This window comes from Chiloscyllium punctatum, chromosome 27 (genome assembly GCF_047496795.1).
Source record: "Chiloscyllium punctatum isolate Juve2018m chromosome 27, sChiPun1.3, whole genome shotgun sequence".
NCBI lineage: Eukaryota > Metazoa > Chordata > Chondrichthyes > Orectolobiformes > Hemiscylliidae > Chiloscyllium > Chiloscyllium punctatum.
The window spans coordinates 42,079,318-43,226,982 of record NC_092765.1 but is presented as its reverse complement, the minus strand read 5'-3'; the positions used below and the strand labels follow the sequence as shown (position 1 = coordinate 43,226,982).

The window sequence follows — 1,147,665 nt, the reverse complement described above, 5'->3', positions numbered from 1 at the left end:
GTGTGGTGTGTGTGGTGTGTGTGTATGTGTGGTGTGTGTGTGAGTGTGTGTGTGTGTATGTGTGTGTGTGTGTGTGAGTGTGAGTGTGTGTTCATGAGTGCGTGTATGAGTGTGGGTGTGTGAGTGTGTGTGTGTGAGTGTGTGTGTGAGTGTGAGTGTGATTGTGTGTGTGTGAGTGAGTGTGAGAGTGTGAGAGTGTGAGTGTATGTGTGTGAGTGTGAGTGTGAGTGTGTGAGTGTGTGTGTGAGTGTGTGCGTGAGTGTGTGTGTGAGTATGAGTGAGTGTGTGAGTGTGAGTGTGTGAGTGAGTGTGAGTGTGTGAGTGAGAATGTGAGTGTGTGAGTGTGTGACTATGTGTGTGTGCATGTAGGAGAGTGTGTGTGGGGGAGTGTGTGAATGAGTATGAGTGAGTGTGTGAGTGTGAGTGAGTGTGAGAGTGTGAGTGTGTGAGTGAGTGTGAGTTTGTGTGTGAGTGTGTGAATGTGTGAGTGTGAGAGTGTGTGAGTGTGTGAGTGTCTGAGTGTGTGTGAGTGTGAGTGTGTGAGTGTGTGTGTGTGAGCATGTGAGTGTGTGAGCATGTGAGTGTGTGTGTGTGAGTGTGAGTCTGTGAGTGTGTGAGTGTGAGTGTGTGTGTGAGTGTGTGTGAGTGTGTGTGTGAGTGTGTGAGCGTGTGAGTGTGTGAGTGAGAGTGTGAGTGTGAGACTGTGTGTGAGTGTGTGTGAGCATGAGTGTGCGAGTGTGTGTGTGCGTGTGTGTGTATGAGTGTGTGTGTGATTGTGTGAGTGTGTGTGTGAGTTTGTGTGCGTGTGATTGTGTGAGTGTGTGTGAGTGTGAGTGTGTGAGTGAGTGTGTGAGTGTGTGAGTGTGTGTGTGAGTGTGTGAGTGTGTGTGTGAGTGTGTGTGTGTGAGTGAGTGTATGAGAATGTGTGAGTGTGTGTGTGTGGTGTGTGTGTGTGGTGTGTGTGAGTGTGTGTGTGAGAGTGAATGTGTGTGTGTGGAGTGTGGGTAGGTGTGGTGTGTGTGTGGTGTGTGTGTGTGTTTGTGGTGTGTGTGTGGTGTGACTGTGTGTGTATAGTGTATGTGCGTGGTGTGTGTGTGGTGTGTGTGTGAGTGTGTGTGTGAGTGTGTGTGTGGTGTGTCAGGTGTGTGTGTGGGTGTGTGTGGTGTGTGGTGTGTGTGTGTGAGTGTGTGTGGTATGTGCGTGTGTGAGTGTGTGTGTGAGTGTGAGAGTGTGTTCGTGAGTGTATGAGTGTGTGTGTGTGAGTGTGTGCGTGTGAGTGTGTGTGTGTGAGTATGAATGTGTGTGAGTGTGTGTGTGAGTGTGTGTTTGTGAGTGTGAGTGTGTGAGTGAGTTTGTGAGTGTGAGTGTGAGTGTGTGTGAGTGTGAGTGTGTGAGTGAGTGTGTGAGTGTGAATGAGTGTGTGTGAGTGTATGTTTGTGAGTGTGAGTGTGTGAGTGTGTGAGTGAATGTGTGAGTGTGAGTGTGTGTATGAGTGTGTGAGTGCTTGTGTAAGTGTGTGTGAGCATGAGTGTGTGAGTCTGAGTGTGTGAGTGTGAGTGTGAGTGAGTGTGTGCGTGTGTATGAGTGTGTGTGTGTGATTGTGTGAGTGTGTGTGAGTGTGTGTGAGTGTGAGCGAGTGAGTGAGTGTGTGTGTGAGTGTGTGTGTGAGTGTGTGAGTGTGTGAGAGTGTGAGTGTGTGTGTGGTGTGTGTGTGGTGTGAGTGTGTGTGTGTGAGTGAATATGTGTGTGTGAGTGTGTGTGTGAGTGTGTGTGTGTGGAGTGTGGGTATGTGTGGTGTGTGTGTGTGGTGTGTGTGTGTTTGTGGTGTGTGTGTGTGTATGTGTGTGTGGTGTGTGTGGTGTGTGTGTGTGAGTGTGTGTGTGTGAGTGTATGTGTGTGTGTTAGTGTGTGTGTGTGGTGTGTCTGGTGTATGTGTGGGTGTGTGTGGTGTATGTGTTTGGTACGTGTGTGTGGTGTGTGGTGTGTGGTGTGTGGTGTGTGTGTGTGAGTGTGTGTGTGTGGTATGTGTGTGTGTGAGTGTGAGAGTGTGTGCATGAGTGTATGAGTGTGTGTGAGTGTGAATGTGTGTGTGTGAGTGTGTATGTGTGAGTGTGTGTGTTTGTGTGTGTGTATGTGTGTGAGTGTGTGTGAGTGTGAGTGTGTGTGTGTGTGTGAGTGTATGTGTGTGTGTTAGTGTGTGTGTGTGGTGTGTCTGGTGTGTGTGTGGGTGTGTGTATGGTATGTGTGTGTGGTGTGTGTGTGTGAGTATGAGAGTGTGTGCATGAGTGTATGAGTGTGTGTGAGTGTGTGTGTGGTGTATGTGTGGTGTGTGTGTGGTGTGTGTGTGTGTGTGAGTGTGTGTGTGTGTGAGTGTATATGTGTGTGTTAGTGTTTGTGTTTGTGTGTGGTGTGTCTGGTGTGTGTGTGGGTGTGTGTGGTGTGTGTGTGGTATGTGTGTGTGGTGTGAGTGTGTGTGTGAGTGTGTGTGTGAGTGTGAGAGTGTGTGCATGAGTGTATGTGAGTGTGAGTGTGTGTGTGTGTATGAGTGTGTGTGTGTGAGTGTGTGTGAGTGTGTGTGTTTGAGTGTGTGTGTGAGTGTGAGTGTGTGTGTGTGTGTATGTGTGAGTGTGTGTGTGTGAGTGTGTGTGAGTGTGTGTGTGAGTGTGTGAGTGTGTGTGAGTGTATGAATGATGAGACGATTATTTCCAGGTGTTGAGAACTAAACATTGATCCTTCCTTTACATTTACGAACAAACTGTTCTTGGTTCTGTCATTGTGAGTTACAACACTCAGTTGGGTTAGGACACTTGTTCAGAGTACAATTCAGTTGAGGGGTGGGGAAAATGTTGGAAGTACTACCATTACCCCCGTCTCTAAGACTCCATTTTTTGCATATTATTGATATTTTAATTATTACTTTGTACGCACAGTTTGCCAGAGGTGTGAATTAATTCTAATTGCAGGATATCTGGGCAGGGTTTTGCCAATGGCCTGAGGGTGTCAGCAAGATCAGTTCAGCAGTTTTACAGAGGCAACCTCGAATTGGCCATCCCTGGGCTCACTGTCCCGTAAAGGTTCAGAGGACAGCTCCGTCAAAGATATGCAATGATGGACAACCTTTTCCAGTGCCATCTGACTCTCTGGGTTGGAGTACCATTCAGGGTTCTTGATTTCATTACTGGGAGGAAATTGGGAGGTTTGCGGGTTTGTTACCAACGTACATGGGGGTCTGGGAGTGAGTCTTTGAGGAGGCAGCTCATTTAGTGGCTGTCCAGGAGTCCCATCCATCTAAGGGACTCCAGGGGCTGAAGGGCTAAGAGGGGTCTGTCTGACACTGGGGCCTGGAGAACTTTTTCAAGAGTAAAAGGAAGAAGTTGCCGCAGTTATTGGGCCATCATGGAGGGACAAGCCCCATCGCAAATCTGATGGGGGGTGGGGTGGGGAAAGGGGTGGTCGGAATGAGGAGGATGTTAAACTTTAATTAGATATCAACAACTTCCTTCAGCATCCTGAACATTTCAGGAAAACTATCTGAATTTATAGGTCCTTGGGGTGGCTCTACTTGCAGGTCACTGCTGACCAAGTGCCCTGAATGGTCTGCCTAATTGGCTACCATTTGTGGCTAGCTGTAATCCCACTCCCCATCTCTGAACCAGCCTCTAGGAAAATTGTCCAGAGGTGGGACTGTGGGCTCAGATCGACTGTGAAGGAGGCATTACAGCCTGGCCTGTGTCCATCCCAACTTCGATGACAATTCAGCTCTTTGAATCTGTCAATTTAACATCAGTCGCAACCCATTTTGAGTTCAATCAGTATTAATATAACATTAACTGGAAAATCTAGACTTCCCTGTTTCTATTCAGTACCTAATTACTGCCTTCCTTGCCTTTTGTTGAAAGTTTCTTTATACGTCAATCATTTGCAGAGGAGAACAGCCAGTGGAGAATGCGGACTCCATGAGCAGAAACGAATGGGCTGATGTTAAGGTGAAGAGATTTACTTGGAAAGGGTAGATGTGAAATGCCTGATAGTGGGTTGGAAGGTCTCAGACAATGACTGGCAGCCTCACACACAAAGCCCAAAAGTCATTAAATTTGCGATCAATATGTAGAATGGAACATTGCCACTGAGTTTGCATGTTAATGTGCAATTCTCGTAAAGTTTGTGTGCCCTCTGTCTGTAGCAAGTGCTAACCAAATTCCCAACACACTTAGTCTAATTCCTACATCTAAAGAAATTCCTTATGCATTGTTTTCCCAACGTACTTGAACCTGTTCTTGGCCTGTAAGATTTTCAAAAGATACAAGTTCTGCCTAAACTAAAAAAAAAATCACATCAGGTGACAACTTTAATGCAGGATATTTCATTATGAGAAAGAGAATTTTTAATTGCTCTTTTTAGTGTTAGCCCAGAGCTAGGATGCACTTAATCCCCAAACACCACATTGTGCTGAAACCTCCCAGGTTCTTGTCTCTGTTATTGTAATTTCAGTGCATCTCTTAAAGCAGACTCAGCGCCAAAACTTTTGTGAGAAATTCTGAATTCTCTGAAAGCAGCTGTATATGGTGATGGGAGGGGTTGATGTCATTCATCCCCAGAATGGAGGTACCCCTTGGTCTGTTGTGTTTTTGACCTGTCACTGCAGACATTCAAAGAGCCAAAGCTGCTTGTGTCTCCTGCAGACATCAGTATCTCTGTGTTCCATTCTAAGTCACACACCATCGCAACGTGAACACACTCTGAATTCTACATCAGAGTACGTTACATACATGTAGAATGGCAGGTCAAGGGGGTGACTTAACACTAGCTTCACAAGGACACTGACAATGAGCAATTAACATTGACCTTACTCTCATGGACCAGACCAGACTCGCTCAAAACATTTTCAGAAGGTAGCCTAGACCCTAACTTTCTTATTTTAAAGGCAAATGTGAAGTGCTATGTTTCAGATACAATTTGACTACTCAATGTTAAACAAAGCACAATTTATTCAAACACTACAATTAAAATGCAACAACGGAAAGAAGAACTTAGAATAATTTAACTCGACTGGAAAACTTCATAGAATAATAGATATAGTAACTATTACGAATTAACTGTTCTAATATAGTAACATCCCATAAACACATCCTTGGCTAAAAGGTAAATTCAGAAAACAGATTTTCTCACATGCAATGCCCACAATACGAAGAGAAACCCCAGCTTCTAGCTGTAACAAGAGAGAGGAAGAGAACAGCTTTTAATCCTTCATGACTCTAGCAGCTTCCGTTGAATCTAAAAGCTAAAAAAACCTAAAAAAAACTACAAATCCTGGTGTGTGAGAACTGGCCACACTCATCCAGGCTGGTCTAGTCTACATGTGGCTTCAGACACATGTTAATGTAGCTGACTCTGAACTGTCCTCTGAAATGGTGAAGGCAGCCTCTCCAATCACAGGCAATTAGAGACAGGCAACAAATATTGACTTTGTGATTCCCATATCCCAAGAAGGAATTCTGCACTGTCATCAGTGACATCTTACTGATGAGATGTGAAAGTGAGGTCCCACCTTGTTTTTCTGTTTCATGTAGATGCATAGGGGTCTGAAGAAGAAAATGATAAGTTTTCCTGGCAAAAATTTAAACCTCAACTGACATTGATAAAACAACATATGTGGTCCTTCAAATATCTCACTGTTTGTGGAATCATGCTCTGCATAAATTGAGTAACTACTCTTCAAATCTTCTTCATTGGCTGTAAAATGCTCTAATGTAAGATATGGTGATAAAAGGTGCTATATTAATGCATCTAGAGATGGGCTAATAATGCTGTTGCAATAAACAATGCCCCCATCCCATGGATGGATTTTTAAAAATCTCTCCTTTATTGCTATTTTTTGAGATTCTTATTTTACTCCAGTACCTCAGGTAACCAATCTGAAACCAGGAAAATTAAAGTTTCAGATGGAACATGTTACAAGCAAAAGGCTGGAGATGTTGGAAATCTGAATCAAGTTTAAAAAAGTGCTGGAGAAACTCAGCAGGTCTGGCAGCATGAGTGAAGAGAGTTAGTATTTTGAGTCCAAAACCACTCTTCAAAAGAATGCGGGATGCGTTAGCTTGTTTGTGAAGGTCTGTGAAGGACCAAGGCAAATAGCAAAGCAGTATTTGGTTTTGCTATCTTATTCTGAGAGATTAAAACTTGGCTTCGGTTGGTTTGGGATTGATGTGAATAGTAAAAGGTCATTGACAGTACGTAATGAAGGTGATAGGACTCTTGCTTGTTGGCCTGAAAGCCAGTGAGAGGTTTGTGTCAGCAACGACCACCAATAAGCTGCCAATCAGGCATTTAACTGGGTAATGGTAGTCTCTTCCCAGGATCCAGGACTCTGGGGCTGAAACCCTGCTCCTCGGGATCTGCTGAACAACCAGAAGCCATTTTCGCTGCATTGACCATCAGCACTAGTACCAGTGCCAGCACCATCACCAGCACCGGTGACAGTACCAGCACCAGTACCACCCAATCCACCAGCATCAGCAGTATGAGCACCATCAACATTGCCAACACCATCACCAACACCATCACCAATATCAGTACCAGAACTAGCAACAATACCAGCACCATCGCCAGCACCACCACCAACACCAGCACTATCACCATCACCAGGACCAGCACCAGCACCAGTATTAGCTACTGCTGGCAAAGCTGTCAGCTCAGACTCTAATTGCCAAGGGATTTAGGTAACAGTGAATGGTGGCAGGATGAAGGATTGTAGAGAGAATGTCATGGAAGAGGTTGGGGAGGGGGAGGAAGAACAGCCACAATGCCTTGGGAGTGACTCCCAGCAGCTCTCCCACCCCACTCGTCCCCACTCCATCACTTCCTAACTGCCAATCTGAGGACCCAGTTGACAGCAAAGTGGGCGGAGGCCATCCACGAGACTCAGCCTGGCAGATCAGGGAAGGTTGTAAGGATCCTAACGTTCCACTCAATTGAAGGCTTCCCATCACCACCCTTGCCACAGGGGAGTGGCATTAATTTGCTCGAAGACTTTAAATCCCACTTTGGCAAAGAACAAAGTTTATATCTTTGAAACCTACTTAGGGAAGAAAATGACAGCAAAGTTGTCAGGTTGCAGTCAAAACCAACCAGTTTATGAGTGCCCTGCAGTAAATGGAGATCGTCACCTCTTTGCCATCTGTCTGATTGGCGAATCCACGTCCATGAATGGCACTTTTGTTGGCACAGAACACCCTCAGGGCAGGGAGTGGCATATAACCTTGCCATGGACTACAGGCATCTCAAAGAACAAAGGAATGTGAAAGGTTTCACATATTATCTCAAAGACATTTCGTTCTGCTTGCTACTGTGATGAAAGGACACACAAGGGAAACTCTGGAGAGCACCCAGCAGTGAGTGGGATGGAAGAGTGAATTAAAATCTCCAGAAAAAGAAGGAAGGTAGAGAATCAGAAGTAGAGATAGACAGAATGGATTACACCAGAAGATTTTAATGCTTTCGTGGAGAGAAAAAGTATTTTATGGAAACATTCTGGTGTCATAGATCACACAGTATGACTGGCCTCAAAAGAGAGACTAAACTGACAATGATAGACAGAAGCACAGATCCCTATTCAAGGTATCTAGGTAAAACTTAGCTTCAAATGCAAACTTATAGAAGACTACTATGAATCTAACTCCAGACAAATCACATCAATGGGAAGCACAGAGCAAATGTTAAAAAAGAATTGACTTGCCACCATGATACTATTTCTAATCACAGCACCTCAAAATTCTGTACTGTCACTGAAGTAATTCTGAAGTGTAAATTTTACCAGTAGAACAAATTTGTCTGTCAGTTGAAAATTTAAAAGACTCCAAATTTCCAGAACACTTTCTTCTGTTAACTGTACTTACCCATAACTAAAAACAGACAAATGTTAAGAGATCAGTGGTTTGTTAAGTAAGTAGCAGATTCTGAGGACATGTTTACTGAAATATTAACAATGAGCAATTTATCTGCAAATCAGCCTTCTATAGTTAAACATACTTCCTCTTTCGTCATTGTTTGTATGATACTGAATTGAATTAATACAGCTAGCTGTTGATAAAGAGCTGGAAAAATGTTCCCTCTATGACACACTGGTCCATTCTTCCAATGCTCCTAACACTTCCTTACTCATGGAGACCCCACCCCCACCCCTTGCAATTGCAGAACATGCAAGACTTATTCATTCACTTCCTTCCTTCTCATTGTCTGAGGCCTCAAACACACCTTCCAGGTGAAGCAGCCCTTTACTTGTACTTCTTTCAATTTAGTTTGCTGTATTCACTAGGCACACTGCAATTTCCTCTATATTGGTGAGTCTAAATGCAGACTGGGTGACTGCATTGTGGAACACCTCTGCACTGTCCATAGCAATGACCCTGACCTTTCAGTTGCCTGCCATTTCAATAAACCGCCTTGCCCTTGTGTTGACCATCTGTTGTGGGCCTGTATCAGCCTATGGCCTGCTGTAATGTTCCGATGAAGGACACCACAAGTTCAAGTACCAATAACTTATTTCCTACTTTACAGCCTCTGGGACTCAATACTGAATTCCCTAATTTGTCCTCAAAATGTTTGTCCTCCATTTTGCTCACATTCTTCTCACCCACTTCTCCTGACTCCCCGTGCGCTTGTCTTATAAGTGCCTTGTTTACTTTGCTGAGAGGACCCATTTAGAAACCAAGAACTAGGAGCAGGAGTAGGCAATACAGCCTTTCAATTATACTCCACCAATTAGTACAATCATGGCTGATCTTACCTTGACTCAATGACACTTTTCTGTTTATTTCCCATAATCCTTTAGCTCATACCTCATTAAAAGTCGATCACCTCTCTAAAAGTATTCACTGTCCCAGCATACACCACATTCTGGGGTAGTGAATTGTACAGATTGATGACCGTTTAAGAGAAGTAAATCCTCATCATGCCTGTTTTAAATCTGCCACCCCTTAGTTAAAACCTTAACCTCTCATTCAGGATTGCCCTACAAGGGGAAACCTTCCTCTGTGACTACTTACTATTTTATTTACCTTAATTAGATATTGTCTCATTCTTCTAATCTCCTCTCATTTTTCTTAAGGAGTATGAGCCTAAAGCGCGCAGTCTCTCATCACAAGGCAAGCCTTTCATCTCTGCAATTAATCTAATGAACCTTCTCTGAATTGCCTCCATTGCAATTACATCCTCCCACAAGTAAGGGGACCAAAACTGTATGCAGTATTTCACTTGCTATCTCACCACTGCATTGTGCTGTTACAACGACACTACTTTTATATTCTACATTACCAATAAATGCCAAATGTCCATTTGTCCCCCTCATTACCTGCTGTATCTGCTTATCAGCTTTCTGCACCCAGATTCCTCTGCACCAAAGCATTTTCACCCTTCCAAACTTTAATCTACACGTATTTTCCATCTTTAATTTGCTTACATCCCAATTAGCAACCCCACTGTCTTTTGCATCAGGCTCAGGCACTATTCATTCTCCTTTCCCACTTTACCATTGCCAAAAGTATAAAACCCACCAACTCTTAGCTTTGAAGAAGTCATAATTGGGCTCAAAACATTAACTGTTTCTCTCTCCACAGTTGTTGCCAGACTTGCTGAGATTCTGCAGATTTTTTTTTTGCTTCAGATTTCCAGCATCCCCAATATTTTGCTTTTATTTGAGGCAGATGATCAAACGCTTGACCGTACAGGCAGGTTTTAAGGCCGGTGTTGTTGAAGGAACAATAGTCTGAGGAGATAGTGGGAGTGATTTTTGGGAGAGAATCCCAGAACCTCGCCCTCTGTAGCTGATGGCTGCAGACACCAATGGTCAAACAATGACATAGTGACTGAAATCTCTGAAACCTGCTCCAGCCCTGCTCCAAAACTCTTCACTCCTCCAATGCTAATTTGTCGCAATCTTCATTTGAAAATGTTGCATTACAACACAACTTGAATGAGCAGCCCTGGATTGATTTTATTCATTACCCTGTTTGTATTTTGTTCCGAATGGCTTTGTTGGTCCCACCGTGAGGATACGTGTCACATTGCTCACTGATGCACAGTTCACTACAAAGAGTAAGGCGCAGAGATCACCCTTTGTTAAAACCGTTTCCTAGTCAAGGTCTTAACTCAGTTATCTATGTTACATTTTGAGGAAGAATCATGAAAGTAAGTATACAAAGGATGGAGATCAGTAAAATTGGCGAATCATTTAACAAACTTTCTGCAGATATGTGACTGCGGATCTCCAGAGATGATACAAGTTGCCAAACAAATTATGCCCCATTTCTCAGAATGTGTGATTCTATTTAAATATGTTTTTGCTTTGCTATTCCCTGGGGCCCATTCACCTTTTGTTCTCTATGAATTTTTCAGTAGAAAATCTAGTTAGCAATTTAGCTTGCTTTGAGCACAAAGCCGTGAATCACTATTCATCATGACACAACTCACATTTTCAAACACTAATCTTTCTGTTTTACCTCCTGTCCTCATTTTGCTGGTAATCTTCGAAGCGGCAATATTGAGGTAACAATTTGTCATGGGATTTGCTGACAGTACGATGAACTTCATTGTTGACAACATGTGACAGGTACTTCATAATTTTACCTGTGATGGATTTGCAGCAGATCAAAAGAATTTTCTTAAATGGTAGCTATTTACTTTTGCGTCTCATTATTTCTCGTGTTGGAGTCAAATCTATCTTCACGCTCTGAAAAAAATGTACTTGAACCACAATGAATATCAAATAGTGATTCTCGTTTTTTTGTTCTCATATGGGTGGCACAATCATTCGCACTGCTGCTTCACAGTGCTAGAGACCCAGGTTCGATTCTGCCCTTGAGTGACTGTGTGGAGTTTGAGTTACAGTGGTAGGGTGGGTCAGTGTGGAATGCTCTTTGAAGAGTCAGTGTGGACTTGATGGGCCAAATGGCCTGCTTCCCCACTGTAAGGTTTCTATGATATCTGTGAGAGGCGTTGAGGGAAGGGAAATGTTTTTTCCAGAGGAACCTGATCAGTGGATGAGCAGGACTTACACGTTGACTCAGCACGTGTCCCTGCAGGTCATTTAAGGGACTTGGGAAGAGATTTTCAGCTCACCTGTCAAACTGGATAAGTATGCCAGGTAACCTGGTGCATGATACTAGGAGGCAAGGTATCACAATCTACCTTTTGAAATGAAAAGTGCCAACTTACAGCAAAGCCTAAATCAGAATATTTTTCCGAGAACACACCGCGATGGTTGAGCTTAGGGCCACATTCTGTTTAGTATGTACCTAACGAGTAGTAATACACAGCAGAGGACATTCAGCCCATCATCACACACCAATATATTCAAGTGCTGTACCTTAAGGAAAATCAAATCCCTGCAGTGCAGATAGAGGCTATCCAGCTCATTCAGTCTGCAGTGACCCTTGAAAAAGCATCCCCCAGACAACACCCTCCACCGTATCCCTGCATTTCCTATGACTAATCCACCTAGCCTGCACACCGTGGACAATTTAGCATGGCCAGCCACCTGACCTGCTCATCTTCAGATTCTGGGAGGAAACCGGAGCAAACTCACGCAGACACGGGGGGATGTGCCACCTCCACGCAGACAGTCATGCAAGGTTGGAATCAAATGTAGGTCCCTGGTGTTGGGAGGTAGCAGTGCTAACCACTGAGCCACTGTGCCACCCACATCCTGGCCAGGACTGTGGATCAAACTTGTGTAGAGCCGATTGAGATGTTCATAGTGATCAAAGGATGGAGATGCATCACGAGAAGCTCTTACCTGAATCAAAAAGCTTCAAAATGTTTGAATTGAGTCATTCAAGACTAAGAGCTGAAAATGTGTTGCTGGAAAAGCGCAGCAGGTCAGGCAGCATCCAAGGAGCAGGAGAATCGACGTTTCGGGCATCAGCCCTTCTTCAGGAAATCTCCTGTTCCTTGGATGCTGCGCTTTTCCAGCAACACATTTTCAGCTCTGATCTCCAGCATCTGCAGTCCTCACTTTCTCCTCATTCAAGACTAATGCCAGGAACCACGTCTTCACACAAGGTACAGCAGAAGTCTGGAGCTCAGTCCCAGAAGAAAAATATGTCAGTGGGGGCTCAATTGAAAATTTCAAAACTGGTGCATTTTTGTTGTGTAAGCGTATTAAGGGTTGAGGTACCAAAGCAGGTAGATAGACTTAAAGACTTCAGTTAACTGAATTACAACAGAGGCTTTCAGGCTGAGTGGCCTCATATTTCCCAAACAACAGGACCAAAATCCTCACCTTCACACAGTTTGACAGGTTCAATAACATGCTAACAAATTCCACTGTAAAAATAGATTCTGCACCCAATAACATTGGAAGCTTACACTACCCAACTTATCAATGTATAGGGTTTAATGAGTTGATGCAGTATGCTGCCTAGCTATTGATCTCAGAGTAAGCGGTCATCCAGTTAGGACAGAGATGAAGAGGAATTTCTTGTATCAGAGGGTGGTGAATCTCTGCAATTCTTTCCCACAGAGGGCTGGAGAGGCTTGGTCATTAAGTATATTCAAAGCTGAGATAGACAGGTTTTTAATCAGTAAGGGAGCCAAGGCTATGGGAAAATGGCAGGAAAATGGAGTTGAAGATTATCAGAAGATCCATGATCTCATTGAATACCACAGTAGACCAGACAGACTGCAGGCTACTTGGAGTTTAGAAGATTAAGGGGAGATCTAATAGAAACTTACAAGATAATACATGGCTTGGAGAGGGTGGACGCTCGGAAATTGTTTCCGTTAGGCGAGGAGACCAGGGCCCATGGACACAGCCTTAGAATTAGAGGGGGAAAATTCAGAACAGAAATGCGGAGACATTTCTTCAGCCAGAGAGTGGTGGGCCTGTGGAATTCATTGCCGCAGAGTGCAGTGGAGGCCGGGACGCTAAATGTCTTCAAGGCAGAGATTGACAAAGTCTTGATGTCACAAGGAATTAAGGGCTACGGGAAGAATGCGGGTAAGTGGAGTTGAAATGCCCATCAGCCATGATTGAATGGCGGAGTGGACTCGATGGGCCGAATGGCCTTACTTCCATTCCTATGTCTTACGGTCTTATGGTCTTACTTCTGTTCCTAAGTTCTATTTTCACAGGAGAAGGCCAGTCAGCCCATCTATCTTGGTCTGCAATTCAACATAATTGTGGCTTATCTGCTATCTCAATGCCATAGTCCCACACTCTCCCCATACACCTTGACACATTTAGCTTCTGGAAATTTGTTTGCTCCTTAAACGTGGTAGAAACTTTCATAGGTTCACCACTCTCTGAGTGAAGAAAATTCTCCTCCTCTCTGTAGTGTCAGGTTTCTGACCCAGAAACAGTGAGGAAATGGCAATTTAGATTTAGATTTATTTAATATTGTCACATTTACCTAAATACGCTATCAAAAGGGGGAGAGACAGCAGAGAGCAGGAGGAAAATGGAGACATTGAGGACTAGGAAGTCCTGTAGATGCCAGGCCTGACCCAGAAGCACCAAGTCCCTCATCTGCAGCAAACTGAAAAATGGCTGCAAGCCTCAGGCAGCCAGAGTCCTCTTCGTTGCTGCCATCTTGGAAAAAATATCTGATTCCAAGTCTGGATGGTACACGATTTGAAGGGGAAGTTGTGTTGGAAGAGTAACCTTTTTGAACACAAAGTCTGGGCTGACTCTCAGTGGAGTATTAAGGGAGAATTGCAATGATGGAGATGGCATGTTCTCTTGACATGTTAAATTAGTGGCTGGCAGTTCAGAAGACAAATACAATGTGAACATTCATTTCAAGAGGGCTAGAGTACAAGAGCAGAGATGTGCTGCTGCAGCTGTAAAAAGCTCTGGTCTGACTGTATTCGGAAGATTGTGAGCAGTTTTGGGCCCTGTGTCTAAGGAAGGATGCCATTGGAGAGGATCCCGAGGAGGTTTACAAGAAGGGTCCTGGGGATGAAGCGTTTGTCAGATGAGGAGCTGTTAAGGACTCTCGGTCTGCTTAGAAGGATAATCACATTGAAATTTGAGGAATACTGAGTGGACCGGAGAGAGTGGACATGGAGAAGATGTTTCCACTCGCAGGAGACACTAGGAACCGATAGCACAGCCTCAGAGTGAAGGGATGACTCCTTAGAACTGAGATGAGGGTGAATTTTTTCACCCAGAGGGTGATGAATCTTTGGAACCTATTGTCACAGAGGGCTGTGGAGGCCAAGTCATTCAGTGCATTTATAAATAGGTTCTTAATTTTTAAAAATTCATTCACAGGATGAGCGTATTGCTGGCAAGGCCAGCATTTATTGCCCATCCCTAATTGCCCAAAGGACAGTTAAGAGTCTGTGGGTCTTGCTGTGGGTCTGGAGTCACATGTAGGCCAGACCAGGTAAGGATGGCAGTTTCCTTCCCTGAAGGACATTAGTGAACCAGGTGGGTTTTTCCAGCAATCAACAATGGATTCATGGTCATCATTAGACTCTTAATTCCAGATTTTTGTTGAATTCGAATTCCACCATGGCAGGATTCAAACCCCGGAACATGACTTGGGTCTCTGGATCAACAGCTCAGCAATAATATCACTAGGCCATTGCCTCCCCCAATCAGTAAGGGGATCAAGGATCATGAGGAGAAGGCAGGAGAATGGGGTTGAGAAACATATCAAATATGACCAAAACATATCAAGTATGATCAGAAAGTGGAGCAGACTCTCTGGGCCGAATGGCCTTACACTGCTCCTATATCTTATGATACCTAAGTTTCTCTTCTAAGAGAACATTAAGAAATATATTTAGGGAAGAACGCGGTGTTCTCCATGAGATCTTGACCAATGTTTATTCCTCAGTCAACGTCAGTAACTAGATCTCTGTTTTTACTTACACAGACAGAAATTGCTAGTGAAACTCAGCAGGTCTGTCGGGATCTGTGGAGAGAAAACAGCTAATGTTTCAAATTTGCTGATCCCTCTTTCGAACTTTCAGATCTCCAACATCCACAGTTTTTTTTATCTTATTTCACTTTGCCTTTGTTTATACAGAACTCATGCAGAACGTGGCGGCTCTGCCTCCCTACATTATACCACAGTGACTACATACCAAAACTGGCTGCAAAGTACCCTGATGCCCTGAGGAATAGTTATTATCACGATGGCACCATCTGCCAACTTGAATAAATGCTGCAGAGTGGATCTTGAAGCTATGACCTCTGGAGTTAAAGGTCAACATGTCATCACTGAGGCACAACTTGAACCTTGGCTTTGTCATTGTCCTTTCACGTTCTGAGTTCAGATGTTGGCCCTTTCTTTAATTTACTTTCTTCTATTGTTTTCAACGAGATTGACCACAGCACTGGAGGTCTTGAAGCAACAGATCGCTGCCTATCACTTCTGGGCTCCTCCTCTTTCATTTCCATTGGCCTCAAAATTCTAGCATCCATTTCAACCCAGTCTCATATGCTTGTCACTAATGAGTGAGTCACTACCTTAAACATCCCAGGTATTTTCTCACAAAGTCTTTTAATTGCAGTTTTTGTATTACAATAAATAAGTATTCACGAACAAAAGAAACTGGTAGTTTTAGCATGTAGCTGGGACCAGTGAATTTTCTTTTATTTTTGCAGAGCTGACGACTTCAATGAATAACAGCAGCTGAAAAGAATAACACAGATCTTTCTGCAAATTACTTACAGTAATTCTGTCATTGCTTGTCTAATAAATGACAGAGATTTCTTAATCACCGAGGGGCCCATTAGGGAAACATGAAAAGTTGTATTAAATAACCAGCACTGTCACCATAAAACCTTGACAAGCCTCATTTCTCGCTGTCGCTCTCATGCTTTAGTCTCCTTCTCTGTTTCTTCTTCTCTAACTCTCTCAATTTCACTCTCTGTCTATATCTCTTCCTGCACTGCTGCCAATGTCCTAGTTTCTCACTCTTGCTCATTGTCTCTTGCCCTCTCTTTTCTCCCTCTAGCTCCCCCTGTCTCATGCAACATCCCAGCTATGTATAAAGTGGATGCTGGAAACCTGAAACAAGTACAGAGAATGCTGGAGAGTCATCAGCAGATCAAGCAGTACCTTTGGGAAGAGAAACAGAGTTAATGGACACAGAATGTTAATTCAGTTCTTCTCTCTAATCTTGCTACCAACCTGCTGAGTTTCTCCTGTACCCTGTGTATGGTCAGGCCATGTATCTGAACTCATCTTACATTTCAGCATCGTGATCATCACCATCATTGGCGGTCCCTCACAGACAAGGATGACTCTCTTCCGACTCTCAGGATGAGTCTGTAAATGGCTGTACAGGTCCATGGAGCTTTGTTACACTTGGGGCAGGTGGTGGTCATGGGAAGGGGTGGGTGGGTTGTTGATGTGGGAGCACGCTCCTCTCCCTCTTTTCACCTGGCTTCTGCTTTTTCCTGAGGTGATTGATGCCTTCCTGGATTCTACTCCTCCATTTTGGACAGTCTTGGGTCGGGGATTTGTAGGTGTCTGTGGGAATGCTACATTTCACCAGTCAGGCCTTGCGGATATCACTGAAGCACTTCCTCTGTCCACCTGAGGCTCGCCTGCCCTTTCAGAGTTGGGAGTAGAGCGCCCACTCAGGGAATCTCGTGCCGATCATGTGGACGACGTTCCCAACTTATCACAGCCAATCAAGGGGGGAGGTCAGCCCCTCGATGCTGATGATGTTGGCCTGGTCAAGGATGCTGGTGTTAGTGCATCTGTCTTCCCAGTGGATTCGCAGGACCTGGCGCAGGCAGCACTGGTGGCTCTGTTCCAATGCCTTGAGGTGCCTGCTGTAGGCAGTCCATATCTCAGAGCCATATGGGGTGGGTGGGGGGAACAGGAATCACCACAGCTCTATATACCATTGGCGTGGTTTTAGACGTGATGTTGTTGCCCTCAAACACCCCTTTGCTCAGGCAGCCAAAGGCTGTACTAGCTCACTAGAGGTGATGCTGGATCTCTTCACCAATAGCTGCTTCAGCTGACAGGACACTCCCGAGGTATTGGAAGGGATGAACATTCTCAGTCCTCTCCATACATTTCAGCACTCTTTGCCTCACTAACAACATGGGAAATTGCACTAATACAACTATTGGCACTTCAGTGCTGCTGATTCAAGCCAAGAAGTTGTCCAAACTCCACTTCATTCAAAACACATAACAAGTGGAAGAGGAAATGTTAGACTTCTGAGTTCTCCTCTGAGTTAACAGGTTTCCTCATCTCTCTTATTTGTTTTCTTCCAATCTCCTTGAACCTAGCCATTGGCCTTTCCCATCCACTCCATTCACATTGCTGCACCTCAATCAAATCTCTCCTCTGCCCAAAGGATGACAACCCCAGCCAAGCTCATTTTTCCTCACAGTTGTATTTTTCCAGTCAAAGTTACATCCTTGTACATCTCTTCTGTCCCTTCCCTGGTACAGTCACATCCCTTCATACAGGTACTCAAGTTGTAGCCTGACTAATCATGTAAACAGTTTCATCAGGGTCTCTCTGATCTCATATTCTAAACCCCTGCTAATAAATGAAAGGATTCCATATGCCTGCATAACAACCTTATAGTCATTGAATCTCTACACTGCGGAAACAGGCCATTTGGCTCATCGAGTCCATACCAACCCTCTGAAGAGCAACCCTCCCAGACCCACACCCTACCCCATCCCTGTAACTGTGCATTTCCCATGGCTAATCCACCTAACCTAAGGGACTAGACTATGGCAAGAAACTCACACAGACATGGAGAGAATAAGCAAATTCTGCAATAACTGTCACCCAAAGTTGGAAACAAGCCCAGGTCCTTGACGCAGTGAAGCAGAAGTGCTAACCACTCAGCTGCTATGTCCTGTATACTTCAGGGGTCTGTGAACAGTCATTTCAAAGTTCCTCACATGACTTACTCTTGCATTTGGTTTGAAATGGGTCCCTTCAAAGTGTTTCGTAGCTTGTAAAGTGAATCGTCTCTGTTCCTGCTGTGTGGTAAGGTTGCTCTTTTCATCTCAGGAGAGTTTTTGTATTTCTTTCCGGTTTCTGTCTCCAGCACAGTCTGAACACCAGTCTCTACAAAATCCCTGAATTGATGCCATTCAACCCATCATGTCTGCACTGGTTGTCTGAGCATTTTGGTGTCATGTCATTCTCCCCATTACCCTGTGTGTTTTTTTCTGTTTAAGTAATTGTCTAATGACCTTGTAAATGCTTCAGTTGAATCAGTCTCCACAACAATTCCAGGCAGCGCATTTCAGACCACAACTACTAGCCTCATGGGAAAGTTTTTTTTCTTGTCTTGCATTTGTCTCTTTTGCAAAATAATTTAACTCTGTCCCATCAAGTTGGAGTTGCTACATCATGTTCAGACGAATTGAAGTTTTCCACTTTGTTTTCCATTAAAATGGATGCTTTGTGCTTTTCATTGCACAATTCACAACTCAGGTATTTTTCCATGTCGTTCCCAGGTAAGATTTTGCACCTGCAGTCTTAAATTCTTCCTTCCTGAACTGCTGTTTAAATTATGAATCTCCTGCTCTTATTACAGCCTCATTAGTCTTCTAACTATCTTCTTCCCCCAGATAGTGTCTGCTTTAACCTTAATTGTCGCCTTGATCATTGCGATTCTGCCTCACCATGTTCCTAATACTGAAGCCTCACTGTAAAGTCTTTCAATGGCTCTTGATTTCCCAGCTGTTGCCAGGATTTGTGATGCTGCTTGTTATGGTGCACATTGTGATCATTCCTTTTTAACTTGTCACTTTCTCAGCCTGTTTCTTTTTGTGCTGTTACATTAAAGCTGTTCCCTGGCTCAATATAGATTTTTCACTTGACTTGCAAAACTCTGATACATTCATTTCTTAGCTGAACCTCTAATTGTGAATGCTGCCACAAATGCTCGTTTCCGAAAGGGGTCTGTAACTATTAGGTGGAACTCGCCTTCATGTTCTTTCTGGCCCATGTTGCTTCATTTTTTGCATGTCTGAAGCAAAGTCTTTAACCTGGCATACTGTGTCTTGTATGTTGGTCTTTCAATGGATTCCTGTTAACTGGTTGTTGCTTTGTGCATGGGAAACCATGTCTCACTAAGTCTATTGAGTATCTTGAAGAAGGGACAAAGACCATTGATGAAGGCAGAGAGCTGGACATTGTCTACATGGACTTCAGCAAGGCAGTTGACAAAGTTCCACATGGTAGACTGGTTAGCAAGGTTAGATCACATGGGATCCAGGGGAGATAGCCAATTGGATACAAAATTGGCTTGAAAGTAGGAGACAGAGAGTGATGGTGGAGGGTTGTTTTTCAGACTGGAGGCCTATGACATGCAGTGTGCAGCAGGAATCAGTGTTGAGTCTACTACTTTTCATCTGATTTGGTTGTGAATATAAGAGGTATAGTCAGTAAGTTTCCAGATAATACCAAAGTTGGTGACGTAGTGGACACTGAAGAAAGTTATCTCGGAGTACAATAAACTCGATCAGATAGGCTAATGGGCTGAGGAGTGGCAGATGGTGTTTAATTTAGGTAAACGTGGCAAGGAAAATCAGGACAGGACTTACATAGTTAACGGTAGGGCACCGGGGAGTGCTGTTGAACAAAGAGACCTCAGGTTTCAGATGCATAGTTGCTTGCATGTGGAGTCACATGTAGACAGAGTGGTGAAGAAGGCGTTTGGCATGTTTGCCTTCATTCGTCAGTTCATTGAGTATAGGAGTTGGGATGTCATATTGCAGCTGTACAGGACATTGGTGAGGTCACTTTTGGAATATTGGAATATAATTCTGGTCTCCCTGCAATAGGATTGAAAAGATTCAGAAATTATCTACAAGAATGTTGTCAGGATTGAAGAGTTTGAGCTATAGGTAGAGGCTGAGTAGGCTAGGGCTGTTAAGCCATTTTTGGATCCAATTGGCAAGTTAATCCTGAATCCCATGTGATCTAACCTTACTAATTAGTCTACCATGGAGAACCTTGTTAAAGGCTTTACTAAAGTCCCTCATCAATCTTTTTTGGTTAATTCCTCAAAAAACTCAATCAAATTTGAGAGACACGGTTTCCCTCACACAAAACCATGGTGACTATCCCTAACCAGTCCTTGCCTTTCCAAATGCATATAAATCCCATCTTTTAGAGTCACTTCCAACAACTTACCCACCATCAGAGTCAGACCCACAGGTCAATAGCTAGTAGGCTCCTCCTTACATCCCTTCTCAAACAAAGGTACAGTGTTAGCCACTCTCCAGTCCTCTGGCATCTCATCCATAGTTATAGATTATATAAATATCTCTGCAAGGAGCCCCGCAATTCCCTTCTTAACTTCCCACAATGTCCTGGGATACATTAGATGAGGTCCTGGAGATTTATCCATCATTATATTTTCCAAGACCTTCAGCACTTCTGTAATGTTTCAAAACATCGATATTTATTTCCCTGAGTTCTCTTGCCTCCATTTCTTTCTCCAAAGTAAAAACTGATGTGAAGTATTTATCTGATATCTCTGCCATCCCCTGAGATTCGACACAAAGATGACCTCTTTGAACTTCAAAACTCACACTCTAGTTACTGTCTTGCTCTTAATGTACTTGTAGAATCTCTTTGCATTATCCTTAACTTTATCTGCTAAAGTTATCGCACATCCTCGCTTTGCCTCCTGTTCTCCCTCTTAAGAATACCTCTGCAATCTTTATATTGTTCAAGCGATTGATTTGAACGCAGTTGTCTGGATCTAAAATATGATTTTTTTTAAAAATCTGGACCAGAAACTCAATATCTTATTCATCCAATGTTCTCTAATCCTACCAGCCGTATTTTTCACTCTAACAGGAACAGAATGACTCTGAACACTCGTTCTCACATTGTTGAAAGCCTCCCACATATCAGGCGTCCCTTTATCTGTGAATAGTCTACTCCAATCAATTTTAGAATCCTCTTGTCTTATACCATTAAAATTTACCTTACTCCAATTAAAAATTTAATTTTTATAGAAGGCTTATCCTTTTCCATTACGATACCAGAAGGATGTAGATGTTTTGGAGAGGGTGCACAGGAGGTTGCCTGGTATGGAGGGCACTAGCTATGAAGAGAGGTTGAATAGATTAGGATTATTTTCATTGGAAAGAAGGAGGTTGAGGCACGATCTGAATGAGGTCTACAGAATTATGAGAGGTATAGACAAGGTGGACAGCAAGAAGATTTCTCCCAGAGTGGGGGATTCAATTACTATGGGTCACACGTTCAAGGTGAGAGGGGAAAAGTTTAAGGGAAATAAATGTGGAAAGTTCTTTACACAGAATGTGATGGGTGCCTGGGACTCGTTGTCAGCAGAGGGAGTAGAGGTGGACACAATAGCATAAGTTAAGATGTATCTAGACAGATACATGAATGGGCAGGGAGCAGAGGGATACAGATCCTTGGAGAATAGGTGACAGGTTTAGATAGAGGATGTGGATCGGTGCATGGCTGACTGCTGGGGGGAGCCATGGAACAATCCCATCAAGGTGATCATTCCTTTCTAATTTCAACCCATATACTTTCAATGGATGATTTTTCAAAAATATCATCCCTAGTTGCAGCAGTAATGTTTTCCTTACTTAAAAACACCATACCCCCTCCTCTTTTGCCTCCCTTTCTTTCCTTCCTATAACAGCTGAAACCTGAAACATTGAGCTGCCAGTTCTGTCCATCTCTCAGCCAAGTTTCTGTTCTTGCTATGATACTCCGACCCCATGTTTCTAAGCATATCTTGAGTTCATAAACATTGCCTGTGAGGCCCTTTGCATTGAAATAAATGCACTTTATTACTGCAGTTAATTCTTCAGAGTTACTTCATTCTCTGACTTGCTATTGTCTGTCTTTTCTAATTAACTTGTTCTTTTCAGATTCAGAATCATCCGTCTTTGTATTTACTCAGCTTAGGATCCTCCACCTCCCCTCTCTAATAGTTTACAGTTTCCCTTAATATAATTAGCAAATCTTCCCGCTAGGGTATTAGCCCCTTTCCAGTTCAGGTGAAACCTATATTTTTTGAGCAGGTCTCTTCTGCCCCAGAAGCAATGATCCAAGAACCTGATTCCCTGAGCTTTACGGCATCTTTTCATCCATTAACTTATCTCCTAAATTCTTTTACTCCTTCCTTCATTCAAGTTTGGAACTCCAATAAACCAGAAATTACCAGGGATTTAAGGTTCTGTTTTTTTTAATCTGCTATCTCACCTCTTATATTCACTTTGTAGAGCCTTAAACTTTTCCCTAATTATGTCATACCTACCAATGTGTACAATAACTTCTGGCTTCCCTCTCTCCTCTTTAACAATATGCTTCAAATGTTTCGAGACTCCCTTAACCATGGCACCAGTGAAGCAATGCCCTATCCTAGTTTCATGCTTACTGACAGGAAAGTCCCCTATAACAATTATTCCTTTAAAGTTTTGTCAAACCCCACCTAACATAGGATTCATTCTTAGTGCCAAAGATCTGACTGTCCGTTCTCTGAGAGACTATCTCTTTCAACAGTACGAAAGACTGAGGTGACTGATCCTGCTGTGTAATCATTTCTCTAAATTTACTAGCCATCTGACCCCGTGTCCATTATGTGCCCTCAATGATATTAAGCCTAAAACAAAGTAGCTTTCACTAGCACCTTACATATATCATCTGTGGCATGGTGGCTCAGTGGTTAACATTGCTACCTCACAGCGCCAGGGAACGGTTCAATCCCTGTCTCGGGTGACTTTCCATGTGGAGTTTGTACATTCTCCCTGTGTCTGCATGGATTTCCTCCAGGTGCTCCAGTTTCTTCCCACAATCCAAAGAGGTGCAGGTCAGATGAATTGGCTACGCTAAATTGCCCATAGTGTTAGGTGCAATAGTCAGGGGTAAATATAGGGGAATGGGTCTGAGTGGGTTACTCTTGGGAGGATCGGTGTGGACTTGCTGGGCCGAAGGTCTTGTTTCCATACTGTAGGAAATCTAAACTTTACCCAAATAATTAAAATTTAGCATGTAGAAAATTTAAAAATCAAATGTATAAAATCAACCACTTAGCTGGACAATCAAATTTAAAAAGGCTCCTTCTCATGTCATCCAGCAGTTTTCAACTGTCTGATAAAAACACTCCCCATATCGGTCTCTCCATAAGCTCCATAAATTCCACAAACGTTTGAAAAAAATCAGATGCTTTGTTTACATTTTTGACTGTGAAAGAACCAAAAATTAGGAAAAATGAAAATCTTAAATTACTGAAATGTAATACCTGTAAGAAATCTAGAAGTACTTTTACTCATAAGGCAAATGGCACTGAGTGGGCCTTGCAGAATTGTGGAATTGCTTCTTGGTCACCAAACAAGGTGGCCTTGACTCCTTTGAAAGTGCCTAGACCTTCTTGAAAATCTTCCGGGTTTTTAATGAGGACTTCACTCAAGTGGCCATTTTCTAATCGAAAAATGTCGAGGCGATCTCAGTGAATCTTTCGAAATCAATTTCACCCCATCAAGCTTTGGTCCGTGTCTTTTATTACAATCAGTGGTAACTGAACCAAATGTTTCTCATAAGAGACCAGAACCGAACTTGTACTCCTAGTCTGTAAAGGTTCCCCAGTATAGATTCTCAGTCTAGTGAGGTATTGTGCAAACTTGGGTTGGAGGTTTTAAAGGTTGGAATCTAGAATAAATTTTGTTAAAGATTGGTTCTGAGATCACTAAAACAGCCACGCTGGTATCAACCTTCATTTGAACCTGGTGACCGTTTAACCAGAAGTTTGTTTTGATTGGTTATGTTTTGGATGTTGCTCAGCAATTTTACTGCTCCAACTCACATGTAGTTGGACGTTACAGGGTGTGCACTCTCCTGGATAGCAGCCTATGAGTTCTGTTACTCAATTATGGTCTAGTGGGACACTTTTGCTGATTCAAGTCTGTATACAGGCAGCAACTACAATGGCTTGCTGACCGGATTGTGAAGAAACTTCTAACTGTTCAGCCAAGGCATTGCTTTATTTTGGGGTTTCACTGTGAGTTGACCTAGAGTCCCTCTGTTCAGGATACATCCGGAGTGGGGCTATGCACGTAGCGTATTGCCCAAATTCAGTTGGTCTGACGAGGGTGTCCACTTCCATTGGAATACCCTGCAACTCAAGGTCCCCTTGTCACATTTTCTGATCGTAATGCCAGTTGTAGTGCCTGCTTGAACTTCATCTGGGTTCAACCAGTAGATGCTTTTGCATGGTTATATTATTAATTCCACATAACAAATGGTCTCTCAGCATCTCATTAAGAGTTAAGCCAAAATCACATGCCTCTGCCATACTGAGTCAAAAATCCTGATACAGACTCTCTTGGTTTTCGAATTGCCTAGCGAAAACGATAGTGTCTCATAATTACAGGATGCTTGGAGTCATAATATTCCTTAACTAAATCCTTTTACTCTTGAAAGGTTTTAGTATCTGGTGCCTCAGGGAAAGTTAAGCTCTCACTAACCGAAAAAGCTATGGGTACATAAGCTTTCAGGGCAATTACTTATTGCTTTTCATCTGCCCCAATGTCATTTGCCCAGAAAAAGAAATGCACTTTTTCAACAAAATGGGCTGAGTCTTCAATGACAGAATTGAGTGACTCAAACTTCCCCAAAAAAATGGCATGATGCTGGAAACGCTTAACCCCCAACCTAAAGATGGCTTACACGAGCAAATTTCTTAAGGAATGCGTTTTTCTCTTGCTGTCGCTGAAATAACTCCTCAGAGACCGGTATCCAATCACCAGGTCACCTTTTATTTACAGGCGAAGAGTCCTTGACACTGACGCAGCTCTGTCAGAGGCAGCTCTCAGAGTGAACAGAACATCTGACACTCCTGTTCTTATCGGTCAGCCGGGGCTCCCTGACTGGACCAGGATAACAGCCCCAGTCAGGGAACTCATATCCTATGAGGTCTACCTGATTGCCATCATTACAGTCACCGCAATAATGATGAGTTTCTTTTATGATTTGGAGATGCCGGTGTACAAGGACTGGGGTGTACAAGGTTAAAAATCACACAACACCAGGTTATAGTCCAACAGGTTTAATTGGAAGCACTCTAGCTTTCGGAGCATTGCTCCTTCATCAGGTGATAGTGGAGGGCTCAATCCTAACACACAGAATTTATAGCAAAAATTTACAGTGTGATGTAACTGAAATTATACATTGAAAAATTGATTGTCTGTTAAGCCTTTCATCTATTAGAATACCATGATAGTTTCACTTCTTTCATGTGTAAATCACAAAACCTCTTTTTAAAAAGTTGCATCTCAGGTTAGCTATTAACAATGGTGATAGGTAGACAATATGAATCTTTTAGTGATGTTTGTTGAGATTACATATTCAAACTATCAGAACTCCCCTGGGCTTCATCAACAGTGTCACTACTTTTTGTTCCTACCTGAATAGCCTATTTTAATATCCAGTGGAAAGACAGCATATCCTGCTCAGTATTGCACTGATATCTCACTCTCAAGAATCCAGACTTGGTCTATGAACCTACCATTTCCTAGCTCAGGGGCGAACATGCTACAAACTGAAGTGAGGCTTCCTGTGTTATGTCTCACAGCAGTTATGCCATATACCCTTAAGGGACATGATGTCAACATGATACTATGGCATGTGACCAAATGGTAACAAGCTCGCAGAGTCCATCTTACTGAGCTTTATCCTATTGCAGCCTGACACACTTCAGAAAGCATGTTGTAGCACATTGGAATTGCTCAGCTCAAACCCAAACTTGCAAGTGCCCATAATTGCAATGTACATTTGTAGATACTAGCTGCTTTAATAAATTCCATTGCATTCCTCAGTGCTACATGACCCATGTGTCATATACTTGAGATGGGAGCTAACATAATTAGCCCAGAAACTGTCAGTATATCACACCTTACTGTGGCGTCAAGGTTAGCTCTATGGTGGACCTCAAACTTTTTGCCAAGTGCTGGCAACATCTTTTTCACTCCAGTTTCATGGTTACCAATATCTGTACTAGTATTGCATTCTTGACTGAAGCATTCAGTGGGTTGTTGTTTTGCAATCTTCTTTTCTCACAATCCCAACTTGAGTACCATGTGGGGGTTGAACAAATTTGGGAATGTATTGGATTTCAATGAGTCCGACAGAAAAATCCCAAGACCACTATCCCATGTAAGATTCATTGTTTGAGCTGTGCTGGTGGACTTTAGAATCTGCTTCTACTCTTGAGAAAATCTGGAACACTGTTATTGTAAGACCATAGAGCCAGCAATCAACAGCCCACAGGACTTCTTACCTCACAACCTGACCACCTCCCCATTACCCAGAATCAGACAATTGCTGTCCCTCTGCTGGATATTTTTCAAAGAAAGTTTTGTTGGAATCTGGAACAAAGTTAAGAATGTGGTGCTAGAAAAGCACAGCAGGTCAGGCAGCATCTGAGAAGCAGGAGAATCAATGTTTCAGGCATAAGCCCTTCATCACGAATGAAATCTAGAACACCCTCATGTAGATGAGCAAGGATACTGGAGATCAATTGAAATTCTATGACTGAAATCAGTATGTTTTACTAAGGTAAATGATATGGTTTAAAGGCAGCTGAATGGAGTTGTGGAATAAATCCGTCATGATGGCACAGTGGCTTAGTGGTTAGCACTGTTACCTCACAGTTGCCCGGGACTTAGATTCAACTCCACCTTCTGGTGACTGTCTGTGTGGAGTTTGCACATTCTCCCTGTGTCTGCGTGGGTTTCCTATGGGTGCTTCGGTTTTGTCCCACAGTCCAAAGATATGCAGGTTAGGTGGATTGACCACGCTAAGTTGACCATAGTGTCCAGGGATGTGCAGGCTAGGTGGATCACGATGGGGATTGCTGGGTTACAGGGATAGAGTGGGTCTGGATGGTATGCTCTTCCGAGGATTGGTGTGGACTCAATGGGCTGATTGGCCTGTTTCCATTCTTTAGGGAACCTATGACCTAGTTAAATAGCAGAGGCTGAATGGCAGTTTCCTATTCCTACCTTCCTCTGTTCCAATGGACTCCCTGGTACTTCTCATGGCATCTCTGACCCATCAGAAAGCTCAAGATATGTAGAACAGTCTAGTAGGTCGCTTGTTCTCATGGACCCCTTTCAAGGTACTTTGAAATCTTGGAGATACTTGATCAACAATATGCAACATCTATACATGCATTCTATACCTTTTGTAACCTGCAGTCAAATTTTGGAATTTCAATTAGGACTCTCCTGCAGTGACTACATTTTATTCCTCTAGTTCATTTATTTTGTTTGTTCTGTTAAAAGATTCATTCGCGTGGGTCAATCCTTCAGGAAGGCTTTCGTGATGTTGCCCCTTTAAGTGGAAATGCTTGCCTGCAGAGTGAGGTTCCTGACCTATGTAAGCTGTATCCCTGCTGATAGCGAATGATTGTGAGCATTGAATAGACTACATGATCAGAGTCAGCTGGGCTGTGCTCAATGCTTGAACAGACTCACATTGGAAATAATGGCCACTTTCCCAAGGTACCAGAGAGCTTCTGGCACCGGTGAAACAGTGTTCCAGCAGTTCTCAGAGTAAAGTGTTGAAATTTAGAAATGCCTGGAGCAGCACCATGACAGAGGAGAACCTGCTAACATTGGCAGCTTGACAACAAAATAATGCCAAAAAAATAAAGTTTCTGACAAATGTTGCTCCAAATCAGTGACAATATCTCCATGCCATCTCTCACAACAGCAGATCAGAAAAATTCAGGGCTATTATCATTAATAGGAAGACAGGAAGCATTTATTTGTGCATTTTTTGACTGGATGGGAATTAGATCAGAATTTGAGTCTTCATGGGTTCTTGGTGAACAATTCTATGCATTATCCACTCTGCATTTGTGGAAATGTCTGAGTCATTTGTGGTTGGGTGCTATCAAAATGGCAGATTGCCTTTGAACTTTGCATGTGGTTTCCTAGCATCCGGATTGGCAATTCGCATCAGTGACCTTTAAAGATGAACAGGGCTGAGATTTCTTCAACGCAGACAACTTTTACTCATCTTTCAACCCACTGGGTTTCTTAAGATAATTGCTCACAGTTGTCTTAAGAAACCCAGTAGATCGAAAGATAATTAACAGTTATCCCATTACCAGTGGCGAGGATATGTGCTCTGGCTTCAAAATCTGGATGAAGCCTGTGAGAAATCTGTAGTTCTCCTCAGGAAGCATTTATACTGGAGTCAATTCTTGTGAATATGCTAAAGCTCTGATTCGTGCTGTTTTCACAAATATAAACAAAGCAGATCATCTTAATGGCAATGTTCATTATACCATTCCATCTGTTGTAGAGTCATAGAGTCATGCAGCATGGAAAAAGATCCTTCGATCCAACCAGTCCGTTCCAAATATTATCCCAAACTAAGGTGATCCCAACTTCCTGCTCCTCGCCCATATCCTCTCCAAACCTTTCCATTTCGTGTAAGTACCCAAATGTCTTTTAAACATTGTAATTGTACCCATATCCTCCCAATCCTCAGGAAGTTCAACTCACAAGTGAACCAGCACTGTGTAAAACATTTGCCACTCATGGCTTTGTAAAAGCTCTTTTCTCTCACCTTAAAAATGTGCCCCCTAGCCTTGAAATCCCCCATCTTAGGAAAAAGGCACCTTCTATTAACCCGATCTATACCCCTCATGATTTCTTTTGACTCATGGAGATCACTGATACTGGAAAGTATTGCGCTGGCATCTCTTCTTCTGACTTGTGTTTCAAACCTGTAACCTCTACCACCTAGAAGAACAATGGCAGTAGTTACATGGGAATCTGTAAATTGCCCTCCAAGTCACACACTTCCCCTTCCTTCACCATTGCTGAGTCGAAATCCTGGAAATCTCTCTCCATAACAGTCTCTGCATCCCAAATACTTGCAGCTGTTCAAGAAAGCAGCGCACCACCACCTTCTCAAACACACTTCGGGATGGGCAATAAATGGTGGGCTTGGCAGTGCCATCTACATCCTGTAAACGTCTGAACTGAGTGCTTTATGATAGTTAGAAATAGTTTTGTTGAAATGAAAAAGATGACTATATGAATCCATATCTACGATGGAATGCAAACTATTTTGAAACACAACAATGTCAGGCAGAGAACTGTTCAAAAAAGCTTTTTAAAATGAGTGGGTAGAATTTAATTCCCTCCCCTGAGGGGGTTTCAGTGGCCAGGGATGGGCACTTAACCCTGCAGCATTCCCACCCCTGCCCCAATTAATTCTGGGGTTAAAAGATTGTGGATGGACTTCCCACTTTGCCCCAAATTGACACTTTTAAATGAGCAATTAGATGACCGCATCTTGTCGCAATGGGTATGGCTCATCTTGCAGGAAGCCCACAAAGAAAACCTCTTGCAGACATCCAATGAAGGAGAAGTGTACTTGGTGTTAAGAGGGTGGAGAGCAGGCATGTTATTAATATGTCTCGTTTCCTCTATGTTCAAGTGTGCCACACTGCGAACCCAACCCGATGATCTTAAATTGGTGCGGAATCTCGGAGATGAGGCTCTTCCACTCCTGAACACAGAATCGCCCTACCTGCCTCACTTACAGTCACACCCTGTTGTTCCTGATCACTAACTGAATTTGAATTACCTAGGGAGTTCAGTGTTCTTCATCTTTTCTGTGGCACTTGGAGTGGGAGGAGCAACAGCGAGAACCAGGGGCCCGATGGGAATGTTAGGGGGGCAGATAGTATCCTTTGCGAGCCGGATTGGGAATCCCACATGGTGTGTTACCTGCCCGGTGCCAGGGTGCGGCATAGTGGCACAGTGGTTAGCACTGCTGCCTCACAGCGCCAGAGACCCGGGTTCAATTCCCGCCTCAGGCGAATGACTGTGTGGAGTTTGCACATTCTCCCCGTGTCTGCGTGGGTTTCCTCCGGGTGTTCCAGTTTCCTCCCACAGTCACAAAGATGTGCAGGTGAGGTGAATTGGCCGTGTTAAATTGCTGTAGTGTTAGGTGAAAGGGGTAAATGTAGGGGTACGGGGGGGGTTGCACTTCAGTGGGTCAGTGTGGACTTGTTGGGCCGAAGGGCCTGTTTCCACACTGTAAGTAATCTAAGTAATCTCCCACCAGCTTGAAAGGATATTGGAGTGTGCGGGTAAAGATCCAATTGTTGTGGTCCACATTGGCACTACCAACATAATCAAGACTAGAAAGGAGGACCTGTCTGGGAATATCAAGCACTAGGAAGGAAATTGAAGAACAGGTCATCGAGGGTCATAATCTTTGGATTATTACCTGAGCCACATGCTAATTGGTATAGGGATAAGAAAATTAGGGAAGTAAACACATGGCTTAGAGATTGGTGTGGGAAAGAGCGATTCCATTTCATGGGGCACTGGCATCAGTTTTGGAACCGGGGAGATCTGTACCATTGGGACGGTCTCCACCTGAACCGATCTGGAACCAGTGTTCTGGTGAAAAGGATAAATAGGGTGGTCACTAGGGCTTTAAACTTGGGGGAAGGGAAAGGGAAAGCGACAGGGAGTATGGAGTCAAGTAGAAAGATAAGCAGCAGGTTAGCGTGTGTGCAAGGTTTAAGTTCAAGACAGACTAGGAATGAAGCAAAGAGGAAGGATAACTTAGGACATATTACAGAGGTGTTGGAACTCATGAGGATAAGAAAATTAGCATTAAGATGCTTTACCTGAATGCTCGTAGTATTTGTAACAAAGTAGACGAATTAGTGGCACAAATCATCGTGAATGATTATGATGTGGAAGGCATCACAGAGACGTGGTTGTAGGGGGTCCTGGACCGGCAGTTAAACATCCAAGGATTTACAACTTATTGAAAAGACAGGGAGGTGGGCAGAGGGGGCGGAGTTGTCTTGTTAGTTAAGAATAAAATTAAATCAATGGCACTGAATGACATAGGGTCAGATGATGTGGAGACTGTGTGGGTGAAGTTGTGGAACCACAAAGGCAAAAAACCAAAGTGGGAGTTATGTACAGGCCTCCTAGCAGTGGTCAGGACCAGGGGTGCAAGATGTTCTGGGAAATAGATAGGGTATGTCGGAAAGGCAAGGTCACGGTGATCATGGGGGGCTTCAATATGCAGGTGGACTGGGTGAATAATGCTGCCGGTGAATCCAAAGAAAGGGAATTCAAAGAATGCTTACAGGATGGCGTTTTGGAACAGCTTGTGATGGAGCCCACAAGGGAACAGGCTATGCAATGAGCCAGACTTCATAAATGATGTTAAAGTAAGTGAATAATTAGGAGGCAGCGATCATAATATGGTAGAGTTCAGTCTGCAGTTTGAAGGAGAGAAGGCAAAATTGGAAGTAACGGTGTAACAGTTAAATAAAGGTAATTACAGGGGCATGAGAGAGGAACTGACAAAAATCGACTGGAAGCAGAGCCTAGTGGGGAAGACAGTAAAGCAACAATAGCAGGAGTTTCTGGGTGTAATTGAGGATACAGTACAGAGTTTCATCCCAAAGAAAAGAAAGATTATCCAGGAAGGGATTAGACAGCCATGGCTGACAAAGGAAGTCAGGAAATGTATCATAGAGAAAGAGAGATCCTAAACAGTGGCCAAGAGCATGGGGAAACCAGAAGATTGGGAAGAATACAAAAACAAACAGTGGATAACAAAGAGAGAAATACGGAAGGAGAGGATCAAATATGAAGGTAAGTTAGCTGGTAATATTAGAAATGATAGTAAAAGTTTCTTTCAATAAATAAGAAACAAACGAGAGGCAGAAGTAGAAATTGGGCCACTCCAAATTGATGCAGCAAGGCGAGTGCTGGGAGGTAAGGAAATAGCTGAAAAACTTAATAGGTACTTTGCATCAGTCTTCACAGAGGAAGACATGAGTAATATCCCAACAATTAAGGAGATTCAGGGGGCAGAATTGAGTATTGTGGCCATTACAAAAGAGAAAGCGCTAGAAAAGCTACAAGGTCTAAAAATTGATAAATCTCCTGACCCTGAAGGGCTACATCCTAGAGTACTGAGGGAGGTGGCTGAGGAAATAGTGGAGGCGTTAGTTGTGATCTTTAAAAAATCACTGGAGGCAGGGATTGGAAAATTATTGGAAAAGCGCTGTTGTAACCCTCTTATTCAAGAAAGGATCAGCCAAACAATGGAAAATTATAGGCTGATTAGCCTAACCTCGGTTTTAGGTAAAATTCCAGAATCTATTGTTAAGGATAAGATTTCTAAATTCTTGGAAGTGCAAGGTCGGGTTAGAACATGCCAGCATGGATTTAGTAAGGGGAGGTCATGCCTGACAAACCTGTTAGAATTCTTTGAAGAAGTAACAAGTGGGTTAGACCAGCGAGACCCCGTGGATGTTATCTATCTAGACTTCCAAAAGGCCTTTAATAAGATGCCTCATGGGAGACTGCTGAGTAAGGTGAGGGTCAATGGTGTTCGAGGTGAGCTACTAGCATGGATTGAGGATTGGCTATCTGACAGAAGGCAAAGAGTTGGGATAAAGGTTCTTTTTCGAAATGGCAGCTATAGATAAGTGGTGTCCCGCAGGATTTAATTTTGGGGTTGCAGCTGTTCATTTTATATATTAATGATCTGGATGAGGGGACTTGGGGTATTCTGGTGAAGTTTGCCGATGATACAAAGTTAGGCGGACAGGCAGGTAGTACTGAGGAGGTGGGGAGGCTGCAGAAAGATTTAGACAGTTTAGGAGAGCGGGCCAGGAAATGGCTGATGAAATTCAACGTGAGCAAATGCGAGGTCTTGCACTTTGGAAAAAAAAACAGGCATGGACTATTTTCTAAACGGTGCAAAGATTCGTAACACCAAAGTACAAAGGGACCTGGGAGCGCTAGTCCAGGATTCTCTAAAAGTTGACTTGCAGTTTGTGTCCATGGTTAAGAAAGCAAATGTAATGTTGTCTTTTATCTCAAGAAGGTTGGAATATAAAAGCAGCGATGTGCTACTGAAACTTTATAAACCTCTAGTTAGGCCCCATTTAGAATACTGTGTCCAATTTTGGGCCCCACACCTCAGGAAGGACATACTGGTGCTGGAGCGGGTCCAACGGAGATTCACACAGATGATCCCTGGAATGGTCGGCCTAACATATGATGAATGGCTGAGGATCCTGTGATTGTATTCATTAGAGTTTAGAAGGTTGAAGGGAGATCTAATAGTAACTTACAAGATGGCTTAGAAAGGGTGGATGCTAGGAATTTATTTTCATGAGGTGGGAGACTGGGACCCTTGGGCACAGCCTTAGAACTATTGGGGGTCAATGTAGAATGGAAATGAGGAGACATTTCTTCAGCCAGAGAGTGGTGGGCCTATTGAATTCATTGCCACGGAGCACAGTGGAGGCCAGGACGTTAAGTGTCTTCAAGGCAGAGATTGATAAATTCTTGATCTCGCAAGGAATTAAGGACTATGGGGAGAGTAAGGGTAACTGGCTTTGAAATGCCCATCAGCTATGATTGAATGGTGAAGTGGACTCTATGGGCTGATTGGCCTTGCTCCGACTCCTATGTCTTATGGTCTTATGGTAACTTTTTTCCCACTTGGAATTATTTAGCAAATGTTGCCCAATCACAAAATCACATCTAATGTTGGACACTGCATTTCAATTTTGCAAACATTTGTCGCTGGGTATGGTCAGTACTTTGCTGTTCCAAACAAGCGAGGGCTATTCTGATTGAAACTATCTGCCAGTTTATGGAACATAGACACTACATAACAGCATCACACTGGCACTGCAATTCAGACAGCCCATTATTTATATGTGAAATAGGACAAAAATACTTCTCGGGTTGATGGCAGCATACATATATTAATATATAAGACCCTGTTCATTGCACACAGAAAGACCCTGTTCATTGCACATGTTATAATTCAATAAATCAGGTGATGGGTATTCCCCAGTTCATTTCTCTGTGTAACTAATCTGAGTCAAAGTTAAAAATCACACAACACCAGGTTATAGTCCAACAGCTTCAATTGGAAGCACACTAGCTTCCAATTAAACCTGTTGGACTATAACCTGGTGTTGTGTGATTTTTAACTTTGTACACCCCAGTCCAACACTGACATCTCCAAATCATAATCTGAGTCAACCTGCCTAATTTTAAAATTTAAACAAAGCTTGACAGTTAAATGTCACTTATCATCTGGCTGGTGCATTCTTCATAAAAATGCCTCTGCCAATCAGAGTCCATTTGCTAACAAGTGAGCAAACTCTTCATCCAGTATAAATGTTGCTTTTCTTTACATTAGTATTTCTTGCGAATTTCCCTTATGATAGCATGATTAAAAGCTTCAGCTAATGGTGTCTATTTTCAATAATACATATTCTTATGTATGAAAAGACAGTTAAGGTTTTGACTCCAGTGTTAAAATGAAGGTTTTCTTTGATCTTGCTCCTTGGATTCACATTATTTTGCCATCTTTCTGAGGCAATTCACACCTTTTCCTGATTTTAAAATGGCATCTTGCAGGCTTTCATACTTTGAAAAAAAATCATAAACCTAATTTTATTCTCTCTCCAAGCTTAAAATTATTTGATTTGATGTAAATTTTCTTCACTGAGTTTTCCATTGCTTTATATTTATGGAAAAAAATGGCTTTGCATTGACCTTACATCTCAACCAAAATTTATTTTTCACTCTAAACACGATTTTGTTTTAATAAACTCTTCTGCTGTCTTCCATTTCTCACTCTAATTCATGAAATTATACTATTTAACAACTTTCTAAATGTGTCCTTCTTTAACAAAGAGATTTCCTGTAGCTTTTCCAAAATGTTAAAAGATTTACAATAATGCTGATTTTTCATTGTAGAGTTTCAAACCTTCTTCTAGCTTCTCAACCTCATCTTTTTCTTTTAAATTCAATATTTTCTTCTCTTCTTGCAAGGGACATACTCATCCAAGGTATGAACAGCAGTGACAGCAGCCATTGTTGTGATTTGGATTTCTCCCCTTGTAGCTTTGCATGACCTTCATCAGCATTTTTTTTAAAAAAAATGTCTTTTCACTGCTTCTAGCTAATTTGAGGTTTTGTAGACAGCCTTAGGACTGTTATCATTTCTGAAAGCCTTTTTAACTGCTACCTGCTGCTTTTCAGAGAAGCTGAGAGACACTTTAGCTGCTGCAAATTTGAAACATGTATTTGGTTCTCTGACTGGGCATTTTTTTCCCTTTATTTTGTCCTTGAATCACTGTGACTTTTGTAGAATTGAACTTTTTTTAACGATTTGCCCACTGCTGTTGAACCGAACATAGAACACAGAATAGTATAGCACAGGAATAGGCCCTTCGGCCCACAATGTTGTGCCGAACAATAACATTAAATTGAACTAATCCCTCTGCCTGCTCATAGTTCATAAAGCTGGATTTCTTGCATTTGCACGAGCTTATCTAAAAGCCTCTTAAATGTCCCAATCATGTCTGCGTATATTACTGTTCTGGCAGTGCATTTCAGTCTCCTACCATGGTGGGTGGCACGGTGGCATAGTGGTTAGCACTGCTGCCTCACAGCGCCAGAGACCCGGGTTCAATTCCCGCCTCAGGCAACTGACTGTGTGGAATTTGCACAATCTCCCCGTGTCTGCGTGGGTTTCCTCCCACAGTCCAAAGATGTGCAGGTCAGGTGAATTGGCCATGCTCAATTGCCCGTAGTGTTAGGTTAGGGGTATGGGTGGGTTATGCTTTGGCGGGGCGGTGTTGGGCTGAAGGGCCTGTTTCCACACTGTAAGTAATCTAATCTAAAAAAAAACCACCATGTAAAAAACTTGCCCTCACATCTTCTTTCAACTTTCCCCCTCTCATCTTAAATGCATGCTCTTTTCAAAGAACTCTTCAGATCTACAACAGTGCTTCTGACATACAATATTTATGGCTCTATGGATGCTGAGGCTGTTTACCACGTTATAATGGTCATTTCTGGTAGATAGGCTCCAACTATCCTTCTCCACATTGCCATTCTAGATATTCAAGATGGCGGCGGACCAGCGGGGTTGTTCCCAGGGCTCATCCACTCTCGTCTGCTTTCTTTCCCTTTTATCTCTTGTCTTCTTTCTGCTTTTGCTCTTTTTCTTTATCGTTTTCTTTTCTTGGTTTAAAGCCTGGAGGGTGGCGGGTGAAGGAGGGGCCTCTGGAGGCAGCGGCAGTGACACCAGGAAAAGCTGGACACAGCTCCACTCCAGTCCAGGGTCTCTTGGCAAGTGAGTAGCAGATCCTGGGCTGACACCCCCCGGCCTGAACCAGCAGGCTGAGCTGAGGCTCCAGGTCCGCGACTAGGCCTGGGCACCTGGAGCAGCGGTAATGTTGGCAAAAGGGACGGCACAGGACCCTGACGACTGATGACCGGCCACAGTGTCTGAAGGAATGTCAGATGGGGAATGGGAGGTACTGAACTCGTGCACCCCCAGGCTCAAACCTCCAGTGACAGTGATGAAGGCTCATAACCAAGACCCGAGAGCCTGTTACAGAGACCCCAGCCAATGTCAAGCCACGACTGGAGGAGCAGCAGAGGAGGAACTACAGGAAGAGAGAAGGATAAAAGTTATTGCTGCAAAATCTTGCACTTTATTCAATGTTTCAAGATGGAGCTGGATCATACTGACACTTTACACATACCACAAGGAAAAACACTTTTCACTGCATTTTTATGCACATGTGACAATAAATCTAAATCTAATCATTGGTATCAGTCAAGCTACTGATATCAAATGGGGGAACAATGCTCGCACAACATGTTAGGTCAAGATTAGATATGATCTTGATGTATAGTAAAGGTGTATTGTATATTGTGTCTCACTGATTACATTTGGTAATTGGTGAGATATCAGGCACAACTTAGTACAGCAACTGGTACAGGAACTTCTTGGCTTAAGGAGAACACATGGTGAACTCGCAGGAATTACCCTTCATATCTCAATGGGAGGTGCATACCATATCTTATGATTTTTGGTCTGAATGTCTTGTTCAAGAGAAGAAAGCTTATGTAGTTGTGGAGGAAGATGGAAAGGTCTCTGAGATAAGCATAGGGATGGCTGTCAGTGCACAATGTTCTTTTTCCCAATGTTAAGACCGACGATTAGGCATTGAGTGTCTTTATACTAGCAAGCTCTCCCACTGACTCCATGAGTAACTCAACAGCGTTAGCTTTTTAGATTTCTGCATGGCGAGACTTGCCCCTCCACATCCCCCCCCCCCCCCCCCCACCCTCCCCCAACAATACCACTGAGGCCACATTATACTTTTAGGTGCACAATAATTTCCCACTTAAGGGAAGTTGGCCTCTGGAGTGGAAGGTCATTCAGAAACCCTAATGCCCCAGAGTTAATCAGGGCAGACAGAGAAATCTGGCAGGGTCCACATAATGTGATACCCAACCTGCCCCTGATTGAAAGCCCCCCACTATCAAATACACTATGGGGGACGGAATTTAACTGCACCCCTCCTATCCCAGGCTGCAGTGTTTACACTACACATGCTGTGTCAATTGGCAGTGACACCATCTAACAGTGTTTTGACCACTAGTGGAAGATTATGGACGTTTTAATTGTAACCTTGAATCTCCAAGAAGGGTCATTAATGTCATAGAAATCCCTTTTGAATCTGAATTTCCTCAAAAATAATCTTTCCTGCCTTGGAAAATCTAGCATCCTATCGGTTTGAATCCTCCAATTCAATGCATCAAATCTTTGCCCCTTTATTCTGGCTTGGTCTTCTCACTTCCCAAGTTGTCAGATATTCTGAGAGTTCGGAGTGTTCCAAGTGTTCTATCCTACATAAGGCATATACAATATAGTTAGAAACATTGGAGCACGGGGACGCCATTCCAAACATTAAATCCATTCTAACATTCAGTGAGATTGTGCTTAATCTGAGTCTGAGTTCTACAACTTGTAATACATCTGTGGAGCAAAACTCTATCGATTTCGGAGATAAAGGTGCAAATTAACTCTCAGCCACAGGGGATCTCTGGGGCAGAATGTTCCAGATTTCTTGTACTTTAGTAGAAAGAAGTGCTTTTTGACATCATTCTGAATGACCATCTCAGCTCTGTTAATGTTCATGATGATAGTGCTGTTTTATGTGTTGCTGTCAGAAGAGTACTAATTTATTTCCTATCGTCACTGAAGACTAGAGGTGCCATTTACACTTCCACTTCTTACTTATTTTGCTTCTCAGCTTCACTTATTGATAAATATCAGTTGGAATTGAAGTGCTGCTATTGCTGCTGGTGAAGGTAATGGCGTATGGTATAGTCACTTGGCTAGTAACCCAGAGAACCAGGCTAATGATCTGGGGATATGAATTTAAATACAATTAATAAAATAAGCAACTGAAAGCTAATGTCAGAAACATGGACTATGAATTGATTGTTGTAACCTACCTAGTCCGCTAATGAAGGAAGCCTACCATTCTTTGTCGATGGTGTAGCCAAATATTTTGCTAATGGTATTGCCAGTTATATCGCTCATTGTATGGCTGATTTGTACTACTGATTATATTGTTGATCATATTACTGGTGACATTGTTGGACATAGTGCTGATTATATTGCCAGTTGTATCACCGGTCACATTGCTGATTGATCATACTGCTGGTTAGTTCATTCGATTCAAAAGGTGTGGCGCAGGAAAAGCACAGCAGGTCAGGCAGCATTTGAGGAGCAGGAGAGGCAACGTTTCAGGCATAAGCCCTTTATCAGGAATGTGGAGGGGGAAGGGGGATTAGAGATAAATAGGGGTGTTGGTCGGAGGTGCTCTGGAGGGAAAGGAGCTGGGAAGACGAGAGGTGGATGCAAATGAGAGCTAATCGTGATAGGTCAGTGGGGAGGGTGGAGGGGTTAGATGGGAAGGAAGGTGGACAGGTGGGACAGTTCAAGAGGCTGGTACTGAGTTGGAGGATTGGGTCCAGGATGAAGTGGGGGAGGGGGGAAGGGAGATTTGGAAACTGGTGAAGTCGATGTTGATCCCATAAGTTTGAACAGTCCCAAGGCGGAAGCTGAGGCGTTCTTTCTCCAGTTAGCAGGTGATCTCAGGATGTGGCTTCCTTTCATAAGCATCAAATGTTTCATAATTGTAACTTCATCTGAGCAGTTAAGTGCCTCATAGTCATTCGTGCTGGAATCGCAGATGCTAGAAATCTGAAACAGAAACAGAAATAACTGGAAAAACTCAGCAGGTCTGACAGTATTTGTAGAGACAGAGAAGAGTCAACTTCTGGGGTCCAGTGACCCTTCTTCAGAACTTTTTGTCTTACTTTTGTTACATTCCCCCTCGTGACAAGTTTACTTAACACTCTAGCAGGCTGTAAAACATCAGATGATGCTACTTTAAAGTAGACCGTGTGAACTCACGCCTGTTTCTTGGATTCATACTCCCCCCTCAATCCAACATCACCAAAACTGATGATTTAGTTACTAATCTCTTTTGTGAGAGCCTGCCGATTTTTTTTCACATCTCACCCGTGACGAGACTCAAAAAATACTTTGTTGATTGTAATAAACTTTGAGGTGCTCTGAAATTCTGCAAGGTGCTATGGAAATGCAAGTCTTTTTTTTGTTTCACTTCTTACTATTTTTGTCTGGATCAATCTATTGCATGTGGTCATTGTAAATAATAAATGCTAGAATTGAATTATAGATGTGTATTGGGTCTTCCATTGATTTTACTACTCAATGAACTGAACGAGATACACACAGAGCAAGAATTTTTTCATGTTCAGAATTGGACTGCTTCAACTCCCCTTCTGTATCCCAGTAACAGGGATTAAACCCAAGAAATCAAAATGGATCTGGGTGAATAAAGTTGGACAGTTACAAAGAAGTGGCAGATAGGGTACAATATGGGAAAGTGTGAGGTAATGCATTTTTGTAGGAAGAATAGAGGCATGGACTATTTTCTAAATGGGGAGAAAACTCAGAAATCTGAAGTGCAAAGAGACTTGAGCATTCAAGTCCAGGATTCTCTTCAAGGTAAACTTGCAGGTTGAGTCAGTAGTTAGGAAGCATGTTTCTAGAAGCAAGGCATTCCAACCGGAACTCTATCAACAAACACATCGATTTGGACCCCATTTACCACCCTCTGAGAAAAAGAATTGGAAATGACATCACCACGGGAAATGACATCACCAAAAGTAATGATGTAACCAAGCCAAGGAAACCTAAACGCATGAATAGAAAGTGGGTCACTAACACTAACGCTTCACCAGAGGCTCACTGATGATGTTATCTAGTATGGTGACGCAACGTCTGAAAACAAACCTTCCAGCTCAGCGAGCAAACTTACATCCAGAATACTGAATGGCCTGGACAGAGTAGATGTTGGGAAGATGTTTCCATTTGTAGCAGAGACTAGGACCCAAGGGCATAGTCTTAGAGAAAATGGAAGACCTTTTAGAATGGACTTAGGAGAAGTGGCCTCAGCCAGAGAGTGATGAATCTATGGAATTCACTGTCACAGAGGCTGTGGGGGCCAAGTCATTGAGTATATTTAAGACTGAGAAGGATAGGTTCTTGAGTATTAAGAGGATCAAGGATTAAGGGGAGGGAGTAGGAGAATGGGGTTGAGAAACTTATCAGCCATGATTGAATGGCAGAGCAGACTTGGTGAGCTGAATGGTTTAATTTCTGCTCCTATGTCTTATGGTCTTACGTTGAACCAAGTGAAAGACAATCTTAGACCAAAGAAGTCAAGTGAAGAAATAAATCATAACAGATCAATAAAGATTGCTTTTTGTCATATTACTGAAAGACCCAAAATATATGAGCAGTGTCTTTGCAGTTAATATACTCACTCGCTTTAGAAGGAAGGGGCAGCTTTAAGTCTGAGTTCTTGCTTTGTCTGAAAATCCCAAGGGAAACAATACTTAATTAATGGCTGTAATAAGATAGTGTACTGAATTGATTAGTTCAAAGATGCTCTTTGGGAATGTTATCTCTTGTCTTTTAGTTTGACCAAAGGTTAAAGAAATTTGCTTAAATCTATTTTTGCTCCAACCAATAGCTCTTAGGATTTATTATTTAATTTAAACACAGAGCCTGCTGGGTATGTGCCTCACACACAGATTGCTATGCAAGCCAGTGCCAATGTGTGACAACAATCTCCAACAAATCTGTAGAGTTATCTGTGAGATCTGGACAGAGCTCTTTACTGAGATGCATCAAACTCAACAGGAGAAATAGGAACATAAATGTCCCGAGTTTGGAATAGTGATACTTCCTGACATAAAACCAGTAAGAAGCTTGATTGGAGTGGCAAGCTGGAAGCCAACTTCCTCAAAATTGTTTCCAAGTGGACAGCAATGGAACACTTTACCACAAATACCAAACCCTCACCTTCCCAAAAAAAACATCCAATCCTTTAGAGTTGCCTAACCAAAGAAGTTCTGAAGTCACTGGACCCAAAATGGATTTTTATGTTGAGATAGACATAACTCTGGAATAAAGACATCAGCAATTCCAACCACAATTAAAGGGATCCTCGTATTTAAGTTTTGCCATTAAGCTGTAAAAGCAATTCAGAGGGGACAGCCCTCTGTCCTGTATTTATCGGTTAGTCATGCATATTCTTTTTTTTTGTCATTCATGGGCTACAGGCAACACTGGCTCAACCAGCATTTATTATCCAGAATGCTTGTATCCTTGTCACTCTTTGGTGAAAGACTGTCATATGTATGTTCTTGTGGAGAAGGTTAGGGATCTTTGGAGTATTGCAGATTCTTTTATGGCTCAAGTGCAAACACTGGAACATTTTTCTGAGCCAGCACTACCCTGATGCCTATAACAGTAGTTGTAGATAATTTTTAGTCACCTTGCTCAGCAATGTTATGACATACCTCTGGAGCAGGCAGGACTTGACCCCAGGCCATCTGGCTCAGAGTTAAGGACACTATCACTGCACCACAAGAGTCCTGCTAGAGGTTATTACAATGATGTGACAGATATTGATTTCCAATGAGGCATCTGATGGAGATGCCCAGACCCAACCTTCTGTGTGACAGTCTTCAGTGGCAATCTTACCCCTGACACAAGAGTCAGTTAACCCAGTTGGCTGGATGCCTGGTTTGCAATGTAGAGTAATGCCAACAGTACAGGTTCAATTCCTACACTAGCTGAATTGCCAATGAAGGTCCCATCCTCTCACCTGATATGTGGTGACCCTCAGGTTGAACTCACTATCAATCATACATCTCTCTGTAGTGGGACTGGAGTAACTTATCTTGTTTTCACACCGGAAGTGTGAGTTAGCATTGTATGAAGCATTAAATAGATATACCCTGGTAGATAGTTGTAGATCATTTATTCTTTTCTGACACTGGAGTCAGGTCCTCTCAAGTTGCCCATGGGCATTGACATTTGTAGCCCTCTCTGCCTAAGCTGCCTTTGTCAGTTAAGATGGCCTCTTGTTGCCATCCACATGGAAAAGAAGGTCCCTTCTCTCCTGGACAACCTTCAGGAAAGGTTTGGGTGGGCATTGCTGAAGCATGGTGCTGCTTTTTGCCCAGCTACGACATCTCTTAGAGTGTGGAGGTGGGGATATAGGGCGGTTGTGGTGAAGTTAAGGGAAGCTCATGGGTTGCAAAGATTCATGCGATATCTGGTTACCTTTTAAACATGGTGCCTGGATATTGGAGCCTGGAAGATTCTCGAGGAAGTTGACATTTTACCTCTGAATTGAGAAGCGTTTAATTGAGTGGGAAAACCCTGATAGTACCCAGTGGAAGTCCTTGCTGTTTTTACTAAGTAAAAACAATGACTGCAGATGCTGGAAACCAGATTCTGGATTAGTGGTGCTGGAAGAGCACAGCAGTTCAGGCAGCATCCAAGGAGCAGTAATATCGACTCTGCCTGCATTCCTTGCTGTTTTTACTCCTGACCTCAAATATAAAATTAAAAACTGCTCTTAAATATCCTGGATGCCCATGAGATACTCAGAAAGAAACTGTCAAGACCGCACTCTTGTGAGGAACATGAACGCCAGATTGTGGTCTTATACAACGCTGCAGCATTTTGACGATCAAGAGAAATACTTGTTTCTTACAGGATGCTCCCATTGTCTTTGTTGGTTTCTCTAAAGCTTTCAGTCAAGTACTTTGTATAATCATCTGTGAAAGTATCAGGAAGCTATGGGAGTACATTGTCAAATTTTGGACATTATTCAAGATGAACACTAGCTTATCAATCTGTGCAAGTGTGGATCAGAGACTCATCTCTTTAACAAGAGGGGAACAGGAGAAAGAACTGCATCAGAGATTTGCTTCAGGAATGTCTAGTGAAGTGCTGAAGCTAAAATGAGGCAGTGGAGGAAAACTTCAAAGTGTCACAAAGAGTCAGTACGTTCCAACACATTATTTATGTTTGGGAGGAATAATTTGTCAAATATTCCAATTTATGTTGTCTGACCATACTATTTTTGAAGTGGTGGAGACATTAATAGGAAGAGCATATTTCACGACTTGAATTTGGTCATTCACCTGACGACAGTGGGCTTGACATTAAGGTTAATGGACAGGAGCTAGAATTCAGGAAGGAGGTAAACTCTTCCAGAAGTTCCAAGGTCTTCAGATGTAGATAGGTGCATTGAGTGAGTGACGATGAGAAATAAAATAAAAGCCCATTATCAAGGAAGGAAGAGGGAGCAGAGTCCCATGGATCTCTTGAACCATTCCTGTTCCTAATGCAGACAGGAATTCAAATGATCAACATCCCAGGAATATGTCCCACTAGAGTTGGCAAACTTGTCCTCCTGTCCTCTAAGAATCATCCGATTAACAAAACATATGATAAACAGGACCTCTTCCAGTTGCTCTTCTGCATTCTGTCTAGGTTTTGGCTTTGTATTTAACACCAGCCGGTCCTTAACCAGAATTACTGTCACAATCTCATTGAGTCACTGATAATATCATCAACCCATTACTTAAAATTTAAAGCCTTCTTGGAAACCTGAGTCAATTTCAAAGCCACCAGCCAGGATTAGTAAATATTAGGATGATAAGCAGTTTCAGCTGATTTTAACACCTCCTGTGTGCCAATTCGCCAGGTTGGTGGTGGTTTAAATGACAAAAATGTTAAAGGGACATACAGTCATTAGTGCCATGATCCACTAAATGGTTTTTAGGCTGATTGCTGATCATTCCATTTTCTGAAACAACAACAGAATTATAGAATCCCTACAGTATGGAAAGAGTCCATTCAGCCCAGCAAGTCTACACTGACTCTCTGGAGAGCATCCCTCCCATACCCAATCCCCATAACACCCCATTTGCGATGTAAAAGTGAGGACTGCAAATGCTGGAGCTCAGAGTCAAGGTTAGAGTGGTGCTGGAAAAGCACAGCAGGTCAGGCAGCATCTGAGGAGCAGGAAAATCAACTTTTCGGGCAGGAGTCCGAACTGGAGTGTAGCCCTGATGAAGGGCTCCTGCCCGAAACGTTGATTTTCCTGCTCCTCGGATACTGCCTGACCTGCTGTGCTTTTCCAGCACCACTCTAATCTTGACCCCATTTGCTATGTCTAATCCACATAACCTGCATACCCCTAGGCACTTCAGGGCAATTTAGCATGGCCAATTGATGTAACCAAGACAGCTTTGGATTGTGGGAGAAAACTAGAGCATCCAGTGGAAACCCCCACAGACCACAGGGAGAATATGGAAACTCAACACAAACAGTCACCCAGGACTGGAATCGAACTCAGGTCCCTGGTGCTGTCAGGCAGTAGTGTTAACCATTGAGGTACTCATGCCACCTTGAAGCCTGAATGCAGATGTAGAACAGCAACATCAATGCGAAAGGAATTGGAATCAATCGTAAGAACTGGTATTTACAATGGCCCTCTCCGACCTCACAAAATACTCCACAGCCAGTGAGGGAGTTCTGATATTTCATCACTGATAATTTAAGGATCACTTGAATGCAGGAAGATCCCCAAAACAGCCCTAAGGTTAGTAGAGGACTGACATTGTGATCGGAGACACAGTAGAAAGCAATGCAGTGACATATGATTTTGCCATCTATTGTATGCTCTTGGCAAAATGAAGCCACCATAAACAGAGCCACTACCCCTTCATGCTTTCCCTACCTCAGTAGATCACAGTAAATAGTCTTCAGCAGTGTAACAAGACAGGAATATCATCATTTGTTTGTTAAAATCTTATTTTGAATTCGTAATGTTACTTAAGGAAGAAATATAAAAACAATGTCCTGCAGATCACTGAGGAGATTAAGTCTGCTGGCATTTGAAATAAAGGTGTAGAATTGTTTATTTTCAATTGAAAGGGGAGACAAGTCCTCAACTTTATCTCATTTCCAAAAGTGCATCTGGAACAGGTGCACTTTTTTTGTGCTGAATTCTCTGCAGGGTGAGCTGATGGCCTGGTGCTATTGTCACTGGACTGTTAATCCAGAGGCCCACACAATGTGCTGAGGACCCCGGGTCAATAAAATTCAATAAAAATCTGGAAGTCAGTATCTGCTGATGACCATGAAACCATTACCGATTGTCAGGAAAACCTCCATCTGGTTCACTAATGTCCTTTAGGGTAGGAAACTGCCATCCTTACCTGGTCATTTTGAGGTTGTACAAGACGTGAGTGAGGCTTCTTTCGGAGCACTGTTTCCAGTTCTGGTTGCTTTGTTGTTAAACTGGAGAGGGTTCGGAAAAGATTTACTCGGATGTTGCTGGGAATAGAGGGTTGACATATAAAAATAGACTGGGTAAGCTGAGACTGTTTTCACTGGAATGTAGGAGGCTGATGGGTGATTTTATTGAGATTTATAAAATCATGAGGTCAGGTTGGGGTGCAAAGTGGGGCATGATAAGGCCCTTTTGCCCAAGGGGTGGGGGATTTTAAAACTTGGGGACATATTTTTTAAGTGAGAGGAGAAAGATTTAAATAGGACGTGAGGGGCAACTTTTTTACACAGAGAGTGGTTTGTGTGTGGAATGAACTGCAAGAGGAAGTGGTGGATGTAGGTACAGTTACAAAATATAAAAGACATTTGGATAAGTTTGTGAATAAGAAAGGTTTGGAGGGATATGGGCGAAGCAAAGGCATGTGGGATGAATTTACTTTGACAACATGGTCGGCTTGGTTAGACTCAAAGGTCTGTTTCCAAGCTGTATGACTCTATGACTCTTTGGAAGGAAGTGAGTTTCTTAAGGTGACAGATTGGAGTGAGTGAGGGGAATGGACAGGTTGAGGTGGTCAATGTCATGGCCGCAGTTGGAAATGAAGCGATCGAGGGTGGGTAACAGACCAGCATGGGGTGTTCAGGTGGATGGACACCAGATGAAGGGCTTATGCCCAATAGGCTGACTCTCCTGCTCCTCAGATGCTGCCTGACCAGCTGTGCTTTTCCAGCACCACACTCTTTGTCTATGACTCTTTGATCTAGACTACACGTGACTCCAGGCCTACGGCAATGTGGTGGACTTTTAACAGGCTTCTGGGCAATTAGGGATGGGAAATAAATGCTAGCATCCCATGAATGAATGAAAAAAACCGTTCAGCTGAGTTACCACTGCGACATGACTGACACATAAACAAGGTAAAAACAATGACTGCAGATGCTGAAAACCAAATACTGGATTAGTGGTGCTGGAAGAGCACAGCAGTTCAGGCAGCATCCAACGAGCAGCAAAATCGACGTTTCGGGCAAAAGCCCTTCATCAGGAATAAGCCAAACAGTTGACAGTTTCGAACATACCTGACAGTAATGAGCTGTAAACATTGGCAGAGTGTGTGGTACTTTTTTGTCCTCTTAGCAGTAATTCCTTTTCTCTAGAGTTCCCACCTTACAAGAAAGGCCTTAATCTTCTGACTCCAACAGCAAGCCAGAGGCGTGGGGAGGAAGGAATACAGAAGCAGGTTGCTATTCACATCATATGCCAAAAAAAGGTCATCACACCGAAAGAAAAAAAGAATTCCATGAAAGCAGTGACTCTGTGGGAAATTGATGAAATTAGAGGGAAGGAAACTGTGCAGAAAAATTAAATGGGGAAAGCAGTCTCCTCCTTCTGCAGACCCAGAAGTAGAACCACTGCTGTGCAAACTGTTCAGAGCAATCTAAAGACCCAGGTGTCCATTTTGTAACTTCTACTGATACACGGGGAAGGGGAACAGTTCTTGCAATTGCAGCTAATGGTGACCCAAGCAGGGAAATTATCTGAGGTGTGATTTCCACTGTTTGCTGTCAGCAATGAAATCATAACCTGCGTTTTTTTTAAAAAGTGGATTCTGTTTTCTGGATAACATCTGCACAGGAAGAATGTTCCTCCAGACTCTTGTACAATTCTTGCTTTCTGCTGTTGAAACATTCACCCATAATGCTCACCTGGGCGTCACAGTGGAGTTTGTGTGTCTGTGTGGAGTTTGCACAAATTTCGCTGTGTCTGCGTAGATTTCCTCCGGGTGCACTGGATTTGTCCCACAGTCCAAAGATGTGCAGGTTAGGTGGATTCTGGATTAGTGGTGCTGGAAGAGCACAGCAGTTCAGGCAGCATCCAAGGAGCAGTAAAATCGACGTTTCGGGCAAACGTCCTTCATCAGGAATAAAGGCAGAGAGCCTGAAGGGTGGAGAGATAAACTAGAGGAGGGTGGGGAGAAAGTAGCATGGAGTACAATAGGTGAGTGGGGGAGGGGATGAAGGTGATAGGTCAGGGAGGAGGGTGGAGTGAATAGGTGGAAAATAAGATAGGCAGGCAGGACATGTCATGGGGACAGTGCTGACCTAGAAGTTTGGAACTAGGGTGAGGTGGGGGAAAGGGAAATGAGGAAACGGTTGAAGTCCACATTGATTCCCTGGGGTTGAAGTGTTCCGAGGCAGAAGATTAGGCATTCTTCCTCCAGGTGTCTGGTGGTGAGGGAGTGGTGGTGAAGGAGGCCCAGGGCCTCCATGTCCTCGGCAGAATGGGAGGGGGAGTTGAAATGTTGGGCCATAGGGCGTGTGGTTGATTGGTGTGGGTGTCCCAGAGATGTTCCCTAAAGCGCTCCGCTCCCCAATGTAGAGGAGACCGCATCGGGAGCAACGGATACAATAAATGATATTGGTGGATGTGCAAGTAAAACTTTGATGGATGTGGAAGGCTCCTTTAGGGCCTTGGATAGAGGTGAGGGAGGAGGTGTAGGCGCAGGTTTTACAGTTCGTGCGGTGGCAGGGGAAGGTGCCAGGATGGGAGGGTGGGTTGTCGGCGGAGGTGTACCTGACCAGGTAGTCACGGAGGGAACGGTCTTTGCGGCAGGCGGAAAGGGGTGGGGAGGGAAATATATCCCTGGTGGTGGGGTCTTTTTGGAGGTGGCGGAAATGTCAGTGGATGATTTGGTTTATGCGAAGGTTGGTAGGGTAGAAGATGAGCACCAGGGGCGTTCTGTCCTTGTTACAGTTGGAGGGGTGGGGTCTGAGGGCGGAGGTGCGGGATGTGGACGAGATTCATTGGAGGGCACCTTTAACCACGTGGGAAGGGAAATTGTGGTCTCTAAAGAAGGAGGCCATCTGGTGTGTTCTGTGGTGAAATTGGTCCTCCTGGGAGCAGATACAGCAGAGGCGGAGGAATTGGGAATACGGGATGGCATTTTTGCAAGAGGTATGGTGGGAAGAGGTGTAATCCAGGTAGCTGTGGGAGTCGGTGGGTTTGTAAAAAATGTCAGTGTCAAGTCGGTCATCATTAATGGAGATGGGGAGGTCCAGGAAGGGGAGGGAGCTGTCAGAGATGGTCCAGGTAAATTTAAGGTCAGGGTGGAATGTGTTGGTAAAGTTGATGCATTGCTCAACCTCCTCGCGGGAACACGAGGTAGCGCCAATGCAGTCATCAATGTCGCAGAGGAAGAGATGGGGAGTGGTGCCGGTGTAATTGATGTAATTAGGTGGATTGACTATTCTAAGATGCCCAGGGATGCAAAGGCTGTGTGGATTAGCCATGGGAAATGCAGGGATAGGGCAGTATGTCTGAGTGGGATGTTCTTTGGAGGGTTGGTATGCACTCAGTGGGCTGAATAGTCTACTTCCACATTGTAGGGAATCTATGATTCCATATGTTTGTTGCCATCACACCTGACCATTCCATTACTCTCCAAGCTGACCTCTTAACCATCTGGGTCTGTAGCCTCCATCTTGTCTGATGGTCTGCAGCTTTGTATCTTGCTCCAAAGTGGAAGTTTTAATGTGTGAGCGGGAAGCTGAAGGATAACTAGTCCAGGGGCAACACTAACAATCCCTGCTTCTGTCTAACAGCAAGGCCTAATTAACATCTCAATGCAAAAGTAAAATGCTGGAAATCTGAAATAAGTGCTGGAAAGGCTCAGTGGGTCAGGCAGCATCTGAGGAGAAAAACTGTGACAAAGTCTGGAGTCTTACAGGAGTCCAAGCAACTTGGGCTTTGGTGAGATGTGAGGCAGAATCAGTCAGGAAGTGTGGCAAGGCCCAACTTATGCATTTCACAAGCGATGTGGTGGGATTCCTGTTAGTCAGCAGCGAGTTGCCGATTTGACAGTCATCATTGCTTATTAAATCCCACGTTAACAGCCCAACTCACCTCATTAATATTTAGTTTCCCATCTTACTGAACTGGCCAAACAAGCCCTACGTTGGGAAAACTCAATGAGGAAATCAGAGCGGGTGCCTGGTGGGTTCAACTGGCCACTTGGTCCAAATGACCTCCATATTGGAAACTGGGCACCAACGTCTCAGGGCGCACTCTACACGCATACACCCTGTAGCCACGCACCTCGATTTCTAACTGTGCCATCCTCTGCAAACCCTCAAGGCACATCTCCAATGCTGATGCAGGACACTTTTGCACTTCACTGCTGCATTGCTGGTTGCCCTGGTAACTACCATTACAACACTGCAGCATAGAGTCCAAGCACTCAGGGATATGCGCCCAGTTGATGGACTGGACCAAGCTGCGTCTCCAGGGTCTTCACTTGCTATCATTCACTCTGAGCCTACCCAGCTGCTCACCGCATCCCTTGCAGTACGTTGCCTTGCTGATTTAAGCTATTTCCACAGATATTGTCACCAAAAGGACAAATGTTGAAACTACCCAGCAGGTCACTGGGGAGATTAACTCACTGGACTTTGAAATAAAGCTGTAGAATCTTTGATATCCAACTGAAAATTCTCAATTTTATCTCATTCACAAAACAGCACCTGTGGCTGTGCTGAAATCTCCGGAATGTCACCTACACCCTCAGCATTCTGACTCAGATGAATTACCACTGCATCATGACTGTCACATAAACAGTTTAGAACGTATCCAACAGTCATTAATTAGCAGTGATCAGCCCCTATAACTGCTGCCTTGCAGTTCTGTTTAGTGCAGTCACCAAGACAGGAAGCTTTGTCTTAATTATCAGCAATTCTCAGTCAACTTCACAGAGATAGCCTTTGTTCAGGTGTCCCCGGCACTGTAAGTCAAACATAGTCTCCGATACCAGTCCAGGCCCTACCTGGGACAGTCAGAGTCAGGATCCTCTCCTCACAAAAGGAGAAGATGGTTGACAGGCAGCACACCACCCACCTTGATTCTTTCTGCCCTACTAGTGGCTGTTTTCCCATTGGATTGTGAGCGAGGCAACTACTGCAGAAGACCAAAAGTGGATGGCACTACTATTACCGTTTGAGCAGGTGAGGAGGGGTCCTGAGCGAGTGAGAAGGCTGCTCACATATACGGTTAGTGGTGCCGGGATTAAGATGGGGGAACAGAGGGTGGAGAGAATGTTGCAGACGATAGTGAGAGTGGTAGAGAATAGGAGGAGGTTCAGTAGAGGTAGAATGAGTGTGAGATATCAGATTGCGGAACTAACCGTGGCCAGGTGAGAAAGGACATTGACCTTCTTCCTTTAGTGCTGGGCATTCCTCCTGATGGTTAACTCTGGTGGTAGCCTTAGATTAGGCTGGCATGGGATGGTTTTGTGGTCTGAATTTCTTGTCCTGGGGAAGTGGAAGACCTCATCACCCCATCCAGCAGGACCCCTAGGACCCTGCCCCAAAGCATGGGACCAATATCCCCTTACATGCTAAGTAAAATAGCACTGGGGCACTCTCACAGTGATTAAAGTCCAAATTATAAATATTTATGAGGCTCTTGTCAGAGTCAGATGGGCACTTTCAAGATGGATGTTGGGAGGTTGTTAGGCACTGAGAGAGTCAGAGGTCATGGGATCAGGCAGAAAGTGGAGTAATGCTCTTACTGATAGAATAGGCCCAAGGGTCCATAATGTCTCGTCCTTCCTATATTCTTCGGGATTTTGTGTATCAGTATTGAGACCTTTGGAGAAACAACTCTTTGGAGAAAATTGATGCATGGTAGAAAACAAACAGTGGAATTTTAGTGTTAGTTTGCATCTGGCAAAGAAATGTAAAATTCCTACTCAATCCCCATTACTCCATCCTATCAGTTTTACCTTTGCTACCAAAACTCCAAAGTTTCCAATTTAAGTTTCCGCACTGACTGTGGAGTTTGCACATTCTCCCCATGTCTGGGTGCTCCGGTTTTCTCCCACAGTCCAAAGATGTGCAGGTCAGGTGAATTGGCCATGCTAAATTCCCGTAGTGTTAGGTGAAGGGGTAAGTGTAGGGGTATGGATGGGTTGTGCTTCGGCGGGTCGGTGTGGACTTCTTGGGCCGAAGGGCCTGTTTCCACACTGTAGGTAATCTAATCTAATCTAACCTAAAATGGTTGTCCAGTAAACTCCAAAATCTCCTCCCAACACCTCTCCTCCTCTTCACCCTTTTGTCTGCTTTAAGATAATCCAATGTCTTTGATCAAGCTTTTAATATCTCCATCTTTTCCCCAGGATGTATCCGATTCCATTAGTATTTGAATTAAATTTAATTAGATTTATTATCACATGTGCGCACATGAGTACAGTGAAAAGTTTATACAAGTGCCACATAATGGCATCATCTTGCCTACAAAGATACCTGAGTACTTATTCTTAAGAACAAATTCTTAGGGGAATAAAAAATTAGAAAAATAAAGAAATAAAATATGCAGCGTCACCGATTATGGGAATAAATTAGAAAAATAGAGAAATAAAAATGTTCAGTAGAACAATGTTTCCAACCCAGTTCGTGTCAGCACCGAGCTTCCTGTGATGAAAGAGAGTCCTCCATCGCCTCATCACCACCTGCACCAGACCCATAAATGGATGAGTAGCCATACTTTCGGTGCCATCTCTATGCCGCTGAACCCACACTCTCCCTGCAAGCAGGAGTCCACAGCTCCGCTGCTGCCTCAATGATGCCAGGAGTCTCTGCTCTGAGCATACCTACCCCAGTAACCAAGAAAGCCTGCATTAAAGTAAAGATGTGTACTTATATAGGCTGGGATTCTCTGCTCTTTTATTCTGTCATGGGACATGGGTGGTACTGGCAAGACCAGCATTAATTGCCTATCTCTGTTTGTCTTTGATCCTGGTGCATTAGGGTATGGGTACACGCACCATAGTTGGGGAGGGAGTTCCAATATTCCAGGAAGAATGAAGGAGCAATTAAGATACTCAGTCTGATTAGATAAGCAGATGTCCGTGCACACCCGCCCTCAATCACATTGAGGATGCTGCCCTGGGATGGATTTCAAATGACAGCAAGTTCCAGTGGAGCAAAGCTCAGATAAAGTGTACATTTGCTGAACAGCAGGCTCCTGTCATTTGCAAAATCCAGTCCAGAAGGTTTCTCCTGTTCTCACCGTCTCTACATACTTATTTTTGAACTGTAACCTTTGTCTCAGAGCAAAATGTGGGCACAAATTTTCACACATTATTGACAAAATAATCTGCTCTTGGTTAAAAGAGGAGTTTTGGATAGTAGGGTACTCTATGAGTCTTAAGTGATGCTACTGCATCCTTTTCAGGATTATCCATTGATTCAGTAGGTAGAGCCTTGGTTTAACACTTCATCCAAATGATGACACTTCAAACAATGAAATTCTTCCTCATTAATCCAGAGCAATACCATCTTTACATTGGACTCAATAGACAAGATCGATAGCAACTGGGAGAAATTAAAGTTAAAAACTATGGAGAATGATTTGAAATTGCCATTTACCAGAAAATTAAACAGACCAAATATAGAGTTTAATCTGTATTATTTCAAATATAGTATAAAGAAATGCTTGATATTGAAGTGCATAGTGTATCATTCCAGGCAACTCCAAATGGAAGAGAACAGATAATAAGGATGAATAGACAGACTAAAAGAAAGGAAATTAATAACAGTTCATTTATATGCTGGAAAGTGACTCAATTCGAAGGATAGGGAGCTAGAGAGATCTCAGAAAGATGATTAGCAATAATATTCAAACTGGTGATACCATATTGTAAAGGTGCTAGAGTAGCTCTTTGCATCAAGAGATGCCCAAGTGGTTAATGGATGGGTTCCATTGGTAGATGTTACACTTTTCAAATAAAATAGTCTAACTGGAAGGACATAGTCAAAGTAAAGAAAAATGATTCAATGAGGTATTGATTTTGACAACCCAGTCTATCCAAAGAAAAGAAGGCAGTTACAGGAAAACCAAAAGATGGAGTGCATAAATGCCACAGTAACAAAGCATTTTAAGCAATTTAGTATAAACTCAAATTGCCCAAGCAGTCATGAGTTGAAGTTAATGAACATAACCAAAATGCTAAGAATGCCACAATGGATGACTCAGATCTTGACCTGCCAAAGTCAAGTGACCCAAGTCATGTACCGGCACTGATATTGTAGCCCTGGGCGAGACCCTGTAATTAAACTGACATGATGTGGAACAAACCAATACTTACGTGTACAATTTTAAAAGGTCAATTTTAACACAATAAGAGATGGCTGAGAAGTACTTTTTTTGTGAAAATCCTCATTGAAAGCAAATGGAGTAGCATTAAGGACATGCGACTCTGACAAAGATGACAGAAGCATATCGCACCTAGATAGGAAATTCAACCATCAAGTTTGTACTAGCTCTTTGGTGGGACAGTCTAATTAATCCCATTCCCCTCCTTTTTCCCATGACCCTGTAGTCTTCTTTTCAATTACTTAGTAAATTCGGCCCTGAATGTATAATTGAATCTGTTTCCATTACCCTTTTAGGCCACGTTCACTGATCACAACTAATGGAGGCAAAAGATGTTTCATCATGTCACTTTCTGTATTCACCGATCACCTTAAATCTCTGTCCTTTGACTCTTAACTCTGGAAATAATCTCTCTATTTATACGTGATTCCCTTTCTCCAGTTCAAGGAGAAAACAAGACACGCAGCCCAAAGACACTTAAGAGCAGATTAATTAATGCAATGCAAGCATAAGTAATGACAAAATAGACAAACTGCACAGAAGCCTGTACAAAGAAAAGTAAATAACTCAAAAACCTCCTAAAAGCCTGAGATAAAAAGCATGAACTAGAATCCTGATGCAGATGCTAAAAATTCCTCCAGTGCACTAACAGCTAGCCATTTATCCGAGAATTGAGATCCATGGAGGGTGCAGATGAAGTTAAAACTGAGAATGAGCTAAAAATAGGTAATGTGCTAAGTAATTACTTCCTTGAAGTACTCACCCACAGAAGGGGGTAGTATCTTGACATACATCAAAGGAGGTTAATTACTAAGCTTAAGGACTTTGATACCACTTGTATGGATGTCCTAGACAGGCTCCAAGAGCTCATAACATCCCCAAGGATGTTAATGAATCTTGAGATGAAATATATAAAGCGCAGGCAATCATCATAGCAGAAGTCAATGAATGAAAGGGAGGTCACATTGGATTATAAACAAATCCTTGGAACTGCCTTTTGAGAAAAGTGGGAAAACATGCTTGGATAATTACAGATTCAGTAGCTCAGTAGGAAGTTTTCTCAACTCTCTGAAGGCAACTTGTGTTAGAGTCATAATCATAGAGTCATAGAGTCATACAGCAGGGAAACTGACCTTTTAGTCCAACTCGTTCATGCTGAGCAGGTATCCTACACTGAACTAGACACATTTAGAATCATAGAGTCAAGGAGTTATACAGCATAGAAACAGACCTTTCAGTCCAATTGTTCCACGCCGACCAGATATTCTAAACTGATCTATCCCATTTACCAACATTTGGCCAACCCATCCAGATGCCATTTAAATGTCGGAATTATAGCAGCCTCCATCACCTCCTCTGGCAGCTCATTCCATACACGCACCACTCCCTGTGTGAAAAAGTTGTCCCTTGGGTCCCTTTTAAGTCTTTCCCCTCTCACCTTAAACCTATGCCCTGTAGCTTTGGACTCGCTCACCCTGGGAAAGTGACCTTGGCTATTCATGCTATCCATGCCCCTCATGATTTTATAAACCTCGATAAGGTCACCCCTCAGCCTCTGATGCTCCAAGGAAAAAAGTACCAGCCTTTTCAGCCTCTCCCAATACTTCAAACCCTTAATTCCAGCAACATCCTTGAAAACCTTTTCTGTACCCTTTCCAGTTTCACAATATCTTTCCTACATCAGGGAATTCAGACTTGAGTGCAATATTCTAATAGTGGCTTGACAAATCTCCCAAACAGTTGCAAAATGATATCCCAAGTCTTATTCTCAATGCACTGACCAATGAAGGCAAGCCTTCCAAACACCTTCTTCATTGCCCTGTCTAGTTGTGACTCCATTTCAATGAATTATGCATCTACACTTACAGTTTTAATCCCATTTGCCTGCATTTGGTCCATATCATTCTGAACCTTTCCAGATGCCATTTAAATATTTGTTTCATCTGTATCCAAATGCAGCAGGTATAGAAGGGACCCCCCCCATTCCCAAGTGTAAGAGATTGTCATTATTCTGCAGTAAGTCCTCAAGACACAATCTAAACCAATATTTATTTTGGAGAAGTCATAAATAAGGAAAAGATTTTGATGGCCAGTTTGATGTTTTAAAATTATGGGCCTTAGAATCGCCAGCATAGTCCTGAAAACACAAGATGGGTATCAGGGAATAATCCCTTCAATGGAACTGTAAAGCACAAGGCCTGATCAAGGAGCCAGCAGTTTCATCATTAGTCGTGGTTATTGCTAGGCTGCAAAAGGAAGGAGAGGCCTTCCCTAGGGTGAGGAGCCTTCAAACACCAGGTAAATTTAATCGAGGATTCCAGGTTGACAAATGGTGTCACCTTAGACATAGTGTCAGCCAATTTGGGTTCTTCTATGATGGACCACGTGGAGCAGCCATTAAGTTGGGGCCTGTCCAAGGGCCCTGTTAGGATGCTGCTTGAGTTTATCATGTAGTCTCCCTATGTACCAGTAGGGTCTCATAATGAGGACAAAATATTTACTAGGCCATAAAGTAGTTCAATTGGCTTTCCAGTGAGTAGCTGTGTTGCTGAAATGCCCATCATTGGCTATGTACCAATGCTTTGGGAAGGCATTATGAGGGTCCCCCCCTGACATTTTCCCTTCCCAGGTAGTCAGTCTTCCCACCCCCCAGCCCATCTGTAAAGCTCTGAAGAGTTCAATCCGAAATGCTTAACTTTCCTTTCACTGATAGTTTCAACTAGAGCTATGAAGAGGCCTGATTACTTTCAAGATAGCCTAACACCAGGAACAACGTGAAATGAGCCAATTTAGGAAAAGGACCAATAGTTGTACAGAATGGGGTAAAAGTGATCTACTCTGGATGTATTTTACTTTCATAGCAAACACATAAACAGAAAGCTAATTTTCAGCAATGGTAGGTTGTTAATGGGGTCAGTTTGATGAAGCAGTTTGAAGCAAAACCAGTCCAATGCCTTCCAGCATTCAATCACACAAAGTCTAAATTGTTGCACCCTCTGAAGTTGCAAATATCAAAAAGCTGCAATGAATAGTTGAATGCCATATTATTCCAGAGCAAACTGGAAGGAAGAAATGATCACCCTTCTCCTTTTTGCACTGATTTTTTTCTCTTCTAGACACTGTTGAGCAGATGAAGAAGTCACTGTTCAGTCTGGAGCAGATGCCAATCACTTTCCAATTACAGTTTGACCTGCATTAGTCAGGTCAGTGAGAGGTTCAATATCTTATTTCAAAAGAAGCGTATGACATTGTTGGAGCCTGAACATTTCTTTAAGATTACTAGAGGCTTAGGTGACTGAGAAGGTACTTTTTCAAATTGTCAAAAGGCAAGTATTAATCATTTTCATTGAATGAAAGAGGGTGCAGTAACTTAGGCATAAGACTACGCGTTGATTGGCTGCGAAGTGCAGAATGAAAATCTATTAGTGGAACATGCATGATCAGTTAGTGACTAATACATGAAAGTGTCTTTTTATTATTAGACATATTTCTTTATCCAGGAAAAAGTGAGGACTGCAGATGCTGGAGAGTCAGTGTTGAAAAGGATGGTGCTGGAAAAGCACAGCAGCTCAGGCAGCATCCAAGGAGGAGGAGAGGCATAAGCCCGAAACGTCGATTCACCTGCTCCTGGGATGCTGCCTGACCTGCTGTGCTTTTCCAGCGCCACACTTCTTGCCTCTTGTCTCTTTTTCTCCTTCCAGAGTGTCTACCACTGCAATCTGCCAAGGCTGTAGATCCAAACAGCACATGCTTCTCTTGATATGCTTGTTCTCTGCTGTATAATGGTTCCCACACTTTGCCCCATTTTGACCCCATTTCAAGGCTTGGAAATTGTTATAAGTATGCTAATTGACCTGTGGAACTGGGTGGGGAGGATTGCCCAGATGGATGAATCATTAATACTTAGAAATGAACATGCTGTCAATGAGGGGCTCTATTTGGAATCATATTAAGGTGAGCCAGACCACAATGTGTCATTCACAATTTTGACCAGTTCTTCATTCTGGGTATTGGTGTATGCTAGAACTGATAGGTCAGGGACTACATGGACTGTGGTGCTTGGGCAGGGTAAGTGTTTGATCTTTGGGGATTTTTAAAAATCCTACATTTTTGCTGTCTGTGTTTGGGACTCAGATGTCAAAGATTGTTCTGTTGGGCCATTGAGAAAATACAAGGATTTCAAAGGATCTCAAAACTATGAGCACATTGCCTGAGCTCTGTGGAAGTCATAGAATCCTTACAGTGTGCAAGTAGACCATGTGACCCAATAAGTCCACACCGGCCCTTCGGAGAGCATCCCAGCCAGCCTCATCACCTTGCCCTATCACTGCATTTTCCACAGCCAGTTCCTCTAACCTGCACATCTTTGGACTGTGGGAGGAAACCGGAGTACCCAGAGTAAACCCATGCAGACACGAGGAGAATGTGCAAACTCTACACAAACAGTCACTCGAGGGTGGAATCAAACCCGGGACCCCGGCGCTGTGAGGCAGTAGTACCTAGTCCACTGTGCCGCCCCATGGAAATAATAAACTAAAAGAGAAAATGCTGGAAAATCTCAGCAGGTCTGGCAACATCTGTAAGGAGAGAAAAGAACTGATGTTTCGACCCTTTGTTCTCTTTTCTCTCCTTACAAATGCTGCCAAACCTGCTAAGATTTTCTAGCATTTTCTCTTTTGGTTTCAGATTCCAGCATCCGCAGTAATTTGCTTTTATCCATGGAAATAATAGGTGACTCTGAGCTCAGGACCTCCCTTGGGAGTCATGGCCTACAGTTTGGTATGCTCTCACATCTCAAGCACTTGGGCTCCCAATTTTTCAGACAAGATGCCCAGGAATTGAAATTTACAGTTTGATGGACAGGTTTTCCAGAAGCTGGAATTCATGACTAAGTAGCAAGCAAGGAAGGGGCTAGAATTCTGATCCTTGTGTGCCAGTAGATACCCTGCCCTTTCTGTTGGAAAGCAGATTTCTGCAGCCTGGATAACCAGACAATGGGAAAAAGCCAAGGTGATTAGCTTCTACCCACGGCAACATATGATCTTTCTGTGTTAAATCTGGAGAGTCTCAATAAATATCTCAAAGCAACAAAAGAAAGAACGCACTAAATAGTAAATTTCTTCCACCCCTGCTGCTTCCATTCAGTTCAAAGAAATAATTGTTTTAATGTCAGACATCAAAGGGGAAATGTATTTAAAGTCTGTGTCGAAATGTCAGAGCCAGCCTCAGGTAGTGTGTCGTTAGTAGATTGACGAGACATCATCTGGCAAAAATATAAAATATGTCTCAAACTGCATGAACTTACAAATCGCTTCTGTTGATTTAAGAAGTAATGCTCAAGGCTATTCCTTTAAAGGAAACAGCTCTTTGCCTATTATATGTAATTGCTTAACATTTAATGTGGAAAGCGTATATGTTACTAGATCACTAGATAATCATCACTCTCCTCCCTTCGAATAACTGGTCATCCCTGTTACCAGAACAGTACCATATACAGGACACACGCTCACAGTTTCATGCATGCATCCGAAACATAGTGAACAGCATTGAACACTCATCCAGGACTGGATCCGAATATTTCCCTTTTCCCTTTATTTCTTCCTTGGTTGCAGCTATGATTAATTTATCGACTATTTTGCTGTATTCCCTACGGTGAGCTGAACTGTAACTAGGGAGTTTAATGTTAATCTGCAGCATACCTGCAGTGATTTGAAGTGGAACAAATCCAGATACAAGGATCAAAGGGGCTTCAGAGATGGAATATTCCCTAGTATATGCTCGGATTTAAAAGATAATGAGAATACTCTGCTGCTAGATGTTTTAAGAGAAACAGAGAGATATTGTTATAATTAATGCACATATAATAGTGAAGTGGTAAACCCACTTTGGTAACAATCAGAGAATTTCAGAACAAATTCTATGCTCTCTAGTTTTTGAGGAGGTGACAGAGATGGAGAGGTTTAAGGATAGAATTCTAGTACTTAGTGCCTAGGCAGTGGGAGGAACATTGAAAGGTAGAGATGTACAAGTAGTCAGATTTGAGGAGCCCTGTGAATGTTCTGAATTGTGAAGCTGGAGAAGATCAAAGAGGTGGGAAGGGGTAAGGTCAAGGAGTAAATCAAAAACAAATATGAGTATTTTTAAAATTGAGGCATTTTTGGGCTGACAGCCGATGTACATTGAACATTTGAGTAAAGAGGTAATGAGTCAATGCAATTTGATGTAAGCTGGGAATAAAAAGCAGAGACTTAGATGAGCTCATGCTTACCAAGATTGGAACCTTCGAGAAGCAGCTTTCTTACTCACTGGAGGATTTCCCATTTTGTTCCATCAGACCCTCTCATTGTCTGTTTTTTCCAGGTACTTTTATGCTTTCATGGGATCTAGGCATTTATTTCCCACACCTAATTACCCTTAGGAAAACAGACAACAGGAACAGGAGGAGGCCATTTGGCCCTTCGAGCCTGCTCGGCCATTCAATATAATCGTAGCTGATCATCCAACTCAGTCCCCTGTTTCCACATCCATCGCATTCTCCTTGATCCTTTTAACCCCAAAAATTATATCTAACTTCTTTATGAAAATATCCAGTGTTTCAGTCTTGACCACTTTCAGCGGGATACAATTCCACAGGCTCACCACTCTCTGGGTGAAGACATTTCTCCTCATCTCAGCCCTTGGACTCTTTGGCTCTGTAGGCTATTTCAGAATCAAACATATTGCTGTAGATCTGCAATCTCATGTAAGTCTGAATGGGTAAAGTTGGCTGATTTCCTTCCCTAAAGGATATTAGTCAATCAGGTGGATTATGTAACAATCAATAATAATTGTTATGGTCACCATCATTGAGACTCATTTTAATTTGCAACTTTTTTTATTTGTATTTAAATTCTACCAACTACCATGATTATATTTGATATCACGCCCACATAAGAATGAGTGCCTGTCATTTATTGGATTTTGTCCATTAACTCTCATCTGACACTTCCCTTTTTCCTTGACCTTTCTGTCTCCATTCAGGGAATAAACTGTCCACTGCCATCCACTACAAAGCTACTGACTCAGATTGCTACTTTCTCAATAGCTCTTCACATCCCATGTCCTGCAAGGACTCTATCCCATCAAGTGATGCCAACATCTAAAACAGCACTGCTGACAATGGCTTGCTTTTTCCAAAACCCATGGTTTCCTGTCCTCTGTTGTTGACAGAACCCTCAACTGCATCTAATGTATCACCCATGCTTCCGCCTTGCCCCTTCCCATCACTCAAAACAGCGTGATCCGATCCCTCTTGTCCTCACTTTTCATCCCTCTAGCCTCCGCATTCAAAGGATCCTTCTCCACGATTTCAGAAAACTCCAGCAGAATGCCACATCTTCCCTTCACTCCCTCATCTGCATTTCACAAGGATCCTTCCCACCCAGAAGTACGTTCCTTGATCACCTTTCCTCCAGCACCTTCCCATGTAACTGCAGAAGGTGCAACACCTGCCCCTTCACCCCCTCCCTGCTCACTATCCAAGGGCCGAAACAGTCTTTCCAGCTAAAGCAGCATTTCACCTGTACCTCCACCAATCTTGCATATTGTATTCGCTATACCCAATGTGGACTATTCTACATTGCAGAAACCAAACGCAGACTGGGTCACCACTTTGTGAAACAACTCCAGTCCATGCACAAGCAAGACCCTGACCTTCCCATAGCCAGCCGTTTTAACATAGTGTCCTGCTCACATGCCCACATGTCTGTCCTTGGCATGCTGCAGTGCTCCAATGAATGACAGTGCAAACTAGAGGATCAATATCTCATCTTCAGACTAGGCACTTTACAGCCTTCTGGACTTCATATTGAGTTCAACACTTTCAGATTGTGAACCAACTCCCATTCTTTCCCTTTCTTTTCGCTTTACTGGTTACATCAGAACACTGCAGGAGACTGGAGAAGAAATTGCAGGAGCTCTGGCAGATATTTTTGCATCACCATTAGCCATGGGTGAGGTCCCAGATGACTGGAGGGTAGCAAATGCTGTGCCCTTATTCGAGAAGAGCTGCAATGAAAATCCTGGAAACTATAGACCAGTAAGCCTAACATTCTGAGGGAAAGCTTTACGTGCATTTGGAAAGACAAGGTTTGATTAGGAGTAGTCACATGGCTTTGTGTGTGGGAGATCATGCCTGATAAGTTTGTTAGAGTTCTTTGATCAAGTGACCAGGAAGGGTGATGAGGGCAAGGTGGTTGTTGTAGTCTGTATGGACTTCAATAAGGCCTTTGATAAGGTTCCACACGGTAAGCTGCTCTGGAAGGTTAGATTGCATGGAATCAAGGGGAGCTGGCAAATTGGATACACAATTGGCTTGATGGTAGGAAGCAGAAGGTAATAATGGAAGGATGCTTGTCGGACTGGGGGCCTGTGACTATTGGAGTGTCTCATGGGTCAGTGCTGGGCCCATTGCTGTTTGTAATCTATGTCAATATTTTGGATGAAAATGTACAAGACATGATTAGTACATTTGCAGATGGCACTAAAATAGGCAGTATTGTGGACAGTGAGGGAGTGTCAGAGAAATTTGCCCAATAAAGTAGAGACCACACAAAACAGATCAGGTGAAATTGACATGCTGTATATTACAACAGTATGGCAGGAAGAGAAACTGACTAAGCTGACACAGCAGTGACAGTCTGTACAGGTAGATCAGAATTTCTCTTCCTCAAGCTGAGGATGAAGCCAGTTTTTATAACAATTCTGTACAATAAGGCGGATTAGAAATGGGGAAAATACAATGTATCTGGAAATGGAATAATCTAGTTACAATGATGCTAATCGGAAAACAGTTATCAGAGGAATGTCCTAATTCCCTTCACAAAGCAGGATCCTGACAGGACCAATGGATCCGGAGCTTCCATTCCTCTTCACAGGTTGGTGCTAATGTCTCCTCTGAAACGGTTTGGTGCTTCCATTGTCTTAGCCTTGGAGTAGTGCCCTTGCTGGTGCCTCTGTGTCTGACCTGTCCTTTGTGTGGCTTCGGTCTTGCTGGGTTGTGAAACTGCCCTCAGGGCTTTGGGATAGCTGTGGTGCTCTGTCATTGTTAGTGGGAGCTTGAAGTGTATTCCCCTGTCTATGAGGTGCTGTCTAGTTTCACTTGTCAGCCTGCTTGATCCTTTGCGGAGGTATTCTGGGTGTTTTAGTACATTTTGGCCAATGTTTGCTTTTGTGGGCCTATTATGGGTTGGCAGGGTGGTAGATCTTTTCCCACAATTCCCCCTTTTTTTGTTAGGGGAGGGACGTGAAGGGTGCAAGTAGCCGGAGCCAGGGGGATTGTCGGGTGGGAGGGGGCTCTGCATCAGACAGGTAACCCTCAGTGTCTGAGTCTGGCCCAGGAGAGGCTCTCCCAGGGGCAGGGATGTTCTCTCAGTGGAATTGTGCTAGCTGAATGGTGAGGGGGGGGCAGAGGGTAGCAGGATTGCACATAGGCGTGAACAGCACAGTGGGATGGCCATGGCCAGCGCTACGAGTCCAGCAATGATAGCGATGAGGGCTATCAGTCACTGCAGTAAGGCTGTGTCCTATGACCCCAGCCAGAAGGCTGCCCAGTCCCAGTGGGAGTTCTGGTCAGAAGCTGCCTGCCAGATATGTTGGGCCAGGTCTGTGATGTTTTCACTGGGGTCAGGAAGGTAAGTACAGCAGTCAGCACCAATGAGAGCGCATCTGCCCCCTTTCACATCGAGGATGTAATCCAGGGCCATCCTGTTCTGCAGAGCCACAGTACGGATGGCAACAGCCTCCACATTCAGCTGGGCAAGTGCATCTGTTGTGGAGATTGCCACCTCCTCTAGTGTGGTGGCGAGTTTATGGGCTTCTACCTGTAACTGCAGACTGGGATGACATCAGGTAGAGAGCTGCTTTATTAGCAGCAAAGGCTCGTCTGGTGGGGGTCATGGGCTTTGGGAAGGGAGGGGAATGGGAGTGATACATGAATGGTACGGCATACCTGACATAATGGCTCCCAGTCCAGGATAACGGCAACCAGGGGTAGGCTTTGTGGCCACAGATAAAATAGGTGCCATTGTCGGTCTGGAGATAGCGGATCTGGGTTCGTGTCCAGACGGTGAGGGAGGAGGTGTTCTGGATGGTCCTGTTGAGGGCATGTAGGTGTAAAACATTGTCTTCTGCAGTGGATTGGCTTGCTGCGGGAATTTGATACTGCCAAAATGTTGCTCTGTGAAGGGAATGAGCACATTCTTCCGATAACTGTTTTCCGATTAGCATCATTGTAACTAGATTATTCCATTTCCAGATACATTGTATTTTCCCCATTTCTAATCCGCATTATTGTACAGGATTGTTATAAAAACTGGCTTCATCCTCAGCTTGCGGAAGAGAAATTCTGATCTACCTGTACAGACTGTCACTGCTGTGTCAGCTTAGTCAGTTTCTCTTCCAGCCATATTGCTTGTGATAAACAGCTTGTCTGTTTTGTGTGGTTTCTACTTTATTGGGCAAATTCCTCCGACAGGAAGGTTATCAAAAATAGCTGGGGAAGTGGGCTGAGAAATGGCAAATGGAGTTTAATATAGATAACTGTGAGGTCTTGCATTTTGGAAAGTCAAATCAAGGTAGGAGTTCCATGGCGAATGGGAGGACCGAAAGGAGTGTAGTGGAACAGAGGAATCTTGGAGTTCAGGTGCACCATTATGTAAAAATGGAGTCACAGGTAGACAGGGCAGTGAAGAAGGCTTTTTGTACACCAGCCTTCATCAGTCAGGGCAGTGAGTGTAGAAATTGGAAAGTTATGTTGCAGTTGTACAGGACGTTACTGAGGCTGCACTTGGAGGATTGTGTTCAGTTTTGGTCACCCTGCTATAGGAAGGATGTTATTAAATTCGGAAAAGTGCAGAAGAAATTTACAAGGATGTTGCCAGGACTCAACAGTCTGAGTTTTAGGGAGAGGTTGGACAAACTAGACCACTTTTCTTTCGAGCATAGGAGACTGAGGTGGGCTCGTATAGAAGTGTATAAGATCTTGACAGGCATGGATAGCCATGAATGCACTCAGTCTTTATCCCAGGATTGGGGAATCGAGGACTAGAGGGCATCAGTTTAAGGTTAGAGGGGAAAGAATAAAAGGGAACCTGAGGGGCAACTTTTTTACACAGAGGGTGGTACGCGTATGGAAGGAGCTGTCAGCAGAAGTGGTTAAGGCGGATACATTAACAACATTTAAAAGGCATTTGGACAAACACATGGATAGGAAAGGTTTCGAAGGATTTGGGCCAAGTGCAGGGAAATAGGGTTAGAGTGGATGGACATTTTTGTCGGCATGGACCAGTTTGGTCCAAAGTGCCTGTCTCTGAGCTGTAGGATTCTATGGCTCGATAATTCTCTGTCAGCAGGTCATTTGCTCCCCTCCCACATCACAGTGAGACTGTCTGTTCTTTCCAGACTAACATTTAGACACACCATTGCTCTGTCATTCTCACATTCTGATCACTTGCTCTGACCTATCAGCATCTTTTCTCCCCCAGCACTCTACACCCCATCACCACTCCCTGTGCCCCCCACAACTATAGCATGAATGCTGCCCTCTCCACATTTCAGCTCTGGGAAAGAGTCATCTAGACCTGACATGTTAGCTTGCTCTCTCTCCATGGATGCTGCCTGACCCACCGTGATCTCTAGCATTTGTTGTTTTCAGTAAATCACTGAGAGCTTTTACTTGCAATCATTGTTAACTGATGCAAGAGCATGCATCTTCAGCGAAGACAAAGTGAAGCTCAAAAGTGACAAGTTTACAGACTGTCAGTGCTCACACATAATAAATAGCCACTTGAATGAGATTCCAAAACTTTGTTGATATTCAAGGTTCTAGACACAACAAGAATAAGTGCCCTCAAGCATCAGATGAACGCATTAGCACATTTGAAGAAATTTGCATTTGATCCGAACTTAGTCAACAATTCAAGATTTCGTAACAAACACTGACCCCCTATGTCCTTGTTTCGATTAGTTTCGATTCCAGTTGCGGATTAAGATGAATAAGCCTCCTATTTTCATTATTTACTTTTATCAACATTACAATGTTTTGCTGGTGCAATCACCATGAAACCACACATCCTGGGACTTCACATTGAAGATCATGTTGCACACAAGCTCAGAGAAATTACCACACAGTGGGACACCATTTAGCAATCACATATCACCTCTGCTGCTTCAACCCAAGCTGTCTGCTCTCATCCATCTCTTTCTGTGCAAAATCAAATCTAATGATAAATCCATTCAAACAAGTTGATATACTGAATGAGCTGTAGCACAGATTGTTTTACTCTTTTATTTGATATTGTGATCAAACTGAAGTTATCAAGGACCATTCCCTCTTAACTTATGGCATTGTCAATCAGACTATCCAATGCAAGTCGAAAGGGATTCCTCACAAAACGGGGCAATGGGTTTGCTCACATGAAATAGTCTGAATAGTCTCTGCTATTGAGGAGATGAAAAATGTGTTGCTGGAAAAGCGCAGCAGGTCAGGCAGCATCCAAGAGCAGGAGAATTGACGTTTCGGGCATAAGCCCTTCTTCAGGAATGAGGAAGGTGTGCCAAGCAGGCTAAGATAAAAGGTAGAGAGGAGGGACTTGGGGGAGGGGCATTGGGAATGCGATAGGTGGAAGGAGGTTAAGGTGAGGGTGATAGGTTGGAGTGGGGGTAGGGGTGGAGAAGTCAGGAAGAAGATTGCAGGTCAAGAAGCCGGTGCTGAGTCCGAGGGTTGGGACTGCGATAAGGTGGGGAGAGGGGAAATGAGGAAGCTGGAGAAATCTGCATTCATCCCTTCCCCCCACCTTATCTCAGTCCCAACCCTCGGACTCAGCACCGCCTTCTTGACCTGCAATCTTCTTCCCGACCTCTCTGCACCCACCCCCACTCTGGCCTATCACCCTGACCTTAACCTCCTTCCACCTATCGCATTCCCAACGCCCCTCCCCCAAGTCCCTCCTCCCTAACTTTTATCTTAGCCTGCTTGGCACACCCTCCTCATTCCTGAAGAAAGGCCTATGCCTGAAACGTCGATTCTCCTGCTCTTTGGATGCTGCCTGACCTGCTGCGCTTTTCCAGCAACACATTTTTCAGCTCTGATCTCCAGCATCTGCAGTCTTCACTTTCTGCTATTGAGGAGTCAAATAAGATGAATAACACCAAACGTCAAGCATATTCTTATATTCAACCCATCAACAATAACAACTTGCATTCATGTACATATGTTTAGTATAATTTGGAAGTGCCAGTGTTGGACTGGGGTGGACAAAGTTAAAAATCACACTACACCAGGTTATAGTCCAACAGGTTTATTTGGAAGCACTAGCTTTCGGAGCACTGCTTATTCAAACACCTGATTCGACACCTGAAAAAAGTAGTGCTTCGACAGCTAGTGCTTCAAAATAAACCTGTTGGACTATAACCTGGTGTTGTGTGGTTTGTCACATTTAACATATAAAACATCTCAAGGTATTTCACAGCAGCATTTATTTATCCCCGAGCTACGTAAGGAGCTATTACAGCAGAAACATTTAGACAGAGAGGCTGGTTTAAAGAAGTGTTTAGAAGGTCACAGAGAGAAAGGCATCAAGATTTAGGGATGGAACTCCAGAGTTAAATGTATCCAGCATAAGGTGAGTTTACCAGTCGTTGGGAGAAAGAATATAAAATATCAACTCAGAACAAAGAGGCAGCTGAAGCTAAAATCCTCACAACATTTTGAAATGTTTCAAACCCAATGAATTAATGTTGGTTTGTGTCTGGTGTTATACAGGCAAACAAATATTAGGCTTTTGCAATATTGGTCTGAGATGTATCTTTGTTAGAGTGGCTTGCACCCTTTCACGTGCAAGAGATGATGGGAATGAAGCCTTACAACATGGGAGAGGTCAGGTGATGTCAATCTACTGCAGTGGTCTGTTGTCTGAACAGGCAAATTGTGCAAAGTGAGAGCCTGTCACATGTGCCACATCTGAAGCTGTCCCTTGCCAGTGATGCACAATAATCTTTGGTGAGTGGCCTTTTAAGGGGGAGGTCATGAGTTAAAAAATTGACTAATTTTCCAAGGAGGTAATAAGGTATATGAATTAAGGTAGTGCAGTTGAAGAAGTCTATACAGATTTCAGTAAGGCTTTTGATGAGTCTCAAATAACAACCTGATTAAGATGCTAAGAGTCCAATGGATCCACAGCAAATTTAGCAAATTAGATCTGAAATTGGCTTAGTTACAAGAAGCAGAAAATGATGGTCAAAGACTGTTTTTGTGGGTGTGTTCAGCAGCAGACCACAGAGTTTGGCGCTGGATCCATTGCTGTTTATTGTGTAGATTATTGATCTAGATATGAATTTAGGAGGTTTGATCAGTAAGATCGCAGATCATGCAAAAACTCGGAATGTGATAAATAGTGAGGAGGAAAGCTGAAGACTCCAATTTGATTTTGATGGGCTAGTCAGATGGGCTGAACAATGGCAAAAGAAATTTAATCCTTAGAAGTGTGAAGTGAGGTGGCTTGAGAAGACTGACAAGGCAAGGGAATAGGTGTTGAATAGTAGAGCACACCTAAGTACAGCACATCTGAGAGACCTTAGAGTGTATGCCCATAGATTCTTGAAGACAGCAGGACAGGTAGAAAAGGTAGTGAAAAAACCATATAAGGTGCTTGTCTTTATTATCAAAATGTGTGATGCTGGAAAGGCACAGCCGGTCATTCTTGATGAAGGGCTTATGCCAGAAACATCGACTCTCCTGCTCCTTGGATGCTGCCTGACCAGCTGTGCTTTTCCAGCGCCACACCTTTCGACTCTGATCTCCTACCTTTGCAGTCCTCACTTTCTGCTTGTCCTTATTGGTCAAGGTATTGACTACAAGAGCAAGGAGGCTATAATGTGAGTTAGACCACAGTTGGAGTACTGTATGAAGTTCTGTTAACCACACTGTTGGAAGGGTGTGATTGTAATAGACAGAGTGTCTAGGAGGTTCACCCTGAATGTTACCTGGGCTGGAGCGATTCAGCTATGAAGAGAGACTAGATACGCTGAGATTGTTTTCCTTACAACAGAGATGACTCAGGGGAGGGGGGAGCCTTATTAATGTATACGAAGATATGAGGGGGTAACGAGACATTGTGAAGTAAGGCGTAGGAGGGTTAGAGGAGATTTGAGGAAAGATGTTTTACCCAGAGGGTGGTGGGTATCGGGAATTCCCTGCCTAAAATGATGATGGAGGCAGGAACCCTCAAGACTTTTAAGAAGTATTTAGATGAGTACTCAAAAAAAAACCAAAGCATACGAGACTATGGGCCAAGTTGAGGAAAATGGTTATTGAATAGATGGATGCTTAATGACTGGTGTGGACATAATGGGCCGAACAGCCTTTCTCCATACCATAAAAGCTCTTTGATGCCTTGACTCTGGCTGACCCTGTATGATGCTATGTGAGTGGAGCTGATATCTGCTTTAGATCTTCTGAATTCACGGTAGCAAATTCCTACTGGGGTTTCACCATTTGTATCGCTCATCATTTTGAATTTCCCACTGCTTGTGTGGGATGCGTTTGTCATTCGTTGTGTCTTTGTCAGTATCCTTGAATTGGAGCACTGGGCTCTCTGCTTGTCTTTTATCATAGGAAGCCTCTCTGTCAACCATATCCTTGGGAATGCAGCCATCTTCCATCTTCCATCCTGGGTACATGCCCGAACCAGCCAGTGAAAATATCTTTGCTTTATAGTTTGATGCACTTAGCACATTAGTTAGGACATAGGTACATGAAGTGCTTCCACTCTCTTTGCTAATTCAGGGGATGTTTACAATGGACATTTACTGTGAAATGTTATTTGAGCAATTTTGCACAACTTCCCTCCACCTGCTCAGTATTCTGGGCAGAAATGCCTTAGACCGTGGCCTTTCTCCAGGTTTAATTAGTGCTGGAACTTGGAATGTTCAATACTCTATTATCAACTGTTATTTCTACAAGACAAGCAATTTTAACATTTAAGTGATGCCCATCTTGGTTGTAGGTGGCCATTGAGAGAACCTATTGATTTCCTTTTGTAATATATCATTGAGCACATTTTCAGAGTTTTCCTTGGATGTTTTGGCACTCATTTTGACTCTGATCCTACGTAGGACACATTATAATTTCTGCTGTTGGATGGCCAAATTCAACTCATTCAACTAATCCATCGCAGATTCAATCCAATTTACAAAGCTTCACAAAACCTATAAATGTAAGGAAAAAATTAATTATTTTTTGTTGAAGAGGAAACTGGACAACAAAATGGTAACTAAAATTTATTTATCAGTGCATTTAGGATAATGTTAAAGAATAAGATAACAGCATATTATGTACTTACCGAAATAATTATCAAGGTTATAGCAGTATCTGAACACCAGCTACTACAAGTTACTGTTACATTTAGCGTCTAAGATTGACGAAAACAGCTAAATTAGTTCAGATTAGACTCTGTGTGTACCTGACAACTTGACAGCTTTGAGTAGAAAATCTACTTCAAGAAAGAAAGAAATTGGATTTATAAAGTGCTTTCCATGACCTCAAGTTGTCCCAAAGTGCATTACAGCCAATAAAGAACTTTTAAAGTGTAGTCATTGTTGTAGTGTGCTTCAACTTATTGCTGATAACCTCAGAGCTTTTGCAATTATTCCAGGAGTTTATACAACCTTGTCCTTCTGAATCTCTCTAGAATGCATCTGTCTGCCTCTGGGAAATCTATAAAATGAGTTTCTGTCTGCCTTTGTAGTCTTCTTTACTTCTTCTGATGTCTCGATCTCCCTCAGCAGAATTAAGCTCCCATCTGTTCTCGGAAGTTTAAATCATACATTCAAATGATGCACTGAATAATTTGCATCAGTACATATTTTAACCTTAAAGTCTCTCTGAACTTTTAGAAATTTTGATAAAGGTCATGCACTGATACAACCTGGCCTACTGAAGGTTTCCTCCATTTTCTATTTTGACTCTAAATGTCCAGTTTGTAGATCATTTCATTCTTCTTCTCTCACCCTTTATTACTTATAGGAAATTAAGAAATTTTCCTGCATCTAACCTATCCAGTTCCTTGAGGGTTTTATCTCAATCATGTCAGTTATTAATTTCTCCTGCTGTAGGGAAAACAACCACAGTCTATCCAATCTTCAGCTCAGCCAACATCTGGTAAATGTCCTCTGCACCCTCCCTCCAAAGTACCACAATTGGCGACCAAGCAAGAGATTATACTTCAAAGATGTGAAGCAGCCTGTTGTGTAATGGAGTCAAAGAGTGTGGTGCTGAAAGAGCACAACCGGTCATGCAGCATCCCAGGAGCAGGAGAATCAACGTTTCAAGCATAAGCTGTTCATCAGGAATAGATGTGTAATGAATCCTCATTTGGTGAAAGATACATCAGGTAGATTTGCTGAAACTTTCCTCTTTTTAGCTTGTTGCTTAAAGACATTGACCTAGTCTTGTGTGGTGTAGGAAAACCATGAGGTACTTTGATGAGAAGATACACCTATCTTTAACAATGTACAGTTTACTGTGTGATTCCGAATGGTATATAAAATATTACGGGGAGTCTTATAGGGGCCGTGTGATGTGGGCTATGGAGAAATGTGTGGCAGAATCTAATAAGAAGTCAGGCTAGGCTCATCTCAACACTGGGAGCAATTCATTGCACCTTTTCCCAAGTGTGAGGTATGTTTCTCATGAGGCAATGGCGAGTTACCAATTAAGGGAGTTTATAGCTTCCTAGCTGTCTTACTAATGGTGCAACTCTCATCATTAATGTTCAACTTCCTATCTTACCAAACTCATCAGCCAAGATGGACATTGACAATTCTCGACATGGAAACCAGGGCAGGTACCTGAAGACTTCAGCTCCTCTTGCTCTGAAGAACCTCCAAGTTAAACACCAAGCACCAATATCTCAGGTTGTACTCTACATGTACCGGTAATATCAGTGGACATTGACATCTGGCAAGTTCCAGCCTCAAAGAACAATTCTGATTCTTTAAAGGATGCTGCAGGAATTCAATGCTGCGCCTCAGGGTGCATCGGAAACGCTCATTGAAATGGTACAGTAGGGTCACTGTGTGCTCAGGAACACACACCCGGCTCATGGACTGGACCAAGCTGCAGCTCCAGATTCTTCACATGCTGTCATGGTGCTTACCCACTCTGAGCTGACCTGGATGGTCACAGCATCCCAGAATGGCATTGCCTTGTCTTGTCATTTTGTGCTTTAGTGAGAGATGCCGAGTGCATATTATCTTGTCTTTTTCATTTAGCACAGATACAAAGCCAGGAAGCTTACCATAGTTGTCAGCAGGCCTCAGTCAGGTCAAGGGGGATAGCCTTTGTTAAGAGTCTCCCAGCAGTACAGTGAACCTCCAATACCAGTCCAGGAGTTGAGGGCAGCCTCCAATACGGGCCCAAGGCCTTGGACTTGGACCAGTTATAGAGTCATGCAGTCGTTAAGCACAGAAACAGACCCTTCCATCCAACCAGTCCATGGCACCCATCATCTCAAATTAAATTGATCCCACCTGCCTTCATGTACTTACCTAAATGTATTTTAAACATTGCAACTGTACATATATCCACCACTTAGTCTGAACCAAGGTCTTGTTCACATTGAGGTAGGAGCCAAATGTCAGGCAGCTGACTGCCCACCTTGAGTCTTTCTGCCCTATTGGAAGCTGTCTTCCTCCTGAAGAAGATTCAGACAGCTATTATGGAAGATAAAAGTGAGTCGCACATCTATTATTATGATGCAGCTGAAGAGGTGGCCTGAGTGAGTGAGTCAGCAGCTCAGAGGGCATTTGAAGTAATTGAGACGCAGTGATATAGATGACGGTGAATTGGGAAGATGTTCTAGGCAATAGTGAGAATGGTAGAGCATGAGCCTTGATGAGAAGTAGGTCCACTAGCAGAGATAGGATAAGTGTGAGGTCTTGGAATGAAGATGTGGCACTAACCCTGGTTGCACAGAGAAGGTCAGTGTCCAGCACTGATAGCCTCCTATAGCCTGCAGGGCAGCTCAAACTGAGAATGTTTTGTCAGATACACAATGAGCTTTTAAAGATGGCATGGGTGCAAGGGATGCTGATATTTTGGTGGGCATCAGACAAGTGGTGAGTTGTTCCAGTAACAGCAGGTGGTAAGATGGGTATGGAATCAGATGTGAAAGACACCATTGTTACAAGGTGGGTAGATAATGAGGCAGTTTTGATGAGGTGTGGCAACAAAAGACACTGGGACTGTGTGGTGAGAACCTCTCTCAAAAAATCAAAACTCACACTTAGCTAAAAAATAGGGTAACATTCAGTCCATTGGTACCAAGAATATGAAAAGATCTGTTTCAAGAACAGATAATTGCTCTCTCACTTTCCCCCCTCTCTGTCTTTATAGCCTTCATTAAGAGTCTCCCAAGGTTGTTCTCCCACGCACATCCATATACCATCATCATGTTGGGTGGTACTTAGCATAGTCCTTCACTTTAACACTTTGAGAATGTTAAACAAAGTGTTGTACAACAAAGTGAAGGTGCATTTAAGTGGGTATTAGGTAAGCAGAGAGGGAGAGAGATCTGAAGGTACGTACTGAGAAGGTGGAATGTAATAGGTGAGAGCAGGGATTTGTGGAACATGAGCACAGGCATAGTTGGCTTCTGCCAATGTGTTTCTATGCTGGATCCTCCATGTAATCCCCTGTGACTGAACATTCTTTGAGACACTCTGAAGTGGAAAGGTAACACTGCAGGAATGGTCAATAGTGTCTTTGCAGAATCTGGGAATTAACATATCAGAATGAGCAGCATCCAGCTTGATAGTTGTGGACACAATTCTGCAGAACATTATCAGCCAGTTAGGTGAAAGTGAGGACTGCAGATGCTGGAGTTAAGATTAGAGTGGTGCTGGAAAAAGCGCAGCAGGTCAGGCAGGATCCGAGGAGCAGGGAAACCGACATTTCAGGCAAAAGTCTGCTGGTGCATCAGTGGCTTAGTGGTTTGCACTGCTGCTTCACTGCGCTAGGAACTTTGGTTTGATTCCTGATGAAGGGCTTTTGCCCGAAGCGTCAATTTTCCTGCTCCTCAGATGCTGCCTCAGTATCTGCCAGTTCCCAGTTCTTGAGTCAACAGCTTCCAGTAAATCACCAGTCACCAGAATGAATGTCTGCTGGTGCAGCAGTGGCTTAGTGATTAGCACTGCTGCTTCACTGTGCGAGGGACCTTGGTTTGACTCCACCCTCAGGCAACTGTCTGCGTGGAGTTTGCACATTCTTCCTGCGTCTGTGTGGATTTTTCCATTAGATGCTCTGGTTTCTTCCTACAGTCCAAAGATGTGTGGGTTAGGTGGATTAGCCATTTTAAATTGTCTGAAGTCTCCAGGGATGTGTGGGCTGGATGGATTAGCCATGAGAAATGCAGGGTTTTCAGATGGGATTTGGATTGATTGTTATTTGGAGGGTTGGTGCAGACTTGATGGGCTGAATGGCCTCTTCCTGCACTGTACGGATTCAATTCTATTCTACATCTGGTGCCATCAAATTTCTATTGCATTTCCCAGTTGACGTGATTGCTCCCAAATGTAGCTGGTTATTCCTGACAGACCTGTCCTGACCTCTTACCTGCCCTCGATCTCTTCATAGCCAACTGCCGCCGCGACATTAACTGCCTCAACCTCTCACCCTCGGAATGTGCAGCCCTCCACTCCCTCCGTTCCAACCCCAACCTCACTATCAAACTGGCAGACAAGGGAGGCGTGGTGGTAGTTTGGCGCACCGACCTTTACATTGCTGAGGCTAAACGCCAGCTCGCAGACACCTCCTCCTACTGCCCCCTTGACCGTGACCTCACCTCCCACCACCAAACCATCATCTCCCAGACCATCCATAACCTCATCACCTCAGGGGATCTCCCATCCACCGCCTCCAACCTCATAGTCCCACAACACCGCACCGCCCGTTTCTACCTCCTGCCCAAAATCCACAAACTCCACTGCCCCGGCCGACCCATTGTCTCAGCCTGCTCCTGCCCCACTGAACTCATCTCTGCATACCTCGACACCGTCCTGTCCCGTTTAGTCCAAGAACTCCCCACCTACATTCGGGACACCACCCACGCCCTCCACCTCCTCCATGATTTTTGCTTCCCCAGTCCCCAATGCCTTATCTTCACCATGGACATCCAGTCCCTGTACACCTCCATCCCCCATCACGAAGGACTCAAAGCCCTCCGCTTCTTCCTTTCCCGCCGTACCAACCAGTACCCTTCCACTGACACCCTCCTTCCACTGACTGAACTGGTCCTCACCCTGAACAACTTCTCTTTCCAATCCTCCCACTTCCTCCAAACCAAAGGAGTAGCCATGGGCACCCGCATGGGCCCCAGCTATGCCTGTCTCTTCGTAGGATATGTGGAACAGTCCATCTTCCGCAGCTACACCCCCCACCTTTTCCTCCACTACATCGATGACTGTATTGGCGCTGCCTCTTGCTCCCACAAGCAGGTTGAACAGTTCATCCACTTTACTAACACCTTCCACCCCGACCTCAAATTTACCTGGACTGTCTCAGACTCCTCCCTCCCCTTCCTAGACCTCTCCATTTCTATCTCGGGTGACCGAATCAACACGGACATTTACTATAAACCGACCGACTCCCACAGCTACCTAGACTACACCTCCTCCCTCCCTGCCCCCTGTAAAAACGCCATCCCATATTCCCAATTCCTTCGTCTCCACCGCATCTGCTCCCAGGAGGACCAGTTCCAATACTGAACAACCCAGATGGTCTCCTTCTTCAAAAACCGCAATTTCCCTCCAGACGTGATCGACGATGCCCTCCTCCGCATCTCTTCCACTTCCCGCTCCTCCGGCCTTCAGCCCCGCCCATCCAACCGCCACCAGGACAGAACCCCACCGGTCCTCACCTACCACCCCACCAACCTCCATGTCCAGCGTATCATCCGCCGTCATTTCCGCCACCTCCAAACGGACCCCACCACCAGGGATATATTTCCCTCCCCTCCCCTATCAGCGTTCCAAAAAGACCACTCCCTCCGTGACTCCCTCGTCAGGTCCACACCCCCCACCAACCCAACCTCCACTCCCGGCACCTTCCCCTGCAACCGCAAGAAATGCAAAACTTGCATCCACACCTCCCCCCTCACTTCCCTCCAATGCCCCAAGGGATCCTTCCATATCTGCCACAAATTCACCTGCACCTCCACAGACATCACTTACTGCATCCACTGCACCCGATGTGGCCTCCTCTATATTGGGGAGACAGGCCGCCTACTTGCGGAACGTTTCAGAGAACACCTCTAGGACACCCGGACCACCAACCCAACCACCCCATGGCTCAACACTTCAACTCCCCCTCCCACTCCACCAAGGACATGCAGGTCCTTGGACTCCTCCATCGCAGACCATAGCAACACGACGGCTGGAGGAAGAGCACCTCATCTTCCGCCTGGGAACCCTCCAACCACAAGGGATGAACTCAGATTTCTCCAGTTTCCTCATTTCACCTCCCCCCGCCTTGTCTCAGTCCCAACCCTCGAACTCAGCACCACCTTCCTAACCTGCAATCTTCTTCCTGACCTCTCCGTCCGCACCCCCACTCCGGCCTATCACCCTCATCTTAACCTCCTTCCACCTATCGCATTTCCAATGCCCCTCCCCCAAGTCCCTCCTCCCTACCTTTTATCTTAGCCTGCTGGACACACTTTCCTCATTCCTGAAGAAGGGCTCATGCCCGAAACGTCGATTCTCCTGCTCCTTGGATGCTGCCTGACCTGCTGCGCTTTTCCAGCAACACATTTTCAGCACAGACACCAGTTAGACCCAGTTGCTGTCTTTAACCGATTTCAACTGATTTTTCGTTCTAAGATTTTCTATCACCTTACCAAGTAATATAAAAGGCAGAAATGCGAGAGAATGGGGTAATTTTTCTTTTTTCTGTCATTCGAAGTTTTTGATCTCATGTGAGAATGTAAAACATTTGATTGTGGATCAGCAACTTGATGTTTACTTTGACTCAGCCACCAGCTTGGAAACAATATCCTTTGCTACTGGAGGCTATTCACCTTGCAATTGTGGGTAATGAGTGAAATTGGACAAATAAGACTGCAAGTTTACTTTTACCGTTGTTGTAAAGTTCCGGTATGAAAATAGTCGAATTCAGTTGGATTTAGGAGGCACTGTTCCATGGCATAAACATTACTTGACACAGATTGACAATGAATGAACTATCTGACTACAGGGTGATAAATATATGGCCATTGATTGGGTGACATGGTTGCATTATGGATCCAGGGTAAAGCAGTTTGAGCAGTGATCAGGGACCTCTAGCTCTGTGTTGTGTCACCCCCAATCTGACAGTGACTGTCAGTGCAAAACGTGCAAAAGTACTCTCTTTCCCAACAATGGAATTACGTCCAAATATTATCCCCTACTCTCAAATAAAAACATTGAACTAACAAGAACTTTACCAAGGATGTCTGTCTTGACTTTTCTTTTGACACCAAAATTTGCAGACATTTCCTTTGAAAGTGGAAGCTGTTGGATTATGTTGATCATGTCAAATCCCTTATTCTTTCTGACAACTGCAATATCACAAAGCATGGAGCATTAATGAAAGACGCAGCTATAATATTATGTCAGTAAAATGAGTTTCCCCGATTAGGATATTTAATAGCCACTAAATATGCATTGTACGAATATTTAAAATATTAAATTAGAATGCAAATTAACTGAAATAAATTATAAGAAGGAATAAATATTACACAGGGATGCTTTGGAATAATAGAATGAAAATTTTGTGCCTGTGATTGTCATGATCCATTTTTGGTTGACTCTTGATGGAGATGAAGAGTATTGGCGAGGTACATCTCCTTGATGACTGAATGTGGAGATAACCTACATGCACAACTTTGCACTTCCATAATTCCCTCTCCCCCATCAATGAGTTTATACACATTTAAAATTCTGCTGGCCATAGCTTAACTTGCACCAGATCCCTTTCACATATCACCCTCTCTTTACTGCCCAGGGACGCTTTGATTTTCAAAGACTGATCCTTATCTTTGAATCATTCCATGGCATCACCCCTGCTACCTCGTCCAGCCCCACAGTCCTGCAAAAGTTCTGTTTCTCCCCATCTCTGATACCTAGTGCACCCCCCACTCCGTTTGCCCTACCATTGGTTGCCATGCCTGAACTTTCACTTGCTCTTTTTAAGCCTCTTTATTTATTTCTTCTCCTTTAGGTTGCTTCTTAAAACTCTGCTTTTTGACCAATAGTTTTTGGTTACTAAGCAATCTTTGCTTGATTACCAACCTGAGGAGCACCTAATTGAGACATTTTAGCAAGTTACAGGTGCCATATAAATGTAAATTGTTGTGAATGGAGATGACCTGTCCCAAAGGAAAGTGCCAATGTCACTCATCAATTGACTGATAGAAACGTCCACAACAATTCCAATGGTTTGATTGGCTCTCTGACACCCCCATTTCCTCAGAGGTAAACTGTTTATCATAGAACCCCTATTGTGTGGAAGCAGACCATTCAGCCCATTGAGTCCACGCTGACCCTATGAAGAGCATCCCACCCAGAACCAGCCCTCTACCCCATTTCTATAAACCTATACCTCCCATAGCTAACCTATACATCGCTGGACGGAATAGGCAATTTAGCATGGTCAATCGACCCATCCTATACCTCTTTGGATTATGGGAGTATGCCAGAGCATCTGGAGGAAACTCACATAACATGGGGAGAATGCACAAATTCCACACAGACTGTTGCCCGAGGGTGGACTCGAACCCAGGTCCCAGATGCTGTGAGACAGCAGTGCTAACCACTGAGCCTGTTGTGTTATTTCTGCCACCATGTTATCTTTCTTCTTCAAACAGAGCAGACTCCCACCAAAGCAGTCAATAGTTTGTTAATGAGAAAGGAGCTTGAAACTTATTATCAGGTCTGGCTGCATCTATAAAATCAACATTCCATATCCAATATGATTCTTCTCCAGAATCAAATTTGACTTGAATCATTCACTCTGTTGCTCTCTCTCCACAGATACTGCTAGACCTGCTGAGATTCTCCAGAAATTTCTGTTTTTATTGCAGATTGCCATATCTCTCAGTATTTTGCATTTACTTCAATGGGCGGAACAGTGGCTCAGTGGTTAGCAGTGCTGCCTCACAGTGCGAGGGACTCACGTTTGGTTCCTGCCTGGGTGACTGTCTGTGTGGAGTTTGCACACTTGCCCCCTGTCTGTGTGGGTTTCCTCCCACAGTCCAAAGATGTGCAGGCCAGGTGAATTGGCCATGCTAAATTCCCCTAGTGTTAGGTGCATTAGTCAGGGATGAATGTAGGGAAATGGGTCTGGCTGGGTTACTCTTTGGAGCGTCAACTTGTTGAGTCAAATGGCCTGTTTCCACATTGTAGGGAATTGAACCTAACCGTTATTATTTTGAGAGTAGGGCTGGAAGCTATCACAATGAGTTTATGATTTGGAGGAGCCAGTGTTGGACTGTGATGGACGAAGTTAAACATCACACAACACCAGGTGATGAAGAAGCAATGCTTTGAAAGCTAATGCTCTTAAATAAACCTGTTGGACTCTAACCTGGTGCTGTGTGATTTTTAACTTTGTCCACCCCAGTCCAACACTGGCTCCTCCAAATCATGACTACCATTGACACCACATCAAAGTGGAGAAGATCTCCAAGACGATCGTGCATATAGACACAGCACAACCACCTGATGAAGAAGCAGTGCTTCAAAAGCTAGTGCTTCCAAATAAACCTGTTGGACTATAACCTGGTATTGTGTGATTTTTAACGAAGAGTTTAGATTGAGTTGAATGAATACATCCAGGAATAGAATCATTGAAGTGCTGTTAATGTCAGCAGACTCAGGGGAATTTCTTGGGAACTTCATTCAGTTAGAATTAGTTCTCTGGTAATAAAGCTTCTTTTCTGCAATTACGTTTATTGCATTGGTCAATTTGATGAACAAATGGTGGTCTTTTGTTTGGATGGAGAGCGGAATTTGCTGCTAACAAATCCTGCTTAGAATTCCCCAGTTTAATCGACATGATGCCTCTTTTTCTCTGGGCAGTACATGTAAAAACAACAACAAGAAAAGAAGACTGATGGAAAACTCACATGCTTTTGAAGATCAAATCATTCACCCTGTGCGGGAGGCTAATTGTAATGCATTAGTTAGAAGAGACACTTTCATAATGCCCTTTGTTTTAAACCATGTTAGTATGATGATGCTTTTTTTGAAGAATGTGCATCTTGCTGTTATTTCGCTGTAAGATCCCAGTATTTGCATCCCCGGAATTTTCAGTGAAAAATCAGACCCCCCCTCACCACCATCCCCCTTCCCCTTCCACCACCACCCCGTCCCCGTACCCCCCCCCCCCCCCCCGCCCCTTACTCTCAAATCCCTGTGGATCAAATGATCTTATCTTACTTTGCTTCCAGAGTCGAAAGCATTTCCTTTGACTACAGAGTGTAATTTGCTCTCTCTATTGTGTGTTGTGCCTCAGAACTATGCAGAGATGATGGACAAGATCTTGTGTGTGTGCCTACCAATGGTTTTAAAATGTTCACTGCTTCAAGGTTATTGCCTGGTTTCCCTTTTTCAAATCACACCCACAAGCTTGATTTACAGCACAGTAAGTAGTAGACAGGCACATAATCAGACAATTCAACACACTGGGGCCACTTTACTTTTTTCGCTAAAGAGGTTTTAAACTAGTAAGAGGGTGGGGGGAGTAAAGTGACAATGAGAAAAGACAAAAGGCTGAGACTGAGGGAGTAGATAAGTGGAGTGAGTGAAATGGCCAAGGCAGACAAGAGCTTGGTAGAGAACAAAGTAAGACCGATAAATTAAACTGCATTTACTTCAGTGCAAAAGGCCTGACAAGTAGGCCAGCTGAATTCAGGGCATGGTTAGGGACATGGAACATATCATGGCTACTACAGAAGTGTGGCTCAGGGATGGACAGGATAGGCAGCTTAATGTTCCAAGGTATAGATGTAATAAGAATATAGATGTAATAAGAAGGACAGAAAGGGAGACAAGAATGGAGGGGGAGTGGCGTTTTTGGTTGTGGATAACATTGCAGTTGTATTTAGGGAGGGTATTCATAAGAGATTGTCCAGTGAAGTGACATGGTTGGAACTGAGAAATAAGAAACGGAAGATTGCCTTGCTGGGATTACATTATAGGCCTCTCAATAATCAGCAGGAAATTGAGAAAATAATATGTAAGGAGTTCTCAGATATCTGTAAGAATAATAGGGCAATTTACCAACATAGACTAGGACTGTCATAATGTTAAGGGCTTGAATGGGGAAGAATTAGTTAAGTGTGTACAAGCAAACGTTCATATTCAATCTGTGGTTGCACCTACTAGATAAGAAGCAATATTTGACTATCTGGTGGGAAATAAGGCAGGTAAGTGACTGAGGTGTCAGCAGGGGAGCACTTTGGGGTCAGTGTCACCAATCTATTAGTTTCAAAATAGTTATGGTAAATTTTACAATTGAGCAAGAAGTTAACATTCTAAATTGGAATAAAGCCAATTTTGACAGTATTAGACAGGAGTTGATTGGAGAAGGTTATTCGCAGATAAGGGGACATCTGGGAAGTTGGAGATGTTTAAAAATGTAATAATGAGAGTTCATAGACAATATTAGTGTGAGTGGCAAGGCTGGTAGGTATACAGATAGCTAGATGACTAGACAAATTGAGGCTCTGGATTAGTGGTGCTGGAAGAGCACAGCAGTTCAGGCAGCATCCAAGTAGCTTCGAAATCGACGTTTCGGGCAAAAGAACTGCTGTGCTCTTCCAGCACCACTAATCCAGAATCTGGTTTCCAGCATCTGCAGTCATTGTTTTTACAAAATTGAGGCTCTGGTCAAGAAAAAGGAGGCATATGTCAGGTATAGAGCTGAGATCATGTGAATTCCTCGAGGGGTATAGAGACAGTAGCAGAATATTTAAGAGGGAAATCAGGAGAGCAAAAAGAGGACATGAGATAGCTTTGACAAATAGAGTTATGGAGAATCCAAAGAAATTCTTTAAGTATATTAAGGGCAAAAGAGTAACTAGGTAGAAAATAAAGATCAACATGGCTGTCTGCGTGGAACCACAAGAAACGGTGAGATACTAAGCAAATATTTTGTGTCAGTATTTACAGTTGAGAAAGACATGGAAGCTTGGAACCTTGGGGAAGTAATGTGACACTAATGTGACACTATTTTATAAGAAAAGTAGTAAAGAAAAGCCAGGGAACTATACACAGGTGAGCTTTACATCAGTGGTGGGTAAGTTGATGGAGGGGATTCTGAGGGACAAGTTTTACATGCATTTGGAAAGGCAACAACTGATTAGGGATAGTCAGCATTGTTTTGTGCATAGGAACTCATGTCGCACTAACCTGATTGAGTTTTTTGAAGAGGTGGCGAAGAAGATTGATGAAGACAGGGTAGTGGACGTTGCCTATCTGAACTTCATCAAGGCGCTTGACAAGATTCCACATGTTAGACTGGCTAATTGGGATCCAGGAAAACTAGCAAATTGGATACAAAATTAACTTGAAGTTAGGAGACAGAGGATAGTGGTAGAACATTGCTTTTTGGACTGGAGCTCTGTGACCAGTGGAGTACCACAAGGATCAATGCTGAGTCCATTACTCTTTGTCATTTATATAAATGATTTGGATGTGAATATAGGAGGCATGGTTGGTAAGTTTGCAGATGACACCAAAATAGGTGGTGAAGAAGTCAGTGAAGAAGATTATCTTAGAGTAAAATGGGACCTTGATCAGATGGGCCAAAGGTCGAGGAGTGGCATTTAGATAAATGTAAGGTGTTGCTTTTTGTGAAGGTAGAACATAGAACATAGAAAATAGAAAAATACAGTGCAGTACAGGTCCTTTGGCCCTCGATGTTGCACCGATCCAAGCCCATCTAACCTACACTAGCCCACTCTCCTCCATATGCCTATCCAATGCCCGTTTAAATGCCCATAAAGAGGGAGAGTCCACCACTGCTACTGGCAGGGCATTCCATGAACTCACGACTCGCTGAGTAAAGAATCTACCCCTAACATCTCTCCATAACCTGCCACCCCTTAATTTAAAGCTATGCCCCCTCATAATAGCTGACTCCATATGTGGAAAAAGGTTCTCATGGTCAACCTTATCTAAACCCCTAATCATCTTGTACACCTCTATCAAGTCACCCCTAAACCTTCTTTTCTCCAATGAAAACAGCCCCAGGTGCCTCAGCCTTTCCTCATACGATCTTCCTTCCATACCAGGCAACATCCTCGTAAACCTCCTCTGCACCCGTTCCAGTGCCTCCGCATCCTTCCTATAGTATGGCGACCAAAACTGCACACAATACTCCAGATGCGGCCGCACCAGAGTCTTATATAACTGCAACATGACCTCAGGACTCCGGAACTCAATTCCTCTACCAATAAAAGCCAGTATGCCATATGCTTCTTCACCACACTATTTACCTGGGTGGCAACTTTCAGAGATCTGTGTACATGGACACCAAGATCCCTCTGCTCATCCACACTACCAAGTATCCGACCATTAGCCCAGTACCTCATCTTTTTGTTACTCATACCAAAGTGAATCACCTCACACTTACCCACATTGAACTCCATTTGCCACCTTTCTGCCCAGCCCTGCAGCTTATCTATATCCCGCTGTAATCTGACACATCCTTCCTCACTGTCAACAACTCCACCGACTTACGTATCATCCGCAAACTTGCTCACCCAACCTTCTAGTCCCTCCTCCAGGTCATTTATAAAAATGACAAACAGCAATGGTCCCAAAACAGATCCTTGTGGAACACCGCTAGTAACTGCACTCCAAGATGAACCTTTACCATCAACTATTACCCTCTGTCTTCTTCCAGCCAGCCAATTCCTAATCCAAACCTCCAACTCACCCAAGGTTAACCCAGGCAGGACTTGCATAGTTAATGTTAGGGCCCTGGGCGGGATGTTGCTGATCAAAAAGGTTCCAGAGGTGCAGCTGCATAGATCCTTGAAAGTGGAGTCACAGGTAGACAGGGTAGAAGGCAATTTGGCACAATTGCCTTCATTGGTCAGAGTCAAAACGTGTGTGAGTATAGGTGATGAGATGTCATGTTGCAGCTGTATAAGACATTGGTGAAGCCACTTTTAGAACACTGCATACAATTCTGGCCACCTTTCTGTAGAAAGGATGCTGTTAAACTTGACAGGGTGCATAAAATATTCACAAGGATGCTGCTGAGACAAGAGGGCTTGAGCAATTGGGGGAGGCTGAGTAGGCTAGGGAGTTTTTTTTGCCCTAGAGTGTCAGAGGCTAAGCATTGACCTTATAGGGGTTTAGAGTCAAAGGGTGCAGTGCTGGAAAAGCACAACAGGTCAGGCAGCATCCTAGGAGCAGGAGAATCGATGTTTCGGGTTTAAGCCCTTCATCAGGAACTCCTGATCTCCAGCATCTGCGGTTCTCACTTTCTCCTTATAGAGGTTTATAAAATCATGAGGGGCATGGATTGACAGCAAACATATTTCATGCCAAAGTATTTCTCTAAGTACAGAGCACCCTTTTTCTCTAGGTACATAAATATTCTTGAGGTATGAAGGCCACTGATTATGTTCCTGAGATCTTAAATTAGATGTTGCTGTTCTGTGTGATCATCTTGGTGAAGTGATTGATGTAAATCATGATCAATCATTGAAAATGTATTCTCATAGTCATTTTCCTCATAATATTGTGTACCACACATTATCATGTACCTCACATTCCACTTTGTGTTATTACCCAACGTGTGGGTATTGAGCAATAGTTTAATCTGCTTTGGCACTGATGGAGATAAAGTCATAGAGTTGTAGAAATGTACAACACGGAAACAGACCCTTCAGTCCAACTTGTCCATAATCACCAGCTATCCTGATCTAATCTAGTCCCATTTGCCAGCACTTGGCCCATATCCCTCTAAACCCTTCCTATTCATGTAACTTTTTAAGTGCTGTAATTGTACTAACCTCAAACACCCTCTAGCAGCTTATTCCATACATGCACCACCCTCTACGTGAAAATGTTGTCCCTTAGGTCCCTTTTAAATCTTTCCCCTCGCACCCTAAACCTATGCCTCTAGTTCTGACTCCCCCTCCCCAGGGAAAACACCTTGTCTGTTTATCCTATCCGTGCCCGTCATGATTTTATAAATCTCTGTAAGGTCACCCCTCTTGTGCTGGCTTGTGGTGCTCGATGTTTCGGGCATGCGCCCTTCTTCAAACACCGATTCTCCAGCTCCTTGGATGCTGCCTGACCTGCTGTGCTTTTCTAGCACCACATTCTCAACGAGAAAAAGATTGTGTTCCATTTCCAGTACACCTAGTCTCTTGCAAACGCTGTTTTACGAACAACTCGGCTTTTTAAAAATTCACTTATATGACATGGGTATTGCTGGTTGGGCCAGCATTTATTGCTCTCCTATAGTCAACTGGGAGAAAGTGAGGTCTGCAGATGCTGGAGATCAGAGTCAAAGTGTATGGGGCTGGAAAAGCGCAGCAGGTCAGGCTGCTGAGGAGCAGGAGAATCGACGTCTCAGGCATAAGCTCTTCATTAGGAATATGCACATTCCTGATGAACAGCTTATGCTCAAAACATCGACTTGTCTGCCCCTCAGATGCTGCCTGACTGGCTGCGCTATTCCAACTCCGCACTTTTTGAGTCTTCTATAGTCACCCATGAGAAGGTGGTGGTGAGCTGCCTTCTTGAACCATTGCAGTCCATGTGCTGTAGCTTGAACCACAATGCCATTAGGGAGGGAATTCCAGAATTTCAACCTAGAAACAGTGAATTGAATTGAATTGAATTGAATTGAATTTATTGTCACGTGTCCCGAGACACAGTGAAAAGCTTTGTCTTGCGAGCAATACAGACGGATCACAGAGTTAAATAGCATAGATAAGTAAATAGGTAAACAGCGACAAAAACAAAAACGCAGGTACAGGTAAATGTTAAGAGTTTAAGTATCCATTCAGTATTCTATCAACAGTAAGGTAGAAACTGTTTCGAAGCTGGCTGATGCATGTGTTCAGACTTCTGTACCTTCTCCCCGATGATTAAAGTTGTAGAAAAACATTGCCAGGGTGGGATGAATCCTTAAGAATGCTGGATTAGAGTGGTGCTGGAAAAGCACAGCAGGTCAGTCAGCATCCGAGGAGCAGGAGAATTGACATTTTGGGCATAAGCCCTTCTTCAGGAATAAGGCTCATTTCTGATGAAGGGCTTATGCCCGAAACATCGATTCCCCTGCTCCTTGGATGCTGCCTGACCTACTGTGTTTTTTCAGCACCACAGTCTTGTCTCTAGACAAGTCAGATACCAAATCTGGCTTGATAGATCATATTTTCTTTTGTTTTGATTTTAATAATGTGGCTCCTCACTGAAACATGAGTATATAATGCTGCAGATTTTGTTTTAACAATAAAACAGAAGTTTATTAATAAGAGCACTGAAGATAAAATAGTATAAGCCAAACTATATATACATAATACCAATTCAAAAATTTTCAAATACGCAGTGAAAATATAATCCCATTAGTCCTAAAACACTCATTTATAAATTGAAAAGAAGGGACTATAGATTTCGTATGGTACTCAAAGCACACTCTTGACACAGTATGCAAAAAACGTACCCAATTATAGCAGTCATTCTGTCCTCACACCACAATCCCTGTTTCTAACACATCAGTATGTGTAAACCACTTGTGATTTTAACTTATAAACTGAAGATGTAGATAACATCTTCCTGGAGCTATGATAGACCTGAGTTTAAATATGCTTAGCTTTAAGTAAGCTCTTCAGGATATTATCTCAACACTTCTGGTCTGGAACAATGACTAACTCCTTTCCATGCAATAATCTAGTTGCAATATATTCTTCCCTTCGCAGATGCACTAGTCTATCTTCATCCAAGGACTTCACAAGACTGCTCAAAACTATAAAGTAAGCCTAACCTCACTCCAGATACAATACCTTCAAACAAATCAATTTATTAGAAACTTCTTTTAAATAGGGACAAACAGAATTCAACAACATGGAAATGAATAGAGGAATTAATTAGACCCTGTGTATATTTTGCTCAGAAGCAGATTTCACCACTGACTGACTTATAGCTGAGTGATTCCACAATGATTTCATTATGTGGTTCCTGTGATAGGCTGACATTTGGTACAAGGAATGAAAATTAAATGGTATTTAAGTATTATTTACAATCTCAGTGAATTGTCTGAAACTCAAAGCAATTGCTGTTCAGTGTCACTTCTAAACTGTAAATATCTCCAGATCATGTAATAAAAATGAATGAAGCTAATTCAGATGTACACATCTGTTCAAAACAGGCAGCCTTTTTTCTCTGCATGAGACAGTAATAGACTCTGAGCAAATTGACTGTAAAGAAGACCTTTGGTTTCACAGTAAAGCTGGATCATAACCAGACTTAATTTGTTTTTCCTTTCCATTTATTCTCTTGATTGTTCTGAGTTCTTAGGTTGGCCAGAAATTGTATTGGCCCTGGGGTCTGGAGCCTTTGACAAAATTGTGTTCACCACGATGCATAAAACTTGGAAACTATGAGAAAACTCTGGAGACCTGTGAAGATTGGGAGAAACAGAATTAATGGCCGGAATTTCATGGAGCCTTAACAATAATTGCGAAAGTAGAAAATCTGGCAAAATCGGGTGGGAAAGTTATGCCATACCATGTACCAGGTCTAGAATAGAGTGGTGCTAGAAAAACACAGCAGGTCAAGCAGCATCCAAGGAGCAGGAAAATCAACGTTTCGGGCAAAAGCCCTTCATCAGGAATGAGGCAGGGAGCCTCCGGGTTGGAGAGATAAATGGGAGGGGAGTGGGGCTGAGGAGAAGGTAGCCAAGAGTACAATAGGTGGATGGGGGTGGGCATGAAGGTGATAGTTCGGTGAGGAGAGTGGAGTGGATAGGTGGGAAGGAAGATTAGCAGGTAGGACAGTTCATGGGGATGGTGCTGAGCTGGAAGGTTGGAAGTGGGGTAAGGTGGGGGGAGGGGAAATGAGGAAACTGGTGAAGTCCACATTGATGTCCTGGGGTTGAAGTGTTCCGAGGTGGAAGATTAGTTATTCTTCCTCCAGGTGTCGGGTGGACCTGCGTGTCCTCGGCAGAGTGGGAGGTGGAGTTGAAATGTTCGACCACAGGGCAGTGGGGTTGATTGGTGCGGGTGTCCCGGAAATGTTCCCTAAAGCGCTGTGCGAGGAGGTGTCCAATCTCCCCAATGCAAAGGAGACTGCATCGGGAACAACAGATACAATTAATGACATTGGTGAATGTGCAGGCGAAACATTGATGGATTTGGAAGGCTGGATGAAGGTGAGGGAGAAGGTGTGTAACTAGTGCCCTCTGTACTACCTACTCACTCATTTAAATCTCCTCCCCATCGGCACCAAAAGTAACAGCTGTACCATCCAATTCCATCTCACATTACCTGACTCTCTCTCATTACCCCTGTAGGGGAGAAAGAGTCAAGATGGGAGGCAGACTCTCCTTTATGAAGAAAGGATCCTGACTCTGACCACACTGAGCAGGCCTTGGACTGGTATCAAATGCTATCATTTGGCCTACTGGGACAGGCCCTACTGAGCAAAGGCTGTCTCCCTTGACTTGAAAAAGGATTGATAGCAACTTGGAATATTATGGACAGTTCTGGTCGACCCATTACAGGAAGGATGTGGAAGCATTGGAATAGGTGTGCAGAGGATATTTAACAAGATGTTGCCTGGTCTGGAGGGAAGGTCTTATGAGGAAAGGATGATGGACTTGGGTCTGTTCTCATTGGAGAGAAGAAGGCTGAGAGAGGATTTAATAAAGATATACAAGATGGTCAGAGGATTAGATAAGGTGGACAGTGAGAGTCTTTTTCCTAGGATGATGACATTGGCTTGTATGAGGAAGCATAGCTGCAAATTGGGGTGTGGTAGATTTAAGACAGAGGTCAGAGGCAGGTTCTTTACTCAGAGAGTGGCAAGGGCATGGAATGCCCTACCTGCCAATGTAGTTAACTCAGCCACATTAGGGGCATTTAAACAATCCTTGGATAAGCATATGGATGATGATGGGATAGTGTAGGGGGGATGGGCTTAGATTAGTTCACAGGTGGGTGCAACATCGAGATCTGAAGGGCCTATCCTGTGCTGCATTGTTCTATGATCTATGCCCTATAACAATGACAAGTTCCCTTCCTGTGCATCTACTAAGTGACATGGCAAGATAGTCTGCTATCTCTGAGTAAGGAGATAAATTTCAACAAGACAAGACAATGCATGGCAGGGATTCGGTGTGTCACCCAGCTACAAATGACAAGAAGGTCTCAGTCTCATCCCTTTGCACTGCGTTACCTGAACTCAATTGTCAAGGGACAGGGGTTCTATTGCTGCAACTGAGTTCAGTTATGAAGGGATAGGATTCTATAGCTGTAGTGGTGCAGCTGAAATATCTTGCTTTGGATAACTAGCCACTGATCTTTGTTGGATGGTATGTTTAGGGATGTTCTGTTGGAACAGTGTCAGGTAAGGCTGTGATGTAATATTGTCAATAATTTGTTCATCTACTTTCCCAATCCCATCATCCAGTAACTCCAGCCTCTCCAAAACCTCTAGCTCATATTGAATCCACTACAAAGTCCCATTTGCCCATTTACCAGTGTAACCTGAGGCTTCTGTTCAGTTGTGGGATGTGGGCGTTGCTGGCTGACTGGCATTTACTGCCCTAGTCTAGTTGCCCTTGAGAAGGTGGTGGTGAGCTGCATTCTGGAGCTGCAGCTGTCCACCTGCTGTGGGTTGACCCACAATGTCATTAGGGAGGGAATTCCAGGATTTTGACCCAGCGACACAGAGGCACTGGAGATGTATTTCCAAGGCAGGATGGTGAGTACTTGGAGGGAAACTTGAAGGCAGTGGTGTTACCAGATATCTGCTGCCCTTATCCTTCTAGATGTAAGTGGTTGTGGGTTTGGGAGGTGCTGTCTGAGGACCTTTGGTGAATTTCTGCAGTGCATCTTGTAGATAGTACACACTGTTGGACTAGTTGCTAACATGCACTAAATTATATCGAGTTAACTGCAAGAGGCTCTTCTAGTTAGACCAGGAAGTGGCTTTCTCCCACCATGCTAAACAAAGCAGCATCTGTAGTTTACCAAACATAGACTGGGAGGTGGAAAGGACTGTTGTCATGAACTGTAGCTCACACAGTGCAGTGAGATGACATGGCCATACCACAATTACCTTAGCTCAGGTTTCAACCTCAAAATTCTTGGCACTGTCTTCAATTCCCTGCAAATTTCATTATGTCCTTTTTTGCCACTACCTTTTCCAACCTATTTCCCTTCAACATTCTATTCCTCTACCAGAGTTCATGTTCTGTCTTTCACCCTAACACCTTGCACCCCAACATTGGAGATCATGTCACCAGCTTTTTATGAGTCCTTCTCTGGAATGTGTTATCCTTCACAAAGAATGTGCAAAATACCTTTCATGAACATGCACATGATGCCATGACTTCATCATTGAAATGACTTGATAGTATTCAGATCTCAGTATCCAGCGTAATGGGGCCACTTGCAGCATGACACCCTGAGGGAAGCAAGCTCCCGTTTATAGCTGAATTGTTCAGTACTAGCCCAGCCTTGGCAGTATCTATGAGTGCAATACATATTGATACCAGGAAGTGCAATAAAAATCTATTAAATGTTTCAGTACTCTATTAATGATGACTACTCTTAATTCTGATAGGAGCTAACATTAGCATTGCCTCATCAGGGACTAATATCATGTTGAAGATAAAAAAACCCCACTCCTGCCTTTGTAACAGATTGTAAGGAAAGAGAAGATAAGGGTTGACTGCACTGTCTGTTTGTAAAGCAATAACTCCCTCATCCCAGATCCCATATCCCCCTCACTGAACCTCCCTCTCCTCCTGATTCCTTTCCACATCTCCCTCACTGAACTTGAAATCTCTGAGAAAGGATTTTATTAATCCTTCTGATATCTGTTTGTTTGGCTCAGTGACTGTGCTGCTGATTAGGCCTTGATGAAATGGTTTGATAAGTGCTATAATGCAAATTGCTGTTGTTTCGTTGCTATTTCAGCAGATAGGTAAAGCTAGCAACTCTTATACTGTTTGGGCAACATTCCAAATCAAAGTAGGTCTTTCACATCAGGCACTTAAAGCATGGTTTTAATGAACATTTGCTTTCAGGTGGATAGAGTGTGAACTGCTGATTTCTGGCATTTGGCTGGATATCCTGGGCACTTGACATCTGACTTGAATGTCAAGTAGTTTGGTCTCTCGATTGAACAATTCAATAATGATGATAGACAACAAGCATGTTTGTACTTAGCAATTCAAAGGCCTAATTCAATTCAGTTTCTTTAAGTATCAGCTATTGACCACAAATGAGGAGACCACATTCAATTCAAAACTAAGACCTTTTGGAGAGTTTACTCTTGAGCTCCTGTTGCCTAATGGCTGTGTCCTTGATGTTCTTGCAGAAAAGCAATTCCTTGACGCAATTCCAGATTTTTCTTTTCAAAAAAGTTTAACTTTGCTACCGTTCTGAAGTAGACGAAACTTTATATCTTGTTCTTTCACCTCATATTTATTTGGTTTGAATTTAAAAATCTTTGCAATTTTTTCCAAACCAATGGAAAATCAGAACTTGTGCAGTACGCTGTCAGCTGTCAATTCATTATGAACTTTTTGCACGGCTGATGTAGATCAATTTCACCTCCTGCTGTTATCTGGCTTCAGTAAAGATCACAAGCATCTGAATATCTCTGAATTGTGTGATTGGCCCTTTTTCAGGGTTCCTTGAGGTAAGGCCTTAAATTTGTAATGTAGTCATTTACATCACCATTTTGTGTAACAATGCCAACTTGATGAAGTTACCTTTAATACTTTTGTTGAATCTGACAGTACACACTGGAAACTTCAACTCCCCAGAATGAAGGGCCCTTAATTGTAAATAACCTCAGCTATTTAGGACTGATATCAGGACACAAATAGTAATGACTGCTCAGCCCCAAAAAGGCTGTTGAGGTTGGGGGTCACCTCAAAATGCAAAACTGGCATTGATAGATTCTGGGAGAAAGTGGGGACTACAGATGCTGGAGATCAGAACTGAAAATGTGTTGCTGGAAAAGCGCAGCAGATCAGGCAGCATCCAAGGAGCAGGAGAATCGACATTTCGGGCATTAGCCCTTCTTCAGGAATGTTGATATTCTGTCCTCTTGATAGATTCTGGTTAAGTCAACTCAGAGCCAGCACCCCACCGGTTGATATCAAACATTGGAGGAGGTGAGGGACCCACACAATGTGACCTTCTCTAGCTCGGAGTTGGTGGAAATGGAAGCGATGGCGCCAATGGCAGTAGGAAAGGAGCCTATTTCCAGGACCCCAGGGATAATGCTGGACATTAGCAACTGGAGGAGCAGAGAGGGTGAAGTCTACAGAGAGGGAAAGATGAACTTCTGAAGTTGTTTCAGTTTCAGTTTCAGTGATATCAATTTAATATTAATTTATTTGGTATTTGACCATTTGTACAATTTATTCAATAATTTATTCTGTAATCCAAGATGGTACCACAACCTGGTGACATTATACCCACCTTTCAGTGTACAGGTTGCTCTGCTATTATGCGCGTTTTGTCAACACAAATTTGCTGTAATGCAATTGCCAAATTGAAGACACTGTTTCTAAAGTGCAAACTTTTAAAATGTGTTTTGGCTGTAACGCGATTATATCGCCACCACTTTAAGTGCTGTTTCTAAAGCACAGTTTTTCTATAATGCAGGGTTGCAGAAGAACACCACCATTGTGTTATAGAAGAACTGACCGTACCTAGGTACAAGTGACAATATTAACCAAATCTGAATCTAAGATGAGAAGAATAATGTTTACAGAACAACAGTGAGTAAAAGGCGATTAGATTGAGTTCAGCCATGACCTAGTTGAATGGTGAAACAGCATCAAGGTGTTGTTTGACCTATTCCTTTTCCTGTGCGGTTCTAACTTCAGTGGGTATGTAAAATAATGGCAATGGAACAGCCTGTTAGACCATGCCTGAAACCCAGCAGGAAGCACCGTTCAGTTAGAATCAGGATAGGAAGAGGAAGTTGGAATGAAAAGGGAAGCAGTGTTCCAATGTTACCTGGTGACCGTGCATTAAGCCAGCTCGGACTGATAATTCTTGTTGAAACAGAGGAAAAACAAATAAGTTGAAGCAACTATCTGAATGATGAAAAAGCATTTTTCTTTTCAACGACAGGGAGTGAATTTGTGCTTTCTGGTTTAAACACTCAGTTTCATGATGAGAGAGAGTTTGCAGCACATTGCAAATATTTCCAATCTCTGCCACTATGAACCACACCCGTACTAGAGAGCTGTTAACATCAGTGTCCTACTGTGGCTTGTGTCATATCAGTGAGGAATGGGACAAACGCACATTGATGTCCCCCCACTTACTGTCTTCGATTTCCCCCGTAAAATATACCGTCAAGTTCACTGCTATCACTTGCATGTATGCATTCTCAGTGAACACAAATTAATTAAGCTCTGCCCCAGTACTCAATAAAAAAACTGAAAGAACTGTGGATACTGTAAATCAGAAACAAAAAAAAACAGAAATTGCTGGGAAAGCTCAGCAGGTCAGGAAGCATCTGTGGAGAGAACTCAGAGTTAACGTTTCAGGTCATGTGACCCTTTATCAGAACCAGTACTCTGTCCCAGTACTGATACATTCACTGCTTTCAATCAAAGTCACAAATTATAATTAATGTAAACATTAGTAAATAATGGATTCTTTGCTTCCTCTGGGTTTAGTTAAGCCATACACAGTCCAAATATTTGACAGTTATTAGGACCTTCCAATATCGATATTTGTACATCTGGTTATGAAAGGTTAAAACTATCCCTCGATCTGCAATGTTCTTGAATTGTTTTGGTCATCAAAGAGGATTTTTGAAAATTCTAACCAGCAGCTCCCCCTATTGCTGGGTGGATGATGCTGAGTGCAGCTGGTGAAGATCTGAATGGTCTCAAGTTCAATCACCTTGGGGGTGTGACAACAGCCTTCAATATTTCTTCTCTGCTGTGTCAGCCTTTCTGCTAACATCTCTGGAATGACACTTGAATCTCACTCAGAATGCTATCATAGCCCAAGTTTAACATCTGTTAAGACAGTATAGGGTTCAGTTGGGTAGATCCTTACAGCCACAGAACTTCCTTTTCATGATTAATTGGACTTATATGAAGGACAGTTACTTTGCCTGTTGCCTACTTCCTGTGAAACTTTATTCTACTATGATGATTTAAGTTATCAGTTGGACCTGGCATGGCTAATTTTGCAAGTAGCCAAACATATTCACACACAGTGCCCTATCCATCGTAAGCAATTAATATAGAGTCATAAAATCATACAGCACAGAAACAGACCCTTCAGTCTAACCAGTCCATGCCAAAAATAATTACAATCTAAACTAGTCTCACCTGCCTGCTCCTGGCCAGTATCCCTCCAAACCCTTTCTATTCATATATTTATCCAAATGTCTTTTACATGTTATAATTGTACCCGCATTCACCACTTCCTCTGCAAGTTCATTCCACACACAGACCATCCTCTGTGTAAACATTTGCTGCTCATGTCATTTTTAAATCTCTCTCCTCTCACCTTAAAAATGTGCCCCCTAGTCTTGAAATCTCCCTTCCTCGGGAAAAGACAACTACCATTAACCCTATTTATACCCCTCATTATTTTAGAAACTTCGATAAGTTCCAACCTCCTACATTCCAGTGAAAAAAGTCCCAGTCTCCCCAGCTTTTCTTTATATCTCAAACCTTCCAGCAACATCTTGGTAAATCTCTTCTGAACCCTCTCCAGCATAATAATATCCAAACATTCAACTGACAACCGGAAGCGGCAGAGACAGGCCACTATAAAGGCCGGAGGAAAGATCACAGAAGCGCTTCACAGGAGGCTCCCAAGCACTGAGGATGTCACCTAGACAGGGGACGAAACGTCTGCAACACAAATTCCCAGCTCGGCGAACAGAACCACAACATTCTGCTTTTTTCAATGAAATAAAGCTTTATATACTTTTATTCAATTACTGCTCAATTTCTGCTCTGAGCTGTATGCATTGGTCTTGTTTTTGAAGCATTAAATACACACACATGCACTAGCACTGGGTAAGGATCAGCGCACTGTCTCCTTCTCTGACTCATTCTTTCTGAGACCCTATCAATGTCCGGGTTTATAGAAGCAGATCAGAAGCTGGGAGTTATAAAATGAACAACTACCCCTTGACTCCGGATAGCGTGTCTACTATCTATGAGGCACAAGTCAGGAGTATGATGGAATATACTCCAATTCCCTGAATGAATCTCCAACAATATTCAAGGAGCTTGACATAATCTGGCACAAAGCAGCCTGTTTGGTTGATGTCCCAACCACCACTTCAATGTTTACATTTGAAGAAGATGCTCCATTAACAAGGTAATACTGTCCTTAGCTTTCTTTTTTTCGGCGCAGTCATAAATGACACAGACTCCAAAAAGTCTGGGGTTGAAGGTCTTTCGGGCCAATTTGATAATAGCTAACAGATACTGACTCAAACAGAAGGCTTTCAAGTTTAAAAACAGAACCTCTTGTACAATGAAAGGGCCAGTTCTCCCAGCTCAGCTTTTGCTCTGGTGTGGTTTGGCTTTTAGCAGTAGTGAGGGAAGATGTTGCTGAACCCAAAGAAGCAGTTCCAGGCTGGTCCTCTGTCTCTGATTTCTCTCCTGTAAGACCCTGTGTTTGATTTTACCTTTTATGCCAAGGTGTGTTTATGGCGATTGTTGCAAGTATTTGGAACAGCATCAGTAAGTTGCTGTTGGGTTTTTGGAGAGGTTAAGTTATTCAGTATTCTGTTCTCTGTTGTTTGTGTTTCATTCAGTAACAGTGTAAATAAATTCTGTTTTGTTTAAAGCTAAGTGGTTTGACCAGTGGCATTTTTCCTGGAATATCCACTCTACACCTACTTAAACCAACAAGCAAAGTTAGGGTCTAGGCTACCTTCCTGAAATGTTTTAAGGAGTCTGGTCTGGTCCATAACATCTCTCCCATCACCACCGATATACAGAGACAGCCGTGTACCATCTATAGTCTAGATCAGGGTGGTGCTGGAAAAGCACAGCAGGTCAGGCAGCATCCAATGAACAGGAAAATCATTGTTTCAGGCAAAAGCCCTTCATTACTATCAATTGGTTACTCTACAGTAACTCACCAATCTTCCTTCAACAGCTTCTGCCAAACTTGCACAACCATTTGTAACATCTCCTCTAAACCACACTCCATCCTGAATCGGAAACACATCACTGTTTCTTCACTCTCAACAGATGAAAATCCAGGAATTCCATTCCTAGCAGCACTGTGGATGTACCCACCTGACAAGGGCTGGAGCATAGGACTCACCACCACCTTTCCAAGACAGTTAGGCATGGAAAATAAATGTGGCCTAGCCATTGATGCCACATCTCCCATGAATAACTTTACAAAACATTAAAGTTTAATGGATTATCTCTCTATTTGGCAATGAACTGGCATAAGGCCAGTTTACAATCTACCAGTCTCAGAATTTCAGTCCTTCCATCATAAAGAGGCGACTTCTTTTCAGAGAAATGAGTAGAATTTGATTATTTGATTGCAAGGACTTTATAAAAAGGTACACTTGTATGACTTTGCCTTCGATCGTGGCAAGAATATTTGCTTTATCATAAAGACTTGAACAGGGTAAAAAAGCAAAGCACAATTTGTCTTTTGGAATAAGACTGTAAAACAACATGGCTCAGAGGTGGTCAGAAGGTTGTGGATATGAGACCTTAGCCGCAGAACACAAATCCATGCACAGTAAATGCAGACCATAAGATACAGGAGCCAAATTAGGTCTTTTGGCCCATCAGGTCTTCCTGCCATTCAATCATGGTTGCTACGTAAGGACAGGTGATGGCCCAGTGGTATTATCGTTAGGCATTCATCTAGAGATTCAGATAGATTCCCTACAGTGTGGAAACAGGCCCTTTGGCCCAACCCATCCACACCGACTCTCCAAAGAGCAACCCACCCAAACCCATCTCCCTCTGACTAACGTACCGAGCACTATGGGCAATTTAGCATGGCCAATTCACCTAACCTGCACATCTTTGGACAGTGGGAGGAAACCGGAGCACTCGGAGGAAACCCACGCAGACACAGGGAAAATGTGAAAATTCCACACAGACAGTTGCCCGGGGCTGGAATTGAACCTGGGACCCTGGTGCTATGAGGCAGCAGTGCTAACCACTGTGCATTCTGAAAACCTGGGCTTAAATCCTACTTTGGCAAATTTGGAATTATGATTTGATAATAATCTGGGAATAAGAGTCTAATGCTGAAATGAAACCATTGCCAGTTGTCAGGAAAGAAAAAAAAAGTTCACTCATGTCATTTAAGGAATGAAACTGCCATCCTTACCTGGTCTGGCCTACATGTGACTCCAGACCCACAATAATGTAGTTCAGTCTTAACTGACCTCTAGGCAATCAGGAATAGGAAATAAATGCTGATTCAGGCAGTGATATCCATTTCCCATGAATTACTTTTTAAAAATTTGTTTCTCAACACATTCACCTGCTTTCTGCCCATAACCTTTGATCATCACACTAATCAAGAATCAATCTCCTTCTGCCTTAAATACACTCAATGACTTGACATCCGCAGCCTTCTGTGAGAAAGAGTTCCACAGATTCACCATCTATTTCTTATTTTCTTGTAAAGCAATTGAAAATATCCTGAGGTTGTGAGAGGAAGGACAAAACTTTTTTTTAAGACTTACTACTTGACTCACATGCTGAGTTGAGCGTCAATAGATTTCTTTGGGGTGCAAATCACACCCAGTATATCACAAGTGATCTTACTTCCTGCAAGACAGAAGAGCACACTATATAAAAATGAGTTACCCTTGTTCCTGTACACCATGCCAAACTATGTTGACAGTCCGTACGACAGTAAAGAAGCTGTTTGAGATGAATTGTAGCCCAACACCACACTCTATCCTCTGAACACTAATGAGAAAAAATAAGAACAGATGGATCCATTTAAACAGAGAGACCATTAGAGCTTGCATTTTTACACTGAAAATATCTTTCTGTGATTGATTCTTTCAACCTGCTACTCACCGGCCTTACATTCATCAAAGATTAGTTACTAAGCTTCTTTGACAAAAAAAACCTTTGTAAGTATTGTAATGCTAGAAACTGTATCAAAATAATATTGGAAACTGTATCAAAATAATCTCTGCATTTTTAAAGTGTGTTTATCATATACAGCTAGATTCCAGATAGCTATTATTTCATACACACAACATAGCTATAACAACTACTTTCAGAATTAATTCATTAGAAACATGGGCATGTTGCCCAGATGTGATATGGTGAGTCAGACAGGCTAAATAGCCTCTTTCCTCATTGCTGTCTTCTTGTGCTATTGTTATGAGAATCATAAACAACGTAGGCTTGCAATATATCAGGGGTATTGTAACAGTGCGAGGACAGCTAACATTTTATTTGAATGAGATTTGGTTACAACCTCATCTGTGAGGTGATGTAATCTAGCGGAGCTGAACTGTTTGGTGACATTCCTGGGAACTCAATTGGTTTACTTGCATGAAAACAACAGTGTGATTGATCACCTTGAGAGAGTTATTCACGGAGAATACCTTTTTAGCATTCCTGTTTAGACTTACGGTTCAAACTGTTCCTCATAAATCTCCAGAGTGTCAGATGTTAGTGGTTCTCAACCTGTGGATGTATCGACCTCTAGGGTTTGGAAAGACATTCCAGATAATTGGGGCACCACGTGCTACCCACTGTAAGCTATGCCCGTCGGCTGCAGGATCTCACCTTGCCATGGGACAGACACTCAACCAGCTTAGAAACTCTGTTTCTTGGTTAAAAGCTCCAAGTGAAATGTAATGGAAAATGCTAATGAGTTTGTAGCCTCATGCATTGGTGCATTGTCACTCAAGGTGATGCATAAACTGCCAAACCCATCTTGGAACTGCCTTTGGCCAATCTATCATTCTTCCATGGGGTCACTGCTTCAACAGACTGTGTAAACCAAATTCAATCTTTCATCATATCAAATTTTGTAGGTGATTTGTGAGATCACATTCTGGAATATCATTCAGTTTTCCATTAAACAAGAAATTTTCAAGAAAGATTCACGTGTGTCATTTCAAAGATTATGCCACAGGTAGACTGCAGTGAGAACCATGAACACCCATCTCTCTGATATTGATAAGTAAATACCTCTTTTTTTTTAAAGCATTGTTCAAACATTTTCCAAGTAGCACTTTCATGTTATGATTATTATATAGCATTCCAATTTACACAGGGCTTCCATGATTACTGTGTCATTTATAAAGGGGTGCTTCAATCAAATGGTAAGTGAAGCATTGATACAAATTGCAACATAATTCTTTTATGAGATGTGAGCTTTGCCAGCATTTGTGGTCTGTCCCTAATTTCTCTTGAACTGAATGACTTGCTCCACCATTAAATAAAACAGTTGAGCATCAACAGCGTTGATGTGTATGTCGTGTTAACATTAAATGGACTTTGCCACTGGGATTAGCTTTACATTTCAAATATTTCAATTGACATTCAACCAATTGCCAGGGTGATATTTGAACTCAGGCAGCCCAGAGCATTAGCCTGGATTGCTAGGTTAGTTATCCAGTGACCTTATTGCCACAATACCGTCTTCACATAATTATTTTTATCGTAGCAAACGAGCAGGGGGTCAAATTCACCCAGGATTTTCCAGAAGTATTTGTCTATCTAAGCCAAAGGCATTCTGCTCGTCTGTGATTCATGAAGAAGATCACACAAATCTATCAAACCAAATCTGCAGCCTCTGTCAGTGTTGCCTGTGAAGATAAAAGATTGGGACTTCATCATATCAGCATTCTTTCAGAATGGAACAGCCTGAAGCAACCAATTAGCTAATTTCTCCAATGTTGCCATCCAGGATATCGACAAATTCTTTAATTCAGAAGATGGGACTTCATTACCCTCTCTCTGAACAGACAGCTACAGCATATTGCTTTACAAAGGCAGCTGGCTTCCCTGTGCTGCAAGCATCATTGCTGCATGCACATCATTTTGCAAATGGGACTTCTTAAAAGTGAGGTGTACCAAAACCACAACATTTTTTAAAAATTATTTTTTAAATTCATTTGTGGGATGTGGGTGTCACTGGCTGGGCCAGCATTTATTGCCTGTTCCTAGTTGTCCTTGAGAAGGTGATAGTGAGCTGCCTTCTTGATCCGCTGCAGTCCACCTCCTGTGGGTTGACTCACAATGCCCTTAGGGAGGGAATTTCAGGATTTTAATCTAGTGACAGTGAAGGAACGGTGATATATTTCCAAGTCAGGATGATGAGTGGCTTGGAGGACTACTTGAAGGTGGTGGTGTTCCCATGTATCTGCTGCCATTGTTGTTCTAGATGGAAGCGGTAATGGGTTTGGAAGGTGCTGTCTAAGGATCTTTGGTGAATTTCTGCAGTGCATCTTATAGATAGCAAACACTGATGTTGCTGAGCATCGGTGGTGAATGGAGTGGATGCTTGTGGATGTAATGGCAATCAAGACAGCTGCTTTGTCCTGGATGGTTATTGCTGATTCAAAGTACAATGTTCAACACATCATTAAATGTCTACTATGTTGGCAGAAGTTAGAAGGGAATCATGTAGTTCCTTTTTCCACTCCAGCAATTTTTCAGTTATTAGAGGTGATGTGAGATGACTCCTTTTTCCATCAAGCAGCAATTGACCACATGTGGCATCCTGCTAAATGAGAGGGAAAGGGAATTGGGGGAAATCTCTGCTGGTTGGAGTCATACCTGACACATAGGAAGATGGTCATGGTTGTTGAAGGTCAATCACCTCAACTCCAGGACATCTCTGCAAGAGTTCCTAAGGGTAGTGTCCCACACCTAATCATCTTCAGCTGCTTCATCAATGACCTGAAAATCAAGTGTCTATGCTTAGAGTTCTGTGACATTTTCAGATTCCCTCACTCCCACTATCCCAGAAACTGCTACAAACACTTATTGAGGAGGTGGTTTTATAAGTTTAGTCCCAGTCTGAGAAAGGTCTACTGTGGGGTCAGTCAGTACACTTGACTAGCCATCCCCGCTCAAGATACCTATGTTGACCATTCACTGGGTTGATGTGACGGTCCTTAATAACAAGGCAGTACATGTTGAGTCCTTTAACACGTGGTGGCTGTTGCTATGCAGCTACCCATGATATTGGCTCACCACATAACTGTTCCACCCTTGCCACAGGCAAATCAGAAAGAGTAACAGATTGAAAATCCAATTGCCTGTTCCCATTGGGACAGACCTTCCATAATCATTAAATCTTGAAGTGGGACATGACTTGAATCTGGCCCACAGGTAAGAACGGTACCACCATGTTACAAACCCCCCCAACTCTGGGATGTTTGAGAGGCGGTGGGGCAGGGAGTTTCTCCCTAATTACACAGTGAATTTACTTACAAAACATAGATTGCAGTGGTTTGAGAAGGCAGCTTACCTCCACAATCTCAAGGACAACTATGGATGGCCAATAAATCAGCCAGCACAGCCCATATCCCATGAGTGAATTAAAACAAAAACTTGAGGGCATTGTCATAGATTATGGAAGATTAGGGTAGATGCAGGAGAAAGCTTTCCACTTGTCACCAGAGTAAAACTGGATACCTTATTTAAATGGAAGAAAGTTAGTCACTAATAAAGGGAATTCAGAAGATATTATGGTGGAGAGTGTTCAACATACATGACATAGATACCTTTGGGAGGCAGTGGGATAAAGGCACGTGGTTTGCTCTGAAGTAGCATTAGTCAGCCATTTTGCGGTCGCTGTGTGTAAACTATGGCTGGATCTGGGAAGGAGGTTGGTCATTATGGCAGGCATCTTTCAACATAGGGTCAAACATTATATATTTATTTAAACACAATCAACATTCAATGTCTACAAAAGCAGAACCTCAGCAGGTCTGGCAGCATCTGTGGAGAGAAAGCAGAGCTAACGTTTCAAAACCGGTGACCTTTCTTCTAAAACATTAATTCTGCTCTCTCTCTACAAATGCTACCAGACTTGTAGAGCTTTTTTCCAGCCCAATTTCTGTTTCAGATTTCCAGCATCCACAGTTCTTTTTTTTCCACAAATTATATTCAGGACCTCTGCCGTGAGGCTGCTAGAGGAAACTGTAACCCTAAACCTATCACAGCCATGTGATTATAGATCACTTCCCAGTGATGATGCAGACTTTCTCATTTATACATTTACATTAACCCTTTCCACTCCAGTGGGCAGCTCACAGCCCTCTGTTCAGAGGCTGTTAAAATTGTCAATAAATACTGGCCTTGATCGAGATGCTCACATACCAACAATAAAGCATATTGGACATATGAAGCAATCCCTCTCCAATCAGTTGAACAAAATCTTTTGACATTGAAACTCTTCCATAGCCATTACTGATGGATGCACAGTTCATGAGTAATCAGTTTGTTAGCAGCTCCTCCTATCCAAAGCTGAGTTTTGTACCGCACTTGTTTTCTTAATCTAGACAATAACTGCTGATAGTTCCTGGTTACACTGACCCATCTTTGCTCTTTCCTGCTCAGCTAACCCATGAGAGAATGATGAACAATGCAAAGCAGTTAAATCTCTGTGTTTTTCTGTCCCGCGTTTTTGAACTGAGATGTTCCGGTATTTGCCTTATAAATATCTTGCTGAACCATGGTAACACGATCCATCGAATAAATATTAAATGCCAGCCTGTTGTTGTACCCCTCAAGGGTTGCTAAGTGAGATTCCATATATTACAATCTGTGAGCTGTGTCATATTAGAGCACTACAATTTTAAAGGTCATCTTTCAGGCACAAAGTAGGTTTTTCCACACTTGATTGATCACACAAATAACTATGATTAAAGGTCAAGTGACAAGAATTTCTATTTCCTTGTACAAATTTATGTGACGAATCGGATGCAAACGTGTTACCATATCGAAATCGTAATTATCAGCATCTGCAATACAGCTAACTGTTGGTTAAAGATTGCAAAGGGTTAATAATTCATTACCTGACTGAGCCTTATTAATATTCACAATATCCACCGCACCACTATCAGTTGATGTCATAGCTAATTAGATTGCCACAAGCTTTGATCTTGAGCATCTCATCAAAAAGATGCATGTGAGAGTATTGAAAGAAAAGTAGAAATATTATTGGAAATACATAGCATGTCCATCAGAATCCATGCTGTGAAAAGACAGGCTATGGTTTTGGACCTCGTCATTTTACCAAGACAGCAGAAATTGAGGAAGGAAAAGGTGCTTTGAGCCATTAGAACTCACGGTTAACACTGCTGCCTCATAGCACCAGAGACCAATTCCCACTTCAGGCAACTGTCTGTATGGAGTTTGCACATTCTCCCCGTGTCTGCATGGGTTTCCTCCCACAGTCCAAAAATGTGCAGGTTAGGTGAATTGGCCACACTAAATTGCCCGTAGTGTTAGGTGAAGGGGTAAATGTAGGGGAGTTGGTCGAGGTGGGTTGGTCTTCGGAGGGTCGGTGTGGACTTGTTAGGCCGAAGGGCCTTCCGCACTGTAAATAATGTAATCTAATCATGATGTTTCAAGGAAATCTGTGGCATAAATGTTATGTAGTCAGTTTATTTTGTTCTGAAACATATCAAAGATGAGAGTTGGTGCTAAGGGTAGTTGAGATCTGCCTTAGCAGTAAGTGGAAGAAGTGGCAATCTGGCCAATAAGGACAATTTATAATTCCTTTAAAAGGGTTGTGGAATTTGTAACTGTTTAAAAGTGTTTGTAGCAGAATGTTTAAGAGTTTGTATTATTTAAGTTTTCTTGGACAATAAGAAATATTGGTCCATGTAACCTGGTGACACTTGACCTTAAGGCAGTACCAACAAGAAAAAAGTTAAGATGCAAAATCTGTGTAGTCCAACACAGAGAAAATGGATAAAGAAGATGTTATTTTAAAGAACAGAATAGAGCTGGAAGTAGAAGAAGATCAGCGCACAGATGTAGAGACAAAGGAAAAGCAGACTAAGATAGAAAGAGGAACACAGAATCCAAGTGAGGGGAAGTTAGCAAACTCTCAATGAACCATTTAGCAGTAAGCAGAGAAGTATAATTGTAGAATGCCTTTGGAAAGCAATGTATAAAGAAGATAAAAGGAATTGAATCCTAAAGATGATACAAATACCTCAGTCATTCAAAAGATCTGAGTAAAGGACCAGATTACGAAATGGATGTTGTTAATTGCTCAGTTGTAACAGAGCTCTAGAATAGCTATGCATCGGGGCTAACGTGACCCAAGTGAGACAGAGTTCATGGATGCGTGCCTTGTCATGTTTACTGTCTCTCAAGACCTCAGATAGAACACAGCACTCGGTGAACAAATTAAATAAATGGGCAAGTGAGAGAGCTTACTTACTGGAGGCCACGTTTAAGATCTTTGGAATCCACATAGTGCTCTGAGTGTGCAGAGTGATATCGGTGCTTTTGGTAGTGGAAGACTCAGCTCTGTTTAAAGTGAAATTTACCTTTTTCATTTAAGTATCATTTGTCTGTTAATCGGTGTTTTTGTTTGTGATTCTGATTTAGGTTGAAGTGAAAGCTACAAAAAGTGCAATCTTAATGGCAATTTCTTCATTTGGGGTGGGGGGAGCAGGGGGTCATTCATTAAAGGCAGTCATTTTGGTTTCTGATTTCGTCACACTGACTGAAACAAGTGGGTGGCCTTTCTTATAAGTTGAGCCTTTGCGAGCAACATGACCTGATTCCTTTGGACTTGCTGCTAGTCATTGCAGTGAATTTTTCCACCTATTTTAGTCATCTTTGTTGTTCAGCTGCTTAACTGTTTCACCATTGAGGAACTGAGAGTGTTTCCAAATGTTACTAACCATTTTGTTATTTTTGTGTCTTAAACATACCAAAGCTGTTTTCGGTAGTCTCTGTTCTTTCACCAAGCATAAACCTGAGCTCATCAAAAACTCTATGTTCAACAGACTAACCAACACCTAGACCCATTACTCTTTCATTTGCTGACTCACATAAGCTTCCCAGTCCACTGACAACTTAAAAATTCTCCTCAATGCTATTTTCCAACTTTGTGATGTTCTCCAATCTCCCAGGAATGTTACGTTCTTCAATTCTAGCCTTTTTTAAAATTCACTCATAGGGCATGGATGTTGCTGGCTGGTCAGCATTCATTGCCCACCCCGAGCTGCCCTTGAAATGAGTGACTTGCGAGGCCATTTCAGAAGGCAGTTGAGATTCCACCACACAGTCAACCACAGTCCAAAGATATGCAGGTTGGGGGGGTTGGCCATGCTAAATGGCCCAAAGCGTCCAGGAGTGTGTAGGCTGGGTAGGTTAGCCATGGGAAATGCAGCAAAGGGTTGGAGGGGGTGGGATGGATCTGGGTCAAATGCTCTTCACAGGGTTGGTATGGACTTGTTGAGCTGAATGGCCTGCTCCCACCCTGTAGGGATTCCGTGATTGCTGTGGGATTGGAGTCAAATGTCGACCAGACCAGATGAGGATGGCAGATTGCCTTAGATTACCAGAGTAACAATCCCAAACAGGGAACTCATATTTTATGAGGTCCACCTGGCTGACCTTGTTACAATTGCTACCTCAGCCTTGGACATTCTTTAGCCTGGTTTGAATGAAAAGTCTAGATTATAAACATGACTGTCTCACCAAGTGATGGGTGGGTGGGTCTCAGTGGGATGCTCTTCGGAGGGTCACTGAGGACTCAATGAGTTGATTAGCCTGCTTCCACACTCTTTAGGGATTCTATGATTCAAAGTGGCTACTCACAAGCTCAATTCAAATCAGATTTTCTTTAATTTAGCCTGTGTTATTGTTTGGAACCATCCTCCAAGGAGGCAGATTATCAGTGCACATTTTAAACTATGAAAGAGAGTTCCAGAAGATTCTATGAGAATATAGACCTTGTTTCAAGTTATGAATAGGGCATGCCTTCACTGGCCATGACATGTCCCTTGGACCAAACTTTTCTTCACTTATCCTCTTACTTCTCCTTTGCTCCAGTATTGATGATTTTATGTGGGGGGGAGCAAACTGGCAGTAATGGTGAAATACTAATTGGATATCCTGATGTTAACTGACAAAAATACACCAGTTTCCAGATCTTTCAGATATTTTAGATGGAGGAAAAAGTGCAGCAAGGTGTAACATTCTGAAGGGTGCTCTGTGGAGGGAACAGGTCAATTATTGGTGACAAGGTAGATGGTAAACCACAGCATCTAACCAGCAAAACTGATTAAACTAACTTGGATCCCAAAAAGGACAATTCTAGTTTAGTAGATGGGACCTTATAGAGGCTTATAAAATATCAAAGAGTGTAGATAAGGTGAATAGCAGGTGTCTTTTCTCCCAGGTGAGGGATTTCAAGACTAAAAGGGCATATTTTTAAGGTGAGAGGAGAAAGATTTGAAAAAGACATGGGGACAATTTCTTTTCAGCAGAGTAGTTTGTGTGTGGAATGAACTTCCAGAGGAAGTGGTGGATGTTCTTACAGTTACAATATTTAAAAAAACATTTGGATAATTACATGGATTGGAAAGGTTTGCAGGGGTATGTGTCAGGAACAGGTAGGTGGGGCTAGTTTAGTTTGGGATTATGATCAGCATAGACGGTTGGACTGAAGGGTCTGCTTCCATGCTGTATGACTCTATTGCACGATGATCAGACACTTGGAAAATCATAGGTTATATGATCTCATGTATGTCTCTGAGAGGGGCTGCGGAGGAACATTTGGAAGGAAAAAGTGTAGAAAGTGATGTATTGAAAATGCAGCAAACTTGCAAAATAAAATTCCATTCCTTAATTGTTTTGAAACACATTTTAGCAGGAAGGTGAAAGAAGGCTTCACTTGACATTTGAAGATGAAAAAGCAGTAAAATGCATCCCTTTATAATTCAGACGCTGGCCTTTCTCGAGTTGTAAATTAAGGTCATTTGTTACAAGTCGATTGAATGAAATATGCAGCACCTGCTGACTTCAGGGGTGTGTTCTTCCTGCAATCATCTGTCACATTTACCACTTCCATTGTCAGGTCATTGAGATAAGCAGGTTGTTTCAATCTGTTGACGTAAAACCAGTACCAATATGAGATTCACAGATCCTTACCCCTGCAGAATTTTACTGTGAACTCAAAGCATCTTGCCAGGAACATAACTCTATTCATGGAGGCGTAAACTGGGAAATACATCCCATAAACACAGTGATATTCATTTGTTATACGGCAGAGACATAAGTGACAATAATAGTCCTTTTAAACTACACTCAGAACAAAATCAACAGCGAGAAACCTTTTCCAGCTTTTTACAATTTGAATTGCTGGAGAATGTTCGAAAACTGTTCTGAATTATTACAACAGTGATTATTGTCAATGCAAGACAGTAATCATCTGTTCGGCACAGAAAGATTATTTTTATAATTGTGTGAAGCAACTGGTCAAATGGTCAACGATAAAGCCAAGAGTGAAAAACACCAGTTTTGACAAGTAGCAACAATAGGTGGAAGGTTTGTGGCTGGTTTAATGAGCTCACTGCGGTCCACTGCTAAAGAGAGTCTTGAGTTAGGGTCAAAAAGAATATTTTAAGTCAGTTTGTCTCTCACCGAAATACAACTCAACATGGTGTGCTCCAGAGAAGTGTGTGTTAGCTATTATTAAATCCACCCCGCACTCTGCAGGATGACTTTTACAGCACCCCAGCTGGCATGTTGGCAGGATTAAGGGTGGCATATAAAATAGGCTGGGTGGTGTAATAACTCAGGAAGCCTGGCTGGAAAGGAACACTGCTTATTGTTGAGCACCAATATACAGCCATTAACTGTGACGTACATAGGTAGTCCCAACCTAGAACGGACAGTCCTGCAAATCGATCTCTGGGTTTGCTTAACTCTTTTTGAATTTAATCTATTTTTCTAAGCAACCTGCTCAGAAATGTTATTACGCACCTCTAAAGCAGGTGGGGCTTGAGCCCAGGCTTCCTAATCCAGGGATAAGGACACTACTACTGCACCACTAGAGGGTCCTCAAAAACAAAGGAAACGGACCCTTCGGTCCAACCAGTCCATGTCAACCATAATCCCAAATTAAATCTGTCCCACCTGCCTGCATTTGGCCCATATCCCTCCAAACACTTCTTATTCATGTAAGTAGAACATAGAACATAGAACTGTACAGCACAACACAGGCCCTTCAGCCCACAATGTTTTGCCGAGCATTTATGTTAATCTAAGATCAGCCTAACCTATACACTCTCTTCAATTTACTACCATCCATGTGCTTGTCCAGGAGTCGCTTAAATGTCCTTAATGTCTCTAACCCTATTACCACCACTGCCAGTGCATTCCACGCATCCACCACTCACTGCATAAAGAACCTACCTCTGATATCTCCCCATACCTTCCTCCAGTCACCTTAAAATTATGACTCATTGTGACAGTGGAGTGCCACAAGAATCAATGTTGGGCCCACTACTTTTCGACATGTATATAAATGATTTGGATGTGAGCATAAGAGGTATAGTTAGTAAGTTTGTGGATGACATCAAAACTGAAGGTGTAGTGGACAGCGAAAGATGGTTACCTCAGATTACAGCAGGGTCTTGATCAGATGGGCCAATGGGCTGAGGAATGGCAGATGGAGTTTAATTTAGATAAATGGGAGGTGCTGCATTTTGGAAAAGTACATCTTAGTAGGACTTATACACTTAATGGTAAGGTCCTAGGGAGTGTTGCTGAACAAAGAGACCTTGGAATGCAGGTTGATAGCTCCTTGAAAGTAGAGTCGCAGATAGATAGGATAGTGAAGAAGGTGTTTGGTATGCTTTCCTTTATTGGTCAGAGTATTGAGTACAGGAATTGGGAGGTCATGTTGCAGCTGTATAGGATATTGGTTATGCCACTTTTGGAATATTGCGTGCAATTCTGGTCTCCCTCCTATAGGATGGATGTTGTGAAATTTGGAAGGGTTCAGAAATGATTTACAAGGATATTGCCAGATTTGGAGGGTTTAAGCTATAGGGAGAGGTTGAACAGGCTGGGGCTGTTCTCCCTGGAGCGTCAGCGCTAAGAAGTGACCTTATAAAGGTTTATAAAATCATGGGGGGCATGGATAGGATGAATAGACAAAGTCTTTTCCCTGGGGTGGGGGAGTCCAAAACTTGAGGGTATGAGTTTAGTGTCAGAGGGGCAAGATATACAAGTGACCTAAGGGGCAACCTTTTCACACAGAGGGTAGTACGTGTATGGAATGAGCTGCCAGAGGAAGTGGTGGAGACTGGTACAATTGCAACATTTAAGAGGCATTTGGACGAGTATATGAATAGGAAAGATTTGGAGGGATATCGGCCAGGTGCTGGCAGGTGGGACTAGATTGGGTAGGGATATCTGGTCGGCATGGACAGGTTGGACCGCAGGGTCTGTTTCCATGCTGTACACCTCTATGACTCTATGATGGCCATTTCTGCCCTGGGGAAAAGTCTCTGTCTATCTATTCTATCTCTGCTTCTTATTACCTTGAATACCTCTATCAAGTTACCTCTCTTCATTCTTCTTTCCAGTATGAAAAGCCGGAGCTCACTCAACCTCTCTTCATAAGACAAGCCCTTCAATCCAGACAGCATCTTGGTAAATCTCCTTTGCATCCTCTCAAAAGCATCTACATCCTTCCTAATTTGAGGTGACCAGAACTGGACACAATATTCCAAGTGAGGTCTAACCAGGTTTTTATAGAGCTGCAACAAAACCTCATGGCTCTTAAACTCAATCCCCCTGTTAATGAAAACCAAAACACCAAATGCCTTCTTACCAACCCGATCAACTTGGGTGGGGACATAATTCTAACTATCAGGGCTTAAGTTGGAAAATACATCCAATAAACACCATGATATTCACTTGTTATATGCCATAGAAATATATGGGATCTATGTATGTGAACCCCAAGATCCCACTGTTCCTCCACACTGCTAAGAATCCTGTCTTTAACCCTGTATTCAGCATTCAAATTCGACCTTCCAAAATGATTCATTTCGCATTTTTCCAGGTTGAGACCCATCTGCCAACTCTCAGCCCAGCTCTGCATCCTGTCAGTGTCTTGTTGGAGAGGGAACGTGTGGCGTTCATCAACGCTCTCGATGCCTATAGAGAGGGAGGTGGGTAGCATGGAGGATATTTATCCAAATGTCTTTTAAACAATGTAACTGTATCCACATCCACCATTTCCTCTGGAAGTTCATTCCACATATGAACTGCTGTCTCCGTTAAAAAAAACCCTCATGCCTGTTTTAAATTTTTGTCTTCTCACCTTAAAAATATGCCCGTCTTGAAATCTTCCACCCTAGAGAAAAGACACCTGTCATTCGCCTTCTTTATATTAAAAGTTGCCAATTGAACTCTGGGTCTGCTTATTTTTATTCATGAAGACACCATTGTGAATACAGTTTATTATTTTATATATGTCTTATAAGATAATATATATATTATATATTCTTTTCCTTCCACTATCAGGAAAATATCCATGTGGCCAATTGAATCTTTACAAAGCCTGTTTCAACAATGATAACACCAAATAGTGAGGGGGAGGGAGTAGGGAGAGAGGGAAAACATTAAATTAAAATGGATTTGGAGGTTGGAAATAAAGGGTTGTATCCTCCACGGTGCCCACCTTCCTCTCTAAAGGCATCAAGAACATTGATGGACACTGTGCGTTCCCTCTCCCATGACACCCAGGCAGAATTTGGATTCAGAAATATGTTGACATGAAACAAAGACTGTGGCAGGAATGAAAGAAAGGAATGCCACTGGTTCCTGCTTATTAAAGGTCTCAGACGATGAGTTGCAGCTGCTCAGGGCATTGCCAAGGGAACTCATACACAATGAGCCACAAGGAGATTAATTAGTGATATGGGGTTGAAAGGGATGACTAGCCCACTGTCACCTGCCCACACTCCCTGAGCTGTCCCTTCTGTAACATAGTGGACATTAGCTATCCAGCCAGCCCTTACGCCTATTAAAAACCTTAACTAATGAGCAGTTCAGAGTCAGTTTTTGCCTCCATCACAACAGTATGTGCAGTTAGAGGAGGTAGAATGAAGAACAATCTTGGGTGAAAAAATGGAAAGGAAGTGGGAGGGCTCCTCTGATCTGTGAATACCCCCCTTCCTGCCCTTTGAAACCCTCCTCCTCTCTGGGCATATAATCTGACCTCAACATGCATTGTCGGTGACCCTGACCTTCTAACCACTTGCCATTTTAATACACCATCTTCGTCTGATGCCAATGTTTTGTTGTAGGCCAGCTGCAGAGTTTAAGCAAACACCTACCACAAGCTGCACAAACAGCATCTCATTTTCAACTCGGGTACTTCAGGGCTCAATACTGAATTCAACATGAACTCTGGTCTTCATTTTGATTCCACCTCTTCTCTCAGAGCCCTCCCCTGTCTTGTTTGCATGAGTTTGCCCTCAGCAGAGCTTTCTATTATTTGCTATCAACACCTACCAGGAACACCACTGACATCCGTTAGTTCTCCATGTGCAAATTGCTCTAGGTGCCTTCATCATCTCTCTCTCTCTTTCTCTGTCAGGTTCTGCCAGACCTGCTGAGTTTCTCCAGCACTCTCTGTTTTGTCTTCCAGATCTCGAGCGTCCTCTGACTTAGTCTTCCAAAGGGGAAATGTTGTATTTGCAGGCAAAGTTAGAACTATCCCTTGTATCTGAGCTCAGGTATCCAACAGTATTCAAATCAGAAAGATTAATCCTGAATTGTTTTGTACTACTGTCTGTGAGATAACTTTTTTTTCCTTTCCGTTTGTCCAGATTAATATCAGCAGTTCATAATAGTGATGGCGTTTGATTTGTGCCTAGCTACCTTCCACACTGGGTCTAGCTGATACGACAGCCCTTGCAGGATCCTTTGAAAGGATAAGGAATGGCCTTTTCTTTAATTTGTTGCTTAACGTCTAGCAGAATTCATATGGGAAAAGCATATTCCAGACTCAACTCCCAACAAAAGGTTGGGTTTACTCATCTCAGCTTGAGTAATCCAGTTGCAGTGTCACAGCGAACAGGAACAGGAGTAGGCTATTCTCCTCTTCATAAGCCTTCCCCGTTAGCTAGGTTAAAATTAGCCACAGTTTCTGCTCCTGATCATTATCTTATGATCTGTCACTCAATGTTGAATGAATATAGGGTTTGTGCTGGCTGGTGATGCCTTCTGTGGTCAAATATCCTGCCAGTATTCATGAGCTCTGTATATGTTATATGACTACTCCTCCCCCCACTCCACTGTAGCTAAGCAATAGGTGTGGGAGCATATCCACAATCCCATCAGCTTCTGTACAGCGGTTGAACCCTGAGAACAGAGTTAATTGCTTGAAGGTAAGATACCCACTTTGTCTTGCGACAAAGGCCTACCCTAAGGAGCTGCAGGTCATTGGGATGACTGGCTGACAGCTCTTTAGGCCCAGCAGTGCCATTCAGGAGCAGTGGTCACTGCTGGGATTGTAGGCAGTCCCATTGCATTGAAGAGATCAGTAAGACAGGGGTTGGAGGTCTCCATGAAGGGGTGAGAGGCTTGGCCCAAGGGAACAGGGTTAGGAGTAAAAAGGAAATGACCTGGGTTGGAAGGAGGGAGGTGGGGTGGGATTGGGGGTTGCAGGGAGTTGTCAGTGCTGCTGATGTGTCCATCCTCCAGTCATTTATCAAACTCACCCCGAATGTTGTCATAGAGTCTGTTTCCATCAGCCTTTCACAGAAGCTAGCTGTATGAACAAAAAAATTATCATGTTGTATCTGTTTCTTTTGCCAATCACCTTAAATTTTGTCATCTGGATACTGACCCTTCGGTTACTGGAAACTGTTTCTTCTTATTCAATCAAAATTAATCATAAACACCTCAATCAATCTTTTCTTTACCATCACTACTTTAATAAAAACAATACCAGTTTTGTCAGTCTCTCCATGTAACTTAAGTTCCTCATGCCTGGAACATTCTAGTTAATTACTTCTGCACTCTCTCTTTGGTCAGGACATCCTTTCAAAACCACGGGGCCCAGAATTGAATATAATGTAAAAGCAAATTACTGCAGATGCTAGAATCTGAAACCGAGAAAGAGAAAATGCTGGAAAATTTCAGCAAGTCTTGCAGCATCTGTAAGGAGAGAAAAAGAGCTGACAGTTCAAGTCTAACTGACCCTTTATCAAAGCTAAAAAAAAGGGAGAAATAGGGAGGTATTTATACTAGGCTGAGAGAAGGTAAATCATGGCTCCAGAAGCAAAGGTATCAATAAAGAGGTGGTAATGACAGTGCATAGAGAGATTATAGGGAGATTAGGAGCTGTGAATGACCAAGGCTAAAGCCAGTTCTATGTGACAAAATATTGGGGGATGGGGGGGATGGGTGAAGCAGAGGCAAAATGGAAAACAGGGGAGAAGGGTAATAAAGGGGGAAGAGGAGAGGAAAAAGGTGATGAGAGAGTGGGGAGTCAGAGAGACCTCCCTATTTCTCCTTTCTTTTTAGCTTTGACAAAGGGTCATTTAGACTCGAAACGTCAGCTATTGAATATAATATGTCATTTTAGGCCTAATCAGTGGCTTTCTAAATGTTAAGCCTAACATTTTTATATTGTATCTGATATACTGACAAAGAGATACAACACAACAACATACTTGAACTCTGATTCTGTCCTTTCTTCGTTTATGACATTTCCAACCTTTTGTGTCAACTGCAAACTTTGAATGGATCCCTACTCATACACAATCTTGGTACATACTACATATCAGGAGAAAGTGAGGACTGCAGATGCTGGAGAGTCAGAGTTGATACAGCATAGCACTGGAAAAGCACAGCAAGTCAGGCAGCATCCAAGGTGCAAGAGGGATGATATTTCAGGCAGGCGCCTTCTAGGTACAACATTGGGCTGCACTGTTCAAATACAAAAATCATACAACACCAGGTTATACTCCAACAGGTTTATTTGGAAGCATTAGCTTTTAGACCGCTGCTCCTTCATCAGTTACCTGAAAGCTAGTGCTTCCAAATAAACCTGTTGGACTATAACCTGGTCTTGTATGATTTTTAACTTTGTCCACCCTAGTCCAACAAGCAGCACCTCCACATTGTGTCAAATATATCATGGCAGATTTTCACCTCCTCTTAAATTTCTGACCTAATCTCCACATCCCTTGATAGATAACCTGGAATGTTGTACACAGTTTTGCTTCCTCTACTTAAGGAAAGATATTCTTACATTGGAGGTAGTGCAGTGAAGGTTCCCTGCACCCATCCCTAGGTTGTTCCATAATGAGACACTATAATATGAATGAGAGGGAATCACATTGAAACATTCAGGATTCTGAAGGGACTTGACAGGTAGATGTTGAGAGATTGTTGCCCTTGGGCACAGGGAATTTAAAACATGGGAACATTTTTCAAGATTCAGGGGACATTTATTTCGGATTGAGTTGGGGAGAAATTTCTTCGCAAGAAGTGTCATGAATCTTAGAATTCTCTACCCCATAGGGATGTGGATGTTCCATTCTTGAATAAACAGGTTCAACTAATTCTTGTTCTCTCAAGGATTGAAACAAAATTATAGGAGGCTGACAGGAAAGTGGATTTGAGGTATAAAATCAGCCATGGTCATATTGAATAGCAAAACAGACTCAAGCGGCCATATGCTTTACTCTTATGTTGTTATATATCCATCTAATAAATTTCAGTTGACCCCAGTCTCAAAAGTTTCAAATACCTTACTATCACAGTCTTTCAGAGAAAACAATTCTTGATTTATACTAAAGGAAGGCATGTGACTAAGCCCAGACTTCAAATCGGCTGACAATGAATGCAAACAGCATCAAGGCTTCCAATAAGCTCTATGGTAAGACAGAGATGAGACTTTGACAGAATATTCTGGGCTGAGTTGAGCTGTGGATGAGAGAGGATAGAAGGCAATGCTATGAAGGGATAGTTCTCCCTATAGCACTCATATCTACTTAATCCATCACCAATATGTGTTGAGCTGACACCACAGTGTCTGAGTATTTTACAGATTGAAAACATGTATGAGAGCAGCAAGCTATTTTGTGAACACCTGCACTGTCATAAAATAATTCAACTAGAGTATTACAGTGGCTTTGTCACTTCATAATTACAGATTTGCAAGAACATAGTTATTAGGATATTGCAAGATTATTCTGCACACAGGAAAGATTATATTCATTTTCTGACAACAAAGTTGAATAACACCAACAGCGATAACAAAAAAAAACAAGTGTTTTGATGTCTTTATGTGTTTTATTTATATGCAGAATTCTTGTAGGATAGCAGATTCTCCAGCCAGTTCACAAGGGTTAGGGTTAGGGGAGTTAGAAGGACTTGTAAGGGTGAAATGGTGGCTCAGTGGTTAGCACTGCTGCCTCACAGCACCAGGGTCCTGGGTTCGATTCCTGCCTGTCTGTGTGGAGTTTGCACATTCTCCCTGTGTCTGTGTGGGTTTCTTCCCACAGTCCAAAGATGTGCAGATCGGGTGAATTGACCAAGCTAAATTGCCCACTGTGTTAGTCAGGGGTAAATATAGGGTAGGGGAGTGGATTACTCTTCGGAGGGACGGTGTTGACTTGTTGGGCCAAAGGGCATGTTCCCACACTGTAGAGAATCTAATCTAAGAAAAAGTGTACATGCACAGATCGCTGAAAGTGACAGGACAGGTAGACGGGGCAGTAAGCAAAGTATCCTCTATTAACAGGGGCAATTAATGAGCACAAGTGCAAGGAGATGGTGTTAAGCCTGTCTAGGACACTTAGTAGGTCTCAGCTAGAAAGTTGTGTACAGTTCTGCGCACTACATTTTAGTAAGGAGGTGAAAGCTTGAGAGAGAATGCAGAAGCAGTTTAAAAGAATGGTTCCAAGGATGAGGAACTTCAGCTACAGGGATAGATTGAAGTTGGAACTGTTCTCCTTAAAGTGGCTGAGAGTGGACAGACATTTTCCAAATCAGGTGTGGGATAGATAGAATAGATAGGGAGAAGCTGTTCCCACCTGTAGAAAGGGTCAAAAGTAAGAGGACATCACCTTAGAGTGACCTGCAAAAGAAGCAAGTGTGAAGTGAGGAAAAGCTTTTTCACTCAGTGTGTAGTTGGGTATGGAATCCTCTGCTTGGAAATGTGCTGGAAGCAAGTTCAGCTGAGGCATTCAAGAGGGGCATTGGATAATTATTTGGATAGAGAGGGTATGGGGAAAAGGCAGGAGATTAGCACAAGGTAGTGATGCTCATTTGACCAGCAAGTACAGATGTAATTGGCCAAATGGCCTCATTCTGTACCATAAAAGTTCAGTGACTCTGCATTCCATAAATGACAGTCTCTCTCAAATGCTCATGTCTATGTAATCCTTCACCTGTATGTGATCAGCTCACACCTTACAGTCTAGATACTTAGAGACTGCAACCATATAGAATAACAGCAAGCTATTGTACTGTTGTAGAATAATTCAAAAATAGTATTACAATGGCTTTGACATTTATTAATGCAGATTTACAAGAGCATAATTAATATCAGATCACAAGGTATTTTGAATGAAGGATCTATTACATCCATTTTCTAACATCAAAGTTAAACAACTCCAACAACGATGGTTAATAAATCAACAATGTTTCTGTAATTTAAATGTAGAACTCTCATTATATAGTAAGTATTCTCATTAATAGATTTCCAATTCACTGCTTCAGGTAGCATCATTGCTAATCATTGAGTGCAACATAATTAATATTGAGATTGGCAGAAATTGATAACTTCACGGCTCATGGGATTGATATTTCCCTCTTTTTCTCAGAAGTAGATTGCACATTACATAGAGCAGCAGCAGACCATTGGTGGTGGAAAGGTATGTTCACATCTCCTCAATCCTTTGCAGGAGATGTTTGTCATTGACACAGACAATGCCGAGATCATTCACATTGCCGGTGTGTTCCTGGCTTCTTCAACTCCTCACATCACACTCCATTCTCAACCTGGCATTAAATCCAAGCTGTGGGTGGTGTATGACCATTGATCTGTTTCATTCCATCCTGAGCCATTTCACTCATCCCATCCCTCCACTTCTGGCATTAAGCTTTCAGATCCCCATGTGCTGATACCTAGCAAGCTAGTGCAGTGTCACCAGGAAGGGTGTCAACATTCTTATCACACCATTTATACTTATCTGTTGATGTTCTTAACCACTTGGAACTCTCTTGCCATTATCTCTCCATCTGTATTCTGTGCCTGAGTGCCCCCCACCACTTCATCTGATGAAGGAGCGGGGCTCTGAAAGCTTGTGATTTTAAATATATCTGTTAGATTATAACCAGGTGTCATGTAATTTTTGACCATGATGGGTGTAACCAACAGGAAAAGACTGATCCACTGACACCTACACTTAATTCAACTCCAGCAGCCACAACCACAGATAGGGACACTGCACATATTTTAGAGGATGGTTTTAGGGTAGTATCAGTAGGGGTAGAGATTGGAAATACAGGATGGGTAGAGATTGGGAATGCAGGATGAGGAGAGATTGGGAGTACAGCATGGGGAGAGATTGGGAATACAGTCTGGTGAGAGATTGGGAATATTGCATGGATAGAGGTTGGGAATACAGAATGGGTAGAAATTGGGAAGAAAGTATGGGGAAAGATTGGGAATAGAGCACGGGGAGAGACTGGGAATATAGTTTGGGTAGAGATTGGGAATGCAGCAGTGCAGCCTGGCCATGTATATATGTGTCAAATCACTAGAAGATTAAGTCACCTGCGAGATCTGCTGCAGATAACTCAGATGATCGGGTGTGTAGAGGAGATGGTTGATGATCTTACATACAAAACTGCTCTGCCAGGCCCACTCACAAAGTCCCCATCATTGTCAAGCAGCAGAGAGGAGTCCTGTTGAAACATGGTGCAGCAACTGATGCAGGGCTCAAAGCCCATCCTTCCCAGCATGGGTATGGTGACCCTCTCCATGACAGCACTCAGAGACATCATCTCAGCTCCTGTCACAGCACAAGCATATGGAAGTAAAAATCAGGAGCAGACGTACACTACCTGCTCCTTCAAGCCTGCTTACCATCCAATAAGAGCATGGCTGTTCTGTTTTTGTGTTCCGAATTCCAAGTTCTCCTCTACATCGCTAAACCTTTGATTTCCTTGCCTCCAAGAACCTCTGCCTTAAAAATATCTAATGGCTCTGCTTCCATTTTCTTTCGGGTTAGAGGAGTTTAAAATTGCACAGCCCTATCATAGAAAAACAATTCCCCTAATCCCTGTCCTAAAAGGCGATCTTTAGTTTTGAAATAGCGCCCTCAACATTTGGACTCATCCGCAAGAGGAAACAGCTTTTCCATATCTACCTTGTTCAGGATCTGATAAGTGAAAAAGAACCCAACTTAACCAGTCAGCTCATAACAGCTCATAACCTCCTATAGACTGCCTGTAATGTATTTACATCTTTTCTTAAACAAGCAGAAACCAGCCAACATCTGAATGCTGTTCCACAAGTTCAGAGTGAGGGAATAAGAGCTAAACTTGCTCGATACGAGCCCAGCTAAATTGCTAAGGCTATTATTGCTGTTGATGCCACCGCTTACCTCATGGCTGTCTGAGATCCAGCAGATCACAGAGATTGCTGAGACTCTGGTCCTGGACACAGACAGTGACTCTGTCCAATATGAACCTGTTATCTTCTACCAGGAGAACAAGATTATTTATGATCCTACCAATGTCACTATGCCAACATGTTGTTGATGCCAATCTGCCGGACAACCTATACTGTTCGCAGCCACCTTGAAGTCGTCTGGTATAAAATGGAGACCTCAAGGCTCAGAGCTTTCTACAAGACTGTCTGCTGTCTCTGGCAGTGGGAGTCAGCACCTTCAGAGCAGCCCCTGAGGTGACACTGTGCTGAAGTATTGAGCGAGGCAAATACAACCACAAAGCAGGCACTAATGGGTCGTGTTGGTCTGAATAAATACATTTTGTATATTTTATTACAAGTGATGTTGGACATAATTGTTATGGAATTGTTTTACTTTTTTTATATCATGGGTTTTGACTGATAGGGTGATGTGAATAGCAAGTAGCAGAGGGATGCAGAGTTGGGGAATGATGGAGCCAGGGTGATTTAGGGACATTTTCAGGGGAGCTGCAATCTGAAAAACAGAACAGCACTTGGCCCTACATGTAACAGAGAACATCTAACAGTTTACACTGTTTCTACCATAAAGTCATAGAAATGTGCAGCACTGAAACAAATCCTTTGGTCCAACTTGTCTGCGTTGACCAGACATCCTAATCTGATTTAGTCCCATTTGCTAACGTTTGGCCCATATCCCTCTAAACGCTTCGTATTTATATACCCATCCAGATGCCTTCTAAATGTTGCAATTGTACCAGCCTCCACCACTTTCTCTGGCAGTTCCTTCCATATATGCACCACATTCTGTGTGAAAAACGTTTACCACTCAGGTCCTTTTAAAATATTTCCCCTCTCACCTTAAACCTACGGCCTTCGGTTTCAGACATCCCCACCTTGGGAAAATTTCCCTGTCTACCTGCAAGTCAACTTTCAAGGAATTATGCACCTGCACCCCTAGGGCTCTTTGTTCGGCCCCAGGGCACTACATTAACTGGATAAGCCCTGCCCTGGTTTGCCTTAACAAACTGCAACACCTGACATTTATCTAAATTCAACTCCTATCTTCCAGTTCTCAGCTCATTGGCCCATCCAATCAAGGTCTATTGTACTCTGAGATAATCTTTTCTACTATCCATTACTTTCCTATTTTGGTGTCATCTGCAAATTTACTAACCACACCTCTAACATCCACGTCCAAATCATTTATATAAATGAAAAAAAGCAGTGGACCTAGTACTGGTCCTTGCGGCACATCACTGGTCACAGGGCTCCAGTCCGAAAAACAACCCTTTATTTCTCATCTTCAAGCCAATTTTGTATCCAATTGGTGAGCTCCCCCAGATCCTGTATGATCTAATCTTGCTAACCATGTCTGCCATGCAGAACCTTGTTGAATGCCTTATTGAATCAATATAGATAACATCCACTGCTCTGCCTTCATCAATCCTTTTTGTCTCCTTTTCAAAAAACTCCATCAAGTTAGTGAGAGATGACTTCCTATGCACAAAGCTGTGTTGACTATCCCTAACCACTCCTTGTCTCTCTAAATGCATGTAAACTCTGTTCCTCAGAATTCCCTCTAGCAGTTTACCCAACACTGACATAAGACTCACTGGTCTATAGTTCCCTGGCTTTTCCTTACAGCCTTTTTAAAATAATGGCATCACATTTGTTAACTTCCAGTCTTTGGGTGTCACGGTCATCCAAGCCCTTGGCACTATGACAGTCCCATTCTATGTTTGGAAAATAAATCCCCTACCATTCCAACTCTATTATTCATACAGATATCAGCGATCTCCTTACATATTTGCTTCTCTATTTTCCACTGACTATTGAGGGGCCTGTAATTCAATCCCAACCAGGTAATCTTCCTTTTCTTACTTCTCTGTTCCAATCATATAATTTCACTGGGCGCTTTCGCAGGAATATCCTAATTAAATACAGCTGCAATAATGTCCCTAATCAAAATGCCAGTCCTCCTCCTCTCTTGCCTTCTTTTCAATACTTACTACAGCATCTATATTTAGAACATAGAGCCACCAGTCCTGTCCATTCATGAGCCATGTTTCTTTAATAGCTATGATATCCCATTCCCATGTTCACAGCTCTAAGTCCATCTGCCTTAGCTGTCAGGCCTTTTGCATTTAAGTAAATGCAGTTTAATTTATTCGTCTTACTTCGTTCTCTGCCTAGCTCTTGTCTACTTTGACTATTAGACTTGCTCCCCTTAACTTCTGTACTAGCTTCAGCCTTTTCTCCTTTCTCACTATTGCTTTGGTTCCCACTTCCATCTGCCCCTTACTATTTGAAAGCCTCCCAATTAGCACTAGCAAATCTCTCCAGAATGATATTGATCCCCTTCAAATTCAGACACAATCCATCCCTCTTATACATGTCATTTCTACCCCTGAAGAGATTCCAATGATCAAAAAATGTAAATCCTTGCCCCATGCACCAGCTCCTCAGCCATGCATTCATCTGCTCTATCCTCCTATTCTTACTCCCACTAGTACATGGCAACAGGAATAGGCCAGGTATTACTACCCTTGAGGACTTACTTTTTAACTTCCTGTCTATTTTCTTGTATTCTATCTGCAGAACCTCATTTCTTTCCCTATCTCTGTCATTAGTACCAAAGTATACAACAATCTCCTGCTAGTCTCTCTTCCTTTTCAGAATATTATGCACTCTCTTTGAGACATCTTTGACCCTGGCACCAGGGAGGCAACACACCATCCTGATGTCTCATTGATGGCTGCAGAAAAGTCTGTCCCTGTGCCAGACTACAGAGTCCCCTATTACAATCGATTGCTTGGAACTTGACATAGCCCTCATTACATATCATTCATGATATCAGAAACCTGGCTGTCAGTGCTACATTCCCCTGAGAGTCCACCACCCCTCCAACTACAGTATCCAAAACGGCATACCTGTTTGAAATGGGATTAGCCACAGGAGACTCTTGCATTACCTGCCTACCACTCCTGCCATTCCTAGCAGTCAACCATCTACCTGGCTACATCTACAGTTGTCTCCACCTTCCTGAAACTGCCATCCATCCTACCCCCTTGCTCTAGCAAACTCCTCATTATCTGTAACTGCTGCTCCAACCGATCCATGCAATTCAAAAGAATTCGCAACCAAACACCCTTCCTGCAGACATCGTCTCCAGGAACATTCAAATTCTCCCTGATCTCCCACATCTGACCAGAAGAGCACATCAGCCTACCATAAGCCATTTCTGCTCCTTTAACAAACTGCAGACCCAAAACTCATCTAAAAGCAAATACAACACACTTTGTTCAAAAGGGCAGGGGTAGCACAGACTTACTGCTCAAAAACATTGCCCTGAGCTAGCTTCATACCAATCCTTCTTATTAAAAGTCAATCAAGAGACAGATCACGGTATAAACATAAGAAAACAAAAGCCCTCACCTTACTCATCATTATAGATTTACAAAAATAAGATTCAGAACTTTTATAAGTCTCAAAATCAAACACTTAGCTGATTAGGCTCAAATACCAAAGGTCATCCATTACTGTAATTCCTAGCAGTGATTTTGTTCTGAACCATTGATAACTTGACAGCTTCGCCTGGATATTAGACCTCCCATGTTAGCTATGAAACTACACTGCTTGTTTGTTATTTCAGTGAAACTAATCTCCAGAACCCTCGCATAATATTTCAGGCTGACAGCTGTGAAACTACACATCTTAGCTGCTTCAGAAAAAGCCAATCTCCAGCCTTCCTCAGTCCCTGACTTTGCCACGTGGTCTCTCTCTCTCTCCCAAACTCTCTCTCCTTTCTCCCTTTTAAAGTATCTTTGTTCATGGTCTTCTTTTAAAAGTTCCAATTGATGGGCACTCTTGTGGTGCAGTGGATGTGTCCCTATCCCTGGACCAGGAGGTCCAGGTTCATAGTCCCACCTACTCCTGAGGTGTGTAATACAATCTCTGAACAGGTTGATTGGAAAAATAGGTTAAGTAAAAAAATCGACAGAGGAGTTGCTGGGCCCTGTTATGGTGCAGTGGCAGAGTCCCTACCCATGGACATGGAGGGCTATGGTTCAAGTCCCACCAGCTCCAGGAATATATAATACCATCTTGGAACAGGTTGTTTAGAAAATTAGGTTAAAGGAAAATGAACAGAAGTTGCCAATGTATGGTCTGCTGGGCATTACAGCTAGTTTGATTTATTGGGTGGCTAAGGTTTTGAAGGGTACAGTGAGAGATCTTTTGGTGGAACAAAAAAAGCCATTTGGCTGTGAGCGATAACACTTCCAGATATATAAATAAAAATAGGAATTGCCAAATTGGGCCCCAGATTTGATTTCAACGTTAGCTGATGTGTTCTGCCTGCTTCTGACCCACATACAACACATCTACATAACCATTATCCCCACCATGCCATTCCATGAGCACCTTACCAAACAGCCCAGTTGTCAATCCATTGCCATTTTAAGCTCCTCTCATCTCCAGTGGTATTAAAAGCAGTGACAGTACAGAGCCCAGTTTTGCATCTTCACTCTTCTTAAGAAAGGTAATCGCAGGATGTCTGGAATGAATGAAGATAATGTTAATGACATTCTAACAAAAAATGTTCTAGCAAATATCTTGATGTATTTCAACAATCCTCTTAAAAACCCCAGCAGTAAATGAACAGAAAATGGTGAATATCCCTTTGGAGATAGACAGTGGTGCCTTCCTCACTATTTTCAGGCAGCTGACTGCAATTGTAAGAGGGCTTTAGTAATAATGTGAGCCTCCAAAACTGGCTTTGAGATGACGGCGACAGCAGGGTAGCGGGTGTTCAGGTTCTGTGCCCATACACTCCTGCTCATCTGGCCAGTCACCATCTTCCTTTTTGTTTTGTTTCTCATTTCTCTTTTGCATCAAAGTTGACCTTTTCTTCTTTTCTGCAGCTGTGATGGAGGAAGGTGGTTGCGAGTGCTGGTTGTGCTGGAGCAGTGTGGTGGTTCTGAATGTCTGCTCCTCATGGCCATGGTGGCTATGTCTTCATCATCAATGGGTCTGGGTCCATTCCTCCTGGCAGTGGAAGCGGTGGTTTCAGTGGTGGCTATAGCGATGGTGGTTCCACTTTGTTCTCATGATGATGGCGGCAACGTGGCAGCTTCAGGTAGTGACAGAAGTGGTGATGGCTTCAGAGTCAGTGACTTGGTGTGTCTGGTCTGTCCCTCCTTGCCATTGCGGTGTTGCAGCGGCTTCGGTGCAGGCTTTGGCTGTGATAGCGTGATGTGTCTAGTCCAGAAATCCTCGCTTTGGTGGCTTTAGTGGTGTCCCAAAGCCACTCCAGAAACCCAGGGAACAATAGATGAACTTTGTCCAACTTTATCTCAATTAATTCTTTTTATAATTTCTGTAATTAAAATGGCGCTGAATTGTGGCAACTTATACACTTCTTACTGTATTTTCATAAACGGAAGTGTCAATAAATTGCTATTCTATTCTATTCTATTCTATAATGAAGGTTGGCACGCATGGTCAGTGACAATAAATCCCTAAAGAGTTGTTAACTGGACTGAGAATTGGTTGACAGACAGGAAATAGACAGTGGGAATAAATGCATTTTTTTTCTGGATGTTAATTGATACGACAGGGGATCAGTGCTTATGCCCCATCTATTCATGACTTAGCAAAATGACCAGGATGAAGGAACTAAGTGCAATGTTTCCTAGTTCACTGCTGCTGCAAAGTTGACAAGGAGGAGGCAAGAAGGCTTCAGGTGATTTGGACAAGTTGAGTGAGTGAACCAACACATGCAGATGCAGGACAATATTCCTAAATGTGAAGTTATACACTTTAGTGTGAAAAACAGAAAGAAAGAGAATGGTTTAACTGGTGATATATTGTGAAGTATGGTTGTGCAAAGGGATCTGAGTGTCCTTATATACCAGCCAATTAGACAGGAAAGGAGAGCAAATTATCTATTGGCCTTCATTGCAAGAAGATTTGAGTTCAGAAGTTGGCATGACACACTGCAGTTATACTGGGCCTTGATAAGACCACACCTGGAGTATTATCTGCACTTTTTAGATTACTTACATTGTGGAAACAGACCCTTCGGCCCAACAAGTCCACACCGACCCGCCGAAGTGCAACCCACCCATACCCCTACATTTACCCCTTCACCTAACACTATGGGCAATTTAGCATGGTCAATTCACCTGACCTGCACATTCTTGGACCGTGGGAGGAAACCGGAGCACCCAGAGGAAACCCACGCAGACACAGGGAGAATGTGCAAACACCACACAGTCAGTCGCCTGAGGCGGGAATTGAACCCGGGTCTCTGGCACTGTGAGGCAGCAGTGCTAACCACTGTGCCACCGTGCTGCCCGCAAGGGAGACTTTTGGTCTCCTTACCTAAGAAAGGATATACTTACTATAGAGGGAGTGCAGCTGTGGCTCACGAGGGTGATACTGGGGATGGCAGGACAGTTGTAGGACACAAGGTTGGTTCAACTGGGCCTGCATTCATTAGTGTTTAGAAGGGTGGTAGGGGATCTGATTGAAGTGTTTAAAATTCTGACTGGGCTAGACAGACTAGATGCAGGAATGGTGTTTCTGTGGTTAGGCAATATAGAACAAGGCACCCTGGTCTCAGGATACGAAGTCGACTATTTAGGTGAGATGAGGTAAAATATCTTCACAAAAAAACCAAGTGAAATTCTCAATCACAGAGAAGAAAGAAGAAATATGAGATTGATACAGACAATTTGCCATGATCATCTTGAATTGCAGAACAGGTTTGAAGGGACGAATTGTCTACTCCTGCTTCTGAGTTTCATTACCAACATGGAATCTGATGCCAAATGCAGGTGAAAGCTTGAAAGATCATTAATGCTTGAACACACGGGCAAAAGAGCATTGCCAGAATGTTAACAAATTGTGATCAGATGATAAGAACATAAGAGCATAATATATAAGTGTTACAAATCAGAATACCCTGCAATCCTCATCCAGCATTCAACAAGACTGAGTCTAGATTCCCTCATTCCCCCATCACTCCTCATCCAGCCTCCACAAACCCCAATTTCCCAATCATCATGTGCCCATAGTTCCCAAAACGCTATCAATCTTAGTCTTTCAAAAACGTATAAACTGAACACCAGGTAGAAAATTTCAAAGATTTACTACTCTTGTTGTATACTAATTTCTCCGCATGTCAGTCCTAACTGGTCATTTCTTTTATCCTAAGATTGTGATCATTATTCAAGATTTGAAATGCAAAATCCACTGTGTCAAGCCCAGTAAGAATATTCTATGTTTCAATGAGGTTGTTCATTATTCTAAAGGTTGGCGAATATAGATCCACACCTCTTCTCAATATCGTGAATCTGGTTAAATTCATTAAACCATCCCTGTTGTTAGTCTATCTTTCCTCAAGTAAGGGGGCCAAAAATGTACAGTTTCATTTTCCAGGCGAGATTTCAACAAAGCCTGACAGAATCAAATAATTACTTCCACTTATACTCCCACACTCTTGCAATAAAGAAAAGAAACCCTTGAAATGATCGAGCATTGTTCATGACCACCTACTGTTCCAATATGCTTTGCAGCCAATGAAGCACTTTTTTTGACATTAGTCATGGTTATACAGTAGATCATAGAATCCCTACAGTGTGGAATCAGGCTGTTCAGTCCATCAAGTCCACACTGACTCCCCAATGAGCATCCTACGCAGACTCGCCCCATCCCTATAACTCTGCATTTCATGCGACTAACCTACATGTCCCTGGACATTATGGACAATTTAGAGCAGCCAATCCATCTAAGCTGCACATCTTTGGAAGGTAAGAGGAAACCAGAACACCCAAGGACTGGGGGGTAGAACATGCAAACTCCCCACAAACAGATGTTGGAAGTGGAATCAAACCCGGGTCCCTGCTACTGTGAGGCAGCAGTGCTAACCACCATGACAGCCAAGTTGGAAAGCAGCAGCTAATTTGCACTCAACAATCTCCCACAAACCACAATGTGATTATCAGTTGTTGTGATGGTGATTGAAGAATAAATACTGGCCAGGAAGCTAGAGACAACGTATTTGATCCTGTGGGATATAGGTAAAGTAGTGTTACTTCTGCAATCATAATTACTTATGCAAGGTAAATGCACTCACACCAGTATATAATTGTTTCAACCAAGAGCTGAGTCAACAAAAATGAAAACTATGTGGAGGAAATATATAACTGTTTTTGTATTAGCTAAAATGTGCATACAAGAATGAAATGTGCCTGCAAACAATGGTAGATGTTACAGACAAATAGGTCAGGTGCTGTGAGGATGTAGGTTAAGCCAGATATGCTTGTACAAGCAGGAGTTATAAGCATCTGTTTCCCACTTCTACAAAAACAAAAACCAACCACGATGAAAAGGTCATAAGGCTCAGTATGGATTAGGAATGGGAGGAAATGGTACAAGTAAGGGAAACAGATGGCAGTGAAGGAGGATATACCTAACAATGGGCCACAACAGGATGTGGTGAAATGGCCGAGTAAAACTTGTACTTTGTTATGCACAAGGCCGGATAAGGCAGGAGATAAACAATAGTAATGGGCACCGGGTTTAGAGTGGTGGGAAGAGGGCAGGAGAAACTAATCCTATATAAGAGATGTACTTACTAAACTCTGCGTGTCTATTTTAGGCACCACGCTTGCAAGCGTATAATAAATGATACTGTTGCTTCAGATCTTGTCTCGGACTGAAATTATTGAAGTGAGTGAGCTTATTTATCACAACTGATGGCGCATCCGGGGTATTCTTCCATCGCCGGGGGGAGTGGCTGGCCCTGGACACTGGGAAGACATGTCCCGTTCCCAATTGAGGAGCAGTCTCGTGTCCCGGTTTGGTCCGCTCCTTTGGAAGACTGGTACGAATCCCACAAGAGAGACATCTGAATCAGACAGTGAACGGCGGTCAATAGAAAATACGGAAAATGGGGCCAGGCAACTCTGTGCACAGACCAAGGTAAGAAAACTGACTTTTAAGTATTGCCTTGGTGGCCGGGAAAAGGGGTATTTAATCGCTGAGGGACTGGCAAGGGCCCCGAGAAATGGGAAGTAGGTAGAGTAAGTCGAACTGCGACGAAGTAAAGGAAGAAAAAGTCCCTGGTAACATTCCTCCTGAAGGTCCGTTGGGGAGGATGTTGTGGAAATGGACAAGTAACACTTCTACAAGGGCAAAAGATAAAAAGAAAATGATTAAATGTTGTTGTTTAGTATGGACCAAAGAACCAATCCTTCGTTTGGCTGTCTTTTGGCCAAAGTATAGTTAGGACGAGGATTGGGTATGTCAGTATTTAGATTTGTATGTGAATGAAAAACAACCTTTTAGTCAAGAAGAGGTGGACTATTATGCGTCCTGTTGGAAGGACAGTTTGGGAATGATGGTAGTAAAGACATGGGATTCCCCCTCTGCCCCACCCAGTCCCTGGGATCCTCTTGGCTGCTTGCCCCCCACCCCCAGTACCATAAAATTAGATTAGGTGGAAATGGGGGAGGAGGAGAGACAGACAGACAGGGACAGGGAACGGATAACCTACAAGAGGAGGACGAAGGGGCGGTGGAAGGGGATGTTGTTGTTCCCGACCCTCAATCCTCAACAAAAGACAGGGAAGATAAAGTAGATGTAGAGGAGGCCTCCGGAGGATCTAAACCAAAGCCTAAGGGGGAAAAACAAAACCAAAAAAAGGGGAAGAACGTAAAGACTTATCCCCTTCGGGAGGTATCAATAGGGGACAAAGAGATTGGGTTTGTAAGTGGCCCCCTCACCAGTGGGGAGGTCAGAACACTTAAAAAGGAGATGAAGGTCCTGGTTGAGGATCCGGTAGGGTTGTCTGAACAAATTGATCAATTCTTGGGGCCCATGGACTGAGTTAATGTCTATTTTGAATATACTATTTACTGGGGAAGAAAGGGGACTTATACGAGGAGCAGCCATTAAAATATTGGACAGGGAACATTCCATTGGAGATGGGGATGCTGGATAGGGAGAGACGAAGTTTCCCCTCAGAGACCCCCAGTGGGAAAATCAAAACCGGAGCATAGAGAAGAAATGAGGAAATTGAAAGACCTGATTCTAAAAGGAATAAGAGAGGCAGTTCCGAAGTCGCAGAATTTGACTAAAGCCTTTGAAGTTAGACAGGAGAAAGATAAGACTCCCTCTGCTTTCTTGCAAAGATTAAGACACTCAATGCGGAAATACTCTGGAATGAACCCTGAGGACCCAGTGGCACAGGGTCTTTTGAAAGTACATTTTGTGACAAAGGTATGGCCAGACATACAGAGAAAGATACAGAAGATAGAAGGGTGGAGTGAAAAACCATTAGATCAATTATTAAGAGAGGCACAGCAAGTTTTTGTAAAGAGAGAGGATGAGAGACAAAAACAGAAGGCGAAAATGATGGTAGCTACAGTTGATGAGGTAGTTAAGAAAAGAGTGGAACCAATAGTGAGCAACTGGAGCGGTGGGTGGCAGCATGTAGGGCAGAGAGGAAGGGGGAAAGGGAGAGGACAAGGGGGAGCATTTGATAGAGGGTTCGGGCGACAGGGGCAGAGATTGAGGTCTCCACAGGCAGGATGCTATTATTGTGGAAAGATAGGGCATTTTAAGCGGGAGTGTCCTGATCTACAAAGGGAAGAAAGGGCAATTCTGCTAATGAATTTTGATGAAGAATAGGGGTGTTAGGAGTTCCTGCCCTCGGGGGCCCACCAGGAGCCCTTGATAAACCTGAAGGTGGGACCCTGTAGGGAAGAGGTAGTCTTCCTAGTAGATACGGGGGCAGCACGGTCATCACTGAATTTTAAACTAACGAAAGTAGGATTATCAACATGGTCAATTACTGTTTCCAGGGTAAAAGGGGAAGGATTTACTGTTTCAGTATTTGAACCTATGATGATAGAAGGTCCTAAGGATAGAGTCACAGGGGAACTGTTGTATATCCCTGATATAGGAAGTAACTTACTATGGAGAGACTTAATTATCCTCTTAGGACTGGAGATTGGAATTCAGGAAAAAGAATTGGTTGTACAAATGGCAATGTTGACAGAGGATGTGGAGAGAGAGAGATAGACCCTATTGTATGGGCTAGAGAAGGGAATCGTGGAAAACTACAGATCCCTCCCCTAGAAATAAGTTTAAAAAGGAAAGGGGACGTTGTCTGTGAGTGACAATATCCCATTTCCATAGAAGGTAAACGAGGACTGCAGCCAATAATTGAGGGACTGATTAGAGATGGACTGTTGGAGCCATGTATGTCTCCTTATAATACCCCAATACTACCAGTGCGGAAATCCGATGGAACTTATCGATTGGGGCAGGATTTGAGAACATTGAATCGAATGGTACAGATCAGGCACCCAGTGGTGCCAAATTCCTATACGTTATTAACGTACCTCATGACCACAAATGGTTTAGTGTGATAGATTTAAAGGATGCCTTTTGGGCTTGTCCCTTGGCGGAGGAAAGTAGGAATTTGTTTGCCTTTGAATGGGAAGACCCCAAGACAGGACAGAAACAGCAATACCGGTGGGCCGTGCTCCCCCGGTTTACGGAATCCCCGAATTTATTTGGACAGATATTGAAGAAATTTAGCAGCCCCAAGGGAACTACCCTGTTGCAGTATGTAGACGACCTCTTAGTAACAGGAAAAAGAAGAGAAAGAGCAGTAGAAGCCACTAACAAATTATTGAATTTCCTGGGTCAGCAGGGACTGTGAGTATCTAAAAACAAACTACAATATGTGGAGCAAGAAGCGAAATACTTGGGACATTTAGTTAGTGAGGGAAAGTGAAAGATAAGCCCAGAACGGATCGAGGGAATAGTGGGGATGCCACTACCCAGGACTAAATGGGAGTTACATAAATATTTGGGTCTAACGGAATATTGCAGATTTGGATTGATTCTTATGCTCAAAAGACAAGAAATTATATCTCAAACAATTAGAGGAGGAACCAAAGTGTCTAAGTTGGGATGATGAGGAAAAAGAACTAGTTGAGGAACCCAAAAAAGATCTGATCCATGCCCCTGTGTCAGCCTTACCTTCCCTAGATAAACCTTTCCACTTCTTTGCTACCGTAGATAAGGGAGCGGCTTTGGAAGTATTAACCCAGAGGTGGGGAGGAATGAGACAGCCAGTAGCATATCTTTCAAAGCTATTGGATCCAGTATCCCAGGGGTGGCCTGAGTGTGTGCAGGCTGTGGCTGCCACTGCACTGTTGATGGGGGAAAGCAGAAAGCTTACATTTGGGGGAGCCCTAATAGTAAGCACTCCACACCAAGTGAGAACGATCCTAAGCCAAAAAGCTGGGTGATGGTTAACAGACTCGTGGATTCTGAAATATGAGGCAATATTAATAGAAAAGGATGATCTAGTGTTGGTCACTGATAATTGTTTAAATCCAGCTGCCTTTCTTTGGAAAGGGGAAGGAGAATCTCCTCAGAATCCAGAGCACGATTGCCTTGACATTATAGAATACCAAACTAAGGTCCGCATGGACCTGAGAGATGTTCCACTTCATGCAGGAGCCTGACTTTTTATAGACGGATCATCTCGGGTGACTGAAGGGAAAAGACATAATGGGTATGCGGTCGTAGACAGGACGAAAGGTAGTGTGGTAGAGGCAGGAAGGTTGCCAAATGGGTGGTCAGCTCAGACCTGCGAACTCTATGCATTGGAAAGAGCCCTTAGGGCATTAGAAAATAAAGAGGGAACAGTATACACTGACTCTAAATATGTATTTGGTGTTGGCACTTTCGGAAAGATATGGCAGGAAAGAGGACTGATCAATAGCCGAGGGAAGGAATTAGCACATGAGGAGTTGATTAAACGGGTCTTAGAGTCCCGATTACTCCCCCGAGAAATACCGGTAGTGTATGTAAATGGTCATCAGAAAGGAAATGAACCAGAGGTTAGGGGAAATAGATTAGCCGATGAAGTGGCTAAGGAAGCAGCCCTGAACCCACAAGAAGTGGTGATTCATTCCCTAATACCTACTGTCCCAGGTCCTCGGGAAGCTCCTATATTTACTAAAAGAGAGGAAAAAGAATTGAAAGATTTAGTGGTTGCAAAAACAGCAGACAGGTATTGGAGGTTACCTGATGGAAGGGAAATGTTAAACAAAATGATGATGTGAGAGATTATGGCTGTCCTACACCAAGGCAGCCATTGGGGAGTACAAGGAATGTGTGATTTAGTTCTTAGGGAATATGGATGTAAAGGATTATATACAATTGCTAAACAAATATGTGAGGGATGTGTACTATGTAGAAAGGTAAATAAGAAAGTCTTGAGAAAACAGACCCCGGAAGGAAGAGACCCAGGATTGAGACCCTTCCAGAGTATACAAGTAGATTATACTGAACTACCCAGAGTAGGAAAACTAAAATATATGCTGGTCATAGTAGATCATCTATCTGGTTGGGTTGAGGCATACCCCCTAGCTACTGCCACTGCGAGTGGGGTGTCTAAAACAATATTGGAGCACACAATTCCCCGATATGGGCTAGTGAATCGTATAGATTTCGACCAAGGAATTCATTTTACCTCTAAGGTGTTACAGGGGGTAATGAAAGAGTTGGGAATTTCCTGGGAGTTCCATACTCTATAGCACCCGCCATCATCGGAAAGGGTTGAGAGAATGAACCAAACACTCAAACAACAGCTCTCGAAATTGATAATAGAAACCAGCCTCTCTTGGACCAAATGTTTACCTATAGCTGCTTTGCGAATAAGAACAGCCCCAAGGAAAGATTTGGGACTGTCCCCCTATGAAATCTTATTTGGATTACCTTATCTGGGAATAAATGGGGAATTGTCAATTCCTGAAACTAAAGATTTGTTCTTAAAGAACTATATATTGGGCTTGTCCTCCTCTTTGTCTTTCCTCAGGAAACAGGGTTTATTGGCACAGACTTCGCCCCTTGAATTCACCATTTATCCCATCTGGCCGGGAGATTGGGTCTTCGTAAAATCATGGACAGCGACTAAATTGCAGCCGAACTGGGAAGGGCCGTATCAGACTCTTTTGACTACCTAAACGGTAATAAGGACAGCAGAGAAAGGCTGGACTCACTGCACTCGGACCAAAGGGCCAGTGGAATCTCCAGTTGAGGAAGAAGTCTGGACAGCCGAGTCAATGCAAGAACCACTGAAACTCAGGCTAAAGAGACTTTGAGTAACTGATTATACAGTGGCGACGCGAGCGCGGAATTATTTCTGTAGGATTGTAGGATATTAAGTCTTTTTGTGCTTCAGCACAATTTTTAGAATGCTGGGGATGCTTAGAGTTATGATACTAGCCCTCTTAGTATTGGGATTTTGTCAAATATCATTTTCATACATGTTATTAACAGTTCCTGAGTCTGATAATCCACAAATAATAGACGCTGATGCATGCAGCTTAGTAAATTGTGGGGATGTAGATAATCAGCGACAATGCTGCAGCTCAGAGATACATCTAAAGTCCAATGGTACTTGGTATAATGGTCTCGTCACAGTACACTGGGCTCCCTTCCGACCAACTCTCGATTGTCCCGATAAAAAGTGTAACCCAATATACTTAACGATAAAGAAAACGTCATGGCACGAAGCAATTCTGGGGTGGGGTGTGGGGGGCGGGTGGTAATCTATCAGGTACAATTAAAGGAAACATTTGGGATAGAAATGAAAACAAACGGGAATGATTTCTCGGGCTGATGTTTTCGAATTAGCGTAGGACAGGGAAAATGGACAGAACTACTGGATAGTAAGGTACAACCTTTCACCCCTCCCGATGACCTTAAAGTAGTAAAAATTATAGAGGTAAAGGACTTAAAACAGACCATTGAAATAGAAACTGGATATGGGGATGCAAATGCCTGGGTTGAATGGGTAAAGTATACTGTAAAAAGTCTGAATAAGAGCAATTGCTGTGCATGTGCCTCCGGTAGGCCACTGGCCAAGTGATTCCCTTTCCGCTTGGGTGGAAGCGAGACAGGAAGGGCATGAAATGTATGATAGCCCTGTATCAGGATGAGACTGCGTGGAATGATAGGAATTGTACCTCCCTATCTCTGATGTTCCCTCCCTTGGAAAAGAAAGATTCAAAAGCCCCCCCCCCCTACGTTTTCAGCCACAGTTGGAAATCACACATCATGTGTGCGTAGACGATGAACAAATCAGTCTAGAGATTTGGGGAGCTGAAATTATGCACGGAGATTAAGAATGTCACTGAAACGAACAAGGGAGGGAACTACTCAGCACTAAAGATTCCCCGAGCGGATCTGTGATGGTACTGTGGAGGCAAAATACTGAGACCCACCCTCCCTCCAGATTGGAGAGGGATATGTGCAATTGTACAATTGGCAATTCCATTTACCCTGGCATTTGAGAAGGAAAAGATAGCAGTGAAAAAGGGCAGGAGGAAGAGATCACTGTTAGACATTTGTTTCGATGACAGGATTTATCTCGATTCTGTAGGAGTCCCTGGGGGGGGGGGGGGTACCTGATGAATTCAAGGCTCGTAACCAGATTGCAGCAGGCTTTGAGTCAGCTCTCTTCTGGTGGGTAACAATTAATAAAAATGTAGATTGGATAAATTACATTTTCTATAATCAACAGCGATTTATAACTTATACAAGAGATACGGTAAAAGGAATATCAGAACAGCTTGATGTGACAAGTAGAATGGCATGGGAAAACAGAATGGCCCTTGACATGATTCTAGCAGAAAAAGGGTGTGTGTGTGATGTTAGGAAGAAGCTGTTGTACCTTTATTCCTAATAACACTGTGCCTGATGGTTCAATTACTCAGGCCTTAAGGGGATTGACTACCTTAGCAGAAGAACTGACTGAGAATTCAGGGGTAGACACATCTCTCACGGGATGGCTTGAATCATGGTTTGGAAAATGGAAGGGGGTGGTGGTCTCCATCCTTACTTCCCTGATAGTAGTAGTCGGGGTATTGGTAGCCATTAGCTGTTGCACCATACCCTGTATATGAGGACTCACCCAAAGACTGATTGAGACAGCCTTAATGAAGCAGATGCCCCTAAAAGGGAATCAGGCAGAGGAACTTTATCAATTAAATAATGAGGGGATGAGTGAGACTAAGATGGATGAAATCTCTGGAATGATGCTTGCGAATTTTGGGGGCGATGCTTAAAAGAAAAATGCAGAAGATAACAAATGGTAATTAAAGAAAAAGGGGGAAATTGAGGGATATAGATAAAGTAGTGTTACTTCTGCAATCATAATTACTTATGCAAGGTAAATGCACTCACACCAGTGTGTAATTGTTTCAACCAAGAGCTGAGTCAACAAGAATGAAAACTATGTGGAGGAAATATATAACTGTTTTTGTATTAGCTAAAATGTGCATACAAGAATGAAATGTGCCTGCAAATGATGGTAGATGTTACAGACAAATAGGTAAGGTGCTGTGAGGGTGTAGGTTAAGCCAGATATGCTTGTACAAGCAGTAGTTATAAGCATCTGTTTCCCACTTCTACAAAAACAAAAACAAACCACGATGAAAAGGTCATAAGGCTCAGTATGGATTAAGAATGGGAGGAAATGGTACAAGTAAGGGAAACAGATGGCAGTGAAGGAGGATATACCTAACAATGGGCCACAACAGGATGTGGTGAAATGGCCGAGTAAAACTTGTACTTTGTTATGCACAAGGCTGGATAAGGCAGGAGATAAACAATAGTAATGGGCACCGGGTTTAGAGTGGTGGGAAGAGGGCAGGAGAAACTAATCCTATATAAGAGATGTACTTTACTAAACTCTGCGAATCTATTTTAGGCACCACGCTTGCAAGCGTATAATAAATGATACTGTTGCTTCAGATCTTGTCTCAGACTGAAATTATTGAAGTGAGTGAGCTTCGTTTATCACAATCCTCTTCAATATGAGATTTTTACCTCCACCGCTACAGGCTGATTGTGCCTCAGTTTAATGTCTCATCTAAAAAATGTCACCCCAATAGTGCAGTGCCTCCTTGATCAGGACAGCACTGGAGAATTGGCCTCTTTTTCTGTGCTCAGATTCTGCTGTGGGACATGAACTCAGAACATTGTGAACAAGAGGCAAACTTAATATAGCAGAAATATATTTGGGCAAGTGGAAGGAACAAACATGGCTGTGCAAGCTCTGGAATTGGCAAGTACTCACCAAGAGGATTGACAAGCAGCCAAGAACAGGGAGTGGGCAGCATCTGACCAAAAAAGGATATTATTGCAATTGTCCGATAAAAATTTGGATGTAACCCCTTGTGCAATTGATGGATCATGGGAACACTGCAATCTATTGCACTTTGATGCCATAAAATACATTGCAGCCATTATTCTGGGAGTCAGAGGAGAGGTGTCGCTCTGTCTAGTGGCTTCCCTGTGTATGGTTGAACAATGGAAACCAGTAAATGATTTTTTTTGCATTTGGACTTGGTTATCTCTCCCACTACACTACGCTACCAACTCACCCACAGTTATGCCAGTTGGCTTCCTAATTGTGCACTGTTCCTTCACGTTTACATTTTCTTTTCAATTTCTGTACAGAGAAATTCCTCAGATATATATATTTATCGTGTCAAAATCTTTTTAAAAACTGGATAATTTTACCCTTCCTTGTTTTAGTTTCTGTCGACCACCATTTCACTTCATCAACTGTTTCTAACGCTTTGCAACCATTTTACATCCTTCTGACAAGACTTACCTCCCCACCAAGCTTTTTAACTACAGCAGCTTAAATATAATACATTTAGTCCCCTTGTTGGAATCATTGATAAAGATTGTAAACGCTGATGCCCAGGTATTGATTCTTGCTGTACTCCACTGATTGTATCCTGCTAGAAGGCCGAAATAAATTTGTCAATCATGATTCCACTTTCATAAGATCATTACTTCTCTCAGGTCACGGTAGTAAACAGTTCCATAGGTGAGCTATTAGGCTCTACATTCAGAACATTAAATGTTTAGTAACTTGCACAGTACTGCATTGCAAACAGCACCTCCTTAATTGGAAACTTGCTGCTGAATGACATTGCTTGTGTCACTTCAGCAGTCAGATGATATTGAGCAGGCCAGACAGCTTTCAGAGCAGACTGGACCCAGCAAATTGGTTTATTCACCAGAGTTATTTACAGAGACTAGTGTCCAACAGACAAGTAGAGCATCCTCCAGCCAGTTCACAAGAGGCTGACTACACAGTCAGACGAGATGCTGTTCTGGCAGAAATTAAGATAACATCTTTCTCCATGGTGGACTCAGCTTGCAGTTTTATCAAGAATGAGGTGAGCCACTTGTGTCTTGATTCCCTACTCTACAGCAAGATAAATATAAGGTTGAGCTTTCTGTAACATTTCTACCTGATCCCAGGGTAATTGCAATGTATTTAATGTTGAATTCTTATGGCCATCTTATAGTATCATCATTAATCAATGTCCAATTTATCATGTAAGACATCCTCTTTAATAACCATTGCATTAAATTTGTGATTTCTACAAATTGACAATTTCATTACTCACAGGTAGATATTTCACTCATAAAAATAAACATGCTGGACTATGTACATAGAGGAATAATCTATGCAAGATTTTGACGAATCTAAGCCAACAACATCCCTTCACTGTCATTGGTTTAAAATCCTGGAACACCCTCTGTTACAGAACTGTAAGTGCACCCACCTGACACCGACAGCAGTGATTCAAGAAGATGGCACAATACTTACTTTACAATAGTGATAATAACCATCTCTCTAATAATAAATGCTGAACTGGACAGCAAAGCCCACTTTCGATGAAAGAAGGTAAAAATCCAGGGCATGAAGAGAAACCATTCTGAAAGAATATTTGTAGGAAGGAAAGGATAATGGAGGTGAGGAATTTTCTGAGTTGGAAATGCTCCATTACTTCTCGCTGGTCACTGCAATTGGCAATTCCATAGATGAGCTATCAATGTGTGTATTCAGAACATTAATTATGGATGTTTGGTTATTGGAATGCAATGTGCCACACTGCAAACAATTCTCCCTGTATTGGGAACCTGCTGCTGTCATATTGCTTCATCACTTCATCACTTCATCAGAAGAGTACTGAGGTTCGGTTAGAGTGGGGCATTGAAAGAGATCGATAATCTGGAATCCAAGTCAGGGTAAATGTAAAATCCTGAATGTCAATCTCCTATTGAAACCATAAGGGAATTGGAGGTGAATCTTTCAAATAGTTTTCTGCTAATTAATCTGAATTTTCTTTTTTTTTCTGTCCTCCCAGGAGATGACATGCCTCCAGGTAGGCACAGGAAGTTTGGAAAGCAAAGGAGAGAAACTATGGCATTGTACATTAATAAACTAATAGTGGGATCATTTGAACCCAACTATTCCAATGACAATATTAAAGCACAATGTGATCCCTTATGGATGAAGATAGGTGGGAGTGGTTTATAACATGGAGAAATATTATATTAATTGTCTTTTATGACACTTTTTGATTAGAGAAGGCAATGGCATTAACAATCTGCAGGGGTAAAGGTATTGAATTTGCAGGAATGACAAACACAGCAACAAAAAAAATGACATATAAACTATAGCTGTCCCTAGCAGTGGATGGAAAACAGCCAAAAGGTACTTAAATAAATGAAGGCATAGTAGGTGGTGCTATGGCAGAGATTCTTCATAACTCATTGAGAATGAGGGTGGTATCTGGTGCTTGGAAGATAGCTAATGTGATTTAATCCTTTTTACAGAAAATGATAACCATGTGGTTTGACAGATTTTAGATGGATTAACTTGTAGAGCATACAGACAAGCCAAGGGTTGAATTGTAGAAAATAGAAACAGCTTTAGCAGCTTGAATGGTAGAGAAGATGGCCAAGGGTTGGTTACTCAGGTCAAATTGATGCTATTGTTGCCTGATACATACAAATTACCAGCAGGCATAGGCCTCGAGCCTACTTCACCACCAGTGAGATCACAGCTGACCTGATTACACCCTATTTCTGCCAGCTCCAATAACCTTTCACCCCATTCCTTATCATCGACTCTGCATTCACTGTCCTTTGAGGAAGCAAAGTCCTAAGAGTCACAATCCTGTTCGAGAAGAAAATGTCTTCATTGTTGTCTTTGATGGATGATCCTTTAATTTTAAGTAGTTATTCATTATTTTAGATTCTCCTGCATGAATCAACATCCTTTCCATCCTACCAAGACTCATCAGGATCTTACATAGATCAATCAAGTCTTTCAAACTTCAACAGATACAAACTTAGCTTGTTTTCATTGGACAAACCACCCTTTCTAGGTATTTGTCTAGTAAACCTTCTCTGAACAGTTTCCAAACCATTTGGATCCTTCCTCAAATAAGAAGACTAATTCTGTACTCAATGCTCCAGATGTGATCTAACTAGTGGCTTGCATAACTGAAGTATAACATCCCTACTTTTGTGACACTTTTCCTGACAATTAACAATGACATTCTGCTAGCTTTCCCCATAGCTGCATGTGCATATTATTGATTTGTAATTCGTGCACTAGGACACCCAGATCTCCCTGCTTCTCAGAACTTTGCAATCTCTCCCCATTTCAATAACGTGTTTTTTTTAATTCTTCCTTCTGAAGTGAACAATTGCATATTCTCCCACATTATATTTTATTTGTCAGATCTTTGCCCACTCGTGAAACATCTATTTCCCTCTGCACTCTCCTTATGTCCTCTTTACAACTTACTTTCCTAGCTTTCATTGTGTATTCAGCAAACCTCCAACTATATCTTCAGTCTGTTCATCCAATCATTTGTATAAATTGGAAAATGTTGATGCCCCAGCATGATCAATGTTGCACAACGTTCAGTACATCTTGCCAACAATAAAATTACACATTTGTGATTGAAATCTGTTTCCACTTAGCTAGCAAATTTTCCATCCATGCCAACACACCATCACTACATTGTGAGATTTAATTTTCCATATTATCTTTGATGTGGCACTCCATCAAATGCCTTCTGGAAACTGAAATACAGAACTTCTACTGGCTCCACTTTCTCCACAGATTATTTCCTCTGAAAACTACAAATAATTGGCAAGACATGATTTCCTCTTCACAAAACCATATTGATTCTACCTAGTTATCTTGAAATTTCCAAATGCCTTGACATAACATCTTTACTAATAGCTTCTAATATCATCCATACAAATAGTTTTTAAGTTACCTGGCCTGAACCTTCCAGAATTCTGTCTCCCTCCATTTTTGAATAGAGTGCTTACAATTGCTATTTTTAATTCTCATGAAACTTCTAAAAATATACAAATTAAAACAAATGGATCATCTATCTATTAAAGCATCAGGTCTCCAGCTTATAAACTCTGAGCTGAAGTGACTTGAGCCTCACACATTTACTGCAGATATGTTTGTTCTGAATAACACTGGCATCCAGGAGCACCCACACTCTGCAGTCACAACACATCCTCTGACCTGCTATTTTTATTGATTCTTAATAAACTTATTTTTATTAAGTAAACTGTAATTAATAAATCCTACTACTCAAAATTATATGTATTTTTGCTCGTAAACTTTGCTCATACCAATAAATCTTAAAATCAATAGATTTCTTGGGCTTTAAAAGATAAGGTAAGTGTATAAAATACTCAGCAAATAAACAGTTTCTCTATGATGTCATCTTCTTTTACTCTGAATGTGTTTTGGGTGTAGGAATGGTCCACTGAGATGAACTGTCATGGACTCTCTGTTCCCTCTCAGCAATTGTTCAGCTCCTGGTCTCCTGATTATATGAGAAAAAAAGAGCATTGCCATCCCCTCCTCACTGAACTCCCTTCTCCACCAAATTCACAGGTTTACACCTGGTCCCAGCTGCACTTTAGCCTTTGTTATTTATAATACCAAGACTTAAATGAGTGGACTCTCAGAACTGGATTAGTTCTGGCAGCTACATACTGGATTAGTTCCTGGTTACCTTATGAACTAATCTTACCTAGTCTCCAGCAGAAAGATTGTTAGCCCTTTCCTAGACTTGAAGAATTTTAAATCACTTAAGAAAGATACATTTGTAAGCAAGCAATACTAGCTGTCATAATAAAATAACTTTAAATTTCATTCCTTATTCACCAAGCTCATAAGTTTACACTCTGTTCCAGCTCCATCCTACTGGTGAAGCACATTCCCATACAAATTTGAAATGGAAAAGATCTTTTGTAATCTGAGTGGACATAGGAACATAGGAAATAGGATCAATAGTAGATCATTCAGCCTGTCATGTTTACTCTGGAATTCAATTAAACTTTTCCTAAGGTTCTAGCTCAATTCCATTTTCTCACATGATCCCCATATCCCCTAATTTCATAAATATCTAGAATTGATTCAATCACTGTCTTGAATATACATTTGAATATTTGATTGTGATTTTGGAGATGATTTGTAGCTCAGGTTGTAAGTTTGCTCACTGAGCTGGTGGATTTGTTCTCAGACATTCCGTCACCAGGCTAGACAACATAATCTAGGAATTCTCGTGAGTGTCTTTATGATCCTGAAGAAGGGTTACACCTGAAATGTCAACTTCCCCACCTCCTGATGCTGCCTGTCTTGCTGTATTCTTCCAGCCTCTGGTCTGTCTACTCTGGATTCCAACATCTGCAGTTTTTTTTTGTCTCTAACCTCTTTGTTTTACCTGTCCCAGGATGGATTGCCCGAGTCGAACTGGTGTCCCTCTTTGACTGTGTATATGGTTAATAGTGATAGTTGGTCATGTCATTTAGTGGCTAGTTGGTGCTCATATATCCTAGTGGCTAGCTTCCTCCCCGTCTGTCTGATGTTCTGTTTGTTGCAGTCCTTGCAGGGTATTTTGTATTTGATGTTCATTCTGCTGGTTGTGGGTACAGGGACCTTCAAATTTATCCGGGGCTGTTTCAGTGTGGTGGTAGGTTTGTGTGCTATCATGATGCTGAGGGGCTGGAGTAGTCTGGTCGTCAGCTCTAAGATTTCTTTGATGTATGGCAAGGTGGCTAGAGTCTCTGGGTGTGCTGCAGCTTCTTGGTTATGTCTGTTGGGTAGTAATCAGGGGACTGTGCTTATTGGATACCCCTTGTTCCTGAATACATTGTACAGGTGTTTTTCCTCAGCTTCTCATAGTTCCTGAGTGCTGCAGGATATTGTGGCTCATTTAAATAATGTCCTGATGCAGGTCCCTTTTGTGGGTGTTGGGATGAATGCTCCTGTAGTTGAATGCATGGTCAGTGTGTGTGGCTTTCCTGTAAACAATGGTTTGCAGCTCCCCACTGGATTTGCGTTCTACCATGACGTCGAGGAAAGAGAGTCTGTTGTTGTTCTCTTCCTCTTTGGTGAACTTAATACCGGTAAGGATGTTCTTCATGTGTTTGTGGGTTTCTTCTCATTTGTTGTGTTTCGTGGCACAAAGGTGTCATCCACACAGCGAACCCAAACTTTGGGCTGGATCATGGGAATGGCTGTTCATTCCAACCTCTGCATAACTGCTTCTGCTAAGAGTCCTGATATTGGTGATCCCATAGGTGTCCCATTGATTTATTTGTAGGTCTTGTTGTTGAAGGTGAAGTGGATTGTGAGGCTCAATAAGCAATAGAGTCATAGAGATGTACAGCATGGAAACAGACCCTTGGTCCAACTTGTCCGTGCCGACCAGATATCCCAACCCAATCTAATTCCACCTGTCAGCACCCGGCCCATATCCCTCCAAACCCTTCCTATTCATTTACCCATTCAAATGCCTCTTAAATGTTGCAATTGTACCAGCCTCCACCACATCCTCTGGCAGCTCATTCCATACACATACCACCCTCTGCGTGAAAAAGTTGCCCCTTAGGTCTCTTTTATATCTTTCCCCTCTCACTCTAAACCTATGCCCTCTAGTTCTGGACTCCCCGATCCCAGGGAAAAGACTTTGTCTATTTATCCTATCCATGCCCCTCATAATTTTGTAAACCTCTATAAGGTCACCCCTCAGCCTCCGACACTCCAGGGAAAACAACCCCAGCCTGTTCAGCCTCTCCCTGTAGCTCAATTCCTCCAACCCTGGCAACATCCTTGTAAATCTTTTCTGAACCCTTTCAAGTTTGACAACATTGTTCCGATAGGAAGGAGACCTGAATTGCACGCAATATTCCAACAGTGGTCTAACTAATGTCCTGTATACCCGCAACATGACCTCCCAACTCCTGTACTCAATACTCTGACCAATAAAGGAAAGCATACCAAACGCCTTCTTCACTATCCTATCTACCTGTGACTCCACTTTCAAGGAGCTATGAACCTGCACTCCAAGGTCTCTTTGTTCAGCAACACTCCTTAGGACCTTATCATTATGTGTATAAGTCCTGCTAAGATTTGCTTTCCCAAAATGCAGCGCCTCGCATTTATTTGAATTAAACTCCATTTGGCACTTCTCAGCCCATTGGCCTATATGGTCCAGATCCTATTGTAATCTGAGGTAACCCTCTTCGCTGTCCACTACACCTCCAATTTTGGTGTCATCTGCAAACTTATTAACTGTAGTCCTTATGCTCGCATCCAGATCATTTATGTAAATTACAAAAAGTAGAGGGCCCAGCACCGATCCTTGTGGCACTCCACTGGTCACAGGCCTCCAGTCTGAAAAACAACCCTCCACCACCTCCCTCTGTCTTCTACCTTTGAGCCAGTTCTGTATCCCAATGGCTAGTTCTCTCAGTATTCCATGAGATCTAACCTTGCTAATCAGTCTCCCATGGGGAACCTCGTCGAATGCCTTACTGAAGTCCATATACATCACATCTACTGCTCTGCCCTCATCAATCTTCTTTGTAACTTTTTCCAAAAACTCAATTAAGTTTGTGAGACATGATTTCCCACGCACAAAGCCATGTTGACTATCCCGAATCAGTCCTTGCCTTTCCAAATACATGTACATGTACTCCAGGTATTGATATTCACTGCTCTGGAGCAGGGATCAGGCCAGCCCCTCGCCCCCCTTACGATACATATCATTTCGGTCTCTGTTCCGCCAAGGGCTCTAGCTCCAGAAAAACTTTGTTTACTCTCTCTGTTACTCGGCAATCTTTGCAATTGTAGATTCAGCTTTCCGACACTTCCGACAATCACAATACTCCTTCTGTTTAAGAGGGTTAAGCGGTGTAAGCAAGGTGAGATATTGAGCCTTTTCATGAGATGGTGCATAATATTGGCTACAAACTGCAGTGGCATTAAACAGCAGACATTTAATGCTTAGGCCTGCATTGCAATGGACGTGCATGGGTTAGTTGTACATCGATGACATAAAAACAGAGAGTGCTGGAGAAACTCAGCAGATCTGGCAGCATCAGTGGAGAGAAAAACAGAGTGAATGTTTCAAATCCAGTGTCCATTCATCAGGACTAAAAGTAGCTGGGAAATGATGGTATTTATGCTGATGCTGGGGGTAGGGGGAGGGGGGAATGGATCGTGTTGTATAGATGGAGATAGTGCTCAGAGAGAGAAGCAAAGGAGAAGACAATGAAGGGATTGGTGATGATAAGCTGGGAGAGAGATGACTGCTCAATGGGTGCTTAATGGAAATGCCGGTGTTGGACTGGGGTATACAAAGTAAAAATCACACAACACCAGATTATGTCCAACAGGTTTAATTGGAAGCATTAGCTTTTGGAGCACTGCTCCTTCATCAAAACTAGTGTCCTTCCAATTAAACCTGTTGGACTATAACCTGGTGCTGTGTGATTTTTAACTTTGCGTAATAGAAGTGTGACTAGTGGAAAATGGGTCAACTGTGCTGGGAGCAAACTGTAGAGAATACGGCCTGAGGGCTTGGAGGAGCTGAGTAACAAACAGAGAGGAGGGTGCTCTGAAATTGGTAAACTCAATGATGAACGCTGATGATTGTCAGGGAGGTAGGCGGAGGACAAGATTATTGTTCCACCAGCCTGTGCTGAGTTTTGCTGGAGCACTGCACCAAACCTGAGACCGAAATGTTGGCATGGAAACACAGTGGTGTGTTGAAGTAGTAGGCAACTGGGAGCTTGGGCTCATTTTTCTGGATAGAGGGGAAGTGTTCGGCAAACCTCTCTCCATAACACAGACTGGGTGCCTGCTTTGAGGAATACTTCACCAGCATCCCAACAAAGTACAATGAAAATGACTTCTGTGTTAACTTCCACTGTGTGAAAAAGGGTGTTACGACATTGATATCCCTTGAAAAGGGATGGTTTGAATAATAGGCTGTCAGATTCAAAGGCACATAACATGAAAGGGATGGCAAACAAAGGAGGAGATTAACAGAATTGTTGGAAGTTGAAAGTTAATGTGTAATTGAGTGGCCTGTGATGCCAAGGAGATAGAAACCCTGCTGAAATGGTGAGCTCATAAACTCGAATCCAAACAATAGCAGAGATGAAAACAAAATGTTACACACAGTAAGTATACAGTATAAAAAAGAACATCTTCAAAGAAACTAAATTCTTGGAAATGGAGAGACCAAGTTTGAAAAACAAGTACAATGAGAGAGAGAGAGGAAACACACCAAGGCTAGCATTTTAAATGAGGCTGTGCATTACTGGTGACAAAAAGAGAAATACAAAATTGAGAAATTTAAAATGAAAGTAGGTTCAACTACTGGACAATGAGAAAAGGAATAGTTTCAGCTTTCTGTTAAAGGACCCACCCAAAATGTTGTTGAATCTTTCTGTTCAGGTGCTGACTCACCTGCTGTGAATTTCCAAAGAGTACAGTTGGTAACTTGGCTCCTTTTGTCCTTCTGGCCCTTCAACATATTTGTTGCTTTGAATGGGTTGTCAACATTGGAACTTTTGTTGCCTGTTGATACACCTGTCTGGGCATACAACAGTTGTGAACAGGCCTTTATTTAGTTTCTTGGTGCTCGGTCTCAGTCAATGGCTGTTGAGCTTTGTGAAAACATAGAAACTATTATTTTTTGTTCTTATTGCAGGTTTACTGCATCCACAGTATTTTGGTTTTGCTGAAGTTCTCCAATTTGTTCTTGTATCCTAACCTGTAGTATTCTCTTAATGCCTCCAATGTAGTAGACAGAGGGGGAATTGTCCATCATGCATTCCTATAGTTGCGCGTAGGGTTGGTCCTTGACTATAAAGGGAGCAATCCATTGATCTTTCATCAGTTGCAAATAAATCTTGCTGTAAAACTCATGCGTTAAGGCAAGCAACCCACTCTCATATTCAAGGGGAATAGAGACCTTTGCTTTCAAACCATTTTTTATCCTTTTTGATCCTGTACACTCATCTTCATCATTGGCGGTGCCTTGCAAACATCAATGACTCTCGTTCACTCTCATCGTGAACCTGTAGGTGGCTGTACGGTACCACAGGCTCTGTTACACTTGGGGCAGAAGGTGGTCATGGGAAGGTGTGGGTGGGGTGTTGATGTGGAAGCCCACTCCTCTCCCTGTTTTCACCTGGCTTCCGCTTTTTCCCGAGGTGATTGATGCTTTCCCAGATACTCCTCCTCCATTTTGGACAGTCTTGGGCTGTTGATTCCCAGGTGTCTGTGGGAATGCCACACTTCACCAGTAAAGTTTTGATGGTATCCCTGAAACACTTTCTCTGTCCACCTGGGACTCAGCTGCCATTTCGGAGCTGGGAGTAGAGCACCTGCTCAGGGAGTCTCACATGATCATGCGTACATCGTGCCCAGCCCATTGTAAATGATCAAGGAGGGGTCAGTGTCTTGATGCTGGGGATGTTGGCCTGGTCGAGGATGCTGGCGTTGGTGCGTTTGTCTTCCCAGTGGATTCACAGGATCTTGCGCAGGCAGCATTGGTGGTCCTGTTCCAGTGTCTCAAGGTGTCTACTGTAGACAGTCTATGTCTCAAAGCCATATGGGAGGGTGGGAACCACCACAGCTCTGTACACTTTAATTTAACACAGCTACAAATTCCATGGGTGGAGTTCAGGAAGGTGACTACAGTGTTGTCCTCTACCTGGAAAGACAATGTGAGCTCAGTGTTGCCTGTTCTTCGGATGGCACTTTGCTAGTCAGGCACTTGTGCTGCAGGGCCTTTGATTCGACACATTGCTGCCCAATTAACATCCCCAGGACCAGAGACCCCCAGGGGCTGAAGTCCCATGTGCTAAGAGCTGCTAGTCTCTTCTTTTTATTAAACAGCCGTGCCACTGGGCAGAGGTGGTTGCTGCCTGGAACCCACCCACACAGCGCCCTGCATTGTTGAGCAACTTGGCTCACAGATGAGTGGCAGCAGGAGGGGGCTGGTGTGAGGTATGTTGGGAGAGAGGAACAGCAATAGCAAAGTCCTGAAGAAGGGCTTATGCCCGAAACGTCGATTTTCCTGTTCCTTGGATGCTGCCTGACCTGCTGCGCTTTTCCAGCAACACATTTTCAGCTTTGATCTCCAGCATCTGCAGTCTTCACTTTCTCCACAATACAAACAGCCAGGGCCTGTCATCAAGCATCGAATGCATTGACAACAGCTTGTCAGACGTCCACCTGGCATCTCCCTGAATATCACCGCATTAACTGCAGCGGTGACAGGATCAGGCCCTACGCTGCATCTTAATTGATCACTTCAGGCCCTCAATTCACAGTGCAGCAGGAAGCACCATTGTTAAACCGTCCAACCATGGATTTAATCCAGGTAGACACTGGAATGCAACGTCTCCACCTTCCTGAGGGCATTGTGGGTCTACCTACAGCACATGGACTGCAAGAATTGATTGTTTTATTGTTGCCACATGTATCAAGATACAGTGAAAAATGTTGTTTTGCGTGCTCCATAGGCCAATCAACCATAAAAAGTGCATCAGGGCAGCCTGATGAGAATTAACCTTTGAGAAATCCATTCAGAGGCCTAATAACTGCAGGGAAGAAGATACTCTTAAAAATATTTGTACAGGTATTCAAACTTTTTTTGCCTTTTGCCTGACAGAAGAGGGTGTTAGGAAGTATAACTGGGCAGGAATAGTCTTTGATTATGTTGGCTGCTTTCCTGAGCCAGTGGGAGTCAACGGATGGAAGGGTGGTTTTCATAATGGACTGGGCTGTGTTCATAACTCTCTGTAGTTTCTTGCAGTCTTGTGAATGGCAGTTGCTAAACCACACAATGATACATCCGGATAGGGTGCTTTCTATGGTCCATCTGTAAACACAGGTAAGAGTCCTTGTGGACATGCCAAATTTCCTCAGCCTCCTGAGGAAGTTGGGACATTTGTGATGTTTTGTTGACCATCATGTCGGCGTGCCTGCACCAGGACAGTTTGCAGATCACCATCACCTCACAAGGGTAACTAGGGATGGACTATCAGTGCTGGGCCAGGCAGTGATGCCCATGTCCCACGAGTGAAGAACAAATCCCAACTGGTTAAATGCCAGCCCCCCACCCCACCAAACTTACCAAGTGGAAGGCATTGAATTCCACCCATGTATGCCATAAATCAATCAAATAGTTGCAACATCACCTAGAATCTGCTTCTGATATTTTAGTGGAATTGAACAAAAGGAGCAGATGGCATTTGGTAATCACTTATGATTTTTAGAGTAAAATCCAAGAAGGGTGGAGTGCCAGAAATATACAAGCCCAGAGCTTATCACAGTTTTGGACAATTTCTCTCAGGAATTGAGATTGCTTTTATTATTCAGCTTTTCTTAAATCTCAACCAGTTCTGATCTCCCTGGTTCATTCACCTTCCCTGTGTCTTTGACTTTCTGACTATTAATAAACAATGCTGATATAATATGGTTAAGGATTTAGTTCCATAGCAGATTGAAGTTGATCTGAGTAACTATTTATCTTTCCTAAAAAGGAAAGACAGAACTTATCTAATATAGCACCTTTCCCAACCTTCTTGAACACAGTCATTATTCCGATATAGGACAGATGGCTGCCAATTTTCACAAAACAAGGATGAGATTGCAGAGTTTTTGGAAGTACATGGTAAAATAGGACTGACTTAGCATAGCTCGGTCAAGGGCAGGTCATGCCTGAGAATTCTTTGAGGAGGCACCTAGCAGGTTAGACAAAGGGCAGCCAGTGGATGGATTTTCAGAAGTCCTTTGACAGGATGCTGCACAGGACGCTGCAAAATAAGATACAGTCCATGATGTTAAGGGCAAGATACTGACATGGATAGAGGATTGGCTGACCGGCAGAAGGCAGAGTGTGGGTCTTTTCAATGCTGGCAGCCAGTGACTAGTGAAAATCCATATGGGTCTGTGTCAAGACCACAACTATTCATGTCGTACATCAATGATCTTGATGAAGGAACAGAGGTCATTTTTGCTAAGTCTGCAGTTGTCACAAAGATAGGTGGAGGAGCAGGTATTGAGGAAGCAGGGAGACTGCAGAAGAACCTAGACAAGCTAGGAGAGTGGGCAAAGAAGTGGCAGATGGAGTACTATGTGGGAAAGTGTGAAGTTATGCACATTGGTAGGAAGAATAGAGGTGTGGACTATTTTCTAAATAGGGGCAAGGCTCAGAAATCTGAAGCAAAAAGGGACTTGGGAATTCTAGTTCAGGATTCTCTGCAGGTTAACGTGTAGGTTCAGTTGGCAGTCAGGAAGACAAATGCAATGTTAGCATTCGTTTCGAGATGGGTAGAATACAAAAGCAGAGATCTACTGCTGAGGTTGTATGAGGCTCTGGTCAGACCACATTTGGAATATTGTTAGCGGTTTTGGACCCCATATCTAAGGAAGGATGTGCTGGCCTTAAAAGGGGTCCAGATGAGGTTTACAAGAATGATTCAGGGAATGAAGGGCTTGTCATATGTGGAATAGTTCAAGACTCTGGGTCTGGACTTGATAGAATTCAGAAGGATGGGGTGGGATCTCATTGAAACTTATAAGATTGAGAGGCTTGGATGGAATGGTTATGGATAAGTTGTTTCCACTAGTGGCTGAGAGTGAGAGCACAGCCTCAGAGTGGAGGGATGACCCTTTAGCACCAAAAAGAAGAAGAATTTCTTCAGCCAGAGTGGAATTTGTAAAACTCATTGTTGTAGCGGGCTGTGGAGACCAAGTCATTGAGTGTATTTAAGACAGAGATAGATAGGTTCTTGATTAGCAAGGGCTTCAAAGATTATGGAGAGAAGGCAGGAGAATGAGACTGAGAAACATATCAGCCACGATAGACAGATGGAGCAGACTCCATTGGCCAAACGGTCTAATTCTGCTCCAGTACCTAATGGTCCAATAATGTCCCATAAAAAAAAATTGATGATGAACAAATGACATATTTTTATCTTGGCCTGAAATATTAGCTTGCTCTCTCTCCCTCTCTCTCTGTGATTTCCAGCATTTTTGTTTTCAGATCTATTTTTGTGTTTTATTTTGCAAGATAAATATTGACCAGAGTCCTGAGGTGGACTCATCCACTCTTCTTTGAGGTAGTTACATATAAAATGAGGCTGAGAGGTAAGGTAAGGCCTTTGCTTAATATCTCATCAAAAGGTTCGACATCCAACAGTAAGACACTGTTTCAGTATTGATTTGAAATATCAGCCTAGATCCTGTTCTGGAACATCGAGAGTGAGGCTTGAAACTCCAGTCATTGAACAAAAGTTGCCATTCAGTCATGTTGAATTTGATTTTCCATCCAATTCTGGGCTGAAATTGAGTCTCAATCCTGTGGCAGAACAGCATAATTGACACATTACCTTTAAAAGCAGATCCTAATGGTACCAGAAGTGGGTTCTGAGTCCAGTTAATGGCACGGCAGTCTAATAGGAGGCACTGATTCTGGTGTACAGGCCTCAGTGTCAGATGTCAGCCATGATTGGGCTGCAGAATAAAGGATACAGGAAATTAAAGCCCCAGCAGACTCAAAGTGCAGACAAATGACTAAACACTCAAGAAAACCAACATTTTTTTGTAAGGAAACTTGTATTTTTCAAAATTGTTTGTTCACAAGAGACATGACCTAACGGTTTCCTTCTTTGCACCCAATAGCTGTGCACTACTGTTATTTCGTTTTGCCACCTCTACAGTGAAAATTGCCTTCTATCCCTCCTCAGCCCGTCTTAAGGATCTTCACAACAGTTCACCAAAGGTGAACATTCAATGCTTTTGGGATGTTGAGAGGACAACTAGGAATGCCATTCTTAAAGCACATTCACACCCAGTCCTATTGCCATGAACAAGTCAAATTCAAATCCCTCATGTCTGCCTATGGACATTTCTTTTGAATGCTGTACGGCATATTGACCTTGTTTCCAAACTGACTGTAGATGGCCAGAGATCTGCTTCAGGTGACAACTGAAATGTTTTACTAGAATGCAAAGATAGTCTTCTGCACAGGGGCACATCCCCCAACAGCATTCCTGGTTTCATATATAAGAGTTATCAAATGGTCACACATAGTTCCCACCTCTGACAGCATCAGATTTAGCATGGGCCCCCCATTTAGCAAGAACATCCATGTCAATTAAAAAGGTGCTGCTTTTTGTACATTGATAAAATGAAACAGGCTTGAAACATAATGTTATGTTTCTCTCTCTACAGATTTTAAAAATGGTTTTATTCACTCACACATGGGATGTGCTTTTGCTGCTGGGCCAGCAGTTATTGCTCATCCCCGGTTGCCTTTGGGAAGTGGAAGGCGATGGCCTAGTGGTATTATCGCTAGAATGTTAGTCTAGTGACCCAGGAAATGTCCTGAGGACTTGAGTTCCAATCCTGTCATAGATGGGGGATTCAATAATAATCTGGAAATAAGAGTCTAATGATGAGCATGAATCCATTATTGATTGCAGGGAAAACCCATCTAGTTCACTGAAGTCCTTTAGGGAAAGAATTTACTGTTCTTACCTGGTCTACATGTGACTCCAGGCTCACAGCAATGTGGTTGACTCCTAACTGCCCTTAGAGATGGGCAATAAATGCTGGTCTGACCAGTGGTGCCCACATCTGTGGATGAATAATAAAAACAAAGTGGGTTTTGAGTTGCCTCCTTCAACTGCTGCCATCCATTTGGTCTGGGTGTAGCCACAATGTTAGGATCTTGACCCAGAGACACTGAGGGGATGGTGATATGTTTCCACATTGGGATGGTGAGTGGCTTGGAGTGGAGCTTGCAGATATTCGTGTTCCCATGTAACTGTTGCCTTTATCCTTTGTGATGGTAGTGGTTGTGGGTTTGGAAGGTACTATTGAAGGGGCCTTGGTAAATTTCTGCAGTGCATCTTGTAGACCGTACACACTGCAGTTGCTGACATTGAACATTGGTGCTTGGGAGGAATGGATGCTTGTGGATGTGAAGCCAGTGAAATGGGTTACTTTGTCCTGAATGTTATCAAGTTACTTGAATGTTGTTGGAGTAGCACTCAATCAGGCAAGTGGGGAGCATCCCATCACAGTCCTCATTTGTAAATGGTGAGTAGGCTTTGAGGAGTCAGGAGGTGAGTTAATCACTGCAAGATTCTTAGCCTCTGACCTATTCTTGCAGATGCTGCTGGATCTGCAGAGTTTCTCCAAAATTTTCTATTTTTTTTCTATTTCAGATTTCTAACATCCACAGTACTTTGCATTTATTTAAATACACTGGACATTTTGTGCAAGTCAATCAGCTACTCAGAATTAACTTGGAACAAAATCTTAATCGGATGGGAGACTGAAATGTCTAAATGACCGATGGAATGGTGGTACAAGGCAAAAAAGGGTGGCAATGGAAGAAGTGAGGAAGTAAGGAAAGGGTCCAGCGGGAGATGTAAATAGCTTCATTGGACTGACTTGAAGCTACATAAAATTTCCAGTTCCTGATATTCTGTTCAAGCAAAACAAAAAGGCTGGGGACTGTTGGAAATCTGAAATGAGAAACAACATTGATTACTTGAAATGCACAGCAGGTTAATCAACAATTGAAAGTGAGAAAGGCTCACATTTTTGGTTTAATTCATAGTGAGAACTCTATTACAACCTGTCATTCGCTTGCAGATGCTGATATCCCTGCTGTGCATTCCCCCAGCATTTGTGTGGTTTTATTCACAGAGGCTATCAGACAAGATTAGTAAGATGAAAGGAATTTTCTGCTAAAGCAAAACCCTGTGATTATCATGGCACTAATGCCTGACCAAGAATATTTGTTTCTGAGCTTGCATTCGTTAGAGGTACAAAGGAGTCCAGCTGCAGACTTAAGGGAAAGTGACATTTTGGATACAAAATTAGCTCAATCGAAGGAAATTATGGTCAACAAGTTTTTTTTTTAGTGACTGCAAGGCTATTTGCAGTGGACTTCTGCAGGGTTCAGTCCTGGATTTCTTGCTGTTCATTGTAAATATGTAGGATTTAACCTAGAGGGCATGATTATAAAATTTGTGGATAATATGAGCATGGGTTTTAAAGTTGATAACAAGAGGAAGAAAGCTGTAAATGATAGGAAGCAATGGATGGACCGGTTCGATGGGCAGAAAAGTGGCAAATGGAAATCACTCTGGAGAAATGAGAAGTAAGGCATTTGTGGAAGGTAAACAGGGCAAGAGAATTTAGAGTAAATGGTCAGACATTGAAAGGAAGGACATTGGAATGCAAGTCCATTGATCCCAGAAGGTAGGGGGAAAGTGGATAGAGTATTCAAGAACTTACAAGAGATTATTTATCAGTTGAGACGTAGAATATAAGAACAATAAAGTTTTGCTGGGCTTTGCCTTGTGGTTAGGGTGTGAGAAGGCCTGGTTGTCTTCCAAATTAAAATTCTTCAGTCTGTGTTTATTTTAACAAGAAACTTTTATTTGCAGACATGTAATGCACAGAGTCACAACAACACAAGCTCAGAGTGTCTCTTGCATGACATTTCTCTCCAGACTCACAGGTCATATGATCTTATATCATCATTACATCATACAATTAACCCATTACATGACGCTGGGTAAAACAGCAGCTGAGAAAAATGATGTCTGAATGTACATGTGAAAGTGCCATAATATATAGCAATATGGACCAGGAGCTGAACATTAGGGGTTAGACCTCATAGCTCCTTCTGATCAGCAGAGACAAAACGAGCCAAATGGCTTATTTCTGTGTTGAAAGTCTTTTTATATCTTCATAATTATTATTGTGATTAAATTCAGCTGAATAACACACACATTCACAGAGCCATAGAGTCATACAGCACAGAAGCAGACCCTTCACTCCAACAAGTCCGTGCCAAACAAAATCCGAAAATAAACTGCTTCCACCTGCCTGCTCCCTGTTCCATATCACTCCGAAGCCTTCCTATTCATAAACTTATCCAAAAGTCTTTTAAATGTTGTAATTGTACCCACATCCACCACTTCCTTAAGAAGCTCATTCCACATGTGAACAACCTGCTGTGTAAAGCATTTCTCTTTCATGTCTTTTTTTAAAATCTTTCTCCTCTCACCTTAAAAATGTGCCCCCTAGACTTGAAATGCCCCATCCTAGGGAAATGACACCTACCATTAATCCTATTTATACCCCTCATTATTTTATAAATATCTATAAGGTCACCTCTCAACCTCCCGCTCCCCAGCCTAATCAGCCTTTCGTTTTAACTCAAACCTCCATACCCCGTGTGTAACAAATATTTTGATCGTGCTTCGTTCGTGATTTCAGTCAATATTGGGGGTTCTGAGGAAGGGTCACTGGGCCTGAAACATTAACTCTGATTTCTCTTTTCCTGCTTTTTCCGCAATGTCTGTCTTTGTTTCTGATTTACAGCATCTTCAGTTCTTTCAGTTTCTATTTGAATCCTACTCTGACTGGCTAGGTAGTTGATTCTCTGTTGTGATACTAGCAATAACATTGTAATCTCCTTTCCACAGTAGTGCTAGGTTTGAGAGGGTTCCAACTGGTCTCAATGCATCTGGGTTAGGAGGAGATAAGTTTATCAGGACTCTGTCCAGTGTAAGGGATGGGATTGATAGCAGTGGATCCTGTTGAAACCATCATTAATTTTTCTTTTATAGCGAGGCCTTTATGTATCGGCATAAAATCTATAGGATTAGAATATCAGATCAAGTTGCAGGGTTGGGGCAGTGGGTGGAGTTCTGGATGGATAAGCTGGACATACAGTTTTCCCAAATACTCTGCAGTTTTTAACTGATAGCTTTTTTTGTAAGTATTTTTATTCGGAAAAAGATTTTGAATTTTTTACAAAATAGTATAACAATCTTATAATGTGATTTGGGGATGCCAGTGTTGGACTAGAGTGTACAAAGATAAAAATCACACAACACCAGGTTATAGTCCAAAAGGTTTAATTGGAAGCACTAATTTTCGTAGCGCTGCTCCTTCACCAGGTGGTTGTGGAGTATACGATTGTAAGACACAGAATCTCTGTGGAGGATCAGCACTCCAAAAGCTAGTGTTTCCAATTAAACCTGTTGGACTATAATCTGGTGTTATGTGATTTTTAATCTTATAACATAACAAGATTAACAGTAAACAAACTACTACTCTACTCCACAAACAGTATAAAAGAAAAAAATAAAGAAAAATAAAACCCTACCCATACTACACTACAATTCAATAAATAAATTAAGTTTAAAAAACCAAATTAAATCAAATTGAATCAAGGCAAATTGAACTAAATTGAGGTACAACGCTCAGCACAATCCCACCAAAGCTCCCCATCACCGGGAGCATCAGTTGGCAAATCCGTATTTGTTTGGGATTCTTCCTTCCAGGGGTCCCCGGCCCGCTAGATATTGCCCTCATGACGACACAAAGGCCCTGACCAATATAGCCAACAAGTCTGCATGTGTATAGTTCAAAAAGGGCTGCCCATCCTATACAAGAGTTCCATTTTCTGGTGCACCATACTCTTGAGGAAGTCCAGGGGGATATGCTCCATAACTAACCTATGCCACCCCTAGAGTCCTGGGGGATTCTCTGACACCCATCTCATCAGAATGTTCTTCCTCGCACAATATGAAAGAATTTTAAAAAATTTTGTCCCATGCACGTCCAAAGAGGGGAGATTTGGTGAACCCAAGAGGAGGGACACCTCGGTTCCCAAGACCCCTTTTAAAACACGTGCTATAGCGCCCCAATACCTACGAAGTTTGTGGCACGACCCCAAGCAATGAGTAAGAGTACCAATATCCATTTTAAATTTGGGGCATATTGGGGACACTCCTGTCTTGAATTCTGCAAGCTGCTCCAGTGCCAAATAACCCCTGTGGAGTACTTTCAGTTGCACAGCGTGCGTCCTATTGCAAATTGAAATCTTCCTTATTTTCTCCCAAATTGCCTCCCACGCATCTGACGAGATTCCGCCCCCCCCCCCCCCAAATTCCTGAGTCCAAATCCCACACAGCCGCTCAATGTCCTTCAAAATATTACCTCCTAATAAACGATAGAGAGTGCTGACTGAAAGAGTATCCATGGACTGTAGTACTCTCCTGTCCATATCCAACTTATAGGGCCTAACCATTAATGTAGTCTTTTTCTATATAAAGTCCCTAATCTGAAAATAATGAAAAAGGTCCCTCCTAGATAGTCCATGTTTTTGGGTCAGCTGCTTGAAAGCCATCAGGACCTTCCTGTCAAATAAATCTCCCAAACAGGAAACTCCTCTAGACTCCCAGAGCCTAAATCCAGAATCCATCGATATAGGCCAGAATCCTGACATTCCTACAATGGGAGTAAAAGGGGAATTTTTTTTATAAATTGCCCTCACTATGTCACATCATTCTCTATGCTTTAACTGTATTAAGGACGATTGGATTTCTGCAATACTCCATAACAGTCCTCACCCTGTCCATAAACAACAAACTAATGAGGGGGCCTTTTGCCTGGGAGGACTCAAAGTCCAACCATATTGACCTCAGGCTCTGACAAGCCCCATCAGCCAGATAGGATCATAGGGAACTTAATTGATATTTCTTAAAATCCAGGAAATCCACACACCCTTCATCTCCTGTGGGAGCTGCAATTTGACAAGCTTCATAAGAGGCCGCCTATGATGTCAGATAAAAGAGCCAAACCAACTGTTTAGCCTCCATGGTGCCTGCCTGGGCAGTACCAAAGGGAGCATTCGCATGGGATAAAATAAATGAGGACGAACGTTCAGTTTGACAAGCGCTATCCTACCCAACCAGGGTATTGGAAGATCCTCCTAGCACCAAAGGTCCTGCCTCATCTTCTCGAGCAACTGCACAAAGTTAGCCTTATATAATTGATCGAAGGCCGGGGTGATAAAAATGCCTAAATACAGGAAACCTCCCTGTGACCACCTGAAAGGGAATCAAATTCCACCCCCAAGATCAGGCATTCTAGCAAGGCCCCCCACAGGCATGGCCCCCGACTTCATAAAATTGACTTTATACACCAAGAACAAACCAAATTGATTAATCACTTGTATTAAATGGGGCACAGATAGAAAAAGGGTTAGTTAGGAAAAGAAGAATGTCATCCGCATAAAGGGTGATCCTATGCCCTCCTGATCCTACCTCCAGGGCAGTTATAATGGGTCCCTCCGGATGGATTCTGCCAACGGCTCAATCGCTAATGTAAATAGAAACAGTGAGAGGGGGCAGCCTTATCAGCTGCCTCTCCCGATACTAAAACTGTCAGACCTTATACCATTAGTGAGAACCACTGCCTTCGGGTCACTATATAACACTGCCGTCCACCTGACAAAGACCTCTCCAAGACCAAACTGTTCCAGGACATAAAAGAGATACTGGCACTCCACCCGGTCAAACCCTTTCGCTGCATCATCCAGGGAGACCACCAAGTGCAGAATCAGCCCTTGCTGGCATACCCTGAACTATGTGTAGCACTCTTCTGATGTTGTTAGAAGATCTATGACCCAGAATAAAACCTGCATGATCCTCCTTTACGATGGAGGGCAAGACCTTCTCCAATCTTAACGCCAGAGTTTTCAACAGAATTTTAAAATCCACGTTCAGTAATAATATGGGCCTGTATGAAGTACAATCCTCTGGGGCTTTCCCTCGCTTGAGAGTAAGGGAGATATTTGCTTCTCTCAGAGAGGATGGGAGGCAGTCCTGACTGTAGGAATAATTGTACTTATCCAACAATGGCCCAGCCAGCATGTTTATAAACTCCTTGTAAAACTCATTTTGAAATCTGTCTGGGTCTGGCGCTTTACTGCTCTGGAGCTGCCTCACCGCCTCCTGTATCTCTTGGATTGTCAGAGGGGCATTCAAAAAAGACACCAGCTATGAAGTTACACCTGGAGGGTCCAGGGTCTTAAAAAAGGACTCCATCTTCGCCAATCTGTCTTCACAGCTCTCCAACTGGTATAACTCAGAGTAGAACTTCCTAAATGCTGCATTAATCTTTTTGGAGTCGCAAGTGAGAATGCCAGCCCTCTCTCTAATGGATCTGATAGACTGGGCGGGGGGTGGGGCACTCTTTCTGGCCAGGTATTATGATATCTACCCAGTTTATCACCATACTCGAATAATCTCTGTTTCTCAAAGGAGATTTCTCTCCTTGCTGTCTGGATAAGGGCAGCATTCAGAGCAGCTGTGAGGGCTGTAATCTGCTGCAACTTGCTCACAGACCGTCTGTCAAAGAATGCTAACTCTGCTGCCTTCAGCTGGGCCTACAGCAAACGCTGTTGCTCTCCCCTCTGCTGCTTCCAAGCCACCGAGTAAGAAATAATCAAACCCCTTGCATAGGCCTTGGCAGTCTCCCAGAGCACCAACGGGTTACTGGCCGTACCCGAATTAATGTCCCCAAAAAATTTAAATTCCAACAAAAAGTACTCAGTAAACTTGCTATCCTTCAGAAGGAAAGGATCCATGCACCAATGCCATGAGCCTGTCCCATCACCTCCATCCTTGACCTCCAGGTACACTGCCGCATGATGTTCCCAATTCTGCAGGACAGCACCCGAATTCAAAAAGGCCGATGGAGCAAAAAACAGATCAATCCCAGTGTAGCACGTGGGTGGGTTAGAGAAAAAGACGAAGTCCCTACCCTCAGGGTGAAGATATCTCCACACATCCACCAACCCCAGCTCCCTGTTCAGCTCCACCAACTGCCTGGATTGCAGGGATATACCCGCAAGACCCCCAGGCATCCGGTCCACCTTGGGGTCCATAAGTCAATTAAAGTCTCCCCCTGTGATTGTATGACCCACTCCAAGGGCCATCAACCTGGAAAACGCATCCATTAAAACTTTGAAGGGATGTTCCGGGGGCCATATACATTCAAAATCTTGTACTCCTCTCCATGTATTAAAGCTTTAAGGATCACAAACCACTCATATTCATCCTTAATTTGGTTTAACACCTGAAATGTGAAATTCTTCTGGATGAGTTTCGCAATTCCTCTACTTTTTGAATTAAAGGATGATAAAAATACCCAGCTGAATCCTCGTTGGTATAACTTTAAGTTCTCCTTATTAATTAGATGTGTTTCTTGCAGCAAGGCTACATTGACTCTTTCTTTTCTAAGGCTTGAAAGTATCTTCTTACTTTTAATCGGTGAATGACTCCCCTTAATATTCCAGGTGCACCATTTAAACAAACTTTTTGCCATAGCTGTCTGAAACAGTCTGTGACTCCCCGAGAGGAAGAACATCTCTCATAATGTGCCGAGTGAAAACAGTAAATGGGCGGCACATTGACCCAGTGGTTAGCATTGTTGTCTCCCAGCTCCAGGGACCCGGGTTCGATTCTAGTCTTGGGCAACTATCTATGTGGAGTTTACACGTCCTCCTTGTGTCTGCATGGGTTTCCTCTGGGTGCTCCAGTTTCCTCCCACAGTCCAAAGATGTACAGGTTAGGTGAATTTGCCATGCTAAATTGTCCCTAGTATTAAGTGCATTAGTCAGGGGGAAATGGGTCAGGGTGGGTTATTCTTTGGAGGTTGGGTGTGCACTTGTTGGGTCGAAGGGCCTGTTTCCACACTGTAGGGAACCTATTCAAAACAGTTCATATAAACTTGAGAATACAATTACAAAATTTGCCAAATCAAAACTTCTAATAAATAATTCTACAATAAACCAACATAGAAAACAAATAAGAGGAGACTTTCCCCTTGCCCAAAGGGGGCACTCACACAACCCACTAACAACTCCATGGCTCCTTCTAGCTGAAGCTATGCCCAGACCCAGGCAAAACAAAGTTAAAAAAAACTGCATCCAATATCAAGAAAATTAAAAGTGAGCATTCAGCCCGTCCCATCCATACCTTGACACTAGGCAATCCTGGCGGATAAACCCCCACCTTGCCCCCTAAACCCATCCCCCCATCCCATATCAAGAGAGGAAAGAAAAGGGAATGACAGAAAATAGGATAATGGGAGGGGAGAAAGAAAGGAGAAGAGAGAGAAAAAGAAAAAGGGGACCCCTACATATTAAAAGAACAAAACTAGGTAAACCACTAAGAAAACAAGGTAAACATTATTGTCCATATTATTTGAGCCAGCCAAGGGGTTCTAAGGTGTTCAGGAAGTCCTTTGCCTTTCCTGATGAGTCAAAATTAAACACAGACCCTCAGTGGCTGAAACGTCATACTGCAGGATATCTTAATGAGTACTGAAAGTTCAAGTCCCTCAGCCTCCTCTGTACCTCATCAAAGGCCTTCCTCTTGCGGATCGCGGCTGCAGAAAAGTTTTGGAAGAACATCATTCTTGATCCCCTGTGTATCAGGGCAAGTGAATCTTTCCCCAGTGCTCTGGAGCTTCCAACATCATTTGTTTATCTCTGCAGTGCTGGAGTCGCGCTAGAACTGGGCGGGGTTGCTGGTCTGATCCAGGCCTGTGCACTGTGACCCAGTGGCCCCACTCAATCTGCACCTGGCCTGCCCCGACTTCCAACTTCAGAAACTGCCGGAGCTATTGCTCCAAGTAGCTGACCAGCTGGCCTCCCTCTTCCCGCTCCGGCAGCCCAATCAGTCGGATGCTGTTCTGACAGCCTTGGTTTTCCAGGTCGTTGACCTGCTCTAATAAGGTTCAAACAGGCGGGGATTCCACCCCGGCTTCAGAGGTCACAGTCTGCTGCTCCAGCTCCATGACGCGCTGCCCGAGACGCTGGATCACCTGGTCATGCTTCTGCAGCATGGCCAAGATTGGTTCCAGCCTGGTCCAGGTCTCCTCCATCGCTGAATCAATCTTGTCTCGGAGTTTCACAAACTCCGAGAACAGGCTCTGCTCCACAGGTAAGCCCCCGGCACATTCACGGAGGCTGACACTACAATCATGGATGTGGTCCATTGCTGTAGATGAGTACCCTGCTTGTTGCAATCCTCACTGTCCTTTTCACTTGGTCATCTTCCTTAATCAACAAAACTGACACACAGCAATTTTGGAGATCTAAAACTATTGTTTTTTGACCAGAATAACTAAGAAAGGGAGGGTAAATGCACCACTTTGCCTGGGTTATGATGTGGAGCTCAGCAGGGCAGACCTACTGGATCGCTGCCATCTTGGATCTCCTAACTGAACTTTTAATTATTAGCTCCAGGTTTCGTCTCCAATGGAGAATTTGAAGGACTCTCTCAGATGGGAAAGTTGGTGACAAAGCAGCACAGCAGGGGAGCAAGCAGCAAAAGAAGAAGCATTTGCTGTGTGTGTATGCACGCGTGTGTCAGTATGTGTATGAGTTTGTGCAGTTGTGTTTGTGTATGTCTGTGTATGTGTGTGTTTGTGTCTGAGTCTGTCTGTGTGTCTATATCCCTGTGTATGTCTATGTGTGTGTGTGTCTCTGTCTGTGTATATATGTCTGTGTATATGTGTCTGTGTGTTTGTGTTTGTATTAATGTGTGTGTCTATGTGCATGTATGTATGAGCCTGTCTGTATATCTGTCTGTGTGCCTGCATCCCTGTGTATGTCTATATGTGTGTGTGTCTTTGTCTGTGTGTATGTGTGGGGGGAGGGGGAAGGAGTTGATAGGTATGGTGTAATGGGTGTGAGATCATGGAGGGAGGTCAGTTACAATGGACAGAAACAAAATGATAATCAGAGAGCGTGAACTCGTGCTGGGGTTGCATCGTAATGAGAAGCCATGACAGATAAATGGATGGATTGCAGGGATTTACAGGGAAAGTACTCCTGATCCTCCTAGCCCACTTTAAGGCCATTCCCTTATGAATCTAGTCCTTCCTATCTCCTTTTATCTGTCCCGATGCTTGGAAAACCCGTCAGCATGGTGCCACAAGGATGGCGCTGCTAATCAAGGCTCACTATGCTGTGAGCCCTCACAAATGTAGAAATGACCCACTGAATTAACAAGATGACTAATTTGTGTGATTTTGACTGCTGTCTAAGGAAAAGTATATTCCTCCTAGGTTTCTTCAATAAATAAAATATAAAATTACTTATTATAAACAAACATATCTTTTAACAAATGGTAAAATAGATTTAATATTGCAATGCAAACTTAAACTATATTGCCCTCAAACCCAAGCACACACATTCATTCATAAATAGGACTGATGAGGTTGAACACACTGTAGTAATACCATAGGTAGAAAATATTTGGAAAATGGAAAAGTTCTGTGGGTCAAGAATCCAAGCTCAAAGTAGTTTGAGGTAAATTTCTGACTTTACTTTTGGTTTTGCTGATAATATCACATTGTTGTCAACAGCAGACCGAAAGAAGATCCTCAATTTAGTAACCAGTCAGTTGGACCTAGGTCTTCAGTTGAATTATATGTTTTAGATTAGATTACTTACAGTGTGGAAACAGGCCCTTCAGCCCAACAAGTCCACACCGACCCGCCGAAGCGTACCCACCCAGACCCATTCCCCTACATTTACCCCTTCACCTAACACTACAGGCAATTTAGCATGGCCAATTCACCTGACCTGCACATTTTTGGATTGTGGGAGGAAACCGGAGCACCCGGAGGAAACCCATGCAGACACAGGGAGAATGTGCAAACTCCACACAGAGAGTCACCTGAGGCGGGAATTGAACCCGGGTCTCTGGCGCTGTGAGGCAGCAGTGCTAACCACTGTGCCACCGTTCTCCTTTTCTGAGTTTTCTGTGCTGTTTATTTTGTTAACTCTCAGAGTGTGAGAAAGAGAGAGGTATGTCTTTGCTTGCAGACTTTAGATTAGTTTCCCTACAGTATGGAAACAGGCCCTTCGACCCAACAAGTCCACACCGACCCTCCGAAGAGTAATCCACCCTGTCCCATTTCCCTCTGACTAATGCACCTAATACTACTGGCAATCTAGCATGGCCAATTCACCTGACCTGCACACCTTTGGACTGTGGGAGGAAACCCACGCAGGCACGGGGAGAATGTGCAAACCCCACACAGACAGTCGCTCTAGGCTGGAATCGAACCTGGGACCGTGGTGCTGTGAGGCAGCAGTGCTAACCACTGAGCCACCGTGCTGCCCATAGTGGCTCAAACTCCTTCAAGCTGAAATTAAACCGGCAACCTAAGGATGACAGACTTGTGACACACTACAGTCCTCCACTCTACCAGCTGAGCCATCGAAGGAGACTTTCTATAGGTCTATTCCAACTGCTTTTTTTCAAGTCTCTGACAAATTGCAATTTTAATATCCAAAGGCTGTTGTTAGGCAGCTTTTCAGTCCAAAGGAACCTACTGCCAGCTTGTCTGTAAATGTATCAAATCCTGCTTTTCCACATTTTACACAACATGGTGTGAACAGTATACTGTTCCACTTTTTAACCTTTGAGTTGCAAAAGATAACCATATCTAATACATTCTGTGCAACACAACAATGATAAAGCTGTTATTTTTCCCAATTTATATTTAAAAAAAACGTATAGTCTTTATAGTGGGTTAAAAGTTTAAATAAAAACTTTAGAACTAAACAAAGAAAACATCCCCACAAAGTTTCAAAGACAAGCCCTTCTAATGAGAGCAGATTGCTTACCCACAACACCCATCCCTGTACAATCTCTGGTCAAACAGTGGAAGTGAGCCCATTGGGTTCTTATTTCATAATTTTAACTTCTCAACTTTGCAAGATCATCATTTTGCACAAAGCAAGCTCAGGGACGAAACAAATAAATAGCCAGTAAGTCTGCTTTTGGTGATGTTGAATGAGTGATTAAGGTTGAACTGCACATTGGAAAATCTCCCCTGCTTTTCTTCGATCTGTGCCACAGGGTCTTTTATAGCCATTTGAATCAACAGTTGGCACCTTGTTTTAATGCCTCATAGAAAAGACACCACTACTGACATTTTCAGTACACCATTGGTACAGACTTGAACCACGTACAACGGGACGACGGTGTACAGGTTGATCCACTGATCTCTGATTCGGAGAGGAATTGTTTGAGTATTAGTTCCACCATGTAGCTTTTATTCCTTGTTGATAGTCCAGCACCCTTGGAAATAATATTCAGAATAAATATCATATATGGAGTGAAACCTTCACTGACAGGCTTGCTTTGCTATCAGACCATATCTGCCTCTAATGTTTTACTTTGGGAAGCGAAGAAAGCAATGCCAAAGTCTGCTTGGAAATTATAGCAGATAATGAAGAATAATCGCCTTGGTCCTGACTAGTGCAAAAAAAATCAAATACTGTCATCCTGCCACTACAGGTCAAAAAGAAGCAACATAAAGAAATTCAGTGGTTTGGTACATCTACCCTTTATTTTCATGTTCTGCCAATATTTGTCTTTTCCATTCTACATAATAAGTAAAAGTGCTGCCTTTTCTTTTTAAAAATAAATATGTTACTCACAAAATTTGTTAACAAAATCATTACAAGACCATTTTGACTTGAATATGACAGATTTTGCAAGGATGTTCAATATGTGGGATTCTAACAGTCTTCATATTTAGTCAATACATCCCATGTCAGATATGCAGCCTGAGGGCAAGACATCTCAAATTACAATTTACAGAATATGTAATGGATATAAAATTCTCTAGACAACATGCTTCACTCTAAGGCATTACAATACATTTTCAATACTCTATTGCCGAGCAACTCCCCATTTACTACATCCCAGTATATTGGCGGGCTTGGTTTTGGTAGCAGATACATTTCATGTTTCACAGTCATTCTGTTCATTTTTAAGGTGGAAGAATCCCAGCATTAATTTAATTATGACAGAAGATATCTACTCCATATTTCACAGGAGAGTATAATGAGGATAGTGCTTTGAAGTTCTAAGTAAAAGTAAGCATTATTTAAATGACTTTTTAATATAATTTACATCTGATTAACGGAAGATGCGAAGCAGCAGGTGTTCAATTCCTCTAGCCAACAGACTATTGCCACTCACTGACACCCACAGTCTTTCTGAGTCATGAGTCTTTTATTCCTGCAAAAAAAAAGAGCTCTTGTGAGTCACTGAAACCAGTGACACAGCCGTTACTTATTCCAGTGGAGTTATTGATATCTGCTTTGTGTGGGGAGGTGAAAAACCAATTGGCTGAAGGACACAAAAGCAGAAGTAACAGAATGCAAAATCAAAAAAAAAACAAGAATGCAGAAGATCTTAACTAACCAGACCAAAAAAAAATCTGCAAATGCAGAGCAGGTCAGTAACCACCTGAAGGAGATGCAACACTTGACAAATCTAGCCAGCTTTCATCTCGACAAGCTCATCAATCTGCAATCTAATTCCTGTTTTTAGCGGTTATTGTCATGTGATGCCCATATTGAATTGATTGCACATACGGGCTGCCAATTCTGGTTAGAATCATTCATCACATGATCCTCCCACCTAGCAGACATCGCACAACCAACACACACGCACGCGCACATGCACACCATATACACATACAGACAAGCATACACATACATACATATAGACACCATATATACACACACATACATACATACATAAACAGACAACACACATATGCACACATACACAGACATCATACACACATAAAAACACATATATATGGACAGATACACACATGCACACACCACACACATATGTAGAAATGCACACAGATGTACACACCACAGACACATATGTACATGTACAGAAGACCACAAAATGCCACACAACTATAGATATACACATCCATGCACACAACACACAACATACAACATACAGACACACATAAACATACATACATAGATATACACACATATACATATACATCACATACACCATACACATGTACATATATACACCACACACATATATATATATATGCTGTATGCATAAATATACACAAACCACACAACATATATGGATGCAAATGCACACTTGGCACAACAGCACACATGTCACACATACACACACGCACACACAAGTGGCACATACACATATGCATCTACATATAAAAATATAAACACATACAAATATATACATGCACACACACTCAATATGCATACACACCACAAACATGTGCTCATGACACACACATACTTACACATGTATACATATGCAAACATATACATAAAACACAAGCACACACACGGAATCTTCTGACTGGATAATTTTTAACTATGAGAGTTAATAAAAGAAGAGATCATTTGATTCTTCTTCTTCTAAATAATAAACAAATGAATTCAAAACAAATTTTAAAAATGACTTAATCTTTTGGCAATTACCTCAAAGGTTACTGCCACAATGTCCTGGAGGTTAATATTTTATTACTGGAGGGTAGGAAACCAGAATTCTATACTTTTGTTTGTTTCTGTGTTTGAACCATTCCAGATTGTAACACTAAACATGAAATAACTATTACTTCAAAAGGAAGGAATGTGCAGACAGGAGGAGGAGATAAAGAATTTCTGTTGAAAGAATGATTCGGAGGTGCCAGTGTTGGACTGGGGTGTACAAAGTTAGAAATCACACAATCACCTGATGAAGGAGCGTCGCTCCGAAAGTTAGTGCTTCCAAATAAACCTGTTGGACTATAACCTGGTGTTGTGCGATTTTTAACTTTGTTGAAGAATATTTTTCATGGTCTTAGGACATTCTAAAGCACCTTGACAACTGAAGTAATCTTTATTAAATGTAACCACAATTGGAATGTGAAGAAATTTGTCACTTTATTTTTATAAAGTGAAGTCACAGAAACAAGAAACAGATCATGATCAGATAATTTGCTAGTTTAATGATGGGCATTGATCAGGATGTCAGGAAACCCTTCCTTGCTCTCATAGCAAAGAAATATAAACTGCACCACAATAGGTTGGGGCAGCAGCACGGTGGCTCAGTGGTCAGCAATGCTGCCTCATAGCGCCAGGGACCTGGGTTCAATAACACTCTCAGGCAACTGTCTGTGTGGAGTTTGCACATTCTCCTGCGTGAATGTGGGTTTCCTACAGGTTCTCTGGTTTCCTCTCACAATTCAAAGATGCGCAGGTTAGGTGAATTGCCCATGTGAGATTGTCCAGGGATATGTAGGTTAGGTGGATTAGCCATGGGAGATGCAGAGGGGTAGGGGTGGGTGGGGGGTCTAATCCTTTTCAGAGGGTCAGTATGGACTTGATGGCCCGGATGGCCTGCTTCCACACTATAGGGATTCTATGAAAGAATGCTGGAAATCTAAAATAAGAATAGAAAGTGCTGGAGAAAGCTCAGCAGATCTGGCAGCATCCAAATTTTGGGTCCATTGACATTTCTTCAGTGCAGGAAGAATAATTAGATTTGAAACGTAAGCGCTATTTCCCTTCCCACAGATGCTACCAGAGCTGCTGGGTTTCTCCAGCACCTTCTGTTTTTACTTCCCTGCTCCCCTTGGAGAATTCTCCTCTGAAATAGTGGCAAAGAATCTTTTACACCCACTTGAGAGGGCAGGCAGGGGCTCAGTATATTGTCTCATCTGATGAAAGGCAGCTTTACACTGCATCAGTACTGCACTCATGTTTCAGTCCACAGTCTAAGTACAAACTTCTAAAGTCCAATTTGAACCAGAAGACTAATGGAGTAGTTAACTCTGAGGATGACACAAATACTGATAAATGTTTTAGAGAGATTAACAGAGCCAAATAAGGCTACAAAGGTAACAGTCTTTGCAAGGGAGAGGTCAGTGGACCAGAAGAGAGCAAATGGGTCACATAAGATGGCAAGGTTTTAAGCTACCTTATTCAGATTCAGAATCCAGTGACCAGATTTAGCACCAATTGGGCTGGGTTTGTACAAGGACTGAAGACAATGGCTTTGGGCTTTGCAGAGCCAGGTCTGAGGATTCAAAGAGAAGCTAGACCTGGAGATCTTGCCACAGTCAGACTGGCGAGAGCAGAACCAAATCAGGGCTGTCCTTCACAGTGTTTGGAGGAGGCATGGGAGGCTTATGGTGTGCTTGAACATTTCAAAGTCTGTGGAATGGCCTGGAGGGTAATGCTCCATTTGGAGCAATAACAGAGAATGTCACTTAGATTAGATTCCCTACAGTGTGCAAACAGGCCCTTTGGCCCAACAAGTCCAGACCAATCCTCCAAAGAGTAGCCTACCCAGACCCATTTCCCTCTGACTAATACAATGGGCAATTTAGCAGGGCCATTTCACCTGACCTGCACATCTTTGGACTGTGGGAGGAAACCGGAGCACCTGGAGGAAACCCACACAGACACGGGGAGAATGTGCAAACTCCACACAGACAGTCACCTGAGGCTGGAATGGAACCTGGGACCCTAGTGCTGTGAGGCTAGTGCTAACCACTGAGCCACCGTGCCTCCCACGGGAATGCCGTTTGAGTTCTCCAGGATGGATGGATTTCTGATTGGAGAGGTCCAAATTGTGAACTGAAGACAAGATGGACATGGAAGTCAGATATGTTCATGGACTTTGGACAGGAAAGAAAGAACGCCATTAATGGTAGTTTACAAGGACAGGTTTTTCGCAAGAGTTTTATTTTGAGAGTTGATTATATCCATTTTGCAATAGAAGGATGCACAAGGAACTATAGACAAGGTCAGTCAGTGCAGGGACCAGAAAGCTGAGTGCTCAGCAGTTCAGGGGAACTGGCATCAAGAGTTAGAGAAGGCAGTGAGTCTCATGAGCTGGACCAGGTTGGAGAAAGGTTGCAAGAAGAAAAGACACTGCAAAGTACGTGATTGGACAGGTCTAAAGAAGAGTCATGCTAGGCTCAAAATATTCATTGATTTTCTCTCCACAGATGCTGCTAGATCCACTGAATTTCTCCAGCACTTTCTGCTTTTATTTCAAGTGAATATACAGCCTCCTTTGTAGTGACAAAGAAGCTCAGGTGTTTTGTTGCAAATCTTGCAGTTTAGGATGGAGGTGGAAGAGGAATAGGATTTAAGGAGGGAGGAGCAGGTTAGCCTTGGAATAAAGAAGGAAGTTGAGAAAGGGGTTGTTTTGTTTCTAGGATGATTGAGAATAGTAGGTTCTGGATTAGAGTGGTGTTGGAAGAGCACAGCAGTTCAGGCAGCATCCGAGGAGCAGTAAAATCGACGTTTCGGGCAAAAGCCCTTCATCAGGAATAAGGGCTTTTGCCCGAAACGTCGATTTTACTGCTCCTCGGATGCTGCCTGAACTGCTGTGCTCTTCCAGCACCACTAATCCCGAATCTGGTTTCCAGCATCTGCAGTCATTGTTTTTACCTGAGAATAGTAGGTCCCCAGGGTTAATCTGGAGTGGGTGAATTACAATCCTGAACCTCTGATGCCTGCCATAAGACTTGACACTGAATTTTACAATAAAGAGCAACGTGAATTCAAACAAGCCCACAGACCCCTCCTCGAATTGTACCTAAGTTGAATACACAAGGCAGTAATCATGTTTTTGGAATTCACTCAGTGGATTTGCCTTTTTTGAGGTTCATTTTATCATAACTAATCTGAATCTCTGACGAAGTTGTCAGCTCTTAGAGTATTCTTAATTCTTTCACCAACCTTTCATTACTTGGCAATCAACTGACAATCTAATTCTGTCGATTAGCAGCAGTGGGAACCTGGAAGGTGTTACATTGATGCAGTCAGGGCTTGTTCTTCTGAGATGCAGTCAAAGCAGTTTCATTCTGGATTTAACTCTGAGGTTAGGAGTTTATAGTGCACACAGTGTTACTTTGTTCCCCATGGCCATTTTATCGTTAAAAATTGCAACTTTGTTTCCAATAAAGAAGTGGTCCTGCTGCTCTCTGCCACTGTAACTGACTAGAAAAAAAAGCAAATTCATTTAAGTTGAACATTATCCAAAGTGAACGTGTTATTTTTGTGCAGCACACTGCAGTTCAATGTGGTCCTATTCTGACGGCAATTATACGTAATAAAAATTGATTCAGCAATGAATGTCAGCACCCTGTCCTCTCTATATGATGACACAAGGAAAAGATGTTTTTGTTGCAAATCTGGACATATCTGCAACACTTCTGTAAATTGATCACCTTCTCCTTTGAATCACTTGCCCCCAGCATCTCTCTCACCCAAGTAATTCTTCTTATATGCCCCACTGCTGTTGAAAATTTAAGTTTCTTAACTAAGTCACAAGAAACATTTATATCGAAGATAAAAAGCATGGAAAACAGAAGCAGGAGTAGGCTGTTCAGCCCTTCAAGTCTGCTCCACCATTCAACATGATGATGGTTGATTATCCACCTCAGTATCCTGTTCCCACTTTCTCACCGTTAATCCCTTTAGCCCTAACAGCAAGATCCAACTCCTTACTGAGAAGATTAAATTTTTTGGCCAATATCATTTTCTCTGGCAGAGAGTTTTGCCACTCTCTGGCTGCAGAAATTTTTTCCTCAGCTCAGGTCTAAATGGCTTACCCCATACCCAGGTTTCGGACTCCCCATTCATCAGGGGCATTCTCCCTTTGTTTTTCCTGTTTGGTCTTGTTAGAATTTCACAGGTTTCTTTGAGATTCCCCCTCATTCTTCTAAATTCCAGTGAATATAGTCCTAACTGATCCAGTCTCTCTTCGTACGTTGGTCTTGCCATCGCAGGAATCAGGCTGGTAAACCTTAATTGCACTCCCTCCACAGCCAGAACATCTTTCCTCAGATGAAGACCAAAACTGGGTCTCAGCAGGGCCCTATATAATTGCTCTATTGAGATCCTCTTGCTATGAAGGCTAACATACTGTTGACTCCACTTACTTTTAGAGATTGGTGTATAAGTGCACGCAGGGATCATTGCAAGTTTCCCAATATATTGCCGTTCAGATAATAATCTGCAACCCTGGTTTTGCTATCCAAGTGCATAACATCACATTTATCACATTACACTCCATTTGCCTACTCACTTAACTTCTCCAAATCACACTGAAGCATCCCTGAATTGTGCTCACAGCTTACCCTCCCACCCAGCTTTCATCCAATTTCCGTTGCTAATAATCATCCTTTGCTTCTAATGAGGTGAATGTTTTGTTTATGCATGTTGCAGCAAAATTCCTTCAAAGGATGGCATAGGATCGTGAGATCTAACCAGAGATTTATTTCAGTTCTTTGGGTTGATTCTTACTTTCAGCTTTCTAGATTTTTTTTTGCTACCATGCTGCTAATCCACATGTAGGAGTTATCACTTGCTTGATTACTCCCCTCTTTTCCAGCTCTCCTGTCTTCTCTTTCAGGCTGGCTTTGAGGGCAGCTGGAGTTTCCCTTGGCTGATGCTGACTTGGACTAGCACTCTCATCTATTTTGAGATGTTATTCTCTGGAAATACTTCCTAAATCTCTAAACACATTATTGTAGTTCCTTAGTATTTCTTTTACTGTCAATGGTTTAATGCACCAAGACAAATTGCAAATCTTATTTGGTACACTGAGCATGACGAGTCCAAGCTTTAGACTTGCTCTGACTGATATGAGTAGCTTTTATGAACTTGGCCTCCAGAACTTCATTCTTGTCATTGCATTGGGCTTTCAGAGTAATCTCAGAGTGAGTGTGGACCCTTCACATAGTCTTAACCCTCCTTTGAATGGCTCCATTTTTGGATCTATATATGATGTATGATGCACCCACAACTATCTCATGTTTATGTTGACTTGATATTCTCCTTCTGCAGTCAGCATTCCAACAGTCACAAACCATTTATCACCAATTGAACTGACTAAACTAACCTGTTTTATGGTATAGTCATTTGTCAGAATCTTCAGCTGATGTTTCTACAGTAACCATCTGTACTTGCTTGCTGTGCTTCCTTCCTGTCATGCACTTGTGTCCAAAATAATTCAATTTCTTGCAGTGAGAACATTGCTTTCACCAGGCTGATGCCTCCTTTTTCATTATGTGATGTCCTCTGTAATATTTGTATCTAACCCTTTGTCCGTGATTGCTTTGCTCTTTGGATCTGGAGTCTCTGTCAGTGTTATGCAAGACCTGGTCTGTCCTGCAATGAATATGCTTTACCTGCTGATTTATAACCTCAGTACTTCTGCACATGATGATCACTTTCCTAACAGTAAGTTTCTCCTTTATCAGTATATGTGTTTTTTCTACAGGATCCCTTATGCCTGACAAAATCATAGAACAACACAGTGCAGTGCAAGCCCTTCTGCTCTTGATGTTGCACCGACTGTGAAACCAATCTGAATCCCAGCTAACCTACACTATTCCATTCTTGCCCATAAGTCCAAACTCCAGAATGAATATTTCCCATCAACCACCACTTTCTATCTTCTTTCAGCTAGCCAATTTCTGATCCAAACTGCTAAATCTCCCTCAATCCCATGTCTCAGTATTTTATGCAATAGCCTACCATGGGGAAACTTATCAAGCACCTTACTGAAATCCATATACACCACATCAACCACTTTACCCTCATCCACCTGTTTGGTCACCTTCTCAAAGAACTCAATAAGTTTTGTGAAGCACAACCGACCCTTCACAAAATCATGTTGATTATCCCTTATTAACTTATTCCTCTCTAGATGATTATAAATTCTATCTCTTATAACCCTTTCCAACACTTTACCCACAAGCAAAGTAAGGCTCACTGGTGTATAATATCCAGGGTTGTCTCTACTCCCTTTCTTGAACAAGAGGGCATTTGCTATCCTCCAGTCTTCTGGCACTATTCCTGTAGACACTCCTTTTAGAATTGGATAATCTTTTAGTTGGACAAATTCATGGGATTCTGTAAGCTGAGGTTAATATTGTCATAAATTGATCATTGAACCTTTATTCACCTTTGGCCCTCATATTGACGATATGCTATTTATAAGGTAAATTCACTAAAAGTTCAGAGCATGCCTTCAAGGCTTCCAAACTTTTTGTAGTTTCTTTTTTTCTGACGTTCTGAGAAATTTACATTGGAATACATTTTAAGTTGGTATCTCCCAATAGTAATAAAGATGTAGCTACTTGTAGCTGCTCCATCTTTGTTGAAGTTGGAATGTTGCAAACTTATTATTTTGCCACTGTGAATGGAAACCTGTGAGTTCTGTTTCATATTACTTTTCATTTTGACCAGCACTGTGAGAAGAAATGTTGCAGCCTTTGTGTTTTACCTAGCGCTTCAGCTGTGGTTGACATCTTTGCTCCTTTTTGGTGTCTTTAAGTGGAAACCTTTATTTGCTGTGTCTCTCTATCTTTACCTGTGTTTCTATGCAGCTCTTCAAAATTCAATATCAGCTCCACTTCTGACACCATGTTGCCTGTACTATGTCTGTATTGAAACTGCCTCAAGGTTGATCCTCCCCCTGCACAGGGCCACATGAAGATGTCATATGACTCCAGATCAGCCAGGAGGCACATGGGTACACTATTGTGTTTCTTTCCCAAATGGATGTCAGGAATAGTATGGCTGGCAATTGTGGGAAGAAAGAAGTGACAGAGATGCAGAATGCTGAATAGGGTATGAAGTTGGGAAATCATTAAATCATTGACTGGTTTAATGAGCAACAAATATACATTCAACATTATTGAATACATACTTCAATGGGTTTTACCCATGGCTGTCATCAGCTTGATCTACCTTGTCTGAGACTCATCCTTGACCTCAATGCAGTCTTCAGTCCAGGGTTAGAGGAACGTGCTTAGGCCAAAATTGCATAGAAATTGGAACTGGGTGAAAGAAATGAGAAGTGTGAACAGCGAGTCTGTTGCTGAAATATTCACTCCCATCACCATTGGAAAGGGCAATCCTAAGCACACACACTGGCTGCTGTTCATTTACATTTCCAGGAACTCTGAGCTTTCTCATCCATTAAAAGCCACAATGCTGGCCAATCGATCAATCTTTTGGAATTACATATCCACTCATTGAAATTGTATTATGCACTGTCTTGATGAAGACATCAATAATTTGAAGCCATGTGAGGAAGAGAAGTCAGCAGAAAGGTTGAAGTGGGAACTGGCAATACTGAATAAATAAAGTTGGGAATCACAGCTGATTTGTTAAAAAGCTGACATTTAATCCAATTCCTTACTAAGAGGAATAACTCAGTGTTAATTATGGTGAAACATTTAAGTAACTTATTTACTGATGCCTGGACTCATTATTTCATGCTTCCAACTCTACAATTTCCCAGAAGCTCATGGCTTAACTCCCAGAGTTTATTTGGTGACATACACTATTGCTTATTGATAGTTGCAGAAACAATTTCAACACTAGTTTGAATCTGGGTGCTAATGTCTTTACATCCACACTTCAAATATATCAAAGACCACTGTGATAAATGCACACATGCTGTTAACATAATCAAACACCATTAGTATATACAGTCCACAAAATGTGCTCACATATCACTAAGTTTCCTGATGGCCAAACCTACCCCTGTCACCAAACATTGTCATACATCACTGACCATTCTCATTACTGATCATCCTCCCCACTAAACACTCTCTCATATCACTAAGGTTACTCACTAAGCATACACACAGGAACAGTTTTTGGGAGGACATCAGACTGGGGAAGTGGGACGATACGTTACAGATAGGATGTAATGCAGGACAGTACAAGAGATTCATTCTGCTTGGAAGAATGTAGAAATTCAGAAAGAGTTAATTGATACTATTTTAATGCGCATGCAGGAATAGAGATGTGGACATGCGTACACACCAGCAGGACATGTTAAGAAGGCTATTAAAAAGGCATGGGTGGTCCTTGGCTTCATAAATAAAGGCTTTGAGAACAAAAGAAATGACATCACACTAAACTTTTCAGAAATATTGGAAAATTCTGGACATCACACTTCTGTGAAAAATGAAAAAGAGGGTGCAGAGGAAGACGTCAGTTGCCAGCAGAGAGATGGAAAATGAGATTATTCTTCTGGCCGAGCAGATTATGGAGAGAGGTGTTTCAACCTTGATAAACTTTTAAAGAAGTTAATAAGCTAAACCTATTTCTATGGGTGGGTAACTAGAGGACAGATTTCTTTAAGAGAAAATAACCTGAGGTGTTAGGAAGGAGAAAACACGCTGGAAGTTGTTATAATATGAAAGGTAGTAGAAACTGATTCAGTAAGGACTTACAAAATGGCACTGAATAAATACACTGAAGTAAGAAAGATGCTGGGCTATGTGGAGACAGCAATGAAATGATACTAATTGGACTGCCCTTTTTAAAACTGAAACAGGCACAATGAGCGGATTGGCCTCCCTCTGCATTCTATAATTCTGCAATATCAATAAGTACAGTCATATCTCACCAAACTCACCATTTATTATATTCCCATGGTTAAACATCTACAGACTATAACTGCACACAACAATGATTAAACATACATGGAAGATATATTCTGACGCATTGTTAAATACAAACAATCATCATAAAATATAGACACAGGATTAAATATGCTTACCATTATCTGTATATACTCCCAGATCGCAAAACATGTGCACCTGCACTTAATCATGCAGAAATGGTGGTAAATGCAGGTCTCCCTTAAACAGGCTGGGACACTATCACATATTGCCCTTCAGCTGCTTTCTGATCTTTATTCCATTGCAAACATACTGGCAAAATTAAGTAATTCTAAGATTTCAACTTAAAAAACTAACACATATTCTCAAGGCTTTTTTCTTTCTTACATCAAGTGGAAGGATTTATTCAACTCTGTCCCCACAAATCCCTGACTTAATTCAATTTCATCTTTAGAACATGGTCAACTTATTGTTAAAACAAAAGGAACTCTGAATCGAATACAGCTTACCACAGTGCAGCATAATAAAGTAAAATATTCAATTCCTGATGAACTTGAATGATAATGTGCCATTTAATATGCTAAACCGAATTATGGTCAACAATTATATTTACAATTACTCTGAACCCATCTCAACCCATCCATGTAATTGCAGATGAACCATTGACACGTACGGTGCTGAGGGAAACATTTGGCCATTGTTAAGGTAGAGTGGTTGTTATAACAATCCAAAGCTAAATTCTCAACTTGCTGTACAAAAAAATGTATTGTGCAAAGCAAAAATCCCAATCTCTCTTCCCCCTCTCTTATTGACAAAAAATATATAAGAATTTTCAAATATATAAATATTATTAAATAATGTCATATCAGCAGCAATATCCTGGCGAATCTCTCCTGTGCATTCTCAAAGGCGCGAATGTTTTCTCTCTTCAGTGGGTCATTACTCTCTTCAGAAAGGTATTTACTGAATGAAGTATTTGTGGTTGAAGTGTCCAACAAGTTTTTCAGCTTGAGGTAGGGAAGGAAAAAACCTTGAGAATTTGTACTTGTTTTTTATACTAACATCATATTAAAGTAGCATTATTTACACGTTCAAAGTCTCCTTCGGGGATATTGAGGACATATTCTAATCTGACAAATTAGTGCCGTACTGAGGGGACACTGCAACAGCTGCCGTTTTCCGAGATAAGGCATTTAAAGGAGCTTTTCCTATTCTTCGGGATGTGGAGGTGCCGGTGTTAGGGTGGGGTGGACAAGGTCAGAAAGTCATACGACACCAGGTTATAGTCCAACTGGTTCATTTGAAAGCACAAGCTTTCTGAGCGCTGCCCCTTCGTCACGTGAAGCCTGTAACCTGGTGTCGTGTGACTTCTGACCTTGTTCTTCCTGGTGGAGATAAAAAAAGATCTGCAACTTTTTTTTAGCAACAGCAGGTGGGATTATCCCTCAATATCCAGATTCAATTTATCAGTATCCAGTTCAATCTCAATACCTCAACCAACATAAAAACAGACTGGCAATTAACACAGGGCTGTTTGTGGGATCGTGCTGTGCACAAATCGACTGCTGCTTTGCCTATAGCAGTAACGTCCGCTTCCAAAGGACTGAATTAGCTATAAAGCACGCTGAAGTATCTTGAGGCTGTAAAGACACTGCATAAAGCAAGTTTTTTTATATTAAAAACCCTTTTGGATCAAAAGTTTGGGCATCTGTCTTAATAACTTGATTTCAACTTGATGCCCATTCTTTTTCTGAGTACGATCGTGGAAAATGTGCTACACAAATGCAGATTGCTGTTCCTTATAATCCATTCCTCTCCCGGTGTCTAATAAATTTACTCTCCAGCTCCTTGTTTCTTGTCCCTCGTTTATCTCCAGCCAAAACAAAGCTGCCTGTTTCATAAAACTGTGTTTTCTTAGCTGCTTTGTGCCATAAATCCCTGGTGCACTGAAGGTGGTGATTTATATCGGCGTCCCGTTTTGCAAAACCTCTTACTAACAGCAGAATTCTTCCGCTCAGTTTAAAAAAAATGTGTTCCGTACACCTGGATACAAAGAACAGAAGTCCCTCTCCAAAACACTGACCGCTGCAAAGCATCACTCCGGCTCCCTCTCTAACTGAACTTCCCTGTGTGTAAAGCTCCCGGTCCATAGGCTCAGATCATACCCAGGATGTGTCAGACACCAGTCTATCCACTCGATGGGCACAGACCTGAAACGTTCCCGCGCTTTTTGTCTCTCCTGGCGGATGCAGCATCCGTTATTTTCTATTTCAGGTTTTCAACGCCCAGAGTGTTTTACTTTTCGGGCCCCTTCTTTTGCCTCCATTTGCCCATATTTCCGAAGTTTTCCAAGCGTCACGTGAGGCAAAGACTTTCTGAAAACCCGTTACTGGTGCATTTTATTTTCTCGTGGCCAAGTATCAGAAACAAAAATAAAACAACCTCAATTCGTCAAACGCAATCTTGAGAATTAGCTCCTTGGGCCGGGCGCTGCTAAATGTTTCCCAATTTGATTGCAAATGACGAATTCTGACAGTTTACCAACAGACAATGATACAATATTATACCGCACCTTCGATTAAACATTCACCTTTTGGATTCAGTTCTCAAGACTGAGAGAATTTCTGTGGTGCAGTGATAGCTGTCTGAGATGGGAAACTCGGGTTCAGAGCTGTGCAATAATGTTGCAATAATTCAAAGTTGATTCAGATATTTAACATCTCAGCGCGTTAGTGTGTAAACCGAATATTTACACTCAAACTGGGAAAGGGACAGATTTGAAAATGTGTGAACGACTGGATGGAACTGAAATTAGCAACTTGAATGTGAAACATTAAAGAACAGTCACAAACAATCATTATTATCAATTTATGCTCAGTTCAATGTGAAAGGGCAGGACCTATTGGAAAGCGGGCCGCGCCTTCTCGGCTCATTGGCTGTTTCTGGCAATTGGTCCGCCTTACTTTACAGAAGCAATTCAGTGAGTGGGCGACCCCCTGTCAATAAAATCTCTCAGCGACACAGCAAATGTTTGCTTTGGATTTCCACTGGTTTCTGAAGCTGTCAATCAATGAGCTGCCCAGCCCCCTCTCTCTGGACCCGACACTGGTTGCAGTTCGCTGTTAATATTGGAGCAGATGCTGGAATATAATAAAAGATAAGAACAAGGTAGGGTGGCGGTGGGGGAAGCAGAGCCCAGCTTGAGCTAACACAGGAAATACAACATGACAGTACGATTGCAATAGTGAGAGTTGGAGAGAACCTGGTGCGGGAGGAGAAGTGCCGGGACAGGAATTTGAAAATGACTTTAGCTCGCCTGCGCTTCTGCCGCCTCGTCCTCCTGAACTTTCTCCTGCATAGTCACCGGAGCGCTGCTAACGAAGGTGAGCAACCGCTTGGAGCCCTGTCCCGGGCGAGGGGAAGGGGCTGCAGAGAACCTGGGGAAGTGGGGCGGGGGCGCAGTTCATGGGGAGGTGAGGGAAGAGCGCTTGGGTCCAGGGCTGAGTGGTTGAATGATCCGCCCGCAGTGTCCTGGCAGTGAAGTCTGATTGGGACTTTAGGGGTGAAGGTTTGACCTCTACCACCTTCCCTCTCGCTCCTATTCCCCCAGCTCTGTTGTGTTTTGCTGAACCGGTCAGGTTGGTTTAGAGGGGCTTGCACTCTGTTGTCAACAATAAAACTGTTTTGACCTGGTTTCAGTCCCTGTGTGTGTGTGTGTCTCAGCGACCATGCACTCCGAAGGTTCTCCCCCCAGCGTTTGAGCAGATGGCGAGCTTGTCCTGCTTTAACGAACAGTCATTCCCTCTATTCTACACCATCTCCCACTCCTGAATACTGTCATTGCTGGTTCCTCGGTCACAGACAGCTCGGGCACACCGTCTCACAAGCTTTTTGGGGAGATTTGCATTGCCAGTTTGTAGCCTCGCGCTGTACACTGGAGCGATACTTAACATAGAGAGAGAGGAAAAGGTAATGTGCAGAGATGTTGATGGGCAATTGTTTTCCCGGTGTCATCTGAGGCAAAAACGAGCCAGGGACAAGGTTCTCTAATGTGTGCCGGTTGCTAGAAAGGGTTAAATCCGAAACTTCCCTGCTCTCTTTCTTTCCGGCTTGTGAGAATGCACATCATGTAAATAATTTCTTTGTTTCCGAGTGGCCATTAGATTTGAGAATTGGTTTATGAATGGATGAGGAACGAGTTAGTAATCCACCCCGCTTCATCTTATACCAGGAGAGAAACATACATTGCTTGGCAAAATTCCTTCACAGGCACTGCCTTCCCCTGAAGACTGACAGATTGAACCATTGAGCCATATATTCCTGGACCCGAGTGTTCATGATTTGACCCAGCGTACTTGGGTGGTGTTGGGGAAGTGCATTTCATTCCGTGTCGAGTTGGGGGAAGCGGAGTGTTATGGAGAATCAGTCATCAGTCTCGGCAAACAACCCGGGGAGAAAAAAAAGAGGAGACAGGTGCTGATAGCAACCAGCGATAAAGAGATCCTAGAAGCGAGCCAGGCTGAGATGTTAGTGTTTCAATTACACTTTGTGTCATTTTCAAACGCAGCGAGCATCCATTACAACTAAGGGGGTGAGGGAACTTTGCCGAGGAAATCTTTCGAACTAGCACAAGGGAGTCAAGTTTTCTGTCTCCGAACATTTAACGAACGAACTTCCGTGCTCTTTCCCCCCCCCCCCCAAAATGACCATTCCCACATCCTTTTACCAGACTGTCTCAGAATAGAGAATATTTTAGTCAGACACCCATATCAAATGCTTCGTGTTTGATGTATCTCAAGAGTGTTTTTATTATTAAGAACTGGAGGCGGCTAGAATAAAACTTTTTAATAAATAAAAACAGAAATTGCTGTTTAAAAACTCAGCCGGCCTGGCAACATCAGTAGAGAGTAAACAGTGAAAACAGTACTGTAAACAGTCACTGGAACCGAAGCGTTAACTCTGATTTCCCTCCACAGATGCTGCCAGACCAGCTGAGCTTTTCCAGCAATTTCCAGCATCTGCAGTTCTTTTAGTTTCTTTTTTTGTTTAGGATATGAGTTACTTTGTTTACAGACCATCTTTCCGAATATGTAAACATCAACAAATTATCTTCTGTTGCTTTAAGCTGGTGCCAGCGGTGTCATTTCGGATTTGTTCATCAAAATACTGTGGAAGTACTTAGAGAAGTCTCACCAGGGCTCCTAACGATCAGCACTTGAGGTGAAAATGTTTGAACTACCACCAGATACACACTAACGTACAGTGAACAGCCCCTGCTTTTTCTCTGCTGTTGGTTGGAGGATGATGATGGGGAGGATTTTCCAGGAAGGGTAAACAAATAGGACATACCGGACCTGGCTCGGATTCTGTGTGCTGAACTGCAAGTTCACAACCCTGTGCCAGTGCGCTGAGCGGTGTGCTCACCGGCCCGCGTTGGCCGTGCTGAGCGGTGTGCCCACTGGCCCGCGTTCGCCGTGCTGAGCGGTGTGCCCACTGGCCCGCGTTGGCCGTGCTGAGCGGTGTGCCCACTGGCCACGTTTGGCAAGCTGAAACACAGGCTGAGATCTCTGCTGGCTGCTGAGTGCACCTGCAGAACTCTGCCTGCTGCGATATTTATTTTTTGACTTTGGAAAGACTTCATTGTCCCTGTAGCTCTTCACTAGCTTAAATGAATGCAGCAAAATAGCTTTTGGTGAAAGGCTGTTCATATTAAGCTTTCCAAATTCAGCTTCATGCTGGTTGCAACATCATCTCCTAATAGTCTCCCACTGCTGGAAAAGAGTTGTACCTATATAATATAGGTACATGTGTGATGTCCACTTTGTGTGCAGATTGCACAAAAGCTGTTCCTCATCAGCATGCTCTGAATGATCCTATTGCTACACTAACATGAATGAAAACAGATTTGCACACATTCGGCCCAGCAGTTTGTACATAGTCCACTCCTTCCTCTTCTCTCACCATATCACCCTACACAACCTGGCTACCGCAGTTAGTACGTAGATAATGGGAATCTTAGAGTTATGATTTGAAGCCCCATTTTGGCAATTGATTTATTCAGGTCAAGGCTTTTGACCAGCTCTGGGTACTGCTTTACAGGAAGGATGCAAATCCATCAAAGAAAGGTTCATTAGCTTGGATGCAGCAATGTCAAACTTCAGATCCGTGCATAGATTTGGAGAAGATATGACTTTTTTTTTGGAGAGAAGGATGAGAAGTAATTTGATTGAGATATTCAAAATCATGAGGACAGGATAAATGGGAAGAATCAAGTTCCTGTTTGATGGAAGGATTGAAGGGCAGAGGGAACACAATTAAAATAATTGACAGGAGAAGCAATGTCAACACAATTGCTTTTAAATGATGTGAGTGGTTAAGAGTCTGGCCTGGACAGTCTGAGACTGTGGTGGAGTCAATCAAGGCTTTCAAAGGGGAATTGGATCGTTATCTGCAAAGGGAATTTGTGCAGAGCCATGGGAAGAAGTTGGGGAACAGCACGAGATGAATTGTTGTGTGCAGAGGGCTAGCACGGACACAATGGGCAGTGTGGCCTTCTTTAAACAGTAACCATTTTATGATTTCTAATGGCCTTTCTTTTTTGTTCCTTTCTCCCAATGTAATTATCAAACTGCCCCTTAAAAGCATTCATGCTTTCTGCGTTGACCACTTTTTATGGGGACAAGAGCCATATTTTCACTAATCTCTTGGCAAAGAGATTTCTGTTTCTTTGTTGGGTTTATTATTGATTCTCCAATGTTGTGTCTCCTACTTTGGGATTCTCTGACAAGTGGGAAATTATTCCACCAAACGCTTCAAGACCAGCAGTAAAGAAAATAGCCCGAGCCCCACTACGTCTTTCCCTATAGTTAGAACTGATCGGACTTGATGTGATTGGAGAACCGATACATTGGTCACACTGCTACTGTTTTGTGGACAGTGCTGTATTAGCATCTTTGCATTTGACCAGATGGTCCTAATGGATTTCCAACATGAACTAAATGATGTGGATTAGATGCTGAAGATCCTTCCTGCCCAGTGTTTCCCATAGCTTCCTTCTGAATATATGCAGCATTTTCCCTGCGTCATAGTTCTCAGCTTTGCATGTTTCAGACTGTTTTGCATCTGTGCTATTGACTTGTTCCAGTGATGCATTCCTTTTTCCCCAAGAGGCAGTGGTTACACAAATTGTCAGTTTCACTTGCTCAGTTTATTCTCACTTGCATATTTTTTCAGTCCACATATTTTCAGCTGTTCGTTCTTTCTATGTCATTGGAAAATAATAAATCAAAGATATTTCATCAGACGTACCTGTGCCACTGTTAGCTCCAACTCTGACCTAGGCATTAAAATTCATTCCCCCCCCCATGTTTTCCATTTGCCTAAATATTTTTCTTTTTCCCCCAAGTGTTCGTCTAATGCCCTCTTAACATGTCAACCTTGTTTCTAAGGAAAGTGATCTTGCTTCTCAGTCAGGAGGTCATAGCTTCAAGTTCCACTCCGAAAATGTTACGTAATCCTGGCTAACACTTGGCAGTGAAGTAGTGAGGGAACTCTGTGGTGCCGGGGTAAGGATTAAGCTCTCCCGGCTAGATGGAAAAGATCTTGTGGTGCTGTTCAAAGAAGACCAGACTGTTTTCCAAACCCCCCACCAGTATCCTAGCCAATGTACATTTTCCATTTAATGCCAAAAAACATATGATCCTATTCATTATGTTGTTTGTTGCTGCTTACAGCCTGGAAATGGACTGCTGAATTTCATACACAGTGACTACATTTCATATGTATTTTATTAGCTGTAAAGTGTTTTGTAAAGTCTTGAGGTTATGAAATGTGCAAAGTAAATTTTAAGTCTGTCTTTGCCTTATTAATTTTGTTTTGATGGCTACTTTTATTAATAATTTGTATACAGTATTGATGTAATTAATGTTAGATATCCAGTCAATTATAATTAAACGAGACAGAAATGGACTAAACATTCTGTGATCATCTGTTCTGGCCCAAAGTCTAGATTTCAGTTGAGAGGGAGGACGGTGTTTCTCGTATCTGTCCTTGCATCTGGATTTTGCAGTACTGGAGATTAAATAAAGGTGGCTAGAAGACAAATATATCAGAAGGTTGTTGTTCAGTTTGGTAATTGTATTGTGGACTGCAGACCCTAGCTCTGTCGATCAGGACAATGTAATATCTGATCCTTGCTAGCTGTTAGAAAGCTAAGCTCAGTCCCACTACCATTCAGGGCGCTGAATGTCCCTTGGCCAGGAGGTATGGAGAAAACCCTCAGAAGTCCTGTCTTTCATCATTTATCAAACCACCTTTGGTTGGAAGTTTTGAGAGTTAAAATTGGATTAGACATTTTTGGGAATGGATTGACCTCTATCTCTTCCTGTTTGCTAATACTGACATTTACCATGAGGCAATTACAGAAAAAATGTTAATGAGGTGTGGGCATCATTGACTGGACCATCATTTAATGCCCATCCCTCAGTGCCCTACAGAAGTCAGTAAGCTGCCTTTTGAACCTTTGCAGTTTTTGGGCTAGTGGGACAGCTACAGTGCTGATTATGGAGGGATTTCTAAACTTTTGATGCAGTGATAATGAAGGAATGACAATTTATTTCCAACTCAGGATGGTGAGTAGTTTGGCATTGAATAAAAACAGAAAGTGCTGGAGAAACTCAGCAAGTCTGGCAGCATCTGTGGAGATAGAAACAGAGTTAATGCTTTGAATCCTGTTCTGAAGGTATGTACTTGTGGTGATAACTTTGTTTCTCTCACCACAGATGCTGCCGGACTTGCTGAGTTTCTTCAGCACTTTGCTTTAATTTCAGGTTTCCAGCATCCGTGGTATTTTTATTTATGCTGTCAAAGGAATGTTGTTGGTGAGTTAATGCAATGCACTTTGTAAATGGTACACGCTGTTGCCACTGTGCACTGGTAGCAAAGGGAGTAAATGTTGAAGATGTGGACTGGCTGCCAATCATGAAGGCTGCTTGTCCTTCATGGTGTGAAACTTGTAGAACAATGCAGAAAGTGAAGTGAGAGTGACATCAAGGTTACATTTGAATGATTGTGGCTTCAAGGAGCTCTGGCAAAACTAGAACCAAGGGGAGAACTCTCTAAGTTGAAGTCATACCTGGCACCAAGGAAAATTGTGTTTATTGATGATCAGTCATCTCAGCTCCAGGACATCTCGGTGTCCTGGGTCCAATCATCTTTAGCATCTTCATTGATGACCTTCCCTCCATCACAAGGACAGAAGTGGAGATGTTTGCACAATCTTCAGAACCATTCACAACTCCTCAGATACTAAAGCAGTCCATGTTCAAATGCGACAAGACCTGGACAATATCCAGTGTTGGGCTGAAATGTGACAAGTGAAATTTATACCACACAAGTGCCAAGGTATGACCATCTCCAATCAGAGACAATCTAACTACCACACCGTGAGAGTCAATGTCATTAGCAGCTCTGAATCCCCCACTTTCAACATCCTTGGGTCTACGATTGACCAGAAACTCAACTGGACTCACAACATAAACACAGTGGCTAGAGGAACAGGTATGAGGTTAGGAATACTGCAGTGAGTAACTCACCATCTGACTCTCTTTCTTTCCCCCTCCCCCCCCCCCCCCCCCCCCCCCTCCCCCCAAAGTTTGTCCACTATCTACAAGGCACAAGTCAGGAGTGTGGTAGAATGCTCCCCATGTGCCTGGAGGAGTGCAGCTTCAACAACACTGAAGAAGCTTGACACCATCCGGGACAAAGCTGCCCACTTGATCAGCACCACATCCACAAGCATTGACTGACTCCCTCCACCAAAAGTGCTCTGTAGCAGCGGGGTGTGCCACGTGTAAGATGCACTGCAGAAATTCACCAAAGATCCTTACACAGCACCTTCCAAATACATGACCACTTCCATCTAGAAGGACAAGGGCAGTGGGTATATGGGAATACCACCACCTGAGCATTCTCCTCCAAGCCAGTCGCTATCCAGACTTGGAAATATACCAGTGCTCCTTCACTATCACTGGGTCAAAATCCCGGAATTCCATCTCTAAGGGCATTGTGGGCCTACCGACAGTACATGGACTGCAACAGTTCAAGAAGGCACCTTTGCAAGGGTAACTAGGGACGGGCAATAAATTCTGACCCAGCCAGTGATACCCATATCATACATGTGTATTACAAGGGGAGTTTTATCTCTGTGGTGCATGCCTTCGGTTTCAGGAGAAAAAGACAGGATAAAGATTGCTTGGAGTGATAAAACTGGTGCTTTTTCAAAATAGTGACCTGCAAAGTGTGGATTTGTTTCTTGAATATTTGCAATTCAGAGTGCACAATCGTATGAAGAGCAATACACAACAGATGCTGGAAATAAGAAATAAAGCAGAGAAAGCTGAGCAACACTCCGTGTCGTCAAGCAGCATCTGTGCAAAAAACAAACTGAGTTAACAGCTCACATTTTGCAGTCAGCAGTGAACTAACAATGCTTGCTGTTTTCATTTGTATTTAGACTTCCTGTGGGCTTTTATATGCACTTTGCAGTTATTAAAGAGTGCAAACAGTGTAGGTTCTGGAATAACTCCATGAAGGCCTTTATCCCGTTACCATGTCACCCTTTATTTACACGCAGACAGTGCATGTCACTGACCTAGCTAGCTCAGAGCAGGTTCCTGGAGTGAACAGAACCCCTAACGTCCCTGTTTCGCATCTGTTGGCCAGGATTCCCTGATTGATTGGGCTGTTAACTTGGTCCATGCAGGGAGCTCTTATTCCATGAGGCCCACTGGCTGACCAAATTTCAATCGCTACACGTTCCTCAACAGGTGAGCTTTTTAAAAATGTATTCATTTTGTGGGATGTGGGCGTCGCTGTCTGAACAGGGTTTATTACCCACCCCTAGTTGCGCTCGAGAAGGTGGTGGTGAGTTGGTGAGTTGCAGTCCACCTGCTGTGGTTAGACCCACAATGCCATTAGGGAGGGAATTCCAGGATTTGGCTTGGAATTTTGTGAACAGCACTAACAGCAGTGTGTTCCTGTGAGCACTAGGCTGTCAGGGGATACTTGGCTTAAACCAGGAAGTCAAATTCAAAATAATCTATTCAATGTGAAGGTATGTGCAGAAAATCAAATAGTGGAGGAAAGTAAAAGAGAGATAAGAGACAGTATTTTAATTGAAAGACTGTATTTTAATTGTTTTAAATCTGTAGAGGAAATCAAAATCTGAAGGAATGCGACTCCATGATTGTTAATTTTCAGCATCAGGCATATTTGACCAGAATTCCAACTTTTGCCTGTGCAACAAAATTCTCTTGAATGGACCAACTCTAATATTTTATGGGAACAATAACCTAGCCATGTGTCTTTTACCTATTTGAATGACTCTTCCCCGAAAGCTCCAAGTGTAGCCCAGCGTATGGAACAGCAGGGAAAATTGTGCAGCACCATCCTAATTTCAGTATTTTCAGCACATGCTTGGATGCTGTCTGTTGGATATAATTTTTAATGATGGTGAGCACTTAGAGTTGATCGACTTGAAGTTTTCATTATAACTGTCTAGCAGGTGGAGTGTTGACATTGTTTCTCTCTTCATTGATGCTGCCTGACCTATCTGTATCCCAGTGCTACAGAATGCTTCTACTCCTGCCCTCTGCCAGTGCCACTGTGCTGTTGACCCATGCATGGCCTGGGAATGTGGCTTTGTTTCAACTTCCCTGGCTACTACAGAACAGAATGAAAGAGCCAGTCAAGACAGTTCTGCTGCTGGTGTCGCAGCCCAGCATCCCACTGCCCTCGGGAACCATTTAATTGGGCATTGAAATCTCAAGTTCAAACAGTTAATTTTGCAAAGTGTTGCAGAGAGTATCCCTGACTTTAATTTGATGATTGATTGGATGCTGTAAGTTTAATTTTCAGTTCAAAGATCAGGATCAATAAAGATGCTTATTTTAATAACTTTGATTTGTTAATTTACCGATCATTGCACTTGAAGAATTAAAAGTCAAAGCTCCTTGGAACTACTCTGAAAGTATGCAGCCCACAATTTTCTTATTATATTTCCACAGTGTGGAAGCGGGCAATTCGGCCCGTCAAATCTACACTGATTCCTTAGAAGAGCAATCCCACCCAGAACCACCCCTTTTCCTATCCCTGTAACCCTGCATTTCCCATGGTTAACCCACCCAGCCTGCGCATTCCTGGACACATTATGCAATTTTGCATTGCCAATCCACCTAACCTGCACATCTCTGGCCTGCGGGAGGAAACCAGAGCACCCAGAGGAAACCCATACGTCACAGGGGGAATGACTCCACAGACACTTAAGGGTCGGATTGAACCTGGATCCCTACTGATGTGAGGCAGCAGTGCCAACCACTGAGCCACCAACTGAAATTTGGAAATTGAGACTTTAACTAAAGGTTGTAAATTAATAAAATAACCAGAGTCTTTGATTTTGTGGGGCTGAAATGATTTTACACAAGACCCCATCTCTCAAAACTGCACATCTATTTATTAATACACTGTCAGGTTATGTTATTTGGTTGTCAGATGTCACTCAACTCCCTCAGAAGCTAGCATTCCATTTAAAACTTTTGGTTAAAAAGAAATATATTCATTTGGACAAAATGAGTTATGAAATGAAATTGCTGGCATGTTTCAGCATTATTACACTGCATTAATGGTGAACCCTTGTCTCTTGTTACAGTTCATGATTTGTCAGGAAATTGCTTTTGCCAGCCTTGCATTGTAGAATACTTTCAAGGAATTGACTTATAACAGGAGAATAAAGTTACGGTAGGATGTGCTGTTTTTGTGTGGGGTAGAGAGAACTCCTCCGCATTCAGGATACAAACAATTATCCCTGAGTTACTTGCATGACTGTCCTCGTATTAACCTTGCTGCAAAGTAAAGTTCCATTATCAAAGACTTTACAGCATCTTGTTAACTAGACCAAAAAAAGCCCTGCAAATATATGTCATCCTTCACAATCTCAAGATTTCACAAAGTGTCTTGTAGCCAATGAAGTGTATTCAAATAGTAATCACTGTTCTAATGTGGGTGGCATGGTGGCTCAGTGGTTAGCACTGCTGCCTCTCAACACCAGGGTCCCAGGTTTGATTCTAGCCCCAGGCGACTGTCTGTGTGGAGTTTGCACATTCTCCCTGTGTCTGCGTGGGTTTGCTCCGGTTTCGTCCCACAGTCCAAAGATGTGCAAGTCAGGTGAATTGGCCATGCAAAATTGCCATAGTGTTAGGTGCATTAGTCAGAGGGGAAATTGGTCTGGGTGGGTTACTCTTCGCAGGGTTGGTGTGGACTGGTTGGGCTGAAGGGCCTGTTTCCACACTGTAGGGAATCTAATGTCAGAAATGCAGCAGGCAGTCTAGGCCTGAAAGGTTAGCTTCCTTTCTCTCCATGGATGCTGCCTGACTTGCTGGGATCTTCAGCACTTCTCGTTTTCAGTACAGATTCCAGCATCTGCAGTAATTTTCTCCCTCACTTATTTCTGCCTATTTCTCATAAAATTTAAAATTGTCCAATTGTTGGTCAAAATTATTTGAAGCAAATCTATTGAGCAGATAGTGCGAGAGGTTTAGAGAAATATTTGGATATTATAGATGGGTCATTTGGGAATTTGCACATCCAAAGGCTGGACTATGGAATTCGGCTCACAGACTGAGTGGGCAAAACTATGGCAGAAGAAATTCAGTTGAGGTACTGGTGAGGTCTTCCACATAATATCAGGAAGCACGTTTTGCATGCACTCAATGTAGTAAAACACTGCTTTTGACGCTGGGGTCCAATTGACATTTTCAGAAGTGAATGGGAAAGAGTTTTATTGAGTGAAAGTATCAAGGCGTATGGAGCGTTTAAAATAGAGTTAAAACGAGCCATCGGTTGACCATGAACAAATTAATTTGACAAATTCTAATCTGAATAGCTTCATGTCGTTCCTCTGCCGAACCACAAACCTAGGCAAGTCCAGTGCAAATAAACCAATATGAAATGTTCAATGGAAGTTATTGTTATATAAAATATTATAATGAATATCCAATTGACTGTAAAAGTTAAGCACAGCATTGCAAAATTCAAAATGGTGTTAAAATTATTTCCATTTTTATTATGCCTCTTTCAAATTTTAATCATTGAGGAAAATAATAGTGGATTAAAACATTTTCAGACAGCATTTCTAACAGTGATCTGATTATACAAACTCCGAATGACCCATACAATTGCTTCTGCTGTATCATTAGATTATCCCACACAGGAGACATCACACTAAGATGAAACTATCAATTGCAGCACCATCTAATGGACTAATAGGCATTGCAGATACTGAGTGACGTTTCATGAATGTGTCCCATCTACTTATTTAGTATGTAAAAATTGAGAACCACAGCAATCCTTCTGAGAAATCAATGAATGCTTTGTTTAGATGCACAACATATTCAAAGCTTACTTTAGTGGTTGGAGTATGTTAATATGAGTATGTATTTTCTTAGTTTGTTCACAGAATGTGGACATCACTGGCAACATTTATTACCGTCACTAATTGTTCCTGACAAGTGGTGGTATGCTGCCTTCTTGAATTGGTACAGTCCATGTGGTGTAGGGATATCCACAGTGCTGTCAGATGGGATAGTCCAGGAATTTCACCCAGCAACAGTGATCTGAATTCAAGTCAGGATTCAGTGCAGCTAGCAGGGGAACTTGTAGGTGGTGGTGGTGGCATCTCATATTTGCTTCCCCTTCCTTATACTCTTGATGCTGGAGATCACAGTTAGCAAGGCTGCTTCAAGAGTACTTTGCAGAGTTGCTGTAGTACGTCTTGTAGATGGTGGACACTGTGTGTTGGTGCTGGAGGGAGTCAATGTTGGAAGTGGTGCATGGGGTGGAGATTAAGTGCTTGTTTTATTTTGGATGATGATGGTCTTCTCGAGTGTGGCTGGAGCTGCTCTCGTTCAGGCAAGTGGGGTATTATCCATCACACTCCTGACCTGTGCATTTTCCATGATCAGAAGGCTTCAGGAGTAGAGTTGAGTTAATCACTGCACGATTCCCAATTGCTAACCAACTACTGTAGCTACGATGTTCATCTACCTCATCCAATCAGTTTCAATTATATGAAATAGGATGTTGGTGGGAGAAGTCAGTAATGGTAATGTTAGACAGTAATGGTCAATGGATATTTACCAATGGAGGAAGGCTCGCAATGGAGGATGCCATCTGTAGATATTAGAACACTTGTTTCTCAGGATACATATTCATAATCTAGATCTTGGCATGCAGGGGAAATTTTAGATAGAAAATGTGGAAGAATTATAAACTGTGAGAACTGTATAGAACATCAAAAAGACAAGTTGTTGGATTGTGCAGACAGGTAGCAAATGTGCTTCAATGCAAAGAAGTGGAGAGGTGATGCATTTTGGTTGGAAGAGCAGGTGCAGACATATATAAACATGCAAGGTCTTCTCTAAAGGAGGTATGGGTGTTCATACATGTACAGATCACTGAAAGTGGCTGGACATGTGTAGAGATTAGTTAATAAAGTATTCAGCATCATGGGCGATGTTAAACTTGTATAGGCCATTTGTTAGACTTTAGCTGGAATATTGGATTAAGAGGGGATCCGATGGAGATTTTCAAAATTACCAGTGAGCTGCATAGAGTAGATACGGAGAAATTGTCCTTGCTCATAAAAGATCAACAACAGGGCATAGATTTAATTTGATCCGCATAAGAAGCAAATGGGAGATGAGAAAAACATTTTCACAAAAGGAAAGTTTAAGTTTGGAATACACTGCCTGGATTAATGGTGGAGGCTAATTCAACTGAGGTATTCAAGAGGACGTTGGATGGTTATTTGTATATAAAAAAATACACAAGGATTTGGGGAGCAGGCAGCATATTAGCACTAATTCATGAACCTCATTTGGAGAGATGCTGCAGATACGCTGGGCCAAAGGTTATCTTCTGTACTATAGCATTTACGTGCTTTTGTGAGTGTCAGAGGGAGTTAAATAGGTTCTCTGTTGCTGGGGATGGCCATTGTCTGGCACTTGTGTGTTATGAAGGATGGTTGTTAAACCCAAATATGGTTCAAATCTCACTACGTATGAACACAGTCTGCTTCAGTATCCTAGGAGTTGTGAATGGTGCTAGATATTGTGCAATCAATAACAAGCATTCTCATTTCAGATGTTACATTGGAAGTAAGGTCATTGATAAAGTAGTTGAAGATGGTTGAGTCGAGAACACTACCCTCAGGACTTCCTGCAGAGATGTCCTGGAGCTAAACTCATGGCCTCCAACTACCATAACCATTTTTCTTTGTTAGGCATGACTCCAACCAGTGGACAATTGACAGATTGACTTAACCAGAGTGAATTAACCTTAATGTTGCAGACAACATTGTAGGGATAACTTGTGTTGATGACAGATTTACGTAGAAACTGGCAGCATTGAAATATTAACAAGCTCCCATTACAAGATTCAAAACATGCAACTCTAAAATAAATTCAGTTGTATAGATCAAGCTGCTATGCAGTGATTTCAGTAAAAGTGTCTACACTCCACGAGTTTGTTATTCAAATGCAATATATTCTCTCAGTATCATCAGAGAATTTTCCATGTTTCATTATTGGTCTGTGCAAAGTGGAACCACAGTAAGTGTACATTAACCCTTAGTGGACTGATGTCAGTTTAATTTTATTTAAGCTTCATTACATTGCTTATCTTTTAATTTTGTATGTGGATTTAACCTGTAAATTAATCAATTGGAATAGTTTGCACCTACTCGTCAGCATTTACAAGACTATCTGCCCTTTCACAAAGGGACGAATGTACTAGGAACCCACGCATTAATCACTGAGCAATACACAGTAAGTGGGTATTGATTGTTAACCTGGGCATGCTAACCTGAACAGGGCACATGTGAAAGTCAGTTTTGTTTCATAGATCTAGTCTGTTGTGACATTAAGATCTCAAAAATAGATTGAGGAAAGCTTCCAGGCTGACAGTTGCAAAGTTGAATAAAATCCATCGTAATTATGCCATGTTTCTGACTCATCTTTGTGCTAGTGATTTATGAAGAACTTTTGAGCGTTTAGTGCGCTTGTGTTCATTGCTCAGGTCTTTGATTAGAGGAGTTTGGACTCATGTTGAGGTGTACAAGCCATTGGTACGGCTTCTTCTGGAGTGCTGTGTCCAGTTCTGGTTGTCCTGTTATAGGAAGGATATTATTAAACCAGAGAGAATACAGAAGAGATTTCCCAGAATGTAGCTAGGAGTGGAAGGTTTGAGTTATAAGGAGAGACTGGATAGACTGTGACTTTTTTCCTTGGAGTATAGAGGTTGTGTGCTGACCCTGTATAAGTTTACTAAATCATGATGGGTACTGTCATGAAGGTGTAGAGGTACTGCAACTGTAAGAATTGAAAAGCTTGCAACAGTGCCTGACACAGTACAAAGGTGTTCTGAACAAGGTAACAATGTAACACATGGTCAACACAAATAGAGTAGCTGGGTTGCCATGAGATAAAATCAAATTCAAATTCAGCCAATCAGTTTAAATTATGCTCCAAGTTACCAAAATCCAATCAAGTTTGAATTTAGTACGTTGATAATATTAAAACCAATGAAATGATCTGATGTTTTGGGGTAATAAACTGGACATTTTGAACATCAAGAGAGAACTGCCAAAAGACCAACACATGTAGGTGCTATCACAAGAGCTCTCTGAGAGGTACCTGTCTGTGGAGAACCTGTGCTGCAGAACATCAAAACTGATCTGAGGAAAATCTACAGAAGAAACTCTGCAAAGCTGACTGGTTTTGAAACATGTTTTTTTTTGTAAATCTTAATTGGGTTTTTTTAAATCGGACTAGTACTGCAGAGTGGGAGGTTAAAGAGAAAGGAGTTGTAAATAGCTATTAGTTTTAATATTCTCTGGACTTGACAAATGAAGTTCTTAATTTTTACTTTAAATATTTACCTTTTTGGGGGGGGGGGGGGCGACGTTGGGAATGCAATAGGTGGAAGGAGGTTAAGGTGAGGATGATAGGCCAGAGAGGGGGTGGGGGTGGAGAGGTCGGGAAGAAGATTGCAGGTTAAGAAGGCCATGCTGAGTCCGAAGGTTGGGACTGAGACAAGGTCGGGGGGGGGGGGGGGGCAGAATGAGGAAACTGGAGAAATCTGAGTTCATCCCTTGTGGTTGGAGGGTTCCTAGGCGGAAGATGAGGTGCTCTTCCTCCAAGCGTCGTGTTGCCATGGTCTCTGGCAATGGAGGAGGCCAAGGACCTGCATGTCCTTGGTGGAGTGGGAGGGGGGAGTGAAAATGTTCAGCCACGGGGCGGTTGGGTTGGTTGGTGTGGGTGTCCCAGAGGTGTTCTCTGAAATGTTCCGCAAGTAGGCGGCCTGTCTTCCCAAGAGCAAAATGGATATTGAAGGAGGTAACTATAGAGGTAGTTGATGCATTGTACCAAATTCTATCAGCTCTGGAATAATTCCTGTGGTTTGGAAGGTGGCAAATATAACCTCATTATTTAAGAAGTTAGTCAGATAGAAAACAGGGAACTCCAGACCTGTTAGCCTTCCATCAGCAGTAGGGAAAATGCTAGAATCTGTTCTAAAGGATGGGATTAATAGACTCCTCATTGATAATGATCTTAATGGGCTTAGTCAGTATGGATTTGCATATGGGAAATCATGTGTGATAAAATTGTTTGAGACTTTTGACAATGTCATGAACAAAATTGATCAAGTACAGCGTACGTATATAACACACTTAGATATTCAAAAATCTTTTGTTAAAGTTCCCCACAGAAGGACTGATTAGTAAGTTTGTGGATGACATGAAAATTGGTGGAGTCATAAATAGCGAGGAGAGATACCAAAGGATGTAACGGGATATAGATCAGTTGGAAAGTTGGGCAGAGAAATGATAAATGGTGTTTAATCCAGAAAAATGTGAAGTGATGCATTTGGGAGGTCAAATGCAAGAGGAAAGTGTACTGTCAATGGCTGCAGCCTTTAGGAAAATTGATAAAGAGGGATCTTGCGGTCCAGAAAAATAGCTCCCTGATTATAGCAACATGAGTGGTTAAGGTGGTAAAGAAGCCATATGACGTTGTTTGGGGCATTGAGTACAGGAGTTGGGATATCCTGTTGCAACTGTTTAAGACTTTGGTCAACCCACATTTGATGTACTGTTCTGGTCACCACATTGTAGGAAGGAAGTGGAGGGTTTGGACAGGATGCAAAGAGGTTTGCCAGGATATTGTTTGGATGAGAGCATATTAGCTATAAGGAGAGTTGGACAAACTTGGATTATTTTGCTAGAGCGTCAGAGACTGAAGGGAAACCTGATAGAAGTTTATAAAATTGAGAAGCATAGATAGGTTTGATGGGTAGATGGGATGGTGACATGTGGATGCAGCTGGGAGCTAATTGTGATAGGTTGGTGGGGAGGGTGGAACAGATAGGTGGGAAGGAAGATGGACGGGGCAACAAGTTGGAGGGTTGGATCTGGGATGAGGTGAGGGGGGAGAGGAGGTTTGGAAACTGATGAAGTTGCTGTTAATGCTGTGTGTTTTGTAGGGTCCTGAGGCAGAAGATTCTTCCTCTAATTGGATTTGGCGGTGGAGGAGGCCCAGGACTTGCATATCCTTGGGGCAGTGGCAGGGGGAGTGGAGGCAGAGGGGTTGTTGGGTGTGTGGTCCTAGAGATATTCACTCAACTGCTCTGTGAGTTGGTGTGCTGCCTCTCTGATGTAGAGGAGTCTACTTCAGGAGCAAATTATGTGTAACTTAGATGGGTGGATGTGCAAGGGAATCTCCGCCAGATTTGAACTGATCCTTTAGGGCCTTGGACGGAGGTGAGGGGGGGAGTTGTGGGTGCAGGCTTTATACCTTGTACAATGGCAAGGGAAGGTGCTGGGAGAGGAGGGAGGTTTGGTAGTAAGTGCGGACCTAAAGAGGGAGTCACGGAAGGAATATCTGCAGAATGCAGATAAGGTGGGGAGGGAAATATATCTTTGGTGGTAGGGTCTGGTGTTAGGTAGTGGAAATGGCAGAGGATAATGCGTTGTATTCAGAGATTAGTGGAGTGAAGGTGAGGACTAGGGTGTTCTATCCTTGTTGCGAATGGAGGGATGGGGTTAAAGTTCGGGGGTATGGGAAGTAGAGGAGATGCGTTGGAGGGCATTGTTGATCATGTTGGGGTGGGGTGGAATTGTGGTCCTTGAAATAAGAGGACATCCATGATATTCTGGAGAGGAGATGTAGTCTAGCCATGGGAGTCAGTGGGTTTGAAATAGATATCCATGTTGAGAGATCTAGGAAAGTTCTGAGATGGTCCAGTTGAACTTGAGGTCAGGGTGGAAGGTGTTGGTGAAGTTGATGAACTGTTCAATCTCCTCATGGGAGCATAGGTGATGTCGATACAGCCATCAATGTAGCGGGGGAAAAGGTGGGGGCTGATGCTGGTGTGACTATGGAAGATGGACTGTTCCATATACCCTACAAAAAGGCAGGCATAGCTGGGACCCATGCAGGTGCTCATGGCTACCCCTCTGGTCTGACGGAAGTGGGAAGATTCAAAGAAAATGTTGTTTAGGGTGAGGACCAGTTCTGCCAATTGAATGAGTGTGTTGGTGGAGGGTTAAAAATCACACAACACCAAGTTATAGTTCAACAGGTTCAGTTGGAAGCACTAGCTTTCGGAGTGCTGCTCCTTGGAAGGATACTGGTTGGGTTGGCAGGAACAAAGAAATGGAGGACTTGGCGGCCTTCGCCATGGTGGATGGACATGTACAGGGACTCAATGTTCACGGTGAAGATGAGACAATGGGGGGCTGGGGAAATGAAAGCCACGGAGATGGAGGGCATGGGTGGTGCCTCGAATGTATGTGGGGAGTTCCTGAACCAAGGAGACAGGATGGAGTTGCAAAACAAGGAGAGGGGTTTGGTGGGCAGGAACAGGTGGAGATGTTGGTTGACCAGGGCAGTCAGGTTTGTGGATTTTGGGTAAGAGTTGTTCCCTCACCCTGCACTACCTAGTTCTATGAGGTTGGAGGTTGTGAATGGGAGATTCCCTGAGGTGATGAAGTTGTGGATGGTTTCGGAGATGATGGTTTGATGATGAAAGGTGGGGTCGTGGTCGAGGGGGTGGGTGGAGGACCTGTCAGCGAGTTGGCACCCTGCTTTAGCGAGGTAGAGGTCAGTGCGCTTTACTACCGCTGCACCCCTCTGTCCACTGGTTTAATGGTGAGATCAAGGTTGGCGTGGAAGGCTGTGCGTTGCGAGGGTGAGAGGTTGGAGTGGGTGGACAGGTTGAGGCAGTCATTGTCACAATGGCAGCACTAATGGTTTATTTCAAATCTGGCAGAGATTTTCCTGCACATCCACCCACCTCATCTACTGCATCCATTGCTCTTGATGTGGTCTGCTCTACAGCAGGGAGACAGAACTCTAAATCATGGAGTGGTTCAGGGAACATCTCTGGGATGCACGCACCCCTCCCACTACACCAAGGGCGTGCAAGTCCTGGGCCACTTCCATGCCAAATCCAAGCCACCCGACGACTGGAGGAAGAACACCTCATCTTCCACCTGGAACATGCCGCCAGGGTGGGTGGTCGAAGCAGATACAGTGTCAAACTTTGAGGCATTTAGACAGACCCATGAACAGGTCGAGAATAGAGGGATACGCACGATGATTAGATTAGAACAGCATCATGGTCAGCACAGAAATGGTGGGTCAAAGGGCCTGTTCCTGTGCTGTACTGTTCTATGATCTAGGATGCTGTTTATAAAGAATAGTGACCATGGGATAGGAGGTAATGTACTGGCACGGATTGAAGATTGGCTAATGGACAGAATACAACAAAGTGATCAATGGATAAATCTTACATTGGCATTGACTAGAGGGGTATCATAAAGGTTAGTGCTTGGGTTTCCAGCTGCTCACAGTATAAAGCAATCATTTAGATACGAAGACCAAATGTAGTATTTCGAAATTTGCAGATTTTCCAAAGCTTACTGGGAATAGGTGTTATAAGGAAGATGTAAAGTGAACTTTGGTAGGATTTTTTTCACGCAGAAGGTGGTGCATGCATGGAGCAAGCTGCCAGAGGAAGCGGTGAGGTTGGTATAATTACAACATTTAAAAGGCATCCGGATGGATTATTGAATAGGAAGGGTTTAGAGGAATATGGACCAAATGCTGGCAAGTGGGACTAGGTCAGGTTGAGATGTCTGGTTGGCCTGGGTGAGTTGGGCAGAACGGTCTGTTTCTGTATGACTATATGACTGTATTTGGACAGGCTTAGTGAATGGTTTTTGCCTGAAACGTCGATTTTTCCTGCTCCGTGGATGCTGCCTGAACTGCTGTGCTTTTCCAGCACCACTAATCCAGAATCTGGTTTCCAGCATCTGCAGTCATTGTTTTTATCTAGGCTTAGTGAATGGGCAAGAATATGGCATGTGCAAACTAATGTGGCAAAAAAATGAGGTTATCCCACTTTGGTGCAGAAAAGGATGTGTAGAGTAGTTCAGAAATATTAAAAGATTGGAAAATGTAGATGTACAAAGGGACTACGCTGTCCTTGTAGATAAGTCACCAAACGTTAACATGGAGATGACTGTAAGCTTTTAGGAAGGGTAATGGAATGTCAGGCTTTAGTGGAAGAGGATTTGAATATAGGATTCTTGCTTCAATTATATGGGACCTTCGTTAGACTGTACCTTGAGTACTTTGTATGCAGTTTTGGTCTCCTTATCTCAGAAAATATATCAGATGAGGTGCAATGGACGTTCATCAGACTCCTTCCTGGGATGGTACAATTGTCCTATGAAGAGAGATTGGGGGAATTGGGCCTGTGTTCTCTGGGATAAAGCAAAGAACTGCAGATGCTCAAGTTCTGAACCAAGTAGAGAATTTGCTGGAGAAGCTCGACAGGTCTGGCAGCATCTGTGGAGAGAGAGCAGAGTTAACATTATGAAGCCAGTGACCCTTCGACAGGACACAAAGAAGGGTCACTGGACTTGAAACATTAACTCTGCTTTCTCTCCACAGATGCTGCCTGACCTACTGAGTTTCTGCAGTAATTTTGGTTTCTGTATTCTCTGGGGTTTTGAAGAATGTTAGGTGATCTCTTTGAAATGTACAAAGTACTAAAAGGGGATAGATAGGATAGATGTAGGTATAATTGTTCCCTTGACTGGGGAGTCTGGAACCAGGGAATCCAAGTTAAAAATAAGGGAGATATCACTGAGATTTGAGATAAGACTTTTTTTTAACTCGGGGTTGTGAACATTTGGAATTCTCTATCACAGAGGGCTGTAGAAGTTCAGTTTTTGAGTATGTTTCAGGTAGGGAATGATGGTTTTCTGTTACCAATGGTGTGCGTGGTTATGGGGTAGAGTGAGTAAAATGCATGGAAGTGATCATACTGAACAGTGGCACAAGCTAAATGGGCCTATTTCTGTTGCATTGACATTTAGTTTTAAGTTAGAAAAGAAATTGTACTAGAAGTTTTACTTGCAACTGCTGCAGGAGTTTTGTTAGTCTCAAATTGTTGAAAATGTGCACTCAGAGCTGTAGCTTCTAAGTGAAGGGACCACTGATGATACACGTTAGACTAGAGAAAACAATTAATGCTTGAAATTGAAGTCATAAATGTTAGGAATCTGAAATAAAATTGGAAAACTGTGGAATGCAAAGTGAATTAACTAATACCTAAAAGAAAATGAGTTGGGACCTTCAATGCAAGAGTTTTCCTCATGTGGAATTGATCTTCTAAATGTTGACAAATTGCCTGTCCTCCTCTTCCCCAGCCTCCCCTCTCCTGACAACCCATACATTTGCAGCAATTTGTGATTCCATTTCAGTTCAGCTTCAGCCTGAATCTGGCAGAATTGTGGAGTCATCTTCCTTCCAACATGTTGCTGGTCATGGTGCAATTTCACAGTGAACGTCAGAAGGACAGGATGTGTTTCTGAAACCAATCTGTTTTCTGTGATAGTAGGAGAGCAGCTGGCTTGATATGACACTGCACTGGTGAGCTCTGGAAAGTTCTTAGAATGGAGGATGCATATTTGGCCAATTCCCAATTAGTAGCTATTTTACTAGGCTTGTTCCAGAAGATCATAAAATAGGAACCAATGAAAGGGCAATAAGACCATGTATTAATGATGTTTCTAGTTGTTTCTGACTAAATATTATTTCAGTTATCTCCTTTTATACATCAAGGTTGTTTCAGAAAGCACTAATGAAGGCAGCTTTGCAGTGTAAAGATCCCAGTTTACTTTCGAGGTTGGTGTGTTTGTTGGCAAATAGCAACTCCCATCATTGTGAGCTAGGATTTGGGGGAAGGCTTGTGTTCCCCATGCTGGCCTTTCTGCCAGATAAAGGAAGATCCTGATTTGGAAATAACTGTGGGTGCACATCATAGTCCTGTCAGCTGATTGGAGTTTGTTTATTCGAGTCAGTGACTGTGATATTTGCACTCAGTGATGTTACGGTTGGGGTTGGGGGAGGAGGCCGATAAAAATATTAACTACTGTCCTTGCTGCTAGATAGTGGAGCTTCTCAAGGAAAGATTACTTTGGATCAGGACTTTGTTGGAACCCTGGCTGCAAGGGTTTCTGTATTGGCAAATTCTCTTGGCAGTTTACCTCATCAAAGGGTGTGCCTCTCAATGGCCACATGGATAAAAAGTGGCAAGAAGTGAGAAACTGCAAAAGAGAAACAAAAGGCATTGCGTCTTCTGAGTAACTTTGCTCGAGTGAACCTAATCTCATTGCTAATGGTTAATTTACCTGAGTCTATAAGTAGAGTAATTGACATCAGCAGAAACATTATGTATAATTGTTGCTTTGCTTTACTTCCTTCTTGAAAGGAACTTACAATCAGTGTTCTTTCTTAGAAATTGTTGAATTACTAATTGCCTTTATTTTTGCTGTCTGCACCATTGGATATTGGTAGTTGGTTGAAGTGATGAGAAATACGCTGAATGTGTATTGCAAGGGAGCTGAATAACACAGACAATACAGGTGGAATCATCCGTGCAGTTTCCCCTGAGATAATGATCCAAAACTATTAATGGTAATTCAGTAACTGCGTTCAACTCAGTCTCTCTGCCGTCATCACTGTGACATTTAACTGTTAATTCTCATTTTGAGCATTATTAATCATCTGTGTATTGAGACTGGGTTGGAGTTCAATCCCTGCAGCTTGGACTGTCGCCCGTTATTATCAGTCCAGCAGGCTGGGTGAATAACTTGGAGATGCACACTTAAAATTCCATCACCTACAGCTGAGGAAATAGTGGGCGGCACGGTGGCACAGTGGTTAGCACTGCTGCCTCACAGCGCCAGAGACCTGGGTTCAATTCCCACCTCAGGTGACTGACTGTGTGCAGTTTGCACATTCTCCCCGTGTCTGCGTGGGTTTCCTCCCACAGTCCAAAGATGTGCAGGTCAGGTGAACTGGCCATGCTAACTTGCCCGTAGTGTTAGATGTAGGGGTATGGGTGGGTTGTGCTTCAGTGGGTCGGTGTGGACTTGTTGGGCGAAGGGCCTGTTTCCACACTATAAGTAATTTAAATAATTAAACAAATGTGCAATGAGTATTGGTTGTCATGAAATGATTGATTGTTGTAAAAAAACAATTCAATACGTTGACTAATGTCCCTTTACAAAGGTAATCCACTGTCCTGGTTTGGTTTGATTTGTTGGATTGGAGTCAGTTGTTAGTAGCTAATCCAGACCAACTACAATATGTCTACCCTCTGAAATGGTCTAGAAATCCACAGCCCTCTTGAGGGTGAGTTCAGAATGGGCAATAAATACAGGCCTTGCCAATAGCTGTCCACATTCCAATGTATGAACAACGGAAAACCTTTTGCCAAGTGACCTCTTGCTGTGGATGCTGAGTCCAGTTATTCCACCTCTGTTTCTACCCTACTGGAGGTCAAAGAACTTAACACTCATCCAAGGAGGAACAGAAGGCTTTCCTGGTCAGTTATTCCCAGCTCCAGTTTATCAGTTCCATGCTTCAGCTATTTCCTCCCTCCGAAAATATTGACTGCTTCCTGGGATACAATTCCAGTTGCCCTCTGGCATCTCTCACGATTATCGATTTGAGAGCAAGTTGAAGGAGGGCTGTTTGGCTCTTTCTTCCCACAAAAGCTGGAGGAACTGAGTGGGATTGAGCTTCTGTTACTACCGGTCGTAACATGTACAGATCAATAGTTAAATCAGGAGCCTTCTTGGTCTCTGCTCACCAAGACTAGATTGGCTTTTAGGTCTGTTTGCAATGAGTTTTATTAAGGTGTGCCAGCCATAATGGATGCACTCTTCATAGGTTTCAATTTTTTTCTTAACTTCTCTATGCTGTAAGTAAGGGACAGCATGGTGGCTCAGTCATTAGAACTACTGCCTCACAGCACCAGGGACCCGGGTTTCATTCTAGCCTCTGGTAACTGTCTATGTGGAGTTGGCACGTTCTCCCTGTGTCAGTGTGGGTTTCCTCCAGGTGGTCCTGTTTCCTCCCACAGTCCAAAGATGTGCAGGTTAAGTGAATTGGCTGGGCTAAAGTGTCCATGGTAAATGTTGAACAGTCTGGGTAGGTTACTCTTACAAGGGTCGGTAGAGAATGGCTTGTTTCCACACTGTAGGGATTCTCTTCTATGATTGTACCTAGTACCTTTGTAGCAAAGGTGACACTACAAGTGGTGACTTCTGAATTTTTACACCTGACAATAAAGCTAATTCAATTCAATACGATTCACTGAATTATATAAAGAAATAAAATATCTTTTAACCTGAAGTAATTTTTCCAAACATGCTATTTACTGGGGCCAAATAAAAAGTCCTGCGATTTTCAAACTGAAGCTGGAAATGCAAAATCTCTGAGTGACAGACAATAATCCACAGAAACCCAGAATAATATACAGGAAACACACAATACAATCCCACTTCATAAAATTTGATCTGACTGCTGCCACCAGTGGGAGATATTAGAATGTGATTGCCATTAATTCATCATAGAAATAAATGCGAAAAGAAATGTATTGAAAAAGCTTTGAATATTTTGATTACTAGAAGCAAACATCTAGAGGATGTGCTAAGATTTTAATGCATCTTTTTGGGATCATTTTGCCACATCCTTGTAAAGTTGGCAGCTGATCCTCCGGGGGTTGCGGCACCATCTGGGCACCATGTGTAGAGATAGGACTTAATGACTATGCAGAGGAGCTGCTAAAATATGCTGTGATGTCTCTGTGGCCTCAGTAGTCACATATGAGAGACTCTGCTAGAAGGTCGGAACTAGAGCAGTTCTGGGCAGAGATACTTAATACAACATCATCATACATATATTGATGACAGTTAACATTTGAATAAATAGCTGGAGGTCTGATCTAAAATCTGAACAGATGAACCACAACTAAAACACCACAGCTTTAACCAGGGGAGAGAAATAGTTTACAAAGAAGTAATCGAAATGAACATACTGGCCATACTGTAGCTCTGTTCTAAACTGTACAAGGTGAGTTGGAGCTGTATGTGTCTTTTTACCAGTTTAACTGTTTCTGGAGCAGCAGGACAGTAAAACAGGAGCTGCAGGAATGCCAGTGGACTGGCAAATAAGAGTAGATTGGGCATGTGTATTTGTAGAAGGGAGAGTTGGTTTAAATGAATAGTTATTGCTGGGCAAATTTAACTATTTCACAGCAACATTTTTATTTATGTAGTGTCTTTGCATGTTGTAAAACAGCCCCAGTATTTCACAGGACTCGAATATTACAAAGATATGATCTCAGGTTGCATACCTAGCTAATTGGTCAGATGACTTACAACTTCTTAAAGGTCTCTTTTAAGAGATGACTTAAAGGAGGAGGGAGAGGCAGAATTAGTTGCTTTGAGTATTTGGAAGTAGTCAAGATACTTGATTGCTACAGGGGAATAAATGGAACAAAATACTGCATTGCGAGGAACGTAAAAGCAATGGTGTAGCGTCCCATTCCCATTCCAATCTGTCTGGCCTTGACCCAGCGTCCAGATCTCTCGTGTTTGACCATCGTGATAGACAACACTGCGGAATCAAACTGGGCAGCGTACAATCCCAGTGAAATGTGCATTCACACAGCGCCAGTCATGCCCTTGGCACATTCCACAAACTGTGTTACAATGATTGGATTACACCACTGTCCCCTAGATTCATGAGAGAATAATTTGAAATAATACGAAAGCTGTGAACTTAATAATTGACTTTTAATATGATTAATTAAAAATTCTTATAATAAGTTGTATTATGTAGTGATGCGTCTGCCTCTTCTGTCAGAAGATAATTTAAAAAAAATTATACCTAATTTTTGGCACATTTTACTCCAGGGCCTTAAGCCAGGAGAGTGAAAGATGAAGAAGCATTTGTTTTTGGCTCAGAGTCTGGGATTTGGTTTATTTGCCCAAAACATTGGGAATGGCAATGAAAATAATTTGTTGGAGCATCATTGTCAGAATCAGAATCAGACAGATAGTTATTAACAGTAAAAGGAACATTGGAATTGAAAGGACGAAGTTGTTATTGTGAGGAATAATGATAATGGCTTTTGTGACTCATCATTCTTGGTCATTGGCTTTACAGCCAAATACAATCGGAGGGTGACCCAGTCCTGGAGATCTTCAAAACCATAGATTGCCAAGTCAGCTGTTCCCCCCCCCCCCAAGCAGTATTTTAGATGTTACTGGGCATAGGTGACTGTAACAGCAGCACCCACTTGTGTCCTTGTGTAGATGTTCAACATTTATGAAACAAAAACAATCTCTCAGGACACAATTACTGTCTGGACATACGCTAATGTCTATCTCCTGTGAGTTTGGAATGGATTTCCCTCAACTGATTGGGTGAATGGGGTGATCAGAACAATTCTGAGTTATTATTTCCCATTTGGCATTGGGACTGGCACCTCTTGGGCTGTAATTTGACCGGATGTAAGATTCCCATTAGGAACAAAAACAGAAATTGCTGGAGAAACTCAGCAGCTCTGACAGCCTCTATGGAGAGAAGGCAGAGTTAACATTTCAGTTTGCATGACCCTTCCTCAGAACTGGTTACCTCTGATTTGTCTACACGGATGCTGCCACACTTGCTGAGCTTTTCCAGCAATTTAAGTTTTTGTCTCTGATTTGCAGCACCAGTTCTCTTGGTTTTTATTTAAGATTCCCATTTATCAGATAAAATACCTGCTGCAGGGCTGGTGACATCTCACTCCTTGAGGTGAATTTTGAGATTTTTCCAGTTTAGGATATTGTTTGGGTGTGTTTTTGAGTAATTTCTGACCTGACTGTATCTAGCAGTGACTATGGCCTAACTCTCATAGGTTTTGACGTCTTATTCACTTTATAACCTCCTTTATTTACACAATGTTAAAGCAAGTATGGGTCTCTCTGACACAGGTCATTCTTCGACATTGTCAGACTTGAACACATGGCAGCTGATGTCTCTGTTACATCATCAAATATATCACTTTTATTTCTCTACAACTTACAAGTTTTCAGAAAAAGCCCGGTGTCACAGTCCAGGGTATCAGAAGCTTGGGTATGATCAATGTATTGGCTGGGTGAGTAGTAGTCGAAGGAGCAAGAGAATTGATGTTTCAGGCATAAGGTCTTCATCAGGTTTATGCCTGAAGCGTCAATTATCCTGCTCCTCGGATGCTGCCTGACCTGCTGTGCTTTTCCAGCACCACACTCTCCAATCTGATCTCCAGCATCTGCACTTTCTCCTGGGTGAGTATACTGTTTGTTTTCAGAATTCTGTTCAAAGATGTGGCTTCAAGTCCTGAGTGCAGAATCCAAGCTGATGTTCTGGTGTAGTACAAAGGGAAGATTTGTTCAGTTAAAATATATAGACCTGGGAGGATAAAAGTGCCTTGATATTTATATGGTATTTTTCAGGACAGCAAATTGTCCCAAAGCACTTCCCAGGAATAAATAATGTTTGAAGCATAGTCACTGTTATAGCAAAACACACAAGGACACAAAGTGACATGAACTCATTGTGTTTTTGTGGAACTGGCTGAAGACACCAGAAGCATAGTGCAGTGGGATTATTTATACCCATCAGGAGCTTCCTGGTTTAGTTTCTCATTCAAAAGATGGTACCTTCAGCAGTGCGGATCCCCATCAACACTACACAGGTATGTGTGCGCAGATTTGGTATTCAGGTCTCTGAGCTGGGAGTTGAACCCACAGCCTTCTGTCTCTGATATGAAGGGACTACCACAGAGTCAATCGCAATTTTCTTTATTTATTCTTGAAATCAGTATAAGCTGAGTAACCAGACAAATGATCAAAATAGTTTTAAAATCCCTGGTCTATAAATTTGACATTTCAAATTTGGGCTGAATAAAGTGTGGTTTGGGTAACCATCTGAAAGACTCAGCATGATTCTCTGCTCGATACTAGAGAGAAATGCAAGAAACAGTGTGTATAAAATGACACTGAACCAAAGAAATCAAATCCCTAAAGTGTGGGATTGGCTCATTGGCCCATTGAGCCCACACTTGAATTCTTGAAGACCCCCAGCATTTCCCATGGCTAATCCAGAGCACCTAGAGGGAAAACATGCAAACTCCACATAGCTAATCGCCCAAGAGTGGTATTGAACCTGGGTCCCTGGCACTGCAAGGCGCAGCAGTGCTATCCACTGAGCCACCATGCTGCCCTTATCTCAGATTGTTGCTGTTTATTGTGCGCGGTTTGATGAGACAGAAAGAGTTCTGCTGTAAATATTCATGAGATTACTGTTATTTGCTGCTTCTTTAGTCAAGTCAACACACTTAATAATTTAAACTTAAGTGAGGTCCGATGTTGCAATACTCAATCATTCACTGAAGGCTGGTGAGGCACCCTACTTGAGTAAATGATCCCACCAACACCTCTGACCAATTAAAGGAAAGGTTTTTTTTTGCTATCCTGTGTTCATGATATGGATATCAGGTCGACTGATGTACTTCCAGACCGATCACAGCCTCATCCTTTTATAAAAATCGGTGAAATGAGATCAGCGGGTGGCTTGGTGGCTCAGTGGTTAGCACTGCTGCCTCACAGCATCAAGGACGCAGGTTTGATCCCAGCCGCCGGCAACTGTCTGTGTGGAGTTTGTACTTGCTTCCCATGTCTGTGCTGGTTTCCTCTAGGTGCTTCAGTGTCCTCCAACTGTCCAAAGATGTGCAGGTCAGATAGATTGGCATGGTAAATGCAGGGTTGTAGGGAGTCTGGTTGGGATGCTGTTTGGAGGGTTAGTGCAGTCTGGATGGGGTGAATGTCCTGCTTCCAAACTGTAGGAGTTCTAACCAAAAGCAGTGGAGTAAAAAGACTTGAATAAAGCCAACAATCTAATGGAGGGTCACCTGCATATCACAGAGCTGCCCTTGACTTTGCCCATGCCCCATGAAGAAGGGCTGATGCCCGAAACATTGATTCTCCTGTTCCTTGGATGCTGCCTGACCTGCTGCGCTTTTCCAGCAACACATTTTCAGCCATGCCCAAACGTGCATATATTCCAGCAGCTATTAATGATAGAAAACAAGTGCTCCAGGGCTGGCATTTTCATCTTCCCTCTTTCACCCCTCATTGTGCAATGCTCAATTCCTTTACTGAGGTCCAGTGTACTCTTCCACAAAGCAGTGAGTGTGTCCTCCAAAACAATTGCAATTGGAACCAAAATAATTTAAAGTTGGCGTAAGTAGTTGAGAAGAAACTGGGAGTTCCTGGGCCCCCCGAGCAATTCCAAGCAAGAAATAGGTGGGCTGTGATACATGAAGAGTTTAGAAACTGATACCCCAAGGAGGAAGAGTGGCAGAAGGCTAATGTAGAAGCACAAAACAAATGGGAAAGGTGGGAAAGAAAGCAGAAACAAATAATGTGAAAAGGTCAGAGGAAGTGGAGTGCACTGATGAAAAATACTCTGAAGAGACCAGAGCTACAGAAAATAAGATTGAGGCCATCGCAGGAGAGACTACAGAATTGAAACATTAATGTAAAGGCCAGCTTCTATTTTTCAACAACCAAGGTTTGTGGCTCATAAAAGCCATTGTTTTTCTTTATAACCTCTGGGACTGGAACCTCAAACCAATTGAAACTGTAGCGCACTTCATTTGATCTGAAATTTGTGAAGTTCAGTCTTTCTCTCAATTGATGACAACGAGAATGACGCAATTTGTAAAGTATTCCCTTTGGAAACAATGTTTTAGATATTTTCCAAGCAGGAAGAGGAGTTGAAGGTTGGAAGATCTGACCAGTAAAAAGAATTAAAGCCATATTTGAGACAGGCTTTTCCCTTTTTCTCTAAATTAACCTTTATTTCTAATCAGCCCATTCAGAGATGTTATTACGCACCTCCAAAGCAGGTAGGACTTGAAGCCAGGTCTCCTGTTCCAGGGGTAGGGACACTACCACTGCATCACAAGAGCACACCCAAGAGGGTTGTCAAAGAGGGAGGTGAGGCAGAAAGGCAGTGTGGTTTTGGCTGAGACTCAGTAAATCAGGGGCTGAGCTCTTGAAAGAAACATCCTTTCAAGAAAGCGGAAACAATGGGAAAGCAGCAGCAAATCTCAGGTAACCAACGGACTGTGAATCATTCATTTAGCGTGTTAGTTTTGTGTATTTTGGTGAATTTTAGGAATGGAGTCTGGTTGATGGATGGAGAAGAAATAGTTGGGCATCAGACCTTCATCAAGAATTCCTGATGAATCGCTTATGCCCAAAGTGTCTATTCTCCTCCTCGGATGCTGTCTGACCTGCTGTTCCTTTCCAGCAACACACTCTCTACTCTGATCTCCAGAATCTGCAGTCCACACTTTCTCCCTGTGGCCAGGACTGTGCAGAGCACTCTATCTCTGACCTAATTCACGTTTTATATGTCTCCACCATATTGTCCATGCTCTTGTGGGCCATGACATTTTATGTGCATATCTTAATAAATTTTAACTCTCTTTCTGTCTTTTCATCAAATGTGGGAGTTACTGGCAAAGCTGGATTTTTTTTGCCTCAGTTACACAGTTGAAAAGGGGGTGTTGAGTTAAACTGTTGTTGCCCATGGTCTGTCTGGATAGAAAATTGACCTCCTTCCCTTTCCAAAAGAGTAGCCTCCCTGCAATGGGATTGTTATTGGGGTGCATGTTATAAAATGACAGAATGTATGGGACTATGAAGGCCGTTTAGTCCATTCTGTTTGTCCTAGTATAAAAGAACAGTTCATCCTATTTCCATTAGCTATCAGTCTAAAGCCTTATGGGCCATGACATTTTATGTGCAAATCTAAATAACTTTTAACGCCAATGAGGGTTTCTACCTTGATTACCTTCCTCAGGCAGTGAGCTCATGACCTACACCACCCTCTTGGTCAAATAACTTCCCTTCTACTCCTTTTTGATTTTTCCACCGATTTGCCTTAAATCTATTCTCTCCATTATTGACGTGCATGTTAATGCAATAGGGTCCTGAATACCCTTATTGGAGATGGGAGATTATGTTGCGCCTGTACAGGACATTGGCTAGGCCACTTTTGGCATACTGTGCAATTCAGGTGTCCCTTCGAAAGGAAGGATGTTGTGAAACCTGAAAAGGTTCAGAGAAGATGTACGAGGATGTTGCCAGGGTTGGAGGGTTTAAGCCAAAGGGAGAGGGTGAATAGGCTGAGGCTGTTTTCCCTGGAACGTCGGATGCTGAGGGGTGACCTTCTAGAGCCTTATAAAATCACGGGAGGCATGGATAGGGTAAGTAGACAAGATCCTTTCCTGGAGTAGAGGAGCCCAAAACTAGAGGGATGTTGAAGGGACCATAGGGGCAACTTTCTCACACAGAGGGTGGTGCATGTATGGAAGGAAATGCCAGAGGAAGTGGTGGAGGCTGGGACAATTACAACATTTAAAAAGGCATCTGGATAGACAAATTAATAGGAAGGGGCTAGAAGGATGTGGGCCAAATGCTGGCAATTGGGACTAGATTTATATAGATATCTGGTTGACATAGATGTGTTGGATTGAGGATCTGTTTCTGTGCTGTGCATCTCTGTGGCTGTAAGACACCTCATAATATTATACATCTCAATTAAATTGTTCTTCAGTTTCCTATTTGAAAGAAATCACAGTCTATTCGTTTCATAAAGTTTAAATTTTTCCATTTTTGGTAACTAATTCTGTACTCTCTCTAGTGTGATCATATTCTTTGAGTTGTGCCAGGACTGTGTCGAGTGTGTGGTGCTGGCAAAGCACAGCAGGTCAGGCAGCATCCGAGGGGCAGGAGAATCGATGATTCAGGCATCAGACCTTCATCAAGAATTCCTGATGAAGGGTTTTGCCCGAAGCATCTATTCTCCTCCTCGGATGCTGCCTGACCTGCTGTGCTTTTCCAGCACCACACTCTCTCTACTCTGATCTCCAGAATCTGCAGTCTGTACTTCCTCCCTGTGGCCAAGACAGTGCAGAGCACTCTATCTCTGACCTAATTCACGTTTTATATGTCTTGACCATATTGTCCATACTCTTATGTCCTATAACTTTGCTGATAAAAGGAAGATTTTAAGCATTGCTAAAATGACACTAGAAGTTGAAGCTTTTCATCTTGCACTCAGCCGAATTAGAAAACCAGAAACAGACTTGAAAAAGAGAAACCATGTTGTACAGGATGAGAAGCTGAATGCTGGGTCAACATTTGAACTGGTAAAGATAGTGTCTCATGCTGCTACCTTGCAGTCAACTCAGGAGTGATTTTCTCCACTAACAGGATGTTGCCATCAATCTAAAACGATACCACACAACTGAGCAATGAGTTTCAGTGCCAGTGTGATGCCAGGTATGTATACCATGCATACCAACGACTGGTAGTTTATATCAAACAACTATTGACCAGTCGCAGCTGACAACATGTCACTTGTGTTGAGCCAGCCCATGCTTGCAAACATCCAAAAACTATATTAGATGTGATTCCACTATTGGACATCATTTGTCCAATAATTTAGACTGTGCTAAGAGTTAGAACAGAAACTGGGTTAAGATCATGAAGTGTGATGCATTTGCATGGGCTTGAATATAGAAATACTCAGGATCCTGTTTTATCTAAGCATTGTGTCTTTTTTCAAAGATGGCTCATGGAGACAGCCGAACTCTACTGCGTGCTGTGGCAATACCCTGACCAATCAGAAATGCACCTGCCTGGTCTAAGAATAAAGATTGAAAGTTAACTGTTATTGTTCAGCTCTCTGCCAATGATAGCCCAACCAATCAGCATTGCCTGCTCATGCTATATAAAATGGTGTCTCTTTGTTCAGGCCTGTTTTTTGCAACCTAGCTTTGACGCATGCACAATGACAACTTCAACTTCTAATCTTTGAGCAAAGGGAGGAATGCTGTATATTTTCTTGACCATTTAAATTATCCATCTCTTTATCTACCTTCAGAAGGCTGTGGACTCCAAGATCTTTGAGTTTCTGTACTCCTCTCAGGAGTGCACCATTTATTGTGTATCTTCTTACCTTAATTACCATCCCCAAATGAAGCTATGTTCTCTGGATTGCATTGCATGTGCCATTTTACTGCCCACTGGATGTCATTTGATGTCTTGCTATAAAACTTTTTATATGCAATCAACCACCTGACTAATTTCATGTTATCTGCTAACTTCTTAATTACGCCCTACATTTTAAATCATTAATATACAGACATATTCAAAACAGCATGTTAAAAATTCTTAAGATCTATCTCTAGAGTAGGTAGGCCTTGAACCTATGTCTTCCTGCTCACTGTCACTGCACAAAAGCTCTTATCTAGTGTGTATGGATATACTGTATAATAAGGGGTTAAGTCTGACTGTACTACACTAATAAGTCTCAGTTTGTGTCATCACAAGAACTGATGCAGTGTTGTCTGATCTTACTGTCTCTTGCAGCCTTGTAGCAAGGTGAAGCTGAAATAAGATCTGTAAAGATAATGCAGCAGGTTCTGTCAATGTTTCTGTAGAAGCCTGAAAAGGTGGGGTGAAGCCAGTAAATGGTTAAAGAGGATACAAAGGAAGGGTTAAAGAGAAAGGGAGAAACCGCATTGGGGTGGTGGGGGATAAAATTAGTTATTAGTCAGTCACTTAGTTGGATGGTGGTCAGTGAGGCATTGTGTGTGCCTTCCTGAGCTTCTTGCTCTTGTCGCTTTAAGCTTGGTCATCCACCTGACGTTAAAGCCAGCTAAACCTTGCTGAAGGAGGACCTGCCATCATGGGTGATTCACTGCACTCTCTTCCCAGCCGTTAAGGTCAAAGCTGGTCTTCCAGTTGGCTTTCGGGGTATCTTTGAACCATTCCCTTCAGCCACTCTGTGATCTTTGACCATTTGGGAGTGGAAACCCTCGTTCGGAAGGCGAATGTCTGCCACTCCATCCAGCTCCATTGCTGTGTGAGTAGGTAACCTGTTTGAGGCCTGCTTCCTGGAGGATATGAATTTGCACGTTTCAATCTATCCAGGGGCAGGGTAAGATCTTCCAGGGGCAGAGCTGATATTGTGCCTCCAGCTTTCTCGGGTATTGGCAATATGTCACTCAGGTTTGACCTCCATAGTGAGCCGACAGGAGGACAGCTGACAAGGGGGCCTGCCACCTTAGTGAAGATTCAACTGAGCAGCTTTCCAAAAGTGGATCCAGTGGATCATCTTCAAGTCTGGGACATGTGGCTGCTGAGGGAGCAGAATTTGGTGGAAGGTTTGGTTTTGGTTGGAGAAGGACCATTGTCCATTCAGATGCAGTTATGGTTGTTGACAGGTTACTTCAAATAGGTCAAGGGCGGTTTGTCGTTGTCTTTGTGTGTTAGCATAACATAATCATCTGCAAAAATGGATGAAATAACTTCACAAAAGCCAGTATCCCGTCACCAAGTCACCCTTTATTTACATGTGCACAGTACAGGTCACTGACCCAGCTAGCTTAGAACAGGTGCCTAGAGTGCACACAACCCCTGACACTACTGGTTATATCTGTCAGGCAGGGCTCCCCGATTAGGGTTGTTAACCTGGTACAATCAGGGAACTCCTATTCCAATGAGGTCTACCTGGCTGATCTTGTTCCATTCACTACAATGGAGGCTTGTTGTAGTGAACGTAAGACTCAGTTCTTTGCTTGAGTCCTGTGGACTTCAATGACATTTCCACAGTTAGTATAGGAGTCACAGGAATACAAAGCATTTCTGATGAATACATAAGTAATTTATTGAAAATGCAGCAATTATATGTGCCACAAGTACGAAAGCACACTTCTACACCTTCAACTACAACCAACAACTCTTGAGTCATGTGAGATGTGACATCACTTCTTTCAATGATTCCTCCAGTCTCCTGAATTCGTGCCACAACAAATTCCTTTTAAAAATGGCAAAAAAAATTACTCAGACAGGAGCTTCTTTTAATAAATTCATGCTGACTGCCCTTGATTAATCCATGATCTTCTCAAGCCGATTTATACCCTTGCGTCCATACTTTTTCCAACAATCTGTTCACCACTGAGGTTAGGTTAACTGACCTGGAATTTCAACACTTTATCAATTCCACAGTTTTCAAGTTTCTTAAGACCCTGGTCCACGTCAACAACAATGGACCATGTTTCCATCGTTTCTTCGCTAATGTGTCTATATTGCTCACCACTATAATGAAAACAGACATGAACAGCGCAATCTTGTGTGGGCCTGAGTGATGTATTCGATAGTGAGATTTGTGCCAGCACCAGGTGAGAAATCCAGAGGCCTGTGGCAACATTGGGAGCATGTGTATGTTTGCTGAGTGGAGGGATGCGTTTCTCGCTAAGTGGCGATGAGTTGCCAGTTTAGAGAGGATTAGTACTAGTTAAACAACATTTCCATGCCACACCTTTTCACTTTAATATTCATTGGGGTATCTCAAGTTATGGGGAAAGGGCAGGAAAATGGACGTGAGGAATGTTAGATCAGCCATGATCCGATTGACTGGTGGACCAAGTTTAAGGCGCTTAATAATAGACTCCTGTTCCCATTTCTGACAATCTCCCACTCTTAGCAGATGCACCAAACGAAGTAGACTTCGCAAATTGTTGAAGTGAAAGTCAGACTGGGTCACTGGTGACTTCAGCTCACCACTTTCTCCAAAGGACCTCTGGGTAGGATACCAACATTTCAGGGCACACTGACTGGGCACCACCAATGTGCACTCTGTGTCCACAGCAATTGGCCTATGACCTTTGCCAGCTTGCAAGAACATTCATGACACACATCCAATCCACTTAGAAGATGTTTCTGCGCTTTTAATCCTGCATCCTTGGTTGTCCTAACATCTCTCATTGTAGTGCTACAGCAAAGAAATAGTGTCCTCCTAGACTTGGAGACAGTGAGGTCTGCAGATGCTGGAGATCAGAGTTGTGTGTTGCTGGAAAAGCACAGCAGGTCAGGCAGCATCCGAGGAGCAGGAAAATTGACGTTTCAAGCATCCCTGATGAAGGGCTCTGGCCGAAATGCCTATTTTTCTGCTGCTCGGATGCTGCCTGACCTGCTGTGCTTCCCCTGGTCTTGACCAGGCTGTACCTTCAGCCTGTTTGCTTGCTGTTAACATGCTGACTAACTCTGAGCCTGATAGATGCCTTCCTTTGCCTCTTTGCATTTAGGCCCTTCAGCAGGCCTCAGTCAAGGGAAGGGAGAGAGCCTTCGTCCTTTCACTGGCTCCTGGCATCACCAGGGAGTCAAGGACAGCCTCTGATATCAGTCCAGGGGCTTGGGCATATTTACTCGGGACAGTCAGAGTCAGGATGCTCATGTTAGGGGGGAGCAGCCGAATGTTGGGCAACCCACCTCATGTCTTGACTCTTTTGTCCTGTGGGGGCTGTTGCACTCCAAGAGTGAGAAAGCAATAGTTATTACACGAGATGAAAGAGAATGGCAGAGCTGTTACTGTTGGTGCACAGGGGCGGGTGGGGGGAGTGTTCAGAGTGGATGAGTAGGCAGTGCAGAGGGCATGCAGTGTTAGTGGTGTCGGAGGTTCGGGTGGCTGAGAGCAGGTGAGGAAGATGTTGCAGGAAATGCTGTGTGGTGGAGGCATGAGAGTTGGTGGGAAGTGGGCATGGTAATAGAGCATGAATGTGAGATATTGGAGAGAAGGTGGTGGCACTTTTGCAGAGTAGACAATAGACAGTAGACAATAGGTGCAGGAGTAGGCCATTCTGCCCTTCGAGCCTGCACCACCATTCAATATGATCATGGCTGATTATCCTTAATCAATATCCTGTTCCTGCCTTATCTCCATTGCCCTTGATTCCACTATCCTTGAGAGCTCTATCCAACTCTTTCTTAAATGAATACAGAGACTGGGCCTCCACTGCCCTCTCGGGCAGAGCAATCCACACAGCCACCACTCTCTAGGTGAAGAAGTTTCTCCTCATCTCTGTCCTAAATGGTCTACCCTGTATTTTTAAGCTGTGTCCTCTGGTTCGGCACTCACCCCATCACCGGAAACATGTTTCCCGCCTCTAGAGTGTCCAATCCTTTAATAATCTTATGTCTCAATCAGATCCCCTCTCAGTCTTCTAAACACAAGGGTATACAAGTCTAGTCGCTCCAGTCTTTCAGCGTAAGGTAGTCTCGCCATTCCAGGAATTGACCTTGTGAACCTACGCTGCACTCCCTCAATAGCCAGAATGTCTTTCCTCAAATTTGGAGACCAGAACTGCACACAATACTCCAGGTGTGGTCTCACCATGGCCCTTGTACAGCTGCAGAAGAACCTCTTTGCTTCTATACTCCAATCCCTCTTGTTATGAAGGCCAGCATGCTATTAGCTTTCTTCACTACCTGCTGTACCTGCATGCTTACCTTCATTGACTGATGTACAAGAACACCCAGATCTCTTTGTACTGCCCCTTTACCTAAATTGATTCCATTTAGGTAGTAATCTGCCTTCCTGTTCTTGCCACCAAAGTGGATAACCTTACATTTATCCACATTAAACTGCATCTGCCATGCATCTGACCACTCACCTAACCTGTCCAGGTCACCCTGTAATCTCCTAACATCCTCCTCAGATTTCACCCTGCCACCCAGCTTAGTATCATCAGCAAATTTGCTAATGTTATTACTTATACCATCTTCGATATCATTAATATATATTGTAAAAAACTGTGGTCCCAGCACTGATCCCTGCGGTACCCCACTGGTCACTGCCTGCCATTCTGAAATGGAACCGTTTATCACTACGTTTTGTTTCCTGTCAGCCAAGCAACTTTCAATCTAAGTTAGTACTTTGCCTCGAATACCATGCACCCTAATTTTGCTCACTAACCTTCTATATGGGACTTTATCAAAAGCTTTCTGAAAGTCCTGGTACACTACATCTACTGGATCTCCCTCATCCATCTTCAGAATTACATCCTCAAAAAATTCCAGAAGGTTAGTCAAGCATGATTTCCCCTTCATAAATCCATGCTGACTCTGACCTATCCTGTTACTACTATCCAGATGTGTAGCGAAGGTCATGTCTTCCTCTGACAGTGCTAGGTGTTCCTCTAGATAGCTGATGCTGCACTCTTCTGGGTGCCAACTTGGGACCAGACTGGCATAGATTGGTGTCAATAACTCTGCTGGTACTGGGGGATGAGGATATTCAAATCTGCACCATCCAATGGGATGTTCAGGTCCATACCCTACAAAATGGGGCACTATGTTCCCTTTTAGTGCCAGGCCTGGTATAAATGTCAAAACCACACAGGGCAGCTCCGCACTGACTGTTTACCTGGGGGCACAGTGGACTTTTAAAAATAGTGTGGGCGCAAGGGATACTGGTCTTTTCGGCAGACATCTGCCAAGTAGTGAGTTGTCCTGGTATCAGTAAGTGAGAAGAGGTGGATAGAATTCAAATAGAGCAAGGTTAAAGTAACAGAGTAGGTATTGAATGAGGCAAGTTTGATAAGATGTAATGAAGCACATTGTGTCTGTTAGCGAGTCCCTCCCAAAAAATTCAATGCAACACCCGCTTAGCCGAAATAACTAAGGTTCAGTCCAAAGAATTAATAAGAAATGTGCTCTCATCTTCTGCCTTCATACTCAAGTTGCTTTCTAAGTCTTTAATTCGCCCTTTTTCTGCTCTTAGTAATTCTCTTGCTCTTCATGTACTTACAAAACATCGTAGTGCTTTCCTTGATTTTACTTGCCAATATTTTTTCATGTGTTTTGCTTTCCTCATTTCCCTTTTTAGATTCACACCTGCACTTTCCAAATGTTGCTCATTTTGCTGCCGATTGAAGCTCACCAGCTCAGCTGTACTTTGTATGCTTCCCGTTCTACCTTAACGGCTCTGTGTGCTCTCGACCTTTCTCTAAGCAGCAAGTTCTGAACGTTCTCCAATCTCCTTCCTGAATGCCCCCGCTGTCCTGTTACTGACTTGATTTTCATGTCCACTTTTGTCAAATCTCATCACAGCTTCAGAGAACTGCCCCTTTCCCAGTTTAACACGTTTTAGGTCTATCTTTCTCCTTTCCTCCAACACTTCAGTGTCCTAACTTGAACTGAATTATGATCACCAACATGCCTTCCCATTGTTATCTCTTCTGTCTCCCCTTTTCCTTGTGCAGCTTTCTTGAACAGTATCCTGATCTGTGGGTAAGGAGGCAGGTGCTGACTATACTTCAGCTGGAATGGCTATCAATCTCAATGTTGTTGCCATCAATTTGATCCCCACTGACCACCCTGTAAACTGAGTCAACTGGCACCTTATATACAGTAAAACAATGAACTGCCGGAGATGTGAAACAAGCAAAAACAGAAATTGCTGAAGAAATTCAGCAGGTCTGTCAGCATCTATGGAGAGAAGGCACAGTTAATATTTTGAGTTCTTGACTGAAATTTATTGCTCAGACTTGGGAGTATAGGAGTTGGGACGTCATGTTGAGGTTGTACAAGATGTTGGTGACTCCTCTTCTGGAGTACTGTGTCCCATTCCAGTCGCCCTGTTCTAGGACGAATATTATTAAAGCTGGAGAGGGTTCAGAGAGCTTTATCAGGATGTTGCCAGGAATGGAAGTTTTGAGTTAGAAGGAGAGCCTGGTTAGGCTTTTTCATTGGAATGTAGGTGGTTGTGAGGTGACTTTTGAGAGGTTTATAAAATCATGAGGGGCATAGATAAGGTGAATAGCAGGTGTCTTTTCCATAGGGTGGGGATTTTAAAATGACAGGGCATATCTTTAAGGCAAGCAGAAAGAGATTTTAAAAATGACATGGGACAGTTCTTTTTACACAGAGTGGTTCATGTTTGGAATGAACTTCCACAGGGAGTGGTAAATGTCGGTACAGTTACTACATTCAAAGGCGTTAGGATAATTAGATGAATAGGAGGTTTGGAGGGATATGGGCCAAGCACAGGCAAGTGGGACTAGTGTAACTATGGTTGATAGTTAAACTGAGGTGTCTGTTTCCATGCTGAATGACTGAGTCCAGTGACCCTTCAGAACTATTCAGAGTTTGCTGAGTTTCTCCAACAATTTGTTTTTGACATTTCTTGCCACTCTATGGTGTTGGGTAGCTTTTACACGGATGTCATCATATTGAGCTCAAGAATATATAGGGACCCCAATTTCTATTAATCTCAATGCTGAATCTCTCTTGCTTTTAGATCTGCTTTGCCGTATGGAGAGTGTACGTGTTGATACTGTGCTGGCTTGCCTCTGCTTTTTAACGTGCCTTCCTGGCCAGTCACATGCTGGAGTTGGGCTCAACTTAGATCTTCTGGTTCAGATGAGAGATTGACTCTTTTCCATTTACTCAGTTACATTTCCTATATTTCAGTCCAGAGCTGTTTATTTTCTTGTTGGACTTGCTCCATAATGATGAACGCCATTTTCTGAACGCATTTTAAGAATTCTGCATCTTTTCCCATTTGAACTGATCCCAGTTAATGTAGGGGTAGTTGAACTGCCCTCCTATTATTGCATCATTGTTCTGTGCCTCTCGGTATTTGTCTATGTATTAGTTTGCCTACTCCCCTCTGACACTTTGCAGTCCTGGAACATATTCCTAGCGACGTCATTACATTTTTTGGGTTAATCAGTTGAATCCACACTGCCTCATTTGGTAATCCTTTTAATAATCCCTCCTCGTAGCTACAATTATTTCTTTAATTATCTTCGGTGACTTTTTTTTAAACACCCTGTCTCATCTGAAAGCCTTGTGACCAGTTTTGCTATTCCTGCCCTGGTTTAAGCAATGTTTCAATAATAGCCATGATACCATACCACCCCTGGCTTGTGTTCATTTATCGTATTCGCTAGGTTTCAGTATGTACCAGCTATGACTGGAGAATTCTATTGTTGACTATATTCTTGCTTTTCTTTTTTGGATCTCTGTAATTGGTTACCAATTTTCTGCCTGCCTTTCTCACTTTGCATTTCTCCCTTCTGAACCTATGCTTGGATTCCCAGTCCTCTGCCAGGCTCAGTTTAAACCTTCCACCAACAGCCCTGCAAACCTTAATACTTTAATGTTTGGCACAGCCCTGTTCAAGTGCATCCAGGTCCAATATCTCAGAAGCCCAAGGTATAGGGATTGTAACAAGGTCAGCCAGGTGGACCTCATTAGAATGAGTTCCTTGATTGGGGCCGTTCCAATCAGGGAGCCCTGGCTGACAGATATAAACAGGAGTATCTTGATCACATAGCATTGCCCTTTTGTGAAGGGCAGCGCTTGTCACTGGCCACTCGGGTGTTTTCCTATCTTCCTGGTGGTGGAAATTGAATAAAGATTCGTGCTCTTTGTGTCTCTCACTGTGTCTCACACCTGCGCACACACAAAAAGAAAAAAAATAAACAGGAGTATCAGAGGTTCTGTTCACCCTGAGAGCTGGCTCTGAGGAAACCGGATCAGTGTCAAGTACTACACATGTATAAGTAAAGGACGACTTGGTGACAGGATTTTGACCTCTGTGCGTTGTTTCACAGAGCTTTTCCTTCTGCATCATCCGTCAAGTTACATTTTATCTGCAGTGTCATCCAATGTCTATAATAACTGACACCTAGTGGTATGACGAGAACAGAAAGTGAGAGTTGTGTGAGAGCAACTCGACAATGTAAGTTCTCATGATGAATTTTAATGTTCCATAATGATGTTAGCCAATTTGCCCCCAAAGCTAAATGTGAAGTGGAGTGAAATATTTCTGATTCTACATTGACATTTCCACGATTAATATTTTTGCAAAATAAAAAATGATCCCCAGAATGGAAAAGTTTAAAGGATGCATCATGTTTAAAACTTGAAATAAATTATGAATAGCCCTTTAGAGTGAACATTCACGTGCCTAGCATGCTTAAGCATTGCTTATTTCCTTAACTTGACATAATGGCAGATGAATTATGCGTATTTGAAATTCAAAGTTGCTTCAATTATCCTATCAAGGCAAGGTACAGATCACTTATCCTGTTTTTATTCACCTGTCCTTGCCATCAAGTATTCCGGGCTGAGTCGAGCCTGATAAATTGTGTAGTCACAGTGCAGAGATTCCTCCATACAGTCTCAACATGGCTTGACCTCAGTCTCCAGAAGAGTTTGTCTTGCTGCATCAGCATGAATGTTTCTGTTCTCCTTTCAGAAGCCCTTGGGCTTTGCTGATTGTGATTGCTAAAACCACAAAGGCTGTTCATTGACAAGAGAATTATGAACAGGGACCATGCTGTGGGCTGGGTTGAAACTCTTACTGCAAATGCCATGTTGGAGACCGGAAACTTTCGAATTGATGTGCTGGCAAAGTAGTATCCTGTCATCTTGCATGTCACCAACCAAGTCTTATATCCAAGTGGATACAGAATCTGAAGTGTCAAAGTCTTGTGCACTCCTCATTAAGAGTCCTGGCCTATATTTATTGACTAACCAACATTCGTAAAACAGCTTATCTAGTCATTAACACATTCCCCGTAGGCTTGTAGGAACTCCTTAATATTTAGATGCTGCCCTTCCATTATACCAAGAACTCGCTCTCTAAACCTGACTGCAGTGGAAAAGCTGCACTGTATCTAGCTCTCATGTTCTTTTTGCCAACACTTTGTCTGTGATTCTCATGTGTACATACTAAAAATTAGTTTCTTCATCTAACCTTATGCCTTGTTCAGTTTTGGTAAATAATACACATTCCTGGCTGCTGTCTCTCTCAGGACTATGTATGGTCCACTTTGCTGATTGCATAGCAACCAAAGGTTTGGCCTTGGTTACCAGCTGCTTTTGTCTGACAAATGTCATTGCTTTTCTTCACATTCCTGTTCTATTTTGTGTTCAAGTTCTTCTTGTTGTTAGGCATGTTTTAAAGCGATGTTTTCCTTTAAGCTGAGTCTAACCCATAACCTCCTTAAAGCTCTTGCTATTATTTGGTGTGTGTTTTACCAAAGTACTTTAAAAAAAATGCATCGAATGCCTGGCTTGTGAATAAGCTTAGTGCAAATGATGAAAACATGATATAAGTTGCTGCAGGTTTATATTATCATACTTCATATTAAATTTGATTGAACCCACTGACATGTAATCTCCAAGCAGGTGTTGGAAGTAGCATTGTTTGTTTTGGTTCCCCCAAAATCCACCTTCATCCCCCGATGCACTGTACCCAACATCACTGTTCAAACTGCCAAATTGCAACTTGAGAATATCTTGCTTTCTGTAGCCATTCTGGGACATTTCTCTGAATGCAAAACAAACACCATTCCAATTCTGTTTATTGATTTGCAGTTACCCTTTGGGTAGCACAGCCTTTTTTAATAGACTTTAGCCTCTGTATTCCACAGTTGTCTCGTTCCAATAAGTAGCTTGCCTGGATAATTTTATACACCAGATCGTCTTTGGGTTCAGAAGTGTTCTGTTGTTTTGACTTCACTGGTTCAGTAATTGTTCTGTTGAACTGCCTAACGCAGCTTGAGTTAAGTGAAGGATTTGTTCTGAGGGTTACTGGATCTGAAGCGTTAACTCTGATCTCTCTCAACAGAAGTTGCTGGACCTGCTGAGCTTTTCCAGGAATTACTGTTTTTCCTTCGGATTTCCAGTATTTACTGTTCTTTTGGTTTTTATTTGTTCTTTGTGTTTGGCACTATCTCAACAGTAGCTGTAACCCTTATTAGAGATGATATCTTCTCTCGACTTTAATTCTGACAGCTGACTGCTGACTTAAGCAGTTTTAAGAATGAATATTTGAATGAAAAAGCTCTTCCAATTTGAAAACCAAATTGACTTAGAATCTGAATTAAAAAGAGAAATTGTTGCCTTTTGAAGTTTCAGGTGGCTATTCAGGTATAATTCTTTAAACTTTGCTTTGAGATTAATTCAGTTCTCCTGTAACTCTGAGGTGACACTTTTGCTCCTGATTCAGACAATCATGGTTTCAAGACCCACACCAGAGTCTTTAAGAGACAATGTGGTCTGATATTGGAGGGTGAGATTGATCTCTTTGTGGGTGAGTAACACTGAAAAAGGACTCCTCCAAGGCACAATGTAAGTTGAACCAGACATAGGTAATTGTTCCTAATGTAGTATCACAAATAAATTGTCTGATCAGTGCTGATGACCTGTATCCATTGCTCCTTTCTTTATGTATAGTTTATTAACTACTCAGTCTTAGAGCTCCTTCACACACCTTTACACCTACTTAGGCAATTTTATTAAAAAAAGAATGTCACCCATGTTTTGAAGTGAAGGAATGGTTAACACAAACTACCCACCAGAGGCAGTGTAGCAATAATAAAAGGGGATGGTAGGGAAAAAGGAAGAGGTTCAAATTAAGATGGAGTTTCTGGCACACTCTTTTGTGCAGGTGCAAGATCTCTGGCCACGCCTCATCCTGCTTAGTCAGCAATTCCTCTTGAGAAGGTCTTGCTATAATCACAAGTGGAAAGACTGGCTCATTTGTCTCTGTTGCACCAACACCCAGCCTCCCCCTCCCACCATAGCTGCTGGGATACATTATATTCCTTTTGGGGAGGCAGCAAGATTCATGTCGGGCTTAATCATGAGCATGGATCAGTTGACCAAGGCCCATTTCTAAGCTGTACATTAAACACAACTCCCCAATAAACATTAAGCTATACCTTAAACACTGTCCCAGTGAAGAATGCCAACATCTGACTGGGTTTGGACCTAACCTGAGATCATTTTGTTGAGTGCGGCTATTTACCATACTGAGTAAAATATTCATATGGACCCATCATGCTAGCTGTCGTGTCATCTTAACTATTGGACCATTTTTACTCTTTGATATAGAGAGTACAGGTGTCTTGCTTAGTGTCATTTGGCATCAGCTGCTACCTCCTGAGAACCTGTATACGGAGTTTCCAACTGATAGAATCTAGGTTGCACCTCCATCCAAAACCATTTGTAAATCTGCATCTGGTGTTGACAGTAAAGCCGAAAGACACTCGTTCATTCTTTTTCAAAAGATTAAGCTGACTATATGCACACTAGTTTCAGGTGTTTCAATTGAGTTATGTAGCAGTTTAAATTATTTTAATATAGGAAGTAGTTAATAAGACAATAACAGAGAGTGGTTCGTATGTGGAATGAACTACCAGAGGAAGTGGTCAGTGCAGGTACAGTTACAATATTTTAAGAGATGTTTAGACAGGACATGAATAGGAAAGATTTAGAGGCATATGAGCCAAATGCAGGCAAATGGAACTCGATTAGTTTGGGAAACTTGGTTGGTACAAACTAAGTGGACCGAAGGGTCTGTTTCCGTGCTGTGTGAATGTATAACAGAAGAGCGAGTCTGACATCTCTTACACTTTTGTTACTAACATTGATAAATAGTTCACCATTCATTAAAACAATCTTTTTTTGAATGTAGGAGTTCCATACCATGAAATATGTGAGATGGATATGAACTGTACATCCTTGAAATCCGGACATGGACTCTGGTCTATATAAGCTTGTCGCTGTTTCCTGCCTTGATGAATTAGAACAAATATGACATTACTGTTTGTTACTGTAAAGGGTTAACTGTACCAATATGTTATTCAGAACTACCGAACGTGCGCATAAGGAGTTAAGTCATGATTATTGTCAGATCCAAGAATCCCTACACTGTGGAAACAGGCCTAACAGGTCCACACTGACCCCCCGAAGAGTAACCCATCCAGACGCATTCCCCTACCCTATATTTGCCACTGACTAATGCACCTAACCTACACATCCCTGAGCACTATGGGCAATTTAGCATGGCCAATTCACCTGACCTGCACACCTTTGGATTGTGGGAGAAAACTGGAGAATACACAAACTCTGCACAAACAGCCACCCAAGGTGGGAATTGAACCCATGTCCCTGGTGCTATGAGGCACCAGTACTAACCACTGACCCATCACTCTGCACAAGGGTTTGGAAGGAGGAACAAGCAAACCCTGTCCAACTATGATTCTGGATGTATTTTATTTGGGATAAAGGTTGACAGTTTAGACTGGATTTGCATTGACCCTTTGTATGTCTCAGGTTTGTCAAAGCTTGATGATTCCTCGTTAGTTGCTGTTTCAAACACAATCAAGAAATGAATCATATTAATTCAAAGGTTTTTCAGGTCTTCATGCTTCTCTATTTGTGGATATAATGATGTAAAAAACCATTAAATCTGTAATAAAAATTTGACTCCAAGCATTTTATTCAAACTTCACTCGTACCTTCCAAACTCTCGACTTCAGTCATCTCAAAGGGCAAGGGCAGCAGGTCAGTGGAGTATCACCACCTGTAGATTCCCCTCTAAGCCACGCAGAATCCTGACTCAGTGACGTATTGCTATTCTTCCGTTGTTGCTGGGTCAAAATCCTGGAGCGAACAGCACTCGGAGCCCCTTCAGGAGCTGGGCTTCCTGACGAAGACAGCTTGCCATTACTTCATGAGCAATCAGGAATGAGCAGTAAATACTGGTCTTACTAGTTCTGCCCCATCTCGAGATGTATCTCTCGCTTTCCTTGTAACTGGTGACTGAATTGGAGAAAAGTAACTTGTAACTTACAACAATCTGTCGGGCTGGGGTTTGATCTTCTGCCTTTGCTGAGTTATATGTCGTTATAGAGTCCTTGGCAGTAGAGGTGCTACCATTAGTTTCAAACCTGGATGATGTACCGGTAATGGAACTCACTTATGATTGGCTCAATAGATAGCAATGTTGAAAAGTGCAAGGCTGTGGGTATGAGGTGGGGACAGGAAGAGGCTCAGCTCTTCAGTGTATACGATTGCAAACCACACTGTCTACAGTCAATTGTGTGAGATGTGTGACTGTTTTCTGTTTGTGGTGGAGTATCCTAGGAGGTTTTGATTTGATTTATTATTGTCACATGTACGTAGGAAAAGTTTTTTGTTTTGCATACACCACAGGCAGATCATTCCATATAAAGTGCATTCGGGGAATAGAACTGAACAAGGAACATAATGTTACAGCTGCAGAGAAGATGCACAAAGAGTGTGAACAACATTTCAATTTGAAATTTCAGAGGTCTATTCAGAACTCTGATAACAGTGAGCTGTTCTTGAAATTGTGGTCCGTGTGTTTTAAGCTTTAGTAGCTTCCCAACAGAAGAGGTTGGAAGAGATCATAACTGGGGTGGGAGGGGTCTTTGATGTTGACTGCCTTTCTGAGGCAGCGGGAAATATAGATGGAGTTAATGGATGGAAGGTAGGCTTGAGTGGTGGACTGGGCTGTGTTTGTAACTCCCTGTAGTTTCTTACAGCCCAGGGCAGAGCAGTTGCCGTACCAAGTCATGATGCATCTGGATAGAATGCTTTCTGTGGTGCACCTATAAAAATTGGTAAGAGCCTTTATGAACTTGCCAAATTCCCTTCACTTCATGAGGAAGGTGAACATTGTATCTCTTACTTAATATAAAATTTTTAAAAATGGTCATCCCAAGCCAGTTAAGTCATGGATGAATGATTAATCTAAAGGCAAATGGTACCTGGGACATTAATCAGTTTTTCTATTTTGTGTTCGCTGTGTGGTTCCAGCATGTTTTGTCTCAAAAGTTTCAGTAGCAATTTTGTTCACTTCCATTATAAATCCTCTTAATCTGATCCATTGTAATTAGCATTCATTAAATGGGTTTGATCCTGAAAGAAATGGACATTTGAGTTTGGTTAAATTTAAAGGTGTGTGTGCCAGACATTTTAAACAATTGGTGAATCTTGGGGCAGTTCCCTCACCGAATTAAAAGGTTTGAAGAATAAGGATTACATCTCTTCTTGCAATTTATAATTTTTTGATAAAACTTTGCTATGAATATTTATGGGAGAAAGTGAGGACTGCAGATGCTGGGGATCAGAGCTTAAAAATGTGTTGCTGGAAAAGTGCAGCAGGTCAGGCAGCTTCAAAGGAGAAGGAGAATCAATGTTTCGGGCATAAGCCCTTCTTCAGGAATGAGGAGGGTGTGCCAAGCAGGCTAAGATAAAAGGTAGGGAGGAGGGACTTGGGGGAGGGGCGTTGACCATTCGGCGTTGACTGAATGACCATTTATCAGAAACAGTTAGAGAAACAATACACACAAAAAAATAATCAAAATAGCTCAAGGAACCATATGGTCTATTTGTAACCGGTAATTTACAAATGGTTTTCATTAGTAATCTCTGGGGTAGGCTCAAACTAAAAAAGGACATGTCTAATCAATCTTGATTAACACTTATACAATAAACCTTAACCTGTCATGCACCAAAACAAACTAAACTGAAATGTGATTGCAGCAGAACATTCCCAATCGCCCTCTCTCCGGCCTATCACCCTCACCTTAACCTCCTTCCAATCACGAATTGGTTCATGTTTACACTGTAGTAAAATCAGGATAATACTCGATCTCCCGGGATGATGAATGGCCTCCTCCCGGGAGGAGGAATGATGAACAGCCCAGTCAAGTGCCAAGTAATAACCATCTTCAGGAGAAAAAAAACCAAACAGTGACCTCTTCACTGACTATGCAATGGTAGCTGCACTGTGCTCCACAGCCAACATGCTAGAGGTTACTGTTGACCAGAGACAAAAATAGACCAACCTTTTAATGCCATTGAATCAGGTTCTGCAGTGTCTGACTCCCTGTGCCTTTCTGTTCTTCCAAAACAAGGATGTTCATAATCCCCCTTACAGAGTGACCACAGATCAATGTTGTTCCTATGACCGGAACAGAAACCATACACTGATCAATCAATACTTATGCAAATTCAAACAGAATGCTTCACCAGATGGATATCTGGAGAAATGCTTCACTCACGTGAGAAACCTGAAATGGCAGTTAGATAAAAGTGGCATAAAAACAGCAATTGCTGGAAAAGCTCAGCAAGTCTGGCACCACCTGTGGAGAGAAATCAGAGTTAATGTTTCGGATCCAGTGACCCTTCTTCAGAACTGATGGTGGCTAGGGAGGAAGGGGGTAAGGAGTGAATGATAGGTGGAGATAGAGCCTAAGGAGAGACTAGAACAGTTGGACAAACAAAGGAGTTGATAAACTGTGGATGGGAGATTGAATAGCTGTTAATGGGGACTGTGAGTGGCTAACAATGGTTGTGCGGAATAGCAGACCATGTGATCACAAGGCCTGGTGTATTTGGGTTGGGGTAAAGACATGGGAGAACGTGCCTCAAGCTTTAACATTGTTAAACTCTATTACGAGTCCAGAAGATTGTAGACTCCCCAAGTGGAAAACGAGATGCTTTTCTTCCAGCTTGCACTGAGCTTCGCTGGAACATTGCCTGAGACAGAGATGTTGGCCAGGGAACAAGGTGAGGTGTTGACGTGGCAGGTAACTGGAAGCTCGGTCTTTTTAAAGGGTAGAAAGTAGATGTTCTGTGAAGCAGTCACCCAGTCTCTGCTTCATTTTCCCCAGTGCAGAGGAGACCACATTGTGAGCAGTGAATGCAGAAGGCTAGATTGAGTGACGTGCAGGTAAAGTGCTGCTTCGTCTAGAAAGTGTGCTTGGGCCCTCATACTGAGAGAGGAAGTAAATGGGCAGGTGTTACACCTTCTGCAGCTGCAGGGGAAGGTGCCGTGGGATTGTGGAGGAATGTTGGGAGTGAAGTAAGAGCAGGCAAGGGTGGCCCAGTGGGAAGGGTCCCTGTGGAAGGTTGACAAGGGCGGGGAAGGGAATGTGTCTAGTGGTGCCATCCTACTGGAGGTGGCAGAAATGGCAGGCAATGATCCTCTGGATGGTGGTGGGATGGTAGGTGAGGACAAGGGGAACCTTATTGCTGTTGCAGGAGGGAAGAGGGGGTGAGGGCTGAAGTCCAGGAGATAGATTGGATCCTGCTGGGGGCCCTGTCGGTTGAGGAAGACAGTGGACATTTCAGAGGCCTTCTGGTCGAAGTTGGCATAATCAGAAGAGATGCGAAGGAGACTGAGGGACTGGGAGAATAGATTCTTTACAGGAAGTAGGGTGCGAGGAGGTAACTGCGAATTGGTTGCTTTTGTAGTGGATATTGGTGGCCCAGAAATGGAAACAGATGTTGAAGAGGGAAGGGAGCAGTCAGAGATAGACCAGGTGAAGGTGAAAGTGGGATGGAAAATTGGAAGCAAAATTGATAAATCTTTCCAATTCCAGATGAGAGAGGGAAGCAGCACCAATTGATATTGATATATTGGAGAAAAAGTTGTGGATGGGGGCCAGAATAGGACTGGAACAAGGAATGCTTCACATATCTCTCAAAGGGACAGGTGGAACTGGGGCCCATGCCACCCCTCTGACCTAAAGGAAATGAGAGGCGTTAAAAGAGAAGTTGTTGAGGGTAAGGACGAGCTCAGCCAGGTGGAGGAGGGTGGGTGGTGGGTGGGGACGGTTCAGGCCTGTGTTCCAAGAAGAAGTGGAGAGCCTGGAGACCACCCTGGTCGGGGAGGGATGTGTAAAGGAATTGCACATCCATAGTAAAGAGGAAGCAACTGGAGCCCACAAATGGGAAAATCTGAAACTGATGTAAAGCATCAGAGGAATCGTGGATGTGTGTGGGCAGTAACTGGACAGGGGAGCAAAAACAGTCGAGGTAGGAGGAGATGAGTTCTATGGGGCAGGAACAGACAGAAAGAATGGATCTACTCGGACAGTCTTGTTTGTGGATTGTGGGAAAGGGGTAGAAGTGAGCTATGTGGGTTTTGGAGACAGTGGAGTAGGGGCCACATAGTGGGTTGGGTGAGGTGGGGGTGAGGATGCAAAGCTTATCATTAGGTAAGGAGTCTAAAAAATGCCCACAGATAACATTCCCACTAAATATGGTTGAAGAAGTGTAAGAGGTCAAAATTGAGGGCTTAGCGTTCAAATCATTAATCTAATGGTTAACCATTACTCTTAGATTACACGTCATTGACTGGCTGGCTGGCTGACTGCTTGCTAACTGAATGAATGAGAGTAAGACAGAGCCCTCTTCTACAATGCTATCACATGTTGTGATGTTATCTAGCTGCCTTAGAGTGCCTTTTGGAGATCTGTAAAATAATTCAACACTTTTGCAAAGCCTCTTGTTAAATAAACTTTGGAAGTTCTCTCTAAAAGAAAAAATGTGCAAGGTACCTATATCACTCACAGGAGTTTTACTCCTAGACTGTTTAATTATTTTGTATTGCGTGTACTAAGCAAAGTAACACAATTCATCTTCACAATTCCTCAGCAGTTTCAGTGTATTTGATCTTGAAACTAGACATTTCCTGCTGTTAAGAGGAGTACTTGAGGTAACGCTGCTTCATCTTATTTAATAGTCTTGAATTTTTCTTTGTGTAAACTCTGTGACATAATGTGCTGAGTTGTGGTTTTGAGTGTTCAGTTAAAGCTTGTTTGCATTGTGGGTAATCAGCGAGGACTCATTCCCTGTCGTAGATGGTTATTGTCCCTAATTGATGTCATTTGGGTCAAGTATAAGGAAGTTGTCACATCAGCGCTGCTGTAAATCATTCTGCCTGCAATATGTAATTAAAGCACTCAAATCACAGGCAGAATGAGCTTATTTAACAGTTGGATGCTGAAATTCACGTTATAGCATAATACAAGGTTACCCAGTTAAATGGAAGCCAATCCTTGTTGGTTGCTTTTACACATATGTAAATTTTAGTTTGTACGATTTCCGTCTGTAATTATAAGAATCATTGCACTCCCTCATTTCGACAGCAGATCCACAATCCTATTGGAGTTACTTCTGCCCTAACAGGACCAGTGTTTCACTCAACTCCATTTCCTGATTGGCAGGCTGGGTTAACATTGCTTCCATTCTGACTTAATTTGGTTTTCGTCGTTGTCGGCCAGGTTTTGTAGTACGCTGTCTCCACAGACTCTCAATGCTGCTGAGTTCATGACAAGAATTGTTCTGTACTGTCTAGCAATGCAGTGCTGGGAGAGTGCTGCATTGACAGGAGTGCTGTCTTTCAACGGTTTCAATCAAGGTCCCAAGCTGCTGCCCTAGCCAAAACTTTCCTCTCAAACTCAAACCTGATCATTTGGTAGTTCATCTTTGTTGTTTCTGTGACCTTGCTTTGGTTGGCCCATTTTCCACATTACAGTACTCCTTTCACTGTAAAGGCAGTCCGTGGTTAACTTCTTGAGTGCACTTCGACTCTTTGTCAGAATTGACTGCAGTTCCAAAGAAAAGTAACATTGGGTATCAGGCATTAACTCTCTTTCTCAATGCACTGGAGCTGCTGGGTTTCCCCAGTACTTGGCTTTTATTTCAGATTTCCAGCACCTGCAGTATTTTTCTTTTGTTTGTGTCCATGGACTGTGTTGGATTTTGGGATATTTTGAGGATACGGCAATTTCTGTATCAATGCAAGTTAACTCTTTTTCTTTCCAAGACTGCTGGCAGGATAGCCCTGTCAGATTAGTGAGACTAAATAATCTTAGTTACATCGCAAGTTGATTCTCAGGTGATCACCAAACTGAGGTGATGCCAGGTAATTGGGAGCATTAATGGACTATTTAAAGCACATTTACCTATTGAATAATGAGAAGTGGACATCTACTTGTTTCCCCATAAACTGTGTGATATTGGCCAGATCGCAGTAATACTATTGATGATTAGGCACTCAGTCATGGTCAAGTGCCAAATACACTTTGTGCGGCTTCTTTTCCTTTACTGCCCCCTAAACAAAAAAGTAGTTTGTTAATCTCTTCTAACCATCTTTATTCATCCTTCAGAAAGACTGTGGGAGCATTTCATTTCTCTTTGTTGCAGTTGAGATATCTTCTCTAGTCAAGATTAGAGTGATGCTGGAAAAGCACAGCAGGTCAGGCATCATCCGAGGAGCAGGAAAATCGACATTTTGGGCAAAAACCCTTCATCATGCTTTTCCAGCACCACTCAAATCTTGATTCTAATCTCTAGCATCTGCAGTACCCTCTTCTGCCTATGTTTTCTCTAGTCTCTACTGAGTGACAAGGGCCCAAATTTGACTGAATAATTGGGGAAGGAAGACCATCTGAATGCTTTTACTCAATGGAGACCTGTTGAATTTGATTTGATTTATTACTGTCACATGTACCAAAGTATGATGAAAAGTGTTGTGTTAAATGCTGTACAGGCAGGTCATCCTATACAAGTGCATCAGGATAACAGAGCAGAGACCAGGATACAATGGTGAGAAGGTGCAGAGAGAGATTAACATTCAAGACATCCTTTAAAAAGTTTGATAACAGCAGGGAAGAAGTTGTTTGTGAATTTGGGTACAAACTTTTATATTTTCTGTCTGATTGAGGAGCATGGAAGAAAGTGAACAGGGTTGGGAGGGATCTTTGTTTATGTTGCTTGCTTTCTCAATGCAGCAGGAAGTATAGATGGAGTCAATGGATGGAAGGCTTGTTTACGTGATGGACTGGGCTGTGTTCACAACTCTCTGTAGTTTCTTTCAGTCTTGAGAAGATCAGTTGCTGCACAATTTGATAACAGTCTGCTCTCTTCCCTCACATTCCACCCTTCCACCCCCCCCCCCCCGCCCCCAACACAGATTTTCTCTCGCTCTCACTTTCACACACGTGTATGCACTCGTATGCAAACGCATTCACACATACACTTATACATATAATCTCACACTCTCACATGTGCTCATCCACAAAATCATAAAATTTTATAGTCTGTGGTTCTATTGTAGGTTGCAAACTTTCATGCTTCCCGCAAAAGGAAAAGTCATGCATGCAACATATTGATTGGTAATTATTTTTGTATGCCGATTTATATCTGCTATTCTTCTCCACTCTTACAGAAAGTTCTATTCATCCATTGTCCTCGAGTTTACTTGGCTCCCAAACTGTTTAAATGATCTTGTCTTATCTGCAAATCAGTGTCTACCTTGGTACTCCTTCTTACTCAAGTATCTGTAAGCTTTACAAATGTTTGATGACTGAACCTCTCCAATTTAAACCTATCGCCTACCCCTGATTTTCATTGTTCCGCCGTGGATAGCCAGGCCTTCAGCTGTCTGCCAATCAGGATCTGGAAATCTTCCCCTGTTACTCTCTATCTCACTCACCTTCAAACAGCTCTTAAGGCCAACAGGTTCTGTGGTCACCTGACGTAATGTCCTCAATGCGGCTTGTCCAGTTTTGTGAAGTACCTCAGAACGCTTTTGCTCTAAAAACAGCACCGATATTTGAGTATTGTGTTTGTGCGATTGGTGTGTTTCTTCTCTGGCTTAAAATGAGACACTTGAAAAGAAATAATGGATTTTGTGTGGTGATGATGGTGAATTGTTCAGCATTTGCCATTCTAACTTTTCTGAACCTGATAACGTGCAAAGGGAAATGCAGAAATCCAGGCATTGCTGTTAAGGCAGCTCCTAGATTGCAATGAATGGGAACTGATGACAGTCATAGGGTCATACAGCATGGAAACAGGCTCTTTGGTCTGAATGTAATCCCAAACCAAGCTTGTTCCAACTGCCTGCTCCTGGCCCTCCAAGCCCTTCCTATTCATGTACTTATCTCAGTGTCTTTTAAGTGTTATAACTGTGCCCACATCCACTACTTCCTCTGGAAGTTCATACCACACACGGACCACCTTCTGTGTAAAAAAAAAAAAGGTCCCTTATATTGTTTTTAAATTTCTTTCCTCTCACTTTAAAAATATGCCCCCTAGCTTTGAAATCCCCCATCCTAGCAAAACGTCACCTACCATTCAGTCTTCCTGTAGGTCTCCGTGCACAAACCCTTGAACAGGTTGCACTGTGCTCAATCATGAATTGACACTTTTTTTTAAAGGCATGGAAATTTCATTATAATGCTGAACCTCGCTCACACTAAAAATGTTAATTTTATATTTGTGAAGTGACATATTTCTCTTTTCAGTTGAAAAATTATACATTTTTTAACTTCTTTAAAGGAATTTGCTGCTTTCACCTTCCTGGTTTGCTGTTTGTGAGGGCACTTCATGATGGTTTAATTTGCTGTTGACACCACTGTTGTGGTGGACATGGTGCCAGGAACAAATAATAATGAAGATGGGAAAGGGAGGTCTAGATTGTAACAACACAAAATTACTCGATCTTTGGCCAGTTTTCTTTGAGATCAACAGTGGTTGCTGTTGTTTCTCTAGTGACTGCAATATTCAATCTCCTGAAAACAGACTGATCAAGGTCAGAATGTTTTTGAAAGAGTTTATTGAGTTAGGATTCAATATTATTTCTTAGGCTCTATTTTATATCTTCCAACATGACCGAAGTGTAAATAAATGGCATAGACCGCCAGACAATCTATTGTGTGTTACAATGGAGTAGTACAATGGCTGGCTGACAAATATACTGAGATTTGTTATCACAATTTATAGTGTTGTCTAAAATATGACCTTTTTTTTAACCTGTAATGCAATGAAGCTTTTTATGGACAGAAGACATTTTTTACAAGGTGTCCATGGTACCTGTGCACATGTCTCATTCCACATTTGAAAGCATTCTCTCTAGTTGAATCGTGAACAATGTCACTGGGTTCAAATGGGAAATTTCAATTAATCAGAGACAATCTTGTGCTTGTGCTCCTTGAGTTTTCATGATGTCCAGGTGGAGTTAAGTGTTCAAAAGATCAGTTCCCAGGGTGGAATATAAGGAGCGGTGGGTGGTGGAGTTTAACACATTGAGGTCAATCTCTTAAGACAGGCCCTGATAAAAGTAGTTAAAGCACACTTCTGGGAAATGCTGTTGGAAGATCATTGGATTGTCTGTTTATGGACAGATTCGAAAAGCCAACACGGTGGGGGGAGGCATTGGGGTCGTGTGGGATTTACGATGTCCATCAATCTTCGATAATGTGACATTGGTAATGAGAGTGGTGCTTGCTGATGCAGTGCTGGGGTGGGGTGCACTGAGTTATGCCATAGACAAAACTCTAAGCACAGGCAAGAAGAGAATGGTGTGCATACGTTCTCAACCCTGTTCACTTGCTTTTGAATGTAAGGCATTGTGGAGGGCTTAACTCTGTCCCTTGGCTGTTACATTTTTCATAATAAGATGATTCAATGCATTAACTGCCCCTGGGAACTTGTTAAAATTTTAAATTTGGATAGAAGTTGGCTTTCCATTTGTATGAGAACGATGAGATTTGTGGGGTGATGGGCGGTTGCATAAAAACACTGCCTATTGCTCAGGCGACTGTTATACCTGGAATTGTATGGAAAACAATTGCACAGTGATCAATGACTAGCTATCAACAGGGTATCATTCCACTGCTTCAGACAAATATTACTGACAGTAACCTCCTTTGTTTCTCCATGACTGTCTTTTTAATTTTGACTCCTCTTTTATTTAAGTTATGCTTATCCTAACTTCATTGAGAGGAATGGGAGCAGAACCGTGCACTTGAGCTGAATTAAAACACACCATTATCAACATACTCCTGTGGTTAATAACTGTACTGGTATCATTTCAGCTTCCTTGTACTGTCAAGCGAAGCATCTGCTTCCAGTCTGCTCTCTGAATTCCTGAGCGCTCACTGTTTAAATGCCCTTTTCAAATGAAAAGCATAATCGGAACCAGAAATTACACAAAAGACTGTCAAGTAAATAATGAGCATCCAGTGGGGAAGGAAGGGAGTGAAATTCTTGCCATGGTTGAGAGAACATGTCACTTTACTTTTCCCTAGTTTCAAAATGTTTGCTTACTGTTCAAAGTGACATTTTGCTCCTGGTCCTTAAGTATTTGAGAAACAAAGTCGTGGAGATGAACTTAGTGCAATGCCTCCTGTGGTACAGTATCTCGCAATGTTTACACAGTAGATGTCACCTTCCAGTCAGTATTCTTCCCCTTTCTTCCCCTCCCTGAAGACTGACTGACTGCCAAAGGTAATGCAAGGGAGAGGGGGGTTCAACCGATTGTGACCAAACTTTAAGAGGGGGTGTAAAACACTTCAATGGGGGAGGAAGCACCATGAATGAGTCAGAAATTGCTGCAGTTTGTAGGAATTTTTACAATAGAATCTTCAGTGTGGAAACAGGCTATTTGGCCCAACAAGTCCACATTGATCCTTCAAAGAGTAAATCACCCGGACCAATTCCTCCTACATTTTCCCTGCCTAATGCACCTAACATACACATCCCTGGACACTACAGGCAATGTAGCATGGCCAATTCACCTAGCCTGCACGTTACTGAACTGTGGGAGGAAACCAGAGCACCAGAGGATGGAATGTCAAACCAGCAAGCTGCTTCATCCTGGGTGGTGGCCAGAAGGGTTGAGTATTATTGGAGCTGCACTCATCCATAGAAGTGGAGAGTATTCCAACACACGTGTGCCTGGTTAGTGGGGAGAGAGGCATTGGGGAAATGTGAGGTGAGTTATTTATTAATGCCAATTTCATTCTACCTTGTGTTTACCAAGCTTCCCCTCAAATGTGTCAGTGCTGTCTCAGTGACTTCATGCATTAATGTGGCTGTCATTATTTCCATCCTATTTGGACCAATTACAAATGAAAAAAACACTACACATTACTTTAGGCTAATCTCACCACTGTGCATTTTTCCTCATGGTTTCTCGTCAGGGTATTAATGTTCAATTCCTTAGGTGGTAACTCAAATCAAAGTGGAATACTGAATACTTCTATAAAATGGCCAATACTTTTATATTTTCTAGTGCAGCTGAAAGTAAAGATATAACATTAAGTGGCTCATTTTATTTTAAAACGTTTCTTTTTCCAGTTGAATTTGTCTGCTGTCCTTGACGAGTGTGTGAGCCAATTGCATATTTCTACTTCTACTGCACTGTTAGTGCCCACTAGGGGATGCATTGGCACGGGGGTGACTGACTTAGTGGTTTTGATTTGGGTTCTGTGTCGAGTGTTGGTACAAAGCTTGCTCTTCCATTTTGATTTGAGTCGCCACCTCTCCAGGAGTTGAAGATTAATATCCTGTGCACTGCTGCAACAAACCATGAGGGGCAAATTTGTCAGGGCATACACTAGTGAGATTCACATAAAGGAACGAGTTGGGTTCCTTTCATTTGTAGTTGAACTAGTGGAGGTGGGGGAGAATGTGCTGTTTAACTGGGTGGGGGGTGAGAAGCAAGGAGTTACAAGACGAAAGCGACGAGGATAGATTCAGCCAGAGTTGGCAACCCATATCTCCAGTCAGTAACCTCTACCAATCCTGACTGAAGCATCAGCAGGATTAGAATGTAATGTGCAGGCAGTTGGAATCTCCAGTCTGAATCCCCAGTACACCAGGATGGAGGGAACTGACAGCAAACCGTTAAACAACCTTGTTTTTAGCCTTCTGGTCAGACATGGAAATTTGAATTGTTGCAATTGCCCAAGTAATCTGTGAGTAGAATGTAAATGTTCCAACTTTTCAAATTTTGCTTATTTAATTTGTAAATTGGAATGTTCCATGGAAGATAGTTGGCCAATTGATGCTTGGGAAGTTACCCCAATCTGTCACCTTTCCAGACGGGATCCACCAAACCAATAAACTCTCTGGAGAGGGAGAAATCAACTGTCACCTGTTCTTTCTTCACTCACCATCCTGGTTGGTCGCATCAAAGCAAAATTAAAAAGGATTCCTTCCCTTGTGCCTTTCAGACGTTGGTGACGTTATTGTTTAAAGGAATCTCGTTTAACCAGGCTTCCTGAATCAACAAAAATACTGAGTTAATTAATTACTAAACATAAGAAGAATTAATAACACTTCCAGACAGAGTAGAAAAATGAGGTGATTCAAAATGCATAAAAGTTTAAAAAAATACAGAAGTAGGGATCAGTGTCTGAATTGTTTATGTAAAGTTGAATATTGGGGCCATTGAAGTGGAGGTTGCTGGTAATGTTGGTATTGAGTGGTCAGTTTCACAATTGTTGTGGTTTGCAGACTGACTGAGGCTCTGTCGTTCGGATGGCTGTTGACTCTGTGATTGTATTTCAGCATTCAGGTTGATAGGGAGTCCTCTTGTTCCCCTGTTATCCTGTCGCCTAGCTGCTAACACTCACCCTTATAAACCTAAAAAGTAAAAGCCCAAATTAGCCAACCTCTCCTCATGAAGCAATCCCTCCATACCCAGGATCAGCCAAGTGAACTCTCTCTAGACTGCCTGTATTGCCATTGCATCTTTCCTCAGGAAAGGGGATGAAAATTGTTCCCAATATTCTAGGTGAAGTCTAGCTAATGCCGAATATAGGTTTAACAAGACTTGCCTACTTTTATAATCCATTTTGTTCTAAATAAAAGTGAACATTGAATTTGCTGATTTGGATGATAGCTTTTTGCGATTTATGCACAAGGACTTTGAAATCCTTCCATGCTGTAACTTTCATAGAATAGAATCCCTACAGTGTGGAAGTAGGCCATTTGGCCCATCAGGTCCATACCGCCCCTCTGAACAGCATCCCACCCAGACCCACCCCCATCCTTGTAGCCCTGCAGTTCCCATATTTAACCCACCTAACCTACATACTATGGGCAATTTAGCACTGCCAATCCACCTCACGTGTGCATCTTTGAACTGTGGGAAGAAACTCATGCGGACCCGGGGAGAATGTGCTTCAGTTGTACAGGGACACCAGTGGGTTTTGGTATCCTTATTGAAGGAATGATGTAAGGAGGTAATTCAAAGATGAGACTAACACCTTGAAGAGGCAGGTTGTTTAGAAAGTTTAGCCAGGCTACAATTAGTATCAAGTTAAAAATCACACAACACTAGGTTATAGTCCAACAGGTTTAATTGGAAGCACACTAGCTACTATAACCTGGTCATAGAATCATAGAGATGTACAGCATGGAAACAGACCCTTTGGTCCAACCCTTCCATGCCGGCCAGATATCCCAACCCAATCTTGTCCCACCTGCCAGCACCTGGTCCATATCCCTCCAAACCCTTCCTATTCATATACCCATCCAGATGTCTTTTAAATGTTGCAATTGTACCAGCCTCCACCACTTCCTCTGGCAGCTCATTCCATACGCGTACCACCCTCTGCGTGAAAAAGTTGCCCCTTAGGTGTCTTTTATATCTTTCCCCTCTCACCCTAAACCTATGCCCTCTAGTTCTGGACTCCATGACCCCAGCGAAAAGACTTTCTCTATTTATCCTATCCATGCCCCTCATAATTTTATAAACCTCTCTCAGGTCACCCCTCAGCCTCCAATGCTCCAGGGAAAACAGCCCCAGCCTGTTCAGCCTCTCCCTGTAGCTCAGATCCTCCAACCCTGGCAACATCCTTGTAAATCATTTCTGAACCCTTGCAAGTTTCAAAACATCTTTTCGATATTGTGTTGTGTGATTTTTAACTTTGTACACCCCAGTCCAACACCGGCATCTCCAAATCATTAAAATCAGTATCTGGAGTTTAAAGGAGGAAAAGGTGACTTAATTAAAACATATTTAAAAAACCTGAGTTTTGATTGGGTGGATAAGGGGAGGGTGTTCCCTCTTATATGAGAATCTAGAATGAGGGATCATTTATTTAAAGCACAGATTAGGTGAGGTTTTTTTTACTTCTGAGGGTTGTAAGTCTGTGGAACTATCTGAAAAAGGTAGTGGAGGCAGAGTCCTTGAATATTTTTAAGCACGACTCGCTACCACAGCCACATCTCCTTCCTCCGTATGGAACCGTCTGATTCCATATGGACTCCAGATCATATTTAGACCAACACATCTTGGACCTGATCAGATACCCAGTACATGCTACAAATCTGAAACCTTCAATAACGATCCTCCGCTCCACGCTATCAGCCGTGCGCCATCATCTACTCTACCTACAGTCAGTCCTGCCCCAGCTCAGAGCCTCACTTTCCCAGACCTGCAGTGGCCCTCTGTATTTCTACATCCTCAAGAGGATACATGCGCTCAACACACAGTATTTCTCTACTGCATCGGACTTAAAAGAACGTAAGTTAAACAAACTTTCACGTACTTCCCTTCATATTTGAGTTACCTTGAACTTTCTCCTGGCCTCTGGAACTGCCCAGACACCATTGGCCACGCAGCTGCTCCTTACACTACCACTGCAGGATCCACTGGTGCCACTAGATTCACCAGCACAGATGTGACACCTACCTTGCACTCACTTTCACCCCTGCAGTTGCTGTCACAGCAGTCACTTCCACCCCGCTGGAACACTCTATTGTTGATGTCACTTCCACCACCTGTGACGTCACCAGCCGAGTGCCCAACAGTAACGTTGTCCTCGCTGCTTGCGACACCAAATCCGGCCCGTTAACACAGTCTTAAGCACCTCGTCTGCCCCCTTGGTGAGCATCACTTCCATTGGTGATGTCACTACTGACCCTATAATCATGTCCACTCAAGCAACTGCCTCTGCCCCCACCACGAACACCAGCCCCACTCCACGTCCGAGCTTCCATCCGTGCCGTGTTTTCACCATTCCCCCCAGACCTCCCCCTCACTGAGAACGAACATTTAGTCCTCAGCAAAGGCCTCACTTTTATCCCTCTATGAGTTTGACACACGCTGTGACCCTGAACGTTTCTTCTGCTGCCTCCACCTCCGGGCCCACTTTTTTAATCAAGACACCCGTCCTCCCACTGAGTACCCCTTCTCCCACCTCCAACACACCCCATCCACCTGGACACCCCGTACTTGCCTGTTACCCGCCCTTGACCTCTTCATTTCAAACTGCCACCGTGACATCAACCGCCTCAACCTGTCCACACCCCCCTCACCCACTCCCCTCACCTACTCCAACTCCCACCCTCACAACATACAGCCCTCCGCTCCCTCTGCTCCAACCCCAACCTCACCACCAAACCCGCAGACAATGGGGGCGCAGTAGTAGTGTGGCGCACTGACCTCTACACCGCTGAAGCCAGGCGCTAATTCGCGGACACCTCCTCCTACTGCCCTCTTGATCACAACCTTGCCTCACATCACCAAACCATCATCTCCCAGATCATCCACAACCACATCACGTCTGGGGATCTCCCATCCACAGCCTCCAACCTCATTGTCCATGAACTCCCCACTGCCCGTTCTACCTCCTTCCTAAGATTCACAAACCTGACTGCCCCAGTCGACCCATTGTCTCAGCCTGCTCCTGTCCCACTGAACTATTTTCTTCCTACCTCGACACCGTCCTGTCCCTCTTCGTCCAGGAACTCCCCACCTACATCCGTGTTACCACCCATGCCCTTCACCTCCTCCAAGATTGTCATTTCCCTGGCCCCCGATGCCTCACCTTCACCATGGACATCCAGTCCCTGTACACATCGATCTACTATGATGAAGGTCTCCAAGCCCTCTGTTTCTTCCTCTCATGCAGTCCCAACCAGTACCCTTTCACCGACACCCTCATCCACCTGGCTGAACTGGTCCTCATCCTCAACAGTTTCTCCTTCCAACCCTCCCCTTCCTCCAAACCAAACGGGTAGCCATGGGCACCTGCATGGGCCCCAGCTATTCCTGCCTGTTCATCGGGTATGTGGAACAGTCCATCTTCCGCAGTTACACCGGCACCACCCCGCCACCTGATCCTCCGCTATATCGATGACTCCCACGAGGCGATTCAACAGTTCATCAACTTTACCAACACCTTCCACCCTGACCTCAAATTCACCTGCATCATCTTGGAAACCTCCCTCCCCTTCCTGGACCTCTCCATCACCATCTCTGGGGACTAACCACAGACATATACTACAAGCCCACCGACTCCCATAGCTACCTAGACTACACCTCCTCTCACCCTACCTCCTGTAAAAACACCATCTCTTATTCCCAATTCCACCCCTCCGCTGCATCTGTTCCCAGGATGACCAATTCCACCTCAAAGTCCCAGATGGCCTCCTTCTTCCACAGTAGCAACTTCCTTTCCCACGTGGTTGACGATGCCCTCCAATGCATCTCCTCAACTTCATGCTCCACCGTCCTTGAACCTCATCCCTCCTAACGCAACAAGGACAGAATCCCCCTGGTCTTCACCTTCCACTGCACCAACATTGCATCGTCCTCTACCACTTCGCTACTGACAAACGGACCCCACCAACAGATATATTTCCCTCTTCACTCCTATCAGTGTTCCAGAGAGATCATCCCTCCGCTACTCCCTTGTCAGGTCCACACCCCCCCCCCAACAGCCCACATCCAACTCCTGGTACCTTTCCCTGCCATCCCAGGAAATGCAAAACCTGCACCCACACCACTCCCCTGACCTCTGTCTAAGGCCCCAAGAGATCCTTCCATATCCCTCAGAAATTCACCTGCACCTCTCCCAGTGTCATCTACTGCATCCATTGCACGCGATGTGGTGTTCGCTACATTGGTGAGACAGACGCCTTCTTATGGATCATTTCAGAGAACATCTCTGGGACACCCGCACCCACCAACCCCACTGCCCCGCGGCTGAACATTTCAAGCCCCCCCCACCCCACTCCGTCAAGAACATACAGGTCCTGGGCCTCCTCCACCGCCAAACCATTGCCATCCGACACTTGGAGGAGGAACTCCTCATATTCTGCCAGTCACACAAGATAAATGTAAATTTCAACAGCTTCTTCGTTTTTCTTCTCCCCCGACATTATCCCAGTCCCAAGCCTCCAACTCTGCACCGCCCTCCAGACCCGTCCATCACTGCCCCCTCTGACATATCACCTTCTCCTTCACCTTCATCTATCTATCACTTTCCCAGCTACTTCAACCCCCTCCCATTTATCTCTCAGCTCCGATCCACAAACCTCATCCCTGATGAAGGGCTTTGGCCCGAAACGTTGATTCTCCTGCTCCTTGGATGCTGCCTTCCTGGCTGTGCTTTTCCAGCACCACACTCTCGACTCTGATCTCCAGCATCAGCAGTCCTCACTTTCGCCCAGGTAGATTTTTTAAGTGAGGGTTTTAGTGATTATAATGAGGTTAGCCAGGTGGACATCATAGAATATGAGTTCCTTGATTGGACCAGATTAATACTCTAATCAGAGGGCCCTGGCTGACAGATAAATAGGGGGATGTCTGAGATTCTCACACTTTGAGAGCTGGCTATGAGGGACCAGTGTCAAAGACTTTGTGCGTGTAAATAAAGGCTGACTTGGCATTGGAATACTGATGTCTGTGGAGTTATTTCAGTGGTGACGAGAGTAAAGCACAGTCCTGAAGAAAACCGCTCGCAACAGTCCTCTTTGAGTCGGAGTAAGCATTTCTGACATGTCGTTATTTGGAAAATTTGACTCGTTCGATCCTGTTGTCGAAGACTGGGCCCAGTATGTGGAACAGATGCATTATTTGTTCTGTGAAAATAACTTTGGGGTGATGAAAAGCAATGAGTAATTTGCAATGAGTAATTGCAAAATTCTATATTTTTCACTTTGCAATTTCACTCAGCACTGGGGGATATCTTTGGGATTTTTGACTCGGTTAAGATGATTGGCAGGGGCAGTGACTTTGGCTGAGCCCTTAATGAGATGATGAGAGACCATGGTATGTGGGATTAATGATGTAACCATGCAAAAGCACCTACTAGCTGAAGCCCAACTGGACTTCAGACAGGGACCACAACACTGCGAGCTTTCATCATTGGAAAATGTGGCAAGTGAAGCAGATGAATCGCAAGGTAGTGGAAGTAGACACTTGTGCGTAATCTGATTGAGCTTAGGGAGCACCTCTTGAGTGAAGACAATTGCATAGCCTCACTCAGGACATATCGTGAACAGATGGACTCTGGGTCAGCCCACAGCAAAATCCCAAAACAAAGCCAAATTCGGCTAAAATTTTTATCAGGATCCAAGCCGGCAAGCCGTTGTAATTGTTGCCGGTGTGCAGACTCAAGACAGCAAAGAAATCCTACTGGACTTAAATTGAGTAAGTGAACTGATTGGCAGGTATCCAAGAGAAGTCTACCTCCATCTGGTTTGGAACAGTTAAATTGGTCAGCAACATCCAAATCAGAACCAATCAAAATAGGTGTCTGCCTAAATAGTCACCTGGTTCTAATGGAGATCGGTACCAACTCAGTCATATCTATGATCGCAGAATCAGTCTTTCGCAAACTCTGCTCTGGCCTCCAATCATACTTTTGTGCTAAACCTTGGCTAGACTGATAACCTGTACTGAGGCAACTTTTGCAGATTAAGGGTACAAATTTGGTTCTCATCTCATGTGAGAAGCAGCTAATTCAGTTACCGCCAATTGTCGTAAAAGGCTCAGGCGGAATGTAACAAAAGAAACTGAATGTCTTTACCTTCAATGACCTGAAAGTGGTTCTAGACTCTCAGCAGTATGGTTGCCCTCTGAAGTCACGCTTCAACTTTGGGAGTATCTTTCCAGTGAATCCAAAATGCAGATGGAGTTTAATTCAGATAAATGCGAGGTGCTGCATTTTGGGAAAGCAAATCTTAGCAGGGCTTATACACTTAATGGTAAGGTCCTAGGGAGTGTTGCTGAACAAAGAGACCTTGGAGTGCAGGTTCATAGCTCCTTGAAAGTAGAGTCACAGGTAGATAGGATAGTGAAGAAGGTGTTTGGTATGCTTTCCTTTATTGGTCAGAGTATTGAGTACAGGAATTGGGAGGTCATGTTGCAGCTGTATAGGATATTGGTTAGGCCACTGTTGGAATATTGCGTGCAATTCTGGTCTTCTTCCTATCGGAAAGATGTTGTGAAACTTGAAAGGGTTCAGAAAAGATTTACAAGGATGTTGCCAGGTTTGGAGGATTTGAGCTATAGGGAGAGGCTGAACAGGCTGGGGCTGTTTTCCCTGGAGCGTCAGAGGCTGAGTGGTGACCTTATAGAGGTTTACAAAATTATGAGGGGCAAGAATAGGGTAAATAGGCAAAGCTTTTTCCCTGGGGTGGGGGAGTCCAGAACTAGAGGGCATAGGTTTAGGGTGAGAGGGGAAAGATATAAAAGAGACCTAAGGGGCAACTTTTTCATGGGTATGGAATGAGCTGCCAGAGGATGTGGTGGAGGCTGGTACAATTGCAACATTTTAAGAGGCATTTGGATGGGTATATGAATAGGAAGGGTTTGGAAGGATATGGGCCGGGTGCTGGCAGGTGGGACTAGATTGGGTTGGGATATCTGGTTGGCATGGACAGGTTGGACTGAAGGGTCTGTTTCCATGCTGTACATCTCTATGACTCTTAAGTCCTGAGCTGTGAATAATGCAAGGCTAGTCTCAGCTTGTTTCCAGTTTAATATCCATAATCAAGGCTCTTATGTGTATTGGGCAGGCACTTGTGTAGAAATTGCAAGTCGTTGTTTGATTTGCCATCAAAGTGCAAATTATGGCCCATTTATTTGTCTTTCAAGTACTGTTCATACAGAAAGCAGTTCATGTTTATTGTAAAAACCTGTACAATATATTAAATAATTACAATTGGAATTCTGAGCAGGTAAATGGTGATCGTACAGTAATAGAGATGTACAGCACGGACACAGACCTTTGCTCCAACTTGTCCATGCCAACCAGATATCTTAAATTAGTCCCATTTGCCAGCATTTGGCCCAATTCGCTCTAAACCCTTCCTATTCACATACCCATCCTGATGCTTTTTAAATGTTGTAATTGTACCAACCTCCATCACTTCCTCTGGCAGCTCGTTCCATACACGCACCGCCCTCTGCGTGAAAAAGTTGCCCCTTAGGTCTCTTTTATATCTTTTCCCTCTCACCTTAAACCTATGCCGTTTAGTTCTGGACTCCCCCACCCCAGAGAAAAGACTTTGTCTATTTACCCTATCCATGCCCCTCATGATTTTATAAACCTCTATAAGGTCACCCTTCAGCCTCTGACACTCCAGGGAAAACAGCCCCAGCCTGTTCAGCCTTTTTCGATAGCTGCAACCCTAGCAACATGCTTGTGAAACTTGAAAGGGCTGAGAAAAGATTTAGTGTTATTTACAACGAAGCATCAAGGTGCTATTACCCAGCTCTGACTAATACTGAAGAAGTCAGAAATTTTATTTTTGTTACTTTTTTTAGGTTCAACTTTGATGCAGATAAACAAAGAACAAAGTACAAAGAAAATTTACAGCCCAGGAACAGGCCCTTCGGCCCTCCAAGCCTGAGCCGATCCAAATGTACTGTCTAAACCTGTCGGTCAATTCCTAAGCATCTGTATCCCTCTGCTCCCCATCTACTCGTGCATCTATCCAAACATATTTTAAATGAATCTACCATGCCTGTCTCTACCACCTCTACTGGCAATGCATTCCAAACGCCCACCACCTTCTGTGTGAAGTACTTGCTGCGTGTATCCCCCTTAAACTTTCTAGCTCTCACCTTGAAAGCGTGACCTCTCGTTATTGAATCCTTCACCCTGGGAAAAAGCTTGTCTCTATCCACCCTGTCTATACCCTCATGATTTTGTAAACCTCAATCAGGTCCCCCCTCAATCTCCTTTTATTTTTCCTAGTGAAAATAAACCTAACCTACTCAACCTCTCTTCATAGCTAGCACTTCCATACGTGAAGCAATTGGTCAAACCGCAGTTTCAGTGAGTCCTGACGACTGATAGGGAAATCTATGATTTGATTAGGTCAATAAATAACAATATGATGTAATTAAGCATGTGGGTTATTTGCTAAATAATGCTTATCTTAATTTTTGAAGGCAATGCTTCATGAGGCTTTAAAACCACGATGAGGTATTCTGCATTTTCCAGGAGCAGGTTGTCAAGTTGGAGGTATACCTTGAAGAGATATGCTCATGATATCATCTCTGTCTCTCAGTGTATGACCTCATGATGGAAAGGTCTTATACACCATTTTACTTGGGGATCCCTCTCTTGAAGGTGGTCACACTGTTCTAAGTATGTTTCTCTGTTGTAACTAACAGCCTGAAGCTAGCCCAGAGACAGATGAATGTATTGTTGGTACATAGTAACTTTCTGGAATACATATCTGATGGATTCTTGAATACCTTGATATCCATGCCCAATTTTGTGCGGTCCAAGGTATCACATAAGCATTGTTGCATCCAGCAAATACACCTTTCTGGAGGCAGAACCCCGATCTTGTTCCAAATCTAACAGACGTTCCCCTGCTTCATGGCAACTTCGTGAGCAGCACAGGTCCAGTAACCTACTGATGATAAGACCAATAGATATAGGCCATTCTGCCCATCGATCTGTTTCACTGTTCCATGGCAATCTGATAATCCTCAACTCCACTTTCTTGACTTTTCCCCATAACCTTGGATTTCCTTGCTGATCAAAAATATATCTCGCCCTACAATATATGTTAATGACCCAGCCTTGACAGCTCTCTGCAGGAAAGAATTCCATGGACTGACTCCCTTGAGAAAAAAAGAAACCCCTCCTCTCTGCCTTAGATGGGCAATCTCTTCCTCTGAGATTGTGCCCTTTTGTTCTACAGTTAGATCCCACAAGGGGAGACTGCGTCTCTGCATCTACCCTGACAAGCCCTCGAGGAATCTCACATGTTTCAATAACGTCTTCTCTCATTCTTCAACACACCAGTGAGTACAAGCCCAACCCATTCAACCCCTCCCTATGGAAAAAAAATCCCTTCAACCTAATGAACCTTTTATGGATTATATCCAAGTCTGTGCCTCCTTGGGGGTAAGGGGACCAAAGATGCTCATGGTATTCTACCTGTGGACAGAGTAGTGCGTTGTTCAGTGTTGTCAAAACCACCCTATTTTTATATTGTATTCCTTTTGGGCATGGTACTGGATTAGCAAACCAAGATACTGAGAGTTCAAGTCCCAATGTGCTAAGTTGTGAACATAAATTTGAATAGATATATGCATCTGGAAAACCACTTGTTAGTTTTGCGAGAATTAATGGTGTTGAATTTAAAAACCCAAATAATCCATTAATGTTGTTTTACAGAAGAAACATCCCCTGCCCCCGCCACCAGCAGCTAAGTTCCACAATATGTGATTTAATGAAGAAAGTATAGAAAGATACAAAATAGGAGCAGGAGTTGGCTGTTTTCACTTTGAGCCTGTTCTGTCATTCAATGCGATCATCCAACTCAGTCCTCTGTACCTGCTTTCTCCCTATACCCTTTGAACTAACAACTATATCAAATGCTTTCTTGAAACATTCAATGTTTCAGTCTCAACCACGTTCCATGGCAGGGAATCCTACAGGCTTGCTACTCTCTGGATGAAGAAATATCTCCTTGTCTTGAATAGTCTATCCCTGTGTCCTTAGTCTATGACCCTGTGACTCTACAGGAATAAGGGAATACTAGTTATGTCTTAAGAATGAAAAGGAATTCTTGATCTAACAAGTATAGATAAGAAACATAAAATGAAGAAAATTCAAAATGTTGTTACCTTAGTTTCTATTGAACATATATTTTAAATTTTTGACATTAATTTGGGATTGTTTTGTCCAATCAGTCACCAGATGTGGATAATTGGGAATCCAGGTTCAGTTAATTGCAATTTTAATTAACTAATAGACATTATCATTGAGTTTGTGACTTCAATTCATAGATGGCTTGTGCACATGAACTTTAACTGTTGTTTGATGGCAAGATGAAAATCAAGTGGGTTTTTTTTTGATCATTGAGTGCTTTACGTACTGTTTGATCATTGAGTGCTTTACATACCTTTTGATCATTGAGTGGTGGTGGGTATTCAGACTTTCATATTGCTTCTGGACATACTTGCTTTTGCTATTCAGGGTTTACACTTAATGGTTTGCTTCAAAACAAACGGAATAAATTGACAGAAATCAAAATTTCAGTCTTGTACTTAGAGTCAGTTCAGCTGCAGCTTTGGTTGTAATTTGGAATATGGGCTGATCTTTAAACTTGTTTGCTTCAGCCTATCTTGATGGGTTTGTAAAGGTGAAGCTGGGATGTCCAAAAATCTCCAATCAAATGGCAACACAACAAGAGGGACAGTCTTCTCCCAACTAAAGCAAAGGGCGCTGTCCCAACCAAATCATTATGTTGTTTACGAGTTTTTATAAGGAACTCTTGAGTTGAATCCAGATCTGGTCAAATTGAATAAAAATTTCCCTTTGCTTTCTATTAAGCTCTCTCTGTGCTCCTCATTGCTTTCTGCCTCTGCCAGTCCTATGCTGTGACCTGGCATGAATGAATGGCCTATTGTTTTGGTAAACTATCTCCTTTAGAAATGCCAGCCTTTTACTTGGCACTCAGCTCCTTATCATCTGACCAAGTTAGGGTACTGCGTGCATGTGAATCATTGATAGAGTCATAGAGATGTACAGCTTGGAAACAGACCTTTCGGTCCAACCCGTCCATGCCGACCAGATATCCCAACCCAATCTAGTCCCACCTGCCAGCACCCAGCCCATATCCCTTGCTTTCAAAAACCAGCATTTCACAACTTTAAAATCTGTTTGCATAATGGTTTTCATACCGAGCATATTTTTCCATAAATCTACAGTGCAAGGATGCATAGGCTTGATGAGTTAGCCATGGGAAATGCAGGATTACACTGATAGGGTAGGGTGGTGGGTCTGGGTGGCATGCTCTTCAGAGGGTTGGTGTGGACTCGATGGGATGAATGGTCTGCGTCTACACTGCAGGGATTCTGTAATATGCATGTGGGGTGTTACGTCTAGGCCAGCGTTTATTGCTCATTATTAAAGCCCTTGATATGGTATTCATAAACTAACCTGTTGAACTGACGCTGTCCACACAGTGGAAGTGCTCCCATTATCCTGCCATTGTGGGGAAGTTCCAGTATTTTTGCATGTGATATGATTAAATTAAGTTTAGTGACCACAAAGTGACATTTTCCAGCTGAAAATATAAATGATATTGTTATCTGATCAATGCATTGAATTTTCCTGGAATGTCTTGGGCATCTGCAGTGTTGGTCTTTTACTCTCCTCCTCTCCTCTCCCCTCCTCCCCCCCCCAAGCTTACGTCATTATCCCCTGTTTGTTAAAGCACAAATGTGGAATGAAATGCCTCACTATGACCAACATTGCAGAGACTTGCAGTGAGTGCTGTTGTGTTCAGATTAGATTAGGAGCACTGTTCACTAAATCATTGCAAATGTTAATAAAATGTGCAAGACAGAGCATCCTTCTCTTGGGAAAAATAGACCTTCTGGTATCAATTTGTGAACTTAAGTGGTTTTGTCCGTCGGCACATTTATTATAAATATGGAGACCTTTGCTTGCTGAACTAGTGCAGTCAGTTTTAAAGGATCTTGTAGCAACTAGTCATTAACATTGACACACTGTGCAAAAAAAGAGAAGGGGCAAGTCTTTTGGTCCTGAAGTAACTCCACAGAGGCTGGTATCTCATCACCTTTTATTTACATGTGAAGAGTCCTTGACACTGATCCAGCTCCCTCAGAACCAGCTCTCATGGAACAGGATATATGACACTCCTGTTCTTACCTGTCAGCCTGGGCTCCCTGATTGGGACTGTTATTCTGGTACAATCAGGGAATTCATCTTCTGAGGTCCAGTTGGCTGACCTCATTACAATCACTACAGGTACTTTGAGATTTCCACTGCTGAGATACCAATCATGTTTTGTTTTAATCAGTAGATCAGAGTACCTTTAAGAGACCTGCTCATGATATCATCATTGTTACATAGCATGTGACCTGAGGGTATAAAGATCACAGACTCCATCTTACCTCTGATCACTCAGAGCATGACATGCCATTGAAAGTATACTGCTCTTTGTAACTGGATATCTTATTATGAGCCCAGACATGTACCTGCCAGTGTAATACTTGTATACGTTAGGGAGCTGTCATAAATGTCATAGAGTATAAAGCATGGAAAGAGATTGTTCAGTCCAACCAATTCGTGCTGACCAGGTATCCAAAATGAAACAACTCCTACCTGCCTGCCCTTGGTCCAAATCCCTCCAGATATTTCATATTCATTTCCTTATCCAAATGTCTTTTAAATATTGTAACTGGACTCTCATCCATCACTTTCACCAGAAATTTATTCCACAAATGAACTACTGTGTAAAACAAAAACAAAAATTGCCCCTCCATGTTTTTGTTAAGTCTTTCTCTTCTCACCGTAAAAATTTGCCCCTGGTATTGAAATCCCCCCACCCTAGGGAAAAGACACCTGCCATTCACCTTATCTATACCCCTCATGATTTAAAAGCCCTCTACAATACAACCTTGATTATCCGAACATCAATTATCTGAATTTCGGATTACCCGAACAACATGTCTAGGTCCTGTAAAAATGGTATTAGGTAACTCAGCATTCAGTTATCAGTTAAATGGGATTATGGCGTGCACTGCCAGATAACCAAGAAATGTTCGGGTAACCAGCACTCAAATTATTGCTTGTTTATGATCAGTTATCTGAATGATCAGTTATCCAAACAAAATACTTCCCATCCGTCTTGTTTGGATAATTGAGGTTCTGCTGTATAAGGTCACCTCTCAACTTCCTAAGCTCCTGTGAGGAAACTCCCAGCCTATCCAGCCTTTCCCTATAACTCGGTTGAACTTTGCAATGCCATGTTACCTGTATTTAGTTTCTTATGTTACAAATGATAATGCAAGAATTACCGTATCAGGTACCACACTTTGTTGGAGGGAAAATTTCCCTCGTAGGGAGGAAGGAAGAGGATTGAGAATTGTCAGGAGTAGCTTCATTAACCTGGTAAAAACAATGACTGCAGATGCTGGAAGCCAGAGTCTAGATTAGAGTGGTGCTGGAAAAGCACAGCAGTTTGGGCAGCATCCGAGGAGCAGTAAAATCGATGTTTCGGGCAAAAGCCCTTCATCAGGAATACAGGCAGGGAGCCTGAAGGGTGGAGAGATAAGTGCGAGGAGGGTGGGGGTGGGGAGAAAGTAGCATAGAGTACAATAGGTGAGTGGGGGAGGGGATGAAGGTGATAGGTGAGGGAGGGTGGAGTGGTTAGGTGGAAAAGAAGATAGACAGACAGGTAGGACAAGTCATGGGGACAGTGCTGAGCTGGAAGTTTGGAACTGGGGTGAGATGGGGGAAAAGGGAAATGAGGAAACTGTTGAAGTCCACATTGATGCCCTGGGGTTGAAGTGTTCTGAGGCAGAAGATGAGGCCTTCTTCCTCCAGGCGTCGGGTGGTGAGGGAGCGGCGGTGAATGAGGCCCACAATTCCCCCTCCCGATCTGCCGAGGACATGGAGGTCCTGGGCCTCCTTCACCGCCGCTCCCTCACCACCCGACGCCTGGAGGAAGAACGCCTCATCTTCTGCCTCAGAACACTTCAACTGCAGGGCATCAATGTGGACTTCAACAGTTTCCTCATTTCCCCTTCCCCCACCCCACCCCAGTACCAAACTTCCAGCTCAGCACTGTCCCCACGACCTGTCCTACCTGCCTATCATCTTTTCCACCTATCCACTCCACCCTCCTCCCTGACTTATCACCTTCATCCCCTCCCCCACTCACCTATTGTACTCTATGCTACTTTCTCCCCACCCCCACCCTCCTCTCACTTATCTCTCTACCCTTCAGGCTCTCTGCCTGTATTCCTGATGAAGGGTTTTTGCCCGAAATGTTGACTTTCCTGCTCCTCGGATGCTGCCTGAACTGCTGTGCTCTTCCAGCACCACTCTAATTCAGAACCTAGCTTCATTAACCTGTCTGGCAAACAGTGTTAGTGTAGCAGCAGAGGATGATGATTGGCTTGGGAAGACCAATGTTAGCATTGAGTACTGTATCTTGTATTGGGAGCCTTGTATATGTGCTCAGTGTTTTATTCTTCCCTTGTGTGAAATTCACACTGTTTACCTGGGGGTCACACTCCTCTTGCAGTCTCTCAGCTTTAAACAGTGACCCAGCTTTAAACTTGCAAAGAAAAGCATTGACTGAACTTGTAGCAGGCCCGCCACGAACAACAAGCTCCACAATTCAGAACTGGCTTCATTTTATTGAGGGCTGTTGCTTGCATTGTATCCTTTGTTCTCTCTCTCTTTTCTTTTGATTCATTTGTCACAATTGGAATGAAATTTACATTTGAGTTAGGAAGTTATGAAACTGCACCTATAAATTCCCTGGCAGTAAAGAGAGATGCCCTGTTAGGTCTTGATGACAGAAAATTAATTTGCTCATTATTAGAAAATCAGTGGGAGTTGACATAAAACCCATGAGACCATTATTGGTTAATAACTTGACCTTTTTTTGAGGGGACTGTTTTGCAATCTTGCACTACTCATGTTTCTGTGTATGGAGGGGTGAAGGAATGGTAAGAAAATAGGGGGAAAAAGCATAAGTCTCTAAATCTGCTCATTCTGGCTATGTTATAATTAATATTAATGCATTTATTTTAGCAGTTCTGGTCTCCTCACTAGACTATGATACATTTCTGGCTATTGTTTATTTTCTATTTCAGGACTTGGGACTGTATTTGTTACATTTGTGTGTCCACGGGTTTGCTTTATGATTAGATTAGATTACTTGCAGTGTGGAAACAGGCCCTTTGGCCCAACAAGTCCACACTGATCCTCTGAAGAGCAACTTACCCAGACTCATTTCCCTACATTTACCCCTTCACCTAACACTACAGACAATTTAGCATGGCCAATTCACCTGACCTGCACATTTTTGGATTGTGGGAGGGAACCGGAGCACCCGGAGGAAACACACGCAGACACGGGGAGAATGTGCAAACTCCACACAGATAGTTGCCTGAGGCGGGAATTGAACCCGGGTCTCTGGTGCTGTGAGGCAGCAATGCTAACCATTGTGCCACCGTGCTGCACTGTAAGCTTCCCCAACAGCTCTTTTCTAAACAGTGATTAGCACAAATAATAGTGTGAGATTTTGGTCTTGTCAACAGACAAATTATCTTGATGACACTGACCTGGTTGGTCAATCCAAGATTCATAAAGTCATACAGCCCAGAAAAGGCCCTTTCGTCCATTGAGGCTGCACCAACATAACTATCACCAGAAGCAGACTCATCCCAATGTCCTGCACTTGTCCCATATCCTTGAATGTTATGATATTTGAAGTACTCATGCAAGCATTTGTTTTGAAGGTTGTAAGGTTTCCAGTCTCCACTACCTTTCCAGACAGTACAAATCTCACATGCACACTTTCAGAAAACGGAGATTCCTCAATTTCTGCATTGCTGGAAGCCTTTTGATTGGCTCTCCTGGTTCCTAAAAGTATAACATAACTTTGTTATACAGAATAGCAAGCCTGCTGTTTGATTCCTGTTAAAGGTTAACTGCCTCAGTTAGAATGAAGGTACATGTTCTAATGGTCTATGATTAAACAAGGAAAATTCTGCCTGATCTCTACCTTTAGTGGGAAGGTACATCTTTGTGAACATGAAGCTCCGAAGAGATTGGATTTTGTTTTTAAGCTCAGTGTTACGGTTGATAAAACTTTGAGTGGCTGAAATCTCCTGGAATCAGTATCACCTTCTCAGTAGGTATTTTGAAAGCAATCCTGGAGATTTTACAAGGTCATTTTAAACAAACTAACATCACAATCATTAATACGCAGAAACTCACCATTGTAAACAGTGATCAGGTGCCAACATTGTCATGGAGTTGAAAGAACCCAACTCTAGCCCCCTGGCATTCCACTTCAACACCCAAATTACTCTGTGGGTGGCCCACATCTGAGTTGGTTTGATCCATTGACCACTAATCACTTCAACAAGAATTGAAACATTGAACATTTAGTCCAAAGTTTGGTCTTCACTCACAAATATTCAAGAATGATGCTGTGAATGTTTGAAGTTACTTTCTATTGGTTGAAGCTCTTCTGATCCATTTTGTAAAGGAGCTAATCCATTCAGAAAAATTGGATTTGGGATACTGTTTCAGGCACTCTCCTCCATTTTTGTTTGCAACCAATTTGTTCTTTAGTAATTCAAAGACACAATTCCAACAGTAGAAGTTCAGATTCTTGAGCAGATCTATATTTAAAAATTATGATTTTCTTTGTCAAGTGAATCACTAATGGCTTTTCTAAAAAAAAATATTTTTCATTGTGGCTTAAAGTGCAATGCTTTTTTTTTCCTGATAGCATGTCTCCCTTGTGAAGAGCGTGTGAAAATAAAAGTTGTAGAACTGTGCTGTGTACCAAGTTGTAAATAATTGAATGAAAAGTGGCAGCTTTTGCAATGCTCTGCTTTTGTATGTCGGAAATTCTAAAGTCGATCTCCTCTGGAATGACAATAAATTGACAGAAGGTGAAATAACTCCAGCTGTGACATTGTCCTTTTCATTGAATGTCTTTCAGAAAACTTTTTTTAAAAAAAGCATTTTAAAATTACTGTCAGATAACAGACAGACTTCCTGATCAATTCTGATCCCACCTTGCTCAAGTTGAATGCAGCAACACTATGATTTTTTTGTTCTTTCCCCTCATCTTAAATCTTCTCAATTTTGCTACACAAATGAAAACTTGAAGGATCAGGTTGTGATTTTTCAGATGACTACACATGAATAAATATTGGTGTTAGACAGCATCCCTGTTTTCCCTCTTGGTTGGATGCAGAGGTAACATGTTAAAATTAATAGAAATACAAGAGTTCTTCCCAGTGGCCTGTCTGATATTTGTGCCTGGAACAGTGTCACTAAAAACATTATCTGGTTATTATCCCATTTGTTGTTTGTGGGATCTTGCCTTGCAGGTTGCTATATTTTCTTGCATGACGACTTCAAAACGTATTTCATTGGCTGTGAACTGTTTTGGATGCCGCAAGATTGAAAGGCACGATAGACATACAGATCCTTTCTTTAGGATAGAGGGAAGTAAACTGATAATAGTTGAAATCAAGGTGACTAATTAGTGCTAATACCCTGCACAAACATTTATTGACCTTGTGATTCCCCATTTGAATTTTGTTAATTTTAAACTTGACTTTCCTATTTGGTAGTCTTTCATTTATAATTGTTGGAGTGTTTGTTTTTCTCTTATAGACCATTCATTGTTGTGTCTCACAGTCAGATTGCAAAATACCTTTTAAGAAAGATGCTCATGATCATTGCATCATAGGAGATGTCCTGAGGGTATAAAGATATAAAGGTCAACACCAACACCATCTTACTTGAAATCATTCGATGCATGGCATGTTGATGGAACCATGCTACTTTCTGTAAACAAGTACCTTATGGTTAGCCTGGATGTGCCTGTGAATGTTAATATTTGTAATAGCCATCAGTGATAAACATCGGTTAGCTGTCTCAATACTTTTTCATTCATGCCCAGTTTCACAGCTTATGAGCTTACAACATAAGCATTGCTGCATCAGGTAAGGATACTGAAAAGTAAATAGTAGTATACTTTGGTTTCCCTTTAGACAGTATTAAGAAAATGATATCCACCATGATATGAAATCTGTGTTGCTTAAATTCTCATAATATATGTACACAGATGCAAATACCTTGTGTGCATATAACCCATTGTCCCTTCGCAGAACCTACATTGAGTTTCCCTTGGCTTTCCTCTCCCCTTCCTTACACCACTATCATCAGCACCATGAACCCTGCCCCAAGCCCAACCCTTTCCCCTTGCTCTGTGTGTACTTAATCAGCACTGGAAGCTGTTTGAGATTAATAGCTATTATGAGAAGCCATCACTTTAAAATCTGAACGCTCTGTTCTCTTCATGGATGCTGCCTGACCTGCTGAAAGTTTGAATTATATTCTGTCTTTATTTCAGCGTCCACAGGATTTGTCTATTATTTCAATGCTTGTTGTCATCTTCACTGGAATACAAGAATGAGGACAGTTGCATTTGGGAGCTGCTTTGATTTAAAGGTCATTTGAATTCAATTGAATGGGTGTTCATTTAGGAGATAATTTTACACTCAATCTGAACTAAATTGCACGTACTAATGCATTCTGAATTATTGGATAATATTGCAGTTGTGCAGGCCAGTTGATTGATTTCAGGATTTCAATTTGCAGGGATGATTTGTGATGGGATGTAACTGTATATGATTTCTCTTGCGTTGTAAGACTGTTTACCATGGCAACATGGCTCAGTTGATGGCACACTCATATTTAAGTCAAAAGGTTCCATGTTAAAAGGCAAACTCCAGGACTGGAGCACAAATTAAGGGTTACGCTTTAATACAGTATTGAGGGAGTGCTACACTGTTCGAGGTGCCATCTTTTTAGATTAGACATTAAACCAAGTTCAAGTGTTAAACCAAGTTGAGGTGGCACGGTGGCTCAGTGATTAGCACTGCTGCCTCATAGCACCAGAGACTCAGCTTTGATTGCACCCTCAGTGACTATCTGTGTGAGCTTGCACATTCTCCCTGTTGTCTGCGTTTCCTCCCACAATCCAAAGATGTGCAGGTTAGGTGGATTGGCCATGCTAAATTGCATATAGTTTCCAGGGTGGTGGAGGCTTGGTGGATTAGCCATGGGAAACGCAAAGATAACAGGGATAGGAGTAGAGGGATGCTCTCCAAAGGGTTGGTGTGCACTCAATGGGCCGAATGGCCTGCTTCTACACTGTTGGGATTCTGTGAAATTCACATTCAGCCTGTGGGTGATGTAAAATATTCAGCGGCAGTATTTCAACAAAGAGCAGGGAAGTTATTCTCTGGTGTCCTGACCTTTTTTATCTGCCCTCAATCAACATCACAGACACAGGTTATCTGCTCATTCACTTTGCTGAACTTGATGTGCACAAATTTGCTTTAGTGTTTCCTACATCACTATGAAAATACTTGTTGTTTGGAGCATCCTGTGGTCATGAAAGATGCTATGTAAAGGTAAGGTGTTTTTAATTGAAGTGAACTTCACGACTGCCTACTTGAAGAGATGCTTGTTTGGTAGACTTACATTTTTAACTGCACAATATTTCATGCAATCATATTGCATTTGTTTGAAACATCCTCCATTTAATTTCTGTCACCCTTTTCTCTGTATAGAAACCTACAGCATAAAACCAATTCAGCATTTTAAAAAAAGACAAACAACTGCTGGAATTGTGAAGTAAAATCCAGAATTTCTGTTGAAACTCAGCAGGTCTGGCAGCATCTGTGAAGAGAAAGCAGAGTTAACATTTTGTATCTAGTGACCCTTCTTCACTTTGTGTCCTGAAACATTGATTCTGCTTTTAGTCCACAGACGCTGCCAGACCTGCTGAGTTTCAGTAGCAAGTTCTGTTTTAATTTAGCCCAACTGGTCTATTCCACTCCACACAAATCACCTTGTACTTTTCACCTGTTTCAGTCATGATGCAAGTTCTATTATTGCCTCTTTCTCATTTGACCATTGGGATTTTAGACAGGTTATCGCATCAGAGCAACAGCAAGTACTATCTTAATCATAATTTGTGCCATGATGAATCTTTGATGGGAACCATATTGTTTCGAGGTTCATCATGTGTATTTATCCTGCAAGGGTTATTGAAAAATGTGGCACCTCAGTCATTGCAAGCTGCCCTGATGTAGTCCCTGGACAGATGTGGTTCAAATTGAGAATGAAGCCTCTGGTAGACATACATTCACTTGGTTATCAAGTCAGCTATTAATAAGCTAATATAGAGCATAGAGGAAATCAATTTCATGTGCACCATTCCTGCCCACCTCCCTTATTTGCTGTAATTGTCTAAGCTTTTCTGTCAATGTTTTCCATTTGGAAGTTGCAAGGTTAATGCTTGTCCATTTGACTTTGCCAAATCAGATGAAATTCCACCTTCCATAAATATGAGTTGGACCTAAAACTCTGCTGATATGTTAACTCATTCCAATTCCTTTCCCTCAATCACCATGTTTGTGATCTCCATGGACTGCTGTTCAAAAGCAATATTTTGGTTTTAAAATTATCATCTTTGTATTTAAGTTGCTCCATGGCCTTGTGCCCACCTGCCTTATTAATTTCCTCCAACCCTAAAACCCACCAAGATGTTCCTTTAATTCTTGCCTCTTGTGCTTTGTCGATTAGAATTTGGTTGGTTAGATCCTAAGCTCGGAATTAATTTCCTTCCGTTATCTCTCCACCTTTCTACCTCACTTTCTACCTTGAAGACATCCAAAGAAACCCAAACATATAAATAGAAAGCAGGAATAATCAGCAATGCTTTGTCTGGAGGCTCACTGAAGATGTTACCTAGTATGGTGACGAAATGTCTGAAAATGAACCTTCCAGCTCAGCAAGCAAACCTACATCCAGAACTTTTTTCTTTATTCCTTTTTATTGTTATCTTAGACTTTTTATTTATTATTTTTCCTATTTTATACCAAATACTTAAGTATCTGTATCTAGGTATCTTACACCTTAAGGTGGCACTGTAAATGGTGATATTGCAAACTTTCACTGCACTGAATTGAGTGTGCATGATAATAAAGTTAATTCAGTTCAATCCAGTTCTTTGAGTGTGTGGTCATCTGACATATTATTACCTTATATGACTAGGTGTCATACATTTATTACACTTCTGTGGAGCACTGTGGGACGTTTCATTGCATTAAAAGAGCAGTAAATGCCTACTCCTAAAATCCTTAAAGGGATGGATAGGGTAGATACAGGCAGATGTTTCCCCGGGTTGAGGAATTTAGATCCGAGGGCGCACTATTTAAGATTAAGGAGGAAACCATTTAGGGGTGAGATAAAGTAAGTTTCTACTCAGAGTTTTGAATCTTTGTAATTCTCTAACACAGAGGGCTGTGGATGATCAGTCTCTGAATATATTTAAAATAGAGGTTGATATATTTTGTTTATCAATGACATCAGGGTTATGGGGATAGCCTGTGTAAAAGGCATTGAAGTGTTTGATCAGCTATAATTGTATTAATTTGAGGACAGACTTGATGGTTTTTCTGCTTTCCACACGTTAAGAAGGATGAGGAACCTTTGGAGAGATATGAAAAAGAACTGACTGTTTGTTTGGCCAAAAGTCGAGGGCTGACTTTTACAACTGATTGACCTTCACTGGAGGATATGTGGTGATAGCAAATTATTATTCCATGGATAATTTGTTCAAAGATGTTAACAGCTACTACCAATTTTAATGGGAGTTAACAATCTGTGTACATTTATAACTGAATAGTTTGGTCTCCAGGCACCAATCTACCACATTAATGTAATACACTTATACTTTGCATATCTTGCCTTGTGAAATTGCCCTTACAAACAGAAGCAATTATGAACAAAGACAATTAAACCCATTACGATACAGATCAGACAATTTATGTACAATGCCTCTATCAAAGCTTCTCTGTACATATCTTTGTGATCAAACTTTATCTGGACTGTGCCACTAAAGTTTATTTAAATGTGAAAAACAGTTATTGGCTAAGCAAAGGAATAATGTTGCGATGAAATTATAATTGAATAGTTGTGGAGAAGTTAATATCCTAAATTTGCATGTTGGTTCATGTTAAAATACTTGAATTTGGAGTAATCAGATTGCACCATTGAATCTATTTGTTGTTTGTAAGGACGGTGACCCAGATTTTGTTGTCAGCAGCTAAGGAATGGTACTTTTTATTCACCTTGAAGAAGTGGTCCCCAAGGATTTTACAATTTGTACTAAAATTGGTGGTGCTGATGCTTCCCCTTTTTTTGAAATTACTCATGTTGACAATCTCCTTATTCCTCCAAAACAGCAGAAGCAAAGCTCTAAATTTGACTTTCTACCAAGTGCCATTTCTGGCCATCTTAACTAGCTTGGCTGGCTGGTTCCTGATGCAGCGCGATGGGCTTCAGTTCCCACACTTGGTTGAGGTTACCATGGAGGACACTCTTCCTCAACATAGCTCCTAGTCTGAGACATGGTGACTTTCTGGTGATACCACCACCAGTCTTCTGCCCTTCTTCTTGCTCTGGAACCATGGCCACTTCTCTTCACTTTCCAGTATCACATCAGCTTCTTTTGCCTTTCTTTCCCTTTGTTTTCCTACATTTGATGCTTTTTAACTCGAACCTAGCAACTTGTATTTCCTCCAGTTTTCAAGTATGATGTGAGTGGTTGTAACTAATGGGAAAGTCTGAACAGCTTTCTCTTGAAGAGAAGGCTGACAAGTGACTTAATTCAAAGTCCTTCAGCTTATGAAAGAGTTTGATAAAGTAGACATAAAAAAGATGCTTCCATGTGTTTCCATTCAAGGGGAGGTGATAATCTGGTGGTATTATCACTGGCCTGTTCCAGAGACCCAGGTAATGTTCTGGGGACCTGGATTCAAATCCTGCCATGGCAGATGGTGACATTTGTTCCAACAAAAATATGTAAATATGTGAAACAGCAGCAGAAGTAGGCTTTTCAAATCTGCTTCACAATCCAATTCGTTCATGGTCGTACAGTGACTCAGTGGTTAGCACTGCTGCCCCATAGTGCTATGGACCTGGGTTCGATTCCACCCTCTGACAGCTATCTGTGTGGGTTTACTCCGGTGCTTTGGTTTCCTCCCACAGTCCAAAGATATGCCATGGAAAATGCAGGGTAGGGGGGAATGGGTCTAGGTGGAATGCTCCTCGTAGGGTCGGTGTGGACTTGATGGGCTGCTCCCACATTGTAGGGGTCCTATGATCCGATGGGTGTCAGATGCAATAATTATTGGGATGTGAGAAAGTAGTAATAAATTTTTGTCTGTCTTGACAGAAGTCAGTTGTCAAGGAGAAATAGGGGTAACCTATGAGTTATTAAGTGTGAGAAAATTAATTAACAAAAGGAGAGGGAAAAGTACTGGATATTTCCAATAGTGTAGGTGCTTGGATTTCCAGAGAGGTGTCAGACACACAAGGCAAGTGTGCAAAATGAGGTTTCATTGAGGAAGCTGTGATGTATTAGTATGGATAAATAACTTCACTAACAGACAGGAAACAGCAAGTCGAGAAAAATGGTATATTTTCAATTTGGCAGATGTGACTGCTGAGATGCAGGAAGGATCAGTGCTGCTTCCTTGGTTGTTTATAATCTATTTTAATAACTTAGAGAGTAATGTATCAATATTTACTGGTGATACGAAGCCAGGTAGAATTGTAAGCTGTACTGTTGCCACAAAAGCTGAAAGCTGAAATTAGACAGGTTAAGTGAGTGGATAACAAAGTGAAAGATGAAATATAATAATGGGAAACGTCAGGTCATTTTGGTCATTATAAACAGAAAAGTAGAACACTTTTTTTTAAATGATGGAATTTGGAATCATTAATGTTCAGAGAGACTTGGGTATGCTTGTTGAGGAACACGGTGGCATACAGTTAGAAAAACAGAAAAATCAATTTTGGCCTTCATTACAAGGAGATAAAAATAGAGTTCATGCTGCAGTTGTATGGGGCTTTGGTGAGACTGCTTAAGGTTATTTTGTCATTAGAGGCAAAGTGAAGAGTCAATATGTTGATCCCGCAGATGAGAGTATTGTCCCAGGGAAGGTTGAACAAGTTAGGCTTATCTCGCATTTCGAAGAGTGAGAGGTGACCTCTTTAGAACATTCCAGATTATGGATGGGCTAGACAAGGTAGATACTGAGATATTGTTTCCTTTGGCTTGGAAATCCAACACAAGGGGGCACAATTTCAGGGTTTTTAAAACATTCATTCAAGGGCGTGTGAGGCTCGGCCAGCTGAAGGGCAGTTAAGGGTCACCACATGGTCTGGAGTCACCTGTAGGCCAGACCAGGTAAGGATGACAGATTTCCTTCCCTAAAAGACATTTATGAACCAGCTGGATTTTAATGACAGTTGAGAGTAGTTATATGGTTTTCTGTTTGGATTGCTGCTTCCTGAAAAGTTTTCTTTTCAAATTAATTTAAATTTCACTGTCTGCCATTGTGGGATTTGAACTTTAGCCCTCGAACATTAGCATGATTACTAGCCTAGTGAAATTACTGTAACATTACTACCTGCCTGATAATTGCCAATCATTTCAGAATGAGATGGAGAAGTTTTGTTTTCATCACTCAACATTATGAATCGTTGGAATTCTTTACTCCAGAGAATTGTAGATGCTGCATAATTTAATATTTGAGATTTAGACAGTTTTCTTATCTCTCTGGGAATCAAATTGGATGAGGAGTGGATGGGAAAGAGAGGTTGAAGTTCAAGAATCAAATTGCCAAGTAGATCAGGCAGGTTGCTCCTGATTATTCCTGCTCCTGTTTCTGATACTCTATCGACTGATGTTCTCCAGTTGTGTATCCCAATCTACACATGACTCCCGTCTCAGACGACAGTGAGCAGGACCAGACAGGCTAGAGAAACACAGTACGCATGCTGGTCAAATTAGTTTCCCATTAGGTGGTTTCGTTTGAAATGACCACTCAATATTATGTTCACTCTAACAATCATCGAATCCCTACAGTGTGGAAGCAGGCCATTCAGCCCAGCACGTCCACACTGATCCTCTGAAAAGCATCCCACCCAGACCCAACCCTCTACCCTATTATGTAACCCTACATTTCCCATGGCTAATCTATCTTGCCTCCACATCTTTGGACTGTAGGAGGAAGCCGGAGCACCTGGAGGAAACCCACGCAGACACTGGGAGAAAGTGCAAACTCCACACTGTCGCCCGAGGGTGGAATTGAACCCGGGTCCCTGGCACTGTGAGACAGCACTGAGCCACCGTACCGAATGGGCAAAAATTACTGCCTTGCCCATTTTCTCTACACTCAAGAATATTAAAAACTACATCGGGATCAGAGCAAAGTAATCACAACTGGGCAATGTGTGAGGAATTTCCATTACAAATTGTATGCATTGAGCCTTGACTGATGTGAATTTTTGCTTCTAACAATCAATGGATGAATTGGATGTTTGGATCCTCCAGTGCTGGCCAAAGCTCAGAATCGTTTAGAATTTACGATAGAACTGCACGGATGGATGAATGTTTATCTGTTTAAGGAGTGCCAAGTCTATGGCTTTTAAAAAATTATTGATGGTGATTCATTTACTTCAGGGTAAATTTTGCTGAGGTAGAAGGAAAATGGATGTTCAAGGTTCCAAATGAAAACAGAAGCTTCTAGAAAAACTCAGCATGTGCCAACATCCGTGGACAGAGAAACAAAGCTAACGTTTTGAGTCCAATTGGACTCTTCTTGAAGGGAAAATGGAAAAGTTGAGGCAAATTGCATCATTGCACGTAGAAAGAAGTGGATAAGTACCTGTCAGAGAAAGGAATAGGAGGTTATGTGAAGGGGAGGCCAAGTATAGGGCGATGAGGTCACTGTGGAACATACACACTGATGTTAACCTACTCTATTTATGTAACGTCTACTGTCCCATGGATGAAATTCCTGTCATTGTTTGTAATCTTTCCTTTATTATTAAAGAAATCTGTTTATTTGTTATTTACTAATATACCTTTCTGCTGGAGTATGATAGAAACCAGAAGAAGAGACTTATACTATCACCCCATCCAGTCATTTCTCCTGTAGTGGTTTATAGTAGGTTGGTTCTATTGGTAAGGATTGATCCTCACTGTAATGTTTGAAATTATCATTGCCCCAAGTGAATTTGACTCAATAGCACCAATGTGCAGTGAAATGCTAATGTCTCACCTTCTGTATGAGATCAGTACTGTTATCCTCCAAACCATCAAGATCCTATGAGTTGACTTTGTACTTATTCCTGCAAACTTTTACTGTCTGCACGGATTTTACTAGATCTGTTCTACAGACACTTTGGACTCAAATACCACAGTCGTGTGGACGTGAGGAAAGCATTAAACCATTGGTGGATCTGTCTTGTTATCGTCAATTGCCTTCCCTCTGCACAGCCATTCTCCACCATTGGACCAAGACGACACATTCATTGCTCAATATTTGGCTATTGTCAGATGCTGAGTGAAAGATTTGTTGTGGTACTTCGCTGCTGTTAGATTTTGTTTTTGCCAAATCCTAATCTTTCACATGATTAAATTCTGATCTGTCATTGTAAAAATGTTGCATTCTAATTTACTGGAGAGATGAGGAGTGAAGATGGTGCTCTGAGGGGCAATGTAAAAGTGACAGGCTTGCATTGGAACCAATTCATCGGTTCTGAAGAGAGATGACAGTGGAAAAAATAAAATCCCCTTACTTTTTCGATGAGCTGGAACGTTTCACTTGTTTAGAAGTGAGTTGCTTTCACAAGCTGCAAGCTGATAGTTAGGAAGCCACTTAATATCAAATTGGGTCAGATTTTCTGAGGTGTCGCAGTCTCGTGTAGAGTGCCATTCTGCTGCTTTTTTTTTAACAAAAGAAGGAGCTCCGCATTTCTGAGAGGAGATTTCACTTGAAGCTCCCTCAGAAATGCAGAGCTGTATTCCCATCCTGACAGTTCTTTCATAGCACACATAGGAAACCCATGCAGACACGGGAAGAATGTGCAAACTCCACAGTCACTCAAGGCTGGAATCAAACCCGGGTCTCTGGGGCTGTGAGGCAGCAGTGAGCCACCATGCTGCTTGTCATCAACTGATATATTGTCAATTGCCATTTACAGAGGAGTGTGCCAGACTTCTTTGTGTGTGCCAGTGTTTCATAATTTGGTCCCTGGTAGGCCTGGTTCTCGTTGTTGGAATGCACGCTCATTTTGAATCCCAATCAGTGGAAATAATTTCTCTCTCCCCTCTTTTGAATTTATTATTATCATGAAACTTTGATCATAATATCTTTTCTAACTTCCATCAAATACAACTAGATTGTGTAATCTTTCTTTCAGCTCTCGAAGTCCACTCTGGTAAACCCACACTGCACTCAACACACAGATCACCACAATATTCTTGAAGTTCGATGGCCACGCAAGTAGGTAGGATGGGAAAGAAGGCGTACGGCATGCTTCTCTTTATTGGTCAGAGAATTGAGTACAAAATTCAGGATGTCATTTGGCAGTTTCATAAGACTTTGGTTTAGGCCAGACTTTGAGTGTTGTGTTCAATTCTGGTTGCCACATTACAGGAAGGATGTGGAGGTGTAGAAGAGGTTTACCAGAATGCTGCCTGGATTAGAGAGTATGAGCTATAAGGAGAGGCTAGAAATACTCACGTCATTTTCTCTGGAGTGGCAGAGGCTGAGGGGAGACTTGATTGAAGTCTGTAAAATTGAGATGCATAGTTAGGGTTGACGGTCAGAATTGTTTTCCCAGAGTTGAAATGTCTAAAACTTAGGGGCATGCACTTAAGGTGAGAGGGGGGAAAGTTCAAAGGAGATACGAGGAGCAAATGTTTCCACAGAGTGTGGTAGGAGTCTGGAACACATTGCCGGGGTGATGGTGGAGACAGATACAATGGGGGCATTTAAAAACCTGTGGATAAACACATGAATGTGCAAGGAATGGAGGGATATGGACCAAGGGCAGGCAAAGGGGATTAGTTTAAATTTGCATCATGCTCAGCACAATATCATGGGCTGAAGGTCCCCTTACTGTGCTGTGCTGTGCTGTGCTGTACTGTTCTATGTTCACAATAGCTTATATTATTCCAGCTGTGTTTGTTCAGCTCAACAGGTTTGCTGATGTAGATTTGGAACATTTCAACTTAGAAACTGATCAGTGTTTTCATTATGGAAATCTAAGTGGACTGCACAGTTGAGGGACTGTAATTGACCTTTATCTCTAAGGAGAGCAAAATGGGCTCGGATTTAAGTTATCTTTGCCTGGTGTTTTGTTATCCAATACACATTGCTGTGTTACCCTGGGTCAGCCGTGTGGTCACAATATTTTCTCATCAACCTGGATAGAGATGGTATGACACAGCTCTGGAGCAAGTGGGACTTGAACCGGGTATCCTGTCTCAGAGGTAGGGACACTACCAATGCACCACAAGTGCCTCAATGTCCGGGTTTAGAAATTTTAATTAACCTGTTCAGATATGTCATGTTACCTTTATGGAGTTGGTGGGATTTGACCCCAGGACTCTTGGTCTGGAGATAGGGACACTACCACTGTGCCAAAAGAGACCCGATCCCCTTGCTCAGGGTATTTTCTAATCAACCTGTTCAGAGATGGTATTACACACCACAGATGCAGATGGGACTTGAACCTGGGCTTCCTATCTCAGTGGTAGGGACACTACCATTGCACTGCAAGAACTCTTGACCTCCTGGCTCATCTTTTAGTGAATTTTCAAAATGGTTTGGGTTTCTGCCATGTAGTTTTATATCATTATATATGTAACTATTTATTTTTAAAATTCTAATCAATATACAGGCAGTTCTCTTAAAAGGTGTGTTTCAGCATCACGATTTGGCTATAACATTGCTGAAGAATTAGGGAACAGTATTTTCGAGAACACTTACCTCTTCGCAATTGCACGATTCCAGTGGGGATTGTTTTGCATGCTTTGTTCTGTGCATGTGCCAATATTAGCTGCCGTCAGAGCATGTGAGAGGTACAGGCCTATACGTTGAGCAGTTTCATCTCAAAAATTAAACTAATGTTGCTTGCTTTCCCTCTGAGGCAAGAATATCCTTGCACAATTCCTGTATAAGCCTTGTATAATTCCTGTCTGATTGCATTACTCTTATGCATACCATTTGCCTTTTTAATTTGTTCTTGTACCTGGACGTCACACAATGTAAACCCCAAGAAACAGGTAGAAGACAATCAACCACAACTGCACCTGAAGGTAGTGATGATGACCCTCTGCCTCTGCACCAGCAATTGTTTTTGTAATGTGTTAAATTTATGTTTGTTTCATTAATAAATATGATTTGAACCTTCATTCAGGCCTTGCTATACTTTGTCTCAGGCTTTTGGGTGATCGTTGAGTGTTCCTGATATATTTTAATCGTCTGTACCTAACCCCACTTTTCCTGTAGGCCCCATTATTCCTATTAAGCGATTTTCTATTAAATGAGGTTTTTCTGGGACACAACTATGATGTTATAGGAGAACTACCTGTATTCAGAGATAATATCACACACCTGTGGAGCAGATAGGGATTGGTCCCAGGTCTCCTTTCTCAGAGGTGGGAAAACTACCACTGCGCCACATGACCCTTGAACTTCTTGTTCATATTTTATATTCACATGGGCTTTTACATGCAGCTCAATTTGTTTTTCTTACTCCATCACTGAATCCCATGTCTTTTTTTTTCATCTATTAACCAACCAGTAAATCACCATGTTTGCAATAGATTAACTTAGGTGCAGAGCCCGCGAAGGGTAGTGGAGATCATCAAAGGTGAGGGAGAGGGGGAAGGGGCTAAACTGGAAGGGGACTTCCTGGCTCTCACAGTAGAGGGACATGTGCTTCACCTGTGTATACGTAGTTAACAAACATCTACTGCTATTCAGCAACAGTAGACTAAAAAGTACTCTCATCTATCACATTGTCATATTCTGTGTTTCATGTTGCAATTTTACTGACAAGCTCACAAAAACAATTGAAGTGACAAGTTTGTATTGCAGAACAATGGTGGCTGATACTATTTATTAATCAAATGTAGTTAGCTAATTCTGGATTAACAATTCATCACACACTGATCATGTACTGGACACTGATGGAAGTATGCACCTGCAGAGGTGGTCATGGCTGAGATTGGGCTGTGATTACCTGTGGCCAGGAAGACGAGAGTAATGAGGAAGCAATGGAGAGTGAGTAAGGCTGTGAAACTGTAGCCCAGTGTGGAGTCAACACGTTCAGAGATTATGGGGTGATAAATACTGTTTGGACTAAGTCTCATTCGTAAGAGTGAAACTGTGATTATAATGTGAAGATTATTAGAAAAACAACAGCTAAATCACGTGGAATTACATGGCGCAGACCGTGAAAACCAAGACTACTTGAGAAATAAAATCCTCAACATAAGATGAATTTTGACACAGCTATGTTGATTCAACATTGCAAAAAAGAAAATGAGTTCATTGTGGCTTGGCTTTAACAGCAATTGCAAATCTTCTTGTCTGCTTACTGAGACGACGCATTTTGATTTACGCTTGAAAACTAGCTGGGTGGCAGGGAAATCAAGTTTTTATCAAGATTGAAGAGCTTAGTGAGTAATTCTGAAATCCATTTAAAATTTGATCAGTGTTTTGAAAGTGCAGTGTTCTGCTTGGTTACATGTGCTACTTTTCAGACTTGATTAGGGAGAACCAATCTTGGTTTGAAAGGATGGAAAGGGTGGTTGATTATAGACCGCAGCAAAAGATCAAGCCAGAAAAGAATAAGTAGAAAGATGCCACATATCTGGACAATTTAAAGACCAGATAATGTCCTTGTCATGAGGTATATGATTAGATTCCCTACAGTGTAGAAACCAGCCCTTTGGCTCAACAGGTCCACACTAACCCTCTGAAGAGTTACCCACCCAGACCCATTTCCCTCTTACTGATGTACCTAACACTATGGGCAATTTAGCATAGCCAATATACCTGACCCGCACATCTTTGGACTGTGGGAGGAAACTGGAGCACCCAGAGGAAACCCATGCAGACACTGGGAGAAAGTCACCCGAGGCTGGAATCGAACCTGGGACCCTGGTGTTGTGAGGCAGCAGTGCTAACCACTGAGCTACCGTGCTGCCCTGAAGTCAGTTGAATATGGGGGAACCGCACCCATTACGTGATTTGCTACCATTGGGATGGATTTGGGAAACAGCTTCTGTAAAGGAAGTCAGTAACCCCCATATTTCAGATTCACTTTTTGTCCCGTGCTGTAAAAGGCAGGCAATACTGAGAATTTCATGCCTGGTTCACTGCAGCTCTCGCAATGCTTGAGAAGCTTAACACCATCCAGGTCAAAACAGCCCATTGACTGGCACCACATCCACAAATATTCAGTCCCTCCATATCCGACACTCAGTAAGGCAATGTGTGCCATCAGCAAGCTACACTGCAACAACTCATTAAGTCTCCTCTGATAGCACTTTCCATTTAGAAGGACAAGGCAGCAGATACATGGGAATGCCATGACCCGCAAGTTCCCCTCTGAGCCAATCACATTGTAAGTCCTCAAAGTCCTCAAACTCCCTGATAGTACTGTGGGTATGCCTATACTAAAACAATTACAGCAGTTCAGGAAGGCTGTTCACCACCACCTTCTCAAGGGTAACTAGAGCCGAGAAAAGTTTATTAGCTTAGCCAGTGATGCCTACATCTCTGGAGTAAGTTTTAATAAAAAGATAATGCTTTGTAGAATGCTGATGACTTAGAAAGCAGGAACTAAGAAAGTTGTGAAGAGATCTATAATGACAGGAATGGCATCTTAGGATGGGAGAAAGCCAAATTTGATTCTTTTGGAGCAGTAATTGTTTTGAAATAGCCTGCCAGGTTAGTTTGACCAACTCCACGCAAAAAAAGTACTTCAGCATTTGGCTGTGGTCATTATTCATTTAAAAAACCCAAGAGGCCAAACAATGTATTTATCCTAACCTTTGAAGTAAATGCCTCAAAAAATACAAGATGAAATGTATTGCAAATAGAAGTATTCCACATGGTTGCAGCATAAATAAAATGAAATGGGTACATTGTACAAAGTCTCTCAGCAAAAATGAAAAAGGGAAATAAAATGGATTGGATTAATGACATCTCTGCAATGTGAAATGATTTTCAGTCAGCCTTGTATCTTTGGTGCACTTGATTTACAAGTTGATACATGCTGATTCAAACATGGAGAAATCGTTGGTAAAGTTACATTGATACAATATTGTCTTGGGTGCAGGTTTATGTTGTATCCATGCTGCTGATTACCATGGTGTATGGGGCTGTCTCCCCAGCCTGTGGATGGTTTTCTGTTATCATTCTTTTTCAGGCCAGGATCTGAGGGTGTGGTAGAGGAAAACCATTTTGTAATCTAATGAGAGGCAGCTCATTTTGTTAAAAAAAAAGGTGCAGTTTACTGCATGTCAACAAATAGGTGCTTGTTACATTAATAGGGTGGACATTGTTACAAAGAGTGTGTGGAAGGCTGGATGGTCGAACACCACTCCTTCGCAATCCTAAACTGCTCGCACACTAAATCGATATCAACAAGATTGGCAACATTTTGTGAGTTGTCTATAGTGGATCTTATTCTGATATGATTAGATTAGATTAGATTCCCTACAGTGTGGAAACAGGCTGTTTGGCCCACACCGACCCTCCGAAGAGCAACCCACCCAGACCCATTTCCCTCTGGCTAATGCAGCTAACGCTATGGGCAATTTAGCATGGCCAATTCACCTGACCTGCACATCTTTGGACTGTGGGAGGAAACCGGAGCACCCGGAGGAAACTCGCGCAGACACGGGGAGAATGTGCAAACTCCACACGGACAGTCGTCCAAGGCTGGAATTGAACCTGGTCCCTGGTGCTGTGAGGCAGCAGTGCTAACCACTGTGCTACCATGCTGCCCCTCAATTGTAATTGTTCTGCTCTTCTAAACCTCAATTCTGAGTCTCACTGTATTCTGCGCTCTGTTCTATTCTGCTGATGCAATTTGTATGCCTGTAGAGAACATGAAACAACACTTTTCACTGTTCTGGATGTGGTTTGCTCGCTGAGCTGGAAGGTTCATTTCCAGATGTTTCGTCACCCTACTAGGTAACATCTTCAATGGGTCTCTGGGTGAAGGAAATCATCTCAAAACTCACTTTTCACTGTATCTCAGTACATGTGACATCAATAAGTTGATTTAATCAATCAATATGAAATCATCATGGTGACGCTTAAAGCACCCCTTAAGTATTAACCCTTTCAGACCTTTACATGTGCATCACCTAGATCAGAGATATGTGGAATACCTGCCATCAGAAATCTATTGCTGTTTTTGTTTATCACTTCCTCAAAAGATTAGCATCAGATCATTCACCAAAAGTTAATGTGAATGTTACAATGCTAACTTATGCCAGCTGGCAGTGCACCTTTGACAGCATGATCATGTTGCAAGAATTTGCAGGAGCTTTGGGAAGAAATTGATTTTCTTGCACAAATAATCTCCACAGAAATTGGCCATAAAGTCGTCTCTCAAACGGATGAGCTGAATTGTTTTATGTTTGTCAAAGGGAGCTGTATTTCTGATGTGTGGCACTAAGGCTTCTTTTGATTTGATTTATGTGACGTGTACCTTGGTGCAGTGAAAAGTTTTGATTTGTGTGCAGTACAGATCATAGCACACAAAGTTCATGGTGTGATGAAATAGGGCAAGGAATACAATGTTGCGGCTGCAGAGAAGGTATACAAAAAGCAAGATCAGCATGACGTTTGAGACTCCATCCAGAAGGTAAAAACAATGACTGCAGATGCTGAAAACCAAATACTGGATTAGTGGTGCTGGAAGAGCACAGCAGTTCAGGCAGCATCCAACGAGCAGCGAAATCGAAGTTTCGGGCAAAAGCCCTTCATCAGGAATAAAGGCAGTGAGCCTGAAGCGTGGAGAGATAAGCTAGAGGAGGGTGGGGGTGGGGAGAGAGTAGCATAGAGTACAATGGGTGAGTGGGGGAGGAGATGAAGGTGATAGGTCAAGGAGGAGAGGGTGGAGTGGATAGGTGGAAAAGAATATAGGCAGGTCCGACAAGTCCGGACAAGTCAAGGAGACAGTGCTGAGCTGTAAGTTTGAAACTAGGATGAGGTGGGGGAAGGGGAAATGAGGAAGCTGTTGAAGTCCACATTGATGCCCTGGGGTTGAAGTGTTCCGAGGCGGAAGATGAGGCGTTCTTCCTCCAGGCGTCTGGTGGTGAGGGAGTGGCGGTGATGACAGTGGGGAAGAAGCTGTTCTTGAACCTGTTTAGTACATGTGGTTAAACTTTTGTATAGAGTCATAGAGATGTACAGCATGGAAACAGACCCTTCAGTCCAAGCCATCCATGCCAACCAGATATCCCACCCCAATGTAGTCCCACTGGCCAGCACCCAGCCCATATCCCTCCAAACCCTTCCTATTCATATACCCATCCAAATGCCTTTTAAATGTTGCAATTATACCAGCCTCCACCACTTCCTCTGGCAGCTTGGAGTGCAGGTTCTTAGCTCCTTGAAAGTGGCATTGCAGGTAAATTGGATAGTGAAGAAGACGTTTGGTATGCTTTCCTTTATTGGTCAGAGTATTGAGTACAGGAGTTGGTTGTATTGCGGTCATGTTGCGACTGTACAGGACATTGGTTAGGCCACTGTTGGAATATTGCGTGCAATTCTGGTCTCCTTCCTATCGGAAAGATGTTGCAAAACTTGAAAGGGTTCAGAAAAGATTTACAAGGATGTTGCCAGGGTTGGAGGATTTGAGCTACAGGGGCAGGTTGGGCTGTTTTCCCTGGAGTGTCGGAGGCTGAGGTTTAGAGGTTTATAAAATTGAGGGGCATGGATAGGGTAAATAGGCAAAGTAATTTCCCTGGGGTGGGGGTGTCCAGAACTAGAGGGCATAGGTTTAGGGTGAGAGGGAAAAGGTATAAAAGAGACCTAAGGGGCAACTTTTTACCTTTTTTGGATGGATATAAGATCCCATAACATAATCTCAAACAAAAGGTTACCTCTGCCAGTGTCCTAACTAATATCAATCTCTAAAACAATGTCATTTTGTAGGTCATGGCTAAACTATCTTTTTTTCAACTGTTGGTTGTGGGTGTTTGCCCTGTGCGACTGTTGTTTCTACATTACAATAGTGAATAAAGTTTGAAGGTCAAGGATGCCTCAGAGAGGGTACAGAATGTTCTCAAAGGGGAGCGGGACCAGCAGGAGGTCATTGTACACATTGGAACCAATGACATACGAAGGGAAAAAGATGAGATTCTGAAGGGAGAATGAAGAAAGCTAGGCAGGAGTTTAAAAAGGTGGTCCTCACGGGTAGTAATATCTGTTGTGGTTCTGTTCGCCGAGCTGGGAATTTGTCTTGCAAACGTTTCGTCCCCTGTCTAGGTGACATCCTCAGTGCTTGGGAGCCTCCTGTGAAGCGCTTCTGTGCTGTTTCCTCCGGCATTTATAGTGGCATGTCTCTGCCGCTTCCGGTTGTCAGTTCGAGCTGTCCGCTGTAGTGGCCGGTATATTGGGTCCAGGTCGATGTGTTTGTTGATAGAGTCTGTGGATGAGTGCCATGCCTGTAGGAATTCCCTGGCTGTTCTCTGTTTGGCTTGCCCTATAATGGTAGTGTTGTCCCAGTCGAACTCATGTTGCTTGTCATGAACAAGCAACATGAATTTGACTGGGACAACACTACCATTATAGGGCAAGCCAAACAGAGAACAGCCAGGGAATTCCTACAGGCATGGCACTCATCCACAGACTCTATCAACAAACACATCGACCTGGACCCAATATACCGGCCACTACAGCGGACAGCTCGAACTGACAACCGGAAGCGGCAGAGACATGCCACTATAAATACCAGAGGAAACAGCACAGAAGCGCTTCACAGGAGGCTCCCAAGCACTGAGGATGTCACCTAGACAGGGGACGAAACGTTTGCAAGACAAATTCCCAGCTCGGTGAACAGAACCACAACAACAAGCACCCGAGCTACAAATCTTCTACCAAACTTTGTAGTAATATCTGGATTACACCCAGTGCTAAGAGCTAGTGAAGGTAGGAATAGGAGGATAGAGCAGTGCATAGGAGCAGGGTTCGCATTTTTAGATCTTTGGAATCTCTTCTGGGCAGAAGTTACCTGTACAAGAAGGACGGATTGCACCTGAATTGGAAGGGGACTAATATACTGGCAAGGAAATTTGCTAGAGCTGCTCAAGGAGGATTTAAGGTGAAGGGATGTGGGACCCAGGGAAATGGTGAGCAAAGGGATCAATCTGAGACTGGTACAGTTGGGAAAAGGAGCGAGTCAAACAGTCAGTTTACTTCAATGGGAGAGGTCTAACAGGGAAGGCAGATAAACTCTGGGCATGGTTAGGAACATGGGACTGGGATATCATAGCAATGACAGAAACGTGGCTCAGGGATTGATAGGACTGGCAGCTTCATGTTCCAGGATACAAAGTAAGAGGAAGGACAGAAAGGGAAGCAAGAGAGGAGGGGGGGGTGACGTTTTTGATAAGAGATAGCATTACAGCTGTACATAGGGAGGATATTCCTTGGAATACATCCAGCGAAGTATTTGGGTGGAACTGAGAAATAAGAAAGGGATGATCACCTTTATTGAGATTGTATTATAGACAGCCCTAATAGTCAGCGAGACACTGAGAAACAAATTTGTAAGGAGATCTCAGTTATCTTTAAGAATAATAGGGTGGCTATGGCAGGGGATTTTAACTTTCCAAACATAGAGAGTTAAGGGTTTGGATGGAGAGGGATTTATTAAGTGCATACAAGAAAATTTTCTGATTCAGTATGTGGATGTACTGACTAGAGAAGGTGCAAAACATGACCGATTCTTGGGAAATAAGGCAGGGCAGGTGACTGAGGTGTCAGTGGGGGAGCACTTTGGGGCTAACGAGTTTTAAAATAGTGATGGAAAAGGATAGACCAGATCTAAAAGTTGAAGTTCTAAATTGGAGGAAGGCTAATTTTGACAGTATTAGGCAAGAACTTTCGAAAGCAGATTGGGGGCAGATGTTTGCAGGTAAAGGGATGGCTAGAGAATGGGAAGCCTTTAAAAATGAGATTTGGAGAGTCCAGAGAACATTCTGTTAGGGTGAAAGGAAAGACTGGTAGGTGTAGGGAATGCTCAATGACCCAAGAAATTGAGGTTTTGGTTAAGAAAAAGAAGGAAGCATATGTCCAGATAGATTGAGAGAATCCTTCGAGTATAAAGGCAGTCGGAGTATACTTAAGAAGGAAATCAAGAGGGCAAAGAGGGGACATGAGATAGCTTTGGCAAATAGGTTTAAGGAGAATCCAAAGGATTTTAACAAATACTTTAATGACAAGAGGGTAACTTGGGAGAAAATAGGGCCCCTCAAAGATCAGCAAGGTAGCCTTTTTGTGGAGCTGCAGGAAATGGGGGTGATACCAAATGAGTATTTTGCATCAGTGTTTATTGTGGAGAAGGACATGGGAGATTTATAATGTGGGGAAATAGATGGTGACATCTTAAATTGTCCATATTGCAGAGAAGGAGGTGCGGGATGTCTTGAAATACATGTAAGTGGATAAATCCCCAAAACTTGATCAGGTGTGCCCTAGAACTCTGGGGGAAGCTAGGGAAGTGATTGCTGGGCCCATTGCTGAGATATTTGTCTCATCGATAGTCACAGGTGAGGTGCTGGAAGACTGGAGGTTGGCTAATGTGGTGCCACTGTTTAAGAAGGGTGGTAAAGACAAGCCAGGGAACTATAGACTGGTGAGCCTGACCTCGGTGGTGGGCAAGTTGTTGGAGGGAATCCTGAGGGACAGGATTTACATGTATTTGGAAAGGCAGGGACTGATTAGGGATAGTCAACACGGCTTTGTGCGTGGGAAATCATGTCTCACCAACTTGATTGAGTTTTTTTGAAGAAGTAACAAAGAGGATTCTGAAACCAAAAGAGAAAATGCTAGAAAATCTCAGCAGGTCTGGCAGCATCTGTAAGGAGAGAAAAGGGTTGGCGTTTCGAGTCTAACTGACCCTTTGTCAAAGCTCTTTTTAACAAAGAGGATTGGTGAGTGCAGAGCGGTGGACGTGATCAATTTGGACTTCAGGAAGGCATTCGAAAAGAATACAGAAGTGGCTCAAAGGTAGAAGACAGAGGGTGGTGGTGGAAGGTTGTATTTCAGACTGGCAGCCCGTGATCAGTGGAGTGCCACAAGGATCGGTGCTGGGTCCACTTCTTTTCATCATTTAAATAAATGATTTGGAGGTGAGCGTAAGAGGTACAGTTTGTGAGTTTGTAGATGACGCCAAAATTGGAGGTGTAGTGGACAATGAAGAAGGTTACCTCAGTACAACGGGATCTTGATCAGATAGGCCAATGGGTTGAGGAGTGGCAGATGGAGTTTAATTCAGATAAATGCGAGGTGCTGCATTTTGGAAAAGCAAATTAGAGCACTTAATGGTGAGGCCCTAGTGAGTGTTGCTGAACAAAAAGACCTTGGAGTGCAGGTTCATAGAACATAGAACATAGAACAATACAGCACAGAACAGGCCCTTCGGCCCACGATGTTGTGCCGAACTTCTAACCTAGATTAAGCACCCATCCATGTACATATCCAAATGCCGCTTAAAGGTCGCCAATGATTCTGACTCTGCCACTCCCACGGGCAGCGCATTCCATGCCTCCACCACTCTCTGGGTAAAGAACCCACCCCTGACATCTCCCCTATACCTTCCACCCTTCACCTTAAATTTATGTCCCCTTGTAACACTCTGTTGTACCCGGGGAAAAAGTTTCTGACTGTCTACTCTATCTATTCCCCTGATTATCTTATAAACCTCTATCAAGTCACCCCTCATCCTTCACCATTCCAACGAGAAAAGGCCGAGAACTCTCAACCTATCCTCGTACGACCTACTCTCCATTCCAGGCAACATCCTGGTAAATCTTCTCTGCACCCTCTCCAAAGCTTCCACATCTTTCCTAAAGTGAGGCGACCAGAACTGCACACAGTACTCCAACTGTGGCCTAACCAAAGTCCTGTACAGCTGCAACATCACTTCACGACTCTTGAATTCAATCCCTCTGCTAATGAACGATAATACTCCATAGGCCTTCTTACAAACTCTATCCACCTGAGTGGCAACCTTCAAAGATCTATGTACATAGACCCCAAGATCCCTCTGTTCCTCCACCTGACTAAGAACCCTACCATTAACCCTGTATTCCGCATTCTTATTTGTTCTTCCGAAATGGACAACCTCACACTTGGCAGGGTTGAACTCCATCTGCCACTCCTCAGCCCAGCTCTGCATCATATCTAAGTCCCTCTGCATCCAACAACAGCCCTCCTCACTGTCCACAACTCCACCTATCTTCGTATCATCTGCAAATTTACTGACCCACCCTTCGACTCCCTCATCTAAGTCATTAATAAAAATTACAAACAGCAGAGGACCCAGAACTGAACACTGCGGAACTCCACTTGTAACTGGTTCATAGGTTCTTGAAAGTACAATCGCAGGTAGATGGACTAGTGAAGAAGGCGTTTGGTATGCTTTATTGGTCAGAGCATTGACGATAGGAGTTGGATGTCACATTGCAGATAGGCAACTTTCGGAATTTTGTGTGCAGTTCTGGTCTCCTTCCTATTGGAAGGATGTTGTGAAACTTGAAAGGGTTCAGAAAAGGTTGAAAAGGATGTTGCCAGGGTTGGAGGATTTGAGCTACAGGGAGTGGACGAATAGGCTGGGATTGTTTTCCCTGGAACATTGGAGGCTGAGGGCTGACCTTATTGAGGTTTATAAAATCATGAGGGGCATGGATGGGGTAAATAGACAAAGTTTCTTCATGGGGTGGGGAATCCAGAATTAGTGGAGACAGGATTAGGGTGAGGGGAAAGAAATAAAAGGGACCTAAGGGGCAAGTTTTTCACACAGAGGGTGGTGCATGAATGTAATGAGCTGCTGGAGGAAGTGGTGGAGGCTGGTACAATTGCAACATTTAAAAGGCATCTGGATGGGTATATGAATAGGAAGGGTTTGGAGGGATATGGGCCAAGTGCTGGCAGGTGGGAGTAGATTAGGTTAGTATATCTGGTCAGCATGATGAGTTGGACCGAAGGGTCTGTTTCTGTGCTGTACATCTCTATGACTCTGACTGTAAAGCACCTTGGGACATTGTGTGTTAAAGAGACTATATGAACATAAATTTTTCATTGTTCTATTTCTTTACTTCTGTGGCTTTGAAGTGAGCATTATGTGAAAAATGTGGACATATGGATATATAATGCAAAGAGAATGATGAAGTAACAATGTATGAATTTGAAGTGAGAGCTGAGTTATATCTCTGTCAAGATACAGACAACCCACTTCAGTTGCAGATTGCAGTTAATCTTGGTTCTCTATGAGCAGTACCATAGAGATGGACCAACAATGTCGTAAGGTTATAAAAATGTCTTGTGTACTTTTGAATAAAAGCAAAGCGTTATGGATGCTGGAAATATGAAATAGAAACAAAGTGCTGGAGAAACTCAACAGGTCTGGCTGCAACTGTGGAGACAAAGAAAGTTAATGTTTGGAGTCTAATTCAACTCTCTTTTGGAATGCATTTTAAAAAAATCTTCTGCAATAGTTTTTAGGTACTCACTTGTGAGACAGAGCAGAGCCAATAGCTACACCAGCTGGTTTAACAATGGGGGCTTTGTTGGCATACATCTGAGATCCACTAGTTTCTACAGGGCAGCTTGAACATTTTAGAGAGAGGAGCTTCCTGTTTCTTGTGGATTAACAGAGAAGGAGAGGAAGAGAATCTGCATTGGAATTATCATGCTTGACCTTTAGAGAGTGTTGACTTGATAGGCACAATGGAATTGATTCTTTGCAGAATATGTGTTCTGCACTGCAGTTTACACATTATAAATGATTCCTTCGGGTTTCTGATCCCTCAGAACTGCTGTCATTGATGAACTCAGATGAGAAGGAATTGGAATGACCAGATTAACATGACATTGAGTAAAACTGAATAAACATAACCCCTTGGTGTTAACTGGAGACTCAAAGTTCATTTTAAAATTGAAACACCCTGTAAATGGATGATCATTGTATCAGTCATCCATTCAATGTCGTGGAGGATTTTTCCAATTCATTGATTCAATTCATGGGAAATCCATTGGGTGTATCAAAACACATCATCCATTTTACAGTAGATCTCGATGCAATATTTGTAGATGTACCGTACTCTTTAGGTGCTGTCCTACTATGAAATAAATGATTCAGTTTTCATAAGACCAAAAGGTATCAGAGCAGAAGGAGGCCTTTTGGTCCATCAAGTCTACTCCACCATTTAATAGGATCATGGCTGATTGATAGCCGTCAACTCCCCTTTCCTGATTTTTCTAATAACCCTTGATTACTGATTAAAATCATATCTAAGCCTTGAATATACTTAATGACCCAGCCTCAACAGTCCTCTGCAGAAAAGAAATCTGCAGATTGACTCTCATGTGCACTCACATGCACACACTCACATGCATACACACTCTTTCTCTCTCTCTCTCTCTCTCTCTCTCTCTCTTTCGCACACACACCCACAAGTGTATGGGGTGAATTTGTATTTGCAGAATTATGTTTGCAGATACATTCTATTTTGCTCAAAAAATGCTCAGTCTGCAGGCAGTCAATATGTGTAATATTTTGTAAATTCCACTTTGGAACTAGAACCAGTCTGACTCAAGATTGGGATACCGACAGACTCTAGCCTCACACCTTTAATGCATTGTCTGAGCTGAAATGTCACAATTTTTAATAAAACCTTAATTTATTTTGAGAATGTGACTTAAACAAAGTTCTAGGATTTACATATTAATAAATTGATACCTGCAACTCATTCTCAAAGATGAAAAACTTAACAACAGTTTAATTTTGTTCTTTATATCATTTCAGTTGCATGACAGTAATCTTTTGCTATACATTCTGTCTCTTATGGACCTGCTTCACAACCACCTGAAGAAGGAGTGGCACCGTAAAAGCTAATGCTTCCAAATAAATCTGTTGTACAATAATCTGGTGTTGTATGATTTTAACCTTCTTCTAAGAGCTGAGTATATCCTGGAGTATTTAATTCCTGACCCTGTTCAATTTGCAACCAAAACTCTGTAGTGGTTGTTTGATCAAATCTATATATACATTTGTCTATTCTATTAATTTATCTACCTTGTTACGGATATTTTCACATTCAGATACAGCTTTGACATTTTCTAATTATCCTATGTGTCGCCATAGTGATGCTCTATTACCTCTCTACTCTTGTGTCACTTCCTGACCGACTCCGCTTATATCCAATCACTGCTGTGTTCTGAAGCCCTGACACTGCATTTGTTATTAAATTTTCCCTTTGTTTGATCCTCCCACCCTGAAAAAAAGCTATCCCCTCGAGAGGGCTTGGTCTGTATAGAGCAGGCCTGATTCCTGCTGGCTCTCTGCTGCTTCCTGTTGTTATGAGCCACTCTATTCTTCAAGATACTGTGCATTTGAGACCCAGCAGCAGTCAGGCCTGCCCTATACTGACCAGGCCCACTCGACGGGATAGCTTTATTTTCCGAACCCCTCTGGAAATGTGGCCTCCCTCCTTTTTGCCTCTATCACTGCCACTCCCACGGCCATGCCAGAAAGTCTGGTACTAGGATTTTGGTTCTGACCAAGTATCTCCAAGGTAATGAACCAGTTGCACAAATGCAGCATCCTTCTCAGAGGGCAGGCTGCTTTTCAAACGGTCAGATCACTGCAGATGCTGCTGCTGCTGTGGGACTCTTGCTGAACATGCAGCCAGTCAGCAGCGTGAACTTTACTCTGAAAGCATTTGGGTGAAGAACATACCGCAAAGTAAATGCAGGGAGTGGGCGCCGTGTAATCTCCCTTCATCAGCTCAATGGACTCTTTCCAATTGCATCCCTGTGGTGTTTGTTAGATCAGTTTCGCGCACATCCTTTTCACATGTGCTGATTGGCAAAACTGTAATCCAGCCGAGCTCGCAAACAAAGTCCGGGAGATCAGTCCTGAGAAACAGCCTTGTCTTGTTACTGAAACTCCGTCTGCACTTGCTGTGAGGCCTGTTCTTCAAACAGGGGAAAGTGAGGACTGCAGATGCTGGAGATCAGAGGTGAAAATGTGTTGCTGGAAAAGCGCAGCAGGTCAGGCAGCTTCCAAGGAACAGGGGAATCGACGTTTCGGGCATCAGCCCTTCCTGTTTCTCCTGTTCCTTGGATGCTGCCTGACCTGGTGCGCTTTTCCAGCAACACATTTTCAGCTCTGTTCTTCAAACAGTCTTTAATCGAAAGTGAAGTTACTCCGGGTAGCGCGCTTGCCTGTTGGCCCACCAGCACAGTGCTTCCGCCACATTGCCTGTGGCACTCCATGCTCGTAAAATCCTGTGCTATCTCGGCAGCAATCAGACCTTGCTAGGATGAATAGCTGCTATTTCGAAAAAGAAAACTTTTCAAGAAATTGTTCCCCAGCATCTCATTGCGAAGTGTGGAGTCTGCTTATTGCTCAGTAGGCAGCACTTGAATAGGCTCTTGTCACAGCAGTACTATTCCACATCTTCATCTGTACTTTGTGTGGATTAGTCAGCATGTTCACTTTCTGAATAAAACTAAAAATTCTCACTGTCTTCATTTGGAAATTGTAACCCTTGACTTAGGACAAGAGTATCGCTGGGAAGTATTTCCCCAAGTCAAAAACATTTGGAAGGATAATAAGTGACATAAACTGAGCAATTACAAGCTGTGAGTTAGGCATGAGATTTATTTCATTTTGTTTCATATTTAATATGGCCACTTTTGGAATGCTGCATTCAGTTCTGGTCTTCCTGCTTCAGGAAGGATGTTTTGAAAATTGGAAGGGTTCAGAAAAGATTTAGAAGGGTGTTTGCCATCGTAGGAAGGTTTGAGGTAAAATGAGATGCTGAATAGGCTGGGGCTATTTTCCCCTGAGCGTCAGAGGCTGAGGGGTGACCTTATAGAAGTTTATAAAATAATGAGGGGCATGGATAGGGTGAGTAGTCAAGGTATTTTCCCCAGGAGAGGGGAATCCAAGACGAGAGGTTTAAAGTGAGAAGGGAAAGGTTTAAAAGGGATCTAAGGGACAACATTTTCATGCAGAGGGTAGTGATTGTATGGAATGAACTGCCAGGGGAAGTGGTGGAGCTGGTACAATAACAACACATGAATAGGAATGGTTTAGAGCAACATGAAGCAAATGCTGGCAAATGGGACAGGTTTAATTTAGGATATCTGGTCAGCATGGATGAGTTGGACCGACTGGTCTGTTTCCGTGCTGTATAACTCTGACTCAATATACTGCTGTGCATTACCAGAGAACATCTCTCCTCAGATAAGAATAAAATTGCTTTTGCTTGGGGTCAAAAGGGTAATCGTTTGCCCCTCAATTGTCCTTGCTACCCATATGGACAGAATCCCTGTGAACAGAGAATGGGTTTGGTGCTTTGAATTGTCACACAAGAAACTGAATTTTTATATGCCTTTTCATTAATGCCTTTTCTCCCCATTTTTGTGTTTTTAAATTTCAGTTGTTTTGCTGGATTCCAAAGAGTCACAAGCTGAACTAGGATGGACAGCTCACCCATCAGATGGAGTAAGTCTGAATCACCTCCTTGATGTTTTCCCTTCAGGTGATATTCACATTGCATTTTACCAACTCATTTTGAGCTCAAAGTTCATTTGTGACTACCATCAATCTTGGAAAACCAAGTGGATTTGGAAGGACTATGAGAGAAGTTGGAGATCAAGAGCCCAGTGGTTCCCTCGTTCCTGTCCTGTGTCAATCAGTTAAAGTTAAGAGTATTGCAGTACTGTCGTTATCATGGAACCCTCGAGCAGTGATTTGTCAGTGTTACGTCTCGTGGTTCCCAATAGTGTCATAGAGTCATAGAGATGTACAGTATGGAAACAGACCCTTTGGTTCAACCCGTCCATGCCGACCAGATCTCCAAACCCAATCTAGTCCCACCTGCCAGCACCTGGCCCATATCCCTCCAAACCCTTCCTATTCATATACCATCCAAATGCGTCTTAAATGTTGCAATTATACCAGCCTCCACCACTTCCTCTGGCAGCTCATTCCATACACTTACTACCCTCTGTGTGAAAAAGTTGCCTCTTAGGTCTCATTTATATTTTTCCCCTCTCACCCTAAACCTATGCCCTCTAGTTCTGGACTCCCCCACCCCAGGGAAAAGACTTTGCCTATTTATCCTATCTCACAATTTGACAATGGGACATCATCAAACATAGATTTCTTTTTTAATCCACCTGGTAAAATTAATTATCTTTTTAAAGAATGATATCGCTTTAAAGCTCTATTTGTGTGCAAAGATTGGAACAGAAAATAATTGCCGTAACGTTTTTAATAAAACTGAACAATAGTTAGGGATAAAGGAGGATAAGGGAGATTGGATACATCGGCCATGCTGCATAGTTTCTTCCATAAACTTCCAGTATTTGAGTATACACTATAATGCTTATCAAGTCCTGTTCCAGGTACCGTTTCAAGACACGTATGATAGAATATAGAAATGTGTCTTTCAACTGCTCAAACCTGCTCAATCCATTCAATTAGATCATACCCGACCTGCACTCTGAATCTGCCTATTTCTACCATTTTTCAGCTTACAACTACTCTCCAGGGCAATTAGGGCTGGGCAATGAATACTGTCCCCGCTGGTGATTTGCTTATCCCATAGAATGAGAAATGTATGAGTAGTTTTTTTTCGTTATACTGTACATGATAAGCTGCTCGAAACAGCCTGGCTGAGTGACAGTTACCTCCTTCTCAGCCACTCCTTCCTGATAAAAAATCAGCAGGAACATGAGACAGTTATTACCCATCACCAGTGTTCATTTACTTAGAGTTTACACTCTTATTGATTTTGAGATCATTAAAGATGTCCTAAGGTGAGACTTTTGTTTACTCTGATATCCTGTTTGATTAAATGATTCTCTGCTGGGCACTAAACTGCCTTTTGCCAGGATGGAACAGATCCGTTACAATGTGCTCTGTAAAGGATACTGGCCAAGTAATTTTGATTGGGAAAAAGTAGGTGCAAAGGCATTGGAACTGGGGATCTTGTGGGAATCCTGATGAAGCTGACTCCTTCCCTTACCACACAGCCATCAAAAGTCTCCAATTCTGTGTTAAATTCAGAGATTGCTGAGGGTTCGGACTCCCTTCAGCCTATTAGTACCCCAAGAAAGACTGGAGGGTTAAAAACTTACTGTAACCGCTGGCTAACTATTAAAATGAGCCACTGAACCCCCATGCCCACTAATTCCTCCTTATGACCAGATCTGACACCTGCCCCATCCCTCACACAACCCAATCCCTACAATCTCCCCCTCAACCCAATCCTCCTCAACGCTCGTCCCCACTCCTCTCCTGGATCAAACACCGTACCCCTTACATTTACTTCACTGACCCAGTCTGGCCAACCTCACAGACCGATTTACTGTGGAAGAAGGCTGATGAAGTGAAGAGTGAGAACAACATTGATCTGACTGTTTCAGTGAGCGTTTAAGGGAATTTTTAAGTTTCCTTGCAACACCGAGCTGTTTTCTGCATCTGAATTCTGACCTGGTCAAGCGAAGTTAGGTTTTTTCCTTTCGCAGTCCACCACATTGTCTCGCTTTACCTGCCGACAGATGCTGCACCAGTGTCCATGCCCCTGTCCCACCACCCAAAGTTGCTTCTTGGTTCAGTCAAGGAACCACTGGATGTTTGCCTGCTTCTGTTCAGCACTTTATGCATTAGCACTCACTCAGCACTGGGCCCCTCACAGACAGGCAGTATTCTAAAGAGTTACAAACTTATTTTTAAAAATTTCTTTCATGGGATGTGGTATTCACTGCCTAGAGTAGCATTTGTTGCTTGATGCCTGTTTACCCTTGAGAAGGTGGTCGTAAGCTGCCCTTTTTGAAGCACTGCAGTCCATATTGTGCATGTATGACCTCACACATTGGCCTCATGGCTAAAGGTTTTGGGTGGGAGGAGCAGATAGACTGTCAACCTTGTGACCAGTTTGGTTGCAGAATCTAATATTCACAATAGGTATTTAACTGGAATAATAGAATTGAATGCTTGTTTCATCGAGAGATGATTATATTTATCGGTTGCGTTGTCTTTATTCTGCTTTTTTTAACCTCCAAACCTCTGCCGTTCCCTGAGGAGGGGGAGGTTTTGATTTATTTTCTTCAATGTGACTATTTTAGCTGAAACTTTGCAGACCACACTTGCTTCCAAAATGCATCAGTAGCTTTCAACTTTTACAATCCCTCTCCTTGACCTGTGATCATACCTCAGCCTTGCTTTCAAAATCTTTTCAAGAAAAAACATTGCTCAGATTATGTTTTTCAAGAATGTTTGAATGGGGATAAGGAAGCAAATTTAGACATGATAGATAATACTAATTACACACTTGTTACAATCTTTTTGTTCGAATAATAAATCCCTTTCAGTTATTTTTCTCAGTGGAACAATTAAATTGAGTGTTTCTGTGATTTGAATACAGACTGGGTGACGAATTTGAGTGGGTTTTAAATTTCATGTTTTTAATAAAAAGCTTTTCTTTTTTAAAAAAAACACTCTTTCTTCAGAAAAGTTTATCAGGCTAAGGTCTAAGCATCTTTCCTCAACTTAATATGAGATTTTTTTCAAAATTCATTCGCGGGATGAAGGTATTGCTGACTAGGTCAGCATTTATTGCCCATCCCTAATTGCTCACAGGACAGTTAAGAGTCAACCACATTGCTGTGGATTTGGAGTCACATGTAGGCTAGACCAGGTAAGGATGGCAGTTTCCTTCCCTCAAGGACATTACTGAACCAGCTTCAACTTTGGAGTCTATTCCCCTGCTGTTTCAGATCCCTTACTTTCAACAAACCCTGGAATGCCTTGGCAAGCTATGCATCACATTCCACCATCAGCTTCCTTGGATTTCCTTGGTGCAAGGATATCAGAACAGAGGCCTGATGACAGTGTTGGGCAAGTTGTTGGAGGGAATCCTGAGGGACAGGAGTTACACTTATTTGGAAAGGTGAGGACTGATTAGGGATAGTCATCATGGCTTTGTGCACGGGGAATCATGTCTCCTAAACTTGATTGAGTTTTTTGAAGAAGTAACAAAGAGGATTGATGAGGGCGGAGTGGTGGATGTGATCTGTATGGACTTCAGGAAGGCGTTCAACAAGGTTCCCCATTGCAGACTGGTGAGCAAGGTTAGATCTCATGGAATACAGGGAGAACTAGCCATTTGGATACAGAACCCGTTCAAAGGTAGAAGGTAGTGGTGGAGCATTGTTTTTCAGACTGGAGGTCTGTGACCAGTGAGTGCCACAAGGATCGGTGCTGGGTCCATTACTTTTTGTCATTTTATATAAACGATTTGTAAGTGAATGTAAGAGGTATAATTAGTAGGTTTGCAGGTGACACCAAAATTGGAGGTATAGTGGACAGCGAAGAACATTACCTCAGATTTCAATGGGTTCTAGATCAAATGGGCCAATGGGCTGAGGAGTGGCAGATGGAGTTTTATTTAGATAAATGTGAGGTGCTGCATTTTGGGAAAGCAAATCTTAGCAGGACTTCTACACTTAATGATAAGGTCCTGGGGAGTGTTGCTGAACAAAGAGACCTTGGAGTGCAGGTTCATAGCTCCTTTAAAGTAGAGTCACAGGTAGATAGGACAGTGAAGGCGATGTTTGGTATGCTTTCCTTTATTGGTCAGAGTATTGAGTACAGGAGTTGGGAGGTCATGTTGCGTCTGTACAGGACATTGGTTAGGTCACTGTTGGAATATTGCATGCAATTCTGGCTTCCTTTCTATTGGAGTGATAATGTGAAACTTGAAAGGGTTCAGAAAAGATTTACAAGGATGTTGCCAGGGTTGGAGGATTTGAGCTACAGGGAGAGGCTGAATAGGCTGGGGCTGTTTTCCCTGATGCGTTGGAGGCTGAGGGGTGACCTTATAGAGGTTTATAAATTGTGAAGGGCATGGATAGAGTAAATAGACAAGGTCTTTTTTCCTGGGGTGGGAGAGTCCAGAACTAGAGGGCATAGGTTTGGGGTGAGAGAGGAAAAATATACAAGCGACCTAAGGGGTAACTTTTTCACGCAGAGGATGGTGCGTGTATGGAATGAGCGGCCAAAGGAAGTGGTGGAAGCTGGTACAACTACAACATTTAAAAGGCATCTGGATGGATATAGGAATTGGAAGGGTTTAGAGGGATATGGGCTGGGTGCTGGCAAATGGGATTAGATTAGATTGGCATATCTAGTCTGCGTGGATGAGTTGGACTGAAGGGTCTGTTTCTGTGCTGCACATCTCTATGACCCTGTGACTTTCCCTCTGGCTGGTGCCACCTTCGTCCAGGATAATACGTCCAGTGTAACTGAGGGAGAGTCACTCCACCCCACAGCTAGAACCCACCCTCTCCTTTCCAGCAAAATAGCTACCTCCAACTTGTACATAGGGTCAAACCCACTGTCTGCCCTCAGCTTTCCGAATGAGTATGCATTGATACAAGAAAGTACCTCAATAAAACACCGTTCATTCATTGTTGTCACAGAATTTAATCACTGACACATTGCTTTAAAGAAAACTAAATCTCCAACTTCTGTCATCAGTGTCTTCTGAGGATGTGTAGATTTCTGTGTGTTTCCCAAAATAATTCACGAAACATTAAGACCATGCGAAATAGGGACAGGAGTAGGCCATTCGGCCCCTTGAGTCTGCTCTGTCATTCAGTCGGATTATAGCTGCCCTGGCACTCCTCATGCTCACTTTAATACACTTAAAATTAGCATTTAGAATGATCAAAGCATTATTTCAGGTATGCTTCCCAATTTGCTCTTGATCCATTAAGTTGCTCAGTGTTATCTATCACTGGAGACTCCCTGGTTAATGGCGCAGTTTATGTTTGTTGACACTTTGAAATGGAAAGAAAAGCTGTTCAGTGGGAGTATGGAATATTTGGAAATTCTTCCTGGTGCTCAGGAGCTATGGTGCTGCTAGACCTTATGGTCTCACGTACAGTCTCCTCACCATTTTGAATTTGATGAAAAACATGGACTGTCAGCCAGTCAATATATTAAAAAGCCGAACCTGCAAACACCGTGGTTGGTAATTTGTTACAGACACAAACCAAACTTTTGCGTCGAATGCTTCTCAGCTGTAAACTGAAGTTGCTAAATGTATTTAAGTCCTAAAAACATCCTCACTGAATGAAATAGAAGTGTTGGACAATTGTTTCTGATCATAACTCAAAAGAAAACCTTTTACCAATCAAACAATATCTAAACTCTCAATCCACCAGAGTCTATTTCGGTTAAATATAGTAACCTTAACCAACTACTGTCAGATCAGAGTAAACTAATATGTATTCAGCAGAACAGAATATAGATTACTATCCATATAAACCAACACATCACTTGAGTTGCTTCCAAAACGAGAAATCCATTAAGGAGAGAGAAAATTCAATCTGAACAATTAATCAATTATGGTATTACTATGATTGACTCTTTTTAGGATAATAGAGTTACAACTTGACTCTGGTCAAGAAAACCTTTAACTAAGCTACAAGTGGGCTGAGACTCAACAGATACAAGACAATTGCAAACTACTACTGTGCAATACAGATTTTTCAGAACTTCATATGTTGTTTATTGTAAGTGCATGTTCTTGGATTACAACATTTATGTGCTGAGTGTGTCAAGGGTGGAATTGACAATGAGGTAGGGATAGGAGAAGGATTATGGGAGTTCATCAAAACCTTTGTTCTAAAGCTTAAATAAAAGAGAATTTCATCCGATAGATTTGGGCAGAATTTGGCACATTCAGTACTCAGCAATGGGTAAATCCAGCATTGCAGCCCCTGGCAAAATATCAAAATTTAGTTTTTGAATAGAAGCAATACCTTGTTGTGGAAAAATTAAATAACCTTTTGAAGAGTGATATCTGCCAAGAAAGTTATAATATTGAGGCTCTATTTGTGTGCTAAAGGGGAACAGAAAATGATTGCCATTAAAGTTTTAATAAAACTGAACAGTATTTAGGGATAAAAGAAGATAAAGGGAGGTTGGATACACAGTCCCTGCTGCAACGTTTCTTACAAAACCCTGGGAATGCACAACAAGGCTTATCAAAAATTGTCCCACCGACCATTTCAAACCACAGAAACATACAATAGAATATAGGAATGTGCCTTTCAGCTCCTCAAACCTGCTTCTCCATTCAATTAGATTGTGTCTGACCTGTACTTTGAATCTGCCTGCCTATTTACTTAACACCTAACAAAACACTATTAATTTCCATTTTTAATTGGACTCTCACCAACAGCTTTTCTGGGGAAGATGCCAGAACTGCTTGCTGACATCGCTGTAAGACTAGTTCTAATTTCAAGGTTCTACCCGTTCTCTGGACCCCACACGAGAAGCAATGGCCTCCCTTTATCTTTATTAAAAGCTTATTTGACCCTTGATTAAATCATCTCTTTAATCCTGGCCATGAATTTCATTTGAGTTTGGAGGAATAAAAACAATGGCAATATTTGAATATGAATACTGACTGAGGAGGAAGCATGTCTTGTTTTGAGATTCTTAATTGTTGTTTTGTCTCTCTCTTCAGTGGGAAGAGATCAGTGGAGTGGATGAAAACTATAAACCAATCCGCACTTACCAGGTCTGTAACGTCATGGCTCCCAATCAAAACAACTGGCTTCAGACTGGTTGGATTACACGGCAGAATGGCCAGAGGATCTTCATTGAGCTGAAATTCACATTAAGAGACTGCAACAGCATCCCAGGAGTGGCTGGAACATGCAAAGAGACGTTTAACCTTCACTACATTGAGTCAGACAGTGACCTTGGTGGAAACATCGAGGAAAACCAGTATGTGAAAATAGACACCATTGCAGCGGATGAAAGCTTCACACAGGGAGATCTTGGAGAACGCAAAATGAAACTCAACACCGAAGTTCGAGAAATTGAGCACCTTGGCAGGAAAGGATTTCACCTCGGCTTCCAGGACGTGGGAGCTTGTGTGGCCCTGGTCTCTGTAAGAGTTTATTACAAAACCTGCCTTTCCACGATGCAAAGTCTGGCTGTCTTCCCAGACACAGTGGCAGAAGCTGCCTTTTCGACGCTGGTGGAAGTGCGGGGATCGTGTGTTAATGATTCGGAAGCCGAAATGGGAAATCCCCCTCGGATGCACTGCAGTGCAGAAGGTGACTGGTTGGTACCGATTGGGAAATGTACTTGCAGTGCTGGCTACGAAGAGAAAGATGGCAGGTGTGAAGGTAAGCACTTTGTCACAGGACCTTTCTTTATGGCTGGTGTGGGCTTTGGGTTTGTAAAGCGGAATGACACCAATGACATCCATATTATTTATAGCATTGAGCAGTACCATTTCAACAGTGCTTTTTTTAAATCTAGGCAAAACTGCACTTACCGTGTCTCTCTCTTGATGGCAGGAGAGAGGATTGTGGGTCTTCATGAAGCACTGTTATCCCTCAAAAGAAGGTTTGCCCACATTGCTGTTTGTCAGATAGTCTCTGTGACAATCATAGACTGAGTAGATTTACCTGAGTTGAGGTGATGCTCGTGTGAGATTGCAACATCTTATTCTCTCTCTTATGGTTAGACTGCCAGGCTATCTTTACTTTCATCTTTAAAAAACTAGAAGGACCTTTTACACTGTGCTGTCCCTGTCCTAGGAGTGTTTGATGGGGGCAGGGTTCTACTTTCAGCAGAAGAGTCGAGCGAGTATTGTTTTCAGTTTTTAAATGTGAAGTCTGCCAGGGCTGCGAGTGTTGTCCAAGTGAGTGAGTTGCTGCAGCATCCTTGCCCCGGCCAGGTGCTGATGGGTAATGAGGTCACTGGTAGGAATGCTGATCAAGAAAATACTGCTTTCTTCTGGAACAGGTCAAACTTCAGTAGTTGGGCAGCTGTAGCCATTCAGATTAAATGGTGAGTTAAGTCAATACAGTTTGAAGGTGAACCATTTTTGAATATTCAGCCTCTGTTGCCCTGGTCTTATCTCGACATGGTCGATTCCCCAGCTACAGGTGGGTGAATGTTGCTGGTAGAGTACTGGGGCATGAAAGTGCCTTTTCCTTGCGGGTGATGATGATTCCCTGGTAGCTGGGCTGGTAAGTGACCTTCATACCCGAGCGTAGTTCATGTTCAGAAACTGCTGTAGGCTGGCTCTGCTTGCTCTTTTATTCTGGAGTTTGCCAATGGGACTAAGTGCTGTCAAGTTTTAGGCAAACAAGCTTCAGGGGACCTCGTGACAGATTCTGAATGGAGCATTTTGAGCCAAGGATACTTCCTGTAGCAGTGACCGCTGGCTGCAATGATTGAACTCGCTCGGTCTGGACCATCTTTCCTGTGTGTCAGGACGGATCCAGATTTGTGTCTGATCTTGTTCGATGTCGGGATTGCTTCTAGACCAAGGCAGAATCGGGAGACAGATGCTAACAGAACCTGAACTAACCATCTCGGCGAAAGGAGATCAGAGTCAAGATTAGAGTGATGCTAGAAAAGCACAGCAGGTCAGGCAGCATCCCAGGAGCAGGGCAATCGACGTTTTGGGCAAAAGCACTTCATCAGGAAAGGCTTTTGCCTGAAATGTCGATTTCCCTGCTCCTCGGATGCTGCCTGACCTGCTGTGCTTTTCCAGCACCACTCTAATCTTGACTCTGAACTAACCATCATTGAGCAGATGATTGGTGAGTGGGCATTGCTTCTTGGCACTCTTATTTATCTTGTTTTTATTTTGATGATGATTAACAGGAGACTGATCTATCAGTTACCTCATTACCATTGCTTGAAGAGTGGCCATTTGTGAACTATATAGAATTGACTTGGTGCAATTTTAATCTAACCTGTTCTGGAGGGCAAAGCCTATCCTTTTTCACTGCACATAGTTGTGTAGCTAATTGGAGTCTATAATAGCATTTCTGCAACTCATTTCCTTCCTGACTCCTAAGCTGCAGATGGACTTCAAAATGTATTAATGATGAATGGCAGGCACTTAAATTGCCTGGATATAAGGAAATGAAGTAATGAGCATGATGAAATTTTGTTGAAATATAATTTCCTATTGGGTTACTTGGAGACTAATGCTTTAAAGTGCTTGATGCATATTTTTTGTGTGTGCTTGTAAATAAATTGATAGCTTCTAAAAATTGATTTGAATTTTAGATTTTTCTCCCATTTTTAGGTCACCAATTATTGCATCCACCTCCAACCATTAGGAAGAATTTCAGAACACAAAAATAGCTCTAAAATTATCATGCAATGTTTAATCTGTGTGAAGTTGTTCAGCCATTTTAACAGATGTGGACCTCATTAAAACAAAGGAAATTCCAACTCTGATTTTTTTTTAGAATTCTTCCTCTTTATAATTTGACTCAAATATAAAGTGCAACTGTATGGGTTCATACTCTATCCCCCGAGAGTGGAAAACTCTTCATCCTGCTCCTTCAATTAACTTAGAAAGGCAAGCACCAGTTGTGGGCACTCAGAATCTTTCCTAGGGTTGAGAAAAGTGGAGAGATCTTTTCAATCACTCAGGGATTTTTAGGTACAGGGAATATGTTTCCTCCTTGTGGCCAATCCAGGAGAAGAAATAGCAACCTCAAAGTTGGAGCCGAGGCTGTTTCAGAGTTAAATCAGGAGACACACTCTCCACACAAATGGGATTTAGAAACCAGCAAAAAAGCTTTCTCCCCCAAAATGCTTTGAAGACTCAGTCAATTGAACCTTTCAAGATAGTGATCAATAGAGTTTTGCAGGTAACGGTATCAAGTGACGTGGATCAATGGTAAGTAATTGCAGTCGAAGGAAAGATCAGACATGATCAGATTGAGCAGCGGTCAGATTTGTGAAGCTTAACGGCCATCTCCTATTCATATCTTTATATGTGCTGTTATATACTCAAGGACACAGTACACATTAATTGGAAGAGGATTCCCACTTAAATCACATTTCTGTTTGTGTTTTATGTGGATACTTGTTGGTATGTATTCTGATTTTATGCATATTCTTTCAAAAGTAAGATAACCTATGCATATCATTGTTTCATACGTACTGGCAATTATGGGGAAAATAGTACCTTTTTTTAAAAGAGTCCTCTAATAACATATAACAACTTCACAAAGGAAAGGTTAGAGGAAGCCAGCTTCTGCTTCTGTTAGTGTCAAACTGAAACGAAAGATGGGAATTGCATTTGTGTAGCACCTTTTATTTTCTGATGAAGTCCCAAAATGTGTCAAAGTCAGTGAAGTGATTTTGAAGTACAATGTAGGGAAACTTAACAACATGGGCACTCCGCAAGCTCTCTGGGAAAAAAAATGTTTAGATTATTTGTTTTGCGAAGTTGGATAAATGCTGGGTAGGACACTGAGGGAATGTGATTTAATGGTTATCTAAGCATCGTGTCTGCCTGAGGAACAAAATCTCAATGAAGGCCCTAACAATTGCTATTAGTTCAATAAATTATTATGTTAATCAAATCCCTTGTAATCAGCTTAAGTTACTGCTATAGGCATTACTCATTCAAGTAGTCATTTATCAGCTGAAGATGTGCTGCAAGATTTAAAGAAAATTAACTGAACTTGGTTAATACGGGCGTTTTTCTGATGTGCCAAGGCTGACTCTTTAACTTGTCTTTGGTAACTCATATTGATCAGACAATATTGGGAGGAGAATGCGGAGCCTTTTCCAACGTCTTGGTCAACAGTCTTTGCTCAACCATATCAGCAAATAGTGAGATGTGCCTTATTCATTCCATTCTCTGCAGTACATATCTAGATGACTAAATGTCCTTCCATAACTGTGACTGTGTTTCAGAGTAAGGAGTTCAGGATATCCTGAGCCTGGGTTAGGAATCTACGTAGTTCGAGTTTATTCTGCCAAGGAATCGCTCAGATGTTAGTGAGAATTCACAAAGTATTTTAATAAGCAATTTTTTTTTATTTATGGCTGCCTGTTTAATAGTTTACAGTACTTAATTTACAAAGTCTTTAGAAGGCGTTAACCAGGAACCTGCAGGCTGTGACTGAAACTCAATGGGTATCTAAGATTCAGCTTTGCTTTAGTGTGTACGGATCCCAATACAATGGCTTTAAAATTCCACATTCCCTGATCCTGATGAATGCATGGTGTACAAATCCACACTCCCACAGCTGACAGGTTTCTGCCGATGGGAATGCGTACTGTTGTGATTTCAACACAGTGGGATGTCTAAACTTCGTTTGAAATAGATACAACGTTGTACCAACTGGAAACCTGCAAGCACGGTTTGGTTTTTGTGAAAAGCAAACACCTCAGAAGACTTGAGGCTTTCTGTGATGCACTTCACCCTCTCACTCTTGTCTTTTGAAATAATGAGGAACAAATTTGCATTTACTAAAGACCTCTCTTAACCTCGAAACTGCTGTAATGCTAATTAAGTGTTTTAAGTGTATTCACTGTTGTGATGTAAGAAAAGCAGCAGCCGAGATGCGATAACCCCTACAAGGCCTGTGGGGAAATCACTAATTAATCTGCTTGCGGAACTCACTGAGTATGAGTTTCCTTGGTAAAAGGTAATGGTTTGCCCCATTGAAACTCATCACATGAGCCCTTTATGAAACAGACCCACCAGCCTGGACCAAGAGGCCTGGGTTCAAGCCCCACCTGCTCCAGAGGGCTGTAATAATATCTTTGAATAGGTTGATTTTTTTAAAAAAAGGTTAAATATATTTTTAAAAACTGAAACAGACCCCATTAGACTCTTGTGGCACAGGTGTAGTGTTTCCTGCCCCTGAGCTCAGAGCCCCAGGTTCAAGTCCCACCTAGTCCAGAGGTATGTAAGAACTTTCCTGATCAGATTGATTTTAAAGAAAAGGGAACACCCAGATCGAAAATAAATAAAGCAGACCCAGTGCATTGCCCATAATGGTTTTGCACATACCCTATTCATTTGGAAACACAAGTGATTTACTGGTGGTGATTAGTAGATGAGAAAAGATGATTGGGGGGAGAAAACAACATTTATTTGTACCTAAGGATTCTTGTATATATAAAATAAGGAAGCAATAAATGATGTTCCTTTCTAGTTGGGCTTCTGTGTTTTTGCATTAGGCAAGTGGTGATGACACAGTCGACAGAGGGACATAAGCAGGTTAAGGGAGTGGGCAAAAGCTTGGCAAAAGATGGAATATAATGGGGGAAAATGTGAGATTATTTACTTTGGCACCAAGAATAGAGGTGCTGAATATTATTTAAGTGGAGAACAACTGCAGAAAGCTATCGCACAGAGGAATTTAGGAGTCTTCATGTATATTCTCAAGTTCAAGTTCAGTGTGGAATAGGGAAGGCCAATAGATTATTGGAATACAGTGAACAATTTTGGCCCTTTATCCAAGGGAAACAGTGTTGGCATTAGAGTCAGTTCAGGGATGGTTGACTGGGTTTATCTCTGGAGGAGCGGTTTTTTGAGGAGAAGTTGAGTAAGTTGGGTCTGTACTCACTACGTGTTTAGAAGAATGAGAGGCAACCCTATAGAAACATTATTTTGTGACCTGACAGGGTGCAAGGTAGACATAGATGAGGAGGAAATTCTTCTGAGGGTAGTGAATCAGAGAATCCCTCACCATAAGAGGGCTGTAGAGGTTGAATCTGTGAAGTCCATTCAAGTCCAATATAGATAGTTGTTTTTTAAATCAGTAAAGATACCAATGGAGTTTAGGCCAATTGAATGGCAGAGCTGACCTGACAGGCTCAACATCCTACTTCTGTGATGACTTATGGACCTAAGGTACCACAATCACTAATGAAATAACAAACTCAGTTGGGATGTGGTTAGCCAAAGAGTGGACACCTGTACCATAGTCAAGTCTGCCCTTCTGAAGTTAGCCTTGCCTCAGTCCTCTCTAGTGTTGAATTGATTGGTTGTCCTCAGATACTCTTCTGTACCAGTAATCTGGACATTGTCATGAAACAGACCAGAACCCTGAATTAATCACAGCTATATTAAACTTTTAAGTGCAAGTTTTTTTTTAACTGAAAGACACATGAGCCAAAAATGCTGGCTGACAATGTAAGTTCAGTAATTGTCTGGACAAATCACTGTGTGGATTACACGAAGTCCCAAGAAGTTTGTGTCAGCGTGGTTAAGATGGCAATAAGCATACTTGCCTTCATTGCACTGAGCATGGAGTACAGTAGCTGGGATGTCATGATGAAGTTGTACAGGATCATAGTGAGGCCTCTTCTGAAATACTGTGTCCCGTTCTGGCTGCCCTGTTATTGGAAGAATATTATTAAGCTGAAGAGGATTCAGAGGATTTTACCAGGATGTTGCCGGGAATGGAGAATTTGAATTATAAGGAGAGGCCAGATAGGCTAGGACCTTTTTCATTGGAGTTTAGGAGGTATGAAAGATGACCCTATCGATGTTTATAAAATCATGAGGGCTATGGATCAGGTGAATGCAGGTGCCTTTTCCCAGCATGGGGAATTTCACGACTAGGTGGCATATTTGTAACATGAGAGGAGAAAAGTTTTTAAAAAAGACAGGGGGGGCAACTTTTTACACAGTGGCTCATGTGTGGAATGATCTTCCTGAGGAAGTGGTGGATATGGTACAGTTACAACATTTAAAAGACATTTGAATAATTACATGAATAAAAAATATTTGGAGGGATACGGGCCAAGTGCAGGCAAGTGGGACTAATTTAATTTGGGAACGTGGTCGGCATCGACTGGTTGGACTGAAGGGCCTGTTTCTGTGCTGTATGACTCTATACTTTCAAATGTAGAGATGCCAGTCTAAAAACTGAACTGTGGATCTACTTTGGTTCCAGAGATAATGGATAGAATCTTCCAAAATCTTGAATGATGTAGACATTTATGATTCAGTTGGGTAAGTAATGTGAGATCAGCAGGAATAAAAGGCTCAACATTGAGGAGAAAATATTCAATTCTCTAATCAAGTTTTGAATGGCGAGAGGAGAATGTAATTAACGAGCAGCAGAACGCCTACTTGCATCTACACGAATGCATGTACCTCTCCCTTTGGTTAGAGGGAAGATAGGATGAGTGGGATGCAATAGAGGTGTGATGCATAGCTAATGGTGTGAGTTTTGGAGAATAGCATGAGAAATCTTGTTTGGGCTCATGGGAAGAAACCTTCCATAAGACCTGCCAAACTTGTCAATTAGCTGATTTCTGTGAAATCAAACCGAGTGATGTTCAGATTGACACCTCTTAACAGAAACCACCTCCTGTTAGGGGCAAAGATGTACAGGTTAGCTGGATTGGCCATGCTAAATTGCCCATAGTGTCCAGGGATCTGTAGCAGCCTGGTGGATTCGCCATGAGAAATACAGGGTTACAGGGATAGAGTAAGGGGGGCGAGTTGCTCTTTGGAGTGTTGGCGTCAACTCGATGGGCCGAAAGGCCTGCTTCCACTTTCTGTGATCCTATGATTCTATAGGTTGTGTCCAAGACGGCAGATGTAAGTTGAAAGAAAGGCACTTCTGTTTGAAAATTTGTTTTTTATGAATATACAGGGAAAAGCGTTAGAAACCAACAGCAAAACCTGTGTGCTGCAGGGTTGACGGTGAGCGTGCTAGCTTAGAATTCAAGCTCCACTGTGATAGATTATGTCATGAAGTGGTACAGCTGAGGGCATCTATATATCCCTGCAAGTTCAGGTGTAGAGAAATACAGTCTCTGTCTCGCTGTCTCAGTCAGACATTCTGTTATTGTTGACTTTTACGTGTCATGTTTTTGTATTATCTTTCCGTTCACTTTGGTAGTTAATAAACTCACTTTTTCTTTAATTCACGAAAGCCCAGTTAAATTGGCTCCTTTTAAGCCATTTGGGCTTAGAAAAAGTGAAGGTGCCCTCTTAAATTTAACCTTGTTGTGACCAACCTGGGGAGGGTTTAAGTAACAAGTTCACCCCTTGAACCCATGCTGTTAACCAGGGTTAACCAGAGGGCAGCACAGTGGTTCAGTGGTTAGCGCTGCTGCCTCACAGTGCCAGGGACTGTTAGAGAAGCATTATTCTGAAATACTATAGTAAAGTACATACTGTAAATAAAAAGATGGAATTACTTGATCCTATCATTACCACCATGCCCTGGTGAAGGCCCCTGACTCAATATAATTCTAAATTGGATATTCCATACATCAGAGAATCCCTACAGTGTGGAAGAAGGCCATTCAATCCATTTGCAGCTCTTTGGTTTTTGTGAACCTGCAGTATCCTGACCCAGATTACTACTGCGCCATAGCTATTTTTAAATATGTTTCTATAAATAGCAGGGGGTGGTGTTTTTCCCTGGATATCTGTTTTACTGGATTGGATTTATGACGAGTGTCAAAATAGGGGTAATGTTATAAAATAACATTATCAATTTGCATGATAATACATTTTGTCTGTGCCTTGCACTGTTTGCCACCTCAGTGGGTGACTCCTTCTGTCTTTCACAATTGCTCTGGAGACTTTGGACACTGTGGAAAATTCATGTCACTTGCCAATTGATTCGTTGAAACCAAATGGAAAATCTACATAGGGGCCTTTTAGCAGCCTTTTCAATTAATACAACATCTTTCCCTAACAATCAGGTAGGTATATATCAAGAGTGCATTTTCATTTACAGGGGATTAACATTTGACCCATGAGGCGAAAGTGAGGACTGCAGATGGTGGAGATTAGAGTCGAGAGAGTGGTGCAGGAAAAGCACAGCAGGTCAGGTAGTATCCGAGGAGCGGGAGAATCGACGTTTCGGGCAAAAGCCCTTCATCAGAGTCAGGTTGACCCATTAGGCATCTCTTCAATGCTGTGAGTTAACTGTTCCCATCCAACATCTAAATGGACTTCATTTATACATGTTGATTTATTGTTGTCACATGTACCTAAGTACAGTGAAATGTTTTCTTTTGTGAGTAGTACAGGCAAACCATAGCAAACAAGGACATACAGATCATAGGGTGCTGAGACAGAGTGAGGCAAACAAGGTTATGGCTGCACAGGTGATACACAAAAGCAAGGTCAACATTAGGTTTGGAATTAGACTAGTCCATTCAGGAGTCTGATAACACTGGGGAAGAAGCTGTTCCTGAACCTGCTGGTGCGTGTGTTCAAGCTTCTGTATCTTCTTGACGGAAGAGGTTGGAAGAGCATTACTGGGCTGGGAGGGGCCTTTAATGATGTTGGCAGCCTTTCTGTAGCAATGAGAAGTGTCAATAGAGTTGATGCATGGAAGTTTGGGTTTTGAAATGGTCTGGGCTGTGCTCTCAACTTTCTATAGTTTCCTATGGTCCTGGGCAGAACAGTTGCTGTACCAGACTGATATGCGCCCACATAGCATGCTTTCTATAGTGCATCTGTAAAAGTGGATGAAGGTCTTTCTGGAATTTTCTCATCTTCCTGAGGGAGAACTAGTATTATTGTGCCGCCTTGACCGTCGCCTCTACTTGGTAGGTTCAGGACAGGTTGTCGTTTATCAACGCTCCTCAGACTTGACACTCTCTACCCTCTCAACCTCAGCTCCATTGATGTGGATATAGACGTGACCTTCTTTCCTCCTGAAGTCAATGATCAATTCTTTTGTTTTGTGACATTGAGAGAGCGATTGCTATCAATGCACCATGACAACAAACACGATCTCTTTCCTGCATGCTGACTCATCATTCGATATCGGCCTACAATGGTGGTGTCATCAGTGAACTTGTAGATGACGTTTGTATGGAATTTGGCCACACAGTTGTGAGTGTGCAGGGAGTACAATAGGGGGTTGAGTACACATCCCTGCGGAGTGCCACTGTTGAGCATTATTGTGGAGGAGGTGATGTTGTCTCTCCTCACTAATTGCAGTGTGTGGGTCAGGAAGCTGAGGATCCAGTTGCACAGCTTCACTAAGGCAAATTGCAGGGGATTGTGGCAGGCTGGGAAGCTAGAGTTGATGTGAGCCATGACTAACCTCTGGAAGCACTTCATTATTATGGAGGTCAGAGCCACTGGGTGGTGAGTTGGTGAGGCATGTTCCATGTGTGCTCTTTGGTACTGGGGTGACGGTGATCATCTTAAAGTAGATGAGGACTTCAGATTGTAGCAAGGGGAGGTTGAAAATGTCAGCGAATACCTCCACCAGCTGGTCAGCAGAGGATCTGAGTACATGGCTGGGGGACTCGGTCTGGGCCACTCCTTTCCTCGGGTTGACCCTCAGGAAGACCAATCTGACGTCTGCAGCGGAGATGGAGGGAACGAGTGCATCTGGCTGTCAGGGCTGATGGTACCACGCCACTGGCATTCACCTTCAATTGAGCACAGAAAACATTGAAAACATCAGGGAGGGATGTGTTTTTGTCTGCTATTTTGTATCCCGTTATGCTGTGCAGGCCTTGTTACAGGTGGCAGGTGTCTGTATGGTTAGTTTGGGCCTCTAAATTGTTTTGGTTCTGCCTCTTAGCATCTGTAATGGCTTTCTGGGAGTCATATCTGGATTCCTGTATATGTCTGGTCGTCTGACTTGAATGCCGCACATCTGCTCTTAAAGAGGTAGTGCATTTCCCAGTTCATCCAAGGTTTCTGGTCGTGGATCACATGGATTGACTTCCTTTGCATTCATGTTTGAGCTGAGGAAATGCCCTTGTTTTATATACTCCTATTTCATTTCTAATTTATTGTACAATAATTGCTCTGTGAAATAAAGGTGTCACAGTAGTATTATGAATTTGTTTTTCCTGGCATCATCTTGGGATGAAATAATTGCCTCTTTCACTCATCAATAAAATGGCACCAGAAAAAAGGAGGTGTGATGCTGTAGAACGTGTAGAGATCTGTGCTGGCTACCAAGCTTTTCCAGTCTTGACTGAGGAAAGTGAATACAAACCATACAGCCATCTTGTCATTTGGTCGGCATTATCTCATGACTTCATAAAGGTTACTTATTCTGTTTACATCAGAGACACAAACAGACTGTGAAAACACACATTAAACAGACAGGGCCACTTTTCTTCATCGTCATCTGCTGTTCTTTGCTAATTGAGCTGTTCGAGTGCTTCATGCCAGCTGTGCGCAGAACTGCATGTAATATGTTACGTCCCTCAGCAGAAAAAAGATTGGGATTGGGATTCACCTCAACCTGACACCTTGACTAGGGTGGTCCAAACACACATCTCTATTTCTTAACTGGCTACTTTGAAAACCACTGGGTTGTAAAACATAAATCAGCTTCAGAAATGTCTTTGTCACATTGCATGCTCCTAGCAGTACAGATGTTGAAATTACAAACAGGCTGCACTGAACATTTGTTGAAAACCATTATTGCCATCTGCTTTTCTGCAAGTTCCATGGTAGCAAACTTAATGCCTAACTGTGCTGGACAAGTGAACTCAAATGCGTTCAGTGCGAGAAAAATTCTTGGAGTGCCATTTTCATTTTGTAGCACAGCTCGGGGTTGAAGCAGAACATCAGCAAGTATAAACAATAAGCATTTTGTTGCACTTGGCTATTAGACTTTGGATGTGCAGTGTCGTTGTCCAACAACGAATGGTGCTCACATTTTCTTCAGAATTATTTTACTGAAAAGAAAGTTATTGTTTCACCCCCAACAGTATTGAAACCCAAGTTTACCAGATCTATACCTAGTATGGTGCAATCAGAAGTTGAGGTTATTGTGTTATTCAGGTCGTTAACATCTCTAATCTCCTTTACTTCGACACTGTTAAGATTGTTACACTGCTCGCTTCACTCCATATCCATTGTCCATGTCATGTCCTTTTCCCTTCTGCCCTGCATGTTAATTGTAGTTCAGCATTTTGAACATATGTTCATTTAAAGGGACAAGAATAAAGAGTACGCATTGTTAATGAGTGATAATCGTCCATACCTGGGTGTCATGGTGGCTCAGTGGTTAGTGCTGCTGTCTCACAGCACCAGGGACAATAGACAATAGGTGCAGGAGTAGCCATTCTGCCCTTCGAGCCTGCACCACCATTCAATATGATCATGGCTGATCATCCTTAATCAGTATCCTGTTCCTGCCTTATCTCCATAACCCTTGATTCCATTATCCATGGGAGCTCTATCCAACTCTTTCTTGAATGAATCCAGAGCCTGGGCCTCCACTGCCCTCTGGGGCAGAGCATTCCACACAGCCACCACTCTCTGGGTGAAGATGTTTCTCCTCATCTCTGTCCTAAATGGTCTACCCTGTATTTTTAAGCTGTGTCCTCTGGTTCGGCACTCACCCATCAGCGGAAACATGTTTCCTGCCTCCAGAGTGTCCAAACATTTAATAATCTTATACGTCTCAATCAGATCCCCTCTCAGTCTTCTAAACTCAAGGGTATACAAGCCCAATCACTCCAGTCTTTCAGCGTAAGGTAGTCCCGCCATTCCAGGAATTGACCTCGTGAACCTACGCTGCACTCCCTCAATAGCCAGAATGTCTTTCCTCAAATTTGGAGACCAGAACTGCACACAATACTCCAGGTGTGGTCTCACCAGGGCCCTGTACAGTTGCAGAAGAACCTCTTTGCTTCTATACTCCAATCCCTCTTGTTATGAAGGCCAGCATGCTATTAGCTTGCTTTATTACCTGCTGTACCTGCATGCTTACCTTCATTGACTGGTGTACAAGAACACCCAGATCTCTTTGTACTGCCCCTTTACCTAAATTGATTCCATTTAGGTAGTAATCTGCCTTCCTGTTCTTGCCACCAAAGTGGATAACCATACATTTATCCATATTAAACTGCATCTGCCATGCATCTGACCACTCACCTAACCTGTCCAGGTCACCCTGTAATCTCCTAACATCCTCCTCACATTTCACCCTGCCACTCAGCTTAGTATCATCAGCAAATTTGCTAATGTTATTACTAATACCATCTTCTATATCATTAATATATTTTGTAAAAAGCTGCAGTCCTAGCACTGACCCCTGCGGTACCCCACTGGTCACTGCCTGCCATTCTGAAATGGAGCCGTTTATCACTACTCTTTGTTTCCTGTCAGCCAAGCAACCTTCAATCCAAGTTAGTACTTTGCCTCCAATACCATGCGTCCCAATTTTGCTCACTAACCTCCTATGTGGGACTTTATCAAAAGCTTTCTGAAAGTCCAGGTACACTACATCTACTGGATCTCCCTTGTCCATCTTCAGAGTTACATCCTCAAAAATTTCCAGAAGATTAGTCAAGTATGATTTCCCCTTCATAAATCCATGCTGACTCTGACCTATCCTGTTACTACTATCCAGATGTGTCGTAATTTCATCCTTTATAATAGACTCCAGCATCTTTCCCACCACTGAGGTCAGACTAACTGGTCTATAATTTCCTGCTTTCTCTCTCCCACCTTTCATAAAAAAATGGTATAACATTAGCCACCCTCCAATCTGCAGGAACTGATCCCGAATCTATCCAACTCTGGAAAATGATCCACGATTTCTCGAGCCACCTCCTTTAGTACCCTGGGATGTAGACCATCAGGACCCGAGTTTGATTCCAGATCGGGCGACTGTCTCTGTGGAGTTTGCACATTCTCCCCGTGTCTGCGTGGGTTTCCTCCAGGTGCTCCCGTTTCCTCCCACAGTCCAAAGATATGCAGGTCAGGTGAATTGGCCACGCTAAATTGCCCATAGTGTTCAAGGATGTGGGGGCGAAGTGGATTAGCCATGGGAAATGCAGCGATATGATTAGGTGGTGTGGCCTGCTTCCACACTGTGGGGATTCTATACCTGCATGATTAACATTATATATAAAGGAAATTTTAGGTGAGTTGTATCATATCCCAGCAGCAACCAGAAATGAAAATTTCAGGAGGAGTTTCCTAACTCATGTGTTGGTTCAGTGTTGCTGATGTCAGCAGTCTCTCTGCATTTATCAGCATAGAGCATTATCAGTGAAGTAGGTTTATACTTCAAATACATGGAGAAGATCTTGCTTGTCACGCGAGTTTGATTTTGAATAGTAATGGATGACCGCATCTGCTGTCCTTCAGAGTTGAGAGTACATAGGTCAAGTTCAGCTATCCCTAGATCACTGTAAAAAGAATGAAAGCATGGGTCAAATTCCTGGAATTCCCTCCCTACTGGCATTGTGTGTGAGGTGGACTGCAGAGGTTCAACAAGGCAGCTCACCACTGCCTTCTCAAAGGTAACTAGGGATGAGCAATATCAGCCAGTGACACCCACCTCTCCAGATTCACACATTACAAAGGCAGACTCAATTCCACGAGCTTCCAGAGTTGTCTTTGGTTATATCAGGGACCTTGTGCCAAAAACAGCAGTCTGACAGATGAACCACACCTCAACCTGACATAATTGTACCCACAGAATCACACATTGCAGCCCATATCCAATAATAGAGTCTAACTGCAGTAACACCAAAGAGGCCAGTATCCCATCACAAAGTCACCCTTCATTTATCGATGGAAAGTCCTTGCCACTCATCCAGCTCTGAGTGAACAGAACCCCTGACACTCCTGTCTATATCGGTCAGTCAGGGCTCCCAGATTAACAGCCCCATTAAAAACCGCCTATTCTGAGATCTAGCTGACTAACCACCTCCCAGTGACATTTACAAGCATTACCTTCAATGAAGGTCAACAACTGGGGGGTGATTGTTGACCAGAAATTGACCTGAACCAGTCATGTTGTGATGGGAGTGGTATATATATCATCTTTAGACTTTGAATATCAAAATAATGGACTAACTTCCTAAAGCTTATCCACCATTTACAAGGCCCAAGTTAGGAGTGCGAATGAATGTTTTCCCCTTGCCTCAGTCTAGAACTCTCACATTTTGAGAAGTTTGACACCATTGAAGATAAAACAGCCCACTTGATTGGCATTCCAACCACCACCTTCAGCATTCACTTTCCTCACATTGCCCGCCAAGAACGAACAGAAACAGCTGTATTTACGACCTACAAAGCACACTGTAGGGATTCACCAAGCCTCCTTTTGACAACATGTTTCAAACCTGCTTTCTGTACCAACTGGGGATGGGCCATAAACGCTGACCTGGCTAAATCCCACGAGTCTAGGTTGAAATGTCTTTCAGTGCTGGGTGAGAGGGTGGTGATTGAACAGGAAAGGTGATGGTGGTGTGGTGGTTGGGAGGGAGAGTGGTTGCTATTTGGGGTGAGTGTATGATCCCTGTGGATACTACCCAATATAAAGAACCAAATTTACCAATTTTCTTTTAAAAAGAAAAACAATGGACATTATATGCTTTACAACTTTTCCTTTAATAATCAAATCAAAATCAATATTAATTATGAATTGACAGGCAGATGAGAGTCAATATAAACCATAAGTTTATACTTTTAAGTGGATTCAACAAAGATATATCTCTCAGATTGGTCTGGGGAACCATTAGCACATAGGATTTCAATGTTTTTTTGGCTTAGTGGTGCTGGAAGAACACAGCAGTTCAGGCAGCATCCGAGGAGTAGCAAAATTGACGCTTTGGGCAACCCGAAGTGTCGATTTTACTGCTCCTCGGATGCTGCCTGAACTGCTGTGCTCTTCCAGCACCACTAATACAAAATCTGGTTTCCAGCATCTGCAGTCATTGTTTTTACCATAGGATTTCAATGTACCAATTCCAATCATAAAGCTTTTTAAAGCTCAGATCTTCCTCTGGGAGACGTTTTTACTCCTTTTCTTCAACGGTTTAGCTTTTGAAGAATAATAACAACCTCAGCCCCATAGGTGTAATCATCAATAAAATAGCGTACATCCACAGAAACTCCAAAGCTTACTCTTTATGACATGAATCCATCAATATGACCATCAATCAAACCCTCAGTGACATACGTGTTCACTTTATGGCTGAGTCTGGTCTGTCAGTTATTCCACGTAACAGAAACAGAGTTGTACAGGATGGAAACAGACCCTTTGGTCTAACTTATTGCTGTTGGCCAGATATCCTAAATTAATCTAGTCCCATTTGTCAGCATTTGGTCTATATCCCTCTAAACCCTTCCTGTTCATATGTCCATCCAGATGTCTTTTTAAATGTTGTAATTGTACCAGCCTCCCCACTTCCTCTGGCTGCTCATTCCACACAGACATCATCCTCTGTGTGAAAACAGTTGCCCCTTAGATCCCTTTTAAAATCTTTCCCCTCTCACCTTAAACCAATGCCCTCTAGTTTTGGACTCCCCTGTGCTGAGAAAATACCTTGATTATTCAACCTATTCACACCCCTCATGATTTTTTAAACCTCTATAAGGTCACCCCTCAACATCCAATGCTTCAGGGAAAGCAGCTCCAGCCTATTCAGCCTCTCCCTATAGCTCACACTCTTCAACCCTGGCAGCATCCTTGTAAGTCTTTTTCTGAAGGCTTTCAAATTTTAACAGTATTTTCCCTGTAGAAGAGAGACCAGAATGGATTGGTTAGGCCACTTTTGGAATACCACAATGTCCGCAACATGACATCCCACCTCCCATATTCAGTGCATTGACCAATAAGGGCAAGCATGCCAAACGTCATCTTCACTACCCTTGTCTACCTGTGACTCCACTTTCAAGCTGTAGCAATGCTGTAGTTGCATACTGTTAGCTCTTTACTTTCTCCAGCTTTCCTGTATTGCACCACCACAGAAACGTGAGCTTTGTATCTGGTTTCAACTGGCTTATTTCCCCAGGTCCTGGAGTTTCAGATTCCCAAGAAACCTGATGCTGCAGTTTCCCCTTTAATTCTCGGCTTAGTTAGGAAACCACACTTTGAAGCCAAGTTCAGTGCATCTATTAGAATGTTCAATATCTTGTGTATTCAGGCAACAGTACCTGCAGCTCTGTCTCACAAACCACAGATTCAATCACAAGCTGATGTTTCATAATTTGAGTGGCTGGATCCATTATAATAAATAATCTGAGGAAACATTAATTCTGTTTCTCTTCACAGACGCTGTCAAATCTGCTGAGTTTCTCCAGCACTGTGTTTAATCCACTGTAATGACTAATAACGAAGCAGCTTTAGTCTCAGGTAAGTGGCTGTTGAATTTCAAGAAGCTGATATGTTGGATTGTTTGGTAGTTATTTGGAGATGGAAGGTAGAAGCCTTATCATGTCTCCTGAAGCATAGGGTGAATGTTTTCACTTGAAAAGGAGCCTAAAAGGTCAGACAAAGTTAAAGTACTGTATAGTAAAGTAAGAAATGCAAGATAAGTTTGTCAATCAAAGAGTGTGGAAATTATACACCTTAGTACCCTATGAATAAGTAACAAATAATGTAATTACATATAGAGTACAGCCAACATTTGAACACGAGGGAGAAAGGAATAGAAGGGGACGGTAAGGTGAGATGGAAGTCCAATGGATAAAGTTTGTATTCAACGAAAGTGCTGCAAAGTGGCCTGTTTCTATGCTGGAAATTTCTAGAGAGCTCTCTATTGTTTATTCAAGGGAGTCTGGTGAAATAGGGTCAGGTACTGTTTTGGTTTATATTTATGGACCCACATGCCAGGGAACTTTAATCGTGGCTCATAAAGAATGATGAACCCTGTAGCACTGATGTATTTGTCCTTTCAGAGTAGTTATTGCTCACACAGTCTTCTTGCCTGTGAAACTATTGAATTTCTTCTCATTATTGAGAAGCATGAGGTGAACAGGTCATCCAGTTCACTCTGGTCACTTTTAACATACTTTTGATTTTTGCTTTGATATTAGTCATAGAGTGATACAGCACAGAAACAGGCCCTTCGGTTCAAACAGTCAATACCGCCCATAATCCAAACTAAATTAGTCCCACCTGCCTGCCCTTGACCTATATTCCTCTGACCATTTCTTATTCATGTACTTATCCAAATGTCTTTTAAATGTTGTAACTAAATCACTTCTGGAAGTTCATTCCACACACAAACCATTGTGTTAAAAAGAAATTGCCCCTCAGTTTTTAAATGTTTCTGCTCTCACCTTAAAAATATGCCCCCTAGTTTTGAACTTGTTACCCTGGAGAAAAGACACTACTATTCACCTTATTTATGCCCCCATGACCTTCAATCTTTTACACTCCAGTGAAAGAAGTCCCAACCTATCTAGCCTCTCCTTAACTCAAATGCACCAGTCCCAATAATATCCTGGTAAATCTCTATCCCATTCCAGTTTAATAACATCCTTCTTGCACAGACGTTCCAGTCTGACTAAGTTCAAATCTCTTCTCGACTTTATGATTGAATTATTTACTCTAACTTGGAGAAAGAAAACATTTTCGCTATTCTAACTGGATAAGAACTTCTTACTTTCCTGAAAGTTATTGATAGGGTTTGTGAATTCAAAATGTTATTCAGAACTCTTTTTCCAGCAGAATAATTTTTGCTCAAATTTCTCCAGGAGAATAAGACTAAGACTGAGTTCGCAGACACTTAGCTTTGCAAACCATGTGCGATTATGTATTCTGCATTGGCTGCAGTCAGATATGGAGGTAAAAAATGGCACTCACTAATCCATTGGTTTGAGATTAGATTAATTTCCTCTCACCCCATCAAGAGTTTGCTTCAACCTTTCAGTGCATGATTTAAGAGTCAAATCTGATACTTACAAACATTTAGGCTGCATTTTGGAAGTTTGTGTTGAAGAAAAATATTTGCAATGAATAATATTCCAAGATATGTTTGAGTTGTAATGTGCACCCTTTATTTACATGTCTGTGACCTGCCAGCTCAGACTCTCCCTGAATTCAGGGGACTTATACCCCATTTATTTTATTAATCCATACAGTTTACAAAACAATCAACATTAGCAGCTGTATACAGAGAAACAACAGAGTAGCAGCAAAGCCAGGCCCAAAACCCTACCATTCAACAGTTTTCAAATCCCACTTAGTTATCACAAAACATAAGACAATCCAATTAGATTAAAAGTGCATAGAACACAGACCATCCCAGCAAGCCACCCATCCCTCCCACCTTCCAGCCACTGAGGCAGCCTGCCCCCATGCTCCTTCAACTCTTGGTTCGCCCCATGCCTGTCCAGATCTCAGTCTGCACTGACACAGAGGCCTGCCAGACGCAGGGACATACAAGATAGTGATAAACCCAACAAGCCACAAGACAGTCAATTACCAACAAACAGTCCTTTCTGGTACACAGAGCCCATTGCCATAAACAATTCCCTTAAAGATGCATAGTCCATTCTCAGGAATGGAGTCCAGTCCACTATGCAGAATGCATTAATCAGAAGGTCCCCAACTAAAGACAGAGTCCACTCTGATATGCAGAGTCTACTCCTGAAGGCAGAAAATACACACCCCATAGCACACACATGGGTGTTCAATCTCCATAGAGACCTGGTTTATCCACAAAGAACCAGGCCCACTCACAGGAACACAGTACATTGTGAAGGTGCATTAACTCACAGGGGTTTGGTCCACTCCCAAATTCCAGGACACAGCAAATTCTCATCTCCCAGGACATACACAGGTGTTCAGTCTTTACAGAGGCCTAGTCCACCAAGGGCTAGGCCTACTCACAGGAAGAGCTCATCTGAAAAGATGTATTTTCTCACAAAAACTCAGGCCAAACACCAAATAAAGTGAAAACACTTTTAAAAAACAAAAAAACTAGAGCCCAAGGCCTAAGCCCTGCCACAAAATCAACATTGTCCTTTTCTCAAAGGACGAGAAAAGAATAACAGGCTGTAACCATCTGGTGAAACAATAGTTCCCTAATGAGAACTGAAGCAAACTGACTAGGTAATCAGGCAGTTTAAAAATCAGTCCTCAATAAGAATACCAGTTAACAAATTGGCTGTATATTTCAGCCTCAGGAATCAGGTTCCCAAAACAGAAACCCGAACAGTAGCAGTAACACACCAACTCTGGCCCAGCCAGCACAGTCAGTTCCTTAATTCAGGAGGTTCTCCAACATTTGTTTATAAAATTTTTAAAAAATTAACAGTAACAGCTGTATACAGAGAAACAGCAATTTTACATGGGAGAGGAGTGCCAAAGCCAGGCCCTAAGCCCTACCATTCAAACAGTTTTCAGGGAAGAGAGGACAAACTTCAAAACCCACTTTCCCGTCACAAAAGTAGCAGTAATAAATACATACAAGAGAATCAGAGTGGAAAGAAAACCATGCATAGAATACAGACCCACCTGCTCCCCCCAGCAACCTAGCATCCATTACTATAAACCATTCTCTTCAAAATGTAGAGTCCATTCCAATCTGCAGAGTCCATTGCCAGAACCAGTCCACAACCGAGGGCAGAATCCACTCCTGAAGACAGCAAATACACACCCCACAGCACACCAATGTTCAGTCTCCATAGAGTCCTGGTCCATCCATCAGTAACCAGGTCCACTCAGAGGAATACAGTACATTGTAAAGGTGCAGTTACCTCACAGGTTACTCCCGAAGGCAGCAAATGCTCACCTCCCAGCACTCCGTCTTTACAGAGGTCTAGTCCACCAACAAAGGGCCAGGTCTACCCACAGGAACAGCTCATCTGGAAAGTTGTATTTTCTCACAAGGGCTCAGTCCAAACACCAAAAAATGGTGAGACACATACAAAACACAAAGAAAACTAGAGTCCAAGAGCTAAGCCCTTCCACAAAATCACTGTCCTTTTCTCAAAGTGAAAGAGAAAAGAGAAACAAGCTGTAACCAGCCAGTGAAACAATAGTTCCCTAATGAGAACTGAAGCATATTGACTGGGTGGATCAAGCAGTTTAAAAATCAGTCCTCAATAAAAAGAATACCAGTTAACAAACTGGCTGTATATTTCAGTCAGTTCAGGAATCAGGTTCCTCAAAAAGCAGAAACCATCAGTAGCAGTAACACTGACTGCAGCCCAGCCAGCACAGACTCAGTTCCTGAATTCAGGAGACTGATGCTCTTATTTAAAAATAAACAGTACAGTTTACAAGCAGTTAACATTAACAGCTATATACAGAGAAGCAGCAAATTAACAAGGGAGAGAAGCAGCAAAGCCAGGCCCCAAACCCTACTGTTCAACCAGTTTTCAGGGAAGTGAGGACAAACCACAATCCCACCTTCAGTCATCACAAAAATACCAGTAACAAACGCATACAAGACAGTCCAATTAGCCAAGAAACAGTGCATAGAATACAGATCCTCCCCCAGCAACACAACCGTCCCTCACCTTCCAGCTGTTCTAAGGCAGCCCACCCCTACACCCTTTCCGGCTCTGGGTCCGCCCTGACACACCATCCGGTCACCTCTACGACAGCCCACCCTGCTTCTCCAACCCCCTCCCCCCTCAAGGACGACAACAATCAGAATGGCCTACCCCCCTTCCGGCTTCCCTAACTGCCCCTTCACACCACCTGGCCACATCTAGGACAGCTTGCCCTGGTACCCGCCCAGGGGTGACAACGCTGAGGACTGCTTACCCACCTTCCAGCTCTCCGTTTGCTCCTATGTACCACCGGGCTTTTGCCCACCCTGATGTGCCAGCTGCCTGTGGACTTTCCTGACACCTTCCAGCTATATCTAGGACAGCCTGTTCCCTTCCCTGGTACAGCAGCATGCAGAGTAGTCCATAAGCCTTCCGGATCTTGGTCTTGTGGCTCTCGGCCGCTCTGACACCTTCTGACCACCTCTCGGACAGCCTGTCCAGATTACCCCTTCTCGGGACGACAGTGCTTAGAACAGCCTACCCGCTGTCCAGCGCTCTGGGCGATCGGCATTGGGATTGCCTATACACCCTCTGTCTTTCGGGGTAGCTTACCCACCCTCTGGTTCAAGGACGGCGTACCTACCCTCTAGTTCTCAGGGTGAGCTTTCAGGATGACCCATGAGCCTCCCAGCTCATACAGGCACCTGCCAGACCCAGGGACACACAAGCCAGTGCAGGCAATAACCTCAACAAGCAACTAAAATCATAGTCCGTAACCGAACGCAGAGTCCACTCGCGAAGGCAGCAAATGCACACCCCACAGCACACCGGTGTTCAGTCTCCATAGAGTCTTGGCCCATCCATGGAGAACCAGGCCCACTCAAGAGCACAATACATTGTAAAGGTGTAGTTAACTCACTTCCAAACTCCAGGACACAGCAAATGCTCACCTCCCAGGACACAGGTATACATCCTTACAGAGGCCTAGTCCACCAACAAGGGCCAGACCTACCCACAGGAACAGCTCATCTGGAAAGGTGCATTTTCTCACAGGGGCTTAGTCCAAACACCAAAAATGTAAAAACACATTCAAAAAAAACCAGAGTGCAAGGTGAAACAACAATCCCCTAATGAGAACTGAAACACACCTAAAACACATTGGCTGGGTAGATCAGGCAGTTTAAAAATCAGTCACAATAAAAATACCCTATTTTGATTTAATCCCTACCCTCCCCTTCACCTTTTTGATCACATGATGTTGGTTTTTGAGAAGGGCATTGCTGGTCACTGGCCATCTGGTGTTTCCCTTCTTCCTGGTGGTGGAAAATGAATAAAGATTTGTATACCTGTTGTCTTTTATGTGTCTCACACCTGCACACACACATAATAGGTGCTGGGGGAAATATAAACACTACTGCTCTTAGGCAGTCATATGGGGGAAAATAAAAAAAATGAAAAGAAATAAAAAGATCACCAGTTAACAAACTGGCTGCATGTTTCAGCCAGTTCAGGAATCCAGTTCCCCAAAAAGCAGAAACCACCAGTAGTAGTAACACATTGCTGGCTGGGCCACAGTCACCGACTCAGTTCCTGAATTCAGGAGACTCTTTGACACTCCTACTTATTTTTTTGTGTTGAGTTATAAGAAATAAAGAGAAACAAAACCCAGAAGAAAAAAGCAACAATCACAATAAACAAAGAAAAATAAAGAAATCAAAGCCAAGCCTATCTGGAACGAGTCAAAAAGGAAAACTCTCCTTCTCAGTACAAAACACCAACAGCAGGAATAAGACACACTGACTGTGTTCAGAGGTCAGTCCCTCTCCCTAACACACAAAATACAGAGTCCTTCACACACTGATCCAACTCTGAGTGAACAGTAGGTCTGACAGTCCTGCTCTTTTTTTTTTTAAAAGTTCCAGCACCCATATTGTGTGTGTACACAGGGATCAGACACAGTGAAGAGCAACAAGGACACTCCTATTTATAATCTATCAGCCAGGACTCCCTGATTGGACCAGGTTAACAACCCCAATCAAAGATCTGACAGTCAATAAGATCCACCTGGTTCCAATCATGACACAACAGAAAATAGGTAATCAGAAAAGTGAGCATTTTAAACCCTAACAGAATTTTCAAAAACTGAGAAAAATAATATTAAAGGGCCATACCGTTCCTTTCATCCTTCTCCCACGTTCCTTTTCATTCCCTTTTCGTGATTCCTGGGCTATGCCAGTCACTCATTCCTTTCCATGCCAATTACAACCAATTCTCCACAGCATACTGAATCTCTCCAGCCCAGGTAATTTCCTTGATGTCTCCCTCTTACGTTGTACTGTTTATTTTCTTGTCTAACATGTCTCCTGACAATACTGCACTTGTCACCATCATGTTGACAACTTCTGGCAGCTCAAAAGCAGCATGATATCCGGTGTGCCACACATGCCAAATGCCCCCGTGTTCCAGTGAAATAGAAAACAGCGTTTGATTATTAAGATGTATACATTCCAAAGCGTTCGAAGCACAATGTCCTCATTTTCAAATGAACTAGTTTAATTTTTAGTAGATGCCAGGAGAGCGTGTACAATGAATGGAAACTTGCCTTGACGATCGGTTTGGTTTTCAGGGGTGGCACAGTGGCTCAGTGCTTAGCACTGAAGCATCACAGTGTTAGGGATCCGGGTTCAATTCCTGGGGTGACTGTGTGGAGCTTGCACAGTTCCCTCCATGTCTGCATAGGTTTCCCCCCTACAGTCCAATCTTATCCAGGTTAGATGGTTTGACCATGCTAAATTGCCCCTAGTATCCAGGGATGTACAGGTTAGGAGGATTAGCTGTGGGAACTACAGGGTTATGGGATGGATGTGGGTGGGATGCTGTTTGGAGGGTCACTGTGTACCTGATGGGCCAAATGGCCTCTTTCCACCTGTAGGGATTCTATGACTCTGGAAGCTGGTAAGCAGTCCGAGCAGACTCAGTTTCCGGATCTGAAACAAAAACAGGAAGAGCTGGAGAAACTCATCAGGTCTGGCAGCTTCTTTGTCAAGAACATAGAGTCAACGATCTGGTTTTCAGAATGTTGAGTTCTGAAGAATGCTGACTGAACCTGGAACATTGACTTTGGTTTCTCTCCACAGATGCTGCCAGAACTGTTGAGTTTCTCCACCAAATTTGGGTTTGCTTTACGTTTCCAGCATCCACGGTTCTTTGCTTTTTGTTGAGTTTCCAGTCTAGTGTGTTTTTGCCCAAATTACGCCTGACCTAATTTGTGCTTGAAATTCTGTCATCTTTTTGCATCGATTTTAGCTGAGTTTGCAGGTGAATTCTGTTGAGAGAAGCTATGGCAATCTTGCAGAAGCTTCAACCATGTATCTTTAGTCACTTCAGATGGCTTTGGGTTCGATTCCCGCCTCAGGTGACTGTATGGAGAGTTTGCACATTCTCCTTGTGTCTGTGGGTTTTCTCCAGGTGCTCTGGTTTCCTCCCACAGTCCAAAGATGTGCAGGTTAGGTGAATTAGCCATGCTCAATTGCCCATAGTGCAAGGTGCGTTAGTCAGGGGTAAATATAAGGTACGAGAATGGGTCTGAATGGGCTACTCTTTAGAGGGTCAGTGTGGACTTGTTGGGTAGAAGGGCCTGTTTCCATACTGTAGGGAATCTAAGCACCAAAATAAAACTTTAAAAACTGTAGATGTCAGTGGAGATCAGGATAATCCTCGACTCCTCGACAGTGTGGAAGCAGGTCATTCGGCCCATTGAGTCCACACCAACCCTCCAAAGAGCGTCCCACCCAAACTCACCCCATATCCTACCCCTGCATTTCTCATGACTAATCCACCTAGCCTGCGCATCCTTGGACACCATGGGCAATTTAGCATGGCCAATCTATCTAACATGCACACCTTTGAACTGTGGAAGAAAACCCACACAGAATCTAAGAATAAGGGGTAAGCCATTCAGGACTGAGATGAGGAAAGATTCCTTCACTCAAGAGAGTTGTGAACCTGTGGAATTCTCTCCCACAGGATGCTGTTGGGGCCAGTTCATTAGATAAATTCAAGAGGGAGCTGGATGTGGCCCTTGCAGCTAAAGAGATCAAGAGGTTTGGAGAACAAGTGGGAAGGAGATACTAGAGATTGCATGATCAGCAAAGATCATATTAAATGGTGGTGAAGGCTTGAAGGGCCGCATGACCTATTCTAGCACCTGTTTTCTATGTTTTTATGACACGGGGAGAGCGTGCAAATTCCAAACTGGCAGTCACCCAATGCTGGAATCAAACCTTTGTCCCTGGCAATGTGAGGCACTGTGCTAACCACTGAGCCACGATGCCACCCCAAATGATGTCTGTGTGCAAGGCGGCAAGACCAAAAGATTGCCTTCGTTGAAACATTACCTTGGATGTTAGTATTGAAGTGTAATGAAATGTACCTACCTGTGGTTAGAATGAGCACTTGACCTCTTGCCTCAGTCCATGCTGGATGTTGACAGTGGACTGTTTCTTAATTTAGGCAAAACATTTGATTTTCTATTAAATTACTAACTTAGTTTTTGTATAATGACTAGAGGAAGGGATCTTGTAGTGCAATGTCTCTTTTGGCTCAGAAGTTTCAGATTCTAGCTCTACTTGCTCTGGACTTGTGTCACAATGTGACTAAATAGGATGATGTAAGATTTTTTTATATGTAATGACTGGGGAGTGAGTATGCCTAGTTAATACTGGATTAAAATGTGAGTATTGGTATGGAATTAGTACTCTGCTAAATTTTCAGCATATGATGTAACAACATGCTGGTCTATAGGCTGATGTCTCTAATTGACTTACAGAGTCACAGAGTCATACAGCATGGAAACAGACATTTTGGTCCAACCATTCCATGCCAAACATTATCCCAAACTAAACTAGTCCCAACTGTGTCTTGCAACTTTCTGTTTAAAACCCAAAGACTGAGTGTCCTTTCCTAACTCCAGTAAAGTAGTTTTAACATTTTCTAAGCCGCCTCCTCCTACAATATTTATATCTACCTTGACCATTCAAACCTTTATATTCACATGTGATTAAAAGTCTTTGATCATTCTTAAGGATTTCAGTTTCTGAACATTAGTTTTCTTTTAGGTATCTTTCTAAGCTAGTTGTAATCCAAATTTATTTTTATAGGTGACATTCCATTTTATATATCTCTTTTGGGTCAAGCGAATAGCAACTAAGCAATTCAGTTGACTATGAAACCTCTCACTTGGAGAATGGATGACCATATTTAAGAACTAAGCTGATGAATCAAATTTTTAGTCTGCCATTTTATTGTTCAACAGTTTCACAGCGGTTTTGTGAAAGAATCTTAAGCTCTTCATATCAGGGCTGAAGATGCCCAGTTGTTGACCATATTTGAGGCTGACGTAGATCAGATCATGTAAAGTTGGTGTTGTTGTAGCAGTTTCTGGGCAATCCCCCCTTTTAAAAGGAAAGATTGAAAGAAAATGGCCTTTTTGAAAAGCTGAGGTAAAAACAATGCCTGCAGATGCTGGAAACCAGATTCTGGATTAGTGGTGCTGGAAGAGCACAGCAGTTCAGGCAGCATCCAAGGAGCTTCAAAATTGATGTTTCGGGCAAAAGCCCTTCATCAGGAAAACTGGTCAACCTGGCATCTGTGCAGGCAGGATTTCCCAGCAGGACTGTCAGCATAAGCACACACCTTCTTCTGGGGACAGATATCCTCAGAGGTATGAGACAATTTGACCAACAAAATGGCCCCCATGGGACATTGTATCAAAGGACAGGCATAGAAATGGTAATGAACCCTGAAACTGTGAACAATGGATCCTATCTAGTTCATGGGATAACAACTTGCTCTAATCTGAAAACAGTTTGGGAGGCTCCATGAAGTCATCAAAACTTCAGTTAAGAAAAGTTTGGATGGTGTCGACCCTTTTGTTTCCAGTAATGATGAAATTAAACCGGCCCCAGCAATCACTGGAGATGCTTTGTGAAATGGAATGACCTGAGGGGTGGAGCCGGCTGGCCCTTTGGAATCACGAGGGTAAAGGGGGCAGCAGAACCAGCTATCGGGGCTTGTTTCCTTTTCTCTGTCCTCGCTCTGAGCTCACTGTGTCTCTGGACACCAACCCTTTGGGGCTGAAGACATCGACGCTGTCTGCAACCTCGGACTTGAAAGTCCACAATAATACCCGATGCAGAGAGAAAGCCTCACCGGCCAGGCAACAAGTCCCTCTGAGACCGTAAGAATCCTTTTCAGGCTTGGGATTCTGGAGTAGTTGGTTAGGCATAGCGGGGAGGGTGGCTGTATAATTCTTAAAGTATTAGTACACTGTAAATTGTGGAAGGTTAAATTTTTACGATGTGTTCGCTTCTTATATTTTATATCAGAGTATAGTGTATAAGTTTCATCAAACTATTTTATGGATTGGGCAAATTGAATTTGTTGTTTCTGTAATAAAGTTCACTGGTAATTTTGAACTCATATTTGTGTCCGTCTGTGCTCCTTCTGGGTACACCAATCCTGGCTGAGTTCACAGCAGATTCCCAGACTATAATTCCAGTGTCAAGGACCACAGGGTGATCCAGGCGATTTGAGCCCACTCAAGGGGGATTGCTGGCCAGGAGAAGCAATTTGATCTCTCCTTTTCTCTTTCCTGGGAGTACTGCCCAAGTGAGTAGGTACCAGGTGGCCGTTGTCCCACCAACAAGAGAGGGAATCGCTCAGGCATTGGTGAGGGTCGCGGTTACTGTGTGGAGATAAGTTCAGACTCACTGGTCAGGCTACAAACAGTGAGTTCCGTTCAGCGCTCTCTCTCTCCAGTGGAGTTGCCCTAGTGCGGTCTTTCAGATCTTTGAAGTTTCAGAGCTGCTGGAGAGAGGCCACCACAGCAATTGGTGAACCCCAACACCAGCCTGAGTGCGGAGTAAAACAAAAAGAGACCCCTCCACATTATATAATGTAATGGTGCTGAAAGTGGTTAATATTCTTGTCACATTAAGCTCCTCCTCGTCTGACAATTTTGCTCAAAAACGGAGTGTAAATGAAGATTTCTTCTTTTGTTTTCAGTGGGAGCAGATGTCTACAGACCTGACCCAATATAGTTGTACTTATCATACAATAACCCTTCTAGTTGTCTTAGACCAGTGCCTGTTCTGTAGATGCTATCTATACTGTATCTTTCACCACGAGGCACAAGTCATGAGTAGATTGGTTGCAGCAAACCACCTCTGTTAACTGGTACCACGTACTGGTTGGAGTGGAAAATACCATGTTACCAAGACTGAGACATGAGGAAATACCACAGTTGACACATCAGTTGGTCATCTTGAAAGGTTATCATTGGTATAATGTTCCTGGTCTTAAGTTGACCAAAAGCAGGTTAGAGCAAATACAGTACTTATAAAATATAATTACTCTAATATTGCACTCAAATTGTACACAACACACCCTCACAAAGAGTGATAATCACTGAATTAGGCTGTCTCATAATATTGGTTGAGGGATATGCCTGTTCCTTGTCTAACAACTCATTGTGCTTCCCAAACTTCAGTCATCACTTAAGTAGGAACATCTGCTTCTGATTGCTGTTTGCCAACATTTCTGAATAGTTCAGCTCCTTTTTAAAATTTGGCCCCCAGAAGTCTGGCTCTGACTGCCTAGCCCCTCCCCCTGTTATGCTCTGTGGCACCACTCTTCAGTACCTGAAGAGTTACCTCTGTCTTTTGGGATTGACGATTGTGTTGTCATTTTGCACTGTTGTTTAGTAAATAGCTGGAGATGTATACTTAAATGTTGGAGTTACCTGATGCTGGGTAGTGTTGTAGAGAGTGAGTGGAAGAGTCCATTCATGACATTTACACTGCCCAATACTCAGGCAAATAAATACATGAGATCATCCATTGAGAGATTGGCCAACCTGTTGGGGAGCCACACAGATTGGGTAGGGTCAGAGGCCTCTGTATTTCTAAATTTGGCTCATGTTGGGAACATTTGTTTTTCTTTTGGTATATTAAATTGAATGACATCCACCCAAATAGAACAATGAGTTACTGTTTCACCCCAAGGAATTCATGACCACAGTGCAGCACTCCTCAGGGTGTCAGCTGTACTGTTGTATTCAAGTTCTGGAGTAGGTCGTGAAAGGGTAACCTTCTAACTTGGGTAGGAGCATGACCAAATGAGCCAAAGCTGACACTTAAGCCTTTTGCTGCATCTGAAAGGAGCCACTTAAAATATTGAATCTATTCAAACAGAAAAGTAGACAAAAAGACTGTTTATTACATATAATTCCCTGATCGAAAAAACCAGGAAAGTGTCAGTCTTCTCTCTTGTTAATGCTTTTGCAGGACTCAGAGTTGGACACTTGCTGTTTTTATTTAAGGTGAATATGAACAATGTGAATGACATTGTGATTGTCACATTTTGATCAATGCTAATTGCATTAAAGCATGAATAACAAATTCTGGGATTCTCTTTGACTCAAGAAAAGGTGACATACAAGTTAATGGAAGTCATTTTATCTCTGATTACCCAAGACAAGCTATCCTTCTTTATCCTAACTTGAAAGCTTCCCACTTAATACCTATCAATTTTCAATATAAGCTACCAAAGATATAATTCCTCATATCTACCGAATTGAGAATACACTATAATTACAGTAACTAATATGTGGATCCTCCAACTTCAAGATATAAGGCTTGGGATTTTGAAGCAATCTTGTGCCCCTGGTTTCCATAGATAAGATTCAGCTCCACTGGAGCCGGTTCACCTCCTGGAGTTGAGGAAGTGTGATACTTACAGTTACAAAGGCTTTTTAAAGTGTTTGCTACAGGTAGAATGTTGGTGCAATTTGCATTTTATTAGAATGCTCTCGCAGAAGATCGGGCGTTTTTATCCTCCTCCCTCTCTACTCCAGAGTTACTTTGGTCAGTTATGGTGCACTTATCATCTGACTCAGGACAGAGTGAAACTGACTTCCTGGTGTCAGTATCTAGCAAATTGGTGTAACTACAACAGATCTATCCAGCAGACTGATTTGGATCTTACATTAGATGCAAATTCAATGCAATTCAGAAAAAAAATCCTGATATTTCTGATTAATTTACTTATTTATAATATAGCTTTTATTGCATTACTATATTCTCTTGTGTACAGTGTACCGTAACAGCATTTATTTAATAAATAAAAACAGCTTTATATCTTGTTATCGTTTTTAGCAGCCAGCAATTGCTTGGCAGCCAGCCCTGGGTAGCCATCTGTTTGAGAAGAATTTTTTTTTACATATTGAGTCTCCATGGACCTTTTTATAATGTTTCCACATTTCTTTGTATTGGGTTTAAATAATTCATATTCTCCAAGGAAAAATATTACAAGTAATTTATTTGATATAATTAAGTTTTCTGCTTTAAAAGAACTGTGAGTTATTATCTCAGGGGATTAGTTTTCAGATGCAGTAAGGTTAGCAATTTCTAACCAAAATATTTGTGGACATTTCTAAATGGGCAATCAGGGTGGGATGAGAGATTTTTTTTTCACTACAATTGCATTGTTTTCTTGCACCTGCATTCAAATCCATTCAGAATCAAAATAAGGAATAGTGTTCTTGTTTTCATTGATTCAGCGTTTGGTTCCAGGCTGAAGTTAATGCAGGTATCCAACAATTCCCCAAAGACACTAGTCTCCAGCACAAAACTGCTGTCATCATTTATTACAAATTCAGTGGGAAACGTGTCCAATCTGCCAGTGAGAATTAATGGAGTTTTACACAACCATCCCTTGAAATGAGCTTTCCAATGAAGCAGTTGGACGTGCGTTCTTATATTATCCGCTGGATTGTTTTTTTCAGAAAGTGAAGATTTTTAATTGGGTTTTCTTCCACGTTGCCTTCACTGACTGTCTCCTTGCCCCTTTGGAAAACATTCACTTCTGGCACCCAGTGCCCAGGTTGGTGTTTTGCTCAATGGTAATTACTCATGTTTTTGGTGGGGGTATTGCTTCCAACTCCTGCCCTGTCCTAAATCTGTGTCGGTCCACATTTCCTTTCGAGCTAATACTGCTACTTAGCAATTTGAGCTGGGCACCCTCCCAATTTCCACTGCTTACCTCTGGAACATGGAAATCTTTTTCACACTGTCCTAGCTGTGATCAGCTAAGTCTGAACAGCTGGAGGATATTATGCGGCACCACTGGTCTCCCTGCTTTGCCTGGTTAACCAGAGCTGAAAAATGTATTGCTGGAAAAGCGCAGCAGGTCAGGCAGCATCAAAGGGGCAGGAGAATCGATGTTTCGGGCAAAAGCCCTTCTTCAGGAAATGGGTTGCTGGGTTAACCTGCTGAGCCACTGGGAGAGTTTGGCGTTTCCTAAATTGTCCTCTGTTTGGTTTATAGAGTCATAGAGATGCACAGCATGGAAACAGACCCTTTGGTCCAACCTGTCCACGCTGACCAGTTATCCCAACCCAATCTAGTCCCGCATGCCAGCACCCAGCCCATATCCCTCCAAACCCTTCCTCTTCATATACCCGTCCAAATGCCTCTTAAATGTTGCAATTGTACCAGCCTCCACCACATCCTCTGGCAGCTCACTCCATACACATACCACCCTCTGCATGAAAAAGTTGCCCTTTTATATCTTTCCCCTTTCACCTTAAATCTATGCCCTCTAGTTCTGGACTCCCCGACACCAGAGAAAAGACTTTGTCTATTTATCCTATCCATGCCCCTCATACTTTAGTAAACCTTGATAAGGCCACCCCTCAGCCTCCGACGCTCCAGGGAAAACAGCCCCAGCCTGTTCAGCCTCCCCCTATAGTTCAAATCCTCCAACCCTGGCAACATCCTTGTAAATCTTTTCTGAACCCTTTCAAGTTTCACAACATCTTTCTGATAGGAAGGAGATCAGAATTGCATGCAATATTCCAACAGTGGTCTAACCAATGTCCTATATAGCCGCAACATGACCTCCCAACTCCTGTACTCAATACTCTGACCAATAAAGGAAAGCATACCAAACGCCTTCTTCACTATCCTATCTACCTGCAATTCCACTTTCAAGGAGCTATGAACCTGCACTCCAAGGTCTCTTTGTTCAGCAACACTTCCTAGGACCTTACCATTAAGTGTATAAGTCCTGCTAAGATTTGCTTTCCCAAAATGCAGCACCTCGCATTTATCTGAATTAACCTCCATCTGCCACTTCTCAAGCCATTGGCCCATCTGGTCCAGATCCTGTTGTCATCTGAGGTAACCCTCTTTGCTATCCACTACACCTCCAATTTTGGTGTCATCTGAAAACTTACTAACTGTACCTCTTATGCTCGCATCCAAATCATTTATGTAAATGACAAAAAGTAGAGAGCCCAGCGCCGATCTTTGTGGTACTCCACTGGTCACAGGCCTCCAGTCTGAAAAACAACCCTCCACCACCACCCTCTGTCTTCTACCTTTGAGCCAGTTCTGTATCCAAATGGTTAGTTCTCCCTGTATTCCATGAGATCTAACCTTGCTAATCAGTCTCCCATGGGGAACCTTGTCGAACGCCTTACTGAAGTCCATATAGATCACATCTACTGCTCTGCCCTCATCAATCTTCTTTGTTACTTCAAAAAACTCAATCAAGTTTGTGAGACATGATTTCCCATGCACAAAGCCTAATCAGTCTATCCCTAATCAGTCCTTGCCTTTCCAAACACATGTATGTCCTGTCCCTCAGGATTCCCTCCAACAACTTGCCCACCACTGAGGTCAGGCTCACCAGTCTATATTTCCCTGGCTTGCCTTTACTGCCCTTCTTAAACAGTGGCACCTCCAGTCTTCCGGCACCTCACCTGTGACTATCGATGATACAAATATCTCAGCAAGAGGCCCAGCAATCACTTTTCTAGCTTCCCACTGAGTTCTTGGGTACACCTGATCAGATCCTGGGGATTTGTCCACCTTTAACCGTTTCAAGACATCCAGCACTCCCTCCTCTGTAATTTGGACATTTTGCAAGATGTCACATCTATTTCCCTACAGTCTATATCTTTCATATTCTTTTTCACAGTAAATACTGATGCAAACTATTCATCTAGTATCTCCCCCATTTTCTGTGGCTCCACACAAAGGCCACCATGCTGATCTTTGAGGGGCCCTATTCTCTCCCTAGTTACTTTTTTGTCCTTAATATATTTGTAAAGACCCTTTGGATCCTCCTTAATTCTATTTGCCAAAGCTATCTCATGTCCCCTTTTTTCCCTCCTGATTTCCCTCTTAAGTATACTCCTACTTCCTTTATACTCTTCTAAGGATTCACTCGATCTATCCTGTCTGTACCTGACATATGCTTCCTTCTTTTTCTTAACCAAACCCTCAATTTCTTTAGTCATCCAGCATTCCCTATACCTAACAGTCTTCCCTTTCACTGACAGGAATATACTTTCTCTGGATTCTTGTTATCTCATTTCTGAAGGCTTCCCATTTTCCAGCCGTCCCTTTACCTGCGAACATCTGCCTCCAATCAGCTTCGAAAGTTCTTGCCTAATCCCGTCAAAATTGGCCTTTCTCCAATTTAGAACTTCCAACTTTTAGATCTGGTCTATCCTTTTTCATCACTATTTTAAACCGAGTAGAATTGTGGTCGCTGGCCCCAAAGTGCTCCCCCACTGACACCTCAGTCACCTGTCCTGCCTTATTTCCCAAGAGTAGGTCAAGTTTTGCACCTTCTCTAGTAGGTACATCCACATACTGAATCAGAAAATTGTCTTGTACACACTTAACAAATTCCTCTCTATCTAAACCTTTAACACTATGGCAGTCCCAGTCGATGTTTGGAAAGTTAAAATCCCCTACCATAACTACCTTATTATTCTTACAGATAGCTGAGATCTCCTTACAAGTTTGTTTCTCAATTTCCCCCTGACTATTGAGGGGTCTATAATACAATCCCAATAAGGTAATCATCCCTTTCTTATTTCTCATTTCCACACAAATAACTTCCCTGGATGTATTTCCAGGAATATCCTCCCTCAGCACAGCTGTAATGCTCTCCCTTATCAAAAATGCCACTCCCCCTCCTCTCTTGCCTCCCTTTCTATCCTTCCTGTAGCATTTGTATCCTGGAACATTAAGCTGCCAGTCCTGCCCATCCCTGAGCCATGTTTCTGAAATTGCTATGATATCCCAGTCCCATGTTCCTAACCATGCCCTGAGTTCATCTGCCTTCCCTGTTAGGCCCCTTGCATTGAAATAAATGCAGTTTAATTTATTAGTCCTACCTTGTCCCTGCCTGCCCTGACTGTTTGATTCACTTCTGTTCTCAGCTGTACCCGTCTCAGATCAATCTCTTTCCTCACTATCTCCCTGGGTCCCACCCCACCCTCCCCACCTTACTAGTTTAAATCCTCCCAAGCAGTTCTAGCAAATTTCCCTGCCAATATATTAGTCCCCTTCCAATTTAGGTGTATTCCGTCCTTCTTGTACAGGTCACTTCTACCCCAAAAGAGATTCCACTGATCCAAAAATGTGAATCCTTCTCCCATACACCAGCTCCTCAGCCATGCATTCACCTGCTCTATCCTCCTATTCTTGCCCTCACTAGCTTCTAGCACTGCTTTTTCTTTGCTGGCCACAGAAACATCTGTCTGTACCTCTGACTACAGAATCCCCTAACACAGTTGATCTCTTGGAACCCGACGTGCCCCTCGTTGCATTAGAGCCAGTCTCAATACCAGAAACTTGGCTGTTCATGCTACGTTCCCCTGAGAACCCATCACCCCCTACATTTTCCAAAACAGCAAACCTGTTTGAAATGGGTATATCCACAAAAGACCCCTGCACTAGCTGCCTACCTCTCTTACCCTTCCTGGAGTTAACCCATCTATGTGACTGTATCTGAGACCTTTCCCCCCTTCCTATAACTGCCATCCATCACATACTGTTGATGTTGCAAATTCCTCATCGCTTCTGTCTCTCCACCCGATCCACTTGATCTGATAAGATTCGCATCCAACAGCTTTTATGGCAGATATAATCTGCAGTAACCCTTAAACTCTCTTTAAACTCCCACATCTGACAAGAAGTACATATCACTGCAAAGGCCATTTTTGCTCCTTCACACTCTACAGACCCAGAAAATAACACTCATCTTATTCCTCTGCAAACACTGCCCCAGGTTAGATTAATAGCTATGGCTTATATTTTAAGTTTAATCTCCAAAACACAAAATCAAGAAAGAACCCACTGTACTCACTAATACAGCCTTTCTCTTGGACAGACTTAAAACAACAATTAACTTATCTGATTCTGTGCTGTGAACTTCGCCCAAACTGGTTCCTCCAAGATTAGTTGTGAATTTCATTGTTTGTTAATTTTCCCAGATGCACTCCGATGTCCAGCAATACACGAATTCAAACAGCAAAGGCGGTACCTGTGCAGGTTCTCTCTCTCTCTCTCTCTCTCCCCTGCACTGTCCTCACCATGTGCTTCCTTTGTCTGCTCTTCTCCCTTTTAAAACTGCTGTTGTTTTGACTTTTTTTTTCCATCTGCTTTTGACTAATCCTTTATCATTTGGGTCAAAACTGATGTAGCCCTAAGCTTTCTCAATGGACTTACTTGGTCTGCGTATTTCTAACTGTTAGATGCAGCATTGCATTTTGTATTGTATATTCTGACATACTTAGAATTCAATGGAAGAGCCAGTGTTGGACTGGGGTGGAAAAGTTAAAAATCACACAACACCAAGTTATAGTCCAACAGGTTTAATTGGAGGCACTAGTTTTCGCAGTGCTGCTTCTTCACCACCTGATGAAGGAACCGTGCTTCAAAAGCTCGTGTTTCCAAATAAACCAGTTGGACTATAACCTGGTGTTGTGTGATTTTTAACATGGAAGAGGAAAGCAGCTCCATGCCCTTGAGAGTCTTTGAGACCTTGGAGTGTCTTTGGGAATTGTTGAGTACAGGTGACACTTCAGAGGATGCCTGTGATCACTTCTGCTTCACAGTGATGAGGATTAATTTGTAATCCTCAGTATGGTCAGTATTGCTTGTGGTTAGGACAAATAATTAAACGTAGTTGTTTGATGCATTGGGTACACATCCAGAATTTTGTGATTACAGATCACAGAATTGCTACGGAAATGGGAGGTCACTCAGCCATTTCTGTACACCAGTTGTGCAACAAACATTAATTTAGCACCATTTACCAGCTTTTTCCATAAACCCATAATTTCTATTCAAATAATCATCTTCTGCCCTTCTGAATATCTCAGTTGAGTCTGGTCCACAACACTTACCCCCTTCCAGACGAGAACCACTGGTTGTGTGAAAATGTTTTTTAGGCCATCCCATTGCTACATTTGCGAATCACTTTAACTCTGTATCCCCTTGTTCTCAATCCCTTTCTAGACAGGAACAGTTTCTCCTGATCAATTCTATCCTGACTTTGCATGACTCTGAAAGCTTCTGCCAGGTAGATCATTAGCCTCATTCTATTGTTCTTTAGCCTCATTCTACTCAAGGAGAGCAGTCCCACCCTCTCTAATCTATCCTCAGAACAGAAGTTTCTCATCCCTGAACCCATGTTTATAAATCTCCACTGCAATCTCTCCAATGTTACCTATCCAGCCACTCTACCAACTTATCAGTGTGCTTTTGGAATTCGACACTGTACAGCTTACAATTCCTCCAAGTTTTGTCTTCACTGCAAACTTTTAAATTGTCCCCTGCATGTCATATCATTCATATCTGTCAGGAAAAGGAAGTGTCCCAATATGGACCCTTGAGGAACTCCACCACTAACCTTTCTCCAGTCTGAAAAATATCCAGTTACCACTCCTCTTTGATTCCTGTCACTCTGCCCATTTGATTGTTCCTGCCCCTTTCTTTCCCTTTCTTCAGTTTTGCCCCTCAGTGCCTTCTGAAGGACTTTATATTGCTGATAAGTGGAGCCTCCTCCCACAGGCAACAGACTACCTTCTCCCCAGCCCCACCCCCTCCCATTTATCTCTCCACACCCAAGACTTCCAGCCTCATTCCTGATGAAGGTCTCCTGCCCGAAACATAGATTTTCCTGCTGTTCGGATGCTGTCTGACCTGCTGTGCTTTTCCAGCACCACTCTAATCTTGACTCTAATCTCCAGCAATTGTAGTCCTCACTTTTGCCAAAGAACAAAAACCAAACTTATTGTTCTCACTCTGGCCATACAACTGAAAACTGCATGACGGTAGAGGTCTTCTGAGAATGTGCTCGAGAGAGGACAAGTCACAGGTCTGCCTGTTATTCTAGGTGCCCCCCCCCCTTTCTGAACTGCAGTTGATTGTCAACCTAAAGTATTTAGGTGCTCCCCATGATCCCATGCAATTGCCTTCTTAACACTTCAACTTTGTGTTGTCCCCTGAGCCCCAGGACTATCACTTAGTAATCCCCAACTGCCCCCATCATGGTGGTGATGACCATCCCTCCCTCCCATGGAGTATCATCTCCCACCCCTATGTTTCGAGTGGCCCTTTCCCCACTTCACACCAATTGTGGCCTCCCCTCACCCCAGAGCACAAAACCTCAGAATAGACCACGGTCTCCCTCCCCTGCCTTCTGTCGACTTGCAAGGCCACCCTAATTAGTAACAGACTGTGCAGCTCCCCAACTGGCCCCAACAGTAATCCCAGAGTGGTTAGCCTGACCTGCAGGAATGACCATGGCCCAAGCCCCAGACTGTATGGACATGGAGCCCAGACTGCATGACTAACCATGGCCATCCTCCCAGAACTGCTTTGGAGACTGCTATTAACAGCACTAACACTGTTAAAGGCCATGTGTCTGTAACTGAACATACACACTGCTTTCTGGATTAGTGGTGCTGGAAGAGCACAGCAGTTCAGGCAGCATCCAAGGAGCTTTGAAATCGACGTTTCGGGCAAAAGCCCTTCATCAGGAATAAAGGCAGTGAGCCTGAAGCGTGGAGAGATAAGCTAGAGGAGGGTGGGGGTGGGGAGAAAGTAGCATAGAGTACAATGGGTGAGTGGGGGAGGGAATGAAGGTGATAAGTCAGGGAGGAGAGGGTGGAGTAGATAGGTGGAAAAGGAGATAGGCAGGTCGGACAAGTCTGGACAAGTCATGGGGACAGTGTTGAGCTGGAAGTTTAGAACTAGGGTGAGGTGGAGGAAGGGGAAATGAGGAAACTGTTGGAGTCCACATTGATGCCCTCGGGTTGAAGTGTTCCGAGGTGGAAGATGAGGCGTTCTTCCTCCAGGCGTCTGGTGGTGAGGGAGCAGCAGCGAAGGAGGCCCAGGACCTCCATGTCCTCGGCAGAGTGGGAGGGGGAGTTGAAATGTTGGGCCACAGGGCGGTGTGGTTGATTGGTGCGGGTGTCCCAGAGATGTTCCCTAAATCGCTCTGCTAGGAGGTGCCCAGTCTCCCCAATGTAGAGGAGACCACATCGGGAGCAACGGATACAATAAATGATATTAGTGGATGTGCAGGTAAAACTTTGATGGATGTGGAAGGATGCCTGGAGGAAGAACGCCTCATTTTCTGACTCGGAACACTTCAACCCCAGGGCATCAATGTGGACTTCAACAGTTTCCTCATTTCCCCTTCCTCCACCTCACCCTAGTTCTAAACTTCCAGCTCAGCGCTGTCCCCATGACTTGTCCGGACTTGTCCTACTTGCCTATCTCATTTTCCACCTATCCACTCCACCCTCGCCTCCCTGACCTATCACCTTCATACCCTCCCCCACTCACCCATTGTACTCTATGCTACTTTCTCCCCAACCCCACCCTCCTCTAGTTTATCTCTCCATGCTTCAGGCTCACTGCCTTTATTCCTGATGAAGGGCTTTTGCCCGAAACGTCGATTTCGAAGCTCCTCGGATGCTGCCTGAACTGCTGTGCTCTTCCAGCACCACTAATCCAGAATCTGGTTTCCAGCATCTGCAGTCATTGTTTTTACCTCTACACACTGCTTGACTGTTTCTGGATGTCCTGTCTTTATGTTGCTGGACTCATGTCACTCAGCTATAATTGTTTTTCTTCTCCTTTTACCCTTTACTCATAACTGAATTTTTCATCTGAAGGGTCTGAAGGACATCATTTGAATTCCTATACACAAAACAAAATGCTGGACACCACTATACCCTGCTCTGAGCAAATCTAAAATGAAACTAAAAGTCATGTATCCTCTCTTTCTTAGCACACACAATGGTGATAATGCTGTGGCTTCAAGAGGTGTACTTTGTCCAGGTTTCTTTTAAGAGATTGATTGAATGTGTGGTCTCAAACAGTCTGTGGTAATGTAAACAGCTGTGAGGGCTTGGGTATGTTTTAAAGTTGGAACAATAGATGCAACCTGGCTGGTGTGGACACCTCTCACAACCAGGATTTCCTTTTTTTAGCTTTTACCTTCAGCAGAAACTGCTGGAGTCTTGAAAAAGTAGAAGCTATTTTTCCCCTCTCTTGGTTAGCGCTACAAGCTGGGGTTTCTCTTCATTTTTCAGGCATTGCATGTGAGAAAATTTGTTTTCTGAACTTGCCTTTTTGTGAAGGGGTGTGTTCATGTGATGTTACTATATAGGAACAGTTAAGTAGGGATAGTTACTGTATCTATTACCCTGTTAAGTTTTCCAGTAGAGTTGTTATTTTAAGTTCATTCTTTTGTTGTATTCTAACTATTGTGTTTAAATTCTGTTTATCTTAACATTAAGTAATTTTGATTAGTCAAATTGTATCTGGAACACAGCACTTTGCCTTTATAATAAGAAAAAAATTAGGGTCTAGGCTACCTTCTTAAGGTATTTTGAGCAAGTCTGGTCTGGTCCATGACACAATGTCGAAACACAAATCAAAATTACAGCAATATATCATTCATCCAACTGAGAACATGAACTGCCAAACAACGAGATATTCTGTGGTTTTGTCACACTTCTCCACAAAGTAATGAAATGGTATCTTTAAGAAGCAATTTTTCAATTCCTCTTATCATTATTGTCATGTTCCTGATGGGAGGACTGCACTGGAAATCAAGCCCCACTATTTTTCGAGCATCACAAATGTATAAATGAGCTGTTGAATCACACAAATAATTAATTGGCCTGATGTTGATCATTATCTTAGATAAAAGAAATACACAGCAGGATTAATCAATAAACAAAAAAGCCAACTAGCTTATTATGAACAAACATGTCCAAAAAACAAGTGGATAAACAAATTATGAACTAATATTATGCCCCTGTTAATCCAAGCATGCACACGTACTTTCACAAATACAATAAACACGCCATGGTGGGCGGCACAGTGGCACAGTGGTTAGCACTGCTGCCTCACAGCACCAGAGACCCGGGTTCAATTCCCGCCTCAGGCGATTGACTGTGTGGAGTTTGCACATTTTCCCCGTGTCTGCGTGGGTTTCCTCCGGGTGTTCCGGTTTCCTCCCACAGTCCAAAGATGTGCAGATCAGGTGAATTGGCCATGCTAAATTGTCCGAGTGTTAGGTAAGGGGTAAATGTAGGGGTATGGGTGGGTTGCACTTCGGCGGGTTGATGTGGACTTGTTGGGCCGAGGGGCCTGTTTCCACACTGTAGGTAATCTAAAGACTGATGGTTCTGCAGAAATATCATGGATCGAAAACACAGGCAAAAAGTAGAACATTCTGTGGATCATGAGCCCAGACCACAAGGGGTGTGATGAACTGACTTTCTCACTGTTCTTTTGTAAAAGGTCTTCTGTTCAGTAGTTGGTGAGTTAGACCTCGGTCTTTACTTGAGCTAGAAGGTTTTTAATTCAAAATCTTTGAATTCTGGTTATCTTCTCTCATAGAAGGAGAGAGAGAGAGAGAGATCATTGTGTTTTGCAGGCTCTGTGGAAGTCTAAGTACACCTGCACACTCTCTCTGTTCTAGGATAAAACACAACTTAATATAAATCCAAAGCTCAATTTTCAACCCAAAGCTAGCATCTGCCTGTCTCATGGAAGTATCAAATCCAGCTCCTCCAAAAGCTGCATCACCTTGTATAACCAATAAATGGACACCACTTTTGATTTTCAACTTGTTTATTTTTTTTTAAAATGTGCATTCTCTGTGTCACAGCAGTTCCATTTATTTTCCCAGTTTATATTCCACTGAATATTATGGAGTCCTTACACTGTAAGCTGTACAAATTTCACTTTGGTAACAATGTATTCATGTTAAATACACAAAGACTTCTCATAACAATCATGTCCCATACAAGTCTATTTCAATCATAACCTTTGTTTTCCTTCATATTTACTCTTAATAAACATTTGCTATATTATCTTTGCTGTTACACATCAACATATTTAAAAATTGTATGGTTATAATATTAAACTCCCAATGAAGTTGTCTCATTCTTGTCATGAAATGGTAGTCAAAGGGTTATATTCTATGGATATACTTCAGCGCAGTTGTTAGATGTTGTGGAGCCAGTACCAATTTCAGGGGAGATCAGGTCAGAGAAGTGCTGGTGATGAGTCAACAGGCTCGGGATACCGGCAGGTGGGAACTGTGTTGTGTTGGTCTGTCTGGAGGTAGGGGGGTGGAAAGGGGTGGAGGCCATCGTGTTGGAAGGGGTTGGTATCAGGTTGTTACCAGCTATCAGTGTGGCGGAATTGGGGAGAGGAATCGGACTGGGGGAGCGACTGTTAAATAAGGTCGGTGGCATTTATATTGGGGGTGAAGGTTTTCTTTCTCTAACCTTTCCTGGGTAACATATTAAGTTTAAGTGAGTCAGAGCCCTTCACAACCTTTGATTTTGAGAAGCCTTTTCAATTGTTTCTAGAAGCAAGGGAATTATCCGTTGTAATTTCACTTTCTTGGGAAATTACCATTGCGTTAACTTGTTGGGATTTTGCATGGTCCCAATATGCAAATCCAGTCTCCACTGTAGAAACGACTGTCCAGGCATAGGAACTTCTCAACTGTGATGATGACATGGAAGTTCCATTACAACTGAAAATAATCTCTCATTGTTAACCCTTTTAAAGGTTTTGCTCTTGCAGAGTCTTCTATTGCCCAATAATTTTGATGATTTTTAACACAGCCATATGGGCGGCACGGTGGCACAGTGGTTAGCACTGTTGCTTCACAGCGCCAGAGATCCGGGTTCAATTCCCGCCTCAGACGACTAACTGTGTGGAGTTTGCACGTTCTCCCCGTGTCTGCGTGGGTTTCCTCCGGGTGCTCCGGTTTCCTCCCACAGTCCAAAGATGTGCAGGTCAGGTGAATTGGCCATGCTAAATTGCCCGTAGTGTTAGGTAAGGGGTAAATGTAGGGGTATGGGTGGGTTGCGCTTTGGCGGGGCGGTGTGGACTTGTTGGGCCGAAGGGCCTGTTTCCACACTGTAAGTAATCTAATCCTGTAAATCAGATCTGATATTAAAAATCTTAACATTAAATGGATTTGAAAGCCAAGATAGACTTCAAGAAAGACCTGAGACACAGAGGTATAAACATTGATGAATTTTAAAAATATTGCAACTTTAAGATTTTATATTTTGGTTTTGTAAAGCTTGATGCCTGGCATTTGTGGACTCAGTGCTTTTGAAATTTCTACATTGATGTGCAAGAAAATTCCACATGAGATTTCCATTTCCTCAACATTAGCCATTGAAAAGTGATGCAATCTCTGCAAAAATCCCAAAGCCTTCAACAAGGAGATATAGCTAAAATCAATAATAAATCATCCAGTGATTGTTGTTAGAGGATGTTGGTGAAAGATATTCTCTGATGCTTTTGACAATGTTAGTATCATTCTGACACCATAACAAATGATCTAAAGGCGTTTTGAAAATTCTTTCATGGAATGTGAGCATCAGTGATAAGCATGTATTGCTCATCACATTGGTCCCTGCACTTACAAAGACAACAGGTATTTGCAGAAAGCTGTGTTAGTTTAATCGGACTGTTCAAAATGTGAAATAAACTCATCAGGCAAATTTCAAATGATTCAGAGCAATTTACATGACACATGGAAATATTCTAATTGTTGTTATGCTGTTATTTAAGATTATCAGTTTGCCTATTATTTAATTTTAAGATAAATCATCAACTTCAGACAATTAGTTACACCAACAATCTGAAGATAATTGGTCAAGTTTGTAACACTTGTTGGAAGTGACATGCATTCTTAGACAAGGATCCATTCTCCACAAATAAATGGCATAGGTTCAAGTTGTGTGCCTTGCTTTGAGTAACCCAGGAATATGGGAATATACAATTCTCCCTTTCTCCATGGCGACACCTCAGCTAATCCAAGTCAAATAGCCGTCCAATCATATGCTGTACTCCTGTAGTACAAATTGGTGTGATGGTCTGAAATTTGGCATTCTCATTTAATGTCCTGATTAACGCAAGATACGATTGTTTAGCAACATGTCTTCCTTTACAGCAATATTAAAGCTGCTTTAAAAATATTATCAGCATTATGTTCTCCTGAATAAAGAGGAAATGAGCTATTTAATATCTGATAAAATCCTTTATGTTTGTGCTTGAAGTGTGACTACAGACAGTGAAATGAAATCACATGCTTTTAGGTTTGTGTGTAAGTGTCATGTGAAAAAGTAGAGCCTGGAAAATACTGTTGATGGTGGTTATACACAGCTTGTGAAACATGTTCACTTTTAGTGGCAACATTAGCACAGTTATTTTAAAAATGGCATTTCACCATGTCAGTGATATTGCTGCAGCACTCTGCGGTGAAGGAGAACTCAAATTAAGGGTCTCCAAAGTGCTGGGAATTTTTTTCTTTTCCAGTGCGAGTTGCCCAGAGTTAACATATTACCTATGATAATCATTGAACCATTTTTTCAGAAGAATTGAGTTGGATCGAGTCATAGTTCTTCTCTGTGAAAGCAAATATGCACAGGATTTTGGACAGGAGCCAAAATGCTTGCCGTATTTAAAATTACAGGTCATTCCGGTATAACTCATGTTAACACGAATTGGCTATAAAGCGATTGACGAATTGTGGATACTTTGAATAACACAAACTTTCTAATTGAATGGGTATAGCAATTTTCTACGAGCGATTGTCTATAGAGTGATTCACTATAGCAGTTTTCTATTAGTGATCTTCTACAGAGTGATTCACTATAGCGGCTTTCTCTTAGTGATCATCTACACAGTGATTCGCTATAACGGTTTTCTATTAGCAATCTTCGACAGAGTGATTCGCTCTAGTCGTTTTCTATTAGTGATCTTCGACAGAGTAATTCGTTATAGCGGTTTTCTATTTGTGATCTTCTGCAGAGTTATACGCTATAGCAATTTTCTACGAGCGATTGTCTACAGAGTGATTCACTATAGCGGTTTTCTATTAGTGATCTTCTATAGAGTGATTCACTATAGCGGTTTTCTATTAGTGATCTTCTACAGAGTGATTCACTATAGCGGTTTTCAATTAGTGATCTTCGACAGAGTGATTCACTATAGCGGTTTTCTATTAGTGATCTTCTACAGAGTGATTCACTATAGCGGTTTTCTATTAATGACCTTCTACAGAGTGATTCACTATAGCGGTTTCCCATTAGTGATCTTCTACAGAGTGATTCACTATCGCGGTTTTCTATTAGTGATCTTCTACAGAGTGATTCACTATAGCGGTTTTCTATTAGTGATCTTGTACAGAGTGATTCACTGTAGCGGTTTTCTATTAGTGATCTTCGACAAAGTGATTCACTATAGTGGTTTCCCATTAGTGATCTTCGACAAAGTGATTCACTATAGCGGTTTTCTATTAGTGATCTTCTACAGAGTGATTCACTATAGTGGTTTTCTATTAGTGACCTTCTACAGAGTGATTCACTATAGCGGTTTTCTATTAGTGACCTTCGACAAAGTGATTCACTATAGCGGTTTTCTATTAGTGACCTTCTACAGAGTGATTCACTATAGCGGTTTTCTATTAGTGACCTTCGACAAAGAGAATCACTATAGCGGTTTTCTATTAGTGACCTTCTACAGAGTGATTCACTATAGCGGTTTTCTATTAGTGACCTTCTACAGAGTGATTCACTATAGCGGTTTTCTATTCATGATCTTCGACAAAGTGATTCACTATAGCGGTTTCCCATTAGTGATCTTCTACTAAGTGATTCACTATAGCGGTTTTCTATTCATGATCTTCTACAGAGTGATTCACTATAGCGGTTTTCTATTAGTGACCTTCTACAGAGTGATTCACTATAGCGGTTTCCCATTAGTGATCTTCGACAGAGTGATTCACTATCGCGGTTTTCTATTAGTGATCTTCTACAGATTGATTCGCTATAGCGGTTTTCTATTAATGATCTTAGAGTCATAGAGTCATAGAGATGTATAGCATGGAAACAGATCCTTCAGTCCAACCTTTCCATGTCGACCAGATATCCCAACCCAATCTTGTCCCACCTGCCAGCACCCGTCATATACCCATCAAAATGCCTCTTAAATGTTGCAATTGTACCAGCCTCCATCACTTCCTCTGGCAGCTCATTCTATACACGTTCCACCCTCTGCGTGAAAAAGTCGCCCCTTAGGTCTCATTTATATCTTTCCCCTCTCACCCTAAACCTATGCCCTCTAGTTCTGGACTCCCCGACCCCAGAGAAAAGACTTTGCCTATTTACCCTATCCATTCCCCTCATAATTTTGTAAACCTCTATAAGGTCACCCCTCAGCCTCTGACGCTCCAGGGAAAACAGCCCCAGCCTATTCAGCCTCCCTATAGCTCAAATCCTCCAACCCTGGCAACATCCTTGTAAATCTTTTCTGAGCCCTTTCAAGTTTCACAACATCTTTCCGATAGGAAGGAGACCAGAATTACATGCAGTATTCCAACAGTGGCCTAACCAATGTTCTGTACAGCTGCAACATGACCTCCCAACTCCTGTATTCAGTACTCTGACCAATAAAAGAAAGCATACCAAACACCACCTTCACTATCCTATCTACCTGCGATTCCACTTTCAAGGAGCTATGAACCTGCACTCCAAGGTCTCTTTGTTCAGCAACACTCCCTAGGACCTTATCATTAAGTGTATAAGTCCTGCTAAGATTTGCTTTCCCAAAATGCAGCACCTCGCATTTATCTGAATTAACCTCCATCTGCCACTTCTCAAGCCATTGGCCCATCTGGTCCAGATCCTGTTGTAATCTGAGGTAACCCTCTTTGCTATCCACTACACCTCCAATTTTGGTGTCATCTGCAAACTTGCTAACTGTACTCTTATGCTCTCATCCAAATCATTTATGTAAATGACAAAAAGTAGAGGACCCAGCACCGATCCTTGTGGCACTCCACTAGTCACAGGCCTCCAATCTGAAATAAAACCCTCCACCACCACCCTCTGTCTTCTACGTTTGAGCCAGTTTTGTCACCAAATGGCAAGTTCACCCTTTATTCTGTGAGATCACACCTTGCTCATCAGTCTCCCATGGGGAACCTTGTCGAACGCCTTACTAAAATCCATATAGATCACATCTAACGCTCTGCCCTCATCAATCCTCTTTGTTACTTCCTCAAAAATTCAATCAAGTTTGTGAGACATGATTTCCCACGCACATAACCATGTTGCCTATCCCTCATCAATCCTCGCCTTTCCAAATTCATGTACATCCTGTCCCTCAGGATTCCTTCCAACAACTTGCCCACCACCGAGGTCAGGCTCACTGATCTCTAGTACCCTGGCTTGTCCTTACCACCCTTTTTAAACAGTGGCACCACGTTTGCCAACCTCCAGTCTTCTGGCACCTCACCTGTGACTATCGATGATACAAATATCTCAGCAAGAAGCCCAGCAATCACTTCTCTAGCTTCCCACAGAGTTCTAGGGTACACCTGATCAGGTCCTGGGGATTTATCCACATTTATGCGTTTCAAGACATCCAGCACTTCCTCCTCTGTAATATGGACATTTTGTAAGACATCACCATCTATTTCTCTACACTCTATATCCTCCATATCCTTTTCCACAGTAAATACTGATGCAAAATACTCATTTAGTATCTCCCCCATTTTGTGCAGCTTCACACAAAGGCCATCTTGCTGGTCTTTGAGGTGCCCTATTCTCTCCCTATCCCCCTTTTGCCCTTAATGTATTTGTGAAAACTCTTTGAATTCTCCTTAATTCTGTTTGCCAAAGCTATTTCATGTCCCCTTTTTGACGTCCTGATTTCCCTCTTAAGTACACTCCTATTTCCTTTATACTCTTCTAAGGATTCACTTGATCTATCCTGTCTATACCTTACATGTGCTTCCTTCTTTTTCTTAACCAAACCCTCATTTTTTTTTAGTCATCCAGCATTCCCTATACCTACCAGCCTTTCCTTTCACCCTCACAGAAATATTATTTCATCTGGATTCTCGTTATCTCATTTCTGAAGTCTGCCCATTATCCAGCCGTCCCTTTACCTGCGAACATGTAGTTATTGACATGAGCAGTATATCCTGCACTGAACTGTATGTAGCTGTCTGAGTTTACCCTGTAATTTGTAGTTATTGACATTAACATGGGCAGTATACACTACACTGAACTGTAAACAGCTGTCTGAGTTTACTTGGTACTTTATCGTTATTAGCATGAACAGTATATCCAACACTGGGTATCTGTCTGTGTTTACCCTATAGTTTGCAGTTACTGACATGGGCAGTATACCCTGTACTGAACTGTAAATAGCTGTCTGAGTTTGCTCTGTAGTTTGTAATAATTGACATGAGCCATATACCTTGCACTTAAGTATAAATAGATAACTGATTTTAGACTGTAATTATTAGTTATTGAAATGAGTAGCACACCCTGCATTGAACTGTAAATACCTGCCTGTGCTTACCCTGCAGTTTGTAGTTATTGACATGAGCAGTATAACCTGCACTGAACTATAAATAGCTGCCTGCGTCATAGAGTCATAGAGATGTCCAGCACGGAATCAGACCCTTTGGTCCAACTCGTCCATGCCTATCAGATATCCCAAACCAACCTAGTCCAACCTGCCAGGACCCGGCCCATATCACCCCCAGACCTTCCTATTCATATACCCATACAAATACCTTTCAAATGTTGCAATTGCACTCGCCTGCACCACTTCCTCTGTTGGCCCATTCCTCAGACACACCACTCTCTGCATGAAAAAGTTTCCCCTGAGGTCTCCTTTATATCTTTCTTCTCTCACCCTAAACCTATGCCCTCTAGTCTGGACTACCCCACCCCAGGGAAATGACCTTGTCTATTTACCCTATCCATGCTCCACATTATTTTAGAAACCTCTATAAGGTCACCTCTCAGCCTATGGCGCTCCAAGGAAAACAGCCCTAATATATTCAGCCTCTTCCTATCGCTCAAATCCTCCATTCCTGGCAACATACTTATGAGTCTTTTCTGAACTTTTTCAAGTTTCACAACATCCTTCCAATTGGAATGAGACTAGAATTGCATGCAGTATTCCAACAGTGGCCTAACCAATGTTCTGTACAGCTGCAACATGACCTCCCAACTCCTGTACTCAATACTCTCTCCAATAAAGGAAAGCACACCAAGTGCTTTCTTCACTATTCTGTCCACCCGTGACTCCACTTTCAAGGAGCTATGAACCTGCACTCCAAGGTCTCGTTGTTCAGCAGCACTCCCCAGGGTCCTATCATTAAGTGTATAGGTCCTGCTAAGATTTGCTTTCCCAAAATATGCAGCACCTCGCATTTATCTGAATTAAACTCCATCTGCCACTTCTCAGCCCATTGGCAATCTTGTCAAGATCCTGTTGTAATCAGAGATAACCTTCGCTGTCCACAACACCTTCAATTCTGGTGTCAACTGCAACTTACTAACTGTACCTCTTAAGCTCACATCCAAATCATTTGTATAACTGATGAAAAGCAATGGACCCAGCACCAATCCTTGTGGCACTCCACTGGTCAGTGACTTCCAATCTGAAAAACAACCCTCCATCACCACCTTCTGTCTTCTACCTTTGAGCCAGTTCTGTAACCAAATGGTTAGTTCTCTCTGTATTCCATGAAATCTAACCTTGCTAACCAGTTTCCCACGGGGAATCTTGTTGAATGCCTTACTGAAGTCCATATAGATCACGTCTACTGCTCTGCCTTCAGCAATCTTCCTTGTTACTTCTTCAAAGAACTCAATCAAGTTTGTGAAACATGATTTCCCATGCACAAAGCCATGTTGACTATCCCTAATCAGTCCTTGCCTTTCCAAATACATGTACATCCTCTCCCTCAGGATTCCCTCCATCAACCTGCCCACCACAGATGTCAGGCTCACTGTTCTATAGTTCCCTGGCTTGTCCTTACCACCATGTCCTAAAAAGTGGCACACTTTCATGCGATTCAAGCCATCCAGCCCTTCCTGCTCTGTAATGTGGACATTTGTCAAGATGTCACCATCTATTTCCCTACACTCTGTATCTTCCATGTCCTTTGCCACAGTAAATACTGATGCAAAATACTTGTTTAGTATCTCCCCATTTCCTTCTGCTCCACACAAAGGTCACCTTGCTGATCTTTGAGGGGCCCTATTCTCTCTCTTTTTACCGTTTTGTCCTTACTGTATTTGTAAAAACCCTTTGGATTCTCCTTAACTCTGTTTGGCAAAGCTATCTTATGCCCCCTTTATGCTGTCCTAATTTCCCTCTTAAGTAAACTCTTCTAAATATTCACTTGATTTATCCTTTAGATATCTGACATATGCTTCCTTCTTTTTGTTCAATGCACCTGTCCTGCCTTATTTCCCAAGAGTAGGTCAAATTTTGCACTTTCTGTTGTAGGTACATCCACATACTGAATCAGAAAATATTCTTGTCCACACTACTGCTGGGATATGCCCAGCTACAGTATCAGTTTTGCAGCAGATAATGATAGCCCCTCAATCCAGACCAAAATCAATGGAAAGCAAATGTGTTACTGCTTTCAGTGGAAGGATCAGAGCACGGTAACTACACTCTTCAACTGAATGGCCATCAGTGATGTACACATTGGTGCATATTCAGGACCAGGGAAGAGAAAAAAACACTTTACATTGTTCCACACAGTAATTAAATGGAGTTGCATTCCTTTTCATGACAACAACAGACACTGGCGAGCAAATTCAAAAGCAAGTTTACTGATGAAAGTAGCAAGCAAGAAATTCCCGTTCACATCAGTTGACGAGACTACCATCCGGAGCAAGGCTGGTTTCGAACCGGGAACCGTTCATGTGTTGGGCAAATGTGATAACCATCACACTACAGAAGCGCACTCTGCACACTGTGGCTGCTGCTGTGCAGAGTCATCCAGCACTGAAATTTGCAGCTGTTCACTGCTTCACCTTTCTGTTTTCGGGAGCTTGTAATTGGCACCGTTGAAAAATTAAGAAAATCACATGAAATTGCTCACAAAGTATAGACAAGGACGTTTTCAGGGCTCCAAGGTTTGTACTGTAGGGTGAGGCTGAATGAGTTGGGACAATTTTCCCAGCGGCGTAGGCGCTGAGGAAGGAGCTTATCGAAGGTTCATGAAGGATATGGATAAATTAAATATTCGAGGTTTCTTTATCCCCAAAGCGGGGTGAGTTGAAACCTAGAGAGCATAGTTTTAAGGTGAGAGGGGTAAAAAGAAAAAGGAACCTGAGGCACATTTCTCAGGCAGAAGGTTGTGTGTGTATGCAATGAGCTCCCAGAGGAAGTGGCGAGTATACTCAGAAGATTTCAAAGGCACCTGGATGAGTATCTGAATTGGAAGGCTTTAGAGGGACAGGGGGCAAATGCTGGTAAATGGGACTTGTTTAACTTAAGCTATGTGGTCAGCAAGGACGAGTTCCACCGAAGAGTCTGTATCCAAGCTGTGTAACCCTATGACATTGTGTTGATTACACCGGCTTTAATAGATTACCTTTAGCGTGGTTTGCCTACGCTCTCTGGCGCATTAATTTAGTTTGACTGTTCACCGGAAAAGTAGTATTGTGAAACACTGCAGAACTGAAGGGCTTCCTTACTTTTGCCCCTATTGACCATACTCTGTGAAATATTCCCAGATCTTCTACAGAGTGATTCGCTATAGCGGTTTTCTATTAGTGATCTTCGACAGAATGATTCGCTATAGCAGTTTTCTATTAGTGATCTTCTACAGAGTGATTCGCTATAGCGGTTTTCTATTAGTGATCTTCTACTGAGTGATTCACTATAGCGGTTTTCTATTAGTGATCTTCTACTGAGTGATTCGCTATAGCGGTTTTCTATTAGTGATCTTCGACAGAGTGATTGGCTATAGCTGTTTTCTATTAGTGATCTCCGACAGAGTGATTCGCTATAGCAGTTTTCCATTAGTGATCTTCTACAGAGTGATTGGCTATAGCTGTTTTCTTTTAGTGATCTTCGACAGAGTGATTTGCTATAGCAGCTTTCCATAGTGTGATTTTCGATAGCGCAGGGTTGCAGAGGAACACAACTGTCGTGTTGCAGCAGAATGACCTGCACTACTGAGATGCAACTGATAGCAGTAACTGAACTAAAGCAAATTCACTTTGTATCTGTCAAAGAGAATACATGTTACTGTCCACACACTAAAGATCACATCAGGAGCATTTTTGTTTTGTTGTCTAGCACAGGAAAAGCACCAAACACAGCCTGCTGGCTTTCTCTTCCTTTCAATCAAATTTACATTTCTGCCTGGAAATGATCAGCGGTCACACAAGCTGGTGGAATTTATGTTAAATTGGGAAAACTGTCATTGGGGTACCAGCCACAATACCATGGTAGCACTCTTACATCTGAATCAGAAGGTTGTGAGTTAAATTTCTTTACAGAAACCTGAGCACGATCTCTCTGGTGCAATGGCAAGTCAGTGTGGTGCTTTTGGAGGTGCTGCCTTGTGTCACTAAAGTTGAGGTGCTATTTAGCTTTTGAGTAGCCATAAGAGATTCCACAATGCCATGTTGAACCAAACATTTATCCCTAAGCGGACATCTTTGAATTTTAGAAAAAGCTGGCCATTATCTCATTGCTGTTTCTGCTGTTCTTCACTGGGAACGAACTGACTGTCATGTTTCCTGTTAAGACAGTGACTGCACTTATTCGTTCACAAGCTTCAAAATATTTGGGTTGTGCGGAGGTCACAGGATTCCACAATTGTTGCAGCATATTCAGCCCATCGTGCTTATATCAGCCATCCAAGTGAACATTTCACTTTGTGTGTTATATACTGTATCCATGTTTAAAATATGAATGCACTCCCTTTTTAAACTGTCAAACCCTTGTTTACTGACGGTCCACTTTTGAAATTCATAGGGTATGAGAATTATAATTATTTCAAACTCATTAGGTTTTTTTGCACTTTTTCTGATTTGAAGCTGCATGCAGTTGGCTTTCCATCCCCAGTGGGTGTAGGAAATCTCATCAGTTTTAAGCTGGGCATTATCCAAAGGATTAATAAACTGTGGAGTTTGCTTTGTTACCTTTTGTGCTTGCTTGGAAGTAAATTACTGTATCGTACTGTGTGACCTTTGTTGAATAAATCTGATTTGTGGTTTCTAGTCTATGTTGCACACTTTGAGCATGAGTCCTTTTGCCATCAGGAAATCAGGTGATGTATTGTAAGGCACTACAGAGGTCTGGCCTCTTGTATGATCCTTCAGCAACAGTATTGTTGGGAGTGACAGTTGGTGACAGGGGTAGCCAAAAGGTTTTGGTTCAAAGCAGAGATTGCTAGAGAAACCTGGCAGGTGTTGCAGTACCTATGGAGGGAAAGCAGAGTTCTTTAGAACTAGTTCACTAGTCCAGAAGAAGGCTCTCTGTTTTCTCTCCACTAATGCTGCCCGATTTGCTGAGTTTCTCCAGCAATTTCTGTTTGATTCAAATATATATTTGAAATATTTATCACAGTTTCCAGTTGTGAATTTCAATGGTGCTGCATTTCATTAAGCTTTGAGGGGGTTTTGAACAATCAGTTATAGCATCCACAGTTCTTTGTTTCATTCCAAGATTTTAGCTGCCCAGTCATATTGACTTTACAGAAAGTACACTGATGTTGTGTATACAGGTATGAGATTTCCTGCTATGCATTTATGCAGTAACATCTAGATGTTGAATATCCGTAATGACAATCTGATTTGCAGAGGACTTGCTTATGAGAGTGGTTTGTGACCCTGAATCTGAGACAAGTAATGAATAAACTGGGGTGTGTTTACTCCTAATTGAGATGATGTGGCAATGCTTATGGTATCTCCTGTAACATGAGGAATTGGACATGGATGTTGTGGTATTGAGGAATCCAAAAGACAAACATCACATTCCTCAGGTGCAGAGTCTGGGTTAACATGAAAGTATTAGGTTACTCAGAGAAATGTACTTCTCAGAGGGATACAGATAGTTTAAGTGAGTGGCCAAAGCTCTGGCAGATGGAGTACAATATGGATGAATAACAATAAAAAGGCTATTATTTGATTGGTAAAAAAAGTTGCAGCATGCTGCTATGCAGAGGGACCTGGGTGTCTTGTGCATAATTCACAGAAGGTTGATCTGCAGGTGCAACAGGTAATTCAGAAGGCAAATGGAATGTTGCCCTTCATTGCTAAAGGGATGGAATTTAAAAGCAGGGAGGTTATGTTGCAACTGTATAGGGTGCTGGTGAGGCCACACCTGGAGTACTGTGTGCAGTTTTGGTCTCCTTATTTGAGAAAGGATGTACTGGCACTGGAGGGGATGCAGAGGAGGTTCACTGGGTTGATTTCAGAGGCGAGGGGGTTGGTTTATGAGGAGAGACTGAGTAGGTTGGGATTATATTCATTGGAATTTAGAGAAATGAGGGAGAATCTTATAGAAACGTACAAAATTATAAAGGGAATAAATAGAATAGAAGCAGAAAGGTTGTCTACACTGGTGGATGAACTAGAACAAAAGGGCATAGCCTCAAAATTAGGGGGAGCAGATTTAGGACTGAATTGAGAAGGAACCTCTTCACCCAGAGTGTTGTGAATCTATGGAATTCCCTGCCCAGCGAAGTTGTTGAGGTTTCCTCATTGTTTTTTAAAGCAAAGATGGATCATTTTTTGAACAGTAAAGAAATTATGTGTTATGGTGTGAGGGCGGGTAAGTGGAGATGAGGCCATGAAAAGATCAACATTGATCTTATTGAATTGCGGGGCAGGCTAAAAGGGCGAGATGGCCTACTCCTGCTCCTGGTTCTTATGTTTTTCTAGTGGACTTTCGTACTCCAAGTGATTAGAGAAAATATGGAGTATGAAATCTGTATACCCACAGATCAGATGAGATGATGCAGTGATATTGTAGAGAATATATCTTAAAGGCACACTGACAGACTAATGGTGAGATATAACATACCATAACCTAAAATCACAGCATATGTAAAAAGGACTTACTCTTTCCATACATGCTGTCATTTTTAAACGATAACAGCCTCATTTAAAATTGACTTTGAAATATTTATTATAGTTTCCAGTTCTGAATTTCAATGGTGTTGCATTTCATTGAACTTTGGAGAAGTTTTGAACAATCTGTTTTGGCACCAAAAATGACTTTGCATTCTCAAACCATTGCAAGTATTTTAAACTTCATAGTAAAGATAGAACTGTAATCAGAATGACTTGCAGGATTGAAAATAAATGTGAAAAGAATTACTGGAGCTTATAAATGTGAATGCTTTGTGAAATTGGGATACGTTATATCAAACACAAATAAGAAAGTAACTGAAGCAGAGAATTGTTCAATGCAGAACAGATTATATAGTTAGGCAGATAATTTGATATTTCAAATGACGTGAGTTTACAAGGGCTTCTTGAAGTATTACAATGGCACATCTCTTAATGCAGTCTGAGGGTAATTTTGACTTTGATCGATGTTGATTCAGCAGGCTGTTGTAAATCTCTTTCCTCGTTTTTTTCTCTCTTGTGGCATTAAAAAGAAGTGACAAGTTTGTATAAAGCATTAGTTGAGTAACTGTTGGAAAACCAATTTTCAGCATTCTTCCATAGGGCAACCCAGCAGAAATGAGAAACTATTTCCTTCAGGAGAGACTTCTTTTATTCTTTCATTGGACATGGGTCAGTATTTATTGCCCATCCGTAATTGCCCTTGAGAAGGCAATGGTGAGCTGCCTTCTTGAATTATTTCTTCAGATAGATGGACTCTTTCTGCTGAAGCAGGGACAGCTGAGAGATATAGCAGAGTTTAATTTTGAGATAATGCAGAGATTTGCAGTGAATGAACAGGAAATGATCCTTTCCTCTGGTTGAGTCGCCATTGGGAGGTCATCAGCCTGAAGTGATCACTGATTATAAGTGAAGAGGTTGAGAGAAATTTCTTTACATAGTGAGTTGTTCAGTACATAATGCTTTGCCCCAGGGAATAGTTGAAAACTGCAGTTTTTGAGAAAAATTTGAGTAAGTGTTTGAAGCAGTGAAAGATATCTTGTTACTGTGAGAGACAGACTTTTGATTAGTTTTGGATTGTTCAAGCTGTGTAGAAGTGTTCAATAGGTGATCATCCTAACATTATAATCTTCAGATCTTAAATGAGATGTTTTATGTGTAGAGTTTAAGAAAATCAAAATGGGTGTTAATTGCTAACACTAAATAATACGTCTTTTATAATTTCAACATTTCATCACTCCCTAGAGAATATTTTGCTTCTTTGAAAGCTGTTTCTACTTCTAACAGAAGGAAAGGTGAAACCGAGTAAATCATTTACATACAATTGTAAAGTTAGACAGGGTGACCTTCAAGGAACCAGAGATAGTTAGGACAGCAATGTAGCTGTACAAAAGGCTCAATTTGTTGAGTGAATGAACTAGTCGCATTCAATTCAATTGAATCTTTTACAAATAATGCTCAGTTTATAGCTATTGTGAGGTGAGATTAGCTAATTAGCTACGATCTCATCAATACTATCTCGGTTGAAACACACAGCTCTGGTGTTATAAAGGCAGATGAGAGAATGTCTATAGTAGCAAAAGTATAACATTGCTAAAATTCATGATTTATTAAATTACTAAAAATTGATGTTGCCCTGAAAGTGATGTGTAGGTCTCCTTGCTACTCCTTCATTTAGAAGCTCCTTACATAATAATTATATAACTCCTTAGGTATCTGACATACTAAAAACTAGATTATTTCTATATTATCAGAAACGCTTTGTGAAAATAAATTATACCTTCACTTCTGTGACTTTGCCTAACAATGTAACTTAATTCCCAATTTTAGCCATTCAGTTCCCACACTCCATCATTGTGCATCTCATACAACAGAGATTCAAAATTTAATCCCATTCAATGTTTGAAGTTGGATCTTGCTGGGTCTCAGGATAACCAGGACCTCAGTTGGAGGCTTTTCATTGGTTCTTGGGATCTGGGCTTATCGTTATGTGGATAGTAATGTTTTCCATAAACTCCCACCTGCACCAGGCTTGCACATGGTCTCTCATTCTCTCTGAATTTACTTTCTGATTTGAGTAGTTATCTCGTTATTATTTAGTAAATAGTGGTTGGTTATAGGTCTCGGTTTAGAGTCAAAATTAAGACAGATTACAGTATTCATTATGGAAATAAAGTATAAAGAAAACAACAGTACCACCTTCCCAATTTTATGAAGCATTCTGTATTCCTTGGTCACCCTATGTCTAATATTCTTGCTCCTGCATTTTGATATGGTTATATTCTTGAATTCCACTGCTCACATACAGTTATACAGTGCCTTTGACAAACTCAGAAATGTTTTTAAGGAATTTAAAATCACTGAACTGTACTCAGTAAAAATGGGGAAAGATGCCTAATGGGCTACAAACTAGATACAGTTCATCTAAAATATCACACAAAGTAAATATTGACCTCTTTGAATCTAAAGACAAATTTTGTGTGGTGAATTGTGGAAGGGCTTATGTCCAAAACGTTGATTTTCCTGCTTCTCAGATGCTATCTGACCTGCAATGCTTTTCCAGCACCACACTCTTGACTATTTTATAATGTGCCTATTCTCTTCATTTTCCTCCTTTATCTTCAATGCCCTCCTCTTCTGAAGATTCTGAGTACCTGCTCACCCTCGTGGCTAGACAGCATGATTCTGAAATCTAAAGAGGATTCTCTTGGTTTCTATTGCATCTTTTTAGGGATTTCTGGTCAAAGTTACAACAGTGTCTGAATGTTGGGTTACAGTTATGAGGGCACACTGGGTGCCTTGAGCATGTCATCTGACATTCATAAAGTCACACAGGACTGAAACAGACCCTTCAGTCCATCTAGTTCATGCCGACCAAGTTTTCCAAACTAAACTAGGCCCCTTTACCTGTGTTTGGCCCTAAACCATTCCTATCCATGAACCTGTCCAAATATCTTTCACATTTTGTAATTATACCTGCTTCAAACCACTTCGTCTGGCAGCTTGTTCCATGCATGCACCACTTTTTGTGTGAAAACATTGCCCCTCAGGTCCCTTTTAAATCTTTCCCCTCTCACGTTAAACCTATGCCCTCTAGTTTTGGACTCCCCTACCCTGGGGAGAAGACCTTGGCTATTCACCTTATCTGTGCCCCTCATGATTTTATAAACCTCTATAAGCTCACCCCTCAGCCTCCGATGCTCCAGGGCAAAGAAGGTCCAAGCCTATCCAGCCTTTCCCTATAACCATAACTTCCTGCCTTCGTAACATCCTTTTAAATCTTCTTTTTGCACCTTTTCCAATATAATAACACCATTCCTATAGCTGGGCAGCCAGAATTTTATGTAGTACTCCAACTGTGTCCTCACCAATGTCTTATACAACGGTAATGTGACGTCCAAATGCCTACAGTCATGCTGTGACCAATGAAAGCAAGTTTGTCAAGCGCCTTCTTCAACACCCTGTCTACCTGTGACATCATTTTCAATGAACTATGTACCTGCACCCCTAGGTCTCTCTGTTTTACTACAGCCCCCAGGGTGCTACCATTAAGTACGCAAGTCCTGCCCTGGTTTACCATATCAAAATGCATTTATCTGAATTAGACTTCCATCTGCCATTCTTCAGCCCACTGGCCCAGTTGGCCAAGATCCCATTGTACTCTTAGATAACCTTGACGAGAACAGACCTATATCCTCAGATCTTGTGGGCTTTGATCGGCGCAACATCGAGGGCCGAAGGGCCTGTACTGCGCTGTATTCTTCTATGTTCTATGTTCTATCTTTCAGGCTTCCCAGTGACAATGACTAACGTACTAATATAAGTTGTACCTGTTTGCTATCATATAATAAACTCCAAAACAAGAGCTCCTTCTCCTTAATAGTCACAAGTGACTTTCCTCTATTATCATAAACCAAGTAGATCCTCAGACCCAGTGGCAGTAAATTACTTAAAAAACAAGTTGGCATTACAATACATATAACAATACCTCTGACTAATGTTTCAACCAAGGTGGCACACTGGCTCAGTGGTTAGCCCTGTTGTCTCACAGTGCCAGGGACCCAGGTTCGATTCCAAGCTCAAGTGTCTGTCTGTGTGGAGTTTGCACATTCTCCCCATGTCTGCATGGGTTTCCTCCAGGTGCTCTGGTTTCCTCCCACAGTCCAAAGCTGTGCAGGTTAGGTGAACTGACTGTATTAAATTGCTCATAGTGATCAGGAATGTGTAGGTTAGGTGCATTAGTCAGGGGTAAATTTAGAATAGGAGAATGGGTCAAAGTTGCATTACTGTTCGGAGGTCAGTGTGGACTTGTTGGGCCGAAGGGCCTGTTTCCGCACTATAAAGATTCTTATGAAGCAAGAATCGGGAAGCTCTCCCACGTGAGTTTGCTTATACTTCTCTATCAATCAGTATAATTCTGAAAACAAACATTTAGTCATTACCACTTTGTTGTTTTATAGGAACTGCGTAATGCCTAGCTTTATTTGAGGATACATCTGTCTCAACAGCTCCATAGTGTTTAACATGTTATCACCTTGTAGTATTTAAGGTAACATGGACTTCAGGCAAGAGAGGGAGATGGAGTGCAGTTCTTTCACAAATGCGGTCTTCATAATTCTCTTAATGATTCATGTATTAGTGAGAGCAGTCTGATTTGCCATTGTTCCTGTCCTGTATGATGATATCTTTCTTCTGCGGTTCTCTCTTCCCTCACCCTCAATCAAACTCGATTCAAGTCCTTCAGTCAGTGTTGACCCGCATCTGGAATTCAATTATTTCAGTGAATATAAATGTGAAGTTATTATCTTGATCATATATACTGACATTTTGAGAGAGTGATTGTAGCATAATAAAGTATCACCCTTGAAAATTATTTTATTCCAGAAATCTATAACTGGTCTTAAATACATCCTTTTCTGAGAACAAATGAGAGACCTGTATTCTTGAATTCTTTCATCACTAATAACATGCTCTTGAAGAATACTCACTGTTGTAATCCTTTTTTCATGATGACCGCTTTGCAACCTATTACACTAGCAATGGACGTAAGTTTCCCAAACTCTCAAGTCACCTGGAGCCCCCAGGAGTTGAAGATTAATCTCTTCTTTGTGCGACACAGAAGCAAGCCTCACCTTAGTGGTGGTGGCAGGGGTAAGAAAAATACATATTTTGCTTTTTCTTTTGGCTTTGTTTCCATGTTGTACTGTTTTGTTTGAAAAGGCTGTTTGACTGGTGAGATTTCCCCAGGGTAGGAGAGTCCAAAACTAGAGGGGATAGGTTTAAGGTGAGAGGGGAAAGATTTAAAAGGGAGCAAAGGGGAAATTCTTTCATGCAGAGAATGGTGCGCGTATGGAATGAACTGCCAGAGGAAGTGGTGGAGGCTGGTACAATTATAACATTTCAAAGGATGGGTATATGAATAGGAAGAGTTTAGAGGGATATGGGCCAAATAGTGGTAAATGGGACTAGATTAATTTAAGATATCTGGTCAGCATGGATGAGTTGGATCAAGGGGTCTGTTTCCTACATCTCTATTACTCTGTGATTTTGTGTTCTGTCCTGGAACATGCTGCAAGATGCAAATCTGAATGAATAATGAACCGTAACTATTGTGGAAGGACTGCAATTGTAGGGAAAACTTTAGAGCTGCAGTGGAAAGCGCTAATCCGAGGAACAGAACAGCTGGTATGTGCTGTGTGCACTCAGGCTCCAGTGACTTTTAATGAACAGCCTGAGCAACACAGGCTTGACTTGTGATGATGTTTAAAACCAGCATTCATGCTGCAGCCTTTGCAATCAGCTCCTTTTGTGTTACTCTGCGTGAAACAAGCTGTCTGTTTCATTACTGTTCCTCACCATAAAAAGATTTTTCTAGTTGGTTCTGTCAGTGCAGCGGCTTTTGGCATGGAACAGACAGAAGTTTACAGTTCAATTGAGTAAAACATTTTTGCAGGGTAGAACTTCAGATTAGAAGGAAAAAACAAACATAGCATCTCTGAGCTCCTTGGTATTTAGGTTCCCCAGTTAATTATCAAACCTACCAAGTTACATGTTTGAATTCATTCATTTATTGGTTGCTCTTGAGAAATTGGTGGTGAGTTTCCTTCAGGATCTACTGCTTTCCCCATGCTGTAGGTGGACCACATTGCCATTTGGGAGGGAATTCCAGGATTTTGCTCCAGCGACAGCGAAGGAGCAGCGATATATTTCCAAGTGGGGACGACGAGTGGCTTGGAGTGGAACTTGCAGGCGATCGTCATCCCATGTATCAGCTGCTCTTGTCCTTCCAGATGGAAGTGGCTGTGGGTTTGGAAGGTGCAGTCCAAAGAGTCTTTGTGAATTTCTGCTGTGCGTCTCCTAGATAGTGCACACTGCTGCTACTGAACGTCGGTAGAGTGGGGGTGTGTGTGTGTGTGTCATTGAGATTTTTGGGTGTTGTTGGAGCTGCAGCCTTCCAGGCAAATGGGGAGTATTCTGTCACATTCCTGAGTTTCATAGTGAATTTTAATTATCTGTTAGCTTATTTTGTACACCAGGGTAGTGGTAACTTTGTGTGGGAAGTAGCAGTGTTTGAGTAAATGAGATTTGTGTTTCAGAAAAAAGTGGGACTGACTTCCCTTCTTAGGTTCAGCTGTTTCATTTTGTTTGTTTTAGTTGGAAGGAGCGGGGCTGCTTTGTTTGGCTGCTTCTCATTTGTTTTCGATTATGCAAAAACCAAGGCAATACCTATTGGGAAGAGTCATTGTTTAATGTAGAAGGAGAGAAGAGGAATTGTGGTTAGCCAGTGTTTATCTGTGATAAGATTATCAAAAAAAAAGGCAATGGTCATGGTCAGTTCTTGGAGAAATTTGAGGAAAAACAGAGGGTGATGGGAATCTTGAATACACCACCTGGAAGGCTAGAGTCAAGAGTGTGCTGCTGGAAAAGCACAGCAGGTCAGGCAGTATCCGAGGAGCAGGAGAATCAACCTTTCAGGCAAAAGCCCTTCATCAGGATATGAAGGGTACATGGAAGGCTAGTTGAGATAGGTAACTGAACAATCTTTAAAAAGTGCTTGGATGAACATTTGAAATTTAGCATTCAAGGCTTTGGGCCTAATGTGGAATTAGTGTATCTAGAATCTCTACAGTGTGGAAACAGGCTCATTATCCCAACAAGTCCACACCTATCCAGACCCATTCCCCTACCCTATATTTACTCCTGACTAATGCACCACACCTACACATCCCTGAACACTATGGGCAATTTAGCTTGGCCAACTCACCTAACCTGCCCATCTTTGGATTGTGGAAGGAAACCGGAGCACTTGGAGGAAGCCCACACAGACACAAGGAGAGTGTGCAAACTCCACCCAGACAGTTGCCCGAGGCTGGAATCAAACCCGGTTCCCTGGCACTGTGAGGCAGCAGGGCTAACCACTGAGCCACCGTGCCATCCCACAGTCAATGTGGATCTTTGACAGTGCAGGCCAAAAAGCCTCTTGTGTTCTGAGTGGTTCTTTGATAAGATGTTCCAAAGTGCAGGAATTGAATCACAAACAATTTCTAATGAGGCCCAAATGCCAGCAGGTATTCAGGCTGGATTTCTTGAAACTGCTCAGCTAATCAATTCTGAAGGCCATTTTCTTCCATTTAACTGTGTGTCTTTTGCTTTTTTCCTCAACTTCTTGTATATGCTCAGTAAAGTATTCCCTTTGCATCTAATGACTATATCAGAAGCGAATTGTTTTTTAATGAGCACATTTGCCAATATTTTGGTTTGTGTGTGTTTTTGTGTTGTATATCAAATAATATGTGGGAGCTGGAGTAGGTAAATATGAAGCTGCTGATTGGTGTGGTCAGTTTTGGTAGATATTACAACTTTCTTTCTTTCAAGTGTTCTTGACCTTGCGTGGAACTGGCTGTGGGCCTGACTCCAATGTAGTTAGAGTGAGCCCACAATGTCGGTTCCCTGGCATTAAGAGCAGAAATTCTGAGGTTTCCTGTACAGTAGGCCAAAGTGGAGGAGACCAAGCCTTTGCAGGGAGTGCATTTAATAAAGACTGTTGAACTTTAATCTTTATACTTCATAGGAGGAAGGGATGTGATATTAACTTACAACAATTTTTTTGTTTTCTACTTCACATTTAGATTTTTTTTTATTGTCACGTGTAATTGGGTCAAAAAGTACAGTGAGATATGTATAATGCCGCCACACATGGTGCCATTTTGGTTACGAACACTTAGGTACAGAATGATAAGAACAAGGCAGAAAGAAAGAACAAAGTTAAAAGTTCAACATTGCAGTAATTCTTAGTATTAAGTAGAAGTCAAACACTTTACTAAGTTCTTATACTAGGAGTAGTGGTAATGCTTCACTTTTAACTTTGTTTCTCGATGTTACTACTTGTACCTAAGTTGTGTACCAAGGTACCTTTGTACATAAGATGGCGCCATGTATGGCAACATAGAAACATAGAAGATAGGAGAAGGAAGAGGCCACTCGGCCCTTAGGGGTTGCTCTGCCAATCATCATGATCATCCAACTCAGCAGCCGAAACGGGCTTTCGCCCCATAATCTTTGATCTTATTCGCCCCAAGTGCTGTATCTAGCCACCTCTTGAATACATTTAATGTTTTGGCACCAACTACTTCCTGTGGTAATGAATTCCACTGGCTCATTACTCTTTGGGTGAAGAAAGGTCTCCTCATTTCCACCCCGAATCCTCACACTGTGACCCCTGGTTCTGGACACACCCACCATCAAGAACATCCTCCCTGCATCTACCCTGTGTAGTCCTGTTAGAATTTTATAAGTCTCTGTGGGATCCCCCTTCACTCTTCTGAACTCCAGGGGAAACAATCCTAACCTAATCAATCTCTCCTCAGTCCCACCATCCCCGGGATCAGTCTGATAAGCCTTCGCTGCACTCCCTCGAGAGCAAGAGCATCTTCCTCAGAAAAGGAGACCAAAATTGCACACAATATCACAGGTGTGGCCTCACCAAGGCCCTGTACAACTGCAACAACACATCCTTGTTCCTGTACTCAAAACCTGTCACAATGAAGGCCAACATCCCATTTGCCTTCTTTACCACCTGCTGCACCTGCATGTTCACCTTCAGCACAAGGACACCCCAGTCCCTCCGCATACTCCCCTCTCCCAACTTACAGCCATTCAGGTAGTAATCTGCCTCCTTGTTTTTGCTTCCAAAGTGAATCACCTCATTGTACACTTGAGTACACATGATGGTAAATCTTGAAATAAAATAAATCAAACGAAGAAGGCATGCTTTTGGATTATTGTTCATTTTGTGTTTGATGATAGGGTGGAACAGGATCCTTTTCCACTTTAGGATTTGGAGTTTGTCGACAGCGATTGCAGGCGAGCTGTGTGTTCATCATCCAACTGTGGAGGCAAACCTCCCTGTGTTGTGAGCAAACCCAGGAGAATGTTGGGTTTTGCTGAGCAAATCCAGCGTGTACGTTCTTGAAACATATGATGCCTTTGTGGCCGGTGAAGCAGTGTGTCAGGTGCTGAGCACTCTTGTGCCTCTGTGTCTCTTCTCAGGAAGAAGACAAATAACTTGCCCCCGAGGATCCATTATGCAATGCGTGCCGAGAACAAGTTGCATAGATCAAAAGCGACCTGGGCCTTGAGACAATGGTGAGAAAATGAACAAGCTCATTCCTTGCCTCTAGTGCATTTCAATGATGAAACACACTTGCAGTCCATGTGCCATCCTGCTCTGCAAACCTATTAGTTTAGATTTATGGCAGACGTTGCAGGATTGGTTTTGTGCAAAATAAGACAAATTGCACTCACCAGCAGGTAAAAGCTGTTGAGCAATTGTTGCAGTGTGTGTATTGACAATGGATGAAGGCATTAGGAAATATTTTACTTCCAAACGCGTGATTATGGTGTCACGTGCTATACTGTTGCCCAGTAGAGTTGCTAATTCTCCAGCTTTGTTCGAGTGACTGAAAATTAATCTTCTGGTTCTGCTGCAGGTGTTATGGACCAGACCAAACTCCCTCAAAACATGTCAAAGAGACAGCCCAGACCCCAACTTTCTCTTATTTTAAAGGCAAGTGCTGAGCATTGTGTTCTGGATGTAATTCACTTGGTCAAACTACCAGGCTTGAAGCTAAACAAACTTTATTCAAACACTATCGTTAAAATACAGACAAAACAAAAAAAAAATTGGCTTAACTGTAACTCTGTTGAAATAATTTATAAAATAATATTCTACTCAGTAACAGAGGAGAAGGTGAGGACTGCAGATGGTGGAGAGTCAAAGTTGAAGAGTGTGGTGCTGGAAAAGCACAGCTGGTCAGGCAGCATCCGAGGAGCAGGAGAATCGATGTTTCAGGCATAAGCCCTTCATCAGGAATGTTTCTTCATTAACACAACATAATATTAGAGTAGATTCCCTACAGTGTGGAAACAGGCCCTTCAGCCCAACTAGTCCACGCCGTCCCTCCGAAGAGTAACCCACCCAGACCCATTTCCCTCTGACTAATACACCTAACACTGTGGACAATTGAGCAAGGAGAAAGTGAGGGCTGCAGATGCTGGAGATCAGAGCTGAAAAATGTGTTGCTGGAAAAGCGCAGCAGGTCAGGCAGCAGCCAAGGAGCAGGAGAATCGACGTTTCGGGCATAAGCCCTTCTTCAGGAATGAGGAGGGTGTCCCAAGCAGGCTAAGATAAAAGGTAGGGAGGAGGGACTTGGGGAGGGGGTGTTGGGAATGCGATAGGTGGAAGGAAGTTAAGGTGAGGGTGATAGGCCGGAGAGGGGGGTGGGGCGGAGAGGTCGGGAAGAAGATTGCAGGTCAAGAAGGCGGTGCTGAGTCCGAGGGTTGGGACTGAGATAAGGTGGGGGGAGGGGAAATGAGGAAGCTGGAGAAATCTGCATCCCTCCCTTGTGGTTGGAGGGTTCCTAGGTGGAAGATGAGGCGCTCTTCCTCCAGGCGTCATGTTGCTATGGTCTGGTGATGGAGGAGTCCAAGGACCTGCATGTCCTTGGCGGAGTGGGAGGAGGAGTTAAAGTGTACAGCCGGGAGTGGTGGTTGGGTTGGTTGGTGCGTGTGTCCCAGAGGTGTTCTCTGAAACCCTCCGCAAGTAGGCAGCCTGTCTCCCCAATATAGAGGAGGCCACATCGGTGCAGCGGATGCAGTAAATGATGTGTGTGGAGGTGCAGGTGAATTTGTGACGGATATGAAAGGATCCCTTGTGGCCTTGGAGGGAAGTGAGGGGGGAGGTGTGGGCGCAAGTTTTGCATTTCTTGTGGTTGCAGGGGAGGATGCCGGAAAGACCACTCCCTCCGCAACTCCCACGTCAGATCCACACACCCCACCAACCCAACCTCCACTCCCGGCACCTTCCCCTGCAACCGCAAGAAATGCAAAACTTGCGCCCACACCTCCCCCCTCACGTTTGAGTGCGAGTTTAATGAATGCTATTTCAAATTGGGCATGACTCTCTTGGTGGAAAACATGTGCCTAAACTTAGAAACCTGCGAAAAGTATGTGCAACCAGTCTGATATTATTGTGGTGCTCCATGAATGCAGAGCTCTGATCTGTTTCTGAACTGTTAGCTGGGCTTTACTGGGGTGAATCCAGGTCTCAGTGCTTACTTTTCTGAAACTTTGCAGCACATGCTTCACAGCCAGATCAAATTGTAGAGGCCAGTGCCTACATGAATGCAACATGATTAATAGAATTCATCCGGGGGGCATACTAAATTTTGCCACCTTTGATTTAGCTCTGCCCATACGTGACATCTTCTCCATGCTGTATCATCTGTTATTTACAAATTGAGACTTTTTAATGGCTTCTAAGGTGCTGTTCTTTGGTGATTTGTATGCTGTTTCTTCCCCTACTTCATAATCGGGTGCAACCCTTCAGTACTCTTTGAAGCATGTTATTTAAAAGCCATAGGTGGCAACGATGTGTGGTGGGAGAGGGATGCACGATGTAGCGTACATATGAATGATGTGTTTGATGACAGTCACTTCAGTCTGCAGAGATCTTAGAAGAAAGAAAGAGCTGGCACTTTTACATGACCATTCCTGACTTCAGAAGACACTAAAGAACTTGACAGACAATTATGTTCTTTTGAAGTGTAGCAGTTCATGTAAGGGAAACACGGCAGCCTGTGTTTTCATTACAAACCCCTAGCAACAACACTTCTGATAATGACTGGACCATCAATTTTAGGTGTTGGCTGAAGGATAAATTTTGGATTGGACTACTCTTGTCCTCCTTTGCAACCATATCATGGAGCTTTTCTATAATTTAAGAAGGTAGATGGGAACGAAGGTCAATCTTATCTGAAAGACATCATCTCTAATACACCCTTAGTACATTGGATTATATACTGATGTTTCTAAATTGAGCTTTGAGCATTCAAACTTCAGACACCACAATACGTCTGAAAAGGATATATTATGAGGAATTTTTTTCAACATGTAACCTCAGTGGGAATGTTGCATCCCACACGTGTAGTTTGGATTCAAGTGGTGCTGGAAAAGCACAGCAGTTCAGGCAGCATCCGAGGAGCAGTAAAATCGACGTTTCGGGCAAAAGCCCTTCATCAGGAATACAGGCAGAGTGCCTGAAGGGTGGAGAGGGGTTTATCTCTGCACCCTTCAGGCACTCTACCTGTATTCAATTTTAATGCTCCTCGGATGTTGCCTGAACTGCTGTGCTTTTCCAGCACCACTCTAATCTAAACTCTGGTTTCCAGCATCTGCAGTCATTGTTTTTACACATTTAGTTTGGCCTACAAAGATGAAGACACTTACACTGTCAGTTTCCAAACTTGAGAAACTTCCTTCCTGATTTGTTCCTGGGAATTGTCATTTATTCTGTTAGTTATCACCAGACAGGTGGCTTTGAGCTGTCTTTCTGTAATATCAAGGCCTTCAGCTTCAGGGAACCAGTGCCCCTTTCCTGCAGCTTCTGTAACAGGATGGTTAAATTCTCTGTGGTCAGCTGTTCCCACTCCTCTGGTTTCTAGATGGGTGTAAGAGAACGTGACCATTGTCATGGAGTAGGCCAGATGCCCTCAAAATACATGAAGAAGATAACCTAGACTTTAACTACTACTTATTTGAAAAGCAAGTGCCGCAGGAGATGGGGAAGTACAAAACAAGTGTTTTGCATTAGTGTTTACTGTGGAGAAGGAGATGGAAGATATAGAATGTGGAGAAGTAGATGGTGACATCTGAAAAAATGTCCAGATTACAGAGAAGGAGGTGCTAGATTCTTGAAATGCATAAAAGTGGATAAATCCCCAGGACCTGATCAGGTGTACTCTGGAACTCTGGAGGAAGTTAAGGAAGTGATTGCAGGGCCCCCATTGCTGAGATATTTTTATCATCGATAGTCACAAGTGAGCTGCTGAAGACTGGAGGTTGGCTAACGTGGTGCCGCTATTTAAAGAAATGCCAGGGAACAGAACACCAGTGAGCCTGTCATTGGTGGTAGGCAAGTTGTTGGAGGGGATTCTGAGGGACAGGATTTATAGGTATTTGGAGAGGCAAGGACTGATTAGGGATAGTCAGCATGGCTTTGTGCGTGGGTAATCATGTCTCATGAACTTGATTTGAATTTTTTTGAAGAAGTAACAAAGAGGATTGAGGGGGGCAGAGTGGTAGATATGTTCTATATGGACTTCAGTAAAGCATTCAACAAGATTCCTCATGGGAGGCTGGTTATCAAGATTAGATCTCACGGAATACAGGCAGAACCAGTCATTCGGATACAGAACTGGCTCTATGCTGGAAGACAAAGGGTGGTGGCAGAAGATTGTTTTTCAGACTGGAGGCCTATGACCAGTGGTGTCCCACAAGGATTAGTGCTGGGTCCTCTACTTCTCGTCGTTTATGTTAAAGATTTGGATGTGAACAGAAGATATATAGTTAGTAAGGTTGCAGATAACATCAAAATTGGAGGCGCAGTGGACAGTGAAGTAGGTTACCTCAGATTACAACACAATCTTGATCAGATGGGCCAATGGGCTGAGAAGTGGCTGATGAAGTTTAATTCAGATAAATGCGAGGTGCTGCATTTTGGGAAAGCAAATCAGAGCAGGACTTATACACTTAATGGTGAGGTCCTGAGGAGTGTTGCTGAACAAAGAGACTTTGAAGTGCAGGTTCAAAATTCCTTGAAAGTAGAATCTCAGGTAGAGAGGATAGTGAAGAAGGCATTTAGTATGCTTTCCTTTATTGGTCAGAGTATTGAGTACAGGAGTTGGGGGGTAATGTTGCAGCTGTACAGGGTGTTGGTTAGGCCACTTTTGGAATATTGCATGCAATTCTTGTCTCCTTCCTATTGGAAGGATGTTGTGAAACTTGAAAGCGTTCAGAGAAGATTTGCAAGGATGTTGCCAGGGTTGGAGGATTTGAGATATAGGTAGAGGTTGAACAGGCTGGGGCTGTTTTTCCTGGAGGAGGCTGAGAGGTGACCTTATAGAGATTTATGAAATCATGAGGGGCATGGATAGGATAAACCAACAAGGTCCAAAACTAGAGAGCCAAGGTTTAGGGTGAGAGGGGAAAGATATAAAAGGGACCTATGGGCAACTTTTTCATGCAGAGGGTGGTGCGTGTATGGAATGAGCTGCCAGAGTAAGTGGTGGAGGCTGGTACAAGTACAGCATTTAAAAGGCATCTATATGAGTCCATCAATAGGAAGGGATTAGACCGATATGGGCCGGGTGCTGGCAAATGGGACTAGATTAGGTTAGGACATCTGGTCGGCATGGACGAGTTGGACCGAAGGGTCTGTTTCTGTGCTGTACGTCTCTGACTGGTCAAGCTACCAGGCATAAAGCAAGTCATACTCTATTCATATATGATAGTTCAAATACAGCAAAAGAAAAAAGAAATTGGAATAATTTAATTAATAACCAGTGGCTGTTCGAATATAATAACATCCCATAAGCACAGCCTTGACTAAGATGAAGTCAGTAAAATAGATTGTCTCATATGTAATTCTAGCAGAAGGAAGTGAAGATCAGCTTTTAGCTGTAACATAGAGAGGAAAAACAGCTTCCACATCCTGCTTCAAGACCCTAGCAGCAATAACTACTGAAAAACTCAAATTAAACATTCTGGCTCTGGGGGAGCTTGACACCACCCACGCAGGCTGCTTCTATTGTTCCAATGTTTTAAAAAAAACACAAGGTTTCACAAACTGTTTACTTTATTGGAACAGCGCATAACCTCTGTCTTAAAACCCGTCTTCAAAAAAGGACAAAATGCCCCTCTTAAACCCGTAGACCAATACACCATTGCCAACTTTCCTGTCAGGATTTGCTTTGCCAGCATGGCTTTTTCTTCAAGAGGAACTGCACTTCTTTTCACTGGTGAACAGCAGCCCTTTCAGAGTTGCTACATTACCGGTCTGTCTTCATCTCCACATTCATTACACACAGCAGTCATCCATGGAGAAGGGGGCTTGCTTGATGGAATTAGCTTCTTGTTACTCGGCAACTCACACATGCCACAGCACTGATTCTGCTATGGAGTCAGGCGTTTCTCGATTTTGTGATGAAATAGACTTTCCCCTTTTGAAACGAGGGTGTACCTCCTCATGCAATTTATTTCGGCAACCAACCTGGCATGAATAGAAGTACAGACTGGTTTGATGCCAATTTGTAAGCCCGTTGGGCGTCAGATAACATTATGCGTGTGTGTAAAGTACTAAAGTATACTCTTAGGGCTTGCCAGTCAAACAGCAGGATAAGTCTGAAGGTCTGTACAGGCTTTGCTAAAAATAAATTAAAGCCTCTTTTGAGTCTGATCTCTTAAGATATCTCTGTCACCATAATACTGAGCGCAATGACTCTAGTTAGATCACTGAGCCTGAAGCTGGGCCTGGGCTTACTCAAATTTGGCAATGCAGTGGTGAGCCAGGATAGATTTTGACATGGGTTTGCATTCTATAGACGTATCTAGAAAGACACAGATTACTCCACGAACAGAGAATGATACTAATACCCAACCAGGTGGTCTTTTGACTTCCCTCCAGTATTGCTGGCATGATTAAAACGACAAGGTTCTGAGGTTAGTTTGGGTTGGGAGTTTACTTAAAATCATTGGTCATTCAAGTTCTGAAGTAATTTTAGTATCACATGACACTCATCTTGAAGAATACTAAATGTGAATCATTTCAAAGTGGCAAGACTGCTATGTTTGGTTGATCTCATTCGAGTAAAGCTTAATATTTGAATGTCAAATACCAAATTTACCTCAAATACCAAACACAAGATTTGTGTTTTCCTTCTAACACAAATGTATGTGTGTCTATGTATGTACAGTGATGTGCATGTGATTTGCACTGAGGGGCCATGTTAAGATTCAACTTTCTCATTGCTCCAATATCTTTCATTAATGAGAGGTGGATATCACAGAGATGGAGAATGTTACAGAGGCCCAAACTGTGAAGATGCAAGGTGTTTGTATTGCTGTTTCTTAGAGTTGACTAAAACTCCTACAGTGTGGAAGCAGGCCATTTGGCACATCCTAACCCTCCAAAGAGCATCTCACCCAGACACGTCCCCCAACCCTCTCCCTGTATTCACATGGCCAATCCACCTAACCTACACATCCCTGAACACTATGGGCAATTTCCCATGGCCAATCCACCTAACCTGCACGTCTTTGGACTGTGAGAGGAAACTGGAGCACCTGAAGGAAATCCACCCAGACATGGGAAGAACGTGCAAACTCCGCACAGACAGTAACCCGAGGGTGGAATCGAACCTGGGTTCCTGGCACTGTGAGGCAGTAATACTAAACTCTGAGTAACTGTGCCATTTCCTAAACAATGCTGGAATTATTTGGTTAAGGGAATCCTTAAGACAGTAACCTCAGGGATATTAGCTGCTCACGCGACAACATGAGAAGGAATGCTGTGGAGTGCTCTGCCCCAGAGGGCAGTGGAGGCCCAGTCTCTGGATTAATTTAAGAAAGAGTTGGATAGAGCTCTCAAGGATTGTGGAATCAAGGGTTATGGAGATAAGGCAGGAACAGGATTCTGATTAAGGATGATCAGCCATGATCATATTGAATGGTGGCACAGGCTCGAAGGGCAGAATGGCCTACTCCTGCACCTATTGTCTATTGTCTATAAGGAACAATATGAGAGGAAGTGAGGACACAATTGAAATTATGGGAGGGTGGTGTGGAGAACTTGCTTGGAGGGATCTTGCCGTGTCTGTGACTTGAAGCCAGTGGCATTTCAATTTGCATATTTAGTATCGCACAACTTTTGCATTGACCCCAGTGGATCACATGACAGCTGTTGTCTTAGCTGTGAAAGCAAGTCGGGAGGAGTGCAGGAAGCTCACACCTTGGCCGGTTGCACATTTAGAATTGCTGCAATGCAACTCCTATCTTGAAAATACCTGCAGACTGGTCCTGGCTCCCTTAAATGAAAGGGAATGATATTCTCTTGTTTCACCCAAAAGAATGTTGAAACTTGTAAGAAGTGGCTATTTTACTGTTCAGGCACAATGATTACACATAACAATGAGCAGGTTATGTAAATTTGAAATGGTTGAAGTCTTCAGAGTAAATGTGCTGTAAGTTAGCATTACTGTTTCCCTTGACTCTCTCCTGTGTTGATACCATTTGCATTGTTGTAAAATGCACGTCCTTCAATATACAAGGAGAATTTCAATGAAGGCACAAGGTTAATATTTGCAGATCAGCCATGTTGTGAATGAAAGTGCTAGAAGCAAACCTTGAATTAATATAATGGAAGCTTTTAGCAATCTGACAACTGGTACTTTTGACAGCAACATATGAATTTCCCTTTGCAACTGCATTCACAGACATGCCAATCCAAAGCATTATCTCTCTTTGATTACATTGAAATAATCCACATGTTGTCATTCACATGGCAGTATTTTCATTTTAGTCGCTGACTAAGCGACTGTTTCTCAGTCAACCTAGGTGCTGTGCTTGACCCTGATATGAGTTTGCATTGTTGAGACTGCTTTCTTCCACCTTCATAACATTGCTTTGCTGTGACTCTGTCTCATTCCCTGACTATCCTCTCATCCGTGATTTTGTGCCGTTTTGGACTTCATTATTTCAGTGCTGTCCTGGAATCTCCCATCTTTCAACAGGCAAGCGTTTCTGGTCATCAAAAACTCAACACTACATATCTTGATTGCTCTAAACTTTGTTTGTCTGCCACTGGTGTGCTTACAATCTTTGCTGGCTCCCTGTTCACCAACCAATTTAAAATCACCATTCTTCTTCTCATATTCATCCATGGCATTACCTGCCCTTATCTGCCTAACCTACTTCAGCTTCTTGAGCATCTGAAAGGCTGTACTTCACCAGTGCTAGCCTCTTGCACACAGACACCCACACACAGCCTTACAGACAGACAGACACACACACACACACACTCTCACACTCACACAGGCATCCTCTGAGGGACTTAGACCACTCTACACTCATGCACACACATATACACTGTCTCACACAGACACTCACAACCCCCCACCCCAGAAATGCGCACACACTCCCACATTCACACATGTACTCCCTCACAAACTTAAGACACTTTACACTCACTACACACACACACATACACTCTTTCTCACACTCACAACCCCCAACACAGACAGACACACACAGACAGACAAAGACCCACATGCACACATATATTTTGTGGGGTGAATTTATACTTGCAGAGTTACATTGTACTTTGTTCAAAAACTACATGAATTCATGTAAAACTCTGTTATCTCACCTTTTAGATTAGAATCAATCTAAGCATCATGGTATAGGCAGAGAACACAGGGGGCGGACACCTTCAACATATTGTCTAGCTATCAACCATTGTTACAGCCAACTTGAGAATGTAACTTTTAAAAAAAGGGTTTTGCAATTTACACATGAAAGAAATGAAACTATCACGGTTTTCAAACAGATGAAAGACTCAAAAGACAATCGAGGTATTTTTCAATGTATAATTTCTGTTGCATCACACTGTAAATTTTTGCTATAAATTCCATGTCTTAGGATTGAGCCCTCCACTATCACCTGATAAAGGAGCGTTGCCCCGAAAGCTAGTGTGCTTCCAATTAAACCTGTTGGACTACAACCTGGTGTTGTGTGATTTTTAACTTTGTACACCCCAGTCCAACACTCCAAATCATGTCTAATGTTTCAGGCTGTTCTAAATTCAGCACAGAAAGGAGAGTGTCTGGGGTACATCATCACCTTCAACAAGATTATGTTGCTTCAATAAGTTTTTGTTCACTTTCTCTAAGATTCTGTTAATTATCTTGTGGTGCTTATTTTTTACAGAGCCCCATGAGGGCCTGTCTAACCTGACTTAACATTTTCTTTAGAAGAGCAGAAGGAGGATGGGGCTCTTGTGTAGTGGGAGTGCCCCTATCTCTGGACCAGAAGGCCCATATTCAAGTACTGCTTCTCTCAAGGCGTGTTCTAACCTGTCAGGACAGCTTGATATGCAAATCAAAGAGAAAAGGGATTTATGGCAACTCTCAATCCCAACCGTTAGCTATCAAGTTTTGGTCAGCTTTGACTTGATTTATTATTGTCACGTACCGAGAGACAGTGCAAAGTATTGTATTTCATACTAACCAGATAAATCATGCATAAGTACATCAGGGTGTTAGAACAGAATGCAGACTATAGTGTTACTTCTGCGGAAAAGGTGCTGAAATATCAACTCTGATATATGAGAGATCCATTCATAAGTCAGACAACAGTGGTGAAGAAGCTGTTCTTAAATCTGTTGGTACGTGTTTTCAAACTTTTGCATCTGCTGCCTGATGGAAAAAAAGTGTAACTAAGATGGGACAGGTCTTTGATGATGTTAGCTGCTGTCCCGAGGCAGCGGGAAGTGTAGACCGAGTCAATGAAAGGATGCCTGGTTTCCATGATGGACCAGGCTGCGTACACAACTCGCTGTGACTTCTTGTGGTCTTAGTCAGAGCAGTTGCCATACCAAACTGTGATGCATCTGGATAAGATGCATCCTGTGATCATCTATACAAATTGGTGAGAGTTATTGTGGACAAGCTGAATTTCCTTGGCCTTTTGAGGAAGTAGAGGCATTGGTGTGCTCTCTTGACTGTACAGTCAGTGTGGATGGAGCAGGACAGATTGTTGGTGATATCTATTCCTAGGAACCTAATACTCTTGACCACTTCCACCTCAGCACCATTGACACAGACAGTGGCGCATTCTCCATTCTGTTCCCTGTAGTCAATGACCAGCTCCTTCATTTTGCTAGCATGGAGAGATTGTTGGCTTTACTAAGCTGTCTATCTCCTTCCTGTACTGCTTAATTATTGTTTGAGATCTAACCCACTATGGTAGTATCACTAGAAAATTTGTAAATGGAGTTAGAGCTGAATTTAGCCGCACAGGTGTGAGTGTATAAGGAGTATAGTAAGGACTGAGCCTTGCGGGGCACTGGTGTTGAGGATTATTGGGTAGGGGGTCTTGTTGCCTATCCTTACTGATTGTGGTCTGCGGGTCAGGAAGTCAAGGCTGTAGTTAGAAGAAGGGAGCAGAGTCCTAGATGTGGGAGTTTGGAGATGAGTTTTGTTGGAATTATGGTGTTGAAGGCAGTGCAGTAGTCAATAACTAAGAACCTGATGTAGGTGTTCTTCCTATCAAAATATTCCAGGGATGAGCGTACGGCCAGGGAGATAGTGTCTGTGGTTGATCTATTTTGATGATTGGCAAATTGTAGTGGATCAAGGTAATCTTGGAGTTTGGAGTTGATTACTAACCTCTCGATGCACTTCATAATGATGGATGTCAGAGCCACTGGGTGGTTGCCATTAAGGCAAGCTGCCTGATTTTTCTTTGGCACCGGGATGATTGTGGTCTTCTTGAAGCAGATAGGAACACATCGTAGAAAGGAGATGTTAAAGATGTCTGCCAATACTCCCACCAACTGGTCCACACAGGCTTTGAGTGCACGGCTGGGGACTCCAACCAGGCCAGTCACTTCCTGTGGTTCACTCTCTAGAAGGCTGGCCTGACATCTGCACTGGTGACTGTGCATTCGTGTGCATTGAGGCTGTCGGGGCAGGTGACATCATTTCACTGACCTTCTGTTCAAAATGAACATAGAATGCATTAAGCTCATCGGGGTGGGATACTTCACCTGGTAGCCTGTTATGGTGTGTAAGCCTTGCCACAGTCGATGTGTGGTTAGCCTGGGACTCAGGCTTAGTCTGCTCTTGTTTCTTGGCGTCCCTGATAGATTTAGCTTAGATTAGTTACAGTGTGGAAACAGGCCCTTCGGCCCAACAAGTCCATACCGACCCGCCGAAGCGCAACCCATCCAGATCCATTCCCCTACATTTATCCCTTCACCTAACACTGCTTTGCAAAGGTTGTATCTAGATTTCCTGCAAGGTCAGGATCACCCAACATGAATATCTCAGATCTGGACTTCCACTCTCAGGGATTGGATCTTGCGTGTCTTCCATGGTTTCTGGTTGGGGAGCACTCTGATTAGTGTCTTTGGCACGCAGTCTTCTACGCACTTACTGAGGAAGTCTATCATGGTGGTGGCATACTCATTTAGGTTGGCTGCTAGGTTCTTGAATTTGCTCCAGGCCACTGACTCCAAGCAATCATGTAGGAACTCGCCTGTTACCTTAGACCAACACTGTGAGGGATCTTTCTTGGGTTTTTTTTGCAAGTTTTGTGATCATTGGTACGTACATTCAATACAGTTCGTACGGCAGCATTGAGAATCCATTGTGACCAAAGTTCACTGCAGCACCAGTGCATGGTGCTATAACCCTGGTTGGAGATGAATGGCATTTCATTCATTCTGTGGCACAGTTTGGGACTGAGTTGCTGTGACAGTAAAGTGGCAGGGAACTAAAGCTAGAAATTCCCCAGGAGGAATGAAGCACATCCAAGGACAGTTGTGACATTCCAACAGCGATAGATGTGACACCTTACCCTGTAAATTCTGAAAAGTTAGCCAAAGTTTAATAGCGTAGTATTTTGAGACTTTAGATAAGTGGGGAGACTGGAGAATCTGGGGGCTATCATAGAGCGGTGAAGGTTGAAAGGAGATGGACTATTGAGGTAAGTAGAGGACAATGCTTTTCAATGGCTGCATAGTTAGCGATGATGACTGGCAAAGAAAGTGGAATATTGTCCAATTGGGTTCTAGAAAGCACAGCCTGTAGGAGTGGTGGAAGCACTTCAACAGTAACTTTAAAAACAATGGATAAGATACTTGGAAAACGATAATTGGAAGTTTAAGGGAAAAGCCGTGCCTGGTGGCAATCTTAAAAAAAACATCAGGTTCTACACATATTCTGACAACCCTCAACTTCCGTCTTCCACCTCTTGACTCCTGTATGGTATCGGAAATATGAATCTCCTTGACTGATGTTAAGTTCAGGATGAGCAGAAATTTCCTCAAACTAAATACTGGGAAGACTGAAGTGTTTCCCTTAGTACCTACCTCAAGTTCTCTGCTGCCTGCAGCTCCTTGGGATGTTGCACTATTTTAAAGGTATTTTATAAATTGAGGAATTGTTAACTGTGTTGTGTTCCCAACACTATAATTGTAAGGTTAAAGGGAAATGGTAGGCAGGCTGAGTGGTTACCTCTCCGATATATCAATGTAAGTTTGTTTCTTTCCTCTCTGCTGGACTGAGTGAAGCTCATTAATGAGCTGCAACAATTTTATCTCAACCAATATTGATTAGATTCCCTACAGTGTAGAAATAGGCCCTTTGGCCCAACAAGTCCACTCCGACCCTCCGAAGAGTAACTCACCCAGACCCATTTCCCACTGACTAATGCATCTAACACTATGGGCAATTTAGCATGGCTAATTCACCTCACCTGCACATCTTTTGAAATGTGGGAGGAAACCGAAGCAGCCGGAGGAAACCCACACAGATACAGGGTGAATGTGCAAAGTCCACATAGACAGTCCCCTGAGGGGGGAATCAAACCCATGTCCCTGGTGCTGTGAGGCAGCAGTGTAAACCACTGAGCCACAGTGCCACCCTGAATTGTTTTGGACCATTAGATCTTTTGGCTGTCTGTTGGGCTCCCAGATGTTAGAAATAATCACATTTTAAACATGGAAAGACTCTTTATCTCTAATCTAACCTGCCATGCACCTGTTTTGGCAAGTGTCTTGCGACATAACTGACTCTCAGTGCAACCATGAATGTTGGCCAATGGAACACTTACGTATATAATTGGTTCCTGGCCTAATTACTTCCTAGCTCTTAGAGATTCATAGAGTCAGGCTCTTCGGCCCAGCAGAAGTGGGTACTGCAGGTGCTGGAAATCAGAGTCTAGATTAGAGTGGTGCTGGAAAAGCACAGCATGTCAGGCAGCATCCGAGGAGCAGGGAAATCAACATTTCGGGCAAAAGCCCTTCATCAGGATTCCTGATGGAGGTCTTTTGCCTGCAACGTTGATTTTCCTGCTCCTTGGATGCTGCCTGACCTGCTGTGCTTTTCCAGCACCACTTTAATCTAGGCTCTTCAGCTCACTGCATCTATACAGACAATAAAACATCAACCTACACTAATCCCCTTTACCTGCACTTGGTCCATTGCCCACTGTGCCCTGGCACTTTAAATGCTCATCCAGAGGCTTCTTAAATGTTATGAAAGTACCTGGCTCCACCACCCTACACGTTCTACATTTCTACCACTTTGTGGGTGAAAAATAAATTCTCAGATCTCCTCTAAACCACTTATTCTTCACGTTAAACGTATACTCTCTGGTCTTAGACATGTTTGCCAAAGGGAATAGATTCTTACAATCTACTGTCTGTGCCTCTCATTATTTATGTACCTCAATCAGCGTCCTCTGCCCCAAGGAAAACAAACCCAGCCTATCCAGCTTCTCCTCATAACTGAAACTTTTCACTCCAGGCAGCATCCTGGTGAATCTCCACTGCACCCTCTCCAGTTCAGTAACATCCTTCTGAGAATGTGGTGACCAGACTGCACACAGTATTCCATCTGTGGCCTAACCAATGTTTTGTCAAGTTATAACACGGCTTCCCTTCTCTTATGTTCTACTCCTGGCCAAAAGGAAAAAGATCCCTGAGCCCGTCCAGCACGTTTCCCCCAGAACTGGAATGACATCAGGAACATGGGATTGAAATGTCCTATTCCACCTAGAAACTCAGTAACCTGCTGGACAAGAGGAGAAAGTAGATTCTAAAATCTGGACCTTTTGAGAAGAAAGATTCTGAGAACTTTCATCTCTGACTCCACTTGGCAGTTGAAACTAGCTGAGGAGATCATTTGGAGACAGAAAAACTGCAGATGCTGGAATCCAAGGTAGGCAGGCAGGAGGCTGGAAGAACACAGCAAGCCAGGCAGCACCAGGAGGTGGAGAAGTCAACCTTTTGGGTGTAACCCTTCCTCACATCACTTGGACTTTTTTGCGAGAGGTGATCTTCACCTCAGCATGTCAAGCTCGGACTCAAAGGAATTTGATGAATTGATGGTCATCGCACAGGCCATGGCCCTGTTCTAAAGGCTCCGTTTTCTCTGGGAAGTGAACCATCTCCTGCTATCTAATACCTCCATCAGTCATAAACCTTTTAATTGTTTGTTCTATTGTATTTTCATTGAAACAAAGGTGCAAATGCGTTGTGTTTTTCTCTATCCTGTTGCATATACATTTTTTTGTTTTGCTTTGTTTATTTTGAAGTCCCAAGACTGTTCTAAACCCCTTCTAAATGCATTTCAGAAATAAAAGGTGCTCTGTTTAATTTGATAGCAACAATGTAAACATTCCCCGTTGAGATGTTTCCACTGATAAGATCGTAGAGATAGGAGCCGAGCGAGGCCATTTGGCCCATTGAATCTGCTCTGCTATTTAATCATGGCTGATTTGTTTCTCAACCTTGTTCTCCTGCCGTTTCCCTGTAACTCACCTGGTTTGAATCTCACTCTTAGCATGTATGCATGTGTGTGCTTTGTCTGTGCTAGGATGAGCTCGGCTATCATGTTGGAGGAAGACAGTGTGAAAGGTAGCAACAGCTCTGGGAAGAGTTCCGTCAATGTGCTGGTTAAGAATTGTTCCACAACAATGCATTATGTGATCACTTCTGCGTTACTGATTTTGCCGGCCAATGCGGCAACAGTAAAAACGCTTCAAAACCAGTTCACTGGCTGTGAAACATTTTTGATTGCCCTGACGTTAGAGTCTGAGAGGTCTGCAGCAAAATTGCAGGCCTACCACATCTGTGGCAGTCAAAAGCAAGTGCCTCGTTCTTCCAATCCCATTTTCCATCACTTGGCCAATAGCCTTGTAAACCTTGACAGTGCTGTGTAAGGTACTACAGGATGCTTTTGTCCTCTTCCTTTAACACAAAAGGTGAAATTAGAGACAAATCTTCGCCAGAAGGGTTGCTAATGCGATCTGCAAATTAAGCAGTATCAGCCCTGAACCCGACTGTGCCAAAACAGCAATGTGAGTCATCAAAGTTGAAAATGAAAGCACTTTATTCAGTGATGCAGTAAATAACTGAGTTAATAGTCAAATTAATCCAAGACATGTAGTGTAAATCACAAGCAAATTGAATAGTAGTTGTCACTTAACACTTTGCACTCAGCATCTCTCGGTGCTCCCGCTGAGAGGCTACATCTTTCTCCTGAAGCTGAGAGCGATAAATTCCTGGATCAGGAATTTACCAGTCAACTTGTCGAGCATAAAGAGGTTTGCATTTCTCAAGGAGTAGCAATCTCACACAGGTGGCCACTCCAGCTCTTCCACCTTCCGAAGGAATGATGTGGAGGATCCAGTGTTGGACTGGGGTGGACAAAGTTAAAAATCACACTACACCCGGTTATAGTCCAGCAGTTTTATTTGGAAGTACTCGGGAATTTTGTAGTTTTAAATAAACCTGTTGGACTATAATCTGTTGTTGTGTGATCTTTCACTTACGAAAGCAGAGAGCTCCATGTTTCTGAGATGAGATTCTGGAAATGTGGAGAGGTACTCACATTCTGGCAGTTCTTTTGTTGTGTCAAACTGTGAGAGGAAGGTAAACCACATCCTGTTCGCACAGCGGTCAGCTGCTACATTCTGACATTTTAAAGATTCTGACAATTACTATCAACCCATAACTATATAAGGTAAGTGTGGTGTTGGGGGGCTTGGAGGGGACACTGCCAGATGGATGGGTTTTGTGGGGGAAAGGTACCAGGTAGTTAGTATACCAGTTTAGTCGGGTGCCAGGTTAGTTAGGTATCAGGTTGGTAGGATGCTAGCTGAGTAAGTGGTAGGGTGTCAAGTGGGTAGAGTGCCAGGGTGCAAAAAAAATGGCAAGTGCTTAGGGTAAGTCAGGATTTGTGGGAGAATTTGCATCTGGCAAAGGTTTTGCATGGGGTGGGGTCTTGGTGATGGGAGAAGTCAGCTCAGGTGGGATGGAAGAGGTTATTTTGGTTCCTGGGGGTTGTTGAGTTGGATTCCATGATGCAGTTCAGCTCGGGTCTGATGGGGAGGGAGGGGCGTTAGCTCCTGGGTAGGGGGTGTAGGGTGCCCAAGTCCTTTTGGGGATGGAGAGTGGGGGTCAGGCCCAATGAGGAGGTGGCTCTGCAGGGGGTTTATGGTATCGGGGTGGGGCTGGCAGGAGGTGGAGCAGAGGTCGCATTCCAGGGTGGGAGAATGGTGTTGGTATCAGGTCAGGGTCTGAGGTGGACAGGGAGATGGGTTTGGTGAATGGTCTGGTGTGGGAGGTCAGTATTTGGTCAGGAGCTACATTATATGATTCATACCTTTTCCTGAATTAGTATTCAATTTTATTTCATTGTAACAATGTAAAGGAGGCTTTCAGAGGGTTCCAGGCATGGAGGAGCTGCTCAGTAGGAAGCTCGATTTCCCAGGGAATCCCTTTGGAGTGTTGTTGTGATGGGGAGTTCCACAGAATTGACACGCATAACCCCCGTTTACACTCACATAACGACTGTATAGCCATTGGAAAATCCAGGCCAATCTTACAAATAACAACAGCATCGATAACTTCTGAATTCAGCCGAGCCCTTTTGTGGAGCATTTTGCATTTCCACAGACATAACGGGGACTAAAAAGTTTTGGAATCCATTAACCTAGCTGTGAGAGATTATCAAGGTCAAAGGGATAGACACACAATATTGCCTGTGCTTAAAATCTCTCCTGGAAATCGAGCATTCTTTTGACCAACGTATCTACAGCTTTGGAGTGATGTGGGAGTTACTACAAATTCCATCCATGCAAGTGACTTCAGTATTTGAGTTAATTTGCAACGACAATGAGTCATTTTGTTACTTTTATTTGGCCAAGAGGCCAGTGGCACTTGAACAACCTATCGTTCTGCCAAGTGATGAACGTTGATAAGGAAAGCCCTGGCAGAGGAGAAATGCACTCTGACATTGGTACCTATAGGTAGTGACTGACAACTGAGAACACAACTAATTTAAATAAAGAGTGCAGAATCTGAGCGTGTAAGTTGGAAGCGTGCATTGAATGGAAAGCAGTCCCTGGCATGGATTGTCTTTCTTGACCTTCACTGCCATCTTGTATTGTTTGGTCATCCACCCTTTGGTGTCTTGGTTACTTCAAAACCATGCCATTGCTAAGGGGGGTTTGCATTGCTTTGTAGAATAGCTAATACTTTCGAGTGAATGAGCTGTTGATCTAATGATATCTGAACTAGCCCATGCTACTTTGTAGCTTTCTGTTTGACGTGTGGTGAATTGAATGGAAGTGCTGCAGATTTTACAGCAACATGTATCGTAACATCAATCATGTCTGTGAGTGCTTTCATAGTGAAGTTCTGAGGGCCAGAGAAAAGATGCATGAGGTATCAATGACTCATATAGGAGTGTGTGTCCTGAAAATGTTTGCTGTCAGTGAACTTTACTGAGGTTGGATACTTGGCAGATGAATAAGTATTTATACAAAGATTTGTTTCAGGCACTTTGAAAATTTAAATTCATTCTGTTCAGCTGTGCTTCCCAAATGATTTTTTTTCCCACTGTGACTCCATTTGAAAGCTTATAATTTTTCTGCTTTCTGTGAGAACGGTGAAAATGGCCATGTGAGTGTTTAACAAAAATGGAAATTGCTGGTTTTGTTTCTGATTTCAGCATCCGCAGTTATCTGGTTTGTGTGTGTATGTGTGTGTAGGTAGAGTGGAGGGTTCAATGAGAGCAGGGGGTGGGGAAGCCTGTGACAAGGGTCTGTAAGGGTGGGAACTTGTTAGAGAGGAAGCACCAATGTTTTAACCCAGACAGAACTCCATGATAGCCATTTCTGCCTCAACCTGTGACCCAAAATTTCAGCTCACGGCTCTCACTTTGGGAAGTGTACGGACTGAGCGTGAATCAGGTTCTGTTTTGATAGGAGTCAAAATATGTCAAAATTTGCAAAGCATGATGCAGTGATGAATGTCACTGTATGGATACATGGAGTGTAATTTAACATGATCTACCTGGAACCTTAGGCACTGGGGTAGTTGGGAATGACAGGATTACATCATTACAGCCTCACCACCTCAGGTGTGTATTGACCTTTCGTTACTTATTGCTGTAAAAAGGCTCATTTTGTCGAAAGTTTTTATCTTGCATTCATCAGGACAATTCACAAGAATGCAAATTTAAGGGAAAATCAACATGTGGTCTGTGTTAGAAAAGAGTACTGATTAGTTGGAAGTGGACTCTGATTGGTGGTGGCATTGTCATGATGAATGCATGAGTGGATTCTCCATGGCAACACCTTTATCAATGTGAGACCACGTGCCATCCAATCAGCATTTACCTCTCATACAGTATAATATTGTTTTCCCTTATTTTAATAATCCGAGCAAATTGTCTGGATGAGTCTAAGATGAAAATGTTTAATGAAATGTATCTTTTCTGAGCACCACTCAAATTCTGAACTATCAAATGACTCGCCACTGATTACATTAATGTGTGTTTCTCTTTCTTTTGAAACGTAACTACCATATATTATAAATGAGTACTGTGTTAAATCCTGAGTTAACTTCCGAGAATGTATATTTATATTGAAATCCCACTTAATGGAAACCCATTTACTTGGTAATTTGTATAAAAATTGCTTTCATTTTCATTGATGTGTAGATTTAGAAAAAAAAAGAAAACTGATTAGGAATTGCTTTCTTGTAATTGAAAGTTTATATTCCAAATGTCCAATAACGTAGTTTCGCTTCATCTTTTTGTCCTACATGAAGCTTGTGTCAATGTGATGACTGTGTGTATATTTATTTTGTTATCTTAATATTATTCACCCTCAGACACTGCTGTTGTTCCAAAGAGCCTTCATGTTTCAGGTTGTCATAGTCAACTTAGTGAATAGGTATAAATATGGACTATTTCACAAAAGACACATAGGATTCAATTCTATGAAGTGAATTTATTTACTTTTAAGAAAGTGGCTGCAAATTTTACTTAAAAATTAAAATCCATCACAAGTAAGACGTTGAAGTAGATAAAAACGAAAGCAGCAATTCATTTTTAAACAAAAGCAAAAGGGTTTGATAAAGGAAAACAACATTTTTTTTGTGCAGAAACTAATTTGCTGTCAGAATCTAAGCTGGTGTCTGATTTGTTTCATTGGTTCGCAATAGGCTTATCCAAATGTTTTCAGTTTATGAAAAGACTGAGAGAAAAAATATACTTTGTTTCATTCCAATCTAGTTAGAATTAGGACTAGAATTCCTACTGTATGGAAACAGGCCCTTCGGCCCAACAAGTCCACGCTGAACCTCCGAAGAGTATCCCACCCAGACCCATTCCCCTACTGCATTACTTTACATTCCCCCTGACTAACCTGCACATCCCTGAACACTGTGGGCAATTTCACATAGCCAATTCACCAAATCTGCACATCTTTGGACTGTGGGAGGAAACCGGAGCACCCAGAGAAACCCATGCAGACACAGGGAGGATGTGCAAACTCCACACAGACAGTCGCCCAAGGCTGGAATCGAACCCAGGTCCCTGGCGCTGTGAGGTAGCAGTGCTAATCACTGAGCCACCATGCTGCCCAAATAAGGTTAATAAAGGAATGAGGCAATGAGCGATATAAAATCTGGTATATAAATGGATACCGTCATTAGAGGGCAGATGATAGATGCCCCACTCTTTAGATAGATCCTTCAGGGCCCATGTCCATTGCAATGTATACATTATTTCAAGTATCATTGAAACCGTGTAAATGAAGTCATATCTGCAACTTTTCTAGAGTGTCCCTATTTTCCTTTAGTTAGAAAGATATCTACCACAGGCATTCAAGAGGGGATTGCATGATTATTTAGATACAAATAGTCTACAAGGGAGATAGACATGAGGTAATGATGGTCATTTGAAGAGCTGATGCAGGCACATGGGGCTGAATAGCTGCCTCCTGTGCTCTAACATTTCTGAGAGTTTGTAGTATCATGCGGTTGAAATTACTGAAGAAATAATGGTACATTCACAGCATCTGTCCCTTATTAATGTGGAAAAAAACCCCAGCCATATGTGGCAGGGAAGTGATAAGCAATCAGTTCTGAATCACCACAAGCTGCTGCATTGCTTCACTGTTAAACTCATGAAAATGCCAACTTGCCATCAACCGCCTCTTCAACTTCAAGGAATTTGTGACACAAGTAGGAATGGAACTCACTGCAGTTGGTTGTGACTGTTTTTTTCTATTGTAAGAACAAAATGAGGTGGTTTATGTTCTGCCCTCACACTTGATCTGGTTTCCCTACTATGGGAAAGATGTTGTTAAACGTGAAAGAGTTCAGAAAAGGTTTACAAGGATGTTGCTGGGCTTGGAGGGTTTGAGCTACAGGGAGAGGCCGAATAAGCTGATGCTATTTTCCCTGGAGCGTCGAAGCTGAGTGGTGACCTTATAGAGGTTTAGGAAATCCATGAGGGATATGGATAGGGTGAATAGCCAAGGTTTTTCTCCCCTGGGGTGGGAGAGTCGAAACCTAGAGAGCAGAGATTCAAGGTGAGAGGGGAAAGATTTAGAAGGGATATGAGGGGCAGCTTTTTCTCACAGAGGGTGGTGCATCTTTGGAATGAGCTGTCAGAGAAAGTGGTGGAGGCTGGTACAATTACTACATTTAAAAGACATCTGGATGGGTATATAAATATGAAGGATTTAGATTCGATTAGATTCCCTACGGTGTGGAACACAGGCCCTTTGGCCCAACAAGTCCACACCGACCCTCCGAAGAGCAACCCACCCAGACCCATTCCCCTACATTTACCCCTGACTAATGCACCTAACACTACAGGCAATTTAGCATAGCCAAATCACCTGACCTGCAATTGGGACTAGATTAATTTAGAATATCTGGTCAGAATGGACGAGTTGGACATGAATTGGTCTGTTTCCATGCTTTTCAAGTTTAACAACATCTTTCCCATAGCAGGGAGACAACAATTGATTGCAGTCTTTTAGAAGTGGCCTAACCAATGTGAATCCCAGAAGACACAGTACAGCAGCGCATCACAGGGGGCTCCAAAGCACTGAAGCTGTCACCTAGTCAGGGGACGAAACGTCTACAAATCAACTTCTCAGCTCAGCGAACATACCCACAAACAAGACAACCGGCACCAAGCTACAAACCTTTATGCAAACTTTGAATCCTATCACAATCATTAATGAGGCTCTTAATTAGTATAATGGGCTCTCTGCATCATGCGACCTTGTCCTTTAAGCCCTTTCCTCCGAGGGGACTTATAGAGTCGTAGAGATGCACAGCATGGAAACAGACCCTTCAGCCCTGCCCGTCCATGCTGACCAGATATCCCAACCCAACCCAATCTAGTCCCGCATGCCAGCACCCGGCCCATATCCCTCCAAACTCTTCCTATTCATATAACCATCCAAATGCCTATTAAATGTTGCAATCATACCAGCCTCCACCACTTCCTCTGGCAGCTCATTCCATACATGTACCACCCTCTGTGTGAAAAAGTTGCCCTGCAGGTCTCTTTTATATCTTTCTCCTAAACCTATGCCCTCTAGTTCTGGACTCCCTGACCCAGGGAAAAAAATTGTCGACTTACCCTATCCATGCCCTTCATAATTTTGTACACCTCTATAAGGTCACCCCTCAGCCTCTGACGCTCCAGGGAAAACAGCCCCAGTCTGCTCAGCCTCTCCCTGTAGCTCAGATCCTTCAACCCTGGCAACATCCTTGTAAATCTTTTCTGAACCCTTTCAAGTTTCACAACATCTTTCCGATAGGAAGGAGACCAGAATTGCACGCAATATCGGGCTAGTAATGCAATCAATGAGGCAAAGAGGAATTGGAATTCACTGAGCAAATCTGGAATTGAAAATTAATCCCAGTGATAGTGACCATGCCAACCTCAAATGATTATTGCAAAAACCTATTCTGTTCACTAATATCATTTAGGGAAGAAAATCCACCAACCTTATCTGGTCTGGCCTGTTTGTGACTTCAGACCAATGGCAATCTGGCTGCCCACTGAAATGGCCAAGCAAGCCACTCTGTTCAAGGTCAGTTAAAGATGGGCAAGGAATTCTGGCCATGCCAGTGACGTTCACACCTTGTGAAAAGATACAAGAAAATCCAGGTACCACGAGTGGATCAGAAAGCTGATATAGAATGTGGTGCCTCTATTTCTGGGACTTGTCTGTTCCTGATTTTGATGGGCCAGACAATACTATCCTTTGTTTGTAATAATGGCATATACAGAGGAAGCTCGATTATCCCAAGGGCACGGGCGGGGAGTGTTTTGTTTGGATAATTGAATGCCATATAATCGAGGTTCCTCTATATTCCCCTTGGCTTTCAGAATGAAAATACGGCACTGGTTGTAAATCTGAAACACATTTGAACTGTCACTTTGGCTTACTGTGGAATGTCTTTGTTAAATTGAATGCTATTGCCAAATCACCATTTTAGAATAAATTGTCATTTGAAAATAAGTTATATGCATTTTACCCCACCCAACTGCAGTCTTTATAGTTTAAGGAACTTAATTTATCCAACCATGTATCGATCTTTTTGTTACCAGGCAACCGGGGAAACCATTTAAATCACCCATGCTCTTTAATAAAAAGGTCATGCATGAAGAAACATCAGAGTGAATGGAGCAAAACTCTGACTTACTATTTAAAGGCTTCTTCTTTCATCGTGATGTTTGCACATTCATTTTTGTTTCTAGGCAATCATTACTGTTTGCTTTTACTGTTTCACGTAATGTGGGTGTCATTGGCAAGGCCTGAAATTTTTTGTTTGCACATCCCTAATTGCCCTCAAAGTGAGCAGCTTGCTAGGCCATTTCAAAGGGCAGTTAAGAGTCAGCCACATTGCTGTGAGTTTGGAGTCATATAGGCCAGGCTCGGGATTGACAGCATATTTCCTGATGTAGGGCTGATGCCCACACTCTCGATTCGCCTGCCCCTCGGCTGCTGCCTGACCAGCTGTGCTTTTCCAGGACCACACTCTCGACTCTGATCTCCAGCATCTGCAACCCTCACTTTCTCCTAGCATATTCCTTCCTTAAAAAGGACAGTCATGAAGCGGGTGTGTTTTTGTACTCTGTGGTAGTTGCCTGGTTACCTTTACTGAGATGAGCTGTATATTCCAATTTATTCACTGAATTTTGAATTCCATCATCTGCTGTGGTGGGAATTGAACCCACGGCTGAAGGACCTGGGCTCATGAGATTACTGACCCAGTGACATGACCACTGCGATGCAGTCTCTCCAAGTTTTAATCCTGCCCACTCATAATGCACCTTTACCTAATTTAGTTTCCAAGGGTGCAATTTTCCACACATTGGAAGTGGCAAGCAGGTGAAATCATTGAGTGAGTTGTTTCTGAAGAGACGTCCCGCTTCCCCTTTCTCTGAGTGAGAAGGTCTATGAGGGATTTTTCTCACCGGCAGTTAGGGCAGTAGAGTGGTCATTTAACAGCCACTTAAAGCCTTTACTCGATGTCTCTCCACCTACCGGTCTTGCTGGCAAGTGAGAAAGTGGCTGGTTTTACGACTTGGTAACCAGGGAAGGTCATCCCTTGGTTTGTGGTGGAGTCTGAATTTGCCACCCAATGGGGCAGTCAAAGGCATGGATCTGGGTAATGGGGTGACCTCTGAAAGTCCTGACTGCCTCTCCCCATGACACCCAGCTTGTGAGAAACAAAAGGAGAAGAACTTATTTTTTTGCAGCAGGATCCCTGAAGAGTAGGCCTCGGCTGGCGGTATTTAGAACCCAGAAGCTGCCAGTTTCCAATTGGCCAGCAGCTTCCGGCAGGACGGGACATCACTGTCAAGGCCTGTGATAGGCTGAGAAGTTTGTCAGTCAACGCTTATCAGCTTGAGCAATGCATGATCCAGGGGACTTTCTTGTAGTTGTGGTAGAGAGTTAGTCAACTCCTAACATGATTATCTCCCTGACCCGCCACCCTCACATTTGGAATCCAAAATGGAAAATCTCAGCACAAAAAGAAGAACCAGCAGTTGGGCGATTATAAAGGAAACCAATTGAGTAATTGTATGTTCCCAGTTTGGAATCCATTTGTTGTTGCCATTATATATACAGAGCCCACCAACATTTCATGGCAGTATTAAACTGGTGCAATGATTCTATTATTCCCACGTTCAGGGAGCTTTTTGTTAAATTGCCTTCATTGACCTTTCTTGTGTCGTACTCACTTTATGTTTGGAGAAAGCTCATTTGAAATAATAGGCTCTTTGGTCTTCGGCAAATGGCCATTAATTTCAGATTGAAATTTCACAAGTGACAGAAGAACCTGACTAACTCACTATTTAAGTATATAAAGCAGAGTCATAGAGTCGTAGGGATATATAGCACAGAAACAAACCCTTTGGTTGGTCCAACTCGACCATGCCAACCAAATCTCAAATTAATCCCATTTGTCAGCATTTGACATATACCTCTCTGAACCCTTCCTATTTATATACCCAATCAGATGCCTTTTAAATGTAATTGTACCAGCTTCCACCACTTCCTCTGGCAACTCCCTCTATACATGCACCATCCTCTGTGTGAAAATGTTTCCCTTTTAGGTCCCTTTTAAATCTTTCCCCTCTCACCTTAAACCGATGCCCTCTAGTTCTGTACTCCCCTACCTTGGGAAAAAGACCTTGGTCATTCATCCTATCCATACCCCACATGATTTTATAAAGGTCTATGATGTCACCTCTCACTGGAAATGCTCAGCCAGTTGGTCAACACCTACCCTGTTAAAGGGGACAGTGCAAAATATTAGCCCAGTCTTGGAGATAATGACATTCTGATTTATTCAACATCAGACAAAGTGCAGTTTGAACCATAGAATCCCTATTGTGTGGAAGTAGGCCATTTGGTCTATCAAGTCCACACCGACCCTCTGAAGAGCATCCTACTCAGATCCATTCCCCAGCCTATCCCTGTATTCCTTTCCCATGCCTAGCTCACCGAGCCTGCACCTTCCTGGAACTATGGGGCAATTTAACATGGCCAGTCTGCCTAACCTGCACATCTTTGGACTGTGGGAGGACACCAGAGCATCCGGGAGAAACCTAGGCAGACACAGGAAGAACTTACAAATTCCACATGGACAGTCACCTGAGGCTGGAATCGAACGTAGATCCCTGGCGCTGTGAGGCAACAGTGCAAACCACTGAGTCACTGTGCTGCCCTGCTTACTGTGCTCTTCATCTCCAGATTTTCAGGTTTTTTTTCATGTACAGTGTACATGAACTTTCTGGAAGCTGGGACCTTGAGCTAGTTAAGTATTGCGTATTGCTTGTGCCTCACTGGCTACTCTGTGTCATCGGTTCTAACACAGATGCTTCATGAGTAAGCAGACACGGGAATAAAGCAGGTTATGCAGGTGCAAATCAGTGAGGCCAGAGCCATGCTGTGACAATGAGGACCCAGCAGGTGTAGCTGATGCCTTTTGGTGCCACCATCCATCATTGTCCAGAGTTCAGCCGGCATTGTATTGATCCCGTTGGATAATGAACCCCGGGGGTTGGCTGCTTTGACAATGGATGGGTCTCCTGACTGCAGAGTCTGCTTCTCTCTCAGGCTGCAGAGGAAGCACAATGAAGTCTAAGCTGTAACATGCTTCCAACCTGTTTTACCTGTAACTCTGCATTGTTTGCTGACTCTGGTGTGATTAGGGAAAACCCATTCTCAACTCTCTAATTTTATCCTCCCAGACTTTCAAACACTCCCTCCACGCAATTGACCTTTATCAAACTGACCTGATCACTAAATTGTAACCAATTCACAATCAATATGCGCTTATTATATTGAATTGAATTGAATTTATTGTCGCATGTACCGAGGCACAGTGAAAAGCTTTGTCTTGCGAGCAATACAGGCCGATCACAGAGTTAAGTAGCATAGATAATAGGTAAATAGTGGCAAAAACAAAAACACAGGTACAGGTGAATGTTAAGAGTTTGTGAGTCTAGCTTACATGGAAAAGTTAATTTGATTCAGGTAGTTGTTGAACTATTGTGTGTTAATTTTGAGGCTGGATTTCTCACTACCTGTGAGGGTGAATACTTTAAAGTTAACTCAACTCCATTGAGGAGTTACAGTTTTCAAAGGGAAGGTGAAGTGGGTGGGGGGGGGGGGGGGGGGGTGTGAAATCGATGAGCCTGTCACTTGTTCACACTATTAACTGGCTGGGAAACACTTCCAGAGCTTGCCAGTGAGGAACAGAAAGAAAGGAAGAGTGAATAGCTGAGGGAGCATAAGCCCACGGCTGGCAGGGACCATTGTGTGTTGGGGTGACAGATTTCAACTCTTGGATCAAAAGGGAAAAGTGAGGTTAGGATATTTTTGTAGTGGCGCAAGGTTGTCATCACTTGAACAGATTAAATATCTGATAGGTGGTTCTTTCAAATTAGTTTGGAGTGTCTAATCATCTGCCCAGTGATAGCTGCCATCTGCCTTTGAGAGTCTCAAACCAGAGCCAGCCTTGTCTCTAGCTAGAAACTGCCACCACCAACTGGGTACTAAATGCTTCTGTATGAAAATAGTGTATTGAATCTTGCAGTTTTTGATCATGTCCGAGTTTCACTGAGGTTTTTTTAGAGGGATGTGCACTGTGAACTATTGCCAGTTTTCCCACTGTGGCATACCAAACTTGCTTCATTAACAACTTACCCCGCTAAATGCCAACCCTCCCGTCTGATTCAGGCCCCATGCTGCCTCGTACCATTCCTGGGACAATTTGTCAGTCATAAGATCATAAAACCCCAACAGTGTGGAAGCAGGCCATTCGGCCTACTGCATCCACACTGACCCTCTGAAGAGCATCCCACCTAGATGTACCCACCTGATTCCGCATTTCCCATGGCCAATCCACCAGCCTGTTCACAATGGGCAATTCAGCATGGCCAAGCCACCTGACCTGCGCATCTTTGGACTGTGGGAGGAAGCCAGAGCAGCTGGAGGAAACACATGCAGCCATGGGGAGAATGTGCAAACTCCACACAGTTGCCTTAGGGTGGAACTGAAACCAGGTCCCAGATGCTATGTGACAGCAGTGCTAATCACTGCGCTGTCCTTCAGTGGATAACCCGGAATTGTCTGTCATCTCTTGTAACTGCATCATCTTTAAAAGCCCGTTGTTCACCAGACACTGTCAACCTGGAGCTCTTCAGCATGGTTCCTCACATTTGCCCCAGACAGTGCAGATAGTGGAAAATTGTCACCCTGCTTTGTGGGCAGTATCCTGGACACCCTGTTGGACAGGATGGTGCAGAAGTGGGACCTCCTCCTACCCCCAGGACCAGCAGTGCAGGCCGTGACAGCGGACCATGCCTTCTTGCTACCTGGGTCAGTGCCATCTGGAGGGATGCACAACTCTGTAAGGGAGGTCAGTTATTTTCATAACTCTGCCAGTGTAAGTGCCATCATCTTCTGTTCGATACCTCTCACTCTTTATTGCTCCCTTGTGGGATGTGGGTATCGCTGACTGTATCTGTATTCATTGCCCATCTCTAGTTGCCCGTGAGAAGGTGGTGGTGAGCTGCCTTCTTGAACCACTGCAGTCCATGTACTGTAGGTTGATTCACAATGTCCAGAGGGAAGGAATTCCAGGATTTTGACCCAGTGACAGTGAAGAAAGGGCAATATATTTCAAAGTCAGGATCTTGAGTAGATTGGAGGGGAACTTTCAAGCGGTGGTGCTCCCATATCCCTGCTGCTGTTGTCCTTCTAGCTGGTCGTAAGTTTGGAAGGTACTGCTGAGGGAGCCTTGGTGAATTCCTGCAGTACATCTCATAGATAGTACACGCTGCTACTTGGCGTCTATAGTGGAGGAAGTGGATGTTTGTTGTTGTGGTGCCAATCAAGTGGACTGTTTTGTTCAGCATGGTATCAAGTTTCTTGAGCATTGTTGGACTCATCAGGCAAGTCGGGAATATTCTGTCACATTTGTGTCTTGTAGTTGGTGGATGTGTTTTGGGTAGTCAGGGGGCCAGTTACTCACTGCAAGGCGTCTAAGCCTCTGACCTGCTGTGTCATCACTGCATTTATATAGCTCGTCCAATTCAGTTTCTGGTCAAAGGTAACCCCCAGGATGTTGATAGTAGGGGATTTGTAATGGTAATACCAATGTCAAGGGGTGATGGTTAGATTGGCTCTTCTTTGAGATAGGTTGTTGCCTGGCATTTGTACCATGGTTGTTAGCCCAAGCCTGGATATTGTGCAGATCTTGTTTTATAAACTGCTGGAAGAATCGTGAATGGTGATGAACATTGTGCACTTCTGACCTTATGCTGGAGGGAAGGTCCATTGATGAAGCAGTTGAAGATGTTTGGGCCTAGGACACTGCCCTGAGGAACTCCTGCAGAGATGTCCTGGAACTGAGATGACTGACCTCCAACAACTTCAATCATCTTCCTGTGTGCCAGGTACGACTCCAACCAGCGGAGAGTTTGCCCCCAAATCTCATTGACTCCAGTTTTGCTATCCATGCTGCTGTACCGACCTCAATGTTCACACTCTACCTTTCTGACTGTTGCCTGCAGTACCTCCTCCAACCCAACCCCCAACATTATAAAGCCCGCATGCTATCTGTGCTATCTCCTCCATCAGAAAACCTCTCCAACTGCACTAACAGTCACAGCTATGTCACCCACTTCCAGTTCCCTTCATTCCTGCCTCTCTCTCATTCCAGAGGATAACAGCATACAATAGGGTGGAAGGAAATCATTGATTGTGGAAGGGCATAGAAGTAGGGAGTTAAGGGGTGACCTTACCGAGGTTTATGAGATCATGGGGGGCATAGATATGGTGAATAACAAAGGTCTTTTCCCTTGGGTGGGGGAGTTCAAAACTAGTGGGCATATTTTAAGGTGAGAGGAGAAACATTTAAAAGGGACCTGAGGGACAACTTTTTCACACAGACTATTGTTCATATGTGGAATGAACTGCCAGAGGAAGCGGTAGATGCAGGTACAGTTACATTTAAAAGACATTTGGATAGGTACATGAAGAAGAAAGGTTTAGAGGGATATGGGCCACTTGTGGTGTGGACGAGTTGGACTGAAGGGTCTGTTTCCGTGCTGTATGACTCTGTGACTGAACATGGATGCTGGACTGCTGACATTTGACTCCTTAAGATGAAAGCATTTTGACTTTGACTATCTGAGTCACTGACTGTAGCCAGGTACCTTGACTGCTATTGGAGCCTGCCCTTGACTTGCTGTGCTCGAACCCCCTGAGGAAATACTCCCCGCCCCTTGACTTGATTATGGAGGCTGGTACAATTGCATCATTTAAAAGACATTTGGATGGGTATATGAATAGGAAGGGTTTGGAGGGATATGGGCCGCGTGCTGGCAGGTGGGACTAGATTGGGTTAGGATATCTGGTCGGCACGGACGGGTTGGACCGAAGGGTCTGTTTCCATGCTGTACATCTCTATGACTTCTGGGCTGCTGATAACAGGGACAAGCTTCCTTCCTTTGTGCCTGTGCTAAATGGCAAAGCAAAACAGAATTGATATGAGCTTGGTCACTCTGGCTGAGGCGGGTTGTTGTAAACATTCAGGAAGGCGAAGAGTGAGTGAGTACTATGGCAACGAACAAAGAACTCTAAGATGCAGCCTAGTGCAATCCATGAGCTGGGTGCATGTCCCTCTGCACACAGTGTCCTTCCTGCAACATTACAGTGAGAGTTGCCAATCCGGCCTGAGATGCAGCATTGCACTGACCGTGTCCCGTCAGTGGAATGGAGATGTGTTATTTTGGCTATGATTGAAAAGATCCTGGACAAATAAGAATAAAAAAGCTTCACCAACCTGCCTCACCTTTTTTTAGCAACATTAGGAATTCCCTGAGAAACACATGTTTGTTCTTTCTGTTCTGCCGCTGTCTGGGTAATATTTTATCAGAACAAAATGATACCTTGATAATTGTGCAGTTGCAGTTGTGGAATTTACTGTTGTGAACATTTTGAGCATCTGAGGAGATAACCAGCTTTCTATTGCTTCAGATCATTTACGAGAATAAAGAGGCATGCAGCTTGGAAATAAAACAATTATTTCCTTGGTACAGAGTGTGCTGATCAGGAAAAGTTATTTGGAAACGGCTCTGAGAAATTCAGCCGACTATAACTGTTAAATTAGTGACATTAAATCTCTGTGAAATAACTTTTATCTTTCTCTCGAACTTCGCGAAATTGCCTTGGTGCTCAGTGGCTTGCTGAGGCAAGATTGCCTTGTGAAGGGAGCCAGGCATTCCAGCAAGTGGTGGGGAACAGATTGAGGATTAGGGAGGAATTATCAGCACTGACATTTATGATCTGGCTAATATAAAATGGGCATATATTTCTTTTCAGTGCTTGAGCATTCAAGGTCTGTAAAGAATCTCGCTGGCTGCCATTATTTACTGATGTATAATTTAGAACTTGCGCTACCCATCAGAGACTGCTGCATGTCTGGGAGATAATGCAGCAGACAGATCATTTAGTTAACCCTCCTGCTACTGTCAGCAGAATCTGCCATATTTACATTTACAAATATGTGACATCTCGAGTTTGTCAGTGCATCAGCCTCACCCTATAGTCTCTAAGACATTGCTGCAAGCAACACAGTAGAAAATTCACTCGAAAAAGAATAAATGAATGAATGAATGAAGAGAATTCACTGAGAAACTGACTGAATAAATTCATGCTTTTTTCAACTCTTTTCTGAGCACTTATATTTAGTTATAAAAAGAGATTTCAGTTGATGCTCAAGATTATTCCAGTTGGGTAACAAAGATCCGTTCATTTTCTGATTGGCTGGGAAGGTGAAGTTTGCAAGTGTCAGAGGGCCAATAGAAGAATTGTGGAGCCGGGTAGGGTGGGTGCAGGTGCTCATGTGCATTTAGTTCCAGGGACTGCAGCAAGCTGACAGGGCTTCCCTAGTGAAATCCCAACAGGAACAGATGGCCTCAATCTGGCTTTGGAGCTTCTACTCATTGAGCTGGAACCAGCAAGGGAGAACATCAGCAAATGCCAAAGCCACGCTTATTGGGATGCACTGATATCATTTACTGTTATACGCCTATAAATTCTTAGATTACTTTTTTAGATTAGATAACTTACAGTATGGAAACAGACCCTTCAGCCCAACAAGTCCACACCGACCCTCCGAAGACCAACCCACCCAGAAGCATTTCCCTACATTTACCCCTTCACCTAACACTACAGGCAATTTAGCATGGCCAATTCACCTGACCTGCACATTTTTGGACTGTGGGAGGAAACTGGAGCATCCGGAGGAAACCCACACAGACACGGGGAGAACGTGCAAACTCCACACAGTCAGTCGCCTGAGTCGGGAATTGAACCCGGGTCTCTGGCGCTGTGAGGTAGCAGTGCTAACCACTGTGCCACCGTGCCACCCACTTGTTTGGATACCTGTGGTTTTTCCATGGGAACCATAAATGCAGATTATTTTAATTTAAGCCAACGTTTTGTCTAATTGGTGAAATTATATTGATGAATAGTGATACTGGCTAACCAGGAGGAGCTCCACCTTAAGCAATCTCTCGCCTATAAGAATATGGGAACAGAAGTAGGCCGTTCAGCCTCTTGAGCTTATTCTGCTATCCAATGAGTTCATTGCTGATCTGCGGCCGAAATCCGTATGCCTGTCTTTAGCCCGAATTTCTTAATGCATTTTCTTTTCAAAACTGTATCTATATCAGGATTAAAACTGATACATATTCCACTGCCATTTGTGGAAGAGAGTTCAAAACATCTATCTACTCCTTTGTGTGTAAAAGCGTATGTTTAAAAAGAATTGGAAAACTGGGGTGTTGGTTGCCCTGTTATAGGAAGGATACTATCAAGCTGGAGAGGGTTCAGAAAAGACTTATCAAGATGTTGCCAGGGAGTAGAAGGTTTGAATTATAGGGATAGGCTGAAATAGGTTAAGATATTTTCTTATTGAAGCATTGGAGGTTGGGGTGGTGGTGACATAACAGAGGTTCATAAAATCATGAGAGGTCCAGATGAGGTGAATGGCAGGTGTATTTTCCCTCGGATGGGGCCACATTTTTAATACTAGAGGAGAAAGATCTAAAAAGGACATTGACACAGAGAGTGTTCAGGTGTAGAATGAACTTCCAGAAGAAGTAATGGATGCAGGTACGGTTACAATGTCTAAAGGACGTTTAGATATGTACATGAATAAGAAATGTTTGGAGGGATATAGGCCAAGCGCGGTCAGATAGTGATTACAGTCAGCATGGACTGGTTGGGCTGAAGGGTCTGTTTCTGTTCTCTATGACTGGAATCATGCGTGTGTGTGGAATTTTGATCCACAGAATGTGGTAGATATGCATTGAGAAAATCTCTACAAAGGGGGCTTCAAGCGCATATGCGTATTTTGGACGTTTGCTGAAATGTTTTATAAAGGCAAATAAAGTAATATTAATCAAACCTCAAGAATTGTCACTTGACAGTGAGCTAGAAATAAAAGGAAAAGGAAATATAGAGTAATAGGACAGTTTAGTAGACATGGGGTTGAAAAATGTTAAGTTTTATTTCGTGGTCCACTAATGATAATATAATTTTGTAACATTTCATTACCTGTGCAGAGTGCACTATCGTTTTGGCTTTTGCTGCACTTTGCTGGGGTTATGTTTAAACTTTTGCTGCTCTTTCCCTGAAATAACTTGGCTCTTCTACTCACTTACTGAATTTAAATAGGCTGTGAAGTGCCATTATGTATTTAAATTACCCAGAATGTGATTAGTATGCAGAACCTGCTGCCAGCCAGAGTATCTACGGCGAATAACATTGATGTGGCTGAGGAGGAGCTCGGAAGACAAGACAAGGAAAGCTGATAGTGTTAGAGGAATCTCATACAGAACTGAAATACCAGGTTTACAAACCATTGGAATATTGTGTTGTCCTTTCTACATAAAATTATGTGCCAATAGTCAGACCTGAAGCTAAAGTCCACATAACCCAACATTTGATTCATGGAATAGCAAAACTGTGTAGCAGCAGAAGGAATGAGCACTCATGCTTTTAATTAATATGTGGTTAAGTTCATGGCTTCCTAATGCATCTAAGAAGATCAGTGCTTTTAACATTTCGGTAACAGCAGAGAACCATTCTTTGTGAGTGCACCAGATTCTGCTTTTGCCCTGCTGAATGGGAGTCACTATTTTAATAACATTTTGGATGTCACAGTGTAGGATGATAAGATCATCAGGATCAAAGTTGGTGAGGGAAAGTTTCATACCGTTGTGCAAATAAAAGATATGCTCGGTTAAAAGGAATGGCGTTAATTGATAAGACCACATAGTTGTATGAGAGCAGGTGCAAAAAGGATTTCCAACGATGATTCCAGAATTGAGAAGACCTACTTTATCAGAAAAGATTGAACAATCTGGGGCTTGTTATCCTAGAAAGAAAATCAGAGTGGGGCTGTGATTGTGGGCTTCTTTAAGATGAAGAAGTGGTTTGATTGGATAGATGTAGAAAAGACCTTTTCACTTGTGGGTGAGAGCAAAGCTATTATCCATAAAGAGAAGGGAATCACCAATAAATTCAATAAAGGAGTGCAGGGGAAATGATGGCTCAGTGGTTAGCACTGCTGCCTTGCAGTGCTAGGGACCCAGGTTTGATTCTAGCCTCAGGCGACTGTCTGTATAGAGCTTGCATATTCTCCCCGTGTCTGCGTGGGTTTCCTCTGGATGCTCCAGTTCCTCCCACAGTCCAAAGATGTGCAGGTTAAGTGGATTGTCCATGCTAAATTGCCCATAGTACCCTGGGATGTGTTGGTTAATTGGATTAGTCAGGGGAAATGCAGGGATGGGGTAAGAGGAGTAGGTTTGGGTGGAGTGCTCTGCAGAGAGGTTCAGGACTTGATGGGCTGAATGGCCTGCTTCCGCACTGTAGAGATTCCATAAAATGTATTTACCAGAGACTGGTGAGAATATAGCACCACTACCTCAAAACGTCGTTGAGATGAATAATCTACCAATATACTCATGGTCTGAGGGAAGGCTGTGCCCTTGGTTAGAATCAGTAGAAACTGCTGAATGTTCAGCTGTTTGTAGGTTTCCCTTTTATTAGACCCCCTTCCTTCTATTTACAGGGTAAGGCTGATCATGGGATAATCTCTGTCTTGCATCTTGTTAGGTAATCTATCACCAATGGAGATTGACTTGCTATGTACTATATTTACCTCTAACCCTTCTCACTAATCTTTTTTGAGTCCCTGACTCTATCTATAACCCCACAAATAACAGGTAATTTAGAGAGAATTTAGGTAAGAACAGGAGGGAGAAGGGAGAGAAGGATATATTGATCAGTAACGAGGGGATGGGGAAAATTCATGTGGAGCATTAACACTGCAATCGGCCACTTGGGCTAAGTGGTCTTATTTGTACAATAACTACTTCTTACTTTGTAAAATAGTGCCTTATATTGTTTAGCGTCATCTTATGGGTAAAGCTGTTGGAAAGAGAGTTGAGCTGAAGTATTGGAGTGTGTTCCTGTACCTTGTAAGAAGGAAAAATAATTCATGGAGCAATCTGTTATCAGTGGCTGAATTATACAGTTGTTTCAGGCTGAGAATTATGTTCTCAAAGCCAATGTGTTGTTTTAATGGATAGTGATTGAAGGAAGCAGCAGTAATGGAAGACCAGAATATTTTAAAGTTAGAGTTAGCAATGTTTTGCCAAATTGCAGAGCTGGAAAGAGGCCAGAGATGATTGAGTTCAGATGTTTGTTTTGTAGTTGATGAAAATTCATTCAAATCCTTAATAATTTTAATAAGTAATTCATGAAAGCAAATTTAAAAAAAAGAGAGGAATTGCTTTTACCATCTAGATTACATTTTAGAAATTTGTGATTAGACTACTCAAGATACCCATCCTATCTGGGTCAAAACAGGACAAGTAGCAGATAGATGGAGACGTAGTATTGACTTGAACTGACAGCATTCTTTAATATACCCAGGTCTGTTATTGCAGTCATCGTGATGACTGAGATATTGAACAAGAAAGACCTAATAAGGTCTTGGCCTCGAAACAGGGAACTATCTAGAGCTCCAGACAGAGAATTGACTGGACTCACCTTAAGTTGAGAGTGTGTTGCTGGAAAAGCACAGCAGGTCAGGCAGCATCTGGGGAGCAGGAGAATTAACGATTCAGGCCGGAGCCCTTCATGGGCTCTGACGCTAAACATCGACTCTCCTGCTCCTCAGATGCTGCCTGACCTGCTCTGCTTTTCCAGCAACACACTCTCAACTCTGATCTCCAGCATCTGCAGTCCTCATTTTCTCCGAGTTGGACTCACCTTAAAGCAGGTGTAACCCAGTACAGAACTAGGCAAGCAAGTATCACTGGGAATAATGGCACACAGGCATCTCATCACCTGATCTTCCACTTTGCTAGGCAACTATATAGCTCATTTAGGACTCTTTCCAATTATCCAGTGTTAACGCTATATTGGTAATGGAGGGTTTTATTTGATCATTATTTTGAGCAGTGATTTATGGGGGAAAGTTGAGGGTTATCAACTATGCAGTGTCTCTTTGTTATAAGTTACGACTGTCTTCAGTTTGACTTCATTCTAGATCTAGAATACAAAGTATAGTCCCAATCAAAATAACCTTCAAAACAAGAACTTGCAGCAGAATTTGTCTAGTCAAGTTTTCTTCATATAATCTACCAAATCATGCTGATGTTTATGTATGTGATTTCATTCTCATTACAAGTTTCTTGGGTTAACGGCTTAATCTTCAGTCTTGCTGACTGTGATCATGTTTCACATAGTTAATGAGGGAATAAGTATAACCATAGCTTAACAGAGTTAAGAAATTAAATGTAATCTACTAAGGCGAAATAGAATAAATAAATCACACTGAATGTAAATTAGTCAAAGGAATAAATGGAATACGTTTGTACGAGGGAAGTGCAGTTATGATTGTCATAGTTAAGTCAGTTGGTCCAAGCTAAGTTACAAGTTTAAACTCTTTCAGATCAAATTCCCCAAATATCTTGTATGTTATGATCAAGAAAGCTAGTTGATGAAGGATAGAACTTGAATTTATTTTTACTCAGGCTAGTTTTTATTCACAGTGTGAAACATGACAAGGATCCACCTCCTAACTCAGCAAGGCCCCAGTTTCACTGAATGCCACAAACAGGTATGTAGAGACATTTTCTAATCGACCTGTTCAGATATATTATTACACACTTCCAGAGCAGGTAGCATTTGAACCAGGGACTCTTGGCTCAGAGATAGAAACACCACAGCACTACAAGAGCCCTGATACCTGCTCAATTTTAAAAAAAGCAACCTATTTTCCTAATCAACCTGTTCAGAGATGTTATAACACACCTCTGGAACAGGTGGGACTTGAACCCAGGTGTCCAAGACCAAAAGTAGAGACACTACAACTGTGCCACAAGAGGGTCCTTTGCTATCTGTTCCAATGAAACCTCATTTAATGCCCACCAACCACACATAATCGTTAATGCAAGATTGACTACTGTGTTAAAACAATTAAATTGTGACAGAGATTCAATCTTAAAGTAGAGCTTCATCCTGAAAGAAAGTAAATTGTCACCATCACACCTGGAGGACCAGCTCTTGGTGACATGTTCAGATTTCAGAATACAGCCTGAAGCATCTGTTGCCAAGGTGATTTTTTTTAAAAAAAAACATCTTTAATGCCAATGCATCAAATTGGAGAGTGCGTTTCCAAAGAACTGCTTTTAACATATCATAGCATCACATTCCAATCCAAGGTTAGATTGGAGCTTTGATTTCTTTTAGTGCAGGGTTGGTTAAGCAGCTGACTGATCAGTGGAACCAAATGTTCCTGACTTTTCAATTTTATTTAATTAAAACAGTGATTGCTTTATTACAATCTGCTATTGTGAGCCGTGAGCTATAAGAGAAAATTATTATTTTCTTTATTGCTTTCAATTTTTGGGTATCAATTGAACCATTGTATCTCCTTGATTGGCTTACTTTATTCCCAAATTGACTGGTGTCTAATTCAGTTTATTCTTTTAGCTGTCTTGCATATTTTCTAATCAAGGATAAAGTCTGGGATTTTCCAATGTGTGGAGACTGTTCATAACTTTGGTGTTACATTTAGTTCTGAGATCAGTGGGCGGCATGGTGGCACAGTGGTTAGCACTGCTGCCTCACAGCGCCAGAGACCCGGGTTCAATTCCCGCCTCAGGCGACTGACTGTGTGGAGTTTGCACATTCTCCCCGTGTCTGCGTGGGTTTCCTCCGGGTGCTCCGGTTTCCTCCCCACAGTCCAAAGATGTGCAGGTCAGGTGAATTGACCATGCTAAATTGCCTGTAGTGTTAGGTAAGGGGTAGATGTAGGGGTATGGGTGGGTTGCGCTTCGGCGGGGCGGTGTGGACTTGTTGGGCCGAAGGGCCTGTTTCCACACTGTAAGTAATCTAATCTAATCACCTTCTGACCGTGCATGTGTACCATTGCTAAGGAGGAGCACTAATGTCTGAGAGCAGCTGGAGGTTGTAATTGCTGGCATTGACAGCTTGTCAGCACATCAGCTTCAATTCCACATTTACTTTCACTGTTCCTTCTGTTATGATCCCAGCTGATGGTAATACTGCACAAGTCACACTTCAGAGTGAAACTTGGTTTAACTGTGACTAAAACAATAAGACATAGATAAGGAGGCTTCCATTTTAAGACAGAATGAGAATAATCTTTTTCTGTCATTAATGTATGGGATTCTTTGCCTCAGAAGTCAGTGGAAGCTGATCATTGAATTTATTCTGAGTTAGATTGATGGATGGGGTGAGGTGATGGTCAATGTTATGGGAATGTTGTTTAAGGATCTGAATGCGTTCATACTGAGTAATTCTATCAGTACAGCCCACTGATCTTTGCATGTGGCATTTTGGACAGACAGCTTACGATCTTGAAGGAGAGGTAACAGGACTGATGAGGGTCATACGGTTAATGTGGTACATAGATATCCAGAAGGTGTTTGATATATTGCCACACAACAGACTCTTGAAGGCAGTTCTAGGTGATGGTATAAAAGGGACAGTAGCAATGTAGATACAAAACTGGCTGAGTGATAGTAAATAAAGAGTAATCATCAATAGATAGTTTTCAGGCTAAAATAAGGATTGTCATGGAGCTCCCAAGGGGTATTGGGACCCTTGCTTTCCTTGATTTATATTTAATGATCTTGGTGTGCAGGGTCAATTTCAAAGTTTGCAGTTGGGGAGGAGAGTGTGGAGTTCCAAAAGGACACTGAGAGGTTGGTGGAGTCATGGGGGGGATGGGTAGGGAATAGGTGGCAGATGAGGTTCAGTGCAGGGAGGTGTCAGGTGGTGCACTTTGCTCGGAAGATTATTGAAAGGCAATATAGAATAGGCGGTACAATTCTAAAGGAGGTGTAGGAGCTGAGGGATCTGGGTACAGACATGAACAGATTGATGAAGGTGGTAGGACTGCTGGAGAGAACAATGCATAAAGCATATAGTATCATTCAGTTTCATAAAAGAGATATGGAGTGCAAGGGCAAGGAAAGGACACTTATACAGCAAGAGTATTGTGGCCAGCACATTGTAGGAAAGTTGTGAACGCATGGCAGAAGCAATTTATCAGTATGATTCCAGGAATGAGCAACTTCAGTGATGAGGATAGATTCAAGTTGGAATGGCCTTCCTCAGAGAGAAGAAAGCTGAGAGTAGATTTGATAGAGGTTTTCAAATCAGGAGTGGGCTGGACAGAGGTAAGTAGGGAGAAACTTTTCCTGTTCATAACAGAACGAGAGGACATAGATTCAGATTGATGTGTAAAAGATGATGCAAGAGATGACTGAAAAACATTTTCACACAACAGGTAGTTAGGATATGGCACATACTGTTCAGAGATGCGGTGGAAGCAATTGAAGTATTTAAGAGGGCATTGGATGATTATTTGGCTAGAAAGGCATCCAGGGATATAGGGCAAAAGCAGGAGGTTGGTACTACATAGCATTGCTGGTTTGAAGACCTCGCACTGACCTATGTGGTGACCTCTGACCAGGCTGCCAGGATTTGCTGGTGTGACTTCCTGTGCCTACTCCTTAGCACCATCCCCTTTACCAGGACCTTCAGGTACTGGATGGTGAATTGTGGTATCACTGTTCCCTTCTCTGACCCACACTGAACCTGAATGTTTGAGCACGGCAACTTTGGAATGCCAGTTCTCATCTGAGTGCATGCAGCCTTTATAATTTGGCAGGGTGGCAGCAATGTGGGTCTATCAGCAGCTATGTACGAAGTGGCAAGTTGTTGTGGGAATGGCGCGTGGTAATGTGAGGATAGAATCAAAAATGACGGGCATCGTAGGGACATGGTAAGTCGTGAATGAGGCAAGTTTGGTAAGATGAATTTTCCAGAGCATCCCTTTATAAAACTCTAGGCAACTCACATTTAGCCAAAACCAAAATACCACCCAGCATTTCAAAATTGCATTCCAATGGCTGGAAACTGCTTTGAATTGATCTGCCGTCTTGAAAAGTACTATATTAAGTACAAGTCTCTCTTTCTGTCTGCCATTTGTTGAGGTTTGTTTGAAAATGGAACGTACAAAGACTGTGACTGAGTCTCTATTCAATATGTTTTGGGCAGACTACTCATTACTATCCACTTAACTGAGGCTGAAGGGACATAATAATCCCCATTATCTTCAAATTGCACTGCTTATTTTATTGGCCGTCTGTCTCTAAACGCATCTTCACCCTTTACTGATTTTTCAGCTGAAAAATCATCAACTTGTCTAATTTCTTCTCTCTTTAATTTTGTAAAAGCATCCTGAAATTGGAAGTTAATTTCACTATTAATATGCTTTAGCTTCGGGAGGTCACCTGTGTCAATGCCCATGTTCTTTTAGCTTCTCAGCAAAAATGATTTGGGGGAAGAGAGAATTTTTATTGCTTGCAGCCTTTTTCCATTTACATTCACTATTTTCACTCTGTTAATCACATGGCTTTATTTTTGAGTTCTCCAAGCCTCAGAATCATTTGCAAAAAGCTATTCATTGCAACCTTGTTTGACATCTTAAGTTTCATGTGGCTTAGTCCTTTTCTACAAGGAATCATTTTGCCTGACTGTTCACTTTCTATGTGATTGATAGATTGACCGACTGTTCCCTACCAATGCAAAGCTGCCTGTCTCTTCCATTGTGCTCTATAGCAACTCAAGACACAGAGGCTGGAAGCCTGTATCTAAGTGCTGAAGTCAGCAAGTATGCACTAAGAAAACAATGTATTATATATGGAGGCTGGCAGCCTCCAAATTAGTGGTTAATTTTAATGAGTGCAAAGAAAGCAAGTTAAGAGCTACAAGATGCATTCTGTGCAGATGCATGTGTGTCCTTGAGTGCCAAATGACCTGGCAGAGGCATATAGACATCCTTTAGCTCCAAACAGAAGTGTTGAAGGATCTGAAGTGGTGTCTGAGTTGGTCTGAGAGCTGGCATGATGATGTGGTGAGGCTGGTTGCTCGCCGATGCCAGGTTGGGTTAAGGAGGATGGTGGCGTTGGAGCACACAATGAAGAAGCAGTTGGATGAAGATCGAGACAAGCATTCAGTGATTTGGCAGCTGCCAGGTACCCGCTCAGATTTACATATTGGAATTTGTGCCTTTTAGTGAAGAAAAGCAGAATTGAAAGTTGTGAGTTTTAATGAGATATAAGTACATGGAATTAAGACTGTTGCTGCTCAACAATGGGATTCCGAACTTGGCATTCATGACTTGAGAGAATAATTCGATAAATTATTCTCAACCAGGTGAATCTAATTTCTTTTTCCATTCTGACCACATTTTCCCACCTAATTTGTCATTGCTTATGCCACACCAGAGAGGGGAAAAGTCTGATCAATGGCACTAGAAATGTATTCCACCGGACTGTTGGCCTAGATTCTTGCTCAGATGCTCTCATGAGGCTTGAGCTGAATTGCAGGAACAGTATTTGCTGAACTGGACTGGCATCTGAGAATAAGGAAGTAAGTTGCTAGCCCCTCGAGCTGTTGTCTTTGACTTATTTCCAATGATAGCTGCTATGGAAGTTTGTAAGAACATTGGTTTAGAGAGTAATTGCAGAAGGATGTGGTCTCCACAGTTTAGCATAAATATTGAGGGCAGTAAACTAAATGATTGATGGGATCTGCAATTTGTCTCCAGAGTATTGTATGTATGCAGGAATTGAGAGTATCCATTGTACATAGTCCTGGGAGAATTAATCTGATAGAGGTAAGTGTAAACTAATGCTTCAATTCAATTAGTAATATTTCCAGAAAGATTTTGTTGCACGTTTTGAAAACAATAGTTTTTTTTTGAAAGAGTTAAGTGGAGGATTTGGCATTATACTCCTTTGCAGTTTCTACAGAGAGTTGGTAATGCTTTGTTTTGAAACAGTAATCCAATGGAAGGATGTTTGTGCTAAGGTAGGTTATTGACCTTTTATGGTATTTGAATAATTTCTGATTTAAATTTTGTTGTCTTTGCTAAATAGCACATGAAAGACAATCAGACACACTCTAAGCGATCAGCTCCCACATAATAAGTGCTAATCTACTGCATCAGGACACAGAGGTAATCTTGCAATGACCTCACCTCAGTATTTGCATTGGCTGTGTAAATGCCTACAGACTGCTGCACATCTAACCACATTGGAATACCTTCAAGAAAGAGCAGGGTACTTTTTGTTAGGGTAGAACAGAAGTGTCATACGATACTGAAACAAGCAAAAATCCATGTTTATAATTTTCAGCCCATGGACAGTTGATTATACCTTGGAGTCAGAAAGTCATGCTGCGTGGAAACCTTTGGTCCAACATGTCAGACGTTTAAATCTGACCTAGTCCCACTTGCCAGCATTTGACCCATTTTGCTTTAAACCTTCCCATCCATATGTCCATCTAGTTGCCTTTTGTAATTGTGCCCACCTCCACCATTTCATCTGGCTACTCATTCCACACATGCACCACCCTTTGTGTGAAAAGATTACCCCTCAGGTGGTTTCCCCTCTCACCTTAAAACTCTTGTCATATAGTTTTGGACTCCCCTGTCCTAGGAAAAAGGTCTTGGCTGTTCACCCTATCCATGCTTTTTTCATGATTATATAAACCTCTATAATTTTACCCCAAACCTCTGACTCTGCATATATGTTATTAGAAAGTAACCTTGGAAAAAATGCTGACTAAAGCAGCTTATTTTTAATTTCTTCTTTCATGGGATATGGGTATCACTGGCCTTTGTCCATCCCAAATTGCCATTGAACTGAGAGACTTGATAGACCAATTCTAAGGACAGGTACTTTGTGATTTTGGGGTTTGGAGTCACATGTAGGTCAGACTGGGTAAGGAAAGAAGGTTTCCTTCTCTGTAGGCCGAGTCTGGATGGGTCATAAGGATGATCGACAATTGTTTCACTATCACCATTAATGATTCCAGCTTTAATTTCAGATATTATTGATTTGAGTTTTAAATTCCACAAACTGTCAAGGAGGGATTTGATTTCCTAGTCCCAGAACATTAACTTTGGTTTCTGGATCACTAGACCAATAACATTAGCACTAAATCACCAGCTCCCTTGTAAATTAAAGATCTTTGCATGCTCTTTCTCCAGCTATTGATTGATATATATTGTGGATAGTTTTTCAATAGTGTACCATTTTACTTTCTTAATTTATATTATTTGATTTTGACTATAACCTTATAAAAAGAAAATCGTACACCTAGCATCTTAACCATTAAGTAGAACAATTGCCCGCCAACTGAAGATTGACACAGATATAGGCATACCCTGAAGTGAAAAGCCACCCTTTGTCTGAAATCCTTTCTGGCTAATGAGGGTCACCTCAATTTATCGAGAGAAAGACACGAAGGAGCTTCGATTTATGCAGAACCGAGGCATGGCCTGAGGATGTTCTAAAGTGCTTCACAACCAATTAGTTATCGTCAAAGACGAGGTGCCTTCTACATTAAGGAAGCATTAATTTAAAGGAACTTTTAAAATCACCAAATGTTGCTGGTTTCTGCATTTACCCATCAGAATAATTTGTTACGAGCAAAAGAGGTACTTGGATTTATTATAATAACTTATCAATACAGCAGAAAATGAATTGTGACTCACTTTGTCCCTATGTACTTGGTTTCTAAAGGTTTGTAATGACATGAGTCTAATCAGCTCAGTTTATGTTCTACTTGCTGTCATTTATCCCTTAGTCTTTGCTGAATGAAGGTTGTAGTCCAGTGGGGATTACATTTCTGCTCTTTGAATAAAACAGCAGCTAATACACAGTAAATAATTTAGATGCAAATTTATTGATTACTTAGTGTGTTTTAATTACAAGGAGATATCATTGCAAAAGCAGCTTCTTGATGCGATCATTCACAGGAACCTTAATTAACAGAGGGCAATCATTAATAGACCAAAGCATTCACCTAATCCATTAGCTCTGACTCATTATTGTCTTTGTTTAACAAGAGTTGGTTGTTAGGAAGTCACTGAAAAGTGTAGCTGTTTGATCTGTTGCTTAGTCTTTGTTGATGCAGTTGGTCTATTGCTTATGTGTGTAATGTTGCCTTTGCACTGAATGGGTACCAGATTGATATCAATAACAGATAGAACCAATAACAATAATTTTAGATAGCAGTTCTGAATCATAGCATCTATGACATTCTTGGTGTTGTGCTGCTAAAGGACAAATATAGTGTTTGTTGTGGTAAGGAGAACATTAATCTTATTTAAGAAACATCTTACTCTGGCTTCATCTTGTCACGAGGCTGCACAAGACAGCAAGTAAATGTGACACTGCATCAGTTTCTGTGATGACACAATGTTTCATCAGCATACCACACAACTGAACTTCCGTCTTTATATTAAAAATATCACTTCAAGTTTTATACTGTAAATCCTAGATAAATTAACAAGAGCAGAGTCATTTTCATGAGTACATAAATTCATATGCTGTGCTTCACTAATTGACATCCAAATGTTTTATGCTGGTAGATCTCGTCGGTTGTTTACTAACATAATGAAACAAAAGGCCTGACCACCATCCAAGGTTGCATAATTGAAGACAGATAAGTTGTTTTGGATCAGTTATGGTTCTAGTGTCATTAATATGAAACCAAAACTGTATGAGACTAACTCCTCAGTGCTAGAAATAAGGAGCTCTCAATAATGATTTCTACAGTAGGAACAACTTGAAATTATACGTAGTAATAAAAGTGTTCCTGATGAGTACTGCTTGGTAACAGTTTCAGTGAGGTGAGAGCCTGGTCAATGAGGTAGCCTTTAAGGAACATCTTAAAGGTGGAAACTGAGGTGGACAACCAGCGAGGTTTTAGATAGGAATTCTACAGCTTTGAATATACCTGAAGAAGCAGACATCGCTGTTAGTGGAATAAAAATGTGCAGGAGACCAGAATTGGAGGAGTGTTTGGGTTTTGGATGGTAGAGCTGGAGGAGGCTTCAGAAATTGGGAGAGTTGAGGACTTGGAACAATTGGGAAAAAAATAGGGATTTTTTAAAAATCAAGTCATTACCAGTCTGGGGACCAGTGGTGGGTCAGTGAGCAACCATTCTTAATTCCAAGAAAAGCCTTATGCCAAATAATAAATTACTTTTGATGTGCTGTCACTAACTTCACTGACTAAAGTGATTGGTGTTTTACACAAGTGATCAAATTAACCTGCTTAATTTAGGAAGGAATGACACCCTTTGCTCAGTAGCTAAAGCTCAAGTAGCCATTTATTTGACTTCAGTTTTATTGTTCATACAATTCTTACAGTGTGGAAACATGCCCTTCAGCCCAGCACGTCCACACTGACCCTCTGGAGAGTAACCCACCTAGACCCATTCCTCGACATTTACTCCTGACTGATGCACCTAACCTAACCCCTGACCACTATATACAATTTAGCATGGCCAATCCACCATAGCTGCACATCTTTGGATTGTGGGAGGAAACCAGAGTGCCTGGAGTATACCCATGCAGACACTGAGAGAATGTGGAAACTCCACACGTGACAGTCACGCAAGGCTGGATTTGAGCCTAGGTCTCTGATGCTGTGAGGGAGCAGTGCTAACCACTGAGCCACTGTGGCGCCCCAATGCAACATAGGTTGCTGCAGTTACCAGGAAATCATGTATGACTCGTCACCAGGTGTAGATAGTCATACTTTTATTTTCTGTGGTGAGGGAAGTGAGGACTCCTGTTTTACAACACGTAATAAAAAAAAGAAATCCTACATTTTGATAAGGCAAATCAGGGCATGACTTATACACTTATGTTAAGGAGTGTTGCCCGACCTAGGGGCACACCTTCATAATTCTTTGAAAGTGAAGTAGCAGGTAGACAGGATAGTTCAGAAAGCATTTAGTATGCTTGCCTTTATTAGTCAGTGCATTGAGTACAGGAGTCGGGAGGTCATGTTGCTAAATTGGTTAGGCCACCTTTGGATATTGTGTGCAATTCTGGTCTCCCTCCTATAGGAAGGATGTTGTGCAACTTGAAAGGGTTCAGAAAAGATTTACAAGGATGTTTCCAGGATTGGAGGATTTGAGCTAAAGGGAGAGGCTAAATAGGCTGGGACTGTTTTCTCTGGAGCATCGAAGGCCAAGGGGTGACCTTTATAGAGGTTTTTAAAATCATAAGGAGCATGGATGGGGTCGACAATCAAGGTCTTTTTCTCAGGGTGGGGAGTGTAAAACTAGAGGGCATAGGTCTTAGGTGAGAGAGGAAAGATTTAAAGGGGACTTAAGAGAAAGCTTTTTCATGCAGAGGGTGATGTGCATGGGGAGTGAACTACCAGAAGAAATGGTGGAGACTGGTACAATCATAACATTTAAAAGACATCTGAATAGGTATGTGAATAGGGAGGATTTAGAGGGACATGCCAAGTGGTGGCAAATGGGACTAGGTTAGTCCAGGATATCTGGTCAGCATGGACATGTTGGACTGAAGGGTTTGTGTCCTTACTGTACATCTCTATGACTCTAAGAAACTCCCTGAAGAAAACAAAAACATACTGTTCTGCTCAAATTAAGTTTTTTTGAGTGATACTCCACATGGATGGTTTGTAGTTCAAGGCAGCAATAATTAACAAAGAAACAGTGACATTTTTATTTCTTTCATAACTAACGTTAAGAGCACCACCCACTTCTTGCCAAGTTGCACAATCTTATACAGCGGAGTTTAATTTGTGCAGGGCACTGAGCCAAGGTTGCCCAACACTATTTAATATCTGTATGGACCATCCCAAGCCTTATTCTGTCCAGTTTTAGCTGGATCCAAAACCAGTAACCAAGCTGGTGCACTGGTTGGTATGTTTTTATTGTTGCTTATGTATTTCAATATATTGAATCAAAATTAACTGTTGACTCAGTTGAATATTTTTGTTGGATTGAAGTATCATTGTTCAAAGGTGTAACAAATGAAGCTTATCGCGTAGCAAGATACAAAACTTCAGTTCTGAGGAAGGATCACTCAACTGGAAACGTTAACTCTGATTTCTCTGCACAGACGTTGCAGACCCACTGAGCTTTTCCAGCAATTTCTGTTTTTGTTACTGATTTACAACATCCGCAATTCTTTCAGTTTTTACTTAGATACATAACTCCAGTCCCTGGCTACTTCCTACTTAGAATGGTAACCTCGAAGGACTGAGTACCTGGGGTTTGCAGATGAATAAGTGATTTTTAAAACCGCTTAATTAAACTGTGGTCAAATTCTGTTTTCTCTGCATTTCAACTATGGTTGATTTTTCATCAACACTGTGCCTGGATTCACAATTTGCATCAAAAGATGTTTTTTACTTAAGTTATGTGATACTGGAACTATTTTAATTGTATATTTTTAACCAAGAGCTGATGCTCCTCAGTACTTATAAATTGGACTATGATAGTGGTCTCAGAAGCTGACTGGCCATGATGAGAAATAGATTAATGCAGGAAATCATCTGAATGGCACTAGGACTAACCTATAGCAGGCCAGTATTCATAGCCATGCAGTTAAGACGCAGATATCCTGGAACAGAGCTTCATGTGATGGGAGTGCAGATAAATTCAAGTGCACTGGTTCACAAATGCAAACTGGAGGACGTAAATTTTAACGCATATTGAATAGTAAAAGGTCATATAGTGAGCACATTGATCTCCATGTCCAAATTCTTTATATGTATTCCTATCTCATAAAATTAAATCATAAAATTTACTGCGATGTGTGTTAGTTGGGTACTTTGCTTTATTGTGGTACAGAAAGAGGCCATTTGGCCCTTTTTGTATCCATGTCAAACTTACAGAAGCAAAGTGGATATGATTGTGGCTCTTTGCTCCATGATATCAGGGGTTCATATTGGTTATGGACCAATTTTATATAAGTCTCCTCTCTCTAAAGTCTGGACTACTAACCTTCAAACCCATGGTGAGAATGCCAGCCCTGAGCCAAAATGATACTTCTGTCACTCCTTATTAAGCTCAAGACCATCTTGAGTTTTTTTTTGTTTTGTCAGAGCTTTGTCTGCTTATAGTTATTCCTTCATCAAATTATATATTTAACCCAAGGCCTTTCATCTAATCCATAGCTGTGGCATCAGGCAGCATAGTGGCTTTGTGGTTAGCACTGCTGCTTTTCAGCACTGGGGACCTAGGTTCAATTCCACCCTCAGGCAACTATCTGTGTGGAGTTTACACTTTCTCCTTGTGTCTTGTGGGTTTCCTCCCATAGTCCAAAGATGTGCAGCTTAGTTGGGTTGATCATGCTAAATTGTCCAGGAATGTGCAGGCTTGGTGGATTAGCCATGGAGAATGCAGGGTTACAATGATGGGTGGGATGTTTTTCATAGGGTTGGTATGGGCTGAGTGGCCTGCTTCCACACTGTGGGGATTCCGTGTATATTACCATTTACTTTGTCAGCCCAATACAATTTGGGAGGAAGACGACATTGCACGTGTCGTCAGCTGCTAATTTGACTCTGTCTATCATCTCTTACACTTCAGATTACCATATCCTGAAGTTTCTCCTCCTGGGTGAGGTGAACATTGTGTTTTCTACAGCCAATTATCAATCAAGTGTCTGAGGATTTTTTTTCTCTGAGAATTGAGGGTCATTGGAATTCCCTTCCTACAGGCAGTGGATGCAGAATCTTTAAACATTAAGGCAGAGGACAATAGATGATTGATTACCAAGCAGCTGAAAGATTATCGGTGTTGTGAAGGAATGTAGAGTTATGGTTAAAATCAGATCAGCTATGATCTTATTAAATGGCAGGGCCCGCTTGAAGGACTGAGTGAGCTACTCCTGTTCCTTGTTCATATGTATATAGTAAGGGCGGTATCACTGCTAAATACCTGGGCTCTCTCAATTACAACTTTTCAATTGTCTGAGCAAAACCTCTTTACCTTAAATCTTTAATTCTTGCTTTGAAGTGATTTTCTGCCCACCTTGCTGCATTTTGTGTTACACCATATACAAGAAACTACTCAGAATAAAAACATTATTCTAAGACAATTCGTTGAATGCCTTCTGAAAATCCATTGACATTAACTCTGTTGTATTCTCTTTGTTCAATCGGTTACCTCTTCAAAGAAAAAACCTTCATATTTCTTAAATGAGGTCTGTATTGAACCAATCTGTTTAGCCTCTGCTTGATGAGCTACTGCATTATTTTGATGTACAAAGTACTGATAGCTAGAACAATGCAATAAGTACGGGCAGAACAAAATTCTACACGTAGCAAATAGTCTTGCATTCTGTTTTTGGTGATGTTAGACTGGGGAGGACTGTTAATCAGTACAGCAGGGGTCACTGGTGGATGAACACTGAGGTTGGAGTGTGAAACAGGATGATGATGGTAACTGAGTTCTTGCAGCAATTGTGACTTCCCCTCCTTTTGCTGAAAGTGTAATGGAAGGGGTTTTCATTAAAGAGGACTCCGTACAGAATACCCAGTTTAGTTCGGATGGAGCTCAGACTATGTGTAGCTGGGATACTGACATCTTTAAAAACGTAATACATTAAGGTCTTACTGTATCAAAACTGCAGCAAAAGGATTAGATTTGTTGGTCGAAAATGAGCTTTCATCTATGGGGAAACGAACACCAAGAAAGCTGGAGAAACTCAGCACCTCTGGCAGCGTCTGTGGAGAGAGAAACCCATATGACTTCTTCAGAACACATTTTATTTTTATTTTACTTCAGTCTTCAGTGGGGCATAACATAATTTTCATTGCTATGTATGAGTGCCACAGTAGTCATGATTATGTTAAGCTTTCTAGTTGGAGGATATAGTTAATATTCAGAATATCCCCATGCAGATTTTTATCAGTAACTTTAAGATGCACAGATAACTGGGAGCACCTGTTCACAAGCCTCAAACTCTGTGGGTAACTTATTAAATCATTAATGGATTGAGCAATTTGATGCCTAATGCTATTTAGTGTTAAATACAGGTGCCATAAATTAAACCCTTGCAGCTGAGTATAAAGTTCTTGTGAAATCCTCAATAATTAATGGCACCTCATTATGCCGCTACGTTGTAGGCCACCAGAGGAAATGTTGTAATAGCAGATCTGCATGTGTTAAAACCAGCTGCCATCAACTGCCCAGGGGGCCTGTTAGGTGACCTTTGGCTTTATCCTATATTAGTGGAATTGTTTCAATTATATTGACAGTAATAGCTCGACAGTGTTTAGTACCAGAGGCACTTTAGTGCCAATGTAATGGTTCATTTCTGTCTTGTCACGTAAGGGGAGAAGGCTTCTCATTGATGGCAGCTAATTTGAATCCCTCAAAAAGTGAGGCCTGAGCAACGGCTGAACTGGAAAGATCAGCTTCCCAGTGGAAGTCCAGCTCAGCCTCTGTGCAATTTGACTGTGTGTCATTCATGCAGAAAGTGTAAGACAATCATTCTCTCTCATTCTTCCAAAGTGAAAATACGTAACATGCAGAATAGAAAAGAATTGCTTTCGCAAGCAAAAACCTTGGCAAGGACATGGAGCCAAACGTCTATTACTTGCTTTTGCAAGATCACCTCCAAAACTTGGGAGGACCGTGAATTAAGCCTGAAAACTGAAGTCTACGTTCAGCCTTTAAAGGATAGACTGAGCCTGAATTAATTCAATGTCTTGGCCAAGATTTTTTCCACCTTCTTTTTGCTGGAAATATATGAAAATAATGTTGGTTTCAATGTCAATCTTGCTGAAGGCAACTTACTCTGAAACCTTTTTGCTAAGAATCTTATCCGCACAAGCACAGATCTAAAACCCAATGTCGAACAAGTAGAAATCAGCAAAAACAATTAGGGCCTGAGGAAATTGTGGAATGCAAGCTGTTTCTTGTATTTATGCTATGAGACTTGAAGCGTGAAGCTATTATTTATTCACGTTGAATATGATGTTTTTAACAAAATATCATTATGCAGAGCTTTTCTTTGAATATAACAGAACCTAATGCCATTAAAAATGCATTCAAGATACAGCTGGCTCACAGAAAAGTGAAACAAAAAAAGACACTGAAGACTTTATAATTTGTGATTCACCAGAAATTGTGACTTTAGGTCCTGCTATGCCAAAACATTTGAGGGTAGTTTTTCTCGGGGAATTATGCAAATTGGTTTGAGGAAAATGACTATAAAGGAAAGATCCAGCAATGGTCTTTCCAGCATTAAGCTGAGTGCAGTTTAGAATTCTAATTTTACAACCATCAAGTGCACCTCTAAACATTGGGTGATGCACTTGGGTGGGACATACATGACAAAAGAATGAATGATGAATGGTTGGATGTTGCAAAGTGCCGAGGATCAGAGGGACATTGTTGTGTACGTCCACTACTGCCTTAAGGTAGTGGGACAGGTAGTTAAAGTGGTTAAGAAGGCATATGGGATACTTGCCTTAACTAACCAAGGCGTGGGGTTTGAGAATAGGGAGATTATGCTGGAACTGTACAAAATGTGGGTTAGGCCACAGCTATAGGGGTGACATGATTGTACTGGATAATGGAAGAGATTTCTCAAGAATTTACCTAGGCTGGAGAGCTATAATTCTGAAGAGAGGTTTGATAGTCTGAGGTGATTTTCCTTAGCAAAAGAGACTGAGGGGGATATTATTGAGATGTATAAAATTATGAGAGGCATAGATAGGGTAGACAGACACTTTTCCTCTTGATGGAGAGATTAATGACTTAGAGAGGTTGTGATGAATTTTGTTTTTCACCCAGTGGATGGTGGGAATCCGGAACTTACTGTGAAAGTGGCAGAAGCGGGAACCCTCAACACTTAAGAAGTATTTAGATGTGCACTTGTGTTGCCAGAGCATACAAGGCTATGGGCCAAGTGCTGGAAAATGGGATGAGCATAGTTAGGAGGTTGTTTCTGACCAGCACAGACCTGATGGCCTTTTTATTTCTGTGCCGTAGACCTCTGTGACTCTGACACTAAACTCAATATCTTTTTCAGTCCAGGTGTAACAGGGTTGGGGGTTGGACTTTGCAAGGGATCCAGGTAAGAGTTTTGGTAGACATGAGAAGGGAAAGTTAGTTGGAGATGCTTTATCATTAAATCGAAGCGAGGGAGTCATGTAGGACAAGAGAAAGACTATGCCCTTACATCACAGTTACCCCCAGTCCATTCCAGGAAATCCCAACATGTGGAGTTTGGCTTCACTAAGAGTTTAATCTGTCATCATCCTGAGGAAATCAAAATAACCAAATACACTGAAGGACTCCCAAATGAATAAATTACCAAGAGAAGTTTCCTTTGTTTTTGTTTAAATTGATTCAGATTTGTGTTAATGCAAATCAAACATAGTCAATCACAGTCAATGAAATGAGAAATTGAACATGGCGTGATGGATGCACCCGAGACCACCTCAGGGAACGAGTAAACAGTCCAGGTTCTGTTTGGCATTTTCGTCTTCACAACTCTGGACAATTGCCATTTCTGGAAGGTGGTGTATAAAGACAGAGATCAAACTTTACTATCTAACTATACTGCAAGCAAAATGAAAACTGCTGCAAGTCTTGATCTGAGAACGCCTCATTGATGATGCTGTGCTGGTCATTCACGTGGAAATTCGGCTGTAAGGATTGCCTTTCCCATTTGCACGTAGAATTAAAAATAAATAAAATCCTATTCCTGTGCCTTGTGCTCCCAGCTGTGATTGTCAAGTAACTCTAGTTTATGGGATAGTGTTACAATTCTAACATTGATTACAGTAAGTATATTGGTGAGGCCTCTTCTGCACTACCATGACCAGTTTTGGTCATCCTGCAGCAGGAAGGATATTATAAAGTTGGAGAGGGTTCAGAAAATATTTACCAGGATGTTGCCAGGAATGGAGGGTTTGAGTAATAGTAATAGGCTGGGACTTTTTTTCACTGGAGAATAGAAGGTTGATGGGTGACCTTATAGCGGTTTAGAAAATCATAAAGCGTGTAGCTAAAGTGAATGACAGGTATCTTTTCCCTCGGGTTGGGGGTTTCAAAACTGGAGGGCATATTTTTAAGGTGAGGGGAGAAAGATTTAAAAAGGATATGAGGGGCATGTTTTTCACACAGTGGTTCATGTGTGGCATGAATTTTTGGAGGAAGTGATGGATGTAGGTGCAGTTACAGCATTTAAAAGACCATTTGGGTAAGTTCATGAATAGGAAGGTTTTGAGGGGTATGAGTCAAATGCAGGCAGATAGGACAAATTTAGTTTGAGATTATGGCCAGTGTGGACTAGTTGGGCCAAAGGGTCTGTTTTCATGCTGTATGATGGCATGACCCCACTTGAATTGGTTAGACAATTCTATCTTAAGATCAACACGGACAGTCAAGCTACCTCCCTCAAACAAATTCAACACACTCATTAAGAAAAGCAACATTGGCAAAATGTCCATGGAATGCCATGAAGCTGACTCTTGGGACTGAATTGGAGGGCTTATAAGAGGAGTATTCTCAGCACCATGTGTGGCTGTGAAACATGGACAGCTTACAGCTACCAGGTGAAGAACTGAACAATTTTCAGCTTCACTGTTTGGGATTTATCCTGGGCATCTCATCGAGAACACAACTACAAAAGTGACAGCCCTGTTAATAGCTAATCTCCAAAAGTTACTGCCACTTCTCAAGCCGAGATGATTTCACTGACTTGGCTACCTTTGCAACATACCAGTCATCCTGCCCAGTGACTTGTTGTCTGGCAGATGACCAGTCAAATGCTCTGAGCTGTACTTGGAGGATGTTTCCACCTGTGACACAAAGATCCTAAATGTCAATTATTATACAGGAGAGATGCTAGCCAAAAATAGTGTCGCTAACTATTTTTTGGTGGGTTTCACCTTGAGAATCAGTGACTACAGCAGCTTGGCAATTGGTACCAACACCAAAACATCAATTTACCAAGACTCCCGGCAATCACTTCACATGTGGCACTTCTGCGTTTCTTAGATGGATCTCTTCAAGATATCGCCAATAGATTTGATTGGCTGAATGGCCATCATATTGAAATAGAAGAATGCCAGACATTCCTGATGAGTTTTTTTTTGTTTTTTGCAAACCAAGGAGAAATTAGTGCAAAATTTTTTTTTACTCCTTGATGTAATTGGCTTCTGTATTTCCCTTCATTACACAGTGGCTACACTTGTAAAAAGAACTCAAATATATCGATTAGCTCTGGCATGTCCTGAGGTCGAGAAATTTGCAAGTGTAACATTTGCATTATGGATTGAAGTAAATCAAATAACATTTTAACACATTTTTAAAAAGACATGATGGAAATTGAGAATTAGTCATTGACCTACTTTTTGATTAAACATAGAAATATGAAAAAGGATTCTGCAGTGGAACACTTCATGTTGTGAATTCAAAGTGCCCCAACACTCCTGACTGTTTTGCTTGTGTTCCCTTAAACCCAACAGGGATAAACAAAGACAAAAAGGCAGCAATAAAACAGCAAACTCTGGAAACACTCAGCAGCTTTAGTAGCATTCCCTGGAGAGAAGAAAATGGGACAAATACTTAATCGTCCTTCTCTTCCACAATCTGCAGAGGCTGTCGGACTTGCTAAACATTTTCCGCATAACTGTTTCATTATGGACTTTCAGAATTTGCTTCTTTTGGCTTCTGAGTGTGCGTTTTCTGCGATTCTGTGGTTTTAGTTCTTATGTTGAGTTGCTTTGGTAATAATTAGCTAATGGGTTGGTTCAACAGTGCTGCCTCTTATACAACATTGGGAGGCTATGTTCAGATTTCTGAGAAATGCAAGTGCAGAGCAAAGGCCACAGGTGAAAGAAGCCATCAGACTGGAAAGAGTGGCAAAAACAATTAAAGGAGTCTGGATGTAGTATTTTAAGTTAGTTTTTGTTCTTCCTTGGGATGTGGGTATTGCTGTCAAGGTCAACATTTTATTGTCTGCATATAACTGCTCTTGAGTAAGCCATTTCGGAGGCAAGGTAAGAGCTAACCACATTGTTTTGGGTCTGGAGTCACTGTATTATAGTAGGTAAGGTGTTTTGATCTTTAACAAGTCAACAGATGTTGCAATGAAGAGAAAACTGAGTGGTAAAGAGCCTCTTAAGTTTGATTTCTGAGAAATAGTGAGGGACCATTATAATAGCATTACAAGTCCTGGTTTTACCAAATCCAGAGGGTATGTAGGCAGCAGTATGCAGCCAGCATGTTAATGTTGGAAGCAAGATTTTGGAAAGTTTGAGAATTTACATGGAGACTTGGCTTAAAAGTTGGGCAAGTACAGGAAATCATGTTTACTTGCCTGTGCTCCAACACCCTCTACACATTCTGTCTGCCTGTCCAGTGGCACAGTTTAACAACCAAATGAATACCTTTTTATTAAATGAATTGAATCGAGGTCTGAAAATCAGAGTTAGAAAATTTGGAATCAATAATTTCCTGCACAATGGATATCAGCCATTGCTTCAACTGGGGCAGGTTCCTTGATAGAACTGATGGCTCCCAACCTTTTGCACCTGAATAAATGATCAGGTTTTGAAGTTCCTAAAGTGACCAGGGCCAGTGCTCAAGATCGATCTGAATCTAATTAGGATGGGATGGGCTTAAGGAGAGGTGGTTAGATTCAAAAGTGCTTCTGGGGAATGAAAGGGAAAAATTCAGAAAAACGTCTGCTTTCAAACTAGTAGGAAAATCAAGAAGGCACAGCCAAAACATGTTTTGGCTGAATGGCCTTCCATGCTGTAGATGTTTCTAAGCTTGTATCAAGTTAAAAATCTGATGGTTGGAGATTGTTTACACAGAGGTGACTCATTTATGGAGCGAGCTGCCAGAGAAAGTGGTAGAGATAAGTACAGTTACAATATTTAAAAATCATTTGAACAGGTACATGGATATGAAAAGTTTAATAAGAAAGAGGAGTAGGTCATCTGGCTCCTCAGTCCTGGTCTGCCTTTCAATAAAAGCATGGCTGATCTTTGTCGTGGACTTCACTCCACTTCCCCACTTGCTCACCATAATTTAACTGTTCAAAAATCTATCTATCTTTGCTTTAAAAACATTCAATAAGGTAGCCTCAATTACTTCACTGGGCAGGGAGTTTCACAGATTCACGAACCTTTGGGTGAAGAAGTTCCTCCTCAACTTAGTCCTAAATCTGCTCCCCCTTATTTTGTGGCTATGTCCCTAGTTCCAGTTTCACTTACCAGTGGAAACAACCTCCCTGGGACAAAAGCAGGCAAATGGGACTAGTTCAGGTTAAGAAACTTGGTCAGCATGGATGAGTTGGGCCGAAGGGTCGGTTTTCATGTTGTGTGACTCTGAGAGGAGAATTGTCTCTTGCACAAGTGGCTTTTATTTGACAAACTTGTTCAGGATTGAAGGTACTTCTGTTGATTTTCTTCAGTGCTGGAAGGTGAAGTGCAGGTTTGTAGAATACATGTTCCTCTTTTTGTTTTTGCTGTCTATGTGTATTGAAAGCACAGTTTTGCATTTGATGTGGTTCTTTTGTGCAATTAATATTTTGGCACAGTTTAACAACCGAATGAATTTCTTTTATTAAATAAATTAAAATGAAGTCTGAAGATCAGAGTTAGAAAAATGCACATTTTAGTACAAAATAAGCTGAACAGGATGAGCAGCTGTTTACTGACCTCACATCTTAAGTGTGGAGCCTTACTAAACAATATTTACGCATACTTCAAAATGAACAATGTTTTCTAGTGATTTTCAAGATCACTAGAATGAAATAGTTATGGACTTTCAGTGGGAGGTAAAGAACTTTAGTTCAGCGTGATCCATGTGAAGGCTTGAAAGAGTGTACATCAATGTACATCACAATTGCCACCAGATTTTGGCAGCAATTTTATAATTTTATAGATTAATGGTTACAGTCCACTCTTTGGTATTTAGACCAAGTCCAGAGGATGAGCACACTCCTCCCTCCTCACTACTGACAATGGTATCACAGAGTTTTAGATTTTGAATTGAATTGAAGTGAATTGAATTTGTTGTCACGTGTACCGAGGCACAGTGAAAAGCTTTGTCTTACGAGCAGTACAGGCAGATCAGAGTTAAGTAGCATAGATAAGTAAATAATAGGTAAACAGTGGCAAAACAAAAACAGAGGTACAGGCGAATGTTAACAGTTTGTGAGTCCATTCAGTATTCTAACAATATTAGGGTATGAACTGTTTCAAAACCGGCTGGTGCATGTGTTCAGGCTTCTGTACCTTCTCCCCAATGGTAGAGCTTGCCAGGGTGGGGTGTATCTTTGAGAATGCTGGTGGCCTTTCCTTGACAGCGGGCCTGGTAGGTGGAAGGTTGGCCTCTGTGATTGTCCGGGCCGTGTTCACCACTCTCTGTAACCATCTCCAATCTTGAATTTTTAAACCAATGTGTATTTTCCCTCGTTAAAAATGTAGTTTAGCATGTGTTAAATCTATGAAGGGAAAAAGTCAGACAGACTATTTGAATTAATCAACTTTTAAGGAGTTTTATTGTAAATTTACTCAGTAAAATGTGTAAACATTACTAAAAAGGTAAAACCCCTTTCAAGTTCTGTGATATTTACTGACACAGTAACACACACCGTACCTTGTTCCGTTAGCTTGTAAAGGAAGATGGGGCTATTAAGCAATTACAGGTTTGATGTAAACTGTGTGGTTGACACATATTCTACGTTTATTCTACATTTCGGTAATTGGGGACTAAAGTTAGTACCATCTGGCTTGCTTTTGGTATTTCTGTGGCCATGGTGAATTCTTTAAAATAGCTTTTGAGGTCGAGCTTTAGAATTCAATTTTTTTTTGTACTACTAATGGATTTTTATTGACCTTAGATTGTTTATTTGATAACCTAGCGAGGTAAATATTGGAAGCTCCATTTCTGGAAGAAAAGAGATTTCTGGGACTTTGAAGGTAACACCCATGTCTTTAGTGGTTAATAGTGAGGAAGAAGTTCTTAGGTTATAGGAAGTTATAGAGTTATTGGTTAGATGGAAAGACCAGTGAAAGAATATCAGCCTACAAAATGTGAAGTGATGCAGTGTAGAAGAAGTAACAAGACAAGGAGTAGTTAATAAATGGCAGGACGCTAGCAAACTCAGAGGAACAGAGGGATTTGAGGTGCTTGTCCACCTATCTCTGATGTGGTAGGACAGGTTAATCGGTGTGTTAAGAAGGCTTAAGGGACATTTGCCTTTACCAGTTGTTACATAAATTATAAGTGCTAGGGAGGTTATGTTGGAATTATACTTTGTTAGACCGCTGCTAGAATACTGAGTGGAGTTCAAGTCACCCCACAATAGGAAGGATGGATAGCACTGGGGAGACTGCAAATGAGATTCACCAGGTTGTTCCCTGGGATGGAGCATGAAGAGACACTGGATAGGCCCAAGTTGTTTTCTTCAGAGCAGAGAAAGCTGGGAGGGGGCATGATTGAGGCGCATGAGCAGGGTGGAGAGGAAGCAGCTGTTCCCCTTATTCGAAGGGTCAATCATGAGGGGCATAATTCTATGGTGAAGAGTAGGAGGTTTAGAGGGAATTTGAAGAAACTTTATTTCACTTGGGAGTCTAGAATGTACTGTCTGGGAGGATAGTTGAGGCAGGAAACCTCACAATCTTTAGAAAGTGGATAAGCACTTGAAATGTCACAACTTTCTAGGGTAAAGGCCAAATATTGGGAAGTAGGATTAGTGTAGATAGGTTGATGCAGACTCGATGGGTGGAAGGGCCTCTTCTGCTCTCTATGACTCTATGACCAGTGATCCTGAGAAGGAAAGTATATAGTGCAACCTTGGACTATAAATGTTAGTAGCAGAACAGAGGTATAGGGTTAAAACCCTGAAGGGGTGACTTAAAGCAGAGTATGTTCAAACTCAAGTACACAATAGCTTCAGAAATTTAGATAATAATTTAAAAACTTCCACCCATTGAGGTGTTAGAGACAGAGGACTGAATCTTAAATTTTTTGTGGCTAAGCTGAAGTTGGAGATTTGTTTTAGAGGGATTTCTATCACAACTGCAGTGTATCACTGAGCTGGGACATCGTAAAGTTTATAGCGAGAGAATAATTTCATGATTATATTGCTGGCTCTGTGGGAATAGATTTAACTCTAATGTCCATGGCACTTCCAATGCAATCTACCTGTTGAATGCTCCAACATTTTAAAAACATATCTGTATCCATTTCAACCATGAATAAGGACTTATTAAGGATTTTGTGAAGATCTGTGTAGCTTGGGTTGAGGATGAGGTAGTTGGTTAGCTTGCCAAGCTGCTGCACTGTTGACCAGACTGGCCAGTTAAGTGAGTGACAGTTTTATTTCTATTTAAGTTCCTCTTGACTGCATCGCTCCACTGCATCACCCGTCAGGAACATCTTTCAGGCGGGTGCTATATCTTAACAGAGAACGTGGTTGCCTATTCTTACACTATAGAGGTAAAAACAATGACTGCAGATGCTGGAAACCAGATTCTGGATTAGTGGTGCTGGAAGAGCACAGCAGTTCAGGCAGCATCCAAGTAGCTTCGAAATCGCGTTTCGGGCAAAAGCCCTTCATCATTCTTACACTATAGACAAGCGTGGAACTTTCCATCTTTTCTGGAAGCAGTCATGGGAGATCAGTCAAGCATAAAACCCTGATGTACCCTTGCCCTACAGAACAAGGGCAAAACTCAAAAGTATCAAACATCCCCTACAACTCTGACTGACTGAAGTCAGACTGGGGATTAAGGCTAAAAGATTACTCCTCTAATGGGCTCAATTCCAGATGAGGAGAACAACTTGGGCAACTGTCCTCCTTTGTTTTCAAATGGCAATGAATTTGGAGTGAATGACAGCATGCTATTTGCCTGAAAAATATCATAAAACCATTCAAAATGTCAGCGCTGCTGGAACTAGGTCACAAGGCTGAATCCAAATATTAGTTTATTGCAGCAATTGCAAATTCCTGCATCGGAGACTGTGATAAATATAGAGAATGAATGCCCTTGAAATTTCTGAATGGAATATTCATAATAAATGGAAATCTTATTTTCTCAAAGTCAAGGATTAGTATCATTTTCAGATCCTAATTTTCTCTGGCCTGTCATTTCGCTGGACCTCATTGCTTGCTAATATTTGATACTTTGACCCAGGTCCATTATGAGCAAGTATAGCTAGTCCATACTAAAGAGCTACACTTAGAAAAGAAATTACTCAGAGGGAAGTAATGCAGTCAACAACTGTGCAACTGCCACATTGACTAATGTGCATGGAATTTTATATTGTGAATATTTTGTGGGCTGACATGTCAACTAACATTTGGCAACTGAAGTCTTCTGAAAGCACAGGATCTGAAATGCTTTATTGAAATTGAATGCTTGCAATTTCAGTCATAAATGTTGGACAATTCATTATGTAACAAACTACTAAGCTGTTGCACAGCAACTGGCATTTAATATAGCAAGAGGCAGTATATTAAGGCAACTCACCGGGTTCATTTCATTTGTTGATGCACACAGTTAGAAAAGCTGCAGTCAGCCAAATGACCACAATGGATTATAACATAAGGGTCAGGCATGGCTTCATTAATTGGTAGGTGATTCTGTATTAGAAGGTCACAGATGTCCCATTTTGGTAAATTGAAATAAATTCCTCATGAAAGCCCCAATGCAGTTGTTACACCTAAAATTGGAAGGGTTTGCCAATTTCTTTTCAGTCCCACTCCTCCATTGTTACAATTAAATTTGATGCTAAACAGAGTGGTGATGTGGCCAACGATGTAGGCTTTAGACCTCATCTAGTTTGGTGTTACATAGACCAGTAGAGCGCAGTACAGGCCTTTCAGCCCATGATGTTGTGCTGAGTCACTTAAATGTCGCTAATGTCTCTGACTCTACCATCACCACTGGCAGTGCATTCCACGCACTCACCACTCTCTGTGAAAAGAACCTACCTCTGACATCTCCCCTATACCTTCCTGCAATCACCTTAAAATTATGACCCGTCGTGATTGCCATTTCTGCCCTGGGGAAAAGTCTCTGGCTATCTACTCTATCTATGCCTCTCATTACCTTGTACACCTCTACCAAGTCACCTCTCTTCCTTCTTCTCTCCAGTGTGAAATGCCTCAGCTCCCTCAACTTCCAGACCAGGCAGCATCCTTGTAAATCTCCTCTATACCCTCTCTAAAGCATCTACATCCTCCTGATAATGAGGTGACCAGGAGGGGACACATTATTCCAAGTGTGGTCTAACCAGGGTTTTATAGAGCTGCAGAAAAACCTCACCGCTCTTAAACTCAGTCCCCCTGTTAATTAAAGCCAAAATACCATACACCTTTTTAACTACCCTATCAACATGGGTGGCAACTTTGAGGGATCAATGTACATGGACCCCAAGATCCCACTGTTCCTCAACGTTGTCAAGAATCCTGTCTTTAACCCTGTATTCAAAATTCAAATTCAACCTTCCAAAATGAATCATTTTGCATTTATCCAGGTTGAACTCCAAATGCCACTTCTCAGCCCAGCTCTACATCCAGTCAGTGTCTTGTTGTAGCCTGCAACAGCCCTCAACACTATCTACAACACCACTGACCTTTGTGTCATTGGCAAACTTACTAACCCACCCTTCCACTTCTTCATCCAAGTCTTTTATAAAAACTACAAAGAGCAGAGGCCCAAGAATAGATCCCTGTGGGACACCATGGGTCACCGACTTTCAGGCGGAATACTTTCTATCCACCACCACTCGTTATCATCTTTCGGCCAACCAATTCTGTGTCCAGACAGACAAATGTTCCTGTATCCCAAAACTCCTAACAATTCTACCGTGGAGAACCTTATCAAATACCTTATTAAAATCCATATACACCACATCCATTGCTCGACCTTTGTCAACTTGTCTCATCACATCCTCAAAGAACTAAATAAGGCTTTTGAGGCATGACCTACCCCACACAAAGCCATGCTGACTATCTTTAATCAAACTATGTTTTTCCAAATTGTCATCAATCCTATCTCTCAGAATCCTTTCCAGTACCTTGCTTACCAGAGAGATAAGACTGACTGATCTGTAATTCCCAGGGATTTCCCTACTCCCTTTCTTGAACAAAGGAACAACATCCACCTCCCTTCAATCATCCAGTACTACTCCCATGGAGAGTGAGGATTGAGGATGCAAACATCATCACCAGAGGCGCAGTGATCTCCTCCCTTGCTTCCCATAGTAACCTTAGATACGTCTGGTCCGGCCCTGGGGACTTATCCATCTTGATGCTTTACAAAAGTTCCAGCACATTCATTTCCTTAATATCAATCTGATCAAGCCTATTAACCTGGTCCACGGTGTTCTCACTATCAACAAGGTCCCTCTCTTTAGTGAATACTGAAGCAAAAAACTCATATAGGGCCTCCCCTACCTCTTCAGACTCCAGGCACAAGTTCCCTCCACTATCCCTGATCGGCCCTACCCTCTCTCTGATCATTCTCTTATTCCTCACGTAAGTGAAGAATGCCTTCGGGTTTTCCCTAATCCTTCCCATCAAGGTTTTTTTGTGTCCCCTCCTAGCTCTCCTTAGTCCATTTTTATGTTCTTTCCTAGCTGCCCTGTAATCCTCTAAACTGTGCCAGATCCTTGCTTCTTCAACATTAAGTAAGCTTCCTTTTTCCTCTTGACAAGAAGCTCCTCTGCGCTTGTCATCCAAGGCTCCTTCACATTACCATTCCTTGCCTGTCTCAGTGGGTCAAAGTTATCCAACACTCGCAACAAGTGCTCTTTAAACAGCCTCCACATTTCTGTTGTGCATTTCCCGTAGAACAGTTGTTCCCAGCTACTGTCAAATAGCAGTGTAATTTCCCCTCCCTCAATTAAATACGCTCCCATACTGTCTGCTCCTATCTCTCTCCATGACTATGGTAAAGGTGAGGGAGTTGTGGTCCCTGTCACCAAAATGCTCTCCTACTGAGAGATCTGACACCTGGCCTGGCTCGTTACCTCACACCAAATCCAATACGGCCTCCTCCCCCAGTTGGCCTATCTACATATTGAGTCAGGCATCCCTCCTGGACACACCTGACAAAATCGGCTCCATCCAGACCATTTGCACTAAGGAGGTTGCATTCAATATTAAGGAAGTTGAAGTCATCCATAACAACAACTGTTACATCTGCACCTTTCCAAGATCTGCTGTCCAGTCTGTTCTTCCATCTCTCTGCTGCTCTTGAAGGGGGGTGTATAGAAAACACTCAATAAAGTTACTGCTCCTTCCCCGTTACTGATTTCCACCCATACTGACTCAGTAGACAAACCCTCCTCAACAACCTCCTTTCCTGCAGCTGTGATGCACTCTCTGGTTAACAATGCAACTCCCCCTCCTCTTTTACCCTCTTCCCCACCCCAACAACTCCCCCACCCCTTCTTAAAAGATCTGAACTCTGGAAGATGTAGCAACCATTCCTGCCCCTGTGAAATCCATGTCTCCGTTATGGCCGCAACATCGTAATTCCAAGTACTGCTTCATGCTCTAACTTCATCACTCTTATTCCTGATACTCCTTGCATTGAAATGGACACACTTTAACACATCCCTTTGCCCTATCAACTGTGTATCCTTCCTGACAGACTCCATGCATTTTATTTCTGCCATTCAAAAACTGCCCTCTCTGATCTGTAGCTCTGGTCGCCATCCCCCTGCCAAACTTATTTAAAGAGGTAAAAACAATGACTGCAGATGCTGGAAACCAGATTCTGGATTAGTGGTGCTGGAAGAGCACAGCAGTTCAGGCAGCATCCAAGTAGCTTCGAAATCGACGTTTCGGGCAAAAGCCCTTCATCATGATGAAGGGCTTTTGCCCAAAACGTCGATTTTGAAGCTGCTTGGATGCTGCCTGAACTGCTGTGCTCTTCCAGCACCACTAATCCACAAACTTATTTAAACCCTTCCAAAGTGCTCGAGGAAATCTCCTGCCCAGGACATTGGTGCCCCTCCAGTTTAAATGCAACCTGTTCCTCATGTACAGGTCCCACCTTGCCCAGAATGTACCCCAATGATCTACATATCTGAAGCCCTCCCTCCTGCACCAGCTCTGTAGCCACGTGTTTAGCTGCATTCACTCCCTGTTCCTCGCCTCACTACCACGTGGCACCAGTAGTAAAACTGAGATTACTGCTCTGCTTGTCCTGCTTTTTACCTTCCAACCTAACTCCCTGAAATCACTTTTTAGATTCTCATCCCAATGTGCACTGCAGTTTCTGGCTGCTCACCCTCCCCCTTCAGAATCTTGTAGACTCGATCAGAGACATCCCGGACTCTGGCACTTGGGGGGGCAACATACCTTCTGGGAGTCCCGTTCACAACCACAGAATCTCCTGTCCGTTCCTCTAACTATTGAGTCTCCCACCATGGTGCTTTTCTATTCTGCCCCCGAAACTTCCTTTCTGAGCCACAGAGCAAGGCTCAGTGCCAGAGACCTGGCCACTATGGCTTTCCCCTGGTTGGTCGTCCATCTCAACCGTATCCAAAGTGGAAACTTATTATTGAGGGAAATGGCCACTGTCCCTCTGTTCCCTTTCTGTCCCCTGACTGTAACCACAGCAACCTTTTTTCCTGTACCTGAGGTGAGGCTACGTCCCTGTAACTCCTCTCTATTATCCCCTGCACCTCCTGAATGATCTGAAGTTCATCCAGCTCCAGCTTCAGTTCCCTAACACGGTTTCTGAGGAGCTGTTTGTATTAGAAATTATTTGGCTGAATCTATGTCATCAATGAGGAATAACTGGTTTACTTAACTTAGTAAACTAAACATATAAAAGATTATTGACAGAAAAAAGTAGATTTGAGTCGAATTAAATCCGAACATTGGGAATCTAAAATGACATAACAGTCGAGCAATGATTGAGCACCACACAGAATGCCATCTCACAATGGCAAATTCGATAAAACACATCATGCAGATTTCTCAGTAGATGCTCGTGACACTGTGGGTCATCAAATCTCATTGAAACTTCACAAAGGAACGTAATTCTTCACTTTTGACAGTCTGGTCTTGAAACTCCCTCAAGAGCCGCTCTGTCATGGACTACCTCATAACTATTCACATTTGTCCACTGTCCTTTCGTGTGACCATACTCTCCCAATTTCTGAAACTCATGTCCAGCACTTACTCAAAGACACACATCCAGATGTTCACAAACAGCAGGTGTCACCAACAAGTACTGTTCCAAAAGTTGTTCACTGAGTTCTAACTTGGCTCAGTTGCTTTGGGCCTTCAATAGCACTTTCTGCTGCACTGGACTGTTAGTGAGTACCCAGTACTCCCTGGACTTCCCTGACCCTTCACCACAAACAGCTACTTCCACTACTGTAGCACTTCCCTGAGCTTCAACACAACTGAACCCTGGGAAGTTCTGTTGAACTGGACCAACCATATAATATAATAGCTGCAAGAGCTGGTCAAAAACTGGGAATAATGCAGTGAGTAACAGCTCAGGAGTTGGCCTCCTAACTGCCTAAGCCTGTCTACAATCTCCAAGGCACGAGCAAGGATGAGATGCTCCCACTTTCCTGGAGTGAAAATCCAACACTCCAAAGCTCAGGACCATCCATGGCCAAATAGTATATTTGATTGCTACCCCAACATTGACCATTCAGTCTCCCCAACATCACTGCCCGCAGAGTGTAACATCGAGGAGTTGGATGACAAGCATTTGTTAAGGTTACTCTGACAGCACTTCACAAATGCACAACCTTGGCCACCTGGAAGAACAAGGATAGCAGAGATATTGATCTATCACCTTTAACTTTCACTCCAGGTCACACATCTTAGAAATATATTGCTGATCTCTTCACTGTCCCTGCATCAAAATCAAGGTTATAGTTTGTTCCTAGACCACAGAGGTTTAAGAAGGAGACTTATCACTGACTTCTCAAAAGGAATTCAGGATGGGCAATGATCTTGCCAATAGGACACCATCCTATAAATGGACAAAATATTCAGATTATTTGTCCATTATCACGGCATTCATCACGGGATCTTCTGAACAGACTGACTGCAGCTTTTCTTACAACAAAGCAATGGCATATTTCAACAAGGTTCTGATATTTTGATAAAGGATTTTGGAATTTCTTCAGACTGTGAAAGGTGCAAATTATGTCCAAGCTTTCTCTTGATATTTGTTTTATTTTTCTCTTTGAAAGTAAAATGTGTTGGAACAGCAACAACACATCTGCACTTAGTCTTAATAAACGTCCAAATTAACAATGGCAAGTATATATTGAGTCATACAGCATGGAAACAGACCGTTTGGTCCAACTCGTCCAAGCCGACTAAGTTTCGCAAACTAAACTGCTCCCAATTGTCCATGTTTGGCCCATATCCTTCTAAACCTTTCCTGTTCATGTAACTGCCTAAATGTCTTTCAAATTTTGTAACTGTACCTACACCTATTATTTCTTCTGGCAGTTCATTCAACATACAAACCACCCTCTGTGTGAAAAGGTTGCCCCTCAGGTCCCTTTTAAATATTTCTCCTCTCACCTTAAAAATATACCCCCTAGTTTTGAGGACCCCATCCCAAATAAAAGACCTTGTCTCTTTACCTTATCCATGCCCCTCATGATTTTATAAACCACAATAGAGTCACCCCTCAACCTCCTATGCTCCAGTGAGAAAAGTCCCAGCTTATCCTTCTAACTCAAATCTTCCAGTCCGGGCATGATCCTGGTAAATCTTTTCTGAACCTTCTCATATTTAATAATCTCCTACCTCTAGCAGGGTGACGAGAACTGGACATAGTACTCCAGAAGAGGCCTCAACAGTATCCTGTGAAACCTTAACATGACATCCCAACTCCTATACTCAGTGGTCTCGAGATGTACAGGATGAGATAGATGGATAGTGAGAGCCTTTTTCCTTGGATAGTGATGGCTAGTATGAGGGGACATAGCTTTAAATTGAGGGGTGATAGATATAGGACAGACGTCAGAGGTAGTTTCTTTACTCAGAGTAGTAGGGGTGTGGAATACCCTGCCTGCAACAGTGGTTGTCAAGCTCACAATGAATCCCATCTGATTTAACTTTACTCATCAGTTCAACATACAGAACCTGATCAAAAGCTTTTCTAAAGTCTGTTCAGTTTTTAGTAAAGACAAGGTTTACCACTCTGCCCTCATCAATGTTTTTGGTGACATCCTCAAAAAACTCAATCAAGTTTGTGAGACATGATTTCCATGCACAAAGCCATGTTGACTGTCCCTAATCAGCCCGAGAATTGCAGATGCTGGAAATCAGAGTCTAAATTAGAGTGGTGCTGGAAAAGCACAGCAGGTCAGGCAGCATTCAAGGAGCAGGAAAATTGACGTTTTGGGCAAAAACCCTTCATCAGGAATGAAGGCAGAGAGCCTCCGGAGTGGAGAGATAAATGGAAGAGGGGTAGGACACTTCGACCCCAGGGCATCAATTTGGACTTCACCAGTTTCCTCATTTCCCCTCCCTCACCTTACCCCAATTCCAACCTTCCAGCTCAGCCACATCCTCATGACCTGTCCTACCTGCCAATCTTCCTTACCACCTATCTGCTCCACCCTCCTCTCTGACCTATCGCCTTCATCCCCACCCCCATTCACCTATTGTACTCTTGGCTACCTTCTCCCAGCCCCACCCTCCTCCCATTTATCTCTCCATCCTGGAGGCTCCCTGCCTTCATTCCTGATGATGGGTTTTTGCCCGAAACGTCGATTTTCCTGCTCCTTGGATGCTGCCTGACTGGCTGTGCTTTTCCAGCACCACTCTAATGTAGACCCCAATCAGCCCTAGCCTCTCCAAATGCATGCACATCCTACCTCTGAGAACCCCATCCAACAACTTGCCCCCCCACGAATGTTAGATTCACAGCTCTGCAGTTCCCAGGCTCCTTCTTACAGCCTTTCTTAAATAAAGGCACAACATTAGCCACCTTCCCGTCCTCCAGCACCTCACCTCATCTGTAGATGACAGAAATATCTCTGCTTGGGGCATGGCAATTTCTTCCCTAATGTCCCGGGATATACTTGATCAGGTTCTGGACATTTATCCACCTTTGTTTTTTATTAAGACCTCCAGCACTTCCTCTTCTGTCATGTGGACTGTTTTCAGGACATTAGTACCTATTTTCCCAAGTTCCCTAGCCTTCAATTCCTTCTGCACAGCAAATACCGATGTGAAATATTTGCTTTGTATCTCTTTCACCTCCTGTAGTCCTACACATAGTCAACCTTTTTGATACTTAAGGAGCCCTCTTCTCTCCCTAGTTGGTCGTTTACTTTTAATGTACTTGTACAATCTCTTTGGATTATGTTTAACCTTATCTGCCAAGGCTATGTCATATCCCCTTTTTACTCTCCCAATTTCTCTCTTAAGAATGCCCCTGCACCCCTTATACTTTTAAAGAGATTCATTTGATCTCAGTCTGCAGGAAATTGAGAAACAAATTTATAAGGAGATTTCAGTTATCTGTAAGAATAAAAGGCTATGGTAGGGGATTTTAACTTTCCAAATATAGAGTGGGACTGCCACAGTGTTAAGGGTTTAGATGGAGAGGAATACAAATGGAATAAAAATGGAGTACAAGAAAATTATCTGAGTCGGTACGTGGATGTACCTACTGGAGAAGTTGCAAACTTTGACCTACTCTTGGGAAACAAGACAAGGCACGTGACTGAGGTGTCAGTGGGGCAGCACTTTGGGGCCAGCAACCAGAATTCTATTAGATTTAAAATAACAATGGAAAAGGATAGACCAGATCTAAAAGTTGAAGTTCTAAATTAGAGGAAGGCCAATTTTGAAGGTATTAGGCAATAACTTTCAAAAGCTGATTGGGTGCAGATGTTTACAGGTAAAGGGACGGCTGGAAAATGGGAAGCCTTCAGAAATGAGATAAAGAGAATCCAGAGAAAGTATATTCCTGTCAGGGTGAAAGGAAAGGCTGGTAGGTGTAGGGAATTCTGGATGACTAAAGAAATAGGGGTTTTGGTTAAGAAAAAGAAGGAAGCATACGTCAGGTATAGACAAGATAGATCGAATGAATACTGAAGAGTATAAAGTCAGTAGGAGTAAACTTAAGAGGGAAATCGGGATGGCAAAAAGGGTACATGAGATAGCTTTGACAAATAGGGTTAAGGAGAACCCAAAGGGTTTTCGCAAATACATTGAGGACAAAGAGGTAACTAGGAGGAGAAAAGGGCCCCTCAAAAATCAGCAAGGCAGCCTTCATGTGGAACTGCAGGAGATGGGGGAGATAATAAACGAGTACTTTGCATAGTGTTCACTGTGGAAAAGGACATAGAAGATATAGAATGTAGGGAAATAGATGGCGACACCTTGAAAAATATCCGTATTACCAAGAAGGAGGTGCTGGATGTCTTGAAACTTACAAAAGTGGATAAATCCCCAGGATCTGATTAGGTGTACCTGAGAACTCTGTGGGAAGATGGGAAAGTGATTGCTGGCCGTCTTACTAAGATATTTGTATATCAATAGTCATAGGTGAGGTGCCGGAAGACTGGAGGTTGGCTAACGTGGTGCCATTATTTAAGAAAGATGGTAAGGACAAGCCAGGGAACGATAGAGCGGTGGATGTCGGAGGTGGGTAAGTTGTTGGAGAGAATCCTAAGGAACAGGATATACATGTACTTGGAAAGGCAAGGGCTGATTAGGGAAAGCCAACATGGCTTTGTGCATGGAAAATCATGTCTCACAAACTTGATTGAGTTTTTTGAAGAAGTAACAAAGAAGATTGATGAGGGCAGAGCAGTAGGTGTGATCTATATGGACGTCAGTAAGGCGTTCGACAAGGTTCCCCATGGGAGACTGATTAGCAAGGTTAGATCTCATGGAATACAGGGAGAACTAGTCATTTGGATGCAGAACTGGGGTGAGGGTAGAAGACAGAGGGTGGTGGTGGAGGATTGCTTTTCAGACTAGAGGCCTGTGACCAGTGGTATGCCACAAGGTTCGGTGCTGGATCCACTACTTTTAGTCATTGTATAAATGATTTGGATATGGTTAGTAACTTTGCAGATGACACCAAAATTGGAGGTGTAGTGGACAGCAAAGAAGATTACCTCAGAGTACAATGGAATCTTGATCAGATGGACCAATGGGCTGAGGAGTGGCAGATGGAGTTTATCTTGGATAAATGTGAGGTGCTGCGTTTTGAAAAAGCAAATCAGAGCAGAACCTACACACTTAATGGTAAAGTCCTAGGGGGTGTTGTTGAACAAAGAGACCTTGGAGTTCAAGTTCATAGTTCCTTAAAAGTATAGACACAGGTAGATAGGACAGTGAAGGAGGCGTTTGGTATGCTTTCCTTTATTGATCATAGCATTGAGTATAGCAGTTGGGAGGTCTTGTTGCGGCTGTACAGGACATTGATTAGGCCACTGTTGGAATACTGCATGCAATTCTGGTCTCCTTCCTATCTGAAGGATGTTGTGAAACTTGAAAGGGTTCAGAAAAGATTTACAAGGATGTTGCCAGGGTTGGAGGATTTGAGCTATAGGGAGAGGCTGAACAGGCTGGGGCTGTTTTCCCTGGAGCGTCGGAGGCTGAGGGGTGACCTTATAGAGGTTTATAAAATTGTGAGGGTCATTTTATAAGATAAATAGACAAAGTCTTTTCTTTGGGTTGGGGGAGTCCAGAAGTAGAGGGCATAGGTTTAGGGTGAGAGAGGAAAAATTTTAATGGGACCCAAGGGGCAACTTTTTCATGCAGAGGGGGGTGCATCTATAGAAACAGCTGCCAGAAGAAATGGTGGAGGCTGGTACAATTGCAACATTTAAAAGACATCTGGATGGGTATATGAGTAAGAAGGATTTACAGGGATACGGGCCAAAGGTTGGCAAATGGGACTAGATTGGATTGGGATACCTGGTCAGCGTGGACGAGTTGGACTGAAGGGTCTGTTTCCGTGCTGTATATCTCTGAGTCTATGACCTAACATGTGACTCCTATTTATTCTTAACCAGAGCCTCAATATTTTTAGTCATCCATTGTTCCCAACTCTTACACGTCTTACCCTTCACTCTAAAATAATGCCTCTGAAAACTCTCATTATTTCACTTTTGAAGCCTCTCACTTTGCCAGTTGTCCGCTTATCTGCGAACAGTCTACTGCAATCAACTCTTTAAAATTCCTTCTTATACCATCAAAGTTTGCCTTATTCCAATTAAAATCTTTACCTTTTATTTAAGGCCTATCCTTTTTCATAACGATTTAAAAACTGGTAGAATAATGATCACTGGCCCGCAAAGTGCTTCCCCATTAACACCTAAGTCACTTCCTCTGCTTATTTCCCAAGAAAAGATCACGCTTTGTTACTTTTTTAGTAGGTACATCTACATATTGGTAAAGAAAATGTTCTTAATAAATTCCTCATCATCCAAGCTCCTAACAGTATGTCTGTCCTAATCAATGTTTAGAAATTTAAAACCCCTGACTGTTACAACCCTATTGTTCTTGTTCCATATTCTGAGACATATAACAGATGTTTCTTCATGCTTGGTCCTCAATTTCCTCTGACTATTCGGGAGTCCTATAGTACAATGCCATCAAGGTAGTCATCTCTTTCCTATTCCTGAGTTCCGCCCTTCCCGCTTCATTGGATGATCCCCCAGGAATATCCTCTCTCAGTACAGCAGTAATGTTTTCCTAAATCAAAAACACAACTCCTCCTCCTCTTTTGCCTCACTTTCTATCCTTCCTATAGCATCTGTACCCAGGAACATTGAGATTCCAGTCCTGTCCCTCCCTCAGCCATGTTTCTGTAATAGCTACGTGTCCCAGTCCCAATTTCAATACTTGCCCTGAGTTCATTTGCCTTAACTGTAAGACCCCTTGCATTGAAATGAATGCAGTTTAATTCTTCAGAGTTACCTCATTCTCTGACTTGCTCTTGGCTGCCTTTTCTAATTAGCTTGCTCTTTTTAAATTCTGAACCATCCTCCTCTGTCTTTCTATTCTGACTCCTACTTTGGATCCCCCTGACTCCCCTCCTCACTAGTTTAAAGGCTCCTGAATAGCACAAGCAAATCTCCCTGCCAGGATATTGGTTCACTCCCAATTCAGGTGAAAACCATCCTTTTGGAACAGGTCTCTTTTGCCCCAGGAGAGATCCCAATGATATAAAAATCTGAATCCTTCCCCACTGCACCATCTCTTCAGCCAATGATTTCTCTGCTGTCTCTTCTTATTCCTACTCTCACTCGCGCGTGGCAGCAGGAGTAATCCGAGATTACTACCTTTTGCGATGCTGTTTTTTAACCTCCGATCTAACTTCCTCTATTCACTCTGCAAAGCATCAACCCTTTCCCATGTTATGTCATTCTTGCCAGTGTGTACAACAGCTTCCAATTTCTCACTCTCCCCTTTGACAATATGCTGCAACTGTTTGACCCTGGCACCAGGGAGGCAACATGCCATCCTGAATTCTCGCTCACTGATAGGAGAGTCCCTGATAACAATTATTTGAATTTGAGTCTCCCATTATCAGTATTCTACAACTCATGCTTCTCCAAGTGATCTGTTCCTGTCTCAGGACATTTTCTAGAAGCATTTCATAACGAGAAGCTCTTGCTGATGCAAAAGTATCAGGAAAGAACATCTCCGCTGGCTTTAAAACACTTTCCCGGTGTAATGGGCATTTTCCACTCTATTAAATGTGACCGTGGCCATCCATCCATTGATTTCAAATTGCAATGGATGTGATCTGAAGACTTTGTTATTTCTATAAAAATTGAAGGCAATTGCTTTTAAGATGGAAATTATTGAGTTTTCTGGTTGGTTCACACATGGGCCCACTTGGTTCACAGTGCTGTGAAACAGGTTATATGTACAAGAAACTCTTTTCCTGTCAGTCATTGCTTGTTTCTTTGCACATGAGGATGGCTGTGTGAAGCCAGACTTGCTTCTGTCTCTTTGCTGACAACAGAGGATTTTGAGAAGTGACACCATATCACCCCTTCCCTTTCTCGCTCCTGATGTTGAACAATACAAGGTGGCAGCAGAAATGGTGGGAAAAGACGCTGTACATTTCTGCACTGTTCTTTCTCACAGTGACAACGATAGAGCACCTACAAACATCTTGTCGTTTGACTGATTTACAACTTTTGAATTCCTCCTTGTTATTCAGTACAAACAGCTTGTGACTAGATAGAACAGCTACTGCAGCGAATAATGCATCAGTAAACAGACATTGTCATTCCACCCCTGCTTTTTCGTGTGTCAGACCTTTTTATTAGTTTGATAGGTTCTCAGCCAGCTTGTTATTATTTTGGCTTGGCCTGGTCTATCAAGTCAACCCTGAGTATGAAGTAATATTTAAACATCATTACAAAAGAGGTTGATTCAGAGCTCTCCTTAAAATGACCTCTCCGTCCCCACCCCTCTCCGGCCTATCACCCTCACCTTAACCTCCTTCCACCTATCGTATTCCCAATGCCCCTCCCCCAAGTCCCTCCCCCTTACCTTTTATCTTAGCCTGCTTGGCACACCCTCCTCATTCCTGAAGACGGGCTTATGCCCATAACGTCAATTCTCCTGTTCTGTTGATGCTGCCTGACCTGCTGCGCTTTTCCAGCAACACATTTTTAAGCTCTGATCTCCAGCATCTGCAGTCCTCACTTTCTCCTAGTTAAAATGTTCATGCCCTGTTAAAGCAATAGTATTTAGGCTGAAAACAAGCTGTGTTTTAGATACAAGTCGTAGATCTGAATGGTCAGCTTGAATGGTCATGTTTTCAGGTTGCCATGTTGACACAATAATTATGCTGTAATATACCCCCAATTGAAAACAAGGTGCACCGTAATATTTTCTGTTTTCTGATCATATGGGTTTGCTTCTATGGATATAGAAGATCTTTATTTTTGTTAACTTGAATAAAATGACCTGGGGGTGTGTCACTGAAGAGAGTACGGGGAAATTCATATCACGTATAGAGATCCCACACCTCTAGGTGATGTCAGCCACAGTATGATTACATCCAATGTGATTTTTAATTCATCATATTCAAGAAGGGGATTGCCTATTCAATGGAACTTTATGCTCATCAGACTATAATCCATCCTTGGACAATTCTTGTTTCCCAATCTGTCCATTCAGATACTTGAGAATTTAATAATTGGTATGTTTATTTTGAAAGGGACCTAGTTGAGGGGATCGTACAGTGGGATAAAACAATTCAGTTTGGTGGAGTATCAGCAATTCTGGGCCCAACTTCTGAGCAATGTGGGTAATGGCAAGATAGTTGGGAAAATACATGAGAATGGGGGGACAAAAAGGAGATTCTCGACATTGAGGAAGACCACTCTCTGATTTTCTGCATAAGGTTTGAATGCCCAGGTGAGAATTTCACTAGTTATCGGGGGCCAGTGCTGAGGTGAGGAAATCAAGTGTTGTGAATGGAAGCAGAATGCTGGAATGCAGAGAGGGCAATTATTGTGTGTGTGTATGGTGGGTGGGTTGGGGGTGGAGGGTTGTGGTGAACTCAGCATCCAAGGGTGGGAGATGATTCTGCATGGGAGGACACAGGATGCCAAAGTGTGGGGGAGTCATTGATGGTAACCACCACCCCAGTTTCAATGGGGAAGGAAGGTGGGGCACTTGAGGGTGGGAATGTGGGGAGGATGAAATCTAGTAGAGTGATGAGGAATGTAATGCAGAAAGGAATATAAAGGTGGTGAAGGAGGGGAAGGGGAGCTGCTGGGGTAACAGAAGGATCTCTCTCTCCTCTCCCTCTCTCTCGCTCTCTCTCTTTCTTACCACCTCCACCCACTCCCCCCCTCCACCCCCCCACCCCATGGGAGAGGGTTTCATTTGTATGTGATATGAAACCCGTTAAAAGACAACTGACTTAATCAGACACTCCGATTCAAGATTAAAGGCATGCACAGTCAAGATATCCTACATGTGTACCTTATGTAATTGTCCAGGAATGTTACGCTATAAACGAGCAATGTTGATCATGAAAATTGAACAGTACAAATTACCCCATGAATCACTGTGAAACAGAACTAGTTGTAAGCAATCTTTTAAAAGCATTATGTATGGACAACAATTCACAAGCACATTGTAAGGTCCCATAGGCTGCAAGGAATTTGCACATTCTCCCCATGTCTGCGTGGGTTTCCTCTGGGTCCTCCGGTTTTCTCCCAGAGTCCAAAGTTGTGCAAGTTAGGTGAGTTGGTTGTGCTAAATGGCCCATAGTGCCAGGTGCATTAGTCAGAGGGAATTGGGTCTGGGTGGGTTACTCTTCGGAGGGTCGGTGTGGACTTGTTGGGCCAAATGACCCATGTGCATGCTGTAGGGAATCCAATATAAAGAAGGTATAGAGCTTCTTTTCTCTCTCTCATTAACTGTGTGACAAGACATGCTCTTATATATGATGCTGCCTCTGTTGGGTCATATGTGGAGAGAACAAGGTTTCAATGATTTCATGTGTTGACAATCTCCTCCTGTATCTGCATATATGACTTGTTCTGCATATATCTGATTAAGGCGGATAATGGAAAAGTCCATGAAGAGGCATCCCACAGCTCTCCTTGTCAGTCTGTGGTAAACTGTTGTGTGAACTGTGACTGTAGACTGCTCGCATTTCTAAGGAGCTGAGCTGTTACTGATATTCCTCACATCAGCTTATTGGAACTATCACCAATGGATCCAGCCATCAGGTATCATTGTTACTGTAACCACTGTACATTGTAGCCCTGTAGAAATTGTGAAGGAACATAACTACCTGCAAGCCTAAGACCAGCAGTTGCTGAATAGTCTGAGGAATCTTCAGCAGATCCTCTCGGGTCCCATTTGAGGCACAAGAGGCTCCACAATCTTTTGTCCAAAATGTTGTTTTCTCCCGATCAAGGAAGTGCACCACTGCTGCTGAAAGGAGCATGTCCCAGAGCTCCATTGTAACTGTATCATCTGCTGGAGCAACTGTGCAAGTGTTACACTGAGAGCACCAAATTATAACATAACTGCCTACTTTAACAAGAAAGGATTATATGTGGTCTCTGTCCAAGTCTTCTGTGATCATTGGTACCACATCTTAGAGTCTGTCTTGGATACCCTGGTACCTGCTATGATTCCTACATCCTTGAGAGCTCTCACATTCTTGCTTCATTTTAAAGGCTGGACGCCTTGCAAAGATGGCTGTTAGGAGAGAAAGACCATCCTGTCCAGCCATAGCTCATGACTACATTTTGCATACCCCTGACTGAGATTGGGTGTGGATGCACTCCAGCCCACTGGCATCATCACGGGGCAGATGACAGGCCTCCTCAAGATGTGGTGAGATGATTGGATAGGTTTGGCAGTCCTTGTAGTACACCATACAGAACACCCACAGTCATTGCATGCTGTGCTCTGCTTAACTGGAGCTAGCTGAGCGGGGATATGATGGATGCTGAAAATCTGGGAGAATAGCAGCAGTCTTCTGAGGAGGGAGATGAGGGTGTTAACAGGAAGAACATTACTTTCAGCATGATAGAGTGGAGCAGCATGGGCCCAAGCCAGTTAGGACTGAATTGACATTGAATTCTAATAGAACTGAGTTAGTTTACATCATGAATTATGGACGAGACATTTGTTGCTATTGGAAAGGGAAGAAGCTCCTGTTTAGTTTCTTTTGCCATGGTTTTTCCTGTTAATGTTAGCAACCAGTTCCAGGCTTCACAGCATCTGCTCCCCCATTCAACAACTCTAAGATGTTTATATGCTCGTTTGCGTGTTGGGGAAAGAGCAATTCTTCTCTGAGGAAGACAATTCCAAAGTAATGGAGAGAAGATGATTGTACTTGCCTTCACACAGAGAGCAGAAGTTCATTAACTATCTTCATTAACTATCTTCCTTAATCTTCCTTTGGAAGGTTAAATGACGTTACCAGGCTAGGCTGGTAAACTCTGATGGTGTTGTCTCCTCTGGTGGTACTAGGGGGACAAATGTGGCAGTCCTCTCCATGACCCTGCTCACCAGGACCTCAAGGTCACTGTCAGCAATGTGGGTGCCAAGTTGCCTGTGTCTGATGTCTCCTTTACAATTCTGAGGCACAAGGACTCCTGAAGGCCAGCTCCTGGCTTGCAGTGTTTGAAATGGTGCCAGTGAATGTTTACATATGGCACTGGTGACATAGGTACTGGGGAGCTGAGTGCAAGATGGTGCGAGTGTGGTGATGTGAAGGCACACTCGTACTTAATGAGGTGAGCACCCTTAAATTTGCGAAAGTTACATGACTTGGAGTTCAAACTCCCCGAAATGGACTTTTAGCCAAATTTTGGGACAGCTGGTCCTTTGTCTCTTGAATTGAATTATTTTGGCCACAAACCCTCTTTCATATGATGAGCACATACACTGTAGGCTAACATGAAAGGCAGTACTATGTTGTCAGTTATATAATCTTCTGAATAAGGTGGTAAATAGGTGTTCTCTTCGCCAGTTAAAGTATATATGGAAGATCTAGTGGCATTATTTGAAAAAAGCAATGGTTCCTGCCAAGGGCTCAGCTAGTACTCTTCCTAAACCACCATTCATCTCTCAGGCAACAATGTCAGAAATAGCTATTTACCTGACTGACTCTGTGTGGACCCTTGCTGTGTACAATTTGCTAACTGCCTGAAAGCAACCATGATTGCACTTCAAAAGCAATACATTGGTAAGTTCAGTCCATGAAAATTATTAGCACAAGTACTTTCTCTCACTCGCTCACTCCCTCTCTTTCGATTTCCAAAAGGCTTTTGCTAAAGTTCCTCATCAAAAGCAGTGACTAACACTGAAAGTAATGGGAATAAAATGTAACGTTGGAATGTGCTGGAGATGCAGTGCAGAATACAGTAAACACATATGAGGGTCATACCTAAAATATCTGCATGCAGTAACATGGGGAAATGGCAGCATAGTGGTAGTGTCCTTGGTTAGTAGTTTAGAAGCTAGGTTAATACTATGGGATTCAAATCCCACTTGAATTTGGTGGAATTGAATTTTGATTGCAATCTGGAATTGAAAGCTAGTCTCAGTTATGATGACAATCTAACTATCTTCGATTGTCAGAAAAAAAAACACCTGTTATCTTTAGCTGGTCTGCTGTATGTGACTCCAGATCCACAACAGTATGGTTGACAATTAGCTGCCTTGTGAAATTGCTAAGCATGCTGCTAAGTTGCAGGATTCGTTAGGGATGGGAAACCAGTAAAAGCAAAGTATTGTGGATGCTGGACATCTGAAATGATGGCCAAGTGCTGGAGAAAGTCAGCAGGTCTGACTGTCTCTGTGAAGAGAGAGACAGAGTTGATGTTTCTTTTTTTATTATTATAGGGGAAATAAATGTTGGTACTGCTTGCAACATCTACGTACCATCAAAGAATTGTTCAAAAAGCATAGCCCTTTCACAGGCTGCAAGCTAGCCAGCCCCTACTGGTTACTGTATACAGCTTCACTTAAGTTATCTGCGCACTCCAAAGGAAAAAGAGAGAGAACATTGATCGTTATACATTGGAACATGCTATAAAAGCGCTTTGCTAAGACGATTGATTTCATCGAAGAAAGAAGACAAAATGCTGCTGGAAATATTCAGCAGGTCAGGTAGGATTTCCAGTGAGAAGCAAGTTTAGTGTTTCAGGTTAGTGGCATTCCTTCACAATCTGAATTGTGGCTCTGTATGTGCAATGAGTCAAAATGACCCTGGAGCCTTCTTAAAATGGTGAGCCTGTCCTAATTCCAGGATTCCCAACTCCCTTCCTGGGCATTCTGATTTTTGTGAGTATCATTTAAGAGTTGTAAGAGACACTCTGACTTAGTTAGATTGCATATCATGGCTCTCTGTAATTTTTCCATGTACATATTAAAGTATTGTGTTTCCTTTGGAGGGTCGTGAGCCATAAACTGCATAAGGGAATTGTTCGCCATTTAAATACAAGTCATGTTATTATCCAGACCTTTTAACATAGGAATAACAGAAATTTCAAGCACTCGAAATGTGTTTATCAGTGTCTACATAATATGTGCAATTGACAGCAGAGATCAGAGATTAGTGTCAATCAAGCTGGGGCTCCAATGTTTCAACGGCGTAATGGACGTCTGGACTCCCTGCTCAGCCTCATTTAACATTCTTAAGCTGAACCGGATGGATTGAGGGATATAGCCTACCCAGGTGGGGTTGGGGAGGAGTGGGTAAGTGCCATTGATGATAGGCTTTGACGATAAGGGCTAATGTGTTTTAATTATGGCTGGAATGAAGTCCACAGCGTCAAGTCTGTCCTGTTCAACAATTTGAAAGGCTTCTGATGAAGGGCTCTTGCCTGAAATGTCGATTTTCCTGCTCCCCGGATGTTGCCTGACCTGGTGTGCTTTCCCAGCACCACACTGACCTTTAAACAATTTACCTTGGCATCCAGTCTCCTTAAGCTCTATTCTGGGCTGGCTGGCCCAACTGCACCTCCTTCTGGCAATGAAGACGCTATCTTTGCAGCGATTTGCTCCTCCTGTAAGTGTTTGTAAGCATTGATGAAAGTCCACACCATTTAAATCAATTACCTCTCATAGATCCTGCCTGGCCTGCTGAGATTTTTCATAATTTCTGTTCTTTTCTTCAGGTTTTCAGTATCTGCGTTTTTTTTATTTTGTGTACGAGTATAAAGCAATCATGCTAAAAGGGTTAGTCTATCCCTTGAATACTATGCCCACAATCTAAGATTGACATTCAACTGGCAAGGCAGAGAAAGGTTATAATGATGTAAATGTCTGAGAATGTTATGTCCAATAACAGACTACTAATTAATGAGATAAGTGGTAATTATTTCAAGATAGCATTCAAAAGCTTAGTTTTCCAAACAGCTTTGGATGCAAGTAATAATGGCAGTTGTCACATTTTCCTGCTGTAATCGTTTCCTGATTACATTCAGTACAGAATTGATTCCTAGGGTGAAATGCCTCGTGAAATTCCCAATGTAGTTTCAGGTCAGAACTAGACATTGCAAGCACCGAGTCTATAAAATGATTCCAGGACCAATGTGGTCCACATTTGCTCTCTATGATGAACAAGGTTTAACAATTTCACTGGAGGCTGAAGCCCTGCCAATAATTTTAATCAATTAATATAAGCTCATCCACCTCTTGTCTTCAAAAGACTGACATAGACAGAAGTAAAGGCTGGTGAGAACGAATGGTGAGATGATTTAAGCTATAATGATTTCATAGAACTCACCGCACAGAAAGAGGCCATTTGGCCCATTGTGCCTCTGCTTACTCCAAGGAGGAGATAACCCGTCAGTCATAGTCCCCCTCTCATTTGCATTGCCTTGCAATTATAGATCTCCTTCAAGTATTTCTCAAGTGTCCTTCTGAATGTACCATTTAATCCATTTCGACCAGTGGTTATTTATTAAGCTGCGCAAAATTGCAACATCCCATAGGAAAGTAGATTTTGTGCATCTGCCGCACACCAGCCACTTTGCAATGGCTAGTTTGAGCTTCCTGACTTACCTGACGCACCTGTACTTTTTGCCCTTGTCTATGTGAGGGGCGAAATCTGCACAGCATTCTTACAGGTCTTAGAAAAAAATCTTATTCGATCCTGAACAAATGTTGCCAGCGAGAATGATAAAATGGAGCTGTGTGTGGACTAATAGAGCAAGCTACTTGTTATGTTAAAGGCGAGAGAGTATTCTTGCACTGAAATTGTTGAGACAAGCAATTACTAGTTGGCTGTATGCCTGTGTGCATTTGTTAAATGACCCTCCGGCGCTGCCCTTGAGATGTCTGACATTCAGTTAAAAGGTATTTGGTAAAGAATTACAGAGAAAATAATTTTGCTTTGTGTTCTAATGCAATGTCTAATATAATTAGGGATCCCAGCAGCTTGTTGCAGACTGAGATTTATTGAATTTAAAGCATTTGTTCCATAAACATTACCACGGCGCTGGAGATAAACTGATATTAACTAATTAGTTGACAAGATTCCATGTGCAGAACTAATGCAGAAATGTCTTTGTTATAAAAAATGACTAAGGCACAAGGTACATCACAAGACTTTTCTGTGTTGTTTGAAGATGATTGCTGTGCGGAAAGTAAATCTTGCATTTATCTATCAACTTTGACAAACATAGGACATTCCAAAACACTGAACAGTCATTTCTGAAATGTCTTCATTGTTGCTGTATTGGAAGAGCAGCTATATAGATACGAGGAAAAACAGCAATGTGATCATTATGTTTTTATTCTGTTGGTTGGACAGTGGGATAATTCTGCTCTTTGTCTGATTAGTGCCTTCGGATCTTTCATTCCAGCCTGAAAGGTCATACAGGGCTTTTGTTCAATGTCTCATTCAAAAAACGATGTCCTGGAGCAAGACCTGAACCATCAACTTTCTGACTCAGAAGTTACAGCACTACCCAGTCTGCAACTGTCTGCAAATTGCTTGCCATGTTTCTCACATCACATCAGTTGGTTTACTCTTTTAAAATGTTTTTATTCTTTCATGGGATGTGGATGTCACTGGCAAGACCAGTACTTGCTGCCAATTTCTTGAACTGAGTGGCTTGCTTGGGCATTTTGTAAGACAGTTTAGTATCAGCCATGGCGCTGTGGATCTAGAGTCACAGCAAGGCAGGTGTCCCATTTAAAAGGCATCTGGATTGGTATATGAATAGGAAGGGTATGGAGGGATATGGGCCGGGTGCTGGCAGGTGGGACTAGATTGGGTTGGGATATCTGGTCAGCGAGGAAGGGTTGGAGAGAAGGGTCTGTTTCCGTGCTGTATCTCTGTATGACTCTGTGACGTTAGTGAGCTAGGTGGGGTAGGTATAGTGACCAATGGTAGTCTTGTGTCTAGCCTTCAACTCTAGATTTATCACATCATTGCAAAATTGCTATAGCACAAAAGAAGACCATTTGATCCATCATGCTTGTACCAGCTCTCCAAAGAGCAATATGATTTCGTACCATTCACTTACCTTTCCTTGTACCCTTCGCCCCCTGTTTCTAATCAATCATCTTATGCCTCATTTCACTCTATCTCCACTACAATTCTGTGATGTAGAGGTGCTGGTGTTGGACTGGGATGGATAAAGTCAGAAGTCACACGACACCAGGTTATATACTCCACCTGACAAAGAAGCACCACTCCGAAAGCTTTTGATTTCAAACCAACCCATTTGACTATACCACAATTCTAGGCAGTGCATTCCAGACCAGAGCCACTACTTGTGTGAAACGTCTTTTTTTCTCACATCACATTTGCAAATCCTTTTTTAAGCTGACTCTTCTCATTCACAATCCCTTGATGAGCAAGAACAATTTTCTCCCTATCTATCTACTCTGTTCACACCTCTGATGATGTTGAAAACTTCTATTGGATCTCCTGTGAGCCTCCCAGCTACATTGGGTACCACTACCACAGCAGGACAGTACCCAGCCTATGGTTTGGACCAGGCTGGCTATCAGGGCTTCTCCTTTGCTGTTATGCTTACTTTCATCTGGCAGCTAACAGCGTGCCTTGAAGTGGCAATTGGTGCCGCTTCAACCAGGCAGCTGGCCGTACTATGGTGCATTACCTTGTTATTTGGCAATGTGGGCCATGCCAGTGTCACACCTCTGGCATGTGGCAGCACCCACTGCACGCGCAGCAAGCACTCAGCTGTGACTCAGAGTCCGAGAGGAGTACATTATCCCTACGGAGGCTGCCTTCATGACCTGTGACAGTGTATGTTGGTATAGGAATTGCCATAGTGCTGATTGGGAGTACTAGGATTTTGACCTAGCAACACTGAAGGACTGGAGATGTGGCTCCAAGTCAGACTGGTGCATGGCTTGAAGGGAGCTTGTAGGTGATGCCAGTCCATTGCATTAGCTGCCATTGTCCTTCCAGGGGTAAAGGGCCCTGGTTTGGAATGTGCTGCCCAAGGAACCTGTTGGCACAAACGTTTCTCAAAGCCGATTTACTGGGTCACCTTGCAGTAGGCAGTACCAAACTGAATTTGAAATAGCTCGGCGTTTCTTCTTGCAATTTTGTGAAGTGTGTTTCAAAAAATATAAACAAAAGCTTGTGATGAAGATTACTCGATTTATAGACGAAATGTAAGAGGTGGAATATATCTGAGACAAACATGCTATTCAGTAGTTGCATAATGATATGTTTGTTATAACCATGTGCAGTACACTTGCACTTGCCACCAATGTAGTTTGAGCCTCATTACATTATCTTAGTTCAGACATTAATGTCAGTATGTCTACCATTTCCAGAAGTTCTGCATGTGTGTGTTATTGACCTCAATCGTAGAAGAGAAAGAGTGAAAGATTGTTTTGATTTAACTGCAGCAGCACAGTGTAATAAGTGTACGGAATATATTAGCAGGGAGTAATAGCAGGCATTTGTTATTTCAGCAAATGTCATCAAATCCCTGTAGAGCAGAAAGAGCCCATTCTGCCCCTTCAGACGCTCGAAGTAGCATCACACCCAGATCCATCCCCTTACTGTGTAACCCTGCATTTCCCATGGCTACTCCACCTAGCCTGGACAATATGGGCAGTTTACATGGCCATTCCATGTAACCTGCAGATCTTTGGACTATGGGAGGAAACCTGAGCAACTGGAGGAAGCCCACACAGACAGGGGGAGAATGTACAAACTCCATACAGACAATTACCCAAGGCTGGAATTGAACCTGGGTCCCTGGTGCTGCGAGATAGCAGTGCTAACCACTGAGCCAACTGAGACAGAATTAGAAGATAAGGAGGGACAGCTTTAAAAGATATGGCTGCATACATTACTTCCCAGACACTGAATTATCCAGATGGAATCAACTAGTTTCAGGGATGAGGAAATTCTAACCTGTAGATAGATTGGAGAGGCTGGAGCTATGTCCCCTGGAGCAGAGAAGATTGAGAGAAGAATATTTTCATAAAATCAAAATTATGAGTGGTCTCATTAGAGTGGACAGGGAAAAACTGTTGCTAATAGTGGAAGCAGCAAGAACAAGAGGGCACAGATTAAGGGTAGCTGGTAAAAGAAGCAGTGAAGGTATGAGGGTTGTGACTTGGAATGCATTGCCTGAAAATGTGGTGGCAGTAGGTTCAATTAAACCAATTAAGAGTATCTCAAATTATTATCCAAAGAAGAAGAATATGCAGAGCCACGGGAAGAAAGTTGGGGCATGTCATTAGGAGAATTGTTCCTTTGGAGAGCCAGTGCAGACATGATGGGCTGAATGGCCTAATTCTGTACTGTAGCCTTACCATGGCTTTTCTCAGTAGTGAACCATGTATTATAGATCTAGAAATATTACAAAATGCCTGATAAGATGTTGAGTCTTTGTCTAACCCATGATAGAAGCCCTGCCCTCAATCATGTCCACCTATATTGGCTCCTTGAGCATTTGCACATACCTTATGCCCTTCACCAACCAGGCATTTACATTAACTCTTCCTTATCTCATTTTCTGTTTAAGCTCCAGTTAGCTGCAACTTCTCAAGAAACATTCCATCTCCTGGCTTCTAAGCAAATGCTTTGAAGTTTGTTGACAAACTTGTAACGGATTATGTACAACTAATGTCTAATGATGTTCATAAGGCCAGTTAATGAGCTGCCCAGCATGGCCAATTAACCCGGCTGTTATTTCTTAACAGATAGTCGAACCATTGGTTCTTCACTGCAATAACTCCTCCATCACTTAAATACACTAAGTTTTGATTTTCAACAGGCATCATAGTTCTGCAAAGTTAAACAAGGGGCCTGGCATAGATTTGGAGCATAGTTCTTTAAGTACTGTTGCACTCCCACAAACCATAGTCCCTTTTTGAATGACCTACAGTTGTCATCACTCCACTGGTCTGGTTCTTGGAAGACAAAACCTAAAATGGTTCCTGAAAATAGAATTCAAAAAACCAATCCATCCCTTGACCTGTTTCAAGCAGACTTAGTGTTTTAAGCATATTTCTAATTGTAATTACCTTTCTGTCCAATACCTCGTGTGACCTGGAAGTTGTAACAATGAACCCTCCTCACTGTGTGCAATAGGATCTCACATGCGTTTCATTTACTTGCTGCAAGATTGAACTGAAAAATACTCTCGTGAGATTGCTCTCAGTGTTTTTCGACTTTAAAACTGTTTGTGTGTTTAAAGCTGTATTGGGTTTAAGTGTTTATTGCCAACAAGTGCCAAGACTTGTAACAATTGTTCTATTAATCAACAGATATTGTAAGACCTATGTGACTTAGAAGTGCTCCTTGGCACAGAATTTACAATATGCTCCATCTGCTGCATTTAACATTCTGAGTGACATTGTGAGGAATTTCTGGTAGTCAATCCACTGAGGTTCAGATGTCAAGCACTAACAGCTGTGCCTTGGTGCCTTTTTGGTTAGATTCCTGTTACCGCAACTAATCCATGACATGTTTTAGCTTTAGATAAATTCTAGCACTAAAACTTATTGACAGAATCTTATTAAATGCACCTTGTAGAGATTATACAGTCTGACAGCTGAAAAGTTCAAATTTCTGTTTGTTGGTTAATGGAAGTGAAAAGGTCATTGACAAAACACTATAATGCTTTGAAAATCTGTGATGACTCTTCAGATAACATCTGTATCTTAAAAATAAAAAAAAAACCCATGGCAGCAGTGTGGAAAATGCATTGAAGCATTTGGTACTACAGGGGTCAGGTAATGCTTGCCACAACTCGACCTCCGGTGATAGCCTGCTCTTGGCTGTTATATTGAGGGGTTTGGAATTCAGCACCAGGGCTTAACTTCAAAGCTTTCCAGTAAGGCAATAGTTTCTGTCTAAAGTAAATATTCTGTTTAAATTGTACTTTGTAACACAAAAACTCAATTCCCTGCACAAATTCCTCTTTACTTCCCTTTTGCTGAAGGCGCCTTCAGATTTTTATGCCAAGACAAACTCTTAAGCTCCATCGAATCTCAAATGGCAGTCACGTCCTCTGCACTTGTTAGAGGCATAGTTTCGGTACAGTATCATTAGCCGCTGGTATGATCTTCTGTGAGGTTAACAGGGGTCATGCAAGCTTTAGGCAGGCAGGAACGAGCAACTGTAGCTTTATTAACTCGCACAGCATAAAAGAGATCAGGTACAAAAAGCAAAAAAAGGAATGTGGCATTTCATGGTGTCATTTGTATTTAAAATCCTCCTACTTTTCTCCACTGTGCTTTTTACCCTCTTTCCTGGGGTATATTTCCCTCATCTCACTTTCAAACCCTGATTGGATAAACCATATCCCCTTGAATGGATCTCAGAAGCTACTTGTAAGGTGAGTTCATCAGATTGACTCTACAATGATGAACTGTTCAAGGTACACAGGCAAAGCATAGCCAGATGGCAATGGTATAACTCTTCATTGCACAATATCTTAGTTAACAATTCGCTGTTCTATTTGTTCCAGTTTTCATACAATCAAAGGATGGCTATAGTGCAAGAGAAGGCCATTCGGTCTATCCTATCTGTAATGACTCTCTGCAAGAGCAACTCCCTTTGTGTTGCTCATGTTGCTGTGCCAATTCCATCTGTATAAAATAACAATACCTACTCCGACACAGCCCTGGGCTGAATGCATCTATATAATAGGTCTTGTTTTGATTAAGAGCAGCTGAAAGAAATTCAGGAAAGTTTTAATGGGCACTGTTTTGGGGTAGAGACAATGAAGGGGATCAGTTGGCTGGTTTGCAGTGCAGAATACCAGCAGTGTGTGTTTAATTCCCACATCAGCTGATGTAACCATGAAGGTCCCACCTTCTTGACTTTGCCCCTTGCCAAGAGCATGGTAACCCTAAGATTAAACCTCAACTCTCTCTCCCTATGGTCTGATAGAGCTGCAGTGACTCTACGTCTTACTTTAGTGATGGTGTCCCTATTCCTGGGCCAGGCATTTTGGTTCAGATCCCAACAACCACACAGCTGTGTCATAACAAATCTAAAATGGGTTGAATAATTTTCTGACCTCAATATAGCTTTCTGCATAGTTGATTGCATCTTCCTCCAGTGTTGTCCTCTGTCCTGATTTGTTCCACACTATATTGACTGAATTGTAGCCAGAGTATTTCTAAAAGGGACCATTTCCATCTTCTAAAGCCTCGTTAAAACACACTGTTAGGCTGAGCTAAGTTCCTTCTTTTTTCTTAGCATTCAGTGTTCCCCTTTGCCTGTTTTTCTGTTTGTATATATAAATGAGGGTTGCTACTTTGCTTTTCCAAATGTCAATGGTTTGGGTGATGATTCCCCGACCATCAGAATTCATCTCATTTCTCCCTTTACTTCTGATTTCTCCTATTTCTTCCTATCCCGATGATACTGGTTGCGAACAGCTCAAAGATAGTTTTTTTCAACATAAACTTGCAGCGATCTGTTGGATGAAGTGAGGAGGGTGTTGCCTTGACTGGTTATACTTGTTGCTGGCGCTGGTATTTCTGAAATGGAAAAGACTTTATTTGACCAATTTGTGAGTGGGTTGAACAAGAACCAGGACTTTAAGACCATCATTGGCCTTACACTAGCAACTTCGACCACCAAGGCTGGACCTGCCCTTATTAACAAGCAATGTAACCAGTTGCTCAATCACAGTTACAGGATTGGGAGAAGGAGCAGAAACCAACTCCTACTTTTCTTACCACCATCCAACCCAGGGCGCTGAGGCCAACTGTGTATGGCTCCAGTCTCATTAGAGGTTAAGCTGACCAGACAATCTTTGTCTTCCTTGGTCAGCACCACACTCTTTATTTATCATTTCAGCCACTTGGCAAGTTGGTGGCAGTTACATGTAGAACATTGACGTTTTATGTAGGACTCAATCACAGTACATGTGCTGAAATATCCGTATTCCTAAAAGTAGAGTTGATTTGGTTTATTATTAGAAGAGGGGAAAAGTTGTGATCCCAGGATTTCACAGAGTGCTTTGAAGTATATTTGGAATGCAGGCAAACGTTATAATTCTTCAAACATGACAACCAGTTTGCACATAGCAAAAGAAAAAGAACATTCAGATAGTCCATTTTCTCAGCAGATGGTCAACAGAAATCTGGAACTAAATGCTAGTCTAATGGTGACCATACACAGAATGTACCATATGTGACCCCATTAAAACCTATTTGGTTCATTCATATAATGTACCATATGTGACTCCATTAAAACCTATTTGGTTCATTCATATAATGTACCATATGTGACCCCATTAAAACCTATTTGGTTCATTCATATAATGTACCATATGTGACCCCATTAAAACCTATTTGGTTCATTCATATAATGTACCATATGTGACCCCATTAAAACCTATTTGGTTCATTCATATAATGTACCATATGTGACCCCATTAAAACCTATTTGGTTCATTCATATAATGTACCATATGTGACTCCATTAAAACCTATTTGGTTCATTCATATAATGTACCATATGTGACCCCATTAAAACCTATTTGGTTCATTCATATAATGTACCATATGTGACTCCATTAAAACCTATTTGGTTCATTCATATAATGTACCATATGTGACCCCATTAAAACCTATTTGGTTCATTCATATAATGTACCATACGTGACCCCATTAAAACCTATTTGGTTCATTCATATAATGTACCATATGTGACTCCATTAAAACCTATTTGGTTCATTCATATAATGTACCACATGTGACCCCATTAAAACCTATTTGGTTCATTCATATAATGTACCATATGTGACTCCATTAAAACCTATTTGGTTCATTCATATAATGTACCATATGTGACCCCATTAAAACCTATTTGGTTCATTCATATAATGTACCATATGTGACCCCATTAAAACCTATTTGGTTCATTCATATAATGTACCATATGTGACTCCATTAAAACCTATTTGGTTCATTCATATAATGTACCATATGTGACCCCATTAAAACCTATTTGGTTCATTCATATAATGTACCATATGTGACCCCATTAAAACCTATTTGGTTCATTCATATAATGTACCATATGTGACCCCATTAAAACCTATTTGGTTCATTCATATAATGTACCATATGTGACCCCATTAAAACCTATTTGGTTCATTCATATAATGTACCATATGTGACCCCATTAAAACCTATTTGGTTCATTCATGTTCTTCTTTGATGGAGAAGCAGAAGACATCAATGCCAAAGACAAGGCTGAAACTTTGCCATCATTTAGCACCAAGAACTAATGAATAGGTGATCCGCTACGACCTCCTCCTGTGGATCTGAGTATCACAGGTGCCAGTGTTTAGCCAAATCAATTCATGACGCATGAAGTCAAGAAATGGCTGAAGGCACTGGATACTTCAAAGGCTGTGGGCTGTGATTCCGCCAATAGTGCTGAAGGCTTGTGCTCCAGAACATGCCACACTTGTAGCCAAGCTGTTCGGGCACAGCTTCAACACTGCCATCTCCTGGCAGTAATATGGGAAACTGCACACTGTAACTCCTTCCAAAAAAGTCGGACAAATCCAACTTGGACAACTTGATCACCAGTAACGTGATGGAGGAGGCCAGCAACAATGTTGTCAAGTAGCACTTGCAAAGGGATAGCCTGCTCTCTGAGGTATATTACAGTTTTGGTACAAACATGGACAAAAGAGCTGAGATGAGGTGAGACTGCCTGCCCTTGACACCATTTGACTGAGTAACTAAGCAGAGTTTTAAGAACCCCTAGCAGAACTGGCATCATTGGGCAGAAGGGAAACACTCTCATTGGAATCATATAGACACAAAGGAAGATGGCTGTGGTTGTTGGCAGTCCATCACCTTCGCCCCAGAGCGTCTCTGCAGGAGTTCCTCAGGGTAGGACCAAACATCAATGACCTTCCCTTCACTGTCGGGTCCGAAGTGGGAATGTCTACTGATGATTGTGTAATGTTGGGCACCATTTGCAACACATAAGGTCTAAAACAATCTGTGTCCATATGCAGCAAGACCTAAGCAGCATTCAGGCTTGGACTGTTAAGTGATAAGTAACATTTATGCTGCCCAAGTGACAAGCAATAACCATCTCCAGCAAGAGAGAATCTAATTATTGTTACTTGATGTTCAATAGCACAGCTGTATTTTCCATGATCAACATCCTACCCCATTGATCAGAAACTGAATTGGACCAGCCAGACTGTGGCAACAAGAGAAAATTAGAACCTGTTGGAAAATAACTCTCCTTTTGTTTTCAAAATGTCTGCTCACCATCTATAACACACAAGCCAGACACAAGAAAGTGCAGCTCTAACAACACTCAGGAAGCTTGATGCCATCTAAGACAAAGGACCCCACTTGATTGGCACCGCATCCACAAACATTCACTCCCTCCACCATTGATGCTCAGTAGCAGCAGTGTGTACTCTCTACAAGATGCACTGCAGAAATCCACCAAAACTCCTTAGGTGTCACCTTCCAAACCCATGACCACTTCCATCTAGAAAGACAAGGCCAGTAGATACATGGGAACACCACCACCTGCAAATTTCCCTCCAAGCCATTCACCATCTTCATCCAGCAGCAATTACTGTGTTCCTATAGTGTGGTAGGCTCAAAATCCTGGAACTCCCTCCCTAATGGCACTGTGGGTGTACCTACTCCAACGGTCTACAACAGTTCAAGAAGGCAGCACACCACCACCTCCTCAACTTAACTAGGGATGGACAATAAATGCTGGCCCAGTCATCAATGCTCTTGTCCCATGAATGAATTAACAGGTGTACAGATAGACATAGACAGATACAAAAACATGGGTGTTTATGGGTGGAAGGAAATACTGGGAAAGCACTTCACTAGTTCCTGTTATAGATTTCATGGTAGCGATCTTTTTGCTTTGTCAAGATATGATTCCACTTCTCTAGATATTTTTATTTGCTTATAGAAGGCACAGGGTGGCTGATTCACACTTAGACTCTCTGCCTTACTGCCTAAGAGCCACAGCCTATAGCAACTGCTGAGGGAAAAAAAGTTGTCTATCTTCAGACTTCAGATCATTTTTGCTGCAGAACACAAACAGCTCCTCCTCCAGATGCCCAAAGTTGCCTACATTCACACTACATGCTGTTATGCTACCTGGCAGCCAATCACATAGTTGTTGGCAGGCAGAAGACCTTTGATGTTGACTGGTCACTAGTCCATAGACCAATCAGCAACTTGCTGTCAGCCCAAGTTCCACTTGTGCACACTCCTTGGCTCCAGCTCATCGTGCAAACGAAACTTTCATTGCTTGAACAAGCAGCTGTGCAAACAACACTTGCAATGAGTATCAGGTTGCTTGCTTTTAAAAAGTGCAGCAAACCTTCCACAATCCTTGATTTTAAGACAGTCATTTTACTATTTCAATTGGCAATCAAAGTACAGAAAAATGAGAAAATTCTTGTCTTTACAATTTCAATAGCATGGGCGCTTCCTCAGCCAAACACTGGAACATCGAGGCATGAACAGGTGCTTTAGCCCTGCTTCACTGTTCAGTTAAATAGCGTCTTCTCTGTAGCTCAACACCATTTATCCTCCTTTGATCAATATCCCTTGGAATCTGTCCCTTACAGAACAAATCTGTAAATAATCATTATGAAAGTTTCATTTGATCTCAGCAGCCACAGCTTCCTAAAGCCAAAAGATCAGGAATTCCTGTAAACAGTTATACAAACGGGTGCTTTGTCACATCATTCCTGAGTGGCTTCACTCAAATATTAAGGTTTGCCTCTTGTTCAGGAATTCCTGAGCAGGTTGAAAGTGCTTTATGGGTCTTTTTGTGCTGTACTCAAGTGGTTTTTGGCTGCGTTTAGCAGGATTAAAAGTGAAGCAATGGTAAAGAAAGGCTGAGAGGAGCTTAATAGGAACAGTTGGCTGATGTGAGATCGATTTCAGGAAATAGAAATATATAAGAGGGAGAAATGACCAGAGCCAAGGAAGAAATAGGGATTGCAATAGATAGAAATTGAAAGTGGAAAAACGAAACTGCAGGTATAAGTTTAATGGGATGCTGTTTTCTTGTTACAACTTGCCTTGAGGATTGGTCAACACAATGGCTGCAAGGAAGGGATGCTGCAAACTCTTAGCACTTGCTTTAAGTTCTCTGCAAGCTCCCTGAGATTAGACATTGATTGCAGCAGGAGGTTTGCTGAGTCTGTCAATCAAATCCTGGAAGTCTGGGCGCACTTGCTGAGAACTGAGACTCCTCCTGTAATGAAATTCTCTCTTCGTAGCAAACTATCATTCAATTACATTTCCAACAGAGTCACTTTTAAGATTGCACTCATCCGTGGTCATACTTTAAGGATTTTTAAAAAAAAAAGTATTCTGACTGAGAAATTCTTGAAAACTCCTTTTCACAAATTGTTGAGGATGTCTGTTTGAAAGATAATTGGGCATTTAATGATTTTCGACCTCTCAATTACTTTGTTCCTCCTGATATTTTATAGAAAAGGAGTTGTTTGATTAATAATAGACAGTTCATGGCAATGTGCATTTTTAGATTAGATTCCCTACAGTGTGGAAACAGGTCCTCCTGCCCAACAAGTCCACACCGACCCTCTGAAGAGTAACCCATTCCCTTACCCTGTATTTATCCCTGACTAATGCACCCCTGACTAATACGTGCAATTTAGCCTGGCCAATTCATATGACCTGCACGTCTTTGGACTGTGGGAAGAAAACTGGTCACCTGGAGGAAACCCACACAGACACTGGGAGAATGTGCAAACTCCACACAGGCAGTCACCCGAGGATGGAATCGAACCCGGGTCAATTCAGTGCTAACCACTGAGCCACCTTGCTGCCCCAAAGAGTAGATATATTTCATTTCTATGTCAGCCTTCACAACTACAGGGCATCCCAAAGCACTTTGTATCCAGTGTAGAAATTTAAAAAAACAATTTGCCCCGTTGCAATGTAAGAAACCTAGTAGCTGATTTTACGGATAGCAACTCCCACCAACAACAATATAATAAATGACTGGATAGTCGCTCAATAGTGCAACATTAAATATTACTGAGAAGAGAGACCTGTTAGAAGGAAGGAACATAAGAACTCAGAGCAGGATTAGGTCATTCAGTCCCATAACAGGGACCATTGAAGTGCCTTTCCAGTATTTCCTTCCATCAATAATAGCCATGTTCCTGTATCTACCTGTGTGTGTCTGTACACCTTTTCATTCATTCATGGGACAAGAGCATTGCTGGTTAGCTGGTTAGCTGGCAATCAGATTGACCAGCATGGAGTGTTCAAAGCACTCTCTGGCAGGTTGGACCACTTCCAACAGTTTTGCAATATAAGGCTTGTGGGCGGCACGGTGGCACAGTGGTTAGCACTGCTGCCTCACAGTGCCGGAGACCCGGGTTCAATTCCCGCCTCAGGCGACTGACTGTGTGGAGTTTGCACGTTCTCCCCGTGTCTGTGTGGGTTTCCTCCGGGTGCTCCGGTTTCCTCCCACAGTCCAAAGATGTGCAGGTGAGGTGAATTGGCCATGCTCAATTGCCTGTAGTGTTAGGTAAGGGGTAGATGTAGATGTAGGGGTATGGGTGGGTTGCGCTTCGGCGGGGCGGTGTGGATTTGTTGGGCCGAAGGGCCTGTTTCCACACTGTAAGTAATCTAAAATCTAAAAATTTATTGTCCATTCCTAGTTGTCTTTGAGAAGGTGGTGGTGTGCTGCCTTCTTGAACTGTTGCAGACCGTTGGAGTAGGTACACCCACAGTGCCATTAGGGAGGGAGTTACAGGATTGTGACCCAGCCACACCGAAGGAACAGAGCAATATACAGGTAAGTGGCTTGGAGGGAAACTTGCACGTGATAGTGAACATCAGTAAACTAGGCCCAAACGCTTTTGCCCAACCCATCAAGACTAAGGAAAGCGTCTGAGCTATAATGTTGAAATGTTGGAGTTCTGGTGCAATGAAGCAGAGCTGGCAATCAGATTGACCAGCATGGAGTGTTCAAAGCACTCTCTGGCAGGTTGGACCACTTCCAACAGTTTTGCAATATAAGATTATCTTTTAAAACAAAATCGTAGAGATCCTCCTCAGGGCAAAGGAGATTAAAGCAAATTGAACAATTAAATGTAATGCTGAGCTTTTAACCAAGTTGAGCAAATATTGATAGATAATCTTCATCCAATGATCCAAGTAAAAGACAGACTATTAATATAATAAAGCAACAAACACTTGTGTGATTTCAGGGTGTTTCAGACATCATTTGGCTGTTGTATTGTAACTTCCCCTCAGCAAGCTTCCACACACACAAAAAAAATTGGAGAAATCTGGAGGTTCAGGGAGAAATCTTGTCTGGGTCTTGGCAAAGAACATATCTGTTGTTTGTTGGAATTCTACCTGAAAGGAGAGATGGTCTTCCATTCAGCTTGTCGACTGAGAGAGCGCACTTCTCAGTCCTCTCTGCCCCGTACCTCGATGTTATACACTTCTCGATCCTCACTGCCCTGTACCTTAATGTTATACACTTCTCGATCCTCACTGCGCTGTACCTCGACGTTATACACTTCTCGATCCTCACTGCCCTGTACCTCGACATTATACACTTCTCAATCCTCACTGCGCTGTACCTCGATGTTATACACTTCTCGATCCTCACAGCCCCCTACCTCGATGTTATACACTTCTCGATCCTCACTGCCCTGTACCTCGATGTTATACTGTTGATGTATATTCTGTTGCACAAATCCTGATGACACAGGTTTCTCTACACTGGTAGATGCTTTATTATCGGACAGCCGGCATGAGATTCCCGATGTCCCCAGAGTCGCCATGTGTTTGCTTGGTAATACTTCTTCACGAACCTCTGCCCAAGACATAAAGACAGTATTTTTTACAGGGATTAAACAAACGGTTTATCAGTCACATGGTCATTACATTGTTTAAGGTACTGAATTATGAATTTACAAAACCCAATGAATGTTGATGTCCTGTGATAACTTGTGAATGGATTACAGAGACTGATTATCGTATTCTTCATGATCATATGCTGATGGGAAGACATGAAAACAGAAGGGTTTTGCCTGTTCTCAATGGGGGATTCACATGCCTATGCTGATATGGAGGGGAAGTAAAACAATGGGAGCAGGAGGCCGTTTAACAAGGCTATGGCCAAGGCTATCTGTCTTTGCTGGGAAGGACAAATATCTCTATCTGGGGCTATGGGGGAATCCACATGTGTAGCTCCACTCTGCTCCATTTCTGAGATACTGTCAGTCTCCCCCCACCTGAGATGTTTTGTCTGTATTGTAAGAGAACAGGCTTATTGTTGATATTGCAGTAAGTCCTTTGGTAGTGGAATGTTTAACCCTTGAATCCCCAATCTGTCCTGAAAGAGAAGCATGGAACTGACCCCTCTGTGGCATTTTAACTTCCTCAATACATTTCTTGATCCTTACTGTACTGTAACTCGATATTATACACTTCTCACTCCTCATTGCACTGTAACTCGATGTTGTACACTTCTCCCTCCTTACTGCACTGTACCTTGATGTTATGCATTTCCTGCTCCTTACCTCACTGTACTTTGATGCTATACAGTTTTTGCTCCATACTACACTGTACCTTGATGTTCTGCATGACTGTGCTGATCAGGACTTGGATATGGGGTCTCTCACTCGAAGGCAGGAAGGGCGCTACAGAATCTTATGACATATTCTTCTGAGATTGTGTCGCGTAACCTGGAGTGTGGAGACTACATTTGCTGTTCTACTTCTGAGGTAAAAGAGCTTGACTTGAATGCAACTCCAACCATGCCGAGGAAGCCAGGTTGATGTTACACATAACAGACCTGACAGGACTGCCCTCGTATTTCTGCAACCTACTGTCATGTTTCCTTGATTTACAGGAAGCCCCTCCATGCATGTCTGTTGCCAGCTTTATTGTCATGCCATAGGCAATCAGCTGATTCAGATCAATTATAGTTGCAGAAATATTTGCCTTGGCTACAGTACAGAATAGAAAAAAAATGTATGTACTCAGTTTGTCTTCTGTGGTGCACTGAAAGGTGAATTAATTATCCATTGTGTCCCAGTGGAGGCAACGACTTGTCAGTGACACATGAGCTGAATTCTTTAAACTTCACGCTCTACTGTTCTTCAGAGTACTGTCTCAGAACTAAAGCGCATCAATTAGATTTTTTATGTCATGTTTAATGTGTTTTTTCCATCGGTGCTCAGTTCCTGTGAAGTATATTTCGAAGATAAACCACTCTGAAAGCCGTAAGATACGTTGAGTGGGACAGTGCTTGCTAGTGACAGAGCTGGTGAGAGAACTGTGCCAGGAAGTGGTCTGTTGAACTATGCACAAGTTGGGCAGTGGTGAGGGCAACCCTGGAATCAAGACCCAAAGCATGGAATTCATGCCTATCGGGAGCTGTCAGCCAATTGGAGGCTAGCAGTTCTTGTGCTTAGTAAGATGGCAAAGAAAGCTCCCTCACCAACTCCCCACCCCATGGGTCCCAGGAGGATCCCAGACAAAGACAAAGAATGGGAACATGCTCACACTGTGGGTCATTGGGGGGTGGGTGGGGGGAAGGTTGGGATTGGGTGGGAACAGATGCATCAGCTAGCAGGTGGCATTCAACAGGAACTCCCTGTGCCCAATCCCTCAATCAGGTGCTCATTGCCAATCAGACTTAACTGTAAGTGTATTAGAAACAGTGAAGTTGTTGAGTCACCTCCAACAAAATCTGATTTCTCCTTGCATCCCTCTGCTGCTGCAAAGCGTGGACAAAAGGATCCCATTGAGTTTCAGATGCACATCAAAAATACACAGGCAGATCATCTCTGTTTATAGATGTCGGTGAAGAGATAAAGGGGGGCCAGATTGCTTGGAGATCTCACCGACTATTCTTGTTGAATGCTACAGAATTGTTCAAAAAATAGCTCTTTTTGTGTAGCATGTACTCAGTACCAAATGTGTACACAGGTCACCAGAGCCAGTCCTATACCCCTTCACCTTCTCAGTGAGACGTAAGAGTGTATGACTGAACCAGGGCCAACATAACACAGTTCATGAAATATCAGGAGCTGTACATGTGTACAAATCTGAACCAAGCTTGTGAGTCATGAGGAAGATGAGGACATGTGAGAGCTGAGGAACAGGAATCAGTACATCATTTCTAACTGCTGTTTAATGGCTGTCCAATAAACCAATGTTGAACACAGACAAAAATAAAAATAGCAAAAAATAGCTAGTCAGTGATGAGTAAAAGGCAGCTGCTCATCAAAGCTCATCTGAATGGGTGTTTAAATTAATCTAATTTCTTCATTGTATGGTTAATAGGACCTAATGATGAGGCTTGTTGCATTGACCACTTATTGCTCATATAGAGCTTTTTATTTACTTGCTCATGGGAGGTGGGTATCACTGATCAGCCCAGATTTATTCTCCATCTCCACCTACCCTGGAGTAGTGGTTGAAATAACTCCACAGAGTCTGGTTCCCATCACTAAGTCACCTTTATTTACATATGGGATGTCCTTGACACTGATCCAGCTCCCTCTGAACCAGTTGTCAGAGTGAACAGAACCTCTGACAGTCTTGTTTATGTCTGTCAGTCAGGGCTCCCTGATTGAGGCTGGTAATGAGGTCCCATCAACATGCTCGAATTCTGTGAGGTCCACTTGGCTGAGGTGTCTGCCCTCACTGCAGCAGAGAGCTGCCTTATTGACTTGCTCAGTACCCCCACAAAGCTCTGTAGAAAGGGGTTTCTTGATATTCACCCAACAAGAGTGACGAAACAGTGATCTAGTCTCAGGTCATGATAGTGCATGCTTTGGGGAACGTACATCTAATTTCAAAGTCTCTCTTCAAACTGAATATTAAACTCTTGATGTGTTTGTGGTGATTGTTGGGACGTGTTATCTTATCTTCAGTTCTCGTGTTCAGTCGAAAGCGTCAGCAATCCTCGGTGTTACATTTAGTTCTGAGATCAGTGGGCGGCACGGTGGCACAGTGGTTAGCACTGCTGCCTCACAGCGCCAGAGACCTGGGTTCAATTCCCGCCTCAGGCGACTGTCTGTGTGGAGTTTGCACGTTCTCCCCGTGTCTGCGTGGGTTTCCTCCGGTTGCTCCGGTTTCCTCCCACAGTCCAAAGATGTGCAGCTCAGGTGAATTGGCCATGCTAAATTGCCTGTAGTGTTAGGTTAGGGGTATGGGTTGGTTGCGCTTCGGCGGGGCGGTGTGGACTTGTTGGGCCGAAGGGCCTGTTCCCACACTGTAAGTAATCTAATCTAATCAAAGGCTGAAGGTGGCTGGGGTGAGGCTGAAGGCAAAGTATTGATTCCTCTACATTAATATCCTAAACTTTGTGCATGAAGAGCTTGGATTTCATATCGCCTTAGTGAGAATTTACTTTCCCTTTTCAAAATTGTTCAGAATTTTATTAATGCTTAAACTGACATAACTGACATAACACGAGGCCATCAAATGTTGTTTTTGAGTAATGGAATAGTTTATAGTTAACAGTGAGCAGTAGCGAACCCAGCTTCCAATATAGGCTTCTTGAGTTTTCTGATTGTTAATCATTGAATGAGGCATGCCCATGCTGGGGATAATGGTATATTTTTCTGCTCTTTGTTGAAAGCATTGATCTCTGCTATTGCCATGTCAAGTCTGAAAACAAACTCCCAAGGATGAACGTCGATGATTCCCCCCCCAAATCCAAACTCTAAATGGGAACTGACTTGCTAGTTCAGAACTAAATGTTAGTTCCCAAAAGTGGGCAAGTAGATCGAGAACCCACTCAAACTCAACTCATGTCATTTCCCAAAGCAGCAACAGGCATTGGTCCTGGGTTGGGTTTAAACTATGACCAATGAGATTTCAGCAATAAGGACAACTGGGCAATCAGTGGTCAATTTAAATTTCCTAATTGAGTGGGACAAGTAATTTGCTCACAAGAAATTCAGATTTAATTCTAAGGCTTTGTGAAAGCCTGTTCTGATAGAGCTGGACAATTTGGAATGGGCTACTGGTTTTGTTGGGCAAGACCTTTTTTGCCATAAACAAAACGGTTAAGGTTGAAGAATTTGTGGCCAGAAGAGGCGCATTCATGACATTGCTAAACAGCTTGACTTTCAGATAGAAAATCCTTCCAATGTACCTATGACCAGCAGTAAGATGGGAGAGTTTCTTGGCAGCTGCAGCACAACAGCCTCCCCACATTCAAGGATTCCACAGGCAGGTTCTTGCTGTGGGTTCCATGATAGTTTGTTGACTGCATTTCAAAGGACAGATGTATGGCGAAGAAGTGGGATAACAGTCTCTCACTAAGCCACTGGCAGCATGGTAGCTCAGTAGTTAGCTCTGCTGCCTCATAGCGCCAGGGACCCAGGTTCGATTCCCACCTTGGGTGACTGTCTGTGTAGAGTTTGCATGTTCTCCCTGGGTCTGCGTGGGTTTCCTCCCACAATCCAAAGATGTGTAGGTCAGGTGAAATGGCCATGCTAAGTTGCCCATAGTGTTAGGTGCATTAGTCAGGGGTAGATATAGCCGTCTGGGTGGGTTACTCTTTGGAGGATTGGGGTGGACTTGCTGGGCCGAAGGGCCTGTTTCCATATTGTGGATAGTCTAATCTCAGAATTTGATGGTTATCCTTTTGGAAGTTGCAACGGTACAGTTTTGAACTTATGCAGGACAAAAAGAAACATTTAAATCTGCAGCAGATTATTATATCATCACTGATCGGCAGAAAACTCTCGGTCAGCCTTTGGCAATTTAGCAGATGTTGATAAGCCATCGATTCCTGACTCCGGACACCTTTCAACTTCAAATGGAAAATTAATTATTGAGTCACATGGCACGGAAACAGACTCTTCGTCTAAGCAGTCCATGGTGAACATATTCCCAAACTAAACTAAATTATTGAGTCCCAAGATAAGAATGACCATCAACTCTATCAATACCTCTCATTATGCTTTAAGTGATGGGAATTTCAAAGGAGTAGGTATAATGTTCGATTGCGCTCCTGAATAAGTGGCTGCTTTATAGAATATTATCCAAAGCCTACTATGGGTATGTCAATAGCCTTAAGCTAGAATTTGCTTAAACCGGCTCAACTGATTTAGCTTCTGTGTGATTTAGTCTCCTCTCACTTTGAACTCCATTGAATATCCCTTTGTTATATAAAACAAAGAACTGTGGAGACTGGTGATCTGAAACAAGCGCAAACAGAAATTGCTGGGGAAACGCAGCAGGTTTGGCAGCATCTGTGGAGAGAAAGCAGAGTTAATGTGTCGAGTCTAGTCACCCTTCTTCAGAGTAATATCCTTTCTATCTTATTTATCTATTAGGCCCTACCTTAAATCCTATTTTCACCAACTGCTCCATGTCATACATAGGTTCTGCAATCTAAATAATCACAGGGTAAGGATATTTTTCCTAAATTCTCTCTTTGATTTATTACTGAATCTTTGACAAGGTCCAGTGAGGACTCATAGTGGCGAGGGCATGGGTAGAGGTGAGAGGGTGTTGAAGGGTGGCAACTTCCATTCCAGTGGCAACAGGGACTCGTGCCCGTTCAGCATACCCATGGCCCAGGACAGAGCACTTACCATAAGGACCGTAAAGTTGGGACTCTTCCTTCCTGTCTTCATTTTACTGCCTTTATATTTCTGATATTTTTCTGTGCTTTAAGATGGTGCTGGAGAGTGATGACATCAAAGAACACTTCTCATTGTGTTTTGTAACCAGATACGTGTGACAATTAACGAAATCCAACTCTCGGTTTTGTGAAAGAGATTTGTGTGGCGTATGTAAATTTTCCTGATTTGTGTGCAAAGAACCTTGCACAACTACCTGAAGTATTAAAGACCGAACTTGACTTATGTTTAGGATGAAATTTCATCTGAACCAAGCAGTTTTCCAAAAATGCAGCTTGTTCTTGTTGTGAGTGATTTGATTTAACCCATACTCATGTGTCCCATGATGTTGTCAATTGTTAGTTAGAAAATGAAGGAATTTTAGAAATTCTAGTTTTGAGATTTAGATTCCTGCCTATTCTACAGGAGGGTAACAGTTGGAGTGACTGCTATTCACAGCATCAGGGAACCAAGGTCAAAAGTCATCTGGATGTTTGATTCTGAGTCAGGAGCACAAAGATTGGAAAACTCTCAGAACCACAAACTCGAGAGAAAATATCCCAGGAAGTCAGATTTTGTTTTTTGGCCAGTGAAAGAGTTCCAAAGCAACATCCATGCAAATTCATAACCACTCACATGGTCCCAATTACCCTCCATGCCAACCTATGCTCCTCCACCTAACCCATGTCTCCTCATGCCCTTCATTCCAACCTATGTCCCTCTATCCATCCTCATGGCCCCATGTGAACTTAGTGCCAACTCATGCTGTACCCCCACTCATCACTCTTGGTCCTACACTCACCATTGTAAGAGCAGAAAATCGACATTTCAAATCATTCCTGATGAAGGGCTGCGGCCCGAATATCACTTTTCCTGCTCCTCGGATGCTGCCTGACCTGCTGTGCTTTTCCAGCAACACACTCTCAACTCTGACCTCCAGCATCTGCAGACCTCACTGTCTGCTGCACTCTCCACGCCAACTCACTATTCTCCATGGGCAGAGCTCAGGATCCATGCTGAGATGTAGTAAATGACTTATCAATGGACAGCGTTTCTTTTTAGTTGTGAATTAATCCATGAATCATTCACTGAACAATTTTATTTATCTTCCTTTGACCACTTAACCCTTCATAAAGCATTTGTATTTGGAGCCGAACTTTATAAGCACCTGAAGCTGTCAATTGAACTATAACCTGGCAGGCTGCACCATGATAATTTTTAAAAATTTGTTTATGGGATGTAGGAGTGACTGGTTCAAATCACCAGCATTTATTATGCATCTCGAAAGAGACAGCCACATTACTGTGGATCTAGAATCACATGTGGACCAGACAAAGGATAAGAAATTCTTTTTCTATTGGTATCAGTGAACTAGTAATTCATTTATTACAATAATCGGCAGTGTTTACATGGTCGGCATTAGCTTTTTTTAATTTTGAATTTCTATTAAATTAAAAATTCACCACCGACCATCGTGATATTGAAACCCAAGTCCCCGGAGCATTAACCCATGGTTCTGAATTATTAATTAAGTGGCAATACCGCACACCACTGTGGAGAAAGGTTTTATGTGATGTGACTGATTTCATAACCTATTATTGATGACTCTCAGGCCTATGTCAAGAGTGAAAAAACATACATTGTTCATTTTATGCTGCAGTTTTTTGGCAAAAGTACAAAGGCTAGGAGCTTTAAATGCCTTTAAAATGTAACAGTTTCCAGATTCCTGATGAAGAGCTTTTGCTCGAAACGTCGATTTTCCTGCTCCTTCGATGCTGCCTGACCTGCTGTGCTTTTCCAGCAACACTCTAAAGATGGACAGATACCGTGTGTAAATTCACTATTCGGGCAGATTCATGTCTACTTTGAACAATCCCAAAGGAAATCTGACCTCTCTAAAATGCTGCCTGGCCACTCCTAAAAGTATCCCTGATCCCAAAAAAGGGTGTTCTACTCCTGACAAACAACTGGCTGTCCCAATAGCAAAGATCAGATCTGACTGAAGGTCGCTGCTGTTTGACAAGTCCAGTTGCTGATGTGATCCAGAGATGACCAAAGTACAATTAGCCCTTCTTAACCTGGGCCCTACCCCAGCAAAAATGGTGGGGACTGGCTTAAGTGTAGGACCTTCCAAATCGGGGCTGTGGCTGAAATGAAAATTACAAAAAATTAGACTTTCCACGTCCTGCAGTGCAAAGGATTTGAATGATTAAGCCTTGGCAGACGGTGAAAAATGTATTTCATACCGAGGATACAACGTTGCCTCCATTGTTTGAGAATCCATGATGTCAGTTCCTCCAAAGTCTCTTTTTATTTCAATTTAAACAAAGATATAATTGCATAAACACACAACCAACCCAATGAAGCCTTATCTGCTTTCTTGTTTATTAAAAAAAGTGTCTTGGTGATACTTGGTTTTGAAGCTGAGCACTGACAGGTTTGTGTAATAACTCAGAGTCTGAAATCCAATCTTCATATTCCTGTTTTAATAAAAGGGAAAGTAGGCCACTCTCTAGGGAAGAGAGAAATTGTGGTTAAGCTGAGAGAATTGAAAGAAAGTAACTGTGCCCTTATCTGTGGGAGCTGGGTTTGAATTCAGCCCAGAATGATAGAAGGAAAGGCTCTTCCTCCTATCAGTATAATTACACAAAATATGTCCTGGGCACTATGCAGTAGCTGCACAAGAAGTGGCCAATAAGTCAATGCTAGTAGTTTGTTTAAGAGCCAGTATTTAGAAATGTCACATTTTATGGTATACAGCTACTGTGGGTCGAGAGTCACACATAGGCCAGACCAAGTAAGAACAGCAGATATCTTTCCTTAAAACCAGATGAGTTTCTACAACAATGGTTACATGGTTACTTGCTTTTAATTCATCTCTTGAATTTAAATTGTGCCATCCATGTCCCCAGAACATTATCGTGGACTCTGGATTGCCAGTCCAATTACCACTGTGCCACCACTTCCCTTTCATCAATGTGAAACTTGTTACTGATATCAAGCACAGAGATTATTTGGCCAAATCCTTGTACCTTTGTAATATTAATATTGATAACTGGAATACCTAGCTATCAATGAGTGTACAACACTGTCCCACAGGCAGCTATGTAATAATAACCAGGAAATCTGTTTCCAATAAAGTTTAAAGTTTAATATTGGCCAAGGCATGAAATAGAACCCCATCTTGTTCTTCCCAGTCCTAGCATGGATTCCTTTCACCCTGCCTGAGAAGACAGGGACATAGGGGTGTTCTCAGCCAACTAACCAAGAGTGGCTTGGACGAATGATGGAGTCATGTGTTTAAACTGGTCACAGCATCTAGGGAACTTAAATTTAGTTAATTAGATAATTCTAGAATTATAAAACCAAATGGTATCCATATTAGTGATGATGAAACTACTGGATTATTATAAAAACGCATTTGTTCACTGGTGCTAATTTAGAAACGAAAGTTTGCCATCTTGATCTAGTCTGGACTGTGGATGCCAAAACCTTTAGCAATCTGACTTTTAACTGTTGTTCGAACTGGCCTAGCTAACTACTCAGTTGTCCAATAAATGTGCAATTAATGTTGGCTTTGCCAGTAAGGTACAAATAAATTTTCAGAAAAGCATCAGTTTAATCTGAGAGCTGATACCTCCAACAGTGCAGCACTGGATTTTGGACAGAAATTTCAGGAGGAGAGTTTGAAGGCACAGCCTTTGACATCGAAGTGAGGAACTGAATTAAAAGCAAGCTAGTGCAATGCTGCTCTCATTTGTTTGATCAAACTGGAGAATTTCACACTCAGCATCTATAGTGCTTGGTGCTTTATTGGAAAACAGAATCCAAGGGGAAGAGTGTTGGCCTGTTTTAGCTTGTGGAAAAGCAGCAGAGAGATATTTTGGGCTGGTGCTTTGATCTATTGTGGGGCTCCATCCTAAATCCTCAGGACATAGCTTTGGTACTGTTGAGATTTCAGAGGGACACAATGTTTTTTCTGGAATGGTACACTAGGATGAAGAAAGTTGCCCTGAATTTCCCTTTTCTTCACTCCAAGGGAGGATAAGCTTGTTCTAGGCTGTAGATCCCTCCTTGGTCAATTTATTTCTGTAGTTTGCATGACGTTAGTGTCTGCTGGCTGGAGGTCCAGCTTTCCCTGAGCCAAACTCATGTTTTCAAGTGGAATCCCTAGAGCAGCTGAGGAACATCTTCAGATAGTCCGTGAGGTTTCTTCTGAGAAGATTCTATCCTCACCATAAGTTTCATTCTTAACAATTAGTGGAGACAGGAAACTGTTAGATCAGCAGGAAATGGGCCCCATTCCTTCTCTGTTCTCCCACCAATTGGGGGATGTTTTACTCAATCTAACTCCATCCTTTTGGGTCCTTCCTGAACAAATGCAGAAAGGAGTAACATTAGAAAGACGTAGGGAAAACACAAAGGTGTGAACGCTCTCTCAGAGAAACACAGACACAATAGATTGAAAAGCTTCTTGTTGTATTGTATGATTCTGAGGTAGCCATATCAATTGGCGAAGGGGACTCGATGCAGGTTGATTAAATGTTCAAGTGCTCAAAAAGTTGATAAAAAGAAAACTGAAGAGAATCTTGACAATTAGTGCATGGGCACAACATTGTGGCATCATGTGTTTCTGTTTGGATTAGCATGGTAGAGTGATGATTAATTATTTTGCAGTACACTAATCAGAGGCAAATGCAGCTTGAAATAATCGCCAGTCCGAAGGAGACAAATTATGCTGACATGAATATGGATTTATCATTACTTGCCCTCCACACTGCTCATAGTTATCTAACACAGCTCACTACTTTATATAAAATAAACACGCAGAACACTATCAGCAATATTGTACTTTGAAAATGAATTAAAAATTGGAGCGTAGTTGTTGCCATTTTATTCTACATCAGTCACTTGTATATCATGCTGTTTTTAAATTGAGCTGATTATGTTTAAAAAATGGTAAATTTCTTTGTTTTATGTTATGTTGCTTGCTTCTGGTTGACTGACCTTTTCTAAGTGCTTCACCTTGGTCAGCATGAGCTGGGCAGGCACAGAAGTCAATGTGTAGGCTGGAAAATCTCCTGTGCAAATGAAGACTTCCCTTCTTCTATCACATGCTGCACTCATTTTCATACAATCCCTTTAATATGGGAAGTAGGCCTTTCAGCCCATTGAATTCACACCAACCCTCCAAAGAGCAACCCATTCAGATCCACTCTATCCCTGTAATTCTGCATTTCCCATGGTGAAAGTGAGGACTGCAGATGCTGGAGATTACAGTCGAGAGTGTGGTGCTGGAAAAGCACAGCAGGTCAGGCAGCATTCGAGGAGCAGGAGAATTGATGTTTCGAGCATAAGCCCTTCATCAGGAATGAGGCTATGAGTCGAGGGGGTGGTGAGATAAATGGGAGGGGGGGTGGAGCTTGGGGGGAAGGTAGCTGAGAGTGTGATAGATGGATGGAATTGGGGGTAAAGGTGATAGGTCAGAGAGGAGGGTGGAGCAGATAGGTCGGAAGGAAGATAGATAGATGGCACAGGTCATAAGTGCAGTGCTAAGTTGGAAGGTTGGAACTGGGGTAAGGTGGGAGGAGGGGAAATGAGGAAACGTGAGGTTGGAGGAACCCAAGGCAGAATATGAGGCATTCTTCCTCCAGGTGTCAGGTGGTTAGGGAGTCGTGGGAGGAGGCCTAGGATCTGCATGTCCTCAGCGTAGTGAGAGGGAGAGTTGAAGTGTTCGGCCACTGGGCGGTGGGGTTGGTTGGTGCGGGTGTCCCAGAGATGTTCTCTGAAGCGCTCTGCGAGTAGGTGTACTGTCTCCCCAATGTAGAGGAGACTGCATTGGGAGCAACGGATACAGTAAATGACATGTGTGGAAGTGCAAGTAAAACTTTGATGGATGTGGAAGGCTCCTTTGGGGCCTTGGAGGGAGAAGAGGGGGGAGGTGTAGGTGCAGGTTTTGCAATTCCTGCAGTGGCAGGGGAAGGTGCCAGGACGGGAGGGTGGGTTGTTGGGGGGGCGTGGACCTGACGAGGGAGTTGCGGAGGGAATGGTCTTTACGGAAAACGGATAGGGGTGGGGAGGGAATATATCTCTGCTGGTGGGGTCCGTTTGTAGGTAGCGGAAATGGCAGAGGATGATACGATGTATACGGAGGTTCGTGGGGTGGAAGGTGAGGACCGGGTGTTCTGTCCTTGTTGCGGTTGGAGGGGTGGGGTTCGAGGGCGGAGGGGCGGGATGTGAATGAGATGCGTTGGAGGGCATCTTTAAACATGTGGGAAGGGAGATTGTGGTCTTTAAAGAAGGAGACCATCAAGTGTGTTCTGTGGTGCAACTGGTCCTCCTGGGAGCAGGTGCGGCAGTGGCAGAGGAATTGGGAATGAGGGACAGCATGTTCACAGGAGGCAGGGTGGGAGGAGCTTAGTCCAGGTATCTGTGGGAGTCGGCGGGTTTGTAGAAAATGTCATTGTTCAGTTGGTCGCCATTGATGGAGATGGAGAGGTCCAGAAAAGGGGGAAAGGTGTCTGAGATGGTTCAGGTGAATTTCAGGTCAGGGTGGAATGTGTTGGTGAAGTTAATGAACTGTTCAATCTCTTCGCGGGAGCACGAGGTGGCGCCGGTACAGTCATCAGTGTAGTGAAGGAAGAGGTGGGGAGTGGTTCCGGTGTAGCTTAGGAAGATGGACTGTTCTACGTAGCCGACAAAGGGACAGGCATAGCTGGGGTGCATGGGGGTGTCCATGGCTACCCCTTTTGTCTGGAGGAAGTGGGAAGATTCAAAGGAGAAATTATTGAGGGTGACGACCAGTTCAGCCAAACGAATGAGCGTGTCAGTGGAAGGGTACTGGTGAGGATGCCAATCCACCTAACATGTACACTTTAGACTGCAGGAAGAAATCCACGTAGACACAGGGAGAACGTGCAAGCTCCACACAGGCAGTTGGTCGAGGCTGGGATCGAACTTGGATCCTTTGTGCTATGAGGCAGCAGTGCTAACCACTGAGCCACTGTGCTGCCCTAGTTTTCTGGGTAACTTCAATAAAACTTTCATAAGAGGGTAATTACAGCAATTTGGATAATCTCCTCTGCTTCGTGTACTGGCAGTTTGGTGAAGGTAACAAGCAGATGTAAAGACACTTGACAGACCTACAGTGTAATTAGTGTGTGAGAAGGGGTATGTACTGTGTTAGTACATCCCTTGAATTATTCCGTTCAATAAGTGAATATTGAGCATTAGGTAGATTCCAGAAAGAAAGGGTCACAAGATCTGTTTATTTGAAAGTATTATGCCATTGATTGTGGGGATGTATCAATGCCAGACTCATATTTGTGAGAGATATTTAGGTATATCAGAATGGAATTATGAGGGAAACATTATGAGAGTGATAGAGTTGGCTGTTATCAGGTTTATTATGAAGTTGACCTGAAGCCTGCAGATTATATCAGCATGTGGATTGAGAAGAGAGAGTGTTAACAGCATTTCATTGGTTTTGGAATCATGCTGTGGCCATGAAAGGTGTGATGTAAATACAAGTCCTTTCTCTGTTTCGTCCCTTATCTTGGAAGAACACTCTCAATATAGTAATCTGTCTTTCGCCCACGCAAAATACTTAGTGACTGCTTCTGCAGCTATTACCTGGTGTATGATGTTCAACCAGCAGGTGGACAGAAACCAACTTGAATTGTCTGCTACTGCCAATTATTGTTCGAGTTCCTTAAATTGTACAGTGCAGGTCTACACTGCAGGGCAAGTAGATGTTGATATCCCTCCCTATAAGCACACAGGGCACAATATCATCTCCCTCCCTCTAAGCACACAGGGCATGGTATCACAAAACTGTGAAGGAAACAAATTAGGAGGGTGATCATCTTTCCAGTATCTGATTCACCTTTGGCCATGTTGTTGATAGGGATATGCTGGAAGATGGAGGTTACAGGACTGATTTTAGCTCCTCCCACGTTTTACAAGCAGAAATTCTCTTCTACCCTGGAAACCAATTACTGTAGTAGTTTCCAAGGATTAAAGCTCCCATAACCTGGGCACATCACTGTCTTTATTATTATTCTGCTGTTTTAGGGGTGAGAGTCAGGAAAGCAGTTGAAAATTGATGAACTTATTGAAGTCTTCCATTGCGATGGTTTTTTTTTCTCCTATTGGTACAAATGTTATTACACTTCAGTAGGTACTTAGTAACCTTTACGATGGAATAATTACTTTGTCCTTTGAGATGAGAGCAAAACATGGTTTGTTCAATGTTTTAATCGTGAATGTGAGTTGAACATCTGGCCTTGCCGTTCTGACACCTGGATTTGGTTCCTTTTCAATTAGTTCTATCCTTTCTGAAGTAATATATCTTTTTTTAGTTTCCTTGCAGTTTCCTTACAATCCCATCAACCTGTTTCCTTTTATAATCAAAAGTCTTTGTAAACAAACACGATGGTGTTTTCTATATAACTATATAATGGTAGTCATGAGTTGGCACCACGTTTGGTTGCAAGTTATAATCAGCTGTTTGGGAGATTAATCTGGAGGCAGGTTAGCAATGTTATCACACAAGAGTCAGTGTTCAATCAGTTAGTGTCCACAGCCTTCAGAAAAACCTGAAGGATAGCACTGAAGATCTGATCAGTACATTCACTGATGATATCAATGTCTCATTGATGAATTAATTGATGACTTCTGAAGTCTACTAAAGAAATCATATTGGACTTGAAATATTAATCCTGTTTCTCTCTTCACAGATGCTCCCAGACTGGCTGAGCTTCTCCAGCATTTTCAGGTTTTGTTTCAGATTTGCAGCATCCACAGTATTTTATCTTTATTGAGGTAGACTTATTGTTATAGTTTGGGATTGGCTTTGTTTAGACCTTGAACTAGCCCTGTAAAATAATGGCCATCAGTTGGATTGTCATAGTTGGATGAATAGTTGGAAGCTGAAGAGTGTTTGTGCTGGGAAGCTCTGCAGTTTTAGCTAATTAAAGTCTGATAGTCTCTCTCCTCTCAGTTAATTATCCTGAAGTCTTGGCTCAGCCGACTCACTTTCTGGATTTATGTCAGTCATAAGTGACCGGAATGGGGCAAGAAAAGAGTGGATTCCCTGTTGCTCAGGTCGCTACATTATGAGATGTAAGCTCTTATACTGACGAATGAGATTCCATGCATGTCATAGTTGGACAATTTGTCAGAAGGTGAACAGTGTTTTGAGCTGGGAAGCTGTGCCATTTAGAGATGTAATATAAGAGTTCTTAGAGACTGGCACATGCTGAATGCCAAAGTCTGTGGATGTAGGGTGTGTGTGAAATGATGTAGAGTCATACAGTATAGAAACAGACCCTTCTGTCCATGCTGACCACAATCCCAAACGAGACTAATCCCACCTGCCTGCGCTTGGCCTATATCCCTCCAAACATTTCTTATTCATGTACTTATCTAAATGTCTTCTAAGCGTTGTAATTGTACCTGCATCCACCACTTCCTCTGAAAGTTCATTCCACACATGAACCACTCTCTGTATAAAAACAAAAAGTTGCACCTCACGTCTTTTTTAAATCTTTCCCCTCTCACTTTAAAAATATACCCACCCCACCCCCCACCTTAGGGAAAAGGCATAAATATGGTGTTTGGTGGCCAACATGAAGGTCCAACATGAAGTGGTTAGCTGAAGTCGCCAGGTACCCATTCTGACTTCCATGTCGAGAACTCACAATGTCCAGATTGTTTAGCATGATCGGAAGATGAATATATATATATAAGGCAAATTGAACCATTAATAAGGTGTTCAACAAGTAATCACACCCTCCCCCTCACCTTTAATGAATAACTTGCCACTGCCCAGTGAAAAAAACATGCCTCACTGCTCAGCAAATGTATAAGACATGTAATGAATTGCTGTTGAAAGGTCTAATCAGATTTCTCACCCGATTCTGCCATAAATGTCACCATTGTCCACATTGTTCGGGCATTGTACACCCACTGATTATCTTTATGGAAAATTTTTTTCTTTCATTTCATGTTGTTACAAGTACAATATTCATTCCTTTAAAACTCATTGTTGTCATACCTCACGGTTGTTGTTTCAATAAACAATAAAAATACGCAGAGCATTTTTTAAAAAATCAGTCCTTCAGTGACTAGTTTTCTGTATTCATTTATTGTATGCATTTCAATTTCCATAAGTGCATGTGTCAGTTTACAAAATGCCCAAACTTCACAAATACTTTCATCCCCATTTTTCTCAACATGTTGTGGTGCCCTTTGTGTTACTAAAAGATAAATGAAGAATGTGTAAATATAGAGAGAATAATTTATTCTTTATATTAATATCCCTCTCTTTAACAGCATGGTAAGTGTCTCAAGATCCTTTTATGCTTTCAGAATCAATAAGACTTGCAAAAGTGAATTGCCAGTTTCAAAATCTGCCTTTTTTTTCAGGAATAAAGCCAGCATTTTATTAAGGTATTACTGAAGCCAACTTTGATAGATTTGTTATTAAAATTACATGTACTGATTATAAAACTAGACTTCAAAACATCGCACATTACTGAACAGGTTAATAGTCTCATTACGCACAATTAGGATGTGTGTTCCGGATCATAACTGTTCACAACATAAAACAATTTTCCTCACATTCCCGTTGCTTATTTTGCCATTCACTTTAAATCGTGACCCCTGGTTATCAATCCTTCCACTAATGGGGAACAATTAGCCTCCATCTATGTTGTCTAGACCTCCTCATGATTTCGAGCCTCCCCACTGAGTTTGCTCTCCACAAGCTCTTCTTCAATGACAACAGTCCCTACCTCTCCAAACTGAGCCAATATTGAGTTGGAGGATGGTAGAATACACACCGTCAGAGGACCTAGGTGTACTGTAGTGGTGAAAAAGAGTAGATGGGTAAGGCAAGGCCACAGTGTAATTTTAAGTTGTGTATGAGTTTGAATTGAATAGATTGAAGGAGGATGATATTTCAATATGATACTGAAACAAAATGTTGGAAATACTCATCAGATCTGTTCATGTCCTACCTCCCGTCATGGACTTCTTCTTGAAAGAAGCTGTTGCTGGTCCAAGGCAGAGGGCACAGTGTTAGTAGCGCAGACCAGTATTACTGGTCTCATATCCTGGGTGATTCAACAGATATTGTGGGGATTTGGGAAACATGCATACAAAATATTTTAATCTGTACTCAATCTTAGATGTGACACTAATTTACAGACTGTCGTTTACAAGCTGTTCCAAGAATGGAACCTTCTGCATTATATTAGTGTGATTGACTACTTTACAGGCAAGACTCATTATTTGTGGCCTCTACCTACTGCCAATACATCAACTGCTAGGATGAAATGTGGCCAGGTAAATAGATTCTGCTCAACAGGAGCCAGCAGTGAAAAGCAGTCAGCCAGAAGCAGTAGTGATTGAAAGCAACGCCTTTGCTTCTTCTCTTGGCCATAATTCATGCACTTTGCTAAACTTTTTCTCTCCACCAAAAACAGGATTTAGTGGGTGCCCGAGATGATGGGCTCAGTAAGTAAGAGGTGCAAGCTCTGCTTTGCTGGTGCTACATAGGAGTGTAGAGGTTTTTCCTCTTTATTAAAATTCATCAAGGTAAAGCTATCAGTGAAAATGAGCATGAGACTTTTACCAGTACCCTCTATGGAAGGAAACGTACCTTCCTCACTTTGTCTGCCGACATGTGACTCCAGTGTGTGGTGCTGGAAAAGCACAGCAGGTCAGACAAGCAGGAAAATTGACGTTTCGGGCAAAAGCCCTTCATCAGGAATGAGGCTGGGCCCTCAGCCCCACCCCCCTCCCATTTATCTCTCCATCCCGAGGCTCGCAGCCTCATTCCTGATGAACGACTTTTGCCCGAAATGTTGATTTTCTTGCTGCTCGGATGCTGCCTGACCAGCTGTGCTTTTCCAGCACCACACACTTGACTCTGATCTCCAGCATCTGCAGGCCTCACTTGCACCTACATGTGATTCCAGTTCCATTCTGAAATGGCTAACTCCTATTTGCCTTCATCCCTGCTGGTCTTGATGCTTAGAACTTGTGAGTGAACTTTTGGTAAATGGATGAAGTGGACATTCACGTTAATAGTTCAGTAGAACCTAATTATCAACAGCCTTACCCCATCAGTTTTCAGTGACCCTGTGCTATTTGAAAATCAAGACCATTTATGGGTGCATAATTTGCTTTTGCCTCTAACATATCATATTATAAAAAGGTAATGTTGCCATAGTCTTTCCAGACTGTTGGGAGTCTCTCAGAGGGAGGAGAGAGAGAGAGAGAGAGAGAGAGAGAGAGAACTGGCCAGGGTTTAATTTGAGGGTTACCATACACAGGGAAAAAGGAGAGATTGAGAAGAAGAATTGTTCCAGATAACCTCCACCAGTGTCAGCATTGAACCCCCACACTTCTGACATCAGTCTGCATTGCAAACCAGCCATCCAGCTAACCAAGGTGACAAACCCCAATAGGTGATGTATTTATTTATATCCCTGAGAGCTACTGTAGTGATTGGAATGACTACCAAGTGGATCTCATTGACGGTGAGTTTACTGATTGGGGTTGTTAACCTGGGCCATTCAGGGAGCCCTGACTGACAGAAACAGGAGATTCAAAGGTCTCCTCAGTCTAGAGGCTAGCTCTGAGCTAACTGGCCATATAGTATGAGCATGTAAACAAAGGGGAACTTGGTGACAGGATACTGGTCTCTGTGCAGTTATTTCAGCTAAGTGGGCATGACACGAGTTTTGATACGGAACAGTTTTACTCTCAATGGTTCAAAATGCTTCTTGCAGCTAGAACTTCCAATTGGCTTTGTTTACTTCTCTCTTGTTAAGCTTAAACTTGGTCGCAATGATACACAGTGAACATGAGCAGTAAATAGTCTCACATAAAGCAACACAGAGCAGTAAAAGACCACAACAGAATCTGTGTTACATGAGGGTACGGGAAGATTCACAATGTAAATGTGTGGTTCTCCTGTCCATGGCTACATCTGGGCCTGTAACAATGCTATCAGCCTTTATTCTCTATGCAGTGGTGACTTATAAACCAGTGGCTGATCCAGGGATGTCAAATATCAGCATCTGACAGAGAAGAAAGCTGAAAGAAGAGAAACACATAAACAGGCAAAGAAAGACTCTCCAAACAGCCAAGCAACAGTGAGAGCTGTGGCATTCACTCCGTTATTGCTGTGTTTCATGTAGTAAATGAATTGGGTATCTTGTCGATTGCAGCAGAGGAGAGAGAGATGGGGATGTGGTGAGTTTTATGGAGAGCAATTCAGTGTTTAGATCCGAACAAATGAATATATGGCTGCCATTAGTTGGGGGAGTAAACGATGTATTCAGGAGACAAGGAGTCAAAATTGGAGAAATGAAAAATAATCTTAGATAATGTGAAGCAATTTATTTGTGTCTTAAGGTGTTCCTCACTCGCCTGAAAGACGGACTCTGCTGTTCACATATATTCTGGAGAGCAGTCCCTTTTTCAGGGTTTAGGTTACATTTCTTTAACACAATCCATGCAGTTAATCTTGCATTGCTGTCAGATAGAGTTGCAATTGCATTCTTACAAATGTGGCAAATGACTGGCTCAATGCATTTAAGGGCAAGTCGGCAAATTGCCTTGAGGCGTTATGGCTTAGCTTTTGTACTGGGTGTATTTCGAAAGAAAATGGAGCTTTGAAAAGTTATTGTTTAAGAGTTTGACATGAGGAGAAAGCATATTGCTGTACCGTGTAAAAATATCGAGTCAATAAGGTGAAATGCCACCATGTTGTGAAGTGCATTGACATACAGATGGTCTGCTGTTATATCACTGTGATACTTATTTCAGCTCCTACAACATAAGGAGGAGATGTGGGTCACATGGCATCATGAAAATGCAACAAAATTTTATTATAGCACCAGGTGTCTACATATGTACATGACAATCACGGACACTTGTGTATCTGGTCTCAAGCTAAGCAATTCTTTTGTACTTTAATTCACATTTCTCAGCATGTTATGCTGCAAGAGGATAGAACTCAGTAAGATGGAGACTGAGACCATTATAGCATCAGGTCATCAACCATGACGTGGTGATGATATCATCCACATGTGGCTTGAAGTACAATGCACAACTGCTGCAGGACTGAACAGGCAATTCATGATCGACAGTATAACTCTGGTCTCCAGCTTTGTGATGCACTTTATAGACCTCAGATTGGTATCTGCGACATTACTGTAGCCATAGGCTTGCATTCTATGCTGTTGCAACAATTTTGGAATTCTGAAAGATTATTGGAAAGTAGCAGGATCCAAGTCTCAGCCTGCACATGCATGATAATGTACTGCTGTCAGCCAGTCATTACGCTGAATATTAATCCCCAAGTAGGGTCGGTGTGGACTTGTTGGGCCGAAGGGCCTGTTTCCACACTGTAAGTAATCTAATCTAATCTACACCGTTTCACCACAGCCTTCAATAGACACAAAAACATTTTGTCAGATATTCAACAAGCTTTTCACAATGAGCTTGTTCCTCCTGATACTCTCAAACTGAGATTAGATTGTTCTCCTCTTGTGCACTCATAACTTGTTTTTTTCAGATTTCCAATGGCAAGTTCAGGCTCCATCTTCCTTTGAAAATGGACCTGCTACAAAAATTCTATCCAAGTATAGTTTGCTGTCTCACAAGATGCAATGTTTTGAATAACTTGTTACAGACAGAAAGACAACTTTGTTTCTGTTTTCCATTTAATTGCAGGGCAGCGTTGTCCTTTATGCAGTTATCTGAGAGAAGTGTTAGCAACTCATGTGGCCACCGAAGTCCTTGTTATTGGACGATTTGACTCTTGAAGAAATAACATGCACTTGTTGTTGAAGAATATCCATGATTTGGCTCAATTTTTATTTTCATGTGGAGGGTCCAGTTGGAAATAGATCTGGATTTTGTGCTAACATTTACACACAAATGTTTGTTGCCATTGTAAATTAATTTACAAAGCCCCTCCTTGGATTCTCCTGACCTTTTGTGGGAGTTTCTTGTTTCAGTTGTATTTTTTTCCTATCATAGCCTTTCTTAATCAATTAGCAGGTCTCCTTTATAATAATGGACTATAAAACATAAGATTGAATCAGGTGCTCATGGAGATAGAGGTAGAGGAAGTGGGAAGGTCGTGGTGGCATATCTAACCCCTGTCTCTGCCCAGATGAATTTCAGGATAAGATAGCCCATAGTTGACTTTCTCCACCCGCTACCATGTAAGGTCCTCGTTGGCCAGTTCAGAACCATTTTAAGGCTTCAACCGATCATCTTGGGGATTAACCTAGTGACAAGAAGACCTGGAGATATGTGACCATCCTGAGAGCAAATGGAGTGTGAGCAGTTTGCTCCTGGATCCTTTGACTCAAGGGTTACTCTTCCTGCATCAGTGACAGCTGTCTTATTGGGCAGCCACTCCTGGCTGCTGGTGCTTCAGTTTCTCTCCTTCGTGGATCTCATCCCAGTGGAATACATTTTGCTGGAACTCTCTGGTTAGCAGAGGATCTACTGGATCACTTTGCAGTGTTGGTCTCTTGCCAGCCCCTCAGCTGGTAGGCAAGATAGAACATAGAACATTACAGCGCAGTACAGGCCCTTCAGCCCTCGATGTTGCGCTGACCTGTCATACCATCTAACCTACACTATTCCATGCACATCCATAGGCTTGTCCAATGACAACTTAAATGTACTTAAAGTTGGCAAATCTACTAGCATTGCAGGCAAAGCATTCCATACCCTTACTACTCTCTGAGTAAAGAAACTACCTCTGACATCTGTCCTATATCTATCACCCCTCAATTTAAAGCTATACCCCCTTGTGCTCGCCGTCACCATACTTGGAAAAAGGATCTTCCTGTCCACCCTATCTAACCCTCTGATTATCTTATATGTCTCTTTTAAGTCACCTCTCAACCTTCGTATCTCTAACGAAAACAGTCTCAAGTCCCTCAGCCTTTCCTCATAAGATCTACAAAGCCAATGGCCGACTTTGCCCGTAGTCTCAACTGCAATGTGAATGATTGTTATTCACATAACCTGCACCAAACTGAAATATTGCATGGGTGAAATATCTTCTACTTAATCCCTATTTTTTGGAAGTAATGGCTTATGATATAACAGGGTGGCTGGAGGCAGGGGGTGGAGGTGGGAGGGTGCGGAGTGGAATGGTTGTGAATAGAACTAAAGGAGTACAATATGCTCAACATAAGCAAGGATCCAAACTGTATATCTGAACTGTAGGTGTAGTGCGTAACAAAAGGCATATGAGATATTGCCTGCTTTATTATCCCACCAATAATAAATTTTTACCTGCTTATTTTTATTCCCTTATGGGACCTGCGCATTGCGGGCTGCAGATATTGACCATTCCTAGTTCCCCAAGAGAAAGTGCTGGTGAGTTGCCTTCTTGAACCACTGCAATCCATGTGCCGTAGTTAGACCATAATGCCCTTAAGGAAGGATGTTGTGAAACCTGAAAGGGTTCTGAAAAGGTTTGCAAGGATGTTGCCAGGGTTGGAGGGTTTGAGATAAAGGGAGAGGCTGAACAGGCTGGGGCTGTTTTCCCTGGAGCGTTGGAGGCTGAGAGTGACCTTATAGAGGTTTATAAAATCATGAGGGGCATGGATAGGGTAAATAGACAAAGTCTTTTCTCTGGGTTGGGGGAATCAAGAAATAGAGGGCATAACTTCAGGGTGAGAGAGGAAAGATATAAAAGGAATCTAAGGGACAACGTTTTCATGCAAAGGGTGGTATGTGTATGGAACGAGCTGCCAGAGGAAGTGGTAGAGGCTCTTACAATTACAACATTTAAAAGGCATCTGGATGAGTATATGAATAGGAAGGGTTTGGAGGGATATGGGCCAGATGCTGGCAGGTGGGACTAGATTAGGGTAGGATATCTGTTCGGAATGGAGGAGTCAGACCGAAGGGTCTCTTTCCATGTTGTACATCTCTATGACTCAATGACTCAATGTGCAGGTTAGGTGGATTGGCTATGCTAAATTTCTCTGTAGTATTCAGGGATGTGTAGGTTGGGTGCATTAGCCATGGGAAATACAGGGTGACAGGGATGGGGTGGATTTGGCTGGGATGCTGTTTGGAGGGTCGGTGTGGTTTTGTTGAGCCAAATGGCCTGCTTCCAAACTGTAGGGATTCTATGACTTTGTCTCAGTAAGTTTATTGAAGGTATTCATATTGTGGTGATGAATTCCAAATTTTCAAGTTTCAATGTATGGAATTTCTGATGAAGGGAAGAATGAAGATTGAAGGTTGGGTTGAATCTCTCACAAATCATTCCTTGCCTTCCTGCTAAGGTTTGTGGAGATTGAAGTCTGCTTTGACTCTGTGTGTGAATGGCATTGACATAGTTGGCCAGGCACAGTTATGAAGAATAAAATGCATCCAAGCAAGCCTTTTATCTTGCATTATTTTCTTGCTTTCAAAACCCAAAGAAAACATCTTCAAATTGTGAACTTTCTTTTTAGCATGTCCACCAGGGTCTTACAAGATGGCGGCTGGCGAAGCAGAATGTTCCTGGTGTCCTGAGCATAGCTACACAGAAGAAGCAGGGTCTGTGCAGTGTCTCTGTAAAGATGATTACTATCGAATGGCTTTGGATCCACCATCAGCCCCCTGCACTAGTAAGTCTGTCAGTAATTTGTAATTATTACATATTAAATCTGTTAAATTATTTCCCTGGTGCTGGAATGTTTGAAGGTTTTGCCTTGTTCAAGAAAGGGAATAGGGATAACCTTGAGAATTACAGACCAGTCAGTCTTACGTCTGTGGTGGGCAAATTATTGAATAGGATTCTGAGAAACAGGATTGATAATTACTTAGAAAACCATAGTTTGATTGGCGATAGTCAGCATGGCTTTGTGAGAGGCAGGTCATGCCTTACAAGCCTTATTGAATAATTTGAGGATGTGACAAAACACGTTGATGAAGGCCGAGCAGTGGATATGGTTTATGTGGATTTAAGCAAGGCATTTGTAAGGTTCCCCATGCTAGGCTCATTCAGAATGTAAGGAGGCATGGGATACAGGGAAATCTGGCTGTCTGGATACAGAGTTGGCTGGCCCATGGAAGACAGAGGGTAGTAGGAGATGGAAAAGCATGAGCCTGGAGCTCGGGGACCAGTAGTGTTCCTCAGGAACCTGTTCTGGGAATTCTGCTCTTTGTGATTTTTCAAAAAGACTTGGATGAGGAAGTGGAGGGGTGGGTTAGTAAGTTAGCCAACCTGAAGGTTAGTGGAATGGTGGAATGTGTGGAAGGCTGTTGTAAATTGCAATGGGATATTGACAAGATGCAGAGCTGAACTGAGTAGTGGCAGATTGAGTTCAACCTGGAAAATTGTGAAATGATTCGTTTTGGATGTTCGAACTGGAATGCAGAATACAAGGTTAAAGACAGGATTCTTGGCGGTGTGGAGGAACAGAGGGATCTTAGGGTTCACATCCATAAATCCCTCAAAGTTGCCACCCAAGTTGATAGAATTGTTAAGAATATGTATGGTGTGTAGGCTTTCATTAGCAGGGAGATTGAGTTTAAGAGCCACGAGGTTATGTTGCAGCTCTATAGAGCCCTGCTTAGACCACACTTGGAGTATTGTGTTCAGTTCTGGTCACCTCATTATAGGAAGGTTGTGGAAGCTTTAGAGAGGGTGCAGAGGAGATTTACCAGGATGCAACCTGGATAGGAGGGCATGTCTTATGAAGAAAGGTTGAGGGAGCTAGGGTTTTTCCCATTGGAGCGAAGAAGGATGAGAGGTGTACAAGCTGATGAGTAGCATAGATAGAATGGATAGCCAGAGACTTTTTCCCAAGGCAGAAGTGGCAATCACAAGGGGACATAATTTTAAGGTGATTGGAGGAAGATTTCGCAGAGATGTCTGGGGTGGATGCTTTACACAGAGAGTGGTGCGTGCATGGAATTCACTGCCAGTGGTGGAGGTAGAGTCAGATACATTAGGGACATATAAGCGACTCTTGGATAGGCACATGGATGATAATAAAATGAAGGGTATGTAGGTTAACTTGATCTTAGAGTAGGATAAGAGGTCAGCATAACATCGAGGGCTGAAGGGCCTGGACTGTGCTGTACTGGTCTATGTTCTATGATTTGTTAAGAGCAGAATTGAAGCTTCTGATAGAAAAAAAGTGATCAATGTCTACAAGTTAGTTTGCAAGGCTGTATATGTTCAGAATAAGATTAGGTCCTTTAATGGTGGAGTGTATCTTAGATCCTTGGTCCTTTTAATGTGCATTAATGGGTGTGCCTTAGATCGATTATTGTGGCTGAAATTTGGATGTGAATAATGCCATATCTATAAAGGTGCTTTGAAAGTTTGGAATGTAAATTACAAGAGTAAACTAATAATTGTTGTTCATTTTATGACATGTTATAAAGGAACAATTTCAAAATGTTAATTCATAAATATTTCCCATTAAAATTTGTTTGTTTCATAAAACTGTCCTTTAAATTTTATAATCTTTTGGATATTCAAACTCATTCTGTTTGACTATTTCCCCTCCTTTCCTGACTTTTCCATGTTGTTGTGGAGTGAAAAAGGGTAATATGTCTTCTGGAGAACAGGTTGCTTGTCCCCAATAAGTCAGTGTACAGGTCTAGAATATTGTCTACCCACTGTCATCATCTTGCGTATAGACAGAGCTTGGATTGGAATACAATTTTGTCCATATGTCTGTTCTGGTCTGCCATAGTCATGTGACCTGTACCATGTAGCATATTAACCCCAGGCAGCCATCTTAGGGGCATTTTAATAAAGAGAAAATTCTGACCACACTGCTGTCGACTGAGCAGAGAACATGGTATCAGAAGTGAAGCTGAGACTAGAAACATAGCTGCAGATAGTGAGAGAGATAGAGACAGAGAGACACGCACAGAAGACAATTCAGAGCTATGAAAGCCGCTACAAACAACTGAAATAAAATGAAAATGAACAAAGAAACAGATCGCCACTGCAACCCAGAGAAAGAACAAAATGGCTGCAGCTTTTCCCTTCATACATCTGGTTGAAATGAAATAAAATATGAAATAAAACTGGCACAATGGCAAAATATGAAACTCTAACAGATCTGTTTAGCAAGCCAGAGCTGCTATTTATCACTATATTCTTATCAAAATGTATTCCATTCAGAATTACTCCAAAGAACAGAAAAAAAGTTGGTTTCAGAAATTTTGAAAACCTTGAAGGATGCTTTGAACCACAAGTGAACATCATGTATGATTAGTGCGGGTTCAGTATTAGGGCCCAAGATGAAAAAGGGTCAGTCAATCAATATGTCATCTCATTAATTCAGATCACAGAAGGTAAATTTGTGCAACTAAAAAAAAAACCTATTTAAAGATGGAGCAAGAGATCTTTCAGTGAGAGCACGTCAAAGAGAGAGGAGAAACTCACTCTCAGGAAAACAGTTCACCTGTGGAAACATGACAAGTTTGTGAATCAACAGCAGTGGCATATTCAAGTACAGATTGGGCTTGCATTTTGCTACATATATACTTACGGCACACAGGGCAGTACAGTCCCAGACAAAATGTGGAGCTGCTGTTGTTGGACTGGGGTGGACAAAGTCAATGGTCACAAGACATCAGGCTTTAGTCCAACAGGTTTATTTGAAATCACAAACTTTTCGAGCGTTGCACCTTCATTAGGTGAAACCTGTTGGACTATAACCTGGTGTCGTATAACTTCTGACTTAATCCCAGACAAAGGGGAGGATGCAATTATTGTAGAAGACACCATGCAAAGGAGAAGAAGGAATGTGCAGTGTGGGGATAGCAGTGTTCTTACTGGCTGAACGTGAATAATTTTGTACACAAGTGCATGCCTAGCAAATAAAGATGTCCACTGGAGAAGCTGAAGAGTCTGATGAGTCATACTACACCATATAGCAGGTTGGCTCAGTTATGACAATTGGTGAGATATGTTCAGTGATTCTTGCACGATGCCAGCAAACGTAAAATGTCTCAGTCCTAGTCACTGTACTTAGGAAATAATGTTAATGCGTTGGAACCAGTTGAGTGAAGGCTTAAAAGACTAATACCTGGAATGGATGGAATGCCATATGAGGAAAGCTTGGACAGGCCTGTATCCTCCAGAGTTTAAAAGAATCAGAGGTGTCTTAATTGAAACATATAAGTTCTTGAGCAAACTTGACTGGATGGTGTTGAAAGGATGTTTCCTCTTCTGGGAGAATCTAGAACTGGGGGTCATAGCCTAAAAATAATGGGTTTCCCAGTTAAGAAAGAATTGGAAAAATAATTTTTCTCACAGAGGGTTGTGTGTCTTTGAAATTCCCTTCCTCAAAAGGTAGTGGAAGTGAAATCTTCCAATATTTTCAAGGCAGAGATAAATAGCCCCTTGGTAATCAAGAATATGAAAGGTTGTGGGGGAACGCAGACATACAGAGTTGAGGTTAAAATCAGATCAGCCCTGATCTTATTGAACATGGGAACTGGTTTGAAGGATTGAATGGCCTACTTTTATTCCTATGTTGGTATGTCAGAAGGACAGTAGTGCATCATGGGAAATCATGACCTTCATAGACCTGAGAAGAATGACTCAACATGGTGGTCCAAAAATGAAGTCCTCCGAAGTGAGGTTAAGACTTTATGATGGCATAGTACTTGTGCTAAGAGAATAATTTACCTTGGAAGTTTATTATAACAACCTGAATGAAGATCAGGATTTCCAGATCACGTGCTGCAAACAAAAAGCTGCACACCTCAGCTGGAGCAAGTCTAAAGCTTGGATAGATAATCCTCAACATGTCAAAAGAGATGAGTAAGATGTCAGTGAGCGACTGAACATAGAATACATTCAAGAGAAGCACTGCAATGTATTTGTAGGTCTAGTATGTCTTCCTGGAGAATATCCTCTCAAAGTGGATGAAAGTTTCACTCCAATTGAGCATCTTGTGAGGAAAGTTCCAACTGTCCCCCAGGCCAGCCTGAAAGACAAAGTAGAAGCACTAGAAAAGAAGGAAGGAATCAAGCCAGTGACAGCTGCTCCAGACTGGATTGGGAACATGGCACAAGGAAACAAGCTGAAAAGCTGGGAGTATGCATCAATGCAAAGGACTCCACAATACCAATTATCTAAGGAACATGCAAAGGTTACCTCTTTACTACCCTCAGTGTGAAGATTGAGACTGGTAAGTGAAACAGTAGATTTTAAAACACATTCTGGACAGTGTTTGGCAGATATACTTAGTTGTGCATGTTGTTTTGCATCTTCAGGCTCCAGAGGGCTGTACACAACATCTAGTGACCTTTTTGGAGTGGACGTTACACTAGATGGTCCACTATGGATTCAAAGACACAATGAAAGAAGCTGTTGCTGATCATGATAAAACTCTAGTATGAGTGCTAGTAGAGCTTACCAGATGAACCTGAAGCTGTACAGTTACAGTTCAAGATCCTCAAGTCAAGTACATAGGCTATGTGTTGACAGAAAGAAAATTTCAGCCAAATCCAGAAAAGGGGGGAGCTATTCAAGTGTTGCAAGGCATAGTGATGAAAGGGTGCCTGAAAGTCTCATTGCCGTAAGAATATATTGGGCACACAGAGATGAACTGACAGCCCAAGATGGCATGTTGTACACGATGAATACAAGGCAGTCCTTGAGATAGGAAGCAAATCTATCTGGAGGCATGGAGACTAGATCAGTACAATGACTAATGTCACACCACGCAGAAACTGTTCTTCCAACAGCAAAACGTTACTGCAGCCAGATGTGATAATGAGCATCAATGGTCAAATCAAGGTGGAATGATGAAGCCAAATTTCATTTCAGTAAGACTGTTAAACCATTGCCAGAGGTGAGTTTTGGAGAGCCAGTTGAGGTACAAACCTTTCAACACTTTCAACAAGAGTCGACCCAAGTGGCAAAGTGGACCTGGACAGAGCAGTTATCACCTCAGTCATATATGGTGGAAATGAACAACCTCATCGACTGTTACAAACACAGTGCATATGTGCAACTGGAAAAGTTGATCAGGAAGATATGTTCTTACCACCTGAACAGTTCACAGATCAACCATCACAGATCAACTCAACAACAGGAGCAGAACAATACCAATTACCATGGCACTAACTGAGGACATGGGAATGACACTCCCTAGGAATAAGTACAACTGAGATGAACAGCCACTAACAGCACACACCCACATAATAACATTAGACCATGATTGAAAGACTTTGCATGCAATGCATATGCAGAGATTGATGAGAATTCCAAACCGCTAATGCACGAGCACCATCTCATGCGTACATTGGAAAGCTTGGGTAACTAAGAATATACATGTTAATGCACGCAGTTTGGTTTTGTTTTCTTATGTAAAAAAGGGGATGTTTGGATTGAAATGCAATCGTGTCCAAATGTCCTTCCTGGTCTACTATAGTCATGTGACCTCTGCCAGGGGTCACGTATTCCTTAGACAGCCATCCTTGGGGGAACTTCAGTAAAGGTTCTATTCTGATCAGAGTGCTGTATGCTGAGCATAGAGATGACAGTATGTGACAAAACTTAGGTGTAGGATTTGAATAACACATTGTAAGATTTTCAAGGTGCAGTTTGAGGTTGGGTGCACATGCATTGCAGGGGATTTTTTGAGAGATTTGTGGTTGTAACCAAGTAAGGAATATACCATGTCAGAGAGACTGGGGGGAAGATGAAATGTTGAGACTGTTGAATAATCACAAGGAAAGATCTTGGAGTGAAAGTACTGACAAATTGTGCATTGTCAAGAATTTGAATTCACCAGTTCAGACATTTTATACCCACTCCTGGAGCAGTTGGGAGTTGAACCCAGGCCTCCTGTCCGAGAGATAGGGACATTATCACTACACTACAAGAGCTTTCAAACTTGTACATTGTAAAGAGAGTGGGAGGTTTTAAATGTCATCAGAGCTAAAATTGATTGAAGAGGGAGCAAGAGATATTCTGAGGCAACCACAAGTTTAATAAATGAGGAACCTAAAACAAGCCTTATTTGTGAAGAAATTACTGGAAGAATGAATAACAAATCCTCTGGTACGCTACACACTAAACTGCAGAAATGGTGAATGCATTGCTTTTGAGGTTACGTAAGGCCTAAATTCTAGAACAATCCTTGTGACGTGAAAAGTGCAAACATACCCCTGCTATTCAAGAAAGGGGAAAAAGACAATACAGTGAAATATAGACTGACATCAATATGAGTTGAGTGTTCATATCCAGTGTTAGAAACATGGGAGCTTGCAATTCGAAAATCTTAATATGATTATAGAAAGTCAAATAGTTTTATGAAAAGGAAATCAGGTTTGCATATTGTTAAGCTGAGAATACCTACTGGCTTCTTTAAAGTTTGATCAAAATGAATACAATGCTTTGATATAAAGCACATTTATTAGCTTAATATCAAACTGGGTCCACTTTTGTTTAACATTTATATCAATGATTTAGATGAGAATGTTGGAGACATGATTAGTAAGTTTGCAGATGACACCAAAATTGGTGATAAAGTAGACAGTGAAGAAGGTTATCTAAGATTACAAAAAAATCTTGATCAATTGGGTTGATGGGCTGAGGAGTGGTAGATGGCGCTTAATTTGAAAAAATGTGAGGAACACAGACAAGCACAGGACTTAAACAATTAATGGTAGGATTCTGGATTAGTGGTGCTGGAAGAGCACAGCAGTTCAGGAAGCATCTAACGAGCAGTGAAATTGACGTTTCGGGCAAAAGCCCTTCATCAGGAATAAAGGCAGTGAGCCTGAAGCGTGGAGAGATAAGCTAGAGGAGGGTGGGGGTTGGGAGAGAGTAGCATAGAGTACAATGGGAGAGTGGGGGAGGAGATGAAGGTGATAGGTCAAGGAGGAGAGGGTGGAGTGGATAGGTGGAAAAGAAGATAGGCAGATCGGACAAGTCCGGTCAAGTCAAGGAGACAGTGCTGAGCTGGAAGTTTGAAACTAGGATGAGGTGGGGGATGGGGAAATGAGGAAGCTGTTGAAGTCCACATTGATGCCCTGGGGTTGAAGTGTTCCGAGGCGGAAGATGAGGCATTCTTCCTCCAGGCGTCTGGTGGTGAGGGAGCGGCGGTGAAGGAGACCCAGGACCTCCATGTCCTCGGCAGAGTGGGAGGGGGAGTTGAAATGTTGGGCCACGGGGCGTTTTGGTTGATTGGTGCGGGTTGGAGGGGTGGGGTCCTTGTTACGAATGGAGGGGTGGGGTCTGAGGGCGGAGGTGCGGGATGTGGACGAGATGCATTGGAGGGCATCTTTAACCACGTGGGAAGGGAAATTGCGGTCTCTAAAGAAGGAGGCCATCTGGTGTGTTCTATGTTGGAACTGGTCCTCCTGGGAACAGATACGGCGGAGGCGGAGAAATTGGGAATACGGGATTGCATTTTTGCAAGAGATAGGATGGGAAGAGGTGTAATTAATGGTAGGGCCTTGGGTAGTGTTGTAGAGCAGAGAGCCCTAGAGGCTGAGGTATGAAAGTCTTTGAAATTCGCACCACAGGTAGACAGGTTTGTTAAGAAGGTGTTCAGTATACTTACCTTTATTGCTCAGACCTTTGAGGGTAGGAGTTGGGATGTTGTATTAAGGTTGTACAGGATGTTGGTGAAGCCTGTTCTGGAGTACAGTGTGCAGTTCTCCCTTTTTATGAGAAGGATATTATTAAACTGGAGAGAGTTCAGGAAAGATTTAACAGGATGCTGCTGGGAATACAGGTTTGAGATACAAAAATAGACTGGAAAAGCTGTGACTTTTTTCGCTAGAGGTTGAGAGGTGACCTTACTGAGGTTTATAAAATCATGAGGGGGCATATGACAAGGGTCGTTTCCCTATGGTGGGGGAGTTCAAAGCCAGGGGACATATTTTTAAGGTGGGAGGAGAAAGATTGAAAAAGGACAAGATGGGCAACATTTTTGCACAGGGAGTGGTTCGTGTGTGGAATAAACTGCCAGAGAAAGTGATGGATGTGGGTACAGTTACAATATTTAAAAGATATTTGGGTGAATTCATGAATAGGAAATGTTTGGAGGGGGATGTGAGCCAAGTACAGGCAGGCGGGATGAATTCAGTTCACACAGCACCAGTTCACTAATCGATGGTGAGAGTCCCTGGACTAGGTTTTGGGCACCCCATTACGATTGTGAAAGGTTCCCAAGCTGCAAAAGGTCCCCAATATTGATCCTATTCCGAATCTGGTATTTATGCACTGTCTTGCCACCTCCTGAGTACTTTCCTCTAGTATCTCTTTGTGAAAAAGTGCAGGTCAAGGTATTGCTGCAAAACAACCCAGTGCCCAAACCAACACGAGGTCATTGTAGTTACCTACCAGCCAAAATCTTTCTACACTCCTAAGCCTGTTTTTCACATTTTTTTCTTTCAATTGCATATTGCCATGTCCAATTAACATTTAATGAGTAATCCTTAGCAATCTAGTTTGGATTTAATTTATGCACCTAAAACTACACTCCACCTCTTGATATCTTCAGAACAGAAGATCAAGATCTTGCCATCAACAGGATTTTCCTAACACGCTCCCCCCCCCCCACCACGCCCACTTAGCCTCCAACTAAATCTTTTACTTCCTTCTTAACAATACCACTTTCATTGTTTGAAAGTTAGTTTTCCTTTGGATTCTGTGTCAGTGGCCTGGCAGGTCATTCATGGTTCAATACAGTTGGGGAAGCACTCCTTTATTTTACAGGGATCTGTTGTTATATTCAGTGGTCATTAGGCTAAGGGTCACAGACAGCCACTTTGACAGCTGCTTTGAAAGAAAACGTGGATAATGTAAGTGTGTGGTTAGGATGCTGGGAGGGTAGAGTTCCAGATAGATAAAGTGCCAGGTGGGTAGGGGTAAGGTGCCAAGTATATAGGGTGCCAGGTATGTAGAATATTAATCAGGTAGTCTGACAGGTGGGTGGTGTGCCATCATGCCAGGGTGCAAGGTGGAAAGTGGGGGTGGGATAAGTGACAGAGTGTGTCGGGTAAGTTGGTGTGGGTGATGTAGGTCTGCTTGAGATGGGGTGAGGGAAGGGTATTGGGTCTAGTGATATGGGAAGGGATGCTATATCCTAGGGCTTGGAGCAGGGTGTCAGGTTCAGTAAAGGGGCTTGTTGGGGGGAAGAGGGGAGGGTGTTGTGTGGGGGAGTTAGCCTCTGGGAGTTGAGGGAGTGTCAGTTCCCAAAGGTTAAGGGGGGGGGGGGCGGTTCAGATCCAGTAACAGGGGCTGTTGGGCCCTGGGGCTAAAGTGGTGGTTTAGTGTCTTCAGTGTAGAAGGGTGAGGGTTAGTTCCTGTGGATAGAAATGGGGTGGTCATGTCTCAGGGATAGAATGGGGTGTTAGATCCTGGGCGACAAAAAGATGCAGTAATTGGGTCAGGGTTTGGGATGGGCAGAAAGGGCCATGGATGCAGTCCTGGGGCGGAGGGATGGTCAGTTGGGGTTTCAGTTGAAGACTTCTGATAGTCTAACGTTTTCTGAATAACTATTTACTTAACGACAGTGGAATTCTCCAACTCAAGTGGAGTCTCTTGGAGGGTGTTCAAGCTTGGGGCCACTATCAACTGGAATTTTCAATTTCCTGGGATCTCCTTTGGAGTCTACTTCCTCAGGGATTCTGCAGGGTCTCGATGCACAACTCCCCTCCCCGCTGGAATAATGGCTTCTGGCAATTGGAAAATCCAGATGTGACCCTCCCATTGGAATCATGGAGCCTCAGTTCTACTTTAGCGTTCACAGTAAATGCAAGGAGCAAATTACTGCAGATGCTGCAATCGGTACTGAAAACAAAAATTGCTGGAGATGACAGCAGATCAGGCAGCATCCATGAAGAGAGAGCAAGCTAATGTTATGCGTCTAAATGCCTGATGAACCGGGATCTAGATTTGAAACATTAGCTTGCTCTCTCTCTCTCTCTCTCTCTCTCTCTGTGGATGGTACCAGACCTGCTGTGACCTCCAGCAGTTTTTGTTACCATACAAGGGAGCTCTGCTACTCAAGACTGCAAATAACTTTGATTCCTTTTGATTTTCTTGATTCCTCTTACAACCTCATTATAAATGATCAAAAGACTTACTTGAGCATTTCCAAATGCTGTAAAAAAAACTTTTGTTCCTGTTTTCCTCTAAATTATAAGCAACATTTGTCATTTTAACTAACCACAATTTTCTACCCTGGCCGCTGAAGTGATCTCTGTTGCACTACTATACCTGTGATTATCAATGACCGTGCAAGTGGGTGACCCAGGAAAATTATATGTCAGTAACATCTTATTCTGGTGATCATTTGCGATAGTTTTCGCCCAGTTGCACCGCCTTATAAAAATCGGCACCTGTTCAAGAAAGTACAGAAGTCAATTACAAAAATGATGACAAAAAAAGACTGCCTTATTATTCCTCAATTGGCTTCCACTCTGGTGTCTTGCACTCCCTTTTGCCTTGGTGTAACATTGTGTCATCTCTGCGCAGATGCTGGCTGCATCATTGACCTGCTTGGTAACAGAGACAAGCCACCAGATGGCATTTCAAAATTCAATCTCTTCACCATTTCGTCACTGGCATTGTTGCTTGCGTATTTGTTCAAGGGTCCCTGGTCAACCTGAAATATATTCTTTCTGCGTTAGCAATCACAACGCTTTAGGGAGCAATAATTGCTTCTTTTTGCTTCAAGAATGCCTTTGCAAAAATAACTAAACATGTGTAGTTTAAATTCCTCAGACTTCAAACCTTCCCTGTACTTTGTTCCTACTATGACCCCATCCAAAACTCTTCCTGATACATTGATGGTGAAATTGACACTACTTTCTGCTCTCATCTGGGATTGGAAAAATTCCTCAGTTTTGCTTTCAATTTCCATGCTTGTCTCACCTTAACCTCTGAATCTTTCCTTCCCTTCCATTTTTACACACAAGTTGTATATTGCTATCCACTACAAATCCACCGACTCCCACTGTTGGCTCGAATATACCTCCCCCTGCATCCTGCTGCTTGTAATATCATTTGGTTCTTCCTCCCAGTTTCTCCGTCTCTTTTCACATCTGTTCGGATGATGATGCCATCCTCAACATGGGTGCCTCCAAGCTGACCTTTTTTCTCTTTAACCAGATATTCCTGCCAATCATAGTCAACAGAGCCATTAACTGGGTCTGACCCATCTCCCGCACTTCTGACCTCATCACATCCCCTCCTCCCCAAATAACAATAGGGTTTCATTGTCCTCACTTTCTAACCCATCAGTCTCAATATTCAAAGGATCATCCTCTACCACTTCCAGCTGGATACCACCACCAAACACATCTTCCTCTTCCCTCCACTGCCAACATTCTTCGGGGACCTTTCACTCCATGGTACCATGGTCCACTCTTCAATTACTCCTACACTTCCTCATCCCCTGTAGTACCTTTCCATACAGAAGGTGTAATACTTTCACCTCTCTCCTGACTGTCCAAGACCTCAAAGAATGCATTCAGCGTTTTACTTGTAGTTCTTTCAATCCAGTCTACTGTATTCACTGCTCATTCACTGGCAAGAGCAATTTCATACTGGGTGACCACCTTTGAGAACACCTTTGTTCTGTCCATGAAAATGATCCCAGTCTTCCAGTCATGATTTGGAGAAGTCAAATCTAGATTCAAAAGTTAGTGCTTCCAAATAAACCAGTCACCTGCCATTTCAATAAACTATTTCACTCCTACATTAACATGTCCCCTTCTGGGCCTGGTTCAGTGCTCCAACATACTTCACTACCAACTGGAAAAACTGCACCTCACTTTCCACTTCGGCACTTCACAGCCTTCAAGACTCAAGACTAAATTCAATAAAAACAGTAAGGGCTGGAGAAATTCAATAGCTATGGAAAGACAGAGGAACAGAGTTAATAGAGGCTAAAACTGAAAAATAACTGGGAAAGGGTGGTATTTCTGCTGAGGAATAGAATACATGAGATGGTGTCTAGAGAGAGAGAGAGAGAGGGAGGAGGGAGAGAGAGAGAGACAGAGAGAAAAGGGACCGGCGCAAGCAACAATATTGCTGATGATGATCCAAAAGAGAGAAAATTGCTGGGTAGGGTGCTAATGGGAAGGCTAAATGGTTGCATATTGGTTACCTGTGCTGGGAGCGGCCATTACACAAGAAGACCTAGGGACATGAGCATGAGAACACATAGATGGGGGTGTTCACATTCTGAAATTGTTAAATTCAACAGTGAGTCCTGAAAGTACCCAAGTGGAAGATGAGGTGCTGTTCTTCAAGCTTTCACTGAGCTTCATGAGAGCACTGCAGCAGGCCTGAGACAGATGTTGGTGTGGGAACACAGCGATGTGTTGAAATAGCAGGCAACTGGAAGCTCGGGGTCATTTCTAGAGATGAAGTGGAGATGTTCGGCAAAGCAGTCACCCAGTCTGTGTTTCACCTCCCCAGTGTAGAGGAGACCACATTATGAGTAGTGAATACAGTCAGACCAGATTGAGTGAGGTGCACTGCTTCATGTGGAAGGTGTCCGTGGGGCTTTGAGTAGTGAGGAGGGAGGAAGTAAATGTTGCATTCTCTGCGATTGCTTGGGAAAGTACCGTGGGTCTGCGGGTGACGTTGGGAGTGGAGGAGAAGTTGACCAAGGTGTCCTGGAGAGAACTGTTCCTGTCAAAGGCTGACTAGGGTGGGGAGGGGAATATGTCTGTGGTGGTGGCATCCTACTGGAGGCAGTGGAAATGGCTGCTAATGATCCTCTGGATATGAATGTTGGTGGGATGGTAGGTGAGGATAAGGGGGACCCGATTGTTGCTGTGGAAGGGAAGAGAAGGCGAGAGGGCTAAGGTGTAGGAAATAGGTCGGACGTCGCTGAGGGCTCTGTCAGACCTGCAGTATTTCTCAAGGGTTCTCTGTTTTTATTTCATATCTCTGGCAACTGCAATATTTACTTTTTACCTCCCTGTGCCTTGTTGTTAATATGAAAGTACCAACTTCTGTTGTGCTTGCTGTATTATATGAATGGGTAGGCCATGGGCAGGGCTGACTGAAGAACATCAGACTGGGTTGGTTTGCTATTGATGCAGAAAAATGTGTGATAACAGCCAATGTTACAAATTGTCACACGTTGTGTGCAAGTGTGTGACATTACGCCTATAAAACTCAGTGGGATTTATGATGGGATCTTTCACAAAAATCAGTTGACCTCAACAATATTGACTTCAGATTATGAGGCAAAGCTTGTAGAGAAGTGTAAAATATTTATTGCATTTATAAATATTTCACTTCCTTACAGTCTAGCTGTTTATCATGAAGAGCAAATATTAATCCCTTTGTACTGCAGTGGTTTTTATTTAATTTAATCAGCAAGTTATTAAATAAAATATTAACTGGACTGCTGCATGTCAATCATCTACATGTCAACAATTCAAGCAGTCTTTGTTCTATTTGCTCCTAGGATGTTGGCATTAGTCACAGGGAGAACATTTATTGCTCAGCTTGAATTGTCCTTGAGACCGTGGTGGATGTGGCTTTCTTGAACTGCTGTAGTCTTTGTGGTGCAGCTGCTGACATGGTGTTATTAATGAAGGAGTTTCCAGATTTTAACCCAGTGACTATGAAGGAACTGCAATACATTTTAGGATGGGACGTAACGTGGAGGGGAACTTACAGGCTTGCCATACCTCTGTGCCTGATGCCCTTGTCCTTCTGAATGACCGAGGTTGTAGGCTTGGTATTTACTATGGAAGGGGTATTAGCAAATTGCTGCAGTGTTCTTGTTGTTAGTACATGCTACTGTCACATAGTGAATGTTGGAGATGGAGTGCCAATTAATTAGACTGCTTTTACTGGATGGTATTGAACTTCTTAACCTGGACAACATCCTTCCTAGTTTAAAGGCTCTAGCCTTGATATCAATGGTACATGGCAATTTGGAAGCTATTCAACCAAAGCTGATACACATTTGTCAAACTACAAGTTTTCTATATTTATAATGACACTGATTGTTTACACATTCCGTGGTCTCCAGGACCATCTTCAGAGCATTTGAGCAAGCCTCTCTATTCATTGCAGCAATAAATCCTTTTTCAAAAGATTCCTTTACGTCTTCTTTTTATCTGTGGCTGCGCCGCATGTAGGGCCCTTCCCCCCCCCCCCCCCCCCCCCTTCCCCAGCCTTGATGAAGGGTCTTGACTTGAAACGTTGACTCTCCCTCTCCTCTGATGTTGCCTGACCTGCTGTGCTTTATCCAGCTCCCCACTTTATCCACTCTGACTTTCCAGCATCTGCAGTCGTCACTATCTCCAATACCAGGTTTTAGCCAATTTAATTCTTTCTGAATTGCATCACTGCTTTGTCAAATGTTCCTTCTCGCCTTCTCTGGCCCCACCCAAGCCATGTTTGAACAAGTGCAAGTTATTGTCTGAGGTGTTATCTCTGACTCCCTTATCAACCTCTAATGTTAGAACAGAGAAGGCATTTTCCTGGTTTTAATGAGGAGGTCCCTTTTTTTTGTCTCACAGCTCCAGCATAGTTGAAAGTTGACGTGTAGACTTCAGCAAATCTGAATCTCGAGTAAATTTGCCCTGCTGCCTCATGGTCTCAAACCCACAATACAGTTCTTCAGTTAGAGTACTATTTCTCCTTCAATGTTCCATTCCACCAGCAAGAGACAATCTGAGTGCACAGGACTCCACCGCAAGCACACGAAAGAAAGACCAAAGTGATTAACACTATAGCAAGCTCGGCGATACATTGGCCTTATAGACTATTGTTTGAACAGGTGGAGAATATTTCATCACACCCCTGGCTTGTGACTTGTAAATGTGCACAGAACTCGAGTAGTCAGGCAGTGGGCTACTCGGCACAGAGTTCCAACCCCTGACCTGTGCCTGTAGCCCCCGTGTCCATGTGGGAGGTACAGTTAAATCTCTGCTCTGGGTATTGTTGATGAGGATTCCACAATGGTGATGCGATAGAATATTAAAGGGAGGTGATTAGATTCTCTTTTGTTCAAGATATTTTAGCCAAGCTTTTTTTTTGATCCTGCCATTACTCTTCCCCTTTCCCCATCTTCAATTAGAGTATTTGTTTAAAATTCACATCTGTCAGCACTGTATGTTTGTGCCACTGAAGGTATAAGAAGGGGCGATGATGATGTGTGACATCAGATGCTGTGTCCCCTAAACAGAAATGCAAAGCTTGAGTGTGCTGTAATAGTGAGACTGGAGGCTGCGTGCCAGGAACGGACCAGAAGACTGAAATTAATGTTCGGGTAATGGAAGAGTGAGGCTTCATGACCCATGTTGAAGTGAGGTGATCAGTTCCAACAGGTTTAGCAGATTTCATGTGGTTTGGCTAAGTCTGTATGCGTTCAGAGAATTCTTTTCATTGGATGTCACTAGATAAAAAATTAAAAGACATCTCAGGTTAAAGATGTTGGTCCCAAACACCTTTAGTTGTGATTTGGCCAATAAGATGAGTATGAGAGTCTGCAGCATTAATAGGGAATGGTGTTGGGGAGACCCGTACATCTCTGGGTCCATTTTTCATTGCCCTTGCCTCATGCTATCAGGATATCTGTTGTCTGAGCCTCATTAGGTACCCACTCACCCACACCCAATCCAATTATCCGTCCCTCTCTGAAAAACTCCTGGGCAGCTTTCTGAATCTATATGTGAAGGGCATCAATCTTGCAGCTTCCTGTACTTTCCTGTCCTGAATCTTCTGACAGGACTCAGTTTATCACCTCTCAGGGCTGGTTAGCCTCAAGAGGACTGGCATTCAGTGTTCCTCTAGGTGCCATGTCTCCCAGGATAAGCAGCGTGAGGAGTCCCCAGTCCATAATGAGAGGGGAGTGTAGCAAGCTCAAAAGCCACAATTGAAGTCAACACCAGACATTGATCTAACTGATTCTTGATGAAGGACTGTGGAGAAATCAGGGTAGCTGTGACTATTCTCCAAACATTGATAGTTAAGGCAAGATTACATAGAAGTGTTCAGTATCATTCGGAATGTGATGCGAATCATTCTCACTGGGAGAATGTCAACAGCCAGAAATACAGGTTTAAGATAGTTGGTGAAAGAACTTAAGGGGATGAGGCAAATTGTGTTTTGTGCAGTGAGCTGTTACAATCTGACAAATAAATTGAATTCAAAATGGGAATAAGCAGATTAATAAGTAGTTTCATGAGAGAGCTGGATATTTGTCAAAAATGAAAAGCTTGTAAGGATTTGGTGAAAGAACAAGGGACTGGGAATAATTTGATCACTCCCTCAAAGATCCAGTAAAGGGACAGTGGGCTGATTGGCTGCTTACACTGCTGTGCAATTCTATGGATGTTTCCATTGTATTCCAATCAAGAGTTAGCAGGATCTGCTGAAGATGCTCAGCCCCATTTGTGTTAATGGGTCTGAATTAATTTAAATCTAATCCAGCTATTTTAAGAAATCAATTCTCACTATTAAAATTGGAGAGCAGCATCTGCCTCTGTACTGAATTATACAGTTCACCAGGGATTTCCAGCTTATCCGAAACTGATTGAAACTCCAATGCCTGCAGTGTGGTGCCTGTATACATTCAGTTCCCATGTCATGTTATATGCTTTATTGAAAGTCAGATCACTTTTAATTTTACTACATGCTTATGCAGATCTTCTTTTCCTCCACTGAGGTCCATAGTACCTCTGTTATCTTCTTTCACATATGCTCCTTCCAGAGAGTGAGTAAATAAAGATCCTACTTGTGAGACACTCTCTCTCTCTCTCTCTCTCTCTCTGTCTCTCTGCCAGAATGTTTCTTGGCTTGGATACTTTGCAGCTTGTGGGAGCTCTGGTTAGACATCCTCCTGCAGGAGTGTTTAGCTGACCTGATTCTGAAGAAAGGTCAATGGATCTGAAACACCGATTCTGCTTTCGCTCCATGGATGCTGACAGACCTGTTGAGTTCCATAGAATCCCTACAGTGTGGAAACAGGCCCTTTGGCCCAACCCTCAGAGTATCTCACCCAGACCCGTTCCATTAACCTATTACTCTATTTTTCTTTGTGCACAGTACACTGGCTGTGACCAGCCAGCCAGCTCAGAGTCAGTCCCCTGAACTGAGGAGATCCTCAATCCTCTCTTAATTTTTTTTTCTTTTTCCTTTTACTTTACCCCCACACTACCGCCTAACTGTGGTAGTGCTTATATTTTCCTCAGCACCCGTGATGTGCATGTGCAAGTGTGAGACACAATGAGAGACACAAGGTGTATGAATCTTTATTCAGTTTCCACCACCAGGGAGAAAGTAAACACCCGAGTGGCCAGTGACAAGCAATGCCCTTCTCATCATAGGGCAATGCTGTGTGATCAATAAGTGAAGGGGAGGGCAGAGGTTAAATCAAAAACCTATTACTCTACATTTACCCCTGACTAATCCACCTAAGTTGCACATCCTTGGACACTACGGGCAATTTAGCATGGCCAATTCACCTGACCTGCACATCATTGGTCTATGGGAGGAAACCGGAGTACCCGGAGTAAACCCACGCAGACACGGGGAGAATGTGCAAACTCCACACAGACCATCACCTGAGGCTGGAATCAAACCCAGGTCCTGGTGCTGGGAGGCAGCAGTGCGAACTACTGAACCACCATGATGAGTTTCTCCAGCAATTTCTGCTTTTGTTTCAGTATCCACAGTTCTTTGTGTTGTCTCATTGTTCACCTGGCATTCTGCTTCCAACTGTCCCAACACCCCATGCTCCTATCATTGATTTCCCAACATGTCTGTCATTATGAGCTCCAACAATCAGATAGCAAACTGAGGATCTTCCTTACTCAATTCTTCACTATCAATCAAGCATCATTTATGGCAGTAGTGGTATGGTGCCTCAGTGGTTTAGCACTGCTGCCTCACACTAGTCAGAAGTGAGGACTGCAGATGCTGGAAACCAGTGTCTAGATTAGAGTGGTGCTGGAAAAGCACAGCAGGTCAGGCAGCCTCCATTCCTGATGAAGGGCTTTTGCCCGAAATGTTGATTTTCCTGCTCCTCTGATGCTGCCTCACCTGCTGTGCTTTTCCAGCACCACTCTAATCTAGACCTGCTGCCTCACAGTGCCAGGGACCTAAGTTCAGTTCCAGCTTCGGGCAACTGTCTGTGTGGTGTTTGAACATTCTCTGTGTGTCTGTGTGGGTTTCCTCCCACAGTCCAAAGTTGTGCAGATTAGGTGGGTTGGCCATGTTAAATTGTGCAGGTTAGGTGGGTTGGCCATGTTAAATTGTGCAGGTTAGGTGGATCAGCCATGGGAAACACAAGATAGGGGGGTGGATTTAGGTGGGATGATCTTCAGAGATTTGGTGTAAACTTAATGGGCTGAATGGCCTGCTTTCATACCGCAGGGATTTTATGATTTATTGCCTGTGAATAAACAAAATGTCCAACACAAATTCTGAAGTAAAAGTAACCTTTAATACTATTGTCTCAGTGCTCACTTTGTGAGATGGCTATAGTGTGGTGGAAAAAAGCACCAACACAATCCACATACTGCTGAAGGGCATGCTTGCTTTACCCCATAGTGATAGCATGGCACAATCCATAATTGGCAACCCATGGGCAACTGAGTCACTGCATGAAGAGAGATTGAGACGTAAGGATTAGCATTCCGGATAATCTGAGGATGTATCTTTCATTCATTCCTGGAGACTCCAAGGCCAAACCGGAGAGTGGGCAGCTCCGTGTGTGAAATTTAAAGGCTTGAATCACTCTTTAATTCCCCAAGACTTGTCCCAATTGAGTATATGTTTCTAGCTATTAAAAATTTGGCAACTCAGAATGGGAAGCTTTTTTAATCATCATGGCAAGTGAAAATGGAAAAATGAATTAGGACCTCAAAGCACTACCATCCGAAATGAAGCTGTTTCCTGCTTCTCCATGAAAGGCAACACCTTAAGAGAAGGAGCTATTTTATAATACAATTCTTGGTCTACAGCACCCAGATTTCAGTGAAAATTCCTCACTTGGTTACTGGTTATGTCTGCATTTTGAAATCATGCTCGCTGATCCATTTTCGGTTTTCCACCTGACAAGCTATTTCGATGGTTACGTTATCAGCTTCCTTCCTGTAGAAGTATTTGTTACGTTGGTTAAGGATTTAAGATTGACAGCAAACCGTACTATATTTATTTTACATCTTGCTCTTTAATTTGCAGTGGGATCCCTATCAATAAAACTACAGTGAACTGAGTATCAAACATGATGGAAGGGTGATGGATAGGGTGTCATGGTGGACCAGTGGTTAGCATTGCTGCATCACAGCACCAGGGACTCGGGTTCAATTCTAACCTCGGCAGACTGGCTGTGTGGAGTTTGCACATTGTCCCCGTGTATGTGTGCATTTCCACTGGGTGCTCCAGTTTCCTCCCACAGCCCAAAGATGTGCAGAGTCACATGACACCAGGTTATAGTCCATCAGGTTCATTTAAAATCACATGCTTTCGGGGCACTGCTCCTTCATCAGGTGAAGTCCAAGGCTGTGCAGGTTAGGTGGTTTGGCCATGCTAAATTGCCCCGTAGTGTGCAGACTGGTGGATATACCATGGTAAAAACCCCATTGGGATTATAGGGATGGGGAGGAATGCTCTTCAGAGGGTCAGTGCACACTCGATGGGCCGGATGGCCTCTTGCTGCACTGCTGTGATTCTGTGAATTGCTAAAACGGCAAGTGCAATAGAGAAAGAACCTCTTTGTGCTCCTGCACTTGACGCTGTTGCTCTGTTTCGTTCCCCCCACAGAACCCCCAACTGCTCCGCAAACTCTCGGCTACAGTACCAGGCAGTCGGCAGTGCTCTTAGACTGGAAGCCCCCTGAGGACAGTGGGGGTCGGACAGATGTCATGTACAACGCTCTGTGCAGTACCTGTGCGGTGACCCTCCAGACGTGTGGGCCGTGTGACAGCCGCATTGAGTTTGTCCCCCAGCAGCTGGGATTGGTTGATACGGCCGTTACTGTGGTTAACCTGTTGCCATACATCAACTACACCTTCAGGGTGGAGGCTGTGAACGGAGTCTCGGACCTGAGTCCTACTCCGCGGATGTACGTGGAGATTACAGTGGCCATAAGCCAAGGAGGTAAGTGCCAGTGCTTTCTGATTTTCAATTGAGCAGGACTTCTTGAAGTCTCCCAAGCTCCTACTTACTTATCTATTCACAGTTGATTGTAGGATGTTACACAGTATTCCAATCAAGATTACCATGTACCAAGTTCCATTAATGTCCAGACCTGCTTCTCTTGATTGTTGAGGGGGATGCTTTGTGCGTTAGATTAGTAGTGGTCATCAGTACGTCCTCAAGTCTTTTGTGACGCCTCATTTTAATAGTCCTGTATAAATCAGAAACTCACCCCCCATTCCATGGAGTTACGACAAAAATTTAGATGGTAAGATAAAATATCCCCATTTTATATAATTTTCTAATCCAGGTTGACAGAAAACACAGAGCAGATTAAGAATTGCTATGTGTTACAGTAACTTGACTCGAGCCACATATGTCAAACCTTTGACATATAACATGAAAAAAACAGTCTAATTCCCTTACAGACGCACAGACTGACATAACCATTGGATGCAGAAATACTTGCAACTTAATTATTGACTGTAGACACAGAAAAAAAAATCCCCAATTCAAGAATCCAGAAAATTTCTCAATTTACATCACAAGTTGTACATTTACCTTGATAGCTTGACTATTCCCAGAGTGAACTGGGAAACATTCCTCACAGATACACTAATGTGATTTAACATTGCATGTTGATCCTCCACACATATGGATTTTACAGTAATTTTTCAAGAAAATTGAAATTGTAGGATTAGTGAAGAATATGGAGATGTTAGTGATTGGGTCAGATCACAGATGAGGCTTAATGCAGAGGAATTTGAATTTGAAGTCTTCAAAGAGATATGGGATACGGTAACAGTGAAGGTGATAGTTGATATCTCAAGTTTTTGTTTGTTTATTCACAGGATGTGGGCATCACTGGCAAGGCCAACATTTATTGCCCATCTCTAATTTGTCTTTTTGAAAGTTTTTTTGACCCACTGCACACTGTTCCATTAGTAGGAAATTGGCACACCAGAGTTATGCTGACAGAGTTAGATGAAGGAAGATGGGAGGAGATTAACATACAACATTTGTGTGTATGGAATGCGCTGCCAGAGGAAGTGGTTAGAGGCTGGTACAATTACAACATTTAAAAGGCATCTGGATGGGTAAATGAATAGGAAGGGTTCAGAGAGATATGGGCCAAGTGCTGGCAAATGGGAACCAGATTAAGTTAGAATATCTGGTTGGCATGGATGAGTTGGACTCAAGGGTCTGTTTCAGTGCTGTACATCTCTATGACTCTCCGCCTCTATAACATAGAACAGTACAGCACAGGATTAAGCCCTTTGGCACATGACACCAAATTAATCTAATTCTTCTGCCTGCCATTGGTCTATATCCCTCCATTTCTTGCATATTCATGTTCTTATTGAAAAGCCCCTTAAACGCCCCTATTGTATCTGTCTCCACCATCATCCCTGACTGCGCATTCCAGACTCCTACCACACTGTGTAAAACAACTTGCCCCTCACATCTCGTTTGAACTTTCCCTCTCTCATCTTGAATGCATGGTCCATCATATTAGCCATTTCAATTCTGAGAAAAGGTTTCTGACTGTCAACCCTAACTCTGCATCTCACATTTTTATAACCTTCTATGAAGTCTCCCCTCAACCTTTGCCACTCCAGAGAAAACAACTCTAGCTATTCTAACCTCTCGTTGTAGCTCATACCTTCTAATCCAGGCAGCATCCTGGTTAAAACCTCTTCTACACCCTAACGTGGAGCATAACATCAGCACAGAGCAGGTTGATTAAATGGACTGACTCTGCCTGTACTTTTGATATATAAATGGTTGACGCTGAGCCAATGCAGATCATTGATGAGGCGGCAAGTTCAAATATTGGGTCCAGTTTTGGATGGTAAGCCCTAAGAGGGGTGTGCTGACTGTAGAGTGGGTGCAGATTGGATTTGTCTGCGTGATGAAGATGAGGGATTTGCCATCATGACTGCAAGAGTTTGGCTGTTGAATCCTGGTCATTTCTCAGTGAAATTGATTAGAGTTCATGAGCAAAAAGTGTGGTGCTGGAAAAGCGCAACCAGTTACGCAGCATCCGAGGAGCAGGAGAGTCGACGTTTTGAGCATAAACTCTTCATTATTCCTGATGGAGAGCTTATGCTTGAAGCATCGAGTCTCCTGCTCCTCGGATGCTGCCTGACCAGCTGTGCTTTTCCAGCACCACATTTTTGACTCTGATCTCCAGAATCTGCAGTCCTCACTTTCTCCAAGAATTCATGAGCCTCAAAGCAAATGGATGATCAATTTCCAGCAACATGTAACTCTGCTGCAAAGGATGGAGTCCATTGGGAGACATCAGGGTATGGCTAGCTGCGTTGGCTGCATGGGCAGTTTGTGGCACAGAGTGATGCCCACAGCATAAGTTCAATTCCTGCATCGATTGAGGTCATGATTGGTGTATTCTCTTTCACAGCCTGTCCCCTCACCTTAGGCTAAACCACCACCAATTGTCTGTCTCTCTTCCTCTCTCTTGAATGAGAGAACAGTCCTGTGGATAGTAGGTTATGGCAGCTCTACCTTTTATTGGAAGACATCTACATCAGAAGTTCAGAAATGACATTGGGAAAAGGGCTTGTTGATGAAGGAGTGGCGAGCTGAGAGGTATGGTGTTCTGAGCTAACCGGGGCAGTTTTGAATGGGAAAGTAAATGCCAAAAGTGATCTCAGTCATAAAAAGGATGATGGAGCAGTGTCAACGACAGAAGCAGAGGAAACTTCAAGTTCGTGACGATCGCTGGTCAAACAGTAGCCAATTTGTCAAGATGGAAGAAATAGGCAAGCAATCAGAACAAAATGGTGAAAGCAAACATTAAACATTTACGAAGGAGCAAAGAAATCAAGGACTTCCAAGTGACTCTGAAATAAAATGTGGATAAAAAAGTGGAATTTTAAAGGGAAGTGTGAAGTTGTGTCATGAACAGAAACTGGTTGATTGGTGGATCTCATAATGAAGAATAAATTAAAATGGTGGCTGGAAATCACAGTATGCTTGTGGAGCCTTTAGTTGTAGAAGGAATCAAGTTCAACAGAACTGAGCAGTTAGAAGCTCTCTCAGATTTACTGGATAGTTCCCTAAACAGCTAGTGCTTAGCTAGTGTCAGCTCTAGTTCCTCAATGTCAAAGAAAACCTGTGTGGATACAAACAAGAAGTTAGGCCCAAAATTACGAGTGGTAGAATGGACAAGTTCCACTCAATTGTCTTGTGAATTCTTATTTGAATATGTCTGAATGTACATTGCCTCTCTCTCTCTCTCTCTCTCTCTCACTGTCTTTTCTTCTGTCCTTGCTTTTGATTGTTAGGCTAGAGACTTCCGTTGGATTGATCATTGCATATGGGTAGCTACAGACCTCCATTGAATTGGTCATTGCACATGAGCAGAGGGCTGGCTTTCCATTGCTTTCTGCAGGATGACTGAGCAGGAAACTCTCTTGCTGTTACCACCTGCTGTACAGGCTGATAATCAACCAGTCTGGCTACATAAGGAGCAATTTTCCATGTCCTGGTGTGTGACTCAAATCTGGAGCAACCTTTGATCCACAAAACCTAAAACGGCTTAAACCAGTGTCAGCCGACAGGACTTTGGAAAGTGTCAAACTCTTGCCTTACATTGTGAAAAGTAAGGGCTCAACAGAATTAATCATTGTTCGTGGTTAAGATGCAATGGCCCGAATCTTCCAATCCCTATTTCCGACCCAGATCATACTAAAAGGTGTTCGCGTACCTTTGGAAGAGTTTCTTGGGTAAGTGTTCAAGCCAGGAAATGAATGCAAGAATCCGCTGAAGCAGGAGAGGATTGGCACTGGCACTGCACTCCTCCTCTCCAACAGGGTAGTTAGAAGGTCTAAAGCCATTTTGATCGCCACTGAGAGAAATGTGGTGGGACAGACAGTTGGGTGATTGGTGAGGAGAGTTGGTGGGGTTATTGGCTGGGTAGAAGGGGGTATTATGGGAGATAAATGTGAGCGGGTGAGATGCCTAGTAGTGAGAGGGAGCAAAGTTTGAAGTGGGTAGGGTGCAAGTGCCAGGTGCAATATCGCTTCTGGGTTGGACAGCAAATATCTGTATTGTGATAGAGAAGGCATCATGGGCTTGTGGTAAAAACTGGCCCAGAGGGTCTCATGGTTCATAAGACAAAGCCATAAGAAACTCTTGAAAATTGTGTTTTGGGCTTTAAATGATTGAAAACATTTGATCCTGACTTTGCGGTAAATGGTTTTAGATCCTGTTCAGTTTCCAAGGCAGAATGAGGAGTGACTGGAGCGCCTCCATGAATTGTTCAAGATTTCCTTGTGTCTTGGTTTGATGTGAGGTTATCGATTCGAGTTGGAGTGATTACTTAAACCGTGGTTGAAAATAATTAAAGTTAAGGTTTAGTGCTTCGGGGTGGTTAAGCATCCATTCTATAATACAACTCTGAATGGACTGATTTTTATCCTGCAAGCAATACATTGTGAGGACCAGCTGGACTTTGACATGTATTACTTTGGAAACAAAATGAAATGGCTTTGTGATAAGCCGAAAGCAGGCATTAGTGGCTTTATGCAATCATTTTTTTTTTCAATAGATGCTTTTGTTGTGATTCAGATTAAAGAAGCCTTTGGTTTAATCCCAAGCTCAAGTGTCTATCTGAACCGGGCTATAATCAAAACTGTGGCCACTTAAGCTGCAGAAAAGGTAGCACAGAATATCTTTACCCGAGCCTTTGTTTCCCCATGGTACTGAAATAGTGTTACTGTTATCAGACCTCGGGATACTGTGGTACACAGACGAGAGCTGAATCTCTGGCTTGTTAACACTGAAAGCGTATATTGTTTGGCTGTTGCTGCTAAAAAGCACACTTAGATTGAGAATGCAAGCAGACTTCCCTACTTAGAGACTTCAATCGTTATTAACCAGCTCTGAAACAGTGCCGTTACTTTTTTTGCTTCTATTGTGAAATTAATTAATATATTTATATTTCGATATCCAAAGCTAATTCCTTGCTGTTCTCGAACCCCTTCTGTGTATACTACAAACCAAATATTACATCAGTGGCTTTGGCAGTTCCTTAGCATGGATCTGAGCAGGAACACTAGATGACTCATGTGATTGTAGCGTGTGTGAAGATTACAAGTGCCTTCCGGCAGGTATACTCAGACATGTGCACAGTCTCTTTTGATGCAATTCATGTGAAATCAGTCTCGCAAATACAAAAGGAAAGGAACTTAGAGCAAATTGAGTTTCTGCTATCCTTTGCACTGGTTAAAAATATTCGACAGGGTAAATTAATCATTATCAAGTATTTCCACTAATTATTGCCATTTGTAGGCTTTGGATGAGATTCTTAAAATTAAGTCTCATATTTACTATGTACTTTGTATGAGCTTTTGAATATATATTTCAGTAACTGACTGTGAAACAGGCTATTGTACACTAATGTAATGAAAAATAGCTTTGTATATCATTTGATATCATGTTCAGTTATGTAACATTGGGTCCCATGCAGGCAGTAGACTAGATGCCCTGATTGAAGGACTTCATTTTTGTGGTATACCCATTTTAAGTGATAACTTGAAACAAGCAGACAAGTTGTTCCAGAAACTCAATAGGTGTGGCAGCATCGGTGGGGAGAGAGCCCAGTTAACTCTGGGGTTGGACGAAGCCTTGAAACATCAACTCTGCTATCTTCCCACAGATGCTGCAAGATCTGCTGAGTTTCTCCAGCAATTTTTGTTTAGTTTTATAATGAATTACTTGAAGCAGTTTGATTAAATACAGGAATGAGTATTTTTAAAAAAGCAACATTGAACAAAACAAAAATTTCTTAAACCTGCCCAACTGCACTAATCAACAGCAAGCTTTAGTTTGGGCAGTATGCAAATGAGCTTGTGAGGGAAGTTGTGAAAATGAGCACTTCTCAAAGCCAGCCTGTTATTTGAGTGTAACTTACATCTGGATAGCTGACTGCACCCATGGGAGCTCAATTAATCATGAGCATTGCTCTCTGTCAATACTGAGAGAGTGAGCGGTATAATAGAAGGGTGTGTATCTAGGGTTAGACTGAAATTGTTTTGGAACATCAACAGTGGAACAGAATTGATAGGTCAGATGATCTGTTTCTGAGCTGTAAATTTTATTAGAATATTGTTCCTAATTTAATTTCATGTGACATTGGTCCCTCGTGAGAGGCAGTGACAATGATGATTAGAACTTGCATTATTTAGACCATGTGTCCCCTTACTTTGTGTTTGTATTAGACTCTGACTTTAGGGGTCTATACACTGTTTTATTAGTACAATTGAGTTGAAGACTGCTGTTCTGTCTCCAGTATTGTACATCATCATGGACAGATGCTGGTGTGAGTTCCTCTTTTCTCACTGTTAAACACCCCTCCAACCATGTCTCTCACATGAAATTAAGGTGGGGTTATTTTACTGAAAAATGTGTTGCTGGAAAAGCGCAGCAGGTCAGGCAGCATCCAAGGAGCAGGAGAATCGACGTTTCGGGCATAAGCCCATCTTCAGGCATGAGGCTCATTCCTGAAGAAGGGCTTATGTCCGAAACGTTGATTCTCCTGCTCCTTGGATGCTGCCTGACCTGCTGAGCTTTTCCAGCAACACATTTTTCAGCTCTGATCTCCAGCATCTGCAGTCCTCACTTTCTCCGGGGTTATTTTACTGTCCAGCTATTGGATGGTGGGCTGTGAAAGGGGTCCTTTACTTTGCCTCCATAGTCAATTTGGGCTAGTTATTACAAAAGCTTTTAAATACGAAAAGAGACACATCATCAACAAAATTATATTACCTCACCTTGATGTGGAGATTGTGGTGGTTAGGGACTCGAGTGGATAGGTGGACGAAAACCTGGTGTCGTGTGATTTCTGACTTGTACCTTACGTTAGCTGCCCTCCTCAAGATTATTGAGTCACTGTCCGCAAACAGGAATCACGATGAGACAAAAATAGTAATTGCTGGAAAAGCTGAGCAGATCTGGCAGCATCTGTGGAGAGAACTCAGAACTAATGTTTCAGGTCCGGTGACCCTGACTTCTAAGGAGGGGTCACTCGACCCCTGAAATGTTAACTCTTGATTTCTCTCCACAGATGCTGCCAGACCTGCTGAGCTTTCCCAGCAGATTCTGTTTGTGCCTCTGATTTACAGCATCCATAGTTCTTTTGGTTTTTACTTAAACTAGTTACCTGTTTCCGTTCTTGAAGGATATTGGAAGAAGTAAGAGTTTGCCTTTATGTAGCACCTGTCGATGGCTTCACAGCTCCCCCCAAAGACTCTGCAGCTAGCACAGAACGTTTTGAAGTGTTTGGCTGCAGGGCAATGTGGCAGCAGATTTAAAGGGCACAAGGTTTCATGAGCAGGATTGAGATAAATACCAGGTTCTTTTTAATGACGTTTTGGAACATTGAGCATTGGCTCGTACTCTCCAATGGTCAACTGAGAATTTGTGCTTAAGTCACAGAAGTGGAACCTGAACAGACGACCTTCTGACTTCGAGGTGACAGTGCACACCACTGAGTCAGAGCTGGGACTGATTCAACCAGTTGGTGTTTTATGACAATCTGGCAGATTTCTTGGCCAGTTCCTGATGTCAGAAACAAATTAGCAGATTTATTGAAGTCACTTCCACAATTTCAGTTGCTCAGCAGATTGCCTGAGGGGGCCATCTTGACTGACTCATTCTAGAAGCATAATTGAAATCTTAAAACCTCAATTATGTAGCAAGTGTTTTGACAGCGAGACATGTTCCGATAGCCCCACCCTTACTAATATTTTTCATAAGGCGCTAATATTTATCAAACTTGTGGGTTAAGCACTAATTGCAGGCTTGATTGAGAGGTAAGTAGGGATCATTTGCATTTTGCTTGACAGTCTTTTCCACTGTGGTCCCGTCGTAACACCAATTTATTCAATGATACTACTTCTACACAGGCATATCAATCACAAGAAACCCAACCCATACCGGTTGCCTTAACAGACCTTTCCTACATCAGCAACGAGAAGGTTAAAATGCGCAATCTGTCCTGAGAGATGGGATGGACCTTGCAGGTTTCCCTCTTTATTAGGGTGAGATTTGAGAAATTTTAGATGATTATCAGACCTTTAGAGCATGCCCTCCAAACTGTGCCCATCGTCATGTTGCTAACTAGATCCTATCTTGCAGTGCGTTAAGATAGAAGGCAATTAGAAATTCATGTTTGTTTTAACATGCTGAATAAATGATAGATTAAAAGAAAACCTGCAATAATTGCAGAGTTTAATTTCATTGCTGCACTCATGTGGAGCAGATTCAATTGAATTAAATGCACACAGACATGCTTGTGCATTTATCTAAAGATTGAACTTTGCGTAAACACCAGGAGGGGATGTTAAGCTTATTTGTGTGTGTATAAAACCGTCTTCTGCCCAATTATCTCTTTTTTGCACCAATGGGGTAGCAATTTGTGGTACCTACACCTATCATTGGGTGCCACAGTATTTCGAGACTAACCAAAAGACAGCAGCAAAATTCAGATACAGATTGGACTGAACAATATTATAACGGTTGAAAAATGTGTTGCTGGAAACGCGCAACAGGTCAGGCAGCATCCAAAGACCAGGAAAATTGACGTTTCAGGCATAAACCCTTCTTCAGGATTCCTGAAGAAGGGCTTATGCCCGAAACGTCGATTTTCCAGCTCCTTGGATGCTGCCTGACCTGCTGCGCTTTTCCAGCAACACATTTTTCAGCTCGGATCTCCAGCATCTGCAGTCCTCACTTTCTCCTCATATTCTAACCGTGTCAGTCCTAACTCAGTGTTAACATTCACAGCTCTGGATTAGATTAGTAGGGTGAGAGTCTTTCCCCTCTTTCCCCAGTAGATCTATTTTGAGATTCTACGGTAGAACTGAGAGAGAGGGATTGTCTTTTTGAGGAAAGGTTAGACTGATGTTTTAGCTGACCCTTCATGTAAATGTAAAATGTCCCTTAAATCTATTCTAACAGCATGTCAGAGACTTCACCCTGATGACCTGGGCATTTACTCCCTCCACCACCAATCACAGTGGTGACAGTATACACCACTTACAAGCTGCAGTGTGGCAATTAATCATGATTTGACAGCAATTTGCATACTTGTGACCTCTACCATCTTGAAGGACAAGGGCAGCAGATGCCTGATCGCACCACTACCTGGAAGTTGTCTCCAAGCTCAACACTGGCTTGTCTTAGAGCAATCTCACTCCTCTGTCAGAGCCACCGGATCAAACTCCTTCCTATCAATACCCAGGTGTCCCAGAGCTCCAAGAATTGCAACAGTTCAAGAAGGCAGCTGATGACCACCTTCTCAAGGACAATTAGGAACGGGCAGTAAGTGTTGGCCGAGCCAATGATGCTACATCCCTTGAAAGAATAAATTGAAAGACATTTTAATAGGTTCCTTCCCATTTTTAAACTGCTACTTCTTGTTGTCACCCAGGGATATATCCTCAGCCCCTCCTGTTTCCCCTCTGCAGGCTGCCCTTCAGTGATATAACCTGAGTATGCAGTGATAGATTTTACTTGTACATTGGTTACATTTCTTGACAATCTCTCTCAACATCCCAGACTGTTGATTCGCTGCTGGATGGACTGAAATTTCTTCCAGTTGTAGATTGGGAAGCAGAGGACAATGGTTTGGATTTTTGTTGAGTCAGGGTGACCCTTTACAAATCACAGTAGATTCCCATTTGTGGGATCCCCAGACCATTCTCAACACATACAGTTGACAGGAGTGTTGTCAAGAGTGTGGGCTGGTATAGGTCATGAGCACCCACCTGACTGTCTCCTCTTGGCCATTGTCGAGATGGATATGGCTTTCCACTCGCAATTTTCATTGAGTTGGTTAGTCTTTCGAGGAATCTTTGGGAGTTTGAGACATTCAGAAATGTTATGCAGCATAGTTTGAAAGCAGGCAGCTTTTGAAAGCTAACTTTGAAAGGCCCTTCTCATGCCAAGGTAAGTCTCCCCACTTCCTGTCTCACAACCCAGATGAACATTATTATGTGATATACCTGCATTTTGTGGTATCTCCACTTTCAACTATTGAACCTTTTGAAGGCCCTGAATGATTGACAATCTTTCTATTCTGCAGTAGAAGGGGATTATTTTTGACATAGTGGAATGTTTTCAAAGAATTACTTTTTTAAAGTGTTTATTTAAAGGCATCCTGCTGTCACTATAGGGTTTGTTTCTTCTTTGGTGCTTGGTGGGTAAATGGGTATGGAAATGCCATAGCATGTCATGCGGATAGTTTGGGGACATGAGGTGGCATGGATGGGACTTGGGGTGGTGGGGGGGGTGGAGGTGTAAGGTGGTTATGGGGGTGTGAACAGTGAGTGCTAAAGGGCTTTTCTGTTTATTTTCTAAGCGACACCGGGTTCCACAGCACAGAGGTGGGTCTTTATACCACTCGAGCAGGCCCTATCCCTGGTCTGGATGCTTACCACAATTGGCTGGCACACCTGCAGCTAGCCCCACTCCCTGGCACTCAGGATGATGTCTTCTCATCAGTATTTCTGGAGGTGGATGTGCAAGGCTGAGATCTTTCCTGACTTGACTACCTACACTTTGAGGATGGAAGTCTGAGATGTTGTCTTTGGTCCCATTCCAAACTCCTTCCCCTGATATCTGACTCTATCCTTTACCATTATTATCGCCTGAGGCTGGACCAGATTGTTCATAACCTTTATTTATTCACATCTGACCTGAGGTGAGCATCTGAACACACGTTCTTGATGTACGAAGGTCAATAAATTTTCCCTCCATAGCATTTCCTGACTCGGCCCCTGCCTCAGCTACAGCTGAAACCCTCATGCACCCCTTTGTTACACTGAGATTTCATTATTCCAAAGCTGGCCTCCTACTTTCTGCCCTGGGTAAACTTGAAGTTCTCCAAACCTCTGTTGACTAGGTTTTCATTTTGCACCATGTTCCATTACCCATAACCCTTGTGCTTGCTGATTTCGATTGCCTCTTGGTTAAATAACATGTCCATTTAAAAATTCACATTCCGATTTCCAAATCCCTTCCTGTCCCCACCCCTCCAAACCTCTGTAATCTCTTCAACCCCAACATTTGTGCTCATTTAATTCTGGCATCTTAAGTGTTACCCATTTTAATTAATCCACCATTGAATTGAATTAAATCATTTATTGTCACAACTATTTTAAAAAAAAGCAAGTGTTGCCATGCTCTGGCGCCATTTTGAATTATTGAATATGTTAAAAGATATAACTAAAGTAGAGTTGACCTTTCTCTCCCCTTTCTTATTCCGGGATGTTGGTTATGGCCCTCTGCTGCTACCAATCCCACCATTGCCATGTTTGAGCTGGAGCTGTGGGCCTATATCTCTGGAGTCCCTGACTGATGTGCATCCACACAATGCAGCCAGATCTCGGTCATGGTGGTCCTCCTTTGTCCCCTCCACCAATGCTGCCACTTGTTCAGGCACCTCGGCCTACCTGCGGACCTGGACCCTCGGTCCTGGTTGGGGGTTTCAGCCCGGTATCTGCTCCTTGCTGGCCTGGAGACCTTGGACTGGGATAGAGTTGTGTTGACTTCATCCTGGCATTGCTGCCACCTCACCTTTCTTTATCGTACACTTAGCCTCGACGTCTTATAATCTCCAGGCCTGTGCTGCCTTCTTAGTTGACCATCTTTTTCCCTTTTCACAAAGTGTCGTCCCCTCCCCTACTCCTTGAGCTGGAACCAGAGAAAGGGTTTGGGAGTTCACCAAGTTCACTCTGGCCCAAGCCAGCAGCCGGTTGCCTTGGAAACGGCTTGCCATATCTTGCTACCAAGTGCTGGAGCTTCCTCTTATAGCCTCTCTACGTCTCATTCCTCCTTGTTTCTTCAAACCAGACTCTGCCTGAAATTGCTTCAGGAATCAGAATATTGATTTATACTGCTGCTGTGATGGACTGATGAATTAATATTTTACATTAAGGACACTGCATGGTCGAGAAGGAATGAATTTTGGTCTCGGTATAAAAATTCTTCTTAGTGTAAAGTGGAGAAGCATATTTGAGGTGAGATGAGTGCAGTTTGCATCTGGAAGGTGGATAAAGTACAAACCCTGCCACCACCTAGTAACATCTTCTGCACCACCAGTGCAGTGACAATACTAGATACTGCCAAACGAAAAGGTTTATATTTTTAACCATTGTTCCAGAATGTTGCTGCCAACGTGCATTACAGATTCTAAGATTTTAATCAATTTATTGCATACCCTTTTAACATGTCTGCCTTCACAATCCGCATAAAAATGTATCTGTCTGGGCAGCAGAATTTGATTCTTCTTGCAACAAAAACAGTAGTTGCTAGAAAAGCTCAGCTGGTCTGGCAGCATGTTTGAAGAGAAAACAAAATTAACATTTCAGGTGCAGTGACCCTCTGAGTTTTTCCGGCAACTTCAGTTGTTGTGTCTGATTTACATTATTTTCAGGTCTTTCAGTTTTGATTTTTTTTTGCCCTGTGTTTAAATTGTAATAATTGTATCGAAAACTTTAATAACAATGAGACAGGAAACATGAAGCTTTGAAAAGATAATAATTACGTTGGGCATTTTAAAGTATTGTGTTGTAGTTGTGTACATCAGATTTAATTGATAAAGACGCGGACATTCATTTAATGACCTATTATTGAGCGAAGGCAGCCTCATCCTAATAAGATTGTTTAATGTGCTCTGTGAGAGACACATTAACATTGTTTTGTATGACAGTGGCTCACTTAGTAACAATCTTGTCTTTGAATCAGAAATTGCAAGTTCAAGTTTCAGTTCGGGAATTAAATACATAAATCAAGACTGCTCCAGGACTGAGGAGAACTGTATTGTCGGAGGTCCTGTCTTCAGATGAATTGTTTAAATCAAGGGATCATCTGTTCTTTCAGGTGAATTGAAAAGATTTGAATGCGCTGTTTTGGAAGAAGAGAGAGAAGTTTATTTTCCATGTCTTGACTTCTGTTTGACGGCTGCTCTATGATGTTGGTGAAACACCAGCAACATGGGTTCAGTTCCCACATTGTTTGAGCTTCTCAACTTTATCCTTCGCTGAGGCATGGTGATCCTCAGGCTAGACTCACTGGCAATAATGTCTCTCACATGAGAGAGCAGCCTTGTGGTGGCCTGTGACCGTGGTACTCTACCATTTTTAACGGGTCAGTTAGCTCAGTTGGCTAGTTTGTATTGTGGAGTGATGCCAGCAGTGTAGGTTCAATTTCCTCTCCAGCTGAAGTTACCATGAAGCTCCTCCTGAACTTCTCCCCTTGCCTGAGGCACGATGACCCTCCAGTGAAACCAACACTCTTTCTAATGAGATAGTTGTTTATGGTTTGCTAGGACTGTGGTGACTTTACATTTAACTTTTTGCCTTCAGTTAAAATCACAAAAACAGATTACCTGCTGATTATCACATTTGTGTTAGAAGAAGCTTACTGTGCACAAATTACTGTGTTATACATATTCCAAGTGCCTACACTTCAAAAGTACTTCATTGATCAGTGTTTACTGTGGAAAAGGACACGGAAGATATAGAATATGGGGAAATAGATGATGACATCTTGAAAAATCTCCATATTACAGAGGAGGAGGTGGTGGATATCGTAAAATGCATCAAGGTGGATAAATCCCCAGGACATGATCAGGTGTACCCTAGAACTCTGTGGGAAGCTAGGGAAGTAATTGCTGGGCCCCTTGTTGAGATACTTGGATTGTCAATAGTCACAGGTGAGGTGCGGGAAGACTGGAGCTTGGCTAACGTGGTGCCACTATTTAAGACTACAGACTGGTGAGCCTAACATTGGTGGGCAAATCTCGAGGGACAGGATGTACATGTATTTGGAAAGGCAAGGACTGATTAAGAATAGTCAACATGGTTTTGTGCATGGGAAATCATGTCTCACAAACTTGATTGAGTTTTTTGAAGAAGTAACAAAGAGGATTAGTGAGGGCAGAGTGGTGAATGTGATCTACATGGACTTCAGTAAGGTGTTCGACAATATTCCTCATGGGCTACTGGTTAGCGAAGTTAAATCACATAGAATACCGGGAGAACAAGCCATTTGGGTAAAAAACTAGCTCAAAGGTAGAAGGCAGAGGTGGTAGTGGAGGGTTGCTTTTCAGACTAGAGGCCTGTGACCAGTGGTGCCCCACAAGGATCAGTGCTGATTCCACTCCTTTTCATCATTTATATAAATGATTTGAATGTGAACATAAGAGGTATAGTTAGTAAGTTTGCAGATGACACCAAAATTGGAGGTGTAATGGATAACGAAGAAAGTTACTTCAGAGTGCAATGGGATCTTGTTTGGATGGGCCAATGGGGCAAGGAGTGGGAGATGGAGTTTAATTTAGAGAAATGTGAATTGCTGCATTTTGGAAAGGCAAATCTTAGCAGGACTTACACAGTTAATGGTAAGGTCCTGAGGAGTGTTGTTGAACAAAGAGACCTTGGAGTGCAGGTTCATAGTCCCTTAAAAGTGGATTCACAGGTAGCTAGGATAGTGAAGAAAGCTATTGGTGTGCTTTCCTTTATTGGTCAGAGTACTGAGTACTGGGGTTGGGAGGTCATGTAGCTGTACAGGACCTTGGTTAGGCCATGTTTGGAATATTGTGTGCAATTCTGGTCTCCCTCCTTTAGGATGAATGTTGTGAAACTTGAAAGGGTTCAGAAATAGTTACAAGAATGTTGTCAGGGTTGGAGGGTTTGAGCTACAGGGAGAGGCTGAACAGGCTGGGGCTGTTTTCCCTGGAGTGTCAGAGGCTGAGGGGTGACCTTATAGAGGTTTATAAAATTATGAAGGGCATGGATAGGGTAAATGGACAAAGTATTTTCCCTAGGGTCAGGGAGTCCAGAACCAGAGGGCATAGGTTTAGGGTGACGAGGGAAAGATATAAAAGAGACCTAAGGGCAGGGGACATTTGTATGGATTGAGCTGCCAGAGGAAGTGGTGGAGGCTGGTACAATTACAACATTTAAAAGGTATCTGGATGGGTATATGAATAGGAAGGGTTTGGAGGGGTATGGGCCAAATGCTGGCAAATGGAACTAGATTAAGTTAGGATATCTGGGGTGAATTGGACTGTAGGGTCTGTTTCTGTGCTGTACATTGCTATGACTCTATGACTGTGAAGTGCTTTGGAATGTCCTGGGGCTTGATTTAAAAAAATGCATTCTATAAATGTAAATCCTTTTCATGAACAGGTTTTATAAGTTGCACAATCAATGACATTTCACACCAGAGGTTTCCTGAGTAGTGTTTGGCTGTGAAAGGACAAAGTTTGATGTTACAAACTGCCTTTTTCCTCATTCCACAATTACCTGTCTTAGTTCCTTCTCCTGTCAATCTCAGTGAGAAAGTGTGTTTGGGAAGAAGCCTCTCCTATTTCATCTATCAACGATGCACAATCACACCAGATATACAGTCTACCCCTGCTACTGAATTACTCACAACTTTGAATTAAGAAAAGCTATAAAGCACAGAGCACGTGGAGTTTGGCACTAAAATATATGTATTTAAGTGCACTTTGAGTTATGTTTTCAATGAAAAGTAGACTATGGTGCAAAATCCTGACTGACCAACACATTCCATGTCTTGGTTGCACCAGAGGTGCCAGAATATTGTCAGAAAACATGGCACAATATTGTTATCAAGTTCAGAACATCAAGAATTCAAGAGTTTCAGGTCAGAAATAGGCCATTCAATCTGTCTTTTCTGTTCCAGTTTCTAAGCTGCATGGGAGCCTCCTCCTATCTTACTCCACGTCACCCTGTTGACACGTCCTTCCATAATTTTCACCCTCATTCTTAAGTTAAAAGTACTAAAGCTACTTGCCTCATTGGGAGCAAGTTAAACATTTTAATTTTTTATGTAAAGAATTCCAGAATTGGATTGATTGGCTTACGTTTATGATCGAGTTCTGCCCATGAGTGGGATTTTTCTCTCCATCTATTCTATTAAATAAGCGAGCGAAACACTCACTGACCTCCTTGTTGAGTTTCCCCAATGTTGAGCATGTTTGGTTAGATGAGTTGTGACATGAAGAAGATGTTTAAGAAGCAGTAATCTTGATCCACTGGCATACCTCTGCTGCCCAGCAGGACTTTCCAGGCTGCTTGTGAAAAGCAAAAAAAGATGGAGCAAGATTGTCTTGATTTTGAGATGGGCCTCTCTGCGCTTACATCCTGCATGGAGTAGGGGCGACATGATGGCCCAAGGCACCGGCGACCTGCGTTCAATTCCAGCCTCTGGTGACTGTGGAGTTTGCACATTCTCCTGATGTCTGCTTGAGATTCCTCTGTGTGGCATGGGGTTCTGGTTTCCTCCCCCAGTCCAAAGATGTATAGGTTAGATGAATTGGCCGTGCTACATTGCCCATAGTGGCCAGAGATGTGCAGGCTACGTAGATTAGCCATGGGAAATGTAGGCTTACAGGAGTAGGAGGGTTGGTGTGGACTTGATGGGCTGAATGGCCTGCTTCTACACTGTCGGGATTGTATTCTGCCTTACATCTTTCTAATGGGCCGTTCACTCTGGCTCCTATAAGATTCTGCCCTCACTTTCCCTATCAGGATAACTTTGTACTCTAAAGCAGAAGAAGCTGCTACAGGGCGGCCAAAATACCTTTATAAATAGTCAGGGATAGAGCTGTCTAAGCTCACTTTTCCCCCTAATCTGATCGTCTCAGGTAATGTTGGTAGAGGTTTGGGAGGAGGTTCTTGCCTTGCTACTGGTTAAGGAATGATGTCATTTCTGAAAGAGTTAAAACAGGTAAAAACAGAAAAAAAACTTGAACCAGGAAAATAGCGACATTTTATGCACCTTTTTACATTTCAAATAAGACCCTAGCAGGTCCAGATCATTTTGTTTGTGAAATCAGCTGACCAGGCACGATCTTTACATCATGAACAAGCAGAATGAAGGTCTTATGTCATCAATAGATGATACTTATCGGTTTGCAACTATTGCTTTGCGTGTCTTGAAATGTGTCCTCAATGTGCTAAATGAACAGCTAGGGAGTCTTGAGAGATCTCTTTGATTCATTTTTCATTGTCATATAGCCCTGCTGAAGTTATGAATCAAATTAGGCATACCGCTACCAGTTATGCATGCAATTACTGACTGTAATTATTAGCAAACCCAGTTACCAGAACAGACGCGGAGAACTGCTCGAACTGAATTTAACTCACTCAGCAAAGGGAATGGCACTCAATGATATATATAGAGGATACTGAAGGGCAAATTGTACAATCTGATTTATAGCATTTGATTTTGCTATGTAGGCTGTCTTCACTGTTATTTTGCATACTTCTCCACATGCAGTGTTTGTTGACTTTGATAAGATGTTAAATGCCACTTTTTTAATGCAGTGGCATTGTTCCAGGCAATGAGCCAGCAGGCATGCTATAGTGAGCACTTTGTGAGATTATTTCCCTTCCTATTGGCCGTTCTTCACATTTCTGGATATCAAACAAATAATTAATCCAAGATATGAACAGAAAGTGCCAGAGACACTCAGCAAGGCAGGTAGCATCTGTGGTGGGTGAAATAGAGTTGACATTGAACAGCTTTTCAACAAAAAAAGGAACAAGTTTTAAATGACAAACTGGGAAAAAGTGAAAGGGAAGGTCTGTGGAAGCCAAGGGTAACTAAAAAGCAGAAATGGTAATGACACAATGTAGAGAATGGCATTCAATGGGACACGCATAGAGGATTACAGCAGCATAGCGAGGGGAATGCAAATCTCAAGGGGGTAGGATTGCAGAGAGGGTTGTGATGATTGAGAATAGGGTGCCAGGCAGGATAACTGGAACATTGAAGATTTGCAGACAATACCATCAACCATTGACTCCGAGGGAGATGCCAGTCCAGGCTGCCCCCCACAGTCATTGGCTTATGAGTGAGGTAATAAAGAAGGGATCCATCCAAGGTTTTAATAATGCAGAGGTACTGCAAATATACAGGGGCTTCTGGAGTCTACAGTCAACTGGATGTTTCTCGCGTGTCCACCTAAGCTTTGTATCTTATTGTGTTTGCCTATTAATTTGTTTTGATTTCCTTTGGACCAGATATCTTTTGAACTCACAAGCCCATCACCAGCTGAGTCATCATGGACTGTGGGCGTGATCTTCACTCGTTTCACAACTTGCTTTAAATTTATTATTGCTTTGGAACACTTTAAATGCTGCATAAACTGAATGTGATACCATTATCTAAACATTATCACTCAAAACCTGACGCTCATGGGCCAGTTACAATTCTGATGAACTTCCATTCTTTCAGGGCTATCAAGAAATATCTCACTTCAGGTTCTCATGTAGATATGACCAAATATCATCTCACAACTGTAGTGATTGTCATGAGGTCAACAAGGTGGACCTCAGAGAATGTGAATTCCCTGACTGGGGCTGTTAATCTGATCCAATCAGGGAGCCTTGGCTGACAGATATAAACAGGAGTACCAGAGATTCTGTCCACTCTGAGAGTGGCTCTGAGGGAGCTGAATCAGTGTCAAGGTCTCTCCACGAGTAAATAAAGGGAGACTTGGTGATGGGATACTGGCCTCTGGAGTTATTTCAACAACTAAAAATTAATTTTCAAAATTTAGCAATTGACATTCAAAGCACTGTGGAGATACTTTTATACAAATCGAGGAAAGCTGAAGGGCTAGTCTCTCTTAAACTGCACTGCTTTGACTGTAAAGTCAGGAAAAGCATCAAATAAATATGAGTCTTACTTTATCATTAACTGTCATTGGAAATGTCTCAGATAGCTCTTTATTCCGGGTCAATTGACAATTTCAAGACTGAAATTGACGGTGAAAATGCAAAGAGATACGGAAAGGAGAGGGAGGTGCGTGAAGTTGGTTACGGATCAGCCACAACCTAACTGAAACTTGGAACCACATCCAGTAGCCGAAAGGCCTCTGATTCAGATGGAAAGAATAAACTGTAGGTGACTGGAGTAAATTTTCCTTCTTTTCCCACTGCTGATGCAGAAGTGCAAATCAGGAATTAATTTTCACATTGGAAGTGGGAACACTAAAAGCTCACAACTCATTTGTGCAGGTACCACCCCACACAGTTCAGCCTCCTCCAGTTAACTCTGCTGTTAGTGTGGCCCAAGGTAGCACCCGTACAAACTGCACCATGCAGGGTATTCAGTGAATGGACAGTTTCACAACAGCCCTTGATAATGTGGTCGCCTATTTTTATATTACTTATTAGAAACATGCCTTTTTGCCACTTTCTGTATCCCTGTTACAGATATGAGATTTATAAGATTGTTGAGGACTGTACCTTTAACTGAAATTAAAATTAGGATGATCGTACAGTCTATTTTGATGTCTGCCTAATGACAGGCCTTGGAGATGTGGCTGTTCAGCTTCAAATGAGGGACTTGTGTAGTTTTGCTGTAAAGAAGCTCTGAGCTGTGTACATTTGGAGATAATTGCATTGGCATCCATGTTTACAGTGGTTAGACTGTTAATGAGGAAGTCTTCGGATAGTGTTGAGTTGTGAGTGACTACGTTTAAACCATCCAAGAGAGAATAGGTCTGAAGACTTGCTGATGAGCATTTCTACCTAATGACAGGACCCAATGTGCTTCATATTGCTATAGGGATTGGATTTAGGAAGGAAAATGTCCTTCGAAAACCACTGGTTGCAGGCATTCCCGAAATTACATTGCTGTAAAAACTAGTCTGCTAGACTCTATGAAAGAAAAAAAAGAAAAAGGAACTCAAGGCTGAAAGTCTCTGTGATTCCTCATGGAGGAAGTTTTAGTTGAATCTAGTGCTTGGATAGAAAAGACAAAATTTGAGAGGATTTGAAATGAGGCTGCAAGTTTCATATAGCTTCCACTGGAAGGAGGATATTCTATAAAATAAATCCTTCCAGTGAAAGTCAGCTCTGGGGTTAAAGGTTGCTTGAGTAGGAAAGAATAATAATGAAAGTAAACCATGGTAGCTAATAATCATCTTGGATAGTTTAGGAAAATTAAATGTCTGCATACAAGGCAGCGTTTAGTCGAGCTATGAGTTGGGATTTTCAGTTGTCTTATATGTAAAAGGGGAAAGTTCAATTGGATAATCTAAAAATGAAGTGCATTTTGCCTCTAGCAGGTTAACTTGGCCCAATGTGGCAATGTTTGTGTTGTGAAAGATAACATGAGAAATTAAGACATGAATAACATGGTATAGAAAAATCCAACAGACATTTATATAGCTCATTAACACAGAGAAATGTTACAGTCACAGGAATTTCAATACCTGGAATAACATGAAACTGTTTGGTTACAAAGAGTAGCATGCTTCCATCAACACACCATCCTTCAAGTGGCCCCAGTTAAGATGGGGTATGAGACCGTTATACTCTTGGGTCACATGATACAGTGATAAAAATATGAAAACATGAACATGTCTCTTAAAAATACACTGATGTAGCAATCAGTGAAACACAACATGAACTATAATTTGCCTACACAAATCAAGTCCCTGCCATTTTTTCATAGTAAAAGTCTTAAGGTATAAAATCTTATGTCACTTTTCAGCTAATAGCAGCGACTGAAATTTATTGGGTGTGCAATATGTGAGAACAACATCTGACAGAATGTACAAAATTAGTAGAGAACATATGAATGAATCAATATTAGGAACTTTAGCAATTGTATTTATACAGAGCCAGCAAAGAAATATGAATTAGGAAATTCTGCAACTGCTGAACTGCATCAATTATACTGTGGAAACTTTGAAACTGGAGAACAGTTGAAATAATTTGTATTTTTTATTTTTTGATTAATTCACTTTTTGAAATCTTTTTCTAGTCCTAAGTAATACTATCGTTTTTGATTTGCATGACGTGTGCATGTTAGCTTCAAACTCCTTCTCATCCTGCTGTTGTTTTTGGATCTGTGAAGACAAGGAGCTGTAAGCCAATGTTTACTCTCCCTTATCCCAGCCATGTAGACACTGTTGCTTAATTGATCAACACATTAACTACAAGGGTTTCGAGAAAGAAAAGCGCCTGATTAAATTCAGACCCTCAGTTTTCCAGGATCTAAATGAAAACTTCTCCAAAATAGTGATTTTTATTTTTAGGCTGCAGATATGTGAGTAAAGCTTACTGCTGAAGTGAGCTCTTTATTGTTTCATTCTATTGTCAATCTAATACTAACAGAAATTAGTGCCACCTAGGAAACAGAAGTGTTGAACTAAGAAGCCCCATAGATTAATTGTTCCTTTTTCTTTGATTTATACATTAAACTTTTATAGCTTATACTTTTCCAATAAAAAAAAACTTCCATTTGGTATATTACAGCCATTAGTTCTTTAGCACCGCACTGACATTTATGTCAGTCATAATAGGAGAAAGTGAGGACTGCAGATGCTGGAGATCAGAGCTTAAAAATGTGTTGCTGGAAAAGCGCAGCAGTCACAATAGCCCTACTCCCTCAAAAGGCCCCCACAACCTACGCAATGCACAAAATCCATTCTGAGGCTGGTAAATTCATTGAACTTCAATTTTAAAAAAAATGATCTTGGGATGAGGGCATCACTGGTTAGGCCAGCATTTATTACCTATCCCTAAATACCAGGGGGCAGTTAAGAGTCAACCACATTGCTGTGGGTCTGGAGTCACATGTAAGCCAGACCAGGTAAGGATGGCAGTTTTCTTCCCTAAAGGACAGTTGTGAACCAGATGGGATTTTCCAACAATTGGCAATGGATTCATGATCGTCATTACACTCTTAATTCCACATTTTCATTAGCATTCAAATTCTACTATTTACCGTGACCGGATTCAAACCTGGGTTCCCAGAGCATTATCGAGGTCTCTGGATTAAAAGTCTAGCGAGAATGCCACTAGGGCTTTGCCTCCCCTTAAAACGCAACTTGCTTCGGTCTCAGTCGGAAGCTAGCAAATGCAGTCAGTATGGGAATTGAACCCACAACCTTGTTAGCATCATGTTCTAACCTTCTGCCACACCTGGGAGTGTGAAGCAAGGTGGGCAGGAGGAACTTAATTCTGTGAAGCAAAGGAATCAGAGTCCTGATGGTGGGACATAGGTTTGCAGTTGTTATAGAGTCTTACAGCACAGAAGGAGACCGTTTGGTATATTACCAAAGCTGACCAGGTTTTCCCATTTGCCTGCATATCCCTCTCAACCTTTCCTTTCCATGTACCTGTTCAAATGTCTTTTAAATGTTCTAACTGTACCTCTTCCTCTGACAATTCATTCCATATATTCACCACCCTCTGTGTGAATAAGTTACCTTTCAGGTCCTTTTTAAATCTTACTCTTCTCACCTGAAACCTATGCCCTCTAATTTTGGACTCACCACACCCTAGCAAAAAGACCTTTGCTATTCACCTATGCCCCTCATGATTTTACAAAAACCTCTGTAAGGTCACCCCTCACCCTCCTCTGTGGGAAAAAAAATGCCCCAGCTTATCCAGCCTCTCCTTCTAACTCAAACCCTCCAGACTCGGTAACATCCTTGTAAATCTTTTCAGCTCTCCCTCTGATTTAATAATATCTTTCCTATAGTAGGGTGACCAGAACTGTACACAGTATTCCAAAGGTGGCCTGTACAGCCACAGCATCATGTTCTGACTCCTATACTCAGTGCTCTGACCACTGAAGGCAAGCGTGCTAATCACCTTCTTCACCACCTTGTCTACCTGCGATTCCACTTGCAAAGTACTTTGCACCTTTAAAAGTTGGTCCAACATCCCAATGGTAAGTGTGGGGTAGGCCCCAAATTGTATTTGCCATTAGTGTATGTTCACTAGAGAGCAAGCTGCCCAGAAAAGAATGATCTCATTCTCAATTTAGTTCGCCGTGAGTGAGCAATACCTGCTTTCCCATTGCTGAATGTCTATAAGGGAGTTGCAGCAGGCATAGTTCAGTGCTCAGAGTTTGGAATGAGAAGCCACTGCTCTGTGATCTTCAGGAGGTGCCTGTTTGTGCCTTGCCACGGTTGAGATCGGATAGCGGGAGTAGTCAAAGTTGCAAGGCACAGAACGAAGGAAACTGAGTTGTAAAGGGACAGGTCAAGTAGAGTGGATGTCTGCTCCACCTAAGGCAGTAGAGCAAGAATATTGAGCTGCAGGCAGACTTGCTGAGAATGAATGGCTGACCAGGTGCCCTCTAAATATGGCGCCAAGACGTCTGACACCCTAAGGTCATGGCATAGGGCACCGACCTCCCACCAGCCTGCCTCAGGATTCACTGTGCTCCTTGTGCAATCAGCTGGGAGTCATGTAATTGTGAGAGAAAAAGTGGCATGCACATCCCTGGCACATGTCTCATGTCTGTGCCCTTGCTTAGACTGCAAAACAAATGGTTCTGCCCCGGATTGTTGAATTATCTGTGCTCCAGCCTGAGTTTTGATTCTTGTACATCTGAAAGTGTAATTATTCTCTTTCTCAATGTTGCTTCCACATGTCTGTATGATGTTTCAAAGTATATTCAATATGTTTTGTTGGTTCTTCAGTCATATTGGACTGCTACCTTTGTTTGACTGCTTCAACTATCTGGAATATGCTGATCTGAGTTGCTCTAAGGTTCAGGGCCAAGGTAACGTGTGCTTGCTGAAATACATAGATTTGAGGCACTTTCCTCCATTGACTCATTCTCTGAATCTTTGTGAATCTGAAGGCCTGAAATCTGTTTGCATGGGTTATCACCCATTTCCAATGGGTTATCACCCATTTCCAATGGGTTATCACCCATTTCCAATCTGCTGATACCATCTTACATAAAGAGGTAGCAAGTCTGAGGTGGGTGGAAGATGATGTAGGAATGAAGTTTTAGTTATATTGTAATCCTTCAGTACCCCAACTCTCCAGTTGGATTTCTATGCTACTGGCAGCTTTGTGTACGAGATATGGAAATGCCATAGACCACCCTAAGGTCTTGTTCAAAACCAAACTGAAAACTCAGATGTTAAAAGCAGAAGTGGTTCAATTTCAGGAATATGCCAATGAATCGTAAAGTGAGGGATTCGCTCATGCAAAAAAAATATGTTTGTATAGCCAGTCTTGTTTGCTTCACCCTGGATATACTGCAGCCTGATACATGCTAACTGCTGTAACCCGAAACAGCAGCTGCACTGATGGAGTATTTGGCCTGTCGAGTGAACAATGAAAAACGCAATTTGAAGAGGTGGAGAGGGGGATTTTCTCATGTCATGACAACATTTGACCTTCAACCTAAAATAGATGATCTGATCATGTACCTGTTTACTGGTGTGAGATTTTGCTGAGCACAACTTAACAGTCACCTTTGTCTGCATTACAAATAGTAACTGCTCTTTACAAATTCTTCATTTGGACATTTTCAGGGCAAAATATTAAATTAATCTTAAGTTCTTTATAAGTATGACATGGGAAGAAAACAGCAGATAAATAATGGAATCATTTAGCACTGCCACCTGCTACCATTACACTTCTTCCACCGCCTCTGCCTCCGAGCTTACTTTCACAATCAGGATTCCCGCCCACCTTCTGAGGACCCCTTCAGCCGCCTCCAACACACTCCATCTACCTGGACACCCCGTGCTGGCCTATTACCTGCCCTGAATCTCATTTCCAACTGCCGCCGAGACATTAACCCTCTGTCTACCCCCCTCCCCCACTCCAACCCCCACCCTCACAACGTGCAGCCCTCCACTCCCTCTGCTCCAATTCCAACCTCACCATCAAACCAGCAGATAAAGGGGGTGCAGTGGTAGTTTGGTGCACTGACCTCCACACTGCTGAAGCCAGACGCCAATTCGAAGACACCTCCTCCAACCGCCCCCTCGACCATGACCCCAACCCCCATCACCAAACAGTCATCTCCCAGACTATACAGAACCTCATCACCTCAGGAGATCTCCCATCCACAGCTTCCAACTTCATAGTCTGGAAATCCCGCACTGCCCAGTTCTACCTCCTTCTCAAGGTCCACAAGCCTGACCACCCTGGCCGACCCATTGTCTTAGCTGCTCCTGCCCCACTGAACTCATTTCTATCTACCTTGACACTGTCCTATCCCCCCTAGTCCAGGAACTCCCCACGGACATTTGAGACACCACCCACTCCCCCCACCTCCTCCAAGACTTCCGTTTCCCCGGCTCCCAATGTCTCATCTTCACCATGGATATCCAATCCCACTACACCTCCATCCGCCATGACCAGGGCCTCCAAGCCCTCCGTTTCTTCCTCTCACGACATCCCCAACAGTACCCTTCCACTGACACTCTCATTCGTTTGGCTGAACTGGTCCTCACCCTTAACAACTTTTCCTTCGAATCCTCCCACTTCCTCAAACCAAAGGGCTAGCCATGGGCACACATATGGGCACCAGCTGTGCCTGTCTCTTTGTTGGCTGCATAGAACAGTGCATCTTCCGAAGTTACACCAGCACCACTCCCCATCTCTTCCTCCGCTACATTGATGACTGCATTGGTGCCACCTCGTTCTCCCACGAGGAGGTTGAGCAATTCATCAACTTCACCAACACATTCCACCCTGACCTTAAATTTACCTGGACCATCTCTGACACCTCCCTCCCCTTCCTGGACCTCTCCATCTCCATTAATGATGACCGACTTGACACTGACATTGTTTACAAACCCACCGACCCCCACAGCTACTTGGATTACACCTCTTCCCATCCTACCTCCTGCAAAAATACCATCCAGTATTCCCAATTCCTCTGCCTCTGCCATATCTGCTCTCAGGAGGACCAGTTCTGCCACAGAACACACCAGGTGGCCTCCTTCTTTAGAGACCGCAATTTCTCTCCCCACCTGGTTAAAGATGCCCTCCAACGCATCTCATCCACATCCCGCCCCTCCGCCCTCAAACCCCACCCCTCCAACCGTAACAAGGACAGAACCCCCTTGGTGCTCACCTTCCACCCTACCAACCTTCGCATAAACCACATCATCCGCCGACATTTCCGCCACCTCCAAACGGACCCCATCACCAGGGATATGTTGTGGTTCTGTTTGCCGAGCTGGGAATTTGTCTTGCAAACGTTTCGTCCCCTGTCGAGGTGACATCCTCAGTGCTTGGGAGCCTCCTGCGAAGCGCTTCTGTGCTGTTTTCTCCAGCATTTATAGTGGGCTGTCTCTGCCGCTTCCGGTTGTCAGTTCGAGCTGTCCGCTGTAGTGGCCGGTATATTGGGTCCAGGTCGATGTGTTTGTTGATAGAGTCTGTGGATGAGTGCCATGCCTCTAGGAATTCCCTGGCTGTTCTCTGTTTGGCTTGCCCTATAATGGTAGTGTTGTCCCAGTCGAATTCATGTTGCTTGTCGTCTGTGTGTGTGGCTACCAAGGATAGCTGGTCGTGAACACCAACTAGCCACGAAACGACACGACCAGCTATCCTTGGTAGCCACACACACAGACGACAAGCAACATGAATTCGACTGGGACAACACTACCATTATAGGGCAAGCCAAACAGAGAACAGCCAGGGAATTCCTAGAGGCATGGCACTCATCCACAGACTCTATCAACAAACACATCGACCTGGACCCAATATACCGGCCACTACAGCGGACAGCTCGAACTGACAACCGGAAGCGGCAGAGATATGCCACTATAAATGCCGGAGGAAACAGCACAGAAGCGCTTCACAGGAGCTCCCAAGCACTGAGGATGTCACCTCGACAGGGGACGAAACGTTTGCAAGACAAATTCCCAGCTCGGCGAACAGAACCACAACAACGAGCACCCGAGCTACAAATCTTCTCCCAAACTTTGAACACCAGGGATATATTTCTCTCCCCACCCCTTTCCGCCTTCCGCAAAGACCGTTCCCTCCGTGACTACCTGGTCAGGTCCACACCCCCCAACAACCCACCCTCCCCTGCCACTGCAGGAATTGCAAAACCTGCGCCCACACCTTCTCCCTCACCTCCATCCAAGGCCCCAAAGGAGCCTTCCACATCCATCAAAGTTTTACTTGCACATCCACCAATATCATTTATTGTATCAGTTGCTCCCAATGCGGTCTCCTCTACATTGGGGACACTGGACGCCTCCTAGCAGAGCCCTTTCGGGAACATCTCCGGGACACCCACACCAATCAACCACACCGCCCTGTGGCCCAACATTTCAACTCCCCCTCCCACTCTGCCGAGGACATGGAGGTCCTGGGCCTCCTCCACCACCGCTCCCTCACCACCAGACGCCTGGAAGAAGAATGCCTCATCTTCCGCCTTGGAACACTTCAACCCCAGGGCATCAATGTGGATTCCACCAGTTTCCTCATTTCCCCTTCCCCCACCTCACCCCAGCTCCAACCTTCCAGCTCAGCACTGCCGTCATGACCTGTCCCACCTGCCTATCTTCCTTTCTACCCATCCACTCCACCCTCCTCTCTGACCTATCACCTTCATCCCAACCCCCATTCACCGATTGTACTCTATGCTACTTTCTCCCCACCCCCACCCCCCCTCTCATTTATCTCTCCACCCTGGAGACTTTCTGCCTCTATTCCTGATGAAGGGCTTTTACCGGAAACGTTGATTTTCCTGCTCCTTGGATGCTGCCTGACCTGCTGTGCTTTTCCAGCACCACTGTAATCTAGACTCTGGTTTCCAGCATCTGCAGTCCTTGTTTTTACCATTATACCTGTACTGGCATTTAAAATAATTTAACTCAAATGATTTAAAATTGGCTGTCTTATTATAGCCCCTTCCCTGTTTTTTTTGTTCCATGGCCTTGCCATTTTTTTCCTTTTCAAATTTAGATTAGATTAGATTACTTACAGTGTGGAAACAGGCCCTTCGGCCCAACAAGTCCACACCGCCCCGCCGAAGCGTAACCCACCCATACCCCTACATCTACATTTACCCCTTACCTAACACTACGGGCAATTTAGCATGGCCAATTCACCTGACCTGCACATCTTTGGACTGTGGGAGGAAACCGGAGCACCCGGAGGAAACCCACGCAGACACGGGGAGAACGTGCAAACTCCACACAGTCAGTCGCCTGAGGCGGGAATTGAACCCGGGTCTCAGGCGCTGTGAGGCAGCAGTGCTAACCACTGTGCCACCGTGCCGCCCACCTACTTCCAGTTCCTTTTTGAAAGTTACTATATGATCTACTTCCATCATCCTATTAGGCAGCATGTTCTAGACCAGCATAACTTGTTCATCAAACAACTTCATCTGAACTTCCCCCTCATTCATTTATCAGTAACTCTTTCCTTTGCGTTTTGAACCTCCTATCAGTGGAAACAGTTTCTCCTTATTGCTCCATCGAAATCCCTCATAACAAAAGTGTCTTACTGTTGGAATCTTTCTGATGAACCTCTGCATCCTGAATGATCAAATTACAGGCCTGTTTCTTGACTTTGCCCCATTCTCAATGTGGAATGGTGCCCCTCAAGCTATAAAACCAATTATCTCTCCCTCTCCAATGGAAAAAGGATGTCCATGTGCCTGGTGGACTATGGCTTATTATTTTCTCGTGCACCTCCAAATGTTAGCACCTACCTTCTAGAATCTTGCCCAGATCTCCACCTGAGGAGTAACCAGTGATCTTTAACTCAATCACTCCGTGGGAACACTGAGGACAATTTATTTTATGAAGGGGCTAATGTTTTTTGCTCAACAATGTAAAGCATATTCTGAGAGATGAAGTTAGGCACAACTTGCAGGCTGCTGATGAATAAAGCTAACCTGTGCTCCTAGTTACTGATGTATCTGCTAGCAGAACACAGATTTCGTTTGGACAGCAAAATGCTAGTTTACTGATTACTTCATTAATCCTAACCCGGATAACCTTTTTTATTAGTTTATTCCCCTAATTCCTAATTGCCCTGAGGGTAATTAGGAGTTAGCCACATTGCTGTGGATCTGGAGACATGTCTAGGCCAGACCAGGTACAAATGGCAGCTTTCCTTCCCTAAGGGGCATTAGTGAACCAGGTCGGACTTTCCCCTGACAATAGTTTCTTTGTCATCATTAAACTCTTAGTTACAAATTTTTATTGAATTCAGATTCCACCATGGTGGGATTTGAACCTAGAACATTGTCTGGATCTCTGGGTTAAACAGTCCGGTGATAATACCACGAGGTCATGGCCTCCCCAAGCCAATCATTTCTTGGGGAGTGGGAGGGTGGCACGGTGATCTGGTTTTCTCCCACAGTCCAAAGATACGTAGGTTAGATGGATTGGCCATGCTAAATTGCCTATTGTGTCCAGGGATATGCACGTTAAGTGGATTAGCCATGGGAAGTGCAGGGTTACAGAGACAGGATAGGGTGGCGGTGAGTCTGGGTAGGATGCTTTTCGGAGAGTGGGTCCGAATGGCCTGTTTTCACACTGTAGGGATTCTATTCTATGTGGTCTTGCAATAATCTTGACCTCACAATATTGAAAGGATCAGGAACCTACATTTAAAAATAAACAGCAAAGTGATCCTCAGTGAAATTAAGAAGTAATTGATTGATCTCAAACAGCTGAACTGCATTAAGTTAACAGCAATGGAAGATAATTCAAGTAAAGAATCTCAAAAGGTTTGGGAGAAAGCGTTGTTGTAACCCTGTCATGACAAGCTAACAGAAATGTTCAAAACTGAAAGAGTGCACTCATGTACTTGATGCCTACTGAAAGGACTAAATTAAATCAAATGAACGGTATTCTGTCAAGCCCAGGATTCTGCAGTAATCCGTATAGGCAGAAAGTTGCATTGAACTTGATTGTTATCTTGGTGACTATCCAAACTCAATAATGTCCATGCTATTCTGAAGTCTGTGATTATATAGGCCTAATGTTACTTCCCAATGGTGGGTGCATGAAAATGGACATCAGTCATGATGATTACACGTGATTGATTTATGCTATTTTATTCCTAAATGTCACTGTGTGTGAATTACACCCTAGTGTGCCCAAATTACATGCAATGAAAGTCCACTTGGCTCCCATGAATAGTTAGGTAAAAACAATGACTGCAGATGCTGAAAATCAAATACTGGATTAGTGGTGCTGGAAGAGCACAGCAGTTCAGGCAGCATCCAACGAGCAGCGAAATCAACGTTTCGGGAAGGGCTTTTGCCCGAAACGTTGATTTCGCTGCTCGTTGGATGCTGCCTGAACTGCTGTGCTCTTCCAGCACCACTAATCCAGTATCCCATGAATAGTTGCTCTGCCAGATCTGAATGTGTGTAAACTTTACTTCATAGAATGATCACAGACACAGGGTAAGTCCAGTTGGCTTGTTGAGATGGGCATGACTCTCTGTGACAGCGCCACTCCCCCTTGACCACACAGTTATTTCTCACCTACAGGTGATTATTCAATTTTTTTTTATATTCGTGTCAAGAGTGTAGTGCTGGAAAAGCACAGCAGTCAGGCAGCATCTGAGGAGCAGGAAAATCGACATTTCAGGCTTAGGTCCTTTATTAGGAATGCACGAAACATCAACTCTCCTGCTCCTGGGATGCTCCCTGACCTGTTGTGCTTTTCCAGCACTACACTCTTAGCTCTGATCTCCAGCATCTGCAGTCCTCACTTTCCCCTTTTTCTTTCTATAAACCACGATTGAATCTATCTCCTTCGCAGTACATCTCAGATCCTGTAAGTCTTCTCCTGTGCTTCTTGATTCTTACACCACGGTAAACAGTTCCTGTCTTGGTCTCCATCCAGACCCTTCATGACTTTGATCACTTCAATAAAATCCCCACTCAGCCTGCTGTTGTTAAAGATGAACAACTGCTGCCTCTCTCATCCATCCGTGGATCTGCAATCCCTCATTCTTGGGAACATTCTCGTAAAGCTGCCCTGTGCCTTCTCGAAAACCTACACATGTTCCTTACAGTGCACTGTTTAAAATTGGATACAATACTCCAGCTGATGTTGGTCATGTGTTTTATAAAGATTTACCAGATCCTCCTCGCTTCTGTAATCTCTGCTTCCCCCTGTTTATGAAAATTGGGATTGTTGTACAGATAGTTCTGTAACGCCTTAGTTGTATTCTGGGGAAACCTCGCTTAATAGAAGTAATGGGGCTATGGAAAAAGTGGGTTTAGCGGTAGATTATCAGAAAATATCACTCACAATCACTCAAAAAGGACCCAAAAGCCTAACACAAAGGAGTGCACAGCCTGAATGAAGGTTTAAATCACATTTATTAACAAAATAAAAAGAAGTTTAACACATTACATTGAAAAAATATTGTTAATGCAGGGACAGAGGGTCACCATCATCACTAGCTTCAGGTGTAGTTGTGTCGGCAGAAGTGGATGGCTGTGGTTGATTGTCTTCTGCCGGTTTCTTGGGGGTCGGTTTCACAAACACATCCAGTTTTTGCTCCTCTGCCCTTTTTCTTCTGTCCTGAAGAAGTTGTTCTGTGGGTGCCAGATGATATCTTATTGAACAAACTGCAACCCTGCTGCGCTCTGCATTGTAATTGTTGTCCTCCAAGAGCTGCAACTGCCTCTCAATTTCCCTGAAGATCGAATGCTCTTGTGGTGCTGCATCCTAGACTTCCACCTTTTTCATCTCTAGCTTCCACTGCCCCCTCAGCGATGAGCTGTTGGAGATCAGCTCTCTCTCTCGAGAGGCCTTCACCATGGGACTCAAGCAGCTCTTCAATATCCTCACTTTTCCAGTTCTTCAAAGGCACCCAGCTTTGCAAGGGCTACACAATGCTCTTTGATTTTTGGGAGCTCCTCTGAAGGTTCACATCATTTAAAATCTTGAAAAAAGTCTGGGAGAAGCTGCTGCCAAACTGCATGCAGGCAGTGTGTACTGACATCACCCCAGGTCTCCACAATCATGTCAATAATATTCTTGATGTTAAAGTTCTTCCAACATTGAAGAGCACTGCCCTTATTATCCCTTTCAGTAGCTACAATCAGCCTTTTAAATAATAAGCTTTAAAAGCTGATATTGCACCCTGGCCCGTGAGTTGAATGAGCGAGGTTGTGTTCGGAGGTAGATGTAGCACTCTGATGTTTTCAGAAAGCTCACCAATGGTGGCAGGATGGTTTGGTGCATTATCCAGGATGCAGAAATCTTGAAATCCAAACTTGTTTGCCTGCAATACCGCCTAAGAACATCTTTCAAAACATCAACATTAAGATCAGAAAACATTTGCCATGTCAAAAATTTGCCTGACCTGAAGTAGGTGCCTAGAGTAGACTTCAAGACTCACGCATTGGCAGATGCAACACCACCATAAGCTTAAGCTTTAAGGCTACACTGGCATTGGTACCCAGCAGCACAGTCATATGATCCTTTGCCGCCTTAAAGCCTAGAGCACGTGCTTCATTCTTAGAAATGTAGGTTCTTGCTGGCACTTGCTTCCAGTATAAATCTGTCTCATCTCAATTGAAGCTATAATCTAAGGTGTAGCCTTCTTCATCATTTTTTTTTTACTATGGGAGGAAATGCCAGCGCATGCTCCTTGTCTGCACAGGCATGTTCAGCAATTAACTTTACATTATGGAATGCATCGTGGATCTTAAAACTAATAAACCATCCACTGCTAGCACTAAAGGCAGGCACATCTGCAGGATTTTGAGCATTTTTCTTTAGTTCTTCATAAATGAATAATGCTTTCTCTTTTATGGTGAGAAAGGTTGTCCCAGATTGCCTTTTTAATTTGATCTTCTTTCCAAACACTTAGAAGCCTCTCTATCTCCTTAAGTTCCTTTTTTCCTGACCTTACAGATTTGCAGGCACTCAGACCTGTTCCAGCAATACAGCTTGCTTTAATCTTTTCAGCTTTGCCTCTAATGATGTTTAAAGTGGAGTCCCTCATCTGGTTAGCAAGCTATGTCACATGTTCTCTCCTTACACTCAAAATGCTTCATAATATCCAGCTTCTCTTTCAATGTCATAGCCTGCCTTTTGTGTTCACCACCCATTATTTTATCACCAGGATGCTTGCTAACATTCTTATCATTATGTCCCACCATTTTGTTTCAAAGAAAGGGATAATCTAGAAGGAATGCGCCTATCAAAGGAAGCTGCTAAATGTATCTCTCTCAAAAAGCTGTTCTTTGTTCAGTACGTCTCACAGAAAGCTGCTCTATCGGCAGCTGACACCAACGCAAATGCAGAATCAGCACATGAGCAGAACAGTGCAGACATGAGCACGTGCGCAGAATGGCGCAGACATCAGCACATGAGCAGAACAAAGCACGTGAAATGATCCCTGCTGGAATTGTGCTATTGGGAACGGAGGTAACTGTTCTCAAAAATACCTTTCCTTAATTCCTCAGCTATGTTTATAGACAAATTGTGCTGCTGAAATGCATTTTCTCCCAGAACTACATGTTCAAGACAGTTAGTACCAGAAGGAGTTACTTGACATTGCAAGATAAGCTTTGCCCAACAGAATGTTCCTTGGAGGAGCTATCCAAGGGCGGAATGGTGGCTCAGTGGTTAGCACTACTGCCTTACGGCACCAGGGACCCCGGGTTTGATTCCAGTCTCGGGCGACTTGACTGGTTGGGGTTTGCATTCTCCCCGTGTCTGCGTGGGTTTTGTCCGGTTTCCTCCCATGGTCTGAAGGTGTTCAGGTTAGGTGAATTGGCCATGCTAAATTGCCCAAAGTGTTCAGGGCTGTGTACTTTAGGAGCATTAGTCAGGGGTAAATGTAGGGAAGTAGGGTAGGGGAATGGGTCTGGGTGGGATACTCTTTGGAGGGTAGGTGTGGACTTGTGGGGCAAATGTTTGTTTCCACATAGTAGGGATTCTATGAGTATCCCGACCAGTTTACTCTGTTTCCAGTGTTGCAGTTTCAGTTGCTGTTCTTACCAATATGTAATTAAAGTAGTCATGCTTATTTACTCTCAAACTGAACCTGATGTCTCACAAGGGTTGATCATGTATCTTAGATGTAGTTTAACTAGCCATTAAGTAATAAATAAAAAAAACCTGTTTAATCCCACTCAGTGTTCTGCTGAGTATTCCGTGTAGGCATTTCCCCAACTTGGCATTAGGAGTGGAGTTTGCACATTCTCCCCATGTCTGCGTGGGTTTCCTCCCTCAGTCCAAAGATGTGCAGGTTAGGTGAATTGGCTATGCTAAATAGTGTTAGGTGTAGGGGAATGGTCTGGGTGGGTTGCTCTTCGGAGGGTCGGCGTGGAATTGTTGGGCCAAAGGGCCTGTTTCCACACTGTAAGTAATGTAATCTAAAAAATCGAATCTTTAAGAGGAATTGGTGGCAAGGTAGCTGTCCAAAATATTTTGATAAATATAAGAGATCCTCACTGGCTTTATAACCACTTTCTTCACCAGCCCTACCACTTTCAATTATTTGTTTGCATATACCCCCAGGTCTCTGTTTAGAATTGGATGATTTTCTTACTATTGTGTTTCCACTGAAGTTAAATTTACAGACTTGTCATTGCTGCACTAATTCTTAAACACTCATTTGATCATGGCTTTAACATCTACAATTGTCTACCCAAGGGCTGGTGTCTCTACACTTTCGACCTTGACTTCCCTCAGCAGCCCTGGCTCTATTCCATGCAGTCCAGGTCATTACTCATCTTTAAAGACAAGCAGCCTTCCTCTTTATCAATTTTTAGCCCATACATTATGTTAACTACAGGCAGGTCCCAGTTTGTGAACAGGCTCTGTTCTGGAATTGGTTTGCAAGTCAATTTGTACATAAATTGGTGGACAATGCAGGAAATTATAAACCAGCTGTTTAGAAGTATTGGAAATGTTCTTATGGTGGATTTTTATGAATACACCCATGTGCAGAATCGCATTTGTAAGTATGCACATTCCTAAGTCAGATGTTTGTAATTTGGGGGCCTCCTGTATCTAGTCTTTAGTGTCTTAGGCAGTATCTTCTTCCTCGTAAAGCTTGATGGAAGTATGTATTTATTACCTGAGCTATACTGGTTGCTTGCATGTGCACCTATTGTTTTGGATCTCTAGTCAGCTTCACCTTCCTCTTCCTATCCTTTCTACACATTGTATGTCTCTAGTCCCTTTGTAAACCTTTTTATGTTACCTGCCAGTTTCTGTTCATAATATCCCTGTTCTATTCAGTTATCCTATCTCTCCCTGTCATGCTAATATAACTCAGCTGGATGCATACATTCCTTCTTTAACAGCTGCCTCATTATTTGATTACAGTTGAGCTTTCATATCTTTGATTCTAATTCATGTTGGGGCGGATCTGTTGCAAACTTACTGGGATTAGGATTCTGTCAATGTTTCATTTTTTGTCCGGATTCTGGACAAAGTCCTCATCCTTTTCATAGTTAATCAAAGCCTTGTAATACCACAATCACTGAATAATCCTGTTCTGTTACTCGATCACCCCCCCCCCCCCCCCCCCCGCCCCCCATTTCCTCAGAACCTGTTCCCAGATTGCTCCCTCCTTGCACAGCGGAAACGGATTCTCTTCAACACACTTCAGAACCTCTTCCCCTCTCTACTCTTCAGAAGATTACTGTCTCAGCTTTTTTAAATACAAAGTCCTTCTATAATCATTACACCTCTCTGTAATGTGTTGCTGGAAAAGCGCAGCAGGTCAGGCAGCATCCAAGGAACAGGAGAATCAACGTTTCGGGCATAAGCCCTTCTTCAGGCAAACATCGATTCTCCTGCTCCTTGGATGCTGCCTGACCTGCTGCACTTTTCCAGCACCACATTTTCAGCTCTGATCTCCAGCATCTGCAGTCCTCACTTTCTCCTCTCTGTAATGTCCCTGTAAATGTAATTCCCTTTGCCTCTCTCACTGGTTGGGAACCTCTTAGACATACTCAAGCCAATAATGTCACCACTGTCATTTCTTCAACTTTGACTAATGAATTCTATCCTTGATTGTTTGAGGGCACCCCCTCTCTTCTAGCTAGCAGCAGCGCAGCACACTGTGGGTAGCAGGAGTGATATCAAATCAAGTGTTAATTATACCTCAGTTCAAGTTTCTTTCGAACTCAAATTGACAGAGAGAGAAAACAATTGCATGAAAGTAGTCAATTGCCAAGATTTAACACAACTGCGGCCAGTAATGTGTGTTAAACTCAAATGACGCTGGCATTAAATTTTAGTTATACATAAAATTCTGTGATGCATGTTTTCCGTTTCACGAAACAACAACAGGCACCCTCTTCCAGAGACATTTGTCTCTTGGCACCTCGGTGACTTTCTCTTGTCACTGCCAGTTGGTCAGATGGTGTAATTTTTGACTCCACATGACCACCACCAGTGAATAACTGATACGTGTAATTTGATGGAACGTTTTGAACAGTAGTATTTTCATGAGGCATCATCATGGGAAATCAGATAATACAGCTAGGAATTGTTTCATGAACACTGTCTATCCTTCGCTGAGCAGTTGCAGTTTATTTATTATTAAAATGTCACTTTGGAAAGGTGACTCTTGTCTGTCAGATTCAAAATCTGTTAGATTTTATTTCCCTGTTTGATTTGAAAGTCATGTTCAAGTTTTACATTTCATTTTCAGTACATGGAATTTTGACACTGCATTGTCTCTATCTTCTATACAAACATAATTATTAAAATATAAAGTCAATATATTGAAGATGATAAGCTTTTGTAATTGAAGAAATGTGCTCATTTTACAACTACTATATTATGGCGAGCCAGTACTCATTTGAATAAATTGCCTTTGAAGTTGGTGAAATCTTTTGGAGGTCGTAGCTAACCCCATCGCTTATATTAAGAACCAAACTTAGGGTGTACAAGGGCCTGGAGCTGTCCACTCTTATCTATAATGTGGAGGCGCCAGTGTTGGACTGGGGTGGACAAAGTTAAAAATCTCACAAAACCAAGTTATAGTCCAGCAGGTTGATTTGAAAGCACTAGCTCTCGGAGCACTGCTCCTTCATCAGCTGGTTGTGGAACAGGATCTTGATAAGGGACCATGATTCTGCTCCATCCATCTATCTGACAAAGGAGCTGCACTCCAAAAACTAGTGCTTCCAGTTAAACCTGTTGGACTATAACCTGGTGTTGTGTGATTTTGAACTTTGTCCACTGGGATCTAATGTAACCTGACAACTAGTGATTCATAGCACAAACTGGAGGAGCTACATCTCATCTTCAGACTATGCACCTTACAGCCTTCTGGACTTAATATTGGGTTCAGCACCTTCAAATTGTGAACCCATTCCCACTCCTTCCCTTTCTTATCACTTTACTTGTATTCACTGTCACAATATCCTCCCACACCACCCCCGCCCACCAAACTCTCCCCCCACCCACCCCACCCCACCGCAGTGTGACTGTCTCTTCTCTCCAGTCTGGCAGTTAGACACATCAATGTTCTGCCACTCTCACATTCCGATCACTTAATCTGCACCATCAGCAGCCTTCCTCCCCCAGCACTACACCGCCTCCAATTATTGCATAAATGCTGTCCCCTTCAGAATTCACATCAGCTCTGATGAAGAGTCATCTAGACTCAAAACATTAGCTTGCTGTCTCTCCACGGATGCTACCTGACCCACTGTGATCTCCACCATTTTTTTTGTTTTCAGTGCTGATTCCAGTACCTGTCGTAATTAGCTCCTAACCTGATAACTAAAATAGGTTGATAGAATCTTGTAGCACTAACAGAAACCATGTCAGCTTATGTCAACTCTTTGAATGAGGTATTTAATTAGCTCTATGCGTTATTCTTTCCCATTGACCTGTAAGCTTTTCTATTACAAATATCAATCCAATTACCTTTTGGCAAGGGATGGCAAGGTGAAGGAGCCTTGGATGACAAGAGAAGAGGAACTTCTCGTCAAGAGGAAGAAGGAAGCTTACTTAAGGTTGTGGAAGCAGGGATTTGGCACAGCTTTAGAGTATTACAGGGTAGCTAGAAAAGGACTCAAAAATGGTCTGAGGAGAGCTCGGAGGGGGCACGAGAAAGCCTTGGAGGGAATGATTGGGAAAACCCAAAGGCATTCTACACTTATGTCAGGAATAAGAGAATGATCAGAGTGGGGGTAGGCCGATTAAGGATAGTGGAAGGAACTTGTGCCTGGAGTCTGAAAAGGTAGGGGAGGCCCTAAATGAGTTTTTTGCTTCAGTATTCACTAGAGAGAGGGACCATGTTCTTAGTGAGAACACTGTGAACCAGGTTAATAAGCTTAAACAGATTTATGTTAAGGAAATGGATGTGCTGGAAATTCTGTGAAGCATCAAGATAGATAAGTCTCCAGGGCCGGACCAGAATTATTCAAGATTACTACGGGAAGTGAGGAATGAGATCACTGCGCTTCTGACGGTGATCTTTGCATCCTCACTCTTCGCGGGAGTAGTATCGGCAGCTTGGAGGGAGGTGAATGTTGTTCCTCTGTTCAAGAAAGGAAATAGGGAAATCCCTGGGAATTACAGACCAGTCAGTCTTACGTCTGTAGTAAGCAAGGTACTGGAAAGGATTCTGAGAGATAGGATTTATGACGATTTGGAAAAACATAGTTTGATTGGCGATAGTCCGCCTGGCTTTGTGAGGGGCAGGTCATGCCTCACAAGCCTTCCTGAGTTCTTTGAGGATGTGACAAGACAGGTTGACAACAGTCAAGCAATGGATGTGGTGTATATGGAATTCAGTAAGGCATTTGATAAGGTTCTCCACAGTAGACTCATTAGGAGGTTTGGGATACAAGGAAATTTGTCTGTCTGGATATAGAATTGGCTGGCTGAAAGAAGACAGCGACTGGTGGTGGATGGAACGTACTCTGCCTGGAGGTTGGAAATCAGTGGTGTCCCGCAGGGATCTGTTCTTGGGCCTCTGCTCTTAGTAGTTTTTATAAAAGACTTGGATGAAGAAGTGGAAGGGTGGGTTAATAAGTTTGCTGATGACACAAAAGGTCGGCGGTATTCTAGATAGTGTTGAGGGCTGTTGCAGGCTACAACAAGACATTGACAGGATGTAGAGCTGGGCTGAGAAGTGGCAGATGGTGTTCAACCTGGATAAATGCAAAGTGATTCATTTTGGAAGGTTGAATTTGAACACTGAATACAGGGTTAAAGACAGAATTATTGGCAGTGTTGAGGAACAGAGGGATCCCTCAAAGTTGCCACTCACGTTAATAGATAGTTAAGAAGGGGTATGGTGTTTTGGCTTTCGTTAACAGGGGGATTGTGTTTAAGAGCTGCAAGGTTTTTCTGCAGCTCTATTAAACCCTAGTTAGACCACACTTCGAATGTTTTGTCCAGTTTTGGTCGCCACATTATAGGAAGAATGTAGATGTTTTTGAGATGGTGCAGAGGAGATTTAGGAGAAAGTGAGGACTGCAGATGGTAGAGATCAGAATCAAGAGTACATTGCTGGAAAAGCACAGCCGGTCAGGAAGCATCCAAGGAGCAGAGAATCAATGTTTTGAGCATTAGCCTAATGCTGCTGGACCTGTTGAGTTCTAGTTTCAGATTTCCAGGATCCACAGTTCTTTCATTTGTGTCACTAATTTCCAGTCTGTTCCTTTTGTTGATTTCACCTTAAGTTAGTGTCCTTCGGTTACTGGTGTTCCTAATAGTAAAAACAGTTCTTATTTTTCTAATTTACTGGAGTCCCTCCAAGTTTTGAGCATTTATGAAATCTCTCTTTAATCTGTGTTACAAGGTGAACATTTCCAGTTTCTCTCCATTTGAAACGTAACCACTGTATAAGGCAGGTTATCAAGTGTCCTCACTCAGTGCCAAAAGAAGGCTAAATGCAAGGACTGACCAATGAATACTGCAACAGTGCACCCAACAATGAGAGGGTCAATCAGTAACCCCAGCAGGGACAGAGTGCTGTGATATCTGCAAAATACTCTCATGAAAATGCTTCTGGACCTGCTGTGTTTAAAGGTTCTGTTCTTCCTATGAGACATTAAATTCCATTGGATCTGTTGGGTAAAGCTAGAAGATAACATGGTGCCATTTTGAAGCTGAGCAAAGGGGATCTGGCCCTGATTTATACCTCAACCAACAACTCTTTAAAAACAAACTGACTTTCTGATCATTATTACACTGCTGCTTTTTTTTTGGAATGTTCTGTTTGCAAATTGTCTGTTTCTCTGCATTACAACAGTAACAGTGCTTCAGTTGGGTGTATTGGTTGTAAGTCGCTTTGGAATGGATTGAGTCACGACAGTCTTTAAAAATTGCCAAGTCTCTCTTTGCTGAATGACAAACAGAAGAACATCCTTGTGCTCTGCAGCCGTCATTTCTGCCCTGCTGTTGTCACTAAGTAGATGTATGAAAGAGGACGCCTTTCAGAATGATTCTTTCGTCAGTTCAACTGAAGTCTGGTTTAATGGTTGAGAGGGATGTGACCTCTATTTGAAGCGGAAAGCTGGGATTCCTTGGCAATGTGCAGCGTGGTTGGAATTCTGTCTTGTGTCAATAGAGAGGAAAGCTTACTGATCCTTTAAAAAGAACCAGTCTTTTCTTAGAACAGTGACAAAGTATTGTTCAGTCGACATGTCATGCAATGCCACTGATTTTCAAAGTACAACGTTTATTTTGCTGTCACTTACATCGTGTATATTCCACCTCGAACGAATGTACAGTGTCCAGGCTGAAGAACATTTGGAACAATGTACAGAAATGAGAATTGAAAATAAATAAACATATGCGCAAAGCTTTGGAGGACAAAATAAGTTAGCAATTTCGAGTAGACTTGTCCCTTTCTAAAGTGCCAGATTATTTAGTCAAGCAGTTGCTATATCAATCTTGTAGTGATTGGAATAAGGAGAAAGCGAGGACTGCAGATGCTGGAGAGTCAAGGTCGAAGAGTGTGGCGCTGGAAAAGCAGAGCAGGTCAGGCAGCATCCGAGGAGCAGGAGAGTCGACGTTTCAGGCATAAATCCTTCATCAGGAATGTGGAGGGCGAAGGGGGCTGAGAGATAAATAGGGTGGATGGGGGGTGGGGCTGGGGGAAGGTAGGTGGGAAAGTGATAGGTGGATGCAGGTGGGGAGGGTGGAGTGGATAGGTGGGAAGGAAGATGGACAGGTAGGTCAGGTCAAGAGGATGGTGCTGAGTTGGAGGGTTGGATCTAGGATGAGCTGTGGGAGGTGAGATTTTGAAACTAGTGAAGTCAATGGATCTCATGGAATATGAGTTCCCTGATTGGGGCTGTTAATCCGGTCCAATTAGGGAGTGCTGGTTGACAGATATAAATAGGAATGTCCGTGGAGGGGGTCGTTAGGGCCGACTGCCTGCCCCTCTTCTGCGATTACGTTAGGGCCTGGGTGTCCTTGGAGAAGGAGCACCCGGTGTCCACCAACACCCTGGAGTTGTTCAGGGAGAGGTGGGCACTGCAGGGAGTGGAGTGCATTATTTCCCCCATCAACTCTATTTTGATTTAGTCCCTACCCTCCCCTTCACTGTTTTGATCACACAGCATTGCCCTTTGATGTCACTGGCCACTCGGGTGTTTTTCCTTTCTTCCTGGTGGTGGAAATTGAATAAAGATTCGTGCACCTTGTGTCTCTCACTGTGTCTCACACCTGCACACACACACACCATGAGTTCTGGGGAAGAAAATAAGCACTACCGCGGTTAGGCGGTAGTGTGGGGGTTATAAATAAAAAAAGAAAAAAAAAGAAAAAAAAAGAGAAAAAATAAATAGGAATGTCACACTTACACACACACACAGCATATGCACTACTGCAGTTAGATTAGATTACTTTACAGTGTGGAAACAGGCCCTTTGGCCCAACAAGTCCACACCGCCCCACCGAAGCGTAACCCACCCATACCCCTACATCTACCCCTTACCTAACACTACGGGCAATTTAGCATGGCCAGTTCACCTGCCCTGCACATTTTTGGAGTGTGGGAGGAAACCGGAGCACCCGGAGGAAACCCACGCAGACACGGGGAGAATGTGCAAACTCCACACAGTCAGTCGCCTGAGGCGGGAATTGAACCCGGGTCTCTGGCGCTGTGAGGCAGCGGTGCTAACCACTGTGCCACCGTGCCGCCCATAAATTAGGCGGTAGTGTGGGGGTAATGATAGGAAAAAAAAGAAGAAAAAATTAATAAGAAGGAGTGCCAGGGTTCTGAAAAAGAAGAAGAAAGGAACAGGCATATCAGATGTCCTGTTCACTAAAAAAAGTTTTAAGAAAAACCAGTCTGTCCAACAGCCTGTTCACTCTGAGTGCTGGCTCTGAGGGAGCAGGATCAAGGACTCTCTGTGTGTAAATAAAGGGTGACTTGGCAACAGGGTATTGGCCTCTGTGGAGTTAATTCACAAAATAGTTTGTCTTCACTGTTTCTGTAATGATAAAAGAAAAGAAAATAAACAGGAATGTGAGGGGTTCTGTTCACTCTAGAAGCTGACTCTGAGCTAGCCAGGTTAATGTCATGTACTATGCCCCCGTAAATAAAGATTGACTTGGTGAAAGGATACTGGCTTTCTTGGAGTTATTTTGAATCTAGTGGATCACATAAAATCAAGACAGTCTTTCCAGTGCTGTAGTGAGGGAATTCTGTACTATCCCTGAGGTGCTTTTTTTTAGCCAAAACATCAAAGAAATCCATCTGTCTTTTCCGATGGTCAGAATTAATTTTGAAGATGAGCAGCAGAGTTCTACTGATGTCCTCACTAATGTTTATCCTTAAACTAACATCAGCAAAATAAATATATTCTGACTGCCATTATATTCTGTTTGCGGGGCCTTCCTGTGTGAAAAGTATCTGCTCCGTTTCCAACAGTATAACAATGATGAATTCAGAAGCACATTATTAGCAACAAAATGCAATGAGACACCTTGAGGTTGTGGACGGTTGTGAATGAATATTTTCAGCGTTTTCTGTGTGTCGAATTTTTTTCCTTTGAAAACTTGTGAACTTCTGAAGAACAGAGAACAGTACAACACAGGAACAGATCCTTTGGCCCACCTTACCTGTGCTGACCATGTTGCCATTCTAAACTAATACTATCTCCTGCACATGATCATATCCCTGTATTCCCTGCCTGTTCATGTTACCGTCTAAAGGCCTCTAAAAAACTGCTATTAGAGTCATAGAGATATACAGCATGGAAACAGACCCTTCGGTCCAACCCGTCCATGCCGACCCCAACCCAATCTACTCCCACCTGCCAGCACCCAGTCCATATCCCTCCAAACCCTTCCTATTCATATACCCATCCAAATGCCTCTTAAATGTTGCAGTTGTACCAACCTCCACCACTTCCTCTGGCAGTTCATTCCATACACGTACCACCCTCTGCGTGAAAAAGTTGCCCCTTAGGTCCCTTTTATATCTTCTCCCTCTCACCCTAAACCTATGCCCTCTAGTTCTGGACTCCCCAAATAGACTTTGCCTATTTACCCTATCCATGCCTCTCATATTTTGTAAACCTCTATAACATCACCCCTCAATCTCCGAATAGGAAGGGTTTGGAGGGATACGGGCTGGGTGCTGGCAGGTGGGACTAGATTGGGTTGGGATATCTGGTCGGCATGGACAGGTTGGACCGAAGGGTCTGTTTCCATGCTGTACACCTCTATGACTCTAATTGAGCTAACCACTAATGATGCAGTCCACATATTAAGTAACAGTCTTGGGGCCAATTGCTGCTGATGTTTGCAATATAACTAGAACTAAAAGAGATATCTTAAAAATACTTTAAACCCCTTGTGCCTCTGTGTACTCTTTTCATTCTGAGGTGAGAGCTAATACAATTGTAGGTGGGTGTGGGACCAAAACAGTTCCAGGTTAAAGGATCCGATCGAACAAGGCAAACCAAGTAGAAAGATGGTGCAAAGCTTCATAAACCAGTGAGAACCTTGATGTTTTAGAATTTAATTTGTGAAATATTTGAACAGTGACTGCAGGAAATAATAATGAAACTGTTTTAATATATTTGATGTTTAGTGGCTTATGAACTAGTGTAGTAGATGGAAGTCTGTATCTTCAGAGTTTTAGGTTATACAGACAGTTGAAATGTTGAGTAGCTTGTTAACATAGCTCAAACTGATTGTGTTTAATATGCATAAGAACATCAGGAAACCTCCAGGCAAAGATAATGGTTATTAGCTCATATATTATATAGTTCATGAATACTTGATTACAATTCCTGTTCAGTACACGGCAGGCAGAAGCTTTGTTTCCGTGTGAGAGGGAGGGGTGCTGGGGCGGCAGAGTGTGGTGGTGAGGAAGTGGCAGTGGGGTGGGTAGAGTCTGCAGCTCCAGCTGAGAGCCAGCATGTTCAGAAGGAGGACCAGGGGCAGTTCTGGCATTGGAGGGTGCATGTGATGGATGAGATTGAATCGAGGTGACACGATGACAGAGTGAGAACAAAAGGCAAACACTGGGAGCTGAGTGCTCAACCGATGCATTATGAATTGTGAAGGATGTTGATACATGTGGCTTTGTACACTGTGTGGAGCTTGTAGCTGTATCAGGGTTCTGGAGGAACCAGTTAAATGAGACGTTAAGTGTTGTGGATCTCAGGTCACCTTACAAATCTCAGCATTTATCGCCGCACTTCCCCTTTATTGTACATCTATCATTAAGCATGCCCAGTGGCTCAAATTGTGAGGCACTTAGTGTCCTGTAGGAGGGCCATATATAGTACTGTAGGCTGTTTTGACAGGCCAGTGAACCCTCTGAAACGACATCAATGTGCTAATGGCTACCAAAACATATTCACTTAAAACATTTCCTTAGTTGTAAAACTGATGTATGCAGAATGAAAGAGATGTGTGCGCTATCTAATAATTGTCATTTAACAGACAAAACAGGAGTAGGAAGAGGCCATTAAACACTTCATCATTCATTATATCATGTGGGGCAGCACAGTGGCTCAGTGGTGCAGCAGTTGCCTCCCACAGTCCAAACGTGTGCAGGTTATGTGGTTTTGGCCATGTTAAATTGCCCCATAGTGCCCAGGGCCATGCAGGCTAAGTGGATTAGCTAGGAGGAATGCTGGGATTCGGTGATGGTCTGGGTGTGATGCTCTTCAGACGGTCTGTGTGGACTTGATAGGTTAAATGGTCTGTTCCACACTGTAGAGATTCAATGATGGCTGGGTGTCCAATTCAGTCCCCTGTTCCTGATTTTTTTTTCCCTCCTACCTATTAGCCCTAAGAAGCAGACAACTTGAAGCATGTGATCTTGTGGACTGGTGTCATTTGCCTGCGGGTGCTAAGAGAGGAACTCAGAATCAGGATATTAGATTAGATTACTTACAGTGTGGAAACAGGCCCTTCCGCCCAACAATTCCACACCGACCCGCCGAAGCGCAACCCACCCATACATTTACCCCTTCACCTAACACTACAGGCAATTTAGCATGGCCAATTCACCTGACTTGCACATCTTTGGACTGTGGGAGGAAACCGGAGCACCTGGAGGAAACCCACGCAGACACAGGGAGAATGTGCAAATGCCACACAGTCAGTCGCCTGAGGTGGGAATTGAACCTGGGTCTCTGGCACTGTGAGGCAGCAATGCTAACCACTGTGCCACCGATTTGTTTCCCTTATTGGTCCTCGGTCTTTTTCTTTGCCTGTCTTTCTCAGGAGCTTGCCCGGCTCTGCGTGGAGGAATGTGGGGAGAGGCTTCTTGCTCTGATGATGTGGCCACTAAGGTGTACCAAACGGTGGAAGGCGAGTTTTTTCTCCTGTCCATTTTGTGCGCTTGTATGCAAATCAGACCATCACTTTTCTTAAGCCTTCCTTCTGGAAATGTGATGTGCAACAGGTGTAAAAGATACAGGGAATAAAAGAGTAAACTAATTCCCCTGGGGATCCTGCAGCCTTCTGGACTCAATATCAAGTTCAATAACCTTAGGGCTTGAGCTCTCCTGTGTCCTCACCCCATCACCCCCAACCAGGCCTTGTTACCTCACAGTCTGCTGTTACACACCACCCATTGTTAGCCACTAACAGTCCCCATTTAACAGCTATTCACCCTCTTAGATAGATTGTTTTTCACTCCTTTGTCTACCCAACTGCTCTCCTCTTTGTTTGGACTCTATCCCCACCTCCCATTTAGTCCTTACTCCCTCTCCCAACCCTGTCTTCTGCATAAAAACTGACATTTTCCCCGCTCCCATCCATTCTGATGTCTGTCCACTGAGTCGCTGAGCTTTTCTGTTTGTGTTCCTGTTCATCAGCATCTGCAGCTCTTTCGGTTTTTATTAAGAATAAACTAATCCTCTGGCAGAATGGTAGAATCCCTGCCTCTGAGACAGGAAGGCCAGGTTTAAGTCCTACCTGGTCCAGACATGTATAGTACTGTCTCTGAGCAGGATGATTTGAAAATATCAAAAAAGAGAGGTACAAGTAGAGCAAAATCACAATTGTTTGCTGCTTGTTGTTAGCTGTAATCATTGAGTCCTCTCTCATATTGACCAGGTGGGCAACGCAATGTCTGGCTGGTATTTATGTCAGAACCTATCTCAAGTTAACATCTGAGATTTTACTGTAAGACAAAGCATGCGCAAGTGACCTTGATATCAGCAACTTAAAAGTTATGGGAGGTACAGCCTGGTGAGAAATGTATACTGTAACGTGTATCAATGTAGTCATGATTTGGAGATGCTGGTGTTGGACTGGGGTGTACAAAGTTAAAAATCACACAACACCAGGTTATAGTCCAATAGGTTTAATTGGAAGCACTGGCTTTCAGAGCGTCACTACCACCTGATGAAGGAGCGTCGCTCCGAAAGCTAGTGTGCTTCCAATTAAACCTGTTGGACTATAACCTGGTGTTGTGTGATTTTTAACTTTGTATCAATGTAGATTGCATTGTTTAAGTGTAATGGTACTCAAAGCTCTGAGATTTTCCATGTACCTACAGTTGGAGGCAGGTTTAAAAGCTGTCCTGTGCCCCTTTGGAATGTTTAACCTTTCTCTTTTACTGTTAGCAGAGTGGCTATCACTTTTTCGCCAATATTAAAAACCAACATGGCATTAAAAAAATCAAATAACAAAGCACATCGATGTTGTGGAACCATCAACATAACTCGTGTGTAACAGTCCCATGTTACTGCCAACAAGTAATAGCCAGAGACTAGTCACTGCAGCAATATTGCCATGAATTAGTAGCTGGGATCAGGGCACTGTGTTGCTGTTGGTTATTTTGATTGTGAAATGTAGTACCAAGCTCTAACTCTGTCTGACAGGGTGTGCTCATGCTAAAAGTATGCTAGACATGACGGAAGATGAATTGCCTTTTACTGTTGGCACTGGCACCTACCTGTGACTTCTGGGGAACCTCGGGTCAATTGGATTTATTGTTCCTCAGGATGGTTTTTATTTCATTGCAGTATTTCTGGCTTTTCCCAGGATTTATTTTTATCTTTAACCCTACGTGATCAGATTCCTCGGAAAGGCTGCTCGTCAGCTGAAGCTAATGCACATTCCAACTTTAGACCAATCTGTGGACATCTTTCTAAGCTAATAAATAACTCAAGCAACCCTCAACATTTCCGATGTGAGTGAATTGATTAAATCTTAACTTGGCCCACTGAAATTTTGCTTTTGGGCTTTTTGTTCGCCCAATCATATACTTACTTCATAAAATATTGTACAATTACAACCTTAATGACAGTGAAATACAGTTCAGGTTCCTTCCATACAGCATGGGTCATTGTTAGGTGCCTCAATACAGTTGCAATTACACATGATATTTATACTGTACATTGCAATGAAAAAAAATGAGGAGGTTTCACTGTTTCCAGTTCTTCTGTGTGCAACAGCAGGAGGACCATAGAAATTTGGAAATCTTTTCAAATTTGAGCCTTAATGGTGTCCAACCCAATCTTTAGTGAATTTACTCTTAGCTTTTGGTAATGGTTAATATTCACCACAAAGTGTGTCCTGGGGATGGTCTGTGGGATCTTTGTTACACAGCTGCTTGGGGTAAAAAGCAGCAAAAGTTTCTCCATCTCTTTCCAAACCTTCTTTGCAAAGAGGCAGCTCAGAGTAACATGCCTGATGGACTCTTCCCTGATGTAACTAGCTCAACAACAGTGTCCAGAAAGGAAGAGACGCTGGGCATGCAGAAAGATTCAAACAATGAGGGACTTCCTTACCTCTAATCTAGCTTCCTGCTTCCTTGGAAATTTTACAATAAAGCTTTCAACCAAATGAGGTTTTGCTCAGGGACCATCTACACAATCAACCATCTCCTTTTCCTTCAGGGCCTGAAGGGCATGCAGCCAGCTGCCAAATGGACATTTCTCTGCATTAATGACTGGATCGAGACCGGTGTGGTCGCATGGCCCAACTGGAAGGAGTGTTCTGCTGCAATGTTGCCAGATCCATCCATAGTGATACTTATTGTTTCTGAGGGGGCTATATACACTTTGATACAACCCAACACAAAGCTGGCCATCAGGACATTGCATACATAATTTCACCCTCTTTCTGGAGACATATACCTCATGTTCCTGCACACAAAGTCCATCCTTGACTTCCAGATGGTGTAGAAAATGACTTGGGTGCTCACTACATAGACCTGATCTGTGCTATGTAGAGCAAGAGCATCCCTCTGCTTTATGACCAGTTTCATACATATCTCTATCTGTGCTGATATTTTTATGCCTCTGGATAAAGTCATAGAGATGTACAGCATGGAAACAAGTCCTTCGGTCTAACTCATCCATGCCAATCAGATATCCTAAATTTATCTAGTTTAATTTGTCAGCGCTTAGCCCACATCCCTCTAACCACTTGTTATTCGTATCCCCATCCAAATGCCAATTAAATATTTTAATTATACCAGCCTCCACCAATTCTTCTGGCAGTTCATTCCATACATTCACCACCCTCTGTGTGAAAAAGTTAAGAAAACAAAAGATAGGGGAATGGATCCCGGTGGACTACTCTTCGGAAGGTTGGTGTGGACTTGTTGGGCCGAAGGATCTGTTTCCACACTGTAGGGATTCTAAATTCTAAATACGAATTCTAAATCTTTCTCCTCCCACCTTAAACCTTTCTCCTCTCATCTTTAAACCTATGCCCACTAGTTTATCCCCAACCCCGGAGAAAAGACCTCAGCTATTCACCCGAACCATGATTTTATAAACCTCCGAAGGATCACCCCTCAGCCTTGATGCACCAGGGAAAGTAGCCCCAGCTGATTCAGCCTCTCGCTGTAACTCAAACCTTCCAACCTCGGCAACATCCTTGCAAATCTCTTCTGAACCCTTTCAGGATCTATCTAGTCTGCATGTCTTGGTCACACTATTCTTCTGTGCTCAGTGTAAATATGTGCATTCTGTATTGAATGCATGCGTTGTAGCTTTATTGTAGTATTACTTCTTATTATGGACTCTCATACTGTAAACATTGTAGAGCACTCATTTTAAATATCACACAGCTTTTGTGACTTACAATTGTCCAATTAAACAGTCCAGTTTAATACAAGGACAGTATTACACAATTATGACATCTATAATTGAAGTCATTGACTTTCCTGATTCCTCTTTGCAGACAGTCCTAGTGCACAAGCAGTTTCGATGATCAGGAAAGTGCTGGACTGCTTAGCAAGCAGCAATGTACTGACTGTTCAATGGACCTGAGATCATTCAGCATCATCTAGCTTATAGATACTTACTGAGACCTTGTATTAGCTCAGAGCACACAGGGCAGTAAACAAGGTCTGCACAGATAAATGTGTCAAGATTACTGTCTGGCTTATCTTTCTTTTCATTTAAAAGTGAACACAAACTTTCTTTCCTTGTAGATACATTTTAATAAACATTTCCTTCAGAGCAAATTGCCTTCCAAATCCTTTAGTTTTTTTTTAGCTCTGCTGAATGAACAAATGGCAAATGCTTGACTGTGAGTATAAATTAGCATCTGTAGACAGTGCCTACTGAGACAGAACTCTACGCCCACGACAGACTGACTGTTTTAAGCTATTTTGATTTATGTGCCATTCAATCGATCTGTTATTAATAATTTTCTTTCATTATGAGCTTTAATTACTTTGCCATTTAATGCACATTGTTATTACCTCTCTGGATAATTAATTTCTTGCACCGTAGTGCTGCCTGTTTTTCCTAGGCAATAGTTGCACCATGTTCTGTTGGGTATTGGAACACTTCATGGGTCATTAGGGAGTTGCGATAAGACTTTAATGTCGGATTTTAAAACATATATCTCCAACTCTGAAAGATACCCTGTGTTTGGTTTTCCCTGGTCTGAATAATCAATACAAGGAGAGACATGGTTGTAAATTTGTACTTCTCTCCAAATGAAATACTGAGAGTGCCTGGTAACTGCACATTATGTCCTTATCTGCACTGTGCAATTTCTTTTATTAATTTGCATAGCAGTCCATTTTACATCCAAGGTTAATGGAGATGAATGCATTCCATGTACTTTTCGAAAGGATTTTACAATGCCATTTAATTAATAGGAGGAAGGGTTTGCATCTTGTCCGAAAGCAGTTTAATGGGTGTTTCATTTCAAGTGGGTTTTCCTGCAGTCTGCTCAATCACTCTCCCCTTGGTGTGAGGCTGCTCTGCTGTTAACGTTCCTGCGGCTTCACTGGGAGTTAGTCAAAGTAAATCTGCCACTTACTGTTTTTGGAACAATATAGGGTATTGTTTCTTGGAAAGTGTGCCGAGGAGATTTACTAGAATGATGCCAGCATTGACAGACTTGTTACGTGCACAAACAAAAACAGAAATTGCTGGAAAAGCTCAGCAGGTCTGGCAGCATCTATTAGATTAGATTCCCTACAGAATGGAAACAGGCCATTTGGCCCAACAGGTCCACACTGACCCTCCAAAGAGTAACCCACCCAGACTCATTCCCCTACCCTATATTTACCCCTGACTAATGCACCTATCACTATGGGCAATTTAACATGGCCAATTCCTCTAAATTGCACGAATTTGGATTGCAGGAAGAAACCCATGCAGACACGGGGAGAATGTGCAAACTCCTCACAGACAGTCACCCGAGGATGGAATCAAGCCCAGGTCCTTGGTGCTATGAGGAGGAGTGCTAACCACTGTGCTTGCCCTGTGGTGTGAAATCAGAGTTAACATTTTGCGTCCAGCGACCCTTCCTCAGAACGTTAACTTTGATTCCTCTCCACAGATGCTTCCACACCTGCTGAGCTTTTCCAGCAATTTCTGTTTTTGTTTCTGATTTACAGAATCTGCAGTTCTTTTGGTTTTTCTTACATGCAGGGACTGGAGAAGATGGGATTTCTTCTCTTCGGAGTGGAGAAGACAAAAGTGAAGACTTAGTAGAGATGCACAGAATAGTTGAGAGTTTTGATAGTTTCATGGCAGGTGGCTAGATAGCTAGAGGACGCAGTTTCAAGGCCAGTGGCAAAAAGAGTTGGTGGGGGAGGGAAATGCAGGGGTGGGGAGATTAAGTAGGGGGAATTGTTTAATGCAGCAAGTTGATATTGTTGTATTGTTTCTTACAGCAGTATGCCTTTAAGAGTCATGCTTCTTATGTCTTCATTGTATCATGGCACTGATGTCTCAATGAGTATATTATACCAGGAGCAGTAAGAAACATCTGTTGAATCTTTCAATACCATGTTACCCATATCTAGATATTATGTTCCGGGCCCTAACAACACTGTTGCCTCATCAGTTGCAGATACCCTTCTGGAAATAAAAACCAACATCATAGTGTCATCGCTGTGCAAACCGATTTAATAGTAACTTCAAAAATGAATTGTATACACAAAAAAGGGAAGGTTTCCATTTGTATTGCGTTTTGCACAACCACTGGACATCACAAAGTACTTTACAAGCATTGAAGTATTTTTGACATGTAGTCACTGTTGCAATCAGGGAAGCACAGCAACTAATTTGCCCTCGGCAAACTCCCATAAATAGCACTGTGACAATGACCAGTTAATCTGAGTTTTTCCATGTGTGATGGTGATCGAGTGATAATTGTTGACCAGGAAACTTGAGGTACTCCACTTGTTTTTTCTGATACCAGAGTTACATTCACTGACTAGAGTGATAGGGACAGTTTAGCCTCCGGAGATGACATTGCAGTGCTCCCTCACTACAGCATGGAGCGTCAGCCTTGGAAAAGGAAACATTTGTAGGATTATGGGGTAGGAGCCTGGGAATGGAACCAATTGAATTATGTCTTCAAAGAGCCGGAATGATCTCTTTCTGTGCTATAAGGTTCTACAATTCTAAATTCTACACAAATTGCAACGGGACAATAACAATTTCTACATATTTTACTAACTAATAGCTGTACCCTTGAAATTGTGTGCTAATATATATTAAATATAATAAAGGTGCGTGGTTAGTGGAAAAACTTATTGAAAACTCCAATGCTGCGTTTTACCAAAAGGTGTTTGCTTTTGCTTGCTTATTCCTTTGGATGACACTGTGATTGACATGTACAATGTTAAATGCAAGTCATGTAACCTTGGGTTAAACTAAATCACTTATACTCTGTTTTGACAGTAATACTCGCCATTTGGTCAAGTGCAGAGACACTGCTGTAAGATCGAACTGTTTAGGCAATCTTTTCTGTTAAGGCTAACAATGAACCAACAATAACTTGGAATGAAATAGCACCTTTAACACAGTAAAACATTCCAAGGTGCTTCACAGGAACATAGCCGAGTTCGAGGTTGACTCACACAGGGATACGTGAAGGGCAGCAAGTGAAAACCTTGTTTAAAGAAGTTGTTTATACGGAGTGCCTTAAAGGGGGAATGAGTGGAAAAGAATTGCAGAGTTTGGTGGATGTTGCCGGGGGGTGGGGGGGCAGCTCCAGAGTTGAGGGGCCGAGACAGCTGCAGGAATAGCTGAGGCATTTCTGCACAAGAATGAAAATTTCAGAGTCAAGGTATTGATGTAGGTCAGCAAACACAGTGCTGATGCGTGAATGGGACTTAGTGCAGTTCAAGATTTGGTCCTCGCAGCTTTACATGAGCTCACATTTACAGAAGGTCGAGGATATAGGCCAGTCAGGATAGTTTCAGAGTAAACAACTCCCCAGGATACAGCAAACGGGCTGGGGCAGGGGCAAAGGCAAAAGTGGTTAACATTAGGGAGGCAATGACATGTGTATGTAATCGAGGGAATAGGGGCTCTGAGGCTTGGTTCAGGATCAGTGTCAGATTTGATACAATTTTAGACAATAGCCACAGAGACCATTTAGACATCAGATAGAGAAGGGATTCCCCATATTTGATTATACACAATTTCTAATTATTTAATAGATATTTGGGACAGCTACTGTGACAAATTCTGTGTAATGGAGCAATCACGGGAGAGAGTAAGGTAGAGCTGGATGTCCTCAGTGTCCATATACAGTCAGATGCTGCCAAACCTGCTGAGCTTTTTCAACAATTTCTGTTTTTGTTTCTGATTAACATCTGTGAACCTGACTGATATTTTAAATACTACCATCTCTTATTAGATAAACCAGTTTCACCTCCTGCCTGTGTGACAGGAGATTCTCACAGTCCCTGACCTTTGCTGCCTTCTGAACGGGCCCCTAACAATCTGTTAGGAGACCAACCTTCGATCAACTGACTGGACAGAAGACAGACACTGTGCCCCATGCCCAGATCGGACAAGAAGTTGAAAACTAGAAAACACTTTAAATAGCTTTCTTAGAGTTTATTTTGTTTCATATATCCACATTCTTTCTTTCCCTTCTCTCAGGTAAAACGGGAAAAGGTTTCAGGGGCTGTTCTGTTATCTCTCATAGACGGAATTTTTGTTTTCCTTAAAAGACATGCTTATGATATCATTACCGAATAACAGCATGTGGCCGGATGTCTCAGACTCAGGTCAGGAGAAGCATGACATGCTGCGGGGAGAATGCTACTTTTTGGAACTGGATAACTTAAGGTTAGCCCAGACACTGAAATGCCTGTGAATGTAATATTTGTATGTGGTAGCTAGCTGTGATAAATGTTTGTCAATTCATTCAGTACTCCATTACCATTGCTAGTTTCTTATGCTGTAAAGCATTGTTACAGTAGGCGCAGTATCCTGCTGGAGGCAAAATGCTCAATAGATATCCGATAACAGATATGGCTGTGGTACAGTATGATGCTGATAGCATGGTTTCAATCCCTGGATCAGCTGTGGTTATTCACAGATGCCTACCCCCTCACCTTGTTCCATGCTCATCCTCACTTTGACACATGCTCAATGCGGAATCTTGCCCCTCAGACTGAATACTGCAGTTTTGTCTTTAAGGAAGAGAGCAGTCTATGCTTAATTTTGCATCATTGCAGAACAGGAGAAAATTAGAAAAGGAATAAAAGTTCTAAATTGAGGGAAGGTAAACTTTGCAAAGCTAAGAGATGATCTGGCAAAATTGACTAATTATAGCTATTTGAGGGGAAGTCAGTAGCAAATCATTGGGAAACATTCAAAAGCAAGATCCTATAGGTGCAGTGTAGACATGTTCCCACAAAGACAAAGGGTGGTATTGCCAAATCAGAAATCCCTTACTTATCCAGAAGCATAAAGCAGAAAAAGAGAGCTTTCCATGATCTCAAAAAAACTAACACTTCATGAAGCTGAAAAGGATTATGGAGAGTAGAGGGCTAAAGTGGAAAGGAAACTAGGAAGGTAGTGAGGGGATACAAAACAAATACAAAATGTAGAGATATTTATTCATACATTAAGTGCAAGAAGATGACTGAGGAAAAGATTGGACCTATCAGAGATGTACATGGTAAGTGGATGCAGAAAATGTGCAAAAGGTTCTTAATGATTATTTTATCTCTGTCATTCACAAAGGAGAGGAATGACGCAGGCAAATGTGTTAAAGAGAAGGGGTGTGAAATATTAGATAAAATAAGCAGAATGAGAAGGGAAATCCTGGAGGGACAGACCTTGAAGGTGGATAAGTCACCAGGACTGGAAGCTGGAATGGTAGTAATGGATGTTCTGAGAATCCCTACCAGGTACACTTGCGGTACCAGAGGACTGGTGGTCAGAAAATGCTATTATATTGTTCAAAAAGGGTCTGAAGGATAGCCCTAATAATTACAGGCTAGTCAGCACAGTGGTGGTCATATTACTGAAATCAATGTTGAGAGACAGGATTAAGTGTTATTTGGAGAGATCTGGATTTATCAGGGATGATCAGCATGGATTTGTTAAGGGAAGATTATATCCTATTAATTTAATTGATTTCTTGAGCATGTAATAGGGAGGATTGATGAGGGTGTTGTGGAGGATATTGCTTACATTGGTAATCAGAAAGACATTTGACAAGATTGCAGAGGAGAGCCTGTTAAGAAAACTTAAAGGCCTGGGGTACATGGGAATGCAACAAGTTGGATCCAGAACAGTTCAGTCACAGGAACTGGAGGGTAATGGGCAATGGATATTTTTGCATATGAAAAGTAGTTTCCAGTGGTGTTCCACAAGGTTTAGTGTTGGGTCCCTTGCTGTTTTGTTGTACATTAGTGCCTCAACTTAAATGTGGATCAACAAGGTGAGGAAATTTAAAGACAATATGAAGAAAGTGCTGAGAAATTGATAAAGAGGAGGATGGCAGTTGCCTGCTAGAAGTATCAGTTGTTTGAGTGAGCAAAACATAGCAAATGGAATTCAGTCTGGAGAAGTGTAAGATTGTGCATCTGGGGAGGACGAACAAAGCAAGGAAATGCAACATCAACAAGAGGACATTGAGAAAAGTTGAGCAAGTGAGAGACTTTGGAAAGCATACTGCCAGGTTCTTAAAGGTGGCACATAGGTATATAATGTGGTAAAGCAAAACAAAACGCAGGAGCAGCAGTAGGCCATTTGGCCCCTTAAGCTTGCGCCACTATTCAATAACATCATGGCTGATCTGCCCCATCCCTCACCTCCTCTGCTATCAAAGCCCTCAATTCCCCCAATATTTCAAACTTGTATCTATCTCTCCTTAAATACTTCAAGTAATCTAGCCTCCATAACTCTCTGTGGTAGAGATTTGAGGCTTTCACAACCAGCTGGGAGAAGAAATTCATTGTTTAAATGACCATATTATGTAAGTACGTCTCCTTGCCTGAGACTCCCCAATGAATGGAAACATCATCTCAGCATCTCTACCCTGCTGAGTCCCCTCAGAATCTTGAATGTTGCAATAAGACAACCTCACATTGTTCAAAACTCAAGTGAAGAAATGCCTAATGGTAGAATCATACATCACAGAAACAGACCATTCAGTCCAACCAGTCCATACCAAACATAATCCCAATCTAACCTAGTCCCACCTGCCTGCTTCTGACTCATGTCCCTCCAAATCTTTCCTATTCATGTACTTATCCAAAAGTTTAACTCTTCTTGATAAGTCAACACCTTCATTCCAGAAACCAGCCCACTGAATATGTTTTGAACAAACTCCAATACCAATATATCACGACTTAAATCCAGAATGGAAACTGTACACAGTATTCTAGGTATGGTCTCAGTTGTCATAAGACTTCCCTCTGTTTAAACTCCAACCCTTGAGCAGTGAAGGCTAAAATGTAATTTCCCTCCTTGATTACTTGCTGCACCTGCACGCTAACATTTTGTGTTTCAAGCAGAGGAACACGTAGATCCCTCTGTGCTACACTTGTTGGAGTCTCTCTCCATTTAAGTAATAATCTGCCTTTTGATTCTTCCTCATACTTTTCCATGTTAAACTCCATCCACCAAATCTTTTTCCCCCATTCACTTAACTTATCTATATCCATGAGCAAATTCCTTATGTCCTTATCACAATGTGCCTTCCCACCTCTTCTTGTAGCATCAGTAAAGTTGGATACATTACACTCTTGAATGTGTGGTGCTGGAAAAGCACAGCAGGTTAGACAGTATCTGAGGAGCAGGAGAATCGACGTTTCGGGCAGGATTCCTGATGAAGGGCTTATGCCCAAAATGTTGATTCTCCGCCTGCTCCTCGGATGCTGCCTGACCTGCTGTGCTTTCCCAACACCACACTCTCAACTCTGATCTCCAGCATCTGCAATCCTCACTTTCTCTTACATTACATTCTGCTCTCCTCCAAGTCATTAATATAGATAGTAAATAATTAAGGGCCTGGGTCTGATCCTTATAGTCCTTACGAGTTATGTCTTCCTGAACCATAAAAAAACAATTAAGGCCATAAGATAGAGGAGCAGAATTAGGCAATTTGACCCTTAATTTTGGTCAATCATTCGATCATGGCCGATATATTTCACAGCCCCATTCTCTTGCCTTCTCCCCATAACCTTTGACCCCCTTACTTATCAAGAACTTATCTATCTCTGTCTTAAGTAAACTCAATGAATTGGCCTGCACAGCTTTCTGTGGCAATGAGTTCCACAGATTCACCATCCTCCTTCTGAAGAAATTCCTCCTCATCTCAGTTCTCACTCTGACGCTTTGTCCTCAGATTCTAGTCTCTCTTACTAGTGGAAACACCTACTCCTATTCACTCCATCCAGGCCTCTCAGTGCAGAGGAACCTCGATTATCCAACATTGGATTATCTGAATATCAAATTATCCCGCAAGGTCACAAGGCTCCGATGCTTGGCTAAACTATGTCATCCGGCATTCAATTATCCAGAATTCGATTAACCAAATGAAATACTCTCTGCCTGTGTCCTTTAGATAATTGGGGAACCTCAGTATTCATAGGTTTCAGTGAGATTCCCCTCATCCTAAACTCCATAGAGTACAAACCCAGGTCCTTAACTGCTGTTCATGACTAACTCTTCATCCCTGGGATCGTTCTTGTAAACCTCCTCTAGTCTCCCTCCAGTGTGAGTATATCCTTACTTAGAAACGGTGCCCAAAACTGCTCACAATATTCCTAATGCAGTCTGGCCAGAGCCTTACACAGCCTCAGCAGTGCATCCTGCTCTTGTATTCTAGCCCTCTCACAATGAATGCTAACATTGCATGTGCCTCTCTAACTACCATTTGAATCAACATTTTAACCTTAAGAAAATCCTAAACTAGGACTCCCAAGGTCTTTTGTGCTTCAGATTTCCAAAACCTTTTTCCATTTAGAAAATAGTCCATGCCTCTCTCTTTTGTACCAAAGTGCAAGACCTCTCACTTTCCATATTGTATTCCATCTGTCACTTCTGTGCTCACTCTCCGAGCCGGTCCAAGTCCTTCTGCAGCCTCCCCACCTCCTCAACATTGCCTGTCCCTCCAGTTAAGTTTGAGTCATCTGCAAAACGTAGCAATAATGCCCTCGGTGCCTTCAATCAGATCATTAATGTATCCTGACTCCTGTGGAACTCCACTAGTTGGCAGCCGTCACCCTGAAAAAGACCCCTTTATCCCCACTCTCTGCGTTCTGCCAGTCAGCTAATCTTCTACCCATGTCGCTAACACCATGGGCTCTTATGTGTGGCAACTTGTCAAAGGCCTTCTAAAAAACCACGTGGATAATGTCCACATGCTCACCCTTGACTAATGTTGACTTGCTGTCTTCTGTGTGTTAACCAATTCTCAACCCATGCCAATAGATTATTCCTAATGCAGTTAGCTTCTATTTTGTGCAATAATGTTTTATATGGCACCTCATCAAATGCCATCTGGAAAACCAAATATACCACATCAACTGGTTCCCCCTTTGTCAGTTCTGTTTGTTATATCCTTAAAGAATTCCAACACATTTTTCACTATATTTTTTCTTTGAAAAGGCCAGGTTGTCTCTGGTTTGGGATGCTTTCCTTTATTGCATGAGCTATATACAATACAAAAGCAGGAATGTAAAGTTGGCACTATATAAATGCTACTTAGGCTGGACTTTTTAACCCTGTTTGCTGGACGGCTGGCTGATGATGCCAAATGATGCCAGCAGCGTGGGTTCAGTTCCTGCACTGTCTAATGTTACCATGAAGAATCTCCTTCTCAATTTCTCCCGTTGCCTGAAGTGTGGTGACCCTCAGGTTAAATCACTGCCAGTCGTCCCTGTCTAATGAAAGGGCAGCTCTCAGGTGTGGAAGGACTATGGTGACCCCATCCTTTTCTACTTACAAACATGTGGACTTACATTGTTACTAGCTGCTCGGTGTACAGTCGGATATTAGAAAGTGGTGTTTCACTTGGAGTAGCAGCCCCATGCTTTCATATGACCCTCGGCACATTGTCCTGGACCTTTTGAATGTGCCAGTCTGCAACACCTGGTTTGTTGTCTTTACATGGGAAGGCCAGCAAGCCTTTGGTTGATCCAGAGCCCCATCGTACAGCATTAATGGTCCCCCTGTAGCGATTGTTGGTTATTTTGATGTATCTTCCTGGGAATAACCTGTAGCAGAGTCCCGCTCTGCAGAGTTGCTCAGTGTGAAATCATTGCATCTCTTTTCAAACCTCCTTTAGGAAGAATCATTCCAGAAGGAGGTGGTTGGTGGTCTCTTCACCACCCCGAGAGGTGAGAATCCAGGTGTACAGGAATGGTCTTTTCTGATCACGAGACAAACCAGGTTTTGGGGTTTGTTTGAAAGTGAATGAGGTTTGCCTAATGTGCTCAGCAAACCATCCGTAAGGGTCCACCTCCCCACCGTGGCCCACAGGATTGTCACATTGTGTGTGGACCACTGTCTAATAGACTTCTGGTTCAAGATGTTCCACTGAGTGTGACGGTGGCTCAGTGGTTAGCACCTGCTGCCTCACAGCACCTTTGATTCCAATCTCGGGCAACTGTTTCTGTGGAGTTTGAATGCTCTACCCACGTCTGCGTGGGTTTGCTCTGGATGCTCTGGTTTCCTCCCACAGTCCAAAGATGCGCAGGTTAGGTGATTGGCCACACAAAATTGCCCATAGTGTTCAGGGATGTGCAGGCTATATGGATTAGCCATAGGAAATGTAGAGTTACAGAGATGGGACTGGGTCTGGGTGGGATGCTGTTTGGAGGGTTGGTGTGGGCTTGATGAGCTAAATGGCCTGCTTCCACACTGTAGGGATGGGATGTTTCTATAAGCTTGTGCACAAGGCACATCTGAGACCCATCCTTTGTAAAGTTGGGGATAGAGAGAGCCAGTTAGTGACACTGTTTGTTTCTCATTCACTCATTATTGCCTACCCACTCTGCAAATGATCATCCTTAATTGGCCAACATGTTGAAAGTCATATTTAAAATCAATAAAAACATGAGCAAACTGCAACAGAAAGTTCCTTGCTTTGCTGACATATCCTAACAAAGCAAGGTGGTGGTCTGCATCATGCAAAATCCAGCATTTCAATGTCACAACTTTATTAATGAAGCTACAATTTTGATTTGGCAAATTTGTAATGAGAGAGCAAATAATGTCACTCTTTGTCACTTTGATCCACAATCAGATGCCAAAGAGACAACGCAAAATGAATAGTTTGGGAGTTTGAAGTCTTAGACATTGTAAAAGTAGACATAGGCACTTTCCTAACCTCCATCCTACTATAGCAGGCAGCAAAAAGCCTGCGAGCAATGTATCTCTGTTCGGATGAGAATAGGAGTGAAGCCATTAGGCCATTGTCACTCACCTCCAGTGGTTTAATAAAGCACGGCTTTGATAGACACCAGGTGAACAGAGGTTCAGAGTTCAAGATGGTGACCAGGACTTCACAACTTCAGTAAAACAAACTAAGAGTAGGTGGGGAGAGGAGAGAGAGAGAAGGACCGAACAGTGGGAAAGTGAGAGCAGGGAAAGAGGAATCCAGGGAGAGACAGAGTTGGAGAGGGAAGGGGTGGTGGAGGTAGAGTCAGAGTGAAGTGAGAGTGAAAGGTTGACAGACAGAGACCGTAATAGAGCACGAAGCGGGGTATAGTCAGGAAGCGAGAAAGCAACACAGCAGGAAAATAGCAAGTCAGGGAGAGCTGCAGGATCATTATTGATTCTTATTGTGCTGCTCTGTTACTCGCTTTGTGTAGAAAAGGCATTGAATTAATTTTTTGTGAAGCTTGAGTTGTTACTTCTACTTTTAATATTTAAGTCAGTTTTTATTGACTCCTTGTGTAAATTTAAAACCATCCATTTATTTTAAAAAAACCCAAAAGTTGAAAATAACTGACCTTACAGCATTTGTTTGGAGAAGACAGCATATGCTTTGTCATTAACTAAAACTAAGAATGCTTAGTTTAAATTAAATGAGGCTGTTGTGAAATAAGGTATTTGGTGCTATGTTCCTCCTGATGCACGTGTTGAAGATCAAATTCTCAGTTTCTTCATGGGGCAGTACGCAAGTTGCTTAATATTTAAATGTCATAATTAATGACTTGTAACCCTAGGTCGGACATAGCTGCTGTAACTTGTTGACTCCGGTCCCAACAGCAGTCTTATGCCCATACATATATATCCCTCAACCAGTGTCACTAAAGGGCTGATTATCTGATCTTTATCTATTCCCTGTTTTTGAAATTGCTGGGTGCAAAGTTGTTCCATATTTGTCACATTACAACAGTGACTACACTTCAACATTACTTCATTGACTGTAAAGGCTTAGAGTCATCCAGAGGTTAGGAAAAGTGCCTCCTTTCATTATTTCTCCAAAGCCGAGTTTCGTTACCATGGCACCTCTTTAATTTGAGTAAGTGCCTTTTTTTGTCTTTATATGTTATATCTAATTAATGTGTTCCTTATTTAAATCCTAAAATTCAGCATGAACTGTGCCTTTGAATGGAACTATCTTTTCCTTGTTTTGCTGAACTAATAGCAATCTAGTGTTAAATATCTACACTTGGTTTATGATTTAAAACTGCACCAAAAATGCTTCAACAAGCAAATTGAAAAACTGTCTGACTTTTAACGCATATCCTTATTTGACTTAATGGGCTAATGTTATATTGACTTCTTAAAAGAAAGTTTTCCATATAGGTAAACTCAGATCAGGCCTTAAGGTTTATTGAGGTATTGTAGATGTGAACATGAAGATATAGTGAGGGCCGAGAGCTTTTTCCAATGGCTTTCCCAACACTAGGCTTTTAAATATTGGGAAAACAAAAGTCATTCCCTTCAGCTCCTTCCTGACTGCATTTAATCCCAAGATCTGATCTCACATACACATCAGCTTTCAAGCTGTCTATTTTCCCACCTGCATAACATCATCTTTTTCTGCTCCTGCGCCAGCTCAACTGGGACTGATACTTTAATCCTTCCCTTTATTCAGCTTGGACTTTAGGGAGATGTGGTGGCACAGTGGTTAGCACTGCTACCTCACAGCGCCAGGGACCTGGGTTCAATTCCTTCCTCAGGCAACTGTCTGTGTAGAGTTTGCACATTCGCCCTGTGTCTGTGTGAGTTTCCTCTGGGTGCGCCAGTTTCCTCCCACAGTCCAAAAATGTGCAGGTCAGGTGAATTGGTCATGCTAAATTGGTCTGGGTGGATTGCTCTTCGGCAGGTCGGTGTGGACTTGTTGGGCTGAAGGGCCTGTTTCCATACTAAGTAATTTAATCTAAAGATTTGAAAGGGGTGTTTCAGACTGCTGTCCCTCAGCTCATCTTGGCTGTAAGCTCTGGAAATCCTTCCGTAAACACCTTCAACTCTTTCTCCTTGGCACACTTTAGTATGTCAAGGAAATGCTAGTTTTTATTGATGTTCATCGGATGAAGCTCAGGAGTTGATTGGTCCTCCCTTCATCTCTTGACTTTGGTGCTCAGTTAAGCCAGTTTCCATAGCTATCAATCTTTCCTTTCAAGGGGATCAACCTTTCCTTAACATAATAGTGTTTTTTTCCAAAGCCTGTTTTGAAGCCCTTCCTTCTTCCTTAATGTTCTTTTCCTACACATCTAAGATGTTATCGACAGATCAGTCAAGTACTTGTCCTCAACCAAGACCCGTACAAGTGCACTTTCCTCCAGGGATTATAAGATATTGATTTGTGATTTTACCCCTTTTCTGGGGAATAATGAAAGTCAACCATTATTTACTGTGGCCTTACCTGAAATAAGCTAGGAGAAAGTGAGGACTGCAGATGCTGGAGATCAGAGCTGAAAATGTGTTGCTGGAAAAGCGCAACAGGTCAGGCAGCATCCAAGGAGCTGGAGAATCAACGTTTCGGGCATGAGCCCTTCTTCAGCAAAGAATATAAATCAAACAAACTCCAGCCCATCCCAGCCTATGTAATTCAATACCTAATCTTGTAAATGATATTACAATAGAGCTTTTGGGGGGTTATAAACACTTTAATGAGCTTTGCCATTAGAATGAGTCTGTTTATTTTATTGGGTTGTTTTAATTTATATTACCTCCAACATATTGGAAGGCTATCCAACTTACATTTCCTTCATACTGTCAAGACAATTTAAGTGCAAAGTCACCGTTTTTGGGACCTTTGACTTGACATTGCTAATGTTAAAAATCCCTTTTCCTTTGTATGAAAATTATTCAATATACACAAAAAAAAGCTAAGCAGTCTCAACCAAATATAATAAAAGTTGTTTTTAAAAGTACATTTTAAGACTTGGCATTTGAATTTTTGATTAAAAAGTTTACTGCATGATCACCAATATATTTTAAACAAAACTGGAGATATCCCTTTGGTGTTACAATCTGATATTTGGTAATGGTAAAAGAACACATAACAAAATGTTTAGTTTGGCATACATGATTTAAGAGGAAAACCAACAATGAGATTTTTACTTAAGGTTTCTAAATAGAAACCTTAAGTAAGGGCTGAAGAAGGGCTCATGCCCGAAACGTCGATTCTCCAGCTCCTTGGATGCTGCCTGACCTGTTGCACTTTTCCAGCAACACATTTTCAGCTCTGATTCCAAACCTTCAATTGCAAAGCATCAGAAATTTTTATTCCTTTCTTGATTTTAAATTTTCCTTTTCCTTAATTTAAAGAGGCAGGATGATGTGTTAGAAAATGCTCACTTGAAACAAGTAAACCTTGTAGAAATGATGTCTGAGAAGCTGAGATGAGTGTCAGATTGGAAAATTATTGCCAAGGTAATTCTATTGGAGGTGACTTAACAAATGGAGGTCGATTACCATGGAAACCACATGGATGGAAGTAAAGCTATTCAGCAACAGATCAAAACAGTATTTGACTTTTTTTTTATTGTGGAGTGGTGTGTTTGATGCATTTTAAAAAGAAATGTAGGTTGAGTTAGATTAATGTAGAAGTGTGTGGGCTGATATTGAAAATAAACAGGATAAAATCTAATCAGTACCGCATTGTTGGAAGCCTTTGAATTCAACTGAATTATCAGTAAAAGTTTTAAAAAAAGCTACACTTGGAAGGAGTTACTGCCCTCTCCAATATTCACTGCTGATTGCTTCAAGATTATGCTGGTGTTACAGAACTTGCAATTCATTATTAGTTCAAAGATTTGGGAGTGTCACATGCAAATTGTTCATTAATGCTGCTTCTGATGTTGTCCTGCCTGATTTTGTGTCCTGTGCTAATGAATTCAATTGGTTATAGTTCATTCTGGTTTTGATTTCAGACAGCATTCAAAACATCCTCACAAAATAAATCAAAAGCTTATCATTTAATCAAATTCAAGAACTTGGTGTGATTTTCTGAGGGGATAATTGTCAGCATAGGCTTTTACACCCCCAATTTCAACATTAAAACCATAATGACAACATAAATAGGATCCTACAGTACAAATAGAGGCCATTCTCCCCGTTGTGTCTGTACTGGCCATTTGGAGCTTCTGTCCATTCCCCCCCCCGCCCCCCCCCCCCCCCGCTCCTTCCTCAGAGCCCTGCACATTTTCCACTTGAAAACCTCAAGAACAAAAAAAACACTCAGCAGACTGGAATAAAACAAAAAAGAAACCTCAGCAGGTTGGAATAAAACTAAACAACTCAGCAGATTGTGGCAGCTTTGGTGGAAATGCCCATTTTTGGATCCAGCCCAAAAGAGGCAGAGTTTCCAGGAAAGAAATTTGTGGCCTACTGAGATTAGAAAGCCTCCCGGTCTTCGGGAAGTCAGGCAGCTGATCTGCAGCCAGTGGGTTTTCTATTGGAATTGATATCCTGGAGCAGGAGCCCCACCAACCTCCTGCTGTTATTTTGAACTGATATTTTCCCAGACTCTGCTAGATTTATAAGCTTACCGGCTACGTGCCCCCCGCCCGGCACTCTGAGTAAGTGCCCCATAAAGATTAGGCCTGAACCCACACCACGCAAGATTCATAGACTTACTGGTTACTGTGTTCCTGCCTGCCTCTCAGCTGCTGCTGGTGTTCCAAACTTGGTGCCCTATAAAGGCTAAGCCTGAATCTGCACCACACCAGATCTATAGGCTTACCGTATACTGTGCTCCGATCCAGATTCCTGTGGTGATGAGAAGGTGGCGGGCCTTCTCCTCAGTGCCAACAATCCCGATTTATTTTCCACATCTGCCGCCTAATCCTTCAGTTTCCTGGAGTGAAAAATTCCACCCTGAGGTAATGTTTCAGGACAGTGGCCTGCCATCATTGCAGTGTTCAGTTCTGCTGTGTTTGAATTCTGGAATGAATGTTTCCTCTTGTGGGAGAATCTACAACCAGGGGGTCACTGTTTCAAAGACAGATGCATGAAGGATTTTTTTTATTGCAAGGAGTTGTGAGCCTTTGGAGCTTTCTTCTTCAGAAGAAGATAAGAGTGAAGGGTATCAGGGAAAGTAGACTAATCAGACCAGCCTTGACATAGTTGAAAGGTGGAGCAGAATCGAGGAGCCAAGTGGCCTAACTTGTATGTTTATAGATGTTTCTAATCAACCCATTCAGAGGTGTAATGCACACCTATGGAGCAGGTGGGACTTGAATCAAGGTCTCCTGGCTCAGAACAAAGGATACAACCACTGTGTTATAAGAGATGTATGTTTGTATATTTATTATTGATGTTCAGTGTGCTTAAATGGTTAAACTGGGAGTGGATTTGGAAGGCGGCAGCATGGAGAAAAGTAAATAAAACTAGAAAGAACTGTTAGCCTGAGCTTAATTATGCTGCATATTTTCACAGTGTAAATAAAAGTGTTGCACATGTGGAAACTAGTGTCACCTCTGCATAGCCCTGAGATATAAAATATGCGGCAATCACAACTGGAATAGAAGTTAAAAATGTAAACCAAAAGAACCGCGGATGCTGTAAATCAAAAACAAAAGCAGACATTGCTGGAAAAGCTCAGCAGGTCTAACAGCATCTGTGGAGAGAAACTGCATCATCCGCCGACATTTCCGCCACCTCCAAACACACCCCACCACCAGAGATATATTTCCCTCGCCACCCCTATCCGCTTTTCGCAAAGACCATTCCCTCCATGACTACCTGATCAGGTTCACGCCTCCCCCCCCCCCCCACCCCCCCCAACAACTCACCCTCCCGTCCTGGCAACTAGAAAGCAGGAATTCTCAGCAGTGCTGAAATGTTTCAGATCCAATTCTGAATTCAAAATGTTAACCCTGATTTCTCTCCACAGATGTTGCCAGATCTTCTGAGCTTTTCCAGCAATTTCTATTTTTGTTTCTAAGTGAAAAATGTAAGAGGCACAGAGGAAGGGGTGGATGGGACAAGGACAAGAAGAAAGGTCTGTTGCTGGGTGAAAGACAGAACAATTAGTTTTCCAGTTTAAAGGGAACCGTGATGGGGCAATGACACAAACAAAGGGTGGAATCTTTGATCCTGAATGGAATCCTGAATGATAGAAGCTCCAGCGAGAAGTGTGGCAGAATTACATGAGGACTAAAGGAATTTTGGATGTAGGTTTGCTCGCTGAGCTGGAAGGTGCATTTCCAGATGTTTCGGCACCCTACTAGGTAACATCTTCAGTGGGCCTCAGGCGAAGCACTGCTGAACGTTCCTGCTTTCTCATTGCCAGGAGGGGAGGGCGGGTTGTTGGGGGGCGTGGACCTGACCAGGTAGTCATTGAGGGAATGGTCTTTGCGAAAAGCGGATAGGGGTGGCGAGGGAAATATATCTCTGATGGTGGGGTGCGTTTGGAGGTGGCGGAAATGTCGGCGGATGATGCAGTTTATGCAGAGGCTGGTGGGGTGGAAGTTGAGGACCACGGGGGTTCTGTCCTTGTTGCAGTTGAAGGCGGAGGTGCGGGACGTGGATGAGATGCGTTGGAGGGCATCTTCATCCCCTCCCATGTGATGAAGACCATTCCCTCTGTGATTACCTGGTCAGGTCCATACTCCCCAACAACCCACCCTCCCTACCTGGCACCTTTCCCTGCAACAAGAATTGCAAAATCTGCACCCATACCTCCCCCTTCACCTCCATTCAAGGCCCCAAAGGAGCCTTCCACATCTATCAAAGTTTCACCTGCAATTCCATAAATGTCATTTATTGTATCTGCTGCTCCCAACGTGGTCTCCTTTACACTGGGGAGACTGGACACTTTCTCGCACAGCGCTTCAGAGAACATCTCCGTGACACCCGCACAAATCAACCCCACTGCCCCGTGGCCCAACATTTCAACTCCCCCTTCCACTCTGCCGAGGACATGCAGGTCCTGGGCCTCCTCCACCGCCGCTCCCTCACCACACGACGCCTGGAGGAAGAACGCCTCAACCTCCGCCTTGGAACCCTTCAACCTCAGGGCATCAATGTGGACTTCACCAGTTTCCTCATTTCCCCTCCCCCCACCTTACCCCAGTTCCAAACTTCTAGCTCAGTACCATCCTCATGACCTGTCCCACCTGTCAATCTTCCTTCCCACCTATCCGCTTCACCCTCCCCTCTGACCTATGACCTTTACCCCCACCTCCGTCCACCTATTACACTCTCAGCTACCTTCCCCCCAGCTCCAAACCCCTCCCATTTATGTCTCCACCCTGACGCTTCCAGCCTCATTCCAGATGAAGGGCTTTTGCCCGAAATGTTGATTTTCCTGCTCCTCGGATAGTGTCTGGCCTGCTGTGCACTTCCAGCACCACTCTAATCTTGACTCTAATCTCCAGCAGCTGTAGTCCTCACTTTCACCAACATCTCAGGGCACACTGAAGGGGCATGTCCACTCCATGTCTACACACATTGCCACCGACATGCCAGCTCTTAAGCACCTTAATCCTTGATCCACTTACAGAGCAATGCTGTACCTCAGGCTGCACTGTTACCTCTCATGCTTCAGCAAGGACACTATTCACTCAGGGGTACACACCCAGCCCATGGACTGGATCAGGCTGCGTCTCCAGGCTGTTTCGCTGCTCTCTCAGCACTCCCTCACTTTGAGCCTTCATAGATGGTGGTAGCACCTCTGCGTTGCCTTGTCATTTAGCACAAATACAAAGCAAGGAAGCTTATCCTGGTTGTCAATCAGGTTGAGGGAGAGAACCAAATAAGAACAAAATTCTGCGGACGCTGGAAATCTGAAACATGCAGAGAATAGTGGAGAGACTCAGCAGATCTGGCAGCATCCGTACAGAGAGAAACAGAGTTAACATTGTGAGTCCGATATGACTTTTCTTCTGAATTATTAGATGCGAAGGAAGATGTTAAGGCATATGAAAGTGGCTAGCCTGGTTGTTACTCTCTGAGATGATTAAAGGTAGGGAGGTGTTCCAAGAAAGTGAGTGGGCCATGTGGGTTTAATGTGGTCTGTGCTGAAGGAGGGTGATGCAGAGTGAGTGAGAGAACATTACCCTTGGTTGGAAGTAGGTGCAGTAGCAAAAATAGAGTGTGATGGGTCAGAGAGAAGATGGTGACACTTAAGCTAGTGGAGAGAAGAAGGTCATTGACTTTGTTCCTATGTTTCTCTGCATTCCTCCAACTCATAGAATCCCTACAGTGTTGAAGCAGGCCATTCATCCCATTGAGTCCACACTTCCCCTACAAACAGTATCCCCACCCAGACCCAGCTCCCCTACCCTATCCCTGTAACCCTGCATTTCCCATTGCTAATCTACCCAACCTGCGTACCCCTGGACTGTGGCAGGAAACCGGAGCATCCAGAAAGAAAGCCACACAGATACAGCAGAATATGCAAACTCCACACAGGCAGTCGCCCAAGGCCAGAATCAAACCTGCTAACCACTGAGCCACTGTGCTGACTGCATTGACCTGGGTGGCAACGTCAGACCAGGCTGACAAGGTCTCCTCTGCTAGTCCTGGGGAAAGAGGACATCCTTTCTGTGTACCACCCAACCCAGCAGGGCATCCAGGATCCTGCCCACAATGCAAAGTGCCTGTTGTCCCTTCTCTCCCATGCCCGGGGCAAATATAAATGTTTGTGCAGGACAATTGTGGATGAAAAGGGCTTGACCGATCGGATACTGGCCTTTTTAAGGATGAGACTGGGCTGAATGAAAGTAAGATTCAGCCCAAAGAGAAACAAGATGTGATCGGAGCAGATGTGTGGCTGTCTGAAAGCTGCTAAGTTAGATCCAAACTAAAATGTGCAAAGGAAAGAAAATCAAAATAAGTACAGAGCTTCTGATGTGAAGTCAATGTTGAGTATGGAAGTCTGTAAAGGATCTAAATGGACGATAATGTATTGTTTCTGAAGCTTACGTGGACATTTATTAAACAATGCTGCAGCGCTGTGAGAGCAAGATGACGAATTAATTTGGCAGGCTACCAGAAGGCCAAGGTCGTGCTTACAGACTGAACAGAAGTGTTCTGCAAAGTGATTACCCAATCTGCATTTGTCTCCACAACTGTATAGGATGCCACATTGTAAGCTGTGAATGCAGTAGACTAGATTGAACAAAGCACATGGAAATTGCTGCTTCACTTGGAAGTTTCTACCATTTCCCCCACCTCCAGTGTGGTGCCAAAAAACAAGCACAGTTGCTCCTCTTGTCTCCTTTCAGCATTCTAAAGGGACTGCTCCCACTCTGATAGCCTGACCCATGCCTCAGTCACCCTTATCTCCTTATGATCTCTTCCCCCTTGATTCACTGTCCAAGGCCCCAAACAGTCATTCCAGCTGAAGCAAGGTGAGATTATTGTATGTTTTATATCTTACAGCTATACAGAGATGGCACTAACATCTATGTGTGTAATGAATAAGTAAAGCTGCTATTGTCCCAGAGGATGATAGGGCTGCTCTCTGAGTAGAGAGATACTGATGGGTGGTGGTTTAACCTGAGGGTTACCACACCTCAGGCGAGGGGCAGCATTAAGTAGGCGGAATGTTTGTGGTACTCTCAGCCAGTGTGGGAAATGACCCTGTGCTGTTGGCACTGGAAACCAGCCAACCAGCCCCCGCCCAGTGCTATAGAATGTATATTTGTTCTGTGAGCTGTAGTTTCCAGCTCTTTCTACAGATTGGTTTCCTTGTCCTGGCATCCACACGCAACCTTCACAAATAAAATGCAGTGAGCATCAATAGTAACAGACTCTCAGTCATAGAGCAGTTGAACATTGCAGGTATGACCTTCCCTCAGGGTTAGTGCCAAGATCCATGTGTTAAGGGTTTCAGGCCTACAATTGGTGCACTGAATTCAGAAAGCAGAAACCTGCCCTGATTCTTTTTTCACCGTTAGCCACAATTCAGCAGTCTGAGATTTAATGAAGTGAAAACATGTTTCTACTCTGCATACCATGCAAATTAAGGACTGAAAGCCACAAAAGATTAATTGAAAGTGATACAAATTGTGCTGGGCTTGTTCTTTCCTGTGTTTCCCTCTTGAATGGAAGGCAAAGGAAGACCACTGGGGGAGGAAAACTGTAAAGTGACAATTTTATAGAGAAAATGCTGCTCGTGGTTCATATAAGACATACCTCAGGCTTATTTACAAAGTGTCTCAAATACAGCATTTCACCGTTAAGTGGTATAACAGCAATTTCTATTTATGTAGCACCTCTAGTATAAAATATACCCCAAAGGTATTTCACAGGAGCATTCTAAAGCAAGTATGACCAAATATGATAAACCAACTGTACACAGGGAGAAATAGGGAATGCACATCTAAAAATAAATCAATGGGTAAGGCTAGCATTCACAAAAGTAATACAAGGAGGAAAGCTGAATTCTCTCTAGCTGAATGCACGTAGAATTCAAAAGGAAAATAGTTGAACTGAGAGCACACATTTATTTCTAAGTGTGCCATCTGGTAGTCATTACATAGGCATACTGCAAGATGACATAGCTTAGGATCTCAGTGTCGAAGTGTACATGCCATTTAAGAAACGAGCTGAAAAATGTGTTGCTGAAAAAGCGCAGCAGGTTAGGCAGCATCCAAGGAGCAGGAGAATGGGTAGGAATTCCTGAAGAAGGGCTTATACCCGAAACATCGATTCTCCTGCTCCTTGGATGCTGCCTGACCTGCTGCGCTTTTTCAGCAACACATTTTTAAGCTCTGATCTCCAGCATCTGCGGTCCTCATTTTCTCCTACACCATTTAAGAAAGACAGAAAGGTAGGAAGAGATGGAGGGGTAGCTCTGCTCATTAATGATGGAATTAGAACAATATAGAGACATCTGACATATGTTTCAGATGCAGATGGTTTGCATAGTGTTAAGAAATGATGAAGTCCCTTGTGGAAGTGGTGTACAGGCTCCCTAACAGTAATCACAAGGCAAGGTAGAGTGTAAAGTAAGAAATAATTGGAGCTTGTGAAAAAGGTATGGTGATTATCAAAGAGGGATTGTGATCCACATGAAAATGGGAAAAATCAGATGGCAAAGGTAGCTAAATGAGGAGTACAGCAAATGTTTTCAGGGTAGTTTCTTTTGAATAACAACTGCTTGAGCCAACCAGAAAGCAGGCTACACCGGACCTGGGATTGTGTAGTGAGATTGGATTAATTAATTGCTTCATAGTGAGGGAGCTGCTAGGCAACCGTAATCATAACGTGATTGAGTTTTACATTCAGTTTGAAGGTAAGAAGAGCGAGACAAGTTTAGTCTTTGAAACTGAAATAGACAATTATTAGGACAACTGAAGCAGAGCAAGCTAAAGTGAACTGATAAATAAGGATAGGGGTGGGTCAGGAGACTTGCTGTGACAGATTATTCAAGGTAAATTTCAGAATACACAGGATAGATGTATTTTAATAAGAATGGGGAAAAAAATCCAATGGGAGAACACACCATCTATACTTAACTGGAGAATTTTGTGGTATTCTTGCTGGACTGTGAATCCAGAGCCCTAGGTGATGGTCTGGGAACGCAGGTTTGAAACCGGATGGTAGAATTTGAATTCAATAAAAATCTGGCATTAAAAGTCTAATGATGATTATGAATCAATTGTTGATTGTCAGTTGAAAAACCTACCTGGTTCACATAGGGAAGGAAACTGCCACCCTTGGTTGGTCTAGTCTACATGAGACTCCAGACCCACAGCAATGTGGTTGACTGCCCTCTGGACAATTAGGGAGGGGCAATAAATGCTGGCCTGGCTAGCAATGCTTTCATCCTATGAACAAATTTTTAAAAACATTAACACAGTATCAAACTTGATTGATTGATTTATTTTTGTTGCATGTACCAGGATACAGTGAAAAGTGTTGTTTTGCATGCTATACAGGCAGATCGTACCATACAAAGTGCTTCATGATAGCAGAACTGAGCACAGAATACAGTGTTACAGCCGCAGGGAGAGAGATCAGAATTAACATTTGAGAAGTCTGTTCAAAAATCTGATAATAGCGGGGGAAAGCTGTTATTGAACCTGTTTGTACATGTAATCAAACTTCTTTATCTTCTGCCTGGTAGAAGAGGTTGGAAGAGAGTATAATCAGGGTCTGATGAACTTGAAAGAAAAACATGTATTTTTGTAAAGATGGGTCGCAGATGAGAAAATTGGACAATATCCGGAAAAGAGCAAAGAACTGTTAAAAGATTGGTAACACTTGAAAAATTAGAGTACAAGAGAAACCTACCTAGAAATATTAAAACAGAAAGTAAACAATACTACAGGTGTTTAAAAAAGCAAAATGCTAAGACTTGGTTCCGATTCTGGGGAATAATAATGGGAAAATAAGGAGATGGCAGATGAATTGATCAGGCATTTTACTTCAGTTGTCACTATATAGGATTTAAGTAACATCCCAGAAATAACTGCATATTTCATAATGAAAAGGAGGAAGACAATTTTAAAGTCACCAGAGAGGTATTATTGAGCAAGTTATTGGAGCTGGTGATTGACAGTCCCTGAGTCCTGCTGGATTTTACAATCAGGTTTTTAAGTGGCTGGGGAAGGAGTTGATGCATTGGTTTAATTTTGTCAAAACTCCCTAAATTTGAGTAAGTTTCTATGACATTGTAAAATAACAAATGTAATTTTTTGTTCCAAAAGAGAGACAAAAAGCCAAGGAACTTTATGCTACTTAGTTTAACGTCATCACAGGAATGATATTAGAATATATTTATCAAGAAGTTATAGCAAATATAAAAAATTAGAATAGCATTAGTTTGAATTAACATAGTTTTGGGAAGGGAAATCATATTTAAACCACTAATTGAAGTTTTCTGATGAAGTAACATGTGATGGATAAAAGGGAGCTAGTATATGTACTGTACTGAGACGTCCACAAAGCATTTGATAAGGCATCACACCCAAGGCTTTGTTGAAAACTAGAACTCATAGTGTTGAGTGTGAGTGGAGCTCATGGTATGGCTCGTAGATTGACTACCTAATAGAAATAGAGAATAGACATAAATTAATCATGAATTTATGAATCACCAAATTGTCAGGAGTCGCCTGCCAATATATTGCAATCTATGTCAATGACTTAGATGAAAGGACTGAAGGTACAGTTACTAAATTTGCTGATGACACTTAGATAGGTGGTAAAGTAAATTGTAAAGAACGCTTGAGGCTACAGATGGATATGGACAGATTAAATGTTTGGTTGAAGATCCAGCGAATGGAGAATTATGTGGGAACATTTACAGGAAGAATGGAAGAAAAGCATGTTATCTTCACAGTAAGAGATTGCAGAGCTCTAGATGCAGAGGGACCTGGGAATCCGAGGTCATGAATCACAAAAGTTTAGTATGCAGGAACAGCAAATAATTAGAAAAGCTAGTAGACTGTTAATGTTTGTTCTGAGGGGAATTGAATGCAAAAGTAAGGAGATCATACTTCAGTTATTGAGGGAATTGACAAGCGTATCATGTAGAGTGTTGGTTTCCATACTTAAGGAAGGATGTATAAGTAGTGGAAGCAGTTCAGAGACAATTCACTAGATTATTAACTAGAATGGGCTGTTCTCTCATGAGGAAAGCTTAGACAATCAAGTCTTGCATTTGCAAAAGTAAGAAATTATTTAATTGGAACATAACCAAGATTCTGAGTGGCCTTAAAAAAAATCTCCAAAGAACTATGGGTACTAGTAATCAGAAACAATAGCAGAAACTGCTGGTAAAGCTCAGCAGGTCTGGCAGCATTTGTGGAGAGCAATCAGAAATAACATTTCGGAGCCCATGGCCCTTCTTCAGAATTGGACCAGAGCTCTAAATGTAGTGATTAAATATAGGATTTACCAAACCATATGTTTTGCCAGATTATAGATGAACACAAGACACTGTGAAAGAGTATATGTTTTAGGGGAGGGTATTGTGTTATATCTCGCAGCTAGTATTTAATATGTCAGAGACATATTCAAGATATCATCGCTGTATCATAGTATGTGACCTGATAGTATATAAGTCTCAGTCTATATTTGCAGCATGAAACGCAAGGAAACATGTTTCAGTCTGTCATAGAATTGTTCAGTATGAGTCCAGACATGGCAATACCTGAGACTGTAATATGTGGAGATACCAGGAACTGTAATCTGTCCGTTGAATCTTTCAGTGCAATTTTAATCATTTTGAGTTCTTACGTTAAATCATGTGATATGAATAGCCCGCTAGAAGTCAAAAGTACATAATTGTATCTAAAGCAAATTGTGAGGGTAGAACAGATCAAGGTTAACAGAAATGAAATGACTCTCTGATCACAGATACCACATCATAGTAGCCCACAAACCCACCAACCCACCAACACACTAAAACAACAGCTAATGAACTTGAAAAACCCTATGCAGACAACAAGCAAAACTAATGTTATTTGCAAAACACCTTGTAAAAAACACTACATTGGACAAACAGGTGGACAACTAGCCACCAAGATACATGAACATCAACTAGCCACAAAAAGAATGACCCACTCTCACCAGTATCCTTACATACAGATGTGTAAGGACACCACTTTGACTGGGACAACACATCCATCCTAGGACAAGCTGAAAGGAGACACTCACGGGAATTCCTAGAAGTCTGGCATTCCAACTGGAACTGTATCAACAAACACATCAACTTGGATCCCATTTACCACCCTCTGAGATAAAGAACAGGAAATGACATCACCACAGCAAATTACATCACCAACCCAAGGAAGCCTAAACACATTAACAGAAAGCGGGTCACTAACACCAGTGCTTCACCGGATGCTCACTGATGATGCTACCAAGCATAGTAGACCGAACATCTGAAAATGAACCTTCTGGCTCATGAGCAGACCTACATCCAGAACCTCAACCTGAGCTACAAATCCTCTCAAAACTCCTGAATACCACATCAGCTTGTCATGGCCCAGCAGGGTGAAATTTACTACTCTGTGACATGAATACTGCACAATTTTTCACATGATTGTTGGTTGGTTTACTTTGTCAGCTTTCCTAAAGTAGACCTTATGTTCTTCCCTGGTATGGTCAAAGTTTGGGAGAAGATTTGTAGCTCGGGTGCTCGTTGTTGTGGTTCTGTTCGCCGAGCTGGGAATTTGTGTTGCAGACGTTTCGTCCCCCGTCTAGGTGACATCCTCAGTGCTTGGGATCCTCCTGTGAAGCACTTCTGGGATCTTTCCTCCAGCATAAATGCTCCCAAGCACTGAGGATGTCACCTAGACAGGGGACGAAACGTCTGCAATACAAATTCCCAGCTCGGCGAACAGAACCTCTGGTGTGGTATAGATCGACAGCATTTTACAGTGTGGCACTGTATCTCACCAGCAGTGATGAGCTGCAACCATTTAACACCCAAGAGCGTCAAACAGTGCAGTATTCAGCTCAGTGAGGTGTTCTGATTTGGAGATGTTGTGAGATGTTGTTTTCATTTCCTCTGAGGTGTTTTTTGCCTTTTCCTATGTTGTCTTTTGCCCAGAGATGTGAGTTCTCCATCTTGCAGTCTCACCCCTATATGTTGCTGTTCCAAAAGCTGTCATTCTGTATCCCCATTTGTGGCTCTTGATTTTTAAGTGGCCACATCCCTTTAGCGTTGGGGTTAGGAGGTGACTCCTCATCGACTTGCTTGCACTGACCAAAGCCGATCCAGGAACTGGCCTCTTTACATTCTCTGTCAGTCTGGTAAAGTGGACCTGAGGCAGAGGTCTCTTGGCTTTTTGCCCAGAATAGTTGAATGATCCCTACAATGGGGGTGGTGACATAGCACTCCCTTGTCTCACTTCTTCATTATGTTAACTTATTAGCAACTCTTACTCTATTTGCTGTCCCGATTAAACGTGATCCTGGTCAGTTTTATTCTTTTCCCAGTGACCTGTTTGCACAGCATCCATTAATCTTTCTTGTCAAATATGTTTCTATCGCCTGTGAGGCGTGACAGCTTGGCATTTTTCATTTGCACTGCCGATTCATAGATCATTTGCAAAACACCTATTTCTGAGCACTTGCTTTTCCTGACTTGAAAATCAAACTATCCCTGATCGAATTCTTCATCCAGCTTCCTCAACCATTCCTTCCAGCAACACCTTTCGCAACACATTCTGAAAGCACTCCAGAGAGGCCGGCCAAGAAATGACCTAGGTCCCTGCACAGATGTGGGAGCAGGGGCACCTTTGACCATCCTCACATTATCTTCCAGTGGGTGTGACCTGGGCTTGTTGGCTCTGTAACCAAAGTAGGTCACTTGGGCGGGTGTGGAACACACATAAATGCCTCAGCTTTAGCCAAATTCTGCAAATGCTCCTTATTAGATTTCCATGTTATTAGAATGTCATCTCAATAAATGGCAACCTGGGATGCAAAATGTTCTCTATTGTCCACTGAAAAATTGAACAGGCTGCCAATAACCCAAATGGCAGTCTTGTACAAGCCATAATGGGTATTAATTGTAGCATACTTCTGGGAATCCTTGTCTAAACACAATTGCAGCTAAGCATGGCTCGTATCCCACTTTGTGAAGGACATCCCCCCCACCCCCACCTTCAACAGCTTTATGTATAAATCCTCTATCTGAGGGATTGGGTATTTACCCACCTGTGTTAAATGGTTTACCATTTGTTTAAAATCCCCACAAAGGCAAACTGACCCATCAAATTTCAAAATCAGTATGACTGGCGCTGCCCACTCCATAAACTGGACTGGTTTGATGATTCCTTCACTTTCCAGCCTCCTGAATTCTGGCTCTCCTGATTTCTTGCTATAAGGCAAATAGCACTGAGTGGGCCTTGCAGGATCATGAACTTGCTTCCTGGTCGACGTGCAAGGTGGCCTTGGCTCCTTTGATAGTGTCTAACTCAAAAATGACTGTTGGGAGCGAGTTTATTCAGGGACATGCTTTATTCTCGTCACCCGTGAACTAACTCTATAGAGGCTGGTATCGCAACACCAAGTCACCCTTTGTTTACACATGAACAGTTCTTGACTTTTATATCCCTCTTCAGAATCAGCTATCAGAGTGCTAGAATCTGAGACACTCCTCTTTTTATCTGTCAGCCACAGTTTACTGACTGGACCAGATAACAACCTCAATCAGGGAACCTGTATTCCGTGTGGTCCAGCTGTCTGACCTTGATACAATCACTGCACATTCACAGAAGGACGTGTAAATTTGCATTCTTCACCTTATGTCTGTTCATTTCTCATATTCTGGATATAAGATTTGATTCTTATTTTCTCATAACATGTTCCATTCATCCTCTTATCCCATTCCTTGTATTTTAAATCATTTCTGTAGTATTTAATTTTTAAAAATCTTAGCTGATTGGCTTCATTGCATTTCTATTGCTGGCTTCAGTTTGCTTATTTATCTTGTAGCTTTTGTGCTGTGCTTCTCAATGTTCTCCCAGTGATATATTTTCTCCTGTCTTTTAAAATACACTTTTGAAAGAAAACACAATTTATCTTGGATGGTTTTACACTCTAGTTCTTTAATTCTCCCAGGAGCTATTATGCTCGACAGAGTATTAATCAGAATAAGAGAAAGAAAGGTAAAACAATAATAGTGGGGAACTTTAGTCATTATAAAGACTAGGAAAAGTAAACTTGACAAAAGTAGTTTGGGGTTTGGTTTCAAAGAATGCATTAGAAAAATTTTCTTGAAGAATCTCTTGTGTTTCCAAACAGAGAAAAAAGCTATTTTGAATTTTTGTTCTGTGTAATGACATAATGGTAAAATTTGTAATGCGTAACTCTCTGGCAAAGATGTCCTTAAATGGTTGAATGTGACCTGTTTGTGAGGGATTTGAAAGTCCAAAACGTGGCCTTAAAAAAAGACATTTGCATGAGTATGAGTTGCAAGTTCACACCAGTTGGGAAACTGGATTAAAAGATGTGGCAGAGAGTTCATTTAATGATGAAATTCATAATTCTGCAAGTTAAAAGCTGCAAGGGAAAATAAATCTAGCCATAACTAACTAAAAGGGTAAGGAATGCTCTTACATTAAAGGAAAATGTTTATGACATTGCTGAGAAGAGTAGGAAGCCTGGGGACTAGAGAGCTTTTGATACCAAAGCAGGGAATAGAACATGAGTCAGCAATAGAAAAAAACTTAATAAGGACTTTGACAGGTAAATAGAATAGCAAATGGAAGCATTGTCTGCTTTTGATCCTGGGATGAGAACTTGGCCTTCAGCAAAAAATGATTCATTCAAAGTGTTCACAGAGTCAAAGAGTTGTATAGCGTGGAAACAGACCCTTCAGTCTAACTCGTCTACGCCAACCAAGTTTCCCAAACTAAACCAGTCCCACCTGCTCTCGTTTGGCTCATGTCTCTCTAACCCTTTCCCATTCATGTACCTGTCCAAATGTCTTTTCAATATCGTAACTGTACCTGCGTCCTCTGGCAATTCATTCCACGCACAAACCACCCTCTGTGTGAAAAAGGTTAGTCAGGTCAAATGATAGGTTTGAAAGATGTCAGATGAAGCATAATTTGGAATGATTCACTTTAGAAAAATAAAAGGAATAATTATTTCAAGTGGTGAGAAAATATCAAGTATTGGTGTTCAAAAACTTTGGAGTCCTTTTAAATGAAACATTGAAAATTAACATTCATATACAGCAAACCGTAAAGAAAGTGTTTCGCCTTCAATGCGGGTACCTTTAAGTGTAGGGGTGAGAATGACTTCTAACATTTGTTTGGAACTTTGGTGAGAACCATAAGATTGTGGGTAAAGATGAAAATCTTCTTCACTCAGAATAGATTGTACAGCTTTGCAATTTTCCTGTGGCTGATCAATTATTAACTATATTCCAGTTTGACATCAATAGATTTTTCAACTAATGAACAAAGGAGAAGGTAGAAAAGTGGAGTTGATGCTTGGGACCATGCCATTAAGTGGCAAAATAGGCCTGGGATCTCAATGGTTGTATTTTAATCCTTGATTCTTCTGTTTTTATAGGATTGACTAGAGATGTAAGGTTATCCTGCCACTCTACTAATGGTTAGATCTTTCTGGGTGTTAATCATTATTATTACTTTTATTAACAGCATTTACTTTTAGAAACTTAACATTTGTTAATCAAAAGTAATAAATAGTTTTATTAAAGTGTTTATTTTTTGAAGCAGACCGTAAGTAAAGATTAAGAAGTGAGAGAAATAATAGTTGTACTTAGGGTTTTGGTTCATATGGAAATCATAACGGTCCATTTAATTTTACTCATATGTCACACAATCTCTTATGACCTTAACTTCAGCACTCAGTAATTTGTTGTTCTTGACATTTAATATGTATTTTTTCTAGCCTTGAAATATGATAGTATGAGTATCTATGAGAGCCAGGTCGATGTTCAGACAACCTTATTGCGATTTGCCAAATCACCCCATCAGTTGTGCCAGCCACAAAACAAAATCACAATGATCATTTGAATTTAAAGCCAGATTTTTAATATGACCAGGCTGGCAGGTTTGTGTCAGATGTCTGTTATAGCCCCACTGACCGAATTTTATACCCAATTCACTTAAACTTAGGGCTAACGTTTTACTCTGTTTACTATTCAGTTGGATTACTAAAAGCTGTTTCCAATTCTCGTCATTGAAGAAGTTACAACTCATTCAGAACTGCAGGAAGCTGATCAAGTACATTGACAAAAATAAGGCGCTTGATCTAATGAGAAACGTTCCTCTACAATTATTGCATGAATAAGAAATATGAATAATATATGAGTAAGAAATGTTGGGAGGGATATGGGCCAAGCATTGGCAGGGACTAGTTTAGTTGGGGATCATGGTTGGCATGGGCTAGTTGGACCGAAGAGTCTGTTTCCATGCTGTATGCTGTGTCCCTTCTGTTGCTTGCTCTAAAAACTCCTAGATCTCTGCAGCTAATGTACATGATTAATAGAGAAAATGTGGGCTTAAAGTCAATAGACTGCAAATACTGAATAAACAGCAGAGCTAAGGGGAGGTAATGGCTGAGTGGTACTTTCACTGTGCTGTTAATCCGGAGACCCATGCCACATTGGTGGGGGGAGCTGGGTTCAAGTCTTACAATAGCAGTTGGTGGGATTTGAATTCAATTTTTTTTTAAAAATCTGGAATTAAGAGTCTAATGATGACTATGAAACCATTGTCAATTGTCAGGAAATCTCATCTGGTTCATTAATGTCGTTTAGGAAAGGAAACTGCTATCATCACCTGGTCTGGCCTATATGTGACCCCAGACCAACAGCAATGAGGTTGACTCGCAACATTTAGGGATGGTAAAAAAAAATGCTCGTCTAGCTAGTGACGCTTTTATCCTGTACATGAATAACAAAAAGAAAGTAGAGGTCATCTCCTTTCAGGACTTAGGTCACTGTTTCAAAGTAAAGGATCAAAACAACTTAAGGAGAATTGTTTCCATACACAGGGTTGTGAATGCCTTTGTTAAAACACAATAGGACGTGGGTAGTAGGAACGGTATTTTTAAGGCAGAGGATGTTAGATTCTGGTTAATTCTGGGACAAGAATTTGGACTAATCTGATCCACTCATGCTCCTAACTTATATGTTTGTATGTGTGTGCCGAGATTAGTACAAATTAGAAAGTTAACTGTAAGAGCTTCTTTGGGTTTTTTTTGAACATTTGGATTGTATTTGAATTGTTGACCCTTCTGTCCTTATAGATGGTGGCTCAGTGGTTAGCACTGCTGCCTCACAGCGCCAGGAATCCAGGTTCAATTTCAACCTTAAGGGACTGTCTGTGTAGAGTTTACACATTGTCCCCTTGTCTACATGGGTTTCCCAGGGTGCTTTGGTTTCCTCCCACAGTACAAGATGTGCAGCTTAGGTGGACTGGCCATGCTAAATTGCCCACTGTATCCAAGGCTGTGCAGGTTAGCCGTGGGAAATGTGATTTATAGCGATAAGGTGGTTGGGTGATGGGGGGGGGCGGTTCTGGATGGAATGCTTTCCAAAGGGATAGTGTTGACTTGAAGGGCTGAATGGCCTACTTCCAGACTGAAGGGATTCTAAGATTCTACAAATTAACAGAGATGCGTGGTTATCTTGCCATTCTACGAATGATTAGATTTTCTTGGATATTAATAATTATTGTTACTTTTGTAATTTTTCATAATTTAAATAAGTAAGTAATTCACAAAAATGTTTATATTTGGAAGCAGGCCGTAAAGGAAAGATTAGGGAATGAGAAGAACAATGTTTGTGTAAGATTTTATGGGTCAGGTATAACATTTGAGTGTTCCAGATATTTTTATTCCAGTGTCGCACAATCAAATCCAAATGTTCTAGCATGACTATTTTGACCACTTTTTTAAAAATGTAAGTTTGAACTTAGATCCTAAAATCAAGCATAATAATAACTCATTACTGTACAGCTATAGTAACTTTACTGCCGGCAGTTCTGGTACAACTCTGCAATTTCCTGTTTGTTTTACACAAGGTGGCGTTAGCATTCGATTAGCGGTGGACATGATCTATATGGACTTCAGTAAGGCGTTTGACAAGGTTCCCCATGGGAGACTGATTAGCAAGGTTAGATCTCGTGGAATACAGGGAGAACTAGCCATTTGGATAAAGAACTGGCTCAAAGATAGAAGACAGAGGGTGGTGGGGGAGGGTTGTTTTTCAGACTGGAGGCCTGTGACTAGTGGATTGCCATAAGGATCGTTGCTGGGTCCACTATTTTCCATCATTTATATAAATGATTTGGGTGTGAACATAGGTGGTACAGTTAGTAAGTTTGTAGATGACACCAAAATTGGAGGTATAGTGGACAGTGAAGAAGGTTTCCTCAGCTTACAACAGGATCTTGATCAGATGGGCCAATGGGCTGAGGAGTGGCAGATGGAGTTTAATTTAGATAAATGCGGGATGCTGCATTTTGGGAAAGCAAATCTTAGCAGAACCTATACAATTAATGGTAAAGTCCTAAGGATTGTTGTTGACAAAGAGACCTTGGAGTGCAGGTTCATAGCTCCTTGAAAGTAGAGTTGCAGGTAGATAGGATAATGAAGTAGGCGTTTGGTTTGCTTTCCTTTATTGGTCAGTGCATTGAGTATAGGAGCTGGGAGGTCATGTTGCGACTGTACAGGACATTGGTTAGGCTACTGTTGGAATATTGCGTGCAGTTCTGGTCTCCTTCCTATCGGAAAGATGTTGTGAAACTTGAAAGGGCTCAGAAAAGATTTACAAGGATGTTACCAGGGTTGGAGGATTTGAGCTATAGCGAGAAGCTGAACAGGCTGGGGCTGTTTTCCCTGGAGCGTCGGAGGCTGAGAGATGACCTTATAGAGGTTTATAAAATCATGAAGAGCATGGATAGGATAAACAGACAAAGTCTTTTCCCTAGGGTGGTGGAGTGCAGAACTAGAGGGCATAGGTTTAGGGTGAGAGAGGGGAAAGATGTAAGAGGAACCTAAGGGGCAATTCTTTCACACAGAGGGTGGTACATGTTTGCAATGAACTGCCAGAGGAAGTAGTGGAGGCTGGTATAATTGCACCATCTCAAAGGCATCTGGATGGGTATATGAATAGGAAGGGTTTAGAGGGATGTGGGATGGGTGCTGGCAAATGGGACTAGATTGGGTTGGGATATATGATTGGCAGGGACGGGTTGGACTGAAGAGCCTATTTTCCGTGCTATATGCCTCTAAGATTCTATAAGTACATGAAATAGGTAAGCCAGCAAATGGAAGACTTCAAATGCTATGACTTCACAATATCTCAAGGTAATTCAATCACTGTGTTTAATAGTTATGTAAGACCTATTAAATATACAGAGCCCCTTTGGAATGCTTAAAGTATCAAAGAGTTTGTGAATAAGCAACAAGCACTGAGCCTCATCCCAGAAGGAAAGGAAGAACAGTAACATTTGGAAATGAGCATACTAGTCATTCTGAGCCTCCATTTTAAAGGATCAAAGATAAATTGGATGTACGTGTCTCATTTGTCAGTTTTCCTGGCATCCCTTTCAGTAGCAGCTAAGAAAGCAATTCTGAAACAATCAACAAATCTGAACATGTGTCCCTTTCTGAAAGGCAGGTCGTGCTTTGAAACTTCACTAGAAAACACTTGAATCCTACCTCCCATTGTCATCATCTGACACGTCCACACCGAAGTAAACCTGAGATGGAATTAAGGAGAAAGGACTCCATTCCACAAATAAATAGACTGTAAGACAGCTCAATACCCTGTGTTATTAAGCTCTCAAATAGTATGCGTAATGACTGAGAATTTAATTAATTTAACCTGACAGCATATGATCTATGGTATTTTATATAGAATATAGAGTGCAGTAGAGCTTTCTTTTCAACTCTGCTGAGGAGATCTGCATTTTAACACATTGTAATTATTTGTATGCAGAAATGATGATAATTGTACAATCCTTTTGTTGCTTTATAACTTCATTTTTAAAAAAGTCTACGTGTCACGAATTATGATTATTTATTTCTATTGTCACCATAGCAGCAGATGCTGAATTGTTTTTCTATGCACCAGACCAATTACCTGTGCCCACGTTTGTGGATGGTGGAACTATTACCATAGAAGGAGGCTATTCAGTCCACTTTGCCTGTTCTAGCAGCTGGAAGCAGCAAGCTAAGCAATCCTGTGTGCTTGCTCTTCCCTCATCATCCTCCAATTCTTTTCTTCAAATGCAAACAACCCAAGCAACCGAAGTTTTGTTTTCATCTGTTGCTGATAGTTTAAATAAAAAGTATTTATAGGAAACTAAACCTTACACAGCAGGCATTAGGATTAGTCACTTTGCATAGTTATGGTGATTGATAAACAGATCATAACAGAAGGGGAATTATGCATCTCAATTACAAAGAGTATTGCAAACTGCAGGACAGCTAGAGGATTCAATATGTGGCAATCTATTTTTCAAAGGATTGATTTGAAAGAGCTATTCTCGCATTGATGCATAAAAATCAAATGGGAATTAAATCTTCCCATGGGCCTTTCAACCTAATAGTGGCTGCTAATCTTAGTACAATATGGTCAGCATTGCGCAGTCAGTATTTAATATCAGTGCACGATAATGCCACAATACTGGAAAAGCTAAACTGTGTTTTAGCTTGGTTGATGCTTAACAATGCCATTAAGATTGTGCAAAAGGTTTGCTTCAAACATTGGGATATATGCTTATTTGGCAGAGCCAACATTTATTTCCCATCCCTAATTGCCCTTGACAATATGGTGTTGAACCACCTTCTTGAACCACTGCTGTCCATAAAGTGAGTGTGGTCCTGGGATGCTGGTTGGAAGGACTCAGCCCCAATGAATAGATGCACAGTGAGGTGCATCCAAGTTCAAATTGTTTAGCTATCAGCGATGGTGATACTACCCTTGTCCAACTACATGGTGGACATTGGTAGCTGCCACTCAAGATAGTAAAATGTGTGAATTCTAAGTTGCAGGGTTTGTGAAAGTGCTCATTCCAATATTAACAGCCACATGTCACTGTAGTGCTGCAAGTTGAAAGAGATTTTTGTCACAGGAAGGAGCTGGTATGCACATCCTGACTGGAATACCTCGAGCGTTGCTGAAGTAGGATGGAGTTCACTCTGGATAACATTATCAGGATCGTGAACTATGCCAATATCATACAGTTGGATGTGCCAAAGTTCAATAAACTTACCTAAAGGAGACAGACATTGATTATATTTAGGAAACTTTCCATTGTTCCTGAATAACATATACTAACAATTTCAAAGGTAATTAATCTGGCAGGATAGCTTTTATTTTCAATTTACAGTAGAGTGACCTGAGGGCTTTGCAAGTATGACCTCATTTAGTACTGATGAAGATCCAAAAAAAAGCATAACACTATAAATGGTGCAACAACTTGATTGAGTTTTTCGAAGAAGTAACAAAGAAGAGGGTAGAGCAGTAGATGTGATCTATATGGACTTCAGTAAGGCATTCGACAAGGTTCCCTACGGGAGACTGATTAGCAAGGTTCGATCTCGTGGAATACAGGGAGAACTGGCCATTTGGATACAGAACTGGCTCAAAGGTAAAAGACAGAGGGTGGTGGTGTAGGGTTGTTTTTCAGACTGGAGGCCTGTGACCAGTGGAGTGCCACAAGGATCAGTGCTGGGCCCTTTACTTTTTGTCATTTACATAAATGATTTGGATGCAAGCATAAGAGGTATAGTTAGTAAGTTTGCAGATGACACCAAAATTGGAGGTGTAGTGGATAGCAAAGAGGGTTACCTCAGATGACAACAGGATCTGGACTAGATGGGCCAATGGGCTGAGAAGTGGCAGTTGGAGTTTAATTCAGATAAATGTGAGGTGCTGCATTTTGGGAAAGAAAATCTTAGCAAGACTTATACACGTAATGGTAAGTTCCTAGGGAGTGTTGCTGAAGAAAGAGACCTTGGAGTGCAGGTTCATAGCTCCTTGAAAGTGGAATCGCAGGTTAGATAGGATAGTGAAGAAGGCGTTTGGTATGCTGTCCTTTATTGGTCAGAGTATTGAGTACAGGAGTTGGGAGGTCATGTTGCGGATGTACAGGACATTGGTTAGGCCACTGTTGGAATATTGCATGCAATTCTGGTCTCCTTCCTGTCGGAAAGATGTGAAAATTGAAAGGGTTCAGAAAAGATTTACAAGGATGTTGCCAGGGTTGCAGGATCTGAGCTACAGGAAAAAGCTGAAGAGGCTGGGGCTGTTTCCCTGGAGCGTCGGAGTTGAGGGATGACCGTATAGCGGTTTACAAAATTATGAGGGGCATGGATAGGATAAATAGACAAAGTCTTTTCCCTGGGGTCAGGGGGTCCAGAACTAGAGGGCATAGGTTTATGGTGAGAGGGGAAAGATATAAAAGAGACCTAAGTGGCAACGTTTTCACGCAGAGGGTGGTATGTGCATGGAATGAGCTGCCAGAGGATGTAGTTGAGACTGGTACAATTGCAACATTTAAAAGGCATTTGGATGGATATATGACTAGGAAGGGTTTGGAGGGATATGGGCCAAGTGCTGGCAGGTGGGACTAGATTGGGTTGGGATATCTGGTCGGCATGGACGGGTTGGACCGAAGGGTCTGTTTCCATGCTGTACATCTCTATGACTCTATGATTCTGAGATTAAAATAAACAGAAAATGATAGAGACAGCAGGTCTGGTAGAATTAGAATTAAAATTAGCTTTATTGTCACATGTAATCACATGAGTACAGTAAAAAGTTGGCAAGTCATCACTTATGGCACCATCTTAGGTGTGAAGGTACCTAGGTACAGATTCTTAAGTACAAATTTTTGGAAAAAAATTCAAAAAATAAAGACATAAAAAGTCAGCATTGCAGACCTTTGCGCCATCTTCAGGTGCAAAAGAACAAGATCAAGGGAATAAATTAGAAAAGTAAAGAAGTTAAATGTACAAAATAGCCGTCCTTCCAACCCAGTCCATCCCAGCAGCTCATCTCCAGACCACCCAGTCTTCACCTTAAGGCTGTCAAGACTAAGAGTCTGCAATGTCATCACTCAAGGACAGGAGAGGGGGTAGGTAAGAAGAAAGAACGAAAAGAAAACACAAAAAGAGAGAAAAGAAAGGGCCAGGGTGGATGAGCTCCTGCTGAAGATGCCTACTCAGCTACCATCTTGAATCCTAGTGTATTGTTAATGTCTTGGAGAGAGAAACAGAGTTATCATTTTAATTCTGGTATGACTCTTCTTCAGAATTGAAAGGGGATGGAAAATAGTGGTTTTTAATACAAGTAGTTCCCCTATAACAGGGGGTTATTAAATGTGATTTGGTTGTAATACAATTTGTGAATTGAAGACCTTTTATTATAAAGCAAACTCCCGTTTGATGTTACCCGATTCCATCCCCAGCACTTACCTGAACAGCAAAATGCAACCTCAGGATCCTGTGTCTGCAAAATGCAAATTCAGTGTGTTCAGTGAAAACAGGAAGGCAATCAGCTCTGCAAGTCTTGAAACGTAGCTTGGAAATTGTAGTCTACGTTTAGAAGGAACTTTCTGTCAAACTGGGGGAGATTCTTGGGGAGGACTGGACTTCCACATTGGTATCACATGGTCAGTCAGCTCGTGCCCTTTCGGGTGAAGAGCTTCGTGAAAGATACAATGCTGCAGTGAATGATTAGATTAGATTAGATTAGATTCCCTACAGTGTGGAAACAAGCCCTTTGGCCCAACCCACCCAGACCCATTCCACTACATTTAATCCTGACTAATGCACCTAACACTACCAGCACATCTTTGGACTGTGGGAGGAAACCGGAGCACCCGGAGGAAACCCACGCAGATACAGGGAGAATGTGCAAACTCCACACAGACACAGTTCTGCTCCAATTTCTTATGATTTTAAGATCCTATGATCTTCCTGTTGACATGATTGGCAAGGCATCTTTGTACCTCTAGACTTTCAGAATCCTAACATGTTTTGTGTCCTTTTGCCTTGTTTGATTTAGTGTAAAAGTGTTAAATTTTTTCATTAAATATATGATTTAAAGATTTACTTAAACCATATTGTCATTTGTGTTAGGCTAGCTACTACTTTTGTTTTGATTTTTACTGATCGCCCCAACCCTGTCTTTTACCCATAGGCCGCATTATTTCTATTGCGCGATTTTCTCTAACACTGTGACACACGGGAATACAACTATGGCATTATAGGAGATCTACCTGTAGTGGGGAAGGAGGAATGAGTAGAAAATTGAGTGGGAAAGACGGCGAGGGTGCTGAAAGCAAAAGGCAGTGCAGCTGTTGGTGAAGGAGTGATAGAGATGTAAAAGCGGTATCAGTGAAATATGTGGAAAGGAGACAATGGGTCCACTCTGCTAAGAACCAAAGTCAAAAAGACATTAACAAGACATGGGATGGGGAGGTCACAGGTTGCAATCAAGGTGGGCGACAGAGGTCGTACTCTGAAGCCATGGAGTACGATACTGAATCCTTGAGGCTGTGAAGTGTCAAGGTGGAAAATCAGGTGTTGTTCTTCTTGTCTGCATCTTGTCTGTCGGAACGCTGCAGCAAGCACAGGATCAAAGGGTTAGGTTTCAGAGGATGAATTATTGACAAGCAACTGGAATGGTTGGAGTCATTCCCATGGACAGGACAGAAGTAATACACAAAGTGCTCACCCAGTTTCCACTTGATTCCTGCAGTGTAAAGGAATCTGCATTATGACCAGCATTAATTATTTTTCTCTCTCCACAGTTGCTATCAGACCTCCTGGGTTTCTCCAGAAGTTTCTGTTTTGTTACTGAAGAGCATCACTTGATATCTTTTCTCCAGGCCTTGTGCTGAGAAAAGATCGGATATTAGCTTTTGTTGCAAGTAAATACATTGGGTGTGTTCCATGACATAACCTCAGAGTAGGAACCTGAAATACATGGCTTGTTTCTTTTAATATTGATTATGAGGACAATAATCTAATCAAAGATAATCTGATTGTGTAGCAAGATTGTTTTCCCAGTTTGGGCTACTGACAGTAGTTGCCTGACCCACTAACTGTGCGTAATAAGCAGTCGCAGGTGTACCTTCTACAGTTGTCCACCCAAGAGTTTTAATTTCTCTTGGCACCTAGAAATCATGTGGTACAATTGGCAACACTTTTTATTTACGAAATAAACAGTGACAAGCAAACCTGGAACCTCAGTGATTACGTCGGGCACTGATTCGTAATATCATGTGCCTACACAACTTAAACGAAGAGATCAGTTATTCCATAACAGCAACATGCAAGAACAGCTTTGGCCACCACATTAGATAGTTTAGCCACATGAAGTTCATTGCAAATCCAACCTGGCAAATTGCATTTCAGATTGCGCACTGGAAAAAAGCGAGTAATGGATACTTTTCTTCGGCCGACAGTCCAAGAACGCATGTTGTTATGCAGTGTATTCCATTTCAGATAATCAGTGGTGGAAGATTGAACACAACCTTTACACACTTGTTTTTAATTCACAGGATTACAGGTTTAATCTGTGACGATTTAGAGTGGACTCAAGTAAAAGCCCAGTTAATACCTATCATCTGATAACAATTAAATACACAATGAAGATCCACATTAAGTGTACACGTGAACTTTCAACTTTCTGTTTGAAAACTGAGAAAGATGAAAACTATTCTGCACACTGCCTTGGCTAATCAGTGGCTGTATGGGTTTGATAAACTTGCCTTTGAAATAGTCAGTTGTGGATTAGTGTAAATTGGGTGTCCTGAACTGATTTTAACACATCCTTGATGATCTGGGGAGGCGTTGTAGTAGTATTATGAACAGTCTGGCAATAATATCACTAGGCAAGCACCTCCCCTTTCACAACCTGGGAGGTTTGTGAATAAGGTTTGCATTCGCCATCTGTGCTTGAGAATCACAGGGAAATCAGAGAGCAGACTGAGGCCATTTGACCCATCGAATCTATCCTGGTTCTTCACAGCACTGATGATCAATCCATTTTCTCTTGCTTTAATCCCGTGGCCAATGTTGCTGACGTGCTTCCATGCCTGTTCATTTAATTCCTTTTTGAAATCATTGATCACCTCCTCTCCCCCCAGCCTCACAGGCAGGATGCTCCTGGTCATTATATGCACTATTCACTCAGTTTTAGTTCGAATCTCAGCTGAGGGCCAATCTAAATGCCTGTCTCACCCACCCTTGCTTCAGAGAGGAGGTTGATTGAGCAGGGAGCTGTGGCTTCCAAGAGAGCACAGCTACAGGGTACGGGTGTACAGGTGGAGGAGAACACCCCATAGACATGTCTTAGGAGAGACATGGAGTTTTTCTGTCAGTTGTTGGCCAACCTGCAACAGGTTTGATGTGGTATCTAAGGATGTCAAAAATGCACGTGATGAGAATCCAAGATAGTGGCATCCTGTTAGGATCTTGTTTGCTGGGCTCTGCGCTGCAACTCCAACCCAACAGAGCTATATCCCATCCCAAACACTTTCCTGTGAGTAAAAACACAGTAAAGGAAATAGAAACCCCGCAAAAAAATCTTTGTCCTTGCAGCTGGAGAATGCTGAGGAAAGGAGGAAGCTCCGCTGAAGCAGCGGGCTTGCTTACTCACCAGACCCTGGTTGAGGAGCTGGCCAAATCTTGCGAGGTCCTGGGGAAGCAGATCCAGGAAAACATGGAAGAGAAGTCGACTCCTGTATTTGCTATGTTTCAAGACTTGGGGATAAAGTACCAATGAACTCGAGCGCCAGGCTGCAGGGGTACAGGCAGAGACTGACTCCTCCAAGAGCCAAACGAAGCCTTGGAAATATAGGTGCGTGGCCTGTTGGATCTGATGGACAATCTCGAAAACAGGGGCAGAAGAAAGAACATGCGTGCTGTTGGCATACTGGAGGGGGCGGAATGTGAGCGGACAGTGGAGTTCTTCCAGAAGTGGTTCTTGGAATGCCTTGGTTTGGTGGTTGAGAAGGGAAAGATAACAATTGGAAGAGCCCACCGGATCGTGGCACGAAAGCCAGGTGTGGAGTAGTGCCCACATCCTCTCCTGGTGAGGTTCCATCATTATAAAGACAGGCAGAGGGTCACGGAAGCCTCGAGAGAGGGATCCAAGGGCATTGGTATGTGGCAGCTCCAGGGTCATGTTTTTTCAAGACTTCTCAGCGGCAGTGTTTGGAAAACGAAGTCCTACGATGGTGTCAAGAGGATATTGAGAGAACTTGGGATCCAACTGTGCTCTGGATCAATCATAATCGATCCATACACTTGTTCGGCTCACCAGAGAAAGCAAAGAACTTTGTGGACACGTTGACTAATGTCGAGCGGCCGAATAGGTGTAGAGGACAGAGCTGTTCGTGTTTGTTCTTCTTTATAAAGGGCTTGGTGGAGTCTCCTTTCTGGTAATAAGTTGTGTGAAATGATGTCTGGGATGCATAGTTTACTTATCTTTAATCTCTAAGTATATTAAGGGATGCGTGATGTGTTTATTTGTAGTTTACTTGTCTGTTGTACTAACCTTGCTCTTGGTGTTTTTTTCTGTACTGGGTGGTCGGTGTAAGTGGTGTGACTCTAGCTCGCAGGAGTTGAGAGGGCAGTTGAGATGGTTAGTAGGGTTAGAGGATGTGTAGGTACCCCCTTCAATTGGGGGTGATCAGTGCCTTTAGCGATTTTTTGTTTCTGTTTTTCTGTTTTTGATATACATAGTTTTTGTAAGTTTTGTAGATTTGTTGGCAGTAGTTACTTTAGTCTGTGTAGTTTTTGGGTTTTTGTTGATTCTTTTGCAATAAAGCTCAGTGATCTGTAGTTCGAGTCCTTCCTCTCTGGAGTCTAAATGGTGCTATAGAAGGTAATGGCTCAGGATGTGTTTTAAGTGGTGCACCTGGAACATTAAGAGGAGTCATTTACCTGTCAAGAGGAAGAAACTACTTTCCAGCCTTAAAAGGGAGAGGTTGGATGTTGCCTTATTTGAAGCAACACACCTGGATGATGCAGAGCATTTGAAGCTGCAACAGAATGCGTATGACCGGTTTTACTTTTCATCCTTCAATACGAGGAGTAGAGGAGGTAGCCATTTTAATTAGACAGAATATCCCATTTAAGTTATTAGAGTGCATTAAAGACACACGGGAGATTTGTAATCCTTAAAGCTCTGATACATGGGGAAGAATACGGGATCTTAAATGTTGACTGTCCCTCAGCCCACCCCCTTAAATTCTTGAATAATGCACATTTTAGATTGATTAACCTTGCATCTCAACATATTGTCGTAGGAGAGAATTTCAGTTGTCTCATGGACCCTACGGTAGACAGATTGCCCAAAGGCCCACCAATATCTTCCTTGTGATCAAAACAATTAAGGAATTTGTGTGCTGAATTGGGGTTGGTAGATGTTTGGAGACACCTTCAACCTACAGACAGGGACTTCATGTTTTTGAACCCACACAAATGCCGTATCAGGATTGATCTTTTTCTGATCCCCTGCAGCACATGTGGGCTCGATTGCATCATGTACAATAGGCAATATCACTATTTCCAATCACGCCCCAGTGGTTAAGAGTAAAGATACAGTAGTAGGCTCAAGGCACTGGAAATTGGACCCCTTCATTCTCAAGGATAGCAAGTTTATTGAATTCTTTTCTACTGAGTTCTGGGAATTTTTGAGATATTAATTTGGGCTCGGCAAGTAGCCCATCCATTCTTTGGGAAACAGCTAAAGCCTGTGCTATGAAGTTGGTTATATCCTACTTAGCCAGTAGGAAGCGGCAGATGGGTGAGCAGCCACACTTGCTCAAAACGCATCTGAAAGTGGCTGAAAAGGCTAACTTTGACAGGCCCTAGCTGTTAAACTGCAGAAGATCACAGTACTTCAGTCTACGCTGAACTCCATGCTCACACAGACAGCCAAGAGGGAGCTTTCATTTGAGAGTCAAAGGCCGTTTGAGCATGGGGATAAGCCGGGCAAGTACCTAGCATGCCTTACTAGGAAAAGGAGTGCCCCCCCAAGCCATTACCTCAATCAGAGAGGGCACTGGAAATTTAACCTATGATTCTAAAAGGATTAATGCAGCATTTCAGAAATTTTACTCTGAATTATACCAATCTGAAAGCTGTGAGAGTGGGTGGCTTAGGATGGAGTCTTTTTTTTAAGAATTTGGACCTTCCGGGAGTGACCCCTGAGCAAGAGTCTCTCCTCAATGCCCCGTTGTCAGAGCAAGAGGTGCAGGAGGCTGTGAGGTAGCTCAGAATGGAAAAGTGCCGGGTCCTGACAGACACCATTCCCCCCCTCTCTCCCCCCCCATACAGTGAGTTCTGTAAGGAAATTATAAGTATATTGTCAGGGCCAATGCTTAGTATGTTTAATGACTCACATAGTCTGCCCTCCTCCCACTATCTCTAAGAGAGGCGAACATCTCTCTAATTCTTAAAAAAGGGAAGGCCCTAGAGGACTGTGCTTTCTAGCAGTCCTTGTTTTTACCTCGTTGATTTTAACCCTACTGCGAATTCTCTTGCAAGGATGCCTGCCTTGAAGAAGTTTTCCTCCTCTCTCTACAAGAATCTCAGTGAATCTCTCTCTCACTGCAACCTCCAGGTCATAGATCTCCTACTTTCTCCCCACCCCCACCCCTCTCTCATTTATCTCTCCACTCTGCAGGCACCCTGCCTCTAGTCCTGATGGAGGACTTTTCCTGCTCCTCGGATGCTGCCTGACTTGCTGTGTTTTTCCAGCACCACTCTAATCTAGACTGTGCTTCCTATAGGCCCATTTCACTCCCAAATGTCAACTTCAAAATCCTACCCAAAACTCTGGCATTAAGGCTAGAAACTGTACTGCCATCCATCATTAAGGAGGACCAAACAGGGTTCATAAAAGGTCGCAGATCGACGGATAATGTCAGGAGATTACTCAACATGATCCAAATATGTCAACAGCGATCAGTACAGGGATTGGTGATCTCCTTAGATGCAGATAAGGCATTTGGCAGGGTCGAGTGGCCATATTTCATACTTTGAAGCGGTTTGGCCTGGGAGAGACCTTCATCAGGTGGGTGAAGGTTTTGTATAGTGATCGTCTTGCCGCAGTCCTCACCAATGATGTACAGTCAAGCAATTTTAATAGTTGTAGGGGCAGTTGACAGGGCTGTCCCTTGTCACCATTGACTTTCACAATGGTGATCAAACTGCTGGTGGACGAATGCATAGGGATCCCATCATAACCCCTCCAGAAATGGAGACAATGTCACATAAGATTGCAGTGTATGCAGATGACGTTCTTGTCTTCCTGTCAAATCCAACAGCCTCAGTGCCACACTTGATACAATGCAACAAACTATTTGGTGGCTTCTCAGGTTATAAGATCAATTTTGCAAAGTCAGAGGCCATGCCTATTTTGTTTGGACATTGAAGCATCTCAGACAAGATGCCCCTTATTAGCCTGCTGTTCTTAAACAAAATGGGAACAGTTAAGGGATATTTCCATAGCCTAATAATCATCAATACTGTCAAAGTGTAGAGGGCAATATTGCCAAAACATCATTTTGGACACCCATAGTTAGTATGCCAGACTTTCAGCCAGGGATGATGGCCTCTGGGTTTAAACTGTGGACAGCTAGGGGCTTGGCTTGCCTGGGTGATTTATTCGAAGGGGACATATTGATGTCTCTTGACCAGTTGGCTTGAAAATATGAATTGCCCAGTAGGGACCTCTTGCATTTCTTTCAAATTAGAAATTTCATACAAAAAGAGACCACACATCTGACTGATCCTTATCGATCAGACATGAAGAAGAGGGTGTTGAGTGCTGAGGATACATTATTTGTTCGCGACGCTTATCATCTATTGGGAGAGGGTCCCTCGGACAAGACCAAATGGCTCTGTAAGGTATGGGAGAGGGAGTTGAACGTTGAGAACTCTTCTGAAGTATGTAGGAAAATGCAAGAAGGATCTCAATTTGCAACAGAACCCACATTTTGCAATTGAAGATTTTCCACAGGGTCCACTTGGCCCCAGACCGCCTCGCTTATTTAAAGCGGGAGCATCTTCAATGTCTCCTAAATATAAAGTGAACTTGGACACTCTCACTTATTGTCTCTGGTTCTGCCACAGACTGCGGGCATACTGGAGCACTGTGGTAGGCGAAATAGAGAAGGCCTTGGGGACAGAGGTGGAGATGGACCTGGTATCTCTTCTCCTTGACTTTGTTAATTCACTTTCATTAGATGTACCCAAAAAAAGGGCTTTTCAGTATCCTCACTTTCTGTCCCAGAAAGAGCACTCTGTGAGGGTCAGAAAATCCCCCAGGGCTGGCGTGTTGGCGTAAGCTAGTGATGGAGCACATTCCTAGCGAATATGGTGCACCATAAAGCTGAGAATTTCTATAAGACGTGGCGGCCCTTTTTTGGACTACCTGGGTACAGATTTGTCCACAATACTAATAAGAGCCTTTATATAGCCATGCAATTCTATGTAATGAATCTGGTATCCGGAGGGGAGGATACATATGAATATGTATAAACTTATGCGCTTGATGATCAAGGTCTATTGCTTTGATTCACTGAGCTGTGTTATGGTTATTATTATTATGATTATTGTTAAGATTTTCCTTTTTTAGCTTAGTTATTATTTATTTATCTACCTAATTAGTGGGTTTGCTTTTATCATTGATTTGAACTGTTTGGTTTTGTATTTGTAATATACAAAAGAAAAAAATTCCTTTTCTTAATAAAAATGTATATATTTTTTTTAAATGTCATTTATTGTTAAAGTTATTCATGGAAAGATGGCCTTTAGAAAACCTTACTGTGATTTTACTATAGTTTTGTAATGTTGGATGCAAATCCGAACATCAATATTACCCACTACTTCCTGGTCAAGTTCTACAAATGTGGAGGTGCTGGTATTGGACAGGCGTGGACAAGGTCAGAAGTTACACAACACTAGGTTACAGTCCAACTCAAAAATTAGTTCAAAGTAACTTATCATTAAAATTTCAAATAAACCTGTTGGACTATAACCTGGTGTCATGTGACTTCTGAACAACTCCACACAGTCACCCAGAATTGAATCTGGGTCTTAGGCACTGTGAGGTAACAGTGCTAACCACTGAGTCACCCATTAACAGTGCTGAGTCCGTTAACTTTAACGTAACTTTAAACGTTGACTTTATGTACGAAGCATTTTGTTGAAGCTTCATCTTGCCACTGGCTTGTAAGAGAGAGCATGAACACATGGCATTGCATCACTTCCTGTCCATGATGTGTCCTGTCTCATTAGCATATCACACAGTCAGACTTAACCCTTTATACTACATGCACTGTACCCCTCCACAGCTCCTCAGCATTCTCAGGCATGTTCTCTTGCTCTCTGCTAGGCCTCTTCCAGCCATCGAAGAATACCCTCCGATGGGTCCTTACACACTGCAACACCAGGTCCAGGGAGATATCTGTGAAGATAAGGGCAGACTTGCAATCTGGGACTCCATTGGACTGGCTGCTACCTCTGTTCCCTACCCGCAACAGTCCACCAAATGCTAGTTTTGAGATTTCCTGAACAGTTCAGATGAACTGGAGCAATGTGTGTTACCATGACACCCGCGAGGAGAAAATGGTGAAGAGACCTGGAATGTTGTAGCAAATGTGGGGGCTGGCTTACAAATCCAGTGACAGAACACTTATTCCAGGTTTCCCTGTTAAAATCAGGCATAGCCTGGACCTATTCCCTTTTGAACATTGTATTTGTATTTATTTAGTTTTTTTTTATTTTTCTCGGGGTTAGCAAGTGACAAAATTGTTCACCTTTTCTCTCGAGAGAACCTCATAATTGGCTCCTTAAATTGCTGTGGTGAACTATTTAACTAATGTTATTAAAGCAAGGTGCAACTATGTGCTAAGAAGCTTAGTTACACCTTAGTTACGGACATCCAAGTGATTGAGAAGTGAGTGTCTCATTCACCTTCTAAATTTCTCTGATTTTATAGTATGGTGAGAAGCGTAACGTTCCAAGGGATGAGAAGCTGATATTCATGTCTGATACTGTGACTCTCCATTAAACAAGGTTACTGACCTCCACAAAGAGAGTTGTTTCCCTGGAAGTTATTCATGGAATTTTGGTTTGGAAATAGTCGAACCTATTGGTATCAATCCTTCCTCATCCGAAATGGACGGAACAAAACTTATAGATGGTGCAAATTTTCCTGTGGATTCTGAACCTTGTAGGTTAGAGTTATTCACCAGTTTGTTAGCGATTGAAGGTTGTGATATTTATAATGGGGAGGAGCCCAACAAGGCCAGGATTGTAACAGTCCTGCTGAATTACACATTCTGGCCTCATTATCATTTTATATCCTTGGAGACAGTCAGAAGTCACACAACACCAGGTCATAAACCAACAGGTTTATTTGAAATCAGAAGCTTTTGGAGCACTGTCGTTGGTCAGGTGAGCAACCCCTCCTCCCTGCCAAATGGTGATCGGAACCATTATTTTACATTTAACTGAGAAGACAGCTTAAAATGTTTTTGAAAGAAACGTTAGGCCACTTTTGGAATATTGTGTGCAATTCTGGTCTCCCTCCTCTAGGAAGGATGTTGTGAAACTTGGAAGGGTTCATAAAAGATTTACAAGGATGTTTCCAGGGTTGGAGGGTTTGAGCTATAGGGAGAAGCTGAATAAGCTGGGGCTGTTTTCCACAAAGCGTTGGATGCTGAGCGGTGACCTTACAGAGGTCTGTAAAATCATGAGGGGCATGGATAGGGTAAATAGACAAGTTGTTTTCCCTGTGTTGGGGGAGTCCAGAGTTAGACGGCATAGGTTTAGGGTGAGAGGGGAAAGATTTAAAAGGGACCTAAGGGGCAACTTTTTCACACAGGGGGTGATGCATGTATGGAATGAGCTGTCAGAGGAAATGGTGGAGACTGGTACAATTACAACATTTAAAAGGTGTGTGGGTGGGTACCTGAATAGGAAGGTTCAGAGGCATATGGGCTAAAAAGGTTTGTTTCCCTACTGTACATCTCTATGACTCTAAATCGGGTCCAACTCCCAGTAAAATCGTGAAAAGCATGTTTGGGTTTGAGTTTGCATTTTGCTTTTTAAGGGTTAAACATCTAATCAGCACTTCTCTTAAAGTTTCTCCCATTAGTTTGGGGGACAGGAGGAATAGATGATGGCGGGGTTTACTACAGAACCTTAAGTAAGACACAGTTCTGAAATGTTAGTTAAAAGCAGGAAATGCTACTTTTGCATCTCTGGTCAGTCAGTGTCTAAAGGAGAGTGTTAAGAATGGAACAAGGTCAGCCAGATAGGCCTCATAGAATATGGATTCCCTGATTGGGGCTGTTAATCTGGTCCATCAGGGAGCCCTGGCTGGTAGATAGAAACAGGAGTGTCAGAGATTCTGCTCACTCTAAGAGCTAGATGAGCCACTGTCATCATAAAACAAAACAAGATAGAAGAGATATTTAACATCATCAACAACACCCTCACAGGCATAAAGTTCCCCAAGGAGGAAGAAACTGACAACAAACACGCATTCCTGGAGGTCACAGTCGAAAGAAAGGACAACGGAGAACTACAAAGTTGTGTATACAGAAAACCGACAAACACTGACCAAATACTTAACTACACCAGCAACCATCCCAACACACACAAACAAAGCTGTATCAGAACACTATTCCAATGAGCCACCACACACTGCAGCACAGACGAACCTCGGAAAACAGAGGAGAACCACCTATACAACATATTCAGGAAGAACGCATATTCAAAAAGTGCAGTGCGCAGATTCCTCAAGAACAAACCATGACAAGCAGACCAAACACAGCCAGAAACCCTAACCACCTTACCATACATCAAAGAGGTTTCAGAAATGACAGCCAGGCTACTAAGAGCGCCCTCGGAATCCTAGTAGCACACAAACCCACCAACATTCTCAAACAAAAACTAACAAACTTCAAAGACCCAGTACAACCCATGGACAAAACCAACGTCATCTACAAAATTCCATGCAAGGACTGCCACAAACAATAGACAATAGACAATAGATGCAGGAGTAGGCCATTCTGCCCTTCGAGCCTGCACCGCCATTCAATATGATCATGGCTGATCATTCCTAATCAGTATCCTACGTAGGACAAACAGGAAGAAAGTTAGCCACCAGGATACACGAACACCAGCTAGCCACAAAAAGACACGATCCCCTCTTCCTCATAGCCCTACACACGGATGAAAAAAAAACCACCATTTCGACTGAGACAACACATCTATCCTGGGACAGCTAAGCAAAGACATGCCAGAGAATCCCCAGAGGCCTGGCACTCAAACCATAACTCCATAAACGAACACATAGATCTAGATACCATCTATCAACCCCTCTGAAAACGAACAGGAAATGACATCACCACAAACCCCAGGAACCCCATCCAGGAGAAAGACATAAATAGAAAGCAGGAGACAACAGCTTCGCTTCACTTGGAGGTCACCACTGATGATGTTACCTAGTCAGGTAATGAAATGTCTGAATATCAAATCTACAGCTCAGCGAGCAAACCTACACTCTAAATCTTTAAAGAAGTTTCAGAGTAACATTTGATCTGCAGGAATCCAGTTATTCAGTGATTTCAGAAGGTGTTCATACTTCATTGGTGTAAAACCTTAAGAAAGCAAGGACACCAGCTTGCACCAATAATTTATTTATATCTTGCTGAGAACTTATTAACATGGACCAGTTAAGGAATGTTGGTACGGATATATTCGATGTAATGCATCGAACATAGAACACTACAGGCTCCTCGACCCTCTATGTTGTGCCGACCTTTTCTCCTACTCAAAGATCCAACTATTCTATATACCCTACATTTTACTATCATCCATGTTCCTATCCAAGAGTGACTTAAATGTCCCTAATGTATCTCATTCTACTACCACTGTTGTCAATGCATTCCACGCACCCATCACTCTCTGTATAAAGAATCTAACTCTGACATCTCCCCTAAACCCCTTCCTCCATACACCTTAAAATTATGTCCCCTCATGACAGACATTTCTGCTGTAGGAAAAAGTCTCTGGTTACCCATTCTATCTATGCCTCTCATCATCTTGTACACCTCTACCAAGTCACCTCTCATCCTTCTTCACTCCAATGGGAAACGCCCTAGCTCCCTCAACCTTTCTTCGTAAGACATGCCCTCCAGTCCAGGCAGCATCCTGGTAAAGCTCCTCTGCACCCTCTCAAAAGCTTCCCCATCCTTTCTATAATGAGGCGACCAGAACTGAACACAATATTCCAAGTGCGGTATAACCAGGGCTTTATAGAGCTGCAGCATAATCTTGCGGCTCTTAAAATCAATCTCTCTGCTAATGAAAGCTTACACACCATATGCCTTCTTAACAATGCTACCATCATGGGTGGCAGCTTTGAGGGTTCTATGTATGTGGACTCCAAGATCCCTCTGTTCCTCCACACTGCCAACAATTCTGCCATGAACCATGTATTCTGCATTCAACTTTGACCTTCCAAAATGAATCACTTCACACTTTTCCAGGTTGAACTCAATGTGCCATTCCCCAGCTCAGCTCTGCATCCTGTCAAAGTCCCATAGCAACCTACAACCCCCCCTCCACACTATCCACAACTCCACCAACCTTTGTGTCATCAGCAAACTTACTAACCCACCCTTCCATTTCCTCATCCAAGTCATTTTAAAATCGCAAAGAGCAGAGGTCCCAGAACAGATCCCTGCGGAACACCACTGGTCACCGAGCTCCAGACTGAATACTTTCCATCTAATACCACCCTTTGACTATGGGCTGGTCAATTCGGTATCCAGACAGCCAAATTTCCCTGGGCTCCATACTTTCTCAATGAGTGTATCATGGGGAACCTTATCAAATGCTTTGCTAAAATACATAAACACCATATCCACTGCTCTATCTTGTGTTTTGTCACACCCTCAAAGAATTCAATAAGGTTTGTGAGGCATGACCTACACCTCACAAAACCATGCTGACTATCTCTAATCAAACTATGCTTTTCCAAACAACCATAAATCCTGTCTTTCTGAATCCTCTCCAATGTTTTGCCCACCACTGACTTAAGACTGACAGGTCTGTAATTCCTGGGGTTATCCCTATTCCCTTTCTTGAACAAGGGAATAACATTTGCCACCTTCCAATCATCTGGTATTACTCCAGTGGACAGTGAGGATGCAAAGATCATCGCCAAAGGTGCAGCAATCTCTTCCCCGTTTCCCATAGTAACTCTGGCCAGGGATGATATAAAAGAATTTTAAATGAAACGCCAACAGTTTTGTTTTTGCTCTGAGGGTTATGAGTCTTTGGTACTCCCTTCCTCGAAAGGCAGTGAATGCAGCATCTTTAAATATGTTTAAGACAGAGGTAGATAGATCCTTGATCGTCACGGGGATGAAGGATTATCAGGGAGTTTGCAGGAAGATTAGATTAGATTCCCTAGTGTGGGAACAGGCCCTTCAGCCCAACCAGTCCACACCAACCCTCTGAAGAGTAACCCACCAGAACCATTTCCCTCCGACTCATACACCTAACACTATGGGCAATTTAGCATGGTCAATTCACCTGACCCACACATCTTTATATATAGAAGAATGTAGAGTTCAGATTGAAATCAGATCAGCTATGTTCTTAGTAAATGGCACAGCAGCCTTCAAGGGCTGAGTGGCCTGCTCATGTCTCTTGTTCATTCATTCCTATGTTCGTAACTTGCAGCTTGTTCCTCTCCAAGAGTAGATGTTCATTCAGTGACAGTGGGCGCCCTTCAGAGATTGATTCTTCAGCTGAGAGTGTATGTTATCTCAACATATATTGATTGTCACTACAGCAGTGCACAGTCTTCATTGCTGACCCTGTGAGCCACCATCCCAGATAATTATGCACATTGTCAAGTTTCAACTTAAGGGAAGTACAGGCTTGATTCTGGGAGCAGACGTTTGTGCTGAAAGGACATTTGGCAAGAAACAGAATGTCCAGATACAGTTTGAATGATATCTCCAAAGACATTAGTCACAATCTATTATAAAATGGACTGTATGCGCAGCATCTAAATCAATTCAAACTTTTTCGTGACAAGTATGTCAGTTGACGACTACATCAGTTTGAGTGAAGCACTTATAATACAGCTAACATCTTCTGCAATGCTCTGCAGAAGCCTGGATTCATACATTAATCTTCTCAGATCCCTTGTTTTGTGTATCTTTCCCAATATTGATGTTTCTGTTTATCAGTCTTTAGTGAAATCAGTCAAAATTAGTTATCTCATGCCTCAAAGGTTGTCCTTTGGATTCTGTCTTGGAATGAATGATCCACCATGGAAGGAACAAACTCTAAAATTGTTGATCAATAAGTCAAGTAAATGGATGTATTGAGCTGATGGATTTACTTTCCAAGGTCTGATCATATTCGGGTGACTTGTCCAAGTGTATTAAGTGGGGGCGGGGCTTTCTGTTGCAGTGGTAGTGTCCCTACATCTGGGACAGGAGACCTGGGCCCTGGGTTCAAGTCCCACCAGGTCCAGAGGTGTGTCAGAACATTTAGTTCTGATCTCCCTGCTACAGGAAAGCTGTTGTGAAACTTGAAAGGGTTCAGAAAAGATTTACAAGGTTGTTACCAAGGTTGAAGGGTTTGATCTATAGGGAGAGGCTGAATAGACTGGGGATGTTTTTCCTGGAACATCAGGGGTTGAAGGATGTTTATAGAGTTTTTTAAAATCGTAAGATGAATAGCTCATGTCTTTTTCCCAGGTAGGGGTGTCCAAAATTAGAGAGCATAGCTTTAGGGTGAGAGAAAAAGATTTAAAAGAGACCCAAGGGGCAGATTTTTTATGTATGGAATGACCTGCCGGAGGAAATGATGGCGGCTGGTACAAATACAACATTTAAAAGGAATCTGAATGGGTATATGAATAGGAAGAGTTTAGAGGTAATTTGGCTAAATGCTGACAAATGGGACTAGAATAGTTTGGGATATCTGGTCGGTGCAGTTGTGTTGGACCAAAGGGTCTGTTTCTGTGCTCTAAGACTCTATGTCTGAAGAGATAGTCTATTATATTGGAAGTATCTATTAGATTGGATTTATTAATTAACAGGTTGTAAAGCTAGAGACTGGCACTGTTGTTTAATTATACAACTTCTAGGGTACCAGAAGACTAGAGAATAGCAACTGTTCCAGTCTTGTTCAAAAAGGATTTCTCTGCAAACCAGTTGGTTTCACCTCACTGGTAGGAATGCTATTAGAAATTATTCTCCAGAGTAAAGTAAACAGTCACATGGATGAGCATGTAATAATTATGGAAAGATTGATTTGTTGATTTTGTGAACTTGATTGTGTATTTTGATGAAGTAACTGAGAGGATTGATAAGGGTAACAGTTCGATGTGGTACATAGGGACGTCAAAAAAGTATGTGATAAAGCATCACCTAATAGGCTTGTCAGCGAAGTATGAAACTAAGGTAATCAGGAATGGATTAGATTAACAGCCCCCAGTCAGGGAACTCATATTCTGTGATGTCCATCTAGTCAACCTTGTTCCAATCAATGCAGTACAGATTATTCATCCTCTCAGATCATTGGGAATATGTAACTGCTGATGTCAGTTGTACGTCATCGTATACATCATCTTTCCATTAGTGTCTGCATTCTCATTAGTATAAGTTATAAAAGCTGAGTGTCGTACACTGACTTGGACTTGGGTGCACAAAGCACAATTTCTTAAAAGTCTAGTAAACCGTGAGGAAGTTCATGGCAGATTTCAATAGGACATGAGCAAGCTGTTAGAAAGGCATTTAGCCAGGAAGCATGAATGCAAGGAATATGAATGGAGAGGATTCAATTTTAAAGTGAGTTCAGGAACAGAATTGTATTTCTGTATGCATGTCATTAGGGCAAGTTTCAGACACAATTATAAAATGGAGACATTTCAGTAATGTGATGGTTTGGTGAAGCTGGATTTATTTATTTTTAGACAAGAGAAACTTGAAGCAAGGTTTGATGCTTTCATGGGATAGTGGTAATTTCCCTATCTTTGAGCCAAGAGGCCTGGGTTCAAGTCTCACCTGTTCCAGGCAATAACTCACAGGTAACGTCATAATAATAAGGTTGATTAGAAAATTGTTGTTTTTTAATTGAGGACAATCCAGTCAGAATAGATAGTGTTATTCTTTCAGTCTGGGGTGCAATGTGAAGGCAGTGGGTATGATTTTGCTGTGTGTAATGATTGGAACAAATCTTTCCTATCGTGCCTTAAAACCAACCTATTACAGACGTGTGGAGCTTTCCATTTCCCTCATTATTTATGCTTTGCTGCATTGCCAATAGGCAATGAATCATTTGGCTTTTTTAAATGCATATCCCAATGTTAAATGGTTGAGGCCGTCAAAACTAATTGCTGTTTAGGACCCTTACATTCATCAAATAGATTATGGAATTAAGCTACACTGAAAACGGAGGCCAGAGGATTTTTTTTTAATTCACTCATGGGATGTAGGCAATGCTGGCTGGTCAACAGCTACTGCCCATCCCTACTTACTTTGGAGATTGAGCGAGTGAATACTTTTGAATGTGATCCCAACCAAATCGGCTTTGTCCTGATTGATGCCTATCTTCTTGATTATTGTTGTTGGAACTGTACCCATCAAGCAAATGGGGAGTATTCCATTATATTTGTGACTTGTGACTTGCTTTGGGGATTCTGGAGGTGAGGTACTCACTACACGATTCCTAGCCTCTGACCTGCTCTTATGGCCACTGTGTTTATATGGCTAGTCTAGTTCGGTTTATGATCAGTGGTAACCCCAAGCTTGACAGTAGAACATTCAGTAATAGTAACGCATTTGAATGTCAAGGAGTCATAGTTAGATTGGCTCTTATTAGAGTCTAGATTAGAGTGGTGCTGGGAAAGCAAAGCAGGTCAGGCAGCATCCGAGGAGCAGGAAAATCAATGTTTCGGGCTAAAACCCTTCATCCTCACTTCTGCCACTCTGGTTTCCAGCATCTGCAGTCCTCACTTCTGCCTGGCTCTTATTAGAGATGATGTACACCTGGCATTTTTGTGGTGTGAATGTTACTTGCCATTTTTCAGTCCAAGCCTGGATATTATCCATGTCTGTTTCGTATCTGAGGAGTCCTAAATAGTGCTAAAGGTTTTGCACGTTAGGGGTCAATGCACTGACAACTCACACTATCTAGTCAGCAAACTCAGTGGTCCACGATGGTGGAAGAGTGGGGCTCCTGTCCTGTCCACTCTGATTGCTTTTCTTTTTGTTGTTCTTTTCTTCTGGCTCTTTTCTTGTTTTCTTACTTACCTTGTCCTGGGCTTGGATGGCATCAGTACCAGCGAGAGCCCAGTGCGTCGTTCTCAAGTGGATCCAGACTGTGGGCCCAGGGCACAGACCTTAAGGTGGGCCTACCATGGAACCCAAACAGGCCCAGAGTGTGGATCTTGAGCTGACCAGCACACTGGAGAGTGAGCCCCTACTTACTTACCCGAAACAAGCACAGGATCAGGAATTGGTGGTTGCTACGTTGGCAAGGTGACATTGGCAGGCTAGGCCCAGAGGGAAATGATGGCACCTGAAGTTTGGCGATTTCATTATTGGTTGGACTTAGCAATGGCAGTGGTGAAGCAGTGGTGGAAGGTCATCACAGTAGCATAGATGAGCTGGGCCCAGCATCGACAGAAGCATCGTTGTTTGGCACGGTGGCTCAATGATTAGCACTGCTGCCTCACAGCACCATGGCCCCAGGTTTGATTCCAGCTGCGGGTGAGTATCTGTGTGAAGTTTGCACATTCTCCTCGTGTATGCGTAGGTTTCCTCCAGGTGCTCCAGTTTCCTCCCACAGTCCATAGATGTGTAGGTTAGGTGAATTGGTCATGCTAAATTGCCCGTAGTGTTCAGATATGTGTAGGTTAGGTACCTTAGTCTGAGAGGGTTACTTTTCAGAGGGACGGTGTGGACTTGTTGGGCCGAAGGGCCTGTTTCCACACTGTAGAGATTCTATCATGATAATCATTCTATGATTCTATGATCCCTGACATTGGGTGAGGTGGCGGCAGACATTGATGATCTAGCTCAGGAATGATGGACTCTATTCAACTTCTAATTTTTATCCCTTATTTTTAAATTGTTCAAAATGGTCCAGTTCTGTCGTGACAAATGAAAACTCTTCACTGCTTTCACTATTTACTTGTATTCCTACTTTAAGATACATGTGACAATAAAAATAAGATCAAAATCAATAGTACTCGGCAAGAAGGCAATAATTCCCAACATGCAATCATGGACAAAATGGTTCTACTTTTGATTTCTAAACCCTGACTGAACAATCTGCTAAATTCCTTTGCATTAATACACAAGTTTAGAAAATAATATTGACTGATTTCTTTCCACAGTGTGGATCTGCTGATCACAGAACCAACTCAATAAGGTTGGAGTATTTGTCCTTCAGTATTTTTTGTGCAACACATCAGGCATTTTGAAGCAATACTGCTTCAAGTTTGCTGAGATAGTTCATTATTGCAAGACTTTAAAGCACCTGAACTAATGCTGGTTATTTGTGGTGTATTTGCCTAATTATTTCTAATCGGACTCTGTGGTATAACATCTCTTAAATCTGTTTGTTTTACATCTGGATTTGCTACTGGAACAAAATTGAACCTGCCCTTTGAGCTATAACTTATGCAAGCAAAGCGCTAGGCTGCTGGCTTCAGGATGATATTTGAACTGATTTATTTTCCAAACTAAATAATGCACATTTGCCCTCTGGGGGAGTTCCTTATATTTGATGCTTTGATGCTGAATGCAGCAGTTCTCAAACAATTTAATGGGTTATTTTAGATTGAATATAATGGAGCCATTAAATATATATCCATTGGATGGTAACCCACAATGCCTAACTCAATTATTAATGAGCAGTGCATATTAGAGTTTAATTTTGGATTTTTGAACCAAGGGGGGTCTATAGTTGTTCTTTCCATCTTGGCCTTTTGCTCATTGTGTGATTGCCAAAAAACATATCCATCTCTGGAAAGAACCTTTGGGGATTTTGAAAACTGACACGTCATAAAGCAAGCTTAGTGTAATATTGATTGTATGGTGCATCATTTCATCCTGGGTAAATGCCAGCTACTCTATACTAATTGATTTGTAATACAAATTGCTTTCTTGCCAAATTGCATTGTGCTTGATTTGTATTGATGTCCTCCATCTTATCGACAGAATCACAAATTTATCTCCCCATGAAGTAAGTGCTATCTTAAATGCACTTACGGGTGGTACATTGAGGGAAGGTTAAATCTCGGACGCTTATGTTTACAAGCTGTAAGTTGGAGACCAATATTATGAATCAGAACCAACAAGCTGGCCAAGTTTTACTTGGCAATACATTTTGGGGAGCACGCTTTTTCTGCAAGTTGACAGATGATCTTCTGAGCACTGATGCCACCACCAGTTTAGTGTTGCAGGGATTGTTGGTGATTGGGCTTACAAAATGTTAATACTGCCTTGATACTTCCCTTCAGTCTTCCATCAATATAATCTGAGCATCTGCTGTGGTGAATTGAAAGGTTTACGCATCAGGAATCACAATGCTCCTCAAGTCAGCGTCAACTTAATGGAGTCAATACAATGGCACTCAGTTTGTCACAATGGAAGAACAAAGTTTGAGTCAGATCTTTTCAGAGCACAGATTATTTTTCAAATGTAATATTTTCCTCTGGATTTGTTTTATTCACTCATTGACTGAGTGAAGGATTATAACTTCCACTGAACAAGAAGTCACTTTGATGATGGTTCTACTGCCCTGTGTTTGAAAATGCAAATCACATAATGATAGTGCTATTATTTACGAGTGGGTCTTATATATGTTCATTTCTGCTGGGGCCATTTGGGCTGATTTGGGTAGATTTATTGTCACAATCCTTACTACTACCAGCCTATGTGACTGATAACATGTGGGAAAGGACTCCACAGAAACTCATTAGTCAAAGGTAGGCTCAATCTTGATAAAAAATAAATAAGTTTATTACATTTTCACTTAGCTAGTTACATTACACCTGTGACATGTCATTGTTTTTCAAGAGATAATGAGGGTCATGAAAAGCACACACTACTACTTTAATTACACGCTGTTAACAATCACTAAAGCATGATATGTCCTCTTGTGAACATGTGCAGAACTTGTAGGACATAAAAAACTCTGGTTAGCTCCTCCCAGGAGCTGCTCCCGGGAGCGGCCCTCCCTGAAGAAGGGCTCATGCCCGAAACGTCAATTCTCCTGCTCCTTCGATGCTGCCTGAACTGCTGCGCTCTTCCAGCAACAGATTTTCAGCTCTGATCTCCAGCATCTGCAGTCCTCACTTTCTCCTCCCAGGAACTGGCAAACCTTAGCATGTGTTGTCATTTAGCCCTTTCAGGTGCTGACTAGTGGACTGCATACCTACAATGTTTTCAATGTAGTCAAATATCCCAAGACATATTTTAAGATTGCAATCAGGTAAAATTGACAGTGAGCTATGGAAGGAGAGAGTGGGGCAGGTGACCAAGAGCTTGGCCGAACAGGTAGGTTTTAAGGAGTCTCTTAAAAGAAGAAAGTAAAGTGAGAAATTTAGAGAGAGAATGCTCGAGTTTAGGAGAGGAAACTGGTGATGTGACACTGGAGACAGAGATCTCTGAGGACTGTCAGCCTGGAGGAGTCTACAATATTAAAGATGTATTAATTTATCATGAAGGGAATTGAGTACAAAAGCAGGAAAATTAATTTTTCTTCACAGAGAATAATGAGACTGTACGGGAGTACTGTGCATATGGCTTGTCACCTTACTTAAGGAAGGATGTAAATGCATTGGAGGCAATTCAGAGAAGGTTTACAAGTCTAATACCAGGAATGGCAGGGTGAGAGGGATTGTCTTTCATGGAAAGGTTGGACAGGCTGGGCTTGTATCCACTGGAATTTATAAAAGTAAATGGTTACCTGATTGAAATGTATAAGCTCATGAGGGACCTTGACAACAAAGATGTGGAGAGGATGTTTCCCCTTATGGGAGACTCTAGAACCAGAGGTCAGTGTTTAAACATTGAGGGGTTGCCCAGTTAAAACAGCATGAGGTGAGATTCTGTTTTCCCTGAGGGTCGTGCGTCTTTAACATTCTCTTCCTGAAAGATAGTGGAAGCAGGCTCCTTGAATACTTTTAAGACAGAGGTAGTTGGATGCTTGATAGGCAAGGGGGTGAAAGGTCATCATCGGTAGGTCGGAGCATGACATTGAGATTACAATTGGATCAGTTTTGATCTTTCGGAAGGATCAAGCAGGCTCAAGATCTGATTGGCCTACACCTACTACAGATACATACATTTATGTTGTATGAGTGTGGAGATTTGTAAAACCAGTGTCTGAGTTAATCAAAATGTGTAGAAGTGCACTATCACTATCTGTAACCAATTAGTGTGTGTGTGTATGTATGTGTGTGTGTGTGTATCTTTGCTTTGACTTCGGAGTAAGTGTGTGACAACAAATAACATTTTAAATTTGAACACAGAAAAGCTTTTGCTGCTGAAATGGTTTAGTTGAGATCCACATTCCAGGACTAATAAAACAAGCACCTCTTCCACATAAAACATACCAGTCGCGGGTAATTTAAGGAATACTGCCTGAGGCAGGTTAATGATGTTATTGTGAGAACAGAGTCTTGGAGAATGCTTATTCTTGAACCATCAAATTTTTATACAGTCACAACTTGGAAATTGAAGTTGCGTCTTTCAAGCTTAGAGAATCATGGAATGCTGCAGCTCAAAAGGCCATTCAACCCATTCATTCTGTGTTGATTTGTTGATTCTGTGGTTCCACTCCCTGCGATTGCTCTGTATCCAGTGAGTGATAACCTTTGAGGATGTGTACACTGCTCCAAGGAAAATTAACAGGCAATATCCAATTTTACACCCACTTCTGTGATATCTGTTAGGCACTCGTTTTCATTGGCATAATATTGTGCATGTTCACCAAGTGCATATAGGGTGGCACGCTGACTCTGCAGTTAGCACTGCTGCCTTACAGTGCCAGGGACCTGAGTTCAGTTCCCTCTGGTGACTGTTAGGAGTTTGCACATTATTCCTCATGTCTGCATGGGTTTCCTCTGGGTGCTCTGGTTTCCTCCCACAGTCAGATTCGTGAGAATGATCCCAGGAGTGAAAAGCTTAACATATGAGGAGTGTTATGAGACTATACTCGATGGAGTTTAGAAGGAAGAGGAGGGATCCGATTAAAACTTACAGGATACTGAATGGCCTGGACAGAGTGGATGTTGGGAAGATGTTTCCATTGGGAGGAGAGACTAGGACCTGAGGGCACACCCTTAGAATAAAAGGAAGACTAGATTAGATTATCTCCAGTTTGTGGATGTTATCTATTTAGACTTCTAAAAGGCCTTTGATAAGGTGCCTCACAGAAGGCTGCTGAGTAAGGTGAGGGCCCATGGTGTTCGAGGTGAGCTGCTGGCATGGATTGGGAATTGGCTGTCTGACAAAAGGCAGATAGTTGGGATAAAAGGTTCTTTTTTGGAATGGCAGCTGGTGACAAGTGGGATCCCGCAGGGTTCAGTGTTGGGGCCGCAGCTGTTCACTTTATATATTAATGATCTGGATGAAGGGACTGGGGACATTCTGGTGAAGTTTACCGATGATACAAAGTTAGGCGGACAGGCAGGTAGTACTCAGGAGCTGGGGAGACTGCAGAAAGATTTAGACAGTATGGGAGAGTGGTCCAGGAAATGGCTGATGAGATTCAACATGAACCAGTGCGAGGTCTTGCACTTTGGAAAAAAGAATACAGGCATGGACTATTTTTTCAAACAGTGAGAAAATTCATAAAGCTGAAGTACAAAGGGATCTGGGAGTGCTAGGCTAGGATTTTCTAAGAGGTGATTTGCAGGTTAAAATTAGAAGGGGTCAATTTAGAATGGAAATGAGGAGACATTTCTTCAGGCAGAGAGTGGCGGGCCTGTGGAATTCATTGCCACGGAGCGCAGTGGAGGCCAGGACGTTGGGTGTCTTCAAGGCAGAGATTGATAAATTCTTCATCTTGCAAGAAGTTAAGGGCTATGGGGAGAGTGCAGGTAAGTAGAGTTGAAATGCCCATCAGCCATGATTAAATAATGGAGTGGACTCGATGGGCCGAATACCCTTGCTTCCACTCCTATGTCTTATGGTATGAAACAGGCCCTTCTGCCCAACAAGTACACACCGACCCTCCGAAGAGTAATCTACCCAGACCCCTACATTTACCCCTGACTAATACACCTAACACTATGGCCAATTTAGCATGGCCAATTCACCTAACCTGCACATCTTTGAATGGTGGGAGGAAACCGGAGCACCTGAAGGAAACCCATGCAGACACAGGGAGTATGTGCAAACTCCACACAAACAGTCGCCCAAAGTGGGAATTCAACTGGGGTCCCTGGCGCTGTGAGGCAGCAGTGCTAACCACTGAGTTACCATGCTGCCCCATGGAAGTAGAATGGAGGTAAGGAGAAACTTCTTCAGCCAGAGACAGTGAATCTGTGAAGTTCACTGCCATAGAATGCCGTGGAGGCCAGGTCATTGAGTATATTTAAGACTGAGATAGATAGGTTCTTGATTGTCAAGGGTTATGAGGAGAATGGGGTTGAGAAACTTATCAGCCCTGATTAAATGTCGGAGCAGACTCAATGGGCTGAATGGCCTAATTTCTGCTTCTACGTCTTATGGTCCAGAGATGTACATGTTAGGTGGATTGGCCAGGCTAAATTGCCTGCAGCATCCAGGGATTGCAGGCTTGGTGGATTAGCCATGGGAAATGCAAGGTTACTGGGAGAGGGTAGGGTGGTGGCTCTTTGCGGGGTCAGCGTGGTCTCCATTGGCCAAATGGCCTGCTTCCACGCTGTAGGGACTCAATGAAACATGGGATTTACTAACAAGACACAGACTACAGGAATCTCACAGATCAGCTCACTCCATGCATGAGAGGCTTTGAGGCAGACCCTGTGAGTGACAATAAAGTACAGAAATGTTTGCTGCCTTTTAGCCCCTTCCTCGGGGAGAGATGGCACTGGATCCAGTTGGCCTGCCAGTGTGTACCACCCTGAAGTTGGTTAACTGGCACTCAGAACAGCCGCAGCTCTGTGTGACTCAGTGCTGCAGCTCCTTCACCCATTCATCACTGGCCAGATGGAAGAGCCTCAGTGGTCACTGTTTATAGGAGAACCCAGCAGGAGGACCGTGAGCTTCGCAGATAAAAAGCAACATGAATTATTCAAGAGGCTGCCTCCAAACAGCGATCAACAAACAGTGGAAGAAAGATGGGAAATCGCCCTGTTAGAATGGGTCTCTGGGGAATATCTTGCCTGTCTCCAAGGAGTATGAGTGGTATTTATATATTTTCAACTATTTCACTGCAAGCGCGGGTCTTGAGTCTCCTTGTTAGAGCTATTACGTGGAAAGAAAAAGAGTTGAATTCCACAACCCTCAGGATGCTGCAAAACACTTTACATCTGAAATGTAATTCATTATCTGTCACCATGAATATAACAGCAGTTGGTTTGAGCTCAGCAAGATCCCACAGAATGTAATGCAGTAATGAGCAGATGGGAACTGCTGTGTTTTTGTTTGGTTATATAGGTCTTTATTTTGGCTTCAGGATCCCAGTATTGCACAGCCAGTTGCAAAAGATCACGAAATTCAAGTCACTTGTTTTAAGTGCACCTTGATTTTCCGTGACCTTTTGCACTGGCTTTAAAACCATCATGAGAGAAGCAGGCCCTATCCACAAATGTAGTGACACCCACCTCTCTCCCATTTCCTGTCAAACTTGTTACTGTCAGGAGTTTTCCCTTCCTTACACTTTGCTCCCAAAATTAAGCTGGATATTCCTTGTGTGAGGGAACTAATTGATCTAGGTCTGAAAGGGTTTCACTTAAAAATGGATGAAGGAACGTGTGTGCTGTGCAGCCTACCATCACCTAATAGCTGGCCGCTACCTCTGAACGTCCGTTATAGATCTTTTCCGAATCAAACTGTGTAGGGATATTCTTGCATACTTCTGGAGGGACTTGAAGCTGGGCCTTCTGGTAGGGACACTACCACTGCATCACAAACCCCCCACCTCCCTTCCTCACCAGAAGATAACCCAGAGGTCGCAAAGTAACAAAGAGGATTGATGAGGGCAGAGCAGTAGATGTGATCTATATGAACTTCAGTAAGGCGTTCAACAGGTTCCCCGTGGGAGACTGGTTAGCAAGGTTAAATCTCATGGAATACAGGGAGAACTAGCCATTTGGATACAAAACTGGCTCGAAGGTAAAAGACAGAGGGTGGTGGTGGAGGGTTGTTTTTCAGACTGGAGACCTGTGACCAGTGGAGTGCCACAAGGATTGGTGCTGGGTCCACTACCTTTTGTCATTTACATAAATGATTTGGATGTGAACGTAAGAGGTATAGTTAGTAGGTTTGCAGATAACACCAAAATTGGAGGTGTAGTGGTTAGCAAAGAGGGTTACCTCAGATTACAACAGGATCTTGATCAGATGGGCTAATGGGCTGAGGAGTGGCAGGTGGAGTTTAATGCAGATAAATGTGAGGTGCTGCATTTTGGGAAAGCAAATCAGAGCAGGACTTGTACACTTAATGGTAAGATCCTAGGGAGTGTTGCTGAACAAAGAGACCTTGGAGTGCAGGTTCACAGCTCCTTGAAAGTAGAGTCACAGTTAGATAGGATAGTGAAGAAGGCGTTTGGTATGCTTTCCTTTATTGGTCAGAGTATTGAGTACAGGAGTTGAGAGGTCATGTTGCGGCTGTACAGGACATTGGTTAGGCCACTGTTGGAATATTGCATGCAATTCTGGTCTCCTTCCTATCGGAAAGATAATTGTGAAACTTGAAAGAGTTCATAAAAAATTTACAAGAATGTTGCCAGGGTTGGAGGATCTGAGCTACAGGGACAGACTGAACAGGCTGGGGCTGTTTTCCCTGGAGTGTCGGAGGCTGAGGGGTGACCATATAGAGGTTTATAAAATAATAAAGGACATGGGTAGGATATGTATGTGAATGGAATGAGCTGCCAGAGGAAGTGGTGGAGGCTGGTACAATTGCAACATTTAATAGGTATTTGGATGGGGATATGAATAGGAATAGTTTGGAGGGATATGGGCTGGGTGCTGGCAAGTGGGACGAGATTGGATTGGGATATCTGTTCTGCAAGGAGGAGTTGGACCGAAGGGTCAGTTTCCGTGCTGTACGTCTCTCTGACTCTATAAGGTCAATAGGTTAAAGTTATGAGATGAGCACTTTCCCACTGCACCACCCAAGTCTCCTCTATACATTGGTTCTGAGGGTTTGTTCATGGAACCATAGAATCCCTATCGTGTGGAAGCAGGCCAGTTGGCCCATCAAGTCCACATCAACCGTCCAAAGAGCATCCCACCCAGACCACATCTGTGCGCTTCCTATAGCCAATCCACATAACCTGCACATCCCTGGATACTGTGGGCAATTTACCATGACCAATCCACCTAATCTGCACATCTTAGGGCTGTGGAAGGAAATCGCAGCACCCAGAGGAAACCGATGCAGACACAGGGAAAAACACGTAAGCTGGTGGAATTGAACCCAGGTTCCCAGCACTGTGAGGTAGTGGTGCTCACTCCTGAGCCACAATTGGCGGATGATGGTCCACTAGTGAGTGTGAACAAGAAGAGTCACTTGTCTTAACAGCAGCATGTAGTTTAAAAAGCAAAATGTACAAGTTACATAGTTAGATGTAATTAATACAACTATTAGAAGCTTGGGCAGAGTCAACTGACCCCCATCGGGATGTCCATTTACACTGGACTGTATGGCACCAATAAATTGGGGGGAGACTAATGCAATCTCCAATATTATTCTTTTGGGAACATTCACCTTGTACAACAGAGCTGACTGCTGTTCTCCCAAGCTATCTGGAATACTGTTTTATACATTTTTATTTCACAAGTGATAATCCACCATTTGGAGTATACTTTCTCACTATGGTACTTATTCCTTTCGTGAGAACCCCATTGTCACTATAGTCATCACACTTTGTGCCAACTTACCACTTATAAATAAACCATGGAACAGTCTTGAAGGCAGCCGTGTTATTTTAAAACATGTTTTGAAATGCTACCAAACCATACACACTTGAGACACATTTTACATTTGGCGATGCGCAAATGAGCTTGAGCAGCAAGGCATTGTGGGGGAGGGAAAAACAAATGTAATTTTAGACAAAATTTCAGTTGGGACCACTACTTGAACTCAACGTCGAAAAGTTGCTCTGGTGTATTTGTTTTCTTTCCATATGCATTGAGGAGAACTGAAGTTGCAAGGTATAGGGAATACCTTACTGGCGTGGTTAGAAATTTGGCTGACTAACAGGAAGCGCGCTCTCCAGATTTTGGTCAGTGTTCTGGGGAGAACATGCCTGCTTTTACTCAGATAGTTGAAGAGTTGGTGCTGGAAAAGCACAGCCGGTCAGGCAGCATCCAAGGAGCAGGAGAATCGATGTTTTGAGCATAAGCCCTTCATCAGGAATGAGCCTTGTGGGCCAAGGAGGCTAAGAGATAAGTGGGAGGGGGGTGGGGGGGGAAGGTAGCTGGGAATGAGATAGGTAGATGAAGGTGGGGTGAAGGTGATAGGTCAGAGAGGAAGGTGCAGCGGATAGGTGGGAGGGAAGATGGACTGTTCAAAAGAGAGGTACTGAGTTGGAAGATTGGATCTGCGATAAAGAGGGGGTAGGGAAAATGAGGAAACTAGTGAAATTGACATTGATCCAGTGTGGTTGGAGGGTCCTCAGGCGGAAAATGAGGCGTTCTTCCTCCAGGTGTCGGGAAGTTAGGGTTTGGCGGTGGAGGAGGCCGATGACTTGCAAATCCTTGATGGGGTGGGAGGGGGAGTTGGTGTGTTCAGCCACAGGGTGATGGGGTTGTTTACTCTGTGTGTCCCCGAGATGTTCTCTGAAACATTCCGCAAGTTGGCATCCTGCCTCCCCAATATAGAGGAGACTAGATCAGGAGCAACGGACACAATAGATGACATGTGTGGAAGTGCAGGTAAATCTCTGTCAGATGTAGAAGGATTCTTTGAGGCCTTGGATGGAGTTACGGGGGAAGGTGTGTGCACAGGTTTTGCACTTCTTGCACTGGCAAGGGAGACCAGAAGGAGAGACCATTCCCTCCACGACTCCCTTGTTAGGTCTCCACCCCCACCAACCCACCTTCCACTCCCAGCACCTTGCCCTGCAAACCTGCGCCCACACTTTCCCCCCCAACCCTCCATCCAAGACCCCAAAGAATCCTTCTACATCTGACAGAGAATTACCTATACTTCCACGCATGTCATCCCCTGTGCCCATTGCTCTCGAAGTGATCTCTACACTAGGGAGACAGGACACCAACTTGCGGAACGTTTCCAGCACCACACTCTTAGCCACTGATCTCCAGCATCTGCAGTCCTCATGTTCTCCTGCTTTACTCAGTGTCATGATGTCAGTTGTGTCCACCTGAGAGTACACTGTAAATGGGTCTTCAGTTTAATATCATCTTGGGCTCTGCAGCACTCCCTCAGTACTGTGTGGAACTATAACCTGGAGTTTGTGCTGAATTCCTTGGAGTGGCACTTAAATACACGCCCTGCTGACTTGGAGGTCACAGTGCTGACACTGAAAGATCGCTGAATACAAAACAAGCTCGGTACAGAGAAAGACCAATGACTCAATACATTTTTAATAAGCTGCCCCTGAACCTCACTTTGCAATCAAACCTGCAAGAATTCTATTTAGGTGTCTCTTGGACTCATTATACTATGGAGAGTTGAATAGAGCATCATTAATATGTATGCAAACTACTTGGTCTCCAATTTATTTTATGTATGTTCTCTCCTCTTCAAACAAGCCTTTTTGATTCAGGTAGAATTTTGGCATAATCTTCTTTAGGGCAGAATATTCATGGACTGCATCACCCAGCAAAAAGATCATGGATAGCACTGAGATTCAAGGAAGCCTTAGTACGTAAATCTGCTGAATATGTGTTATTTTCAATGCAAGCATTCTGCCATGGCAGTGATTTGAGGGTTAGTGTGAAGCAGAAAGATCTGTTGAAGTAGACTTTGTAACTGTATGATCTTGTACATTTCAGAGAAACATGTTCTTTAGATTGAAAGACTGAGTCCAAATGAAAGTGGACTAGTTTCGGATGAAAGGCTGGCTTGTTACTGTGATATGCTAAGCAAATGAAAATGAAGGACCGTTCATACTGATGCTGTGACTTTGTGCAAAGTTTCATTGTTGCAGAGAGATTGAGAGTTTTAAAATAAAGCTGTCTCCCTAGTCTCACCACCTGTTGGTGAGCAGATTTAATGCTCCAACTTGTTTTAAACAATGGTGTGTAATTCCCCCTCTCCTTCTCTTGATGGACACTGACTTTGCAAGGATGGCAACAACACTGTGGTAAAGGAGTCATGATTTGGAGATGCTGGTGTTGGACTGGGGTGTACAAAGATAAAAATCACACAACACCAGATTATAGTCCAACAGGTTTAATTGAAATTCTGGATTAGTGGTGCTGGAAGAGCACAGCAGTTCAGGCAGCATCCAAATAGCTTCGAAATCGACGTTTCGGGCAAAAGCCCTTCATCAGGAATACACTAGCTTTCGGAGCGACGCTCCTCCATCAGGTGATTGTGACAATTTTGACAATCACCTGATGAAGGAGCGTCGCTCCGAAAGCTAGTGTGCTTTCAATTAAACCTGTTGGACTATAACCTGGTGTTGTGTGATTTTTATCGTGGTAAAGGAGGTTTACTTCAAACAGTCTTAGATGGGGGGAAAGCACATTTCCAATCACGCAAAAAGATATGAGCAGGATGGATAAAGAGATTATTCAATTTGTGACACCGTAAACTGATAGTTCATTGTTGTTATGCATTTATTAATGAGCTGGCTTTTTAAAAAATGGAGTCCAAAAGTCTAAAGTTGTAGTTAGCAGCCTTGAATCCCTTTGTGGGAATGGGTTGATTGGCTATTGTCACAAAGCTAGTCCCTTTTTATAAAAGTTGTTCCATTTCTTTGTAATCTTCTTTAGGTTAGGTGAATTGGCCATGCTAAATTTCCCATAGTTTTAGGTGTAGGGGAATGGGTCTTGGGTGGGTTGCTCTTCGGAGGGTCAGTGTGGACTTGTTGGGCCAAAGGGCCTGTTTCCACACTGTAAATAATCTAATCTAATCTAATTTTCTCAAGATTTGAAGATGCCAGTGTTGGACTGGGTTGGACAAAGTTAAAAATCACACAACACCAGCTTCTGGTCCAACAGGTTTATTTGGAAGCACTAGCTTTTGGAGCGCTGCTCCTTCATCAGGTGATGGTGGAGTATAAGATTGTAAGACACCGAATTTATAGCAAAAGTTTTCAGTGTGATGTACCTGAAATTATATATTGAAAAAGAGCTGGATTGTTTGTTAAATCTCTCATCTTTTAGAATGACCATGTTGGTTTCAGTTCTTTCATATGTAAATCACAAAACTTTTTTTTAAAAGTTAAATTCTCAAATGAGCTTGAATAATTAGTGTCACGTCAGCCCAGATAATGTATTGAAGGTGCGAGCTGCCTGTGTGAGACTGTCTGTGCCACAATTCTAATCTAAAACGCGGATTTACAGAATCTTACGCAGTTTTTAAGTAAAGTAAAGTAAAATGTAATTTTGCAAGTACAAATTCACCCCACAAACTTACGTGTGTGTGTGTGTGTGTGTGTGTGTGTGTGTGTGTGTGTGTGGTTGGGGGGGGGGAAGGTTTATGAATGTCTGTGTAAGAGTATGTATGTGAGTGTAAAGGGGTATAAGTCTGTGAAATGGTCTGTGGGAATATATGTGTGAGCATATGAGAGAGGGTCTGCGTGAGTGTGTGTGTGTGTATATAGTGCAATAGGGTCACCTGTAGTGTGGCATGAACCCAAGGTCCCGGTTGAGGCCGTCCCCGTGGGTACCGAACTTGGCTATCAGCCTCTGCTCGGCGACTTTTCGTTGTGGCCTAGCCCGAAGTTGGCCTTGGAGGACGGTCACCCGAAGATCGAGGCCGAATGTCCTGGATCACTGAAGTGTTCTCCAACTGGGAGGGAACACTCCTGTCTGTTGATTGTTGTCCAGTGTCCATTCATCCATTGTTGTACCCTCTGCTTGGTCTCGCCAATGTACCATGCCTCAGGGCAACCTTGCCTGCAGCGTATGAGATAGACAACATTGGCTGAGTCACATGAGTACCTGCCACATACATGGTGGAAGGTGTTCCCACACACACTCACGCAGACTCTCTCTCATACGCTCACACATACACTCCCACAGACTTATACCCCTTTACACTCTCACAGACACTCATAACCCACCCCAACACACACATCCACCCTACATACACATATAAGTTTGTGGGGTGAATTTGTCCTTGCAGAGTTGCATTTTACTTTGCTCAAAAACTGCATGAATCCATGTAAGATTCTACAAATCCATTTTTAGTCTGACCATTGTGGCTCAGACAGTCTCACACAGGGAGCTGTTATTCAGGTTTACGTGACACCAATTGTTAAAGTTCACTTGAGAATGTAACTTTAAAAGACGTTTTGCAATTTATAGATGAAAGAACTGAAACCAACATGGTCATTCTAAAAGATGAGAGACTTAACAAACAAGATGTAGGTTTGCTCATTGAGCTGGAAGGTTTATTTCCAGATGTTTCATCACCCTACTAGGTAATATCTTCAGTGGGCTTCCAGGTGAAGCACTGTTGATAATTCTTGCTTTTTATTTAGATTGTTTGGATTTCTTTGGGTTGGTGATGTCATTTTCTATGAGCCTCAAGCTGAGCTACAAATCTTCTCAAAACTCACTTAACAAACAATCCAGCTCTTTATCAATATATAATTTCAGTTACATCACACTGAAAACTTTTGCTATAAATTCTGTGTCTTACAATCTTATACTCCACAACCACTAGATGACAGAGCAGGCTCCGAAAAGTAGTGCTTCCAAATAACACTTTTTCTCAAGGAAACTGTGTCCTTGTTTTTTTTTTCAGCAAGATTGTAAATGACCTGGGCCCTGATTAGACTGATTTGGTACACAGATTGAAGAGGCCTTTTTGTGTATATGTAAACAGGTGAAACTACAGGCCAAAGTGGTCATGTTTTAGAAGTGACCTGTATAATGAAAAGGGAGTGGTCAGCTCTCTAGCTGAACAGTTCAGTCCAGAACTGGTTAGGAATTCAATAATGTGCTGTGTGGAAACTTTTCTCTCTTTCTGCCCTTCTTACTTCAACCTGTAAGCATCTGTTCCATTTTTTTTTACTAGGTTTTAAGGGAGTTTGCTTAGTGGAACTGTTGTGTATATTTGGAACAGCACACTTAAGTTGAGCTTGGGTAGACTGAGTTCTGTAGGGGTTCTTTATTCTGTTCTTTGTGTTTCATTGTGTAATTTTATGAATAAAGTTTTGTCTGTTTTAAAACCTGGTAATCAACTTTGCTAACTTGTTCTGGGTAATTTTCACTGTACACTTCCCAAAACAATTTACAAAGTTATGGCCTGGTCTGCTTGCTTAAGAATGTTTTCAGTGGTCTGGCTGAGTCCGTAATACTATCCTAAAATTGGAGACTTGGAGGCAACTCCTCTTTAAACATCCATTTGAAAGTCTTTTGAGGATATTTCACTGAAATGTAACCATAAGAAATAGGGACAGGAGCAAACCATTTGGCCCAGTGAGCCTGCCTTGCCACTCAAGAGGATCCTGATTGATCCAACGTTCCTCACATCCACTTTCCTGCCCTTTCCTATAAGTCTTAATTCCCCAGTTTGGTTCCACTACCTGCCTTCGACTTAACCCTTTTTATAAAGCTAGTAGACCCAACCAGTGCATTACTTGTGGCAAACAACAGGACTCCTCGACTTTCCTGATGAATTGCTTTTGCCTGAAATGTCGATTTTCCTGCTGCCTGACCTGCTGTGCTTTTCCAGCACCACACTCTTGACTTTAATCTCCAGCATCTGCAGTACTCACTTTTGCCCACCTAAACTCTCATCCCAGTCATAGAGATGTACAACACAGAAGCTGATCCTTTGGTCCAACCCATCCATGCCACCCAGATATCCTAAATTAATCTAGTTCCATTTGGCAGCACTTGGCCCATATCCCTCTAAACCTTTCCTGTTCATGTACCCATTCAGATGCCTTTTAAATGTTGGAATTGAACCAGCCTCTATTTCCTCTGGCAGCTCATTCCATACACGCAGTACCCTCTACACGAAAACATTGCGCCTTAGGTCTCTTTTAAATCTTTGGAGCAGTTGGTCCTGATCATGAGTTGGTGACAGCACTTCAGGGTCCCTTGGGTCTAAGGGTGATACATGAGCTCTTCATCTGTGTGTTATGTGAGGGGTTCAGGTCCCTGGAGTAGCTATGCGGTGGTGTCATGGAGCTGGGTAAATAGCACAGTGTGGGTGAAGTTGGTACAAACTACATCACATTAAATTCCTGCACGTGAGACCAACCTAGGAAGATTGAGAGAGCACATGAACAAGAACACACTAATATGGATTAGTCTTTACCTAATGTAACTACAAGGACAGCCCTGACATCTCTATGTTTACCATGCATAGCAGTTTTCAATTTGAATATATAAGTAGCATTACTTTGAAGTCTAAACCTGAAGATAATTTTTGACTTTGTCTTCTCCTCAATCAATAAGTAAAGAAACATTTAGAATTAGAAAACTCTTTATTGTCACATGTACTCAAGTACAGGAGTATAGTGAAAAGTTTACAATGCTGCCTCTCATGGTGCCATCTCAGGGACAAAGTACCTAGGTACAGAACTTAGATATAAAATAGAGAAATAAAGGGGAAATAAAAAAACATTACATTACTTACATTTAGTGTGGCATGAAACCATATGATATTGGCTGCTGATCTTAAACTGTTTACTATCTCTTGAACACTCTGGATATGAATTTAGTTCCCTAGTGAAATTGGTTCTCTCTCAGCAGGCTGTACTGGGCAATGAACTGGGGTAAAACAGATTTGCTTTTGTCTTTCAAACTCAGCACTTTAAATTTATTTGATTGCTCTGACTGAGCAAATCCCAACAGCCTTTAAATGGCCTGTACTCAGAGTGACTAACATTTCAGCAATTTAACTACACTGTTTTACAAAGGTCTTCTGATCAAACTTTGCCCTTTTTAAACCATTACAGTAAGAAATGTTGATGCCATGGTTAACTTTGTTTTACCAAACATTATCAGCTATCCAATTTTCCTCTTTTGGTTTCCCATCAGTTTAGTTTGGCTTGTTTGTTATTTTTGAACTTCTGTTAAATTCTGTACCCTTTTGTCATTCTTTTGGCTCATTTTGTTTGTTCCAAACCTGGACATGAATCTTTAATTCTCTTAGTGACAGTTTGTCCATTTTTAAACCAATCTTTTACCATGTTCTTATTCCCTCTCCCAATGTAGGTAATGACTTGATTTCATAATGGCTTATTCCCCACCCTCTCAGTTAGTGAGCTCTGACTTTGTCAGGATATATGCAACACTGTAGTAAATGGTTTACTTAACATGCTGTTTGATTCAGGAAATTCAGCAACACTGACACCTACAAAAATATGTGAAAGTGTAGAATCAGAAGTGATCATGCTGTAGTTAAGTTTATTCATCTTTCCTGTAGTCTCATCTCTCATTCCCACCGCTTGTAAGAGATTGTTCCATCAATGATTATTTAAATACAAACCAAGGGGGGATAGCAATTTATCGATCCTTGATTTTCACAAAACAGAGTCCAAAAGTCCAAAGTAATAGTTGGAAGTCTAGAATTCCTTTATTTGGGTGGGTCGATATGTTAGCTAAGAGTTGAAGTCTTGGTGACAATTTCCCCTCTTTATAAATCTTTGAAAATCTTCAGAGGAAGTTTTGCTGAAATGTCACTTTTCTGCTTCAGTGTTTTGATGAAAAGAGACTTATTTGAAGAGAACAAATACAGGGTAGTAACTGATTTTTACAGACCTAGTGTTTCCTTTGTAGCCTGGAGATAGTGGTGGAGTTACAGAATAGTGCTGACCTCGTAACAGCATGCTGTTTCAAAATGGTATAACTAATAAGGTTCAATACTGTGGGAGTCATGTGACAAAGCCTCTTGATCGACATGAAGCAGTTATCATCAAGACAAAAACTTGCATTGCGAGTAGTCAACTGGCCCATTCTAGAGATTAAATGAAAAGTTATGAACACGTCTTCTTATAAGATAGATGTAACTTGCAATTCTGTTGTATTAGGATTCTTTTTTTTGAAGATGATCATTACTGCAGCAGATTATAGTGCAAAGGTTTAACATTCCAAGATCATCAGGAGATTATAGGAAGCTGACGTTGATTTCTGAGAAACTTGTGAAAGGTATTGACAAATTCAGTTTTGCAGTAGATATCTTTATAAGGCTAGTTATTGTGTTCTTAAAGCAGTCACTAAACATATATTTAGAAGTATATTCAAATTTAAAAATCACACAATACCAGGTTATAGTCCAACAGGTTAAATTGGAAGCACTAGTTGTTAGAGCGCTGTTCCTTCATCAGGTGGTTGTGACACGTGATGAAGGAGCGGTGCTTCGAAAGCTAGTGCTTCCAATTAAACCTGTTACCTATAACCTGGTATTGTGTGATTTTTAAATTTGTACACCCCAGTCCAACACTATCATTTCCAAATCATATATTCAAATTGTTTTTCATTCCATTCCTGACCTGCAAAATCCATGAGAATATATGCCTGTTGTAGTTGACCATAAAGATGTGCATACTGTTTAATGTTAGTATTTCTGATGGTACAAAGTGCTAATGAAGCATTTTCCTTTATGAAGCTTCTTTTATGCCTTCTGGTTCAATATTGAGCTGGCTACGCATTGAATGCAAATTTACTTGGTGCAAATCATGCCCTTGACCTCATCCTTCACAAAAAAAGATTGCGTTCTACCAATACCGTTCCCCAGACATTCTTTGTCATTTTGTTTGAAGTGTTACTTAAGAACATTAAGATCTCAGAGCAAGAGTAGGCAATGTAACCCTTGAAGCCTGCTCTGCCTTTTAATATGATCGTGCTGATCTCAGCTTGGCCTCCGCTCTACTTTCTTGTCCACACCCCATAGCCCATCAACCTATGAATAATTTAAAATCCGTCTCTATCCTCCTCAAGTTTACTCGATGTCCTGGTATCCACCACATTCTGGGTTAGTGGATTCTACAGAATTTTGACTGTTTGAGAGAAGATGCTTCCCTTCATTTCTATTTTCATCCTCTTCATCTAAAACTGTGACCTCTTCTCCTGTCTCTGCAAGAGGAAATATCCTCTCGACATTGTCTACATTGTATTGTGAATCACGGCAGTTTAACAGGCACATTCTAACCTAGTAAGATCCACTATAAATATGTAAATTGACACCTAATGTTAATGCAATAAAGTCTAATTCACTGCAGGACTTTTGTGGGAAATTAAGGACAAAACTCTTGATCACAGCAAATCTTTTATTTTAATATAAGGTTTGGTGTTGAAGGAACTCAGGGATCTTGTCTTATCCTGATTCCTTTGCACGTAGATTCCCCTTGTAGCTACTTACAGTCCACCTTCTCCACCTCTGTGACTACCATCATGCTGTAGACAGTTTATTCATCTTTCCTGCAGTCTCAACTCTCAGCCCCACTGCTCAGAAGAGACTTGTAACTGCTGGACAATTGCAAGGACTGAGGCTCTTGGAGAGCTGACCCTTGAGTCCCCATACTTATCTCATGCACAATCAAAACCCATTCTGCCCCTCGTCCCAGACAAAGTGTGAGTTGCCCAAGGTGGAGCTAAGTGTCCAGGGAAGCTTCCCTCTCCTTGATGTGGAACAATGTTAGCAGCTCCTCAACTCAGTCCTTCCTGTCTGCTGCACCATAGATGTGGGTCCGAGCATCAGATGGAATGTCATGCATAGCATAAACCTTGTTAAAGTAGTAGCAGAAACCAGCAAAAAGTGTTCAAATGAAGTAACAAATTGGACTCCCAGTTCTGCCTTTGGCAACTGGTGGCACTTGTGAATTTGAGCCTCTGTGATTCACACCCATTCATTGTGATCACTGGAATTGTTTTTATTGATTCTCATTTTTAATGACTCAAAATAGTTAATGAGGGAATGAAATGGATGATTTCATGCCCAATGATAGTTTGAAAGGATATTCTTAAACAGACTTAAGACACCACATTTTCCCATAAGTGTAATTACATTCTGTATTAATTGATGTCGCACGGGCAGGAGAATTAAACGATAATCATAACAGCCACAAAGACTGATAATAAAGGAAAGCGTCATTATGCTAACCATTTAGCTCTGTTTTCCCATGTAGTTACAACTTCTAGATCATTATAGGCTCTTAGCTGTAACTCAGGGGTTGGTTGGACATAGTCTTCCTTTTAGTTTTAACCTTGTGTGACATGAGTGTTGAACTGCCAATTTTCTACATGCATATGCAAATGCAGTGTGAGGGATTTGTCAGATACAGTTCCCGAACTATCAGATTCCACAGGAAGGTTCAGCTGGCCAGTCCTCACTCATGATCTTTGGAGTGAAGTGAGAGGAAGAGGCAGCTCCAAGTGTTTCAATTGCTAATTAAACGGCTCCCCAAACTGATCAAACAGGGACTGCCCAGTAAATTGTTTGTTCCCTCCAGTAGTGGTTTCTAACAGCTCCTAGCTTGTCAGCAGCTCTTACTTAAATGTCAGTGTAATTACTGGTATAACGCATTCCCAATAGTGAATTGATGTTGTTCGATGTTCCTCATGCACCAGATCTGAAATTGTTTCCGCTACTGCCGAACCAACCGCTCGCAGCTCCTGGTGGGGACAGAACCATCAGTCATCCTTTCGAGTCTGTTTAATAAACAGGTCGGACAACTCATGGTGGGTGACTGTAATTTAAAAAAGAATCCTTTCTATAATGGGTATAAGGGTTTGCTTGGTTACCCGTGATAGAGAATGAGCCACTAGTCAGAACAGGCACTTACCAGAACAAGGTGCAGTTTAATACATGGTTGTCAATGGGTAAAAGTTATGTTGGCTAGTTCGATACAATAACTAAGATTATCACAAAACACTGATGACGTATCTGTTTCCATGAGGATCTTCAGCAAGATGAAGATCCTTATCTCAAACACTATTATCAGGTAAGGTGGAGCTTAATGCTGTGACCAACATTAACTCATACAGAACCATCACCTTATACAAAAACTGATGCACCGAGAGAAGTAGGATTTTCTTTTTGTTTTTAAAGATTGATAAAGACTGAACCTGGTGTGAACTCATTGAATTCCAACACATTGTGGAAGCAGGCCATTTGACCCATCAAGTCCACACCAACCCTCCAAAGAGCATTCCATCCAGACCCTAACCCCTACTCTGTCCCTATAACCCTGCATTTCCCATTGCTAATCCACCGAGCCTGTGCATCCCTGGACTCTATTGGCAACTTAGCATGGCCAGTCCACCTAACCTGCAACATTCTCTTGTCACTGCACTTCCACAACATTCTTTCAAACAAAACAGCAAATGAAAGTTTTCTAAATAATGGTTAATGTTAATTCGGAATGACATGCTTTTTGGCATTGTTCCTAGTTTCCTTCATTCCTAGGTTTTAGTGGGTAATCCATTCCTGTCAGCTGTATGGAGTCACTGCCTCATTCTGGTGCTACGCCAGTGCTGACTGACTTGTTCAGCCCATTTGCTTTCAAGAACTAATATTATAGAGTAAAGGAATTAATGTCAATGTGGTAGATCATGGTGCAGGAAGTGGTGATGACAAAATGGTAATGTCACCAGATTAGTAATCCAAAGGCCTAGACTAATGCTCTGGTGACATGGACTCAAATCTCAGCATGGAAGCTTTTAGAGTTTAAACTAACTTACTAAATCTGAATATGAAACCTGTCTCAGCAATGTTGCCATTCAAATTACCAATGATTGTCAATAAGTTCCCATCTGGTTCATTAATGTCCTCCAGGAAGTGAAATTTGCCCTCTCCGCCCAGCCTGTCCTATGTGTGACTCCAGAAGCACAGCAACTGAGTTGGCTAAATTAGTTTAGGATTCCTGGTCAGCATGGATGTGTTGGACCAAACTGTCTGTTTTTGTGCTGTACATCTCTATGACCCTAAAATGGCTGAGTAAGTCACTCAATTCCAGAGCAATTTGGGATGGGCAACAAAAGCTGGCAAGATCCCATGAAATGAATTTAATAAGGTGTGTTGATGTCAGAGTCACGTGATTAAGTGAGCAAGAAGGAGGCCGGACCTTTAACCTCAGGTGAAGAGGAAGTGTGTATACACCAAGATGTAAATAAACACTTCTTGTAGATTGTTCCATGGATCCCAGATACTTTACTTTAGAGACTAAACAAGGTTGGACCCCCATATACAGAACCAAACAGATATAGTGCCCTTTTGCTTTCTTTGTGTTAACTGGTGGGTAGTTGTCCTGAGTAGTGGTAGAGACTTATAGAATCCCTATAGTGGAGAAACAGGCCCTTCATCCCAATAAGTCCACACCGGCTCTCTGAAGAGTAACCCACCCGGACCCATTCCCCTCTGTTTTATCCCTCATTAATGCACCTTACCTACACATCCATGAACACTATGGGACAATTTAGCATGACCAATTCACTGAACCTGCACATCTTTGGATTGCAGGAGGAAACCAGGGCACCCAGAGAAAACCCATGCAAACACAGGGAGAATGTGCAAACTCCACACAGACAGTCACCCCGAGGCAGGAATCGAACCCGGGTCCCTGGCGCTGTGAGGTAGCCATGCTAACCACTGAGCCACTATGCCACCACGTAGTCCCACATAACAGACAGGTTAGCAAGTTAGACGCCAAGCAATACAGGGAGAACTAGCTATTTGGATACAAAATTGGCTGGAAAGTTGTAGACAGAGGGTAGTTGTGAAAGGTTGCTTTTTGAACCGGAGGCCTGTGATGAGCAGTATGCTGCAAGGATCGATGCTGGGTCCACAGCTTTTCGCCATTTGTGTAAATGATTTGGATGTGAACATAGGAGGTATGGTTAGTAAGTTTACAGTAGACACCAAAATTAAAGATGTAGTGCACAGCGAAGAAGGTTACCTCCAAGTACAATGGGACTTTGATCAAATGGGCTGAGGAGTAGCAGATGGAGTTTAGTTTAGATAAATTTGAAGTGCTGCATTTTGGAAAGGCAAATCAGGGCAGGACTTCTACACTTAATGGGAAGGTCTGGGAAGTGTTGCTGAACAAAGGCACCTTGGAGTGCAGGGTTCATAGCTTCTTGAAAGTGGAAACATGTAGGCAGGGTAGTTATAAGGGCATTTGGAATACTTGCCTTTATTGGTTAGTGCATATAGGAATTGTGATATCATTTTGCAGCTGGACAGCACAGTTATTAAGCCACTGCTGGAATTCTGCTTTCTGTCCTGGTCTCCCTGCTATTGGAATGATACTGTGAAACTTGAAAGGGTTCAGAAAAGATATGCAAAGATGTTGTCAGGGTTAGAGGGTTTGAGCTATTGGGAGAGGCCGAATAGGCTGGGGCTATTTTCCCTGGAGCATTGGATGCTGAGAGGTGACCTTATAGAGGCTTGTAAAATCATAAGGAGCATGGATAAGGTGAACAGCCAGAGTCTTTTTTCCAGGGTTAGGTGGGTCCAAAAGTAGGGAGCGTGGTTTTAAGGTGAGAGGGAAAAGATTTAAAAGGGATCTAAGGGGTAAGGTTTTCAAGCTGAATGTGGTATGTGTATGGAATGAGCTGCTAGAGGAAACGTGGAGGCGGGTTCAGTTACAAAATTTTAAAGGCTTAATTGGGTATGTGATTACGAAAGGTTTGGAAGGATATGGGCCAAGTGCTAGCAAGTGGGACAAGATGAATTTAGGATATCTGGTTGGCATGGACGAGTTGGACCGAAGGGTCTGTTTCTGTGCTGTACATCTCTATGACACTAATAAATTAAAAATTAAGAGAACAAAACCAGGAATGTTATGAGGAACTTTTATAAAATACTGTGTTGCCCTCAACTGGTGTATTGTATTGAAATCATAATTTCAGAAAAATGTGCCAACTTTATAAAACACATTACTAAGAACAACATGAGCCCTTTTCTGCCTGTTTCATATGTCAATAGAATGGTTACAGCTGAGAAGGAAACCATTCTGTCTATCGAGACTATGCTCACTCTGAAAGAGTCAGTTTGCTCTCCATGCCCTTTTCCCCACATTGCTGCAATTTTTTCTTTTCGTGTTACTTTTCAAGTTCCGTGATAGACTCTTCTGCAACTGCCCTCTTGGACAGTGCATTCCAGGTTGTAACTGCTTGCTGCAATTAAACTAAAGGTTTCCCACATTAATTGGTACTTTAAAAAGAATGTTAACTCATATTCTCGACCCTGTTGCCAATGGGAGACGTTTCTGTCTTGCTACACTGCCTGGACTCCTCATGATTTTAACACCTCAGACACAATCTATCCACTTATCCTTGCATTTCTAGTCCCGGGATTCAGTCTCATAATATTTTCTGCAGCATCTCTAAGGTTGTCACATCTTTCCGAAACTGTAATTTCAATACATTACACAAGTTGAGGACAACACAGTGTTTTATAAAAGTTCCTCATAACATCCTTGGTTTTCTGTTCCATTCTTTATCAGAATCCAGGATCCTAAATGTGGCTTCAACACTTTCTCAGTCGGCCACGCAACCTTCAATGATTTGTGCACATGTGCCCTATGGTCTGTCTACCCTGCAGATCCTTTAGAATAATGCCATCCAGCTAATGTCTTCTTTCAGTCCTGGATACAGATGAGGAAGGTTGTAAAAATGAAAGAACAGTTTTAAACCTATCCACAAAACTGCTAACTGGAAGCCAGAAAAATTTTGAAGTCATAGAATAGAATCCCTACAGTGTGGTAGTAGGCCATTCGGCCCATCAAGTCCTCAGTGGCCCTCCAATCCCCATAACCCTGCATTTCCCATGGCTAACCCATCTAGTCTGGGCATCCCTGGGCACAATGGGCAATTTAGCATGGCCAATCCATCTAACGTACACACCTTTGGACTGTGGGAGGCAACCAGAGTACATGGAGGAGACCCACGCAGACACGGAGAGAATGTGCAAACTCCACACAGACAGTCCCCTGAAGGTGGATTCAAACCCAGGTCCCTGGCGCTGTGAGGTAGTTGTGCTAACCATTGAGCCACTGTGAATTCCTTGAAAATGAATGTGAAATCTTTAGCATGGGAACAGAGATAGGACATTCAGCCATTCCACCAGTTGATAAGCTCCTAGTTAATTTGGTTTAAAGACCTAGCCTCTACTAAATTCTGGGAAAGTGTGTTCCATATTTTAATTAACATTTGGGAGTAAAAAAACAAAGTCTCCTCATCTCTAGTATAAAAGAAATTCTTAAACCATGTCTCCTCATTTTGTCTTTCACATGAGAGGAATCCTTCCAGGATCCACCGATCATGTCCCCTCGAGATCTTAGACACTTCTTTAAGGCCATCTCTCATTCCTGTAGGGGTTTTAGGCCCAACCTGTTCAACCTTTTCTAAGATAAGCCCTTCATCCCACAAATTAATTGAGCTAATGGTTGCAAATGGGAAAGCAAAATTCCTGATACTATTGTAATGAACACCATCAATTGTAGATTGATGTCAGAGGTTGAAACCTGAAAGTGTAGTAAGTGCCTCATTAAAATGTTCCAGTTTTGTGCATATGCAAGGGAACTGCATGACAATGACATCCTTAGTCTGTGGAAGGCGCATTTAGGGTGATGACTTTGTGCGTAGAAATGTCTGTCATCGACTTTGAAATAAAAACTTTTATTGTTACCTTATGGCCTTTGTCTAGTTCCAAAATAACTATATGGTGGCTAAGAAATTATGGCTCTCCTTGTCTGTTGTGGCTTTAAGTTTAATGGTGAGGTAATAATTGTTGAGGATATTGATAAATTCTTCTAATTCTGCTTTGGTGTGAATTCAAATAACCCATATGTCAAGACAGACAGAGACGATATGGTTACTGCATCAGCTAATAAATGCATCATTGAGAATGAGAAAAGGTATCCTGGAAACCAGTTGACTCAGACAACAAAACGCATCACTCAAAAACAGGGAGCCCTGATTTGAAAAGTACTGTTGATAAGACCATGGCAAGTTGTTGCAGTGCGTTTGTAAAGTGCTACACAACATCATCCCTCTGTGATGGTGAGGGAGGAAATGAGTGTTTACAGAGTACAAATCCAGCAGGTTGATGCTGTCAAGCATTTTGAGTGTTTTTGGATTAGATTAGATTAGATTCCCTACAGTGTGGAAATAGGCCCTTCGGCCCAACATGTCCACACCGACCCTCCGGTGAGCAACCCACCCAGACCCATTCTCCTACACCTAACACTGTGGGCAATTTAGCATGGCCAATTCACCTGACCTGCACATCTTTGGATTGTGGGAGGAAACCCACACAAACACAGGGAGAATGTGCAAACTCCACACAGACAGTTGCCCGAGGCAGGAATCGAACCCAGGTCCCTGGCGCTGTGAGGCAGCAGTGCTAACCACTGAGCCACTGTGCCACTCCTTTGGAAGTACATTGATGTCGCAAGTGGACAGCATTCCATCCTAACTTCAGCTTTGTAGATGACTGACATACTTTGGGGAGTTAGAACATGCCTTCCTCACCTGTCACCAGCTCTTGTAACTGCAGCATTTGGAAAACTGAGCCAGTTAAGTTTCTGGTCAATCAGATTCAATTATGGCAATACAATTGAATAATAAAACTTTTGGGGGGGTGTGGGGGTGGGGGGAGGGGTGACTAGATTCTGTCCAGATGGAGATGGTCATTGCCTGTTAATTGTCACTTGTGATTTACCAACCAAACCTGAATGATGAGCAGACAGGTACTGCACACTACCCTTCAGAGTACTTACAGCTTTTCTGGCTTTTATTGTAGTTGCCAGTGTTTGTTCTGATATGAACATTCCTACAATGTTGGCGGGACCTCTCCTGTCCTCATTATTTCCACCATGATGACCATCAGTCCCTTACAGTTTGTTCTTGACATGTTGCCCAGCAGAACATCATTGTACTGAAATTAATTCACGTAACAACAGCACTAAAGAACTCAGTGCACTGAATAGTCATCACTTCTCTGCAGCATTTTATATCCTAAGAACGTAAGGAATAGTAGCAAGAGGAGGCCATTCAGCCCATTGAGCCTTTGCTGCTATGCCATCTCTTGTAGCTAATCTACCTAAATTCATTTCCCCACCACATTTCACTTGTGGTCTCTCCACAACTCTGTACAATTTCAACCAGATTTACATATTCCAAATCTGCTACAATAAAGGTTGTCATTCCATTTGCCTTCCTAATTGATTGCTGTAGCAGCTTGCTAAATTTCTTTGTTTCAGTACAAGAATGAAGTCCTCTCAACAGCATTCTCACCATTTTGGAGAATTCATTGGATTTTCCCGTTTCTCAGCTATGTTATTTTGGGGGAATTTCATGGCAAGGGGTTCCATCCTGACTTTTCTCATGCTATCTTCTGCTTTCCAACCCCATTCTTCATGCAACTGGCCTTTCTCACATCCTTCCCATGCACTCAGAGAGCTAAAATTGCCACCACTGACAATACCTTACAGCATACAATCTACAATATATTTAAAGCCCACTACACTTCAGATGGAATTGAACTCACATACATTCCTCTTAGGAAACCAAAAAGTCTCCGAAAGAGAAGCAGACTCTCCTGATAGGGACTTGGAGGCCATGGTAGTTGAGTGGAGGACTATCTTTTACCTGGTGGACCCCAGAGGAGGTCAAGGATACCAAACAGAGCCCACTTAGACCCAAATAGCTTCAGTGCTGTCTCTCGGCTCAGACAGAATGTAATGCTTCTCTGCTCTGCAAGGGTGGGTTCCACCATCTGTCTGTTCCCTCACACTCACTTTAACGCTGTCACTGCAAACCTCACCAATGCGCAGGCCCTACCAACCTCACTATTGCACGCAGCAGCTTCATTTAGCAGTTCTCATCCTCCACATGGTTCATTACAAAGATATGAACTGGTGAGGAAGAAGGTGCTAAGGGGGGATAAGCCAATCATGTTTAACCAGAGAAATTAAGGCTAGCACCGGATGGAAAGAAAAATGGCAAAGATTGGTGATAAACCAGAGGACTGGCAGAGTTTTTAAAATAACCAAAAGATGACCAACAATTGTAACAAGGTCAACCAAGTGGACTTTGTAGAATATGAGTTTCCCCATTGGGCCAGATTAACAGCCCCGGTCAGGGGACTCATATTTTCTGAGATCCAAATGGCTGACTTCATTGCAATCACTAAAAAAATACAAGAGGGAGAAAATAAACTTTGAGGATAAGCTTGCAAGTAATATCAATACAGACAACAAGAGCTTCTTTGAATGTATAAAAAAGGAAATAAAGAAGCCACAGGAAACAGAATCCCCTTCAAGGATGAGGCTGGGGAAATAAGAATGGGGAACCGGGAAATGATGGAAGAGCTGAATACTTGCTTTGCAGCAATCTGCACAGTAGAAGTCACGATTAATACTCCAAAAATACTCAATAATCAAAGAGCAAAAAAGTAGACAGGCAACCAATGCAATAACTATCAACAGTGTAACATTTTTCTACAGCTCAATGCTTGTGCAGAATACATTGTCCTGAAAACTGGCAATAATGTATCACATGACATTTGATGGGATTCTTAAAGAATTTCTTTGAACATAAAAGCTGCCCTTCTTAATAGCATTATGAAATGCTGCAGGAAAAGATTCATGAGAATGGTTACAGGGATAAAGAGCTTTAAATGTTGATTGGAGAGGCCTGTACAGTTCTCCCTAAAGAACAGGCTGAGGGGAGATTTGATAGACGTAGTTGGAATTATAAGGGGTCTGGACAGAATAGATAGGGAGAAGCTGGTCCTGGTGGTGTTAGGATCAAGAACAAGAGGGCCCAGATTCTCGGTAATCAGCAAAAGGAACAATGCTGACACTGGTGGAATGTTTTCACACAGTGAGGAGTTAGTATTCAGAATACAATGCCAGAAAGTGTGGTAGAGGCAGGTTCAATCAAAGCATTCAAAAGGGAATTGGATTATTGTGTGAAAAGCAAAAATAAAGATTCCAGGGCTGAGAGGAAGGGAGGAGAGTGACACAAGGTGAGTATCGCTAGCATTGGGCCAGCTCAGCCCAAATGGCCTCCGTTTGTGCTGTAAGCAATGTGTGACTCCATAAGGTGGATGAAGTTTGAAGTGAAGTTCCAGTGCTGGCAAAGTGCCTGATGAAGTGGGATTGCTCAGTCCTCAGAATGTGAGGTGTTATCAATTTGCAAAGCTGTGTCAACAGCGTATTTGCATAACTAAATATTCTATCAAATGTTGAAACTGTTGAACAAATATTGTACACCTGATTTTCATTTTGCAGCAGCAAATTATCACTTTTTTAAAAATGTAAATTAATTTTCTTATCATGTTTCTGGTGACAGTGTCAAAAACGGAGACTTTCTGCTTGCTGTTCACGCCCTATGTTTCCTTCTTGTGTAGTCCTGGCTGTTTCGGTTGTAGCTCAGTCTTTTCCTCAGGATGACCAGGTATAAACCATCTGGTCAACTGATAGCATGATGTCTTTGTGTAGTCTACAAAACCACTTGTACATTCAGCTGGGTAACATATTTATTTGATTGATTTTAAATTGAGGATTTGACTTCAGTCATTTTCTTTGAGGTGCACTAGATTGTGACCAGAAGTATGATTGGAAAAGATTTGTGCTTACTGGACTGATTACAAATCACGTTTTAATTAATTTTACAGTCTTTGGGAACATTAAACCAATATGACATAATTTCCCATTATGGTAGGATTATTGTTGCAACCTGAAGGCAACAGTTCAGCAATGAAGTTAAACCTTGAAGACTTAGGAACTGGAGGTGTGCAGTGTCTTGGCTTCATAGACCTAACAGCGCACACAGACAGGTGAAAGGTGATGTTCCCTATTGTTCTTACTTTCCCAGCTCTGATTGAGTTCCCAAATTTAGCTGTGCCTTCTATAGTCGACAGGCAGGAGACTGGAAGAGTAGAGCAAGCCAGGCAGCACCAGGAGCTGGAGAAGTCCGAAGTTTCAGGTATAACCCTTCTTCAGGACTGGGGGTGGGGGTAGGAGGGGCTGCAGTAAAGAGATGGGGGAAGGGTAGGGAAAGGGGCGGAATGGTGAGGTGGTGATAAGTGAACACAGATGGTGGATATGATCTGGTAAATCGATAGGACGGATGAATCTGGTTAGTCACTGGAAGGAGGGGTGGTTGTTTGGAGGAATGGAAGGGGAAGAGGCGTGGCTGGAAATTGAGCCATGGGATGGGTAGGATGGTCAATGTTGAGTCCTCCAGGCTGTAGGCTGCGCAGGTGGAAGATGAGGTGTTGTTCCTCCAACTTGTGGTCTGAATCATTGTGGAAATGGAGGAGGCCAAATATGGTCATGTCGGAAAGGGATTGGGAATAGGAATTAAAATGGACGGTGACTGGGAGGTCAGGCTGGCCCTTAGCAACCCAGCTGAGATACTCGGCAAAACATTTCCTAAGCTAACGTTTGGTCTCCCTGATGTAGAGAAGACCACATCGGGATCACCTGATGCTGTAAACTAGGTTGAGGGAGAGCCTTTCAGGGTGAACCTCTGTCTCACCTGGAAGGACTGTTTGGGACCATGGATGGAGGTAAGGGGGTGGGGGTGCCAGCAGGTTTTGCACTTTTTATGTTTGCAGGGGAGGTTGCTGGTGGTGTTAGTCATGGGTAGGGTGCTATGAACCAAGGCGTGACAAAGGGAACAGTCCTTGCAGAAGGCGGAGAGGGGTGGGGAGGGGAAAATGTTCTGGGTGCTGGGGTCTCATTGGAGTTCGCAGACATTTTTGGGGATGATGCGTTGGATGCGGAGACTAGTGGGGTGGTGGGTGAGGTATGGAGGAGCTGCAGTGGAAGGCTGGCTGGATGACAGGGGAAAAGCATGTTTTTTAAATTAGGTGTGGGTATCTGGGAAGCTTTGAAGTGGAATGTCTCCTTGTCAGAGCACATCCAACAGAAATGGAGGAATTGGGAAAACAGGATGCCATTTTTGCAGGATGCAGGGTGGGAGGAGGTGTAATCCAGCTAGTCATGTAAGTCTATGGGTTTGTAGTAATCGTCAGTCCATAAACTGTCGCCAGAGACGGAAACAGAGAGGTAAAGGAGGGGGAAGGAGGTGTCCAAGCTACACTAAGTGTATTTAAGGGCTGGGTGGAAATTGGTGGCAAAGTTGATGAACTGTTCTTGTTCATCCTGGATGCAGGATGCAGCACCGATGCTCTGATAGGTCAGTCTTTTGTTTCTGGATGTCAGGGTTCTCAAACCTCTCTCCATTTAAATATTATACTTTTTTGTATACTTCCTGCTAAAGGGGATAATTGCACATTTTTATACATTATACCACACTCCATCTGCCAATTCTTGCCTACACACTTCACAGAACCCCTACATTACGGAAACAGGCCACTTGGCTCAACAAGTTCACACCAACCCTCTGAAGAGAATCCAACCAAACCCAATCCCCATTACTCTACATTTACCTCTGACTAATGTACCTACCTTACAAGCTTACACATCCCTGAACACTATGGACAATTGAACATGGTCAATTCACCTGACCTGCACACCTTTAGACTGTGGGAGGAAACTCACATAGACACAGGGAGAATGTGCAAACTCCACACAGACAGTCACCCGAAGCTGAATCAAACTCAGGTCCCTGGCGCTGTGAGGCAGCAGTGCTAAACACTGAGCCAACGTGCTGCCCTTAAGCTATCTATCTATGTGTCTTCAGCAAATTTAGAAACCAGATATTTGGTTCCTTCATCCAACTTGTCCAATATCTGAGGCCCCAACCTTGCTTCTTGTGACACTCCACTTCTCAATTTTTGTTTTTTTTAATCGTAACTCTTTTATATTTAATCAATAAAAAAACAAAGCCCATGTCATTATCAGACTCCTGCAACTCCTCCTATTCCTTCTCTTCCTTTTTCTCTTCAGTATAAACAGGGGCAGCAGTGTACACAACACCGACGCTGCACAGCGGACTGCTGATATCGATATTAGCCGAAGCCTTGGTGTGGCAGCAGCGGAGTAGGACTATTGAGCTGGAACTGTTCGGCTCCTTCCATTTCTTTTCTTCTTTCTCTTTTTCTTTTTCCCTCCTTCCCTCGGGAGGCATCGGTGATGTCCAGGGTGAAAGTCAGCACAGATTCCTAGCGTCTACCTGGACTCTGACTCCCGGCCTCAGTGTGGACCCGATCTCCTGGCCTCGGCTTGGACTTGGACTCCCAGTCTCAAAGTAAAGCCTGGTGCAGTTTGGGTTGCAGGGACTCTGATACTGACACTGAATTCTGATTTCTCTGTGCTTTGAATTTATTGCTGGACATTTTATTTATTTTTCAATGTTTTTCCCTAAGAACTTGCACTTAAAAATCTGTACCACGTACCTTGATACTTAAAATGGCGCCGTAAGTGGTGACTTGTGAACTTTACACTGTACTCGTGTGGGTACATTTCATAATAAAACTAATTCTAATTCTAAATAGACTAGGCCAAAAAGGGTTAACTGTTACGCCAACAATTTTGATCAGAGCATTGAATTTGTCTTCAGTGATGGTGACATTGTCATTATACTGGATGAGTGCGTTCTCGATAAAGGAGGTATCTGAGGTGGAAGCCATGGTTGTAAGCGAGAGATGGGCCCAATAGTGCTGGCTGTCAGGAGGAACCCGGACTTAGCTTTGGTGTGAAGAACTAAGCACTTTTGGACCAGGGCACTCATTACATTTTTCTGATCGAAAATGGTCCCGTTATCGATCCTCTGTCCATTCTAATTTGTTATTCCCTAAACCATGAACTGTTATTTTGTCGTTTTGCTATGGCACCTTCTCAGTTCTACTATGCAAATCTAAGTACATCGTTTTCACAAGTTCCCCCTTTATCCACCTTCCTCAAAACCCTGCAATAAATTGGTCAAAACACAACTTCCTTTTCACGCATTCACTTTGAGAACACCTCAATGCAATCGAAAAGAGTCAGTAAAATAAAGCAAAAAACTGCGGATGCTGAAGATTTGAATTGAAAACAGAAACTGCTGGAGAACCTCAGCAGGTCTGGCAGCATCTGTGAAGAGAGAAAGAGAGCTAATGCTTCGAGTCCAAGGAGGTCTGAAAAAACTTCACTGGACTCAAAACATTAACTGTTTTCTCTCCACAGATGCTGCCAGTCTCTGTTGAATTTATCCAGCCTTTTTTATGAGATTTTCTCGGTGCCCAGTTATTAACTCCTTAATAATAGTTTCCAACATTTTCTCTGTGACAAATATTAAACCTACTTCCTGCTTTCTGTCTCCCTCCTTTCTGTGGTGGCAGCATTACATTTGCTATTTTCAAAGCTGACGGGACTTGTTCAGAATCCAGGAAATTGGTTGGAAAACTAACATTCATGCAAGTAAAATCTAGCAGCCACTTCTACTAACACCGAAGGATGATGCCCATCAGGAGCAGGGGACACGTCAGCATTTAGTGCCAAAATTTGCTCAATATTTTTTTCCCTGGTGGTGGTTGTCAATTTTTAAAGTTCCTTCCTCCCTTTTACATCTTGATTATTTCTGGAGTACTATTTGTATTCTCCTCTCAGGATCTTGACCAGATGGGCCAATGGGCTGAGAAGTGGCAGATGGAGTTTAATTCAGATAAATGTGAGGCTGCATTTTGGGAAAGCAAATCTTAGCAGGACTTATACCCTTAATGGTAAGGCCCTAGGGAGTGTTGCTGACCAAAGAGACCTTGGAGTGCAGGTTCATAGCTCCTTGAAAGTGGAGTCGCAGGTAGATAGGATAGTGAAGAAGGCGTTTGGTATGCTTTCCTTTATTGGTCAGAGTATTGAGTACAGGAGTTGGGAGGTCATGTTGCGGCTGTACAAGACATTGGTTAGGCCACTGTTGGAATATTGCGTCCAATTCTGGTCTCCTTCCTATCGGAAGGATGTTGTGAAACTTGAAAGGGTTCAGAAAAGATTTACAAGGATGTTGCCAGGGTTGGAGGATTTGAGCTATAGGGAGAGATTGAATAGGCTGAGGCTGTTTTGCCTGGAGTCAGAGGCTAAGGAGTGACCATGTAGAGGTTTACCAAATTATGAGGGGCATGGATAGACAAAGTCTTTTCCCTGGGGTCGGGGAGTCCAGAACTAGAGGGCATAGATTTAGGGTGAGAGGGGTAAGATATAAAAGAGTCCTAAGGGACAACTCTTTTACACAGAGGGTGGTACGTGTATAGAATGAGCTGCCAGAGAAAGTGGTGAAAGCTGGCATAATTGCAACATTTAGGAGATATTTGGATGGGTAAATGAATAGGAAGGGATTGGAGGCATATGCACTGGGTACGGGCAGGTGGGACTAGATTGGGTTGGGATGGACGGGTTGGACCGAAGGGTCTGTTTCCATGCTGTATATCTTTATGACTCTATGAAGACAGACACAGAATTTCTGTTCAGTTCATTTGCCATTTCCTGACATTCCATTCTAAATCCTCAAACCCTCTTTTGATGCCCAGTATCCACCTTCTTACCCTTTTCTTTTATAAGTACCTGTATAAACTCTTACCATCTAATTTCATATTTCTAGCTAACTTTCTCCTGCACTCTAATTTGCCCCCTACATCCTCCTTATTTTCTTCAGGGCTTTTGCACACCTTTTTATATTTTGTCCAACTCTCTGAACTGCTGCTGATCTGAATGGAATCATATGCTTCTTATCTTAATTTAATACTATCTTTAACTTTGTTAAACACAGCAAGTTCTTCCGAAAAGCCTTCCTTTGCTTACTGGAATATATTGTCACTGAGTATTGCGCAATTGCTCCTTTGAATGTTTGTCACAACATCTCTGTTGACCTATCCCTTAACCTAATTTCTTAGTTCACTTTAGCCGCTCTGCTCTTCTAGCCTCGTAGTTGTTCGTATTTAAGTTTAAAACTTAGACTCACTCCAAAATTAAATTTCAGAGTTAATCAATATTTAGATTGAAGTTTTATTGTCATGTGTACTCAAGTATGGGCACAAAAGTACAGTGAAAAGTGTACAATGTCGCCACACAATGTGCCATCTAAAGTACAAAGTACAAAGTACGAAATCTTAGTGACAAAGTAGAAAAATAAAGTAATAAGTTAAAAGGTTCAGCACTAAGTCTTCCTTAAGAAGTAGATAAGTGAAGAAATAAAGTTTAAAAAGTCAAACATTACAGTCTTTTCTTAAGCCATGCACCTGCAAATGTTTCAGGCTGGGTTTTCCCCAGGGAGTGCTGGCTCTCCTCTACGCTGGGCATACTTTCACCTGCACTGGGCTAAGACCCACCCATGCTGGCCAGCCACCTTCACTGCCAACTGCCGCTGCTGACCCTCTTTGGGTACGGGAGGCTTTGCTGCCACTCGCAAGACTTTGGCCCTGACCATGACTGACCGTCAGCACTGCTGCCATCCTTTGCCAATCCTGTTGTGACCACGTGCCTTTGCTATGGAGTCAGGAATTGATCCTGACTCATTACTTCTTACTGGATGTGGAGTAGTGTGTTCTCTGTGAAATGCCAGCTGATTTCTTCTGCCTATTGTCAAAGTATGAAGAGTGTCAGATGTGTGAGATTAGACGTAGTGTAGAATGACGGGTCTAACCTTCTCAAACCCTTTTCACCGAGCAGCTTTCCACATGTATGTTTCCTTTTCATAAATGTATGAACAGAATAGATTGCTGTAAGTGCCAGGAGAAAGTGAGGACTGCAGATGCTGGAGATCAGAGCTGAAAAATGTGTTGCTGGAAAAGCGCAGCAGGTCAGGCAGCATCCAAGGAGCAGGAGAATCGACGTTTCGGGCATAAGCCCTTCTTCAGGAGAAGGGCTTATGCCCAAAATGTCAATTCTCCTGCTCCTTGGATGCTGCCTGATCTGCTGCGCTTTTCCAGCAACACATCTTTCAGTGCTGTAGGTGCCAATCTGTTTACATGTGCATAACACTCACACCCATACGACAAAAACAAAATGATATGCGGTAACAGGAGCAGATGCATTAAAGATTTCTGATCTCAGATGTTAAGCTATCAGGACAGAAAGAAAAGGCGTGGGCAGAAACTGCTAAAGTAGAAGCCTGAGGGGGTAGTCTTTACAATTATAGTATGGTTTCATAGACGTTTGACAGGGCAGTTGTAGAGAAGCTGAAGGTAAAGAGTTGTGAATCTGAGGCAGCTGAGGCAATCTTACTGAATGTTTTTAAGGCAACAACAGATTTTTAATCTATAAAAGCATGAAGGGTTATGGGGAACAGGGGCGGGTAAGTGGAGCTAGGGCCATACGAAGCTCAACCATTATCTTATTGAATGGCAGAGCAGGTTTGACGAGCCTGATGGACTACTCCTGCTCATGTTCTTAAATTTAACCACTAAAAATAATTAGACTTAACGTGGGAAGGAATAAACTTAGTCATAGTCATTGAGATATACAGCACGGAAACAGACCGTTCGGTCCAACCCGTCCATGCCAACCAGATAGTCCAACATAATCTAGTCCCACCTGCCAGCACCCGACTCGTATTCCCCCAAACCCTTCCTTTTCATATACCCATACAAAATGTTTTAAATGTTGCAATTGTACCAGTCTCCACCATTTCCTCTGGCAGCTCATTCCATACACGTACCACCCTGTGTGTGAAAAAATTGCCCCTTAGGTCCCTTTTATATCTTTCCCCTCTCACCCTAAACCTATGTCCTCTAGTTCTGGACTCCCCGACCCCAGGGAAAAGACTTTGTCGATTTATGCTATCCTTGCCCCTCATGATTTTATAAACCTCTATAAGGTCACCCCCTCAGCCTCTGACGCTCCAGGGAAAACAGCCCCAGCCTGTTCAACCTCTCCCTATAGCTCAAATCTTCCAATACTGGCAACATCCTTGTAAATCTTTTCTGAACCCTTTCAAGTTTCACAACATCCTTCCAATAGGAAGGGGACCAGAATTGCACGCAATATTCCAATAGTGGCCTAACCAACGTCCTGTACAGCCACAACATGACCTCCCAACTCCTGTACTCAATACTCTGACCAATAAAGGAAAACATACCAAACGCCTCCTTCACTCCACTTTCAAGGAGCTATGAACCTGGCTCGAAGGTCTCTTTGTTCAGAAACACTCCCTAGGACCCTACCATTAAGTGTATAAGTCCTGCTAAGATTTGCTTTCTAAAAATTCAGCACCTCACATTTATCTGAATTAAAGTCTATCTGCCACTTCTCAGCCCATTGGCCCGTCTGATCAAGATCACATTGTAATCTGAGGTAACCTTCTTCGCTGTCCACTACACCTCCAAATTTGCTGTCATCTGCAAACTTACTATCTATATCTGTTATGCTTGCATCCAAATCATTTATATAAATGATGAAAAGTAGTAGACCCAGCACCAATCCTTGTAGCACTCCACTGGTCACAGGCCTCCAGTCTGAAAAACAACCCTCCACCACCACCTTCTGTCTTCTACCTTTGAGCCAGTTCTGTATCCAAATGGCTAGTTCCCCCTGTATTCCATAAGATCTAATCTTACTTTTTTGCAAAGTTTGTGAAGGTTTGTAGCTCAGGTTGAGGTTTAGGGTGTAGGTTTGCTCGCTGAGCTGTAGGTTTGATATCCAGACGTTTCATTACCTGGCTAGGTAACATCATCAGTGGCGACCTCCAAGTGAAGCAAAGCTGTTGTCTCCTGCTTTCTATTTATATGTTTGTCCTGGATGGGGTTCCTGGGGTTTGTGGTGATGTCATTTCCTGTTCGTTTTCTGAGGGGTTGATAAATGGTATCTAGATTTATGTGTTTGTTTATGGCGTTGTGGTTGGAGTGCCAGGCCTCTAGGGATTCTCTAGCATGTCTTTGCTTAGCCTGTCCCAGGATAGATATGTTGTCCTAGTCAAAATGGTGGTTTTTTTCATCTGTGTGTAGGGCTACGAGGGAGAGAGGGTCATGTCTTTTTGTGGCGAGCTGGTGTTCGTGTATCCTGGTGGCTAACTTTCTTCCTGTTTGTCCTACAGAGTGTTTGTGGCAGTCCTTGCATGGGATTTTGTAGACGACGTTGGTTTTGTCCATGGGTTGTACTGGGTCTTTTAAGTTTGTTAGTTTTTGTTTGAGAGTGTTGGCGGGTTTGTGTGCTACTAGGATTCTGAGGGGTCTTAGTAGTCTGGCTGTCATTTCTGAAACTTCTTTGATGTATGGTAAGGTGGTTAGAGGCTCTGGCTGTGTTAGGTCTGCTTGTCGTGGTTTGTTCCTGAGGAATCTGCGGACTGTACTTTTTGAGTATCTGTTCTTCTTGAATACGTTGTATAGGTGGTTCTCCTCTGTTTTCCGAAGTTCGTCTGTGCTGCAGTGTGTGGTGGTTTGTTGGATTGGTGTTCTGATACAGCTTTGTTTGTGTGTGTTGGGATGGTTGCTGGTGTAGTTAAGTATTTGGTCAGTGTTTGTCGGTTTTCTGTATACGCAGGTTTGTAGTTCTTCGTTGTCCTTTTTTTCGACTGTGAGGCATGGCACTCCAACCACAACGCCATAAACAAACACATAGATCTAGATACCATCTATCAACCTCTCAGAAAACGAACAGGTAATGACATCACCACAAACCCCAGGAACCCCATCCAGGACAAACATATAAATAGAAAGCAGGAGACAACAGCTTCGCTTCACTTGGAGGTTGCCACTGATGATGTTACCTAGCCAGGTAATGAAACGTCTGGATATCAAACCTACAGCTCAGCGAGCAAACCTACACTTTAAATCTAACCTTACTAACCAGTCTCCCATGGGGAATCTTGTCGAACGCCTTACTGAAGTCCATATAGATCACGTCCACTGCTCTGCTCTCATCATTCCTCTTTGTTATTTCTTCAAAAAACTCAATCAAGTTTGTGAGACATGTTTTCCCACGCACAAAGCCAGGTTGACTATCCCTAATCAGTCCTAACCTTTCCAAATACATGTACATCCTGTCTCTCAGGATGCCCTCCAACAACTTGCCCACCACTGACATCAGGCTCACTGGTCGAGAGTTCCCTGGCTTGTCTTTACCACTGTTCTTAAATAGTGGCACCATGTTAGCCAACCTCCAGTCTTCCGGCACCTCACCTGTGACTATTGATGATACAAATATCTCAGCAAGATGCCCAGCAATCACTTCCCTAGCTTCCCACAGAGTTCTAGGGTACACCTGATCAGGTCCTGGGGATTTATTAACCTTTATGCATTTCAAGACATCCAGCACTTCCTCCTCTGTGATATGGACATTTTTCAAGTTGTCACCATCAATTTCCTACATTCTATATCTTCCATGTCCTTATCCACAGTAAACACTGGGTTAATTCAGAAACATTCCCTCAATTTGCCTGAAATTTGCCTACTTCTAGTTCCAGCACAGACAGGAGGGGAAGTAGGTAACCAATACCCCCTTAGATATGATTTGGAGATGCCGGTGTTGGACTGGGGTAGACAAAATTAAAAATCACACAACCACCAGGTTATAGTCCAACAGGTTTATTTGGAAGCGCTAGAATGACCATATTGGTTTCAGTTCACTTGAGAATGTAACTTTAAAAAAGTTCTGGGATTTACATAAGAAAGAACAGAAACCACCACGATCATTCTAAAAGATGAGAGACTTAACAAACAATCTAGATCTTTTTCAATATGTAATTTCAGTTACATCATACTGTGAGCTTTTCCTATAAATTCTGTATCCTACGATCTTATACTCCACAGCCACCTGATGAAGGAGCAGCGCTCCAAAAGCTAGTGCTTCCAAATAAACCTGTTGGGCTATAACCTGGTGTTGTATGATTCTCTTAGTATGCTGAGTAATAATTCAAATGACCAGAAGAAGGCTACATGCCTCCATTTTAACATGGCTTCAGTTTTTAAATAATGTTGGTCACATTATTAGGCGAGGCTGGATAGGCTGTGACAGAGGGGTGAACTTATAGAGGTTTTAGATTAGATTCCCTACAGTGTGGAAACAGGCTCTTCAGTCCAACCAGTCCACACCGACCCTCCAAGGAGTAACCCACCCAGACCCATTCCCCTCTAACTAATGCACGTAAAACAATGGGCAATTTAGGCATGGCCAATTCACCTGGCCTGCACATCTTTGGATTGTGGAAAGAAACTGGAGCACCCGGAGGAAACCCACACAGACATGAGGAGAATGTGCAAACTCCACACAAACAGTTGCCCGAGGCTGGAATTGAACTTGGGACCCTGATGCTGTGAGGCTAACCACTGAACCACCACGGTCTGCAATATCATGAGAGACAAAGATAAGATACATAGCTAACAGTTTTTCCCCATGATAGAGTAATCTAAAACTCAAGGTTAAGATGTGGGAGAGATATAAAAGGGGCCAGAGGGATTTATTTTTCACACAGAGGGTAATGAGTGTTTGGAGCAGAGGCCTGTACAATTTTGTCATTTAAGAGACATTTGAACAGGTACATAACTGGGATAGGTATGGAGAGATAGGGTCCAAACACAGGCAAATGGGGATAGATTAATTGGGAAAACTGGGCGGTATGGACAAGTTGGGCCAAGGGGCCTGTTACAATGCTGTAAATCCCTATGACCCTATTTCCCAGAGTACCCAAAACCCAACAGTGGAAAGAAAGTTGGACAAAGGCGGAATCCAATATTTGAGTCCCTTTACAGCTTTGTTTCTGAGCTTGGGCAGATATGTTGTTTCCAAGCCCAGCAAGCTAACCTTGTAAATCCTTGTTCCCTACTGGAAGTTGCTGTGCATGATGTAACTGTTTTAGTCATTTTACTTGACTAACTCTCAGCAGTTAAGTTTTCTTCTGTGGTGAGGAACTATCAAGACTGTGGATCATAACTTCAGATCATCTATGACGATCTCGAACCTTTAATTCTAGCATGTGTGATGTTTTTGAAACAAGGAACAGCTAAACAAAAAGTAGCAGATCATAAGAACATAAGAACTCGAGCCTGATGTGCCATTCAATAAGATCTTTTCGTGGCCTCTGTTCCACTTATCCGTCTTCCGATCGTAACCCTTAATTCCTTCATTGTTCAAAAAGAAACTATCTTAGGTTTCAAACATTTACTGAGGTAGTGTCAACTACTTCACTGGGCAGGGAATTCCATAGATTCACAACCCACTGGGTGGAGAAGTTCCTTCTCAATTCAGTCCTAAATCGGCTCCCCCTAATTTTGAGGCTATGCCCTTTTGTTCTAGTTCATCTACCAGTGTAGACAACCTTTCTGCTTCTATTCTATTTATTCCCTTCATAATTTTGTACGTTTCTATAAGATTCCCCCTTCATTTCTCTAAATTCCAATGAATATAATCCCAACCTACTCAGTCTCTCCTCATAAACCAACCCCCTCGCCTCTGGAATCAACCTAGTGAACCTCCTCTGCACCCCCTCCAGTGCCAGGATATCCTTTCTCAAGTAAGGAGACCAAAACTGCACTCCAGGTGTGGCCTGACCAGCACGCTGTAAAGCTCCAACATAATCGCCCTGCTTATAAACTCAATCCCTTTAGCAATGAAGGACAAAATTCCATTTGCTTTCTTACTTACCTTTTGCAGCTGCAGATCAACCTTCTGTGATTCAGTGGCTATCTGTCAAAATCCTGTGTGACCTATGGAATGTCTCTTCTGTACAGGAAGCAAAGTTATGAGCAAGAGGTTGACTACCCAACTCCCTCTCAGCAGGATGCTATCTTCCGCAAGGAAAGCAGGGTTAAAAGCAAGCTTCAAGCTTCATCCAAATATATCTGTGGCCTGACCTCCCAGCTTTGAGAACAGCCATTAAACACCCTGCACTGTAGGGAAAGAAAGGGAAAATTCTGTCTATCACTCTGAGCCCTCCTACCAGCTACAGTGGAAAAGAATCCAAACAAATAAATTCTAATTAATCTGCAAAATTAAGAATTTCACAGTTGACTGTTCAAATATCAATTGTAAGTGCCACCAATAATGTTCTCTATAACAGCTGCAATGTTCTATTCTTCATTCTTCCTGAATGACTTGAAAACGGATTTTTTTTAAAAATACCATTTTCTTTGAGCTCACTTCTTATTCCTGATCGGGGAGTATTTGTGTTGTGTTAATATTTCTTCTCACGGTTTAGAAACTAATAAACCCACTGCTTTGTTGACTCAAAAAATTTTGGTTAAATTGAGCCTTTCTGAAATGTGAATTTATTTGGGCCTGGGAGAGACGTGTCCACGTAAAGGATAGATCCATTTTCAAGTGACCTGATTGTGACAATCCCCAGGGGACTGAGTAAAGAAGGGGAGCCAGTTCTTTGCTTCTCACGTGGAAGTTGAATGGTTTGGGGTAATCCACCTGAAACTGTAACAAAATAGAGAACCTCACACAAGCTCATCAGAGGAACATTGACACATTTTCTTGTTCTCATCCTAAAGCTGGGTAAGAGTTAGCCTGAGGGATACCTGCTGCCAAACTTCATTGACTCGAGATTGGATTTCAGTGCAGACATTCAAGTTCAATAGAATGATATCAAACGCTTAATACAGCCCCAGTTTGTGTGGTTTGTACATTACAAGCTGTTGAGAAGTGCAACTATGCATGAAACTGAAGGTTTTTTCAAATTACCTAAACCATGCCATCGGCATGAATACTTTGAATGCAGCTCTTGTGCCTATATGTACTGAAAACAAAACATGCTGGAAATCACAACGGGTCAGGCAACTTCCATGAAGAAAGAGCAAGATAATGTTTCGGGTCTAGATGACTCTTCAAGGTAGAAGCAGACTGTCTAGGGTTGGGAGACTATAAGGTTGGGGGCAGTGGGGGACAAACCACTGGAGATAATGAGGTCGGTGAACAGTCCTGGCAGCATTGGCTTGATGTTCGAATGTGGGATCATGGTACAAGGAGGGGGGAGGAAGAAGTCTCTGAGAGTTGGCACTGAGCCTCCGCAAGGTAAAGATCAGTGTGCCAGACGACAATGGCACGATCCTTGTCAGTGGGTTTGATGACACAGTAGGGTCGGACCTGTGAATATGTTCATCAATGGAACACTTCTTAACAAAAACAATGTTTTAGGGAGCAAAATGTTAAATCTGTGGACATAAGCTCCCTTCGAAGATGGTGTATGTGGACAGCGTTGATTCATTCAAATACAAATTTAATTTCAACTGGTAATATTTTGCAATATTCTCTACAAATAGTTTGGAAAAAGGAGAGGTAGTAATGTAGCATTCTTGGGAGAGCAAGTGACCTTCAAATTATGGTCATCAAAGCTGTCCTGGAATGAAGGTTTTCTGCATGTCATTCTGGGTCTGTATTGGATGAATGCCAGTGAGTGATGGCTGTGAATAGTTAACAACTCCCTTACCAGTTTGTCATCCATCTTGTCAAATATGTGAACCTTTATTATTTTCTTTATGTCACAATTTCTATATTTAAAAACCAGCTAACTATATCAATATATAGACTGTAAATTTTATCAGTGTAAAGCACATTGCATCCCAAGTCAAAAACTTGGACTGGGACATTTTAAATACTTTTGATAAATATACTCTCTCAGCTAGGTTTTACTTCAGTTAATCCCATTTACAGTTTTGTTTCAATTCAGTGAACATTTTGTCCAGCACATGGACATGAGATGTTAAAATTAAGTCCCACATGCTGTAACAGTTGGACATCAATGATCCCAGTAAAATAATTCATGAAGTGAGTTCAAGCAACTAAGGTCAGCAATTATCTGATATCATATGGTTTCCAAGAAATGCCTTTTTTAAAAGAAAAACATTTTTGTAATTTCATTGACCTCTTTTTAAATAAATATCGCTATGTCCATCAAATTCAAGTCCACAGCAATTATTAAGTATGATGCCATCATAATAGGATGGCAGAACTGAAGTATACAGAGAGACTGAATTGGTTAGGACTATATTCCGCATCCAAGATGGTGGTACCAGCAAGCAGCTAGGCAGCATTCAGACTCTTGGGCCAGTCCGCTCCAGAGGGCTGCTTTTCTTTCCTTACTCTTGTTTTGTCTTCTTCATTTTCTTCTTGTCGGTGATGAAGAAGGCAACATGGCGGTGGAGAGCGGTTGGATCAGGACTCTTAGCAAGGTGCCAGCTGGCCTGGCAGCAGACTCAGGGACTCCTGGTTGTTGTCAGTCTGGACAGTGGCCTCCAGGCATCAGTGGGGTGGCAGCAGCAGCGGAATCAGGAATTCCAGGTTGCGGGGGAAATGTGGGTCTAGCATCCATGGCCCATCAGTGGGGTGAGCCAGCAACAAAAAGATGGTGCTTGAAGAGTATCAACTCTGACAGTGTCATTGGTCAGCCGGCTCAGGGCCCAGGAATTATGGTGGGTGGCAGAACGAAGGTGGACTTTCTTTCAGTTTATCTTTTTATTCTTAAAATATTCAAATGGTGCTGGATTGTGGCGACAGTTGAAGCTTTTCACTATATTTTGTTATGTTGTTCAATGTAAAGTACAAGTGGCAATTATTCATTCATTCATTCATATTCTGGTACTTAGACGGGGTACCTCATTGAAGCTTATAAAATTCTACCAGAACTGGGAAGGATAAATGCAGGAAGGATGTTCCAAATAACTGGAGAATCCAGAACCAGGAGTCGCAATTTAAAGATGTAAGATGGGTCATTGAAGACTGAAATGAGGAGAAATGGAATCCCCTGAAGAGTGGTGAGCTGTGGGTTACAATCCTGGAAATTCTTCCCAAACAGCCTTTTTGCTCTACCTACACCAAATGGACTGCAGCAGTTCACTACTCACCTTCTCAAGGTTAGCTAAGGATAGGCAAAAATTGTTGGTCCAACCAGCTTCGCCCCCATCCAGTGACTGGATTAAAAAGGAAGTCAGGGAGTGAATAATTGGTGTGATTCTGAATTCTCCATTTTTGGCCTGAAGGAAAATTCTGGAAAGTTCCCTTGAAGTCAAGGTTCTGATTTTTTTTTTGTTCATTCTCGCTGAGTTTTTTTCCCTTTTCTCACCATTGCTCATGAGAGGAGAATATTCCACCCTGTTACTTCCAAGTCTGGAATGAAATATTTTCTGGACAAGTATTTTACTATATTTATATGCAGTAGTTCATATCTCCCAGATAAAGGTTAAAGTAAGGGATGGAAATTATTAACATGGAAAGGAAAACTTCACTGTTGAAGTAAATCTCCATTATTGCATTGTACAGACAGGATAGCAGTGTCAAATAGGCTAAATCAAATTGAATAGCTAAAAGATTCAATGGTAAACTTTAATGTAGTCAGTTTATTATGATTTTATTGCCCCCATATGCAGAAAAATTAACATTAATTCATCTAATTTTGACAGCAACTGCCGACCCTACAAAGCTTATTGGCACTTAAGTCCCATAATTCTGTTTAAAGAATGATTATTTGATAACTGCTGTCATGGTAACAGCTTTTATGTTACATATTTATTTCAATAGTGCTATAAATGTAATTTCTGCCTTCAGAGTAGGTTTAACATGTGATTCACAGTAAGCTGCTGAAATGTCTTTATTCAATGATTGAATTCACAACTCTTAGGTGGGGAATTTCATAGGTTTTTCAGTGTAGTAATTGATCAACCCAAATGAACCCCCTTGTCTCAAAGCTATACCCTATAAAACAACTAGATTCCCTGACCATTGGAAACATCTCTTAGCATCTACTCTGTCAAACCCAATTAGAATCTTGTATGTCTCAATGAGATTGCTACTCATTGCTGTAAACTCCAGGGAATACAGATCCAGTTTGCACAACCTCTCATATAATATTCCCCTGATCATAGGAACCTGTGCAACAATTAGAGTCAAAGCAGAGGACCATAGAGTCATAGAGATGTACAGCACGGAAACCGACTCTTCTGTTCAACTCGTCCATGCTGACCAGATATCCTAACCTAATCTAGTCCCACTTGTCTGTATTTGGCCATACCCCTCTAAACCCTTCATATTCATATACTCATCCAGATGCCTTTTAGAGGTTGTAATTGTACCAGCTTCCAACACTTCCTCTGGCAGCTCAGTCCACTACCTTCAGTCTGAAAAGGTCGCCCCTCAAGTCCCTTTTAAATCTTTACCCTCTCACCTTAAAGTTATGCCCTCTAGTTTTGAACCCCGGGGAAAAGACTTTAACTATTCACCCTATCCATGCCCCTCATGGTTTTATAAACCTGTATAAAGTCACCCTCAGCCTATTCAGCCGCTCCCTTTTGCTCAAACCAACAAAGATCAAATGGATGTAGGTTTGCTGACTGAGCTGAAAGGTTCATTTCCATATGTTTCGTTACCTTACTAGTTACACTTCAGTGGACCTCATGCAGAGCAATACTAAAAGTTCCAGCTTTTTATTTGTATGTTTGGGTTTCTTTGAGTTGGTGATGTCATTTCCTGTGGTGACTCTATCAACAAACACTTTGAGTTCGACCCCATCAACACTCCTGAGAAAAGAAACAGGAAGTGACTTCACCACAGGAAATAACATCACCACAGGAAATGACATCACCAACCAAAGAAACCCAAACATATAAATAGAAAGCAGAAATTTTCAGTATTGCTTCACATGAGGTCTGCTGAAGATGTTACCTAGTAAGGTAACAAAATGTCTAGAAATGAACCTTTCAGCTCAGTGAGCAAACCTATATCCAAAACCTCAACCTAAGCTACAAACCTTCTCAAAACTTGCTAAGGATCAAATGGGAAGCTAAAAGATGGATATCAATGTGTGTTTATATGTTTGTCCATTACTGTGGAATTATACAACGCACTCGCTTAACTGTGATGATGGGGCCTACTTATTAACCATTTGCAAATGTCCAACAGGTTATTACACTTCTTCATCACAAATATTCTGTTTTACTTTTGCTGTGTTGGATAACATGTCTTTCTTCACATGCTGCAGACAGGCTCTGGTTAGCATAATAATTGCTCAATCCCAGAAATCTAGGATTATTGAACATTCTAAAAACTACTGAGATTGAGCGGAATGTAGGAAAAGTGTGTTTTTACTTATTTATGATTTGATCAAAAAGTAATTCAATTTTTCACATCTTGTATGGTGCTTCGCCAATACCATCATTGAGTTCACAAATTTCACTTTATTTTAAATGTGTCTGAGGCAACTTTGCATGTAGATAGTGAGCCAGATTTTAAGGGCTTTCTAATCTGTCAGTGTTTTGTCTTTTATATTTGATGCTGATGTATTTATTTTTCTGCTCCCACCTCCAGGAATATTACAGGTGACAGACATCAGGACAGAGCGAGTTGAACAGAAGAGCATTACCTTGGCGTGGCAAGAGTCAGACTATTCGAGTGACAATGATACTGAATATGAGATCAAATACTATGAAAAGGTACTTTCCACTGACTGTCCAGTGTAAGACACAACATGTTCATAAGTAGGGAATATAAACTTGTTATGACCAACTTCACTTCTGTGTAAAATGGTGGGGGAAGGAGGAGGAGGATAATGCTTTTTTGAGATGGAATTTTTGGATGTTTGAAATCACAAACCTGTGCCAGGTGGTTGGGGATAGGCTGGAAAAAGGATTTGCAGCTTGAAAGAAGAAATCATCAAGTAGAAATGCAATATTCGGACAGTGTCAAATTGGGCTTTGCTGAATCTTAAACTGCTGGTTTGTAATCTCGGGATATTGCATCATTTAGTACAATCCCAGTGGCAATCCCTTCTGCACCATTTGCATGGATAACCTAGTTAAACATTTTATAAATTGTTCAATGTTTAGTTCACACACACAAACACATACAACTTCACTTTCATTCTCCAGAGTTATTAATCTTAAAGACAATATTGATATTCAATAACTATAACAAGTTATCTGATCATTAGAACATTGCTTTTGAGATCTTGCTGTGTACAGATTGCGGCCATGTTTCCCACATTACAAAGATTACCACAATTCAAAAATGCTTCATTACAGGCAAGGTTTTGTGAGATGGCCTGAGGTCATGAAAGACATGATATCAATCTGCTGTTTTATGTCTCTTCCTGTAATCTAATACAATCCTTTATTTATTTAGTTCACCACAATTGGAACATATTAGTTGTTGGGTTGTGTGTGTAAGGAATTTTTTTTGTTGTAAATTATGTGTGAGTTCTTTAAATGTTAGCCATTGCCAGTTTACTATCATACCTTTTCGTGCAGTTTTCCAATCCACCGTAGTCCATTTGCTCCTCAAAGCTCCATTGTTGCTTTGTTTAGATATCAGACTCTAATTTCTGATTGAACGGCCACACTTTCAAATTTAACGCGAAATGCCATCATACTATGGTCACTCATTCTGAAGAATTCCTTTACAATAAGATATATTAATTTACCCTTTTCCACTGCACAGTGCTAGATTTTTTAAAAAACTCATTTCTCAGTTGTTTCCTCAGGATATTGTTCTATAAAATAATCTCACGTACATTCCAAGAATTCAGTTTCCCCAACATTAGTACTGATAGGTTTACCCATTCTATCTGCAGATGGGGAAACCCTCATCATTACAGTATTAGTCTTCTTAAGAGCACCTCTATTTCCTTGGTTTATATTATAATTTACACAATCCCTGCTATTTGCTGGGTTTTAATCCAATTCCACAAGTGTTTTCCACTTCACACTATTTCTTCATTCTGCCCCAACTGATTCAGCATTTGAACCATGGTAATCTCTGACTACAGTACTAACGCAATCTTTAATTAAGAGTGTTGTTTACACTTTTTTTTTCCAAATTATCTGTCCTTCCTGAGTGATGTGCCCATGCATATTTCAAGTCTCACTTTTGGTTTCCCTGTAACCACATCTCTGTAATGGCGATCAGATTGTACATGTGAAATTCTATTTGAGCTGCCAATTCATCTGTTTTGTTGGGAATTTTGTAAGTATTCAGGTACAGAATTCTTAGTTTAGTTTGTTTTACTGATTTTATAAACTCTACCCTATCTGCTAGCACCCTTTTTAATGTCCAATCACCATCCCTTCTTACCACACAGTGATTATCATTACATTAATTATTACCTTGATTTAACAAATGCCTTATTAGTTCCTTTAAATTACTCAATCTTCCCCTACATGATCCTTTACTCCCTATTTATTTATGCAAATAGAATATGAGAGTAAACGAGCAAGAAACATAAAAATGGATGATAAAAGCTTCTATAGGATATGTATAAACTAAAAGATTATCAGAAATAAATCTAAGTCTCCTACAAGAATCAGGAAAATTGAGAATAAGGAATATGGAAATGGCCAAGAGAAACTGAACAAATACTTTGTGTCTGTTTTCGTAGAGAGAAATTTTAAAAATCTCCCAGAAATAATAGACAATCAAGAGAATAGTAGACATGAAATTGTAATACAGTTTTTTAAGAAAGTCCTAGAGAAAGTAAGGAACAAAAAGTGAATTATCTTTTGGATTTAATGATTTATATCCCAGATTGTTTACATGGGGTGGCTGGTAAGATCACAGATGCATTTGTGATCATCTTTCAAAATTACCTGAACTCTGTTCCAAGTATGTTGCTTGGAAAGTGGCAAATATAACCTCATTATTTAAGAAAGGATTACTTAAAAATGGACTTTGAATTTACTCCTCTTCTTTGATAATTATATTAAAGAAATTAAAAGCACAGTAATTGTGACATGTCCTACTGCACAAAGTTAAGCTGCATAACCCTCAGAATGTCTCCAGCTGATGTATGAGTGAAGACAGCTCCTCTCCATATTGAACTACTGAGTAAGAGAGGAGGTCACTGATAAATTCACAACTGTAGGGTAAACAAATGATAAATCTTACACAAGCTCACAATGCGTATTTCAAAGATTGCAGATCGTGAGATGGTCAGCCCACTTGCACCATTTTAACGGCATCATTAAGAACTTGTATTTAGATGGAGGCTGTTGATTCAAGACCCATCCCAGAAACCTGAGCATGTAATCAAACTGATGCTCCCAACATGGTACTGTCAAACATGGAGCATTGTCTTTTGAGGCCCTGTCTATCTTCCAGGGTGGACATAACATTTCCATGGCACTGGCTTGAAGATGAATTCGGAAATTTTCTTCACTACCTTTACCCTCATCAGTGCACTAAAAACTGATCATGCAGCGATCTATGACATTGTCCTTGCTGTGTGTAAGGAAGTTTCCTCTTTTGCTGCCTTACAATACACTACACTTCAAGAAGTATTTCATTAGATTTAAAACACTAGAGGGTATCCTGGGATTCTAAAAGATGTGTTGACTCTTAGTAAATCCATGGTTAGGCCCCAGCATGAGTACCGGGCACAATTAAGTCACCATGCTAGGAAAGATAGAAACGCCTAAGAGTTTAAGAGTAGATTTACCTAGAATATTACCAAGGATGAGACAGTACGGTTATAGGAAAGGTTGGGAAAGTTAGTATCATTCTCCTTGGAACAGAAAAGGTTAAGAAATGCTTGAATAAAAATTTGTAAGATGATGAGGAACGATGTTTTAGAGGTCTGTAAAATCATGAGGGGCACGGATAGGGTGAATAGCCAAGGTCTTTTTCCTGGAGTAGGGGAGTCCAAAATTAGAAGGCATAGGTTTAAGGTGAGAGGGGAAAGATCTACAAGGGACCTAAGCGGCAACTTTTCCATGCAGAGGGTAGTGTGTGTATGGAATGAGCTACCAGAGGAAGTGGTGGAGGCAAATACAATTGCAACATTTAAGAGTCATCTGAATGGGAATATGAATAGGAAGGGTTGAGAGGAATCTGGGCCAAATGTTGTCAAATGGGACTAGATTAATTTAGGATATTGGGTTGGCAGGGATGTGTTGGACTGAAGGGACTGTTTCTGTGCTGTACAACTCTATAGGGAAAATCTATTCCCTTTGAATGTGTGAAACAAAAGTCACAGATTTAAAAGTATTGAAACAGTTTCAATGGGAAGATGAAGAGAATTCATTTTTCACTCAGGTGTCAGGATCTAGAACTCTTTTTAAAATTATGGTGAACACTGATTCCATAAATAATTTTAAAACAACATTGATAGGTTTTGGAATGAGGAACTGATAGAGTTACAGCTGGAAAGTAAGGGCTAGAAGAACAAACTGAAATGTTCATTCGATGAGCCAGTACAGGAATGCTGGGTCAAATGGCTTCATTCTGTCCTGTAAACTTCCTTCATTCTGTTTAAATACAAGCCTTTGCTATGCCTTCAGTATTAAAGCTGTGCTTTGGTGGTGTAAACAAAATTTCCCTTTGAGTAGCAGGGGACCATTAAAATCTTGCTGTGCTGCTTGGGATTATTTCAGAGCTGAGCTCTTGCTGCTTTTTTTCAAAGGGTGTCTTTTCTTCCTGAGTTTAGCTAACAAGGCATGTCGTGTTAACTTCTTCTATTAACTTTTGCACTATAACTTTGAGAGAGCTTTTTGAGTCTTTTGTACTATTAAGACTTTTATGTTGTTGATCTAAGCTCGCTGTTTACTTTGAACAACCTTCTCAGACATCAAACTTCTTTCAAACGCTCAAGATGCAGCTTTTAAAAATTGTAAAGGACCCTACAGAGAGTCCCTCTCTGAAGGCCTAACCAATCAGAGGCTATTTTCATTATGTAGATCCCTCTGAAGTATCGAATCTGTTACAGGTAGTTGTCAACAACTTCAAAATGAGACAATGAACAGTCAAGGAGTCTTCACGCGCATCAACTTTAATTATAAAACCGACTAGTTTCTGGTTCCAATTCAAGATCCAAATTCATTTGACCCAGCGAGGAGCACTGCAATTGTTGATTCATTCCATCTGTCTCTTCAAGTACTTGAACAATAAATAATCTCGAGAAGGAATTACTGCAGGCTACACTGCAAAAATATTCACCAAGATCTTTTAGTCAGCACCTTCCAAACCCATAGCCTCTACCATCTAGAAGGACAAGGGCAGCAGATACATGGGTACCCCATGACCTTCAAGTTTCTCTCAAAGCCACTCACCATCCTGACCTGGAAATGTATTACCATTCTTCAGTGTTGCTGAATCAAAATCCAGGAGCTCCATCCCTAACAGCATATGGGTCAAGAGCTTAGGCTCGAAACATTGATTCTTCTGCCTCTCGGATGCTGCCTGACCGGCTGTACTTTTCCAGCACCACACTCTTCAACTCTGATCTCCAGCATCTGCAATCCTCACTTTTTCCTAGCATTGGGGATGGGCAATAAATTTGGGATCTAGGGGAATTAAGGATGAACAATAAATGCTGGCCCAGCCAGTGATGCCTACATCCCATGAATGAATAAGTAAATATACAAAGTCCCCATGCCTTGTACTCAATGTGAGAGAGTGTGTAACATGGTGTTAGCTTTATTTGGAAGATCTATTGCACAATGCCCCTTTAGGATATTGGTGTTCCCAGTTTTTCAGGGATTCAGTTGTAGCTGGAGTTGGTGTCTCATTGAGTTTTAAAGGCCTGTAATGTAACATGAGTCATTTGTAATAAGCTGCAATTAATGTTTGAGCAGACAAATACGTTCCTTATCTCTCCATGTGATATGCAGTATTGAGATGGGGAGCTGTATCTTGGCTGATTTATTTTTCAAGCTCCCTGACAGTGGCCACCCAAGTAGGTAGGGTGCTAAAGAAGGTGTATGGCATGCTTGCCTTTATTGATCAGGGAAGTGAATACAAGAGTCAGGATGTCATGTTGCAGTTTTATAAGAGTTTGGTTAGGCTGTACTTTGAGTATTACATTCAGTTCTGCTCACCACATTACAGAAAAGATGTGGAGGCTTTGGTTGGGGTGCAGAGGAGGTCTACCAGGATGCTACCTGGATCAGAGGAGATTAACTGTTAGGAGAAAAACTAGGGGTGTTTTCTCTTGAGCGATGGAGATTGAGGGGAGACTTGATAGAAATCTATAACATTGAGATTCTGATAGTCAACCCTTTCTCTCAGAATTGAAATGTCAAAGACTAACGGGCATGCATTTAAGATTGGGAGGAGAGTTCAAAAGGAGACATGAGGGGTAAGTTTTTTATACACAGACTGGTAGGAGTCTGGAACACACTGCCAGGGATCATGGTGGAGGCAGATACAATAGGGGTGTTTAAGGGACTTTTAGATAAGCACATGAATATGAAAGGAATGGAGGGATATGGATCAAAGGGAGGCAGAAGAGATTAATTTCATTTGGCGTCTTGTTAGAACAAAGAAAATTTACAGCCCAGGAACAGGCCCTTTGGCCCTCCAAGCCTGCTACTCCGCCAATCTTTGTGTCATCTGCAAACTTGCTGATCATACCAACAGTGTCCTCTTCCAGATCATTTATGTATATCACAAACAGTAGTGGCCCCAACACTGATCCCTGTGGAACACCACTGATCACCTTTCTCCATTTTGAGAAACTCCCTTCAACTGCTACTCTGTCTCCTGTTGCTCAACCAGCTCATCTCATTTTTGTACTTATATTATTAGTGCCTATATGCACCAAGACAACTGGCTGTTCACCCTCCCTTTTTTAGGATGCTCTGCAGCTGATCAGTGACATCCCTGATCCGAGCACCGGGGAGGCAACATACCATCCAGGAGTCCCATTTTCAGCCACAGAACCGCCTATCTACTCCCCTCACAATAGAATCCCCTATGACTATGGCCCTACAAGTCTTTTTCCCGCCCTCTAACCAGCAGTGCCCGCCACGTTGCAATGATCTTGGCAACTGCTGCCCTCCCCTGGTGAGCCATCTTCCCCCAGCATTTTCCAAAGCAGTATACCTGTTTTGGAGGGAGATGACCACAGGGGACACCTGCACTGCCTTCCTACTCTTTTTTTCAGCCTTTTGGTCACCCATTCACTGTCTCCCTCAGCAATTCTAACCTGCGGTGTGACCAGTTCACTAAACGTGCTATCCACGACCTCCTCAGCATCGCGGATGCTCCACAGTGAGTCCATCTACAGCTCCAGAGCCGTCATGCAGTCAAACAAGAGCTGCAGCTGGACACACTTCTTGCAAGTGTAAGAGTCAGGAATATCAGCCACGTCCCTGAGCTCCCATGTTTGGCACAACATGGTTAGCTGAAGGGCCCATTCCTGTGCTATACAGTTCTGTTTCTAAGTCTGTAAATCATTTTAGTCTTTGTCGGAAACCCTGTTTGTCCTTTGCTTTTGGGGTATCCCGAGGTTTAGGTTCAGGGTAGTTCATCTGGGCTGCAAAGGAACCTGGGGTGGGAGGATAAAGATGTGATCATGGTCCACTTGGTACCAATGACATCAAACCTCTAACCTCGTTTGATCTGCTAAGGGAGTATGAATAGCTGGGAACTAAATTAGAAAGCAAAACTAAAAAGGTAATGACCTCTGGATTACTACCTGATCCGTGAGCTAATTGGCACAGGGTCAATAAGATTAAGCAGGTGGCTCAAAGATTGGTGTAGGAGAAATGGGTTTGAATCCATGGGACATTGGCACCAAAACTGGGGAAGGACGGACCTGCTCTGATGGGACGGTCTTCAACTGAACCGTGCTGGGGCCAGTGTCGAGTGAATCACATAACTAGGGCTGTAGGCAGGGCTTTAAACTAAATAGAGGGGGGAGGAGGGTTCCGTTATGTGGGAAATTAGAAAACCCGATTAAAGGAGGAGGAAAGAGTGTAGCACTCAGGAGAGTTTATTAAAATCTCCAGCACAGACACAAATAGGGCAGAGTGTATAGAAAGGATTGGCAATCAAACTTCAAGCACACTGGACAAATGAATGATAATGAGAAGAAGGACAGTTAATATAGGGCTGAAGGTGTTAAAACTGAATGCATGCAGTATAAGGAATAAGGTAGATGAGCTTGGGGTGCACATCGAAATTAGCAGGTATGATGTGGCAGGCATCACAGAGATGTGGCTGCAACAAGATCAGGATTGGGAGCTGAATATTCAAAGATATAAATCCTATTGAAAAGATAGGCAGGTGGGCAGAGGGGCTGGGATTGTCTTATGAGTAAGAAATGAAATTAAATCAGTAGTAAGAAACAAAGTAGGGTTAGATGGTGTAGAATCTGTTTGGGTAGATTTGAGGAATCGCAAAGGTTAAAAACCATAGTTGGAGTTATGTACAGGCCTCCAAATTGTAGTCAGGAGCTGGGACACAAGATACACCAGGAGACAGAAAAGATGTGTAGGAAAGGCAAAGTTACAGTGATCATGCAGGTGGACTGGGAAACTCCGGTTGGTGATGGATTGCAAGAGAAGGAATTTGTGGAATGTCTACGAGATGGCTTTTTGGAACAGCTTGTGGTGGAGCCCACAAGGGAACAGGTAATACTGGATTTAGTATCGTGCAATGAGGCAGACTTGATAAGGGAGCTTAAGGTGAAGATACACTTAGGAGACAGTGATCATAATATGGTTGAATTTACTTTGCAATTTGAGAGGGAGAAGATAGAATCAGAATCAGATGCAATGATATTACAGCTGAATAAAGGCAACTACAGAGGCATGAGGGAGGAGCTGGGTAGAATTGACTAGGAGAGGAGCCTAGCAAGAAAGACAGTGGAACAGCAATGGCAGGGCATTCTGGGAGTAATTCAGGAGACACCGCAGAGATTCATCCCAGGAAAAAGAAGCATGGTACGGGGAGGATGAGGCAAGCATGGCTGACTAGGGAAGTCAGGGATAACATAAAAGCAAAAGACAAAACATATAATCTGGTGGACAATGGGAAATCAGAGGATTAGGAAGCTTACAAAGACTAAAAGGGAGCAACAAAAAAATATATTAGGAGGGAGAAGATTAAATATGAGGATAAGCTAGCCAGTAATATAAGGGAAGACTATAAGAGTTTCTTTAGATACATAAAGGGTAAAAGAGAGGCAAAAGTGGATATCGGGCCACTCAACAGTGATGCTGGAGAGGTAGTATTGAGGAACAAGAAAATGGCCAAGGAATTGAATAATTACTTTGCGTCAGTCTTCATGGTAGAAGACACCAGAAATATCCCAAAACTTTAAGAGAGTGAGGAGGCAGAGCTGAGTGTGGTGGCTATCACCAAGGAGAAGGTGCTAGAAAAACAGAATAGCCTGAAGGTGGATAAATTACGTGGACCAGATGGACCACACCCCAGAGTTCGAATGGAGATAGCTGAAGTGATGGGGGGGGGGGCATTAGTGGTGAACTTTCAAGAATCTCTAGAATCAGGGAGGCTCCCAGAGAAGTGGAAAATCACTAACATGATACTCCTGTTTAAAATAGGAGTAAGGCAAAAAAACAGAAAATTCCAGACTGATTAGCTTAACCTCGGTTATGGGTAAGATCGTGGAATCCTTAGCGAAGGATAAGATTTCTGAATATTTGAAAGTGAATGTAAAATAGGGCAAAGTCAGCATGGTTTCATCAAGGGGAGGTCATGCCTGACAAATCTGCTAAAATTCTTTGAGAAAATAATGAGCAGGTTAGACCAAGGATAGCCAATGGATGTTATCCACCTTGACTTCAAGAAGGTCTTTGACAAGGTGCTGCACAGAAGGTTACTGAATAAGATAAGAGCCCACAGTGTTAGAGGCAAGGTGCTGGTATGGATAGAAGCTTGGCTGTCTGGCAGAAAACAGATAATGGGGATAAAAGGGTCCTTCTCAGGATGGCAGCCGGTGACAAGTGGTGTTTCACAAGGCTCGTTGTTGGTACCACAACTTTTCACTATATACATTAACGATCTAGATGAAGGAACTGAGGGCATTTTGGCTAAGTTTGCAGATGATACAAAGATAGGAAGAGGGACAAATAGCATTGAGGAGGTAGGGAGGCTGCAAAAGGTTTTGGACAGGTTAGGAGAGAGGACAAAGAAGTGGCAGATGGAGTACAACGTGGCAAAGCGTGAGGTCATCCATTTTGGTTGGAGGAATAGAGGTATGGACTATTTTCTAAATGGGGAGAAAATTCAGAAATCTGAAGTGCAAAAGGACTTGGGAGTTCCAGTCCAGGATTCTCTCAAGGTAAACTTGCAGGTAGAGGCAGTAGTTAGGAAGGCAAATGCAATGTTGGCATTTAGGTTGAGAGAAGTTGAATATAAAAGCGGGGATGTACTTCTGAGGCTCTGTAAAGCTCTGGTCAGAACACATTTGGAGGACTCTGTGCAGTTTTGGGCCCTCTAACTCAGAAAGGATGTATGGGCCCTGGAGTGTGTTCAGAAGAGGTTCACAAGAATGGTCCCAAGAATGAAAAGCTGAACATATGAGGAATGTTTGAGGACTCTGGGTTTATACGCGATGGTGTTTAGCAGGATGAGGGGGGATCCAGTTGAAACTTACAGAATACTGAATGGTCTGGAAAGATTAGATGTTGGGAAGATGTTTCCATTGTTAGGAGAGACTAGGACCTGAGGGCAATGCCTTAGAGTAAAGGGGAGACCTTTTAGAATGGAGTTAAGGAGGAACTTCTTCAAGCAGAGAGTGGCGAATCTATGGAATTCATTGCCACAGAAGGCTGTGGAGGCCAGGTCATTGAGTATATTTAAGATGGACGATAGTAAGTTTCTTGAGTATCAAGGGGAAAGCAGTAGAATGGGGATGAGAAATTTATCAGCCATGGTTGAACAGAGAAGCAGACTCAATGGGCTGAATATCCAAATTTTTGCTCCTATGTTTCATGGTTTTATAGTCTAAGGTTCCCACCTCCTCCCCCAGGCAGGATGACATTGAGGATAGCAATACTTTCAAGAGGACATCAGATTTCTGAGCCATTGGAATTAGTTATGAGACAATGAGTCCTGTGCAAGCTAGGTAGGTTTCATCTTACAGGACTTGAACTAATCACCTCAAAGAGAGAGTGGTGTTGGGGTTGGGTTAAACTGGCTTGTCAGAGGGATGGGAAATCTGAGGGGTGACCAAAGTCGGAAAGGGGTTAAGGTGGTAACTGGAAGTAGAGAAACTGGAAGAGAGGCCAGAAGACAGGAAGACCAAAGCCAGGTATCAAGTATGCCTTGAATGCTGAATTACGTTGAAAAGTCAAGGGTGCTCTATCTGAATGCATACAGCATGAGCAACTAGATGATCTAATGTCATAAACAGAGACAAATGGTTCTTATATAATTGTCATTACAGAACAGAAACATAGTTGCATGATGACCAGGACTGTGACTATTCAGAGATATTCCACATTTGGGACGATTAGACAAGAAGGAAAAGGAGGTAGAGCTGTGCAAATAGAAAGGGATGGGATCAGTACATTAGTAACGGAGGATCTCAGATCGAAAGGACAATATGTGGAATCTGTTTTGATGGAGCTAAAAATGGCAAGGGGTGGGAGACATTGGTTGGAATTATTTACAAGCCGTCAAATAATAGTGTTAGTGTGGGACAAGCTATAAATAAGGAGATGAGAGAAGCTTGTAGTATGGACAACACAGTTATCATAGGTGACTTCAGTTTGCTTAGTAAACCAACTGGGTCCGAATGACGTGGAGGGTGAGTTTCTGGAGTGTTTTAGGGGTGGTTTTCTAGAGCTGCATCTTGAAGAGCTGACTAGAGGACAATATTGGATTTAGTATTATGTAATGAAACAGGCATAATACTTACATTTTTCTCATTTATGGCTTCTGTTATAAATATAGACAACTTGGACGCTCTTCAATGTTTTTTGTAAAAAAAAACAAGTGACCATAAATTACTATTCTATTCTATTCTACAATAGATAAAATTGGACATTATGTTTAAAAGTGAGGCAGAATAATCTGAAGAAAGGGTATTAAATTTGAATAAAGGAAATTAATGAAAGCATAAGACACAAATTGATTGAGCTGGTTTGGGGAAGTACATTAAAAGGCATGGCTGTACATCAGCAATGGAACTATTACATGGCTTTCATACCAACTATACATTCCTGCCCCTGTGTGCCAACGTTTGGTGTTTTGTGCACAATTACATCCATCCTCCCCCCCCCCCCCCCCCCCAAGCCCTTTTGCGTTGCAGCTTTCTGCAGTTTTTCTCCATATATATGATACTCTGTTCTTTCGTTCTCCCTTCCAAAATGAACAACCTCACGTTTTCCCACAATGTACTCCATTTGCCAACATTTTTTATCCATTTTCTCAACCTACCAATATCTCCTTATCACAGCTTAACTTTCCACCTATTTTTGTGTCATCTGTAAATTTGGCTACACTACATTTGTTTCTTTCCTCAAAGTCATTAATATGTATTGTAAACAGTTGTGGTGCCAACACTGATCCCTGTGGAATCCCATTAGTTACCAACCTGGAAAGGATTCCTTACCTCCATTCTGTTTCCTGCCATTAACCAATTCTCTGTCCACACCAATATATTACCTCCAACACTGTGGGCTTTTATGATCAGCTGGGCCAGTGTGCTGAAGAATGCCAAATGTAATTTAGTTGCGATAAATGTGAGGTGTTACATTTTGCTAAATCATACCAGGGCAGGACTGACTTAATTAATGGTAGGGCCCTGAGGAGTGTTGTCGAACAAAGACATGGGGGTGTAGGTACATAGTTCTTTGAAAGTGGTGTCACTGATAGACAGGGAGTGAAGGCAGCATTTGGCACGCTTGCCTTCACCGGTCAGAGCATTGAGTACATGAGTTGGGACATCAAGTTATGGCTGTACAAGACATTGGTAAGGCCACATTTGGAGTATTGTGTACAATTCTGGTTGCCCTGCTATCGGAAGGATGTTACTAAACTGGAAAGGGTGGAAGAAAGATTAACAAGAATGTTACCGGGCCTGGAGGATTTGAGCTATAAGGAGAGACTGAAGGTGCTGGGTCCTTTTTCCCTGGCACGTCGGAGGCTGAGGGGTGACCTTTATAGAGGTTTATAAAATCATGAGGGGCATGGATAGGGTGAATAGCCAAGGTCTTTTCCCCAGGGATGGAGAGTCCAAAAAGAGAGGGCATAGGTTTAAGATGAGAGGGGAAAGATTTGAAAGGGGCCTGAGGGACAACTTTTTCACACCAAGAGTGGCGTATATGTGGAACGAGCTGCTGGAGGAAGTTGTAGAGGCAAATATAATTACAACATTTAAAAGACATTTGGACAGGAACATGGATAGGAAAGGTTCAGTGGGGTATGGGCCAAATGCAGGCAATTGGAACTGGTTCAGTTTAGAAGACGTGGTCAGCGTGGATAAGTTGGGCTGAATGGTTTGTTTCTGTGCTGTATAACTCTATGACTCTAAGACTCTATGATTTGACCTTGTGTGAGGTACCTTGTCAACCAGCCTTTTGGAAGTCCAAATGAAACAATCCAAGTGCTTCCCCACCCCAATCCACTGCAGTTGAGACTTCCTCCAAAAGCACTTAGTAAATTAGTTAGCCATTGATTCCCTTTCGTGAAGCCATCCTGACTGTACTTGATACAATTATTCAAACGTGCTGCAATTCCAAAGTATTTGGTTCCAACATTTTTCCAACAAAATTCTGATAAGTTCTTATCCCTCACGCCAACTAATATACAGTCTCTCATTAATTCATCCTTCAAAGTTCTGTACCTACATTATCCTGTTAGCTAATGTAAATCCATTAAAAAGGCTTCTATCAAATTTCTCAGATATAGAGATCACAAATGAATTTGTGTGTTCTTCCTCTGCATTTCATTTGGGGCTAAAGTAAGCATCAAACGATTAATACCTTATACTCTACAGTACTTTCTCCCATGCTTTGTTGCAAGAGAATATCATCAGTTATTGGACCTTCAGCTAATTTAATAAAAAAAGTGCTGACTTGATGGTGCTGCTCATTCGTGTGCAAGCCTGAAGCTGTTATGCTGCATCTGTCTCTTTCACAAGTCTGATTCTGGCCTCATTGTCAGTCTTCTGTCTTATCAAATGAGGTAATGGCAACTTCTCTTCCGGAGCCATCATCCCTTTTGGATGATCGTGATTGATTCACCTGGGTGAATACTTTTCCTTCTTTCTGTCAAAGCATTACGATTCTGTGTTTTCCCTCTCCTGAGTATTGCTGGATTGTGGCTAGGCTTCAAAGACTTCCAAGATTCTTTCTATCCTGCCCTTCAAAGTCGTCCTGATCTGTAATGCTTTCAATGTCTCTGAAAGTCTTCGCCTGCCAATCTTTGAAATCTCCCAAGATCCTCACCTGCCTTTGGAGTCTTCCCACTTTTTAATGGGGCCCCCTGGGTACTATCTTAACAGTGGCTGTGGAGGTTTTGTACTAGTTGCCACCCAGGTTCCATTTTGGGCTTTAAGTCCAAGGAGTGGCAAGGTGGCACAGCGGTTTAGCATTGTTACCTCACTGCACCAAGGAACCGGGTTCAATTCCAGCCTTGGACAACTCTGTGGAATTAGCTTGTTCTCCCCATGTCTACATGGGTTTCCAGCAGATGATCCAGTTTCCTCCCTTAGTCACAAAAATGTTCAGTTTAGGTGGATTAGCTATGCTAAATTGACTAAGCGTCGAGGGATGTGCAGGCTGGGTAGGTTAGCCATGAGAAATGCAGAGTTGAGGGCATATGGTCAGGGGTTAGAATGTCTTTGGAGGATCTGTATAGGCTGGTGGCCCAAACAGCCTCTTTCCACACTGATACAATACTGCTACCTCCATATTGAGGTACCAGTCTAGAGTAGCTCACATACACTATCCCTGAGGCTGCTTATTCTGTATTGCTAAGACTTTTCAACATCCATGTATTCTAACACTCCTTTACTTACACCAATATAAACACCCAAGATCACTTTTTCACATGCTCATTCTCGATTAGTAGATTCTCTTCTGTTGATACCAGGGTTATGTGATCAGTTATATGCGCAGGATTTACATAAATCTGATAATACCTCACCCAGGGGCAAGGACAGCCGCTTGGATAGAAAGTAGAAAAAGATATGATTTCAAGTTTAATGAGGGGAACGTCTTTGGAGGATGTCTGGTCCAGTGGTCGAGAGGAAGGGAGGGAATTGTATCAATCTAAGAAATACAGCTGAGTAGAAGGAAACAGTCTGTTATCATTGTTAAATATCAGTCCCATTTGAAATGAGTCGAAATAAATTCTAATGTTATAACATGTCTGTTTAAGCACAATGTTTCTGTAAATAATTATCTGTATGAACACCCTTTCTGAAGCAAAATAAAAGTTAAATTCCAGTGATAATAGGAAACTTTTATGGTCAGGAAGTGCCATATTATGACTTTTCTCACGTCTAGACTTATGTGATCCCTTTCAAAGGAAAGGTATTTATCATAAAATAGCAATCGTGTGGCTTTTGTATATTTTTCACATCTATTTGCTTGGTTTCATTTTTTTCATTGTTTCTTCTTAAATATTAATAGTATGCATGTGAACACTCATGGTACTGACTTCTGGGCTGGAAAGGAGTTCAATTAAAGCCATGGACGACAAATGCCATGATCGCTGAAGTACTGTTGATTAATGTCGAATTCCTTCATTGAATTTAAGGCACAGACGGTGCCCCTTCTGCTTAACATGCCTGAGCTCATACTGACTCCTCAATTAGATCTAATTGCTCTCCAACAACAACACCCTGCATTCATGAAGTGACTTTACTCTAAGAAAGCATCCTGAAGCACTTTGCAGAACTGAAATCAGACACAGAGTCTGGCACTGAGCCAAAGCAGGAACTATGAAGAAGAACAATTCAGAAATTGGTCCTTGCAATTGATTTTAAGGATTTTTTTTAACCCAGAGGTGGGAAGGACGATTGGATTTGGGAATTGGAGTTACAGTGATATGAGGCATTTGGCTGTCATTTGGCAACAGGGGTCCGCCTGCAGAAGATGCTAAAACTACTGAATGTACTTTCATTTAATTGATCTGCTAATTTCTGGAACAATGCTGGCAGGAAGTTGAATCCTGTTAATTTTGGCTAGATTTAAACTAATTGTCAGAGATATAAAATGACTTGCTCTAGCCTGTTTCCCTCGCAGGCTTATTTTGGAAGTTGTTAAATTAAGTAATGAAGAAATATGAAGTCCTTTTTTTCAAACAGCTACAGATGCAGTTTTCTGTACTTTCACTGCATAGAATTTACAGCATAGATGCAGGAAATTCAACTCACATAACTAATGGTTTCTATTCAGCAACGTTCTTCACATTTTTATTTAATTTAACACTATCAACAAATTCTTCTGTTCCTTTTATCTAATATACATACTTGCCATTTCAGCCCAGAGGCATACAATCACAAGAGAATTAGGTTTAATTCCTTTGGCTTCTGATTTCATCTCCAAGATCTTGTTTGAGTCTTGAATTTGAAGAACTGATTTGAGGCTCTGGACTCTCTGTCTCACCACCTCCTCTTTCAACACTCCTCCCCTCATCTCTTAACCCAAATGTCCCTCCACTCTGTCTCCCCCACGCATGCTGCACAGTTTCCCCCTTCTCTTCCCCTTCCCTTCGCACTTTCCCCAACCCTTTCTCTTCCCTTTCCCTTACTGAACATTGGGTAAAAATAATGACTGCAGATGCTGGAAAGCCCCTATCCCTCCTATCTACTCTTGCCCTCCCCTATTCACACATCTTCCTTCTTCTGTTCCCCTTCTTCTTACATTTCACCCCTCTTCCTATCTCTAACCACTTGTCCATCCTGCCTCTCCCCATCTTATCTCGTCTCTCCTACCTTACCTTTTTCTCATCCTCTCTGTCACCCTCTCTCTCCCCTACCCTCCTTATTTGCCTGTTTCTCCCTTTGAGCTCTCCCACTATGAATCCTCACTAGTAGTTCTCTCCCATCTCTCTCTCTCTGACCAGGTGATTACATCCACTGTAATTGCACAAAGATTATGTGTCTGTGTTTTCTGTTTATTTTAGTGATAACCAACTTGGTTCAAGTCTGCCCTGACTTTATTTTTCTCTTTTTGAATAGTAACCTGGATTTTTACTACCATCTTCCATCCCTCTGTTGTCTAATCCCAGGAAGGATCTTTGCATCTGTAGTCAGCCTATAGAGAATAAGAAAGGATTTCCAGTTTTTAACTGTTTTGATTCTTACTGCAAAGTTGTTCATTGTAAACTTGTTTGGGCTAACGTAAACAAAAACAGAAATTGCTGGAAAAGCTCAGCAGGTCTGGCAGCATCTCTGAAGAAAAATAGAAGTTAACGTTTTGGATCGAGTGACCCTTCCTCAGAACAGTTTGAAGAGCCACTCGATCTGAACTGTTAACTCTGATGTCTCTCCACAGGTGCTTCCAAGGGCATATTGACCTTTTCCAGCAACTTCTGTTTCTGTTTCTGATTTATAGCCTCCATAGTTCTTTCAGTTTTATTGGGCTAACTTAAAACCTTGTTTATTTTAAGTATTAGTGATGTGAAATAATGTGATGAAGATTTAGGACGATTTTCTTTAGATTAATACTTTGCAACTGCTTTTCTTTATTATTATTCACATGGGGCTGTGGCACTTTCTGTCCAACCATCCCTAATTGCTCATGAACTGTGTGATTTGCCATGTTACAGGGCAGTAAAGGTCATCCCCATTGCTGGGGGTTTGGAATCCCTCTTAGGGCAGACCGGATGGAAAAGTTCCTGTCGTGTATCGATCCTTTCTGAAAGAAGAAATATTCTCGAATCCTTTTCAGTTTTGAAATGGTGTCATCTGGACTCAAAATGTTAATTCTATTTCTCTCTCCTGACCTGCTGAATTTCCCTGGCATTGTCTGTGTTTGGTGACAGATTTCCTTCCGAAAGGGTGAATCAGATGGATTTTTGCAACAATCAGTCTGACTTGTCATGGTTATCATGACCAAGACTACCTTTACCTTCCGGGTTATATTAATTCAGCTTAAATTCCACAGTTGTCTAGATGGGATTTGAACATAGCTCCCCAGAAAGCTAGCTTATCAGGATTACTAGCCCAGTGATGTTACCACGAAGACACTATTTTTTATTAAACTCCTCTGATGCCTCAATGGCATTTCCTTGTCAATGCATTAAGTCTTTGGAAATGCATTTTAATACCTCTTTATTCTTTTGACTCCATTGCATCACCTTCTTTGGATCTGTAGTGATATCAAGTAGCCAACGGAATTCTTAAGTTATTCTCATCAATTAACAAGGCAAGCTACCTTTTGAATATTCACATAAAAGAACTAGTCATAGAAAATACTGCTGCAAAGCTGAATGTTGGCAATCTGCAGAGGATCACCATCTGTGTGCTCACGTACATGCCAGTGTTCAAGCTAAATCATATAGAGGAAGCACTTCACATATAAGCTGGTGGAAATCTGGAATTCCCTCGTCCAGAAAGTCAGTTGGAAATTTCAAAACTGAAATTGTTAATTTATTCTTTGATAGGAAAGGGTATTAAGAGCCAAGGCAAGTAGATGGAATAAATTAGAGCAGGCAAAACTGAGGACCGCAGATACAGAAGATTAGAGTCAAGATTAGAGTGGTGCTGCAAAAGCACAGGAAGTCAGGCAGCATCTGAGGAGCAGGAAAATCAACGTTTTGGGCAAAAGCCCTTCATCAGGAATTTCTGATGACGGGCTTTTGTCTGAAACATTGATTTTCCTGCTCCTCGGATGCTGCCTGACTTGCTATGCTTTTCCAGCGCCACTCTAATCTGGGAATAAAATTAGGATCAACCATAGAGTCCACTGGTACGTTACTGTGTTACTATATTCCTATGCATATTTGTGCGTGTGCCTATTGAAGATCAGCATTAACCAGCATTATTGATCTGTCATTATTGATCATTACTGCTATTGACCTGTCCATCCATCAGAGTGGGAATGTCAGTTAGCTACAGTTTGGATCTGTCATTGAACTATGTACATTTTTTCTGGCAGGAACAGAATGATCAAAGTTACTCAACAGTAAAAACTGCATCAACTACCGTGACCATTAATAACCTGAAGCCTGGGACCCTCTACGTGTTCCAAGTCCGAGCTTTCTCGTCCACTAACTACGGGAACTACAGCCCAAGCATTGAGGTGCAGACATTAGGGGAGCGTAAGTAACACTGAAAGTGAAAAATAATGGGCATTTCCCATTTTGTGTGTGCCTGTGTTTGAGGGTTAGCTGTTACACTGATTAACGCAAGATATGACTATTATGAGATGCTGCCAGATTTCTGGTGGTTAGTTAGTCTTTTAATGATGCACAAAAAAAAGGTCAGTTATCCCAATTAAACATTTTGTTAAGTTAGCAAAACTAAAACAATGGTGCATTACCACATTTCCGCCCTAGATCTGTATAAGCTTTAGGTTGTATTATTTTGCAATTAATCAAAAGTTTATTAAGTATTTCAAAGGACAGATCTCCATTTTATTTACTTCAATTTTGACCTTTTAAAAATGGATGACTTTAGCTCCTGGATCTAAGCAGTCAATGAGATGTTCAAGGCTGTCACACTTTAAATCGTAAAATGAGACATCTAGCATACTCAAATAATGTGTTCATTAAACATTTTGGCACTAGTACTCGATCTGAAAAATATAGCCACAACATTAGGTGTGAGGTCCTGCATATCCAACAGAGGATCACTCCGGATTATACAGGATTTATGGTGTAGAAACAGGTCATTCAGCCAACCAGTCCATGCCAATGTTTAGGCTCCTCTTGAGCTTAATTCCATCTTTTCTCATCTAAATCAACCAGAGTATCCTTTTATTCCCTCCCCTGTCATCTGCTTGTCTGGCTTCCCCTTAAATGCATCTGTACGAATCACTTCAATTATGTCCTGTGGTAACAAGTTCCACATTCTTATCACATTTTGTGTGAAGTAGTATCCTTTTAGTTCCCTGTTGAGTTTCTTGGTAATTATTTTATATTAATGGCCTCGTGTTATTCTATTCCCCTAAAACAAAAGGCAATGTTATTTCTGTAACCATTCTGTCAAAACCCTTCAACATTTTAATTCGGTCCATTAGTTTGCTGAGCTTTTCTCATGAGACGTGGGATGTAACCTGCCAATCCTTTCTTCACATGGATAAATTCCGCATTTCTGGTATTATCTCTGTACATCTTCTTTGCAGCTTTCCAGTCCTCCCTATCTTTATACTACAGTGAACAGAACCGTAACTAGTACTGTGATGTACCAAGGCTCATCAAAGGTCTCACACAACTTCCCTACTTTCCAGTTCTATCCTTGAAATAAAAGCCAGTGCTTGCTACTCTTTCTTATGAACTTGCAGGGCATTTTTAGTGCTTGATGTATTAGTCCTTTGATGCCCCTTTATTCCCCTATCCCACCTTCACTTTCCAAGTAATAAGTGATCTCCTTATTTTTCCTACCAAAATATGTCCCCTTGTATTTACCAGTGTTGAACTTCATTTAGCAATTATTAGCTCATTCTGTAAGCTCACTAACATCCTAGTGCTGTCCTCCATCATATTGATTATATCCCCCGCACCCCCCAGCATTTGGCGACATTGCAAATGTTGAAGTTGTGTTTTTGATTACATGGCCCAAATTGCTCATGTGAATCACGAACTGAACTGATCCTACTACTAATCCTTCCAGAACAATACAACACTTCCCACTTCTTGCCACTCAGAATAATTACTCTTTTCTCCTACTCTGTTTCCTACCTTGAAGCCAGCTAGCTATTCACTCTGCTTTTTGTCCACTGGCTCCATGTTTAGGTCTGTTTAAAGTGTATAATTCTTGATCTTTCATTTGTTTAGCCAATATCATGCATAGTGGAGTCATAGAGACATACAGCATTGAAACAGACTCTATAGTCCAATTCATGAATGCCGATCAGATATCCTAAATTGATCTGATCCTATTTGGCCCATATCTCTCAAAACCTTTTCAATTCATCCAGATGCCTTTTAAATGTTGTAACTGGAACAGCCACCAATACTTCCTCTGGCGACTCATTCCGTACATGCAGTACCCTCTGTGTGAAAAGGTAACCCCTTAAGTCCCTTTATATTTTTACCCTCTCACCTTAAACTTCTGCCCTGCACCCTGCAGAAAATATTTTGACCATTCACCCTGTCCATGTCCCTCAACAGTTTTGTTCCAGAAGAAACTGAGGGATCATTTCATGGATTTCTTTAAAATTATAAAGTTTGATGTGGTAGCTGTAGAGAAGGTGGGTGGTTCAGTGGCTCAGTGGTTAGCACTGCTGCCTCACAGTGGCATGGCCCCGGATTCAATTCCAGCCTCAGGCAACAGTCTGTGTGGAGTTTGCACACTCTCCGCGTGTCTATGTGGGTGTGCTTTGGTTTCCTCCCACAATCCAAAGATGTGCAGGTTAGGTTAATTGGCCATGCTAAATTACCTATAAGGTTTAGGGATGTGTAGATTAGGTGCATTAGCCTAGGGAAATGGGTCTAGGTGGGTTCCTCTTTGGAGGGTTGGTGTGGACTCATTGGGCCAAAGGGCCTGTTTCCACACTGTAGAGATTCTATGAAGATGCTTTCACTTATGTGGAATTCAAAACGAAAAAGTCACCAGTCACTTCAGAAGCATTTATTTCTTATTCAAAACCTGGTGAGAATGTGACACTGGCTGTCGCCCAGGTTTTTGCAGTGAATAGAAGAAACTATAAACAGACATAGAGGAGAAGGAAGTGCTCATTGGGTTAGATGAAGTTGAATGGAAGGAGGTTAGTGTGAAGCATAAACACCAGTGTAGACCATTTGGGTTGAATGGCCTGTATTAATGCTGTAGATATTGTTGTATAAGCCTATTAGAACTTTGTCCAGACAATACAATGAAACTTGTGCCTTATGGCTGCAGGCATAGCTGGTGGGTTACCCAGATAGGAAACAACGTTAATGTTAGACTTGAACTTAATACTTCTTTACAAACATCGCAGAGCATTTCATGTAGAGATGAATTCCCTTTGATGTGTGGTGACCGTTGTTATAAAAACTACCCTGCAGTGTGTTTGGATGCCAGATTCTATCTCGATAGTTATTTTTTTCAATTGAGTGCAAACATAATGTGAGACAGTTTGTTTGCTCTGAGATAACCATGGAGACTGTAAAGCATTTTGCAACTTTAATTCAGCCATATTTTATTTATATTTTGGAAGTAAGTAATTATGGCTTATTTTCTTCATTATTGAAGAATGACACACATTGAACCTGTCTGAATTTGGAAGTAATGAAGGCAAGTGAAATAATATATTGCTTTGAAATCAAAGTACATTGTCACTTGAAAACTTGTAATGTTACATTGCAATCTTGAAGGGAGGTATCAGTGTGAGTTGAGCAGTCTGGTTTGTATTCTGAAACAGTTGGACAAAGGTCCTTAATGGTGTCACTCTGGAGAGGACAGGACACGAGTCTGGCGCCAGTACAGTGCAGATGTGGGGGAGTCATGAGAGAGGACAGGGATAATCACTGCAAAAATGACAGCATGCGATTGAAACTCAATTGACAAGAATCATGGAGTTGTACAGCATGAAAACGGACCCTCCATTCCACCTCGTTCACACTAACCAGACATCCTAAATTGGCCCACTATGTTGTGCTGAGGATTAATCCTAATGTAAAACAAAATAACTTAACCTACGCACCCCTCAATTCACTGGTATCCATGTGCATGTCCAGCAGTCACTTAAATGTCCCCAATGACTCTGCTTCCACCACCACAGCTGGCAACACATTCCATACATTCACAACTCTCTGCGTAAAGAATAATTGAAAAGCAGCCTTGGGGACAATTTTATTTTTAGTGAAGGAAGTAGCATTATTTTTTCAAAATAAAATGGTCTATTTTGAAGGACTAGGAAAATTAAGTTAGAGATTTTACAATTTGTTTTCATTTAAGGAAAATAACATTGGAATTGGGTATTTTAGTTACTTGAATTGGTGCTAGGATGCTAAAAGGACACAGAAATAGGTAAAAAAGGAAAATTTGGGAAAGTAATCTTGTCTTAGATGTAATTTTTAACAATTTTTAATTATAAAATGCAGGTGAAGCTGTTTAACAATCCTTGTGACGTGAGCCTCATTAAATTTTATCACGTGGTTTTGAAATGTGTAAAAGTGACCATGCCATTTTGCTCTAAGCCAGTCTCACCTGCATTAATGATCCTTTAATGTTTTTCAAGCAGCTGCTTTTTATTGATCAATTGTTTGACGTGAAGTGTTAGCATTGAATCTTCCAAAATCAAAAGTTTTGGCCATCTGAACCATTGTCAGGTTCCATTCCCATTCAGATCAGAAGGTGCAAACTTACACCAAATAAGAATCCTCCTGTGGGAATGCCAGCCAGTTAAGGATGGTGATGAGGTGAGCAGGTGCTCCAGTCGGACATAAATTGCTAGAGAGACTGGTAACCTTCACGGTGCCCCCAGTGAGAGTCATCCTGCAAACTGCAGAAAGGACAAGGGTGCCAAGGAGATACCATCATGGTTTGGTCCTAGCATCAGCAGAGACCTCACTGATTTCCCATATTTTCTGTGCAGGTAAATCAATGGAGTGAATGGGAAAATACTCGGGCTGAGTAAAGTGTGGAACAGAGCTGAAAATGTGTTGCTGGAAAAGCGCAGCAGGTCAGGCAGCATCCAAGGAGCAGGAGAATCCCCGAAACGTCGATTCTCCTGCTCCTTGGATGCTGCCTGACCTGCTGCGCTTTTCCAGCAACCCATTTTCAGCTCTGATCTCCAGCATCTACAGTCCTCACTTTCTCCTAATGTGTGGGACAGGGCAAGAACCCCACACAAAGACTACATAGGAAGAGTGTGACATTGAATCCCACACCTTACTCCAGCCTTTCTGTATCACAACTGCATTTACCCAGTTCGGGTAAAGTAGGTGCTTCTCTGAAAACAATAAATCAAAATGCAGTATCTCAAGAGATTCCCCAGTGCTAGGCCCAGCCAGAGAGCCTCTGTAAGAGGTTGTGAACTTCCTGTCCTCTCCACAATAGAATGTTATCTGCCATCAATGCTAGTCCAATATCTAGGAAGCATTTAATCATATTGGATAGAACTGCAAATGCAACAGTGTATGTGAACACAATAGCAAACAGCATTCACATTCAACAATATAAGATATAGGAGCATAAGTAGTTGAGAGTCGACATTTCGGGCATAAGCCCTTCATCAGATTCTCCTGCTCCTCAAAGGCTGCCTGACCTGCTGTGCTTTTCCAGAACCACACTCATGACTGTGATCTCCAGCATCTGCAGTCCTCACTTTCTCCTCATTAGAGCATAAGTAGGCCATTCAGCCCATCACATCTACTCCATCCATCAATAAGGTCATGGCTGATCTGATAAGCCTCAACTCTACTTTCTGCTTTTTCCCCATATCTCTTGATTCCATTGCTCATGACAAATCTGTCTATCTCAGCCTTGAATATAATGAATATCCCTGCCGCAACAGCTCTCTGGTAAAGAGTTCTGCAGGTTGATGACACTCTGAGAGGAGACATTCCTTCTCAGCATTGTTTTAGATGGGTGACCCCATATTTGGACATTGTGTCCTCTGGACCTCAACTCTCATTACCTGGCTAGGTAACATCATCAGTGGCGACCTCCAAGTGAAGCGAAGCTGTTGTCTCCTGCTTTCTATTTATATGTTTGTCCTGGATGGGGTTCCTGGGGTTTGTGGTGATGTCATTTCCTGTTCGTTTTCAGAGGGGTTGATAGATGGTATCTAGATCTATGTGTTCGTTTATGGCATTGTGGTTGGAGTGCCAGGCCTCTAGGGATTCTCTGGCATGTCTTTGCTTAGCTGTACCAGGATAGATGTGTTGTCCCAGTCGAAATGGTGGTTTTTTTCATCCGTGTGTAGGGCTACGAGGGAGAGAGGGTCGTGTCTTTTTGTGGCTAGCTGATGTTCGTGTATTCTGGTGGCTAACTTTCTTCCTGTTTGTCCTACATAGTGTTTGTGGCAGTCCTTGCATGGAATTTTGCAGATGACATTGGTTTTGTCCATGGGTTGTACTGAGTCTTTTAAGTTTGTTAGTTTTTGTTGGAGAGCGTTGGTGGGTTTGTGTGCTACTAGGATTCTGAGGAGTCTTAGTAGTCTGGCTGTCATTTCTGAGACTTCTTTGATGTATGGTAAGGTGGTTAGGGTTTCTGGCTGTGTTTGGTCTGCTTGTTGTGGTTTGTTCTTGAGGAATCTGCGGACTATATTTTTTGAGTAAATGTTCTTCTTGAATACGTCGTATAGGTGGTTCTCCTCTGTTTTCCGAAGTTTGTCTGTGCTGCAGTGTGTGGTGGCTCGTTGGAATAGTGTTCTGATACAGCTTCGTTTGTGTGTGTTGGGATGGTTGCTGGTGTAGTTAAATATTTGGTCAGTGTTTGTCGGTTTTCTGTATACACAGGTTTGTAGTTCTCCGTTGTCCTTACTTTCGACTGTGACGTCCAGGAATGCGTGTTTGTTGTCGGTTTCTTCCTCCTTGGTGAACTTTATGCCTGTGAGGGTGTTGTTGATGATGTTAAATGTCTCTTCTCTCTTGTTTCGTTTTGTGATGACAAAGGTGTCATCTACGTAGCGGACCCAGATTTTTGGTTTGATGGTTGGTAGGGCTGTTTGTTCTAGTCTTTGCATTACCGTTTCTGCTATGAATCCTGATAGCAGAGATCCCAAGGGAATGCCATTGGTTTGTTTGTAGATTATGTTGTTGAAGGTGAAGTGGGTGGCAAGGCACAGGTCTACTAGCTTCGTGATGTTTTCGTTGGTAATGTGATTGATGGCGGTTGGGATGTGTGTGATGGTCTCTTCTAAAAGTGCGGCAAGTGTTACCTTTGCCAGTTCGATGTTGATGGAGGTGAACAGTGCTGTTACATCGAATTAGATCATTGTTTCGTCTTCCTCTACCACTGATGATGTTACCTAGCCAGGTAATGAAACGTCTGGATATCAAACCTACAGCTCAGTGAGCAAACCTGCACCCTAAATTAATTAAGTTATTAAACGAGCCACAATTTTATATTTTCCTTTGTGCAGAAAATAATATGTTGGATTCCCTGCAATGTAAGGTCACAACAATTTTTCAAATGTCCTTTGCCTTGCTTGACCTGTCTTCATGTTCCAGGGGGCAGACCACACTCCCAGATGCAGAGAGATGTTGATTTGTTACAGTGACCACATCCCGAGGACAGTTCTATTAATCTGTTGTACCCCAGGAGAAAGTGAGGACTGCAGATACTTACCCCACTCAGCTGTCTCTCCTATCTTCCAGGGTTTAGCACCAGGCCTGTGGGACCCCAGCTGATCTGTTAATTTGATGACCTGAGCCATTTTAATTCCAGGGTCTTACTTAAGTTGTACAGATCCTTATCCAAATTCCATTTCAATTATGACAAATCACAGCAGAAATATGGCTGGGACCATGGGGAGCCGCAGGAACAGCCAGGTAAATACATGGTGGGGCCTACACCATCAGTGTTGGGGAACAGAAAACTCATGGCCCTGAACGTTCCTGTGGGTACTGATCAAAGAGTATTGGCTAAAATGTTACGAGGAATAGATTAGGTGACTTACAGTGTGGAAACAGGCCCTTTGGCCCAACAAGTCCACGCTGGCCCTCCGAAGAGCAACCCACCCAGACTCATTCCCCAACATTTACCCCTTCACCTAACACTACAGGCAATTTAGCATGGCCAATTCACCTAACATTTTTGGACTGTGGGAGAAAACCGGAGCACCCGGAGGAAACCCACGCAGACACAGGGAGAATGTGCAAACTCCACACAGACAGTTGCCTGAGGCAGGAATTGTACCCAGGTCTCTGGTGCTATGAGGCAGCAGTGCTAACCACTGTGCGTGTTTTCTATGTCGGATTTCATGGGTAGTGAGAGTGTGACAATGGAGGTTTAAATCACTGTTTGGTCTTAGCTCTTGTCCAGAAACTCATAATAATCACTGATGAAAACTCATAATGCTGCAGCCTATTTCTCTTAGCTCTCCCTATGCCCAGTGGACTGGTATATTATTGCTGGAGACTTGACAGCAGTGCAAGAGTAAATATGGCACCCTATATGTACATTTGGTTCCTAGCTCTTTATAGCATCATTTTAAAAATAGATCTTCTGCTTCCCATTTTAATGAAGATTATTGGAAGTGTGAAGAGACATGTAATACTAATGTTAAGCAGCCATGCATATCGCACCCCTTGCAGACCAATTTGTTGTCTTAGAAATTCCTGAAACATGGATTAAGCACCAAATCGAGGTTGTTTGAGCTCCATCACAAGCCAGGGATATATCAACATTTTGGTCTGGGGCAGTGATATATTTCCCAATCAGGATGATGAGTGGCCTGGAGATGAACTTGTAGTCCCATGAATCTACTGCCCTTGTCTTTCTCGATGGAAGTGGTCCTGAAATTGGAAGGTGTTGTTTAAGGAGCTTTGACAAATTGTCATTGTCATACTCAGCAGATCTAGGAGAGAACACCACCTCAGGGGAATCATCTCCCCATCTGTCCCTGACAGCAGATTCTGATCATGCTTAACTCAGCTGCGTCTCTCCAGCTCAACTCCCCAGCTGCTAGTGTTTGGGCAGGTGCTTGGGAAGATTGTATCAATACCTGAGATCGGGGGTGCAGAATGCCCTGGTAATGATTGGAGAGCTGGCACCTTCAAGTGCCCACATGGACTTGATCTCACAGAAACCAACACTCAGCAAGATTCCATAGGTCTGGTGATTAGTGAGACTGCATCTGATGTACTTTGTACAGTACTTTTCTCGATATATATGGGAGGATATTAAGGCATTGGAAGCAGTTCAGAAAAGGCTTACTAAAGGTTTACCTTATGAGGAAAGGCTAGACTGGCCAGGCCAGGAGTTTAGAAGTGTCAGAAGTGGCTTTATTGGAACATGTAAGATCTTGATGGGACTTTACTGGGTTAGTGATAGTTGAAGGGGATTTCCCTTGTTTCAGTTTCAAACCAACCAAGCCTTATTCTGTGAAACTGTGTGTATTTTATCCAGGGACAAATTGCATGCCAGGCCTGCCAACTGGAAAGTCAACTGGCAGTGGGCAGGCCAGAAACCTAACCAGCAGAGAATAACTCTGGGGATAGCCTTAATTAACAAAGTATGGGAGTACCCCCCCATCTTCCTCCTGTATACTTCCCTTTTTATGGTAAAATCAGTATTGCACCAGCTTCTGCTGCTTAATCAGAGCTTGTGAATCAATGAGCAAGGACCTCCATCGGATTGGCTGGTAGGATGCCATCCCAGCAGTGCCAGAATTGAGTAGTGGCCACTGCTGGGACTACAATATGCAGGTGGACTGGGTAAATAATATTGCTAGTGGATCTAAAGAAAGGGAATTCATGGAATGCTTACAGGATGGCTTTTTGGAACAGCTTGTCATGGAGCCCACAAGAGAGCAGGCTATTCTGGACCTACTGCTTTGCAATGAACCAGACTCTATAAAAGATCTTAAAGTAAGGGAACCCTTAGGAAGTAGCGACCATAATATGGTAGAGTTCAGTCTGGAGTTTGAAAGGGAGAAGGCAAAATCTGATGTAATGGTGTTACAGTTGAATAAAGGTAATTATGAGGGCATGAGAGAGGAACTGACTAAAATAGACTGGAAGCAGAGGCTAACCGGGAAGACACTAGAGCAAAAATGGCAGGAGTTTGTAGGTATAATTGAGGACACTGTACAGAGGTTCATTCCCAAGAAAAGAAAGATTAACCAGGGAGGGATTAGACAACCTTGGCTGACAAAGGAAGTCAGGAAATGTATTAAAGAAAAAGAGAGATCCTATAAAGTGGCTAAGAACAGTGGGAAATCAGAAGATTGGGAAGGATACAAAAGTCAACAGAGGATAACAAAGAGTGTAATAAGAAATGAGAGGATCAAATATGAAGGTAGGCTAGCCAGTAATATTAGAAATAATAGTAAAAGTTTCTTTCAGTACATAAGAAACAAACGACAGGCAAAAGTAGACATTGGGCCACTTCAAACTGATGCAGGGAGCCTAGTGATGGGAGATAAGGAAATAGCAGGAGAACTTAACAAGTACTTTGCGTCAGTTTTCACAGTGGAAGACATGAGTAATATCCCAAAAATTAAAGGGTGTCACGGGGCTGAGTTGAGTATGGTTGCCATTACGAAAGAGAAAGTGCTAGAAAAGTTAAAAAGTCTTAAAATTGATAAATCTCCTGGCCCCGATGGGATACACCCTAGAGTTCTGAGAGAGGTTGCTGAGGAAATAGCAGAGGCATTGGTTGAGATCTTTCAAGAGTCACTGGAGTCAGGAAAGGTCCCGGATGATTGGAAGATGGCTGTAGTAACCCCCTTGTTCAAGAAAGGATCAAGGCAAAAGATGGAAAATTATAGGCCAATCAGCTTAACCTCGGTTGTTGGTAAAATTCTAGAATCCATCATTAAGGATAAGGTTTCTAAATTCTTGGAAGAGCAGAGTCTGATTAGAACAAGTCAACATGGATTTAGTAAAGGGAGGTCATGCCTGACAAACCTGTTGGAATTTTTTGAAGAGGTAACAAGTAGGTTAGACCAGGGAAACCCAGTGGATGTGGTCTATCTGGACTTTCAAAAGGCCTTTGATAAGGTGCCACACGGGAGGCTGCTGAGCAAGGTGAGGGCCCATGGTGTTCGAGGTGAGCTGCTGGGATGGATTGAGGATTGGCTATCTAACAGAAGGCAGAGAGTTGGGATAAAAGGTTCTTTTTCAGAATGGCAGCCGGTGACGAGCGGTGTCCCGCAGGGTTCGGTGCTGGGGCCACAGCTGTTCGCATTATATATTAATGATTTGGATGAGGGAACCGGGGGCATTCTAGCGAAGTTTGCCGATGATACGAAGTTAGGTGGACAGGCAGGTAGTACTGAGGAAGTGGGGAGGCTACAGAAGGATCTAGACAGGTTGGGAGAGTGGTCCAGGAAATGGCTGATGGAATTTAACGTGAGCAAGTGCGAGGTCTTGCACTTTGGGAAAAAGAATAAAAGCATGGACTACTTTCTAAATGGTGAGAAACTTAATAAAGCCAATGCACAAAGGGATCTGGGAGTGCTAGTCGAGGATTCTCTAAAGGTAAACATGCAGGTTGAGTCTGTGATTAAGAAAGCGAATGCAATGTTGTCTCTTATCTCAAGAGGGTTGGAATATAAAAGCAGAGATTTACTACTAAGACTTTATAAAGCTCTGGTTAGGCCCCATTTGGAGTACTGTGTCCAGTTTTGGTCCCCACACCTCAGGAAGGACATACTGGCACTGGAACGTGTCCAGCGGAGATTCACACGGATGATCCCTGGAATGACAGGTCTAGCATATGAGGAACGGCTGAGGATACTGGGATTGTATTCGTTGGAGTTTAGAAGATTAAGGGGAGATCTAATAGAGATGTACAAAATAATACATGGCTTTGAAAAGGTGGATGCTAGAAAATTGTTTCTGTTAGGTGAGGAGACTAGGACCCGTGGACACAGCCTTAGAATTAGAGGGGGTCATTTCAGAACGGAAATGTGGAGACATTTCTTCAGCCAGAGAGTGGTGGGCCTGTGGAATTCATTGCCACGGAGTGCAGTGGAAGCCGGGACGCTAAATGTCTTCAAGGCCGAGATTGATAGGTTCTTGTTGTCTAGAGGAATTAAGGGCTACGGGGAGAGTGCTGGCAAGTGGAGCTGAAATGCGCATCAGCCATGATTGAATGGCGGAGTGGACTCGATGGGCCGAATGGCCTTACTTCCACTCCTATGTCTTATGGTCTTATGGTCTTACAGGCAGCCCACGAAGCTGAAGAGAACTTCAGATAGAGTTAGAATGAGGCTTTATTGTCACACGTACTTAAGTACAGGTTTACATGAGCACAGTGAAAAGTGTACAGTCGCCATATCCAGCACCATCTTAGGTACAAAGGTGCCTAGGTACAAAATCTTTGGTATGAATTAGAAAAATTGTTAAATAGAGTTAAAAGTTCAGCAGTCCTTCTAAAGCAGGGAAAGAGAGAGAAAAAAATAAAAGTAGATGTAGCAGATGAGTTCACACTAGGCATCACCTCAAGGCTGGGAGTTTGAGCTGGGCGTCCCCTTGAAGCTGGAAGTCTGTGCTGGAGTTCACCTTGAGGCTGGGAGTCTGTGCTAGGGTTCACCTCTAGGCCGGAAGGCTGGTTGACTAGAACCTGTGAGCATCTGGGGGTCATTGCTGGAGAAATGGGAGGTAGGTGAGTTAAAGGCACGATGGGTCATAATCCTGGGGAAAGGTACTTCCAAACTTCACAGTAGATCCCACACTTCCTGCCTGTCAGCATCCAATGTTGTCAGACTGTCCGCCATAATACACGTTATAGTTTATTTTACTTCCACTGATTGCTCGAACACCTCAGTGAGACTTGCACAGGTCATTTATTCTTTATCTGAAAAGTTGTTTGTTTGGATACATTAACTGTTAGGTTTGTTCGGATCTGTTCAGGTTCACTTGAAAAAAAAATCTTTGCTTTCAGGTCCATTCAGAACCATTCAGGTATGCTTTCAAAAGACATCCTGCTTTTAGGTCCTTCTGGTTTCTGGACATGTGAACAAAGGATACCCAAACTCTCTTTTTTTTTAACTGTTTACGTCATTCCGAGCATTCCTTGTAAGCTGTGCGGCTGTTCCAATGTTCCTTGCACAGCGATCAGCATCAGCACGGTGATTGCAGCATTGACTTCTGCATTTGGAAGTTACTGCTATATACTGCCTGCATAGCCTTGATAAGACATGTTATACTGATATGAAGACCTGAAGTAGCCAATAAGCGACTTAATAGATGGTGGATAATGTGCCAACATAATATGGGAGATAGGTCAGGCAAGGCCTCCTGATTTGATTTACAAGCCCCACCCACCCAGCTTCTAATGGACTATTGGAGGAGGATGCATATTGTCAGAAAGATCGAGTTTGGTCGAAAACAGAATTTTATTCTTTCTATGTAGTACTTTAGACAATCTCAGCCTGCCTCAGGGTGCTTTGTAGTCATTGGTATTCTTTTTGAAGTCCAGTCAGAAGTCACACGACACCAGGGGTTATTATCCAACAGATTTATTTGAAATCACAAGCTTTAGAGTGCAGCCCCTTCATCGCGTGCAGTGAGAGAGAAGAGCACACAGACACAGAGTTTATAGGCAGAGAGATCAAAGGATCGCACAACTGGTGTGAGTGGAGTGTCAGATAATAAACCTCTGCAGGTGACCAAGAGTGTTAGATGGTGAGTGAAGTCCAGTCATTTTTTTTGTTGTGTGGAAATGTAGCAGCCAAAATTCTCCAGTCACAGTTCAATAAATAACAGTACTTGTGAGCTGAATTTCACATGTTCTGGCAAAGTGCAAGTTGTGGTGAGTTTCTCTTAGAGAGATTCTCGCCTTTGAGACCCCAGTGAAATTTCTTTCCAGCCGTGCTTCAATGCCATATCTTATCCAATACATGCTATCTATCCCACCCTAAGGAATCCTCTCATCTGATTCTGTTTCTGTCTAAACTCGGGCTGCTTCTGGAACAACACAACCAAAAGGCATCACACCCACACCATTTTCAGTAGATGGTTGTGCACTTCCCTGACATTCCTGATGGGAGAATAGGACTAAGATTAGGCATATTCTTTTTTCCTGCATTTTTTCCTTTGTCCTTTTGTTCCTGCCTCTCGTCTTTCTGTCTCTTCCTCCGTTAGTTTTGTTGGAACTGACAATTTGGAAGCACAAACCAGGTAGCTGAAGTCAATATACAGATATTTTGCTTCATATCTAATAGATACCATTAGGAAAGTGAGAATCTGTCTTTGACTTGGCTTCACACTGATCTGTAACTAATAAATTATCATCTGTGTTATTTTTGTGAATTATAGACATAAGCTGCACAGAAATGAGCACACAGAATTAAAATAGATTTTTTTTTACCCCATTGCCTAACTCATTACCAGAAGCTGCAATAAGCATCAAATTGATTCATTAATGGTGTGTATTGTATATATGCCTATAAAAAGTATTAAGATACATCAGATTGCAGTTTAAGATATTTTCTTTTAAGCCTGTACCACCTGCAAATAGATATTCTGTAGCAAATTAAGACAATTTGAAGCTTTGTTAACCTGCAACTTGAAAAGAAAAGCAGGCAGCGAAGATGTTGTGTGGTTTTCTTCAATAACAAACGAAGTCTGGAGTTTGCTTTTCTCTTGCGTTTATCCAATAAATATGAGAATACATGAGGAAAAGGGCTTGTGTTTCAAAATATATTGTTGTATATATGCATACCAAAAGAAATGACCTCCAAGAACTCTCTTCAAACATTTTTCACACTATAGGGGGAATTACAGAGCTGTTTGTATGGGGTTGATTTGGAAGGACTGGGAGTGACAAGCACATGTCAACACTGGCCATGTTTTGAAAGCGTGTTGGTTAGACCACTTTTAGAATACTGCAATCAATTCTGGTCTCCCTGCTATAGGAAAGATGATGTTAAACTTGAAAGGATGCAGAAAAGACTTACAAGGATGTTGATGGGGTTGGGGGACTGGAGAGGATGGATAGGCTGGGGCTATTTTCCTTGGAGCGTTGGAGACCGAAATGTGACCTTATAGATGTTTATAAAGTCGTGAGGGACACAGATAGGGTGAATGGCCAAGATCTATTTCCTAGGATAGGGGAGTCCAAAATTAGAGAGCATAGGTTTAAGGTGAGAGGGAAAAGATTTAAAAGGGAGCTAAGGGGCAACTTTTTCACACAGGTGGTGGTGCAAGTATAGAATGAGCTACCAGAGGATGTGGTGGAGGCTGGTATAGTCACAACATTTAAAAGGCACCTGAATGGGTACATGAATAGGAAGGGTTTAGAGGGATATGGGGCAAATACTGGCAAATGTGATGAGATTAATTTAGTATATCTGGTCAGCATGGACGAGTTACACCAAGGGATCTGTTTCTGTGCTGTACAGCACTATGACTGCTTCCAGCATTCATCGCTATTGGGACTGGAAGATCTGGACCTCTATTTGTAAAAGTCAGATTTAAATTAATGGACTTTCTTTAATGTTAGTCTCCTCTACTAATTAATCTTAGCTTTAAGTTCCTAGAGCTTATTAATTAAACACTGAATTCAATTATGTAATAAATTGTACACTTGACTTCATTATAAAATGGTCACTAAACTATAAGTCTGCTGACATCACATTTTCAGGTTTAAGAATTTATTGTTCAGATTTTCCCCTGTTTTACAGAGTGGTTTTTGGTTTCGAATCCCCGTGCATTTAAAGGTTTCTGGTATCTCTCGTGACAACGTGTCTTCCTCAGAAATAATTATTATCCATGTTGTATATTTTTAAATGGGCTGATTTTTTTGTCACCTCTGAATGTGGAAAGTGAGTGTCAAGTGAATAGTCAGTTTTACTGAAGGAGGAAACTAGATTCAGTTAGTGTTCCACAACTGGGAGAAAGTGAGGACTGCAGATCAGAATCAAAAAGTGTGGTGCTGGAAAAGCACCAAGGAGCAGCATCCAAGGAGCAGGAGATAAAGGGCTTCCCGATGAAGGGCTTCTGCCTGAAACATTGACTCTCCTGCTCCTCGGATGCTGCCTGACCGGTTGTGCTTTTCCAGCACCACACCTTTTGACTGTGCTCCACAACTGTTCATTTGAAACTGGTCGTCAAGGAAAAACTCTGGTCTGCTCTCTCCCCTTCCTAACTAACTCATCTGGCTGAGAAGGAAAAGACACTTGTTATTTGAAAGAGCCATCGCTAAATTAAACACATTACAAGCACGACAGCAACATCAAAAACAGGAAACAAGGGAGGGGACTAAACCAAAATGGAATTGGTGGGGAGATGATCCAGTCCCCACAGCAGCCACCTCTCTCGAAATGCCTCGTTGCATACTCAGCCCGGTAGAGGGGCAGGCAGTCGGCCTCGGTCCACTGCCTGACTGTTTTAGAGAAAGAGAAAGCCCTGTTTAATAAGCCTCCAGCAAATGTCTCACTAAGTAACAAACTCAAGCACTGCCCACCTAGGCCAAAGCAACAATAATCAAGGGGAAGGGTAGGGAAGAAGGGATGGGATTAAATTAAAATGGAGATGCTACAATCCCTAGAGCGTGGAAGCAGACCATTCAGCTCACTAACTGTCCAAAGAACATCTCTTCATTTCCCAAAGATCATCCAGCCTGCCAGCACACTCCTGAACACAATTTAGCATGGGCCAGTCCACCTCACCTGCTCATCTTTGGACTGCGGGGAGGAAACCGATGCACCTGCAAGAAACCCACACAGAACATGGGGAGAATGTGCAAGCTCCACACAGACAGTCACCTGAGGGTGGAATCGAACCAAAGTCCCTTATGCTCGAAGCTAACATGCGACCCCTAAATGGAGGTGGAAATGATGCACTCATGGGGCCTACCTCCCTCAAAAGGACTTGAGGTCAGTGGTGAACAATGCAAGCTCCCTGTCCAAAAGCCCCAGGCATGAATGTATCCACAGAAAAGAGCCAGGCACTAGAGAGCTCTGACAGCCCCAGGAACAGGGTTCCCTCTTAATTCGACTGCACTGCCTTTTATTTGCTTTGCATTCTAGCCTCAAAGGAGCACCTGGCTACAAAGTCTTTGATTGGCTCCCCAGCTTTGAGAGACCACCCACTACACCTGACTGGACAGGAGGTATGCCTCCACATCAATGAAAGGTTCAGCCACATGAAAATCTTCGAACAGCTCAGCCCTGAAAATTCTTGACCCCAAAACAAAACAAATTCCTGTTTTCAGCCTCCAGGATTAAAATGCAGCCCTTTGTTTCATGAAGTTACCTTTTATATTTTTGGAATCACATTGGATGTTTGTGCTCCTCATGTGCTTCATATGCATCTTCTCCAGAGAATGGTGAAGGGATGATAATGTATTATATTTGCAGAAAGTGAATAACAAGAGACAGCGCGGATAGAGTGTTGCAATAAATTTGGCTTGTTCTTTAAACCTGCAATGAAATTAAGACAAATATATTTCCTGAGATAGTCCACCATTTTGTTTTCCATAACAATGTCTGTTTTCTCTTTCCAGTTGCCATGGCACCCAGTGAGCAAAATCCGGTGATAGTGATCGCCGTGGTTTCGGTGGCTGGCCTGATTGTTCTGGTCTCCATGGTCTTTGGATTTATCATCTGGAGAAGGTAAACTCCACTCCCTCCCCTCGAGATCCATTTCTGTGCTGGGCATTAGGAAGGTCTGATCTTGAAAGAGTTGCAAGCTTCTCTTTCAGTTTCTCAGCTCCTCTGAGTTAAAAAAAGGCTGTGGAAAATGCTAGAAGTGCACAGCATCTTCTGAGCTCCCAACTGAAGCGCTAAGTGATTTTTGTCTTCTTATTGAGGCTCTGCCGCATGTCTTCACTAAGAGCACGGCTGTCTCTAACAGTCTGACTGTAAGAAACTGCTGGAGTCATTCTGTGCTAGAAATGCAGCCCTGAGGAAGATATCAATATAAACTTATTTTGCAATGTTTAAGGCAATTCACCAGATTGAAGCACCATATTTGGTTGACAGATAAAAGTCACATACCCTGCAGTGAATTATTTGAAGCATATCTTTTTTTAAAAGATTTAGATTACCTACAGTATGGAAACAGGCCATTCAACCAACAGGTCCACACCAACCCTCCAAAGAGTACCCCACCCAGACCCATTTCCCTACCAGACACATACCCCTGACTAATGCACCTAACACTATGGGACAATTTAGAATGGCCAATTCACCAGACGTGCAATCTTTGGATTGTGGGAGGAAACTGGAGCACCCAGAGGAAACCCACACAGACACTGGGAGAATGTGCAAACTCCACACAGTCCCCAAGGCAGGAATCGAACTCGGGTCCCTAGCGCTGTGAGGCAGCAGTGCTAACCACTGAGCCATCGTCCTGCCCATGCTGTTAGACTTCAATGTGTTGTTTTACAAATCTTTCATAATTTTTTCCTGTTATAAATGAGGAAGGTTGACACTAAAGTATTCCATTGTTGTGGTTCTGTTCGCCGAGCTGGGAATTTGTGTTGCAGATGTTTCGTCCCCTGTCTAGGTGATATCCTCAGTGCTTGGGAGCCTCCTGTGAAGCACTTCTGTGATGTTTCCCCCGGCATTTATAGTGATTTATATCTGCCGCTTCCGGTTGTCAGTTCCAGCTGTCCGCTGCAGTGGCCAGTATATTGGGTCCAGGTCGATGTGCTTATTGATTGAATCTGTGGATGAATGCTATGCCTCTAGGAATTCCCTGGCTGTTCTCTGTTTGGCTTGTCCTATAATAGTAGTGTTGTCCCAGTCGAACTCATGTTGGTTGTCATCTGCGTGTGTGGCTACTAAGGATAGCTGGTCGTGTCGTTTCGTGGCTAGTTGGTGTTCATGGATACGGATCGTTAGCTGTCTTCCTGTTTGTCCTATGTAGTATTTTGTGCAGTGCTTGCATGGGATTTTGTACACTACACTGGTTTTGCTCATGCTGGGTATCGGATCCTTCGTCCTGGTGAGTTGTTGTCTGAGAGTGGCTGTTGGTTTGTGTGCTGTTATGAGTCCTAATGGTCGCAGTAGTCTGGCTGTCAGTTCAGAAATGCTCCTGATGTATGGTAGTGTGGCTAGTCCTTTGGGTTGCGGCATGTCCTCGTTCCGTTGTCTTTCCCTTAGGCATCTGTTGATGAAATTGCGAGGGTATCCATTTTTGGCGAATACATTGTAGAGGTGTTCTTCTTCCTCTTTTTGCAGTTCTGGTGTACTGCAGTGTGTTGTGGCCCTTTTGAACAGTGTCTTGATGCAACTTCTTTTGGGTGTGTTGGGGTGGTTGCTTTCATAGTTCAGGACTTGTTCTGTGTATGGTGCTTTCCTGTAAACCTTTGTAGTGAATTCTCCGTTCGGTGTTCTCTGTACCATCACGTCTAGGAATGGGAGTTGGTTGTCCTTTTCTTCCTCTGTAGTGAATCGGATTCCTGTGAGTGTGGCGTTGATGATCCGGTGTGTGTTCTCTATTTCTGTGTTTTTAACAATTACAAAGGTTTCATCCACATATCTGATCCAGAGTTTGGGTTGAATTTGCGGTAAGACTGTTTGTTCTAACCTTTGCATTACCGCTTCTGCTATGAGTCCAGAGATGGGTGAGCCCATGGGTGTGCCATTGATTTGTTCATATATTTGGTTGTTGAATGTGAAGTGTGTTGTGAGGCACAGGTCCTGTAGTTTGAGTATGCCGTCTTTGTTGATAGGTTCAATGTCCTGTTGTCTGTTATGTCTGTCCAGCAGGTTGGCTATTGTTTCTTTGGCTAGGGTTTTGTCGATAGAGGTGAACAGTGCCGTTACATCGAATGAGACCATAGTTTCGTCCTTGTCTATGTGTATATTTCTGATGATGTCCAAGAATTCCTGTGTTGATTGTATCGAGTGTCTGGATCCGCTGATCAGGTGTTTCAGTTTCTGTTGTAGTTCTTTAGCCAGTTTGTGTGATGGTGTCCCTGGTAGCGATACGATGGGTCTGAGTGGGATGTCTGGTTTGTGCACTTTAGGTAGTCCGTAGAATCTGGGGGTGTTGTTGCTTTCAGGTTTCATTCTGTGTAGGTCAAACCTGGTTATCTGTCCATTTTTTTGTAGATTCCTCAGTGTGTTGTTTATCCTATTGGTGAGCTGTGGGGTGGGGTCAAACTCCCTCTTTTGGTAGATGTTGGTATCTACAAGTAGTTGTTGTACTTTTTGGATGTACTCTGCTTTGTCCAGGATGACCGTCATTCTGCCTTTGTCTGCTGGTAGTATGATTATGTTCTTATTGTTTCTTAGTGTTTTTAGTGCTTCCCTCTCCTTGGTGTTGAGGTTGTGTGTTAGTCTTTTCCTTGTTATCAGGGGTACGATACTTTGTCTCACTATTTGTTGTGTCTGTTCTGTCAGTCCATTGTTTCTGAGTATGCATTCTAGTGCTGCTAGGAAATCTGCTGTCTTGGCATCCCTGTGGTTATAGTTGAGTCCCTTGGCCAGTATTGTTCTTTCCGTGTCTGTGAGCTGCCTGTGGGCGAGGTTTCTAACCCAGGTGTGTGTTGTGGCGTCCTCTCTGTTGTGTGTTAGTTTGGCCATTTCTTTCTTTTAGTGCCGTTTTTTTGCAGTGTGTGGTCCTGTTCTGTCCTATGGTGACGGCCTGTTCTATGGTCCGGGTCCATTCCTGATTGGTGGTTTTTGAAATTAACGATTTTTGGCGCGTAATTTCTTGTCTGTTTTTGTGAAGTCTGTTGTGAGCGTCTGTAATCATTACCTGGATCATCCTGAATCTGTTCTGCCTGGCTGTGTCCCTGGCTGTGGGTTGTTGACTGGTGGTCTGTATATGACACATGGTGGAAGGATTCGATTCTTTCGGCATTCATGCAGGAACCGGAGTTGTTCGTATGTGGCGCTTAGGCGGTATTCCACTCATTTGTCTCAGGCAATAACTTAATGAATTGCAATTTTGGTGTTCTAAGAATCTAAATGAGCGTATTACAAGCAACGTTAAGCCTGTTCACTGACACAGCAAGTTGTGTCTCAATTTATGAAAACAGCTTGGACTTTTCTGTCCACAGAACTCTGCATTAGCACTCCCAAGAATTAGCACTTTAAAAAGATGGTGTAGCCACAATGGGTTGAATTGCATCCTTCTGTATTGCTATCTTTATATAGAGTCATAGAGATGTACAGCACGGAAACAGAACCTTCGCTCCAACTCCATACCAACCAGATATTCTATATTAATCCAATCCCATTTGCCAACCCTTTAAATCCTTCCGATTCATATACCCATCCAGATGTCTTTTGAATGTTGCAATTGTACCAGCCTCCACCACTTCCTTTGGCAGCTCATTCCATACACGTACCATCCTCTGCGTGAGAAAGTTGCCCCTTAGGTCCCTTTTAAAGCTTTACCCTCTCACTTAAACCTATGCCCTCTAGTTTTGGAATCCCCAACCCAGGGGAATAAATCTTGGCCATTCACCTATCCTTGCCCCTCATGATTTTATAAACCCCTCTAAGGTCACCCGTCAGCCTCCGACGCTACAGGGAAACATCCCCAGTCTATTCAGCCTCTCCCTATAGTTCAAACCCTCCAACCCTGGCAACATCCTTGAATGTGTCTGTGTACATCCATCAGAATATGAAGACATTAGATATGCTGAAGAAAAAGTTCACAAAAATCATTCCAGGAATGAAGAATTTTGATTACATGGACAGAGTGGACAAGTGGCTTGAAGATTCCGAAGAGATTTAATGAAGATATTCAAAATACATGAGGATCTAACCAGGCTAAAGAATAAAAACCTATTCCTATTGGCAGAACCCCAAGAGCAGCCAGTTAAGATGATTGGCTAAAAAAGCAATGACGTCATGAGGGACGATGTTTGTTCAGATCTAGGATCCATAGTCTAGGAGCAAGGTCAAGGCATATTCAATCATAGCTTTCAACGAAGTATTATGAACTAGGCCAGACCACTCAAAACATTCTTGAGCAGGCAACCCAGACCATAACCTTGCAATTTGTTTTGGTAAGTGTACAGTGAGAATTACCCGGAGGAAGTTAGTGAGGTTGACTACTAGATTTTAAAACAGACAGAAATTTATTCACTAAATTACTCAATGAAACACAAAGAACAGAATAAAGAATCCCTACAGAACTCAGTCTGTCCAAACTAGAATTAATTACACTGTTCCGAATGTGCACAACAGTCCCAATAAGCAACCCCCTCCCCCACCTTATAAACCAGTATAAATGGAACAGATGCTTACAGGTTGAAGTTAGAAGGGCAGAAAGAGAGAGAGAGAGAGAGTTTGCACACAGCCCACTGTTGAACTCCCAACTAGTTCTGGACTGAACTGCTCAGCTAGAGAGCTGACCACTCCCCTTTCATTATACAGGTCACTTCTAAAACATGACCACTTTGGCCTAAACAAAAGTGCCTTTCGATACCCTTTAAACTCTGTACCAAACCAGTCTAATCAGCACTGGGAGTGTTTTTGACCCCTCTGAAAAAAACAAGGACATAATATCCTTGAGAAAAGAAACAGCTTTTAGAAAAAAAGGACCCAGTGTTGTGATACTTTACTGAAGAGGATTGAAAATGGAGGATGAAGGGCAGAATTAGGAAAATGAGATTCAGTGATTTGCTCTTGCAGGCAGCCTGCATAGGCATAATGTACTTGATGGCCTCATTCTGTGCTGAATCAGTTTGTGATTCACTCCTCAGCTAACTGTGAAGTTATATTGGAAAGAACTGGTGGTTAAATTGTCATACAGCAACAAGTGCATCATTGTGATGTGAAGTTCGTCTGATAATGTTCTTTTCTACTTCACCCTCCTGTGGGTACCACTGTCTGTCTCGAGAGTTTTTTTTATTCACTTAAGGGATGAGGCATTGCTAGCTAGGCCAATATTTATTACTCATCCCTAATTGTCCAGAGGGCACTTAAGAGTCAACCACTCTGCTGGAGTCATATGTAGGCCAGACCAGGCAAGACCATACAACATAGGAGTAGAAATTAGGCCATTCAGCCCATTGAATCTACTCTACCATTCAATCATGGCTGGAAAGTTTCTCAACCTCATTCTCCCATTTTCTCCCCATAACCCTTGGTACCCAAGAACCTATCTATCTCAGTCTTATATGTACTCAATGACCTGACCTCCACAGCCTTCTGTGCCTATGGGTTCCATAGGATCATCACTGTCTGGCTGAAGATACTTTTCCGTACCTCCATTAGGATGGCAGTTTCCTTCCCTGGAGGACATTACTCTTAAATCCAGATATTGATTGAATTAAAATCGCACCATTTGCTGTGGCAGGATTCAAATCCGAGTCACCAGAACATTACCCGGATCTCTGGATTAACGATCCACTGATAATACCATTAGGTCATCGCCTCCCCTTACCTCGGCCTTTTTCCATAAATACAATCTGACTGGATTGGCCCTTTCCACAAACACTGGACCAAGGGTTTGGTTTGAGTAAGCTGAGCACAGGCAGGGTGCACATAGAAACTGTACGATCAAATTCACTGTGTCAAGATCTGGGGATGAAGGCAAGGGAATTGGTTAGAGGTCCTGCTCTTAATGGAAAAGCACCACACGCAGACATGTGTAAAACACATCCATTGTCGATAATCTTTAGGGAGGATCAGGCAGCAGGAACATTCACTTGGATGAAATAGCAGAAACGGATTTCAGTCTGCAAAAGCTCTAACAGCCATTGTAATAGTGAAAAGTGAATTGGCAAATTGTTATTCACCAGTAGATGTAGGAATCTGAAGTTGTTATTTCAACATGTGTGCACATCAGCTAATCGGTTCCATAATGAGGAACTTTGTGATGATACAAAAATGCATTAAACATGGAAAATGTGTGCTGAGGTACCAACGGGACTCCTTTAGGCTGTGTACATGTTGGCAGAAAGCAAGAGCCCAAATAATCCAAATGGAGTAAAGGAGCAAATAAATCTAGAGATACAGGGGACACAGCTCACAAAAAAATATCAGCGCTGAAAAGTAAAGTTTCTCCAGCATTCTCTGTGTTCGTTTGAGATCTCTAGTTAATGAAACACTGGGCTTCACTTTTAGAGGAATATAGAGTTGGAGAACAAAGCTAGTTTAAAATGGCATAGAAAACTGGTTGAACTCCAATTGGAGTGCCTCCAGATCTAGTCTTGATATTATCAATATGATGTAGAGGCACTGAGGAAGGCGCGGGAAGGATGATAAGAAGCTAGATCTAATAGGAAAGAAATGAATGGACTGGTAATCATTTCCCTAGAAAAGAGAAAGCTGAAATTTTAAATATAAAATATTCATCAACAAAACAAAGAAGGGATTCAGGAGAAACCTCTCCACCCAGAGTGTTTAGAATGGGGAAACTCCATGTGGAGTTGCTAGATGAATAATGTGATACATCTCTGAGAGAGCTATAGCAGTGCACTGCAGAGAGGGCTGTGCCGTTAGAACAATATAGTGAGGAAAGGGAGGAGACTTCTGGGGAGCAACAACACTGATGGAGAAAGCTTGGGCTAAACAGTTCGCTTCTGTGGTGTACATTTCCTAGTAACTGGGTAAAATCTAGGTGGACCTTATTTTGCACATTCTCTTCAGTTCTGGCTGTGACATCCAAAGAAAGATATATTGTTTGGGAAGGTGTAGCATATGCTTATGCAAAATGATTGGCTCTTGTGATGCAGTAGTAATATTCTAGCATCAGGGCCAGATGATCTGCATTCAAATCCCTGTGTATCATAACATGTCTGTACAGGTTAATTAAAAATCATTTTTACAAGAAAAGTATCTGTGTGGTACCCAATTCTGTTTAATCAAAGAGTTGAATTATGTCGTGAAGTTGTTCAAATTAAGCTTGTATCACTTTAAATGTAAAAGATGAAGGGAAGGGCTATTGCGGTGCAGTGGTAGCGTCCCCACCTCTGGGCCACAAGGCCCGGGTTTAAATCCTACCACCTCCAGAGGTGTGTCTGAATATCTCTGAACAGATTGATTAAAATATAATTTCATTGTTATTTCTAAAGATGATTAGAGGATTTGATAGGGTTATGAGCTAAATAGTATTTTCTTTAGTGGGTGAATCCAGAGTAATGGATTCACCCACGAAAGGAGCTCTGGGATAATGTCAGATTGCATTTCTTCACAAAACAGGTATGGACAATCTGGAACTCTGTGTCTTGAGATATTGTTAAGATCCGACCAATTAAAAATGCAAATACTGAGAGAGGTAGATTTTTATTCAGCAAATGTTTTGAGTATAGTGGAATCAAGATGAATGAATTAGATACAGATCAGTCATGATCTCACCGAATGATAAATCTGGTTAAAGGGACAGAATGGTCAATTCCTGCTCTTAGGTTCCTAGAAAGAGATATGTTGAAAGATTGCAAAGAAGCGTTGATCTTTTTTTTCAGTACATTTTGCTTCTTAAGGTAGTTGTTGTTGGCTTAAATATTCACAAAATGAATTTTGCATTCTGTCTTTTTCAGGCATTGTGGGTACAGCAAGGCCAGTCAAGATGGAGATGAGGAGCTTTATTTTCACTGTAAGTACTGTCCACAGATTAACGGCGATGTACAGGTTACATTTCACAATGCTGTGCTCCAATAATATTGTTTTAATAATGCACTTCCCGGAGTGGAATTGTTGGTGTGGCTGTGAATCCAATTGCTCCTTCTGAAGCATATTACCTTGGTGAGTTTGTAATAAAGCTCTCCAGAGATGGTAGAATTGACAACTTCATATTCCCATTAACAATGCTTCCTGCACACACAACACACACAGCAATCATACAGCTACTAGAGCTGGATGCCATCGGCAAGCAAAGTCATGAATTATTCTGCTGCGTCTTCTACACTCAATCACTCCAGCCTTCAGATGTTTTGATGCTGTGTTTGCAACAACTGAAAGATTTTTTGTTCTTCTATCAAATTAATTTGTAGCTGTAAATCTCTGATGAACTTTTCTTTTATCTTGTGTAATGATGGATATTTGACAGCTTTTAATAATAAGGAATGGATGTTAACATGCTAAAAATTGCTAAAAACAACCTGAATTAGTATTTCTTCCCCAATGTCTTTTCTTTTGCTTGAAGATGTACATCTTGATAAGATTGCAGAATTTGTGCAGCGCCATGTATCAAACATTTTATGTAGGATTGTACAAGAATTACAGCCTTGAAACTGGTCATTTCCCATCCCTGTCCCCACCCATTGTTCTAGCTTCCATTCCAACAGCTCAGCCTATCCCAATTTCTACTCTTCACCCAAACTAAATTATTGCGCTTGGACATGAGTTACACCTCTAGCCATTCTCTAGATAAAGATCTTTCTCCTGAATTCCATCTTGACTGTGTTGGTGATTATCTTTCTTTTGGTTTGTTCACTGACAAAAACATTTCTCTCCTTTTACCTTACCAAATGCTTCAATCATATTTAAGGCATCTATAGGTCACTCCCCCATCCTTCACTTTTGTAGGAAAGTCACCAATCTTTCTGAAATGGTATAAATGGTAAATCTTGAGTTCTTTTTTGTATCTATTCCAGTGCATTTGTCTATTTCTGTACAATATGGGGACCAGAATTGGATGCCATAAAATAATAGATTCCTGATTCTCATTGATTTCGATTTTGCTGGAACTGTTTGATGTGAAATTTGGTCCTTGGTATGAGGAGAGCAGTCAGTCTCATCCTACCACAGAGGTTCAGCTCTTTGGCAGACTATTGAGGTAGTAATTGACTGGATTTAGTTGGTGCTTTCTCTAGAGGAGGGAAATTCTCCACACGGTTTTGGGTGGATGGCATTTTGTAATTGTGCTGGATAACTTGGCTAGTCCAGGAGTGCACATCTTCAACATTGCTGTCTGGGTGTTACTGGGACCCATAACCTTTGCTTTATTCAGAGGGCCCATCCATTTCTCAATACAAGAGGGCCCGTACCAAATTGACTGAAGGTTAACATATTTGCGAATGGAAACCTCAGGACGAGCTTGTGATCAATCATCCAGGCAGCACTCACAGCTGCAGTTAGTTGCCAATGTGTCAGTCTTGAGGAACTGTGGCACAGGAGAATTAAGTCAAGAATTTGCTTTCTCAATTTCGTCCTGGGGATATCATTTTACAATGAATTGAAAGGCAGCTGGGTCTTCCTTTCAAAATACAGATCAGGCCCCTGGTGGTGTTGTTGGGGCTTAACTCCAGTTTAAACAGAACTGAGTGGGGAAGCCATGTGGCTTCTCTACAAGGTTAATCTAGCCATGCGTACATTGGGGTCGGAAGAGTTCCAGGAAAGATAAGTTATATAAATGTTTGTTTCAGGGGATGGAAGTCCGGCAATTAATGTTTGGGGATCCCCTGTTTCAGCTGTGCCTTCCGTAAGTCTATCCCCAATATATCCACGGTCACACTCCTGCCCAGCCCAAAGCACCAGTGCTCTGCCAACCTTTCCATCTGACACGCCCGTCCACCCATAGACCCTGGCCATCCGAAACAGTGCACAATGTGGACAGTTCGGGGCATAGTTACTGTATTCAGTTCTCCTTTTGTAATGCAGCATCTCCCCATTACTTTGCCATCGGTTTAGACTCCGTCATATCACCCACACTGACATAAAAAAAATGATTGAGCAACTGTGTACCAGAAATCGAGTTGTCCATTACCCAGTCTCGCCTTGAAATGCAGTGAGCTTGCTAATGTTTCAGCAAGTGTGCTAGCATCAGCACTTGTTTGTTTTAATAAGAGTAATTCCACTGGGGATTTTAGCTGGCAGGTTAATCTCTCCAATTTTTAAGTGCTATCTCATACTCTGAACGCTTCCCAGTATTGTGTGCCACAAAGATAAGGAAGAATGATGACGAAGAAGCAGCTTTAGAAGTCACTCAAAGTAAAGAAAGCTTTTGAAAGAGCCCCTGTTTAGGGATCAGAAATTACACAGTTGATATTTCAGGGAAAGCACCCCACTATCACAACAACAACTTACTTTCACATCACACCATTAAAGTACAAAAGTACACAAATGTAAGAAAAAGTTTATTCCAAGTCAAAGAAGGGTATATTAGCTGCAGCTACGGCAAGACATGGGAAAGTGAGCAGGTATTATACAGCATCTTAAATGGAGCAGAGGGAATTGAAGGGATTTAGGGAGTTATTTCCAGCCCGTGTAAGTCAATGGTTAGAATGTACTGCAGCTCCCTTGTGCTCTCTATTCAAGTGCAGATGGTTTGATTCCATTTCCCTTAAGGAAAGGAACTCTGTATAAAGTGCACGTACAGCATCGCAGAGCAGAAACGGGGCTGTGATGGTGCAGCATGTTAGTGAATGCACCCACTGCTTTGTAAAGGAAGGGACAATGGGATTCACTCCCTGATTTCCCTCTTAAGTCCCAACCATCTCATTCCAGTTCTGCCCACCAGGGACCAAGAAGACATCATGCATCACCCATTGCTGTTCTTGTCCTGGATTTGGCTCACTATTTCTGAGACTGATAATGCCAATCCCAGTTATGATGGCACTTCCATTTCTCTGACACCCTGTGAAGATGTCCCAATCCTGTTCTGTAAATAGTCTCACAGAGCTATATAACTGGGGGGTGAGATGCTTTACTATCAGTCCCAATCTTGTCCTTACTTTATACCTGCACAAAAACTGTTCAACAGAGTTCAATGCAGAGAGCAATGGAACAATCCCTGTCTGATTTCCATGATACATGAAGTTCCTGTAATGAAACCAGCTAACTTGACACACCATCAGGCCAGTCCTATTTGGAAGGATATTCTCCAAGAGAGACCTGGGTTTCATTATTATTGTAATTCTCACCATTGCCGAACAGGAATGAGTAGAGACCAATGGCATAGAGGCTTTCTTTATTAATTCCCCCATGTGATGTGGGCAAGGCCAGTAATTGTTACCCATTTGCAAATCTCTTTCTGAAGGTGTCAGCTCAGGGAAAGGCGGTGATCTAAGGGAATGCTGGGCTTGGCTTTCCACTGACAGACCCCTGGGTGAAATTAGCAGTGGATGCTCACTGGTTTATTGCCAAGGTGCTCTTGTTCTAAGAAGCTGTCAAGAAAGGGTTTGAGCCGCTTGGGACCCCCATGCTCCGACATGTCGAAAGCAATGATACTATGGGTGTAGACCCTCCGTTAGGGGAGATCCCATTCCTTTCATCTGGATCTTCACATTGCCTCCCCTTTGCCTTATAGTAGGACATGAGACTGAAGAAAAAGCAATACCTGCTGTTTCTTGTGCTGCTAATGTTGGAACAGGTGGCCATGGTGTAGATTGTGCTCTTGATCCTCAACAAGAGCTCACAGTGGAGTGGCATAAGGTGTGGTGAGAGCAAGCCATTGTCACTGCAGGCTACTGGAATGCCAGACAGGTGAAAAGCCTTCCAGGAAGTTGGAAATCTCCTGTCAAAGCAGTGAAAGAACTCCCCAAGTGACAAGATACTTGCAATAGCTGTCTGACAATGGTCATAGCTGGAGCTCCTCAGTGTCATTAAATAATGCATTGATCATGTAACGTGAACTTTGAACCCACAGTGCTCCACACATCATGAAGCAGAGATTGTCTGCCACTGTCATCAGATCATTACAAACAGGAAAGGAATTTAAGGACTACCAGGGATAGGGAATGATTGCATGAGTTACATTACCTGAGGAATTCCTTTGGCTGTCTCGTCCCTATATCATCAGCCCACTCTGCACCAAAAACATCTTCTATTTCCCTGACAATCGTCCATGCAACTGTCCCACCCCATCCCCGCCCCACCATCGCCACCTGCTGGTGGAATGAAGTGTTCCGCTGCTTCATTCCATGCCCTCTGCTGCAGGTCCTGTGACATCAGCATTGTCAGTTTCACCAAAACAAACCTTCTGACTGTGCGTTCACTTTGGTGACCCAGGTGAGTTGCTAACAGTTTGGAAACCAGATTCAGTGGCTGGGAAATCTAGGACTCAGGACTAAAGCACCTTTCGAAGCTCAGCCTCCAAATATTTACTGGCTCGATAAAACCAAGATTCTTCCCTTTCATTGCCGCCCAGAGGAATGAAGGAGGAGGACGGGATCATTTTGGAAACCAACCTAATATCAGTTTCTTGGATTTTGCCACACTCTTTACCCTTAAATTTGCCTCCAAAGGGCTGGAAAAATTCTACCCCTTTGTTGGTGCTTAATTGTATTCCACCTTTTGCACTGACAAAGCAAACCAATGACTAATTAACATGATGATAAATAGCTCGACATCTGCATCATTAATGAAGCAGCTCCAAATTTATTCACTTTCTCAAACTAGAATGATGTTTAATGCAGACGATTATTCATCCTGCTCAACTGAATTAGTATTTTTCTTCAGTAATTGGTGTTATCTGTGTTATTGCTGCTGTTGTGAGTAAGAGATTGCTTTTTTTCCAACATCAGATTACTTTTCAGACTGTGTTCATGCAACAAGCAAATCCGATTGAGTAATAAGTAATGAGCCAGACTCAGTGGATAATCTGATAATAAGAGAGCATTTTTCTGTATGTAATGTGATCATAATCTGATCGAATTCAATGTTAGGTTTGAAAAGACACAGTTACTAGGTATCGGATTTTTGTATTTTTAATGGTATGAGACAGGCGCCATGCATGCTGTTTGTTACCTCTGTCATTCCCTATTCCAGTGTCCGTTTGCTCTGGTTTCCATCCTGCACAAACATGACCTCTAGACTCCATGTCCTAACTGTGTCAAATCTTGTTTACCTATCTATCCAGTGCTGCTTGTTCTATACTGGCACTTGGTCTGGCAATACCTCAATACTTACATTCTTATTTGTGTTTTCAAATCCCTCATGGCTTTACTACTCCCTATCTCCCCCAACTCTACAACCCTCCTTAATATCACGAGGGCAACTCCAATGCTGGTTTCTTCACTGTGCCCACCAATGGTAGCCATGGCAACACCCCTGCGTTCTGGAATTCACTCCCTAAACCCCTCTGCAGTTTCATGAGAATACATATTAATCAAATGGTGGTGTATGTCATGACCTAACAAGGGTATCATCAGCCATGTTTTAATTCATTTTCGAGGGATGTGAGCGTTGCCGGCTAGGCCAGCATTTATTGCCTGTCCCTAGTTGCCCTTGAGAAGGTAATAGTAAGCTGCGTTCTTGACCCACAATGCCATTAGGGAGGGAATTCCAAGATTTTGACCCAGTGACGGTGAAGGAACAGCGATATATTTCCACGTCAGGGTGGAGAGTCGCCTGGAGGGGAACCTGAAGCTGGTCATGTTCCCATGTATCTGCTGCTCTTGTCCTTCTAGATGAGTAAGGGACAAGACCTACGCAGACCAAATAAAACAGACTGCATGGACAAGAGAGGTAGTATTAACTTACAGAAAAGAACAAACAAAGTGTAAAGAAAGAAATCAATTTTTGGGAGATATAAGGAACAGCAATGGAGGACAAGAAATACAGTGGAACCTAATACTAAAAGAAGGTTATGTCAAGATTAGCACACTGTATTTAAAAATTATATTAGATGGAAACAGGAAATCAAGAGGAATATAGTCAATAAAAAAAATTCACAGTAAAATTATATATGAAACTGATGAAATAACAGAATTTTTAAATAATTGAGATTAAACAATCTCAACAGAAGAGGCAGTGGATAACAGACCCCAGATATTCCAGGGGAGTCATTAATGTCCCGAGGCCTAGAACTTCCTAATTCTGACATAAAGCAGGAAATAGAATTGGAAAAAAAATACAATGGGATGGTTTTCAGTCCAGGGTTTTGAAGAAAGTAGTTGAGGAAATTGCAAATGCTTTAACCTCAATCTCACAAAGTGTCCTTCGCTCAGGAGTTGCCCAGCAAAATTACAAAATATAATGTCATTTAAGAAAGCAGAGTGTGAGGAATGAGCAAGTGATAGGCCTTTAGTTGACCATCTATCGTGAAGTAGTTGTCATTTAAGCATTTGGACAAATTTGAATTAATCTGAGAGCACCGATATGGTTTTGTAAAGGCTAGGTTATGCCTCTGTGATGTAATTGAATATTTTGTTAAATTAATAAAGTGATTAGGGTAATGTGTACAGATTTAGTTTGTATGGGCCTTCAAAAATCTTTCAATATAGTTTCACATGAGAAACTATTAGTTGTAATTAGGGCTCACAGAATTGATATAAAATGTTTGAGTCATGGTGAGGAGATAAAAAGTAGGAATAATAGATCTGTGCTCAATTGATGTGAAGTAATTAGTTCTCTCCCAAAAGGAGCTGTGTTGAGGTCATAATTATTCATTGCATTTATTAAAGGCATTGTTAATTCAATCAAGAACCATTGTAGGTAAATGTGAAAATAAAAATAAAAAGGGACGTTGATATGTGAAGTGATTGGACAAAATTGTGGTATTGGAGTTTTTTTCACAGCAAACATGCAGTTTGTTTTGAATTTGAACAAAGAGGGATAGATGTCAATATTTTTACGTATTTCAGTGTCACAGATTCATCGAGGCATACAGCACAGTAACAGACCCTGCAACCCAACTCATCCATGCCAAACAGGTTTCCTAAGCTGAACTAGTCCCATTGGCGCATATCCCTCTAAAGGTTTCCTGTTCATGTACCTGTCCAAATATTGTAATTATATCCGCCTCCACCACTTTCTCTGGCAACTCGTTGTGTAAAAGCTTCACTCAATGTGTGAAAAAGTTTCCCCTCAGGTTCCATGTAAAACTTGCCCCTCCTACCTTAAACTTATGCCCTATCCTAGGGAAAAGATTTGGCTATTCAATTTATCAATGCCCCTCACAATTTTATAAACCTCTATATGGTCACCCTCGGCCTCCAATGCACAGGTGAAAAAAGTCCCAGGTTATCCAGCCTCTCCTTATACCTCAACCCTTTCATTCTCTGTAACATGCTGGTGAAAGTTGTAAATACTTCTTGGATATTAGATTAGATTACTTACAGTGTGGAAACAGGCCCTTCGGCCCAACAAGTCCACACCGCCCAAGCGTAACCCACCCATACCCCTACATCTATATCTACATCTACCCCTTACCTAACACTACGGGCAATTTAGCATAGCCAATTCACCTGACCTGCAGATCTTTGGAGTGTGGGAGGAAACCGGAGCACCCGGAGGAAACCCACGCAGACACAGGGAGAATGTGCAAACTCCACACAGTCAGTCGCCTGGAGTTTCTACCAACTGTCCAGCCCCAACTGCTGCAGGAGCGGTGCCCTGACTGTCCTCACCATCAGGTCACAAACCTCTCTCTCGCTCTCTCTCTCTCTCACTCTCTCTTGCTCGCTCTCGCTCTCGCTCTCTCTCGCTCTCTCTCTCTCTCGCTCTCTCTCGCTCTCTCTCTCTCTCTCACTCTCTCTTGCTCGCTCTCGCTCTCGCTCTCTCTCGCTCTCTCTCTCTCTCTGTCCGACTCCTATTGTCCTTGGAGGATTTCACTTTGGTTCCAACCCTCTCACCCTTCCTCTAATATTCCTTGATAAAGTCCTCTACCCTTTGCCCTCTTCAGCATCCCACCCTTCCACATTGCACAACCTATCCATTGTGATTTTAAGCCTGTATTTCCATACCCCCCTCAACTCTCTTGAAGTTGCTCTGCCCCTCATCCGCAACCTGAAAGCCTCTCCTTCTCAGGGTCTCAGTCAGATCAGATCAGTTCCTCCAGGTATCCCAGGGGCTGGGGAAGAAACACTTTAGATTCCCAGTCCTCACCCACAGACCCCCAGCAGGGAGCCTGACCTTTATCTTCAGAGCTCTGTTTTTAAAAAATATCGTGCTCCTGATTCTGAAAGCACAGTCAAATCCTGCTTGGGATCCAGAACGTGATCCGAACTGAAGGGAATCGTCCAACGCAGCATTGTGACCTTCGAGGTCAATGCAGTCTGCAGCAAGTCACCAGCGCAGATCCTAGGCCTTAAAGCTACTGGATCCTGCAGAGAGAGAGAGGTCCCTCCAGGGATAAGACAGGGTGACACCAAAGTAGACGAGCAGGTAGCAGAAAGAACACAGCAAGCCAGGCAGCATCAGGAGGTAACCCTTCTTCAGGACTGGTGGGTGCAAGCGGAGCTGCAGATAAAGGGTTTTGAGTTGGGAGGGTACAGGGTGGTGAAGTGGGGATAGGTGAACACAGGAAGAGGGTTGGTGGCCAGAAGGGCCGATGAGAAGATCGAAAGGGAGGGGATACCAAAGCAATGCCACAGTTCAGAGAAGTAAGGAGGGATTGGCTGGGTGTGCTAAAGAGTGTGGGTGCATTTTACAACAAAGAGCTCCAAAGTTCTTCTAGAAAGTTCTAGATGTTTTGATGTGACAAGATCCAATCTGTAAAGGCCACACTATCATTAATGATGCTGTCTTGTAATCTATTGAAAGATAGGTTTTGAGCCCTAGACAGCAGTAACCAGGGCCTCAGCAAATCGGATTTAACTTCCCATACTGTCTGCACACTGGAAGTGGGACACACCTCGTTTACTGAGCCTTCAGCCACCAAAGTAAACCCATCCTCCCCACCCCCTTCCCGCTATCACCCCATCACCCATGCTCCATTTCAAACTATCGACTGGCTCTTTTGGCCTCCCTTCTTTGCTCCTCCTCCCCTCCCCCGATCCCTGTAGCCCATCTGATTCTGTTCCCCATTTCACCAGCCAGTGTCTATGTTCAGGATGACTAACCATGATGTTTACAGCTGTCATGTTCCTACCTTTGCTGCTCACGATACTCTCCTAGTTTGGGTTCAGCAGCCACATGCTCTCATTGATCCCAGTGCTGTGGGGCCCAGTGGGAATAGTTGCTGGGCATTGATCTGCCCAGCTGTGCAGAGGGGGGGGTAGCCCTTCAACTAACTTTACATACTTGGCACTCACTCCAATCACATTTACAGTTATTAATCAAACTGGGGAGCTGACTGAGAACCTTCTGCACTTGTTTCTCTTTCTACAGTGTAGGATTGTCAGTGACACACACTCTTCCCAGGGATGCCCTACGTATGTCTCACTGTGTATAGTTGAAAGCTGGTATTTTTAATCATTTCAGCACCTGCGTTTTTGCATCATTCCGTACCTCCCCATTTGGAGTCAACTCCTTTTCTATACAGGTCTCCTGTTCACCCTGCTCCATGATGAATTGAATCTCCCCTGTAAGGCTTATCTTTGATGGTCACCTTTGGTGAAATTGAACAGCCCTCAAATCCTCTTCTGCTCCCACTGGGTGAATGGTGAGTGTCATAGAGTCATAGAGATGTACAGAGCAGACCCTTTGGTCCAACTTGTCCATGCCGACCAGATATCCCAACCTAATCAAGTCCCATCAACCAGCACCCGGCCCATATCCCTTAAAACCCTTCCTATTCATATACCCATGTTGCAGTTGTCTCCACCACCTCCTCTAGCAGTTCATTCCATGCACTTCCCACACTCTGCGTGAAAAAGTTGCCCCTTAGGTCCCTTATATATCTTTCCTCTCTCATCCTAAACCTCAGCTCTCTAGTTATGGACTCCACCACCCCAGAGAAAAGACTGTCTATTTACCCTATCCATGCCCCTCATGATTTTATAAACCTCTATAAGGTCACCTCTCAGCCTCCGCTCCAGGGAAAACAGCCCCAGACTATTCAGCCTCTCCCTATAGCTCAAATCTTCCAACCCTGGCAACATTCTTGTAGATTGTTTCTGAACCCTTCCAAGTTTCGCTACATCTTTCCGATAGGAAGGAGACCAGAATTGCACGCAATAAGCTGCAACATGACCTCCCAATTCCTGTAGTCAATACTCTGACCAATAAAGGAAAGCACACCAAACGCCTTCTTCACTACCCTATCTACCTGCGACTCAGTTTTCAAGGAGCTATGAACCTGCACTCCAAGATCTCTTCATTCAGCAACACTCCGTAGGACCTTGCCATTAAGTGAACAAGTCCTGCTAAGATTTGCTTTCCTAAATTGCAGCACCTCACATTTATCTGAATTAAACTCCATCTGCCACTCCTCAACCCATTGGCCCATCTGATCAAGATCCCATTGTGATCTGAGCTAACCTTCTTTGCTGTCCACTACACCTCCAATTTTGCTGTCGTTCACAAACTTACTAACTATACCTCTTATGCTCATATCCAAATCATTTTTATATACATGATACAAAGTAGTGGACCCAGCATCGATCCTTGTGACACTCCACTGGTCAAAGACCTCCAGTCTGAAAAACAACCAGTCTGAAAATACAGGAAAGCCACACACACAGACCAAGTCCTGAACTGCGAAAACAACCACCCCAACACACACAAAAGAAGTTGCATCAAGACACTGTTCAAAAGGGCTACAACACACTTCAGTACAGCAGAACTGCAAAAAGAGGAAGAAGAACACTTATACAATGTATTCAACAAAAACAGATACCAGCGCAATTTCATCAACAGATGCCTAAGGGAAAGACAACGGAATGAGGACATGCCGCAACCCAAAGGACTAGCCACACTACCATACATCAAGAGTATTTCCGAACTGACAGCCAGACTACTACAGCCACTCGGACTCCTAACAGCACACAAACCAACAGCCACTCTCAGACGACTCACCAGAACGAAGGATCCGATACCCAGCATGAGCAAAACCAATGTAGTGTACAAAATCCCATGCAAGGACTGCACAAAACACTACATAGGACAAACAGGAAGACAACTAATGATCCGCATCCATGAACACCAACTAGCCACGAAACGACATGACCAGCTATCCTTACTAGCCACACACGCAGATGGCAAGCAACGTGAGTTCGACTGGGACAATACTACTATTATAGGACAAGCCAAACAGAGAACAGCCAGGGAATTCCTAGAGGCATGGCACTCATCCACTGATTCAATCGATCTGGACCCAATATACCGGCCACTGCAACGGACAGCTGGAACTGACAACTGGAAGCAGCAGAGACAAACCACTATAAATCCCGGAGGAAAGATCACAGAAGCACTTCACAGGAGGCTCCCAAGCACTGAGGATGTCACCTAGACAGGGGACGAAATGTCTGCAACACAAATTCCCAGCTCGGCGAACAGAACCACAACAACGAGCACCCGAGTTACAAATCTTCTCACAAACTTTGAAAAACAACCCTCCACCACTACCCTCTGTCTTCTACCTTTCAGCCAGTTCTGTATTCAAATAGCTAGTTCTCCCTGTATTCCATGAGATCTAACCTTGCTAATCAGTGTCCCATGGGGAACCTTGTTGAATGTCCAAAGTGCCAGTGTTGATCTGGTAGTGACAATATCTTTCTTTCTTTCAAGGGGAGGCAATGGCCTAGTGGTAAAGTTCAAGTTAATGTTCTGGGGACATTGGTTGAAATCCCACCATGGTAGGTGATGAAATTGAGTTTCGTAAAAGGCTGGAGTTAATAAAAAGCTAGCTTGATAGCAACCATGCTCATTGTTATAAAAGGAAACTTCATCTGGTTCAATAAAGACCAAGAGAAGGAAGTCTGCTATCATTAGCAATGTGGTTGACTTTCAACTGTATTCTGGGCAATTAAAGATGGGAATAAATGTTGGCTTAGCTAGTGACACCCACATTCCCTGAGCAATTATGGAAAAAATAAGCACAGGCTGCAAGTGGACTGCAGTCTGGGGAATATGGTTGTAATGTCACTGGACTATAGTCATTCAGAGGCCCAGGACAATGCTTCAGGACAAAAGTTCAAATTCACATTAACAAATTGAACAAATTGACACATCGAAGTTGCAAGTTATTCTCAGAATGGTGACCTTGAAACTACTGTGGCCGGTGATGAAATTCCACTTGGTTAATTTCAGGGAAGGAAATCTGCCTTCCGTTTCCCCAGTCTAGACTCAACGTAGTTGACTTTGAACTGCTTTCTGAAAGAGCCAAGCGAGCTGCTTAACTCTGCACAATGAGGGATGGGCAGCAAGTAATGGCCCTGCCCGTGTTGCCCATATCCCACAGAAGAAGAAACAAGCAAGTGAAGACCCAAGCAGCCTGAACTGGGAACTGAGCTGAGTAGAAGCTGGAGGGAGACGATAGTACCTGGAGCCCAAGCCTGAGACCTGATCGATGCCAGCAATGGAAGTAGAGTCAATTGGACCAGAGGTAGCAGGAGTCAGGATGGGGAGCATTGGAACTCAAGTTAAGCAGCAAAGCTCATTCGTGCTCCTTGCCCAGCACAGCGGTATGTCTCGCCTAGTGGCCTTTGCAACTTTCTCCACCATTAGCTCTCTGGGTGGATGCATTCGGCATAATGCATTGATCAGAAAGAATATGCAAGCACCTTGTCAGGAAGCAGTCTGAATAACTCAGAGATTTGAGAAACCTCAGATGGTGGCAGGTTTATTGAAGTTGGAAATCAGACGTCTCATGATGAATTTCTGATTTGATTTATTACTGTCAGAGATACAGTAAAAAGTATTGTCCTGCGTGCTATCGACAAATCATACCTTACATAGAACTGAATGCAGAATATAGTGCTACAGCTACAGGGAAGATGTGGAGAAAGATCAACTCTAAGATATGAGGTGTCTGTTCATAAGTCTGATAACAGCAGGGAAGAAGCTGTTCTTAAATCTAAAGTCAGTATGTGTTTTCTGATGGAAGTGGGTGGAAGAGATTATATCTGAGCTGGAAGGGGTTTTGCTTATGTTGGCTGCCTTCCCGAGTGTAGGTGGAATCAGTGGCTAGAAGGCTGGTTTCCATGATGGACTGGGCTTACAGTCCTGGAAAGAGCAGTTGCCATACCAAGCCGTGATGCATCCGGGTAGGATGCTTTCTATGGGGCATCTATAAAAATTGGTCAGCATCATTGTGGACATCCTGAATTTCTTTCACCTTCTGAGGAAGTAGAGACGTTGGAGTGCTTTCTTGACTGTAGTGCCGCTGTGATTGGATCAGGATAGATTGCTGGTGATAGTTAACCGTAGGAACTTGAAGCTGATGACCACCTCCACCTCCAGCATCATTGATACAGAGAGGGGCATGTCCTGCACTCTGCTTCCTGAAGTCAATGACCAGCTCCTTCGTTTTGCTGACATTGAGGGAGAGATTGTTGCCTTCACAATGCCACTGCACTCTGAATATGGTTAAATCTTTGGGCAATTAAGGATGTATTATAGATACTGGTCTGGTCAGTTATGCTCAGTTCTCATGAACAAATACAGCAAAATAAACAAAATAGAAGCCTAGAATATTCCCTCATGAAAATCAGTAAAAGCAAGCTCAGTGACTGATTCTAATTTGTAAACTGATAGGTCTTTGCTGACAGAGGGATATTACTCTCCACGGTTTCACATCGAGCTGCCTCCCAGATGGTACACCTCAGTTACAACACACAGTTCCTGTTTATAGACTATGAGGGTCTTCAGGATTCCCTCAAGATACTGCCCACCTTTTACCAGAATCTGATCAACGTTTGGAAATTGGTTGACTCGAGCTGGGCCTGGGCCTGTCTTGGAATCTGCACCTCCACCATTGTGGGTTCGAGGGCGGGAGGGAGGGGCAAAGCAGTGAGGGTGACCAGAGTCTGGGATGTGCTGGGTGCCTGGGCCTTGGCTGGGTACTGGGTGACAGATGGCCCTGTGCTGGGTACTGTGTGCCTGGGCCCTGGGCTGTGTACTAGGTGACAGAGGGCCCTGGGCTGGGTACTGGGTGCCTGGGCCTTGGCTGGGTACTAGTTGACAGAGGACCCTGGTCTAGGTACTGGGTGACAGAGGGCCATGTGCTGGGTAATGGATGCCTAGGCCTTAGCTGGGTACTGGGTGACAGACGGCCCTGGACTGGGTACTGGGTGACAGAGGGACCTGGTCTGGGTACTGGGTGACAGAGGTCACTGGACTGGATATTGGGTGTCTGAGCCTTGGCTGGGTACTGGGTGACAGAGCCCTGGTCTAGGTACTGGGTGCCTATGTCTTGGCTGGGTATTGGGTGACAGATTACCCTGGGCTGGGTACTGGTTGACAGAGGTTACCTAGGCTGGGTCCTGGGTGCCTGGGCCTTGGCTGGGTACTAGTTGACAGAGGACCCTGGTTTAGGTTATGGGTGACAGAGGGCCCTGGTCTGGGTTCTGGGTGCCTAGGCCGTGGCTGGGTATTGCGTGACAGATGACCCTGGCCTGAGTACTGGGTGACAGATGGTCCTGGGCTGTGTACAGGGTGCCTTGGCCTTGGCTGGGTCCTGGGTGACAGAGGACCCTGGTCTGGGTACTGGGTGACAGATGGCTCTGGGCTGGGTACTGGGTGCCTAGGCCTTGGCTGTGTACTAGGTGACAGAGGGCCCTGCTCTAGGTTCTGGGTGACAGAGGGCCCTGGGCTGGGTCCTGGGTGACAGAGGGCCCTGGGCTGGATCCTGGGTGACAGAGGGCCCTGGGCTGGGTCCTGGGTGACAGAGGGCCTTGGCTGGGTCCTGGGTGACAGATGGCCCTGGGCTGGGTACTGGGTGCCTAGGCCTTGGCTGGATACTGGTTGACAAAGGGCCCTGGTCTGGGTACTGCGTGACAGAGGGCCCTAGTCTGCGTACTGGGTGCTTTGGTCTTGGCTGGGTACTGGTTGACAGAGAGCCCTGGTCTAGGTACTCGGTGCCTAGGCCTTGGCTGGATCCTGGGTGACAGAGGACCCTGGGCTGGATGTTGCTGCAGGGATTGGCCAGCAAAGGGCAGCAGTGAACATTCAGTTCGCAGCCACTGCCATTGGTCACCTGAAAATGATGGTGCACGGACCCAACATCGTGCATTGGTCGGAGGATGCTCAGGCGTGCGGTGGAGCCCCCGTCTGTGTGTCACCCTGCTCGGACGCAATTTCACATCGACCCCAGGGTCAGGAGCCGTGCTCAGGACCCCGCTGCTGACAACCTCAGGGGATGTGTCCTTTTATGGCTGGTGTCCAGACACACCATGAGACATAGTTGCTCACCACCTGGACATGTGTTGATGTGATTACTTACCACCTAGACATGTGTTGAAATGATTACACGCTGCCCGGACGCGTGTTGACGTGATTACTTGCCACCTGGACACATGTTGACATTACTTGCTGCCCGGACACGTGTTGACGGTGTTACTCACTGCCCAGACGTGTGTTAGCGTGGTTACTCACCGCCTGAACACGTGTTGACGTGGTTACTCACCGCCTGAACACGTGTTGACGTGGTTACCCGTCCCCCGGACACGTGTTGACATGATTACTTGCCACCTGGACACATGTTGACATTACTTGCTGCCCGGACACGTGTTGACGGTGTTACTCACTGCCCAGACGTGTGTTAGCGTGGTTACTCACCACCTGAACACGTGTTGACGTGGTTACTCACCGCCTGAACACGTGTTGACGTGGTTACCCGTCCCCCGGACACGTGTTGACGTGGTTACTCGCCGCCCAGACACGTGTTGACGTGGTTACCCGTCCCCCGGACACGTATTGACGTGGTTACCCGTTCCCCGGACACGTGTTGACGTGCTACCCGTCCCCCGGACACGTGTTGCCGTGGTTACTCGTCACCCAGACACGTATTGACGTGGTTACCCGTTCCCCGGACACGTGTTGACGTGCTACCCGTCCCCCGGACACGTGTTGCCGTGGTTACTCGTCACCCGGACACGTGTTGACGTGGTTACCTGTCCCCCGGACACGTGTTGACGTGGTTACCTGTCCCCCGGACACGTGTTGACGTGGTTACCCGTCCCCCGGACACGTGTTGACGTGGTTACCCGTCCCCCGGACACGTGTTGACGTGGTTACCCGTCCCCCGGACACGTGTTGACGTGGTTACCCGTCCCCCGGACACGTGTTGATGTGCTACCCGTCCCCCGGACACATGTTGACGTGGTTACCCGTCCCCCGGACACGTGTTGACGTGGTTACCCGTCCCCCGGACACGTGTTGACGTGGTTACCCGTCCCCCGGACACGTGTTGACGTGGTTACCCGTCCCCCGGACACGTGTTGACGTGGTTACCCGTCCCCCGGACACATGTTGACCTTGTTACTCGCTGCCCGGACGCGTGTTGACGTGATTACTCACCACCTGGACGTGTGCTGACGTGGTTACTCGTCACCCGGATGTGTGTTGATGTGGTTACCCATCGCCCAGACACGTGTTGCCATGACTACTGACCACCCGGACACGTGTTGGCGCGGTTATTCACCACCCAGGCACGTGTTGATGTGGTTACTCGTCGTCCGGACATGTGTTGACGTGATTACTGACCGCCCGGACATGTGTTGATGTGGTTACTCACTGTCCAGACATGTGTTAATGTTGTTACTCGTCGCCCGGACAAGTGTTCACATGGTTGCTCGCCGCACGGACACATGTTGATGTTGTTACTCGCCGCCCGGACCCGTGTTGACGTGATTACTCACCACCCGGACGTGTGTTGACGTGGTTACTCGTCACCCGGATGTGTGTTGATGTGGTTACCCATCGCCCAGACACGTGTTGCCATGACTACTGCCCACCCGGACACGTGTTGGCGCGGTTATTCACCACCCAGGCACGTGTTGATGTGGTTACTCGTCGTCCGGACATGTGTTGACGTGATTACTGACCGCCCGGACATGTGTTGATGTGGTTACTCACTGTCCAGACATGTGTTAATGTTGTTACTCGTCGCCCGGACAAGTGTTCACATGGTTGCTCGCCGCACGGACACATGTTGATGTTGTTACTCGCCGCCCGGACCCGTGTTGACGTGATTACTCACCACCCGGACGTGTGTTGACGTGGTTACTCGTCACCCGGATGTGTGTTGATATGGTTACCCATCGCCCAGACACGTGTTGCCGTGACTACTGACCACCCGGACACGTGTTGGCGCGGTTATTCACCGCCCAGGCACATGTTGATGTGGTTACTCGTCGTCCGGACACGTGTTGACGTGATTACTGATCGCCCGGACATGTGTTGATGTGGTTACTCACTGTCCGGACATGTGTTAATGTTGTTACTCGTCGCCCGGACAAGTGTTCACATGGTTGCTCGCCGCACGGACACATGTTGATGTTGTTACTCGCCGCCCGGACCCGTGTTGACGTGATTACTCACCACCCGGACGTGTGTTGACGTGGTTACTCGTCACCCGGATGTGTGTTGATATGGTTACCCATCGCCCAGACACGTGTTGCCGTGACTACTGACCACCCGGACACGTGTTGGCGCGGTTATTCACCGCCCAGGCACATGTTGATGTGGTTACTCGTCGTCCGGACACGTGTTGACGTGATTACTGATCGCCCGGACATGTGTTGATGTGGTTACTCACTGTCCGGACATGTGTTAATGTTGTTACTCGTCGCCCGGACAAGTGTTCACATGGTTGCTCGCCGCACGGACACATGTTGATGTTGTTACTCGCCGCCCGGACACGTGTTGACGTGATTACTCACCACCCGGACGTGTGTTGACGCGGTTACTCATCGCCCGGACGTGTGTTGACGTGGTTACTCGTTGCCCGGTCCTGTGTTGATGTGGTGACTCACCGCCCGGTCATGTGATGACATGGTTACTGAACGCCCGGCCACGTGTTAATGTTGTTACTTGCTGCCAGGCTGTGGGAGTCCCCAGTGGAGGGCTCTCTCTGCCAGAGTCCTCCCTCTTTCCATCGGGAAACTGGGGTGCAGCATGTTACACGCAACAGTCCCTTATAACTACAATCTGTTGTTGTTCATGGACTGCCAGCGTAACGTTTTATTTTGGACAATGTATATATTTCCTGTGTGCAATTTCACCCTTTTTTAGTTACTTGAAATATTTTTTGTTGTGCTTTTGGATTCCAGAGACAGGGATGGGACTGGCCAATAGATGCTGTGAGTATGGCTCTACATTGGTGTTCAACAATAAACAGTATTCCTTTCCAGTCAGGCTTCTTGAGTTATTAACTGTATCTTTTTCGAAAACATTTATATTCCCAGCACTATTTGTTTTATTCCAAATGTGTATCCTTGGTGCTAATAGACCCAGCACGTGCCTTCGCCTACTCGTGAGTTAGCTTGGTACAGTTTTTTGCCAACAATTACATTAACCATTCAGAAACAAGAGTGAACACAAGAACTTAAAAATCTTGGAGCAAGTGGAGCCTGTTCAGACCCCGAAGTTTGTTCAACCATTTGGTAAGATTGAGTGAGGGATCTGATGGCCTAGTGGTATTGTCACTAGACTAATAATTCAGGTCATGTCCTGGGGAGCTGGGGTTACATCTTGCCTTGCCAGATAGTGGAGTTTTAGTTCAGTAAATATCTGAGTCTAATGTCGACCATGAATCCATTGTTGGTTGTCGAGAAAAAACCGATCTGGTTGACGAATATCCTTCAGGGACATCCTGACGTGGTCTGGCCCATCGTGTGACAGTGTTGATACTTTAAATCTCCTCTGGGCAATTAGGGATGGGTAATAAATCTGGCTTAGGCAATGATGCCTGTGAAAGAATAATAAGAAAAAATTCAAGGCCGGAAGTCCACTTTCCTGCCTGGCGTTCCATAACCCGTTACTGCCTTGTAGACCATACATTTGTCCGCTCTTTTATGACGTGGAGTACATTGAGTCTAAGATCAGAGTGGTGTTGGAAAAGCACAGCAGGTCAGGCTGCACCCGAGGAGCAGGAAATCGACATTTTGGGCAAAAGCCCTTTACCAGGAATCTGAAGGGCTTTTGCCCGAAACATAGATTTTCCTGCTTCTTGGATGCTGCCTGATCTGCTGTGCTTTTCCAGCACCACTCTAATTTTGACTCTGATCTCCAGCATCTGCAGTCCTCACTTTCGCCATGCAGTACATTTAGTCTGTCCTGCTAAAATATACAGCAATCTACACTTTCCACACTAGGCCCATAGCTTTGAATATTATGACATCCAAATGCTCATCCAAGTATTTTGTTCTGAAGGTTGTGAGAATACGTACTTCAACTATTCTCCCAGGCAGTGCGTTCCAGATTCCCAGTACCTTTTGGATGAAAAGATTTTTCCGGCAAATTCTTTCTAATCCTCCTGTCTTTCCCTTTACAGCTGTGCCCCCTTGTGCTTGACCCTTCAACTGAAGGGAACAGCTGTATTTTTTACCCCCTGTCCATGCCCCTCATCGTCTTATGGATGTCTTTCAAGGTTCCCCCCCGCCCTCAGCCTTCTCTGCTCCAAAGAAAGAAATCCATGTTTATCCAGCTTGTCTTTATAGCTGAAGTGCTCCACTCTAGGCACCATCCTAGTGAATCTCCTCTGTAACTCCCTCCAGTGCAATTATATCCTTCCTATAGTGTGGTGACCAGACCTGCGCAGAGCATTCCAGCTGTGGTCTAACCAAAGACTTGATTCTTAAGTTTATTTCCAGCTTGCTAAATCTGATTGCTAAGTATCGTTCTTTTTAATGACTTTATTTCCAGTATTAAATACTGACTAGAAAGTTCCTTTACACAGAGAACTTTTTGTTGCTTATAAGAAACCTCACCAGCTTGTTAAGCAATCCTTTTTGGACTATAATACAAATAAAATTATGAGGCACTATTTCTCTACAGATTTATTCAATAGTAACGATGCAATGCCCCGATGCTAATCCTAATCCGGTTTAATATTGCAGGCTGGTCAGAGGAAATCTTTTAAATCATGACATGAATCAATATAAATGCATCTCAGCTTAGCTGCACAATTTTGTTAAAAGTCTAACACATATTCAACCAAGAAAGGGTCATTTATTTCTGCGCACATGAGATCATTATGACTTGCTTTGTAAAGTCCATTCATTATCTAGTGCCCTTTGGAAGTGAGTTCAACACTGAGTGCATTGTTATCCAAAGATTGATGCAGTTCAGGGGTGAATGAAATGATTGCAGCATTGACCCAAACCGTACAATTAAAGTGGAAAAATGATTGCAGAGGTGTTGCATTGCTTCACCACAGTCAATACCGAGATGCTCCAGAGCATTCAAAGAATGTTGTGCCGGACTTCACATTATTATATTTTGGTGAAACATTGTATCTGGTATGTGATCAGTCTGAGAGCCTCCAGTTGGTACTTACACTGTGTGCACAGTTTAAACTTAACTTGAACTGGAGAGCTGACCATATTCCCTTGTCTGAAAATGAAAAATGCTGGCGATCACAGCAAGTCAGGCAGCATCCATGGAGAGAGAGCAAGCTAACATTTTGATCTTGATGCTTCTTTATTGGAGCTCTGATGAAGAGTCAGCTCGACTCTAGGTTAGCTTGCTGTCTCTCCATGGATGCTGCCTGACTTGCTGTGATCGCCAGCATTTTTCATTTTGGTTTTAGTACCGATTCCAGCATCTGCAGTAATTAGCTCCCAGAATCACTTCTGTGTTATGAGTTACCTGTTGGCCAACATCCACGTGCATTCTTGTAACGTGCTGCAAAATGGGTAAAGCCATATTGGCTGACCATGATAATGATACACTTGATGGGTCAGCTGTATTGAAAACCAAGGAAACTAAGCACTGGTCGGAATACATCTCAGGTAACTAATTTAATGCAGCTCATTTTTATTTTTCTGTTGTTGTTCATGGGATGTGCGTGTCACTGACCAGGCAAGCATTTTTTTTACCCCTCCCTGACCACCTTTGGTCTTATTTTTGACATGCCAACCTGTTCGGCCAGACTTCTGGTGCAGGTGGGACTTGAACGCAGACTTTCAGGCGCTGAGGTAGGAACTCTACCACTGTGTCACCAGAGCTTTAAGTGTTAGCGTAAACATAACTATGTGAAAGTGAGGACAGCAGATGCTGGAGATTAGAGTTGAGAGTGTGGTGCTGGAAAAGCACAGCAGGTCAGGCAGCATCCGAGGAGCAGGAAAATCGATGTTTCGGGCAAAATAAATGTGTAAGCAGATATATATTATTTTCTGTAATGTAACATATGTGGAAGATGGCCGGTGTTGTAACAACGGGCATGGGGTCCTGATTTCCACAACATCCATGCAGCAGTAATGAGGTACTGGGTTCAAAGTGTGTGTTGGATCTTTGCCTGTACCTCCACAAGAATATGGACTGTCTTTTTGTTACAGTTAACACCCCCTTTGAAAATTACAGGAATGCAAATATGATTGTCACCCACAGAATCGAATAACTAGTTGAGCTTCTTCATTTTAATGCAGTGTAATTTGACTTCTAAAACTCCATAATGAGAGGTCAGAGCGGAAGATAGATAAGCAACATTGATGACTCATTCATGGCCTTTCGTCAATTGAAAAGTTACTTCAATTCCATTGTCTCTGCTGGCTTTGGATTAAGAAATTAAACTCAGTTGTATGCCACATTGTTCCGTTAAAAGTAAGTAAGAATTGACTTCATAATTGCAAGGAGAGAGAGAGAGAGAGAGAGAGCTGATGGTTACGAAGTGGAAGCAAGGCACATTTTCTACTCTGATTTGAAATATGTTGAATGGAGTTTAGCTTGTCAAAGAGCTGAGAGATGGCATAGGTCATGTAAGGAATAAAGTACAGAAGGATGCAATCTACTTATAACAGAATAAGTTGCATTTGTATAACATACTGTCAGTGCTGAACCACATCTCCTGGAAAACTCAATACTGTGTGCTGAATTGGCAGCCTTTTTGTATGCTAAAGCTTCTTTTTGGTGCTAGTGGTTTGTCAAGAATAATATTGGTCGATCTTAGGGTTAGCCCTTAACCTCACACCAATTCAGTGCATTATTTTGCTCAGTTTGGGCTCCTGTCTGGACTTTCATATGAATATAAGTTGTCTTTTTGTTGCAGTTAAGATCCCCAGTCGAAGAACCTACATTGATCCAGACACCTGTGAAGATCCCATCCAAGCAGTGCATCTTTTTGCCAAAGAACTGGACCTTTCCTGCATCAAGATCGAGAGAGTTATTGGAGGAGGTACTGGTCATCGTGTACAGAAAGAGGGCAACAAAACAAAAATTAAGATTCAGGACACTGACTCTGGCATGGCAGAAAATGGAGTGGGAACTGGAGACCTCATAAAGTAGTGACTGTAGAGATCAGATACTCCCTTGTAAACAGGAAAAGACAGTCATCACTCAGATTTGTCTTACATATTTTCCATTCCACCAGTTTCAAATGAACAGTTCTCTGAGTTCATGCCTTTTAGCTGGGTTTAAAAAAGGCACAGCCTTCCCAACCTGAAAAATTGCTTCAAAGTTGCTACAAAGTCAGGATTTACAAATTTGTTTTTCTTTTTAAAGTTTATCAGTTGCAGAGTATTCATGAGCATGAAGCCATATCATGTAATGAATGTGATTATGATTTGGAGATGCCGGTGTTGGACTGGGGTGTACAAAGTTAAAAATCACACAACACCAGGTTATAGTCCAACAGGTTTAATTGGAAGCTAGTGTGCTTCCAATTAAACCTGTTGGACTATAACCTGGTGTTGTGTGATTTTTAACTTTGAATGTGGTTAGGCTGAGTACTCAATCATCATGGGCTGTGTTCAGCACTGAGCTTGCCTATTCTGTGATGAGGGAAAATTTGATGACATAACTGTCAATGTGCTGGTGAACAAAGATCCTAGAAGGGTATCTTATAAGCAGCAAGGGCCCCACATTTACATCTCAATCCCTCTGTCAAAGTTCCCAGTACGATCCCTCCGAAATCGGTCTTTTTATTGTGTTTCTATATATATTGAGTGATATGGGGAATGTCTGGAGAAACAGCTTTGTGACAGAACAACAACCATAAACTATGAATTGTGGAGTAGCTTGATGGGCCAAATAGCCTACTCCTACTCTAATTTCCCAGGCCCCTCTGCATAGGAGGCAACAACTTCAAATATACCAGCCAATGTTTTGTTTGAAAAGCTCCATTCGGTCAGTTCAATTGGCTGGACAGTTAGGTTTGTGATACCAGAGTGATGTCAACAGCGTGGGTTCACTTTCCAAACCAGCTGAGGTTATTCAGGTTGGTGGTTAGCACAGCTGCATCAGGGACCCAGGTTTGATTCCGACCTCGGGTGACTGCGTGGAGTTTGCACATTGTCCCGGCGTCTGCATGGGTTTGCTCCGGTTTCCTTCCACAGTCCAAAGATGAGCAGGTTGGGTGGATTGGCCATGCTAAGTTGCCTGTAGTATGCAGGCTTGGTGGATTAGGTATGCAAAAATACAGGCGTACAGAGATGGGTGAGGGGGTGAGCCTGGGTGGGATGCTGTTGAGTGAGTTGATGAGGACCCAATGGGTCAAATGGCCTGTTTCCACATGGTAGGAATTTTATAATTTAACCTTTTTCCTCATCTGAGGTGTAATCCTCAGGTCAAACTGCTCGCAGTCATCTTTCTCTAACGAGAGAGCAGCTCAATGGCCTGGTACAATTGCGGCAACTTTAACCTTCCTTTTTTTTAGTATGGTAGGTATATATGCAGCTCATCATCTGAGCATCCTGAATGAGTTTCCAGAGATTTAAATGGCTGATTTAATGGGCACACACATAGCTGCTGTGAGAGTGGATCTTACATTACTGCTCCTTGCTTTTGTGGCTGAACTCATATAACATATAGCAATTACCACTTGAAATTTTAGCAATGTACAGGCAATTATACTCTGCATCTTGCTTACTGCGACTCACACAGAACATTTCTGCTCTCTTGGTTATGCAAACGAGCAGTTTATTCCAAAGTCTCGTTCATTTTAAATCAGCACAATGTGTTTTTTGGGGGGAAATCGAATCACTGACATTCTTGTGAGCAGCCAAACTAGGGGATCAAACTGAGGGAAATGAAATAAAATAAAATAGATTTTCCACTTGAGTTCCACTCTCTCTTTTGTTGCATTCTTATTTTAAAGCTGTTCATCTTTCCCTGCTCAGGAGGGAACTTGTCCTTTTGTAGGATGCCAGGAAATCTTACCCGTCCCCAGACAGCATACTGACATGTCTGCATCATTAATCTGGATTGTTTTGGGAGAAAGTGTCAACAATTCAAATGCCCCTACTCTTAGGTAAACAGATTACAATATGCTGCTGTGCCAAAGGAACTCCCCAGTGTCCTGTCCAACATATTACTATTCCTCAGCCTTCAGTTTGTCAGACCTCCTTAGCATTTTTGGACACCTTAGCATTAGTGGGCAGCACCGTGGCACAGTGGTTCGCAATGATGCCTCACAGACCCGGGTTCAATTCCCGCTTCAGGCGACTGACTGTGTGGAGTTTGCACATTCTCCCCGTGTCTGCGTGGGTTTCCTCCGGGTGCTCCAGTTTCCTCCCACAATCAAAAATGTGCAGGTTAGGTGAATTGGTCATGCTAAATTGCCCGTAGTGTTAGGTAAGGGATAAATGCAGGGGAATGGGTCTGGGTGGGTTGCGCTTCGGCGGGTCAATGTGTACTTGTTGGGCTGAAGGGCCTGTTTCCACACTGTAAGTAATCTAATCTAATCTAAAAAAAAACCTCACCCACAATTAGCACACCTCAATGCCTGGTAAGTGCATAAGGACATATCCCTACAGTGTGGAAGCTGGTCATTCAATCCAAAGAGCATCCCACTCAAACTCAGCCCTACATTTTCCATGGCCAATCCACCTAGTCTGTACATCTTTGGACTGTGGGAGGAAACTCATGCAGACAGAGGAAGAATGTGCAAACTTCACTCAGATAGTCATCCAAGGATGGAATCGAAGGCTGTGAGGCATCAGTGCTAACCACTGAGCCACCATGCTGCTCTATCCTGATATAAACATGTAAAACAAAAGGTCCAAAGATGTGCTGGTCAGGTGAATTGGCTATGCTAAATTGCCCCATAGTGTTAGGTACATCATTCAGAGGGAAGTGGGTCTGGGTGGGTTACTCTTTGGAGGGTCGGTGTGGACTTATTGGGTTGAAGGGCCTGTTTCCACACTGTAGGGAATCTAATTTATCTCTAAACCACACTCTCAAACCCTGTATGATCCTCACCAGTACTCAATGGCAATGCCACTCCCCCCCCCCCCCACCCCCCCTCCACCATGTAACCTGCGTGACAGCATCCTGAACCTACACGAAGACACAACAATGACTCCCTTCCCTTACACAAAGTAAATCACCGTTGTAGATGTACTGATAGTGTTTGTCGTCTCCTGTAGGAGAGTTTGGGGAAGTATGCAGAGGATGCCTTAAGCTCCCCAGTAAGCGAGAGCTCCCAGTGGCCATCAAAACACTGAAAGTTGGCTGCTCAGAGAAACAGAAGCGCACCTTCCTGACAGAAGCAAGTATAATGGGGCAATTTGATCACTCGAACATCCTCCGGCTTGAAGGAGTTATCACAAGAGGTAGGTACTTCTGTGAAAATGTCCGTGTGACTTGAATCGCTGCTGTCATTATCTAGCAACTCAACCTGCTAAAAGGTAACATGCACAATTTAAGAAAATGAACAGATTTTAAAACCTCCAGAACTCGTGGTCGAATCACTTAAATGGATTCGTTCTGTGGTAGTTCTCCGATGTGAGTTTCTCTGTCGGGGGTAAATTAGTTACATATTAGGTTATTGGGCATCTCATAGTGGTGCTTGATGGGATTGCTGTAATTAAGTGGAATGGTTTCCGCGCTATAACTGTGCTGGTGTTTCTCCTGGAGGAATAGTTACAAGGGATTTTCTGCTGCTCAACATTGGTAATACTGAAGAGATCAGGCGAATAAAATTGAGATCAGTCACGCCCCAGCAACAGAAGGAAGAAGCGTTTTGAGAGTTCCTCCAGCTGCTTCTGATGTGGCCAGTGTGTTCACTTCATGCTGCAAATGTCATATATAAGTTTGGAGCAGAACTAAGCCACCTGTTCAAGCCTGCTCAGTTAGTCAATAATATCATAACTGATCATAACTGATCTCATCACTCCATATTCCCATTTACCCCAGTAATCTTTCAGCCCCCTCTCTTATCAAGAATCTATGTGCCTTGAAATGATCCCAAGACTGTTCTTCTGTCACCTTTCAAGGAAGGGCATTCCACAGACTCCAGACCCTAAATGAGAAAAGTATTCTCCATATTTTTGTCTGTTATGGACCAGACCAAACCCCCTCAAAATATATTAAGAATATTGTCCAGACCCTAAAGGCAAGTTTAAAAGCAAGTATGAGGTGTTGTGTTCCGCATGCAATTTCAACTGGTCAAACTACTGGGCTTGAAGCAAAACTCTCTTTATTATACACTGTAATTAAAATGTAAACAAAAGAAAGAAGAAATTGAGTAACTTAACTCGATTGTAAAACGTAACGTGATTTAACTACTAATTAATAACTGTCGCAATATAGTAACATCCCATAAACGCACCCTTAGGCAAAGGCAAATTCTGTAAAATAGATTGTGTCACATCGAATTCTCACAGCAGCGAGAACTTCAGCTTTTAGCTGTAACAGAGAGAGGAATAACAGTTTCCACACCCAGCTTCGTAACCCCAGCAACTGCTGAAAATTAAACTAACATCCTGGTTCTATGGGAACTTGAACCCACCCCTTCATGTTGCTTCAGTTGTTCCAACTATTAAAAAAAAACCCAAGGCCTCTCAAGCTGTTTACTTTATTGGCATGGACCAGACTGCTCGACACCTCTGTCTCAAACTCTCTTCATTAAAAACAGGACAAAGTGCACCTCTCAAAGCCATAGTATCATCACATGTCTTAAATGGACAATCTTTTAGTTTTAATCAGTGGCCCCAAATTCTACATATTTCCACAAGAACCCTGCCAACACCCTGCTGGATCTTATATGTTACTATCAAATTGCCTGTCATCCTTCTAACATCTTGCAGATTCAAGCCTAGCCTGATCAATCTTTCCTCATAAGACAACCCATCCAATCCAAGTTTTAATCGAGAAAATCTTCCAATGCATATACATCCTTCCTTAAATAGGGAGACCAATACTGTACACAGCATTCCAGAGGTGGTCTCATCAATGCACTGTATAACTGAAGCCTATCCTCCCTACTTTAATACCCCTTGAAATAAAAATTAACGTTCTATTTACATTGCTAATTAGTTACTATATTACACACTATCCTTTTGCACTTCATGTATTAAGACACTCAGATCCTTCTGCACCTTAGAACTATTAATCTCACACTAGATTTTTTTTGTTCTTTCTGCAAAATGAACAATTTTACCCAAATTTATGCTCGATTTGCCAGATTTTTTCCTGCACACCAAACACATCAACATCCTTTTGTAGACTTCTTATGTAATCTTCACAACTTCCTTTCCTACTTATATTTGTGCCATCAACAAACTGAGCAGCCAGACCTTTGGTACCTTTCACCTGCACTTCCACCAATGTCATTTACTGTGTCTGTTGCTCCCGGCACCGTCTCCTCTACATTGGGGAGACTGGTCGCCTACTCGCAGAGCACTTCAGAGAACATCTCCGGGCCACCTGCACCAACTAACCCCACCGCCTCATGGTCGAACACTTCAACTCCCCCTCCCACTCCGGCAAAGATATGCAGGTGCTGGGCCTCCTCCTTCGCCACTCCCTAACCATCTGATGCCTGCAAGAAGAAAGCCTCATCTTCTGTCATGGAACCCTCCAACCCATGGCGTCAATGTGAGTTTCACTTGTTTCCTCATTTCCCTCCTGCCACCTTATCCCAAATCTAGCCTTCCAACTCGGCTCTGATCTCATGACCTGTCCTCCCTGCCAATCTTTCTTCCCACCTATTCACTCCACCCTCCTCTCTGACCTATCATCTCTACCCCCACCTTTATCTACCTATCGCACTCTCAGCTACCTTCCCCCCAGCGCCCACCCACCCCCCAACCCCCTGCACCCATTTATCTCTCTCCACCCCCAAGGCTGCCAGCCGTATTCCTGATGAAGGGCTTTTGCCCAAAATGTCAATTTTCCTGCTCCTCTATGCCGTCTGGCCTATTCATCCTGCACGTCTAGCTAGAACGCTCAGGGCAACTGCACTGTGATTGTTTTCACAAATCCCAGTGGAATTTGGAGTCAGTCAGGCAGTTCACTGGCATCAAGGTTTCCATGTCTATAAGGGCAGAGGTCTTGCCGCCAAGAGCTGCCAATCATGTATCTGGCAATTCTTCAGTCCCAGCAATGACTTCAGGCAGAGGTGGCCATTGCTGTGAAAAGGCTCAGGACCTTACAGACTGTGAGAAGCTCCAGAATAAGGGTACCTCAGGACCAGTTCAGGCAGACCCTGGTGAAAGAGCAGCAGTGGTCAGTCACAAGGGCATGGAGACCAAGGTCTTCCCACTAGGGGAGCCCTCCATGGTCACTGTGCTTGGCTGGGAGCTCATCATTTGTGTGGCGGGGATGGGGTGGGGGGGTCATTGTCCGGCATGGATTCAAGAAGTGGGGAAAGACCACTGCCTGAGGTCTGACTGCTGAAGTTAAATTGGGGTCCGTTCTGTTATCGGACATCCCCACACCACCCACCTCAAATACACGTAAAGTCTTGCACAGCTAAGAAATGCCTTTGACTTGTTTGTTGGATAGAGTCAAACTCCAATCTTTCTTTGTTTCGTCATGTGTTACTGTACAGATCTGAATTGCTTTAGTAGCTATGTATGCATATAAAGATGCTTTTATGCGCGTATTTTTGAAATGTGAAAAAAAAGGATTTGAGGATTCATGATGAGGACATTTTGAATTCAACCTTCAAAGGTTTTATCATGACAATTCTGAGCTGCTGTGAACCATGACCCTTTAAAACACCGAGAGTGATTCCATAATGTTTCTGAGGTCCCTGACTTGCTTCTCTCCCCACCCTGCACCCAGAAAAGACACTGTTGAAAATTGGGAAATCTGGAATCACAATGCGCCCACCATCGTTAAAGGGCTTGCTAACCATCCTGACTCAGCGAATGTCTAGATCATAGTGTGCACCAATGTGTATTGGTGTTCAGTCTTTGAAATGGATCTACTGCCAGGGAAATTGCTCTGTGACACAGAACGAGCACATTTTCAGAAGACAGAGCAGTCGGACAGTTCTCAATCACGAAACAAAACAGAAATCGCTGGAAAAGCTCAGCAGGTCTAGCAGAATTTGTGAAGAGAAGTCAGAGTTAACGTATCAGGCCCCAGTGACCCTTCCTCAGAGCTCAATGTTTGAAGCAGAGTAGCAGCATGATTGTGGAGAAAAGGCTCCAAGAGTTCTGAGTCAAAAAGTGTGGTGCTGGAAAAGCAGAGCCAGTCAGGCAGCGTCCAGACTGGCTGTGGTCTTCCAACACCACAGTTTTTGACTCTGATCTCCAGAATCTGCAGACCTCACTCTCTCCAAGGGTTGTGAGTCAAATAGCATTCATAATAGGTGAGAGAAGGATGAAGTCATACTACAACAAAGAAAGAAAGAATTTGCATTTCCCTAGCACCTCTCATGATTTTAGGCCATTTGAATTGGTTTTTCTCACCCATTTCATGAAACGTGGCCACTTTGGTTGAGGAAACTGAGCAAAGCCCCGTATATCGAAGGGTGACTATTAGCTCAGACGTCCTTCAGCTTCAAAATGGAGCCGTGAGACCTTCACACCTACCTGAGGAGGCAGGTGGGGCCTGAGGTTAATGTTTCTTTGCGAAGATGGGTCTCAGTGAGGCAATCTCTCAGTACTGCACTGGAAGTCCCATCCTAGTCCATCGGCTCTGAAGTGGGATTTGAACCTGTAACCTTTTGATTTAGAGGTGAGACTATTAATACTGATGGGGCAGTTTATTCAAGCCATTATCTTAAAATCTGGAGTAGGGCGGTAGCTGAGAGATTAGTATTGCTGCCTCACAGTACCAGGTACATGGGTTCAATTCCACCTGTGGGTAACTGTAGATATTGCACATTCTCCCTGTGTCTGTGTGGGTTTGCTCCAGTTTTCTCCCGCAGTCCAAAGGTGTGCATGTCAGTGTGGATTGGCCATGCAAAATTGCTCGTAGTGTCCAGGGATGTGCTGGCTAGCTGGGTTAGTCAGGGAAATATGGGGTGAGGTGAGATGCTCTTTGATGGGCCAAGTAGCCCTAAATTGTAGGGATTTTATTTTCAAAATTTCCTTTTCGTTGTTGCATCATTTAGAAATAAAATTCATTTCAAAATGTTTTATTGAAACAATGATTTAAATCAACATTGAATGCTGCTCCAACATCCTAAACTTTGCTTTGCTCGTAATATTGTTTGTGTAGAAGCTGCAGGTATCTGATGGTATTTGGTGATTGTAATTTTTCAAAATTCTTCAATTTTTCTGTTACTGTACTTGCCGGTGGCTGTAAACTAATTAAAACAACCCATGTGACTGTTGGAGAACTCGGTGTCTTGTGAATGAGAGTGCCTTTGTTCAGTAATTTCAGGTTTTCCCTGTGCGTTCTACAGCACTATATTCTAACATCACTAACACTGTGATTCCTTTTTTGCAGGTAAACCCATGATGATTGTAATTGAGTACATGGGAAATGCAGTGTTAGACTCCTTCTTGAGGGTAAGGCGTCAGATTTATCTGACCTGTTTTTAAGCAAAATAGCTTCTAAAAATGGATGCCAATGAAATTGGAATACTCTTCACTTTGCTGGATTCCCTGCAGCTCCAACAAGACTCAAGTATCTTGAGACCATCACTTCTCGATTGTCACCATATCCACTCGCTCCCTTCATTGCCCAGACACAGTGGCAGCGGCGTGTACCATCTACAAGAAGCGCTGCAGCAAATAGTCAGGTTCCTTTGACAAGCCCACAACCACCTAGAAGGATAAAGGCCACTAATGGTTGGGAACATCTCTACCTGCAAATTCCCCTGTAAGCCACGCACCTTCCTGATGTGGAACTGTACCAGCCTTCACTGTTGGCTGGATCTACACCCTGGAACTCCTTGCTAATGGCACTGTGGCTGTACCTTACCCCAAGGACTGCAGTGGTTCAAGAGGCAGCTATTCCCTACCCTCACAAGGACAGCAGTTAGGGTTGTGCAATAAAAGCTGGCGAAAGCTCACATCCCACAAATTTATCACATTGTTTCTGAAAAGAAAAGGATTACATTTTTATCCAAACAGCAATGCACTGCATCGTGTGTTAATGAAACACAGTGTGATCTCTCACAGTCTGGAGTTTTCCATCTTAGCACACAAAATACCAAGTGATACTCCAGCTAGAACGAGTGAAGAAGCAGGAAGGAACACTCTTGGTTTCTCTTAATTGTCCCCCGATAGATACCGAAGAGTATCATGAACATTTGACATTGTGCGGTGAATGACCTCCTGATTTTTGTTTCTAAATACTGCCCCCTCTCCTAGCAGAGCCATATTGCAGCAATTTGACTGTGTTATGGCAGAAAGAGGGGTTCATTGGCTCATGAAGGCCATGACAGCTTTATGCAAGAGAAGTTCAACTGCCCCCACCTTTTGTTTTAATACTGCAAATTTTTAATCATTAGTTGCTTATCTAATTTTGTGTGTAAACCACAATCTAATTTATCTCCACATCATTCTCAGGCAGTTTATTCCATTTATGATCATTCCTATGCTGCCCTTATCTTAAACTTTTGTCCTCTGGTTCTCTGCATTTCATGATTTTGAACAATTCTATCAAATCTCCATGCAATCTTCTCGAAGGAACTTAGTCCTCAGTTCTCAAACTAACTCATGGCTGAACTGTCTCATCCTTGGAACCATTCTTATTAATCTTTCCTATAACTTGTCGAAAGCTTTTACATCTTCCATGTTACCCAGACTTGGACACTGGACCCCAATTGAGGTGGAGCTGATATCTTACAACAATTCAATAGGAATTCTTTGTTTGAAGGCTGATTAGCTCAGGCGCATAGACGACTGGTTCGGGAAGCAGTGTGGTGCTAACAGCATGAATTCAATCCCTGCACCGGTTGAGGTTAACATGAAGGACTCTCCTTCTCAACTTCTCCTTCAGATTAAAACACCACTAGTCACTTCTGTTAGTGAGTTTTGAAAAGATTTGTAGCTCAGGTTGATGTTCTGGATGTAGGTTTGCTCACTGAGCTGAAAGGTTTGTTTTCAGATGCTTCGTCACCATACTAGGTAACATCATCAGTGAGCCTCCGGATGAAGCACTGGTGTTTGGGTTTCCTTGGTTTGGTGATGTCATTTCCTGTGGCGATGCCATTTCCCACAATGATGTCATTTCCAGTTCTTTTTTTTTTCTCAGGGCGTGGTAAACGGGATCCCAAGTCAATGTGTTTTTTGATAGTGTTCCAGTTGGAATGTCATGCTTCTGGGAACTCTCATGCATGTCTCTGTTTGGCTTATCCTAGGATGGATGTGTTGTCCCAGTCGAAGTGGTGTCGGTCCCCATCCTTATGTAAGGATACTAGTGAGAGTGGGTCATATCTTTTTGTGGTTAGTTGATGTTCGTGTATCTTGGTCACTAGTTTTCTGCCTGTTTGTCCAATGTAGTGTTTGTTACAGTTCTTGCAAGGTATTTTGTAAATTACATTCGTTTTGGTTATTGTTTGTTTAGGGTCTTTCAAGTTCTTTAGCTACTGTTTTAGTGTGTTGGTGGGTTTGTGGGCTACCATGATGCCATGGGGTCTGAGTAGTCTGGCAGTCATTTCCGAGATGTCTTTGATGTAGGGGAGAGTGGCTAGGATTTCTGGACATATATTGTCTGCTTGTTTGGGTTTGTTGCTGAGAAATCGGCGGAAGGTGTTTATTGGATACCCGTTCTTTTTTAATATACTATCAAGGCGATTTTCCTCTGCTCTGCATAGTTCCTTTATGCTGCAATGTGTGGTGGCTCTTTGAAATAATTTTCTAATGGAGCTTAATTTGTGGATGTTGAAATGATTGCTTCTGTAGTTCAATATTTTGTCCACATGTGTTGTTTTCCTGTAGACGCTGGTTTGAAGTTCCCCATTGGCTGTTTGTTCTACTGTAACATCTAGGAATGGCAGTTTGTTGTTGTTTTTCCTCCTCTTTAGCGAATTTTATGCCAGTAAGGGTACGATTGATGGTCTTGAAGATTTCTTCTAATTTGTTTAGTTTAGTGATGACAAAGGTGTTATCCACATAGCAGATCCAAAGCTTAAGTTGGATGGTTGACAGAGCTGTTTGTTCGAGTCTCTGCATTATATCAGAGCTCCCATGGGTGTTCCATTGGTCTGCAGGTTTTGTTGTTGAAGGTGAAGTGGGTGCTAAGGCATAGGTCCACTAGCTTGACGATATTGTCCTTGCTGATGAAGTTGGTAATGTTTGGTGTATGTGTCTTTGGTTCTACTAATAGTGCAGTCAGTGTTTCGTTGGTCAGGTTGATGTTGATGGATGTGAACAGAGCTATTACATCAAAGGAGACCTCTTCTGTCTTGGTGTCTTTAATGGTCTTCAGGAATTCTTAGGTGGAGTAGATGGAGCGGTGTGAGTCTTCCACTAAGTGTTTTAGTGTTTGGTGTAGCTGCTTGGCCAATCTGTAAGTTGGTGTTCCAGGTAGCGAGACTGTGGGTCTGAGGGGGGCGCCTGGTTTGTGAATTTTGGGTGATCCAGAGAAGCGTGATGTGTCGGATCCATCTGGTTTCATTTTTTGGAAGTCAGTCTTATTTATTTCTCCAGATTTCTGAGGTTTATTTTTGAGTAGGGTTGTGATTCGGTTCTCTAGTTGGGTCGGGTCTATCGCCACTTGTTGGTATGTGTTGGTATCTGCAAGTAGTGTGTTCACTTTCTCAATGTCGTCTCTTTGATTTAAAATGACTGTCTAGTGTTCTTTGTCTGCAGGATAACATTTTTTAGTCTTTCTAGTGCTTTTCTTTCTTGTGAATTGAGCGTGTTTCCTTCCTTTATCCTGCTTAATGTTGGTGCGACTGTCTGTCTGATGGTTTGCTAGGTTTCTTCTGTGAGTTGGTTGTCTTTCAGTCTTGTTTCTTATGCTGTTAAGAAATCTTTCTTGTCCACATCCTGGAAGTTGTAATTTAATCCTCTTACTTCAGTGTCTGTTAAGGTTCAGTCAGATAGGTTTTTTTACCTCTGCTTTTGTTTTGTCAGTGTTGTTATTTTGCATAAGCTTGTCTAATTTTTGCTGCAGGTCTAGTTATTTTTTTCATTTTCTGTGTTTGTCACTGTCTAATGTCTATGGCTTTTTGTACTGTGTCTGTCCATTCATAGTCTGTTGCATTAGTGAGTAAAGTCTTTTGGCGCAAAATTCCCGATTGTATTTACGGGGTCTATTGTGGGCATCATTAATCATTTCTCTAAGCAGTCTGTGGCCATATTTCTCTGCTATTCTTTTGGCTAGTGGGATGATAAGGGGAAGTTTGTATTTCAGATATTTAGGTAGTACCTGTTTCTTTAGGCATTCATGCAGGAAGTACAGCTGTTCACAGGTGGTGTTCTGTCCAATGGCATTAGTTTCCCATTTTTGAGCCTGTTTTAGAATATTGTGCCCGTAGGTGTACGCGAATTTTGAGAAGATTTGTAGCTCAGGTTGAGGTTCTGGATGTAGGTTTGTTTGGAAAGGGTGGATGCTAGGAAATTGTTTCCGTTAGGTGAGAAGACTAGGACCCGTGGACACAGCCTTAGAATTAGAGGGGGTAAATTCAGAACAGAAATGCGGAGACATTTCTTCAGCCAGAGAGTGGTGGGCCTGTGGAATTCATTGCCGCAGAGTGCAGTGGAGGCCGGGACGCTAAATGTCTTCAAGGCAGAGATTGATAGATTCTTGTTGTCTCGGGGAATTAAGGACTACGGGGAGAATGCGGGTAAGTGGATTGAATGGCGGAGTGGACTCGATGGGCCAAATGGCCTTCCTTCCACTCCTATGTCTTATGGTCTTATGGTTTGCTGAGCTGGAAGGCTCATTTTCAGACGTTTTGTCACCAAAATTCACTAAAGAGGAGGAAAACAACAACAAACTGCCATTCCTAGATATCACAGTCGAGTGAACAGTCCATGGGGAACTTCAAACCAGCATCTTCAGAAAAACAACAGATACCGACCAAATATTGAACTACAGAAGCAATCATCCCAACACCCACAAACGAAGCTGCATCAGAACATTATTTCAACGAGCCACCACACTGCAGCACAGAGGAACTACGCAGAACAGAGGAAATCCATCTATACAGTGTATTCAAAAAGAACGGGCACCCAGTGAACACAGTCCGTCGATTTCTGAGCAACAAACCCCAACAAGCAAACAAAACACATCCAGAAATCCTAGCCACTCTCCCCTACATCAAAGACATCTCTGAAATGACTGCCAGAATACTCCGACCCCTTGGCACCACGGTAGCCCACAAACCCACCAACACACTAAAACAGCAGCGAATGAAATTGAAAGACTCTATACAGACAGCAAGCAAAAACTAATGTCATTTACAAAACACCTTGCAGGAATTGTAGCAAGCACTATATTGGACAAAGAGGCAGAAAACCAGCCACCAGGAAATAATAAACATCAGCTGGCCACAGAAGGACATCACCCACTCTCACTAGTGTCCATACATACAGATAAGGAAGGACACCACTTCGACTGGGACAACACATCCATCCTGGAACAAGCCAAACAGAGACGCACATGAGAATTCCTAGAAGCATGACATTCCAATTGGAACTCTATCAACAAACATATTGACTTGGATCCCATTTACCACCCCTGAGAAAAAGAACAGTAAATGAAATGACATCACTAACCCAAGGAAACTCAAACACATAAATAGAAAGCGGGCTACACCACCAGTGCTTCATCCAAAGGCTCACTGAAGATACTACCTACTATGGTGACGAAACATCTGAAGACAAACCTTCCAGCTCAGCAAACAAACCTACATCCAGAATCACTTCTGTGGAATGGGATATTAATCCTATCATAACTTTATCTCATTTTCATACTCTATTCTCTGATTTATAAAACCTGGGATCCTGTCTTCCTTTCTAGTGACTTTTTCCAACTGGCCAACTACTTTCAGTGGTTTGCTCACAAATATCATAAGACCATAAAAGATTGGAACAGCAATAGGCCATTCAGCCCCTCAAGGTAAAAACAATGACTGCAGATGCTGAAAATCAAATACTGGATTAGTAGTGCTGGAAGAGTACAGCAGTTCAGGCAGCATCCAACGAGCAGCGAAATCAACGTTTTGGGCAAAAGCCCTTCATCAGGAATAAAGGCAGTGAGCCTGAAGCATGGAGAGATAAGCTAGAGGAGGGTGGGGGTGGGGAGAGAGTAGCATAGAGTACAATGGGTGAGTGGGGGAGGAGATGAAGGTGATAGGTCAAGGAGGAGAGGGTGGAGTGAATAGGTGGAAAAGAAGATAGGCAGGTCGGACAAGTCAAGGAGACAGGAACTGAGCTGGAAGTTTGAAACTAGGATGAGGTGGGGGAAGGGGAAATGAGGAAGCTGTTGAAGTCCACATTGATGCCCTGGGGTTGAAGTGTTCCGAGGCAGAAGATGAGGCGTTCTTCCTCCAGGCGTCGGGTGGTGAGGGAGCGGCGGTGAAGGAGGCCCAGGACCTCCATGTCCTCGGCAGAGTGGGAGGGGGAGTTGAAATGTTGGGCCACGGGGCGGTTTGGTTGATTGGTGCGGGTGTCTCGGAGATGTTCCCTAAAGCGCTCTGCTAGGAGGCGCCCAGTCTCCCCAATGTAGAGGAGACCACATCGGGAGCAACGGATACAATAAATGATATTGGTGGACGTGCAGGTGAAACTTTGATGGATGTGGAAGGCTCCTTTAGGGCCTTGGATAGAGGTGAGGGAGGAGGTGTGGGCACAGGTTTACAGTTCCTGCGGTGGCAGGGGAAAGTGCCAGAATGGGAGGGTGGGTCGTAGGGGGGTGTGGACCTGACCAGGTAGTCACGGAGGGAACGGTTGTTGCGGAAGGCGGAAAGGGGTGGGGAGGGAATTATATCCCTGGTGGTGGGGTCTTTCTGGAGGTGGCGGAAATGTCGGCGGATGATTTGGTTGATGCGAAGGTTTGTAGGGTGGAAGGTGAGCACCAGGGGCGTTCTGTCCTTGTTACGGTTGGAGGGGTGGGGTCTGAGGGCGGAGGTGCGGGATGTGGACGAGATGCGTTGGAGGGCATCTTTAACCACGTGGGAAGGGAAATTGCGGTCTCTAAAGAAGGAGGCCATCTGGTGTGTCCTATGGTGGAACTTGTCCTCCTGGGAGCAGATACGGTGGAGGCGGAGAAATTGGGAATACGGGATGGCATTTTTGCAAGAGATAGGGTGGGAAGAGGTGTAATCCAGGTAGCTATGTGAGTCAGTGGGTTTGTAAAAAATGTCAGTGTCAAGTCGGTCGTCACTAATGGAGATGGAGAGGTCCAGGAAGGGGAGCGAGGTGTCAGAGATAGTCCAGGTAAATTTAAGGTCAGGGTGGAATGTGTTGGTGAAGTTGATGAATTGCTCAACCTCCTCACGGGAGCACGAGGTGGCGCCAATGCAGTCATCAATGTAGCGGAGGAAGAGGTGGGGAGTGGTACCGGTGTAATTACGGAAGATCAACTGTTCTACATAGCCAACAAAGAGACAGGCATAGCTGGGGCCCATACGTGTGCCCATGGCTACACCTTTGGTCTGGAGGAAGTGGGAGGATTCAAAGGAGAAATTGTTAAGGGTGAGGACCAGTTCGGCCAACCGAATGAGAGTGTCAGTGGAAGGGTACTGTTAGGGACGTCTGGAGAGGTAAAAACGGAGGGCTTGGAGGCCCTGGTCATAGCGAATGGAGGTGTAGAGGGATTGAATATCCATGGTGAAGATAAGGCGTTGGGGGCCAGGGAAACGGAAGTCTTGGAGGAGGTGGAGGGCGTGGGTGGTGTCTCGAACGTATGTGGGGAGTTCCTGGACTAGGGGGGATAGGACAGTGTCAAGGTAGGTAGAGATGAGTTCAGTGGGGCAGGAGCATGCTGAGACAATGGGTCGGCCAGGGTGGTCAGGCTTGTGGATCTTGGGAAGGAGGTAGAACCGGGCAGTGCGGGGTTCCCGGACTATGAGATTGGAAGCTGTGGGTGGGAGATCTCCTGAGGTGATGAGGTTCTGTATGGTCTGGGAGATGATGGTTTGGTGATGGGGGGTGGGGTCATGGTCGAGGGAGCAGTAGGAAGAGGTGTCCTCGAGTTGGCGTTTGGCTTCAGCGGTGTAGAGGTCAATGCGCCAGACTACCACTGCGCCCCCTTTATCCGCTGGCTTGATGGTGAGATTGGGATTGGAGCAGAGGGATTGGAGGGCTGCGCGTTGTGAGGGTGAGAGTTTGGAGTGGGGGAGGGGGGACGACAGGTTGAGGCGGTTAATGTCCCGGCGGCAGTTGGAAATGAAGAGGTCGAGGGCAGGTAATAGGCCAGCGCAGGGTGTCCAGGTGGATGCAGTGTGTTGGAGGTGGGCGAAGGGGTCCTCGGAAGGTGGGCGGGAGTCCTGATTGTGAAAGTAAGCTCGGAGGTGGAGGCGACGGAAGAATTGTTCGACATCACGGCGTGTATTAAATTCATTGATGCGTGGACGGAGGGGGATGAAGGTGAGTCCTTTGCTGAGGACTGATCGTTTGTCCTCAGTGAGTGGGAGGTCTGGAGGGATGGTGAAAACTCGGCAGGGCCGGGAGCTGGGATCTGGTGTGGGTGTGGAGCTGGGAGTGGGGGCGGAGCCAGTACCTGGAGTGGGTGTGATGGTGGGGGAATGGGGGTGGAGGCATGAGCTGGGGTAATGTTGCCCTCAGGGTTCTGGGGTGTGGGTTTCGTGACAGGGGGGTCTGTGGGGGCCGTGTCAGCAGAATGCAGGTGAGTGGCGCTGGTGGGGATGGAAGTGGTGGTGACCATGGCAGTAGGGGTGGCGGAAGTCACTGAGCATGTGGCATCAGCGATGATGTGAGGGCCGGAAGTGGCTGTGGGAGTGGCCATGATGTGGGCGGAAGTGACATCATCACTCAGCGTGGGCGTGGTAGCTGCGTCAGCCGCATGGCTAATGGCGTTTCCGAGGCCAGGGGAATCTTCTGGAATGTTTGAGGAGCGCTGGTTATGGAGGTGGGTGGATAAAAGTTTGTTGTACTTACAGTTTTTGATGTTTGAGATGGAATTGAAATACTGTTTGTTGAGAGTATGAATTCTCCTGAGGATGTAGTACAGAGTGGGTCCTTTGCAATTCTGAGAGAGTGTGGCCCTCAGCTGAGGCAGGGATGACTGGAGAGAGGTTAGGTGACGGCGCATTGCTGCAAGCGTGGAGCGGAGGATCCTGAAGGAGAACTGTTGCTGGTGTTTTTGAATCTGTAGTCTGTACTGTTTGTCCTGTTCGGGTCTGAACTCTGCTGGTTTAAAGGTGGTCTGGAGTCCGTGTGGGATGAGTTGGTTACGGAGGCATGCACTGAGGAAGCAAATGTGGCTGTGGTACCGAGTTTGTTTCACAACATGGTTGAAGAGCTTCAGAGCAGAGGAAATGACCTGGGAGTTGCAGTGGGAGAGGGACTCCCTGAGATTCTTGTAGAGAGAGGAGGAAAACTTCTTCAAGGCAGGCATCCTTGCAAGAGGATTCGCAGTAGGGTTAAAATCAACAAGGTAAAAACAATGACTGCAGATGCTGAAAATCAAATACTGGATTAGTAGTGCTGGAAGAGCACAGCAGTTCAGGCAGCATCCAACGAGCAGCGAAATCAACGTTTCGGGCAAAAGCCCTTCATCAGGAATAAAGGCAGTGAGCCTGAAGCATGGAGAGATAAGCTAGAGGAGGGTGGGGGTGGGGAGAGAGTAGCCAACTCGAGGACACCTCTTCCTACTGCTCCCTCGACCATGACCCCACCCCCCATCACCAAACCATCATCTCCCAGACCATACAGAACCTCATCACCTCAGGAGATCTCCCACCCACAGCTTCCAACCTCATAGTCCGGGAACCCCGCACTGCCCGGTTCTACCTCCTTCCCAAGATCCACAAGCCTGACCACCCTGGCCGACCCATTGTCTCAGCATGCTCCTGCCCCACTGAACTCATCTCTACCTACCTTGACACTGTCCTATCCCCCCTAGTCCAGGAACTCCCCACATACGTTCGAGACACCACCCACGCCCTCCACCTCCTCCAAGACTTCCGTTTCCCTGGCCCCCAACGCCTTATCTTCACCATGGATATCCAATCCTTCTACACCTCCATTCGCCATGACCAGGGCCTCCAAGCACTCCGTTTTTTCCTCTCCAGACGTCCCCAACAGTACCCTTCCACTGACACTCTCATTCGTTTGGCCGAACTGGTCCTCACCCTTAACAATTTCTCCTTTGAATCCTCCCACTTCCTCCAGACCAAAGGTGTAGCCATGGGCACATGTATGGGCCCCAGCTATGCCTGTCTCTTTGTTGGCTATGTAGAACAGTTGATCTTCCGTAATTACACCGGCACCACTCCCCACCTCTTCCTCCGCTACATTGATGACTGCATTGGCGCCACCTCGTGCTCCCGTGAGGAGGTTGAGCAATTCATCAATTTCACCAACACATTCCACCCTGACCTTAAATTTACCTGGACTATCTCTGACACCTCGCTCCCCTTCCTGGACCTCTCCATCTCCATTAGTGACGACCGACATGACACTGACATTTTTTACAAACCCACTGACTCCCATAGCTACCTGGATTACACCTCTTCCCACCCTATCTCTTGCAAAAATGCCATCCCGTATTCCCAATTCCTCCACCTCCGCCGTATCTGCTCCCAGGAGGACAAGTTCCACCATAGGACACACCAGATGGCCTCCTTCTTTAGAGACCGCAATTTCCCTTCTCACGTGGTTAAAGATGCCCTCCAACGCATCTCGTCCACATCCCGCACCTCCGCCCTCAGACCCCACCCCTCCAACCGTAACAAGGATAGAACGCCCCTGGTGCTCACCTTCCACCCTACAAACCTTCGCATCAACCAAATCATCCGCCGACATTTCCGCCACCTCCAGAAAGACCCCACCACCAGGGATATATTTCCCTCCCCACCCCTTTCCGCCTTCCGCAACAACCGTTCCCTCCGTGACTACCTGGTCAGGTCCACACCCCCCTACGACCCACCCTCCCATTCTGGCACTTTCCCCTGCCACCACAGGAAGTGTAAAACCTGTGCCCACACCTCCTCCCTCACCTCTATCCAAGGCCATAAAGGAGCCTTCCACATCCATCAAAGTTTCACCTGCACATCCACCAATATCATTTATTGTATCCGTTGCTCCCGATGTGGTCTCCTCTACATTGGGGAGACTGGGCGCCTCCTAGCAGAGCGCTTTAGGGAACATCTCCGAGACACCCGCACCAATCAACCAAACCGCCCCGTGGCCCAACATTTCAACTCCCCCTCCCACTCTGCCGAGGACATGGAGATCCTGGGCCTCCTTCACCGCCGCTCCCTCACCACCCGACGCCTGGAGGAAGAACGCCTCATCTTCCGCCTCGGAACACTTCAACCCCAGGGCATCAATGTGGACTTCAACAGCTTCCTCATTTCCCCTTCCCCCACCTCATCCTAGTTTCAAACTTGCAGCTCAGTTACTGTCTCCTTGACTTGTCCGACCTGCCTATCTTCTTTTCCACCTATTCACTCCACCCTCTCCTCCTTGATCTATCACCTTCATCTCCTCCCCCACTCACCCATTGTACTCTATGCTACTCTCTCCCCACCCCCACCCTCCTCTAGCTTATCTCTCCATGCTTCAGGCTCACTGCCTTTATTCCTGATGAAGGGCTTTTGCCCGAAACGTTGATTTCGCTGCTCGTTGGATGCTGCCTGAACTGCTGTGCTCTTCCAGCACTACTAATCCAGTATTCAGCCCCTCAAGTCTGCTCTACAATTTACAGAACAACTTCAATTATCTGAACAAGACGGGCAGGGAGTGTTGTGTTCAGATAAATGATTGTTCGGATAACGTTTTGTCGGGACCTTGAGATCTTGTTCTGATAATCCAAAATTCGGATAATTGATGGTTGAATAACCGAGGTTGGTCTCTGATAGGGTCATGCTAATCTGATATTCTTTTAAATATCCATTTCTCTCTTATTTGAATAATTTTAAGGAGTTAGGGTACACTGCGAGAGGCTATTTTCTCAGGTTGGGGAGTGATGGACTAAAATAGAGAGCAGAGTTTTCAGGAGTGGAATTGGGAAACACTGCTGCACCCAAAAGACAGTTAATGTTTGAACTCACGTTCCACATGCATATTAATAGTGCGACCTCATTTTAAATCTGAGATTGATAAACTCTTGTCTTCCTTTTTGTCCATTCTGGTGGCTCAAGCATATAGTTAAGGTTTCCTGATGCCATTAAAGAAAGAACAGAGAGCCGGCTTTTGTCTGCACCCACACTGGCTGCTCAAACTATTTTTAGTGGCCAATCAGCTCACTGTAATTTGTGTTCTTTGATCTTGGGAAGTGAGCTTTTTTAAAAGCAAGGCCACATTTATGGTGTACCCTTCATTGCTCTGCACAGTGTTTTCTCCCTGAACCACTGTACTTTTGGGATGAAGTTGCTGCCAAAATGATAAGAATTCCAGTTGTCTGATCCAGCAGTTATTTTTAAAAAAGCATGGATATATGTGCAAGAAAGTGTCCTGTGTCACTAAAATGAGGAGGTGAGGTTGTTTGTGAACCTTGCTATGTGTTAAATAACTGCCTAGAAATGGTTGAAATTAAATCATTGTATGTGAAATGTTTCCCGATAGATTCAATAACAAGCTATGAAAATACAAATTTACATGTTTTTTTCCTTTTTGCAGACACATGTTTATGCCAGAATTTATGTTGAGAGTCAAATCTCTCCTCTAAAACAGTGTAGCCGTGGTTTAACAAGATGCATTGCCCAACTGCCAGAATAGCTTCCCTTCCCAAAACCAAAATAGAAAAAGCAGGAAAAGCACAGAAATTACTGTTATTATCGAAAAAAGTGTGATCGTTAGGCAGGACAATGACAATCTACTGTGAGCTATTCTCAGAAAGAAACTCAATTGGTGACTTGTATTTTTTTTTGAAAGCTTCGACAATATGTCTATCACTATAAAGGCCTAGACTGTGTGTTTAGTTTGTGAAAGGTAAAAATAATTAATCACTGGCCACAAAGGCCTATAGACATATCTGTCCATTAGAAAGAGAGACAGAGTTGTTTATATATAAGTTGAAGGGAAAACTTCACACAGTGGTCTTGTCATTCTAAGGAGCAATTTCAAAATTTCTGACGGCCAACGGTAAGGAGGTGGATTAAAATCCTCCCGCTAATCTCAGGCATCTTTCAGGTCAATATCTGAAAGAGATGGGCAGGCGCCATTCTTGACATAGGGACTTTGTTTATCTTTTGACTGGATCCAAACACCTTAAACAGCCGTTGTGGTAATATACCGTGAGAGGTGTAATAGGGAACCATTTGGAAGTCCCCAGGAACTGGTTCCCCAGGAATCACATGGACAGTTTGAACTTCCAATGGTCAATCACCTCCCATCTGAAAAAAAAAGCTGCCAATGGACAGATTTGTGGGCGGCACAGTGGCACAGTGGTTAGCACTGCTGCCTCACAGCGCCTGAGACCCGGGTTCAATTCCCGCCTCAGGCGACTGACTGTGTGGAGTTTGCACTTTCTCCCGTGTCTGCGTGGGTTTCCTCCGGGTGCTCCGGTTTCCTCCCACAGTCCAAAGATGTGCAGGTCAAGGTGAATTGGCCATGCTAAATTGCCTGTAGTGTTAGGTGAAGGGGTAAATGTAGGGGAATGGGTCTGGGTCGGTTGTGCTTCGGCGGGTCGGTGTGGACTTGTTGGGCCGAAGGGCCTGTTTCCGCACTGTAATGGAATCTAATCTAACTCTGAATTCAAGTTGGATACTTCGGAGAGTCTCAACTCCCTTGCCTGCATTGTTACCGAGCACAGGTTAAAGGGATTGAAATCCACTCGAACTTCTACAAAAGTACAAAACCTGTCCACACACACACAACCTTAACTGACCTGACCTGACTTTCTTGTCAACAAAATCCATGAATTTGTTTCTCCACCTCCCTCAACAATCTGGAGATGATTTTAAGCCCAAAACAATTTGGAAGAAATGGAATGTAGCTGCTCACTGTGACGTACTATATGTTGTTGTTGTTGTTGTTGTTGTTGTATTAATGATTGTTTCCATCCAAGTAAAATGATAAAATGATGGGTTATTTCTGCAGAAACATGAGGGCCAGTTCACAGTTATTCAGCTTATTGGCATGCTGTGTGGAATAGCATCTGGGATGAAGTACCTCTCTGAGATGGGTTACGTACACAAAATCCTGGCAGCCCACAAAATCCTGGTCAGCAACAATCTGGTGTGTAAAGTGGCGGGCTTCCGGCAAGTACATGAAGAGAAGGTGGACTCGGTGTTCACAACTATGGTGAGTGGAATAGACATCAAACAGCTGTCCTGCACCTTAAAGACATCTTGAAGTCTTATTGCGACCCTCGCATTAAAAAAAAGGCATCAATACTGGGCCCCATCTGAAATATGCCACAATATATCATCTTGATTGTAACAGAAAGGTAACAGAAAGAACTTCCATATCAGCATAGCAACATTTCATGCAATTTATACAAGTTCCATTTGATTGTCTTGTTTGCTGCTTCAATCCTCCATCATCCTTTTAGTTGCATCCAAATTTTGTACTCACCGTTTGAAAAAAATGGGCAACTTAAGTAGAAGGCCTCCTTTGTTCCCTCACAATCTTGTTCATTACTTGCCTTCCACAAGATCGGCCTTCGGCCTGTTTCCCTCTGTCCCCCTTACTTTCTCTCATTTTTCTTTGTATTCTACTTTTTGCTCTTTCTCCTTCCTTTCTTTCTCTTTCTCCCCCTCTCTCTCCCCTTGGATCTGCACCCCTTTTCAAAATTTTCTCCCTCGACACAATGGCACAGTGACAGCAGTGTGTATCATATACAAGATGCACTACACCAATCTGGGAACATACCTTCATAGAGGATCCTCCTAACCAATGGCCTCCATCGCCATTGATCTATCCCCATTAATCATATTTAATAAAAATCTATTGGGTTTGCCAGTGTTTGCTCAAGCTATAGATTCCAGTTTGGTTTGTCAGTTTCAGGTATTTCAGTTGACCTCTAGGCACTACAACAAGACTTGCCAAAGTGAATTGGGGACTGTCAGTGAGGTCACAGGCTGAAATTTGAGGTTGTCCCTTTGAGACAGCAGCAGGCAGCATGGAACTCTCTAATGGAGATAGAACAGACTCTCATATTGCATTCATTGCAATTTTCAAGCCTCAAAATGGGCTTGCAGTGGGAAAAGATTTGAGAAGCACTGTTTTGGGTGAGAAATGCAGACTTCTGCAGCCCTGTGTATAGAAAAAATTGCTTCATGATTTTAGTCCAGGATGGAGCTCTTTTGCTCAGGCTTTTTCCACTGGACACAGAGTCAGACAGTCATAGAGATGTACAGCATGGAAACAGTCCCTTCGGTCCAACCCATCCATGCCGACCAGATATCCCAACTTAATCTGGTCTCATTTGCCAGCACTTGGCCCATATCCCTCCAAACCCTTCCTATTCATATACCCATCCAGATGCCTTTTAAATGTTGCAATTGTACCAGCCTCCACCACTTACTCTGGCAGATCATTCCATACATGTACCACCATCTGTGTGAGAAAGTTGCCCCTTATCTTTTTCCTCTCACCCTAAACCTGTGCCCTCTAGTTCTGGACTCCCCCACCCCAGGGAAAAGACTTTGTCTATTTATCCTATCCATGCCCCTCATGATTTTATAAACCTCTATAAGGTCACCCCTCAGCCTCCAACGCTCCAGGGAAAACAGCCCCAGCCTGTTCAACCTCTCCCTATAGCTCAAATCCTCTAACCCTGGCAACATCCCTGTAAATCTTTTCTGAACCCTTTCAAGTTTCACAATATCCTTCCGATGGGAAGGAGCCCAGAATTGCACGCAATATTCCAACAGTGGCCTAACCAATGTCCTGTACAGCTGCAACATGACCTCCCAACTCCTGTACTCAATACTCTGATCAATAATGAAAGATATACTAAACGCCTTCTTCACTATCTTGTCTACCTGCAACTCCACTTTCAAGGAGCTATGAACCTGCACTCCAAGGTCTCTTTGTTCAGCAACACTCCCTAGGACCTTCCCATTAAGTGTATAAGTCCTGCTAAGATTTGCTTTCCCAAAATGCAGCACCTCCCCTTTATCTGAATTAAACGCCATCTGCCATTTCTCAGCCCATTGATCAAGATCCCATTGTAGTCTGAGGTAACCTTCTTAGCTGTCCACTGCACCTCCAATTTTGGTGTCATATGCAAACGTACCAACTATACCCCTTATGCTCACATCCAAATCATTTATATAAATGATGAAAACTATTGGATTTTTTTCTTCTATTTCTTTCTATTTGTCCCATCCAAATGATCTTCCAGCTAAATATGTGACCACCACCTGCGTCTCATATATATCAAATTTCATTATCATTTTAACACCCCTTTTACAGATGCACCATAGAATGCATTCTATCTGAATGCATCATAGCTTGGTATGGCAACTGCCCAGAATCATGAGAAAACTACAGGGAGTTGTGAATATAGCCTAAGCCAGCACACAAGCCAACCTACCATCCATTAACTCCACCTTCACTTTTCGCTGCCATGGAAAGGCTGTCAACATCATCAAAGACCCCACCCACCCAGTTATAATCTCTTCCAACCTCTTCCATCAGACAGAAAATACAAAAGCTGAAACACACAGACTAAGAGGTTCAGGAACAGCTTCTTCTTTGCTATTATTAGACTTCTGAAAGTACCTCTCAAATTTCAAATCTAATGTTAATCTTGATTTTTGTGCACCTTCTTTGCAGTGCTAACTTTGCATCACTCACTCTGTTCAATCATCCTGTGGTCTTTGTATGTTATGATCTGATTGTACTGCACACAAACAAAATGTTTCCCTGTACTTATAGACATGTGACAATAATAAATCAAATCCAATTAGATCAACATTCTCGAATGAAGGGGGCATAAACCTTTTAATAAAAGGCTTTGTTTTAATATCTGCTTTCTCTGTTGGTTTTCAGATAACCACACCAAAAATTGCACATGTCACAGCTCGATTAAGGCTTCACGTAATATTTAATGGCTCATTACCCACTTAAGCAATATTAAAGGACCATTTGGCTGATGATTGGCTGCTAATTTTTCATTGTCGGCCATTCTTACAAATCATGTCTGAGTAATCCAGCAATTCATTAATTACTGGATGAAAAAAGCCCCTCCTTTCCTCCTACAATTTACAATCACTGGGAAATTTCAGCCTGAGGAAATCAGCCAGCTGTAGATTCCAGTTTTAGATTATTTCTGTGACAGGAAGGAGCATCTAGGTGAGAAATCCTTTATTTAACAAGGTCCTGAAAGTGCTTGTAAGTCAGGTGGGCAGCAGCTAATTTCTTCAGAGCAGCTGAAAGTGAAATTCCTGTTTTACATCCAGAGTTTCTAAACTAGGAAGAGTGAGTAATTTTATTAAGATTGTAACCTGTTTTCATGCATCCAGTTTCCTACAGTTTCTGCATAACTTTGTGGTTTATACTAATGAATTAGTTACCTTTATTGTAACACTAATGCTCATTCTGTGATCATCTCTGCTGTGGTGTCTTGTATACTGTTCTGATAGGGCACGAGAAAAGGATTTGGAAACACGTTTTCTCCAAGCTCACTTAAGGAAGCAAGCATTTTGTCTGCCACAGTATTCTCACACATCCACAATACTCTTCAGTATAATTTACAAACCCATAAAAATGACAGCTTAAACAAACAACATCTCTCATGACAATGATTCTCATTGATCATTCTCCTTTATTTGTGTCCACAGTGACAGAATGAGCATCAGTCTTTTGCGAGGGTAATGTTCTTGAGCAGCTTTCCCCAAGTTTGTAGGTTATGGATTGAAACCAAGCTCCAAGGATTTGAGGGCAAAACTCTGCACTGACACTCCACTGCAGTGCTAATGGGGTGCTGCACTTTCAGAGATGCAGGGAATACTGCACCAATGAAATGCCTTCCTTTGGATGAGGCATTTAAATGTTGTCACATCTACTCTCCCGGATGAATGGAGAGGATTGCATGGTGCTAGAAGGTCAGGGAAAGTCTCCTGACCAATAGGATAAAACAGGATCTGAAGTAGACCATTCACCCCCTCAAACTATTTTGCCGTTCAGGAAGATCGCCAACTGATCTGGCTGTGGTTCAAATTCCACATTCCTATCTATCCCCCCTTAACAACCCTCGAATCCCCTGCCTAGCAATGATCTGTCTACCTCTGTTTCCAAATTATTCAATGACTCTGTCTCCACCACCTTCTGAGATAGTGTTAAAAACTCACACAGCTCTCTGACAGAGAAAAAAATTATCGTCATCTCTGTTCTGAAAGGGAAACCCATAATTTTGAATTAATTTTAATGTTTAATTGCATTTAGCATCACTTGGAAAAACAAATTGGATTATTTGATAATTATCACATTGCTATGTAGAGTTACAGAGATGCACAGCACAGAAACAAACCCTTTGATCCAACTTGCTCATGCCGACCAACATACAAATCAATCTAGACCCATTTGCCAGCATTATGGCTATATCCCTCTAAACCCTTCCTATTCATGTACTCATAACCGATGATTTTTAAATGTTGTAATTATACCAGCCTTCACCACTTCCTCTGGCAGTTCATTCTGTACATGCACCACCCTCTGCATGGAAAAGTTGCCCCTTAGATCCCCCTTAAACCTTTCTCCTCTCACCTTAAACCTATGCTCTCTAGTTCTGGACTGCCCCACCTTGGGGAAAAGATTTTGTCTATTTACCTTATCTGTGCACCTCATGATTTTATAAACCTCTATAAAGACCACCCCTCCAATGCTCCAGGAAAAACAGCCCCAGTCTATTCAGTCTGTCCTTATAGTTAACCTCTGGCAACAGCCTATTAAATCTTTTCTGAACCCTTTCAAGTTTCACAACATCCTTTCTATAGCAGGGCGACCAGAATTGCATGCAGTATTCCAATAGTGGCCTGACCAATGTTCTGTACAGCTGTAACATGACCTCTTAAATCCAATTTCTAGGAGCTTGCTGTGCAAGTGAATAAATGTTGCATTTTCTACATCATTACAATGACTACACTTAGAAAGTCCTTCAATAGTTTTAAATCACATTGGGACTACCCTGAGATCACAGAAGTCACTATGTAAATGCAAGTGTTTTTTCTTCTGTTTCAAACTTTTACGTTCCCTGTGTTTCGACCTTTTCATCATATAATTTTCTCAGGAGCACAGAAAAACGAGGAGGCCTCAGGCCTGTTCTATCATTCAGTTCCGTTTTGAATGATCTTTCTACTAATGTCATCTACCTGTCTGTTTCCATAACACTTAGGATTCTAGCCAAACAACAGTCAATTAATCTCAATGTAGAAAGTGTTCTTAATTGACATGATTACTCTTTTTGTGAAGAAGTGCTTCCTGATATCACCCTGAACCCACTCAACTCAAACTTGAAGTCAATGCCTTCTTTTTCTTGCCACCACCCAACAGCAATTATTGACCTTGACAAACTCATTCATCTTAATTAGCTCACCTGTCAATCTCTGTCTTCACATCAATGCATTTGTTCTCATAATTGAGCCTTATGAGTTCCAGAGTCATGCTGGTGAATCTGTACTGTGCCCCTTGAAAGCCCATATGTTCTTCCTGAGGAGTGACTCACAGAGCTGAATGCAGAAATCAGCACCAAACATACCAAAGATAAACTAAAAGGTATTCAAACTTAACACCAGTTCAGTAAGTCACAAATGGGATAAATATCCCCTCTGTGCAGTTGTGGTATATTTACTTTTCCTTCTCTCTAGACGGAGAGAAAAGTTCAAAGGATGTGTCTTGCTGTAGATCCGACTGCATCCTTTATGGTGATAGGTTCCAGCAGTGTCAAAATTGAGCCTTGTCTGCCAATTCTTTCTGAAACAGGGTGGGAAAACCTCTGTCCTGTGGGCAGCTCCAGAGACCATCCAGTACCATAGATACAGCACAGCCAGTGATGTGTGGAGTTTCGGGATAGTCATGTGGGAGGTGATGTCCTATGGAGAACGACCTTACTGGGACATGTCTAACCAAGATGTAAGTCACGTGGTTGGATCCTAAATGTGTAATTATCACTCAATTTTGAGCAAAGGTTCAGCAAACTGCAGAAGAGTGAATGTTTAACTTCACCATTAGGACAGTTTGACATAATCTGTTGTTAGTCTCAGATCTGCATGTCATATTTGATTGCTTGCAATGTAATTAGATTTTCTGATACAATCATCTTCCAGTGAACTGTATGGTTAGCAATTGGATGTTATTGTTAAAGAATATTCAGATGCATAATTTTGTCTTGGAGAATTCTGCACAGAGGGACCATTTGATATTTTACTAGCAAAAGAATAATGAAAGCGTTTGTAGCTTGGCACAGATTCAACTCCCTCTGTGGCTGATTGTGAATTTTCACAACCTCTGGGACCTCTGTTTTAAAGTGTTTGCCGTTTCAGGTCATTAAAGCGGTTGAAGAAGGTTTTCGTCTCTCTGCTCCCATGAACTGCCCGTCCAGACTCCACCAGCTCATGCTGGAGTGTTGGCAGAAGGATCGCAATGATCGGCCCAAATTTGCACAGATTCTGAGCATCCTTAACAAGATGGGACGCAATCCCGAAAGCCTGAAAACCATTCCCAATGGCTGCGTCAGGTAAACTCCCAATCTGAGCCTTGCGCTTGGCCTACGTTTGTATCTAACTGATGGACTTGGACCTTAGGATAGTCATATGGTAGTTTACAATGCTTTATTTATGTACTGTTTTACTAGAGATGATGGAACCAGTGCATGCAGATTTCACCATTAAAGTCCCCTTGTGATTTCCTAATCATCTACCATCTGCTCTGTTTTGATAGCATCTAACCTGATATTTATGGATGTAACATCTGTTTCGGTAGTAATGTGCTAACTATATGTTAAATGTAAATGACTTTAGAACCAATGCACTATTCCCTCATTCTACTTCATTCTTGCGTGAAATATATAAATTTAAGAGATTTTTGTTTAATGTACATCTGTGTTCCTTAATCCTTGAAATCCTTCTACTGGCCTTGGTATCTGGGTTGCAATGCAGCCTTTATTTATCAATTCCTGTGGATTGGATATGGATAGTGTTTTGGGCAGTTTCCAAACAGTACCTTATAAATGCAAGTTTAAAAAGCATCGAATGTCTCAATGCTTAACAGAAATCATTAGACCTACCATAGCCTCATTCCTATAAATCACAAGGCTATCTAGTCTGAGGAAGGGACAGTGCAGAACTGTTCCTCTGAAGAATGCTTTTAAATCACACTAATGAAGAAGCTCAAGGGATTTTTAGCTTGACTTGAATCCATGCACTGCATGATCTGTGCGTGTTTCAATGGATATCTCATCTAACACTTGTACCTAGCCCTGATATGACAATATTATATAATGATTGCCATTCATGAAAGAATATTTTCATGTCAGACATCTCACCTGTTGTGAACAGGCGGGTCAAATATAATGTTAATCAGTGGAAGCAACTTCAATTCTGTAATGGATTCAGGCTTGTGGATTTCTTGCACTATAGTTCATGTCCGATCAGATTGGTCACTGTGCATAGCAAACGCTAAATCTCCCTCCCAATCACTGAAGGAGCAGTGAGGGGCCAGCCCTGACTCCCAGCTGGGTATCTCCCCACTCCTCCTTCACCACCAAGTGGCTTTCTCTTGCTGTCTCCTTCCTGTGTCTCCCCTTCATTCCTTGCCTTCTGTCTTGAGTGATGAATGAGAAATTCAAATGGTGTGAGTTTTGTTTTTACAGTTGAGTAGAATTTTGTTGTTGATGGAATGTAATTAGGGAGCAAATTGTACCGGGGACAAAACGTTAGAAAACCTTGATTGTTTATTTTCTGCTTCCATTATTCACCAATTAGATTTAAACACTTAACCTAATGAGGAAAGGAAATTGACTTCACGGCTCAAGAGATACGCCATACATGACAAATGCAAGAAATAATGTTGTGATGATATAAAATAGGGCAATTAGTTGTGCATTTTACCCTCCCATCACCATGGTGACATGATAGACATTAATGCCTCTAATAATCTGATTTCACTGGTGATGTAGTTACTGAAGAGCTTATGGTTGTGAGACACATAATTATTAAAGCAACATCAGAACCATAGATGGGCCATAGATGGGCCATTTGGCTCCTTAAGCCAGAGTAACTTTTAATAGGATTGTGCTGATCTGATGTGACTATCACCTCACTTTTCTACCTTTCCCATAACCCTTCACTCCCTTATAGGTTGAAAGTCTGTCTAACTCATCCTTGAATATATATACATTGACCCAGCCACCAGCACCGACTGTGGAAGAGAATTCCAAAGCTCTCAGAGCATTGATCCTCCTTCTCCTTTGTGCACAGGACATTTGTGAGGCCACTTTTGGAATACTGCATACAAGTATGGTCTCCCTGCTATAGGAAAAATGTTGCTAAACTTGGAAAAAGTGCAGAAAGGATTCACAAAGATGTTGCAGGTTTGGAGGGTTTAAGCTGCAGGGAGAGGCTGAATAGGCTGGGGCTATTTTCCCTGGAGCATCAGAGGTTGAGGGATGACCTTATAGAAGTTTATAAAATCATGAGGAACCCAAGTCTTTTCTCCAAACCCTTCCTATTCATATAACCATCCAAATACCTTTTAAATGTTGCAATTGTACCAGCCTCCACCACTTCCTCTGGCAACTCATTCCATGCATGCGCCACCCTCTGTGTGAAAATGTTGCCCCGTAGGTCTCTTTTGTATCTTTCCCCTCTCACCCTAAACCTCGTTCTGGACTCCCCGACCCCAGGGAAAAGATTTGGTCTATTTATCTTATCCATGCCCCTCATGATTTTGTAAACCTCTATAAGGTCACCCCTTAGCCTCCGACGCTCCAGGGAAAACACCCCCAGCCTGTTCAGCCTCTCCCTATAGCTCAAATCCTCCAACCCTGGCAACATCCTTGTAAATCTTTTCTGAACCATTTCAAGTTTCACAACATCTTTCCAATAGGAAGGAAATCAGAATTGCACACAATATTCCAACAGTGGCCTAACCAATGTCCTGTACAGCTGCAATATGACCTCCCAACTCCTGTACTCAATACTCTGACCAATAAAGGAAAGCATACCAAATGCCCTCTTCACTATCCTATCTACCCACAACTCCACTTTCAAGCAGCTATGAACCTGCACTCCAAGGTCTCTTTGTTCAGCAGCACTCCCGCGGACCTTACCATTAAGCGTATAAGTCATGCTGAGATTTGCGTTCCCAAAATGCAACACCTTGCATTTATTTGAATTAAACTGCATCTGCCACTTCTCATCCCATTAGCCCATCTGATCAAGATCCTGTTGTCAACTGAGGTAACCTTCCTCGCTGTCCAATACAGTATGTCATCTGCAAACATACTAACTGTACCTCTTATGCTCACATCCAAATTATATATGTAAATGAGGAAAGGTAGTGGACCCAGCACTGATCCTTGTGGCACTCCACTGGTCACAGACCTCCAGTCTGAAAAACAACCCTCCACGACCACCCTCTGTCTTCTACCTTTGAGCCAGTTCTGCATCCAAATGGCTAGTTCTCCCTGTATTCCGTGAGATCTAACCTTGCTAACCAGTCTCCCATGGGGAACTTTGTCGAACACCTTACTGAAGTCCATATAGATCATGTCTACTGCTCTGCCCTCATCAATCCTCTTTGTTACTTCTTCAAAAAACTCAATCAAGTTTGTGAGGCGTGATTTCCCATGCACAAAGCCATATTGACTATCCCTAATCCGTCCTTGTTTTTCCAAATACATGGACATCCTGTCCCTCAGGATTCCCTCCAACAACTTGCCCACCATCGATATCAGACTTACTGGTTTATAGTTCCCTGGCTTGTCCTTACCACCTTTCTTAAACAGTGGCACCACGTTTGCCAACCTCCAGTCTTCCGGCACCTCACCTGCGACAATTGATACAAATATCTTAGCAAGAGGCCCAGCAATCACTTCCCACAAAGTTCTAGGGTAGACCTAATAGAGTCATAAGGGGCAGAGGTACTTAAGTGTCCAGTTTAACAATGGCAGGGGAGTTGCCAGTTCTCCCAGTTCAGGTTTTTTTTCTAGTTTGGTTTAGCTGCAGCAGTCACAAGATGCTGAAGTCTAGGGAAGGAAGGCAAGCTTCAGCGAATGTTTCCTGACTGACTTTCTCTCTGAAATCTCTTTGGATGTTGTTCCCTCCTGCCCGTAAGAATCTGTGTTTGAAGTATCCTTTTTGCCAAGGGGTATGTTTATAGGATGTCACTGGATTGGAACAGCTCCTTAATTAAGTATCAGGTCAATTTAAGTTTTCTAATAGTTAAATTATTCTAAATACCATTTTCTTTTGTTCATTTTTCAACTGTAGTGTTTTTCTGTTTTGCTTAAAGCTGGGTGGTTTGACCAGCTACATCACACCTGGAGCACCCACTTCACAACAGCCTTTAAAATAAGGAAAAGTTAGGGTCTAGTCTACCTTCTTAAAATATTTTAAGGGGGTCTCACCTGGTCCGTAACACATTCATCTGAGCTCTAATAAGTATGGGACAAACTTTCCCACGCCTTTCTGAAAAACAACCATTTAATCTCCGATCATCCCCTGAATGGCTTCCCATGCAAACATGACTCTCCCTAGGTTTGCTGACCAAAACTGTACACAATACTCCAGATTCAGTTTCACCAATACCCTGAATAGTCAAATCATTATTATTACTTTAATAATGCAACTCATTTGCATAAAGGCCAACATTCTAACTACTTGCTGCATCTGCGTACTAATGTTTTGTGACTTCCATGCATAGACTCCCAGATCCCTTTGTGTGACAGCATTCCATTTCTCTCCCATTGAAATAATACTCTGCTTTTCCATTCTTTCTGCCAAAGTGGACAGCCTAACATTTTCCCATCTTCCAAATTTTGTCTGTTCACTTTACCTGTGTATATTCCTTTACTGACCATTTGTATTCTCCTCACAAATCACTTTTTAACCTCTTTATCTCCTGAAATTTAGCAACAATATACTTGGTTTTATTCAAGTCATAAATAATGAGGCCTCAGGACAGGTCTACAAGATACAGGTTGCCCACCTGAATATGGCCCATTTATCTTATCTCTGTCTCCTGATAATTAGCCAGTCCTGTATCCATTGTAATATGTCCGTTCTAATACAATGAGTGTCAACCTCCATCTTGTAACCTCCCATTGCTTGTTTCTTCATATGTTTGATCAGCTTGCTATTAAAGGTATCTCTGCTGTTCACCTCAGCTGCTTCATATGGAATAAAGTTCCACATTCTATCTACTCTGTATTTTTTTTTATTCTTTCAAAGTACAGAGGAACCTCGATTATCCGAATGTCAATTATCTGAATTTCAGATTATCCGAAGGAGATCTCAAGTTCCCGATAGAAACATTACATCAAAGATGTGTTTCCAACACTGATTGCATTTTTTGTTTACAATGATTAAAAATGAACCCAGCTTACTGAAATGCTGCTGCGAACAGTCCTGGACATCGATGGGAGCCTAGGCACCACCTCCAAATGACTGACTGCCCGCACTCTCTCTCTCCCCACACTTTCCCTGGGGTTCTACACAGGGTTGCACCCTAAACACCCCTTCCCTAGATAGTCTCTCAACATTGCCCTGTACAGGTTAAAAGTGGAACTTGTCAAGAGGTTGTAGTAAGACGTATTGCGCACTATTTGGAGACTCACCTCAAAGGCAGCAGCAGTCTTACTGTTGGTGTCCAGTCCGGATGCCCTGGAGTGGGAGGATGGGTTGGGGGGGCCAGAGGGGTGTGGGTGGATGGTGGGTGGTGGGAGGGGGCTCGCACGGGGTGTGCTGCTGCATTGTCTCCTGAATGGGTAACGGACTTAGCAAGTGCTCACTGCGTCAATCCCATTGAACTAATTGGGGGTGTGTGGTGGAGACGGGACACTTCAACAATGCTGCAGGTCCCTGACACACAAAGTTAAAAATCACACAACACTAGGTTATAGTCCAACAGGTTTAATTGGAACCACACTAGCTTTCGGAGCGGCGCTCCTTCATCAGGTGATTGTGGAGGCCATGTGTTAATCACAAAACCTTTTTTTTAGAAGTTGCATTCTCAGGTTAACTGTAATAATTGGTATTAGCACGTGTAACTGTAACATATTGTCTAGTTAACACCAATTGTTACAGTTAACCCGAGAATGCAACTTTTTTAAAAAACATTTTGTGATTTACGCATGAAAGAAGTGAAACTATCATGGTATTCGGACAGATGAAAGATTCAACAGACAATCAAGGTATTTTTCAATGTATAATTTCAGTTACATCTCACTGTAAACTTTTGCTATAAATTCTGTGTCTTACAATTGTGTACTCCACAACCACCTGATGAAGGAGCAGTGCTCCGAAAGCTAATGCTTCCAATTAAACCTGTTGGACTATAACCTGGTGTTGTGTGATTTTTAACTTTGTACACCCCAGTCCAACACCGGCATCTCCAAATCCTGACACACAAGTGTGCGTCTGCTCAGAATAAAACCCTGAGACAGAGAAAGGGAGCAAGGCAGGCAGAGAGAAGAAAAAGGAAACTTCCAAAAACTCCGAGCCCCAGAGGTGAAGCATTGAATCAATTAACTGAATAATCAGTTATCTGTACGAAATAGTACCCACCCATCTCTTCAGATAATCGAGGTTCCTCTGTAGTGTGGGAGGTGCTGGCTGGGTCAGAATTTATTGTCATAATGCCTTTGTGAGCTTCCTGCTTAAACTGCTGCAGTCCTTGGGGAGTGCGAACACCCACAGTGACAGCAAGAGTGAAGGAATAGTTCCTTCTGAATTCCTTTTCCAGTTTATGAACAAATATCGGCTATTTATGGCCTGTTGTCATTTGGAAACCAAAACCAAAGAAATTAAGGACATTATTATTAAGCTCTTTTAGCAGCCATGCTTTCTAAATGTTCCATCTTTTCAATGGTTATTTGGTAACGGTAATAGAACATGAAATCACAGTACAGATCATGTGGCATGATATAAAGATACTGTTATGCCAATTAACGTCCCAGTGCCAGGAGCTTTGCTATTATTCGGGAGTCAGATTGGGTGTGGGGGAGATTGAATGCAGCATGTAAAGCGCAGTGGAAGGGTCTTGATTTTGCTTATTTGTAAGGATTAGAGCAGCATGACAGCAAGACAGTATGCTGCCTCACAGTGCCAGGGACCAGGTTCGATTCTAGCCTTGGGCAACTGTCTCTGTTGAGTTTGCACATTCTCCCTGTACCCGGGTGCTCTAGTTTCCACTCACAGTCCAAAGATGTGCAGGTTCGGAGGATTGGCTCTGCTAAATTGCCCATAATTTCCAGAGTTGTGCAGGCTAGGTGGATTAGCCATGGTTTAAAACCTCATGTTGAGCTATGAGGATGGCTCTGTATGGAATGCTCTTTGGCAAGTCAGTGCAACTGGATGGGCCAAATGGCATGTTTCCACTTTGTAGGGATTCTCAGAATGTTTTAAAATTTGAAATCACCAGACACACACCAATCCACAACTGATCACTTTTCAATATAAAGAGATCTGTTGCTAACATGCTGGACAAAGGGCTGAACAGACTGTACCAAATTAATGTATTTTCCTACATGATATCCTCAACACCATGGCATCATTGAGCTGGCTATTTTAATTGGCATGGCAAAATATTTAAGAACCATTTATGATAATGGACCCAAGATAAATTGTGGAATATTGCAGGTTTTGTTAGTTGATGCACAGTTATGATTTGAAATTTTGCAAATTTCACAGCTACATGACATGTTTTTTTAAAGTGGTATTTTTACGAGTGACAAGCAAGTTTTAGTTTTACATAACGTAAGATTTTATATATATATAAAATAAAAAATGTGTTAATTGCAAAATACTACTGTAAGTTAATGAGTGAAATACAATGAAGTTACTTACACATTCAAAGATTATATGCAGATTAGGATAAAAATACTTTTATGCAGGTGAAATTCAGTTCAGTTCCTTAAGATATTGGTGCAGCTGAAATGTTGGGTTAGCTGGATGAGAGATTGAAGTCGAAGAGCTACGTTCAGCAGCTGTGATTACTTTTGTAGCTGAAAAGTCTGCTTAATTAGCTGCATTCATTAGGTAGCGTGGCTTAGGGAACAAGTGAAGATCCCTTTTCCTTACTGGTTCTGATATAATTATATTTGAGGGCTCCTTTTCAGCAGAACAGAAAGGATTTCTGAGCAGATTCCTCTGTAACTCCAGAGGCAAACAGAAAACCCAACTCTTAAACTGCTCAAACTGAGTGCTATGGCCTGATACTGTCATTGCATACTCTACTGAGGCCTGTGCACAAAATGGCAGCCCCCAGACAGACTTCAGACAGTTCAAAACTCAATGTGGCTATCCCAATATGTTTTCACATTATTGAATTATGCACCAAGACTGGAGCATTATCAAATTGATTGCTTTATTTTAAAATGAGGTAATTAACATTTTTAAATGTCCCAACCATTAGCTTGAACAGCTCTTACTGTTCCAGGTTTGGTGAGGTAGAAAAGAGATATTTGCAGCTCCATGCATGGAATTCTTTGTTAATGAGTTATTGACCCATGGGGAAGTTTGCCTTGGATTTCAAAAGTAGGTTGTGACCCTTTTTCAGATAAATTTAATTCAGTCCCTCATTCTGTCTGAACACAGTTAAATCCACAAGTGAAGTTAGGTGACTTTTAAAAAAATTGGCAGCCATTTCTTTTTAAGATTTTACGGTTGCATTTTAAAAGATTACAGTGTATCACAACATGCTATAATAAAATAACCACTCATTTGTGTAGAATTTTGCAAGAATTGTCAGTTTGTGTGTTGCTGTGATTAGACATGTTGCTGTTGGCATGATCCCATAAGACATTTCCCAAAATGCTCCATGAGCTGGTGATGTTGTTATTTTACATTAACGCTGTAATTGAACAACTTACCACATTCAATCTCAAATTTGTAATAACTATCATTACGAACAAACTCCGTTATCGAAGTAGCTTCCACATCAAGAATCAGTTCCCAACATCTTCCTCTCTTGTTTTATTTTTATTTACCCTCCTGTTCTATATTCTGTTACCTTTTTTCTCATCCTCTCCCTGCCTCTAAAACTGTCTCTATCCTGTTTATTTTCATTACACCACCTCTCTTTCAGTCTCAGTTTTTCTCTCCTTAGCCTTTCTCTCCCATCTCTCTTTATTCCATTGCCTTGCCCCTACCATTCTTACTCTATAGAGACTCTATCGATCTCTATCTTCCCCTACTCTCTTTCCTTCTACATGCTGTACACTCTCACCTTGACCTTTCCAGATCTGCTTGTTTTCCTCACTCTGTTATTTCTCCTCTCTCCCTACCCATACTCCCTCTTCTTCCCCTCTCTCTCTATTCTTGCCTTTCTCTCTCCTCGTTTCCCCTCTCCGTTAACAGAGATTTGGGGGAGCCCATTCAAGAAAAGCTGAAGTTAACATGCTGATATAGCCAGCAATTTAAAAAAAGACAAATGTCATGTTGGCCTTTATTGCAAGGGGATTATTATTATTATTTAGTTCTCACAAATCCCAAAACCAAGTGTTAGCCTCCTCATTTGCTGAGTTTAAGTTGACTGGTCTGTAGAATTAACACTTCTTGGTAACAGACAGGAATAACAGTTGGCAGGTGGATAAGGACTTTGTACTGAGGACTCAATGCTAGAGGTTGGCTGTCCTGAATCTGTTTAGCAAGGAGCACTCTCTCAGTCTGCCGCCTTTCAGATGGAACTTGTCAGCGGGAACCTGTTTCTCATTCCTAAATCCAAAGGCTGCTGGATCTTGCTCAAAACGCTTGCTCCAAATGGGGTAAAGTGAAGGAAGGTGGGCAGTAGGTGGATTGAATGGATTGTGAGAAATTAGGGTCCCCTTTAAAACTGTATGCTTTTACTACATCCCTGTGTAGCATGAGACCTCTTTTGACTGAATTATGGTAGTAACCCACTTTCTATTGCATAAACAAAAGGTTTACCGGGTGCAACAATGCCATTTTATGAATGCAATGGTTCTGAAAATAAGAAGGTTTTGTTCTGAGAAGGAAAGATAACTTTTAAATGGCGGTGGGCAAGGGAACAATGGTCATCTGATGTCATGAGTAGTTGTCCCATAGTCATTGGTCAAAAGGATTCAGACAATTGGACAAATGTGAGGTGATGCATTTTGGAAAGTCTAGTACAGGTGGAAATTATACAGTGAATGGCACAACCCTTAGGAGTATAGATATGCAGAGGGATCTGGGTGTGCAGGTCCACTGATTACTGAAGGTGACTGTGTAGGTGGGTAAGGTAGTAAAAAAGACCTATGGCATGCTTGCCTTCATTGGAAGGGACATTGAGTACAAGGATAGACAAGTTATACTGCAGCTTTATAGAACTTTAGTTAAGCCACACTTGGAATGTTGCATATGGTTCTGGTCTCCACACTATGAGAAGGATGTGGATTCTTTGGAGAGGGTGCAGAAAAGGTTTACCAGGATGTTGCCAGGTATAGGAGATTTTAGCTATGAAGTAAGGTTGGATAACTTGCATTTGTTTTCATTGCAGGAGTTTGCGGGGCGACCTGACAAAAGTTTATAGATTGTGAATGGCAACAATAGAGTAGAAAGTATGCGGCTCATTCCCAAGGTGGAGGGGTCAATGACTAGGGGATACAGGTTCAAGCTGCTTGTGGGGAAGTTAAAAGGAGATGTGTGAGGCAGGTTTTTCATACAAAGGGTGGGGAGTGCCTGGAACGTGCTACCATAGGAAGTGGTGGAAGCAGACACAATAGCAGCATTTAGGAAGCACCTGGACAAATACATGGATAGGAAGGGAATAGAGGGATATGGATCCTGTAAGTGAATTCAGTTTTAGGATGGAAGGGCAAAATGTGTTGGCGCAGACTTGGAGGGCCAAAAGGACTTTTCCTGCACAATGTTGTTCCTTGTTATTAATTGATTGACATTGAGTAAATGACCTAGAAACAGGTGACATTAGCAACTGTTCAGGGATAGGGGCTGGTACTCATTGAGTATCCCTCATCGAGCAATCCTCTTCAAACAGTCCTTGGATATAGCAGTCCGTATTGGGTAGTCTTCATCAGCTAGTGCTCACCGAGCTGGCTTCTCCAAGTGGAAAATGGGCCAGAAGAGGAGGAGGAAGACTTGTGGAAGAGTCCCCTCATCCTCAACTACAGAGCAAGATACATTGACAACTTTCACAAGGTGAAATCGCTCGCTCTACACCTGCTTGTTCTCAGCTATCCACGAACCATCCCGAGTTGTCACAGTTGTACACTTGCTTTATCTGGCTAACATCTAAATGCTTCCTTCTTAACAAACTCAATAAACCACGAGAAAATTGCTACAATTTGTTGGCTGCATATTGAAGATAACTGTGATCAATGAGCTCATCATGGAATGGGTAATGGAGTTGCAACACAAATGCTTTTGACCAGCTTGTGGATTTTACCATTTGGCGGATGTGAGGGAAAAGTGACATTTGTGAGGGCTGGAAGCCAGAGGAGAGGTGTTGAGTGGAAGGTTCCAGGTAGGAGCCACATGGTGGCACTCAGTGAAGGTCAACATGATGTGAGTGATGATCTGTGTCAGACAGGCACACAGTACTCTGCTGTGGAATATGACAGGGCGAATGCTGAGGTCCAGAGTATCATGACAGCAGCACCCCATGTAAACCAAACAAGTTTGGTTGGTAGTTTGTTTCTGGATTGGGTCTTTATTGCAAGGAGTTTGCAGTACAAGAATAATGAAATCTAACCACAGTTGTACAGGGCCTTCGTGAGACCACATCTGGAAAGCTGTCTGCAGTTTTGAACTCCACATTTGTGAAAGGATATCAACTTGCATTTGAAATGATAGTGATGGCACGCTCAAATCCTTGGGTGAGGGGGTTATCTTGTAATGAAAGGCTGTGTAACTTGGATCTATACTGTATGGAGTGATAAAGAGTTGTTGAGTGATTGGCATAGAAGAAGCCCTTCAGCCTGTTGAGGCTGTGCCAACCTATCTACACTAATCCCACTTACCAGCACTTGGCCCATAGCTTTGAATGTTATGGCATTTCAATCACGCATCTACATAATTTTTAAAATTTATGACGTTTCCTGCCTCTATGGCCCTCACAGGCTGTACATTCTAGATTCCCATTGAGGGCAAAAGGTTTCCTTAAATCTCCTCTGAGCCTCCTGCCCTTCATCTGAAAATTATTAGTGACATTTCATGTAAGGGGAACAGTTCCTTCCACACTGCCTATGCCCCTCATACTCTTATACACCTCAAACAGGTCCTCCCTCAGCCTTCCCTGCTCCAAAGGAAACAACCTGAGCCTGTACAGTTTCTTTTCACAAGTAAAATGCTCCACCCTAAAAGGCACCATCCTGGTGAATCTCCTCTGCACTCTCTCCAATGCAATCACACCTTGTCTTTCCTCAAGATGGCACCGGCACAATAGATAGTGTTCTGGGATTGGAGTCTGGACTCCTGAGGGCAGTAGGCCCAGAGCCTGGACTGCTGGTAGTGGTAGGCCCAGAGCCTGGACTCCTGGTGGTGGTAGGCCTAGAGCCTGGATTCCTGGCGGTGGTAGGCCTAGAGCCTGGATTCCTGGCGGTGATAGGCCTGGAGCCTAGATTCACAGCGGTGGTAGGTTCAGAGCCTAGATGCCTGGTGGGTGGTAGGCATGGAGCCTGAACTCTTGGTGGCAGTGATGTGGTGGCAGCAGCAGAACCGAGATCTCCTGGGGCATCAGTGTCATCATTGTTGTTCCTGGAGCGGGACTCAAGGACCAGAACACCTTGCAGAGACCTTGCAGAAGCCCTGAAGCCGAGCTTGTGATCCCAATTTGAACAGAAGATAAACTCTTAGTTAAGTAATTTCTTTTTATCCACATTGTTACTGGCAACAAAACACTTGTCACTGTATCTTCAATTTATATGTGACAAGAAATCATTCATTCATTCACTCACTCACACGCTCACTGGAACTGCATGCAGTGCTCCTTCTGTGTCCTAACTAAAGTTTTATACAGCTCCAATATAACATCGCCACACATATAATCTGTGTCACAACTGTTGAAGGTAAATGTCTCATATGCCTTCTTAACTACCCTGTGAACCTGTCCTGCTGCCTTCAGGAATCTGTGGACAACCACCCCAAGATCCCTCTGCTCTTTTGAGCTTCTTAGTGTTCTGCCATTCATTGAGTACTCCCTCGTCTCGTTATTTCCTCCAAAACACATGACCTCACACTTTCTTGGGTTAAATTCCATCTGCCACTGATCTGCCCATCTGATCAATCTATCTGAACATCCTGTCACCTAAGACCATTTTTCTTACTGTTAACTACCAAGTCATCTACAAACAACCCCCACCCCCACACTCTCATCTATATAATCTATCTCACTTTCTCTGTCTCTCCCTGTCTGTCTGCCTATCTCTCTCTCTGTCTATATCACAAACAGCTGTTTTTAACTGAGTTTAAAAGAATGAGAGGCAATCTCATCGAGGCCTACAAGATTCTGAAGAGGCTTGGACTGGGTCAGTGCTGAGATGTTGTTCTGGCTGGTCAGGTAATCTAAAACCTAGGGGCATGTGTGTCTGCATCATTTCAGGCTGGGATAAGGAGAAATAACTTCACTTATAGAGCTGTGAATCTGTGGAATGCTCTACACCAAAGGGGTGTGGAGGCTGTATCAGTGAACGTATTTAAGGTTGAAATGGACAATTTTTGGTCTCACAGTGAACGAAGGGGTACAGGGAGTGGGCAGGAACTCAGGATCAGTCATGATCATTTTAAATGATGGAGCAGGTACAATAGGTCTACACCTTTTATTTCTTGTCGTGGAGAAAGTGAGGAATGCAGATGCTGGAGATCAGAGTCGCAAAGTGTGGCCCTGGAAAAGCACAGCAGGTCAGGCAGCATCCGAGGAGTGATGATGAAGGGCTTTTGCCTGAAATATCGATTCTCCTGCTCCTCAGATGCTGCCTGACCTGCTGCGCTTTTCCAGTGCCACACTTTTCAACTTAGTTCTTTCTCGTCAGCCCCTCACTCCTCACTACTGCTCGTCCCTTCCCCAAACCCTTCCCTTCACTTTCACTCTTCCCCCCACCACCCTCTCGTCAGCTTGTTCTCTCTGTTTGCTTTCCTCTCTCTCTCTCTCTTTTTCTCTCCTCTTTCTCTGTACTGGTTTCGTAATGCCCCCCCCCACCCAGCCAACCCTGATCCTTCTTGCCTGTCACTCTCTATCTAAAGCAGTGTTGACTCTAGAGGCTTCTTTCTGACCCCCTTTAGCTTAAGCACTCATGAGTTTTATGGAAGATTTTATTCTATACTTCTGTGGGGCAACATTCATTTTTTTGTAAACGGAGCAGAGTTATTTTCTGCTGATGTTAAATGCAGGATTTAGCTTGTCACACTGATGCTGCAGGACAGGTCATTTTGGAACACTTGTGCTGACTAAACTACTTTGCACGGCTGAGCAGCAATCTGTCAGTATTGTTTTATCTCAAATATTGATGGAAGAATGTATCATATTTTGGCAATTGCCTCATCACTTGGAAATTCATGTGATTGCCAAAGCTTCAAGGCCTCCCGATTCCAGCAGACATCATGGGACCGTTGTTCCAACTTGCTCCTTCACCTCTTTAAAAAGTGTCCAAGATGGCGGCAGAGTAGCAGTGCAGCATGTCCTGTCCAGAACACATCTGCTCCGTCCACTTTTACTTTTCGATTTTTTTTCCCCCTTCCTTCACAACTTACTTTACTTACCTTCTGTGGGAAGATTGGGTCCACACTGGGGATAGTGAGAGAGCACGTGGAAGAGCAGGACTCCAAGCCTAACATGGAGGAGATCGAACCTTTGTGGGGGAGTGCGAGCCCAGCATGGCTAAGCACTTCAGAAGGAGTGATATCGAACTTCTAACGTTATTTCTTTATTTTTCTTTTGTCTTCAATTTTTGTTTCTCCAAAAAATGGAAGCAAAACAAGGTGCAATCACAACCAATAAACAGCAATAAACAAAACCCCACCCACCCTCCCCACAGCACATACCTCCCCCAAGAATATAAAGAAAAAAAACGACAAGCAACCATAATAAATAAAAACATATACAAAGCACACAACATAATAAATTAAGCCAGCAGTAAGATAACTGCATTAACAAAAGAGAAAGGACAATAATGAGAAAAGAAAATGCCACAATAGAAGATACCTCAGTCTGGAACAGTTAAAAAGACAACACCCTTAGCATATGAAAGAAAAGGATTCCAAATTTTTGCAAATTTGTTAGAGAAGCTAAGGATAGTCTTATCTTTTCTAGTTTAAGGAAGTATAACGCATCTCTAACCCAGTGCGTATGGGTAGGCAGCATGAGGGATTTCCATTTTAACAATATCAATCTTCTGGCCAACAAGATAGTGAATGCTGTCATGTCTTTTTTAAAGGAAGGGAGGTTAGATAAAGTGGGTGACACCCTAAACAAAGCAGTAAAACCATTAGGAGTGAGATACCTTAGATAAGGTGTCAAAGATATCAGTTCAATATCTCCTTAAAGAAGGGCAAAGCCAGAACATGTGCATATAATTTGCTGGGGTTTGTTGACACTGATCACAGGACAGAGACACCACCTCAAATATTTTGGCAAGTCGAGCTTTGGTGTAGTGAACGTGGTTTAGAATCTTGCATTGAGTAAAACAATGTTTTGCACAGATAGAAAATCTGTGCACCTTTGTAAAACCTCATCCCACACATGACCCAGAATTATCTCTTCCAGATCTGTCTCCCAGATAGAGTCATAGAGATGTACAGCATGGAAACAGACCCTTCGGTCCAGCCTGTCCATGCTAACCAGATATCCCAACCCAATCTAGTCCCACCTGGCAGCACTTGGCCCATATCCCTCCAAACCCTTCCTATTCATATACCCATCCAAATGCCTCTTAAATGTTGCAATTCTACCAGCCTCCACCATATCCTCCAGCAGCTCATTCCATACATGTACCATCCTCTGTGTGAAAAAGTTGCCCCTTAGGTCTCTTTTATATCATTCCCCTCTCACCCTAAACCTATGCCCTCCAGTTCTGGAGTCCCCTACCCCAGGGAAAGGGCTTTGTCTATTTATCCTATCCATGCCCCTCATAATTTTGTAAACCTCTATAAGTTCACCCCTCAGCCTCCGACGCTCCAGGGAAAACAGCCCCAGCCTGTTCAGCCTCTCCCTGTAGCTCAAATCCTTCAACCCTGGCAACATCCTTGTAAATCTTTTCTGAACCCTTTCAAGTTTCACAACATCTTTCCGATAGGAAGGAGACCAGAATTGCACGCAATATTCCAACAGTGGCCTAACCAATGTCCTGTACAGCCGCAACATGACCTCCCAACTCCTGTACTCAATACTCTGATCAATAAAGGAAAGCATACCAAATGCCTTCTTCACTATCCTATCTACCTGTGACTCCACTTCCAAGGAGCTATGAACCTGCACTCCAAGGTCTCTTTGTTCAGCAACACTCCCCAGGACCTTACCATTAAGTGTATAAGTCGTGCTAAGATTTGCTTTCCCAAAATGCAGCACCTCACATTTATCTGAATTAAACTCCTTCTTCCACTTCTCAACTTTTACAGAATCGAGAGAATCTGAGCATACTTTATGGATGTTTGAATAAATAGCTGAAATAGCCCCCTTTAATGATGGAAGCAGTTCCAGAAAGACGTCAAAATCAGAATCATTAGGAAGGCGGGGAAAACCTGCAATAAACTATGGACAAAACTGCAAACTTGGAGGTATCTAAAGAAGAGGCTTTAAGGAAGTGAAAATTATCAACTAATTGTTAAAAAATGCAAAAACGCCATCAACATATAAATCTTTCACAGTTTTTATTCCTAATTCGTGGGCGGCACGGTGGCACAGTGGTTAGCACTGCTGCCTCACAGCGCCTGAGACCCGGGTTCAATTCCCGCCTCAGGCGACTGACTGTGTGGAGTTTGCACGTTCTCCCCGTGTCTGCGTGGGTTTCCTCCGGGTGCTCCGGTTTCCTCCCACAGTCACAAAGATGTGCAGGCCAGGTGAATTGGCCATGCTAAATTGCCCATAGTGTTAGGTAAGGGGTAAATGTAGATGTAGGGGTATGGGTGGGTTACGCTTCGGCGGGGCGGTGTGGACTTGTTGGGCTGAAGGGCCTGTTTCCACACTGTAAGTAATCTAATCTAATCTAATTTAGCCCAACCAGAAAAGGCACTGTCCACTAAAGATGGGGGAGAGAAATGATTTGCCGCCAATGGCGCTTTGGTAGAAAATGACTGAAAGCCAAAGTGGAGTCTAAATTGAAACTAAATTTTAAGACAGGATAAAATAATTACATTGTTCATGTAAATAGAGGTTGAAGAAAGGCAAGGTGAGTGCAATAAAGTCTTCAATGGTACCGGATGGGTGGAATTTGCCTCAATAGTCAACCAGATTGGGAGAGCATCAAGATTTCTACGTTGTACTAAGAAAGAGTTTAATGTTGAACTTATATCTATATTTCCTTATTTTTCTACTTTGTACCTAGGTACCTTTGTACCTAAAATGACACTGGGAATGGTGATATTGTAAATTTTCACTGTACTCCTTGAGTACATGTGACCATAAAAATCTCATTCTAATTCTAAGTCATTTCCCCCACCATTTCTGCATGTATCTGTTACATTAGGATTTGACTGTTACAACTTGATCAGAACCGCTGCCATTGGGACCTTCTCATGAATCCAATTCAGTTCACCCATCATCACACATTCTGTGATTCTCTGGTCCCCAAGTATCACAAACATGTCAGATGTGCCAGCAGTGTGGATCGTAAACTATGCAATTGATTTGGTTTTTAGATAAAATGCAGGTACAAAAATTAAAAGTAGAAATGGGTAAAGTATGTGTAATAAGGTAAGAATAGGATCCATTCAGTTTCTTGCTTGAAGATTTCTCTTCCTGAGGTAACTTGGAGGTGCCAGTGTTGGACTGGGATGGACAAGGCTAAAAATCACATACTAGGTTATAATCCAACATGTTTCTTTGGAAGCACTAGCTTTCAGAGCACCGCTCCTTCATCAGGTGGGTGTGGAGGTTAAGATCATGCTCACAGAATTTATAGCCAAGGGAGTCCACTGTTTTGGAGATATGGCACCGTAAACAATCTTGGATTAAAACTTTCATCTTTTATAATGGGATATGCTGGTTTCTGTTCTTTGATATGTAAATACCAGAACTTCTCTTAAATTACATTCTGAAGATAGCTCAGTTTATTAAACAATAGGTGTGAAGTCTATCTGTGTCCCAGTGCTATGTCAGATTGACAAACCCTCTGTGGTTTTTCAGAGTTATATATGGATTCATTCAGTCTTTGAGCAAAATAAAATGTAATTCTGCAAATACAACTTCACCCCATAAACTTATAAACAGAATGAGTATGCATGTGAGTGTGTGTATGTGCATGTGATAGAGTGTGTGTATATACATATAGGTGTGTGTGCGTAAGCTTGGTTAAGTGCGTGTGAGAGTGTGATGGAGTATGTGTGTTGGTGTGAGTGCGGGGAGGGTGTGTGTGTATATGAGATTAGATTAGATTCCCTTCAGTGTGGAAACAGGCCCTTCAGCCCAACAAGTCCACACCGACCCTCTGAAGAGTAACCCACCCCCCTCTGACTAATACACCTAACACTATGGACAATTTAGCATGGCCAATTCACCTAACCTGCACTACTTTGGATTGTGGGAGGAAACCGGAGCACCCGGAGGAAACCCACGCAGACACAGCGAGAATGTGCAAACTCCACACAGACAGTTGCCCGAGGATGGAATCGACTCTGGTGCTGTGAGGCAGCAGTGCTAACCACTGAGCCACTGTGCTGCCCGAATGGAAACAGGCCCTTCGGCCCAGCAAGTTCACACCGACCCTCCGAAGAGTAACCCATCCAGACCTATTTCCCTTGACTAATGCACCTAACACCATGGGCAATTTAGCACAGCCAATTCACCTGACAGTGTAGTGGTGTCAGCTGTAATGTGACATGAATCCAAGGCCTCTGCATTGTTGCCTGCCCCGAAGTAGGGGGATAGTCACCTGAAGGTCCAAGGCCAAAAGTCCCAGCCCACTGAAGTGTTCCCTGACTGGGAGGGTACACTCCTGCCTGGTGATTGTTGTGAAGTGTCCAATTGTCCATTGTTGTAGGGTCTGCTCAGTCTCGCCAATTAGATTAGATTAGATTAGATTACTTACAGTGTGGAAACAGGCCCTTCGGCCCAACAAGTCCACACCGCCCCGCCGAAGCGTAACCCACCCATACCCCTACCCCTACATCTACATCTACCCCTTACCTAACACTACGGACAATTTAGCATGGCCAATTCACCTGACCTGCACATCTTTGGAGTGTGGGAGGAAACCGGAGCACCCGGAGGAAACCCACGCAGACACGGGGAGAACGTGCAAACTCCACACAGTCAGTCGCCTGAGGCGGGAATTGAACCCGGGTCTCAGGCACTGTGAGACAGCAGTGCTAACCACTGTGCCACCGTGCCGCCCATAATGTACCAATGTACCAAGCCTTGAGGAATCCTTGCCTGCAGTGCATGATATAGACCACATTGGCCAAGTCACATGAGTACTCACCGCATACATGGTCGGAGGTGTCCCCACGTGTAATGGCGTTACCCATGTCGATACTCTGACACATCTTGCAGAAGCTGCTGTGGCAGGGTTGTACGGTGTTGTTGTCCTGAAGACTGGGCTGGAGGAGAAAGTGAGGACTGCAGATGCTGGAGATCAGAGCTGAAAAATGTGTTACTGGAAAAGCCCAGCAGGTCAGGCAGCATCCAAGGAGCAGGAGAATCGACCTTTCGGCCATCAGCCCTTCTTCAGGAATGAGGAAATTGTGTCCAGCAGGCTAAGATAAAAGGTAGGGAGGAGGGACTTGGGGGAGGGGCGTTGGGAATGCGATAGGTGGAAGGAGGTCAAGGTGAGGGTGATAGGCTGGAGTGGGGTGAGGGCGGAGAGGTCAGGAAGAAGATTGCAGGTTAGGAAGGCGGTGCTGAGTTCAAGGGATTGACTGAGACAAGGTGGGGGAGGGGAAATTAGGAAACTGGAGAAATCTGAGTTCATCCCTTGTGGTTGGAGGGTTCCCAGGCGAAAGATGAGGCGCTCTTCCTCCAACCGTCGTGTTGACATAGTCTGGCGATGGAGGAGTCCTGTTTCCTCTATATTGGGGAGACAGGCCGCCTACTTGCGGAATGTTTCAGAGAACACCTGTGGGACACCCGGACCAACCAACCCAACCACCCCGTAGCCCAACACTTCAACTCCCCCTCCCACTCCACCAAGGACATGCAGGTCCTTGGACTCCTCCATCGCCAGACAATGGCAACACGACGGTTGGAGGGAGAGCGCCTCATCTTCCGCCTAGGAACCCTCCAACCATAAGGGATGAACTCAGATTTCTCCAGTTTCCTCATTTCCCCTCCCCCCACCTTGTCTCAGTCAAATCCCTCGAACTCAGCACTACCTTCCTAACCTGCAATCTTCTTCCTGACCTCTCCGCCCCCACCCCACTCCAGCCTATCACCCTCACCTTGACCTCCTTCCACCTATCGCATTCCCAACGCCCCTCCCCCAAGTCCCTCCTCCCTACCTTTTATCTTAGCCTGCTGGACACACTTTCCTCATTCCTGAAGAAAGGCTAATGACCGAAACATCGATTCTCCTGTTCCTTGGATGCTGCCTGACCGGCTGCACTTTTCCAGCAACACATTTTCAGCTCTGAAGACTGGGCTGTTTGCTACGAATCGTGATCTGCTTCAGGTGAGATGTGGAGGCACGGGTAAGGTCTTGGCAAGGTGCTCATCCTCATTGATAATGTGTTGTAGGCTGTAAAGACATGGTATAGTCATTCAGCTCCTGGGACGTACTGGACAACAAAGGGTACCCTGTCTGTTGCAGCCTTTGTCAGTCTGCTGAGGAGGACTTTACGGTTTCATGCTGTGGCACATTGGAATTGGCAGTCGATGAGTTGACCATCATACCCTGTTCTTATGAGGGCACCCTTGAGCACTTCCAAGTGTCCATCGTGTTCCTCCTTATCTGAACAGGTCTATGTATGCGGAGGTGTTGTCTATTATAAAAGATGAAAGTTTTAATCTAACATTGTTTACTGTGTCTTCATAACACTGGACTGCTTTGGCTATAACGTCTGCAAGCATAATCTTCACCTCCACAACCACCTGATGAAGGAGCGGCGCTCCAAAAGCTAGTGCTTCCACATAAACCTGTTGGACTACAATCTGGTGTTGTGTGATTTTTAACCTGTTTTTGAGTTGAATGGGTTGAAAGCTTGAAATCCTATTCAACAGCTGTGATGGTTTCTGTAGTCAAATAGGTTTTCTGTGGACAGAGCAGAACAAGTTCAGGGAGGGATGGAAGGTTTTATTATTTAAGCTTTATGGAACTGGAGATTGTGTCCCTCAGTATCTAGGCTCTGCACAACAATCCTTCATTTGCTTTTATCTGCTCTCCCACTGTCTCCTATCTCATCAGAACCCTTCTTCGAAAATGGCTTATGGATTTATTCAGATCCAAACCAAAGGTGGCTGCCATGTTACTTTGAAGTTGTGCTTCCACGTTTGGTTTTGGAAAGCTAGGAAAAAGACTGTCCACACCCACAGGAAAGCTATTTTCAATTCATTTCAGTTTCCTCCTTGTGGAACTGTGCAGTGAATTTCAAAAGTCTTCAGTCTGCGTGTGTCTGTCTATAATCAACTCAAAGCTTTTTAGGAGCTTGAAAAAATTGTACCTTTAAAAGTCCAGTTGGCTTCTGACACCATTTCTCAAGGCTCCTTGTATCCATAGTATTTTACACATTGTATAATACCATAATTATCCTATTTATGTCACTAAAAGTGCCACACCATCATTGTTATGTGCAGGGTCAGAGCATGGGTATCCTTTAGAGTCATGGAGGTTTAGAGCATGGAAACAGACCCTTCAGCCCAACCTGACCATGTTGTCCAGTTTTCACAATCTAGTTCTTTTGCCTGCGTTTGGTCCTTACCCCTCCACATCTATCCCGTCCATGTACTTGTCCAAATGTTTCTTAAATGACAAAATTGTACTTGCTTTCACCATTATCTCTGGCAGCCTGTTCCAGACACTCACCACCCTTTGTGTGAAAAATTTGCCCCACTGGACCCTTTTGTATCTCTCCCCTCCAATCTTAAACCTCTGCTGTCTAATTTTAGATTCTCCTACTATGAGGAAAAGCTGTTGACTATCTGCCTTATATTTGCTTCTCATGATTTTATAGACCGCTATAAGGTCACCCCTCAGTCTCTTCTGCTCCAGGGAAGTCTATCCAGCCTCTCCTTATAACTCAAATCTTCTCGTCCAGGTAGCATCCTAGTAAATCTTTTCTGTACACTTTCTAGCTTATTAATATCCTTTCTTTACTAGAGTGACTAGAACTGCACGCAGCCCTCCAAGTGTGGCCCAACTAATATCTTGTACAGATGCAAAAAGATGTCCTAAATCCTATACTCAGTGCTCTGACTGATGAAAGCAAGCAGGCTGAAAGTTTTCTTCAATGAGCTATGAACCTGTCAGCTGTGGTTTGCATTAATTCAGTGGACTTGACATCTATCTTGCTTTCTAGACACTATTTCCTTGTGGACCAAGTGATTCCAAGGTGAGGTATTTCTAGTCAGATTTCTGAAACATCGAGTGCTTAACACACACCTCCCTCTACCCCATACAGGCATTTGGCCTTAAGCCTTGCATTATTGACTTTATCCGTCTGAGGGCTTTACCCAACCTGAAGTGTCAAGAGCTCACAATACTATAGTGCAGCATTGACCTATGACCTATGTAAATAACTGTTGGATCAGTTCAATAATCTTAATCTAGATATCTTTTCTACTGTTTTCAAAACTTCAGAGGTGTTTTATGTGAGAAAACACTGTGGTAGTCAAGAAGGTATGTGCCTTTTCTGGTAATGAGCTGCAAAAGGTCTACCAATGAATCTGTCTGCACTGTGGGATGCAGAAGTGAAAATGCAAACTTTCACATTTACAGATTTGAAGTGTCCCTTCAGAAATCAAACTGTGCAGTCCTAGGCTGAGCAACCAGTGTCCTGAAGGAATAAATAAATGTAAAGTTGCCATAGTCTTACCAGACCTTCAGGCTGCTCTGTCAGAGAGATGACTGATCAGCTGAAGATTACCACATCCCAGGCAAGGGGAGAGGTAGAGAAGGAGGGCCCTCATGGTAATGTCACTTGGTGCTGAGAATTGAACCGACAATGTTAGTATCACTAATCAGCTATCCAGCTAACTGACCTCCATCCTGAAAAGACACAGACAGCAAAAATGAAATACCCTCTGTGTGTTATTCAGTTAGCTTTGAACGACTCTGCCTTTTTTATGAGCTGTAACTTCTATGATCTCTCTCCTCTGAATTTGTTTTTTAGCAGCAGACCTCAGAATCTGCACATCCCCCTCGTGGACCAAACGTTCCCAGCATTCCCGTGCTTTGACTCAGTGGGCGAGTGGTTGGATGCCATTGAGATGGGCAGATACAAGGACAATTTCACTGCTGCTGGATACTGCTACCTGGAGTCAGTCGCGAGGATGACAGTTCAGTAAGTGATCTTTCAATTGGACAAATCATCATTAGTCTGTGCTTTTCTTTAGTGGAGCAGACATGGAAGTGAGATTAGCACACTCTGCAACTGCCTGGAGAATATCCTGTGTTAGGTCTGGGAAGATCTCTAACAATTCAGGTAGACTCCCACAGGCAAACAGTGTGACTGTTGTACTCTGGAGCAGTGAAATTTGGAATGTGCCTGTAACATTGTTGGTCTGGTTCCGTGGTTTAGGGATGTGTTAGATGTTATTCACAATGTACAATAGCCTTAAACCAAACAAGAATTCCCCTCCCTCCTGTGTATGAATTTCAAGCTCACTAAACTGATGTTATTACAGAGTGACCATTGTGTTGTCTCGGGTCAGAAAGTATCAGAAACTCTATTCCAGTAGTCTGCCTTCACCCAAAATTAGCTGTGTGCCCTTTACATTGCCGTTGAGATTTTTACATCTACATTATGTGGGATATGGGCCAAGTGCTGGCAAATGGGACTAGATTAGGTGAGAATATCTGGTCAGCATGGATGAGTAGGCCCGAAGGTCTATTTCCGTGCTGTATATGTCTATGACAGCTCCCTAGAAAACGATTTCTAAATACCCAATGGCAACGGAAACCTCATCTCCCCACTGCTGCATCTCAGGTAATTGTATCCGTTCCCGGCAAAGTTGCCTCTGCTCTAAGACTTTAGATTAAAACATTGGAATGTTGCCGGGACTGGAGGGTTTGAGTTATAAGGTGGGGCTGAATAAGCTGGGACACTTTTCATTGGAGCGTAGGAGGTTGAAGGGTAATCTTAGAGTAGTTTATGAAATCATGAGGGGCAGAGATAATAGCAAAGATCTCTTCTCTGGGGTGGGGAGTTCAAAACTCGAGGGCAGAGGTTTAAGGTGAGAAGAGAAATCATGAGGGGCAACTCTTTCACACAGAAGGTGATTTATATGTAGAATAAAGTGGTCAGTGGAGATACATTTACAATATTTAAAAGACATTTGGACAGGTACATGAATAGGAAAAGTTTAGAGGGATGTGGGCCAAACACTGACGAGTGAGACTAGGTAAGTTTGGGGAATGTGGTCAGCATGAACGAGCTGGGCCAAATGGTTTGTTTCAGTGCTGTATGACTCTAGAAAAGCTTTTTTGGGCAAAACTTTTCCAACAACAGAGAAAGATCCCAAGATGTTTCACAGAGATGGAAGAAGAGCAGAATCTGACGGAATGAAAAATGATTTAAATGGGGTGAGCTAAAAACTTGGCAAACAGAGGTAGCTTTTAAAAAGCCTGTTCTATGGAGGCACTGGGTTTCCGAGGTGTCCCCCATTATGTGGGATCACATGATTGAACTAAGGCATTGGCTTCACTGTTTAGGCTGTGTGACAGTATCGGAAACTGTAGGAAAAGGAATGGATAAAGAAAGTGATGGGATTTTACAGGATTAGGGAAGAATGGTGACCATGGAATAATTTTTAAAAATATGTCAATGCCAAATTTGCAGAGTTAGGGGATCAAAAGCCAGAAGTCCACAAATTTCTGATAGTTTACTTAACAAAATTAATTCTGGAAATGTATGTAAAATGGCAAAAATACAGTTCAGAAAATCTTGATCAGGAATCAGCAGCGTTATCAGAAAAATGAATCCAACAATCAGGATATCTAAATTGTAATGAAGACTGCATTTGACTACTTCAAATTTCAGTCTGGTTTTAAATGTCTTTTATGGCATCACGAAGGTATGTTTGATTATCTTAACAGATAATCTTTTGCAGCATAAAAATTGACATGTTGCAAATGTTTTTTTGCAGGTAAAATAGTTTGCGAATATGTTGTGATCACTGGAAGTTACAATATTATGTGCTTGGAACTGCCGTGTGACTCTGTAATAGTTGTCTGAATGAAATAGGTTGGTAGAGCGTAATGCTGGAAAAAGCACAGCAGGTCAGGCAGCATTCAAGGAGCAAGTCAAAAGAAGAAGGGTTATGCCTGAAACGTCGACTCTCTTGCTCCTCAGATGCTGCCTGACCTGCTGCGCCTTTTTCCAGCGCCACACTTTAGTAACTCTGGCTCTCCAGCATCAGCAGTGCTCACTTTCTCCTGAATGAAACCGGTAAATTATTAGTTCAGATTTGTCTTATCTCAGTGTTTTGCTTTTTCTCTCGGGTTGTTGTGATGAACTTGGAATTGGTCATTTTTAACAGCCCTAATCCTTTTTCCACCTTCTCTTCACCATTGTGGTGATGCTAAATTTTAGAAAAATCAGTTTTAGATTGACAAAATAACTCATTGATAAGGCCATTATGTACCCAGCATGTTAATACACACGTAAGTCCCTGGTTAAAACCAATATCATTGGCACATTTACAGTCATAAGATCGCTTAGTTCATAAAATGCTTATTTAAACATTCCCATTTGATATTCACTTCCTGAGACACGGGATAGGCTGCAGGTTGGTTTCCTTCAATGCCCGTACAAACATTGAACATACAATGCCATTGGTTAGAAACAAAAAAAATGCAGATACTGGAATCCAAAATAGACAGGAAGGAGGCTGGAAGAACACCGCAAATTGGAGGAACAACACCTCATCTTCTGCTTTGGCACCCAACAGCCCGGAGGACTCAACATTGAGTTCTCCAATTTCAAATAACCTCCCTTTCCATCCCCTGACTCCCTTCCCATTCCCTCCCCCTTCCACTGCTCCCTGCTACCAATTGGATTCATTCCTCCCATTGACCAACCAGAGCATACCCTCTACCTGTCTTCACCTATCCCCACCTCACCACCCTGCTCTTGCCTCCCCTTTATCTGCAGCTCCCCCCACACCCACCCCTAGTCCTGAAGAAGGGTTACACCTGAAACATCAACTTCGCCACCTCCTGATGCTGCCTAGCGTAGGGCCTATTGGGCAGCTGTGTTTAATCAAAAGGAAGAAGGAATTATTGATTTGAACTATTTGATCCGACACATTGGTGGATACTGCAGGCAATCCCTGCAGTATGAGATCACAAGGAGGCCAAAGAGCTGATCTAGCCGCCAGTGATGATCAGGTTGGCTACACACAACTGCACAAACAAGAGCTGGCACAGATCTTCAACTGGCTACCAGCGTGGAGCCTGGGTAGCCTGGTACCCATAGCCATAGTTGGGCTTGTATGCCAGACCCTTTTGGCATAAATGACAGGAATGGGCAGGGTGTCTGTGATGCCGGATGAACCAGGGATATATATGAATGGAGCTTCCAAAGCAGCCTCCAGTATCAATGTTAACTCATCAACCATAACACTCTTCACCACCTCCAGGGGCAGGTGAACCACCAGCTTGCCTTTATCTCTATCTTTCTGGATTTATGAATTACAATATTTTAAGAATATGTTAATATTGTTTGTTTATTTAATGACATGAATAACAACATTTGAGCTGCCATACGTAGTTATGATGTTCTTTGCACTTTTTAATTTGCACTTTGTTTTAATCATCTTTCTCACCGAGGATTAGGTCTGCCCCTTCGATTCTGCTGGAACCTTAGAAAGGTGTCAGTTTTATGTAGTTTCCAAATGAATGAGCAGATGGTATTCAAGACTGCTAGAAGGTGAAGAGATCACCTCACTTACACTTTCTCATGAATATTTATTGTTATTTGGAACAAAATTGTAGAGTGGTTACAGTTTAGGTGGAGGCCATTCAGTCATTGTGCCTGTTCTTGCTCCCTGCAATTCAGGTAATGACACTCCAAAGCTCTACAATTTCTTTCTCTTCATTTGCTTATCCAATTCCCTTTGGAAACGATCAAAATAACCTCCAGCTTTTCAGGCATCTGCAGATTTTGAAATTCTGGGCCATTAATCTATAGACAGGAATTAAGAATGTGCAAGAAAAGGTGTTTAAAAGCAGGTCTGTCTGAGTTAACTCATCCAAACAATCCCTGATAGGTGGAGAGAGAATTCACGTAATTTCAAACGCCCAGCCTCTCTCAAATGCAATGATTCAGTTTTGCTATGGCAGTCTTTTTGCAAAGCCTTCTCGTACTTTTGTTCAGTATTTGAGTCAGATTTCTAATGTCTTCCATGCTTGTTTTGCTGATATACTACCAGCCTCAATTTTTAAAAATCTCTTGGTATTTTAATTGACTGTAGGATATTGAAGATTCTGTATGTAAAAAGGGAACTGCAGGACCTGAAGCATCTATTATAGATTAAAACTGATCTCTGGTTCCCCTCGGTGCTGTGCCTGTCAGCGGCAGAGTGAATCAAACATTACATGACTAATTGAGGACACTAGGGCAGCACCCAGTGTACGGGACAGCCCCAAACTGAAGCTGTAATCATCAGCAGGAGCTCCTTTCTGAAATATATGTTTGATTGCTGCCTTCCAGAGGTCACTAAATCGAAATAATGGTTCTTGAAAACAGCTTATGCAGGCTGACACTTTTGAATGACAGGAAATATGTGAGGCAAAAGCTTATCTTGGTCCAAGGCCTCATCCCACAAGTTAACAAATGTTTAGAAGTAGCAAAATGTCAGACCAAATGTGCAACAGCAGGTCAGTGATAAACCTCAGGCCACTGAGTTCAACTAGTCTATGTTTATGCCATGTTCCTCCCACCCCCCTTTATCTCATCCTATCAACATATCCTTCTATTCTTTTCTCCCTCCTGTATTTATTCAGAGTCATAGAGATGTACAGCATGGAAACAGATCCTTCGGTCCGACTCGTACATGCCGACCAGATATCCCAACTTAATCTGGTCCCATTTGCCAGCACTTGCCCCATATCCCTCCAAACCCTTCCTATCCATATTCCCATCCAGATGCCTTTTAAATGTTGCAATTGTACCAGCCTCCACCACTTCCTCTGGTAGCTCATTCCATACATGCACCACACTCTCTATGAAAAAGTTGCCCTTAGGTCCCTTTTATATCTTTCCCCTCTCACCCTAAACCTTGGCTCTCTAGTTCTGGACTCCCCCACCCCAAGGAAAATATTTGTCTGTTTATCCTATCCATGCCCCTCATGATTTTATAAGCCTCTATAGGGTCACCCCTGATCCTCCACTCCAGGGAAAATAGCCCCAGCCTGTTCAGCCTCTCCCTATAGCTCAAATCCTCAAACCCTAGCAACATCCTTGTAAATCTTTTCTGAATCCTTTGAAGTTTCACAACATCCTTCTGATAGGAAGGGGACCAGAATTGCACGCAATATTCCAACAGTGGCCTAACCAATGTCCTGTACAGCTGCAACATGACCTCCCAACACCTATACTCTGTGCTCTAACCAATAAAGGAAAGCATACCAAACGCCTTCTTCACTATCCTATCTAACTGCGACTCTACTTTCAAGGAGCGAAAAACGTGCACTCCAAGGTCTCTTTGTTCAGCAACACTCTCTAGGACCTTGCAATTAAGTGTATAAGTCTTGCTAAGATTTGCTTTCCCAAAATGAAGCACCTCACATTTATCTAAATTAAACTCCTTCTGCCACTTCTCAGCCCATTGGCCCATCTCGTCCAAATCACATTGTAATCTGAGGTAACCCTCTTCGCTGTCCACTACACCTCCAATTTTGGTGTCATCTGCAAACCTACTAACTATGCCTCCTATGTTCATATCCAAATCATTTATGTAAATGACAAAAAGTAGAGGACCTAGCACCAATCCTTGTGGCACTCCACTGGTCACAGGCCTCCAGTCTGAAAAGCAACTCTCGATCACCATCCTGTCTTTTACCTTCGAGCCAGTTCTGTATCCAAATGGCTAATTCTCCCTGTATTCCATGAGATCTAACCTTGCTAACTAGTCTCCCATGGGGAACCTTGTCGACCGCCTTACTGGAGTCCATATAGATCACATCTACCGTTCTGCCCTCCTCAATCTTCTTTATTACATTTTTTAAAAAACTCAAATCAAGTTTGTGAGACATGATTTCCCACGCATAAAGCCATGTTGACTATCCATAATCGGTCCTTGCCTTTCCAAATACGTGTAAATTCTGTCCCTTAGGATTCCCTCCAATAACTTGCCCACCACCGATGTCAGGCTCACTGGTCTATAGTTCCCTGGCTTGTCCTTACCACCTTTCTTAAATAATGTTGGATTCTCCTTAACATGTCCATCTTTTGTACTCCATTTGCGAGCAAAATGCACATTCTCATCACTCTCTAAGTGAAGGCATTTATCCTGAATTCTCTGTTGTATCTGTGACTGATTCATGATCAAAGGTGTATTGTCTTTAGTCTTGGTCTTCCCATAAGTGTAAATGCCTATCGAAAGACGAGAATGTACCTAAAGCACAGTCACACCCAAATGGCCTTAGGCAGGCTGGAGAGCGAGTACGTCCAAACTCAGCTGGTTACCCCGGTAATTCTCCATGCACATTTACCTCCTACCCATTTTCCTCACTGAGCCTTCAAGGCCCATACTTTTCAGGGGCCTGACTCTGATTAATAAAACGCTTTGACCAAATATCATTGCTGGCCACCAAACAAACTGAAACCAAAAAGAGTACCATTGCACCCAGAGAAAACTGAAGGCTTTCCTCAGAAATTCCCTTGATTTAAATGTGTAAACTCTCCCCTTCACTACAAATGGCCATAATCAGTAAAGTCACCTCTGTAGTTTAATCCTAACCCAAAGAGTTCTTTGACAAAGACTCCACTTTCTCCCTCACATTAATTTGATCATACATTTTTTTAAAAATTTGTTCATGTAAGGCCACCAGTACTGGCTATTTATTGCTCAGGGGGCAGTTAAGAGTCAACTACATTGCTGTGGGTCTGGAGTCACATGTAAGCCAGACTAGGTAAGGACGGCAGATTTTCTTCCCTAAAACTAGATAGGTTTATCACAATTGATAATGGTTACAAGGTCACCAGTAGTCTAGGTTTTTATTCCAGATATTTTTCTTGAATTCAAATTTCACCCATGTTCTCAGCATATTAGCCAAGGGTTCTAGATTACTAGCCCAGTGAGATTAACAGTATGCCACCAGTTACCCTGTTGCGTGGCACTCAGACAATTGGCAACAAGTCCACTATTAGGTCCAACAGCCATTTCTCCAGACTTTCGGTCAATAACATTGTAGTGGACATTCAGGGAACTCCCAAAAGATCATTCAACCACACTCTGTTTTCAATATGATGCTAGTGGCATTTGGCCAAGGGATGGTCTATATGAAGGTCTCTTTGGTCCACTATATTCCTAGCATTCAACACTTGTTCTTTTAACTTGTTCTTGAGAAAACTGTATGGCCACCCCAAACACTAGCCTGAATTTCACAGACTGAAGACATTAAAGGGAACATATTTTATCTTTTTTGTGTGATTCATTTTTCTCCACAGCACCTGCTGTTCTTCTCGCCCTCATTCATGCATTCATTCATGATCAAATCAGCCCACATCAACTGTGAAACCACATTTTAATGTCCTTTTAATTTTTATGAATATGAAAATGATTCTTCCAACAGCTTAGTCACCAAAGGGGGCTGCTTAATGACTACTGATGGAAAGAGACCAGCCAGTAGTAAGGTGGATGTTGAATTAATTTGTCAGATAGGTTTAGATTTTCTTTCAATGCTTTGATTCTTGGACAATGGAGTGGAAAAAGAATCCAGGGTTCTTAGACATTGTTAAACCTGGAGTTCTGTTGTAAAGTGACTTGTTTGCCTCAGATAAGGACAAGCCTTGATTCAATGTTCAATAATCTACAGTGTGCACATTTAGGTTTGCACATTTAGTGGACAGGTCTGGTGGTCTTTGATAAGATACCGCAACCTGACCCTTTAGGTAAAGGGATAAATCAGAGAGGAAAGCATTTTTGAAACAATAATCAGAACTTGTGAAAAATATAAAGGAATTGCAGCACAAGCTTGTTGCAAGCATAAATAGGAGTGTGCAATCACTTGGTATGTAATACTTCTCAGTCTATGTGACCTTGATGAGACACATCAGCCTCCCCCAACCTCATCGTCTGGGTTGCTTCATCCATCTCAATTGAAGCCGTCACCCACAGAGCAGCCTTTAAACAGCAGCCTTTCAGGGTGCGATGTGAGTCTGTTCTGATCATTTCAGTTTTGGTCATTTGTGAGAGATTTTAATAAAAAGTTTTGGCAGGTAATTTAATGGATGAAGTGCCACTAGAAACGGGAACCTGTACAAGCTGATTATGTCAGTATGATTATTATACTTAGCTGTGCTTTTCATTCAATCACCAGCACTGCCTCCATTCGCAGCTACTGTCTTGACGATGAATAGCAGCAGACTGTAGACACTAAATTCTCTATGATTTTCTTTCGCAGGGATGTAATGAGCCTGGGGATTACATGTGTTGAACACCAGAAACAAATCCTGAGCAGCATTCAGACTCTACGAGCACAGGTTATACAAATGCATGGGCGAGGTGTTCAGGTTTGACAGCGGCATCCACCTAGGTCTTCTCTGCAAGCTGCAGTCTTGACAAATTGCTAACATGAACTGCTCTTCGGAAAGCAGTGTGTTTACAAGATGATGCCAGTGTGTGGGATGGCCAGGGATGAGGACCCAAGACCCAGACTTTATATTTTTTAATAAAATGATTCCAGCAGGGGTATCTTAGAATGGGTTGCTCAGGCAACCGGCTACATGGCATTCCTGTAAAACAGATGGAGGAAGAAAAGACCAAGAGGCAAGCAGCAGTGTGTCGAGTTCCCTTTTCTATATTGACTGTTTTCATTTGATGGTTGTGTTTCAGTAAGCACTGTTCACTCTGATAAATGAGGAACTGGTACAGGCACTCTGTGTCACCAGACTGTGAACTTAAACGTCAACTTGGACATGAAAACTTCTCTTTTAATATTCGGTTGAAGTACTTTGAATATTCAGGATTGTGTGTTCAAATGCCATCTATGAAAACATCTTTAGTCATATAACTCAAGTGCCCAAATTCTTTAAAGCCTGTGAGTTGTGTGTGTTTGAAAGCTAAACTTCTGGCCAAGTATTTTTATGTTGTGTTGGCAGTACGGGACCTCCAAGAATGAAATGTCCAAAAACTGACCTGCTTAGCAAGTGCCTGAGATGGGCCACTTTTGTTGGGTAATTTTATGACGTCGCAAAATAGCCATGAGCTAGACTTTAAAATTGAACCCAGATGGTACAGATTGATCAGCAATTAATCTTGTGGCCTTCGAAATGCGGCACATCTAAACTCTGCACTGTATGTGTACAGGGCAGCAAATCTTAGAAATCGCCCAATTGAAACATAAACAATAGGCCCTCAGGATTTGGAAGTGATAAAAAGAAAAAGACAAATGATTGCCCTTTTTACTTTCTGGCTATATTAATGAAATCAATGAGACCTGGATTAAGTAGACAGTGGTGTTATCTTGTACAGATGGGGGCAAAGATAATCCAGATGGTCTTGGTGGTGCGGACTATGGGTCTTGGAGTATTGCTCCCATTCAGACTCCTATCATATACACAATTTTGAATATTTTCAATCCAATTTCTTAGTTTGCCAGACACTTGGAATTACCCCCACAAAGACCTCATGGGAAACACATGGCATAGTGGTTAGCACTGCTGCCTCACAATGCCAGGGACCTGGGTTCAATTCCAGCCTCAGGTGACTGTCTATGTGGAGTTTGCCCATTCTCCCCGTGTCTGTGTGGGTTTCCCCAGGTGCTCCAGTTTCCTCCCATAGTCCAAAGATGTGCAGTTTAGGTGAATTTAATGCACTAAATTGCCCATAGTGTTCAGGGATATGTAGGTTCGGTGCATGAATCCGGGGTAATGTAGAGTAATTGGGTCGGGGAATGGGTCTGGGTGGGATACTCTTCGGAGGGTTGGCATGGACTTGAGCTGAAGGGCCTGTTTCCACACTGAAGGGTTCTATGATTCTAAAACAAAACCATCCAAATGGGAGGGTAAAGAGCTGGAATTATCAAAATTGTCCACTAAGGAAAATAGTTCCATATAATCAATATTAATGTCAACTACATTTGAAGGTTTATCCACAGTTTGGGCATACACAGTTTAAGGATACATGTTATTGACAGGTCATCACATCTATCAGTACAAGCTTCCCAAATTTCTTCCCTGATAATCAAGACTCGATTTTCCTGGTGCACTCAGTCATGTCCATTTATGTCTTTTCCACCTTATATCCATATGGCTGTTGCGTCTCAATGCACTCTAGTCTACATGCAGACTATCTCACATTTATTCTCAGTTTAATCATCAGGAATGTGATATTAATGTTGGAGATAAAGGTCCTCTTTCTTGACCCAGGACAATTTCTCTTCATTCACTGTGTTCAGCAAATCAAGACTGACAACCATCCTGAAGCCCTAACAGTTCCTTCACTCTCCAAGTTTTGATGAGGACATTAAGCACGTTCTCATGGACGAATGATCTCCTGGTTACTTGTACCTTGGCTTTGAAACAAAAAAGGACCATACATTGTTCCTGTCAGCTTTAATTTGACCTCCTTCCACTTGATTCCCTTCCAATGGTCAGCTGATCATTTCAGGGTATTGCTTCGTAGCTTAATGTTTCCTGGTTTGAATCTTGGTATCTCTGGCCGATTCAATTTGGCAGGTAGGGCTGCATCGCATTGTGGGAAGCACTTAATTAAAACACTGAATATTCTTAATGGTTCCTCCGAGCGTCATTCTTTTCGTGGGCAAACACTGACTTCATGAGAACATTTAATACATGTTAAGTGAGGGAGAGACAGTGATATAATTTAACCAAATACTCAATGTAAGAATTTATGTTACCTCTAATCCTAACCTGAATATTTCCTAGAAAGTTGATCTTTGCTATGATCCACATCCTGTAACACTACAATAATCAGTCCAGTCAAAATGTAATAACTCCAATTAATCCACACATTCTCAGTTGATTCACAAGGGAGTCATGTTTTGAGCTGCAATGTAATTTAGCTCTAAATTATTAGGCAGATCTGAGCAAAACAGTTGGAGATTTCAAAGTTTTAAAGAGTGAGGCTCATTAACAGGATCACACAGCTGGAAAATGATCCTTACAATAATCAATTTAGGATCTGTCCTATCTCTGATCTTTGGCAAGTGAGACTCATAGCATTTGTTTGAAAACTATTGCATTAAAATTGAAGTGATTTCCATTGATGACAGTGTGATTCTTTGATGGTAAGACCACATTATAATATTCTCTGAAACATGGTAGAAACCAGCTTGATCTTTATATATTATGCTTGAAGTGGGTTGTAGATTTTAATCTTCCTGAATGTGAAATTGCACTGTTATGTCTACACACCGCTGACTAACTACCAACTTGAATGCTTATTTATATAGGGGTGAACAATTGCAAAGGTTACAACTATTTTCACTGTAGATTTTCTGAATGTTCAACATTGAACAGAAAATGTCCCTGTTTCCAATATATTTGCATTTGTGATGTAAATGCAATTTACCTGAAGAGTTTTCAGCTTTTCGCTTTTGGCAAAATGGTAGACTTATACAATCTTAGACTAGTTCCATTTCGCAGTAGTTTGAATCAGAGCAACCAAGCGAATTTTTTCACATCAAAAATGATTAACCCCAGAACAAAGGCTACTATAATTGTTAAAATTGTCATCATTTGTGGAACTGCTGAAGACGGTCAGGAGTAGTTTCCTGCAATGACTCACATTCATGTTCTACAAGATCAATCTCTTCCTGTAATTACCCTTTAAATGGGCTTTGGCTCTCTCTTTTTCTTGCTCTCGTTTGCCAACTGCATAGGGCACTCTCACCGACTTTGGCAGTTGATGTCTTTCTGGGCTTGACTGAGCTGGAATTCAATACCTGTTCTTCTGTTTTCCAGGAAAAGTAGACAATTCAAAGCTATGAAGATGCCAGTCACCGATTTTATTTAAAATGGAACAATTAGACCTGTAGTTTGTTTTGTTAATTTCCTATCACAGAATGGGAATTGATTAGATTGGTATGTCTAATTCCAGCATTTACTGTGTGATGGAAGGTGGTGTGGCCTTTATACACCATCTCTCTAGGATGTGCCATTCCAGACAGTGGCATTTCAATAAGGTGTGGATTAGGTCAGTAGAACTTGGCCAAAGGTTAAAGGGCATCACTGGTTCATTCAACCAATTGACTTGGCATGTTCCATTTCCTGTTTATTTAGATTTATTGTGCTTCGTAAGCTCAGGTGTTATATGACTGAAAGATGCGAGATGTTTTCAGAAAGAATTTTCTAAAAATTTGTGATGCGTATAAGAATACATTTGAACTTTCTTTTAAAAGACTGAACCAATTTGATTCATGACGTGTATTCGTAATTCTGCTCATGAGCTGTATTGATGGGGAAAATGAATTGCAGCGGTTGCTTTCTACCTGCTGTCAGATTAAATGAGTCCTTGAAATATGGGGCTCCAACAATGGGATCTTTGTTCTTTTGTAAGAAATCTTAATAAAACCCATGGCCCCAGAGTAGGACACAACCAAAGCTGACCAAAATAAAAAGAAGCCATTCAAGATACATGGATTAGCTGGTATCAAATTTTGGTCAAATAACTGTGGTTATAACGTGTTACTGCACAAGGGCAATGGAAAAGTTGATTTTTTATATAATGCTTTTCACATACTTAGTGTCTCGAAGCACTTCCTGGTCAAGTAGTTCCTTTTGGTGCAAACTCAGCGATTTATGTATAGCAAGACGCAAAAGTACTGACATGGTTGACCAGCTGAAGATGGCTGTTGAGTGAGAAGCCTGGGATGTAGTGTAGGTACCGGATTTATGTATGGAGGCTGGGATGTAATGTAGGTACAGGATTTATGTATGGAGGCTGGGATGCAGCGTAGATATCAGGTGAGCATTTCGTATTGTCTTGTCAAAGAAGAAAATGGTTCCCACATCACAGCGAAAGAGAAGGGAGGTAATGGCCTAGTGATTGCTGGACTATTAATCCAGAGAGGTGGAAGTGGGTACTGCAGATGCTGGTGATTAGAGTCAAGATTAGATGGTGCTGGAAAAGCACAGCAGGCCAGGCAGCAACCGAGGAGCAGGAAAATCAACATTTTGGGCAAAGGCCCTTCACCAGGAATGATTCAGGATGCCTGATGAAGGGTTTTTGCCCAAAACATTGATTTTTTTTTTTCTGCTCCTCGGATGCTGCCTAGCCTCCTGTGTCTTTCCAGCACCACACTAAACTTGACTATTAATCCAAAGGCCTCGGTAATATTCTGAGGACCTGGCTCAAATCCCACCAAGGCAGATGGTGGGATACAAATTCAATAAAAATCTCGAATTAAGAGTCTGATGATGATTATCAACCCCTTGTTGATTGCTAGACAAAAAACATTTGTTTCACTAATATCCTTTCATCCTTCTCTGCTGTCCTTACCTGGTTAGAGACAAAAAAAAAGCTGCAGGTACTGGATTCCAAAGGAGGCAGGCAGGCAGCTGGAAAAAGCACACCAAGCCAGGCAGCATCAGGAGGTGGAGAAGGCGACATTTCGGGTGTAACTCTTCTTCAGGACTAAAGAAGGTTACACCTGAAACGTCGACTTCTCCACCTCCTGATGCTGCCTGGCTTGGTGTGTTCTTCCAACCTCCTGCCCGTCCTTACCTGGTCTTGCATACATGTTACTCCAGACTCTCAGCAATGTGGTGGACTTTTAACAGTTCCCTGAGCAATTAGGGATGGGCAATAAATGTTGGCCCAGCCAGCAATACCCACATCCGATGAATGAATGATAAAAAAATTTGAGGCACTTGATTGGTTACAAACTAGTGAAAAGGAGATGTTAGATTGGCTGGTTATATTTAAAGTTGATCATCCATCAGTCCAGGTGAGATGCATCCAAGGTCGAAAGAAGATAAATTTGGAGGCATTGTTCACAATTTTCCAATCCTCTTTGGGTACAGTGGTGGTGCAAGAGGACTGTCAAATGTCATGTGACATTGTTCAGGAAGTGGTGTGAGGATAGGCTCAGCAACTCCAAACCAGTCAGTTTAACCTGGGTGGTGAAGAAGCTTGCCACAGCTGTAATTTGGGACCATGTTAAAGTTGGCCCGATGTGGATTTACTAAGGAAAGTGAGCACAGGCTTGCTGAATGTAAATTGTGCTAAATTAACTTGTTTGAGCTTTTGATGGAGAAACCGAGAGGGTCAATAAAGCTACTGTAGTTGGCATGTTCCAATGGAGTTCCTGGAGACATTTATTAAGATTGTCACACAATAGCAGTTAAGCAAAAGGGACAATCACAGCATCAAAACAAAATTGGCTGACTAGGAAACGATTGATTCCATTTACCTTTTAGACTATAAGAAGGTTCACCAGAAATCAATGAAAAGATCCTCACTCTTCTTACCATCTATAAAAACAGACCTGGACTTTGATGTACAGGTACAATTTCAAAAATTGTGAATGACACACACTTGAATGTTTTGTGAACTGTGAGCAGTACGGTGATCAATTTAATTAGAATTTTTAAATTACACACCAGTACATAGATAAGTGGTGGAACAGAGACAAGTGGGAGATGGAACTAAATACAGAAAGATGTGAATTGTCACATTTTGTTAGGAAGACCAAGAACGCTGATATAAAAACTGATTGCATTTCAAAGGAACGGTAACAAAGGGACCTGGTGATCTAAGTGTATAAATCATTGAAGGTGGCAAGACAGGTTGAGAGAAAGCTGGTAAAGCATGGCCTTAATCAAAATGGGAGTGATGTCAAACAACAAATAGTTCTAAAACACCAGTCCACCCCAATAGGAGTAACCTATCCAGTTGTTGGCACCATACATTTGGCAGGATTGGAGAGTTTGCAGCAGAGATTTGTGAGAATGGTCCCAGGGATAAAACATATCATTAACGGAGATAGATTGAAGAATGTGGGGCTATTCTCCTCAAAAAAAAGAAGGTTGAGAGGAGATTTTCTGGAGCTGTACAAAACCTTGGGGGGTCTGATCAGAGTAGTTAGAGTGAAACTGCTCTTATTGCTAGAAGGATCAAGATCTAGCGCACACTGATTTAAGATAATTGACAAAAGAACCAATGGCAACATGAGAAACATTTTAGGGGACAAATGATTGGGAGTCAAAGTGTGCTGTCTGAGATTTCTGTAAGCTGATTCTGTTCTGGCTTTCAAAACAAAACTGGTTCATTATCTGAAGAGAAAGTAAAGTCAGGTGTGGAGCTGAAATGGCAGAGTAGCGCTCAGTGAATTGTTCTCTCAGACACCCAACGTAGACTTGTCAGGTCAATGGCCTCCTTTATTGTAACTGTTCTATGTTCACCAATATCTTTGGAGAACAAAAACTGCCATCTTTACACAGTCTGGCCTTCCATGATTCCAGACCCCAATGATGTGTTTGAATGTCACATCCTAGCAGTTGATGCAGTCATATTCAAAAAGGTAGCTCACCATCACCTTCTCAAGGGGAAATTAGTGAAGAGCAATAAACGCTGACTTTGCCACACATTCCCATTTAAAGTCTGTGTTATCACAGTGTACCCCTGATACATTATTCAGTAACAACAGTTTTTCAGACAGTAGAGGGGGAAAAGTTATAGAATCACAGCAAAGTTGCATTGCAGAAAGAGGCTGCTCAGCCCATCAGCACACCGGTTCCCCAAATAAGCCATTTATCTGCTGCCATACTCCTGCCTTCTACCTGTAATCCTGCACATTCATCAGCCCAACTCAATTTTGAATACTTCCACCACACACATTGCATTTCTGATCTGAAAACTTGCTCAGTAAGAAACATCCCATACTGTAGTACCACATAAATTGCCACATTGAGGAAACATAGCTGGACCATGCTGGTGGCGGTCCGCAACCCTGTCCACCTTTTGGGGACCATGATGTAGAGGTACCGGTGTTGGACTGGGATAGGCAAAGTCTGAAGTCACACGGCACCAGGTTGTACTTTATATAACAAAGGAGCAGCACTCTGAAAGCTTGTGATTTCAAATAAATCTGTTGGATTGTAACCTGGTGTCGTGTGACTTCTGACTTTGTCCACCTTTAGAAATCACACAGTGGTATTCAAATCAATCTGGCCCCCACATGAACTATGAAGGTACTATTTGTGACATTGTAGGGAAATAGAGGCAGGTATTGGAATGCACTGCCAAGGTAAGAAATGCATCTTACCTTGTTCTAATGTTCTGATCAGTCATCATTGAGTCCCTGCACAACAACCAAACCAAGTATTGTAGTCTGCATGGTTCTCTCAATAGGTTGAATGAATGACTAGGTTCAGAAGTTAGCTCTATACTGATACTTACAGAGGGTGTGCTGCATTCCTGGAGATACTATCTTTTGAATTATATATTAACTGCACATCGATTCACAGATAATCGGAAAGCTCATTCAGTAATTTGGCCAGCACCAATAAACTGGTTCTTTCACTGTTTACAAGACTTTGTTATGGGTATATTGATTGCAATGGTTAGCAATATAATAACAGTGATGATGCTCAATAAAGAAATTCCATTGGCTATTAACTACTTTGAGGATCTGTCGAGGTACTCAATAAATGTAACTTTGTTTTTGGGGCATTTTATGATCCAAGATTAAGAGGAACGATTTGATTCAGATTTTTAAATATTATGTACAGGCAGGTGTTTAGTCTCTGCTTACAAGACTCTATCTTCAGTGTTTTGTCCTGGCTAGAATATTTGAAACCAGTTAAACAATTGAAATATTCAAGCAGTAAAGCTACTGTCTCTAAACTGCACATTCAAACTAAGAAGAGATTAAGTCTCTTGGTAAGCCGTTGAGTCTTGTCACAAGGTGCTAATCAGTTCATCTAAAGCTTCTTGAGATCGGTGAGCATCATCATTTGAACGCGAATTCATTTTTTAAATTTCTAAATTTCCAGACAAGTGTTTTGAGATTGAATCAGAGCTAATTGTTTTTAATAAAGGGGCATCCTTGTTTGGGGATAACAGTATTTCCGATGCCGTTGGGCTTCACTGTATGTCAGTCAGAAGATCGGTTCACAACAGGATACTTACTGTGGTCAATGTCACAAATACCCTTGTAAAGTATGTGCCCATGGTTAGAACTTGTGACCTATTCAGCAATTGGTTGTGTCCTGCACGGAAACCAAATTTTGCCCCCTTTTTGACTTAAAAAAAAGACTTTAATTAATGATGCTGTAAATCAGGTTGGTTCCAATTTCCTTCTTTTTATATTCATTACCTTTGTGTGAAGCAATGTAAAGTATATTTAAAAATGCGATATATTTTTCTAATTTGTTGAGGGATTAAACAAATGATTTGTGGTGGAGTAAGTGGTTAAAATAATAACTTAGGTGAAACTAGGCTTTTACAACATACTTGGCAAAATATGTCAGATGGAAGATGTGCTGAGAAATTTATCAGGGTCAATGGGCAGGACAGAACTGGCAAGAAAATACAGATGTTATACTGAAACAGTGATTGCAATGTCTCCTCAAGCTGAAATGATGAGAGGCCTAATAAGGAATAAAACAGTGTACTGTGTCCGAGATTTGAACTGTGTGTGCACATGCATCTATGCCTGTCATCAATTTTGTACAGTCTCTTTGTTTCTGTAGTTGTTTTTTTTAAAGTTCTATGTATAACATTCCCATATTTGCAACAATATTGAGGAAAGGTGCATTGTATATCAAAAGTTTAATTTATTTCTTGTAAACTAGAGACTTAAATCTCCTACACAATAGAGACAAGCAACTCTTCTACAATATATTTAACACGTTGTAAAAGGGGGGATAATTTAGAAGCTATGATTTTATCATCGCACACATTTGCTCTTTTCTATTTTGAGAAATTAGTTTTGTACAAATTGACATGACATGGGGAATAGAACACTTTCTATTTCAAGCACCCAGTGTTAGCATCAAGGAATTCCAAGTCTGAGAATGTTCAATATCACCCATTAGCCTCAGTCCAAGAAGATTTCCCTCAGCTGTACAGAAGATATTGGGGTGAAATGTGGCATTGGTGGCAATGCAAAGTGGGAAAGGTGAGTTGCTTGCTGTATCTTTTATTCCCTTTTCGTCAATGTAAAAGTCACCAGCAGGGTGATGGTTAAAGAATCCTTGGCAAGTTTTAACCATTTCTCCTCACCTGACTCCAAGCACCTTGGCTCTTGGTCAAATGTTTAAACCCAGCTGCCTCCATCCCCTTACTGTTTGTCTGTCAGGATTTTAAGCTGTTGTTATTCAAAGATGTGGCAATCAGACAGAATGTCTTAGAAATGTCGACTGTACTCAACAGTGCAAAAATAAGTCCAGCTTAAGATGTTTTCTAGGTTGCAGGGGGAAGTAAGAGTGGAAATTGCAGAAATTCTGATCCCAGTCGTCCAGTCTTCCTTAGAAATAAGTGTTTGGTTGGAAGGCAGTGTTGTATAAAGTAATGGTTCTGAAGAAATTAAATGTTCATGTTATATTGGCTCCATTTTACTTGAAATCATCCAGTCTGGATGGAGGCAAAATTTCAACTCCCAGCTTTTGGAGGGAAGATGTATCAAATATTATTAAGCTGGAGAGGGTTCAGCAGAGATTTATCAGGAAGTTGCTTGAGAATGGAAGGTTTAAGTTATAAGGAGAGCGTGAAAGGCTGGGACATTTTTCACTGGAGCATAGCAGGTTGAGAGGTGACCTTATAGAGGTTTATAAAATCATGAGAGGTATAGATAAGGTGAATGGCAGGTGTCTTTTCTCTGGGGTGGGGATTTTAAGACTAGGGCGCATATTTTTAAGAGGAAGAAGATTTAATGAAGACATGAGGGGTAATTTTTTTTTTTACAGAGTGTGGTTCATTTATGGAGTGAGCTCCAAGTGGAAGTGCTGGCTGTGAATACAGTTACAATGTTTAAAAGACTTTTAGCTAAGTCCATGAACAAGAAATATTTGGAGGGATATGGGCCAAGTACAAGCAGGTGGGACTAGTTTAGTCTGAGATTATGTTGGCATTAACTGGTTATACAAAACGGTTTATTTCTGTGCTGTATGGCTCTGTGACTATGACTCTATCTGTGTCAACTCCCTAATATCCTGGGAATTATGGATGATCTCATGTATTTATTGCTATCATGTAATGAGCCTTCTTGTTACCCAAGGGTAGTGCCTCTTCTGGAGTTACTTCATAGTGTTGTATTCTCTAATCATGAGATAGACCTAAAACAAAAATTAAGATTGATGGTAGTGAACTGCCTTTAACAGCCCATACCCAGTGCCACAGACTGGTAGAAGTGTCAGATACCATCAAGGGCCAAGTATAGTCATCTGAGATAATACTAGGTGCTGAGGAAAGCAAGTATTACACTCGTGTTTAGAAAAAGGGGAAAAGAATAAATGCAGTGGCTATAGATCAGTCAACCTAATCCCATTGGAGGTGATGCATTTAGAGATGATGATACTCGATTTAGCTATGAGTTAAATTAAATTAAACCAACAGCATGCATTTGTTAAGTGTAAATTGTGGTTGATTAACTTGATTGATTCCTTTGATGAAATGATGGAAACTTGATGAAAGGTATTGAGGTTAATGTTGTGTATATTGATGTCCAAAAGGGTGTTTGATGAAGTGTTGGAGAATAGACTTGTTAGCAGGATTGAAAACCATGGGGTTAAATGTCAATGATAGGAAATTGGCCGAAGTATCAGAAAGCAGAGAGTAGCAATAGGTGATTGCTTTTCATGTTGGGAAGTATTGTGCAGAGACATCCCGGGGTTGGTGATGGGATTATGGTTGTTTTAATTGTTGATATTGACCTGTTCTCGGGTGGATATCCAAAGTATAACTTCAAAGTTTGCAGATTGGTTGACATTGAAAATATGCAGTAACAGTGAGGGATATATTTTCAGGTGACATCAACTCTTGAAATGGGTGAAGACACAGCTGATGTGATTTGACTCCAAGAAATGTACAATGATTATTTTATCAGGAAACATTAGCATAAGTAACAGAGACTAAGTGAAACAATTTTATTGGGAATATAGAACCAGGTAGCCTAGGATGAACATACAGAGGTACCCAGAAGAGGGTCATTTGACCAATTCCTTGGATTAGGATTTGGGATGGTTATGAGCAACGTTTGGACAGATTGGGCATCCATTGGGGTTTAGAAGAATGAGAAGTAATCTTATTGAAACATATAAGATCCTGGGGGAAATTAATGAAAAAGGGTCTTTTCTTTTGAGGGATATAGTTCAGAAATAAGGAGGCCCTAATTTAAAATAGAAATTAGAATTTTTTTTTTCTCTGTCAAGGATCACAAGCTTATTTCTTGTTTCTGGATAGTGGTGTCAGTGGGGTCACTGAATACCTTTAAGGCAGACATGGAGAGAATGTTGATTAGCAAGGAATTATGGGAGGTAGGCAAGAAAATGGAGCTTAGATCACAATCAGATCAGCCATGATTATTCTTGAATAGTAAAGTGGGCAAGGATGCTTGCTGCCTATAATTGGTATGTCCGTATGTGAAGGTGGCAGGTTGAGTTGAGAAAATTGCTTTCTAAAAAGCATCCAGTAACTTTGGTTTTAAAATATAGGCATAGAGCACAAAACAACAGTATTACACTAAACAAAAACAGAAATCTGAAACAAAAACAGAATTTGCTAGCGAAATTCAGCAGGTCTGGCAGCATCTGTGGAGAGAAATCAGAGTCAACATTTTTAGTATCGTTACCTTCCTTCAGAACTGCAAAGATGGTAATTAGAGCAACTCAGTGGTTAGTGTGGGTTTCTTCCAGGTGCTCCGGTTTCCTCTTACAATCCAAAAAATGTGCGGGTCAGGTGAATTGGCCGTACTAAATTGCCCATGGTGTTAGATGCATTAGTCAGAGGGAAAGGGTCTGGGTGGGTTACTTTTCAGAGGATCAGTGTGGACTTGTTGGGCCAAATGGCCTGTTTCCACACTGTAGGGTATCTAATCTCACTTATGGTGAAGTTGATCAGTGAGGAGGGGAAGGGAGTGAACAATTGGTGGAGATGGAGCCTAGAGTATTATACTGAGAACAATTTAGTTTCTGGTCACGTTATTGAAAACTTTGGGCAAGACAGTTTATAAAAGATGTAGTTGAGATTTGCAAGAACATGTTCTCATTAGAGCAGGGAAGGTAACATGGGACGTTTTGATAAATGTATCCAAACTGTGAAGAGTTTGAGGGTGAATATGGAGAAACTGTTTCCATTGACAGAAGTAATAAAGAAGGCACAGATTAAGATCACTAAGTAATTGCAAAACTGAGTGTTTTGTGAACAAGAATGCTAAAGCACCAAAACTTTTTGTTTGTCCAGTAGCCAGTGTTTCTTTTTTATTTCTAAACAATGAAATTACAACAAGCTCTGCTTCATTAAAATTTAACAAACTAGATCAATTCATTGTGCAAAATTAAGTCAACTGGAAAATAACTAATCATCTAATCAGTTAAGTAAAGAAAAAGTTCAGTCCGACATGCCTGAATATTAGGGGCCTGATGGGTTGGAGGATCTTTTGGTACAGGTCTTTTGTTGTTCATCTTGTTTAACATGGAGAGCAGGTGCTGTACTGTAATTGCAATGGGAGTTTATGGAGAGCTTTGTGATCACATCTATAGTTCGAGCCACATCAGCATGGAGTTGTTGAATTGGAATCACCAGGGGTCAGTCAGAAAGCTTAGATTAAGTCAAACATTTGAGTTAGTCAGTGGTCTGGAAGAGAGTGGGTTAGGCAGGTATGGACATCCAAGATGTAATAATGGAACAGTGTTAGGTCTTGCCTTTGATCACCTGGGCCACATGCCTGCTCTGTGAATAAGCACAAGCAGTGCAAAGTGAAAGTGCAAACAGACTGTTGCATTATGGTGCAGGAAGCCACTCAAAGTGGCGTAGAAAGAAATGTAGCATTGACTGTATAGTCGGGATGGAGTAGTGTGCTGTTTTACACAGCTTCAACCAGGAATTCCAAATGTTCTACTGGCAACCCAGTGGCAACTATAAAGCCAGGATGGAGTAGGATTCCAAATGTCGGAGTCCACATAAGAACAAATGGCAAGGGTAGAGGTAGGAATGATGTTCTGCTGAGAAACTTTGTGGCTGAAAAGTTATAATCTGTGGACTGCTATCTGTTCCACATCTCAATTGGCGTTGCAACAGACTGACTAAATAGCCTAACATGTTCATTAGAAAATTGTTGGAATCAATTGTTCAGGAAGTGATAGCAGAAATTTGGAAAATCATGATCTAAACAAGTCAGTGTGGCTTTATGAAATGGAAATCATGTCTGACTAATCAAGTTTTCTGAGGCAGTCTCAAGCAGAGTGGTTAGAGGGGAATCAGGAGATGAGTTGTATTTGAACTTCCTGAAAGCATTGAACAACGTATCTCACAAAAGGTTAAGTCATTAGACAAGAGTTCATGGTATTGGAGGTAGTACATTGGCATAGACAGAGCATTTGCTAATGTTCAGGAAACAGAGACTGTAGGGTTAAGGGACTCTTTTTCATGTTGGCATCCCATGATCAGTGGAATTCCATAAGAATCAGTGCTGGAACCACTTCATGTCATTGGAGGCAGTTCAGAGAAGGTTCATTAGGATGATCCATAGTATGGAGGAATTGCCTTATGAGTAAATTCTAAACAGGTTGGAACTACTCATTTACAAGAAACAGAGCTGATCTAATTGAAACATTTACTATTCTTAAGATCTTTGAGAAGGTGAATGCTGGGAGGATGTTTTCCCTCTTGAGAGAGTCAGGGACAAGAGGGAATAGCCTCAGAACAAAGGGGGGCCAATTTAAGAATAAGGTGAGAAGAAATATCTTTTCGCAGGGAGTTGAGAACCTTTGGAACTCTTTGTTGCAGAGAGCTATGGGTGCAGAATCCTTGTGTACATTTAAGACTGAGATTGCTCAATATCTAATCAGTCGGGGAACTGAGAGATACGGGGAATGTGCAGGAAAGTGGATATAAGGAATGTCGAATCAACCATGATCCTATTGAATGGCAGATCAGGCTCAAGGGGCCGAATGGCTGCTGCTTATTGGTATTTCTTAAGGCCTTATGATTCAAGGTTAAACATGAAGCTTGAGAAGTGCCGTGGAAGGCGGAGGTTTTGATTTGTGGGAAACTGACAATGCACTGGGGAAGGAGGGAACTAGTCCATCGAGATGGGCTCCCTCTAACCCTAAAAGACAAAGGTCATAATTGTTCAAAGAAAGAGGCTTACAATATTGCCAAAAAGAAGAGTAAGCCTGAGGCTTGGGAATTATTTACCGAAAGGGTTATGAATTCAGAGTACTGGGGTTCAAAGTGGTTTGTGTATTAAAAATTAAGAGATATGTAGATTTTTGAGTGCTAAAGGAATTGATGGATATTGAGGTATAGTGCAAGAGTGTGAAGGTAAAAATGTCAGTCATTACAACAGAGAATTGAAATAAATGGATAGTTATTTCCAAGGAGCCCCACGAGTATGCTCAACTGAATATAATCTCCTTGTCCTTAGATCCTAGCACCTCTTTTCTTAAGTTTGAGATTTCAGCTCGCTTGAGCAATCTTTTGAGAACTCTTTGCTGTCTCTTCTAACTCTGACTTGAGTCAGGGAAATCCATCTACATTTAGAGTTGTGCAGAAGCTGAACTCGACAGAAGCCATTTCTCCCAAAACAAAACTTAAGGCAACAAAACTTCTGTGATGTAGTGGTAATGTCACTGGGGTAATAATCCACAGTCCAAGGTTAATACTCTGTGCCCAAGACTTCAAATCCATCCATGGCAGCTGGTTGAAGATAGACTCAAATTATTGAACCAAATTGCCTTTATTGACACATGTACACTTCAGTACAAGGGAAAAAAAAGAAATAAAATATCCAGCCCTACAGACTGTAGGGATAAACTAGAAAATCGATACATCAAATGTTCAAAACAACCTTCCAACCCAGTCCATGCCAGTACTCGAATTGAAAGCTAATCTCAGTAATAGTGACCATGAAATGATTGTTGTCAAAACAATCTGGTTCACTAATGTCCTTCAGAGAATGAAATCATTCCTCTTTACCTATTATGGCCTACAGATCCACAGAAATGTAAGTGCCCTTTGAAATGGCATAGCCAGCCACTCAGTTAAATGTGCAATTAAGGATTGGGAACGAGCATTGGCCTTGCCTGAACACCATTAAAAAGTGTCTCGATGTTCTCAAAGTTCTTGAGGGGGCCTTGTAAATTTTCAAAGGGCATGTGACTAGTTATTTAACTCTGAATTAACCATTTAATCCATTTAAATTCAAAGAGAGTTAACTATAAAGCAAGAACAGAACACTGAGTAAACAACATCAAAGTTAATTTAGAAAGGATGAAAAAACACTACTTATCGCAATACATGACAGACTGTTACAACTTTAATTGGGTGATCAATGAAGGGAGAGTGTAAATTGACCTCTGGTTCCCCTGCTGACAGTGATTCTCCCAGGGAGCACTCAGTAATGATAGTCCCACTAGCAAAACTGCAAAAAAAGATGGTTGTCAAAATGGCCCTCCATTGTTAACCCTTGAATTGGTATTACTTCATCCTGATTCAAACGTGCTGTTATTAGTCAATTGATTTCTTATTGTAACCTGTTTAATTTCATTGGGTTTGACCATTTGATTGATAAAATAGAATGGTTCATGAAGTTTCCCTTATATTTGAAATTTTACAAACCTCTATTGGTTAGAGACTTCTGCTGTAGGCAACCAAGGGTAAGGAATGGTGATTAGTGCCTGGTGCTGCCTGACTGCTCCCTTTTCCCACAGACAATTATGAAATATTGGGTTTTCAGCACAATCCATGCTTTAAAGCTTCTTGCATTAGAAGGTTAGTGTAAAGGGCAGCCTTAATAACTACTCAATTAATTATTCTTCAATTATAAAAACTTTATTCAATCATCTGTTTCTGGCTGGTTGCTACTTCTGCAGCAATATTGGTTTGTATATCAATGAGGTAGTGTAGTTGGATGATTGAATAACAAAATGGCTTCTTTTGCCTTGAGCATTTGTGCAAAGTGGTTTCTTGACTCTGTAAGCTTATGACACTGAATATAAAAACATCCTAAAACCCAGTGAGGTTAAGCTAAACTAAACCAAAATCTATGGCCCCTATAGGCCTTGCACTGTATATATTATTAAACTATTACCATTTTATGTATAGTCTCTATCAAGACTATGTACAAGGCTATCTTGTCTCATATTATTTTGTGTTTTAGTCGATGACTAATCTCTGACTCATATTCCATTAGTTCAGTGGCTCCCCAGAGAATTTTCCCATCTTCTTCTCTGCCACTATTTCATTGACCTTTTCTGTTTGACATACTAGCCTATGCACTCTTTCTGCTTCATTCCATTTTGCACACATTATCTTCCTTCTCACTGCAATCTGACCAACAAGTCTTTGATGGCTCCAATATTTGACCTGCTCTATTTATCAGCAGTCTTGGTCTAACTTTCTCTCCAAATTTGTTATACAATTCCCAGATCATACTTTTTTGCCAAAGCTTTTTTCCCCTATCATGTTAAACACCACATCAGCAGCTCTTGGCACTGTAAAGCCCTGTGAATCTGAATTAGTGTGTTGCTGCTGTTTCAAGAAATGCTTTCAGTGCCAAGCTGGTCCCTCAAAAGGTTGTGTTTTTTTTAGATAAACTACTCAGATAAGGTTTTGTTTTTGTTCTATAACAAAATCTTCCAAGCATTTGGCTATTTTAATTGGTCAAATTTTATCTATGCTTCCTATTCTTTATTCCTCTATTGTGCATCTTTAATAAGCTTATTGAAGGCAACAGAAGGACCCAATCGTAGCTACCTATATAAAAAAAAATGAGGTTAGCTTGGTTGGCCAGACAGCTAGTTTGCCACATAGGATGATGCTCACAGTAGGGGTTCAATTCCTGTAACTGATGGTTCACTGCTGGGTCTGAGAGCAGTGTAGGTTTCTTTCTATGTTTATTCACTTCCCAACACTGAAAATACCTCAGCAAATGGACAGCTCCTACAGCCACAATTCTTTCTTATCCTCCATCTTGGAATACCCAGAATCCAGGGTTGGAGGATTTGAACACTTGGGAGAGGCTGAATAAGTTGGGGTCTATTTTCCCTGGAGCGTCGGAGGCTAAGGGGTGATCTTATAGACGTTTATAAAATCATGAGGGGCATGGATAGGGTAAAAATGCAAGGTCTTTTCCCCAGGGTGGGATTCCAAAACTAGAGGGCATAGGTTTAAGGTGAGAAGGGAAAGATATAAAAGAGACCTAAGGGGCAACTTTTTCACACAGAGGGTGGTGCGTGTATGGAATGAGCTGCCAGAGAAAATGGTGGAGGCTGGTACAATTACAACATTTAAAAGGCATCTAGATGGGCATATGAATAAGAAGGGTTTAGAGGGATATGGGCCAAGTGCTGGCAAATGGGACTAGATTTATACAGGATATCTGGTCAGCATGAATCGGTTGAACCAAAGGGTCTCTCTCCATACTGTACATCTGTAACTCTGAGGTCAGTATGAAGGTCCCACCTTCTCAACTTCTCTACTCGCCTGAGACCTGGTGACATTCTGATTAAATAAGCACCAGTCATCTCTCTCTGATGCCTGGGACCATGATGCCTTCACTTACTTAGTAAAGAATGAGGAACCTCTCACTGATCACTGTCTTTTCCCCTTCTTACAATCTTAAGCCATTTATAATGAAGGTTTAGCATTACCTGGTTACAAAACTTGATTCACCTTCTTGTTTACACCTCTTCAGCCACGGTGCTGTCTTGGATCGTGGCTTCAGGTCTTCAATTATTCCGAAAAGGAATGGCCCAATAGACTCACAGCGTTCATTAGTGTAGCCCTGATGTGAATAATGGCACAGTTTGGAAGCATTTCTGAAACTGCGTCCAGGCCGAGATTGACAAAAGGAAGATGGTGAGAGAAAAGGGCTAAAACTTAGGAACTGCAGTATTGACTGGGAGAAGGGATTTTAACAAGCATCAGCTTTTGTGGTATCAGTTTGCCATTCCCCACCCCCAACATTATGCTGCTGACCCTAAACCTCACTAAATTGTTTAAACTGATGCAGTTTTCACTATATGTTTTTAAACGGATTCTTTGTAGTCAATGCTGGACAACTTCCTTTGCCCTCACAGACTTCAGTAAATTATGATAAAAAAAGTAAACGGGATATCAAATGCAACAGTAAAGATGGAATATTCATGGTTGCCTTGTCAGATTGAAATTATGTTTCCCCAGCAACTTTTTTTTCTGTCACTTTGTGTCTAACGTTATGATTTGTCGCTGTAATATAATGCTTCAACTTGAGAATTATTCAAAATGTGCTTGACTGCAGGTTGATAAAGCCTGTGACAGGAGCTATTTCCCTTCTCCTATGTATTATTATTTGCTTCTTGTTACAGTCTGGCTGACAGGTGTTTAGGAAAATTGCACAGACCCCAAAGAAGGTTCATGCTATTGAGTTGCAGAGGGGGTGGAGGGGTTGAGACTGGAAGATTGACATGAATTAAACGTCGAGTCATTCAGCAAGAGGGAGAACAGAGGGATTTTAAATGTATTTTAGTTGTGCAACGCTAATCCCTGGAGGAAAATGATATGCCCCTCATTTGCTGAGTTTAAGGTGGTTACCATCTTTGTTATTCATTGATAGGATCAGGGTGTTGCTACCTAGGCCAGCATTTATTGCCCATCCCTGATTGCCCAGAGGGCAGTTGAAAGTCAACCCCATTGCAGTGGGTTTAGAGTCACATGTAGGCCAGACCAGGTAAGGATGGCAGTTTCCTTCCCTAAAGGATATTAGTGACCCAGATGGGGTTTTTCAACAATTGACAATGGATCCACGGTCACCATTTGATTCTTAATTCCAAATTTTTGTTAGCGAGGACACTATTCTGTAATGCACAGTATCATCTGTGACTGTCTGCAATTGCATAATGTTATTACCAACACCCCCAACTGTGGAGGTTGGCTACACAGGAGCCCTGGTTTGTCCCCAACCTGATTAGTAAGGACCACTCTTGCTACGTAGTTAAAGGCCTGGCATTTGTCACAAGGAAGTTGTTAGTGACTATTTGTGTTTCTCATTCCTTAATCCAAAGGATGTCTGCTGCTGGATCTTGCTAAAGGAAGTTGCTCCATATAGGTTACAGTAATGGAAGCCAGTGAAATAGCTGGGTGTCTTGGAGGGGATAGTTTCAACCAGCTTGTGCACTTTAATGAGTTGTTCATCAATAAATGGGGAAAGTGATGTTTATGAAGGCAGGGAGCCAGGAGGGGTGTTTAGCAGGCGGTTTAGTTAGCATGTGCATTGTCAGATACTTCGAACCTTTTTTTTAAACTTTTCAGTTGATCATTGTTGCGTATCTTCATTTGATTAAATTCCAGCTTTCTTTTGCTAAGCCCTACAGTGAGGGGAGGCTTACTGCTTGGAGTAATACTGTGTTGAAAAAGCGAATCAGGAACTCACATTCTTACCCAATCCTTGATGCTGTACACATTAATGTAGACAGATGTAAAACTGTGTACTGGGGGTGCGCAATTTCCCGATGCATACATCAATGTGAAACTATGGCTGTAAATTAATTTAATTAAGGGCAGATAGCTCACATGGGAATTGTGAAATGGATATCAAAACTGGTTCTGCCAGTCAATGTTCTTTAGTTAGTCTCACACTTTATCTAATGTGTTGACCCAGGAATGCTTAATACTAACACAGGATAGAGGAAGCCGAAAAGTGTTCTGATCTCTCTGGACTGATCCATTCATATCAATCAGTATCCGAATTCACAGGGTAAATGAAATTAAATGCTCTTTGAATTCTAAAGCAATAGCAATGGTTTTCATCCTGTTGTGATTGATTACTGTGATCAGGATTGCAGCCAGAAAACTGAAAAGGAGTCATTTCAATATTCATTGGAATTGTTTCAGGTGTGGTATCATTCTTTTTGAAATGAGGAACAGATCAAAAAGGTCATTGAAATGTGACTTCCAAAATTTGTCTGAAGTCCAGCCATTTGGGCATTGGGAGAAATAAATTCTATCTAATTGATTTTTTTTAAGCTCATGCTTCCATAAGAGTGCATGTGAGCAGTCATAATACAGAAATCAGATGGAAAAAGTAATTTCAAAAGAATATTGTTATGCTGTAGGTCATTTCAAATGAAAGACATTTTAAACTGAATCAGAAGCCAGCTCAGCCACATATGCATGAAGAGCAAAATGTGCTGATGAGAGCTTCTAACTTTCATTCACTTCAATGTTATTTTTCTAAAGCTTCCAATTATAAATTTGCATATGTACACACACCCATAAAATATACATTTTATCTATATTTATACATAAAATATATATGTGGCTGTGCTTCCTTGAAAAATTGGAAGTGAACAAATTGAATTAGGAAGTGATGAGTTGGCCAAAGAGCTTTGTAATCATTTCCTGTGATAAGTATTACACTTGTTTATTAAAAAAAAATCATATTTTCATTTGAGGAAAGGTCTGTATTCTGATGCCAATATCAGTTGCCTAATTGACACTGGTAGGATGTACTATCTCCTAGAATAAAAGCAGAAACTTGGAGCAGTGCTGTGTTTCCCCATCGATGTACTCTGGACCAGGACCCTTCTGGGAGGATGGGAACTGGACAATATCAGAGAGTAGTTTGATACTATCACATTCTGACTTCTCAGATATCTGAAGTTAATGAAAGACATACAACCGCTGTTGAGTTGCTCTTTTGAGAAAGGACCTGCTCAAGCATTTAAATGACCAATTCAAGTGGTACACATAGACTGTATTACCTCAGGAGGGCAGGGCTGGGAGTTGTAGCAGATGGAACTTCAGAATGTTATGGTCATGTTCTTTAGATTATTATTAAGGGCTATTGTTGCTTAAACTTTACTTGGTTATATTTTGCCTAATTTAATTTCAGTAAGTGTACAAATGTGTCAATGACTACTGTGTAACATTGTCACTATCACATTTAGCTCTAGTGATAGTTAGAAATGGATCAACCTGTTTCCAACTAATTAAGGGGAACTTATTTTGACATTATTTAGTATTTAATAATTGTATGTCAAAGCTGGAAATTGCTTTGAATATTAATAAAGAAACTAGTCAATGGAAAAAAAATAGATTGTATTCATTTCTCTGTGTGGACTTTGTTTAGAAAAAACAACACTGAAGGTGCTTATTAATGTTCATGATAATTATCATTCCCCAGATGTAGAAGGTGCAAAACACTGTGTACAATTTAAATGTGCTAATTATTCATTAATTGCTGTGCATATAATGAGTGAAGACCGAACCTGCACTTTTTCACTATGCCCAATGGAAAATCATTGATTGTGTAAATTAGACACTGAGTCAGATAAGGAAGCACCCAATTTATTGTGTCTAAGGTAATTTTCATTATAATTGCCTGCTGATTGTAGACTTAGAAAATCCAAGGTGTTGCTGTTCAGTCCACAGAATATTGTACCAATAAATCTAACTATGTTTAACGCAGAGAAAAATCATGAAACTGCAAATGTGAAATTAGGAATCAGTCCCTCAAGTACACTAGTTAGTTATTGGAACAACTTAAAATCAATTAATCACAGAGTCATAGAGATGTACAGCAGGAAACAGACCCTTTGGTGCAACTCGTCCATGCTGACCAGATATCCCCAGTTAATCTAGTTCCATTTGCCAGCACTTGGCCCATTTCCCTCTAAACCCTTCCTGTTCATGTACCCATCCAGAAGCCTTTTAAATGTTGTAATTTTATCAGCCTTGCCCACTTCCTCTGGCAACTCATTCCATACATGTACCACCCTCTGTGGGAAAAAGTTGCCCCTTAGGTTCCTTTTAAATTTTCCCCCTCTCACCCTAAACCTATGCCCTCTCGTTCTCGACTCCCCTGTGATAGGGAAAATACCTTACATATTTATCTTATCCATGCCCCTCATGATTTTATAAACCTCTATACGATCCACCTTCAGCCTCCAACACTCCAGGGAAAACAGCCCCAGCCTATTCAGCCTTTTCCTATAGCTCAAATCTTCCAACCCTGGCAACATCCTTGTAAATCTTTTCTGAATGAACCCTTTCAACTTTCACAACATCTTTCCGATAGGAAGGAGACCAGAATTGCACACAATATTTCGAAAGTGGCCTAATCAATGTCCTGTACAGTCGCAACATGACCTCCCAACTCCTGTACTCAACGCTCTTGACTAATAAAGGAAAGCATACCAAATGCCACCTTCACTATACTATCTACTTGCGACTCCACTTTCAAGGAACTATGAACCTACACTGCAACATCTCTTTGTTCAGCAACACTCCCATGGCCTTACCATTAAGTGTATAAGTCCTGCTCTGATTTGCCTTTCCAAAATGCAGTACCTCACATTTATCTAAATTAAACTCCATCTGCTACTCCTCAGTTCATTGGCCCATCTGATCAAGGTCTCTGTATCCTGAGGTAATCTTCTTTGCTGTCCACTACACATCCAATTTTGGTGTCATCTGCAAACTTATTAACTATATCTCATATGTTCACATCCAAATCATTTATATAAATGATGAAAAACAGTGGACCCAGCGCTGATCCTTGTGGCATATCACCGGTCACAGGCCTCCAGTCTGAAAGATAACCCTCCACTACTATCCTCTGTCTTCTCCCTTCAAGCCAGTTCTGTATCCAAATGGCTAGTTCTCCCTGTATTCCATGAGATCTAACCTTGATAACTAGGTTACCCTGAAGACCCTTATTGAACACATTACTGAAGTCCATATAGATTGTGTCCACCGTCCTGCCCTCATCAATCCTCTTCGGTACTTCTTCAAAAATCTCAATCAAGTTAGTAAGATATGATTACCCATGCACAAAGCCATGTTGAGTATCCCTAATCAGTCCTTGCCTTTCCAAATACATGTAAATCCTGTTCCTCAGGATTCCCTCCAACAACTTGTCCAACAGTGATGTTAGGCTCATTGATCTATAGTTCCCTGGCTTTTCCTTATCACCTCCCTTAAATAATGGCACCATGTTAGCCAACCTCCAGTCTTCCGGCACCTCATAGCTAACCTCTAGTCTTCTGGCACCTCATTTGTGACTATCAATGATATAAATATCTCAGCAAGGGACCCAGCAATCACTTTCCCAGCTTCCCTCAGAGTTCTGGGGTACATCTGTTCAGGTCCTGATGATGTATCCACTTTTATGTGTTTCAAGATAACCAGCACCACCTCCACTGTCACATGTCTTCCTCCATTTTAAAGTGCTGTTTTTTTTAATCTTTTTCCCCCAAAGTTCCAAAACAATGCTCTAGCATATAAAACAGTAATTACTGCTCCTGAAATTCAAGGAAATTACCTCCAACACCTAAAATACCTTAACAAAGGAGCAGCTCTTACAGCCACAACTTTGTCCCCATCCTCCATCTTGGATTACCCAGAATCAATTAATAAATCTAGATAAAAAAATTCAGTAATGATTTCTAGGTGATCTCTCTGGTTTTGTAATGTCCTTTATGAAAGGAAATCTGCCATCTTTACCCCAATCTGGTTTTATATGTGACTCCAGACCCACAGTAATATGCTTAATTGTTAATTGCCCTCCAAAATGGTCTAGCAAACAGCTATGTCAAATCACTACACGAAAGTCAAGCGAGAGAAACGCCAACATCTACCAAACAAAAAAAGAAATCTAAAGAATTGCAGATGCTGGAAATCAGAAACAGAAACAGAAATTGTTGAAAAATCTCATAAGATCTGACAGCCTCTGTGGAGAAAAAAGCAGAGTTGACATTTTGGGTCCAGTGACCCTTCTTCAGAACTGATTGAAATTAAGCATATGAAGGTATATTTGATGAAGATGGCATGGCAGGGATGGGGGTAGTGAGGGCGATTGGAGTAAACAAGAGGCAGAGGTGAAGCAAAGAGAGGGAGAGAGAACAACACAAAGGAATGGGTAAAGGACAATGGGTGGAAGTCAATAGCTGCTGATGGGGACCAGCAGAAGAGATTTACAAGAATAGTTCAAGGAATGAGAAACTTCAGTGATGAAGTTGGACTGGAGAAATTAGAGCTTTTCTCCTTGGAGAGAAGAAGGCTAAGAAGAGATCTGGTAGAGGTTTCCAAAATCATGAACAGGCTAGGTAGAAGCAACAGGGAGAAACTATTCCTATTTGTAAAAGGAAAAGGAAAAGGGGCATAGATTTAAGGTGATGTGCAAAAGATGCAATAGTGATACAAGAAAACCTTTTCAATTCAGCCAGTTGTTAGGACATGGACTGGACTGCCTAGAGGTGTGATGGTTTCAATTGAGTCAGTTATTCAAAAGTGCATTAGATGATTGTTTGGATAAAAATAATATGTAAGGGTATGGGGAGAAAGCAAATTGGAATACAGAATGATGCTAGTGTAGGGATGATCGGCCAAATGGCCTCCTACTGCCCAATAAGAGACCTATGATTCTGTGAACTGGGCAGACTGTAATGTTGTTATTCATGTTGAACATAGGTAAATGCTTACCTTATCCCAGAGTTACCTTGAATGTGCATCCTCATAGCCTGCTTCCTGTAAAAGACTCATTTTTATTCTTTCAGTTTCTCCATCCCGGTGACATCTGTTCTGCTCGTGCCAGCTTCTACAAGGAAGCTTCCAAATGTTTGCCCTTTATTCCATGACCTCTAACCTTCCTCCAGGCATCTTTCCTGTTGTTTGGCACTCTATCACAGAGATTTCCAATCTTTCCACTTCAATAAGACACACAATTCCACAGCGTACCTACATTTTTGCAGCTAATTTGATTGCTCATAGAGCTCTCATTTATGATGCCATTATAGAAATGGAGACACTGAGTGATCAGTCAGGCCTCCCAGCATCCTCCTCACTCACTGCTCACTATCCATCCAGCCAATGTCCAGTTGTTCCTCAAAAACAGATGGCCATCTTGCAGAGGTCACCCTGCAGCCTAATATTGGAGGGGAAGCCTGGTGTCAGCAGCAGTAGCTGACCACACCGTGTGGGGACTGTAATGAAATGGTGAGCCCAACCTTCCTTCATCCTTCCCCCAGACCCAGCTCCATCAAAAGGCCAGCTCAGTGCACTGCAGGTCCAGCTTCTGTGTTCTCAGCTCCCCTCCAGCATAGCTCTGATAGCCCACGGACAGAGCAGTGCACGATCTGACTTGGCTTAGCGCAGCAAAGAGGCAAACGCCAAAGACTGGTGTGATGGTGCTGATCCTTTAACAAGGTGATGTTGTCTTTATTTTTTAAAGGGGGTTTGTAAAAGGCAGAGGTTTAGATTTGTCTGGGATTAGGAACATTGCTAAAAGCTAACTGATACTGCCCAAGGCTTTTAGGTTTTCTTTAAAACACTTGTGCAATGATAGTGGAGTGGCAGTTCTCCCAGTTCAGGGTTTGTTTTCCTGGTTTGATTTAGTTTGAGCAAGTAGTCTGTCTGAAGCTGCTGGTCAAAGAAAGCTACTGGGATAAAAGTTCCCTGATTCAGCAGATGTTTCTGCCTGTCTCTCTCTCTCTCTCTCTCTCTCTCTAACATCTCTCCTGTAAGAACCTGGGTTTGCATTTACTTGTTTTTGCCAAGAAAATGTTTATGGGATGTTGCAGGAAATTGGAACAGAACCTTTGTTAAGTTGTGGGCAATATCGTGTTGGTCGGGTTTTCAATAGGTGTTACGCGAATTTCTGTTTTCTTTTTCTTGTGGTTCATTCAGTGATGTGTAAATAAATTCTGTTTGACTTGAAGCCAAGTGGTTTGACCAGCTGCATCACTCCTGGAATATCCATCTTACACCTGCCTAAAACAACTCAAAAACCTAGGGTCTGGCCTACCTTCTCGAGATGTTTTGAGAGGTTTGGCCACAATGACTGAGTGACAGCGCTGTTCCCTAATCAGACTCTGGGAGCCTGCTCTCCCAACATCGTCTCTGGTGCCTTGTGTCAGCAGATAAAGTTCAAAACTTATGCAGTACACTTGTTGAAACCCATTGCTGTATCAAACACCTCCTGAAAGTCAATATATACCACATCAACAGCATTACCCTCATCCAACCTTTCTATTACAGCTCCAAAAATCTCCAGCAAGTTAGTTAAACACCATTTCTCCTTTAGAAACATATAGAATCCATAACAAATAATTGTATCCAAAAGCTTCCACTCCACTAAAGTTAAAGTATTATCCTTACAATCTTTCTTAAACAAGGCTGTAATAATTGCAATTTCCCAGTCTTCTGCATCTTCCTCAAGTCTAGGGTAGACAGAAAGAATATAGTAAACACCCGTGCAATTTCTTCTCACCCAACTCTACGGTCTTGTTAATATTATGGGTGGCACGGTGGCTCAGTGGTTAGCACTGCTGTCTCACAGCACCAGCATCCCAGGTTTGATTCCAACCTCTGGTGACTGTCTGTGTGGAGTTTGTATATTGTCTGCATGGGTTTCCTTCGGGTGCTCTGGTTTCCTCCCACAGTCCAAAGATGTGTAGGTCAGGTGAATTGGCCATGCTAAATTGCCCATAATGTTAGGTACATTTGTCAGAGGGAAATGGGTCTGGGTGGGTTACTCTTCAGAGGGTCAGTGTGGACTGGTTGGGCCAAAGGGCCTGTTTCCACACTGTAAGGAATCTAATCTAATCTAAATACCAGCAATTTATCTTCTATATCAATTTTGAACCCTTCTAGTGACTGAGTTCCCTGTTTTGTCACCATGACTGGGATAGCATCTCCCTCTTTAGTAATGACAGATACAAAATATTCATTTAATACTTCAGCCATGCTCCTCTGTCTACTGGGAGAAATCCCCTTTATGGTGCTTATTCAGCCCAACCCCTTTTACCACACTTTATCTATTTATATCCCTCGAGAAAACTTTGGGACACCCCTTTATGTAGTCTGTCAGTTTTTTCTCATTATTTGATTAGATTCCCCACAGTATGGAAACAGGCTCTTCGGCCCAACAAGGCCACACCAACCCTCTGAAGAGTATCCCACCCAGACCCATGCACCTAACACTATGGGCATTTTAGCATGGCCAATTCACCTGACCTGCACATGTTTGGATTCATGGGAGGAAACGCACACGGACATGAAGAGAACGTGCAAACTCCACGCAGACAGTTACCCAAGGTCGGAAACAAACCCGGGTCCCTGGCACCGTGAGGCAGCAGTGCTAACCACTGAGCTACCATGCCGCCCACTTTCTCTTTGCTCGTTCTATTTGGTTTGTCACCTTCCCTCTGAACCGTCAGTATTCGTGTTGGATCTCAATTTTAGTTTCGACCTGACACGTCATAACCTGACCATTTCTTCTTTAACTTAATTTCTCTCTCCTTTGTCATCCAGAGAGCTCTGGATTTGTGAGTACTAGTTTTCCCATTTCAGCGAATATACTTTGACCGTATCCAAACCCTCTCCTCTTTGAGGGTAGTCAGTGTTTGGCTATTGTTTTTCCTGTTGTCGTTGCATTCCAATCAATCCTGCCCAGCTCTGTATTTGCCCCATTGAAAGCTATTCTCCACCAATTGATTTTTCTCATTTAGGATTGTTGCATGTCATTCTCCACTATCACCCTGAATTTTATGATACAATGGTCACTGTTGAAAGTGCTAGGTCTTCCTCACTAATATCTAGGGAATTGCGACAAAATTGGGATTGCCGTTCCACAGTTTAGCCAAGCAACAGCCTCAGATAATCAAAATACTGAATTATACCGTACAACTAATGTCCCAGATCGTTCTATCACCATTTTAGCAAAACATGCAACAGAAAACATTGCAAGCACTAGATATATTCAGCAGAGTCTATGACCTGAAAAGTTCTTTATTTTCCCTCCACAAACGTTGACAGACCATGTTTTGGTTTTCTTCCATCATCAGTCCTGGTATCTGCTGTCCCGTCTGCATGACAGAGCCAGGAGATGGGATAACATGTGGTATTCAGTTTGGATGGAATGTCCCGGAGAATTCATCATGGACCCCAGAAGGACTATGGCATCAGGTCAAACATTGGCAAATTAAACCTCATTCTGATTATAATCCACCCTCAGGTTTCACAAATACATTTGTAGATGGTCACATTGGCAAGAACTAGCCCCCACCTGCACCCTCCCCCATTCCTCCATTTTGTGACACCACTTGGAAAAAGCCCTGAGAACAACAAAGGGACAATGCATTCTGGGTTAAAGAACTTCAATATTCATTATTATGAATGATTCTGTGGCACCATTTCTGGCTGAGTTGGATGAATTCTAAAAGACACAAATTGCAAACTGGGTCTGTAGCACTTGGCAAGGGAACCAATTAGAGCACAAACCTACTTGACCTTGACCTCTCCTTGAACAATCTACCTTTCATGAATGGATTTGTAGGTGATTCTGTTGATGGGAGTACCACATATTACAAACCCTATCTTCACAATCAATCTACACTCCATCATTGCGTGGCACAGTGGTAGTGTCTGTACCTCTGAGCCAGGAGGATGAGTTTGAGTCCCACTTGTTCCAGAGGTGTGTAATGACATAGCTGGACAGGTTGATTAGAAAACATCTACCTTCTGACATTTGTGACATGATAAATACATTAAATGCGATGGATCGGACTGGATCATTCAACTGAAAGTGAGGGATCAGTGACGGACTGTGGGCAGCAGAATTATGCTGAACCTCACTCTGTAGCCTGACATATCCCTCGCTCTTCCATTGTCATAAATCTATTGACCAATTATGAGAAGTGTCACAGAATATGTCACAAGCATAACCAGGTTTACCTTAAAAAGATGCTGTCATACCGGAGCATGTGGAGAGATGTGATGGTGCATTAGGAATGTCAGGGTGTTAGTAATCCAGAGTCCCAGTCTCCATGCTCCAAATCCCATCATGGAAGTTAGTGAAATTTGAATCCAATTAAAAAATAGTCTGGGAGAAACTTGTGGTGATTATGTAATCACTGTCGATTATTGTTAAAACTCACCTGGCCCTTAGGTGAAGAAATCTGCCATACTTACCTGATTATTCCCTGACCCACTCCTGAACCATTAATGAATATTAAGCTGATTTCTTTAATAGTCTAACAATAAGGGAGTATTTATGTAACAATAATCATGATGTGAATAGGTTCAAATTATGACTATCTAGATTACCATGTTGTTACTTCCAAAGCATTTATCCAAATTAAATTGCATCAGTATGTCTAAACTACATGATCATAGAATGGCTATGAAATAAAGGGATGCTATTTGCCCTACTTTGACTCTGCTGGCCCTCTACATTCCTGATGAAAGGCGTTTGCCCGACACGTCGATTTTCCTGCTCCTCGGAAGCTGCCTGACCTGCTGTGCTTTTCCAGCACCACTTTAATCTTTACTCTGATCTCCAGCATCTGCAATCCTCACTTTTGCCTAGCCCTCAACAAAAGCAACTCCACTAAGTCCATACACCTAGCCTTTACCAATAGCCGATATCTCTGCATCATTGTCAGCCATGGGTGAGGTCCCGGAAGACTGGAAGGTAGCGAATGTTGTGCCTTGATTCAAGAAGGGCTGCAAAGAAAAGCATGGGAGCTATAGACCAGTAAGCCTAACATCTGTAGTGAGTAAGTTACTTGAAAAGATTCTGAGAGATAGTATATACATGCATTTAGCATGACAGGGTTTTATTAGGAATAGTCAACATGGCTTTGTGTGTGGGAGAACATGCCTCACAAATCTGTTAGAGTTCTTTGATGAAGTGAACAGCAAGGTTGGTGAGGGCAGGGTGGTAAACATAGTCGATATGGATTTCAGTAAAGCCCTTAATAAGGTTCCACGTGGTTGACTGTTCTGGAAATATAGACTACATGGAATCCAAGAGCTGGTAAATTAGATACACAATTGGCTTGATGGTAGGAGGCAGATGGTAATAGTTGAATGATCCTTGTCAGACTGGAGGCTTAGTGAAGTGCCTCAGGAGTCGGCGCTGGGCCCATTACTGTTTGTTAATCAACATCAATGATTCAGATGAGAATGTACAAGGTATGATCAGTAAGTTTGCAGATTACACTATGATATGTTTTATTATGGACAGTGAGGAAGATTATCAGAAATTGCAGCAGGACCTTGATCAGCTGGGAGGTGAGCCGAGATATGGCAAATGGAGTTTAGTATAGATAAATGTGAGGTCTTTGGACAGTCAAATCAAGGTAGGAGTTTCATGGTGAATGGTAGGGCCTTAAAGAGTATAGTGGAATAGAGGGACCTTGGAGTTCACATGCATGGTTCTCTGAAAGTGGTGTCACAGATAGACCGGGTAATGAAGCAATTTTTTGGACACTGGCCTTCATCAGTCAGGCCATTGAGTATAGAAATTGGGAAGTTATGTTGCATTTGTACAGGACATTACTGAGGCTGCACTTGGAGCATTGCATTCAGTTTTGGTCAACTTGCTATAGGAAGGATGTTATTAAACTGGAAAGAAATTTACAAGGATGTTGCCAGTACTCAACGGTCTGACTTATGGGGAGAGGTTGGACAATCTAGGACCTTTTTCTTTAGAGTGGAGGAGACTGAAGGGTGATTTTATAGAAGTGTATAAGATCATGAGAGGCACGGATAGAGTGAATGCACTCAGAATTTTTCCCAGGGTTGGGAATCAATGAGTAGAGGGCATCAGCTAGAGGGCATCAGCAGTTAGAGGGGAAATAATAAAAGGGAACCTGAAGATCAACCATTTTACACAGAGGGTGGTACACATGTAGAATGAGTTGCCAGTGGAAGTATTGAGACAGGCACATTAACAACATTTAAAAGGCATTTGGACAAATACATGGATTGGAAAGGATTAGAAGGATATGAGCTAAGTAGCGAAATGGGGTTAATGTTGATGGACATTTTGGTCGGCATGGCTTGTCCTAGCTTGTCCAAGTTCTCCCCATAACTCAGACCATTGAGTACTGGGACAAAGAGCCTGTCTCCATGCTGTAGGACTCGATGATTCTGTAAATAGTCCTGAAATTGTTCTCCTTTTAGATGGTTAACTAATCCCCTTTTGAAATCCACAATTAAACCTGCCTTCACCATACACTAGGGCAATGTATTTGTGATTCTAACCATGTCAAAATGCTATTCTTGATATTGCCTTAGGTTCAATTGCCATTCACTTTAAATCTATATCGTCTGGACCTTACTATTAATAGGAAAGATTTTTCTTTATCCAAGTTGACTGGATTCACATAATCTTAAGCACTTCTATTAAACTGCATCTTGACTAACTCAGCTTGTCCAAACTCTTCATGTAATCGATGACCCATGTCCATGGAATCATTCCCATAAGTCCTTTATAAGACCCTGAGATATAGGGACAGGTGTAAGCTGCTCAGTTCCTCCAGCCTGACCTATCATTCAGCAAGATCACAGTTGATCTGACATTCTTCACGTCCACTTTCTTGCCTTGTCCCCATAACCCTTGATTCTCCTACTGATCAAAATTAATCTCTCTCAGCCTTAAGTATACACAATGACTCAGCCCCTGCAGGTTTCTATGGCAAGTAGTTCCAAAGACCCACAGCTCTCTGAGAGAAGAAATGGATCATTATCTCCAGCACCCTTTTATTTTAAGACTATGCCTCTTGCCCTAGACTCTCCCATAAAGGGAAACATCCTCTCAGCATTTACCATGACAAACTCCTTAAGAAATCAATATGTTACAATGAGATCACCTCAATTTTCTGAACTTTAGTGAGTAGAGTCTCAATCTATTTAGCCTTTGCTCATAAGACAATCCCTCCATACCAGAGATCATCCTGGTGAAGCTGCTCTGCACTGCCTCCAATGAAATAATATCTTTCCTTAATATGAGGACCAAAACTGCTCACTGTAATCGAGATGTGATCTCACCAACACCTTGTACAGTCGCAGTAAGTTTTCCTTACTCCAATGTCCCAACTCCCTTGAAATAAATCTTTCCTGAATTTCAATGCTTCTTACAGCACAGTGCCCAGCAATTCAGTGCAAGTTGAATCTAACTCAGTGTTATATTAAGGTTTATTGTAATGTCCTTGTTTTTGTTTTCTATGCCTTGATAGATAAAGCCTTGGATCTCATATGCCTCTTGAACTACTTTTCAACGTTTCTTCAACTGAATGATTTATTCCTATATACCCCCAAGATAGGGGTGGCATGATGGTTAGCACTGCCGCCTCACAGCACCAGGGTCCCAGGTTCGATTCTGGCCTTGGTGTGGCTGTCTGTGTGGAGTTTGCACATTCTCCTCGTGTCTGTATGGGTTTCCTCCCACAGTCACAAAGGTGTGCAGGTCAAGTGAACTGCCCATAGTGTTAGGTATGTTAGTCAGAAGGAAATGGGTCTGGGTGGTTTACTCTTTGGAGGGTTGGTGTGGACTAGTTGGGCCAAAAGGCTTGTTTCCACACTATATGTAATCTAATCTAATATCTGGTCCTTCAGAATTGTACTTTTAAATCTACATTGCCTTTCCTGATTTATCTTTCCAAAATGTACCACCAAGGACTTCTGTGTATTGTCACCTGCCATATATTTACCAACTCCAACAACCTACCTATATTTGATTAGATTTATTTATTGTCATATATATTTTTTTTACAAAATACAGTGAAAAGTGTTGTATAGTGTCACCATTCTCCAGTGCAGAAAAGTAAACCAAAATGTAGAATATCAATGCATAAAAATAAAGAAGTTTATCGAAACCTTTCTCACAATTTACATGAATTCTAAGTTTTGTGTTACCTGCAAATTTCAAAATTGTACCTTACCCACTGAAGTTTAAGTAATTAAGATTGATTTTTAAAAAAGCAGTGTTTCTAATGCTCACACCTAACTGTATGCCATCCACTAGTTTGACAAACAGTTCTCTGTTCCCTGTCACTCAGCCAACTTTTCATCCTTGCTGCTGCTGTCTGTTTCATTTCATGAGCTTTGCTGGCAATTCCATCCCATGGTACTTTATCAAAGGGTCTTAAGTCTGTTGTTTTCCTCTACATTATTACAATGCAGATTTTGTACAATCTGCAATCCTGAAAATTAGGAATATCTACAAGTCCAGGTCATTTATATATATCAAGTAAAACGTGATCCTAATGTTAATTTCATCCCCATTGCTCAGTTCTCTCCATTCAGAATAATATTCATTCACCACCTCACACTCTCTCAATCTTTAATCATTAACGTAACAAAGTTATGGCCATCTCTTTATTTTCATCTGCTGCTATTTTCTGACCAATTTTGTTAAATCGTTCATTTGCAATCCTTTAATGTAAAGTTTCTTCAATTTGCTCAACCACTTGTGTTACTTAGTTAAAGAACTCCATCATGGCATTGACACATGATGTGCCATTAACAAACTCTCTTAATGATGCATTCTTCAACTGAGAATTAATTTTGTTCTTCGTAATGTTGTCTCAATTTTCCAGCACTGGCATTAGACTAATGTCAGAGTGATTAACCTACAGTTCCCAGTTTTATTGTTCTTTCGAATAGACGTTGCAGTCTTGGAGTCCAACTCCACAACACAGCTAATGTTGTGGTCAGAGCTTCTACTATTGTGCGATATCTTCCTTAACCGATTTAAAAATCACACAACACCAGGTTATAGTCGAACAGGTTTATTTGGAAGCTCTAGGTTTTGAAAGCACTGTTCCTTCATTAGTTGGTTCCATCTGATGAAAAAGCAATGCTTCGAAAGCTAGTGCTTCCAAATAGACCTGTTGGACTATAACCTAGTGTTGTGTGATTTTTAACTTTGTCCACCCACTCCAACACTGGCTCCTCCAAATCATTCCTTTACCAACCAAGCTACATCATCCCGTTAAAACTCCATATCCAGTTACTCTTGAATGATGCCGAACTTATTTAGCACCCTCTGGCTTTCTATTGTTATCCTATCCAGTATCTTTAGTTCCTCATCCTCTGTTGCAACATGAACTTTTATCCTCTTTGCTTCCATGTATCCAGTCTCTTACAAACAATTGAACTTTTTTTTTGCAATCACCAAATCACCCAGAGACTTTTCTTATTGATTAACCACCCCAGTAAATAATGACACAGTGACTCAGTGATTAGCACTGCTGCCTCACAGCATCAGGGACGTGAGTTTGATTCCAGCCTCAAGTGACTGCTTGTGTGGCGTTTGCACATTCTCCCTGTGTCTGTGTTGGTTTACTCCCACAATCTTAAGATGTGCAGGTTAGTGGATTGGCCATGCTAAATTGTCCATCGTGTTCAGGAAACAAAAAATGCTGGGTCAGGCAGCACCCATGAAGAGAAAGCCAGTGGAAGAGAAAGCAACCTAATGTTTTAGTCCAGATAAGTTAATTTTTACCTCAAAGGCCACTAACTTTCAAAATGACAATTTAAATAGTTATTTGCAACTGAACAAGATGAAATAACAATTCTGAATTTACAATTGCAAGTCGTTTCAGATTTTAGTTTGTAGAACATTTAAATATTTTTCTCTGCGGCATAGAAGATTGAGGCATTGAACATGTTAAGGTTTAATGAGATAGAGTTGGAGCAACTATTTCTTCTGCTATTGAAACAGGAACAAGGACAGAAACCAAAAACATTAACTCTGTTTTTCTATGCACAGATGCCACCAGACCTGCTGAGTAGATCCTGGATTATTAACTTTAATATTACAGTCAGACTAATCAGGAAGCTATTTTTCATGCAAGTATTTTTTGATTAGATTAGATTACTCAAAGTGTGGAAACAGGCCCTTCGGCCCAATAAGTCCACACCGACCCGCCGAAGCGCAACCCACCCAGACCCATTTCCCTACACCTAACACTACGGGCAATTTAGCATGGCCAATTCACCTAACCTGCACATTTTTGTGCTGTGGGAGGAAACTGGAGCACACAGAGGGAACCCACACAGACACAGGGAGAATGTGCAAATTCCACATAGTGAGTTGCCTGAGGCGGGAAGTGAACCCGCCGGGTCTGTGATGCTGTGAGGCAGCAATGCTAACCACTGTGCCACCGTGTCACCCAAAGTTGTGCTGGCATTTCAGAGCTCTGTCCAGCAAAGGATCGTGGGCACTTTGGGCTCATTGGGGCTCATGAGACTGCGATTTGTAGATTTGTGTTGGGTTAAGGCATTCAGATGTGGGAGGATAAAGTTGAGGTCTAGGTCAGCTATGATATGTTTGAGTGGAATGGCATTTTTGAGGATGGCATGGAAGACTGCTTTCCTAATATATCAGTACCCATTGTCATCAGTGCTGAGTAATAAACAGCAGATCTAATTAGAGTCATAGAGTCATCGAGGTTTACAGCATGGAAAGAGGCTCCTCAGCCCAACTTGCCCATACCGTCCACTTTTACCAATTACACTAGTTTTGTTTTGACTACATTTGGTCCATATCCCTCCATACCTATCCTATCCATGTCCAAATGTTTCCTGAATTACAAAATTGTACTCACCTCCACCACTACCTGCCCATTCCAGACACTCACTGCCCCTGTGGGAAACAAATTGGACCTCTGGAATGTTTTGTACTCTTCCCCCTCACCTTAAACCTATGCCCTCTAGTTTTAGACTCCCTAGTCATGGGGAAAAGCTGTTGGCTTTCTACCTTATCTCTGCGTCCCATGACTTTATAGATTTCCATAAACTTACCTCTCTGTCTCCTATACTCCAGGGAGAAAGGTTGCAGCCTATTCAGCCTCCCCTTATAACTCAACCGTCCCTATCCAGGTAGCATCTGAGTAAATCCTTTCTGCACTCTTTCTAGTTTAATGATATCCTTTCCAATTCCATCAGTTTTACACAAATGTCACAATTGCCATTTATGTCTGTGCATTTGTCACAGAAGGAAACACTACATTTGTGATACTTTGATTTCAGAGATCCACCTTTCAATTTCTCACATTGATTCTCACCAGTTTAATACAGTTGGTGTTGATACTGAATGGTGATATTTAATCAACTCTGGCATTGACTGACTCAGGGCTATAGAAACAGTGTGGAGATTCTCATCTCTTCTGCCAGTGCATTCCCCCAACATTTCTGTTTTTTTAACACTGAGGTTAATTCAATGCTCCCTCTCCAGTGTATAATCCAAGACTGGGATCATATTGAAACAGCTGACTGGAGAGTTAAAAGATGGATGTGAAAAGGATTGCACTTAACTCTGGCTTCAAAGAATAGGGATTTTCTAACTCTCCTCATTCTCCTCCATCTGAGCATTGGGGAAACTGACACATTAAAAATACTTTGTCTCTTGTTTTTATTTTCTTTCAACACTCGATGGATAAACAGTTCTGAAAACGCTGGAGATTTCATAAGAGACTAGATAGCGATCAGCTGGAGTGTTGTGCACAATTCTGGATAGGCCTCTTCAGAAACGCTGGAGGGACTTCTTACGAGGTTTACAAGAATAAATCCAGGGGTGAGATCGTTCAGTCACACAGATAAAATGGAGAAGTTGGATCTTGTATTTTTGTTTGAAAATTGTGGCATTGGAAAAGCACAGAAGGTCAGGCAACATCCCTGGAGCGGGAGAGTCGATGTTTCAAATATAAGCCCTTCTAAGAAAAGGCAAAGAGGAGATTTGTTTGAAGTTTTCAAAATCCTGAGGCATCTGGATGGAATAGATAGGGAGAAATTGTTCCAACTTGTAAAAATATTGAGGTTGAGAGCACAGATTTAAAGTAGAGAGTGTGGTTCTGGAAAGACACAGCCCTTCTTCAAATGTCGATTCTCCTGCTCCTCAGAAGCTGCCTGACCTGCTGTGTCTTTCCAGCACCACACCCTCGACTCTGATCTCCAGCATCTGCAGTCCTCACTTTCCCCTAACAAATTTAAAGTAGTTTGTAAAAATGGCAAAAGCAATGTGAGAAAAAGATATTCAACATGGTTTGGAATGTGTTGCATGAAAGTGTGGGGGAGGCAGACTCAGTTGAGGCTTTCTGATGGGCATCCAATGATTATTTGAATTGAAATGATGCTCAGCTTCACAGGGAAATGGTAAGAATTAATGCAGAGTCACTGAGCCAAATGACCCTCTTCAGCACCATGAACATTCTGGGACTCTGTAGTTGGAAAGAAAGTTTTGGATTGATAAACAAGAATTGAAAAACCACGAGAGGCATGGATAGAGTAAATAGACAAGGTCTTTTTTATGGTGTAGGGGAGTCCATAACCAGAGGGCATAGGTTTAAGGTGAGAGGGGAAAGATTTAAAATGGACCTAAGGGTCAACTTTTTCATGCAGAGCATGGTGTGTGTATGGAATGAGCTGCCAGAGTAAGTAGTGGAGACTAGAAGAGTTAATATACTTAAAAGGAACCTGGATGAGGGTTTGGAGGGATATGGGCCAAATGCAGGCAAATGGGACTGGATTAATGGAAGATATCCGGTCAGCATGGACGAATTGGACCGAAGGATCTGTTTCTGTGCTGTATATCTCTATGACATTATGACTCTATAATCATTCTATTGGGCAGGAAAAGGATTGCTTAGCAGTTGATGCAGGAAGGTGGGATAAGATGATGATGAACATGCCAGGTACCCCAATGATAGGGGTTTGTGAGTGGTGTAGGCAGTGGAATGTCTCTTTGAAATAAAATAATAGCTCTTTTGGGTGGCATAGTGGCTCAGTGGTTAGCACTGCAGTCTCAGAGCCTGAGTTCAATTCCAACCTCAGGTGACTGGCTGTGTGGAGTTTGCATATCCTCCCCATGTCTGCATGGGTTTCCTTCAAGTGCTCTGGTTTCCCCCCACAATCCAGAGATACGTAGGTTAGATGAATTGGCCATGCTAAATTGTCCACAGTGTTCAGGGATGTGTAGGTTAGGTGCATTAGTCAGGGGCAAATGTAAAGTACTAGGGTAGGGGATTGGGTCTGGGTGGGATACTCTTCGGAGGGTCAATGTGGACTTGTTGGGCTGAAAGGCTTGTTCCCACACTGTAGGGATTCTTGTGGGACACTGAAAACAATATTGGCCAATTGAGAGGCATGCTGGGAAACTGACCAATTGAACAGCGTGCTGGAAATTGGATCAGTCCAGACAGACAGGTATGCAAACTAGTCTTATACTGAATAGGTGTTAATGAGACAGAAGAACAGATATTAAACCAGGAAGCTTGCAAGTTGAATCAAGTGGGACAGATATGCGAGGCATTCACCTTGAGTGGGTTGTTGATGAGACAATGCTGCAAGGTTTCAGGTGTAACAATAGATCTCAATCGAGCTGGTTTTGAGACAGCTCAACCCCTTGGGTCAGCTCAATCAATAAGGTAAATTACAATATCCAATACTGTCTTTTGTAACACCTTTCCTGAGATAGAAACACAATTAAAGTTATGCTACGTACATTGTTACATCAAATTACTGCTAAACTACTGTAGTCAAAATGACCCAGATAACTTGTTCAAAAGAAACCACTCAAATTAGAGCAGTCAAATACACACACTCCAGAGAATATCAGGATCAAGAAACAGGAAGTCTGGGAGCAGGAAGAACAGCCTGAACTTCAGTTTGACAAGCTATAATCCAGCTAATATATACTTCTTGACATCTTGCTCTCTCACAGCAGATTTTAAGCCAGTGAATGGGCATCCCCCGGCCCCATCCCCTTCCCATTTATCTCTTCGCCCACGAGGCTCCCAGGCTCATTCCTGATGAAGGGCTTTTACCCAAAACGTCGATTTTTCCTGCTCCTCGGATGCTACCTGACCTGCTGCGCTTTTTCAGCGCCACTCTAATCTAAATTTAAGAACTGTAAGGTTACTCAGGATCACGAATCCTTACAGTGTGCAAGAAGGCCATTCGGCCCATTGAGTACATACCGACTCTCAGTAGCATCCCACCCAAATCCATCCCCCTATTCCATCTCTGTAACCCTGCATTTTTCACAACTAATTCATTTAGCACTGCACATCCCTGCACATTATGGGTAGTTTAGCATGGCTAATGCATCTAACTGTACATTTTGGGAGGAAACTGGAACACCCGGAGGAATCCCACGCAGACATGGGGAGAATGTGCAAACTCCACACAGACAGTTGCCCGAGTGTGGAATTGAACCTGGGTCTCTAGCACTGTAAGGCAGCAGTACCAACCACTGAATTACCATGCTGCCCACTAATATTAGAGTGCTATTAGAGGGAAAGACTGGTTTTGTAAAGTTGTGTAAAAAGATCAATCTTGTGTTTTAACGATAATAAACCATATGTGGTTTATAATAAATCATTAGTGTAAAATGAGTCCCCCCCACTATGTAAGCAAGTTGATCAAATTATATGAAAACAATGCTTACAGAGGGGTAACTTAGAGGTTTGGGGCTGGGGTTACGTGATGGAGCTCCTGAAATCCATCTAAACCGTGGCAACCCTGAGCAGGAATAAGGGAACGTGGGGCATGGATGGGTGAAAACTGTAATGCTTTTGTCACAGTGGTGGTCAAATAATGATAAAAATATAGTTTAACCAGCTGCAGTCTGTCAGAAAGCAACCTTCACCCTCTCGGAAGAAGTCTTGAACATATAATTACCGTGAGAAAAGAACTCCTTGTGACCAAAATTATATTCCAAATTTTTTATTAACAAAGCATTACTGTCTGTCGGGAATAAGATACATTTCAAAAATAAACATTCATTCATTCATATCAATTTCTTTTATTAAAATGCACGCCAGCACTCATAATAACCTCCACTGAGTTTCCAACCCCATTCTACCCAATATGAGTAGAATCTTACAACAGACCAGATGGAAACAGGCAACTTGCACTGATGTATTTTATTGAAAATGCAGGATGCCACCTTTCTGTATATATGACCTGGGGCTTCTTTCCTGATACCTTCTTACATTAGTAAAAAAAAAGAAACATCACCAGCACCAACTGGGCAAAGGTCAGGGCTAATGACTAATCAAAGTTTGAGGAAACCACTCACTCAGTTTCACAGTCTGATTCTCCAAAATGGATAGCGTCGGCACAGAGCGAGCAAGTCACTTGGTGGCCGCTGCTGTATGTCCCCGGGCTACACACCACACAGCATTGCCCACATTGCGGGTGCTTCTTGTGGTCCTTGCCGTAGCCGGGCTTGCAACGGTCGACCTGAATCACTTGCAACGTGCCGTCGATGTAGTAGACGGAAGGCAGCAGGCCGCTGATCTCCCGGTATGTGTCCGCCTGCTTGCCAAAGAAGGCTTCTATCCGGTGCCGCACCTTCTCCAACCGCAGGTTGTGATCGCACTCTTCCAAGTCTCTCTCGCAGATGATGTCCAGCACTTCCACATCCAGGTGCACTTTGAGCGTGAGGAACAGCTCGTACTGTATGCCCGCCAAGGGCACCTTCAGCGTGTGGCATTCTGATTTATGTATACTGATCGTGTAGGCCAGATCTGAGACTAGCTGGTTCAAAGCTGTGTGCAACCTCTTTAGGAAGAGACTGTTGTACGAATTGTGACAGTCAGCAGCATGGTACTGGATCTGAAATTCATAGGTGTAGTTGGGGTCAAGGTACGCATACAGAAAATACTTCAAACTCAAAGACTGCAAGGCTTTAGTGCTCGGATTATAGAAGAGAATGGTGCATATGTAGACCCCTGATAATTCCTTGCTGAAGTTATTAATGATCAGAGTACCCGTCAGTGTTATCTTTACGTTGGGTTTATTTGAAAGGTCTATTCCCTTCGGTCCTTTCCAAGTGAAAGTGGGATCCATGAGTTCCATGTTCATTAGCTGTGGTGTTGCACAGAGAATCCGTGGACTTTTGTTGTGCAATTTGATGTAGACCTTGACAGGGCCATCATCGGAGCCAATCACTTTGCTTCCTGCAGATTTGTGGCTGGGCTGCTTTCTCTTAGGGTGACGATCAACTGACTGCAAGAACTCAATGTTGGTGACAGTCATTCCAAGCACGGCATTTAAGATCAGCCCATATACAACGAGGAATTTGAGGGTGGGCAGCAGTGGGAATAACTTCTCCATTTCCTCTCTTATTCATCCTGTCTTCATTTTGCCCCCTATGCTCTCTGAAGGTGAAGGACAGACTAATTGTCTGATGTCAGTACCATCCCTCTGTCACAATTGCCACTGTTGTAAAGTCACATGGTGTCTTGTGACATCAAAAGGGACCCTTACTGTCATAGATACAGCTGCAATTGTGGAGCTGTGGAAAACGAGAATTCAGCTGGAGTTGGGGATTCTACTCATTTGGTGGGTGACAGTTGTAAAGTTGTTGGGCGAGCCAGAACCAAGTGTTCATGTCGAAAGGATCATGGCTCCTCCAATCTATCAGTTATCAAATGGAATTGGCTTCGTGTGGATATCAACCATCTGTACCAGAAACCCTCAGAGTTTGCTAGGGGCCGTCATCAAAGGGCAGCACTAGGTGACTTACCATTACACCCACGGCTCTGATCCAGAAACATAAAGGACCCAGACCATTTTCTACTTCTGACAATGATGACCCCATTGAAAAGTTTTGTGTGTGGCCCTCGAATGAGGTCAGAACAAGGTTGACTTTGTCGTGCATGGAGAATGGTTAGTGCTTGAAGCTGAGTCAGTACTTTCAAAAGAGGGAGGAAAGGAATTTCTCAATTTTTCAAACCGTTGATCCCAATAAGTTTACAATGGAGAGTACAACTTCTTGCTGTATTGGAGGAAGTGGATATAACTAAAGTCCCAAGTTAAGTATGTCTCGTTATCGCTGCATCCCACATTGTTCATATCTTTTGCAATTGCATCAATCAGTGATTCAGAAAGATAATGTTAAACACTTATGGAAAAACATTGCCAGAAACTTAAGTAAAAACAAAATACTGTAGATACTGGAAATCTGAAATAAATACAGTGTGCTGGAAAGATTCCACAGGTCTGGCAGCATTTCTGGAGAGAGAACAGTTAACATTCCAACTTGACTAGAACTCTTCTTCCAAAATGATTACTCAGGGCTAGACATGAGAGAACAGAGGGCAACAGTGAGGACTGCAGATGCTGGAAACCAGAGTCTAGATTAGAGTGGTGCTGGAAAATCACAGCAAGTTGGGCAGCATCCGAGGAGCAGGAAAATCGATGTTTCGGGCAAAAGGCCTTCATCAGGAATGGAGAGAACAGAATATAGCAGGTTCAGATAGAGATAGGTTAGACTAAGTGAGGTGACCCAGAGAAATTTAAAAAGCCATCTATTTCACTCGTGTGGTTTTAGGGAAGGAAATCTGCCATCCTTATCTGGTCTGGCCTGCATGTGATCGCAGAGACACAGCACTCTGAATGATACTTAATTGTGCTCTGCGAGCCCCTCAGGTCAAGAGCAATATATACTGGCTTCCAAGACAGAATAAAAAGTAGACAATCCTTCAGTTTGTGCATGTTTATTCAGAAGGATCAAGTTCTTCTGCTTGGTGTGATGAATTTCGAGTTCTCATCTCCATTTCTCAGTGAAGGTCCCAGTGGTCCTTTGCCATGTATGGTTAACATATTCTGAAATCCTTGTTGAATTAGATTTTAGACATGGCTGCAAACAATTTAAAACAAAATTGCACACTCTAGCAGTGAGAGTCTGTTTGTCGTGGCTGTGAACAGCATTTTCATTGCCCAGTGAAGTGGCAAATACAAGCTGTTCAATGCTTCCCTGGGAAACCGTCATTTTTTTAAAAAAATCATAAATAGTTGATGATATCTCTTGTTTATCTCCCTTTGCCTCAAACAAATCCATAACTGAGAAGGTACAACTGGAGACCCTTGCTGTGCTGCGAGTATACCGTGTGTACTTTGTCTGCAGCATTGCTCTTTACCATTCTTTCTTCTTTACCATTTTATCTGAAAACATCACCAAGGTTGAAACCTTCCTGTGTGGAGGTTTATGTCCGTGCTTTCACTTGGTAAAATTCTCCATCACTTATATTTCTGTTGTATTTTAGCATGCTTCCCCAATTTGAAATCAACTCTTGCTCAAGAGAATTGCTGAAGGAGGGCAAATTGATTGATCAAGGATTTGCTTAATCCCACAGATTTTCCACACTCACTCCTCTCTAACATCGTTGCTGCAGAAATACCTGAAAGCGATGTGATCTGACTATTGCAGATCATACCAGTTTGGTACTTGTTAAGTTTGTTTTTTGAAACGCAAACTCTCCACGTTCTCACACGAGGAACATCTGATTCATGATTAGAGTTATAGAGTCACACAGACCTTTTGGCCCAACTCATCCATGCTGACTAGGTTTCCTAAACTGAAATGATCCCATTTGCCTGCATTTGGCCTATACCTCTCTATACCTTTCCTGCCTATGTGCCTGTCCAAATGTATTTTAAATGTTGTAGATATACCTGCCTCCACCACTTCCTCTGGGAGCACATTCCATGTATGTATCACTCTCTGTGTGAAAAATGTTGCCCCTCAGGTCCTTTTTATATCTTTCCCCTCTCACCTTATCTTGTCAGATCACCTTATCTAGGCCCCTCATGATTTAATAAAGCTCTGAAGGTCACCCCTCAGCCTCCTACGCTCCAGGGAACATGCCACATATCTAGCCACTCCTTATAATTCAAACCCTCCACCCTTGGTAACACCCTTGTCCATCTTTTTTTGCACACTGTCCAGTTTTAATAACATCCTTCCTGAAGCAGGGTGACCAGAACTGTACACAGTACTTGTGGAGAACTTTAAGAATGCAAGAGGGAGTGGGAAAACACCATTTCATCCCTGAAAGTTGCCACCCATGTTGATAGTTCTGTTAAGAAGGCATACGCTGTGTTAGGTTTCATTGGTAGAGGGATTGAGTTCCGGAGCCGCAATATTATGCTGCAACTATACAAAACGCTAGTGCGGCCACACTTGGAATATTGTGTACAGTTCTGGTCGCCATAGTTGGGGAAGGATGTGGAAGCATTGGAAAAGGTGCAGAGGAGATTTACCAGGATGTTGCCTGGTCTTGAGGGAAGGTCTTATGAGGAAAGGCTGAAAGACTTGGGTCTGTTCTCATTGGAAAGAAGAAGACTAAGAGGGGATTTGATAGAGACATACAAGATGATCGGAGGATTAGATAGGGTAGACAGTGAAAGTCTTTTTCCTAGGATGATGACGCCAGCTTGTACAAGGGGGCATGACTACAAATTGAGGGGTGATAGAGTTAAGACAGATGTCAGAGGGAGGTTCTTTACTCAGAGAGTGGTAAGGGTGTGGAATGAACTACCTGCCAATGCTGTTTGTAAAGGTAAAGTCAGAAGTCACATGACACTAGGTTATAGTTCAACAGATTCTAACTCAGCCTCGTTAGGGAGATCCTTGGATGAGCACATGGATGATGATGGGATAGTGTAGGGGGACGAGCTGAGAATAGTTCACAGGTTGGCGCAACATCGAGGGTTGAAGGGCCTGTTCTGTGCTGTATTGTTCTATGCTCCATTTCTATATTCTATGACATCGCTTGCCCTTGTGCATATCCCAAATCTCCTCCACATCTTTTCAACTCCCGAATAAACAATCTGCATCAGCAATCTGAGGTTCTCCACAGGTTATCAAACAGAACACGGTCAAGGGGCTAAATGGCCTCCACTTTACCTTTATGTTGATGTGCCAGTTTTGGCCTGGGATGCAGAAAGTCCAAAGTCACACGATACCGGGTTATAGTGTGACCTGTTATAGCCTGACACTTTATCCGAGGAAGGGCAGCGTTTCAAAAGCTCGTGATTTCAAATGAATCTGTTGAACTATAACCTAGTGTCATGTGACTTCTGACTTTACCTTTACAAACAGTTGCTGAACAGGCCATTTTATGAGATCTATGGGAGGTGGAAATGTGGTAGGTGAGTGACTTAAAACTGGCGGGAGAGGAAATTTCACTTTTCCACTGGCGGGTACAAATTTAAAGATTAAGTCAGCGGTGACTTTGTTGTAAGTCAGGCCCTCACAGAGTCCTGTGGTAGACTCTGATCTTTAATTCAGCTGCATGTCATCATTTCTCTTGTTGTTTTAGCCCCAACCCTAACTGGAGTTGTGAGTGTGTTCACCGAGCTGGGAAGTTGGTTTGCAGAGGTTTCATCCCCCATGTTCACCAAACTTGTGGTCCTTGTCATCTGTATGTGGGGCTACGAGGGACAGCTGGTCATGGCATTTAGTAGCGAGTTGGTTTTGGGGATGTGGATTGCTTCTTGTCTGCCTGTTTGTCCTATATAGTGTTTGTCCTATATAGTGTTTGTCCTATATAGTATAGTGTTTTGTGCAATCCTTGCATGGAATCTGGTAAATTATGTTAATCATTGCACATGATGGGTATAGGGTCTTTTGTTCTGGTGAGTTGTCTGAGCGTGGCTGTCAGTTAATGGGCTGTCATGAATCCGAGTGGTCAGATATGTATGGCTGTTGGTCCTGAGACATTTTTTCAAGATATTAGAGTGGTTAGTGTATTGGGTCGTGGTATGTTCTTATCGCGTTGTTTGTCTGCTAGGTGTCCGCGGATGAACTTGCGGGGATGTCAGTTCTTGGCGAAGGGATGTTCTTCTTCTCTTCGCAGGTTGGGAGTGCTGCAGTGTGTTGTAGCCCTCTTGACCAGGGTCCGAATGCAGCTTCTTTTGTGGGTGTTCGGGAGGTTGCTGTTGTAGTTCAGGATCTGGTGTGTGTGTGTGACTTTTCTGTACACTTTTATAGTGATTCATGACTCATGGCAGCCCATAAACCACAGCCAAGCAGAGGCACCAACTCACCAGAACAAAACACCCGAAACCCATCATGTTCAAGATGAACATAATTTACCAGCTTCCATGCAGAGATTGCACAAAGCACTATATGTCCAAATGTCAATTCTCCTGCTCCTCGATGCTGCCTGACCTGCTGTGCTTTTCCAGCATCAAATTCTCGACCCATAGCCTTGTCTTTATAAGTGCACTTCTTAATAATTCTTCAACGTTATGAGAGCTTTTGTCCATACTACCGTTTCAGATTTTCACCATTTTTTAGGTGAAAAATATTTTCCTCAGATTCTCTTTAAACCAGCTGCCTGTATCTTTAAGTCCATGCCTTCTTTGGTATTTGATCCCTTCACCAAGGGGAAAGGATCCTTCCTATTGATTTTTGTCTCTACCTCGCATAATGTTATACACCTCAGTCATGTCCCCCTCACTCTTCTCTGCTGTAAGGAAAACAACCCCAGTCTAAACATTCTGTCTTCCTACCCAAAACAATCCAGCCCAGGCAACATCCTGAGAAATTTGGGGCGGCACGGTGGTTCAGTGGTTAGCACTATTGCTTCACAGTGCCAGGGACCCGGGTTCAATTCCCGCCTCGAGCAACTGTCTGTGTGGAGTTTGCACATTCTTCCCATGTCTGCGTGGGTTTCCTCCCACAGTCCAAAGATGTGCAGGTCAGGTGAATTGGCCATGCTATATTGCCCAAAGTGTTAGGCGCATTTGTTGGGTAAATGTAGGGGAATGGGTCTGGGTGGGTTGCTCTTCGGAGGGTTGGTGTGGACTTGTTGGGCCGAAGGGCCTGTTTCCACACTGTAGGGAATCTAATCTCCTGTGCACCCTCTTGTAGGATTGAGCAGTAGGATTATCCAAAATACTGGATCAAAACCCTTCACTTCTCCAAACATTTGAAAAAAAGGCAGCTGGGTGATGCTCTGGCAGAAATACACAGACACAGAGATAGCTGCCTGGAACTATTATTCAACTCAAACATCCAATTCACACCTCGACTCTAAAAGAACAATTAACTAGCCTTAAAATTCTAGACTGAAACTAACTTTTACCCTTCAAGTTACCCCAACCCAGACATTATGGGGCCTATTCAGATACCAAGTCATTCAACTACTCATGCACAGAGTTATCGATTCACTCTAATTAATCAAAATACATTCACACCTACTCTTAACTATCAGGAATCAATTGACCTCAAAAGGGAACAACAATAATGCAATGACAAGTTCAGGTTTGGTGCAAGGATAACAGGCCCACAGTTAGTAAAATTGCAGGCCCTGATCTCACCTGAGAGACCAATCCCCACAGCTGCCACCAGGAGAAGTATCCCAAAGAGCTTCCAGCCTGAAAGCTATTCCTGATCGCTATCTCCAGAAGAGAAATCCCGACCCCATTCCGAGACCTACTGACACAGGCCTGTTCAGAGGAGTCAATGGTAATCAACCACGACCAGCAGGCCTGAGAATCGACAACCTCTGAAAACTATAGACCCATCTGACATCACAAGGCCTGAGGCACATCCGGAGGTGAATCCTGGCTGGCAAAATCCACCAGAAACCAAGAACAACCAAGTATTCACCCGATAAACCTAATATTCGTCCAATCGCTTCCATGGACTCAACCAAGGCTGAAGGCCTACACCGTCCAAAGTCTTCATCAAGGCACTGGGTATGGCAAGCAGGAACAGCTGTCTGTACTTCCATATTGTGAATTCTCCCCATTAGTGAGGTTAATTCCTGAGATCCCAAGATTTCCAAACTAGCTAGCTAGGAGCAGGAGGCAGGTGGTCACAGTGCAGGAAACTCCAGGGTAGGAAACCTGATAAAAGTTTCCATGGTTTAAACCTGCTGTTTAGCTCTAATAGTGTTTAACCTATATTCAATTTCATTACTGTCCTCTGTATAATTGTGCAATTTCACTGTTTTATTGCACTTGCCTTTCATTTCTTCTATCATACTTACCTATTTTATTTAATAAACACAGAGATTCTTTTGTCCTGAAACACCTGCCAATGCTTTCTTCATTTCACATTCCCGAAATAAGTCCAGTGTCAGAACCAGGGATCGAGGGGCAATTCAAATCACGTAAAAATCAGCAAATTACTGATCACAAAGCAGAGCTATATGCTCTTCAATATAATCACACCCCTCTTGTAATGTGGATTCCCTAACTGCACACAATACTGTTGCTGTGGCCTAACCAGTTTCGGCATAAGCTCCCATGCTCTTCAACTCTATGTCTCAATGGATAAAAGCAAGTGTACGGTATGTCTTCTGAACCACGTTATACATCTACCCTGATACGTTAAGTGACTGGTGTACATGCACACCAAGGTCTCTCTGATCCTCGGTATTTCCCAGGGTCCTACCATTGATCATGTATTCCCATGCCTCATTTGTTCTTCCCAAGTGCATCACCTCCCATCTATCTGGGTTAAATTCCATTTGCAATTATAGCAATGGCATTAAGCAGCAAAGTTGTGGTTGTGATGCAGAGACCCCGATGTTTGTCTGGGATGCTCTTTGATAGCTTGCTTGTACATGCTGCTGATTTCTGGAAAGCTTCCCCTGCCATGAAATCTCACATGTTTCCTGCATACATTCCACCACCACTTTAAACAAAAACAGAAGTTGCTGGAAAAGCTCAGCAGATCTGGCTGCATCTGTGGGGAGAAACCAGAGTTAACGATTTGGGCCCAGTGACCCTTCCTCAGAACTGATGGTAGTGAGAAGATAGGATGGGGGGAGGGGGGTAAGGAGTAAACAATACAAGGAGATACAACCCAAAGAGAGAGAAGAACAGTTGGACACTCAGAGAAGTGGATAATGATCGGCCTGGGAGAACAGGGAGGTGTTGCAGGTGAAGATACTGCAGAAGGTCTAACTCCTGCCCATTTCCTTCCTTCCTTCTCAGTTGAAGCACGTCATGCAATCTTGTCTCCTGCTTTCACTGCTCACAACGTGGTCTCATTGGGGAAACGGAGCATAGACTGGGTGACTGCTACACAGAACATCTACCCTCTCTTCGCTAAGAAGACCCTGAGCTTCCAGTTACCTGCCACTTCAACACCCCACCCTGTTCCCCTGGCCAATATCTCTGTCTCAGGCTTGCTGCAGTGTTCCAGCCAAGCTCAGTGCAAGCTGGGACAACAGCACCTCATTTTCCACTTGGGGTCTGTGCAGCTTTCTGAGCTCAATAACAAGTTTAACGATGTTAGGGCTTGAGGCACCTTCTCCATGTCCTTACCCCAATCCTTACACACTCCAAACCTTGTGATCACATAGTCTGCTGTTACACACAACCTATTGTCAGCCACTCACAGTCCCCATTAATAGCTATTCATTCTCCCAGGTTGATTGTTATCCTCTCCTTTGGCCATCCACCTCTTCTCCTCTCTCTTTGGGCTCTCTCTCCACCCTCTGTTCACTCCTTGCCCTCTCCCCACACCCTAACTTCTGCATAAAGAACAACTTTTGTCTAGCAACCATCAGTTCTGAGGAAGAGTCCTCTCGGCCCGAGAAGTTAACTCTGATTTCTCTCCACAGATGCTGCCAGACCTGCTGAGCTTTTCTAGCAATTTCTGTTTTTGTTTCTGATTCGCAGCATCTGCAATTCTTTTGGTTTTGATTTGCTGCCACTTTAAAATTTATTTGGAGTTGCGGGAGCAGAAGCAAAACGAACAGAGTGGAATTGGTGCTCACTTCCACACCTGCCTGTCATGAATTGTGTGTTGAGGTAAAATGGCATCCTTATGTTTTTACTGTATCTTGTATCCTTCTATTTCCCCCACCCTGCCTCTCAAATAAGGGCATTGTCTTTCACTGTCAGTGAAGTGCTGCACATATTTAGCTTTGACTGTGGATGGCGGTGGGGAAAATTTCACGTGCTTGAATCAGAGGCATTCAGGCAACATCAGGAAGCTGGAAAACAAATATTAATAAAATAAATTGAAAGCACATTAGAAGTTAGGAAGTATAAATTGATAACATTTATCACAATGGAAGCATGTACAGGTAAGACAGAGTGTTTGGCTAACAGTTACTGAAATCACAAAGCAATTAAAACATATTTTTTATATATTAGCTCATAAGTGTCAGAATGCTGACAAATGGAAGTCTAGCACATCATTAGTTTCTCCAATCTGGCTGTGTCAAGGAAGAACCTTCAGCTGCCCTTGGTTTCAAATTGTGAACCGTTTAAAAATATATTCGAATCATGTGTTTGATTCCTCACTGGAACCTTCCTGCACAGTAGAATGATAAAGGGGTGGATTTAGATTGTGGACCACACATCATATACCTCGATAGTTTATAGCTCAAAAAAACATCAGAGCAGCCTAAAACAAGGAGATTGGTCGAAAAGAAACTTACACTCAGATCAGGGAGTTATCAGATAAACAGAATATTACATTCCTTCAGTCAATTATGGCACATATAAATCCAACTTCCTTTGAACTGTAAAAGCCAGTTGTTAGGCAGATTGCAGGCAAAATGCTGGTGATTATGACTGCTCACTGCCACAGACATTGCTCATATCTCTGAGCTGGTGGCAATCTGCATTTGGAGAATCAAAGTGTCTCTGTGTTGCTGACAATCATTTCATCTCCAGCTTTAACTGGTTTAACTTACTTTTCATATTACGTACAAATCATTTAGCTCAACTGCAAGAGCACACATTGAAGATCCCTTAAGGGCTTTTGTGGTGCAATGTCCCTTGGTCTGAGCCAGGAGGCCTGGTTTCAAGTTCTTCCTGTTCCAGAGTTGTGTCATAATGTCTCTAAACAGGTTGATGAGAAAATATGGCAGATTGTAGGGCTGCAGATGCTGCAGAAGTCAGAGTTGATAATGTGTGGCACTGGGAAAAGCAGAGCAGTTCAGGCAGCATCTGAGGAGCAAGAGAGTTGACCTATCGGTCTTCATCAGGACTTTGATGCTCATGTTTTGAATTTAGATGACTCTTCATCAGAGCTTTAACTCCATGGATGCTGCCTGACCTGCTGCAGTTTCCAACATTGCTTGTTTTCAGTACAGCTTCCACATGTGCAGTGATTTGTTCCTATATTGAATACCCTACGGTGGCACGGTGGCTAGCACTGCTGCCTCACAGCGCCAAGGTCCCAGGTTTGATTCCAGCCTCGGGCAACTGTCTGTGTGGAGTTTGCACATTCTCCCTGTGTCTGCATGGGGTTCCTCTGGGTACTCCGGTTTCCTCCCACATTCCAAAGAGGTGCAGGTCAGATGAATTGGCCATGCTAAATTGTCCATAGTTATTCGGAGCATTAGAGGGGGGTGGGTTACTCTTTGGAGGGTTGGTGTGGACTTGTTGGGCCGTAAGGCCTGTTTTCACACTGTAGGGAACCTAATCTAAATCTCCCTGAGACTTGACTGCATTCTCTAGCATCTGGTGTTTAAGACAAGCAGTGGTGATACTCCATGACCTTACCCATGCACCCATCAGCATCTGAGGTTGAGCTATAATATTGTACACAGCAGACTATAATCCATGGAAGCAGTGATGGTATTAGATTTGAACTTGGTCTTTATTTTCTTTTCCTATTGTATCAAGAACAGTAATTTCCTCTCTCCTGTGATTAGTAACGCCCTCAACCACATCTCTTCCATTTCCTGCACTTCTGCCATCAACCCCCTCTCCCAACCACAATAAGGGTAAAGTTCCCCTGGTCCTCACATTCCATCCCACCAACTTCTGAGTCCAATGCATCATCCTCTGCCATTTTTGCCACCTGCAGTCTGACCCCACCACCAAAATGTTATTTCCTTCTCCACTATAATCTGCTTTCCACAGGGACCGTTCACTCCACGTCTCCTTTGTCAGTTCCACACTCCTCACCTACCTCTCCTCCACACCTGGCATCTTTACCTGCAACTTGCCCTTACACCTCCCCTCTCACCTCCATTGAAGGCCCCAAACAATTATTCCAAATCTAGCAGAAATTCACCTGCACTCCTTCTAACCTGGACTATTGCATCAATTGCTGCCAATGTGGTCTCCTCTACATCAGAGAGACCAAACCAGACTCGGGGACTGGTTCATGGGGCATCTGCGCTCTGCACACTCCAATCAACACCACCTTCTGGTTAGCAGCCATTTCAACTCCCCCGCCTACTCCCTTGGCAACATGTCCTTCCTGGGCCTCCTCCACTATCAAAATGAGGCCACATGCAAACTTGAGGAATAACACTTCATATCCTGCATTGGGAGCTTATAGTCCAATGGTCTTAAGATGGAGCTCGCCAGCTTCAAAATCTCCCTACCGCCAACCTCATCCCATGTCCAGCCTTCCCACTTCTCCCCGCCTCCTTGGCCTGACCTAACCTGTTCATCTTCCTTCTCACTTATCCACTCCACCCTTCCCACTGACCAATCATACTGACCCTCTAGCTCCAACCACATATCACCATCCCACCTACCTTTCCCTCCAGTCCCATTCCCCCCCACCCCACACTATTTATTTCTGAGCTCCATTTCCCCTCCCCATGAAGGTCCTGACCCAAATCCTCAACGTTCCTGCTCCTCTGATGTCACCTGACTTGCTGTGTCTCTCGAGCTCCACATTTTATCGGACAGCATATCTGGAATGAGGTTGTTAATTGACCACAAATTAGCCCAAGGGCAGATGATCTGCTTGATGCCCTCTGTAAAATAAGAGGTGGGGATGGGCAGGAAAGTATTGGGAAGGCTGCACAGTGGAACATCCTTTATCTTCACAAACCCTGGTGAGGGACCATAAAATCCAGCCCATTGTCTCTGCCATATGTAAAACTTACAAAGCATATTTTCTTGAGCGTACAGATTGTGATTTAGTAGTGAGTCAACTTGCTGATTTAACCATCAGCATGTCATTTTAAATCATTTGAAACGCGTTCAAATCTCTTACACACCTCTTTCAATGTTGACCTGGTTCAGCATATTTAGCATAGAACAGTAGCAGGAAATGAAATTGTTCTCAAGCACCCTCAGAAAAACTCAGCCCAGATTAGATGCAGATTGAAGCTGTCTTTATATTGTCAGACAGAAGCAGAAGCAGTCTGAGAGAATCACTCAGCTGTATCAATGTGGCTTTACATGTTTTCCTCCCCAGTTATGATTTAGTGAGGGAGGAAGTTTAATACAGGCTTGTCATGAGGATTTCAGTACACAAATGAATGAATTAAAATTTCATATTGTGTTTACTTGCTATGTTGAAATATTCTAGCTGCACAATTTGATATATTCTTATGTACTTCCAAAATCTCTTTAACTTGATTAAAGCAATTGGGAATTAACAGTGGCTCCTCCCTGTGCTGGTGCTGGGAAAAATTTGAAATTATATTGTTTTACATTCAGCCACAGTCACTTAAAGGAACTGGAGTATCCACTTTTGTTATTTGACCTGCTCCACATCCGGTTTGGTGACAAGCCTGGAAGGTATGGTTGCTATAGGGACAGCGAAGCCCAGGTTGTATTACTGGGAAATGGTGCAACATACTTACACCTGTGGACAATTTCAAGGGCACATGGGAAGGTAGGAGAGAAAGCAGAGAACTATGTGAGTTCTGAGATAAGACAAGGACAGGAGGTCCTTTGGAGAGGTTTGGCCAAGTGGGAATACAGTAGAGGGAGTGATTGATTGTATGGTCTGAGTCTTAGTAAAAATAAATCTATCAGTTCCTTGTTTGACCTGAGTGTAGAGGGGAAACAGGTGAAGAAGATGGGAGCAAACTACCGCAGATGCTGGAATCTGTAGCGAAAACAAAAAATGCTGGAGATAACAGACAGTATCCATGGAGAGAGAGCAATCTCACGTTTTGAATCAAGATGACTGTTCATCAGGGCTGAAGTGAAATGTGGAGAGAGCAGCATTTATGCAATAGTGGAGGATGGGGACATTGGAGTGAAGGGGGAGAAAAGATGTTGAGTGTTCAGATTAAGTGATCGGAATGGAAGAATGACAGAATAATAGTGTGTCTAACTGCCAGACTGGAAAGAACTGCGGTGGGAGGCAGGGAGAGGGAACATGGTGACAGAGAGTAAAGCTAAAAGAAAGTGAAGAATGCGAGTTGGTGCACAGTTTGTAGGTGTTGATCTGAATATTGAGCCCAGAAGGCTGTAAAGGGCCTAGTCTGAAGATTTGATGTTGTTCCTCCAGTTTGAGCTGGGATTCACTGCAGCATGCCGAGGACAGACATGTGGGCATGTGTTAAAATGACCGGCTGTGGGAAGGTCAGGGTCTTGCTTGTGCATGGACTGGAGTTGTTCTGCAAAGTGGTGACCCAGTCTGCGTTTGGTTTCTCCAATGTAGAATAGACCACATTGGGTATAGCAAATACAATACTCACGATTGGGAGGAGGTACAGGTGAAATGCTGCTTCACCTGGAAAGACTGTTTAGGCCCAGGGATGGTGAGCAGGGAGGAGGCGAAAGGGCAGGTGTTACATTGGAAGGTGCCATAGGAAAGGTGAGTGCTATTGATGTTCGAGGAATGGACTAGGGTGTCCCAGAGGGAACAATCCCCATGAAATGCAAATGGGGGAGTGTTTGATGGTGGCATTCTGCTGGAGTTGACTGAAGTGATAGAAAATGATCTTTTGAATGAGGAAGCTGGTGGGATAGAAAGGTGAGAACAAGGAGGACCTGATCACCTTGTTGTGAGTGGTGGGAAGGGGGAAGGGCAGAAGAACAGATAATTGGTCAGATGAGGTTAAGGGCCCTGTCAATCACAGTGAGTGGAAGAAGCAAGGCATGTTAGCAGCAATGCTTTGGAAGGTGTCATGATATGAACAGACGCAGGTGAAGGAACTGGGAGAATGGAATGGAGTCCTTGCAGGCCATGGGGTAGAAAGGACTGTAGTGAAGGTAGCTATGGGAGTCCATGACCATGTAGTAGATGGCAATGGACAGTTTATTCCCCAAAATGGAGAGAGAGAGGTCAAGGAAAGGAAAGCAAGTGTTGGAAATGGGTGATGTGAAAGTTATAGAGGGATGTAAATTGGAGGCAAAATGAGTGAATTTTTTTTAAGCTTGAGGTGAGAGCATGGAGCGCCACCAAAACAGTCTGTTGATGTACTGAAAGTAAAGTTGTGGGAGGGGGCCAGTGTAGGACTGGAATTAGGATCATCCCACATACCCCATAAAGAGGCAGGCAAAACTAGGACCCAAGCAGGTATCCAAAGCCGCTCCTTTGACTTGGCAGGAGTGAGATGATTTACAGATGAAATTGTTCAGTGAGAGAACAAGTTCAGCCAAATGGAGGAGAGTGCCAGTGGATGGGGGTTGTTCAGGCCTCTGGTCGAGGAAGAAGCCAAGAGCTCGCAGACTGTACTGGTGAGGAATGGAGGGTTGGAGGGATTGGGCACATGGTGAACAGGAGGCAATGAAGGCCAGGGAACTGGAAATTTGCCCATATGATGGAGGGCATTAGAGGAATAGACAATAGGTGCAGGAGTAGGCTATTCTGCACTTCGAGCCTGCACCACCATTCATTATGATCATGGCTGATCATCCTCAACCAGTATCCTGTTCCTACCTTATCCCCATAACCTTTGATTCCACTATCCTTAAGAGCTCTATCCAACTCTTTCTTGAAAATATTCAGAGACTTGGCCTCCGCAGCCTTCTGGGGCAGAGCATTCCACACACCCACCACTCTCTGGGTGAAGAAGTTTCTCCTCAACTCTGTTCTAAATGACCTACTCTTTATTTTTAAACTGTGTCCTCTGGTTTGGGATTCACACGTCACAGATATAGGTGGGCAGGGTCTGGACAAGTGGAGCGAGGATGGACTCAAGGTCAGAGGAAATGAGCTCAGTGAGACAGGAACAGGCTGATACTATAGGCCTACTGGGGCAGTCTGGCTTGTGGGTTTTGGGAAGGAGTTTGAAGCGGGCTATCCAGGTTTGGGATACTATAAGGCAGAGGCAGTAGGTGGAAGATCTCCAGAGGTAATGAGATTGGTGACAGTCATGGCAATAATGGCCTAATGTTTGGATGTGGGGTCATGGTCTGGGGGTGAGCCGGTGTTGAGCCTCTGCAAGGTAAAGATCAGCGCGCCAGGCTACAACAGCACTATCTTTGTCGGTTGCTTTGATAATAAAGGTAGGGTTGGGCTCAGAGAGCAAAATGTAGCAATTTCAGAAGTGGACAGGTTAGACTGGGTGAGAGGAGCAGAGACATTGAGATGGTTGACAGCACGAGGGCAGTTTACAATAAAGACATCAAGGGCAGGTAAAAGGCAAAAGGGAAGAGTCCAAGTGCAGGGTGATTACTGGAGGTGTGTGAAGGGATCAGTGGATTGGCAGGGGGGAGTCCTACCTGAAGAAGTGAGCATGGAGATTGAGGCAAGGGAAAACAGTTCAACATCATGGTGAGTCTGACATTCATTAAGGTGGGAGCTTAAGGGTGTGAAGCTGAGTCCTGTGCCAAGAGTAATATGTTCAACTTCAGAGAGGAGAAGGTCAGGAGGTATGGTGAGTACACAGCGAGGGCTGGGGTTGGGGGATGACCTCTGCGGGACGGAAGGGATGGCACGTGAGGGCTGGGAAAGGGTTGGTGCTAAGGGAAGGTAAGGGATCTGAGTGATGAGAGGGGATGGGGTCAGAGAGGTGGAAAGGGGAGAGCGGTGCAGGATGGGTGAAAAAGATGCTTTGTAATAGAAATTAAATAGAGGGTATCTTTGCATTCCAAGAGGATTTTGAAATGGTACACGGTCTTAGCAGATGAGAGCAGGACCTGACGGGGTTCCACATGGTATATTCAGATCTAGTCAATAACTAAGCCAGTTGTCTGCCTTACACTTTCAAGTCTGCAGTGTTCAGTATGCAGAGTGGAAATTGGATCCTTGTTGGATGAACAGCAAAAGCAAGAGACAATAATGGTTTTATTGGAAACTAAGGCACCGATGACGGTGGTGAGGGTGTGACTGAGCAAATCAGCAATGTTGTGGCAAATGGCAGGTCAAAGGTTAGGCATTTGGGATTTTGGAAATGCTGTTTTAAGTGAATTGGGAGATATTTTCAATGGGGCAAAGATAGAAGGAGGTTAAGGTGTGAGAAGCAGACTTGAGTGGAGAGTGAGACAGGGGAGTGATCAGAGTTTCTGTGATTGATACAAAGGGACGAGCAAGACCATGTAGGGCAGCAAGAATGCCAAAGGATGATTGGGAATATGAGTTGGTGAATTTACATGGAGGAAGGTATTTCTAGAGATGTGCCTCAAAATCAGAGCAATGGGAATATAATGAGTTGAGGTGGAGATTGAAATCGCGAAGATGAAAAGTTATGTAGTGCTGAGGGAGAATAGCAGTGAAGACTTTTAATTAGATAAAAGAACATTAAATGGTCAATCTGTCTTCCACCTATGTTTATTTATAATACCAGTACAGCAGAAATGCTGACTATTTTCCTCTTCCACAGATCCAGAGCACTGCTAGGTGCAGACTGATTCTTGTAAAATATTTTTGAAATAACCTTGTTATGGAGCAGACCAAACCTACTTGAAATATTCAAAAGATAGTCCAGACCCCAACTTTTTTTTATTTTAATGATGAATGTAAGGTGCAGCTTTCCAGATGCAATTCAATTGGTCGAACTACTCAACATTAAGCAAAACATAGCCTTTCATATGCTATAGTTAAAATACAACAAAAGAAAGAAGAAATTGGAATAACGTAACTCTATTAGAAAACTGGGCAGATTAATAGATACAGTAACTATAACAACTATCTGTCCAATACTATAAGATCCCATTACACACTCTTGGCAAAAGGCAAATTCAGAAAATAGATTGTCTCATATGCAGCCCAGCAGCCCAGGAGGAGAATCCCCAGCTTCAGGCTGTAACTAAGAGAGGGAAGAAAGCTTCCACTTCTTCAAGGCCCCAACAGCAACTGCTGAAAGCTAAAACTAAAAATCTTGGTTGTGTGAGAGCTTGTCTCTACCCGTTCAGGCTGCTTTTATTGTTCCAACTTGTTAAAAAAAGGTTTCATAAGGTGTTTACTTTCGTGGCTTTCCAAGTAGTCAGCTCACTACTTCTGTTTTAGAACTCTTTTTTTTAAGACAAAGGACAAAGTAGCCTCATAAAGCCATAGAATCGTCATAACCTTGTCAGATATATTAGGATACCTGTTCAGGGCAGATGGGACCTGAACTCAGTCATTTTGGTTTGAGGTTAGGCATATTAACATTGTGCTGCAAAGACCTGACACAGGTTGTTACAAGCTGGTATGACCTTTCTCCAATTATATCAACTCTTCCAATTCATAATTGGTGTCTGCACATGTACAAGCTGGAGGGTGGAGAATCATATTTTTGAATGAGACGTTTGAGAGGTGCAACGAGGTAAGATGAGATAAAATACCTGAGCAGTAGATCAGATGTTAAAGTGCGATCCTTTTTAAGAGCAACAGTGACTGTCTCAATGAGGTTTTTTAGATTAGATTACTTACAGTGTGGAAACAGGCCCTTCAATCCAACAAGTCCACACCGGCCCTCTGAAGAGCAACCCACCCAGACCCATTCCCCTACATTTACCCCTTCTCCTAATACTGCGGGTAATTTAGCATGGCCAATTCACCTAACCTGCACATTGATTGGACTGTGGGAGGAAACCGGAGCACCCGGAGGAAACCCACACAGACATGGGGAGGATGTGCAAACTCCACACAGGCAGGCGGGAATTGAACCCGGGTCTCTGCCGCTGTGAGGCAGTGGTGTGCCGCCGCTGTGGCTGGTAGAAGTTATGGTCGGACTGGGAGCCAGCACTAGGGCGCATGGTAGCTCAGTGGTGAGCACTGCTGCGTCACAGCAACAAAGTCCCAGGTTTGATTCCAGCCTCAGGCGACTGTCTGTGTGGAGTTTGTACAATCTCCCTGTGTCTGCGTGGGTTTGCTCTGGTTTCCTCCCACAGTCGAAAGATGTGCAGGTCAGGTGAATTGGCCATGCTAAGTTGCCCATAGCGTTAGGTGCATTAGTGAGAGGGAAATGGGTCTGGGTGGATTACTCTTCGGAGGGCTGGTGTGGACTTGTTGGGCTGAAAGGCCTGTTTCCACACTGTAGGGAATCTAATCTAAGGAATGGCATCATCTATCAGCCAGGATTCTTCTCAGGCCATTTTCTTGCCTCAATTATCAATGACTTTTTCCTGGATGGTTTTTCCATCAGTGAATAGACATTCTGGAGGGAGATTTGTAACAAGAGTGGTGTGAGCTGGTGAGCTGGCCATCCGTTGGGTGAGCACTCACAACAGTGTGGTAGATGGGAAAGAGTTTGGAAAGATTTACACTCTGCAGGAAGGCTACTCGAGAGTAAATTGGGGCTTTTGTACTTCTTGCTCACTCAAAGTGCCTCACTGAGTCCTTTCGAAGTCACCAAGAAAGGCATTGTAGGAAATTGCAAGATTATCGAACACTTGGTCAAGCATGGGATCATGGCAGGAGACGAGGAAAGTCCAGGAATTCTGAAAGGTCAGAGTAGGGAATTTAGTGGGAAGAGTACCGAAATATTGAGAAATTAAAGATGGTGTCATGTTAGAAGGAAAGACTCTATGAGTGGTAATAAAAATCAAGGTTACTAGCGTTTTTTTTAAAAAAAAGAGAAAAAGTGGAAATAAAGTAGTGGGTGTGAGTTTGGAATCACAGCAAAAATACCAACACATGGACTCAGAGATAGCTCACTTTTATTGCCCTGGTTGTATAAAATTTAGGATACAGTAAACCATTATGATAAATATCATGTTGAAATTATGTGACTTTAATAGGGCATTTGTCCATTTTTTGAAAGCAATTTAAGGGAAGGAAGGAATTTAAAATGAGCGTATTAAGAATTCATGCAGTGACATCAGTAACAGTAGTAAAGGTAAAATCACCATAATCCTTGAGGACAATAGTACTGCTCTCTCATTAGAGAGGAACGGCGGTTTAATGGGGGACGACTGGTTTGTGATGCAGAGTGATGCTAATGGTCCGGGTTGATTTTCGACATCGGCTAAGGTTACCACGAAGGGGCTGCTTTCTCAACCTTGCTCTTTACAGTAATAATTAAGATCATAGAATCCCTACAGCATGGAAACAGGCCTTTCGGCCCAATGAGTCCACACCGATCCTCTGAAGAGTATCCCACCCAAACCCATTCCTCTACATTTACCCCAACCAATGCACTTAACCCACACATCCCTGAACACTATGGCCAACTCACCTGGCCTGCACCTCTTTGGATTGTGTGAGGAAACCAGAGCACCCAGAGTAAACCCATGCAGACCATGCAAACGCCCATGTCTATTACCTAAGGCTGGAATTGAACCCAGGTCCCTGCCACTGTGAGGCAGCAGTGCTAACCACTGAGCCACCATGACGCCCGAGGTGATTAGCTTGAAATCATTTCAGCTTGGGGCTTGGACTTCCATTCAGAAAGACTGGGATGGAAGGTTCCTCTCCCTGTTGGTCTTTGAGGTCAGAAATGAAAATACATTTGGACGATCTGATGTGGGTTTATGGATCAAGATCACACCTCAATATCCCGGCACTAAATTGGCAAACATAGAAAAATTGAAAATAGGATTGGGAGTAGGCCATTCATCCCTTTGAGCCTGCTCTGCTATTCAATACGGTCATGGTGATAATCCCATTCTGCCATTCAGTATGATCACGGTGATAATCCCACTCCTGTTCCTGCTTTCACCCCATCCTCTTTACTCTCCTTAGCCCTAAGGACTATATCTGTCTCCCAGTTAAAGTAATAAATGTATTGGCCTCAACCACTTTCTGTGGCAGAGAATTCCACAGGCTCCCCATTCTTGGGGTGAAAACACGTCTCCACATCTCAGTCCTGAATTTTTTTTACAGCCCAACAAGTTCACACTGACCCTCTGAAGAGTAACACACACAGACTAATGAACCGAACATAATGGGCAATTCAGCATGGCCAATTCACCTAATCTGCACATTTTTGGTATGTGGGGGGAAGCCACAGCACCCAGAGGAAAACCACACAGACACAGGGAGTCACCCAAAATGGGAATTGAAACCAGGTCCCTAACACTGTGAGGCAAGAATGCTAACCATTGAGCCACTGGGCTACCCATTGGTCTTCCCTGTATCCTGAGACTATTACTCTTGGTTCTGAACTCCTTGGTCACCAGAAACATCCTTCCTGTGTTTACTCAGAGTCTGTGTAACAGAGGAAAGTATAATGTTAATGCGAAAGAGATTTACTTTGGAGGTTTGGACTGATTGTTGAAATATCTGTGGATGGGCATAACAAGGTACAATTTCTACCCCATTGAGTGGAATATCATTAAGTACAATTCTTAGTTGGTCTTATCTATATTTGAATTTCACATCTAGTTCAAGAATCATCGTACTTAATATTGAAACAGAGAATGCTGGAGAAACTCAGCAGGTCTGGTAGGATCTAAGGAGAGAGAAACAAAGTTAACATTTCGAGTCTAGTGACCTTTCTTCATGAGGGGAGTATTGAAGGTGAGCAGCACCCAGTCTTCTGTGGGAGACAGTGAACTACAAGACCTGGCACCTTCACCTTATCTGCCTGGGGCTAGAGGACAAAGATGGGCTGATGCAGACTTGGATTAATGGATGTTGGGAACTTGAGGATGCCTCTGTGTGATAGGGAAGGCCAGCAGAAAGGGGATGGTGATGCCCGAAAGTTCACCTACATGGTGCGATGGAGCCTGGAGCTCATGGTCTGAGGAGTGACAGCTTCTGCCTTCTATTGTTCTGTAAATTATAACATGCAATGGAAATGAAGATGGCGGCAACCACATCAGCAAGAGATGGGGTCAGCCTGTCAGTTAGAGCCACATGGGGCCTTGAAAAGCCAACAGCATTAGTGAGTTTTGAGAAGATTTGTAGCTCAAGTTGAGGTTTTGGATGTAAATTTGCTCGCTGAGCAGCAAGGTTCATTTCCGGACGTTTTGTTACCCTACTAGGTAACATCTTCAGTGGGCCTCAGGCGAAACAATGCAGAAAATTCCTGCTTTCTATTTATAAGTTTGGGTTTCTTTGGGTTGGTTTGGTGATGTTATTTCCTGTGGTGAAGTGACTTCTTGTTCCTTTTCTGAGGGGGTGGTAGATGTAGTCTAACTTGGTGTGTTTGTTGATAGAGTTCCGGTTGAAATGCCATGCTTCTAGGAATTCTCGTGCGTGTCTTTGTTTGGCTTGTCCTAGCATTTGGATGTAGGTTTGCTCACTGAGCAGGAAGGTTCATTTCCAGACATTTCATTACCCTACCAGGTAACATCTTTAGTGGGCCTCAGGTGAAGCAATGTAGAAAGTTCCTGCTTTCTATTTATACACAACAACATTAGGTGTAACATTTCCCAGCTCAGTGTTCTCGTGACCCCCTACGGATGGACTTCCTGTGTGTGGGCTGACTCCCAGTGCTAATGCTAAGGAAGCACTGTGTGAACTATATGGGGCTATTATTGGACCGCAGAATGCACATCCTGATGGTCTGTTTATTGTTGCTGGAGATTTCAACCATGCGAATCTCAATACTGTGCTCCCTAAATTCCACTTGTACTTTACGACAAGAGGGGAAATCAGGCTGGATCTGGTTTACACAAACATCCCCAGCACATATACAGGGCAGAGCCCCAGCCCCACCTTGGCTCCTCAGACCACATCTCTGTGATGCTAAGCCCAACCTACAGACCGCTCGTCCAGATGTGTCTCACTGGTTTGGAAGCAGGTGGAAAACTGGCCGGCAGGAGCCATCCCTGTTCTTCCGGACTGTTTTGAGTGCACTGACTGGCCCGTGTTCAGGAAGGCAGCAACCCAATGGTGATTCCATCAACTTAGAGGAGGACACGGCGTCAGTGACTTGATACATTGGTAAGTGTATTGACAACGTCACTCTGTCCAAGACCATCACTTCTCACCCCAACCAACAGCCGGGGATGACCACAAAGGTTGCCTGCACTGCTGAGGTCCCATGATTCCACCTTCAGAACAGATGACAAGGCTGCCCTAACAACAGTGAGGACCAATCTGACCCAGGCCATCAAAGAGACAAAGTGTGCATATGCACAGAGAATACACAGCCCCTTTCAGGACAGTGGTGATACGTGGAGCATGTGGAAGGGCATCCAGCCCATCATCAACCACAGAACAGCATTGCCTGCTTGTGCTGGTGATGCCTCCCTCCCAGATGAGTTGAACAACTTCTATGCGCGGTTTGAGGCATGAAATAACATGGCAATGAGGATGTCCACTCACCCACCCACCCCTCCCAATGACCAGTTGCTGTGCCTTACCATGGTCGATGTGAGAAACATCCTATGCAGCGTGAATCCACGTCAGGCTGCTGGACTAGATAACATTCTGGGCAGAGTGCTCAGAGGATGCTCTGATATACTGGTGGATATTCTCACGGACATCTTCAATACCTCCCTGAGCTGCGCCATAGTTCCAACGTGCTTCAAGGCCTCGACCATCGGCCCCATGTCGAAGAAGTCTTCAGTGTTCTGTCTCAGAGACTACCATCCTGTTGCTCTAACACTAATCATCATGAAGTGTTCGAGAGGCTCAGGATGAGGCATGTTAAGAACCTGCTGCCCCCCTCACTGGACACCCTGCAGTTCGCATATTGACCCAACCGCTCAACAGATGAAGCCATTTCCACCACCCTTCATCTGGTTCTACCAACCTGGAGAAGAAGGACACCTACGTCAGACTACTGTTCATAGACTTCAGTTCTGCACTCAACGCTATCATTCCTCAGCACCTGATTGGAAAGCTGAGTCTTCTGGACCTAAATACCTCCCTTAGTAACTGGATCCTGGACTTCCTGACTGGGAGACCTCAATCAGTCTGGATTGGGAACAGAATCTCCAACACCATCACACTGAGCATGGGGGCTTCCCAGGGCTGTGTGCTCAGTCCACTGCTGTTCACCCGGCTGACACACGACTGTCCACTGATGCACAGGTCAAACCACATCATCAAGTTCACTGATGACACGACTGTAGTGGGTCTCATCAGCAGGAACGATGAGTCAGCATACAGAGAGGAGGTGCAGCGGCTAATGGACCAGCACAGAGCCTACAACCTGTCTCCGAATGTGGACAAGATGAAAGAGATGGTTGTTGACTTCAGGAGGATACAAAGTGACCAGTCTCTGCTGGACATTGATGGATTCCCAGTGGAGATCAAAGAGCACCAACTTTCTTGGCATCCACCTGGCAGAGAGAATCTCACCTGGTTCCTCAACACCAGCTCATCGCCAAGAAAGCCCAACAGCATCTGTACTTTCTGTGCAGGCTGAGGAAAGTCCACCTCCCACACCCCCATCCTCACCACATTCTACAGAGGGTTCATTGAGAGTACCCTGAGCTACTGCATCACTACCTGGTTCAGGAATTGCACCGTCTCAGATATTATGACCCTACAACAAATAGTAAAGACAGCTGAGAAGATCATCAGGGTCTCTCGCCTCTCTATTACAGACATTTACACTGCACGGTGCATCCGAAAGGCTAAGAGCGTTGTGGAAGACCCCACACACTCCTCACTCAAACTCTTTTCCTTCCTGACATCTGGTAGAAGATACCAGAGCATTCGGTCTCTCACAGCCAGGCTGTGCAACAGTTTCTTTCCCCAAACCATCAGGTTCCTTAACACCATATGACCAGACAGTTTCCCATCTGAAATTCTATGCAAAAATTTGAATTGCTGCTAGAAAAATGTCTATTATTTATCATTTTTCCATTACACTGCAATTTGCGTGTTTCACACTTCTTATGAACTTTATGCCATGTACGAGTGTGTAGTTTGTGCTGTCCATGTAGCACCGTCAGTCCTGGAGATACGTTGACTTGTTTTTACTGTATCATTTGTACATGGTAGACATGACAAACAAAAGGCGACTCTACTCTACTCTCTACTCCTTACCCTAAGCCCTGCTGATCATTTCATGCAGGATAATGGCTGAGCCCACTAATGTTTGTGATACAATAGCTATGTCCAGAAAGCTAGAGCCTGGTTGCCATGATTGCAGGCTCCTGCCACTCGCCCATTGCGTGCCACAGGGCAGAAGCTGCTGACTGCACACCATGACATCTGGAACATCATCACAGGATAAGGCTTCAGGATCTTCAAGGTTACATTTTCAGCTACACAATCGCTGATACAAACAGGTGGTTATCAGAGCTGAACCTATATTTAACAATGTGTGAACTGAAAGTACAGTATCACCCATGTCATCTTTATGTCTTCTTAAAGTCTACTTCCCTATGTACCTGCCACTACATCTCCCTCAGTCTGTAGCTATGGTGGAGTGAGCCTGCTCTATGGTAGAGCCTGTTGGACTTAGAGACTTGGTTATCTGACCCTGGTTGGGGTATTTGTGGCCGAAGGGACCAGACATTCTGAATGTGTCCTCCTCAACTTGAACTCCTACAGGGCTGAGGGCATCACAAAGGCTGGAAGTGGAAAGCCCAGTCACCTGTGGAGTGCTGGCAGGAGAGTTTGGGGGTTGTAGAATATGCCTCCTTCTATGGCTGGGGGCCTACTGCCCTCTGTCCTCTCTCTTTGTGAGGAAGATGCACCTGGAGAGAGGTCAAGGTCCCCCATGCCCCTGTTGGTGATGGGAACCAAGGTGTTGGAAGGCGGCTTGTTTGTACAAAGAACAAAGGAGAAGTACTGCATGGGAATAGGCCTTTCAGCCCTCGAAGCCTGTGCCTATCATCATGCCCTAACTAAACTAAAAAACAAAACTTCTGCCCTTATTTGGTCTGTATCCCTCTATTCCCTCCCTATTCATGTAACCATCCAGGTGCCTCTTCAATGTTGCCAATGTGACTGCTTCCAACACCTCTTCTGGCAGTGCGTTCCAGGCTCCTACCACTCTCTGTGTGAAAAACCTCCCTCCCGCATCTCCCTTAAAGTTGCCCCTCTCATCTTGAGCCTGTTCCCCCTTGTAATTGAAATTTCAGCCCTGGAAATAAAGCCTCTGACTAACCACCCTATTGATGCCTCTCATAATTTTGTAGATGTCTATCAGGTCTCCTCTCATCTGCTGTCGTTCTAGCAAAAACAATCCCAGTCTTTTTAACCTTTTCACCTAGTCAATTCCCTCGAGACCAAGCAACATTCTGTTGAACCTTCTCTGTACACTCTCCAAATCGTTCATGTCCTTCTGGTAGTGTGGGAATCAAAATTGCACACAATACTCCAAATGCGGCTGAGCAAGGGTTTTATATAGCTGCAGGAGAAAGTGAGGACTGCAGATGCTGAAGATCAGAGTTGAGTGTGTGGTGCCGAAAAAACACAATAGGTCAGGCAGCATCCGAAGAGCAGGAGAATTGACGTTTCAGGCAAAAGCCCTTCATCAGGAATAATCCTGATGAAGGGCTTTTGCCCGAAATGTTGATTCTCCTACTCCTCGGATGCTGCCTGACCTGCTGTGCTTTTCCAGCACCACACTCTCGACTTTTATAGAGTTGCAACATAGCTTGCCAACTCTTGTACTCCATGCCCCAGCCAATGAAGGCAAGCATGCCATATGCCTTCTTAATCACCTTGACCATCTCTGTTGCCACTTTTAGGGAACTGTGGACCTGCACGCCCAGATTTGTCTGTATGTTAATGTTCCTAAGGGTTGTAGTATAATTCACACCTAAATTTGATCCTGCAAAATGCATCACCTGGCATTTGTCTGGATTAAACTCCATCTGCCATTTTTCAAGTTGCCAATCTATTTATATCCTGTCGTATGCTTTCACAATTGTCGATACTATCAGCAATTCCATCAATCTTTGTGTCATCTACTCAGATCACCCACATTTTCCTCCAGATCATTTATCTATACTACAAACAACAAAGGCCCTAAGGCTGATCCTGTGGGACATCACTAGTTACTGCTCTCTGTTCTGAAAATCATCCTTCCACCACTACCCTCTGTCTTCTATGACCAAGCCAGTTTTGTATCCATCTAGACAGCCCAGCCTGAATCCCAAGTGATTTTAGCTTTTGAACTCATCTGCCATGTGGGACATTATCAAATACCTTCCTAAAATCCACATGTACTACATCCACAACCCTTCCCTCTTCAATTATCTTTGTCACCTTACCAATCAGGTTGGACCTTCCTCGTACAAAACCGTGCTGCTTGTCCCTAACTAGTCCATTTTCCAAATGTGCATATATCTTGACCCTCAGTATCTTCTCCAAGAGTTTCCCCACCACAGACGTCAGGCTCACTGGCTTATAATTTCCTGGATCATCCCTGTTTCCTTTCTCAAACAAGGGAACATTGGCTAATCTCCAGTTCTTTGGAACCTCGCCTGTGGATGTGAAGATATCTGCTTGTATCCTAACGATTTCTTCCCTTGGTCCTGGGACAGATCCCATCTGGCCCTGGGGACTTGTCTACCTTAATGCAATTCACTTTACCCAAAACTTCCTCCTTCAATATATTGACATTCTCTGGAGTATTCACACACTCATCCCTGACCTCAACACCATTCACATCCTTCTCCTTGGTGAATACTGATATCAAGTACTTATTAAAGATCTCTCCTTCTGTATATTGAGAAAACTCTGTGACTCTCCATGGCAGACATCAACCTGACCATTGAGGATGTCTGAGCCCACTTACCAGTATATTTTCTGAGAAATACATGGCTTCTTCCTCAGAGTTGAGGAAGAAATGCATGGTGGTGACAAACACATGGCAATCAGGATAATGGACATGCGATTGGTACTGCACTGGAGACAGTCAGTGCAGCAAATAATTAAGAAGGCAAATGGAATTTTGATCCTTATTATTAGAAGGAAGAAGTTTAAAAATAGGGAAACCTTGTTACAACTGTACAGGGCATTGGTGAGGCCACACCTCGAGTACTGTGTACAATTCTAGTCCCTGCATTGAAGATTAGCATTGGAGACAATTCAAAAGAGCTTTACTTGGCTCACTCATGGGATGAAGGGATTGAGTTATTCAGAATTACTAAACAGATCAGGCCTTTATTCATTAGTTTAAAATCACACAACACCAGGTTATAGTCCAAACACCAGGTGATTGTCACCTGATGAAGGAGCGTCGCTCCGAAAGCTAGTGTGCTTCCAATTAAACCTGTTGGACGATAACCTGGTGTTGTGCGATTTTTAACTTTGTACACCCCAGTCCAACACCAGCATCTCCGAATCATGACATTTATTCGTTAGAGTTTAGAAGCATGAGGGGTGATCTTATCAAAACATACAAGATTCTGAAGGGGCTCAACTGGCTAGATGTTGTGAAGATATTTCCACTAGTCAGGGGACATAGGTATCGAATTGGGCGATACTCATTTAAAACTGAGATAAAAAGCATTTCTTCTCTTAGGGGGTAATGAATATCTGGGATTCTCTATCCCAGAGGGTTATGGAAGCACAAAGTCTCAACCCCAGAGGGTTATGGAGGCTGGAATTCTTCATCCCAGACGGTTATGGAGGCTGGAAATCTCTATCCCAAAGGGTAATGAATGTCTGGAATTCTCAATCCCAATGGATTATGGAGGCTGGAATTCTCAATCCCAGAGGGTACTAAACATCTGAATTCTCAATCCCAAAAGGTAATGGAAGCTGGAATTCTCAATCCCCGAGGGCTATAAATGTCTGGAATTCTTGATCCCAGAGGTCATGGAGGCTGGTATTTTCTATCCAGTGGGTAATTAATATCTGGAATTCTCAATCCTAGAGGGTTATTTGGACTGGAATTCTTAATCCCAGTGGGTGATGGAGGATGGAATTCTCAATCCCAGAGGGTTCTGAATGTATGGAATTCTCTTTTCCAGAAGTCATTGAGGATGGATATTTCTATCCAGAGGGTAATGAATGTCTGGAATTCTCTATCCTAGAGGTAATTGAAGCTGGAATATTGGGGCATTGAGTGCAATGCGGAGATGGCACAAAAGAGCAGTTGAAGCTGGGACAGAGCAGCCATGACCTCATTGAGTTGTGGTACAAACCTGAGGGGCCAAATGGCCTACTTTTGCTGCTACTTCATTTCTTCTAAGGCAAGACACCTAACGCTTATAAATTGTGGCAGATACAATCGACACTGACAGTGTTTATTGTAAGAGTTCACTGCAAGGGACACAGCCTCCAACTTGGCTAGTGGGACATGAATAATTTGGCATTTGCAGGAGTTGTCCTGACCATTTCCACCCAATGCCTGGATCCTCTCCCCGTAGGACTGAGGGGAGGAATGTTGGGTACCCCACAACCTGTACCTTTGACCATGATATGGGCTATTTTCTCCAGGAATGAGAGCATGGGAGGGATTGAGTGAGGGAACAGTGTCTGGCTCATCCTTTAATGCTCCTCTAAGTAGCAAGTGTGGGGGGAAAATGAATGAACTCAGTGAATGAGTAGACAAGGTCATGCAGGGTTGTTAGTGTGTGGCATGCATATGTGTGCGTGAATGCAGGTGTGTGTGTGTGATGCGTTTGGCTGTGTGTGATGTGTGTGTTGGTTGGGGAGTTGGGGTTGGATTGGCTGAGAGTAAGTAAGAGAAGATGTTTGCGAGAATGAGCAGCATGAACCTTGGTGAATATGAATATCCTTTATTGTCAGTTGTACTCCAGTACAGAAGCATAGGAGTAGAGTTAGCAGCTTTTACAATGGCTGCCTTTTAATAGGGCCAGCTTAGGTTCACATATCTAGGTTCATGTCTTGCAGAGTAAAAAAATAGTGCTTTTTGCAAGGGAATTAAAAGGGAAGCAGTAAGACCATAAGTTCATAAGACATAGGAACAGGCATTAGGCCATTCAGTCAATCGAGTCTGCTCTGCTCAATCATGGGGCTGCAGGAACACAGCAAGCCAGGCACCATCAGGAAGGAGATGGAGAAGTCAACTTTTTGGATGTAATCCTATAGAAGGATTACACTCGAAATGTTGACTTCACCTCCTGATGCTGCCTGGTTTGCTGTGTTCTTCTGGTCACCTGCTTGTTTACCTTGGATTCCAGCATCTGCAGTTTTTTTGTCTCTCTCACTATTCAATCATGGCTGATAAGTTTATCAACCCCCTTCTCCCACTTTCTACCTAACCGGTGTGAAGTCTGGCTAATTCTGCCAGTAGAGCACGAGACCCTTAATCTTAGGGTCATGGGTTTGAGCCTGGCATTGGCAATGTGCTCCATTTGCGGCACAGTGGCTCAGTGGTTAGCACTGCTGCCTCACAGCACCAGGGACCTGGGTTCAATTCCTGCCTGGGGCAACTGTCTGTGTGGAGTTTACACATTCTCCCTGTGTCTGCGTGGGTTTCCTCCCACAGTCCAAAGACGTGCAGGTCAGGTGAATTGGCCATGCTAAATTGCCCATAGTGTTAGGTGTATTAGTCAGGGGTAAATGTAGGGGAATGGGTCTGGTTCGGTTGCTCATCGGAGGGTTGGTGTGGACTTGCTGGGCCAAAGGGCCTGTTTGCAAACTGTAGGGAAGCTAATCTAATCTATCTGTAATCCTTGACAATCAAGAACCTATCTATCTCAGTCTTAAATATACTCAATGGCTTGGCCTCCACAGCCTTCTGTGGCAATGAACTCCATAGATTTACCACTCTCTGGCTGAAGAAGTTTCTCCTTCGGTCCCAGTCTCTGCTACCAATGGAAACATCTTCCCAAAATCCACTCTGTCCAGGCCATTCAGTATTCTGGAAGTTTCAATTAGATCTCCATCATCCTTCTAAACTCCATCAAGTATAGACTTTGAGTCGTCAAACATTCCTCATATGTTAAACTTTTCATTTCTGGGACCATTCTCGTGAACCTTCTCTGAACCCACTCCAGGGCCAGTACATCCTTCCTGAGATATGGGGCCAAAACTGCGCACAATACTCCAAATGTGGTCTGACCAGAGCCTTATAGAACCTCAGAAGTACATCCATGCTTTTATATTCAAGTCCTTTCAAAATAATTGCCATTATTGCATTTGCCTTCCTAACTACTGACACAACCTGCAAGTTTACCTTCGGAGAATCCTGGACTAGAACTCTCAAGTCTCTTTGCACTTCAGACTTCTGACTTTTTTCCACATTTAGAAAATAGTCCATGCCTCTATTCTTCCTACCAAAGTGCATGGTCTCACACTTTACTTTAACATTATTTAGTGTCTGAGAATGAGTTAGAAATGAGGTAGTGATAACATTGTGAAAAGGATTTACATTACAGTCCGGGAAAAGACTCCAAGCTGCAGCAGCTGAGCATGTAGTGTCAGGCCCAAATCCGACAACTGTCTCACATCACTCCAACCTCCAGTCCACTCCTCATCAACACTCAGCAGCAACAAGGTAAGTCGTGCTCTTCACAATGTAACGCTCCGGGACTCAGGATGCCCCACATGCTGCTCCGGGACTCGGGAATCCCTCCCTGCTGCCAGCCTGCCCCTCGCTCTGGGACCCGACCCAGACCTGTGCTCGGTCTGCTGCTGTCGAACTGGGATTTGGCCTGTGACTCAGCCCGTTCTCTCACTGCTGCCACTGTGGGAACCAGCCCATGTACTCAGCTCCCGCCCAGTGTCCGGTCACGACTCGTCTGCTGAGACCCCTTTCTCGAGGTAGGGGTCGTTAAAAGTTGGGTTGGGGATTTGGGAAAAATACTGCATAAAGGAAAAGGAAAAGGAACTGGCGAGCAGAGGATCTCCGATGAAGTGAATTACCGTTCTGCCACCTTGCATTGCAAGGTGGGAGGTGGATGCAGTAACAAAGATGGAATTTCCCCTGATGGAGCAGAGAGATCATGTCCTTCTGCTTGCATTGTTATGAGTTCCACACAGAGAACACACTAATCTGGGTTGCAACCCCAGGCTGACAGGATTCTGCCATCTAGGCTTCCTCTGACAGTGCGGAAGATTATCTCTCCTCTGCTCCATCCTTTCCATTAAGACTGAGTTCCCTGTCAGCAAATCATGATTTCAGTTTCCCCTTATTTGTCATGCCTTCTGGGAGTTTTTGCAGCTCTGTAGGGCGGTTTTGGAATGGCGACACTCCTCTGAGTGCACAGTGGCATTGTAAAGATAGCACTGGTGCCAGCATGAGTTTATTCCGGAATATTTGGGTGATATCATATTTTTTGGCTCCAACAAATGGGAAAATCAGGCTGGCAACTGGGGTTGTAGCGGTGGGGCACGTAGTTATTAAAATGACTTTGTGATGATAGAAAGTGCACTTGATCCAAATAAAGAAACCCTCCCTGAAACTCAGCAAAATTAAACTTTAGCAAAAAGATGTAAGTTGCAGCCCTATGAAACCGGCTAACTCTATATCTAGATCAGTGCAATAATTGCCTGTTTTCTCCCAATACAGTATCTGATAGTTGTCTTCTTGCATCCTATGAAAGTGCAAGCACACAACATGGAGTCCTCCTCCTGTTCTATTCTTATTTGAACTGTCATAGGAAAGGCTGAAAGTACTTTACTAGCTGTGACTAACTGCATCTCAATTAAAAATGCTGTCTACTAAGGAACATGTGTTTTTGCAATGGGTGTGACTGATTCTAAACTTTCAGATCTTTGAATTCATAGGACAGGATGTACCGCAAAGTAGACGGATTCAGAGTGTGGAATTTATCTTCTTTATATTCCTTCACTGCTATTGCTCTGCTTCATCTTTACAGCACTTTCACTGAAATTTGATGATCAACTTGTCGCCATTTTGAATGATTCTGGACATAGCTAACTGCTCCCAGTCATTAACGTCAATGTTGCTGCACTTCAAGGAAAGCATCAGCGTATCTTTTAACCATTTTTCTTGTCTTGTCCTGGGATACTGGCCATTGTCATGTTGACAAAACACGATCTAATGATGGACACTCTCTTTGATCTTGCAAACACATCGAAGTCCATTTTTTAAAGAAGGTTTTGCCTAAAGAAGATCTTGAACATTTGGTCAACAGTCCTCCCATTGAATCCTCAAAATGTGGCAGAGGCACTGCAGATGGACTTTCTCTACACTCTTGTGTACCACTGATACAAAGTCCAGGTACCATGGCAACACAGGAATGTGACCATGACAAATGTTCTATATCCTCGGACTCTTGTTGACTTGCAGAGGTCTTTACTTATTAGGGGAGGTGATGACCCAGTGGTATTATAGTTAACTAATTAATCCAGAGTACTGGTAATGTTTGGGGACCTGGGTTTGATTCCTGGCACGGCAGATGGTGGAATTTGAATTCAATAAATATCTGGAATAAAGAGGCTGTGAAACTATTGCTGATTGTCAGAAAAAAAACCTGGTTTATTAATGTCCTTTAGGGAAGGAATCTGCTGTCTTTACCTGGGTCTGGCCACATGTGACTCCAGCAGCAATGTGATTGGCATTTAATTACTCTCTGGGTGTGAGAGTGTAGGTTTGCTCGCTGAGCTGTAGGTTTGATATCCAGATGTTTCATTACCTGGCTAGGTAACATCATCAGTGGTGACCTCCAAGTGAAGCGAAGCTGTTGTCTCCTGCTTTCTATTTATATGTTTGTCCTGGATGGGGTTCCTGGGATTTGTGGTGATGTCATTTCCTGTTCATTTTCAGAGGGGTTGATAGATGGTATCTAGATCTATGTGTTTGTTTATGGCGTTGTGGTTGGAGTGCCAGGCCTCTGGGAATTCTCTGGCATGTCTTTGCTTAGCCTGTCCCAGGGTAGATGTGTTGTCTCAGTCGAAATGGTGGTTTTTTTTCAACCATGTGTAGGGCTATGAGGGAGAGAGGGTTGTGTCTTTTTGTGGCTAGCTGGTGTTCGTGTATCCTGGTGGCTAACTTTCTTCCTGTTTGTCCTATGTAGTGTTTGTGGCAGCCCTTGCAATGGAATTTTGTAGATGACGTTGGTTTTGTCCATGGGTTGTACTGGGTCTTTTAAGTTTGTTAGTTTTTGTTTGAGAGTGTTGGTGGGTTTGTGTGCTCCTAGCATTCCCAGGGGTATTAGTAGTCTGGCTGTCATTTCTGAAACTTCTTTGATGTATGGGCAATTGTGATGGGCAATAAATGCTGGCCTGGATAACGACACCCACATCCCGTGAACTAATAAAGGAAAGCACACAGCCATAGTTGAAGGCTGAGCTAGTGCCACTGATTTGGAGTTGGATCTCCTCATCAATGGTGTGTTTTGCAAGGAGGTGACAGTCGATGTATGGTTCATACTTAATATATTTCAAAATCCTCCTTCAACATACATGTTAAGTGGAATATATGGCTGAAAGGGTGTGCTTTGATCTAAGAGTTGTGTTTTGGGAATATTCAAGGAGATTCTGGATTAGTGGTGCTGGAAGAGCACAGCAGTTCAGGCAGCATCCAAGTAGCTTCGAAATTGACGTTTTGGGCAAAAGCCCTTTAATCCAGATTCTCCTTGAATATTCCCAAAACACAACTCTTAGATCAATCCACACCCTGTCAGCCATATATTCCACCAAACATGTATGTTGAAGGAGGATTTTGAAATATATTAAGTATGAACCATACATCGACTGTCACCTCCTTGCAAAACACACCATTGATGAGGAGATCCAACACCAAATCAGTGGCACTAGCTCAGCCTTCAACTATGGTAAAAACAATGACTGCAGATGCTGAAAACCAAATACTGGATTAGTGGTGCTGGAAGAGCACAGCAGTTCAGGCAGCATCCAATGAGCAGCGAAATCGACGTTTCGGGCAAAAGCCCTTAAACATCGATTTCGCTGCTCGTTGGATGCTGCCTGAACTGCTGTGCTCTTCCAGCACCACTAATCCAGCCTTCAACTATGGCTGTGCGCTTTCCTTTATTAATTCACGGCATGTGGGTGTCATTGTCCAGGCCAGCATTTATTGCCCATCCCTAATTGCCCATACATCAAAGAAGTTTCAGAAATGACAGCCAGACTACTAATACCCCTGGGAATCCTAGGAGCACACAAACCCACCAACACTCTCAAACAAAAACGTCGATTTCGAAGCTACTTGGATGCTGCCTGAGCTGCTGTGCTCTTCCAGCACCACTAATCCAGAATCTGGTTTCCAGCATCTGCAGTCATTGTTTTTACCCCAATATTCAAGGAGAGTTGAATTTTGTATGCAGACATTAAGATGCCCAGATTGACATGTGAATCGGGCTCAGCATGGGAAACAACATTTTCTGATCTGCAAGATCGAAAGATCATGTTTGTCTATGGTGGTCCTTTGCCACAAGTCTAAGATTAACTAAATTTGAGGAGTTTTCTATCTAGATAGTGTCTAATAAGAAACCTGGGGGCAGTTGATCTTTGAAGAGTTGAATACCCACAGTTAGTTACATGGTAAATGATATGAGTGCCATTGCAAAGCCTTGCTGGATACTCATGCATTTATGAAGAAATCTGGTTGAAATCTTTTACTCAAAACTTTTGCCGTCATTTCATCAAGAAGCATTTGCAGATTGTGGTGAATTTTCTTGCACATCCACTAAATAACTCAACTAAATAAACAAGGACCATGAGCAATAATGATTTCATATGTTTGACTCCTGCTTTTGTTCCAAATGTAGTTTGATGATTTTATGAACGTGTGCAGTATGTTGGCTATGTATTTTGATTAGGTGTTGTTGCCTGTTTGACCTGAGCACATTTTTGGCTGGAGCTGTATGTTTCTGATAAAGGTAATTTTCGGCCAGGCAAACCTTGCAGCCTCACAATCCATAATAAAATATAAAGAGGAACTTCGAATGTTTAAATCAAAAATGAAAATAGTATATGCGGCAAAACAGATCAAAGTATTAGGTGAGACACTTGATCCAAACACAAATTTTTCGATTGCTATCTGTCTGCTGCGTATTTCTAGTGTGTTGTGTTTTTGTTCTAATCTACTGAGTTTTAATCGCATCTGACAGAACAATGATTAATTGGCTTAAAGTTTATTTTTGCCTTGTTTACTACTAAATTAATGGCTATGTTAACACCGCAGCTGAGAAAAACTGTTATTCAAGGTTAACTAGTGCACTACCAGAACCAATTAAACTCAGGAGTGTTTAAGGAAGAGATCAGAGCACTAATACGCTTGGTCACACTGTCATCCACATTTGTGGCTCAAGTTCAGAACTTTCTGTTTTGGATGGGTAGTAGGTGGCATTTTAATTGAATCTCCTCCCTTACAGGGGGCTCACAAAATATTAGAAAATTGGACCGTAGATTATTGCCCACAACATTTTAGCTCAATTCACAACACTGGTTCAGCTTCTGCACAATGTTAGCTCCTAATCCATCTATAACCACCAGCTCCAGAGCAGAGATTAAGCTGCAGTTTCGAGATATGTTAGGAGAGACTTCACTGGGCACACATAATATCTCACCTACAATAATGTTTAGGATTACATAGTTATTCAGATAAGTATGGTTTCGGTTCCTTGTACATTCGTACACTATGGCATGCTGCTAAATACGATAAACTGTGTTCATGTTCATTTCCTTAATGATATTCCGTGCTCCTGAGCATTCAGCATGTCATATTAATCTGTCAGTCCAACTCATTATGTGTTGATGCTGTGGAAATCGACATTGCAAACAGTTAGTTTCATTATTAACGTATTTAGTGCCTGCATGTCAGAAGTTTGATTGATGGTGGAAGATACAGAATCCCCTAAGAGGTCACAAGCTCATTTTAGTCTGTTTGATTGACATCTATACAATAGTAGGACTGGCTGCATTTTCAGGTAACACTATACTGCAAACAATTCCACTGTCCCTTTGCCAATTACTCAGGGAGTAGGTGTGATTAAGTGCTATTACCCTCTCCAATGATGACAGCAGTGAATGCAAACCAATTTCAACTTGATAATTATCCATTGTGCAACTTTCAGGTTTATTGAACAAAGATCAAATTGAAATATCCCCAATTTACACACCAGGAATGAGTGGGAGGCACATAGTGAGCTTTATTGACAAGATAAGATTTAAACTAAGGGGTTGAGAACACACTGGAATTGAAAGTTCTGTCATATTTCATTATTTGCATAGAGAAGTTGTTAAAACATGCTGGGTCCAAAATTAGGGTTACAAAGTTATATAGGCACTGATAAACCCCACAAGGAATTCAGGAGACATTTCTCTACTCAGAGAGCAGTGAGAATGTGGAACTTGCTGTTACAGGGAGAATTTGGGGAAAATAGCAGCGATACATTTAAGAGAATGTTCGATAATGCCTTGAAAGACAAAGTTTGGAATTATATGCTGATGCAGTGAGATGGAGTGAATGAATTGGGAGGAGATTCATATTGAGCATGAATGCTGCCTAACAGAGATGATTTGGGTTGAATGGCCTGATTCTGTTCTGAAAGTTCTATGTATTTTATGCTGTTAACAAATTTTATTCAACCATTTAACCTCCTGGATGTTGATGAGAGGCAATTAAGAGTAGAAGATTTCTCCAAAACATTAGATTGCCGTATCATCATCTTCCAAAACTCTGACCAGTGCCTCTTTTTCCTGGCCATCATAATGTATCTTCTCTCAGATGGGACAAACTCCCTATGATGATTAAAAACTGGATTCTTTAATTTATTTAGCCAGGATAGTTGAGTAGTTAAGGCAATTGGCTGCCACGTGCCATTGTGCTGTGCCAGGGTGGTTTCGCATCCCACTCTCGTTGCTATTGCCATCCTTCCTTGCATCTCACATGATTCTATTTTAACTATTTCAGTCTGTGACAACATTTAAGGTATTTCTACTTAGGTACCCTGTACCTAAGATAGTGCTAAGAAGCAACTGCACTCGTATGAGTGCATGTGACATTAAAAGCTATTTTATAATCCTATTCTATAAACCAGCATTTGCTTTGCTCACCAGATTATTCCTTGAATCAGTTTTTTTTATATTTCAAGCATGTATTTCTACATATAGAAATAAATGGACTTGTTAATTAGCCATTACACAGATGCAGTTGGCAAGTGGCCAAGGTTAGGAATTAAGTATTCCAGGGTGCTTGACATTTTGAGACCAATTTAGTGGATAGGTAATTCTGATAAAAGATAACTTAAGGACAGTAGAGAGTCAGGATCTTGGCTTGGAAGGTCAGAAAACAGAAACAATGTGGGTAGAGATAAGAAATAGCAAGGGACAGAAACACTGATGGAGTAGTTTACAGTCTCACGAAAAGTAATACTGTTGGACAGAGTAATAATTCAGACTAATACAAGCTTTAAACAATATATTGCAAAAATTGTGGGCAACTTTAATCTGCTCAGAAACTTGACCAATCAAACTGACAAAGATTTTTCAAAGGATGATCCCATGGAATAAATTCCACATCATTTCCTATAACGGTGCATCATAGAACAAATCAGTGGTAAGGTTTTGGATCTTTCATTGAATGATGATCAGGATTAATTATTAACTATTAATCTCAATTATGACAGCTATGGCAGCAGAATGGTTTTCTGATAGAATTTCATATTAAGTTTAAGTGACATAGTTAAGGTCAAAACAAAAGGCTTACACTTAAATAAAGTCAAGTTCAATTGAAAGGAAATTACTAATATTCGTATTTTTAAAAAAACTTTCACAAGATGTGAATGACACTTGCATTTGTTGCCCATCCCAAACTCTAATTGAACTGAACAGCTTGCTCGGTCATTTCAGAATTATTAAATTGCAAAGATCATGGGGTTATGGGTACCCTAAAGTGAGGTTAGGGAGCGAATTCCAGAATTTTGACCAAATGACAGTGAAGGAATTGTGATTTAGTTCCAATTCAGAATGGTGTAAGATATGGTCTTACCATACATCTGCTGTTCCTATCCCTCTGGATGGTCGAGGTTTTGAAGGTGCAGTTGCTGGAGCCTTGATGGATTCCGACAGTGCATCTTGTAAACATCACTCACAGCTGCCACTGTGTGCCGATGGTGGAAGGAGTGAACGTTGAAGGTGGTGGCTGGAGTCCTGATGGAAGCAGGCTGCTTTGTCCTGCATTCTGGTTGTAATGTATCGTCCAGAGACCCAGCATCAAAGAGAGATATCAGAACACAGGTTAATGAAGGGAATTGGGAATTGCAAGGGGAGGGTTACGAGACAAGGGGCAATAATAGAGACCTTGGAGTGCAGGTTCATAGCTCCTTGAAAATGGAATCGCTGGTAGATAGGATAGTGAAGAAGGCGTTTGGTATGCTTTCCTTTATTGGTCAGAGTATTGAGCACAGGAGTTGGGAGATCATATTGCGGCTGTACTGGACATTGATTAGGCCACTGTTGGAATTTTGCGTGCAATTCTGGTCTCCTTCTTATCAGAATGATGTTGTGAAACTTGAAAGGGTTCAGAAAAGATTTACAAGGATGTTGCCAGCATTGGAGGATTTGAGCTACAGGGAGAGGTTGAATAGGCTAGGGCTGTTTTCCCTGGAGTGTTAGAGGCTAAGGAGTGACCTTATAGAGGTTTATAAAATTACGAGGATCATGGATAGGATAAATAGACAAAGTCTTTTCCCTGGGGTGGAGGAGTCTAGAGGGCATAGTTTTAGGGTGAGATGGGAAAAGATATAAAAGATATAAAAGAGACCTAAGGGGCAACTTTTTCATGCAGAGGGTGGAATGTGTATGGAATGAGCTGCCAGAGGAAGTGGTGGAGGCTAGTACAATTGCAACATTTAAGAGGCACCTGGATGGGTATATGATTAGGAAGGGTTTGGGGGGATATGGGCCAGGTGCTGGCAGGTGGGACTAGATTAGGTTGGGATATCTGGTCGGCATGGACGGGTTGGACCGAAGGGTCTGTTTCTGTGCTGTACATCTCCATGACTGTATGACTCTAAATATTGGAGGAGAATGTGAGGTGGGGGGAGGTGCTTTCAGTGGTGAGCACCCTGCCCAATAACAGATCTCTTGATTGAATGCAGAGACTAATATCAAATCTGCTTTCCACATTAATCCCTCCTGAAAGATCCCTCGCACCCCACCAACACCACCACAACAGGAATCTGCTGGCAAACTGAGAAGACTTAGTGAAGCAACCTTCTAAAAGCCCTGAATAGAGGTGCCTTCCTCCTTATTTCCTGAGCCATCCCTAAATTGCACCTGGGGGGATTTAGGGGACAAGCGGTGGCATTTATCTCATTAATGTGCTGAATCGACTTCCAGCCAGTGTGTGGGTTGGAATCCAGTCTCAGCCCCTCCCTCTTCTCTGACTAAATCAGAAATTGTTTTTGCCAGATTTCCCTTTTATTGGGGGGAATCAATTGCTAGGAATGAGGTGTGGGGGTGGCATAGATTTAAGATAAGGGACAAAAGGATTAGAGAAAGTGTGAGGAAAAGTTTTTCCAAACAGAGAATGGTGAGTATCTGCCTGCAAGACTGGTGGAGTCAAAAATCTTCTTGACATTTAAAACATTTTTAGATATGCATTTGTGAAGCCAAGGCATACAAGGTCAAGTGGTGGAAAATGTGATTAGAATGTATAGGTGGCTGTTTCTGATTGGCGCGAATGGGGTGAACTGAAAGAGTTTTTCTGTGCTCTACATCTCTATGACTGTACGACTCTAGGCTGGGAGACTGACATTAGGCATCTCCTACATCGGTTAGGCCCGGTTAACATGTTTCCCACCAATATAGGCATTAAATCCAGGCCCTTTAGAGTTTGGATCCAGAATTTGGGAGTCAAGATTGACGTATGTTCTTCAGATCTCGAGGGTTTACATTGGAAGCTGGTAATCCTGTTTGATTTAAGTTAAAGCTGTTAATGAACTTGTTTAAACAGGGAAGCAAAAGACACAGATGACACCTGCAGACTCATTAGAACGATACTGTTACAAGACAAATAATAAAGACCTGTGCTCTGAGACAATGTTGACCCAGACCCTTTTGCATCAGGTTGTTACTGCAAGGATTTTATCTTGATGGTCTATTAGAAGGAAGACTATGCATTTCCTTTTGATCCTCAATAAATTTGATGTTGAGAGGAAACATAATTCACTTCTGGAAATATTGGAGAGGGTCCATTGGCTCACATTGCTAAGGCCATAACTCCTAAATAGAAAGCAGGAGTGAGAGTCCCTCAGCTGTCTGACACTTGAATTCATTTGCCTCAGCTGGATGAGTTTCCATTAGTTCTCAGGCATAATGCCACGCAAAGCATCATGCCAGGAGCAAGCTTTCCCATCTGCAATGAGGAAAAGCTTGACACTGCCCAACCTAATTCACTTCGGTCGTCCACTCTGCTGCCTGCATGGAGATTGTTGCTAATGGTTGTCTTGCAGGTTTCCGTGATAAAATCTGCAAAAAAATTAAACATTTTATGTCATATGTCTTAAGTGAGGACTAGAAGTGAGTGTCAGATTATTTCTTTTTTCCAGAATGTTTTATCACAGAAGCCAACTAAACAGGAGGTAAACCCAGGACAATTTGCAGCCAATCAGAATGGCACTGAACAGGTTCACCATGGCATTAGCTTAAGAAGATATAGAATGCACAATGGAGATTGTTGTTGTCACATACATAGAAAACTGAAAAGTTTGATGAGAACTTAAAATGGGGGGCATGGAGCATGATGAACAATTAATCTGTGCCACCCATTCTATAGAATGTAGCCAGCACTAAATGCACCAAAGAGTGTCTGTAGGCCCGTACGATTCCGAACGAAATAGAATAGAATCCCTACAGTGTGGATACAGGCCCTTTGGCCCAACAAGTTCACACCAACCCAACCCCCTACCCTATATTTACACCTGATTAATGCACTTAACCGACATATCCGTACACTATGGGCAATTTAGCATGGTCAAATCACCTCACCTGCACATCTTTGAACTGTAGGAGGAAACCCACACAGAAACGGGGAGATTGTGCAAACTCCACACAGACACTCGCCCAAGGCTGGGACCGAACCTGGGTCCGTGATGCTGTGAGGCAGCAGGGCTCACCACTGAGCCACCGTGCCACCCCCAAATGTGGATTTAAACAAATTTGACTGGCGAAATTCCAGCCTCCACCTCTTTTGAAGAGGAAGCTGATACTGGAACTTATTGCAGAAGAGAATATGAACAAAAATAACTGTAGCACAGAGCCGGCTGCCGGCTTTCCTGATGCTGTGGCAAGTCTTGGTTGAGGAGATATGTTACTTATGTTATGAATATGTGGGTGTACTTTAAGAGAGTTAAAGCAGCAGACACAGGGCCAAGTGTATTCAAAAAGATAAGATGTAACGCTGGGTCGAACAAGCCAATTAGTTTGTTACCTGGAAACAAAAACAAATTCAAATTTGGCCAATCGGTTTAAATTACATCTGAAACATATCAAACTCCAACCAAGTTTGAATTGAGTATATTGGCAATCTTGAGGGCCAATGACACAATCCCATGCTCTGGAGTATAAGACCAGAGAAAATTGAACAATTGAGAGGAGAATTGCCATGGCCTAGCTTGTAAACAGACTGGCTGAAAAATAGGTGTCTTAAAAAAAGCACCCTTTTAATCAGTAATCTGTAAAGCAGAAATTCCTAACGAGAAGCAAAGAAGACACAGGAATATCTGAAGACCAGAACTGGAAGCTGTCTGGTTTTGAGATAAGAAATGTTGCTTTGTAAATCTTAATTGGGAGTTTTATTGGACTAGTATTCTCAAAGAGAAGGTAAAAGATACGTTAGAGAAAGAAATTGTAAATAGTGGTTAGTTAATTATTCTCTGTTATATCACTTTAAATAGTTCTTGGCCACTTGATGTTTACAGATTACACCTCAAATTAAGCAAGAGAGGTTACCCCGTGTCGTAACACTTATTTATTGGAGGCCTGTAGGTCCTCCAGTCAAACCCCTCCCATGTGGTTTAAGATGCCCTCCAACACATCTCATCCATGTCCTGCACCTCTGGCCATAAACCCCACTCCTCCAACCGTAACAAGGACAGAACCCCCTTGGTCCTCACCTTCCACCCTACCAACCTCCGCATAAACCGCATCATCTGCCAACATTTCCGCCACCTACAAACGGACCCCACTACCAGGGATATATTTCCCTCCCCACCCCTATCCGCTTTCGACAAAGACCATTCCCTCCATGACTACCTGGTCAGGTCCACGACCCCCTACAACCCACCCTCCCCTCCTGGCACCTTCCCCTGCCACTGCAGGAATTACAAAACCTGCGCCCACACCTCCTCCCTCACCTCCAAGGTCCCAAAGGAGCCTTCCACATCCATCAAGGTTTCACCTGTACTTCCATCAATGTCATTTATTGTATCTGTTTCTCCCAATGCGGTCTCCTTTTCATTGGGGATTCTGGACACCTTCTGGCAGAGCGCTTTAGGGAACATCTCCGTGACACCTGCACCAATCAACCCTACCAACTGTGGTCCAAAATTTCAACTCCTCCTCCTACGCTGCCAAGGACATGCAGGTTCTGGGCCTCCTCCACTGCCACCACTCCCTTACCACTTGACGCCTGGAGGAAGATTGCCTCATCTTCCGTGTCGGAACTCTTCAACCCCAGGGCATCAATATGGACTTCACCAGTTTCCTCATTTCCCCTCCCCCCACCTTACCCCAGCTCCAACCTTCCAGCTCAGCACTATCCTTATGACCTGTCCTACCTGTCAATCTTCCTTCCCACCTATCCACTCCACCCTCCTCTCTGTCTTATCACCTTTACCCCCACCTTCATCCACCTATTGCACTCCCAGCTACTTTCTCCCCCACCCCACCCCTCCCATTTATCTCTCTAGCCTCATTCCTGATGAAGGGCTCCTGCCCGAAAGGTTGATTTTCCTGCTCCTCAGATGCTGCCTGACCTGCTGTGCATTTCCAGCACCACTCTCATCCTGGTCCTCCAGTCAACGTCGGGGTTCAGAAGAGATTTGCCAGGATATTGCCAGGAATGGAAAGTTTGAGTCACTGGTGAAAGCTGGATAGACAGGGACTGTTTTCACTGAACACAGAAGGTTGAAAGGTGACCTTATAGAGGTTTATAATATAATGAGGGGTATAGAAAGGCAAAAATCTTTTCCCTAGGGTAGGGAATTTCAAGACTAAGGGCCATTGCTTAAGGTGAGAGGAGAAAGATTCTAAGAAGACATGAGGGGCAATTTCTTTAAACAGCGAATGACCTCACCAACGTCCTTCAGCTCATTGGCCCAACTAATCAAGATTCCCTTTGTAACTTAGATCAACTTCTTCACTGTTGATTACACCACCTATTTTGGTGTCATCCGCAAACGTACTAACCATATCCTAAATTTTCATCCAAACTGTTTATATGAATGACAAACAATAGTGGACCCAGCACCAATCCCTGAAGAACAGCGTTGGTCACAGGCCTCTGGTCTGAAAAACAACCCTCCATCATCACCTCCTCTGACTCCTACTGTGAAGCAAATGTTGTATCCAATTGACAAGATCTCCCTGAATCCCATGTGATCTAATTTAACTGATCAGTCTACCATGCGGAACCTGGCCAAAGGCTTTATTCAAATCTACGTAGATAACAGCTACCACTCTGCCCTCATCAATCTTTTTAGTTACATCCTCCAAAAAACTCAATCAGATTTGTGAGGCACAATTTCCCACGCACAGTCATGTGGATTATCCCGAGTCAGTCCCTGCTCTCCATATGTGTGCAAAATCTGTCACTCAGATTCTGCTCCAGTAACTTACCCAGTGCTAATGTCAGACTCACCAGTTTATAGTTCCCAGGCTTCTCCTGACAGCTTTCCTTAAATAAGGGTACAAGATTAGCCACCCTCCAGTCCTCCGGCGACACACCTGTGCCAGTAGATGCCAGGAACCCTATAATTTCTTCCTTAACTTCCCACAATTTCCTGGGACACACTTAATCAGGTCCCGTGGATTTTTCGGCCTGTACATTCATGCCATAGCTACCTTTTTGGAATAAAAGTAGAGGAAAGGGTTGCAGCAATTAGAAAGATGGAAATAGAATCCATATCGATAGAGGTATAAGACAACAAAGGAGCCATCATACTAATAATGAATGAGCTGCATTATAGTGAAAGTGAAGGAAAACATGTGCAGACAAATTCGGGAATTGAGTAAAATACAGGATGATAGTCATGGAGGATTTCTGCCATACTGAAATTGGTTGGACAGGGGCATGTTTATATCCTGTCTAGATTTTCCATTAGTCATAACTCAGTCATCCTTAAAATGTCTGGTTCCTCCCAGTACAAAACTACCTCCAGCTTTCCTGTTTTATTACACAGTGCGCGTTGCTGGTCAGTTGTTTTAACTAATTCCTTGATAGGATTTATCTTCCTTTATGCTTAACTGTCTTGTCAGACCTTGTATTCCATAATGTTATCTGTTCCCTTGCCATCAATGTCCTGCCTTACTTCTTTACTATGCTCCCCAGCCCTAATCTGTTTACATTGAGGTTGCTTATGTTTCTTCAAGCTCCTTCCCTGCCTTTCAACTCTTCTTCCCCCATCCATCTTATAAGTTTAAAGCCTGAGAGCATCTCTCTGTTTAATGTTCTCTCCAGAACAAGGTGGACCCAATCTCACTTTTCCATGCCCTTCCAGTTATAAAGCTAGGCCAGTGCCTCACAAAAGGAATCCCTCTTTGCCATGATATGTTTTTCACCAGGTCAATTCTTCTAGTCCATCTGTTTCTCTGCTTGACTTGAGAATAGGTCAGAGGTTCTTACCTTTAAGGTCCTAAATTTAAAACCTAACTGTTGATGTGCTTTCAGCAGGAGCCCCTCCCTGTTCCTCCGTTTTTCTTTAATTTCATTGTGGAATGCAATTGGCTTTTGACTTAGAATCCCTACAGTGTGGAAAGAGGCCATTTGACCCAACTAGTCCACACCAATCCTACAAAGAGCAACTCATTGGGACCCATTCCCCTACCCTATCACTGTACATTTACCCCTGACTAATGCACCGAACCTATATATCCCTGGCAATTTAACATGGCCAATTCACCTTACCTGCACATCTTCAGATTGTGGGAGGAAACCCACAAGACATGGGAGAGAATGTGCAAACTCCACGCAGACAGTTGCCCGAGGCTGGAATTGAACCTGGGTCCCTGGCGCTGTGAGGCAGCAATGCTAACCACTGAGCTTCTGTGCCACCCAGTTCTCACATCCTTTCCAAGTTCTTCTCAGCTACTGTGATCTCCCAGTTCTGGACAACTCGACTTTTAGTTTGCTTGTTCTCAGTTTGCGAAATTGCTTTAATTGCTTAAATTAAAATATCCATTGTTACTACCACATTTCTAATCTGTGCATTCCCTACCCCAGCTTTCTGAGCTACAGTACCTTGTAGTCTGCATTGTGGTTCCCTCAGCACCTCCCAATTCTCTCCACTCCCAACCTTTATTCTTCATTGCACAGATGTATCTACATTATAACTATTGGGCAGAGCCAATGTTTGCAGTACTTCCTCAATCTCTCCTACATTCCGCTACCTAGCCGCATAATAGTGAGACTTTTGTTTTTTTCTGTGTCTCTCCCTAAGATGTAACTATATTCTGGACAAAACTGTCCAGAAATTCCTGCAACATGTGTTGCGCTCTGCCCAATTCAGACTCTAGTTCAAAAATTCCTTGAGATGAAGAAAGCTCCCATGGATCTATTATTCAGGACAATCCCTCAGTCAACGACTGCCACATTCTGTAGTCTATACATACACACACACACACACACAATCTTTCAAAAAGGCTTCTTTAATTTTATTTAATAAATTAAAGTTGTTGCAGCAAAGTTGGAGATCTGAAATAAAACTAGAAAATGCTGGAGAAACACAGCAGACTGGCAGTCTCTGTGGAGAGAGAGAGAGACGCAATTAATCTTTTGAGCCTGGTATGACTTCCTTTGAATGGAAAACACTTTCCGTACTTACATTATTTGTCATAAAACCAAATCAGCAATGGCTTTATTTGTTGAGTGGGCTGAAATAACAAGTTTGGAAAAGGTCGAAGAACTATATACTAAGAGACTAAAATGACAACAGCCCCGAATAAGGTTGAACATTTAAAAGCCACAAGAACTGCAGAATGCTGTAAAACAGAAACAAAGAAAGAAATTGCTGGAAAAGCCGAGCAGCTGCACAGTTACCGCCTTTGCTGTTTGAATTCGTGTATCGCTGGACATCGGAGTGCAACTGGGAAAATTAACAAACAGTGAAATTCACAACTAATCTTGGAGGAACTGTTGGGCGAAGTTTACAGCACAGAATCAAATAAGTGAATCGTTGTTTTAAGTCTGTCCAAGAGAAAGGCTGCAGTACTGAGTACAGTGGATTCTTTCTTGATTATATGTTTCTGGAGATAATTCTCTTGATTAAACTTAAAATATAAGCCATAGCTATTAATTTAACCTGGGGCAGTGTTTGTAGAGGAATAAGACGGTGTTATTTTCTGAGTCTGAAGATTGTGAAGGAGCAAAAAATGGCCTTTGCAGTGATACGTACTTCTTGTCAGATGTGGGAGTTTAAAGAGAGTTTAAGGGTTACTGCGGATTATATCTGCCATAAATGCTGTTGGATGCGAATCTTATCAGATCGAGTGGATCGGTTAGAGAGACAGATAGAAGCGATGAGGAATTTGCAACAGTAACAGTATGTGATGGATGGCAGTTGTAGGAAGGAGGGAACGTTTCAGTCACATAGATGGGTTAACTCCAGGAAGGGTAAGAGAGGTAGGCAGCTAGTGCAGGAGTCTTTTGTGGATATACTCATTTCAAACAGGTATGCTATTTCGGAAAATGTAGGGGATGATGGATTCTCAGGGGAACGTAGCATGAACAGCCAAGTTTCTGGTATTGAGACTGGCTCTAATGCAACGAGAGGTATGTCGGGTTCCAAGAGATTAATTGTGTTAGGGGATTCTGTAGTCAGAGGTACAGACAGACGTTTCTGTGGCCAGCAGAGAAAAAGCAGAATGGTGTGTTGTTTCCCTTGTGCCAGGATCAAGGATATCTCAGAGATGCAGGATGTTCTCACGAGGGAGAGGGACCAGCAGGAGGTCATTGTCCACATTGGAATGAACGACATAGGAAGGGAAAATGTTGAGACTCTGAAGGGAGATTACAGAGAGTTAGGCAGAAATTTAAAAAGAAGATCCTTAAGGGTAGTAATATCTGGATTATTCCCAGTGCTACGAGCTAGTGAGAGCAGGAATAGGAGGATAGAGCAGATGAATGCATAGCTGAGAAGCTGGTGTATGGGAGAAGGATTCACATTTTTGGATCATTGGAATCTCTTTCAGGGTAGAAGTGACCTGAACAAGAAGGACGGATCGCATCTTAATTGGAAGGGGATTAATATACTGGCAGGGAAATTTGCTAGAACTACTTGGGACGATTTAAGTTAGTAAGGTGGGGAGAGTGGGACCCAGGGAGATAGTGAGGTAAGAGATTGATCTGGGATGGGTACAGCTGAGAACAGAAGTGAGTCAAACAGTCAGGGCAGGCAGGGACAAGGTAGGACTAATAAATTAAACTACATTTATTTCAATGCAAAGAGGCCTAACAGGGAAGACAGAAGAACTCAGGGCATGATTAGGAACACGGGACTGGGATATCATAGTAATTACGGAAACAGGGATGGGCAGGACTGGCAACTTAATGTTCCAGGATAAAAATGCTACAGGAAGGATAGAAAGGGAGTCAATAGAGGAGGGGGAGTGGCATTTTTGATAAGGGAGAGCATTACAGCTGTGCTGAGGGAGGATATTCCCGGAAATACATCCAGGGAAGTTATTTGGGTGGAACTGAGAAATAAGAAAGAGATGATCACCTTATTGGGATTGTATTATAGATCCCCCAATAGTCAGAGGGAAATTGAGAAACAAACTTGTAAGGAGATCTCAGTTATCTGTAAGAATAATAAGGTAGTTATGGTCAGGGATTTTAACTTTCCAAACATCGACTGGCACTGCCATAGTGTTAAAAGTTTAGATGGAGAGGAATTAAGTGTGTACAAGACAATTTTCTGATTCAGTCTGTGGATGTACCTACTAGAGAAGGTGCAAAACTTGACCTACTCTTGGGAAATGAGGCAGGGCAGGTGACTGAGATGTCAGTGGGGGAGCACTTTGGGGCCAGCGACCATAATTGTATTCGTTTTAAAATAGGGATGGAAAAGGATAGACCAGATCTAAAAGTGGAAGTTCTAAATTGGAGAAAGGCCAATTTTGACGGGATTAGGCAAGAACTTTTGAAAGCTGATTGGAGGCAGATGTTTGCAGGTAAAGGGACGGCTGGAAAATGGGAAGCCTTCAGAAATGAGATAACAAGAATCCAGAGAAAGTATATTCCTGTCAGGGTGAAAAGGAAGGCTGATAGGTATAGGGAATGCTGGATGACTAAAGAAATTGAGGGTTTGGTTAAGAAAAAGAAGGAAGCATATGTCAGGTATAGACAGGATAGAGTGAGTGAATCCTCAGAAGAGTATAAAGGAAGTAGGAATATACTTAAGAGGGAAATCAGGAGGGCAAAAAGGGGACATGAGATAGCATTGGCAAATAGAATTAAGGAGAATCCAAAAGGTTTTTACAAATATATTAAGGACAAAAGGGTAACTTGGGAGAGAATAGGGCCCCTCAAAGATCAGCAAGGTGGCCTTTGTGTGGAGCCACAGAAGATGGGGGCGATACAAAATGAATATTTTGCATCAGTATTTACTGTGGAAAAGAATATGGAAGATATAGACTGTAGGGAAATAGATGGTGACATCTTGCAAAATGTCCAGATTACAGAGGAGGAAGTGCTGGATGTCTTGAAACGGTTAAAGGTGGATAAATCCCCAGGACCTGATCAGGTGTACCCAAGAACTCTGTGGGAAGCTAGAGAAGTGATTGCTGGGCTTCTTGCTGAAATATTTGTATTATCGATATTCACAGGTGAGGTGCCGGAAGACCGGAGGTTGGCAAACATGGTGCCACTGTTTAAGAAGGGTGGTAAGGACAAGCCAGGGAACTATAGACCGGTGAGCCTGACCTTGGTGGTGGGCAAGTTGTTGGAGGGAATCCTGAGGGACAGGATGTACATGTATTTGGAAAGCCAAGGACTGATTCGGGATAGTCAACATGGCTTTGTTTGTGGGAAATCATGTCTCTCAAACTTGCTTGAGTTTTTTGAAGAAGTATCAAAGAGGACTGATGAGGGCAGAGCAGTGGATGTGATCTATATGAACTTCAGCAAGGCGTTCGACAAGGTTCCCCATGGGAGACTGATTAGCAAGTTTAGATCTCACAGAATACAGGGAGAACTAGCCATTTGGATACAGAATTGGCTCAAAGGTAGAAGACAGCGAGTGGTGGTGGAGGGTTGTTTTTCAGACTGGAGGCCTGTGACTAGTGGAGTGCCACAAGGAGCGGTGCTGGGTCCTCTACTTTTTGTCATTTGCATAAATGATTTGGATAAGAGCATAAGAGGCACAGTTAGTAAGTTTGCAGATGACACCACAATTGGAGGTGTAGTGGACAGCGAAGTGGGTTACCTCAGATTACAACAGGATCTGGACCAGATGGGCCAATGGGCTGACAAGTGGCAGATGGAATTTAATTCAGATAAATGCGAGGTGCTGCATTTTGGGAAAGCAAATCTTAGCAGGACTTATACACTTAATGGTAAGGTCCTGGGGAGTGTTGCTGAACAAAGAGACCTTGGAGTGCAGGTTCATAGCTCCTTGAAAGTGGAGTCACAGGTAGATAGGATAGTGAAGAAGGCATTTGGTACGCCTTCCTTTATTGGTCAGAGTATTGAGTACAGGAGTTTGGAGGTCATGTTGTGGCTGTACAGGACATTGGTTAGGCCACTGTTAGAATATTTCATGCAATTCTGGTCTCCTTCCTATCGGAAAGGTGTTGTGAAACTTGAAATGGTTCAGAAAAGATTTACAAGGATGTTGCCAGGGTTGGAGGATCTGAACTACAGGGAGAGGCTGAACAGACTGGGGCTGTTTTCCCTGGAGCGTTGGAGGCTAAAGGGTGACCTTATAGAGGTTTACAAAATTATGAGGGGCATGGATAAGATAAATAGACAAAGTCTGTTCCCTGGGGTCGGGGAGTCCAGAACTAGAGGGCATTGGTTTAGGCTGAGAGGGGAAAGATGTAAAGGAGACCTAAGGGGCAACCTTTTCACACAGAGGGTGGTATGGAATGAGCTGCCAGAGGATGTGGTGGAGGCTGGTACAATTGCAACATTTAAGAGGCAATTGGATGGGTAAATGAATAGGTAAGGTTTGGAGGGATATGGGCTGGGTGCTGGCAGCTGAAACTAGATTGGATTGGGATATCTGGTCGGCACAGATGGGTTGGACCAAAGGGTCTGTTTCCATGCTGTACATCTCTATGACACTAGGTCTGGCAGCATCTGTGGAGACAGAAATCAGAGCTAGCCTTTCAGGTTGATTTGCCCTTCCTCAGAACTAGGTGAACATTTAAAATCGCTGTCCCTGACAAATTGCAAAGTCATTAGCGTGGCACTGGATTGACTAAAAAGAGCCCACCCGCGAAATTCAATTTGTGTGTATGGATATGAATGGCTTATCCCATGAACCATTCATAAAACATTTAGTCATCCCACTGGGTGTGGTCAAAGCCGTTAGATTCAATCAGTTTGGACAATAAACCTTGCTGAGAAGAGAACTCCACACAGTCATAATCTAACCTTTCTTGAACAATGGATCTGGAAAGAGTTTGTTATGACCACAATTGGATCCCCACCTTCCACCCTACCAACCTTCGCATTAACCATATCATCCGCCAACATTTCCACCACCTCCAAACAGACCCCACCACCAGGGATATATTTCCCTCTCCACCCCTTTCTGCTTTCTGCAAAGACCGTTCCCTCTGTGACTACCTGGTCAGGTCCATGCCCCCCAACAAACCACCCTCCCGTCCTGGCACCCTCCCCTGCCACCACAGGAATTGCAAAACCTGTGCCCACACCTCCTCCCTCACCACCATCCAAGGCCCCAAAGGAGCCTTCCACATCCATCAAAGTTTTACCTGCACATCCACCAATGCCATTTATTGTACCCGTTGCTCCTGATGCAGTCTCCTCTGCACTAGGGAGACTGGATGTCTCCTCGCAAAGTGTTTCAGGGAACATCTCCGGGACACCCGCACCAATCAACCCCACCGCCCTGTGGCCCAACATTTCAACTCCCCCTCCCACTTGGCCGAGGACATGGAGGTCCTGGGCCTCCTTCACTGCCGCTCCCTCACCAGCTGACGCCTGGAGGAAGAACGCCTCATCTTCTGCCTCGGAACACTTCAACCCCAAGGTGTCAATGTGGACTTCACCAGTTTCCTCAATACCCCTTCCCCCACCTTACCTCAGTTCCAACCTTCCAGCTCAGCACTGTCCTCATGGCCTGTCCTACCTCCCAACCTCCCTTTCCACCTAACTACTCCACCCTCCCCTCTGACCTATCACCTCCATCCCCATTCACCTATTGTACTCTTTGCTACCTTCTCCCTAACCCCATTTATCTCTCCACCCTTCAGGCACCCTGCCTCGATTCCTGATGAAGGGCTTTAGCCCGAAACATCAATTTTCCTGCTCCTCAGATGCTGCCTGACCTGCTGTGCTATTCCAGCACCACTCTGATCTAAATTCTGGTTTCCAGCATCTGCAGTCCTCACTTTTGTCCTCGATTGGATAACTGGCCACTTTTTGAAAGAAGATCATATGATGGATTGAATCATAACTAGCATAAATAAAAATGACTGTTGTCATTGACAGTCCATTATCTCAGTCCCAGGACATTATTGTAGGAGTTCTTCAAGGTAGTGTCCTAGATGCAAACATCTTCCATTGTTCATTCAATAACCTTCACTCCATCATGAAATCAGAAGATACTGTAGCAGTCCATGTCCAAAGACAGAGAGATCTCGACAATATCCAGATTTGGGCAGAGACCAATTCATGTCCCACTTGTTCCAGAGGTGTGTAATACCATCTCTGAACAGTTTGACTGGAAAATATCTGTGTTTTCATGTGTATGGTCAGTTTGTGATGGATAAGTATATGAGGATACAAATGAACATCAACAACAATCTTAGAAGTTTGATAGAAGAAAAAATTCCCACTACACTACCATTTTGAGAGATTTTGGATAACCCTGTGGTCCAAGATCTATAAATAGCTTTTCTCACTCGTTGGTGTAAAATGTATGCATTGCTAATATGCTTGTTGCGTGATCAAATCTATTACCGTGCCATCTGTAACAAACAAGCAGTTGAGGCTCCCTGTGGTAAAAATAAACTTAGTTTTGAATACAGCAGCCATGATACTTTGATTGGATCAGCCATGGACATATTAGTTTATTACCATCATCATTATCATTGGAAATGATGGTTTATAACATTTAATAAATACTGTTACTGGTTCAGAAATCATGGAATGAAGCAAGGGTACCATGTTGTAACTCATTTGGTGTCACCATTCGGTTTTCTGATGTCAGGTATTGCATAATTTGCAGGTGGCAAATCGTGGTTTATCTGCTTTTTCCCAGTAATTTGATTTCCCTCACTAAATATTCTTCTTATAGTCCTAACTGAGATTATCTAATTATTGTTAAATTGTGACAATATTGAGCTAAGGACTTGTAACCACCAGGAAATGTTGAGGTTACTTGGCCATGAGACACTTGTCTCCTGAGATTAGTACTCAATCAATAGCAATTAAATTACACTTATCTACTAAATGCTTCTTCACTGTTGCTGGGTCTAAGTAATGGAGATCAGCTCCTAACAGCATTTTGGGTGCATCTATACCATATTAGATTCATGAAGTCATAGAGATGTATGGCATGGAAATAGACCCTTCGGTCCAACTCGTCCATGCTGACCAAATATCCTAAATTAATCTAGTCCCATTTGTTAGCAGTTGGCCCATATGCTTCTAAACTCTTTCTGTTCATATACCCATCCTTTTAAATGTTGTAATTTTACAAGTTTCCACCATTTCCTCATTCCATGTATGCACCACCCTCTGCATAAAAAAAAATGCCTCTTCGGTCTTTTTAAAATCTTTCCACTGTCATCTTACCTCGCTAACCAGACTACCATGAAGAACCTTGTCAAACATGCTACTGAAATCCATATAGATCACGTACACTGCTCTGCCCTCATTAATACTCTTCATTACTTCTTCAAAAAACTTCAGTCAAGTTAGTGCAACACAATTTCCCATGCACAAAGCCATGTTGACTATCCTTAATCAGTCCTTGCCTTTCCAAATACATGTAAATCCTGTCCCTCAGGATTCCCTCCAATAACTTGCCTACCACCGATGTCAGGCTCACTGGTCTATAGTTCCCTGGCTTTTCCTTATCTTCTTTCTTAAATAGTGGCACCATGTTAGCCAACCTCCAGTTTAGTATCTCCCCCATCTCCTGAGGTTCCACATATAGACAACCTTGCTAATCATTAAGGGCCCTATTCTCTCCCTCGTTAACCTTTTGTCCTTAATGTATTTATAAAATCCTTTTGAATTCTCCTTAGCCCTATTTGCCAAAACTATCTTATGTCCTCTTTTTGCCATCCTAAGTTTCCTCTTAAGTATTCTCCTACTGCCTTTATACTCTAAGGATTCACTTGATCTCTGCTGTCTATACCTGGCATATGCTTCCTTCTTTTTCTTGATGAAACCCTCAATTTCTCTCATCATCCAGCATTCCTTATACCTACCAGCCTTGCCTTTCACCCAATACGAATATACTGTCTCTGGACTCTCGTTATTTCATTTCTGAAGGCTTCCCATTTTCCAGCTGTCCCTTTACCTACAAACATCTGACTCCAGGAAGGATAGGTCACATGGAATACAGAGAGAAGGAGCAATTTGGATTAAGAACTGTGTAATGAGCTATTCCTTTAATGCAGTTCTGTAGTCCTTTTCTTTTCAAAAGTGTTGTGTGAGGCAGAGCTGCCAAAACGTCTGGATTTATCTATTTGAAAAGGCTTTCAAGTTTTTAAAAAAATTACTTGTACAATGAAAGGGGAGTGGCCAGTTCTCCCAGCTCAGCTTAACTCTGGTTTGGTTTGGTTCAGTTTTTAGCAGTCTGGTTGTTCAGAGCTGTTGGTCAGTTATTAGCTTGAGAATCCAAAAGAAATAGCTCCATGGAAGAAGGTGTTCCATGTTGAATCTCTTTGCCATCTCTCTCTCTCACCTCTAAGACCCTGTGTTTTATTTTACCTTTCTTTTGCAAGGGGTGTTTACGGGGATTGTTGCAGGAATTTGGAAAAGCATCATTAAGTTGGGATAGTCAGTTGGGTTTTTGGATTGTTTAAGTTATTCAGTTTTCTGTTCTCTTTTGCTTGTGTTTCATTCGGTAATCTTGTAAATAAATTCTGTTTGGTTCAAAACTAAGTAGTTGGGCCAGCTGCATCACTCCTGGAATATCCACTTTACACCTGCTTAAAACAACTAGCAAAGTTAGGGTCTGGGCTACCTTTTCAAAATGTTTTGAAGGAATCTGGCCTGGTCCATAACAACTGGCTCGGAGGTAGAAGACAGAGGGTGGTGGTGGAGGGTTGCTTTTCATAATGGAGGCCTGTGACCAGTGGTGTGCCACAAGGATCAGTGCTGGGTCCACTGCTTTTTGTCATTTATATGTGGATTTGGATGTGAACATAAGAGGTATGGTTAGTAAGTTTGCAGATGACACCAAAATTGGAGGTGTATTGGAGAGCAAAGAAGATTACCTTGGAATACAACAGGAACTTGATCAGACGGGCCAATGGGCCAAGGAGTGGCCAATGGAGTCTAATTTAGAGAAATGTGAGGTGCTGCATTTTGATAAGGCAAATCTTAGCAGGACCTATACACTTAATGGTCAGGTCCTGTAGAGTGTTGCTGAACAAAGAGACTTTGGAATGCAGGCTCAATGTTCCTTGAAAGTGGAGTCACAGGTAGATAGGACAATGAAGAAGGCATTTGGTATGCTTTCTTTTATTGGTCAGTGTATTGAATATAGCAGTTAGGAGGTCATGTTGCAGCTGTATCAGACATTGGTTAGGCCACTGTTGGAATATTGACAACGGTGTTTCAAGTAGTAGCTCATCATTACCTTCTTAAGGGCAATTGGAGTTGTGCAAGAAATGCTGGCCCAGCCAGTGAGGCCTACCTGCTGTGAATTGTATAAAAGAAAACTATATGTAAATAGAAATAGAGAATGTAATGTCTTTTTGAGGGCCAGTTCCAAAATTACAATTATATATGAATGCAGTGTACACTGTGTGGGATGTGGTCAGTTATTTTGTCAGCTCCCTGTTAAACCGGCCACTAGGAATATATATTTCAGCTATTCTCTACGTAAGTAATTGAGCTACTGGCTGACAACGTAAAGCCAAAAGACAGTTTCTTTTGAATTAATGTTTTTTTGTCTTACATCTCTTTCTAACACATCTTTCATGCGGAATATTCCCCTAGGCTTGGGGAATATTCTTCACTTTATCCACGCAAGGACTCACGTTTTGGCAAGTGCTATATCTGGAGCAGGCGAAAAGGCATTATAATAAACAGCAGGATCAAGTGCTGTAATAAACTAAAATGAGGGGTCAAAACAAGAGAGCAATATAGCAATGAAAGTAATGATAGTCAGAGTATGGGAAAAAACAGAGGATCATCACCATCACAGTGCACCATCACAGAAGGCCATTGATTGAAACAGCAGAATGAAGGAAGACAGATTGGTCACCTCAATTTCTCTGCACCCATCTACCCATTCCAATCTATTTCCTCATGAACTGACTGCTCTATGTGCTCTCAGATTTAATTCTGACTTTACAAATAAGCCTGCTGACAAGGGTGTTGCTATTGTTGTCTGGCGGACTGACCTCTATATTATAGAAGCTGAGCTCCCTGGACCATGACCCACCATGGAACACCAAACCATTGTATCAACTTTGATCACTCACTTAATTTCATCTGGTCACCGCCCCTCCACTGCTCCTGGGCTCATTGTCTTCCAATACAGCACAGCTCACTTCTACCTTCTTCCCAAAATCCACAGACAGGACTACCTGTTGTTTTTGCCTGCTCCTGCCCCACAGAACCCATCTCTTCCTACTTCAACTCGGTCTTTTCTCCCCGGTCCAGTCCCTGCACAATTGCATCTGCGATTCCTCCAATGCTTTACGCCGACTTCAGCATCTCCAGTTTGCAGGCTCCAGCCACCTTCTCTTTACCATGGATGTGCAATTCCTTTACACATCCCTCCCCCACCAGGGTGGTCTCAGGGCTCTCCACTTCTTCCTGGAACACAGGCCTGAACCGTCCCCACCCACCATTACCCTCCTCCACTTGGCTGAGCTTGTCCTCACCCTCAACAACTTCTCTTTTAACTCCTTTCATTTTCTTCAGGTCAGAGGGGTGACTATGGGTATCCGAATGGATCACAGTTACACCTGTCTCTTTGTGGGGTTCATGGAACATTGCTTGTTCCAGTCCTATTTTGGACCCCATCCCACAACTCTATCCTCAGTAGATGGGTGATATCATTGGAGCTGCCTCCCTCTCTCGTCTGGAATTGGCAAGTTTATCAATTTTGCTCCCAATTTCCATTTTGCTCTCACCTTCACCAGGTTCATCTCTGACTCCTCTTTTCCCTTCTCTGACACCTGTTTCCATTTCTAGGGATAGATTGGCCACTAAATACCACTACAAACCCACCGACTCCCACAGTTACCATGACTACTCAATCCTGGCACCCTGCTCCCTGTAAAGATTTTATTCGATTCTCTCAATTCCTCTATCTCCTTCGCATCTGTTCTGATGATGCCAACTTTGATAAGGAAGCCTTCCTTCCTCAACCAAGGATTCCCCAGCACTATTCTTGATAAGGCCCTCAGCCAGGCCTGACCCATCTCCCACACTTCGGCCCTCACTGCCTCTCTTCCCTCCACAATAGCAATAGGGTCCCCCTTGTCCTCACCAACCATCCCACTAACTTCCACATCCAGAGGGTCTTTAGTGTTTATGTCCACTACCTCTATCAGGATGTCACCACCAGATACATATTCCCCTCCTCTCCCTTGTCAACCTTCCACAGGAACCATTGCATCTGGACACCCTGGCCTGCTCTTCCTTCACTCCCAATACCCCCACACAGCCTCACTATCTTCCCTTGCAACTGCAGAAGGTGTAACACCTGTCCATTTACCTCCTCCCACCTCAATATTCAAGGGCCCGAACACACCTTTCAGATGAAGCAGCACTTCACTCAATCTAGTCTACTACATTTGCTGCTCACAATGTGGTCTCCTGTATATTGAGGAAACGAAGCATAGGCTGGCTGACCATTTTGCAGAATACCTATGTTCTGCCCACAAAAACGACCCTAAACTTCCTGTTGTCTGCCACTTCAACACTCCATTGTTTCCCTGGCCATTCTCTCTCTCAGGCTTGCTGCAGTGTTCCCAGCCAAGCTCAGTGTAAACTGGGACAACAGCACCTCATTTTCTGCTTGGGGAGTCCACAACCTTCTGGATTCAAAATTAAATTTAACAACTTTAGGGCTTGAAGCATCTTCTCCCGTGTCCTTATCACAACCCCCACACACCAGGCCTTGTGATCACATGGTCTGCTATTACACACAACCTAGTGTTAGCAACTCACAGTCCCCATTAACAGCTCTTCATTCTCCCAGGCTGATCGTTATCCAATCCTTTGTCTATCCAACTGTTCTTCTCTCCCTTTAGGCTCTATTTCCACCAGTCATTTATTCCTTATCTAAAGTGAACTGGAAAAATAGGTTAAGGTTTAGGTTAGTAGAGATTAGTAGAGAGGTAATGACAGACATTTAAGAAGATGGCAGCACGGTGGCACAGTGGTTAGCACTGCTGCCTCACAGTGCCAGAGACCTGGGTTCAATCCCTGCCTCAGGCAACTGTCCGTGTGGCGTTTGTACATTCTCCCTGTGTCTGTGTGAGTTTTCTCCCAAATGTGTGCAGGTTAGGTGAATTGGCCATGCTAAATTGCCCGTAGTGTTAAGTGAGGGATAAATGTAGGGGACTGGGTGGGTTGCTCTTTGGAGGGTTGGTGTGGACTTGTTGGGCTGAAGGGCTTGTTTCCACACTGTTAGTAATCTTATCTAAGATCTATGTAATCTTATGTAAGATCTATGATCATAGTTATTTTTTGTTAAATAAGATGTAACTGATGTGGACTGCTGTGGAGATCATTTCTGGGTCCTGAACTATTTACAATATATGTCAAAAACTTGGACTGAACTTATGGTTGCTAGATTTCCTGATGGTGCAAAGATAGGTAGGAGAGTAGGTTGCAAAGGGAATATTAAGGACTTAGCAAAGATAGGTAGATCGATTAAGTGAGTGAGCAAACATTTTGAGGATAGATATAATGGGGAACATGTGAACTTGTCCACTTTACAAGGAAGGATGAGAAAGTGTATTATTTATAATGGGACACATTGCTGGACTCTGAGCTACTGATGGATCTGAATTTCTGGTGCATGAATCACAAAAAAACTTAGCAGATACAGCAAGGGAAATGGAATATAAACATTAGTATGTTTTGGTACAATTGTACAGGGTGATGATGAAACCACATCTGGCAAACTGTGTGCAACTTTATTTAATAAAGGACATAACTGTGTCTGAAAAAGTTCAGAAGGTTCACTCAACTGATGAGAGGGTTATCCAATGGACAGAGTTCGGATAGATTGCCTCTATTCATTGGAGTGTTAAATAAGTACAGATGGATTTTATTTTCATTCATTTGAAGGATGGGGACATCACTGGCCAGGTCAGTATTTATTGCTCAGTTCAGAGTCAACCACAACAGTGTGGATCTGGAGTCACATGTAGGGCAGACTAGGTAAGGATGGTAGATTTCCTTCCCGGGCAGGTATTTGTGAACCAGATGGATTTTCCCAATAATTGACAATGATTTCATGGCCATTATTAAACCCTTAAGCTCAGATATTTTTTATTGAATTCAAATTTCATCATCCGTGAGATTTGAACCTTTGTTCCTCAGACGTTATCTGGGTCTCCGGGTCAATAATCCAGTGATAATACCACCAGACCATCGCCTCCCTTTTATCAGAGGTACTAAAACCAAGGGGCACAGTTTAGAAATATGGTGGAAATGAGGAGAAATATTTTTCTTCTGTGAGGAAAGTGAATCTTTGGAACTTTCTTCCCCAGAGAGGGATGAATGCTGTGTCATTGAATATTTTTAAGACTGAGTTAAATACATTCTGACTAATGACCAGAAGGTAGGGAAATAGGGTTGAGGTTAGAGCCATAATCTTACCAAATGGCATAGCAGTCCCAAAGGGCTTAGCTTCCACTGTGGGACCCTCTAAACATAGCTGCATCAACATCGACTTCACCAGTTTCTAAAACTCTCCTCACTCCATCCCCTCCCCCAAATCCAACCCTCCAACATGGCATTGAAATCTTGACCTGTCCCACCTGTTCATCTTCCTTCCCACCTATCTGCTCCACCCTCCCCACCGACCTATCACAATCAGCCCCCATCTGCATCCACCTACCTTCCCACTTACCTTTCCCCCAGCCCCACCGCCACCCTCCTATTTATCTCTCAGCAATCCACCCCCCCCCCCCCGCCCCCTGGCATTCCTAATGGAGGGCTTTTGCTTGAAGCGTCATCTCTCCTGCTCCTTGGATGCTGCCTGACCTGCTGTGCTTTTCCAGTGCCACACTTTTCAACAAAGGGATGAATAGCCTACTCCTGTTCCTATTTCATTTCCTATTATAGTTTTTCTTCTATAATATCTTGGCTAGGTGGAAGTTTTGGGTTTCTGGTGTTCAAAAAACACAAGTGCAGGGTTATTAGAGGGGAGTATGGGCAGCCAAGATGCGAATCTTGTTAATTTGGATGAATAAGTGGGATAAGGGGTAAGTAGAATTTGACAATGAAGATCAGATATCAGCATATCAGCATTTTCTCTGGTCTCAGTTCCTTACTGGCCAGTCTTTAGCAAAGGCTGCTCAAATATCGGCAAAAGAATAGTCTCATCCATTGGAATAAGGATAGGCAGCTGGGCTGCCTATCTGTACCTGACAAGTGTCACTTTGTAATAGAAGACAATATGTGTCAGTGGGCGCTGAGCAATGTGTTGAGATAGGCAGGGGGGTAGAGCTGGCAGTGTGTGAAAACTGTATAATGTCAGTCTGAAGCTTACAGCAGCCTTAAGTATATGATTCTGGGTGAAATTATGGTTCACAATTGACAGCGAATATCAGTAGTTGGTGATGGACCTATGGAGTATTGAACATGATGAAGTTGGTGGGATCTGTCATTTGAGGAAAGATTCGTTGTCCTTGACTGTTTATGTGAGAACATTTGAACTTTTAGTGACACTTCATTCGAGTAACTTCACTTTTTTTTGGCGGCAGTTGGAGTGGGAGGAGTGACAGCGAGGACCAGAGGCCCAACAGCAAGGTAAACTTTAAAAGATGTAAAGGTTTATCTTGTGTATAGTTGGAGCACACACTGAGCAGGAGCAGACATGGGACTGCTGGATTAGTGAGGCTCTATACCTGTGTGGTTGCTTTACCCGAAACACTACTCGGGTAGTGTCTCCCACCCGTTCTTCTCCCGTAACCAAAAACAAAAGGTTCTGTGCTCCAATTGGTAAAGTGACTGATGTTTTTGTTTAGATTAGATTCGATTCCCTACAGTGTGGAAACAGGCCCTTTGGCCAACAAGACCATACTGACCCCCGAAGAGTAACCCACCCAGACCCTATATTTATATCTGATTAATGCACCTTACACTACGGGCAATTTAGCATGGCCAATTCACCTGACCTGCACGCCTTTGGATTGTGGGAGGAAACTGGTGCACCCGGAAGAAACCCACGCGGACACGGGGAGAATGTGCAGCCTCTACCCAGTGACCTGAGGTGGGAATCAAACCTGGGTTCCTGGCGCTGTGAGGCAGCAGCGCTAACCACTGTGCCACCGCACCGCCCTGGTGGACTGGACTGGAAGCAGATTCTTGCCTGCCCTCTCTGTGGAGAATATGTGGTGAGAAATGGTTCAGATGAATTAAAAAGAAAATATAAAACAGAAGAGAAGTCTGAACAATGACCAACTAAAGGATTTCAGTTTTTAAAAATTTCTCATTAGGAATTTAGAATAGTGAAAATGGAGGTTAGGAGAGCTGAATGTTCCTCCTGCAGAATGTTGGAGGTAAGGGTCACCATTTGTGTTCCTGCTGACTGCATCTGTGGGAAGTTCACTCAACTCCAGCTCCTCGAAAACCGCATTAAGGAACTGAGATACAGGCTTCTAGACTCGATGGGATTGAGGTGCATAAGAAGGAGGTGTTAGCAATTCTGGAAAGTATAAAAATACATAAGTCCCCTGGGTCAGATGGGATTTATCCTAGGATTCTCAGGGAATCCAGGGAGGAGATTGTCACGCCTTTGGTTTTGATCTTTATGTCGTCATTGTCTGCAGGAATAGTGCCAGAAGACTGGAGGATAGCAAATGTTGTTCCAGTGTTCAAGAAAGGGAGCAGAGACAACCCTCAAAATTATAGACCTGTGAGCCATACTTCGGTTGTGGGTAAAATGTTGGAAAGGGTTATAAGAGATAGGATTTATAATCATCTAGCGATGAATAAGTTGATTAGGGATGGTCAACATGGTTTTGTGAAGGGTACATCGTGCCTCACAAAACTATCCTTCACAAACAGTTCTTTGAGTAGGTGACCAAACAGGTGGATGAGGATAAAGTGGTTGATGTGGTGTATATGGATTTCAGTAAGGCGTTTGATAAGGTTCCCCACGATAGGGTATTGCACAAAATACAGAGGCATGGGATTGAAGGTGATTTAGTGGATTGGATCAGAAATTGGTTAGCTGAAAGAAGACAGAGAGTAGTGGTTGATGGGAAATATTCATCCTGGAGTTCAGTTGCTTGTGGGGTACCGCAAGGATCTGTTTTGGGTCCACTGCTGTTTGTCATTTTTATAAATAATCTGGATGAGGGCTTAGGAGGATGGGTTAGTAAATTTGCAGATGACACTAAGATCGGTAGAGTTGTGGATAGTGACAAAGGATATTGCAGGTTTCAGAGAGAAATAGATAAGCTGCAGAGCTGGGCTGAGAGGTGGCAAATGGAGTTTAATGTGGAAAAGTGTGAGATGATTCACTTTGGAAGGAGTAACAGGAATGCAGAGTACTGGGCTAATCGTAAGATTATTGGTAGTTTAGATGAGCAGAGAGATTTCAGTGTCCAGGTACATAGATCTTTGAAAGTTGCCAAATAGGTTGATAGGGTTATTTAGAAGGCATATGGTGTGTTAGGTTTATTGGTAGAGGGATTGAGTTTTGGAAACATGAGATCATGCTGCAGCTGTACAAAACTGGTGCAGCCACACTTGGAGTATTGTGTACAGTTCTGGTCACCACATTATAGAAAGGATGTGGAAGCTTTGAAAAGGGTTCAGAGGAAATTTACTAGGATGTTGCCTGGTATGGAGGGAAGGTCTTATGAGGAAAGGCTGAGGAACTTGAGGCTGTTTTCATTAGAGAGAAGAAGGTTGACGGGCAAATTAATTGAGACATACAAGATAATCAGAGGATTAGATAGGGTACACAGTGAGATCCTTTTTCCTTGGATGGCGATGGCGAGCATGAGGGGACATAACTTTAAATTGAGGGGTGATAGATATAGGACAGAGTCAGAGAGAGTTTCTTTACTTAGAGAGTAGTAGGGGCATGGAACGCACTGCCTGCAACAGTCGTAGACTCGCCAACGTTTAGGGCATTTAAATGGTCATTGGATAGGCACATGGATGAAAATGGAATAGTGTAGGTTAGATGGGCTTCAGATTGGTTCCACAGGTCGGTGCAACATCGAGGGTCGAAGGGCCTGTACTGTGCTGTAATGTTCTATGTTCCATGTTCTATATTTGACTCCTGACATTACCCATAGAACCATAGAGTTGTAGTCATGCAACACAGAAACAGACTCTTCAGTCTGATCAGTCCATGCCAACAATAATCCCACACTAAACTAGTTCCATCTGTCTATGCCTATATCCTTCCAAATATTTCTTATATATGCACTTAATATATGAACTTATCTAAATGTCTTTGAAATGGTATAACTGTATCACATCCACCATTCCTCAGGAAGTTTATTCCATACATGAACTACTCTCTGTGTGAAAGACCTACAGTCATGTCTTTTTAAAATCTTTCACCTCTCACATTAAAAATATGCCCCCTAGTCTTGACATTCCCACACAAGGGAAAATACATCTGCCATTCATTTTATCGATACCACCCATGATTTTATAAATTTCGATATTGTCACTTCTCAACTTCCTATCCTCCAATAAAAAAATGTCCCAGTCCATCCAACCTTTCCTTATAACTCAAATTCTCCAGCCCAGCAACATCCTGGTAAGTCTCTTCTCAACCCTCTCCTGGTTAATAATATCCTTCCTCTAACAGGGCCATCAATGCTGGACACAGTACTCAAGAAGAGGTCTCACCAATGTCCTATACAACCTCAATATATCAACCCAATTCCTATACTCAAAGGTCTGAGCAGTGAATGCAAGAGTGCTAGATGCTTTTGTAACCTTTCTGTCCATATGTGATGCAAACTTAGAAGAATTAGCATGCCTTTCTGGTCCACTGCCCTCACAATATCTGCCTGGAGATCCTGTTGGCCCCCTTTGCTAGGTGACACTTGTCATCCTCTTTCCCATCTCTACCAGGCATCCTGTTGCACAATTACACTAAATTCTTCTCCATTTCAACACTTCTTCAACCCTGTCCTGTAAAGGGTTGATCCTGTACAATTCAAACAGTGCCAGCTAGCTTTAAATGCTGTCCTTGCATTAATGCTGGCTCCTGCTGATATATGCTGCTTCTCCAAAGCACATTGGCAACAAACTGCAATCAGCGAAATGAACAGGCAGAATGGTGATGCCAGCAGAACCAGTTTCTTTCTCATGCATTGTGAGGTCCACACACATTTTCAGCAGCTATTGGCTTTTGACCCTTATGAACTCGAATCCCACACTTGCAAACTGTAAAATTGAATTGAATACATCTAGTAATTTGAAGTGATCATAAAAGCTATTAGGTGGTTATTACACTTCAACTGGTTCACTAATGTCCTTCAGGGAATAGAACCTATCTCATCACCCTGTTTTAATCTGCATGTATATTCGCTACTTGTTATAGGAGTGACTTGACTGTCATTCTCCTGGAGATCAATGAAATTGAAAATGGGACAGTCTCTATAATGCGTGGATGAACTGCAATGACAGTTCAATGCCCAGGCATTATTTTGAAAGCCTACCTTGGTGTATTGAGTGAACAGGCTGACGAGGAATGATTCTGAGCAGCTTTGTGATGACTGCTTTAGTCTGGACCTGAAGTGAGGAACGATAATGGGACTTTGCTTCTTCTTATTAATTAGCTAATTATTCCTCCAGCCTTTAACACATACTGACTTGTAGAACAACACATTAAGATAGCTGGACAGAAATTAGTTCAGCTCATATTATCCATTTTATTAGGAGCATTAACAAGCATTTGGTTAATAGGGTAGGTATGTCATCAAAGCATCTATTGAAAATTCATATTGAACAAAGCATTGTTTGGAATCTTAGATGAACGAGATCTCCTGTTTTATTGTAATTCAGTCCAGCCAGTGACTGACTCAGTCAAGGGAATATCTGTTCAATGTTCTGATTAGTGGACAATAGCCAAAGGCCAACACAATCAATCCTCCAGCCCATCACCAATGGCGAAGTAGGGCATTTTGCTTCCATTATTACTGTTCAGTCATAGCTTCATAATCATCGTCCATTTTCCCAGAGTTGAAATGTCTAATACCGTGGGGCATGCGTTTAAGCTGAGAGAGGGAAAGTTCAAAGGAGATGTGAGGGCTAAGGTTTTTATGCAGAGAGTAATAGGTGTCTGGAATGTGCTGCCAGGGGTGGTGGTGGAGGCAGATACAATAGGGGCATTTAAGGGGCTTTTAGATAAGCACATGAATATGCAAAAATGGAGGGAGGAATATGGACCAAGGGCTGGTAGAAGGGGTTAATTTAATTTGGCATCATTTTAGGCACAATGCAGTGGGCTGAAGGGCCCATTCCTGTGCTGTACTGTTCTATATTTTAAGTTCTATCTTCTATAATCTTTTACATTTTACTTGTAAGGTACCTGAGACTTTAAAGTTGTTTTACTTTTTTGAATGAGTTTTTTCATCAGTACCACCAGCGTTAAAGGAATTGTAACGTGATGACATTTCAGATGCCATTATTATCTAACCTGTAATTCTTGTCATGAAAGTTAAGAGTGGAACTATTAAGAATAAACACATGTTTATGGGTGGCGTGGTGGCTCAGTGGTTAGCACTGCCACCTTATAGCGTCAGGGACCAGGCTTGATTCCAACCCTGGGCGATTGTCTGTGTGGAGTTTGCACATTCTCCTCGTGTCTGCGTGGGTTTCTTCCAGATGCTCTGGTTTCCTCCCACAGTCCAAATATGTGCAGGTCAAGTGAGTTGACCATGCTAAATTGCCCATTGTGTTCAGGGATGTGTAGGTTAAGTGCATTAGACATGGGAAATGTAGGGTTATAGGGTTATAGGAGGATGGGTCTGGGTGAAATCTCTTTGGAGGGTCAATGTGGAGGTTTTGGGCCAAATGGCCTGTTTGAACATTGTAGGGAGTCTATGACCCTGAATGAAAGTAGAGTTTAACTAAATAACAGCCTTACCAATGATTGTGGGGTTCTCTTTGTTGCTTAATAAGAAGAATGATATCATGAGAACTGTGTTTGACTGTGTCTATAGTGTTTTACACATGCTCCCATGTTTCAAGTCTTAGATTCCTTCTGGGGTTATAACATTCATAATGGTCTCTCCATTCAATGACCCTCAGTAAAATGAATGAGCCAGTTGGTGTGATGCTGTAGTGTCAGAAAGGACCAGCAGAAAACAGAGAGGAGGGCACCAGGCCTCAAAGGCTGCCAGAACAAATCAAAATAAAGTGTTGGCTAAAGAAAAGTAGGTGAGCCACCTTGGTAAATTGAAGGGAGAGAAAGCCCTGACTATGCTTTAATCTCACTCCATTTGGAGAATGTGGGCCATTTGCTATCACAATCCTCAATCTTTTGAGGAGTGCTTCAATAGCCCCGACTCCATATGTAGGAAGTGTCTTCAGCTGCAGCTCCTGATCGGCTGCCCGGAGCTGCGCATGGACTCACTATGGAGCGTCCGTGAAGTTGAGAATGTCAAGATAGCACATTTAGTGAGCTGGTCACACCACCAGTGAGGGCTACACAGAAAATTTGTGACCAAAAAAGGAAAAGGAGGCATTTGTAAGGTTTAGGAAACCGAAGACAGACAGAGCCCTTGATGAATACAAAGATAATAGGAAAGAACCCAAACAAGGAATTAGGATGGCTAAAAGGGGCCATGAATTGTCTTTGACAAACAATTAAGAAAGACCCCAAGGTGTTCGATGTATTTTTATAAGAAGCAAGAAGGTAGTTAGGGATAGGGTAGGTCCACTCAGGGCAAAGGAGGGAATTTATGGGTGGAGCTGAAGGAAGTGGGCAAGATTCTTAACAAATAATTTGCACTGGTATTCACAAAAGAGAAAGATATCTCTAGGGTGGAGTATTGATGTCAGTGGGTCATGTCAATATCAGAAAGGAAGAGGAGTTGGGTGCTTTTAAAAGCAGTAGGATAGCCAACTCTTCAGAACCTGATGGGATCGATCTTGGGAATGCTTAAGGAGGCAGGTGAGTAAATTGCTCGGGTCTTGGATGAAATCTTTGTATCTTATTTAGTCATGGGAGAGGTCCCAGATGGCTGGAGAAGAGCCAATGTTGTTCCTTTCCATAAAAAAGGGATAATCTGAGAAATTACAGGCTAGTGACTTTATGTCAGTGGTAGGGAATTATTGAGCAGGATTCTTAATGATAGGATTTACTCACATTTGGAAAAATATGGACTTGTTAGTAATAGGTAATATGGCTTTGTGTGGGGATGGTTTTCTCTCACAAATGAGTTTTCTGAGGAAGTAACAAAGATAGTTGTTGAGGGCAGAGCTGTAGATGTTGTCTATGTGGACTTTGGCAAGGTCTTTGACATGGTCCCTCATTGCAGGCTGATACAAAAGGTAAGTCACATGGGATCCTCAGTGAGCTGGTAAGATGGATACAGAACTAGCTTAGTCATAGAAAACACAGAGTAGTAGTGGATGGGTTTTGCTTACTGGAGTCCTGTGACCAATGGTATTCCACAGGGATCAATGCTGGCACCCCTGTGGTTTGTAATATATATAAATGATTTGGAGGAGAATGTTGGTGGCCTGATTGGTAAGTTTGCAAGCAACACAAAGTTGGAGAAGCTACAGTTAGTAAGGACGATTGCCAAAGGATACCACAGGATATAGATAGGCTGGAAACTTGGATGGGGAAATGGCAGGTGAAGTTTAATCTGAACAAATGTGAAGGTGATGCATTTTGGAAGATCCAACGCAGGAGGGAAGGATACAGGAAATCGCAGGACCCTTAGTTTCATCAACATGTAGAGGGATCTAGGCACACAGGTCCAGAGTTCCCTGAAAGAGGCATCACAAATGGATAAGATGGTCAAGAAAGCATTCGGCATGCTTGCCTCTTTCGGTCAGGGCATAGAGTATAAATATTGGCAAGACATGTTGGAACTGTACAGAACTTTAGTTTGGCCACATTTGGAATATTGTGTGCATTCTGGTTTCCATGTTACCAACAGAATGTGGAGGCTTTAGAGACAGAACAGAAATGGTTCACCAGGATGTAGCCTGGGTTGGAGGGCATTAATTATGAGAAGTGGTTGGACAAACTTGGTTTGTTTTCATTGAAACATCAGAGAATGAGGGGCAAAATGATAAAAGTTTACAAAATTCCTGTTCCTGTGCTGTAATTTTCTTTGCTCTTTGTTCTAACCTGGCCAGAAGTGTTGAGGCTCAAATCCACTCTTGTGAAAGCTGATACAACTCACTTGACTTCATGTATTTCTCTCCAGTAAAGCAGTCTGTCACGAATATCACAGAACTTCCCGCAATGCACCCTGGTCATTAGTTGCTTTGCAAACAGCGGATAGGTGTTCCACTACCTGAAGGACAATTAAGTAGCCTCTGGCAATGACAGCTATTCTATGGTTATAACACAAGAGGATGCCTTTTTCCCCATTGTATTGGTGGAAGATCTCTGTGTCAGCAATTCAGTCAGTTCCACTTCCTTGCTCGTCCCCATAACCCTGCAATATCTTTTCTTCTTCAGATAATGATCCAATTCTCTTCTGAACACCATATTTGAATCTGCCTCCACTAAATGGTCAGGCAATAGGTTCACAATCCTAACCTCTCACGAGATCAAAAGATTTCATTCCTTGTGTCATCTTCTGGCTCTTTCTTCAATCACTTTAGATCAGCGTCCTCTGATTCTTGACCCTTCCATCAACAGGAGCAGCTTTTCTTTATCAATTCTGTCCAAATCCCTGATGATTATAAACATTTTTTTTTGTGTGCACGTATTTCTTTTATTGGACTCTTGGACATTTATTTATAAAGCTCCAGATGACATATGCCTTATTAATCACTTTCTCAATCCTTCTGTGCCACAATCAACAAATTGTGCACAGATGCTCCTGAATACCTGAGCCCCTAAACTCCCTTCAAATTCTATATTTTACTTTGTGTTTTCTTCCCTCCTTTCTATGTTCTATGTTCTACTAAAACGTTATGATGAAGGAACACCAGAAATGCTAAATTTTGCTCAAGCTATTTGCTGACTCTCCTACATAGTAACAATGGCAATATTTAAAAGATAATGAATCGAGGGGGATCCAAGATGGCGGTGACCCAGCAAGTCTGAGTCTACAGTGCTCCTCCCAAGAATTGGGCAAAGTGGGTCACCCACCCCCACCACACTTACCAAATCATTTAAAATAACTTTTACTTAATGTAATTAGTTGTTTAGTATTGAATTTAAACAATTTAATCTTCAGTAAAAATGACTAAAGGGAAGGGAGCCTGCAGCTCTCAACAAGCAGCTGCAGCAGAGTTGTCCGTAGGGGGACTTACCTACGGTGGCGAGCCTTGTGGAAATAATCTCCAAACTGGATGCGAAGATCGACGCTTTTATTGAAGAATCCCGAAGCTGATGGGACTCATTCTCGGCTGCGCTGCAAAAGCACGACCGAGACATTAAGGAAATCGAGCGCCGAGTCGGGGGGCAGAGCTAAAGGCCACGACCTCCGAGACTACAGCGCAATCAGCCGTGGATCGGGTCCGGACTCTCGAACAGCGAGTCTGCACGTTAGAGAACCACATTGACGACCTCAAGAATTGAGGTCGCCGAAAAAATATTCGTTTGCTGGGCCTTCCCAAACGGGAAGAGGAAGGCCAGCTTACAGCGCTTCTCGAACAGTGGCTTCCACAGCTGTTGAATCTGGAGGCTGGATCAGGCCAGGTAGGGGTAGAATGGGCCTACCGGGTTGCAATGCGCGGGCCCGGCTCGAACCAGTGCCCCCGCCCGGTCCTGTTCCAGCTGCAGAGCTATAAGGAGAGGCAGATACTCCTGGAATCCTCTAGAAATCTTGGAAAGATCCCCAAACCATGATCTATAAAGGATCCAAGATCATGTTATTCCAGGACTTTTCCCCAGCTCTGGTCCGAAAGAGGAAGGCATTTGATGAAGCGAAGAAGTGTTTAATGGACTTAAATATTCAGTACTCCTTAGGCTACCCAGCGACGCTACGCTTTAACCATGAAGGATCCGTGTATAACTTCGGATCGCCGGAAAAGGCCAAGGAATTTTTGGACTCTCTTAGATAAATTGTAAGAGATAATTGATGTTGGTTTGCCTTCCCCCCACTCTGGTTTATATCCACCCCCTTTTTTATACCTTACTATTTAATATTATCTTGGGGGATGGGAAGAGGGATTTATTTATTTGTTCTCTACTTAACGATTTTCTCCCCCCCTTGTTTTTTTTTATTATTCTATATATAAATATATAGGCCGGGGGGTTTAGTTAATGTTGGTGGGGAGAGGTGGTTACCTTATTCTATTTTACCTCTGTCTCTAGGAGCGGGGTTGTTTACCCCTGTTATTTTGTATTATTATATTTAATTATTACTTGTTGAGGTTGTAATTTTATAGTTATATATGCTTATACATGGTATAAACATTACCAAATATATCCAGGTATTGGTGGGGGTGGGGGGTAGGGTGCTCACTGTTAACTCTAGCTCTGTAGTATATTTGAATTTTCCTCATCCTATTGAGGAGCGCCTGGGTCACGGGTGGGGCACTGGTTGGGAGAGGATACAATGGACCTTTGGAAAGGAAGTGATACCCCCTGGGAACAAGGGGGAAGATCTCCATTCAAATACGTTTATATTATTTTTATTTAGAAATAGTTTTTTATTATACTGTTGTGAGTGTATTAGAGAGCCTTTATTTTTGTGAATTTTATATGCTCTATGCTCAGGATGTTCTGGATAGGGTTTCCCCTCCCGAGGGGTCTCGGATTTGCCTGGATGATGATGGTTGATCAGTCGGTTAAGTGGTGCACCTGGAATGTCAAGGGGAGTAATTCGCTAGTCAAAAGGAAGAAAATATTATCTAATCTCAAGAAAGAAAGAGTTGATATAGCTCTCCTACAGGAGACACACTTATTGGATAAAGAACACTTGAAATTACGACAGGGTGGATTTGATCAGGCCTTTTTTTCTTCTTTTAGCTCAAAAAGCAGGGGAGTTGTTATTCTTATTCGGAAGAATTTCCCTTTCAAAATCCTAAATCAGATAAAAGACGAATCTGGACAATATATTCTGATTAAAGCCCTTATAAATGGAGAAGAAGATGGGATTTTAAATTTGTATTGCCCCCGGCACATCCTTTTAAATTTATAACGGAATCCTTCTCAAAATTGATGGCTCTCGGTGCCCGTCATACAGTTATAGGGGGAGACTTTAATTGTATTATGGATCCGGAAATAGATAGGATTCCCAAGAGCACTGCAGAAGTGTCTCCCAGATCTAGACAATTGGTGGATTTGAACAAAGAATTAGGATTAGTAGATGTATGGAGATGCCTTCATCCTCAGGGCAGAGATTTTTCTTTTTACTCCAATCCACATAAATGTCACACCAGGATTGAAATGTTTTTTGTCCCCTTGATTTTTTAAAATTCCATATCATCCTGTAAAATAGGTAGTATAGCAATTTCTGATCACGCTGCTGTATATATGGAAATCAAGGCGAGGAACAATGAGACATCCCCCCGCCATTGGCGTATGGACCCCTTTCTGATGAAAGATAGTAAATTTGTAAAGTACTTCTCTCAAGAATTTAAAACTTTTTTAGAAATTAATTCAGGTACGGCTAGCAACCCATCAATGATGTGGGAGACCATCAAAGCTTACACGCGAGGTTTGATCATTTCATACTCAGCGACCCAGAAAAAATTAAAGGGAGAACAACAGCGTCTGCTCGAAGCTCGCTTAAAAGCTGCTGAAACAGCATACGCTGACAGACCTTCTATTATCAAATTACAAAGGATTATGGCCCTTAAGACAGCTCTAAACACCATGCTTACCCAAACGGCTAAGAGGGAAATATTTGCAAAACAAAGGTTATATGAATTTGGCGATAAACCGGGTAGATATTTAGCATTTCTTGCAAAGAAAAAAAAAGGCCCCTCAAACTATCACGTCTATCAAGGAAAGTACGGGTATTTTGACTCATGATCATAAAAGGATTAATGCATTCTTTAGAAAATTTTAATCTGATTTATATAAATCGCAGGATTGTGAAGACAGGACTAGGAGGATGCAATCATTTTTTAAAAACCTGACCTTTCCGGACCTAACTCCGGAACAGGTATCGGTCTTGAATGCTCCCCTAACAATCCAAGAAATACTTGACGCAATCAGGCAACTTCAGAGCGGTAAGGCACCTGGCCCAGATGGCTTTCAAGCTGAATTCTATAAAGAATTTACAGGAATATTGGCTGGTCCACTTATGGACATGTATAACTACACATACAGTCAGGGCTGCCTCCCGCCTTCGCTGAAAGAGGCAAATATCTCTCTTATCCTTAAAAAAGGAAAGGACCCAGAAGATTGCGCGTCATACAGACCAATATCCTTGCTAAATGTAGATTTTAAAATCCTTTCTAAAACGTTAGCATTGAGGCTAGAAAGGGTATTGCCACATATCATAAAGGAGGATCAGACGGGGTTTATTAAGGGCCATAGATCATCCAATAATATTGGAAGGGTTTTGAATGTGATTCAAGCCTGCCATCAGGGAAAGATACCAGGAGTAGTCGTCTCATTAGACGCGGAAAAGGCATTTGACAGGGTTGAATGGTCATATTTGTTTTATACATTGGAAAGGTTTGGCATTGGAAAGTTGTTTACCAAATGGGTCTCAACACTGTATAGTGATCCCAAAGCAGTTGTGATTACCAATGGATTAGGCTCGGATAGCTTCAGTGTGGATAGGGGCTGCCATCAGGGATGTCCTCTCTCGCCATTGCTATTTACGCTAATAATTGAGCCACTAGCAGAAGCTATACGGGCTGATCCTAATATAACTGCCCCGAGGATTGGCACGTGGAAACACAAAATTATCCTTTATGCAGATGATGTTCTATTCCTCAGTAATCCTCTGATGTCCGTGTCTCGCTTAATCCAAGTTATTAATACATTTAGTGCATTCTCAGGCTATAAAATTAATTTCTCAAAATCGGAGGCTATGCCAATGGGTGGCCTTGCTATGATACCCCACTTAGTGGACGGACCCACTTTCCCTTTCGGTGGCCCCTGGAGGGTTTCTTATATTTAGGCATTTTTATTACCCCAGTATTTGGTCAGTTATACAAGGCTAACTTTGTGCATTTACTGGAAAGGATAAGGCAGGACCTCCAGCAATGGGGAGACCTTCCAATTTCCTGGCTGGGTAGAATAGCACTAATTAAAATGAATGTCCTGCCCTGTCTCCTATACCCTATGAGAATGCTTCTGGTGAGGCTGCCGAGGCTGGCACTACGTAAATTATATGGCTGGTTGGGTTCCTTTATCTGGAATCATAGATGGCCCCTCATTAAGCTGAAGAAGCTACAGCTTCCAGAGGTGAGGGGAGGATTGGATTTCCCAGATTTTAGGAAATATCAGTTAAGTTGCCTATTAAGTTACAATAGCTGATTGGGTCTTGTCTGACCCACAATCAATCTGGCTGGATATCGAGGCTTCTCAAGTAAAATGCCCACTTATTAACCTTTTATTTTCAGACAAGAGGAAAATCATCACGGATCACTGTAAAAACCCTATAATACTAAACACAATTAAAGCTTGGAATATAATGCGGCAAAATGAGGGCAACTCACATAAAACATCCCCGTATGCTCCGATAGTGGGAGCATGGGAATTTCAACCGGGGCTTACAAATGTTACTTTCAAACTCTGGAGATCCAGGGGTATCTCTTGTTTAGGGGATCTGTTTAAAGAAGGGGTCCTGATGTCTTTTGAACAGCTGCATCAGAAATTCGGATTACCTAATGGAGACCTCTTTCGATTCTTCCAAATTCGAGATTATATACAGAAGAAGACTACGTTATCAGATAGTCTTTATAAATCAGATAGAGAAGGTAGAGTGCTACGGCCAATGGGGGTGTTTTCCGTCAGTACTATTTATCATTTATTACATGATGAAGTATCGGGATATATGGACAATCTGCTTAAAACATGGGATCAGGATTTGGGACTAGAAATCTCTATAGAAACGTGGAATGACATTTGGGAAAATGCCAGAAGGATCACCATCTGCAACAGAACTCAGGCTATCCAGCTGAAGATACTTCATAGGGCCCATATAGCACCAGATCGATTGGCAAATTTTAAGGCAGGAACATCTCCAATGTGTCCCAAATGTAAAGTAGAGGTGGGCACTCTTGTACATTGCCTATGGACCTGTCATAAGATCCGTAGATATTGGATTAAAGTAGCAACTACCGTGACAGAAATTTTAGGAACGGAAATTAAAGTGGATCCTGTATCTCTCCTTTTGGGCTTTTCAAACTTACCCTCCCTGGATATGCACGGGAAGAGATTATTTTCTATTCTCTCTTTCTGTGCAAGGAAAAACACCTGGACTTTCAAATTGGCACAGATTAATTATGGAATGTATTCCCCTTGACTTCCTTACAAATATGGTGCACCGAAAGACCGGATTATTTCATAAAATATGGCAGCCCTTCATGAATTATATAAATACAGATATTTCGGCCATCCTAACAAAGGCTTTTATTTAATTGAGATTGTGAACCTGGCTGGTCCGGGGCCCCTTGGGAGAGGAATCCTGCATGAATACAGGTTTTGTTACATTTGATGTTAACACGTTCCGAGCATGTATCTCACTACCCAATTTCTGTGTTTTTCGTTGTTTTTTTTTTCTCTCTTATTTGAATAATGTAAGAGACTTAATTCTACACTCTGGTTAGTTGTAGATTAGATTAGTAGTTAGTTGAATTTTGTTTTTTTTTTCTCAGTATTTTTCTTTTGTTAAGTTTTGGTTATTATTTATTTAAGATTTAATTGTATATCAATGTTTGTACTTGAGATTTTTTTTATTTTTGTAAACTTGTAAAAATGTTAAATTTCTATTAAAAAATAAAAAAAAGATAATGAATCAACTAAATGGTGCTTTGGAAGATCTCAAAGTTATGAAAAGTGCTGCATAAATGTTAGTCATTCTTTCATTTCATTTTTAGATGGTGAATAACAAGAGGCAGAGTAATGCTCCATTGACTGTATCCCCAATAACATGCAGCACGAGAACTCACTCACTGTATGAGAATGACATTTCCATTTGCAACGCTCACTAGCCTTGTGCCTTGCCCAAATGAAACTACTGATTTAGCGTCAAATTATGAATAAATCTTTGCTCATGCCCGCAAGCAAATGGATGGATAGTGCTCTGAATGTGGTTGTTAAAACTGATGAGTTTGGATGAGAATGCCTTCAAAGAGCCTGACAAGTGAACATTTTGATATCGTCAGTATATTTAAACATAGAGCAGATTGTTCCAGTAGAACATGCAGGCCATTTCACTGTTGGATTGATGATTTTGTAAATATTCAGTCGTGTCGAAAAATATTGAATGGTAGTCAGAGTCCTGTGAAAGAATGTTATAGTGCTATACTGCATAGCTCTGGTCTTATGGGGAGATCAGACTAGAAGTGGCCTTGTTTGACACACAAGTAGTGTGTGGGCTGCCTGTGCTCTGGCTGTCTTATCTCAAATAGGAACGAGTCAGCCCTGAAAGCAGCATGAATATCACTGTAATTCTAGGAAATCTGAATGTGAAAATCAGTAAATCATTTTTTTCTTCTTAAAATCATTATTAAAATACACTTGATGCGCAACACTTGCATTTTTGCAAACATTGTGTTGTACAATGTAACCCTCTCCAGTCCAGAATGATTGGGACAGAGTCATTTTTGGATTTTGGAACTTTCCGGATTATACAATGATATTAGAATGCCTAACCACAAGTGGGTGAACCAGGAAACACTGTAGGTAAATATCTGAAACATATAAAAGCTGGAAATAAAAATAGTTTTACTCATCTGAATACTGTTTTGTGTTTCTGCTCCAACGTAAAATAATACCAGTGACACAATTCTGGACAATTGATGCTTCTGAAAAATAGATTTCCAATCTGGAGAAGTTACAATATATTAAAGTCTGAATAATGAGAAATCTAAGTTGTTGCTGTTCGTGTTGAAGGAAAGGTTATATCTTTCGACTAAAAAAAGTTAAAGTATCGCTGGCATAAAAAATGATAGTATTCATTCCTTTTGAGCTACAGAAAATCATGTCATGACACATTTTCTCCTCCTACTTCTGTAGAAGTAATATGGAAGCCATAAGGAGTTCCAATCACCACTGCTAATGTCTACTGCTCAGTTTGTCTCTGTTGGTTGGAAGTGCTTTAGATTTCTACAATGTTAGCTTGTACAGGCTTTCTACTAATGAGAGGTGTACAGACATAACTTCAACTCAAAACTATTCCACGCACCCAGGTTTGGAGTTGGACTGGGGTGTACAAAGTTAAAAATCACACAACACCAGGATAGAGTCCAACACTTTTATTTGGAAGCACTTGCTTTCAGAGTGCTCCAAAAGCTAGTGCTTCCAAATAAACCTGTTGGACTATAACCTGGTGTTGTGTGATTTTTAACTTCATGCACCCAGGTATGGAGGTATGCAGTTGATTTGATTTATTATTGTCACATGTACTGAGATACAGCAAAAAGTATCGTTTAGCGTGCTACATTGGGATATTAGGACGTAGGTACATTGGGATATTAGGACAGAATGCAGAATATAGTGTTACAACTACAGAGAAGGTGCAAGGAAAGATCAACTCTAATATATGACAGGTCCGTTCATAAGCGCTTCCAGAACAAGTGTAATATGGTGGTGATATAAACAAGACAACATGGAATCATTAGGATGTAACACATGTTTAGACACAAGCAGCTCCACAGAAGAAATTGCTTTAGTTTAGATACGATTTGTGTGGTTTTGCTTTTCATTAGATCTGAAGGAATGAACTCAATTGACAATAGCCCTTGGAGGCTGCTCATCCCTTATTGATTGGTTACAAATAATTAATCCACACATCTGCAGTGGACATCCTGAAAACTGCCTTCCTTGCAAGAGCAATTTAATTTCATAATTAGAAAGCCAGCTGAGGTTTTATCTCATTTCATTTGGCAGCTACCCTGGACATCAGACAAAAGCATTGTCTTATCACTTCTAAACACAGCTTTGATTTACCGATCATTCAACTGTTCCAAATGTATCCCTGACAGAAGCAAACAAAAACACCTGAAAGAAATAGGATCTATTTTGCATTCACAAAGCAAGGATAATGATTTTTTTTAAACCAATCAAGCAGATTTAAAAGGCAGCAAATAAATAAAACTACTTGCTGACTGTGAGCTACATTTTTGGCATTTAATAGATGTTCATTCTCTTGCTTTTTCTGAATTATAAGGCTATCACAAGGTAATAAGCAGTGGATTAAAGTCTGATGGAATGAAATCTATGGCACACAGTATGGCATTGCAGGATTTATTTTGTGTTGTTATAATCACAGAACCACTTGTAGCTGACTTTATTGAAGCTATTTCTCAAGGGCAATAGAATATCTACTGCATTAGTGTTGGTGTATGCTGTTAAAAGGTAACAGACTGACATTTATTTCAATTTTCTACAACAGGATACTTCCACGATACAGTTGGCTGAGGTATGTAAATGAACTTGCATTCATATAGCACCTTTCGCAAGCAGAAGCTGTGTCAAAGCACTTTTACAGCCAATCAGGTTATTTTGTCATGTGAGAAATACAGTAGCCAATTTGAGCACAGCATGTTTCCACAAACAGCAATGTGATAACAACCAGATCATTGGTATTTGAGTAAAGTTGGTTGAGGGATCAGTATTAGCCAACATATCAGAATGAACTCCCTTGCTCTTTACTGGAAGTATGATAGGTTCTTTCATATTTATTCAAGAGGAGAAGTCTTGGTTTAATATTCCACCTGAAAAACTGCATCTCTAGTAGTTGGGTCATTCTCAATGCAGCAATGAAGTATCAGACCATATTATGTCAAAACTGGGGTGAATACCATATTTTCTTCATGATCTCAACCTCATATTAAACCTCTGTAATGTTTTCATTGTTTTCCATTTCTTTTTGCTTTAGCAACACTAAATGGAAACCCATTACAATGAAAATCCCCAAATAAAACTAGTAAGAAATCCCTATTACAAGATCATTCAAACGATGCCATTCAATGAGATCATGGCTGCCATGGTCATACTCAACTCCATTTTTTTGCCTTTTGATTCCCTTACTGATGAAAATTCTGTCAATATCAGCCTCAAATACTCAGCAGCCTCAACAGCCCTTTATGATAAAGAATTCAACAAATTTGCCACCTTCGCAGAGAAGATGTTCTCCCTCATCACTATCTTAAATCCCTGATCTCCTTTTGGTCATAGGCTTCCCCACTGGGGGAAACAATCTTCACACCGACCTTGTCATAACCCCTAATGATCTTATATCATCCAATAAAGTCACTTTTCACTCTGTTAAACTCCAATTAGTACCAACCTGAATTATTAAACCTCTCCTCATAAGGCAGTGCCTTCATAGAGTCATAGAGTCATAGAGATGTACAGCATGGAAACAGACCCTTCGGTCCAACCTGTCCATGCTGACCAGATATCCCAACCCAATCTAGTCTCACCTGCCAGCACCCAGCCCATATCCCTCCAAACACTTCCTCTTCATATACCCATCCAGATGCCTCTTAAATGTTGCAATTGTACCAGCCTCCACCATATCCTCTGGCAGCTCATTCCATACACGTACCACCCTCTGTGTGAAAAAGTTGCCCCTTAGGTCTCTTTTATATCTTTCCCCTCTCACCCTAAAACTATGCCCACTAGTTCTGGACTCCCCGACCCCAGGGAAAACACTTTGTCTATTTATTCTATCCATGCTCCTCATAATTTTGTAAACCTCTATAAGGTCACCCCTCAGCCTTCGACGCTCCAGGGAAAACAGCCCCAGCCTGTTCAGCCTCTCCCTGTAGCTAAAATCCTCCAACCCTTGCACCATCATTGTAAATCTTTTCTGAACCCTTTTAAGTTTCACAACATCTTTCTGATAGGAAGGAGACCAGAATTGCACATAATATTCCATCAGTGGCCTAACCAATGTCCTGTACAGCCACAACATGATCCCCCAACTCCTGTACTCAGTACTCTGACCAATGAAGGAAAGCATACCAAACGCCTTCTTCATGATCCTATCTACCTGCGACTCCACTTTCGAGGAGCTATGAACCTGCACTCCAAGGTCTCTTTGTTCAGCAACACTCCCGAGGACCTTACCATTAAGTGTATAAGTCCTGCTAAGATTTGCTTTCCCAAAATGCAGCACTTCGCATTTATCTGAATTAAACTCCGTCTGTTGTAATCTGAGATAACCCTCTTCGCTGTCCACAACACCTCCAATTTTGGTGTCATCTGCAAACTTACTGACTGTACCTCTTATGCTCGCATCCAAATCAGATATGTAAATGACAAAAAGTAGAGGGCCCAGCACCAATCCAAATGGCACTCCACTCGTCACAGACCTCCAGTCTGAAAAACAACCCTCCACCACCACCCTCTTTCTTCTACCTTTGAGCCAGTTCTGTATGCAAATGGCTAGTTCTCCCTGTATTCTGTGAGAGCTGACCTTGCTAATCAGTCTCCCATGGGGAACCTTGTCAAACGCCTTACTGAAGTCCATATAGATCACATCTACTGCTCTGCCCTCATCAATCCTCTTTGTTACTTCTTCAAAAAACGCAATCAAGTTTGTGAGACATGATTTCCCATGCACAAAGCCATGTTGACTATCCCTAATCAGTCCTTGCCTTTCCAAATACATGTAAATCCTGTCCCTCAGGATTCCCTCCAACAACTTGCCCACCACTGAGGTCAGGCTCACTGGTCTATAGTTCCCTGGCTTGTCTTTACCGCCCTTCTTAAACAGTGGCACAACGTTTGCCAACCTCCAGTCTTCCGGCACCTCACCTGTGACTATCAATGATACAAATATCTCAGCAAGAGGCCCAGCAATCACTTCTCAAGCTTCCCAAAGAGTTCTTGGGTACACTTGATCATGTCCTGGGAATTTATCCACCTTTAACCATTTCAAGACATCCAGCACTTCCTCCTCTGTAATCTGGACATTTTGCAAAATGTCACCATCTATTTCCCTACAGTCTATATCTTCCATATCCTTTTCCATAGTAAATACTGATGCAAAATATTCATTTAGTATCTCCCCCCATTTACTGTGTCTCCACACAAAGGCCGCCTTGCTGATCTTTGAGGGACCCTGTTCTCTCTATAGTTACCCGTTTGTCGTTAATATATTTGTAAAAACCCTTAATTCTATTTGCCAAAGCTATCTCATGTCCCCGTTTTGCCCTCCTGATTTCCCTCTTAAGTATACTCCTACTTCCTTTATACTCTTCTAAGGATTCACTCGATCTATCCTGTCTATACATGACATATGCTTCCTTCTTTTTCTTAACCAAACCCTCAATTTCTTTAGTCATCCAGCATTCCCTTTACCTACCAGCCTTCCCTTTCACCCTGACAGGAATATACTTTCTCTGGATTCTTGTTATCTCATTCCTGAAGGCTTCCCATTTTCCAGCCATCCCTTTACCTGCAAACATCTGCCTCCAATCAGCTTTTGAAAGTTCTTGCCTAATACCGTCAAAATTGGCCTTTCTCCAATTTAGAACTTCCACTTTTAGATCTGGTCTATCCTTTTCCATCACGATTTTAAAACGAATAGAATTATGGTCGCTGGCCCCAAGGTGCTCCCCCACTGACACCTCAGTCACCTGCCCTGCCTTATTTCCCAAGAGTAGGTCAAAATTTGCACCTTCTCTAGTAGGTACATCCATATACTGAATCAGAAAATTGTCTTGGACACACTTAACAAATTCCTCTCCATCTAAACCTTGAACACTATGGCAGTCCCAGTCTATGTTTGAAAAGTTAAAATCCCCTACCATAACCACCCTATTATTTTTACAGATAACTGAGATCTCCTGACAAGTTTGTTTCTCAATTTCCCTCTGACTATTGGGGGATCTATAATACAATCCCAATAAGGTAATCATCCCTTTCTTATTTCTCAGTTCCACCCAAATAACTTCCCTGGATGTATTTCCGGGAATATCCTCCCTCCGCACAGCTGTAATGCTCTCCCTTATCAAAAATGCCACTCCCGCTCCTCTCTTGTCTCCCTTTCTATCCTTCCTGTAGCATTTGTATCCTGGAACATTAAGCTGCCAGTCCTGCCCATCCCTGAGACATGTTTCTGAAATTGCTATGATATCCCAGTCCCATGTTCCTAACCATGCCCTGAGTCCATCTGTCTTCCCTGTTAGGCCCTTTGCATTGAAATAAATGTAGTTTAATTTATTTGTCCTACCTTGTCCCTGCCTGTCCTGACTGTTTGACTCACTTCTGTTCTCAGCTGTACCCGTCTCAGATCGATCTCTTTCCTCACTATCTCCCTGGGTTCCATCCCCTCACCTTACTAGTTTAAATCCTCACAAGCAGTTTTAGCAAATTTTCCTGCCAGTATATTAGTCCCCTTCCAATTTAGGTGCAATCCGTCCTTCTTGTCCAGGTCACTTCTACCCCAAAAGAGATTTCAATGATCCTCAGCTCCTCAGCCATGCATTCATCTGTTCAATCCTCCCTGCCCTCACTAGCTCGTAGCACTGGGAGTAATCCAGATATTACTACCCTTGAGGACCTTCTTTTTAAATTTCTGCCTAACTCTCTGTAATCTCCCTTCAGAGTCTCAGCCTTTTCCTTTCCAATGTCATTGGTTCCAATGTGGACAATAACCTCCTGCTGGCCCCTCTCCCCCATGAGATCATTCTGCACCCTCTCTGAGACATCCTTGATCCTGGCACCAGGAAAACTACACACCATTCTGCTTTTTCTCTGCTGGCCACAGAAACGTCTGTCTGTACCTCTGACTACAGAATCCCCTAACACAATTGATCTCTTGGAACCCGACATATCTCTCGTTGCATTACAGCCAGTCTCAATACCAGAAACTTGGCTGTTCATGCTACGTTCCCCTGAGAATCCATCATCCCCTACATTTTCCGAAATAGCATACCTGTTTGAGATTTTTATATCCACAAAAGTCTCCTGCACTAGCTGCCTACCTCTCTTACCCTTCCTGGAGTTAACCCATCTATGTGACTGAAACGTTCCCCCCTTCCTACAACTGCCATCCATCACATACTGTTACTGTTGCAAATTCCTCATCGCTGCTATCTGTCTCTCCAACCGATCCACTCGATCTGATAAGATTCGCATCCAACAGCATTTATGGCAGATATAATCCAAAGTAACTCTTAAACTCTCTTTGAACTCCCACATCTGACATGAAGAACATATCACTGCAAAGGCCATTTTTGCTCCTTCACAATCTACAGGCCCAGAAATTAACACCGTCTTATTCCTCTACAAACACTGCTCCAAGTTAAATTAATAGCTATAGCTTATATTTTAAGTTTAATCAAGAGACTTATCTCCAAAAACATATAATCAAGAAAGAATCCACTATACTCACTACTGCAGCCTTTCTCTTGGACAGACTTAAAACAACAATTAACTTATCTGATTCTGTGCTGTGAACTTCACCCAACAGTTCCTCCAAGATTAGTTGTGAATTTCACAGTTTTTGTTAATTTTCCCAGATGCACTCCAATGTCCAGCGATACACAAATTCAAACAGCAAAGGTGGTAACTGTGCAGGTTTTCTCTCTCTCTCTCTCTCTCTCTCTCTCTTTCTCTTTCTCTCTCTCTCTCTCTCTCTCCTGCACTGTCCTCACCATGTGCTTCCTTTGTCTCATACCAGGGATCAATCTAGTAAACCTTCTCTGGACAATATATCTTTATTTGGATGAGGGGACCAAAGCTGATCAGAGTGTTCGCTGTGATTTTGCTAGTGCCATTGATTCCCTTTGAAATACAGATGACAACTGCCTTCCCTGTCCCTTGTTGAACTTGAATGCTAGCTTTTTCTGATTCAAGCACTTGGACAGATAGCAGCATATTTCTTGGTGGTAGAGACTCAATGGTCTAAGCAGGCATCTTCTGTGCTGTATGATTCAATGACACCAATATCTCTCTTTGATGCACCTTTCTGCGGCCTTTTCTCCATTTAAATAACACTCTGCTCTCTATCCTCCCTGCCAAAGTACATAATCTCACATTTTCTCACATTACATTGCATCTGCTGACTTTGTTCAGTCACTTAACCTGCCTATAACTCTTTGCAGCTGAGCATGTCATCCTCACCATTTGCAATCTTATCTATTTTTATCCCATCCTCAAACTTGATAATGGTATGTTCACTTGTCAGTGGACTTCCATCACTTCACTTCTAAGAGAGGAGAAGCTGCTCAAAAATAGATTTCAGGTGCTCCCCTTCTAGAAGGGTGATCCAGTGAGATTAAATTGGAGAATTTGTGCATTGGTTGGTAAAAGGCAAGACATAGGAAGCCCTGATCTTACTGTATGGTGGAGCAGGCTCAAAGAGCCAAATAACCTACACTTGTTCTTTGTTTGTGCGGTTGTATGTCCAGTGGTAGTGATGTGAAAAGGAATGGTCACAGAATACAGTGTGCACCCAGTGGTTGAGGTCATCGGCAAAGTTCCCCTTCTGCCTGCTCAAATAATCCAGGTACTCGATTTGACTCAGGAGAAACTCAAGCCCTATGTATCCAAAGGCAACTTAATACAGAATATTTTAAAACTGTTGCCATTAATTTTCATCATTGCCCATCTGTTATCAACTATAATATAGAAACCTAACTGAAAATGTAAGCATCACATGCTCAAAGTAACCAAAACCAATTTCACTCTAATCTTCCATAAACATAAATTACCTGCTAATTACTCTAATGAAAGCATTATACCAATAGTTGCTTTATTTATGGATGAACAAGTAAAATTTACAGTTAAGTTTTATTTTGTCAGTCCACATTAAAATGTCTTTCTTTATCCTTTTTTTGGCTTGTCCCTGCATGTTTTCCTCATATTTTATCTTCGGGGAAAAAAATTAGTCTAGTCCTGTAATTATTATTTATTCCTCAAACTGAAATGGCCTGCTTTAACTCTTAATTTTCACACAGCTGGGACTTGTGTTATGCATGTCCCAGTGCCCACATTATATTCAATCATAAATAATTGAATTGTATAATAATTGAGTTCTGGAGTTATTGAACACTACAATACAGTACAGAAAGAAACAATTCATCCTACGATGTTAGCTCTTTGAAACATGCCCAGTAAGACAGCAAAAGGTGACGTTGGAGCAGTGGTGGTGCATCTGGGTACGTTTAACACTGCTTCTTCACAGGTTTAAAACAGCTGGCACCATACTCAGTAGGCCATTCAGCCCATTGGGTCTGCTCTACGATTTGATGAAATCATAGTTGACATCAATTTTGCCCATAACCCTTCACTGCCTTACTGATTGAAAATCTATCTCAGCCTTAAATATTCCTAGCAGTCCTACACATACATCCCTTTATGGTAAAGAATTCCACAGATTCACTACCCTTGGAGAGAAACAATGCTTCCTCGTTTCTGGAAGACTGCATACAAATCTGGTCACCCTTCTATAGGAAGGATGTTGCTACACTTGAGAAGCTGCAGAAAAGATTTACAAGGATGTTTCCAAGACTTGAAGGTTTGAGTTGTAGGGAAAAGCTGAATAGACTGGGGCTTTTTTCCTTGAGTGTCAGGGGTGATATGATAGAGGTTTGTAAAATCATAAAGGGCATGATTAGGGGGATAGTCAATGTCTTTTTCCTAGGGTGGGGGAGTCCAAATCTAGAGGGCATTGGTTGAGGGGGAGAGGCGAAAGATTTAGAAAGGGCCTGACGAGCAACCTTTACACACAGAGAGTGGTGTGTGTATGGAACCAGCTGCCAGCAGAAATGGTGAAGGCTGGTATAGTAACAACATTTATAAGGCATCTGGTTGGATATATGAATAGGGAGGGTTAGAGGAATATGGGCCAAATTCTGGCAAACGCGACTAGATCAGATCGGGAAGAGTTGGTCTGAAGGATCTGTTTCTGTGCTGTATAACTCTACGACTGTATGACTGTATGGGGCGGCATGGTTGGCTCAGTGGTTAGCACTGCTGCCTCACAGTGCCAGGGACCTGGGTTCAATTCTGACCTCAGGCAACAGTCTGTGTGGAGTTTGCACATTTGCCCTGTGTCTGCGTGGGTTTCCTCTGGGTGCTCTGGTTTCCTCCCACAGTCCAAAGATGTGCAGGTTAGGTGAATTGGCTATGCTAAATACACCTGTAGTGCTAGGTGGATTAGTCAGGGGTAAATATAGGGGGTGGGTTACTCTTCGGCAGGTCGGTGTGAACTTGTTGGGCTGAAGGGCCTGTTTCCACACTGTAGGGAATCTAATCTAATCTGACACTGAGATTATGCCTTCTTATGGCGCTCCCATAAAAAAATACCTTTCCTTTTATAAACTGTTGCAAGATTTCCTCAATGTTGGAATTAAATGGTGAGATCTTTCAATATTTTATGGAGACCCTTTGCATCCATGCAATCGCTCAGCTTTCAGGAATGTTTCACTGCTGCAATGTTACTTATCTATAGCTCCCTACATTTCCAGCTCTCCAATCTTGTCTTTCAGGCTGGTCTTGAGGACAGCAAGAACATTGCACAGCAAATGCTCATTGCTTGCACAATCTCATTCACTTGGGGATGGTATTCACCAGAGAATATTCATCCAAGACTTGCAAAAACATCTTTGTAACTTTCTAGGATCTGTTCAACAATCAATGCCTTGGTGTGGACTGTGAAACATTGCAAACCCCTTCAAGGACATTTAGGATAAATAGTTCAAGCTTTAGACTTGCTTCAACTGGGATAAAATGATGTTGCTTAATGTTTACTCTCTGGTGATCCTGATCTTTATTCTTCCCATTGCACTGGGCTGTCAGTTTTCTTGGTCCTTTTGGCATGAGGATAGTAGCATCATAGAGTTATAAATGCTATAACTCCAGTACGTCGGATGGATCAGTTTTTATCCAGTGTGTACAGGAAGGTTTCCTGACACAGAATGTCGAAGGGCCGACAAGAGGGGAGGCCGCAATGGATTTGGTGCTTGGTAATGAGCCAGGCCAGGTGTTTGATTTAGTTGTGGTGAACACTTTGGAGAGAGTGACCATAATTCAGTTACGTTTAGTTTAGCGATGGAAAGGGATAGGTACATGCCACAGGTCAAGAGTTATCGATGGGGCAAGGGCAATTATAATGCGAATAGGCAGGAATGAGGATGTATAGAGTGGGGTGGCAAATTGCAGGGGATGAAGACAATGGAAATGTGCAGCAGGTTTAAGGAACAGATATTGTGTGTCCTCGATAGGTATGTCCCTGTCAGACAGGGAGGAAGTGATATGGATCGGGAACCATGGTTTACTACAGAAATTGCATCTCTTACTGTGAAGAAGAAGGAGGCTTATATGTTGATGAGGCAAGATGGTTCAGATGAGGTGATGGAGAGTTACAGATCAGCCAGGAAGGATTTAAAGAGAGAGTTAAGAAGAGTAAAGAGAGGACACGAGCAGTCTTTAGCAAATGGAATAAAGGAGAACCCTAAAGCTTTCTATAGGTATGTGAGGAATAAAAGGATGATTAGGGTAGGAATAGGGCCAATCAAAGACAGAAGTGGGAAGTTGAGTGTGGACCCTGTGGAAATCAGAGAGGTGCTAAACGAAAATTTTTCATTGGTTTTCACTCAGGAAAAGGAGAATATTGTAGAGAAGAAGAATGATGTACAAGATATTAGACTAGAAAGGATCGAGGTTAGTTACGAACAGGTATATTCAATTCTAGAAGGAGTGAAAATAGACAAGTCCCCTGGGGCAGATGGGATTTATCAGAGGATTCTCTGGGAAGCTAGGGAGGAGATAGCAGAGCCTTTGGCTTTGATATTTGAGTCGTCATTGTCTACAGGTTTGGTACCAGAGGACTGGAGGATTGCAAATATCATGCCCATGTTCAAGAAGGGCAGTAGAGATGACCCAGGTAATTATAGACCAGTGAGCCTTACTTCTGTTTTAGGAAAGGCTTTGGAAAGGATTATAAGAGATAAGATTTATAATCATCTCGCAAGCAACAATTTGATTTCATGTAGTCAACATGGTTTCGTCAAGGGCAGGTCGTGTCTCACAAACCTCATTGAGTTTTTTGAGAAGGTGACCAAGCATGTAGATGAGGGTAGGGCTGTTGATGTGGTATATATGGACTTCGGTAAAGCCTTTGATAACTTTCCACATGGTAGGCTTGATGGAGAAAATGCAGAGGCATGGAATTGAGGTTGTTTTAGCAGTTTGGATTAGAAACTGGCTTTCTGAAAGAAGGCAGTGAGTGATGGTTGATGGAAAATAGTCTGGAGTCCGGTTACTAGTGGTGTGCCACAAGGATCTGTTTTGGGACCACTGCTGTTTGTCATTTTTATAAATGACTTAGACGCAAGCATAGGTGGATGGAGTAGTAATTTTGCAAACAACACTAAAGTTGGTGGAGTAGTGGACAGTGTGGAAGAATGTTACAGGTTGCAGGGGGACTTGGATAAACTGCAGAATTGGGGTGAGAAGTGGCAAATGGAGTTCAATTCAGCTAAATGTGAGGTGATGCACTTTGGGAAGAATAACAGGAAGGCAGAGTACTGGGTCAATGGAAAGATTCTTAGTAGTGTGGATGTGCAGAGGGATCTGGGAGTCCATGTATATAGATCCCTGAAAGTTGCCACCCAGGTGGATAGTGCTGTTAAGAAGGCATACAGTGTGTTAGGTTTCATTCGTAGAGGGATTGAGTTCCAGAGCTGCAATATCATGCTGCAACTATACAAAATGCTAGTGTGGCCACACTTGGAATATTGTGGACAATTCTGGTCCCCATATTTCGGGAAGGATGTGGAAGCATTGGAAAAGGTGCAGAGGAGATTTACCAGAATGTTGCCTGGTCTGGAGGGAAGGTCTTATGAGGAAAGGCTGAGAGACTTGGGTCTGTTCTCATTGGAAAGAAGAAGGTTATGAGGGGATTTAATAGAGACATACAAGATGATCAGAGGATTAGATAGGGTAGACAGTGAAAGTCTTTTTCCTAGGATGATGACATCAGCGTGCATGAGGGGGCATAACTACAAATTGAGTGGTGATAGATTTAAGACAAATGTCAGAGGCAGGTCCTTTACACAGAGAGTGGTAAGGGTGTGGAATGCCCTACCTGCTAATGTAGTTAACGCAGCCACATTAGGGAGTTTTAAACAATCCTTAGATAAGCACATGGATGATTTTGGGATAGTGTAGGGGGACAAGCTGAGAATAGTTCACAGGTCAGTGCAATATCAAGGGCCAAAAGGCCTGTTCTGCCCTTTATTGTTCTGTGTTCTATGTTCTATATAGCCTTGTTTTTGGCTCACCATCTCGAGCCACTTTGTGATATTGCACAAAGCACCAGTACCTTCCTGACACTTCAGGTCCACTTGATGCGCCCATTCATTAATCATCATTGTACCAGTCACAAATATTTGCCCCATATAGATCTGATGAAGCCAAACACTCCTATCGTCTAAAGTGGTTCATTAGAATCATTGGCTGATATTAGTCCAGTAGCCATCTTTACTGACTGCTTTTACTCTTTCTAGCTATGTCGTTACAAAGAAAATAATTCCGCTTCTTGCATCTAGAGCTCTGCTGTCTCCATTCTCGACATGTTTCACTTCTTTTTCTGTCTTGTCCTCTGGAATATTTACATCCTGCCCCCTGGCCATAATCTTTCATCTCGTGATTGACAATCTCAAAGCTTCTGCACATTTCGATAACTTTCTTGAGATTGCACTTTTCCTCTCTTTCAGGATCTCTGATGCGTAAGACAATTTTAGCTTTGATGACACCATCTTTTCAAATTCTGAATTTGTCCAAATTCACAGGGTTTAGTTAGATGTACCAGTGTGGTCACACTGGCCAATAGTTTCCCTCTCTTGAGCTCTAACTTTGAACAAATCCCATTGATAAGTAACATGGATATGGAGTTCTTCCAATTCTCTCCTGCCTGATTGTCAATGAGAGTTAGACTGTAAAACAGCTTGTATCACTCTTTCCCCAGCACTGATAGTAGGATTGAAAACCTCAGCTTTAAAAAGAAATAATTTTGTTGCTATTTCATAGTTCTTTTTTCTCTGAGAGTTTGAAAGAAATTCCGTTTCACGTCTTCTTTCATTTCTGGAGAAATAGAGAGTGGAAAATGCATAGCCATTTTGATTCAGCCAGTAACTTAAAAGTGGGAGACTGCTGTTTGATTTTTCACTTCATCTTTGCACTTTATTTCAACAGCTGTTTGCAGCTCTGAAAATCCATACCTTTTCAGCTGCAGCATTGTGACATTATTCGCGTAAGCTGAGGGACCGGAATGATGTCAACAATGTGAGAAATGTACAAACGTGTGAGAGTCCAGTGAGGTTTGTCTTTACATCAGAAGCAACTGGCTGCACAGCTTTGTAGCTGCTGTTCCATTATGTTGCTGGTGAAGGGCAACACCAGATTGCCAGTGCTTGCCTAGGTACATAAAGATAGCACCAGCACCAGGGTTGCCAATTTTTCAGTAGATTCTCTGCAGCGTCGGAGGCTGAGGGGTGACCTTACAGAGGTTTATAAAATCATGAGGGGCATGGATAGGGTAAATAGGCAGAGTCTTTTCCCTGGGGTGGGGGAGACCAGAACTAGAGGGCATAGGTTTAGGGTGAAAGGGGAAACATATAAAAGAGACCTAAGGGGCAACTTTTTCACTCAGAGGGTGGTACGTGTGTGGAATGAGCTGCCAGAGGGAATGGTGGAGGCAAGTATGATTGCATCATTGAAAAAGGCATCTGGATGGGTATATGAATAGGAAGGGCTTGGTGGGATATGGGCTCGGTGCTGGCAGGTGGGACTAGATTGGATTAGGACATCTGGTCGGCATTGGACGAGTTGGACCAAAAGGTCTGTTTTTGTGCTGTACATCTCTACGACTCGATGACCCTATATCCAGGGAATGGTGATATTTTTCAGGAACGGTGACTGGCAAAATGGGGTTTAGTTGGGGTGAAATGGACTCCACAGGGCTGGGTAGATAGCTAATGAGGTGAGTTTAATAAGATACAGTAAGAGATTTCGCTAGGACTCAGAGAGAAACACTCCGTGAAACTTGACAAAGTTGACATTTAGCCAAACAAATAGTAAAATTCAGCTTGTTGTTTCAAACAATGTGTGTTTGATGGTTCCAACAGACCGCGCTGGAAGTCACTGATGGCGGAGGAGAAGGTCACCTGATAATGGCAAGCCAACCAGAACACTAAGGGCATTATTGTGAAATACGTGCTGAAACCAACTTATTATCGGTTTTTCATTTATCAGGTATACATTTGCTGCATAAATCCTGACAGATATGCAAGTTTAAAGAGTCCTGTTTCTTCATTCAACCCTGACTAGTTACACTGGTGGGTTGTGAAACAAGGTCATGAAAAGATATAATCAACTTCAGGGTATTTTTTTTCCCAATTATTCTGAAAGGGCTAAATTAATCCAAAATCAGTAACTCCCATTTCTGTGTTCGAATCACAAATGTTTCTCTGATTCTTAAGCATAGATGTCAGCATGTGCTCTTATATGAATTGTTTGAAACAAAACTAAATATAATGATTTTGACTTTGGTTGAAAGACGATATTGATTTAATTGTATACAATAAATCTCTCCTGATTTTATTTCTATTGACTTTACTGTTTTCAACCATCACCCACAGTCAAAACTAGTCAAAATTCAGCAGCGCTATTCTCTAATTATGTGAAACTTCTTATGACACAATTTTCAAGCCGGATATTCTTGACAAGCTGCAATAAATAAAATCCTGCCAAACTGTTGCAAAGCAGCAAACATCAAGTTATGCTACAAACAAAGAATAAAGGGAGTGAGTAGCTAAAGGCAAGGTCACTAAGTGAAGCCTTTATAAGATTATATTAAAAACAATAGGCCTCTTATTGGAATGTTTACCTGTTACAGAGTTACGATTTGTTTGAACTATCCAGACAATCAATTGTGACTGTGATAATCACATAACAGAGTCTATTGAAAGGAAGTCTGAGGGAAATGAACAGTGGCTTTGTCTTTATTCAAAAAAGGTGAGATATTAATTCTTATGATCTAAGACTATCATCGCAATGAAGCTTCAGTGATGTGGCATCCTGTTCGCTCGTTAAAGGGAAATATATAGAAGAAGCTGTTAATGTAACTTTATTTCTATAGACAGGGAAGGAAACCGACTGATGCTATAAGAGCTGCAGCCAAAGCAATCAATTGTTGGAAAGAAAATGGCAGTCAAAGACAAGACTCACCTTTAAAAGATCATCTGTTCTATACTGAACATTAGCTACTTACATGATGCTCAACCCATTGCCATCTGCCAAACGGATTTTAACATTCCAAGATGGATGAATGACAATTTGCTTAGAACATATTTATGCATTCATTTATAGGAGCTCCTTCAATAATAAGAATCAACTAAAAAGGGCACTGTTTTCTCAGTCACATGGGGTTGTACTCTGCTTCATGTTCTGAATGTATGTGAGAGAGAATATGCACTGGTGTCATTCGATGAAAGCTCTGTGTTTTTTTTTAACCTTCTTAGAGCATTTATTGCAGGAGTTTCATAGTCCATTGTATAATAACAGTTTTCATTGCATGTTATAATGTTGAATGTTTAGTTCAGATATTTAAGGGTGCTCCCACTGCTTTCCATTATGCCTATATTTGAATGATAGAATGAGTAGTTTGTTGACGGTAGATGTATACATCATATAATTCTCACTTGTTACTTCTCAATACTTCTGTCAGGATTTTATTAATAAATTGGTTCTAAAGTCATCCCTTTCTCTTGGATGCAAAGTGTAATCTTCATTTCACCTTTACCTCTCATTGTGTTTCAAGAAGGTAGATGTGCCACTTCTTTCTTTAATTGTTTTCATTCTTTTCTTAAAAAAAAATTATCCACCCCACCACCATTTGTCTAGAAAAGGAAGCATTTTGATTACCCAGAGTTGACGCTAGGTACTCCCAGGTCAGATATATTGAAGTTCATTATTGTCATATTCAATGTTTTCATTGTTCTGTGTCTGGTGAGTAATCTATGTATATTTGTGCTTGATTGGTCAAGCCTGGATACTGACTCAGACAAGATAGAGGCTGAGCTTTACATGTGGCACAGGTATTTTTCACTTTGCACTAACAGTTCAGAGAGAGAGGAATATAACAAACACTGTTTCACAGGATTGATCAATTGATTGATTTATTGTCCCATGTAAGATACAGTGAAAAGTGTTGTTTTGCATGCTTTACAGACAGATCATTCCATACAAAGTGCATCAGGGTAGCAGAAAAGAGTGCAGAATACAGTGTTACCGAAACAGAGAAGATGCAGAGATAGAGAGAGAGAGAGAGAGAGAGATCAACATTCACATTGGAGAGATCCGTTCATAAGTATGATAATAGTGGGGAAAGAATGGGGATTGAGGGGCTTCCTTGTAAAGCCATCAGAGAGGAGCAGGATGTTGATAAGAGCAGGAAAACAGAGACAGCTGACAACAACGTGGGAGCACTTTGGGGGGGATGGGATTGTAAGGACAAAATAATATGGACAGGGTAGTGGGCCCTGCAAAGCATTGGGAGCAGTATTGGGTGGCTTGAATGTTGTTAAGGCAGTGAGAGCAGGAGGGTAGTTTTGCTAATGGGGGCATGAGGGAATGGGGGATGCTGACAAAACCATGGAGGAAAAAATGGTGGACAGTAAAATGGTAGCAGCGGGAAGAGGACGTGGGGAGGTAAATGGTTCTGAGGAGGCCATTGGAGCAGTGTGAGAGTTCCTCAAGGCTGTAAGAGTGAGACAAGGTTGGAAGGAGTGTGGGTGATTGTGCTGTTGAGAAGGTTATAGGAGCAGAACCTCCCTCTTCAGCCTGTGACAGAGAAACCAGAACACTTGCACACCTCATACTGACCACATAACCTCTGGTCTGAAACTACTATTGTCCTGGTGTGGCTTTGAATGCCTCACTCCCAACACAGGTCCCTTTGTGTGCTGCTGTACTCCTGTTGGATGTCTGCTGGATACGTCTCAGATCAGAGTGCTGCTGTTGTTCAATTGTTAGGGTTGGCTGGTGTCAGTTAAAGCTGAAAAGACAGAGTGAAGGTTAGACTTGGGGAAGACAATTTCTTGGCCAGATTGTAGAGATATTTCAAAACACTGTGAGTAAAGCAGTTGAGCACTTAGAGACTGATGCCATCTCTGCATTGCAATGAGATGTAGAAGAAAAATATACAATGCTCAACAGACCAGCAAAATTCAGCTGTCATTGACATCATGATTTCTGTGACTAAGCCACACGATCAGAATCATCCAATTTTTGTCTTGGGTTTTTTTTCTCTCAGCACCTGCAGTTTTCAACTTGCAGTACTTGAATTGTCATCAGAGAGAGTCATGGAGCCATACAGCATGGAAACTGACCCTTCGGTCCAATTCGTCCATGCCGATCAGGTTTTCCAACCTAAACTAGTCCCATTTGCTTCCAATTGGCCCATTCCCCTCCAAATCTTTCCTACTCATGTCCCTGTCCAAATGTCTTTTAAATGTTGTAATTATAAATGTCTCTACCACTTCCACAGGCAGCTTATCCCACATACACACCACCCTCTCTATGAAAAGGTTGTCCTTCAGGTCCCTTTTAAATCTTTCTCCTCTCACCTTAAACCTATATTCTTTACTTTTGAATTTGCCTACTGTGAGGGAAAATATAATTGCTATTCACCTTATCGATGCCCCTCATAATTTAATAAACCTCGATAAGGTCACCCCTCAGCCTTGTATGCTCCAAGGGAGAAAGGCCCCAGCTTAACCAGCCTCTCTTTATAACTCAAGCCCTCCATTCTCCTATCAGTTTAGATAATTGAGAACCACTAAACCACCCTGAGGGCACTGCCTTCAGCAGCAATCAGATCAATAAGGCTCTGTTACCACATTCATTGTTCTAATTCAAAATCAGAAAATTAGTTTTACCTGTTATGGGTTGTATATGTTTTATGCCTACTGAGGTCACATTTCATCTTCCTCCTTATGCTTCAATGAAGAGTTGTCTAGATTCGACATGTTAGCTTGCTGTCTTTCCCTGGATGCTCGGTAAAAACAATGACTGCAAATTCTGGAAAGCAAATACTGGATTAGTGGTGCTGGAAGAGCACAGCAGTTCAGGCAGCATCCAACGAGCAGCGAAATCGACGTTTCGGGCAAAAGCCCTTCATCCTGATGAAGGGCTTTTGCCCGAAACGTCGATTTTGCTGCTCGTTGGATGCTGCCTGAACTGCTGTGCTCTTCCAGCATCACTAATCCAGTATTTCCCTGGATGCTGCCTGGCCTGCTGCAATCTCTAGCTGTTTTGTTTTCATAGCATCAAAGAGTTGTACAGCACAGAAACAGACCCTTCAGTCCAACTTGTGCATACTGACCAGAATATCTTCAATAAATCTAGTTCCATTTGCCAGCATCTGGGCCATATCCCTCTAAACACTTTCTATTCATGTGCTCCATCCAGATACCTTTAAAGTGTTGTAATTGTACCTGCCTCCACCACTTCCACTGGCACCTCATTCCATAGACGCTCCACCTTCTGTGTGAAGAGATTACCCCTTAGGTCCCTTTTAAATATTTCCCTTCTCACCTTAAACCAATGCCCTCCAGTTAAGGACTCCCCCACACCATGGAAAAAAGAACATTGTCTATTCACCCTATCCATGCCCCTCATTATCTTATAAACCTCTATAAGATCACCCCTCAGCCTCTGAAGATCCAGGGAAAATAGCCCCAGCCTATTTAGCTTCTCCCTCTCGCTCAAACCCTTCTACCCTGGAAACATCCTTGTACAGATATCGAATTATCCAGCAAGATCACAAGGTCCTGATGCTTGGCTAAACTATGCTATCCGGCATTCAATTATCCAGAATTCGATTAACTGAACAAAATACTTCGGATAATTGAGGTTTCTCTGTAAATCTTTTCTGAACCCTTTCAGTGCATTGAGTTTCCTCTTGTCATCATTTAGCTCTTGTGTAGTCAGTTAGGTGTTGGTGAGGCCATATTTGAAACACCATTTTGGTCCTTGTATTTACAAAGAAAACGGATACAACTAGCATTGGGGGCTGTTTAAAAGCAATTCATGAGACTGATTCTAGGGATGAAGAGGTTGACTGTTCATGAATGGCTAAACAGCTCATGCTTTTATTTATGAGAGTTTAGAAGAATGCATGGTGCTCTGAATGAAAAAAGCTAGATTACGAGTGGGCTTGTTGAGATGTTCAAAGTTTGGGAGAAGATTTGTAGCTCGGGTGCTAGTTGTTGTGGTTCTGTTCGCCGAGCTGGGAATTTATGTTGCAGACATTTCATCCCCTGTCTAGGTGACATCCTCAGTGCTTGGGAGCATCCTGTGAAGCACTTCTGTGATGTTTCCCCCGGCATTTATAGTGATTTGTATCTGCCGCTTCCAGTTGTCAGTTCCAGCTGTCCGCTGCAGTGGCCGGTATATTGGGTCCAGGTTGATGTGCTTATTGATTGAATCTGTGGATGAATGCTATGCCTCTAGGAATTCCCTGGCTGTTCTCTGTTTGGCTTGTCCTATAATAGTAGTGTTGTCCCAGTCGAACTCATGTTGCTTGTAATCTGCATGTGTCGCTACTAAGGATAGCTGGTCATGTCGTTTCGTGGCTAGTTGGTGTTCATGGATACGGATTGTTAGCTGTCTTCCTGTTTGTCCTATGCAGTGTTTTGTGCAGTCCTTGCATGGGATTTTGTACACTACATTGGTTTTGCTCATGCTGGGTATCGGGTCCTTCGTCCTGGTGAGTTGTTGTCTGAGAGTGGCTTTTGGTTTGTGTGCTGTTATGAGTCCTAGTGGTCGCAGTCGTCTGGCTGTCAGTTCAGAAATGCTCTTGATGTATGGTAACGTGGCTAGTCCTTTGGGTTGCGGCATGTCCTCATTCCATTGTCTTTCCGTTAGGCATCTGTTGATGAAATTGCGCTGGTATCTGTTTTTGGTGAATACATTGTAGAGGTGTTCTTCTTCCTCTTTTTGCAGTTCTGGTGTACTGCAGTGTGTTGTGGCCCTTGTTGTTGAGATGTTTCCACTCATAATGAAATCTCGAAGGAGAGGACATAGCTACAGAAATAAGGAAACTTAAAACTGTGAAGCAAAAGAATTCCTTTTCCTGGGAGGTAGTGGATGAATGGGAATTCTCCATCCCAGAGAGCTGTACAAAGTATTTAAAGAGGAGGTAAATAGATTTTTGAAATATCAAGGAGTTGACGGCGATGTTGAACTGACTCAAGACAGGAATTGAAGCTCCTGTGAAATAACAGCCATAATCTTGCTGAATGCTGGGAGTAGGCTTTAGGACTGAATTCAGTGAAAGTGAGGAGTGCAGATGCTGGAGATTAGAGTTGAGAATGTGATGCTGGAAAAGCACAGCAGATCAGGCTGCATCCGAGAAGCAGGAAAATTGACTTTTCAGGCAAAAGGCCTTCATCAGCCCCTTTAAGGTTAAATAGCCTCTTTCTGCTCCTATGTTTTTTAAATGTTTTTAATTATCCATGTTTCCATATTTGGGCAGCACAGAGACCAACTACACACATCAGGTGATTAGCAGCATAGGAATAATTCATGAATGTGTCAGAAAGAACATAAGTTAAAGATATTGGTGGAAAAATTCTACTTGAGCAGGTCTGTCTCTCAGGAGATAAATTGATGCTGGAGGAACATATTTCATGTCACAGCCTTCCACTCCTTAATCCTTCCCTGAAGGCAAATCAGAAGCCAATAATTTCTACGCATTTTCAGAACGTATGCACTGGACAAAATCAAATTCAAACTATGGTCCTAATACTAGTAGTAGATAACCAATTAAAGCAGGAGGAACACACGTGTCACTTCCTTCAGTCAGTTGTCCTGGGCATTGAGGGACATCACTTGTGGCCATTCCAAATAAATAGTTTAAAGAGACTTTCTAAAAGCAGCCTCCTTCTCCTGCTTATGTGGGAATACACTGAATCCTGGTGAGCCTAGATGCCTAGCCTTATTAATATGCCTTTTCTTATCCCCATTCCATGAGCTACTTCATCAGGAAAAATCTATTAGAATCTCATGTGGGGCAGACAATGCAGTCGTGACATGCAGTCTGTAAAGGTCTGCAGGATTTGTTAAAGCAAACCATGATGGAAATCTGTAACAACTTACTGAACGAGAGGGGACACCTTCACAGAAAGGGAGGTAATGCCATGAAAGTACTAGAGAAAATCAGCAAGTCTGGTAGAGTTAATCTGTGTGGACTCTCCTCATTCCTGAAGAAGGGCTCATGCCCGAAACGTCGATTCTCCTGCTCCTTGGATACTGCCTGACCTGCTGCGCTTTTCCAGCAACACATTTTTGGCAGAGTTAATGTTTCATGTCTGGTAGGACTTTTTCAGGATTGAAAGGAACGATGACCATTTAAAATTGATTGCTGCTCAAAAATAGGAAGGTAGTTGCAACACATTGAGCTGCAAGAAATCCTAGAATATTATAAAAAAGAATGACAACAACTCAACCAATGGGGAGGGAAAGTGGGTTTGGCATTCGGGCTAATGTCTTGTTCTAGGATTTCTTGCAGCTCAATGTGTTGCAACTACCTTCCTATTTTTGAGCAGCAATCAATTTTAATTATTCAGTTGAATAAAGGGAAATATGGAGCTATGAGGGAGCAACTGGCCAAAGTTCAATGGTTTAATACCTTAACAGGGAAGACCGTGGAGGAACAATGGCAGATATTTCTGTGTATAATGCAGAAGATGCAGGATCAGTTCATTCCTAAAAGGAAGAAAGATCCCAGGAGGAGACATGGGCGGCCGTGGCTGACAAGGGAAGTAAAGAAACATATAAGGTTAAAAGAGAAAAAGTATAACTTAGCGAAGATAAGCGGGAAAACGGAGGACTGGGAAGCTTTTAAAGAACAACAGAGGATTAGTAAGAAGGAAATACGCAGAGAAAAAATGAGGTACGAAGGTAAACTGGCCAAGAATATAAAGGAGGATAGTAAAAGCTTTTTTAGGTATGTCCAAGGCAAAAAAATGGTTAGGACAAAAATTGGGCCCTTGAAGACAGAAGCAGGGGAATATATTACTGGGAACGAAGAAATGGCAGAGGAATTAAATGGGTACTTCAGATCTGTGTTCACTGGGGAAGACACAAGCAATCTCCCTGAGGTAACAGTGGCTGAAGGACCTGAACTTAAGGGAATTTCTATTTGCCAGGATTTGGTGTTGGAGAGACTGTTAGGTCTGAAGGTTGATAAGTCTCCGGGACCTGATGGCCTGCATCCCAGGGTACTGAAGGAGGTGGCTCGGGAAATCGTGGATGCGCTGGTGATTATTTTCCAGAGTTCAATAGAATCGGGGTTGATTCCTGAGGATTGGAGGGCGGTTAATGTTGTGCCACTTTTTAAGAAGGGTGGGCGGGAGAAAGCAGGAAATTATAGACCAGTTAGTCTGACCTCAGTGGTGGGAAAGATGCTGGAGTCTATTATAAAGGATGAAATTACGGCACATCTGGATAATAGTAACAGGATAGGACAGAGTCAGCATGGATTTATGAAGGGGAAATCATGCTTGACTAATCTTCTTGAATTTTTTGAGGATGTAACTCGGAAGATGGACGAGGGAGATCCAGTGGATGTACTGTACCTGGACTTTCAGAAAGCTTTTGATAAAGTCCCACACAAGAGGTTAGTGAGTAAAATTAGGGCGCACGGGATTGGGGGCAAAGTACTAGATTGGATAGAGAATTGGTTGGCTAATAGGAAACAAAGGGTAGTGATTAACGGCTCCATTTCGAAATGGCAGGCAGTGACCAGTGGGGTACCGCAGGGATCCGTGCTGGGACCGCAGCTTTTTACAATATATGTAAATGATATAGAAGATGGTATCAGCAATAACATTAGCAAATTTGCTGATGACACAAAGCTAGGTAGTAGGGTGAAATGTGATGAGGATGTTAGGGGATTACAGGGTGACCTGGACAAGTTAGGTGAGTGGGCAGATGCATGGCAGATGCAGTTTAATGTGGATAAATGTCTGGTTATCCACTTTGGTGGCAAGAACGGGAAGGCAGATTACTACCTCAATGGTATCAAATTAGGTAAAGGGGCTGTTCAGAGAGATCTGGGTGTTCTTGTCCACCAGTCAATGAAGGCAAGCATGCAGGTACAGCAGGTCGTGAAGAAGGCTAATAGCATGCTGGCCTTCATAACAAGAGGGATTGAGTATAGAAGCAAAGAGGTGCTTCTGTAGCTGTACAGGGCCCTGGTGAGACCACACCTGGAGTACTGTGTGCAGTTCTGGTCTCCAAATTTGAGGAAAGACATTCTGGCTATTGAGGGAGTGCAGCGTAGGTTCACGAGGTCAATTCCTGGAATGGCAGGATTGCCTTACACTGAAAGACTGAAGCGACTGGGCTTGTATACCCTTGAGTTTAGAAGACTGAGAGGGGATCTGATTGAAACGTATAGGCTTATGAAAGGACTGGACACTCTGGCAGGAGGGAACATATTTCCGTTGATGGGGGAGTGCCGAACCAGAGGACACAACTTAAAAATACGGGGTAGACCATTTAGGACAGAGATGAGGAGAAACTACTTCACCCAGAGAGTGGTGGCTGTGTGGAATGCTCTGCCCCAGAGGGCAGTGGAAGCCCAGTCTCTGGATTCTTTTAAGAAAGAATTGGATAGAGCTCTTAAAGATAGTGGAGTCAAGGGGTATGGAGATAAGGCTGGAACAGGATACTAATTAGGAATGATCAGCCATGATCATATTGAATGGCGGTGCAGGCTCGAAGGGCAGAATGGCCTACTCCTGCATCTATTGTCTATTGTCTATTGTCTATTGTCTATTGTCTATTAAATGGTCATTGTTCTTTTCAATCCTGAAAAAGTCCTACCAGACATGAAACATTAACTCTGCCAGATCTGCTGAGTTTCTCTAGTACTTTCTGTTTTAAAGTCCAATTTCCAACACTTGCAATCATTTGCTTTCATTGCTTCTTTCAGCTTTCCCTCCTTGTTAATGTTGTGTTTCAGATCCACTGTGCAACACTTTCTTTTCCCAACCTCTGGACTCACACATTACCATCAAAAGTCATCGCTACCTTCTTTATTACCTCCATCAAGAACATATTGAACAACGGTGATGGCTTCATCTTAAGTGTTTGAAGACACTTTCTCCTGAGCATGAATTGGGTGAAGGTTGTGTGAAGATTGTGATGGCAATAGACAGTAGTTCCACTCGACTTGGAGCCCGGCTGAAAACAGGCTGGGAACCTTCATATTGTAACTATGAAATCTGAGTAGAAGATACAGTCAATTATAAAGAAAACTCACAGGGGTAGTTATGAGACTTTAAGATGTAGGATCAAAAGTAGGCCATTCGTCTCCTTGGGTCTGTCATTCAATGAGATCATAGTTGTTGTGATAAACCTCAACTCCACTTTCCTGCCTTTTCTCCATAACCCCTGACTCCTTTTCTCCATAACCCCTGACTCCTTTTGTCCATATTACTTGATTCCTTTACTGATTAAAAATCTATTTCACTCAGTCTTGAATATAATCACTGACCCAGCCTCTACAGCCCGCTGTGGTAAAGACTTCTACAGATTCACTACCTTCAATGGGATAAAACTCCTCTTCAGCTCGATCTTAAATAGGTGATTCCTTACTCTGAGATCATACATTCTGGTCCTAGGCTTTCCGACAGGTTCAGCATGCGTGAGCATGTCAGAGGATTGGAACAAAGGTTTAAGGAGCAGCAGTAAAATAAAGTTAATCTGGATTTGTTAATGTCAAGCCATCAGAAGCTCTGGCCTTAACTTGGCATGAGGTAGTTAGAGCTCACAAAGGGAGTAATCGGTGAGCAGTTAAGAGTGGAAAGGACTGGTGACCATGGAGACGTGAACAGATAAACCATTGTCATATCATGCTTTGTCAGGATGGGTAGAAACTCAGCTGTGAAAAGACCATAGCTTATCAATGGGACAAAGTACATAATCATTTTCTTAACAGCACTTTAACCAAATGGACCTTTTTCTCTGCCTATGGGCTTTGTACAAAAGCTTAAGGTTTGTACTGAGGTTAATGCTGGAGGGATATAGCAAGACAACCACATCTTGGTTTATCCCACCTGTGGTGAGTAAGGGCCCTGAACACAGTTGAAATGCATTGTTTGAAATAACGGCAGCAGAACAATCAATACTAATTGGTTGTCATGATCACACACACATACACCTGACCATTTCAGATCATTTCAGTGCTGGTGTTGGATGAAAAATCTGGATTGGATCAGCACTCAGGAGAAAAACTGACTTGGATGAAAATCACAGAAACAACTGGGGAGAAAGAGAGGAAATGTAAAACTCTGATATGAACATAGAACATAGAACAGTACAGCACAGCACAGGCCTTTTGGCCCTCGATGTTGTGCTGGCCTTTTATCCTACTCTAAAATCAGAATAACCTACATACCCTTCATTGTATGAACTTCCATGTGCCTATCCAAGAGTTGCTTAACTGTCCCTAGTGTCTCTGACTCTACTCCTACCGCTGGCAGTGCTCATCACTCTCTGAGTAAAGAACTTACCTCTGACATCTTCTCTTAACTTTACTCCATTTTTCTTAAAATTATGACCCCTTGTGATAGCCGTTTCCACCATGGGAAACGTTTCTGGCAATCCACTCTACCTCTGCCTCTCAATATCTTGTACACCTCTATCAAATCACCTCTCCTCTTTCTTTGCTCCAATGAGAAACTCCCTAGCTCCCTCAACCTTTCTTCATAAGACATGCCCTCCAGCACAGGCAGCATCCTGGTAAATCTCCTCTGCACCCTCTCTAAAGCTTCCACATCCTTCCTATAAGGAGGCGACCAGAACTGAACACAATATTCCAAGTGTGGTCGACTAGGGCTTTACTGAGCTGCAACATAACCTCACGGCTCTTAAACTCAATACTCCTGCTAATGAAAGCCTACACACCATAAGCCTTCTTAATAATCCCTCAACTTGGGTAGGAAATTTGAGGGATCTGTGGACATGGACCCCAAGATCCCTCTGTTCCTCCACACTGCCAAGAACCCTTCACATTTTTTCAGGCTGAACTCCATCTGCCACTTATCGACCCAGGTCTGCATCTTGTCAATGTCTCGTTGCTACCTGAAACACCCTCCACACTATCCACTACCTTCATGGCAAACCTACTAACCCACCCTTCCACTTCCTCATCCAGTTAATTTATAAAAATCACAAAGAGCAGAGGTCCCAGAACAGATCCATGTGGATCAATACTGGTCACTGAGCTCCAGGCTGAATACTTTTCATCTACCAAGACCCTCTGTCCTCTATGGGCCAGCCAATTCTGTAGTCGGACAGCCTCGTTTCCCTGTATCTCATGCCTCCTTACTTTCTGAATGAGCACACCATGGGAAACTTAATCAAATGCCTTCTAAAATCAATGTACACCACATCCACTGCTCTACCTTCATCAACGTGTTTTATCACATCCTCACTAAGGTTTGTGAGGCATGACCTGCCCCTCACAATGCCATGCTAACTATTTCTAATCAAACTATGGTTTTCCAAGTAATCATAAATCCTGTGTCTCAGAATCCTCTCCAAAGCATTGCCCACCACTGATATAAAACGGATTGGTCTATAATTCCCAGGATTATCCCTGTTCCCTTTCTTGAACAAGGGAATAATAGTTGCCATCCTTCAATCATCTGGCACTACCCCAGTGGACAGCGAGGACTCAAAGATCATCACCAAAGGTGCAGCAATTTCTTCCCTTGCTTCCTGTAGTAACCTTGGGTATCCTATCTGGCCCAGGGGCTTTATCTATCTTATGGTTTTCAAAATATTCAGTACATCCTCCTTCCTAACATCAACCTGTTCAAGCGAATCAGTCTATTTCATGCTGTCCTCAGAAATGTTAAGGTCCCTGTCAGTAGTGAATACTGAGGCAAAGTATTCATTGAGGACCTCCCCTACCTCCTCTATTTCCAAGCACAAGTTCCATCCACTATCCTTGATCTACCCTACCCTCACTCTGGCCATCCTCTTGTTCCTCACATAAGTTTAGAATGCCTTAAGGTTTTCCTTAATCCTACCTGCTAAAGCTTTTCCATGGCCCCTTCTAGTTCTCCTATTTCCGTTCTTCAGTTCCTTCCTGGTTGCCTTGTAACCCTCTAGAGCCCTGTCTGATCGTTGCCTCCTCAGCCATAAGTAAGCTTCCTTCTTCCTCTTGACTGATGTACCACACCTCTTGTCATCCAAGGTTCCTTCACCCCTCCTTGCCTCAGTGGGACAAACCTGTCCAGTTTTATCAGCAAATGTTTCCTAAATGACTTCCACATTTCTGTCATGCAGCTCCCTGAGAATATCTGTTCCCAATTTAGGCACCCCAGTTCCTGCCCCTCCCCCAATTTAATACTTTCCCATACTGTCTGTTCCTATCCTTCTCCATGACTATAGTAAACGTCAGGGAGTTGTGATCACTATCACCGAAATGCTGTCCCACAGAGACATCTGACACCTGACCTGGTTCGTTGCCAAGCACCAAATCCAATACGGCCTCCCCTCTAGTCGGCCTATCTACATATTGCTTCAGGAACCCTTCCTGGACACACCTGACAAAATCTGTTCCTTCCAAACTATTTGCAGTAAGGAGGTTCCAATCAATATTAGGAAAGGTAATGTCACCCATGACAACAACCCCTTTCCTTCTGCACCTTTCCAAAATCTCCCAATCTGCTCCTCCATGTCTCTCATGCTATTTGGGGTCTGTACAAAACTCCCAATAAAGTGACTGCTCCTTTCCTGCTTCTGACTTCCACCCATACTGACTCAATGGATAAACCCTCCTTGATGACCTGTATTTCTGCAGCTGTGGCGCTATCCCTGACTTCCCCACCTCTTTTACCTTCAACCCAATTCCTTTTGAAACATCAACCCCTGGAACATCCAACAACCATTCCTGCCTCTGTGATATCTAAGTGACCATAATGGCCACAACACCATAGTTCCAAATACTGATCCATGCTCTAAGTTCATCGCTTTTATTCCTGATACTTCTTGCATTAAAATAGACACACTTTAACCCATTGCACTGACGGCACTTTTGCTCTATCAAATGCCTATCTCCCTTCATAGACTCTCTGCAGGCTGTATCTGCTTGTTCACTAGCTACCCTATCCTCTGATGCATATCTCCAGTTCCCATTCCCCTGCCAAACTAGTTTAAACCCTCCCAAAGAGCTTTAACAAACCTCCCACCCAGGATACTGGTATTCCTCCAGTTCAGGTGCAACCACTTGTCCTTGTACAGGTACCACTTTCTCCAGAAAGTATCCCAAGGATCCACGTGTCTGAAGCCTTCCCTCCTACACCAGCCCTGCAGCCACGTCTTCATCTGCACTCACTCTCTATTCCTAGCCTCACTAACATGTGGCACTGGTGGTCTGTTTTCACAGAATGAGACCTGCATTTATTGTCACATGTAGTCACATCAGTACAGTGAAAGGTTTAGCTGGCCTACAGTCTGTATCAAGTTTCACCTCGAGGATCTCAAGGTCGGAAGAGCGCGCTGCCTTCACTCAAGGCTGGGAGAGTACGCTGCCTTCACTCGAGGCTGGGAGAGTACGCTGCCTTCACTCGAGGCTGGGAGAGCACACTGCCTTCACTCGAGGCTGGGAGAAGGCACTGCCCTCACTCAAGGCTGGGAAAAGGCACTGCCTTCACTCGAGGCTGGGAGAAGGCGCTGCCTTCACTCGAGGCTGGGAGAGCACACTACCTTCATTCGAGGTTGGGAAAGCACACTACCTTCACTCGAGGCTGGGAGAGCACACTGCCTTCACTCGAGGCTGGGAGAGCACGCTGTCCTCACTCGAGGCTGGGAGAAGGCGCTACCTTCACTCGAGGCTGGGAGAGCACACTGCCTTCACTCGAGGCTGGGAAAGCGCGGTGCCTTCACTCGAGGCTGGGAGAGCACGCTACCTTCACTCGAGGCTGGGAGAGCACGCTATCCTCACTCGAGGTTGGGAGAAGGCGCTGCCTTCACGCGAGGCTGGGAGAAGGTGCTGCCTTCACTCGAGGTTGGGAGAGTGCGCTGCCCTCACTCGAGGCTGGGAAAGCGCAGTGCCCTCACTCGAGGCTGGGAAAGCACACTGTCTTCACTCGAGGCTGGGAAAGCACACTGCCTTCACTCGAGGCTGGGAGAGCACACTGTCTTCACTCGAGGCTGGGAAAGCGCGGTGCCTTCACTTGAGGCTGGGAGAGCACACTGTCTTCACTCGAGGCTGGGAGAAGGCGCTGCCTTCACTCGAGGCTGGGAGAAGGCGCTGCCTTCACTCGAGGCTGTGAGTCTGAGCTGACTTCACTTGAGGTTCCTGAGGACGGTATCATAGTATCGTAGGGAACAGTTTCACCCTGTCTGCTCTGTCCAGAGCCCTCATGATTTTTAATATTTTTTTGGACCAAATTCCCTTACTCGGCTTCTCCCCAAGGAAAAAGTCGCAAATTATGCGAAGCTTCCTTATCACTGAAGTTTCCCATCCGTGGAACCCATCTCTGCTGCACTTACTCTCCAATGTGTTGCAGTCTTCCTGAAGAGTAGCACTCAGAACTAGACACAATACTCCTTTTGAGGAATTTGAGTGGGTCTTCTGTTTCTGGCGTCTCTGGTAATGGCACAGCATTGATGAGGGCTTTAAGCTTGACTTTACACTTTGGCTGGATGATGAACGGTCTCCTGCTCAATCCTGCTGAGTAACTGAAAATGACATCCTTGATTGGCTTGTGGAGTATTTGGTGACATGTTCTGAGAATTATCAGACAATTTCCACAGCAAACTTAAACAAATATTAAAAAATCTTCCCACCGCGCCAAAACTTTTATGAATTATTTTGTGATTTCCATATGCATTGTGATGTAAGGTGTATCTATATAAAGGGATTTTGAACAATTAGCATATGGGTTTTGGTATGTGTTCATGAAGGGGATTAACAGCTAAATTGTAAGGTTCTCTGAAGGCATGGCTTGTTTGCGAAGGATCCACTTCTTCGAGGCTAATGAGAATTTGTTTAACACTGGGAGATATTTTATGTGTAAACAAGATAAAGAAAGTAGTAGACATGATTTGGAGATGCCGGTGTTGGACTGGGGTGGACAAAGTTAATAATCACACAACACCAGGTTATAGTCCCAACAGGTTTAACTGGAAGCACACTAGCTTTCAGAGCATCGCTCCTTCACCAGGTGATAGTCAAGCCCTCCACTATCACCTGATGAAGGAGCGTCACTCCGAAAGCTAATGTGCTTCCAATTAAACCTGTTGGACTATAACCTGGTGTTGTGTGATTTTTAACAAAGTAGTATATGTTACTTCAATGAGAATGATCCCAATAATGTATTTTATGTCAGTTTTGGGAAACACCCAAGCTTAGAAAGCTTCCTGGTTTCGGATTTGTAGAAATCCTGATTGAAACTGAATGTGTAAAACAGCTTTTCCTGAAGAAATAATTCAAAACTGCTATTGAAAAGGTTACCCCAGTGTAAGAAGTTTGGTTTAAAAGTCCAACACTCTAAGTTTATTGCTCAAAGGCTCAAGCCAAACTTAAGTTTGGCATTATATAATAAAAACATCAGCTGTGATCATGACATCAGCAACAATTTTCGACATTAGCTCAAGCTACAGTTTAGTAATCGATTAACAATCAGTTTCCACTGAGAAGGATGATGGGAAATGTTAAAATGGACGATGCAAGAGTTGAATGGATTGCCATGCAGGTATTCCTGACTCTGACTTCAGAAAACCTCTTCAGAAAAAGTAAAGTTTCTATTTGATCAATTAATGGCAATCCCTGGATATTTGTTGCCTAAAGTATCACAAGATCTTCAAATATATTATTGTATTCATCAAAATGGTTTACACTGGTCCAAAGACAATTATTACTCACCCAGAAACGTTGGAGTTTCACTTTCTGGTTGTTCAATGGAAGAAACGTTGTGTGAACAGGATGAATTGTGGGATGTGTGACTGATTACATGTTTTGTTAAGACCTGAATTCTAACTGTAGAGCCATCATTTGTTTTATCATAATATTACAGAATGGATGACAGCTCAGAAGCCATTGAGCCTATCCTACGACTGCTGGTTGTTCAAAAGTGCAATTTACCTTGTGTCACTCCTCTTCATTCTCTACATAACCCTGCATGCTCCTCCTTTTCAGGTAATAACCCAATTCCTTCTTTAATTCCTCGATTAAACCTGCCTCCGGCACAGTCCAAATGCTAACCGCACAGTATAATGTTTTTCCTCATTTCTTCATTACTTTTTTTTGCCAATTATCTTAAATCTGTGCCCTTTAGTTCTCACTCCAATCACTATGGAAACAGATATTCCCAATCTATTTGTCCAAGCCACTGATGATTTTATTATATTTGAAACCAGGTAGGTTGACTTTGATTAATCAGAGTATTGCCCTGAGAATTGACCCAGAGAATGGCAGTCAGCTCTTTAGTGTAAACAAGTACAGTGTGTGTGCACATGATCTCTTTGTAAAGAACGAGGATCTATGTATTACAAATGTAGCTTCCACTAAACACAAATGAAGCCCAATTGAAAATTCTAAATTGATTGTAAGTCTTTGCACACTCAAGATTATCCAGCAAAAGTTGTCCCATTGCAGAATTATATCTAAATGTTGGACACTGTTGAGTTTTGCAGGCTGGTTGGGTATCATCAGTATCTTAGGGACAGGTATATTTAATCAACCTGCTCAGACATGCAATGATACACCATTTGAGAAAGTGGGGTTTGCACTGAGGCCTTCTGGCTCAAAGGCAGATGCACCACCACTGTGTTGCAAGAGCTCTTAGAAACTGGAAAGTGAACCTGGTCCACAGAGATGAAAGCACTGAATCCCTAATGACTCCACGACCAGGGAAGTTTGACATGTTAAAACATTCCTCAGGGCGAAGCAGGATTTGAACCTGGACATCCTGGATCAGACATAGGGACACTACCGCTGTTTCACAAGAGCCCCCAGAAGCCAAAAGGATTATGCTGTTTAATGTGATCTGCCAATCATTATTAATTGTCAATAAAGAGATTGATTCACAATAATTAACATCTATCATTAAGAGCACAAGTTTTTTGCATTAACAAGCATTAGAGGACCTTTTTTCCCCCATGTGTAGCTCAGTCATGATGTAGTCTTCAAAGTGACTAAGGTGGGATCTTAAACTACAATGTCTAGTAGTTCCATTTTAGTACAAAATACCATCTAAGGAAATTAGTTTGCTGAGAATAACAACTTGAGGGTGAATGAGCCTCTGATGATCAAGAATATGGTTTCTTGTCCCAATTAAAGATAACACCTGCACTCACACACCATGGGTGCTGGGGAAAAAATAAGCACTACGGCAGTTAGGCGGTAGTGTGGGAAGAAAAAGAAAAAAAAAATGAACCAGAATTTCCCCTGCACTGTTTTGATCACACAGCATTGCCCTTTGGTTTGAAGGGCAGTGCTTGTTACTGGCCACTTGGGTGTTTTCCTATCTTCCTGGTGGTGGAAACTGAATAAAGATTCGTGCACCTTGTGTTTCTCACTGTGTCTCACACCTAAAAAAAAATTTTTTTTAAAATTAAAGATGCTGGCTGCCACTTTGCAGGCAGCTTGGGTAATTTTGTTCTATAAAACTAAGGGAAGTGCTTCTGTGTAAGTACAGATGCAGTAACAATGACACAGGTGTCACAGTGTTATAAATACTCCATGCTCCATCCTAAATTATATATCTCAAAATGAAGTCCAGAATAACAAAATGGTGACTGATTAAGAAGAGGAGATGCCATTGAGAAAGTTGTAAGGTGCCTACAACTGGGTTCCAGGTACTATCGCCAAGGAATGTGCCAGCTACAGCATTTCATTATGGAACAAATCATCTGCTAAAGAACGTGCCTAAACTACCTTGTTCAAGTCTCTTACTCACTTAAAAGAGGATAATTTATGAACTGCACTTTTTGTTTTAAAAAAAACAACCTGTTCAGAGGCATTGTTGTACTCCTCTGGAGAAGGTGGGACTTGAACCCAGGCTGCCTATCTGAGAGGTAAGAGCATTACCACCCTGCCACAAGGGCATTTTTGCCAACTGCCTAAATATGATTCTAAATGAAATACATGATTAACTAATTTGTGGCTGGGTTCAGGTGCCAGCATCAGTGATTCCAAGCACCTTTATGGATATAAGACTTTAAGATATGGATGATTTTCTCACTCTTGGGCATTCTTTTATTTCTGCTGTTTAATTCTCAGTTTTGTAACCAAAGATGGCACTGGAGAATGGTGACTTTGTGCACCTTTCATGGTACTCATGTGTTCCTACACTTGAGTACAAGTGACAATAAATTCTATCATTCGCATTCTATCATTGAGTACTGACTGAGCCAGCCAGACTATTTCAGAGCATGCCTCACATAGCTTTTCCAACTTGACTCTCAGCTCCACACTGCAGCTGTAAAAGTTTTTCAACCTCTTGTCCCCAGCTGGTGCACCATTCCTGATGCTTTTCTAATCAGCAGCAGGAATTAGTGTTTGCTGACCAGCGCTGTGACTAATAACCTCCATGAAAGAGATCAGACGCAAGGGAGTAGCAAAGTCCTTGGTGAAGATTGCGAATGATTTGATTTAGTTATTTATTGTCACGTGTATCTTGTTACAAAATACATTGAAAAGTGTTGGGTAGTGTTGCCACTCTCCAGCACTGTTTTAAAAGACAGAAAAATAAACCAAAACATAGAAATATAAAAGCAGAAAAATGAAGAAATAAAGGAAGTGTCCAACCTTACAGTGCTTTTTGTTAGTGCTTTGTTATGGGCCAAGGGTTGCTTGGCCAAGTACAAGTCCCCTTCACCACACTATCACTGCTGGAACAAAAATAACCCACTCATCAGCACCATCTCGACTCCACTGATGCCCCTCGCCACTATGACTCCTCGCTGGTCCTCGCCAATGCAGACAACACTGAACCAGCCCAAACTCGACTCCACCACTCCCTGGAGTCCTCTTCGGACCCACCACGTCAATGCAGCTGCTGCTGGATCTCAGACTGGGCCCAAATACGCTTCCGCTGCCACCCCTAGAAATCTGAGCTGGACTCAAGACGCTGCCATAAATCCAAACTCGCCTCCACAGCAGCAGCAATGAGTCAGCACTAGGACTACCGTGATGATACAGATGCCATCGGGAACCCAAATGCACCTCGGATGCTGCACCACTGTGCTGCTGGGCCTTCTTGAGTCTGTGCTGCAGGGCCTACTCAAGTCTGTGCTCCCGTCCCTACTCAGGTCCAAGCTGCTGGGCCTATTTGGGTTTATGCTGCTGGGCCTACTCAGGTCCGTGCTTCTGGGCCTTCTTGAGACCAAACTGCTGGGCCTTCTTGAGTCCGTACTGCTAGGCCTTCTCAGGTCTGTGCTGCTGGACCTACTTGGGTCCATGCTGCTGGGCCTACTCAAATTCACACTGCTGGGCCTTTTCAAGTCCATGCTGCTGGGCCTACTTGAGTCCAGACTGTTGGGCCTACTTGGGTCCGTGATACTGGGCCTACTCAAGTTCACGCTGCTCGGCCTATTTGGGTCTGTGACTGCTGAGCCTTCTTGAGACTGTACTGCTGGGCCTTCTCATGTCCATACTGTTGGACTTACTCAGGCCCGTGCTGCTGGGCCTACTCAGGTCAGGCAGCATCCAAGAAGCAGGATATTGATGTTTAGGGCAAAAGCCCTTCATCAAGAATGAGGGCTTTCCTGATGAAGGGCTTTTGCCTGAATTATCGATTTTCCTGCTTGGATGCTGCCTGACTTGCTGTGTTTTTCCAGCACCTCGCTCTCGACTCTGACATGTGAAGACACACTTCATTGGTGAGGACTATATTCATCGGGCTTTGGAAGAATGAGTGGGGGATCTAATATAAGCCAATAAAACACTCACAGGATTATACAGGGTAAAGGTAGGAAGTAAGTTTAGGTTTTGCAATGCAATAATAGCACCAGGCCATCAGCTCCCAGTTACGACCCAGACTGTCAAGGCATCTCACCCTGAGGGAGCCTGACATCACACTCTCACAATAAGCGCTGCACTAATTGCTTCAGATTTTCAGCAGGCACCCACTTTCCCTGATTCTGCCATATTATTAGACCCCTGGCTTTACACCTCCCTACCTCGGTGATTTCCTCCAACCCCACAACTCTGGCCTCCTGAGCATCCTTCCAGCAATTGGAAGCCCTACCTTCAGCTGCCAAACCCTTAGCTCTGGCATTCACTTCTTAAAAACAGAACGTGCAAAATAAACTCAACAGGCCTGGCAGCATGGATAGAGAACCAGGTAAAGTACATTCAGTCCATTAGGACTATTCTTCAATACCCCAAACTCCAAAGAAAAAATCAAATAGGACCCAAATTTTAACAAATGCTGCCTGACCTCTTGATCCCTCCATCGCCCTTTTCCATTTTTCAGACACTCTTTAAAATCTTTGAAGCTTTCAGTTATTGCCATGTTGCTTGGTGTCAAATCTAGTTTTATAATAACCCATAAGTGTATTAGGATTAGTTATAGCTGCAATGTAGATTTATTAGAACATAGAAAATAAGAGCAGGAGTAGGCTATTCAGCCCTTTGAGCCTGAACTAAAATTCAACCTGACCATGACTGATCAACCAACTCAGTCCCCTGTTTCAGCTTTCTTCCCATACCCTTTGATCTCTTTAGCCCTAGGAACTATATCTAACTTGTTCATGAAAACAACCAATGTTTTGGCCAAGGCCTCTTTGTATGGCAGAGAATTACACAGGCTCACTACTCCCCAGATGAAGAAATTTCATCTAATTTCAGTCTTCAATGGCCTGTCCTGTATCCTTAATCTGTGGCCTTTGAACTTCATCTACTGATCATCAGGAACATCCTTCCTACCTTTACCGTTACCCAATGGCATGCAATGGGCGCAAGTGGGCAGCAGAATTTCTTGGTGCAAAGAGCACCACAGATGCCATCCAGCCCGGAGTTGGATACTGAGCGTGTTGTATGGGAGTCAGGAGAAGGCCTTGCGGATACCAGCGTCAGAGGAAGGGTTTGATCAACCAAATGGACAGTCTGTCTGAAGGTGTAGGGTCAGGGCAGGAAATTTTCCTCTACCATGACTTTGATTTGATGAAGATCCTGGCGACCATGTTCTCCAACTTGTTCAGGCTGACCATTTCCATCCAGAACACATTAAACCTCAACAATATTAGATATGCAGGTCACAGCTTCCATTGCACTATTAAGATCCTCTATTGACCGTCAGGCAACTTGCCATAATGACTCTGAGCTCGTTGGTTGAAGGAGATTTGCAGAGTGTGCTCAATATCATAGATCTGCCCTCCAGTGACCATTGGCTGGCTGAATAGATACCCTCTCGTAGCGCAGGAGCTTTTCCAGCTGCTCTCTGGAAGATAGCGTGTTACGTTCTCCCCAGTCACTCTAACACTACCCTTGTAGTTGCCTGCTAGATTTGTTTCTGATTCATTCATGGGATGAGGGCAGAGCTGGCTAGGCCAGCATTTATCGTCCATCTCTGATTACCCTGAGGGTAGTTAGGAGCCAACCACATTGCTGTGGGTCTGGAATTACACATAGACTAGACCAGGTAAGGATGTCATTTTCCTTCCCTTGCTAAAAACTGTGTTCTTCTCCAGTCTCTAATGGGTGGCTATTCACTGAGCTGGCATCTGTGATAGTGGTAGGAACTAATGTCATGACTCCTTCTTTGTTCTCCCCCTCCTCTTCCTCTTGGAGGATTAGGGAGGCAAGGCTTTTCCCACTCTGTCAGTTTATCTGGTAGCGGCTGAATTCCGAGACACTACACATGTAATGTCTCCCACCCTCCCTGCTGCTCCAACCAAAATAAAGGACTCCCGTGTTGCTAATTTAAGGCATTTCAATTGATATTTCTTGTGTATCATGCAATTGATTAAAAGTTTACAATTAGTTGGTTAATTGAATAAGATGACAGAGAAGAACTAGAAATTATTTAACACATAAATGTGTATACATTAATTAAATAAGTAGAGATGGCTGGAAAGGTATGACCACATCTGCAGCAAGTGTTGGTTGCTGGAAGAACTCCGGATCAGAATTGATGATCTGGAATCTGAGCTTCAAACACTGCGGCACATCCGGGAGGGGGAGAGTTACCTGGACACTTTGTTTCGGGAGGCAGTCACACCTGGGAGATTAAGTAATTCACATTCAGTTAGTGATCAGGGACATCAGAGTGTGACTGTAAGTGAGGCCGGTAGGGGGAACCGGAGTTCAGGAGTGCAGGAGCCTCAGCCCTTGACCTTGTCCAACTGGTATGAGATTCTTGCTCCCTATATGGCTGAGGAAAAGGGCTGTGGACAGGATGAGCCAGCTGACCATGGCACCATGGTGCAGAAGGCCATTCAAGAGTGGGGAGAAAAAAGACAAGTAGTTGTTACAGGGGATTCTATAATTAGGGGGACAGAATGTATCCTTTGTGAGCCGGACTGGTGCCGGGGTGCGGAACATCTCCCACGGCTTGAAAGGATATTGGAGCAGTAGGGGGAGGATCCAATTGTTGTGGTCCACATTGGCACTACCAACATAATCAAGACTAGAAAGGAGGACCTGTCTGGGAGTATCAAGCACTAGGAAGGAAATTGAAGAACAGGTCATCGAGGGTCATAATCTTTGGATTACTACCCGAGCCACATGCTAATTGGTATAGGGATAAGAAAATTAGGGAAATAAACACATGGCTAAGAGATTGGTGTGGGAAAGAGCGATTCCATTTCATGGAGCACTGGCATCAGTTTTGGAACCGGGGAGATCTGTACCGTTGGGACGGTCTCCACCTGAACCGATCTGGAACCAGTGTTCTGGTGAAAAGGATAAATAGGGTGGTCACTAGGGCTTTAAACTTGTGAGTTGGGGGGGAAGGGAAAGGGAAAGCAACAGGGAGTATGGAGTCAAGTAGAAAGATAAGCAGCAGGTTAGCATGTGTGCAGGGTTTAAGTTCAAGACAGACTAGGAATGAAGCAAAATGGAAGGATAATTTAGGACATATTACAGAGGTGTTGGAACTCATGAGGATAAGAAAATTAGCATTAAGATGCTTTACCTGAATGTTCGTAGTATTTGTAACAAAGTAGATGAATTAATGCCACAAATTATCGTGAATGATTATGATGTGGTAGGCATCACAGAGACGTGGTTGTAGGGGGTCCTGGACTGGCAGTTAAACATCCAAGGATTTACAACTTATTGAAAAGACAGGGAGGTGGGCAGAGGGGGCGGAGTTGTCTTGTTTGTTAAGAATGAAATTAAATCAATGGCACTGAATGACATAGGGTCAGATGATGTGGAGACTGTGTGGGTGAAGTTGTGGAACCACAAAGGCAAAAAACCAAAGTGGGAGTTATGTACAGGCCTCCTAGCAGTGGTCAGGACCAGGGGTACAAGATGTTCTGGGAAATAGATAGGGTATGTCAGAAAGGCAAGGCCACGGTGATCAAGGGGGACTTCAATATGCAGGTGGACTGGGTGAATAATGCTGCCGGTGAATCCAAAGAAAGGGAATTCATGGAATGCTTACAGGATGGCATTTTGGAACAGTTTGTGATAGAGCCCACAAAAGGGAGCAGGCTATGCAATGAGCCAGACTTCATAAAAGATCTTAAAGTAAGGGAACACTTAGGAGGCAGCGATCATAATATGGTAGAGTTCAGTCTGCAGTTTGAAAGAGAGAAGGCAAAATCAGATGTAATGGTGTTACATTAAATAAAGGTAATTACGAGGCATGAGAGAGGAACTGACAAAAATTGACTGGAAGTAGAGCCCAGTGGGGAAGACAGGAGAGCAACAATGGCAGGAGTTTCTGGGTATAATTGAGGATACAGTATAGAGATCCCCAAGAAAAGAAAGATTATCTGGGGAGGGATTAGACAGCCATGGCTGACAAAGGAAGTCAGGAAATGTATCATAGAGAAAGAGAGAGCCTAAACAGTGGCCAAGAGCACGGGGAAACCAGAAGATTGGGAAGACTACAAAAACAAACAGACGATAACAAAGAGAGAAATACGGAAGGAGAGGATCAAATATGAAGGGACGTTAGCTGGTAATGTTAGAAATGATAGTAAAAGTTTCTTACAATACATAAGAAACAAACAAGAGGCAGAAGTAGAAATTGGGCCACTCCAAATTGATGCAGCAAGGCGAGTGCTGGGAGATAAGGAAATAGTTGAAGAACTTAATAAGTACTTTGCTTCAGTCTTCACAGTGGAAGACATGAGTAATATCCCAACAATTAAGGAGAATCGGGAGCATAGTTGAGTATGGTGGTTATTACAAAAGAGAAAGTGCTGGAAAAGCTAAAAGGTCTAAAAATTGATAAATCTCCTGGCCCCGATGGGCTACATCCTAGAGTTCTGAGGGAGGTGGCTGAGGAAATAGCGGAGGCATTGGTTGTGATTTTTCAAAAATCACTGGAGTCAGGGAAAGTCCCAGATGATTGAAAAATTGCTGTTGTAACCCTATTGTTCAAGAAAGGATGAAGACAAAAAATGGAAAATTATAGGCCAATTAGCCTAACCTCGGTTGTAGGTAAAATTCTAGAATCCATCGTTAAACGTGAGAGTTCTAAATTCTTAGAAGTGCAGGGTCGGATTAGAACAAGTTAGCATAGATTTAGTAAGTGGAGTTCATGCCTGACAAACCTGTTAGAATTCTTTGATGAGGTAACAAGTAGGTTAGACCAGGGAAACCCAGTAGATGTTATCTACCTAGACTTCTAAAAGGCCTTTAATAAGGTGCCTCATGGGAGGTGAGTAAGGTGAGGGTCCATGGTGTTCGAGGTGAGCTACTGACATGGATTGAGGATTGGTGTCTGACAGAAGGCAGAGAGTTGGGATAAAAGTTCTTTTTCGAAATTACATCTGGTGACAAGTGGTGTCCTGCAGGGTTCAGTGTTGGGGCCGCAGCTGCTCACTTTATATGTTAATGATTTGGATGAAGGGACTGGGGGCATTCTGGCGAATTTCGACGATGATATAAAGTTAGGCGGACAGGCAGGTAGTTCTGAGGGGGTGGGGACACTGCAGAAAGATTTAGACAGTTTAGGAGAGTGGTCAGGAAATGGCTGATGAAATTCAATGTGAGCAAATGCGAGGTCTTGACTTTGGAAAAAAGAATACAGGCATGGACTTTTTTTAAACAGTGAGAAAATTCATAAAGCCAAAGTACAAAGGGACCTTGGAGTGCTAGTTCAGGATTCTCTAAAGGTTGATTTGCAGATTGAGTCTGTGGTTAAGAAAGCAAATGTAATGTTGCCATTTATCTTAAGAGGGTTGAAGTGTAAAAGCAGCGATATGCTACTGAAACTTTATAAAGCTCTGGTTAGGCCCCATTTAGAATGCTGTGTCCAGTTTTGGGCCCCACACCTCAGGAAGGACATACTGGCACTGGAGCGTGTCCAGCGGAGATTCACATGTAATATCCCTGGAATGGTAGGCCTAACATACGATGAGCGACTGAGGATCCTGGGATTGTATTCATTAGAGTTTAGAAGGTTGAGGGGAGATCTAATAGAAACTTATAAGATTATGCATGACTTAGAAAAGGTGGATGCTGGGAACTTGTTTCCATCAGGCGGGGTGACTAGGACCCATGGGCACAACCTTTAGAATTAGTGGGGGTCAATTTAGAAAGGAAATGAGGAGAAATTTCTTCAGCCAGAGAGTGGTGGGCCAGTGGAATTCATTGCCATGGAGGGTAGTGGAGGCCGGGACATTAGATATCTTCAAGGCAGAGATTGTTACATTCGTAATCTTGCAAGGAAATAAGAATACGGGGAGAGTGTGGGTAAGTGGCGTTGAAATGCCCATCAGCCATGATTGAATGGTGGAGTGAACTCAATGGGCCGAATGGCCTTACTTTCACTCCTATGTCTTCTGGTCTTATGTCAGGTTGAACTTATCCCGAGAAGCCTGCAATGATAAAGCTGTAGGCACATGTTCCAGTGTGTGAGTTCAGTAAAGGAGGATGTATCTGATGAGAACGTAAGAGGCTTCTGAGTGAGGGTGGGTTTCAGGCTTTTGAGATTAGCATTTGTCGTAGCCCCATGCCCCTGGCTGATATATCCCCTGCTCTGGCTGTGTCCTTTAAGATATTCCATTGTTGAACACTAAGGGAGACATGGAAAAAATAATTTGAAAGGAATAACATTCTGGAACAAATTCCATTTAATTAAAAGTACAATAAGATACTGCAGACAAGCATCTATCATCCTGTCATAGATTTATAGAGTAACCATAAGCGATACAGTTAGTATGTTTGTAGGTGACACCAAAATTGAAGGTGTAGTGTACAGCGAAGAAGGTTACCTCAGATTAAAATGGGATCTTGATCAGCTGAGACAATGGGCTGAGGAGTGGCAGATGGAGTTTAATTCAGATAAATGCAAGGTACTGCATTTTGGGAAAGCAAATCTTAGCAGGACTTATACACTTAATGGTAAGGTCCTAGGGAGCGTTGCTGAACAAAGAGACCTTGGAGTGCAGGTTCATAGCTCCTTGAAAGTAGAGTTGCGGGTAGATAGGATAGTGAAGTAGGCATTCGGTATGCTTTCCTTTATTGGTCGGAGTATTGAGTACAGGAGTTAGGAATTCATGTTGCAGCTGTACAGGACATTGGTTACTTTTGGAATATTGCGTGCAATTCTGGTTTCCTTCCTATTGGAATGATGTGGTGAAACTTTAAAGGATCCAGAAAAGATTTACAAGGGTATTGCCAGGGTTGGAGAATTTGAGCTGTCGAGAGAGGCTGAATAGGATGGGGCTGAATAGGTCGGAGGCTGAGGGGTGACCTTATAGAGTTTTACAAAATCATGAATAGCATGGATAGGATAAATAGACAAAGTCTTTTCCCTGTGGTGGGAGAGTCCAGAACAGAGGACATAGGTTTAGGGTGAGAGGGGAAAGATGTAAAAGGGACCCAAGGGGCAAATTTTTCACACAGAGGATGGTACGTGTATGGAATGAGCTGCCAGAGGAAGTGGTGGAGGCTGGTACAATTGCAACATTTAAAAGAAATCTGGATGGGTATATGAATATTTATTATGTACCAATACCTTTGAAATGCTGTAATTGTGCCAACCTCCATTGCCTCTGGCAGCTCATTCCATACATACACCATCCTCTGCATGAAAAAAATGCCCTTTATATCCCTTTTAAATCTTTCTTCTTACCTTAAACCTATGCCCAGTAGTTTTGGACTCCCGTACCCTGGGAAAAAGACCTTAGCTATTCACCCTATCCATACCCCTCATGATTTTATAATTTGTGTCAAATAATTTACTTTTCTGTGGTGAAGGAATTATTTCCTTTCTCTCTAGCCACATTAATCTGATTTATTGACTCTCCTTTCTCATACGGGCACAAAACATCTCTCTTTCACCTCCCCAGACCTCCAGCCATGCAAGTCAGAGAGTGATTTTTGTTTATTTTTTTCTTCAGAAAATGTCGGGTCGAAAGATTATCTGACAAAACTTACAAGATGTGCTCGGGCTGAGATTATTCATTGTATTGGCAACTGGGAACACTCGGAACACACACAGTTTAAAATAACTCAAATCCAAATCACTTATAGCAGCACAGCCTCAGCTAAATGGCTCTTGTAATCATTCTGTCAATTCTGACCTCTGACCAGACTAGTGTCAGATCCAAAGTGAGGAATGGATCCGTGCACTACATCATGTCGTGTGTAAGATCCTGGAATCCATTGTGAAGGATGAGATTTCTGAATACTTGCAAGTGTATGGTAACATAGGGCAAAGTCAGCACGGATTCATCAAGGGGAGGTCATGCCTGACAAGTTTGCTAGAATTCTTTAAGGAAGTAACAAGCAGGTTAGACCAAGGAGAGCCAATGGATTTTACCTACCTGGACTTCAAGAAAGCCTTGACAAGGTGACACACAGAAGGGAGTAAGATAAGGGCCCACAGTGTTGGAGGCAAGGTGCTAGCATGGATAGAAGCTTGGCTGTCTGGCAGAAAGCAGAGAGTGGGGATAAAAGAATCCTTCTCAGGATGGTAGACGGTGACAAGTGGTGTTCCGCAAGGCTCAGTGTTGGCACAACGTTTCACTTTATACATTAACGATCTAGATGAAGGAACTGAGGGCATTCTGGTGAAGTTTGCAGACAATACAAAAGTAGGTGGAGGGATGGGTAGCATTGAGGAGGCTAGCGGGCTGCAGAAGGAATTGGACAAGATAGAAGAGTGGACAAAGAAGTGGCAGATGGAGCATAATATGGGAAAGTGTGAGGTCATGCACTTTGGTAGGAAGAATAGACGTATGGACAGTTTTCCAAATGGGGAGAAAATTCAGAAGTCTGAAGTGCAAAAAGGCTTGGGAGTTCTTGTCCAGGATTCTCCCAAGGTAAATGTGCAGGTTGTGTCAGTAGTTAGGAAGACAAATGCAATAATGGCATTTATTTTGAGAGGACTTGAATATAAAAGCAGGGATGTACTTCTGAGGTTCTATAAGGCTCTAGTCAGACCACTTTTGGAGAATTATGTACAGTGTTAGGCCACATATCTCAGGAAGGATGTACTGACCCTGGATTGCATTCAGAGGAAGTTCAGGAGAATGGTACCAGGACTGAAAAGTTCAATGAGGAATGTTTGAGGACTCCGGGTTTATACTCGACAGCGTTTAGAAGGATGAGGGAGGATCTAATTGAAACATACAGAATACTGAATGGCCTGGACAGAGTAGATGTTGGGAATATGTTTCCATTGGTAGGGCAGACTAGGATGTGAACAAATGTCCTTAGGTTAAAGGGAAGACCTTTTAGAATGTAGATAAGGAGAAACTTCTTCAGCCAGAGAGTGGTGAATCTATGGAATTCATTGCCCCAGAAAGCTGTGGGGGCCGGATCATTGAATATATTTAACACCGACAAAGATAGTTTCTTGAGTTTCGAGGGGATCAAGGGTTACGGGGAGAAAGCGGGAGAATGGGGTTGAGAAACATATCAGCCATGATTGAATGGTGGAGCAGCCTCAATGGGCTGAATGGCCTAATTTCTGCTCTTATGTCTTGTGGTCTTATGGTCTTATGTTTGAGTGGAATTTTCTATCCCCCTTGTGGTTCTGTGTACTGTGGGGATTGGCCTGCCATTCCCAAGTGCCTTTTGTTGTCTTCAACTATCTGCATCAACAGACACAAATCCCAAAGCTGTTCAACTCTTCACATCATTTGGCTCACTGAATAATATGGAAGTTCAAAAGTACTGTGACATTGTACAGTTTATTTGATGATAATAAACAGAATTCTGGCATTTTTTTTAACTCCGTGATATCCCAAATCTTTGTTTTATACCATTTAAAATTTTATCCTTATGAATGAGGAGCATGGATAGGGAGAATAGTCAAATTCTTTTCCCCAGTGTTGAGGAGTCCAAACTAGAGGGTATAGGTTTAACGTGAGAGGGGAAAGATTTAAAAGGGACCTAAGAGGCAACCTTTTCATGCATTGGGTGGTGCGTGTATGGAATGAGCTGCCAGAGGAAGGGATGAAGGCTAGTACAATTACAATATTTAAAAGCCAGCTGGATGGGTATATGAATAGGAAGGGTTTAGAGGGATATGGGTCAAACAATGGCAAATGGGACTAGATTAATATGGAATATCTGTTCGGCATGGACGAGTTAGACTGAAGGATCTGTTTCAGTGCTGTACATCTCTATGACTGTATAACTATTAGATTAACAATGAAATTCTAATTCTGGGTGGCATGAAGCTTGTAAAGTGGAAGAGTGGCAGAAACTCAGCAGGTCTGCCTCAGCATCTGTAAAGTGTGAAACTGTGTTAACATTTCGAGTATAGCGACTCTTCTTCAGAACTGAAGTAGAAAAACTATCAGTCCATGGCATTGTAAAGGTGGGTTCAAAAACAAATTGGGCATAATCGAAACTGTGCGGGGATAACTAATGCTGAAGGAATGGTTAAGGCTGCCACACTGGAAGCAAAATTATCTTTGGGCGATACAGTAGAGCAGGGATATCGAATCAATCATATTCATAGACATCTTTCCCAATTTTCATTTCATTTTCATCTCCTGTACCCTGCTGTGCCCATTCATCAGAAAATAGGAGATCAATAAAGAAACAGATTAAACTATGTCAGTAGGCATTGGAAATGTATCAAGCAAGATAAATTCATCTATGTAATTGCTGTGCAAGAATTTATTTAGGTCAGGTAAATCCTAGTTCACATTTCCTAAGGACTGTGTATCTTCTACAATCTATGGACTACAAAAATGTGGAGACAGACATTTTTAATTAAATGATGAAGAATCTCTTGCATGATACATATTACATAATGATCTCTTCCCAGGTCAGCCAGTCACAGAACTGAAATAAGGTGATATCTAACGCTGCATAAATCACACACATTGCCCGATGAAATAATGTAGAAAATGCCTCTTTGTTGGATATGTCTTCCTAATTTGATGTAAAATTCAGTCCAATATACAGTAGCGCCTTGACATACGAAGGACCCCGTTCACGAACAAATCAGTTTATGAAAAGGATTGTACGTAAAATTTTGCTTCAACATACGTACGAAATTCAAGGTACGAATGAAGGGACAAATGGCTAAAAGCCCGTATGCGACCATGTGGTTTCATTGTTCTGCTTTGCTATGCGCTTGTTGAACGCAAAAGCTCTCGGGGCCCCGTGTGATCTCATTTAGTTCATCTTTGGCGCATGCCCTGTGAACAGCTGTCCAAGCATTCTTATGCTACCCGAACAATGGGAAAAATTGATTCAGTTTGCGAACTTTTCGGTTCGCGAACCGGGTCCCGGAATGGATTAAGTTCGTAAGTCGAGGCGCTACTGTAATAATTGTCCTCACATTAAATAACTTTAACATTTTAATTCCAATCTCACCTCTCAATCTGACCATGAAATTATGAGTCTAATATTCCTCATTATTCCTCCTGGAATAATTTTTCTCCTGTTAATGAAGTAAAAAATTTTTTTTTTTACGTTTGAGAAAACATTTGTGATATTGTAAACTCAGTGGCAGTGCCAGAATCAATCTGGAGTCTTAATACAACATGATTTTAGATCAGTAAACGATTCACATTTTTAGGACCTTAATTGCTGATAAATGATGATGAAATATGATAGAATTTTACTCCTGATTTTTGTATTTGCTTAATCCAAAATATTTGATAAGCTCAGTACTTCCTAAAATGAGGTAATATAAGCAGTGTAAACTGAAATCTTTACTCACCTGGCTTTTGGTACACTTGCCTTTATTGGTCAGTGCATTGAGTGTAGGAGTTAGGATGTCATATTGCAGCTGGACAGGACATTGGTTAGGCCACTTTTGAAATATTGCATTCAATTCTAGTCAACATGCTATAAGATAGATGTTGTGAAACTTGAAAGGGTTCAGAAAAGATTTACAAGGATGTTACCGGTCTTGGAAGGTTTGAGCTGTAGGGAGAGGCTGAATAGTCCGGGGCTATTTTCCCTGGAGTGTCAGAGATGAGGGGTGACCTTATAGAGGTTTATAAAATCATGAGAGTCATGGTTCGGGTGAATAGTCAAGGTCCTTTCCCAAATAAAGGGAGTCCACAACTAAAGGGCGTAGGTTTAAGTTGAGGAGGGGAAAGATTTAAAAACGATCTAAGGAGCAGTTTTTTCAGAGCGTGGTGTCTGTATGTAATGAGCTGCCAGAGGAAGTGGTGGAGACTGGAACAATTACAACATTTAAAAGGCATCTGGGTATGTGAAAAGGAAGGGTTTTGACTGAAATGGGCCAAATGCAAGCAAATTGGTTTAGATTAATGTAGAATATCTATTTGGTATGGAAGGGTCTGTTTCCATGCTGTACATCTCTATGACTCTATGACCTCTATGACTCCCTGACCATGCATTAGGTTCATCAAGGGGGATGTAGAGCGTTATTCACTTCGCTTTTCCTGGGTGCAATTCCAACTCCTCTGGTGTTGGTGAGATAGCACCTGGATTCCTTTCTACACTTTCAATCTCTGTATTTAAATAAAAGGCTATATCGGTATCGGTGACAATTCAGAGGAGATTCACGCAGTTGATTCCGAGAATGAAGGAATTAACTTATCAAGAACAGTTAATTGGTTTTAGACTTTATTCGTTCGAGTTTAGAAGAATGAGGGACGATCTTATTGAAATGTTCAGGTGTCTGAGAGGCTTGCCAAGGTAAGATGTTGAGAAGATGTTTCCAGTTGTAGGGAAGTCATGAACAAGGGGACATAGAATGAAAGGAATTTAACCCTGAGATGCAAAGGAATTTCTTTTCTCAGAAGTAAGTGAATGTCTGTCTACCCCAGAAAGTGGTGGAAGCGAGATTACTAAAAATATTTAAAGAGGAGGTAGTTTGAATTTTGAAATATCGACAAGCTGACTGCTGTGCTGAGCTGGCATGAAAGATGAATAGAGGCCTGGCAGATCAGTCATGATTTTGTTGAATGGTGGGACCATTTTGATGGATAAACTGGATGTTTTTATGTACATTCGATTTCTTCCAGTTTCCAAAAGATCTGTCACTCAAGATCTGTTCCTCTGACTAGCTCCCACATTTGCCCTGATCAGTTATTTACTCCTCAATGTCTCCAAAATACTGGCTTTCATTCATCTTCATCTTAAGGCTTTACATTCACCACGGATGTGTTCCACCATGTTCTTTACATCCACCATGAACCTGTTCCACCATGTTCATTACTGCACTCTGTCAACAACTTTGGGGGTCTTGGTTTCGATGTCTGCCAGATTGTGGTTTATATCTTGATCCTCCTTTGCTTTTTTCACCTTTAAACTCTCTCAAATTTCTAATTTTGACCCTGAACATGGATATTTCTTCATGGGTGCTCCAAGCTGACTCCCTAATATGTATAACTGTATTCAACTCAGGAACTAAGACCTTTCATTTGGACTGTTTTACACTGTTTACTTCCTGTCCACCATTTGTGAGCAAGACATGTCTTCCCCAATCTCTCCAACACAGAGGGTAAACATGCTAATGAATACAAACTGTTACTGATGATGATTATTCTATAAGAAAGGTATCCAAACAAGTCGATAATTTTCAATGAAGCATAACTAGGGATACAACTTGGCTTATTGTGACCTGTTTTTTAATCATTCTTCAGGACGTGGGTGTCTCTGTTTAGACCAACTTTACAGGCTTTCCTTGGTTGCCCTGGCGAAGGTGATGTTAGAATAAACTCTTCTACTGCTATGAACTGAGCTGAAGATGTTGCCATGCATCCATTGCCCTTATTCTACTGATTTGTAGAACGCAAGGGCTTATAAGGTGTTGCTACACAATGTATTGACAACTTATTGCACTACATCTTGCAAATGCACACACTGCTGTCATAGGACGTTGATAATGAGTAGGCACTTAAGCCAATACAGTATATGGAGTGCAGACAAGTAGTGTAGTGTGTGAAGGGATAGTAAGTGCTGTTAGAGCTGCACACATTTTGTCAAGTGAAGAGTTTGTGTCACGGTGACTTCAGTGGCTAGCACTGTTGCCTCACAGTGTCAGGGACCTGGATTTGATTCCACCTTTGGGCGTCTACCTGTGTGGAGTTTGTACATTGTTCCTGTGTCTGTGTGGGTTCCCTCTGGGTGCTCCAATTTCCTTCCACAGTCTGAAGATGTACAGTTTTAGTGGATTGGTCAGACTAAATTGCCCATAATATCCACCGATGTGCAGACTGGGTGGATTTGCCATGGGAAATACAGAGAAGAGGTGGGTCTGGGTAGGATGCTCTTCAGAAGATCAGTGTAGACATGGTGGGCTGAATGGCCTTCTTCCACACTGTAGGGATATTATAACACTCCTGACTTATGTGTTGTAGGTGCTAGGGAGTCTGATTTATTTCAAATGAGTGTCAAAAAGTATGGCGTTGGAAAAGCACAGCAGGTCAGGCAGCATCCGAGGAGTAGGACAGTCGATGTTTCGGGCATAACCCTTCATCAGGAACGTTGGGAGGTGGGGTTGTGGGTAAGGAAGGGGGCTGAGAGATAAAGGTGTGAGGCTGGGGAAAGGTAGCTTGGAAGGTGACCGGTAGATGCAGGTGGGGGTGTTGATGGTGATAGGTCAGAGGGGAGGGTGGAGCAGATATGTGGGAAGGAAGATGAACAGGTGGGACAGTTCAGGAGGGCGGTGCTGAGTTGGAGGGTTGAATCTGGAATGAGGTGAGAGGAGGGGAGATGAGGAAACTGGTGAAATTGGTGTGGATGTCCTGTGGTTGGAGGGTCCAAAGGCAGAAGATGGGGTGTTCTTCCTCCAGGTGTTGGGCAGCTTGGATTTGGCATTAGAGGAGGCCCATGACTTGCAAGTCCTTGGTGGAGGGGGAGTTGATATTGTTTGTCAATGTTCATCTGTGAATGTTGACGGTTAGCGACAAATCAATTGTAATGCAGTTGAACATCAACAGGAGGGTTTAAACTCTTTTTTTATGAGTGGAGATTGTTTTAATGCATTTGCACTCTATTATCACTTTCTGTAAAATAAAACTGAGGACTTAATGTATTCTTTTATAATTTTTTCAAGACTTCCAGTGAGCAGAAGGCCACCTTACCATTAAAAAGTGCGTGCAAAACAAAAGAACCACGATATCTCCATATTGACTGTAAGCACACGTCTGTGAAGTACTGTACTGAGGAGTGCTGCACTGTTAGAGGTGCTGCCTTTACTAAAACGGAGGTCATCCGTTGAGTTTTGTAAAGGTGCCCTGTTACTATATACCTCAGTGGCCTGAGCAATAATTATCCCTCAACCAACAAGACTAAAAGGGCTTATGCTCGAAACGTCAACTCTCCTGTTCCTCGGATGCTGCCTGACCTGCTGTGTTTTCTTCAGTGCCACACTTTTCGACTCTGATCTCCAGCATCTGCAGTCCTCACTTGCTCCAAAACAGATAATCTGATCCTTTTCACCGCTTACTGTTTGTGGGACGCTGCTGTGTGCAAATGCATTGCAACATTGTCTGTATTTCAAAATAACTTAATTGGCTGGAAAGGGGCTTTGAAACATGCGGAGGTTGTGAAAGGTGGAATTTTTCTGGGTTCACCTGGACTGTACAGAAAGGTGGCAGAGTGAGCTCAATTGGTATCAGGGTGGGGGTGCAAAAATCAGATTCTCAATGGCAGTTTGAAGTTTTAATTTTGCGTTTTCAGAACCTTTCAGGTAGGTTAGTTTTGGTAGGGAACTTCTTTTGTATTCATTACCCCCTCTGGCATTAATCCCCATTATCACATTGGAATTCTGTTCAAGGACAAAATCTTGATGAAAAAAAATGGTGACCACGTATTTTCACAGACCAAACAATGTATATGAAGAGAAACAAATTTCTGGCGAAACTCAGCAGTTCTAGCCCCCATAAGGTGGCAGACAGAGTTTAATTTAGGTAAGTATAAGATATTACATTTTAGTAAAAGAAACAAGAGCAGGATGCATACAATTAAAAAATAGGGCCTTGGGTAGTTTTGTAGAACAGACAGATCCTGGGGATTCAAGAACATACTTCTTTGAAGTTTGTGTCATATATAGACAGGGTGGTTCAGAAAGCATTTACCACACTTGCATTCATTACTCAGGCCTTTGAGTGTGGGAATTGGGACGTTATGTTGAATTTATACAAAATGTTAGTCGGGCCTCTTCAGGAGTACTATGTCCAGTTCTACTTTAGGAAGAATATTATTAAGCTGGAGACTATCAGAAAAGACTTACCTGGACTGGTGGGCTTGAGTTATAAGGAGAGGCTGGAAAGGCTAGGATTTCTTTCGCTGGAGCGTAGGAGATTGAGGGGTAATCTTATAAAAGTTTATAAAATCAGGAATGGTATAGATGAGATGAACGGCAGGTGCCTTTCCCCCACAGTGGGGATTTCAAGACTAGGGGGCATATTTTTAAGGTGAGAGAAGAAAGATTTAAAAAAAACACGAAGGTCAATTTTTTTGACACAGAGAGTGTCAAAAATGCATGTGTGTCACATGGACTTCCAGAGAAATTGGAGGATGCAGGTACAGTTACAAAGTTTAAAAGACATTTAGATAAGTACATGAAAAAGAAATGTTTGGAGGGATATGGGCCAAGCGCAGGCATGTGGGACTAGTTCAGTTTAGGATAATGTTTGGCACAGACTGGTTAGACTGAAAGGTCTGTTTCCATGCTGTTTTACTCAATGACTCTGTGACTCTGGTGAGTACACACTTCTTCAGTGGTCTGGGTCCTTTATAGCCAAGGCATTTCTTTGCATGAACAACTATCGTGTAACGAATGTGGGCTTTTCAGCCCACCAAGTTTGCCCAGTCAAGAGAATCACACTATTCAAGCAGGCACAAAGGGCCCGACACAAGGGGCTCAACAGACAAGTTGTGGTTAAAGGTGTGAAGCTTACAAAGTGTGGCAGGGAATTAACCTTAAAAGTCTTGATCGTTTGGGATTCCTGCAGGGCAGAATTAATATATGCCAAGAGCCTAAGCTAAGTTAAGTTTGAAAAGGCCAATAGCATGTACAAAAAATGTATTACTCTAATAATGGAAAAGGAAAATAGAAATATAAAACCTTATATTGGCGACATCACAACAAAAAGCTAATAGCGTAAATAAAACATCCATATAGTAATACACCTGTTATGACATATTTTCTAATATAAATACTTGACAATTTCTTAATTAACCAAAACAAAAACTTTTAATCTACAGCATCACGGTTAGTTACATAGACCAATATTTGCTAAATGAAAGCAACAATACAACCTGCATAAAATTTAAACATTTTATTTCATGATTTTTGGACAGCAGTCACTGATGATGTCCTTCGTTGATAACCTATGAAGTTAATCATTCTCTATGCACATGATGTTTGTGCAGACAATATTTCTTGCATCATTGTTGTCTACAGTTCATTCTTGATGCTTTTCAGCTGTAAAAATGACCTTTCCCCTGAGAAGTTTGCTACACTTAAACTCAAAATGAGCTGTAATATTATTTCTACATGAGGAAAAGCCAACTGAATCTTCCCTTGGATGATAACTTAATCTGGATCTCTATGCAATAAATATTCTTTATGTTGATAACTTGCCTTGATGTTAGCTTGGAAATGGTGATGGCTAGCACAAGGGGACATAGTGTTAAATTGAGGGGTGTTAGATGTAGGACAGATGTTAGAGGTAGGTTCTTTACTCAGACAGTAGTAAGGGCATGGAATGCCCTGCCTGCAACAGTTGTGCACTTATCAACTTTACACTTATTGAAATGGTCATTGGATAAACATATGGAGATAATGGAATAGTGTAGAGGCGTGTGCTTTAGTTTGGTTTCATAGGTTAGCGCAACATCGAGGGCCGAGGGGTCTGTACTGCACTGGAATGTTCTATGTTCTAAGTGCTTTACTCCTCCATTGAGATTAAAAATATTGTCAGAATAATCATTCATCAGAAGCTTTACTTCTTCAGACATTTCCAAAGCATCAAAATAAACCAATGGTGTAAATAATTTGCAATATTTTCATATATGATTGCCCTTGTCTCTCAAGTTGGCTTCCAGGAATAAAAGACTTTACTTGAAACCTATATCTTAGAGAAAACGTTTCAGCAGTATTTCATCAGATGGTCCAATATTGACTTCCTTTTTTCATTATTTTACCTTTATTCACATCCTTATTGTTTACATCAGTCAGGCTTTATTTTCCTTTTGAGTTCAATTTCAGCAAACTCTTCACAGGATTCTTTCAAGAAGTGAGAAAGGGGCATGTAAAATGTTGCACATATACTGTGCACTATGTGTCTAAGGCCCTGCTAGTTTGGTGGAATTGATCTAACAAACAATTCCAACATTCCTACATTATGAGGATGACATAGCGCATCAAAATTGAACCCTGACTCTTAGTTATGGCTGAACTAGCCTTTGTATGTACTTAGTGTCAGGGAGATATTTGGTAAGGTTGAATCAGAACTCAAAGTTATTTGAATGCTGCCCATTATTTTGCACAGCCAGAGAAGAATGTGTATATTTGTTGCACAAGAGGGAAAAAAATTACTGCCTGAGGCCGCAATCAACTGCAGCATGGAGAGCGTGATTCAGCAGATACCCAACCCATAGAATATACAGACCATACTTACCTTTCCCCAAAGAGTTTTGCTGCATGCCATTGTACCTTCCTGCCATGTTTGCTGCATAATCATTTAACAATCCTCTGTGTTAACTGAAGTCAACCTTGCAGTTATTGCCCAGACAATCCCGCACTATATTGGACATACTTTCACTACTATGCTTTTCAAAGTCAAGGTTTGGAGGTGCTGGTGTTGGACTGGAGTGGACAAAGTCAAAGATCACACAATACCGGGTTATAGTCCAACAGGTTTATTTGAAAGTGCAAGCTTTCAGAGCCCCAAGTCCTTCCTCAGGCAACTAGCAAGAGCGAATACTTCGGACACAAAATTTATAGTAAAAGATCAAAGGGTTATACAACTTATGTGAGTGTATTGAACAAACCTAGATGGCTATTAAGTCTTTAATCAGTTAGAATGGAGGTTCAGGTTTCGATTGATTAATGTGTAAATCCCTGCCTCGAGATAACTTCGGGTTTTACCAGAATAAAGTTGACAGCTCAGGTCAGACAATGCATTTTTGGTTTAATGTTGAAATGGTTGCATCAGTATGAACCTAGAGTATCCACATATCATTAATACAGGTCTCTATTGGTAGCACTCTTCCCTCTGACCCAGAAATCTTCAAGTTCAAGTGCCATTTCAGGACCTGAAGATATAAATCAATTCACAGTCTAATGCAGTCTTCCACAAGTATGGCATTATTGGAAGTGCGTCTTTCAGATAAGGTGTCAAACTGAAGCCCTCTCTATCCTCTTGGGTGGATATAAAAAGTTCAGAAGCACTATCTGAAGAAGAACTAGAGAGTTTCCTTCCAATATTTATACTTCAATCACCTTCACAAAATAAAATTATTTCATCAATACCAAACTGATCCATCTAGGACCTTGCTCTGTGTCAATCATGTCCCTTGTTTCTGACAATCCAAAATGACTTTATTTCCAACTTGGCTGTCAATTGCTTTCAGGCACTTGGGCATTGTGGGAAATGTTAGAAAACTGCATGTCTTTCTTTTTAAAGCGAGTTTAAAAGTGCACGTGGGATTTTAATGAATTGATATTATTTTAAATCAACCTCTCTGAAAAACAAAATCAGCAAGTACAGAGTTTCAATCCCTCAGAGGAAAATTGGCATTGAAGATTTTTAAAAGCAATAACAATTATTTTATACCCACTTATTCTGTTTGTCTCTTTAATATCCCTCTGTTGAATCTACATGTATCTCCCGAATCATTTTGATTTTTGGACAAAACATACAGTCTACTTTATGGTTCATGGCTTCACATTCAGACTCAATGAAGTTAATTAGTCTAATTAATGGATGAGCCATGCCATTTTGTACACTGCACCCATATGCCATAGCTTTACTATAGGAAATACACCATTGGAGCAGATGCCAGTTTAGAGAACATCTTACACTGATAAGTCAGCACAATATATGTGGTTAACAACTAGTGAAGTGAAATACAAACAATGTTTCTTAACACTGATTTCAAAAATGAGTTTTGTCTTGGTACAGGCAGGTTGACGTATTTGCTATAGTTTTGAGAAATAAAGCCATCAGTTCAGGCCTTTGATGGGCTATCTCTTTTCCAAAATGTCTGGTGAAGATTGAAGAAATTAAAATCTCTTCCAGTGATTAATTTCTTCCAGAATCTTCTGGAGCTTAACAATAATATCTATGGTTTATATAGTGAAAAGGTAGGACTGGACCATCAGCCCAGAGTTTATTCCATTATGAAAAATGATTAAATTATAGTCAACAGACCTAGTAGTTTATGAGTTGGAACATATGAAATAAGAGCAGAAATAGACGGTCAGGTTTCTCAATCCTGTTCCACCATTCAATACCATCACGTCTGGACTGTATCCCAGCTCCAGTTTCCAACCTGCTCCCTTATTCCCTGAGAGATCAAAACTCTGTATATCTCAGTTTTGAATATATGCCATTGTATTGCATCTACAATTCTCCGTGGTAGAGAATTCGAAAGATTTAAAAAGTCCAAAGTCACACAACACCGAGTGTCAACTAAAATTTAAAACTCACAGAGTGACGAAATGCCTCCTAATTTCAGTACAAGATAATCAGCTTCTTATTCTGAGTTGATGCATTTATGTTCCAGTTCCACAACCTGGAGAAACAACCTCTCATTGTCGAGATCCCTGTTAATACTCTTCAGAATCTTATGTTTGTCAATGAGACCATCTTTTATTCTTCTCAACTCCAGAAAGTATAGGTCCAATTTACTCAGCTTCCCATCACAGGACAACCCTCTCACCCCAGGGTCTAATCTGATGAACATTTGTTGTAACTTCTCAAATGCAAACATATTCCTCCATAAATAAGGAGTTCAACCCAGGTTGCACATGTGCTTTTAACAGAAATTAACATTTGGGGATCTTGTTTAGATTTCTTTCAAATGTTAAGTTCCATCTAACTTTACACTGTGCCAATTAATGCCAATTTATTAGAAAGTAAATACCATGCAACAGCAATCTAATGGTTAATGTTGAAAGTTTATCTCAGAAAACAATGTGATTTCTATCCTGTTCCTATTTTAATATTCCAGATTGCACATGGCAATATGGCAACAGGGTCTTTAAACAGGATCATTCTCGATGAACAAATCAATATCTTTGTATCTCAGCTTTTGAGACTCTGTTATTGTATTAAAAAGCTGAACATGTTACTTTGCCTGTGCAAAGACTTTTGTTACATGGACAGATTGATTATTGTCTTGGCACTGTACTTTAATATGATTGTTAAATTAGGCCACTGGATGGTATGTAATTTTGACTGGCTTTCTAACTTCCTGACTGATTGATTTAATATGATTTTACCAGACAGCAGCTGATGAAATCCTAAACTATTTTGGATATTTCTCTTAGAATGGATGATAATTGCTTGGAAAACTGTGTTCTTCCATGTTCTTCCCTTTCTTGCAAAAGGCATTTGCACAGGAAGGGTTTGAAGGGATATGGACCAAATGCTGGCAAGTAGCAATAGATTTATTTAAGATACCTGGCCAGCATGGGCAAGTTGGACCAAAGGGTCTGTTTCCATGTTATACATGACTATGACCCTATGACTCTAGCTCAAGGTGCATTTTGTCCACCTCTCTCTCCATCAGCATGGCCTCATGCTATCTCAGAGTTGTCTTGACCCCAGTTATATGAAGAAGAATTCATGATTACTGGACTGAAAGCATTAACTTTGCTGTCTCTCCACAGGTACCTCCAGACCTGTTGAGCTTTTTCAGCAAGTTCTGCTTTTGCACTCTGTGTCACACAAAAGCAATGCTGTTGGAATTTCTTCTATTCAAAGCACAATCATTTAAAATGATGTTGGAATAAGTAATTAATTTATCATTGGAGCATACAGCATACAGTTCAAATTAAATTATTTGTGGAAGCTATCAACATGAAGTGGAAAATAATGTTTTGGTGATTTGAAGCTGTGATAGCGGAAATCATTGTCACATTTGTAAGATTATGTATTTGAGATAACTTGACCAAACTCAAAAATTTACCAAATTTTACCAACATGATTTGAAAGGCCAAAGTATTGTTTCCAAGTTAACTGTAATGCTGAATTCTGCAGGCTGTCTTTCACATGTAGGAGATATCTTGAAGAGGAAGGCTCAACTCTAAATGCTAATTCTTATGAAGATCTAAGTGCTTGTTTGATACTGGATCATCATTGAGATCAGCTTTGGAATAACTTTACAGAGGCTAATATCCCATCACTAAGTCACCCTTTATTTACACATTGAGAGTCCTTAACACTGGTCTGGGTCCCTCAGAGGTAGCTGTTAGAATGAACAGGATATATGACACTCCTATTCGTTTTTTTTCCTGGACACGTCAGTTTTTATTAAGTGTTCATTTGTTGTCATTCTACACTTTGTTGAAGGCTGCAACATCAACAGATTGGACATAATCTTCAAATGCAACAATAGCTTCTTCCAGCATATCTGTTCCCACCTTGTCATCTTCAACTACACATTGAAGCTGTAGCCTTTTGATGCCATAGCCCACAGGAACCAGTTTGGAGGCACCCCAAAGTAAGCCATCCATTGTCATTGAACGTACACACTCTTCCAATTCGGCCATGTCAGTTTCATCATCCCATGGCTTTACATCCAACAAAATAGATGATTTCGCAATAAGTGCTGGCTCTCAACTGACCAGTATCCCAGCTCTCCAGACACTCCTTGTATACAAACAGGCAGGAATCTTAACAGCTAACATTTCAGCTTATTAGAAACATTGGTTTTGTCAGATTCAATTAATTCACATCACTGATTCAGTTAAAGATGGTGAATTGAAATCATCATTACACTCCTGTTCTTATCTGTCAGCAAGGGATCCTTGATTGACCTAGATTAACAGCCCTAAACAGGGAATTCATATTCTCTGAGAATCATCTAGGTGACCTTGTAACAATCACTACAAGCTCAATGCATAATTCTATTCACTGATGGTTGCCTTGCGGGAAGTTATGGAACTGACCATCGGAAATAGCAGGAGATTGGAAAAGTTTGAACATGCTACACATGCAAAAGGTTGGAACAGATCATGGAAGGTGGAAGATCATATCAAGGAAGACTTTTATTTCATTGTTCAAATAGCAAAAAAAGGTTGTTGCACCTTTGGCATTTTTTATTTCAAAGTGTTTTTATAGACCAATAAGATCTTGCCAATTTAACAAGTGATGGCACCCTGAAAATAATTGTAAAATAAATGGTAAACAGGATCATTGCATTTGCAGTCAGAATTACACGACCTGACCAATCAGCCATTTACATGTATATTTCTGTATCTAAATTCTTTTTTTCAATCTGCTGAAGTGAATGTACCTCTCAGTGATGTGTCTGAGTGACTTGGCCATAGATCACAGTTCTCGGATCAGAAAGGGAGACCTCAGGAGTAATGCAGTGCATGGCTCCTAGTTCTAACTTTACTTTTTATTTTTCTGCTTCCTATTTAACATTTTTAAATAACGTGTATGACTCAAACTTCAAATCCATGTGACAACGTGCAACCTTCAGAATGGCTTCTGCAAATGCTGGGAAATTAATTTATAAGTTTTGCAGAGTCAGTAGAAAACATCGGAGAGAGGCCACTCAAGACAATATAGTCAATTGTTTTTTTCCCAGTGGAAACTGCTGATAGTAATCACTGAAAACAAACAAGTGTTTGAAACAATCAATGTATGACACTGGACAATTAAGTAATACAGTAATGTTATCTGGATCGCACTTTCATGGACAGCATTGTCATGCACCAAGCTGACCATTAACTTACTGCCTCCTACACAGTATAAACTTGTTGCTCATTGTTCAAGTGATGCAGAGTCATAGAGTTATAAAGCTGTACAGCATGGAAACAGACCCTGCGGTCTAACTCTTCCATGCTGACCAGATATCCTAAATAAATTTAGTTCCATTTGCCAGTATTTGCCCTATGTCCATCTACACCCTTCTGATTCATATGTCCATTCAGATGCCTTTTAAATGTACCAGCCTCCACCACTTCCTCTGGCAACTCATTCTACACATGCATCTCTCTCTGCATGAAAAAAAATTGTACTTTAGGTTGCCTTTTAAACCTTCCCTTTCTCACCTTAAACCTAGGTCCTCTAGCTTTGGACTGCCCCAGCCCAGGAAAAGCACCTTGGCAATTCACTTTATTCATACCTCTCAGGATTTTATAAACTTCGATAAGGTCACCCCTCAGCCTCCGATGTTCCAAGGAAAATAGCCCCATCATATTCAATCATCCCCCCGAGCTCAAACCCTGCAACCATGTTTCAGTAAAGCAGTCTGATAAAAAGCGTTTTAATGAATTTCAGAGGTATATGATGGGAATGTTTTGATGTATGAATTAAATTTGGCCTCTGAATCAGAAATGGCTTTGTGAGTTTGACATCTGCAATGACCTTGAATGGAATATTTCTGTTGAGGTTTGAATGGTTATTCCTGAGTATTTAATTAACCTCTGCTTTGGAAGATCTGCACATAATTCAGTTCAAAAGAGTTCAATTGACAAGATTGCCACTTCACCTTTTCAAAGAATCTGCATTCTTTGTTCTAAGTTTTAAAACTGACCGTTACTGTTCTGTAATTTTCCCAGTATATATAACTAATTTGTTTATGAAACTGTTTGGTGTGACTAGGTCATACACACAGCCTCTAAAGAAGAATTTGAATCCCCAACCTTTTGGTTTAGAGGTGATGGCACTACCACTAAACTCAATAAGGCTAATTTTCATGATTTCTCTGAACATTGATTAAAAAGAGACGCATGTTGCCAAAACTTTTAATCTTCTCCTCTCCTCAGCACAAATGCAAGAATGCGAGATTTCAAACCATCATGAGAATTTACATTACAGGAGAAACAAGTGTTAACTGTCGACTATGATTTGGCCTATTAGACCATAAGACCAAAAGAAATAGGAACACCAGTAGGCTATTCGGTTCCTCAAGCCTGCTCAGCCATTCTATAGGATCATGGTTGATCTGACATTCCTCACATCCATTTCCCTGCCAATTCTCCTTAACGTTGTGGTTCTGTTCGTCGAGCTGGGAATTTGTGTTACAGACATTTCTTCCCCTGTCTAGGTGACATCCTCTGTGCTTGGGAGCCTCCTGTGAAGCTCTTCTGTGCTGTTTCCTCCGGCATTTATAGTGGTTTGTCTCTGCCGCTTCCGGTTGTTAGTTCCAGCTGTCCACTGCAGTGGTCGGTATATTGGGTCCAGGTCGATGTGCTTGTTGATTGAATCTGTGGATGAGTGCCGTGCCTCTAGGAATTCCCTGGCTGTTCTCTGTTTGGCTTGCCCTATAATGGTAGTATTGTCCCATTCGAACTCATGTTGCTTGTCATCTGAGTGTGTGGCTACTAAGGATAGCTGGTCGTGTCATTTCGTAGCTGATTGGTGTTCATGAATATGGATCATTAGCTGTCTCCCTGTTTGTCCTATGTAGTGTTTTGTGCAGTCCTTGCATGGGATTTTGTACACTACGTTGGTTTTGCTCATGCTGGGTATCAGGTCCTTTGTCCTGGTGAATTGTTGTCTGAGAGTGGCTGTTGGTTTGTGTGCTGTTATGAGTCCTAGTGGTTGCAGTCGTCTGGCTGTCAGAGCAGAAATGTTTTTGATTTGTGGTAGTGTGGCTAGTCCTTTGGGCTGTGGCATGTCCTCATTCCGTTGTCTTTCCGTTAGGCATCTGTTGATGAAATTGCGGGGGTATCCGTTTTTAGCGAATACATTGTAAAGGTGTTCTTCCTCTTTTTGCAGTTCTGGTGTACTGCAGTATGTTGTGGCCCTTTTGAACAGTGTCTTGAATGCAACTTCTTTTGTGTGTGTTGGGGTGGTTGCTTTCGTAGTTCAGGACTTGGTCTGTGTGTGGCTTTCCAGTATAGCTTTGTGGTGAAATCTCCGTTCGGTGTTCTCTGTACCATCACGTCTAGGAATGGGAGTTGGTTGTCCTTTTCTTCCTCTCTAGTGAATTGGATTCCTGTGAGTGTGGTGTTGATGATCCGGTGTGTGTTCTCTATTTCTGTGTTTTGAATGATTACAAAGGTGTCATCCACATATCTGACCCAGAGTTTGGGTTGAATTTGCGGTAAGACTGTTTGTTCTAACCTTTGCATTACGGCTTCTGCTATGAGTCCAGACATGGGTGAGCCCATGGATGTGCTGTTGATTTGTTCATATATTTGGTTGTTGAATGTGAAGTGTGTTGGGAGGCACATGTCCAGTAGTTTGAGTATGCCGTCTTTGTTGATAGGTTCCCCGTCTTGTTGTATGTTCTGTATGTCCAGCAGGTTGGCTATTGTTTCTCTGGCTAGGGTTTTGTCGATAGAGGTGAACAGTGCCATTACATTGAATGAGACCATGGTTTCTTCCTTGTCTATGTGTATATTTCTGATGATGTCTGGACCTGGACCTGAACCCAATACACCGGCCACTGCAGCAGACAGCTGGAACTGACAACCGGAAGCGGCAGATACAAATCATTATAAATGCTGGAGGAAACATCACAGAAGCGCTTCACAGGAGGCTCCCAAGCACTGAGGATGTCACCTAGACAGGGGACGAAACGTCTACAACACAAATTCCCAGCTCGACGAACAGAACCACAACAACAAGCACCCGAGCTACAAATCTTCTCCCAAACTTTGAAATTCTCCTTAACCTTTGATTTCACTACTGATCAAGGATCTATTGCTCTCAGCCTTAAATATGTACAAGGGCGCTGCCCCACACTTCTCTGCAGCAAAGAATTCCAAATACTCTCAACTCTCATTGGTGAAGAAGGAGTTTGGGCCACTTACGTTCATTGGTCAGTGCATTGCATATAAGAGTTGGGACATCATGTTATGGCTGTACAGGGCACTGGTTAGGCCACTTTTAGAATACTTTTTCAATTCTGGTCTCCCTGTTATAGGGAAGATGTTGTTAGACTTAAGAGGGTGCAGAAAAGATTTACAAGGATGTTGTCAGGGTTGGAGGGTTTTAGTTACAGGGATAGGCTGAATAGGCTGGAGCTTTTTCCCTGGAGTGTGTGAGTCTGAGTGGTGACCTTATAGAGCTTTATAAAATCATGAGGAGAATGGATAGAGTGAATAGTCAAGGCCTTTTTACCAAGTAGGGGAGTCTAATTCTACAGGGCTAAATCTAAATGTACTTAAGGTGAGAGAGGAAAGATTTAAAATGGACCTTTGGGGCAACCTTTTCACACAGAGGATGGTGCATGTTCTGGAATGAACTGCCAGAGGCGGTGGTGGATGCTGGGACAATTTTTAAAAGGCATTGTGGGTGGCACGGTGGCACAGTGGTTAGCACTGTTGCCTCACAGTGCCAGAGACATGGGTTCAATTCCCGCCTCAGGCAACTGTCTGTGTGGAGTTTACATATTCTCCCTTTGTCTGCGTGGGTTTCCTCCGGGTGCTCTGGTTTCCTCCCACAGTCCAAAAATGTGCAGGTCAGATGAATTGGCCATGCTAAATTGCCCGTAGTGTTAGGTCAAGGGGTAAATGTAGGGGAATGGGTCTGGGTGGGTTGCTCTTTGGAGGGTTGGTGTGGATGTATTGGGCTGAAGGACCTGTTTCCACACTGTAAGTAATCTAATCTAATCATCTGCATGGGTACATGAATAGGAAGGGTTGGGAAAGATATGGGCCGAATGCTGGAAAATGCGACTTGATGAGTTTAGAATATTTAGCTGGCATGGAAGAGTAGGACAAAGTCTCCTTACTATGTATATAACTCTATGAATCTGGGTACTGAGAGAAGAAATTCTTCCTCATTTCAGTCTTAAACTGGCACCTTCTAATTCTGAGACTATGTCTTTATTTTCCCATTTTCCCATCAGGGAAACATCCTCTCAGCTTTTCCTCTGTCAAGCCACTTAAGAATGCTTTAAGTTTCAATGAGATCAATTGTTGTTCTTGTAAATTCCAATGGGTAGAGTCCCAACCTGCTCAGAAGGCAATCTCCCCAAATGCGGGAATGATCCTCGTGAACCTCCTCTGAACTGCCTCCAATGAAATGTTATTCTTCCTTAATGAGGGGACCAAATCTGCTCACAATACTCCAGATGTGGTCACACCAACACCTTATACAGTTGCACTAAGACTTTGCTACTCTTATACTCCAACCCGCTTGAAGTAAAGGCAACATTCGATTACCCTTCCTGATTACCTGCTGTACCTATGAGCTACTTTTCTCTACAAGTGCTCCAATGTCATTTAGTGCTGCAGCTTTCTGTAGTTTTTCTCCATTTAAATAATACTTTTCTTTTGTTCTCCTTTCCAAATTTCACAACTTCACATTTTCCCATAATATAGTCAATTTGCCACCATTTTTCCCAATTACTTAGCCTATCAATATCTTTCTGTAAACTGTATCCATCTCACAACCTGTCTTTCCATCTATTTTTATTGTCATCTGAAAATTGGGTGACAGAACATAGACTCCCTTCCTTCATAGATATTGTAGTTGAGGCCCCTGCACTGATCCCTGTGGAACCCTACAGGTCAAGGGTCATCAATCTGAAAAACCTTTATCCCTACTCACTGTTTCCTGCCCATCTGCCAGTTGTCTATCCATGCCATTATACTACCTCCCAAACTTGGGCTCTTATTTTAGGACTTATTATACAATGACTATTTTATAACATTTTATGAGGTACCATTTGAAAAATGCCTTCTCGTCGTCCAAATGCAACCCATCTGCTAGTTCTCCTCTATTCTCTCTGGTTGAGAATTCCTCTAAACACTGTAATAACTTAGACACAAATTTCTTTCATGAAATTATGCTGACTCTACGTGATTAGATTATGAATTTCCAAATGTTCTGTTATTATCTCCTTAATAATTGATTCTAATACATTTCCAAGAATAGATGTCCAGCCATTTGGCCTATAGTTACCCACTTTTGCTTTCCATTCTTTTTGAATAAGGCGGTTACATTGGTAGTTTTCCAATCCTCTGGTACTTCTCCAAAATCCAAGGAATTATGGATAATGACAACCAATGCATCCACTATGTCAGTAGCTACCTCTTCTAAGAACTTAAGATACAAGCCTTTAGCACCATTAATTTGTCTAATGGGTGAATCATTAAATAATTCCTCCACTGTATTGTTTAGTATTAATCAGATGTTTGATGTATCTTCCACTGTAAAGACTGAGGTAAAATATCTGTTTAACTTTTCTATCATTTCCTTATTCCCCCCAAACCATCTCCCAGGTTCATTTTCTAAAGGGCCTAGGTTCACATTGACCTCTCACCTCCTTGTTATATATTTAAATAAGCTTTTATTGTGAATAATTATATTCCTTGCTAGTTTGCCCTTGTCATTTGTCTTTATTGTCTCAATATTTCTTCTTAGGATTCTGTGTTCAGGACAATCACTGACTTTGGCCTTCTTAAATGTTTTCTCTCCATCTTAATACTTTCCTTAACTTCCTTGATTAGCTATGGATGGTTTATCCCTCTCCTCAAATATTTGCTTCTGCTTCTTTACTGTCATTGCCGCTAATCTATTCACTCAGTTCACTTTAGCTAACTCTATCCTCATTTCATTGTAATTTTCTTTATTTAAGATGAACACAATTGTTTCTGATCCACTTTTCTCTCATTAAAACTGAACATTCAATTCTATGATGTTATGATCACTATTTCCTGGGGGATCTTGTTGTCAAAGGTCATTTATTAAACCTACCTCACTACCCATTACCAGAACTAAGATAGCCTGTTTCCTCCTTGAATCCATGACATATTGCTCATGGAAACTGTCCCTATTGCACTATTTGCTGTCGCAATTATTGTTTCCAATTTGATTAACCCAATCAACATGAAGATTAAAATGACCTATAAATATTGATTTATTCTTTTTACATGCTCCAATTATTTGTTGATTTAAACTCCTTCCCACAGAGTAGCTGTTGTTTTGGGGGCCTTTACACTATTATAAATATCTTCTTTCCTTTGCTGTTTGTTTCACCCCTGCCCAAATGGAGTCTACATTATTTGAGCCTATATCATCTCGCACAACTGTCCTCATTTCATTTCTTATTAGCAGTGTTACCCTCCTACCTTTACCACCCTTCCTGTCTCTCCGAATGGTGAACGTTAAGTTCCCAGTTTTGGTCAACTTGTAACCATGTTGCCATAATAGCGAACTCTACTTTGGGAGTAAGGATAAAGGTTTTTCAGGTTGATGACCCTTGACCTGTAGCATTCCACAGGGATCTATGCAGGGGCCGCAACTGCAATACCAATGAAGGAAAGGAGTTTATATACTGTAGCCAAATTTTCAGACAAAATAAAAATGGGTGAAAAGATAGGTTATGAGAGGATACAGTCTATAGAGAGATATTGATAGATTAAGTAAGTGGCCAAATTTTGGCAAATCGACTATATTGTGGGAAAATGTGAAGTTGTGAAATTATGGTCATTATGTTGATTTATGCCATCAGTTCTTCGAATTTATCCCGAATGCTTCATGCATTAAGATACAAAGCCTTTACGTTTGTTCTATTATCACATTTTCCTACACTTTTATTGTCCCTTGATACAATTCACACATTCTCTCCCTTTTCCTTTTATTTTATGGAAACAATCAACCCCATCATTAACCTGCAATCCTATTTTCTCCTTTACCTATGATATTATAATTTTCCTCGCAACTGAACCCACACTCCTATTATTTAGCTTAAACCCCTATCTACAGTCCTAGTTATACTAGTCACCAGGACTCTGGTTCCAGCATGATTCAGATGGAGCCCATCCCATTGGAACAGTTCCCTCCTTCCTCAATCCTGGTGCCCATCTCCCATGAATTTCAATCAGTTTCTCCCACACCAATCTTTGAGCCACACATTTACCTTTTTAACCTTCAACTCACTGGATCCAAAACATTAACTCTGCTTTCTCTCCACAGATGCTGCCAAACCTGTTGAGCTTTTCCGGCAATTTCTTTGTTTGTTTCTGATTTCCAGCATCTGCAGGTCTGGGTTATCTTTTTAACTCTTTAATCTTGCTGACCGTCTTTAATCTTGTTGAGCCAATTAATTTGTGGATCAGACAATAATCTGAAGATTATTACCTCTTTGGTTCTGCCTTTTAATTCAGCCTCTAGCTGCTCATATTCCCTCAGCAAAACCCCTTTTCTCTTATTCCTGATATTGTTGCTGCCTACGTGGACCACAACAACTGGGTCTTTCCCCTCCCAGTCCAAGTTCCTCTGCAGCCCAGATGAGATATCCTGAATCCAGGTACCAGACAGGAGCAACACTCCCTTCAAGATTCAGTGTCTATTCCCCTGACTATACTATCTTTGATTATAACTACATTTCTCTTTTCTCCCCACTCTTGAATGGTTCCCTGTACCACGGTGCTGTGGTCAATTTGCTCATCCTCCCTGCAGCCCCACTCACCACACATGGAACAAGAATCTCAAATTTATTAGACAATTGGGCAAGGCTAGACATGGAGAAACAGTCGAAGTTTGTGGTGCTGGAGAAGCACAGCAGGTTAGGCAGCATCGGAGGAGCAGGAGAGTCGATGTTTCAGGCATAAGCCCCGAGTAATGGCTCCCCAAGCTTCTGAACACATTGAACAAGTTACAAGGTTTGAATATATTTCTTTTGTTTGCAGAGAACAGGTTCTTGCTCATGATCACATCTTGCTTGCAGCCAGAGTAAAAGATGTATGTTACAAGTTTATAGAGACATCGAGTCATAGAGATGTACAGCACGGAAACAGACCCTTCGGTCCAACCTGTCCATGCTGACCAGATATCCCAACCCAATCTAGTCCCACCTGCCAGCACCCAGCCCATATCCCTCCAAACCCTTCCTATTCATATACCCATCCAGATGCTTTTTAAATGTTGCAATTGTACCAGCCTCCACCACTTCCTCTGCAGCTCAGTCCATATACATGCCACCCTCTGAGTGAAAAAGTTGCCTCTTAGGTCTCTTCTATATCTTTCGCCTTTTACCCTAAACCTATGTCCTCTTGTTCTGGACTCCCCCACCCCAGGGAAAAGATTTTATAAACCTCTATAAGGTCACCCCTCAGCCTCTGATGCTCCAGGGAAAACAGCCCCAGCCTGTCCAGCCTCTCCCTATAGCTCAAATCCTCCAACCCTGGCAACATCCTTGTAAATCTTTTCTGAATCCTTTCAAGTCTCACAACAACATCTTTCCGATAGGAAAGAGACTAGAATTGCATGCAATATTCCAGCAGCGGTCTACCAATGTCCTGTACAGCCGCAACACTACCTCCCAACCCCTGTACTCAATACTCTGACCAATAAAGAAAAGCATACTAACTGCCTTCTTCACTATCCTATCTACCTGTGATTCCACTTTCAAGGAGCAATGAACCTGCACGCCAAGGTCTCTTTGTTCAGCAACACTCCCTAGGACCTTACCATTAAGTGTATAAGTCCTGCTAAGATTTGCTTTTCCAAAATGCAACACCTCACATTTATCTAAATTAAGCTCCATCTACCACTTCTCAGCCCATCGGCCCATCTGATCAAGATCCTGTTGTAATCTCAGATAACCTTCTCCACTGTCCACTACACCTCCAATTGTGGTGTCATCAGCAAACTTACTAACTATACCTCTTATGCTCACATCCAAATCATTTATATAAATGATGAAAAATAGTGAACCCAGCACCAATCCTTGTGGCACTCCACTGGTCACAGACCTCCAGTCTGGAAAAAAAACCCTCCACCACCAACCGCTGTCTTCTCCCTTTGAGAACTATCCAAATGGCTATATCTTCCTGTATTCCATGAGATCTAACCTTGCTAACCAGTCTCCCATGGGGATCCTTGTCGAACGCCTTACTGAAGTCCATATAGATCACATCTACCGCTCTGCCCTCATCAATTCTCTTTGTTACTTCTTCAAAAAACTCAATCAAGTTTGTGAGACGTGATTTCCCACACACAAAGCAATGTTGACTAGCCCTAATCAGATTAGATTCCCTACAGTGTGGAAACAGGTCCCTTAGCCCAACTAATCCACACCGACCCAGACCCATTTCACCCTAACCAATGCACCTAACACTATGGACAATTTAGCTGACCTGCACATCTTTGGACTGTAGGAGGAAACCCATGCAGACATGGGGAGAATGTGCAAACTCCACACAGACAGTTACCCGAGGCTAGAATCGAACCTGGGACCCTGGTGCTGTGAGGCAGCAGTGCTAACCACTGAGCCACCATGCCACCCTTCAGTCCTTGCCTTCCCAAATACATACATTCTGTCCCTCAGGATTCCCTCCAAAAACTTGCCCATGCTTTTTATACATTCATTCACTGGATATGTGCTTCACTGGCAAGACATTTATTGCATATCCTTCATAGCCCTTGAAAAGGTGAAGGTATGCCTCCTTATTGTACTGCTGCATTTCATGTGGTATAAGTTTGGCATGTGCAGCTATTGTATATTCTTTGCCTATGTGTTCTTTAGGGGCTGACATGGTCAAGTATGTTACATTCCTGATGAAGGGCTCTTGCCCGAAACGTCAATTTTGTGTTCCTTGGATGCTGCCTGACCTGCTGTACTTTTCCAGCACCACACTCTCGACTCCAATCTCCAGCAGCTGCAGTCCTCGCTTTCTCCATGGTCCAGTATTCATCTTCTTGTCTAGACAGAAAAGTATTATAAAGTAAACAAGATGTAACTTTTAGGTCATAGGGATAATCTATATTTTGCGATGGGACGGTCAGTTTCCCATGAGATCATACTTTACTCGCCCATCAGGTCCTCCTGTCTTCATCGCAGTGGGTGGTGCACATCGTCAGTACACCCACAGTGCTGTAAGGAAGGTATTTACAAATTGTTGACCCCATGACAATGAAGCAACGGCAATATAGTTCCATTTCAGGATCATGCACAATTTTATGAGAAGCTTGCAGAAGGCAGTGTTCTGTTGCATCAGCTGTCCTTTGAGGTGGTAGTGATCATAGGTTTGGAAGGTGCAAAGCATCCTGTGGATGGTACAGATAGTATCCTTTGCAAGCCGGATCGGGAGTCTCGCATGGTGTGTTGCCTGCCCAGTGCCAGGGCGCGGGACATCTCCGACTGGCTTGAAAGGATATTGGAGCGGGAGGGGGAGGATCCGGTTGTTGTGGTCCATGTTGGGACTAACAACGTAGGCAAAGCTAGGGTGGAGGACCTGTTTGGGGATTATCAAGCACTAGGAAGGAAATTAAAGTACAGGTCCTCAAGGGTCATAATCTCCGAAATACTGCCCGAGCCACATGCCAATTGGCATAGGGATAAGAAAATTAGGGAAGTAAACACGTGGCTAAGGGATGGGTGTGGGAAAGAGGGATTCCACTTCATGGGGCATTGGCATCAGTTTTGGAACCAGGGGGGATCTGTACCGTTGGGACGGTCTCCACCTGAACTGATCAGGTACCAATGTTCTAGTGAAGTAGATAAATAGGGTGGTCAGTAGGACTTTAACCTTCTGCCATTTGAGAACCTCTTATGGTACCAAGATATAACCAAGGGAGCTACAACAAAAGGAGTGGGCAAGTTTTGTGGTTGATGGAGATAGAGATTGTATGGAATGGTGTTAGAGGGAGTCCAGTTACAGCATGGTTGGTAAGATCAAGGTTGACCACAGGGGTATCGATACCAGGGGTTGATGGTTATTAGAGATTGGAGTTCAGGAAAGCTGGATGACAAGAGTTAGAGACAGAAACAATAAGAAAGGTGAAGCCTCCTTAAAATGTTTTTGTTATCCACTCACTTGTGAGAGGATTGGTTATTGATTTCTTGTCCCAGCTTTGTTAAAACCAGACAAGGGTGAGTCTGAGCAGGTCAGATATTTAACATTTCAATCTCTAATCTAATCCAAATTTACTAATATTTGCAAGTTAACATTTTCCCCAAATAGTTGTGATGGCTAAATATAACAATAGTTTACACTTCTTACTAATTGCACAGTTTTGGAGAAAGAAAGGACATATGCAGAATTAATCTAGTGTATATACACTGCTTAACAAAGGACAGCGGTTACCAAGATCTCCAATTCCTCTTGTTCATAAATATAGCAAATCTACGACTTCTTTAGTAACTCTGTTTCAGGAGAAACCTGATTTGTCTCAATTTTCCTGCTACCTGCTGAGTTTCGAGTATATAAGCCTTGATCTTCTTGTCTCCAAATAGTCAGAAACTAGGCAGAATCCCAAAATGCATATTGGAATTTTGCAGATGTCCTGGCAAACCGACTCTATGGGAACTCTCCAAGACTTTTGAACATCCAACCAAGAATTCTCCTGCTTTCCTGAACCCTTCTAAATTGTTGTTGACTCTAAGATAGAGTCTGAAGATTCTGACTTCCAAATTACCAGCTGAAATAATTCCCCAGGTAATGTTTGGTACTACAGTTCTAATTTAACTTTTGAATAACATTAAAACTGCCCCTCTTGACATACCAACCAAGCACTGATCTAATCTTACCCACACGAACCACCCCAACCAGCTGCCAGTCTACCCATCTGCCACCCTATGACCCTACACAGTTGACACCTGATCAATTAACCAGTTACCTTACCTGCCCTACCCCATTACACACCTACACATTCATCCATTCACTCATCCTCACAACTGCAATGTTCAATCTCTAATTTATCAGGATATAATAGTCGATATATTAAAAGGCCATTCTGTCTGGATTTCCTTCAATAATGTCTCCGAGGATTCCTGTGTTGAATAAGTTTTGCAGGATGCCTCCATTGGAGGGAAATTGAAGGTGACTAGGGTAGTATTTTGATGGGTCAGTGTTATAAGGTGGAGTGCTGGTACTGATTGGAAGATGTGGTGCAGTATGCAGGGACTGCCAAACTCTCTGAGGCACTATCTTTCAGATGACATCTTAGACTGAGGCCTTGTCTACCATCTTAGATGGGTGTAAAAAAGTCCCATATCGCATGTTCATAGAAGAGAATGAAGCTTTTCCTAGTCCTAAAACATCTACTTATCCATCAATAAACATCAGGAAATCAGATTATTTGGGTATTATCACATTGTTTGTTGGAGCTTGTTGTGATTTAAATTGGCTGCATTATTTCCCACATTGAAAGTGACTACACTTCAAAAAAAGGTATTTAATTGGCATTAGATTGCTTTGGGATGACCTGAGCTCATGAAAGTTTCTGTGTAAATGCTTAGCTATTGGAAATGTGAAGGTATATATTGGTGCAATAGGGTCACAGCACCACTAACTGGAATATTTTATAAAACCCAAACCTAAACATTTTAAACACCTTTACACTGCAGAATTGCTACAGAACCAGAATCTCATCTCCACTGTCTTTTCAAGAACTATAATTATCAGAGTTTGTACATTTATTGTCAGCATAGTCTTACTGAGATTGTTGTTATTGCTTTGTTTCTTCTGTGGTTTTCTTCAATCCTCCCTCAATCTATGCCCCAATGTTGTCCACCCATCTGATGTTATCCCTTCCATTTGTGTTTTAATCCTCAATTTCTCCTTCAATAATTGCAGCGATAAGATGTCTTTGTTTCTGTTGTCCATGCTTGGTTTTATCTCTCTAAATATATTCATCAACTCTTTTGATTCAAACACTTGTACTCTTGTACTTGGGTACACATGACAATAAATAAAATCTGAAATCTGATACCTCAACTCCTACTCTTACACATTTGTCTTTCTGTCCAACGGTTGATTATGAATATTCTCCTCCATACCCACATTTGAAAAGCTGTTATCCTTCTCTTATCATGTTTCCTCAGAGTCCTAAATTCCATCTGTAGAATACATCACTTCACAACCATGACTGTACCGGACAATTATATGTTTCATGCCCCTGTGAAGAGATGAGATCCAAATATTAACTTATACTTACCTTGACTGGACCCATACGTACACATTCCACAAACTTTTTATCAAAGGATACTTTGAAATGAAAAAAAAGGCGTTATATATAGCAGCAACAATGTTGTATCTGCAAAAAGTGGTTATTTAGACAGAGATAACCACTCTGCAAGACTTAGAGAGAGGCCACATGGCTTAGTTTCTGAATGGAATAAGTTTATTGCACTTTGAATGCAGCCAGAGAGAAGTTGACATAAATTTGAGATATCTTTTGCTCCCTCCTTCTTTGTTTGCAACTTCTCTCGGCAAAATATGTGAGTTGAAAACTTATTATGAAATGTTATTTTGCTCCTTGTGGATGTCTTTTGAAGAGGCTTTTGAAATCTATTTCACCATCTCCAGTAAAGGGAATTCATCCAGCTACAACTATTTCAGTTAGTGTGTGCAGAATAATTTCAGAATCAGAGCATAATTTCAAACAATCCATGATGGGCGTGTGCATGTGTGTGCGTGTGCGCGCGCGCATGTGTTTTTGTGTGTGTGTGTGTGTGTGTGTGGAAACTCTATTTTCCATTGCCATTTATAACAATAACAGTGTTCTTCATCTAATTCAGTTTAGTTTGTAAGATTCATCGTGTCTTGACCTCGAGATCTTCCTTTGTTCTGGTTATAAACACTGCCAGTATGTAACTACGTTGTTCCATGCATTATAGAATGTAGTAGTATTTCAAAATATATTTGTGCAATGCAATTACATCTTATTGGTACCTCTTGCTGCATCATATTCATTATGTTCTCTCCCATGAGGACAGAAAACATCAATGCCTGACTCTTGAATTGGAATTGGTTTGTATTCCCAATCACCAACTCTGATGGCTCATGGTGGGTTTCAATACACAATTATCAAAGATCTGTATAATATAATCGGTCACTCTGCTTCCACTTTCAGGGAGTTCAGATAATCACATAAAGTAGGGTGTCACAGGCAGAAAGAATGTGTTCCTTCTTCCTGCTCATGATCATTCTTTTTATGTGCAAGAGATTTTTGTACCCTCATAGTGAATGTTTTGAGCTTTGTAAGTATGGCTAGTTAGCTTTGATTCTGAGATTGGGCAACATTTGCTAAGTAGTCCTGAGTGTGTCAAAACTTATGCTGACAATTAACTTAAGTGCGTCAGTTGGGCTTGCAAAGTAGTGCCCTGTACATATTGGAAGTTACATTCGCTAATACAGTGCCCTGTTCTTTTCAGGGCAGAAAGAACATATATATACACATTGCATCTGTTTCAAGTCAGCAGGAGAGTGAAAACCATTCTCTAATTTCTCAGGGCGAATATTTGGCTAAATCAGAGCTGAACAGCCTGCTTAAATTTAAACAAAGCTTGGCAATTAACTGTCAGTCATCATTTAACTGGTTCATCCTCCATGGCAATGCCTTGGTTTTCACGTGCCAATCAATGCATTCTCTCTAATTATACATTTTATAAATTGCCTGAATGATCACAAGATGAAAAGTTTTGACAAAATTTGTCTTACTGAAGGAGTGTTCCAGGCCGTACAACTGTTTGTATTGATTGAACATTCATAATGTTCTGAGGCATGACATAAGTGAAGTTAATGGTTGCATTTGGAATTAAAGGGCTGTTTGGAAGCAGTGTTATTTCTGATGAGTACAGATGCAAATGTATAAAACTGTCTTTCATTTCTCCAAAATCCAAATAACAACATCAATTTTCAAGCAAATTAAGATAAAGCTGCTTTTTCTCCTTCACCACATAATTGCATATTCAATAGTTCTCATGGGTTTTTATCTTGAAGGATTGAATGCCCTAACCTTATTGAGTTCTAAGCTAAAGGTTCACTTGAGGACAACAGTACAATCATTTTTTATCATTTTGTTCTTTAACACTGCAAACCCCAAGCTACTCATAAAGTTCCCTGACGGACTTGGACAATGACCAAAACAAAGCTCCGTTGGCTTAGCCAAAACAAGAACTGTTGCTGACAGAGTTTAATTAAAACTGTTCAACGGTGTTATCATAGACCTCTGAAGCAGCTGGGACTGAATCCAGGCCGTCAAGTTCAAAGGTAGGGACAGTACCACTGCACCACCAGAGTTCTTAGGTGCCTGCTATAACTATTACAGCAGCAAGGTGAAGCTAGGACAGCTCATTGAAGTGTTTGCAATGGCATAGTGGGCATTATCACTGGACTGTTAATCTGGAGGCCCAAGCAAAGTTCTGGAGGAGCTGGGTTCGAATCCTGTCCGTAGCAGATGGTGGAATTTAAATCCAATGAATACCTAGAATTAAGAATCTAATAATGGCCATGAATCCATTGTAGATTGTTGGGAAAACTCATCTGGTTCACTAATGTCCTTTAGGGAAGTAAATGGCCATCTTGATCTGGCCTACATGTGACTCCAGACCCACAGTAGTGTGGTTGACTCTTAGCTGCCCTCTGGTCTATTAGGGATGAGCAATAAATGTTAGCCTGGCCAGTGACGCCCTCATCTTGTGAATGTATTTTTAAAAAATCAATCCTACAGATCAGTTTAGATGTAGATTTCAATCTGGTTCTGGGCATTGGATTTCTTCAGGTTCAGGAAGGTTGGCAGCTAAGCAAAGATAGGATCCAGTGGGAATGAGGTGATCCAATAGCAATATTGCTTGTGGACTGTAAGTGAACAGGAATGTTCTCCATCATTCCCTCAAACAAATAGTCTGCTCCATTGAGCTGTACCCTAAACCTAAATTCACAATCGCAAGCTTAATGTGATACAGTCTTCCCTGATTGCTGAGAGCTATCCAGAGCAGTCTTTAGCTGTGGCACAATCTCACAAGCTTTTCCTTCTGATAGTTGAGCGCGGCCTTCCAATCTAGCTGGCTAGAAAACTGGGGGAAAAAAATTAACAATCAGGTCTTGCTGTTAAATCTGATGAAGAGCTTGTGCTCAAAATGTTGACTCTCCTGCTCCTCTGATGTTGCCTGACTGGCTGTGCTTTTCCAGCGCCACACTTTTTGACTGTTAAATCTGACCAGACTTTCAACTTCCTGGGGTTTCCAAGGATACTCCCACTGTATATTGAAAACCATACTTCTTTATTTTGTGCCCACTGACGATGTTACAGCCCATAACTCCCTGTGAACAAAAAGAAAGGATTGGCTGTGAAGATTTTCTCTGTGTGTTAAGGATCAAGTGCATCATGAAAAATTGAATGCAAAATTGTGAACTTATGAAACCAGAGCACCTGGAGAAATCCAAACAGACTCAGAGAGAACATGCAAATTCTACACAGTCACTCAAGGCTGGAAGTGGCATTGTGAGGCCTGAGTGCTAACTATTGGGCCATCGTGCTGTCCTACAGGATCACTCAGGAAAAAGCAGCCCATTTGATGTGCAGCTCATCTACCATCCTCAACAGTCACTCCTTCCACCAGCAACACACAGTGACAGGAATGTGTACCATCTACTAGACATACTGGTACACATCACCATGCAGAATATTTTCCACATGTGACCTCTACCATCTAGAAGGCAAGGGAGAAAACGAATGGGAACAACTAAACTTTCACCTCTAAGCCACACATTGTCCTGACTTAGAACTATATCACCATTCCTTCACTGCCCCGGGTCAAAATTCTGGAAGACCCTCTAAGGATACTGTACCACTAGGATTGCTGTAGTTCAAGAAGGCAGCTCAGTACCACTTTCCCAAGGGCAATTAATTGTAGACAATAAATGCAGGTCTTGCCTGCAATGGCCACACCTTGTGAGTGAGTAAAAAAAAACAAAGTTTATATCAGTCACTATCCTTGATGGGCATTATGTGTTGAGTGAAGTGGTTGGGATTTTCCAGTAATTGTTTCACTGGATATTATTTTTGTGGCTTAAAAAGTTAGAGTCCAATAGGGTTGTGTATGTTGGAAACTATTAATCAAGTTTGGAATCATGAATGTTATAGCATATCTGATTCATCGATTTTATGCATGCATTTATCTTCACATTACCCATGGCATCTAATGCCATTTTCCCCTCACTTCACATACCCTTTCATACTTCTATCGTTCTGTTAATTCCCTTACAAAAGAGCCACAGACCCTTACATTAAACAGAGAAAAGCTGACAGTGATCTGACATCATCATGCAGACATTTCTTCTCATATTCATTTTAATTCATTTTTGCAATGATTTTAATATTGTCACCTTTTATTGTCATCTCAGATCAGGAAAAGAAAATTCATCATCACCTTTGCAAGTGTGAACATCTTCACTAGATCACCCTCAGACCTTCACTTTTAGCTCTAATTTCTTAAGTTTCCTCTCAATACACTTTTCATGGGTGACTACCTTGTTTTAGTAGTACCTCTCCAGTGAGCATTGTCCACATTGGTGAAAATCTTAAAGATTTGAAAGTTTGAACAGGCTTTCAGAAAGGCAATGCGTTTCCACATTAAGTCAGTATATTGAAATCTATATTAGATTTGAGAGCTTTATTTTATTTCATCTCCATCTTCATTTGCCAATGTTGGTACTGGGTGAGTTGGCATGATTTGGCATGGACCATATAAGAGACCATGGTGATCAAGGTGGAGGTGAGAGTTGAATGAGCAACTTGGCATGAGGGCAATACGTGGCCAGTAGGCATGGGTTAACACTGAGTTTATAAGAGGTCATGGCAGCAAGTGGGATTCTGAGGAGTGTGGGGGTGAAGGATAAAAGTCAGAAAACTTTATGACACAACAGTCCCAAAATACTGAAGTTGGTCTTCTAAGCAGCCCAACTCCACTGTCTCCATTATTTTCTATACTCTGCTGATGGGTTCAGTGGGCTCAACTCCATTCCACATCTTGGCAAAAATGAGAACTGCAGATGCTGGAGATCAGAGTCTAGATTGGAATGGTGCTGGAAAAACACAGCAGTTCAGGCAGCATCCGAGGAGCAGGAAAATCAGCTGATTCCTGATGAAGGGCTTTTGCCCGAAATGTCGATTTTCCTGCTCCTCGGATGCTGCCTGAACTGCTGTGCTTTTCCAGCATCACTCTAATCTTGACTCCATCCCACATCCACCCCCCAGGAGCGAACACTGAGACGTTTGAGACCCTTGAAGAGGGTATTTGTGAGTCTATCAATTCTCCCAAATAAGCTACCCACCTTGGGAGCAAATATCTAACCTTCAACATCGACCATTGACGTGAGTGTGACAGCTCAATTAATCAGAGTAAATTGTGATGTTGGATTGTTATTTAGTTTTCTCTTGCTCTCTGCCTCTCTCCTGATATCTGAATGGAAATTGACAGGAGGAGAAGGTGGTGGGATTAGTGATTTTGTTTCTGGGACTCAGCTGTGTCAGTCCATGATAATGCTGTGGTTTTACAGTTGTTAAAGCTTTAATTGGGTTGACACGACATGCTTGCTTTCTTAATGATGCCAGCCATAGTTTTTAATTTGAAAGGATGCATTTACTAACAAACCAAATGATTAAAAGCAGTGACTTTACATCACAGTCACGTATTTGATCAGAATCGTGTCATTGAACTAATAACATTAAAATGCTCAGACAACTTGCACAAAGAAGTAAAATCAGCCTTTAATTGTGAAAATATTATGGAACACTTACTCATTATTATGAACAACTTTTCAGCCTCTATCTTACACAATAATAAATCTAAGGCCACTGTTGGAAGCAGAATTGAGGATTTTTCTTAACTCACTGAAAATATCTGTTTGGCAGTTTTATCAAATACTTTATCTCCCAAATTGTTTCACCATCATTCAGGCAAAATATTCCCAATGGCTTGAACCTGATTCATAGAAATAATGCAGAAAAGATGGTCAATAAATGGATTTATCTCATTGAGTGTGAGGAGATTTGAACTAATTAGGGTAGTTGTTAGATCTCATTGAGACGAATAGGAATTCAATCTCCTTGATAGGGAAGCTGGTAAGATTCCATTAAAGCATCACCTTAATCATAATGAATGCCGAAGATTTAAAACACAGGGAGAGACCCTTCAGCCCATCTTTTTGTGCCAGTTTCCCACCAGGACAATTCAAAGCTTTCTTCCATTTATGTTTTCACATTATTGCTGCCAAGTTCAGCATTTTTAAACCTATTTTTCTAATCAACCTGTTCAGAGATGTTATTACACCCCTCTGAAGCAACTGGTACTTGAATCTGTGTAGCATGGTTCAGGGGTTGAACCTGGGTCACATGTTTCACTAAGACTGTGCCACAAGAGGGCCCCTAACTTTTTAAAAATTAACCTATTTTTCTAATCAGCCCATTCAGAGGTTTTCTTACACATGTTTGGAGCAGATAAGACTTGAAATTGGGTCTTTTGGTCAAGAGCTAGGGACACTATTACTACCACTGTGCCACAAGAGCCTCCAAGACCAGCATGTATTGTCCATTCCTAATTGTCCCCAAATCCAGTGGATTAATCAGCTTTTCAGAAGGTAATTAGGAGTCAATCATATTGCTGTGGGCCTGAAGTTACATGCAAGCCAGATAAAGTAAGTAAAGTAGATTTGCTTCAGTTAAACTCAAGTGTGATCCAGATGGGTTTTTATGACTATCATTGATAATCTCATGGTAGCTTCTTTCTGAGATCAATTTCAAATTCAAGATTTAACGAAGTAAGTTGAAATTGTACTCTCTGCCATGGTTAGGTTTTGAACCTATATTCCCAGAGGATTATGTAGAACCTCTGGATTACTGGTCAGGCAAAATCACCACTGCACCAGCACCTTCACTTGAAAACAATTCCTAATGCCTCATTCAATTTCCACTGCCCTGTATCTTTCTCTGATTCAAACATTTGTCCAATTTCCTCTGAAGAAAAACCGTGTGTTGACTTCAATCATTCTCCATGACAGAGTATTCCATGCTTCTGCAAATCACTCTGTAAAAACAGTTTTGCCAAACTTACTTTCTCTCTTTCCAAATAACAATCATAAGTTTGCAATTCCTTGTGACCAGGTCCTAGAGGAGAAAATAATCTGTCTCTATTCACTTAGTCAAAACCATGCTTTATAAAAAAAATGCTTTATTACATTTTTTTGTGACTTTCTCTGTCTTGTGGTAATGCTCCCAATGTCATTGAATCCCTACAGTGTGGAAACAGACCTTTCAGCCCAACAGGTCCACACTGACCCTTCAAAGAGCCACCCACTGAGATACGTTCCCCTACTATATTTACTCCTGATTAATGCAGAGCTGAAAAATGTGTTGCTGGAAAAACGCAGCAGGTCAGACAGCATCCAAGGAGCAGGATGCTGCCTGACCTGCTGTGCTTTTCCAGCAACGCATTGTTCAGCTCTGATCTCCAGCCCTCACTTTCTCCTGATTAATACACCTAACCTACACACCCCTCAACATTATGGGCAATTTAGCACAGTCAATTCACTGAACCTGCACATCTTTGGACTGTGAGAGGAAACTGGAACACTCGGAGGAAACCCACACAGACACAGGAAGAATGTACAAACTCCACACAGACAGTCACCCGAGATTGGGATCGAACTTGGGTCCCTGGTGCTGTGAGGCAGCAGTGCTAGCCATTGAGGCAGCAGTGCTAAGCACTGAACCACTGTGTTGCCCTTGTCTCAAAATTTTCCTCATAACTTTAATTTCCCACCTCTGATTTTATAATTTACAAATGAAAATTAAATAATCCTTGTCCTTCCAACAATCAAGAAACATTCATTTATTGAAAGCCTGCACGTGTATTTTCTTACTACCTCAATGGAGTTGTTTCTAAAAGATGACAGGAAAGCAGAAAAATGCGCTACGAGTATTTTAAGGTGTCCAGATCTTCCACCTTTATTCTGCCAGTTTTATTATCTCAATGGAGAGAGAAACAGAGTTGATGCTTTCAATCTGGTGTGACCCTTCTCAACTTCCCAAAAAGGAGTCATATTGGATTCATAAGTTAACTCTGTTTCTCTTTCCACAGATGCTGCCAGACCTGCTGTGTTTCTCTAGCATTCTCTGTGTTCATTTCAGATTTCCAACATCCGCAGTATTATCTCGATTATTGTGTTTCCTGTTGTATACAGACATTCTGTTCGTGTCATTGTGCCTCTGGGAATGGTAAACATGCCAGTGAGTATTGCACATTATGTAGAGATCGGGATTAATGGATAGGTCGGCTGTGATATAACTGTGATCTCAGTCATCATGTGTTAGGACTCTACTGGAAGGTTGAAACTCTATCAGCTCAAAGTTTAAGATCTGCTGTCATACTATTATGTATATATTATTAAGAATAAGTGCTTATTAATAAACCTTGGGTCTGGTCTGAGCTCATGTAAGGACCCCTCCCTAAAATGGGAGATAAATAACAGAACAGGAACTGAAGTTTCACATGCACTGCCCCTCCAAAACATTATAGGTCATATTTCAGTACATGATCTATTTTCCTTTGTTGTGTCTTAATTTAAAACTTTTTTTCAAATAATTGTTATGTTGAAGTGGAAGATGTTTAAAGAACAAGTAAATGGATTCAAAATGAGTTAATTGACAATCAAGGTGTCGTTAACACAATTATTTCAGAGCCCTTGCCCCCCCTCCCATTCCCCAGTCAATGATTCTTCAATTAGCTTCAACAAAGGATAAAGGAAAAAAGAAGAGATATTCAGGCCCTCTAGCCTGTTCCATAATTTAGAGAGATCATGGTTTATCTGTTACCTAATTCCATTTATCTGCCTTGGCTCTGTAACCCTTAACAAATTTTCCTGACAAAAATCTGTTAATGTTGGTATTGAAATTAAACATTGACATGCACCATTCATCCATGAGGTCAGTTTTCTGTGTGTGTGTGTGTGTGTGTGTATAGACTTCAATCTACCAATCCCCATGTGTGATAAAGTGCTTTTGGTTTCTCCTTTAACTTCCTTGCTCTAATTTAAAACATTATGGCTCCTTGCTCTGGAGCCCTCCACCAATGGTTGAATAAGAATGAACTTCAAAAACAAAATTGTTTTATTTTGTTAAGCAAAGGTGTTAAGGGATATGGGTCAAAGGCAGGAATATGGAGTTAGGATATAGATCAGCCACGATCTCTTTAAATGGCGGAACAGAATCAAGGGGCTGAGTAGCCTTCTCCTGTTCCTCTGTTTGTGGATGTAAATCAGGCTGCTGGCTGACTATTATCACTTTGTTTACAATGTTAATAATTCCTCTTTTTTGTGAACAAGTGTGTTAATAATTCCGCTTGATACAAATAAATGGACTGATCATAACAGTCTTTTGAAGCAGACTGAATTAAAAATGGTGACACTTTGCTCTTGAATATGGGCATAAAAAAATCAGCCACTCGGTCTTCGAACTTGCTCTGCCATTCAATAAGATCACGGCTGAGCTGATTACTGTACATTCCTACATTCCCTGGTGATTTCTCACCCTTTACTTACCAGGAATCTACCTACTCTACCTTAGCAATATTCAAAGTTTCTATTCCACGGCCTTTTAGAAAGTTTCAAAGATTGACCACACTTAATAAGAAAGCTCTCCTTCTCTCTGTCTTAAATGTGTGAGCTCTTGTTTTTAAACAATGACTTCTAGATACCCCTACAGGAGAAAACATGCTCTCCACTTCCATCCTGTCAAGACCATTCAGGATTGTATGTTTTAATCAAGTTAACTCTTACCCTTCTGAGCTCCAGCAGACACAAGCTTAGCCTATCCAACCTTTCCCCATTTGACCACTCATTTCTTGATGTAATCCTGCTCAGCAAGAGTATTGATTAGAGTACTGTAGTGTGGAGTAGTTTTGCAATACTAGAGATTTACATTTTCATCAAACTTAATGATCAAAAAATCTGGAACCCACTAAATTTCACACATGGGCCTACACTGTCAATTTTCGACTTTGCACACAGCAGACAATACTTGGTGGTTGCTAATCTCCCGATCACTTTCAGAAGTGACTGCTCCCATAAATCTCAAAGCAAGACTTAAAACAATACCTCTGAAGAAACCAATATTTCAATTACTGTACCTATGTGCAATTTTGTCAATGCAGTGAATATAAAATCTGTAATTATGTGACTGGAGTAGAAATCCAAGATTTATGAACTACAGAGATTTCACTATTAACCTAGACGATGCCAGTGGTCTATTTCAAATTCCACCCCCCCCCCCCCCCTCCCTGCTATGCTACACTTAACCTTTTCTACAGGTGCAGCAACTTATTTCTCTTTTATTTATCCAGCTTTCTGTTTAAATTCACTGTGATCATTATGCCTAAAAAACACTTCAGTTTGGGTTCAGTTCAAAAAATCTTTAATTTGTAGAGTGTTATCGAGTAATAAAACAAAATGTTATTACAGTTTGAACCAGTTTACAGCAATATCTTTCAGACAAGTGAACATGCCATCGTGTCTGGCCCACAGTAACATATGATGGGCTTGACTCTTAGTAAAGGCATCAGGGCTACAACAGGTGGACAATAAATATGAACTAGCCAGTGATGTCTGTATTCCAAAGGCAAGTAATAACTCCTGCATTTGATCTTGTGTTCAGTTATGGACATTGCACTTTCGGCAATGTCTGCTGGCCTTGATAGGATTGTAGAAGTGATATAGCCCAGTGATAATATTGCTAAAAGGGTTAAATTATGAAGATGCATTATACTCATATTTTCTGGAGTACAGAAGACCAAAGGGAAATCTAATTTGGGTGTTTAAGATGAATAATGATCTGATAGGATAGAACAAAGAAACATTTTTTTTTCTGGTGGGAAATATAAAGCAAGTGGATGCACACTTTTCAAGTTCAAACAAATTTGTTTACAGGGATGTCAGAAACAATTTTGTCACAGAAGGGGAAATGAAAATATGAACCCCCCAACCCCCTTAACTCTCCAGAATGCGACACAATTGAAAATTCTAAAACTTAGATTGATGGATTTTTGTTATGCAAGAAAATTGAAGATTGTGAACCAGGATGGGCAAATGGAGTAAAGACATTGATCAGCCATAATCTAACTGAATGACAAAATGGACTCAAGTGACCGAATGTCCTCCTGTGCTCCTAACTAGAAATTCTGCCAATTACAAAAATAAGCAAAACTTTTTTGACTTGCTAAGAATACCTTGTGAAAAAGTCCTTGAATTATCTTGCAGTAGAGAAGCACCAGTTACGACTTGTTCAAATTAACAAAAAAAGGTACTTTATATTGTACCTTAGGAAATGTAAGGTCGTTGTGGCGACCAGTAATAATAAAACATTTAATTTGTACAGAATTCTACAAATATATTGCATGTAATGTCTTCTTTTGGTTTGCAGGGAGCAAGAGTTCGTATTGGACTCAGTATTTTAACATCGAACACAAGACAAGTAATAGGCTGAAGATTGAATTGTAACATTGCTATTTTGCAAGTCCATCAGAGACATGTTACATAACAAGAACCCTCACAGTAAAACTGGTAACTTCTACTTGACTCATGTATGGCTTTCTCAGGTGACAGGCACAGAGGCAGAGTGTCTTAATCAGCTGTTTAGTTGCTGTACTACAGGCATGGCACGTGACATTTGCTAAAGGCACTTACATATTTTAAAAATAGAATTTCATAGTATAGACATTATAAGAAATATTTTGTCCAACTCTTTTTTTTACAATATTTATGCTCTAAATAAGCCTTCTCTAGTTAGGAGCACAGGAGGACATTCAGTCTCTTGAGTCCATTTTGTCATTCAGTTAGATTATGGCTGATGAATGTCTTTACTCCATTTGCCCACCCTGATTCACAATCTTCAATTTTCTTGCATAACAAAAATCCATCAATCTTAGTTTTAGAATTTTCAATTGAGTCTCATTCTGGAGAGTTAAGAGGGTTGGGGGTGTCATATTTTCATTTCCCCTTCTGTGACAAAATTGTTTCTGACATCTTTATTTTAAGTTATTGGCATATATTTCTATTCCTTTTTCTCTTAATTACTAACTTAACTTCTCCTTAAATGTGTCAATGAAACTTCTAATTTCCAGTCATTAGAAGAAGTTTCTTCTGAATTGCTTTTTGGATTTTGTTTAGTGATTAATCTTTTTCTTAATCTCTTGCATAACAGGTGACATCTCTTTGTAAAGCCTTTGGAGACTGTTCATAATTTTAAAGGTTTCTATTAGGTGACACCTCAGCTTTCCCTTTTCTAGAGAGAAGAGCTTCAGCTTGTTTAGTCTTTCCTGGTAAGTATATCCTCTCAGTAAAACTCGTGACCTCCAAACTGAAGAGACCTTCTAGGGAGGAGCTCACAATTCCAATTAATAGTCTATTTCACTGCATGAATCCAATATTTAGATCCATTATCATTGGACATTATTTCCTGACATGAATTTTGTTAGTTTGGTCTAGATCAAGTGCTTTACTTTCATTTTAATGATGTGTAGTTTTTATATTTTCATCGGTAAGTTGGGGGTAGCAATTTCGAGTCACTTTAGAGTATGTGTCACAGACAGCTCTGCCAAATTATGCTTCTAACATCATTCTTTCATAGCATTTCAAACACAGGCTGAGAATGACAGTGAGCACACTCTTTCCACTTTGAATTCAGATTAATCTCCCATGTGCATAACTGCTCTTTATCATCACCAGTACTTTCCATACAAATAGAAATTTACATAACAGCAATGACACCTTTACAGGTTGTAGAGGGGGGAGGGTTGGTATGCAGAAGGCTGCACTATTTATGGGCTTTGTATGCTCCTTCCTTGCCTGGATTGCACTATGAGGTTCAGGTGTAATACTGAGTACACAAGGAACTAGTGTATGGTTTAATCAGGCTTCTTTACTGAGTATATCTGCTCACTTGACCTTCCCATTTATCAACATCTGCCCTCAGATGATCGATCTGCTAAACAAAACCACTTCGTGCCTTCAATGGCTGACCAGCTCCTTCTTCTCTCATGTTCACACTGACCCTGTCAAGCTCCTGATGTTTATAATGTGAAGTGTGCCACTCACACCATTGCTGAATGGTTGCATGTACCTTTTTCTAATCGGGTCTCACCTTGTGCTTTTCTCCCAACGTAAACCAGTTTTTACAAGGTAAATAAAGCTAGTGCAAACAGTTTCAGCACTTATTATCTAATTCTCTCTTATTATTATAATTGTTATTAATATTACTTTCAAACCTCTTACATTAAATCGCCTTAGTTCTCATCTAGCCACAATCAATTGTAAAATCACAAGCTTTTGCAAGTGTTCAAAACAGAAAATCATGTTATTAATCCTCAACTGTCGAAACAGTCTATATTTCTTCAGCCATTATTGCCTTCCTTTCTTCAAACACCCTTTATCCCTTTCTTCTCCATGTGAGTTTGTTCAGGAACCGTGTAAAATTGAGTCTGTCAGTACAAAGCAACTATAAAGCACATGTAAAATCTAGCATATACTTTCTAGGACTACAAATGTATGTCCCACAGGCAGTATACCTTTAAGATACACTCTTCGGTATCATCATCACATGTGGCATGAGGGTATTAAACTCCAACTTCCTTCAAATCTTGAAACATGACACTCTACTGGAAGCATGCTCCTGTGCCATAATTTAAAGTCTTAATGTTTGCCGTGACACTTATTTGCCTGAGGAGTATAATACTTGGATGTAACAGTAAGTTGTAATAAATATTGGTGGATTATTCAATATCATGATACCCTCATCCAGATTTGTATGCTACAAGACAGCACAAAAGCTGCAGGAGGTAAAACATCCTGATGGAGGCAGACTCAGACTGATGGACTACTAGGAGCAAAAGCTATGAAAATGAAGAAATGGGGTTTAAAATGTGAAATGGATTGATCAAAGTTTTATAGACATATTCACACTGCTTTCCATTGCCACGTGATAATTCCATCACGTTCTTTGGATATTTGTACTTTAATTACTTTGCTATACATTAATTTTAATTTTTATACAATTTTATCTATTTGCTCTGTTAATCACACATTAGGATTGAAGTTGAACTCCTGCATGATTTCGTTAATTTACCCAATGACTTATGGAGGACATGTTGGTAACCAGCCTCAGAGTAGCAAAATCTGATGCATGAAGAGCCTCTCACTATTTCACTCCCAGGTATCTGCTGCCCTTCTCTTTTGAGATGGAAGTGGTTGTGAGTTTAGAAAATGTTGTTTGAAGAGTCTTTGTGAAGTTCCACAGTGCGTCTTGTAGATGGTATACTTGACAATCAGTGGTGGAGGGTGTGGATATCTGTAGATGTAGTGCCAATCAAGTGGTCTGCTTTGTCCTGGATGATTGCAAGCTTCTTGAGTGCTGTTGACTTGTGCCTTGTCAATGGTGGTCAGGCTTTGCAAAGACAAGAGTTGAGTTACTTGCTGCAGGATTCCTAGCTTCTAGCCTGCTCTTGTAGCCATAGGATTAATACTGAGGACTCAGCAATGGGAATGACATTACATGCTTAGATTCTCTCTTGTTACCCAGCACTTGTGTGGTACAAATGTTACTTGCCGCTTGTCACCCTAAGGATGGAAATTGGCCAGGTTTTGCTGCATTTGAATGTGGACTGCTTCAGTATCTGAGGAATCATAAGCATTGTACAATCGTTGTCGAATGTCCCCAGTTCTAATCCTTCAGTGAAGACAAAGTCATTGATGAAGCAGTTGAGAATGATTGGGGCAGGGACACTACCTTGAGGAACTTGTGTGGAGATGTTCTGGAACTGAGATGGCCAACATTGGAAGACCACAATCACTCTCCTTTGCTCTGGGCATGACTCTAACCAGCGGTGAAGTTTGCCCCGATTCCTGTTGAGTCAGTTTTACTTAGAGCTCCGAGATGCCATACTCAGTCATTCACTCTCACCACATCTCTGTTCTTCAATTCTTTCTTGATTGAAGGCTTTAATGAGGTCAATGAGCAGGTTATTGCTGAGCAAGTGCTGATTAGTGGCGTAGTTGATGACACCTTCCATCATTTTGCTGATGGAATAGAATGAAAAATTAAAAAGGAAGGATTGATGAAAAGAAAATGTCTCTTACTTATCGGTCTGGGGATGGACTCTCTGCCGCCAGGTCAACATGACTGAATGCTGGATGTTCAGACAGAGTGATGGCTAAATCATGAGCAAGTTCAGCTTTATCTAGCAGAAGTACATCATGATTAGCCACATTCCTGATGCAGCATTAATGTTCAAGGAGTAAGATCCTTCTCGTGGTTGGAAATCCAATTCCAAAATTCAGCGAGGACTGAACTACGACTCAGTTGTATTCCTTCTTTCTGATGAAGTATTCCACCAACCAAGTTGCTAATTTTGCAATCTAAGCTCTAAACATGTGAAACCTCATGTCAGAATCCTGAAAGTTAAGATTTGCTCTTGAAACAAATAGCCAACAAAAGAATTCTCTCTCATACTTAATTCAAGTTTTAAAAGTCAAAGGGTTAAATGTTCCCTTAAAGTATTAATGAAAAACTTCAAGGGCTCGAAACATTTCACATAGCATATAACTGTGGTGATAGAATTTCAAGGTCCAATTTTATCCATTGATTCTGTACTGAACAATTGTTAGAGCTTTGAAACAGTAATGCCACTGTCCTCAGTTAACCCCTTAAACAGTTTACTTGTGTTTCAAATGCTTGTCCAATGTTTTCTTAAATGTTGCAGTGTCTCCCTAACTGTTTTTTTGTCATAAACCTCCAGAAAATCTAAGTGTAAAATGTGTCTCCTTATCTTCCTCCACACCCTCTAAGCAACCATTTTAACATTATAAACTCCCTCTTCACTGACTCCCAACCCAGAGGACATTGTCTCTTGCTGTTCATCATCAAAACGTTGCATTATTTTACACAAGTCTATCAATCTTCTTCTCATTCTCCTCTGTCACTGCTAAAGAAAGAAAGAGCTAATATTTATATAGATTTTCACCCAGAATATCTCAAAGCATTTTATACTCAATGGACTACTTTAGAAATACACTCTTGGCGGTTTCATCATCAAAGTAGTTAGATAACAGCTTGTTCAAAGATCATAAAATTTCTAACACAGAAGGAGGCCAATTGGCTCATCATTCCTCCCTGGTGCTGGCTCTTTGAAAGAGTGAAGCATAAAATGGAAGCAATCCACTCTGTTGAAAAACTGCGCAATAACACGAACATATGCTGCTCTGCTTGTATCTCCTCCTGCCAGGAGGTCTGATTTCATGGTATCTCAAATTCATCTGTCTTCCACCATTCTCACAAATCTGTAATAGCTTTGCTGCAATGACTCTGTCTCATCCGTCATCCAACTACTGCTAGGTCAAACCCTCTTTCTGCTGCCTTCCATTTTTTCCCTGAGAAGAAATTTCTTTAACTTTTCAGCTCTGACCAAATGGTCAAAATACTGACATGTAAGAGTAATGAACATCTAACAACGCGCATGCCGTAAATCACTCTATATCTTTGTAGGCTCTCAGCAGATCAAACGTGTCACAGAGAAATTGGTTTTAACTATTCCCATACAACTGAAGTAATTTGTCTTGGCATACATCAACTTTGAAACTCCCATTATGTTACTTTTTCATCTGCCTGCCACTCAGCAAGTAAAGACATTAATTAAATGCAAAAACCAGGGTTATTATCCATGACAATTGATTGTTCATTATTCTGAAGTATTGATGCAATTAAAATTCCTGCATCAACACTCCACAGATTGTCAGACTAATAGTTAAAGAAGAAAATTGCTTTAATATTTAATTAAGGACAGTAAATGGAAGTTCTACTGTCTAATTGCTGAAGTGTTGGACTGCCATTCTCCCTATTTTGCAAAGACAGCGAGTGGCAGCAATTTCCGTGGCTTCCGAACAGAGCTGTGGAGCCTGTGATGCTGTTTTGTAATAATAGTCTTCTAGATCTGTTGGACAAGTGAAAACCATAGAAGTTAAGTTGTGAATTAAACTGTTTTTTGTGACAGGAATGCAAATGAGTCTAAATATGGTCAGTTAAACGAACACTGTGGTTTCTCCTTCGATACCATTGAGATGATCTGCAGAAAAATAATAACGATGTGTACAGAATATGATTTTTCACAATTAGTCTTCAACTCGTTGCTGTGCAAGATAATGTTATTGCAAAAATTATCCACAGTTTAGCTTGAACAACTCCAAAAGATTTTAGCACCTCTATTGCTAATGCATCAAATTATGATCAATTACTGTTTGTTGTATACCTCAGTGAAGATACGATTTCAATTCAATTCAATTCAGTTCAATTCAAATCAATTCATATTGCACAGGAACAGGCCCTTTGACCACCAAATCTGTGCTGATTCCTAATCCTTATTAAGACCTGCTACTTACTGCCCATGCACGGCTTCTACCCCTCTGACCAGCTTCTGTTCATGTGTCTATCAAGATATGTCTCAAATGATGTTAGTGTTCCTGTTTCCATTACATTCACCGGCAGTGATTCCAGACGACAACCCTCCCTCTGTGTGAAACCTTTCCATCCTGGGAAAGCCTCTGATTATACACCCTATCTACACCTCTCATAATTTTGTAGACCTCCATCAGGTCACCCCTCAGCCTTTGTCTTTCAGTGAAAACAATCCAGCCTCTTCTCATAACTAAAATTCAGGGTTATCTGGGTGCTAATCTTAGAGCACCAGTAAATAACAGATACTGAGAAAAGAGAGGTTCGATATCCAAAACCCCAATCCTGATTTGAATCAGATTAGATTAGATTCTCTACAGTGTGGAAACAGGCCCTTCAGCCCAACAAGTCCACACCGACCCTCCAAAGAGTAACCAACCCCCCCCCCCCTCAGCCACCGAATAATGCACCTAACACTATGGGCAATTTAGCATGGCAAATTCACCTAACCTGCACATCTTTGGACCATGGGAGGAAACCCACACAGACACAGGGAGAATGTGCAAATTCCACACAGACAGTCACCCGAGACTAGAATCAAACTTGGGACTCTGGTGCTGTGGGGCAGCAGTGCTAACCACTGAGTCACCGTGCCAGGGATGTAAAGGCCCTGCAGAGAGTACAAAGGAGATTTACTAGAATGATACCAGGAATGAGGGATTTTTAGTTACTCGGAAAGATTAGAGAAATTGAGCTTATTCTCCTTGGAGTGGAGAAGATTAAGAGTTAACCTTATTGAGATGTTTGAAATATTGAACAATAATGACAGGGTAATGAAGGATGCTTTGTTTCCCATAATTGGTATGCTAGTAGCTTGTCATCACAATTTCAAGATTGTCAGCAAGAGAGCTAGGATTGAGATGAGAAAAACCTTCTTTACTCAGAGAGTTGTTAGGATTTGGAATGCGATGCCTGGGAGACTGGTGGAGATAGATTCCATATGAGGTTTCAAAAGAGAGCTGGATATATTTGGCAGTGATGAATTTTAAGGGCTATGAATATAGAGCTGGAAATTGGGACTAACTGTAACTGTTTTAGGAGTCATATTGAGTCAAATGGCCTCTTTCTGTAGTGTAACATTCTGTGAGTCTATGATTCTATGACATTCTATTGCAGTACAGAGGGAATGCTACTCTACAGCTTAGTAGCAATGATGACTTTACCTTTGTTGCTCTGATGTATATGTACTCCTCCATCGACATCACAAATGCAGGTCATTTTCAGGTTACTGGCCACAATTTTAGTGAAAACCAATCTTGGCAGAATGTGGTATTAGTCCGAGATGCCAATACAGCCATAACAGAAGCACAGGTTTCAAACGAATCGATGTAAAATCATTGCTCTGGAGTGTGCAACTGTACATGGTAACCAGCAGTACGGAGTGATTCCTCAGTCACAAATCCAATGGATCTGACTAAAAGCTGGCTACACCAGACATTTTCTTTTCAGTGTGAGATGGGTTTAACATTGCATCAATGTCAAATAGTTTGGGTGCAAAGTTTCCAAAGAGACTATCCTCCCCTTTTCATTTTAATCAGTGGCCAGAGAGAGGCCCGAGAATGCTGATCTCTGCAAAGGGATACAATTAATGGCAATCACCTGACTGCCTCTGATTTTTTTTAAATTGCTTAAATTGAAATAAAAGTTGTTGTACACCAAGTGTTAAAATTTAAGATGCATTTGGATGGCAGTGAATGTGATGCAGCAGTAAAACCTTGGTCTACTGATGCCATATTTTATAAAGGAGGACACTGGTCTTCAAGCTGTATTATACCACCAATACAATATACCCTGCAATGTAATCTTTAACATCTTGCCCCCAATTATTGACACTTTTCACACTATATTGTGTTTAGCTTCCAAATCAATCAAAGGGAAATGGAGATGTTTGCACATATTTTAACAATAACTTTACCTTACAGTCAGTCTTTATGGCTTTATTTCTATAGTTTAATAATGTTTTCAATACAATATGATCATGAAAATTTAAATCTCCCACCAAATAGAAAAATATTTATTAGATAATTAAGAAACACGGTGGCTCAGCAGTTAGCAATGGTGCCTCACAGCGCCAGGGGCCTGGGTTTAATTCCAGCCTCGGGCAGTTGTTTGTGTGGAGTTTCACATTCTCCCCAAGTCTGCGTGGGTTTCCTCTCAGTTCAAAAATGTGCAGATTAGGTGAATTGGTCATGCTATAGTGTCCAGGGATGTGTAGGTTAGGTGCATTAGTCAGGGGTAAATATAGGGTAAGGGGAATGGTCTGGGTGGGTTCCTCTTTGGAGGGTCGGTATGGATGTGTTAGGCCGAAGGGCCTGTTTCCACACTGTAGGGGTTCTATGCAACAGCACTCTGGTGTGTAATGCTGCTTTGCTATGTGCTTAAATGTTTCCCTGAAATTAATATAGTGCTGCAAATTCTCTAACTATTTCTCTGATTGGGGAGTTTAGGTAAAAAAGCATTTTAAGTATGTCCTCCTTCCAAAAAGATCCTTGTTTGATATTGCTGTAGCCATATGCTTTCTGAAGATATAACTTTTTACTGGCTGGATTTTAAACTGGACACAATTGTGTTTTTCTTTTAAAATAGTTCAGACTGTCCAAATTGAAAATAAAACAAGATTTTACATTATTACACAAATGTGGACAGTTAAACCTTATGGGGAACATAGAAGATTTCACCACCTGACTACTAACATCACAATGACACTTTTATGAAATATTTCTGAGATGAGACATCAAAGTTAATTGTCCTGTTCCAAAATAATAACTGTAGCAGACATGAACTAATCAAATCCCTTTAGAATATACGACTAGTAATCTAGCTCTAGGAATGAATAGATTACAGTATACTGAAACCAATGATTAAAGCTTTTCTTGCTCTCTGTAAGATATTCAATGCTCAGTTTGAAGAGACCATGCTAAAATGAGGACAACTGTGAGGAAAGATCTTTCAAAATGGGGAAGTCTGCTCCATACGATTGATCCAGGAGATATCGCATTGAGACCAATCAAGAAACATCTAATTGTAAACTTCACTCAGCTTTGGATGGCATGGTGGCTCAGTGTTTAGTACTGCTGCCTCACAGCAGCAGGGATCCAAGTTTAATTCCAGGCTCAGGCAACTGTCTGTGTGGAGTTTGCACATTCTCCCTGTGTCTGAACGGGTTTCCTCTCAGAGTCCAAAAATGTGTGCAGATTAGATGGATTGGCCTTGCTAACTTACCAAAATAGTGTCCAGGGATGTGCAGGCCAGGTGGATCAGCCATGGGAAATGTCAGATTACAGGGATTGGGTAAGGGGGTTGGGTTTGCGTGGGTTGCTGTTCAGACAATCAGAGTGGACTTTATGGGCTGAATGGCATGCTTCCATATTGTAGGAATTTAATGATTTGTGAATTTATAAGCCTATCTTCTTATTCTGCCATCTGTACTTGTGAGTGGGTGGGCTTAAAGAAATTTGTGTGACCTACTGAATGGTGTTACAGTTTGTTTTTTTAACTTGTGTAAAGATCCCAGTTGGTCATAATACTGACAATTCAGATCCCAAAAAGAGACTAGACTTGATGCACCTTAAGTTTAATTCTTGTCTTTTTTGAGTACCAATCACTGGATACATTCACAAGCGATCGTCAATGTATTTTTAACAAAAGAACATAAAGGTTAATTCTCTGAGAGGGAAATTACAAACTTTAGTATTCAGCAAAGACTTATTGAAATATTCTCATCAAAAGCATCAGAAATAACAACCTTAAAACCCCCAAAGCCACAATAAAGAGTCACACCAGTCTTCACGCAAAAGCTAGGACAGCTGTAATTCAGTTTCTTCTTCGTAAATTCCTACATTCACTCAATGTTGCTTTCTTTAAGGATCTCATGAAGATACATTAATTAAACATGTTGCTAACTTGGTTCACTTCTTACTTAACATACGTTCCTTAACCTCATGCTGTCAAAGGTTTTATAGGACGTCTTCATCTCTGAGACCTGACTGTTTTCTGTTTCTGGTTTTCTTCCAAACAAATCAGGACATTTTTCCTGCTGTCCTGAATGCTTGGGACTGCTAATTACAGCACTTCTGCTGTTAAGTACATCTTCTTTCTGAATCACTTCTGAATGAACAAATCAGCTTCTGGGGCCAATATTCCGTCTCTCTCACTTTCTGTCCTTCTCATTCACTCCCTGTCTTGCAAAACTCAAGTCAGCAAACACTCCAATAATCACTTAATATGCACTATCAACACACTTTCTCCCCTAGCACTCTACACCCCATCCCTCCAACCATTGCATAAGTGCTTCCCCTTCCACACTTCACGTCAGCTCTGATGAAGTGTCATCTAGACTCAAAATGTTAGCTTGCTCTGTCTTCATGGATGTTGCCTGACCTGCTGTAATTTCCAGCATTTTTGCTTTCAGTACAGATTCCAGCAGCTGCAGTAATTTGCTCCTACCCTGGCAATTATCTCCTATAATGGCTTCTTCCACATGTAACTAAAGTCATGTAAATTCTTGGGAATGCGAGTTTTGTTAAAACTCATTGCTCAAACAGACCTCCTGACCTTTATGGAATGGAAAAGCAAAGCCTATTTTCCCTCCACGTTTTGAATCAAAGTTCCGGGGAAAAAAATTATGAGCTTTTGTCACATTCAGGAGTAGTTTCAATAAACTTCCCTCTTTCTTCTTTAAGTAATGTTTTACCACATTGACCCATTAGTGGTGGGATATTTCCAGAATTTGCAAAGAACATCCTCTCTAAATTATTTTTAAAGATTTCTATTATGGTCAAATGACGAGTGAGATAATTTAACTTGTCCTCACTTGGTCACAATAAGGTTCAATGACTTAAAGTCTAAAGAAGTTCATATTCCATTATAAACAAATCTTTAGACTATGTGCAAAAATACAATTGATTTGAAACGTAAACTAATACACACAGCAGGTGGTATGTAAGTAAAGATAGACAGTGATTTTTCAAGATCTTTGCCAAATGTGCCAAATATTGGAGATGACTGTTATTGACTGGATAGTTTTTAAGGTTACTACAGTATTCGCTGCAATCCTCCACATCTTAAGTACATCCCTGCTCAATCTCACATGGGATAAATCATTTTTATTGTACTTTGTAAAGTGGAAATTTAAGCAGAACATTTTGGAAGCATTATAGTTTGAATGACAAAAATGGCCTCCTGATGTTCCTTCAATTTCAGTTCTATTAGGTCTTCTCAAGATGAACAAAAAATACTCATTGCAAAAGGTTTTCAGGATGTCACATGTCAGTAAAACAAATAATAATGGTGTGAATTCCCGGTAAATCAGGAATAATAACAGGAAATTTGAATTTGAATTACTGGACAGTCAATCATTATAACTACCCCAAACATTTCATTTCACCATAGGGTATCTTCAAAGTATTCATTGGATAATAGTTAACAGAGGCATTGCTGTATCTAGTTGCTGGTAGGGGAGCTTTTAGCATAACTTTATTCAACCTCTCTCTGTCCTAAAGTGTCTTTTAAATGAGGTATGTTATTATCACAGAGGGAGTTTCATGCCTGCCATATGGTTGCTTATTTCTGTGAAGTTCTGTGATATCTTCAGACCTGAAGTTCAATCCCTGAAACACCAAATGACAGTTTTGTGATCACCAGGATATTGTTCCTTTAAGTATCACACTGCCGATAATAAATACAAAGTAATCAGGTCTTGTCACTTGATGACCTGAAAGTTAGTTGGAAATTGGAAAGAAAGATTTATACCACAACCTTTATAACTATCCCAAACATTTCATTTCACCATAAGTATCTTCAAAGTATTCATTGTGCAGTCACGTTTGTAATTCCAGAAGAAGTATCAGCCAATTTTCACACAGCAAGATCCCACAAATGGCAATGTGATAGTTAGGTTTTACAAATGTTTGATGAGTTTAGGAAAGTGAGATGCTCTCTATTTTGGGTTAACATCTTGCAGGTGGGATATAACCTGAGGTCAATTCTAGCTCTCAGTTAATGTCAAAGATCCAAGGACACTACTTTGAAGAAGAGTGAGGTAATTCTCAATATTTATCCATAAGACCAGAAGACAAAGGAAAAGAAGTGGGTCATTCAGCCTATCAAATTTGCTGTGCCATGTATGATTGATATGAAAATCTTCATGCCTTTTTCAATAACCCTTATTTCACTTACTGATTAAGAATGTGTCTACCTCAGCTTTACACTTTATGTAAAATCTATAAACTTGATAGAGTCAATGACCTAAAGTCGCTGATTTCCCTTATTGATTAAATTTGGTCTATTGCAGCCTTGAATATACTTCATGCAAAATATATATATTTTATGTAATTAATCACCCAACATCACTGAAATATACTACCTAGACCTTTCTAAAAATTGGCTACTATCTTTCCCACATCACACAGTGACTACGCTCCCAAAAGCACTTCTCAGCTGCAAAGCTTTGTCAGAAATCCAAAGGTCGTGAAAATGTCATAAAGTTTTATGGTTCCTTAATTCTAAAGAATTGAGACTACTCTCCTTGGAGAATCATAGAGTCATAGAGTCATAGAGATATACAGCATGGAAACAAACCCTTTGGTCCAACTCCATGCCGATCAGCTACCCTAACCTTATCTAGTCCCATTTGCCAGCATTTGGTCCATTTCCCACTAAACCCTGAGAGAAGAAGGCTGAGAGGAAATTTGATGGAGGCTTTCAAAATCATGAGAGGGAGAAACTACTTCTGCTCATAAAAGAAAAAAAGGACAAGAGGGTATAGATTTAAAGGGATGTACTTCCTCACACAGCGATTGGTTAAAGTGTAAAATGCACTGCCTGGAATCATGATGGAGGCAGGTTGAGCATTCAAGACAGCATTGGACGATTACTTAGATAGAAATAGTGTGCAGGGATATGGGAAAAGGGCAGGAGATTGGCGCTAGGTAATAGGACTGGTGTGAGCAGGATGGGCTGAATGGTCCTGTTCCACATTGTAACAATTTTGTGATTCCGATTGGAGACTTGGTGCTGGAAAGAAGAAGAGCAGCCTATAGTGTATTTCCAAGGCACCTAACCCACTGTGCTTGGGAGAAGCAATCCAGTGAATTAATGCCATTTTCAGATTCTGAAAGACAACATTACAGATGGCAGCATTGGAACTATAGGATGTTTGCCAGGGTACAACTCGCCAATAATTCCCTCTGCTAATTAGATGGATAAAGTTTATAGGGATTTTGAATCAACCTGTTTAGGTTCATTGCAACAAACCATTGGAATATTGAAAGACTTGAACCCAGGCTTCCTGACACAGAAATAGGGATATTACAACTGCACTATAAGCACCCTCACGGACAAAATATGCATTCTGTGATGAGGTTACTCTCAATCTGTGCACAATGACTAAGATTGTGTGCGTTCTAAGTCTTTTACTTCCCTTACATTGTCTCATGGTACAACTTCAATATTTTCTCATCAGCCAGCTCAGACACATTATTGCATACCACTGGCCTCTAACCTAAACATGGGCCTCCTGAATCAGAGATAGAGATACTGCCACTGCACCATGGTTAGACGCAATCTTCAAGCTTTCAATATTCAAGCTGACTTAGTCTGTAACAAACGCAAAAATAATTTGCCTAGGAAATAGATACACTTATATTAAGTTCACAAGTTTCCTTGAAAAGGTCAGGATGGACATTCTAACCATAAAAAGCACTGAGGAAGTGGACTATGGTGAAACTGAGCTCCAGAAACCTCTATCTCTAGTTAGTTGTTGCACATTCACTCTCACTGACTCACAGTGCCAACTAAACCATTTTATACGAAAGGAATTGCAGAGAATATTTTAATATACATTCCTCTTTGTCTGTAACTGATTTCCAAAAATCCAGTCCAAACTCTCTATTCCCCCACACTTTACAATACCATGCATCAAACACTCCATTCAATACAAGTAGAAATACAAGCATACAGAGTCCAAGTTTACAGTATGACAATGCTTTGTGAGTTTACCAGATTTCATTGCTCTTTTTGGTCTGACTATTTAACATGAAACTTGCAACTGAAATCGCTGCAATAATATCTTCAAACTTTCATATCAAAACATGCATAACTTAATCAATAGAATCCCTACAATGTGGAAGCAAGCTGTTTGGCCTATCAAGTCCATACCAACCCAATCCACCTAGACCTATCCTATCTCCTATCTCCCATGGTTAATCCACCCAGCCTGCACATCCCTGCACATCCCTGGACACTAAGGACAATTTAGCATGGCCAATTCATGTAACCTGCACATTTTTGGACTGTGGGAGGAAATCAGAGTACCCGGAAGAAATCCACGCAGGCACAGGGAGAACGCGCAAGTTCCACACAGACAGTTGGCCAAGAGTGGAATCGAACCTGGGTTCTTGTCACTGTGAGGCAGCAGTGCTAACGACTGAGGCACCACGTTGTCACAATTGATAATTAATTGAACAGAGGAATGTGACTGATATGAAATTAAGTAACTCCTTTAGCTAATGTATTAATATTGGATTTAAAGTAAAGTAAAACCATTTTAAATAGCACCAAAATTGCCAAAACAATTTCAGGAGGTGAGTGACCTCTGAGAGATGCTGAGCAGCCTTTATGTGAAGAAAGTACAGCTTGCAGAGTCTTCAGGATGCAGAGAAGGTAAAGGAGGCCCCAGAGTATTTGGTCTTCATTCTCCAGAAGTGGAAGATACAGTGTTGCCACATGGGACAGTGTCACAGAAATGTGCCAACTGTTGAAGCAGGATCAGCAACCTGAAGGAGTGGGTATCCATCTTATCCTGGTGGCCAACAAAACAGTCATCTTGTATGCAACTGACTTTTTCCAACAATCCGCTGGTGATCCTTCTTTGATCCCCTCAATCTCCTCACAGTCCCCGATCAAGTCTTTTACCGATATAGTTTTAGCCGGGTCGCACTGCTTTACCACATCTCTCCATGACGAGATCAATGCTGATACCTAACATTCTGGATTTCCAGATACCCAGATACTCTGATTTCCATGTCAGGAACTGCCACCATCTGTTTGAAAACCCCTGCATATCAACCTCTGTACATCACCTTCTACATCCTCACCCAGACCTTTCATTCTGTCAACCAGGAGGAATTACGCAACCTGAAATTTTGCTGCCCACAGAAATTTGATACACTCCTCTGCCCCCTTGTGCAACAACATAGAAGCCATAAACGTCAACACTGGATCCATCATGGACCCAACGTGACCATAAACTGGGATTCAGCAAAATCATCATGCCAATACTGTTCTCCACTTTCTTAACTGGAATACTCTATCCCACACACATGAAGCTTCCCACTGAAGCAGAGGTAGTCCACAGGACTAACAGGAAACTGTCCAACCTGCATCAGCTCCAGTTAAGAACTAAGACTAATCCAGCTGTGGTATGCAGATACCCCTTGCATGTGTGCACACTTAGAGACAGAGAAAATGCTTCAAGGGTGGCCTGTATGGAGAGATGCAACAGCTCCACCCAAATACTGGAAATCTCTAACCCAGGACTGGCCAAACTGGAGAAGATGTACTCTCGAAGGTGCCAAGGGTATTGAGCATCTTTGACAGGCCCAGGTGGAGGTCAAACAGCAGAAGGCAGTAAGCATCGTGCCCTTCCACCTCTTTGAGCACAGCATACGCTACCACCCTGACACAGTGTATATTGGGCTGTATAATCACCTTGGTGCCCAGAGCTCCAAAGGGGACAAAACTCATCCTCCATCCAGAGAGACTTCCTGAGAAGAAGTGCCCATAGAGGAAGTGTCCTTCTGTCATTCTTCTGGTGCCAACATTCAATTTCCTGCTGCGATTATGTGCAGGGCAGTGTATTGGAAAAATATCCCCAGAACAAAGTACACTGTAACCTGTTATAATCATTTAGTGTCTTCTGCAACATCTCTGGCCTCAGTTGAACAGGCATGTGCCAAAGAGAGGGCGGCACATTCCATTCCATTCAAACAGCCCTGACCCAGATTTTGCATATTACAACTCCCTGAGATGAGGTTTATTTCAGTTGTGCTTCCACATGGCTATTGGATATTATACATGGAGGGAAGATTATGTTTTTGAGTAACTATGAGCCTACAGCACCCATTACAGATGGCTCCCAGCTTTTATTTCTGAGCTGTCCTCTTACAGAGTTAAGGTAAATTTGAGGGTGAACCATTCTTGTTACTACGGGTCTCTGTGTGGGCGGCACGGTGGCACAGTGGTTAGCACTACTGCCTCACAGCGCCAGAGATCCGGGTTCAATTCCCACTGCAGGCGACTGACTGTGTGGAGTTTGCACATTCTCCCTGTGTCTGCATGGGTTTCCTCTGGGCGCTCCAGTTTCCTCCCACAGTCCAAAAAATGTGCAGGTTAGGTGAATTGGCCATGCTAAATTGCCCGCAGTGTTAGGTGAAGGGGTAAGTGTGGGGAATGGGTCTGGGTCCACACTGAAAGTAATCTACAAAAAAAATCAACTCAGACCCGAGGTTTGAAGTGAGATTGAGCAAAGGAAGTTTATTGTTCAGTTTGTGGCCTAATTGAGAAGTTCTGGTACCTAAACTAATGAAGGAAAACTTTGCAGGAATGGGATACAACAGCTTGACTCTGCACTGATGTCTTTCTTGGTGACTATAAACGGAGTTCCAGGCACTATTGCTGCTAATCTCACAGTGTTATCCTGAAACTCTAAAGGGCTTTTTTTGAGCATGAGCACATGCAGTTGTCAATTCATTCACTGTGTAACATAATCGACAGTGTCATAAAAACAGAAATGCTGGAAATACTGAGATGCCACCTCATCTGATGAGTCTTACCAACTTCTTGTGTTTTCAATTTTCAGAATCTGTAATGTATTGCTTTAGTATCATCCACTGAGATTTCAATCCTCTTGTTGTTTTGCCTGAACAATGATGAAAGACAAAGTAATTATCTCCTTTGGTTCACTTTGAAATTGGTTCACTTTGTGAAAATAATTTTGGACGATTAATCAAGTCTGTTAATACAGGGACAGAATATGTTAATTTATTTTTAGAGATATGTAGCTGTATTCACAGAATATGAAGTTCACTTTTGACGTGACCACTCCTTTCATGACTGACAGAATTTTGCCATGAAATAGCATCAATTTGCAAGTAAGATGTGCAAAAATATCTCCAAAGCAAGAGTTTAAGTCCTTCGATTCTGTTCACTATTTTTGACAAGTTATTTAAAACATTTGTAAAACCAAGACTTTGCAGCAAACTAAGACAATGGTTAATCAACTCTCCCTAAACCTGGACTACTGTCTTTGTTCACTGCAGCACTTCTGGTAAATATTTATTGCTTAACCATGTATTCATCTGAAAACTGAATTAGCCTATAACGAGCCTCATGCATGGAATACCCCAGTTTAATTTTCTTGAAATGAATGAGTTGAACTCTGTTGTAAATAGTCTGCTCTGTAAGTGGAATAGAGATGTTGGTGTGTAACAGTGAAAAGAGATTTTGCTGTGCACTTGACTTTTTTCATTTTCTTGGCTATACATCTGAGAAAACTGATAGATAAAGGGGGCTTCATCAGGGAACATGCCATCACAGCCCTAATCTTTCTAATTGGGGCACCTTATCTTGTAATGTTGAATGAAACATTCATCATCGATGTATAATAATCAGCCCTTTCCCCGTAGGCTAAACATGCACCTCAGAATGATGCATAGCATTGTGTTCAGTTGTCACATTGAAAAATGGTAACCTTACATCCAGCAGCACATTGCAAGAACGCCATAATAAATCTAAGTGGAATGAATAAATTGGAAAATATTGAAATAATCAAATAATGATGTTTGTGACTTGCCATGAGATTTCTTTTAATGTCCGATTTGTTTTTTGTGTCAGAGGAAACAAAACTCCTTCCTTTGGTGGGATGATGTGTAAACAATACTTTGGAAATGAAACTGTCCAACACACCCTCTTCCTTTGTGCCCTTTGTTTGATCTGCTGTTTCTTTATTAGTCTTTGACATTTACTGAGAGCCAACTGATGTCAGGAGAACTTCTGTTTTAAAAAGCACTTCCCTGAGGAGGCAAATGGTCCTTAGTGTGGCACTGGTGTGATGCAATTTAATTGTTATTCAGTACAATTTTACCTTGCCTCGATTCCTCAGCCAAGCACGTCATGGTGCAACTGTTACATTCTACAAAACGTATATGTATTCTAATCTATTATTCATGGCACAGCATTGTCTAGTCGGACTCATAATATATTGGTATCTTCCAGGGAATGAACTTTGGCTGTTTTGGTATTTGGGAGTTATTCACAAACTCAGAAGTGTCCTCTTTTCCAAAGTATTTTGACAGCACTTCCTAAACTCACAACAGCCAGGAAGTCAATGGCAGCAGGCACGTGAATCAGAGGCCGAGAGCTGTGCATTGTTTTATAGATCCCCTAGAGGAGACATAAGTGTGATCAGGAGGACTGTGTTGGGAGAGATTTATTGGGAATGCTGCCCCAACTCCCACCTATCTGCTGCTACCAGGTCACTTCCATGTGTGGTGCAGAATTCAGCTGCTAAAGGGGAACTGAGCTGTGTCTTTGGCCAAACTGTCTACTCTGAAAACAAACCAGAGGCAGGAACGTGCTGGTCATTCACATGTCAATTCCCCAACTGTCCTGCCTTCGATTCCACTTCCAACATGAAATCCAAACTCTGCCGAAGATGTTCAGTTCAGTTTCCAGGATTTGTTTGAAACTGATTGCTGTAAAGTTCTTGGGGATGTCTTTTGTGTGTAAGAGATGTCACATACATTGCAAGTCATTATTTCTTTCAAAACTTTCTTTCTTTGAAGCATATATTTTTCACAGCCAACAAAGGTGTTTTAAAGTGAAGCCACGAATCTAACATAACAATTTTTCTTTTGAAAAATTCACTAAAGCTGATGACTATTCTTGTTATAGTTGAAGGCATTTCTCTCTCTTGATCGTAGTGGGTAACATTAATTTCCATTTTCAAAATGTTCATTGCAATCCATGTTTATATTAATTTTAGAAAACGGAGACCCTAAACTGAGGTAAATGAACACATATTCCATTTCTTTCTTTCCCTAATCAATAAATGCTCAGTTCAGACAATGTGAATTATGTTTCTTCATATATATTTTAATTGCTTTGGGAAAATAGACTGAACAGTTTCAAAAATCTGCACATTTTGCAAAAAGCGTGCCAAAGTAATAAAGTTTGAGGTAATGTTTTCGGGATTTCTTCTAGAATCAGAAGATTATAATTTACCAATCTTAACCTAATTTTAACCTAATCTGTCTTTAAGAAAGCTGTGTGGGCTCCTGTAATACATTTGTAATGAGTCAGGAGGCATGGATTCAAGTCCCACCGACTCCAGAGGTATGACAGCATTGCTGAACAGGTTGATTGGACAGATCTGTATATCTATTTAAAAGCAGATAAAATTGGGGGCCATGCTAATTCTATAGCCCATTGAATTTTTCACTTTATTGAAATCAATAAGGTTAAGAGTGGGTGCTTTGATGGTAATCTAATACTGTGCTGATATCCTTCATGACTCATTCTCATGAGCTAGTTCATTAAAGACATAGTACATACCAGTTATTGTCTTGTGAGCTTATAACATGGTATCAAAGTGGCACACACAGGGAGTGTTGAACAGTTGGATAGAAGCACAACTACTAAAAGAGGAACACAGAAGTTTTCTGAGTTGCGAAAATCCACAAGAAGCTACAGAAAAGGAACAGAGAAACAGTTCAGAGCTGAACACATTCAATAAGACAGATTGTCTACAAACTTTTCTCTCCCAGCGTTAATTACAATAAAAGACGAGATGAAACAGAACTGACAGATTCTACATATACAATGGGAAAATTACAAATTTGTGGCAGATTCAATCAACAAACCAGAACACTTTAGAGGTACCACATTTCTACTACTGTTGGAAAGAGACTTTAGCCCAACCAAAAGAAAATAAAAGAAAAACAGCAGAAAATTTGGAAGTCTTGAAGGCACAATTTGAACCTAAATTGAATGCATAAGTATGAATGATGAAAGTTCAATATTGTAGCTTAATGTGGAAAAGAACCCATTGATGGATTTACAAAGTTAAAAATCACACAACACAGGTTATAGTCCAACAGGTTTAATTGGAAGCACTAGCTTTCAGAGCGACGCTCCTTCATCAGATAACAACAATCACCTGATGAAGGACCTGTGTCGCGTGATTTTTAACTTTGTACACCCCAGTCCAACACTGGCATCTCCAAACCATTGATGAATGTATGACTGTATTAACACAGTTCACAGAATCCTGCATATTTGGGCACTTGGAAGATGATCCTATGAAACGTAAAATTTTCTTAAGCATACAAGATCCGGTGGTAATTAATTTCCATTGTCTTGAAGCCCATATTGACTGATGCACAGGTTAACAAACAGTGAGTCAGAAACTTAAAGAAGGAAATATCTGGTGCAATAGGATATATCAGAAGTCAGTAAAGAAAATTTTGAAATTAAACTGAGAGAGGACATCAAGTGATGCAATGTTACACGATCTTGCTCCTTCTTATAGACCTGCAACAAAATGAAGCCACAGTAAGATGTTTCTTAAATAAAGATCATGATTTTCTTATCTCAGCATATTCTGTAAATATTCTTTAGCATCCCATGGAGACTGATCTTGTGCACATAAGTGCTCAGCTGTCATGACAAGATTAGATTCCCTACAGTGTGGAAACAGGCTCTTCAGCCCAACCAGTCCACACCGACCCTCTGAAGAGTAACCCACCCAGACCAATTTCCCTCTGACTAGTGCTAACACTATGGATAATTTAGCATGGCCAATTCACCTGACCTGCACATCTTTGGACTGTGGGAGGAAACTGGAGCACCCAGAGGAAGCACATGCAGACACAGGGAGAATGCGCAAACTCCACACAGACTCCCGAGGCTGGAACCGAGCGTGGGTCCCTGGCTGTGAGGCTGCAATGCTAATCACTGAGCTACCATGCCACCCCAGTGATTGGGATCATGAATGAAAGTAATGGAAAGTAAAGATAATTCACAGGGTGTTGTTGGACCCATAACACATAGGTCCAAGCTCATTTTCTTGGTGATGTGGAATTAAAACTCACTATAGCAACTTGTGGAATTTAAATTCAACTCATAAAATCTGGAATTGAAGACTTGTCTCTAATAGTGACCATAGCAACTGTCAGCAATTTTTTGTTAAACCTCTCATTTTCATTGATCTGACCTACGTGTGACATCAGACCAACAGCAAAGTGGTTGACTCTTTCAATCAGCTGGGAAATGACCTAGCAAGCCCCTCAGTTCAAGGGAGCTTTGGGCAGGGGCAAATGGCAACATTCCATTCAAAAGTAAATACGGCAAACTTTTATGAACCAGCAGCAGTGGGACCAGGAGTGAGCTTGGTGATCAAATACCCTGGATAATCAAGAGGTGCACATAACAGGAGTAAACCTGGACCAAACGAGATATCAAGACATCAACATCCCTCAAAAAATATATGTAAAAACACATAGTAAGTAGTGGAAATGTAATGCGGGGTACACACATCATTGTCATATATTGTTTACAGCAAAAATACTCATACGTTGTGGTATGTAATTTTTGCCAGTTTATCAGTGTGGACTTGTTGGGCCAAATGGCTTGTTTCCACACTATAGGGATTCTACGATTCTATGATCAAGAGTGCTCGTTGATAAGCTGCTGGTTAAACCAAAGTTTGTTCAATAAAGGAAACAGAGTCAGTCATTTACCTTTCGATCGACCCTTTGAGCACTTACAGGTGCTGTGACCCTGTCAATCCTCGGATCAGTTGCCTGCTCCAGTCTGCGAAGCAGTGGCATGCTACGTCATGTCTGCCATTTGTCTTTGAGCATTGCACTTTGGAATGGTTGCCTGACTTCATAGTTGAGTAGCTGCCCTTTTCAAAAGAGCATTGCCTCAGCAAGATAGACCAAGCATGCAGTGGGGACCCAGAAGCTATCTAGGCACCCAGATTCTTGAACCTGAATTGAGAATCAAACCCCATGTATTGGATCTATCACAAAGAAGACATTCACACAATACAATGGAATTAATCCTGCACTGGTAAGCTGTGATTCATGTTATAGTATACACCAACCGACAAGTAGGTTACTGTTATACTGGAGATGTTTTGGTAGTTTTCCTACTTTTCCTTGATCATAGATCATCCAGTAACATGGCCTTCTGCTTTAGAAGTTAAAATGTGAAAAAGCTGTAATGATGGAGTTCAGCTTTAAATACTCTGAAGGGGGAGGAGTAATGAATTAAAAGTAAATCCTTTCGGGACGATGCCAGATTTTAAAACTTCTGCCAAGTCATTTAAGTTGATCAGAAGTACAACAGTTTGACAACTGCTTACCTCATGGATTTTCAAATTATTCCCCAAAATGCAAATCGTTGTGAATGCCCACATAATGTATCATCAACAACCTGGAGCTAGAATCAATTTTTTAAATATTCAGCCTGTAAACAAAACATGAAACATCTCCCATGAATGAATGTTGTTTCACATTCTTCAGTACACAGCCAGTCAACGAAGGGAAGCTGGCAGATGTCTGTGTGTGAAGTGCTCTTCAGAGCTTTGGGTGGGTTGCGGAGGGAGGGGGGCTGGTATGGAGGTGGCTTCATTTTGAAATTGGCACCATTTTAACAATCCACTTAGAAGATGAAAGAATACCTTTCACCTGCAAAGCGCTGCAGGATTATCAAAAACCCAGTCAGCCTTCTGGGCTGCCTGACAGTTGCAACGTCAAACCCAATCCTTGAAAGAAATGGTTCTGATATTAAAGTGATTTAGTTGTGTGAAATATTACTCATTAGTGCGGTGCCTTGAAAAATAAAATTATCATCCCCATCACTGGGATGATATCTTGGAATCTCCTGCTGGGAGCAGCAACCCCAACCTCATGAAGTGCATCCACCACCACATTCTCAGGGCACATCAAGAGACTTGCTCAACCTCCCAAAGAACAAATATTCAAAACATTCAAGACCCAATCAACCTGATGATGTTATGTGTAGCTGAGGCTGACATTTGAATATAATTGAAGACTCAAAGGTCATGAAGCAGAGATTCTTTATTCCAATGGCACCAGGTCATGAAGGGAAATCAAGGTTAATCAAGGAATTGTTTACATGGAAGGAAGCCTGTGCTTTTCATGAGGTTGAGAAATCCTCTGTCTGTCTGCACTTTATTCCCATGAGCTCTCTTTCCTCCAAAGATACCTTTTCACGAGAGAGGATCCATTTGATTGCCCTTGTTTCCTTCCCTACCCATCGTCACAGCAGCTGGAGGTTTCACTGCTCACAGCAAATCAAAGAAATGGTAAGGGAATCTGAACTGAAGACCTACCTGCTGCAGAAATGTATAATAACCAGAACATAGAACATTACAGCGCAGTAGAGACCCTTCAGCCCTCAATGTTGCACTGACGTTTGGAACTAATCTGAAGCCCCTCTAACCTACACTATTCCATTCTCATCCATATGCCTATCCAATGACCATGGAAATGCCCTTAAAGTTGGTGAGTCTACTAGAATTGCAGGCAGTGTGTTCCAGGCCCCTACTACTCTCTGAGTAAAGAAACTACCTCTGATATCTATCCTATATCTATCACCACTCAATTTAAAGCTATGTCCTTTGGGCTAGCCATCACCATCTGAGGAAAAAAGCTCGTACTGTCTAACCTACCTTACTCTCTGATTATCTTATATGTCTCTATTAAGTCACCTCTCGTCCTTCTTCTCTCTAATGAAAACAGCCTCATGTCCCTCAGCCTTTTCTCATAATGACCTTCCCTCCATACCAGGCAACAGCCTCGTAAATCTCCTCTGCACCCTTTCCAAAGTTTCCACATCCTTCCTATAATGCGGTGACAAGAACTACACGCAATACTCCAAATGTGGCTGCACCAGAGTTTTGTACAGCTGCAGCATGGTCTCATGGTTCCGAAACTCAATCTCTCTGCCAATAAAAGATAACACACTGTGTACCTTCTTCACAAACCTATCAACCTGGGTGGCAACTTTCAAGGATCTATGTACCTGGACGTCGAGATCTATCTGCTCATCTACACTACCAAGAATCTTACTATTAGCTTAGTACTCAGCATTCCTGTTACTCCTTCCAAAGTGAATCAACTCACACTTTTCCGAATTAAACTCCATTTTCCCCTCTCAGCCCAGCTCTGCAGCTTATCTATGTCTCTCTGTAACCTACAACATCCTTCATCACTGTCCACAACTCCATCGACCTTAGTGTCATCTGCAAATTTACTAGCCCATCCTTCTACACCCTCATTTATAAAAGTGACAAATAACAGTGGATCCATAACAGATTCTTGTAGTACCCCACCTAGTAACTGAACTCTAGGATAAATATTTCCCATCAACCACTACTTTCTGCCCTCTTTTAGCCAGCCAATTTCTGATCCAAACCGCTAAATCTCCCTCAATCCCCATGCCTCTGTATTTTGTGCAATAGCCTACCGTAGGGAACATTATCATACACCTTACTGAAATCCATATACACCATATTGGCAGCTTTACCCTCATCCACCATCACTGAATAATTTGAATTTTAAAAAGACTTGCTGGAACTCTACAAATCAGCTCTGCAGCTATCATAACAATGGTGACTTTAAAGCATCTTTAATATGATAGATAGCTTAAGACACCTCACAAGAGTATTTTCAGACAAAATGTGAAACTAGGCCATGAAAGGAGGAATTTGGATAGAACACCAATAGATAGGCTTTAAGGTCTAACTGAGGGATGCAGATTACTGCAAATATAATTTGCAAAATGGTATTGATACTGTTGTGATATATACTGTTAGTGTCTTTTAAGTGACCTTTGAGTACGCTACTCATTATGGATCAGTTAATTGGTCTGCAATTCACATTGTTTTCGAACATTGAAGCTAAATCACGTTAGATTTAAAAGATTAGTTAATAACAAGGTGGTAGATAAAATTGATCAAAAATATTCTGTTTGAGATTTAATACATCTGAGAAATCAACGTGTCTCGCACTCATGCAAAACAAGATGATAAACCATCAACAATGTGACCAAGGGCAGTAATTGCTACTTTGACTTTGTCAACAAGCTCAAATTTATGCCTACTGGAAAGAACATTATTGACTGCATCGGTTGGTCATTTTTAGCCTCCCGAGAGACCTGGTGGGTACTTGGGCCACTCAGCATTTTATCGAACTGTATAGATCAGAGAGACTCTAATTTTTATCATTGGTCTCCTTGGAGTTCATTGATCTCAGTAAAGGTAATAGATTAGATTGAATACTCTCTGACTAAGGAAGACTAAAGGATTGAGCAGCATTCTGTTCTCGAAGGTTATGCAGTTATTTATTCTTAGAAAAATACACAATTGTTGAGGTTATTTCTTGTGGTTCCCAGAAATTTAAAGTAAACACATTCTTAAATACAAAAGCTGATCTTTCATTGAGAAGTTTTCCAAATTTCTCATCGCATAGTCAGACTACTTTCTCATGAGATAGTCATTTGTGCCATGGTGATTAACTTTGTGACAATGATTTAGGGGCCGAACACTTTTAAGGCAGTGTTGACCAAATTTGCGACTGAATGTGGTGGACAATTTGAAGATCCTGTGACAGGTAGTCGGTGTCACTGAGAGGGGCAGGCAAGGTGAGTGCACTGTGACAGGCAGTCAGAGAGACAGTGTCACTGAGAGGGGCAGGTGAGGTGAGGACACAGTGACAGGCAGTCAGTATCACTGAGAGGGGTGGGTGAAGTGAGGAGCCTGTAACAGGAGAAAGCCTTTGACAGGATATCACACAGGTATATGAGAGATGTTCTCTCCAAAATGGGCTTTGGGGTGGGAATCTGCAATTGGATCAGACTGCTCTACACCAACATTGTCAGTGCAGTCTAAATCAATAGGTGGGAATCAGATATCTTCCCAGTCAGATCTGGAGTCAGGCAGGGCTGCCCTCTCTCTCCTGCCTTGTTTGTGTGCTGCATAGAGCCATTTGCCGAGTCCATCAGGAAGGATGCGAGCCTGAGAGGGGTGACTATTCCTGGCAGCGGGGGCCTGCAGGTTAAGGCCTCCCTGTACATGGATGATGTCGCCGTTTTCTGCTTGGATCTGCTGTCCGTGCGCAAACTCATGTGCATATGTGACCAGTTCAAATGGGCCTCGGCGGGGGGGCCAAGGTAAACCGAGGCAAGAGCAAGACCATGCTCTTCAGGAACTGGGCCGACCAATCCTCGATCCCCTTCACCGTCAGGACCGACCACCTGAAGGTGCTGGGTATTTGGTTCGGGGAGGCTGGGGCGTGCGCCAAGTCTTGGGAGGAGCGTATCAGCAAAGTGAAGCAGAAACTGGGCGGATGGAAACTATGGTCGCTCTCCATCGTGGGAAAAAACCTGGTCATCAGGTGTGAGGCACTGTCATTGCTATTTTTCATGGCACAGGTCTGGCCTATTCCCAGAACCTGTGCCGCTGCAGTCACCCAGGCCATCTTCCAGTTTATATGGAGGTCAAAGATGGACGGGGTCCGAAGGGACTCACTGTACAAAGATCTGGGCAATGGGGGAAAAAATACACCCAATGCCACCCTCACCCTGATGGCCACCTTTGTGTGTGGCTGCATCAAGCTGTGCGTGGATCCCCAGTAGGCAAACACCAAGTGTTACTACGTACTGAGGTTCTACCTGTCCCCGGTGTTGCGAAGGATGGGCCTGGCCTCGCTGCCGCGGAACACTTCGAGTAGTTAGACCGTTCCGTATCACCTGTCCTCCATGGAGAAGTTTATGAAGAAAAACACCTTTGACCACAAGTCCATCAGGAAGTGGTCAGCACATAGTGTCCTTGAGACCCTTCGGGAAAAGGAGAGGGCAGATCCAATCGAGCGGTTCCCTGAGCAGACTGTCAAAGCCATTTTGCAGAATGCCTCATCGCCAGAACTTTCCAACAAGCACCAAGATATGGCTTGGCTGGTGGTGAGAAGGGCTCTGCCTGTGAGATCCTTTATGCACGCCCGGACTCTCAGCCACACCGCACACTGCCCTCGAAGCGGCTGCGGGGGGGACGAGACGGTCACACACCCCCTTCTGGAATGTGCCTACGCAGAAGAAAACTGGAGAGGAATGCAGTGGTGTTTGTTGAGGTTCGTCCCGAGCAGCGCCGTGCTCTACGGCATGTTCCCCGGGACGCACACCGAGACGGACATCAACTGTGCTTGGAGGATCATCAACTCAGTGAAAGACGCTCTCTGGGTGGTCCGAAACCTGTTGATCTTCCAGCTGAAGGAGTTGACCCCAACTGCGTGTTGCAGACTGGCACATTCCAAGGTCCAGGACTACATGTTGAGGGACGCGCTGAAGCTTGGGGCAGCTACCGCCAAGGCGCGGTGGGGAAAGACAACCGTGTAACATCGGCCTGCCTAAAGAAGAACAGGGGGCCCGTGCAGTCATTTGGGTTCTGCTGATGCCTCAGCTAAAAATGTAATCGTACAGACCTGGAAATAGGAATGATTACTCTGTTTTCGGCAAAGAAATGGAATGTTTACATATGTATGGCATGTCCAGTTGTATAGATCATCAAAGTATTTTATGAATAAAGTATATTTTTGAAATATAAAAAAAAGTCAGTGTCACTGAGAGGGGCAGGTGAAGTGAGGAGCCTGTAACAGACAGTCACCACCTCCGTGATCACGATGAGGATCATCACCTCCACGATCACCATCTCCATGATCACCAACAGGATCACCACCTCCACGATCACCATCATGGACACCGCCTCCACGATAACCACCAGATCACCACCTCCATGATCACCATAAGGATAACCACCTCCGAGATCATCATCAGGACAAACACCTCCATGATCACTGTCAGGATCACCACCTCCACGATCCACATCAGGATCACCACCTCTGCTATCACCATCAGGATCACCACCTCCGTGATCACCATGAGGATCACCACCTCCATCATCACCATCTCAATGATCACCAACAGGATCACCACCTCTGTGATCACCATCAGGATCACCACCACCGCTATCACCATCAGGAGACCCACCTCCGCGATCACCATTATGGACACCGCCTCCACGATAACCACCAGATCACCACCTCCACAATCACCATAAGGATAACCACCTCCGTGATCACCATCAGGATAACCACCTCCCACGATCACCATCAGGATCACCACCTCCACGATCACCATCAGGATCACCATCTCCACGATCACCATCAGGATAACCACCTCCCACGATCACCATCAGGATCACCACCTCCACGATCACCATCAGGATCACCATCTCCACGATCACCATCAGGATCATCACCACCGCGATCACCATCAGGATCACCACCTCCACGATCACTATTAAGATCACGACCTCCGTGATCACCATCAGGATCACCATCTCCGTGATCACCATTAGGATCACCACCACCACGATCACCATCAGGATCACCACCTCCGTGATCACCATCAGGATCACTAACTCCACGATCACCATCAGGATCACCACCTCCGTGATCACCATCAGGATCAACACCTCCACGATCACCATCAGGATCACCACCTCCGTGGTCACAATCAGGATCACTGTCTCCACGATCACCATCTGGATCACCATCTCCACAATAACCTTTAGGATCACCATTTCCATGATCACCATCAGGATCACCACCTCCACGATCACCATCAGGATCACTAATTCCACGATCACCATCAAGATCACCACCTCCACGATCACCATCAGGATCACCATCTCCGTGATCACCACCTCCGCGATCACCATCAGGATCACCATCAGGATCACCACCTCCACGATCACCATCAGGATCACCACCTCCGCGATCACCATCAGGATCACCATCTCAATGATCACCAACAGGATCACCACCTCTGTGATCACCATCAGGATCACCACCACCGCTATAACCATCAGGAGACCCACCTCCCCGATCACCATCATGGACACCGCCTCCACGATAACCACCAGATCACCACCTCCACAATCACCATAAGGATAACCACCTCCGAGATCACCGTCAAGATCACCACCTCCATGATCCACATCAGGATCACCACCTCCACGATCACCAACTCTGTGATCACCATCAGTATCACCACCACCGCGAGCACCATCAGGAGACCCACCTCCGAGATCACCATCAGGATCACCACCTCCACGATCAACATCAGGAGAACCACCTCCGTGATCACCATCAGGATCATCACCTCCACGATCACCATCAGGATCACCACCTCCGTGATCACCAACAGGAGAACCACCTCCGTGATCACCAACAGGAGAACCACCTGAGTGATCACCATCAGGATCATCACCACCACGATCACCTTCAGGATCACCACCACCGCAATCACCATCAGGATCACCACCTCCACGATCACCATCAGGATCACCACCTCCGCGATCACCATCAGGATCACCACCACTACGATCACCATCAGGATCACCACCTCCGTGATCACCATCAGGATCATCACCTCCACGATCACCATCAGGATCACCACCACCACAATCACCATCAGGAGAACCACCTCCGCGATCACCGTCAGGACAAACACCTCCATGATCACCATCAGGATCACCACCTCCGTGATCACCAACAGGAGAACCACCTGAGTGATCGCCATCAGGATCATCACCACCACGATCACCTTCAGGATCACCACCACCGCAATCACCATCAGGATCACCACCTCTGTGATCACCATCAGGATCACCAACACCGCGATCACCATCAGGAGAACCACCTCCGCGATCACCATGAGGATCACCACCACCACGATCACCAACAGGATCACCACCTCCGAGATCACCATCAGGATCACCAACACCGCGATCACCATCAGGAGAACCACCTGAGTGATCGCCATCAGGATCATCACCACCACGATCACCTTCAGGATCACCACCACCGCAATCACCATCAGGATCACCACCTCTGAGATCACCATCAGGATCACCAACACCGCGATCACCATCAGGAGAACCACCTCCGCGATCACCATGAGGATCACCACCACCACGATCACCAACAGGATCACCACCACCGCGATCACCATCAGGATCACCACCCCCACGATCACCATCAGGATCACCACCCCCACGATCACCATTAGGATCACGACCTCCGAGATCACCGTCAGGACAAACACCTCCATGATCACCGTCAGGATCACCACCTCCACGATCCACATCAGGATCACCACCTCCACGATCATCATCAGGATCACCACCTCCACGATCACCATCAGGATCACTAACTCCACGATCACCATCAGGATCACTAACTCCACGATCACCATCAGGATCACCACCTCCGTGATCACCATCAGGATCACCACTTCCATGATCACCGTCAGGATCACCACCTCCGTGATGACCATCCGGATCAACACCTCCACGATCCACATCAGGATTACCACCTCCACGATCATCAGGATCACCATCTCTGTGATCACCATTAGGATCACCGCCTCCGCGATCACCATCAGGATCACCACCACCACGATCACCATCAGGATCACCACCTCCACGATCACCATTAGGATCACGACCTCCGTGATCACCATCAGTATCACCATCTCCGTGATCACCATTAGGATGACCACCACCACGATCACCATCAGGATCACCACCTCCACGATCACCGTCAGGAGCACCACCTCCGTGATGACCATCCGGATCAACACCTCCACGATCACCATCAGGATCACCACCTCCGTGGTCACAATCAGGATCACTGTCTCCACGATCACCATCTGGATCACCATCTCCACAATAACCTTTAGGATCACCATTTCCATGATCACCATCAGGATCACCACCTCCACGATCACCATCAGGATCACTAATTCCACGATCACCACCTCCACAATCATAATCAGGATCACCATCTCTGTGATCACCATCAGGATCACTGTCTCCACGATCACCATCAGGATCACCATTTCCGTGATCACCATCAGGATCACCACCTCCACGATCACCATCAGGATCACCACCTCCACGATCACCATCAGGATCACCATCTCCACAATCATAATCAGGATCACCATCTCTGTGATCACCATCAGGATCACTGCCTCCGCAATCACCATCAGGATCACCATCTCCACGATCACCATCACAATCACCACTCCATGATCAGCGTCAGGATCAGAACCTCTCTGATCACCATCAGGATAACCATTTGCGCGATCACCATCAGGATCACTGCCTCCACGAAGATCCTTAGGATCACCACCTCTGTGATCACCATCAGGATCATTGCCTGCGTGATCACCATCAGGATCACCACCTCCACGATCACCACCAGGATCACTGCCTCCGTGATCACCATCAGGACTCCCCGTCCCCAGTGACAGCCCCCCCAATCTGGGACTCCCCTCCCAGTGACAGTCTCCAGTGCAGGACTCCCCTCCCTGTGATAGTTTCCAGTCTGCGACTTCCCTCCCCAGTGACAGTCTCCAATTTGGGACTACCCTCCCTGTGACAGTCACCTGTCTGGGGCTCCCCTCCCCATGACAGTCTCCAGTCTGGGATTACCCTCCCCACGACAGTCTCCAGACTGGGACTCCATTCCCAGAGACAGTATCCAGACTGGGACTCCCCTCCCCAGTGACAGACCACAGTCTGGGACTCCCCTCCCCAGTTGCAGTCTCCATTCTGGTACTCCCCTCCCTGTGACAGTCTCCAGTGTGGGACACCCCTCCCAGTGACAGCCTCCAGTGTGGGACACCCCTCCCAGTGACAGCCTCCAGTGTGGGACTCTCCTCCCAGTGACAGTTTCCAGTCTGGGACTCCCCTCCTAGTGACAGCCTTGAGTCCAGGACTCCCTCCCCACAACAGTCTCCAGTCTGGGTCTCCCCTCCCAGTGACAGCCTCGGGTCTGGGACTCCCTCCCTAAAACAGTCTCCAGTCTGGGACTCCCCTCCCAGTGACAGTGTCCAGTCTGGAACTCCCCTCCCAGTTACAGTCTCCAGTCTGGGGCTCCCTTCCCATGACAGCCTCGAGTCTGGGACTCCCTCCCCAAAACATTCTCCAGTTTGGGACTCCCCTCCCAATGTCAGCACCCAGTCTGGGACACCACTCCCTGTGACAGTCTCCAGTCTGGGACACCCCTCCCTGTGACAGTCTCCAGTCTGGGTTTACCCTCCCCACGACAGTCTCAAGACTGTGACTCCACTCCCAGAGACAATATCCAGACTGGGACACCCCTCCCCAGTGACAGACCACAGTCTGGGACTCCCTTCCCCAGTTACAGTCTACATTCTGGGACTCCCCTCCCAGTGACAGCCACGAGTCTGGGACTCCCCTCCCAGTGACAGCTACCAGTCTGGGACACCCCTCCCCAGTGACAGTCTCCAGTGTGGGACTACCCTCCCTGTGACAGTCTCCTGTCTGGGACTCCCCTCCCAGTGACAGCCCCCAGTCTGAGACTCCCTCCCAGTGACAGCCCCAAGTCTAGCACTCCCCTCCCTGTGTCAGTCTCTAGTCTGGGACTCTCTTCCCTGTGACAGTCTCCAGTCTGGGACTCCCATACCTGTGACAGTCTACAGTCTAGGACTCCTCTCCCAGTGACAGTCTCCAGTGTGGGACTCCCCTCCCAGTGACAGCCCCCTGTCTGGGACTCCTATTCCCAGTGACAGCCCCTAGTCTTGGACACCCTCCCAGTGACAGCCCCCAGTCAGGGAGACCCTTCCCCAGTGACAGCCCACAGCCTGGGACTCCCCTCCCCAGTGACAGCCCCCAGTCTGGGGCTCACCACTCAGTGACAGCCCCCAGTCTGGAAAACCCCTCCAAGTGACAGCCCCCAGTCTGGGACTCCCCTCACAGTGACAGTCTCCAGTCTGGGACTCCCTTCCCAGTGACAGCCCCTAGTCTTGGACACCCCTCCCCAGTGACAGTCTCCAGTCTGGGACTCCCCTCCCAGTGACAGCGGCCAGTCTGGGACACCCCTCCCTGTGACAGTCTCCAGACTGGGACTCCCCTCCCTGTGATAGTCCCCAGTCTAGGACTCCACTCCCAGTGACAGTCTCCAGTCTGGGTCTCCTGTCCCTGTGACAGTTTTCAGTCGGGGACTCCCCTCCCAGTGACAGCCCCCAGTCTGAGACCCCCCTCCCAGTGACAGCACCCAATCTGGGTCTCCACTCCCCAGTGACAGACCCCAGTCTGGGACACCCCTCCCTGTGACAGTCTCCAGTCTTGGACTCCCCTCCCAGTGACAGCCTCGAGTCTGGGACTCCCTCCCCACAACAGTCTCCAGTCTGAGTCTCCCCTCACAGTAACCATCTCCAGTCTGGCAGTATCCACCCCACGACAGCCCCCAGTCTGGGACTCCCCTCCCAGTGACAGTCTCCAGTCTGGGACTCCCCTCCCAGTGACAGTCTCCAGTCTGGTACACCCCTCCCAGTGACAGTCTCCAGTCTGGGACTCCCTTCCCAGTGACAGTCTCCAGTCTGGGACTCCCCTCCCAGTGACAGTCTCCAGTCTGGGACTCCCCTCCCAGTGACAGTCTCCAGTCTGGGACACCCCTCCCAGTGACAGTCTCCAGTCTGGGACTCCGGTCCCAGTGACAGTCTCCAGTCTGGGACACCCCTCCCAGTGACAGTCTCCAGTCTGGGACACTCCTCCCAGTGACAGCCCCCAGTCTGGAACTTCCCTCCCAGTGCCAGTCTCCAGTCTGAGACTCCCCTCCCCAGTGACAGTCTCCAGACTGGGACTTCCCTCCCTGTGTTAGTCTCCAGTCTGGGACACCCCTCCCAGTGACAACCCCCAGTCTGGCACTCCCGCCCCTGTGACAGTCTCCAGTCTGGGACACCCCTCCCAGTGACAGCCCCCAGTGTGGAACTTCCCTCCCAGTGCCAGTCTCCAGACTGGGACTTCCCTCCCCTGTGACAGTCTCCAGTCTGGGACTCCCCTTCCCAGTGATAGTCTCCAGTGTGGGAGTACCCTTCCTGTGACAGTTTCCTGTCTGGGACTCCCCTCTCCACGGCAGTCGCCAGTCTGGGACAACCCTCCCAGTGACAGTCTCCAGTCTGGGACTCCACTCTCGATGACAGTCTCCAGTCTGGGACTCCCCTTCATGGGGCAGCCCCCAGTCTCGGACTCCCCTCCCAGTGACAGCCCCCAGTATGGTACTCCCCTCCCAATGACCGTCTCCAGTCGGGGAATCCCTTCCCATGACAGCCTCGAGTATGGGACTCCCTCCCCACAACAGTCTCCAGTCTGAGTCTCCCCTCCCAGTAACCATCTCCAGTCTGGCAGTATCCTCCCCACGACAGTCTCCAGTCTGGGACTCCCCTCCCAGTGACAGTCTCCAGTCTGGGACTCCCTTCCTTGTGACAGTCTCCAGTCTGGGACTCCCCTCCTTGTGACAGTCTCCAGTCTGGGACTCCCTTCCTTGTGACAGTCTCCAGTCTGGGACTCCCTTCCCAGTGACAACCCCCAGTCTGGCACTCCCTCTCCTGTGACAGTCTCCAGTCTGGGACCCCCCTTCCTAGTGATAGTGTCCAGTGTGGGAGTACCCTTCCTGTGACAGTTTCCTGTCTGGGACTCCCCTCTCCATGGCAGTCACCAGTCTGGGACAACCCTCCCAGTGACAGCTCCCAATCTGGGACTCCCCTTCATGGGGCAGCCCCCAGTCTGGGACTCCCCTCCCAGTGACAGTCTCCAGTCTGGGACTTATCTCCCAGTGATAGCCCCCAGTCTGAGACCCCCCTCCCAGTGATAGCACCCAGCCTGAGACTCCCCTCCCCAGTGACAGCCCCCAGTCTGGGACCGCCCTCTCAGTGACAGTCCGCAGTCTGGGACTCCCCTCCCCACAACAGTTTCCAGTCTGGGACTACCCTCCCTGTGACAGTCTCCAGACTGGAACACCCCTCCCCAGTGACAGTCTCCAGTGTGGGACTACCCTTCCCAGTGATAGTCTCCAGTCTGGGACACCCCTCCCAGTGACAGCCCCCAGTCTGGAACTTCCCTCCCAGTGCCAGTCTCCAGACTGGGACTTCCCTCTCCACGACAGCCCCCAGTCTGGGACTCCCCTCCCTGTGATAGCCCCCAGTCGGGGACTACTGTCCCTGTGATAGTTTTCAGTCTGGGACACCCCTCCCAGTGACAGTCTCCAGTCTGGGACTCCCCTCCCAGTGACAGTCTCCTGTCTGGGACTCCCCTCCCAGTGACAGTCTCCTGTCTGGGACTCCCCTCTCCACGACAGCCCCCAGTCTGGGACTCCCCTCCCTGTGATAACCCCCAGTCGGTGACTACTGTCCCTGTGATAGTTTTCAGTCTGGGACACCCCTCCCAGTGACAGTCTCCAGTCTGGGACTCCCTTCCTTGTGACAGTCTCCAGTCTGGGACTCCCTTCCCAGTGACAACCCCCAGTCTGGCACTCCCTCTCCTGTGACAGTCTCCAGTCTGGGACCCCCCTTCCTAGTGATAGTCTCCAGTGTGGGAGTACCCTTCCTGTGACAGTTTCCTGTCTGGGACTCCCCTCTCCATGGCAGTCACCAGTCTGGGACAACCCTCCCAGTGACAGCTCCCAATCTGGGACTCCCCTTCATGGGGCAGCCCCCAGTCTGGGACTCCCCTCCCAGTGACAGTCTCCAGTCTGGGACTTATCTCCCAGTGATAGCCCCCAGTCTGAGACCCCCCTCCCAGTGATAGCACCCAGCCTGAGACTCCCCTCCCCAGTGATAGCACCCAGCCTGAGACTCCCCTCCCCAGTGACAGCCCCCAGTCTGGGACCGCCCTCTCAGTGACAGTCCGCAGTCTGGGACTCCCCTCCCCACAACAGTTTCCAGTCTGGGACTACCCTCCCTGTGACAGTCTCCAGACTGGAACACCCCTCCCCAGTGACAGTCTCCAGTGTGGGACTACCCTTCCCAGTGATAGTCTCCAGTCTGGGACACCCCTCCCAGTGACAGCCCCCAGTCTGGAACTTCCCTCCCCTGTGTCAGTCTCCAGACTGGGACTTCCCTCCCCTGTGACAGTCTCCTGTCTGGGACTCCCCTCCCAGTGACAGCCCCCAGTCTGGAACTTCCCTCCCCTGTGCCAGTCTCCAGACTGGGACTTCCCTCCCCTGTGACAGTCTCCAGTCTGGGCCCCCCTTCCTAGTGATAGTCTCCAGTGTGGGAGTACCCTTCCTGTGACAGTTTCCTGTCTGGGACTCCCCTCTCCATGGCAGTCACCAGTCTGGGACAACCCTCCCAGTGACAGCTCCCAATCTGGGACTCCCCTTCATGGGGCAGCCCCCAGTCTGGGACTCCCCTCCCAGTGACAGTCTCCAGTCTGGGACTTATCTCCCAGTGATAGCCCCCAGTCTGAGACCCCCCTCCCAGTGATAGCACCCAGCCTGAGACTCCCCTCCCCAGTGATAGCACCCAGCCTGAGACTCCCCTCCCCAGTGACAGCCCCCAGTCTGGGACCGCCCTCTCAGTGACAGTCCGCAGTCTGGGACTCCCCTCCCCACAACAGTTTCCAGTCTGGGACTACCCTCCCTGTGACAGTCTCCAGTCTGGGACACCCCTCCCAGTGACAGTCTCCAGTCTGGGACTCCGGTCCCAGTGACAGTCTCCAGTCTGGGACACCCCTCCCAGTGACAGTCTCCAGTCTGGGACACTCCTCCCAGTGACAGCCCCCAGTCTGGAACTTCCCTCCCAGTGCCAGTCTCCAGTCTGAGACTCCCCTCCCCAGTGACAGTCTCCAGACTGGGACTTCCCTCCCTGTGTTAGTCTCCAGTCTGGGACACCCCTCCCAGTGACAACCCCCAGTCTGGCACTCCCGCCCCTGTGACAGTCTCCAGTCTGGGACACCCCTCCCAGTGACAGCCCCCAGTGTGGAACTTCCCTCCCAGTGCCAGTCTCCAGACTGGGACTTCCCTCCCCTGTGACAGTCTCCAGTCTGGGACTCCCCTTCCCAGTGATAGTCTCCAGTGTGGGAGTACCCTTCCTGTGACAGTTTCCTGTCTGGGACTCCCCTCTCCACGGCAGTCGCCAGTCTGGGACAACCCTCCCAGTGACAGTCTCCAGTCTGGGACTCCACTCTCGATGACAGTCTCCAGTCTGGGACTCCCCTTCATGGGGCAGCCCCCAGTCTCGGACTCCCCTCCCAGTGACAGCCCCCAGTATGGTACTCCCCTCCCAATGACCGTCTCCAGTCGGGGAATCCCTTCCCATGACAGCCTCGAGTATGGGACTCCCTCCCCACAACAGTCTCCAGTCTGAGTCTCCCCTCCCAGTAACCATCTCCAGTCTGGCAGTATCCTCCCCACGACAGTCTCCAGTCTGGGACTCCCCTCCCAGTGACAGTCTCCAGTCTGGGACTCCCTTCCTTGTGACAGTCTCCAGTCTGGGACTCCCCTCCTTGTGACAGTCTCCAGTCTGGGACTCCCTTCCTTGTGACAGTCTCCAGTCTGGGACTCCCTTCCCAGTGACAACCCCCAGTCTGGCACTCCCTCTCCTGTGACAGTCTCCAGTCTGGGACCCCCCTTCCTAGTGATAGTGTCCAGTGTGGGAGTACCCTTCCTGTGACAGTTTCCTGTCTGGGACTCCCCTCTCCATGGCAGTCACCAGTCTGGGACAACCCTCCCAGTGACAGCTCCCAATCTGGGACTCCCCTTCATGGGGCAGCCCCCAGTCTGGGACTCCCCTCCCAGTGACAGTCTCCAGTCTGGGACTTATCTCCCAGTGATAGCCCCCAGTCTGAGACCCCCCTCCCAGTGATAGCACCCAGCCTGAGACTCCCCTCCCCAGTGACAGCCCCCAGTCTGGGACCGCCCTCTCAGTGACAGTCCGCAGTCTGGGACTCCCCTCCCCACAACAGTTTCCAGTCTGGGACTACCCTCCCTGTGACAGTCTCCAGACTGGAACACCCCTCCCCAGTGACAGTCTCCAGTGTGGGACTACCCTTCCCAGTGATAGTCTCCAGTCTGGGACACCCCTCCCAGTGACAGCCCCCAGTCTGGAACTTCCCTCCCAGTGCCAGTCTCCAGACTGGGACTTCCCTCTCCACGACAGCCCCCAGTCTGGGACTCCCCTCCCTGTGATAGCCCCCAGTCGGGGACTACTGTCCCTGTGATAGTTTTCAGTCTGGGACACCCCTCCCAGTGACAGTCTCCAGTCTGGGACTCCCCTCCCAGTGACAGTCTCCTGTCTGGGACTCCCCTCCCAGTGACAGTCTCCTGTCTGGGACTCCCCTCTCCACGACAGCCCCCAGTCTGGGACTCCCCTCCCTGTGATAACCCCCAGTCGGTGACTACTGTCCCTGTGATAGTTTTCAGTCTGGGACACCCCTCCCAGTGACAGTCTCCAGTCTGGGACTCCCTTCCTTGTGACAGTCTCCAGTCTGGGACTCCCTTCCCAGTGACAACCCCCAGTCTGGCACTCCCTCTCCTGTGACAGTCTCCAGTCTGGGACCCCCCTTCCTAGTGATAGTCTCCAGTGTGGGAGTACCCTTCCTGTGACAGTTTCCTGTCTGGGACTCCCCTCTCCATGGCAGTCACCAGTCTGGGACAACCCTCCCAGTGACAGCTCCCAATCTGGGACTCCCCTTCATGGGGCAGCCCCCAGTCTGGGACTCCCCTCCCAGTGACAGTCTCCAGTCTGGGACTTATCTCCCAGTGATAGCCCCCAGTCTGAGACCCCCCTCCCAGTGATAGCACCCAGCCTGAGACTCCCCTCCCCAGTGATAGCACCCAGCCTGAGACTCCCCTCCCCAGTGACAGCCCCCAGTCTGGGACCGCCCTCCTAGTGACAGTCCGCAGTCTGGGACTCCCCTCCCCACAACAGTTTCCAGTCTGGGACTACCCTCCCTGTGACAGTCTCCAGACTGGAACACCCCTCCCCAGTGACAGTCTCCAGTGTGGGACTACCCTTCCCAGTGATAGTCTCCAGTCTGGGACACCCCTCCCAGTGACAGCCCCCAGTCTGGAACTTCCCTCCCCTGTGTCAGTCTCCAGACTGGGACTTCCCTCCCCTGTGACAGTCTCCTGTCTGGGACTCCCCTCCCAGTGACAGCCCCCAGTCTGGAACTTCCCTCCCCTGTGCCAGTCTCCAGACTGGGACTTCCCTCCCCTGTGACAGTCTCCAGTCTGGGCCCCCCTTCCTAGTGATAGTCTCCAGTGTGGGAGTACCCTTCCTGTGACAGTTTCCTGTCTGGGACTCCCCTCTCCATGGCAGTCACCAGTCTGGGACAACCCTCCCAGTGACAGCTCCCAATCTGGGACTCCCCTTCATGGGGCAGCCCCCAGTCTGGGACTCCCCTCCCAGTGACAGTCTCCAGTCTGGGACTTATCTCCCAGTGATAGCCCCCAGTCTGAGACCCCCCTCCCAGTGATAGCACCCAGCCTGAGACTCCCCTCCCCAGTGATAGCACCCAGCCTGAGACTCCCCTCCCCAGTGACAGCCCCCAGTCTGGGACCGCCCTCTCAGTGACAGTCCGCAGTCTGGGACTCCCCTCCCCACAACAGTTTCCAGTCTGGGACTACCCTCCCTGTGACAGTCTCCAGACTGGAACACCCCTCCCCAGTGACAGTCTCCAGTGTGGGACTACCCTTCCCAGTGATAGTCTCCAGTCTGGGACACCCCTCCCAGTGACAGCCCCCAGTCTGGAACTTCCCTCCCCTGTGCCAGTCTCCAGACTGGGACTTCCCTCCCCTGTGACAGTCTCCTGTCTGGGACTCCCCTCCCAGTGACAGCCCCCAGTCTGGGACTCCCCTCCCCAGTGACAGTCTCCTGTCTGGGACTCCCCTCTCCACGACAGCCCCCAGTCTGGGACTCCCCTCCCTGTGACAGCCTCCAGTCGGGGACTACTGTCCCTGTGATAGTTTTCAGTCTGGGACACCCCTCCCAGTGACAGCGCCCAGTCTGGGACAACCCTCCCTGTGACACTCCACAGTCTGGGACACCCCTCCCTGTGACAGTCTCCAGTCTGGGACTCCCCTCCCAATGACAGCCCCCAGTCTGGGACTCCCCGCCCTGTGACAGCGCCCAGTCTGGGACACTCCTCCCTGTGACAGTCTCCAGTCTGGAACTCCCCTCCCAATGACCGTCTCCAGTCGGGGAATCCCTTCCCATGACAGCCTCGAGTCTGGGACTCCCTCTCCACAACAGTCTTCAGTCTGAGTCTCCCCTCCCAGTAACCATCTCCAGTCTGGCAGTATCCTCCCCACGACAGTCTCCAGTCCGGGTCTCCCCTCCCAGTGCCAGTCTCCAGTCTGGGACACCCCTGCCAGTGACAGTCTCCAGTCTGGGACTCCCCTCCCAGTGACAGTCTCCAGTCTGGGACACCCCTCCCAGTGACAGTCTCCAGACTGGGACTCCACTCTCGACGACAGTCTCCAGTCTGGGACTCCCCTTCATGGGGCAGCCCCTAGTCTGGGACTCCCCTCCCAGTGACAGCCCCCAGTCTGGGAATCCCCTTCCTGTGACAGCCCCCAGTCTGGGACACCTGTCCCTGTGACAGTTTTCAGTCTGGGACTGCCCTCCCAATGACACTCTCCAGTCTGGGACCTATCTCCCAGTGACAGCCCCCAGTCTGAGACCCCCCCTCCCAGTGACAGCACCCAATCTGAGACTCCCCTCCCCAGTGACAGCCCCCAGTCTGGGACTCCCCTCCCCACAACAGTCTCCAGTCTGGGACTCCCCTCCCCAGTGGCAGTCTGCAGTGTGGGACTACCCTTCCTATGACAGTCTCCTGTCTGGGACTCCCCTCTCCACGACAGCCCCCAGTCTGGGACTCCCCTCCCCCGTGGCAGTCTGCAGTGTGGGACTACCCTTCCTATGACAGTCTCCTGTCTGGGACTCCCCTCTCCACGACAGCCCCCAGTCTGGGACTCCCCTCCCAGTGACAGGACCCAGTCTGGGACACCCCTCCCAGTGACTGTCCCCAGTCTGGGACTCCCCTCCCTGTGTTAGTCTCCAGTCTGGGACTCCCGTCCCTGTGTTAGTCTCCAGTCTGGGACTCCCCTCCCCAGTGACAGTCTCCAGTATGGGACTACCCTTCCTGTGACAGTCTCCTGTCTGGGATTCGTCTCTCCACGACGGTCTCCAGTCTGGGACTCCCCTTCATGTGACAGCCCCCAGTCTGGGACTCCTGTCCCTGTGACCGTTTTCAGTCTGGGACTCCCCTCCCAGTGACAGCCCCCAGTCTGGGACTCCCCTCCTAGTGACAGCCCCCAGTCTGGGACTCCCCTGCCCACAACAGTCTCCAGTCTGGGACTCTCCTCCCAGTGACACTCTTCCGACTGGGACCACCCTCCAAATGACAGCCTCGAGTCTGGGACACCCTCCCCACAACAGTCTACAGTCTGGGACTCTCCTCCCAGTGACAGTCCCCAGTCTGGCACTCCCCTCCCCACAACAGTCTCCAGTCTGGGACTCCCTTCCCCACAACAGCCCCCAGACTGGGACTTCCCTCCCTGTGACAGCCCCAGTTTGGGAGTCCCCTACCAGTGACAGCCCCCAGTCTGGGACTCCCCTCTCCAGTGACAGTCTCCAGTGTGGGACTACCCTTCCTGTGACAGTCTCCTGTCTGGGACTCCTCTCTCCACAACAGTCTCCAGCCTGAGACTCCGGTCCCAGTGACAGCCCCCAGTCTGGAACTCCCCTCCCTGTGACAGTCCCCAGTCTGGACTACCCTCCCCACGACAGTTTATAGTTTGGGACTCCCCTCCCAGTGACAGTCTCCAGACTGGGACTCCCCTACCAGGGACAGTCTCCAGTCTGGGACTCCTGTCCCTGTGACAGCCACCAGTCTAGGACTGCCCTCCCCATGTCTTGGACACCCCTCCCAGTGTCAGTCCCCAGTCTGGGACTCCCCTACCTGTGACAGTCTCCACTCTAGGATTCCCCTACCTGTGACAGTCTTCAGTCTGCATCTCCCCTCCCCATAACAGCATTCAGTCAGTGAGCCGATCGCTCCTCCCTTCCAAAACTTTTGAAAATCCTTAATGATGCTTCTTCATAATGTTAGGTTCAGTCATTCTTTGTTTGTTTTCTCTCACTCCTTATTGTCTTAGAAGGAATGTTTACATTTGCCGCTCTTCATCTGTAGGAACTGCTCCAGAGTCAGGAGAATTTAGGACGATGACCATATCTCCAGGCCCAAACTTGTGGTCCAAACCCACTCTATGTTATAATCACCCCAAAAGGAGAAGGTGCTCTGCCCTAAGAATTCTGCTGATTCCAGCTCCTGATAGAGCTATTCTTTAACTTCCGTACTGGAACACAATATTTAATCTGAACCATACTAACTGGCCCTGATTGAGCTGAGAGGTGGATGGAGTGAACATGTTCCAATTGTGGGTATGGTTTTACCACTTGAAGTAACAGGTTCCTTACCATGAAACCTGTACCTTGCTTAAGCATTTCCTCTGAACATTTGTCCTGCCAGGCATTTTTGTTTTTCTTTCGTGATCCTTGTCTTTTCATGGAAGTGATGTCACTACAAAATCCCATAATTATCACAGCCATTTTTGATTGGGCAGAGAGAGCAAATGCAATGGGGCTGGCCCCAATGACATGAGGGCCAATAGTGTCAGCCACTGGTCAACCAGTGCCCATCTCATGTCGGGCAGGCTCCAATGGTATGTTTGGTAATGGTAACCCATCATGCTCTTCCTGCATGGGTGCTTTAGGAGAGGGATTTAAAAGAGGACTGATTTCAGCAACACAAATCAATCTTTATTCAGAGCTCCTTACCAACACAGCCTGGAAGAGATCACTGGAGACAAACTCCAAGACACATCCCCATGCTACTTTGGTAAGGAGCTCTGAATAAAGGTCGATTAGTGCTGCTGGTCACAAGACTAAAGACTCCTCTTTAAAGCCCCTCTCTCACTGGGTGCTTGGAGTTTTGAACCTCTGCTTCACAAGTGGAATCAAATCCAGAACTCCAGGCAAACATATAAAATAAATTCAAAGGTAGAAGATGTGTGTGAGTCAGGCCACTTTTGGAATACCACATTCACTTCTGGCTCCCCTGCTAATTTTCAAAAAGGTGCAAAAATGATTTATAAAAATGTTGGTGGGGTTAGAGAAGGTTTAGCTGTAGGGAGAGGTTGATTAGACCAGGGCTAATTTCCCTGGCGTGTTGGAGGTTGGCCTTATAGATGTTTATAAAATCATGAGGGGCATGGATAGGGTGAATAGCCAGGATCTTTTTCCCAGGGTAGGGGAAGGCTTAGGTTTAAGCTGAGAGGGGAATGATTTAAAAGGGACCTAAGGGGCAATCTTTCCATGCAGAGAGCAGCGCATGTATGGAATGAGCTGCCAGAAGAGGTGGTGGAGAAAGACACAATTACAACATTTAAAAGGCATCTGGATGGAGACATAAACAGGATGGGAATAGAGAAGTATGGGCCAAATCCTGGTGAATGGGACTAAATTAATTTCGGATATCTGGTCGATATGGACAAGTTGGACTGAAGGATCTGTTTTTGTGCTGCACAACTCTATGGCTCTATGTCACTTCTTTGATTAGCAATCTGGAACATCTGGGCCACGTGTACGGGATTGAAAACTGTTTTTTCAGCTGGTATACCATCTGCACCAATTTTGGTGTGATCGCCAGATGTTACCCATCGTGAACTTTACATTGATGCTTTGGCATGCTGTTTGTAACTCAGTTGTGAATAGCACAAATATTTGTATAGCTGTAAATGATAAGGCAGATCATTTTAGGAATAATATAACAAATGAGTTCAGGCTTGAGTTTCTGATGCTGTTAACGGTTAACAAACCTTCTGGTACTAATGATAGAGGACCATACTCAGCAGGATATAAAAGGTCTGCCACAATCTATTCACCACACAACGATCTGAGGTTGCTCGTTAAGTTAGTTCCAATTGTGCAAGCAAAGTTGCATTTGCAATGCTACCATCAAATGGATGATATATGGGGAGCACATCAATATTGTGATGCATTTCTCTCCACCTCTGCTTGGATTTCATGGTTCAACTTTGAGACAGCTTTTGACAGCATTTATCTCAAAGCCCATATGATTCAAATACAGTCCTATTGTTCTGACTATTTTATGAGGCTGTTATTGTGTTCATCAAAATATTCATGAGAGCCTACAAAATTTTCAGCTGTACATATCAGCAATGTTATGGAATGTTTTCTTTGAAATTTCATGTAAATCTGTTTATTGCATTCTCATGGAAGACTGCGAATTGGATGCTTCAATTATGAATGCCGATAAATTGGAAAGATGTCCTTTGATAGTTCTCTCTGTAAGAGATTGAGTAAACACTGTTTAGTATGTGGTAGCGAGGTGAATTTATGTGGCAAAAAGAGTCCAATTATATTCAGAAAAACTGATGTAATTCTGATTTGGAGATGCCGGTGTTGGACTGGGGTGTACAAAGTTAAAAATCACACAAAACCAGGTTGTAGTCTAATAGGTTTATTTGGAAGCACTAGCATTTGGAGTGCTGCTCCTTTACCTGATGAAGGAGCAGCGCTCCGAAAGCTAGTGTTTCCAAATGAATCTGTTGGACTATAGCCTGGTGTTGTGTGATTTTTAACATTATATAGTTCCTTCTGGAACTCCAAAGCATTTTCCAGCTCATGGAGTTCTCTTGAAGAATAGGCTCTGTTATAAGATAGAGTTCCACAAAGCAAGATCCCATGAACGGAAAGTATTATCTGTGTTTTTTAAGAACATCGCTTGGTGAATAAATATTGGGCAGGACTCCCCTGTTGCTCTTCAAATCAGTAATGTGGATCCTTCATGTTTATTGATAGAGGTCGACAGAGCCTTGATTTAAGATTGTATATGAAATAAAATCAGCATCTCGAACAATGCAGCAATACTTCCTCACTGTTGCTTTGAGCTGTCAGCCGAGATTATGTGATCAGATCATTAATGTTAGATTTAAATTTACCATCTTCGGACTCAAAGGCACAGCTATCAATTGCTGAACGACAGCTGACGATCTTTGTTAGCCTTCTCCTATTCTTTTACAGGGTTTTAGTATTATTTGAGAAAAAAGGGCAACTGACTGAGACAACAGAGTTAACAGAAGAGCTGCCAAATGGAAATATTGATGATTTGTCCAAACTCTTTAGATTTGAGGAGAAACAAAAGTCAGGAGTTCAGTGGAAATCAAAGACTGTCGAAGAGAACGGTCCTTGCAGAAGGCAGAGACGGGTGGAGAGGGGATGATGTTCTTGGTGGTGGGGTCTAGCTGGAGTTGGCGGAAGTGTTTGAGGATGATGCATTGGATGCGGAGACTAGTGGGGTGGTGGGTGACTATAAGGGGGACTCTGCTTTTGCCACTCTTCCAACCAACCCACCCAAACCCCCAAGTACCTTCCCCTGCAACCGGAAAAGATGTAAAGCCTGCCGATACACCACTCCCCTCACCTCCATCCAAGGCCCAAACACTCCTTCCAGTTGAGACAGAGGTTCACCTGCCTCTCCTTCAACCTAGTTTACTGCATGAAGTGCAGTTGGGGAGGATGTCCTTTGATGTCACACTGAATGTAAACGTAGGGAATGGTTCATCAAGTATCTCAGCCAGGCCCACAGGGGCCGACCAGGCCTCTGAGTCATCACCCATTTCCGACATGACCATCCTTGGCCTCCTCCATTGCCACAATGAACCACACTGCAAATTGGAGGAACAACACCTCATCTTTTGCCTGGACAGCCTACAGCTCAGAGGACTCAACATTGAGTTCTCCAATTTCAAATTACCTCCCTTCTCATCCCCTGAGTCCCTTCCCAGCCCCTTGCATCCTTTCCACTGCTCCCTGCCACCAACCGGATTCATTCCTCCCACTGACCAACCAGGTCGTACCCTCTGTCTGTCTTCACCTATCCTCACCTCATCACACTGCCCCTGCCACCTCCTTTATCTGCAGCTCCTCTTATACCCACCCCCAGTCCTGAAGAATGCTTACACCCAAACTATCAACTTCTTCACCTCCAGGTGCTGTCTGGCCTGCTGTGTTCTTCCAGCTTCCTGCCTGTCTTTTACTAATTATGAAGAACAGGCTTCTTTCAAATCCTAGCTTTAATACTTGCTCCTTACTCTTAGAACCTCCTGAGTTCTGAATGCACTACACTATCTGATGGCTCTTGAGTTCTCACTAAGTTTCAACCACACAGATGCAGTTTAGTTCAGTTGCGTTTTCAGCAGTTTGGCCAAGTAGTTCTTTTCTGTATACAGTATGTCTCTGTCTCTTTCAGGCTCTGACCCCAACTAATTGTGACCATGAATTTGTTACTTAGTGACCCCTGAGCTGCTGGAGTTACCCATTGAACACCTTGCAACAGCCCCACTCCTCCTGTTAAGCAGACCAAAATGCAGCAATGGGACCCAAAAGAAGCATTGGCTTTGCATGTGTCTGTTTCCTGAATGTTACAATGTTTATTGGGTCCTGGCTCCTCCAGTACAAATTTCACACAACAAAAAAATCCTCTTTGACACATGAGAGAATGTAATTCAGAGGAGCAACAAGAGGTGGGGATAAACAGGAGAAGGTAGAGTAGAGCTCTTTAATGTTGAGTGTGTGTTGCTGGAAAAGCGCAGCAGGTCAGGCAGCATCCGAGGCACAGCCTGACCTGCTGTGTTTTTCCAGTAACACGCTCTCAACTCTCAACTCTGATCTCCAGCATCTGCAGACCTCACTGTCTACTAGAGTTCTCCTGAAGAAGGGCTTATGCCCGAAACATAGATTCTCCTGCTCCTCGGATGCTGCCTGGCCTGCTGTGTTTTTTCAGCACCACATTTTTCAACTCTGGTCTCCAGCATCTGCAGTCCTCACTTTCTCCCAATCCTTCTCTAATGTTCAATGCAATATTACTAAAACAAAAGACCAGAAAGGCTATGTGGACACATAAAGGTTGAAACTCGGATGTAAAAGATGGATCAACCATTCAACAAAGGCAAGCTGGCTCGGTGGTTAGCACAGCATCATGGACCTGGGTTCGATTCCACACTCGGGTGACTGTCTGTGTGAAGTTTGCACATTCTTACCGTGTCTGCGTGGGTTTCCTCCGGGTGTTCCAGTTCTCTTCCACAGCCCAAAGATGTGTAGGGCAGGTGGATTGGCCATGCCAAATTGCCCCATAGTGTTCAGGGATGTGCAGGCTAGGTGGGTTAGCCGTGGAAAGTGCAGGGTTACAGGATAAGGGGTGGGTCTGGGTGAGATGCTGTTTGGACGAGCGGTGTGGGCTCGATGGGTCAAATGGCCTGCTTCCACACTGTAGGGATTGTGTGTTATTTTGTGGATCTTGACCAGGCATGACTTGTTTGTCTAACACTGGATATGCAGCCTTCACTTCTATATCCACAAAGTAAAATCCTTGAAGTTAACTGTTAATCCGCTCTTGATATTTCACTCACAAGAGAAAAGCTTGTGTAAACAGCAAACTCTGTGGGGTTCCAGCAGTGAGATTTGAATAGTCTGGTAATCATAGTAGCATGATGATACTCCTATTGTGTTACCGGAATGAGATGCAAAACTCATTAATGCTTCCACAGTTAATAGCTGAAAAGAGGGATCAGTTCTTGATTAGATTTGTCATACTGAGAATATTTTAATATTTTCTTTAATATTATCTCACTGTGGACAGTGGAGTTAAAACAAATCCGTAAGTGATGGCTTATTTGGGATGGATAAAGATACTCTTGCAGCCTGCAAGCCTTCTTTTATTTTAACAACTTCTACCTAATGCATTGGATTTTACAGATCCTATTGCGTCTAACCAAACAATATACTTTGTCACTACGACCTTGATTCAGCAAATCTACAACAGCAGAATTTGAGTCGACATAGTGGGATTTTTAATAACTGACAATTATATTTGCTTGCTCAGGTCCACCGTGATTCAACCCTCAGGCTTTCTGCAAATAATTTCTCTGACTGTGCAGGAGATTACACTCACTGCTACAAAGCGGATGTTACAGCAAAGGTACTCATCGGCTGGCTGTGTCCCTTTTCCACATTATATCATCACAGAGGTGTGTGTTAATAAAGGAAGTAACAATGATTTCATCTACAGTTATGCAAGTGCTGTAAAATATTCCTCAAAATTGGTGCATACCTTCAGCACAGACCACAGGCTAACAGACTGAAAACACTGAACATATTTATAAGTAAATTGTATTATTAAAAGAGAACTTGCATTCATATAGCACCTTTCATGACTTCAAGGCTCCAAAATGCTCTACACCCAAGGGAGTATCCGGTCAATATATTAAATGTGGGAGCTAAACTGTGCACCGTAATCTCCCACAAACAGCAATGTGACAATGACCACATAACTACTTTAACTGACTTAGTCGGGGCATAAATATTAGCTCAATAAACAACACATGCAGTGCAGTATCGATATAATTCAATTAAAACAGGAATGTTTGAATGGTCAACTTCCTGTCATAAGGATGGTTTTGAGTTGAGACTGAGAACATCATTAGATTTAATAATAATGTTCTTTCCATAACAAAATCAGCCTGAGTTTGCCTCCTTGCAAACTTCAGATTTGCCCAGATTGTCAATCAGGGAGTGAATGCTGAGGGACAGTGTTTTTTGCTGAGTAACACAGTCTCACTAATACTTCGAAATAACGGATGAGTGCGAAGGTCCTACCCTCTCCAGAAGCAAATTGGGCCAAGTCTCCAGTGAGCCAGCTTGCCTCAGCACTCAAGCGACTGTACTCGTACTGTCAGGATTTGGGATCGATGGGCTTGATTTCACGCTGTACCGCTACTGCACCTTTCCCCAGCTGCACACACTCTGTCCCTTCCCCCACTCCCACCCAGAGTGAGGTGCTCACAGTCTGGGCTACTATTTACTGAGATGGGTGCAGCAAGTTGGGTAAGTTCCCAGTTTGAGCTACCCACCTGGGTACCTAAATCTGACCTTCTGATACAGTATCCCCTGATAGAAACAGCAGTTCTTCACAATCTATCCACTAAACCTTACAATCTATGGCTAAGAACAGGGTGCATTGAAAATTTTGCAGAGCTTTCACTGTGAAGTCTAGAGGGATTTCTCACTCTATCTTAGCAAACTTGCCGTATTAATTATCTACCATGTCTCTATATCATCTCTCGCATCCTACATATGATGTGAAGGTGCCTGTGTTGGACAGGGGAGGTGGACAAAGTTAAAAATCACACAACACAATACCTGTTGGATTAGGACGCTGGTTCTGGGTGACTGTCTGTATGGAGTTTGCACATTGTCTCCATGAGTTTCCTTTGGGTGCTCCAGTTTCCTCCCACAGCCCAAGATGTGTAGGTTTGGGTGGATTGTCCATAATGTCCATGGTTGTGCATGCGAGGCGCGCTAGCCATGGGGAATGTGGGGTTTCAGGAATAGGGTAGGGAGATAGGTCTGGTGGGATGCTCTTTGGCATGTCGGTGGGCCAAATAGCCTGCTTCCGCACTGTTTGGATTCTATTTACACAACATCTTATCACACAATATTTGCAGGACATCACATCAATCAGTGGATATTCATCAAAACGCTGGCATTCCCTGTGCCCATGCCATCTTCAAAAGGTTGCTGTGCAACTGGATGACCACTGGCATTCTGAATCTGCCCTGCTCTTTAACAGAAATAATCTGAACATGTCAAAAGGAGGGAAGATGGCCCTGTGATTCTCCTATAAGGATCTGCAGCTCCTCAGGGATGAGATGGTCAAGGGGAGTGGTAGTCCATTCTCGGAGTGTCACCAGAACCTGCCAGTCTGGTTTGAGGTCACCACCTGAATCAGTGCCATGTCCATGGTGTGGGGGATCAGCCAGAGAGAAGGTCAATGAGCTTCTCCACTCTATCCCCCTCTTCTCTCTCTTCCCTCATACTTCCTCGGTCACTGTTACCGTACCCATCTCTAATCAAGACTCATGCTCCACCACTCTCACTGTTACATGCAACATATTCCTTCACTCATTCTTATTCCTCCCTCTCAGCCTCCCATACCATTAACCCTGCGGCCCATCTCTGCTGCCTCCATGGACCCACAGAATACCTCATCTCCTTTCCCCACATACACTAGCAAAAAAAACTTAAATCTCACCCATCAGCCCAGTTTTGCTCATTGAAGGAGAAGACAGCCCATAACATTTTCTGACAATTATATCCTTACCTCCTAAGAGCAAAGAATCCTGGCCCTTGCAGAAGAAGACTGGGATTATTCCTGCAGGAATGCAGAAACCTCAATGTCCTGCCAAATACGCAAGTTCCACTCTTCATTCTACTGCAACTCTCACAATAATTGCACAATCAGGGATATTCATTGTACACCATTTCTAACCACTGACTGTAATAACATTTCTCTCTCTCTCTCTCTCACTAATCTTACAGGCTCGGCCAACATGGCCATGAAATTTACAACAAAGCACCCAGCTCCCAGATACATTATCTTCAATGTCTGAGGATGAAGGGACAGAGGCTGCTGTATCCCCACCAGTCCAGGTCCAGGCACCTCAATGGGAACTGTAGTCAGAAAGAGTTTGCGGACACATTCCAGGCCGCTGGAACTCAGAGGACTTCTAGAGACCAGGCACCTACTCAGGGCCAGGCAGGAGAGAATCCCATGATGCCAGCAATAAGAGCTTCATCCAAATGAACAGACAGGAAGAGCAGTAGAACAAAGTGTAAAGAACAGTACAGTACAGGAATAGGCCTTCAAGACTACACTGACACACGATGCCTTTCAAAACTGAAAACCTTTTGGCTTCACACTGTCTGTATCCCTTTGTCCCCTGTCTATTCAAAAATCTGTCAAGACTCCTTCCCAATGTTGTTATTGTATTTGTCTCCACCACCATCTGCAGTGTACTCCAGGGACTGCTCACCCTCTGTGTAAAGAAACCTGTCCCTCACATCTCCTTTAAACTTACCCGCTTTTATCTTTAACCCATGTCCCCTGAAAATTGACATATTTGCCCTCGGGAAAAAACTCCAACTATCCATTCTACTCATGCCTCTCAAAGTTATGTAAACTTCTATCAGGCCTCCCTTCATCCTTCAATTTTCAAGTGAAAACAATCAAAATTTGTGAAATCTCTCCTTATAGCCAATGCCCTCCAAACTAGGCCACGTCCTGATAAACCATTTCTGTACCCTCTCCAAAGCCTCCACATTCTTCTGGTCGAGTGGTGACCAGAAATATACACAATATTCCAAATGTGACCTCACGGAGTTCTGTACAGCTGCAACATGACTTGTCAATGTTTATGTTCTGTGCTTTGACCAATGAAAGAAAGCATGTTGTCTGCCTTCTTCACCACTTAGGCACTTGATTTGCCACTTTCAGGGAACTGTGGACCTGTGCGCCTGGATCCCTCTGTGTGTTGATGCTAAGAAGGGTTCCGCCTTTTACTGTACACATCTCTCTTGTGTTTGATCTTCTAAAATGCATCACCTCGTATTTGTCCGGATTAAACTCTATCTGCCATATATCTGTCCAAGTCACTAACCTACATATATAAAAATTTTGTTGTATCCTCCGGTAGTATTCCTCATTATCTGCAGCTCCCCCAACTTTTGTGCTGTCCACAAACTTACTGATCAGACCACTCACTTTCTCCTCTAAATCTTCTATATATTACAAACAACAGGGGTCCCAGCACTGATGTCTGTGGAACACCACAGGTCACAGATCTCCAGTCTTACACACTTCTACCACTATTCTCTGTTTTCTACGACTAAGCCAGTTCTGTATCCATCTTGCCAGCTCACTGAGGATCCCATGTGACTTCATCTTTTATATCAGCCTGCCATGAGGGACCTTGTCAAAGGCCTCGCTAATGTCCATGTTGATGACATCTACCTCCCTGCCCTTATCAATCCGATGACAAACATTGAGATGTATTGACCCTTAGTGCCTCAAAGTTGCACCAATTCATTGAGTTGTGCAACTGTCTCACTCTCATGGAGAGCCAGGCCTAGCACCCTCAGGTTCTGCTGCGGAGTCGCACCCATCTGAACTCCGCTGGTCCTCAGGATTGAAGGTAAAGCAATAGGCAAGATCTTTTGAACCCAATCCAGTTGCCCCCTCCTTACAAGGAGACATGGTGATGCCAGGAGGCACTTAGCCAGTGGTGAAACCACATACAGGCCCATTGCACTTCCCACTCAGGACATTTCAGAGGCGGCCAGGCCCTCCACCTCCACTCTGTCCACTCCCCTCTGACCCTTAGAAGTTCAAGCTGAAGATAGTCAACTTGCCGATGGGACAGAAACCCTCAGCAGGTCTGGTCCTTCGAGACTCAAGCACCTTGAGGGTTACACGATTAAATGTCCACTGCCAACAGACTCCATTTCAGAGCAGGCTCTTTCCTGATCCCCAGTGCTAAATGCAGGATGACACTACTTCGTCATGGGAAAGAAAAGAATCAGAAATACTATTGAGTGCATTGTGGTGACATGGGTGATAAAGTTTCGTACATCACCATCAGTTCCTGCATAACCGTTCCTGATGTTAACTTTCATGTGTTTGTGAATCTTTCTGTGTAAGCACTAAATATGCCTCCACAGTTCATGGTCACTGATAATTCTCCATAGATTGAGGTCAGTACTGAAAGCATACAACACCATCTGGGAACAGGAGAAACAGTGCGTACACATGGAATTTGACAATGACTGTACATTGCGTCGTGAGGCTATTATATATTTTTAGGATATGTTACTCACGAGGGGTTAAAACCCTTCTGATTTGCAACATCCACAAAGCTACAGGCTATTGCTGCATTGCAATTGTGTCAAATTATTCTGTGATACCTTTTTAGATGAAGATGAAACCGTGGTAGGATTATTGTTTGAAAGATCAAGGGGATCTTAGATCCACGATGAGTCATCCACTGATGATCATTACTAATGACTACACGGTTAATTACAAGAGCCATTAGGAACGTCTTGATAATCAGTCTTTGGAACAAGCCTTCAAGGAATAAATAGCCTTGCTGTCAACAAGAAACTTGCGTTTGCAAATAATTATGTTATTGAAGAAAGCATTAATATTCTAACTGAATTTCTTCTTACGGATTTTTTCCTAATGAAATAAAATGCTTGTAACTGCACACTTAAAGGAAGATGAAAGGGTTCCGAGAAGTTGATATTTCATTCAATATTCAAATATAAAATTGAGAAATAGAAATGTCTAATGGCAAGAACATTAAATAAATAGAACATACCTTTTGGTAAGAGAATCTGAAATATTTTGTTGTGCTTTGTGCTCAATTTTGTCAGCAAACACCTTAAGAGATTTTACTGCACTAAAAATGCCAAAGAGTCATTGGAACTGTAGTGATTGTAACGAGGTCAATTAAATGGACAAAATAGGATATGAGTTCACTGATTGGGGTTTTTAACCTGGTCCTATCAAGGAGCCTTGTCTGACAGGTATAAACAGAAATGCAGCCCAATGGTACGTAGGGGCAGACCGAGAGCCAGAAGGCGGGTAGCCGTCCTCAGCGCTGTCACCCCGGGCAGGTACCGGGGCGGGCTGCCCCAGAGGTGGTCGAAAGGTGCTGAGGGTGGTTAGTGAAGCCGGAAGGTGGGTAGGCCGTCCTGACCGCTGTCACCCTGGGCGGGTACCGGGGCGGGCTGCCCTAGAGGTGGTCGAAAGGTGTGTCAGGGCAGACCGAGAACTGGAAGGGGCATGGGGTGGACCGAGAGCCGGAAGGTACATAGGGCGGGCTGTCTTAGAGTGGCCGGAAGGTGGGAGGGACGGGGACTTGCTGGGTCTGTATTGTACACTGTTTATGTAACTGGGTTGGCTTTTATGTACAAATGTCATTGTCGCTGACCTTTATATGTGGAACTGGGATTTGGGGTTTGTCCTCCTCTCCCTATAAACTGTTTGAATGGTAGGGTTTGGTGCCTAGCTTTGCTGCTCCTCTCCCTTGTAAAATTGCTGTTGTAAACAGCTGTAAATGTTAACTGTTTTTTGTAAACTGTGTTTTGTAATTTGGTTAATAAAATATTGTAAACAGGAAAAAAAAAACAGAAATGCCCACAAACACCCTGGAGTTGTTCAGGGAGAGGTGGGCGCCGCAGGGAGTGGAGTGCATTATTTCCCCGTCCAACTCTATTTTGATTTAGTCCCTACCCTCCCCTTCACTGTCTTGACCACACAGCATTGCCCTTTGGTTTGAAGGGCAGTGCTTGTCACTGGCCACTCGGGTGTTTTCCTATCTTCCTGGTGGTGGAAATTGAATAAAGATTTGTACACCTTGTGTTTCTCACGGTGTCTCACACTGCACACACACAACATGGGTGCGGGGAAGAAAAAAAACTAAAAAGAAAAAAAAGAAAAAAGAAAAGAAAAAAAAGAAAAAGAGAGAGAAAAAAAGGAAAAAAAATAACAGAAATGCCCACAAACATCCTTAAGCTGTTCAGGGAGAGGTGAGTGCCGCATGGAGTGGAGTGCATTATTTCCCCCTCTGACTCTATTTTGATTTAATCCCTGCCCTCCCCTTCATGTTTGATCACACAGCATTGCCCTTTGATGTGAAGGGCACTGCTTGTCACTGGCCACCCAGGTGTTTCCTTTCTTCCTGGTGGTGGAACATAAATAAAGATTTACACCCTTGTTGTTCTTCACTGTGTCTTACACCTGCACACACGTGAGATGGGTGCTCGAGAAAAATAAGCATTGCCGCTGTTAGGCAGTAGTATGGGGGAAAATTTAAAAAAAAGAATAGGAGTGTCAAGCAAAAAAAAACAGGAGTGTCAGGGATTCTGCTCACTCTGGGAACTGGCTCTGAGGGAGTTGGATCAGTTGTCAAAGATTCTCCATTTTGTGTCAAGGAGGGGACTGACTCTGAGCTGGCTGCCCACATCCAGTGTGTGCTGCTAATAAAAAAAAAGAAGAAAAATGAAAACAAATAGCAAACAGAAATGTCAGAGGTTCTGCTCATGCTAACAGCTGGCTCTGAAGAAGCCAGTCTAGGTTAGTGTGATGCTGGAAAAGCACAGCAGGTCAGGCAGCATCTGAGGAGCAGGAAAATCGACATTTCGGGCAAAAGCCCTTCATCCACAGTAGTTTTTAAAATTAAATATAAATTATTGTTCAAAGAACCATGTTTCAGCTTTTTTGGCATCATAGATTGACATCTGTTGTCCACTAAGTATGGTTAATTAAGTTATAATGACCCGATAATCTATTCTACAATTTTGATTGAGGGATTGACAAGGGCCAGAATGCAAAGGAATAACTTCCCATGATATTCTTCAAAAGGTTATCACTGGATCTTTTACATCCTCATGAATTCATCAGTTTAACACCTTACCTGAAAGACAGCACCTTCGACAGTACATTGCTCCACACAAACTGTGCTGGAATATCAGCCTAGATTTAGAGATGGACAGAACGGATACTGACCCTTCGGTCCAACCCCGTCCATGCTGACCAGATTTCCTAACCTAATCTAGTCAGCACTTGGCCCATATCCCTCCAAACCCCTTCCTATTCATATACCCATCCAGATGTCTTTTAAACATTACAATTGTACCAGCCACTACCACTTCCTCTGGCAGCTCATTCCATACACGTACCACCCTCTGCGTGAAAAAGTTGCCTCTTAAGTCCCTTTTCTTTCTATCCCCTCTCACCCTAAACCTTGACACCCGAACTCCTTCACCCCAGGGAAAGATTTTGTTTATTTATCCTATCCATGTCCCTTGTGATTTTATCAGATGTTAAACGCGATTGACAAGACTGAGAGAGGATATTTCCCCATGTGGAGGCAATCTAGAATGAGACATCTTAGTTTTAGGCTTAAAACAGATATGGGGAAGAATTACTTCTCTCAAAGGGGTTGTGAATCTCTGGAATTCATTACCCCAGAATGTGGTAGTCTCTGAATAAATTTAAGAAGGAGAAGATAGGTTTTTCAGTTGAGGCTGAGATGAGATCAGCCATAATTGAACTAAACAGGCCTGAGGGGTTGAATTGCCAACTCCTGCTCCCATTCCTTATGTTCGATATGGTGCCACTCAAGCAAGCTTCTTCTTTTCTCCAGTGAATGTCAAGCTCATTGAATGATAATGTACTTGCACTCATCCAGGCAGGTGGGAAATATTATCACGCTCCCTATTGTTGCAGAGAGGCTTTGCAGAGTCAGGTGCTGAGTTCCCCACACAGAATTCCTAGCCTCTGACCTGATCTTGTCGCATCGATGTGGCTGGTCCAGTTCAGTTTCTGGTCAATAATAACTCCTAGATGATGACATTAGGAAACAGAGAGATGGTAATGCCAATAAACGCCATGGGGCAAAGAATGTATTCTGTTTCATTGATGATAGCTATTGACTGGCACTTGGGTGTTCACTATCTCATGGAAAAACTCAGGCGGGCATCCAGCGTCTTGTGCCGATGAATATGAGGGTCAGAAAATTCCCTGAAACTCCTTTCCCAGCGCTATATCAATGAATCAGTAAAATCTTCACCTGAACCTACCAACAGCACTTCCACTGGTGAAGAGGGGACAGTTTCCAAGACTTCCATCAGCAGGAGAGCAATTATGACTAACTTTATAGGAATTGCAATTGTTACAACTGAGTGACTTGCTGGGCCATTTCAGAGGGCAGTTGAGAGTCAACCACATTCTGTGGCTCTGGAGTCACCAATAGGCAGACCAGATAAGGATAGCAGAGTTCCTTCCATAAAGGACATTAGTGAACCAAGTGGGTTTTCCCAACAATTGACAATGGTTCCATGGTTATTAGCTGAACCTTAACTTCAGACTTTTTCATTGAATTCAAATTCCACCATCTGCCGTGGCAGGATTCAAACCCAGGCCCCAGAACATTATTCTGAGGTTTTGGATGGATTGTCAAGTAATAATACCACTAGGCCATCACGTCCCCATGGAGTTCTTGACATCAACTCTGGACCCCATGCTGTCTCATGGCTTCAGATTAAACATGGGCAAGGAAACCTCTAACTGGTTACCATGTACCATCCTCCTTCAGTTGATGAATCAGTACTCCTCCATGTTGAACAACACTTGGAGGAAGTGCTGAAGATGGCAAGCACGCAAAATATACTCTGGGTGGGGGGATTTCAATGTCTACCACGATGAGTGGCTCAACAGCAGCACTACTGATTGAGATGGTTGGATCCTAAAGGATATAACTGATAGACTGGGTCTGGAGCAGGTGGTGAAGGAACCAACAAGAGGAAAAAACACACTTGACTTATCCTCACTAATCTGCTGGCCGCAGAAGAATCTGTCCATGACAGTATAGGTAAAAGTAACCACCTCACTGTCCTTGCGGAGATGAAGTCCCGCCTTTACATTGAGAATAACCTCCATCATGTTGTGTGGCACTATTGCCGTGCTAAATGGGACAGACTTCAAACCAATCGAGCAGCTCAAGATAGGTATCCATGAGGCACTGTGGGCCATCAACAGCAGCAGAACTGTACACCAGCACAATCTGTAACTTCATGGGTCGGCATATCCCCCACTCAACCATTACCATCAAAGCCAGGGGATCAACCCTGGTTCAATGGAGAGTGTAGGAGGACATGCCAGGAGGAACACCAGTCAAACCTAAAAATGATGTGTCAACCTGATGAAGCTACCAAACAGAACTACTTGCATGCCAAATGGCATAAACAGCAAGTGATGGGCTAAGTGATCCCACAACCAACAGATCAGATTTAAGCTCTGCAGTTCTTTCACATCCAGTCGTGAATAGTGGTGGACAATTAAACAGCTCACTGGAGGAGGAGGTTCCACAAATATCCCCATCCTCAATAATGGAGGAGCCCAGCACATCAGTGCGAAAGATAAGGTCGATGCATTCGCAACAATCTTCAGTCAGGAGTGCTGAGTGGATGATCTATCTCGGGCTCCTCAGTGGTCCCCAGCATCATAGATACCAGTATCCAGACAGTTCAATTCACTCCACGTGATATCAAGAAACGGCTGGAGGCACTGGATACTGCAAAGGCAATTGGCCCTGATAACATTCCAGCAATAGTACTGAAGACTTGTGCTCCAGAACTTGCCGATCCTCTAGCTAAACCCTTCCAGTACAGTTACAATACTGGCATCTACCCGACTAAGTGGAAAACTGCCCATGAGTGTCCTGTACACAAAAAGCAGGACAAATCCCACCCAACCAATTACCGCCCAATCAGTCTACTCTCCGACATCAGTAAAGTAATGGAAGGGCTCATCAACTATACTATCAAGCAGCACCTGCTCAGCAACAACCTGCTCAGTGACACCCAGTTTGGGTTCCACAAGGGCCACTCAACTCCTGATCTCATTACAGCCTTGGTTCAAACATGGACAAAAAAGCTGAATTCCAAAGGTGAGGTAAGAGTGACAGCCCTTGACATCAAGGTCTCCTTTGACCGAGTATGGCATCAAGGACCCCTCGCAAAACTGGAATCAATGGGTATCAGGAGGCAAACACTCCTATAGTTAGAGTCATATCTGGCACAAAGGAAGATGGTTGTGATTGTGGTGTGTCAGTCATCTCAGCTCCAGGACATCTCTGCAGGAGTCCCTCAGGGTAGCGTCCTCGGCCCAACGATCTTCAGCTGCTTCATCAATGACCTTCTCTCTGTCATAAGGTCAGAAGTGGGGCTGTTCGTCAATGATTGCACAGTGTTCAGCACCATTCACAACTCCTCAGATACTGACACAGTCATGGTCAAATGCAACTAAATCTGGATAATATACAGGCTTGGGCTAACAAGTGGCAAGTAATATTCATGCCACACAAATGCCAGACAATTACCATCACCAATAAGAAGCATTCCAACCACCGCCCCTTGACACTCAACGGTATTACCATCACTGAACACCCCACTGTCAACATCCTTGAGGTTACCATTGACCAGAAACTCAACTAGACTCACCACATAAACACAGCAGCTACAAGGGCAGGTCAGAGACTAAGGACACTACAGCAGGTAACTCACCTCCTGACACCCCAAAGTCTATCCACTATCTACAAGGCACAAGTCAGGAGTGTGATGGAATATTCCCCACTTGCCTGGATGGGTGCAGCTCCAACAACACTCAAGAAGCTTGACACCATCCAGGACAAAGCAACCGCTTGATTGTCACCACATCTACCAACATTCAATCCCTCTACCACTAGTGCTCAATTGCAGCAGTGTATACTGTCTATAAGATGCACTGCAGAAATTCATCAAAAATCCTGACACAGCACCTTAATAACCCATGACCACTTCCATGTAGAAGGACAAGAGCAGCAGGTACTTGGGAACACCACCACTTGTAAGTTCCCCTCCAAGCCACTCACCACCCTGACTTGGAAATATATCACCGTCCCGTCACGATCGTTGGGGCAATATGCTGGAATTCCCTCCCTACCGGCATTTTGGGTCAACCCACAGCAAGTGGACTGCAGCAATTCAAGAAGACAGCTCACCACCACCTTCACAAGGGCAAATAGTGATGGGCTATTCATGCTGGCTAGCCAGAGACACCAAATTTGCACTGGATCATGTGCAACACTGATTTTACATTCATCTGATTTTGATTTCTGTTCAAACCAATGGATAATAATATTGCATTAAGCATAAAACTGATGTTCTATTCAATCCCAGAAGTCAAAACACAATTGAATCCCCTCTCTAAATCAAAGGCAAACTATCTCAAGCTGATGTTTCGGTAATTTTTGACATTTTCCTTTCTTGTAATATTATATTGTGTTGCACAAATGGGTAGGTCTTGCAGTACAGTTTGCATTATTTTACTCCAGTGGGAGCCAAATGGAATTTCCCACCAATGGGAATCCCAGACTCTAACTTCAGACTGCTATAATAACAAGTTTTTCTTTAATTCATTCACTGGATGTGCTGACCAGGCCAGCACTTAGATTAGATTAGATTACTTACAGTGTAGAAACAGGCCCTTCGGCCCAACAAGTCCACACCGCCCCGCCGAAGCGCAACCCACCCATATCCCTACATCTACCCCTTACCTAACACTACGGGCAATTTAGCATGTCCAATTCACCTGACCTGCACATCTTTGGACTGTGGGAGGAAACCGGAGCACCCGGAGGAAACCCACGCAGACACGAGGAGAATGTGCAAACTCCACACAGTCAGTCGCCTGAGGCGGGAATTGAACCCGGGTCTCTGGCGCTGTGAGGCAGCAGTGCTAACCACTGTGCCACCGTGCCACCCACTTATCACCCATTGGACATTTGAGAGTGACATCGTTGTGATTCAGGAGTTACACGTAGGCCAGACCAGGTAAGGGTGGCAGTTTCCCTCCCTAAATAACAGGATTCAAACCCATGTCACGCAGAATATTATCCACTTCTCGGAATTAAAATCTCTAAAGATAATACCACGATTAGGGCTACTGCTTTCCTTGTACGTAACATGACAACCTTTCTCAATGTAATTTTCTCCTTTTCAAAAGCTGTATCCCAACAGACCAGTCATATAATTTAGAACAATGAATCATGAAAACACTGTTCATTTGATTAGCTAAAACAATTAAACTATCAGTGACTTCCTGAGGCCACAATGGCATGTTTGTAGTTTTACAGTATAATTGTAGCAGCTCTGTACAATTTTAACTCCTTCAAGATATCATCCAGCTTGCTACACTATACACAGTATAATATTGCAGGGTATTCTTTTTATTAACCAGCATTTTTGATTTACCGCCCCTACCCGTTTCTAATACATGCTGAACAACACGAGTTAAACCGTATCTGAATTCAGAAAATGTTTCTAATTTCTTCGAACATGCAGCACTCAATTCTCTCAGGTCCAAACCTAATGTCCTCCTTAAAGCTGAGCTCCTGAGTAAAACCAGGAATGCAATAGGTTCTGAGAAAGGAAAGGGGTGAGACACGTGGTTGTTGGGGGAAAAAAAAGCCGAAGGGAAGATCATCTGAAAACAAAAGGAAATTACAGAAACGAGAGACAGGAACAGATACCAAATAAACGGGACAAAGTTTGCTAAGTAAAGTCATTTAACTCAGTATTGGGTCTAGGACACTAAAATCCCTAGTCAGAAGATGGGAGCAGGACGTCAGTGCAGTGTTTAACATCTTAAAAGTGCAATCTTCATTTTATTCACTTTAAAGAAGAGACGCTGAAAGCAGGGAGCTACAGGCCAGTTAGCTTAATATCTGAAGTCTACGACTAAGGAGGTTGTAATGGGGCACTTAAACAAAATTCAATACCATCAGGCATTGCAACATGGTTTTGTGAAAGTGAAATTATGTCTGACTAATTAATTGCAGTTCTTTGAGGAAGTAGCGAGCAATGTAGACAAAGGGAGTCTGTGAGTGTACTTAGATTTAACTTAATTAGACAAGACCCCATATCATGGGTTATTATGGAAAGTAAGAGCTCATGATGCAGGGGAATGTGTTTGCATGGACAGTGAATTGCTTAGCTAACAGGTAGCACAGAGTGGGCATAAATAGGCCATTTGTGGTTTCACAAGATGAAATGAGTGGTGTGAGACAGGTTATCAGTGCTGGCACCTCAACTGTTTGCAATCTATGTCAATGACTTGGTCAAACAGTTGCAACCAAGAGTCAGGCATTGGGGGGAAGGATAACTTTAGGAAGGGGCTCATTTACATGCAAAGTGATAGGGACTTGCCCAACAGCAGGCATGACATTTGGCGATGTAGAAGCCAATTTGATTCACTCCACGTGATATCAAGAAATGGTTGGAGACACTGAATACTGCAAAGGCTGTGGACTCTAATAAAGTTCTGGCAAATGTACTTTAGATCTGTGCTTTGAATTTGCCACACTCCTCGCCAAGCTCTTCCAGTGCAATTACATTACTGGCATCTACCTGATGGTGTGCAAAATTGCCCAGGTATGTCCCATACACAAAAAGCAGGATAATCCAACCTGGCCAGTTACCGCCCCATCATTCTGTTCTTAATCATCAGTAAAGTGATGGAAGCTGTCATCAATAGTGCTATCAAATAGCACCTGCTCAGCAATAATGTGCTCAGTGATGCCCATTAATCCCTGACCTCATTACAGCCTTGCTTCAAACATGGACAAAAGAGCTGAATTTCAGAGGGGAGGGGAGATTGACAGCTCTTGACAAGGCTCCATTTGACCGAGTGTGGCAATAAGGAGCCCTAGCAAAATTGGAATCAATGGGTATTGGGCTGAAAACTTCCTGGTGATTAGAGTCATACCTGATACATGGGTAGATAGTTGTGGTTGTTGGAGGTCAGTCATCTCAGCTCAAGGACATCTCTGCAGGAGTTCCTCAGTATAGTGTCCATGGCCCAACTATTTTCAGCTCCTTCTCTCCATCATAAAGTCAGAAGTGAGGATGTTAGCTCATGATTGCAGTGTTCAGCACAATTCCCCAAAAACTGACTAACATCTATAAGGTACAAGCCACAAGTGTAATGGAATACTCTCCACTTGCCTGAATGGGTGCAGCTCCAACACTCAAAAAGTTTGACATCATCCAGTACAGAGCAGCCAGTTTGATTGGCATCACATCCACAAACATTCAATCTCTCCACCACCAACCCTCATTAGCAACATTGTACAAGATGCACTGTAGAAATTTGCCTTAGACAGATCCTTAGACAACATCTTCCAAACTCACAAACACTTCATCTGGAAGGATGAGGGAAACAGATACAAGGGAATACCACCACCTTCAAGTTTCCCTCCAAATACCATCCTTGTTTGGAAATATATCACTGTTCCTTCATCGCCGCTGGGTCAAAATCCTGGAATTCCTTCCATAAGGTTTATGAGTCAACCTACAGCAATTGACTACAGTCACTCAACAAGACAGATCACGACCACTTTCTCCAGGGCAATTAGAGAAGAGAAATAAATGCTGGCTAGCCAGCAATACCTACATCCCAGAAATGAATAAAAAATAATCTAGAAGGACAAGATTCCACCAGCAAGTTCCCTTCCAAAAAGCTCACCATTCTGACATGGAAACATGTTGCTGTTCCTTCAGTGTTGCTGGGTACAATCCTAGAACTCCCTTCCACACAGGATTGTGGGTCCACCAACACCAAATGGACTGTGTCAGTTCAAGAAGGTAGCTCACTATCACCCTCTCCAGGGCAACTAAGGATGGACAATAAATGCTGGCCCAGCCAATGATGCTCACATCTCATGAGTGAATTAAAAAACAACATCCATGACTACCTATAGAAACCTGTGGACTGAGATGTCATCCAGAAGTCATCAAGCTTGTACACCTCTCCCTGCAGTCCTCATGGAGTAGAAAACCAGAAACGACATTCTGTGTCGATTACCAGGCCCTGGGCACAATGAGTCGAGAGTGTGGTGCTGGAACAAAGACTCAGGAAGTTGCTTGCTTGTCTCTAAGTTTGAGGAAGAATTGCAAGTTCTCAAAGGTAGAAAGTAATTCTGCAGCCTCAATTTGGACTAGAGTTAAATTTAGCTATCCATCGCTGAACAAGACTTTGAAAAAAATGACATTCTGAACAGGATTTTATGACTATACGAGAGCGCTATTTATGGTCTGCAATACTTCTGCCACCTGACATGTGCAATGGAAAAAGCTTTTAGCGACATTAATTTTTGCCATGGAAACAGTGCAGCAATAACCTCCAGGGGGTAGTTTGAAACAGAAGAATTAAGCATCCCCTGTCCCCACACTAGCATGGACATTCCCCCCCCCCCCCAATTGCCAACAAGATATTGGGGGTAATTGGAGAAACTTTGTCAATGCCCAGCAATTGGCCAGGCCCGAGGGTAGGTAAGCCACCTTCTCTGTCCCCTGTAAAAGTTTCATCAGCTTGGGGCCAGGCTACAATATTGGGAAAAGACTGCCCCCTGGATCTCAATGCCTATCTGCCTGCAGATGCCCAGACAAGGGATCATAAATTGCAGTCTTGTAGCTCGGCTGTCCCTCCCTGCAGATATTGCCTGAGCTGCTAAGTAAGTGCTGGCAGTGGTGGTGGAGGTAGTGATTGTTGTGAGACTTAACAATTTGGAAATGTGAAGATGAACTTTTCTGCTTTACTTTCTGAATTTAAATTCCGTGTCTTGCTTTATTTTCCGTGTTTCAAGATGGTGCCGGACTGTGATGACCCTAAACAACACTTTTCACTGTATTTGTAATACACTTGACAATAAATAAATCTAAGCTATTCTAATTCAGCATTTTTGATTACCTTAATTTCAGATTTCCAGCATCTTTAGCGTTTCGCTGTTGAGCTCATTCAATTGATGTTGGTCAGCCTTTTTATCACTCTAATATGTTACTTAGGAAATTCAGCTTAATATTTACCTTTCATTTTTTTTTGATAGGAGCATTAACTAATTTTATAGACAAAAAGCATTTTTTTGACATTATGGCAATGATTGTCCTTCTTGGTGACAAACTGGTAATAATGTTGAATTTAATATCTGATGGGCAAAATATAAGAGTCTATGATTGTTTACTGGGTCAAACGAGGTTTCCACTTTGTCATCTTTTCTCATCTCCACAGCCCATTTATCTGAAATGTTCGCTGTTTCTAATATGACAAAAGCCCGAGGATAATAAAGATCTAATTTAATGAAGCCAGCATGCATTAGCGAATAATTGCATTAGGAGGGCAAAATGGAATTAAAACACTTCTGAGGACAAATGTCACCCTGTACAGAGGACAGTGATATTAAGATGTTGACACACCACTAATGAAAACAAATGATCTGCTTAAAATATACATTGTGATCAATATTTGGTTCCATAATTCTACCTTCATTGGGCCTGGGATTCAGACCAAACTCTTTTTGCATATTTTAGTACAAGCAGAGTGAAACTGGGCCGTTTATTTTGTAATAATTCCTTGTCTCAGGTAAACGTGAGGAAATTCCACTCAGGAAATTGTGCTTGAATGTATACAAACTGGAATCTAAGCTAGAAAATAAGAATAAGTTCAGAATTCTTGATTTCTCAACCTATAAGCAATATCCCTGACTTGTTTTGGAATTTCCCAGGGGTTCTTTTCAATCCACCCTTCCTCTCTTCCTACAACCTCTGTCCACCAACATTTGTCAGGCAATCAGTCAACATTTTGACAGTCTGGGCTGAATCTCATGTTTTTTTTAACTAACTCAACTTGCATCAAATTATTTGGAGGGATTCTTGCATATTTTCACTCTGTAACATTCCAAACCCATTCATTAGCTACCTACCCCATCCCCTTATTTGACTCCATGTCCATTTTACCACACTCGATTACTGGAACAACTTCCCTCTCCACTGAAAGACCAGCATGTTTTCTCCCAGTGCCAACTTTAAACTGAACCATCATGCATGATGACACAGTGGTTAGCACTGCTGCCTCACAGTGCCAGGGACCTGGGTTCGAGTCCACCCTACCACCCTCTGTGTGGAGTTTGCACGTCCTCCCTGTGTCCGCGTGGGTTTCCACCGGGTGCTCTGGTTTCCTCCCACAGACCAAAGATGTACAGGTTTGGTGGATTAGCCATGCTAATGGGAAGTGTAGGGTCAGAGGGAATGGGTCTGGGTGGGATACTCTTCAGAGAGTTGATGTGGACGTCGTGGGCCAAATGGCCTATTTGCACACTGATTCTATTCTATTCTATGCACCTGGACAAACACAATCAGTTCAGAGCTGCCGTGTGTAGTTCCTGACATTTGCCTGCATAAGGCAGACAGGGAAACTGATGCTCCATTTTGTGGGCACGGACCTGGAGATTCTGCTGGATGGAGTGGTGAAGAGGTGAATTCCCCCATGACCAACTGTGGAACCCAGGACATCAGATCATGCCAACCTGGTTTCCACCAAGCTTGGTGCAGTCTCAATCATTTGGAACAATGCCAAGCAGTTTAGGAAGCATCTCCACTGACACAGTACCATACCTCACACTCACTCTCTCTGTTCTACTGTCCCCACCTCCAGGGTAGGATGTTAGAACGGAATGAAATGTTGTCAGAGTATCCATTGTGACAAAACGTTCAAGTTTTGTGGTTGCGTAGGGAGCAACTGAGGGAGGGAGTCAGTGAGTGAATGAGGCTGTGTATTATTGAGTGTTAAAATTCACTGGCGAGTTCTCCTGTACCTGGAGTAATCCGAATGGAAAGGGAGTTACCTCAGCAATTAGGCATTTCTCAACTTTCTTTAAATGTTCGCTTTTCCTAAATACCTGGCAAACCTATTTACACATTTTAAAATTCAAACTAGTTACTGATAATTGAGGCAGAATATAATATATGTAGTATTTCATGTATCATATCACGGTGAACACAATATAATAATTAGAGTCAGTGTCATAGAGAAATACAGCCTTTGGTGCAACTTATCCACGCTGACCAGATACCTTAAACTGACCTAGTCCCATTTGCCAGCTCTTAGCCCATATCTTCTAAACCCTTCCTATTCATATACTTAACAAATGCCGTTTCAGTGATGTAATTGTGCCAGCCTCCACCACATCCTCTAGCATCTCATTCCACACACCCTCAACATGAAAATGTTGCCCCTTAGGTCACTTTTAAATCTATCCCCTCTCACTCTAAACCTATCTAGTTCTGGACTTCCCCACCCCAGGGAAAAGACTTTGTTTATTTACTTGTCTCTCCATGCCCCTCATGATTTTACAAACCTCTTTAAGGTCACCCCCTCAGCCTCCGACGCTCCAGGGAAAACAGCCCCAGCCTGTTCAGTCTCTGCCTAGAGCTCAAACAATCCAACCCTGGCAACATCCTTGTAAATCTTTTCTGAACCCTTTCAAGTTTCGCAGCATCCTTCCAATAGAAAGGAGACCAGGATTTTTGCAATATTCCAAAAGTGGCTTAACCAATGTCCAGTACAGCCTATATTGTGAGAGCAGGATGGATTGTCTACCCCTCTGTTTGTCTCCTATAAAATTTGAAGGAAATTTTTTAGGTTTTGGTTGTGTAAAAGAATAGATTCCAGACTGGATGGTGTACCTTTAAGACAGTGACATGGGTCCAAAGGAGGTTTACAAGAATGACCCCAGGAGTGAATGGTCTATGGTGAGAGGAGCAGTTGAGGACTCTGGGTCTGTACTTTATGGAGTTTAGAAGGATGGATGGGTGGGTATCTCATTTGTTGTGAAGTTGGAGGCATGTACTGTACCTTTAAGAGAGAGTGAATACTGTTTTGCACTGAGAGCTTACAAGCCCCTGTCATATGACTAGCTAGCAGTCTCAGAGTGTACTGGAATATTGAAATATGTAACATTTGGCTGTCAAATAGATACCTGAGTTGGTTGTTGTTTTGACAACAATTCAAGTTGAACTAATCGGTTTAAATTATGCCCCAGGTTACTAGAACCCAATCGAGTTTGAATTTTTTGTTTGCCACCATTGAACCAATGTTGGGGAAATAAGCATTTTGAAAGTCAGACAGAGTAACTGCCATTGAGAGAGTAACTACCATCAAGAGGGAGAGAGACCCAAACGATTGAAACACCCTCTGTCAAAGGTACATAATCATATGAAACATCTTCGCAGTAAAAGAAAAATGACCCAGGGAGATCTTCAGCCGAAAGAAGAAAGACACCGGAGACGACAGCTGCTCTATGGTTTTGAAATTAAGTTGATGTAACTTTAATATTGTTATATTGTTATACTGCATATTGTTATAGAGTTGGAGGCAGGTAATGAGCAGTTAAGAGAGAAGGGTGCTTAGTGTTGTGAATAATTGTTGTTTAATGTTCACTTTTACAGTTAAAGAATAAATTGATATAATTTTCTTTAATTAGTAGAGTTTGTGAGTTCTCTGTCACTCATGTTTTAACAGATCATGAGGCGAAATGAGCTTTTCGAGGTGTCTGGTTTAATTAACGGAGGGGTTCACCCCCATGTCTGAGACATTGAAACTTACAGAATACTGAGAGGCCTGGATAGAGTAGACATCGTGAAGTTGTTTCCACATGTAGAAGAGATTGGGACCCAAAGGCACAGTCTCAGAGTGAAGAGACGACCGTTTAGGATTTCTTCAGCCAGAGGGTGGTGAATCTGTGGAACTCATTGCCACAGAGGGCTGTGGAGATCATTGAGAGTATTCAAGACAGAGTTAGATAGATTCTTGATTGGTAAGTAGATCAAGGGTTAGCCATGATCAAATGGTGCAGCAGACTTGATGGGCAAATGGCCTAAATCTGCTCTTACATCTTATGGTCTATCTTATGAGATCATAATGTTGCAATATAACCATCTTACCTTAAATTGGTCTATCAGTGCAGTATATACCATCAGACAGTTATGTGCTTATAACGTACAGGCATATCAGTAAGCATAGAGCTTGGATAATGTATATGCCTATGATCTAACAGTTAGTGTTAATTAATGTCAAAATATCTGTCTCAACAAAAAGTCTTTATAATATAGGTTACATGAGCTAACATATCAGACAGCACACAATGCATATTATACTGGCTGTGACCCAAACTATTGTGCAACTAGTTAGTAGCAGCTAATTAGTATTAAAGATGATAGCAGCAATGGCAATTATGAGTAATTCTTTTATTAACAGTCATTTTTCTTCATCTACCTGAGGTCAGAGCTTATGGTAACAACCAAGACTGTGCTGTTACTTGAAGCACAGTAACTTAAATGATCAAGAAACATTGTGAGTACTCTCTCTCTCTTTCTGATTAAAAAATAAACTGGGTTGATCTGACTTAAACATTGAAGGACAGCTCCAATCTAACAAAGTGGTGCTCGAACAAAGTATGAGAGAAAATACTGAAAATAAAGATTTTCTGTATCGATAAGGCTTACCTGTATCCAGATATCAGTCTATTCTACCATCTTACTTCAGTGATAATCAGTTTTTATGTCTTGGATCAGCAAATAGTTAATAAAGAAAACAGGCAGTCAACATTGCTATTGTTTTAGCAATAAAAGCACATGACTGATGAAGGGGTAGCACTTTGAAAGCTTGTGATTTCAAATGTTCACTGTGTTGTGTCAATTCACAAATGATCTGTATGCCACTTCTTCTGAATCTGTAAAGTGCCTAGGCTATCTCTCAATATCCTGGAAAAACTAAGTACGCTTTTGAAAAAAGATCAACAAATAAACCAATTGGACTATAATCTGTCATGTGACTTCTGTTTTGATAACAAAAGATTAAGAACAGTCAAGTACTTACTGTTTTTTTTTAATGATGGTCACAAAAATCCTGACATTTTTTCAGGTTTTAGGAGAACATGTGTGAATCAACTTCAACATGTATAGGTTTGAGTTCATGTTATATCAACAACAGCCAGATGAAGCAATCAACCAATTTACAAGTAGGTGTCAATGCTAAGTTATAAAGAACAATACAGCACAGGCACAGGCCCTTCAGCCCATCAAGCCCACGCCAATCCTATCCTAATTTAGACCCACTACTTTTGCCCATATGCAGTTTCTATCTCTCTGTTCGTCTCCCATTCACATTTCTGTCAAGATATGCCTTAAACATTGCTATGTGCCTGCTCCCACCACACCCAATGGCAGTGCATTCCAGGCTCTCACCACCCTCTCTGCGAAAAAAACCTCAGCGCACTTCTCCCCTAAACTTTCCCACCTCACTTTGAACTTATGCCCTCTTGTATTTGAACTTTCCATCCCAGGAAAACACCTCTGACTATCCACCGTATCTATGCCTCTCATAATTTTGAAGACCTTTACCAGGCTGACTCCCAGCCTTTATCTTTCCAGTGGAAACTATTTAAGTTTATCCAACCTCTCCTCATAACTAAAACCATCCAGAACAGGCAACATCCTGGTAAGCATTCTCTGCAACTTCTCCAAAGCATCCATGTCCTTCTGGTAGTGTGTTGACTAGAACTCTTGCAATATTCCAAATGAGGCCTGACTAAAGTTTTGTAGAGTTGTAACATAACTTGCCAACTTTTATATTCGATGCCCCAGCTGATGAAGCCAAGTGTGCTGCATTTTTTCTTGACCACCTAATCCATACAACGTGACTTCATCAAAGCTGAATTAACTGAAATGCTTCTTGAATCTATTAAACTCTTCAGAGTGGCACTTATGCACAAATCCAAGAACATACCATGGAATTATTGCTGGAAGAAGGATGCATGATCAAATCAATTATCACAGGCCAGCAACATCTACAGGCGCTTGCTTCTACAATTACTTTTGCAGGTTCAGCAAATCAGCAACATTTTTTATGCAGTTGTTTCACTCATCAAAACAATATCTAGCATTTCATTTATTTTACAAGATATGCTCTATAAGAGGTCACTGGGCTTAAAATGTGTGGGAAATCCAGTTATCCAGGGAATCCCAAGTCCATCACAATACTCCACATCAGCATGCAAAAAATACCATCCACAGAACACTATCACAAATGATTCCAAAATGGTACCTATGGTGCACAATCATGTCAGTTGAAGTTCAAAAGGTACAACACCACAGTGAGACAAATTTACACACCATATAGACACCATCCTAAAAGCTGAACCATTTACCTCCATCTGAGTGATATACATTTGAAGGAATGGACAACATGTACTAAATGTCAAGATTGACACTGGTGCAATTGCAACTATCATTTTTTTTATGAATCTTGCAATAAATGTACTCAGAAAAGCAGATACAATGTGGTGCAATCCACCCGAAGAAGCCAACTACTTACAAACGGGCTTGAGATCCTATACTTTGGCATTATCCATCTTCGACATCAATACAGCTCATCAGAATGGGCACCTGAAGAGTTTGACATCATTGATACAGAAGGACCTTCTATTATTGGTCTTTCAGCATGCACAATCTACACAAGTTATTACAAACCGCAAGTTAACAAACCAACTATTCCAAACTATGACATTTCTCTTAAATGTTTTGGTCACAAGTGCACAAAGCAAAGTCAGCAAATTATTTTAGGTGATAATATAACACATCAGAAAGCTTATCATTAGTGGATGGCATGGAAGCATCCAATTGATCCTAGAAACAATGCATTCTTCCTGGTGATTCAGAGATGATTGAGAACTGTCTCAGAATATAATGGTTAAAAGTGGGTGATAATTCTGCAAGGTCTATATCAAGATATGTGGCACCATATTCACTTGGGACCCATAGGCATGTATTAAAAAAATCAAGAGAATCCACTCACATGAAGCGTACAATTTGCTTCATTTTTAATAATCAAAAGACTCTTGCCTTCTACATGAGATTCCACCTGAGTTGTAGGTCAAGACTGTTACCGATCTTTTCCATCTCCAAGGACACAATTTCATTCATGCCACATGATGGTCCAAACCTGTCTGAAAAATAATGATCCTTTCTGATGCACCCATACCGATATGAAATTTTCTTTTCCCATTTGCAACCTTAGCTTTTATTGAACACCATGAAATGTTTAAACAGATCAGACCATTAAGTTGCAATTGCTGTTGGGATTTTACAGGGAGATACTGGCCTCAGCGACACCAAAACATTTACAGTGAGTGAAAGATGACTTCACACATTCCGTTCTATTGACTGAGATCCACCAAGAGATCCTGCCTGTGTTACTTTGTGCTTCTGTGCTGTGGGATGTGGAGAGTGCTGTTCCATGTGAAGAATGGCCTCATATTCTTACTGACACAATTCTGTTTTATTCTCACAGCTCCTCATCATCCATTACATAGCCTCAGTGTGACATCCAGTATCCAAAGCAGAGATTACAAAGATGAAGTAGCTTGGTCTGCCTGTACAAGTCTCGAGGAGGCTCTAAATCAAATCAGCAGGGTGATGGGAAGCTATGCAAAATGTTAGAGGAAGGGGAATCATGGACAAGAACAAGTCAGAAAGGGGAATAAGAAAAACGATAGATGGAGGAACCCAAGGCCACAGTTAAAAATAGTGAGAATGGGATAAGAAACGTTAGAAAGATAAATCTTAAGGCTTTGTGCTTGAATGCGCAGAGCTTTCAAAATATAGTGAATGGATTAATTATGCAAATAGATGTAAATGGGTATGATCTAGAGACATGGCTGAAGGTTGACCAGGGATGGGAATTGACCATCCAGGGGTATTCTAGATTTAGGAAGGACAGGCGGAAAGGAAAGCGTACTGGAATTGTATTATTGGTTAAAGGCAAAATACAGTATAGAGGAAAGATATTAGCTCAGACAATGTAGAAGCTGTGAGGGTAGAAGTGAGAAATACCATCAGGCAAATAACATTAGTGGGGGTGTTATATAGGCAACTAAACTGTACTGGCAATGTTAGAAATGGCATAAACAGGAAATCAATGGGAAAGCAACATCTGTAATTGTGGGTGACTTTAATCTGTATATAGATTGAGCCAATCAAATTAGCCATAATATCAAAGAGGAGGAATTCCTAGAGTGTGTATGGAATAGTTTTCTGGAGCAATATTTGGTGAACCAACTAGAGAAAAGGTCATTGTAGACTGGGTATTATGCAACAAGGAAGGAATAATTGGCTTTTTTGTAGTTAAGAGAGACCTGTTGGGGATGAGTGATTAAAACGTGATAGAATTCGCCATCAAGATGGAGTGAGGTAGTTGTTTCTGAGGTTAGGGTCTTAATGAGGGAAACTATGATGGTATAAGGCATGAATTGGCTGTGATTGATTGGGAAATGTTGTTGAAAGGAATGACAGTGAATAGACAATGGTAAACATTCAAAGAGTGAATGGATGAACGATAAAAATTGTTTATTCCTGTCTGATGCAAGAGTGCAAAAATAAATGGTTCAACCATGGCTTATGATGGAGGTTAGGGATATTATAGATGCAAAACAAAGGTATACAAATTGGCAACAGGATTGGGAACAGTTTAGAAGCTGACAAAGGAGGGCCAAGAGATTGAATAAGAAGGAGAAAATAGAATATGACAGTAAGCCTGTGGGGAACATTATTACTGACTGTAAAAGTTTCTATTGGTATGTTAAGAGGAAAAAAAGGTAAAAACTAATGTATATCTTACAATCTGAAATAGGGGTATCTATAATGTGGAATAAAATGGCTGTCCAACTAAATTAATACTTTATTTCTGTCTTCACAAAGGGGAATATGAATAACACACCAGAAAGGATATGGAACGCAAGGTTTAGTGAGACGGAGGAACTGAAGAAAATTTGGATTAGTAGAGAAATAGTGTTCGAGACATTGATGGAATTGAAGGCTGATAAATCATCAGGATAATTTACATCTCAGATGATAATCTACATCTCAGAGTACTTAAGGATCCTAGAAATAGGGAATGCATTGATGATCATCTTCTGACATTCACTTCAAAACTATGGAACAGTTTCTACAGATTGGAGGACAGCTAATATAACTCCATGATTTAAAAAGGGAGGTAGAGGAAAAACAGACCAGTGAGTCTGCCGTTAATAGTGGAGATGGTGCCAAAGTTTATTATCAAGAATTTTATAGCAAAGCATTTAGAAAACAAATGGGAGAATCATTCATAGTCAGCATAGCATGTATTTACAAAAGGGAACCCGTACTTGACAAATAAATTGGAATTCTTTGAGGATGCAACTCATAGAGTAAATTGGGGGAGCCAGTGAATATGGCTTTTTTTGGATTTTCAGATGATTTCAACAAAGTGCCACATAAGAGATTAATATGTAAATTTAACATGTATGGGATTCGGGGCAGTACATTGGTTAGCAGACAGGTAAGTAAGAGCAGAAATAAACGAGTTTTGTTCTGAATGGGAAGCAATGATTCATGGTATTAAAGCCTCAGCTATTCACAATAAATATTAATAATTTGGATGAGGACACTAAATGTAATATCTCCAAATTTGCAGATGACACAAAGCTTGGTGGAAGGGTAAGCTCTGAGGAGGAAGCAGAAATATTGCAGTATGATTTGGACCAATTGAGTGAATGAGCAAATGCATTGCAGATGCAACGAAATGTGGATAAATGTGAGATTACTTTGGTAGCAGAATAGGAAGGCAAATGATTATTTTAATGGTTGCAAATTGAGAGAAGGGAATGTTCGATGAGACTTGGGTGCCCTTGTATACTATTTCATGAAACTAACCACACAGGTGCAGCAGGCAATGAAGAAGGACAACAATATGTCAGCCTTCATACTGAGAGGATTTGAGGATAGGAACAAGGATTTCTTGCGGCAATTATACAGGGTATTGGTGAGGCCACAGCTTGAGTATTGCAACCAGATTTGGTGTCTATCTGAGGAAGATGTTCTTGCTATGGAGTGTATGCAGCAAAGCTTTGTCAAAATGATTCCAGACTACTGACTGACCTTGTATAGCTCCCTGACTGACTTACAAGTGATCTCTGGAATAGTTGAACTGGATCTGCAGTAGATAAAGTGGTTCACTTGCCTGGCTGTAATGATAATGAAAACCTAGCCCTTGAAGCTCCAAACTGCCCACTGACCATGTCCAAGCTCCTTGATGGATAGCAGATAATGTCCTTGACTTAGTCTGCCAGTATCCCTGACTAAAGATAGTCCTGTAGACTTGACTGAGCAGTACTCAAAGAATAAAGAAAATTTACAGCCCAGGAATAGGCCCTTTGGCCCTCCAAGCCTGAGCTGATCCAAATCTACTATCTAAACCTATTGGTCAATTCCTAAGCATCTGTATCCCTCTGCTCCCCACCACCAATGCATCTGTCCAGATGCATCTTAAATGAATCTACTGTGCCTGCCTCTACCACCTCTGTTGGCAATGTGCTCCAAACTCCCACCTCCCTCTGTGTAAAGTACTTACCGCGTGTATCCCCCTTAAACTTTCCACCTCTCACCTTGAAAGCGTGACCTCTCGTTATTGAATCCTTCACCCTGGGAAAAAGCTTGTAAAGTTTGTAAACCTCAATCAGGTCCCCCCTCAATCTCCTTTTTTCTAATGAAAATAAACATAACCTTCTCAATCTTTCTTCATAGCTAGTTAGTACCTTCCATACCAGGCAACATCCTCATAAACCTTCTCTGTACCCTCTCCAAAGCGTCCACATCCTTTTGGTAATGTGGCAACCAGAACTGTACACAGTATTCTAAATGTGGCCGAACCAATGTCTTGTACAATCTTAACATGACCTGCCAGCTCTTATACTCAATACCCGTCCAATGAAGGCAAGCATACTATATGCCTTCTTGACCACTCTATTCACCTGTGCAGCATCCTTCAGGGTACAATGGACCTGCACTCCCAGATCTCTCTGCCCATCAACTTTTCCCAAGGCTCTTCCGTTCATTGTATAATTCGCTCTAGAATTAGTCTTGCCTAAATGCATCACCTCACATTTGCCTGGATTCAAAACCATCTGCCACTTTTCCGCCCAACTCTCCAGTCTATCTATATCCTCCTGTATTCTCTGACAGTCCCCTCTGCTTTCTGCTACTCCACCAATCTTCATGTCATCTGCAAACTTGCTGATCACACCAACAGTGTCCTCTTCTAGATCATTTATGTATATTACAAACAACAGTGGCCCCAACACTGACCCCTGTGGAACACCACTGGTCACCTTTCTCCATTTCGAGAAACTCCCTTCAACTACTACTCTCTGTCTCCTGTTGTTCAACCAATTCTTTATCTACCTAGATAGAACAGCCTGCCCACCATGTGACTTCACTTTCTCCATTAGTCTACCATGGGGAACCTTATCAAATGCCTTACTAAAACCCATGTATATAACATCAACAGCCCTTCCTTCATCTATCAACTTGGTCACTTCCTCGAAGAACTCTACTAAATTGGTAAGGCACGTTCTCCTCAGCACAAAACCATGTTGCCTATCACTGATAAGCCCATTCTTTTCTAAATATAAATAGATCCTATCCCTCAGTACCTTCTCCAGCAACTTTCCCACTACCGATGTCAGGCTCACTGGTCTGTAGTTACCCGGAATATCCCTACTACCCTTCTTGTACAGGGAGACAACATGAGGAACCCTCCAGTCCTCCGGCACCTCACCTGAATTTAAGGATGCCACAAAGATATCCGTCAGGGCCCCAGCTATTTCCTCTCTCGCCCCCCCTCAGCAACCTGGGATAGATCCCATCTGCTCCTGGGGATTTGTCCACCTTAATAACCTCTAGTCTACACAATACATCTTGTAATATGTCAACGTGATCCAGACTAATCAAACTTCTATCTCTAATCTCAGCATTCAACATGTTCCTCTCCTCAGTGAACACTGATGCAAAGTAATCATTCAGAATCTCACGCATTCTCTCAGGTTTGACATACAGCCTTCCTTCCTTATCCTTTAGTGGAGCAAGTCTTTCTCTAATTACCCATTTGCTTCTTATATATGAATAAAATGCTTTGGGATTCTCCTTAATTCTGCTTGCTAAAGCTATTTCATTACCCCTTTTAGCCCACTTGATTCCTCGTTTAAGACTTGTCCTACTCTTCTGATATTCTTCCAGGGCCCATTCTGTTCTTAGCTGCCTAGACCTTATGTACGCTTCCCTTTTTCTCTTGGCTAGTCGTACAATTTCTCCTGTCATCCACGGTTCACGAATCTTGCCCTTCCTTTCCTTTACCTTCAATAGGCATGCCTATCCTGCACTATCTTTAACCTATCTTTGAAAGCCTCCCACATCTCAAATGTGGACATCCCTTCACTCCTGTTAGACCTTGAGACATGGCCATTAGGTGAAGGATATAGAGAGTGTTTGCCACATAAGCTGCTGGTACATGCTACAGGTGGGACATTGGCATAGTTGAATGCAACACAGTAAAATGTACAGTCCCTTGACTGATCACTGTTACCAAGCAATCTGACTTTGTGACTGCACTAAAAGGACTATGAACCTACAACTTATGAATGATGGCAATGTGCAAAAACAAGTCAAGGCCTGGCAGTATTTCTATAACATCCAGGTAGGCACAAGGTTAGTGAGTACCATGAGAGCCAGCATGGAGCACTGCGATGCACACTGCTCCAACCCATGATACATGTGCTTGTCCCTGCATAGAAAGTAGCCTGGTAGCAGCATTAATATTACCAGCTATCTGCTCTGACTTTCATGTCTGCAATTGTTCTCTCCACTGTTGAGAGAATAAGAAATGGGGTGACATGGTGCCTCAGGGGTTAACATTGCTGCATCACAGCGCCAGAGACCTGAGTTCAATTCCACTCTCGGGCAACTGTTTTTGTGGAATTTGCACATTCCTCCCATGGATTTCCCGGGCATTCCCATTCCAATAGCTAAAGGTGTGCAGGTTAGGTGGATTACCTGTGCTAAGTTGTTCATAGTGTCCAGGGATGTGCAGGTTGTGTGGATTAGTCATGGAAAATGCAGGGTTAGAGACTTGGAGTAGTGGGTGGGTCTGTGTTGGGTGCTGTTTGGAGGTTCGGTGTGGATTCAATGAGCTGAATCTATGCTGTCGGGATTGTATAACAATGAGGACCATGGGAACAGAAGCAGGTCATTCAGCCCCTCAAGCCTATTCTACCGTTCAATGAGATCATGGCTGATCTGTGGCCTAACTCTTTACACCTGCCTTTGGCCCAAATCCCTTAATATCTTTGTTTAATAAAAAAATTGTCTTTCTCATTTTAACCACTGATGCAGCATCCATTGCCGTTTGTGGAAGACAGTTCCGATCACCTCCCACCCTTTGTGTATAGGAGTGCTTCCTAACATCTCTCCTGAACAGTCTGGCCCTAATTCTCAGACTATGCCCTTTAATTCAAGAATCCCAACTAGCGGAAGCTCTTTATCTTTATCCACCCTGACCTTTCCTGTTAATATTTGAAGACTTTTATCAGCTCACCCCTTAGCCTTCTAAATTCTAGAGAAAACAGGTCTAATTTGTATATTCTCTCCTCATAACTTAACCTGTTCACCCGTGTTCAATTCCCGCCTCAGGTGACTGACTGTGTGGAGTTTGCACATTCTCCCCGTGTCTGCGTGGGTTTCCTCCGGGTGCTCTGGTTTCCTCCCACAGTCCAAAGATGTGCAGGTTAGGTGAATTGGCCATGCTAAATTGCCCGTAGTGTTAGGTAAGGGGTAAATGTAGGGGTATGGGTGGGTTGCGCTTCAGCGGGTCGGTGTGGACTTGTTGGGCCGAAGGGCCTGTTTCCACACTGTAAAGTAATCTAAAGTAATCTAATCTAATCTAAAAAAACCCTTGAAGTCCAGGTATTATTCTTGTAAACATATGTTATACTCCCTCCAAAGCCAATATTTCCTTCCGAAGGTATGGGGCTCAGATCTTGCATATAAGTGATACTAGATTAGGTGAGGCACTTAATGAATGGAAACAGGCCTCTCACAGCTTAGCAAATGAATGTGGACACCATCACTTGCAGCTTCCCCTTTAAACCCTTCTCCACCCTAACTTGGAAATATCGTGTTTCAGGTCGAAATCCATGGACTCCCTCCCTAGTAGCAGTGTAAGTATACCTACACCAAATGAACTAGTGAAAGGCAGCTCCACACCACATTCTCAAGGATAGCTAGGGATGGCCCAGTCAGCAAAGTCTGTATCCCATTAATGAATTAAAAAAACATAGTTCCTAGTGCTTATGGCAATATTTCAATTTTAATCATCTCAGACCCATTTACAACATCTCTCCCCAAGGCTTATTTCACATTAATATTATTGTTATACAGAATTAGATACACAGTCAAGGAGAAAGTGAGGACTGCAGATGCTGGAGATCAGAGTCGAGAGTGTGGTGCTGGAAAAGCACGGCAGGTCAGGCAGCATCCAAGGAGCAGGAGAATCAACACTTTGGGCATAAGCCGTTCATCAAGAATTCCTGATGAAGGGTTTATGCCCGAATAGCGATACTTCTGCGTCTCGGATGCTGCTTGACCTGCTGTGCTTTTTAGATACATAGTCTGTGTGAATAGTGGAATCATTGGTTGCAATTTTCCAAAAGTTCTTGGATTCTGGAGAAGTACCAGAGGATTGAAAAACTGCCAATGTGAAACCCTTTTTCATAAAAGGAGGGAGCCTAAAAGAGGTAACTGAGATCTATTTTGCAAGGAAGTTAAAATCATCATCTAATCAAGCAAAGTCAGCATAGCTTCATGAAAGAAAAATCATGTCTGACTAATTTACTAAAGCTTTTCAAGGAAGCCTCAACCAGAGTGGATAGAGGAGCAGTAGATTTGTAGTATTTGGATTTCCAGAAGGTGTTCAACAAGGTAAGATAACAGCCCATGGTGTTGGAGATAGTATATTGGCATGAAAAGCTAATGGGTAGGAAACAGTGAGTGAGATAAGGGGCCTGTTTTCAATTTGGTGACCCAGGACTGGTGGGTTTCCATAAGGATCAGTGCTTGGACCACAACTGTTCACAAAATATATTAATGACTTGGAGAAAGGACGTGAATGAACTACATCCAAATTTACAGATGACGCAAAAATAGGTGGAAAGATAGGTTGTGAGAGGGATACAAACAGCTTACAGAGAGATATTGATAAAATAAGCAAGTGTGCAAAAAGTTGGCAAGTGGAATATAACATGCAAAACTGTAAAGTTGTTCATTTTGTAAGGGAGAACAAAAGAACAAAGTATTATATAAATAGAGAAAAGCTGCAGAATGCTGCAACACAAAAAGGGAGTCAGGGAGGTCACTTATACATGGAAAACTGAGCGTTGGGTGCAGCAGGTAATCAAGAAGACTCATGGAATCGAGGGCTTATTTCAAGGTGGTTGGAGTAGGAAAGTCTTATTGCAACTGTACAAGGTGCTGGTGAGACCACACAACTCATAGAGGCATACAGTACAGAAACAGACCCTTGGGTCCAACCAGTCCATGCCGAACATAATCCTAAACTAAATTAGTCCCACCTGCCTGCTCCTGACCCATATCCATCCAAACTTTTCCGATTCATGTACTTATGCAAATGATTTTTAAACTTGTAATTGCACCCACATCGACCACTTAATCTGTAGTATTCTGAATAGCTTGGTCCTGTTATTTAAGGAAAGATATCAGAGATGGAGTTCCGAGAAGGTTCATTTAGATGATCCCTGTCATGGAGGGACTATACTCACTGGAGTTTAGAAAAATGAGTGATGATTTCATTGAAACATTTAGGATTTTTAAGGGGCTTGAGAGGGTAAATACTGAGAGGATGCTTTCCCTCATGGGAGAGTCTAGGACCAGAGAACATAGTCTCAGAGTAATGGATCGCCAATTTAAGACTGAGATAAGAAAGAATTTCTTAATTACATTTCCTACAGTGTGGAAACAGGCCCTTCAGCCCAACAAGTCCACACCGACTCTCCAAAGGGTAACCCACCCAATCCCATTTCCCTCTGACTAATGCACCTAACACTATAGGCAGTTTAGAACATAGAATATAGAACAGTACAGCACAGAACAGGCCCTTCAGCCCACAATGTTGTGCCGACCATTGATCCGCAAGTAAGGTAAACCTAATCTATGAACCCTCAAATTTCTGTGACCATATGCATGTCCAGCAGTCTCTTAAATATCCCCAATGACCTCACTTCCACAACTGCTGCTGGCAACGCATTCCATGCTCTCACAACTCTCTGCGTAAAGAATCCACCTCTGACATCCCCTCTATACTTTCTGCCAAACAGCTTAAAACTATGACCCCTCGAGTTAACAATTTCTGCCCTGGGAAAAAGTCTCTGGCTATCAACTCTACCTATGCCTCTCATTATCTTGTACACCTCAATTAGGTCCCCTCACTTCCTTCTTTTTTCCAATGAAAAATGTCCAAGCTCAGTCAACCTCTTTTTGTAAGATAAGCCCTCCATTCCAGGCAGCATCCTGGTAAACCTCCCCTGAACCCTCTCCAAAGCATCCATATCTTTCCTATAATAGAGCGACCAGAACTGGACACGGTATTCCAAGTGTGGGCTAACCAAAGATTTATAGAGCTGCAACAAGATCTCATGGCTCTTAAATTCAATCCCCCTGTTAATGAAAGCAAAAACACCATATGCTTTCTTAACAATCCTGTCCACCTGGGTGGCAATGTTAAGGGATCAATGTACCTGCACACCAAGATCCCGCTGTTCCTCCACACTGCCAAGAATTCTGTCTTTAATTCTGTACTCAAATTTCAAGTTCGACCTTCCAAAATGCAGCACTTTGCAGTTATTCAGGTTGAACTCCATCTGCCGCCTCTCAGCCCATCTCTGCATCCTGTCAATGTCATGCTGCAGCCTACAACAGTCCTTTATACTGTCAACGACACCTCCAACCTTTGTGTCATCTGCAAACTTGCTAACATCCTTCAATCTCCTCATCCAAGTCATTAATAAAAATTACAAAGAGAAGAGGCCCAAGAACAGAGCCCTGTGGAACACCACAGACCCCTGACTTCCAGGGAGAATACTTTCCTTCCACTACCACTCGCTGTCTTCTGTTGGCCAGCCAATTCTGTATCCAGACAGCTAAATATTCCTATATCCCATTCATCCTGACCTTCTGAATGAGCCTACCATGGGGATCCTTATCAAATGCCTTGCTGAAGTCCATATACACTACATCCACCGCTCGACCCTCATCAACTTGTCTAGTAACATCCTTGAAGAACTCAATAAGATTTGTGAGGCATAACCTGCCCCTCACAAAGCTGCGCTGACTGCATTTAATCAAGCCATGCTCTTCCAGATGGTCATAAATCCTATCCCTCAGAATCCTTTCTAACACCATGCAGATGACAGACGTGAGACTGACTGGTCTATAATTGCCAGGGATTTCTCTATTTCCTTTCTTGAAGAAAGGAATTACATTTGCCTCCCTCCACTCCTCAGGTACGACTCCAGTGGAGAGCAAGGATCCAAAGATCTTCGCAAGCGGCAAAGCAATCACATTTCCCGCTTCCCAAAGCAGCCGAGGACAAATCTGGTCTGGCCCTGGCAACTTGTCAATCTTAATGCTTGTCAAAATTTTCAGCACAGCAGCTTCCTCAATCTCTATCCATTCCAGCATGCTTACCTGCTCCTCAATAGTTTCATTCACTACAAGGTCCTTTTCTTTAGTAAAGACAGAAGCTAAAAACTCATTTAGGGCTTCCCCTACCTCCTCAGACTCTATACATAAGTTCCCTATGCTATCCCTGATCGGCCCTACTCTTTCTTTGATCATTCTCTTATTCCTCACATACATGTAAAGTGCCTTTGGATACTCCCTAATCCTTTCTGCCAAGCCTTTCTCGTGCCCCCTTCTGGCTGTCCTCAGACCATTTTTGAGCTCCTTCCTCACCTGCCTGTAATCCTCTAGAGCTGAGCAAGACCCTTGCTTCCTCCACCTTACGTAAGCTGCCTTCTTTGTTTTGACAAGAAGCTTCACCGCTCTCGTCATCCAAGGTTCCTTTATCTTACCCCTTCTCGCCTGTCTCAGAGGAACACATTTATTTGTCACTTGCAACAACTGTTCCTTAAACAGTCTCCACATGTCTATCGTGCCACTTCCATGGAGCAATTGCTCCCAGTCCATGCTTCCCAACTCACGTCTGATAGCATCATAGTTTCCTTTTTCCCAATTAAATATCCTCCCATTGTGCCTGCTTCTCTCCTTCTCCATAGCTATGTAGAATGTGAGGCAGTTGTGGTCACTATCACCAAAATGCTCTCCCAGCGCAAGATCTGACACCTGCCCCGGCTCATTGCTCAGCACCAAATCCAAAATGGCCTCTCCCCTCATCGGCCTGTCAACGTACTGAATTAGGAAACCCTCCTGAACACACCTTACAAAAACAGCTCCTTCCAAACCATCTGCTCGAAGGAGGTTCCAGTCAATATTGGGAAAGTTAAAGTCACCCATTTCAACAACCCTACTACATTCACACTTTTCCAAAATCTGCCAACCTATGCCTTCTTCAATCTCCCTGCTGCTATTGGGGGCCAGTAGTAAACCCCTAATGAGGTGACTGCTCCCTTAATGTTCTTAAGTACCACCTATACTGACTCAGTAGGCAGATCTTCCTCGACAATGGTAACTTCTGTAGCTGTGATACGCTCTCTGATTAGCAGTGCTACACCTCCTCCTTTTCTCCCCCTCTCCCTATTCTTTTTAAATGTACTAAACCCTCGAACCTCCAGCAACTATTCCTGCCCCTGAGAAACCCACGTCTCTGTTATGGCCACAACATTATATCACCAGGTACTGATCCATGCTCTAAGCTCATCACTTTTATTCCTGATACTCCTTGCATTAAAAGAAACACACTTTAACCGATCCCTTGGTTCTTTCCCAGAAAATTCCTCCCCACTGACTGCGCTACCTCTTGCTATTGCCTCATCTCCATCAACTCTCACCTCCGGTATATAGCTCAGGTTCCGACCCCCCTGCCATACTAGTTTAAACCCTCCTGACCCACTCGAGCAAACCTTCCACCCAGGACATTGGTCCCCTTCCAGTTCAGGTGCAACCTGTCCTTCATGTACAGGGCCCACCTTCCTCAGAAAGCATCCCAATGATCTACATATCTGAAGCCCTCCCTCCTACACCAGCTGCACAGCCACATGTTAAGCTGCGCCAGCTCCCTGTTCTTCGCCTCGCTATCTCGTGGCACCGGAACACTACTCTGTTTGTCCTGCTCTGCAGCTTCCACCCTAACTCCCCGAAATCACTTTTTATATCCTCGATCCTTTTCCTGGCTATATCATTGGTGCTGATATGTAACACGATTTCTGGCTGTTCACCCTCCCCCTCCAGAATCTTATATACCCGATTGGATACGTCCCTGACCGTAAAACCAGGGAGGCAACATACCTTCCGGGAATCCCAATCCTGACCACAAAATCTCCTGTCAATTCTCCTAAGAATCGAGTCTCCTACCACTAGCACTTTTCTATTCTGTCCCCTTCCCTTCTGGGCCACAGTGTCAGGCTCAGTGCCAGACAACTGACCACTATGACTTTCCTCTGGGAGGTCATTTCCCCCCAGCAGTATCCAAAATGATATACTTATTGCTGAGGGGAATGTCCACAGGGGATCTCTGCCCTGTCTGTCTGTCCCCTTTCCTCCCCCTGACTGTAACCCATCTATCCTTATCCTGAGCCTTAGGAGTGACCAACTGCTGGTAACTCCTCCCAATTCCCCCCTCAGCCTCCCGAATGATCTGCAGTTCATCCAGCTCCAGCTCCAATTCCCTAACACGGTTTCCAAGGAGCTGGAGTTGGGTGCACTTCCCGCAGATGTAGCCAAGAGGGTTGTGAGTTTTTGGAACTCTTCGTGACTGTGGGGGCAGAGTCTTTGCATGTATTTAAAGCTGAGAAAAGGTTTTGCTCAGTTGGGGCCTCAAGGGTTACAGGGGAAGGTCAGGAAAGTGGACATGAGGAATGGCAGATCAGCCATGATTCCTATTCAATGATGAAGTTAGCATGAGGGGCTGAATGGCCTGGTGCTGATACTATTTCTCATGGTCTTACGGTATATTTAATTATATTTACCAGCTCCAACCTTCCCTCCAGCTCTTTGACTTTACAAATAATAATAATCAGACAATCTGACCTTTCACCATTGACCCAAATATGTAATCTTTGGACTGGAGGAATGGGGGATTTGAGTAAAACATCTTGGACTGTTTTCTGAGATCCGCAGTTCTCTCTGAACTGAAAGTCATTTAATCCCTTCTTATGCTTTTTTTTTGCAAAGAACGCCATCCTTTCTAAGACAGGCATTTTTTGTTTAAATATTCTGAATCTTTGGACGTTGCTGATCATTTTTGCTCGTGGCTTTCATGAAGTTCCATGCACCACATCTTTAATCTGTCAGTGAGTGATTGTCCTCAGCCTGTTGTCGACCTGTGCTGAAGTAGATAGAGCAATTATTTCAATTTGTTGATTGGTTTGAACTACTCATTTGCCCCCGAGTGATTGAATGATTGGTGAAACCGGATTGTTCATTTCCTCAATTGTATTCCTTGATGATTCCTTTTTTGGTTTGAACTCTATTATTATTATGGAGCATCAGCAAGTCAGATGTTCCATTTGAGTTTGTCACCTCTATATCATCTTGCCATTTAGTATCAGCCTTGACTCTGTTGTAACTGGGTGTTCATTGTGCTATCTGACTCAATTCATTTTCAGTTCAGCTATTGCCTCTTTGCTTGCATTTCTTCTTGCATCTTGTTGGTTAGAATCTGATCTCTGCTTCATGTTTATAGCAGTACAAAACACTTTTGCCTGGCCTGTATAGTCACATCTTTTCATCTGATTCTTATTAATTTCTTATTCTGACATAATTAACCTGAAGGGATTCTGCACTTTCTTTAGATTCCTGCATACGTTTATCGGGCACTATGAAATTATCAACTAGTTTTTCTTTGTCTGGCTGTTCGTTGAAAAGTTGGAGTTGAATCTTTTCAGCATTTTGAATAAGATTGAAGTCAATGTATACCCTTCTACTCAGAAGATTGAATTCTTGATCATGAAGTACACAGATTTTTCTTTTTACTGTTTGGTGCTCCCAATGTTAGAGAGACACTTCTGACAGTGAGTGCTATGCCCCATAGCACCAATCTCTCTAAACTGTACATGCGCACATCTACTCCAAGATTCCACACATAGTAATCAGTGTCTGCACACCAATTGCAGTATTGACTTCCAGTTCTGCACATTGCAGCTTCGTATAGACCTCAGAGACTCCAGAAAAAAGAGGTAATGCTACCCCTTGGGTTACCTAGTTGTGCTTCTGTTAACTGCCAGGGCTTTCCTGATTGTCCCAGGCTAACTCCCTCAATCAAGGATCTTATAGTCAACAAGATCCACCTGGTTGCAATCACTACAAAAACAAATTCTCAGCTTCTCAAAATCTGAAGTCTAACTAGTGATTTTTGAAAGGTTGAGTATAATGTCTTTTTTGTTTAACTGTCCTGAATAGAAGGTGAAAGGAAGATCTAATTGCAGTGTTTAAGATGATTGCTGGAGTTGATAGATAAAGAAAAATGATTCACACTGACGGAGGACAGCCTAAAAGTTTGCAGTAGGCTACTCAGGGATGATGTACGAAATGCTTCTTCACACAACTTGTGTGGCAACATGAAACTTTCATCCCAAAAGAGTCAACAGCATGCCAATGGGAAATTTAAAAATTGAGGCTTCGCTTTTATTTAAGAGATAATAAGACAATAGGGGTGGGCAGATGGATTTAAGGGAAAAATCATTCATAATTTAAACAAATGTTTGATTAAGCTCAAGGGAAATGTACTTTGTCTTTCCTTATTAAGCCAAGGATTCCATATGCTTTTTATTGCAGCTCCAGCAACCTGTTGCGCCACCTTGTAAGATTTGTGCAGAAACAGAGGGTTAAATACACTTCCTCCAGAGAGTGTGTTGCTTGAAAAATAAACACATCATAGTGGGTGAAAAATGTGGAAGTTGTGCCTATCCTTCTTAATTTATGTGGAAGTGAAATTTTGTGTTAGTGAAAGTGAGGAATGTTTGAGCTGGGGTGTCGAGTGAACCAGATGGCAAGAAACTCACAAGATGTTTCAGTTTTTTGTAAAGCTTCATATGTCCAAAGTTCTCCAAACCTGGTTAAGCATTACACTCAGATCTGAATATTAATCCTTGACATCTGTTCTATTACTCATTATGTGAATTTTCACACTTGCACTTTGAACAGATCAGAATCTGGGCTTTATTCTACGAAAGTACAGAATTCTGACCTACTCTCCTTTTGTATAAACATTCTATTGACCACACAAAATGTCTTATAAATGTTTTCAGCCAACTGGTCATTTTTGGGTGTTGAACTATAACTACCCCAGAGGGCTAATTTATCTCTGCTTTCTGAAGGATGTAGACTAACATTATTTTCTGTTCCATTTTCTACTGTCAGTTCTGCCTCTATGTTCTTCACTTTATCTGCCTGCTTTATTTCAATTTTTTGCAACCTAGACAGCAGAGGTCTGTTGATCTAGATGACTGGCTGCATTTTCTTGTTGTTGGGCCGTGACCTAAGCATTTAGGCCTTCAGTGAGATATGTCCATTTTCTACATGTGCCACTCAGTCAGTGTGATTGTCACCAAATATACTGAATACTGAGTATAGTATTGACGTGTATAAACATTGTCCATGCTGTTGATCTCCTTACTTGATTATTTTAATGCTCTCCTGAATGATATCTCACCTGCTGCCCTGTATAATCTGAGGCAAAGTGAGGACTGCAGATGCTGGAGATCAGAGTCAAGTGTTGGAAATGTGCTTCCTGACCTACTGTGTTTTCCGGCACTGCACTCTTGCCTGCATAATCGTGCGCTCATCCAAAATCCTTCAGCCTAGATCCTTTGTCCATCACTGTCTGTGCTTTCTGAGCTGCATTGGTTCCCAGTTAAGTTCCACAGCAATACAAAAAATTGTGAAAAAGTACCTCCTTGCTCTTTCTAATTCTGGAAGCAACCTAAACCCTACAATTCTCAAAGACCTCTGTGTCTGTCTAACACTTGCCTTTTGCGCATCATCCAACACTGGCAGCAATTCTCTCTCAGCTCAAATGTCTCTGCTCCTCCACTTCTCTCTTCTCCTTTGAATCACACAGAGAGGAGGGTGGAGTGGATAGATTGAACCCCAGGGCATCAATGTAGACTTCACCAATTTCCTCATTCCCCCTCCCCCCACCTTACCCCAGTTCCAACCTTCCAGCCCAGCACTGTCCCCATGGCCTGTCCTACCTGCCAATCCCCCTTCCCACCTATCCACTCCACCCTCCCCTCTGACCTATCACCTCCATCCCCACCCCCATTCACCTTGGATACCTTCTCCCCAGCCCCACCTCACCCTCCCATTTATCTCTCCACCCTGGAGGCTCCCTGCCTCATTCCTGATGAAGAGCTTTTGCCCGAAACGTCGATTTTCCTGCTCCTCGGATGCTGCCTGACCTGCTGTGCTTTTCTAGCACCACTCTAATCTAGACTCTGATCTAGGCCAATTTATGTTCAGACTCATTCAGTTAACTTCATCAGTCCAGCCTGATCGCAAGCCAGGTTTCCAGCGTTTTAAACGTTCCTGTTATAATTCACTAATCCATCTTATTTCCACAAAGCTTCCTTTTTAAGCATTGAAACAGAAGAAAAAAAATACTGTTTAGAGTAAGTATTGATTTGAAAGGAGGTGTCAGATGTGTTTAGTGGTAACACATTGATCAATACATTAGAATTTTGTGGTTCATGTCTAGCTTCAGACCTTGAGAATGCAATCTCAGTTGATAGACCAATGCAATGCTGAAGGTATGCCGTCTTCTCTCAGTGTGAACTCAGACCTTTTCGCCTTCCTAGAGGAGGGGTCATTTTCCATGATTTATGACTCCATGACTATTACCACAGTAGAAGGAAACCTACATTTATACTCTATGAGAGGATTACGCTAACTTCCCAGCCAATCTATCAAATTTTAATAAGTTGTGCACATAAATGCTCTCTCTTCCTGCATCTTTTTAGAACTGTACTTTTTTAAAACTATCTCTCCTTATCAGAAGGAATCATTTCCCAATTTGCTGCATGAAATCTGATCCACTGTTGCAACCAATGACTTGAGATCTTATTGAAGATATCACCATCTTTCTGATACTTCAAATAACTTCCACATTTTGGATTGACTGTAAATTTGTATAGCACCTGGTACACCCAAGTCTAGATTGTTAACTGATCAAGAATAGCAGCAGATCTAATTCCGTCCTTTTCACTTTCCCCCAGACTGATAAACAACCATTTCCCCATTATACTCTGGCTACAATTCTACACCTTTGCAAACATAGAAACATGGAAAGTAGGTCCAGGACTAGGCCATTTGATGCTTCAAGCCTGCTCAACCATTCATTATGATCATGCAATCTCAGCATCCCACCCCCACTTTCTCCCCATACCCCTTTATCTCCTCTTCATCTAAACCTTTAACACTATATACACTACTGTTAAAGGTTTAGATGGAGAGGAATTTGTTAAGTGTGTACAAGACAATTTTCTGATTCAGTATGTGGGTGTACCTACTAGAGAAGGTGCAAAACTTGACCTACTCTTGGGAAATAAGGCAGGGCAGGTGACTGAGGAGTCAGTGGAGGAGCACTTTGGGGCCAGTGACCATAATTCTATTTGTTTTAAAATAGTGATGGAAAAGGATAGACCAGATCTAAAAGTTGAAGTTCTAAATTGGAGAAAGGTATTAGGCAAGAACTATCGAAAGCTGATTGGAGGCAGATGTTCGCAGGTAAAGGAACGGCTGGAAAATGGTAAGCCTTCAGAAATGAGATAACAAGAATCCAGAGAAAGTATATTCCTGTCAGGGGGAAAGGGAAGGCTGGTAGGTATAGGGAATGCTGGATGACTAAAGAAATTGAGGGTTTGGTTAAGAAAAAGAAGGAAGCATATGTCAGGTACAGACAGGATAGATCAAGTGAATCCTTAGAAGAGTATAAAGAAAGTAGGAGTATACTTAAGAGGGAAATCAGGAGGGCAAAAAGGGGACATGAGATAGTTTTGGCAAATAGAATTAAGGAGAATCCAAAGGGTTTTTACAAATATATTAAAGACAAAAGGGTAACTAGAGAGACAATAGGGCCCCTCGAAGATCAGCAAGGCGGCCTTTGTGTGGAGCCACAGAAAATAGGGGCGATACTAAATGAATATTTTGCATCAGTATTTACTGTGGAAAAGGACATGGAAGATATAGACTGTAGGGAAATTGATGGTAACATCTTGCAAAATGTCCAGATTACAGAGGAGGAAGTGCTGGATGTCTTGAAATGGTTAAAGGTAGATAAATCCCCAGGACCTGATCAGGTGTACCCGAGAACTCTGTGGGAAGCTAGAGAAGTGATTGCTGGGCTTCTTGCTGAGATATTTGTATCATCGATAGTCACAGGTGAGGTGCCGGAAGACTGGATGTTGGCAAACGTGGTGCCACTGTTTAAGAAGGGCAGTAAAGACAAGCCAGGGTACTATAGACTGGTGAGCCTGACCTCGGTGGTGGGCAAGTTGTTGGAGGGAATCCTGAGGGACAGGATGTACATGTATTTGGAAAGGCAAGGACTGATTCGGGATAGTCAACATGGCTTTGTGCATGGAAAATCATGTCTCACAAACTTGATTGCGTTTGTTGAAGAAGTAACAAAGAAGATTGATGAGGGAAGAGCAATAGATGTGATTTATATGGACTTCAGTAAGGCATTCGACAAGGTTCCCCATGGGAGACTGATTAGCAAGGTTAGATCTCATGGAATACAGGGAGAACGAGTCATTTGGATACAGAACTGGCTCAAAGGTAGTAGAAGACGGGGGGTGGTGGTGGAGGGTTGTTTTTCAGACTGGAGGCCTGTGACCAGTGGAGTGCCACAAAGATCGACGCTGGGCCCTCTACTTTTTGTCATTTACATAAATGAATTGGATGCGGGCATAAGAGGTACAGTTAGTAAGTTTGCAGATGACACCAAAATTGGAGGTGTAGTGGACAGCGAAGAGGGTTACCTCAGATTACAACAGGATCTGGACCAGGTGGGCTAATGGACTGAGAAGTGGCAGATGGAGTTTAATTCAGATAAATGTGAGGTGCTGCATTTTGGGAAAGCAAATCTTAGCAGGATTTATACATTTAAAGGTAAGGTCCTAGGGAGGGTTGCTGAACAAAGAGACCTTGGAGTGCAGGTTCATAGCTCCTTGAAAGTGGAGTTGCAGGTAGATAGGATAGTGAAGAAGGTGTTTAGTATGCTTTCCTTTATTGGTCAGAGTATTGAGTACAGGAGTTGGGAGGTCATGTTGCGGCTGTACAAGACATTGGTTAGGCCACTGTTGGAATATTGCATGCTGTTCTGGTCTCCTTCCTATTGGAAAGATGTTGTGAAACTTGAAAGGGTTCAGAAAAGATTTACAAGGATGTTGCCAGGGTTGGAGGATTTGAGCTACAGGGAGAAGCTGAACCTTATAGAGGTTTACAAAATTATGAGGGGCATGGATAGGATAAATAGGCAAAGTCTTTTCCCTGGGGTCAGGGAGTCCAGAACTCGAGGGCATAGGTTTAGGGTGAGAGGAGAAAGATATAAAAGAGACCTAAGGGGCAACTTTTTCACGCAGAAGGTGTTACATGAATGAAATGAGCTGCCAAAGGATGTGGTGGAGGCTGGTACAATTGCAACATTTAAGAGGCATTTGGATGGGTAAATGAATAGGAAGGGTTTGGAGGGATTTGGGCCAGATGCTGGCAGGTGGGACTAGATTGGGTTGGGATATCTGGTCAGCATGGACGGGTTGGACCGAAGGATCTATTTCCATGCTATACATCTCTATGACTATGACTCTATCTCTTTAGCTGCAAGGACCACATCCAGCTCCTTCTTGACTTGATCTAGTTAGAAATCACACAACACCGGGTTATAGTCCAACATGTTTATTTGGAAGCACCTGCTTTTAGCAGCGCTGTTCTGTCATCAAGTAGCTGTGGAGCAGAAACATAAGACACCGAATTTTGTGTCATAAGGTCTTATGATCCTGCTCCACAGCTCCCTGGTGAAGTAACAGCGCTCCAAAAGCTAGGTCCTTCCAAATAAATCTGTTGGACTATAACCTGGTGTTGTGATATTTAACTTTGTCCACCCCAGTTCAACACCGGCTCCTCCACATCTTGAATATATCTGATGAACTGGCCCCAATAGCTTTCTGTGGCAGAGAATTCCACTGGATCACAACTCTCTGAGTGAAGACATTCTTCCTCTTCTCAGTCATGAATGGCTCACTCCTCAATCTTATACTGTGACCCCTAGTTCTCGACTTTCTCCAACATCAGGAACATTCCTTCCACACCTAACCTGTCTCATGCCACCAGGATTTTATAGGTTTCTATAAGATTCCCCTTCCCCCTCCCATTCTTCTAAATTCCAGCGAGTCCCACCCCCTGCCCACAGCAGGCTGGAAGGAGCAAATGACAAGGCTGTATCCATGTGTTCTCTTACGGGCTGCTGATTTGCACATTAACCACTTCCTCTCCACTTTCCCCTGAAATGAAGTTCACCCTTCCATGAGCAACTACCTAGTCATTATTCACAGTAATGTTCACCAAAGCTACATTTGTCCAATGGATTCTACAGGCTCATCTTGCCTTATCATCTTAAAGGGTCATTGTCACCCTTTAAGACAATTGCAAGAGGATGCTGTGGTTGATGTGATCCAGGCAGATGGATCACTTCAGTAACTTCCTTATATTAATGTACAACAACTATGTTTTAACTTGAAATGCTGCAGTAAGTAAAATGCACATTGAGTTAGCAATTGGATATATCATTGACTGGGTGTCAATGGTAATGGAACACACAAACATACTTTGAATAAGGAGTGTCTTTTGATTCTAATAGCTGTCAGTGACATTGCCTGGTGTCCTTTACTTTTGATCCTCCAAGATCTTTTTAATTACCTATCGTCATGTTGTAAACAGAACAAATGCAAGCTTTACTTTCTGACTGTAAACCATCTGTCCTCCTTAGCCTAAGGTTAAGGCTTTGAACAGTCAGGCACAGTTGTGATTGGTGATAGATGAAGCAGTTCTATATTTATGTCGTAAACAAAGAGCCTTGCATCAATATGCATGTTGTGCGAAGTCTGACAACTGCTCGCTATCCTCAGTGTCAACAAAGTCAGTTGAGCAGATGGGGTACATGTGAGCCTTCTGAAGACGTAAGTCACTAAGCTGTTTCTGTGGCTGATACATATCTTCAGCCTCTTGTTCCAATTAGGACACATCCGTGTGGGATAGCACTGTGACTCAGTCCTGCTGGTGCACAGGGGATGTATGTGTTCAGACGCATTTAATTACAGACCCATTTCATTTACACCCATTCCTTCAAATAGAATGAAGAAATAGGAATACTGGATAGTTACAAGTTAAGCTTCTGACTGTATTTCAAGTAGTTCCACTTTGTAGTTTTCCTCATTAACTTAGCTGTAACGGAAGGCTTTCTGTGGAGTTGAGACATTTGATTTTGGATTACAAACTGAAACAAATAACCTATGTTTGCCTAATTTAATTTTATTTTAAATATTCTATCCAGGCATTTAGGTAATTCTCCATACTTCCCAATATTCATTGGAATTTGTGTCTCTGGATTTACATGTATCTTTCATAGTCCTGATTTCCTTCATTCCATCACAGGTTGCCATTTCCTGAGTGACCTCGGTTATCAAGACCATTCCTGTCTCGGGTATCTAGGTTGTGCTTATCTAGGTTATTAAGACCATTCCTGTCTCAGTTATCTAGGTTGTGCTTATCTAGGTTATCAAGGCCATTCCTGTCTTGGGTATCTAGGCCATTCCTGACTAGGTTATCAAGGCCATTCCTGTCTCGGTTATCTAGGTTGTTCTTATCTAAGTTATCAAGGCCATTCCTGTCTCGGATATCTAGGCCGCTCCTGACTAGGCTGTATAATAAGACGATCCCTACCTAAATCTTTCCTCCTCTCCACTTCTCTCTTTTCCTTTAAGTCACTCTTTAGAAACTAAGTCTTTGACCAAGCTTGTTTGTCACTTGTTCTGTTAGGTCTTAATGGGGACCAGTGTCAAATTTAATTTGTTGATGCACCTGTGTATTAACTTGAGAATATTTTATTGCCCTAAAAGCAAGTTACTTGTTGCTTGTTACTTGGTACCGACGCAGATGTTTCAGAAGGCTCCCAGGTTCAATCCTGTGCTGAATTCGTTGGTGAATGATTAAAGACTCCAGTATCCCTGGCTTAAGGAGGGGAAAATCAGCCAAGCTTCTTGCTTCAATGTTACAGTTTTGCAAAGTATTTTTAGACACTGTACCATCGCAAGGAGGCAATGGCCCAATGGCTTTATCGTTGGACTGTTAATCGCGAGACCCAGGTAATGTTCTGGGACCTGGGTTTGAATCCTGCTGCCGCAGACTGTGGAATTTGAATTCAATAAAAAACTGGATTTAGGAATCTAATGATAACCATGAAACTATTACTAATTGTTGGAAAAAATCCATCTGGTTTGCTCATATTCTTTAGGGAATCAAACTGCCATCCTTATCTGGTCTGGGAAACACATGAATCCAGGCTATTAACTGCCCACTGGGCAATAAATGTTGGCCAAGACAGCAATGCCCTCATCCCATGAGTGAATAAAACAATAAAAAAAATATACAGGGCTGAATCTTATCAAAGGTCTGCAGTAATTCACAAAGGCTTCCTTGGCAGCATTGTCCAAACCTACCTACCACCTCTACCATCTAGAAGGAGCAGCAGACACGTGGCAATACCTCTACTTTAAGTTCCCCTCCATGCCACTTACCATCCTCACCTGGAAACATACTGCCTGTCTTTGACTGTTGCTGGGTAAAAATCCTTGAACTCCCTTTCTAACAGCACTGTGGATGCACTTACAACCAGAGCGGTAAGAGGTAGCCCACCACAATCTTCTCCAGGGAAGATAGGAATGGGTGATAAGTGCCGGTCTTGCCAGTGATACCCACATCGCATGGAAGAATAAACAAAAATGGGCGAGGAGGCAGGAGGTTTTGTAAAATGGCTGGAGGCATCAGGGAAAACTAATCAGCAGCATATTAACCAAATAGTTGTCTACTTAACGACCACTTTTAACTCCTGCTGGCATTTTATGAGTGTCAGGAAGGGTGCCTGCCCAAGGAGAGACTGCCAGGTAGACTCCTGACCTTGTTTCTGGCCAGGATAGTGGGGATGGAGTGGGGGCGAGGAAGGTGTTCAGTTGTGATTCTGCTCTAATGATTGACCCATGGTCTACAGAGGGAAAGATGGCTGCCCTATCACCCTAACACTGCCCCTGGAGTGTTCACCTCACGAATCACTGGGAGTAGCCTGTCTGGTACCAGCACAGACAAGAAATAAAAACACTTAGCTAGCTTTTGAGGGCACCTCAACATGAACATGCTCTCCCCCCTCCCCCCCCCCTACCCCCCCCCTCCCCCCCCCCCACCCCATAGCATCGGTTGTGACCATCTCCAATGGGTGGCGCTGGAGAGCTGCCAAGCTACCAGTTCTATGGGGGAGGACTGTCGTTAAGTAAACTCCTGCATTTGGTCCTGCCTTCTGTCCATGTTCTCAGTCCAGGCAGTGGGACTACATTTGGTAAGGTTCCAACCTCAACATGAAAATCTAAATCCAGATGACATAGTTGGTGTTACTGGTTTAAAATGCACTGATAAGATATTGCTTTGTGGGTTAATTGAATGAGTGTTGTCACCATTTAAATTAAATGGCATAATGCCTGTGTTAAAACACTAGGTGAATGAACATTTTAACTGTGTTCATATCACGAAGAGTCACTTGAATGTTCTACTTTGTCCACCTGGTTTTATAGCCCTGTCTGCCTGAGTTATGTGGGAGGAGACTTGCCTGGAACATAAATGCTGATTGACGGTTGTGCTACAAATCTCATGTAAATCGACATCATTTCTGAACAATTTTCAACTTCTCCAAACTATAACCCTGGCGTTCAGCATTATTAATCCTGTTTGTCTTGACATCAAGTTAAACGTCATCTCTCTGGTAACCTCAGTCACTGTACCTACAAAAACCTAGCTTTAACTGAGTGTTAGATCCTGGCGATGTCTGTGTGAGCTGGTGTCATCTTTTGAGGACCTACGTTGAGGTGCATATTGACCAACTAAACTATCAACTGGCGAGTGTATTATTGGCATAAAATAAACAAGCTTTCATTTGAATCATAAATACAATGCACTTGCTGATGAACAGCGCTGCTGCTTCATTTTTTAAAAAAGGAGACAAGCCTGATTTTTTAACAGTGTAATTACAGTGTCATAGATTATTTTGTGTGGGGTGTTGTTAACATGATGCAACAAAAGACAAGCTGTGTACCCTTGTCTTTTTGTTATCTGGTGGCAATGTTTAAAGGTTAAGAGCTGTTTCTAGAACAGCTTGACTCGTGAGGGTGTTGAGATCCCCAATTGCACAGAAAAATCTGATCTACATTGGGTAGCAATGCAATTTTACACAGATTTAAAGGGCAAACAGTTAATTGCTAAATCAGAATTTATGCTCAACAAAAGGGCGTTATTCAGTTCATTGTCCCTGTGTTTGTTTTTCAAAAGGATTAGCCAATTTTTCCTCGTATCCTAAAATTGAATTACCATTTCAGGCAGTGCATTCCAGATATTCCATGTCCCAAAAAGTCACTGCATTAAAAATATTGTGCTCACAAAAATCCTCACCATCCACCCATCTTATTTACTAATTTTTAAAAATCTGTTTATTTTCTGCCTTTGGAAGCCTTTTGTCACTAGTTATTAAAACTCATAATCTAGAAAATAAAATCAAAATAATTTGAGGAAATCATCACTTTGTTGAAACCTAGATAATACTTCAGAAAGCTTCCTCCATGAAAATGTGTTGTGCATCACATTGATTATAGAATCCCTACAGTGTAGAAACAGACCATTCAGCCCACACCAACCCTCCGAAGAGCATCCCACCCCTCGAGGCCTACTAAGACCCATCTCCTAGCCTCTCCCTGTAACCGTGCATTTCCCACAGCTAACCCATCTAGCCTGCACATCCCTGCACTTAGCCTGCACTAAGAACAATTTAGCATGGCCACTTCACCTAACCTGTATATCTTTGGACTATGGGAGGAAACCTACACAGACAATGTGCAAACTCAACACATACTGTTGCCTGAGGGTGGAATTGAAGTCAGGTCACTGGCGTTATGAAGCAGCAGTGCTAACCACTGAGCCACCGTACCTCCAAACTCAATATGCAACCTCTGATAGGTTAGTTGACCATATGAGTGGCAGGAAGTGACTTGAGTGATTTCTGCATTTCTGTGAGCATCAAATGAAAGCAGGATCAGGCTTGGAAATGAAGTTTCCTATAATAGAAGCCTGCTGGCACTTCACTCCCCAAGCCTGCACACCTCAGTGTGGAGATTCAGGTCAAAACTGGAAAGACCAAATTCAACAGCATTGACAGACTTAGAGTGGGAGATAGTTGGAAGGAAGAGATCTCAGGGCAAGGGTTAAAGGAATGAGAAGGGGTGGCAAGTGTTGTTTGACAAAGGACTACATCTGGAGTTTTTTTTATTGGCTGTTTACAGAATGGAATTGTATTTGGGGTTTGAAGAAGCAATATTGGAATTTGCTTGTGTTTGTATTCACCGGCCATCAGCAAGGATAGTAATGCAAGGGTATCGAACCAGAATGTAGAGCAATAATCCTGGCTTCTAAATATTCTACCTTCAGTACAATGTGGTGTAAAGAAACTGGCCTTTCCTCTCTTTCCCTTAACAATTATCCATCTTCCATGAGAAGCATTGGCATATTTCCCCGTTACAGATAAACAATTGGTTACATAGCCTGAGAGGTTTCTCTCCATATCAAACCTGGGCCAGATCAGAGCCAGGATAGAGCCGGGATACTGCACCCCATTCAGGTCTGATTTTGTGGTTCAGTGGCAAGAAGGTCCAGGTTTGAGTCCTGGAGATACGTCATAACACATCCAAACTGGTTGATTGAAAATAACTTAAAATCTACCTCAGCCACGACAGGAGTTAAACCCACGAGTGCTGGTGCTATGTCAAGCCACACGTTAGCCACAGAGCTAGCCAGCTGTCTCTACTACTGACTATTTAGTGATCATTACATGAACTGGACATGGTGGATCATGGATCAACAGTGACAACTTAATTGCTGAAGTCTGTTCAAATATTCATTTGGTGTATCATGGCCTAACTCCCAACACCAGCCTTTTTCTCCCTTGTCCTTAATATTTTCGGCCTATCAATCTCAGATTTACAATTTATAATTAATCCAGAATCGATTGCCATTTGTGGGAAATAGGTGCCGACCTTCACCAGCCTCTGCATGAATTTCCAAACATCACTTTAATTTTCACAAAATGATAGGATAGTAATTGTTAAATTATACTTATTAATCAATAAATAATTTGCTTTTGAAATACTGCATTGTTCTCTGAGAGTTGAATTGCTCAAGTAATTGTTTTTGCAAAGTATTAGATGTTTTAAGAAGTGATCGCCTGATGTTCCCTTTTTCAATATTACGTGTAGAAATTAAAATATAAGACAGACCATTCTGCCCCACAAGTCTTCCATGTGCAGAAATAATTTTAATCTGTGCATTAACTCCTTTCACTTCAATCAGCCATTTAACTTGATCTTGAATGCTGACATATTCTGATTCTCAACCATTAAGTCAAGGAGCAAATTGTTGATATTTTAAGTCCAACTGATCAGGTGTTATATGCATCTTAGGGGTTGGTTGGACTTGAACAGATACTTACTTGGTCTAGGGCTGGGGACATTACCACTGCACTACATGAGTCCTCCAAACAAATCATGCACTTCCAGGTCATGCCTCACAAATCTTATTGAGTTCTTCGAGGATGTTACTAGACAAGTTGATGAGGGTCGAGTGGTGGATGTGGTGTATTTGGATTTCAGCAAGGCATTTGATAAGGGTCCCTATGGTAGGCTCATTCAGAAGGTCAGGATGAATGGGATACAGGAATATTTAGCTGTCTGGATACAGAATTGGCTGGCCAACAGAAGACAGCGAGTGGTAGTGGAAGGAAAATATTCTGCCTGGAGGCAAGTGGTGTTCCACAGGGCTCTGTTCTTGGGCCTCTACTCTTTGTAATTTTTATTAATGACTTGGAGGAGGAGATTGAGGGATGGCTTAGCAAGTTTGCAGATGACACAAAGGTTGGCAGTGTCGTTGACAGAATAGAGAACTGTTGTAGGCTGCAGCGTGACAGTGACAGGATGCAGAGATGGGCTGAGAGGTGGCAGATGGAGTTCAACCTGGATAAATGCAAAGTGATGCATTTTGGAAGGTCGAACTTGAAAGTTGAGTACAGGATTAAAGACAGGATTCTTGGCAGTGTGGAGGAACAGCGGGATCTTGGTGTGCAGGTACATAGATCCCTTAAAATTGCCACCCAAGTTGTCAGGATTGTTAAGAAAGCATATGGTGTTTTGGCTTTCATTAACAGGGGGATTGAGTTTAAGAGCTATGAGATCTTGTTGCAGCTCTATTAAATTTTTGTTAGACCGCACTTGGAATACTGTGTTTAGTTCTGGTCGCCCTATTATAGGAAAGATGTGGATGCTTTGGAGAGGGTTCAGAGGAGGTTTACCAGGATGCTGCCTGGAATGGAGGGCTTATCTTACGAAGAGAGGTTGACTGAGCTCGGACTTTTTTCATTGGAAAAAAAGAAGGAAGAGAGGGGACCTAATTGAGGTGTACAAGATAATGAGAGGCATAGATAGAGTTGATAGCCAGAGACTTTTTCCCAGGGCAGAAATTGTTAACTCGAGGGGTCATAGTTTTAAGCTGTTTGGCAGAAAGTATAGAGGGGATGTCAGAGATGGGTTCTTTACGCAGAGAGTTGTGAGAACATGGAGTGCATTGCCAGCAGCAGTTGTGGAAGTGAGGTCATTGGGGATACTTAAGAGCCTGCTGGACATGCATATGGTCACAGAAATTTGAGGGTTCGTAGATTAGGTTTACCTTACGTGAGGATCAATGATCGGCACAACATTGTGGGCTGAAGGGCCTGTTCTGTGCTGTACTATTCTATGTTCGAAGTTCTATCTCCATGCAAAGATGTTGCTCCTCGTCATTTTTACCTTTAGTGATCTAGCCATAGGAGGAAGTTGCCAATTTTTGGTTCAAGTGCTTTAACGAGTGAGATTCCTGATTCCTGGTTGTCCAAATACAAAATAATTTTTTTATACAGTCTTCCATGCTTCACCTCATTAACTATCCAGCCAGGCGCTACTGTGCCTTTTACAGGGGATCCACAGGCAGACGGACAGAAGCACTCTCCACTGCTGGGACCCTCTACACTATATTTTAAGAAACAGGCACTCCACTACAAGACAGGAACTAACTCACACACTTCGAATCTTAGAATTTTTGTAGAATTAGCTTTATTGTTACATGTACACACGTACGCCATTCATGGTGCCACCTTAGATACAAAGGGACCTCAGTACAGATTCTCAAGTATAAATTCTTATGGGAAAAGAAATTAGAAAAATAACAAAGTAAGAAGTCCAGCATTACAGATCATAGGAATAATTTAGAAAAATAAGGAAATATAAAGCTCAAAATAACAGCCCCTTCAAAACCATCCATACTGGGACCTAGTGTCTAATCCATGACAAACCTTAACTTCAGACTGCACTGAGGATTCACCGTGAGTCTGTCAAGGCTGGGAGACTGCTCTGAAGTCATCTCAAGGCCAGATATCCAGGCTGAGGCTATACCAGGCCAAAGGACTGCCATTCCGGGACACCAAGTGACTGCCACAACAGGCCACCCAGAAACTTTCACACCGGGCCACCGAGAGACTAGCACACCGGGCCACCGAGAGACTGTCACACCGGGTCACCAAGACCCTGTCACACCGGGTCACCGAGAGACTGTCACACCGGGCCACCGAGAGACTGTCACACCGGGCCACCGAGAGACTGTCACACCGGGCCACCGAGAGACTATCACACCGGGCCACCCAGTGACTGTCACACCAGGCCAACCAAGAGACTGTCACACCGGGCCACCCAGAGACTGTCTCACCGGCCACCGAGAGACTGTCACACCGGGCCACCGAGAGACTGTCACACCGGGCCACTGAGAGACTGTCACACCAGCCACCGAGAGACTGTCTCACTGGGCCACCGAGAGACTGTCTCACCGGGCCACCCAGAGACTGTCTCACCGGGCCACCGAGAGACTATCACACCGGGCCACCGAGAGACTGTCACACCGGGCCACCGAGAGACTGTCACACCGGGCCACCCAGAGACTGTCTCACTGTGCCACCGAGAGACTGTCTCACCGGGCCACCCAGAGATTGTCACACCGGGACACCCAGAGACTGTCACACCGGGCCACCAAGAAACTATCACACCGGGACACCCAGAGACTGTCACACCGGGCCACCAAGAAACTATCACACCGGGCCACCCAGAGATTGTCACACCGGGCCACCAAGAGACTGTCACACCGGCCACCGAGAGACTGTCACACCGGGCCACCCAGAGACTGCCACACCAGCCACCGAGAGACTGTCTCACCGGGCCACCAAGAGACTGTGACACCGGGCCACCGAGAGACTGTCTCACCGGCCACCGAGAGTCTGTCTCACCGGGCCACCAAGAGACTGTCACACCGGGCCACCCAGAGACTGTCACACCGGGCCACCAAGAGACTGTCACACCGGGCCACCGAGAGGCTCTCACCGGCCAACGAGAGACTGTCTCACCGGGCCACCAAGAGATTGTCACACCGGGCCACCCAGAGACTGTCACACCGGGCCACCAAGAGACTATCACACCGGGCCACCCAGAGATTGTCACACTGGGCCACCAAGAGACTGTCACACCGGCCACCGAGAGACTGTCACACCGGGCCACCCAGAGACTGTCACACCAGCCACCGAGAGACTGTCTCACCGGGCCACCAAGAGACTGTCACACCGGGCCACCGAGAGACTGTCACACCGGGCCACTGAGAGACTGTCACACCGGGCCACTGAGAGACTGTCGCACCGGGTCACCGAGAGACTGTCGCACCGGGTCACCGAGAGACTGTCACACCGGGCCACCGAGAGACTGTCACACCGGGTCACTGAGAGACCGTCACACAGGGTCACTGAGAGACCGTCACACAGGGTCACCCAGAGACTATCACACCAGGTCACCGAGAGACCGTCACACTGCTTAGCCTCTTCATTCAACACACAGCACAAAGAAAAGAAACTTTCCCTCCCTCCTTCAGACACAGGGACATGGAAGTGCTGCTGGTGGAGTGGAAGGCAATCTTTTTGTTCAGCCACACCACACTACACCATGCTATCAGACCATGCCAGCCTGGGCACAAGTTAAAGTTGGGTCAGTGCTATCTCATGACTAAATTGGGACAGAAAGAAGCTCTGTGATCTTCCACTATCTACAGGGGTAAAGTGTCACCATCTTCTCTCCTTTGTCCTACACATAATTGACCACCAATCACTCTAACTCTGTCTCTGCACTAACCTCTAACCCAGACTCATGGACCAAAATTCTCATTACACGTGCATCATTTCCATTCAATGACTTTCAACTTTCTTATCCCCGCAAACTACCCACCCTTCCTGTTCTCTGTGCTTCTTACTCTCTCAGTAGGAAAGCTTCTTCCATTTCGCTCCATCGTAGTCAATCCCTCCCTAAGTCTCATTGCAGGGAAGCTGAGCCCACACCCTTGGACTGATGCCTCAACAGCACCTGAACTGACTGATCTACCTGGAATCCTGGATTAGTTGCGTTTGACATGCAGGGCAGTCCGATGCCCAATATCAGATTCTTGGACACCGGTAGGCTATTTTCCCTGGAGCGTCGGAGGCTGAGACATTTATCAAATGTTGAGGGACATGGATAAGATGAATAGCTAAGGTCTTTTCCCCAGGGTTGGTGTCCAAAAGTAGAGGGCATTAGTACAAGGTGAGAAGGGAAAGATTTAAAATGGGACCTGAGGGGCAACTTTTTCATGCAGAGGGTGGTGCATGCATAGAATGAGCTGTTAGAGGAACTGATACCATTACACCATTTAAGAAGTATCTGGATGGGTATATGAGTAGGAAGTGTCTTGAGGGACATGGTCCGACCGCTGGCAAATGGGACTAGATTAATTTACGATATCTAGTTGGTGTGGACTGAGTTGGACTGAAGGGTCTGTTTCCGTGCTGTACATCTCTATGACTGTACAACTGAGTGTCTGATTGATTGTGGCCAGCTCCATGGACTGGAATGGGACAAGCTCTGTGACCTGCTGTGACAATGGCCCCTTGACTGAGCACAGGCCCCATTCATAGCACTAAGGACTACTCTCTTTTGACTTTCAGATAGGTCGATTTTCTTGAAGTACATTCAGTGTGTATGCTGTGTTAGCTGTTCTACATGCTGGAAGTGTGACATTGACTGAACGTAATGCTGTAATGACTTCCATTTTCCTATCTCACCAGCCTGTCTCTGGCTCTGCATTTGAAAAGCATTACAAGCTACAGGAGCTGGCAGTGTGGAACTGAACACAAAAGGCCCAGAATGCTGAGAAAGCAATCTGACCCACACAGAGGCTGGTAGCTTCTAAGTCAGTGAGTGTGTACTATGAAAGCAGTGTGAAGTATATAAAGGCAGATAGCTGGTAAGTGAGTGCAAATTGAGTGAGCACTATGAACACATACTGTGTGTGTACCTGTGTGCAAGTCAAAGGTGTTGCTGAGCTCAGAAGGAAAGTGCCGAAGGGTTGAAGTAGTTTCTGAGTTGGTCCCAGAGCAGGCCTGACAATGGGGTGAGGTTGGTGAATGGCCGATGTTGACTCACCTGAGTAAAGGTCAACGGGTACGATGAATGTGGGGTATGCAAGATGATGGCTCATTTAGTGAGCTATAGCTGCCAGGTCTTTGCAGACTAGGAAATTGTGATTTCTAGATTCTTGGAGAAGCCGAGGAGATTTGGGAATGGTGGATACATAATGTGAGTTGGGATATTAATGAAATGGAGATGCATGGGAATAAGGTAGTTACAACTCATTTGTCAAATTCCAAAATCATCGTTGAAGGCTTGAGGGGAAAATCAAAAATAATATTCTCAACATTGACGTTCTGATGTTTTCATTCTTGGTGTATTTTCTCACCTTTCTCACCATTGTTCAAGAAAGGTGAGGAAAATTCCACCCTATTTCTTCTTGTTCTGAACCCTCAACTTCTGCCAACAGTCCACTTTATCCAGTGTAATATCTGAGCAGAGGGTTCAACAAATACAGCTCTGATTCTGTTAAGCATCCTTAGATGAATGCCACAGGGACCAGCAACCTCACCCATGTTGGGACTTAGTCTGAACAATTTACATATCTGTTTTCAACTTAAGAATCAACAGTGCAAAGCAGCATTAGTGAGTCAGCAATGGCTGTTGTGAAATATATACACAGCAGCCATTTAACACCTCTGCCATAACCACTGATAGCCCAGCTCCATCTCAATCGAGGAGTAAAGTTCATGTTGTGCTTGGAGTGAAGGAATTGATTTTAATTTTACAATCTCACAAAGAAAGGGAGACATGTATGCTGCATTATTTAACATTGATTATTCACACAGGGGACACTAGACATTTGTGAAGGACTCCTGCTACTAACAGACTCCCACTGCCATTGTTTAGTGAAAACATTTCTAAATCTCACTCTTAAAATCACGTTTGCAACTTATTTACTTTAATTGATATGCTCTGGAGAGTTGTATTGGAATATTTCATGCCACACTGTCATGAGCATTTAGTAGAGGTAAATGAATATTTGACCTTCTATTGCTGTTGGTGAGCATGGTGATCTTCCATCACGTGCTGTTGGAGGTGATGGGCTGCAGGTAGGTATCAAACTAAAATAGTGGGCTATATTCCTTTATGATGGACAGTTAAAATGATGTCCTTGTGCTTTTCATAACTGTAAATTGCTAGAAAACAAGACTTTATGAGGTGAGAGAAAATTCTCCTAATTCTACAGTGAAAAGCCAAAGGTGGACCTGCTGGGAGGATTGCAATGACTTTCATTTGGACTCTAATGTTATTGGAACAACAATTAGTCGTATGCAAACACATTTGTCTGTTTATTCATTTATTCCTTTGTTGAATGTTTTTTTGAAAAAAGCTATTTCCATGGAATTCAGCTGGTGAGATGTCCCCTGAGCAAAAATCTCCATTAACCTCAGTGCAAGATTCCCTCATTAAATTAAAGTCTGCTCCACTGTCTTATTTTAGTTCCATCTAATATTGTGACACTGTTCCTTTGCATTCTGCTGCTTTGGAAACATCTTGTAACTGAGTCCATTGTTATATCATTTTTTTTTTCTTTATTAGTTGTTATGGTGGTATCTTCCTTGCTGCTGCTTGTAGTTAAGTATTCAGGCCACAGGCTCACATTTCCTATGTAAGATGTAGTCAATTACTAGTAAGCCAGTTACTAATTGAAGAGTCTTAACCAAACTGATCCAAAACTGCTCACAATACACTGGGGCATCTAATGATTCTCCAGACTCCAAAGGTAACCCATAAATGTACAGCCTTACAGACAACCCAATGAATGATTTGGGTTCTTGCTATTTTACATTAAGTACGCAATGCCATGTCTAACTGGACAACTTCTAAAGTTAACTGATTCAATACAGAATGTTTCTTTGGTTCTTTGCCCTATTGACATGCTTTCTTAAACAATTAGTCTTCTTCTTGATATAAGGGCATTTATCAAATACACCTTTGTTCATAAAGCAGTCCTTCCCATATTCGTTCCCATGCCAACAATTGGAATGAGTGAATGAACACTTGTAGACCTCCTGTGGCATTGCTTAAGGGCTATGAGAAGATAGCATGGAACTACAACACCACCTAGAGGTCCCATTCTGCAACTGCGTTATCACAGGGCTCCTTTGGACCAATTCCAACAATAATGGCTTGCATTTTAACAGAATAAAACATCACTCTGGTACTTCTCAGGAGTCTTGCCAAGCCAAATTTGACACAGAGCTATGTGAGAATATATAAAGGCAAATGATCAAATACTTATTTAAAAGAATTTAGCTTTAAGGACTAGCTTAAGTGAGGGGAGGCAGAGAGGATTGAGAGTCTGTGAGGCTTAGGGAGGAAATGTCAAGTCTTAAGGCCTTGACAGCTGAAAGTATGGCTGCCAATGACTGAGTGATTAATGGACAGAATTGGAGAAGACAAATATCTCTGAGGGTTGTTGGGGTTCGAGCAAATGGAGACAGAACAGAATGGAAATGAGCAGAAAGACAAAAGGCTAATTGTCCACTTCCTGACATTGGAATGGAGGTTGGGAATAATGTTGGGAATAATGTTGGCAGCAGGTTACAAGCAGACCATGGTTCCCAACAGCAAGCGATAGCTTGATGAATTTAGAAAATAGCACAAGACCAAGATGCTCAGGTTTGTCAATAGCTCTGAAGCTCATCAGCAAGAAGTATGCCTCCAACCCCCATTTCAGATACCATTGGGGTTCAATGAAGTGGCAATGTTTATAAAAGCCCCTACAACGTGGCCATTAAACCACATAAATGAAGAGCTCAAAATATATTTACTTATTCTACATGTAAACTTACACTGTCACAAAAAGAGTGGATACTTATCCTGCATTTGAACCATTAGAACGATTTGGGTTTATTTTTCAACAACTAGACCTTAGTGAGACTCCAACATCCACAGCTGTGGAAGCAGCTTGCAAACCATGATGCTCCCTTGTTTGTGATGGTCTTGGTTGCAGCACTCTGGGTTGATTAGGGTCCCTTTCATTGGTGTAGATGAACCCTCCCCCCCTCATTTGCTAGGCTGTGGTCACTGGCAGAGGAAAGGACAAATGACACCTCACTCATGGAACATTCAGAGATGGCACCTCCTAGATAATTGCTGGTGTTTGTCCTCCCTTCTTGATATGCAATGGTACCTTCCCGGCTCCAGAAGGAGATGGGGGAAATGGAAAGAGGTTGAAGTGTCTCCTCTCCAACAGCATAGAGAGAGCATCACCAGAGTGCCAGAATGCTGGCTTAGACATATTTCCAACAACTGCTGAAAGTTCTCCTGGAGTTGGCTCTACATTGTGGTTGGCAACATCCCCAAGGAGGAAGCTATGTTGGAGCCTGGACAGAACTCATGGCTTGAATGGGCTTCTTCACATTTGGTCAAGGCTGCTCAAAGAGGACCTGGTATCTCTGCCAGATGTATCCTTGCCTGTATCTACATCACCATCAGATATTTTGCGGGTGACTTCAGAGGCATGAGTCCGGGCACAGATTCCTCTGAGAGTCTTCAGTTCTCTGGATCTCTTCAGTCCATCCTCTAGCATCTGTTGCGATCATTACTTTGAGCCTAGTCACAAATATATTACCACCATCTGATGGCGGAAGGTGCAAGGGAACAATGTGATGGTGCATCAAAAGTTCACTAGATTGGCCACTGAGATGAAAGGGTTGTTCTTTGAGGAGAGGCTGAGGAAATTGTTCCAATATTCTCTGTATGTTCGAAGAATGAGAGGTGATCTCATTGGAATATTGAAGGTTCTGACGGTGAAATTATCTCTCTCAAAGGGCTGTGAAGTTTTAGAGATCTGTACCCTCGAGGTGATTTTAGATGTTTCTGTATTGAATACTGTTAACGCTGGGACAGTTTTTTTGTTTCTCAGAAGTCAAGCGATATTGATTGCAGGGAGGAAAGTGGAGTTCATGTCAAAGGTTAGTGATATATATCAGACCGAACCCCTTCCAAATCCATTAAGGAGATAGTCTAAACCCGAACTTTTCTCTTATTTAAAGGCCTGTGGGGCAGCATGGTCACTCAGTGACTAGCACCAGTGCTTCATAGCGCCAGGAACCCACGTTCGATTCCAGCCTCGGGTGACTGTCTGTGTGGAGTTTGCACACTCTCCCCATGTCTGTGTGGATTTCCTTTCGTTGCTCAGGTTTCCTCCCATTGTCCAAAGGTTAGGTGGATTGACCTTGCTAAATTGCCCATAGTGTCCAAGAATGTGCAGGATCGATGGATTAGCCACGAGAAATGCGGGGATAAAGTGAGTCTCTTTGGAAGGTTGGTGAGATCTCAATGGGCTGAATGGCCTGCTTCCACACTGTAGGGATTCTATGATGAAGTATAAGGCATTGTGTTCCAGATGTGATTTGATTGGTCAAACTACTCAGCTTTAAGCAAAACACACTTTGGTTTAACACCACAGTTAAAACATAAACAAAAAAGAACTGGCAAAACTTTAACTCTATCAAAATACTTACATAATAATTAAACAATATATTATTTTGTTTAATTATTATGGATCAACTGTCCCAAATTAAACACACCCTTGGCAAAGGCAAATTCAGCCAAACAAACTCGCTCATGTGTAATCTCCAGTTCTTGAGAAAATGGAAAGAATGTGTCTTGCAGCACAGAGAGTGAGAGCTATATCTGGCAGCTTTGACTCCTAAAGACCCAACTTCAAAAATTAAAAGCAAAATTAAATCCCTCTGTGTGTGTGTGAATTTGACACCACCCACGCACACTTCTTTTGGTCTAATTTTTTTTTTAAAAAGCTATTTCCTCTGCTTTCCATGGAGCAGACTCCTCGGCACTAGGTTTATCACATGCCTCTTGGAGAGAGACAGGGCAGAGCAAATCCCTCTTAAAGGTACATTCTATCATATTAGTAATGATCATCTTGACTCTAGGAGAAGGCTTGATGGACTGTATGGTCGGGCTCCTGCTCTTGTTTCTCATATTCTCATGTTGTACTTAATCTCGGAGTTATCACCCTCAGAGGTAGAGTTCTGGCTTGCTGAAGATTGTCGGTACTAAGTCCCCTGACTGTGGGTCCTACAGTGGAGAACATAAAGAACATGGTTGAGATAATGCAGCATCCCATTTCCTAATCCGCTTCCATAGCCTGTACGTCCAGTTCTCAACATCAGTTCAGACATGTCTCATAAGGTCTGCAAGGGTAATTAGTTAAAGGAGTGGGGTGGCACGGTGGCTCAGTGGTTAGCACTGCTGCCTCACAGTCCCAGGTTCAATTCCAGGTTTGGGCGACTGTCTGTGTGGAGTTTGGACTTTCTACCCGTGTCTACGTGGGTTTCCTCTGGGTGGTCTGGTTTCCTCCCATAGTCCAAACATGCGCAGGTCAGGTGAATTGGCCATGATAAATTGCCCATAACGTTAGGTGCATCATTCAGAGGGAAATGGGACTAGGTGGGTTACTCTTCGGAGGGTCGGTGTGGACTTGTTGGGCCAAAGGGCCTGTTTCCACATTGGAGGGAATCTAATCTAATCAGAGTGCAGCATGCAGTAGGATACTGTCAGGATGTCACAGGGAGTTTGGTTATTCTAAAGGAGGAACTCAAAGGAGATAGACCTGAGGCTACTGTTCTCCGATTAGTTTCTAGAGTAATCAAGATCATATTCACCTGACCTGTAAATACTTATAATGATACAATATATTATCCACTCAGTAAGCCTCTTCTAGTTGATTTTATTTAATTTGATTTGATTTATTGTCATGTGTATTTATTACAAATACAGTGAAAAGTGTTGTTTAGAATCGCAAGCCTCCGACATCATCTAAAAACATGGAAAATTAACAAAAACACAGTACTAAGCAAGAAAAGTAAAATAATAAAATTATACCAGAAAAGCTGGTATTGTGATCTCCACTTGGCTATTTCAGCCTTGAAGGAATTCACGGTGGTTCAGTGGTTAGCACTGCTGCACTTACAGTGCTAGGGACCTGGGTTTGATTCCAGCCTTGGGTGACTGTCTCTGTGGAGTTTGCACATACTCCATGCACCTGCGTGGGTTTCTTCGGGGTGCTCTGGTTTCCTCCCACAGTCCAAAGATGTGCAGCTTAGGTGAATTGGCCATGCTAAATTGGACATAGTGTTCAGGGATGTGTAGGTTCGGTGCATTAGTCAGGGGTAAGTGTAGAGTAATAGGGGAGGGAAATGGGTCTGGGTGGGCTACTCTTCAGAGGATTGGTATGGACTTGTTGGGCTGAAGGGCCTGTTTCCACACTGTAGGGATCCTTTGATTCAAACACACAACAGGGTGGCAATGGGGGCTCCTTCCACAATAGAGTGAATAGTGATGGTCTCGTTATTTTTGAATGGTGTTAGCTAAGAGAAATTAAAATTTCAGGACAAGAACAGAAGTCATACTGGTCACTAAGACAGCTTCAAAAGAAACAGATACCGCTCATGCTGATGACAATAAACTACACAAGTCATGCAGCAACACTCCCCATAGAAGAGTACTTCAGAAACCGAGAAACAGGAAGCATTTCAGAGCTGACAGAGGTTATGCAGAACCAGAAGACATCGCTAAGGATGAGGTACAGGCCGTTCACAAGAGGGTGGTCTGTGTAAATGGCTCTGAGTTCATGTTGAGCCTTTGAGCTGCAAGACATTGAGGATTGTGTGAGTTAAAGCCAATAGTTCCTTCTACAAAAGAAGAAACCTTAAGCAGCACAGTAGTTCAAGGTTGAAAAGGCAGTGATTTAAAAATAAGTGGGTAATCCAGAGTTGACATCACCACCAGAAGGCAGGGCTTGGAAAACAGGACCTCAAAAAGAAAAATTATCTATTCTAGCAGTGGAGAGCAGGGCAAATCATCAGCAAGATGGTTAAAGCAGATAGCAGCTGCAGAATTTAAAAACAACATGATTCTAGTCCAAAACAGAAATCTTCCTGGTAAACAAGGAGAATGCAAAGGCAGTCATGGTAAGTCTTTGAGGCACATGACAACCTAATTTACAGCTATGAATGCTGGGAAAATTCTCCAGGACAACAGAAAGGTGTGGGTCAACCACTATTACTTCAGAATATAAACCTTTAAAGAAGTTAAATTACTAATCACATTAGGAAGTTACGGCACTAGAAGTACAGCAAACTATGGTTAGTAATGTTTCCAATAGACAATAGACAATAGACAATAGATGCAGGAGTAGGCCATTCAGCCCTTCGAGCCTGCACCGCCATTCAATATGATCATGGCTGATCATTCCCAATCAGTATCCTGTTCCAGCCTTATCTCCATAACCCTTGACTCCACTATCTTTAAGAGCTCTATCCAATTCTTTCTTAAATGAATCCAGAGACTGGGCCTCCACTGCCCTCTGGGGCAGAGCATTCCACACAGCCACCACTCTCTGGGTGAAGTAGTTTCTCCTCATCTCTGTCCTAAATGGTCTACCCCGTATTTTTAAGTTGTGTCAACTGTCCAGTTGACGTGACGGTGCCGAAGATAGGATGAGCAAGATGAATGGTCTTGCATACAGCGTAATGAAGGAGCAATTCGGTGACAGAAAGGCTGAGGGTGCATGGCTGGAGGGATAGTGTCAGGGATGAGGGAACAGAGTTTATGGCAGATAAAAAAAAAACAATGGCATTCATCTTCACAAAATTTAGTTTGAGGACATTTCCTGGCAACTGGGTATCAGACAAGCAATCTGGCAAGTTGTACAATGTGCTAAGTTTGAACTGGGTGTTGTCAGAGTATGGTAGAATCTGTTTTTAGATAATATCACCAAGCTGCTGCAATGTAGATGAGAAATAGGAAGTCAAGAATAAACCTGGGGCTGGGGGGGATGGATTCTCCAGAGATAATGGTGCAAGGGCAGGAAGTGAAATCATACGGGTGATTTTCTGGCCATGAGTGGACAGCGTAGAATGGGAACCAGGTAATTTCACTGATCAACTGGACGGCATTAAGGAAGATGAGTCCAACATGTCAGACAGCAGCCGAGGAGCAGGAAAGTCGACGTTTCGAGCATAAGCCCTTCTTCAGGAGTGTGGGGCGAGGAGAGGTGTGTGTGCCAAAGGTCGCTGAGAGATAAATGGGAAGGGGGGTGGGGGCTGGGGGAAGGTAGCTGGGCATGCAATAGGTAGATGAAGGTGGGGTAAAGGTAAAAGGTCAGAGAGGAGGGTGGAGCAGATAGGTGGGAAGGGAGATGGACAGGTAGGACAGTTCTAGAGGGCACTCTAACCTATCATCGCCACCCCCCCACCTTATCCCAGATCCAACCCTCTAACTCAGCACCGCCCTCTTGAACTGTCCTACCCGTCCATCTCCTTTCCCACCTACCCTCTCCACCCTCTGCTCCAACCTGTCACCATCGCTCCCCACCTTCATCTACTTATTGCATTCCTATCTACCTTTCCCCCAGCCCCACTTCCTTCCTATTTATCTCTCAGCCCCCTTGGGTCCACCCCCACATTCCTGATGAAGGGCTTATGCTTGAAACGTCGATTCTCCTGCTTCTCGGATGCTGCCTGACTGGCTGTGCTTTTCCAGCGCCACACCTTTTGACTCTGATCTCCAGTATCTGCAGTCCTCACTCTCTCCCAGCGTTCAGACCATAGTTGTGGTCAACTGAGCTGCAAGCTGCAGACAGATCCTGAAAAAGGTCTTTGTCACAGCCTATACATGATATCATTTGTAACATTACTACAGTATCAGCATTATGACAATGTGGAATCCTGACTGAATGGATTCTGAAGGAAAGTTCCAGAAGCAATGGCATGGATTTGGGAGGCAAGAGCTTGAAGTTGTTTTATTGATTAAGAAATAGGGTGATGGTGACAGATTTAATGAAGTGGGACACACTGCCTGTAAAGAGAGAGAGAGAGAGTTGCTAGTATCTGTTAATCTGGCAGGTAGATGGGAATATTGGCTTTGTAGGAGTAGAGTCGAGTGAACAGAGTGTAGAACTCATGAACATGATGATCTCGAAGGGAGCAGAATGGCTTTGTGAGAATTAAATTCCATATTCAAAACTGCAATCAAAAATATTGATCAGAGGTAGCAATGCTTTCAGATAGAAAATATGCCCATATCTAGACATTCAATACAAAGCGCAAGTGGAAATTAATCCACTTTGCATACAGTTAGAAGTAACAGAGAAAGTGACTCAGACTGTTTTCAACAGTGCAGTATTGATACCAGGACTGAGCACCCTATTCCCACATTATTGCCAGAGATTTCTTTGTATCAGACTGTAAATGTGTGAATTAAATGATAGTCAAATTCAGTAATACCCTTTTATGCTTACTTGCTTCAAGTTAATGAGGGAGGGAAAATCCTGCGACTGAGATCTAAAGATTGATGGTGTGGGAGCTGCTGGGATAAAATGATAGATTTTTTCTTTTAAAATGTAATTTAAACATAATTGAAAAAATAATTACCTCTTCAGCCATTGGGGAGAATCAGTGGAGTAAACTGGGAAAACCAAATACAACAGTTTGACAGTATTTAAGAGCTATGCTTCATAGAATCTTATCAAACAGAAAGAGGCCATTCAGCCCATCTTGTAAGGCAGTTCTAGGAAAAAGTTATCCAATAAGTGCCCTCATGGTCTTTTAAAAATATTCATCCAATATAGACTGATTTCAACTGAATTGGCAGGTTTACAATATCATGGATTTAGACAATAGACAATAGGTGCAGGAGTAGGCCATTCTGCCCTTCGAGCCTGCACCACCATTTAATATGATCATGGCTGATCATCCCTAATCAGTATCCTGATCCTGCCTTATCTCCATAACCCTTGATTCCACTATCCTTGAGAGCTCTATCCAACTCTTTCTTAAATGAATCCAGAGACTGGGCCTACACTGCCTTCTGGGGCATAGCATTCCACACAGCCACCACTCTCTGGGTGAAGAAGTTTCTCCTCATCTCTGTCCTAAATAGTCAACCCCGTATTTTTAAGTTGTGTCCTCTGGTTCGGCACTCACCCATCAGCGGAAACATGTTTCCTGCCTCCAGAGTATCCAATCCTTTAATAATCTTATATGTCTCAATCAGATCCCCTCTCTGTCTTCTAAACTCAAGGGTATACAAGCCCAGTCGCTCCAGTCTTTCAGCGTAAGGTAGTCCCGCCATTCCAGGAATTGACCTTGTGAACCTACGCGGCACTCCCTCAATAGCCAGAATGTCTTTCCTCAAATTTGGACACCAGAACTGCACACAGTATTCGAGGTGTGGTCTCACCAGGGCCCTGTACAGCTGCAGAAGAACCTCTTTGCTTCTATACTCAATCCCTCTTGTTATGAAGGCCAGCATGCTATGAGCCTTCTTCACTACCTGCTGTACCTGCATGCTTACCTTCATTGACTGGTGTACAAGAACACCCAGATCTCTCTTTACTGCCCTTTTACCTAAATTGATTCCATTGAGGTAGTAATCTGCCTTCCTGTTCTTGTCACCAAAGTGGATGACCATACATTTATCCACATTAAACTGCATCTGCCATGCACCTGACCACTCACCTAACCTGTCCAGATCACCCTGTAATCTCCTAACATTCTCCTCACATTTCACCCTGCCACCCTGCTTAGTATCATCAGCAAATTTGCTAATGTTGTTACTAATACTATCTTCTATATCATTAACATATATTGTAAAAAGCTGCGGTCCCAGCACTGATCCATGCGGTACTGCCTGCCATTCCGAAATGGAGCCGTTTATCACTACTCTTTGTTTCCTATCAGCCAACCAACTTTCAATCCAAGTTAGTACTTTGCCCCCAGTACCATGCACCCTAATTTTGCTCACTAACCTCCTATGTGGGACTTTATCAAAAGCTTTCTGAAAGTCCAGGTACACTACACCTACTGGATCTCCCTTGTCCATCTTCAGAGTTACATTCTTCCAATTCATGAAATAATGAAATCACCTCGCTGTCCCATCTTAATGCCAACACCAAAGGTTTGATTTATTTTGTTTTGTTTAGCTTACTTTTTGTACTATGAAGCAATGTTGAGAGTGAAATATTTTGGTCGTAATGTCTTAACCTAATATCCTTGAAGTTCTAAGGCCTGGAGATGGTGGAAAGTATGAATTCCACCATGAACAATAGGAATATGGTGGAGAGAGCACAGTTAGGCTGATACTTAAGCCACATTTGTACTGACATTTTATGCTCTGCTGATGAAATAGTATACATTGACCTTCAGTTGTCACTGCTGTCCATGTTAATTACACTGTGGATAGAGTACTCCTGAAATATTCCAAGAAATTTTGTTCCGTCCTCGTTCTGTTAAATTTAACAAAGTCTGCCTGCTTTCCACAAAGATATACAAAGTCTTACCTTTATATTATACTTTTCATGACTTTGTGAAGTGGTGATGTGATATGGCTTATATCTAATTAATTATTTATTCACATGCTTAGTTGTTCTAAGTATAATTGTTACTACACGAGTAAACTCTCCTGCTTAATTTAAACCAGCAAACGCAGAAAAGATTTATCTCGAGCAGCAATCTGTGAAAATCCAAGAGGTCAAGAATTAAAGTAAAAGTAACAACTTTATTTTGTGAAGAGGATAATTAACTAATAACTATTTACAACTCCTTCCTCTAATCTATCTTTTACTTTCCCTTCTATAGTACTTGTCCGATAAAAACCCCGGTCCAGACTTAATGAAAAATTCAAATTTCAAAACCAGACAGCTGCCAAATCTTGTAGGAGAAAGTGAGGACTGCAGATGCTGGAGATCAGAGTCGACAGTGTGGTGGTGGAAAAGCACAGCAGGTCAAGCAGCATCCAAGGAGCAGGAGAATTGATGTTTCAGGTCCAGATGAAGGGCTTATGCCAGAAACATCAATTTTCCTGCTCCTTGGATGCTGCCTGATCCGCTGTGCTTTTCCAGCATCATGCTCTCGACATCTGTTGAATCTTCTCTTTGCAGATTTGCTCTCCAAGTCGGTGTCGATGTTTTTCTCTGTGCAAACTCCTTTTCTAGACAGGTACCTCTCAGACAGTTCTGACTAGCAGCCTAGATCTGTTGGTCTTTTGGCAGTTTTCCTCCCAACTGTTCAATTTTCCCTGGTCTTATATCCCCAAATCATCGGATTGTGTCATTGGCTTTTAAGATTGTCAATATACTAAATTCAAATTTGATTGGAGGTTGGTATTTGGGGGAGAATTTAAACTGATTGGCCGAATTCGAATTTTTCTTTTCTTCAGGCAACCAGTTACACTAACTGCTGGACCATATGCTGTATCGTATCTTGTTGAGAACACTTGGTGCTATCGGGTAGTTCTGCCAGCCTTTAACTTTCTTAAAGGTACAGTACACCCACCTCTTCATAACATACTAATAATGGAATGCAATAGAATAAGTAGGGTCAGAGACCTGTGGGTAAGTGTAGTATTAAATAACTACTGAATGACAAGCAGATGAAAGGCAATCATAGGTAGTGATGCAGTGTCAGATGATGATGTCATGACAAGCAACATGAATTCGACTGGGACAACACTATTATTATAGGACAAGCCAAACAGAGAACAGCCAAGGAATTCCTAGAGGCATGGCACTCATCCACAGATTCAATCAATAAGCACATCGACCTGGACCCAATATACCGACCACTGCAACGGACAGCTGGAACTGACAACTGGAAGTGGCAGATTCAAACAACTACAAATGGCGGAGGAAAGATCACAGAAGCGCTTCACAGGAGGCTCCCAAGGACTGAGGATGTCACCTGGACAGGGGACGAAACGTCTGCAACACAAATTCCCAGCTCGGCAAACAGAACCACAACAATGAGCACCCAAGCTACAAATCTTCTCACAAACTTTGAATTTCCCTTTCTCCTGAATTCCTCAGAATCCTTGAGCAGTGCTGATGAATTATAGAGTCATAAAGACATAGAGATGTACAGAACAGCAACAGGCCCTTCATTCCAACTCATCCATGCCGACCAGATATCCTAAATTAATCTAGTCAGATTTGCCCATATCCCTCTAAATCCTTCCTATTCATATACCCATCCAGATGTCCCTTAAATGTTGTAATTGTACCAGCCTCCACCACTTCCACAAGCAGCTCATTCCATACACGCACCCTTCTTCTTTGTTAAAAAGTTGTCTCTTAGGTCACTTTTAAATCTTTTCCTTCTCACCTTAAACTGATGTCCTCTAGTTTTGAACTCCCTTACCCTGGGAGTACAAATACCTTGATTATTCACTCTATCTATGCACCTCTTAATTTTATAAACTTCTATAAGGTCTATTCAGCCTCTCCCTATAGCTCAAACCCTCCAACCCCCGCAACATCCTTTTTCTGCACCCTTTCAAGTTTAACAAAAATTAATCTGGAAATCTGTCTAACCAGTCACTTAATCTGATGGTGTGACTTTTGGTACAGACAGCTGTTAATAAGTTGGTTTAATGGTTACATCTACTGATGATAATTCAGCTAATTCACACCTTGTATTAGCTACCTGCTCCAAAATAGTTTTACTGATGATCTCATCCCTGCTCGCTTGGTCTCTGTTGACTGAAGTATCTAGCTGCTGTGAGTTGTTCATCACACTTTCCCTCTTAAACACCTCAAGCGATTTATTGCTGTCTTGTCAAATCAGTTCCGAAATATTGTTCAGTTCTGACATTTGATTTCACCTGCTACACATGGGAAGCCAGAAATCCTTAATTAAACCAAAAACCAAAGAACAATTAAATGAACAATTCATTCCAGAGACTGCGTATGTGTTTACTGGGTGTCTTGAGGCATTGCAAAAATCTCTCCCACTGGATATTTTCTTCATATCAACCTCTTTGGCACTGACGAAGAACAGAACAAGTGTGTAACAGTTGTTCGTTCAGGATTTTAAGATTCATCAAAGAATCTGGTGTATTGCTGTCTGACTGCTCAGTGCCTATGTTATACCACTTGATGTGGCACTGAATAATGCAGCTGGGGCTTAATTCCCCAGGAGGAATGAGAGCTCAGCAAGGTTAAAAATTTGGGGTTGGCATGGAATCTAAGGAAAAAATAGTTAGGCTTTTACATTTTTATCCAAGCTGCTGCATGTGGATGGTTGAGAGAGGGTTATGTAGGATTTGGGAATTATGATTTTCCAACTTTCATGGGGGGCTGGTTTAATGGACCATTATGTTGTTTTCATACATTGAATGAAGACAGGATGAGGCTCCAATTGTATGCCTGTCACAGGCAGATAACCTGATGCACTCAGTGTCTAAGATTGAGGTTACTGTGAAAGGTTCACCTTCTTAACTTCACTCCTCACCTGAAACATGGTGACCTTCATATTAATCCACTACCGTTCATCTCACTGTCATGCGAGAGTAGTCCTATGGTCTTGTAGGCTTTTAGTCACTTTCACCTCAAAACGAGAATTCAACAATTCAATAAGGTGGCTCAGTACGACCTTCTCAAAGGCAGTTTAGGATGGTTAGTAAGTACTGACTTACCTGTGATACCAGCATCCCCTCACTTCTCTCCCCCCTCTGAGGGCAATTGAAGAAATATTTATAGGTAAACAATCATCTTTGTTGATATGATTTGATGGCTTAGGGAGGGAGAGCACTTGTATAGAATATAACTGCCAGAATGAGCCAAATGGGCTGATTGTTTTTTTTTCTGTACTGTAAAATCTACATAATTCCATAACACCACCTCAGGTTATCTTGTGCTTGTGTTACTTCATTTATGTCTGGGGAGTACTGTAACATAAATGGCAATTCAGAAAGGAGGTTCTGCTACTGATGATACGTTTTTGATGTGTGAAATGGTTGGGGAAATGATTTTTAGACATTTTAATGAAGAAATCTTCCTCCTTTCTCCAGAGTTTAAAACCCAAAGCAACAGAAACTAACTGAGACTATGACTCATATCCAGCTGTGCCTGAGTCCCAGATGGATCTTGAAATGAGTTTTGATCTGCAGTTATTTTATATTAAAGCCAATTAACACATGTGGAGAAAGGAATAAACCACAAAAGTAAAATCTTTAGACAAGCATCCTTTCAATTCAGTCAATTACTGCCACATCTCGGTCTGTCTCTTTCAAATTGTTCCACAGATCTTGCAGATCATTGAATATTTTATAGAGGTTTGGGGTCAGGAGGAATAAAAGTTTTGCGACAAAGAGAATAAAAGATGAAAAAGAGTTTAAGGAATCAGAAAACAACTGTCATTGTTATAAATTTTGCATGAACTTGCCAGCAGCAATTTGCAAGTTGTTTGTTTGCAATCTTTTAGAATCAAGCCAAACTTGCAGATCAGTTCAAGGAGTTTGACCAAAAGCGTTTCAAGCTTAGAAAGTTTATAGTTTTAAAAAATATACACTAAACAGAAATGATATGAATGTTCATACTTCCCCTTGTAGTACTTATGCAATTGCCACAGTGTAATCTGTTCTCATTTTGTCTGTATGTAATCTTTGACTGTTAGGTATCATCAGCTTCGATGCACCTCTGCTGCTGATTATGGACTTTTCACAAAATGATCACCTGGGACTGGTATATACAGAAAGGTCAATATAGACAAAGAATGCCATTTTGTCCATCTCAACAAAAGTTTTAATTTTAATTAGATTAGATTAGATTAGATTACTTACAGTGTGGAAACAGGCCCTTCGGCCCAACAAGTCGACACCAACCCGCCGAAGCGCACCCACCCGGACCCATTCCGCTACATTTACCGCTGCACCTAACACTACAGGCAATTTAGCATGGCCAATTCACCTAACCTGCACATTTTTGGACTGTGGGAGGAAACCGGAGCACCCAGAGGAAACCCACGCAGACACGGGGAGAATGTGCAATCTTTAACCAAAGATTTAACCAATCTTTAACCAAAGATTTCACCAATCTTTAACCAAAAGGTAAAAAAGGCACTTATGAAAAACATTATCAATGTTGACACTGAGCTACAGAAGGAGATATCGGGATGGATAACTAAAAGCTTTGTCAAATAGGTAGGATTTATGGAGTAACTTAAAAGTAGAGTTAATGGCAGAGTAGGAGACGTTTAGAAAGGAAATGCTAGAGAAGGGAGCAAAGATGATTAGAGTCTAGTAACAAACGTAAACAGACTAAAATCAGATGTGTGTAAGTTTATTTTTTATTCATTCATAGGATGAGGGCAGCACTGGCTGGGCCAGCATTTATTGCCTATCCCTAATTGGCCAGTGGTTAATTAAAAGTAAACCACCTTGCTGTGGGTCTGGAGTCACATATAGGCCAGACCAGGTAAGAATGGTAGTTTCCTTCTCTATAGGACATTAGTGAACCAGATGGGTTTTTCCCAACAATCGACAATGGTCATCATTAGAATCGTAATTCCAGAAATTTATTGAATTCAAATTCCACTATCTGCTGTGGCAGATTCCAGAATTGGAGGAGGTCAATGACCTCAAAACTTTGTCGGATTGGAAGAGGGTACAAAGGTTGGGAAGAGTTGGCTACAAGTAGAAGAATTTTAAAATTCAATACTAATGAATCCAATGTTTGCCAACTTTTCTTTGCACTGTATCTTGCTGTCGTGAAGACTCACATTCCGTCTGCACAGCATTATCAAGCTATGGATGTTTACCTCCTAATTTCGTGACCAGAACTGAATGCAATATTTACTGTTCAGCTTGAGCCAGTACAAAAAACAGTAAAATGAATCACATTTATATTCTACCTTTTGTTTGTTAGCTGTTCTCTTGCCATTTTAAAGGTTTCCAAATTTCCAAATTAATAGTACAGCTTGCAAAGTTTTCTGTTTAGGTAAGACAGAAGTCAATGATTATAAATTCGAATGTATCTCCCAACAGGTCTAACACTTAACTGGATTTCATCTACACTTGAGAGGTGAGATATTGCAGCTGTTATCAGTTTTAGCAATGTTCTGTTGGAAACGGAGTTAAAACATTCAAATTCATTTCATTTGCACTTAACCACCATGCATGGATCCAAGATTAATATTTCCATTATTCCGGACTGTTTACAAACTATCGGAGCTGAAGAAAATAATGCTAGTCAATCTTGATTTTGCTGATTAGTTAATTCCAGTAAACGAAATTTGGAACATTATCTTGTTTTGGATTTTATTGACATCAGATTTCAATTCTATATGCAACTCCTCAGATTATGCGAGTCTACATAAGAATGCAACAACATTCTTGGACTGAATTGGTCAAAGAACATTCACGCTACATGCTGTGCAATGACAATCTCCAATGACAGAGAACATCATCACCTCCCATTGATATTCAACAGTTGTACCAATTGTTATACCATCAAAATGCTGGGGGCCAACATTGAACAGCAATGTAACTGGCCCTGCTATATAAATGAACTCAGCTCAGAAGTTGGGAATTCTGTAGTAGGTATCTCAGCTCTTTAGTACTCAAAGGTGGGTCATTATTATCAAGGCATACATTAGGAGTGTGACAGAATAGCCCTTCCCTACAAACTTGATTAAATAAGCTCCAAATACGGGGAAAAATATTCCAACTGATTGTTACCATGTCTACCACAAGCATTTAATCGCTCCATTGTCAGCAGATTGGGGCAACAGTATGTACCATCTGCAAAATGAACTGCAGCAAGGCTCTTTCCACATTACCTTCCAAAGCTGCAGCCTGTACCACCGAGAAGGATAAGAGAAGCAGATACTTCTGCCTGCAAGTAGCTAAGTGGTTAGCACTGCTACCTCACAGCACCAAATCCTGCCTTAGGTGACTGTGAAGTTTACTTGTTTTACCTGTGTGGGTTTTCTCTGGGTTCCTCCCACAGTCCAAAGATGTGCAGGTAAGGGTAAATTGGTCATGCTAAATTCCTCTATCCTGATGAGGGGCTTCTGCCTAAAATGCCAATTCTCCTGCTCCTCGGATGCTGCCTGACCAGGTGTGCATTTCCAGCACCACAATCTCGACTCTGATCCCCAACATCAGCAGTCCTCACTTTCTCCATGGTAATTTGTCTGCAACATTCAGGGATGTGCAGGGTAGGTGGGTTAGCTATGTGAAATGTGGGGTTATGGGGATAGGATTGGGGGGCTAGGTCTGGATGGGATGCTCTTCAGAGGGTCAGTGTAGGCACATTGGGCCAAATGGCCTCTTCCCACACTGTAGGGATTCTATGAAGTTTTCATCTAAGCCACATACCTACCGACTGAAACCATATTACCTTTCTTTCACTGCTGCTAGGTCAAAAACGTGGACATGCCTTCCTATTAGCATTGTGGGTGTCCCTACACCACAAAGACCACATCTCTACCTTCCTCAGAACAATTAGAAATGGGCAATAAAATATTGACCTTGCTATCAATATCCACAATCCAACGAAACAAAATTACTACAAGAATGAAACAAATTCTGCACACATCTAGTTTCTTCCCCAAATCAAACAAGATGAAAACATAACAGATTGTAAATCCACCTCCATTTGCTCCTTCATGAGAATCCCTCAATGCTTGAGATGAAAGAAGTTGCCATTCTTTTCTCAATTGGTCACTGTGGAATTTCAGGATAGAACTGCAAGTTGAGATTTTTCCATCATCCCAGGACACATTCAATGAGATAGACACATTGGTCTGTTTTACTGAGCCTTTGGAGCCCTTTAGAAAAAGATTTTGCTAAGGTTCTGTCTAATTTTACATCCTACAGAGGGTTTGTATCAATATTTGTCCACAATTTAGCAAAAGCAGCTAGGGACAACTAATGTATACAGAATAGAGGCTAACACTCCTGATGTTAGGTTCAGGCACATTTGTCAGAACAGAAAGGAAGATGATCTCTTCAGCTCTCTACCACAGCTGCTAACTGGGGAATGCTTTCTGTTCAGACTTAATGTATGAGGCAGCAATAGTGTTCTATTGCACGACTTTGCTATTCTTGAGAGGGATGAGTATACAAGAAGCATGGCTGGTCAACGTGAGTTGACAATGCTTGTTTTGTTATTCTAATTTGTGTAACAGTTAAATCAGGCTATTCAATGGGGGAGAAGTTGACATTGATTTTCTGCTTCTTCTTTGACTTCCTTAGGGCTATGATGCAGGATCAGATCAGCTGCTCCTCCAGTGTTTGACCATGGTACCCACTCAACATCTATAAAGGGCTAGCAGGCTGCCCAATCATGAGGCATGACAATCAATTCCAATCCTTTCCTCTTCTAGGAGTCATAAGCTTTACATTTCAGCAAGGCTTCATCAGCTACCATTCCTGGAACTTGCCAACGTTCAAATCTATTGGTAATTAATACAAGAGATTGGTATCCAGAATTGATAGTAAGTTTGATTTCTTGGAATGCCAGTATACTTGGCAAAACCAACATTTGTTGCCCATCCTTAATTGCCCTTGATCTGAATTGCTTGCCTGACCACATCAAAGGACAGCAATGAGTCAATTGTATTGTTGTGAATTCGAGTCACATGTAGACCAGACAAGGGAAAGACTTTATATTTCCTTCCATAAAGTGCACTCATAAATGGGTTTTCTCTTAATTTATATCAGTTGCCATGGTCACTGTAACTGAGCCAAGCTTTTAATTCCACATTTGTAAATTGAATTAATGGTCCAGTAGCTGCATGCTGGGATTCTAAGTCATATTCCCAGAACCTTACCTGGGCTCCTGGAGTGACAGTATCATCATCACATAGTTGCATCCCAGCTCATGGTGTTCAATATGGGCACCACCCAGTTTACAGGATGTTAGGGGGAAGGTGGCTGAGAGAAAACAGAAAGGATGCAACAGGAAATCTAAAAGTTATGTTTCTATTTACATTTCAACCATACTCGTTACTGACTTGTCTTGACCCCCTCAATCATACTAAACTCCCTTTGTAACCAATTATTACTGGTTCCTTTTTGTTTACTTTGTATTGACTATATTATTTTTGTGAAAAGGATTTATGTCGGTTTGGCTTGAAGCTTCGATTTGTTAAACAACAACTCTCAAAACTCGAATTAATTTAACATTGTCAATAACATTACAAAATTAGAGAGGAAAACAATCTTTATATTCCATAGTGCCTCATGTGCATGAAAGACAAAACCTAACAATCTAACAACAGCTCACATTTGTTGCTGGCAATACTCAAGGATTCATCTTTATTGAGCACAATTCCCAGAATATGTCTGAGAGAAGCCTCCTGTCCTCATTGTAAAACGTGACTGAGGTTTTCCATCTGTTTCAGGCTGAGCTAGAGACAATGTAAAGACTTTTGGAATAATGTCCAGTTTGAAACTCTTGAGTGCAGAACTATAAGATGTCATTGGAGTAACCGGAGCCATATTTAGTACCAAAGTTACTGTCAGAGCTGATCACCCTCCACATTCATAACTTTGTACCTGAGATGACAGCATAAGTGACAACTTGTAATCTGTTCAACTGTACTCAATTGAGGATAGAAGATCACTGAACATCTTGTATATTTGCTTATTAGCTCCAGCTATGAAGTTTGAATGATATTGTACCAATGTACCAAACCTATGACAGTGATTGATAAACTAAATAAAGGTTCTTTGCTAAAGTATAACATAATTCAAAGATTGATTTGGAGGTGCAGGTGTTAGACTGTGGTGGACAAAGTTAAAAATTACACAACGTCAGGTTATAGTCCAACAGGTTTATTTGGAGGCACGAGCTTTCAAAGCATTGCTTCTTCATTAGTTGGTTGTGGAGCAGAATCATACAACACAGAATTTATAGCAACACGACTGCTGTGTCACGGAATGTAATATTGAAGAAATTTAGCTTGAGTCTTTCATCTTTTTGAATGATCATGTTAGTTTTAGTTCCTTCATATGTTAATCCAAGAGCTTTGTTAAAGTTACATTCTCAAAATAGCTTTTAACAATAGGTGTCATCTCAACTCAGATTATGCATTGAAGGTGTGAAGTTAAGGTCTGTTTGTGTCTCGATGTTAGCTCAGACTGATTCTACTTCTAAAGTGGGACTTACAGCATTTTACATGGATTTATGCATTTTTTGAGTAATATAAAATATATTTCTGCAAGTACAAATTCACTCCACAAACATATATCTGTGTACGCAGAGAAGACCAAGTGTGTGTGTGTGTGTGTGTGTGTAGTGCAGTGGGGTCAGCTATAGTGAGACATGAACCGAAGGTCCTGTTTGCGGCCATCCCCATGGTTAGCGAACTTGGCTATAAGCCTCTGCTCAGCCACTTTTCGTTGTTGCCTGTCCTGAAGTCCACCTTGAAGGACAGTCACCTGAAGGTCCAAGGCTGTTGAAGTGTTTTCCGACTGGGAGGGAACACTCCTGTCTGTTGATTATTGTGTGGTGTCCATTCATCTGTTGCCGTAACCTCTGTTTGGTCTCACCAATGTACCATGCCTCAGGGTATCCTTACCTGCAGCATATGAGATAGACAATGTTGGCCAAGTCACATGAGTACCTGCCGCATACATGGTGGATGGCGTCCCCATGTGTAATGGTGGCATCTGTGTAGACATTCTGACATGTCTTTCAGCATCAGCCGTGACAGATGTATGGTGTTCTCCTGAAGGCTGGGCAGTTTGCTGTGAACAACGATCTGTTTGAGGTTGGTTAGTTGTTTAAAGGTGAGAAGTGGAGGCATGGGGAAGGTCTTGGTGAGGTGCTCATCCTCATCGATAATGTATTGTAGACTGTGAAGAATATGGCGTAGTGTTTTGGCTCCTGGGAAGTACTGGACAATGAAGGGTACCCTGTCTATTGCAGCTCAGGTCTGTCTCTTGAAGGAGTCATTAAAGTTTCTCGCTGTGGCATATTGGAACTGGCAGTCGATGAGTTGGGCATCATACCCCTTTCTTATGAGGGCATCCTTGAGCACTTCCAACTGCCCATCATATTCCTCCTCATCTGAGCAGATCCTGTGTATGTGCAGTGATCCTTTTACACATATTACATGCTGGTCAACACTGCTCCAACAATTACATCATATATTAACTTACCTTGTTCCTGTGATGCTATATACTGAACTATTCATATGTGCAGCAGTAGGGTAAACAACATTCACTCTCACTCTCTCTTCAGATATCAAGCCTGAAGAGTTATTGGCAACCATAGACTTGTGTTGGATTGCTCCATGATTAATATTGGAAGTGCCAGACCAGAGATCTCCTTTATTCTTACACCTGCTGTCAGATGTACTGACAGGATTCACTGACCATCACTCAGCCTCTGTGATTGCATTGTGAAAGCCTATCCCAAAAGACCATAAGACCATAAGACATAGGAGCAGAAATTAGGCTATTTGGCCCATCGAGTCTGCTCTGCCATTCAATCATTGCTGATAAGTTTCTCAATCCCATTCTCCTGCCATCGCCCTGTAACTTTTGATCTCCTTAACAATCAAGAACCTATCTATCTCTGTCTTAAATATACTCAATGACCTGTTCTCTACAGCCTTCTGCGGCAATAAATTCCATAGATTCACCACTCTCTGGCTGAAGAAGATTCTCCTTATCCCCATTCTAAAGTGTCTTCCCTTTACCCTAACCTTGGATCCTAGTCTCTCCTACCAATGGAAACACCTTCCCAACAACCACTCTGTCCAGTCCATTTGGTATTCTGTATGTTTCAATCAGATTCCCCCCTCATCTTTCTAAAGTCTATTGAGTATAGACCCGAGTCTTCAAACATTCCTCATATGTTAAGCTTTTCATTTCTGGGATCATTCTTGTCAACTTCCTCTGCATCCGTTCCAGGGCCAATACGTCCTTCATGAGGTATGGGGCCCAAAATGGCTCACGATATTCTAAATGTGGTCTGACCAGGGCCTTACAGAGCCTCAGAAGTACATCCCTGCTTTTATATTCTAGTTGCCTTCAAATAAATGCCAACGTTATATTTGCCTCCCTAACTACCAACTCAATCTGCAAGTTAGCCTTTAGAGAATCCTGCACTAGAACTCCTCAATCCTTTTGCACATCAGATTTCTGAATTTTCTCTCCATTTAGAAAATATTCTCTGCCTGCATTCTTCCTACCAAAGTACATAACCTCACAATTTCCCATGTCGTATTCCATCTGCCATCAAGTCCGGAAGTGGGATTGAACATACAACTTCTGACCCAGATGTACGGACATTACCAACTGTGCCACAAGCGAACCAATAAATTCATTCCAAACAATATCATAATAGTTTCTTTCTTCATAGCTAGCCGGAGAGTTGCTTTACCATGCAGGTTGTGACTAGTAAATGGTGAGTCTCAGATGCTGCCTTGTCCAGGTTTGCACTTTCTGAACTCAAGGGCATTCAAACGTCCTCTTTAAAGGCTGTAACAAACTTTGCAAAGTTTCTGATGGGTGCAACTTGATAAATGGTTTGCAAGCCTGCCTTGCTGACCATGTTTTCCATATGCAAACTGGAGCCCAGGGCTCACTTCATTGTTTTCAACAAAGCCAACATCCCACTGCCAACAGTAGAGGACCCTGGTCATCTACAGCCTTGAATTTTCTGGTCTGGAAAAATTGTGACTGATGATCTAGCTGGAGGTGTGCTTGCAAAAATACTTTGAAAAAGTTAAAGGATGCTGAACAAAGTACCATAGTCCTCCAATTTCCATTATTCATTGGTGGCTTATGCATTGGCAACGTTTAACATTTTCTACATGAGTAACTGGGGCACCTGCTTCAGCAAGGGTGGCTGCATGGATGATCATTCTATTCTATCACACTGATGGCAAATGTTCCTAGCCAGCTGTTGCAATCATGGCCAAAATGACTCGCCTGACAAATTAAGATTTATCAAGAATACCATTCAATCGCCTGTGGTTAAACAAAACGATGCTTTCACTTGGCACAGGACGTACCTTGACAGCCAATTGTTTGCTGACCTTAGTAAATAACTAAGTGCTCATTCATAATGTGTTAGATTAAAGCTGGTGTGTGGTATTCCATCCCCTTGATAGCATCATCGCTCCAGCGATAGTGGAACCGATCCTCTTGCAAGGTGTTTAATGAAAAACAGTGGTCCCTTAAGCTAATAGCATCAACTGTCATGTTCCTAATAAGGGAGGAAGACATTTAGTCTCTGATACACAACGTCTGTACACAATACTGGCCTCATGTCAGGATGCAACTCAGCACCCTGCTCCTCTGTTTGCTTACCATGGCTGGAAATAATAAGACCTCTCAGGAGGTGTTTTTTCCCACAATGTTGTTACAATGTTGGATTGTGTGCCTTTATATTTCAGAACACCATGAGTGAATTATAAACCCTGCCCTTGAGATGTGTGAATATGGAGTCTTCTAAATAATCAGGATTCAGTGAAGAAATGGGGGAGGGAGGGGTGGGGTGGGGGGGGGGAGGTGGGGGGATGGATATCCTTGCGGTTTTCAGTTCACTTACGGTGCTATCTCCTGTTATAGGGGAAGTGCTCTTCAACACTGACAACATAATTAGAGGTATAAGTTCCTACTTCCTACTTATCTACAGTAAGTTAGTATTTGTATGAACACTGACCATAATACTGTTTTTTTCCCAAAAATAAAGGCAAACATGAAGAAGTGCACAATTTTTGAGGCAATTCGCAATAGGTATGCAGAGCAGTTTTTCCAGTTAAATTCCTTTGTCGTGTTAACTATTTGACAAAACAATAAGGTAAGGTACAGGCACGTTTTTAATCAAGTAAAAACAAAACCAGAAAGAAGAAACAAAATTAGGCAAAAAGAAACCTTTTTCTGATCACGGACAAAATATCCACTTCACTCTCTTCATTTACGACACACACTTTAATCCTATCCCTATGACCAAGGTCAAAGTCTGTCCCCAATTTAGTTAATTTTTAAAATAAAAACAGGAAGTGCTGGAGAAAATCCCTAGTGTGGCAGCACCAGTGAAGAGAGAAACAATGTTAGTTAATCTTTTAAGTCTATTTTTCTTCAGAACTCTTCCATTATTTCATGGGTTGGAGTTACCACTCTCCCAGACAGGAATTAGCTGGACAGCACTGAATGTATACCTGCAATTTTTATTGGCTGTAGCAGTCGACTTTTAAAAAACACAGTTTGGAATTAAAACTTTGGTGTTCTTGTCCATCACCATGACAGCATTTTATTTCGTGATACGCAGACACCACACAGCCAGTCTGGCAATGCATCCCAGGAGCTCTTAGCACATCATTTGTATTTCTGATTAAACAATTAACCTAAACGTTTGGCCAATTTGCATTCCATAAATCTGTTGCCATCTTGGTGTATATATTCCATTCTTGAACTTTACGTGTTAGCATGTTGCCAGCTGACAGAATGGTTAGAATTCCAGGATGGAGTACTCTAGCTTCATGCACAGATTCGAGAAGCGAGACTGTTCAGCTGACAGCAGAGGATATGAGGATTGAAACGTGAACCTTCTGGAAATACTCAGCAGGTCAAGCAGCATTTGCAGAGAGGGAAATGATCCAGGGTGATGGCCTTTCTGTTGTTTTTGCTGTTTATTTCAGATTTTTAGCATCTGCAGTATTTCAATCTGCTTTAAGGCTGAAGAGAAAATTTATGAATTTGTTTTAAAACATGTATTACTCAGATAGTTCCTTTTCATTTGACATTGCTTCCAGTGGGTAAATGTTCAATAACAAAAGGAAAGTAAGGTCATTGCTAAAAGAAAATGACAAAAGCAAAGACAACAGTTAAGATTTGAATTTTCAGTGGATGGCAGATTTTGGACATTAATGTAACAGGTTTTTACAACAATAAATAATAACAATGATTTGAAGATGCTGGTGTTGGACTGGGGTGTACAAAGTTAAAAATCACACAACACTAGGTTATAGTCCAGCAGGTTTAATTGGAAGCACTAGCTTTCGGAGCACCGCTCCTTCATCAGGTGAACAACCATTTGATGAAGGTGGTAACAACAAGGACTGCAGATGCTGCAAGCCAGATTCAAGATTAGAGTGGTGCTGGAAAAGCACAGCAGTTCAGGCAGCATCTGAGGAGCAGGAAAATCGACATTTCGGGCAAAAGCCCTTCATCAGGAATAAAGGCAGAGTGCCTGAAGGGTGCAGATAAATGAGAGGATGGTGGGGAGAAAGTAGCGTAGAGTACAATAGGTGAGTGGGGGTGGGGATGAAGGTGATAGGTCAGGGAGGACTGTGGGGGAAGGTAACAAAGAGTACAATAGGTGAATGGGGGTGGAGATGAAGGTGATAGGTCAGAGAGGAGGGTGGAGTGTATAGGTGGAAAGGAAGATAGGCAGGTAGGACAAGTCATGGGGACAGTGCTGAGCTGGAAGTTTGGAACTGGGGTGAGGTGGGGGAAGGGGAAATGAGGAAACTGGTGAAGCCCACGTTGATGCTCTGGGGTTGAAGAGTTCCAAGGCGGAAGATGAGGCGTTCTTCCTCCAGGCGTCGGGTGGTGAGGGAGCGGCGGTGAAGGAGGCCCAGGACCTCCATGTCCTCGGCAGAGTGGGAGGTGGAGTTGAAATGTTGGGCCACAGGGCGGTGTGGTTGATTGGTGCAGGTGTCCCGGAGATGTTCCCGAAAGCACTCTGCTAGGAGGCGCCCAGTCTCCCCAATGTAGAGGAGACCGCATTGGGAGCAACGGATACAATAAATGATATTGGTGGATGTGCAGGTAAAACTTTGATAGATGTGGAAGGCTCCTTTAGGGCCTTGGATAGAGGTGAGGGAGGAGGTGTGGGTGCAGGTTTTGCAATTCCTACAGTGGCAGGGGAAGGTGCGAGGACGGGAGGGTGGGTTGTTGGGGGGCGTGGACCTGACCAGGTAGTCACGGAGGGAACGGTCTTTGCGGAAGGTGGAAAGGGGTGGGGAGGGAAATATATCCCTGGTGGTGGGGTCCGTTTGGAGGTGGCAGAAATGTCGTCGGATGATTTGGGTTTATGCGAAGGTTTGTAGGGTGGAAGGTGAGCACCAGGGGGGTTCTGTCCTTGTTACAGTTGGAGGGGTGGGGTCTGAGGCCAGAGGTGCGGGATGTGGACGAGATGCGTTCGAGGGCGTCCTTAACCATGTGGGAAGGGAAATTGCGGTCTCTAAAGAAGGAGGCCATCTGGTGTGTTCTGTGGTGGAACTGGTCCTCCTGAGAGCAGATACGGCAGAGGCGGAGGAATTGGGAATACGGGATGGCATTTTTGCAGGAGGTAGGGTGGGAAGAGGTGTAATCCAGGTAGCTGTGGGATCGGTGGGTTTGTAAAAAATGTTGGTGTCAAGTCGGTCACCATTAATGGAGATGAAGAGGTCCAGGAAGGGGAGGGAGGTGTCAGAGATGGTCCAGGTGAATTTATGGTCAGGGTGGAATGTGTTGGTGAAGTTGATGAATTTCTCAACCTCCTCGCGTGAGCACGAGGTGGCACCAATGCAGTTATCAATGTAGCGCAGGAAGAGGTGGGGAGTGGTGCCGGTGTAATTACGGAAGATCAACTGCTCTACATAGCCAACAAAGAGACAGGCATAGCTGGGGCCCATACATGTGCCCATGGCTACCCCTTTGGTCTGGAGGACGTGGGAGGTTTCGAAGGAGAAATTGTTAAGGGTGAGGACCAGTTCGGCCAAACGAATGAGAGTGTTGGTGGAAGGGTACTGTTGGGGACATCGGGAGAGGAAGAAAAGGAGGGCTTGGAGGCCCTGGTCATGGTTGATGAAGGAACGGCACTCCGAAAGCAAGTGCATCCAATTAAACCAGTTGGACTATAACCTGGTGTTATGTGATTTTTTAATAATAATAATAATTAATCTAAGCTTAGTAGTTTTCATTTCCAAATTTTATTGAATTGAAATTCCATTAGCTGCTATAGTGGAATTTGAAGTGGTATCCCTAGGTAATTAGTCTGGTTCTTTTGATAAAACTGCAAGAGAAGGAGGAGTCAGCGCCTCTCATTTCAACTCCCTCTTGGTCATTTGCAATGATATTAAAATAGCTTTGTCAAGCAGCTATTGCACATCAATTAAATATGTAATAAAAAATATCAGAATGAAGGAGCCAATTGTCAAAGTTATCTTACATGAAATAAAGAGGGTTATTATTACCTTCTAACCCTGGAAAAAATAAGAAGAACATGATATCAAACAGACACGCACAAACACAGGTAATAAGCTTAGGAGGAGAGTGTCTATAGTAAAGAAAGGAAAAAAATAAAGGCTCTATAGTGTAGAAGTCTTTCAGAGGGGTGATGTTTGTAGATGTCAGAGTGATCTTTGTGAATGGTTGTTTCTTCACTGGACATCATTTTGAGTTGCTGAATGAAACATTCAGGGAGGGAGAGTCTTTCAGTTCTACCTGTTACCGATTCATTAATTTTTCTTCTTGTTCTCTCCGCAAAAATACACAGTGTAATTCAGATCACGGCATATTCCCAAGTCTGACTGCATTGCCTCTTCAGCTGGCTAATTGGTAGGTGAGTATTTCATCTCCCAATGTGTGAAATTATCAAGGAAAGGTGAATTAAGGAGATGAGAACTTCTTGATACTGACTTAGTTGCCTGATTTAAATTTTTTTTAGATAAAATGGTAAGTTCAGTGAACACAATTTTGCTTATTTCACATGGGTCTCCTCAGTTTTCATCGTTTCCTTACAGAGCCATAGTGTTATATGGCACAGAAACAAGCCCTTCAGTACAACTTGGTAATGCCAAATTTCCCAGACTAAACTAGTCCCACTTGCAAGCATTTGGCCTATCTCCCTCTAAACCATTCATACTCAGGTACTTATCTAAATGTCTCTTGAATATTATAACTATACCTACATTTACCACTTCCTCTGGCAGTTCATTCCACATACGAACCCCTCTGCATGAAAATGTTACACCTTTGGTCCCTTTTAAATCTTTCTCCTCTCACCTTAAAAATATACCCAGTGGTTGCAAACCCCTCTAACCTAGGGGGAAAAAGAACTTTACTATTCACCTTACCCATTCCCCTCATGATTTTATAAAACCCAAAAAGGTCACCCCTCAACCTACTATGCTCCTGTGAAACAAGTCCCAGCCTGTCCAGCCTCTCCTAAAATCTCAAACCCTCCAGTTCCTGTAATATCCAGGTAAATCTTTTCTGAACCCTCTTTATTTTAATAATATTCTTCCTACAGCAGAGTGACCAGAATTGTAGTGAGTACTCCAAAAATAGTCTCACCAATGTTCTCGGAGAAAGTGTGGACTGCAGATGCTGGAGATCAATTGAAGAGTGTAGTACTAGAAAAGCACAGCTGGTCAGGCAGCATCCTAGGGGCAGGAAAGTTGACAGTTTGGGCATAAGCCCTTCATCCTAGCAATGAAAACAAGCATGCTAAATGCCTTCTTACCCACTCTGTCTATCTGTGACTCGAATTTCAAAGAACTATATACTTGAACCACTAGATTTGTCTATTCAACAACAGTACCCAAGGACCCTACCATTAACTGTGTAAGTCCTGCCCTTGTTAGTTTCATCAAAATGCCATGCCTCACATTTATCCAAATTAAACTCCATCTACCACTCTTCAGTCCATTGGCACAATTGTACAGGATCACTTTGTAATCTTAGATATCCTTCTTCTTCAATGATGACTGTGCCATCTATGTCATCTGCAAACTTACGAATCATGCCTCCTAAATTCTCATCTAAATCGTTTATATGAATGACAACCAACAGTGAATCCAGCATCGATCTCAGCAGAATACTGCTTAGCCACAGGCCTCCCACCACTCCAAAAAACAATCCTTTACCACTACCCTCTGTCTCCTACCATAAAGCCAGTTTTGTATCCAATTGACAAACTCTCCCTGAATTCCATGTGATCTAACTCTACTAACCAGTCTACCACATGGAACCTTGTCAAAGGCTTTACTAAAGTTTATGTTGACAATATTCACTGCTCTGCCTTCATCAATCTTTTTCATTACATTCTCAAAATACTCAATCAGTTTGTGAGATATGATTTTCCATACACAAAGCCATGCTGACTATCCCTAATCAATCCTTGCCACTCCAAATGCGTGTAAACCCTACCTCTCAGAATCACTGATGTCAGACTCACTGATCTACAGTTCCTAGGCCCCTCTTAACAGCCTTTCTTAACTAAAGGCACAATATTAACCACTATCCAGTCCCCTGGCACTTCACCTGTATCTGTAGATCATAGAAAAATCTCTACTATGGGCTCCGCAATTTCTTCCCTAACTTCACATAACATCCTGGGCTATACTTGAGCAGGTTCCAGACATTTATCCATGTTTAGGCTTTTTAAGTACTTCCTTTTTGTAATGTGGACTGTTTCAAAGATATCAATGCTTACTTCCTCAAATTCCCTAGCCTCCAATTCTTTCTCCACAGTAAACATTGACATGAAATATTTGTTTCATATCTGTCCCATGTCCTGTGGTTCCCCACATAAACAGCCTCAATCATCTTTAAGGAGCCCAGTTCTCTCTCTAGTTGATCTTTTGCTCTTATGTACTTGTACAATCTCTTTGGATTATCCTTAACCTGATCTGCCAAGGCTATCTCATATATCCCCTTTTTCTCCCCCATGAATCCCCCCTTTAGAATGCCCCGACATTTCAAGAGATTCACTTGATCTCGGATGTTTGTACCTAACAGAAACAAAACCAGAAATTACTGGAAAAACTCAGCAGATCTGGCAGCATCCATGAAGAGAAATCAGAGTTCATATTTCAGGTCCGGTGACTCTTCCTCAGAGCTGGGGAATCAGTTGATCATGAATCCATTGCCGATTATCTGGAAATATTCATCAGGTTCACTATTGTCCTTTAGGGAACGAACCTGCTATCTTTACCTGGTTTACAAAATGGCAGTGGAATAGGATGCTCCAGCCAGAACTCATCCACAACACCTATTCTCCTCCTTCTTTTCCCTCTGCTTTTATTCCTCTCATTGCTTTTCTTTTTTCTTCTTCTTCTTCTATTCTGCTTTCCTTTTGATTCCCAGCTTCCAGCAACGATTCCTGGCATCTAGCGACGATTTCCAGCTTCCAGTGTGTGACAATTGGCCTCCTCTCCTGTAGCAGACTCCTGACATGGCGCATTTGCCTACCGGCGTGGTGCAGTCACCTCCCGGTATGGTGCAGTCACCTCCTGGTATGGTGAAGTCACCTCCCGGTGTGGTGCAGTGGCCTCTCGGTGTGGTGCAGTGACCTCCCAGCGTGGTGTAGTGACCTCCCGGCAAGGTGTAGTGATCTCCCGGCGTAGTGCAGAGACCTACTGGCGTGGTGCAATTGCTTCCCGGTGTGGTGCGGTCACCTCCCGACATGGTGCGGTCACCTCCCGACGTGGTGCGGTCACCTCCCGACGTGGTGCGGTCACCTCCCGATGTGGTGCAGTGACATCCTGGCGTGGTGCAGTGACCTCTTCTCATGGTGCAGTCACCTTCCGGCGTCGTACAGTGCCTACCGGCGTGATGCAGTGGCCTCCCGATCTGGTGCAGTGACCTCCCAGTGTGGTGCAGTGACCTCCTGCAAGGTGCTGTGACCTCATGGTGTGTTGTGGTGGCCTCCTGGCATGGCACAGTCACCTCCTAGAGTGCTGCATTGGCCTCTCGGCGTGGTGCATTGGCCTCCCGGTGTGGTGCAGTCACCTCCTGTCATGGTGCAGTGACTTCCCGCAAGGTACTGTGGCCTCCCGGTGTGGTGCAGTGGCTACCGGAGTGGTGCACTGGCCTCCCGGCATGGTGTGTGGCCTCCTGGCGTGGCACAGTCGCCTCCCGGAGTGGTGTACTGACCTCCTGGTATGGTGCAGTGGTCTCCCAGTGTGGTGTAGTTGCTGCCCGGTGTGGTGCAGTGACCTCCCAGCGTGGTGTAGTGACCTCCCGGCGGGGTGCAGTGACCTCCCGGCTGGGTGTAGTGACCTCCCGGCTGGGTGTAGCGGCCTCCAGGTGTGGTGCTCTGGCCTCCCGGCGTGGTACAGTGGCCTCCCAGCGTGGTGCAGTCACCTGGTGTAGTGCAGTGACCTCCTGGCATGGTGCAATAGCTTCCCGGTGTGGTGCGGTCACCTCCCGACGTGGTGCGCTCACCTCCCAGCTTGGTGCAGTGACCTCTTGGCGTGGTGCAGTGCCTACCGGCGTGGTGCAGTGGTCTCCCGATCTGGTGCAGTGACCTCCCAGTGTGGTGCAGTGGCCTCTTGGCGTGGTGCAGTCGCCTTCTTGGCGTGGTGCAGTGACCTCCGGGCATGGTGCAGTGGCCTCCTGGTGTGGTGCAGTCACCTCCTGGCGTGGTGCAGTCACCTCCTGGCGTGGTGCCGTGACCTACCAGCGTGGTGCCGTGACCTACCAGCGTGGTGCAGTGATCTCCTGGCGTGGTTCAGTGTTCTCCTGGCGTGGTGCAGTGTTCTCCTGGCGTGGTGCAGTTGTCTCCTGGCGTGGTGCAGTCACCTCCCGGCGTGGTGCAGTGACCTACCGGCGTGGTGCCGTGACCTCCCAGCGTGGTGCAGTGACTTCTCAGCGCGGTGCAGTGACCTCCCGCAATGTGCATTGGCCTCCTGGCGTGGTGCAGTCACCTTCCAGCGTGGTGCAGTCACCTCCCGGCGTGGTGCAGTGACCTCCCGGCGTGGTGCAGTGATGTCCCGGCGTGGTGCAGTCACCTCTTGGCATGACGCAGTCACCTTCTGGCATGGTGCAGTGCCTACCAGCGTGGTGCAGTGACCTCGCAGTGTGGTGTAGTAGCCTCCTGGCGTGGTGCAGTCACTTCTTGGTGTGGTGCAGTGCCTACCGGCACCTCTCGGCGTGGTGCAGTCACCTCCCGGTGTGGTGCAGTCACCTCCTGTCGTGGTGCATTGGCCTCGGGGTGGTGCATTGGCCTCCCGTTATGGTGCAGTCACCTCCTGTCGTGGTGCAGTGACTTCCCGCAAGGTGCTGTGGCCTCCCGGTGTGGTGGAGTGGCCTCCCGGCGTGGTGTGTGGCCTCCTGGCATGGCACAGTCACCTCCTGGAGTAGTGTAGTGGCCTCCCGGCATGGTACAGTGGCCTCCCAGCATGGTGCAGTCACCTGGTGTGGCCCAGTGACATGTTAGCGTGGTGCAGTCACCTCCCGGCGTGGTGCAGTGACCTCCCGGCGTGGTGCAGTGACCTCCCGGCGTGGTGCAGTCACCTCCCGGTGTGGTGCAGTCACCTCTCGGCGTGGTGCAGTGACCTCCCGGCGTGGTGCAGTGACCTCCCGGCATGGCCCAGTGACCTCCGAGCGTGGTGCAGTCACCTCCCGGCGTGGTGCAGTCACCTCCCGGTGTGGTGCAGTCACCTCTCGGCGTGGTGCAGTGACCTCCCGGCATGGTGCAGTCACCTCCTGGCGTGGTGCAGTGCCTACCGGCGGGGTGCAGTGGCGTCCCGATCTTGTGCAGTGACCTCCCAGTATGGTGCAGTGGCCTCCTGGCACGGTGCAGTCGCCTTCTTGGCGTGGTGCAGTCAGCTCCTGGTGTGGTGCCGTGACTCCCGGCGTGGTGCAGTCACCTCCTGGCGTGGTGCAGTGACCTCTCAGCGTGGTGCAGTGTCCTCCTGGCGTGGTGCAGTCACCTCCTGGCGTGGTGCCGTGATCTACCAGCGTGGTGCAGTGTTCTCCCGGCATGGTGCAGTGTTCTGCTGGCGTGGGGCAGTGTTCTCTGGCGTGGTGCAGTTGTCTCCTGGCGTGGTGCAGTCACCTCCCGGCGTGGTGCCGTGACCTACCGGCGTGGTGCAGTTGTCTCCTGGCGTGGTGCAGTCACCTCCCGGCGTGGTGCCGTGACCTACCGGCGTGGTGCAGTGACCTACCGGCGTGGTGCTGTGACCTACCGGCGTGGTGCTGTGACCTACCGGCGTGGTGCAGTCAACTCCCAGCGTGGTGCAGTGACCTCTCAGCGCGGTGCAGTGACCTCCTGCAAAGTGCATTGGCCTCCTGGCGTGGTGTAGTGGCCTCCTGGCGTGGTGCATTCACCTCCCGGCGTGGTGCAGTCACCTCCGGCGGGGTACAGTGACCTCCCGGCGTGGTGCAGTGACCTCCCGGTGGGGTACAGTGACCTCCCGGCGTGGTGCAGTCACCTCCCGGCGTGGTGCAGTGACCTCCTGTCGTGGTGCAGTGACCTTCCGGCGTGGTGCAGTGACCTTCCACGTGCTGCAGACACCTTCCGGCGTGGCCCAGTGACGTGTTAGCGTGGTGCAGTCACCTCCCGGCGTGGTGCAGTCACCTCCCGGCGGGGTGTAGTGGCCTGCTGGTGTGGTGCTGTGGCCTCTGGGTGTGGTACAGTGGCCTCCCGGTGTGGTGCAGTCACCTGGTGTGGTGCAGTCACCTCCTGGCATGGTGCAATTGCTTCCCGGTGTGGTGCGGTCACCTCCCGACGTGGTGTGGTCACCTCCCGGTGTGGTGCAGTGACCTCTTGGCATGGTGCAGTCACCTTTTGGCGTGGTGCAGTGCTTAGCGGCGTGGTGCAGTGGCGTCCCGATCTGTTGCAGTGACCTCCCAGTGTGGTGCAGTGGCCTCCTGGCGTGGTGCAGTCGCCTCCTTGGCGTGGTGCAGTCAGCTCCTGGTGTGGTGCAGTGACCTCTCAGCGTGGGGCAGTGACCTCCCGGCATGGTGCAGTGACCTCCCGGTGTGGTGCAGTCGCCTCCTGGCATGGTGCAGTCGCCTCTTGGTGCGGTGCAGTCAACTCCTGGCGTGGTGCCGTGACCTACCAGCGTGGTGCAGTGTTCTGCTGGCGTGGTGCAGTGTTCTGCTGGCGTGGTGTAGTTGTCTCCTGGCGTGGTGCAGTCACCTCCCGGTGTGGTGCCGTGACCTACCGGCGTGGTGCCGTGACCTCCCGGCGTGGTGCAGTGACCTACTGGCGTGGTGCCATGACCTCCCGGTGTGGTGCAGTGACCTCTCAACATGGTGCAGTGACCTCCCGCAAAGTGCATTGGCCTCCTGGCGTAGTTCAGTCACCTTCCGGCGTGGTGCAGTCACCTTCCGGCGTAGTGCAGTGACCTCCCGGCATGGCCCAGTGACCTCCTAGCGTGGTGCAGTCACTTCCCAGCGTGGTGCAGTCACCTCCCGGCGTGGTGCAGTCACCTCCCGGCAGGGTACAGTGACCTCCCGGCGTGGTGCAGTCACCTAGTGTGGTGCAGTGACCTCCAGTGTGGTGCAGTCACCTAGTGTGGTGCAGTGACCTCCCAGTGTGGTGCAGTCACCTAGTGTGGTGCAGTGACCTCCCGGCGTGGTGCAGTCACCTCCCGGCGTGGTGCAGTCACCTCCCGGCGTGGCGCAGTGACCTCCTGGCGTGGTGCAGTGACCTTCCAGCGTGGTGCAGTGTCCTTCCGGCATGGTGCAGTGACCTTCCGGCGTGTGGCCCAGTGACCTCTTAGCGTGGTGCAGTCACCTCCCGGCGTGGTGCAGTCACCTCCCGGCAGGGTACAGTGACCTCCCGGCGTGGTGCAGTCACCTAGTGTGGTGCAGTGACCTCCCAGCGTGGTGCAGTCACCTCCCGGCATGGTGCAGTGACCTCCTGGCGTGGTACAGTGACCTCCCGGCGTGGTGCCGTGACCTACCAGCGTGGTGCAGTGACCTCCCGGCTTGGTGCAGTGACCTCCCGGCATGGTGCAGTCACCTCCTAGTGTGGTGCAGTCACCTCCCGGCGTGGTGCAGTCACCTCCCGGCGTGGCGCAGTCACCTCCCGGCGTGGCGCAGTCACCTCCCGGCGTGGCGCAGTCACCTCCTAGTGTGGTGCAGTCACCTCCCAGCGTGGTGCAGTCACCTAGTGTGGTGCAGTCACCTATTGTGGTGCAGTGACCTCCCGGCGTGGTGCAGTGACCTCCCGGCGTGGTGCAGTGACCTTCCAGCGTGGTGCAGTCACCTCCCGGCTTGGTGCAGTGACCTCCCGGCATGGTGCAGTCACCTCCTAGTGTGGTGCAGTCACCTCCCAGCGTGGTGCAGTCACCTCCCGGCGTGGTGCAGTCACCTCCCGGCGTGGCGCAGTGGCCTCCTGGCGTGGTGCAGTGATCTCCTGGCATGGTGCAGTCACCTCTCGGCGTGGTGCAGTCACCTCTCAGCGTGGTGCAGTCACCTCTTGGCGTGGTGCAGTGACCTCCCGCAAGGTGCATTGGCCTCCCGGCTTGGTGCAATCACCTCCCGGTGGGGCGCAGTTGTCTCTCGGCGTAGTGCCGTGACCTCCCAGCGTGGTGCAGTGACCTCCTGGCGTGGTGCAGTCACCTCTCGACGTGGTGCAGTCACGCATGGTGCAATGGCTTCCCAGCATGGTGTGGCAGTCTCCCAGTGTTGCCATGGCAATCTCCTACAGCAGCCAACCAGTCTGGCACAATGACCTTTCAACGTGGCATGTAGCCAATGAGGTGTGAAGCCAGGGCTCGGTGCGGACTGGAAGCTAGTTGTACTGAACTTTTGTTTCTATAATGTTGGACATCCTATTTTTTGTATTGGCTAAATCCTGTAAATAAAGAAGCTGTGCCGAGGTACTTCTGTATCTAAGTTGGTACTGTAATTGGCAACGTATAAACTTTTCACAATACTGAGTTTATGTGATAATAAATGTATTCTATTTTATTCTATTCTATCAATCGAGCCTACATGTGACTCCAGGCTCAGAGGAATATAGTTGATTCTTAACTGTCCTCTGGGCAATTAGGGATGGGCAATAATTGCTGGTCTAGCATCCTCTGAATGAATTTTTTAAAATTCATATCAAAACCCTCTGGATTTCCAGTTCAGTGACATTACCACAATGCCCCCACTGTATTACCTGATAAGGTGCAGCATGCAGATTCAGTAGTAACATCCAGGAGAGAATTGGATAAGGTCTTGAATCGAAAAATATTGCAAGAGTCTGGAGAAAAGCGGAAACGTGGGGCTGACTAAGCCAGTCAATGAGTCAAAAGCTTTGTTTCATATGATTCTGTATCATCCAGTTCTACATTGGGGACTGAATCATGGATTCATCTCTCTACAATAAAATTCAAAATCAATTTGGCTGGAAACAAACTCTCCCCATTATAATCAAAAGCCAACGATTAATAAAATTGTACTTCTTATAAGAAAATATGACATTTAATCTCCTTTTAATACTTAGCATCAATCATTTTTCACTCACTTGCTAGCCAACAGTAAAATCTGGGAAAGCATGTTAAGGATACAATTCCTCCTTTCAATTATTTAAATATATTTCCTGATAACTCAAAGCTAGCAGAAGTTCAGGCTGCTGCTCATCTGTGTATGTGTGGGCGTGCGAAAATGTCTGTAATGCTTTAGTTGTGCAGTCAGTCTTCATAGCAATTCTGTGAGTTATATCTATTGATTTTAGAGCAATAACATAAAGTCAAGTGAACATTTTGTTGAATTTTAACGAGTGGCTATGTCATTTTAAGTGACATCCAAATGTTTACTGTTTACTTATATGACGTACACACCAGCTGGTCCTTTATATTATGTATTCTGCAAGGCGTCACTATGAAACTGAACTGGACGAACTGCTTAAACGCAAGTCAGATGTTGGGCACTCAATGATGAGTAGTTCACCTCCTGACTCTGCAAAGCGTGTCTGCTGTCTTCAAGTCATAAGGAGAGTGGTGAAATATTCCCCATTTGCCAGGATGTGTGCAGCTCCAACAACACTCAAGGAGCTCAACACCATTCAGAATAAAGCAGTCCACTTGACTGGAACGCCACATCTTAAACATGTAGCCCCTAAAACTATCACGCAATGTTCACTCTATGAACCATATACAAGATGCTTTGTGGGAACTCATCAAGAATCCCTTGACAGCACCATATAAATGTTTGAAGGACAAATACACAACTATATACGAGCACAGTCATCTGGAAGATCTCTTCAAGACTTGCACCATCCTGGTTTAAAACTTCAATGTCCTTGGATCAAGATAGAAACAAAGAACCCCTACAGCGTGGAGACAGGGCCCTTTAGCCCAATAAGTCCACACTGACCCTCCAAAGAGTATCCCATCCAGACCCATTGCTCTACCCTATATTTACCCTTGACTGATGCACCTAACCTACAAGTCCCTGAACAATTTAGCATGGCCAATTCACCAAACCTGCACATCTTTGGATTGTGGGAAGAAACTGGAGCACCGGAGGAAACCCACGCAGACACGGGAAGAATGTGTAAACTCCGCACATACAGTTGCCCAAGACTGGAATCGAACCTGGGTTCCTGGTGAGGTAAGGCAGCAGTGCTACCCACTGAGCCACAGTGCCACCCCTGAAATGCTTTTCTTAAGAGTGCCAAGGGTGTGCCTAAGCACATGGGCTGCCGTTTGAACAGGTGGCTCACCACAATTAGAGGACAATAAGAGATGGGCAACAAAAAATAACCTGGCCAATGATGCTCATATCCTTTGAACAAATGAAAAGAAATGAATTAGGAGCCAATTACTGCTAACGCTAGAATCTGTACTGAAAACAAATAATGCTGGAAATCACAGCAGGTCAAGCAGCATCTGTGGAGAGAGAGCAAGCTAATATTTCAAATCTAGATGACTGGGATTTCCAGCATTCTTATTTTTAGAAGAAATGGTATTGTTGGTACAACAGCAGAGAATGTACCACAAGAAGAAAAAAAAAATCAATTCCAACATTGTAAGCTCTTCAATATTGTCTTGTTTCTATTACAGACCTTGTTCATGATTGGCTGGACATTTCAGGCTTACCCCAGGTGATTGGCTGTGATTTTAATAAAATTGAAGTGATTTTGTTTGGCATTGATACTTTTGTTTCAGTGATAGTACAAAATGGATTAACTGGTACCTGTATTAATAGTCATAGAGTCCTAAAGATGTATGACAGGAAAACAGACCCTCCATGCCGACCAGATATCCTAAGTCAATCTTGTTCCATTTTTCAGCATTTAACCCATATCCCTCTAAACCTTTCCAATTCATATATTCATCCAGATGTCTTTTAAATGTTAGAATTGTAGTAGCCTCCAATGCTTCCTTGGCAGCTCATTCCATACAAGCACCACCCTCTGAGTGAAAAAGTTCCCCTGTTAGGTCTCTTTTAAATCTTTCCTCTCTCACCTTAAACCTCTGCCCTCTGGTTTTGGATTTCCCTACCCTGGGGAAAAGATCTTGTATCTTTACCCTATCTATGCCCCTCAAGATTTTATAAACTTCTACAAGGTCACCCCTCATCTTCCGACGCTCCAGGGAAAACAGCCCCAGTCTATTCAGCCTCTCCTTATAGCTCAAGCCCTCCAACCCTGGCAATATCCTTGTAATTCTTTTCTGAACCTTTTCAAGTTTCACAATATCCTTGCTATAGCAGGGAGACCAAAATTGAATGCAGTATTCCAAAAGTGGCCGAACCAAAGTCCCGTACAGCTGCAACATGATCTGGCAACTCTTATTCTCAATGCACTGACAAATAAAGGCAAGCATACCAAATGAGATGTCACGTCTGACTCAGGAATATGGTCATCTTGTTTCTTTTAAAGTCTTTCAGTTGATCTGGCACTCTCACATGGGCAATATACTCCAGCCATATTCATTACCTCCACCACTGAATATCAATGGAGAACATATTTGCACTCATTAGTCTGTTTCTATGCAAATACCATGTCTCAGAAAATATGGCTGCAGCTTACAGAAAAACTGATTAGTTTGGGGGGAGGATGTGATTTTTTTTTAAACAATCCATTAACATTATAATAGGGTGAAATAATATTTTTACAAAAAGTAATACTGGGGGCTGGATTATTTAGAATGTTGTTGAATGGTTTAGAATGTTATGAATTGAATCATCTCCTGTGGTGGAACTTGCCATCGCTGTCAAAATATGAGCAGCGTTTTCAGAGCAGGTTATCAGATATGGATTAGCCTGACGCTTCCTCAGTCAGATGGAAGGTGCTTACAAAAATATGTTTTTTATCATCTTTGTAGATATAGAGTATCAAACTGGTAGGAAAAGGCCTCGAGAGAGATATGTAATTGCCATAACATTGACTTTACACAGCATGGTGAAGTTATAATTGAGCGCCCTCTTCATCTGCTCAGAATGTTCTGACTGATACTCAAATGATATTAACTAGACAAGTACTCCCATTGGTCATAGGGATATAAGCGATCGATTATCCACATAGCTATTAGTATGATATATTGTTTTGTATGAAGGTAATGAACCATTTTATGATTTTTCTTAGGTGAGAATATATTTTTGTTCTTCATTTACTTGTTCATTTTCTAAGTATTTTTGGCCAATAAAGTTTAAAACAAAGATCAATACTATATCATTCTGATGTTTCTCAAAAACTATGCAGATTCATTAAAGATGCAGGGCCAGTCACTAAAGCAATTTATAGAAAGTTTTACTAATACTGTTCATTACACTAGTGCATTCTCAATCGTAGCATGGTACTTGGGCAAAGATCAATGCTGTAAGGTTGAAAGCAAGGGCTCCTCTGCAGCATTACTTCAATGTACACTGAGATCCAAAAGTAGATCTCTGAAAGTCCTCGTGACAGGTTGCTATTGTATAAAGTTACGGTTCTGAAAGGGTTATCATTGAAAACTGGTGGTGTTATATAAAGATTTGGGAGCAGAAGACAGGGTTCTGAAGGATGAAGATCTACATCCACACGTCTCCCAATAGGCTGCGTAACAATGTTTATTTTACTGATAAAATAATCTACATACTGGTAAGACAAAAGCCTTTTCTTGTGAAAACTCATAAGTGGCTTTCCTCTAAACACAAAATAATGCTGGAGGTCACAATGGGTCATGCAGCATCCATGGAGTGAAAGCAAACTAATGATTCGAGTCTAGATGACTCTTCATCAGAGCTGAAGTGAAATGTGGAAGGGGTAGCATTTATGCAATAGTGGGAGGAGGTGACTGGAGTGCCAGGGTAGAAAGAATGTTGATTGGTTAAATTAAGTACAGTAATCAGAATGTGAGAATGGTAGAACAATGGTGTGTCTAACTGCCAGACTGGAAAGGACAGACAGTCCCACTGGGGTTCGGGGAGGGGAGAGAGGGTAACAGCGAATGTAACAAGCAAAGCTAAAAGAAGGGAAAGGAATGGGTTCACAATTTGAATGTGTTCAAATCAATATTAAATCTAGAAAGTCGTAAAGTGTCTAATCCGGAGATGAGATGTTGTTCCTCCAGTTTGCGTAGTGATTCACTAGAACTCTGTAGCACGTCAAGGATAAACAAGTGGGCATGAGAGCAGGACGCTGTGTTAAAATTTGTGGGGAATAAGAAATGTAGTTTTCTGCAGGCTATATAGAAAGTTAGTTGTTGTAAGGGCTACAACAATTTCTGTAGAGGGGGGAGGGGTGAGACATTATACAAACGTCATGGAATTCTTGTAGCATGTAGTATACCTAAGGCTAAGACTTTAATGAATATTCTTCTTTTAAAGAAGTAGTTTTAAAGAAAATAGTTTTAAGCTAGGAAATAACTATGGAGTGTTGTAGCTGACCACAAAAGAAGAAGTAAGTGCATTTTCACAATAAAGCTTAGAGTCAGACATCCAAGGACACGGACAGCCTGGTACATAGATAAGGAAAGAGAAAAACAAGTGAAGTAAATATCTTAAGGTTAGTCACAAGTAAAGGTCAAATAAGGGAATGAAATGAAATAAATGATTATGATAGGGTAAGAATAGGGAAAAGGGGATGTGAGCCTGCAACACACAAACTGTATAAAAATGATTGTATAACTGATAGCTTTGCTCTTTTTGCCAGGCTAGCGGGGTGCCTGGACTTGCAAGTTTGTAATAAATTGTCCTTGTTTCCATGGCTTTGTCTCCAGCTAATTTATAAGTGAGTTTTGTTTCTAACAACTAGAACTCTGTAGCATGTCAAGGATAAACAAGTGGGCATGAGAACAGGACGCTGTGTTAAAATGACCGGCTATGGGAAGGTCAGGCTCATATTTGCACATGGACCTGAGATGGGTCTGCAAAGCAGTCAGCCAATCTATATTTGATTTCTCCAATTCAGTGATGACCACATTGGGTGCAGCCAATACAAGACGCCAGGTTGGAGGAGGTACAGGTGAAGTGCTGCTTCACCTGGGAAGACTGTTTCGGCCCTTGGTTGGTGAGCAGGAGGAGATGCAGAGGCAGGTGCTACACCTTCTGCAGTTAGATGGTAAGGTGCCATGGGAAGGGGTTGAGAATGTGTTGCTGGAAAAGCGCAGCAGGTCAGGCAGCATCCAAGGAGCAGGAGAATTGACGTTTCGGGCATGAGCTCTTTTTCTGGAATGAGGAGAGTGTGCCAAGCAGGCTAAGATAAAAGGTAGGGAGGAGGGACTTGGGGGAGGGGTGTTGGAAAGGCGATAGGTGGAAGGAGGTTAAGGTGAGGGTGATAGGCCGGAGTGGGGGTGGGGGCGGAAAGGTCAGGAAGAAGATTGCAGGTTAGGAAGGTGGTGCTGAGTTCGAGGGTTGGGACTGCGACAAGGTGGGGGGAGGGGAAATGAGGAAACTGGAGAAATCTGAGTTCATCCCTTGTGGTTGGAGGGTTCCTAGGCGGAAGATGAGGCGCTCTTCCTCCAGCCGTCGTGTTGCTATGGTCAGGCGATGGAGGAGTCCAAGGACCTGCATGTCCTTGGTGGAGTGGGAGGGGGAGTTGAACTGTTGAGCCACGGGATGGTTGGGTTGGTTGGTCAGGGTGTCCCAGAGGTGTTCCCTGAAATGTTCCGCAAGTAGGTGGCCTGTCTCCCCAATGTAGAGGCGGCCACATCGGGTGCAGCGGATGCAGTAAATGATGTGTGTGGAGGTGCAGGTGAACTTGTGGCAGATATGGAAGGATTCCTTGGGGCCTTGGAGGGAGGTGTGGGTGCAAGTTTTGCATTTCTTGCGGTTGCAGGGGAAGGTGCCGGGAGTGGAGGTTGGGTTGGTGGGTAGAATTGGTACCTCTACCTCTCTAAACTAAGCATGCCCTTACACCTAGACAAGGAAAGAGGATGGTATCAGAAAATAATCCCAACCACTTTCAACATGTAAAATAATTACCAGCTCTGAAATCAGGAGTGTTCAAGTAATTATCCATGCACTGCATGCGATTACAGGCTGTTGAAAAGTGCAGACCAATTCAGTTCTGGTACTGCTTACCAGTGAGTATCATGCACATGTGCCAGATCCTGAAATGAAAGGGTAAACATGTGCCAATTTTTAATAGCTGGCAGATTGCATGGGTGGTACAAAATGGCCTCCCCATTTCCTTGTAACTGTGAGGCAGTATCTAACATGCATGATGAAAGATCTGCATGGACATAGCATCTTTTACAGCCTCAAGGTATCACAGTGCTTCCTGACGTTGAGTGTCTGACATCCTGATCAAAGTTAAGCACTGATGTGTGGAAACTTGAGCACAAGCACATACACTAGTGTACTGTGACAAAAATATGGACTTTCAAAGCACTATGTCTCTTTGTTAATAAAATTAACAAAGAAAATTTTAATTCACATAATCACAAAATTCAGCCCAACACTTTAATAATTCATTGAAACTGAGCATTTTTAAATATTGGATCAGCACTGGATCAGATTTGTCGTTCCTCAAAATAATTTCTTGTGTACATAATAATCTTTCATTTAGAACATAACCGCACAGTCTGACTCCATAATTTTAAAACAAATAACAGAAGAAACACATCATATAGTTCAAAGCTGAACTAATGTGATGCACCGAAAGTATAGTTTTCTTATATTTACACCCTATCAGCTCCTTAGCCAAAACCGTTTGCAAACTCATTTGTCTAATTTGCCCATTATTCATCCAACCATATGAATTATGGGAAGAAGGTTACCTCAGATTACAACAGGATCTTGATCAGGTAGACCAATGGGCTGAGGAGTGGCAGATGGAGTTTAATTCAGATAAATGTGAGGTGCTGCATTTTGAGAAAGCAAATCTTAGCAGGATTTATACACTTAGTGGTAAGGTCCAAGGGAGTGTTGTTGAACAAAGAGACCTTGGAGTGCAGGTTCATAGCTCCTTGAAAGTAGAGTCACAGGTAGATAGGATAGTGAAGAAGGCATTTGGTATGCTTTCCTTTATTGGTACAGGAGTTGGGAGATCATATTGTGGCTGTAAAGGACGCTGGTTAGGCCACTTTTGGAATATTGTGTGCAATTTTGGTCTCCTTCCAATCAGATTGACGTTGTGAAACTTGAAAGGGTTCAGAAAAGATGTACAAGGATGTTGCCAGGGTTGGAGGATTTGAGCAAGACGGAGAGGTTGAATAGGCTACAGCTGTTTTCCCTGGAGTGTCAGAGGTTGACTTGTTACCTTATAGAGGTTTATAAAATAATGAGGGGCATGGATAGGGTAAATAGACAAAGTCTTTTCCCTGGGGTGGGGGAGTCCAGAACAAGAAGGCATAAGTTTAGGGTGAGAGGGGAAAGGAATAAAAGGGACCTAAGGGACAATGTTTTCATGCAGAGAGTGGTATGTGTATGGAATGAGCTGTTAGAGGAAGTGGTGGAGGCTGGTACAATTGCAACATTTAAAAGGCATCTGGATAGGTATATGAATAGGAAGGGTTTGGAGGGATATGGGCCGGGTGCTGGCAGGTGGGACTAGATTGGTTTGGGATATCTGGTCTGCATGGACAAATGGATCGAAGGTTCTGTTTGCATGCTGGACATTTCTATGACTCTATGAGTCTAATTATGAACAGGAATAGGCCAATCAGCCTTCAAATCTGCTTTGCTATTTAATAAGATCATGTCTAATCTGATTGCAGCTTCAACTCCACTTTACAACACATTCCCTACCAATAGTTTTATCCTTTATACAATCATATGGGGTAAATTTGCTTTAAAAAAGGTTAAAATAGGCATGATAAACAGATGTTGTGCTGAATATTGTTACATGTTGACAATTTTATCAACATTACAGGTGTTTTCTCTTTATGTTGCCTACTGAGATTTCTCACTGTATTCTCCCAAACCCCACCCCCCACCCCACCCCCACCTTCATTATCTATCAATAGAACCCCTAATTCCAATACTAACTTGATTCCAATACTTACTATAGCCAGATGGACTCAACAGATATCCCAGATGGATTGGCATCACTGGTATCTCATGCCATTTTTAAATCATCATGCACCAAGACAAAATTAGGAGTTTGCAGTTGTTAAAAGGTGATACATATTAAAACTCAATATCCTTTGTGGTGACTTGTCATAATCCCTGTTAGGAGAGGACATGAGTTCAGTTGGCAGATATTAAAATGGCAGACATGTAACTCTACCTCCTTCTCAAGATCCACAAGCCTGACCACCCTGGCCGACCCATTGTCTCAGCATGCACCTGCCCCACTGAACTCATGTCTACCTACCTCAACACTGTCCTGTCCCCCCTAGTCCAGGATCTCCCCACATACGTTCGAGACACCACCCACGCCCTCCACCTCCTCCAAGACTTCCGTTTCCCTGGCCCCCAACGCCTCATCTTCATCATGGATATCCAATCCCTCTACATCTCCATCCGCCATGACCAGGGCCTCCAAGCCCTCCATTTTTTCCTCTCCAGATGTCCCCAACAGTACCCTTCCATCGACACTCTCATTCGTTTGGCCAAACTGGTCCTCACCCTTGACAATTTCTCCTTTGAATCCTCCCACTTCCTCCAGACCAAAGGGGTAGCCATGGGCACACGTATGGGCCCCAGCTATGCCTGCCTCTTTGTTGGCTACGTAGAACAGTTGATCTTCCGTAATTACACCGGCACCACTCCCCACCTCTTCCTCCGCTACATTGATGACTGCATTGGTGTCACCTTGTGCTCCATCTGGGATATCTGTTGAGTCCATCTGGCTATAGTAAGTATTGGAATCAAGTTAGTATTGGAATTAGGGGTTCTATTGATAGATAATGAAGGTGGGGGTGGGGTGGGGGGTGGGGTTTGGGAGAATACAGTGAGAAATCTCAGTAGGCAACATAAAGAGAAAACACCTGTAATGTTGATAAAATTGTCAACATGTAACAATATTCAGCACAACATCCTTGTGCGAGGAGGTTGAGCAATTCATCAACTTCACCAACACATTCCACCCTGACATTAAATTTACCTGGACCATCTCTGACACCTCCCTCCCCTTCCTGGACCTCTCCATCTCCATTAATGACGACCGACTTGACACTGGCATTTTTTACAAACCCACCGACTCTCACAGCTACCTGGATTACACCTCTTCCCACCCTACCTCTTGCAAAAATGCCATTCCCAATTCCTCCGCCTCCGCCATATCTGCTCTCAGGAGGACCAGTTCCACCACAGAACACACCAGATGGCCTCCTTCTTTAGAGACCGCAATTTCCCTTCCCACATGGTTAAAGATGCCCTCCAACGCATCTCGTCCACATCCCGCACCTCCGCCCTCAGACCCCACCCCTCCAACCGTAACAAGGACAGAACCCCCCGGTGCTCACCTTCCACCCTACAAACCTTCGCATCAACCAAATCATCCAACGACATTTTCGCCACCTCCAAACAGACCCCACCACCAGGAATATATTTCCCTCCCCATCCCTTTCCACCTTCCGCAAAGACCGATCCCTCCATGACTACCTGGTCAGGTCCACACCCCCCTATGACACACCCTTCCATCCTGGCACTTTCCCCTGCCACCGCAGGAACTGTAAAACCTGCGCCCACACCTCCTCCCTCACCTCTATCCAAGGCCTTAAAGGAGTCTTCTGCATCCATCAAAGTTTTACTTGCACATCCACTAATATCATTTACTGTATCCGTTGCTCCCGATGCGGTCTCCTCTACGTTGGGGAGACTGGGCACCTCCTAGCAGAGCGCTTTAGGGAACATCTCCGGGACACCCACACCAATCAACCACACCGCCCCGTGGCCCAACATTTCAACTCCCCCTCCCACTCTGCCGAGGACATGGAGGTCCTGGGCCTCCTTTACCGCCGCTCCCTCACCACCAGATGCCTGAAGGAAGAACGTCTCATCTTCCACCTCGGAACACTTCAACCCCAGGGCATCAATGTGGACTTCAACAGTTTCCTCATTTCCCCTTCCCCCACCTCACCCTAGTTCCAAACTTCCAGCTCAGCACTGTCCCATGACTTGTCCGGACTTGTCCTACCTGCCTATCTCCTTTTCAACCTACCACTCCACCCTCTCTTTCCTGACCTATCACCTTCATCCCCTCCCCCACTGTACTCTATGCTACTTTCTCCCCACCCCCACCCTCCTCTAGCTTATCTCTCCACGCTTCAGCCTCACTGCCTTTATTCCTGATGAAGGGCTTTTGCCCAAAACATCGATTTTGAAGCTCCTCGGATGCTGCCTGAACTGCTATGCTCTTCCAGCACCACTAATCCAGAATCTGGTTTCCAACATCTGCAGTCATTGTTTTTACCTATGTAACTGAACGAGTATGAGTGGCAGCTCAAAGTGAGAATCACCTGCTCATCTCCTTATTAACCCTCTGGGCAGACCATTCCTCAAACATACTTCAACCTCCTTACCAACCTGGTAAAAACAATGACTGCAGATGCTGAAAACCAAATACTGGATTAGTGGTGCTGGAAGAGCACAGCAGTTCAGGCAGCATCCAACAAGCAGCGAAATCAACGTTTCGGGCAAAAGCCCTTTATTTCTGATGAAGGGCTTTTGCCCGAAACGTTGATTTCGCTGCTCGTTGGATGCTGCCTGAACTGCTGTGCTCTTCCAGCACCACTAATCGTCCTTACTAACCTGCCAGCTTGCACTGATGGTGGGATGGAATATTGTTGTAATTGAAGGATCTATCTTGACCACCTCTGAAGATGATCAGCAAATAAAGTTTGCATAGAAAAATCACCTCCAAACTGTTATGCATTTCCTTTACTTTTTCCATCTCTAGCAACAGAAGAGATGAAACTGTTAGTACCAGCAGAGTTCTGGCATCCTCAGTGAGGTACTGAAAGTGTCTTATTATACAATCCAGAAGCTCTGGTCTTACTTTCCTGCCCTATGGGTAAATGTCTGGTCTCCACTTGAAATTGGGAGTTGATTGCTCAGGGATTCCAATGAATCATTCCAATTAAAAGTTTCAACTGGATGAGTTGTGACATCCAATCAAAAGGTGGTGATCAATGTTGCTGTTTATCTTTGATATATGCTGGGTTCTGATGTACTAATGTCTTTGAAATAAATCACAAAGTCATTGTATAGTCTATATTAATCAGCAATTGTTCAGGGAACACCAGACAAATTTAATGCATAGTGTGTCCAACAGCATGGGATGCATAGCTATTATCTGCTTGTTGCCAATGTAATTTTGTTCACAACAAGGAATGACCACTGAATCTTACAGCCAACATAGAAAGGGACTTTTTCTTTTCCCCTTTTTTTGGCTTGGATTGCAATTGGATCTGATCTGCAAAGGTAATTAATGTGTTAGCCTACTACACCATCTAGTGCCTTCTTGGATCTCAACATTTGTCAGCTTGCCTCAGTTCCAGAAAAAAATTATATTGATCAGAAAACTATTATCCTGAAACAAAGAAAGGAAAAAGGCTAAGGACAAAGGGTGAGGTGAGATAGTGATGATCAGAGTGCTACAGAAGGGAGCAGTGTATGAGAACCTAACAGTACACTGGAAAATATAGTCAGACTCAGGAAAATAGCAAAACTAGACTTGTTTAAACATTTTATTTGAATGTTTGATAAGATAGATGAAAGTGGAAGTGGAAAGAAATGGGTAAGATCTGCTCAGCAGTACAGAAATGTGATTGCAAGGTGATCATGGCTGGCACCTTAATAGTCAGGGGTGTTTGACATGTTGGAAGGAGAAGGAATTAAACTGGATGGAACATCTGATGTTGACTAAGACACCAGAAACAACAATGGTAAACACTTCCTGTTGACCATAAACGTCCTCCTTACGAACATCTGGAGTCAAATGTCAATGAAACAACTTGTCAAGCAATAGTATAAAATAAACAGAGGTTGCTGGAAAAACTCAGCAGGTCTGGCAGTTTGATTTCTCTTCACAGATGCTGCCAGACCTACTGAACCTTTCCAGCAAGCTCTGCAATAGTCTAACATAGTCATACTCACAGAATAATACATCACAGACAATACCCCAGGCACCATCATCACTATCTCTAGATATGTCCTGTCCAACAAATAAGACAGGCCCAGCAGAGATGGTGCCACAGTGGTATACAGTTGGGAGATGCCCAGGCATTGACTTTTGAATCCCACAAAGTCTCTTGGCATCAGGTTACACGCGGCAAGGAAACCTCCTGTTGATTACCACACCAATCTCCCCAGCATTACAGATACCAATCTTCAGCCAATTTGATTCACTCCACACGATATCAAAAAACAGTTGGAGGTACTGAATACTGCAAAGCCTATGGGTCCTGATAAAATTTTGGAAATTGTACTGCAGAATTGTGCCTCTAAACCTGGTGCTCCCATCGCCAAGTTTTTCTAGTATACTCACAACACTGGCACAACCTGGCAATATGGAAAATTACCCAGCTATGTCCTGCATGTAAAGAGCAGAACAAATCCAACCCAGCCAATTCCCTCCCCGTCAGTCTCCTCTCGATCATTAGTAAAGTGATGGAAAGTGAATTAAACAGTGCTATCAAGCAGCACCAGCTCAGCAATGACCTGTTCAGTGACGCCCAGTTTAGGTTCCACAAGGGTCACTCAGGCCGTTCGACTGAATGTGGCATCAAGGAGCCCTATCAAAACTGGAATCATTGGGTATCAGGGACAAACTCTGTGCTGGTTGGAGTCATACCTGACACAAAGAGAGATTGATGTTGTTGGAGATCAATCATCTCAGCTCCAGGACATCTCTGCATGAGTTTCTGAGGGCAGCGTCCTGGGCCCAATCATCTTCAGCTTCTTCATCAATGACCTTCCCTCCATCATAAGGTCAGAAGTGGGAATGTTTGCTGATTGCACAATGCTCAGCACAATTCATGACTACTCAGATACTGAAGCCGGCCCTGTTCAAATGCAACAAGATCTGGACAATATCCAGGCTTGGGCTGACAAGTGATACGTAACATTTTTGCCACACAAGTGATAGACAATGACCATCTCCAATAAGACACAATCTAATCACTATCCCTTGACAGTCAATGATGTTACCATCAACACTTCCCATTCTATTGATATCCTTGGGGGTTACCATTGACAAGAAACTCAACTCACCTCCTGACTCACCAAAACCTCCCCATCCTCAACAAGGCACAAGCCAGGAGTGTGATGGAATATTCCCCATATGCTTGGATGGCTGCAGCTCCAACAACTCAAGAAGCTTGACACGATCAAGGACAAAGCAGCCCGCTTGATTGTCACCACATCCACAAGCATCCACTCCCTTCCCACTGACACTCAGTAGCAATAATGTATACTATCTACAAGATGCACATCAGAAATTCACCAAACATCCTTAGACTACACCTTCCAAGCCCACAACTACCTCCATCCAGAAGGACAAAACAGTAGCAGATATAAGGGAATGTTACAACCTGCAATTTTCTCTCCAAGTCACATGCCATCCTGACATGGAAATATATCACTTTCATAATCACTGGGTCAAAATACTGGAATTCCGCCCCCCCCCCCAAGGGCATTATGGGTCAACCTGTAGCACATGGACTGCAGCGGTTCAAGAAGGCAACTCGCCATCACCTTCTGAAGGGCAATTAGGAATAGGCAATAAATGTTGGCCACCCCACGATTCCCACATCCCCAGAGTGAATAAAATAAATCTCTGATTGGAACTGATTTTCCATTCTTGCAGGTTAATGACATGTTTGACTAGATGCATTTACCTTGATCAGAGTGGTGGTGGTGGTGGTGGTGGTGGTGGTGGTGGTGGTGGTGAGGTGGGGGGGCTTGGGGGAAGGTGGGTTGAGTGGGATGAGAGTGATAAAGAGAACCATGCAAAGAGAAGTATATGTGTTCACATCCTGATCTGGTAAACAGTCTACACAGTATATAATGTATTAGCTGGGACTCAGAAAACTCCATGGCAAAATATTGATGATGTCACCTGATGTGTAGACTATGTTCAAATGTTGTCTTCTTTCCTCTAAGGCCAGCTTCTGAATACTGAAGAGAAAACAAATGATGGTGCCTTTGAGTACTACAATATTCCATTTGATGACAATAATGCCTGTAGGTAACCAATAGGATGTCAAATTATAGCAAAGTGATTTCTTCTCTGTACATTGATATGACCTGTTACCTGAAAGGTTGCTTATCAGTGCAAAAAAGATCAAGTGATGCCTGACTGATTATTTTTAAGAGCTAATGAAAGCAAATGATCCCCAAAAATATTGAAGGATGCGAAAAGTTTCTGATTAAGAAGTTAAAAAACAGCTAAGATATTACTGAATTGAAGAAAATGATCTCTCCCTGTTCCTATTATGAACACAAATGCTCCTTTGAAAGAATTTTCCCATGGATGAAGTGGCAATGAAATTCTAGGATCATTCAATGATCATCAAAGCAGTTGAACCTGGAATATTTGGATTGACTTTAACGAATGTAATGACATTCCCATTTAAAATTTGATCCAAATTGTTTTGGCCAGAAGCTATGTATGCCTGTGCATATGCACAAAGCTCACTCCTGCACACTAAGTGGCATAACTGCCCCAAGTTGTCATTCATGTGGCATTTTCCTGTCAGTACTCAATCACTCAATACAGGTTGACCCACAGCTCTTGAGATTTGCAACTTGTGCAAGGCTGTGTGTGGTCAATTTGGTAGCTCTCCTAAATAATCTTTGCAGCTGCACATGGTAATGTGGGGGCAGGGGTTGTGGTATATTGACCTATATCCTAATTTGCAAAACTAAACAATGTCTCCAGCAATGGGAAGCTGTTCCGCAGACTGAAATTAAGAGCTGGAATGATGCTGATTTGAGAACTGCGCAAGTGGACATATGCAACAGCAATGATCAAATAATCTGACTTCCAAATCAGTTTTGATCAGTTTGTGCTAAATTCCAGCAATCCATTTGCGTTATAAAATATTTCAAATCTTGAATTTTATTTTTTAAAACATAAAAATGTTACAATCTCCGACTAATTCAGTGATGCTCATTTTATTTCACAGCTCAAAGTGAATTGGAAACAAGTTTAAATGACAACCTGCCCCACTAGAAATGAGAAGTGGCATTTGGGAGATCCCTGTATCTGAAAATCATTCGGAGAATTGCTACATTAATTCCAAGATGCATTGGAACAATTTATAGATATCTGGAAATAAATTACACACACCATGAAATGTCATTTCTCCTTACAGCTTAGACAAGTTGCCACTTGCAAATGTCTCTGATTCATTTGGAGAGATTTTGATATAAGTTACAGATGGCACTTAATTTAGACATCTGAAAGCAACAATCTGCCCAACATTCAGTTGCAAGTATAATTGTTGTGTTCAAGGACATCATTATGGAACAGCTAGGACTGAACTTAGTGACAGTTTAGTGGCACCTTACTTGTGTCTGATTACTTTTAGCTGAAAATGTGTTGCTGGAAAAGCGCAGCAGGTCAGGCAGCATCCAAGGAGCAGGAGAATCGACGTTTCGGACATGAGCCCTTCTTCAGGAAGGGCTGAAGAAGGGCATGAGCCCTTCCTGAAGAAGGGCTGATGCCCGAAACGTCGATTCTCCTGTTCCTTGGATGCTGCCTGACTTGCTGCGCTTTTCCAGCAACACATTTTCAGCTCTGATCTCCAGCATCTGCAGTCCTCACTTTCTCCTCTGATTACTTTTAAGCTGTACTAAATATTATTTGACATACATGCAAATAAAATATAGTTGTCATGCATCCCATTTGTATATACAAAAGCAAATATTCCAAAAGCTGGAAATATGAAGTAAAAACAAAAGCAATGGGAATACTCATGTTGACAGGGCAGCATCTGTGCAGAGAAAAACAGCACTAATCATTAGAATTTTCTCAGCCTTTGAGTGATATGACAAATGCCAAAAAAATTGATTTGATTTGATTCATTGTTGTTGCATGTACCTAAATATAGTGAAAAATTTTGTTCTGCGTGCAGATCAAAACATACAGGAACACATAGATCATAGGGGTGCTTGAACAGGAACACAACGTTACACCTGTACAGGAGGAGTACAAGATCAACATTGGATTTGAAATTTGAGAGGTCCATTCAGCAGTTCAATAACAGAGGGGAAGAAGTGTGTTTAAGCTTTTGTATCTTCTGCCTAATGGAAGAGGTGGGAAGAGATTATAACCGGGGTGGGAGGGGTCTTTGATGTTATCTGCCTTTCTGTGGCAAGGTGAAGTGTAAATGGAGTCAGTGGATTGAAGATTGGCTTGTGTGATGGCCTGGGCTGTGTTCACAACTTTCTGTATTTTCTTATGATCCTGGGAAGAGCAGTTGCTGTACCAGGCCATTATGCACCCAGATAGAATGTTTTCTATGGTGCATCTGTAAAAGTTGGCGAGATCCTTATGGACATGTCAAATTTCCTTAGCCTCCTGAGGAAGAAGAGATGTTGTTGTGCCTTGTTGACTATCGCATCTACATGTGATGTCCAGGTCAGATTGTTGATTATCGTCATTCCAAGGAACTTGACAATTTCAATAATTTCCATTTCAGTTCCATTGAGGTAGATAGGGGAGTGTCCTTCTTCTTTCTTCCTGAAGTCAATGACTAGCCCTTTAGTTTTGCTGACATTGAGGGAGAGGTCGTTATCCTTGCATCATAACACCAAGTATTCTATCTGCTTCCTGTATTCTGAGTCATCATTGTTAGATATCTGGCTTACAATGGGGGTGTCAGGAGAATGCAAAGGGAATAGAAACTGATTTTCTTAATAAGGAGAAAACAAAAGGCTGGTTTTCACATTAAGGCTTCAATGGTTAGGTGGAAATCTCTCCAGTAAGTGGCGAGGACTCTATTTGCATGCATTAGCACTTCAGCATTAGCTAATCTCTCCATTCCTCTGCAGTTTGTGATTTTCCCTTGAGCAATGAGGAAAAACTAGCTATTACCAATTCCTGAAAGCCAGTGTGGTTACCTGGCAGATGTATCTGGCCATGTCTTCATTGACCTCCATGGTGACCATCATCCCCAAACATCTTAGGGTATACTCCATGGGCATCGCCTGCCTCCAATATTCTTGTCATAGAAGTTGGCATCGGCAAAGTCCCATCCTAATATCATCATGATGGCTAAGCATGGAGGAACTCACTATATTTCAGCAGTTCACCATAGCACTTTGGAGGTCAACAACACCTTACTCTGCAATTTTCCTGGAAGGTGTCTGTACACAAAAATACACACACAATTGATGCATCTGTACAGGATTCATCTTGGGGCCTCGTAGTTTGTCCCCTTAGTGCTCACTCACTTTGTGCTTACTCAGACACTCACAAATCCCCCTTTGCTTACTTTTCAATGCATTGCTGCTGCATTATGAACTCACAGGTGCATGGCATCTCTGTGTTTCTTACCATTAGTGCAAGTCAGGCAACTTATGTTTGCCAGCACTGAGCAATTGAGGAGGTTTAAATGTTGCTGTAGAGCACCATGCTACGTCAATGTGAAACCTACAACATTTCTGTAACAAACATGTGACATGTACTTCAACTAAGTACATGTCGGTCTGAAAGTTCAAGTGGAGTACTTCTTAGTTCAGTCATAGAGTCGAAGAGTCATAGAGATGTACAGCATGGAAACAGACTCCTCGGTCCAACTCGCCCATGCCGACCAGACATCCCAAACCAATCTAGTCCCACTTGGCAACACCCGGCCCTTTTTCCTCCAAACCCTTTCTATTCATATACCCATCTAGATGCCTTTAAATGCTGCAATTGCACCAGCCTCCACCAGTTCTTAGTTCTCTTTTATATCTTTCCCCTCTCACCCTAAACCTATGCCCTCGAGTTCTGAACTTCCCCATCCCAGGGAAAAGACTTTGTCTAACCATGCCCCTCATAATTTTGTAAACCTCTATAAGGTCACCCCACAGCCTCTGATGCTTCAGGGAAATCAGTCCGGGCCTGTTCAACCTCTCCCTATAGCTCAAATCCTCCAACTCTAGAAACATCACTGTAAATCTTATCTGAACAATTTCAAGTTTCACAACATCTTTCCGATAGGAAGGAGACCAGAATTGCATGCAATAGTCGAACAGTGGCCAAACCAATGTCCTGTACAGCCACAACATTACCTCCCAACTCCTGTACTCAATATTCTGACCAATAAAGGAAAGCATACCAAACGCCTTCTTCACTATCCTATCTACCTGAGACTCCACTTTCAAGGAGCTAAAAACCTTCACTCCAAGGTGTCTTTGTTCAGCAACACTCCCTAGGACCTTACCATAAAGTGTATAAGTCCTGCTAAGATTTGCTTTCCCAAAATGCAGCACCTCACATTTACCTAAATTAAACTCTATCTGCCACTTGTCAGTCCAATGGCCCATCTGATCAAGATCCCATTGTAATCTGAGATAAGCTTCTTCATTGTCCACTACACCTCCAATTTTGGTGTCGTCTGCAAACTTACTAACTGTACCTCTTATGCTCGCATCCAAATCATTTATGTAAATGACAAAAAGTAGAGGACCCAGCACCGATCGTTGTGGCACTCCACTGGTCACAGACCTCCAGTCTGAAAAACAACCCTCCACCACCACCCTCTGTCTTCTACCATTAAGCCAGTTCTGTATCCAAATGGCTAGTGCTCCCTGTATTCCATGAGATCTAACCTTGCTAATCAGTACCCATGGGGAATCTTATTGAACACCTTACTGAAGTCCTTATCGATCACATCTACCACTCTGCTGTCATCAATCCTCTTTGTTACTTCTTCAAAAAACTCAATCAAGTTTGTGAGACATGATTTCCCACACACAAAGCCATGTTGACTGTCCCTAATCAGTCCTTGCCTTTCCAAATACACGTACATCCTGTCTCTCAGGATTCCCTCCCACAACTTGTCCACCACTGACATCAGGCTCCCTTTCTTAGTTCCCTAGCTTGTCCTTACCACCTTTCTTAAACAGTGGTATTACATCAATGGAGTTTATTGTTAGCCAGAGGTTGGTGCCATTGCCACTCAAGGTTATTACCTGACATCAGTTGCCCATGGTCAGTCATTGTGATGAAAGTGCGGGGATCTATTTTTTTCCATTCTGGTGGTTTGGTCATGATTAATCCAGCAGATTAGTTTTGACCACTCCGGGGAATACAAGTAAGTCAGTCAGGAATCTGTAGAGACAGTGGTTAGGGATCTGGGCACTCCTTAGTTGGAAACATCCTCACAAGTCAGTCCCTGAGTGGGCAATACTCAGTCTGTATGTTTTGTGCAGTTGATGTCAAGGGGGATTATCAGGGTTAGTCTATGCTGTGTTGGAAAATTGAGAAATAGTCAGATACATATGCTGTTAATTGATTAAATATTTACACTGTTGAGTTTATGACATACAAAAAGACCAAATGACTGGGCACACTTGTAGTTTCAGTTCAGTTCAGAACAATCAGGATTAAATTTCATGCCAGAAGAAGAATAGTTTCATCTGAGCAGAAGAATAAGGTGATTATTGAAAAGAGTAGTTTTCACCTGAGCAGCAGGGCAGGCCTGTTGAATCTCCAGGTTCTGAGAGATTGCAGCAGTCACTTGGCTAACTGAACTGAAAAAACAGTTTTGAAAAGGAAGGAAGTCTTACAATTGTTTCAGCAATCCAAGAAGGAAGACTTGGAAGAGTCAGTTAATGATTAATGAAAGAAATAAGATAACAGTGACAAGTTCTGTTTGCGCTTTGAATTCTGGTTACCCCCTTTACCTCGATAATCTTTGATCTGTTTTTCTAAGATGAATCAATCTGCCTCTGTCTCACAAATAATTAACGACCCATTCTCTGCCACCTTATGAGACACAGAGTTCTAAAGTCACATAACCTACTATGGATAAAAAAATGGATTCTCCTCAACTTTGTCCTAAAATAATAACCCTTGAATTGGACTCACCCAGAAGAGGTGATATGCATTTTAATTTCTTTTGAATTTCACATTTCCAGCATTTGTAAGATGTTGCTTTTAATTTAATCTTCCACTATAAAGGAAAACAAGCATTTCTGGTTATTCATAGAGTCATAGAGTCATACAGCATGCAAACAGACCCTTCAGCCCAATTGTCCATGCAAACCAGATTTCCTAAGCTGAGCTAGTACCATTTGCCTGCATTTGGCCCGTATCCCTCTACACCTTTTCTATCCATTCTATTGAAATGTATTTTAAATTTTGTAATTGTACCCATGTCTACCACTTCCTCTGGTAGCTCGTTCCATATATGCACCACCCTCTGTGTGAAAGAACTTGCCCCTCAGGTCCCTTTTAACTCTTTCCTCTCTCAAATTAAGTACATGCCTTCTATTTTTGGACTCCCCCAGCCTGGGGAATAGACTTTGGCTGTTCACCTTATCTATGCCCCTTATGATTATATAAAACTCCAAAAGATCAGCTTCCGACACTCCAAGGAAAGAAGTCCCAGCCCATCCAGTCTCTCCTTATAACTCAAACCTTCCAGTCTCAGAAACATCCTTGTAAATCATTTTTGCACCCTTTCCAGTTTAATAAAATTCTACGTATAGCAGGATGAACAGAATTGTATGCAGTATTCCAAATGTGGCCTGACCAATGTTTTGTACAGCCATAACATGATATCCCAACTTCTGTCCTCAATACACTGACCATGAAAGCAAGCATGTCAAACACCTTCTTCACCACCCTGTCTATCTGAGGCCACTTTCAAGGAACTATGTACCTGCACCCTTAGAATTCTAAGTTCGACAACATTCCCCAGGCACTTATCTCTGACTGTGTAAGTGCTGCCCTGCTTTGTCCTACCAAAGTGCAACAATTCACATTTATCTAAATTAAACTCCATTTGCAATTCCTCGGCCCATTGGCCCAGTTAATCAAGATATCATTGTATTCGTAGATAATCTTCTTCATTGCTCACCACGCCACCAATTTTGGTGTCATCTGCAAACTTCCTAACCATAACTCTTACATTCTCATCTAAATCAGTTAAATAATCAGTGAACCACACTGCTGGTCAAAGGCCTCCGGTCTAAATCCTTTCCTCTTACTATTAATCTAATTTTGTATCTGATTGGCTAGCTCTTCCTGGATCCTATGTGTTCTAATCTTACTAACAAGTCTACCATGCAGAACCTTGTGAAAGGCCTTGCTAACATCCCTCTAGACAATGTTTACTGCTTTGCCTTCATGGTCACCTCTTCAGAAACACTCAATTAAGTTTGTGAGACACAAGTTCTCATGCACAAAGTCATGCTGACTGTCCCTAATCAGTCCTTGCCTTTCCAAATGCATGTAGATCCTGTCCCTCAGGATTCCTTCCAACAACTTATACACCATTGATGTCAGGTTCATTGGTCTATAGTGCCCTGGTTTTCCTTACAGCCTTTCTTAAATAAAGGCATAACATTAGTCACTCTCCAGTGCTCTGGCACATCACCTGTGGCTATTGCTGGTCAAATATCTCTGCTAGGGGCCTCACAATTCCTTCCCTAACTTCCCACAATATCCTAGATTACACTTGGCCAGGTCCAAGACCTCCAGCACCTCATTTTCTGTAATATGGACTCCTTTCTTGAGATCACTATTTATTTCCCCAAGTTTCCCAGCTTCCATGCCTTTCTCCACAGTAACTGCTGACCTGAACTATTTGTTTAGGATTTCACCATCTCCTGTTTTTCAATACATGGATGGCCTTGTTGATCTTTAAGGGGGCCTATTCTTTTCCTAGTTACTCTTTTGCCCTTAATATACATGTAGAATCTCTTTGGATTATCCTTAACCCTATCTGCCAAAGCTATCTCAAGTCCTCTTTTTGCCTTCCTGATTTCCTTTCCAGTCAACCTCTCAAGAGATTCACTTGGTCCCAGCTGTCTATACTAGACTTATGCTTCCTTCTTCTTCATAACCTAAGCCTCAATATCTCTAGTCATCCATTGTTCCTACCACTGCCAGCCTTGCCCTTCACATTAGCAGGAATATGTCATCGCTGAATTCTCGTTATCTTGTTTTTGAAAGCCTCTCAACATTCTCCCCACTTGCCTTATTTCCGAAAAGAAGGCAAAGTTTTGCCCCTTCGCTAGTAGGCCAACTGCATATTGATTGAGAGAGTTTTCTTGAACACATTTAAAAAGCCTTCTCCCCATCCAATCACTTAACACTATGAAAGTCCCAGTCTATGTCTGGAAAGTTAAATTCCCTACCATTACAACTTTATTATTCTCACAGATATCTGCAATCTCCCTACATATTTGGACCTTAGCTTCCCATTCACTAGTGGGGAGGCTATAGTGCAATTCCATCAAAGTGAACACTCCCTTCTTATTTTTCATTTCCACCCATATAGTTTCACTGGATGATTCCCAGGAATATCCTCTCTTAGTACTGCCAAGATGTTTTTCCTAATTAAGATAGCCACTCCCCCTCCTCTCTTGTCTCCTCTCCCTATCTTTACAACAGCTTCTATACCCTAGAATATTAAATAGTGTGGTGCTGGAAAAGCACAACCAGTCAGGCAGTATCTGAGGAGCAGGAGAGCTGATGTTTCGAGCATAAGCTCTTCATCAGGAAAGAGCTTACGCCCGAAATGTCAACTCTCCTGCTCCTCGGATGCTGCCTGCTCAGCTGTGCTTTTCCAGCACCAAACTTTTTAACTCTAATCTCCAGTATCTGCAGTTCTCATTTTCTCCTAATAGACCCTCCAGTTCAACTTGTCCACGCCATTCAGATATCTTAAATTAATCTAATCCCATTTACCAGCATTTGGCTCACATCCCTCTCAACTCTTCCTATTCATATACCCATTTGTGTGAAAAAGTTGCCCCTTTGGCATCTTTTATATCTTTCCTATCTCACCTTAAACCTATGCCTTCTGGTTTCTGCCTAACTTCCTAGATTCACTCTGCAGAATCTCATCCCTTTTTCTGCATTTTTCTATGATGATTCATCAGACTGAAGTATGAACTCACAATACTGCCTTTCTTAACCAAATTATTTCTATTGTTTTGGTGGATGTGTGAGTTTAGTCCTAGGGCAGCCTCCAGAATGACTCTCCCTGATGCACTGTGCACACATGGATTTGCTAAGCTCTGGGACATCATTGCCTCTCACCTTCCAGCCAGTGTTTCTGTCTCCCCAGCCGTCTTGAGACGTAGCAGTACATAATTACCTCCTACTTACACAAGGATTGTGTCAGAGTCGCTTTATTTCTAACATTAGGTATCAACTCTAATTACCAATCATGTCCCCCTCAGTTACGACTTGTCTGCAACAATGTAGAAGCACATAATTAATTATAGGTTGAAGAGTTAGTAACTTGTATGTGCTACAATGAATTCATTGAGACAACATGGAGCGATGGCAATGTCTGGAATAACGGGTGAAATTTTAATTCAGCTTTTCCTTTCAAATAACCCTGGTTTGACATTTTATTTGGTTGTAATGGTAATTAGCTCGATGCTACCTTTTGCAGCTGAATTCATATCTTACAAACTCAGTATTAATAAAAAGCCACAGTCATATAAAGACGTAAAGCTGTGATTGGTTCATAGTGCACTGTAAAAGTGCCTCAGTTAAATACAATCCAGCCTGGCTCCAGAACAAAAGGACCCAGCATGGGTCATAGGTCTGTATTAAGTTAACTGATTACACTTTGGATGGTGCTGGAATGATTACAATTGGCTTCAATATCTAACAGCTAGTAAATGTGAAGGTGAAGTGGTGAGGACAAAGGGGGGGAGAGGCTGAAGTCAGCCTGGTTTGCTTTGTCATTTGTTATTATCAACTCCTTCTGAGAACTGAACACAGGCGAACACCAGCTGAGGATAAGATGAGGCTCAAAGGTGACGCACCTCCAAGTTGAATAGCCTGGAGTCCCATTCTGCGGATTGGCCTTCCTCAGGTGGAACTTTGATGTGGAAGAACACAAAGAATGTAAAGAAAGAACATGCTTTTGTGAAGCAACATTAGAGTCATAGAGTCATAGCGATGTACAGCACCCTTTGGTCCAACCTGTCCATGCCATCCAGATATCCAAACCCAATCTAGTCCCACTTGCCAGCACCCGGCCCATATCCCTCCAAACCCTTCCTATTCATATATCCATCCAGATGTCTTTTAAATGTTACATACTTGGGTCACGTCCAAGTTCCTTATCACCAGTTAATTGCATTCTGAAGTGCAGTCTTTGTTGTTACTTGGACGGAGCAGCCAATCAGTGCAATGATCAATGAATGAGGAGTTGATAGCGTGGTGGTATTAGCATTGGACTGATAATCCAGAGGCCCAGGTAATGTTGTGGGACCCATGTTTGGATCACACCTTTGCAAATGGTGGAATCTGAGTTCAATAAAAATCTGGAATTATGAGTCTATATGATGACCATAAAGTCATTGTTGATCATCAGGAAAAGCTTAAACTATCTGGTTCACTTTCCTTCCTTTAGGGAAGGAAACTGCCAATTTTACCTGGTCTGGCCTAGATGTGACTCCATACCCACAGCGATGGGGTTGACTCTTAACTGCCCTCTGGGGAAATGGGATTAAATCTGGGCAATAAATGCTGGCCAATCAGCGATACCCTCATCCAGTAAATGAATAAAAAGTAAATCTATTTTTAAGAACATTGGCTAAGGGTGAAATGTTGGCCAGTAATGCTGGAGGATTTCCATCTGTACATTGTTAAAGGATTTATTTTTTTTAAATGGACAAATGCTCAAGCTATCATTTAACGTTTCAATTGAAAAAAATGAGAGTTGTGGCGACATGGTGTGGGTGTAAATTTTGGAGCAAATTCAAGCCCACAGTTGTAACATGATTGAACTCATGGCACAGTGGCTCAGTGGCTTGTACTGTTGCTGCACTGCACCAGGGTCCCAGATTTGATTTCAGCCTTAGCCAACTGTGTGGAGTTTGCACATTCCCCTTGTGTCTGTGTAGGTTTCCTCCCACAGTCCAAAAATATACAGGTTAGGTGAATTGGCCATTCTAAATTGCCCACAGTGTTCAGGGATGTGTAGGTTAGGTGGTGTTAGTCAGGGTAAATATTGGGTGGGTTACTCTTCGAAAGGTAAGTGTGGACTTGTTGGGCCAAAGGACCTGTTTCCACACTGTTGGGATTATATTCATATTCTAAAATATTGAGGGTTGATGCTATTAGACATTTAGTTTTGTGTGATTTTGTGATGCAGGCTGTTCTGTTTTGGTTTACTAATTTCATTGATGATACCTTTGGAGCAGAGTAACGTGATGGAATATTAGGAGTCTATTAATATGAGAGTAAGCACCAGCATGGACTGTTTAGACAGAATGGCCTTTTTCTATGCTCTCTGTTCTAAGCAATCTTACTTCATTCTTCAAAGACTCCATATTTGTGGCAGGACAACCCTCATTGACAATAAGATTCAGTGAATGAGGTAGAAGGATCAACAGACTAAATTATTGGGCATTCATCATCATCATCCAGATCATCACTTGAATATCAGAAGCAATTTTAATTGGTCTCCTGATTCTTGTTCAGAAGTTGCATCCGGACAATAAACACAGGAGAAGTTACACAGAGTCAATAGTTAGAAATATTTGTGCAAAGATACTGCTTTAACTCATCACCTAATGTTGGAGTGTTATTTGGGCCGACAGTGTCACCAGTACCATGGCAACCAGTGATCACTTGGACTTTTTCATTATGTAGTATCATTTACCAGACTCAGCACTTTTTATGGAAAATTGCAGAAAGTGGACACCAAATTGTAATAAACATAAATGTCTAGTATGCTCCTTATAAAATGATTAATGATTAATGATCATGTAAGATGCTTCATAATGGCCCAAAGACAGCATCTTAATCCAATCATTCTTGGATCTTTTAACCTACCAAATATCTTTGGTGAGCTTTTCATATCATTTCTAGGGCACTTGATTTTTATTTCACCCGATTTACTACATGAATGTTGCAATTATCAATATCTAGGGGCAACTTGAGACTCCACATGAGTTGGCTGGGTTTAGGTTAAAGCTCTGAGTAGTGGCTTTGGATCAGGAAGTCAACACAGTCCCACTCATTTCCTTCTTTAACCTGGCTGGGTTTGCAGGTAAGTGCGGAATCCAATGGGGTGTTGGGAGAGAGAAGGACAACTTTTGTGGAAGGTGATTATGAGACATGGATGGAAGATAGTACCAGGGTGAGGGTTTGTTGAGTTGGAGATATGAGGATGTGCCTTGAGAGAAGAAAATGAGTGAAACAGTGATGTGTGTAGATTGGAGGAGTGTAGTACTGGAGGAAGTTTGGAAAGTGAGAGTAGTGTGCTTGACATGTTTTGCCACTCACTGTTTCACTCTCCTAATCCCTGCATCATTCTGTTGTACTGTCTCTACATTGGAATAAGCATACTCCTGTTGCTGACCTCCTCAGCCATTTCCATTGAGACACACTTATTTTGAGATGCAAAGTGTAAATGCCAAGCTGAATGTCAAGGAATCAATAAACGATAGAATGTAAATGGTGTAAAGAGAAAGTCAGTGGATGAAGTTGTCCACACAGTGATGTGCTGGAGCAGTAACAGGTTAGTCAAGAGAACAGTTGAGAATTGAGTCAGGCTGGGAGGGGTAGTTTTGGGAGGGGTAGTCAGGCCTGTGTAGATGGGTTTGGGGAATCTGGGGGATGATGGAATCAGGGGGAGTGCTGAGTAGTCAAGGGATCATGGGAGATAGTCTCTCACCCGTGGCAGTTAATATTCCAGGAACACAGGAACAGGAGTAGGTCATTCAGCCTTTAAAATCAACGAGGTAAAAACAATGACTGCAGATGCTGGAAACCAGATTCTGGATTAGTGGTGCTGGAAGAGCACAGCAGTTCAGGCAGCATCCAAGTAGCTTCAAAATCGACGTTTCGGGCAAAAGCCTTTAAGCCTGTTCCATCTTTCATTGGTTGATCTGTGGCCTAACTCCATATACTTACATTTGGCCCATAACCTTTAAAACCATTGCTTAGCAAAAATAAATCTATCTCAGATTTACAATCCAACTAATGATCCAACATCTACTGCCATTTATGGAAGAGAGCTCCAAACATCTACCAGCCTTTGTGAGTAGAAGTGTTTTCTAACATTTCTTCTGAATGGTCTGGCCCTAATTCTCAGACTAATCCCCCCAGACCTAGAATTCTCAGTGGAGATAGCTTATCTTTATATGCTCTGTCTTTTTCTGATAATAGCTTGAAGACTTTGATTAGGTCACTCCTTAACCTTCTAAATTCGAGAGAAAACAAGCCTAATTTGTAAGAACCCGCCTCATAGCTGAACTCCTGAAGTCTAGGTATCAGTCTTGTAAACTTATGTTGTATGCCCTCCATAACCTTCTTAATATCCTGCCCAGATCTGCTCACAGTACTGCAAGTGAGGTCAAATCAGGGTTTTGTATATAAAAAAGTTTGAACTTCTGCATTCCCATACTATTGTCCTCTAGATATAAAGGCCAACATTCCATTGGCTTTCTTAATTATTTTCTGCACCTGATTGTGACAGTTTAACAATTTATGTCCTTGAATCAGCAAGTCCTTTTGAACACCCACCTAATTTAACTTCATACCATCCAGAAAGAGCAAAGAAAAAACAACAATATAGCACAGAATCAGGCCATTGGCCTGCCAAGCCTAAGCCGACACATTTTGTCCTTCCATCCTAAAACTGCCTTCACATACAGGATCCGTATCCCTCTATTCCCTTTCTATCCATGTATTTGTCCAGGTGCTTCTTGAATGCTGCTATTCTGTCTGCTTCTACCACCCTCTCTGGCAGCACGTTCCAGACACTCACCACCTTTTTTGTGAAAAACCTGCCTCGCACATCTCTTTTAAACTTCCCCCCTCACACCTGTATCCACTAGTAATTAATCCCACCATTCTGCTAAAAAGCCTCAAACTTTCCACTTTATCCTTGCCATTCACAATCTTATAAACTTCTGTCAGGCCGCCCTTCAACCTCCCGCATTCCAATGAAAACAAACCCAGTCTATCTAAATTTTCTTCATAGTTAACATCCCCATACTGGGCAACATCCTGGCAAACCTTTTCTGTACCCTCTCCAAAGCATCCACATCCTTCTGGTAATGTGGTGACCGGAACTGTACACAATATTCCAAATGTGGCTGAACTAAAGTTCTATAAAGCTGCAGTATAACTAGTTTATCCTTATACTCAATGCCCCTTCCGATGAAGGAAAGCATGCCATTGGCTTTTGTTGCTACCTTATCTACATGCACTACCACGTTCAGTGATCTGTGGACCTGCACACCCAGATCCCTCTGCATATCAATACTCCTAAGGGTTCTGTCATTCACTGTATAATTTCCACTTGTATTTGACCTTCCAAAATGCATCACCTCAAATTTGTCCAGATTAAACTCCATCTGCCATTTTTCTGTCCATGCCTCCGAGGTGGTGGAAGCAGACAGAATAGCAGCATTCAAGAAGCACCTACATCCTGTTGTATCCTCTGACAATCTCCTCAATAACCTCAACTCCACCAATCTTTGTATCATCTGCAAGCTTACTAATAAGATCAGATACATTTTCCTCCAAATCATTTATGTAGACTACGAACAGCAGAGTCCTAGCACTGATCCCTGTGAAACACTAGTCACCACCCTCCATTCCAAAAAGCATCCTTCCAGCACTACCCTCCGTCTCCAATGACTAAGTCAGTTCTGTATCCATTTTACCAGCTCACCCCAAAACCACATGACTTTACCTTTTGTACCAGTCTGCCAAGGAGGGATCTTGTCAAAGGCTTTACTGATGGCCAAGTAGACCACATCAATGTTTCCTCATCAATCATCTTCATCAACTCCTCAAAAAACTCAATAAAATTAGTGAGGCACTGCATCCCCCACACAAAATCATGCTGTCTCTCACTCATAAATCCATTTACTTCTAAATGCGTATAGATCTTGTCCCTGGGAAACTTTTCCAATAATTTCTCTATCACCGACGTGAGGCTCACAGGCCTGTAATTTTCTGGATTATCCCTGTTACTCTTCTTAAACAATGGGTCAACATTAGCTATTTTCTAGGACCTCACATGTAGCCAAAGAGGATATAAAGATATCTGTCAATGTTCCAGCAATTTGTTCTCTTGCCTCCCTCAATATTCTGGGATAGATCCCATCAGGACCCAGGGACTTATCTACCTTAACATTTTTTAAGATGCACAACACCTCTTTCTTTTTAATAGCAATTTGGCTTCGAGATTCGACACTCTCTTCCCTGAGGTCATCCTCCACGAGTTCATTCTCTTTGGAGAATACCAACACAAAATATTCATTTGGGAACTCATCTATCCCTGACTCCATACATAAATTCCCTCCTTTGTCCTTGAGTTGGCCACCCCTATCCCTGGCTACCCTTTGGTTTTTTTATATGTGTATAAAAAGCCTTGAGATTCTTGTTAACCCTGTTTGCTAATGACTTTTCATGATCCCTTTTAGCCCTTCAAATCCTTGTTTAAGTGTTTTCCTACTTTCCTTATATACTTTAAGGTTTTTGTCAGTTCCCATCCTCTCAGACCTTACATATGCTTTCTTTTTCTTTTTGACCAAGGTCATAACATCCCTGGTCATCCAAGGTTCATGTAACTTGCCATATCCATCCTTCAATCGCACAGACACATGTCGCTCCTGTAATCTTATCAACTGCCGTTTGATATACTCCCACATGTCTCATATGGATTTACCCTCAAACAGCCACCTCCAATCAAAATTCTCCAGTTCCTGCCTAATGTTGCTGTAGTTCACCTTTCCCTGATTCGACATCTTCTCCTGATGACTTCTCTTATCCCTATCCATGAGTATCTTAAAACTGATGATATTATGGTGACTACCTCCAAAATGCTCCCTCACTGAAACTTCCCTCACTTGGCTGGGCTCATTTCCCAAAACCAGGTCCAGCATAAACCTTTCCCCGTTTGGATTAATAATATCCTGTGTCACGAAATCCTCCTGAATGGTCTTTGCAAATTCTGCCCCATCCAAGACCCCAGCACAAAGTGAGTCCCAGTCAATATAAGAGTAGTTAAAATCACCCACACAACAACCCTGTTGTTTTTCCATCTTTCCATAATTTTATCTTCTATCTCCCACTGGCTGTTGGGAGGCCTGTAGTATATCCCCTGCATTGTGATTTCCCCTTTCCTATTCCTGAGTTCTATCCATATTGCCTTGCTGGAAGAGTCTTCTGATGAATCCTCCATCGGTACAGTTGATGAAACTTCCCCACTCCTTTTACATCCCTTTCTATCACTCCTGAAACATCTAAATCCTGGGACATTCAGCTGCCAGTCCTTTTTCAGCCAAGTCTCTGTAATCGTGAGATTATCATAGTTCCAAGTACTAACCAAAGCTCTAAATTCATCTACCTTGTCTATCATACTTCTCGCGGTTGAAACACATGTATTTCAGATCACATTCCCTGCTCTTTTCAGCAGAATTTTCCTGCCTGTTCTTGTTCTTTGTCGTGTTTATCTTGGTTTCTGCCTCTGTCTCATTCTGCATTTATTGCCCTACTCTTCTGGTTCCTATCCCACTGCCATGCCAATTTAAACCCTTCCCAACCACTCTACTAAGTATCCTTCCGAAGGGCATCAGTCCTGGTTCTGCCCAGGTGTAACCTGTCTAGTTTGTACAGGTCCCACCTCCCCCCAGAACAAGTCCCAATTCCCCTCGAATCTGAAACCCTCCGCCTCACACCATCTTATCGGTCGCATGTTCATCCTGCTGTTTCTACTCTGACTAACTCGTGGCGCAGTAGTATCCTGAGATAGCTAACTTTGAGGTTCCTCATTTCAACTTTCTTCCGAGCTCTCAATATTCTGCTTTTAGGACTTCATCCCTTTTTTAAAACCTATGTTGTTAATATCAATGTGTACCACAACCACCAGCTGTTCATCCTCCCCCTCCAGAATGACTTGCAACTGCTCCGAGGCATCCAGCACCAGGAAGGCAGCACACCATCCTGGATTCTTGTCTGCGGCCACAGAATTGCCTATCTATTCCTCTTATGATTGAATCTCCCATCACTATAGCATTTCTATGCCTATTTCTCCCTCCCTCTGCAGCGGAGCAAACCATGGCCCCATGAATCTGGTTGCTGCTATCCCCTCAGAAGCCATTCCCCTCAACAGTATCCAAAACAGTCTATCTGTCTTGCAGAGGCATGGCCACAGAAGATTCCTGCACAGCCTGCTTAGCCCTCCTGCTGTGCCTGGTGGTCACTCATTCCCTTCCTGCCCGTGGAGTCTGAGTCTATGGTGTGACCACCTCTCTATATGTGTTATCCATGGACACTCTCCCCCTTGCACAGTGTCCCCAGTGTCCCCAAAACTTCTTCCTTTCAGACAGGTCCCGGGTGCTGGAAATGTGCTCAGCTTCCCAATTCGAGCAAGAGGAGCAGACTATGATTTGGAGCTCTCCTGCCATGTCTTACCTCTGGAACCTCATTAGTTTTTACAATGTCAAGTAATTTTAATACTACATTGAAGCTACTGATGCTCTTTGCTCCGACAACAATTTCTCAAAATTTACCTGCTACTCATCAATAATAGTTGTTTTGGCTCACACTCCTTTACCTGCTAGAACTCTCGCTGATGACCTTCCTCTCACAATGTACGCAGTTCTCTACTTTTGCAATCCAAAATGGAGAATGCCACACTTGCTTCCATTGAACTCCATCTGTCACAGTTTTTGCCCATTCACTTCATCTACCCATACCCTTTTGTAATTTTATGCTGGCATCCGCACTGTCTACAATGCCACCCAACTGCCCTTAGAAATAAAAAGGGAACTTGTGAGCCCAGTGTGGGAGGGCAGTGGGAGGATGTATGGTAGAGGAAGTGTGGTGGTTGAGAAGACAATGTCAATGTCAAATTGCTAACCTCACAGAAACAAAGATATTAAACCTGAGAGAGGGAAGCGGTGAACAGAGAGCTCTAAATGAACCATAGGTATGCCATCCATCCTAAAGACTCATGTATAGCCAGGTCCTTCTCAACTGGAAACAAGCTTCTCGACTTCGAGATTCTTCTAAATTTTCAAGACTCCCTACATCCATTTCTTCCAGTCACTCTTTTTCAGATGACATTTAGTTAAGTTTAGCAGGGAAATGGTGTTGACTGTCAAATGATTAATTTATGATCACGTATTAGAAATAAAAGATTAAACATGTAAAGGGAAATGTCTGGTTACAGAGGATAGAACTGGTTAGACTTTGGCTAGGCCACACTTAGAGTATTGCACTCAATTCTGGTCGCCACATTACTGGAAGGCTGTGAAGGCTTTGGAGAAGGTGCAGAAGAGGTTTACCAGGATGCTGCCTGGATTAGAGGGTATGAGCATAAGGAGAGGCTAGAGAAACTAGGGTTGTTTTCTCTGGAGCGGCAGGGGCTGAGGGGAGACTTGATCGAAGACTATAAAATTATAAGATGCATGGATAGGATTGAGTTTTATTCCTAGAGTTGAAATGTCTAATACTTAGGGGCATGCATTTAAGGTGAGAGGGGGAAAGTTCAAAGGAGATTTGAGGGCAAGTGTTTACACAGAGTGTGGTAGGAGTCTGGAACATACCTCCAGGGGTGGTGGTGGAGGCAGATACAATAGGAGCATTTAAGGGACTTTTATATAAGACATGAATATGCAAAGAATAAAGGGATATGGACCAAGGACAGACAGAAAGGATTAGTCTAATTTGGCATCATGCTCGGTACAGCATTGTGGACCAAAGGGCCCATTCCTATACTATAGTGTTCTGTGTTCTATGTTAATTGTTGGGCTTGTATTGTCAATCAACTCCCTGCACAAACTATATTTATGTCCCTTAGTTTCTGTAACTTCAACAACATAAGATCCTCTTGTAGCACAGGGATAGTAACCAGGCAAATGGCCTCAGTGAAAGTTCCACCTGTCATTGAGGTGAGACATGTTCAAATAGGTCAATTTAAAAGTAACACCCACAAGTGGAGGCTGTATGTCTCACATTTGGGCGTTCACCTGCACAGCATTCACTTATGTGATATTTGTCACAATAAGTGTCTGAATAATTTGTCCTTCACACATCTTAATGGGACTACTTCAAACTCAGGTTTACAGTGATCAAACTAAAATTATTAATCATTGTTTCCAATCAGATAACAAATGCACTAACAAATCTCACTTACTTCAACATAACATAAATTCTTCTTCAAATAAAAATAGTAAATATACTGTTCTACACCAGCATTAGTGTGTTTACTAATAGTCTCCATTAATGTCAAATCTGTACAGCCAGAACCATCTTCAGTACATAGGCAGGTCCCTCAACTTACCTGTCCCTCACTGTTAGTCCTTATTAATTAACCTGTAAATTGTGAGTCTTTTATTCTCTCATTCCCTTTCCCCCGTGAGATTAGGTGTTCCTGATCCCTCCCTCTGTCCAGTGAATGCTCAGTAGCATTGCCAATTACATTTACTTTCATGCCTGCCTCCTTGAAACTTGCTTCACGCATATGTTAGCAGGTTTCAAATGCCCAAGTCATCACTAAAAATTGAGAAAAATATTGCAATCGCTAGAATTGTGAAACAAGATCAGAAAAAGCTGCAAATGCTCGACAGGTCAAGTGGCATCCATGGGGTTAATTTACAGATTAACATCTTATGTGTGGTACCTCCATCATAATCCTGAAGCTTCTGAATGCTTTTCTCAGAGCGTCACTGAAACTATTCCCTACTCTCTCAGTTTTCATGGGTAATGGCGTTAATGACTGTTCATTAACCTGTCGATCCCCTTCTTATCTCACTGGCTATGAGGAAGAATGTAATCTTTTGTGAATTTATTTCTTCAGGAAGGGCATGCCAGCTAACTACACTGTCTGAGCTCTCCTCAAGGTCGCTGCTACCATCCTTCAACCCAACCCTTCCATGCTGACCAGATATCCGAAATTAATCTAGTCCCATTTGGCCCATATCCCTCCATCCAGATGCATTTTAAATGTTGTTATTGTACCAGCCTCTATCACTTCCTCTAGCAGCTCATTCCAAATGTACACCATCCTCTGCATGAAAGATTTGCCCCATTGGTCCCATTTAAATAATTCCTCTCTCACCTTAAATATCTGCCCTCTCTAGTTTTGGACTGACCTACCCTGGGACAAAGATCTTGGCTATCCGTGTCACTCATGGTTTTATAAACCTCTATAAAGTCACTCCTCAACCTTCAATGCTCCAGGGAAATCAGCCCCAGTTTTCCCTGTAGCTCAGAACCTCCAACCCTGGCAACATCCTTGTAAAGCTTTTCTGAGCTCTTTCAAATTTAAAAACATCTTTCCTATAGCAGGGAGACCACAACTTAATGCAGTATTCCAAATGTGGCCTAACCAATGTCCTGTACAGCCACAACATGACCTTACAGCTCCTTTACTCAGTGCACTGACCAATACAGAGAACTTCTTCATTGGTCTGTTTATCTGCGACTCCATTTCTCAAAAACAATGAACCTGCATTCCAAGCTCTCTTTGTTCGGCAACAGTCCTCAGGACTCCTCAGGCATTAAGTGCATAAGTCCTGCTCGGATTTACCTTACCACAATATAACACATAACATTTATTTAAATTAAACTCCCTCTGCCACTCAAATTGCAAGAAACATCAAGACCTGCTTGGTCTGATATGGTGGAGGAAAACCACTTTCTGGTCTAACTAGCAGAGTGTCTTGCAGTTAACAAGATATGGAGTCATAGAGTCATGGAGATGTACAGTATGGAAACAGACCCTTCGGTCCAACCCATCCATGCCGACCAGATATCCCAACCCAATCTAGTCCCACCTGCCAGCACCTGGCCCATATCTCTCCAAACCCTTCCTATTCATATACCCATCCAAATGCCTCTTAAATGCTGCAATTGTACCAGCCTCCACCACATCCTTTGGCAGCTCATTCCATACATGTACCACCCTCTGTGTGAAAAGGTTGCCCCTTAGGTCTCTTTTATATCTTTCCCCTCTCACTCTAACCCTATGCCCTCTAGTTCTGGACTCCCCAAACCCAGGGAAAAGACTTTGTCTGTTTATCCTATCCATGGCCCCCATAATTTTGTAAATCTTTATAAGGTCACTCCTCAGCCTCTGACGCTCCAGGGAAAACAGCCCCAGTCTGATCAGCCTCTCCCTGTAGCTCAAATCCTCCAACTCTGGCAACATCTTTGTAAGTCTTTTCTGAACCCTTTCAAGTTTCACAACATATTTCCGATAGGAAGGAGACCAGAATTGCATGCAATATTCGAACAGTGGCCGAACCAATGTCCTGTACAGCCACAACATGACCCCCCAACTCCTGTACTCAATACTCTGACCAATAAAGGACAGCATACCAAACGCCTTCCTCACTATCCTATCTACCTGTGACTCCACTTTCAAGGAGCTATGAACCTGTACTCCAAGGTCTTTTTGTTCAGCAACACTCCCTAGGACCTTACCATTAAGTGTATAAGTCCTGCTAAGATTTGCTTTCCCAAAATGCAGCACCTCGCATTTATCTGAATTAAACTCCATCTGCCACTTCTCAGCCCATTGGCCCACCTGGTCCAGATCCTGTTGTAATCTGACGTAACCCTCTTCGCTGCCCACTACACCTCCAATTTTGGTGTCGTCTGCAAACTTACTAACTGTACCTCTTATGCTCGCATCCAAATCATTTATGTAAATGACAAAAAGTAGAGGACCCAGCACCGATCGTTGTGGCACTGCACTGGTCACAGACCTCCAGTCTGAAAAACAACCCTCCACCACCACCCTCTGTCTTCTACCTTTGAGCCAGTTCTGTATCCAAATGGCTAGTTCTCCCTGTATTCCATGAGATCTAACCTTGTTCACCAGTCTCCCATGGGGAATCTTATCGAACACCTTACTGAAGTCCATATAGATCACATCTACCACTCTGCTGTCATCAATCCTCTTTGTTACTTCTTCAAAAAACTCAATCAAGTTTGTGAGACATGATTTCCCATGCATAAAGCCATGTTGATGATCCCTCATCAGTCCTTGACTTTCCAAATACATGTACATCCTGTCCTTCATAGTTTAGTGCAAGTTAGCAACTGTTTCCAGGTTACATTGATCTTGTAAACATCGTTACAGAAATCTTGAGGAGAATAGGTGTTATGTCACACTTTAAAAGTGGCAAAGCTACTCCATCTACAACTCCATATTTGTATCATTGTAGTGAGTATTGGAAATGGCAATTCTCAGCATCAATTCTTTTAGACCCATGGGCTTTTTGTTAATTTACTATGTATAATTTCCGCCATCTCCCCTAAATTTGTGCCTTTACAAACTCAGGTATTGTAGAGATTTCACTATTCTTCTAGAATTTCTCTTACTGGACTTGAACAGCCATTTGCTGGTTTGGAAAGCACTACATTTGATCCATTTCCAGACACTGAGATCGGTAAAAACCTGAAGACATGGGACCAGAGGTAAGCTATTCAGCTCAACATTGCCACCATTCAAAGAAATCACAGCTGATTTGAATATCCTCAATTCCAATTCCCTGCCTTTTTCCCACAATCCTTGATTTCTTTACTGATTAAACATCCGTCTATCCTGGCCTTGAATATACATAGCAAAATAGCCTTAATGATAAAGAATTCCATAGATTCATTTTCATCTGAGAGAAGAAATTCCTCCTTATCTCTGAGTTAAATATGAGACTCCTTATTCTGAGATTATGTCCTTTGGTCCTAATCTCTCCCACAAGGGGAAGTAACCTGTCTGCATTTAACTTGTCAAGTCTTCTAAGAATCTGATATGTTTTAATAAGGTTGCCTCTAATTCTTTTATATTCTAATGAGTACAAACCCAATCTCTCCTCATTAAATAGCCATTCCTGGTGAACCTTCTTTGGAATACCTCGAATGGCTGAAAATCCTTCCTTAGATAACAGATACAAACCTGACCGTGTATTCCAGCTGTCCATTTAAATTGGTAATAGTTTCATATTTGGGAATTTCTTCACAGAGGGCATGTTCTCTGCTGGTAGAAGTAATGCTTTATTTCCAATTTCTTAAACCATTGGATATCAGTCATTCTCTCTCATTGATGGTTTCCATGGCAATGTCTGCACCACACCCTCGACCTGTGTCAGCAGGCTTTCATCCTCACCTGCAGATTTGTCTTGGAGCATTAGATAGTTTACTTCAACAT

At 42.8% G+C, this 1,147,665-nt stretch overlaps 2 protein-coding genes and 1 long non-coding RNA gene across 6 annotated transcripts; 2 read left to right on the top strand and 1 right to left on the bottom strand.

The window, feature by feature from the left end:
• Positions 1-178,213: 178,213 nt before the first annotated feature.
• Positions 178,214-774,847, top strand: LOC140453661 (ephrin type-A receptor 7-like). 4 transcript variants are annotated; one of them, XM_072548549.1, is made up of 17 exons: positions 178,214-178,490; positions 281,318-281,382; positions 288,425-289,094; positions 471,270-471,425; positions 491,546-491,881; positions 644,186-644,310; positions 662,671-662,833; positions 679,785-679,893; positions 687,732-687,787; positions 709,949-710,074; positions 713,265-713,450; positions 718,525-718,586; positions 732,207-732,410; positions 738,039-738,188; positions 738,599-738,792; positions 761,711-761,878; positions 770,167-774,847. In XM_072548549.1, exons 1-17 carry the CDS (start codon positions 178,409-178,411, stop codon positions 770,279-770,281), a joined length of 2,967 nt encoding a protein of 988 aa, XP_072404650.1. In that variant the 5' UTR covers positions 178,214-178,408; the 3' UTR covers positions 770,282-774,847. The 4 variants fall into 4 exon arrangements, with proteins under 4 accessions (XP_072404650.1, XP_072404649.1, XP_072404652.1 ...); XM_072548548.1 differs by having other exon boundaries at positions 761,708-761,878; XM_072548550.1 differs by lacking the exon at positions 178,214-178,490 and adding an exon at positions 180,230-180,327 and having other exon boundaries at positions 761,708-761,878.
• On the bottom strand, positions 628,902-629,613 carry LOC140453662 (large ribosomal subunit protein P1-like). The gene is made up of 2 exons (XM_072548552.1): positions 629,471-629,613; positions 628,902-629,007 (listed from the first exon to the last, which is right to left on the bottom strand). Exons 1-2 carry the CDS (start codon positions 629,611-629,613, stop codon positions 628,902-628,904), a joined length of 249 nt encoding a protein of 82 aa, XP_072404653.1.
• Positions 774,848-775,432: 585 nt separating the features above from the next.
• LOC140453660 (uncharacterized) lies at positions 775,433-903,021 on the top strand. Its single transcript, XR_011952449.1, has 5 exons — positions 775,433-779,011; positions 888,694-888,720; positions 901,391-901,517; positions 902,161-902,279; positions 902,404-903,021. It is a non-coding gene; the product is annotated as an uncharacterized lncRNA (long non-coding RNA).
• Positions 903,022-1,147,665: the final 244,644 nt, after the last annotated feature.

Excerpts from the sequence above, each read along its gene's own strand:
- LOC140453661 (XM_072548548.1), top strand. The coding sequence starts at position 178,409 with ATGACTTTAGCTCGCCTGCGCTTCTGCCGCCTCGTCCTCCTGAACTTT. Across the intron at positions 289,095-471,269 it reads GAAAGATGGCAGGTGTGAAG|CATGTCCACCAGGGTCTTAC; the intron begins GTAAGCACTTTG and ends CTTTCTTTTTAG. Across the intron at positions 687,788-709,948 it reads TGAGGAGCTTTATTTTCACT|TTAAGATCCCCAGTCGAAGA; the intron begins GTAAGTACTGTC and ends TTTTTGTTGCAG.
- LOC140453662 (XM_072548552.1), bottom strand. The coding sequence starts at position 629,613 with ATGGCTTCCACCTCAGATACCTCCTTTATCGAGAACGCACTCATCCAG. Across the intron at positions 629,008-629,470 it reads TTTTGGCCTAGTCTATTTAG|CAAGGCTTCGGCTAATATCG; the intron begins AATTAGAATTAG and ends CTGCTGCCACAC.